This window comes from Lagenorhynchus albirostris, chromosome 18, assembly GCF_949774975.1.
Source record: "Lagenorhynchus albirostris chromosome 18, mLagAlb1.1, whole genome shotgun sequence".
In the NCBI taxonomy this organism is placed as follows: Eukaryota; Metazoa; Chordata; class Mammalia; order Artiodactyla; family Delphinidae; genus Lagenorhynchus; species Lagenorhynchus albirostris.
This window is the reverse complement of record NC_083112.1, coordinates 64,909,056-66,062,488: the sequence shown is the minus strand read 5'-3', so window position 1 is coordinate 66,062,488 and position 1,153,433 is coordinate 64,909,056. Positions and strand designations below refer to the sequence as shown.

Genomic DNA, 1,153,433 nt, shown 5'->3' with positions numbered 1-1,153,433 from the left:
GAATAGATTCCAAGTGATGGCCTTGAAAAAGTTAAATCATCAGGAAAATTCGTCAGAGATCATTTTAGAGTGGAGAGAAGGGAGAAATTAGGAATTTAGGGGGATATCTTCCAACATACACTAAACACTGATGGCTCTAAATTGCTTTTTGTGGCCCCGACATCTCTCTTTGACTCCAGACTTATCTCTGCAACCCTTCTGGTTGTCTCAATTTCCAACTCAACATGCCTCAAAACCACAGTCATCCTTGTGCCCAGTGTCACCTTCATTCTGGGTCCACAACTGTGGTTCAATGATTTACAATTTACCCACATGGCTTTCTTCCCCAGCAGCTCCCTTTGTTCACTCCTTACTTCTGGGTGGTCCCCTAGACCTATGGATTTCACCTCCTAAGGGTCTTGAATCGTTGTTCCCCTCATCGCCCTAACTCAAATTTCCATCACTTCTCTGCTGGGCTATTTCAATAGCCTCCTAACTTAGCTCCCTGTGCTCCTGGGCACCCCTCTACCCTTCCCCTGCATAGGTCCATCTTCCACATTACTTTCAAGGTGAACTTTCAAAAATGCAAGTCACTGCCATATTTAAAGTCTCTCCAGCACTAATTGGATGCATTTCGACTCCTTGCTATGGCGCCCAAGACACTTATTTCTGGCTTCTGCCTCCGTCTTCCACCTCATCTCCTACCATTCCTCCTTTGTGCAATGACCCCTAGTCTTACCATATCTATAGTTTACCCCCTGTCTGGGTCAATCCCTGCAATGTCCTTCTATGTTTTGTCTACCTACTCAACATTTGAAGGCTCAACTCAAGTGTCTCATCCTCTATGCAGCCTTTCTGTGGCTTCTCCCAGAGCAGCCATGTGGCACAACTCCGCGTATTACCTACAGGGTACCCAAGGGCTGCCATTCACAGAGAAAATCTTGTACGTGATCCTCCTGGAAATGCGCAGTAGAGCAGCCACATGCTGCCCTAAGGGAACTCGATCACCCTCCCAGTACGAATAGGTCTGATACCCTATTTGTCTCCTCCTCCAGACATTAAGGTAAGCTCTTAAAATGTAAGGGCCATGTCTTACTCATCTTTGAACTCCTAATGCCCAATACAATGTCCCACACATTGCAAGCTTTCAATACATCTTTGCTGGATGACTGGACAGTTGGATAAAGTCTTTCAATGTCAGCATGTAAAAGGACAAGAACTTAAACTAGACATTCAAATTCAGAATTCAAAAGAAGGAACAGGTTTCTTGGGCCAGCTTAGGTTGAGCCCTCCTGGCTCTACCCACCAAAAAGAACAATGCCAGCCAATTGACTGGAATGCCATCAGTCTGACTATATTGGTGCAGAAAAATATAGCCAGTTCTTTCCAACTGTTTTTGATATGCACACAAGCTAATTTTGCTCTTGATGAAAAGTTTCAGTGGGCCTGATTCCAGCCACATGGAATGGATTTTTTTTTTTTTTTTGTCAACTTAGGAGAAAATTGGCCATTTTGGCACAGTTTAAAATGTGTCTGTGGAAGGTAAATTGGTGTCTCAGTAGCTTTCTGGGGAAATGTAGGTAAATATTTAGTAGTAGCTAAAATATCCAAATCTAGGACTGCAGGAAAACTTCATTTTATTTACACATTAAGAAATGAGGGTTCCCATCCCACTCTGTTTCTTCTAGCTGAACAGCCGGGTGCATGGTTTTAGACTGCAGTGGAGTCTGAGCCTCTCCAGGGATTTTAACTCAGCCATGTAACCAGCAGCACAGACAGCAACATATTGGGAAATTGATGATAGTGTTTAGCCTTTCCCAGTTATTTATGGGCCACTTTGGGGTGTGTGTGTGTGTTCATTCCAACACCTCAGAGCTGTTCTGGTCTAGAAATTCTACTACCACGTGCTCTGGTTCAAAGTAGACCTACTGTCTGGGTAGAATTTCATAACCGAACAGGATATACAGCTTCTCCTTCATTTCAAAACCCAAGACAAAGCTTCTCCAAGGTCTCAGTTGTCAGACTCAGAAAAAAGAAACAGAATTCACAGTATAGCTCCAGTCTGGATCGTTAGGAATTGAAAGACAATTAAGACATGGCCTTTATTCTCCAGGAGCTTACCACAACTATTGGCAAACTGTTTTCCCCACTTTATTCTGACGTATTCTGACAAATCTCCAGGATGCGGATTTGGAATCTTCAAGGATAGCCTGGGTTCCAGCCTCCCAGGTCAGTGTGTGCCTGAGAAGCATACAGTAGGCTGAGAATTTCTGGAGTTGAGGATTTTCAGGTCAGGAGAATCTCCATTAAAGGAAATCTCTTTTACGGAAAATATTACATTACACACTGGGTATGCCCCTTGCCCAGGGATTCACAGGTCAGGATTAACTCTCAGAAATCCCCAAGCCCCTTTATATCTCTTTGTAAAGGCTGACAGTGCCAATACAACCACAGCTGACAGATCGTACTGGCGTGGCCATTTAAGCTGAAGTAGCTGGGTCTTTGGGGGTGAGGTCAAAATAATTATGCTATTAAATACAAGCTAAAGTAATTGACAGATATGGTCAGTGACTTCGGGTACGTGGTAGAGAATACTGTATGCTGAAATAAAACACTGTTCAAACTTCTGACCGCGTCAAGCATCAGACTGCTGGTTGGACAAATGAAACCTGGTTGATGTTATTACCTGAGATAAAGTTGACAGTTTGGGAGCCTGTGAGCTGTGGTGTTATTGAATGCAGGGAGAACCAAGGTGGATGTAAAGGTAATCCTCCAAAGAGACACCATAATTTCCCAGTGAAGCACGGATGCCTGTATGTTCTCCAGGCATAGTGGCAAACACTGACTGGGCCATCTGCAGACAGCACCACACTGGGAAATTCTACTAACCATTGGCCCCAGTTGCCTAAACACATATTTGAAAAGGGCTGAGCTCACAAACTATTGTATGTTGCATAGTCATCAGAAAGATCCTGATATATTGGAAAGTATTTAGGACTGGAAGATGGAAAGAGTAGGATTTTAACTTGGTTCTGGCGTTAATTACCTGGGAGAATTTGGGGTGAGTTATTTCAGTTCTCTGGGTCCCATGTTTTCTCATCCCGGAGCAGAAGTCTTGTACAATGACTTCCAAGATGCCTCTCATCTTTCAATTTCATTATTAGCTGATTTTCTTTACCCTGCATTCTGTATTCATTATCCCTTATGTCAATATAGACAAGCCGAAAGGCTGAATCTTACTGCTCCAGGCCAGCAAAAAGCAGTATAGGAAGGATAAGAGGTTACCGATATATAAGGTAAGACCTTGAGGGTAAAGACCATGCCTTAATCATCTTTTTGCTGAATGCCCAGCACAGTGCCCCATACATTCTAGAAGTCTGAAAAAGTTAGCTTGTGGAAGGACGATTCCCAGTTAGAACTGTGGCTGGGAATTGGTTGCCTAGGCCAGGATGCCATTTCCCAGCCTCTCTCGAATTTAAGTGGAGTCATATGACTAGTTTTCCCCAACTGAAAATGAACTCTGGTGATAAGTGTCCCTCCCAAGACAAGTGGCTGCCCCTTTTCCACTCTCTTTAAGAGACGTCCGTGCTGAAGATGACAGAGTTCCTGGGTTCCCGAATGTCCCCCTACTCCATCAAACTGTTCTGAAAGGGAGAAACACACTTCTATGACATTAAGCCACTGAAGTTTAGGAGTTGATTTGCTATGACAGGTGTTTTTACTTTAATGAGTACACAGAGAGTAACAATTGCTTGAATGCCAAAGCACATTAGACTTGCAAGAGATAAGCTGAGGGACTGAGGAAGAGAGAAAGAGAGGGGGATGGGAAGGAGAGGGAAAGGAAAAAGGAAGAGTTGGTTTTGTGTTAAAGAGAGTTTTGTTTGGAAGGTTGAAAGGTCAGGCTTGTAGGACTCAGACCATAGAATTTTTACAATAAGTGTAGAACAGGGAAGTACCGAGGATGATCTATAAACACGATATAAGCAGTCCCTTCTGCACAGAAAGGGCTGGGCTTTGAACCAAGAGGAGTGTTGCATGGAAGAGCATTGGAATTGGATCAATGTCCCTGAGTAGCTTCGGTCCAGCCCCATTAGTCAAAACCGTGTTCAGGGGAAGGGGCAGATGAGAGGTTAGAAATACCCAATAGATTAAGGGGGACTCCATAACCCTCAGGGCCTATGCCCACCATCTATCGGAACCCTGGAAGATTTGGAACACTTTGCATTATGCTCTGAGCAAACATGGTGTCCTTGCACGCTTAGGTAAAGAGGGCCTAGGATATTCTCATTGATTCTTCTCCATTAAGTGTAGAGAAAGGCAGCCAAGATGCCAAGAGGGTCAGTGGTCCACAGAGGTCTGGGGTCAGGCTAAGAAGGGATACATGGGCCCCATGATTGGGGTTGCAGCAGAACTATGGACTCAGCAGCAGATGCAAGTGCAGGGCACCAGGGACCAGCCACCCCAGTAGGTACAGTGGCCTTCACACAAAGCCCTAGCTGTGCAGGACCCCCCAGGATGAGCTAGAACAGAGGACTCCTACCAGACCTCCCTTCCCGAGGCTGGTGGCGCACATCCACCCTGATCTCCCGGAGGAGAAGAAAACACAGAGGACTTCGACAGACTGAATTTAAACTAAGGGTTTCATCTGGAAACGTCTAGTCTTAAGCTGAACTGTCCTCAAGGGGCAAGCGTTTCCCCTCCAGCAGTGGAAATGAAGGCTCATGAGGGAATTTAATGCAGTTACAGAAAAATAAATTTACATTGCTCCGCGTCCTACTTACGCTGCGTCCCTTTTATACCCATTAAATGTACCCACTATCCTTCCAGAGATAACACAGATCTGGTTAAAAAGCCAAGGTTACTGCCTTATTCTGAAGTCTAGGAGAAGTTATTTGGAATTTGATGGCCTTTTCGTAGGGAAGATACCAACCAGAGGTTTGAGGGGTAAGAGTCAGGATCTCTCTTTCAATGACAAGGAGACTGAGGCTGAGAGAGGCTTGATAACTTGCCCCAAAACAGGATGAATAAGTGGCGTGACTACTATTTGAACCCCGTTGCGCTCCAGAGCCACCTCCCATATGCCCCCCTCCAAGCCCCACACCCCTCCGTCTACACACAGTGGTTCCTGGCTTCAGTCTTGCGGCAGGGTACTAGACTTAGAAGTCTTTCACCTGTGGGGCCATCACCTCCCTGGCTGGGCACAGGGGACTCCTTAACACCTATCCATGGCTCCCCGGGGAGGGGGCCCGCTGTCCTCCTCTCCATGACCAGAGCAGACTTGGTTGTGCCCCCAGCCCTGTCTCCTGACTCCTGATTGCAGGGCATGGAATTTTCTTGCTTTCCTGCTAGAACAGGAAAGGTGGGGTAGAACCCAGAGCCATCGGGACCCAGTGCTAATGTCCACAAGCTCATCACCCGAGGCCAGAAACGGGCAAGAGCCAGACCTGTTGGGGTGACAGTCTGTCCCAGTTTGCCTGGGACTAAGGGGGGACTGGGGAGTTCCTGGAACACAGGACTTCGGGTTAAAACCAGGAAGCTCCCGGGCAAACCTGGATGAGTTGGGTACTGTACTCTTGGCAGAAAGGCAAGGCCAGGTGGAGGGAAGAGCAGAGACCCTCCTGCTGGCTGGAGCATGGATGGCGGGGTCTTGGAGCCCTTCTGGAAGTGCCGAGTTACATAATAAAGTGAAGATGGGTATGATTCATCACTGCCTCCAGTGGAAGAACACACACACACCTAAATATACTTCACAAGTGGCTCCTCTTGATGGCATCGCACAACCAAATTAGCTCCTTGAAAAAAAAAACACCCACTTTAAAGCACAACAGATGATTTGTACTTATGCTCCCAAACAGAAGAATTGGCTCTGGTGGCAGAAACGGTGGAGACAAACAGGATGGGATTTGGTTTCAGTTCTAAGAGAACTGTGCTTATTACTGTACGTCACCCCACGTTCCCGGGCAGCACCTGAGATGCGAGTCCTGATCCAGCTTTCCTGTGTCAAATGCTGGCCCTCACGCGTGCAGGGGATTCGCGAGCAAGCCAAGTGCACCTTAATCCCTGCACCGCCAGGAAAAGATCGATCATGACTAAGGGAGGGAGAGGGGGCGTAGGCAGGGCTCCTGAAAGCTTGCATCTGGAATGGCAGAAATCTTGACTGTGTTTAGGGATAACGGATTCCTCCCAGGAGAAGCAGCTCAGAGAGGAGGACTGTAACAGTCAACGGGACTGAGGTTTCAAACATCGAGAACTGGGAACGGGGCCTGGCTCAGGGAGTCCCGAAGTGCTGCCCCGCTGAGTTTATTTTGGACGTTTGTTTTGAATTTACAGCACTGCCACTTTAGGAGGGTATTTTCAGATGCTCTGTCAATCCACGAGGGCTCCAAGTAGCTTTTGTTTCTGTGCTCACACAGATGAGGAAACTAATTGAGAGAGTGACCCAAATTTGTGAGCAACACAGACCTCACACTTGGCCTGAATTCGGCACCCTTTGCTCGGATCTACAGTCATGTCCGTTTGCAAGTCGCTCTTGGAACTGTTGCAAGCAATCCGTCACCCCCATATAAATTGTCAGTGAATAAATTGTTAGCTCGCGCTCCTAAGTGGTGATGTCGCAAGGTCCCAAGAAGAATTTCAAGGGCTCAACTTGGCCAGAGGCTTTTGTTAATATAAACACAGCGTAGCAAAACAATGACTGTTTTCTTTCTTTGTTCAGTCGTGGCACGGTGCAGCTTGTGCTCAGATACCTTCCTTCAACGGAAATAATTTGGACGTCCTAGCGTTGATCTACCCAAGGTTGTAAGGGTAGGAGATTTGCCTTATAATCTTGGAATGTTTTCATTTTTATTCCTCCAAGTCTAGTTTTCTAGCCAAGAGCACTTCAAGTTGTCATCAGAATTTACTGAAGAAAATAAAAGGGAAAAAGTCCTCCTGCCCCTCGGGCTCCCCGCCACGCCTCCTCCCACCCTCTGTACACACAGAGAAAGGGGAGGAGCTATTCAAGGTAATGGACAGAAGTGCAGGTGCTGCCTGGGGGCCTGTCAGAGAAGCTTCATTTCAAATGGGCATTTTCCGTTTAGTTTATACATTTCTTTCTCTCGTTCCTTATTCCCGGCTTTCAATCTCCTTCATGATTAATAGATACGCCAGAAAGCTTCTGATTCTCTCTTTGGGAATTATGCTTATAACAAAGGCTAATGTGCAAAAAAAGCGAGTTGCTGAGGGAGGCTGAGCAAGGGAAGCTCAGGAGCAGGGAAGCAGGAACTGGGAGGTGGCACGGCACAGGCAGGCCGGTGTCCGGCCAAGCTTGGCAGCTGGTGGGAACAGAAGGCTTCAGATGGACACGTCCAGGTCCGGGCTGTAGACACGCACTTACCTGCACTGCGTCAGCCTCCACGCTGCCAAGCAGGAGTTTGCCTGGAGTCCAAACTCCAGGTCGACTCAGCTGCTTTCCAAACCCAAACCCAAAGTTCCTCACCCTGGCCCGCTATGGTTTTTTTTCTTAGGCGCGATTCAAATAGGGGTTTGGGAATGGTATGTTATTAAGTTGCACTGAGGGTAGGAAAAGAGAGAGTGAATCAACCACTGAATGGAGGTGAAAAGGAAAGAGAAAGGAAGAAAGAATGAATATTGAATATTTCTAGAGGCTTACTGTTCAAAGTGTGGTCCACTGGCCAGCGGCATGGACATCTGCCAGGATCTTATTAGAAACGCATAATCTCAAGTTTCAACCCTGATCTAGTAAAAAGGAATCTGCAGCTGAACATTCCTGCTGATTCACATGACAAGAGAATGTGAGAAGTGTTGACCTGAGATATCACTTGAGCTTTAAAAAATCTCCAACAGCAATTCGGCATCCCCGAGAGCCTGGGTCAGCTCGCCTGCCGTAGGGCACAGGCCTCGGCGGTTTTTAAAAGCTCCTCAGATGATGTGAATGGGCATCCAGAGTTGAGAACCAACAGTTCCGCAGTAGAACAGAGGTTCTCAAAGTGAGGTCTCCAGACCAGCAACAGCAGCATCATCTGGGAACCTGTTAGAAATGCATATTCTTGGGCCCCACCCAGACCTACTGAATCAGAAACTTTGGGGGTGGGAGCCAGCGATCAGTGTTTTAACAAACTCTCCAAATATTTATCCAGAACCACTGCCGTAGAAGGATCCAAAACGGAAATAAGAGCTGCAAATATATTCAACTCTACTACTCAAAAACCCCCCAGAAATATCCATTATCTGTGGTAGGGAGTACAGACTTTTCAAATGATACACCAGATTCTCCATGAATTAATCCAACATGACTTTCTAAACGTCTCTCCCATAATTCCCTTTAACACCTGCTGCTAAAATGAATGCTGTGGATTCTAGGGTCCCTTCCAGCTGTAAAACTTCGTGATTCTATGCTTCCAAAGCTATAACTTTAGCCAAGTTCATTGTCTCCCTGAATGTGACACCCTAGATGCTCAACCTTCTTTGTCTACATAAGTCTCTCTTTCTTCCCATCTTCCCAGGTCAGATGCTGCTTCCTCTTTAAGGCCATGTACAAATGCTGCCTCATCCACGAATTGGTTCCCCAGCCAGAAGGAACCTCTCTCCCCACATTTCTTATATCATGGCTCATTGCATTCACTTCATTGTTTTCTATTAGTCATTTGCCCAGTGCTTTGGCTCTCAGCCATATTTACTGTTCCTTGAAACAGAACAGTGGTTTATTCTCCCTTAACTACTCGCAGCTTCTAGCACTGCCCTCTGCACACAGAAAGTAGCACATAAATACTGATTGCATTGAAATGAATGGGGTTGAGGGCTCTCAGGAGAATTTGGACATAAGATGAATCATGACGGGTTTTCAAATACAGTAAACAAGCAGAGAATTCCAAACCAGAAAGAGCAACGAGAACACAGATATCATGAGTCTAATAAAGGTGACACTGTTCCAGAGATGTGGTTTCAAAATAAGTCTAAGTCACATCCTCAGCTACAATCCGTAAAAAGAAATTATGTCGAATATTACACTGGCTGGCATGGATTAGTCATTCAAAGATTATTTTGTTGGATAAATTTTTGGATGAATATTGATAGAAAATTTTCTAGCAAAAAGCCCTAGAAAACTAAAAATGCTTTCATTTTGAAGACATATATATATATATATATAAAACATGTATATATACATACATATATGATACCCTTTATTGAAATTTAATTTGGTTTAACCTTCTGCTAGACACATTACAAATTTTATCTCCTAATCTTCATAATCCTAAGAGGGAGATATTTTTATTCGCCCTTCCCTGGGTAAACTCAGGCTCCGAGAGGTTAAATGACTTCCTCAAGGGCATCTGGTTAGAGAAGAGACAGGAAAGGACCCACACTCAGACTCTGTAAGTCCAGAACTTTTAGTCTCTCCAGTATATAAAGATGCTTGGTATTTCAAAGATCCCCGAAGACTTATTCATCCTATTGCGACTATGTAGACTGTGTGTCTGTGCCTCCTTTTATATCCGTCATTGACTGTATCCATTTGGATGGGAAGGCAACCAACATAACTTCATAGAAGTGATTCCTAATGAGCTGCCCTTAGTAAAGCAGAGATTAAAGGAGAGAGGAATAAGGAGGATGAGGCAGGAGCAGAGCCCATGTTCTAGGTAGAGTGTGATGGGTCTGCCTCTGTGTGTCTGCTATTCCTCTAAGAACACTACAGAGAGAGGATCTGAATTGCACCTGGTGAAATAACACACACACAGGCATCAGTCGCCCACAGCCACACGCCAAGGGGCTTCACAGTGGTCTGTTGCAGGGGCTGCCACCGATGCACTGAGGAAATCTGCAAAACACGTGATGATTTTGCCCCCCTAACCTCCCTTCATAAACAGAGCCACCAGCTCATGCAAAGTGCCGTCTCATTGGCTCAGGCCCTGGGACCCATCTCCCTACAGAATCATCTTCCTTCTTGCCTCTCGGTATTCCACATTTAAAAATGACCCCGCTTCTCCTCAATCTCCCACCTCTATCCAGGACTGCCAATTTGTCATTGAGTGATAAAGTCACTTTATACTATGGAGCGGATGACTGATAGACATTCCATACTGGGGAATGCATCTGAAAAAAATAAATAAATAAAGACACGTGATCGTAAATGAGTTTTCAACTGGTTCAACATGTGGAATTATTTTGAAAGGTAACCTTGAACGTATATATCTTTTGTGGGTGCTGTTCCCTGGATTCTTTCTTATCTAATCCTTGTTTTCCAGGGCAGAAAATTAATGGCCTTCTACAAGGCAGGAGACTCTTGATCTCACTCAGTTCTCTGGGATGGGAGTTTTGTTCTTAGATAAACCGAATCAAGCCCATCAATATGTAAACTGAGCTCGGAGAGGCTAGGGTCAAAGTCAAGCACAATGTAAGAACAGAGAGGAACCAGGGATGTTTAGGAAAGAAGAGCTCAGTGCCACAAAGGAGAGATGAAACGAAGCGCTGGAGTCAACGCCACCACAAACAGAGGTTGTCATGGAAACCCCGTTGGAAAGCAGGCAGTTGGATTTTGGAAACTGGATAAAGCAAGACTTGATGGCAAGAGAGAGGGGGAAAGTCTGAAGCCCCAGAATGAAGTCAGACACTGAAGAGGAATGGGGTCCTCATGCTGCCAGTGTGCCCGTGAAAGTGCACATCCCTGGAGCATGACGGATCTGAGAGGCCAATCTGTCCAGCCAGGAGGTCTATGAGGAAACGTGTTAGAATCTCCCGTTTGTGGCATTACAGTGCTCATGACTCATCCTGCAGAACAATGTGATAGGTGGGTGGAATCTCTTTTACATGATTTCCAAGAAGAATAGGTGGTGTGTCCATATCTAATGTTTAGCAAACACGATTTCTCCACTCAGATATCGAGGAGAGGCAGGTAAAACAATTGCTGCTATGGTTTCCTGGACTAAGTATCCTCTTTAGAATATGGACATGAGGGCTGTACAGGCATACCAAAGATTGATTTCTTTGTTTTCTGGCTGAAACGAAATCTGAAATTATATGATTACATGGACTTATAACATTGGCACTCGTAATGCACATGGATTGGTTTTCCATAAATTACCTCTTAAAGAAGAGTCTGTAGCACTAAACGCACACATGTGGTTACAAAAATTTTCCAGAGAGGAAAAGCAGAGAGGGTGCCAGCGAAAAGAAAGAACTCTTTCAGCAACACACAGCAACTACAGAAGGCTGATTCAAAAGCAGGGTATGTGTGTATGTTTTCGTACCTGAAAATGGAATAAGAGATTATTCAGGACAGCAAATTGTATGTGTGAGGAAAAAGTAAAACAAGTTGTCATAATATCATATTTAGGGAAAAAAGGGCAGGTGACTTCAGTGTAGTGAAGATCTGTCATGAGTAGTTCTGACCAGGCTAACTGGTCTATGCTTCTACGTTAAATAATAGCACGCCCTTTCTTTTTGACCTTAGTGACTTCCTTTTGCATTTGTGAGTTATATCCTAACTTGAAGTTGGGTAAAACAAGGACTTGAAGTGCAACTAAAGGGATAGAAAAATGGTATACTTTTAAGCAACTGATACGTTATTATAATACTATACCCATGACAGGTTTGATCGAAGGACAAGCTGGGACTTCAAGAATAGACTAGCAGTAGAAAGAAAGAAACTAGGACAAAACAGGGATAATGTAGGACCCAGGCCATGGAAGCAAACTTGACTGCATGATTTGTCACCTGGAGAGATGGGGCAAACATTCAACCGTTCACCAACATTGACTGGAGCCAAAAAGTGAGTAAAGAATGAGAGCAAAAGTTTCCAGGCAGTAATGAATATCAAAGTCAGGTGATGTCAGTCCTTTAGTTCCAGACGGGTTGTCTAATTTGGAGCACAAGTTCAAGAGGTAGAGTAGATAAGGGCCCAGAGTTAAGTTCCCTGATACGAACTTAATTTATTTCCAGCAGCATTTAGAAAATACAAGCCAAGTGGGCTTAATTCTTTAATTAATTATTTTTTGGCTGAGTTGGGTCTTCGTTGCTGCACACGGGCTTTCTCTAGTTGCGGCGAGCGGGGGCTACTCTTCGTTGCGGTGCACGGGCTTCTCACTGCAGTGGCTTCTCTTGTTGCGGAGCATGGGCTCTAGGCGTGCAGGCTTCAGTAGTTGTGGCACTCAGGCTCAGTAGTTGTGGCGCATGGGTTTAGTTGCTCCACAGCATGTGGGATCTTCCCAGACCAGGGCTCGAACCTGTGTCCCCTGCATTGGCAGGCGGATTCTTAACCACAGCACCACCAGGGAAGCCCGAGTGGGCTTAACTCTTGCAGAGGATTCAGAATAAAACTCAGGAACTGCAGCAGAAGATTTATGCAACCACAGGTGGGACAGAAGCTTGTATCTCAGTGAGCTCGAAGCTGAGGCTTGGTTTAAACTCATTTCCAAATCATTGGACACCTGATTTGTGTTAGTCAAGGTTTCATCAGGAGAATAGAACCTACTCCAGATATTTCCAGAAGAAATGATTAAATGCAGGGTGTTAAAGGCTTGCAAAACTTTTGGGAGGCTAATGGAACACAAGATAATGAAAACTGCTTTTAGAATTTAGGGAATGAGGAAGTGCAGGAATTTCAGGAAATGTTGATTAATGATCTCAGGTGCCTGCACTCAGGTGCTCAGCGCTACAGGTGACCTGCAGAAGCAGTCCTGGAAGCCTCACCTAGGTCTTCCGGGGAAGCCTCTAAACCTGCCTGTAGCTGCTCCAGGAACTGTTGAGGTCAAATTCTCTTGCTTGAGATTTTCTTTTTGGAACAATCTATGTGGGAAACCTCTGGAAAGGCTTCTGGGAAATATAGTTTGCAGATTTTTACGGCCCACGCTATTTGCGAGAACAGAGAAGGGGGAAAGAGATGATCTGGAACAAGGCCTAAGTGAGAACACTAACAACATCCCGCTTGCTAATGGGGGTGTGATCCTGAAAGGAGTCCCTCAAACGGGGTCAGACTGACCAATGAACTTGGTAGGGCTGAGTCTGGGTGGAATTGATGCGGGGCAGCAAGGTCCAGCAGACTCTGTAGAGGTAGCCGAGTGCTGCGGAAGAGCTTGGAAAGATTGCCTGAAGAGGGTGTGGAACCATAAGGGGAACACGGCAGGTGCAATGTCAGGACCTCCAGGAGTGGCACCATCCACTGTCCACTTGAGAACTTTCACTGGAGGATGGAGCAGAGATGGGAAACAGACAGCACACTTGACTGAGAGCAGCCAGGTTAGGAGGAAGATTCTAGAGTAACCCAGCCATGCAAGTGATAGTTACTGAAAATGTTTTATAAATAAAACATGATTCCAAATGAAGCAAAAGTTGCAATGGCCCAAATTAGGGCAATGGTGTTGCAACTGCAAAGTAAAAGGCAGCAATGTGAGACCTTGAAAAGGAAGTTGATAGGATCTGACAACTCAGTGGGGAGCAGGGAGAGGAAAGAAGCCAAAGAAGACTCCCTGGTTTGTGGTCTGGGTAACCTTGTGAATGGCACTACTAACGGAGGTACAGAGCACGGATTAAAAATTGGATTTGAGTAGTTTTGTTTTGGGTCTGCTTAGTGTGAAGCATGTTAGAATGTTAATGGAGAGGTCCAGTAATTGACTGAAGATGGGAATGTGGTCCTAGTAGACCACAAGACAGGTCTTACGTGCAGATGCGAGTAGCAATAACCTACATGTGTAATTTTGGACATTCACTTGTCCTATTCCCTAACCCAGTTTGATGTCTGAAATCTGACTATTAGCACTCCACACCATTAGCTTAAAGTTAAAACCCTTTAAACTTCTGCGCCTGTGTGCCCCCTGCAGCATGGGAGACTGGGATTGCCACCTTCATCACGACTTAGCCTGAAGATGGTCCTGAGCATTTATATGTCCCAGTTGCTACTGCTTTCAGATCTAAGGGTGTGGCCAGAAAGAACGAGAAATAGGGAGACTTTCCAATCCTACACAATGCAGTGATAGTCAGAGAGACATGGAGTTTTCGTAGATAGAACATCCCTGCACTTTCTCTTCTGTCTTCACAGGTTCCTTTCCTGCTTTAGAATTTTTATTTCTTTATTAATAACTTGAATGCTGAAATCTCAGGAAATTCCATGCCTATTTCTCCCATCAAAACGAGAGGAACTCATCAGATAGGATCATGAGTCCATAAAGCTTGAATGGTGCATCTCCAATTAAACCATGATTTACATTGTAAAACAGATGAATAAAAACGAAAGCACTCTGTTGGAAGGAAACTATATAAAAGACTCTTTCAGGGCTATCGCAATCGCATGAAATAATATCGTGAGAAAACCCAGAGAGAAAGAAAATAAGAGACAGAGAAAGGTATTGACTGAGAAGAGCAGAACTGAAAACCCGCAGGCCTGTTAAGTGGTGTGACTCATAGCTCCCAGTTCTCGGTAGAGAGCTGAAGCTAGAGGACATTCGGAGCTGCAGACAAACACTTGAATTAAGTGTCCTGGGAGAGCAAGGGCTCCCGCTGCAAAGGCCTGTCCTGCAGCTCCTATGAGGTCATTATTCGTATGTTAATTGTTAGAGCTCCCAAGAGCTCCTCCCAGCCCGAAGCCACGGGTTTTACAAATGGTTTCAGGTAGACCCCAAACTTGTTCATTTTAATTTATTCCAAAGAGTTCAAGAAAACAATCACATGTCAAGAGCTATGTCATATGTTCTATAGGATTCTGATTGTTTCAAATCATTAAAAGGTGGGAAGAAACGGAAAGTAGTGATTCCTAGTGATCTCCATAGCTATAGGATGGTAGGGGGCCTAGAACTTTCCGCAGTGCCTCAATCAGGTTGGCATTGCTTTGACAGGAAGACCTTTGGCCAAAAGACAGTTTGGAAACCACTGGCTTAAAGGATTGGTATGTCTGACAGAATTAGATGTTAGATGGAAACAAGATACAGAAAGGCGCGTGAGCAAGGATCAGTGGTCATATTCCCCTGAAGAGGGCTTACGTCAAGGATGTGCTGGGCCAGCTCGTGTGTACCAGCTCACGAGAAACGATCATGCCCATATATGTCTCCCCAACTCTGCATTCAGTGACTTCACCTTGGCAGCTTGAAATTGGCCACGGGGCAATTATTTACACCATTGAAATTGGCAAATGACACAAATCAGTCTTTTCTTTCTCTTTCTCTTTCTCTTTTCTTTTTCTCCCCAGAGAGCCAGCCATAAAATACTTATCAGCGTAGCACTGGAACTTAATCCGAAGGTAATTTGGCTAGCAAAGCAGCCACAACCCTGTGAGCCTCTGACCCATGGCCTTCTGCGTATGGTCAAGTTAGGGACTATGTGGAAGTTTGTAGAATCTGGGAAGAGGGGAAGGAGTTCTTCTGGGAAAATACAGCTTTGTCGTGCAATCGTAGACATGGCCGTAGACCAGGGATCTGACAGTCGATGTGGAAAAGGCCGTGTGGAAGGCACTGCTCGGGAGTGGACTGGGGAACCTTTCTCACTTGACCAAGGACTCCAGATAGAGAAACCGGCTGGGAAGGCCCAGGAAGCTGGGGCTCAGGAGAACTGGTGGACATGGCATTCTGACAGCTAACGTCTGCTTCCGCTGGAGTCCAAACGGAAGAAAAATGGGCTCTGACAACACAAGGCTCAGACACCACAGAGAATGTTCCTAGAGAAGGGTCAGCAAGCCGTTGGCTGAGTCCTGAGTGACGTGGCAGAAGCTGTGTCTGAGAGGTGCTGGGTAGATCCCACCTGTCTGTGAGTCTGCCGTTCCCGCTGGCTGAAACAAAGGTAGGGACATCTCTTCTGCTCTCTTCGTGGGCCCTAAGTCTCATCTGGCAGGATGTGTTACTAGCCCTGAAGTGGCTTCCGACAGGCTGGAGGAAGAGTAGAAGTTGTCTAAGGCAGAAGAAGAAAGGTCCTGGAAGACCAGGGCAGGGAAGCTTCCTTCCACTTGGAGGGAGAAGTCGTTTTGTTTGAACGAGTCTGGGACAAGCTGGCCTTTGCCTGAAAAGACAGCCCTCTGTTGAGTCCTTTTGCGCCGTATGTGTTGAAGATGCAGGGATCAGCTCGGGCCATCAACACATGCAGCACCGTAGGGCCGTGGAGTAAGCTTCCTCTTCAAACCGGCTGCCTGGCAGTGGTGTGTCATTGTCACTGGGCAGCCTGAGAGTGCAAGCAACAGCGCTTGTTCATCTCAATCCTGTGACCCAAGTTCAAAGGCAATGTCTCCCCAAGAAGGCTGAGAGCAGGCACGTTTTTCTTAGAGGGTGCCACGCTTCCCTGATGGCTTAATCTGGAAGAGTAAACTTTGCTTCCTCAAGAAAACACTGACTTGGGGCTTCCCTGGTGGCGCAGTGGTTAAGAATCAGCCTGCCAATGCAGGGGACACGGGTTCGAGCCCTGGTCCAGAAAGACCCCACATCCCGCGGAACAACTAAGCCCGTGCTCCACAACTACTGAGCCTGAGCTCTAGGGTCTGTGAGCCACAACTACTGAACCCGCGTGCCACAACTACTGAAGCCTGTGTGCCTAGAGCCCGTGCTCTGCAACAAGAGAAGCCACCATGATGAGAAGCCAGCACACAGCAACGAAGAGTAGACCCCGCTCGCCACAACTAGAGAAAGCCTGCGTGCAGCAACGAAGACCCAACGCAGCCAAAAATAAATTAAAAATAAAAATAAATAAATGTATGAAATAAAAAAGAAAACACTGACTTAATTATAAAAAGGATCAGAGTACATGAGGACAGCTTTAAGAGCCGATATTCAAAATAGTTAACAAGTATGATATGGACACGGACCAATCAGCACGGATGCTAACCTCAGTGCTGGGCTCCTGGAGACCTGCGGGCCAGCCTTAACCCCTTAGGTGCTGGATTGTGAGGAGGTCTGGAGGGCCCTGGAGCTAGAGCACAGGTCACTGGGCAGCAGGCGGACACCCTGGGAGAAAGGGGAAACACCAAGCACTAGAGAAATACTGCAATGTCTTGACAACCTGTCGAGCTGCTCCTGTATATCTGGCTATGAAAAATCTAACCACCCAGGGTCAAACGGGACAAGTCGGTTCCAGTTGTGTTTCAGTTTATATCGTTGGGAAGCTAGTACCTGACCTTGTGAGCTTTGAGTTGGAAAGCAGGAGTCCGGGATTTATATTTCTCACATACGTGTTAAATTTCAAGTAGGTTCTTCATTCTCGTCTCCCTCTTAAACTTTTCTGTTTTTTAAGAGCCCCCTTTGAATGTCACTTGGATGACATTTATCTATTATTTTCTCTAAACCTGCTGCGACACTGGTACCTTCAGTCACAATACTGATCCTTGCTTAACGTTCTATATTTAGCAACTAGCTCAGAAGAGCTAAGTCTGCATTTAGCCCTAAATAGCTACAAATAAGGGAGTAGCAGCCCTTCAAAAACCTTTGTAGGAAGTGTCATGCCAGGGGTGGTAGGACATCCAGGGAGCTACAGGTGTGCAGAACAGCTACAGGGAAATCCAGGCAGGAGCTGATTACAGGAACCGAGCCGTGTACTATGAAGCAAATTCCCCCCTTTCTTGGAGATGGGTTGTAAGAAAATATTGCAGCGTGTTTGTCTGTCTGCCCAGCCCTATTTAGTGAAAAATGATTGCTCTTTACTTCTTGTTACCATGCTCAGAGGGTACCATGGCAACCAGGCTGCATAAAAGGGAGGGGGGAGGTAGGTGCTGCTTAGCAACTTGAAGATTTTTAAAAGGCAAGTACTCATTTTAACAGCAACAGTTTTTAAAATGCCAGTTTTGAGGCGAGAACAGAGAAGAACATTAGAGAAAGCAAATGGTAATGAAACAGGAGAGGAGTTAAACAAAAAAAAAAAAGAGAGAGAGAGAGAGAGAGAGAGAGACATCATCTGCACGACACCCTCTCAGAGCTCTTTCACATGCATCCTCGCAGAAATCCTGGGAGCCTGGCAGGGTCTCTGTCCACTGATAGGGAAACTGAGGCTCACAGGGGTGAACGGCATCTTAGGGGTCAGCTACTTAGTTAGGGGCAAGGCTGGTACTAACGTGCAGACAAGGCTGATTCTCCAAATTGCACACACTTTATCACACCAGGTTTTAAAAAAAAGATTCAGATGATCTGAGAAGAGGAAAAAAAAGAAAACCCCATGAAACTGTCAACAATGTGAAAAGAGACAGGCAACTGTTTTTCAGGTAGAAGCTCAACAAAAAGGACAAAATACATTTAAATATATTCAGAGGATTCAGTTCAAACTACGAGGCGGCATATATTTATTTACTTGCTTATTTGGGGCACAAAGTGGCGACCAGTAGACAGTGTTGAATTGCGGCGTCCCTTGAATGAACTGGAGTTTTCTTGCTTCTGGAAACTAGAGCATCTGGAGGGATTCCTGGACCTTGCAAGGATTCAAGGCAGAGAAGGTGGAGAGGGAGGGAGGGGAGAGGGAGGAGAGGGGGCAAGACTTGCTCTGACTTAGGAAGAGACTGTCCAAGTGGCAAAACAGGCCTGAAAATAGATGATCACGTTGTTTCGGCCAGGACCATGTAACCAGAGAGGGTTCAAGCACCTACCCCGTCCTCACTGACCAACACTACAGGTCACAGCTCCTCCGCCACGCCAGCCCTCCACTCTGGGAAACGAAATACTAGATGGTTTAAGAAGCAGACAGACCTCCACCGTGGAGTGACTATGGTGTTCAGCTTGACCGCAGTGTCCAGTGACAAGGACAGCAGTGAGAAAACAATCGGTCGGGCTCACGAGCGTTCTCTGAGGCAGAACATGGCAGAACGAGTTTCTGTATATTACGCCCTTTCCTTGGTATCCCAGGGGTTAGAGATGCCTCTCAAGGCTGAAGGGCTGAATCAGGACCTCGCTGGCGGAAGGTTTGCCCTCGTTTGGGGCGCTCTGTGGGCCGTGTAGATGGGGGCGTGAGGGGCTGAAACAAGCTGTTGGCTGAGTTTCCTGCTTGTCACTGGTTCCTCCACGAGCATTTCTGGAGGCCTGCCGTGTGCTGGGCTCCCGCGCGGCCCCCCCGCCTGTTCTCCTCACTCTCGTGACCTCGGCTGCCCTGGGAGGGGAGGACCCACAGCTCTGAGGGCCTCAGGCCCCCCAGAAGTGGCCACCGTTTCCTTCCTGCTTAATAACACGGTGCTGACAAGACAAGGACTGTTTTGGGTTCTAGCGGTCACAACCAAGCTACATGCTGGCTCTTCTAGGCATTGTTTCCACTTGCTCTTAATTGAATGGCTGCAGAGGCAACAAGAAATAGTAAACGGGCTGCTTTCCCCTGTCCTCGTGGTAACCCAAAGGGTCTAGGTGATTCTAGCCAACCATATGTCACCAAGGATCAGTCCTAAAGGGCCAAGTGTTTGAAGGGTGTGGGCTTAGAGGGGCGGGACTGGTCTTCCTCGTGACACAATAAATATGGAATGAGTCAACTTCTGGGTTCTAGTCTAATTTTGCCATTGGCTTCCCCATCCAGCTTTTCATCATCCCCGTCCCCCTACTGAAGTTCCTTAACAGCCCCGAACATACTTCCCTGAATCCGTTCACACTGTCCATCGACCCATGCTAAGCCCTCCCACACAGGGCGACCCACGTGCCATCTTGGACACTGCAAATGGTGACAAGTTACAACTGACATTTGTATGGTATTTTCAAATATACAAATCATTTTCAAATTCATTGTCTCATTTATAGTAAAACAGCTTTAGTTGTTTAGATAGCAACATCCCCATTTTATAGATAATGAGAATCAGAGAGAAGGGGTTTAGCTGGACTCCTCCAGTGTCAACTCAGCCGGGTGACTAGTAGAAGGCTAGTAAGGTTTGGGATAAGGTCCAACTCCAAATCCTCTGCTCCTTAAGGATTTGGAAAACTTCTCTTGTGGCTTATGTTAATTAAACCTAAACCTGCCTTTTAGAGCAAAGCAAAACAAATACGTTCTCTTTTTCAAATACTGGCCCTCCAAATATTTGAAGTCAGCTGCTGGCTGCCCGTCAGGGCCTTGCTTCTCACATTTGAAAGTGCACAGAATCCACCTGGGGAGCTTGTGAAGCATCAGGTTCTGATGCAGCAGATCTAGGTTGGGGTCTGAGACCCCCATTCCCAACAGGCAGCATTGCCTCCCAAATCAGTTGCTCAAAGCAGAAAAAAATCTTATAAAATTAAGAAGAAGGGGCTTCCCTGGTGGCGCAGTGGTTGAGGATCCGCCTGCCGATGCAGGGGACGCGGGTTCGTGCCCCGGTCCGGGAAGATCCCACATGCCGCGGAGCGGCTGGGCCCGTGAGCCATGGCCGCTGAGCCTGCGGGTCCGGAGCCTGTGCTCCGCAACGGGAGAGACCACAGCGGTGAGAGGCCCGCGTACCGCAAAAAAAAAAAAAAAAAAAAAATTAAGAAGACTTTCCATATTCTTGTTTCCTGTTACCCTGCATTTATAAAAGCTCCTAACTTGCATCGAGCACTTAATAAATGTCCAATATGTTTAGACAGAAGGGAGGCAGACACCGTTAAATCAAATACCTCCCCGCCCCTTCGTCATCCCAGCCCCATCCTTGGTTTAGAAAGAGCCTTTGCCTCTTATGCGTTACTCAACTCCTCCGAATGACAGTCATCGTCTCTAAATCGGGAATAACTGTGATAATGGCTATCAGGTGCCTTGCACGGTGCCTGGTGCACGGGGGAGGGAAGATGCCTAATAAATGCAGTGATTACCCCTCAAACGAAACCGAACCAACGGAAGCAGAAACTTTAAAAAAAAATTGCCAAAACATCGTGTCCTCACTGAAATGAGACAGGAAAAATGCTCCACTGAAAAGAACACGCTGCAAGGATTGATAGCTCGTTAGGCCTCTCCGGAAGGGAAACAGCACGGCTGGCAGTGCGCAAACAAGGCTGCGAGGAGCCCGGGCCGTGCTCTGCTGCCCTCTGCTGGGCGGAAAGCCCGCCCGCGCCGGCGTGTCTGGTCGCATCACCACGGCTCCCAGGGGACCTGTATCCTCAGCCAGCAGGTTATGCAACACCAGACTGCAACCAGAGCACGTTGACAAAAGGAAATCACTGACCTCCTGGCGCTTCGATTAAATCGAAATGATAAGAGAAGGAGAGGGCAAGAAAATAGCCAGTGCCTTCCCAGCACCACCGAGCAACGTACTTGAACGTAGTCTGTTCAGGAACCCTTAGAAGCAGGGGGACCGCTCCTGTTTTGTAGATGAGGAACCTGAGGCTCAGGGGAGACTGGGGACATTACTGAAGGGAGCATAACTAGGGAGAGCCCCGGCCAGGTTTGCAATGAGGGCCTTTCTGACTTCAGTATACACCTGTCTCTTTCATTCCTTAGCTGTGGGGTTGGACCACATACTCAGTCGTGCTGGGCCTTGGTGCTCTACATTTTCCAAATGCGGGGTGACTGAGGTGAACTTTGAGTTCCGTCTCAGCTCTCACATTCTGAGTACAAGCTTTTGTTACTATTTGCTCATGTTAAGTAAGAGTAGACTATGGGACCATCTCCCCCCCCAAGGGCACCATGCATTTCTCCTCAAGCAAAGCTACTAGAGACTAGCTCCCAACTCCTACCCTGTAGCCCTCAGCATGCCAGGTCCCCGGACCTATTCTCCAGAAGCTACCTGGCTTCTATCCTCCTCCAAGTTATGTCAAAGGCTTTAGAGCTGTGTTCTCAAAACAGGCCTTCAAGTTTTAAAAATCTGACCATGGGTGAAATTTACCAAAGAGTCAGCCTTGCCCTCCCAAGATGCACGGTTTATGTTGCTGAGGAAGGAACACTACAAACTGAGCTGGTTCATCCCATGCCTGGCAGGGTCCAGGAGACGTGAACATTTTTATATTCTCCGGTCTGAGTTCCTGAGGTCCCACTTAATAAGCTGGTGGTACCTTTAAAATTTTTTTTATCTTCTTTATTGAGGTAAGATTGACATCCAAAAAGCTGTAGATATTTAATGTATACAACTTGATGTGTCTGGAGGTAAGTATATGCGAAAGAATCATTATAATCAATGCCATAAACTTATCCATCACCTCCAAAAATTTCCTCCCCCTCTGTTTTTGTGTTTTGTTTTGTTTTTTTATCATTCGCCATTTTCTTCAAGCAAACTTTCTTTCAGTCTGAATCAGTCCTCAAGGAGTTTTAGTTTGGTTCTTTACTGGTAAGAAGTGGGTGGACATTTCAGTCCTGACTAGTTTGGATATTGACTTATGACATTCTTCTATTTCACTGTGATCTTCAGCTCATAAAATATTTCAAGGATTGCTTTATCGACATGGGGCTGTGAAGCACCTCTGCGTCTCAGACAATCTAATGGAAAATTTCAAACTTCCAAAACAAACCAACTGGAAGGCACCTTAGAGATTATATGATCCCATTCTCTTATTTTATGGATGACAGTCTGAGCTATTTGTCCAAATGAGGATAGTTCTCTAGAAACAATCAAAGGAGATGGACCAAGCATCTTTTCCAGGATTTCAGATGGTACCTTATATACAGTGGGAGGAAGAAACCAGGAAAGCTGAGTCAATACAGAATGAGGGCAGCCGTCAGAAAGTTAGGATTCAGCCTGGTTATTATATTCACCAGCTAAGAAAGTCAGATCTACCGCCAAAAATAAATTAACATCTTTCCCAGATCTCTCCCTCTGAACGTGGCACCTGGAGGGCTACTCTAGTTTCATGAAAACACTGTACCTCACATTATCTGAGAAGGCCCAAATGATATCCACTCTTGAACTGATGATAAAATACCAATCAAACGCTAATCAAACCCACTTAGTCAGAGGCGGCCAAGTTGCAGTCAGAGATGGTATCTGGCAGAGTTTCCAGACTGAGAGCACATGCCAAGCATAATTGAACGTGAGTATGATAAACAATGATGGGCCTCTGACAGACTGCTATGCTGTCAGGACAATGTTCCCAGCCGTTCTGGAGTTACGGTGAGATGCGGGGAGGTCCAGCTGCAACGCCCCAAATGCTGTCATCCCAGCTTAGAGAAAACTCCCGCTCCTATTTCCTTAAAAATAAATACATAAGTAACCACTCCATTCTGGTTTTCTGTTTGTTTATTGCGTGTTTTTTTGTCCCATGCACTATTTTCCCTATTAACACTGAATTTCTGTGGCTTGCCTTTTATTTCATACCAGGTGGAGAAATAAAACTATACAGGAATGCACAGCCCCTGCAGGGTGCTTGGAAGTGAGGGGGCGGGGCAGGGGCATTCTTGAAGCCGCAGGATGAACTTGGCCTATGTTCCAGGAACATATTTATAACTCACAGCTTTTATTTTTTGTGGGGGAAGGAGAAAGAGATGACACTGATGAATTACGGAGTAGCGAGTACATTTTACATGGAGTTTTCAAACAAAGCACAAGATTTTAAGGAAATTCCATGTTTGTAGCTGATGGCTTCTAGCTCTTGACCCCCTGAGCTCTTGGGGGACCACGTATGAAAAATATAAGATTAGACATTTCGTTCCATCTACAGTTTTTGCCTTGGAAGTATGCTTATTACTACTGCTACCAGGACTACTTCTACCACTTACTAGTCTTACTACTAGTACAACTACTACTTCTACTACTACAACTACTTCTACAACTACTACCACTGCTCATAATAACATGCACGCCCATTTTCTTCTATTTTAGAATTTGGAGAAATCCCAGGTCTCCAAGAGGATAGGACTGCTGCTAAGTTCTGTAGAGCCTGAAAATATGATGCTTCCTTAGATTTCCCTCCTAAAGACACGTCTACATAAGAACTAATAATGGCTAAAAATAATAATTAGTCATACAGGCCAATCTGCCAACATAGTGGCCATGAGTGCTTGCAAGCTTGTTCAAACCCACCATAGACGTCCCATGCTAACGTTTGCATGACACACTGGGGTAAGTAGATGAGGCTGTGCACGGCCGGCAGCCTTGGGCAGGGGTCCAGCTGCCCCAGGCCTTCTCACGCTGAACTGAAGGGGCCGACGTCACACCTGTAACCCATCTGTGGCACACCAGAGCGTGATCTAATTTACCCTCCTCGTGACAGCAAACAATTTTAACAGTTTTTCAGTTAAGAAAACAGAAGACTTCGCTTTGGACTGATTAATCACAGATGTGAAGGCACTTTCATTGGGAGAAGTCTGCACGTGACAGCGATCACACAGAAGTCCGGGAGAAGTCTGCATGTGATGGCGATCACACAGAAGTCCGGGAGAAGTCTGCACGTGACAGCGATCACACAGAAGTCCGTTGTTTTCTCTTCTGGGTCATGAGATGCCACTTGCTGGTGTTTCCCAAAGGGCTCAGGCTGGGTCTGCTCTTTACTGGAAAGGAACGTCATTTGTTCATTCATTCAGCAAACACTTACTGAATTCCCCCCACGTGAGTGAACAACCAGGACATGTTTCCTACCTCCGTGGAGCTTTTCACTTAGAGAAGGACACGGATACACAAGCGATTTGAAGTAGAAGAAATAAAGAGGGATACGTGGCACGTGAATACAGAGTGGAGACCTGACTTTGGGACTCAGGAAAGACTTCTGGAAGGAAGTACCGAGCCCAATCCAAGAGCTGGCAGCATTAGGCAAGTTAGATGAGCTTGGTGGTGAGAAGGGTGCAGGCAAAGATGGCAGGGGTTGGAAACCACTGGGGATGCTAAGGGTGGGAGGTCAGGAAGACAGCGGAAGGAGGTAAAGACTGGGGTTCTGGCAAGGGTGGGAACCAGAACCTGCATCATCAGTGTCACCCCAGCCCAGAGCAGCAGGGTCCGTCCTCACTGTTCTCGGCTGGGTAGGTCAGGCCCACCTCGCTGCTGTCACTTAGTTTAACTCGGGGCTGTTCTACAGATACACTCCCAGTTGTTGGGATCGGGAGACTTCATGGGAATAAATATGTCTACTGGTAGCTGGATTAATGTTGGCCACTTTCCCCCCGAGCCAGCCATCCAGGCGAAGCCCAGGTCCAGGTTGTCACCCAGGCCAGACCAAGGGGAGGGGAAGGTGTGCTATCCAAGCAGAAACACGCTTCCAGAGCAGCAATGCACGTGGATAGGGCTACGGTGCTCCCTTTTTTGCTTTCTGAAACGTATTTCTAGACCTTCATGATCTCAAAAACTTTATCACAAAGTGGATATATGCGTGCGTGTGTGCGTGCACGTGTGCGTGTGTACATTTATGTGACGTGGCCTTCCAGTGTTGGGAAGTATTGGGACCAGAGTCTCAAGAAGTCTGAACGTCCCTGCTCCTGTAGATTCAGATTTGACTCCATGAAACCAAAACAGAAACCTGAAGGCTAAATAGAGACAATCCAGCTTGAACTGGAGGGGCTGCGTGCCCAAAGCCATCCAGACATGGGTAGACTCTGGGTGCCGCAGCCTGGCCCCTGCCTGATGCTGGAAGAGCCACAGTCACACTCTTCTCTAAATTCAACTTTTTCACAGCCAACACGAACTTATATGTGAATGCCCGTTTCCCTTTTCTTCTGGTCTTCCGTACATATGTTTTGAGAACATCCTATGCACCAGATACTACGTGGCAGCTGGAGAACACCTCATACATTGCTGGTGGGGATGTTCCCAGTGGTGCAGCTGCTGTGGAAAGGGTCTCGCAGGCGGTAAGTTTGACTACATGAGAATGAAGAACTATTGTTCACCAAAAAACTCTACAGAGACCGAGACAGACCACTAGCTGACACACATACACACACACTCACACACAAACCTACCTATAACTGGAGAAAGACCTTGTATCCAGAATATACAAAAAACACACACGAATCAATACGAAAATGACAAATAATGAAGCAAAATGGACACAGGATTTTGACCAAAGGGGAAACATGCATATCCAATTAAAATCTGAAAAAAATGACAAGCTTTTTAGTAATAATGGAAATGTAAATTAAAACCACAATGAACTACATTTTCCTGCTATCAGATTGGTAAATATTCAAATGCCTGATCAATGCCAAGTGTTGGTGAGGACGGTGGGCTGGCAAGAGTTCATGGTACGAACAATCTGGGAAACAATTTGACATTATCTAGGCATCTGGAGACATATATCCCCTAAAATCCAGCCTTTTCACCCTCATATGTGAGAGGTAAGAAAAATTCCTGAATACTTGCATCAAGGACACATAAAAATAGTCATAGAAGCCTTTTCTGTAATAGGTAACACTAGAAACACCAAAACCAACGGTGGAATGAGTAAATAAGCGTGATGTATTCTTACAGTAGAATATTAGACAGCAGTGAAAAATTATAGCTACACGCATCGACATAAATGGATCTTAAAACTTAATGTTGATTTCCAACACCTAATAATAAAGAAATATATGCAGTTGATTCAATTTATATAAAGGTCAAAAATAGGCAAACCTAAAGAATTTATGCAACATAGATGGTGATGCAGAAAGGCAGCATAAATGGATCCTCTTTTTATTCTTTTCTGCACTTGGAGGTCCTAAAATGGGCATTCATTACCTACACAATAAGAAAAAAGATGTTTGATGGATATTCCTCCAGAGGTGTCACTAGTAGGAGGACTTGGTCCTTCTGCTGTTCCACTTCTCAGGGCCCCTCTTCTGCCCCTGACCCTGGACGCCATACTAAGACCTCTTACCCTCCGTGAAGTTTCTTTCTTTTGGCCTCTACGCGAGGCTTAAGGATCTTGGGGAAATCTCAGTTTACACAGGACTTAACTGAGAGGAAGTGAGAAAAGACATGTGAAGTCACTCGTTCCTCTGATTTGGGGAATGTTGTAGGAATGAGCAAGGAGATCTCTTCCTGGCACAGAAACATGGATACACTCAGCGGTTAAGTTCAAGAGGACCCCAGTGGTTTCTGAAACCCATGCATCTGAAACACAGAGAACACTTTGAAAATGGGGACACTGCTTGTTCTTCCAACTACACTTTCCATTTTTTCTGGTTCTATTAGGGTCTGGTTTGCATATCAAAAGCTTGTCCTGTTGCTTAAGAGGCAGGAACTCTAGGAAGCTTAAACTAATCTTGCCTTGAAACCTAACAGTTTGATTCTTTACTTAGCACTGATATAAATCCACATCAGCTCATAATGAAAGTTGTTTCATTATATAAGAAATGGGAACCCTTCACCCTTCTGTATCTTTGATCTTGATATAGTTTTGGAGTGTTTTTCAGATATTTAAATACATTTATTTTTAGTTATTTTAAGCACATCTTAAGGAATGTCTTTAATTTTTTAAAAAACATTTTTTATTATTGCAGAAGTTAAAGTATTAAGGAAATGTGTGTGTGTAGATTAGGGGTTCGCAATTGAGAGTGAACATGCTCCCCAGGGAACACTGGTAATGTCTGGAGACAATTTTGGTGGTCCCCACCGGGGAAGGAGTGCTACTGGCATCTAGTGGGTAAAAACTAGAGATGCTGCTAAACATCGGACAATGCACATAACGGGTCCTTGCAACAAAGAATATTCTAGCCGCAAATATCAATAGGACAGATGTTGAGAATCGCTGGTCTATTTTGTTTTTTGACCACACCGCACACCTTGCAAGATCTTTAGTTCCCTGACCAGGGATTGCACCTGAGCCCTCGACAGTGAAAGTGTGGAGCCCTAACCACTGGCCAACCAAGGAATTCCCTGAGAATCTCTGGTCTTGATAGAGCTGATTGGTGTGCATGAGGTTTTTTGGGTTTTTTTTTTTCTTCTGGTTTTTATTGTTTGTAAGAGACCCATTTTTTTAAACACCTTTATTGGAGTATAATTGCTTTACAATGTTGTGTTAGTTTCTGCTGTATAACAAAGTGAATCAGCTATATGTATACATATATCCCCATATCTCCTCCCTTTAGCGTCTCCCTCCCACCCTCCCTATCCCACCCCTTTAGGTGGTCACAAAGCACCAAGATGATCTCCCTGTGCTATGCGACTGCTTCCCACTAGCTATCTGTTTTACATTTGGTGGTATATATATGTCCATGCCACTCTCTCACTTTGTCCCAGCTTACCCTTCCCCTGCCCGGGTCCTCAAGTCCATTCTCTAGTGGGTCTGTGTCTTTGCTCCCGTCCTGCCCCTAGGTTCTTCATAACCCTTTTCTTTTCTTTTTTTTTTTTTACATTCCATATATATGTGTAAGCATATGGTATTTGTTTTTCTCTTTCTGACTTACTTCACTCTGTATGACAGACTCTAGGTCCATCCACCTCACTACAAATAACTCAATTTTGTTTCTTCTTATGGTTGAGTAATATTCCATTGTATATATGTGCCACATCTTCTTTATCCATTCATCTGTCAATGGACACTTAAGTTGCTTCCATGTCCTGGCTATTGTAAATAGTGCTGCAATGAACATTGTGGTACATGACTCTTTTTGAATTATGGTTTGCTCAGGGTATATGCGCAGTAGTGGGATTGCTGGGTCATATGGTAGTTCTATTTTTACTTTCTTAAGGAACCTCCATACTGTTCTCCATAGTGGCTGTATCCATTTACATTCCCAGCAACAGTGCAAGAGGGTTCCCTTTTCTCCACACCTTCTCCAGCATTTATTGTTTGTAGATATTTTGATGATGGCCAGTCTGACTGGTGTGAGATGATACCTCACTGTAGTTTTGATTTACATTTCTCTGATGACTAGTGATGTTGAGCATCCTTTCATGTGTTTGTTGGCAGCCTGTATATCTTCTTTGGAGAAATGTCTATTTAGGTCTTCTGCCCATTTTTGGATTGGGTTGTTTGTTTTTTGATATTGAGCTGCATGAACTGCTTGTAATATTTGGAGATTAATCCTTTGTCAGTTGCTTCATTTGCAAAAATTTTCTCCCATTTTGAGGGTTGTCTTTTCATCTTGTTTATGGTTTCCTTTGCTGTGCAAAAGCTTTTAAGTTTCATTAGGTCCCATTTGTTTATTTTTGTTTTTATTTCCACTTCTCTAGGAGGTGGGTCAAAAAGGATCTTGCTGTGATTTATGTCATAGAGTGTTCTGCCTATGTTTTCCACTAAGAGTTTTATAGTGTCTGACCTTACATTTAGGTCTTTAATCCATTTTGAGTTTATTTTTGTGTACAGTGTTAGGAAGTGTTCTAATTTCATTCTTTGACATGTAGCTGTCCAGTTTTCCCAGCACCACTTATTGAAGAGACTGTCTTTTCTCCATTGTATATTCTTGCCTCCTTTATCAAAGATAAGGTGACCATATGTGCATGAGTTTATATCTGGGCTTTCTATACTGTTCCATTGATCTATACTTCTGTTTTTGTGCCAGTACCATACTGTCTTGATTACTGTAGCTTTGTAGTATAGTCTGAAGTCAGGGAGCCTGATTCCTCCAGCTCCATTTTTCTTTCTCAAGATTGCTTTTGCTATTCAGGGTGTTTTGTGGTTCCTTACAAATTGTGACTTTTTTTGTTCTACTTCTGTGAAAATTGCCATTGGTAGTTTGATAGGGATTTCATTGAATCTGTAGATTGCTTGGGGTAGTATAGTCATTTTCACAATGTTGATTCTTCCATTCCAAGAACATAGTATATCTCTCCATCTGTTTGTATCATCTTTAATTTCTTTCATCAGTGCCTCATAATTTTCTGCATACAGGTCTTTTGTCTCCTTAGGTGGGTTTATTCTTAGATATTTTATTCTTTTTGTTGCAATGGCAAATGAGAGTGTTTTCTTAATTTCACTTTCAGATTTTTCATCATTAGTGTATAGGAATGCAAGAGATTTCTGTGCATTAATTTTGTACCCTGCTACTTTACCAAATTCATTGATTAGCTCTAGTAGTTTTCTGGTAGCATCTTTAGGTTTCTTTATGTATAGTATCATGTCATCTGCTAACAGTGACAGTTTTACTTCTTCTTTTCCATTTTGGATTCCTTTTATTTCTTTTTCTTCTCTGATTGTTGTAGCTAAAACTTCCAAAACTATGTTGACAATAGTGGTGAGAGTGGGCAACCTTGTCTTGTTCCTGATCTTAGTGGAAATGGTTTCATGTTTTCAACACTGAGAATGATGTTTGCTGTGGGTTTGTCATATATGGGCTTTATTATATTGAGGTAAGTTCCCTCTATGCCTATGTTCTGGAGAGTTTTTATCATAAATGGGTGTTGAATGTTGTCAAAAGCTTTTTCTGCATCTATTGAGATGATCATCTGGTTTTTATCCTTCAGTTTGTTAATATGGTTTATCACATTGATTGATTTGCATATAATGAGGAATCCTTGCATTCCTGGGATAAACCCCACTTGATCATGGTGTATGATCCATTTAATGTGCTGTTGGATTCTGTTTGCTAGTATTTTATTGAGGGATTTTGCATCTATGTTGATCCGTGATATTGGTCTGTAGTTTCCTTTTTTTGTGATATCTTTGCCTGGTTTTGGTATCAGGGTGATGGTGGCCTCATTTAATGAGTTTGGGAGTGTTCCTGCCTCTGCTATATTTTGGAAGAGTTTGCAAAGGATAGGTGTTAGCTCTTCTCTAAATGTTTGATAGAATTTGCCTGTGAAGCCATCTGGTCCTGGGTTTTTGTTTCTTGGAGGATTTTTAATCACAGTTTCAATTTCAGTGCTTGTCATTGGTCTGTTTATATTTTCTATTTCTTCCTGGTTCAGTCTCAGAATGTTGTGCTTTTCTAAGAATTTGTCCATTTCTTCCAGGTTGTCCATTTTATTGGCATAGAGCTGCTTGTAGTAATCTCTCATGATCCTTTGTATTTCTGCAGTGTCAGTTGTTACTTCTCGTTTTTCATTTCTAATTCTGTTGATTTGAGTCTTTTCCCTTTTTTTCTTGATGAGTCTTGTTAATGATTTATCAATTTTGTTTATCTTCTCAAAGAACCAGCTTCTAGTTTTATTGATTTTTGCCACTGTACCCTTCATTTCTTTTTCATTTATTTCTGATCTGATTTTTACGATTTCTTTCTTTCTACTAACTTTGGGTTATTTTGTTCTTCTTTCTCTAATTGCTTTAGGTGTAAGGTTAGATGGTTTATTTGAGATTTTTCTTGTTTCTTGAGGTAGAATTGTATTGCTAATAACTTTCCTCTTAGAATTGATTTGCTGCATCCCATAGGTTTTGGGTCATCACGCTTTCATTGCCATTTGTTTCTAGGTATTTTTTGATTTCCTCTTTGATTTCTTCAGTGATCTCTTGGTTATTTAGTAGTGTATTGTTTAGCCTCTATGTGTTTGTATTTTTTACAGTTTTTTTTTTCCTGTAATTGATACCTGTTGTCATAGCATTGTGTTCGGAAATGATACTTGATACGATTTCAATTTTCTTAAATTTACCAAGGCTTGATTTGTGATCCAAGATGTGAGCTATCCTGGAGAATGTTACATAAGCACTTGAGAAGAAAGTGTATTCTGTTGTTTTTGGATGGAATGTCCTATAAATATCAATTAAGTCCACGTTGTTTAATGTGTCATTTAAAGCTTGTTTTTCCTTATTTATTTTCATTGTGGATGATCTGTCCATTGGTGAAAGTGGGGTGTTAAAGTCCCCTACTATTATTTTGTTACTGTTGATTTCCCCTTTTATGGCTGTTAGCATTTGCCTTATGTATTGAGGTGCTCCTATGTTGGGTGCATAAATATTTACAACTGTTATATCTTCTTCTTGGATTGATCCCTTGATCATTATGTAGTGTCCTTCTTTGTCTTGAAATAGTCTTTATTTTAAAGTCTATTTTGCCTTTTGCCTTATGTGAGAATTGCTAGTCCAGCTTTCATTTGATTTCCATTTGCATGGAATATCTTTTTCCATTCCCTCACTTTCAGTCTGTGTGTGTCCCTAAGTCTGAAGTGGGTTTCTTAGAGACAGCATACATACAGGTCTTGTTTTTGTATCCATTCAGCCAGTCTGTGTCTTTTGGTGGGAGCATTTAATCCATTTACATTTAAGGTAATTATCAATATGTATGTTCCTATTACCATTTTCTTAATTGTTTGGGGTTTGTTTTTGTAGGTCTTTTCCTTCTCTTGTGTTTCCTGCCTAGAGAAGTTCCTTTAGCATTTGTTGTAAAGCTGGTTTAGTGGTGCTGAATGCTCTCAGCTTTTGCTTGTCTGTAAAGGTTTTAATTTCTCTATCAAATCTGAATGAGATCCTGCCGGGTAGAGTAATCTTGTAGTTTTTCCCCTTTTATCACTTTAAATATGTCCTGCCACTCCCTTCTGGCTTGCAGAGTTTCTGCTGAAAGATCAGCTTTTAACCTTAAAGGGATTCCCTTGTATGTTATTTGTTGCTTTTCCCTTGCTGCTTTTAATTTTTTTTCTTTGTATTTAATTTTTGATAGTTTGACTAATATGTGTCTTAACATGTTTCTCCTTGGATTTATCCTGTATGGGACTCTCTGCAGTTCCTGGACTTGGTTGACTATTTCCTTTTCCATGTTGGGGAAGTTTTCAACTATAATCTCTTCAAATATTTTCTCAGTCCCTTTCTTTTTCTCTTCTTCTGTGACCCCTATAATTCAAATGTTGGTGCATTTAATGTTGTCCCAGAGGTCTCTGAGCCTGTCCTCAATTCTTTTCATTCTTTTTTCTTTATTCTGCTCTGCAGTAGTTATTTCCACTATTTTATCTTCCAGGTCACTTATCCATTCTTCTGCCTCAGTTATTCTGCTATTGATTCCTTCTAGAGAATTTTTAATTCCACTTATTATGTTGTTCATCATTGTTTGTTTGGTCTTTAGTTCTTCAAGGTCCTTGTTAAATGTTTCTTGTATTTTCTCCATTCTATTTTCAAGATTTTGGATCATCTTTACTGTCATTACTCTGAATTATTTTTCAGGTAGACTGCTTGTTTCCTCTTCATTATCTTGGTCTAGTGGGGTTTTACCTTGCTTCCATCTGCTTCATATTTGTGTGTCTTCTCATTTTGCTTAACTTACTGTGTTTGTGGTCTCCTTTTCACAGGCTGCAGGTTCGTAGTTCCTGTTGTTTTTGGTGTCACCCTCAGTGGCTAAGCTTGGTTCAGTGGGCTGTGTAGGGTTTCTGGTGGAGGGGACTGGTGCTTGTGTTCTGGTGGATGAGGCTGGATCTTGTCTTTCTGGTAGGCAGGACCGTGTCCAGTGGTGTGTTTTTAGGTGTCTGTGAACTTATTATGATTTTAGGCAGCATCTCTGCTAACAGGTGGGGTTGTGTTCCTGTCTTGCTAGTTGTTTGTCATGGGGTGTCCAGCACTGGAGCTTCTGGTTGTTGAGTGGAGCTTGCTGGTTGTTGAGTGGAGCTGGGTCTTAGCATTGAGACTGAGATCTCTGGGACAGCTCTCACTTACTGATATTACATGGGGCCGGGAGGTCTCCAGTGGTCCAATGTCCTGAACTCAGCTCTCCCACCTCAGAGGCTTAGGCCTGACACCCAGACAGAGCACCAAGACCCTGTCAGCCACATGGCTGCTAGTATTGGAGGGTCTACTGCAGAGACGGAGGTGGGTGTGGCTCACCACAGTGACAAAGACACTGGCAGCAGAATTTCTGGGAATTACTCCTTGGCGTGAGCCCTTCCAGAGTCCCTTTTGGTTTGTTTTGAATATTAGAGTCTGTTTTATGCTTTTAGGTTCCCTTCTACATAACAGACCTTTTGTTGTGGTGGTGGTTAGCCAAGTGGTTCAAGACTATGTTTCTGAACAATCAAGATATCTCTTTACCTAGTAGAACACCCTATTTGAGAATTTTTCCTTTTGTCCTACACTATTTCACCTGTTGTCTTAGCTGCGTAACCAAATTTAGCTGCATTAACTCTCTAGGAGTCATAGAGCTAAATGTGTTTCATTTTATATCACTGATGAAATTTAATTCAAAGACCTAGTGTGTATCAATGTCCCAGTGATTAAGGATTTCTCCTTTTTCCTTCAAAATCTAAGCATTTCCATTTCCCAAAGCAATCTAGTTGTGTTAATTTTGGATAATGCATGGAAAATATTCCAATTAAAAATAACCCAAAATCCATGTGAGTGTTAGTACTCAGGCTATAAGTAAACTAATCAGAGACCACAGCCGCTTCAGAAAGACAGTTATACTCTATGTAGCCTAAAATCAATTCTTTTATTTTGATTAACTCTTTTAGGGGGTCTGGTAGAATAGTCACCTGGGTCTCAGTGAGTTGAATAATGCAGATCATGGAAAATAGCACCAGAAAGACTTTAAGACGTTGTTTTGGACCACAGCCTCCATGTTAATCCTGATAAAAATAGTCTATGAAAGATTCACGGGACAGCTTTTTAAAACAGTGCAGATTTCCAGGCTTCACCTTGAGAGCCTCAGATTAGTAGGTCTGGGATGGGAGCCCAGAATACATAACAAGCCCCCCAAGGTGCTCCGAAGCAGGGTGAGAAGCCATGGTTTAGAACAGCGTGCTTAGGCTTCCTTTCTTTCCTGTCGGTAAGTTATTAAAGGCATTTCTCTTTCATGTCTGTCCTTTACTGCAGAGATATGTAATAATGATTTAAAAGAAGTAACCTTGATTAACCACTGCTGTGGAAATGTTTGGCCTCAGCACCACCTTTTTTGCCAAGGTAAAATAAAATTAGATGCTGCGTGTGAAAATGCTTTATAAATGGTAAAGGGGAAAATAAGCCTATTTTCATGCACTCAGCAAATAGCTTATATGTTACCTCTCACAAGACAAGGTGTTTAGAGGCATGACTAAGCAGAGCAAGCTACAGGGTATCGGGATGTGACTCTGCATTGTCCTCTCTCATTTAAACCTTTGGAAACAAGGAGTGGTCACAAGAGACTGACTGTTGATATTCAACAGCATGAAAGGAGCCCCCAGTTGAAAGAAGTTTTGAATCCTTGCAGTCTGTCAAAGTGGAAGGTCATCATTCTGCAGAAGACTCAGCAGAAATACGCAACCTTGCTAAGAGTACAACAGCAGATTTTTCCAGGAAGACTCACACATTTGGATTTAGAATGTTCTAGAAGGCTTGGGGGCCTGGCCTGGCCACTTACTCTCTTCAGTTCCACTCAGAAAATTACTACATGTCTGACCTTGACAAGATCCTTAAATCCTCTAATATTACTTCCCCCTTTTGTGGCAATGAGGACGATTGTTTTTACCTGAGACAGTTGCTATGAGGATTAAAAGAAATAATGTGTGATAAGAAACATCTACACAATACAGCACCTGTTTCCCTCTGCTTGAGACTATGTACCAGCGCATAGAATCGAACAAGGCTCAAAAAGGACTGGGAAGCCATGTAGTACCTCAAATCCAATTTATTATTACACATCATAGCCAACTGTCATGGGAGCTTGACAGAGGGGTACTGAGTATATGTAGTGCTAAAGGTCTAAGTGTCGTACTTGAAGTCATATTCAATCTACCTAGTCCATCTCGGTGAGGTCTTCTGCTCTACCCTTCAACACCCACAAACACACACACACACACATGCACACAAACACGCGTGGGGAGAAAGGAGAGAGAAGGAGAGGGCTTTGGTCTCATTCTCCCCAGCAAAGTCATTCCACCTTTGCAGTAGTGTTCATTCTACCTCTGAAGTCTTGATTACCATCTTTTATCATCTTTTAGCTTCACCGAGAGATCACAGCATCCTAAAACTTGTCAATAAAAACCTGAACAGGGCTATCCCAGAGGTCAGCTTCACTCATTCAGTCAATTAGCATAGCTGCCCTGGAATTAGCAAGGCTTCATGTGTGTTGTAAATCACACATTTTTCTTGCCTTTATTGGCAAAGGACAGTGGAGTAAAGTGAAGAGTGGCACAAAGCAGCACACGAGCTGGAGGAAGATTGCCATAGAAATCTCGCGATTAATCTTGCCAATTAATATGTGTCCATGAGCTCCGCCTGTGGAGGAGGGGGCTCTTCCCACCAGGAATCAGAACTGTAGCATTTATTTAAAACTACCTTCAGAAATAGCTTAAAATCAATAGGAAAATTGAATCTCCTGATTCTACTGGCACCTCTTTTTTTTTTTTTTTTTGCGGTACACGGACCTCCCACCGCCGTGGCCTCTCCCGCTGCGGAGCACAGGCTCCGGACGCGCAGGCTCAGCGGCCATGGCTCACGGGCCCAGACGCTCCGCGGCACGTGGGATCTTCCCGGACTGGGGCACGAACCCGCGTCCCCTGCATCGGCAGGCGGACTCTCAACCACTGCGCCACCAGGGAAGCCCTATTTATACATTTTAATGCACTGACATTCCCCTAAAATGGTTTACCCACAGTTGGTAAAGAAGAAAATCAAAAATCATTTATGTTGACTAAATCAGAAGAATTTTTAAAAATCTTAATGAGAAATAAGTTAGGGGAGATGGTCAAAGGTTATCTCCCAATTTTCTAACCTAGGAGATTAAAATAACAATGATATACTTAGAAAATGGTTTGTTGTAGGGAAAGTTGATGAGTTATGTTTTAGCTGTGTTGATAAGCGTAGAAATATGATATGTAGAAAGATCACGTCAGCTTTTGGAAACAAAGAATATAAGTGAGAAATCATCTATACTTTTACTTATCACTGTCTCTTCTTATGACATCGTCCTATTATGACATTATTGATTACCTAGTCTGTTTCAAACAAATGTTTTATCTCTGTAAATATGGTGAATGCAGGATCCATGTCTAGTTTACCTTTGTAAATAAAGTACTACTTTATCTTCCTCAAAATACTTAGCATAGTGAATTGTACATGATAGATTATCAATAAACATTAGTTCTATGAATGAGCAGATTGACAAATGTGTATCAGGGTTTCTCGACCTCAGCTGTACTAACATTTGGGGCTGGTTAGTTCTTTGTTGTGGTGCTGACCTGTGTATTGTAGGTCGTTTAGCACCATCTCTAGCTCCTGTCCACTAGATGCCAATCCTATCCTCACTCCCCAGGTTCTGACAATTAAAAATGTATCCAGACGTTGATAAATGTTGTCCCCTGGGGGGTGACATTGGCCCTGGTTGGAGAACCCCTGGTTGAGATAGATGCTGGATTACATATATCAATTTAGGAGTCATTTGATTAAAGATTATGCTTTGAGTCTTGGTTCCAATAAAAAATGGAACGTTGAGAAGAAATGGCTGGTGGCTAAGAACAAAGCTTTGTAATGAGTATGAAATTAGGTTTGGGGGCTCGTAAGGGGGTTTCCAAACAAATTGCTAATTCCATGATACATCTACCTATCCTTGTACTCAGTGTCAGCCAGCACTGTCCAATAGAAATATGTGAGCCACAAATGTAATTTTAAATTTCGTAGTAGTTCTATTTTAAAAAGTAAAAATAAACCGATGAAATTAATTTTAATAATTAGTCATTTCACTTATTTATGTATGTCCAGAATATTACTACGTCAACATGTAATCAATATGTAAAAACTATTAATGAGCTACTTTGCATTTTTTTGTATGAAGTCTTTGAGATGTGATGTGTACTTTACACTTACAGCACACAATCTGATTGTCTATTCAAGTGCTCTATGGCCACATAGACTACGAGACTATGGGCTACCACATTGGATGGATCAGGACAATTCAGTCAATTTAAATAAATGTTTATTTGTCCCTTTAATTTACATTATTATCCTTTTTCATAGAGGAAGCTACAAGGGCTAGTGATGTATCTGAAAATTTTTATAAATTTACTTTGTAAACAGCAGGTGTTACCTTTTCGGCATAAAGTTCTGTGAATTTTGATAAACACATGGAAGCATGTGACCACCCCACAGTCATATACCGAACAATTTTCTTACCCCAATAATTCCCTTGTGCTGTTCTTTTGTAGTCAATTTCCCCCCCACCTTTACTTCCAATTTTTTTCTTTTCTTTTCTTTTCTTTTTTTAGGAGTAAGATTTCCCCCTATTACCAACAACAACTATATGTATGTATATATGGAAGAAAAAATAGAGGGGAAACAGAAACACAGTAGAGAAGATAGAACCCCACTCCCCCGGGCATTGGGAACATACTGTTTCCAAAGCTCATTGCTCAAAGTGCAATAAGCCCTGCTTTACTTGTAGTTACAGGAGCCTACTCAGACTGGGGGCCATGTGTGCTCCCTTCCCCCACCTTCATCTGTCATTCCTCTGCAGGTTACTGGAATAGGAAGTTCTCTCCCAGAATACTGCATGACACATGACAGGTTACTCCAGGAGAGACCCAGAAGAGGCACACAGGCAAGCCCTCCACAGGTCGGGGGAGACCCCCATTGCCAGCTAGATATTCCTGACACTCCAGTTTATGGATTCTCAGCTATCTCCATCTTTCCATGGCCTCTTTGCTTTACTAAGGAGAGAAACGCATGAAAAACAGCCCTTTAGTGCAGGTGCAGCTCCTGCAGTGGACAGGCCTGGGCTGCTGCTCTCATCAAAGCGTAGATGACCTGGGTTGTTCCAGACACCATGAGAGAAGGTAACCTTGGGCCAACTGACAGCAGTGGCCCTGGCTTTGCCATGCCTCTCAGCAGTCCATTCTGTTCACAAAGCCCAGGGAGCAGATGGGAAGAGGCATGTGGAAGCACCTCCCTCGCATGTATGTCACCATTGGCGCCCAGGTTGGGAAGGAGAACGTTGCCTGCTTGCTTGATGTCATTCCAGGAGCACATGCCTACTCTGCCGTCCTTAGAATCATGCTACAGAAATTGAGTTCTGCAAGCCACTCACACACCCACAAACACACACAGACACACAATACACACATGCAGGCACATTGCTGGAGTTCATGTGGTTGAACACTTTGCATTTGCGATTGTAACAACGCAATTATGGTTCTTAGGGTACCTATTCTTGGACAGCTCTTTAGTATTATCCATATTTTATATACTTCTCCTATTGCTTCTTTTTATCTCCCACCCTCCCTCACATAAAATTTTGAAGAAAAAATCAAGAGATTGCACTCACCCTTCCTCATATAAACATAAAGTTTTGAAAAAAAATCAAGAGATTGCAATGACATAAAGGAAGGCACTGACCTAAATGTATATTCATTAATTGGCCAAGTTCTTTGAGTAATTATCTTGTAAAATTTAAGTAGGAAAGCATTTCTATCAGAACCAAAAACTCCTTTTAACCTCATATCTCATCCCTTCCACAATCTTCCAGTAACATGCTTACACTGGAAAACCTGGGGACCGTCTGAAAGCCTGCTGTGTTCAGTGGATGGCTAACCACTAGTTTATCCAAGTCATTTCAGGTTTACCATGCAGTTCAGCAAAGTCAAGCATCCTCTTTGGCATGTACTTAAAAGGGGGGAGTGTCGTGTGGTCACTGGGACTTTGTAGACCAAGAAGAAAAAGAGGGAAGTAGTGGCAGAGGGAAGAAAGACTATGTGTTCACAGATTCTCATTTCATTTTCCTCCTGGGCATGTGGGAAGGCCACCTTTTCCCAGTCTGCCCTGACAATTGAATTCTGGCTAGGACATGTGGACTGGAAGCGACCCATGTCCCATCCAGATCTAGCCCAGAGAACCACCTACCAAAATCTCCGTGCACTCTCCTTGTGGGCCGGCCAGACACAAGACATCCCATGAAGTCTCAGAGGCCCCTGGAGATGGTGGAGCCATCCAATGGAAGGAGCCTGGATTTCTGCTTGAGCAGAGCCTCTACCTCCAGTCCTCAAACCACACTGGACTGTGAAATGGGCAAGAAATAAAACTCTGTGAGTCACTGAGCTTCTGGAGTTGTCTGTAACAGCGTTTTTTGTTTCCTACAGTTACCAAACACCTGACTCCCAGCTGTCCTCACCTCTGGTCTCGAGATAGGTTCATCGTGCCAGGTGCTCCTTCACTGGGATGTAGCTATGAAGGATATGATGTTTATGACTCTTCGGGGACTAGGGCTTGTCTACTGCCCCATCCAATTTTACTACTGTTCAATTTACTACTGTCTACTGTTCAACTTTTATTTGCTTAGTCCGGTCTCCAGGGGAAATCACTAGTGACAAGCTGGGTCTCCTAACATCACCGGGGTAAACAGCAGTTACACACTTGTTGGAGCCTGATTGGTGGTGAGCTGTCAATGTTTAACAATTGGTTCTCTGGAAAAAATCACAGGCATATATATATATATATATATATATATATACACACACTATATATATATATATACACAAACTATATATATATATACACACCATATATATATGTGTATATATATATATATACTAGTCTATTATTAATTTTACCGATAATAATTTGTAGCACACAATTTACAAAAAATAAAATGTATAATACTTTTTAGTGTACGTTTTGTGTAGCCAATTGATTCTCATGGAATGCTTCATCGCTTTTTGCCAAACTCTTGCATCCATGGCAACCTATTATTGTAATTCAATCATGATTTGACAAAGTTATGTACCAATCTGCTAATTCTTTTCCTGATACATAGTCTACTATTTCTCAGACTCAAACAAATTACATTCACTAAAATGAAACTTCTTTCAACTTCAGCACTGCCTATATGGGAACTTCACTCATTTGTCAATTACTGAGCAACTTTTTTTGCTGAATTGGTTAATAGTTTTTGACTCCAAGAATATTTTTACAAGTTTTTATGCTAGTCACAATGTAATGGCTGTATGTTTGACCTATATTATTGTCTCCATTAGTTTCTTTTCTTTTTTTTTTTTAAATTATTTATTTATTTATGGCTGTGTTGGGTCTTCGTTTCTGTGCGAGGGCTTTCTCTAGTTGCGGCAAGCGGGGGCCACTCTTCATCGCGGTGCGCGGGCCTCTCACTATCGCGGCCTCTCTTGTTGTGGAGCACAGGCTCCAGACGCGCAGGCTCAGTAGTTGTGGCTCACAGGCCTAGTTGCTCCGCGGCATGTGGGATCTTCCCAGACCAGGGCTCGAACCCGTGTCCCCTGCATTGGCAGGCAGATTCTCAACCACTGTGCCACCAGGGAAGCCCTCCATTAGTTTCTTAAATCTAGATTAGGGGTTGGCAAAAATTTTCTGTAAAGGGCCAGATAGTTAAAATTTTAGGATTTGTGGGCCAGATGGTCACTCTCACCACTACTCAATTCTGTCACTGTACAAAAGTAGTTGTAGACAACACGTAAACACCTGGGCATGGCTGTTTTCCAATAAAACTTTATAAAAACAGACCATAGGCTGAATTTGCCCCACTGGCTGTAGTTTGCCAAACCCTAAATCAGCGCTTGATAGGTAGCGTTTGCCAGTTTGTTTGGAGTAAGTACTCCCACCATGGTCAATTTCAGACTACTGCTATGACGTTACTGAATGCAGAGCTGTGAAGAGAGGCGCAGTAGCAGAACACTGTGGGATATTTCCACCAAACAGATACAGTAGAGATAACAAGACCATCAATAATACTAAAGTGTAATAAAATAATTAGGAAGTGACACTGGGTATTTATCACCTTTGTTTTTAATGCAATTAAACTGTAAGACTATATAATTTGATTTTTAATAATGGCTGCATTTAACAACTTGCTTACAAAATTCCTGAATATTTATTAATCAGATCTCACAAGACAGTATGAAATGTTTCCAACACAGCAGTTGATCCTGAACAGTTTCTCTTCTCCATGGCTGCTGGATCAGAGTAGGGGCATATCTCCCACTGATTTATTTTCTTCTGAGGCACAGTTAGAGTTGTTGGCAAGTAACTATTATTGAAACAGTTAACCTGCTCAAAAGATAACCTTGTCAACACTTAAAACTCAAAGCACCCATCAGTTCTTACATCTTCAAAATTATTACAGATTCGTTGCACATTTTAAACCAAAACATGCTCAATGTTTTCCTTAAACACAGTGTGACTTCAACCTATCTGTACTTAAAAGGGTAGATACGATAGATTATGACATTGCATGAAAAATCCTTATGCACAGCCTTTTACCCTTTCTATACATCCATCTCAAGGTGAGGAAATCAAAAACTCAAATGTAAATTCACTACAGCAAAAGAGATCCTTACACTGAAGGTCTATGCATGAGGCAACATGGCTAACTTGAAAAGGATACCATTAGAATCAGAAAAACATAGGTTCAAATCCCTGCTTTGATATGTGCTCACAATGTGATCTAAAGTAAAATTTCTAACCATTTTAAAGTCTCATTCTCCTATTCTGTAGAGTTGATCACGAGATTGTTACGTGGCTTAAATGAGGGAAAAAATGATGTGAAGTACCCCAGTGTTCATGTCTTACAAAGCACTCAGTAAATGGTAGCTATTACTGTTATTCACTGAAATGTTCATCCCACCCCATTCTGTTTTCGAATCATGAAGTTGATGATCACAATAGCTACTTAAATGCCAATGATTAGTCACACTTTTAATCGTTCAAAATTTGGATGGGGGGCCCTGTATTTCAGACACATATGCATCCATCATGCATTGGGTACCAGCAGTTGTGCTGAATGTTCACAGTTTTTCAGATCTGCAAGGCTGAATTGGCAGTTACCAATTGCCCATGCGGTAAACTGAGCTTCTTCTGCTTTTCAGCTATATATAAGAAGCCCAAAGTGGCATGCTACCATTGAAAAGAACGTAGTGGCTTACCATCGCAATGATTTGTCCCTACTTGGTAAGGCTCTCTAAGGTGGCTGGCCATAGCTGAGTGGAGGCATTCAGCTTCGAACTAGCTTTACCTTTCCCATTCTGTCTCATGAATGGGTCACACTAGATATTAAGATTGAAGCCTCTGTTGCCTTTTGCACTTCTAAACTATCTCCACAAATGTTCACCTAATTCTTTAGGAAGATTTCTCTTATTAACTTCAATATGGGGAAAACATGATGCCATCATATGCACTTGAGGGTTCTAACCCAGTACTTAAGGAGCAGATAGGCATCTGTTGGTATTGCCCAGTATTGTCTTTCCCCAATAATCTCTTTATCTCCTACAGCTCTTAATGGTGATGACACAGCCACATTAAAATTTTGATTCACTATTGCACTTCGAATCTTCCCAAGTTCCCACTGAAATGTCCAAAAGTATAGAGGTGATCCCGGACTTCCAATACAATCATCTGATCTTATTAATTTAGACAACCCTGCAGTGAGCAGAACTCATATTCTTGGCCATTTAAGAGTGGCTGGTGACATCAAGCTTATGTCATCATAGCGATAAACTTGATACATTGGTGACAGTATTTTCTTCACCATACTTAGCACCCATAGTTGAGAAATAACTATGTGCTCATTTGCTTTGATTTCCTTTAACAGGCTAAATAAAACAGTCACCGGGCCCAATATTGGTCTAAGAGCTTTCTGAAAGGAAGGCGTAAGTGACTTTCTTTCTTTATGATTCTTTTCTTATTTCCTTTTTCCTTTCAAGCAATATGTACTTAAACATGACCTCTATTAGCTATATTTTGATAATCACATACCTTAAAGCAAAATATCTTTATTAAGCTGAATTGTATTTTGCTCTCTGTATATTTTAATTCTCCAACTTCAAGCACATAGCAAAGCCCTGCCCTCAGCTCTTCCTGCACTGCGTGAAAACCTAAACACACAGAAGAGGTTATACTGGGCTTCCCAGAGGGAACTGGAGGAAATGCAGTACTTAAGAGAGAACATGGGCGAGCTGAACAGGGGAAATATTCTTTAGCAATGGGCTTTGTGAGACATTATCAGAAATGTTTAGTGTGGGCAAAACTGGGTTGGCAGTTTGGGGAAGACTGGTTTTCTTTCTTTCTTTTTTTTTTAACATCTTTATAGAAGTATAATTGCTTTACAGTGGTGTGTTAGTTTCTGCTTTATAACAAAGTGAATCAGCTACACATATACATATATCCCCATATATCCTCCCTCTTGCGTCTCCCTCCCACCCTCCCTATCCTACCCCTCTAGGTGGTCACAAAGCACCAAGCTGATCTCCCTGTGAGAAGACTGGTATTCATAGCCCCAGAGATGATTAGGCTGGAGCAAGGGCTCCACTAAGTCGCAGGGGTCCCTAATGAGAGCAGGGCAGTGGCAAACACAGACAAGAAACTCCTCAACAAGCAGTGGAATTCTCTTCTGAACAGCTCTCTTCACAGGCAGATGAAACTCTACCTAGGCAAAAAGATAGATGATAGATGATAGATAGATAAGATAGATAGATAGATAGGCAGATTTTCCCCCTTCTTTAAGGATAAAAAGATTTGAATATATAAATACATATTCAATATATTCAATACATATTCATTTTCAAGACAACTTATTTAAGCTCCACATACTTGATGTATATAAGCATCTGAAAGGATAGGAAAACAAAGAAAACATTATACAGAAAAAAAAATCCTGTGGTTCAAAAGAAGGCACGCATCTGAGTTATCAGAGGAAACAGTCTATGATGAAACAGATTATGCACCAGGCAAAATCCAGGAGAAAACTGTTTTTAAAATCTAATTTATATTCTCAATATGATTCCCTAAGATATTATATAAATGAAAAAAAAATTGAAAGCAGGGAAGATTACTTTTGGAGGGAAATTGTTATACTAAAAGTGAAAAATATAGCAGATGCCCTAAAGAACAGAATGAATAGTAAATCGAGAAATTAGATAAATAGCTCAAAAAATCCTCCTAGGGCTTCCCTGGTGGCGCCGTGGTTGAGAGTCCGCCTGCCGATGCAGGGGACGCGGGTTCGTGCCCCGGTCCGGGAAGATCCCACATGCCGCAGAGCAACTAAGCCCGTGTGCCACAACTACTGAGCCTGTGCTCTAGAGCCCGCGAGCCACAACTACTGAACCCACATGCCGCAACTACCAAAGCCTGCGTGCTCTAGGGCCCACGTGCCGCAGCTACTGAGCCCGCGTGCTGCAACTACTGAAGCCTGCACCCCTAGAGCCCGTGCTCCGCAACAAGAGAAGCCCGCGCACCGCAAGGAAAAGTAGCCCCCGCTCACCGCAACTAGAGAAAGCCCATGTGCAGCAACAAAGACCCAACGCAGCCAAAAATAAATAAATATTAAAAAAAGGACTGTTGGTGATATTTTAATAAACCTGCTGATTCTGCACAAAGCAGTCCCCTGTGTTACCTGGAGACTCTCAAGATAAGCCTTGCTAGCCATTGACTAAATAAATCCCCTTTGCTTCTGCGCTGTTACATGAGTTGCTAACAAGAAGCTGCTCAGTTCCAGCTGTTGTCACCTCCACCAGCGACCTTGATTTGGGGCCTGTGTCTGAAGACGCTGTTGTTTACCTGATCCATGGCCTCTCTAATTACCCTGGCCTGACTTGGCCAGTTGGTAGTCACATCACTTGCTTTTTGCCTCACATCAATTGCAAATTTCTCTGATATGCTCCACCCCACCCCCAAACTCTAATAATGTGAATTTTGAGTATATTCAAGACCTATATTTTAAGTTAAATCAGCCCACTGCTATCTCCCAATTTTTATAAAATTTAGTATCAGATAGAAAATTGTATTTATAGAGAATTTTCCCATTAAACATGTTTCTCCATTAAACATTTTGAAAAGAGTAAAAAGAAATACCCCCAATATGATAAAATGGGTAATATCTGAGTGATAAAATTACAGATGGTTACTCCAGATTATATTAAATGTTAGATTACTTTAGTAATGGTAAGTTTGAATAAGTAAGAAAGTAACCTGGTTCTTTCACAGAAAGTTTTATGATTGTTAATAAATGAATTCTTAAGATTATATTTTATATATGCTTATACACACAAAAATGTGTTATATGTATATGAGTATGTGTATGTCTGCAAGTGTATACATTGATATATATGTGCTTATATATGCATACATATATACATATCAAGTCTTAGAGCTAGAAGGACCTTAAAAAATAATCTTGCTTCCTTCACAAAATCTAAAATTATCTGCTGTGGCCTGTGGTCATTTTAAACCTATTTATATTTTAATTTTTATATTAATCAGCTGGTTTGCTGGGAATTGCAGAGAAGCAGGGAGTCATTGGATATTAGAGCCAGAGGAAACTTAATAGCCTCAATTCAGGCCCCTGCCAGGAAAATGATGAATTTATAATCATTAACAAGAGGTGACTAAGGAAATCAAGCCCAATTTCATTAACAGGTGTATCTTGGGAATAATTATGTCTGGGCCAGAAGCCCATTTCAAGATCACTCTCTTCTTCTAAGTAGAGTTTCACGTTCAGTCCCTCGCTATGTTTTTGCAATGCCAAACTGACAACTGAACCATTTCAGTCAAAATGTCAAAATATCATTCATTTCGTTGGTCAACGTGATACCAAACCATCACATTAAGAGATTTGTTTGCCCTAAATTGAACATGTTTTGGTGTCTACTGGCATAGTCTTTCTACATGAAGATTTAGGACTTTCTCCTTCAGATGGGCTACGCTCCAAAGTATTATCCAGGTCAGTTTTAACTCATATAGATACGCCACGCAAAATCAATTAGTCAATCAATTAGTCAGTTTTAACTCATATAGATACGCCACTCAAAAGTCAATTAGTCAATTTCAGATAGATTGAAGACTGACTTAACTGTCAGAGATAAAATAGTAAAGCTTCCGAAAGATAATGTGGGGGAATATTTTCATGACCCAGAGATAGGCAAAGATTTCTCAACAGTACACAAAAAAGCACTGATCGGAAGGTAGAGATGAATAAATTGAAAATTTCTCATCTAAGGACATCATTTGGAGTGAAAAGGCAAAGCCACAACAAGGATAAGACAATTATTTTCAGTGACAGAGAGCTCATATCCAAAATATTTGTCACTTCTATGTATTAATGAGAAATGAATAGATGAACAAAATACGGACAAAAGATTTGAACAGATACCTCACAAAGAAGGATATCCAAAAGGCCAATAAACATGGAAAGTTATTCAGCATCATTAATCATCAGAAAAATGCAAGTTAAAAACTAAAACACGGTAGCATCGCACACGTAGCAGACTGGCTATAATAATTGGATGACCTGACATTACCAGGTGTTGGTAAGAATGTGGAACAACAGGAATTCAGGCACACTGTGCACGGTGAGGGGGGTAAATTGATACAGTGCCTTTTAGCAGCACCTAGTAAAGCTGCATATCGGTACACCCTATAACCCAGCAATCCCACTCCTATATAGGCTGACACATATACCAAAAAACGACACTTACAAAAATCACCATAGCAACAATATTCATGATAACCATCAACTGGAAATAATACAAATGTCCAGGAGTAGTAAAACGGATAGATGAATTGTGGCATATTCATATAATGTAATACTACAAGGCAATGAAAGAATAAATGACAGCTATACACAGTGTCTGGATAAATCTCACAAAGATGTTGAGAAAATAAACCAAACACACACAAAAATACAGTACGGTTGCATTTATATAAAGTTCAATTCTACATTCATCAATAAGCAATATTTACAAACAAACTAACACAAGCAATATGCCCAGGTGTGTTATAGGCTTGGTCTCAACACAAACCACTTAAAAAGCATGGGTCGTATAAATACAGAACAAACGTATTACTTAGATCTATAACTCATTAATGAGGGAACCAGCTAAAAGGTAAAGCTGGCTCAAATAAGAATTAAAAGAACAGGATTATAAAATCCACCAGGAAAGACATACTGAGATAACTTTCTGAGTTGCAGACAAATCTTTCAATGTCCAACAGGGTAATAAAACTAACCTTTATGATGATCAGCTCCATCAGACTGAAATATGCTCCAGTATGACACTGAAGCACCCCGAGCTATCCTTTGTGGGTATCGGTGCTATTAAGCATTTGATTGATCATGTTGAAGGACTGTATGAAAGGAAGTCAAGACTGAAGAAATAGATATTTTAAATATTTGGAACTACTATAGGTAGTCAAAAATAAAGTTGAAATTTGGTAAACATGGATTCACATTCCAAATTTTCTATAATTCCTCCTGGGCCATCTGCTTGCATATCTGAATGAGTGATATACCAGTAGAAAATGGTACTTGATAAGACGGTAGGGAAAAATATGAACTTCTTGCTTTGCTGAGAAAGAAACATGAACTAAGTGGGCTATGCGATTTTTGTGGAGACAAGTGGCTGATGAGTGTAAAAACCATGCAGATCCCTCACCTCTCTGCATCCACATATAACTTCCGTGAAATGTCTGAGGATGTCCTGTCACTTAAATTGTTTTTAATTTATAAAATTAGGTTACCCTTTCTGTGTGGTCTCAAGTCATTCAGTACTCAACAGACAGAGAATTCTTTCAACGTGGCAGGCACTGTTCAAACGCTGGGTGGCAGGAGTCAATGCGTAAGAAGTGAGTGGATACAGTGTGGATATATTTTGATGGTAGAGGATGATTTTCTAATGGATTGAAAATAGGTGGATAGGAGGAGAGACATGGATCAAGTGATCCTGGGGTTTTTTCCTAAGAAGTTAGAAGAATGGTGTTGCAGTTTACCAAGATGGCAGAAAAATGCGGGAAGATCAGACATAAGTTGAGAAATTTGAAGCCCCCATTTGAACTCATTAGGTTGAAAATGCTTCTTAGACATCCACTGTGGTGATACTGATCAAGCAGGTACATATAGGAGCCTCAAACTTAGGAAGAGGTCCAGCCTGAAGATACAGATGTAGGTAGTTTTAAAGGACTGGATGAGATCATCATGCAGGTGTATATGGGCAGAGACAAGGACTTTGGAGTGAACCTTGGGGGTCCAAAGTTTAGGAATCTGGGTGATGATGAGGAACGAAGCAAAGGAAACAAAGAAGGGACCAGAGAGGTAGCAGGAGAACCAAGAGAGAGCGGGTCCTGGAATAGGAATAGCAGGACAGGCAGAGTTTTAAGACAGCTGCAAGCAGGTTGATTGAGGACAGGTCAAAGTTCTCTCCCTCTTGCTTCTAACTTTCAGTAAAATAGGAAGAAGGGTTATCTGCTAAGAGTTAGGATGGGGCAAAGATACATCGGATTTGGAGAGAGAAAAAGTATAAAATAGTCTATGAGAGCAGGAGAGCGAACCAAGGATGGCTGTGGTCCTAAAGGCACCCCCAAGGTTACGGTCTTGAATAGAAAGGGACATAACAACGTGGTTTTGTATTTTTCTCCAGCCACTGCCAGATGCTTCGGTGAAGGTGGGGAGAAGGCAGGGAGCTGGATTTACCCAGGGACTGGCCCTTCCCAAATGACTACAGCAAAGGGAGAGAGAAGGGAGCTGAGGGTATGTGCAAAGCGTATATGATGGACCATGGAAGCTAAGCTGGGTAAGGACAGTGACTCTATGAGGGGTGGAGGGGGGTGGAAAGGTCAGAGGGTCAGTGGATTATAAATCCCAGGGGGTGGTTAAGTTTTTGCATTGGGGTGTATGAAGCAGTGAGCTGGAACAGGATAAGGGGGTGATCTCAAAGTAGGGTGGTGAAACTGAGGTCAGGAAGGGACACAGCACTTAGCAAAGGGCTAGAGTACACTCTGGGAGTAGAGGGCAAGGAGAGGGCAGAGGACCCAGGCACCGGAGAAGAGGAAACCAAAGAGCTGCGACCACAGGGGGCTGGGAGGGTCATTATGTTGACCTATCAGGAACTACTGCAGGACCAGTAGTGGGTCACAAACTACAATTTCCTATCAGAGAGGAGGGCCCAGGTCAACGTATAAGGAAACTTCATCCAGGTGGAGGACTTGGTGGTGGGGTCTGATACATGGGCATTCAAGATGAAAGGGGGGGGATGGTCTGAAAGCAACAGTGAAGAGGCCAGGCCCAGGGCTGAGAGGACAGAGGAAGAGGAAACCACCAGAGGGGCTGTGGGCAATGCACCATCCTCAGGGGAGACTGTCGCATCTCCTTAGAATGACAGCTTGAGAACACAGTGGCTTTTGCTACTGAGTCGCCTGTTCAGAGGGCATAGTGGAGCGCAGGGGTCTGTGATGGGGTCAGGTTAGGGGGCCCCGTAGGAATGGGGGTCCAGGTGTTGAAGAAGGACATGTGACCTTGGGGCTCAGGACACAATGGGCTTGGTGCTGGGCTCTGCCCCTCTTTGGTGAGGCTGAGGGCTTGAGAGGGGTATCGAGTTAGAAGGCTCTGGGCCCCTCTTCACTCTGCCCGGGGCAGGGCTGCAGGCTAACAGAGCAGTGGCGTTAGAGGAATTCATTATTGATTATCCCTTCCTCTACAGAGAAGTAAAAAAGGGCTACTAAGTTTTCGAAAGAAGCATTAAGAGCTGAGAAAGAGGAAGAGCAGGTATCCGCCCCAAACTCTACCACTGTCGCTAACATTTCTAGATCAGGTGGAAGTTTAAGCAGCTCGCAGCACAATAAGCCCATGTCGTCAGTGACTAGAATGGCCATCAGGCAATAGAAGAGACGAGACTCCTTCCTGCTGGGGGCTGAGAATAGGGATGGGAATTTTAAACCTTTCCTGTTTGTATGAAAAATCAGGGCACTGGCGAAGAGGACTTTGGACACTGACCATTGGTCAAGGGGCGGCCATTGGCAAATGGACCCACCTGTTGTGTTTTCAACACATCACAAGACACGTGGAGAATAAATATCCTGCTTATGCAGAAGCAAGGGAGTTCTTACGGATGGCGAGGAAGAAAGGACACCAAATTCAGGTGTGCCCGTGGCAGCTGTTACGGAAAGTAAAACAGTTTGAAGCGTAATGGGAAGTGGTGAAGAATGGAAACCCAGCCAAGAACAGAAAACTGCTCTTTAAGTGGATAATGGATAATGGAGACCACTACTGTCCTAAGATGCTCTCCTACGAACAGAGGCACCTTTTAAGTGATTTGATTTCACCACTAAATTGTTTGCCCGTAAGATAAGTGGTCAATTAAGGCAGAGAGGGAGTTGCATTTGAAGAGATTAATGTTTCAGGCTTTTAGATGCCATGCAGAAAAGAAAAAAATTAGGAACCAACTGTTTCTTTTACCTGCCAGAATGATGCTTCCTTTCCTCCAAGTAATTGCTGCTGAGAGAGTCCAGCCTTCCTGCATTAGCGTTCAACCTGGACCACTTTCCTTAAAGATAATTACTGGTAGGGCAGCTTTGGAGAAGGCCTGAAATGGATTCACAGTGTTGCCTTACACGGAAGGCACACTTTGCCCCAGATAAATCAGAGGGTAATTTGTCTATAATACTTCTTGGCTGGCTGGAAATGTCTACTTGGTTTTTAAACCATAGGTCAGGTTCCCCAGGTCCTGGCATCTCATCTCTAGAAAGCAAGGTCAGTTTTAATGGTGGAAATTAGAATGAGGGAGAGAGGATGTGCTTCAAGGTGACAGGAAGTAGCTGTTTAAATATCTACAATGTTTACCTTCCCCTGATGGTTTCCCAGGCATTCCTGTTTATTCTGGGGAGTGGACTGGAAACAGTCCCCCTGGCAGGGGTAATTGGAAGACACCGCTGCACACAAGAGTGCAGATATTAAATTCCACTTAAACACTGCATGCATTAGTCTCCAGGTTGTTCTGGGCACAGCTACCCCTGCTCCCTTGTCTGGGGAGCTCATTTTGTGGAAGGTCCCAAAGAACCACTGATTGTAGTGGCTTTCCTTGTGCTCACCCCTTGTCAAGGTGAAAGGTCAAAAGCAAACTGAACATTAGTGGTGCTATGCCCCACCCATCAGGTTTCTATAGTGCTGGAGGAGGGCGAGTGGGCACGATGAACACATGTTCTGAGAACTGTCCAGATGCTGAGTGAGCAGGTGATTTACTCCTGCAGAAAGCCAAGAAGAGATGACTAAAGCGAGCAGGACCCAGGAGATCGGTGACTAAATGATTTCCTAATGACCTGAGACAGTGCCTTCCTCCGTACCTAACGTAATAGCAGGGGTGTCCTTTGGACCGGGGAGAGAATCTGGATCGTTAACCCTAGCTGGATGGCATTTTTTTCCCTAGTTAGATGACTTTTAAGAGGAAAGAGGATGGAAGCTAGGGGGAACTGCAGATAGCTGGGAAATTCATTTGTACCGATACGGATGCATCACTAATCTATATTTGTGGTTTCTTGAATCATGGAACACCTCCTTGCAAAACATAGAGTTTTGGACTCTCTCACACTCCAAGGGATGTGCATGTGTGTACATATACACATATCAGATTTGACATACAATTTCAGAGAATTTTTGTGCTCCTAAACTTACCCATTAAGCCCAGTTTAGGAAATTCTGCCTTAATAGAGTATGAGGGAAATGCTCTAAGAACAAAATTCCCCTTTTCAGAAAGTTTAAATATATTTAATTAAGGGGGGATGGAGTGAGTATTCCTCATGAAAACAAATAGGTAAATATGAGTTTTTAATCTCTGAAGTTAAATTCCTTAATATTTGCTTTTAGTTTCTCTTCCAGGCTTCCCTTGTCAATTTGTCACTTTCATAATTAAATATGGGTAAACCTTAGACATCTATTAACAAAGTATGTATTTAGCATTTATAATATTCGAACAAATATGCTAAGAGTCCTGCCAGGTGTGTAGAGATGAACACGGCACATTCTAGATGCTCAAAGAGAATCTGAAAATGCTGTAGAAATGAGATATTTTCAAAAGCAGCTCTGATACTACATAGAATGTGGCTACAAGACAGGAATCCAAGAAGATCAAAGGGGGAGGTTCATTTCTGGATGACAGAAGCTGGGAAAGTTTCATAAATGACATGCAATTTAAACTGATGTTAAAAGTTGTTTTCAAACTCTTTTATCCTGAACCTTCAATGAGAAATACATTTCATATCACAATGTAGCACACACAGTCATATATCTATCTGAAATTAAAATTTCACAAAGAGATATTTTCTCTTATTGTGGGTCAGTATACTCTGTTATGTCCTGTTCTCTATTCTACTGTTCTCCACTTATTTTCGTTTAGCCAAAAATCATGATTGGAACCCATGAAGTTTATTTCACAACCCAACTGTTGTCAACAATTTGATAAACACTGCCTTAATGGATAGAAGGGGTGGGGATACTTTGCATGATTAATATCAATTGATATTTTCAGAAATCCTATGCTAGGTACCATTATCATCCCTAATGAGGAAACTGGGATTTGGAGAGATTAAGTAACGTGTTGGAGATCATGCAGCTCTTTGGTAGTGCAATAGGAACTGAACCCAGCTCAGTCTGACTGTGTCAAAGCCCGAGATCATGAAAAGGCCCAGAGGGAGGAAACAGTGTTTGGGGCAATGTTCATTTTGGCTGTAGTGCAGGGGATAAGTAGGAAAGTTGGGAGAGATGATTATAAAAAGGAATCAGAGTATTATTTTTTAAAAATAATTTAAGTAAAATTCTTCTTTGTCTTTAATTCCTTGTCTCATTCTCAAAATCCTCCTGGAAAATCTCCCTGCAGCCTTAGTTTAATTTTCCCATGCTTGATTTGTCGTTACATCCGTTAAGAAAGACAATTTGACTCATAGGAGATAGTGGAAAACTTATGTGCTTTAATGCTTAGGAAAACAGAAGAAGAAAATATGACAAGAAGCCTGTTCTCAAAAAGTCTTACTGGGCAAACAGAACTTACAAAGGTGAAACAAATATAGGTATATTAAACATACGCACGTAAAGTGAAACATTATTTTTAAAAATAAAATGTATACGCTCTATTACAGGTACAGTCTGGTGTCAAGAAAGGGAGAAAACATTTTTAGCTGGCTGCTGGAAGGCTTTCAGAAGTAGATGGGATTTAGAAGGGCAATATAGGAGGAAGGCATTCCAGGTAAGGTGATGACAAGGTGAAGCCCAGAGAGTGCTTGGGTAACGGGCAGGGGTAGGGGTGGCAGGCAGAGCGGGAAAGGGGGTGAGAGGTGGAAGGAACTGCAAGCGATTAGAAGGGTGGTGAAGAGAGTCAAGGCTGGGCCCAGGCTGCTGAGGACCGTCAATGCCGTCTTCATTAAATTATCATCTTCTGTAACTAATAGTCAACGTAGACCCTACACCTGATATATCTAAAGTGAGAATTTCATTTTTATAACAGTAGAGACAAAATGTCGAGGATTAAAATCAAAACCCAAAACCTAACTTGTGTTCATCGTTTGAAAAGTTATATATTGCATCTTTTAAGTTATCATTAGTATTATTTAGATGAGAGCACCCACATCTTGAACTGATCTGGGGACACTTCAGAGTTAATATACAGTGATTGCTGTATTTACAATCTGAAGAAATAATGAAACCCTCTCATTCCCCCCCCCCAATATTTCACTAAATACCTTCTAAAGTAACGGAAGGCATATATAATACTTTCAAAAGAAAGCACAGGACTTTGGATAGCTGGGTTTGGGTTCTTAATTATGACTATTACTGCAACATTCATGATACCACAGATAACAACCCCCTTTCTACTCCAAAAGTAAGCATTTTGTTCTGTGTTAAAATGTGCTGGATTATTTGCCTTTTTAAAGATCTCAAATAGATCTCAAAATACCCTTTTTGATTATTTGTGCTTTACATTCAACATCAATATCATAGAAAGAATAATTCATGAAATAGATTCCACTTTGGCTGGCTATTTGCATAAAGCAAAGGAATTCAAAAAGGTATCTTTAATATCATCCAAATTCTAAGACAACATCCTCAGTTTCAATTGGAAATATGTTTCCAATAGCCCAGTACTCTCCTTCCAGAACTGGTCCAGTAGAAAAGAGGCAAAGAGGGTTCTTAGCTAATATTAAAGCACTAATTTGGTTACCAGTTGGGGAGAGGGGTGTGTGTGTGTGTGTGTGCGTGTGTGTGATTTTGAAGAAAGTAACTACCCAGACCTTATTTTATCTATTTTATATGAATACAGCTAAAAATGGTTGACCATCAAGTATTATACTTGTTCTCAAAATCTGCACCTGTCTGAAACACAATCAGTTCTTGTTTTATGGTAGTTATGATTTACAAAGTCCCTGTGAATACTGAATTAGTGAATACTGAATCATTGTTCCAAGGAGAAATACAGGGTTATGTTCCTTTGAGCCTTTGGTAACATTTTTTTTAATAGTTTCCAATTTATTTTTCTCTTCATATATAAGTTAAGCTTTATGGGCTAAGGTGTACGTCTCCTTTGTGTCTATAGCAGATATCCCAAAGTCATATAGACAGGGTAGCTTAATAAGTATTGCTGAAGACTGACCAGATTTTATTAAAGAAAGCTATATTAAGCCTCTGGTAACATTTTTGTCAACTGATTAATATATAACTGTGTTTTATGTGTGTTTCTGTTTAAAGACATCTTTTTTTTTTCTTTTTTTTTTTCTTGCAGTACACAGGCCTCTCACTGTTGTGGCCTCTCCCATTGCGGAGCACAGGCTCCGGATGTGCAGGCTCAGTGTCCATGGCTCATGGGCCCAGCCACTCTGCGGCATGTGGGATCTTCCAGGACTGGGGCATGAACCCGTGTCCCCTGCATCGGCAGGCGGACTCTCAACCACTGCGCCACCAGGGAAGCCCAAGACATCTTGTTTTAATATATATTACTGATTCATTAACATTGAACTTAGCCAATAGCACTATCACGCATGCCTGAACAAAGATTACTAACTTGAAGGGGTGTCCAATATACCTAAATACTGAAAACTGCAAGTTAAAGAATAATGTGTTTAGTGTATCCTTTTCTTGTAAAAACAAAAATATGTGTATATATGTGTGTGTTTGTGTTTGCACAAGCATGCAGAACAGAATTGAAATATAATAGCACCAGGCTGTTAGCATTATCTTAGGGCAGTAAAGGGGGAAATGGGGAGAAGAGTATTAACTTTTTCTTTATGCATTTTATATTTTTTACATGACACATAAAATAAACATGTTTTACTAATGTGTTTAAAATAAATTAAAATGTGTTTTATAAAATTTAATTCCAATTTATTTATTTGTAAAGAATAAGAGTGTTAATAAAATTAATAAACCGCTGGCTCTCTTTAGTTAGGCAGAATAAACCATAAATTAATCTGAGGAGGCATTATATCTGTGACTACTAACGAGGGGTTTTAATGGTCAAATTAGAATTAGACTAAAATAATGCTAACAGATTTGCAAATCTTGGTAAAAGTTTGGTTTTATAGAAAATATAAATGATCAAAATGACTTGAGAAAAAATAGAAAACCTGGAAAAATAGTAACTTAAAAAATGAAAAAATTATCAAAGAATTACTTCTCCAGGGCTTCCCTGGTGGCGCAGTGGTTGAGAGTCCGCCTGCCGATGCAGGGGACACGGGTTCGTGCCCCGGTCCGGGAAGATCCCACATGCCGCGGAGCAGCTGCGCCCGTGAGCCATGGCCGCTGAGCCTGCGCGTCCGGAGCCTGTGCTCCGCAACGGGAGAGGCCACAACAGTGAGAGGCCCGCGTACCTCAAAAAAAAAAAAAAAAAAAAAAAAAGAATTACTTCTCCAAAGGGACTAGGCTCTGATGATTTTAGCAGCCAATGCTTTTAAACACATGATTTCAATACCATAAAAACAGTAGAGGGAAGGAAAAATCTATAAAACTACTTTATTCATTCCATTGAAATAGAAATACATATGTGTGTGTGTGTCAAACACACACACACACACACATTATAAAAAAGAATGCATCTATCACCTTGCTGGGAAAGAAGTGTGAAACTAGAGAGCTGGAAACATTGAACATTTGGAAGAAAAAGCAGACTGGATCGGAAGGGCATGGAAACCAGAGAAAGAAATATATCACACACGGAAAAGAAATGTATAGACTAAAACCATACTTTCCCTCCTTGAAGCCCTCAAGCCACTTAAACTTGGAAGGGCTCATGCAATTCATAGAGCAAAATTTGACTTTGAGTTCCAACCTGAAAAATGCAACAATTTTAATCCTGTATGCATTGAATAATATAGATTAATAAAATTTACAGAACTAATAATAAATAATAAAATAAATAAATAAATAAATACTAATAAAAGTGACAGAAGTATAAGGAGAGATTGACGAACCTGCCAAAACAATGGAAAACTTTTCACCTCAAATAATGGATAGACCGCAGACCAAAAAACAAAGCAAAACAAAAAATCCGAAAAGACACACAGGATTTAAACAACACAACGAAGAAATGCAATCTAACGGATATTTTGATATTACTAAAATACTCACCCACATATCTGTCAGTCAGGAGCCAATCAAGAAAAGAGACGCCACATTAAGTCTTTAAAACAGGGGTGAGGGGATTTAGTGCAAGAAATGGGTAACATATGTGATGGAAGAGTCGCAGTGACAGATGTGTGTAGTTGAGCCAAGAGATGAGCAACACCAGGAAGCCACCACCACGCCAAAGCCGGGATCAGTAATAACACACAGCTTTGTCAAGCAGCTTTACCGTAATTATTTGGAGAAGGATTTGGGGTCAGGGTTTGGTTTGCTTTTGCTTTTTTAAGGGATCTCTTCCCTTGCCCCTGGAGGAAGAGGTTTTAGGGCTTCTCTTCACGGCTGCTGGAGGCTGAGGTCCAAGGAGAGAGCAACTTAATAAAGAGCACGTGGTGGTCCAAGTCTGCTTCTTCACTTTCTCAAAAAACAAAAATGCCTAAATATATTATATAAGGATCATTCTCCGAAACAAATCTGCAGACTGAAGCAGCAACATACTGTGTTCCAAAAACACTGTCATGCAGAAAGCTTAACACAGAGGCACATCCTGGTGAAGTGGCTGAACTTCAAAGATGAAGGATTTCTTCAGGCATCCAGACAAGAGTATCATACCACCAAAATAGAGAAGGCTGTCAGGCTGGCCTCCAGCTCTCCATGATGATGCTGAATGCCAGAAGACGTCGGCGCTGTGTTCTCAAGGAAGGAGTAACTAAGAACAAGCATGGCAACATGGATGGACCTAGAGATTGTCACACTGAGTGAAGTAAGTCGGACAGAGAAAGACAAATATCGTATGATATCTCTTATACGTGGAATCTTTAAAAATGGTACAAATGAACCTATTTACAAAACAGAGATAGAGTCACAGATGTGGAAAACAAACTTATGGTTACCAAGAGGGAAAGTGCGGGGTGGGGGGATAAATTGGGAGATTGGGATTGACATATACACACTACTGTCTATACATAGAATAGATAACTAATAAGAACCTAGTGTAGAGCACAGGGAACTCTACTCAGTACTCTGTAATGACCTATATGGGAATAGAATCTAAAAAAGAGTGGATCTATGTGTATGTATAACTGATTCACTTTGCTGTACTGCAGAAACTAACACAACACTGTAAAGCAACTATACTCCAATCAAAAATTAATAATAATCAAAAAATAACTAGCATCACCAAATACCTTGTCTTTCAAGCCAACAGCTACATAATTTGAGGGGTCCCAAAGCAAAATGAAAATGTGGGGTCCCTTATTTAAAAGAATATTAAGAACTTCAAGACTGTGACAGCACAGCGTTAAACCAAGCACGGGGTCCTTCTCAGGGCAGGACCCTTACAGGCCCCGCTTTCCAGTATAGAGGAAACACTCAGGCCTACATACAAAGTACAGTGCGAACCCTCTTCAGCAAATTCCAGAGTGAAGTAAAACAAAGAAGTTAGAGATGAAGAGACTGCACTGGTGGGGAGCACTGAATTTATCTCTATGTAAAGCAAATACTAAACAACTTTGGGAATTATGGTTGCAGGATATAAATATTTGACGATTAGAGGAAGGAGAAAATGGCTCAGGCACTTATCTAGCCCTGCAGGTAATCAGCCGGTACTGCCTAAAATTGTATTATGTATTTCATGAGACATAATGACTCCACACTCTCAAGATTTTCTTTAGTACCTTTGCTTAATTTTAGAGGGATCTTTTGTTGGGAAATATCTCATGGAATGAAGAAACGTTTAGGTAAAGCTTAAGGGATCTCCCTTGTTTTATTCAGTTTCTTTTTCTTCTCTTAAATTCAGATAAATTACATTTAATATTGTTTATTGAAAAATATATGACTGTTTTATGAAAGTCCAAGTGTTAATGATTATTCATAGATGATGGGATCTGAGTATTTAACTTTCAGCTTTGCCTTTTCTGCAATAATTGAATTCTTTGTAAATGGCATGTGTAAACAAAAGCTAAATGTATTTTGATTTTATTTAAAAGATTTAGTCAGGGCTTCCCTGGTGGCACAGTGGTTGAGAGTCTGCCTGCCGATGCAGGGGACACGAGTTCGTGCTCCGGTCTGGGAAGATCCCACGTGCCACGGAGCAGCTAGGCCCGTGAGCCATGGCCGCTGAGCCTGCGCGTCCGGAGCCTGTGCTCTGCAACGGGAGAGGCCACAACACTGAGAGGCCCGCGTACCACAAAAAATAAATAAATAAAATAAATAAATAATAAATAAATAAAAAATGTAGTCAAATATTCTTCCAACAAAAATCTCCAGGCCAGAGGATTTTATTGGTAAGGTCTAAAACTTCAAGACACACAGCTGCTATATTTAGGTTGTTTCAAAGCACAGAGAGCTAGAAAGTTTCCAACTCGTTCTACAATATATCACTGACACCAAAACAAGACAATCTATTACAAAAAACTATACAGCAATCATTTTGAATATAAATATAAATTGCTTGGAATATACATGAATATAATAATGCTAAATAAAATACTTCCAGCAGGCTGGACCCCTTCTGACCTGTGTGTGCATGTGTGGTTGTGTGTAACTGAGAGCTATGCCACTAAGTTGGATGTTGAGACCGAAGCCTCCTTTGGCCTGGAAGTGATGTGGTGGAGGTGTTCTCTGCACCCACCTGACCCACTGAAGGACCTCTGTTGGACTGAGGGACATGAGCGCCATGAGCAACAAAGAAGTCTCAGAGATGGGCAGAGCCTAGATTGGGTTCAAACTGTGGAGTCTTAATATCACAGTGCTTCTTCAGAGAGGGGATACTGTCCTGCGTTCCTGAAGATGGTGAATCAAGGAGAGGGGGTGGGAGCAATCCACCCAGAGTGCAGGCAAATAAGAGAGTGCGTTCTGCAGACTGTTTGAAAAACTATAAGAAAAACAGCTTCAGCTGCAGGTTAGTCTGCTTTGTATTATCACCATGTGTTTCCAGTTCTATACAATGTCAGCGATCAAATGCTCGTTTGTGAAAAAATCAGCTCCTTTCGGAACTAATTTTATACATATGTACATTTTAATTATCCTTCATTTAATAAACATGGCATTTTACACGGAATTTAAGTCAGAGATCTCCAAGTCAGCCATAAACATGCAGAATTAGCTACCTAGGACTTTTTCAGAGTAAGTTTCTAATGGTCTGGAAACTTTGAGCTTGTTTCAGGAACAAGCTGTATTAACAACCCCGGCAGTGATATAGATCCCTATGTTTAAACAGCAAATTATAAATAAATAATGATACACAATGATTATGAAGACAAAGAAACAAAATGCTATTTCAATTCTATCAATCATGTGATCTCTTGGATTTTTTTTTGGTTTTAAAACTGTGTGAAACAGAACTCATTGAAAGGTGTAATATCTTTGGTAAGTGCACATTTTAATTCACATCTGAAATAAACGCATTTTTCTTCGTGATTATTACTAAAGATAATTTTCTAGTACAGAGATGGGGTGATAAAAAGGAATCTCTCTCAGTGTGAAACACTTGCCTGATACTGAAACCCCTGTTGCAATGGTGACATGATGGAGAAATTACAGCAACAGCAGGGGAAGAGAGGGGAGGAGGAAAGTCTCCAAGGCATGGAGCACATTTCCTGTTCTTCATATCTCAGGTGACAAAAGTCAGTACTGAGCCCTCTGGACTGAATAAGAGCCCCAGATTATTATAAGAAGGGGATCCCAGGGAAAAAAGAATGAATTTCTCTTGATTAGTTGGGTAGAGGCTGGTGTTCTTGTTAATTGGATTTTCTGTGAAGGCTTCTGCTTCAGCCATAATACCGTAACTGGAAATGAACTTGCTTTCCCACTATAACCAAGTAGAAAACCAGACAAAATGAGTAAGGCAGCTATGTTCGGAGACTGGACAGCAGGCAGTGCAGAGCTGTGATTCCTGCAACTAGGGAAACAAATGACGTGAGCCTCAGCTTTCTTCTCGGAAAGACTTTCTGAATAAAAATGCAGAGAGCGAGGATTGGGAGGCTGGTTCTAAACGAGAGCACAGGGGTCCCTCTGAGGTGAGGCAACAGAGATGGGAGTTTGGGAAAGAAGAAGCATCTGGAATTTGTGGGGAAAGTACAGAGAGGAAAGGGCTACATAGAATAAAAGCCCATGCGGAGGTTTTTCCCAGTGTCTGAGGATGAATATGAAGTTTTGGATGCATCGAAAATGCTATGAATTGACCAAAGAACTACCAGGGCGCTTTAATCTGAAGAAGTTTCGGAGCTCACAGAGTGAGAGAACTTCCGGTGTCAACCAGCTAGGGTGGAATGCACACCCTTCATTATTCAATAAAGACACCAGAAGAGTCAAGCCTTAGTGGTGGGGCTTAGTTGGACCAAGAGGAAAGACTGCTTTAAATGTATGGAAAAAATTGCAAATTCTATATCTGTTAAGGGATTTGTATCTAGTTTATATAAATAACTAACGACTCAGTAATAAAAAGACAACTCAACCTTTGCTAAAGGATGAGCAAAGGATCTGAATAGTCATTTCTCCAAAGAAAAAAAATGCAAATAAGCACATGAAAAATGTTCAGCATTATTAGTCACTAGGAAAAAGAAAATTAAAACCATATTGAGATACCACTTCACACCCTCTAGGATGGATATAATTAAAAAGTTAAATAATAACAAGTGTTGGTGAGGACGTGGAGAAATCAGAACAAAACTATTACACTTGGGCTTCCCTGGTGGCGCAGCGGTTGGGAGTCCACCGGCCAATGCAGGGGATGCGGGTTCGTGTCCCGGTCCGGGAAGATCCCACATGCCGCGGAGCGGCTGGGCCCGTGAGCCATGGCCGCTGAGCCTGCGCGTCCGGAGCCTGTGCTCCGCAACGGGAGAGGCAACAGCAGTGAGAGGCCCGCCTACCGCAAAAAACAAAAAAAAACAACAAAAAAGCTATTACACTTATACTTTATACCCTGCTGTGGGAATGTAAAATGCTGCAGACACTTTGAAAAACAGTCTGGCAGTTCCCCAAAAGGTTAAAGATAGCCTATCATTTGACCCAGCAGTTCCATTTCTAGGTATATGCCCAAGAGAAATGAATGTATATGTTTACAAAAAATCTTGTATACAAATGTTTATAGGAGCATTATTCATAATATCCAAGAAGGTAGAAACACCCAAATGTCCATCAACTAATGAATAAGATCAACCAAATATGGTAAACTTATACAGTTGAATTTTGGAGGGTACACTCATCTTCATAGCAGCATTTATTCATAACAGTCAAAAAGTGGAAACAATGCAAACATCCATCAATGAATGAATGAATAAACAAAATGTAGTATCTTCATACGATGGATTTGGCCAAGAAAAGGGACTAAGTAGTTACATGCCACCACCTGGATGAACCCTGAAAACGTGACGCCAGTCACAAAAGGCAACACATTGTATGATTCTGTTCAGATGAAAGTCCAGAGCAGGGAAATCTTTAGAGAAGGTGGATTAGTCGTTGCTTAGGGCTGGGGGAGGGAATGAGGGGATGGTGGGTTAGTGGGGTGATAGCTAAAGGGTATGGGGTTTCTTTTTGAGGTGATGAAAATGTTCTAAAACTGACTGTGGCGATGGTTGCATATCTGTGAAAATAGTAAAAACCACTGAATTGTACACTTTAAAGAGGTGAACTGTATGGTATATGAAATTATATCTCAGTAAAGCTGTTTTTTAAAAAGTCTGTTTTCTGAAGTCTGTTATTGGAACCGGGGCATGTGTTGTCAGAGAAATAACACTCTACCTGCAAGTGTCAGGTTCCTACACCACCTGCAAAGGACTCTGGCCAAGAAACAGCTGTGCCCCTGAGAAGCCAACATTGTACCCTGAACTGCAGCCTAAATCCTTGTTTTTATGAGAAATCATGTGAGGTCAGAAGTCAAGAAGCTGGGGACACCCTGACCTAGACTCCTTCCCAGGACAACAGCTGCCTGTATAGATGGGCACTGGGGGCTCAGAGGTGCCCCAGGAGGTGGCCTGGGTGAGATTCTGGGCCTGCAGTGCCCCCCTCCCTCACTGGGCAGCCTCCCAGAAGCCGGAACCAGGAGCCTCAAGGGCACCTCCGACGGTGTGGCCGGGCCACAACGGACCTCTGGAAGGCCACACTGCGAGTGTCCAGTTGGGCGGAAACAATGGACGGTGAAGATACTGGCCACGTGCTCCTCTCTGGGCCTCAGGGCAGCGAGCAGTGCTTGTAGCACCTGCGAGGGAGGGGGGAGCCCAAGCATATCCGTGGGTCACTTCCTGGGTCATATCCAACCCCCAGGCTCCTGCCTCCTGGCCCTTGAAGGAGAAGCTTCTCAGCCTGAGCTGCCAGGTCTCGTGCTCAGAGCCCAGGAGACTGGGGGATGGATATGACCCAGTGGTCACATCCACACATGGTCCACGTCACCGGGCACACCCTGGACAGGAGGGGTACCCAGCTGGTGAACCTGCATTTCATCTCCTCCTAGCAATCTGGGGTCTGGTGGAGTCTGTTGAGCAATTCTAGAATTCCAGCCGGCCTCTGCGCCATCCTCTAAGTCTCATTACTAGAGCACCAGATGCAGCATCTCAGGGTCCCCAGGGCTGACTGCCTCCTGCAGGAACGCCCGGACACATTGCCACGTGTCCAAGTGAAACTGAGGGTAATTCTCAGTTAAATCCATCATGTCACCGCCAAAGCCCACTAAGGATGCAGAGGGAGGGTGGTAAACAAATACGATAGGTCTAACCTCTTCTTTTGAGCTTAGCCTAGTTTCACTTGCTTGCAGGGGGCTGGGTGCAGAGGCCTTGCACCTAACATGTCAGATTAGAGTTCCCAAAACAGAACCGCTGCACCCATCGCCTCGGCCCAGGGGGCGTGTACAAGAGCGCTGAGCATGACACCTCAATTCAAGATGGTGGCAGCGGCAGGCCATGTGCAGAGATGCTGCGCACGACACTGCGATCGGAAGCTTGAGCAGCGCAGCTCCGCCCAGCCCGCAAGATCTCCGCCCCCTCCCCTGCTGACGAGGCCCCTATAACGCAGCCCTGCGCTGGCCTGAGGCGGAGAGCCTGTGCTCTAGAGCGGGAGCTCCTACCTCCATTCTTTGATCACAGACTAAAGCTTTCCTTTGCTTCGGAACCGAACTGGGTCTCATTCTATTGGCGCCAGCGACACCGGCAGAAGTACACTTGTTGGGGCCTGACTCTGCGGGGTAGGTAACAGTTAGACTTTAACCTGCCTTCCCTGATCAAGCTCGCTTTAATTGTGGCTACAAATGACTTGCAAGTTCTCCAAGCCTCGTGCAGCCTCTAGGCAATGTTTGCCTGAGTTGTTTTCTAGGAACTTGGAGTTTTCTGTGTCCAGTTCGAGCTGGAGCCCCTTAAGCCTGGTTAGGACCACCCACCCTCCAACTGGGCACGTGTGAGTGTCCGGTGACCTTTTGACATCAGAGGGCCCCAAACTCCACCCTCAGCCAACGGGGCCATTTTCATCAACCCCTCCTGCCCAAGAGACTCATACCCTTTCGCTATCCGGTGTCCTTGCTTGGCTGCCTCGTGAACAAACGTTTTCTCTACCTCAGGAGTCTCAGCGTTGGGCTTGCCGTGGGTCAAGCAGACCAACCCGGCTCCGTAATGGAAGGAGGACTCTCAGGGACTCCAGGCTCGCCAGGACACGGCCAGCCCAGGAAGGTAGGCCCCCGGGGCCCTCTAGTTAAATGTCACACTGGCAGGCAGCTGTGCAGCACTGCCTCCAGCCCACAGTGCTGGTTAACCCATACCAGGAGGTGCAGCGGGAAGGCGGCCCCAGGGCTGGGCAAGCAGGGGAAGCTCGGCTCCCAGTGGAATATTATTTGACTGTAAAAGGAGTGAAGTAATGACACATACTACGACATGGATGACTCTTGTAGATGTTACACTAAGTGAAAGAAATCAGTCACGAAAGACGACATACCCTATGAGTCTATGTATATGAAATGTCCAGAACAGGCAGATCTGTAAAGACAGAAAGTAAATTAGTGGTTGATTAGGGATTGGGGGAATGAGATGGTTGGGGTAGGCGTGATAGCTAAAAGGTATGGGTTTTGGGGGGGATGGTGACGAAAATATTCTAAAATGGATTGCGGTGATAGTTGCATAACTGTGAATATAGTAAAAACCACTGACTTGTACAGTTTAAATGGGTGAATTGTGTGGTATGTGAATTATATCTCAGTAAAGATGTAATAAACAAACATCAAAAAAAGAGTGGGTAAGAGTGTGAAAAAAAACGAGACGTTTCAGATGCTCTGTGTGTAAATTGGGACAGTCACTAGGAAAGCAGATTCGTAGCACATAGTAAAATGAAAAATCACCTACTCTATGACCCAGAAATTCCACTTGTATGTGTGTCGTCTGCAGCACTACTCAATCTGTGTTTAGATAAAGGGCTTTGCACCAGAATATAAATCAACGCATCACTTCCGTTCTCTCAAGAGTCTTGTTGTGAAATGTCAAATGAACTAAAAAGTGTGCTTTGTGACATAGATGACCTTTTCTGTCACAGACTCCCTATCTTGCCAAGGACTCTAATGATTTGTGGGTGAATGGCCAGGGTGTGGACACACTTTAAGCAGCACCAGTCTGGAGAAAATTGCTCATGTGCACGAAGAAATATTACAAACAATTACCGCAGTTATGGTAGTGAAAAACTAGAAACCATCTAATAATCAGTAGTGAATGAATAAATAAATTGTGGAATATTGATTCAATTAAATACCATATAGTTACTGAAGGAATTTAATACATACTTATATATGAATAGGTCTCAAAGTGTGGAATTTTGAATATATAAAGAATATAATGTCATTTATATTAATAAAAAAATCTCACACAAATCAATGCTCTTTTATGTTCCTGGAAGCTTAAAATCATTTTTTTGATGGATGAGAAGATATATAGTAAATTCATGACAACAGCTACCTCTGGAGAGGAAAGGAGAGAATTCAGGCTGTGGATAGAGAGCAAAGTGACTTCAATTTTATCTATAATACTTTTTTATATTTACTTTTTTAAAAAAAGTGTGTGTGTCACACTTTTTTTTGTGTGGGAAAAAAACATTTTGACACATTTTGTGTCAAATGTGTCAAAAATATTAACAACTTTCAATATTGGGTGGTAGGTTCATGGATACTTGATATGTGTTATTTGTACCTTTCTGTACTTTTAAATTTCTCAAGAAAAGCAACACAATAAGGTGGCTATACTTTTAGTAAATTACGGCTGCATGTTACCCAGATATCTGCTCCAGTTATATTGAGAAACTGGAAGTGTGAAACTCCACCATCTGTTAAAGAAAGCTTGACATCCACGAAAAGCATGGAAACGTCAAAGGCTGACGTTTAAGCCAGATAACAGAGCAGATATAGTTGAGGACATTTGGACAACTGTAACCATTTGGGCAACAAATCCGGGAAACAAAAATCAGATTCCATCACAGAACCGGAAAGGAGCATTTAGATCTTCAAGATGAAATTATCAATGATATCGATTAAGGTTTCATTTATGACTTTTCATTAATTTTCTGGCTGGGCGGGACTGCAGAGCTTTCTTTAGTGGAATTAAACTTGTTCAAAGTGCAAGCTCTTCCAAGGAATCCTTATGTCTTTTCCAGTCTATTATTACAGGATTAAAGTGTTAAGTGTGGGGGAGAGCCCAGCGCCATTTGAAGAATCACAGCTTAAGCCCACCAGCCCCCCTCCACTAGAAATGAATTGTTTCTCTGACTCATCTTTGTGCAGACAAATGCGTTAAAAGGCACTTGCATGACTGTGAGGTTATTTCCTTGCTGAACTTTTGACCTGGAGACCTGCTAAGTACTGACCATGGTGCTTGCTAAGTACTTCCTTTGGTAAATAATGCCCCAGTTAAGAAGTATTGGTTCAATCGTGACGTCTTCTTTTTCCATTAAAAATATCCGATGCACTTATGTTCCAATTCCATCCATTGGTTTAAGGCAGACACATCTACAAATTATAAGTCACAATATTGTTCTCCATGAGCTCATAGATCTTAGAAATTTTAGATAAAATAAAGCTTTGGACTTTATTTACTAATTCAGTTCAACCAACTTTTATGTAGTGTTTACTGAGTCTCAGGTACTGTGTAAGGCACTGAAAATAAATAAATGAAAATTACATTCCCTACCTTATACTGGTTGTCAAATAGTAAGGAAAACAGGTATGTAAACATATAGTTATAGTTCAATGAGATGCTAAAAGATAACTGTGAAGACTTTTAAGCCCCATAAGGACCACCTTTTCCTTTTTCACGGCTATATTCTCAGAACTTATCTTAACACCTAAAGCATTGAATATACTGAATGAATGTCTTATTTATTAATGAGAAAAAGTACTGCAGAAGAGAAAGTGATTATGATAAAAGCTCTCTTTTTTTAATCAGATGTTATCAAAGACAGTTGGCTAATCAAAAAGTTTGGACAAAGTGAGTACTTAAAGAAAAGAACACCTAACGAAACTTAAGCATTTTATTTGAAACAAAACATCCCTTTGGGGGTTGTTGTTTTTTCTTTGTCAATCCTCTGAGAAAAGGTCAAGGCTTTTTCGTGTCTAAGCCCACAGTTTGGAAAACTGAGGCCTCCTTCTTGTGTGAAACCATGTTTCTAATGAATCTTCGATGATTCCAAGTTTCAGTGTTTTTACAGACCAGTGAACCCGAAATGACTCGTATGAAACATCCAAGTTCCCTATCCCTCTAGATTTTTTATTGTTTTCCAAAGATGCACTTTTTCACACTTCTTTTGCCTATTAGTTTTTGCATACTTTTTGTATTTTTGAAGACTTACCCTCAACGAGTCTTCTCAACAGGGCATCCAAATTGTTTTTCAGAGAGATATATCTTTCCCTATGCACATTTTCTTGGTTTGTGTAAGCTTTAATTAAATTACATGATTACAATAATGTGCACAACTGGTACAAGTGGTTTGAAGTGACTCTCGGTGAGCACATGCTGAGATGAAGGGAGAAACCAGCTGGAGCATCGAAGAGCATCCGGAAAGAAGGCTGCCCTGAGTGTGCTGTGGGCATTTTACAGAGCAAGGGACATGCTAGTTAATATGAAAAGCTAGGGATTGGAGAATGTTTAGAGAGACTATCTAATGTCAGGTGAGTTGATGCCACAGCCAAATTTAAAAGATGATTAAGATTTGCTAGACTAGGAAGAAAACCGTCCCAGACAAGGAGACAAGTCATGAAAAGATACAAAGTTCGTAAATAGGACTATGCTTAGGGGGAATCTGGTTGATTGGGATGTATCCTAATAAGAGCTTTTCTGAACCAGGAATTGCTTCTCCAAGAGAGATACAACCAGGATTATCAAACACTCTTTATTAAGGTGATGAACTGAGATAATTAATATATCTGCTATCTGTATGATCCTATTATCAGACATACCCTGTCTGCAGAGTTAACATTTGACTTTGCATGGGGATAAAAGGGAGGAAAAAAGAGAAGAAGCAGGGGGAGGTAGGGAGGGAGTATATATAAATTGATTCAAAACAAAAACTTTCTACAAGAAAAGTTCTGACTTTTCATTATGTCAGAACCTTACCCTGGTATCTTTATCTAGGGGGTCTTTCATTTCACTAAAATTGAAAGAGCAGCTTTAGAAATTATTTTTCTTGTTCACATGTTTATTCATCCTTACCTACCACCGCCCCAACATACACACACATTCATACATACATACTCAATCCTTTTTTAAAATATTATCTTATTTTAAAATATGACCATAAGATCTATCATAACCTCATAATTTCAATATTATAGTATTGTAACAAATGATCATTATTATATTCCAATACCATATGTAAATTTCCATGAAGAGCCTTTCCCTCAGAAGAATGGTATTTCATTATGAGGGCTCATGAGATTTGTAGAATTATTATTGTCCAACGTTAAAGAGCTATACAAGAGTGGAGATCATCCCTTAGTTGAAAGTTTTTCTTTCACTGAGAAGTTATAATTTTGTATTCCAAAATAGGAAGGTACATGAGATGACTGAAAGCTTACTGTACAGGTTGCTAGATTTTTAAAGGTTTTTCCAGCAAATTCTTCTCTTACGGTGCTTAAATTCTCCTGTCACAAACCTCTCTCATGTTTCAAAACACCTAGTTTTTGTAGTGGGTTTTAACAGGCTCATTTCAAACTGTACAGGAATATTTTCTCAAAAACCATGGAAACAAGCAAATAGAAAATAGAAAAAAATATTCACTAAATAGTCATTTTTGCTTTTAGAATTCCTTTATTGCAGCTAGAGAGGGTCTATCTTAATGCTTTCCTCAATTTTTTATGGATAAATATGTATTTTAGTTTCATTGTTACCAAAATAAGACACACACATGCTTTTAAAAGTTAAACTTTCCATTGAGAGAAAACAGCTCTTCTGTCCATTTTTCCCCTTCATTTAGAAATCGTATAGGCATTTTTTTCAGGGATTTACCTCATGTTGTTTGTTTTTTTTCTTTGAAGTATAGTTGATTTACAATGTTGTGTTCATTTCAGGTGCACAGCAAAGTGATTCAGTTATACATATATATGTATCTATTCATTTTCAGATCCTTTTCCTTTATAGGTTATTACAAAATATTCTGTACAGTTCCCTGTGCTATACAGTAAGTCTGTGTTGTTTATCTATTTTAAACGTTGTAGTGTGTGTATGTTCATCCTAAACTCCTAATTCACGCCTCCTTACCCCTTTGGTAACCATAAGTTTGTTTTCTATGTCTGTGGGTCTATTTCTGTTTTGTATATAAGTTCATTTGTATCATTTTTTAAGATTCCACATCTAAGCAATATCATATTTGTGTTTTTCTGTGTGGCTCAGTTCACTTCGTATGATATTCTCTAGGTCCATCCATGTTGCTGCAAATGTCATTATTTCATTCTTTTTTATGGCTGCATAGTATTCCAGTGGTGTGTGTGTGTGTGTGTGTGTGTGTGTGTGTGTGTGTGTGTGTGTGTGTGTATCACATCTTCTTTTATTTGTTGATGGACATTTAGGTTGTTTCTGTGTCTTGGTTATTGTAAATAGTGATTTTCAAAAATATATGCTTTCTTTGACAAACATATTTTCTGACTGGATATGTAGTCAAAGTTACCGTTAAATTCTAAGGGAAAACAGGGAGGAAACCTCTTACGAGCCTGGAAATAATCACGTCACGTTAAAACCGGCTCTTTTTCAAGTTTTCTACTTGTAAGCAGCATGAGAAAGGAAGATTATGTTGTATCCCCACCTTGTGGCTATAATATGTACCATGAGGCATAAAGAGCTAAAATCCATGCTGGAGATATATATTTTTTCCATTGACTCAGTCTAAAATGTGTCACCCAAATCATCCCCCTTCACCAGACCCCTCATCTGGCATACACTACACCACACTCACACACACACACAAACACACACACACACACAAACAGCCTTAATTCTTGTTAATGACCTCACCGATTTATAGCTTTTCCAATTTTCAGTGGGCTAATATTTATACTTCACGCAGATTGCAATTTGGAATATAAAATTCAAAAGGTTACCTTAAGACACTCCTCTTTTCCACAAGCTTTTTTCCACCCCTCTCCCCACCCCCAATCTCCTATTTTTGAAAGCTTAGGATTTAACCAGTTGAGTTTTGGAGTGTTTGAAACTTTCACCTTCTCAAAAATTGAATCTCCGACTTAATAGGTAGCTATCACAGGATAACGTAAATTTCAATCCTCCTCTATTCAGCGTTGATCAACTACTGTGCAAATCGGGAAACCCTCACTTTGTCATCCCTGAGCCTCCCACCATCAACAGGATGGGAATGGAAAAAACAGAGGGCCAGGCACCATCTGGCAGACAAATCTTAAAGGCTGTAGTCATGTACCTACCAAGCCCATTGATCAATATACTGAATAAAAATAAACATAGCATAGACTGTGTTTCTTTGAGAGAGATGTCGGAGATCTGGAGGTGCCTATCGTGCATGATACCCAAGAATGTGCAGATTATTTGGCTTAGATGTTCATAGCACCTCCTGAGGTCAGCAAGCACAGAGAGATCTGTAGCTAATGAAACCATAATTTTAAATCAATCTGAGTGATATGCTTTGGGTTGTGTGGAAGTGGGGAGGGTCAGGGGTAGGTAAGACAAGAATCAGTACAGTTTTGTATTTAAAAAAGAGAAAGGAGATTATTGTTTTGTCAAAGTAGAGCTTGAAAGGAAACTCTTTCTGGATGGCGGCTGTGAATCTCTAGGAAGGACTATAGATTTTGAGACGTTCATGTTTATCAAATTGAGCCAAGGATTAAAACCGTAATGAAACACTTGTCTAAGCGTGGGGAACCCGCTCCTTACTTTAGGTTCCCTATTCAAAACATTCATTAGATTGGATAGATATTAGAAAGTGGGTTGCTGCCAGGTTCAAAAAGAGTTATTGGACAATAAACATGATCTCTTATTCATATTTACCAACTGCACAAGAAATAATTTAATGTTTACATGGCTTCCTCTGTGTTATGACATGTCTTATTTTAAGTCTTAAAACACCTCTATGGCAAAGGTTTTGTGGGACAGACCTCCTTAAGACCAAAGCTGTTATAAAAAGTTATTTAAAAAAATATTTTCCATTTCACTTTTTCACAATGAAGGTAATAAGTACTTAGTATAAGCAAATAAATTCAAACATTGATAAAGAGGAAAGTGAAAGTCCTCTTTATGTAGGGTGAAGATGAGACATGCAATGAGGCTCAGGGCCTGGAGGTTAGAACACTCCCTACCACCATACACAAAAATAAACTCAAAATGGATCAAAGACCTAAATGTAAGGCCAGAAACTATCAAACTCTTAGAGGAAAACGTAGGCAGAAACTCTATGACATAAATCACAGCAAGGTCCTTTTTGACCCACCTCCTAGAGAAATGGAAATAAAAACAAAAATAAACAAATGGGACCTAATGAAACTTCAAAGCTTCTGCACAGCAAAGGAAATTATGAACAAGACCAAAAGACAACCCTCGGAATGGGAGAAAATATTTGCAAATGAAGCAACCGACAAAGGATTAATCTCCAAAATTTACAGGCAGCTCAATAACAAAAAAACAAACAACCCAATCCAAAAAAGGTCAGAAGACCTAAATAGACATTTCTCCAAAGAAGATATACAGATTGCCAAAAAACACATGAAAGAATGCTCAACAACATTAATCATTAGAGAAATGCAAATCAAAACTACCATGAGGTATCACCTCACACCAGTCAGAATGGCCATCATCAAATAATCTAGAAACAATAAATGCTGGAGAGGCTGTGGAGAAAAGGGAACCCTCTTGCACTGTTGGTGGGAATGTGAATTGGTACAGCCACTATGGAGAACAGTATGGAGGTTCCTTAAAAAACTACAAATAGAACTACCATATGACCCAGCAATCCCACTACTGGGCATATACCCTGAGCAAACCATAATTCAAAAAGAGTCATGTACCAATATGTTCATTGCAGCTCTATTTGCAGTAGCCAGGACATGGAAGCAACCTAAGATGAATGGATAAAGAAGATGTGGCACATATATACAATGGAATATTACTCAGACATAAAAAGAAACAAAATTGAATTATTTGTAGTGAGGCAGATGGACCTAGAGTCTGTCATACAGAGTGAAGCAAGTCAGAAAGAGAAAAACAAATACCGTATGCTAACACATATATATGGAATCTAAGAAAAAAAAAAACAGGTCATGAAGAACCTAGGGGTAAGACAGGAATAAAGACACAGACCTACTAGAGAATGGACTTGAGGATATGGGGAGGGGGAAGGGTAAGCTGTGACAAAGTGAGAGAGTGGCGTGGACATATATACACTACCAAACATAAAATAGCTAGCTAGTGGGAAGCAGCCGCATAGCACAGGGAGGTCAGCTCAGTGGTTTGTGACCACCTAGAGGGGTGGGATAGGGAGGGTGGGAGGGAGGGAGACGCAAGAGGGAAGAGATATGGAAACATATGTATATGTATAACTGATTCACTTTGTTATAAAGCAGAAACTAACACACCATTGTAAAGCAATTATACTCCAATAAAGATGTTAAAACAAACAAACAAACAAACACCCAGGAGTTTCACACTCCAACAGGACAGTTTTGTGGCAACTCCATCAGAAAGCAAGTGTACAAATATTCATAAGGCCTGCCACTAGGGGGCAGAGAAGACTACCTTTGTAATTCAGTCTTCCAGAAATGGGATTGAGGCTTCAAACAATTTTTTGCAGATCTGATGAGGCAGTAAAAAAAAAAAAAAAAAGTGAAAAACAAACCAAAAGACCTTGTCAATTAATTTTATTTATTTATTTTTTTGCGGTATACGGGCCTCTCACTGTTGTGGCCTCTCCCATTGCGGAGAACAGGCTCCGGACGCGCAGGCTCAGCGACCATGGCTCATGGGCCCAGCTGCTCCACGGCATGTGGGATCTTCCTGGACTGGGGCACGAACCCGTGTCCCCTGCATCGGCAGGCAGACTCTCAACCACTGCGCCACAAGGGAAGCCCTATTTTATTTATTTTTATTTTTTTAAATATTTCTTAAGTATGAAAAGTTTACTACAAGGAAAATAGCACATATATTTTATAATAGTTGTTAAATATGTCAGTTTAGTCAGTCCTCCCTATCCCCTTTTTTTTTAACATCTTTAACATTTTTTGGTCTTGTTTTGGTCTTGTTTATGGTTTCCTTTGCTGTGCAAAAGCCTTTAAGTTTCATTAAGTCCCATTTGTTTATTTTTCTTTTTATTTCCATTTCTCTAGGAGGTGGGTCAGAAAGGATCTTGCTGTGATTTATGTCATAGAGTGTTCTGCCTATGTTTTCCTCTAAGAGTTTTATAGTGTCTGGCCTTACATTTAGGTCTTTAATCCAGTTTTTTTTTTTTTTTCTTCACGGTACGCGGGCCTCTCACTGCTGTGGCCTCTCCCGTTGTGGAGCATAGGCTCCGGACACACATGCCCAGCGGCCATGGCTCACGGGCCCAGCTGCTGTGCGGCGCATGGGATCCTCCCGGACCAGGGCACGAACCCGTGTCCCCCACATCGGCCAGCGGACTCTCAGCCACTACGCCACCAGGGAAGCCCTGGTCTTTAATCCATTTTGAGTATATTTTTATGTATGGTGTTAAGGAGTGTTCTAATTTCATTCTTTTACATGTAGCTGTCCAGTTTTCCCAGCACCACTTATTAAAGAGGCTGTCTTTTCTCCATTGTATATTCTTGCCTCCTTTATCAAAGATAGGTGACTGTATGTGCATGGGTTTATCTCTGGGCTTTCTGTCCTGTTCCATTGATCTATATTTCTGTTTTTGTGCCAGTACCATACTGTGTTGATGACTGTAGCTTTGTAGTATAGTCTGCAGTCAGGGAGCCTGATTCCTCCAGCTCCATTTTTCTTTCTCAAGATTGCTTTGGCTATTCTGGGTCCTTTGTGTTTCCACACAAACTGTGAAATTTTTTACCTAGTTCTGTGAAAACTGCCATTAGTAGTTTGATAGGGATTGCATTGAATTTGTAGATTGCCTTGGGTAGTGTAGTCATTTTCACAATGCTGATCCTTCCACTCCAAGAACATAGTATATCTCTTGGTATCATTTTAATTTCTTTCATCAGTGTCTTATAGTTTTCTGCATACAGTTCTTTTGTCTCCTTAGGTAGGTTTATTCCTAGGTATTTTACTCTTTTTGTGCAGTGGTAAGTGGGAGTGTTTCCTTAATTTCTCTTTCAGATTTTTCATCATTAGCGTATAGGAATGCAAGAGATTTCTGTGCATTAATTTTGTGTCCTGCTACTTTACCAAATTCATGGATTAGCTCTAGTAGTTTTCTGGCAGCATCTTTAGGATTCTCCATGTATAGTGTCATGTCATCTGCAAACAGTGACAGTTTTACTTCTTCTTTTCCGATTTGGATTCTTTTTATTTCTTTTTCTTCTCTGATTGCTGTGACTAAAACTTCCAAAACGATGTTGAATAATAGTGGTGAGAGTGGACAACCTTGTCTTGCTCCTGATCTTAGTGGAAATGGTTTCAGTTTTTCACCACTGAGAACAATGTTAGCTGTGGGTTTGTCATATATGGCATCTATTATGTTGAGGTAAGTTCCCTGTGCCTACTTTCAGGAGAGTTTTTATCATAAATGGGTGTTGAAATTTGTTGAAACATTTTTCTGTATCTATTGAGATGATCATATGGTTTTTATCCCTCATATTGTTAATGTGGTGTATCACGTTGATTGATTTGTGTATATTGAAGCATCCTTGCATTCCTGGGATAAACCCCACTTGATCATGGTGTATGATCCTTTTAATGTGCTGTTGGATTCTGTCTGCTAGTATTTTGCTGAGGATTTTTGCATCTATGTTCATCAGTGATATTGGCCTGTAGTTTGCTTTTTTTGTGACATCTTTGTCTGCTTTTGGAATGAGGGTGATGGTGGCCTCATTGAATGAGTTTGGGAGTGTTCCTCCCTCTGCTATATTTTGGAAGAGTTTGAGAAGGATAGGTGTTAGCTCTTCTCTAAATGTTTGATAGAATTTTCCTGTGAAGCCATCTGGTCCTGGGCTTTTGTTTGTTGGAAGATTTTTAATCACAGTTTCAATTTCAGTGCTTGTGATTGGTCTGTTGATATTTTCTATTTCTTCCTGGTTCAGTCTCGGAAGGTTGCGTTTTTCTAAGAATTTGTCCAATTCTTCCAGGTTGTCCATTCTATTGGCATATGGTTGCTTGTAGTAATCTCTCATGATCCTTTGTATTTCTGCAGTGTCAGTTACTTTTCCTTTTTCATTTCTAATTCTGTTGATTTGAGTCTTCTCCCTTTTTTTCTTGATGAGTCTGGCTAATGGTTGCTGGGTAGAGTAATCTTGGTTGTAGGTTTTTCCCTTTCATCACTTTAAGTGTGTCCTGCCAGTCCCTTCTGGCTTGCAGAGTTTCAGCTGAAAGATCAGCTGTTAACCTTATGGGGATTCCCTTGTATGTTATTTGTTGCTTTTCCCTTGCTGCTTTTAATATTTTTTCTTTGTATTTAATTTTGATAGTTTGATTAATATGTGTCTCAGCATGTTTCTCCTTGGATGTATCCTGTATGGGATTCTCTGCGCTTCCTAGACTTGGCTGACTATTTCCTTTCCCATATTAGGGAATTTTTCAACTATAATCTCTTCAAATATTTCTCAGTCCCTTTCTTTCTTTCTTCTTCCTCTGGGACCCCTATAATTTGAATGTTGGTGCATTTAATGTTGTCCCAGAGGTCTCTGAGCCTGTCCTCAATTCTTTTCATTCATTTTCTTTATTCTGCTTGTGGTAGTTATTTCTACTATTTTATCTTCCAGGTCACTTATCCTCAGTTATTCTGCTATTGATTCCTTCTAGAGAATTTTTACTTTCATTTATTGTGTTGTTCATCATTGTTTGTTTGCTCTTTAGTTCTTCTAGGTCCTTGTTAAACGTTTCTTGTATTTTCTCCATTCTGTTTCAAAGATTTTGGACCATCTTTACTATCATTACTCTGAATTCTTTTTCAGGTAGACTGCCTATTTCTCCTCATTTGTTTGGTCTGGTGGGTTTTTACTTTGCTCCTTCATCTGCTGCATATTTCTCTGTCTTCTCATTTCACTTAACTTACTGTCTTTGGGGTTATTTTTTCGCAGGCTGCAGGTTCATAGTTTCCATTGTTTTTGGTGTCTGCCCCCAGTGGGTAAAGTTGGTTCAGTGGGTTGTGTAGGCTTCCTGGTGGAGGGGACTGGTGCCTGTGTTCTGGTGGATGAGGCTGGATTTTGTCTTTCTGTTGGGCAGGACCGCATCCGGTGGTGTGTTTTGAGGTGTCTGTGAACTTATTATGATTTTAGGCAGCCTCTCTGCTAATGCATGTGTTTGTGTTACTGTCTTGCTAGTCATTTGGCGTGGAGCATCCAGCACTGTAGCTTGCTGGTCATTGAGTGGAGCTGGGTCTTAGCGTTGAGATGGAGATCTCTGGGAGAGCTCTCATTGATTGATATTACATGGGGCCAGGAGGTCTCTGGTGGTCCAATGTCCTGAACGCGGCTCTCTCACCTCAGAGGTTCAGGCCTGACACCCGGCTGGAGCACCAAGACCCTGTCAGCCACACAGCCAGGTATGTGGTGATTTTCTTGCCTTTTGAGAAGTCTGAGGTCTTCTGCCAGCATTCAGTAGGTATTCTGTCAGAGTTGTTCCATCTGTAGATGTATTTTTGATGTATTTGTGGTGAGGAAGGTGATCTGTACATCTTACTCCTCCACCATCTTGAAGGTCCTCTGGTAATTTATTAAAATAAAAGATAAATAAACAAAGGAAAGCTGTGCTGTATATTTTCACTCATTTCATTAAAAACACTGACAGCTGTGCATTTTTACATGTATGCAGAAGAGCAAAACACACTAGTGAAATAGTGTCTAAGAGTGGAGATCCCAGGACAGCCCAGGGGGTTGTTTCTAGGACCCCTGTGCATACCAAAATTCAAGGATGTGCAAGTCCCTTATATAGAATGTGGTAGTATTTGCATATAACCTATGCACACCCTCCTGCATACTTTTAATCATCTCTAGATGACTTATACTATCTAATGCAATGTAAATGCTATGTAGATCATTGTAAATATCATGTAAATACTTGCCAGTATGCAGCAGCAAATTCAAGTTTTGCTCTTTGGAACTTTCTGGATATTTTTTTTCTTAACATTTTTGATCCATGGTTGGTTGAATCCAAGGATGTGGAACCTGCAGATACAAAGGGCCAACTGTATAGGATGAGCGAGGTGAAAGAGTCAGGCAGCAGGGCACTGAGGACACTGTTGGAAGACAGTGTGTTGGTGTGAGCGGCCACATGAGGTTGGAGAGGTAGTTGCCTTGCAAGATCTTGTAATACTATGTGACTAACAGTCCCTGCAATTTCCAAGTATTCCCCTTTCCCGCTGTATTGTTACCTTTGTAAATGGCAGTAGGCTCCTTTGGGAAAGGACAGGGTGATATTGATACTGACAGGAAACATTATCACAGCCCCTGCTGGATTGAGAACACATAGGAGGACTTAAATGGAGTCCTGGTACAGGGCCAGCTCTCAGTGGCCCATGGACCACAAAGTGACAGTTTCCTCAGTCCCAAATGTGTAATGGGAGTGGACACAGGTAGGTTGAAAGAAAAGATATGGGGAAAGTTATACCATGAAAATGCTAAGGGACTTCCCTGGCAGTCCAGTGGTTAAGACTCTATGCTTCCACTGCAAGGGACATGGGTTTGATCCCTGGTCGGGGAGCTAAGATCTTGCATGCTGTGCAGTGTGGCCAAAAAAAAAAGAAAAATGCTAAGAATAGGAACGCTGGTGTGACTACGTTAATGCCAGACAAAGTAGACTTGGAGACAAGGAGTAATGTCAGAGGTATGCAAGGAAATGTCATGAAGATGAAAGAGTCATTTCATCAGAACATAAAAATCATACACGTATATGCCTCAATAACAGAGCTTCAAAGTACATGAAACAAAAAGTGACAGAATTAAAGGGAGAATAGAGACCATACAATCAAATTTCGGGACTTAACACACTCTCTCAGAAGTTGATGAAACCAGACAAAAAAAATTGGTAAGGATGTTGAAGATTTTAACAACATTACTAACCTTGCCTTATACTCACAATGGCAGAATATTCAATCTTTTCAAGACAACATAAAATATTCCCCAAAATAGACCATATGCTGGTTATTAAATACATTTTAATACATTTCAAAAGACTGCAGAGTGTGTTCTCTGACCACAACACAACTAAATTAAAAATCAGTGACAGGGCTTCCCTGGTGGTGCAGTGGTTGAGAGTGCGTGTCTGGAGCCTGTGCTCCGCAACAAGAGAGGCCGTGATAGTGAGAGGCCCGCGCAGCTCGATGAAGAGTGGCCCCCGCTTGCCACAACTACAGAAAGCCCTCGCACACAAACGAAGACCCAACACAGCAAAATAAATTAATTAATTAATAAACTCCTACCCCCAACATCTTCTTTAAAAAAAAAAAAAATCAGTGACAATAATATATGTTAAAAAGCCCCAAATATTTGGACCCTATTGGTCAAAGAAGAAATCTCAAGGGAAATCAGAATATTTCAAACTGAATAATGATAGAAGTACAGTATATAAAAAATTGAGGGATGCAACTAAAGTAGTGTTAAGTGGGAAATGCTTATATTAGATAATGAGGTAAATTTAAAACCAGTGATGTAAATGCCTTACGAGACTAGAAACAGAATAGCATCTTAAACCTAAATCATAAGAAATGAAATAGTAAAGATAAGAGCAGAAATCACAGAAAAAAGAAAAGGGCAACAATAGAGAAAATTAAAGCCAGAAAATAGTTCTCTGAACAGATTAACAAAGTTGAGAAATAGTAATACTCAGGACAAAAAAGAGAAAACAAAAATTGTAAACATCGAGAATGAAAGAGCATGTTACTACAGATCCTACCATAATGAAAAGGATAGAAAGGGAACAATATGAATACCTTTATGCCAATAAGTTTTAAAAACTCAGATGAAAAATAAAATCTCCCAAACCTGGTACAAAAGAAATAGAAAATTTTATTAAGGATATTGGATTTGCTATCAAAAACTTTCTCACAAAGAAAACCTTAGGTCCAGATCATTTCACTGGTGAATTCTATTAAACATTTGAAGATGAAATCGTGCCAATCTTACATGCTCTTTTAGAAAGTAGAAGGAATACTTCCTAACTCATTTTATGAGGCCACCATCACCTAGATATCAAAACCTTAAAAAAAAAAGAGCTTGCAAGAAAAAGAAATTACAGGACAAAATCCCCGAAGAACATACAAGTGAAAATCCTTAACATAATGTTAGCAAATTGAATCCAACAGTATAAAAAAAGAACACTTATGAAGTATATATGCTTATACTCAAAAGTTTTCTTTGTTATCTGAAATCCAGTTTTAACTGGGCATTACTGTGTTCTAAAGACCAAGGCAGGGCAGTCACAGTGAATTTTTAAATTTTGCTAGAAAATCATTCCACAAAGGAGGCATCACCCTCTCGTTTCAAACTATTTGTGACCTAGGAATTAGTGTTCCTTAGGAGATATAATTGTGAATCTCAGCTTGAGTTGAAGGGGTCCTTTTGCTTCCCTCACAGCACTGAGGGTCAGCCTTTAGCTGTCTTCTCATTACCAACCAGACTGACCAAAGCATAGCCCACATCCAGAAGCAAAGGCTGACGTCATATCCTTTTCGTCAATGAGCTTCCAAAATCATCGGACCAAGTTAGAAGAATGTTCAGATTGATCGTAGAAAAGTTTTCCATAATGACCTCCAAAACAAAATCTTAAAATTTAGCTAGAATATATTTCCCGACTACCACAGGCAAGAGAATTTACTAGAGTACGGTTGACCCTTGAACAATAAGGGTTTGAATTGCACAGGTCTACTTACACATGGGTACTTTTCAATAAATATGATACCTGTATTTTCATTTTACAATCTATATATTAACTAGGTGTAGGGGAAAGTTTGTGTTTGATTAGAGATTGCAATATGTGGAATCAAAAGAACTAGTATTTGAGTCCTGATTGTATCCAAACTGTTTTAGCTTCCTGCCCTTGGATTTTTGACACAGAGAATGCAGTACCTGGATTTTGGACTGCATGGGAGGTCGGTATCTCTAACCCCCAAGTTTGTTCAAGGGTCACCTGTATAAGTAGACCTTTTTGAGGAGCAGATATTTTTAGCACTCCAAATAATTGATACAGCTGTAGACAATTATAATTTAAAAGGTATCATATTACTTGATTATGGAATCATTCAAATGGTTAATGATTTTATCCTAATGTTACTGAAAGCAATGATCATGGCAATTTTTCAGAGTAGCAGGATATTTTTTGGGCACGGGGGAATGTGCAAAAGTCACAGCCATACTTTCTGGTTTGCCAGGATTGTTCGTGCTTTCCTGCTACCTTCAGGGTGAAGGCAGGGTGCAGAACAGTGTTTGGTTACTTCTGCATCCCCAGACCCAGCAGAGGTGCTCAGAATGTCTTTATGCGAGCCTCTTGTGAGACTCATTTCCATTTGTTTGCACACACACACACACACCTCGCCCCCCGCCAATACAGTACCTCCAGCCTCTTCAAATTCTCTCCCAATTATTTCTAGGCATTGCTAGAGAGTGCCTTAGCATGTGTTCACCAACAAGTTCTGTTTACTACCGCCCTGTGACTCTGGCTTTCTGTTTCCTAGAACTCGTGCTTCACTTGAGTCCTACTGGCCACGTGGAATGAGAATGGCTCTGTGCTGACTGCACAGGAATTCCTTCCACGTATGCCCAGCCTCCCTCCAGGTGCTGCTGCCTGAGGTAGCAGAGGGGGACCAGGTTGTCTGAAATCCACTGGGCTCTCTGTAAAAGTGTGGAAACACACTCCCTCCATCTTTTGTATAGTTCTTTGTCTTCATGCCAAAGCAATATTGGCTTGTATCCAAAGACTTACAGAGATTTTGGTAAAATAGCTCTCATCCTCTCCATCAAGTTTATTGCCAGTGGATGGTAAACGTTCCGTGCTAAGAGGCAACAGAGACATTTGCTGGTGAAGGGAAACATTTTCAGCCACATCTAATTTTTTTTTTCCCCCCTTTTTCAGCGTTTATGAAACTTTGTACTCTGGTCAAGACAACACTAACAAATACGAACAGGTCTAATCTCTGATTGGCCAGAAATATTTTATTTTTAAAGTGTTGTTCTGTATATTTCTTCTTTTTTTAAGATTTGTTTTTGATGTGGACCTTTTCAAAGTCTTTATTGAATTTGTTACAATATTGCTTCTGTTTTATGTTTTGGTTTTTTGACCGTGAGTCTGTGGGATCTTCGTTCCCCAATCAGAGATCGAACCCACACCCCCTGCACTGGAAAGTGAAGTCTTAACCACTAGACCGCCAGGGAAGTCCCATGATCTGTGTATTTTCAGTGCTGAGTATATGATATTTACTATTTAAGTAACTTTAGGAGATTGTAACCTAAATGGGTGAGCAGGTCAGGGAATGGTCTAGAAGACCTCTCCTTTCTAGGATTTTTTAACATGGTGAAATATTAATTTGCCAGCTGTTCTCGTACTCTGGAGAGCAAATTTCCACCTCCAGTTCTACAAAGGCACAAAATAAACAAATGGACAACAAATCTGTATCACACTGAACCACGGTGATATAGAATCATGATTCGACATGGGACCTTTAGAGCTATGGAGCGTGGGTTCGAATCGCAACTCTGCCACTAGCAGCCATAACCTTGGGCAAGTAACTGAATTTCTCTGTGGCTCACTTTTCTTATCTATAAAGTGGGAATAAAGATAATAAAACCTATCGCATAAGAGGCAGTCTTGAGCTAGTATGTGTCAATATGAGCAAATATGGTCTCTGGAATTTAGTAAATACTGAGTTTTGTGGGGTTTTTTGCGGTACGCAGTCCTCTCACTGTTGTGGCCTCTCCCATTGCGGAGCACAGGCTCCGGACGCGCAGGCTCAGCGGCCATGGCTCACGTGCCCAGCCGCTCCGCGGCATGTGGGATCCTCCCAGACCGGGGCACGAACCCGCGTCCCCTGCATCGGCAGGTGGACTCGCAACCACTGCGCCACCAGGGAAGCCCAACACTCTGAGTTTTAAGGATTATTATGCTATTTAAGTAGTGTTATGAAATACTTCATATTAATCCTGAATGATTATCTGGAGAAGACTCGGGAGTGAAAGAAATAAAACAAAGAACTTCAAACATGTCAGATATTTCATCATAATCAATATGAAAGCAAAATGAATCTGTCAGGTAATCCTAAAATTTACAAACCTTCCTGCAAATTTAAAGCAAGAAATTTTTTGCTGTTTTAAAAGTTTTACCAATTGTTTTATTTTCACTAGCCATTGAATATACTGAAAAAAAAATCAAGAGAAAAAATAGAAAGTCATCTTTGCATTAAGATAGAGTTCTCTTTCTTTTAGAATTCCAAATGAATGGTTTTATTTTAGAGTTTAAAAATAGCTTTATGTTTTAAGTATTCATGGATATTAAATCCTAAATGAAATATAAGCAGATCCTGCGCGAGGACTCACTTGTGACTTACATGGTTGCAGATCCTGAATTACAATTGTCTACTTCTCCAGAAAAATAAATAAATAAATAAATATAAGCAGATCCCCAAGACTAGCATATTACATGGCATTACTTAAGTAGCATTAATTGAAACTTTACCTAATACTAACAACCACTACAAGAGTGTTTCTTGATTAAGAATATTTTGTTCCCTATATTAAGAGGCAAACAATAAAAAAAATAACAATGACAACATAATACAAAGAGTTGTCCTGTGGTCAGTACAGATTCAGCCTATACCTCTTTACTGTTTTAAAATAGAGGTTTGGGGCTTCCCTGGTGGCACAGTGGTTAAGAATCTGCCTGCCAATACAGGAGACACGGGTTCGATCCCTGGTCCTGGAAGATCCCACATGCCGCAAAGCAACTAATCCTATGCGCCATACTGAAGCCCACGCGCCCTAGAGAGAACAAGAGAAGTGCACTCTGCAACAAGAGAAGCCACAGCAATGAGAAGCCTGCGCACCACAATGAAGAGTAGCCCCGCTCGCTGCAACTAGAGAAAGCCCGCGTGCAGCAACGAAAACCCAACACAGCCAAAAATAAATAAATAAAATTAATTTTTAAAATTAAAAAAATATATAAAACAGAGGTTTGCACATCTTCTAGGGCCAGAACTACGTTGGAGGGACACAGACTCACAGGAAAACAAAGCGACATTAACAATTTGGGGAAAATTTTTTTCGTATTTTTTTTTAATCATTAAATTATTATATAATTTAGACAGTAAATATGGTCTATTTTTGCTTCTTTCCAATAGAATACATTTGATCACTTATTTTTTTATATACAGCAGGTTCTTATTAGTCATCAATTTTGTACACATCAGTGTATAAGTTTTTGTTTTGTTTTGTTTTGTTTTGCGGTACGCGGGCCTCTCACTGTTGTGGCCTCTCCCGTTGTGGAGCACAGGCTCCGGACGCGCAGGCTCAGCGGCCATGGCTCACGGGCCCAGCCGCTCCGCGGCATGTGGGATCTTCCCGGACCGGGGCATGAACCCGTGTCCCCTGCATCAGCAGGCGGACTCTCAACCACTGCTCCACCAGGGAAGCCCAGTGTATAAGTTTTTATCAAAAATATGCACAAGTAAAATTAGCAGAATTCCACATCTACACATTGTCTAATGGAGTAATTCAGGTCAGTTTCAGAATTACTTTGAAAGACAAACTAACATAAGAGAGCAAGAATTGACGAAAGTTTGTACTAAAGTGCCTTCAAATCTGTTTCAGGTCAAAAAGAGGCGGCCTATCAAAAAAAAAAAAACTTGTCCTATAAAAAACCTTAAATTTTAATGCGCTGCAAGGACATACTTGAACATCTGACTGATAAACTGAGGTTAATTCAATTTTTACAATACTTGGATGAAAGCAGGGGAATGAAGTACTAAGTGCTTTGCTGATTTTTGTTTTACATATGAAACAGTTTTGATCCATTTGCAGGGAATTTCATGGTAAAATACCCAAATATGTGAGTTGGTTGCCTGTTTCTAATTAAACTCATTTTCAAATGAGAAAAACGTAAGAGAGATTTGCAGATGGGGCCTACCTTGCATCAACACAGTCTACCTATCATTGCTTTCTCCATCAGAAAATGTCTCTCTTGATTTTTTTGGTAAATTCAATGGCTAGTAAAAACAGAAAAATTCATAAAACGTTTTGAAAGCAACTAAAAATATCTCTGGATGAGATGCTCAACTAAGGCTGTAAGTTCTCCTGCACATTCAGCCCAGCCCTGAAGATGTCAGAAGAGAGATGGGAGGTTGATAGGAGATACAGCCACACAAAATGCAGAATCAAAGAGTGAAATAAAGTAAAATATAACAGAAACTCTCTCTAGATATATACTTATCTATAAGAGAGATGAAATCACTATAACCTTGAAAATCAAGATGAAAAAGATAAATTTCTAGCAAAAAAAATTTTTTTAATTGGCATAAGAAGAAATAGAAAATAAAAATGGACTAAAAACCATGTTATATATTGATGCTGTAGTAACTAAAAAAAGCTCCAGGCCAAAAAGGTTGTACAGGTACATCCCACCAAGCTTTTAAGAGGCAGAGAGTCACCGTCTTCTACGGTGTTCTTATCACTGTGCCATGCAGCCATCTTTGAATCTCAAATAGACATAACAAACAAAATAAATTATAACTTATATTGAAGGATTATCCCAATTTTCTCGACAACTGGTCTCTTAATGTCTGACTGATGTACCATATCTGAGTGCCTACCACCAGCCTGGGCTTATGTCTCCTTTACTCAATCCTGGTCCACTTGAAGCACTGAGTCCTTGGCCACTCCCTGAACTGAGCTGCTGACCCAACTGAAGCCGATTAGATGAGACCACAACCTTCTGCATCTATCAACTTTTATTCAGGCACAGTTATTGATCTGCAGACAGACATGCTGAGAAGTTTCTTAGCAGGACGATTTTATGGAATCCTAATTATTTCAGAAAACTGCACTTATGTACTATACCAGCTCAGCCTAACTTTCACAATACACTTGTGAAACCTTGGAACTGTGGGCTGAGTTCTTACTAATTCATAGGTGGATCAATACAGACAATTTTCAAGTGGTCTTTGATATAAAACACATTATCTAAACCACTTACAGCTGTGGCCCGCGAAAGACGTGTGCTAAAATATTGCCTGAACCAAGCAATTTTCTTTGTGCAGAACTGCCCTTGGCCCTAATTCATCTAGATATGTAAGATAGTACTGTGCTATTACTAGCCATTAAAATGCCTTTGAAGTTATAAACATTTACTCACTCATTCCACAATCCTTTATTTGACCAGCTATAGACTAGATGGAGTTCAAGGTGCCAGGGAGAAACTGATGAACAAGACAGACAAGGTCCTTGCCTTTATGGAATTTGTATTCTAATGGAAGGAGACAAACAAGTAGCAAATAACACAGTTTCATATAACAAAAAAAATGTAGAGAAGAAGCAGGGTGATGAGATTTCTTGGGCTTGGGGGGAAGTTTAGTAGAGTGATATGGGAAGACTTCTTGGACAAGGCACTTGGACCAAACAGAATATGTAGATGAATTGGGATTGACATTATACACTAATATGTATAAAATGGATAACTAATAAGAACCTGCTGTATAAAAAAATAAATAAAATAAAATTCAAAAAAAAAAGAATGTGTAGTACTTGAGTCATGGGAAGATCAGGGAACATTTCAGGCAGAACAAGACCGACTATATAGACAGGGAACTCTACTCAATATTCTGTAGTAACCTATACCGGAAAAGAATTTGAAAAAGAATGGATGCATGTGTATTTGTGTAACTGGATCACTTTGCTGTACACCTGAAACTAACACAACATTGTAAATCAACTATACTCCAATATAAAATAAAAAGTTTAAAAAGAAGTTTAGGAAACATTAACCAAAGAATAAGGTCGAAATTATCAACATATTCAATAAATCTGAAAAGGCCAAATATTTATGAGGGATGCTTGTAAGTTTGTGGTCATTAGTTAAAAAATTTAAGCCTGTTGTTAAAAGATGCTAAAATATCCCAGAAAAAAAAATCAAAAAACAAAAAACCACCAAGCCTAACGGGCCTAAGATTGGAATGAGCTTGCAGTGTTCTAGAAACAACAAGGCCAAAGTACCTGGAGATAGTGGATGAGGAAACAGGAAAAAAGGACAGAGAGGTAGATGGTGGTCCAGTCACATAGGGCCTTGGAAGCCAAGGTAAGGAATACTGTGAAAGAGACACTAAGTAATGCTTTTTAATGAACACTTATTTTAAAACAATCTATTATTACTTACAAATTATTACAAGGAAGAAATGCTTCTTAAATTTCTTCCTAGGTTGAAAAGAATCTGCAATAGTCCTTTTATATGAGTTGGTTTTATTAGAGATGGATGAAGGAGGTCAGAGTGAAATGATTATCCCAAGGTTGTAGGTAAAAATCAATCGCCCATGACAAAACTAATTAACAACCTTAGGTGAACAAACATTCTTTTTTTTTACAACAAAACAATCTTATAAGTGTGACATCTTATAGTAGACATTTTTAATCTTTTAAGAACACACGCCAACAGTCTTGGAACTTTTAAGAATCCTTTTAAGATTACAGGAAAGTTCTTTGACCTCCTCAGTAAAAAGACAAATGCAAATTCACCCATGAGTTTGTAGGTAGCTAGTATGTATATATACTAGCTACATTTACCTCTTACTTACCTGACAACAAGTAATGAGAGTTGAACAATTTGTCTTCTCAAGCGCCCAAATCAACAGTCTCCCATTCTTGTAAGATTTCTTACGACACTCTGAAAGGAGGCCTGTGGCTTCTAACTTCAGTTACATTTTCTAAATGAACAGCTATGGGGTTTATAATTTACCTTTTCTACAGGAGTTTGATTGTATTCTAAGTGTAGCAGAAAGCCTTTGGAGGTTACCAAAGTAGAGGAGCAATAGGATATAATTCATATTTTAAAAAGAATACTATAGCTGCTGTGTGGAAAATGGATGTGAGTAGTCTAAGCGTGAAAGCAGAAAGATCAGTTAAGAGGTTGCAGTTTACTAGTTCTCAGACTGGTGACTCTGACAATGGGGCAGAAGCGGTGATAAGCAGTCAGATTTGGTAAAAGTTTTGGGACCGGAGCCAGTAGGACCTAGTGATGGATTGCGTGGGAACCTGCTAGAGAGAACAGAATCAGAAATGACTTCCAGGTTTGAAGTTTGAGCGATTGGATGAAGGCTGGTATGATTATTTGAGATGGAGAAGATTTCCTGTGGGTGTGGAGCAGAAGAAGACTAGTCCTGTTGCGGGTAGAACTGTATCCCCCCAAAAGATGTATTAAAGTCATAACCCCTGGTTCCTGTGAATGTGATCTTATTTGGAAATAGGGTTTCTGCAGATTCATTAAGGTGTGAGATTAGATGAGGTCCTACTGGCGTAGGGTGGCCCCTTATTCCAATAGGACTGGTGTCCCTAGAGAAGAGAAGGGACACAAAGTCAGACGCACACAAAGCGAATGCCACGTGAAGATGGCCATGCAGTGATGGAGACAGAGACTGGGTGACGCATGTACAAACCAAGACATGCCAAGGACTGCCGGCAATACCAGAAGCCAAGAGAAAGGCATGGGACAGACTGTCTTCTAGACCCTTCGTTGAGAGTGGGCCCTGCCGACACCTTGAGTTCAGATTTCTATGCGAGAGACTACTTTTCTGTTGTGTTAAGCTACCCAGTGTGTGGGACTTGATTAAGACAGTCTTTCGTAACTAATACAAGTCCCTGCTGCCTCTTGCAGCCTTGCTGCTCCCCTCCAGGGCTACCTGTTGGAAGGCAAAGGGGAAATGAGGCTTGTGGAGACCTCAGCTCACAAAGCAGGATAAAAAAAGTGTGAGCTAAGAAACACGAAAATAATAACTGGTACAGCCTCTGAGACCTTGGATAATTTGAAAAATTTCTGTGATGCTCAGTTTCCCCACATATAAGCTAGGGAGAATAATACTCTGGGACCTCGTGAGGATGTCCTGAAAATAAATGCAAAAATGCATATAGCTGACTTAGTTTAGTACCTGCAAAAAGAAAACACTTAATAAGATACTTCTTAATATACTGAACATTTTCAACATGAGTTGAAACGGAAAGAAAATGTGCTTTATTTCCTGAGGAGATTTATGTTATGCCCACCCTTCTTTTGGAGAAATAACAGCATGATAAAATTTCAAGTCTCATGACAATTTAAAACCCTTGCATTTGGAGATGCCGGAGAACACATTTGTAACCCCTAAATATCTATCCAACCAAAAGATGCTACCTTTCAAATAACTTCCCAAATATCCAAATTACCATAAATCCTTAACCCTTTCAGCATCCCTACTAACAACCTGAAACTGAGGAGGAAAACAGAGCAGTCAATTAAAAAAAGAGAGAATTGGGACTTCCCTGGTGGTGCAGTGGTTAAGAATCCGCCTGCCATGCAGGGGACACGGGTTCGAGCCCTGGTCCAGGAAGATCCCACATGCCGCGGAGCAACGAAGCCCAGCCACCACAACTACTGAGCCTGTGCTCTAGAGCCCGCGAGCCACAACTACTGAGCCCACGTGCCACAACTACTGAGCCTACGTGCCACAACTACTGAGCCCACATGCCACAACTACTGAGCCCACGTGCCTAGAACCCATGCTCTGCAACAAGAGAAGCCACCACAATGAGAAACTCGCGCACCGCAATGAAGAGTAGCCCCTGCTTGCAACTAGAGAAAGCCCGCGTGCAGCAACCAAGACCCAACACAACCAAAAATAAAATAAATAAAATAAGTAAATTTAAAAAATAATAATGTTATATAACAAACATCAACAATGCCAATACCAAAAACACTGGGCTGCTTTAGTTCTTCAAGAAAGTGCCTTCTGCTGCCTCTAACTTGTCTGGGTTGGAATTTTTTATTGCTCCCTGGTCACACAGCACATTTCTTACAAAGCTAAGGGTCATTGCTGAATCCATTTCATTCTCTTCTATTTATGTTAACAAGCTAAGTTTTAAAATGAAAAATAAAAAGTTGAAAACAAATTTGGACTTATTCTAGGAGACAGCTGGAGCAAGTTTGCTCAAGGGAACAACTTTAAAGAGGCTACAGAAATACAGATTCATCTGTGTTTTTCTTAAGCATGTCCATGTTCAGAATTCACAAGGGTTGACTCCAAGGAGAGGGGCAGCATGAAAATTTGGGGTCTACTAATGTACTATGTATATTACAGGGCAATTGCTGGGTCCTGATGATGCCTCACTTGGTCAGGTCCCATAGCTTGATCCCTAAAGACCCCACCTCCCGGCCCCCAAAATAATAACTCTGACTTGTTCAGTGACTGCAGTGCACCAGACCCTGTACCAGGCATAGGGAAAACAATGGTTAACACAGACTTATAGCCTAGTGGGGAAGACATGTGATGACTCTTTAGGACTTCCAGAAAGCACTTGTGTTCAGGTCATCCTGGGACTGGCCTCTGGTTACTTGTTAGAGCCTTTAAGGGTTTTCCTTAGTCCAAACTTATTCTTGTGGAGCACAGACATCCAAGACTTGGCGTGCACAGCATGGCTATATGCTGCAGAGTGTCTGGCTTCTGCTGGCCTCTAGGAGCTCTGTGACCAAATCCCTGGCTGGATGTCACATGTTGAGTTGCTCCAAATCTATTAGAAATTTACCCAAGAAAATGTTCTGCAAACATCTGATTCTGAGTCATCCGGCTGTGATGCCTGGGGTTCTGAAGGAGAACTCTGCCAAAAGCAAAAATCTCTTAGGGATCTCTTAGAAGTCTAATGGTGAATGTCCACCAACACGTGGCCACCCAAACACACCAAGTTCAGCTGCACAGGACTGGTGTCCAGTGAGGAGTGCTGGGAGCCTGGTTGAACTGTCCACTCACTCTTCAACACTTAAGCATCAAATGAAAACTCATAAGCAAACTCATGAAAAAAGCCATTCAGAGAAAAATACCCCATTTTCTGATATCAAGCAGAGATCTGTAGGGTTTCAGCCTTGCTATCTCAAACTCTTAGACTATGGCCTCTTTGTTGCACGTGGCCATGTTGGGGGGGGCGGTCAGCTGAAATGAATACAAGATAGTCATTAGCAGAGGCAGAAATAGGGGCAGGCACGTTAAGATTCTATTATTTTTGGATAGAAGTGTCAAAAGACATAAGCGAAGATTCACGAACCAGTGAGTTCTATCAGATTCGAAGAAGGAATAAGTTTGTCATTTTCTTCTCCAGAGCAGCCTTCTCACTAAGACCTCATCTTTTATTTTTCAATTGTGCTGCCCCTTGGTGTGTTTAAATTGCTCTTTATCATCTGACATATACTTTTGACCCTGCAAGAGCCAGAAATGCTATTAGATTCTATTTCATTTATGGGACCGGCATTGTTTCAAAGGAATGATGCAAAGTTCGGTTGTTTAGAGCAAGGGGCCATGAGGAAAGAGAGACATAAACTATACTAGCAAATATGGTGTCCTTGGCAGAATCAGTCCCATGTGTGGGCAGAGCTATTGGCATCTGTAGGACATGCTTTGAGATTTCCTGAAAGACACCTTCTCCACTAGGCATCCAAGTCTCCTGTCCTGCGTGTTCCATAAAGACTTTCCTAAGGAGCTCTTCAATTTAAATAGACTGACAGGTTTTGAGAACTTCAGAGGTGGGAGCGCATTAAGAAGGCTTAGTTTTTATATTTAGACTATTACTATGGCTTTTCATAAAGTTAAAAATAGAGCTCTGAGGGAAAGATACTCACAGAGGATCTTTGAAAGGATTACTATATTGATCTCTTCCATAACTAATTCTACATAATTATTGTCTGTACTAGATATTTGGTACCAGTAAAAGGAGATGGCATGGTGTCAAAGTGAAGTTTGGGCTCTGAAGTTAGACTTCAAGGGTTTCATATTTTGGGGTTTCTTTGTATTTTTTTTAATTGAAGTATAGTTGATTGACAATGTTGTGTTAATTTCTACTGTACAGCAAAGGGATTCAGTTATACATATGTATACATTCTTTTTTATATTCTGTTCCATTCTGGTTTATCACAGGGTGTTGAATATAGTTCCCTGTGCTATACAGTAGGACCTTGTTGTTTATCCATTCTATATGTAATAGTTCGCATCTACTAACTCCAAACTCCCACTCCATCCCCCCCGCCCTCTGGCAACCACAAGTCTGTTCTCTATATCTGTGAGTCTGTTTCTGTTTCATAGATAGGTTCAGTTTTTAAATAGATCTTTATTGGAGTATAATTGCTTCACAATACTGTGTTAGTTTCTGTTGTACAACAAAGTGAATTAGCTACATGTATACATCTATCCCCATATCCCCTCCCTCTTGAGCCTCCCTCCCACCATCCCTATTCCACCCCTCTAGGTCATTGCAAAGCACCGAGCTGATCTCCCTGTGCTATGCTGCTGCTTCCAACTAGCTATCTATTTTACATTTGGTAGTGTACATATGTCGATGCTACTCTCACTTCACCCCAGCTTCCCCGCCCCCTGCCGTATCCTCAAGTCCATTCTCTATGTCTATGTCTTTATTCCTGCCCTGCCACCAGGTTCATCGGTACCTTTTTTTTTTTTTTTTAGATTCCATATATATGTGCTAGCATATGGTATTTGTTTTTCTCTTTCTGACTTACTTCACTCTGTATGACAGACTCTAGGTCCATCCACTCACTACAAATAACTCAATTTCGTTTCTTTCTATGGCTGAGTAATATTCCATTGTATATACATGCCACAGCTTCCTTATCCATTCATCTGTTGATGGACATTTAGGTTGCTTCCATGTCCTGGCTATTGTAAATAGTGCTGCAATGAACATTGTGGTACATGACTCTTATTGAATTATGATTTTCTCAGGGTAAATGCCCAGTAGTGGGATTGCTGGGTCATAAGGTAATTCTATTTTTAGATTTTAAGGGACCTCCATACTGTTCTCCATAGTTGCTGTATCAATTTACATTCCCACCAACAGTGCAGGAGGGTTTCCTTTTCTCCACACCCTCTCCAGCATTTATTGTTTCTGGGTTTTTTGATAATGGCCATTCTGACATATGAGGTGATATCTCACTGTAGTTTTGATTTGCATTGTTCTAATAATTAGTGATGTTGAACATCTTTTCATGTGCCTCTTGGCTGTCTGTATGTCTTCTTCAATAAGTGGTGCTGGGAAAACTGGACAGCTACATGTAAAAGAATGAAATTAGAACACTCCCTAACACCATACACAAAAATAAACTCCAAATGGGTTAAAGACCTGAATGTAAGAGCAGACACTATAAAACTCTTAGAAGAAAACATAGGAAAAACACTCTATGACATAAACCACAACAAGCTCCTTTATGACCTGCCTCCTAGAGTGTTGGAAATAAAAACAAAAATAAACAAATGGGACCTAATGAAACTTCAAAGCTTTTGCACAGTGAAGGAAACCATAAAGAGGATGAAAAGACAGCCCTCAGAATGGGAGAAACTATCTGCAAATGAAATAATGGAAAAAGGATTAATCTCCAAAATATACAAATAGCTTATGGAGCTCAATATCGAAAAAACAAACAATCCAATTAAAAAAATCGGTGGAAGACCTAAATAGATAGGTTCATTTGTGTCATCTTTTATATTTCACATATAAGTGATATATGGTATTTGTCTTTCTCTTTCTGACTTACTTCACCTAGTATGATAGTCTCTAGGCCCATCCATGTTGCTGCAAGTGACATTATTTCATTCTTTTTTATGGGTGAGTAGTATTCCATTGTATATATGTACCACATCTTTATCTGTTCATCCGTCAATGGACATTTAGGTTGTTTCCATGTCTTGGCTATTGTGAATAGTGCTGCTATGCACACAGGGGTACATGTATGTTTTTGAATTACAGTTTTGTCCAGATGGGTTTCATAGTTTGGACCTGCCATTTCCCCACTTTCCTACAGCTATATGACCTACAGAATTATTCAAGATCCCTGCATTTCATTACCTCATACGTAAAATGGGAAGATGAACAGAACCAACTTTATAGCGTGAAGTGTTGTTTGTCATTAGCAATGTATAATGTGGGGAACTAAGAGAGCATATTTGTACCATGTACAGCGTCTTTCCTCCCCACTAGGCTGTGAGCTTATTTCTGATAGGCATGACATCTTAGATACTGCGATTCCACATTGCCTGGCATGGTATTAGGCACTTGCTGGTAATGCCTGACTTTTCAATAGCCCTAAATAGTTTCTTTTAGGGCATATTATTATATGTGCAGTTTTAAAACTTGTTCAGTTTCCCCACGAACCATGAGGTAGGCAAGGAGGTATTTTCGTCTCTAATTTATTATTGAGAAAACAGTAGCCTCCGGAATTAAGTAACTTGTCTCAGCTCATCCAGTTAAAATATCCATAGTCAAATGCTGAACTATGGTGGTTGTTATTTCAAACTCAGTGGCTGCCCTGTCCGTGTCACCGGGATGTTTTTAGGAGGCTCCCCGTGAATATCTGTGGCCCGGTTTGGTTGATGGATGGGGTCACAGGTCATAGTGAAAGCTGGGCGCCTGGGGAGGTCCCGTAAGATTTGCGAGACACTGAGGGTGTCGTGCCTTTCTACTATGTTCTAGACGCAACCGTGCCCACTGGACTCACTCAGCTTCAGGCACGATGCCTCTGGCACCTGCTCCAGCCGAAGGAGGAGAGACAGCAGAGGGAGACTGACGGCGAGAGCAGAGGCACAGCCAAACCGGTCTTTGTTTACCCTAGCACACGTGTGGTGCCGAGGTCAGCGCCCAAGGACAAGGAGAGGAGGAGGGTCCTTACTGATCGCACTTAAGAACCGGCATACTGCGCCCCTGCGGGCAGCAGACTCGCTCTCATTCCTTGCTGCTAGAAAGCGGCAGGGCGGTGAGGGTTCATTTCCTCAGCCCTCCACAGTACACAAAGAGAAAAATGTGACTGGAATGCTGTTTGCTAGAGAAACAGGTGCATTTGGCCCCAGGGTTATTTCTGTTGATATGCAGGTTCGCTCTCTGAAATAAGTTAGAGAAATAAGGAGTGGTTGGCAACTTTCCTATTAAGTCTGAGGAGTCCAGATTATTGGCAAAGTCCTTGTCTCCAGTAACTTAATAAGATAAAAGTCTGAAGTGTGCACAGAGTCAGCTTAAAAAATGTCATTTACAAACAGACAACTTGCCATCTTCGTCCTTGAGGTGGGAAACCATGTTACTGCTTCCTCTCCCTCCTCGTGTGTGTGTGTGTGTGTGTGTGTGTGTGTGTGTGTGTGTGTGTGTGTGTGTGTGTGTGTGTGTGTGTGTGTGTGTGTGTGTGTGTTGTACTCAATGCTGCATGGCTCCTTTTAGGCAAATTTGTAAAGGTCTTTCTCCAGTTCCCCTTTTGCCTCTCACAGCATTATTATCTGTGTATTATCCCCGTTGCGGATGGAAGGCCATCACTGAAAACCTCTGATACATCACATATGTACAAATGCCATGTGCAAAAGACATCATCACTCAAGGCTCTGAGCTAGAATGACCCAGCATAAATCGGAGGTGGAGGTTCTGTAGCCTGAGACTCATTGAGTTGAGACGCTTAGGTGCGTGCAGTCGTTCAGACAGAAAGCTCTACTAGAAGCTAGAGATAATCCAGCGCGTTCATAGTTTATGAAATTATTTTGTGACATAGAACAGGGAGCAGTTCATCCTGATTAGCTCAATCAAGAAACCAAATTTTGAAGTCTCCCATGGTTTATAAACACGGGGAATAATAACTATGTTTCTTCCCAATTGACACTTCTGAAAACTTCACATAACTTTTCCAAGGTTGAGTCTGTGTCAGTCAAACTAGTGATTTCCTAGTTCAACAGCAGGGCTGACTTCATGGGCATGTGACTCGTGTGGTAGCCCAGGGCACATGCTCCAAAGACCCCCTCTTTGGGCTTCATGTTCGCTCTTCCTGTCTTGAAAATCTCCGCAATGTTACCTTTGAATTCATGCTTTGTGAGTGAAATACGATGGACAATGGAGTACTTGTCTGGGCAGGGGAGTTAGATGCGACGCATGTCCATTGTCACTCCTTGAAGCCCATGAAACAGCATTCACGATGCTCGATAATCAAGGAACACTGGGGGACCTATGGGGCATAGGAGTTCAGTGATTCAAAGCAAGTGCAAGGTCAGTGTTACGTCTATGGCTAAGTAAGAGGGGGCATTGACAGCCCCTAGAGGCTATGCTTTCTGTTTGAGCCAGAACTTGCTTTGCACCCAGAAAGAAGGCACTGGTGCTCTAATAAACACTAATGAGCAAGGAACCATAACATGTTATTTTTTTAACTTGTGTTATTTCCCTGAGTGAGCCAGTGAATTATACTGAAAACGATGGCATAGGAAGAAAGGAAAAAATAGGACGGCCCATGATTACTTTCCTTTCAGTCTTCCCTTACTCATCAATATCTGCAGATAGAGTACATAGAAGGTGTGTGTGGAAAAGAATAAAGTAAAACAGCTGGGTTGGTTTTGTGTCATGCTTCCACGGTTACGGTAAAACCAAAATACACATCCATGTAGGTATGAGCTTTGGAATATGGCTTGTGTAATTTTTTTTTTTTTGTGGTACGCGGGCCTCTCACTGTTGTGGCCTCTCCCATTGCGGAGCACAGGCTCCGGACGCACAGGCTCAGCGGCCATGGCTCACGGGCCCAGCCGCTCCGCGGCATGTGGGATCTTCCCGGACTGGGGCATGAACCCGCGTCCCCTGCATCGGCTGGTGGACTCTCAACCACTGCGCCACCAGGGAAGCCCGGCTTGTGTAATTTTGAGGGTGCTTCATGTAAGTTGGATGCTCTTATATTTGCATTTAAAACTAACACTGCATCATATAAAGACGAATGGTACATTTCATGCTAATAATTTAACATGTTAATTTTTTCTTTACTTAGAATGACATTAAATAGCAACAACAACAAAAAACACCATGACATCAAGAGAGACTGTGGAAGAAAGGAAAAAGATTTATATTTTAAAACCTTTAAAGACACTTTTCTCCCGTTTTTTAAGCACGGAGCCCACATTTTCCTTTTGCAATGGCCCTGCGAATTATAGAGCTGGCCATGCTCAAGGGCTAATAAGTGCGTCATCCATGGTAAAAAAAAGAGGCTGCATTAAGTGTCCACTCCAGGGAATAAAATCAGGCAAGAACACTGTTCAAGAGCTCAGCCTTTAAAGGGCAAGTGACTACAATCGCTGGGTACATGTGTGATAAAGCCTAGGCATCCCTGGAGCTGTTCCTTTATCATGACTGGTCTGCAAGGTTGCCTTTAGGAGGAAAGTCTACCAGCACTCACATCCCTCTCACAGCCCCTCACACCCCCTGCTTTCCCCCCACCTGGGCATCACTCTGCTATGACCACAGAGACCAAAGGTAATCAGGTTGGAAAGCAGTTATGAGGCAGCAAAGTGGCAATATTTCTTTTTCAAATAAATGCATAATAACATAACCAAATGCAGATGTATTTCTTCAAAGAATATCACTGAGATTTGGGCAACCTATTTGCCCCTGGTTAAAAATAAAATAAAACAGAAAGCTCAGATATAAGGGCTCAAAGGACATCTAAAACCACAGAACCAGCGATCAGTATATTTTGACATGGGGAGGGTTAAGGGAAGCTTGCAAAGGTCAGGAATAAACCACCTTTGAAGATGGGGTAGAGGTGAGTGAGTCACTTTTTCTCCAAGTATAGGTTACCCAAATGGAGCTTACACTGTCTCTTCAGTTATCAATGGACAATTGTAAGAATTTCACAAAAGTCTGGGTACAGTTAAACTCACAGTTGGGATTAAAGCAGGATTTACAATTAAAGAGGTTTAAAATTTTTCCAATTTAATGAAATATCAGTTTGGTATAATTAGGAAGGGAGGAACAATAGACAGCTTAACGATTTTAACTAACAAGCATACATCAGACACAAAGCAGGAAGGGCAGACTCTGGAGGACTGTCTATGAAAAATGGAAGAAGGAAGACACAGCTGTTATCATTAAATTACTTATGTTTTCATTTTCTCCCTGAAAGTGAGCATGAAGACCAGCCACTCTAAGATTAGACACAATGCTAACTTTCCATTTTAGTTGCATTGCACTGCATTTCAATCTCCTTTTCTTCGTACCAACTCCTCCACACACAGAGCCTGTCCATCACGGAGATGAGCTTGTCTGCCTTATTGTTCATAAAGCCCAGGCTAGCTGAAAAATATTTTGGTTCCCTTACTCAAGTCAGATTTCAACTTTGATTTTTCAAAGGTTAATAGGTTAGTACAGTGGTCTGTTGTGTCAACAGGGCCCTGGAAAAAAATTAATCGTGAAAGCAATACCAAAAGGTCAAAAGGAAGAGATTGAAAATGCTATAATAAAGAAATTACAGAGCCTGTTATGGTTTTTTTTTGAGGCATTTTAATTCAAATGCAGAAGCATGACAGATATAATAAGATAGTATTGTGCAATGTGGTCGCTGAAGGGGAAAAGTGACATAAGACTTTAGCAGGGTAGAGAAACAAATTTCAAAAAATGTGAACAATCATTACTTCAGCACCAAAGAATTTGAATCCCTGGACTTCCATCAGCGTGTAAGAGGGATTAATCTTCTGTTCACATGGTGAATAGAACAAGGTGAGGTACAGAAGTCGAGGGCAATCCTGGAACAATTTTCTCCTATCTGCTTCAGACTTAACCATTCTGTCCTTAGTCATGTCATTGGGGCTCACAAAAGTCACAAGTAGCCTTATGGGGACCTCAGCAAAGGAGAGGGTATGGCGGTATTTTTACATGGTGAATGGCAGTGTGTGTACGTGATGGCGATGGAGGGGTGCATTCCTTCATGGTCTTAAGAGGTAAAGACAAAGATAATGTTTGTGTGACATGCTGGTATAATAAAGTTTCCCTTATGCTGGCAAGAGACTTGGCATTGACCCCTGAATCTACTTGTCTTTCATAAAACAAAAAGATAGCTTAAGGAACCATGTGATTCTGGTCCAACATTCTTTTTATAATTTCAAAGGTTCCAAAGAAAAAAATGAGGTAATAAAACCTTAACCACAAGAGTAAACAGCAGAAGATGAAAACCTAAAAACATAAAATATAATATATAATAAATATAACTTGATACATAAATAATATAAGAAATATGAATGACTAACTCTTTAAAGTAAAAAAAAGGACAAAAAACACAAAGTTGGTTCTTTTTTTCACACAGTTTCCTGGGATTTCCTTTTTTCTTGGTGGAAACTTGCTGATCAACAATTGAACTGAACACCTGCCCAAGAGAAAAAATAGTAGATGATAAGGTGCTGAGCACGTTTACTCCACTTCCCAGCTCAAACACTTCTCATGGCTCCCCACTGCCTGTGTAATTAGATAAAGACAGCTTACCAAAATCTACATCCTTTCCCTGTTGCTGTATAACAAATGACCACATCTTAGTGGCTTAGAACAACACATGTTTATTATCTTATAGTTTCTGTGAGTCCGGGGTTAGGAGTCCAAGCACAGCTTAGCTGGTTCTCTGCTCAGGGTCTCACCAGGCTGCAATGAAGCTGTTGTCCAGGGCTGAGTTCTTACCAGAGGCTCAGCATGGAAGGACCTACTTCCATTCTCCCTGGGCTGTTAGCAGAAATGGTTTCCTTGGAGGCTGCAGGACTCATGATTCATGGCAGCTTGCTTCTTCAGAGCCAGGGCTGGAGAAAGCGAATTTAGTCTCACCAAAATGTGCTCCCATTCTACTTTTTAGGACTTACCTGTCCCTGCCACTACTCTTCTAGATGTAGTTTTTATTTAATATTTCAGGAGAACTGGACCTCAGGTTATTACCTGAACACTTCCTTCAATCCTCAGCCTCCATATTTTTATATAGACTGACCTCTCTTCCTGAAAATCCTCCTTAAAAACATCTACCTTCTTATTTGGCTGCACTGCAGGGCTTGTATCATCTCAGTTCCCCTACTAGGGATTGAACCCGGGCCACGGCAGTGAAAGCATCGAATCCTACCACTAGACCACCAGGAAGCTTCTCTGACATCTACCTTGGTCTAAATCCTACCCAAAGTCCTTCTCAAATGTGCGCTGTATTTCTTTTTGAAATGTTAACACTTTGCTGATACTTCCCATGAAAATTGTCAATCCTGACATATATTTTTGGTTCATTTCAGAGGAATCAGCTTTAAGAAGCTCTGGCTGCTGTCCAAAAGGTACATCCCAAGAGGATCATTGGTCCAAGGGCTGAGCCTCAGACTCCAGAGCAGATCCATACTTTACTACTCCTTTTGTTTCTCTTGGTTTTCCAGGCTTGTTTTGTTTTTGCGTTACAGTTGCACATCACCTCCTCAACTTTATGTGGGTACCTGGCAGTCCAGATTGTCATGTGATTGGTTTTCCAAATACTTTCTCTGCTGCGAGTTAAGGCTGCCCTCCCCTGCTAGGAATTGCTCTCCATCCAATCCTCCTCTCCAGTGAAATGCTGGTCCCTTTATTCAGGAATTGCCGTAACTTTAGAGTATAAAAATCACCTGGAGAAAACTTGTTAATATGCAAAACCCTGGAACTTACTCCCAAAGTATGTATCAGTACCTCTGTCGTGGGCCCCAGGAATGAACATTTTTTCAAGCACCGTAGGGGTCTCTGATGCAGATAGTCCACGGGCATACCCTGAGAACAAAGGTTGTACCCATTCAACCCACTTTCTAATTTCAAACTTTTCTCAAGGTCGCTTCTTCACAATCTCAATCATCTCAGCAGATGATTTAGCCCAGTGGTTCTCAAACTTTTCTTTATATTATAATCACCAGGGCAGCTTATAAAAATCCCAATTTCCAATCCACTTCCCATACCAATTAAATCAAATCTTCCTTTGGGGTTAATTATTTTTTAATCAAAGTATAAATACATAGAGTATTTTTACACAGATTTTAAGTATCCAGTTCAGTGAGTTTTAACAAATGTATTCATCTCAGTAACCAACATCCTAATCACGATATAGGACATTTACATCAACCTGGAAAGTTTTCTCTTTGCCCATTTGGGTCAACCCTCCTCTCCTTCCAGAAGCAACTACTACTGTAATTTTTATCCTCATAGATGTTGATGATGATGATGATGATTTTTGCCAAATCTTGATGGAATCATACAAAGTGTGTTCATTGTTTCTGGCATTTTTTTTTTCTCAATGTAATGCTTTTGAAATTCAGCCATGGTTGGCATGAGTATTTTTTAAACTTTTTAAAGTATTTACAATGTATAGTCAACTTTGAGAATCAAAATTTATCCTAATCATTTTCAACTTTGTATGGTGTGTTAACAAGTTTGACAAATGAACAAAATGAGGTTTAAAGAAAGAAATTATACAGCTTATAAAGGTAGGAGCCAGAATTCAAACGCGTTTATTATTTGCTGAGTCACACCTCACAGCCAGTATTATCGTGTCATGTTCTTGTCCATTAATTATACCACCTCAATCTTTTCTTCACCATTGGCTTTTTTATTTCCCTCACTCTACAATAATGCTTAGGGTTTCTCTAACCTAAGAATAAATAAATAAATAAAATCTTTCCTTTAAACATGTCAGCCTTCAGGCTACATCCTTGTTTCTTTCTTCCCATCCCTCCTAATTCACTTGTGACTTCCCGCTTTACTGCTCTACCCACTGCACAAACGAGCTTCAGCCCCTACCACGTGATGGAACTGTTCTCGGGCCAGCAGTGATTTCCTAATTGCCCCATTCAGTCTTTCAGCTTGGTGTTCATTCTGTTAAATTCTTGGCCACTCTTTCCCCACGTCCTTTTTCATATGTCCAACTGACTGGACAGAGGCCAGTGGGAGACAGCTTAGTCTCAACTAGTAACTAAAACCTATTTTAGTATTAATCAAGGTCAAATGAGGAATCAGATTCATGGTTATAGTAATAATTGCCTAACAACAGTAGGCAGTTGTAATAGTCTACTATACACAGATTGATGGTGCGGCAATATCCAAAGAGGAGAATATAAACTCCTCTCTCGAGATAGAGACAATTTTGTTGATTAGACAAGACTCAAGTTTTAAAACCATTGTAGTTTATCATACTATTAAACAGTTTCAAATGAATACATGCTAGACTGTATGGTACATACTATAAGTACAGTAAGTATTCAGAGAAGAAAATATATTTCTGGGCAAAGATAGTCACAGACTAGTTGTGTATTTTGTTAAGATTCAAGCCAGGAAGATGAGATGGGAAGGATGGTCCAAGCAGAGGACCCTGCACCAGCAAAGGCAAAGCGCTCATTTTCTTGTTGATGGTTTTCTCCATTCCCTGGCTTTTCTATATGACGTTTTCCTTAGTCTCGAATTTCCATTTCTCCCTGCTTCCATTGGTTACCATACTTCACATTAAAGCTCCTCCTGGACAGACTGGGACCCCGTGCTTAGCTGTGCCCATCCACTAGCTCTACTGACCGCCTGGCTCTTTACCCACCTAGAAGACCCATGCCATCTTCCAGATTATACTGGGATTGGGTCTAAGGTTGGACGACCTAGTCCACCCCTTTCCTAATAGTTCTCTAAATTCCCCAGAAGAGCCTCTTTTCAAAGAACATATCATTGTGAAAACATTTAAAAATCATCAAAAGATGTTCACATAGAAGCATAGCGGGGACTCACATTAGCACAGCAATATCATACATCGTCGTCTAAGCAACTAAGCTTGGAGTTTCTCTTAAGTTTTCAAAACTGAGATCCCTTTAATCTGGAACTGACCTGCCCAACGTCTGCTTTTCCTAGATGGAGAACTAGAAAGGGAATTTCCTCTCCCACCTAATTGAGTTGCTTTCCGAGCACTACAATTCAGGTCTCAAACTTCGGGGACTCTCTCTGCTGTACCATAAAGTCTTCCTCCGCACTGAAGAAATATTGTAGGAATCCGGAAGGCATTGCAATAGCTGAATTTGTTGTCTAGTATAGATCAAAACCTTGCTTTAGGGCTTCCCTGGTGGCGCAGTAGTTGGGAGTCCGCCTGCCGATGCAGGGGACGCGGGTTCGTGCCCCGGTCTGGGAGGATCCCACATGCCGCGGAGCGGCTGGGCCCGTGAGCTATGGCCGCTGAGCCTGTGCGTCCGGAGCCTGTGCTCCGCAACGGGAGAGGCCACAACAGTGAGAGGCCCGCGTACCGCAAAAAAAAAAAAAAAAAACCCTTGCTTTATCTAAATGACGCATCTTCACTGAGCAATCCATTTTAAAGGCATTAGAAAAAAGTTAACCTTTTTTCTTTTTTAAATCAAGACAATTCATCTCATGAGAGTACTGCTATCCTACCAAGATGTATCATATTGTGGCCAAAGTTACAAAAAAGCCTGACAAGGCCATGAACACTGTTTCAAAATATACGTTTTGTTATCATTCAGGTGTGGTGAGACCAACATACCAGGGGATGACTGCCATTGAAAAGGTAGTTTGTTATACTCGCAGATCCCAAGAGGAGGGGGTACACCACACCTCAGGAGGTCACACAGGGAAGCACCAGTGTGGGACAGGAGGCAGAAGGAGAGGGGGAAATATGGCAAGAACCTTTACTGTGGTTTCCGTGGGAAGGACCAGGCAAGGCAGGGAATCAGGCTTAGGACTGGCTAGTTTGGATAATTTCAGTAGGCTCTGGGGAATAGGGGCTGACCCTAGTTGTCTGGTACCTGGTCCTGGGATGATTAGGGCAGGTGAATGGTGGGCAGAGTGTGACAGCCCAATAAAGAAGGTGGTTGGGTTATGGGCTCTGGATTGGTTGGTTTGCATTTGAGAGTACACTCTCTGATGAGTTTACTAACTCTAGGAATTGGCTAACTCTGGGAGAGGCAGTCTCTCCCCATCAGCAAAGCCCCACATATCAAAGCATCAGAATAAAAGAACAGAAATGGTTAATACAAATGGTCGGGAATGATGGGGAATGATAACGAGGGGAGAGAGAAACTGTAGGGCCCACATTATCACCAATGACTTTTTCCTTTCTCACTCAACCCTGAAGAAGAGGATAGTTGTAATATGTTACTCCTTCTTCTTCCTCCTGCCTTTGGAGGATGCTCCTTGAATCCGCCTTCTCTGCAGAGTCTCACAGGGCTTTGGGAGGTGCTTCCTAATTAGAGAAATTCTGAGTAGCCAGATTATCGTGGAGCTAAACCCCGTCCCCTGCTTCAGAGGAGCAATTGCAGCACACTGCAGGTGGCCCCTGTACTGCTCAAATAGCTATGAATCTAAGTGCTGGAATTCTGTTCTATTGGGTGCTCATTTTAAAGAAGGAAAAGCATTTCTGAATCTGGGCGAGAGACCAATTTTAAAGGGAAGTTGAATTCTACCCTTATATGAGTCTTTGACTTAGGGTTGGTAAAAGACTACTTCCAGATCCAAAATTTGAAGTTTAAAACATAGTCTAAATTAGTGACGTCATTTTTCTAAGGCAAGTTGTTTTAAAGACGTATAAACTATATCATTCTCTTTAATCAGAGATGTTTAAGATCTATCAGTTAGTATTTTATTTTATTTTCTATTTTCCTGGAAATGACTACTTTATTGGTGAGGACTTCAAATTGTAGTAAGAAACAATATTTATAGATAAATATTAAAAGATAAAAAAGACAGTTGCTCATAATCACCTTGTTGATGGAGCCATTTTAGAGTGTTGGGTTAAAGCACATTGTTTTCTGACAGAGCAATGGCTTCCATCAAGTGGTCCAGCTACCAACAGCACGGTGCAGTGAGAACAGAGGGCTGGTGCCTTGCTCTTCCACAGGCCTCCCTGGCTGTGTGCTCAGGCTTGTCACCTGGACGTCTCTAATTCTCAGTGACCTCCTTTGTAAAGTGAGACCGTAACTATGGGCTTTTTAACAGAATTTTAAAAATTGTGGTAAAATACACATGACATAAAAGCTACTGTCTTAACCATTTTTAGATGTACAGTTGAGTGGCATTAAGTACATTCACATGTCATGCTCCCATCATTATCGTCATCCTCTGGGCGTGAAGACCTATGCCATCTTCAGAGAGTTTCACACAGAACTGTTTTCATCTTTCAAAACTGAACTCTATACCCATTAAACAAACACTTCCCATTCCTTCTACTTCCAGCCTCTGGCCAACACCAGTCTATTTTCTGTCTCTATAAATTTGACTACTCTCAACACCCCATGTAAACAGAATCATACAGTATTTGTCCTTTTAAGACTGGCCTATTTTACTGAATGTAATGTCCTCAAGGTTCATCCATGTTGTAGCATGTGTCAGAATCTCCTTCTTCTCTAAAGCCTGAATAAGGGTCCCTTGTAGGTACATACTACATCTTATTTATCCATTCATCCACCTGTGGACATATGAGTTGCTTCCCCATTTTGGCTCTTGTGAATGATGCTGCTATGAACATGAGTGTACAAATATCTCTTTGAATCTCTGACTTTGATTCATTGGGGAATATACCCAGAGTGGAATTGCTGGATCATACGGTAATTTTATTTTTAATTTTTTGAGGAGCAATCGTACTGTTTTCCATAGTAGCTGCACCATTTTACATTCCCAGGACTGGATATTTTTAAACGTCCTTTCCACATCTAAAATTCTAGGACCCAATACCTGTTTTTAAATAATCCCTCTAAGCCATTTCCTCTTTATATGGACATCTTGATCACCAAGGGAAAATGCTCAAACATCTTTTACTCTGAAAGCTTCTTGTGATCTCTCTCTCTCTCTCTCTCTTACAACTGACTTATATTCCCTCATAGCACCCTTATGTTCCAGGGTCAAACCCTAATCACTTTTTAAATTAACTGTTTATTTTTTTCAGGAATACGAGCTCCTGGAAGGCAGAGATCAAGTTTTATTCTTCTTCAGCTCCCCAGTGCCTGATACAGAATAATCGAGCAGCAAATGTCTGTTGAATGAATGTGTGGATGGATTGGAAATAAATAGGATCAAATAATTCCAAATGAGGAATTGAGGAAGTGATTAAAGATAGTAAAATTGGAGAATAATTTTTCTCTGATGCAAAATATTTCCTGGGAGAGTCTGGGACTCAAATAATGATAAGCATACTCATAAAAATACCTAATATAGTACTGTCCCAACCATCAGCAAGGGAGGATCTTCTCACTTGGGCTCTGGGATGCCTAGTTTAACATTTTTGCTCCTGCAGGCTGGCCCGCCCAGAGGATGAACTGGTTGCTTTAATGCCCATCAACATGATAGTGCAAAAGGGGCATTCAGTGCCCATTCACGGTGGAGCGGAGAGGGGGCTTTCTCCACGCGTCCCCATCAGGCAATACAGAAAACTTGTCTCTGATGCTGTCAGGGACCCCAGGATCCAATGATTCAGAGCCCGGTTCTCTTGGATGGCGTAGCCGGGTTTCAGAGAAGGGAGAATGCTGTTCTCAGGTTATGGCAACAGGGCTGCGTCCTAGATCTGGAGATTCCGACAGGTGCTGTCCCCACACAGTTACAAACTATTTTTACATCACTTTGCTGAGCTGTGGAGGGCAGGCCTGTAATTGCATACAGTGAAAAGACCCTCTGGCGGAGGTCTTCCAATTTAGAGAGCCGGAATTTAAGTTGCTTCCACCCTATACTAAATGAAAGGCCGTGAACTGTGGACAAGCAGGTGATAGCTCTGGACCCAGACGACAGGACCCAGGACTGCAACTGCCCTGGTGCAAGAGCCCTCCTGCCAGGCTGTGTTTGCTCCTGGGAATACTGCCCAAAGGGAATACTCCCTTTGGGCAGTTTCGCGCAAAACAGACATGGAGGATGTCCAGCGACCCCCGGGAGAGGAAGCTGCTATTCCTGTGTTGGCCATGAAAGTGAGTGAGGGAGGATGCTGTCCTCTGACTGCTGGGCGGGACCGGGGCTCAGCACCTGCTGAGTGGGCTCCGAGCGGTGGGAGGGGCAGGGGCGGCGCGCTGGCCTCTGCTCCTGACTGTCCGGCCGCCAGGGCGCAGCCGCGCTCCGACGGCCACTCGGGGCGCACGGCGGCCGCGCCTGGGGTGCCAGGTGAGCCGCGATCTGGGGGGAGCGGGCCCCGCGGGCGGGAGGGAGCCGGGTATGGGGGACCTGCGCTGATCCGGGAGTGGGGACCCAGGTTGCGGGACGCCCTGAGCCAGCGGGAACAGAGCCTCCCGTCCCCAGCTTCTTATCTCGGGGCAGCAGTAGCAACCCCGCATCCTGGCAGGGGGCAGGGGCGCATCTGGGCAAAATAAAAGCCTAGAATGGCCAGAGATTTGTCTCAGGGAGGCCTGGAGAAGTGCCAGACTATGGATTTCTCCTACCTTTTTCACGACCAAGCGTGGGGACTTTGGGGGCAGAGAGTTCATCTCTGACATCGATTGATTCCGCCCTCCGGATGCGTGCTTAGATCACACCGTATGCTTCTGGGCTTCATGGTGTTAGCAAAGCCCAGAGACGCTGCCCCACAAACCCCTCAGCAAGCACACCAAAAAACCATTTCCCTTTATTATGCCTTTATTATATCTTGTTTTGTGTCTTTGCTATAGATTAAGCGAAAAAGTTTAGGATTGTCTCTAAACCTCCAAATTGGATGTAAAACTTTTGTGTGTCTGTGTGTGCATTTCCATAGATTTTATTTGATTGGAGAATGTCAAAGATCAAATAGCTAAAATCATACCTTTGGGCCCCATCAATGTGGCAGGTCCTAAGGCTCGTCAGGGTACCTGAGTTGCAGAGTCTTATTTGAAATTTGGGTCTGAGGGAAGAGTTGGGGAGAGGGGTCCTTCAGGGTCCAGGGAGGACAACGTTCACAAGTATGTCTGGGCTGAGAACTGGTCCGCTTTCCACAAGTACGAAATTAAATTAGTTTACAAATAGGTAGATGAGGAAACCAAGATGAATCTTTGTGAATGAAAGGTCTATCCAAGGTTCTTCTTGGTAACCACATGCAACCCTAGCTGTGGGGTTTCCAAGGCCTCTGAGGGAGGTGAGAGGAGCAGTGTTCCTCTCACTGGAGGAGAGAACGGGTGTTAACTTAGCCTTGGGTTTTCAGCACCAGAAGAGCCCAGGGTGTGGCAGGGAGAGCTGCAGAGCAGTTGGGGGCTGTTGGATAAGGAGTTTATTACAAAATTATCAGATACCCTAGAAAAATCACATTGCTTCATTAATCCCACCTGACTTGTTCCCACCAAGTGGGCAAGAATCCTCTATGGACACAAAGTAGCATCTGCTGCACCTGAATAGATACCACGTCCCGCGTCCTGCCATCTTTATTCTCAGAAGCTTGCAATCCCAGTCTGTGAGGTTCATATGCGGGCTGGCCTTAGGATGACGGTCCTGAGCTGTGCATCCCCAAAACACTGACATCCTGCAGCTAGCCTCAAACACTCCCAATGTCTTCCCAATTTCAGAGAAAAAAGTAGAGGCTAAAATGATGGAGGTTTTTTTCCATCATAAAAAATTCCCAAATCTTTGGTCCTTGTTTTTATTTGTGTGGCATCTACTTTAGTTCAAATATATCCATCTGGTTATGTTGAAGCTTAATAGATCATTCTTTCGAGTTCATACAGTAGTCCTCGGGGGTCTGTAACCGCCCTATGACTGAGATCCACAGTAGGGAATACAGCACATCATTCCACAATGTCCGCTGAATGCAAATGGTGCCTTTGTGGTCGGCCGGTGCTCTGGTGGCAGGAGTGAATTGCACAGGACTCTGGAACTGTCGAGGAAAGAAACTGCCTCGTTCTACTTCGCTCACAGCCCTGACCAGTTTTTGTCTCCTGTGCTTAACTTCACACGTATTTTGTAAACTCAAACCATTCTTTCAGTGAGGTTTAGGGGGAGGGGTGACTCTTCTTGGTCAACCCCAGCTCCCTTACAAGTGGTCAGTCATTGTTCAATAAATTCCAAGCTGCGCTGTTGTTTTTCAAAACAATAAGGTGGTTGTTTCTACCTACAGCTTGCCTTTTCCTGATATGATTACGGTTTAAAATGGCCCCATAACATGGCAGGGGTTTATTTGCAATAACAGAAATTAATTTTGCACCTTATTTTAAAATTCATGAAAGAATCAAACTTTTTTTTTTTGAATAACCATTGCTGCTTTACTAGTTTTGCGGCACAAGATATATTTTGCTGGTGTTACTCATGGTTCTTGTATTCAACAATATTTATTGAGGCCCACACAATAAATATGTGTGTCGGCCCCTGGGGTACGAGGTGACTTCCTGCTTCTGCTTTCAAGGAGCTGACGGATAAGCAGTCTTGAATCTTGACTTGCTAAGAACAGACTTCAGAAAGTGCTACTTCAGTGACTCCCTAACCCTGACCATTTTCTTTTGGGTTTAAATGACTGCCTTCTCTCCATGCATAAGCCCATTATGGCTTTTGGTCAAGGGAAAAGCTCTCCACTGTGGTTTTCTGGCTTCACAGCACCCTTGCTGGTCAGCAGTGCCTAACTCCTGTCACCCTTAGTTCTGTGTCTGTGGTAGTTCTACAAATAGCGATACCAGTGAGAGTAAATTAACTGAACCAGGAGAGAAACATTCGCTTTTGATTGGTAATACATGGTCCCAGGGAGTGCTGGCCTCTCACGTGTGGGTCCTGACAGCTGCCCTCTTGGACTCCGTCACACCTCAGTGCCTGGCAGGCTTCCTATCCCTGAACTATTCTTTCCCCAATTCATTCAGAATAAAAGTAATAAATGTTTAAATGCATTCTGAGATTTCTCTTGAAACCTCTTGAACTCTGTCACACCTCAGTGCCTTTGCACATGCTATTCCCTTTGCCTGGAAGGCCTTTCCTCTCTTCTTGCTAGTTTCAGATGAAATGTTCCCTCCTAAATGATGTTCCTTTAGTGCCCACTCCTATTCTCTAAGTAGCTGTTCCCTCCCTTCTTTGTAATATCAGTAGCCTTGTACTATTCATCTATCAAAGGACTTAGTGATTAACACCTAACATTTATTGAGCACTTATTATGTGCCCAGTAGTGTTCCAAGTGTTTTTCGTGTCTTTTTTGGAGGGGATATATTGACAGTTCCATGAGTTAGCGTTGTATTTTGTTAAAATAATTTCTCTGTCCATCTCCCCGAGTAGACTGAGATAGTGGCTTGTACATCTGTGCATGTTATTCATTTGGTATCTGTAGGACCTGGCAGAATGCCTAACTAATACACAGTGGGTGCTTCATAAATATGTAAGTGGATGCATTTTACCAACAGCGTTTGCATCCGAATAATAACCTAATTGTAAGTCATTCTTCTTTTAAATGATCTTCATGCAGAAATTCACAGTCAAAATTTTAGAAAACACTGAGAAGCAAGAAGAAGAAAAGTTAAAATCCCACTCCTCACAGCCCTGGAGAGCGTTAGCAACTTGCTTAGGGACACACAACTACTCTTTGGCTAAACAGAGTCAAGGTCAGGGCCTCTGGCAATAGCACCCTAGCTCTTAACACTGCATGAAGCTATTGTTCCTCTTCCCCCTGCAAACACCCCCCCCCCACAACATGAGCAAACTATGTTGCCTGTTAAAATGGGTTGGAAGAGCTGAAATTTGAAAATGAAATCTACCAGACATATGATGTTGGAATGCATGAAATCTACATTTTAGAAATGTCTGGTATTCAGTCCCGTCATGCCTTTGCACTTCCCATTGCATCCCTCATTTAGGGTCATCCAGATTGAGAGGCAGCACAGTGAGGCAGTTTGGAAAGAGAATGGGTTCTAAGTCAGACAAACATAGGTTCAAATCCCAGCTGTGCCACTAGTTTGTTACCAGGAACAGGTCGCGGTTTTAGTCTCTTCTGTAAAATAGAGATAATAAGAAATGTTCTCAGCGTTTTGTCAAGTTTAGAGGTAACACATTGGTGAGGTGCCTCACACGTGATTAGTGGTGGAGCTTGCTGTGGTCAAGTCTCTAATGGTGACACTCTAGGGCATACCTCAACAGCAACCTGGCCAAGTCGTCTTCTGCAGCTACAACGTGGGGTTTTCCACCCCAGTCCTTCATTTTACTTCTCATAGTATTTAACTTTTATATTATTGTTAGATGTCTTTAGTAACTTGCCTTACGGTCATTGTCTTTGAAATTCAATTTCTTCCTCAGGGTCTCTTTGGAGATTCAAGAGAAAGAGTGGCAAATTTAGGCTGTTAGAGCAATTTTCGTTGAAAAGTGGATCATTGTTTTCATTACCCTACCGTTAATGTTTTCTATTTTCCTTTATCAGCGAGTTACTTTCTCTCGATTCGTATCGCCAAACTGCACTCTCTTGTTTTCTTGCAAAATGAAAGGAGACAACCATGAATGAGCCACTAGATGATTTTGCAAATGCTTCTGATTTCCCCAATTATGCAGCTGCTCTTGGAAACTGCACTGATGAAAAGATCCCACTCAAGACGCACTACCTCCCAGTTATTTATAGCATCATCTTCCTGGTGGGCTTTCCCGGGAACGCAGTAGCAATTTCCACGTACATCTTCAAGATGCGGCCCTGGAGAAGCAGTACGATCATCATGCTGAACCTGGCCTGCACGGACCTGCTGTACCTCACCAGCCTGCCCTTCCTGATTCACTACTACGCCAGTGGAGAAAACTGGATCTTTGGGGATTTCATGTGCAAGTTTATCCGCTTCGGCTTCCACTTTAACCTGTATAGCAGCATCCTCTTTCTCACCTGTTTCAGCATCTTCCGCTACTTTGTCATTATTCACCCGATGAGCTGCTTTTCCATCCATAAAACTCGATGGGCCGTGGTGGCCTGTGGGGTGGTGTGGACCATTTCACTGGTGGCCGTCATGCCCATAACCTTTCTGATCACATCAACCACCAGGACCAACAGATCCGCCTGCCTCGACCTCACCAGTTCAGATGACCTCACGACCATCAAATGGTACAATCTAATTTTGACCGCGACCAACTTCTGCCTCCCCTTGGTGATCGTGACACTTTGCTATACGATGATTATCTACACCCTAACACAAGGACCTCAGACGCACAGCTGCCTTAAGCAGAAAGCTCGAAGACTAACCATTCTGCTGCTCCTCGTGTTTTATATATGCTTCTTGCCTTTCCATATCTTGAGGGTCATTCGGATTGAATCTCGCCTGCTTTCAATCAGCTGCTCCATTGAGAATCAGATCCACGAGGCGTACATCGTTTCTAGACCGCTGGCTGCCCTGAACACCTTTGGCAACCTGTTACTGTATGTGGTGGTCAGCAACAACTTCCAGCAGGCCGTCTGCTCGATGGTGAGATGCAAAGCAGGTGGGGACCTAGAGCAAGGGAAGAAAGTCAGTCACTCAAACAACCCTTGAAACGTTTCACATGCTCAGCCAAAAAGAAATGCTGGTATTTCACCTATAACTTCTACGAAGTCCAGACTATCTCCCTCGGTGGAACTCTTAGGACATACTGTGCACTCAGGTAATAACGTGCTGGAGCCAGGGCAGGGCTGCTGCGAGTTCTTTGCAACCTGTCTATTGAGATCCTCAATACTGGTACATGCGTATCAGTAAAGAATTCAGATGCAGAATTGGAACTGTGGGAGGAAATCTAGTCTCACCAACTTCATATATATAAATTTATAAAATTATATATAGTGTATATATATATATATATATATATATAAATTGATGTTCATCTCCTTGCCCTAAATCTCTCAGTATTTAATGCCACAACAAGAGAAAGCCAATCTTTTCATTCACAGTTTCTTGCTTCTTTATATGCAGGTCTATTTGTATTGAGGCCCTACACTACTCAAGGCATTATTTGTATATTTTTCAATGTTCGCTTTTAAAAAATTTTCATATCTTTAATTTTTTTTCAAACTTTGCTTTGAGATTATTAAACTGTGTTTTTCACTAGGCTTTAGTCAGTTGTGTAGACGAAAGCAATCCAGTTACAATACCCTTGAGACAATTCAAAGATGTCCATACAAATAGCTGTCCCTACATAATTATGTATGGACATAATCGATGTCCATACATAATTCCCAAATAGGGGAATTATGTCTTTATTGTTGTAGATCATTTTTAAAATTGTTATTGAATTTATAAAAATGATCAAGTTGTACTAGTAATTATCAACATGTCCTCGGGAAGGAAGGAGCACTTTTAGGGGAACAGAAGTACTTTTCATGTATTTATTGGGTATTAAATAAAATCTAACATTGTTTTGATTTCTGTGGGAAAATATTCCAGGAAACACTAATTCTCTTTAGCTACCTTCTCTTTTGTGCCTCTCTTGAAAATATGTTCTCTATTATAACAGCCAGAGCTATTTTTGAACTGTGTGTATTTAATTATCATTAAATGTAAATATTTGAGAAAATGCCTAGTGCGGATATTCAAAACCCTGGTAAATATGTTGATACAATTAATAAACTAATTTAAAATCACCGAATAGGCTGGTAATAGTTTTCTCTGAAAATGTAGCTTTACCGCTATTATACTTACTGGAAGCTTATGTTCTCCATGTTTACAGAATAAAAATAATTTTAAGAATCAGTTATGGAATAAGGCCGGAAGAGATGATTTAAACAAAGAAAAGGGTATCATAGGAACTCTTCATGATTTTCAGGCTTTTCTAGGACTTAACATCTGACTTAGACCTAAGTGAGGACGCTTGGAGTCAGGAGACCCCAGGCGTGTGGAGGAGAAAGAGGAAAGCCAGCAGCTCTGTGCATGAACTTCTCTGGATGATGGCATTCTCTCTACCCACTACCTTCTGAGCCGTCTTTTCCTGGGCTTTCTCTTCTTTTTTATTTTTGGCCGCAATGCGAGGCCTGTGGGATCTTAGTTCCCTGACCAGGGATTGAACCCAGGCCCTGGACAGTAGAAGCGTGGAGTCCTATCCCGGGCTTTTTTATAGCATGTAGAATGAGCTCTTTCACTAGAGGGCCCAACTTGCCCCTCTGTGCAGGTGCACAGTGTGGAACTGCGTTCAAAATTCCACTTGGAACCGAGAAGCTGGGTAGCTCTCCTCCCCATACCCACACCCCTGATGCACAGCTCAGCTCTTGGGCCATCACCAAAGCGTGGCCAGAATAGCCTTTATAGTAATACCACGGTTTTTATTCTAGCCCTTTCCTTTCTCTCTCTCTCTCTCTTTCTTATTCCAAAGATTTCACCCACCAGAGAAAAGCTGCCTCAATCTCCTTCATCCCAATCTCAACTTGTCACTATAGATTCTTTTATCCTTTTCCTTCTTCCCTCCTGTTTACAGACCAACAAATCATCTCTTTCTTTCTTTTTTTAAGAATTTATTTATTTATTTATGTCTGCGTTGGGTCTTCGTTGCTGCACGCGGGCTTTCTCTAGTTGCGGCGAGAGGGGGCTACTCTTCATTGCGGTGTGCGGGCTTCTCACTGCGGTGGCTTCTCTTGTTGCAGAGCGCGGGCTCTAGGCGCGCGGACTTCAGGAGTTGTGATTCTTCCCACCGTGTCTTAGGTCCTTATTCTGCTCTCTTAGGGACTTGCTTCAACACTCAATCCTACTTTCTCAAATTTTTAACGTTTCTCTTACCCTGGATAGTTGACCTTAGTTTGGGAGCATGCATCATTTTCCTTTATCCTCAGAATACCCTCCCTTGACTCAGCAGTTCTGTCATTCTCTTATCTGACTGGTTCCCTGCACTCATGGGTCAGGTGCAGATGACTGCCCTCCTGCGTTCTGCTGATAGAATATAATAACAAAGATCCAAGCTAAATTAGATTCCAAGGGTCAGTTTTCTTTTCCAAAGTAAAGACTTTTGGGCTAATTGTGCTGGAGGATGCAGTTTGGAACTGAGGCCAAAAAAGAGATTGATGATACTTCTGAGAATAGAGTGGGACCTGAACGCCCTTTGCCCAGTTCTCCCAGGTGTAGGCAGAGAAAGTACGAGAACAAAAGAGCAGAGCTCTGACTGTCTGCCAGAGAGGGACCTGCCTGTTCTGCTCGCAGCCTAGGAACGAGAAGCAAGTCAGATTCCCTGAACCTGCAGGCGGGGAACCCAGACACACCTGCTCTGAACTTGGGAGACAGTAATCCCCCCACTTCATTTTTAACTTTATATCATGGAAGTTTTCAAATAATCACAAAATTAGAGAAATTAGCAAATGACCTCACATACCCATGGCCTAATTTCATCTATAATCAACATCTTACCATTCTTGTTTCCTCTATCCCTTCCCACAGTTTTTTCTAGAATATTCAAAAGCAAATCCTAGAAAACATAGTAGTTGCACCAATAAATGCTTCAACATTGATCTCTTTCAAAACATACGTAACCAAAACAAAATAAAACATGGTTCCCTCACATTCTTTAATATCTAATCCATATTTTCTTTCCACTGGTTGCCTCAGAAGTGCCTTCTACAGTTGCTTTTTTTTTTTCCTGAAATCAAGATCCAAACAAGGTCTATGTGTTACATTTGGTTGATATGTCGGTTAAATTTCTTTTAATCTATTAGAACTACCCCTCCCTTTATGTATCACTGTTTATTTATTGAAGAAATCAAGCTGTTTGTCCTGTGCGATTTCCCACATTGTAGGTGTGGCTGTTTGCATTCCATTTTGTTGTTTATCATGATCCTCCACACCTTGTATTTGCTGTAACTTGGAAGGCAGAGCTAGAGGTTAGATTAGATACAGATTAGATACTTCCTCCCTCCCTCCCTCTCTCCCTCCCTCCCTCCATCATCAGATTCTCCAGCCATTTTTGCTTTCATAGTTTTCCAGTCGTTGCTTCTTGTTGTCATGACCCACTAGACTTTTCCCAATGGTGACTTTGAAAATTCTAACGTTCCTCTGCTTTTGTTAGTCATGGCTTTTCTGTAAAGATCTTTGACTCGTCAACGACCTTTACCCCTTCCACTCTGAACATAGCTCCCACTCCTCCACCTTTGGGAAGACACAAGGAAGGGATAGAAAGAGATATGGAAGCTGCCTCTCCATTATTTCCTCCATGAGACAGAAATTTCGACAGAATTTCCTTTTAATATGAGACAAAGTTTTGTCCTTTAACTCTTTGGGGTTGACAGCCATGCCTGTGATCTACAGGGTTGGAGCTGCCCCCTTGGGGAAGGAGGTTATCAGGGGAGCTTTCTTGCTGCTGCCAGGTTTCTCCTCCGTACCACCTGAGTGCCTCTGTGTGTCCTCTTGGGCCAGTGCAGGCCGTTTTGGTCTTCCCCCAGAGGTTCTGAGAAGGAGTAGAACAAGACATTAATAACTACAAGGCCATGTAACATTTGGGGTCAAGCTTCCTTTCCTGTTCTAATTTTATTCTTAAATTTTACCCAGCAACATCACTCAATATAATCCACCTGATATTAGATATTAGATGAGCCCAAGTGATATCAAGTGATAGAAGAATAACAACATAAAAATGCCTGAAGGGTGAGAGCCCCTTGTGTTACTGAGTTCCCAGGAAGAACTTAAATCATAATACGCACTGATCTTTTTATCTTTTTTTCAATTCTATTTTCTTTTCTGTGCTTCTAGCTGAACATTTTCTATTGATCCTGCCTTGTACTGTATGCAGTTTGCTACTAAGCCTATCCATTGAATTCCTAGTGTCAGATATTGCATTGTTTTCATTTCTAGGATGTACATTAGGTTCCCTTTATTAATTCTACCATGTCAGTGAATTGCTTTGTCTTTTAATCTATGTTGTCCACCTATTCCAATATTTTCTAGAACTGAATAATCGTAGTTATTTTAATGTCCTCATCTTTCCATAGCTGGATGACCTTCAGGTCTGCTTCCACTGACTGCCATCTTCCTCGTATTTATTGGTCACGTGATCCCGTCTCCTGGCATATCTATTAATTTTGACTAAATGACAGAAATTGCATGTGAAAGAATCAAAGAGGCTTCCCTGAGAGGTTTTTCTTTCAGTTGTTTTACTTTTCAATTGTCAAATTTCTATTTCTCTCCACTGCTCTCTGAAGTTTGGCTACTCTTTTATTCACTAAATAAATCATTTTTTCCTTTAATTCTTTGAACATATTTAAATAGCTGCTTTAACATCTTTGTCTATTAAGTCCAGCATCTGGCTTGTATTACTTTCCTCTGGATGCTATAACACTTACCACAAATTTAGTGGCTTCAGGCCACACAAGCCTACTCCCTTTCAGAGGTCAGAAGTCTGAAACCAGTTTCACTGGGCTAACGTCTAGGAGCTGGCAGTCCTGCCTTACTTCTGGAAACTCCACAGGGGAAACCATTTCCTTGTGCTTTCCGTCTTCTATAAGCTACCTGCATTCCTTGGTTCATGGCCCCTCTTTCCTCTTCAAAGCCAACAGCGTATCATCTTCAAATCTCTCTGACCTGGGCTTTTACCTGAATATCTCCTCTCTCTGACTCTGATTCTCTCGCCTTCTTTTTCATTGTAACTTTTGCAGTTATGCAGGTAATTCAGAATAATCTCCTCATCTCAAAGTCTGTAATTGAATCACGTCTGCAAAGTCCATTTTACTATGGCATGTAACATGTTCACAGGTTCTGGGGATTAAGATGAGGACGTTTTGGAAAGGTTATCGTGCAGCCTATCACAGTGGTTTCTTAAAGGACAACAAGTTAAAACAACAATAATAACAATATAAAGTGACCTAGAGGTCAGTTTCTAATTGCTTTTTCTTCCTTTGGCTGTGGGACACGATTTTGTTTTGTGTGTCTGTCACACAAATACTGGATATTGTGAATAAATCATTGTAGAGACTCTATATTCTATTATTGTCCTTTGAAGACTGTTGACTTTTCCTCTAACAGACACATCAGTTACTTGCTAAGCACCTTGAAATTGTGTTGACTTGTTTTTACAATTTAAGGACAGATTTGTGAAAAGCCCAAGATGTTTTCCAAGCCCTTTTTTTTTTTTTTTTTCGGTACGCGGGCCTCTCACGGTTGTGGTCTCTCCCGTTGTGGATGCACAGGCTCAGCGGCCATGGCTCACGGGCCCAGCCGCTCCGCTGCATGTGGGATCTTCCCGGACCGGGGCACGAACCCGTGTCCCCTGCATCGGCAGGCGGACTCTCAACCATTGTGCCATCAGGGAAGCCCTTCCAAGCTCTTTTAAGAAGCAGGACCCAATTGCCAAATTCTGTTTTTCCTATGGTTTTGTCCAGACCTGGTTTTAGAGTTTTTTTCAAAGCATGTCTAGAGTAGACCTTACTCTAGGGTGTGGTCTTTATTCCTAAGGTACAGTTTTCTGTTGTCTCTGCAAAATGAGTTCACAGGGCGTTAGGAGGTTTTTCCTCTCTAGTTGGGCATGAACACCAATGTTGACCACTAGTATCTCTGATGCCATAACAGCCTCTTTGTGGTTAATCTCAAGAAGGTTCTCCATGCAAGCATGGCCCTTGGTCCAGGAGTCACAGGGAATCTCCGTATATCTCTGCCCCTTCTCTATCACTGGTGCTCTGCTTCAAACATTTTATACACGCTGGCAATGTCAGACTGTGCCCTCTGCCTCCTCGGCTCAGTGGGACCACTGTGCTCTGGTTAGACTCCAGATCTCTACACCATGGTCAGGAAATTAAGCCTAAACGGCACGCTGGGGTGATTGTGGGGCTCACAGTCTTGCTTTGTCTGTTGTCCCACGCCTGAAAATGCTGAGTGCATATACTTTGCCCAGTTGTATTTTGTCAACAGCAAGAGAACCTCTCCCTTATGTCCTACTATAGTCTACAGCAGCTGAGGGAGCAGGACCCACATGGAACGCTTCCTGCCTTTTCCACACCAAGAGAATGCTAAGCATTTGAGGTTGAACCAGAAAGATTCTTGACACGAGGACAATGTCAAAAAACCTATAATTAATACTCTCAGAAACATCCTTGAAACAAGCCAGGAGGTTCTAAAGGAATGATCATTCAAAGAACAAAAAAGAGCTCTTGTATACTAAGCTGAAGGAGGTTAGCGAGGTTATTCCAAATGCCCTCCACTAACAGCCTCCAACTTGATACGTCCTTTGCACATTTGCACCGGGGAGTTGGGGGTATTCTTGGCATCTTCTTTCAATCTATCCTAACTGTTGGATATCTAGAAGAAAGTCTTAGAGGCTGGTAGTATGATGCCAGAGTTGTTTCCTGATTTCAGTGCAGGTAAAGCATTCTCTGATTTTTATTATTTTGTGTGCATTTGAGTTTAGGAAAGTGGGATTTTTCAAGGTGCACTTAAACCACTGAGTTTCTTGGAGTTGCTCTGTTTCCTTATTCTTATTTTGTCTCTATGTTTGCATATTATATGACACGTATAGGAGTATATGTTATATGATAACATAATAGCATATAATTTGTTCTCCATGATTTGGGAATGTGCCCATAGCCTGATCATATTGTTTTTCTTTTTGGAAATGCTTGCTAACACTACATTAATACTCCTAAATGAGGCTTTTTGGATTAATCACAGTACCTTCCACAAACATTTGAAAAGTAAATATAGATGCATAAAATATTCTCTATTCAGTTTATATCTTTGCTCGTTGAATGCAGGGATTTAAAGAACAGAGGAATGCACAGTCTACTTGTTTAGGATTATTTTAAATTTCTATTCAGGTTAACTAACACCAGCATCTTCTAAAGCCCTACTATGTGCAAAGTACTGTGCTATGCCCTGGATATATAAACCTTAGTAATAAACAATTCTGCTTTCAAAGATACTACAATCTTGCAAACTAACTGTGTTATTCATATGTGCCTTTTAGGTTGAGTATTTGTCATGCTGCAAGCAAACCTCAATGAAAAGTTTATCAAGTTCTTTTCACCATTATAATTTATCATTATTCTAGTTATATCTAAAGAGCTCAACCCAAAGGGAGCATTTCAGGAACATACATAATTATCTAAATCCCTCTCACCAATAACCCTAAAGTGTGTTCTAAGTGGCAAATCCACAGAAATTTCCTAGGGTGCTAATTGTACATGGTTAAATGTCCCATTTATCTGTTTAAATCCACCTAGGAGATGAACAACACCACAGTATTTGGTATTAAATACTTAATGTTATCCCATTATCGGAGGCAACATTTTTTTTTGGGGGGGGGAAGGCAACATTTTAAATATCTTAATCTTACATCACAAAGCCAAGAAAAAATCTACATATGCACCACAAATGTTGCCCTTGGTATCTAATAAGCTACCTCCACTTTGCAAAACATTTCTGATTCACATAACCCACCTAACAGTTTGAATAATAGTGCTGGTTTTTTCTCTATACTCCGGGGCAAATCTGAATATTATTCATATTAAAGAATTAAAACAAGGCCAATCTTAAAGCTTCTATTCAAATTTTAACCATTCACTGTATATATATACCACATCTTCTTTATCTGTTCATCTGTCAATGGACATTTAGGTTGCTTCCATGTCCTAGCTATTGTAAATACTGCTGCAACGAACATTGGTATATATATACAATAGAATATTACTCAGCCATAAAAAGGAATGAAATTGGGTCATTTGTAGAGATGTGGATGGACCTAGAGTCTGTCATACGGAGTGAAGTAAGTCAGAAAGAGAAAAACAAATATTGTATATTAAATATTTGTGGAATCTAGAAAAATGGTACAGATGAACCAATCTGCAGGGAAGGAATAGAGATGCAGACACAGAAAATGGACGTGTGGACACAGGAGGGGAAGGGGGGATGGGATGAATTGGGAGATTACGTTTGACATATATACACTACCAGGTGTAAAACAGATAGCTAGTGGGACAGTGCTGTATAGCACAGGGAGCTCAGCTCGGTGCTTTGTGATGACCTTGATGGGTGGGATGGGGGGGTGGGAGGGAGGTCCAAGAGGGAGGGGATATCTGTATACATAGAGTTGATTTGCTTCGTTGTATAGCAGGAACTGACACAGCATCGTAAAGCAACTATACTCCAATTAAAAAATATTTCTTCTAACCATTCATGAAAGGACTGCTAAAGTTCAGCTTTCGTGAATTTTTCTCTAACCACTCATTCTAAGATAGTCAGTCCTGCAAATTCTTTTTCTTATTCATGAAGCCCTTTGGGCACTTTGTCTTATAGGACTTGGATTATCACTCTTCCGTGTCCATGTGTTCTTTTTCTCCCCAGTGAGATTATTAACTCCTCCAGCGCAAGGTCACATCGTGTTTCCAGCTCTTAGCAATATGCTAGAAGGCATGAATATAGAACAACAACAAGCGCAAGCCTCTTTTAGAATGCGAAATACCTGCTTTTTAATCCCTATTCTTACTCAACCAATTTCTGGATATAGGAAATTCATGCTTAAATTGAGCCTTTGGGTTGCCTTTGAAGGCAAAGGGAAAAGACTTCTGTTTCTGGTAACATAGTAGATTAAATCTACTGCACAACCTTCCAATTGGAACTGGTGAAAATGGCTAAATAAAATATTTTCATAAACACCTATAAAATGCTCACTGAGCTGGTACGAAACTAAAGAAAAATTAAATATAAAAATGGAAAACTAGAAGTTGGCAGGCAGCAAAAGCAGCAATTTTCCAAATAGTATCTGCAAAATAGTATCTGCTTTTGAGGCTAAGTTTTTGAGCCTAAGAAATCCGTGTCGGGAAGAGTAGGGTGATCAGACCTCCTGATTTACCCAGGACAGTACTAGTTAACTTCTGTTGCTCAGGTGTAATCATTCACTGAACCCACTTTCATTCTTAAAAGTGTATGGAATGATACATGCTCATCCTAAGTATAAAAGACAGGACATAATGTATGGAGCTCAAAAAGGTAGGGGTTCTAATAGGAGAGCTTTGCAAAATTCTGCACATCAGTGTTAGGGGGAATATTAAATAAGACTACAGGGCTTCCCTGGTGGCGCAGTGGTTGAGACTCCGCCTGCCGATTCAGGGGACGCGGGTTCGTGCCCCGGTCCGGGAAGATCCCACATGCCGCGGAGCGGCTGCGCCCGTGGGCCATGGCCGCTGAGCATGCGCGTTCGGAGCCTGTGCTCCGCAACGGGAGAGGCCACAGCAGTGAGAGTCCCGCGTACCGCGAAAATAAATAAATAAATAAAATGAATAAATAAATAAATAAGACTACAAAGCAGAAAGGAACAGCATGTAAAATAGTCTGCATTTACTTTGACACTGGATGGAAGGAAAATGAATTTGCCCCTGAGAAATCATCGTCAGCATCAAGCGCTCATGTAAATTTGTTACCTGCATGTTAAAACTGAAGTTCAAGTGGAGAATTAAATTTAAAGTAATTTCCAGATGGGTAGGACTACCAGGCAACTGGCAGAAGCATATGCAACAACTCTCTGAGGGAACACGACTTTAACCTAGGTCTCCAAGAATTCCTATTGGTAAAATTTCCAAGGAAAATGAGAAGCACATGTAAAAATAAATCACAGGAAGTGTCAACAAAAAGGCACAATGGGCGAAATACATCAGAATTAGAGGACAGAAGAAGCAGACTGTCAAAGATTTCATATGTGGGAAATATCAGACATTAATTGCAAGATGGAATGTTTATTTTCTGTAAAAAATTGAGTCTTGAGAAGAAGAGAGATGGAAGTGAGACTATAATATTATTAAGCAAACCCCCCCCAGACCTCTAGAACTAACAAACATAATCAATTAAAATAAAAATTTTAGGGCTTCCCTGGTGGTGCAGTGGTTGAGAGTCCGCCTGCCGATGCAGGGGATACGGGTTCATGCCCCAGTCCGGGAAGATCCCACATACCACGGAGCGGCTGGGCCCGTGAGACGTGGCCGCTGAGCCTGCGCGTCCGGAGCTTGTGCTCCGCAACAGGAGAGGCCACAGCAGTGAGAGGCCCGCGTACCGCAAAAAATAAATAAATAAACATAAAAATTTTGATGGATAGGTGAAACAGGAGACCTGACACAGAAAAAGAAAATTAATAAATTGGACATGAAATAAGAAAAAAACTATCTGGAATGCAACCCAAAGCAGCAAGGAAATGAAAAATTTGAAAGAGTTTGGCCTCGAGGAGAAGGTGAGAAGGCCCAATACGTATCTGAGCAGATTTTCAGAAGGTGATGCCAAAGAGGCGGGGGAAAATAACAAAAGCAGTTGGGTAATGAGGTCACATGTTTATTGTATTAATTGACAAGCAAACCAATAGATTACAGAAAGGAAGGCTTTGTATAGAACAGCGATGACAACCTAAATCATATCCTTCTAAAGCAAGGATATGATTAATTCAATTCTGTTCACCTGGGAGTTATAAAAGATGATAGATAGATATCAATTAATCCAAATGAAATCAAGAAAGAGGAAGGAAGAAGAAACAGAAAAGGGGGACAAATAAGGCCATAAAATACAATGGAAAAACAAATATGTCAATAATCAGAATAAATGTGAAAAAACGACATATTCCAATCTAATGTGTAGATTTTCAGACCACACTTTAGTATAATCTATTCTCTTTTATTTATTTATTTTATTTTAATTAATAAGTTAATTTATTTGGCCATGCCGTGCAGCATGTGGGATCTTAGTTCCCTGACCAAGGATCAAACCCATGCCCCCTGCATTGGAATCACAGAGTCTTAACCACTGGACTGCCAGGGATGTCCCTCTCTGCTCTTTTAAAGAGACACATCTACAATATAAAACAACTTACTAACTTACAAAGGAATAAAAAAATGAAACATACTTGTGACAATGAAAGCAATAGAAATTGTCCCAATACGATAGAAGTTCATTACTCATGTAAAAAATCATTATAGGTGTTCCTGGTCAGCTAACGTCCACACAGTGATTCAGGGACCCAAATGCCTTTCAACTCATTACTTCTGCACTGCCTAGGGCTTTGGGGTCTTCTTCTTAACTCCCCTTTTCTAACCACCTTTCTCACATTCCATTGGCAGTAACTGATCACAGCTCTTTTCCAAAAGGTCTGGTGGTAGATCCTCATTATCTATTTAGGAATTAAAAGGCTAGTTATCTGGCAACTGTCCCAACCTTAATACATAAAGACAGAGCAAATGAAAGATAACTTCAATATAAAAGCTCCTTCAGAAAAAGGAAAGGATAGAGACAATAGTCATAAGAATTCTGAAATCCTGCCGTGGATACGTTGTAAAGGCCCTGTGCCTTACTGCGGTGGACACTGCTTGATGAAAACTCAATTCTTCTCTTTAGAAGCAACTTCCTTTCCACTCTTCCCCACTGTCCTGGAAATTCTATTTGATTCTCCTCTAAGGCAGTGGTTTCCAGGTTTAGCAAGCATCAGAGTCCCCTGGAGGGCTTGTTACAACACAGATTGGTGGGCACCATCCCTAGAATTTCCGGATAATTTGTATTTCTAACAAGTTCCTGGGTGATGGCGAGGCTGCTTGTTTGGGGACCACACTTTGGGAGAAACCACTGCCCTAAGTCTCCATCTGAAACGGGCTGAGGAATATGTCCTCTTTGAGGGCACACCATTTTCACTACCAGCTTCCCACTGGGACAAGTTTGGACACATGAGGGCTATTTTATAGTCACAGGCTTTTTAAAGCCAGACTGCATTTTATTTAGCAAGACAGTTCTCACAGATGCTTAGCAGGCTTCCAGTAAATCCCATGTGTGGATAACCACGTTAGTGCTTTCCCAGACACAATTCTCACCCTGATTCGTATGTTTGCTTTCTGCTCCCCACCTCCCATGATTGTGTCTTTCACTGCAGTGGGAGGTACCTTGGGGCCATCTCATAAAAGAACCAACCTTGAGTCGGAAAAAAGTAACCTTAATCAGTTCTTTGGCACGAGATCAAATCCCTTCATGTAACTGAGAATTCCTAGTGGACTTTTGTTGCTCAAAGTTCTTTTCATTCTAATTTTTAAATCCTGGTTTAAAGTGCAGAAACAGTCAGCTTTGCCAATTCTTGTAACTCTATAGTTCTGGACTCTTTCCATTCCTTTCCATCTCTGCTCCCAAGCCAACCACTTCTTGCTGGGACTCATCTTTTCCTTTTTACACCTTGCTATAAGCAGTGAGTAGAAACCAACACATGCACTAACATTTCTAGCTCTTTCCAGATAGTTCTTGCAGAGCTATACATCCGCTAGGCACTCAATCTGCTTTAAAAATTACAGCAGGCAAATTTTTATGCTGCCATAAAAAAAAGCTCTGTACTTCTGTCTTGCTTTATTTTTCCTTGCTGCCTGCCACCCATCCACAGTGCCAATGCTGCACATTTTAGAATTTGTTAAGGCAGCTTCCCACTTCAAGATACTAATTTCCGTATCAGTTAGGGTAATAGTAGCCGATGAAACAAAATGGCCCCTCAGCGTAGCGGCTCACGGAATAGAATTCTGTTCTTGCTCAAGCGACTGCCTAACATAGGGGTTCCTGGTTGGCAGGCTATTTACCTACGTGCAGTGATTCAAACATCTATGTTCTTTCCACCTGTGGCTTCACCAACCTTGCATCTCTGTGGATGAGGAAAGAGAGAAGGCACACACTTTTTTTTTTTTTGCGTTACGAGGGCCTCTCACTGCTGTGGCCTCTCCCGTTGCAGAGCACAGACTCCAGACGCGCAGGCTCAGCGGCCATGGCTCACGGGCCCAGCCGCTCCGCGGCACGTGGGATCCTCCCGGACCGGGGCACGAACCCGCGTCCCCTGCATCGGCAGGCGGACTCTCAACCACTGCGCCACCAGGGAAGCCCGGCACACACTTCTTATGTAAGTACCACAGCACTTCTACACACAATCCATTGGCAAGAACTAGTCATGTGGGTCCATCTATCACTGGTTCTTTTTTTTTTTCCTTTGGCCATACTGCTCAGCTCATGGGATCTTAGTTCCCCAGCCAGGGATCGAACCCAGACCCTCTGCAGTGGAAACGTGGAGTCTTAACCACTGGACTGTCAGGGAAGTCCCATATGGCTACATCTAGATGCAGAAATGAATTAACCAATTGCTGACTGAGCAGCTGTTTCCCAACAACAATTCTATCCTCTGGAGAGGGGCAGGGGCATGGAATCTTGGCCGGTAGTTAACTTTCTTTGCCACAAATATGAAAGACAATACAGAAACACCTTAGCAGATTTAGGAGCCTATCTTTAAAATTTGAGGAAGAGCAGGATTTTTAAATAAGCCACAAAAAATACAAACCATAAATAAAATGATAAATTCAACTACATACAAAATTAAGAGCTTCTGTTCATCAAAATACACCATAAAGAGAGCAAAAAGACAAGTCTCAAACTGTCTTTGAAGGCTGTCTGCCAAAGACTTTGGCTATGTTAACAGCTGACCCTACATATCCAAAATATATTAAAAACTCTTACAAGTGAACAAAAGATAATTCAGTAGAAACAATAAGTAAAAATGCATAGATAGCTATTTCCAGAAGACATAGCATGAACGGCCAACAGATATATGGAAAGCTCTTTAACTCGCTAGAACTCAGAGGAATGCAAAATTGAACTGCAGTGAGTTGCCATCTTACTCCTATCAGATGGGTAAGTGTTTAAAAGTTGGATAATAAGAAGTATCAGTAAGGAGATGTAGTGAAGTGAATTCTCTGACAGTATTGTTAGGAAAGGACATTTACACACTAATTTGTAAAACAGTTTGGCATTACATCTTAAAGGTAGTGCGTACAAGGGTGTTTGCTTTTTCATTATTCAATAGTAAACTCTGTGTGTGTGTGTGTGTGTGTGTGAGAGAGAGAGAGAGAGAGATCTATTTCACAATTAAACATTTTAAACAATAATCTTTTGAAATTACACTGTAAGAATTACGGAAAAGATGGTCTTGGTGGTCCCACCTTAATCGCATTGGACACATTCTGTAACATATTATCTTGCTTCTTCCTCCTGACCACATATTTAGAAATGGTCTTCTGTTTCATCACTGTACAAGCAGTGGATAGCATTACTTCTTAGATTAACGTGAAATGCCAATCTGAACAAATCCACCTCATTATTTTAATCTATTGAGGATTGGTAGATAAAGGGGTGTGAGGGTAGAACAGTGAAATCTTTTCCATCCCTACATGCTATCCTCTGGAGGAAACTCACAGAGGAAGCATACCTTCTGTTTATGTCAGAGGGGTTAATTAAGAAGAGTTGGTGTCATTTCTAATAATTACTAGGGATCAAAATTTACAGAAGGCATGATGAGGGCCTGGCAGCTGTACCAAAAATAAATCTTCCTTGAACCACACAGCCGTAGCTGTTACCTCTCAGAATATATTTTCCAAATCACCTTGGCTTTCTGAAAGCCCAACCATGAGAATAACCTCATTTCTACAGGGTTCACTGGACAGGAAGAAGGGCCCCAGCAAATGCCATACGGCTCTACCCAGTGGCTTTAAAAACTGACACGACTCTTCCCATTTCTCCAGGAGTGAATTTTGAAGCTTCTTCTCTAGGATCCAGAATTTAAGGACAGAAATAGGCTCTTCTTTGTTAACTTTCAAAAGAAATAACCAATTCTCATAATAAACTATCAAGCATACCGTAAATGAGCTCCATGTTGGGAAGCACAGGAAAAGAGGTTGGAAAAATAAAGCAAAGTCTGAAACTGTCTTTGTGGAATGGGAGGTAACGTCGTCCGAGAATCCCCCTCTCTCAGAGAAGACATCCCCAGAAACCACTTCCAGTACTACAGTGAGTGCACAGCAATCCCCCTCAGGTGAAATTTTGCTACCTAATTGCACATGACCTTGCTTCCAATGCCAGAAACAAAACACTAACCACTAGAGGGCATAGAAAACCTTATTAGAAATAACAGTGCCTCAGAGAAAACAATCAGTACCTGAAAACATGAAACGCTTGAAACGTTCTCTTAGCCAGGTACAGCTGGGAAAGGCAAAGTGAGGATGCATTTTTAAAAAGCAATCCCTTCCGGACTTCCCTGGTGGCGCAGTGGCTAAGAATCCGCCTGCCAATGCAAGGGACACGGGTTCGAGCCCTGGTCTGGGAAAATCCCACATGCTGCAGAGCAACTAATCCCGTGCACCACAACTACTGAGCCCGTGTGCCACAACTACTGAAGCCGGCGTGCCTAGAGCCCGTGCTCCGCAACAAGAGAAGCCACCGCAGTGAGAAGCCTGTGCACCGCAAGGAAGAGTAGCCCCAGCTCGCCACAACTAGAGAAAGCCCGCGCGCAGCAACGAAGACCCAGTGCAGCCAAAAATAATAAATAAATAAATAATTTTTTAAAAGATCCAATCTCTTCCTATAAAATCTGATTCTCCTTTTGGAATATGAATTAAATAAGCAAAATCAGTACATGTACCTATTTTCCCATTGATGTGAAGCAATTTCTAACCTACCTTACAATTTAGATTAACCCACAGACATCAGTGTCTTTTTCAAAAGAATTTCATCCAGAAAGGTCCTTTGTAAAAAGTAACGTAGTGGCTATTAAAGATTACAGCATCTTTGGCTTACAAAACCAACACTTGCCTAACTTACTCTGCTTAGAAAAGATTCCAAAGGAGTCCTGCTCCAGAAGAGATGGGGTCTAGTGTGTGGAGATTTTGTTTGGGAAATAGTATGATCCTCTCTTTTAGGAATTTGATCGTGCCCTGGGCTCACTGGGCTATAAGGTCATGATCATGTGGCTGGCTAATCCTTCCACTGGTTGGTTTTTGGCCCTGGTTTGCATTGTGATGCATAGGTGATGGTGGCTGTTGGTGATGTTTGTCTTGTCTGTGGGTCTCTCTCCAGAATGTAAGAAATGCATATCAGCTTTGGAGTCCTGCTTTGCGATAAAAATGAATTATTAGGTCACACTACAACTTCCTTTGCCAGCCACATTCCTCCTGTGTCTGCTGAAGTACGAATTATCTCCATATTACCAAAACCACTGGGGACTACCAGCTAACTCTTAGTAAACATTGATGCACAAGGAAGACGTGAGCCTTCCCGGGGACCACACCTGCCTGGGAAAGGATGGAGAAGAGTACGTGGGCTGGAAGGAGACGCGGAAGGAAATTTTGTTTATTCCAACAGAACGTCATTAGTTTTAAACCTGCAGGAAGAAGTCAAGGGAGAAATTGTCAAGAAAGAGTAAAAAATTATCTTGTGAGTCTTGGAGCTTGTGGCAGATTCGAAGGAAAAGGAAGAGTGAAGAATGAACCAAATGAGATAACTCATTGTAATAGAGCTTATGTTGATAACGTTTCAACATGGACACTGCTGTTCTCTTTTATCTTTGTGAAAAGAGATGTAGATGAAGGGCCAGTGGGAGCTTTTGGGTGACACTCTCATCTCTAGCAACAGGTACAGTTTCTAGACCAAAGAATTCAGTGGAATCTCATCCAAATTCCCTTAGGTGTCATAGGGATCCCGAGTGAGCAGAAACTGTGAGAATTAAGCTCTCTCCTTGCGAGGCAGTCCTCGCACTTATCTACTGTATACTAGGCTTGGCTGTGCTATGGTGGAGACATTTCAAATCAGAATTAAGAGAAACCATTAAACCATATGATAATGATGATGGCAATGATGATGATGATGGTGATGGTGACAGCAAACTCTTTATAATGCTTGACTGTAGGCACCTTACATATATTAACTCATTTATTCCTTACAATAACCCTGTGAATTAGTCATTATTATCAATGTCCCCATTTTATAGATAGAATTGAAGCACAGAGAGTTTAGGAGACTCATCCAAGGTCATAGAAGTAGTAAATGGTGGAAATGGAGTGGAACTCAAATAATTTATCTCAGAATCTACAAATGTTAACCACTGGTCGAACTGGATAAATGGATAAATATGTTTTGCTAGCATTGTTATCGCCCATTATTTTATTTTATTCTACAATTATATTACTTTATTGCCCATTAGCACTTACTATTGTACGAATGAAATGTAGAAATGAAGTGGTCTGTACACCCTTGTCATTCAGGTGTCCCATGCTAGCTACTTGGATCCCTGGTTAAGAAGATTTCCTCATATCACAGTGTGCTACAATCATGTTAGCTCTTGTTATCTGTACACTTTTTCATCCAGATTGGATATCTTAAAACATACTGTAGTACTTCAAATAGTTCATTTCAAGGAAACAAATCTCAACAGTGTTCTTCATGTGAAAAGGAAATCTTCCATGATTTTTCAGGTTCCTGGTCACCTGGGTGGAGTTGTTTGGAACGATAGGAAGAAGGCAAGTTCAGCCACTGGTGTCTCCAGCTTAACAGCTCACCTCCTCCTTTCTCTCATTCCCCCTTTTTCCTCTTCCTTTTCTAGGCCTTTCCTCATACATAGGATTGTATAAAATTTGCTCTCACCAGGAAGTTCAGAAACCGTAATAGGACTGATACCGTGCAGTGTTGACTCTTTCTCTAAAGGTAAATTTCCTCCCATTAAGAATTTTTATTAGCACTTTTATTTAATAGTTTTTATTAATTTAATTAATTTTAATGAAGAATTCTATGACTTTGATCAAACCTAAAGAAACTCCTCAACTGGAAAATACTGAGGGAGTGCTCACGTGGCACTGCTTGAATTGGCATAATTTGCCTATTTATGTACATCCTGCCACGAGTGAAATAGTTTAAAATGTAGGTTTTATATTTAGTCAAATCATGAATTCAGGCCATTTGCTTACCAAGTGTATCTGAGCAACAGCCTGAAATTTTTTAATCATTTCTTTCAGGTAATACTTTAGACATTAAGGAGGTCAGAAAAAAAACTGTAAAACAATGCCACTCTTCTCACAAATATTTTCTGCTTTGGTAAACATAGTTATTTTTCAGAAATATACATTATCTGTGTCAATATGTGATGGGTTTATTGTTGTCATTTTAAATTAATAAATAAATTTTTTTTCAGCTTTAATTTCTAATCTTCTACATATTGAAAGATATTATCTACATAACCAAAGCTCTTGAAGTACTCAGTACTTTTTTTATGAGTATAAAATGGTCCTGAGACCAAAGAGTTTAAAGGCCTCTGCTTTGAACAGCTGGCCTTAGTGGCCACAACCTTCATGTCTGCTTTTAGGCAGGTGCCCTGCTGTAGTGCAAAGACCACAGGGTGGTCCCATCATGACTCACCCATTTCTGAGCCCTGTGCTCTCCGCTAAGTAACTTAACATCCCTGAGCCCCCCATCACTTCACCTGTAAGTTGCAGATAATAATAACTATTTCTCCGATTGTTAGAAGGCTTATATGAGTTGCCACAGGTAAGGTGCCTAGCCTGGTGTCTGGAATATAGTAGGCAAGAAATATGTAGTAGCTTCTCTGTTTACCCAGGTGCCTTGTGTCCATCCTACCATTGCATCATATTGTCTCTAATTGTGTAACAAAGAACACTTGCTTATCTCTTTCCTAATCAATGCTCTTTCTAAATTTCTCCTCATGACAAAATCTTCTAACAAAAATTATAGCTTACATTTATGTAGTGCTTGCTATGTGTTAGGCATTGATCTACATACTTCATCTGTATTAATTCACGTAATCCCCACAACAAACCCAAGAGTTAGGAGTTATATATTATATATATATATAGTTATAATAATATTATAATATATAGCTATATATATTATATTATATATATAATTTTTCATATTAATAAACTGAAGTGCAGATAGCAACTGAGATCACACAACCAATAAATGTTGGAGTCCAGGCTTGAACTCAGTGTCTGTGGGCTTAACTTCTACACATGGTGCCAAAGATTCTATGATGGTTCCTAAGGAACTCTGTCCAGGACTCCACTGGTTCTATGTGCATCCAGTTAATATATGACTAATGGCAAATTGACTTAAAGGCATCAATATTTGCTCATTTTAGAAGTAACAACCATGCCTTCTCTCACCTTGCCTCAGTCTCCCCACTTCAAAACAGGCAGAGCTACCATCGTTTAAATAGGTTCGAAACAACCAACCCACTCCAGTTCTTCAAAAAGATAGCTCTTCGTGACTGGAGTTTCTTAAACACAATCAGATAATCACCTCTAGCAGATAAACAGAAACAATTTAATATTTTCCTTCCAAATAATCGCATTTTAATCAATTGATTGGACTGAGCCTTCATTGTCATTTGCTACTCGATAGCTCGTGTTGACCACCTTTAAACTGCCAGATATGGAGAGAATGGGATGTTGATATTTTTTGCTTATATTGGCATGTTTGTGTCCACAGACACTGGAAAGTTTTTTAATCACATAATTACATAAATGTCTGCACACATTGTATATACCCCCAAGTAGTAATTTCAAAACACATCATAATTTTTAGAACAGATGCAACACAACTGCCAGATGAATCAGAACAAGCCATTGTTTGGTGCCATGAGCATATGTCTCTTAATTTGCTTTTTTTTTCTCACCTAGGCATTAAACGACTGTCATTATTTGTGTCATCTCCAGAGCCTAATCAAGCTCATTCGTAGCACGCAATATCCTTCCACAATAGGACATAACTTTTATTAATTTCTGTAAGCTTGGTGAAAAGCTTAGATTCATAGAATATTAAAGCTGGAGAGGCCCGGAGGGACCACCTAGTTTATCCCCCTAATTTTACAGGTGGGGAAATTACTGGTATATGGTTCACAGTGGGGAAGGGAGGCAAGGATCTGGAATGGGGGAAAGACGGTATTTCTATTTCTTTTTCTAAATTTCCTTGCCAATTCTGGTAACTCACTTTCTCTGGAATTCTTTTTTCTTCTGTCTTCTTTGATCTCCATCCCTTTGTCTCAGTCTTGGCATCAACTGAAATACGGGTCACAGATCTGTCTCCTTCATAGTCCAAAAGTTCCAATCATATGATGCTACCACCAGAGGGAAGAGATTTTCACTGGGGAGAAGTGGAGAATGCCATGGTGGGGTTACGTCTCCTGACCACATGGTAGATGAATTTAAATTGAACCTAAGATTCCTCTTTCATAAGAGTCTCTCTGCCAATTCTGGCGATGTCCATCTCCACTTCCCACCATACTCCCTTTATCTCTTCAGCCCACCTTTGACCTCTCTCCCCTCTGTTCTATCCCAGCTCTATATGTCTTTTTAGGATCACTGTCTCTGTGTTGCTTTTGCTAACCCGTCCCCTCCGGGGCCTTACTTTCTGTTAGCTTCAGCTTTTCAGTGCATTTTCCTAAATAAAAACACTTCTTTCCCAAACAGAAACTCTGGTGCCAACAGCAAAGCAATAATAATTTTTTTTTACCCTATTGTATCATAACTGAAATATATTTAACAGGCCTTTTGAATAACTAGGTGAAAGTGCTTAATTCTACTAAGGAAAGCTGGGTAAGGCAACATTTACCCTGGAAAATGAAGGAGGCAAGACTGGGGAGGAAATCATACCAGGCAAATAGAGCCATCTGGAGGTGAATACGTACAGAACAAGTGGAAAACTGTAGGGCATTGAGGGTGCCTGGATTTCACATTTCCTGTGACAGTGTGAGAAAATGATGTAGGAGCAGATAGCACAGGGTCTTTTATATCATTGTAAAGTATTTAGATGGGTACCAGGATCTGTTCTTCTGGTTCTTTAACCCCTTTCTTAAGCATAATTACTCTCCATCCACTCTTGTACCACCATAGTCCAGGCTTCCATATGTTTTGCTTGGACTATTACACTGTTTTGAGGTACAGATACAAGTGAGAACATGATACATTAAGAAAATGAATTGTAAACTCAGGACAGAGTAAAAATGTGTGGAGGAGTGAGAGTAGATAAGCTGAAGAGATAAACAGGCACCAAGACTATTTCCAAGGTCAACTTTGCATCTACTCAACTCTCTTTTAGATCCCAGCTAACTAATGATCTACCCAAATCTATCTATTCAACCTCTAGGAGGGAGCATTCCACCACAAAATCTTTTTCCCATGCCCCTCTGAAAAATACACGAGTGAATAAAGATTCTAGTAAATTTCCAGTGTAGCATAAAGTTTATTACAAAAACAAATATCAAAATTACAATATTGCATTGATAGAGATCAAAGAAACTAGTAGAGATGCTCCATGTTTACGAGAACGGGTCGTAATGACATTTAGTTATTCCAGGCCATCTGTGCAAACATGGAAATAGCCTCATTACATGTAAACACACAATAATAGTAGTTATTAAAATTTGATTCTCTTTGTAGTGTACTCAAACAAAATGAGAAACAGAGATGTTAAGGTACATTTTCTATGAATGCAGAATCAGGGAAATAATTAAATGCAAAAAAACCAAACCAAAACAAAAAACCTAGAGTTTGAAAATTCTTTCTAGGATATCTGAAATTTTTATTAGAAAATCCAAGATGCCCCATGGTTTAACCTAACTATTGGCCTAAACTTAATCACCCAGAGTTGACCATGTCTTACACAAGAAGGTCCACAGTCACTGAAATCAGCAGGCTGTCTTTGGAAGGGTTCTCTCCATACCTTGCTGTGCTGTTGTACTGATTGAGTGAGTCTGTCAAAGACCCTGACACTAAGCCCCTAATAAGTGGTAGCTTCCTGCCCTCGATTGGGTGGGGAAAGGGCTCTACTACCTCCACTGGATTTTTACTATTGCATGTTATGTTTTGATTCTCTTGTGGTTGTGTTAAAATATAGCAACACTTTTTTGGGTCCCTAGTCTCTGCCAGATACTCTGCACAGTATTTTTCATATTCAATTTCAATAACCCCAGCTATTGAATGAGTGCTCAGGACTATAGAATTAATAAGATAAAGAGCCAACATTTAGTTCAGCTTTCTGGTTCTCCAAAGCTAGCATCCTTCTCCCACCTTCCTGTTCTCATGCTGTCAGGTTTTCCCATGGGACTCATAAGGTAGTTGGAGCCTGAAAGACTTTTCTTTGACATACATTGAAAAAAGATGCCCAATAGTTTGAATCATCTAAGTTTCAGTTTCGTGGTTGAAGCACCCTTCCTACTCACGCATTCACACTTGAAATTCCTATGAATACAGGTAGTCCTCATTTTGCAGATGCAAACTGAAACCATGAAAAGTGATTTTAATAATCAGAGAGGTGAACAGAAAGTCTCCTGTTCCCAGGAGACACACAAGGTCCTGCTCGGTTTCAGTACTCGTTTTTTACAGAGGTCCAACTGGTGATAGGATTTGGAGAAAAGGAGAATATACAGACCAGAGGACCTAGCAAGCTGTGAGGATGCAGGGTCTTGGTGCTCCGGCCAGGTGTCAGGCCTGAGCCTCTGAGATGGGAGAGCCAAGTGCAGGACATTGGACCACCAGAAACCTTCCAGCCCCATGTAATATCAATTGGCGAGAGCTCTCACAGAGATCACTGTCTCAATACTAAGACCCAGCTCCACTAACGACCAGCAAGCTCCAGTGCTGGACACTCCATGCCAAACAACTAGCAAGACAGGAATACAACCCCACCCATTAGCAGAGAGGCTGCCTAAAATCATAATAAGTTCACAGACACACCAAAACACAGCACCGGAGGCGGTGCTGACCACCAGAAAGACAAGATCCAGCCTCATCCACCAGAACACAGACACTAGTCCCCTCCAGCAGGAAGCCTACACAACCCACCAAACGAACCTTACCCACTGGGGCAGACACCAAAAACAACAAAAACTACAAACCTGCAGCCTGCAAAGAAGAGACCCCAAAGACAGTAAGTTAAGTGAAATGAGAAGACAGAGAAATATGCAACAGATGAAGGAGCAAGGTAAAAACCCACCAGACCAAACAAATGAAGAGGAAATAGGCAGTCTACCTGAAAAAGAATTCAGAGTAATGATAGTAAAGATGATCCAAAATCTTGGAAATAAAATGGAGAAAATACAAGAAACATTTAACAAGGACCTAGAAGAACTAAAGAGCAAACAACCAATGATGAACAACACAATAAATGAAAGTAAAAATTCTCTAGAAGGAATCAATAGCAGAATAACTGGGGCAGAAGAATGGATAAGTGACCTGAAAGATAAAATAGTAGAAATAACTATCACAGAGCAGAATAAAGAAAAAAGAATGTAAAGACTGGAAGACAGGCTCAGAGACCTCTGGGACAACACAAAATGCACCAAGATTCGAATTATAGGGGTCCCAGATGAAGAAAAAAAAAATAAAGGGACTGAGAAATATTTGAAGAGATTATAGTGGAAAACTTCCCTAATATGGGAAAGGAAATAGTCAACCAAGTCAAGGAAGCACAGAGAATCCAATACAGGATAAATCCAAGGAGAAACATGCTAAGACACATATTAATCAAACTGTCAAAAATTAAATACAAAGAAAAAATATTAAAAGCAGCAAGGGAAGAGCAACAAATAACATGTAAGGGAATCCCCATAAGGTTAACAACTGATCTTTAAGTCAAAACTCTGCAAGTCAGAAGAGTGGCAGGACATATTTAAAGTGATGAAAGGGAAAAACCTACAGCCAAGATTACTCTACCCAGCAAGGATCTCATTCAGATTCGAAAGAGAGATTAAAACCTTTACTGACAAGCAAAACCTAAGAAAATTCAGCACCACCAAACCAGCTTTACAACAAATGCTAAAGGAACTTCACTAGGCATGAAACACAAGAGAAGGAAAAGACCTACAAAAACAAACCCCAAACAATTAAGAAAATGGTAATAGGAACATACATATTGATAATTACCTAAAATGTAAATGCATTACGTGCTCCATCCAAAAGGCATAGACTGGCTGAATGGACACAAAAGCAAGGCCCATATATATGCTGTCTACAAGAGACCCACTTCAGACCTAGGGACACATACAGACTGCAAGTAAGGGGATGGAAAAAGATATTCCATGCAAATGGAAATCAAAAGAAAGCAGGAGCAGCAGTTCTCATTACAGGCAAAATAGACTTTAAAATAAGACTCTTACAAGAGACAAAGAAGGATACTACATAATGATCAAGGGATAAATCCAAGATGATATGATCATCTCAATAGATGCAGAAAAATGTTTCAACAAATTTCAACACTGATTTATGATTAAAAACCCTCCAGAAAGTAGGCATAGAGGGAACTTACTTCAGCATAATAAATGCCATATATGACAAACCCACAGCCAACATCATTCTCAATGGTGAAAAACTGAAACCATTTCTACTAAGATCAGGAGCAAGACAAGGTTGCCCACTCTCACCACTATTATTCAGCAGAGTTTGGATATTTTAGCCACAGCAATCAGAGAAGAAAAAGAAATAAAAGAAATCCAATTCAGAACAGAAGAAGTAAAACTGTTACTGTTTGCAGATGACATGATACTATACATAGAGAATCCTAAAGAGGCTACCAGAAAACTACTAAAGCTAATCCATGAATTTGGTAAAGTAGCAGGATACAAAATTAATGCACAGAAATCTCTTGCATTCCTATACACTAATGATGAAAATTCTGAAAGAGAAATTAAGGAAACACTCCCATTTACCATTGCAACAAAAAGAATAGAATACCTAGGAATAAACCTACCTAAGGAGACAAAAGACCTCTAGGCAGAAAACTATATGACACTTATGAAAGAAATTAAAGATGACACAAACATATGGAGAGATATACCATGTTCTTGGATTGGAAGAATCAGCATTGTGAAAATGACTGTACTACCCAAAGACATGTACAGATTCAATGCAATCCCTATCAAACTACCAATGGCATTTTTCACAGAACTAGAACAAAAAATTGCACAATTTGTATGGAAACACAAAAGACCCTGAATAGCCAATGCAATCTTGAGAAAGAAAAATGGAGCTGGAGGAAACAGGCTGCCTGACTGCAGACTATACTACAAAGCTACAGTAATCAAGACACTATGATACTGGTACAAAAACAGAAATATAGATCAATGGAACAGGATAGGAAGCCCAGAGATAAACCCACCCACATATGGTCACCTCATCTTTGATAAAGGAGGCAAGAATATACAATGGAGAAAAGACAGCCTCTTCAATAAATGGTGCTGGGAAAACTGGACAGCTACATGTAAAAGAATGAAATTAGAACACTTCCTAACACCATACACAAAAATAAACTCAAAATGGATTAAAGACATAAATGGAAGGCCAGACACTATTAAACTCTTAGAAGAAAACATAGGCAGAACACTCTATGACATAAATCACAGCAAGATCCTTTTTGACCCACCTCCTAGAGAAATGGAAATAAAAATAAACAAATGGGACCTCATGAAACTTCAAAGCTTTTGCACAGTAAAGGAAACCATAAACAAGAAGAAAAGGCAACCCTCGGAATGGGAGAAAATATTTGCAAATGAAGCAACTGACAAAGGATTAATCCCCAAAATATACAAGCAGCTCATGCAGCTCAATATCTAAAAAACAAACAACCTGATCCAATAATGGGCAGGAGACCTAAATCGACATTTCTCCAAAGAAGATATACAAACTGCCAAAAAACACATGAAAGGATGCCAACAACATTAATCATTAGAGAAATGCAAATCAAACCTGCCATGAGGTATCACCTCACACTGGTCAGAATGGCCAGCATCAAAAAATCTAGAAACAATAAATGTTGGAGAGGGTGTGGAGAAAAGGGAACCCTCTTGCACTGTTGGTAGAAATGTAAATTGGTACAGTCGCTATGGAGAACAGTATGGAGGGTCCTTAAAAAACTAAAAATAGAACTACCATCTGACCCAGCAATCCCACTACTGGGCATATACCCTGAGAAAACATAATTCAAAAAGAGTCATGTACCACAATGTTCGTTGCAGCACTATTTACAGTAGCCAGGACATGGAAGCAACCTAAGTGTCCATCGACCGATGAATGGATAAAGAAGATGTGGCACATATATACAATGGAATGTTACTCAGCCATAAAAGGAAATGAACCTGAATTATTTGTAGTGAGGTGGATGGACCTAGAGACTGTCATATGGAGTGAAGTAAGCCAGAAAGAGAAAAACAAATACAGTATGGTAACACATATATATTGAATCTAAAAAAAAAAAAACCAAAATGGTTTTGAACAACCTAGGGACAGGACAGGAATAAAGACACAGACATAGAGAATGGACTTGAGGACAGAGAGAGGGGGAAGGGTAAGCTGGGAAGACGTGAGAGAGTGGCATGCACATATATACACTGCCAAACATAAGGTAGATAGCTAGTGGGAAGCAGCCGCATAGCACAGGGAGATCAGCTCGGTGCTTTGTGACCACCTAGAGGGGTGGGATAGGGAAGGCGGGAGGGAGACGCAGGAGGGAGGGGATATGGAGATATATGTGTACATATAGCTGATTCACTTTGTTATACAGTAGAAACTAACACAATATTGTAAAGCAATTATACTCCAATAAAGATGTTAAAAAATAATCAATGGGGAAAATTATGATTGCTTCTTGATCTTTAATACTTTTTGTTGAAACATTAAAACCTCTCCATGTCACTTGTAAACATAAAGGGAAGTAGTGAAAATATGAATAGTAAAATAGTATGAATTTAGTATACTATAAATGAAAACACTAGACACATTGACAATGAAAATTTTTCATGTTTTTGTAAAAACGTATCAAGAGCAACTTGAACAGAGCTTACTTTCTTCTCATTGTAGAAGTTACAACATGCATGGAGAAAACGTCTTTTCCATACCTTGTTGAATTGTCATACTCCTTTCTAAGACTGGTTCACTTTTCAACATTGTGTTCTTTGTGCCTTCAGTGTCATGAAATATCACTGGGTTTTCCTTTAACGTGAAGGTTTTTTTTTTTTTTTTTGCCAGCTTCACTTCCTCTGGGACATCTTTATCTTCAAAGAGTTAAAAATAGAACTACCATACGATCCAGCATCCCCATTTGGGGTATATACCAAAAAGAATTGAAATCAGGATCTCTAAGCCATACCTGCATTCTTGTGTCACTGCAGTACTGTTCACAATAGCCAAGTTATGGAAATAGCCAACATTCCCGTCAACATATGAATGGGTACAAAAAAATGTGGTATATATACACACAACGGAATATTTCTCAGCCTTAAAAATAAGGAAACCCTGCCAGTTGTGACAACATGGATGAACCTGGAATAAGATAAGGCAGTCACAAAAGGATACATACTGTATGATTCCACTTCTATAAAGTAGCTACGTAAGTCAAATTCAAAGAAGCAGAGAATAGAATGGCGGTTACCAGGGGCCAGGAAGAAAGGGAAATGGGGAATAGTTGTTCAGTTGGTATAAAGTTTCAATTATGCAAGATGAATTGTTCTAAAGATCTGCTGTACAGCACAGTGCCCATAGTCAACAACACGGTACAATACATGTAACAATTTGTTAAGTTGAGAGATTTTATGGTGAGTGTTCTTACCAAAAAAATCCCCAAAGGTACATGAGGAATCTTCGGAGGAGTGGGTTGTATCTATTACCTTGACTGTGGTGATGGTTTTATGGGTATATACAGATATCCAGACTCATCAAGTTGTACATGTTAAATATGTAGTTTACTGTATATCAATTATACAGTTAATATTGTACACCAATTATACAGTTAAAAATTGTTTCTTTTTTTTTATATAAAATCTTCTAAGTTCAGAAAAGGAAAAATGAATTTTCTGGGGAATCTCAAAGCTTTGCTCCTGCTTTCAGTACCATGTGGAAGACTCACTTTTAGTCTTTCTCAACACAAATCTTTAAATCTATTCTTCAGAGAATTATTTCCATGATCATGTATTTGCCCGTTCTTGAAGTCAATGAGAAAACTGCTTTCCCTAATATTTACTTACTACTGTTAACAGATCTAACTGTTGAATGGCAGCTGGCCACCTCAGTATCCACTGGGAGTTTATCTTCTTTTAGAAATGAATTTGTTTGACTATGTCATGCCAGACTTTCTTTATGATAAGTCAAGATATTTGCTCACATAAATATTTTAGAAAGCAATACAAGGAGCTTCGGAAAGATTTCTTGAAGAGGAGATAGGTTTCAGTCCAGATTCTCCCTGTAAGGCAATTAAACTCTTTCTTCCTGTTCTTTAAACACTGTTCCAAAAAATACTTCAGCAGTGCACTATCTCCAGATTTGAAGTATCTTCTAGAAAGGGTGTAAAATGTGCCCTACCCAGGGAAGACAGAATAGCTGTCCTTTCTGTACAATGTGGCATGACTTTCATTGTCGTGCAAGACTATGTTGTGATGGAACATGGGAGGAAGAATTCAAAATGATTATCTTGGGGTTTTGAAGAGCCTTAATTATGATAAAAGTGGTATTTTGAGGGCTTCCCTGGTGGCGCAGTGGTTGAGGGTTTGCCTGCCGATGCAGGGGACACGGGTTCATGCCCCGGTCCGGGAAGATCCCACATGCCGCAGAGCGGCTGGGCCCGTGAGCCATGGCCGCTGAGCCTGCGCATCCGGAGCCTGTGCTCCGCAACGGGAGAGGCCACAACAGTGAGAGGCCCGTGTACGCAAAAAAAAAAAAAAAAAAAAAGTGGTATTTTGACAATACTTTCAACAATGTGGGAAAAAAAGGAGGCTTTGTACTTAAATGACTTATTGCCTTAATTATTCTAAAGCTTCGCTGTACGTGAAGAGGGTCAACCCAACTCCCAGACAGTTTTGAGTTCCACGAGGCAGATTAGACACAAGGACGTGCTTTAATAAAAGAAACAGTGGAGCTCAAGCTGCACAGTTGTGATTGTAAACTTTCTGCTTCCAAATTTCCCCACACTTTAGAATAGATGAAGTTCAGGGCCTGCTATCTGTACAACAAACAGTAATGGTTCCAGCTGTGTCCTCTCCTATACTACCCACTTATTTCTTCAAAGAGCTGAGAACAGGAGTCATAAAAAGCACATGTCCTCTTTCGATAGATTGGGGCATCTTGGTGTGGTGGAGTAAGCCGTGTGCCTTCCCAAATGAAGTTATACAGCAAGCCTGAATTTGTTGTTTGGAAAATGGCAGTATAACCATCTTCAGGGAATTTCATTGTTAAAGGATGCTCTAAAACACTAAAAAGAAAATGTAAAGAGAAAAAGAGGATTAGCAGTAAAACTATCAGTAAGTAAATGTCAAAACCAGGGATAATTAATATTAATTCAACAGCTGTTTAATGAGCAAATACTTTATGCCAGGCAGGGCTGCTATTCGTGCAGTGTGTAGACTGCACAAAAGTACCTGGATACACACAAAGAAACCATGTGGGCTAGAGTCCAGAAAGGTTTTCGACTCTGGGGATAACATGGTGAGCCAAAAAGACAAAGTCTGTCTCCTAACAGAGCTTACATTTCAGCGGAGAATGCAGACACATTAGGAGGCAATTACATACATACCAGTGTGTTGGTTGTTACGTGTATGGAGTGCCATGGGCACACACAAGAGGACCCTGATTCAGGTAGAGGATTCCTGGAGATGGTGGCGAATAGGCTGATACCAGAGGGTGAGTAGGATTTAGGCAGACCCACACACAGACTCTGGGCAATGGGAGTGTTTCAGACACAGGGAATGAGATTGGCAAAGGCCCAGAAGTGCTACTGAGGTTGGTACTTTCAAGACTCTGAATAAATTCCATTTTAGTTGGAGCATGAGGCTGGAGAGGTGGGCAAAGCCTCGCTCATGCAGAGGCCAGCTGATCTTTGCGAAGTGGCTGGAGCAGTGAGCAAATGTTCTCAAGCAGGAGGGGAGGGGGGCAGGGTGACAGCATTTGTATTTTGAAGAGACCATTCTGAGTACAAGGGCCAGACTGATTTAAGGGGAATGAGAGGAGAGGGAGCATATAAGTGAGACTGCTTTGAACATATCTCATGTTGTAGTTTTTACTTTGGAGCCATGTAAATAGTGTGTTTCAACAACATTTAAATAAATTAAAAGGTAATCACTTAGAATTGAAAGTAAAATGAAATGGACCACCTTAACTGTGTATCTATTTGGTGACAAAACCACACCGAGAAGAGTTATTCCAAGTGACTTTAAAAAACAATAGAATGATTGGCCCTAGTGGGATAGATGCAGAGGCAAAAGCACTGTGGAAAAAAAACTTACACTGTTTTCAGCAATTGTTTTGTTAGAGGAAATGTTAATATGATTATTCCGAGATTTTTCTGTATGTTTTGTGAACAATATCAAATGAGTAATTACGTGAGATTTTCAGCAGAGTTGAAAGGATATACAAATATAAAATTGACGAGGTTAAATGAAAACTTTATAGGCTTAGATTTGAACTATAACTGTATTACGCTGTATTTTTTTGTCCTGAACATAGTATTTATTTATTTATTTATATTTTATTTAAGGAAAATATATTATTTCCTACTGTGTCCACTGAAAAGGTTAGAAACAATGCCCAGCCCATTTGCCACGATACAATTATACCCAGAATGTTGTCTGTAAATACTGAAAGGGATCAGGGGATCTTTTTCGCACTGAAAGAGCCTGTCTGAACTGGCTCCTACCAGCCAAAGGTGAGAAAATTTGTCCATTAATAAGTACAAAGGATTAAAACACAGTACCTTAGTACGTCTCGGCTGCTGTAACAGAAATACCATAGACTGGACAGCTTATAAACAACAGAAATTTCTCACCGCTCTGGAGGCTGGAAATCCAAAATTGGGGGGTCAGCATGGGCAGGTCTGGAGAGCCTCTTCAGGGTTGCAGACAGCTAACTTTTCCTTGTGTCTTAACATGGTGGAGGACAGAGAGAGGAAGCAAGCTCTCTTGTGAGTCGTAAAAGGACACAAATCCCACTCATTAGAGTTCTACCCTCATGACCTTATCTAGTCCTAATTACCCTCCAAAGGCTCCACCTCTTAATACTATCACATTAGGGGGTAGGATTTCAACCTATGAATGTTGGGGAAACACATTCAGTCCATAACACGCTGTAAATATGTTTAAATCCATGAATTCACAATGATACCAGAAATAAACCAATATGGAAACAAAGGAAACAAAGGAAACAAAACCATCATTGGTCAGTATTAGAGGATGAGAATGACCGGCCTAGTGACCAAGTTTCCTTGAAGGTTTTAGCCATATCTAAACTCTTAGAGCCATACAGTGAGTCCCTGGATACAGGGTCAGACCTCAGATTTAAGCAGTATAACAGGTCTATGTGGTTTCTGTTTTGCAATGCTTAAAAATCCCTTTTACACTATGGGCCCGAGAGAAAACTCATTATTACTTAAAGCAATAGGCCTCACTCACCAACGTGATACCACCTTTCCCATTATAAATGGAGCTCTCTTTGGGCTGCTACCAAAAATTTTGTCAGGCACATCCAACACATAAAAGAAATTTCCTAATCGTTTACACACATTCTAAAGAAACTGATTCCTTTAAGTTTAAATAAGTAAATGTGTCTTTTAAAAAATATATAAACAGTGACAGCTACAGAAGTAAATATCAAACACAAAAAGGCATTTCTTCCATTAAGTAACTTCCAAAGATTGCCATTTTCTTAAAGGCAAAACAAACAAACAAAAAGGACTTATACAAATTTTAGCTAACTGGGAAAATCTCAAATTTTGCTAATTTATGACACCATTGTGTCTCTTTTTTTCCTCTAAAAAATGACAGCAAAAATAAATAAAATTGTGGAGTTCTGCAAGATAAAATAAAAGTTACCATGGAGAAACATATACAGAGTTGCAAATTCTATGCATTTAGTTTGGTTAATTGATTGCTTTTATTATATTTTTAAATGCAGGAAGAGTGACACTAACTTGGGGATACCATAAGACATCAGGTGGTAAACCTTAAAAGTGACCCAGTTTGTATCCAAAACCTCACATCTCCTATCAACCTTTGCTCTCTCTGGTTTAAGAGAATTAGCTACTTGCAACCTAAGCAGAAAAAGGACCTCAACTTGCATTCTTAGTGCAAGAGAATATCGTCAATAATATTGTGATAACTTTGTATGGGACGGACGGTAACTAGACTCATCATGGGGATCATTTTGCAATGTTTAGAAATATTGAATCACTGCTGTGTACCTGGAACTAAAGTGGTGTTGCAGGTCAGCTTTACTTCAATAAAAAAAGACAATAGAATCATTTTTAAAATGCTGGAAGAAAAGCAAGATGAAAAGTAATTTGTGCACTTGGTAAAAAAAAAAAATTAAACTGTGAATAGTAATGAAAAGTCAGTCTCCACCTGATTGCATGATTATGTTATATAGATTGGAGCACTCATCTTGCTTGACTTTCTTGCGCTCTTGCTGGCTTTGAGGAAGCAAACAGCCATACTAGGGAACCCCATGTGGCAAAAAAACCTGCAGGCAGCCTCTGGGAGCTGAGAGTGGCCCCCAACCCCCAATAGTCATTGAGAAATAAAGCCCTCACTCCTACAACCACAAGGACGTGAATTCTGCCAACAATCATGTGAATTTGAAAACAGACCCTTCTCCAGTCACAGCTTCAGATGAGAACACAGTCCTGCCTGCCACCTGGGTTGTAGCTTTAGAGAGAGCCTAGCAAAGCCAAGCCCTGATGCCTGACCCACAAAAACCGTGAGATGATAAATGTGCATTGTTCTAGTCACTAAGTGTGTGATAACATTGTTACACAGTGACATAAAATTAATACAGTACCCTCCCACAAATAGGGTACATATGCAAATGACTTATACTTATTTTTCTCCAGTCTTGGAAATTATTCAACATAGTCGTATATATACATCTGTTATCTTAGTTTTTAAGTCTGTCCTATATTCTAGAGATAGAGTTTCCAAAGTTTATTTAACTAGCCCCCATTTAATGGACTTCTAGGTTATTTTCTTGGACCTTCAAAAGATCCTATCCTGTCACCAGGAAAAATATAAAAGTGGCTTCAAATGCCTAAGGACAGTAAACCAATTTTTAACAAACCTCTGCTTGAGTTCCTGGTTACCAGCCCTTTTTGTCTTTCTATCACTGCTTCCAGCTGAGGTTTTAACTAGGGTTACTTACCTTTTGGTTTGCTCAGGACTGATGTTTTTTTCTGGAATGCAGGACTTTTCAGTGTTAAAACTGGGAGAGTCCCAAGGGGGAAAAAATGGGATAGTTGATCACCCTGTAACCCCTAAAAACCAACCAGTGCCAACAATTGCAGGTGACTTCCACAAACTCAGCCAACAGCGAAGGAAGGACTTGGAAGATGGGCCTGCTCATCTCAGCTTGGAATTCCCTCTGAGGCTTCCACTAAAAATGATAATGCAGTGTCTTTATCTAATGCAAGAATGAAAAGAAGCCTTTGAATTTTCCGAATAATAGTCTACCTCTTATTATCAGAGCAATAAACCACTCAACCTGAAAGCACAGTATCTACACAAGGGCTTGGATTCACCCCTCACAGAACAGCAGGGTTACAGCTGCCGTCAAGCTGGAACAAACAGGCCAGGCAGAAAGAGCCTCTGAAAAAGGATAGGCTGCGAATTTCAAAGGCTTCAGAAATGCGCTGCAGAGGGTTTGGAGTCAGGCTGGCTAGAGGCCTTGAGCAAATTACGTCCTGGCTCTGAATCTCAGTTTTCTCATCCGTAGGGCCTTGTATGTGGCAGGAGTTAACGGGTATAGGTCCCAGCCCTCTCCCTCTCCCTCTCCTTGGAGGGGACACCTAGGTCGTGCTGGGTGGACAGAGGTGGGTGTGAATTCCAGGAGGAACAGACAAGCACATTGTGACTTGCTGCCCCGCATATCAAGTGCCCTGGGAAGGAGGTGCTGGGGCTGAGGTGCTGACGTGGCCGTGCTCCCTGCACACAGAACGGTGAAGAGCGAGGTTCACTGATCACCTATATACGATAGACCCAGGGACAGAGACATGGCTGATCTGTTCAGGAGCACATCTGGGTGTTTCCACAAGGAAAATTAGTTAGGAGATGCTTTCTCATGCCCACGGGAAAGATTCCCTGCTCTAAGTTTACTACTTCGTGTTTTGTTGTAGGCATTCAAAGCCATCCTTCTGCTTAGGAGGGAAAAAAAAAAACCACTTTCAGATGCTAGAAGACTGTAAATTCAAGCACCTTTTAGTCTTCTCTTTCTTGGACTCAAAAAACGCGATTCACATACCATTTTCTCAGGAACAGCAGACGTATTTGTGCAGCAGCTTCGGGCCCTCCAACCAGAGCTGTCATCAGGCAGTCACTGTGCTCGAAGGCTCTGAGAGGAAGCTGTTGCCTGCGCTTTTGCCAGTTTAGCAGTCAGGCTAAGGGGAAGGAAAAGGGGCCCCAGGCAACCGGCACCCCCTTTCACTCACGATACTTCTAAACAGAGACACTGATGCCTATGTGTTTGCTATTATTTATTTGCGAGGGTCCTATCTGCAGAAGGGCATTTACAAACAAACAAACAGGGACTTCCCTGGTGACGCAGTGGTTAAGAATCCGCCTGCCAATGCAGGGGACACGGGTTCGAGCCCTGGTCCGGGAAGATCCCACATGCAGCGGAGCAACTAAACCCGTGTGCCACAACTACTGAGCCTGCGCTCTAGTGCTGGCGAGCCACAACTACTGAGCCCGTGAGCCACAGCTACTGAAGCCCACGTTCCTAGAGCCTGTGCTCTGCAACAGGAGAAGCCACAGCAATGAGAAGCCTGCACACCACAACGAAGACCCAATGCAGCCAAAAATAAATAAATAAGTTTATAAAAAATAAAATAAAATAAAATATATCCCTATCTCAGGAGCCCTTGGGGCCCCTCTAATGAAGGCAAAAATAAAAAACAAACAAACAAACATCTGTTGGGGAAGGAAAACAAAACTAGTAGTTGAGAGTAATGAAAGTTCCTGATGGTTTTTAGAATTGACAGGAATCTGGCGTCTCACTCATTTCACGTAAGAAGGTGTTATCAAAAAGGGAGATTGTTGGGGACTTCCCTGGTGGTCCAGTGGTTAAGACTTCACCTTCCAATGCAGGGGGTGTGGGTTCGATCCCTGGTCAGGGAGCTAAGATCCCACACGCCTCACGGCCAAAAAACCAAAAACAAAAAACAGAAGCAATATTGTAACAAATTCAATAAAGACTTTAAAAATGGTCCACATGCAAAAAAAAAAAAAAACTTAAAAAAAAAGATAGAAGAGAGCTGTCATTAAACCACTGTGCCTGGGCTTCCCTGGTGGCACAGTGGTTGACAGTCCGCCTGCCGATGCAGGGGACACGGGTTCGTGCCCTGGTCCGGGAAGATCCCACATGCCGCGGAGCGGCTGGGCCCATGAGCCATGGCCGCTGAGCCTGCGCGTCCGGAGCCTGTGCTCTGCAACGGGAGAGGCCACAACAGTGAGAGGCCCGCGTACCGCAAAAAAACAAACAAACAAAAAAAAACAAACCACTGTGCCTGGGCCATGGGGCCAAGGAAAGGAGACAGAAAACTTGGGAAGAGCAGCAGATGAACTTCCATATGGCGGTTAAGTCAGCAAAGAAGAAACAAAGTCGGGGAGGTGGTCCATTCTGATCCTTCTCTACATTTTGTCCTCTTAGGTCACTCGTTCCCCACTCTCACACTCTGCCTCTGAGACCTTTTCGTGATGGGCTTCCTGACCCTGCAAACCTATAATTTATAAAGCCGTTTAAGAAGAAGCTAAGATTGCATCCCTGAAAATGTCATTCAAGGGTTTTGCAAGAATCATTCCCGTCTCCTTGGTTACTTCAACCCATCCAGATGACGTGTGCTTCTTTCACAAGTACGTGCAGAGAAGGGGCACTTGAGAACTCCAAGCTTCAGGCAACATTCAATAGCAATCACAGTAAAAAAGGCAAACATGTAGAGTTGATAAGTAACCCACTAAAGATGCATGTTTCCACTTTTGAAGTTTTTTCTGTCCTAAGTCATTCATTCATTTACAGACATTTCTTCAGCCCTAGCCGTCTTCCCCCTCATGTGCCTGATTTTTGCACAGACACCTTAATTCTCTTGCTCCTCTGTACCATCCTAGTCAATACGATCCTGGAGAAACGAAACATCCACTTATTTCTTTCCTGCAGCTGAGTAGCCAAATATTGGCTTAGCAAAGCACACAGTTTCATGTGTTTGTCTCACTCTAACGCATACATTTCCAATGGGCATACAATGCTGCTTGCTAATCTCATTATAGATCCTTAGCATTCCCTTTCCCACTCCCTAAAGTGACTTTTCGACACATTGCCCTCTCTGCTGAAACACCTTGCTTCCTCTATGCCCCCTTCACTGTCAACAGATGACCTTGCCCTAAAGCGCTAAGAGAAATTAGGTACAACGAGATAGGTACTCCTTCCCCTTTCCTCCACTAAATTCACCAACCTACAGGATATCAACCTAAATTCTTTACCTTCCCTTCAGCTGGCTGAATAATCTATCCCTGCTTCTATCAATCACATATCAACCATCCTCTTTTTCTTTCTCAAGAAGAACCTTACTCTCTGGGTAAGTCACTATCAGAAAACAAGGGTAATTCAATGATTGGGAATTTTTTTTTTTTTTTGCGTTCCCTTCTCTCTCCTGCATCATTAATTTCTGCTTTGTACCAGATCATACCAACGTGAAACAAGGGGCTCCAGCCTTTCATACGATACAAAACAGAACCATGAAGACCCCTCTTGACAATTTCCCTATAGCTACCAATTCCTTACTCTTTCTTACCCTCCCCAAGCAAACATCCTTGAAGAGTTGTCCTGAGTTCCTATCTTCACTGTACCTTGACATCCAGCTAACACTGCTCATCAAAGTTCCCAGCGACCCTCACTTTGTCACATTCCTTTTCTCTTGTTGCCTCACTTGATTTCTAGGTAGTATTTGGGGCAGATGGATGTTCCTTCCTTCTTCAAACACTTTTTCTCCTTGGCTTCTGTGATATCACTTTCTCTTGACTTTGCCTCTCCTTCACTGGGGCCACTCACTCATGCCCATCACTCCCAGTCTCTTGTTAACTCTTGCTTTTCTTTTTGGCTCTTAAATGTTGGAATGTTCCCAGGGATATGTCCCGGGACCCTTTCTCCTCCCAAACTATACTCTCCCTCGGTAGTTCCTTGCATCCCGTTTAAATGTCACTTATAGGATGAAAAGTCTTGCAACATACCTTCTAGTCTTTCCCATATCAGTAAGTGACACTTGGAACTGAAGGTCAAAAAGGGGATGGAGCCCTTTTTGTTTTCTCTCTTTCCCTTATGTCTCATATCCAATCCATTAGAAGGTTCTGAGGACTCTTCCTCCAGAAGACGTCCTGAATCAATCTGCTTCTCTGAATGCAATCCGCCATCACTACTTCTCTGGATTATTCCATAGCCCCTTAATGTTCTCCCTGCTTCCATGTAGGTATTATCTTCATTTTATGCATGAGGAAACTAAAGCTCAAAGGGCTGAAATGACTTTCTATGTTCATTCAAAAATATTTCAGAGCACCTGCTTTGTCCTGCTGGATGCTTGCCTAAGTTGCATGATGAATAAATGGCAGCTCTAGTTCTATCTGACACTAAAGCCCTATTCTCGGTCTCATATACTGTACTGCTATCAGGAATGTTCCAGAACATTCTTTCCACTGCAAGAAAGAAATACATAGAAAACAATCCCAGTACGTCGTATAGAAATACACTGGTATGTAAATATATCATGTGTTTCCTAAAAGTGAGAACAGACCAACTCAGCCTGAGGGCTTTGGGAAGTTTTCTCAAGGGAGTCAAATTGATCTATGTAAATTTCTCCCAAGGAGCTTGACCATTTCTCCTTTACCAATGTGGCTTCCTCTACAGGGAATACCTTGCAGGTCACATGCCTGTCTAATAACTACTCAACTCTGCAGAAGCATCGCCTTATCTGGGAAGTCTTCCTTAACCTCAACAAAGGGAACAAAGGGAGGGAACAAAGATTCCCTCCCTTTGTGCTCCTTAGTTGTCTGAGTTCACTGCTCTCATGATACTTATTGCATTGCATTGCATTTTGGGTTTATACCTGCAAATGACTTGGTCAAATGCTTTTTAAAATATTAGGTACAAATGATAAATCTAGATATAGATACTTGAAAAATCCATAGGGAAATCAGTCACTACACCAGGGTGGAAAACAAATACAATCGCTTTCCTTTGGTTTTTCCAACGAATCACTTAAGACTCCTTTGCCTCTCTTAGCAAAATGGCTGTAGGGTGGTGGTGGTGACATTCCTAAGGGCAAAAGATAAATCTGAAACACTTCTTCCGTCCCTTCTGGGAAGTGGAGTCTCTGTAATTGTATTGCTAAACACAGAGCCATCTCAACCCTCAACGGAGGCGGGAACTAGGTGTTTTGTTCTCACATATGGATATACAGACGTATTTTTTTTTATTCAGAATGACTTGAGGTTTAGTTTTAATGGCTGTTGAAACTCTTAATTCAAGGCTCTTCATCTGGAACGCATCTGCATCCTAAGTTGTTTACGGATGCTTGGAGTAGCAAGGGCGACTACACACCATAGGGAACCATGGGCTATCTCAGTAAGAGAGCGTTAGGAAGACTCCATTATAGGATTTGGGCTTCTGTGAAGTGATTTGGGGAGATTCAAGGAAATAAGGTTACTCTCTGGGTAAATCACTGTCAGAAAACAGGGGTAATTCAATGATTGGGAATCTTAATAACTTTTATCTAGAAGCAAAAGAATGGAGTGAGGTTAAAGTTTTAACTGATAAAGAAGAGGTAGTCACTCAAGTTTGCCAGGAGAAACAGATTGCAATATTGCAATTTATAAGAAATATATATATTTGGTCATTCAGATAACCAAAATATTTCTCATATACACTTGGTGTTCATCCATAGTTCCTTGGATCCCTGAAGGATGGCAAGGAGGGACCCATCCCACACCTGAACTTAGTGGTTAGGTCTGGAGAACCACTGACTGAAACCACACGCCCTGGCCAGACGGGATAGTAACCGTTTGCATAAGGTGTCTTGTAACAGGAGATCCTGGTAAGGAATGCGGAACTAACGAGCTATCACTGACCAGCCGGGAAGAATTCAGGAAAGATCAAAAGGAGAAAGGAGACACCAGTCCATAAGTCCTACCAACCTCCCAGAATCCTCCTCACTGGAATCCGTCTCGGCTGAGCGATGCGCACACCACCAGGAAGGGCCCTGAGTCAGAATGTTTGGCCAGAGACAACCCGGAAACTAACCCCATGACCATAAAACCCGAGACTGCGAGCCCCGTGGCAGAGCAGTTCTCCTGGGTTCCCTCACGCTGCTGCTCTCTGCTCCCAGGCTCCCCTTCCCCATAAAGTCTCCTGCTTTGTCAGCACGTGTGCCTCCTCAGGCAGCTCATTTCCGAGTGTTAGACAAGAGCCCACTCCTGGGCCCTGGAAGGGGTCTGCCTTCCTGCAACAGTTAGACAAACCCAGTTAGAGCTCCTGGGGTTGGTCTATTATGTAGTAGCTGTGGACCATGCAGGGAGCAGAGTCTGAATTGGTCCTTCCAGTCGCCCGGGCCCTGCAAGGGGCTGCCTCTAAGGCAGAGGTCTTGGGCCAAATGCAGATAAACACACTCTTGGACGTAGTGTACTGGAAGTACCATTTTCCCATGCCTCTTTCTCTCAAATGTGTACTTTCACACACAATAGATCCCAATAAAGCCTGCAAAACTACCACGATTTTCCTGTTTTAAGGAGGACCAGCTTCCAATTGCAGGGAAGGGCTGTGCACAGCAAGCACTAATGCTGTAACTCACGAGGATGGGCTGCACGTACAGGGACTCCTTGCTTACGAGCTTTTAATGTCTTCTTCCGTCACTGAGGAATATGTTCTTTATACTCTCTGCCAGAGCTTTGCCTTCTGCCCTTCCACTGACCATAAAAGTAATAGTCACTGTTTGCACACGATGACAAATCAGACAAGGCAAATATTATACCTATGGAGTACAAACCCACATGAACTCTTTTTGATCCCTTCTCACGAGGTTATTTGGATGTGTCAGAGTAAGAGGATTTGGTTTTGTTTCCTTATCAGTGCAAATCCTACAAGCGGGTAGAGCAAATAGGCAAATAGAGTTTGATTTGAGAGGCATAGAGAATGGCCTTTGTCCAACTCCCCATCCTCCATAAAGTCTATCTCCCCCATTGCTCTCTTCCCTAATTTTAAATGCTTCCCTTCGTGGGTATTTGCATTCAAGTCTCGACAAGAGTTTAAGTTGAAGGAATACATTCTTGGTTGTGTAATTCTACATCAGTTAGCCTGTGGTGGAGGTACTCGCTTCCGCATGGCTGGTTGAAGTCCAAGCGTATTGAGCTACAATTTACTCTGCATGTGATAGTAGGTTAGGGTCCACTTGGATCTAATAATATAGAAAATTCCTTTTAGACCATATGTTCCACTGTGGCCATTGCATTCTACTTTGGCTCCGTTGCCTGCTTATGATTCTATATTATGAGCAAAGAGCTACCAACATGGATCATGATGAAAATAACTTAATTAGCAGCTTGATAAAAAGTCAGAAATTCTAACATCCCACCTCTGAAGAACCTGTGGTAGTTCCTAGGAGCACATCCCCAAGTGGGTAGAATATCTAGGAGGCTGGAGATAGTTTCTCTAGGGCTATGTTCTAAAGGGAAGCCCATGCTCTTGGGAAAAGAACCCATGGATCAAGGTCAACTAGTAACCATAGCTGTAACTCCAGGTGCAAGTGATTGCTTTACCATAGAATACACAGTCTGCAGGCGGTCAGCTGGCTTTATGTGGAAAACGACACATTTCGGAAGCAGCTACTACATGTATTTCTAACAGCCAAACCTCAAGCGAGCTACCCTGTGTTCATTTGCATACTGAATGTCAGAGAAGGGTGTTTATCGGTGAAAAGTATTGATTTGTTGGCTAGTGTGAGGACTGTTAGGAATGGCATCTCATTGGTAAAATCGAAGTTTCTAAGATATATTAGAAATATTTTAGAGACCCCCCCCCCACCTACCTCTCACAAGGCCATGGTATAAAACCTAGCAACGTCTGTAGCCTGCTTGTGTAGGCAAAGTGCCTGAGGTCCCTAAATGTCCCTTGGCCTAGCCATTAGTTAGGAGGGTTTCTGAATGTCTGACTACAGAGCCCAGAATACTATCTCTGCAATGCTGTTGTGTTTGGCTCAAGAGAAACGTTCCTGCAAAGTAAGGCCAGAAAGCTTGAAAAGACCGAAAGTCAGCACTTCACTGAGCTACTGAATATTTTGTGCAAATCATTGTTGCCTCCTTGCTGATGTTGATTTAATGGATGTCTTGCATGTGCATTAGCATTTATGACACGCTTCTTTAGAATCTGGTAGTGAGGTGAGTAACTATTCCTTATGTATCTGAGTCATTTTTGGTAGCCACTATTCTCTAACAAGCAAACAAAAACACAAAGAGTTGTATATGACCTTTTTTTTTTATAACTATTCAAGATGTAGTTTGAAATCATTTTCTAGAAGTCTAATTACATAATATGTAAATATCTTTCTAAATATAGGATCTGTGGGAAATTTCTCTAGAGATATGGGGAACAGGCAAGTGATTACAAAATGGAGTAAGAAGGAGCTTTGAGTCCTTGAAGTGGAGATGGCATTCAAAGCAAAAAGACTGCTGGAAGGAGTCAGAGAAACAGATTTTTCCTTTGGTTCAGCCACCAGTTACCTGTGGTTGGATTCTCCTCTCGGACTTCATTATTCTCAGCGGCAAAATAAGGAAGATGAATAGCGAAACTTCAAGGGTTCTCAAGTTCTATGACTCTCATTTCCAGGAGTCCCACAGGGCAGAAGCAAGCAGGCTTCCCTACTTCTCTGGCAAGTCAGCAGGAAGGTGATTCTATCCCAAGCAGATTCACCCTTCTGCTTGAAGTTCAGCTAACTGGACCCACATGGAGACAAACAACCCTCCTCTTCAATATGGTATTATTGGAGGAGAGTGGGAAATTTCAAATATTCGCAGCTTAGTGGGAATGAATTTAACTGAATTGCTTTCTTTCTGATGATTGATAGTTCATGAACAAGAACGTGGGTTGCTTTTCCCTGAGGGGGAGGAGAGGTGAGAAGGAAAAGAAGTGAGAGGTCATTTTGATCTATGGTACAGAACTCGTGATGGGAATGAGGGAGGGGGTGTGTGCTGAGAGGTGTGTAGGGCATGTGTGAGCAGGAGTGGTGATTAGTCAAAGCTTGGACATCCAAAATTCACAGGTGTTCGGCAAGTGAGAAGGAAAAATCAGGAAAGGAGGGATAACAAAGGCACGTGAAATTGATTAGGGGTCCCGTCTCCTTTCACGGGTCCAGGTCCGATGAACCTTGGACCTTGAGTTCTTAGGTTTTAGAGCAGAGAACACTGTCCAGGAGGGAAGTCTTCCCCAACCTTCCAGAAGCTGCTGCTTCTGCCCTCTCTACACTTTACTTTATGAGCTGACTCACAGGGGAGTCCCACCCAGGTTGGTCCTCACCCACTATGCATGCAGAGCCATTTTTTGTTGAGATCCTTTTCCCTTGTCTGCAGTTCAGGGGGAGCCTTGCTGTCTCACCTGGGCACCTCCAACAGAAGCTGACATGGTGTCTTTCTTGACCTGCCAGTGCTTGTGCAACACTCCAAACACAATTCACAAATCTCACTCAGAGAGCATGGGCTGACACTGCCTTGGAAACCCAAGTCACTGGAAAATCTTACAGTCCAGGGAGGACAACAGCTGTCTTGTTTTCTTACTGATCATCCAGCCGGTTGCCTATCACTTCTGCTGAGAACATCTTCCAGCATTTCTCCAAAAAAGGGAGTATGGGAGGGAAAGGAGAAACTTTGCCTGTCTGCGTTTTCTATTATGTTCCCTACTCACTCTTTATTGATCACCTAGTGGGTATAGAATTCTGGATTGAAAATCGTTTCCTGTTAGAAATTTCAAGGGGGCGTGCCACTAGCTGCTGGCTTGTAATGGCAGTGTTGAGAGTCTAGCCCTTCTGACTCCTCACCCTTTGCTGTTTGTCCCTGGAGCATTTCGGGGTGTTGAATGACACTGTGGTGTTTTGAAATTTGGCAAAGATACACACTGGTGTTCTTGTTTTAATTATGCTGGATACTCATTTCTTCATTGCTTGGATATTTATCATATTTCATTGATAACTTCTCCATTTTCTCTATCCTCCCTTTCTAAAAGGCATTTTTAGTTGGTTGTGGTTATGTGCTAGCTTGATTATCTAATTGCTTTTTTCTTCCATTTTTCCAACTTTGTTTTGTGGTTCTGTTTGGCGTTTTGTCAAGAGTATGTTTTCAAAATTCTTTATTAAGTTATGTTTTTATTCTCCTCAAAATACCTCATTTTAGAGTTTACTCCTCACTTTTCTACCTTAGTCTCTGCATTTTTCTTTTCAGTAGCAACATTTCAATCAAGAGTCTTCAGGAGGATAAACAAACTAACCAAGCAGACAAAACCCACAAGACTACAAAAGTGTCTTAAAACTGTTGAAATAAAGATGACACTCTTCTTCTTCAGTCCCCCCTCTGTGGCCATGTGGGTTGAGGTATTCTTGTGGCTCTAGCGGCCCATGTTTAAGGTTTTTATCTTACCTCTAAGATTCTGATTCAACCAGAAGTTTCGGGAAAGAACTGAGTTGTCACTGAATCCTTAAATAGAAGTACACAATCCTTGTAGCCAAATCAATGATCAAAGCCTTATAGTAACACCTTCAAAATCTAGATTCAGACTGTAGAAAATCAGCATTCCAGAGTGGGAAAGTAAACCACCATGATTCTTCTGCTCAGTTCCAGAACTCTAAGCCAGGCTGCCTCACTTTCACCAACTCCAGAGGACCAGAAAGGCCATTTAGAATTATCCTTGCTATCAAGAACTTTCTGGCAACTCAAGGTCAAAGTCTAATTGTACCCACATCTCTGTACCTATACGCTGTTGAGATTAATTTTCACAAGGAAAATTTTTTTTCTGGTTTTTCTTTTCCTTTTGGGTATTAAGATCTGAAATTCCATAGTAACAGAGTAGACAATGCTAAAGCTTTTTTTTTTTTTAGCACAGGCTGTTCCCTAATAGAAAAGATATATTCCTAATTTGCATTTATCTCCAGTTCCAGAGCTGGGGAGTGGGTAGCAGCATGTAAGTGCCCCCCTGCCGAAAGCAAAGGGTTCCTCGGGTCCAGGAGACCAGGAGAGATCAAGGACAGAGACTGGCAGTTTGGCTGAGATTTATGGAGTTTTAAATATGCACTTTTCTGTCCTCTTAGATGCAATGGTAAAAGAAGAAGTGTTGGAAAGGCCTCATTCTCTCCGAGTGGGAGGACTCGTCATGGATCATGACTTTGTCCACTGGGAAATCTGATTTTAGCAGATAAATCGAGTAGGAGGTGTCTTGACAACACTTTCTCATTCGTTCTTTAACTTTACCCCAGAGATACAAACTTATTAATTCCATCAAGATTAAATATTTCCATCAGGATAATAATCTCCAGATCCCATAACTGTGTTATCCCAGTTCTGGAATTTAGGGAAATAATTCTAGGCAAGAAAATATAATGTTACCTGTTCTTTATAGAAAATTATTTATAATTGCAGGACCATTGAGCTCAACCTTAGTATCATACAAGAGAAATGATATGGAAACTGTGCTACTTCCCTGATGGATCACTGATAGTAATAATTATTAAACCCATGTAACAGTAAGAAAAAGGATTTACAGTTAAATTTTAGTAAGAAAACAAGAATATAAAATATTATATATTATATTATAATTTATATTTATATTATAATTTATATATTATATATTATCATATATAATATATAAATATATTATAATATTATATTATAATTTATATATTATAATTTATATTATATTATATATTTATAATACATTTATATAGATATTTATAATATAAATATAATATATATTTATAATTTATATAATATAATTTATATTATATTATATATTTATAATACATCTGTAGCCATGCAGATGTATAAATTATATTTATATTATATTAATAATATATATTTATATTATATTATAATTTATATTATATAATTTATATATAATTTATATTTATAAATATAATGTATATTTATATTATATATTTATAATACATCTGTAGCCGTACAGATGTATAAATTATATTTATATTATATTAATAATATATATTTATATTATATAATTTATATTTATAAATATAATTTATATTATAATATAATATTTATATATTATATTATAATATAATATATAAATATTATATTATAATATAATTTATATTTATATTATAATTTATATTACAGCTTTATAATATAAAGCTATATTATAACTGCAAATTTTAAAATGTATTAATATGGACCAAGATGAGGAAAAAAAAAAAGCCCAAACAAAACTATTTATCAGCAGCTGTTGTTGAATGTTTGGTTGACCTTTCTTTGCTTTTTATTTGTGCTGTGTGCTTACCGTGTAGTCTAATTCTGGAGCAGCTGCTCTATAGAGTAGCAACTGAGAATCTCTGACCTCTAACAGTGCTCCCTAGGTGTGTTTCATGGTACACTAGTTAGGTCTGGGATGTTAAGGCATTCCATGAAAACAACACAAAGCAAAATAAAAAAGGTTTTTGACCAAATGCATGTTAAATCTATTTGCTCTCGAAACTGTCACCATAGGGCTCCTTAGAGCCTTTGATATGCAGAATATTTCGCAGGAGTGGCCGTTCCTTAAGGTTGAGAGCAACAGTGAGGTATGGGATTGAAGCAAAACAGAAAACTAACCTTGGTAGGCACCAGAGGTCTTGTCATTCTTCCTTGTGCTCCACAAGCTGACCTTTTGTGTTCCTTTTCCCCTCATCTCGTGGATGCTCTGGTATCACATAGAATGAATCTCGCAGAAGGGAAATAAATATGCAGCTTTTTCAAGACACCTCAGGCCACAGATGACATCCCCCTGCCCCTCCACAGTGTACACGCAGAGGTGTCCTGTATGACCCGGGTCCTGTCGAGAAAGCTGTGGGTAATTTCTGGTTCTGACTTGAGTTGTCTCTGCTTTGACAGAACGAAGCAAACAGTGCCGCAGTGTTCATAGTGTACTGTGGTAGCCTAGCAATTTCTTTTCCTCTTTTGAGGTCTCTCTTAAGTGTCGCATCTTCTGTGAAAACCTTCCCAACCCCTCCAGGCCAACTAATCCTACTTCTACTTTGTTCCCTTTCCACGTTGCCTTTTGCGAGAGCGCACTGTCCTCTTGGACAATTCTTTGTGTCTTCTCTTCAGCTAGAAGAGCGATTTTCCGTCCTCATTTGTGCCTCAGAATCAACCGGGAACCTTAACACAATACAGATGCCCACAGTACTGTTCCCAGAGTTTCAGTTTCGCTGGGTCTGGGGTGACACCTCGGCAAGGTCTGTTTGGTGACCAGAGAGAGCACGTCAACTCCTCAAGGCCACGTGCAAGTTTTACTTACTGCCGTATTACTAGTGTTTGTCATTAGTGGGCGGGCACAGACTTTTGCTAAATGCCATCGAGAGAAAAAAGAAACGCTTGTTATGCTTTTGCTTAAGCACTGATTGTCTAATTCCTCCTCGTGAGCTAGATTCCTTCATCTGCCATTTTGGTGATGGAAGGATGGCTACCAGAGCGTCCACGAGATGAGGGGAAAAGGAACACAAAAGGTCAGCTTGTGGAACACAGGGAAGAATGGCAAGACCTCTGGTGCCTACCAAGATTATTTTTCTGTTTTGCTTCAATCCCATACCTCACTGTTGCTCTCAACCTTAAGGAACGGCCACTCCTGTGAAATATTCTGCAGTTCAACAGGCCAGGGCCTGGGCTGAGCTGGCCCTCCAATTACTACCCAAAAGGAAGATAGATCAGAGCTTGAATTAGGGCAAGGTGAATGTGGTACTCACCTCAGGGGCCAAAAAAAAAAAAAAAAAAAAAAAACAGTAATCAAGATAAATACTATTTTAATGCAATATTTAAAAAAAACTGAAATGAAAACCAAAAAATCTATGATAAAAAAAATCAACACTTTAACCATATCAGAACTTGAGACAAAAGAAAAAATCGGTAATACTGATTCTTCCTTTATTTAAAACTTGGAAAAGAATGTCTATATGTATATAACGGAGTCACTTTGCTGTACAGCAGAGATTGGCAAAACATTGTAAATCAACCAGACTTCCATTAAATAAAATAAAATTTAAATAAAATCAAAACTTGAGTATTAAGTTCATCATTTTTGCATTAATTTTGATTAATAGGTTGTGTGCGTGCAAACTTTGACTATATGACCAAAAGTAAGGAGAAAAAATCCACTGTTGTGTTTTCATATCAGAGAGATCATTGAAAAGGGAACTACAACAGGACTGTCAGATATAGAAGTGGAACTAAAGATTGCTGAAACTATTTTATGTGAAACATTTTGGAATAAAATGAACTAGGGTGGCACAAGAGATTTACAGGCATTCCTGAAGTATTCCTACCAGTGAAGTTAAACTAGGATGAGGGCGTTTGGGAGGCGGTATTGGCCGTTTTTAGGAAAAATCCAAAACAGCTGAGTCAGCACTAAAGGCCCAAAGCGCCATAGGAGGTAGACGTCATGGTGGGTAAGATCCAGCGACAGGAGATTGTGTTCCAGACACGGAGGGAAGAGGGGCTATGGCGATCTCGACCTCCAGTCAGGGCACTGTCCACTCTCCGCCAGACCTACGAGGCCAATGGACAGGATAGTTGTGACTCACTGGGGCCTCCCTCCTCTCCTACTTAGGAACCCAAGTGTGCACGCAGTAGAAAAATAGATGGGAGCATGAGGACAGGGCTACCCAAAGCCTGGGGACTCAGCGTGGCGCCAGAGCTGGTGGGTTAGGGCTCCAGGTATGGAGAGAGCATGCAGAGCTCTGATGAAGAGTGCTGGCCTGGCAGAGCACCAGAGTACCAAGAGAACTGTCCTGCTCTCAGGGGAGTCAAGGAGAGCTTCCTGTAGAGAGGGAGTTGGCCTCTCTCTGCGTGAGGAATGCTCTTGGCTCCGAGCCCCACCTCCAAGTGGGGGCTGAACACCCAGCCTTCCCTCCCAGAGAACCTGCTGGAAACTCCCATTCAGTCTGAAACTAGGACTCCTGAGAAAGAAAGAGAATAAGAGCTGCGATAGAGGAGATCTTGCTAGGGGAGCGTGAGAAATTCACTTCCTTAAATGCACTGCTTGTTATGCGTAAATGCACTGCTCATGGTCTACAAAATATGGGTGATGCGTAGACATTGCTTGATGTGTGTAGACCATTTTCTCTTGGGGATCAATGTGAAGCATCATTCAAGTTCCCCAAATAAGTGATATGGTCCTGTCTTTCCTCCATTCCCACATATCACATCAGGATGAAAATGTGAGCAGTATTAGATGCCCTTGCAGGGGCTGCAGAGATTCTGCTGAGAGAAGTATGTAGCAGAAAAGGAAAAAACCAAACAGCTATTGGTGGTACATCGTCTGGTGGCAAACTTCCTTCCTAGTGGGATGAGGAAATTTTTTTTCTTGTATCCAGATACCTTGACAAGCTGTTCACGGCCTCGATAGTCAGGGTAAACCAGAGGGACCCACTTTGCTCTGCCTTCTGAAGTGGGAGATGCTGTGAGTTTCAGAAGTCGCTGTGATGGATGAGATGCCCTCGCTGGAGAATGGAGATGAAAGGAGATGTGATAGGGGAGGTTGAAGCAGGGTGAGTGGTTGTGGGGCTTGGGGAGAGAAACCTACCGGGCAGAAACTCGCTCTAGAATCGGGCTGTCCGATGCTCTATTCACAGTTGCCTGCTGCAGGGGCTTTGCTGTCACCTACAGCCCCACCCTCACTCGTCCCACCACCAACTTTTTCAGCAAAAGTCTCTCTAACCGAAAGTGGCTTTCACAAATGGTGCTGTGAAGGAAAAGCACAGCAAACCAGAAGGATTAGTGTTCTGTATTTTGGGTTGAAATACAGTGGGGTGAAAGGGAAATGAAATGAATAGTCACAGAACGGGAGCTACAGGGGAAATTGAGAATGAAACTGAAATAAAACAAGGAAGCAAAAAAGAGAGGAGAAGAAACAAAAGCCCTTGAAATCCCTTGGCCCATGGGAGGTGGGAGATGGAGGGGTCAGGAATGAAGTTCCTTCCTCCTGTGTGGGTGGAGCTCCAGCCACCTCATTTCACTATTACAGTAAAAGGTGCCCCCGTAAGGCTGGCTGAGGTGAGGACTTCCAGGTGACTGACGTTGAAATGAGAGCTTAAACGCCATCGCGTGTCACATAATGGCATAATAGTTTCTTCTCCCAGAATAATAAGAATGCATTTGACAAAAAGCTTTTACATGAGTAAAGAGAACATAATTTCTGAATATTTCATGCAAAATTGCCATAGAATAAAATGATCATTAAATATGTAAATGCTATTAACACATGCTTATTACACTCATAACTCGTCTCTTATATAATCCGATCTCTGTGCCCTCATTTGTCACTTGGTCATGGGCTCCACGAATCAAAATGTGGTGCAGCGTCTCACAAAGAAGCAAGTTGATGAAATGCACAAAAAATATCTCTTTGTCCACTAACAGGAGGTTTCTACGTTTGGCTTTGTTGGTCTTGAGCAGAGGAGGAAAGGTGGCGATCAGCCCCCTACAGAGGATTGATGTGATGCCAGGTGGTAAAGAGCCGTCTAGATGAAAGATAAGCCCAAGTGTCCAATCTCAAGTAGAGACCAGTGGTCTCCACAGGCTCCTTTAATGTAGTACTAAGAAAAGATTAAGAAAAAAATTTTAAATTACCCTTTGTTCATCATAAGTGAGCCAGTTTTCTAGTTTCTCGTGAGGGCTTCCAACGTGGTATTTATTACTTTAAAAATAAAATAAAATGAACCTGGCAAGAGCAGTCTCCCTTATTCTAACCCTCATTACTGTGCATTTTTTTCCACTTTCATTAGAGGAACCAAGGCCTGCTGCTCAAAGCGCAGTCTGTGGACCCACAGCCGTGGCACCACACACAGTATATTCAAGATGCAGAATCTCAGGCCCCACCCAGAGCTACTGCATCAGAGTCTACATCTAAAATTTTTTTAAATTTTATATTGGAGTATAGTTGATTTACAATGTTGCGTTAGTTTCAGGTGTACAGCAAAGTGATTTAGATATACATATACATGTATCTATTCTTTTTCAGATTCTTTTCCCATAGAGGTTATTACAGGGTATTGAATAGAGTTCCCTGTGCTATACAGTTGGTCCTTGTTGATTATCTATTTTTTGTATAGTAGTGTGTATATGTTCATTTTAACAGTGTCCACAGGTGTGTTGTATGCACATCGGTGGTGGTTTTAACGACAGTGTCAATTTGGATAAGCTCGAAAGACATTGCTCCTGGAGGGCCCCCAGTTAGAGTGGCCAGAGAGGAATTTGCAGGAACTGGACAAGATGGAAGTGGAGCCGTTTCCCTCGCTCTCTGAGAATCCTCGTAGCCGCCGCGAGACACACAAGTGCATGTTGCTGGGCCCAGGTTTTCCTCACTCTCCCCCATTCCACACACAGCTCTCCTTTCTGACTGTCAGCTCTGCTAACCAAAGGAACTCCAAGCCCACATCCCGACACAGAGGCAACAGCCTCCCATAGATTCACCAGCATCCCTTCTCCTTCCCGCTGGCATCTGAGATATTCCTGAAAGCTCTGACTTGTCCACACAGACCAAATCTTCGGGAAGTTTCCTCAGTGACTTTCCTTTGATTCTTCAATTCCACTTACTGGACTTACTTACTTCCCAGATCATCTCATGATTATAATAGGTTCAATTCCTAGACTAGACCCCTTGCTCCATATTATTCAGGGTGGTCCTGCTTCCCTGGTGGCACTCTCATTAATGACACATTAAAGTTTGGGAAGCCCTGGTCTACGTTGCGATATGATTAACAAGGAACACTGCAAGTTATCCATTTTAAGCAAGCCCACTGGCCCTATTCCTTAGAGCGTTTATCTGAATGAATTATGTGCTTTTCAAGCAGTGATGTAGGGAGCTTTTGGAGTCTCTGGTAACTGTGTGTGAGTGCCCTTTAGTTGCATTATTACAATTAGTTAAGTGGGGACAGTGCAGCTTGGGGAACCTACTGAAGTCCCTTCAGCTTGGTTGAATGTTTTAGCTCAAAAGATGTGGAAGGTAGGAGTGAGAAGTTCCCACTTTGAACACCTCCTTATCTGATTCTTATGAGTTTTCCTGGTGCATTTCTGAGTGATCAGCTGTGAGTTCTTTGAGTTCTGTATTGACTCCTTCTCTTTCATTTGCAAACAATAGAAACTGACTCAAAACCAGCCTAAGATGGTTAAAAATACTGTTTTTTCTCACTTGACTGATTCTTTTTTTTTTTTTTAGTTAGGGGGAGGAATCAATCTAGTTTCAGGTGTGAATTGATCCAGGGACTTAGTGATGTCATGAGGACTGAGTTTCTTTCCATCCTTCTGCTCTGTATCCTGTGTTGGCCTCATTTCTGGCAGGATTTCTTTCAGTGGCTGCTAGAGAGACTTCACAGCTCTAAGTCCATAGCTCTAAGTCCAATGGAACAAACAAAGAGAATGCCTTCTTTCTGGTCACCTGGGCAAAGATTCTGAGATTAGCCTGATGGGACAAGATGGACTGGCTTGTGTCCCCTGCTTACGCATGACTCATCCACTTGGCCATGAGAAGGGATGCTCTGATGGTCCAGGCCTAGGTCATAGGCATCGGGCCACCCTAGCAGCTGCAGTTGGAATATCGCCACCTGAAGTACCTTACAGTCTTGGGGATTGAGTACCAGTATGGCACAAGGCAGTTCTTTGCAGGGAGAATAGGGAATAGCTATAGGCAGGCACAAATAACCACCACTACTGTACGGAAACTAATAGATAGCTACTTCAGGTCTGTGCTGTAAAACACTTCGGACTTTTTTGTATTAGGTTTTCAGAAAGCAAGTATAATAGGATATCATGGTTTCTAAATTTTTAATTCACTAAGTGTTCATTGTTGAAATTTTAGAAAGTGCAGGAAAGCATAAAATAGGGAGAAAAAAATCACAATAATCTCACCACCAAGAGAAAATCATTGTAATCAGGTAGGTGTGTAAACTTTTTTCCAAGTAACTTACTAAAGAGTATTTTCCATATCATTAAATGTACTTCTACACTGTGTTTTTCAATAGTTGCATAGTTTTCCATTGTATTTTTATATTATTCCACAAGTCTCCTATTGTTAGACCTTTTTTATTGTTTCTAAATTATGAACACTGTGTTTAAAATACTTACTATAAATCTTTGTGACCATCTATAATGATTTCCACAGGATAAATGCCATGCAAAGAACTTGCTGGGTTAAAAGACATGAACGTTTTCCAAATTTCCACCATTTTGCCATCCACAAATGTGTATCAATTTATGTTTCTATCAGATATGCATTTTTCTGCTTCCTCCATGATGATTATTAAAAATATATTTTAAGCTTGCCAATTTGATAAGCAAAAACATGGTCATTGTTTCCTTGGTACCGTTCCATGAAGTTAACACACATTTTTATGTGAATATTGGTGCTTTTATATTTTTTGCTAAACTACTTCTTTAGGTCGCTTGCCCATCCTAAAAATTAGAGTATTTATGTTCCTGATTGTTCTGTTGGACACCTTCTATCCTAGGGATATTACTTCTTTATAATATATGTTAGAAATATATTTCACAGTTTAACACGTACTTTTAAATTATTTTTAATTGAAATTCAGATTTTTCTTTTTTAGACCAAACAATCTTTCTATTTATATAACTTGCCTTTAATACCATTCTTTAAAATGTCTCCTTCACTCCAATAAACAGAAAAAAACAGAAGGAAAAAAAAAAAGGAAATTCCAAAGTCTCTTCCAGGTACTCTGTGCTTTTAAAGAGATATTTAGTTACCGACTGGTATGAATTATACCAGTTCTGCTGCTGTCTCTCCCAATCTCCTTACCCGTGAAGGGATAAGTTGTTGACAACCATTTCTGATGTAAATAATGTTATTTTGCACTGCATTTCCCATATGAATTTGGGTTTCTTTTCATTTGGATCATTTGTTTCCAATGATATGTGTGTCTGTTCTAGTCCCAGAAACACAATGTTTAATAACCACTACTTGGTAGTGCATTGTATTTTCTGCAAGTGCAAGTCACCTCTTATTATTTTGATTATGTAAAATTTGACTATTTTATCATTTTTGGGGATACTTTGTGGGATAATTTCATCCCACAAGTTCTTCTGAGATTTTTATTGAAATTGCTTTAAATTTATGAATTAACTTGGGGAAAAATATTTCTTCCCATCCAATAGACTTGCATGTCCCTTTTTTTTTTTCTCCAAGAGCATCATCCCCCATTTTAAGCCCCACAAAACCAGGACACCCCTTGCTCTGACATTTGGAAATCTCATGCCTGGGGCTGTCAGTAGTGCAAAGGCTCATCTTTCTTCTTCCTGGATGACCCAATGATCCTTCTGGCATTGCCAAGGCCTTCCAGTGGAGACTGGGGGCTCCCTGGAAAAGTCTTCGCAGCCAAATGAGATCTGAACTTGGAACTCCAGCCCTGCCGTGAGAAAGAGAGAGAATTAATAGGCCCCTCCTATGGTCTTCGCCTTACAGGAAAGAAGACTATTTGCAGACACTCAGCCGGCAGCATTTTCCTCAAGGAAAACTGGCTAGAACTCACAGTGGCAGAACCGGTCATTTTCTTCCACCTCAGAGCAAATTCTTTTAGAGCAGCAGGAAGTGAAATGGTACTCACACTATCAATTACCCCAGCTGTTTACCTAACGGACTCAGCTGCAGAGACAGCCATTTTCAAGACCAAAGGGATATAATAAGCCCATAGTAACCCTGCAGTAACAAGCACCTCGGCAAACTCATGGTCTGAATTCAGGCGATTACGGTCTAGCTGCCAGGAAGATGCCATCCCATTATTGACTTATAATGCCATATTATTTATTGGGATAATTATGCTTTTCTACCCCCCAGGGGCCCAGAATCAGAGAGAGTAAGCAATTTATTCTTATTCATTCAGCATGTGAACCAATTTCAATCTAGAATAGATCTCTCCAAGATCTAGTACACTATGAGGGGGCATCCTGCAGACTTTCGTCCCTACCCCCAAAGATTACAGGGCCTTAGAAGGCATTGTGTGAATCAGTGGGAACTTGGTTCTCCTAAGTTCAGTGAAACAAATTTCTGTTTTGTCAGAGCAACTGTGCCGGAACGCTCACTCCCCACACCTGAATGTTAGCATCGTGTTCCTGCTCTCTGAGCTCCTTTATAATATTGTACATATATAAATGAAAGTTAAAAGAGCACTGCAGGGCTTCCCTGGTGGCGCAGTGGTTAAGAGTCCGCCTGCCCATGCAGGGGACACGGGTTCGTGCCCCAGTCCGGGAAGATCCCACATGCCGCGGAGCGGCTGCCCCCGTGAGCCATGGCCACTGAGCCTGCGCGTCCGCAGCCTGTGCTCCCCAACGCAAGAGGCCACAACAGTAAGAGGCCCGCGTACCGCAAAAAGAAGAGCATTGCATATATTCCACAGGACCCTGCCCAGGCATTATTATTGCAGCTGAGGAAAGAGAGGTTCAGAGTAGTTAAATGACTTCTCTGGTCTACACAAGTGAATAATTTTCTTTTCACTGAACATAATTCAATTATTTATTTATTTAATTTCCTACCAGGCTCCCATGTCCTTGAAATCAGACATCTTCTAGTTAGATCTCAAATGCCCCAGGCTCTGGTATAGTCCTGATATACAGTGGGAGTTTAATAATTGTCTGCTGAATAGGGAGAAAATATTGGGCTCGAAGTCAGTAAAATGCTGGGATCCAATCTCAGTTCTAATAAATATTAGCCTTGTGAACTTGGGTCTATCACTTTTCTCTGACCTTCTCTTTCCTCATCTCTAAAGTGGAGGTAATGATACCAAATACTACTAAACTTTTCTTCCTCTCCTACAGATTTGTTGTAAGAATTAAACGAAATTTAGTGTAGGAAAGGGTTTGAAATAAATTACGAAGTATAGATAAAATAAAATCCATCTTATTAAATACTTGTTAATGGGAACTGATTAGCTAAGAAGAGACCTTGATGACTCATTGCTTTCATCCCTCTTAGCAGGCAGATCAGAGCTGTTTTCAGGACGTCAGTGTTTACTGAGTCTATCCCAGTGGATCTTTCTTTCTGACCATCTGAGCTCTATGCTCTGGACGACTTTGAGTGTTGCAGAAGGAAGATCTGTGAATACAAAGGCAGAATATTCAGGTTTGATCGTTGTTTTTCCAGCAATAAGCCATGTGATCAAGTTACTTAAACCCTGGGCTTCAGTTTTTATTTTCTTTCCTATAAAGTAGTGACGGTGATAGGGTTGCCGATGGTATATTTGGAGGGAGAGAGTGGGATGGGAGGAAGTTGACGCGATTAGCTCTAAATTATGCTGTAGCTTTATTATTCTGTGATTCTCTGATATGTGTGCTTTGAGGTTTCCTTGTTACGATCAAACTAGAGTTTAGAGAAAGTGGTGCGAATAAGATGGGATGCGAGGGTTGGAGTCGTATGTATAAGCACACAGGGTCACTGATAAAGAATGAATCCAGAATATCAGCTCACCTTCTGCCCTTACAAGAAGGCGTTTTACATATGGCAGTAGGATGTGAATCCTGACCCAGCTTTGGATCTACTTTCCCTGGGGTTAGACTCTGAATCTATCATTAAGTACCGTCTAATTGGATGGCTTCCTCCCTAAGGATCCACTGGTGCTTGGGCGGCCAGGCCAGACTATCAGGACTTGAGATGTTGACTTCTTCAATGGGGGGGCGTGATACCCACGGGGATGTTGTCACAGGCATCTGATGGGACGTTCTGTGACCAGCACAAACTGTTAGCCCACTGCTGTTTTTGTCCTGCTCTGTCCATTACTGCAGCTCTTTCTCCTCCTGAGGTGTCCCCAGCTCCGACCTTCTCCTCCATGTCTCTAATGAGCATTGTCCAGAAGTTGCAATTCTCCTGCCATATCTCTGAGAAATTCATCACCTTTTTCTGGCAGGCTTTGAACTTTGCTGCTTATTCAGAGGGTGGGATCTAAAATAAAACTGGCTTACTTAGCAGTGAGAATAATACAAATTTCATAAAAATCAAAGTCCCATTTTCTCTGTTGTATTTCACGTGAGTTTCATGTGATTCACACGAGTTGCCATATTTTACGCAAAGAAATCGATGCTTCGTGTGGGGAATTAAAAAAACCATGCGTTCACAAAGTTTTCAGTGTCAGCTTTTCCTGTATCAACCATGTTACTGCACCTCCTCAGGACTAGCGAGTTACAGATCCTGCTGAGGCCTGATTCATATTCATGGAAAGAGAAAGCAAGCCTCTTAAGACATCCTTGAACTTTAGAGTGAAGAAAAATACCTTGGGGAGACATTTCAGCACCAGAGTACAGCTCAGAGGCGCCAAATCTATGAGAAAGCTGATGATGAAAGACAAAAACATTTTCTAGTCATGGATTTTATAAGTTAAACCCTGGGGATTAGTCCTTGGTGCTGGAAGGCTGTGAGAAGCACATGGGCAAACAGAGCGATGAGCAACGTTAATGACCTTTCCTATGAATAAAAGAGTTTTATTACTTTGTACCTTTGCTAAGGACAGGGGCCTAAGAAAAGGCAGGTAGGGCAGAGAAAGAGAGTTAGCTGTGACTTCCCTGGTGGAAAATATATTCCCAAAATAATTGCGCTGGGTGCTGGCATGCCACTGGAAGGGACTATGTTTTAAAACTTGTAAAATACTGAGATCCAGACTCAACTGGGGTCTCAGTACTGCCCAGCAGTACTTCTATGTTTTTTTAGACTGCTGTCTTCCATTGTTCAGAGTGGTTATTTCAAGGTTTCTCTACTTATCTCCAAGCACCCCATGCCACCTCCTCCACAGATGCCCCAAAGATGACATTGGGTCCAAGTTCATAGTAAAAGGTAACAACCATCGTGTCAGAACTCCCTTGACTTCTTGCCTGTCACGTTCAGATTTACTGCCACTGGTACCCTGTTAGCCAGCTAGGGCTGCTGTAACAAAATGCCACAGACTGAGTGGCTTCAGTGGCACAAACGTATTGCCTCGCAGTGCTGGAGGCCAGAAGTCCAAGATCAAGGCTTGCTTCCTTCTGAAGTTGCTAGTGAGGGACCTGCTCCAGGCTTCTCTCCTGACTCCTGGTGGTTTGCTGGGCATCTTTTTTTTGTGGTACGCGGGCCTCTCACTGTTGTGGCCTCTCCCGTTGCGGAGCACAGGCTCCGGACGCGCAGGCTCAGCGGCCATGGCTCACGGGCCCAGCCGCTCCACGGCACGTGGGATCCTCCCGGACCGGGGCACGAACCCGTGTCCCCTGCATCGGCAGGCGGACTCTCAACCACTGCGCCACCAGGGAAGCCCTGCTGGGAATCTTTGATGGCTTCTGCTGCATCGCCTTGATCTCTGCCTTCATATTCACATGGTGTACTCCTTGTACGTGCATGTCTGTGTCCAAATGCCCCTTTTTTATAAGGACGCCAGACATATTGGATGGGGGCCCACCATACTCCAGTATGACCTCATCTTAACTAATTGCATCTGCAATGACCTATTTCTAAATTATGTCACATTCCGAGGTACTGGGGGGTGGGGCGTTAGGACTTCAATATATGAATTTTAGGGAGATGCAATTTAACTCATAACAGGTACCCTGCCTCATCGTTTCAGAAGTTCTGTTCCTATTCTGTGTGGCTACTCCTTCCACAGCTATTATGACGTCCAACCATTCCTGTCTTTATAGAAACATGGCCCAAGGAGGTATCATTTTTATTTCTAATAACTACAATTGCTCCGTCTATACCAGCTCTTCCCAATCAACATACAAACAAGTTCACTGCTCTCCCAGTTCAAGAAACAAGTGCAACAACACAAGCTCCCATGGTCTTGCATCCCACGTCAGCTCTGATCCTGCATTCTTTTCCCTGCAGCCTACTTCAGCTCTCTCCATTGCTAGCTCCCATTTATTCAGCTCACTCCAACCTGGCCACCATTCTCACCTCTTCACTGAAACTGTTCTTGCTAGGAACTGTGAATGACTTCCTTTTTCCTCCATACAATGGCCTCAACAGGCTTCATCTCACCTGACTCTTCATCATGACTTAATATCAGTGACCTACACTGACCCTGGAAGTGGTCACCTATTTCAGCCTCCACAGCTCCCCGTTCTCCTGACACCGTGTTGTCTTGGTTTTCTTCCTACCTCATGGGCTGCTACATCACAGTCTTGCTTGCTGCCTCATCTTTCTTTGTCAATCCCTTAAAATGTCAGCATTTCTCAGAGTCCCATCCTCAATACTCTAGACTCAAACTCCTCCAAACTCCAGTGACCATGTGTATGCTGTGACTCTCAAATATAGTTCAAGCTTGGATGGCTCTCCTGAGCTCCAGACCTACATATCTAATATCTATGGTCATCTTCAGGTGGATATCCGCAGCCAGCTCAAACTCGGGTTGTTCCAAATTGAATTCATCACTGATTATTCAGATCTATTTTTCTATCTAAGCCCAATATCTCAATCCATGGTCCTGCAATTTTTCCCAGTGTCTAATCCAGAGGCCTTGGATTCTTCTTTACTTTCTTCTTTCCCACACACCACCTCCAACCACACCTATTCTTTAGATTCTCTTTTGTTACCTTTTGGATTCTCCAGTTCTGCTTCTGGCAGTAACTTATTTCAGGCTGAAAGCTAATGATTGAGATAACTGGAATACCACCCTGTGACTTCCTCAACCAATCAGAGGAGGGTTACACACCCAGAAGCCCTCCTCCCAAATTTTGCCTATACTAACTTCTTCCCTGAAACCCATTGGAGTGTTCGAGTCTTCTGAGCGTGAGCCACCCATTCTCCTTGCTTAGCCCTTGCAATAAACCATTCTCTGCTGTAAACTCTGACATTTCAGCTTGGCCTCACCATGCATCAGGCACACAAGCTTGGGCTTGATGAAAAAACTACATTTAAAAGCTGTGTATTTTGTTGTGTACCTTTTGTATACCTCTATAATTTTAAAATATTTTTAAAGAAATGCCCCCTCCCCCCATCAATGAGGATGTGAAGTCATAAGATCATAACTTGAAGCCACGGCATAAGAGGAACATGACGAGTGTGAATCAGGTTCATAGAAATCAGATAGATGATTATCCTGTCTAGATATGTGAACATCTTCCCTCTTGTACATATAAGAAAATGCACACAAGTTGTGAAGATTACTAATTATTGCCCAATGGGAAACGCTGACATTTTTCAAGTTTCTAGGGGTTCTTACGTATAGGTTCTACACTTTGTATCCAAGAAAGAAGGGCTTGGGGCTGGGCAGACACTTGCCCAGCTGAGGACTTGATGAAAAATTAAGTGTCAAGCACTTCTTAGATGAGATATATGTTCTGCAGCTATTTACTCTACAAGTATTGGCTAAATGACTACCGTCCTCTCGTAGGAGAAAGGGTAAGGTGTCCCTGAAGTAAAAGGAGACAGGTAGGATTTTTGAAACATGATGGTTACATGAGTCTAATATTAGCCTTACATGTGTCCATGTGCCTTAAGTGCAAACAAGAGCACCGGCCGCCAATTTTCAATACTTCTCTGGAGGTTAATGCACTGGCTTTCAGCAAGATCGGACACAGAACAGAACAAGGTGTTGTGTTATTAAATACTTGATAATCACAAATAGGTTTATGGTAGAGAAGATCTGATTTGGAAACTACATAGAATGGAATGATCTGTAACTCGCATTAAAAACAGATATTAAGAAAACACTGCATTTGCCTATAGGCTTTGTCCCGAAGGTCAAATATATCGAATCCTTACTATCCCAGCTCTACCTCTGAGGCCCTGGGCCTTCTGTAGTCAGTGAGTCTCCTATGTTCTATAGTTAATGGGGGTCAAACACAGGCAGAGGTAAGATGGAGAAATGAGCTGAGGTACAGAGCAGAGGGAATTCTCTGGGCTTCCCTGCTGAGAGGAGATAGTCAGGCTTTTGGGGGTGGGGTGGGGGAGACATGGCAACCAGCCTGCAGAGTTCTGTGGTTCCAATGCAAAAGCATTCTCTGCAGTTCCTCCCCTGTTTACAGCTATACTCTTGCAGATGCCCAACAGTATTCTCAAAATCCAATGTTCTCCAGCACTCACAGAAGACAAGCCCCAAACAGCTGCCGCCTTTCCCAGTATTAGAATGATCACCAATACGCCAGAGATAAGGAACACAGTATAATACAAACACTATTTACATAAACTCTTGTGAATCAACTATATAACACAAGTAGTTCAGAGAAGCTGGACAAAGAATGCAGACAGATAATTGGCAAAAGAAGAAATGCTAGTCTCTAATTTACATGAACTAGATCCAAGGGTCACTAGTGAGCAATTTAAAGCAAAATGAGCTAGGGCTTTTCAGGTCTCAGTCTGGTGATGATTTGGAAAACAGTCGTGGGAGTACCGCAAGACAAGCCTCGCAGGACATTTCGTCCTGTCCAAAACATCCATAAGACCTTTGGTCCATGCCAAAATATCCTTGATATTTGTTCCTATCCAAAATATCCCTGAGCATATGTAGTCCATGCCAAGTTGTAGAAACAGACAGTGATGATGATTGTACATTTTGAATATAATTAATGGCACACTCAAAATGGTTAAAATGGCAAATTTTGTGTTATGTATATTTTAAGACAATACAAATTTTTTTTTAAGTCTGTAGACAAAATATGTAGAAAAGGGTGTTACGAAGTTGTGTCACAGAGTTAATATCAATATTGTGTTATTGTTTTCCTGGTTTTTGTGATGTTTGAGGTAAATTTTGGCTTTTATATTTTGTAGTTTGTTGTGATTTCTCAATTTGAATAAATTTTAATATTGTTAAAAAAAAAACCTAGATAGAGCCAACGAGTAGCTGATATAGTTGTGGCCCATATGATATACTTGAGGAATAGCTAACTGTTCGACCTCGCTCTGTCTTGTTTAATCCTGCAGCATCCTTGGGCCGTGGGAACCAGTATCCTTTTTCAGTGATTAGGAACGTGAGCTCAGGAGATGAAGGGACTTGCATCCAGTTCCCTCTGATTCAGAAGCTTGTGCCAATAATCTCTGCATGACACTGCCTCTCATTTGAAAACTAGTTTAGGGTATAATATGGTTGAAGAAAATAAGCTCTGTGCACATTCTATAGTTTTATTTTAAGCAAATATATGCAAATAACTGAACATTTTAGACTGAAAACAATGAGCTTTCCCTCTGAAAGAAAAAGCTGCTGTCCTGTCCTGGCTTAGTCACTGACAAGTCGGGGAGTACAGGCAAAGCCATTTAGCCACTTTGGGCCTCAGTGACGGCATCTGTAAAAGCCAAGTCGATAATATTTATTGAGTGGCCACAAGGCTCAAGACCCCGAGTGAAGGTCTGAAGGATGCAGAGGCAGCGTCAACAGCTCTGCTCCCGGCGAACTCAGGATCTAGTTGAAAAGACAGGATCTAGTTGAGCAGAACAGAAACACCCATGAAAGCTGCCGGGAGCCGGAGGACAGACCATCAATTCTGTCCGGCGAGGCAACGCTTGATGAAGTGTGAGAAGGCAATTGATAGAATGTAACTGAGTCACCAGCCTTTGTTTCTTGGGGGCTCAGGGTGAGGGTTCCCAGAAGCAGTCGGTGAAATGGGTTTTTCTGGTTAGCTGTTTGGTGAACCCCTACTTTGCCCTCTTTAGTTCTCATTATCTGCGTTGAACGATCTCAAGTACCTGGAGGTGATTTACAAGGGATGGGCGAGGGGAAGGTCTATTCTCCATTCTTATGCACAGTCCAGGGTGGCATACACTCGTGCGCGTGCACACACACATACACACACACTCCAGAAAAGGTGAAGTGCTTTGCTTTCATTTCTCAGTAGAGGAATGGCACTGTACAGAGCATGAGAAAAGTAGGAGGCTAGCAGGGAGACCCTCATGCACACTCAGGTCTGTGCGTGTCCTAACCCAGAGCCTCCCTGCCCCCCACTACCCCGCTGCTTGCACCGACAGACCAGTATGTGGGCTTTCTCTCACTTACAGGCTCCAGGGAGTAACTATCAGACTCTCTCTCTCTCCTCCCCTCTCTCCCTTTCTCCCTCCCTCTTTCCCCTTCATGGCCCCGCCCCTAAAACTTGCTTGCTTCTTCCTTTCAATCCCCTCATCCCTTGCAGTCTTGACCTCCAGCATTCTCGGGCTGGCCCTCCCTCACTGTTTCTCCTTGGTCTCAGAAAGCTTAGAGTGAGCTGTGAGTCACTCTCTTCCTTTTGCCCTTCGTTTCTGCTGTTGGTTTGGTGGAGGTAGTTGTGAGGGAACTTTGGGTCCTAAGAATGCACGAAGTTACAAGGTCATTTTTAAAGAAAGGGATTCTGAATGGTACCCTTTTTGTCTTTCCCTAACCTTTAATTACACCCCACGTTACGTTATCTTTATTTGTCTGTTATTAATTCTTGACTTTTTTCCAAACTTGACAGCTCAAAGGACCACAGATAAAAGACCTTCCCAGCTCAAATACAAAGGAGAGAAAGGTTTTTTGGCAGAGAGAATAGACATGGCAAAGACAAAGAGATGGGAATGTACACAGTACATTAAAGGTATGGAAATAGTCTAGTCTCTGCAGTGAGTGGGGTCCTGGCAGATGGTGGTAGGAAACGAGTTCTCAGAAATACAGTAGGGACACCCCGCGAGAGATCTTGAGTATTTCAAGTCGACATGGTGGCTTTCACTCTGTAGCAAATGGGAGGTGACCATGAAAAGTTTCTGGACAACTGATGATATGACTGTGTCTTTGTTTTGCTTAATTCTGATGGTTTTGTAGCATGAATTAAAGGGGAGAGAATCTAGGAAAATAGTGTTTTCAGTAATTCAGCAAATATTTATAAATTGCCTACAGTCTGCCAGGCACTGTGCTAAGTGCTGAAATAGATGGTGAACAAAATGGGCAAAAATTCCTGCCCTCACAGAGTTGAAGGGTTATGGGTTAGAATACTGTGGGGCTGTTGTGGCCTAAATGTGCCCGGAGTTTGGGAGACAGGAGAGAACTACAGAGCTGAGAGACATCAGAATACAGGTGATAATGAAAACCATTAGTAGAGTCATCCAGAAAGAATGTGTAGGGTGAGAAGAAGAGAAAATGAAGCTCAGAACTTTGGAGGAAATATACCTTTAGCATCAAAAAGCAAGAAATGAATGAAGGACCAAGAAAGAGTCATCAAAGAAGTAACAGGAGAAGCAGTAGAGGTGGATGCTTTGGAACTCAGAGGAGGCAAGTGTTTCAGGAAGGGATGAGTAGACGTAAGTATAGGAGGGAGCTCAAGGCGGCTCAAGAGGAGGTCGAGCCAGGATAGAAGCCCTGAGCACACAGCTTCATTAGGGGAGAAAGGGGCAGTGGGGATGCCTGATTGCATGAAAGGAGCAAAATAAATGGGAGGCGAAGAAGTACTATAGGGCATTCACGAACTCTGTACTTCTTAACTTGAGTTTAGGTGTATTAGAAAGAGTAGTTTTTAGGTGTTCTGTAACTGACTCTGTGACACTTATTTGACAAAGTTCCTTTTCTATAATTTGCCCCATGAACCCCAAGAGACTAAATGTAGGGGATGCAGAAGAATCGAACCTCTTCCCAAGGCCAGCAGGGAATGTTCGAGAGACGTCTTGCTCTCACTCCTCACCGAGTTGAGCCTGAATCGCTTCCCCACTGTCCATAGAAAGGATTTGAGAACTGCGGTCCCAGCATCTTAGGACATGGCATGGATGTGTTTCCTCTTTCATAGTGCTACAAGGACGTGGCTTCAGATGAAAGACAACATTCCAATAAAGGCTCCTTTGTGGTCAAGACGTCTAGAGGCTTTTTGACTTCAGAGCTCTTGAACATTCTACAGAAAACAGGGGCCCTTGGACATTTCAGCATCAGTATTTCTGAGGCATCAGAAATCAGTAAATAATCTTCTTTGGATCGTGATAAACTGAGTGAACCTCAGCGGAGAGTTCTTACTTGGACCAGATTTAAGGGATCAATAACTCAGCCTTCCTCCCGTCCACAGGCTGACACAGCTTGATGCTGTCATAGGAACACCCCTTTTTGTTTATTGGCTTCAAATTGCCTCTTCTTTCCTCCCATGGCAGTTTTCAGTGAGGTTTGTGGCCAGCTCACACCAATTTATTTGTTCAAGTCTGTCCCCTTCAGTTTTCCACAGAGGCTGCAAAATTAAATGGTTCTGAAGAACCTAGGGGCAGGACAGGAATAAAGATGCAGACGTAGAGAATGGACTTGAGGACACGGGGAGGGGGCAGGGTAAGCTGGGACGACGTGAGAGAGTGGCATGGACATAAACACACTATCAAATGTAAAACAGATAGCTAGTGGGAAGCAGCAGCATAGCACAGGGAGATCAGCTCAGTGCTTTGTGACCACCTAGAGGAGTGGGATAGGGAGGGTGGGAGGGAGACACAAGAGGGAGGGGATATGGGGATATATGTATACGTATAGCTGATTCACTTTGTTATACAGCAGAAATGAACACAACAATGTAAAGCAATTAGACTCCAATAAAGATGTTAAAAAAATAAATGTCAGTACCCATAACCGCCTGACCTTTTCAAGTGGAAAAGTTCAGAGACTGGCTGATTGGGACTCAGAGGTAATTCTGCCAGGAGCAACTCTGGCCTCAAACAGTCAAGGTAAATATTTCAATAGCTAAATCATCAGTCAGAGAGCTTGGACCAAAAAACTACAAATGAGGAGCAAGACATAGGATGTCACAGGTAGAGTAAATTTAACAGGAAAGTTACAGAAATGACATTTCTTAAGAATACAACTTTGGGGGCTTCCCTGGTGGCGCAGTGGTTGAGAGTCCGCCTGCCGATGCAGGGGATACGGGTTCGTGCCCCGGTCCGGGAAGATCCCACATGCCGTGGAGCGGCTGGGCCCGTGAGCCGTGGCCGCTGAGCCTGCGCGTCCAGAGCCTGTGCTCCGCAACGGGAGAGGCCACAACAGTGAGAGGCCCACGTACCGCAAAAAAAAAAAAAAGAATACAACTTTGTCAGAAGAGGAGCTTTGAAGTAGAATAATCTAAGACCCAATAAATGACTGTTTTCAAGGGAACTCAGGAGGATGAATGCAAGAATGTGTGAGGCCTCCATTCATCCTGGACTTTGCACTGTAAGTGCTACATCATCACAAGGGTCAAATTTATTATTTAAAAATTACTCAAAAATTTTTTTCCATCTTATTGGATTGTTTGGTAGCACCAGTAGAAAACAGGCCAAGAAATGCTTTAGTGGATGAGAAAGGAAAAATAAAGTCATAATCACGTGTCTTGCAAAGTCCTCAAAATTCTAGTATCCAAGAGAAATAAACAAACTGGAACCGACTGTAGCTGAAATCTCCATCGTGAAAGTTCTATAAATATAGAAGGGTATGAGAATAGAGAGTGAAAAATATTCCCATACATCCATGGCCAACTGATCTCAACAAGGGTGCCAAGACCACTCAATAAAGAAAAAAAGGGTCTCTTCAAGAAATGGTGCTGGGACAGCTGAACACCCACATGGAAAAAGATGAAGTTGAACACTCACCTCACATCATATACAAAAGTTAACTTCAAATGGATCGATGACCTAAATAGAAGAGCTAAAACACTTTAAAAAAAAAATAGGGGTAAATCTTCATAACCTTGGATTTGGCGATGGAGTCTTATATATGATACTAAAAGCACAGGAAAAAAGAAAAAGAAAAAATAGGTAGATTGGACTTCACCAAAATTGAAAATGTTCACAACAAAGGACATTATCAAGAAAGTGAAAAGACAACTTACACATGGGAGAAAATATCTGCAAATCATATATTTGATAAGGGTCTAGTTATGCAGAATATATAAAGAAACTTTACAGCTCAAGAGTAAGAAGATAAACAACACAATTTTGTAAACGGCCAAAGGACTTGAATAGATATTTCTCAAAAGAAGCGATCCAAACGGCCAGTAAGCATGTGAAAAACTGCTCAACAACATTAGTCATTAGGTAAATTCAAGTCAAAACCACAGCGAGAGACCACTTTTCATTCACTAGGATGGCTATAATCAGAAACAAGAAAATAACGACTGTTGTTGAAGATGTGGAGACAGAGAAACCCTTGTACATTTGCTGCTGGAAATGTAAAGTGGTACAGCTGCCGTGGAAAGCAATTTGGGCCTCCTCAAAAAATTAAGCATAGGGGCTTCCCTGGTGGCGCAGTGGTTAAGAATCTGCCTGCCAATGCAGGGGACACGGGTTCGAGCCCTGGTCTGGGAAGATCTCACATGCCGCGGAGCAACTAAGCCCGTGCGCCACAACTACTGAGCATGCGCTCTAGAGCCCACGAGCCACAACTACTGAGCCTGCGTGCCACAACTACTGAAGCCCGTGTGCCTAGAGCCCGTGTTCTGCAACAAGAGAAGCCACAGCAATGAGAAGCCCGCGCGCAGCAACGAAGACACAATACAGCCAAAAATTAATTAATTCATTAATTAAATTTAAAAAGTTAAGCATAGAATTATCATATGACCCAGCAATTTTACTCCTAGGTATTGATATATACCCCAAAGAATTAAAAACAGATACTCACAAATACATGTACATGCACATTCACAGCAGCACTATTGACAGTAGCCAAAAGTAGCCCAAAATTTGGGAAACAACCTAAACGTCCATCAACAGATGAGTGGATAAACAAACTGTGGTGTATACATATAATGGAGTATTATTCAGCCATAAAAAGGAATGAAGTATGAACACAGGCTACAACATGGATGAACCTTGAAAACATTATGCTAAGTGAAAGAAGTCGGGCACAAAAAGTTACATATTGTATGATTCCGATTATATAAAATATTCAGAATAGGTGAATCTATAGATGCAGAAACTACTTCAGTAGTTGCCTGGGGCTTGGAGGAGGGGAGATTGGGGAGTAACTGTTGACTGAGTACGAGGTTTCCTTCTGAGTGATGACAATATTTTGGAACTAGATAGAGGTCGTGGTTGCACCGTATTGTGAATGTACTAAATGCCACTGAGTTGTTCACTTTCAATTGTTCATTTTATTTTGTGTGAAGTTCACCTCGAAAAAAATTTTTTAATAGAGAGGTATGGTTCATAAAATTGAAGTCATGAATTCTATACAGAACGACTTGGACTTTCTCTTTCAGGAAGCATTCAAGCCTTGTAATGTAAAGAAACATGTTCTCATAAAGCTTGGCCCAGGGAAATATGTGAAGTAGCTTTTGAGACTTTTTCCTCTCCATTCCGTCCCACAGAGGCTCTGGGTGGTTTCCAGGACAGTCTTCCCCTCAGTTTCGTCCCCTCAGGAAATCTCACGCATCTTCCGTGCTTTTAACTTGGGATTCCACGGAGGGACAGCGGATAGTAAAGGGCTCATGAAGTACACCAGTAAATGCATTCCCACTATAGCCATGTGCTTCTTCAAGGAGTTTATTCAGACCCATTCTTCAAGGCTCTGTTACCCTTCTGGGAAGCCTGTCCAGTGTCCTTGGGCAGAATTCCTTCTTCTCTGCACTAGCTCGGCTTGTTCATGCCATTAGCCTCACTGCTCTAGGCCACCTGTCAAAGCTCAGTGTCTAGCTGAGTGCCTGATATACAAGTCATATCAATGCAATGCACTTAGATGGAACTATCCCTGTCGGATAATAACATGTCTTAAACTCAGTACAAATGCACTTGTTCCGTAGTAATATATGCATCAGTGCGAGTGTGTGCATATGTGTGTGTGCATGTGTGTTTGTGTAGGTGGTGTGCTGGGCAGAATATATTGGGTTGGCCAAAAAGTTCATTCGGGTTCTCTGTAGCATCCTGTGGGAAAACCTGAACAAACTTTTTGGCCACCCCAATATTTGCTGTGGAAGCCTCTTCTAGAACATGGGTCATCTCACCAGAGGACCTCCTGTCAATGCCTGTGGGCATATCAGTCTTGCTGCCACAGAAGTTCTGTCCTTCAACGAGTAAATGTATCATTCAGAAACCAATGAATTTAACCTAATTCTGCCTTCGAAATCAATGGGGAGCTGCTTCACCTGAGGCTGGCTCTCTGAGATGGAGATGGGGAGGGACTGGAGAAAGGTGCTTGACGCATATCCAGTCACTGGTTTCTGGGGGACTGTGGTGACCAGGAGGCAAAGAAAACCACCTACCGCTACCGGAGAGGCTTGGGAGCCATCAGTCTCTGGCAGCATCCTTCTGAGAGGGGGAACAGAGAGAGGGAGTGGGGAAATGCAAGAGAGGAAATGCAATCACTAAAGCAGAAATATCTTTTCCTGCCCAGATCCAGAGTCAACCCAGTTACTTCAATTTTTTCATCGTATCAACTCTCTCTGAAAAATGTCTGTTCTGAAGGTGAATTCAGAACCTTGTGTGGAAGGTAGCTTGGTGGTGATGGGACTGGAAGAGTCTGGGGAGTGAGCTGGGCCATTAGAGCGTGCGTTCCCAGCACCCAGATGCCATGCTCCACAGGGCAGAGCAAGGACTAATTTATTTAACCTAAAATTCCAGATGTGTTACATTCCTATTTCACCGAACACTACTGCTGCTGCTACTGCCCACAGCACACTTTGCTTCTAACAGCTTCCAAGGACCTTGTAGTTTATCTCTTCCACTAAACCCTCAGGGGAGGAGTCATCTATCTTGTGTGTGTGCTTTGCTAATATGTTTGCAATTGTTTTCACTCAATTCATTTGCAATTGTTTTCACTCAATGTGATGGGTCTTACCAGCTCAGACCACTGGAAATCATTTCTTTTTTTTTTTTCTAACATCTTTATTGGAGTATAATTGCTTTTCAATGGTGTGTTAGTTTCTGCTGTATAACAAAGTGAATCAGCTATATATATACGTATGTTCCCATATCTCCTCCCTCTTGAGTCTCCCTCCCACCCTCCCTATCCCACCCCCCTGTAGCTTCCTCTTACCTCATCTAGGTGACTCTTCTGAGGAAAGCTGCGATGAAAAAACTTGACTCAAGTTTGTGATTTTCATAAGAAAAGATGAGAAGAAGTTGGCATCTGGGGCATGGGCCACACAGGGTGGTGGGAGCTGCCGGAAAGTGGGTACCTTGTTGCTACACAATTTTAAAACTATAGTAAAATCAACACAAAGTCAATTTATTACCACCACGTACCTGCGATTCTCAATCATGTCAGTGTTATAATACTCCTTCCTGCCAGGGCAAACCAAACAATTGGCTTGGGTGTATGACCACGTTTAGCGTGTTCCTGAACTCCTCACTGTAAAATATTTTTGAATGTAGAAACATAGAGTATTAAGTCCAAAAGGCAGCTTAGGTATTCTTTCATTCTTCTTTCATTACCTTCTTTCATTATTATGTCCACAGGTAGAGATCCTGTTTACTAAGACCTGCCCCTGCCCTTGAGAAGCTTGTACGTCAAAGAAAGAGCAGCTAATGACTTTCTCAAGGTCACCTGAATGCTGAAAGGCTGAGCCAAAGCAGGATCATGATATTTTCAAATGACCTTCCTTCCTTGAGGCGTTTAGAGAAAATAGAACCACAGAAATGGCAGGGCCTTGAAACACCTTCCAACTTTGACCCAACAAAAAAAGTTTAAAACTCTTGATATTCTTAATGAAAAATGTGTTCTGCGTTTTGCTTTTCCCCTTAGTATACAGATATTTCCCGGAACCTGGCAACGGCTCCTCTGAACACTTAGTATAGGGAGACTTCTCCAGCAGCACAATTGCATTTTGACGTTTCTGCCTCAAAGTTAGTACGAACAGTTGTCTCCCCAGGTGCCTGAGCTGAGGCAAGTCCCATCACAACACCGCCTCCAATGACTTTTAATTCAACCAAACTCAGTCGGTGGTGACTTATGCTTTTTGTGCTTCTGTTTTCTACAACCGAGGTTCTATTTGTAAACCAGCTAGTCATATGGGCCACTGGATGTGGAACCTGATTAGAGCTGTGCATTACGGCAGGTTAATTCATTGCCTGTGAAGTGCTGGCTGCACTTGCCTCTCCGGGTTTGTCTGTTGATTCCATCTTGGGATGCATTTCCTCCAAAAGCCCCAAACCACACACCACTCTGAGGCCATTTCTCTTCGCTTAATGGTCAAAGTGTGTGTTGCGATCCAGGTAGGTGACGACAGCTCCCACACGCCAGCCAGCAGCCATCAGTGACTCGAGATGGGCTTTGGGAAGGTCCCCGGTCAGCACGCCGGGCTCTGATAACCATACAGCCTGCTGGTGCTAACAGTCTTCAATGTTAAGGCCCATTCCTCCTCCCATTTTGGATGGAAGCCAGGATTTAAATGAAAGAAAGAAAGAATAGGAAAAAGAAATCAAATAGAAATTCAACCGCGGGAGTCAAGGGCAAGTGAAACTGATTTTAAAGAGCTGGCTTCCAGCCACAGAAACAGAGTTGAGGCGGAAACTCTTGGTCAAATCGCGGCCACTGCTGAGGAGAAGTCTGTAATGAGAACGTGGACAAAAATGCTTCATTTTTAGCTTGCCAGTGTCCTGAAGACTAAGGCAGTGACGCATCCTTTGAAATTAAACATTGCTCCCAGAGTAGTTCTGTCTGCCTGAAATGTAAGAAAGAGGCACTAAAATCAGGGCAAAGTGGGAGGGTGGTGGGAAGAAAAGCACAGCTTGAATTTTATAACTCCACATTACTCTTCAGTATTTGATTTCTCTAAAGTCATATACTTTGCACTGTGTAAATAGGATATCCAAATTTAGACATTATAACCCCACTTATGTAACTGACTGCAAACAATGTAAGATTTATTGAGAGGTGACATTGCCTTGTGATTGGGGGAGTTGGTGCTAAAGCCAGAATGCCTGAGTTTGAGTGTTGGCTTTACCACTTCCTAGCTATGTGATTTCAGGCAAATTGCTTGACCTCTCTGAGCCCCAATTTGTTCATCTGTAAAATGGGAATCATACTAATAGTACCTATGTCATAGTGCATAAAATGACTGACATATGTAAGTGGCCTAAGGCAATATTTGAACATAAGTCCTATATAAAGTGTTTTCTTTTTGGTATTAAGTGTTAATAACATTTTCTGCCACCTCTTTTAGTTACCTATTTAATTTTCCTCAAAAATCATCAACACAAAATATCCATGTGGGAAAAAAATGAATTTTGAGCCATATTAATATTATATACAAAAATTAATTCCAGGGCTTCCCTGGTGGCGCAGTGGTTGAGGGTCCGCCTGCCGATGCAGGGGACACGGGTTCGTGCCCTGGTCTGGGAGGATCCCGCATGCCGCGGAGCGGCTGGGCCCGTGAGCCGTGGCCGCTGGGCCTGTGTGTCCGGAGCCTGTGCTCCGCAACGGGAGAGGCCACAACAGTGAGAGGCCCATGTACCGCAAAAAAAAAAAAAAATTAATTCCAGGTAAATTGTAAATATAAATGCTAAAGTTTCCACATAAATCTCTTCTAAAGGAAGTTGAAAAATAAGATCTTCAGGACTGTGGTAAGGCAAAAACAATTTTAAGCAGGACATAAAAACACTAACTGTAAGAAAAAAAAAAACACCAGAAAATTAGACTACTTTAAAATGAAGAACTTCTGTTGGTCAAAAAATATATTGAAAGAGGAAAATACAAGCTGCAGAGTGAGAAAAGAAAGATGCAAAGACAGTTACACAGAGTCATATCCAGAATATACAAAGAACTACGATTCAACAAGAAAATATCAGACAATACAATAGAAAATTGGACAAAAGACTTGCAGAGACACCTTACAGAACATAATATCCAAATGCCCCAGATAAAAAGATGTTCAATGTCACCAGACAAATTTAAATGTTAACCACATTAAAATCCTTTGTATACCTAACCAGAATGGCTAAAAAAAAATGCAAAACGCTGAGTGCTGGTGAGGGTGTAGAGCAATTGGGACTCTTACACACTACTGGTAGGAGTGTACATGGGAACAACCATTGTGGGAAACTGTTCAGCAGTATCTACTAAAACTGACCCTGTGTATATCCTACGACACAGAAATTTCACTTTTAGATTTTTAGTCACAGGTATATGCCCCAAAATGTATGTATAAAAATGTTTATATCATTATTATTATTAATAGCCTCAAACTAGAAATAACTCAAATTCCAACAGTAGAAAGAATGAATAAATGAATAAATTATGACATAGTCCTAAAATGAAATACTACAAAATAGCAACAAAAATGAACAAACTATTGTATGCAAAAATGGGGAGAAATCTCAAAAAACCAAACTTGAATGAAATAAGCCAGACATACAAAATAGCACTTGTTGTATGGTTCCATTTATATAAAGTGTAAAAAACCCCTAAGTTATGATGCTGAAAGTTAGGATGGTGGATATCTTTAGGGAGAGGGGTTCGTTATCAGAGGAGACAAAGAGTGGGGCAGTACTGAGAGGCTAGTAGTGTTTTATATTTATTCAGTGATGGTTTCAATGACGTGTTCTTGAGAAAATTCATTGAAGTATACACTTACATTTTGTGTATTTCTTTTACATATGTTATACTTCATTAAAGAAATTTTACTTGAAATTATTAAGGCTATGGAATTCTAACAAGTAAATATGCTAAACAACAAATTTAACCCTTCAGGTCTTAACATTTGGTTATAATCTATTTACCTCTAAATTGAGCTGAGCATGTGTAAGTATGTGTGTGTGCATTGCTAGAATGTAAATTCCATGAAGACAGAGGTTTTTGACTGATGATTTGCTTCTCCTGTCTCTGGCTGCTTCTATAGTGTCCGATACGTAGTAGGCACTCAATAAATATTTGGTGAATGCATGAATGAAAAAAATACCTTGCATTTGATAAATTAAAAGAAAGTTCATTTAATACTGTATTTGTGGGCCTGGAAAATAGAATGGGTTACTTCCCAGGAGGTATAAGTATTATGATTGATCTACTTTTATGTTTCCTCCAGCCATTTTTTCTCAAGCAGCATTCATAATTGGAGAGAGTGATATATGAGGAACAGTCAAGAGTGGGAACCAGTGTGCAAGGCCATGAAACATGAAGGAAATTAATTTCTGAGCCCACCAAGATATCTCAGTATCTATCATTTAACAGAATACATACATTCCAGTAAAGACAACTCTAAAGCAATTTCTTTGGTAAAAGGAAATCTATTTTCCTATCGGAACTCTAAGAAGAAGTTGAACAGGTGTTTTTACAGGGAAAAATCCTACAAGAAATGAGAGTTAAGAAAAGTCTTCTAGTGGGAAAAGGTACAAGATAGCGGGCAGTCAGCTTCAAGACATACTAGAGTAGACATTGTGGCTGCCGTCAGTCTCACCTTGTTTATTATTTGTTTGCGTAGGTTTCCCAGACTCAGCATTCTCTATACCCAATCAGGGAACACATTTCTGCGAAATTCTGGCTTCTCGATCTTCTCTTTGGGTTTGGGTATTTTCCATATATAATGAAGCTGGGCTGTAATAGCATGCTTCCCCTGTATCAATAATGATGTCACACTTTAGCTTTAAAATCCCTCGAGTTTGAAGTTAAGGGTTGTGTGAAAGAAATGTCTAATTTGGTAAATTCAAAATCAGGTAAATCAACCTCAATTTTCCTAATGGCGCAACTTGTACAATTTGTACACATAGATTCTAAAGCAATTGAGTCCGAGCGCCTGAGGGAGCCACGTGGTCCACAATGGTCTTAGCCTCTTAGGAGAGCGGGGGAGTCGAGCCAGAGTCTGAACCCATGTCTGCGGCTCTTGTTTAGGGAGTGACCATGAGCCTCAGTTTCCTCATTTGTAAAAAAGAGATTAAATTTCCTAGCTTGATGCTTTAATGAGTTAGTGTATGTGCCCCACAGATTAGAAGCTCAGTGAGCGGTACCAGCTTCTTCTTCATCATCATCATCACCATTTGCATCCAAACAGCCAGAAAGTAGCCAAGTCCTGTGAACCCACTGAACCAGCAGTTACTGCTGGTTGCAGTCTGGATGGCAGAGAACTTGAATTTAGCTTCGTTCTAGCTGAGTTAGTTTAGCAGCCTGGCCTGAGACATGACTCAACAGGAGAGACCAGCTATTAGAAAGCCTGTTCCTGGTTCTGTTTTTGAAGAACAACTCATCACCATGCTTCATCTGCAAAATGGGGATGAGAACCCACCTCCACGCACCCCAGGAAGCATTTCAACACTGCCCACCTTGGAAACTGGCTGTGGACTAAGCAGAATTAGCAAAGCAGGCAGCAGGGAAGTAGGAAGGCCCTTGGGTTGCTTGTTGGAAGCTGAGAGCTGGAAATAATTTTCTCTGATCTATTGCCTAGAGAGCACCATGAGCCAGCTGGCCCGAGAAGATAAGGGAACTGTTCTTCTCCAGCCTGGGTGGTACCATTACCTAACAAGGAGCTGGGAAAGATGCTTAGGGAGCGGTACTTTCACTGTGTGCCAAAGTCTGCCCGCGTTTCATCTGGATTCCGATTTTTATCCTTTGCCATGTTTTAAGAATTATTTTAGATCTTCCCTGGAGGAAGGAACCACAATTTCTCCAGCTCTTCTCAGACAATTTGTTCTAAGTGTAAAGGATTGGAGGTGGGGGTGGGAACAAATATGGAATTAGCCAAATTTGAGAATTTCTAAAAATGCCTATGTTTTAAAAAATGACTTGGAATCACTTTGGAAATCACAGTAGCTTTGCATAAATGCTATAATGCCCTGCATCCCCTCCTTGTTCTGTTTGCATGCTTGCTCTTGCAGCCATATTCTGCCTTAATACAAGCAGTGTCTGGAAAACTAAGAGGAAAAAGAGGAAGCAATTGGTTTTCACCTCTGTAGGATGGTGGCATAAGAATGGAATTGAACATTGTGATGGGCAATTTTGGGTCAACTTGCCTAGGGCGTGGTGTCCATTTGTTTGTTTTAAGACCGATCTAGATGTTGCTGTGAAGATATTTTTTTAGACGTGATTAACATTTAAATCAGTAGATACAATTCTGACACCAGTTCCAATGTGTGGGTTTTCCAGCACCACCAAGCAATTCTCCAACACCAGCTGGGTGTCCTACAACTGAACTCAATTCTGATATTATCTACCAGGAGAAAGCAGCAGATCCCACAGGTTAAGGGCTTAGTCCCACAGGATGGCTCCCCGCACCTCCCCAGATGCTAATTGCAAGTTCAGGTTGTTACCTGTGCTTCTGACGACCCACTTATAGATTGGACGTTCCCACGACACCCTTCTTTAATACATTTCCTAGAATGGCTCACAGAACTCAGAGAAACATTTTACTTACTAGATTACTGGTTTATTATAAAAGAATACAATTCAGGGTCTTCCCTGGTGGCGCAGTGGTTGGGAGTCCGCCTGCCGATTCAGGGGACGCGGGTTCATGCCCCGGCCCGGGAGGATCCCGCGTGCCGCTGGGCCCGTGGGCCATGGCCGCTGAGCCTGTGCGTCCGGAGCCTGTGCTCCGCAATGGGAGAGTCCACAGCAGTGAGAGGCCCGCGTACCGTAAAAAAAAAAAAAAAAAAAAGAATATAATTCAGGAACAGCCAGATGGGGAAGAGATGTTTAGGAAAAGGTAAGGGGAAAGGAGCGTCCATGCCCTCTCCTGGTGCACCACTCTACCCAGATCTCCACGAGTTCACCAACCCGGAAGCTCTCAGAACCACGCCCTTTTGGGTGTTTATGGAGGCTTCATTACACAGGCAAAATTGATTAAACCGTTGGCCATTGATGGTTGAACTCAATCTCTAGCCCTTCTCCCTTCACCAGAGGTCAGGGGGTGGGACTGAAAGTTCCAACCCTTTAATCACACGATTGCTTCCTCCGGGGTCACGAGCCCCCATGACAAGCCCCCACCACCATTAGGTGGCATTCAAAAAGCTACCTCATCAACATAACAAAAGATACCTTTATTGTTCTCCTCACTTACAGAAATCCCAAGGGTTATAGCAGCTCTGTGCCAGGAAGGGGTTGAAAATCAAATATGTATTTCTTATTATAAATCACACCTCCTAGGGACCAGCATGTCCCCCTTTTGCTGTAAGAGTGAGATGCTAGTATTAGTCAGTATTCTCCAGAGAAACAGAACTGATAGGAGATGATATATAAATAAGAGTTGATGTTACAGTTTCAAGTCCAAAATCTGCAGGGTAACAGGGAGAACTCTTTGCTTACTAATACCAGCATCTCACTCTTATAGCAGAAGGGGGACATGCTGGTCCCCAGGAGTTGTGATTGAAGAGCTGCCATAAGATGGCTCATCCCCAAACATCCCCCCTCCTCTCTTTACCCCCAAGTCTACCAGTCAGACTGCAAATTCATTTTGGAAAGTCGTCGAGAGGGACAACATTACCTATAGAAGGCCATAGAATTTTCCTTACTATTAGCTTGGCAAATTGCTCAGATTAGCTAGCTGGGCATTGGACCCTGGAAAGAGAGACATAATAATAATATTGACTCCTGAAAATGGAGTCCTATTCTGATACTCACAAACCCTGAGGGTCTGGGGCAGATAAGGGCAGTCTAAAGAGTGGGAACTGGAGCTGGAAGGGATGCTGAGAAGGAAGGTGAAGAGATTCGAGGGACACCATTTGTTATGTTTAGTAATATTATGAATCATCAGCATTATAATACTGAGAAACCCCAGCCTGGACATCTTGTCACTGGAGACAAATCTCGACGTTCACACCTCCGCAGGCAGCAGTGGCCAGCGGGGCACGAAAATGGCGAAGTGAAGGCCCTCGTCCCTGACCCTTCCGGCCCCCACTGCTCAGCTAAGCAAGGAGCCAGATAACCCCACCCCGTCAGCCACGCCCAAGGACTTTGCTTTCTTGATGTGGGAAAAGGCAGCTCAGAATCTTTCAACTCAACAATTTCTCCTCCCCCAGATCTCATCCCTGTGAACCAAGACCCTATACTGCAGTCGGTCCTTTGCTTGGCAGTAAAACTTTTCCTCTCCCTACTCAATCTTTGGTCTCTTAATATTCTTCTTCTCTTTAAAAATAATCACCATTGATTCAGTTCCTATTCTCTTATCCTCATTTATAGCCCTTTGGTGTAAATATTGCTCCATCTTGCAAAGGAGGCAACTGAGGCTGAAAGAGCTTTCCCAAGTGTCAGAGGGCGGATTCGAGTCCAGCTTGGTTGAGGGCTGGTACTTAAGCTGACCCACAAGAGATTCCAGAAATGATGGTGACATGCAACAGCTGAGGCACCTTGGAACTGAAAGGGACTCCATGGTCAGGCTCTATGCACAACGGGAAGCAACAGGAGAAAGGAGTTATTTAAAATGAAAATTAAGGGCTCTTTATTCTCTGAATTTAAATGCAGACATGACATTTACAGCATGATAACCCAGGAATACTAACACGCTGCTCGTAATTAGACCTGGCGCGTCTTTACTCTTTGACAGATGCAAAGGATTTCAAAATGTAATTAAACCTTCCAGTACCCTTGTGAGGAGGCGGCATCATATTCATTTTACAGATGGGTGAACTGAGGCCAACAGAAGACAAGTCTCTGAAAGTTAACTCAGGAATTTGTAAGAAAACATTGAGGAAACCCCATGGTTCTCTGCTCCACTGTGCTTCAGCTCCAACCAGCCCAGAGCAGTGCTCTAGAATTTTTAAGGAAGGAATCAAGATTACATGTTGTTAGGAAAGCTTTTCACCCATACTTATCCATCAAAATATCTAAAGCAACTAAGTGAGGCAACGGAATGAAAATCAGTTCATAAGTGCTTTAAGCCATTATGTTAGTTGCAGTGGATTTATCCAGGATTTCTGCAAACATGCATGGTCATAGGATTCTCTCATGGTGTTTGTTAATGATCTAGGTTTTCTGGATTCTTTCTTAGAGATTCTGATTTGGTTGGTCTGGGGTGGATGCTAGGAATCTATATTTTTTAGAAGTTTCCAGGTAACTTTTTATAAGCAGGCAAGTGTGGGAAATGCTGGATTAACCATTCTGTAAGTACTTTGCAAGCCTATAACATGCATGCCTGGAACTGTGTTAGGTTCTGTCAGAGAGACTCAGAGTATAAGAAACAACTTAAAATCTCTTTTCTTCCCCTTACTCAATGTAATGGAGAATGCAACAAATGTTTATTGCACATCTATTCTACATAGTTCCCATGTACGTTGTTATATAATATTGAGCAGAGTTCCCTGTGCTATACAGTAGGTCCTTGTTGGTTGTCCATCTTAAATATAGCAGTGTGTACCTGTCAATCCCAAACTCCCTAACTATCCCTTCGCCACACCTTTCCCCCCGCAACCATAAGTTCATTCTCTAAGTCTGTGAGTCTGTTGCTGTTTTGTAAATAAGTTCATTTGTATTATTTCTTTATCTTTGCATTTTTAAAGCATGAAATGGGGATCCTCAGAGAAATCCCCAAATGGGTCTTGAAGTCCTATGAGCCATATGGCATTATTTTTTTCCCATTGTGCTTATAAGATCAGAGGCTATTAATATTATAAATGTTTTTTTGGTCAAGGTAGGCCAAAATTCAGTGCCCCTTTTCCTATAAAATATCTGTGCGTTTACACTGGAGATAAATGAATAATAGATACAAATTCTTCCTTTGAAGTTACTTTGTTTGGGAAGCTTTTCCCCTTAATTTGCCTACAGACTCATCCCTTGTTTCCCAAATGAACCAGAAGAAACACCTAATGGAAAGTTGCTGTGAGCCTCATAGGATTAGGCCATGGGGGAGGTTATTAATAGAGTTCATTGTGGGCAGCAACCTTTGCCCCAGGAAAGTTTATTAGAAAAGATCGAGACATGCCCCCAGTTTATGGGAAGAATTCCCCATCGTTCCAGTGATGTGATGGTTGGAGATAAAACTTAGCTACACCCACTCTGGAGTCCAGATCAGTTCAAAGTCACCAAGAATTTGACCTTTGTTAGAGAGCTGAAAACTGTACATCATATCTAAAGAGTGAAATTTTCGTCATAGTATAATTAAAAGAATCTAAGCCACTCTAGCCCGGAAAGGGGAGACATCCTTAATTTCAGCAGCCCTAAAACAGTCATCTTCACTCATTTGGAAGCTTTCGCATCACTGACCCATGTGATTCCCCTCCCTGGACCCTGAAGCAGGACAGTGGGCAGGACTACAATGTGTTCTGGTGACCTGAGGATCCTGAGGAAGGAAAGGGAACACGGGCTTCAGTCCTGGCTCTGTCACCAGGGCCCTCAAGGAAAATAATCTCAGTGGGGTCTGTAAGCAATAGGGCTACTCTCTCTCACTCACAGGATTAGAGGAAGGGCAAAGTAAGAAAGTATATCCAAAATCATTTGAAAAGGAATAGGGTCCTTTGATGTTTTCTCAAAGGGGAAAAGAAGAAGATTTTGCTGATAATATTTGGGAGGTAAGGGAGGGTGGAACTAGCTGCAGAATAGGGGAAGTTTTCTGCCCAGAAGGAAATACAGATAGATTCAAAGCCAGCAGACCTGGCTAAATGTGACATGTGACCATCTACAATGCTTTCCGATGGCCCCTCCCTTGATTGGTGACTTGCTTCTAATGACAAAAGATGGCCAATGTGATGGGACGTCACTTCTGCGATGAGGCTCTATAACACTGTGACTTCCATCTTGCCGGCACCTTCTCACCCTACCTGCTCACGCTGATGAAGCCAGCTGCCCTTCAGAGCGGCTCATGTAGCAAGACCCGGGGTGGCCTCTGGCCAACAGCTCAGGAGGAGCTGAGACCTGGAGTCCAACAGCTCATCAGAAACTGAAGCCTGCCTACCACTGTTGAGTGAGCTTGGAAGCAGATCCTGCCCAGTTGAGCCTGGAGATAACTCCAGCCCCCAGGAGAGACACTGATGGCAGAGGCAAGAGTCTCTTGTGAGAGACTGGGGGCAGAGGCACCCAGATCGGCCATGCCCAGATTCCTGACCCGCAGAAATGGTAAGGTAATAAGTGGGTACTGTATTATGCTGCTAAAACGTGGGATAATTTTCTACTTTTTTTTTTTTGCGGTACACGGGCCTCTCACTGTTGTGGCCTCTCCCGTTGCGGAGCACAGGCTCCGGACACACAGGCCCAGCGGCCACGGCTCACGGGCCCAGCCGCTCCGCGGCACGTGGGATCTTCCTGGACCAGGGCACGAACCCGCGTCCCCTGCATTGGCAGGCGGACTCTCAACTGCTGCGCCACCAGGGAAGCCCAATGTGGGATAATTTTTTACACTATAGGTAAGTAATTTACCAGTTAACCTAGGATTACCTGGAATGGTTCTGGAGGAAAAGAAACGAAACGTCTGACATAATGAACCTGCGAAGTTGTTAAACTCTAACATGGAAGAAAAGGGGAAAAAAATGCTCCAGGAAGAACCGGGGCAGAGAGGAGAGAGAGAGGGAAACGTAGAAATAAACAAAGAGCAACCAAATGAGAGAAGCAGAGACTATTGATTCAGCGCCTGCTGTAGCAGGGAGTCAGCCACCATCATTTGTGTTTGGCAGAGACTCAAGGGCAGGCAGGGCAGGGGGAGAGCTTCATACAGGGGAGAAGGGAAGGCTCCACCTGGGCCCTGATTGGAGGCTATTGGCCTGCGGAAGCTGGGGGGCGGGACAACTAGGAAGAGGGCCTCTATGTGATTGGTTGGGGGGCATGTTTGGCTTTCTCTGATTGGCCCCAAGTTGGAAGTGAGGATGGAAATTAGGGAAGCTGGCAGTTATTAAGCAAGTCCCGGCCATTTTTGCCCAAATGCTAGAAGAGTTATTGTTTAGCTTCCAGAACTGTTGCTGGAGATAGTAGTCTGACTTTCCACAAGTCTGACTTAGAGCTGGCTGGCCTCTGGGGCTGCTTAGCCTGGATAATGGGCTGTTCAATGCAGATTGTGGTTCAGGGCTCTATTTTTATATATGGTCTAGCCATTGTCCATTTGTATATTCAATCTCTCAGAAGGAAGAGTAGTTATGAAGAAATGGGGTGCTTGAACTAAATTGAGGGGATTCCAGAAATGGACTTCAGATATCCCTAGTCACAGAAGGGAAAAGTATCAGAGGCATCCTGCTGCTTTTTCACAGACTTGTAGATAAATCCATGATGAACACCACAGAGAAAGGTTCGTCCATAACATGCTTCAGAAATGTGGACACGTGACAAGTCACTGGTCCAGTTCAGGTTCCTTGTGACCATGTTTAAGCCACACCTGTTTTTCCTTTCATTACCTGGATCTGAAAGCAGGTTTGCAAAGCCACTTCTACGGTACGATTTAGAGTCTTTTATATAGTTTGCTTTGCTCTCTGTCACGCTTCCCTCCATAGAGCCAGCATTAAAGTGGACTCTTACATTCCAGGTTTTTTTTAGAATCAGCCCCCCCCCCCCCCGGAGAGTCTTTACCTCCATGATCCTGAGTCACAGCCTAGCTTTCTCTGCTGAACTCCTTTTAATACAATCTTTTTCACAGTCAGACTTAGGAGACGGGTTTTTTTTTTTCTTTTTTTTTCTTCTTTTCGCTTTGCCTTTTTACCTGCTGTTTAACCAGAAAATTACCCTCCACATAGGAAGGTAAATGCTTTCTTCTCCTGTTGTTAGAATAAAAAATTCTCTTGTAACTTTGCACTGTCGGGCAAAACTACATTCAATCAACACTCCCTCTTAGCAAGCAGTGACTTTCAGAAGGGGGACCGGGGCCTGGATAATAACAGCAGAGCTTGTAATCTTCCGTGTGCTAATGAGGGTCACCTCCTACCTGACTTGCAGGCCTTCTGCAGAAGTTAAAGCTTCTCCTTGCTCTAATTAGCGATGGCCGATGGAGGGGGGAGCCTGCACCTTTAAAGGTACCCATCCTGGCAATTTGAACAATGCAGAGAACAATTATCTGCAGGACCAATGGCAAAGATGGTTAATTAAAATAGTGATGATGCTGGTAAGAAGAATGACAAACAGGGGTCCCTCCTTAATGAGCGTGTTCGCATTCTCCGCTCCCTTCTCCCCTTGCTCATCAGGAAATAGCAGAGTGGAGCCCCCAGGAGACTCGTGCTCAATTAGGCCCTGCAGGCAGGGGAAGCTGCCACAGGCCCTGTGAAGAGAAAATTGAACCACCTAATTTGGGAGGGAAGGAGGGAGGGCATGGGCTTTAATGGAATACGCCACGGGCACTTCCAGGCTCACAGCGGATGGGACTGCCACTTGAAATCGTTCCCGAAAAGGCAGACGTGTGGCAGGAGGGAGAGACAGGGGTTTTGAAGTCACACAGCCCTGAGTTGGAATCCTGGTTCTAGAGATGTTACTCTACCACTCAAAGCCTGTTTTCCCCGTCGAGTGTTGTGTGAGATTATGTGTGTATGTGTGGGAGGATGGCGGCGGGGGGTGCAGAGCACCCGGATCACACAGGTGAAAACTGGAAGCCTCCCTTCCCACCTTCCCCTGGCCCAGCACACCTGCCCCGATGGACCTCATCCATCTGCCATCTCTGTTGCCCTTCACAGCTGATAGGACCTGTGTATTGTGGGCTACACTTGGCCCCATTCAGTGTTAGCTGGAAGGTTGTCCTAAAGACCTTTCCTGGGCATTATGTGTTATTCCGTCTAGGAGTCAGCCTTCTAAGAACAGGCCCTGTTCCTTCTCTGTCTTTGTCATCTTCCCACCATCAGTGCTCAGCAGACCACAGCGGTGGCACATGAGTTGAAACATCTCCCCCTCCCTACACTGCCCCTAACAAGGGAGGGTCCTTGGAGGGACTCAGGGAGCTAAAGAATCCGAAATCTGGCGCTTTCAGGTTGAGGGAAACCCTCCCTGGTGCTAACACCTACATTTGTAGAGCAGAATCGTCTTGCTATATCGATTTTGTTCTTTCCAATGACCCTGTGAAATTGATGGGCTGGGCAGAGATTCCCAGAGTTTAATTGACTTGGCAAAGATCTAACTTTTAGGGAGACGCAGACGTAAAAGCCAGATATTCTGAGGAAAAGCTGGAATATACTGTCCATTCTTCAGGAAATAACCAACATTGATTGGACTCTGTATCACTCAGGATAGGTTAGGAAACTCTCAGGGGCCTTGGACAACCCAGCTTGATTTCTCTCCCAGGGTGCATGTCCATCCCAGGTCACTTGGGGTCCTCCTTGCTCAGTCAGCCCCTGTGATCGTCTGTACTCTGAGGGCCAGGCCGATGGAGCCGGCACTCCTCGGAGCGTCGCTAACGGCGGGCGCAGAGGGCAAGTCGGGAAGGCTTAAGCACCTGCTTGCTCCTAAAGCATCAGCCTGGGAGGTGACACCCTTCACTGCACTCAGTCTCAGTGACCAGGCCTGAGTTCGGCAGGGCAGGGTGGTGTGACCCTCGCAGAGTGAGGGCTGGACACTTCTGAGGAGCAACACAGTCTCCCATCCACCCCATTGAGCTTTGTCTCCACTCCTGAGTGCTGTTGGAATGAGAGCCGGCTGGGGGAGCTACTCAGCCTGGATAGTCACGGGATACTAGACGGAGGATTGTGGACCCCTCTTCCTGCCCTTTCTTGGAAGCAGAGACCCGGGAAAGATATCTACAATAGTGTTTACTTTGGAGGAGATAATTTAGAAGGTAATGTTTAAGCTTGACCATCAATAACATGCTTAAATCCTGGACCAAAAGTTAATATCTTAGCAATTGCACAGGGAGAGGCTGTATGCCCTCTGTACCCACCTTGGCCTCTCATCACAGGGAGTCAAGCACTGTTCCAGGTGTGAGGTTGCTTCAAAGCCTCAGGCAAAGGTTTACGCTTTTCTCTAAAATGTCCCACATTTTTGTTTGTTTGCTGAAAAGAAAGAGAACAAAGTAACCTGAAAAGAAAGAGAACAAAGTAACTTGCTGGTGACAAAGGCAACACTTCCGCCCTAAGAACAGTAGGAATAGCCTTTCCAGGGTGTTTAGTATTGCCACACAGAACATGGCCAGGGACCTCAAGCAAAGGACCCAGTGACTGGGCTCTCCAGGGCTGGAGCTCTCCCGGGACAGACCACACAGCCTCTCCACTTGTATTTGCAGTGCACAGTTCGTCTTCATCCTATAAAAATGGCTTGTTTGCAAAGAAACAAAAAATAAGAACCCACAGATTCTCCTTCTGGTTCATGCAGCCGGTTCCGTGTGGATAAACATCAAATACATTAACTTACTGACTGAGACTTCCTTTTTTACCTACTTCCGGGAGGGTTTGTGGCAGGGTCAGCTTTAAACGTTGTGTGAACTAGGACAGCCAGAACTGAAACCAGAGCAGACACTGCGGGGTGGGAGCAGAGCAAGTAGAAGTTTCCACATCCCAGAATAGCTAGCAAGCACTGACTTGCCTCCGTTAAGTTCTGGGCGCTGAGGCACCAAAGGACCACATCAGCCTCCTTGGAAGGGTCGTGCCTCTGACAGCGCAGGTGATTATGCAAGTGAAGGGTCACTTTGAGCGCTTGCCTCTCCTGCATAGCTGCACGCAACTACCGGTCCCCTGTCTGGAGGCCCAGGTAAGGCTGGTTTATGACTAGGATAGATGTGCCGTGAAATCTTAGCGCCAGCCTACCCACCAGCAGTGTCCACAGCCCTCTCTCCACTCCGGCCCTGCCTTCCCTCCCAGCTACCTTTCTCGGGAAGAAAAAGAGTCTGATCTATCTCTGTGTTCAGATGTTAGCTGAGAAGACCTTAAGATATGACCTGACCCAAGGATTTTTGTTCAATTACCTGTATCTAAAATCAATTTATTGACTAGCTATCAGAGCCAGGAAGTACAGAGATGAAGAGGACAGAGGGTCTGAGCATGAAAACCCTCGGGCCCAGGCCACCAGGGCTCCCAGGCTTAGAGGACCCACTCTGCTCCTCCTCCAATCCTGCCCCTCCCAGGCCCAGGAGGGATGTGCCAACTGAAGCTCATGAATTCCCTCCTTCTGCTCCATGTTCTGGGGACCCAGCACCCCAGATTCCTTGCCCAAACAACCCGCAACAGCAGGCGGGGCCTGTGCAAGCCCCTCCCCAAAGTCCCACCAGGTCTGGTAGGAGTCCATCCAAGGGGTGAACGTTGGGGGAGAGATGACCACGGCTTGGACTTTCGGCCTGAGCTGTCCACAGACTTGAGACCATCTCCCTCTCGGTGTGGGATGGAACAAGGGGTGGGAGGGGGAGTGGGCCGGTCAGCAGGGCAGGGCCTCTACCAGAATGCTTGTCTTGGTCCTGAAAACGCGGGGATGGCCTCGTGATTGGGCAATCTGGGAGGCGATGGTAGAGCAAAGGTTAGATGCCAGCAGATCCCAAATCTAGAATGGGTTTCTTTCTGCCAGCAAGGGGTTAATCCACGACCGTTACCTATTTCTGATTGTTTACGGGAAGACTTGATCATGAACGGCCAGTGAAAATGTTCAAGAGTCTGATTCTTCTTGTCTATCTAAATTACTATCTCAGGAGGTAAAGCAAACCAATTTACCTCGAGGCTTTCATCAAAGAAATCCATAGACAGTCCCGGAACCACGTGCTAACAAGATAGTGAGTCCTAAAGCAGGAAAACGAACCAAAAAGCCAAACTCAAACTAAAAGATATTGCTTCATGATAAACTCCCACTTGTTCAGGCTAAAGAATCCAAGGATAGCAGTATCAGGGAACATGCAAATATTCTGGTTAACTGAATGTTAAGTTAGAATTATCTGTCCTCACAGAATTAACTAGGACAACATTAAAATTATATATAATACGTCCCTCTTTCTGTCACTGAGTCAGTAATTTTGACAGATTGCCTTCCCCACCTCCCACCCTACCTCCAACTTTCTTTTCCTTTTTTTTTTTTAATTGCCAATATGTATTTAGGGTCTCTCCTTCAAAGATTGGCTAGGAAGTAGAAGTAGAACAAGAGGGTCCCAGTTGTCCCATCCTTGTTATGACCAAAGACAGACCCACAAGAACTTTTCCTTAGGGGCCATCAGCAATGTCCCTACAGTCATGGCCTCCTGTATATAGTTTATGGCTTGACTGCTGTGGTGATGCCTCAATATTAGATAGGACTCTTCTCAACTGTTGTCATCAGAGAGAGTGGCACTCACCAGAGAATTCCCTTTAATTAGAGAATTCAGTCTTCTCCACTCTCCCTTCTGCACTGGGGGAAGAACAATAGTTGCCTACTTAGCCAAAATGGCCGTCTTGCTATATGAGGTCCTCCGCCTACAGAATGTGCAAATCCCTGTTGTCATTTAATTTCTTCCTTTACCTTCTTGGTTAACTCCATCCTTATCCACTTGATGATCCCCTCAGGCATTTTCCCCCCAGACCATTTGAGAGATTTCTCCAGGAATCTACATGACTGTAGAATATAGGACAGATTTGATAGAGAGCAAGATGACAGCAAAGAGTGTATGTGGTGGGGATGATGGACTCTAAATGCCCCGCTACAGAGAATGTACTTTGACCTTAAAGTCAACAGATCACTATTCACAAGATTGAACGAGTAAGGGACATGACCTTGTGTTTGAAAAGGCAGAGTCAGGCCAACAGGGAAGGTTTTAGAGGTGGGGGGAGAATTCTTGCATGTAGAACTTGGGCTTTGTGTTGAAGTAAAGCTGACTTCAAATCCTACTTCCAGGGACTTCCCTGGTGGTGCAGTGGTTAAGAATCCGCCTGCCAAAGCAGGGGACACGGGTTCGAGTCCTGGTCCGGGAAGATCCCACATGTCGCGGAGCGGCTAAGCGCATGTGCCACAACCACTGAGCCTGCGCACCACAACTACTGAACTCACGCGCCTAGAGCCCGTGCTCCGCAACAAGAGAAGACACCACAATGAGAAGCCCACGCACCGCACCCCCACTCTCTGCAACTAGAGAAAGCCCACGCACAGCAACGGAGACCCAATGCAGCCAAGATAAATAAATAAGTAAATTTATTTTTAAAAATCCTATTTCCAATATTTATCAACTATGTATCCATTAGGTGCTTGTTATTCACTTTCTCTCTATTTCCTAATTGGAAAAAGTCACAATGCCTCGCAGTATTGCTGTGAAGATTAAATAGGTATAAGGAGCTCCTACCGGCAAACAGGATGAGACAAGAGGCAGGTCTAAACCAGGGCAGTGGTGGTGGGCATGGAGAGGAGGAGATGGGCTTTGGAGACAGCATCACCGGGATGGGTAAGAGGAATCGAGGGTGGCTAGGTGTTGCATCTTGAGTGACCCGACAAATTGTACACCTCATGGCTGAGTGGGGGTTAAGGAAGGACAGAAGAAGGACAGATCTTTTTCAGATGGAAAAAGGGCAGACAATGAGTTTCATCTTGGACAGTTAAATTGAGAGAGTGAGTGGAAGACATCTAGGTGCTGGTGGTGATTAGTTCACTAAAAACAGGGCTATCCAGAGAGCACTGCCTATTCGGGACTCATCAGAATGTAGGCCCTTATGGTCACTATGGAATTTGCTTGGCTGGCCCAAGAGGACAAGTTGGATCCATTCTCTCATTGATTCTTTCACCTACTAATCCATCAAACATACGCTGGGTGTCTCTTATAAGCCATGCTCAGTGATGTTAAACAATGGTGAACAGGCAGAAGTTGTCCCTGACCCTCAGAAACTTATCTTATCCTAGGGTAGAGGATCTGAGATGGCCACAGATACCCCAGCCCTTCAATCCTGTGTGGCCAGGACCCCAAGCCTGTGTGTGGACTGGATGCCAGGTTGCTGAGTGGGGCACAGGGTGGAGTATCACTTGTCTGTTGTTGTGAGTCATGGCACAAGGAGGAGGGAAGACAGTCTTGGCAAGAGTGTCTGAGAACAGAGCAAAATGCAGATCTGGAATAAACAAGGTACAACACAGGACCAGAAAGGTGGAATGTGCAGGTTGAGAGGGTTGAGGGTGAAGAGATTCCCTGATGTATTTCCGGTGAGGGGAGGCAACAGTCTTTTCTGGGGAACCTGTCACTTAGCTATAGGTGCTAAAGTGATTGCTGAAAACAATAGGAAATTAGTATTTTGGATCAGAAGGACCTTACTCTTTTAAGTACCTAGCATTGTGCCTGGTAGAACATGCTTAGCGAATGTTTTATAGAATGGAAAGAAAAAGGAATAATACAAAGAAAGAAAGGAAGGAAACATTGGAAAGAGTTAAATTACGAGTTTTAGAGTTAGAAGGTAATAAAGATATTGTAGAATGTCTACTGACACTATACTGAGTCATAGAAATTTTTATGGGGATAAAAACTTGATAATCTGAGTTTGGGGACTGCTGAAAATTAATGAAACCATACTCTGATGACTTTGAGTAAAACTGGTCACTAGTAACTCTGTGATGGGCAGCATCAGAATACTATGAGTTAATTGTGTACTTTTCTAAATTTCAGAATCTCACCTAGGGGTGGCTTTGTCTCCTAGAGAGCAAAGAAAATGACATTAGCAGAAGATCATGACTCTTCAGCAGTGACTGAGCTAATACATCGTCCTCAGTGGCTTCCACCTTCATGTGGGGAGTAGTGAGAAGGTGGCTGGGGGGTTACTGGCTGTGACCTGCAGCTGCGCGTGTGAATGTGAACCTTCAGCAGTGGCTTCTTAGAAGAACAGTGATACATATGCTTCTGCTTAAGACTTAACTGGCAGGCTTCCTGGCAGAGCTTCTGGCAGTGATGCCCTGATTTGCAAGGACTTGATGACTTGTCATTTAATACCTGCAGGTACAGAGACAAGAGGGGAGGGTATTTGTACATGCCTGTGTCCCCAGAGAGAGTGAGCACCATGGATTTGTGAAGGCACTGTCTTGCCTTTCCAGAAAAGAATTCTTTATGCTATGTTTATTCAATAACTGTTACTTTGATATCAACATTCAGTGTTCTTACTCAGAAATATTTAAAAATGCTATTCTTCAATTTCAAAACTCCTGCTATGTACTACAGAAGATCATTTTCTTTCCTCTCCCCTCTTTTGTGTATATTATGATGGGTTTAGTTAGTCATAAGTTAAACTTGAAAACAATTGTACTTCTAGAGTTCTGATAAAATTTTCACTCCTTTAATTTTCTTTTTTTTCCTCATTGAACGAACATATTATTCACAGGAACAGATGACATCCTGAAAGCTAGATGTCCCCATGGCTTTCAAACACCAAGATGGGAGGTCCCGATTTCCTCTTCATCGTCATATCTTCTTTTCCCACATGCAACAACTGTTTGAATAATTTAAATGATCAGATATGCAAGCATCACCCAAAAGTGTGAGGACTTTGAGTTTGAAATAGCTCAGTATTTCCAGACTAGGATAAGAATAACAGTGTGCCTAATTTACATTTTCTTATCTCTTTTTGATATAGTTATAATGGTAACTGTAGTAATGGTTTAACAGCAGCAATGACAATGTAAATCTCAAGCCCCAGAGACAATGTAAATCTAAGCCCCAGATTACCTCTAATCCAGGGTTCTCACTTCAGGTAATTAAAGCCAACAACTGGAAGTAGGAAGAGGGAAGCATTTAAATGTAAACGACTTCAAATCACACAAAGGAAAGTCAAATAAATATGGTTGGATTCTTAATATTGGTTCCAAGGAAATCATAGCTTATCAGGACAATAGAACGTAAAACAGAAAAGAAGCATAAGTAGTAGAAGTCATAAAACGAGAACATCAGAGGATAGCAATCTAAAAGTCATAACAATTCTCAAACTAAAAGACAAAGACTCAGACCATGTGAAGAAAAATGAAGCTACACGTTAACTGCAAATTACAAAAATTTGAAAATAATGTTAAAATGAAAGGAAAATTTAAAACAAAAAGTATTACATGACACAAAGGGGTCATTTTATATTGGAAATGGTAGCCCCCTCAGTAAAAATATGGAAGTCGTAAACACTAAATAACAAGTCACAAAAATATATAAACTAAAACTTATGAAAGGATACAAGCACAGTTATAGTGGGAGATTTTAGCAGGCACTCTGTCTTTGATAAATTAAATATTTATATATGTGTATATACACATATGTCATAATTTAAATGATTACATACAAGGATAGATATGCAATATATAGTTACAGTATACCTTACATATATTTTTCTATTATATAGAGAGATATTTCTATAGCTATATAATTTAATAATGCAGTACATATTCTTTTCAGGTATCCATGAAATTTTTACAAAAATTGTGTACATACAAAGCCCCCAGAGAACCTCAGTACAGTTCAGAAAGTAGAAATTGTGCAGGCAGAACTACCTGACCACATGTTGATTAAGAAAAACAGGAATAGAACCAGTACCCACCTCTTTGCCCTGGAAGTGCACTTGCAACCTGTTTCTCCAGGACATCCATCCTTTCCTTCCTCCAGAACTGTTCTCAGACCTTCAGATTTGGGTCTTGGACTGGAACTACACCACCAGCTTTCCTGGGACTCCAGCTTGCAGAGGGACGTCTCAGCCTCAAAAATTGACCACGTGGTTGACAGGGTCTTAGTGCTCCAGCTGAGTGTCAGGCATGAGCCTCTGAGGTGGGAGAGCCAAGTTCAGGACATTGGACCACCAGAGACTTCCCGGGCCCACGTAATATCAATTGGTGAGAGCTCTCCCAGAGATCTCTGTCTCAATGCTAAGACCCACCTCTGCTCAACCACCAACAAGCTCCAGTGCTTGACACCCCATGCCAAACAACCAACAAGACAGGAACACAACCCCATCCATTAGTAGAGAGGCTGCCTAAAATCATACTAAGTTCACAGAAACACCAAAATACACCACCGGACGTGGTCCTGCCCATCAGAAAGACAGCCTCATCCACCAGAACACAGGCACCAGTTCCCTCCACCAGGAAGCCTACAAAACCCACTGAACCAACCTTATCCACTGGGGGCAGACACCAAAAACAATGGGAACTATGAACATGCAGCCTGTGGAAAGGAGACCCCAAACACAGTAAGTTAAACAAAATAAGAAGACAGAGAAATATGCAGCAGATGAAGGAGCAAGGTAAAAACCCACCAGACCAAACAAATGAAGAGGAAATAGGCAGTCTACCTGAAAAAGAATTCAGAGTAATGATAGTAAAGATGATCCAAAATCTTGGAAATAAAATGGAGAAAATACAAGAAACATTTAACAAGGACCTAGAAGAACTAAAGAGCAAACAAACAATGATGAACAACACAATAAATGAAAGTAAAAATTCTCTAAAAGGAATCAATAGCAGAATAACTGAGGCAGAAGAACAGGTAAGTGACATGGAACATAAAAGTATTAGAAATAACTACCACAGAACAGAATAAAGAAAAAAGAATGAAAAGAATTGAGGACAGGCTCAGAGACCTCTGGGACAACATTAAATGTTCCAACATTTGAATTATAGGGGTCCCAAAAGAAGAAGAGAAAAAGAAAGGGACTGAGAAAATATTTGAAGAGATTATAGTTGAAAACATCCCTAATATGGGAAAGGAAATAGTCAGTCAAATCCAAGAAGCGCAGAGAGTCGCATACAGGATAAATCCAAAGAGAAATATGCCAAGACACATATTAATCAAACTGTCAAAAATTAAATACAAAGAAAAAAAAAAGCAGCAAGGGAAAAGCAACAAATAACATACAAGGAAATCCCCATAAAGTTAACAGCTGATCTTTCAGCAGAAACTCTGCAAGCCAGAAGGGAGTGGCAGGACATACTTAAAATGATGAAAGGGAAAAACGTACAAATAAGTTTACTCTACCCAGCAAGGATCTCTTTCAGATTCAATGGAGAAATTTAAAACTTTACAGACAAGCAAAACCTAAGAGAATTCAGCACCACCAAACCAGCTATACAACAAATGCTAAAGGAACTTCTCTAGGCAGGAAACACAAGAGAAGGAAAAGACCTACAATAACAAACCCAAAACAATTAAGAAAACGGTAATAGGGACATACATATAGATAATTACCTAAAATGTAAATGGATTAAATGCTCCAACCAAAAGACATAGACTGGCTGAATGGATGCTGTCTACAAGAGACCCACTTCAGACCTAGGGACACATACAGACTGAAAGTGAGGGGATGGAAAAAGATATTCCATACAAATGGAAATCAAAAGGAAGCTGGAGTAGCAATTCTCATATCAGACAAAATAGACTTTAAAATAAAGACTCTTACAAGAGACAAAGAAGGATACTACATAATACTCAATGGATCAATCCAAGAAGAAGATATGACAATTGTAAATATTTATGCACCCAATATAAGAGCACCTCAATTCATAGGGCAAATGCTAACAACCATAAAAGGGGAAATCGACAGTAACACATTCATAGTAGGGAACTTTAACACCCCACTTTCATAAACGGACAGATCATCCACAATGAAAATAAATAAGGAAACACAAGCTTTAAAGGACACATTAAACAAGATGGACTTAATTGATATTTATACGATGTTCCATCCAAAAACAACAGAATACACATTCTTCTCAAGTGCTCATGGAACATTCTCCAGGATAGATCATATCTTGGGTCACAAATCAAGCCTTGGGAAATTTAAGAAAATTGAAATTGTCTCAAGTATCTTTTCCGACCACAACGCTATGAGGCTAGATATCAATTACAGGAAAAAACTTGTAAAAAATACAAACACATGGAGGCTAAACAATATGCTACTAAATAACCAAGAGATCACTGAAGAAATCAAAGAGGAAATCAAAAAATACCTAGAAACAAATGACAGTGAAAACACGACAACCCAAAACCTATGGGATGCAACAAAAGCAGTTCTAAGAGGGAAGTTTATAACAATACAGCCCTACCTCAAGAAACAAGAAAAATCTCAACTAAACAATCTAACCTTACACCTAAAACAATTAGAGAAAGAAGAATTTAAAAAAACCCAAAGTTAGCAGAAGGAAAGAAATCATAAATATCAGATCAGAAATAAATGAAAAAGAAATGAAGGAAACGATAGCAAAGATCAATAAAACTAAAAGCTGGTTCTTTGAGGAGATAAACAAAATTGATAAGCCATTAGCAAGACTCATCAAGAAAAAAAGGGAGAAGACTCAAATCGACAGAAATAGAAATGAAAAAGAAGTGGCAACTGACACTGCAGAAATACAAAGGATTATGAGAGATTACTATAAGCAACTATATGCCAATAAAATGGACAAAGTGGAAGAAATGGACAAATTCTTAGAAAAGCACAACCTTCCAAGACTGAACCAGGAAGAAACAGAAAATATCAACAGACAAATCACAAGCACTGAAATTAAAACTGTGATTAAAAATCTTCCAACAAATGAAAGCCCAGGACCAGATGGCTTCACAGGCGAATCCTATCAAATGTTTAGAGCAGAGCTAACACCTATCCTTCTCAAACTCTTCCAAAATATAGCTGAGGGAGGAACACTCCCAAACTCATTCTACAAGGCCACTGTCACCCTCATTCCAAAACTAGGCAAAGATGTCACAAAAAGCAAACTACAGGCCAATATCACTGATGAACATGGATGCAAAAATCCTCAGCAAAATACTAGCAAACAGAACCCAACAGCACATTAAAAGGATCATACACCCTGATCAAGTGAGGTTTATCCCAGGAATGCAAGGATTCTTCAATATACACAAATCACTCAATGTGATACACCATATTAACAAACTGAAGGATAAAAACCAGATGATCATCTCAATAGATGCAGAAAAATCTTTTGACAAAATTCAACACCCATTTATGATAAAAATCCTCCAGAAAGTAGTCATAGAGGGAACTTGCCTCAACACAATAAAGGCCATATTTGACAAACCAACAGCAAACATCATTCTCAATGGTGACAACCTGAAACCATTTCCACCAAGATCAGGAACAAGAACAAGTTCCCCACTCTCACCACTACTATTCAACATAGTTTAGGAGTTTTAGCTACAGCAATCAGAGAAGGAAAAGAAATAAAAGGAATCCAGATTGGAAAAGAAGAAGTAAAACTCTCACTGTTTGCAGATGACTTGATACTATACACAGAGAATCCTAATGCTACCAGAAAACTAATAGAGCTAATCAATGAATTTGGTAACATAGCAGGGTACAAAATTAATGTACAGAAATCTCTTGCATTCCTATACACTAATGATGAAAAATCTGAAAGAGAAATTAAGGAAACACTCCCATTTACCATTACAACAAAAAGAATAAAATACCTAGGAATAAACCTACTTAAGGAGACAAAAGAACTGTATGCAGAAAACTATAATACCCTGATGAAAGAAATTAAAGATGATACAAATAGATGGAGAGATATATCATGTTCTTGGATTGGAAGAATCAGCATTGTGAAAATGACTATACTACCCAAAGCAATCTACAGATTCAATGCAATCCCTATGAAACTACAAATGGCATTTTTCACAGAACTAGAACAAAAAATTTCACAATTTGTATGGACACATGAGACCCTGAATAGCCAAAGCAATCTTGAGAAAGAAAAACAGAGCTGGAGGAATTAGGCTCCCTGACTTCAGACTATACTACAAAGCTGCAGTAATGAAGACAGTATGATACTGGTACAAAAACAGAAGTATAGATCAATGGAACAGTATAGAAAGCCCAGATATAAACTCATGCACATATGGTCACCTTATCTTTGATAAAGGAGGCAAGAATATACAATGGAGAAAAGACAGTCTCTTCAATAAGTGGTGCTGGGAAAACTGGACAGCTACATGTCAAAGAATGAAATTAGAACACTTCCTAACACCGTACACAAAAATAAACTCAAAATGGATTAAAGACCTAAATGTAGGGCCAGACACTATAAATCTCTTAGAGGAAAACATAGGCAGAACACTCTATGACATAAATCACAGCAAGATGTTTTTGACCCACCTCCTATAGAAATGGAAATAAAAACAAAAATAAACAAATGGGACCTCATGAAACGTAAAAGCTTTTGCACAGCAAAGGAAACCATAAACAAGAAGAAAACACAGTCCTCAGAATGGGAGAAAATATTTGCAAATGAAGCAACTGACAAAGGATTAATCTCCAAAATTTATAAGCAGCTCATGCAGCTCAATATCTAAAAAACAAACAACCCAATCCAAAAATGGGCAGGAGACCTAAATCGACATTTCTCCAAAGAAGATATACAGATTGCCAACAAACACATGAAAGGATGCTGAACATCACTAATCATTAGAGAAATGCAAATCAAAACTATAGTGAGGTATCACCTGACACCAGTCAGAATGGCCATCATCAAAAAATGCACAAACAATAAATGCTGGAGAGGGTGTGGAGAAAAGGGAACCCTGTTGCACTGTTGGTGGGAATGAAAATTGATACAGCCACTACGGAGAACAGTATGGAGGTTCCTTAAAAAACTACAAATAGAACTACCATATGACCCAGCAATCCCACTACTGGGCATATACCCTGAGAAAACCATAATTCAAAAAGAGTCATGTACCACAGTGTTCATTGCAGCACTATTTACATAGCCAGGACATGGAAGCAACCTAAGTGTCCATCAACAGATGAATGGATAAAGAAGATGTGGCACATATATACAATGGAATATTACTCAGCCATAATAAGAAATGAAATTGAGTTATTTGTAGTGAGGTGGATGGACCTAGAGTCTATCATACGGAGTGAAGTAAGTCAGAAAGAGAAAAACAAATACCATATACTAACACATATATGTGGAATCTAAAAAAAAAAAGTCATGAAGAACCTAGGGGCAAGACGGGAATAAAGACACAGATCTACTAGAGAATGGACTTGAGGATACGGGGAGGGGGAAGGGTAAGCTTGGACGAAGTGAGAGAGTGGCATGGACATATATACACTACCAACTGTAAAATAGATAGCTAGTCGGAAGCAGCCGCATAGCACAGGGAGATCAGCTCAGTGCTTTGTGACCAACTAGAGGGGTGGGATAGGGAGGGTGGGAGGGAGGGAGACGCAAGAGGGAAGAGATATGGGGATATATGTATATGTATAACTGATTCACTTTGTTATACAGCAGAAACTAACACGCCATTGTAAAGCAGTTATACTCCAATACAGATGCTTAGAAAAAAAAAAAGAAAATTAAGATTAAAAATTCAAGCATAAATGTAAGATTAATAACTGACAACAAACATTAAAAGTGGAAAGGTAAAGTAAAATATATAAAATACATGTGTAAGTGGGAAAATAAATATATTATTGAAGGGAATGAATACAAACAGGTTTTGGAGGAGATAAGCAAACAGAGGGCAAATTCCCTCTGAATAGAAAAGGAGTGAAAGTTAATTGTGAAAATCTGGAGGCTCAAAATAGAAAATGTGATGAAGGGCCGAATAATGGAGAAGCAGTAGAAGCACAGACTCAAAGGAGATTTCAACACTTAAAAGCAGACTCGTTTCTAGAAGCTTGACAGACTGAGCCAGCACAGATTCCTCTTACATCTACAAACAAGTAGAAACGTTGGATCAAATATGCCAAAATAACCTTCCAAAACATAGCTGAGCTCAAAAGATAGGACGTCTGCAGGTGGTAGAACAAAGAAGAAACACAGCAGAAGGCTGCGGAGGCTAAAACTCGGGGGTCCGTGGCAAGTCTAGGTCCCCGGAGAGCAGAGTCCATGGTAAGATGTGTGTCAAAGCCTGACTGAGGTCACACCTGTGGGGAGAAAGGGCCACAGGATGGGTTGGAAGCAGCCCGTGAACTGAGATGCTTTGCAGTGCTGTCCTCAGCTGAGCCTACAGGGCGTTCTGGAGCTGAGATGTCGCCAGTCAAAAGATCTGACCTTTAGCTCCACAGAAGAGTCATTCTATATGACCTGTTCCCAAAAGGTGGCATGACCCTGGGGGAGGGCAGGTCCTTGAGAGACTCAGCTGGGAGCTGTCAGCCTGCCGCCAGCACCCCCAGCATCTTGGGGAATGAGAGCTTCACTCCAGGGCCAGGAGGGTGGTTTTGGAGACATGCATATAATTTCCTTTGATGCTATGGATAATTTTTATTTCTTTCTTTTATTAACCATTCATTTAGCTCCATCTATATAATTTTGACAATCTTGAATAATTTTTCTTTCCGAGTTCTTGGGAAGATACAATCAAGTGGCCCACTGTCCTCTCGCCAATGGGTGTACAATGACACTTAAATCGATGCCACTTATGTACAAATATATTCACTTCAGTGTTATTTACATTAGTGGAAAAATTGAAAATGAGCAGAATGCCCGCAAATATGGGAATGATAAAATTATATGCAGCTATTAAAATTATGTTTTCAAAGAATGGGTACTAAGATGTTAACCTATGTATTTACATTGCACAGATTGTATGATTCTCATTTTCTAAAACATTTATTATTTTAAATGTTACTCTAATTGCTGATGCATAAAAAATAGGAAAGAAAATAGATCAAAATAATGTCAGAGTTCGGCTCTATAATTTATGGACATTTCAATGCCTTGTATTTCCCAAATTATCTAAGATCATATATTACTTTATAATCATAAAAAACAAGTTGTTTATAAAATAAAGAAATAATTATGCTGAATTAGACTCCATTAATTTGCAAATATATATTTGATAGGAAAAGTGATCTCTGAGAGTGAAACAGTACTATATTGCGAGCAGATTTTCAATAATATTTTTGACATTTTTTTCAGTCTTATTCTCAATGCTATTTTCAAGGTGAATGAGAGAAAGAAGTAAATCTTGAGTATTCCTCAGTCCTACTCTAACTTGTGTGAGGATTTTCTTGGAAAAGTCCCCCATATGTCTCCGTGTGTGTGTGTGTGTGTGTGTGTGTGTGTGTGTGTGTGTGTGTATTTAACTTCTGCTGTCTTTTGGAGCCTTTCGTAAGACGACTCCAATTGCATTAAAGTCAAGTTCCCTTTGCGTATGATTCTCACTAGATAGAGGAACGTGGTCGAATGACATTTTTCTAAGGCTCCTAATCTCACTAACTCACAAGCGAGGAAGGAATCCGCAGTTCCCACTTTCACAGAACAAAAAGAAAATGATAAATTGTTTCAATCAAGGGATTTTTGAATGAAGGAACTTCTCTCCTAGAAGTTAATTTTGTTTCTTTGCTTGTATTATAGGAGCTAGTCATTAGAAACAATCTGCAAACCATGCACACCGAAACTGTGGAGAGACCCATATTAGATTTCATTATTGCTTGTGTTTTCTTCCTCTCTGTCTCTCTCTCTCTCTGCCTTTCCTCACTTCCTCTTTCCTCCTTTCTGTTACCTTGAATTCCAAACTCCTTTCCTCTAATCCCTGTTGTTTTCGTCCATCACTCTTAAATCTTTTCCCCCTCATCATCTCCAGGTTGTTTTCTGCATTTCACAGTGAATTTCCTTGTGCCGGGTGGGCAGTGACCAAGGAGACTCACTGAGAACCATGGTTTTAGAAGCTCATGTGTTTGAGAGCCTGTGAAATCCTGCCTGGCCTCAGAGATTTGAAATTGCTTCAATCTATATTTTCTCTGTCTTTTATGCTTTTAAAGTGTCACATCCAATATGCTTTTAAAGTTTCACATTTTTATCCAAAGCATGGATTCTGAGAATTTGACAAAGCTGATCCCCCGTCTGCAATTTCCATAAATCCCTTAAAGTATTTAACCCGCTCTCCTCCTTTTGTAAAAACTGTCTAACAAAATCACAGGGGAAAACAGTTGTTCTCGACATCACAACAGTTTAATACATTAACTTATTCATTAAATTGTGCTTCACATCAATGGGAATCCTCAGTTCTACAAACTATCATCTTTAAACAGCAATAAAGGTTGATAATGTCACAATACAATCTCTGAGTACCCAAGTTCATACATATTATGGCACAGAAACAAAAAGAAATATCTCTTAGGAGAAATCATTTACTATCTATTGGATAACTATCTTTACGTCTAAAATGGGGCACCAGATAAAAGTCCAGATGCTTCTTTCCAGATGCTTTTTCATTTTGGATACGTTAAATGAAAAATAATGCAAGCAAAACCCAGAAAGTACTTCTGGGGAGGGAGGTGGGGAGAAGAAAGGAAAAAAAAATGACAAGTTGGTGGAAGACAAATGTGACAATGACTAAATCATACACATTCTGCTCCCTCAGACAGTTTTCCCCAGCAAGAACTGAAGCTTTTCAGCACTGACATCTGGCCCTTTGATGAATTCCCACAGTGCAACAGAACGTGCAACCACAGAGGTTCCACTTAATGTGCCAAAGGATGACAGTTGCAGTCTCGTCCATAAACGACTCAGAACACAGGCTCAAGAAACATGTGTGCTTCTGTGTTCTCAGATCCATAGTTTTGTTAGATGACCTCGAGTCCTGGCTTGGAAGTTCAGGGGCTTTTGTCCTGCAGATGTTGCTGGTGTTCATAGCGAGGCCAGTCCTCAGGAAATCTCAGCACCTCTCCAGGGTAGGTTGGTTCTGTAGATGTGTTGTGAAGATGGGTCCATGTGCATTCTGGTTACAAAACACACAGGTCTCAGAACCCGCCCACTTGCCCAGAAGGGCTAATTCAAAGTTTTATGGAGTTCGTTCAGATGCGTCCAGCTGAATGTGGTGAGGGAAAGCAGGCTTACGTCCAGTAGCGATGGAGGGAGGGGGTTAGAAGAAAAGCCGAAAGTGCTTTGGAGAAAGAACCGTTGCATGCTTCCCAGAGGTGGCACTATTGGGTAGAGTCGTCAGACTCAGCCAGCCCCAATACCCACCTGCAGGCTTTCAGCTGGAGCTCTGCTGACCGGCGGACGTATAGTAACTATGGAAAAGAAAAACCTTAGAGACACAGCTGTGATCAGATCACAGTGCTCTGCCTAAGTCTGCCCCAGCTTTCTCTTTGCTCCAACTCCAATTCAGTCCCTAAAACCATCGCAATGCTCTGGTCCTGTCTCACGAGCCTCATGCCTTTTCCTGCTGTTTTCAGTGGCCCAAAGAATCAGTCCACATGGCTCCAGACTGCCCTTGACCCTGAGGATAGAAACTACATTAAGTTACTTTTCTGTGTTTCCATATTCCCTGGCACTTACTTAATTCCTTATCTTTCCACCTTTGAAAGACCTGCCCCCTTTTAGAAGGCCTACTTTCCTCCACAGTTACCCCTACTCTCCCAAACCCCACCTCTGCATGATCCCATCCTACGGGCGATGCATCTCAGCTAGAGGTCAGGGATGGAGAGGAATCAGATGAAACCTCTCTGCGAAGATGTTAGCTCATGACGACTTGAAGCATTTCCTTTCCCGGGCAAATGTGCAAAGGGACTCATTTAACACCAAATAAAATCAAGAACCCAAACAGTATGTTGCTGATAAAATTCCACGGACCTGGGGAAGAAGTAGAGAAGAAGGGAGATTTTTTGAGCAGGAGTTCTAGTGATCTCCCATGAAGCTTCTCTATTCAGGCTGCAGGTGCTTGAGTGGTCGTGCTTCGAGATCTCCCTGCAACACTGTCCATCTCTTGGACATTTCACTCCTAATAAGAGGGTCTCTCCCTGGAGGCAGGGGGTTGAGAGCCAACTCTACCCCCCTCCTTAGCACTCTCTAAGTCGCTGCAGCTCCATGAGAAGGTAAGAGAAGATATAAATCAATAAAGATTTAGATTTCATATTCTTGCTATTCTCGAGCCCAATACTGATGATGAGCATAAAGTAGTAGAAAATATGAAGTCAGAAGACTGGGGCTCTGAGCACCTGTCTTGTTAGTAAGTTAGACGCTTTAGGAAATCGTTCATCATCCCTGAATCTCCACGTCAAACGGCTGAATGGGATTAATGAATAGAGGTCCTATTTTACATGCAAGAATGTAGTAAAGATCAAATGAGATACTAGATGTAGAAATGTTTTGAAAAGCATTAAATACTATACAAAGTTACAAATTTCAATCTTAGCCTTTGCAAAATAGATGACGAAATAGATGACATTGAAAAGCACTTGAAATATTTTTCAATTTCCTTTTGTGTCAGGGACTGATAGTTTTGATCAGTATTAATTTTCACATTGTTTCTTTAATAACAGAACCCTTCTATGTATCAAGGCACATCGCAACCAATAATGATGACATTTCCTGGCCTTCTTTGCAGCTAGATGTATCTAATGGCTAGGTTCTAGCCAACGAGAGGTGACTGGAACTGATACGTACAACTTCTCTCCACTTCCTCTCGGCTGTCTTAAATAAAATTGAGATGGCAGGAACTGCAGTGCCATGTCGGACCTTGAGCTGGAAGATGCATGTTAGTATGAAAGAGCAATGAGAGGGCCTGGGATTCTGGTAAGATCACACACGAGACCAGTTTGTCTTTAAGGCAAGCAATTGCTTCAATCTTTTGAAGTCACTGTTATTTTGAGTTTCTCTGTTAAAGCAGCCAAGTAGGAATCCTACTTAATGGACTTGTATTTATTTTTTAATGATCTTTGCTCACCTCCTTGCTAGGTCTATCTGGTAGATCTTCTCCCCCATATTCATATGACCTCCAGTCAGACTTATGAACAAATCCTTATATTTCAAACCCTTGATCAAACCATTTCTGACACAGTTACCTCCTTTAGAGGATAAGGAACAGATTTTTATAATTTTTAATAACATACGTGATAACCTTAACTGTTGCCTAACACTGATTGCTCATGTTAGCAATTATTAGAAAGAGCATTCAAATAATTCTCAGGGCAGGTTTTCTCTATTTGTCAGAAGTAGGTTGCCAAAAAGTTAAAAGGAGACAGAATATATAGTATGTACCTCAGACCTTAATAATAATTTAAACACACACACACACAGACATCTTATCCCAGTGTGGTTACTGGAGTTGCCATCGCCAGAGGAGGAAAGGAAGGTCTATCTGGGAATTGTAGGAGCTGGTAGGAAACGGAACTTAGGGATGATTGATTGACTGATTGATTGATTGCCTCTTCTTGGCTTTTAACACTAATGTATCTGGAATTGCTTTGGTTTGGGGTCTTAAGGCTGCTGGCTTTCCATGAATCCTTAGGCCCAGAGGCCTCCTGCTGACTGACATCCCTTCCCTGAGCTGAGCATCACTTGGCATGTAGGTGTGCAGCTGACTTTCAGAGAACAAACTGCGTCCCCACCTCTTCATTTCTATCAACATAGGACCCCAGGGAGAGGATGAGTGTGCTGCTTTAGAATGAAATGATATGAGGGAGGAAGCTCATGTCTGTCTTTTTAATTTGCTCAGCACTGGCCTCGGGCCAATACAAAGAGATGGTTTCTCCTCTGAACATCCTGATATCGGGTCTCCAGTGGAGCCCCATACATCACACCTTCAGCAGCAAGGCCGAGGAAAGGCTTTTGATATAAATCCCGAGGTGCCTGAGGAACGGCGTGAAGTTAGCAGAGGCGGCCGCCAAGTCTCAGCTATGCATGAATTCCCTGCCAAAAATGGAAAGTGAGTTTAAAGGAAACAATCTAAACGCTTTCTAACTTGTTTTGATTTTCCACATGACAAAACACTGGATTGTTACTGTGCACGTGTGTATGCATGTGTGTGTATTCGTGTGTCTGTTTCACAGGGACAGTCAGAACGGTAATGTGCAGCCCTGCCATTCTAAGCAGCATTAGATCCTAGCATGGAAATGGGAGGACAGAGAAAAAGCTGCTCAGGAACCCCAGCTGCAGTCCTCCTTCCCCCACTACCTTAGGAACAAGTCATCAGGAAGGGAAACGCTAATACTCTGTGCGCCTCCTCTCTACCAACTAACAAGCGATAGTTACTCGGCCCCTTTAACTCACCCCGTCTATGGCTCAAAAAGTACAATTGCCTATGACATCATCAGTGTCTCAGCTCCTTGACGGGTCAGTGATTTGGAAGGGGCTGGACTCACCCAAGGCGACACGGCTCCGGGTCCCTGCTGGCTTGGTGCTGTCACACCCACGTGGGTTAGAGACAGACCCTTCTGGGCAAGAACAGGTGGCTTCTAGCATGATTGGCAGGAAGCTTTTATCCCATATGGAAAACATGATGGAGAAAAAAAAGAGCTTGCCCTTTGCAGTCTGCCAGACGTAGCTCACAACCCTTGAGGAAGCTATTTATTGTCTGTGGGCTCACTTTCCTCACCTTATTGGGACTAATACGATCTACCTTCTTGGGACTAGATCTGACGTATAAAAAGGGTCTCCCAAAGTTTCTGGCACAAGGGGGGCCCCAGGGATGCCTTTTCCCCCAAGACAGATGAAGCCAAGGGTCGTGTAAGAAGCATCTAAGCCTCTTCTCCGGATCTCTCTTTGATGGAGGTACTGGGCTCCCCTCTGTGCAGGCGAGCACTCCGCGAACGCTCGTGAGTTGATTAACTCTCAACCCCAGAGAGAGTATCCTGGAGGCTGAGACGAGGCTTATGTAAAGCTGGCTTAAACATCAAACATGTTAGATATCAATGAAATAGGCTTTTCAATCTCATTTAGGGGTTTCACTCATTTTGCCTTCGGCTCCTTGAAGGGATTGATCAGATCAATCTGTTCTGAAACTTTCTGCTCACTCTGATCTCCTACTAAATGCTGGGCAAGGATTTTCTATTCCCTCTGCCATAGGTCTCCCCTTATTACTCGAAAATTTTGTGTTATTGTAGTTGCGATTGGGAAAAGGTGAGCGTAAGAAGCGCTAAAGCAATGCAGCACATTTTCCGGTCCTGTTGTAGCCACACTCTCACAACAGATAGAGATCATGTGAGGAGAAAGTGTTATCAGGCCAGAGATATTCGAGCTATCGGGAGGTAGAGTCTTTCTAAACTCCTGGGATAACCACTCCACTGTGTTCCATGTCTCATGGCCTAAATCAGTTATTTTTTAATTTAGTGATCTTGACTATATTTTGTATACATGCTAGCTGAGTTCCTATTCTTCAGGCCACATTCTTTTTAAACGTCTTTTCCTCTGTGACAGCAGTGTTTCAAACGTGGTGGTCCTGTACCAAAGAAGATGACTGCGCAACAGGGGTAAAACTCTGAAAGAGTCCTTAGAAAACTAAGGCTCTGTAGCCAGATTGGAAATGCTAGACATGTACTTATCCTCCTGCTTTCCCTGCCCCCGTTAATTTATCATTCATTCCTTACGCTGAAAATAAAAATTGGTAAATGGTGATCTCCGTAGGCATTCGTTAATAAGCACGTTTTCTCCCGAATGCCCCTACCAATGTTCGTTTCTCTGAGGCATGCCTGTCCTGAATCTGCTAGCCTTTCCTTAAAAGATGGGGAAGGAAGCATGGCTCAGGGCTAAGATGCAGGGGATGTGAGTCTTCAGTGATGGTCAGTAGCAGGGTAATCTTGTTGAAAAACAACCGTAACAACAAAACATGTTTACACTACTTATGATTTAACCCACATTCAAATAGAGTCCAAAGATGACAGCCAAGTGCCAAGAGAGAGTTGGCGTTAAACCTCATCTGAAGGCTGAAAAAGCCTTCTCTTCCTCTCTCTTTAAACAGCAGTATTTCCATTAAAGAGGCAGTATGAACAGATCAGTTTCAGCAGAACATCCAAGCCATAATTTGGCTTTTCACGTGTGCCTTTGGTGGGTTCCAGTTGCCCAAACTATAACCTATGCCGCCGCCGCCGCAAAAATAAAAGATCCCAAGGGCTCTTTCCTTTTTGGTGCTTCTCCCCTTGGCCTTCTAAAGCGGTCTATTATTGGATGCATTCCTACCCTACTTAATATCACAGACTGAAAAATGTCAGGAGAAAAAGAAGAAGACGGATCATCTCCAGCTGGATAAAGGTGAAGACAAAGAGGAAGCAGGGGACCCAATCAAGCCACCTACAGCCAGCCAGACGTCCTCAGCATGGTCCCACATTCTCCAAGGTAGGGCAGTGCCCCGGTTAATGCTCCCCCTCCCGTGGAGAGGAGGGGAGGGCAGGGGGTCACCATCTCACCACCTGGCTGTTGTAGTCCTCCGTGACTGCCCCCTCTGGGTTCCCGTCCTGTCTGGGCCACCGGCGGCCCCTGTGCCCCCGCTGCAGCCTCCGCTCCCCGCGCCTCTTTTGCCGGTCCCTCTGGCGCTCCAGCTGCTTGGTACGGTGGTAGCGCTGCTGGAAGAGATCCTTCGCGTACGCGTACAGCTGCACGTCCAAGAAGTTGAGCTCCTCGATGCGCTGGCGGGCGCCCTCGTTGATCTCCACGTTGGAAGCCCGCGTGACGTTGAACTGCGTGAAGGGGGAGATGAACTTGAGGTTGAATGTCCTCTCAAAGAGAAATTGCGTCTTCCGCTGGAACTCCGTGAGCCCGAAGAAAGCCATGTTCTTCAGGTTGCTCTTGGCGCTCTGCAGCAGGATGGCGTTCCTCTCGCTCTCGTTCATGAAAGTCAAGTTGTAGCAGCCCACCAGGCTGAGGTCGGCCAGCATGCGCACCTGGCGGTTGTTAGCCAGGTTGTAGGTGCAATCCATGAATTCCCGTAGGCTGACCCCAGACCAGTCGTCCCCGGGGTAGCAGGTAGGCAGCTCATCGGGGGTGGGGCTCCTCCCATCGCACACGTGGAGGGAGGTTTTCCACGTGGCCCCTCTCTGGACGTGTTTCCACTCGCTCAGGTACCGGGACACCGGATCCCGCAACATGGTGATGTAATAGAAATTCCTGGAAGAGATTAGACGAAGAGCGTCAGTCCGCCGTAACTATAACCCTGGGACCCCGCGCCTCTGTAGCGTCTGTATCAGCGTTGACTCAGTGGGCTTTTCTGCCAGATGGTCACGTGAGAATATCTGCCTGGATTTGCACCTGTCGGGCCATGTTCCCCTATGTGCGTGTTTCTACGATACAAACACGCATGAATCGGTTTCCAGTACTATTTGCTGGGTTTTTTCTTTCTGCTCCAGGGTGGGGAGGGGCGGGGTTGGGAGAATCGATCAGCAATCATTCATTCAGCAATCATTCACTGTTCAATCGCTACCAGCAATAACAACACCTTACAGTAAGAGAACACGCCACGTTTACTGAATGGTATCACCCATCTGATATTTTATTTGATCCTTAAAAGGAACTTTTGTAGTAGACACGGGGGACTATTTGATAGGGAAACAGTGCAAGGGGTTAGGATGATTTCCCCAAAGTCATGTGACTAGAAAGAGCAAAGCTGGAAGCCAAGTCTCCTTAATCTTTCCTGTTCACAGGGGTGTTCTGGGTTAAGAGGTGGGTGGGGTAGGGGAAGGATGTGTTGCGTGCGGACACTAATGTTTACTGAGCAGCTACTATGTGCTAGAAACTGGGCTGGGTTCTCCACGGATACTGGCACAGACCACCTTCAACAGAACTTTGTAAAATGGGTTTTCTCATGACTTTTTTAAAAAAAGCTGAGAACACAGAGACTGAGAAAGGTGAAAAATACAGCCCAAGATCCTAGAGCAAATTAATACTTGACGCAATAACATTTAGGCCTATTTGATTTCAAAGCTTCTGTGCTTTCCTGGGCACCATATTGATATTTTAAAAACAAAAAGGTAACTAATATTTATTGAATGCCTACGAGTTGTCAGGTGGGGTGGTTATTACAATCACAGGTCTCGTCTCATCTAATGGCATCTATTGGAACATTGAGAAGAGATACATTTTATAAATGGCTAGCTTCAGAATGATCAGGTAAAGATTAGGGCACCACTGGCTCAAAAGGGCGAGAGAGGTGTGAAGAGGCCAGAGGAGATGTGGAAAAGTCGACAGATAAAGACACAGCAGTATACATGTGTTAGCATACGGTATTTGTTTTTCTCTTTCTGACTTACTTCACTCTGTATGACAGACTCTAGGTCCATCCACCTCACTACTAATGACTCAATTTCGTTTCTTTTTATGGCTGAGTACTATTCCGTTGTACATACGTGCCACATTTTCTTTATCCATTTGTCTGTCAACGGACACTTAGGTTGCTTCCACGTCCTGGCTATTGTAAATAGAGCTACAATGAACATTGTGGTACATGACTCTTTTTGAATTATAGTTTTCTCAGGGTATATGCCCAATAGTGGGATTGCTGGGTCCTATGGTAGTTCTATTTTTAGTTTTTTAAGGAACCTCCATACTGTTCTCCGTAGTGGCTGTATCAATTTACATTCCCACCAACAGTGCAGGAATGTTCCCTTTTCTCCACATCGTCTCCAGCATTTATTGTTTGTAGATTTTTTGATGATGGCCATTCTGACTGGTGTGAGGTGATACCTCATTATGCTAACACATATATATATAGAATCTAAAAAAAAAAAAAAAGGTTCTGAAGAACCTAGGGGCAGGACAGGAATAAAGATGCAGACGTAAAGAATGGACTTGAGGACACGGGGAGGGGGAAGGGTAAGCTGGGACGAAGTGAGAGAGTGGCATGGACATATATACACTACCAAACGTAAAATAGATAGCTAGTGGGAAGCAGCCGCATAGCACAGGGAGATCAGGTCAGTGCTTTGTGACCACCTAGAGGGGTGGGATAGGGAGGGTGGGAGGGAGGGAGACGCAAGAGGGAAGGGATATGGGGATATATGTGTACATATAGCTGATTCACTTTGTTATACAGCAGAAACTAACACAACAATGTAAAGCAATTATACTCCAATAAAGATGTTTTTTTTTTTAAAAAAAAAGACACAGCAGTAGGCGTTAGAGGAAAGCAAACACTGATTCCAAGTAAGGAAAATCTTTCTCGTCATTTGAGCAGCCGCCAATGGAATGGGCTGCCCACCCCGCCTTTATCACCAGGGTGACACTCAGGGTGCCCCTGGGCAGACTAAAACTGTGCCACCAGGGAAGCCCCAGACAGATTTTTGAATGCTCAAATAAGATCACAGATGGGGGGGCTTCCCTGGTGGTGCAGTGGTTGAGAGTCCGCCTGCCGATGCAGGGGACGCGGGTTTGTGCCCCAGTCCGGAAAGATCCCACATGCCGCGGAGCGGCTGCGCCCGTGAGCCATGGCCGCTGAGCCTGCGCATCCGGAGCGTGTGCTCCGCAACGGGAGAGGCCACGACAGTGAGGGGCCCGCGTACCGCAGGGAAAACAAAAAAGATCACAGATGGGAAATCTGTAAGTTCCCTTGTTAATTGGACAAAACGGAAAACACAAAAGAGGATTTAAACAAGAAAGATGATGACTATCGATCGATAAGACTCAACCCCATTTATGTGTCTCAAGTTTAGACACAATCCAGATTTTTAAAATAATCATAAGAGCGGGAGGATTTTAGGGCTGGGAATTACAACAGTTTGTGACATAAAGGGTTAACTGGAACTTGCTGCTGGAACCTGAGAGGCTTTGGTTTCACTTGGGAAAATTAACTGGCCATACAGTTCCCTGTGCTTTCTTTGCATTGGACTCCACATGGTCTCAAAGCTAACTGAAACTAGCTTACACTTTAAAATGATCTTGGTTTCAAATTTAACTTTATTCAAGGTAACACTGCATTTAACAAAGACTAGCTACGTTGTAGAGTGCTGTTTACATGAGTAAAATAAGCCCCAAATGTCTGCAAGTTCTACTAGCCAAATAGGACAGAGGTCCATTTGTAACGAAAACAAACTCTGACATCAAGACACAAAAATGGACTAGGGCAACATTCATATTGATGAAGTACAAAGTTGTCCCATCTCATGGTTCTGGAACCAAGTGCCTAATGGCATTTGGGTATTGCTTTAGCCAGACATATTCTCATGTATGTTTTATTTGTTTGTCTCAATCTTGCAAAGCAGTCAAAATAGAAAGCTAGAATAATAGTAAAAAGAAACTAGGGTAGAAGAACACCTAGTTATTGAAGAAGAAAACACAATTTGATTCATTAAAAGCATTTTTTCTCATCTCTATTTTTTTCTCTACTTTCATTTGCTCCTCTACTATCAGACAGAAAACTGCAAAAGTCATTGATGAAATGATGTCTACCTCCAGGCCACACGCCCAACCTTCATTGTGTACAAGTTTCATGACTCTCCAGTTTCATGACTCTCTTCCCTGCTCCCTAACAATGGAAACTCATTTTCTTCTGCTCCCATAACTCCCAATTTAGTTTCTAAGAAAATTCTTTTTTTTTTTTAGAAAATACAAAATATTTTATTAAAAAAATTTTTATTTTACATTGGGTTATAGTTGATTAACAGTGTTGTGTTAGTTTCAGGTATACGGCAAAGTGATCCAGTTATACACATACATGTGTCTATTCTTTTTCAAATTCTTTTCCCATTTAGGTAATTACAGAATATTGAACAGAGTTCCCTGTGCTATACAGTCCTTGTTGATTATCTGTTTTGAATACAGCAGTGTGTACATGTCAATCCCAAACTTCCAATCTATCCCAAACTAAGGAAAATTCTTAAAATACTCTGAAATCTGCAGCTTTCCTTTTCAAACGTTAATTGTTCAACAGCACAATGGAGGGTAAAACAGAGAAGACCAGAGAAGAAGGAGAAGCAGCTCCCAAGCAAAGGCCATGTGGCCACATACAGAGGCTCTCATCAACACCCGTCCCTTTTTTCTTTTTTTTTTTTTTTTTGCGGTACGCGGGCCTCTCACTGTTGTGGCCTCTCCCGTTGCGGAGCGCAGGCTCCGGACGCGCAGGCCCAGCGGCCATGGCTCACGGGCCCAGCCGCTCTGCGGCATGTGGGATCCTCCCAGACCGGGGCACGAACCCGTGTCCCCTGCATCAGCAGGCGGACTCTCAACCACTGCGCCACCAGGGAAGCCCAACACCCGTCCCTTTTAACTCAACCTCCTAAGCTGAGGCAGAGTCTCATCTGTTCCAACACTTGTCCTGGCAGTTAAACTTTCCCCAGATTTTGGAAACATTAATAAGCAAACTATTATTTCCTCCTTTCATCCATCCATTCACTCACCTGGTAATTCTCCAAACACTGATTGAGCCCCTGGTATTTGCCACACACTGGGGCTAGGCAGTGGGGACCCTGAGATCACTAAGACATTGTCCTCGAGGAGATCTCAGGCACCCAGTGATTCTGGTAAAGTGGGAGAAATGCTAACCAACAAGTTAAGGGACTATTCTGCATGGACCTGAACGATACCAAAGACGATAACTTTTTCTGTCTCAGGGACAGCGTGCTGACAGCACATCTTCCATTTGCCACCTGCTTCATTGAGAGTTTGGGCGAATTCATTTACGAATGTCTGAAACACAATTACAACTCTTTAGAATTGTCATTCTTGTGGCCTCAGGGTAATGATGGCAAAGCCCTGTGTACTCAGGGGCATTAGGAGACGGGAAACCTTGGTTAGTTCAATGATTATTTTGTTTTGTTTTGTTTTGTTTTGTTTTCGGTACGCGGGCCTCCCGCCGCTGCGGCCTCTCCCGCCGCGGAGCACAGGCTCCAGACTCACAGGCTCAGCGGCCATGGCTCACGGGCCCAGCCGCTCCGCGGCACGTAGGATCCTCCCGGACCGGGGCACGAACCCGTGTGCCCTGCATCGGCAGGCGGACTCTCAACCACTGTGCCACCAGGGAAGCCCAGTTCAATAATTATTTTAACTGATGATTATCACAGGGACCATCACGGCTTACAAAAGCACAAATACACGGAACACACACTTTTCAGTCTCTTGCTCTGCGGTAAGGTAATCCTATTAAAAAATTCTAAACACAGCACAAGGACATGACTGCCTTCCCTCAGTCTTTGCCTTTTCCTTCACTCATCTGCATCCTGCTCGTCTTTCCTGGCCCAGCTCAAGCCTCATTTCCATCTCCTCTGACCTTTCTGGCCTCGAGGATTTACTGCATCACTTACTGTGCTTTTAACGTGCGTATGAAAGTCTTGGTCACATCTACCCTTTAAGTTCCTCTTTGACCACTGGACCTTAGGCCTGGTGTCCCATGACACCTCCACAAATCCTGCTCTCTATAGGCATTCAATAAACGATGCTGCGGAAAAGAAGTGACCTTCATATGAGATAAGTGTATTTTAATGACTAAGGCTAATATTGCCTTTGATAAATAGACCCTTCTTTTCTCCCCTAAAAACTAATCTGACATTATTTTTGAATGTCCAAAATGTGTGAAAAGAATAAAAATGCATATAATCTTCTAATACATCCATCATTCGATTGTGATGGTTGATAGGCAGAGAGAGAGAGAGAGAGAGAGATAGAGAGGGAGAGAGAGAGACAGTCAATACAGACTTTGGGTAAAAAGCAGAATATTTCATACACCAGATAATTAATAGAAATGAGTTTTTTTAATGTTAAACTTAGTAGTTTTCTTCCACTCTGCTTCAAGAACCTGTATTTCAATAAGCAGTTTATTGTATAATTGCTCATTTCTTTAATTAGCAAGTCATTTAATTAACACATGCTTATTGAGGGTTTGTTGTATGTAAGGAGCTGCTCTAGGAAATGTGGAGAATAAAAAAAAAATAGAACGTACTCAAGTATTGTAGGTGTAAAAGTGGTAGATTAGAAAAAGAGGCATGTATTAGCAAGTCATGGAGGTAAGCAGTAGACAAAGAATATTTAAGAGAATATTTCAGAAGGTACAGAGAGCAGAGTGGCCTAATGAGACCAGGAAGTTCATGTTGTGCATTTCACTGAAGGTTTGGTCAATAAATGAATGAATGAAAAGAGGGACATAAGCTAGAACAGGAGGCTGAGGCCCAATTGTCATGGGCTCTACGTGCACCTGTGAATTGCTAAAATAAGAAAAGTGTTGATTCAGGAAGACACACGGAGCAACAGAGTTTGGGATGGATAAAAGTAGGCAGAGACCAGGACAGACATTGGACAGCCATGGTGAGAGGCCAGCAGGGAAGAACCCAGAACTGTGGGTACTGATGAGAAAGAATCAGAACTGAAGAACTATCACACACCCAACCTTCATCATTTGTTCCTCTTCCTCAGCTTCCTCTAAACTACCTTTTCCTCCTCCGTATTCCCTTCTTCCTTCTATCTAATCCTTCCCTTTCAATTCTGTGATGTAAAACAGGCCGTGCTGGTATGCGCGTCATAGAAGTCCCTGGAATCACTGTGCCTGTGGTGATTAAAAGATATTCACTTCCATGAGGCTATGACATGCCTGTCCAGTGAGAACATATTTGAAGGAAGCTACAAGATGCCAGGTTCACAAGGAGGGTTAATAAGTATATTCCTTCCACCACCAGCTTACCTCTTGTAAAATCAAGTAACACAGTTACCATCTCCACAATCCACAGTTCGAAGCATTCCTAAAAACCAGTTCAACTAGTAACTCCTCCCATCAGCCTCCTTTGATGTCCTCAGCAGAAGGGATCCTCTCCCTCATCCCCACCTGCTGAAACATGTGCCGCTCATGCTTTTATCTTCATTCCGGGACCAGTGAATATCTCATCCCTTGAACTGGCTTTATGTCTTACTCATCCTTCAGCCTCCAGAGCATATGATACATCACCTTGTACATCATGGACGTTCAGTTGTCCAATGTTCATGGAATTAAAAAATAGATACATTTTATCAGCCACTGTTTTAGGAATTCTCATGGTCATTGTCCCCAGGAAACTTCTGTTGGTGCCTTAGCCAACAGAATTAGCTCAGGCTAATGATTTCCCTTAGCCTAGACCTTGTGAAATGTACAGGAAATAATCTTTCCTCCTTCCTCTTGCCCTGCAGACTTTGAGATGAGTTTTCTCTACATATAATCAAGTTTTGCCAAAGTTTAGCGTCTCACAAAAGAACACCACGAGTGACTGTAAGGTGGCCTTGGGGGCATCTGAAGGAGCTCTTTGGTCCTCACCAGGGAGTAGGCACAGACAACCAGTCCATCTTAAACACAAGCTGATGTGCGCATTTTTGAAAAGTGAAACTTAGCTCTCCCTCCACCCTGCTGTATTGTGTGCAGGAGTCATTTTCCAAATTCTCAGAATGGAATTAATTTCTTGACTCTCTTTAGAGCTGCACACTCATTATGGGCTGCCCATTCTTCATTATCTCAGTAGAGTATTATCTGCACTATTCTGTATCTGATAGGGGGAATCACGGCACTTAGAGCTTGGCAATCAGACTGCCCTTTGACAGAGCGATGAAAGGGCCTTTTATTCGAGCCTTGAAAACAAATTAAGGAATTTAAGAATGATGTTCTAAGCAAATGGGAAATTGGGGACGATGATTGTTAAGTGTTGTAATAAGGAACTTTCGGGGGCTGACAATGGTGTGTGTCAGAGCAATTGGTCCCAAGGATGTCGGGCATTGTGATGAGAAAATGGAAACATTCACATGTTCTTATCTTACTTCATCCAGAAACCCTGCATCCCCTACCAAGCTGCCGTCGTCACCTCCTCCCTGACAGTGACTGACTTACAAAGCAGCCAGACCCTTTTGACTAAGGCATGTTTTATCTTACTTATTACCCAGACATCTTGACACTTTTCAGTCGGTAAGATATTGGGGAGAGGAAAGCCCACTGTGCTTCCCTCAGGAGGGGAGGGGCTCTGCATCCCTTTTCTTCCCTGTGTACCTGGTAACATTAAAGGGAGAATACTTTGGTTGTAGCTGGTCTTTTTTATTAAATCATTAATCCCCACCCCCAAACCCCAGTGACAATTAATGCAACACACTGTCATTATGGAAAGTATGAGCAATGCAGAACCGTAAAAAAAGAAGATGAAAATTACTTATAATTACTTCACTTGGATATAACCACAGTTAAATATCTATTTCTTTCTTTTACAGATTTGAGATCATACTGTACATTATATTTTTAACATGTATTTTAAACTTAAAAATACAAGGGGGATGTATTTTCCATTTTATTTAATGTTCTTCCTTAAGAGCATATTATTCCAATTATGGATGTCCTGGAATTTATGTGACCCATCTCCCAGTTTTGGACAATTTAGCTGATTCTGTTTGCAGTGGGGGCTACTATAAACAATAATCTGATGAATCATCCTAAACCATAAGTATTTGTGCAGTGACTAAATTGCTAGGAACAGAATTTCTGAGCCGAGAGAATTGCCCTCATTTCGTCATTACAATGCCGAAATATAGCCGACCACGGTCAGCATAGGTGAAGACAGGGCCCTTCCATGAGGTCCGACATCTTCGGGTGCCAGGAAACAAGTCTACTTGAAAGTCAAGGGAAGGTCATGAAACAGACTCCTGGCTCTCCCTCCTCCCAGCTGGACCAGGAAGATGCCCTGTTCAGATCATGAGCCTAAGATGGACATTCTAGGACAGCCAGGCGGGGTTTGTGACGTGGTGGTGAGGAAACATACTTCCTAAAAGATTTATTTTACACTTAATGAGTAGCTGGAATATCAAATTAGAGGCTAAACATTTGTGGAATCAAATCCCACTCATCAACACTGCAGCTATATTAAAGCCGACATCTAGATCAGAAAGAGGGAAGTGCATCACCTGATTATGTTCAGGGCTGGTCCTCACAGAAACAGCCTCTTGAGATGGAGCTTTTCTGCAAGTCTAGGTATCAGCTAACTTTAATAATAGGAAGCTGCACATGTTACTAAACCAACCACACAAAAGCAAGAAATATAGGTTTCCGGACGATACTGGTCATTTCTCCACGAGGATCAGTCCACCCCCCAAATTCCCCAGAGGAAGAAGTAGTATTTATCAATAAGATAACATTTTAAATCTTGTCACATTGCTTCTTAATATTGACACAAATCCTAGGGGCCTCAGACTCACAGAAATGCCATGATTTTCGTTGTCATGTTTGCTTTCAGTTTCCCCCAAGTGGCTGCTACAAGAATAAATTTCAGGAAATGCATGTTCCAGGGACGTGTTTCTGCTAGCTTGCTGAGTACAGTTCTCCCAGTACAGTTTCAAATGTGCCAGGGAGGGTCCTGCTCTCATGCATTATTCAGGGACTTCTGTGATTATTTGGTTCAGAGGCGCCCTGCTTTGCGTTGCCGCGCTGGGACTTGGGCACGAGGACGTTTCCAGGCGCTCTGCTCTGCAAAGCTGTGGTTTATGCATGCGGGCATCCACCTGAAGCCTGGAGCCGCCCCAGAGTGAGATAAGGCCTAATTCAATCTCACTCACAGCTCTACTCCCAGCCAGGCAAAGCAGAACACCAGATAGTACACTCAGATTGTGTTATTAGGCCGCGCGTGTTCAGTCGTGCTCGCTCTTTAGCTAATTTCTCAGGCGCTGCTTTTCGGGAATGTGAGAATTACAGGGTAGGAGCGAGGAGGTGTCTTCATTACCATTGTTTTGTAGCAGCCAAGTTGGAAAGGAAAAGTAGTCAATCAGGACATTCAAGGACAAGGCACATGTTTTGACATTTAGGTTTATATCTGGCAGCTTTGATACAGGTGTTCCTAAAACATCACAAAACTGAAAAATAAAACTTCTGTGTCCAGATTTTGCCATATTCTGCCATGAGAGATTCTTTTGGGTTAGGATTTTCCTAGATTCTGCTCTCAGGACTGGGCAATCATTTTAGCATATTCAACAAAATACTTGAGAGATTCCCCACCTGATTCCATCCCTTGCCAGTTCTCAAAGAAAGAGTGCCTTGAAGGTCATCCCCCAAGCAATGATTAAAAGCAAGCTAACTTAAAATACGGAAAGTTCCGTGTGAAAGAAAAATGGATATTAATAGCAATAATAATAATGGCTAACATTTATTGAGTACCTACTGTGTCCAAGTACAGTTCTAAATGCTTTAGGTATTAAAACAAAAATGGAAATTTTTATTGAATTTTTAAATTCAGTGTATCTATTGAAAGAAAAATTGGTACTAATAGCAATAATAATAATGGCTAACATTTACTGAGTGCATACTATGTCCAAGTACAGTTCTAAGGACTTCCACTAATCAATTTGGTCATCAAAATAACCCTTTGAGTTACACAGGCTTTTAGATGATATCTGAAATTTCACAAAGTGACGAGAGTTCCCACAGTCTCTTCCATCATCTTGTAAGTGGCAGGCTGTCTTAGAGATACTTTGCGACTTACTGCTGCAGGGGTCCAGGCTTTGGTTGAAGTCAAGGCTCCGGAAGCAAAAGAAGCAACTCAGAGTGAGGGATTTGTGTCTGCCTGTGGGTCGATGGGAGTGAGTCGGCACATGGCAGGGGCTGGGAAGGCAGGCGTACCTGTCCCCTCTCAGGGTCAGAGGCTCTCTTAGATGCTTAGAACTTGGCAAAAGTCCTAAACACAGTTTTCCTGAGCTCCCTCACAACTACATAACAAATTCACACTTGAGGGAAGGGTGTTAGAGACAAGTGGGAATTACTGCAGTTCCATGCGTTTTTAACACTCTCAGGTAACCTGGAAGCCCAAAGCTGCAGTCGTATCAGGACAGTAAAGGGTATCAGGACAGTAAAGGGTGGTTAGAAATAGCGATGCAAGGGAATCCAGATACAGCCAAACCTCACGCAACGCCATCATTCTGTTCCTGGTTTTAAAATAGGTCTTTTTAAACACAATGCTACAAAGACTCAGAACTGTGTCCCAGAAAGGTTACTGGATCCTGAAGTTGGCTGTTCTGATGCCTTTATTCAGGAAGAGAAGATTCGAGGAAAATGCAAGTCAAGCTCTACCATTCGAATGGAGCATGAACACAAAATTTCAGACATGTTGGGAGCATCACCTAAGGCGCTGTGGAAGGAAAATAGGTTTAAAGTTAGAAAGATCTGGTTTCTATGTCAGGTCCATCTCACGTTTGGGGTGAGTTGGTTAGCTTATCTGACCTCTGGGGGCCTTAGTTTCCTCATCTAAATAGCCAGGGTATAAATGCTTACTTCATAGGGTTGTGGGACTTAATGACTAAACTAATGACCATAAAGGGTCCAGCAGTAGCTGAGAAGCAGACAGCATAGTGCACACCCTCCACTTCAAAAATTTCCCTTTCTCGGGCTTCCCTGGTGGTGCAGTGGTTGAGAGTCCGCCTGCCGGTGCAGGGGACGAGGGTTCGTGCCCCGGTCCGGGAAGATCCCACACGCAGCAGAGCGGCTGGGCCCGTGAGCCATGGCCGCTGAGCCTGCACGTCCGGAGCCTGTGCTACGCAACGGGAGAGGCCACGACAGGGAGAGGCCCGCGTACCGCCAAAAAAAAAAAAAAAAAATTTCCCTTTCTCCATGAATGTCAGAGCCTCAGAAACTACCCAATACAGTGAAATTTTAAATATTAAACAAGCTGTGTTAAAAATTAAAAAAACCAGCTGATAGCGCTTTTCTATTTGTATAACATACTTATGGTTTTCAAAACACTTTCCTCATCCATTATTTCACTTGGTTCTCAGTACAAAATCATATCAGAGGCAGAATTTACAGATGAAGGAACTGATGCTCACAGATATGCAAGGAGGTTCCTGAGATCAAACAACTAGTGAAGCTGAGACTTTTCTTTTTCTTCTTCAGCTACTAGACTAGCTTATTTGTTTATCTAAAAATATCTGTTGATTATGTATTTGATGCCAAACACTATGTTAGATGCTCGGGGTATAACGGTACACAAGACACAGCCTGATCGCAAGAGCTGACTGTGGAGTCGTCTTATTTTGCCCAAATGTAGTTAAGAGTTAGAAAGAAAACATGTCATGAGCTCATTATTCTACATTTGGGGTTTCGCTGGTTTGTACATTAGCTCATTTTCTCCTTGAAACCCACTGAAAAGGGGGACCCAGAAGAAATAGCCAGAAATGCCAAGACATGGATACACCCTCAGGTAGCATTTAAAGTTGTGGAAGATAATCATTCTGAAATAATAAGCTCGTGCTTCTACTGAGGCAGTGCTGTGCACTTCAATCTGGAGGCACTAATACCTGGTGGTCTGCCCTTTTGTGGTACCACAGCCATTGGTGATCATCCGTTAGAGGACAGCAAATGGTGACAGTCAGAACATCCTTTCTTCTTCAGTTATCAACTGCCACGCTTCTATGAAGACAAACTTCCCCCATCAACTATCTGATACCCCAAGGCAGATGAATGTTTGACTCATTCTATGTACTGGTTTTCAAAATAACAGTTTGCTTTCCTAGAATCCTCCAAAGGGGTTTTTGTCGAGGTTTGTTTGTTTGTTTTAATATCATTACGAGCTCATGCATCTAAACATATAGAATGAGTTTCAATACATTGCAGTCATTATTCAATACATTCAATACATTATCCCTACTGATGTTCAAATTATCTAATTTTGGGCCAGTAGGAGCTTATTTAGATGGAACCTTGGTCCTTTTGATGCAATCCTTGTAGATTTATGCATATTCTTCTTCTTCTTCTTATTTTTTTTTTTGGCGGTACGCGGGCCTCTCGCTGTTGTGGCCTCTCCCGTTGTGGAGCACAGGCTCCGGACGCGCAGGCTCAGCGGCCATGGCTCACGGGCCCAGCCGCTCCGTGGCACGTGGGATCTTCCCGGACCAGGGCACGAACCCGTGTCCCCTGCATCAGCAGGCAGACTCTCAACCGCTGCACCACCAGGGAAGCCCGATTTATGCATATTCTTAAAGGATCTTGCCCAAAAGATCAAGAAAGATGGTGTTAGAGCTTGAAATTTTCTTCAGTTCCTGAAGAATAAAGTGATTCCTTGGCCAGTGTTACCTGCACACCACAGTCTTCTTTTTCACTCCTACAAAGCCACGTAACTGCAGTTTGTGCTAATTACACCTGTGCATCGAAGGGGAAATAGACTAGACACCATCTTTAACTTTCATAGGTTCTCTCGAGGCCCAAACACCAGAGGTTTTCCCTTTCATTTTTCCTTTTCTTTTTCTTCTTAAGCTCACATGCATGACATTTTCCTTGGTGGTAGGAATAAAAGGCAGGGCTAGTGATTCATCTGTGACCAGATGCCAATGCCACTCCACAAACTAATCTAGGAGAAACCAAATTATGCTGGAAGTAACTCGGAGCCCTAATCAGGTTCTCTCCAAAATCCACTTATTCACAATAAGAGCCCGAGTTCCTTCCAGAAGCCCAGCTTACCACATGGACACTCAATGACATCTTTCAGCTGCAGTGGGTTCCGAAGTACAGCTGTAATTCTGCCTAATTAATAATGCAATGACAGAAATTTAGAAAAATATATGCACCATAGTTTAAATCTCCCAGAAAAGAAAATCAATCGGTTCTGTCTAAACTTTGCCTTGGGTGTTCCCTTCGCCAATTCAAGTGTGGAGCACAGTGACCTGAAGTTGCAAATATTTTTCTTGAGGCGTGATTGAAGCATCAGAGAAATAATAGCTTTCAGTATTCACAGAGATTTTAAAACACTCAAACAAGGATACTTATTTTCCCACTTTCCTCTGCTATATGTAAATCAGAGATAATAAGCTTTAAGATGTTCAAAAAAATGCAGCTTGGGGCTGTGCTAGAGATGGCATCTCCCTTTGGGCGATCAATACCTGGATTAAAAATAAAGAGGAGGGGCTTCCCTGGTGGCGCAGCGGTTGAGAGTCCGCCTGCCTATGCAGGGGCCCGGGTTCGTGCCCCGATACGGGAAGATCCCACATGCCGCGGAGCAGCTGGGCCCGTGAGCCATGGCCGCTGAGCCTGCGCGTCCGGAGCCTGTGCTCCGCAACGGGAGAGGCCACAACAGTGAGAGGCCCGCGTACTGCCAAAAAAATAAAATAAAATAAAGAGGAGGCATCCCTTAAGAAATGGAATAATGCAACTGCAATTCCCTTGTTTTGTGAACTTTCCCAAACATGTCCCCTCTGCATTTATTATTTCTCTTGATGATAAGAATCTAAGTTTAATAATCATAAAAGAGAAGTAGCCTGTCCTTTTAAAATTGACACCAGCTACCATCTCTGAGTCCTCCATTGAAATGATGTGGAATATGCTGATGTTAATCTAAAATTTAAAAAATTCAAAACCCTAAATCAAGCAAACAAATGTAACCGAGAAGAAAGGGGAAAAAATGAACAAAAACGGCAACAAAAAACCAGCTCAAAGCTTCTTTTCATCTGTTTTCAGGTTAGGTTTATGCTAGCCACAAGGGGGACCTCAAATCTTTCCAAACACAAGGTAAGGGCAAGAGCTGTTTTCCTAGTAATTAATTTCCACCAATCAATATTACCTATTAATGTACATTACAGAGACAAGCTATCGACTTCTGACACTTTACACTCAAGTTAAAGAGACTTTCTTATCAAAATTCTAGGTGCCCCGCAGTGATCGTAAGTCAAAACCAAAATGAGTTGCACCTGTGATTTCCTGCGTCTGCTCTAGCAAAAAAATTTCCAACACTGCAAATTTCATCAAAGGTTAAAACTGAATCTGAAGCACTATGTATAGAATGGAATACATTGACCTCCAATGGATTTTAAGGGCTATTCTGCCTCCTTCTGCCACATCACACCCCCCCAAAACAGCCATGGAGGCTGACACACAGAAGTTAAAATGCAGACCCTCTCTTGGGGCAGAAGTTAAAATGCAGAGCCTCTCTTGGGGCAGTGGGAAGTTGCTGGAGCCATTAGCTCTGGAGGTTTTCAACTCACGCCGAGAGCTTGACGGTGTTGACGGTGTTTACAGCCTGTACCACAAAAGACACTTGGAAGAAAGAAGGGATTTTAATTTTCTGTTCAAGCTAGAAGATAGGGCAGAATAGTATAGTATATATAATAGATAGTGCTGCACACAGGCAGAATGGAAGGTTTCAGCAATTAAGGACAGACTGGAAACGTAGCTTTCTCCAAAGCTCCAGCAGAAGAGAGAATACCACCTGTCACCCCCCTACCACAGGGAAACTACGGGAACAGAACAGAAGCACTCCCAGAACATTCCATCAGGTTAGCTAGCTATCAAAATCACCTTGTACAAACCCAGAAAGCCCCTCTGAGCTTTGACATGAAATGACTCTTTGCTGACTGCCTTTTCTCTAATGGTAAAATAATCCTAAAGAAAGGTAAGGATTGCTAACCCTTCTATTGTCATAGGGCAGGAGTGCTCGCGTGGAATTGCGGGGATGTGGTCTTTCTTTTAGACAGCTCGCTGTCCTGGACCTCAGCACCAGGAGGAGGGCTGAGGAAGACGAGGGACACCGGCTCGGGCAGTGCAATTGTCACTCCTGATCAGAGTCCCCATACATCATGCTCTCACATTCACTCGTTTCTGAAATTAAGAATTAGCATAGAGTAAACTCCTGGTTCAGAAAGGTCAGTGTTCTGCCTCTGAGTCAGGCACTCGGGAGAGGTGTTCTGGAAAATGAAGTTCTCTCTTATGACACCCTACCCTGCTTGACACGTGCCCCCAGTACAAATGGAACCCAACCTTGGTGCAAACTGCGTGGATGTTTAACTTACAGTTTTAGAGCTGGTGCTTCCCCAAGTTTAATTTTCCATTTGAAAAGCAGTAGTCCCTCTTAATGTGCCTTAATCATTCTTTTCTGAGAATTTCAAAGGGCGCCTTCTAGGAAGCATCGTGTTGTTTTCAGATCTAATCCAGACTTCCGCTTAGATTCTTCCTCTTCGATACTCTGCAAGTTACTTTTGTGCTTTCCCACGCTCATCCCATCTGCCCCATATACTTTTGCTCATTCGTGTACCCCTGGAATAGTGCCCTTCTAGTGGGACAACCCTTGTGAAAGCATTCCGGCCATGACCTGGGATTTACGTTTAATCTAGGGATTCTGTGCACAGACAAGAGCCCTCAGCTGGGTCCTGACTCAGAGTCCTGCCCTGCCAGAAGGGCAGGTAGGACTGAGGTAGACCCTATGGAGGAGGGGGCATCAAGCATCGAGCAGGTAGAAACATCCAGATCCTTAACAAATCACGGGGCATTTTGGTTTTGGACAAAGCACATCTAGTCAAGTTTATATACGTATCTTTGAAATACATTTTGATTTGTGTGCTTAAAATAACTCAAATAAAGAGAAGGAATTTCCCACCTCTAAAAGGAAGCCAAAAAATGTTATAGGCTGCATGTTTGTGTCCCCCCCCCCAAATTCATATGTTGAAACCCTAACTCGTAATGGATGGTATTAGGACATGGGTCCCTTGGGAGGTGATTAGGTTTAGATGAGGTCTTAAGGGTGGAGCCCCACGTTGGGATTAGTGTTTTCACAAGAAGAAAAAGAGACCAGATCTTACTCTCTCTGCCATGTGAGGAAACCAGAAGACAGCTGTCTGCAAACCAGGAAGAAGGTCCTCACCACACACGGAATCTGCTGGTACCCTGACCTTGAGCTTCCCAGACTCCAGAACTATGAGAAATACATTCCTGTCGTTTAGCTACCCAGTATGTGGTATCTTGTTATAACACCTGAATTGATTATGATAGCAAAGGTGGGTGTTTTAGAGAAAATACGGGAACCCCTTCTCCACCATCCTTCCTCTCTCATCTGGTTACAATAGTATGTGACCACCAGCTCTCTAAAGAAATTAAATGACTAAATAATCCGCTGAGATGAGGGAGGTTGGGAGTGAGGCTTTGGAGGACTAGTTCTTCTCAACTAGTCTTTCTCAATTCACCAGACCAACTGCCAATCTTTACTAATCAACACAAAACCCGTTATTGATCTCCCACCGAGAGATGTTATGGGTTGAATTGTTTCCCCAAAAGATGCTGGAGTCTTAGCTCCCAGTACTTGTGAATATGTCTCATTTGGAAATTGGATCTTTGTAGAGAATCAGGTTAAGGTGAGGTCATTAGGGTGGGCCCTAATCGAATATGACTGGTGTCCTTATACAGAGGGTAAATTTGGACACAGGGACAGATGGTGTGAAGACACAAGAAGATGGCCATCTACAAGCCAGTGAGGTCATTAGGGTGGGCCCTAATCGAATATGACTGGTGTCCTTATACAGAGGGTAAATTTGGACACAGGGACAGATGGTGTGAAGACACAAGAAGATGGCCATCTACAAGCCAGTGAGGTCATTAGGGTGGGCCCTAATCGAATATGACTGGTGTCCTTATACAGAGGGTAAATTTGGACACAGGGACAGATGGTGTGAAGACACAAGAAGATGGCCATCTACAAGCCAGTGAGGTCATTAGGGTGGGCCCTAATCGAATATGACTGGTGTCCTTATACAGAGGGTAAATTTGGACACAGAGACAGACGGTGTGAAGACACAAGAAGATGGCCATCTACAAGCCAAGGCATGTCTGAGACTACCAAAAGCTAGGAGAGAGGCGTGGAATAGATTCTCCCTCGAAGCCCTCAGAAGAACCAACCTTGCCTGCACCTTGCTGTGGATGTCTAGCCTCCAGAGGTGTGAGAGAATCAATTTCTGTTATTTAAGTTTTGTGGTACTTTAACCACAGCAGCCCTGGGAAACTAATGCAAAGGGAGATACTTATTGGAGAAACAGATGAACATAATGGCAGAGGAATTCTCCCTAGCTGCCTGCATTAATAAGACTAGTTTTTGTCTATAAATATGAATGGAACATTAAGGATTATTAAACATTTGAGAAAAAAATGAATAAACAGAATAACTGCCTAGAAGAAATCCACAATTTAAGAAACAAAAATATTATTACGACTATCCTGAGAAGTTACCATATCCATTAAATAAGAATAGGATTGGGCTTCCCTGGTGGCGCAGTGGTTGAGAGTCTGCCTGCTAATGCAGGAGACACGGGTTCGAGCCCTGGTCTGGGAGGATCCCACATGCCGCTGAGCAGCTAGGCCCATGAGCCACAACTACTGAGCCTGCGCATCTGGAGCCTGTGCTCTGCAACAAGAGAGGCCGCGATAGTGAGAGGCCCATGCACCGCGATGAAGAGTGGCCCCTGCTTGCCACTAGAGAAAGCCCTCGCACAGAAACGAAGAGCCAATACAGCAAAAATAAAATAAATTAATTAATAAACTCCTCCCCCCAACATCTAAAAAAAAAAAGAATAGGATAGTAGGAAACAAAACATGGAATTCTTAGAAATTAATTTATATTCATATATATGTTGGGCCTGAAAAAAATCAGTAGTCGGAATAAACCTGCCAGATATGATGGGGAGGGGAAGATGTGGAAAATATGAGAAATTCAGTTAAGACAGAAGGAGATGGATTCTATAAGTCTAATGCCCATTTAGAAAAGATTCCCAACAGAGAGTAGAGAAAAACAAGAAATCACTGGGGAAAAATAATAAAAGTAAAAATAGAATATTTCCTAAGCCTGAAAATACATGACTTTTCAAATTGAAAAAGCCTGTGAAATTCAAAGAGTGTGGATAAAATTTTAGAACTTTAAAGATAAAGACCAAAAAGCTTCCAGAGAGGAGGGACCTGAAAAGAGTTAAGATGGAATAAAAAGCAAATTGCAAACAATTTTTTGTTGTTGTTGTTCTTTCGCGGTACGCGGGCCTCTCACTGTTGCGGCCTCTCCCGTTGCGGAGCACAGGCTCCGGACGCGCAGGCTCAGCGGCCATGGCTCACGGGCCCAGCCGCTCCGCGGCATGTGGGATCTTCCCGGACCGGGGCACGAACCCATGTCCCTTGCATCGGCAGGCAGACTCTCAACCACTGCGCCACCAGGGAAGCCTGCCAACAATCTTTAAACTCAGAACTCTGAAAGCTAGAAACATTGGATCAGTGACTTCAAACTCCTGTGGGAAAATGATTTTAAACGCTGAATTTTCTAGCTAGTCAAATTATCAATTAAGGGTAGAATCAAAAATATTGATATGCTCAGAAAATCTACCTCCTCTACATTTTCTGGAAAAAGAGAATTGTAGTCGAGAAAACATGCCAACATAAGTAAAAAGGAATCCATGAAAAAAGGGTGGGCTCTAAGACACTGGTGTTAATGTCTGCAAGGGAAAGATTTACGAGGATGACAACTCAGATATCTCCAAGAGGAACTTATGTGAGAGAAAAGGGGTTCACTCTCAACAAATACCAGGATTCTTAAATTGAATATTTTGGATAACAATGATGAAAGAGGCATAGAATTCTTCTCTCCACAAGATAAAAGAAAGGCAATTAGCAATTCCAAGAGAAAAGAGCTGAAAGAGAAAGTTACAAACAGAGGTGAAGCAAACAAAATGTGCATGAGTTCCATTTTCCATAGTGGAGAGTCAAGACATCTCTGGGTGATGGAGAAATAGATAAGGCATTTATTCCTTGCATACAAGTACTTGTTGAGCCCTAGAGAGCAGAGGCAAGGGTAGAAGCAGCACACTAGTAAACAGGCTGTGGTTCAGGGGTCTCATTCCTCACCGGACAGTGACAATATCCATGACAGTCTAGATGGAGTAGATCCTTCTCAGGATGGAAGGTTGCAGGTTGATGCCTTTTACTACCCTTGCATTCAGCCCAAATTACACGACATGGGACAGACTCTCCTAATGCTGAATGTAGAGTTCCTACCATCCCCCTCTTCTGTATTTTTAACACTTCTGTATTTTTAACACTTATTTTTGCTTTTATTCCTGTTTATCAGATCCTAGAATGGCTGTGGGGCAGGTAAACCTGCACTTATGCTTCAATCTTCCTGGAAGTAAATTGCAAAATTTATCTTGAGACCCAACCAGCCTCAGAAGCAAGGAATTTATATATAGCTGCGCTGCCGGACCAGAAATAAGATAAAAGAGCTGGCAGAGCTGATCTCACAGGCACTGAGATCAGAGAAGAGGGACAGAAGGAATCAGGCCCCGCTATCACCTGAATCTTAAGAAGCTGAGAACCCTGTATCAGATTCCTTCAGGCTCCAATCTGCAGGAGTCACTGACAACGTGGAACCTTCCAGCAAACCCTAAGTCAGATATCAAAGATATATCTCCAGTGTCCAACACCGATATCTCCCGGGTGTGTGTGTGTGTGTGTGTGTGTGTGTGTGTGTGTTCATTTTTAAATACAAAGGTAAGTTCTCATATTCAGAAGGAGAAAAGACACCATGATTGGTTGACAACTTTATAATGATCAGAGCTTCAGCTAATAGTTGGAGGAAGCAGTATCTCAAAGCTTCAAGAATGAAATGGGAAGGTTAGCAAGCTAATTAGCAGGAAAACCGCCCCTCGGTGTAGATCTTCATTGTTTTCATGTGCTCTCGAGGAGGGAAAACAATGTCGAAAGGTTGTCTTAAGGGTCAACTTCAGAATTCTTTTCAGGAGAACTGAATTTGCCGAGCAACTTACCTGCATTGGCATGTATTTTTATATAGCAGAAGCTCTGTGCTCAGCGTGGAGGGGCTGGGGCCAGATCAAGTGAGGACTCGGACACTTTCTAGAAGAAGCTAACTTGAATTTGGAGTAAGGCGAAGTAGGAAGGAAAAAGAAGTTTCAAGAAAGAGAAAGGCAGTGATGGGTCACGCATCAAGGTGGAGGCATGTGGGGAAACGTCAGCCAGCAGGAAGCTTCTGGTGGCACAGTGCTTGAAAGATTTGCAGAAGAGGTGACTAATGTTAACTTCTAAATTTATTTGTGTGTGATTCTGTCTTGGAAGTCCTCTTTGCTACCCCAAACCATCAGCAAATTCTGCTATAGTAACATCTTGCGTGGGTGGTAGATTGGGGCAATCAAAGAAAAGAATGTTTGATCCGGGCCAGAGCTGGGATGCCACTGAATTCCGACTGTCTGCCAAAGGTGACCTTGAAAAGGAATGAAGTCCGCCCTCACAGGGCATAGAAAATCTGGAGAAGGATAGGTGTGCCCTTGCCTGTCCCCCAGGTCCTGATTCCAACTCTAAGACCCCAGCCCATCTGGTCGACCCCAGCCTCACCCCAGCAGGTACATGCACTCTCTGGCCAAGACTCCTCCATTACCTAAGTCTGTTCTAAACATGTTCTTTCTGATCTAATAAAAATATCTTGAGACCCAGATATTCCTGGTTCTTTCATACCTCCATCTTGAGTTTCATGCCTCAATATTCTTTGTATTTTAAACAAGGCTTTCTTTTGGTGGTAAAAGAGTAAATCACAAAGGTAGGTACAAATGTTATTCATTATATGTGTTCAACTTTCTAATTTGTTTTTAATGAGGTCTCCTAGTCATAGTTTTTATTCATTAATTCATTCAACAGATACTTAGAAACCTACTATGTTGCAGCCAGTGTATGTTCTATTCCATGAAGTAATTCCACCTTTTTGTACACTGTAATAAATGTATTTGCTTCCTAATACAGAAAAAGTTGAATAACATTAAGCTTTTCTTTGATATCCTTTTTACAAACAACTTCATTTTTCCTGTTTACATAGAGCTCAAGACATTTACTGAACATTTTCCAAAGATTTAACACTCCAGCCAAGTGGGGAAAAAAAGAATTGCTATTCTGACTCAAAGATGATTTAGGAAAAGGGCCCAAATTGTATCAGAAGTAGAAAAGCCGTTTAAAAATAGGACCATTTCTTCTGGGTCTCTGTGCCAAGGCAGCACAGGGCACGTCTCCTGATGAGGCCTTATCACTTCCTAGCTCACACACTGAATGGATATTTCCTTTGCAGCACGGAGGTCAGTAACAAAAATGGCTTTTCATTTCTGCTGTTGGTCTTACACGAGTAAAAATGTTCACTTTACTTCATTAACCAGAAAAAAGATTCACACTGTCTAGGAACCTGCTGCTCCTTCATATAGAGCATTGTTTTCTTATCACTTGTCCTAAACAGACCCCAGCGAGTTGGGAGGTCTCTAGAGAATGGGGTTCTGGACGGTCCCTATTATTAGTACTTAGTGTACTATGCACAGCACAGAGGCTATAATTAAGCCGCAGGAGAACCTGAATTATAATTTCTTCTTTGTGAGTAACACAAGTCATAGAAAAATTAACTAAGCTCTTCAGCTCTATTTTTTGTTGCTGTTTTGTTGTGCGTCTCATGGACCGTTTTTCGTTAGACAAAGGCAAAGCAGATTCTCTCACCCCATGACATACACCCAAGCTTTAAGTTGGGAGCAAATTCCCCAAATTCAGGGAAACTCAAGTTTTCCTTCTATTTCAATTTAATTACTAATGCATGTTTAACATTGTCCTACATTTGCTCATTAGACAGAATCCAAGTTTTGACACCATTTACTTGAACAAATTATTTAACCTCTCCAAGCGTTACTTTCCCTGTGTCCAAATGGTGATAAAAATAGTACCAACCGGGCTTCCCTGGTGGCTCAGCGGTTGAGAGTCTGCCTGCCGATGCAGGGGACACGGGTTCGCGCCCCGGTCCGGGAAGATCCCACATGCCACGGAGCGGCTGGGCCCGTGAGCCATGGGCGCTGAGCCTGCGCGTCTGGAGCCTGTGCTCCGCAACGGGAGAGGCCACAACAGTGAGAGGCCCGTGTACCGCAAAAAATAAATAAATAAATAAATAAATAAAAAATAGTACCAACCTCTCAGGGCTTCCTGTGAGGATTTGGTGAGACACAATAGGAAGAAATCTCAGCGCGGTCGACCACACAGTAAGCACTAAATAAAGATCAGCTACTCTCATCATTCACAAAGTTTTATGACAATAATAATAATAAATGATAACAACCCAAATAAATACCTTTGATGGGGAGGGGTCCTTCCATTGTGCCTGGTGAGGGGAGGAGATTGGTCTGCTTCCTCCTTCTCTCTTTACCTCTTTGTCTCCCTTCCTCATGGAAGGAAGAAGAAGGGATTTCTAATAATACTGGATAGAGTCCAGAACGTGACGGAGCTACATTTTTTTGATAGGAAAGGCTACCAAACTGTCAAAGTAAGCCTCCATGGTAAGACCACCTTGTACTTGCTTTTCTCGAGTCAGGAGTCAGGAGTCAGGATGCCTCACTGGGTCATCCAGGTCTATACCACTTTCTCCGAATTAGTCCTTGCCTGATTTCAGCCCTGTGGTGTACTGGATGCAGTCTCAGCCCTGGATGAAGAGGAACTTTGATTCTATTTGGCAGTTCTTCCTTGGTCAGGAACCCCAATGGTAGCAGTTTTGTATGCTGGTCATAATAGCATCATTACAGTACCAAGATCTCACTCCAAATCCCTTGCCCCAGGCACTGTGCCAAGCTCTGTGGAAACATAGCCTCACTGAAGCTCCGTAATCCTTAGGGAGGCAGGTGTCATTGTATTCAACATTCAGAGGACCAAGCCAGGTCTAGAGAGGTTACAGCCCCTATCCCAGAGCTAATAAGTCTTGCAGCCAGCATGTAAATCCAGGTCCATCCGACTGCAAAGCCGGTGTCTGTAAGTCTTATATAGCTCTGTCCTGAATGTGCTAGGAATTATAATAAGTTCAGGGATACCAAGATAATGAAAACACAGCCCTCCCTTCATAGAACTCAAGGATCAATATTGTGTCCCTCCAAGTGAGGTCTGCAGATGCCCTGAACATAAGGCCTGAGCTATTTCTTAATATGTAGGCTCCTAACTCCCTTGTCTTAGACTATTAGGGCTGCTGTAACAACAATAACAACAAAAACAACATAGACTTGGTGGCTTAAACAGCAAGCATTTATTTCTCACAGTTCTGGAGGCTGGCAAGTCCAAGATGAAGGTGCTGGCAGCTTTGGTGTCTGGTGAGGACCCACTTCCTGGTTCATAGAGGGCCATCTTCTTGATGAGTCATCACATAGTAGAAGGGGTGAGAGAACTCTCTGGGGTCTCTCTTATGAAGGCACTAATCCCATTCATGAGTGTTCCACCCTCATGACCTACTCACCTCCCAAAGGCTCTACCCATACCATTCCCATTCAAGATTAGGATTTCAACAAATGAACTTGGCGGGACTCAGGCATTTAGTCTGTAACACCCTTCTTCCCCTATTTATGCTAAATCAGAATCCTTCTGAGGTGGGCCTGAGAATTCTGCATTTTTTAATGTGTCTTCAGGTGATTCTTAAAGTAATTAAAAGTTGACAACTACTAGTTTCAAGTTTAAAAGTAAAAGACAAGACAGAATAAGGTATATTCTCAGGAGATCCTCCTAAAACATTAATCTATAACAGTGCTCTTTTCACCAAACATATCTTTCTAAAATCTTAGCCTGAATATTTTTCTGAGGCTGCTTAAATCCACCAAACATAATTCTTAGAAAGAATCATGTTAGCATTGGATTACAATAAAAATTTTATTACTACACTTAACTTTAGAAAAAAAGAGGACATTATTATAGGGCTAAAAAGAAGCATTACTCAACTGTGACGAACGCAAAATCAGAGGTCCAAGAGCTCTTTCCTTGAGTCTAAAATATTAAGTCAATAGCTCAAATGGTTAGAGGTGAATCTATAAATTCTCCCCATATTAGCATGTATTTTGCTTTTTTTAAGTATTTAAAAAAATTTTAATTTATTTTATTTTTGGCTGCTTTGGGTCTTCGTTGCTGTACACTGGCTTTCTCTGGTTGCGGCAAGCGGGGGCTACCCTTATTTGTGGTGCGCGGGCTTCTCATTGCGGTAGCTTCTCTTGTTGCAGAGCTTGGGCTCTAGGCGCACGGGCTTCAGTAGCTGTGGCACACAGGCTCAGTAGTTGTGGCACATGGGCTCAGCAGTTGTGGCTCGTGGGCTCTGGAGCGCAGGCTCAATAGTTGTGGTGCACGGGCTTAGGTGCTCTGTGGCATGTGGGATCTTCACAGACCAGGGATCGAACTCTTGTCCCCTGCACTGGCAGGTGGATTCTTAACCACTGCACCACCAGGGAAGCCCTAGCATGTATTTGGTTTTGTTCTTTTTTGTGACTTGAAGGAGAGTAATGCCACCAATTTAGGAAAACTTTTATCTACTCACATCTCATCTGCACCCTGCAGTAGTCAGACTGGGCTCCCTTCTTTAATTCCCATGGACCACTGCCTTGCTATGAATCATCAAATTAACTTCTCACATCTAGCCTCTATTCAAAACGAGTAATAGACTCCTGGAAGAAGTCCCCGCTTCTTACTCTGACATGCAAAATTCTCTGCAATCTGGGCTCTCTTTTCTTTATTTTAGAATCCACTTCTTTTCAAAATTAAGTTTTTTCAAAGAGTTAACCTACTTAAGATTCTACATTCCCATATCTACGCTTTCTCTTTTGCCTTTTCTCCTACAAGTGCTGAATCAGTAAGAATAGGCTGGGTTATCTGTAGTAACAAAACAACCCCTAACTCTCAATGGCTCAAAACGACAAAGGCTTATTTTTTGCTTAGGTCGCACGTCTGTTGTAAGTTAGCACGGGCTGGTCTCATCTGTCACACTACAGACTCAGGGGATGAAGCAGCCATTTTGGACATCGCTGGTTGCCATAGCAGAGAATGAAGACAGCTCAGCAAGATTCAGACTGGCAATAAATGCTTTGACCTGGAAGAGGCACATGTCACTTTCACTGTCCACTCACTCATCAGAAATAGCCACGGGGCCCCACCCAACTACAATAGGGTCAGGATGTACAATGCCACCAGTGGCTGAAATGGGAAAAAACAGTGGTATATAGCATTTATGAGAGTACTGGTTCAAATTCTATCAGTATTAAAGGCTAAGGTAAAAACTCTCTCCTCTGTTGCTTTTCCCACAGAGCCCAGGTGGATGGCAGTGGTGTTTTTTTGCCCTTCACTTTTAGAAACTTTATTTTTTGTTCCATTTATTTAGTGCTATCATATTTAAACATATTTTAAGTTATTATTTCATGCACACGTCTTATCTCCTCTGAGACCAGAAACTCTGTCATTTTGGAGATCATTCACCTGATCTACCACAGTTAAGAGCACATAATAGATGTTTCGTAGCATACTGAGGCATTGATTACCTTTCCAAATTCCACTGAAAATACAGCACCTATCACACTGCGCTTTGATTTTGTACCACTATACATTAGAGCTTTGAACTCCTTGTTTAGCCAGTTTAATTTTTACGATAATCATTTCAAATACTATTTCCTTAGTTGTTTTATCAAGCACTTATATTTTATCAAACACTTATTAAGTATTTTTGATGTTTTACATTGTATCCCAAACACATAGGATAGTGCCTGACAAATAATAATCACCCAATAAATATCTCATTGAATAATTCATCCTGTGTTCAAAATGACCCTATGAGAGGGCTTCCCTGGTGGCGCAGTGGTTGAGAGTCCGCCTGCCGATGCAGGGGACACGGCTTCGTGTCCCCGGTCCGGGAAGATCCCACATGCCGCGGAGTGGCTGGGCCCGTGAGCCATGGCCACTGAGCCTGCGCGTCCGGAGCCTGTGCTCCGCAGCGGGAGAGGCCACAACAGCGAGAGGCCCGTGTACCGCAAAAAAAAAAAAAAAAAAAAATGACCCTATGAGAAACTGTCCTCATTTTACAGATGAAGAAACTGATTGAGGTTTAGGGAGGTCTGGCAGATAAGGCAGGATAGTTTCTGATACAAAATAAAATTTGCGAGCTTTGTTCTTGATGGCAATCGGGAGAAGCCATCTTAGCTAACTTAGGCAGAAAAGGCATTTTGGGGGTAGGTGGTAAAGGAGAGCTTGTAGACTTGATGAACTGGTTAAATAATGGGTTGGGAAAGGAAAAGCAGGATTTAAGAGCAGCAAGGCCCAGTGGTACTTCCACAGCAGGAAGTCTGTTGAGGAAGCCCGCCCTGGTGCCCTTCCCACTGGCCCCTGGCTCCACTACTGCGGGACTTGACACTCTGCTGTAACCCTCTGTCCGCTTCCACTCACCTTGAACCTGTGAGCCACTTCCTCAAGAAATGAGGGGCTGGTACAAGCCTGGTGGAGCCTTTGTACGTGTTTGTACCATAGATGCTCAATTATGCAAGACGGGGCCCTACATCTCTGCCATCTTGGGAGAGATAAGGACAGCAGCAAACGAACCAAGATGGCAAATTTCCAATGAGTTATGTGGGGTTAATTAGACCCCATGAGCCGGATTGGCATTTCTGATCTCAAATCAAAAACTACAATCATCACACTACAGATAAACAACAAGGACCTACTGTATAGCATAGGAAACTATATTCAATATCCTATAATAACCTATAATGAAAAAGAATCTGTAGAAGAATATATATATTCTGTGTGTTTGTGTGTATATATATATATATACACACAACATATATATATGTATAACTTCCCATATAGATAGATCTATATATATATATCTGATTCACTTTGCTGTATACCTGAAACTAACACAACATTGTAAATCAGCAAGAAAAAACAAAAAACTATGACAAACCCTTGTATCAGACATGAGAGTGCGGAAAGTGTTTCCACATAAATGATCCCTTAGGGGTAGGGAGAACCGCTGTTCTCCTTTCACAGTGGGAAAACCGAGACATCTTAGGTTGCCTGACTAAAACAACAGCACAGTAAGTTAGTGGAGGCTGAGCCTAAGCTTATGTCTTCCTCTACCCAGACACTGTGTTCCTTTTACCACATAAGACTATACTTCAATCTATACTGGAATTCAGGGAAGATAAAATGTTTATTTATAAGAGATAGAACCAAATTTTCTTTAGTGAGAACACTGCTCCCCAATTCCTTCATGTAACGGCACATGTAGAAAATAAGCATTATGATACAGCCCTCTGGGATAAATGGACGAGGCTGCTCGGGGCTGACTCCAGTGAAATCCAGACCCTATCAGGCTCCACAGAAAGCTGAGGGCATCAATATTTTAGATTATACAATGTGGGAAGCTCTGATGTATAAAAGAGCTACATGAAAACAACTGTAGAAAGCATTTTCTAACCAAGGTACCTGGGAGTATAACATTAAATGATACAGCCCATGACCAGGGATAATCCCCCAAACACTGATTTCATATCTAACTATGGGCGAAACTGAGTGGTCAGGCCAGAGAAGACAGGTTCACACACAGGAAGAGCTCAGATTTTCAAAGGAAGCAGAAAATTTCTGTGCAGTGTGGAGGGGCCACAAGCCAAGGAATGCTGGCAGCCACCAGAAACTGGAAGAGGCAAGGAACAGATTCTCCCCTGGAGCCTCTAGAAGGAGCATGGCCCTGCCAACACCTTGATTTTGGCCCAGGGATACTGATTTCAGACTTCTGCCCTCTAGATCTGCCAGTGAATTAGGCAAGCTAACTAGGAACAGAGGTAGACTTTGAACCGAGATATTCAGATCCAGAACCCTTGCTCTTAAACTTTATGACATTCCTTCTGCAGGGAAGTCCATGTAAGAGGGGATCTAATAGGCAATTGTATCAGGTGAAGATACAGATCTGGCAAATATCAGCTTAGAAGAAGTGTGGACATCCTAGAATCTGTCCAAATCTAAGAATATATGAAACTCACCTGCAATTAAATAGTCAACGTTACCCTGATTCATGGTTATCTTATCCTATGTGTACATCAACCCACTCAATTAAGACTACACTTCACAGCCTGATAACCAGGAAGACTGAAGGTGCAGTGGGTGCTTTGCTGGCACTGATTATTTTTTTGGTAAAGAATTTCATAATATTTACTTTAATATGTTTCCTCCTAAACTGAGATGGTGTGCCCGTAAGCTGACTAAATCCTAATATTCTCTTCAATTTCAGCTGAAATGCCATTTCCTCAGGAAAGTCTTCTCTCACCTGCTCCCACAATAAAGCAAACACCTGTTAAGGATGCTCCCAGTTTGTGCACCACAAATCTATCTGATCACGGTTCTACTGGGCTTTATTTTAATCATTAATTTAGTTATCAGTATCTGTTAGTAGACTGTACGCTCAGTGATGAGAAAGGCTGGATCATTTTGTTTGCCTGATGCTTCTAATACCTGCACATCTCAATAAAATTTCTATGACTGCATGAATACACGAATTGATTGAACTTTGATTACTCATTATTCTGGGACTTGGAAAAATTTCAAAGTTGTTTAATGAGGTACGTTCTGGTTCCACCCACGGAGATTCTCTGGGGGAATTTACAGTGACCTATTTGCTTATGTGTCTGTGTTGGTCTCTACCACATTTATAAGATGGAATCAATCCCACCTCTAGCGATGGGTGGGATTTAGCAAGTGTTATAGATATCTACTATTCCAGGTGCTTGTCAGGGAGCATATTTTAAAAAGCTTGAAATAGAATTTGTGGAACATTGCTTTGATGCTAGAACTATTCATACTTCTAGGTACCCTAAAATATATCCTTGGGTTAGACAAAAGCGTTAGAGCCCTGTGTACCTGGAACAAAGGTGTATAGTTTTCTTACAGAACTTCTTTAACAAACTTGCACTTGGATAACTGTAGCACTGTAGCAACTTTATAGCCTTTCTAATGCTATCGAACTCGTTTAGATTCACCAGCAGAATATATTCGAGGAAACTGGTCACTACAGTTCGTTGTGACTGCTTGTTGGTGACTCAAGTTCCATACTCTACTTCCGTTGGAAAATCTGTTTATTTTTATCATATCATCAAGTCTTGGTTTCCTTACCTGAAAGATGAGAACAATAGTAGTATCTACCTCAGAGAGTTTGGGACAAGATAAAATGGGGTAACACCAACAAAATGCCTACTTAGCCCAGTACTGGGTGCGTGGTAAGCGATTAATAAGTATTGTCATCATCATCATTGCCGTCATCCTGCTCGCCATCACCATCACACTACTTTCTTGGCATCTATGATTGGAAAGCACCAACTCAACCAAGTGAAATTTACTTCACGGACAAAATAACCCTTAACTTCATTCTTCCAGTCCTACTTTTCCCTTGAACTACCTTTTCATTTACATATTTCTAAGTGCAGTTTTGTTCATACTCTTAGATGCTGGCTTACAATCTTTGCGGAACAAAGTGAGTTTTTAGTACATACAGACGTACACATAGTGGTTTTCAAAGGGCAATGATGTACCACAGAGAGGTGAAATGACTTGATTCAAAGTAGCAAAACAGGAAGAAGTCCTGTGTTCCAAATCTTAGCTTTAGGTCTTTTTTGGCTAGAAGGACACAAGTTTCCCTATGGCTGAATTTCCACGCAATCCCGTCAAAGAGTTTGATGTGGTTTTTGCCACATTCCAGGCTACTTATTGTTGAAATGAGAGCTTTCCCTCTTATTTGGTGCAGAAACTGCATAGAGAAGGACCCTGAGAGAACGGATCACAATAGCTGGAAAGGAAGAAAGGATTCCTGGAGTGTTGTGTACTGCCTAGGTAACCTAAATATCAACTAGTGAACTGATATAAGCAGGGATTTTAATATTATTAACATGAATCCAGCCAGACACAGAGCCCTTGAGGATTTATGGCTATGTGCATGTGATGAACATAAGTTTATAAATACATTTATAATCCCCAAGCTCTACCTTTCAATACTGAAAGCATCGCCCACTTCCCTCTTGATACCACGTGGCCTTGTAAGCCGCATAAAGGACATTGGGGGCTGCCACCTGCCCTAAGTTTCTTTACAGAGATTGACTTTGTTCTGACCACTTCAGCTGCGTATCTGTCCTCCCTCCACCACTATCACTCCCATCTCTGGCCTTTATGCTTGTATCTTCTCCATGTGGATTTGGTAACTTGACTCCAAAGTATTTGCCTTGGCACAGAGAACCAGAAACCCCACGTGGAACGCTGACACAAGCAACTGCTCCAGTGCCCAGCCTTCAAGTTTATAATCCCAGGTTCCCAGGATTTGCCAGTAAGCATGTCCAGTCTCCTGCAGAGTCAGAGGGAGAGATGGTCCTAGATGTGTTTCCTTCAGATAAACGGCAGCTTTTTGAAGGCGGGGCCCACTTCACTCCCACAGTCTGTAGGTTCTGCAGAGCAGGAATCTTGTTAAAATACCTTTTTCTTTTGGTACGTTCTGCCCCCCACAAAGCCATTTAGGGTTATATTCCACATGACCTGGAAGTGTTTATTTAAGCAGATCATAGGCTAGAAACAAAATCACAATTTCCCACTCCTGTTGTCAAAGGCTCCAGACACTAGAATTACACTCCACCTACCAACACACACAAAACTTCTTGTCTATCCACTCTCAACTGTAAACAAATAAACAAATTCTGGCAAGAGTTCAAATTTGAATATAGGCTGTATGCCAGAAAATACTGAGTTCCAATCTTGGTTTTAACTCAGTCTCTTTTTGGTCTTAAAAGAGAAAAACAAAACAAAACACATTTTCTCATCAATTTGTGCAAAGTCATTCTCACCTGCCCCTCCCGGCACAGTGAGGATTAATGACTTCTATTTCCTAACAATACCCCAGACCCTCCCTGGTAGTAAGTTAGGGATATGGACCCATTAACTGCAAATGTCGCTCTAGTGGCCTTAAAGGATTAATGTACCTCCCAAAGCCCTTAACTCACTGGGACAAATCTGGCTCAATGAGTTAATGGGCTAATTCGTTAATTGTCAACTCTGCAAAGATGAGAAGTATTGTTATTTTGCACTTTATTAAATTCTCAAGGATTAACAAGTATGGGGGGAGAGGTTAAGAGGATTTTAGAGAGGCTGGATGATCGTGACACACCACAAACTCTTGTCCAGCCTCTATTGGGGGAGGGAGGGGACAACGCCTTTAATTATATCCCAGAGTGGCTGCAAAGAGATTGGAATCCACCAAATAAAAATCCTGTTGATGTGAGAATGCCTCTCCTAAAGTAAAACGAAGCATCAGGGTGGTAGAATAATTGTAAGCTTCTATGCTGTTGACTGAGAGAGACATTATGTAGTGATGTGTCAAGAGAGGCAAGGTCTGGCCTGCAGCATAACTGGATACGCAGAATGGTGAGGTAATTTATAGGGAGGCTTTTTCATGCCCCTTGAAAATATGGTTTACTTTAGAGCCAAAGAAAAGAGCATGGGGAAAGTATTTGAAAATGTGAATATTCTCTAAATAAGAATGAGGTGAGACCAGCACAGGGCATCTGAGTCACAGATACTATTAACAAGGGAAAGTCACTGGAAGACGTTCAAATGGTTAGTTATGACCAGAGATTATATATAGCTCAGGTGACTTGTTTATAAGGAGAAAACCTTAAAATTGCATGACCCTCTGGAAGATTTGGGAATGTGTTCAATCCTTTTGCATACCAGTACATTTTGAAAAATTGCAAGTCCTACACATAACAGTCACAGACCAAATGATGGATAATTAAGCATTCCTGGTACCATGGGAAGCATGTTTTATTTAAGGCTCTTGCCAAAAAAGTAGCTCATTAGATGTTTGGAACAAAAGTATGTACAAAGAACAGCTGAAAATGTCTTCTTATCAAAGTGCAGTTTTGTTCAAAGGGAAAAAGGCTTCAAAATGGAACAAACACAAATGTGCAGTCACAGACACTGTGCCTGAAACGCTCCTTGAGGGATGGAGTAGGTTGTCGGTGCAATAGCCATCTTCCCTCTTTCATGATGCCCAAGTCCTGATCTTCTGGTTTGCAATCCAATCCCCTTACCCATGAATCAGGTAGATTTAGATAAGTCTAAGGCATTAGTGATGGTTCCACTGCTACAAAGGTGGGCAGTTTATAGGTAGACATGTAGCCAGTTTTGTCAACAAGATGTGAGAAGATGTATACTGGAGAGCTTCTGAAAGTTTTCCTTCATAACAAATTTCGTAGGTAAAAATTATCTCCTTTTCTACTGCTGGATGGTGTTGTATGTTGGTGTGATTCTGTAACTACTTCAGCCATCTTGCAGTTATAAGAAAAAACAGCCTTTAGACGCAACCAACAGAGAGAACAGCAAAACAGAGAGCTGGAAAGAGCTTGGAGGTTCCTTTTGAGCTCTGATCTCACTGTGACATAAGTAATAAGTGCATTGAGATGATAAGTTCCATTATTTATTCTAGTTAACCTTTCTCTGTAGCTTACAGCCAAAGGCACTCTACAAATCCAAAAGAAAGTACCACCTCCTGTCCCCAAATTCCCGTTTGCTCTAGAAATGCTAAATGTAACATTGTGTTGAGAGTGCCAGCAATAGAGTCAGACGCAGGGATGGATCCTGACTCTGCCAGTGACTGTATGAACTTGGATAAGTCACTTAAACTCTCTACACCTCAAGTTTCTGTCAATGAAACTATGTTGAAGAGCACTTGGAAAGATTATGTAAGAAAAGGCCTGCAAAGTGTACTCAAGAAATAATAACCAACCTCCCAACACACATGCATTCTAAAGGTAACTCTGACGGCTGTTGTCAAATAGGAAACATATCAAGTGAGAAAATAAACACCATTCAAGCAGCAGGATTAAATAAAACTAGAAAGGCATATGGGATTATCAGACAGCATATGAGTATAGGACTTAAAGCCTATATATATATATATTTTTATCAGACAGCATATGAGTATAGGACTTAAAGCCTATATATATATATATTTTTTGTGTGTGTGTGGTACGCGGGCCTCTCACTGCTGTGGCCTCTCCCGTTGCGGAGCACAGGCTCCGGACGCGCAGGCTCAGCAGCCATGGCTCACGGGCCCAGCCGCTCCGCGGCATGTGGGATCCTCCCGGATCGGGACACGAACCCGTGTCCCCTGCATCGGCAGGCGGACTCTCAACCACTGTGCCACCAGGGAAGCCCAAAGCCTATTTTTCTGACACCTCGTGCAAGATGAAGTACAAAAATATTTGTATTCTTTTCTGATCTCTTAGGAACCTAGAATCTGATGGGAGGATCCCTTAGGAACATGAGGTCTGAGAGGTACTCAGTGTTTTAGGGCTTTGAGATTGTCAGAGAAGGATCACACAACGAGGCTGAGACGGAGTAGCCAGTGATATAAGTAGGGCAAAAAAAATTGAACATCCTGATGCAGAAGCCAAGAAAAGACAGTGTTCCTAAAAGATGGAGTGGACAGCGGTGTGGAATGCAGCTAAGACACCAAGTACAGTAAGAATACAGAAGGGAACATAGGGATTTCCAAGGAGGAAGATGATGAAGAGATGAGTGGAGTGGATTGAGGAATCCACGAGGGTTGAGAGTTTGGAGACAATGACCATACATACCTTTTGTATCGTATTAGGGCAGGATAAAAAGAAATAGGGCAGTAACTGCAGGCCACCAAAGGTGTTTTTCCTTTCTTTCTTTTAGGGTGAGAGATGCTAGGACCTGCCTGTATGCTGACGCAAATGGTGCACTAAAGGGGGAGAAACTGTCAGAGCCAAGAGAAGAGGGGTGATCACAAGGATAAAGTTCTTGAGGAAAGATAACGATGAAAAATCTGGCCTTAAGTAGGAGCTGGGAAACTGTATACGTTACAATGAGGTAGGAGGTATGACGTGTGCAGAGGGATGCAGGTTCTTTGGTGGATTGGGGAAGATGTCCATCTGTTGGCTTCTATCTTAGACAATGGACAACATGATATAAAAGTCAAAAGATAAAGAACTTTCCAGAAACAGAAAAGTGTTACACATTTACCTTGTTCTGCATTTCAAAGTTTTGACCTTGGGTTAAAATTCAGAATTCTGAGACAGAGGAGAATCTGCCTCTAACTGGAGACCACTCTAATGATTCAGACGCTGAGCTGCCTGGATGAAGAGCTTCTTTGGAGTAGGTACAGTACAAATGCTTTGGGACAGGGTAGTCATGCATTTAACAGGAAACCTAGTTCTCTGACTGTTGTCCAGCTACTTGGTGGCAGCACAAAGTAGTAGAAAGAAAACAATTTGGGGTCAGAAGAAATGAGGGGCACTCCCAGCGTTAAATCTAACACACATCGAATAATACTCGGCCAGTGTTTTACCTTCTCTGCGCTTCAGTTTCTCTAACTACATAGAAAATTATTATGATGATAATTTGCCTCTGACGGATTTGATATGAAAATAAAATTATATGAAAATACTACAAACAATGTCCCTAACAGTAATAGGGACTATTACTTATTGAGCACCTACTGTGATGCAGTAATTCTAAACTCTGCTCTCTCTATATATACTGTTATGGACTGAATCCTGTCCCCCGCAAATTCATTTGTTAACAACCTAATGCCCAGTGTCTCAGAATGTGACTGTATTTGGACATAAGGTCTTTAGGGAGGTGATTAAGTTAAGATAAGGCTGTTAGGGTGGACCCTAATCCAATCTGTCCATTCTGACTGATATTCTCATAAGAAGAGAAAATTGGACATGCAGAGATATGCCAGGCGTGCACACGCACAGAGAAAAAGCCATGTGAAGATACAGTGAGAAGGTGGTCATCTGCAAGCCAAGGAGAGAGGTCTCAGAGGAAACCCATTCTGTGGACACCTTGACCTTGAACTTCCAGCCTCCACAACTGTGAGAAAATAAATTTCTGTTGTTTAAGCCACCTAGTCTGTGGTATTTTGTTATATCAGCCCTAGCAAACTAATACATAGTATAGATAGATAGATAGATAGATAGATAGATAGATAGATAGATAGATATAGATATATGTATATATAGGTATAATCTCTTAGCCTCACCTTAACTCTACTAGGTAGGCATTATTATCCTCATGTTATAAATGAAGACACTGAATATACTATGATAAACCATAATGGAAAAGAATATGAAAAAGAATGTGTCTATATGTATAACTGAATCACTTTGCTGTACAGCAGGAATTAACACAAACTTGTAAATCAACTATACATCAATAAAATAAGTTAAAAAAATAAATGAAGACACGGAGATTTAGAGAGATTAAGTGACTTCCTCAAGGTCACATATGACAGGTAATTTCTTACAAAGTGCATATTGACTATAGGATCCCTCTTAAAGGTAACTATAAAAACTGAAGTCATAGAAACAGAAATTAAAAAAAAAAACTTTTTATATGTTTCCCATAACCACTCTCTTAGATTCCTGGCTTATATGCTACGATTTCATAGCTTTTTTCCCGTCGTTATTTTCAGAGGTCCAACTCCACTATCTCTTCAAGGTTATTAGAATTTTTAAGCATCCTTCTTATTGCACCTTTCATTGGCCCCTTGCTGCAATTCTATCACTCAAACTCGATCAACCAGATTGTTTATTCCCTCGGCCTTTGTTCCCACCTCAGCTGGATCGCTCCAGGGGACTGCAGCATGCCAGTTCTGAAATGAGGTGCTTAGATCAGAACTCTGAGCTGGACCCCATTTTCTGGGACAGCGTTGCAATCAGATGGCGCCTATGTCAGTTCAGCCTGGGACCTCGTAGCTTGGCCAAACATCTGCGCTCTCTGCTCTCCCCGGCAGCATTTTACTCCCATTGAAAGTGGAGCTTCAAATCTCCCTTGTGCATCCAGGCCTGGGCACTGGGTGACTTCCAGTTAAAGGGTCAATAAATATAATTAAAAGGCTCATCCAACTGGATCTCATGCTCTGAATATCTTCCCTTGGAGGGCCAACTCTCTCCCTCTCATAAATAGATTTTTCAAAAACTGGAGGGCTGTGAAATGTTGCAGATGTCCTCAGCCTACGGAGTTGCATGGCTTTGTGTCTGGCAAGTTGTCTTCGGGGTCCTCAGACTCGTGAGAACACATCCGTATGTGCAGAGAGTTAACAGACAGTGTTTACTGCATTATTGCCTGTCCAATGGTCCCCTGATGAAGAAATGGTCATCCACTCAGATCTCCTCATAGACAGACAAGTAATAATGCCATGACCCACCAGGAACTATCAGTGAGACAATAATGGTCACAGCCAGTTTCTTGAGCAACTAATGTATGACAGAGCATTTCTTTGTATTCTGATATACCTTAGTCCTATTCCTTGCCATAACCAGGCAAGCTGTCAATCATTACTTCTCTCTCATTAATAAGGAGACCAGGGGGAATTCCCCCCTGGTGGTCCAGTGGTAAAGAATCCACCTTCCAATGCAAGGGAGGAGGGTTCAATCCCTGGTCACGGAACTAAGGTACCACATGCCACAACTAAGAATCCCACATGCCACAACTAAGGTACCACATGCCACAACTAAGCCCACATGCCACAACTACAGAGCCCACGCGCCCTGGAGAGAGAAAACCCGCATGCCACAACTAGAGAGAAGCCCGCACACCACAACGAAGAGCCCGCATGCCTCAACGAAGATCCTGCGTGCTGCAACTAAGACCCGACGCGGCCAAAAATAAATAAAATAAATAAATAATAAGTAAATCTTAAAAAAAAAATAAGGAGACCAAAGCTTGGCGAATATAAGTAATGTATCCAAGGCCTCATAATTATGTGTCTGAGATGGTCTCTCCATCTCCAAAGCTCACGTCTTTTCACTCTATTAAACTTTCTCTCAGCCAATCATCACTGGCACTCCCCAAATATGAGTTTTCTTTAAAAAGTTACCCTTTGAAAATTCATTAAGTTGAATGGTGCTTTCTTATACCAACTGTCTGAGCTGCTCTCCCGTTTTAGAAGTCTAGATGTTCAGTGATCCTTTGAATTATTGGTTTATTGCCATATCATTCAAAAGAAATGACAGTATGGTTCATTTAAAAAATTTCTTTTGCGTCTGAGGTTTTGCCAAGATCTGTTTATTGCTGTCATGTGGAAGAGGAAAATACGATGAGGCTTGAGATGTTCAGATGTGAAGTTTTCATTTTCCCATTCAAATAAGGGCAAGCAACAAATCAAAAGGCGAGGTTTCATTTTCAGTGACTGACTCAGACAAACTAAAGGCGGAATACATGGCAGATGAATTAGACGTGATGACTGCTGCTTAAAATACGTGAATCTTGATACTTTTGAAAGGTAACAGACAGATTGGAAATAGATCTTCTATCAATACTAATGGTGACATCAAGGATCATAATGACGGTAATTTGGGTTTGTGTTACTTTTTCCTTTGCACCATCTCAAAGCTGTCAACAGATGTATCAGGAAGCCAAGACCACAACTGGCCATGTAGAGTGAGCACCCCTGGGCTGGATTACTATGCCTCGTCTCCAACAAACGACAGCCCCTCTAGGATGTGCGGCTCCTTGCCATTTGACGGAGATTGCAAAGGAGAATTCAATCAGATATTTGTTGCTATGGGGATAAGAGTTAGGAAATGAGCTTTTCAATGAAAACTCGTCTCCCAACATAAAACCCTTCCCTTTAGATATGATTCTCTTTGGGTTGTCTGGGGGCCAAGCTGAAAATAATTTGCAAAAAAGTCAGAAACTTGAAGGAGTAACAGCATAATCTTTAAAAATATTTTTTATACTTACATTTCTATTGCATTTTTAAAAACTTTTAATTTTATATTGGAGTCTAGTTGATTACTAATGTTGTAATAGTTTCAGGTGTACAGCAAAGTGATTCAGTTATACATATACATGTACCTATTCTTTTTCAAATTCTTTTCCCATTTAGGTTGTTATATAATATTGGGCAGAGTTCCCTGTGCTATAGAGTAGGTCCTTGTTGGCTATCCATTTTAAATATAGCAGTGCGTACCTGTCAATCCCAAACTCCCTAACTATCCCTTCCCCGCACTCTTCCCCCAGGTAACCATAAGTTCGTTGCATTTTTGTTTGAAGAATGTAAGGCAGATATTAATGAATGAGGAACAGAATTATCGTTTATACAATTTTGATAGCTTAGCAGTCAAGATAATGAGATTGGGATTCAAAGAGACTAGCTTCAAATCCTGCTTCTGCCACGTGTTAGTTATGTGGCCTTGGAGAATTTCCTTAACGCCTCTTGTCTTTAGTCTTCTCAACTATGTGAGGGAAACAATGTTTTATTTATAGAGCTGGTGGAAGACTTAAGAGGCAGAATGAATATCCAGCATATTTCAAGTACCTGGCACAAAGATATTAAAAATAGCAGATTTTAATATTAAAATTGATTATTAATATCATTATAGTACTGTGATGACAAGACTGGGTAATAATGTCATCAGTTAGTTAAAAAGGTAGGTTTATAATATGCATTTCCAAAGCTAACAAAGAGGATGAAAAAGAGTGAAGGGTTTGAGAGATAATAAAAGGACTTGGGCTTGAATGACTTTGCTATAAATAGATTTCTTTGGAGGGTAGGCTATTTTAAAAGAAACTAAGCTGCACGTTATTAAAAACCACACAGTAGGGTACTAAGGTGGAAATCACAGGAGAAAATCAATATTCTTTGCCAAAATATAAATAAGAAAATTCATCAGCTGGAAGAAGCATTGCTACAATGTGCATGTTGCTTCCATCTGAAAGAGAAATGCTGGGAAGAAACTTAATATTCATGACTGACACATTTTCTTTGTACTGTCAGTCAGCTGGAACCAAAATACACAGCTGGTTAGAAAGCCCATCTCTACTTCATGTTTCATCTGATGACCTTATACATCAAATCAAGAATTGTGGGCTGAAACAATGCTCTTCATTCTCATTTATTTTTTTCAGAGGATGGTACAGTGACCAAAATCTGCCACAATGTAGCCTGTTTCCTTTCTTCACCTTTCAAGTTCTTATCAGAAATCAACACCAGAATTCAAAAATAGATGTCCACTTAATAAACCCCTAAAATAAGTGAGAAAAAAATACACACTTGGTCAAATATCTTCTTCACAGGCAAAGTAATTTGTCAAATAGAAGATTCATTTTTGTTTTCAGAGCACTGAAGTTATGTAGTGATATCTTAAATACATTTTTTTGGGAAACTTGGCCATAAATATTCAGGAAATCTACATGTTGGAAAGATCCGATTGTTAAAATACGTCTATGTTTTTTTGTTGTTGTTGTGTTGTTTTTGCGGTACGCGGGCCTCTCACTGTTGTGGCCTCTCCCGTTGCGGAGCACAGGCTCCGGACGCGCAGGCTCAGCGGCCATGGCTCACGAGCCCAGCCACTCCGCGGCACGTGGGATCTTCCCGGACCGGGACAGGAACCTGTGTCCCCTGCATCGGCAGGCGGACTCTCAACCACTGTGCCACAAGGGAAGCCCCGTCTATATTTTATAGACTGTAAATTTCTGGCATCAAATTAAACCTTTTATTACACAATTTCCTGGATCTGTAATCTGCATGGAGTATTTATCAGAGAACTTTGCACGAAGTACAAATAACTCATTTACCAAATTATATAAGTTCAGGGCTATACATTTTCGCATTGAAAGGGAGTGTCAAAAGTGTTACTGTTTAATCTGTCATCAGGGATGGAAAGAAGCAAATTGACACATAAAGGATGACACTGAAGCATCTGGTCTCCTCAGAAGAAAATCACTGCCATTTGTCTGAGTGGAAGATGTCATAATTGCAAAATCAGTAGAAACAAAAGTAGTCCGCTAAATGTGCACCTAAGTCTTCCTCCAGAATTCCATTCTTTCTTAGCACGTCATTGTAACCGATCAATAAGAAGATATTTGGGTGATGATGAAAAACTAAAATACGTTATTATCTTTAAACAATATTTTAGGTGGGAGGTAATTCTTAGAACCATAATAATATCCTTATTCCCTTTCCAGGGTTAGCATAGAAGTCCCAGAGCACTGTCGTGGAAATAAATTCCTAGCACTCTGGCCTTCTGAGAATTTACTGCAGATTTATATATATTTTTGCTTGCAGATTTATATATATTTTGCTGCAGATTTATATATATTTTTGCTTGGAGCAGACTGTAAGATCCCAAGATGACAGAGTGTGGTTGTGATTCTGCGGTCTGAGAGATTTAGTCATCAAATGTGCATTGTCTAATGATGGTTGTTTAAATTATCAAGGCACACACTGTAATTCTCATGCCCACATGCCGGAAGATGCATGAGGTAAAAATCCAGTGAATTCCCCTTTGACATAATGGGATGCAGGGAAATACCATGTTACCACCGGCAGGCTCACAGCTCACCAACTTTCCTTCGCTAACGTCTGGGCTGTTTTGTATTTCACAGGTGATTGCTGCTTATTGTCTGTCTCCCAACTACCATGTTTGCTCACCATCACATGGAGCAATTTCGTACCTTGGCTAATTTCACCCTAGAATAATGGTTCTGTTTATGGAAGCCTAGCTTCTGTGGGAAGCAACAACTACTCAGGAGTTTCCAGGGAAGCAATGATAACAGATGCTGGAATGATGAGGAGAGCCTCCCCAATCAGAAACCAGCCCCCACTTGTACGCCCTGTCAGTCCTCACCATCCATCGGGAAGTGGTGATTAGAACCCTGCTGTGCGCAGCTGTACTTCTCAGTACAGCCTGTCGGAGAGTGGGTACAGAGAGGGCACCTCATTACCACGACTTTCAGACTGTAAGGTAAAGAATAATGTAAAATGAATCATTTCAGCTACAGGTCAGGCGAGGCACAAACTCACTTACTTCTCAGGACTAAGCAATGTGCTTTATTTCCCTCCATCCCTCTCATGTAGAAGGCATGGACCACACGTGACGGAAGAGAAGCGACACTTGGCCATCGCAATAAACTGGTGTCGTGCCAGGAGGGAAGGAATACTTGATGATTAGAGAAGGATTGATGACTGCAAGTGTTTTCCAGCCATAAACCATCTAGCCAGGTGTCTTTTTTTTTTTTTTTTTTTGTGATACGCGGGCCTCTCAGAGTTGTGGCCTCTCCCGTTGCGGAGCACAGGCTCCGGACAAGCAGGCTCAGCGGCCATGGCTCACGGGCCCAGCCGCTCCGTGGCATGTGGGATCTTCCCGGACCGGGGCACGAAGCCGTGTCCCCTGCATCAGCAGGCGGACTGTCAACCACTGCGTCACCAGGGAAGCCCTAGGCAGGTGTCTTTTAACTAAGATTAATAAACATATGTCACCAGCAAATGTCTCATTACAAGACGCATGATAATGGAGAATCAAAATTTTCAAGTTGCCAAGCTGCCACAGAGTAAAATCTCTCCAGATAAACAAAGCCATGCCAGCTCGAATAGGAAGAGCTGCCTTTCTGCACCTGGAATATTTTATGCCCAAGGTAAATAGTCCCCTTTCTTTCTGGAAATTGAACTTGGACCAGAGGTCTCTCTGTTCAGGCCACAACACAGGTTATAAAATTTCCTCTCAACTGGCAGTCTCTGCTCATATGGACCAAGGCAACATCCTGGCCTCTAAGTTAATGCCTGAAGCCAAGTAAGGGACTATGTTAGAGACTGTCATCGAAATTGGTAGCCAGGGGGCTGGAGAGAGCAACAATTTCACAGGACAGCTACACAAAATATGAAGATGATGGTGACAGGTGTAGGAAACGTTCCATGGAACACCAAAGGGGAACACAAGTGGTCAACTCAAAATTTAGTTTCTCTTGGAATGTCAAAATGGGCCAGGGCTGTGAGTTCTCAGGGAGCCATCTGAGCCATGGTTTGTGTTACAAATTCAGGATCAAAGTGTATTTCCATTCCATAGCTCATGTGTGTAAATCTATCAGTGAACATTAGTTTGAATCTTGCTGTGAAACTCTGGGCAAACTCTTTTCAGAGAGGTAGTTAAGTGCTTTGAAAACAGAGTATCTAAGCTTCTTATCCACAAAAGATAATTTTGCATTCTTCCACTTCCTTGAACTTGTAGTGGGATGGCAATCCATTTTTCACTTGAGACTCAGGGTAAGGTGTATATAATATATAGTATAATATATTATGTAATATATAATAATACTAATATATATTCACATGTATATATGTATATAAAATATCTGTATACATATACATGTACATATATAAATGCAATATATATGTTACCATATACATGGTGAAGTATATATGTATATACTATTTATGTATAAAAATATATACATAGAGAAATAATAACCATATTATTTTGTCTATAAAACTATTTTGTTGATGAGAAGTAGACAGGCAAGCCCTTAACAAAAACTTATGGGAATTCATCCTTAATTTAAAAGTTATCTGTTATCTTCCCAGATTACACACATTATTGCTTTTTATAGCCTGGCATAGTTATGGCAACTAAATTTCACTGCATGCATCAAGTCTGATGGCTTGCTATGGCTGCCTGGACCCCCTGTGTTGAGAAGGATTCGGAAGCTGCATCTGGGCTCAAGAAGACAAGGGATAATCAATAAATAATATCTGCTCTGGCAGATGGTGAGTACATAACATATACTTGTCATGATTCACTCCGTACCTACCAGGTGCTTGTTAAATGTTTATTATTGATAACAAAGAATGGAATGTTAGCATGCAAGATGCCAAAACACCAAAGGTCAGAAGTTAGAGGATGGTGAAAATCAGCACAGCAAGGAGAAGCTTCCTCATGAAATAGAGGTTCAACAAGGTTCAATAACTTGAAGAAATGGACTGCTGCCTGAGGAAGTCATCTTCCAATGTAAAAAGAATCAATTTCACATTGCAAAACTTGAGGACCTGGTACTAGAAACAGTTACCAGGAGCTAAATGAAGAAGCTTCTTCAGAACTGCATCTAATATTAGTGGGAACGGCAGGGAGGAAAAGACCTTTAAAAACACTCTTTCATAATAACAATTATGATATTGTTACCTGAATAACAATTCAGGTAATCAAAATGTATATGTACTTTTGTAATATTACAGAAATGTGTTTAAGGGGAGGAAATGGTACATTCAAGGGAAAGTTAGATAATCATTTATCAGAATTTTGTGAGGGAATTAATTCATGAGATAGCCAAAGTCACTCTGAATCAAGGTGGGGCACCAGGACCACCTGTGGAGACAGCTATCGAGCCATATTATACAAACCTCAATGCCTGGGACCCAGGAATATGTGTTTTATGATGTCCTCAAGAGATTCTGACACATCCTAAATTTGGTAGAAAATAAACTTACAGATTTAAGAAGCTCATAAATCCCAAACAACATAAACTCAAAGAAGTCCATACCCAGACACATCATAATCAAACTGCTGGAAACTAAAGGCAAAGCAACCAGGGGAAAGTGCTGTACTATATACAGAGGAAGAATGATTCAAATGGCTATGAGTTTCTCATCAGAAACCAAGGAGGCCGGGGGCAGTGCATTGTTTATTTAATATTGAAAGAAAAGAACCATCAACTTAGAATTCTATATCCAGCAAAATTATGCTTGAGGAATAAAGGGGAAATGAAGACATTCTCAGAAGGAAAACTAAGAGACTCCATCAGCAGCAGCAGACCTGCTCTAAAAGACAAAAGTTCTTCAAAAGAAAGAGAAATGATATCGGTGGGAAACGTGGAACTTCAGGAATGAAGAAAAACAGAAATGGTAGATATTTGGTTGATATGGTAGACTATTTTTTCTCATATTAGTCTTTAAATATGAATGATGGTTGAAGGCAAAAATTATAATATTGTCTGACTGGGGCTTCAAGGTATAGAGATTATGACTACAATGCAATGAATGATGATGATAACATAAAGGGAGAAGGACTAAAGGACTCCTTTAGGTAAAGTTTCCACATTCCACTAGAAGTGATAAAACATTAATTATAACTAGACTACAAAAAGGGAAGTATGTACATTATAATCTCTAGCCAAGCACTAAGCATTAATGCAAATAGAAATATTAAAAAACTCAATAGATAAACTAAAATGGAATAATAAAAAATTCAAACAATCTAGAAGAAGGCAAGACTATGGGGAAAGAGAAGAATGTAAAACCAAGGGAACAAATGAACCAAAGCAAATAATAAAAACGGCAGACCTTAATCTGAGCATATCAATAATTACATCAAATGTAAACAGTTCATGCAGCAATGAAAAGTGAAAGATTATCAGAATGGCCAAAAACAAAAGACTGAATTATATGCTGTCTAAAACAACCTACTTTAAATATTACCAGGGATAAAGAAGGAATTACAGAATGATATGTGGGTCAATTCATCAAAAATATATAACAATCTTCAGGGTGTATGCACCCAACAGTAGAACTTCAAAAATCATGAAGCAAAAAAACTGATAGAGCTGAAAGGAAAAATGGACAATCCACAATTAAACTCTTTTTTTTTTTTTTTTTTTTTTTTGCGGTACGCGGGCCCCTTACTGTTGTGGCCTCTCCCGTTGCGGAGCACAGGCTCCGGACGCACAGCCTCAGCGGCCATGGCTCACGGGCGCAGCCGCTCCGCGGCATGTGGGATTTTCCCGGACCGGAGAACGAACCCCTGTCCCGTGCTTCGGCAGGCGGACTCTCAACCACTGCGCCACCAGGGAAGCCCTAACTCTTTTGAATAGAACTGAACAACATCATCAACCAATGGATCTAAGTGACATTTAAAGAACACTCCAAAAAGAGCAGCAAAACTATATGCGAAAACTACAAAAGGCTGATGAAAGAAATCAAAGAACTAATAATTGACCTGACATACCATGTTCACAGATTAGATGACTCAATATAGTTAAGATACAAATTCTCCTCAAATTGATCTATGCATTTAATGCAATTCCAATCAAAATCCCAGGAGGATGTCTTACAGATATAAGCAGGCTGATTCTAAAATTTAAATGGAAAGGCAAAATAGTATAACCAAAACAATTTGGAAAAAGAAGATTAATGTTGGAGGGATCACACTATTTGATTTTAAGACATTATAAAGCTATATTAATCAAAACTGTGTAATTTTGGCAAAGGGATAGACATATAGATCAACGGAACAGAAAAGAGCCCAGAAATAGACCCATACAAGTATACTAAACTGAATTTTGACAAAGCTACAAAAGCGTTTCCAAGGAGGAAGAAAAGTGTTTTCAACAAATGGTGCTGGAGCAATTGGATACCTATAGGCAAAAAAAGAAACTTGACTTCAACCTGACTCCTTATACAAAAATTACAAATGGATCATCAACCTAAACATAAATGTAAAGCTAGAAGTTTATAGGAGAAAACATAGGTGAAAACCTTTCTGATGTTGGGTTAGGTAAAGAGTTCTCAGATAAAATACCGAAAGCATGATCCATAAGAGAAAATTGGAAAACATCAAAACTGAAAAATTTTGACAGCGCAAACAGCACTGCCAAGAGAAAGAATGGACAAGCTACAATCTGGGAGAAAATATTTGCAAATTACATGCCATAAAAAGAACTTGATTACAAAATATATAAAGAACTCTTACAATGCAATAATAAGACACAGAACTCCATTTTTAAAATGGGCAAAAATATTTGAACAGACATTTCTGTGAAGAAGATATACAGACGAAAATAAGCATATGAAAAGATTCCCAACATTATTACCCATTGAGGAAATGCAAATTAAAACCAAATGAGATACCACTACACACCTGGTAGAATGGCTAAAATAAATTAGTATAAATAAATATGTATGTACATACATTGATACATAAATGATAAAGCCAAGAGCTTTAAGAATGAGGAACCACTGTAATTCTCATGCACTGATGGTGAGAATGAAAACTGGTACAGCCACTCTGGGAAACACTTTAGCAGTTTCTTAAGCTAAACATGCATTTTCCACTCTTGTGGTAAGAATGACCTGACCCAGCCATCCTACTGCTGGGTATATATGCCAGAGAAATAAAAAAACTTATCTCCACAAAGAAGACTGCGCACCATGTTTATAGCTGCTCAATCTATAATTGTCAAAAAATTGGAAACAACCCAAATGTCATCAACAGGTGAAGAGATAAACTGTGTTACTGTCATACAATGGAATATTGCTCATTAACAACACAGAACAAACAATCAATACATACAACAAATTGGGTGGCTCTCCATGGAGTTATGCTAGGTGAATAAACGCCCATCTTAAAAGGTTACACGTTGTATGATTCCATTTATGACATTCTGAAAAGACAAAACTCTAGTGATGGAGAACAGATGAGTAGTTATCAGCGGTTGAAGTTGGGGAGGATTTAACTGAGAAAGAGCGCCATGAGGATATTTTCATTCTGTGCCCTAGCTGTAGAGACTGTTTCAAGAATCTACACGTGTGCTAAAACTCACAGAATTGCACATCTAAAAAAAGTTCATTTTACTACATGTAAATTTAAAAAATAAAAAAATTAGAAGTCTCTTTTGATCATATGTCAAATGTTCCTGTAACGTTTTCATGCAAGTGTGTGTGTGTTTTATTGTGTGTTTTGCCTCTGTGTGTAACTCTCTATTTATCTACATATCTACCAACTGGAGATCCTTTCAGTCTAATGGAAGAAACACATGCTTTAGGGGCAAATCTGACCTTAAATTCTTGCCCCCAAACTTTATCCATATATATACTGAGCACCTACTGTATGCCAGGTATGTGTTAGGTTCTTGGAATTGAAGGATAAATAAAACAGAGGTTTAGATATTAAGGAACTTACAGTCTTGTGGGGGAAACAAACAGTAAGCAGAAAAACACTAGAATAGGTAATTCAAGATGATTATAGACTGTGGTGAGTGCTACCCAGAAAATAAACAGGGTGATGAGCTGCAGCAGAATGAAGGAGGGGCCGAGGGGACATTTGAGATCTGAAGGATGACAATGAACTGCCCACGGAAAGGGCTAGGAGAAGAGGCACTGCTGCTGCAGGGAACAGCAAGGCTAAGGGAGCAGAGGTAGGAAAGAGCTGGTGCATTCTGGGAACAACAAAGATGCTGATGGGGCTGGAGTGTTGTGAGGGGAAAAGAAAGAGATGAAGTAGCCACATCACAGAGGCTCGTAAGCCATGGCATGAAGTCTGGTTGATGTGAAGAGCATTGGGAAGCCACTGGGTTTTGTTGTGTTTTTGTTTTTTTTTAAGCAAGGGAGTGGCCATGGTCTTCTTTATATTATCAGTGTGACCTTTGGAAAGTTCTTTTAACTTTGCATCTCAGTCTCCACATATACTAACTGGCGATCATCACACAACAAGCAAAATTTTTGCGAGAATTACATATATTGGTGTCTAGAATTGTGCGGGTTATACCGGGTGCTCAATAAAATTTGAGTTTCTCTTCTTCCATTGTGTGTGTGTGTGTGTGTGTGTGTGTGTGTGTGTGTGTGTGTGTGTCCTTTTATTGCTTTTGTTTGTGTGAACCTCTCAGTTCTGTCTCTTCTTTCTGCCGCTCCATCTTTTGCTTTTCTGTCTGACCTCCAGCACAAGCACAGCCAAAGCCTCTGGTTTCTGCTGTCACTGCCCACTTGCGAGAGTGGGCGGGGCGACAGGCAGCTTTGATTCTGTGTGGTTGAACCATACGAAATGGCTATTTGGTAGATCACAACTGATTAAATTAGGGTGAGCCAATTTCACATGATTCAGCTTCGTAGCACACCTTAAATGTGACCATCACCGTTCCGAGGTGTTTCTTCATCTGCTACAAATTAGATGATTTTTGAGACCCATTATTGTCCTAAATTCTGTGATTCTAATCAAGCCCATGTTCATCAAAGACATACCCTATCAGGAGCCTCAGAGGCCAGATGGCATGGGTCGATCTACTTGAAGTGTTGAAGGAAAGAAGCTGTTAACCAAGAATCCTGTATTTAGCAAAACTGTCCTTCAAAAATGAGGGAGAAATTAAGACATTCCCAGTTAATAGAGAGTGGAGAGAGTTCTTAACCACCAGAACTGCCTGCAGCGGGGAGTCCTTCAGGCTGGGGTGAGGGACCCTGCACAGTAACTCAAAGCCTTATGAAGAAATAAAGATCTCTGGTAAAAGTAGACAGACGGGCAATTAGAAAAGCTAGTACGATTGTAACTTTGGTTTGTAGCTCCACTTTCTGGTTTCTGTTTGATTTAAGAGACTAATATATAATTAAAAACAACAAAAAGACATACCCTTTCTCACTAGTATAAGTGAGCATCCTTCTCTCTGGCTCACTGTCTTGGTGACCAACAGATTGCTGGGTTCTCTTTACAGTCAAAACATTAATATACAAAAGAGTTTTCCCAAGCACTGCCTTCTGTGTCAGAAGTGTTCAATCCTTGTCATCTTTTCATTAGGCAAACTTCACGGTTTCATTGCACGCAACATTATGCCATCACTTCCTTGAGGATGACGCTGATAGAAGGTACAATAAAATTAGAAAATCAAGACTAATACAGTCAGTTGATAAGTCCTAGTTTGCATGTTCTATGTGATGCACCCAATTTATAATTCCTTGAGGATGATATGTAACATCTGTAAAATGCATTTTGTACAATGCTTCTTACGCTAATCTTCGTTTGAAATAGGAATCCATTCTCTACTGCTTGTTAAACAAAGCCAAGTCACTGTATCTGTCCACAAGCAGGAACAGCATTATGACCCTTACCCGAACACTGTCCTACAAGACGATGTGTGTGCCACATGTTAGATTTCAGCATAGGACATTTTATCCAGCTCTCTGCCTCTCCCTTGACAAAAATAAATAGATAAACATTTAAAAGTTACAAATCCTACAAGCTCATTTCCTGAAAAGCAGATTGCAACTCCTTCCCTTTTCTGCCCTTCTTTGCTGCATCTGCTGACTCCACTTTTGAAGCACTGCCTTTCACCAGACTGGTCAGTTACGCAGGTCATATTAATTTCCGTAAGGGTTTTCATTCCCACCTTTAATCTTTTCCCAGATCCTCAGGAGGAGATAAAGCAGATATTGATACAAATAAACATGCAACTTATTTATTCGTATCAGATCTCCTCTCTTCTCATCAGGAAGTGAATTTCAGCCTCAGTCTCCAATCTCCCAATAGTGATGAATCAAAAGGCTACAGCCAGAAGAACTTGAAAATATCAAGATGAAGAGAGGCCTTCAGGGTCTGGCTCTCCTCCGCTCGCTCTTTCTACTGAGTCTTTCTTCGGGGTGTTGTCATTAAGATCCTTGGTAAGTGCTGAGAAGCAGCGTGGTGGGAGTTTCTGAAGATCAATGATGTACCACATATGATGGTTTTAAGGCACCCTCTTCTCGACCCAATCAATAACAGCTTTGATGCGATCCCGTGATGCAAAGTTCTTACACACATTGCTGCCAGGTTCCTCCTAATCACATCTCATGTTCCTATTCAAGAGCTCCTACTGCTGAGAACTGCATTGCTCATCTCCCAGTAAAAGGAATTGGTTTAGACTGGCTCAAATTGCCCGACAAAACTTCATTGGTTTCACCCTGTCCATAAATCAAGGTACTGATGCCTAAGCCTCTGGAAGACTTTTTTTTTTCCTTTCACAAGAGAGAAGAAATACCTTTATTTTTCTAATACCCCATAGTTGTGGGTGGCGGTGGTGGAATTTACAATTTCTTAATAGAAAAAGAAAACTATTTTGAATTTCAAACTCAGAGACAGAAAGGGAGACAGGTGGAAAATATCAGAGATTGCTACAGCCTGCGGAACGCTAAAATTGGATAAAAAATGAAAAATTCAGGCAGTCTTCTTGATGTTTAGCTGGTAGGCTATCAACGCCCTAATGGGACAAGAAGTAAAGAAAACAGAGTCATGACCCAGTATGGGGGCAAATAGCCAAGTTCGGGAGTACAAAGACCAGCTAAGGCTGTTGATGCCCAAGGAATGGTCCCGACACAAAGCCTTCCTGTGCTAAGCGTACGGGCTCATTCAGCGCCATACATTCTGTTTTTATATTCTGGGGGTCATATCCACGTATCCACCTAAGACTCTTCATTCCTGAGACTCTTCGTTCCTTCAATAAATAATATGCTCCGTTTCATTTGATCACATGGTCTGAAATAACTTACTCAACTTATGAATCATTTCAGGTCTGGGGCCTCTGCCTATTCTTACAGACCAGAATTCCTGGCCTCTCAGAGTTCATCTTTCCTGCCATACACAGTAACTGCCCATTTATTCTCTCCCTTCCTAACAGGGAACAGAAATTCCAGCTGGAGTTATTTGGAGGGCTTCTCCTCTCTCTACTTAAAAATGACTGATTTTAAATGAACATCAGATAAGCCTGTTTAAAGAAGCCTCTCAAATTCTAAAATTCCCTTTGTATGTTCACCATTTTAGAGCTGGCTTATGGCCACTTAGCGATTCACTGCCACGCATCCATGTGCAAGGAAAGACACGAAAGCTGAATAGGAACAAAGAAAATTCATTCTATCTGGCAATGATGTGACATGTTCATGGCAACCATTCTGGAGACTCTGGAGAAAACTGGCAATCCTTAACTCTGGGATAATTTTACTGTCTTCAGTTTCCTAAATAAATCAATGGCCTTCTTTGCTTGACCATTAACATATATAACCCGTGGAAACTGGGGGCAGCATCAGAGCTAGACGGGTAAATTGATTATATTCTCTGAAGAGAAGCATCAGACTCTGGGAAAAAAAGAAAGAGTAGCTGAGACAAGCTTGAAATTTCGTAATCAATACGGATGCTAATATATCACAAAATATTTCTATGCATTTTCTTAATAGATTTCTAAGTTACCCACAACCATTCCTGTTTCACAGGAAAAATCTATATGAAGGCTAAGTGGCTATTGGACATGAGATAATTATTTGGGAATGTATTTATGAAAATAAGATTACTTTTTCAGGGTTTCAGTCTGTGATTTTTCCTTCAAGGTTTGACAACTAACGAACAATAAGGCCAATGAACACCAGCAGTAACATATTTGTCATTCCACTATAATAGCTAAGTGGAAGCAATTTTAGCTAAACACGATCATCTCTTGCAAACAAGATTTGCATTCACAAGAAGTGAAAAAAGGGTTCATGTTTTCCATAATAATGGAAAAGAGATGATTTTTGAGGCCCAAAGACAACAGAAGTTGTTCTGAATTGGGCTTCATCTCATTATTGATATATTTTCATTTGTTGAACTGCAGCAGAGTTATGATCTGCCCTGGTTTCCTGTTGAGAGTTTTATCTTTCAATTTTTACAGTACATGCTTTTTCAAAAGAGTAAACTTCCAGAGCAATTTATTTAAGAAGATACAGCTACTGAATTTCAAGATCACTGAGCAACTGTCATGAATACACTACAGCTTTTCCTGAGAACAAAGCTTTGTCCTTGGCTCTTCACCTCTGATAGTATTTTAAAAAGACTTGGCTCCAGGCTGCTGTGTAGAGTTGGGCAGGTTGTTCACTGCACAAGAGCATCTAGCCAAGGGGCGAGCGGACTGAAATTCAGCCCATGCTCTGCGTGTTCAGTCGTGTGCCCTGGCATTGGGCTGCCTCCACTTGAAAGAAGGAGGGCCTTTTACTAATCTTCACAGAGGCATTTACATGCTAGTGGAGGCCCTTAGTTAGCCTGGCAGCTGACATCAAATAGGAAAACTCCAACATGTTAAGATTAATTTTTGCTCTGCAAAGGGCAGAAGGGAGGGTCTCCACAAGCAAGATGGAGGAATCGGAGATATGGAAGGAAGAATTCCTCAGAGTCAGAAAGATATAGTTATCTGCCTCTGGATAAGTCAAAGTTAACTCCTTCTAGCCTCAGTTTCCTCATCAGTCAATCAGGTGTAATAATGTATACGTGGCAAGGTAAAGTGGACCATATAGTGGCTGCTAGTTAATAGGCCTGCCTTGCTTGGTGGTAGCTATTGCCACTGCTACTGTTTTATTGTGCTATGATTAATATCTCTTCCTTCCCCCTACTCCTAGGAAGACTATCTCTCCACCAGGATCAGCTCATTCATACTTAAAGTGTGCAACAAGGAATAACCAAGAGGTAAGGACATAGCTCAGCTCTACTCTGTCTTCTGCCTGCCCCCCACATATAAGGGGTAGGCAGAGCCTTTAACTTTGCTCCAGAAGCCGGGATGCGCTGCAGGGGAGCTGACTTATTCTCATCCTGGACTAGCATTCTTAGCAGAGGGCGAGAGCAGTCTATGAATCCTGTAATTATAGGAAACATCTGAGGGTCCATGAGTCCTAGCGAGTCTCGCTGAGTGAGTCTGTAGCATTCACTCAATTCTGAAAGTGCCTTCAACACAAAGTTTAAGGAGCTCTAGACTGAGGAAAGAGAGAGGGAAGGAATTAAGGAAGATTATCTCTCCCTTTCTCCAGGAAATAGAGTTCTTCTCTGGAATGAATGTGTCAAGAACTGCCTTGTCCAGCTCTTTGCATCCTGTTTATCTCTTTCTATAAGACTTGGCTGTTCACTGAAGGCTGCTGGTTCTTACTAACGCAGGACAAATACTCCTAACTTGAGCTGAAGCAAATACTTGGCATAGTATCAAGGGTCTATCCTCTTGCTGTCTATAGATGCTGTCAGTCTCTCTGCAGGGATCCTTAATCCCAGCTATCCACCTGCTCTTGCCAGCTTCTTAGTTCTCGATGCCTACTTCTGTTTTCTTGCGGTATTCCATTCTCCCCAGTTCTAACTTTCACAGTTCCAGATCTGAGTCCCGCCTTAGGGATTGAGTTCCATGCCTGCCGCTGAGACCAATCTCCCCCATGCTTGCCTTCTACCTGCTCTGCTTTTCGATCTCCTGGTCCTAGTTCCCTGCCCTAGTGTTCTGTTCTACTCACACTGATCGAATCAAGCACAGACTTTTAAAATTAATCATGTTATTCAGCAATACATTCCAATAACTGCATTTCCACTCTGGGATTGAACAAAAGGTCGCTGAGGTCTGCAATTTATGATTCATCTTGGCTTCTTTCCAGACCCTCAACTTGCATCACATTCTTGGTGAGCCAGACAAGAAGGATTCAAATTCCCCTGCAAGAAGCAGTGTAAATAAGATCAGAAGTTTTAATAAAGCAAATATACCTGCTTGATCTTGGGGCAAGTCCACAAGTCAAAGAGTCATGAGTTATCTCACCTGTGTTCATTGATCTGACCCCACGTTTATTCTTGCACGGTGTGTGGCCCACTCCACAACTTTGTATTTTCATCTACTCTCCTTTTGCATCCTGTATTTTCAACAACTATCACATCCACCCACACATGGATGTTCTGTTAGCTCCTCATACTCAAAATGTCCAAACCCTCAATCCACTGTTTTCCCCCCAAATGACCTCCAAACTCAGATGCATTTTTAACACTATAGTCATAATGATCTTTCCAACATGCAGCTCTGAGGTAGTTGTTGGCTACCTCAGAAAGTTCCATGAACATCCCATTCCCATAGAACAAATTCCAATAGGGGGAATCTATGAGGAATTCTCATAGAACAGATTCCAAACTTCTTCCATTCCTATAGGACAAATTCCAAAGACGACACTCAAGACTATAGTCTATGTGAGGCGGAAGGACCATGCTTTAACCCACATTACAGTAACTTGGAAGGGATGCTCTTCTTATTGAATGTTCATTCTGCACCCACTTGTAAACATTGATATACCTACATAACTTGACCTGTATAACTTGGTGCCCCTGATGCTATGCCTGACTCAGTGACGATGCTTAATAAATATTGTTTTGTTTCCTCATACCTGTTCTCTTAGGACAAGAAATATTTAACTCTAATATTTCTCCCTATATAATGTTTATTATAAACATATTTATATTACAATATTCTGAGTATTTGATGAGTATTTGATGACCACGGCCCAACAACCAGATGGCTTTTTTGTTCTGGCGTCCATTTTCTTACTCTGTCCAACATAATATTGCTCTTTTTGTTTTTCTTTAACTGGATGTGCTTAAGAGTATAGAATAGTGCTGCAGTCTACCATCCATGTTCCTGGTATGCACTGAAATTAGGCATATCACAAACTCTATTAAAATAAGGTAAACCTTTACCTCTGGAAGGTAAATTGGGGATTGGCAGGGAACCAGCAACTGGTAGTCTCAGTAGCACCAATTCTGACGGCCTTGTTGAGTTTCACGTCCCCCTTGGGTCTCGCCCACCTTGGTCAGTATAGGCTGCGCCAACATCTTGGCCGCAAATGTGTGCTATTGTCCATATAAACGCTGTCCTATGCATGAACCCAAATACCTTCCCTCATTATCCCTTAGCAAAGCTGGAACACCGTGGAATAAAAAAAGAAAAAACAGACTTCGCCAAATACGAAAGCAGAACACAAAAACAACAAAGAAAGAATAAGAAGTGTAAACTCGGTCATGAGTATACCATATAGATTTGTAATATTTCATAGCTAGTATTTCACTGTCACTATCCATTGCTCATGCTTGTCAGAACTAGAAGCTCGGGGAAGACGGTCTCCTTGCAAAACACTATATATATTTAGTATCTCCTGGTAGTCTTGCTTCAAGTTGATGCCTGATCAGTTGAGGATTTTTTCTGTCAGAATGTGATTATAAGTATCAAAAGCAGGCATGCCAAGATCTTCTCTAACTGCCTGGGAGAGAATGGAACGCCTGCTGTGTAACAGGACACAGCTGCCAAAATCTTGGAAGGCTTGGCACCTTGATAGAGGAAACAATGAACATTTGTTTACTGCAACCTTCCTGAAATGTACATATGCTCTTCAACTGGGGGCTGGAATGATTAGGCTTCTCCTCTTGTAACCCCTCAGCCATTTGTGATCTGCTTATGTTATAGCTCTATGAATAGTTGAGCCATTACATCATTAGAATGCTTATTGAGATTTCCTGAATTATTTCAAAAGATGATTTGCTTTCGATATATCATCAAATTTGCTGATCCAGCAAAAGTCGTCCTGCCAATGGATTAATTACCTGCTACAGCACTACCCTCCTTCCTTTCAGAGACAATAACTGTTGAAACATGTGTAACCTCATCAAGACTAATTTTGATACAGTGCCCTAAACACCCCAAAAGTCCCCTAAAGGATGACCACAGACCTCAGATCCCAATTCAAGCTTGATAAAAGTTAGCACTGTTTCAAACTCTTCTATCGACTTCTCACAATTACTACCCAATAATTAATCAATCCATAATTTAATACCAATCTATTGAGTACTCACAGTGCCATAAAATTTACCATTTTTTTCCTCAACATCTCCTTCTATTTCATCCCCACCAAGAAATTCAAGTATGCTCTGTTCTGCCTCACGGTTTTCTATATATTGCGGCAAACAAATTTTTGCCTTACAAAACCACTATTCATATGATATATAATATTCAATTAAGAATCACTTGGTTCTTTAAGGCAGGCATGTACACAAAACATGAAAGGGTTAGGTCTCACTTATATTTGCCTAAGTTTCTGGTCATTTAAAAAATGAGAACATGTCTGCATTAAAGTTACACTCAAGAGAAATTATTGGAGAAGTGCTAAATGGTCAAAATCACAACCAGCATCCACTTTCAATTCAGCTCATCCACGGGAGCTCCAGTCTGGTGTCTATAAATAACTGAACCGCATTGGGCAAGGAAGCCGATATTTAGAGCCAATAGCTGTGCACACACATAGTTCTGGATAATTTATTATTCTGTACAGTAAATGGCTGGCCCGTAATTCACAAGCTGAGAGTTAATGAGAATATCTGTCCCTAATACCCATAAGAAAGATAAGGACTGGTATAATGCGGTTTATCCAGGACTTCTGAGCCTTTCAAGGGCAGAAATGAAAGCCTCTGACAGCAAAATGCAACAAGAAATATTGCACTAACCTACATCCTTCCTGTTCTTCCATCAAACCAATCCATGTGTACATGCATTAAGGAGTAATTCATTCTGAATAACTCTTCCCAAATAACTTGATCCCTTTTAATCACTGGTATAATTAACTTAATGATATAATTGTGTAGCTCCAAATAAGAAAGGGGTAGAATAGGGATAGTAATTTATTTCTTCCTCATAACTCAGCTAGCAAAACTAGAATATATATATATATATATATATATACACACACACATATATATACACACACATATATATAATACATATTATATACATTTAAAACTATATATAAAATACATATATTCTCTCTCTATATATATATTCATTCAAAACTATCTATCTAATCTACATGGAGGTATATAGGGGTGAGAAACAAATTAAACAGGGAAAAAGTCCCCCAAATGACTAATTGTTTATCAGTATAAGTGCTTTTATTACAAACTTTTAGAAAGTAAATATATGCTGGGGGTTTCATCAGAGTGGTAATAAATATTAATAATTACCAATTGGCTAGAGGTTTTAAATGGCCCTGCTAAAGCAATGTGTCAGTAATGCTGTGTTCCTAGGAAACACAGAATGGATATCTGCATTCATGGCTTCTCCTCTGTTTGGGGTTTTAAAGTCAGGGATGTGCTCAGCGGTTTATCCTAATGGCCTTCTAACTCTTTCTGCTATTTCCTTGAAGGTAGTTGAAATGTAAAGAAGATGTGTTACCACTCTATCCTGAAATGAACCTACCAAATCCCCTGCCTTAAATAAAAGCAGATTGTGTGCGTGTTTGCGTGTGTTGTCTCAGCTGCTAACAGTAAGGGGTTCTCAGTGTGGGCCCTTTGGCCAGGATCAGTGCTCCCCCAAGTGGCTCATGGGCCAGCAGTATCAGCATCACCTCAGAAACTGTTTGAGCTGAAAATTCTCAGGCCCCTCCCACGGCCCACCTATTACATTTCTGGAGCAGAGCCCAGGAATCTGTGTTTACAAGCTCTGCAGGTGATGGGTTCGCTCACTAGAGTTTCTGAAGTATTGGTCTAGAATTTTCCTGTGCTGTGAATAAAGTGGGTATAAGCAAGCAGATATTAGAGACTAAATAACGGGATCGCTGGCATTTTAGATTTTATATAAATGGCTCATAGGCTCAATGGCGTTGCTTGTACGTTCACGGAAGAATGTGGAGGTTGCTTTTTTATGAAGGGCATGTTTCTGGGATCCAAAAATGTCGTATTAAAAATCTTTTTTCCCCCACCTGTATTGTGGCTTACGTAGCAGGAAAGAATCCATTTTATTCTGAGTTTAAACATGCTTCAGTCAGAATAGAAGAAATGGCGTTTGAGTATTTATGTTAAAATTCTAGCCCCTTGAACAACTGTGTCTGAGGAGAAATGAAGGAAAAGCTAGAGAAGAATGCAAAACTGACATAGTTGGAATTCGGGATCATTTGCTAAGAAAGTCTTGCGTATGTACTCAAATGTTCTGCTTGCAGAAGGCAGGTCCCGAATCGCTGTTGGCAATTACTTTGCTACGTGGTCAACTAGCTGAGGGAGTGACGCTAAGCATCTCTCTCTTTCATAGACAGTGTTCATTCCCCTTTCCCCTTAATCTATTGCCTCTAAGGCAGTTAAGAGTGGTGTCTGTATGCTGAGCCAGTGTGACCTACCTTCCAAGCATAAGCGAGGTAAACAAAGAGAGGAGGAAGCCGCCGCTAGTGATTGGAAAAATAATGAAAGCATTCTTCTTCCCAGGCCCTCAGAAAGACTGTGAGTCTCTAAGGCTCTACTGTGCCTGCCTGAATGAGAAGCGAAAAAAGAAAACAAGATATAGGATGACCTCCAGGCTGTTTTCCTTTCCAGGCCCTGGCCTCTTTCTTCTTAGCTAAAACAAGAAAGCAAAAATACTATGGCTTCCAATGGGGGCAGAAGAACAAGGAATTTACCTGATTTTCATATTAGCTCCTTCCAAGGACTCAAGGCATTCCTGGCCCTTAACCAGGCCAGGGTGATGGGTATCTCATTCGATAAAGTTGTGTCGATGCTTTTTTTTTTTTTCACTTTTAATTCAGGGCATGTCCAATTTTTTGACCACTTAATAATTAATTTCCAGGCTGATTGAGATTTGGGCAATATATGAAACTGGCTGGCTTCATGCCTCAGCCTGCATTCCTCAATTCCCAGACTAATTTCTTCATCCTGATCCGTTTCACATGGCTTTAGGCACTATTTATCACCAAATACCACCCAGACCTCCCACAAGCAGAAATTCTGTCAAAATCCTATCTGCCACCACGTGCATACACCCAGCTTTATTTCAGGGTTGCAATTCAAGAGGTTCTCAGACAAACACGGAAGCAGTGTACAAGATGTGTAACAGGTTACACAAACAGGCAACATTTTTAATGTTTTTGTATTCCCTCCCGCATTTCCCCCCCAAAGTCATAATTTCTCAATATCACACACAGATTGAGACACATGTGACCTTCATTTTCTTAAACCTTACCGTGGGGTGCATGTGTGTTAGTGTGTGCATATACGCATGTGTGTTAATCACAGTGTGTCACATGTCCTGCAGTAGATGTGAAACAAAAAGGCCATGGAGAGGATTTTGATGTGGGTCTGAGGATTCCAGGCCTGATGGCCTCACTGCAAGTTTCATAACTAATGGTTATTTATTAACTACAACACAGGAAACTAGCTCAAAGAGTTTGATGGATAGATTGCTGAAAAAATGTAGGGTAATAATTATACTCTGCACAAAAATACACTAAAGTTACAAATACTTGAGACACTCCACTCAGAGACTGGCTCAATTCAAAAGCAAGAGACCCGCTGTGCGACATTATGCCTAGGTTAACAATGTTGTTTTGTACATTTAATTTGCTAAGAGGGTAGATCTCATGTTAAGTGTTCTTACGACACTAAATAAAAATAAATACATGAATAAATGTATGTTATTCATAACAATCATTTTTTTTAAAGCAAGCTATCCCCGGAGTGAATTTGTTAAGAATGTTAATCCTTTTAGATTAGTAGGGTTCTGACAGGACAAAGTTAGTGCTATGTAATTTCTTGTATGAACCAGAAGAAGTCTCAGACAATCTTGTTGAAGGGCAAACATCCTAGCTGGGGATGGTCTTATAGCTATAAACTATATTTTGGTGACAAAGGGGGGATTGTTTTCATCAGAAAATAAACAGACTGAAGCTAATGCAAGGTTCCTCAGAAATATTTCTCTGTGACACCCCAAAGGAAGTTTATCCTTAGAGAAAACTGCAGTTCTTTTGCTGGGTTGCAAGTGAAAGGATTCCTTTTAAAGATGCTAGAGAGTCTCCAAGTCCCTCAAACAGTGAGCTGCAATCACGTCATCAGTCATCTCCAAGTGTTATCCCACCTAGGCTCCTAAAACTTCTACTTAATGATTTTCTCAGGCACCTCCTGAGAGGTGGGGTTGAAATAACAAGCAAAAGACAATTAGCACAGATAATCAGCACATAGGAAATTGGCTGCATTCAAGGTTTTAAAATTCCCCCTTTCATGATGATTAACGCCATATTGTCACAGTTACTTTTCCAAGGGATGTAAACAGAAACTCTGTCTTACATGATTTTTTTAATCATTTGCTTTAGTTTATAAACCGAGGTTCATAAATGTTTCTCACTGGATAATTAAATGTTGCCCTTTCATTGGAAGTCCTGAGGAAAAAAAGGGAAATTCTAGTCTCTACTATTTTAACCCTCTATTTTTCTTTACTACCTCAGGATGACAAAGAAGAATGGAACAGGGACCAACCTGTGGTTCTGATGGATTGACAACAGGCTCTACTGCCAGTTTATGCTCAGAAGGTATACATGGAAATTTGGAAGAATTTGCCTTGTACAATCAAATAAAAATCAGCTGCTACCCTGATTTCATTAACTGTAATAGCGTTTATTACAGTGTCATTGCTACATCTCAGATGAAGCTTTTATCTCAAAATAGAATGTGTCCTCATCTCTTCCTGAGACCTGTTTCATAGTAAAACAGCTGCCTACACTCAAAAGAAAAAAAAAGAAGCTCTTTAAAACTCTGAGGCTATATTTAGTACACAAAGCTTTTGTTGAATACATTACCATATTCTTTGCCAAGCACTTGGTTCCAACATACAAGGTGAATATAAGAGAGGTGCATTTTGCAAAATGGAGAGAGAGAGAGAGAGAGAGAGAGAGAGAGAGAGAGAGAGAGAGAGAGAGATTGGGAGGGAGAGGCTCTGCTCACAGAATCCAAGGCAGTACTGCCAAACCCAAGAAAAGTCCCTGGAAAAATCACAGAACGCTAGTGCCAGAGGGATCTTAGCGTCATCTAATCCAATCTCTCCACTCTAGAGATGCCTAGGCTGAGGCTGAAGCTGCGGGAGATAATATGTAGTGCCTGAAGCAAGGCTAGTGCAACTCAGGGACTGAATTTTTAATTTTGTTTAGTTTGAGTTCCGGCTTCAATTTCAATAGGCTCTATGGCTAGCGGCCACCCTAGTGGACGACCCTATCCTGGCTATTCCTATGTCCTTCTCTACAACTAGGTTTAAAGACATGGACGACGGGTTAAAACTCGAAAGAATTAAAAAGACAAAAGTCACTCACAATTCATGAAATCCCCAAAGCTTTCTGAAATCGACCACAAACATGACAGGCATTCCAAGCGGAAGTGATCCGTAAAACAAAGACCCACGAAAACCAAAACACTTGTGAGGACTTACAACCTTCCTCCGGAGCTGAAAGGATGAGAAAGCGTGAAAGTGGCACAAGGGAACAGGCAGGGCACACACTTGTCCCTCTCACTTCTTAACTAGCAAGAATCCTGCCTGAACAGAAGTGGTGTGAAGGAAAGCTTGCAGAGATGCAATCAATGATGAATAAGAGGGGAGCCACTAAGCAAGATGGCAGGGCTGGAAAGACGGAGAAGATCATCTTGCCCATCTCCTCTCCCCGTCATGCGCAAACTCGATGCCAAGAGGATGAGCAGGCAGCGGACACGAATCAAGTATATTGGATTTTTATCGCTACGTTAGCAAGTTGGAGTGTGACCTTGGGAATCACACTTAACTGGCTATCTCACTTGCTTCACCTATTTAAAGAAATGATAATGAGACTTGGTTTCAGGTACCTTGGGAAGCCTAAGATGAAAGTGTAAGATATAATCATCACTTGTTCCTTTTCCATCAGGCCATACTTCTCTCTCCAGTTAATAAGACCAATCACTTTCAAACCACAGTCCTAGTTTCTTGTTATAAAAGCCTTCTTTGAAAACAGTCAGGCTTCACACTTTTTTAAGCTTTTTTTAAAATATAACAATCGGGGCTAAAATTAGTGTTGTTCATGTACTCAATAGAAAAGACTTTAAAATATTTAAGGATGGAGCAAAACCATGTGAGGAAATCCCTAGACTCTAAAGAAGTGGATGTGAGTAAACATTGTTCTTATACTATGAACTATTTTTAATTAAAGGACAAATGGTTGTGATTCTGTAGGTATAACTGCCTGTCGTAATTTCTTTCATTTCTACTGTTTTCCTGCACACCACATTTTCCTTTGGAAATCAGCTTATTTTCTAACTTCAAGGTTATCCAAGAACAACTGTCTTCAAAAAAGCATATCGATGCAATAATGCTTGTAACCCTCTTGTCCAATTTTTTCCCATTTATTTTTTATTTTATCTACTGAGGAAACTATATAGTGCTTGCTATATGTCCAACATTATTCTAAGCACTTTACAAATATTACCTCATTTAATCAAGTTACCACTATTACCTCCAATTTATAGAGGAGAAAAATGATGCAAAAGGAGGTTAAAACTCTTGTCCAAGCCATGCAGCTCCTAAAGGTGGAGCCAGAGTTTGAACCCTGCCAGTCTGGGTCTCTTAACCTTTAGGTCGTGTTACTTCATTTTAGATATATACTTACGTCAAATTTTAAAATAACCTTGGTAAAATTAACTGACTTGGAAAACTTTTTAGTAAGCCACTTCCCGCCGCCTTCCCGGCACAATGCTGTTTACCCACACCCTGTTTCCTCACTTACACTTTACTTCCAAAGAATCTAAATGGGCAATGTGCTACATCATCTCACATTTGCAAATCATTTCTCTCGAAAGGAACTAAATCACCACTTGGACAAGGGCGGTATTAGGACAGAACATCTATTCTTGTATCTCGTTTTTTTGTGTGTGTTGTTGTTGTTTTTTAAGTTTATTGTATTTTTTCTAAAACTTAAAGTACTGAAATGGAGAGAAGGCAGTCTAATGGAAAAGAAAGAGGTGGAGGGATAAGTAAAAGAGAAGAAAGAACAGTGGAAGGAATGAGGGGACATAGGAAAGATGCAAAACCTCTCAGCTTTGCCAAGCCTTGTAAAATGTTCAGTTCACACAAGATAAATATAGTAAGTGCTAATTCTTTACAATCAGTGACGTGAGTGGTTAAAGAACAGGTTGGACTTCAAATAAAAATATCTTATTCTCCCAAAAAGAAGCAGTCTTGAAGAAGGCCGTTGAGCCAATGAATAATTCTTTGTTAATTTTATTCACAGGGCGACAAGAACAACCTGAAGAGAGAGAATAAGGTTCCAGTTGGAGTCTATACAGAACCAGCTTGCAAGAGAGATCAACACGACTGTAAACATCACCTTCTATTGCTAAGTAAACGCAAGGTAAAAGGTTTAGAATTTGTGCCCTAACAACTCTCAATATTTAGAACATTTATAAGTAACTCTTCTCTGATTTGATGGTATATATTTAAATATCTACATATTTCAATTCAAGCAATGTTACTTTAACCTCATATATACACACACCTTATTTTTTCCAGTTTAATTGAGATATAACTGATATACATTACTGTATAAGTTTAAGGTGTATAGCATAACAGTTTAACTTACATATATTGTGAAATGATTACCACGATAAGTTTATTTAGCAACCAGCAACTCATATAGATGCAATAAAAAAGAAAAAAACAAGAAAAAGGAACAAAATTTTTCTTCCTTGTGATGAGAAATCTTAGCGTTTACTATCTTAACAGCTTTCCTATATATCATACAGCAGTGTTAACTATAATCATTGTGTCATACATTAACATCCCTAGTACTTATTTATCTTATAACTGGAAGTCTGTGCCTTTTGACCACCTTCCTCCAATTCCCCAACTCCCCTGCCCCCATCCTTTGCCTCTCTCTGGTAACCACAAATCTGATCTCTCTTTCTATGAGCTTGGTTTTTTGCTGCTGTCATTGTTTTTTGCTTTGTTTTCCTTTTAGACTCCAAATATAAGTGATAGTGACTCTGATATATATAAAAAAAGATAATACATCATGGGCACATATGGTTTGTCAGGGAATGGAAGATTTGTTTAGCATATGAAAATGAATCAATATAATCACAATATTCACTAAAGAAAGAGAAAAATTATATTATCTCAGGTGAAGAAAAGAATTGACAGTATTTAGTACCATTCATCATTTAAAAATTCCCAAAATTACAAAGGAGTTTGACAGTAGAAGTCTCTGCAGACAATTCACCACATTAATAGATAAAAGGAGAAAAAAAAGTCATATATCCTCTCAGTACATGAAGAAAAATTCATGATAAAATTGCTTTACTCCTAATAAATATCATGAGTAAGCTGGAAATAAAAAAGAACTTCTTGGACCCAATAAAGAGTAGTTCCAACAACCTAGATCCAAAACATCCTTTAGAGTAAAATGTTAGAAGCAATCACTTTAAAATCAAGAGCAAGAGAAGTATGTCCACTATCTGCTTCTATGCAGGTTGTATTATGGGTCCTTGCTTGCATATTCACACAGGAAAACTAAATTTTAAAATATAATAACTAGAATGGAAAAAACAAAAATGTCATTTCTCACAGTTGATATAATTATATACACAGAAAATCCAAATTAATTATTAAATTAATAAGAGAGTTTAGCAATCTGGCTAGAAATAAGATGAATACACAATCGCTATACCATCAATAACAATTTTAAAAATGTAGTTTTTTTTAAGATATCATTTAAAATAGCAACAGAAATATAAAGTACCTAAAAAATCTAACAAAAGATTTGTAAGACCACTATGGACATATTTTTACAGCTTTACTGAAAGACATTAAAGAAGTCATAACTAAATAAAGAGGTTTAGCATCTTCAGGGGAAGGAAGGCTTCCCATCATAAAAGGTACATTCCTCTCCAAATTTATCTAAAGATCCAAATCCCATCAGGGTTGTTTTTTGTTTGTTTGTTTGTTTTTAAGAAATTTGCCCAGGTGATTGTAATATGTATATTACAAAGCAAAATGGCAAAGGCTATTGAAAAAGATAAATAGGTGGTGAAGACTTGCCCTACAAGATCAATTTAAGGCTCCAGCAATTAAAACACTGTAGGATAATTACAGGGATAGACTAGGGGAAAAAACAACAACAATAAAACTGAATAGACACAACAGACTTATGACAGAGATGGCAACACAAATCTCTCGGAAAACAAGTGCTTCTTCAAGAATGTGCCCTGGGACAACTGGTGAGTGACATGAGAAAGAGATTAAATTTGAACGCTACCTCTCACACCATTCACAAAAATCAATGTGAAATGTTTTAACTATAAAAGGCAAAATTTTGCAGCTTTTTGAAGAAAATATAAGAAAACATCTTTATATTCCTGGAGGTTAGAAACGGTTTTAAAAGGACATGAACAAAAAATTTAAAAATTAATAGGTGCATTGAATTCCATTACATTAAGCTTTCATCATCAAGAGATATTATAAAGATGGTGAAAGACAAGGCACAAACTGAGAGAAGATATTTACAACATATGTAACTGACAATATATCTAGAATACGTATAGAAATCTTAAATATCAATATGAAAAGACATGATTCAGTAGAAAAATGAGCAAAAGACATGAATAAATATCTCACACAGTGGGAAACACAAATGGTCTAAAAACTTATTTAACATGCTCAACCAATTATCAATCAAAAAAATGCAAAATAAGATCATAAGATCCCATTCTGCATTTACTAGATTGGCAAAATAAAAGAGTTACACTACCAAGTTTTGGAAAGTACGTGGAGCAACAGAAAACATTCCTACACCACTGGCAGGAGTGTTAATTGGTGTCAACACATTGGAAAACCAATTTGGCATCATTTTCTACACCTAAACTTGTGCACATCCTGAGAATGTGCAAGTCCAGTACGCAGTGGTACATGCACAGGCATGTTACTTAATAGCAAATACTAGCAAATGCTGCACACAGCTCCGGTATCCATCAGTAGAAAAACAGATGCACAAACAATGAATGTAGCACATGGATCAATTGTAGAAATGTTCATTGAGTGATGAAAGCATCTCTGAAATGACTACATTGACTGTTATACCATTACATAAACTCAAAAGAAAAGCAATATAGTATTTAGGGAAACCTGGCTTTAAAACTTTAAAACACAAGAAGTGATTATTATTATTTTATTTTTTTTTTTTGCGGTACGCGGGCCTCTCACTGTTGCGGAGCACAGGCTCCGGACGCGCAGGCTCAGCGGCCATGGCTCACGGGCCCAGCTGCTCCGCGGCACGTGGGATCCTCCCGGACCGGGGCATGAACCCGCGTCCCCTGCATCGGCAGGCGGACTCTCAACCACTGCGCCACCAGGAAGGCCCAAGAAGTGATTTTTTTAAAGTCAGAGTAGTTACATCTGTAGGCTATTCAGGGGCACGAGGGAGCCAGAAGACCACATAAGGAGCTTCATCTGTATTAGTAATAATCCTGTTCTTAAATTTGATGGTCAGTTAATGAGTCTTTGCTTTTAAATTATTTGCTTTAAAATTTTTCTGTTTGCATGAATTCCCTGGCTGTCCAGTGGTTAGGACTCAGCGCTTCCACTGTCAGGGCCTGGTTTCACTCCCTGGTCGGGGAACTAAGATCCCGCAAGCCGCTCGGCGCAGTCAAAAATAAATTCTATTTGCAAGTTATGCAAATGATTATAATCTAAATAATTATATATAATTCAATATGTATCTTAGATTATGTGTGTATATATGCAGTATATGTATGTATTATATGTACTATGTATATACATCACTTTTTTTTAAGAGGGGACTTACAGTATACTCTCTCTCTCTCTCTCTATATATATATATACACACACACAATATACAATTATACAATATATATCTCTGTCCTGGAAATCAGCTTTCCTTTTTTTTAAACACCATATTCAAGAGAAATCATTGCATTAGCTATGATTAGTTATATACTTAATCTTTTTGAACTATTGGAAATCCAGGCTCCACTTAAACATGTATCCAAATGTATCAATTTCCATGTGTACACAGGTATATTCATTTTCTAGGGCTGATAGAACAAATTACCACAAATTTGTTGGCTTAAAACAACAGAAATTTATTCTCTCACAGCTGTGGTGGTCAGAGCCCCAAATCAAGATGGTGCTGGGTCTATGCTCGTTCTAGGGACTCTGGGGCAGGTTCTGTCCCTTTCCTCTTCAGCTTCCAGGGGTTCCTTGTCAGCTTTCCTGGGCTACATCACTCCAATCTCCACCTCTATCTCATCCAGCCCTCTCTCTGTGTCTTTTTCATTTCCCTCTGCCTTCCTGGTATAATGACAAAATTGGATTTATGGCCTACCCAGATAGGCTAGGATGACCTCATCTCAACATCTTTAACTTAATTACATCTGCAGAGACCTTATTTCCAAATAAAGTCATAGTCATAGGTTCCAATGGGTATATCTTGTGGGGAGGGGCATCATTCAACCCACGACAGTAGGTATATCCACATACATTTTATTTTAAATATTATTTATAAATCTGAGATAATATTCACAACATATTATGAGGGGGAAAAATGTTATATGATTCCCTGAATACAAATATACATAGATAGATATCTGAAAAAGTTATGGGTCAGATTATGATTCTCTCCAGGTGGTAGATAATAGGCAATTTTAATTTTACATTTTTCTATATTGTTTGAAAAGGTGTTTCAATGAACCTGTAATTTTTTGTAAACAAAAAAGTAAGCTCTTTTCACTTTGGAACGAAAATGCTATTGACATGTTTCTTTTTTATATTTTAAAACCTTCACCTACATTTCAACTTAGGTTGACAGAATTTTAAAGGAAGCTAATGATATTTCACAGTAGGCTATGTCATGGCTGATCTCCTGCCTGTTGGGCAAAGTTTCCAGTCTCTCTTGAATGTCTTCATGGTTAATCGCTTTCTCTCAACAGAAGGCACACGGGTCAGACTCAGATCTGAGTTCAAGGCCAGCAGAGCAATTCTTCTTTTAAAAATAGCTTCTTCTTCTTCTTCTTCTTTTTTCTTTTTTTTTTGTCAAAGGCATACAAAGCATTTTGAAAGCATTATCTCATTAACAATAACACTCCTGTTGATATAATGAAAGAGTTATAGGAAGGAGGTATGTGGCATGTACCTTTATCTTCACGTCACTGTCAAAGACAGACGGGCTTGTTGAAGATGGGCTGTGGCTTCCCAGTGAGGAAGGGGAGGTCTAGGACTGCACCCGGGGTCATGGTACCATCCCTGTATCGGCTGTAGCTGTAGAATATTGCATCTCTTATAATCCCTGATTTTCCCCAGGGCTGGTACAGAGCTAGGCAGCATGTATAGAAGCAATTTCAAAAGGTGGTAGTTTTATTTGGGCCATGTAACTATCACTGTGTTATTTATTTTTTTACCGACTGCCTGCCTTGCAATGCCTGGTAACTGGTACAAGTCTCTTCAATGGTACCAGGGTAATCTAAATATGTAATTGAGGGAATTTGGAACATCTGATTACTGTCTTCTAGTTATTATGGGCAGAACACTTGTGGGAGATTTCTGCAGCTATTAAGAACCCTTTACACAAAATAATATCTTCTTCCATTTAATTCTAGAAGAGTAGACTGAGAGCCAAGAATTTTAAGTTTGATGTGTTCTTATGCCCATGGAGTAGGGTAATTGATAAATCCATTTAGTTATTAACTCTGGATTATGATACCTAGGGATATTTTGAATTAAATGATAAGTAAAATAAAGCTGAAGAGAGCATAGAGGTAAACTTATAAAAGATAAAAGTAGAAATTAGTTAACTAAAAAACTAAGAGACAGGGCTTCCCTTGGTGGCGCAGTGGTTGAGAGTCCGCCTGCCGATGCAGGGGACGCGGGTTCATGCCCCGGTCCGGGAGGATCCCACGTGCAGCAGAGTGGCTGGGCCCGTGAGCCAGGGCCGCTGTGCTCCGCAACGGGAGAGGACACAACAGTGAGAGGCCCGCGTACAGCAAAAAAAAAAAAAACAACTAAGAGACAGTAGAGCTTAGTAAATATAAGTGTGAAATACACAAAGTTTTGACCAATCTGATAAAGCGGGAAATAAAAATAACATTAGAAAAGGGGCATTTCTGCAGACACAAAGATGATCTTAAAAGTTACGTGAGAGTACTAAGTACAAACATACGCAACGACTTTTGAAAATATACATGAGAGGAGCAATATTTAATGAAAATATAAATTACCAAAATTGACTCAAAAAGATTTAAAATTCTTCATTGGACAAATGACCAGAGATGAAATAAAAATTTAGTTAAATTTCTATCCCTAATTTAAAGTACCAACCCAGATTATTTTACACATGAATACCAAAAAGGAAAATAATGGCAATGAAGAATACCGGTCTTATTTAAACTATTCCAAAGCTGAGAAAAGGCTGGGAAGTTTCATGCTCATTCTACAATGATCATATAATATTGACCCAAAACTATAAACTAAACGTGAGAATATTAACAAATTAAATCTAGTGGTGTATTGGAAACTTAATATACACATGCATTTATACATATATTTGCCTATATGTATAATTATATATAATTACATATTTATATATAAAACAAGACAGATTATATATATTGTGCTTTTTTCACTTAAAATGTAAAAGAAAAATCTTGACTTCTTATCACCTTCAACAATGGTACTTCATCAGTTGCACAGAATTCCATTAAAATCACCATTTTAAGGCAAAATAAAGAAATAATGTACTCGTGTTAATCACAGAGCATTTTTGCAGTGATACTAGGGAAAAAACAAACACCTGACAGTTACTCATTTTATGCTAGTCTCAGGAACTCCCAAAGTAACTGTGGCATCAACTGTTAATTTTCTATTTTAGTGAGAGATTAACACGGCAGAAAGAGAAGGTGGGCAGTGAGAGGTAATTCTAAAGATCCGGTGAACTAAAAGTAGTTCAATGTCTGGGCTATTTATTTCCTAAACTAAAAGGTAATAAGGGAGCCAGGGGGTAGGAGAGAGAAGGATTTTGAGGGAGGCTACCAAGTGCCAACTCAAATAAAGGCAATTTGAAAACGGTAAGAACTTACACTGTTACACAGCACCTAGTGCCAGACTCTACCAGTCTCTCTACAAAGGGAAGAAAAAAGCATGATAATTCATTTCGCAGACATTTCTGAGGTTCTACTATGAGCCAGGCAGAGCAATATGCAAGACACAATCATTTAATGAAGCCTGAAAATGTACATTGTAATGGATGAGACCAGGCAAAAGATTTATGAAAAGAAGGCAGGCATACAAGGAGAGTGTGTAAGGATTGCACATGAGACCTTTGCAAGCTAGCTCAGCTCTGAGTAGCTAAATATAACAGCATGAGCTATATTGCTCAATTCTGCATAGGATTAGTCATGGTTAATTAATTCACCAGGACCAAGAGCTTTTCCTCTGTATTAATTGAGGACTTTCGCTTTTGGCTTGCGGTCTTCTTTTCCAGCCGTATTAGAAGCTTTTGCCCCAATTACTTCCCTTTTCATAAGACCTCACACCTCCAGGTCACAGGGGTGCACAACCCTGACCCAGGCAAGCACTGCATCTTTATTTCTCCATCCACAGTTATTGGACCAAGAGAGGATACAAGATCCAAGCAGGGCTACAGAAAATCTTGTCCTGGGAGTTGTATATGGGCTTTGTAAGACACAAGTTCTCTTTATTCTTCTTTGCTGAACAAGGAAGTTAGAAATCTGGGGATACCCATGGCCATCTTTCATGCCATATGGAGAACACATGTTTGCAACAGCAGAGGATGAAGTAAACATAAGGGTGAGAGAGACAAGCTAAGATGAGAGATAGGTCAAGAAAAATGACCTACATGTATGAAGTGAGATTCACCTCCAGCCTTCCCACTTGTATGAGCTAACGAATTTGTTTTTTACATTAGTTAAAATTTCTGACACGTAAAATTAAATGCTTCCTGAATGTATCTTCCTAATATCTGCCTTGCTTCTAAGAGATTTCCATATGTGAGTGATTCTGGTGATACCCCCAGCATCACCATGTTTTGATTATACTGTCTCCATGGCCCTGAATCTTAATCTACTTCAAACACCATTGGGCCCTTGTCATCACTCAGAACTGCCACACTATGAAGGGCTATCCTCTAATAATTAGAGAGATACACATATTCATTAGTATCTGGATTACGAAAAATCAGTAGTGACAGATTGCTTAATATAATTAGGTGCTATAAAGTTTTTAAAAGATTCTTTCCTATTTGGGATAGTAATATTAAAAAAAAAAGCTCAAGTGTTCTATCTAATTTCTAGCTAAGCATATGGCACATAAAAGAATAGACCTTGTTAATGATTTTCATGGCCCCTATTTTAAAACACATGGTATTCTTATATATTGATTGGTCTTTAACCAAAATAGACAAAAAGAGAAAACTGTATCATTCCAATCCTGCTGAAAGCTAAATATAATTGATCTTTTTTTTCTTCACATTTCTTTTAGCCTTATGCTGCATTTTTAGAAAGCATATAGAATTAATTGAATGTGATGAGCGACTGAAGTGTTCTGAGATAGCATTAGGATAATAGAGAGGTAAGGAGCTGGGCCACGGTTAATCATAACAACATCCCACTTAAAAACTGGAATGCATCAGCAATCTGCGGTTGCCATATTGATTTCACTTAGCCCTTCTGGATGGAATATCAGGGAGATTTTTCCAATGCAGAATCAAGACAGATGGTAGGGAGGTTGGGGAAAAAAATAGTCTCGCAGTGTAATGGGAGTCAAAGTAAAGCTTTCTGAAAAATATTATTATAATTCCTTGACAAACAACTACATCAAACTAAAAACATCTATTAGTACCATGGCAAGAATCAATGGTGTAAGAACCTTCCAGTCTTCAGCGATGTTCACTAGCTTTTTACTTTTTATCAGTGAAGTTAGACTTTGCAGGGCTATCAGGATGACACTCTTATAGATGAGCTCCTCAGATCATTTTAAAAACCAAATGACATAATGCCATTAATTAGACTGGAGTTTCAGGGGAAATCTTGACCTGAAAATGGAATTTTCAAAATGACATTTAATTACAGAGCAAGTGTTTAAATGTTATATCTTTAATAAAAAGATCATATTCATGAATGAAACATTAATGTTGATGGCTCATGATTTCCTATGAGATCAATATAGAAGCCCAAATCATGTTACTCTTGTGATGCAAAAAAGATGGAAGTCCACTCTTATGTAGGAAGTGCCCAGTTTTCTTCATGTTATCCAAAGCTTTGGAAGTGACTACTTTAAACTAGTTACCTCTATATAGTTACTATACTCTACCTTCCTCAGGTATATCTTTCACCTACTATCATTTTTTTGATCTTTAGAATTTGAGAGGAACCAAGGTAATTATTATTCTATGTACTTGCAAAAAGAGATAGCCTGGTGAAAAAAAATAGAATTTTGAGGTCAAGGGTTTTAATCCAATCCTACCACATATTAAGTTTTTGACCTTGGACAGTTTACTTAACCTTTTAAACCTTCAATTCCTCAATGCAAAATTGGAATGATATCAAATAATGTTAAACGTTATTAAGAAGATTAAATACATAATTATATAAAAGTGCCTGGATTAGTCCCCTTACTTTCCCTCATTCTTGGCAAGAAAATCCACTCTCTCTTTAAAGTGGGAGTGGGGCTGGATAATTTTCAAGTGGAATTTCTTGCCTCTTCAATGAGTCTAACGCATTGCTTGGGTCTAGTCGTGATATTGGGGACTGACTCCCTACTTTTTTCTAGAGCTGACAATTTATGCTATAAGGAAAGCCAGTTCAACCAGAAATTGCTGCTCCAACTCATTGCTTGGGCTTCGTCTTTCTGTAGCAGTGGAAAGACCTGAAGATAAAAGTGAGGCACCAGGACCAAGGCCAAAGGAGTAGAAGCCAAGTTTCAAGGGAAGCTTGCTTCTGCATCAGGCCAACTGCCAGGGGGCTGCAAGAACAATCCTGGAGTCAAAGCAGAAAGTTCCAGGGGTGCGTATCCAATGACCTCAAGTGGTGGTCAAGCCAGAGACCTAACTAACTGAACGCACTGGAATCAGTTCTGAGAGATTAAATATACGCTAACTGTAGCAGACCCGCGTTGGAAACTCTTTGCTCTCCACAGGGAGGTGGCCTTGCCCTCGGCCTCCAAGCCAAAGCCAGTTCACTGAAGGAACTAAGGTGACTTGCACCACTTTTGGTGCATTGCCAAAACATAGCTGTCTCCAGCTCTGCTCTAATACCCGGCTCCTAGAGAGATTTGACTCATCTTTTTGAAAGGCCCTGGAGTCATGCATGTCTCCTGAGACGAGGTCATCGCTTTTATGACTCGGCTGGGCACTGCCTTAAATCCTAGCACATGCTGTCACGACCACTGTTTTGCAGTTTATTTGTTCTCTTTTTGCCTTTTGATCTCCTCCTACTTCCCCTAGAGGTAGGAAAGGCAAGTTCAAATAAGTTAATCGAGGACATAATGCTTGAGCTTGAAGGTGCATTAGAAAATATTTATTTAAATGTCCTCATTTTTACAAAGGCCAGGAGGTCAGGTGACTTGCAGTGGTCATATGATGAGTGGTAGAGACGAGAGTAGAACTCAGATGTTTGGAGTGATGTTTTGTTCTTATGAAACAACATATCTTCTCTTGGATACAAATCATGGAATTTGTCAGATGCTTAGTAGGCCTTCAACTATAAATGTTGAATAAGTAGTTGCTTAACAGGTAATTGCCATGTAAGACATGTGATCAGTAACTAGATTCCTCTGCGAAGTTGACGTAAAGTAGAAAATCCGATTTATGTGTCTCCATTTTCTCCCTGTTTCTTTAGATTTGAGAATTGTAAAACACAGCACGAGTGAGTGGAAAGAGCTTAAGTAAACCGTGCTGGCAAATGCACGGGCAACAGATTTGGTTTCGATGGGCAAATGTGGTCATGTTTTCCCCTGTCATCCTGGCTACCTCACTGCCTCCGAAAGTTCTGCCCTCTGGACTACAGTGCATTTGCTTATGCGAAGTTGATGTTAAAAATCTGGTTCATCAAAAGAGGAAAAAAAGATGATTGTCACAAGGGGAAGGCTTTTTAGAACTGAAGACAAGCTGCTCCTTTCCAACTGAAAATGTCAAACACTTATTCATATGGTTCTTACTAGACTTGATTTATATGAGCAACTGCCAATCCTCAACTTCCCCCTCATGCAAGTGCAAGTAGGAAGGCTGTTCATTCAGCCATTAATATCACGTTAGTTTTGTTTGATATCCTGAATAGAAAATCACTTTTCTCCTCCATGTAGGAGTTATTGATTTACCCTGTCATTCGCTTTAAAACTCTCGTAGTTTCTAAATATGTTTGTTGTTTACCTGCAGTGTTGTAAAAAAATAGGATTATTTTTCTTATAGTTTTCTAGAAGTTTGGCTTTAAAAAAATAAATGTTGCTTACAACATGACTTGTAAGTGAAATTCATATTCTCCAAGCCCAGTGAAAATTATACTCTTTATAGGAAGAGAAAAAAATCAAAAGAAGATAAAATTTAATTTATACCAAGTTTCCCAGCAATAATATGGCTTATATACTGAAATCTATGCATTTTCTTAAGGACTCAAATATTTAAAATTTTTTACTTCTTGCATTTCTTAGATGAGATATGACTTTTATAGAAATATTCTTTAAATGAACATTCCCAGATAGTGAGAGAATTAACAGGAAAAATGACATGTACACGATTGGGATAGACGAAAACAAGGTTTTCAGTGAAAATAATAAAGAAATAAAAAGAAAAAGGAGCAAGCTTGGCCCTATAGAATGAGGCACTTATTTCAGAAGGAGAAGAGGGAATCAGAAAGCATGATTTATAGTACCATGGTCCAATAAATCACAGCCAGGAAAAAGAGTTGTAAGGTACAAAACATTTCCTGTGATATGCCTCTTCGAGCACCAGACTGACAAATCTTCAAAAATTAGTCCCTACCCCCAAATGTATATTACAACAGAGAACTCTCTTGAAATCTCCCGATTCACAACACCCTCATTGTCAAACTAACAAAGACAGGACCACAAGCTGTGTTTTGGTTTTATTTCATACAGCACAAGGACTACGAGCTCCAGAAAAACTAAAGAAACATGCCCCCATTTCCCCACTTCAAAAAGAATAGAAAGATCAGTTATTCACTGAGCAGGATTTCCACTATTATGGGATTTTACTCACAGTATGTAGCGCTCCTACAAGAGAAGAACAGAGGGTGTTTAATGGCCATGTTCTCCAGGGAAAGCTGGGTCATCACAGAAGCTTTCTCTCCCAGCACAAATGCTCAGTCCAAAGGCTGCCAAAGAGGCGTCAATATCAGAATCACCCGAGTGACTGTTCGATCTCCTTGATATTTTTTTGTTTTTTTGTTTTTTTTTTTTTTGTGGTACGCGGGCCTCTCACTGTTGTGGCCTCTCCCGTTGCGGAGCACAGGCTCCGGACGCGCAGGCTCAGCGGCCATGGCTCACGGGCCCAGCCGCTCCGCGGCATGTGGGATCTTCCCGGACCGGGGCACGAACCCGTGTCCCCTGCATGGGCAGGCGGACTCTCAACCACTGCACCACCAGGGAAGCCCTCCTTGATATTTTTAAAGCACGAATTTTGAGCCTCTCCACTTTTTTCAAACTCACTTTTTCCACATTAAATGACTTTCTTTTGAGACATGCCTGATGCATAACTCAGAACAAAGAATGACTTGAGACAGCATAACTTAACCACTGGTTGGACCATAAGGAAATAAACCACCTCCTACAGGATTAATGAAATCAGACCCGATCATCCAAGGTGGCAACGAAGCATGGGAAGGATTGGAGGTCTCTTTGGACATCTCGTACTCATTACTGCAGCCCTATGAGGAAATGTATTACCACGTAAAAAACCAACCATGCTTCTCTGTAAGTCCTGGAGGATAAGAAAAAGGTTAAGGGGGACACTACGTATTTCCCGAAGAGATTCTCCCTCCACCCCAACATTGGCAATCTGAACTGGGTTTTATCAAGGATATTGAAAGTCATTCCCTCAATTAGCAAGACAGGATGCAATTTCCTACTGAAATCTCTTTCATATTGAGTGTGGCTTCTTCTTTATCTATAGCATTATAATAAGAAAATGAAATGAATATCGCCAACCATAGGAATGTAACTCTATTTTATGAACATAAACTTAGAAATTGGCATTTTCTAGGAAAAAATAACCCAGAATTTAAAACAAGCCTGAATACTCAGCTGAAATATCATGCACCTGAAACTGTGGTATTTAACTATGCGTTAAATTCCTTCAAGATGTGTAGGAGCTGGAAATCTTACAGCTACAGGTAACAGAATTATATGACTGCAGTGGCCTCAAATACATTTATTGTTAACATCCACCTGGTATATCTTTTTTCCTCCTTTCACTTGCAATCTTTCTCTGTCCTTATATTTTCTCTGTGTCATTTTATGTGTGTCACTTATAAACAGAATATAGTGAATTTCGGTTTTCTTTTATTCAAACTAATATCTCTGCATTTTAAACTAGAGAGTTTGTTCCTCTTATATCAACTGAGACTACTGATATATTTGGAATGAGTTCTAATGATCTTATTTTATTGTTCCCATTTGTCCTGATTTTATCTAGGTTTATTTTGTTCTCTTTTCTGCCATATTTTGGAATCAAATTTTAAAATTTCACTCACCTGCTTTCTGCCACTGGCTAGGACGTGACACACTATTTCCATTCTCTAGTAGCCATTTATATTAACTAGGATTCGTTCAGAGTAAGTGAAGCCCTTTGTACTTTTTTTTTTTTTTTGCGGTACGCGTGCCTCTCACTGTTGTGGCCTTTCCCGTTGTGGAGCATAGGCTCCGGACGCGCAGGCTCAGCGGCCATGGCTCACGGGCCCAGCAGCTCCGCGGCATGTGGGATCCTCCCGGACCGGGGCACGAACCCGTATCCCCTGCATCGGCAGGCAGACTCTCAACCACTGCGCCACCAGGGAAGCCCGCCCTTTGTACTTTTTAACATTATCATAACTACTGGCTTCATACACCCTCTTTTAGTGGGATGTTGGTATAACTTCAAAGCTGACAAGACCTAATCTTGCTTACAGAGACATGGGATATTTTGTTAAACTTGTGAACAACAGAATCACATGAAGGCAGAGCAGCACAGGAGAAAAGCAAGTATATCCACCGCGCTCCCACACTTGGTCTGTGCTGAATTCATTCATCCACTTAGCCACGTACGTAGTCAAAGAGCAGATCTTTGTTGCATGCCCTCATACTGTTGGTATATTACTTGATAATAAAACCAAATCACTTTATATGCAAGGAGTTTGTCTTCACTGGCTATATTGTGCATTTCAAAGAAACAAAGACACGGTCTTCTATTCATTTTCCATCTTTTCATTCAGTAGTTCTCAAACCTCAGTGAGCATCAGACCCACAGGGGAAGTTTGACAGTCATGGGGGAGATCTGGGGGTCTGCATTTTTAACAAGCACTTTCTCAGATGGAGATGAAGCACAGTCACATGGTCTGTCCAGTCAATTCTGCACTTAGTGGTGATCCATAAATGTTTGCCACTGGGAGGTAGATTGTTGCACTAGAATTGGGGGAGGTAGGAGTCTACATTTCTATAAAACAGTAGTTCAGGTATTAGTTGACAAGGTCTTGATAGTGTGGTGTGCAGACTAAAAGGTAATCAAGAGTAATAATAACCATGGTTACATTTTATCTTTATATTAGTCTGACCCATTTAATCCTCTAAAGTTGTACCAAGAACCTGATTCTTTTAAAACCATCCTTGGCGGAGAAGCTCGCAGAATAGATGGGGCCGTGTGAGATGGCAAGGGAATCTTTGGGATTGCAAACATGTTGCTCTGTGGCCAGAAAAAAAAATGCACATTAAGAGAATTCCAAGACTTTAATAATGCCACATAATGTCAAATGGCAGCCAATTATATGCTTTTCTAAAAGAAGACATATTTCTGGTGGCAGTGAATTGTTTTCCAGACCAAAAGTTACTTTGAAAAATAATAAAGGATGGATTTTTCCCCTTGTAAGTGTATATTTCAGTTGAAGGGGAAAATGCTTAATGTTAACAAGGTGACTTTGCTTAGCAGCATCATAATCATAACCCCTACTTCTAACTCTTTACAATTACGTGCTAGCTGGTATCTGGCAACGGTTTGATCAAGCATCGTTTCCGTCCCAGTCTTGTTGCCAGAGACACTGGGTGAGTCCATTTTGTGAGCAGCTATCCATCTGCCACCCTAAGGTTGGTCTTTGTCTTCCTCTTAGAAGAGAAGAAGATATAATTTTGCTGTGGCTCGAGCTAATTTGATTTTGATCTCAAGAGCCCTGGCAAGTTCTCTTAAAAAGTGGGGCAATGAAACGAGAAAGAAGGAACTAGTGATGGAGAATATCACCAACACTCCTCCTTACTGACTTTTATTAAAGTACCATGTAACTAGCCCAGAGCAAAAAGAGCGATGCGTGACCCCAAATGGGGAGGGACTATTTCACTCTCCTGGCTCAAAATCTGTTACTCCACCCCAACTTGCAGTTGAGATTAGAGCCTTTATCTAGTATTTTACAATTGTTTGTAAATGATCTAGTTTGATTGTTTTAAATATGTAACGTGGCATACAATTCAAAGTTTGAAAATAAATAGATTGTCCATTTGTCCCCCAGAAATCCAATTCCCTTCCACAGAGAAGCCTTTGTCATCATTTGCTTGTGTATGCTTCCAGAACTATGCAATGCCCATATAAGGAATTAATAACCCTTTCAGTAAATATTTACTGAGCACTGAATATATGTCAGGCATTGAATATGTGCATATATAAATGAACAAAAGAGTCAATATTCCTTGCCTTCAAGGAGTCTACATTCTAGTGTGGGGAGACAGGCAATCAAATAAGATAAATGTGCTAATTTTGTAGCCTATAAGAACATGATAATTGCTATGGAGAAAATTCAAACAGGGAATGGGGGAAGAAAGTCTTGGGAAGATGTAGAAATGGGTGGGCAGAATAAAGCTTTATAGAGTGACACTTGAGCAGACTTAAAGGAGGACAGATAGTGAGTTCTGTGGTTATCAGGGAAGAGCATCCAGGAAGAGTGAGTTTGGAAGCAAAGAATGAGAAATGAGATCAAGGTACCCAGTGGACTACATCAGGCTGAGATGTGTCACTATAATAAACTTGGCTTTGATTCTGAAGGAAATAGGGAGCGAATGGTGGGGGAGGGGAGTTTGAGCAAGGAGTGACATGATCTGACTTACATTTTAGCAGGATATCCTGGATGCTCTGTTGAGAAGAGCCTGAAGAGAAGCAAGACTTATGAGGGCGCTAAGAAGGACTTGGCAAGAATACAGTCAAAAGATGATGACTGGTGGCTTGGACTAGAAGGCAGCAATGGAGGTGGTGAGAAAAGGTCAGATTCTGGATAGACTTTGAAGGCAGAGTCAACAAGAATAGACTATGGCTTGGAAGTGGGCTGAGAAAGGAAGTCGAGAATCAAGAGCAAGTCTAGGGATTTTAGCCGGAACAACTGAGAAAACGGTGGTGTCATTACTGAGATAGGAAGCCTGAAGGGGGAGTAGGCTTTGAGGGGAAAATGAGAAGTTCAGTCTTAGCTACCCTAAGCCCGAGATGCTTATTAGACATCAAACTGGAGATGCTAAGCAAACAGTTGGATATATGAGTATGAAATCGCAGAACAGACCTGAGCTGGAGATACAAATTTGAAAGTCAAGGGCAAATTGATGGTGTTCAAAGCTGTGAGTTTGGAGGAGACCCCGACAGAAGTGAATGCAGGGAAGAAGGGAACAGGGTGGAGCCTTGGGATTCTCCCACAGTTCGTAGTGAAAACGATAAGGAGGAAAAAGCAAGCTGACTGAGAAGAAGCAGCAACGGAGAGGAGGAAAGCAGTGTAAGATGTCCTGGAAGCCAAGGGAAGGAACATATTTCAAGGAGGAGGCATGACAATTGTACCTAATGCTGCTAAACAATTTATCAAGACCAAGGTCAATGGCAATATTGATGAGAAGAGTTTTAGTGGGATCAAAACAAATTAGAATGGATTTAGGAGTTAGGAGCAGAAGAGAAACTTGAGAAAATGTGTATAGATTAAGTCTCTTGAGGAGATTTGCTGTAAAAGGAAGCCAAGAAGAGAGATAATAACTAGAGGGAGAAAATGTGATCAAAAGGAGATTTTTTTTTTTAATGGGAGAAATAAAAACTTTGTTTGAATGCTGATGGGAATGATCTAATAACAAGGGGAAGTGTGTGCGTGTCTACACATATTCATTTTGTTACACATGATATTGGGTTGGCCAAAAAGTTCCTTTAAACCCGAACAAACTTTTTGGCCAATCCAATACATAGTTACACACAAATCTGAACTATTTTTTCCCCACTTAATGACAGTATTCCATCAAGTTCAAGTTCCCACTGACCAGAACACACACCATTATTATTTTACCGCTCTGAAAGAAACAAATATTCTGCCATTTAAATATGACAGGCCATTATTTGAAAGACACATCCTGATTCCAGAGATGTTAAAATGGGAAAAAAGAAAAAGCACCTCTCATAAACAATGACATATGATCTGCATTTTGGTGATTTTTTCCATCTCAATTCAAAGAGAAAAGCATCTTTCATGAAAGCCTGAAGAATATTCCTTTTACTCAGTCTACCCTAGCTTATTTAACCAGTTCTTTTTGATGATGACTTACTTATTTTCAATTCTTTGATGTCATAAAAATGCTGTAGTGAGTACCCTAATATATACAGTCTTCTTTACCCTGTCTAGGTGAATCTGTTAAAGAAATTTCTGGAAGTGCAATTGTCATCTTACGGAGAATCCAAATGGCTGTGCATAAAGGTTTTGCCAGCCTTCAGCAATGTCTGAGCGTGCTTTCTGACCCACCACCAGCCAACATATGGTGCTGTCAAATATATTAATCTTTGGCACTATTGTGTGGGAGACAGAATAGTGGCTTCCCAAAGATGCCTACATACGAATCTACAGAACCTATGACTATATTCCCTTACATGGCAAAGGCGACTTGGTAATTAATTTAAGGATCTTAAAATGGGGAGATTATCCTGGATTATTTTTTGTGGGTCCCACATAATCACAGGGGTTCTTATAAGTGAAGGAGGGAAGCAGGAGAGCCAGAGAAAGGATGTGAAGACACGTCAGAAAAGCAGAGGCAAGCAATATGATTGGTGGCTTTTTGAAGACGGAAGGGGCCACAGGACAAAGATGAATTCCTCTGGAAACTGGAAAGACAAGGAAACAGGCTCTCCCTTGGAAATGAGAGCTTCATTAAAATAACCTAGAAACTTTCCTCCACTGTCCTATACTCTGAAACAGAACAGCATTGGAGTTATCTATTATTTAACATTTCAGTAGAATGGTGCTTTGAAATAATTTGTTATAGAAGTTGGTCTGTATAAAATTTCTATATATTCTATTCTATTTACAAAGTCATCCTCTTCATCCATATTCTTTATTATGTTTGTATAGAGCTGAGCAAAATAGACTGTTATGATTCTTTCAGTTTCTACTGCACTTGTACTCGTCAAATTTTTTTTTTTGTATTTTGCTTTCTCCCTTTTCTCTAAGTCAGCTAATAATTTATCTTTTTTTCTGTTACCTAGCTTTTAGATTTATTTATTAGTCGTGTAATTTTTCAATTGTCCCATTCATTAAAATCTGTTTTTATCGGTCTTCACTATTCCTTTGCTTTTCTAAGCTGGAAGTTTAAATTATTTTTCTTGTTCATTATTAAATTATTTAGTGCTATGACTTTCTCTGAGCATGACTTTAGATGTATGCTATAAGTTCTGGCATGTCATGCTTTCATCAATCCTTCTAGATGTATTACAATTTGAGTTTTGATTTCTTTATGTCTCAAGGATTAAGAGAAAAATTTGAAATTTCCATATGACTGTTTTTGGTTGTTTTTAACTAGTTATATTTTCAAATTTCTCCTTTTATTGCAATTGATCAAAAAATGGTTCTGATTCTATTCCAGCTTTGGTGAATTTGCTGAAGTTACATTAATGGCCAATATATAAATTTTTGCAAAATTAATTAACTTAATTACATTTCCTGAGCAGCTAAGAAAGAAGTATTCTCTATTTTCAGGGTAGTGTGTCTGATATATATGTGTGTATATATATATATACACACACACACATATATATATGTATATATATTCCATCTTATAAACTGTTATTTAGGCTTTCTATACCCTTAATCCCTTAATTATTTTTTGTCCATTTGGTCTATTGATGACTGTAATAAGTAACTTAAAGTCTCCAATTTTGCCTTATATTTCTGGTGATTCTTATAATGATCTTGATGTTATATTATTTGGTGACTGGATAGTCACATTGTTTGAGTTTCATTGTGAGCTATACTCTATATCCTTATTAAGGGCCATTCTTTGTCTAGATTTTCTCCGGATTCAGATTCATTTGATAACAACACTGCAGTCAATGCTTTCTTTTTGTTCCTATCTGCCTGGGATGTCCTTGTCTATCCTGTGAGTTCCTCCCCTCGTTGGTCACTTGGTTTTAGGAGTCTGTCTTTTAAACAGAATATAGGTGGGTTCTGTGTTGCATGTCTGAGAGTCTTTCTCTTAGATGAGTTTGACCAGTTTAAATTTAATTATATGATAGATATAATTATTTCATCGTTTACAGGTTTTACTTTTTAAAAAATTACTCGGAATATGGTAGGAGAGAATACAGGTTCCATTTATTTAGTGCAGAGAATTTAGGAAGTCTGGAGAAAGGGAGACTCTTAAATGCCAGAAATGAAGGTCTTGGTTTTGTCTACCATTTGTTCCTCAGATACAAGGCAGTGATCTGACTCAACATCCTTTCTATGTTCTGAATACAGTTTTCACATTTTGTATTTAATATCCTTCTTCATATATGTCAACACTTCTTTTATAGTGAATGCTTACAATGTATAAGAATTATTTAATTGGCAATAAGTATAGGTAACACCTATGATCAGTTATCGATGTGTTTCTTGATAACTTTCTATTGATTCTCAGCATTTCTAAACCTGCATGGTTTCCTTCCCATAGCTGTGTCCCACCTCTAACACACAAGACACGTCAACCATTCTCTGACGTTTTAAAATAAAAATAAATTTGCCTTTAGAGATCCTGTGTGTTCCTCTGTTTTCTTCTGTAGGTGATTTTCATCATGCATTATCCTGGCCTCTTAAAAAGAATTGTGCAGGTAAATAACACATTAGAACTTATCGGCTAATGAAATGCACCCAGCTAAGCAGTCCACTGAGTTGTTCAACTGAAAGCCCGATGACTTTACTTTCTTTGTCAACTTAATATATTATCTTCCTAACTTGACTGAGTAATAAATGGCAAAATCCTACATCCAAAATAGCCCTGCAGCATCTCAACCTTCAGCTTTTGGGGAGAATGCCAGAGTTTGTTCTAAGATGATTCTTAACTGCTAATGATTAACACCTCAAAGCCTGGAGGCACTCATGACTCCTCACTGGAAAAAAATACCCAATAGCAGAAGCTGCACGGGTGTGTGTGAACGAAGAAAAACGAATTTCTCCAGACACAGTGTCCTGAAGAGAGAATCAAATGGTGGGTGAACTGTCACTTGATCATCCTCTGTGTTAATGCTGCTGCAGGCATTGCACATTTTAGTTTTCCGTTAGCAAATAATCTTATTAAAAAGATGGTCATGATAACGCTGACTGATGGACAGGAAGCATGCCTGGTTTAAAATACTCACAATTTATAATCAACTGCGCTTTAACAATGTAAAAATGTCATTTTAAATGCTGTGTATATTTAATCTACTTCTGAGGGAGCAATTACATCTGTACGAAATTCTAATGATTTGAATGTAATGTTCATCAAAGGATTCTCCATTTTCATTCCAGTCCCCTTCTCTGTAAAAAATAGTTACTTTCATCTATAAGAACTGCATTCTTGAATACTCAATGATTATGAAATGTCAGTGTCTGGGTAATGAAGGTGGGACCAATGTAGGAGCAATCATAGTTTCACCATTTCTCACTGCTAGATGTCTGAGCAGTCTATTTTAGAACACTGACTTAGAAGTGAAGGATATGATCAAGTTGGGAGAAAAGTCTTTTTCCCTTGCAGCAACGGCACAGAGTATTCCTTCATCCAGAAAATATTTGTGAGTGCCCCCTGTATATTAGGTAATGTGCCAGACAGTACCAGGTATGTATTGAAATGACTGCTTGGTCCCTGTCCTCTTAGAGCTTGTGGTCTGAGGGAAGCAGTCAGATCATAAGTAAATAAGGGGGTTGCCTCCTTAGGTAGGTTTATTCCTAGGTATTTTATTCTTTTTGTTGCAATGGTAAATGGGAGTGGTTCCTTAATTTCTCTTTCTGATTTTTCATCATTAGTGTATAGGAATGCAAGAGATTTCTGTGCCTTAATTTTGTATCCTGCTACTTTACCAAATTCATTGATTAGCTCTAGTAGTTTTCTGGTGGCATCTTTAGGATTTTCGATGTATAGTATCATGTCATCTTCAAACAGTGACAGTTTTACTTCTTCTTTTCCAATTTGGATTCCTTTTATTTTTTTTTCTTCTCTGATTGCCACGGCTAAAACTTCCAAAACTATGTTGAATAATAGTGGTGAGAGTGGGCGCCCTTCCTAATCTTAGAGGAAATGGTTTCAGTTTTTCACCGTTGAGAATGATGTTGGCTGTGGGTGTGTCATATATAGCTTTTACTATGTTGAGGTAGGTTCCCTCTATGCCCACTTTCTGGAGAGTTTTTGTGTAAATGGGTGTTGAATTTTGTCAAAAGCTTTTTCTGCATCTATTGAGATTATCATATGTTTTTTATCCTACAGTTTGTTAATATGGTGTATCACACTGATTGATTTGCATATAGTGAAGATTCCTTGCATTCCTGGGATGAAAGAAATCAAAGACAATACAAACAGATGGAAAGATATACAATGTTCTTGGATTGGAAGAATCAACATTGTGAAAATGACTATACTACCCAAATCAATCTACAGATTCAACACAATCCCTATCAAGTCACCAATGGCATTTTTCACAGAACTAGAACAAAAAATTTACACTTTGTATGGAAACACAAAAGACCCTGAATAGCCAAAGCAAACATGAGAAAGAAAAATGGAGCGGGAGGAATCAGGCTCCCTGACTGCAGACTATACTACAAAGCTACAGTAACCAAGACAGTATGGTACTGGAACAAAAACAGAAATATAGATCAATGGAACAGGATAGAAAGCCCAGAGATAAACCCATGCACATATGGTTACCCTATCTTTGATAAAGGAGGCAAGAGTATACAATGTAGAAAAGACAGCCTCTTCAATAAGTGGTGCTGGGAAAACTGGACAGCTACATGTGAAAGAATGAAATTAGAACACTCCCTAACACTGTACACAAAAATAAACTCAAAATGGATAAAAGACCTAAAGGTAAGGCCAGACACTATCAAACTCTTAGAGGAAAACATACACAGAACACTCTATGACATAAATCACAGCAAGATTCTTTTTGACCCACCTCCTAGAGAAATGGAAATAAAAGCAAAAATAAACAACTGGGACCTAATGAAACTTAAAAGTTTTTGTACAGCAAAGGAAACCATAAACAAGAAGAAAACACAGTCCTCAGAATGGGAGAAAATATTTGCAAATGAAGCAACTGACAAAGGATTAATCTCCAAAATTTATAAGCAGCTCATGCAGCTCAATATCAAAAAAACAAACGACCCAATCCAAAAATGGGCAGGAGACCTAAATCGACATTTCTCCAAAGAAGATATACAGATTGCCAACAAACACATGAAAGGATGCTGAACATCACTAATCATTAGAGAAATGCAAATCAAAACTATAGTGAGGTATCACCTGACACCAGTCAGAATGGCCATCATCAAAAAATGCACAAACAATAAATGCTGGAGAGGGTGTGGAGAAAAGGGAACCCTCTTGCACTGTTGGTGGGAATGTAAATTGATACAGCCACTATGGAGAATAGTATGGAGGTTCCTTAAAAGACTAAAAATAGAACTACCATATGACCCAGCAATCCCACTACTGGGCATATACCCTGAGAAAACCATAATTCAAAAAGAGTCATGTACCAAAATGTTCATTGCAGCTCTATTTACAATAGCCAGGACATGGAAGCAACCTAAATGTCCATCGACAGATGAACAGATAAAGAAGATGTGGCACATATATACAATGGAATATTACTCATCCATGAAAAGGAATGAAATTGAGTTATTTGTAATGAGGTGGATGGACCTAGAGTCTGTCATACAGAGTGAAGTAAGTCAGAAAGAGAAAAACAAATAACGTATGCTAATGCACATATAGGGAATCTAAAAAAACCGTATGATGAACCTAGTGGCAGGGCAGAAATAAAGACGCAGACATAAAGAATGGACTCGAGGACACAAGGGGGTGAAGGAGAAGCTGGGATGAAGTGAGAGAGTAGCATTGACATATATACACTACCAAATGTAAAATGGATGGCTGGTGGGAAGCTGTCGCATAGCACAGGGAGATCAGCTCGATTCTTTGTGATGACCTAGAGGGGTGGGATACGGAGGGTGGAAAGGAGGCTCAAGAGGGAGGGGATATGGGGATATAAGTATACATATAGCTGATTCACTTTGTTGTACAGCAACAAATAGAAACCAATACAACATTGTAAAGCAATTATATGCCAATAAAGATATAAAAAAATAAAATTTTTTAAAAAATTGGACTAAAAATAAATAAACAGGAAGTTGGATTTTATTTCAAGTCAGGGAGAAGTCCCTGCAAGGTTTAAGCAATGGAGTGTCAGGATCTGACTTGCACTTTTAAAAGGTTAAATCCAGCTTCAGCGTTAACTAAAGGAAGGCTGAGTTGAACCAAGGAGACTTCAAGTCCTTTGCAGTGACCAGGGGCCCGATAGTGAGGTGGCAGTGGGTAAATCTGAGAAAGTGGTAGTGGGACTAGCTATTGTTTGGATGCAGAGGTGAAAGAGGAGGCCTATCACAGGTCTCTTCTAAATTTCATGCTTGTGCTATGCGGCAGAGGGACCATATACTGCAATCAGGGAAAGGGGGTGGGGATAGGTCCAGAGCCCAACATATGCCAAGAGTTTTCCTAGTGCCTTATTATATTCACAAAACCTCATATGGTTAAACATGATCATCCCCATATCCTTGATGAAGACACCGAGGCTGAAAGGGGTCACATTACTTGCTTGAAGCCACTTATCTCATGAGTAATGGAGTCAGAATTCAACCTTATTCTAGCTTCTCCTCTCTTCTCTCTCCTGCCACTCTTGACATAGTTTAGAAGAACTTTAAAGGTATGTTTTCTTCCTTTCTTTCTCTTTTAATTGTGTCCTCTTTTGTCCTATGATAATTTGTTTTCATCTTACAGTAAATCCAGATTTATTATAAGCTATCTCAAATCTCATTAGAGGAATTCAGTCCAGTTACAAGGACTTCTTTAAAACTGATTAATGGTAAAGTTACTATAGAATATATATATAGGTATATATACATGTGTATAAATATATACATATATACACATATGTATATATATGTGTATAAATATATACATATATACACATATGTATATGGTATTTGGATATCTCCCTTGTTAATTATCTATATCAGTACCTGGATTAAGATAGCATCTAAACTATAAAAAGAAATGGAGCATTCTTAATTATTTAAAAGGACTAGAAAAGTGCTAAAAGCTGTCTTAAAAAAATCTGTTAAAAAAAGATTTATGTTCTTTTTTCTTTTTTTTTCCTTGGTAGGGGTGGGGAGACCCAAACACACAGAATAAATAAAAGAGCTGGCCTAGTGACCCAATTTACTTCTACTAATGTTTATCTAGTGCTTATTTTCTGCAAGGTACTCTACTAGATTCTGAAACAGTCACAAAATTAATTTAAAATGACTGGCTATAAGCAATATCTGGAGGATTGGAAAGTGGCTGGTGAATCCTCAAAAAAAAAAAAACCACAAAAAACACTGATAAAAGGCAACATAATGAACTGCAAAAAGATGACCAGAGGGAGCCAGGGAAGTGAATGTCTGCTGCAGTTTGAGCTACAACTTTATTAATCCTCTGGAAGGCGACGAACATTAATGAAATTTCCAGATGATGCTAAATAGGGAATTGTCAAACACACCAGTGAAAACAGAGAAAGACTATTATGTGCAAAGGCTAATAACAGCAAGAAATAAAGGTCAGGCATACAGAAAAGATGTCACTGCATGTCATTCTACATTAAGAACCACTGTATTCTACATAAAGAGCAAAGATTCAAATAAATAAATAAATAAATGCTAATTGGATTGAGAATGTACCAGAGGTGACAGAGACAAGTAAAACAATAAAATCCAAGGAGAGCAAGGTGTTATATACACAGAAGATGACGAGGAAGCTGGAAAAGCAATTGCTAACCAAATAGACTAAAAATATTTTGGATGTTTTGAATACAGAAAGTATAAACGATTTTTATTTTATTTATTTATTTTGCGGTACGCGGGCCTCTCACTGTTGTGGCCTCTCCCGCTGCGGAGCACAGGCTCCGGATGTGCAGGCCCAGCGGCCATGGCTCACGGGCCCAGCCGCTCTGCGGCATGTGGGATCCTCCCGGACCGGGGCACAAACACGTGTCCCCTGCATCAGCAGGCGGACTCCCAACCACTGCGCCACCAGGGAAGCCCTAAACGATTTTTAAAAGCCTCAAACAAGCAGTGAAACAAAAGGCAACCCTGAAAAAGTTTACTGTCTGGAGCATCTTAGGCCATGCAGGTTCTGCCTCCAGCCTCTTGCTTTTCCTAGTTCAGGGTGCAGGATGGCCCACACCTTCTCTCTACTCCTTTGAAGGCAGAGCCTCTTTTTGCATCCTATCAGCTGAAATGATGGAAGAATAGCACTACTTTTTTAAGTCAGTGAAGGCTCTGTGTTCAAAGCACCTCTGGAGGGCTTCCCTGGTGGCGCAGTGGTTAAGAATCCACCTGCCAATGCAAGGGACACGGGTTCAAGCCCTGGTCCGGGAAGATCTCACATGCCGTGGAGCAACTAAGCCCGTGCGCCACAACTACTGAGCCTGCGCTCTAGAGCCCGCAAGGCACAGCTACTGAAGCCCATACGCCTAGAGCCTGTGCTCTGCAGCAAGAGAAGCCACTGCAATGAGAAGCCCGCACACCGCAATGAAGAGTAGCCCCCGCTCACCACAACTAGAGAAAGCCCGCACATAGCAACAAAGACCCAATGCAGCCAAAAATAAATAAATAAAATAAATAAATTAAAAAAAAAAAGAAGCACCTCTGGAGGTTGGTATTCTAGCCCAGAGTGTGCATTCTATTCATTACCCTAGAGGAGAGATGCCCTGCCACACCTCACCCCACCATGGACACTGTCATTAACTACTAAAACTAGAAACCTCTTCTTGTTATCTCCTTCTCGTTCTCAGATATACCAATTTTATCTAAGGTTGTCTTTGGATTAGACAGTGAAAGGAGACCTCAAGCCTTGTTTCTCAAGCACCCAATGTGCATTCTCACAAATGAGTCACAGTGCTTAATAAGACATGTATTGCTCACCTAAAGATGAAAACTCGCAAGTTGATATTAAGCAAATTATCTAGCTCTTTTGCTCTCTCTCTTTCCCATTTATACCAAATGAAGGTGGTAACTTCCACTACCACTACTACTCCGTTTTATAGTTTGGTTGTAGGTTGAATGGCACAAAATACTTTTTCTGAAAGCAGAACTAGCTTTCATTTGGCAATAACTATATGCCAGGCTGATGGCACACATTAGCTCTTTTATGCTCCATAACAATCCTATGACCTAAAGATCACCAGCTCCATTTTTAGAAAGCACTTCTTTTAGCAAGATCCAGAAAAAAATGTGGCTCTTCTTTGAGCATGATTATTTTTCATGTATCTGACCAGGAATGGTTGATTAAAATCATGATTGTAGAAAGGTGCAAGTTTCATTAGGTTCCCAGATAAAACTTTTCAACATTTGAGCCTGTCATACTGTGAATATGGTGACAAAAAAGGTGAAATCATCAACTCTATAACACTGAAAAGGACTCACTATTATATTCATATTTAGCATAATTCAATAGCTAGAAAAATACTCAAGCAATGGGTGGCCTCCTCCTTCCAGGAGAAGACAATGTTAAATATTAGAAAAAAGACCATTGTCTTTATAAATATTTAAGGCATTCCCTGAGTTACATTTAATCTCAATTCTAGGGTATCTATTTTATCTACATTTTAGGAATACAGAATGATGCCATGGAAACATGAACAGTGAATTTTAGACATAAGCCTAACACAAATTTGGTAAATAGATATAACATTGGGCTTCCTTATTTTTTCAGTAAATATTTATTGAGCACCAACTGGAAGTAATCTCTCTCACGTCGGAATTTATATACTGAAAGTATATCTCAGTTATTTATCTTGTATTTTCGGTATTTATGTCCTTGTCCTTTCTACTTTATTTATTTATTCAACAAGTATTTATTGAGTGGGTAAATTTTGTTAGGCTAAGTGCTATGTGGGACTGTTTTTGCCTTCAAGAAGTTTACAAGCAGTGGAGGAGACAGAGAAGAAAATAGACAATTACACAACTGGAGTTATGGAGAGGACAATATATGTAAGGAAACTGTCCAAGACCAAGGAGACAGCCACTCTACAAGATTAGAGAAGACATCATTTGGCTTCTCACTCAGGGCTGGGGATTGTACCTGTTCCAGTAGTCAAACTAGATAAACTCAAAATTCACAGGCTATTGAATAAAGTACTATTTTTCTGGCCCCACCTCAAAAAATTAGATGAAAGAGTTAATGAATCTATTTCCAAGTAATGTAACTGAATCCAGGTAGAAAGTTTAGGAGTATTTATAGGAATACAAAAATATCCAGTCCAACAAAGTAAAAATGACAATCCCTGGAAGACACTCAAAAATTATCAGACATGCAAAGAAGTAACAAAATACCACCCATAATGAGGAGGAAAATCAATCTAACAGAACCAATACTGAGCCAGATATTAGGATTAGCAGACAAGTATACTAAAACTATATTCAGGATACTATCACTGTATTAACATGTTCAAAAACTTAAGTAGAGACATTGAAATTATAAAAATAACCCCAAATGAAAACGATTTACTGGATGAGATTAATCACAACTGATAAAATATATACTGGATGGGATTAACCACAGATTAGAGACTGCAAAAAAAAAAAAAAAAGAAAGAAAGAAAGGTTAGCAAACTGGAAGATATAGTAATGGAAACTATCTAAATAAAACAATCCTTCCTTTTTGTTTTTTTCTTTATTTCAGTGAGAAGAGTACCATTGAGCTGTGAGACAACCTCAGGAGGCTTAACATGAATGTAATTACAGAGCCTCAAGGAGAAGGCAGAGAAGGGGGAACAAAACATATATTTGAAGAAATATGGGCTGAAACTTTAAACACACAGATCCAAGAAGCTTGAGGAGTACCAACCAAAACAAAACAAAACAAAAACAAAAACAGAAACAAAATGAAGAAAATGACACCAAAGCATATCACAATCAAATTGCTCAAAGCAAATGATAAAGAAGAAATCTTAAAAGAAAAAAAAATCACATAAAACATACAGAGGTAAAGAAAACAATGACCGTAGATTTCTCTTTGGAAACTATGCAAATGAGAATATAATGGAACTGCAACCTTAAGGTACTGAAAGGAAAATAAATAAATAAATAAAAGTGAAATTTTTTTCAGTCATTCTAAAGGTACAATAATTCATCACCAGCAGACCCTCACTCCAAGAAATGTTAAAGGATGTCTTCCAGACATAACGAAAATGATACTAGAGGGCAATACGGGTTAAGAATTAAGACTTAGGAAGTAAATCTGTCTTTATTCTCAGATGACATTATTGTCTACACAGAAAATCTAATAGATTTGCTAATGGATCCAATGGAATCTGAAAGAAAAGCTACAAGAATAATTAAGCTTAGCAAGGTTACCTGATAAAAGTTCAATATTCAAAAATGCATTACTATCCATATATTAGCAACAAACACTGAGGATTCAAAATTTTAAAACATCACCATTTACAATAATATCAAAATATGAAATACTTGGGCACAAATCTGACCAAAGATGTGCAAGACTAGTACCCTGAAAACTGCCAAGTATTTATCAGAGAAATTAAATGAGAGTTATACCATGTTCATGAATAAGAATAATCACTATTATTAAGATTTCAATTCTCCCCCAACTGAGCTATAGATTTAAAACAATTCAAATTAAAATTCCAGCAGGAATTTCTGTAGACATTTTAAAGTTTTCTAAAATTCATATGGAAATGCAGTGGACCTAGAATAGCCAAAACAGTTTTAGATTAAAAAAAAGTTTGAAAGAGTAGCATCACTTGAACTAACAATGTATGAATCTCAAAATAATTATGCTCAGAAATAGAAACCAGACCAAAAAAAAAAGAAACATCTATAGTTACAGATAGCAGATCAGTATTTTGTCTGGATGAGAGTGGCAGGGAGGGGTGGAGCTAGGGCCAATGGAAGAATTTACAAAAGGGCACAAGGGGACTCTTGGAGTGAGGAATATGCTCACTATCTTGATTGTGGTGATGGGTTCATGATGCATACGTATGTCAACATTTATCAAATTGTATACTTTAAATATCTATAGTTTATTGTATGTCAATTACATCTCAATTAAACTGCCTAAAAAGTTACAGATGGAACCAAAGTCTCCTATCTTATGCCATTTCCCTCCCTGCTCCCATATATGTAATCACTACTAAAGTCAATTTCTTATGTACTCAGTGCAGTTTTTCTTACTTTTTCCACATTGCTGTGTACCCATACAATGTATACTACTGTTCTGTGTGTTTTAAGCATACATAAATGTTAATATAATGTGCACATTATATTTTATTGGCTTTAATCTCTCCAGAGTGTTGTGAAGGATATATGAGCTTCACTTCTGAAGCTGTACTGCCTTCTGGGAAGAAACCAATATAATCCCGAGAGGAATAAAGCAATGAAGAGGAAACTTTTTCTGAAATGGAAAAATGAGACTGAAAAAAAAACAAAACAAAGAAAAGATGTGATGAAAAGTTTTGGAAGAGAAGAGGCAAATAGAAAGCCGAAAAAAAGTATTTCACGATGAAACACCAAAAGAGTTCTAGAATCGTAAAATAGGAATTAAAGGAATTTAAGATGAAACCATTAAAAAGATCTTTAAGAGGCTGCAGGAAACGAAAGTAGGATAAAGCAGAAATGGCATGGAAAATGCCTTATGTAACAAACTGCTGGTTAAATCAAGATCCCATTGAAGTGTTGGGGAAAGAAGGCACCTGACAGCCCAGGATATGGGGAGGAGGGACCCACAGCTGGGCTGTGAATGCACTGTAGGAATTAACCAGTAAGCCCAAACTGGTAGGTTCCAAAGACCTGTAAGGAGAGTTTATGAGTGCCAGTAAAAAGCGGACTGAGGGTACAGCTCAAAAGAACCAACATCTATTGAAAGCTTTATCAGTTAGAGTTAGCTTCAGCTGTAAGTGTCAGAAATTCCACAATAATTCCATATTAAGCAGAAGAGAACAGGGGGACTGGGCACACAGTTAGCAGTCTTTATCACAAACTCCTTTAGGCTAAGTGCTTTTATACACATAGATTTTTAACTTTCATATAAACGCTACAAGATAAATATTATTACTCCCACTTTACAGGTGAATAAAATGAGGAATCAAGAGTTCAAGTAGCGCGTCCGGAGCCTGTGCTCCGCAACGGGAGAGGCCACAGCAGTGAGAGGCCCGCATACGGCAAAAAAAAAAAAAAAAAAAAAAAAAAATTTTTTTAAATTTTAAAAATTTAAAAAATAAAAAAATAAGAAAGAGTTCAAGTAAATTATAGAAAAGTCACAATAGGATTAAAACCTAGATCTATCTGGCTCCACAGCATCTTTTCACGGTTAAAAATGGGAAATTTAAGAGTCAATCCTGAGGATATGGGGAGGGGGAAGGGTGAGCTGTGACAGGGCGAGAGAGAGGCATGGACATATATACACTAACAAACGTAAGGTAGATAGCTAGTGGGAAGCAGCTGCATGGCACAGGGATATCGTCTCGGTGCTTTGTGACCACCTAGAGGCGTGGGATAGGGAGGGTGGGAGGGAGGGAGACACAAGCGGGAAGAGATATGGAACATATGTATATGTATAACTGATTCACTTTGCTATTAAGCAGAAACTAACACACCATTGTAAAGCAATTATACCCCAATAAAGATGTTAAAAAAAAAAAAGAGTCAATCCTGAGGGAAAGATTCTTGGGAAAAGCACAAATGTAAATGCAAAAATGAGGCAGAAGACCCAAGCAGCATGATTAAAATTTTATAAGAAACAGGACAATGTATTGATAATTTGGGGAAATTGTTCTATGTGATGTCTACGGAACATTTTTTGTTTTTGTTAGCGAAAACTTGGGCCTTTAACGTATATTTTGTATAGGTTCACAATCTCTTATTTATATGCCAAATCCTCAATTTCTGAAAACCAAATTTTTTCCCCCAAATCATTTATTGACAAAATCTGACTTAAACTGATGTGAGTTATTTTGTGTGACTATTCATAAGTTTCACTGCAGCAGTATCAATGAGCTTGACTATAGGGACTGCTATACATCCCTGGGTAATAATGGTATATGTACAATATTACCTTTCAAAGTCTGAAACTTTGTGTAAGAAATATACCTGGCCCCTAGGGTTCAGCTAAGGGAATGCAGACTCTATAAAAACCTTTCTAACTATTGAAAATCAGATAAGGTAATATCTGTGAAAGTGCATGAGGATGACTTGAGAAATTCATAAACGTGTAATATATTATTATTAGCTCATGGCCAGACTGGCTCATTTACCTTTGGCTCGGCAGGTCAATACCTGAGGTATATTTTCCTCCATAGAAAAGAATGTGTCTGTAAATTTACTTTGAATATAAATTTCTTAGACATTATTATTATTAGATAAATATTGTGATTTATGCTAATATTCTAATTAGCCTGGTTCAGTTTGGTTGTGGAAATATCTTCCTCAGAGACAACACTTTATGTGAGGTTAATCCCTGAAGGCTCCTGACTAGAACACAAATCAGCTGCAGAGGCAAATATGGGGTCATTAAGTCAAAAAAGATATAAAAATGCCGTGTCATGTTCTAAAATAACATGTCTGAGCACCTTGCACTCAGGTGACATGCACCAGAAAAACACATAAACAGCTCGTTTTTCAGCAAGAGGAATTATCATGAGCCTCAGAACACAGGCAATCAGCATGAGAGGGTTTTGAAGAATTTAAAACTTTGCTGCAGTCTGCTTGTTAATTCGCAGCTTCTAGATCCCTACTCTCTGCTCACCATGTGTCTTCCTACAAATAGTATGACTTTTCTTCAGTTTCCTCAGTGGTTATCATTACGTTGTCTTTCACTGAGTGCTTCTGAAGAGATGCAATGAAGACAACAGGAAGATGTGCTAATGTGGATTGTTCTTTTAATGACAACCTTAAACATGCGAGACGAATGACATAAATACTATTTCCTAAGTGAGCAGCGAACTTCCAGATACCACAGGCATATCCACGTCATCAACTTAGGAGCCAGAGGCATATCAAGATACAGGGATTATGAACAAAGGGAGAAAATCTTTATTTCCATAGGCTTTTCATCAGTAGAAGAGATTTCCTTTTGCAGCAGATATTGCCTTTTTTTTTTTTTTTTGCCATTTCAGGATGAGGATAAAAGCAAAGGATAGTGAAATAGCAACAAAACAGGAATAGCAGTGGTTCAGTCAGGTTCGAGAACCATAGCTAACCAGCTATGTTAGCTCACCTAAAAGTCAATTAGCGAGTACACAGAAGACCATGTCACTGAAAATCTTTCTTAGTTCATTCTTTTCCTGACCCCCCTAAACTCCAAGAGGTAAAAGAAAGCTAGTGGCAAACCCTCGGAAGGTAGAAGAATGGACAGTTGCTTCTCCAGGCCAAGCAGAAGCATCCTGCAGGGTTACTCTCTCCTTTCTGTATTTCATTACCACCTACTATTATGAGTAATACAAAAGGAAGGAAGATCACCGTAGACCTTGTGGCGCTCATAACCTATTTTTCTGAGATAAAAGTACAAGAACAAAACAAATTCTGTGGAAGGCAGTGCCCGTAAGTGATGGCTGGGTCTTAGAACCACTATACACTCTAGGCATTGAGAGGAGAGAGAGATTATTTAGGACTTCCCCAGAAGCCAAGTGACTTCTTTTATCATTGTCTCCAGTGTCCCGGTGACCTAAAGAGGCAGGCAGGAAGGAGGAGGGGTGGGGAGAAACAGGTGATCCAGAACGAATGCTTTGGCATCTGGGGCCCCAAGGACACACACCTCCAGTTTGTCAGCACCTTGTCAGCGAGGATGAGAGAGTGTCTCCTTGAATGCAAGGAGAAATGTGGCTGCCCGTGGAGGTATGAGGTCAGCAGCAGAGAGGGGAGAAGAAATAGAGAGAGAGGATGTTAGGAAGACTGGGATCTCGAGGTAGCGAGGGTTGTGTGGGTACTCTTGTTCTGGGCTTAACCAAAGACTCTCGAGAACAACTTTGTGGATGTAGGTTCACAGTAATAGGTAACAGCGTAGGTGCTAAATTATTTAACCACATTTTCTTTAGTCCTGCAAGCAAGAGCACCAGTAAACCTGTAGAAAAACTGATCCACCAAAAAAGCCGAGTGCAGATCGCATAATGTAAAACAGTAATTATGCTGGCAATTACTCATTTTAAAGTCTAAGCAAGCTGGCTTTAATAAACCACAAACCACGTATCACCAATATTCTCCTTTTTATTACAATAAAATAGCACTTTCAAGCTTGTAATTGCTTTATAGACCTAGGAATAGAATGTTGATGAGATTATTTCTACAGGGTTCAACTAGTTATGAAAATCCTAATAATTTTAAAAGTCAAAACACAAACATTACCAAAAAAAAGAAAAAACCTCATAAAATAAAACAGCCTCTCTGTTGCATTTTCTGTTGTCTTTAAACCAAGAATTAACATTGGTCTCACACTTTCTGGCTTCTCCAAGTAGGAGCTTCTTAGTTACCATTTCAAAGAAAAGGTTTCATAGAGAAATTTGGATGGTATATGTCTGGGTTATTTCTAAAGGAACAAGCTTCTTTATAAAGGTGCACCTTTACTAAAGCTTTTTACTGAAAAGCTTTATTACTTAAAGAAAGGTTTATAGGTAAGAGAAAAGAGGGGATAAAAAGCGAAAGACAGAGGAGGTCCAGAGATGGCCGATGAGTGAAGTGGAAATTAATGGCCATAATTGCTAATGTGGGCATTTACCAAATGGGCTGTTATAAGAAACTGCCAGAGACTGGGTGGCTTATAAATAGCAGACAACTATTTTTCATAGATCTGGAGGCTGGAAGTTCAAGACCAGGGTCAGGTGCAGCTACTAAACTCTGCTTATGTCCTCAAATGGTAGAGAGCAGAGAGGAAGCAAGCTCTCATGACTTTTATAAGGGCACTAATCCCATTCATTAGGGCTCCACCCTCATGACCTCATCCAACCCTAAATACCTCCCAAAGGCCCCACCTCCCAATACCATCACACTGGGCCCTGAGTTTCAACATTTGAATTTTAGAGGATGCACAGATATTTGGTCCATAATACCAAATATAGCATTCATTCATTCATTTGTTCACTCACTTAATTCACCTAATTAAAACAGGTTTTAATTAGGGCCTCTTCTGTTACCAGCACTATTTTTTGGAAGTTATATCAGTAGTTATTCAATATTTTTTCAAATTAAATCTCACATTACGTCTTATTATACAAAATAGATTGAAGAGGTATTTTATGAAGTTGGATTGTCATGTCATGAACTCAAGTTTATAATCTTTATTTTCTATGGTTAATCACCAAATACTATGGCTATTTTGATAAGCTCCCCAATTTGACATTGGCAGTTATAGCAGTCAGCATCCAATTTATTTTTCGTCCTTCCCTTTTTGTTGTTGTTGGTTCCATTAAAAATCTTGATTCATGCCAGAAAGGAGTCACAGTTGGTAAGAGTTCCTTAACAGCATGACAGCATGTGTCCTGTAATCTCAGGGTACTCTTCAATTAAATAGAGATGAAAGAAAGGCTTTGATCTGAGGTCTGCACAAAAATGACTTAACCTGGTATTTATTTATAGACTCAATAAGTCACTGCTAGGGACATAGTGGTGAGAAACTATCTTTGTCAGTCTTGTGAAATTTAAATCCGGCAGGGGAGGTAGACATTAAACAAAATTAATTACACAAGTCATTATTTAATAATCATTGTAATAACTGCTACAGAGTGCTACCTGAGTATGTGGCTGGGATGCTCACTCTGACTGGGGATCCAGGAAATCTCAGGACTGGATGATTGGTTGGGTGTGGAAGGCTGGAATGAGGGAGGTACCAAGGACTGTTGAGTGGAATCTGAGTCAGGGAACTCCAAGGTGCAGCAGGTTTGTTACTCTCATTTTATTTTGCAGGGCAGGGGGAGTCATACGTGGTGATCTCCAATGTGTTAAAATTTGGATATCTTACCTCTGAGTGTATTTTATTATATTTTTAATATACAACTGCCCCACACATATGTGGAACATAGAAAGCACCTCTCTAGGATCCTCATGCCGCCCTCCCATCAGAGTAGTTTTGAGGACATAACGCCAGGATTAAGTCCAAGTTCACCACCTCTAGCTTGACACCTGGAAAGTTCTGTCCCATTTCTGAGTGTTGATTTCCTCAGCTGTGAAATGAAAGCAATAGGCCTACCTTATGGAGTTGTGAGGAATAAATAAATGTAAATATGAAGGGCCCCTTGAACAGTCCTTAGTAACTAATAGCCATGTAACATATGTCAATATCAATTTCTTTACCTCTCTCTTCTTTATACCCCTGCAAAACAGGAATGAGGATACACACTTACCAGGGTTAATGTGAGGATTAAATGCCATGCTCTATGTGGAAGCATGTGGTACATGGTATATGCTCAAAAAGTATCAGGAAGGAAAAAAAAAACTGGAAAAAGCATGAGAAATACAGTACTTCACACTTGGGACTAGACACTGTTACTCTTCCCAGAACCTACTCCCTCTCAGCACATAACCTATCAGCTATAGAAGAGCCAATATGTTCCCCGTCACCTCCCTAAACACTAGTCCCTGCGATGCATCCTTGGAGATCTGCTTCATGCAAGTGGATGGCAAAAATCATATGATCTGCCACACGAGTATCCCTACTCTACGAAACTACACTTATTTTTCCCTTTCTGGACTACATCTCATTCAGATTTATGGGTTAAAAAACTGAGCCATGTACACTGTTCACAAATTACTCCTGGAAGTTTACTGACATCCCAGACACAGAGACTAGAGGTCCTCAGGCTGCCCGGCTTCCGCGCAATTTCCCATCCGAGCTCCACACTTCGGACTTCGTGATTTGAGGCTGGACCCCAACGTCCGGCTCGCCCGTATGGAGGTAAGTGACACCAGGTATTCTTCCATCACGGTCTGTGTTAGTTCGCTAGTTTAGAGGCTAATGGCTGCTCCTCTGTGTGGCCCACTTACCTGCATTAATGAGGGAGTCAGAGCATATTCTATCTTTACGCATGCTCTTCTCCTTTTGCTTGACTTTTACTGTATGCTGTTTTTTAAAAGTCTGAAAACCCCAGGAACAGAAATAAATGGCATAGATATAGGCATATATTTAGATAGATGGATGGCTAGATAGGTGCTAGATGGAGAGATGAAAAATAGATTAGGTAGGTAGGTAGATAGCTAGAGAGATAGATAGGAAGGAAGGTGAGAGAGCTGTGGAGAATTCTAAAGGTGCCCCCACCTCCAAGAGTCCCCAAACCTCGTTTATTCAATCAAGCACTAATCTAGGTGCTGCTTTGAAGGAATTTTTACAGACGTAATGAAAGCCCCAGGTGGGTCTGATCTCATCAATGAAGCTCTTCAAAGCAGAGAGCTTTCTTTAGCTGGTAGCAGAAGTCAGAGTTTTGAAGTTGGAAGATGGGCAGACATGCAGGCAGCCACTAGGAGCAGAGAGCAACCCTGGCTGACAAGCAGCAGGGAAATGGGACCTCATTCCTAAAACCGCTGGAAAGAATTCTGTTGACCATCTGAATGACTTGGAAGCAGATTCTTTCTCAGAGCCTCTAGACAACAGCCCAGCCCAGCTCACATCCTAATTTAGGTCTTGTGAGACCCCAAGTTGATAACCCATCTAAGTCCACCCATGCTTCTGACCTACAAATCTATGAGCTAAATTTGTGGTAATTTGTTATGCAGTAACATAGAAATAATGCAGATAGGCAGACAAATAGATATCACTGCCAGCATATTGCATTAATTAAAATATTGGAGAGTTGAAATTACTCAGTGACATATCATAGGAGGATTATTTGGTGGTGAGTCTAGATCAAGTATACCCTGTTGGTTATTACTAGATCACAGAATTTACACTGTGCCCTTGGTTGCTATTTCTTCCAGAAAGATTTTAACCCCAGTTTAATATAAAACCAAAGATTCAAAAATTCATTTAACATGTCATTTAACAATTATGGGTTATGCTTTCAAGTAGTAAGCTTTAGATTTCTAGTAGGCTACTTCAGTCATCTGTCCAGATTCACTTTTACTTAAAAAAAACTTTCCTAATGGTATCAGCCCCTCACATGGAATGCTTGATATTATGGGACATTTGAACAATTTTCAGAAACAATAATGGTAGCTAATTCAAGAAATAAAGGCAATTAAAATTCCAAGGAAAAGCAAAAAGCAATATGAGAAAAGAAATAAAACCATGATTCACTGTTTGGATCTATTTTAAACTGCATAAAATAATCACAATGATATAAATATTCCTTTTTGATTTTGATCTTTTAGAATTAGCTCAAAGCATGGAGATTTAATTATGATTGTGAAACAGAATGCAGATGTTATTAATCTGAATAGTGTTAAAGCACAAAAGAAAAAGTCTCAAAGGTGGAAGGGGAGGAAAACAGTAAGAAGAACCCATGTTAGGAAGGAAAGGAGCAAGAAACACCATCTGTAATTGATGGAACACGAAATGTAAGATTTAAGTATACACATTTCTTAAAACTCAATATGAACCAATAAAGGAACTAAACATCTTGATATAAATATGTTTAAAAATTGTGGAGGGAAGGTAGGAAGTGGTATAAGTTAGTACAATCATTAACTTTCATCATGGAAAATAGGTAATGTTTCAACTGGTAGGATTTTCATCTTAACTAGAGATAGAGCAGTAACTGCTAGAAGAAATAGCTAAAGGTAGTTAATAACAGTTGCCTCTGGGAAGTGGCACAAGGAATGGAAGGGAGTCTGGATGAGAACCATTGTGTGTGTGTGTTTTGTTGTTGTTGTTTGTTATTTTGTTTTGTTTTTGGCCACACTGTGCGGCATGCGGGACCTTAGTTCCCCAACCAGGGATTGAACCCACGCCCCCTGCATTGGAAGCGCAGAGTCTTAACCACTGGACTGTCAGGGAAGTCCTGTGTATGTGTTTTAATTAGAAATAGTTCAAGAATACAAAAAAAGGAATAGATAATAACAGAATAAACATCAAAGTAAACACAGTTTTATCAAATTCAGTATCTTCCCACATTTGCTCCAGATTTTTTCTAATTTAAAAAGTGTTTGATTTTTTAAAAAAGTAAAATATAATCAAAGAACCTGATGTACCTCTCTAATCTGTCATCTACCTTCCCTCCCCAGAGTTAAAAACTAATTGGAGGTGAGTGTTTTATTCCCTTGAATGTTTTGTTTTTCCCTTCATATGAATAAATCCGTAGCATACACAGTACTATTTCGCGTGTTTTGAAACTTGAAATTTCCAGTTTGCCATTTTTTTCTCCAACGTTACTTCTTGAAGATGCACCCATGTTTTCCATGCTCTACTGCATTCAAGATGTTTGTTTTTGTTATTTAGTATATTTAGCATAATGCTATTTGCATTTTATGACTGCTCTACAATTTTTAAATTAATCCTTCCATCAACGGACAGTTGGGCTGTTTCCAAATCCTCACCATTATAAGCAATCATGAATATCCTTACACATCCACTTGTGTGTTGATTCACCCATGCAAGGGCTCTTCTAGGCTGTGTAGCTAGCAGTGAGTCCTTAGAGAGCAGGGAAGGCACTCTTTCAACATTATCACATCTAGCCAAATTAATACATCAAAAGTCGTGATGCCATTTAAAATTTCTACCATCAATGCATGAGTGTTCCTGTTGCTTCACAATCTTTCCGACTCCTGGTATTCCCAAACATTTCAATTTTGCATACTTGATAAAGTAAAATGGCATTGCTTTGCTTCATTCTGCCTTTACCTGGTCATTAGTGAGGGAGAGCATCATTTTTTTTTTAATTGGGATATAGTTGCTTTACAATGTTGTGTTAGCTTCTCTTATACAACGAAGTGAGTCAGCTATATGTATACATGTATCCCCTCCGCTTGGACCTCCCTCCCCCGCCATCCCACCCATCTAGGTCACCCCAGAGCACTGAGCTGAGGTCCCTGTACTATACAGCAGGTTCCCACTAGCTATCTGTTTTACACATGGTAGTGTATATATGTCAATCCCAATCTCCCAATTCATCCCATCCCCCCCTTAAAAGGAGAGCATCTTTTGACATATTTGTTGGACACTTGGGTTTCCTCCTTTGTGATTATCCTACTCTACCCTTTTCCCAATTTTCCATTCCATTGTTTGTTTTTTCTTGGTAATATGTAGAAGTGACCTATAGACTCAGGATGCTAACCCTCTGTTATACCTTACAGATATATTTTTATAGATAGTCTTTCCACTTCGTATATGGTGCATTTTATATAGATGTTACACATTTTAATATAGCTTAATTTATCCATCTTTTCCTTTAAAGTTCGTGGGGTTTTGTACCTTAAGAAATCTCTCCCTGAGGCAAGTTCAGGACATTGGACCACCAGAGACTTCTTGGCCCCACCTAATATCAATTAGCGAGAGCTCTCCCAGAGATCTCCGTCTCAATGTTAAGATCCAGCTCCACTCAACGACCAGCAAGCTCCAGTACTGGACACCCCATGCCAAACAACTAGCAAGGCAGGAACACAACCCCACCCATTAGCAGAGAGCTGCCTAAAATCATAATAAGTTCACAGACACCCCAAAACACACCACAGAATGTGGTCCTGCCCACCAGAAAGACAAGATCCAGCCTCATCCATCAGAACACAGGCACCAGTTCCCTCTACCAGGAAGCCTACACAACCCAATGAACCAACCTTACCCACGTGGGGCAGACACCAAAAACAACAGGAACTATGAACCTACAGCCTGCGAAAAGGAGACCCCAAACACAGTAAGATAAGCAAAATGAGAAGACAGAGAAATACACAGCAGATGAAGGAGCAAGGTGAAAACCCACCAGACCAAACAAATGAAGAGGAAATAGGCAGTTTACCTGAAAAAGGATTCAGAGTAATGATAGTAAAGATGGTCCAAAATCTTGGAAACAGAATGGAGAAAATACAAGAAACGTTTAACAAGGACCTAGAAGAACTAAAGAGCAAACAAACAATGATGAACAACACAATAAATGAAAGTAAAAATTCTCTAGAAGGAATCAATAGCAAAATAACTGAGGCAGAAGAACGGATAAGTGACCTGGAAGATAAAATAGTGGAAATAACTACTGCAGAGCAGAATAAAGAAAAAAGAATGAAAAGAATTGAGGACAGTCTCAGAGACCTCTGGGACAACATTAAACACACCAACATTCGAATTATAGGGGTCTCAGAAGAAGAAGAGAAAAAGAAAGGGATGGAGAAAATATTTGAAGAGATTATCATAGAAAACTTCCCTAATTTGGGAAAGGAAATAGTCAATCAAGTCCAGGAAGCACAGAGAGTCCCATACAGGATAAATCCAAAGAGAAACACACCAAGAAACATATTAATCAAACTATCAAAAATTAGATACAAAGAAAAAATATTAAACACAGCAAGAGAAAAGCAACAAATAACATACAAGGGAATTCCCATAAGGTAAACAGCTGATCTTTCAGCAGAAACTCTGCAAGCCAGAAGGGTGTGGCAGGACATATTTAAAGTGATGAAAGGGAAAAACCTACAGCCAAGATTACTCTACCCGGCAAGGATGTCATTCAGATTCGATGGAGAAATTAAAACCTTCAGAGACAAGCAAATGCTAAGAGAATCCAGCACCACCAAACAAGCTTTACAACAAGTGCTAAAGGAACTTCCCTAGGCAGGAAACACAAGAGAAGGAAAAGAGCTACAATAACAAACCCAAAACAATTAAATGGATTAAATGCTCCAACCAAAAGACATAGACTGGCTGAATGGATACAAAAACAAGACCTGTATATATGCTGTCTACAAGAGACCCACTTCAGACCTAGGGACACATACAGACTAAAAGTGAGGGGATGGAAAGTGATATTCCATACAAATGGAAATCAAAAGAAAGCTGGAGTAGCAATTCTCATATCAGACAAAATAGACTTTAAAATAAAGACTATTACAAGAGACAAAGAAGGACACTACATAATGATCAAGGGATCAATCCAAGAAGAAGAAATAACAATTGTAAATATTTATGCACCCAACCTAAGAGCACCTCAATACATAAGGCAAATGCTAACAGCCATAAAAGGGGAAATCGACAGTAACACAATAACAGTAGGGAACTTAAATACCCCACTTTCACCAATGGACAGATAAAGCAAAATGAAAATAAATAGAGAAACAAAAGCTTTAAAAGACACATTAAACAAGATGGACTTAACTGATATTTATAGGACATTCCATACAAAAACAGCAGAATAAGCTTTCTTCTCAAGTACTCATGGAACATTCTCCAGGATAGATCATATCTTGGGTCACAAATCAAGCCTTGGGAAATTTAGGAAAATTGAAATCGTATCAGGTATCTTTTCTGACCACAATGCTATGAGACTAGATATCAATTACAGGAAAAAAAACTGTAAAAAATACAAAAACATGGAGGCTAAGCAATACGCTACTAAATAACCAAGAGATCACTGAAGAAATCAAAGAGGAAATTAAAAAAAAAAACCCTAGAAACAAATGACAATGAAAACACAACAACCCAAAACCTATGGGATGCAGCAAAAGTAGTTCTAAGAGGGAGGTGTATAGAAGTACAGTCCTACCTCAAGAGACAAGAAAACTCAAATGAACAACCTAACCTTCCACCTAAAGCAATTAAAGAAAGAAGAATTAAAAAAAACCCAAAGTTAGCAAAGAAGAATTTAAAAAACCCCAAAGTTAGCAGAAGGAAAGAAATCATAAAATCAGGTCAGAAATAAATGAAAAAGAAATGAAGGAAATGATGGCAAATATCAATAAAACTAAAAGTTGGTTCTTTGAGAAGCTAACAAAATTGATAAACCATTAGCCAGACTCATCAAGAAAAAAAGGGAGATGACTCAAGTCAACAGAATTAGAAATGAAAAAGGAGAAGTAACAACTGACACTGCAGAAATACAAAGGATCATGAGAGATTACTACAAGCAACTATATGCCAATAAAATGGACAACCTGGAAGAAATGGACAAATTCGTAGAAAAGCACAACCTTCCGAGACTGAACCAGGATGAAATAGAAAACATAAAGAAACCAATCACAAACAATGAAATTGAAACTGTGATCAAAAATCTTCCAACAAAAAAAAGCCCAGGACGAGATGGCTTCACAGACAAATTCTATCAAATATTTAGAGAAGAGCTAACACCTATCCTTCTCAAACTCTTCCAAAATATAGTACAGGGAGGAACACACCCAAACTCATTCTATGAGGCCACCATCACCCTGATACCAAAACCAGACAAAGATGTCACAAAGAAAGAAAATTACAGGCCCATATCACTGATGAACATAGATGCAAAAATCCTCAGCAAAATACTAGCAAACAGAATCCAAGAACACTTTAAAAGGATCATACACCATGATAACCCCAAGTGGGGTTATCCCAGGAATGCAAGGATTCTTCAATATACGCAAATCAATCAATGTGATACACCATATTAACAAATTGAAGGATAAAAACCATATGATCATTTCAATAGATGCAGAAAAAGCTTTTGACAAAATTCAACACCAATTATAATAAAAACTCTCCATAAAGTAGGTATAGATGGAACTTACCTCAACATAATAAAGGCCATATATGACAAACCCACAGCAAACATCATTCTCAATGGTGAAAAACTGAAACCATTTCCACTAAGATCAGGAACAAGACAAGGTTACCCACTCTCACCACTATTATTCAACAAAGTTTTGGAAGTTTTAGCCACAGCAATCAGAGAAGAAAAGGAAATAAAAGGAATCCAAATTGGAAAGGAAGAAGTAAAATAGTCACTGTTTGCAGATGACATGACACTATACATAGAGAATCCTAAAGAGGTAACCAGAAAACTACTAGAGCTAATCAATGAATTTGGTAAAGTAGTAGGATACACAATTAATGCACAGAAATCTCTTGCATTCCTATACACCTATGATGTAAATTCTGAAAGAGAAATTAAGGAAACACTCTCATTTACCATTGCAACAAAAAGAATAAAATACCTAGGAATAAACCTACCTAAGGAGACAAAAACCTGTACTCAGAAAACTATAAGACACTGATGAAAGAAATTAAAGATGATACAAATAGATGGAGAGATATACCATGTTCTTGGATTGGAAGAATCAGCATTGTGAAAATGACTATACTACCCAAAGCAATCTACAGATTCAATGCAATCCTTATGAAACTACCAATGGCATTTTTCACAGAACTAGAAGAAAAAAATGTCACAATTTGTATGGAAACACAAAAGACCCCGAATAGCCAAAGCAATCTTGAGAAAGAAAAACGTAGCTGGAGGAATCAGGCTCCCTGACTTCTGACTATACTACAAAGCTACAGTAATCTAGACAGTATGGTACTGGCACAAAAACAGAAATATAGGTTGATGGAAAAGGATAGAAAGCCCAGAGATAAACCCACGCACATATGGTCACCTTATCTTTGATAAAGGAGGCAAGAGTATACAATGGAGAAAAGACAGCCTCTTCAATAAGTGGTGCTGGGAAAACTGGACAGCTACATGTGAAAGAATGAAATTAGAACACTTCCTAACACCATACACAAAAATAAACTCAAAATGGATTGAAGACCTAAATGTAAGGCTAGACACTCTAAAACTCTTAGCGGAAAACATACACAGAACACTCTATGACATAAATCATAGCAAGATCCTTTCTGACCCACCTCCCAGAGAAATGGAAATAAAAACAAAAATAAACAAATGGGACCTAATGAAACTTAAAAGCTTTTGCACAGCAAAGGAAACCATAAACAAGACAAAAAGACGACCCTCAGAATGGGAGAAAATATTTGCAAAGGAGTTGATGGACAAAGGATTAGTCTCCAAAATATACAAGCAGCTCATGCAGCTCAATATGAAAAAAGCAAACAACCCAATCCAAAAATGTGCAGAAGACCTAAATCAACATTTCTCCAAAGAAGATATACAGATAGCCAACAAACACATGAAAGGATGCTCAACATCACTAATCATTAGAGAAATGCAAATCAAAACTACAATGAGGTATCACTTCACACTGGTCAGAATGGCCATCATCAAAAAATCTACAAAGAATAAATGCTGGAGAGGGTGTGGAGAAAAGTGAACCCTCTTGCACTGTTGGTGGGGATGTAAATTGATACAGTCACTATGGAGAACAGTATGGAGGGTCCTTAAAAAACTAAAAATAGAACTACCATATGACCCAGCAATCCCACTCCTGGGCATATACCCTGAGAAAACCATAATTCAAAGAGTCATGTACCACAATGTTCATTGCAGCACTATTTACAGTAGCCAGGACATGGAAGCAACCTAAGTGTCCATCAACAGATGAATGGATAAAGAAGATGTGGCACATATATACAATGGAATATTACTCAGCTATAAAAAGAAATGAAATTGAGTTATTTGTAGTGAAGGGGATGGACGTAGAGTCTGTCATACAGAGTGAAGTAAGTCAGAAAGAGAAAAACAAATTCTATATGCTAACACATATATATGGAGTCTAAAAAACCAATATATATATATGGTTCTGATGAATCTAAGGGCAGTACAGCAATAAAGACGCAAATGTAGAGAATGGACTTGAGGACACAGGGAGGGGGAAGGGTAAGCTGGGATGAAGTGAGAGAGTGGCATGGACATATATACACTACCAAATGTAAAATAGCTAGTGGGAAGAAGCTGCCTCACATGGGGTGATCAGCTAGGTGCTTTGTTACCACCTAGAGGGGTGGGATAGGGAGGGTGGGAGGGAGGGGATACAGGGATATATGTATACGTATAGCTGATTCACTTTGTTATACGGCAGAAACTGACACAACAATGTAAAGCAATTATACTCCAATACAGATGTTAAAAAAATTTTTTTAATTAAAAATAAATTTAAAAAGAAATCTCTTCCTACCAAGAGGTCATAATATATTCTCTGAGATTTTCTTCTAAAATTTTAAAAGTTTTTTTCATTTTCACATTTAATTCTTTAGCCCGCACGGAAGCTATTTGGAGCCTAGCGTAAGGTAAGGGTACAATTATCTCCTTGTGGATAACCAGTTATCCCAGCATCATTTGCTGACGTGTCCATTCTTTCTCCACTGGTTTATATGCTACCCCATCTTACCACATTTCCATACATGTGTAGGAGCTTTCTAAGGAGCTTTGTTCTGTTCCAGGGATCATCTGTGTTTCATCATCAGGTCTTCTGAAATATTTATTTTAACCATATATGTATATTAACTTCAAAATAATAAATATTAATAAAATAGAAAATCTAAGGGTTTTTTTTTACTGTAAAGGTAGAGAATTTTCCCTTTTCTTTTGAGCCTCTGTTTTTTTTTAAAGTGCTTTCAGTAAAACCATGGATGGCTGCTTCTATCAAAGCACCACTCAAAGCAAATTACTTTTACAAATAGTCACAAAATTGTTGAACGCACGTGCTTTGGAAAATATATTTTATTTAAAACATTGGCTAAATTACTCAGCAGTGTAATCTCCTCTCTTGGTATAAAATAAAATTCATGTATGGGAGGTGTTCAGGACCTACTCTTGGAGAGGAGTTATAAACCGTCTCTAACGCATCTTCTGGAGCCATTAAGCCTCGCCAGGTAAATACTGTGTGTTTTAAACATCCCCGAATCTATATTTACAGTCATATGATAAATGGTAATGGCTCCAAAGAGAAACCTTAAGATCTAACGGGCATTTAAAACAGCCCTTCGATATGTATTTATGCAAGGGATTCAAAGAGACTCAACAGTGGTTTAGTTCTATTTGATCAATGGCGATCAATGGTTTTGAAAGATGTAGAATGTTTAGAGTCCATATTTAAAACTTCTATAACAAGCAGGCCTACAAGCTTATGGTTATAAATCCTTCTTTGTAGCTTGGGCAGATGTGGAATTTTGAAAATATCCCAGTAACATCACACCAAAAAAAGGCCAAGAAAATTTAGCACAGAAAAAGATGACATTTCACAATAGTGAAGTTGTAGTACCAAACAAGAAAAGCTGGCTCATCCTTTTTATATCCTCAATTGGATTTTCATTTGAGGTTACTCAGTAGGAGTCATTTTGAAGACAATTTCTCCTGAAAATAAGCTTTGAAGCTTTACTGTTTTTAAAAATCTCATTTGATTCAGTTTGCACAGGCCTTGGTTTCTATTTCCATTCTCTTCTCCCTTTAGAATCACTTACTTTTCCATTGTATTGTTTGAATCACACTTACTGAATCCTTTCAATGCACTGGGTGTGTGGGGGAGGAAGAGGACGTCCCAGAAAGAGAATTTGCATCATATTCTTAGAAAGCCTTTATCGGCTAAATAAAGAGTGTCAGGAAAATGTGAGGGACATTCGGAAGCTACCCAACAGTTGCTTATCAACATATCACCTTGATTGACTTGGATGGTAAGCCAACACTTCTCACTCTAGAAAAATGGCTATTTGACATCTGTAAAGCATTAAGGTGCCGTCCTGGCGGCTAGCTCATTCTTTCATTGTCTCACCACACACCACCCCTCAACCCTCACCCTGGAGTAACAGAAACTGTATGCTTTTGCTTGCATGAGTTTGATATCTCATTGAGTTCAACATACGGAATTCCAATCCAACCCAGCCTATCACCATGGAACTCGAATCCCACAGCTCCAATCATCAGGTGATGCCCATGGAACTCGAATCCCACAGCTCCAAATCATCAAGTGATGCCCAACCCACCTGTTCCCTGCTTTATTGGTATTCCAGGTTCTTACAAGGCCGTCACATCAGGAAGTATCTACAGAAATCCTGGTGCCAAGAAAGATATATTTGTACTTCTTAGTGTTCATGCCCTAAAACTCTGTTTAATTCTCTTTACCATTCACCTTAGTTCAATTGGGTTCAATTTAGCCATTTTTCACACATCTCGGCAGCCCTTACACAGTCCCTAAGCTATAGGTCATGGAAGGAAAATCCGAACTGGTTCACACAATAGACAAGAAATGAACTCAGACCACTCCTGGCCTGTAACTTTTGACAAATATTCCATATTAGAGTAAAGCATCTGTTATCCCAGAAAACTAGAGTTCCACCTAAGTTATATATTTTATATTCTACTGGGGCAGAGAATCACAATAAAAAAATCTTAGCTTCACATATAGAATACTAACTGGTCTGCTCAATCTATTACAATTATATTAGATACCATTCTTGATAATAGATATAACTGAGATGATAAAAAATTCAGATTGATCACAATCTGGATTATAAAATCACAAGGTAGGGATATAAATAAGTATGAAGTCATAAAGAAAACCCACAGAGAGAGCGTGGCACAAAATATATTGGGAAACACATGGAAAGTCTGGAATGAGACACGCAACGACACATAAATAGAAAATATGTGGGAAGGCAGCCCCTGAAAAAAGTCCTATGGATATGCAGGTGCTTAACTGATGCGTTAGATGGTGGCTTCATAAGGAGACATCCTTAGAAGTTAGGAGAAAAAAGATACGGATGCAAAGTAGAAACTAAGAGGTTCATGCAAAGTAGAAGCTAAGAGGTTCATAGAAGGACATGAAGTAACAAAAGCCAGAGAGAACGAAGACAGGCAAAGGCGTATCTTGTCTAATTGCTCATATTCTATTTTCATACAGAGAATTACTGAATGAACTTATGTATGTCTCACATAAAAATGATTCATCTCAATGTTAAAGAGTTTATTTCTTCTTATTTTATTACTACTTATTATTTTATTAATAAATGATACACATATTTGGGAATCATCAGAGTGCCCAGTTACTTTATTTTCACCATGTAATTATATGACTGACAGGTGCTCTGGCTGGTCAGGCTCTGAGAACTTGAGAGAGTGGGTCATTCAGCCTGGGTTATGAGGGGATATAGGCTGAGGTGTGGCCAACCAGGGGGAAGACAGGTCAGCCTGAGTTTACTAGCCTGTGCAGGTAACGGTCAAAGAAAGATGCCCAAGCTGAGAACGGAAAAGCTCAGTTTCTACAGTTTGCTCACCTCCCTTTGGACTGGGCAGTTTACACACAAGGCAGGTTAAGATGTAAGACAGACTCAGGACAAAAGGTAGATTTTTGTTGATGAGACCAGCGAACGACCAAAGTGTGGAATTATTGAGAAGTCTGAGAGAAACGTGCTATTCTGATACCAGCATAGTTCATTCAGGTCCCGCTGGCTACAAACTCCCATTTCATCTTCAAGGGTTGGGACAGGTCTCTAGGTCTGGTTTCCCCAGGGCACAGATAGATTCAGCTTCCATCCAGAATTCTCCAGCAGGTCCTCCTCGCCCCTGGGAGAGACATTTCTCTGCACACAGAGAGCATCTTATGCCTCATCAGGGGTCTCTCAGTCTGAATTTGGGAGGGGCAGTTGCCTGGGAGGCAGTGCCTGCCAGGAGATGGAAAGATGATGCGGGACCCGCTGCAGCGGGGTCAGCCTGGCAAGACGAGGCTGGGGGCTGGGACTGTGCCTGGCTTGGTAGGTATTTGATGGACATGTGTTGTGTAACCAAGGAAAGAATGAGTTATCTGCCTAATCTGTGCATTTCCTTACAGAGAGAATTCCCTCTGTTATTTGCATTCACCTACTAAATGCCAAGACCTCCCAGAGCCCAGTTTTATCACTTTAGTCTCTGGGACCTGAAGCAGCCAGCTCTGGGTGAGCTGTGCCCCCAAAGCCTTGCTGGTGGGTGTGGGGTTCTGGGGAACCCAGAGTCAGCTGCCTTCAGGCAGAACTCTGCTGAGTCAGCCCCCAAATGAACGTGGCCAGTTCAGGCTGGGACCTGCACTATGGTTTAATTTCTCAATTTATTGTTAAATGATACTGCTTAATATTTCATCCTATATCTTTTGGCTGTCTTCTTAGCCTTTTTCAAAATCTTAAGCTGTACATTTAGGAGGCTAATTATATATAGCAGGAGCATTAGAATAATAGTCATTACAATAGACATTAATAGCACAAAGTGATTATTTACTCTGTACCAGAACTGTTTCAGCTACTGTGTCTCCCTTATATCTTGCAGTGATTGAGAAAGGGCACAGAGTTGCATTTAAGGACAGGGACTGCAGACACAGGTTCAAATATAGCTCTGCCACTTAGAGCCCTTTGTCTGAATTCTAAATTATTTTCTTTACATCTTCTCCAAGTTACAAAATGGTAATCATAATAAGGAAGATGGAGCTATTTCAATTTACCACTTCACATAGATATTAAAATTAAACAGTATCTTAAAATGCTTCACCTTGAGTCATCTATTTGACATTTATTTATTGCTTACTATCTTAGCTCAGGCTGCTATAACAAAATACCATAGGGTGGGTGGCTTAAACAACAAACATTTATTTCTCACAGTTCTGGAGGCTGGAAGTCTGAGACCAGGGTGTCAGCGTGGTCAGGGTCTTGGTGAGGACCCTCGTCTTAGTTTACAAACAGCCACCTTCTTGCTGTATGCTTACATAAAATCCATCTCTCTCCTTTCTCTTCTTATAAGGGCACAAATTCCATTCCTGAGGGTTCCACCCTCATGACCTATTTAACTCCCAGAAATCCCATCTCCAAATACCATCACACTGGGGGTTAAGCCCTCAACAAACAAAATTTAGGGGAATCACAAACATCTAGTCTATAGCACTTACCATTGGGAAAGTTTCCAGGGATACAAAGATGAATAAGATAAAATGCTTTCACCGAAAGAAACTGTACACACGTGCATGTGTGCTCGTATGTGTGAGTCTGAGAAAGAGAGAAAGTAAGAGGGAGACACACAGAAAGAGGGTGGTGATGAAAAGACAGTTTTTAGGAAAAGGGTGGGGGGATGGGTAGTCAAACATTATTTTTTCTCCTATCCTTTCTTTCATCCTATCAACAACTGAACAGCATCTACTTTGTAAAATTTCCTTTCCATTCCCTTGTGCCTCATTGATAGGCATATCATTTTGCATCTTTGTGGCAATGCTGGAGAACTGCTCCACAAATGAGTTGAAGGAGTGATCACATTCCCCCAGCTCAGTTGGCGTGGTCTGACCAGGACCCTTGGGTCCCACACCACTGGGCTATTCTCCCTTGGAGACCCACATCTCTCTGAAGAGAATCAGTCTCTGGGCTGTGTATGAGAGCTGCTTAGTTAAATAAAAGCCTGACCTATGTGTACAGAGAGGACAGGGGCCGTCTGAAGAAGGAAAAGAGAGAGGATAGTGTTATTGGCGATAAGAAAATAAGTGAAGGATATATTAGCAAATTGAACATTACTGCATCATTATTTTTCTGACCTTCCTCAGTGAGACAATTAGCCTAAGAGAGGCCAGAGAAAGACATTGGTGCATTCTCAAATTAGACTGACCAGGCCTTGGGAAGTCAGAATACTATTATTGAAAATTTCATGTTATGTGCTGCGAATATGAGGTCCAGACTTTTACATGGCCTCATGGTTTTCAGAAACTTAATCCAGTCATGAGCTGGTCTCAGATAATTATGGGCAAAAAATGTAAAGTGACTTTTAAGTGCAATGTTTATTCATTTGCCACAAACATACTGTGAAGTAGGGAACGGGTCAATGATTTCTGACTGCTGTTTTCTTGAACTCATGACACCAGCGCTTAGTGTTTTTCTGCAGGCTGGCTGAAAGGTTCACAAATCCAATATCCCCAGGAGTTATTTCATTAGATTTCCGAACTTTAAAGCCCATCTGGAATGCCCTTGTTCCTTTGCAGCTCTTATCGACTGACGTTGATTATGCCATCAGCAAACCTCACTAACTCAGCTTCTTCATTTAGATCATTAATGGTCAATAGAGGGCCTGAGCTGGTTTACTATCAACTGTTTTGCATTCAGAGGACCTTTCATTCAGAGGACTTTCCTTTGTTTTTCACTGCCTGCTTAGGTTGGCTCTCTATAGGGAGAGGAGAAGAGAGTGAAATAAACAAATCCTGGATTCTTCCTACATCCTTCCTATGTGGACATGAGCCCTGGGATTGTCAGGGCTCCTGATATGAGCTGAACATGCAGAGTGCAAAGGAGGAAGCATCCAGGGTGTCTGGCTCCCAGTGCATGTATGTAGAAGCCAGAGGAGGCATGGCCATCATGCAGCACTGCCACAGTCGGCTGCAGTAGTTCTCCAGTGTCAGCTTTTTGGCTCAGGCCTGGCTGGATGCATCCCAATGTCATGGAAAGGCTTGAAAACTGCAGATTCCTGGGTCCCACCTCTAGAGATACTGATACAGTAGAACTGAAGTGGAGCTCAGGAATCTTTTTTTTTTTTTTTACCTTAAAGCTACTCTGGTGGTTCTAATGCAAAGTGAAGTTTGGGAACTGCTGTTCAGGGAAGCTTTCAGCATCTCTCCACTGCCCAAAAGCGGCAAGGGTGGGAGAGAGAAGGAAGATTATCTGTTGGTGCTGCCAGAACTACACAGCCATGTGGGTACTCTGAGCAGGTTAACCATTTGCTACTCCTCTAAACTAACTTAAAGCCCGTCTGGAATGCCCTTCATTGGGCATTGCCCCCAAAACTGCCCCAAGAAAACAAATTAAAAAATATTTTGGGGCTTCCCTGGTGGTGCAATGGTTGGGAGTCCGCCTGCCGATGCAGGGGACACGGGTTCGTGCCCCGGTCCGGGAGGATCCCACATGCTGCGGAGTGGCTGGGCCCGTGAGCCATGGCTGCTGGGCCTGCGCGTCCAGAGCCTGTGCTCCGCAACGGGAGAGGCCACAGCAGTGAGAGGCCCACATACCACACACACAAAAAATAAATAATAATAAAACACATCCAATAGTTGATTTAAAAAAAAAATATTTTGTGTGTGTGGGAGAGACAGACTGTTGCGTAAGGAGTGGCAGGATTCTTGGAAACCGTCTTTGTCGTCCTGAGGCTTCAGCTCTGGTCCTAGACTCATAGCATCCCCCCCCCAGCCCTGGAAAACAAAAACCCTCCAGTCACATGGACCCCCTGTCCTGAGAAGAAATGTACTTGACCACTAGTTGTTATCAAAGCCTGCCTTTTGAGAGCCTCAGTATCACCCCATTTAACTCAGCACCTATATTTCTTAACCTACACAGCATTTTGCCTGCTAAATATAAGATATTTCCTTGCTATTATATTTGCACTGATGTTTTAGCTCCCAGAGATTTTTTTTTTTCACACCTTTTTGTTTGAAGATCCAGGCCGCTAACAGTTCTGCCTGTCCCTCAGTCCAGCTCTGGGTGTAACACACGACCCGAACACAGCTTCCAGGGGCTGCCTGCTCAGTTTCTGGGGGGATGATCCTGGGTGAAGAGAAACGTGCTCATTTCCTTTTTGCTCTTTGGGGACGGATGTACAACAAAGAAGTCAATTTCCTTATTTGTAAAGAGTTAAAAAGACGACTCATTATATTTTGTGGAAAAGTGCCACAAGGAAAGGAACCCATGGATTATTCCAAAAAGAAAAAAGATACCTAGACGAGCCTGGATTTGGCAAACGCCTGTACTAAAAGTAGAGAACTAACCAGATATCTATGAATAAAAGAGGAAAAAGAGGCAGGAGCCAGTGAGAAGTTACCGTCATCTTCCTTTGCGTGAAGTAAGCAAGAGTTTAATGGCCCCTCCAGCTGGAGATTTGATGAGATCGTGGTCACCTGGGCAGGTGTGCAGGTGACCCTTTTCTGCCCACCTGTTAGGTTCCTCATGTGCTGCAGGCAAAGGCTTGCTTTGGGGAAAGAATGCACAAAGCTGATCCCTGGGGACGTGAGTCATGGAGAGGATTCTGAGGCTTCAGGCAGAAGCCACCCACCTTTGGGTTTCAGACGTGGGCCCGTGGAAGGGTCATCAAGATCTGGGTGCAAGAGAGGAGCTGTGAGAGGCGGGGATGGCCAAGCGGGCTCTAGTGTCTTTTTGTGGCACCCTTATGGAACTTCTGATTCCAGACATGGAAAATTTGCTAAATTGCACAGGAGTCCATGAATGATATCACCTGGAGGAATTTGAGTAAAAAAAATCACACTGACAGAAGAGTTAACCTGAGTCATTATTTTGGCTACTTTTGTCTTTCTAAAAGTTATACTTACATTGGTTCATAGGCAATTTTAAAAATCCTAAGAAGTTAGGGGGAGAGACGGGATAAATAGGCAAAGCACAGAGGATTTTAGGGCAGTGAGACTATCCTGTATGATACTGTAATAGTGGGTACATGACGTTATACATTTGTCCAAACTCATAGAATGTACGACACCAAGAGTGAATGCTAATGTAAACCACGGACTTCAGGGGATAATGACATGATGACGTAGGTTCATCTGTCGTAATAAACGTCCCACCCTGGTGGGTGATGCTGATAGTGGAGGGAGCTATGCATGTGTGTGGGCAGGGGTTACATAGGAAATCTCTGTTCTTTTCACTTAATTTTTTTATGAACCTAAAATTGTTTTTAAAACATAACGTCTATTTTATAATGCCGTAACAGAGTCTTTTAACAAATTTATTTGCGTTAACAGTTTCTGAAAAAAGGTCAGACAGCACCCCTATGGGATCCCAGGCAACCTGGACCCTTAACAGCTCCCTTCCCATCTCTGATAGAGACCTCAGGGTGCCTATCAGGTTCAGATATTTAGGAACTCGGGAGAATTTCTCACTCATCCAGTCCTGTGACTCAAGTCTCCCTGAGGCCTGGTGTCCCAGTTCTCAGTGTCCATCCTGCTTCCTCATACCTGGCTGCTTCTCTGCAAAGCGCCACGAGGTTGACTCTTCAGATGGCCTGGGTCTGCTTTCCTTCTCAGCCTGCTTGTAAGCCCAGGCCCCAGAGCATTCAACTCATGAGCACCATCTTAATTCTAATACAGGCATTTAAGTTTACCGCTTCTAGAGAGATCCAATAATTTTATTTTCTGGTCTTTGCTCTTGATCAAACGATAGCATTAATCTATAATTATCTTTCCACTTGAGACGTCCACATCCATTTGCCCCATCTAACTGCTGACGTTTGTCCTTGGCAAGGTGACTAGGGCAGGCCAGCTTGGGAATGAGTCCTGTAAACCATCCAGACAAGATCCAGATCATTCCTAGAGAACCAAAAGCCTTCCAGGTTGGGATTTCGTCTCGAAAATACCTGGTGCGGAATCCCATCTGATCTGTGTGATATTGACCAGAGACAGAGCTTGCTGTCTGCTGCACTGACCTCTCTTTGCTTCAGGGCAGGTTGTGGAGTTGCCTGAGATACTCAGGGCTAATTAGAAGTACCACCTTAGAGCTACTCAGTCCTGGAGGACAAGAACTGACACCAACACGTTTAAGCCAAGTTGTTTGTTTGTTTGTTTGTTTTAATAACAGAAGACGTCTAGCATCCTTTGTTAAGTGCCCCAGGAGTGAAGTAAGTAATCCCAACAAATGCAGCAAACAGAACGTAAGAGAGAGATGATCAGTAAGTAGTGCTAACACTGATGTCTATGAATTTGCTGCATTTTCTCTGTTACCCCCATTCAGACACATGAAAATATTTGCAGCAATTTTATGCGGAACAAAAAGCAAGCGCTCGAGCAGGCTAAGTGCCTCTGATGAGAGCACACCATTATTTTCATTCTCCATTTTTAATTAGGATGCACCAGAAAATTACAGGTTGGTTACTCTTCTCACAACCTTAACAAATGCCAAGGAGCAGAGCTGCTTCCCGGGTTAATGCTAAAAGTTCTCAATGCCATTTGTTAAATACAGTTCTTAAGCCCAGGGAAAGCCTCAATGATAGGCAATGCCGATGTCAACAGATCATTTAGGAAAGTTAGTGTTTAGTGGAAGCTATCTCATAGGTATACATCGTTTGCTATTTGGAAGCAGAAACTCTTCCTGGTAACAGAATTATGCCCAGTATTAGAATTTGATTTTAACATTAATGGAAGCAATTCAGAGAGCAAATATGTCCAATATGCATGAATGTTTTAAATCAGGACTTGGAGATCCTCAGTTCAACCATTTTATTGGACAAAGAAAGAAGTCTCAGGATAGTTGAATGGGGTAGCTCAAAGAGCAGAAAACCCACAAAATAGCACCTAATGCTTTATTAAATTTTATAGTTTAAAAACACTTTCCAGTATACCATTCCTACTGTGCAAACTGAGGCTCACAGAATTTGATCGACTTGCCCCAGTCACTTACCCCCTTCATCTCTCAGTCCCTTTGTTCCATGTCCAGCTAGCACGTCTTGTGAACTCAAATATTCATGGTAATTCTTGGGAGGTATTTCAAAGCCCCTTAAAGAGACGTAAATCCAATGATCTTAGTATTTTTTCTCTTGGGACACTTTTCTGAAATTAAAACGCTGAACCCTCCAAAGTTTCTTTGTTCTGTATATATAAGCAAGTGATTCGTTTTGTAGGTTTTCAGTAGAGAATTGGGCAGTAGGTTTGATACTGCCATGCTGATGCCCAAGCTGGTATCAGCAAGAAAGGTGTGGGCGATTCTCATTGCACCCTGATGGTTCCAACATTCGACTTTAAAAGTAAGGTAGGAATATGTCTAATTGGTTAATATTATCGATTTGGCTCATTTGTACATACATTGACAGTATGTCCTTTAAAAAGTGCCAACTGAACTACATGGGAATATTGTCCCCAAAGGGCCATTCTGGATATGAAAACACCAGAACAGTCTGTCTAAAAGGCCCTAAAGACTCTGAATAAAGGCAGAAAAATCCCTATCAGATGCCTTTTGCATCATCTTACTGGGATGACTGCAGACAGCTTTTGACCAAAGAGGAAGGGACCACATGTTCTTTAATGGTCTCATCTGCAACTACGATTCCTCCCCACAACTAACGTGGAGCAAACAACAAATATTGCCTCTAATTGACTTCACCTAGGTATTGAATTCCACAGATTCTGCACAGCCATGCTTACTGTTCCTCTCATCTCCCTCATCACATCCTCTTTCCATCCCCTGTGAATCCCATTGATCACCTTGATCCAGCCTCTTCCCTTCCATCCATTGTCTATGCTATGTATTGTTTTCTTAATACCCTTTTGCTTATATGTAATTCTTACATTTTTTTGTCTTCCTCATTAAATTATAAACAATTGGATCATGGAGACTCCATTTTAAGTCCACCAAGTACCCAGAATACAGTAACGTGCTTTGAGTATTAAATTTTGACTGACTTTTCTTCCCAGCTCTGGGAGTTCTGTACTGTTGGATTTTATTTTTGTGCCCAGAAAAAAAAAAAAAATTAAGGCAAGTTAAATATGTTTATTTAACCACTTCCAATAGTTATTTAAAATCCAGCCTCTTCTAATTTTATTCTTAACTATCATAATTGGGATTTGTCTAGACATAATGTAGAATCTCAGTGAGCTACGATGGTATTTGATGAGTCATTCTCTACATCTTCAGACCAGTAATTAACATTTCACCTGTCTCTAATTGCGCAAGTGTCGTAGATGAAATGAAAACAAAGTGAAAGGCTGGCTTTAATAATATGCCACGCCAGTTGTCATAATAGAAATGTTGTGACTTTGGTAACTAAGGCTCCAGAATTTAATTGACAAAAGAAGAATAGTACTTCTTTGTTAGATGGTAATTTTGATTGATAGATCAACCAGCTATTTAAAACAGCGGATGATTATCCAACATGTTTCTTCTCCCCAAATCAGCTAAAATAAAATTGTTCTGCTTATTATGATGATCAAAACAACTCTGTGAGTAAACAATTCCCCCCTTAGATCGTGACCATGTTATTCCAGGAGGTGAATTTCCATTGGTTGGATTGTTTCTTTGGATGAACTAAATGAGACCTGGATGTCCCAGGGCCCCTGCCATATACAAACAAGGAGTTTACACTCATTAAGTCATTATCTAGCCTAACGATCAAACCCAATGAAATAATAGTGAACCATTCGCTCTACGGGAAGTATGTCACCTATTTTAGGCCAAAAAGAAACGATTTTGCAAATGACCTTTTCCAGTGTGACAAGCAGTGCCTATGGAGCCAGGAAGAAGCCAAAAGAAGGCTTCTTGTTCTTTACAGTGGATAATTTTTCCTCCTCTCCTACACAGACCCAGATATAGTAGGACGACAAGCAAAATATTCAAGTTCTTTCTTTAGCTTTAGGAATAACAGATTTATTAGTTTAGGTTTCATAGGTTAAGATAAAAATCAGCATCTGCAAACATGTTGACAACATACATGATGGGCTTGTTCGAATAAAAAGAATTGAAAAGGGATAATGCAAAGCTTTGGACACAACTACAAACAAACAAATAAGAAATAAATGCTGAGGTCCTGAGCGAGGGAGATATGTTTTAAGGATACAGAAGGGAAAAATAGTTTAGGGGCTTAAACTGCCAATAAGTTCGATAGGATTCCACAAAAGCTATTGTCACCAAAAGGGCTAATGCAATCTTAATCCACTGCTCAGGAGAAGCAAAGTATTTAAAAGGAGTTATGTAATAAACCTGCACTATTAATCAATGATTAGTCTGTATCTGGTATTTTGTGTTTGCTTCTGTGAATCACATTTTTTAATGTATAAAAATATATTATGCCGGTCTCTGGAGAATATTAGAGTAGAATATAAAAATACTCCAAGAAAGAATGAGATAACCCATCACTCCACCATCCAAAAATAACCCCTGGCTGGTAGAATTCTGTGATCCAAACTATTTCCCCTTACAGTTTTAGTTTAAAGGCACTGTACCATTGTCTTCAAGCATGCATTGCTGCTGAGGAGACCCCTTTCAGAGGTTAGATTTATTTTGTTTAAATTTTCTCTTTTTCTGGAAACTTGAAGGATATTTTCTTTACTGTTGGTGTACTAAAATTTCACATGGATGTGTCTAACTCTGGTGTTATCTCATTTGTCCTAGTCAACACTCAGTGGAAACTTTTAAATGGAAGAATCTTGTCTTCCATTAGCTCTAAAAATGTTCTTGCACTGGCTCTTTCCCAGTTTCTCTGGCTGTATTTTCTCTTCTCTTTGGGTGGACCTTTTACTTGTCATATGTTGGAATGCATGGGTCGATTTTAATGTCTCTAATATTTTAGCTCATACTTTCCTGTTACTATTACTTTTATTATTGTTGCCATATATTTCCCTCTTTTTTACACACATACACACATATTAATTTCTGAGGGACTTTTTTTGGTCCCTTTATCTTCTTCTTGTTTTATGAATGCATCATCTTCTCAAATCTCTCTGAATATAATAGCTGTACATTATCATCTGTTTCTTGAATATTATGTTTTTTTCTGGGGCAGTTTTTCCATTGTGTTTTCTTCCCTTTTCTCTTTTTTTAAATGCTGCATTCTCCTTCAAGTGCCTAAAGATTTTGACTGGCCATTTATATTTAAGGACGAGGAAACAGAGGGGCTGCCTGAGAGGTGTGTCTGCGTCCGTGGACTGCACTTGTTCATTGTGTTTTGGTTTGATGTGAGCAGATCTTGAGCTCACTGTCAGGCTAGGGGCCTCTTCTCAATGCCAAATGATGCAGGCTTTACCCTCGTCTGCCAACACCTATGTCCTAATTCTTCCCAGATGTTAGTTCTGCTTCCTTAGAGAAAAACTCTGCAATTTTCCACTCGGCTTTAAAGGTTAGTTGTATGACATAGCACAAGAGTACAAGGAAGAAAGATGTGGGGAAATCAATAGGTGTTCAGTAAATATCTACTTTTCTGCCTCACTTCCCAGTCCTGCCTAAAAACTGTCCCTGGGGTTCTGCCAGGCTCCCTCCTCTGCTGTCGCCCTGTCAGTGTATTATACATGCTGCGACTTCCTCCTCTCTGATTTATCAGAAGACATTCTGCCGTGCATTGCCTATCTTCTGGTGTGACAGTCAGCTTTATGTGTCAATTTGGCTTGACTACGCTTCCCAGTTATTCAATCGAACACTAATAGAGCAGTTGCTTCTGAAGGTGTTTGTAGATGAGAGTTAAAGTCCCCAATCAGTTGACTTTAAATAAGGCAGATTATCCCAGATAATCTGGGTGGTCCCAATTCAATTAGTTGAAAGGCCTATGGCAAAGCTGGGGCTTCTTTGAGAAAGAAGGTATTCCACCTGTTGACAGCGGCTCAGCCCCTACCTGAGAGTTCCATCCGCCCTTCCTGGCAGCCTGGCCTGTGGATTTTGCAGCTGCCTAGTGAGCCCGGACAGTCATGTAAGCCAATTCCTTGCACTAAAGCTCTTAATATATACTTCCTACTATTTCTCTGTTTGGACCCTGATGGATACATTTAGCAATTTGTTAAGCTCTTCCAACCATTCAGAGACTCCTCCCTACTGTATAGTTCTGCTGTTACGGATTTATATTTTAATAAATTATTAAGAAGAAGGTATGAACATATATTCTCAGTCTACCCCTTGGTGCCATTAACCCCTGAAGATTTAATTCACTCGTTAGTTTTGGATAATTCCGTTTTTCCAAGTTTTCATTATTATTATTATTGGTGTTATTATTAATGTTGTGTTCCATATCATGTATATGAACCTTGTACCTCTCAATATTTTTCTACACTAAGTTCCTATGTGAGAAATTGCTGAATCAAAGAGTAAGCACATTTTAAAATCTTTTTGTTATATATTGCCGAATTGTCCTGCAGGAATTTTATGCCTATTTCCCTATCCCACCTGCAGCGTGTGAGAGTGACTATCAAACTTCCTGAGGGGCCATGGAACTGGAAAACCTTCAAATGAGATTGTCCATTACAAAGGAGAGAATCAGAAGTTGTCTTATATTCAAAAGAACTAGGGATGATTGACCTAGAGAAGACTCGGACGGTACAGGAGAACCGTCAATATCTTGTCTCAAAGGAGTAAACTAGGATCAATGAGTAGAATCTAAAACGAGAGAGATTTTTTTTTTTCTGGGCAACATTAGAAAGAACATTAAATTAAAAAATTTAAGAATGATAATAATTAAAAAATAATTTTAAAAAGGACTACAATAGTACCCTTAGATGAAATGGGTTTTCTCATCACCCATCCTGTTCAAGCACCTAGATGGATGCTATCAATCATCACATAGCTGGGACTTTGAACCAAAAGATTTTTAAGGATACTTTTAAGCTGGAGTTTCTAGGTGTCTGTGTTTCTGGGCAGATGCATGTGTGTGTGTGTGCGTGTGTGTGTGTGTGTGTGCACGCGCGTGTGTGTGTGTGTATGTGTGTCCCTTATTTTGACACATCAAGTTGGTTTTATTTTCATAAGATTTAATACTATGGACAGGGAAAGAAGAATAGCGGCCTGCAGAGGAGAGAAGGATATTACTGCTTAAGCTCGGTTGCTTTTAGAATGTTAGGTCTGTAGGTTACAAACTGTTGCTGAGAACAGCATGAATTTAAGGGTCAAATCGGGGCCTGTGTTACCTTAATTTAAAGAGGAGTCTCTGTGACAGGGCTAGAGCCAATTTCCAAATGAAAGATGTTTAGAGATTGAGGATGTGAATATGAAAGCAGTCACTCTGGCTTCAACCTTCCTGAGGGATGGTCTCACACTAGCTCTGCTTAATTCCCCCCAAATTGTGCTTAGAGCCAATCATCATTTTACCATGAGACTAAATAGCTGAAACAATTTGGATTATGCAGTAACTCCAATACAACTCTAAAGAATCTAGCTAAACTTTTTTAAATGGCAAAAGAAAGTCACATATATCTGACATTAGAGAAGGTTGTTCTATATTCAATAATGAGGATGGGATCTGTTTTCATAATTTTATTTATTTGTTTTTATTTTTTGTGTGGCTGTGTGGCTTGTGGGATCTTAGTTCCTCAACCAGGGATCGAACCTGGGCCCCCTGCAGTGAAAGTGTGGAGTCCTAACCACTGGACCACCAAGGAATTCCCCATATTTTTATTAAAAACAAGTGAAACAGGACAATAAGCTTTCTGTCTGTAACCTGTAGAGAAAGCAGCCTTACCTGCATAAAAGCAGATAATAGATGAAGGGTGAATTCCATCTTAGAGAACTAAAATGAAATTGTAAATTGGGACTGTAGATGGACATCCACCTTTGGGAGTCACTGCAACTGAGTATGAAGCTTAATTTTTCCAATGGGGATTATCATTTGGCCACAAATGCCCTTTTCAAGCAAAAATTCCAAGATGAGCTTGGTAAAATATAGACCAGACCATATTCTTCAAATAGCACATTAAAAAATGCACCAGGGCTTCCCTGGTGGCGCAGTGGTTAAGAGTCCGCCTGCCGATGCAGGGGACACGGGTTCGTGCCGCGGTCCGGGAAGATCCCACAGGCCGCGGAGCGGCTGGGCCCGTGAGCCATGGCCGCTGAGCCAGCGCGTCCGGAGCCTGTGCTCCGCAATGGGAGAGGCCACAACAGTGAGAGGCCCAAGTAACGCAAAAAAAAAAAAAAAAAAAAAAAAAAAAAAATGCACCAAACAACAACGTATTTTCTCTTACACAGTGATTTTTGAGAATAGTAATTGGATTTGTATAATTCTGAATACAAGATATAGATAAATAAAACACAAAAGAATTAACAGGAGACCAAAATTTGTAAATAAGCAAATGGAAAACTATACATTTTTGTTTACTAATTTGACCAATAATAACTATGCCAGAAAAAGAAAAGATGTGAAAAAGGAACATCTGTTATTCCATGAAACATTATTAATATTCATATAGAAATAGATGCTGCTGAGTCATTCAGTATGGAATCTTAATGCAGTTTAATTATTTTCATCTTCAGGATTTGTACAATCTCCCTGAAAGCAATCTGTGATTAAAGTTCCCAACAGATTCGGGAATCTGTAGCTGCCTTATAGTATCAAGTGTCCTTGAATATACTGTGAAATCAGTGAGGCGCCCAAGGCTACATAATTCTGAAGAAATATGATTTCCCAGAAATATTTGTTGTTTGAATGAGTCTGAAAATTTCAATCTGAGCTGATTACTGAATGATCAATTTTCATTGTTCTAATTATTAGTCTTTCTCTGACTCACAGTAAACATGATTTAGTTCAGTTAGGGCAGTTGTAGTAAAAGGACACTGTATTTGCTCAAGTTTGAATGCCATTTCTCTCAAGTGCAAATTGACCTTGAACATACATTGTTTAACTTCTGCCACTGCTTTTTCTTCTGTAGGGTTGGAATATTAATATGTACCTAATGGTGATTAATTGGGGTAAGAGTTAAGAGACGAAATAGTGCCTTGATTAAGAATTAGTTAAGAGTTCATTTCTTTAGGGCACACATCCACCAAATTTGCTATTTTTCTTTAAACTCTTCTCTCTGCTGAGTTAGTGTTCAGGTTGTTTTAATGATCTAGGATGAGGAAAAAGAAAAAGAAAAGAAAAGAGAAGAGAACTTTTTAAAAAGCATAAAAAAAAAGAAAGATAAAAGGAAAGAGAAAGAAAAACTCAGCAGAGTTACCTGAGCTGGCTGTCAAACTCTCAGAAGACCAAATCTGCCATCCTACAAAGTCAAAAACTTAAACTATAATATGTTTATTTAAATTCCAACTAATTGTTCCTTTCTTCAGTTCTTTCTATATGACTACCAGTAGTGAGAAAAGATACAACGGGCTTCTTTCATTGGCCAACAAGTTGAGAGATTATGAAGATCAAATGAGCCAGGAGAGGGGCATAGGGAAGCTGGCTACCGGTCTTAGATTTAACAGCCCACTTTAAATCCCTTATCTTCAGTAGCCTGTCACCGGCGCAATCATTTACACATGGCCCTCTGACAACGTATCAATCATGAGACAGCTGCAAATTAAATATTTTGGCTGAAAACACCCCCTCCTTATGTCAGGACACATTAATTTGAAATAAACATTTTGCTGAGATGTGAAATGAAGCAGATCCAGTAAAGGCGACTAGTCACGTGTTTTGATTTATTACTTTCTGATGTAGGATTTGCTGTTGTGCAGACACAGTAACCGTTGACCAATGTGATGGACTTTCCATGGGACAGGAAGGGAACTGCAAATTACAGGAGGCGTGCTGCATGCCAAGGACAGTGTTAGACACTTTATTTTCCTATTTCCCGATAATAATCTATTAGGTAGGCACTTATTCCCAATTTAGGAGTTGAAACATTTGAAACCTATCACAGCTGAAGTGACAATAAGAAGAATAAAAGCCTTATTCAGATTTTTTTTCTTATATCTCTTGTGGGCATTCATTTCACAAGGTATAAGACCTTCCCATGTGCTCTGAATGGATTTTCTTGTTTCCCTATCCCTGAGAGTTTCCATGCAGAGTAATGGTCTCTGCACAGAGGCACTTTGAAAGTGATCCAGACATGCATTTCCACAATTTCGGAAGTCCTTGACAGTGCTTGAAGGGTAATCTCTATCCAGGTAAACGGAGGTAAAGGTTACCAGATGCCAAAGGCAAGAGTACTTCTTCGTCACTCCCTCCTGGCCTGGGAGATGACTTTCATTTCAGATGATGCATGAAGGTCCCCAGGCACACACTAGAGAGGTCTGTGTTGTATTTATAAGATATCCCACTTTCTGGTTTCAAATACCAAGTCGGAAGGGAGCCATGCATTAGCGTCTAGAAAAGCTTTTGTTATGAAAACTCAAAATACCAATCTATCAAACAAAGATGACTGGATCGCGTTTTGAATAGTAAACCATACACAGTGTACTGGCTGCATATAAATGATAACCTAAGTAATGAAATGCTCTAGTATTCTTGTACTTTAGCCCAATGCTTGGAGTTCGTCTATTCTTTGTTTCCAGTTTTTTTTAAGGCTAATTCTCTCCTTTGAATTTCTATTTCATTTAATTCAAAGGTTCATTCATGATTTTAAATCTAATATTTGAAAATGGGATGGTATGAACTTCCTTTGTAAAGACTGAGTCAAATATCTGAAATCTAGGATGCAACGAAGAGGTGATTTCTGTCCCTAGATCCGTCACAGGTTTTCTTCACTGTAATTCAAAACATGAGCAATGAAAGGGCACCCAGGGCCTTTCTCAAAATGGGCCAATTTTCCCTGCTTATACCTTCTCCTCTGTGAATCTTTAACCTATCAGTTTATGATATGGCTAAATTATTAACATTGAAACAAAACCCAAACTGGAAGCTGCATATTATAATAAAGAAGAAGGTGTCTGTGGCCAGCATGATCTGAAGGTAATAATATATTTCTCGATAAACATCTATTGACAAATACGCTCGTGGATGCTAAATAAAGAAGAATAACCGAGGAAGCAGCCTTCTTCTTTCTAAGAGGAAGGTGAACCAAAATCTGTACTGCATTTCTTTCATACTTATAAAGTAGGTGTATTTATATATTTATTTCTATGTCAGTCAACCACACAATTACCAAAAAACCCCAAAAAAACAAACAAAAAACCCTACAAACACAAATCCTGCTGACTAAGCAACAAATGAATTCATTTTGTTGGAGACCCTTTTACTAGGTATAAACTACAAAATTGTGCCTATTCTTACATCACTGGGGATACGGGGCAACATGTAAATTACACCAGAATATAGTTTAGAATAAAGCTAAATTTGCTACAGATCAGTATTTTAGGAACTTAGATGAGGGAAAGATATGGGAAATAAAGAAGAACCTGGATTTTATTGCCCAACAAATTTCAATCTAATTTCCAGTTCCTCCACTTACTAGCTGCCAAAGACAGTAGTGATTCCTACCTTCCAGGGACCCCTCCAGGGACTGGGAGTGATAAACATTTGCCTGGTGCTGACTGTGTACACTCAGCAAACCCTTACAGACGCCATTTTATTTAACCCTCAGAACAGTTCTAAAGGGTTGTAGAAGGTTGTATTTTGATTATCTCCATTGTACATAAGATAAAACTAGGACTCAGGGCAAGTAAATAACTTGCCCAGTCAGACTCATGAATCGATATTCACTGCTCTATACTGTCTCATCACCATCTTACTTGCAGGGAGTACAAGGACCTCACACAGGTGGAGATTACTGGCATTCTCAAATACAGGGTGAGAGGAAAGGCTTCAAGGACAGAATTTCAGCTGGACTTTGAAGCATAAGTAGGGTTCAAATAAACAGGCAGCAATAGGAGGATGCTTAAAATGGGGGGGTCTTGCTAATAAGGACCTACTGTATAGCACAGGGAACTCTACTCAATACTCTGTAATGTCTTATATGGGAAACAAATCTTAAAAAGAGTGGATATATGTACATACATAACTGATTCACTTTACTGTACAGCATAAACTAATACAACATTGTAAATCAACTATACTCCAATAAAAATTAATTTAAAAAATGGGGGGTCTTGGGTAAATAAGAATTGGCAAATCATCCTTGGTAGGTCCTACGCTGACCACCGTGGCTAGGCAAAAGATATATGCCAGGGACTAGTGGGACCCTTTACATGGTGACGGACAACTCATTTAATGAAGATTATACATATATTTTATCACACTAAATAGGTCACTGCAGAAGAGAGAGAGTTCACAGACAACTGACAGATTCACAGGTTCAAGAAAAACTCATGAACAAAAGCACACTTAAATTCCGAGGTTGTGAATTTGACAGCTGAGAGGGTTAGAATAAACCTCTTTGTCAAGCGAGCATCTCTTCTCTATTACTCCTTCAGCCATATCCTTCAAGATCTGAAAAGGTGGGGCAGTAATTAAAAACAGAAGGAAGAAAATACCTTCGATCTACCATCCTTTGGATCCTCACCAAACTAATCCTACCTCTTCATGCTACCAGCTGAAGGAAGTTACATCAATCACAAAGAACAAAATCCATTAAAAAATAAAAGCAAATTTTATTGGCACATAAAAGCATAGCGTCCAGTTGAGCTCCGCAGCCTAGCTTAGTACCACCAGGGGGAGAACCGAAAGGTTCTGGTTGACAAAATTGGAGCCAGAGAGAGTCAATTCATTTCAGAGGTCTATTATCCAAATGACGCAAATGAGGACTAAGCCGGTGTTTGACTGTCTCGTTCATTGTTTTAGCCAATTTTTAATGAGAAATTGCACTGTGTCAGTCACTGTGCCTCACCGGCTTTTTCTTCTTCATCCATTGCCCATCCCCCTAAAAAGACCCTGGGCCTCAATCCTTCCCAGCTTTCCTAACCTTTTACTACTCTGTTTCCAGGGCCACCAATCAACAAGCCTGCCCTCGTCCAGGATAATATTTAGACCCATCCAGCCCATTGTGGGAACTCCCTCTTGGATTGACATACACACTACAAGATCATTTTAGAGATAGAAAGTGTTTCACATTTTTCAGAGATTGGCTGATATGTGAGTTGGAAATATATAATCCTTTCTGCCCTTCATTTCCTGCAAATCTAAAATACCAAAGTGAGCTCAACTGTGAGCATGTTTAGAGACATTCTGCATATTGTAGTCATTCTTAAAATTCACCCTGTCTAGATGTGTTACAAACATAAGTTGCCTAAATTCAAAGTAATTGACTTTCAGCCAACTGTGACCAAATCAAAAAAGAAGAACACGCTGTGTGTTACACCACGAAAACCCACCCCAGACTCAGAACTTTCCACCCCAAAGGAAACTTTTAATAGTCTGCCTTGAAATCACACACATATTCTACAGTGAATAAAAATAATGTGTTCGCTGGGGGTGGAGCGTGTAAATTTGTCTCACTGCACAGATTATTTTTTAACAGAATTATTTTGTCTATTTGTTATACTGAAAATATTCACAAAAAGAACATTTTACCGTCATGTTTGTAAAAAAAGAAAAAAGATAAATAAAGCCTCTTCTGGCTGTTTCAGAATAAATTTGGTATTTACTCCATGTTTCTTTAACGAAAAGGAGAAAAGAGCCTGGAGGACAGAAAGCAGTAAGCATGCATAAATTAAGTTGCACTTTTATCTCTGGTGAATATTAAATACCAAACCCACATTTTAATATATCTGATTATCACATGCATTGGACTCCACAATGGGGAACAGTGTAAAAAGTACCTATAGACAATAGATACCAAATCAAATGTATCTAAACATATGGCTATGAATCCCATTCCTCAACACCAATGTTATACACAGTCATCTTCTAAGTTGGTTTCCACGACGGAAAAATTAAGCGCTGGAGCTATAATTTTACATAGGGACAATGGTTAGAGGACTGGAACAAACATATGGCATTTTAACTTTCCTTGACTGTAAGCATGCTTGCTTTATCAAGGAGCCTTTTCTATTTTACTATTTAGTTGCACAGATCATGAGCTTCTTGATGGAAGGGGCTGTCTTGTACATTCAGTGTCTAAGGAATGGAAGTTATTAGATGTACTAAATTAAAACAACAACAAAGCAATAAAAATGACTATCAATCCTTCTCAGATGTGCCTAGACAACAGAAGATAGAACATTAAACCTGAATAGGTTCAGTTCCTTGTATTTGTTTGAAAACTACAATAACTCAAGACATTTTTTTAGATGGCTTTGGTCTCTGAGCTGGATGTACTGAGCACCATTTCAGCACTATTTACACAGGTAATAAACTATAATTATTAAAAGGGAAGAAATGCAGTGCTGCGGGCTAAACCACAATCTGGTCTTCATATCAATAAAAATGCCTTTTCACTGTGACAGTTATTTTCTTGGCTCGAAAGGTCATCATTTGCTGGAATAAACAGGCGAAGAGGAAGGTTTTCAAGCTGTGTTTGTAAGGAAAATGAGACCCCACATTGGAGGAGACGTGTATGGTAATGAGAAAGTGTGATGATGAGTTGTGTGTAACTGCAGGCAAACACTTTCCTCCTTGTATGAAAATTTAATGATGGGTTACTTTTCCAATGGGAAAGTAATAACTTAGGTGAGTAACGTTGTACACTCCAAAAATGAAATTATTTTCAGTTTTAAAATATAACCCCAGTGCCATATACCTGCAACTTTGTCTGCTACTGTCATTAACCGAGAATCTAAAATGAACGTCTCATTCTCTGAATTCCCTCTGGATCTGGCGGGGAGTTAGGTAACATGACATGGATCATGTCTCTCAGATCCTTGGAAGTTCTGGGAAATTATTCTGGGCAAATGAGTGAAAACAGGAATGAAATGCAGTAGTTGCCATCTTTCCCATGGTGTGTCTGTGTTTAAGAGGCGATATTTTATGTACTTGGGGTATAATTCTACTTCTTTTCCCTTCGAACCCCATCATGGAGCAAGCACACTGTAGGATGGGAAGGGGACAAAATTCACCCATGGCACACACCTACAAAGTGGAAGATTTCAACTGCATAATAATACCTCAAATACTGCTGACATTCAGCATACGTTGATTGGATTAGTGAATGACCGCCACGTTTATTCTCTACGCAGTATCTAACGCAAATACTATGTGCCGGTTGTATGGACCTCACCACATAAAACGATTAGGAACGTACATTTGTGACGATGTAAACTTGTGTAAGGATACAAAATACAATATGGCCTTTGCTCTTCCACAGTCTTATGCCAGATATTTAAGAATTGACATTCTTTCCACAACCACAAGCATCTGTCCTATTTCCATCTCTTTTATGACCAAAAAAAAAACCCCCAAAAGAATGAGGTAATGAGAAGTAAACTAGCCACATATAAACCCTATTGACCGAAGTAAAATAATCAATTTCTGGTCTACTTAGTGCCAAAGTGATTGGTTTGACCTGCATTATCTTTTCATTGGATTGTTTTGGAATCACGGCAGAGAGAATAATGGTTAAATGATATTTCTCTATTAAAAATAGAAGACTGTCAGATTAAGAGAACCAGTCCCCTGCCAAATAGATCGATTCCGTGTGCTGTGTGCTGAATGCTCATTTTACGTATTGATCAGTCTTTTTCACCCATATGTTTTTGTTGAAAGCTAAAGAACCAAATAAAAAATGCCGTATAAGTATGTTTTTGTTGCATATGTGCGTAATACACACACATATGTGTACATATATATGTATATACACACATATATACATACACACACAGAGCATTTTTCTATGGTAACTGTCCTGATAAGCAGCTCCTAAAGGCACCTAGTAACTTCTTGCTTGGCTGGGTCTTCTGCTAGCATCCTTGCTGTCATGTGCCACTGTGGAGTGCATTGTAATTAGCTGTACATTTCATGTCATGGAGCTGCACTATCAAGTGATAACAGGTTAGGGCTGTCAGTTCAAGCATCAGGAGTATGAAAGGATATTAAGTGCAGAGATGACAACACAATACGAAGATTTCAAATCCAGGAGTCACTCAAAATTTAGGCCTCTATCGATCAACAGGCTACCTTTGCAAGAGCATTTATTTGTAGCATCAACTGGTCCTTTTCACGCCCCTCACCAATATGTGCATACGGAGAACTTTAATCTCTGGCTTGAGTTTTGAAGAAGCCTCTAAAATTATACACACAAGTCTCCCAGTCCTATTTCCACTTATATTTCTGACTGCAAGTAAAAACTTCATTGCAAAAGTATTGGCTGCTATCAAATATTAACAGCAACAGTTAACTCAACTCCTTAAGATAGCTCAAAAATTAGAAATCCATTGGTCCTGCACATGGTGTCTCTGGATATACAGAAATGCAGTTTAAAACAGACCACCTTTTGGAGCATCCATGTAGAAACAAACAAAAAGGTACATTAAGGGAAAAAAAAATACACAAGAGAGATGAAGAGAAAAGATAATTATTTTACCCAGGTTCCTAGAAATTTTATATCATAGAAAATACAGAACTTTTTACTCTGAGCAAAATAGTTTATAGTTATTGGGACAACAAATGTATGTGTGAGTTCAGTGTTTAACCTGTGCTACCGAGACCTATTGTCTCCAAAACCACACCTGCTTAACTATTTCTAGGTAAGTAAATATTAACGGGCTTGTAGAAAGTGACTTAGCTCTCTGCTTAACCTTTCAGATTCCCCAGTATACAAAGATTGTTTCAATTAGAGAGGTATGCAGAGTAATGTGGCAGAGAAATGCCTATTTCTGTTAAAAACAAACACTAGGGGCTTCCCTGGTGGCGCAGTGGTAGGGACACAGGTTCGTGCCCTGGTCCGGGAGGATCCCACATGCCGCGGAGCGGCTGGAGGGGCCGCAGCAGTGGGAGGCCCGCGTACCGCAAAACAAACAAACAAACAAAACACTAGGTTTCAAATCCATCCACCCACATTTCAGTTGTTTTTAGAGTCTGTGTGGTCAATAATTCTTACACTACAAAGTTTTTATAAACTGAAGATAGCACTAAGTGTGTTCTGTTATGCTAAACGACTTGGAAATTGTTTACATCTTGTTATTATTATTACTGAAGGTTTTTCCCCTACAGAAAAATGTTGACTCTTTCTTATGCAAGCAAATAATAGTCCAGTAACACCAACAGAAATGACACATATGATACGAGGGTATTTCCCCCAAACTGAAGACTGTTTAACAACAGTGCAATGACTTCGCCAAATAAACCAAAACCTATAGGTACGAATGGCTACCAATCTTTTTTCCGCAGTGCTTTGGCTAGCACTTGCTTCGAACAAAGTGATGACAATAAAGGAATTATGAACATATTAAGCCAATGATGAAATATCTGCTAGGATTCATGCTCCTACAATGTCTTAATGAACATGCAATAAAAAGGAGAGTGCTTTAGGCAACTGTCTCCATCAGTAAAAATTCTGCTAAGGCACACCAAGGTTTAATTAAAACATCAAGATGCGCGGGAGAAACAATTTGACAGATAAATGTGAATATCATGGCATTGTCACTGAGCTTTTCTAATGAGATTAGATTCTTCTTTAATTGACATTTCCGACTGAGGCACAGATAAAACAGATTTAATGGGAGCAGTTATATATATAGCTGGACTCTAGCTGGATGAACAAGTGTTTGACATTTAAATACTGTAAACGATACATTATACGCTCCCCTCACTAACACACTGTCAATATTAAGAAGGATAAAGAGATATGTTAAATACATAAGGCACAGAGAATAGCACAAGTGATGCAAATAAACCTATGATGACACCGTTGCATCAAACAAACTTGCGTGAAATCAATTTCATTCCGTGCATGTAGGGTCTTCTGTAAGAAATGAAAAAGCCTCGCAAAGAATCACTAAAAGTAATTTAATTTTGTGTTTATAAAAAGGAATGGGAGGATATAAAGTTTCTTCTGAAAGCGTATCAAGGATTTTTTTTTTAAAAGAACGCGAATCAGGTGCTTTTCTGGAATTGTTTTCATTTCGTACGAACAAAAGACATGGGCAAAATCCATCAACTAATGCGAGGTTGCATCATGATCAAGACAAAAAGAAAGAAACCCGTCGTTTATTTTAAAATATCAATACGAGAGCTTCTTCCTTTATTGGCCTTTAAGCAGCGTTCCACCGTGAATGCACCGGAAGTACTTTAGCTTAATGAAGGAAATGTGCGCTTATGAGGTCTCTTTTGTACCAGGCCTAGCGTCCAAGTACTGCAGCTCCAGAATCTATGTGTGATCCGCTACGCTCAGTTCTCCAAGCGTCACTGGTGGCCCCTGGAGTCAAAGTCATTCTCCTCCATTTGCCCAATTTCTAGCGGGAGTTCCTCTGATAACTCAGCACGCATCAAAGCATCACTGTGTTTCTACAAATCCTTAACCATAACTACACGAGACCAAATGATAGACTGAACATAGAAGACGAATAAAACATTCAGCCACAGGAGGCAAGGGTTTCCTAAGCATAGTGAATAGAAAGAGAATATAAGTGATATGAAGGTTGTAAAAAAGTTATTATGCCACCTAATATTTATGCACAAGCACGATTTCAGTGAGCTTAATGCGTATCTGCGAATATGAAGAGGTCATATATTCTTGTATAAAGACATACATGTTTGCCTATGGACAGGTATCCTGAACATCCAGGCTAAGCCTTGTGTATTAATGAATGTTCTTGGAGAGGAATAATAATAATTACGTTTATACCTTTTAGTTTTTTAGTTCCCCAAATATTTATGAAGCGCACACTATGGTCTAGACACACAGATGAACAATACGTGTCATTGGTCTCCAGAAGCTCAGTCTATGGAATAGATAAGGATATACCCAAACAAATATAAGAAACGGACCCTTGGTTTTGCTCGGGTAGTCAGCGCAGGCTCTGCGGAGGTGGGGGAGGATGCCAGACGGAACCCTGTCCTAATGGATGAGGAGGTATTTTTCACACAAAAGGAGATTTCTTGATGAGGCGTGAGAACAAGGATTATTCAACAGAAGGCCACAAGTTAGCAAGCCTAGACGGAGACGGTGTTTAAAAAGCGGGCTACACAGAATCTCGTGGTGCAGGAGGAAAGGAAGAGGGGAGCACATGGAAGAATGAGCGTTGGGGGCTCTTGACCTCGACCCACAGATCAAATAAAGCAGTCTCGTTTCATTCATTTTTCATATCATGCTTGAAATTGGATTTCCTTTGAAGAAGTAGTCTGCTGCTAAGAAAATATATTTGAAAATTAATTCATTAAAAGTACATGTCCGCAGTGGGATGTACAGGGGGAATACTGAAAAGAATCTAGGTTAATGAAGTGCCTTGCATGAACATCCAAGGGGTTTGGACTTTAATCTTGACAATGAAGAAAATGAATGCTGTAATAGGGTTACTGATAGGATCACTTTTGCTTTTTTTGGAAGGTAAGTGTAGCGGCAACAGGATGGAGAATAGTTCCTAGTGGGGGTAGAATTACAGAAGCTAAGAGACCGACCCATGAGAGTCTACAGCAAAGGAAACTGGGGTGGAGAAAAGGTATTGTCAAGCATTGTGTAGATGAAAGAACAGTCTACACCAATATCCCAGATTTGACAAAGGTGACTGGTTGAAAACAGGTGTCATAATTCCTTATTTCACAAAATATTCTTGCCTTGGACAACATAAAACATACTTTTTGTGCCTAGTTTTATTTCAAATAGTCATACATCTAATCGATTCAAACAAAATGTATACAGTCAAGTGTTATTATTCTTGCTGGGGCCAAAATTGTGGAGAACGCTATGAAGTGGAGCCCAGTATCCCAACTAGGTGAAGGACGCAACTACTTTCATGGCACATTTTGACGATTTTAGGGAAAAAAAACTAATGATGGCAAGTAGTTTCCCCCCATTTTACAGATTTTAAACTGAGGCCCAGAAAACTTAAATGCCTTACCCAAAGTCATATAGCTAGTTAGTGGTGAAGCCAGCATTCCAAATCACAGTTACGTAGCTCCAAATTCATCACACACTCTCTCTACCTTCTCCCACCCTACACGTTCCCAACTCTTTGCTATTATTTTTTTATGATGCCTGGGATTCCAGTGATGACTTTTATGAAGTACGGAATCTTCTAGAAATTTACATGTCCCTGGAGGGGGAAGAAAAATATTCCCAGGCCTGGAGGAGGGGACAGTTGAACCAAGATGATGGGTCATCTCCTGGTGCAAGAGTCTTCTTGACAAGTTGGCCACGACAGCCCATGCAGATATGACCAAGAGCTGTGGTCTAACCTCTTAGGAGGATGGTGGTGCTGGAACCTTCCTCAGCAGTGCTAGCATACTCTCTATACCTCTGTGGAAAGACATTTTACTGCATCTACATAAAGGGAAGTGTCCTCTTCCCTGTGTCTCCAAACTGGTGTGCACTAAAGGGGTCTTATTTCATCACAGGGTAGGGGTCCTTAAGCGTTCCACTGCCTGGCTTCTAATAGCATTTAGTCCAAACCCACTCTCCCTACCCTCTCACAAACCTTAAAAATGTGCAGGAGATTTGCCAGGTTACACTCATCCATATTGTAGGGCTCTAACGTGGTGCAATATCTCTTGGGTTCAAGGAGGGGTTGCTGACCCAATGTGGTGAAGAGATGACAAGATTCAGGGATGCCATCAAAAAGTGCAGAAACCGCTCAGAGGTCAAGGGCTGTGTGGCAGCCTGCTTGGGTCAGTTGTCCTTCAGAAGGAGATGCTAAGATGGGCCTAGGGCCTTTCATAGAAATTTTTCCCATCCATAAACACTGGCATCTCACAGGCAGCAAATCCATCCTGGAGGTCTGTGCTGGGATGGGCTCAGGGTGTCCTTCTTCACAACCCAGGGCTGTATTCTATTTCCCTTTCTTGTACTCCTTCCCCATGTTTTTACCACCTCTGCTTTCAAGCTAAGAATAGGGTCTTTGGGGTCTCAGGAACCCCATTTCTTATTATGCCCAAACTATCCCCATGAATTCTAATGCTCTCTAGGCCAGGACCTAGTCTCTTGGAACTTTTGATCCCGTTATTGGATCCCAGTAAATACCAGATCCTTAAATGTTTGATGAATGAATGTCTGATATCTACCTCAAAGAAAGAAATGGCAAAAAACAATCTGCTGCGTACAGCACGGTTGCCACAGTAACCAGTGGTTGACCTCCATGAAAGAAGGGGTCTGTGGAGGCAGAAAACTAGGGGAGAGCAACATTTCAAGTGTGCTACTCACAGGAGAACAAAAAGAAATCACGCTACAGAGACTAGTGAGCTGCATAAGCTAAAGGATTAACTGCCTTTGGCTGTGTCTTGCAGCAACTGCTGGGACAGGCTGGGGTCTGAAGGTTGCAGTGGGCGTGGGTGGTAGGCGGGATGAAGAATGGGGGAGTAAATAAAGGTGCCCAAATATACACATGTGAATGTGTCTGCGCAATTGTTTTACGTTAAGCATTTGTGTGGTTGCTGGGGGGCAGGGTGATAAGGAGTCCCAGGTCCTATCTCCTGGGGTGAGGTAGGCAGAGATGCTGCTGTGGGCCTTGAACAAACCTGCTCAGCGCTTTTTAAGGAGATGCTCATGTTTCTCATCATTCATTGATTAATTAGTTACCTAGTTCAGCCATCAGTCAACTTTTGACTCTTATGTTAAGATGCTGGAATGTGAGCATCTTGTAGATAATATTAAGATGCTCAGAACCCAGAGATAAGTGCTGGTCCTACCCAATAGTCTAATATGGGAACAGGTTGATATCTGAAGATGACGTTGCCTCGTGGAAGTGAAATAAGCACGGAGGAACCTGCCAGATGGATGAGGGTCCTGCATTAACTCCCTTTGTCCTAACAGGAGTGACTTCTTTGTCCTATGACCAGTTGAGAAAATACTTCTCCGATCTTCTCTGCACTCAGGGTGAATTTTGGGTTGACATTTTAATAAATTGTTTTATAAATAATAAAAGCACCCATTTGAAATTCTGCTTTCTTTGTTCCTTCTTCCTAATGCTGTGCAGGCTGCATGAATAGCTGAATTGATAAGAAAAGTAAATAAATGATGAAGTGCATAGTGTGGTAATTAGTAGGTGCACAGTTAATGAGGTAAATCAGAATCTGAATCCAAATGACTTGATTCAGAATTATTGTCGATTCTTCACATTGCTTTTGAGGTCAGAAGACCAATCTTGCTTTTATCTGGTTTTCAATATTAGCCAGAAAGCTATAATAATGTATTATAAATAGGAGTATTACCAAATATTGTAGGCCCACGTCCTGAAAAATATTTCTCTACATTAAAGAACTCAGTATGAAACAATAAATAAATAAACGTTTTGACCAAGTACAATATTCACTTAAATTTGAAATGAGATTTATGTGAGTCTAGTATGACTCAAGTTCCCGAGGAGAGGAAAGAGATGTAATCAAATATTTACAACACAATGTCATAAGACGTATAAGAGAATTGAGTGCAAAGTGATATGGGCCCAGATTTGCTAATAACATCCCGAAAATAAATCTCTTTTAAAAAGAAATATAGCGTGGGGAATGAAAATGATATGTAACCTTCTCTTTCACTTTAATTTTTCTTGAACAACAACAAAATATGTTTGATACATATGCGCGTACACACACACACACACGCACACACACGTATATGCCTAAGTGAAATTTAAAATGCTGAGAAACACTCATGACCATCGTAGGAAGACCAGCCCACTCACGTCCTATCTAATAGAGAGGCTTTCAATCCATCTAGATGCCACAGCTGCTGGCAAAAGTAGGGGGAGACACAAAGCCAGCCAAATGTAATCAACAGAAATCAGACTCATTCACCTCCCCTTTAAATGGTATTTCTCATTTTACATTTTATTTCATCTTTATTTATAGAGAACAGGTATACTATCACAATGCAAACCAACCCAAACCTGCTTTAGTACAGAAAACTCTGACCCTCAAGACAAGAACATAGATAGATGTTCTTGTACTTTACCTCCATATAATGTAATTTAAGACTCAATTAATGTGATGAGCAATTTTTTCCTTTAATTTGAAAATTTATCCGACCATCCATAAAGATGACCCATGCTCTACCTCAGAGATCTCCTGCACATATCACGATGCAGTATTTGACAAAAGGCAAATAGAAAGCCACCCGGTCTCTACTGACAATGACCATGACCCCTCTTCCATTTCTAGTTCACTTGGAGAGATTTTCTAACTAAAAATACCTGCTGATCACCACCCCCAAGGAGAGGGTGCTGGAAGAACCAAAATAACTTTCTGAGGAACAAATCACAGCCATCTAAATTACTCCTCTGACAGAGTAATGGATCTTACAGATGAAAGGGGAACAGAAGGTGTCATTTATCTTGACTTCACAAGACTTGTCAAATTTTCTTGGTCTTTCCTGAAGAACACAATCATAAATAATTTAGAAAATTATGACTTAGACCTCAAAAACTTTGAGCTAGACAACCACAACCTGGGAATGGGGACTTTCAAAAACATAGTTGTCTGCATCTCTTAGGGGAGGAATGGGAAACATGAAGCAATTTATCAGGGAAATGTATTTAGCCTGGCACTACCTACAATTGATAGGAGGGACTCCTGTCTTGGATAATTCAACTTCATTTAGTTCAGTAAGCATACATTTGTTTAATGGAGCTGTGATGAAGTTGACCATCACACTGGGCATGTCAGTTATAGCATCTGCACCTTAAGAGTTGGTTTCTGGTTCAAGCAGCTCTGCCCCCATAGACCCTGTTAAGAGTTGAATTCTGTCCCCCGAAAAGTTCAGAATTTGAATGCTAACCCCCAGTAGCTAAGAATGTGACTATACTTTGGAAATAAGAGTCTTTAAAGAAGTAATTAAAGTATAATGAGTTGCACTCTAATCCAATATTATTGTTGTCCTTCTAGGAAATTAGAACACAGACACAAACAGAGGGAAGATGATGTGAAAACAAAAGGAGCAGATGGCCATCTACAAGCCAAGGAGAGAGGCCTGGAATAGATCCATTTCCTTATAGTTCTCTGAAGGAACTAACCTTACCAACACCTTGGTCTTAGATTTCTAGCCTCTACAATTGTGAGGAAATAAATTTCTGCCATTTAAGCCACCCAGTCTGTGGTACTTTATTACAGCAGCCCTAGCAAATTAATACAAAGGAAGACCTATACTCAGTGAGGAAGACCTATACTCTGTGAAATAACCCAAATGCCCTTTTTTTAGAATGAAATAAAAATGTATCTTTTAGTATTGGAAATTGAGTATAGAGAATATATATAATATTTATTTATAATAGCATATATATATATATATATATATATATATAATATAATGATGAATTATTCCCCCTCAAAATTAGAAAATACTGTTCTTGATGTTCTCAAATCTGGATTTAGCTTTAGATTTAGGAAGATCTGAATTTATAGAATTACATTTATACTTAAATTTTCAATTTATCCCAGTGTGTGTGTATGTGTGTTGATCTTTTGTTTGCATTCTTGTCCAAGCACTGGCTTCCCAAAGATCAGGAGTGGAAACTGAACTCCTGCAGGAAAGGCATGCAAGCCTGAACTTCTCTCCATCTTACCTTGGAAGAAAGGCTGGGCAGGTGCAGCCAAAGCTGGAATAGATTAGGCGGATGCTACGTTTACTGTTATTTTGCACTAAGGTTAAACATGGTAAGCTGAATCCATGCATTTATATTTGCCTTCTCCTGAATCATGACTTTTTAAATTAAAAAAGAAAAAAAGGGCATAAATTCACAAGGATATTTCTCTTGAGAATGGAAGAGGAGACAGAATCAAGTAAGAGACGTCAAGAAAAATGTGTAAAGCAGAGCTGAAATAGAAGTCTACAGTGCGTGGGGCTCGGGGAGGGATGGAGATGGGGGCTGGACCGAGAAGAAATGAGCCAGTGAGCACTTCTGAACCCAAGCTCAGAAAACTGGAGGCCATGTGCTTCCAAGGCTCTCCCCCATCTTGAAGAAGGACTGTTTACTTCTGCTGAGGCGAAATCAGAGTGTGAACTCAGGAACAGTGAGTCCACTTGAGGACCGTGGAAGACAGGCCGAATGGAGGGACTCAGTGAAAGTCTGCTCATGAGTGGTGAGAAGCCTGGGTCCTTTCCCCACTCAGCTCCCACAATGCTAGCAGCCTGGCTCAACCCCCTCAGGAGGACGTTAGAGGGTTTCTCTCTAAGAAAAAGGACCACCTATATGAAAAAAAAAGAAAGAGAAATTGACACTTGGAAGTCACCCAGCAAAAAAAGCTGACACACTTGGGGATCATCTTATAAAATTTTATTCCCTCACTATTAAGTATGAGCAAATATCCAGACATTTGGAAAAAATCTTCCCATGTGAAAGAGGGAGATAAAAGCAGACCATTATTTTTAAAGCACTTGGAAGGAAAAGAGATGATACAAGACGTTTAAAAAAAACAAATGAAAAAATTCTAAGGGATGAGAAAATATCGTGATCATGAAACAAGAACTGGATGCTATAAAGAGGAGGAACATGATACTAGATATTAAAATTTTAATATCAGACATGTAAAATATTAATAGGAGAATCAGAAGACACAAGTTGAAGAAATCTCTCAGGAACCGGAAGAAAAAGTTCAAGAAACAGAAAACACAAGAGAAAATATAAGTAAATCGGAGGATTCACCTAGAAGGACTTAGGAGTGTCAACAATTGAGAAGTAGGGATTCTTGAAAAAAATAGGTAGGATATAGGAGAAATACATTCAAAGAATCAATAAAGAAAATATTCCTGTAATAAAGGACATGAGTTTCTAGATGAAATTGCCCACAAAGTGCCTACAAAGCAAGATAATTGACAAAAACTAACACCAAAACTCATCAGAGGTGAATTCCTGTTGTTTAAATCACCCAGTCTGTGGTTCTTTGTTATGGCAACTCTAACAGACTAATACGCTTGGGAACTGCGTCATGTCACTTGTTCTATCAAGGGCATGAATCCAGGACACATCCTTGCAGCTAGGCAGAGATTCAGTTGAAGGGAATTGCCACTGTCAGTCATCTTGGGAAGAAGGTAAATCCTGGTGCAGGCAATGAGCAGCCCTTGAAACACATAAGGGAGAAGAGACTTCTTCTGATTTGAGTTCTAAAGGATTTGGGAGACGGGGGAAATGATGGCATTCGGGCCTGGACTCTTACGTTCTGAAAACACTTGCAGTATTCCTAGTAACAAAGTGAGCTACCTGCCGTCAATCCATGTGGAAGCAGAAAGGGAGTTGACCCAGTAGAAATTCTCAGATTTGGAGAGAGGGGGTCCCTTCTTTTCAAAGTTACAAGCTACTCTCTGGTGGTGTACTTTCATTTTCCCTAAGCATTCAGTAAACTGCTCCTGAAGTTCATAGCTGTTCTTGTTGCAAACAGATCTGCTCCCAGGTATAGTAGGCCCAGCCAAGGGACAGTCAAAGAGTGGTCGACCCCCAAGGAAGACAGCTGTGCTCAGCAGAAAGCACTTATAAGATCTTTGGCTGCATAAACGACACAACATTTTCCATTTCTGTTAGCTGCGCTTTACCCGCTCGGTACAACAGACTTTCAAGCATCAGTGGATTATTCAAAGGCTTGAGAAAATATTTGATTACCTGAAACAAAAATCTGATTCAAATGTAGAAACAGAGCAGTTCAATATTTTACTTAATGAGCCAAATCTCTAAACCTCCTCCATCTGTACCCATATATGCGACTTCTACCCAGCAACCACAGACAGCTCTCCCTAGATGGATCTAGGATCAATGCTCCACTTGTGTACTGGATACCATTCCCTGTCTGGAAGTTCCTTTCTCTCTAGGATCACCATTTCTCTCACTTCTCTCTTCTACAGAATTATTTCCACTAGTATAGTCTTGTTGTAAGACCTCATTGCTTAAAAACATGTACTCTTGATATCACAGTCCCCTCTGCTATCACCCAGTTCTCTGTTCCCCTTTATATTAAACTCCCGGAAAAAGATGTCTATATTCACTCATTTGGCTTTTCATCCACCATTCTCTCTTGAATTTACCTCAAATAGACCTTGTCCCTATCACACCACTAAAAATGACTTTGCCAGGGTCAACAAGGACGTCTTTTTGCTCAACCTCTAAGCAGCATTAAACACAGCTGGTGGCTCCCATGTTTTTAAAGCGTTTTCTTTATTTGGTTTCCAGGACACCACATTCTCCCAATATTTTCCATTTCATCTCTGACCTCACTTCTTCTGAGTCTTCTTTGCTGGCTCATTCCCCTCTTTTCAGACCTCAAAATGCCAGAGTGCCCCAAGGGCTCAGTTCTTTCTATATTAACTTCACTTGCTACATTTACTCCTTAGTTGATCTCATACAATCCCATAGCTTTGAAAATAATCCCTAAAGCAATGGCTCTCAGATTTAAATCTCTAGCCTCAATTTGTCTTCCCAACCCCACAATGGTGTACTCTATGATATTTAAGGCTCAAATTTCTATCCCTCCTCCCAGCCCCACTCCACTCCCCTATCTTAAGTTACTGCAGCACCATTGGCTGAGTCAATAGAACGGCTATGATAATTTCCTACTACTTTTGTCTTAAAACGAAAGGTCTTTATTATGTACCTCTCTTATTAGAGAATTTTTAATATTTTTAAAATAATATCACTTTCAGGGCAGGATCCAGAATAAAATAGTGATACGAATATCATTTTTTTAAGTGTTTTTAAAGTGACACTTAAAAAAGTTTTTAAACTTTTTTTAAACTTTTTAAAAAGTTTTTAAAGTGACAAATTAAGTGTTTTTAAAGTGACACATTTTTTTAAGTGACAAAAGGTTACTTCTATCCAAGTAGAGCAAAGTTGGAGAGCCATCAAATCATGCATATCCTCTGGTTACCAACTCTTCAGAGACGGAATAAGAAGATACAGGCTTAAACTACCGCTGGAGAGACGAAGAGAGGCATGAGAGAGGGCTTTCTGGATGTGATCCCAGATGGGTCCTGGCTAGAAATGGGCCACTAGAAAAGGGAGACACGTTATCCCTCCAGGTCCCCATCTGGAGCTTTCTTGGCCTAGGCAAACTCAGTAGCCATACAGGGTTTACACCCAAGGAGGTTTTCACATGTGTATGCCTCCAGCATAGCTTATTTTATTTTATTTATTTTAATACATAATACCCTTCAAGTTTCCTTTGAAGTCTACTGCAAATAACAGGTTTTAGCACATCAGGTGATATGTTGCTTCCTGAAGCATTTAAATTAATTTTCTATTACCAATGCAAATGTGTACCTTCCAATTTACCCACTGCACAATAAAACCTAATTTAAAGCAATTAATGTTCATTAATGGCCCCATCTGCATGTTTATCGCTTTATCCTTAAATACTTGAGACACGGTATCCATATTTTAGAGCTCACTTCTTATCAGCAAGAATTCTTATCCTCGAGGGTAAATGTAAGACTAATATGCCAGTATCTCATATCTTTATAAGAAAACTTTTTTTTTTCCCCTGGAAAAAGCTAGATGATCAAGGTAAATATGCATTATACCAAATGTAGCTAATAAAAAAAAAAAAAAAAAAGAGGGTTTGTAATGGTGTGCTTAGCTCCCTCCACTATGTTTTCTTTTTTTTCCCTAGAACTGGTGTGGCACAGCAGTACAGGAAGTGCGCTCCGGCCAGTCCTGACAGGATTGTGCCAGGAATGGGTGGAATGCAGCAGCAGCGCCATGAGGTTTTCCTGCCTCGCCCCCTTCAGTAGATCAATGCCTTGTAGGGAAAGGGCAGGTAGGGGGATCTTCTGACATCACAGGGCATTCTGAGCATGCGCGTTAGCAGCAGCCAGGCTTTGCTTTACCGCTTGTCAGTTGCTTTAGTTGTGTAACTGGAGGACACTAGCTAAACTTTCTGAACATCTGTTTTCTCAGCCTGACTGATCAGGTTTTTCTCAGGACTGAATAAGAGAGTATGCTAAGAGATAAAATCATATCGTGATTAAGAGGGTAGTCTCCACCGGTCCAGACTTCCTGAGTTCAGCTACCGGCTTTACCTCTCTCCTGCCTCGGTTTTCTCATCTACAAAATGGGCATCATAACAGTATCTATCTTAAAGGGTTCCTGTAAAAATTAAGATGAGTTAATACCTATAAATAGCTTAAAATAGAGCTTGGCAACTAGTAAAGTCTTGGTGAACATTGGGAAAAAACAAAAACTGTAGATACTTTGGAAACCACAGCTATTTTTATTAAAGGCTTTTCCCTAAAGTCACAGTCTGTGGTGCTAAAATGTGACTTCTGGGCTTAGAGACAAGAATCCTGGCACAAGGAAACATGCAGGTGGCTGGTCTCACACCCCACCCCGTCTTAGAGGAAGGCAGAGTAAGTACCTCTTCTGTGACGCTATTATGTCTTAAAGTCCTGACAGCCAATTGCATATGTAATTCTTGAAAGAGAGAGAGAAGGCAAAAACAGAAAAAAAGTTAAAAGTAAATAATATGTTTACACCATTGTAAGAAAAAAAGCAGATGAGTTTGGATGGGATTATTTTTTAATCCTGTTGCTTAACCAAGATAACCCATCTGATTTCTCTACTCCTAAAAAAAAAAAAAAAAAAAAAAAGAAAGAAAAGTTAATAAACGTTTCCACACATGTGATTTCAATGCAGTTTACATTTACGAGTCATTATCATTTTGGTGGAAGGCAAAAAAATGATGTTCAGCTTCTACTGGAGGGGCAGATGGAGATGGAGTTTAGGAAGTTGACACACTAGCTGACAGAGATGAGTAAAATTTACGTTCCAACCCATCTAATGGCAAGCAATTATCTCTGAACTAGGATAACAAATGTGCTTTTTTATCCTCAAAAAGTTGACATGCATTATAGAAATTTCCAGAAGGCATATTTTCTGTAAAGAAGCAACTGCTTCTGTATTCAGCATTTAGTACAAGAGTTTAATTGGATGCTGACCCTTTCAGAAGATTTTATGACAAGTTAAAGTTAGATATTAAGAGAATAGAAAAATCTACCTGAAGTTGTCTGCTACTTTCTATTATCTATTCCTCTGTTTAAATATTGCCTTACAAATGTACTTTTACTTCATATTCAATAAGATTGACAGATTTTGCCTTTAGCAAAATACAAATTGCTTTATGCACAACTATTTTATGAGTATCATAAATAAAAGTGGGAATTTGGTGTTTATCGTGGTTTAAAAGACCATCTTAGCATGAGAAAGACATTTTTGATTCCATGATTAGTTGACATCCTACATAACAAAAAACTTGGCAGATACAGTGGTGTAAGTTATCATAGGTGACATTATAGAATTAAAATGTATTGATATAAATGTTAAGACAATTTAAATGTCTTATAGTGTGAATTTTGACTCCTAAGTTTATTCTACATAAAAAAGCAACCAAAGTAGATGCAGTGTCCTATCTACAAATTACGTACCTTGAAACAGGATGAAATGACTTTCATTTACTTATTTTCATGAAGGCATAAAATATAGCTACTACATGATAAAAAGTAAGATTTTGAAAATTAAGTTACACAGAAAGACCAGAAATATGCATCCACAGACTGTGAGAAATGGAAATGACCATAGTTATTATCTAGTTCAAATCCCTTATATTAGAAATAAGGAAGCTGAAGCTAAAAATATTGCCGTAACATTATAACTGTGGTGATGGTAAAGAAAAAATGCAAATATCTTCAGCCCTTTGAAAATTAACCATAGCTCTATTTTAACAGTATTAAAATCTTAATTTAGCAAATGTACTGGAAAGAAAGGCATACCAGAAAAAAAAATCAGCATGAATGTGATCTAGTCCAATGAATTGATGATAGTCCTGTCAGATCAAAGGAAAGTGTGAAAGAAAGGAATAGGAAGAAAAGAAATAACACTGAGTACCTGCTATATAACAATATCACATTAACATAACTTATTCAAAAGACTGAGTTTAAAATGTCTTAACACTTACTAGTCAGTGTCCTTGAGTGATTCAAGCCCTATCAATCTCTGATCCCACATTTCAAAGCGAAGGAAATAATGCCTAGAACGATGTGAGGACTACATAAGAGATGTCTGTTAAGCATTAAATTATCCATGCAGAATAGAAAGACCGTCCTGTACTCTTGGATTCTCAGAATGGTTCTATCACTTAATGCTCATAACCATACCGTGGCATAAAGTTAGGGGCAGAACTGGGATTCAAATCAGGCCTGTCTAGTCCCAAAGCCAAGCAGTACTCATGTATTTGGCCTCAAGATATCTGTACATTTCTCTGCTGGGAATTCTTTCTCCACTCCCCTCTCCTAAATCTTCAACTGCCTGTTAAATCCTATTCATCCTTTACAATTCATTTTAAATATAACTTTTTCAGTAAACTTTGCCTGGAGCTTCTATTACATGTTCTCTTAGTATTCTCTCATTTTTCCTTGGTTGTATTAATTAATAATTAAAGTTGTTAATTCATCTTCCAATTATTTTTAACTACTGTTTCTCTACTAGACTGTCAGCTCAAGCAGGGGCCATTTCTTTCTCTCCGATCATCCCTAGGAGGGTACCTGACACAATGCAGGCATTCAATAAAAATTTGTTGGATACATCAATTAATGATAAGTGAAGACTGAAAAAGAGTTTGGGGTTGGCAAATAGTTTTGTTTGGTTTTATTTATGGCCATGCTTCACGGCTTGCAGAATCTCAGTTCCCTGATCAGGGACTGAACCCGGGCCACAGAGATGAAAGCCCGGAATCCTAACCACTAGGCCGCCAGAGATCTCCCTGGTTTTATTTGTTAATGACAGAATGTTAATAAGATCCCTGAGGATTTCAAAGAACTTGATCCAGGGCACGGAAGCAAGAGCTGCCCGAGAAAAGGAGGAGGAACAGTTCTGACACTGTGATAGGAAAGACAACTGTAAGATCATTGTAGATGCAGAAATATTTTCAAAGGAGATCCCTTCGTAGGCATTCTACTCGGTAGAGGGTGGTATTTACATGTGAGAATGAGTGACTGAAAGGAGATGGGGTTCTGAAGAGCTTAGTGAAGAGAATGGAAGAAGGTAATAAATGAGAGTCCAGAGCTGCCAGAAAGCATCAAGCATCAGCCAAAGTTAGATTATGAAGGCTTAGCCTTGCCAAGCTACACTGACTCGGGTGGCATTTCCTGCTGCATGGCTCAGCAACCAGGGTCTTGAAGACAGATGGTTAGACTCAGTGTAAAGATGATGATGATGGTGATGACAACATTGATTCACTGTTAACTCCGTCAAGCACTGTGTAAAGCAGTTTCTATGAATTGCTTCATTTCTTACACACACAAAGAATGCTGTGTACATCCATTTGTTTACAAATGAGAATGCTGAGACTTCTTTTTTACACAGTTTTATTAAGGTATTTTTACATGCTATAAAATTCACCCATTGCATATGTAGAATTAAATGATTTTTTATACATTTATACAGTTGGCAATTATCACCACAAGGCAGTTTTAGACCATTTCCATAACTCCAAAAAATTCCCTTGAGCCTGTTTGCACTCAATCCTGCTTCAACCCCCAAACACAGGCAACCACTGATGCACTATCTGTCTCAATAAATTTGCCTTTTCTGGACATCTTATATAAACGGAATCAAAGAATATAGAGATTTGGTTTTTTGTGTGGCTTCTTTCACTTAGGATAATGATTTTGTGGTTCATTCATGCTGTAGTATGTACTGGTATTTTGTTCCTTTTTTATTGCTGAATAGCCATTATATGGCTACACCACATTTTGAAATTCACAGGCATTTTAATTGTTTCCAGTTTTGGACCATTATGAGTAATACTGCTGTGAACATTCACTTACAATTCTTTGTGTGAACATATATTTTTACTTCTCTTGTGTAGATTCCCAGGAGTGGAATTTGGAATTACAACGCTGTGTGATAAGGTTACGTAAGTTTTTAGGAAACTGTCAAAACGTTGTTCAAAGTAGATGTACCGTTGTGTATCCCCACCAGAAAGGCATGTGTCAAATGTGCTTTCTGTGTCTATTGAGATGGTCACGTGGTTTCTGCTGTTGATTCTATTTATGTGGTTATTACATTGGTTGATATTCAGATGTAAAACCAACTTTGCATTCCTACGATAAATCCCACATGCTCATGGTACATAATCCTTTTTATATGCTGCTGAATTTGTTTTGTTAATATTTGTTAAGGAGTTTGCATGTATCTTTTTTTTTTTTGTGGTACGCGGGCCTCTCGCTGTTGTGGCCTCTCCCGCTGTGGAGCACAGGCTCTGGACGCGCAGGCTCAGCGGCCATGGCTCACGGGCCCAGCCGCTCTGCGGCATGTGGGATCCTCCTGAACTGGGGCACGAACCCGTGTCCCCTGCATCGGCAGGCGGACTCTCAACCACTGCGCCACCAGGGAAGCCCAGTGTGCATCTAACTTTACAAGGGATGTTGGTCTGTCGTTTTCTTGTTATGTTTTTATATGGCTTTGGTATCAGGGTAATTCTGGCCCGAAAAAAAAATGAGAAGTGTTCCCTCTTCATCCATTTTCTCAGTTTATAAAAACTGATATTTCTTCTTTAAATATTTGATAGAATGCACTAATTAAGACATGAGAGAACATGGGCTTTTGTTTGTGGGAAGATTTTAAATTACTAATTAGATTTCTTGTTCTGGTCTCAAGATTTTCTATTTCTTCTTGAGTCCATTTTGGTAATTTGTAAACACAATTTTCTGCTCTAATCGTTATTATTTCCTTCCTTCTGATTACTTTGGATTTGGTTTGCTCTTTTCTAGTTTTTTAAAGGTGAAAGCTTAGGTTATTGGGATTGGAAACTCTTTTTTGGTGTCATAAGCATTTAGAGTTATAAATTTCCCTCTATGCATTGCTTTAGTTGCATTCCATAATTTTCATCTGTTTTTTTTTTTAGTTTTCATTCAACTCAGAACAACTTTTGATCCCCTTTTGGTTTCTTCTTTGACCCATGGGTTATTTAGAAGTGTATTTGTACCCAAATATTCGGCACAGATTCTCTTCTATTGTGGATCTCCAATTTAACTTTTTTGTGGTCAGAAAACAACAATTGCATGATTTTAGTTTTTAAAAAATGTACTGAGAATTATTGCAGAGCTCATCCTATAGTCTATTCTGAAGAATATTTCATTCTAAAAATGTGTATTCTGCAGTCCTTGAGTGAAATGTGCAATAATGTCAATTAAGTAACATTGGTTGATAATGTTGTTCAGTCTTTTATACCCTTGCTGATTTTCTGTTGAGTTACCTGTTATATCAATTATTGAAGTGGAGTGTTGAAATCCCCAACTATTACTTCTTTAATTGTCTATTTCTCCTTTCAATTCTGTTAGTTTCTGCTTCAAGCATTTGGGTTTCTGTTATAAGGTGCATATACATTTATAATTGTTATATCTTTCTAATGTATTGATCCTTTTAACATTATGAAATATCTCCCTTTGTTTCTAATAATATTAATATATGAAGGTTTATTTTGCTTTATATTAATATAACTACTCCAGATCCATTATTGTTACTGTTTCATGGTATATCTTTTTCCAGCCTTTACTTTAAAGCTATTTGTGTTTTTGCATCTAAGTTGCATCTCTTCTAGACAGCATATAGACATCACAAAATGCCAAAGAAAACTTGATTTATTTCTCCTTAATTAGCACCTTAAGTGTTTAAATTACGAAGCTAATAAAGACACCATCTACCCTAACCAAGCAATTGTAAGACTAGGTAATGAGATACAGAAATTTCAACACTGTATTCTTAGGAAAGTTTGCACACATTTTCTTTTAGGTAACTCTGAAATTTGCAATTAAATGTTTAACTCTTCTGGGAGACCAGAGATGGATGATTTTGAGTTTCTAGTCACTTTTTGTCTTCTTTCACTGTGGTTTTGATGACTTCAGATACCCTATTAGTTCTAAGGATACAAGGAAAACTTAAAAACATTTCACTATTTATACTAATATTCCTTCACTGAAATTGAAGGAGAATGCAACTTTTTCTTATTGCTTACAATATTATCAACCAGGTAAGTGACTGATGGCAATAGAGCAGGTCTTTCACTTTTATCCTTAACGATTTCATGACTCTTCATAACCTGCCAGTTATGACTCTTTGCTTCTTTACAGCCAACATCACATGTAGATACTTTGTCTTCTTGCTCCCAGTAACACATACTCTTCTCCCAAAGTCTGTGCTTTCAAAATACACGTAATAATATATTGTATTCTCTGTGAATCCAATTGCATCCAATTTCTATCATTCAAGTTTTAGAAAATAACGCTGTTTCCATGTCACTTGGGTTATTATTTCCATGGGCTGACATACAACAGCAGGACACTGAGTTGACTATCATGTCCCAGGGCTGGGACTAGCACACTGAATAAATCCATTTTTCTCTGAACCTCAGGAGGGTGGGACTGAGAGCTGTCCAATGAGCTGAGTGTGAGGAGAAATATCTTGGAATGAGCAGAGGCAGACACATCTCTGTTGAGCTCCACCTTGTGCAAGCTGAAGATGTCAAGGTCATCACGTCTCCTACAGACCATTCTAGAATGTCTAAGAGGACCATCCTTCTGCAGTGTCATTGCTGAAATTGCTAGTGTCCAAGCAATGCATAATTATTATTATTATTATTATTTTTTTTTGTGGTACGCGGGCCTCTCACTGCTGTGGCCTCTCCCGTTGCGGAGCACAGGCTCCGGATGCGCAGGCTCAGCGGCCATGGCTCACGGGCCCAGCCGCTCCGTGGCACGTGGGATCTTCCCAGACCGGGGCACGAACCTGCGTCCCCAGCATCAGCAGGTGGACTCTCAACCACTGCGCCACCTGGGAAACCCAACACATAATTATTTGACTCCGACCATCCTAAATGTATGGACTGTTTTATTCTCATCATTTCCCTAGGTCTTTGAATTTATGTCTGAGACACCTTCATTTGTTTTTGCAATCTAGGCTGCCAAGTCTACCTACCACGCCTCATCAGGTGGATGAAAAGGAGCACAAAGCTCCTCTTGAAACTTCAAAATCATTTATTTGATTAACCCAACAATTACAGATTTATGAGGGCTCCAATTTTGGAGATAGGGCAAGTACTTAATACTTAAAAGGTTACTACAATTTAAAGTTCCTGAAGACTGGAGATCTCTCCTGAATTAGAGGCTTGTCCCAGATAAGGTCTGTTTTCTTATGAACAGGCTAAAATGATTTTATGTCTGTCAACTAAGCTAACATGATTTTGTTTGTCGAACATTTATTATTTATCAATAACAAAAACGTTTTTATAACAATTTACATTTTTGAAAGCACTTGTCCATTAATAGGCTTTATTCTTATAATATTTCTGGAGGTAAGTGTTATTATACCCAAATTACAGCTGAGACCTATTCTGCACAGTTAATAAGGGGCAGAATCTTGATTGGAATTCAGTTCTTCTGATGCTGTATTAATATACTTCACACTATACAACAGAGGTTCTCTTCATTAAAAATTTAATTCCCTTGCTAGCCTTACTGCACTTGTGTGGAACAAGGGTACATAATGGTTCAGTACATGTAAGAAAAAAAATTTAATAATTGAGTTCAAAAGCCATAAGGGATTAAGTAAATTTCAGTGCATGTATAAATTAAATCCTGTCCATTGAAAGGTACTGTGTTGAATATCATTATCATGAGACTATAACCATAATATACAAGCAGAAAAAATTTACAAAAGACTGTGTGTAAACAGAATGGATAGTCCAGAAAGAGACGCACACATATAGAGTAAACTGCCTTATGACAAAGATGCCAAATATTCAGGAGGAAAAGAATTTATTTTCCATAAATGGTTATGGAGCCACTGGGTATCTCTATGAGAAAAAAAAGAACTTTGTGTCAGTATTTCACATCATACTTAAAAATTAACATGAAATGGACCTTGAACCTAAGTATGAAAGAAAAAACTCACAAAATTTCTAGAAGAAAACAAAGAATATTTTCATACTTTAGGGTAGAAAATTATTTCTTAATTAGTACAAAAATTAATATACATCAAAGAAAAAATGAGAAATTGTATTGCATTAAATTTAAGGATTAATTTCTCAAAAGACACCAGGAAGAGAATGAAGAAAATAATCCAAGAATGAGAGGAGATAGTTATACAGTTGGTCCTGGGTATCCACAGGGGATCTGTATCAGGACCCTCCGCAGATATCAGAGTCGGCAGATGCTCAAGTCCGTTAAACAGCCAAAGAACAGTCAGCGCTCCGTATCTCACGGATATAGAGGGCCAACTCTAATACATCTATCCAACAAAAAAGCTTATACATAGTATATCTCAGAAATTCCTTCACACTAATAAGGAAAAGACAAAGAAACCAATTTTTAAAATTGAACAAAAGATTTAAACAGGCACTATATAAAAGGGAATACCTAAGTGACACATTAGCAAAAATCAATAGAATCGTCAGTGTAATGCAAATTAAAATAACTATGCAATACCACTACATCCTCTTTAGAATAGCTAAACCCAAAAGACTGATGATACCACTTGTTGTCAAGAATGTGGAATAACTGGAACATTCATAGCTTGCTGAAGGAAAACTAAACTGGTGCAACAACTTTAGAAAACTGTTGCCATTATCTACTAAAGCAACATATACCTTTACCCTATGATCCAACGATCACACCCCTAGGCATACACCCAAGAGAAACAAGTGCATGTGTCTATTAAAAGACATATGCAAGCATATCCACAGAAGCCTTATTCATAATGGCCAGAAACTGGAAACAACCCAAATAATATCAACAGAAGAAGAGATAAGTAAATCGTGGTATAGAATAGAACAGTAGACAGGATTAAAATTTAACAAGTTAATGATGGATGAAATAATAAGCATAAATCTCACAGACATTTTGTTGAGGAGCCAGATGCCAAAAGATGTTCATACGGTCTGATTCCATTTATACGAACACCAGGAACAGGCGTACTGTTGATAATGTTGATATGGATGTGGGTGACAGTTATATGTAACTACACACTTCAGCTTCAATGTACCTCCTTATGGCCAGTGCCTCTTAATTTTTATTCTGTAAAAGTCTGACTTCGGCTACTAGTTAAGGTGTGCTGTTTTTCCTTCCCAACTGCTTTGATGGTAATTTTGAACAGAACTTTCCCATCTTCCTCCCTTCACTTCTTTTTTCACATCTACAGACAGGTAAGAGTCTAAAAGATTATACTGAATACTTTTGGTGTTGGCGTGACCATTGCCAGGCGGCTTCTTCATGAAAGCTCTTTCTGCAAAAGTCGCCAATAGCATCTTTAAACCTCCAGCACTCACAGCAAAGCACTTTTCAAACTTCTAAGACATTTCTTTTGAAATAATGATAACAGGATACATCTGGGCACACTGTTCCTGTATTAACATCTTAAAAGTGAGAGTTCTAGATAATGTCTTTTTCTTTTTAACATAATCCTTATTATGTTTGTAACTTTGCTTTGCAATAACTAAAAATAAGGGAAGAACATGTATTTTTGTTTGTGCTGAATAAACATTAGAGCTGGTTGGAGTCTACTTTTCTTCTTTTCTTGGCCACACTAATGCAATTAGTGTGGCCACTTGAGGTATGTCTCAAAAAAACACAGAGACACATGCATTTTTCTCTCCCGCTCTGTCTCTCTCTCACTCACTCACACACACACACACACACACACACACTTGAAGGAAGTCAGAATAATCCATTTTGCCATGAAACACCTAGGTTTGGACAACTGGCACCCAGCGGAAAGGCATCCCAAATGTGGCTTTAAAGCAACCATGAGACTGTTTTAGGCATAATATACACAGAACCAATCTGTTTGCTCTGAAATTTAAGGTTTAGAACTCACATAAAGCTTGAAGCACGGACATCAGTCCTAGTTTCTGAGTACCTCCAGTTTGTGGGAGAATCTAACCAGGATTTGTGATTGAAATAAAATGACATTTCCCTTAATAAAGGAAAGGGTATGTGACATAATTGGGATACTGTAAAACATCCTGAGAAATCATGGATGGAAAGCACTATTGGGGAATAAATCACTAATTGCATTAGTGTTCTGCTCTGCTCGACTTAGCATATAACTTTAAACTATACCTGGCATCTAGGTCCATGACCGTAATTGACTTTCCTTGCATTTAAAAAATATTCACATGAATTATTTTTAACAATGCTTTTTTCAGATGTTCAAAGATAATCTTCATAATTCCCTTAGTTTATGAATAAAGACACAGAAATATTAATAAACTATGCTCAGCCCACTCCTTTGTTCTTGAGATGCAGGATCTCCTCTCAGAAGATGTAGAGAGAACTGAGCAGCCCAACAGAAGGTTGCCAAGTACACAAGGTTAGGAGACGCATCTCTACTCTTTATCACACTGTGGTCTGACTGTCTCGCCATTTTTCCCCAGCCATCCCCACCCAACTTCCAGGGACAAAATGCACATCTGGTCAGTATGGAAGGAGCATGAGCTGTGGGTTTTGGGTAGAGTTTCATTTTACCCTTTATCACCAATGTCCGGCTTTCCACAGCACTAGCTGTAGTAATATTCTTCAGCAAACAATCAGAATTTTCTTCCTGGAGAAGGCTCATCACAGATATACCAGAGGGTCTTTGAACAATCTTGTAAATGAAAGGAGTAGTTCTTTTATACAGGCTTCCAATAAGACTGACTATTTGGGCATAGATACAAATGAAAAAACCTAAGCAAAAATCAGCTGTCCTCCCATTAACAGCTCCTTCACAAGTTTTGAGTAAGAATTCAAAATGATGATGTCTTCTATGGCATTCATCCTCCTGGAGATGAGCCATAATCGTGTGCAGTCCAAGTACTTTGGTATTCCCCGTTGAACTTGGCTTTGAAGCACTTTTTCCAACACATGTGAAATGTCCCCTGATTTAGCCTCCTTAAGAAAAGTTGACCACCCACCTACTATCGGGGGGGGGGGTCACAGTTTCTCGAGTCCCTGCCATTTTAAGTGAGTTAGATTGAGGAATTCAGTTGCACTGAAAAGCATGAAGGAAAGAACTAAGATGGTCATTTTGCTCTCCCCTGACAGATATTGGCAGAGAGAAAATATAAACATAACAATGTCCTAAGGGCTCAGGTGATCTTTTCCCTCCACTGATACACACCTCAAAAAATAACAAAAATTGCTAGTAAGCCGGCCAAGACAGCCAAGAAGTTCCCTGAACTCCTGACGGGGAAAAATTGGTACTGACCTTGTCAAATTGAATAACCACTTCAAACAGGTTAACTCTAGTTTTTTTTCTAATAACGATAGCTTTCAGAATAGGCACATCTAGGATGTGTAAAAGATAAAGATGAAATGTCTGTTCTTACACTAATGATTAAAAATAAACCATAGAGAGTCTGGTTCACTACAGACGTCATTAGTTTCCATTAGGATATTTATTTTTTGCAAGTGGTACTTCTAAAAACAAAAATTTCAAAAGATTTTATACATTGCCTACTACCCAACCTCTGTTTCTTTGGGAGGGAGTGGAAGACAAGAATCAAATCCACAGTGAACAGACAATTGTGTTTTCTAATCCTCTTGGTTCAAGACCGGTATGAATAAAAATGTGAAGCTCCCCTGCCTTTGCATTCACCTCAGAAAAGATTTTAGCAAACACAAGACACCAAACAGTACTGGCATTAAAAAAATTGTTTAAAGCATTTCTATTTTCTTGCAGAGCAAACAGTCAGCCATCAGAGTTTGGTCGTCAATTCATTGACAACTACTATGATGTGATTGGAATTTTGGAGCACCATAAGAAAATCCTCCCCATTTCCTTTATCAGTGCTGCATTTTTTAATGGCATTTCTAAAAAACAGGCAAACAGGAGGATGAAGATAGCCCAGCAACGCCTTTTTACATTTACAGTTTTAGAGTAATTACGAGCGCTATTGCTGACGGCAGCAATATTTTCAGAACCCGTATCCCCACAAAGTTCCTCAAAGACTGGATGCATAATTCGCATCCAAAGTTACTAAGTATCTGTTTGACTGCATTTAGTCTTCCCTTCAAAGAAACACAGAAAACAATTTGCTCTAAGGCGCTGTACCGTCGAGAACAAACAGGTGAGATGCTTTCAAACCTTAAGGCTGTACACCAACAATTCAATACCAAGTGACGATGGTTACTTTAATCATCAGCTCCTTTTACTGTGTGTACCAAGTACATCGAAGCAGAGTCATACCTTAAAAATAAAGAGTGAGAAAGCAACAAACAGACAAACAGAAGGGGGAAGGAAAGGAGGGAAGGGAGGGAGAGAAAAGGGTAGACAAGAGATGGAATAGAACGGGAAAGGCAAGGAGGCAAAAAGTGTGTTTGAGCATCTCTTCCATAGACACTCAGACCATAGATGGAGACTTGATGACGTGAAGACTGATTGGCAGGGAGTGGATTATCTGTGTTTGAAAGAGGGGGATTTGACTCATACTCAGAGAAGTGGGTTTCTCACACAGAAGAGGATCCAGTATGCCCCAGCCCTACCTTTCCCAACACTCCAGAAGGTCTAATCTCTTCCTGGAGAGACAGCTGCTCCCAAGATGAAAAGACAGTTAGTAACGAATAAGGGGGCTGACCCAAGAGGCACAGTGACCTCCCCATTGGGCAGGTCAATGGGACACTCTCACAGCTCACAGCATGTTTCCTGCGCCAAGAGGAGTCCAAGGGGCCTGTGCCGACATGTGTCACTGCTTTCACACACGTGGCCCATGTCTTGCACTCGATGGCCATGACACCGTCTTGCCTGTACTTCCTGCTAGTTAACGAGAGAGCTTCCTCGATACGTTTAGCCCAAGGGAAGGTGATGGTATGAAGCTTCTGTTATTGGATTGCATACCAAATTTTATATATATATATTGGACTGCATACCAAATATATAATTTTATCCATTTTATATAATTATATACATACAATATATACACACACATGCAAATATGCATGTATATATCTATTATATATATACATCAGTTATATACATACAAATGTGTTTACATATATATAAATATAGATATATATATAGAGAGACTATAATATATGACTGCATTGTATATACTAGTAGAATTTAATTATATATATGAAATTAAATATATATATGTATTCCTGAGACTATACACCAGGTATTCAGCTTCTACATATCTGATGTGTGTCATGACAGTAATATACGGAGACAAATATGTATGCATTCTGGGCTTCCCTGGTGGCGCAGTGGTTGAGAGTCCGCCTGCCGATGCAGGGGACACGGGTTCGTGCCCCGGTCCGGGAAGATCCCACATGCCGTGGAGCGGCTGGGCCCGTGAGCCATGGCCGCTGAGCCTGCACGTCCGGAGCCTGTGCTCCGCAGTGGGAGAGGCCACAACAGTGAGAGGCCCGCGTACCGCAAAAAAAAAAAAAAAAATGTATGCATTCATTCATTCCACAAAAATTTACTAAAGACTTTGTTATGAACAAAGAATCGGACCACATGCTGCTGGGGAAAGAGAGCCAAGGAGAATCTGGTTTCCATAGTCCAAATGAGTTCCAAGCTGCATAAAGGAAAAGACACATAGACAACTCATTGCATACCGAAGAGTATGAAGCAAGTGCCCTAACAGAGAGAAAACCAGATGCTGAGAAGACCTGAAGGAAGGAGGGCTTATTATTATATGGTCTGAGGGTAGAAGGAGACGGGAACTGTTGCTTGAAGGAGATGCCTTTTAGCTAATTTTAATAGCTGGAGAAGGTGTAAGAATTCTGCAAGCCATTAGAGGAATGTGAGCCAGGCCCGCCAGAAGGGAGGAATAACGTGCCGAGGAATCACAGGGAGGTTCACCCACCTGAGAGGAGGGTGCAGCAAGGAAGCCATGCCAGGGACAGCAAGAGGGACAAGGTGGTCTATGATGTGGACACTGTGCGGAGTCTAGGTCAGAAGACAGGCAATTACTAATTCAGTCTGAGATGATAATGGGGAAGACAGGGCATTTTAACTAAGTATTGAAAGATAAATATGACTTCTACAGTCAGAAGTGGGATGAAGGGGCTTCCCTGGTGGCGCAGTGCTTAAGAATCCAGCTGCCAATGCAGGGGACATGGGTTAGATCCCTGGTCCAGGAAGATCCCACATGCTGCAGAGCAACTAAGCCCGTGTGCCACAACTACTGAGTCCACGTGCCACAACTACTGAAGCCTGCGTGCCTAGAGCCCGTGCTCTGCAACAAGAGAAACCACCACAATGAGAAGCCCACACACCGCAACGAAGAGTAGCGCCCGCTCGCTGCAACTAGAGAAAGCCCGCGCAGCAACAAAGATCCAACGCAGCCAAAAACAAACAAACAATAAAAGAAGTGGGATGGAAAAGAACATTCCAGAAAAACAAGATGGCATTAGGAAAGAACTGGGGATAAGAACATATAATGTGGACTTAGGGAATGGTGAACATACACTTAGGATAAAACACTTTTGTTCATTCCTGACACATGCTAGGAGTTCAATAAATACGTGTTGAATGAATAAATAAATGATTGATCATAGGGAACTGAGGGAGAAAGAGGTTTCAAAATATGGGCTGGAGTTGAACCTTGAATTCCAGACTAAAATGTTGGGACTTAATCCAGTCGCCAATGGGAGGCGCTCAAGGAATTTCAAAGGAGAGAGTGACAGGGTCAGTACTGTGAGTTCAGAACCGAGATAAAGGATGGACTAGAGGGCGGGTAGCAGAAAGAACAGCCTGTCCCTGTATCGCAGACTCAAGATAACAGGGATTTAGGTAATGGTAGGAATTGAACGGATAGAGAGAGAATGAATTTAAGACACATCGGAAAGGTGGAGCTATCTACCGCTATTACATAGCTTTCTCAGACGTACCCACTCACAACAGCACGGCTTTGCAGGCCAATATATACACACCACAAGCCCTTCAGGCTTATTCTGGCCATGGTTTGGGCCTTTACATTTTGCTTCCCCTCCAGCATCATTCTTGTATTTCGGTCTTCTGCCCCATCAGTTCAATTGCCTGTTTCCACACAAGCATCCACATCGCTCTTGGACTTACAGGAAGTTCTACTTCCCTGATTTGCAATTCAGCGTTCATTCTTGTACCTTTTTTGTTCCTGGTTGTTTCAGGTATCCCTCACCCCAGCCTCAGCCTTTGGAGCAAACCCCTAACGGTGACCCACTTGTTCAGAACGTTGAAATAAAAGGTTCCTTAAAATAAAATGTCATCAGGATATCTAAATACTCCAACACATATACCATTGGACTTTCCAAATGGTCAATGTGGTTTCCAAGATGTGCTCAAAAACATTTTTTTTAAGGTCATTTGACATTTGGTACAAGGCATTGCACCAACAGCCAATAGGCCTATTACACTGGTTAATACTAAGAAAAGGCACTAGAAAAAAGGTGATACCGAGATACTTTATTTTTTGTGTGTGTGCAATCAACTTCATTAAAGAAGAACAGAATCAAAAGATGATGGCTAATTCTTAATTATTTAGAAACAAATCATGCTATAGATAACTAGACATATGTTATAACAATCAGACATATGATACGACTTTTTAAAAGCTTTATTTAGCTTTGAGGTACAGCATATGTATGCTAATCCCATTTCTAAAAATTTTCAGGACAATCTCACTATCCTCATAAATGTGTTTGTAATTGTCAAGCCATGTATTCTAATTTTTTTCATTTGAAAAACATGAACACTGTTAGCAGATTTGCTTTGGGCGAAACTAAATTTAGATCCCACCCCCAAGTGTCTGCCGGAGGGTGGAGAGCAGCTTACCCAAATCTAAGAATTCCACTATCTACGGGAAAACGCACCAGAAGCCTAACCCACATGCTCTTTGGGTCTACACTCTTAGGAACGTTCAGCTAGTCCCTGCTTGCTATAATGCTAAATGTTTTCTCAAATTGCTGTTGAATGTTTGCCCTAGTTCTTAGCAGCTGCTCTGATTCAAAAGGGCTCTATGTTCTCAGGACATTGAAATTACGACTTGAAAAGAAAAAAAAAAAAGCCCGTTATTGCATTTTTCCTGGTTTGAAAAATCAAGTTGAAGACAGTGACCCTCTTCCAAAGAGCAAGAGCATTGCCTCACGGTTTGGGGTCCTTGAGCAACGTCCCTCAAGGCCTATACATGAAATGAGGACGATACGGAGACCCGAGCGTTCACATAATTGATCCACTTTCATCCGCGTAAAGGGATGAGAAAGTCTCAAATTATTAACAGCCCAGTGCTTTTACAGCTCCCACCTACCACACACTTACTGCCTTCAGATTTCTCCTAATTGAATTACTGAGAGCAGACCAAATGACCTTAGTTGTCCAAGCAGTATTTATCACATTTTAAATGAATTTCATTATTAAAAGAAAACAGTCTCTTAATTCATTTTCCATCTTAGAGTAATTATATCCGTGGTGTCCTAAGTTTTCTGTGACTTTCCTTTTCAAGAAACAACTATTAACTTTCCACAGAGTCAGTGACCTTGTTTGGATGACTCTGTCCCCTCAGGTGACCTTGAGGCAAAAATTATAGAAGCATCAGTTGGCAAGTTCGTGAGCATTCAGCAAATCATGAAAAGGGTAAGAGCTCTTCATTTCCCAGCACTGGTATTCATCATGGAAAGACACATAAAAAGAAAGGGCAAATTCCAATGACACGTATCCAGTAAATTGGAGACTCTTGTCACAGTAAATGCCAATTCAGCAGTTTATAATCACAATGCATAACATGCTACATTACTTATTTTTTAACCCTCTAAATTGGGCGTTTTATTACTGTTCCTCTGTGTCACCCTTTGTATCATTGAAAATCCTAAGGTTCTTCTGCTATGAGATCATCTTTCTGAGTCTGTTGAATTTCATCTTGGTTATCAGTAACAAGTCCTCTTCGCAATGGCATTCAATCAAGAATCACAGATTTTGAAGAAATCTGAAAGGTCACTTGGTTCCACGTAGACCATTGTACAAAATAAACCAGAAGGGAAGTAAACTGTAAAATTGTTTCTGAACTATTTGCAAATACAACAAACCACAGAACTTTTCTTAACAATTTGCCTGGCATTTCATCCCTTTTAAGCAGGTAAATGGAGTCCAAATTCTCTTGCCTGCATTGGAGTTAATTTCAAAACCAGCAATCAAGGTGAATCATCATTCCCAAATATATTTATTTATGAGCTAAAGGAGAGTAGTTCAATACAGATTGCACTGGTGTCAACAGTGTCCACAGTAAGTGATGTTCTCTATTCGATGTGCTTGAATTTTTTCACATGGTAAGAATACTATAACCAAAGTGCAGTTAATAAGGTCAAACACATTTCTGGAGATTTCCACACATGTTCAGGTATTCTTACCTCAATATTACATTTCACCTAAGTGGAATATGTGAGGTGGAGCAGTAACATGGAACAAACACTGGACAAGAGGTATCACGGGTATGGAGTTAAGGTCCAGATCTCTGACTCATGAATTCCATTAGACAGTCACCCAAACTCCCTGGGCCTTAGTTTCCTCATTCATGAAACTATTTCTGAAGTCATATGATTCTACAGGTCTATGTCAAATACCAGATTAACAGCAGGCTTTTGATGTTTTCTCCTAAACCAAAACAAAGCAACGCAAAAACAAAACAAGAAACAGAAAAGGCAACAAGAACACACCTGGCATTAGTTTATACCTAGGTGGTGTTGAATTTCCATCTTTGCAGTATTACTCCCCCAAGCACAGTGAAGAGTATTTAGTATTTAGCAGCGGAGTTATTAACCTATGTTCAGATGTGTCACGATGATGCTTGAATCCTCTTAAACAATATATTTCTTTAAAAAAAAGTCTCAGGTTTCTGAATCTCTTCACAGTTTATCTCCAGTGACTGAAGCACATATATTAGAATTGAACAGTTAGTATTTCTGGTATAGGACTGATCCAGGTTATAAGGCAGAATCTTTCCTCTACCTAAAACAGAATCTTCTTTGAGATCATCCTTCAAATGATTGCCATTTATGGAAGTATGTCATCTCTGCAGAAAGAGCCATAGAGGAAAACCAATTCCAGAGATTTCTTTTCTGAAGCATGTTTTGTCTATCTGCTATATCAACAAGCAAACAAGCTGTCTGAAAATTTTGTTTTCTTGAGTAAGATGCTCCTATGACATTACTGATCCTAAGGTACAGCCATGGGTTTCTGCTATTGATTTTAGCATCTTATTTAGAGTATGCTATACACCTGTTACAAAGCCAGTCCTCACAACATCCCACCAAGAATGTCAATCAGCTTTCCATGCTGCTTCTGCCCTTTGCACACCGCCCCCCTGAGGCAGTGCCCTAAATCATCCCACATAAGCCCTGGCAGATCTCCAGGCCCACGGGCAATGGTGGACTCCAAACTAGAGCCACTAAAATGATTAACGTCTCCTGCCCATATGATGCTATTTCAGGCATCTCAAGGCCTTCCCTGCCTTAAAATCAAAATTCCACTTTTCTCACTGATGCTTCAAATTCCTTTAAAAGAGATGCTTTGACTCAGTACATCAAAGGAAGAGGAAACATATGACCTGAAATCCATATAATTGATTAATCTGACAAAATTGATTAATATAAAATCCTTTTCTGAGGACAGACATTGATGAGGAGCCTTACTGTAAGGCAGGTGGAATGGGAAAAGTGCAGCAAAAAGAGACGGAAGACACCAAATATTTTGCTTACTTTTTGCTTCATAATCATTTGTAACATAATAATAATGATATTCATCCCATGAGGTTGTTGAGCTAATAATTGATAACAATAAACACCATGTATCGAGTCTTTCAATAGTGAGAGGTAGCATCAGTGAAAATGCTGGTAAGGACATCCGAAAAGCCTCTCCTCTTTATGAAATCAATGAGAACACTGCCAAAAATTGTCAAAGTTGACATTTTTATAACTCTGAAAACTTGCCAAACTCTTGCAGCAATTCATAGAGCATTTTTTTAAAAAAAGGATAAATTTCATTAAGAAGAGCAAGCTTCACGGTGTTTTAACTTGCCCTATTCCCACCCCCCACCCCCCAGATTTGCAGTACCCTTGAAAGCCAAGAGCCACAATCACAGCTAAAGCCAGCAGTCTGGCAGCCGTTGGAAGGGGCAGAATGGGGTTGGAGCATCTTCACAGCCCCATTCCTAGAGAATCGGCCATTGTTTGACCCGGAAAGATCCCACTTGCAAGACTGTCTTTAAATGAGCTGACTTGAAGCTCACCCTACGCAAAAAAGCCTTTTCCCAGGGGTGTTGGAAATAAATCGGGGGCAATTGTTTAGCACTGCAACTCCCTGAAGCAGTGGGTAACAGTTAATACAATAGGCTAAACAAAAGCTTAAAAGGAAAAGATGGGGAATGAGATGGCCATAGGAGGCTTTGAAAATCCCTAGTATATTCCCGGTAATCTAGAAGCCCATGCGTGTGTGTCCGGCTGTGCATCCGGCCAGGACTGTGTGCGTGCTCAGATGGGCCTAAAACACAGTAACCTCTTGCTAAACCTGAGGTTCTATGCAAGCAGAAAACGAAGGCTAAGAAGCAACAGCCCAGCTGAGTGCTGAAGGTATTCTCCAGTTACACACACAGAGCCCTTGGCAAAGACTGGGGGACTTATTAATTACAGGCTTTTAAGGAAGTCTTTGTGGAATAATTAGCTGACCATTAAGATAATTGAGCAGACGTCAGTGGCCACACACAAAAAAGAATACAGAATTTACAGAATTTGTTCAGAAAAGTCACTAAACAAACATCAAATAGCAACAGCAACAAACCCTGTGGAGGATGGAGAATCTGATTTCCAGAGTTGCCGTATTATATTAACTAAAATGTTTAGTTTTCAACAAAAAGTAGGAGACATACAAAGAAACAAGGAAAGATGGACCGGACACACAATCAATAGAAAAACTGTTCCCGAGGCAGGCCAAACGCTGGCACTTACAATAATGAATTTAAATGAGCTATTCTAAATATGGTCAAGGACGCCGGAGCCAACATCGGCACCCGGGCGGCCCCAGCGTCCCGCCCCCGCCCCTGGCCGCGACACAGTTTCCACAAACAGACACACGGAGACCGCGCGGGGGCGAGGCGCCACGGCTTCCCCGCCGGGTCCCCCGGAGGCCGGTCCCTCTCAAGCCGAGCGCGCGAATGGGCGCCCGCTGCGCTTTCCCTCCCGAAAGCGGGCTGCAGGGACCCAAGCGTGGACCCTGAGACACGAACACGCGCACCACGCCGCCACGGGGGACAAGAGGCCGGGCGCCGTGCATTTCTGGAATCACCGGGACGCCTGTGTAAATTTCCGTTTGACCTGACATTTTCCAAAGGTCACTCAAGATCAGGGGACAAAATGCCTAGTCTCCAAGGGTCCAGCCAGCCTACCCACTGAAATTAGGGGACAGGATGCCTCCGTTCCAAGGGTCCTGCCAGCCCACCCACTGAAAAAAAAGAATTAAAACCAACTAACTAAATAAGGTCAAGGAACTAAAGAAGTTATAAAAAGGAACCAAATAGAAATTCTGGAGATTAAAAGTACAATAAGTGGGTCTTCCCTGGTGGCGCAGTGGTTGAGAGTCCGCCTGCCGATGCGGGGGACGGGGGTTCGTGCCCGGTTCCGGGAAGATCCCACATGCCACGGAGCGGCTGGGCCCGTGAGCCATGGCCGCTGAGCCTGCGCGTCCGGAGCCTGTGCTCCGCAACAGGAGAGGCCACAACAGTGAGAGACCCGCGTACCGCAAAAAAAAAAAAAAAAAAAAAGTACAATAAGTGAAATGAAAAATTCACTACAAGAGTTCAACAGCAGATTTGAGCAGGCAGAATTAAAAATGAGTGAACTTGAAGATAGACCAATTGAGATTACCTAGTCTAGGGAACAGAAAGGAAAAAGACTAAAGGAAAATAAACGTAGCCTAAGAACATCAAGCAGACTAATATGTTTATAATGGGAGTCCCAGAGGGAGAGAAGAGGACAGGAGAAAAGGGCAGAAGGAGAATTTGAAGAATTCACGGCTGAAACTTCCCAAATTTAAGGAAAACTATCAACCTACATATCTACTAAGCCAAATAAAGGCCAAGTAAGATAAACTCAAAAAGATCCACAGCTGGACACTTCATAATCAAACAGCTGAAGCCCAAGGCCAAGAGAGGCTCTTGAAAATAGCAAGAGAGAAGTGGCTCATCACATACAAGAAATCCTCCAGAAGACTAACCAATAAGCTGATTTCTCATCAGAAGCCACGGAGGCCAGAATGCAGTGATATGACATAATCAAAATGTTGGAAGAAAAAGAATGTCAACTACGAATTCTAAATCCAGCAAAACTATCCTTCAAAACTAAAATAGAGGGGCTTCCCTGGTGGCACAGCGGTTAAGAATCCGCCTGCCAATGCAAGGGACACGGGTTCGAGCCCTGGTCCGGGAAGATCCCACATGCCGCGGAGCAACTAAGCCCATGCGCCACAACTACTGAGCCTGAGCTCTGGAGCCTTCAAGCCACAGCTACTGAAGCCCGCGTGCCTAGAGCCCATGCTCTGCAACACAAGAAGCCACCGCAATAAGCCCACACACAGCAACGAAGACCCAACGTAGCCATAAATAAATTATATATATAAAAAAAACTAAAGTAGAAATTAAGATATTCACAGATGAAAACTGTGAAGAATTTTTTGCTTGCTGAGAGCATTTATTTGCTTGCTTTTCTGCCCTACAAGAAATACTACAGGAAGCCCTTCAGGCTGAAATAAAAAGATGCTAGATAGTAACTCAAATCCACATAAAGACATAAAAAAGCACTAGTAAAGGTACCTATATAGGTAAATACAAAAGATGGTATAAACTTTTGGGTTTTTGGCTTGTAACTCATTTTTCCTCCTATTTTATTTAAAAGACAACTGTGTAAAGTAATACTTGTAAATACGTGTTGATGGGCACACAATGGATAAGGATATCATTTCTATAAAAATAATAGCACAAGTCAGGGTGAAGAAATGGACTATAGGAAAAAAGATTTGTATACTATGGATATTATATTGGTATAAATCCAAAGTAGATTATTATATATTAAAGTGTTAATTATAATCCCCAGGGCAATCACTAAGACTATCACTCAAATAAAATATAATAAGAGAAATAACAAAGGAATTAAAATAATACACTAGAAAATATCTGTGTAATACAAAAGAAGGTTGTAATGAGAAAAACATTAAAGACATTACACATATAGAAAACAAATAGCAAAATGACAGATGTAAATCATACCTTATCAGTAATTTTATTTAACATAAGTGAATTGAACATTCCAATTAAGAGAAAGAGATTGGCAGAATAGATAAGAAAAAAAAAGATCCCATTATATGCTGTCTGCAAAAGACACTTTTAAAGACACAAATAGATTGGAAGTATAAAAGATATATCATGCAAACAGTAAAAGAGAACTTCAGTGGTTATACTAACATTAGACAAAATAGACCTTAAAACAAAAATTGTTACTAGAAACAAATAAGAACATTTTATAATGATAAAAGGGTAAATCCATCAAAAAGATATGGTCATTATAAACATATATGTTAGGCATAAACATATACCTAACAACAGAGTCCCAAAATACATGTACCAAAAACTGGCAGAATTGAAGAGAGAAATAGACAATTTAATAATAGGTGGAAATTTCAATAACTCATTTTCAATAATGGATAAAACAACTGGTAGACGATCTCAAGAAAATGCAAATCTTGAACAACACTATAAACCTATAGACCTAACAGACATTTTTTAAACACTCTACTCAACACCAGAAGAATACAAATTCTTCTCAAGCGCACATGGAACATTCTCCAGGATATGCCATATGTTAGGCCGAAAAACAAGCCTCAATAATTTGACATGTATATTACTAAAATGTAATGAATTAAAAATCAATGGCCAGGGAATCTTTTAAGTGATTTACAAGCATTATTTTATTTAATTCTCAAAAGTATCCTATGACATATGATATGATTAGGTATAAGAAGTATGGTTAGGTATGGTGAATATCCACTTACTGCAGATGAAGAAACTATAGTAAAGAGGGTCATATACCTTGCCTAAGATTGCACAGTTAATAGGAAACAAAGGTAGGAGCTATAATTAATGTTCTTCTCATGTTTGAGGTCTCAGGGTAAACGTTTCCACCCAATCTGTACAAGGTCCCTACTATAATTCACTCTGACAGCATCCTATTCTCTTTCTTCATAAAACTTTTCACAATGTGAAATTATAATTCTGGGTCTGAAGACAGACAAGTGGATAATATAAGTAGTGTGAGCAACTTGTTCTTGTTTGCCTGAGACTTTCCTGGGGTTGACACTGATAGTCCCAAGTTGACACTGATAGTCCTGAGAAAATCCGGGTGGTTGGTCACACTAAGAAATAAATAAGCTACAAGTGTTAGCTCACTGATGCCACACAACTAGGTGTTCCCTTCGTAAGTCATAAGAGCTATCACCCAGGAGATAAGTGTGCTGCAGCCAACCTTCTTTCCCCCAACAGCCCTAAGTGTCTTATAAACCACAGGAGGGTCTCTGTTTACCCACTACAAGGCACCCTTCTCAGTCACCACGGAAACACCATACAGAAACTAAACAAAGATGAGATTTTTAACCCAGCCTTTGAAAAAAAAAAAAGAGGCTCTCCAAGAAAGCACTACCATTTTGGAAGGAAGGGAAATTGCATTATTGTTTCTTTACTTGTTTATTCTGCTTCTTTCCAGAAGCTATTTACTCCATAAGAGCAGGGGACTCACATTTTCACTCACCATCAAACATTCAGCATCTAGCAAATGCCTGACATCTGGTGCATATTCAATAAATATTTGAGCCACTGATCATGTAACTTCTAAGTCTTGCTCTTAATCACCATCTATTACCTGCCTTGATTTAATACTTTAATTTTCCTGCCTTAATAGAAATAAAAACTAACAGTATGAACTATTCACAACATCGCAGGCATGATGTTATCCTAGTAAATTGACAGAATAAGCTTTTGAGGTAATTATCCCCATTTTCCAGATGAAGGAACTGAGGATAAGAGAGATGAAAGAACTTGTCCAAGACCTCAAAGTTAACCTGTATTTGTTCCACAAATGTGTGCTATAACTTCTCAATTCTATCATCCTTCTGGCAAGAAATATTTCTGTACCCACACAATGGAAAACACAGAATATCAGGTGTTTGATATATGCTTTTTTTTTTTTTTTGCGGTACGCGGGCCTCTCACTGTTGTGGCCTCTCCCGTTGCGGAGCACAGGCTCCGGACACGCAGGCTCAGCGGCCATGGCTCATGGGCCCAGCCGCTCCGTGGCATGTGGGATCTTTCCGGACCGGGGTACGAACCCATGTCCCCTGCATCAGCAGGCGGACTCTCAACCACTGCACCACCAGGGAAGCTCTATGCTTCTTATAGAGACCACTTCTCCATGCCTCCGATATTGTTTATCATACCAATCTGGTAAGCTAAATATTTTTCATATCTGACATAAAGGCAGTCCCAGCCGGGCCCCTCTTCTATTAATAAAGTGCAAATTGACACAAAGTTATGTAAGGCTACAGTAGTTGTAGTAATAACCTCTGAATTCATTAAGCACTGGCAAATTTTGAGTCCACCATCATAACTTGCCAAAATTTTTTTCTTCTTCTAGTTTTTAGGAGGCAACCAAAAAATGCAATTTCATTCATTATTTTATTTTATTTTACTGTTCATAACCAATATGGCTCTAAAACCTCTCCTTTTTTCTTCTTAAAGAGAATCCTCCAGTGTACATGCATGCTATTTAAACTAAGCTCCCTAAAGCAGAATACAATTTATCTTCAAACAGCAGAGAAGAAGGAGGGCAGAAATCTTCAAATATATATAAATTCATAGCCAGCTTCTATCGAACTCCTGCCCTTGTCAACTTGTTTAGAACACAATTTTCCAAATGCCACTGCTTTCTGGGATTCAGGAGAGGGTAAGAGAGCTCTTTCATTTCACTAGATTTGTGTCAACTCCATCCTGAGTTTCTAGCAATAGGGCCTCTCAGAAAAATATGCTGAGCTTCCCTTCAGGTCTGGGATGCTGTGATTCTGGCATCGCAAAGCACCGAAAGTAAATAAAATGGCTCACGTTGTGTTCCAGGCACAAGGGGGCCCAAGAGATAGGATGAGAAATCCAGCTGATGTGCCCAAGACCCTACCTCCAATTGCATGCTGCTGTTTTCTCAATATTCAGAGCTGCAGCCGTGGCCAAATTGCACACTTGGAGCCAAATTCTCCCCTCAGTTCTGCGTACGCAACTTCATCCAAAGTCGCTAGGTGTAGAGCGCGTATCTGAAAGTGACATTTGGCGATAGCGCCATGGAGTTCTCTTATCTGCCACGTACTAACTACGCAATAAGTGCGTTTCTACCAATTTCTGCACAAACGTGAGCCTGTTTGCTACTCTCAGATGGCAGTGCTTGCTGTACCATTTCCTCACTTTTTAAAGATTTTTGTGTTTTGCCAGTCAGGAACACATTTTGCAAGTCCCTGGCAAACACAAGTGTACTTTCTTCTTGGCTTCAACACTTGTGGAAGCCAGATGAAAGGAACAGCTCGCAGGGAAAGCTTTGGATTTCATCAGTCCATCGATGAAGTAGTCCTCTGCCTCTCAGTCAGGTTTTTAAGGGATTGTGTTTCCTTAACTGAAGAAGTAAAAGTGCAGAAGAGGATAAGTGAAGAAAAGAGTTAAAGGTTTGCCTCATTTGAGGAGTATTTTTAGATCCTTCCCTCTATGCTCCCCCGCCCAGGCTAAATTGGCGGGCTCCACATCCCATGTGCATCTCATATTTTATTGTGTGTGTGTGTGTGGATTTGCTAGGTATTGTCTGATGCTCTCTGAGTGAGAGCCGATATCATGTTTATCTCCATATTTCTAGCCTAGAGCAAGGAGTCTGGCAGTCAGATCAAGACACATTTATTGTCCACCTACTCTGTGCTAGGCACCGAGCCTCCTCCAGAGATAGAATGTCCTCCCCTTGAGGAACTTAGAGTCTAGTCGGGACATGCATGCATCAGCATAACATTTATGCACAAGGCAACTAGAGGTTACATCGAGTATGACCAAGATGCCAAAGGGAACACAGCAGATGGGTTCGTAATCCTGGTAGTATAGTCAAGAGGACCGCTGGGAGAAGACTATTCCAGAGCTGAGCCCTGAAAAGAAACAGGAATTAAGTCAAGAACTAGCAGGGAGGGGAGGGAGTTCCAGGCACGGGCAGCAGCATGAACAGAGGCAAGAGGGCATAGAACGCTATGCAGTTGGCCCTGCAAACTTCAAGGCCCAGGCTGGGAATAGCAGGCCATTAAGACCAGAGAGGTGGGCAGTATCCAGGTAACCAAGGATTGTTTTTAACCTTATCATTTTTGAGAAAGTAGATATTGAAAGAGTTCAACCCTAAGGGAAACAGGCTCATATCTATGATTTAAACTGTTCAAACTGGGAAATTAATAAAGGGGCTGGCTTTTCTTTGTGAAAGATTGAAAACAAAGAGCCCAGCTGGGAGGCAATTTTAATCATCTTGGTGAAAGACCATGGGAGCCTGTATTAGGGCTGAGAGTAAGGCTACGCAAGAACTATTGAAAAGGCAGAATGGGAAGGACATTGTGCTGGGTTAGAGGCAGGAAGTGAGTGGCTTGAGGTACTCATTAGACCTTGAGATATATGAGCTTGAAGCTCAGAGAAGTGTCAGGGATTAAGATTAAACTATGTGACTCCTAATTTTATAGGAGCTGAAATTATCCTTGAAAGTAGATGAGATTTCCCATGAAGAACTCTTGTTAAAAGAGAGACCCAGTAGCTGGGAATCTTTGGGGAAAAACTATCATTTAAGGGGTGAGCTGGGGAGTGGGTGCCCCTGAAGGTGATGAGGGGACATTTCAGAGACCTGCATGTGAGGCAAAGAGAGTGTGAGGCCCTGAAGGCTCAGGGACTTGCAAAATGTGTAGAGATTTTCATAGAAAGGCAGAAAACAGTGTCAATGCCTCATTGTGGTGAAGTCAATATAGAGTCATGTCCAATAGCTTTGGCAATAAGGAAGTCTTTGAAGACCTTTTCTGTGTCAGAGACACACATGCATATTGTTTAATAAATACATGAATGAATATATGAATGAATGGATAAAACCAAGTTTTCAGAGACTCTCTTCCCTTAGGATATAAAAAGTGAGGCTTAATTTTTAGGTGAAGGTTGATTTTCAAAGGAGCCCAAATCTCTAGCCTTAAAAACTCTTAATTAGTATTGGTGACACAAAAGAAGTCATTCTGTTTCAAGCCTTTTCTTACTGACTTTTCTTCTCCATACCCTTTGCCGTGCATTTTAATAATGATAGATGGTAAAAGTATGAGATTAGATCACTCCCTAACACCATACACAAAAATAAGCTCAAAATGGATTAAAGACCTAAATATAAGGCCAGAAACTATCAAACTCTTAGAGGAAAACATAGGCAGAACACTCTATGACATAAATCACAGCAAGATCCTTTTTGACCCACCTCCTAGAGAAATGGAAATAAAAACAAAAATAAACAAATGGGACCTAATGAAACTTCAAAGCTTTTGCACAGCAAAGGAAATCATAAACAAGACAAAAAGACAACCCTCAGAATGGGAGAAAATATTTGCAAATGAAGCAACTGACAAAGGATTAATCTCCAAAATTTATTAGCAGCTCATGCAGCTCAGTAACAAAAAAAAAAAACAACCCAATCCAAAAATGGGCAGAAGACCTAAATAGACATTTCTCCAAAGAAGATATACAGATTGCCAACAAACACATGAAAGAATGCTCAACGTCATTAATCATTAGAGAAATGCAAATCAAAACTACAATGAGATACCATCTCACACCAGTCAGAATGGCCATCATCAAAAAATCTGGAAACAATAAATGCTGGAGAGGGTGTGGAGAAAAGGGAACACTCTTGCACTGCTGGTGGGAATGTGAATTGGTACAGCCACTATGGAGAACAGTATGGAGGTTCCTTAAAAAACTACAAATAGAACTACCATATGACCCAGCAATCCCACTACTGGGCATATACCCTGAGCAAACCATAATTCAAAAAGAGTCATGTACCAAAATGTTCATTGCAGCTCTATTTACAATAGCCCGGAGATGGAAACAACCTAAGTGTCCATCAACAGATGAATGGATAAAGAAGATGTGGCACATATATACAATGGAATATTACTCAGCCATAAAATGAAACGAAATTGAGCTATTTGTAATGAGGTGGATAGACCTAGAGTCTGTCATATAGAGTGAAGTAAGTCAGAAAGAGAAAGACAATACCGTATGCTAACACATATATATATGGAATTTAAGAAAAAAAATGTCATGAAGAACCTAGGGGTAAGACAGGAAAAGAGACACAGACCTACTAGAGAATGGGCTTGAGGATATGGGGAGGGGGAAGGGTAAGCTGTGACAAAGCGAGAGAGAGGCATGGACATATATACACTACCAAACGTAAGGTAGATAGCTAGTGGGATGCAGCCGCATAGCACAGGGAGATCAGCTCGGTGCTTTGTGACCGCCTGGAGGGGTGGGATAGGGAGCGTGGGAGGGAGGGAGACGCAAGAGGGAAGAGATATGGGAACATATGTATATGTATAACTGATTCACTTTGTTATAAAGCAGAAACTAACACACCATTGTAAAGCAATTATACTCCAATAAAGATGTAAAAAAAGAAAAACTTTTCATATGGATGCATAAATGTGATGATATCATATACGCAACTGTTAAAAGTTTTATACAATTAAACTGTTCTAATACAAAAAAAAAATAATGATAGATGAAGCAAGTCTTAAGGTGGAAATGCAGAATCCAAGGATACTCTCCCTTCGTCACTTGCCACGAATAGGACCCACCTCCACATTTACACGTACACTTGGGGTCACAGGTCATCAGAGGTGTTTGGAAGCATGGAAAACTAGATGCCACAGGGTCAGAATTTTAACACCAGCCCTTTCTTGGAGCAGCCCATGTCTTGATTTGAAGTAATAGACTAATGGGCTTCAAAACTTTCTTCCACTTTAAAGTTTTTTTCTAGAGTCTTCACCCTCAAATGTTTTGGAGCCTCCTAGATTCACTCAGTAAGTGCTCAACAAAGATTTTGGTTGTTAATTCAGTACTTTGAGATGAAAAGTTTTATCTTTTAGCAAACAGAACTGTTTGCTGTTTGTTCCAGAACCAAGCTGCGATTTACTTTGCTTTCCGCAGTTGCTCTTCATTTCTGCTTTCCCTGTTTGTACATATGCCTTCACTTTATATGCCTGCCTCTCTCTCTGGACGTCTGAGAAACCCTGGTCCCTGCCAATGCGCACACCCATGCTGACGGATCCATGGAATGGTACCAAAATCCACTCCTCCATATTTTGACTCACTGCAGAGAGGAGGCATACTGCCAACTTTGTATCTTCCTGTGTTCGAAGAGTGACAGGAAAGCAAGATGAAGGAGTAAGAAAAGAAATAGAAGTGTGGTTACAGCTGATTAAAGTGTGGTTCCCAGCACAGTGAGAGGAGAAACACAAACAAATGACCTGGCTGATTTCACCGTAAACACGCACATCTCCTTCACGTATTCCCAGATTTTTACATCTACTGATGTCTTGCCTGGTGTATTCAGACGATGCACCATATGGACAGAGGCAATGTTTTCCTTAATCCTTAGTGTAGCGTACAGCCTGAACTATCAAAGTTCCACCACCAACACTAACAATAAAAAGAAATGGTATTGCCACTGCAAAACAGTGATTCGCTTTCAGTATGGAAGCTGCTAAGGGCAAAACTCCTGTGTACGTTATGTACCGTTCTCAGAGCTCAGCGGGCAGTGACTAAATGGCAAAACGAGGGAGCCCATCTTCTTTCACTGATATCATACATCTCAGCCCTTAATGATCACCTAAGTTCCCTGTGCTTCCGAGGGCTGGTGCTTCGGAACGGCTTTGCAAAGGTATTTTAAAAGATTTAATTGCAGGAAACAAGCAGGGTTTTGACGTTCAGAAATCACGTTTTATTAGCTAATATTCTGGGGCCCCGAAGAAACAACTGTCCACCAGTTGATATGCTAGAAAGAAAAGAACTCTCTGTTAGGTTCAGTCAATGGGACAGTCCCTCACTCCTGTCTCCATAAACCTGAGCTCTAACTTGCATGGATTTTCAGATACATCTCCACTGAATTTGTCAAATGGCAGCCCTTTCCACTCTGGTTTGGCATGCAGAGTCCCTTGGTTTTCTTTCAAGGAGATTTTCAGGAGTCCCAGAGTAGTGATTCTGACATCCTACCATTGCAAGAAATGCTTAAGAAATATATGAAATCTCTACCAATGCGAATTAAAATTAATTGCCTTTTTGAGAAATTTGCAATATTATCTGGATATATCTAGAAAAAAACCTTGAGTTGATGTTTAAGAAATAAGACGAACAACCCAAGAATACTGATGTTAGTTGCATTTTAGGAATTTTGCAACATGTCTGGGATATCAGTAGATAACTTAAGATGTTACAGACTGGAGCTGAGAACCAGTCCTTAATGATGACAAAATCTCCCAATAGAATTACTGGTAGTAGGGGTTGATGCAGAGAAAAAGAAAAATGGAGTAAGTAGCTATTTCTTTTTCCAAATAAACAACATTGTTTACTCTTAGAACTTTCTTGTTTACCTCATTAAATTGTAAGACTGTTGGATAAAGTCAGTGTCTTATGTTATCAGTCTTTGAGAATGAAATTTACAGCATTCATAGCTGTTATTTCATGATAAAAACATTTATTATTGCTATGCCCTTTGATCTAAATAGGGCCATGGGCTGCTAAACCATTATTTTTAGAAATAGAGAGGAATTAAAAGATGACACCCAGGCACAAAGGAAAGGAAAGGTCCATTATCTATGTGAGAATAAAAGCACTCTGAAGAAACGTTCGAGAAAAGATGAGCTGTTTTGTATATGCCTGACCCTGCCCTTGAAACTAAAGGAGGCTGCCTGACATATTGCCTCCACCTCACAGCTCCTTTGATTACAGCCCAATTCTGTAGACCTTTATTTCCTCAGAGGAAATTAGCAACAAGCTCTATCTCATATGCATTTGCACTCTCACATTTACAATGTTTCTGCCTTGAATTTACATTTAAGAGTACTAAAAACCATTGATTTCTAATTATAATGGTGAGCTGCATTTCTAAAAAAATGTAAAACTCAATAACATGAATGTCATTCATATCCCTTATTCCAATGGGCACTATTAAAAAAAAAAAAGCCCATTTAGAGAGGACTTCCCATTTCTAAAAGTATGGCAGGCTGAATTTTCTGTTTACCTTTGAAAGCTCCCAAAATGAATGAAAAAATCATTTTTAAAGCATAGCTTTTTTTCCTTAACATCTTTATTGGAGTATAATTGCTTTACAATGGTGTGTTAGTTTCTGCTTTATAACGAAGTGAATCATTTATACATATACATATATCCCCATATCTCCTCCCTCTTGCGTCTCCCTCAGCCATCTTGGAAGTCTTGAGGAAAAAAGGAACCCCAGATGAACTGAATCCCCAAAATGAAGCAAAAGCCAGACCCCAGAGAGGTAAGGTAGCATCAAAGCCTCGATTGTCTTGAGGGTATTGGCCAAATCTTGTGACCTTGACTCTCTTTTTGGATGGATTGTCAGGGCATAGCAGGTAAGAGATAAGAGTCAAGGTCTGCAAAGAAAATATTTAATAGCGTTCTAAACAAAGCTGAGATTCCAAAGTGGAAGAGTAAATAATAAACAATCCTCATCCCAGGAAAGGAGAGTAAAGGAAGTTAAAAGACAGTGCCTGCCATAACTTGCCACTCGGTATGAGAAAAAATAAATCTCCCTGAGAATTCATCATCACAAGTCAATCCTTATGGACACTATGGAGTTTGTGACCCACATTTATGCTTTCTGTATGTATTAAAAAACCACAAGCATAGAAAATAATTAAATATGCATCCAGGTTGGTAGTAAGCTTGGACAGCTTCTCTAGAGGAATTCAACATCAAGTTGGAGCTCTAATAGTTCTCACAGATAATTCTAAGGAAAACAAGCCAATCACAATAAAAAAAGATCACCACACACAAGAAAAAGCACACCAAGAATGAGAGATGGCAGAATCACCTACAAATTTCTCAGATACTGAACACATAATATTCTTACTATAAAAGAATTATGTTTAATATGATCTAAGAAATAAAAGATTCAGAAGCATGGAAAACAAGATATTTTAAAAAACAAATCAATGTTTAAAAGAATCCATTGGATTAAATTTTTTAAATGAAATTTAAAACTCAGTAAGATAAATTATCAAATTCAACACAGCTGAAGAGAGAGAATGAATAAACTTAAAGATAAATCTGAAGTAATCAAACCAGAGAGAAAATTATTAAAAGTAGAAAAATGTTGAAAAGATATAGAGAAGATAGGCTGAGAAGGTTTGGAGTACATCTAAATGGAGTTTCAGAGGGACATAATGAATAAAATTGGGATAAGGAACTATTCAAAAAAATAATAACTAATACTCTCAACAATTTTTGGAAGATACTGAGCTCATATCCAAAAAGCTCAATGATTTCCAAGCAGACTAAATAAAAAGAGATTCACACCTTGTCATACTGAAAGTAAAATTATATAACAATAAAAATAAAGACCAGGGCTTCCCTGGTGGCGCAGTGGTTGAGAGTCCGCTTGCCGATGCAGGGGACACGGGTTCGTGCCCCGGTCCGGGAGGATCCCACATGCCGCGGAGCAGCTGGGCCCGTGAGCCATGGCCGCTGAGCCTGCGCATCCGGAGCCTGTGCTCCGCAACGGGAGAGGCCACAACAGCGAGAGGCCCGCGTGCCACAAAAAAAATAAAATAATAAAAAATAAAGACCAGATATTTAAAGGAAGCAGAGGAAAAAAAGAATATCATTTATAAAGGAACAATTATACTGATGACTGACTTCTCAGCACAGCAATAGATACCAGAAGATATAATGCAATACATTGAGACAAAACAACTATCACTCTAGAATTTCACACGCAGTACAATTAACCTTCAAGAAGAAAGACAAGAGCATTTTAGAAAAGTAAAACCTATAAGTATTCATCATATACATGCTATCCCTAACTGAAACTCTAACGGATATGTTTCAGGAAGGAAGAAAATTAGTCCAGATGGAAGGTCTAAAATACAAGATAGGATTCTGAGCAAAGATATTAGTAAATATATGATAAAGACAAACATCGATATACAGAACAGTTTATTGGTGAAGATTAAAAAATACAGAAATAATAAGTGGAAAAGAACAGTATGTAAGTTGAGAGGGTGGTGATAAAACCTAAGACATTCAAAGGTTTTTGTACCATTTGAGATGAGAGTAAGGTTATTATTAATTTTAAACTGTGCTAATTAAGCATGTTAAAATATCTACAGTAGCCACTAAAAAAAAAGCACAGAGAGTAAACATCAAAAATAAGTACAGAGATAAAGTTCAAAAGGAAGCAAGATATTAGGGAAAAATGTTAAATAAATCAAGACATAAATTGAACAAGAAAAGGTAAAATAAAATTCCAAAGAAATAACCTAGCCAGTACTTTTTTAAGATGATTAGAGTAGGCATACACACGATCATTATATAAATACACACACACACACACACACACACACACACACACACACACTCTAACAGCTGAGGATGCAAAAGGATTAGTTATGTCAAATACTAACTGAAAATATCACAAAGAGAATAGATTTTAAGGTGGAAAAAGTCTGAGCAGAGATAAATAAGGTCTCTTCCTAATGATGAAAAGTTTAACTTACCAGTCAGTTATAACAATTTTAGACTTATGTGAAACATACTAATGTATCTTGAATTACATACATTGAAAATTTACAGGTACATAAGGAGAAATTGAAAAATTCACAGGATATTGGAATCCTTTAATACCATCTCTCATAAATTGTTAGCTCCAGTAAACAAAAAATACCGGTAAGGAGATGAAGGTTTGGACAGCATAAACTTGATTTAAATGGACATATATAATATAGAACACTGCGCCAAACAACTTCAGAATATACCATCCTTTTAAGAACACAAGAGCTATTTTTGAAAATCGTCCACATAAGAGCCCATAAAATGGGACATCCCTAGTGGCGCAGTGGCTAAGAATCGGCCTGCCAATGCAGGGGACATGGGTTCAAGCCCTGCTCCGGGAAGATCCCACATGCCGCAGAGCAACTAAGCCCGTGCACCACAACTGCTGAGCCTGTGCTCTAGAGCCTTCAAGCCACAACTACTGAAGCCCGCGTGCCTAGAGCCCATGCTCCGCAACAAGAGAAGCCACCGCAATGAGAAGCCTGCGCACCGCAACGAAGAGTAGCCCCAGCTCACTGCAACTAGAGAAAAGCCTGCGTGCAACAAGACCCAACGCAGACAAGAATAAATTTTTAAATAATTAATTAATTTTAAAAAAATGCTTTAAAGAAAGAGGCCATAAAATACATCTCAATATATTTCAAAAGTTGATATCATATAGATCATATTCTATAACATAAATTAAGTTAAAAATCAAAAACAGATGTCTAGAACAAGAACTGTATTTGGAAATAAAACACATGCTTCTGAAAAACACATGGATCAAAGAAGAAATCATGATGGAACATTTTAAATACATTGCTGAATAATAATTAAAGTATACACACACACACACACACACACACACACACACACACACACACACAATGGAATACTCCTCAGCCATAGAAAAGAATGAAATTTCGCCATTTGCAACAACATGGATGGACTTGGAGGGCATCATGCTTAGTGGAATGTCAGACAGAGAAAGACAAATACTGTATGATATCACTTATATGTGAAATCTAAAAAATAAAACAAACTAGTGAATACAACAAAAGAGAAGCAGACTCACAGATATAGAGAACAAGCTAGTGGTTACCAGTGGGGAGGGGAAGGGGGGAGGTGCAATACAGGGGTAGGGGATAAAGAGGTACAAATTTTTATGTATAAAATAAGCTACAAAGATATTGTACAAAACAGGGTATACGCCAAGATTTTGTAATAACTATAAATGGAGTCTAACTTTTAAAAATTGTGAATCACTATATTGTATGAAACTTTCATACAGTACTGCTGGGAAGGTAAACTGGTATAGTCATTTCAGTAAATGACTTGTTATACCTTGTGAAGCTGGACATGTGCATGCCTTAAAGCCAGCAATTCTATTCCTTAATATAGACCCAAAGAACCTTCTGTACACATGCACCAAAATACTGGTTCAAAAATGTCTACAGACCCATTGTTTGATAGACCAAACTGGAAACAACCCAACATAAATTAACAACAGAAAACCAGAAATTGTGTTATAGTCATTCGATAGTATATGTTTGCATAAATAAATAATACAGCAGCTGCCTGCACCAGCATGGGTGAATACTAAAAGCAATACTGACGAAACAAAAGCAAATTAGAAAAATATTGTATAATTCCATTTATATAAAATCCAAAACCAAGCAAAACTAAAAGAAATGTATTGCCTATGGTTACATATATGTGTGGAGGTGTAAAGAAACCCAATGGTATTAATAAATACAAAAATCAGCAGTGTTACCTCTGAAAGAACTATGAGTTCTGAGATGTGATAAGTAGAGAGCGCTTCTAAGGAACTGATACTATATTATTATTATTATTATTTTTGCCTATTGTAGTTTTTTTTAACATCTTTATTGGAGTATAATTGCTTTACAATGTTGTATTAGTTTCTGGAGTATAATTGCTTTACAATGTTGTGTTAGTTTCTGCTGTATAACAAAGTGAATCAGCTATACGTATACATGTATCCCCATATCCCCTCCTTCTTGCATCTCCCTCCCACCCTCCCTATCCCACCCGTCTAGGTGGTCACAAAGCACTGAGCTGATCTCCCTGTGCAATGCGGCTGCTTCCCACTAGCTATCTATTTTACATTTGGTAGTGTATGTATGTCAATGCTACTCTCTCACTTGGTCCCAGCTTACCCTTCCCCCTCCCCGGGTCCTCAAGCCCATTCTCTATGTCTGTGTCTTTATTCCAAGCTAGGTAATGGCACACAGTTTTTTATTTCCTTATTATTCTTTAAGCTGTATATATATGTATGTGTGTGTGGGGGGGTGTATACATATATTCATATACATTATGCATGTATGTCTATATATTACATTCTTTTTATATCTGAGCTATTTCAACAGTCAAAAAAAATATTTCATCAATAATAACACATCACAAAAAAAGCCAACTCTTCTGTTTTTCAGGTACTAACAAAATTTGACCTAAGATAAATACTTAGTGGAGGTGTGGTCTTTCTGATTTAAAAAAATGATAATTATGTGATCTCCACAAGCCCCAGGCTGTTTCCTGTCATGGAACAAATAGCACTAAATAGATGTTTGTTGAATTGAACTAAATTAAAATGTGTATAATACAAGGGGCAAATGTGTGACATCAGCTATTTTGAATTGTCCACCTCAGCCTTTCTTTGTAACAGAGCTCCAATTTTCACTGTATACTTATCCCTCAACCACACAGTCTATATGCTACTGGGGAAAGTGACCCCACTCTTAGCAACCAAGGTGGACTCTGATTGGCTTAAGTTATTTAGTATCTTCCAATTCTTGACAACAGTGTTTGGTTCAAAACAGTTAACAAAATATGAGCCAATGAGAGACAAGAAATGAGATACAAGAAAATATTTATGAGAGGTTCGGGGTGTGTGTGTGTGTGTGTGTGTGTGTGTGTGTGTGTGATTTGGGGGTGGGGTGAGGAATCCTCCTAGGTCTTCTGAAAGATACTCAGAGAGGCACTCGCTGTGTTTATTGAACATATGAACAAGACTGGCAACCCATCCCTGCCCCGAGAAGCTGCTAGAGCCATCTATGTGGCATCTGAGGAGCTAGCCTTAAATAAAGCCCCAGGTAGGTCAGGGCCAGCCCTTCTGGTAATATGGTTGACTAGGTAACCTAGACCACTTGCTACAGAACACTTAGAAATGCCAAATAAAATACAACAAACGTCCTTTTAAGTGCATGCCTGAGCCCAAAAGAAAGTAAGGGAAATCTCTCAGCCAGGCCAGTTGATGAGAGTAGAGTCACTTTCCCCAGCATACGTAGGCTGCATAGGTGAGAAATGAAAATCCAAATGAAAAATAAAGTGGGAACTGAAGACCAGAGCAGGAAGGGTAGACTGGACAAGGGGCAGAGATTGGTTGTCACTTTCTATAACCAAGAAGCTTGCATTTTATAGCCCATGTAGGGACAGGAGATGGTGGCTTAGGTCTGCAAAAAGTCAGAGAGCTGCAACTGGGACCATATGTAAAGTTTAAGGCCTAACTCTCAGAAAAATGGTGGATTAAATATATATATGTCCTCACCCCCTGTAAAAAAAAATACACACACACACACTCACACACACATACCAGCAGCACAGGGTGATATACTGGTGAATGAAAGTTTATACAGGGTTTGTAAAAGTTTCCTCCGAGAATATATACTCACAAATGTGCTCTCACATAGATTTGGAGTCTGCATCTTTCCTACACCATGATACAGGAACCTACAACCCGAAAATTTAACATACAATATTCCTGCCAGTAATTCTCCTGAGATTCATGCCTCCCACCTCCACCCTAATGCTTAACCCAGGAGGCACGAGATTCCAACAAATAAACTCCCAAGAAAAATAAGTTCACCACCCAAAATTACCAAATAACCCCCCCAAAATTCATCATGTAAAAGTCAACAGATATATAGAAACAGATGTCTGAAAATAGATTTCAGATAATAGGACTACAAGATATAGAATAAAAATTTAGTATATTTTAAATTATTGAGGACATAAAAAGAGAAATTAAAAATATCTTAAAATTATGAGCACTATCACAAAGCCAGGGAGATTTGAAAAATTACCACCTGGAATTTCCAGGAGTAAAATAATTGAAATATAAAACCCAAAAGACAGATTAACAGCTAAATAAGACCTAGATGAAGACAAAATCAGTGAACTAAAATATAGAGATAATAAAATTATTAATAAAGCAGGACTAAAAAAAAGTATAAAATATGAAAGCCATGAAAGATAGAATATGAAGGACAACATTTATTCAAGTTCCAAAACAGCTATATATTTAAGATGTGGGCAGACAATATAGAGACCAATGGGAAGAGAGAGAAATAAGATATTTGGTGATTTTTAAAAGATGCTTGATCAAACCTTGCCTGAAGCCCTTTCCATTCCTCAGCTTTTATATTGTTAGCCTATACATTTTTTAAATTATTTAATCCCATTTATGTTGAGCATTTTGTTCTTTGCAAGCTAAGTTTTCCTAGCTGATATTGGAAGTAAGAAAATAAAGATTAGACTAAGAAAGTTTTTTTAAAAAGTACCTGACCATTAAGCATCTGGAAAAATAGACTCAGACAAATCCAGCTAAAAGTTAACAGGGGACAACACTTCCCCCATATTGCAGCTGTAAAGTATCATAACGATCACCTCTTCGGGTGACTACTGCTTTTTTACTAAGATGCTTTGGTTTCTAAAATCATTAACTATCAAAAACTTTGTTTGTTAGAAATTATATCAGTAAAAATGAAACATCCCACTCTTGCCTAGAGGATTTAAGCCACTCTGACACAGAGGCAGCCTCAATTTCCAACCCAAGTGCAGAGCTTCTAATAAGGGGTTTCTGGATACAATATTCCACACTTATCTTAACTTTGTAGTTCCCAAGGAAACAGGACCTTAGATCCACTTCACAGTCCAGAGTTGATGTTAAACCCTTCGCACACAGCCCAGCTTTTCTCTGAGCCTATCCAAACACTGCTTTATTTAAATTTAACCTAAACTCCATTATCCTTCAAAATCCTGGGCTTCCCTGGTGGCGCAGTGGTTAAGAATCTGCCTGCCAATGCAGGGGACACGGGTTCGAGTCCTGGTCCGGAAAGATCCCACATGCCGCAGAGCAGCTGGGCCCCTGCACCACAACTACTGAGCCTGTGCTCTAGAGCCCGCGAGCCACAACTACTGAAGCCCACGCGCCTGGAGCCCATGCGCTGCAGCAGAGAGGCCACCGCAGTGAGAAGCCCACGTACCGCAACAAAGAGTAGCCCCTGCTCACTGCAACTAGAGAAAGCCCGTGCACAGCAACAAAGACCCAAGGCAGCCAAAAATAAATAAATAAATTTATTTTAAAAAATCCTATAATAACTTCTGTCTTTTCCTTTATTTGGTGAGATGCCCCACAGTTCCCCTGGCATGCAGTCTCCCTCATTGCAATGGTGCAATAGAACTGACTTTGCTGAATAAAAGGTCATTTCTGGTGACGTTAGGCTGATTAAGCTAGGACAGGAGACAGGGTGAAGCAAACCAAATAAACCAAAATATAAAATTATATTTTTAGCATTTGCCTAAAGATAGTCATATAGAGAGGAACGGAAAAGAGAGGAACAGAAAAGGTAAATGCTGGTTAGAATCATTTGGTTGGACTGAAACTGAAACTAGAGGGTTTTCACTGATGATAGCTTCTTGGAGAAGGCCAGCCTTGAAGAGAGAGAGAGAAAGAAGTTGCTTCATGTTCCATTAAGAACATGGAACTAGTGGCAGAGTGCTTAAAGAAAAAAAGCCCCTTTGCTTCTCTTTGCAGCTGCACATACCCTTCCAGACCGGGACACTTCCTTGTTCCATGCGGGCGGCCCACGGGGCTCCCAGAAAATTGAGTGCAGCCTAAAACAAGTGCCAAAGCACACTCTGGGATCCAGCTGCCTCCCAGGTCTAGGGCTGAGCTCCTGGGCTGTATTTTCATCAGTGAACTGGCAGTCATAAATGTCAAGCCCTGATCAGCATAATCCCCTTAGCTCTTCCAGCTTAGTTCACAGCAAGGAAAGGTGGCATCAAGATTTCCTATTTTGGAAAAAAAAAAATTGCTGAACTTGGGCTGGCCTAATATTAGCAGTGCTAACGTTCTACATGGCTTTTATCTCCAGTAAGTTCGAGATTACTTAAGCATTTGTGGGACTCAGATTTCTTTGTAATCAAGACAAAGCACAACATTTTGGTACCTTCTCTGATTGCTAAGGATGGCTGTATTTCAGGTGGAGGAACTAAGGAGAACATATCTGGTGTAACGCTGCAGTAAAAATAAATTAAAAAGTGGGGGGCTTCCCTGGTGGCGCAGTGGTTGAGAGTCCGCCTGCCGATGCAGGGGATACGGGTTCGTGCCCCGGTCCGGGAGGATCCCACATGCCGCGGAGCGGCTGGGCCCGTGAGCCATGGCCGCTGGGCCTGCGTGTCTGGAGCCTGTGCTCCGCAGCGGGAGAGGCCACAACAGTGAGAGGCCCGCATACTGCAAATAATAATAATAAAAGTGAAGCATCATGAAGATGTAGCTCTCTGCTAGCCTCTGTTTCAAGAAACCCCTGCTACCCCTCTTGCCTTCTTCAGGTCCTATGGCTTCAACCTTGAAAAATAAAGGTCACCCCCAACCCCACAATGCCTAGGTAGGCAGCTCAGAGTGCCTGGAACTCAGAGTATTTGTACAAGTAAACACAGAGGAAAACTACACAAAGACCAAACACAACTGCATTTTTAACAGCTTGAAAACCGTTCTACCCCTAACTAGATCAAATTTAGATTACTATAGCCTCCTGGGCTCTCCCAGTTCATGTGTATACTTTTCTTGTTTTCTTTTTTATACTAAGTATTTTATTGCTGCCAGTGTATATAAAACAATTACCCTTGTGAAACAGAAATTCATGAATATTCAGAGACGTAGATGTTAAGGACTGACAAAAGTACAAGTTTGTATAGTATGGCACGTGTTATAGAGACAGGCTTTTGTACTGGCTTCAAATTCAGCTTCCCGTTGAATATTCACCGGTTTATGAAAAGTGGTTTAGAAAATCTTGCAAAGATTCATTTTATTACAAAAAGGAATAGACTTTCTGGGGTCTGAAGGGATTTGAAGATACTCCAGTCAGCAGCGGGTTATGTTGAGCATTCTGCAGACAGAATTGTTTCAAATCTGCAGCTGCCTGGGAAACCTTCACAGGGTTGAGCCCAGCCTCCAGCCGGGCCTGTTGGACCACCTTCTTCACAGCAGCGATGCTGGAAGGACCAGACATGGCGCACGCGACAGCTGGGCAGATCGGCACGCCCACATGTATGCTTTCCTAAGCAATTTTTAATGCCAAATATGTTGATTTTCTTGACTAAAATCATACTGAAGAAAAAGCATTGTAAAGTGTGTGTGCGCGTGTGTGTGTGCATGTGTGTGCGTGTGTGTTGGGGGAGAAGCGTGTTGATTCTAAACTTAACACTGAGAGATTGTTTGAGGACACAACTTTATTTTATAGCAATAGTTTTTGGCATTTTAAATAACTCGATAGGTCATGCATGGATACCCTCTATCCCCAATGGAAAGCATCATCACCAAATTCCATCAGCTTTGCAGAAGCTGCAAAGCTCACCTCACCTGCCAATCTCTACAGGCGTCAGCCTTGCATGAAAACATGACAGCCAGCATCTCAGAAAGGAAAGAGACCTGCCAATTCACCTACCTTGTATATTTCACAGACAGGAAATCTGAAAAGGTTTCAAGTCCCAAAAGTTTGGTTATTTATACTGATCCTGCCACTGATATGTTGCCGGGGCCTGCCACCTGTCAATTTTGTCCAACCTACCCAAAGAAGGAAGCTGGAAGGGTGCGTGTGCCATTCCTGTAGAATATGGGATATTAAAATAAAAAATATTCCAGCTCTTTGATTTCCTTTGATTTTGTGGGTAATACAATAACCAGAATGAGATAGCTGAAACCAATAAAATCTGATTTATAGCATTAAAGGCAATCTTTATAGCACTTAGTTATGGTACATTACATCTAAAATCCAATTTCACAGGCTGCTGTTTGAAACTTTCTGTTCAATCATACATACACTACATACACTGTACCTCAGTGCCATAGAGTTAGATTATATAAATGTCTGTACCCCCAGAGGTATTAAAATTCGGTTACCACGGTGGTGAGTGAGCTTGACAGTAATTTTCCTAACCAACTCTTCAACCAAAAAGATCCAGTCAGCACTTGATAAATACTGAAACTGCTAGCACTCCTATCATTAAACCAAAAAAAAAAAAAAAAGAAAAAAGAAAAGAAAAAAAATCACTGCTCAGATAACTCTATATTCTGGAATGAAATTAATTGAAAAGAAGTCGCATAGAAATGCGATAATTGGTGATGCTGTAGGATACTTGCGTTAACGTTGTGGGGTATATTTTCAAGCCAATGAGCAAAAAGTACTTTCTTGCATGACATCATCGGTATTAAGAAAAGACACATGGCTAGGTCTATACATGCTACTTTGGAAATACAATCTGAAGTGTCTACATTCATACACTTGAATGTAGAAGGCTATATCCTGTTCAATTACTATAATCATTGTCAAAGAGAGGGCAAAGTATACATGCTGACTTTCAGAGAACTGTCATTTGAATCTTAAGCAACTTCCCATTAATTTAAAAAGGGTTTTATCTTAAAAAAAATTCAACTCTCCAAACACTTTGCTTGCCACGCATTAGATAAACGTAAAGGGAGGCTGGGATCCTCGCCTGATCTGATGAGCAGGGGAACTCCTGCTCTGTGAGCGATCACATCCCTCAGCACTGAAGTTTTGTTTCCTAAATACATTTCAGCCTCATTGTCATCCAGAAATGTGTACCATGCACCCATCACCTGGCTTATGTGCTATGCTGATAAGTCATTCGCGAATAAAATTCAGGACTCAAATATATCAATAAATGACAAAAAGTGGCAGAAACAGTGAATAGAATCAATACCCAAATAACTGCCCAGCATTGTCCTATTCCAGGAGTGCATTGGGATACTGTGGGGCTTGAAGCTAATATAATTTGAAGTCCTCCTTAAAAAAAAAGAATACCAACTTCAAAACTTAATATTATTTATAAGGGACTTGTACAAGTGAAAGTCAGACACTTAAGCCTCATTGGCGACAAAGTAAAAGTATTTCTGGATCTTGTTTTTCCCATATCATTTCTGATCCTCACACAAGCCCAGCAAGGACAGCATTATTCTTCAGATGAGGACCTGAGGCTCAGATGCGTTGCCCCAGAGGACTCTGGTAGGGATCCGTTCATTGGGATGCAAGCTCAAGTTTGTCTCTCTTGAAACCCATGCATACTGCTGCGTTTCAGTTTAAGTTAATTGAGGTTTGGGTTGTTATCACCTGTAGTTCCCCGAGATGGGGTGGTGTTCTTGTTTTAGTCCCCAGAGAATTCTCTACAGCAAGGGAAGGCTTAAGCGTGAATCAGCGTCACCTGGAAGACTTGTGCCGTCACGGATTGTGAGCCCCACCTCCAGGGTTTCTCAATCAGTACGTCGGGGTGGGGTCTGAGAATTTCCCAGGTGATGTTGATGCTGTTCAGCCAGCACCACGCATTTAGCTGCTGACCTTGAGAAACTGAGCTAATTCCAGCATTCTGCCCATCTATCTTCTTCCTCCAGTGAAACCACAGTTACTGTAGTTCAGGGGTGCTTAACCAGCTCAGCTAAAATGGAGCTAAACCCCACCCCTTCATGAAAGATTTCAGCTGGACTAACAGTAGCTGGAATACAAAATAGGCTGAGAAGGAAAAATGTTAGTGAAGAATTATGTTGGAAGAAAAGATAGTATTAAAATGCAATTCAACAATGAGAAACTCAGTATATTTAAATTAGCCTCACTATAGCACAATTCAAAACTGTTACGTAATGGTAGTTAATGAAAACTCATATAAATACCCTAATTTTTCTGTAAACTAATAGAAAAATAGAATCAATGAAAATGGTGAGAAGCCAAGGAAAGAGAATCACCAGGTGGGGGGGGCGGAGCTAAGGGACTAAGGGCATGAAATGTCATTTGAAATTGAGTTAGTAGGGTTTAATCAAGGTATTTAAATGCATTCTACAATAGAGTACAACTTACATTCTGTATTTAAGTGATATTCAATATAATGATGATGGACTTTTATTACAGGAAAGCTATTCAGTGATGCTTATGAAACGACTGTAGACAAATTATCTCTATGACATACTACAAAAGTCACATCCAGAAATTAGTTTAAGATGTGAGCACTAAGTATATTGAGGTTTGAAAGACTTTAGTTCACTCTGAACTCTTAATGACTCGAATATGTTTACAGAGAGAAAAGATGATCCTTTTGCCATTAGTATCTCGTGGATTATTCTGCAGTAAACAACCTGTGTATTTGCTCTTTGGTTGGAAGCCTAGGGGGCTCTTTGTTTATTCAACAAAGAATTATTGACACTTACTAGGTACCAAAGATACACAAATTAATAAGATACTTATTCAAAGAATTAGCCAACTACATTATCCTCTTTCTATTCTACTTGAAGAAAGGAAATAGAATTAATACAACTATCTAGTAATTCATCTCAGAGAAAGAAAAATAATTTGAGCTTTGGGTTCATGGACTTCTTCTTCTGATAGGTGTGCAATCTATAAGAATGGATGGTCAGAGATTCCATAGTTTTCTCACATAGTGATCTTTGTATTGGATAAAAGACTAGTTTTTAAGAAATAATGCGAATATCGGCCCCTTGTTATAATATTTTCTGCTTCCAGGAGCAGAGGTTCTTGGGCAGGGTTTGTGTGCAGTGGAGTTTACACAGGAATTGTTCGAAGAGTGGGAATTGATGGCGATTCTGATAAGGAGAAGAAATTAAGAGTTTTTCCAAATAGGATCACAGATTTTCAGAAAAGGAACCAGTGATTTTCTGAGGAGCTGGTAATAAAATTTGCCTTTGATCTAAAATGATATAAAAGAAAGTTCTGCATTTTCCTAGAAAATGTACCATAAGTGGCAATAAATCTTAGCTCTAACCTCCTGTCAATTATCTACCTTATGGATCAGTGCACAAGAAAACAATGAATTCCCAACAATGATCATGGGATACAGATACCTTCATATAAGAGAGATTTCATAAGAAAATAAATATATGCTCTATAATATCAACATTTAATACCACTCTTGCTTTCTAAAAATGACTTCTATAAATTTATTTTTCACTCCACATTTCATAGGCAGATGGTTGAAAAAAATACTCTAGCAAAAAAAAAAAAAACCCAAAACAAGAAAGCCAGTTTTTCTTCCCAGTGTCAACTGTATTTCTATTAATTTACAATATCTGAAAATAATTATTTTAATTCTCTTTAACGTTGTTAGCAGAAAAACAACAATTTTCGTGTAGTATAATTAGGGAAATAAAAAATTCCTATTAGAAGCAGATCACTTAAATGTTGCAATTGCCTTACCAAGTAAATTTCAGGTCACATATATCAAATGGTGCTACGGCCAACATGGAACCAGCTTTTGGTACATTCCATCTGAGGAGATGCTGCCCATTTGCAGAATGCCTAGGATAACACGTCCAAATGCACTTCACAGGTGTCACAAGGTCTTAAAACTTCCACGCTTCACCGAAATCTTCTAACCGATTCCTCTAATGGTTGTGTTTATTCTGCTTCATTTACTTTCAAGTTCACATCAAGTCTCAGAACTCTGAACTAGGAGAGACCATGGGGATGATTTAGTCTCTTCCCTTCCAAATCATCTTCACGTGTGATTAACTGAGACCTCAAAAAATCTAGTGAGATGTCCAGTGTCTACGTCTGGGTGATGAAAGGGCCAAGATTGATCGAAACTCTGGTCACATGACTCACTGTCCATCGACGTTGCTCTCACGGTGCCATTTGATCAATGATCTTCAGGGAGCCCTGACACCTTCTTTGGAATTACATGTTCTCAACAGCAATCTGAGTGCAGTGCATTTGAAGAGCCAGTAAAAAGAGAAGCAGGAATTTGTACGTGGAATTCTTGAAGTAGCTACCCTTTGTCTAACCCACAGAACTATTACTAGGATCAATTAATATAATGTAGGTAAAGTGATAAAGTGACAGGCTTTGTACATCAGAAAGCATGATACCGATAAAAGGAATTTTCAAGATCATAAAACCTAAGACGTTATTCTGTGAAAGTTTTGTAAAGAAAAACCTAGATGTCTTGCCCAAGATGTATGGAATACCACAAAATATCTATGCCACATTGTACCCACAAATAAAATAACTGGATACATTTTAAAGATATATTATAAACAAATGTTAAGAATAATCTTATTACAAAAATGTATCTGAGATGGAAACAAATCTGAAATTCAGCAAAAATTTAACCAGTGTTTGTAGAACTTTGGTTGCTTTCTAAAACTGTAACAAAATGTCAATTCTCAGAGGAAGAAGTTAAAAATAAAACCATAATCTCACATTTTCATAATTAAAAGGAAATGCATTTTCAACTGCCTATAACATGATAACATCATTTCCTGTCAGCAATTTTTATACATATGCAGTTCTGAGCCTTCAAAATTCTTAAAGCTATTTATAGCGCTAATAAGAAATTGGATTCTCACAAATTAACAGACCTTTTTCCCCGTGAAAGACCAAATTGAACAAGGATTTACAACATGGGAAGTTTCTATTATTCATGCTTTTTTTCTGTCTGGGAAGCCTGTAACCCACTATCATCACCAATACCCACCCCAGACGTCACTCCCAGACCTGAGACAGCTTTGCAAATACTCGCTAGCCTCGTAAGACACCTAACTTCCTCTCCTCCATCGAGCCTTCCTTGTCACCTCTGTGTCTTTGCCTAGTTCTCCAAACACATAACTCTATGTTCCCGCTGTCCCCTGCTAATAATCTTTGTACTTACTTACTAGTCTATCACAGTTCCCCGGACTTTGAACTCCATAGATGTAGGAGTACCTTACGGATCTGTGTACTCACAGCACAGCACAGTGCCCGGCACTTGTGATGATCAAGATAAGCTTGATTACTTTGATAAAGCTAACCTTCCTCATCAAACATCTTTTTATTGACTATTTCCCACAGTGAAATTAAAAAGAGGAACTTTTAGAGACAAGCTTTCTTTTGATTATTTTGCTCAACTCGGTACATGACCATAGAAAAGCAGTCAAGTATTGAATATTTAGTATTTACTGCTGAGTTTACAATAACAGTGTTCTAATAGAAAATGGCATCATGCAGGCAGATTAAAAAAAATCCAGAAAGCCCACACACAAAAAGTTAAGTGTATTCTCAAAATAAATAGTATACGGTGATTGAACAGAAACAAACTTTCTGATTTTTATCTTTCTGTACTTCCACTGGTTTCTGAACACAGGAGAGATTCTGTACTACCACCTCAACGTAATGTGGTCAAAGTTTATTTATTCATTGAATACTGAGCCAGGCCACGTCCTAGGTACCAGCTCAACAGCAGACAAAACAAAGTCCCTGCTTCCAAAAGACAGCACAACTTAGTAGTGGTGAGGGATGCAGACCACCTGGGTTTGAGTTCAAGCTCCATCACATATGAGCTGTGACATCTTCTGTAAGTTACTTAACCTCTCTGGGCTGCAATTTCCTAGTCTATAAAAATGGGAACAATATTACCTACGTCATGGGTTGTTATGAGTATTCAATGAGTTAATATTTGTAAAGTTCTTTAAAGAGCGCCTGGAATGTATGATATACGTAAATGCTTGATAACATTTCAAGGTGCTTCAATTCTACCCAAAAGAGACAGACACAAAACACAAACATATGTAATTGGTCACGTGGTGATTACTGCTGTGAAGACAGTAAGAGGGGCCAGGGAACAGAGGATGGAGGTCCTTGCTCGCTCATACAAGGTGGTCTTCCCCAGAAGGCCTCTCTGATAATGTGACTTTTGAGCAGAAACCTTAAGAAGTGAGGAAGGAGCTCTGGAAATCTTGGAGGAGTGTCACAGGCAGAGGAACCAACTGAACTAGCTCTGAGGAGGAAGACAGCTTGGAGCATTGACAGAACCACAGGAGCCTAAGGAGAGGTGCTGAAGCAAAGCCAGTGAGGAGGAGAATGGCCAGGGGCCAGGTCAGAGCAGGAACAGAGAGAGGAACCCCGTAGGGCCTTGAAGGAGCTCACATTTTAACGAAAAACGACTGGAGGATTTAGAATGGAAGGGTAATGCTACTGGATTTTTTTTTTTTTTTTGGTACGCGGGCCTCTCACTGTTGTGGCCTCTCCCGTTGCGGAGCACAGGCTCCGGACGTGCAGGCTCAGTGGCCATTGGCCTGCCAATCAGAGGAACCAAAAACAGCAGCCCGGGCAACAGTGAAGGTCCAGAAACCCACAAAGATGGGGGGAGTCAGAGAACCAAGTGGGCACTTTATTAACTTGGCAAAGGGGCAGCTGGGCAGGCCGAGCAGCCCCCTGCCAGACCCTTCGCTGTGCTCAGGGGCCACTGATAGAGGCAGAGCCGCAGGGCCCAAGCCCTGGACACTATGAGTCCAAGCTGGGCAAGGGCAAGGCTACGGGTGGGGCTAGAGTTGCCGAAAGCAGGCATCAAGTACCAGCCTGCTGCCCCTTCTGAGGCTGGGGGTGGGTCTGAAATGAGTCCCCTCTCCCGTTCCCCACTCCTTGTACAGCTCACGCTCTTCCTGGAGTCAGGAAGCCATGAGTCCCACATCAGCTGTGGTCTGGAAGGTGATGCCGTCCCCCTGGCAACGGGGAGGCCAGGAAGGGCCAGAGCCAGACAATGACCCAGCGGGGCCCCAGGGCCGCCTGCAGGTTGCGGGAGGGGCCCAGGTCGGAGGAGTGCCGCCCCGAGCCCACTCCCACGTGGTCTGGCCCCTCAGCAGCAACATCCCACGGAAGAGCAGTCCAGCCGCGCACAGCGGTGCACACGCCACACACGTGTCGGTCACGAAGGCCAGCGCGAACAGCGCCGCAGACACTGCCTGCGAGGCAGCGGGAGGAGGGCGGTGGTGTGCAGGGGTGTGTGGGCTCGCAGCAGGGCTGGGTCAGGGCCCGGCAGCGCACAGACGTGCAGCAGGATGCCTGCGGCGTGAAGCAGCGGACACACACAGCGCCGGTAGTTGCGGAAGCGCACGCGGCGGCCCAGCGGGCGGCCGTGGTGGTCCCGGCGCAGGATGCAGCGGCGCCAGGCGGAGCAATGCCCGCTGCGCGGTGGCCTCCGGCTTTGGCACTGGTAGCAGTAAGCCCAGCCCTGGCCCTGACCACGGCCGGCCAGCATCACAGCCTGGATGCTGGGGTCCGAGCACAGGAAGAGCCCCCCACGTTGCCCAGTAGGTTGAGCAGCTGGAAGGCTGCCGGCGCAAGCTGCAAGGTCCGGGCCAAGAGTCCCAGCGGGGGTGGCCCGGGACCCAGCACCAGCACGTAGGCCAGTTCCTGGCCCAAGAGGCAGCCGCGCGGACGCCGCCTCCGCGCTCCCCACCGCCCAGGGCTGCCCCATGGCCTGGACCCACTAGCGGTGGATCCCGGGTACCCCGCCGCTTCCCGCTGCTGGATTTTTGTGGTAAACGGATCACCATAGCTGCTGTGTAGAGAAGAAACTCTAAGACGAGGAGTTAAGAGTAAACACAGGAGGATCAGTGAGGAAACAGCAGGCTAGGTGAGTGATGACGTATCTTGATGAAGATGGAGCGGAACATAAGATGTGGCCAGGTTCGGGTTATTTTCTAGGTTAGTCCCCAGCATTTCCTGACTGAGGGATGTTGGGTGAGAGAGAGAGGAGTCCAGGATGACTCCAAGATTTGGGGTCCAAGCTTCTGCAGGGATGAAGCTGCCACCGACTGAGATGCGCAAACTAAGGGGAAGCGTGATCCATCATAGGTCAGATCATTTTCCTCCTCAGAAATCCTCAGTGGCCGCCGCTTACTTTGTAAAGTAAGTCCCCTGGGCCTTCCATTCAAGGTCCTGTTGACACCACATGCATTTCGTCCATGCTCTTTCTGCTCCAGCCAAGCTCGACCCATTGTCTGGTCCCCAAACCTTCACAATTGGATGACTTTTTCATGATACTCCCTTTCCCGGAAGTACTTCCTCTTCTTGTATGCCTAAGAAAAGGTCACTTAATCCTTCCCTGATTAACTTGGATTTCCAGTTCTCTGATGAAGGCTTCTCTGGTATCTCTTGGCAGGTGGCTTTGGGCTTTGTCCTTTTGTCACACATATTCCATTTCACCTTAAGCTATTTTATATAGTTGTTTGTTTCATCAAATAGACCGAAACCTCTTGGAAGGTAGAGATCATATCTTATCTATGTCAGTGGGTCTACAGTTCCTAACACACTGCTTGCATTAAATAAAAATATTTCTGTCCAAACGAAATTAACATGTGTATCACTTCAAATCTTTTGATCTGAAAACAATCAAGTGCTCTCTTTACAATATGTTAATCTTATAATTTTATTTTTCATTTCATCAAATGAAGTGAAATGTCTATGTAAAAATTTCCCTTCATTTATAAAACATTGATAGGTAAATCAGAAAAAGAAAAGAAAGTTATAAGAAAGGGAGAATTGATGTGTCTCCGTCTTTTTGCTTTTGTTTTGAAGCCTGATACGTTTCTTTGGCTGATTATGAAGGTAATACCCTTGAGCTTTACCTGATAAGGTTAAAAATGTCTCTATGATATCCCAGTATATAGTTCAGGCAATATGCCTTAAGATTTTCTTTTTCCCTTTTTTTTTTTTTTTTTTTTAGCACAGCTACAAGCTTCTCTGGGGAACCGGCTATAACACAAAGATTTGGTACTATCTGTCTCTTCCATTTCAGAAAACTAGAAATTATGTGCTTTGAGATACAAGGCAGTAAAATATTGATCGTATAGGACATTTCGGTAGAGTAGAAGGTATTCTAATTAACATGATAATCAACACAGGCTTTTTCATGGAACAGATTGTATAACCGAAAATTTTTATGGATTTTGATAAACATACGTCACTCTCAGAGGGATTTCAAGCTTCTGGTGTTATTTCTCCTTCCTGGACACCATGGTACACAATTAAGGCAAAGGAACAAAGGAAGTTAACTTATAAATCAGCTATCAGTGACTGACTGCGTAAGGGAATAACGCCAGTCCCTGGCATTTCTGAGAGCTATATCATATTGGGGGTGCTGGAAATCACTAATGCCCTGAGAGATTCTCTAGTATTTTTGATATTCATGTGTAAGCCTCATTCTCCATCCAAAATTTTTGCTTAAAAATAAATAATTCTACCTGGGACAGGAAGAGCTCAAGCTTTAATATATGACATAGTTACTTTTTTTTTTTTTTGGAGCACAAATTCTGCCACTTATGGAACTGAATATTTTATATATAAAATCTTAATTTTCACAATAACCTAGAGGTCATTAACTTTATCCCCAAAGGCACAAACTGAAGCTTGGAGAGATTAAGTCATTTCCCCCAAGGCTACAGAAGCCATTAACTGTAGAAACTGGGGTTTGAACCCAGGCTATCTGATGCCGGAATCCATGCCCAGAGTCATTCCTTCATGTTACTGTCTGTGTCCTGAGATCCGCCTCTGAGCCTGTGTGCCCTGTACTGTGTTCTCACTAGGGATACGTTGGTGAAGAACAGCAGAAAATCTGCTATCATGCAGCTTACCTACGAGCTCTGTAGCAGAGCAAGGAAAAGAACTTCTGTCGTGTATGCTTTCTTGAAGATTTAAGGAGAAGGCTGTATTGCCCTTCCTAGAACACTTTCTATCAACATATTTTATTAGAAACATTAAAGTGTTGTATATTTCAAATTAAAGTATGTTTGAATGGAATTATTTCCACTAACCTCATGGGAAAATTTTCATAGAACATAATGATTTTTCCTCTGTTATATTCCCTCTTTGTCATTGAAGAAAATGTCCCTGTGATCTTGAAAATACATAAGTGTGTCAGACACTTACTGGGCACATACTGGGAGGCAGTGTCAGCTGAGTTCTGCTCCTGGCATCGCCATGATGGACTCAGTTCTCTACCATAGATGCACATCATATGCATTTGCATTGTATTGGATTGTTGTCAATAAACACCCATCTATTATTTATGCTTTGTGGGTCATAGAAACATTTTGCACTGTCATCTCTCTGACCACAGGTTCTCAGAAACATTCATAGTCTATTTTGAAACTAAATTTTACAAGGACATAAAAAATGAAAAATAAAAATCCTCCAAGGCATACCACAGAGAAGTCCTCTCTTTACAGTTTGGTGCTATCTGTCCAAACATTTCTATATTCATATTCCTCCATACAGAAATCCTTGACGTCTTATATTGAATCATGTAAAACACTGACTCATTTAATTTTTGTTTCTCTTTTGCCTGGTCTTTACATTTTAATGGAACCTTCTCTTGAAAAACTTCATAATATATCATTTACTTTATGCATTGGGATACAATAGTGCCAATTTTACTAGATACTCTGGTTAGTAATATGGGGAAAAAGTGGCTGTGGGAGATCATATGAACAATATGTGAGGCCCAAGAGACTTACGAAAATATAAGTATGTAATATTTCATAGACAGGTCTAAGGAGTAAATAAAAAGCTACGGCTTTAATCCATTCTGCTCAGGAGAAAGAAGCTATAAGTGAAATACGGTGGGACTAAAATGTGTGCTTCTAAGACGGTTCATCTACTTTAGACCTGGTGATTGGTACGTTGTCATAATTGTCAGAATTTAGTCATTACTTCAAAATAATATTAATGTAGAAGAGGCCCCTATAATCCACAGGAACATTGTTACTAATTATTTTCCATTCCCTCTGTACAAAATACCCCTTATCTTTAAAGGGAATAATATATCTCTACTGATAGGTAAGAATACCCTCAGGTCCCCAAACCTGTAAGAACTGGAGTAGAGGCTTTTAAAAATCTGTTGATAAATTATTTAAAACTGATTGAGCTAGAAAACCACCAGAAGAGAAAATATTTGGTAAATGATGTAGAAATGTTAAAAATCGTCAATACTGGATTATTTTAAAGCTCTTTCCCTGTTCTTCTCCACCTCTCACCTCATCCATCAATTCTCCAAATGTCAGCTTGAACCCTCTGGCCAAATCCTGTTTCAGGGAATTTACTTGTGGACGTGGCACAGCAGGCATTAAAGATGCCATTAAGCTGACATCTGCTCCTGGACACGTGAACCTTAAGTGGCCTGAAAGCATATAATCTGTGCCATGCCAACTAAAGAGAAATCAAAAGAAAAAGCAAAAACAAACAAAACAAAACCCAGAAACAAATTTAAAATATACTTAAATGAAATTGTAATTTAAGTGTGTGCCTTTGCGTGCACTCACACATACATATATACACAGTCATATGCTCCACTTGCTTTAGATTCGTAGCACTGAGTACAGAATTGGAAAGCCATAAGCTCCATTCCGATAGTGACATATGTTTTACATTATTTTTAAAGAACTAATCCTTACACTCTTTCTGCCAAAGTGTTATATTATCATTGATGCTATTTCCATCTCAGCAACCTTTGGCTATACAGAGAAAGGTTCTCTCTATGTTCTATTTAAATAAGCTCAAACACACATATCTTATAAAACAATGACATGCATCACCCAATATGAACTGTGATCTCAAAGAACTGAAATTCTTTCCCCAGCACCCTGACCCAAAAGATGCTCTCAGTTAGCTCCATCTCTAAAACGCACTTGAAATTAATGGAAAGTTGAATTACACACACTGCCTCTATTTTTAAAAAATATTTTTACAAAGTAGCAAATTGTTTCCACTCAGTTAAAATGATGGATTATTGTATAGTTTGAAAAAATTAACAAACAGATGGAATATCAACCCGTTATTCATTAAAATATTTCACTGGGTTAATTCAGCAAATAAAAATGGAGAAGAGAGCAGATGGCCATTTATAGTTCTCTTGATTTCTTAAACTACTTCTTTACAGCCAGAACTGCTCCTATATTTAACTTGAAATGCACAGCTCTCACCATATGCACAGTAAGCAAGCATTCATGTGACCTCATAAACTTTTCATATAACACAGCAATGATTTTTATGATTTAGTTAAAGGAACACTATACACTTACAAAGTAAGTTATTCCCATAGCCCCAGTATTCTGGGGATAATGTGAATTTCCTAGACTCAGTAGATACTTACCATCATTATCTGGTCTGAAGTAGGTTCAAGTAGACACAGGGGTAAAATTTCACAAAAGGAAGTGATCAGCTTCGTTACAGACGCTGAAGTATGCCAAGCGTGCATAAAATTATTACAGAGTAGGCAGTGTTTCTCTTAAGGCAATACTTTTTTTTTCCATCGTATCCTACTCCTGTAAGTTACTACCTTTTAAAAAAAATTCTATCCTCATGTAGAGCAAATGGGACTCTCACATATGTAAGTGGAATCAACCACTCTGGAAAACTGCTTGACTGTATCTATTACAGCTGAACATATACATACTCTATGGCCCAACAATTCCACTCCTAGGTATACGCCCCACAGAAATGCATAAATATACTCACAAAAGACACTGATATGAATATTCATAGATGCACTATTTGTAAAAGCTCAAACCAGGAAGCAATCCAGACAGAATCAATAAATAAGTTGTGACATATTTATACAATGGTATAATAAAGACAATGGAAATCAACAAACTTCTGCTATAAAAACAACAGGAGTGGATATCACAAACATAAAGTTGAGCAAAAGAAGGCAAACACAACAGCATATACTCTGCAATTCCATTTATGTAAACGTCAAAGGTTGACAAAAGCACTGTGGTGACAGAAATCAGCATAGTGGTCGCTTTGGGGGAAAAGTGGGGAACAGTGACTGAGTCAGGCAGGGGCCGGTTTGGGGTCCTGGCCGCGTTCTTTTTCCTGAACTGGGTGGTTGTTACATGGGTAGTTTCCTATTGTGAAAAGGTACTGCATTGCACACTTATGATTTGTGAACTTCTTAATATGTATAATAGACTTCAATTTTTTTTAAGTTTACTTGAGAAGATAAACACTATGAATAAATAAAAAAGTCCTCTGTAGCAGTGCCAAGTGTAGTACAGAAATGATACCATAATTAATAGCGAGAATTATATTTCATCAGAGTTAACCCAAGTGACATAATGCAAAAATATTCTCTAAATATTATTTTCATAAAGTTCTCCAACCTCCACATTCGAAGTCCTTGGTAGCCTCCCACTGATACCTTTCCCCTGTTACAGAAGACGTGTGTTTCTCCCAAGCACTGGACCTTCCTCCTTCCTGTGAAACTCCTTTCCCCAATTCCCCTCCACGTGGTCTGTGCCCCATGACAATCTTCCCAGCTCTGCAGGTGAGGCACAGATGGCTCAAGCCTGAGTTTCTCTCAGACACAAAGTTCTCATTCTGGCAGGACAATTCTTTGTTTTATGGGATTGACCCAGGCACTGTCACAAGGTTAGCTTCCCTGAATCTGAACCCAAGATGCCTGTAGCCTGTAGGGCCTGTAATTCTTATTACATATAGCATGGAGTTCACGATTGGGCTTCTCTCTAAGACATCAGAGACAAGAGACCTGGCATAATGTCCTGTTCATTGTTATTCCACCTAAGCCCAACAGTGCCTGGGTGTGTTACCTTTTCAATAAAGGTCATTTGAAGGTATTTGGCATGTATTCAATAAATGTTTATTGAGCACCTTAATGTGCAAGGCACACCAAGGTCTCTCTGAGAAGCAGCTAGGTTGCCCCTCCCCCCAGGACCCACCTGCCCCCTTGCAGCCAAGCAGCTACCCCGCTGGGGTGAGGGTGAGGGACTGGACCAAAAATGGGGTTAAGTGAAAATCTACACGTGCTGCTGGGGGAGGGCGGTAGTGGGTAGAGTTGCCAAATAAAATACAGGATATCAAGCTAAACTTGGCTTTCAAATCAACAAAGAATGATTTAATTTTTTTTATATAACAAGTCCCCTGCAATATTTGGCACATACTAATATAAAAAATTATTTGTTGTTTCTCTGAAATCCAAATTTAACTGGGCATCCTTTATTTTTATTTGTAAAACCTGGCAACTCTATGCATGCATGAATGGACAGATATCTGCATAGGTAAACACGGAATCATATGTACTTGGGAAATGAGCCAACCTGCTATATTTCTCAAATGCAAAAATACAAGGTTGTGCATGAATGGTTTCTATATGTGAAAGAGGCATGTGTTCAAATATATATTGGTTATACAGGAGATCAATTAAGTACCTAATCAATTTTGACATTTATATCTCTCTCTCATTAGTTTAAAATCTCCAACCAGCTTCAGGTTATCCCTCTAGTATCTTACTAAAAGAAGGAACGTATATTATAAATTGGTTCTCATTGCTCCCTAAGCTGTTTTCTGTCCCCATCAACCAGGAACCCCAAGTTCAAAATCTTGGGATAGGCTTCTTGCATGACTTTTATCTTCAAATGTGAACTAATAAAATATACACGTTCTTTCACTTCTTTTACATTTATCTTAAACTAGATTCTCCTTAGGAGTATCAAAGAAAAGGGGGATTGGAACCAGGCAGAACCCTGCAGCACCCCCCAACCACGAAGTCCTCTCCATGTCCCCTGCCTCTTGTTTACAGAAAAGCTGAAGTTTCCCAGGGTCCCCTGAGTCACAAAGTGCAGAGTCAAGCGGCTAATGATTAGCACAATAGAGTCACAGACTCAGTGTCTGATGCACATTCCGGAGTTGTTTTACAGATACTGTAACTGCCACCAGAGGGAAAATGCTAACTGCATGATGACCAGGCTGCAGCCATGACATAAGGTGCTCCATCTTGATCAGTACTGAGTCTACGGCTAGCACAATTCCAAGAACAGCCTTAAGAGAATGGCATTAGCACTATTGCTCATAATAATCTATATCTTTGTGGGCATCAAAATAATTGTAGCTTGTTCTGCTCGTATATGTAAACAGGCAACTAAACTGTCAGCAAAGATATGTTACAGACCCACGTAGACATCTTCCACTCTAAGAATACAGCTCCCTATACAGCATGAAGAAGTTACAGAAGACGGACCTTCGCCCATAATCCCATAGAAACAGAAAGATGTTCTGACAAGTGGGGATTTGTAAGCAGCTTTTGTCAGGAAAGAGCTCTCCACAGGGGGGCCCCTTTTGTCTTGTTAGTAACCTTAAACGAGTCACACCCATGCTCCACTGATCTCCAGCCCTAGCACACCTTTCAAGTCTTTTGATCACACAATACCTTGCCTAACCTGTTGGTTCTTCCCATAGATCAAAGAAGTAGAAATGAAGAATAAGTAATCAACAGATGACCAGATCTCCTCCCTAGCTTCCCTTGCAGTAATCTCACGAACAAACCGTGTGAACAAGATAGCATCTAAGGAAAGGCCAGGAGGAGTCGGGAGTCGACAAGTCTGCGCACAGTGGGGCATGTCAAGGACTCTGACCCCCGATCTCAATGGTTAACTGCGATTACTTCCCTTTTTCCCTTTAAAAACTTTCATGGCCGAGCAGAATCTTCAGAGGTGGTTTTTGAGGGACACTGAGTCCACCATCTCCCCCGATTGTTGGCATTCTGATTAAAAGCAACTTTCCTTTCTACCGAAAACTGCCTGTCGGTTATTGATTTTCGAGTGGCGAGCACCGGACCTGAGTTCAGTAACACTCTCAGGTTTAAACCTTCCAGTCTTCCTTATCATTGTAAAGAATTGTAAATTGGTCGTTCTTAGGCTGTGTCAGGCTAGCAGATATTTTTAACTTGGCTCACATAGCAGTAACAAAGAATCAATATTTAAGGTTAAGATTTCTTTAAAATCTGGGTGTCTGGCTGCATCTGAAAGATCTGAAGATCTGGCCACACTGGATCTGTGTTTACCCTTGGCTATAACAGCTGGAGTTGAATAGAAACTTTCTTCTTTACACAGAACATGTAAGTCCTCACCTGCTTAGGTGACTTGGTTGGCATCTAACAGTGTGACCAAAATTGCATTACATGCAAACGCCTCTGCAGCAAACATCAGAGACCTTTCAAAGCTCTTTCCCTGTTCCCCACTTCAGTCCTAGGTCCCAGTTAGGCCAACAGCCCCAAAAGTCTCATTTTTGTTTCCCGCTCCTTCACCACATTTTCTCTTCGTCAATGTAGATTGTTTTTTCTTTAATTTGACTTCCTATTTAAATTGTTTCTGTACATCTCACCAACGTTGTTCATTACCTTGGTTTTCTTTCTGAAAGTTAACATGCATATATTCTGTAGGTGTTTTGGGGCACTTGTCTTATCTCACCAAGACTCCTGTGTCAGCTCCCTAAGGACAAGAGCCTTCCTTGATACCTCTTTTAGTAATTCTGGGCATCCCCAAAGCACTCAAGAATTAGTGGTTGCATGAAATGACTACACTGCAATCTAATCAGCATATAAAGAGAAAAGTGGACCTGAACTTATTCCTTTTTTGAACAGTATACTAGTACGGTTTGAAACTGTTTATTTTTCCTGAAATGTACTAGTTTTAAAAAATAGCATGTAAGAAATAGACACTAAGCAAGCTCTTTTAAAGTTGTTTAAGGTAATTTAATAAAGCCCCCCAATTAAACCACACTATCTCATTTTATTCCATAAATATATTTGATTCTATGACCAATAAAGACTAAAAATTTCATTCATTTTGTTCTTACTTCTCATGAGATTATTAAAACTCAAAGACCCAATTTTCCATCACTTTAAGGAGGCTGATTATTTAAATGTTAAAGACCTAAAGTATTCTCTGTGTATGTATCTATTAAAACATAAGGGAATAGATGAGAAGCCTGAATTCTAAGAAAAATTTTCTAACTATACGAGCAGATACCAAAATCTATTTAAACAGCTTTGTAAAAAACAGTGAGTTTTAAATAATTTACTTTAGTTACATACCTTAAAAAAATAAGATTTAAAGAGAGAGGTCCAAAAAGCTAACATTTCCTCAATCAAAAAAAATTCTTTCCACACAATAATTACCTTTAAAGAAAATGTTAGGAAGGTTCAAAGGAAAAAAATAATTAGTAAGAAATCCACTCACAGTAGGAATTAGCAAACAATCTGTGTTTTCCTAAATCACCTCCTCTTGACGTGTTGTCAGGACCACGAGGCATGACAAATTTTAAGTGGGCTTTTGCTGCCGAGAACTAATCCATAAGGTACAACCATTTCATACACACACACACACACACACACACACACACACACACACACACACTGCAAAGTGGTGAATAAAGTAGCAAACATGGATTAACTGCTTCCATTACAGCTAGTTAGTGAAGACGAAAATAATATTATAGACAAATCTTTTAGAAAAGGCTCATATGCCAATATGCTTTGCAAAATATGGATTGCATCGTTCATAAGCGTATATATATATATATATATATATATATATACACAGACACACACACACATATATATTTCTTGGAAGATGCTTATGCACTAATAAATAAGAAAAAAAATCATTTCCCAGTCAAATTGAATCTTTGGAGGCAGTAAAAAAGAATTTGGAAGGAAAAAATATATAAGGACATTAGTTTCTAATTCAATTATATCATATAGTGAATCAAAATTGAAAAAAATGTGAAAAATCACTCGACAGAGAAAATTCATTATCAACTCAAATATAAGATAGCAGTCCTCAATTATCCAAGGGAGATTATATTGTTCCTAACCCAGCACCTGACTTACTGATAACAGAGCATTTGCATAGAATCATATCATATTACATTAGCACTTGGCATCTTAATGAGTGCCTAAGACCTGTCACTCAAGAAATACCACCAGGGAAACCCCCTACAGTGCCTCCTGCAAGGTTGCTTAATTTGTCAGTGACAGAGGAAGGGCTAAAACGTGGGCTTCTTGCTTTAGAAAAAATACTGATGTTTTTTGAATTAGCTGAGGTTAATGATTTGCCCCGCTGAGATCTTGCTTGTTGTTTGTTGATTTTCTTGTTTGTTTGTTTAAACGAGAAGCTAAATATTCTATCTGTTATATGAAAGTTTGAGAGAGGTGTAAAAGGCTCTTTGGTGAGGGATATGAAAGCACTATTCCCATCAAGAGTAAACCGGGAGGGCTTCCCTGGTGGCGCCGTGGTTGGGAGTCCGCCTGCCGATGCAGGGGACACCGGTTCGTGCCCCGGTCTGGGAGGATCCCACGTGCCGCGGGAGCGGCTGGGCCCGTGAGCCATGGCCGCTGAGCCTGCGCGTCCGGAGCCTGTGCTCCGTGGCCACAACAGTGAGAGGCCCGCGTACCACAAAAAAAAAAAAAAGTAAACCAGGAGATAGGACTGGAAAGTGACTCTGAGAGATTCTCACGTCCAACCTTATATCTATGAGCAAAGTGAGGTCCAGAGAGGTGATTCAGCTTTCTCTGTGTTACACAGCTAGCTGGTGGCAGGAATCGGACTGAACTCAGTATACCCATGTAGTCTAGGGTTCTTTCCTCTGCACCTTGACCTTGAGTTGTGTCTTCAGGGTAAGGCGTCACTATAACATTGAAAAGGAATTCATCGAGCAAGATAATCACATTAAATGTAAATGCAAACACCACAGTTGAAAATCTGAAATAGATGACGTTTTTTATTACATGTTGATTTGTTCAACATATCTATTATTGCTCCTTGTAATTATAATGGATAAACAGTCATTGCCTTGGGGTGTTGCTCATGTGTCTGTAATGTTCATCACAGGCCAACAGGGACCCAGGCACCACAGGCCAACAGCTCACAGACTGTAGAATTAAAAGCTGTGTCAAGCACCGGCTGAACCGGTGCACTAAAGCTTCATCGATTCGGACCATTTTGGGGAGAATGGGGTACAAGGTGGGGACAAGCGAATTGGTAAAAAATAAAGTCAGAAATTAACTATTTTTGAAGAAATACATAACGATTATTTTTAAGTTAGTGAAAGCAACCACTTAAATACTGTCCAATATAAGTCCTGTAGGGCTTATTTTAATAACTGAATAACTCATCTGTAATTAGCAGATCAATTGTTTACATGCAAATGGCATCAGAAAGCATTTGAAAATACTTCTGCACATCAAAAATGTGCCAGCTATTTATTCCAAAGTTTGCACGGAAAACATTTGACTCCAGAGAGTAGAGAGGTACATTTTAGTCTAGTTCTAGTTAAACGATCAAGAATTCTCATAGTGATAATGCTCTTACTGAAGTGATAATGATAGTATAATGATTCATCTCCAACTCCTCATAGGGAGTCCATATGTATTTTCTAATTTGTGCCCAACAGACTTCTGTGATGTGAGGGTAAACAGAGGTGAAGGAACTTGCCCAAGATATAGTAGCAACTAAGTTCCACATCCTGGACCAGAACCCAGAGGTCCTCTGACCCCTGCTAAGTACTCTTTCACTCTTCCACATGCTCTCCAGGAAGAGTACAGCATTCTGGGTTAGGCTAGATGAGCTCTAATGTCATTTTTCTTTCATTCTCAGGGTCTATATTTCTTTACGTGCAGTGACCTCAAAGAGGAAAGTATACGTTACACATATGTGCGACTGGGGCTTAAATATACTGGATTCCAGGGACTCTGCATTTCCCTTCAGTGGGTTGTGTCAGTATTTAATGGATCAGTATGTGTGTTCAATACCTTAAATCCTTGCTGATATGAGATGGGCGTAAATACTCAAACTATCTTTGGTTTCTCCAACTCTTTTTCCTAAACACTAGGTTTAATTTATAAATGAAACTGAGTCAAATATCCCTTAGTCATTCTAATGGCAAGAAAAATGACAGCTCCTTTTCTACCATTAACATTACCAAGACCTAAACTCATGGATAATCTTCTCTTCTCAGGCAACAATTACTGTGAGCCTCACTTTGGTGGGGAGAGCAGAGACACCAAAAGAAAGAATCTTGGAGATTAATTTGTTAAATGGAGAAATACATGCATAATAAACGACTCTATGCTATAAACTTATTAGTAAAGAGGAAGCTGAAATAAACATGCACTTATGTTCAACTGTAGAGTCTCTTTCACCTTACCCTACCTGTATGGCAATATCATGTTTATTATTGGCCTTACATTGCTATAAACACGAGCTTCAACACGGCTCAGTTGGGAGCTTCTTAGTGGTGAAATGCCACCTCTTAGTCTTTGTATATAATAGAAGGGAGATCTTTTGTGACTGATGTGTGTGCACATGTATAACTGCCCAGTGACAGCAGATTAGGTTGACCAGATGACTTATGACTGATCAACATGTAGAGCTGAGCAATGTACATGGAGAGGAGGAAAGAAGCCTTGAGCTTTAAATAATGCTGGGAACGGATTAAGTGAGCATTCCTGCCATCACTCTATCAGTCCTTTATCATTTAGAATATTCAGTTAGATTTCTCACCATGCATATCCTCCACCCCCAGACCTCCTGAACTACTTACTCATGGTTACTTCAACAACAATTTTCTGGCTAGTATTCCTTTGCAAATTATGTTTTCTTGGTTGAAATAGTCCCTTTCTCCCTTCGCTTCTCCACCTACAGAATTCTACTCATCTTTTAAATACCCAGCTTATATGTCACTTTCTCAGAGAAGACCTAAGTAAATGTACAGTGGTCCCTCGCTATCTGCAGGGACCCCCGGGGATACCAAAATCTACAGGTGCTCAAATCCTTTGTATAAAATGGCATAGTATTTTCATATAACCTATGAACATCCTCCTATATACTTTAAATCATCTCTAGAGTACTTATAATACCTAATACAATGTAAACGCTTTGTAAATACAATGTAAATGCTGAGTAAACAGTTTCATCTTGTGGCAAATTTAAATTCTCCTTTCTGGAACTTTTTGAAAATTTTTTTCAAATACTTACAATTGAAGTTGGTTGAATCCACAGATACGGAACCCACAGATACGCAAGGCCAACTGTACACTCGTCTACATTCAAAAGTACTTTGGTCAAGCCATTCCTATATCACCGACCATAATATGCTGTCATTACTTGATGAGCTACCTCACCCATTAGATTGCACACTCTTCATGGCCAGGGCTGTTGTGTTATTCCTTGTTATATTTCTGCCACTCCTTGGTCCCCTGCCCCTTACACCTGCCAATATGCTCCCCAGTTTCTTGCATACTGTGGGCATAGATTAAGTTCTATAAATGTTTATTGACTGAACTAGTGTGGGAGTGGCCAGTGGATAGTCAGGATCTAATGGGTCGTTAGATTTGTGGGTGATGAAAACCCTCCTAAACATAATGTGTTGACCCAAAAGCTCAACTCCCTGACCTTTCATTTAGGCTGCGAACCAGAGTGCATGAATCTTTGTTCATCCTTTCCATGTGCTATCCACTTAGATTTCAGCCCTACATTAATCTGGGATATTAATTCCACCAGCACTTCTGATGGAAGCTATAATTTATAGCACTGAAAAACCTTTCTGTAGCTTAATATCCAGAGGTGTAAGAATACAAGTGACATTAAACATTAACTAGGCAAAGAGCTATGAGTGCAGAAACCGTGCTGTGTGAAAACTCAGAGCCAAAATGCAGGCTAAAACATTTCACAATTAAAATAGGATGAAATGAGCAAGTGTCACAGGTCCTCCTGCATTAATCAGAAAGCATGTAAAACAAACCAGAGGCATATTTATTGCTTAAAAAAATCCTCAAATCCCTGAAGTACCTATAATTATTAATTATGTATAAACAACACTGGAAGTGTTGACATTGTATATTCCTATAAAATGAAACATAAAATAATAATGCCTCAATCTTATACAATCCTTTCAAGTTAATGATAAGTTGGGAAGGATTCTATGAAGTTTTAGGTGGGCAAGCACTCATGACCACCCAGAAATGGAATCTGTTGTGTTAATACCTAGGTCTCCACTCTTAATAACACACGCTCTCTCTCTGACACTAACACCATATAGAGAGAGTACGAGGTAGCCGATCCAGCCCTGAGATCTAATTTCAATATGCCACAAACTTGCTGAGTGACCCTGAGCAACGTTCGTATTTCCTTGGGCCTAAAGTTCCCCATTTAAAGAAAAGGGCTAGAAGCGTGTACCATTATGTCATTTCAATTTGAATATTCAATCATTCCTATTTCCAAGGTTTATTTGATGTGTTATCCCTGCTCTTACTCTTCTGTTAGAGGAAAATGTCGGTGGCTTGATAAAACATGTGCAATTTCTAGCATATTTGATAACTGCAAAGTTAGCTTATTCTAAAATGCTATCCATTGTGATGCTTCCAGCCTCAAGTACTATAATAGAAAGTCCAACATCGTGCAAAAGTCTTATTTCATAAATAGGATATCTAGAGTGTGGATGGGCTCAGGGCTGGGTGAAAGGTATCATCAAGGACCCAGGTTTTTCCCATCTTTCTGCTCTGACTTCCTGGGTGCCAGTCTCCTCTTCAGATTTGTAGCAAGGTGCTTGTCCTAGGGTACAGTAGAGAATATGAAGACCAGACCTATAACGCCAAATCTCTCAGCAAAGCATCTTCTCCTCTCTGTCATATTATTAAAGTAGTTTGGGAAGTAGCTGTTGAACACCAGTACGATGCTAGGAATTGTTCGTGATACAATAAAAAGAAGTATAAAGGAAAAGCCATTCAGTCTTTCATTGTGGGATCATGACATTCAGAAAATGAAGTACAGTTGCACCACTATTTGGATACCAAAATCTGAGATGCTCAAGTAACTTACATAAAATGGCATAGCATTCACGTATAATCTATGCACATCCTCCCTATGCTTTAAATCATCTCTAGGTTACTTATAATACCTAATACAATTGCTATGTATATAGCTGCCATTGCATGGCAAATTCAAGTTTTGCTTTTTGAAACTTTCTGGAATTTTTTGTGTGTGTGTGTGCATATTTGCCATCTGAGGTTGGTTGAATTCATGGACGCAGAACCCGCAGATACGGTGAATCAACTGTAAATCTGTTTTAGAACCTTAAACCAGGACAGAAATACTCTTTCCATGAGGTTAACCCAGCCCTAGCAGAATCTCCAGGTGTGGTTAGACAGTGTGACCTTATTCTTACTTCTGAAGAAAACAAATTCCTTACTTGTAAATTCCATACTTAAGGATGATTTTTCAAAGGAATTTATCATAGACTACACTGACCTTACTTTTTTTTTTTTTTTTTTAAAGAAGATGTTGGGGGTAGGAGTTTATTAGTTAATTTATTAGTTTATTTTTGCTGTGTTGGGTCTTCGTCTCTGTGCGAGGGCTTTCTCTAGTTGTGGCAGGTGGGGGCCACTCTTCATCGCGGTGCGCGGGCCTCTCACTATCGCGGCCTCTCTTGCTGCGGAGCACAGGCTCCAGACGCACAGGCTCAGTAGTTGTGGCTCACGGGCCCAGCCGCTCCGCGGCATGTGGGATGTTCCCAGACCAGGGCTCGAACCCGTGTCCCCTGCATTAGCAGGCAGATTCTCAACCACTGCACCACCGAGGAAGCCCTGACCTTACTTTTTTTTGGCAGTACGCGGGCCTCTCACTGTTGCGGCCTCTCCTGCTGCGGAGCACAGGCTCCGGATGTGCAGGCTCAGCGGTCATGGCTCACGGGCCCAGCCGCTCCGCGGCATGTGGGATCTTCCCGGACCGGGGCACGAACCCGTGTCCCTTGCATCGGCAGGCGGACTCTCAACCACTGCGCCACCAGGGAAGCCCCTGACCTTACTTTTGAAGTGACTAAAGCTTGGCAAAGCAGAATGCATTTCAGATTGCAGTGGACTGCAGCCAAGGGTTATTTGAGATATTTAGACTAAGGTTTTCAGCAAGATAAGTATAGTGTAACAGTAAAACATAATCATAGCTGCTATAAATTAAAATATATGGCATATGGTATGTACAATGCATTCCTAAATCCACTGTTCTCAGATATACCCTGTTTTTGTACTGGTAATATTATACTATGGTCTAAAATTGGACTATGTGATGAAATAGTAATCATAGTATCCAGGTACTTGAATTTAGAGATTCACAGAGTCAAATGGTAGAAGCTGTTAAAAGCACTGTAGTATGAATATATTACAGAATACCTAATTGCGTCCCTATTTTATATTTCCAACAATATTGTGGTAATGCCTTCTGCAGCCTATGAGTGACAGTTTCTCTGTGCTGGAGACCTGGTAGTGGAACTCCTTCTGGGTCACAGAGTATATGCACATTCTTCATTTTCATGAATGCTGCCAAATTGCTTCCAAAATGGTTGCACATATTCCCACCAGCTGCATATGAGAGTTTCTGTTTCACTACGTTCTCATAAACACATGATATAAGACATTTTAATTTTTACCAATCTGGTGGGTGAGAAATGGCATCTCATTTTTCTCCTCATTTGCACTTCTCAGATTCCCAATGAGATTAAACTTAAACACTTTCTTCCATGTTCATTAGCCACGATAAGCCTTTCTTCTTCTGAAAAATGCCTATTTGTTCTGTTTGCTCATTTTTCTATTGGGATGTTTTCTATTTCATACTGACATACGTTTTTTCTATATATGTTGGTTCTTGTGGGTTAATGCTTCTTTTACTCCTTTATTCTCATTTTCTTTTTCTCTCTCTTTCTTTCTTTCTCTCTCTTTCTTTCTCTCTCTCTCTCTCTTTCCTTCCTTCCTTTTCTCTCTCCCTCCCTCCCTTCCTTCCTTTTTGGCTGCATTGCGTCTTCGTTGCTGCACGTGGGCTTTCTCTAGTTGGAACGAGCGGGGGCTACTCCATTGCGGTGCGCAGGCTTCTCATTGCGGTGGCTTCTCTTGCTGTGGAGCACGAGCTCTAGGAGCATGGGCTTCAGTAGTTGTGGTGCATGGGCTCAGTAGTTGTGGCTCACAGGCTCTAGAGCGCAGGCTCAGTAGTTGTGGCGCACTGGCTTAGTTGCTCCGCGGCATGTGGGATCTTCCTGGACCAGGGCTCCTTCTCATGTCCCCTGCATTGGCAGGAGGATTCTTACCCACTGAACCACCAGGGAAGTCCATCTCATTTTATTTTTCCCAACTTTATTGAAATATGAGTCACAAATAAAACTTGCATATATATTAAGGTTGTACAACGTGATTTTTAAAGGGGTACGACATGATGATTTTATATATATATATATATATATATATATATATATATATATATATAGTGAAACGACTACCACAATCAAATTAATTCACACATCCATCGTCTCACAAAGGAGTACTTTGTGATATTCCTTTGCCATACTGATTTCATTTCCTTTGGATATATACCCAGAAGTGCGATTGCTGAAATATGGTAATAGTTCGATTTTTTTTAAATTGTGAGGGGAAACTTCATACTGTGTTTCATGATGGCTGTACCAATTTACATTTTTACCAATGATATACAAGGGTGCCCTTTCCTCTACACCCTGACCAATACTCGTTATCTCTTGTCTTTTTGATGATAAGCATTCTAACAGGTGAGAGATGATTATCTCATTCTGGTTTTGATTTGCATTTCACTGATGGTTGGTGATGCTGAGCACCTTTTCATATACCCACTGACCATATGTATGGCTCTTTTGGAAAAACATCTGTTCAGGTCCTTGCCCATTTTTTAGTCAGGTTACTTGTTTTACTGAGATTGATTTATAGGAGAGCCTTATATATTATGGATGTTAACCTTTTATCAGACGTATGGATTGTATATATTCCCCCCCCCCGCTTCTGTAGGTTGTACTTTTACTCTGTTGACTGTTTCCTTTGCTGTGCAGAAACTTTTTAGTTTGCAGTAGTCTCACTTATTTATTGTTGCTTTTGTTGCCTGCGCTTTTATAGTCATAGCCAAAAAAATCATTGCCAATGTCAAGATTTTCCCCTATGTTTTCTTCCAGGAGTTTTACATTTTCAGGTCTTAATTTAAATGCCTTTGCATGTGATTGATGAGTTGTCTCAATATCATTTTGAAGAGACTATTCTTTCCACATTGTGTATCTTGGCACCACTGACCAAGATTAGTTGCACATGTATGTGTGGGTTTATTTCCGGGCCCTCTATTCTGTTCCATTGGTTTATGTGCCTATTCCCATACCAGTACCCTGCTGTTCTGATTTCTGTAGTTTTGTAATAAAGAAATAAAAGATATCCAAATAAGAAAGGAGGAAGTTAAATAGACATGATAAATCTCACATACAGAAAACCCTAAATACCCCAACAAAAAACTGTTAGAACTAATAAACGAATTCAGTAAGGTTGCAAGATACAAAATCAATATGCGAAAATCAGTTGTTTCTATACACTAACAAGGAACTATCTGAAAAATAAATTAAGAAAGCAATCCCATTTACAACAGCAACAAAAATCACTTAGGAATAAATTTAACCAAGGAGGTGAAAAATCTATACACTGAAAACTATAAGACATTGATAAAAACAAGTGAAGAAGACACAAATAAATGGAACGATATCTCATGTTCATGGATTGGAAGAATTAAAATTGTTAAAATGTCCATCTACTGAGGGCAATCTACAGATTCAATACAATCTCTGTCAAAATTCCAATGGCCTTTTTCACAGAAATAGAAAAATAATCCTAATATTCCTATGGAACCACAATAGACACCAACTAGCCAAAGCAATCCTGAGAAAGAACAAAGCTGGAGGCGTCATACTTCATGATTCCCTTTATTCTCATTTTGTAAGTGTTTTGGAAGAGGAAAGAGATAAATGTATGTGGCCAACCCACGATGTCAACCAGTAGTCCTGAGCTCTCCGCACTTCAGACTCTTCACTCTGTCATACGTGCTGGTTTAGGCACTGTAGCTGCAGCTTGCAATGTCACCATGGCCTCTGACCTTGTCCTTCTAATATAACACCCACCACAGCACTTCTAATTTCTCCTCTCATCAAAGAGACAGGTGGAGAGAATGCTTTTATTCTGCAAGTACACATGAAAAATGGGTATTTTCCCATGGATTTTAGTAGAAAGTTTAATTACTATGAGTTCTTTAAATAATTTGGGTTTTGTGTTTGTTCTATTCTTGATATGTTTGAGCATGATCCCAGAAGTTAACTGAGTAATTATTTAGGGTCATGAGGAATAGCTTGCTTATTTTAAAACTCGGGATGGGGATGAGGGAAGATTCGGTGTAATGAGATAGTCTGTTATTTCTGTGAATTTAATTAAGAGCTCTTTATTTTAGATTTGCCCAGATCTTTTCATGGAGAAAGCATCCCCACACAAATTCTCATGACCTTGTGCTTTCTTTTCCTTTTATTTTCATGTGTATTTGCTATGGTTTTAAAGAGTCACTCCTAGTCAAATAGGGAATTTCTTCTGGTTTCATGACTAAATGGTGCTTAAGCAGTATGCCAACAAGACATTCATTATGCAAGGTACTAAGGCAAAGCACCCAATGATCTGTGAAGGAAACAGAACTTCATCTTTGGTTTTTTAAAAGTACTTTCCAAGACAGATTAGAGCAGTTCACCATAAAGGGAAAAAAAATAATCTCAAGTAATTTTATAAGACAAAAGAATAGTAAGTATGTACTTTGTTCACTTAAAAACACATAAACTGCATCCAGTCTGAGGTTTTTCCCAAAGAGTTCCTGAATAGGTAGAAGAAAAGTTCTACAAAATGCATCAGCCAGAAGTACTGTGCTAAATTCTCCAATCACTCATGCTCTAAAGAAACTTTCAAAATGCAGTTCACACCTCTTGCTGAACTTTTTAGTTCATTTTCAATTGCAAGGAACAACAAAGTAGTTTCTTTTTCCTATTTCTGGGCGGTGAAAAATGAGTAAGGTCATAAACTGGATGTGTACCATTATCATTTATATCTGAAGAAGCTACAGCCAATTATATTATTTTTTGTGTTATCTGCAGGGCAATAAATAGAGGCAGGAGAAAAGTCAAGATGTTGTTTGCACACAGGCTGGCCGTACAGATATGGCACAGACCTCACACTTGGAACCAAAGCAATGGGAAGGGAGCGAGTGGGGGGCATGCGTTAACGTCTCCTTGGGCTTACTTCTCTTACAGAAGCCCATCATCTCAGGAAGAGACTCTATCATAAAGGGAGGTGATGAGTTTTGGCATCAGGCATGGCTGCCCAAAACACGGCATTAGCAAGTCACTTAACATTACAAGAAAAAAAGGTATGAAAATACATACCTCGGAGGGACTCCATGAAGACACGGCCACACGATGTATTGCACCTAACAGATGCACAATTAAGTTCTTTCAAATCCCTCCTTGCATATTCCGTCCCAATCATTAAACTGGTGTCATTACCATGCTGGGATGCTACACTAAAGAGCAGGGCACACTTTCGAAACCGTTGAGCAGCTACATAAAGTGACATGATTCTGTGGGACTATTACAGGTCCCCTATACCTGTACACCCCCTAGAGCATCTGCCAGTCAGGTCTGTGGATTATTACCTGTCCTCCTTTCCCTTTCTTATATACTTCAGTTTCTTCCTCCCAAATGTAACTTGAAGTGTTTTTTTTTTTCCCCACTGCTTTAAGACTTCTTCAAGCATAAAAGTAAATATTTGAAAATGAAGCAGCTTTAAAGAAATTTTTTTTAAGACTAATGGGTGTTCATTCTAAAGGAGCAGGGATCAAAAATAATAATACTTTCAAAGCCAAACAAATGCTGTTGCTCTGTCACTATCTGAGACACCTGGGGTTTGATTTCTTTTTAAGTTTTTTTTTCAGTCCTTTATAATACACGTAAGTGTGATAGGTTCACCCTTTAATCAGGAACGGATCTGAAACAATGTGATAGAAAGAAATCCCTTGCCTAAGTCATGGCCAGACCTGTGTCACGGAATCCTTTTTATTAAAAGCTCTATGTAAGATCATCACAAGTTTGATTTATTAAAAAAATTAAGTTGAGATCAAAAGAAAACATTTTATTGGTTGAATTGCCGACTAGCTTTCCAACCTGAGGCTCCTTTTTCGTTTCGTCTAGTTGAATCATGGCTCAGTACAGCTCCTGCTTTCTCTTTCCTAACCAGGAAACCTGAGAGTTTCTGTCTGGATCCCAGAGCTCCACTTTTGTGGCTTTCTCTCTCTGCTCCCCTCCTGACCATCTGTGAACCAAAAACAAGGTACCTCTTGCAGTTTCCAGAACTATAAGATCTCTGGAACTATAAGACTTCCTTGCTGGTGCAGTAGTTAAGACTCTGTGCTCCCAATGCACGGGGCCCAGGTTTGATCCCTGGTCAGAGAACTGGATCCCACATGAGTGCCGCAACTAAGAGTTCGCATGCCACAACTAAGGAGCCTGCCTGCCGCAACTAAGGAGCCCGCCTGCTGCAACTAAGGAGCCCGCCTGCCACAACAAAGACCCAGTGCAACCAAATAAATAAATAAATAAATATTTTTTAAAAAAGACTCCTGGGTACAAGATCAATATGCAAAACAATTAGCAACAAAATCACGAAAAAAGGTATTTAAAAAAAAAAACAAAAAAACCCCTGTAAGATCTCTTCTGCCTGAATACCACCTACTGCATGGAGAGCGCCTAGCTCCTTCCCTCTGGGTGAAAGATGCTGAGCCCAGTCACACTGTCCTCCTACCTGTTGTGTGTATACAATGCTACACAAGCCACAGAGGCCCTTGTCTGTAAAACATGTATCTGGAATAATATTGGGAGGAAAGTAAATAATTTTTTCCAAACGAAATAAAAGTTACTTTACTGAAATTCACCGGCTACAAAAGTTTTCTTTTTTTTCCTGTTATAATTCTGAAAGAAAGAGATTCAACTCACCTGGTCAGACCTTTGACTCTATAATTTTAAAAAATCTGAATGTCAAGAACAGTGTAATAAAGATTGTTTAGAAATTGTGTGGGAAATAAATCTAAATTTCCTGGTTAAATATTATCTGTAATGTTCAGCATCGTACTTATAAAAAGCTACCATTTATTAGGTACTTGCTAAGGGCTCAATGCTAAGGGTTTACTTAATACAAATAATCTCATTTAATTCTCACAAGGTCACATTGTTCTCAGAGGCGATTAAGTAACATGCCCAAACAGGTATAGCCTAGTACTAAGTGCACTGCACATCTTTGAATCCAAACAAGCACACTCAGGAGTCCACACTCAAACTCTCATACCAACATCTACAACTTCTACAATGAACAATGTATCTGTCCTTCATTTACTAGATTAGATAAACTTCAGGGTTGTTTCCAGCTATAAGCCTATGGAGGGCCTGTGCTGAAACTCTCCTAGATCTCAACCCTGGAATATGCACGAAGGAATCTTGAATACATGCTTTTTGATTAGGATGATAATAATTAAAAATAAAATTATGTGAATGATCATAGGCAATACTGACTAGACCAATTTAATAAAATCCACATCACCATTCCACTAAAGATACATTTTAGAGTCTTGATGATTTAATAGAAGATTGTTACACTTCAATTCCCAGCTGTACAAAACCTATTCTCAAGCATGATCATTATAATCTCGTGCTTTATTAAACATCTGAAAGGAATGGCATAATGGTCCTTCAAGGACAGCTCCATTAGGGGAAAAAAAAAATAGAATAATCTACAGTATAATGTGTTTAAAATGCTTTTTAAAATAGTGTTGTCATTAAGGTGATCAGCACCTGGGTTATTCTCATTGAAACAGCCTGAGGTCTGCTGATTAAAGAGAGAGCTACACCCCCTTTTCCTGGCTCATTAAATGAACCAAAGATATAATCCACACACCTCTTCCTATAGTCTAGCTTCATTAGGACGAAAATCCGCAAAAAACAGATATCAGTGCAATAAACTAGGTTGAGAAAAGAGGAATGGAAGGATACATAGTTTTATTGACCAATAAAATTTAATTGACTGTCTATATTCTCACTTAGAAATTGGTCAAAATGGCCCCCAAATTCAGTTTGATACTAATAGAGCTTCCTTTTAAAGTCAGGACATGCTTTTCCAAAAGCACAAGCCTACCATTCTTCATCTTTCCTTGGTCAAAATTATATCAGGTCTTCAGAATGCATCTTGTCCAAGAGTTAATTAATATTCCCCAGTCTACATCTTAAATTGCATGTGGAACCTACTGGTATGAAAAATGATAATAAGATTAATAAAACTTACATATCTATTATAACATAAAGTCTACAATTTTCATGTCTGTTTCCATTTTTAAATTCTCACATCGACAATATTGATTCCCATTTTCCAGATGAGGAAAATGAGGCTCAAAAAGATTACATGACTTGGGCTTCCCTGATGGCGCAGTGGTTGAGAGCCCGCCTGCCGATGCGGGGGACACAGGTTCGTGCCCCAGTCCGGGAAGATCCCACATGCCGCGAAGCGGCTGGGCCGGTGAGCCATGGCCGCTGAGCCTGTGCGTCCAGAGCCTGTTCTCCGGAGCCTGTGCTCCACAGAGGGAGAGGCCACAACAGTGAGAGGCCCGCGTACCGAAGAAGAAAAAAAAAAAGATTACATGACTTGCCTGAGCTGACATCGATCTTAAACGGCTAAAAGAGGATTCCAAGCCAGAACTTCCAACTGGCCCTGGGCTCTTTACAGGACTTGGTCTTTTTAAGTTAAAAATTTCCCCTTTCCTGGCCCTTGCCATACAGCACAAATTCTCCAGAACATTATTATACTCTTTGTAAATGAATCTGTAAATGGTTTGTGAAAAATGAACCTCTTACGCTCAGCAGGCAGCAGACAGTGATAACTGTTACCTGCCTGCTGGGGAGCTGAAGGCAAGTTAGTAAATCTCTCTGAAACTTAACTTTCTCTTCTTAATATCAAAATAATAATATACTTGCCTTTGAGAGAAATCAACAAAAGAGCATGTCAGAGGAACTCGGAACTCGGCACGTAGTGAGTTCGCAAGTCCTATTTAATATGCATCTCAGGTTGAGCAATATCAGAACCTACGTGATAATTAAAGCTGTGAATGTAGTTTCTTTCTTTTCAAAGATGGAACTGTTGGAGGTTAAGTAAGTGGAGAGTAGACTTGATGGTTTGGTCATTTGTAAAATAGGAAATAAAAGAGCATTGGGAGGAGATTGAGATAGGAAAAGAGCAAAAAGGTAAAGGCCGAGGGAAGTAAAAAAGAAGAATTTAAAGAAAAATGATACTTACACATATATGCACATATCAGCCTCTGGATAATAATTGAATGACCCAAAGCAGGTATAGCATTCATATCCTTATTAAATCTTCTCACTAAACCTATGAGATTATTATTATTATTATTGTCCCCATTTTACAGAAGAGTCAATTGAGGGACAGAGAGGTTAGGTATCTTACCCAAGGTCACACAGCTGAGATTCAAACCCTGGCTCTCTGACTCCAAAGTCTGCACTCTTATTCCATACTGTTCTGCTCCTGGTCTGAGCTGGGAGTCAAAAGCAGCAGAGGGGTAGAGTAGATGCTGAAAATACTCAATTACTCAACTACAGGACATCTGTGTTGAAGGCAGAAACCACCTGAGTGTGCTCTGGTTTGGATAGACCTGGCCCAGTGCAGCAGGTCACTAGGGGCTTGGGATGATGAGACACAAAGCAGACACTGTTGTTTGTGCACTTGCCCAGACTGTTGAGGGATCACTTAAATTGAGAGGTTGTGGCTGAAAGACAGTAAACTTTCCCAGCAATCCATTCTAAACGCTGAGCTTGTGAGGACTGTCCTTTCGCTGAAAGCTCAGGGAGGGCTGGGCTTCCCCCTCGGTGTGGCATCCTCAGGGCTCTTCTTAGGCTCCTCCCTTCCCTCCTTACTCATAAACACAGCCACTTGAGCTCATCCGTCAGTGGCTCCTTTGCCACACAGACCCTATCCGCTGACGCCCTTCAGTACCAGCTCTGCAGTCAGAGGCAGCCCAGGCCAGGCTGTACCATTGCTAGTTGTGTGACCTTTAACCTCCTTGATATTTAACCTCCTTGAGTACATCTCCATCTACAAAAAAAATGGTACAACAGGATCTAACTCCCAGGGTAGGTGCAAAGGTACAACAAAATTATGCCTGTAAAAGTAATCTGGTGTTCTATAAATAGGTACTGAATATGGTTGTCAGTAGCAAATATTACTTATGAACGGCGGGACTGACTGTTTCTAGACCCTCAATGTGGGTGAATCCATCTCAAATTTAAGGATGATCTACAAATCACCTGGATTAAGTAGTTTAAGGAATTGGATGTGACATCAGATATAGGGCCACCTCTTTCCAGCACACCCAACAATGGTGCTTTGCTGTAGCTGCCGCTGCCGACATAACCGCCTATAGCCAAAGTACCCTGAGCCATTATTATATATCATTAATGTCACTTTTAGCACTGGAAAACTGCTTTTCTGCCATTTTTATGAGTAATGACTCACCCGTGCCTGGGACACAGTTACTATTGTTAGCTCTTCTCTCATAGAAGTGGATGGTTTGGAATACACGAAAGAGTTGGTATCAGAATCAGGATAAAAGCTGCCTCACTTGCATCGCAGAGTCCAATCTTCATTGCCCAGGATTAAAATACACTCATATTTTCAAAGCAAATAATTTTCTCAATTAGCCCAAAAGTACACCCAAGTAGAATTTTTTTTTTTTTTTAAACTGGAGTAATTCCAGTTGACAAATTTAGGGATAATGAATTCTGGCCAAATCTGAGAATGATTATGGAAATTTAAAGGATGCTAGTTTAGATATCAATTTCTAGGAATGGATACCTAAGAATAATGCTAAAACTTAAATAAAATATTGCTTATGATGGAAAGGAACTTTATTTTAAAGCTAAGGAAATGGAGGCCATAACTCAAACGACCTAGTTACACACCTAGTTAGTATAAGAACTAGCATTAAAACCAAAGTCTCGGGCTTCCCTGGTGGTGCAGTGGTTGAGAGTCCGCCTGCCGATGCAGGGGACACGGGTTCGTGCCCCGGTCCGGGAAGATCCCACATGCCGCGGAGCGGCTGGGCCCGTGAGCCATGGCCGCTGAGCCTGAGAGTCCGGAGCCTGTGCTCCGCAACGGGAGAGGCCACAAAGTGAGAGGTCTGCGTACCGCAAAAAAAAAAAAAAAAAAAAAAAAAAAAAAAAAAAAAAGTCTCTTTCCTCCAAGTCCAGTGTTATTTTTTTTAAAGCATTATAAATATACGGGCATGAAAACCTAAGGCATTCCTATTACTTTATGAGCAACCAGGGCCCTCCTAGTCTAATACTGGGAAAGCCCAGATGTATTTCTCTCTAAATTTAAGAATAGCCTAGAGAGGGCATATGGTCCAGTAGTGGTTGATCGTATGGTCACGATCCATTTCCAATGTAGGAAGAATGGTCTAGCTGCAAGGGGTAAAGGCATAGAGCCACCTTGACCTTCAGACCCTTCCTGAAATTTTCCATTTCTCCTTAATTATATACATTAGGAGATCAAGATATAATAATCTATGGTACTAACTTAAGGTGGCTGAGATACTGGGCAAATAAATTGTTTGAAGCAATTTTACTGCTAAAAAATTGAGAATTTATTGTCTCTGTCTGGCATTTATTGTCATTGACATCTGTGAAGATTTTCAGACAAGAATGTATTGTCTTCCACATCCCACTTCAGTTCAGCGCACTGTATTCCATTCAGGACTTTTGTTTTTAAGAACCATCTGTTTAAAATGATTTTATTAATTCCTTTTGGTGTATTTTTTGACACGTCTACAAATTACAGATCATAAATTTTCTAATAACAAATCGTTCATAGAGCTCTAGGCAGAACCTAACATGAGAATCTAAATATAGAATTGGTATTCACCTATGCACCCAAGTAACTCTTACATAATGGAAGCCATGTTTGCTATCACTGAGATCATCAGTAGACAAACTCCAGTAACACGGAATATAGTGCAGTGGGACAGTTTCTCTTAGGTCTAGTGAACTCTGCAGGAAGGCTATAATTTTACTCTCATTATAGTCTCTATCTTATCTCATTGTTTTCTTAAAAAATATCGTAGTTAGGAATTCCCTGGTGGTCCAGTGGTTAAGACTTTGCCTTCCAATGCAGTGGGCGCAGGTACGATCCCCAGTTAGGGAGCGAAGATCCCACATGCCTCGCAGCCAAAAAGCCAAAACATAAAACGGAAGTAATATTGTAACAAATTTAATAAAGACTTTAAAAATGGTTCACGTCAAAAACCTCTAAGAAAGATATCATATTTGACTTGAAGCTTAAGGTATATGTTTCCTGGGAAGTTTGCACTCAGACCATTATTCCTTCATTGTGAATTATTGGATCACTGGCCCACTTTCCACTGCTTTTCAGAAGAGCAGAAGGAGAATTAGGTGTAATACTGTTTGTTTACAAATATCTACGCAGCATCTCACTTTATTCTGCAGAACTTTTCGACCATCACCCGCCATTAAATCCCACAGCGCCTCTCCCAGCTCACGACTGGAAATAACCAAGGGAGGCTGGGACTCCAGTGCTGGGCTATAAGCCTGCAAAAGGGCATGGCTGCTGCTGAAAGAGCGAGGGCTTGCGTGCCTAGCAGCTGACGAGCAAGGGCTTCGCTGCCACCCTACAGGGTTCCTTCCTCGACCCGAGGCCCACATATAAGGAGACTGTGCCCAGACTCTTCCCCAGAGAACCCAAATAAAAAGTAATTTGTGCAGTGAATGCTGGTTTTATTGTCGCAGAAACAGGGAACTTTGGTCAGCTATTTTTTAACTATTTACATTCTGAAAATGGATATGAATGGATGTATGTACTTGTTTGGCTATGATACTCTTATTCATCTTAATTGTTGACTTTTACTGTTCTGTCTATACCCCATTGCAGTTAATTACCCAAACATGTTTGTCATTTTAAAAACGTTTTTTTTTAATCAAGAGCGAGCTATGATACCTTCTCCATGAAACTCTTACCTCTTGGCTTGGTGACACTTGTACTTTCCTGTTCTCATCTATTCTGAATTGTCCTTTCTCTGTTTCTTTCTCTTCTCCCTCATTTTTCTTCTGTCCCTTAAATGAGTATGAATGCAAGGTTCCGACCTCTCTTCTGTCTTAATCCCTAACACATCCCCTGAGCTGTGGCACTACATTCTAATTACTGAACATGTTCACATCTATTTCCAGCTAACTGCCTAATCAGGCTATTTGTATTTCAGCTCTCGGCATTCATTCCATAGCCTAGTCAAGTGCACACACACTCTCTCACACACACACACACACACACACACACACACACAGGACCAACTCCTCCTTCTAATTTCCCTAATGCTATTTATTGTACCAATATTCTCTGAGTCTATCAGATTCAAACCTGTAGCCATTCTTGATTCTTTTCTCTCCATCATGAAATTATTCCCATCACGGGTGCTTCGTGTTGGAATCAGGGTCGCACAAGCTTTCTGACATGGCTTTCTTCTTTGAGTCAACATTTAATTTACTTTGGATGAAACCATGCACTTCTTTGGTTGTATTAATCTCATGCATAAAATACTCTGGAACTACCCCATGAAGCTTCAATGTAATTTAGTGCAATTACAGGCAGACCTCATTTTATTGCACTTCACTTTACTGTGCTTCGCAGAAACTGAGTGTCTTACAAATTGACGTTTTTGTGGCAACCCTGCGTCAAGCAAGTTTACTGGCATCAGTTTTCCAACAGCATTTGCTCACTTCCTCTCTCTTCTGTCACATTTTGGTAATTCTTGCAAGATTTCAAGCTTTTTCATTATTATTTGTCCCAGTGATCTGTGATCAGTGATCTCTGATGTTACTATGGTAATTGTTTGGGGGTGCGTGTAAGACGGCAAACTTAATCGAGAAATGTGTGCTCCACGGACTGGCCGTTCCCCCATCTCCCTCCCTCTCCTGGAGCCTCCCTATTCCCTGAGACAGAACAATATTGAAATCAGGCCAGTTAATAACCCTACAATGGCCTCCATGTGTCCTAGTGAAAGGAAGAATCAATCAATTCAGCAAACTTCCCTGTTGTCTTATTTTAATAAATTGCCCCCCGCTGTCAGCAACCACTGCCCTCATCAGTCAGCATCTGTCAAGATGGAGGTGAGACCCTCTGACAACCAGAAGATTACATCTTGCTGAAGGCTCAGATGTTGGTTAGCATTCTTTAGCAATATTTTTAATTAAGGTATGTATATATTTTTAGACATGATGCTATTGCACACTTAACAGACTGAAGGATAGTGTAAACATAACTTTTCTATGCACTGGAAAACCCCAAGATTCGTGTGGCTCGCTTTATTGCCATATTCTGTAATATTCACGCCACATGGTGGTCTGGAACCGAACCCACAATATCTCTGAGGTCTGCCTGTAATCTGACACTTAAGACTCTATCAAATGTAGGCATGAGGCATGTCTGTGCAAGCTTACCTTCCCATTCTAACCTTTCGTGTCCTGTTCTCCTAAATGCCCAAGCCTTCCTATCTGAACACCTGCTCTTTCCTTAGGCTTATCTCTTTCCTCTACAGCTACTGAAATGTTACCCTCTTCCAAGGCTCAGCTCAAACGAGATTTCCTCTGAGAAGCCTTCTGTACCTACTCCTGGGAACCCCTTTTTCTGTCCCTGAACTGCTGCAGCACTGCAGACCACTCCTACTACATCTATTCCCTGACTTGTCCCATTTGCATCTGTGTCATAACTCACGACCTTTGCGTCAGCATCTTGACACTGCACCTATCTGACCACTGTAGCTCCCAGGGCATCCAGCACATGGCCTTGTACACGTAAGGAAAGCATATGTTGAACCTTGAACGATGGGTATTCGAGCTCCCAGGAGGAGGGAGGAGGTGCTATAAACCAAGGAATAGAGGGATCACAACGTAGAACTGACCAGGAATAAGGAAACTGAACTGTGGGCATGGGAGCTGCATGGGTCTCTTCAAATGCACTTTGAGTTTCATGAAGTCCGGCACCTTCAGTGACCCACATGTCCACACCCCACGGAGGACTCTCAGATCCCTAATGCCAGGCAATCCTTTCCCAGCCCCTTCCTCACTCCTGTCCCTGTGCCTGGACACCTCAAACCCCTCCCAGATTCCAAGGGCCTTTGCTGCAAGTTTTGCTCTGAACCTTTATCCCAGCCATTAAAACCGGGCTTACCTCTCCTTCCACCTAATATTCCAGGTTGGAGCTGGATTCTTTGCATTATGCTGTGGCTACACCTTGTTAATCTTTCCTGTCCCCTGAGTTTTGGATTTTAGTTTGGGTTTCTCAGTACTGTCCTCATGCCTCCTCCGACATAAACTCCTACGTTGGAACCTCAGCCAGGAGCCGCCTACCTGCTGAAGGAGCTTTTGATACCAAGTGCCCACCTCCTGCAAAGCCCCTGCCAAGCTCCAGCCACTGGTCCACGTGCCCCTACTGGTCTTTACTGTGAACTCTCCCTTGCACTGGCTCTTGCTGCCCTGGATATTTACTTTGGCAGCCCCACTAGATCTGCTCCAAGAGTACGCAACTGGATATCCATCCACAGAGCCCAGAGCAGCCAGGTGAGAAGGTCTGAATTAGGCCCCTGGACCCTTGCTCTCTGGCCCTTTCTGCTCTAGCTGACCTGGATCTGACCACAGATGTGACAAGCGGACAGGAGGCCAGCTGCAGAGAACCTAGAAACACAGAGCACAAACACCATACCACCGTCAGAGCAGTCGGGATCGGCTGTTGCCTCTCTAGCTGCTTCTGCCCTTGGGTGACCCTGTAAGGTTGTGGTCACAAATACATGAAGGAACCTGCTTCAGAGAAGCGGAACACTTTTAAGAGGCAAGACATTGAAAATATCATCCTAAGCTGCTATACTTCTGTAATAGGTACATAGCACGCGTCTGAGCAATAAATACTAGCACTTTGAATTGCTCCCAAACCATTGAAATAAACCAAATTTCATTTTTAATGCATGCAATAAACTTTTTCCCTAGGATATCAGTGAAGAGCGCTCCAACAAAAAGAAAAAAATAACAACTGACTTGTTCTGTATATTCCTACGGCTCAGAATAAATAGATCAACTAACTTTAATGCTGGCAGGTTTACAGTTCTCACAGAGAAGGGAAATTAAAGCCAAACTGAAGATAAAAAGTAAGTATTTTTTATATTTATGAAGTCTTAAAATTATAGAGCTGAACATATAAGGTCAATACAGAGCTGGCAGAGAGCTGCAGTTAGACAGCTCCTACGTTAGCTTTCTTTCCTAAAGTGAGAAAGTGTGATCTAGGGGGTGGAGATGTGGGCTGAGCGGAGACAAACGACGAGCTTTGGTTCCAGGGCTGCAGGCAAACTCTTCATCTTGAATAAACGTTTAGAGGTAAATCCCCAACTCTCGGCTCTGGCTAAATCCCTTCCCAAAGATATGTCAAAATATGAATTGTGAAATGTAACACTCTCTACAGTATTTGCAAATTATCATCACGTCTTTATTTTGCAATTATTTTGTGTTTATATTCCTAGGTATTTGCATTTCCTCACCCACGCGCGGTAAGCTCCACAGGACAAGATTTCTGAGTGCCGAGAATAAAGCCTGACACGTGGCCGTGTCTCAATAAAAATCTGTTGAATGAATACATTTTTATTCTTACTATGACCCCCTCAAAAGACCTTACTAACCTTAGCACCTATTCAATGTCCCCCAAAAGAAAAAATTTGCTTGTTCACTAAATATATAAGGGCCATAGAAACACTGTAATTTAAGGTGTCACTTTCCAAGGTAACATTTTATTTTATCACTTTGAAAGCCTGTCTCTAAAGCATGAGAAAGAATATTAATCTTCCTTTTGTTTATCTCTCTGATCACTAGACGTTTATTAACATTTAATTGTCTTGAATTTGAATTTGTTTTCCAGGAAGCTTCAAAGAAATAGCACACTCTGAGTAAATCCTTGTAAGATATTAGTTTTTGATCTTAAAGGACAGTTAATTTAGCTTGTTTACATGACAGATTTGGACAGAGTTAAAGGTTAAATTCTACCTTGGAAGTCTAAATATAACTGACAGTTGATATTAATAATTTTATAATTAATGAAACTATGATTAGAATTGTCTAAATATCTTGTGCTAGTAAAAAGTGTCATGATTCTGACTCATCCTCCTGGGATATGACCTGACTTTTGAATTTTCATTACCCCTAGAATTATCAGCTTCAAAACAGCATTTATGAAAAGAAATTAACATAGACCTTTAAATGAGGTTTTTCTGAAAAGCTACTTGCACGTATAAAATTGAAAGTCAACAATGAAATTACTTAAATTAATCATTCCTGCATTTACTCAGCACATAATTATTGAGTGCCTGGAGTGTGTTGTTTACTCTGCTAAGTTCTAAGGAATGCAAAACTAAAACCAAAGCCAAAACCAAAACCAATCCATAAGATACTATCCTTATTCTTGAGGAGTCTAGCGGAGGAGTCACTTTTTGTTGATTTCATAAGCATTGGTATTTACAAATACAACATGGCTTGGGTTCACATTAGGCTGGAAGCTCCATGAGGGCAGGAGCTAGTCTGTGCTGCTCACCATTGAATCTCTAATGTCAGGAGCATCAATAAGTATGTATTTCTTTGTGGCGCTTTCCAAGGTGCTGATGCATTAGAAAGACAGATGTGAAAACAGAGAACAACATACACTGTGACAAGTGAGATAATAAAAGAATGCACAGGGAGCTTTATTGCTTAATGGAATACCTTAGTTGGTCTCCAGAGGGCAAAGAAATACACACTGTTGGGCTGAAGCCCCATTGGGATGAAGCATTATCATGCCAGGCATGAGAGGGTGCTCCTGGCAGACAGACCCGCAAGTACCAAGGCATGGGAGCGGGAAAGAACTCGGCATACTCTAAATCCACAAATGTTTTGTTACAGCTAACAAGGAAATTTGAAGAGTACTGTGGACATAATCAGAATTTTTCTCAGGTTTCCTTATAAACTGTTACCTAAGCAAAAACAATGCTTTTGCAAGTAATCAAAATGAAAAATTATTATTGATTTATTATAATTATTAAATCAAAGGATAAAGAATCTTTCACTATATCATTTACAAAGTTGAAGAGTTTTCTTTTCCAATATTAGTATTTTTGATGACTTTCACAAAAAGAGTTCAACAACTTTTATATAAGTCTGGAATTAAATCAGAGTTGCAGCTGTTCCTGATGCAATGAGGATTTAATATTCTAATCTTCTATACTCTGAATAAGCCAGCAGTGAAACCTCAAACCCCACACCACCATTTCCCGCAGTCTGATGAACTATCTCAACTGTATATTGAAAAACACAAATAAATTATTACATGCATCCAACCAACAAATAAATGATGATTCTTGGAGGCTGGAGAGTTTCTTTATTTTGTGTGCACACCCAGGAATAACTTCTCCTGAATGCCTTAGGAGAATAAAGCCAAAAACGCAAGTGAGGCTGGTCACCCTTGGAGAAATGGAGAAGGAAAAACAGCTCCTGTCCTTTGGGATAGGACTTCGGGGATGAGGGAGGGTAGGGACAAGACATAGTGCCATTCACAGGAGGGCAACCAGGGTGCTAGTGTATCTGAAACTCAGCTGTATGAGGAATGACTGAAGGTCTAGGGTATTTAGGTTGAAGAACTGCATATTGAAGGGAATAATGAACTGTCTTCAAACGTGGTAGGGAAAGTGTGATGGTTAATTTTACGTGTCAGCTTCACTGGGCCATAGGGTGCTCAGATATTTACCTGCTCAAACATTATTTTGGGTGTTTCTGTAAAGGTATTTTGGATGAGATGAGCATTTAAATCAGTAGACTGAGTAAAGCAGATTGCCCTCTCTTGTGTGGGTGGGCCTCATCCAATCAGTTGAAGGCCTGAATAGAACACAATACTGACCATCCCCCAATTAAGAGAGAATTCTCCAGCCTGACAGCCTTCAGACTGAAAAAATATGCTCTTCCTGAATCTACAGCAGCTTCCAGCCTTTGGACTTGAGCTAGGATACCAGCTCTGCAGATCTTGGACATGCCAGCATCCACAATCATGTGAACCAATTCCTTATAATAAGTCTAGATATATATAGAGAGAGATGGGGGGGGAGAGATAAATGTATCTCCTCCTGGTTCTGTTTCTCTGGAGAACTCTGACTAATATAGAAAGTAATAATGAAGGAGGAACAGCATGAGAAAACATGAAAAGTTAAGTTAGTATAAGACATTTTGGGGTGACAGTGGAGAGGACAGTTTATATAAGCAGAGTTCTTATAGCGGTACTGTGGAGAAGAAGATGGAACAGTTAAATTGGAACCATAAGCTTGATTCCTGCAGGTGTCCACATCACTGGATGTCTTTGAGGGGGTGGGGATATAATTAGCACAATGTTTCAGGAAGATGTGTCTGGATACAAGGCAGAACCTCCTGGAAGAGGAAGCGTCTGGAGGTCCTGGGTCTAGTCACATGCTGAGGAAGAGTAAGCTTCTCTACAGAAACCTAGTTTTCAATCAAAAGAACTGGAAAATATTTTCAGTTAAAAACTGGGTTGGCCAGGGAGGGAAGGGGGAGCCACAGTGCAATGAAAACAAAATCATTGAACAAAATGTAAGAAGACTGGGTTTTGTCCTTCTCTAAACACTACAATTCTGTGATTTTTGTACCTTTTTTTGCCATTTCTCCTAAATAAAGCTTCACAGTGGAAGAGAATTGTCATGACTTCCTTGGGTGCTTCAACTTTCAAACAAATTTCTAGGATAAAAAAAGGATTCACAGGCCTTAAAACACCCCATGGTCTTTTAAACCAAAAGCAAACTACAGAGCAAGCAACACTAAGACCTAAAACTGGAACCTTCCCCATTGCAGCAGATCAGCACAACTGCTCATAGGAAACACTGGCCAAATCCCGAAAAACCCAGACTACAAATGAAGACAAGGCAGAAACAATCATGGCGGCAGATAACGCAGTGAGACTGTATAAAGGGTAGAGTTGATTAAAATGCCTAAGTTGAGGGCTTCCCTGGTGGCGCAGTGGTTGAAAGTCCACCTGCCGATGCAGGGCACGTGGGTTCGTATCCCGGTCTGGGAGGATCCCACATGCCGCGAAGCGGCTGTGCACGTGAGCGCCAAAAAAAAAAAAAAAAAAAAAAAAGAATGCCTAACTCTCTCTCTCTCTATGGGCCTTTCACTTTTTTGACGACAAGGGAACCACTAAGGTTAATCTTAAGGAAAACTATTCTATTATATTTAAGTTTCAAAAGCAATACTAAGAAAGTAATAAATATCTCATTCATATAGTACCTTTAGTTTGTCTCTAATGAAAGATATCTACTGATGGTAGGCTCTGTTTCCAGTGACTTTTAAGGAATAAAAAATACTAGATAGAGGGGCTGGGCAAACCCCAAAAGGAGGAAAGAGACCCTAGAATTGCTGGTGGATTTACTATGAGCTGATTTTGGCACCAAGTTGATATCCTGATGTTAATAGCTGCCTGAGCCGTACGGGACCTTGCCTGAACCTTCACCCATGCCCTGAACCCCCAGCTGTTCCCTCCAGGTTGAATTTCTTCTAGAGGATGTTTACTGTACCCCTACTGATAGGAGCTCTCCCCAGTATCTCCCCATCTCTACTCTGCTCCCACAGAGCTTGTTAGTAACAACAAGCTTTCATCTGTTTATTCCCATGAAATAGCCCAACTGTTGCCAGGGACAACAATGCCACAGACATTAAGAACCCAGACCACTGGAACTTTTCACTTCTGTAACTTACCATTTTCTCTCTGGCATCAGCCTCGGGCTACCCAGATCGTATTCTCCTCCTACTATTACCTGTAAAGGAATTTGCTGGCCCTCTAGGAATTTTCCTTACTTGGTCTCAGGCCAATGCTGAAATATGTATTCTAGGGTAAATGCCCATTGTGACTTGAGAGTTTATTTTAAATTGAATCCTTAATATGCAAATGTGAGATTCACCTGGGGCACCATAAGAATGAAACCTATCATCCGTCCTGTCTTGCGCTCTTACATTAAAGGGAAGAAGAGTAATTTTTAACACACCCCTACGATGGTTTTATGCAAATTCTTCAAGCTAGGGAAATTATTTTTGTGTTAGAATTTTTCAACGCCATAAAAACAGGAGTTAATTTACGTGGCATTTTAAAGCGATGTTAGGCACATTGTAAAGCTATTTCATCTCATTTATAAAGAAGAGTGAACATAAAAACAGGCCATGGCATAATTAATCGTGAAATGATTTATGGCATCAACTCTTTCTCCATTCATAGTTATGCATTTTCTGTAGCTGGTACAAGCTCCTCCCCTCTAGACCCCAATCCCTGCCCTTACCCCAGGAGAGAAACGGTATCAGGCAAAATTCACAATATGGGGCTTAAACTCTCTAACACACCTGCACACATGTACACACACACACCTGCATGCACACCATATCCTATAATAAGTTTTCAAACTTTGCTGCACACTAGAATTTCCTGGAGAGCTCTAAAAATAGTGATACCTGGGTTCCACTCCCAGAGGGTCTGCTTTAATTGGCTTGGTGAGCAGCCTGGGGCATTGAGATTTTTAAAAGTTCCCAGGTGAGGCTAATGTAAAGTCCAGATTGAGATTTATTACATTAAAGAATTTTAAGAGTATTAGGCAAATCTACAATATGGAATTTAAATCCCCCCAAGTGAAATAACTTGAAGAGTAAACTCAAAGGTTGTTCCACTTCTAATTCACCCTGAAATTTATTATAGCAAGTTCAACAAATATTTCATGAGCACCTACTATGTGCCAGGCGCTGCAGAAGGCCCTGGAGATACAAGAACAAATCAGACAGACATTCCCTGTCTTCACAGAGTATAGGGTTCAGCAGATGTTTGTGGGCAGCGTTTTCTACTTCCTGTATTCCAGCCAATACCTGTTCTTGATATTTAAACTGTATCAGGTGATCCAAGTAGGTATTGGATTTTTCTACTTGGAACTTCTGTTTTTAAATTTCTTATGAATACAGATGAAAACTCGTGAACTCACATATCTTTATAACAGCAATAAGAACACAGGTCATAACATGATTTTGAAACTAATGAGCACTTCAAAGAATCACCCGAAAGATAAACAGGAAACATCTCTTTATGAAGATTTGATCCTCTATTGTGACGTTTGTAAGAGAAGCACAACTGTACTTCCCACTCTTGATAATAATGGTCTGATCTCCATCAGAAGTACAGTACTGAGTTGCATCACTCTTCTCCTTCCTGTGATTATTGACGTGGGTTTGAACATAATTTTAAATAAGCTCTAAAATATTTCTTAAACTTTTCAAAAGAGTAGTTTGGGCTATAAAGGGAGCACAGGACAGTAGATATGCCAGCATCATTTGTAGAATGTCGTTTTATTTCTCTTGACTATGTTCAGCTGAGAAGTCAGCTCACAGTGGCTGGATGAGGTAACTTGAAATAACTGCTTCATTCTTACATGGGAGAACATGAGCACAATGGGCTGAGTTATCAAATTCATAATCCAAACACAGAGCAGAAATTTGAGCAGGAATTGATTCAAAAGTAAAACAAATTTTAGTCCTGCATAGAACCCACCACAACTTTCTACACAGGCTGCATAAATAATGCCAGCGAGACTTCGAAAGCAGTATCCAGAGATGTTCTCAAACATTTCCATTACGTATTCACCAGACAAGGAGTGCATTTTCCATTTTGTAATTATCAAAGATTCGTATGATTCTCTCTAGAATACCAATTTTGAAAGAAGTTTCTTCACTGTTATAATTTCCAGATATTCCTCTTAGTACAAGCTTCATTGCAAAGCAATACATGTGTGAATTTCTAACAAGGTTCATTTTTCAATAGTATAATGAGCCGAAGTCACTCCCTGGTAGACTGCTGTGCCTTCCAGGCCATTAGGGGCCCACTTATCGCATTGCATCAGACATCCACTAGCGAAGACGGCATCGCAGCATTTGATGCAAACGTCATGCATGCGCAAGAAAGCAGAAAGATGAGGGACTCAAAGCTGGAAAATATTCATATTTTCATTTTGTGGGTCAAGAATGAAGACTAACAGAAGATAGTCTTGAAGATCATAACTAAAACAAAATAAAGATACCTAACAGTGATTTACACCTGCTCAAGCCCCTGCTTGATCATTTTCAGGGACAAAGCACTCACCACTTCATTTGGAAGCTTATTCCACGGTTAGACTGTTGCAGTGAAGAATTCCATCTACCCACCATCAGTGCTCTGGTATAATACAGTTTCTATCTACCCGCTCTGCCACATGCTAGCCATATAAATATTTAAAGAAACTTAGCATGCTTATTATAAGCCTTTTCTTTCTGAATTCAGTTCCAGAAACAGTTCCCTGTACTATACAGCTTCAGATGTCCTTCCATTGGATTCAACCTACTTTGAATGCTCTGTGGTTTGTAGTTATCCCTGTCAGTGAGTTAGTCTCCAAATTAGATACAATATTCCAGATTTGAGTTTACCAGGGCAGATGTCTATGAGAATATATCCCCCCCTGTTCTGCCCTTTTGTTGCTATGCCATGCTGTGGACATGGGGTAAGTTTACGGTCTGCTGAAGCTCTCAGGGTCTCTTTTAACATTAACTGTTGTCAAGTCATGTTGGGTCTCCCCAACCCTGAACTAATACAGATAAGGTTTTGAATTCAGTACTTTATATTTATTCCTGTCATATATCATAACCGTGGTTGAAATACATCATTCCATTCTGTTAAGGAAACGTTTTGATTCTGTCATCTATTCTTGGCCTTGGCCTGTTCAACGTTTTTTTTTCTAAATAACTTCTATGAAGACATGTTCTAAAATGTATTTGCCATCCTTCATACTTTGTGTCTTACACAAAACTCAGAAGTGTGTTTTCCATGTGTAACTGAAGCACAATTTACCCACACTTTCCTAAAATGTTACTTAGACAGAAAAAGAATAGATCCTGAAATTGGTTCCTCGTATACAATGGTTATAGGAGAACGTCCTGGTCAAGAAATTGGCTTGGCTCTAAATTTAAGGGAAACTATATTAATTGCAAAGTTTTTGCTCGATATAGCTAAGAGCAAAGAGTTGGCCCACAGGGAATAGGTGGGCCATTTTTTTATATCATTATAGATTTCAGTACAAAGAACAAACATCTGCAAATCAGTAATGGTCTTTCATGGGCAGAGGCAACTGTAAAGGTTATGCTTCTTTTTCTCAACATGTGTTTTGTCTTGTCGCTGAGACAAGGTTCTTGAGTTTGGGTGTCACTACCCAATGGATGAATACCAAAATGAGGAGACCTATTATACCACAGGCTGGCAAGCAGACTTTGAACCAACCAGACCTGGGAGAGGAGGGTAGCTAAGGTCTCCCAGGGAGTTATTCTAGACTGAATAAATCAGGTACTGAGTAATGCACTGCTACATCCCAGATTGTCTGGAGGGAAGATGGGAAGAGAGACAGAATCCTGTCTGTGAGTAGGGGTTGCATTCCCCATAGGGAGTCAAACTATGGATGTGTGAAGATATGAATATGGGCATGTAAAGAATTAAAAACCACTGTGTCTTTTCCTTCATAGCACTAGTTTCTAACTGAAAGCATCATGTTTATTTGATATTTTTTGAGTAGGGTTACCCATCACATTTTTTTCACTTGTGTCCTGGCACCTAGAACAGTGCCTGGAGAGCCTCTCAATGACTATGTGAGGTTACAGGGACATATTGAAAGACAGACCCAGACAGGGCGGGACTTGAAATTAGCAAAGCAAGAACCTAGACCGTGTCCCCAAGAGAAAATCCCTATTAAAGATTAACCTTATTAGTCCTTTTCCCTTTAGTGCACACCTGAAGAGGTCACATGAGCAGTAAAGGGATAGAGAGGTAGAGGTCAATGTAGTCACCTCCATGTTTACCACTCTGCTAAGTTCATAGGAAGGAAGATAGAGCAAACATAGGGGACCGTGGTCAGGAAGTGAGAAAGGGACCAGGAATGAAGTGAATGCCCCTGATTGCATTAGCAATATGACACCAAGCTCCCCTTTCCCAAATATGGCCGAAAAAGTTGACTCTTGAAAGAGTGGGAAGCAGTTACTTTGTTTAATTATGTATTTGCATAATCATGAATAAAAACACCAAATGGGACTCCAGATTACCTTGCAGATGACATGAATCTAATATTTTGCATATAGGTGTTCAATAAGAGTCCATCTGACTCTGTTATCATGACATCCAATTTCTCCCTACTCACCACGAGCACATCCATACCAGTAGAAAAGCAGCTGGATATTGTAATAAAATAAAGATATACTGTATCTATGCTTTATGATTTTTTTCTCCTTCTGCCAGTCCAGTAATCCTAACCACAAATGGGAGAAAGTAACTTTGTCACGTCTTGTTCTTAATGAGCCAGGAACCATCTTTTTCTTATGTAATTGTTCAACGTAATTTGTTAAGTATTTGTTCCAAAGGTTTTGTGCCCCTGGGGATCCTTGAATCAAAAAGGTTTTAGATCTATAAATATGCATAGCGAATCCACAGGAGGTAAAAAATATTTTGATCCAATAAGACTGAGAAAAAAAGTAAAAACAAACCAAAAAAACTATCAGGAAATGCACACCATGTCAAATTTTATTCCTATAGTGTTATACTGGATTTCAACTGACATAAGAAGAACACTTTGTAAATTGTGGAAATGCCTCTCAATCAAATAATACAATGAGTTACAGTCTACCAAGAAAATCACTTCATGAATAATTTAGCACTGATGATGATACCTTACGTGCCGGGCCCCTGGGTGACTATTTTGGGCATCACAGTCGCAAGCCATGACTAATGGACAAACATTCCTAGAGGTTCCATGAGGTCACACAGCATCAGTTGATTGGAAGAGGCACCTCCCATCTGGCCCTGGGCAGACATCATATCATCCCATTTTCAGAGTTTTTTCAGTAAAGTTATTATTCCCATTACATTTTGCATTTTCACAGCCCCTGTAATCATAGCTCCCAGGCACTATCCATTGCTAATTTATTATAGTCATTTCAATTTTGCTAGTTAACTCTCAGGTCTCCTTACGTGTGAAGCCCTAAAATCGGTAGGAAGAACTGAAACTCTTAGGCACTCAAACCAGGGTACTTTCTCAGGAACCAGGAGTCCTGGGTTCTAATGCTGGATTTTCCACACATTGTCTCTGTGGCTAAGAGAAGTCACTTCTGATTTCTAGACCTCAGTCTTCTCATGGGTAAACTATCAGGCTTGGACTAAACAGCCTCTGATACCCTCTTCAGCTCTAAGATTTTCTGGTTTTGTACATCAGCACTCTCAGGAAGATGTATCTGACACATATCTATGCATAGACATGGATTAATCTGTTCCTGGGGTCACTCTTACTCTATACTCCTTAAGTGCATTATCCATCCTGGTGCTTGCCAGCCTACAGCTCCCCGTGGAGGGCTCCATGTCAAATCTAATTCCTTAAGGTCCTCAGAACCAGAAATAAATAGGAATGCCTAGGGCTAATTTAGATGTCCCAAGCTAAGCAAAGAGAAGTGATTCCTTCATGAGATCTATTTTAGAACAAAAATGGTTTGCAGAGGGAAGTGAGGGAACGACATTACGTCACAAGAGCATCTCAGTAACTGATGGCATAACTTAAAATGTCAATTTAAGAGGCTATCCTCAGAGAGGGATCCAATGACCAAATTTAAATACTGTTGACGAGGTCCCTTTGCCTGAGGAGGAATTGGGGATGCTGGGTTAGATAGTAGGGATCAGATAATGTCCCTAAATACTTCTTGACCTTTACGTGCTTATAATTTAGCAGCTAAAATGAATCAAACATTTAAGTGAAGGGACAAGTTAAAAAAGAAAAAGAGAGAAATGTATGAACTGACAGCACATGATAAATAGTTGGGAAAACTTGAGGAACTTTTATACCCAAGTACTGTGACGACCTCGGGATGGGCATTCAGAGAAAGTTAGAATTCGTTTTGGAAAGTGGCTTAGAAGAATAACTACAAATCATACATTGGAAAGTACCTGGGAAGAAATGCAATAAAGTTGAATTCACCAGAGTCCATTGTGTATTAAGGTTTAGAGCACTGCTCACCACACAGCAAGACTCAGCTTGCCAGAAGATTTCTGAACTCTGCCTGGCCAGCCTAAAGTTAGTTTTCAATGTTATATCCCCATAAAGGAATTCTCCACAACCACTGGGTTTTAGCCAACAGCAACTACTGTTGTATGGCCCATCAGTGACCTATACTCAACACTCTGCTCTTGTTATCCATCAGAGAGACCCAGGGAGTGAAGGAATAAAGCAGATTCTCATACGGAGAAGGTCCAGTCCCTGGGCTACAGGAAGATAGCAAGCACATTTATGGTGTGGGGAGAGGGTAGGAGTAGGAGGTGTGTAATGCAAACTCACAGCACTAGTTAAGGATATTCAACCAGGGAACCAGTAGAACAAGCAGACATATCAAGATGCGACAGGGAGCCACTGTGGCTTTCTGAACCCAGGAGCAGTTACATGAGGGAACTCAACATCTCTTATTAATCAGTTGATTATTCATCGTAGGGTTTCCCTTTTCAATTCCAGGAATACATTAAAATGGCAGTAAAACAATGAAGAGCCGCCTGGAGATAAACAGACTTTAAAATGAGCACCCAAACCAAGTTGGGCAAATGCCTTCGCTGGTTTGGATTTTATAGTCTTTGTAGTCATATGATAGATACAAATTTGGGCTCAGATTAAAGTTTATAGAGAAAACTAGTAAAACAATACAATGAATGCTAGAACAGGACATAAACTGATAGGGACATTTTTAAGTGTATAATTTCCCTATTTCCCAACGAGTCTGCCCAAAGTATAAAGAACCTATGTTGTGTCAACCACTCTTTTTTCCAGATGGTCTGGGCATCATTCTCTGTTGAGAAAGACCTTCTGAGAAACCTCAGAGGAATAAGCCACTCTCATGCCTTGATGATATCACAACCTACAGAGACATTGGGGAAGGCAAGATGTTAAGAATATGCAAAAAACACAGAACAAGAGACCTGCCCAAATAGGACTCGCAGACCAGCTGGAGATGCAGGATCTCCTCTGCCCCAAGTCCTCTGTAACCTACCTTCACCAAGAAACAGTGAACTGGTTTAAAAAAAATCTTCTGAAAATGTGGAGCTGGTAAAAATTTAGAGGTAAGATTTTTGGTAATATAAGTCTTTAGCTTTTGTATGGTCTAAATATTGCTAAAAAATCCATTTCCACGTACTCAAATATTTCACTAAGACATCTCATAATATTTTAAAACAAAACTATTTTCCTCTTCAATTGTTACTAAGTTTATAATGCAAATGATCTCTATAATTAATATATAAGGCATGGAGAGAGGCATGACCACTGTCTTTTCTTTTTTTCTTCAAAGTGTGATTAGAATTACCTCATAAATTATTCACATATTCTGCTAGAATAATAAAACGGCATCTCTTTCTACATAAATCACATCACTTATTTGGAGTGTGTAGTAAAATTAGCTCAAAATGTTGTTTTGATAACACAACAGCATCCTACCAGTCATTAGATAAAGACAAGACACCTCAAGCTATGATCAGCGTTTGGTTCTTCCTATTTTGAAGTCCACAGTGTGAGCATCACACTTGCATTCGCAACTGTTTCATCTGCATCTGTTATACTTGGAGCATAACCTTTAAGGTATGCCAAGCCTTCAGCAGAATTGTGAGGTTGAGGGGAAGAGTCTCTTTATCTCACTCCCTCCACTTTTTCTGGTACCCTCTTTCCCATTTGAAAGCATCACTACCCACACACACTTCCCACCATGCCATACCTGGATCTTAAAATAAACCTCTACAACTGGAAGCAAACCTCTCTCTCTCTCTTGCTCATTTATCAAATATACCTGACATCCAACCTACTATCAAAACTGTATCAGTTCTACCTAGAGATCATCATACTAAGTAAGTCAGAAAGAGAAAGACAAATACTGTATGATATCACTTATGTGTGGAATCTAAAATATGACATAAATGAACTTATCCACGAAGCAGAAACAGACTCACAGACACAGAGAACAGACCCGTGGTTGCCAGGGTGGAGGCGGGGTGGGGAAGGGATGGATTGGGAGTTTAGGGTTAGCAGATGCAAACTAGTATATATAGGATGGATAAACAACAAGGTCCTACTGCAGAGCACAGGGAACTACATTCAATATCCTGTGATAAACCATAATGGAAAAGAATATAAAAAAGAATATGTATGTACATGTGTGTATATGTGTGTCTGTATATATATGTATATATATATATGTAGAGCTGAATCATTTTGCTGTATAGCACAAACTAACACAACATTATAAATCAACTATACTTCAATGAAATAAATTTTTTAAAATGTATCAGTCCTAGCATTGGTTTATTTATTAGTGCCCTGCCTTGAGACACATTAATGAAATTAACTGATCCAGGCTAAGATGATTTTTCTCTGTTGTATTATAATGAACACTTAACGATGTGAATAGCATCCTACCGGTCATTAGATACGTCAGTGATACAAGGTGTATAAAACATGCTCCCTGTCCTAAGAAAAGCTTATGATTTTATGATCTATAGGGAAGGAAACACACATGTATAAGTAATGGAATGAATGGTTTGAATGAGGGACCAGCACAGAGAAATAAATGCTCAATACAGGATGAACATGGAACAGGGAATGGGAAGCTCTTTTCATCACGGTTAGTAATAGAGAGCGTTACTCAGGTCTCAGAGGCAAGACAGAAGTGCTTTAGTCTCACTTCCAGGGTATAAGCTTCTCAACAGCTCCTCACATCATACACAGAGCAAAGGGCCTACAGATGTTTCAAGAATAATTTTTCAAGTGAGAAGAGGCTAAAAGGGATGGCCATCAAGTATAGGTAAATGGAAGAGTCTCTCCCCAGAAGTAGGCCATTAGCATCCTTCTAAAACCACACGACTTAGGTAGCACCCACATGGGATGGACATTTTTTACATAATCATTCATGGAGAAAGTATTGCTCATCACAGACTCTTTGAGAGGCCCTAGGACCACATTTTACCTGGCTGCTTCAGATTTTCCTAAAAGGAGGATGGCAAGTACCAACATGTCCCTTGGAGACCATAGTTTTCTACTTTGCTCCGCCAACCAAAGACAGCATGGCAGGCACCTTTTTGCCTCTCCTCCCCCAGGCACAGATGGAGGAGAGCCACAAGTTTCAGCTGTCTAGAAAGAAACTAATGCCCTCAGAGAAGAAAGCCCTTTATATTTGATCATTCAGGATCTGTACAGTTTTTCTCTAAGTATCCCTGTGTGTGTCACGCATGTGGATAGGGAGCATCTTGTTTTTATGTTGTGTCTCTAATAAATTATAAGTGTAACAGCGGGAGCTTTTTCAATACTCTTTGTAAATGCAGCCAGAGGCTATTAAGTGATTGGTGTATCAAATAAATATAATTAGTAAATAGCAAAATAACATGTTTGTAAACTGCCTTTGGAAATATGTGATTAGACCAAAGACAACAATTTCTGCCAAAGCTTCTAAGTGTTTCCAAGAGATACCAGAAAAAAATGCCTTAACAATTTCATAACAACTTTGAACATTTTCTATGTAAATCTGCTAAGAAGGTAGACAGTACATTTACTTAGTCCAAATGATTTTTGAATGCTTCATGTTGAAAATTTAAGTGCAGGGGTATACTTAAGTGCACCATAATTTTTTCAGGGGAGTTAAGATGTGCTTGATTATTGACTCTAAGTTTTTAAATTGGCATTTGATGAGGTTAAAAAGAGTTATAAATATACCTCCACATGCAGAGTGCTCTCAGGCTGTAGAGTTATTCTCAATTACTAACACTTCAAATTATTCCAGCAAGTCAATCAATTTGGAGTGAGGGGAACTCATCTGCCTTTCTCTCTTATCAGCTTTTTGAAAGGGAGTTTGCTCCCTGCCAGCAATGGGTTCTCACTGTTGGGCAAATGGAGACTGAAGAGTCATCCAGACCCATTTCTTCTTCCTCAGAGAAACGCAGAGAGATGCTCACGTTTGTCCCTCACTCATCTTCCCTTATCTCATCCCTGGTTTCTGCTGCAAACCCTGCCTCTTGCCCCCAATCCACATTCACTACTCTTTCAAGAACCTCATTTCTCTATGTGACTTCCTGGTAAAGGACCTAAAACAGATCTCTGTGCATACGTATCAGGCCACAAATGTAAACCCTTCCTCTCTTTCAAAGCTCTCCACAATTGAGCTCCACCCATATCTATACAATTTAATTTTCTACTAACCCCCAATCAAACCTTCTACTCAAGTCAGGCTGGTCTCCTTAATATCCCCCGGGGCCCACCCACTCCCAGGTACATCTCCGTTCCTCATGTCATTCAGGACTCTCTGCTGCAGTGACTTGCCCTCTAAGACCAAGATCCTTTCCTACTAATGCAGATTTCTCCATACACAGCTGAGCAGGCAATATGTTGAAATTCTGTGCGCTTACGGTCTGTTCCGCATTTCCCTGGTATGTTGTTCCTGTATATGTCTTTTCTTTTTTTGTCTTCCCAGGCACTTAGAAATCTCTTCTAGGAAAAGAGCAGATTTTACAAGTCTCTTACCTCCTCTACAACACTAAGACTGAGCTGAGCAAAGAGCATGTAAATAATAACTGTGATGAGGCTCACTTTGACCATGACGGAAACTAATGTATATTGAGTCTTTGCTTATGTGGCAGGCCCTGTGCTACCCAATGGTAGTAAATGATTGCATTTAAATCTCATAACAACCACGTGGGATAGATATGGTTAAAAACTTCATTTAGGGCTTCCCTGGTGGCGCAGTGGTTGGGGGTCCGCCTGCCGATGCAGGGGACATGGGTTCGTGCCCCGGTCCGGGAAGATCCCACATGCCGCAGAGCGGCTGGGCCCGTGAGCCATGGCCGCTGAACCTGCGCGTCCGGAGCCTGTGCTCCGCAACGGGAGAGGCCACAACAGTGAGAGGCCTGCGTACCATAAAAAAAAAAAAAAAAAAAAAAAAAAAAAAAAAGCAATCAAGGTCCAAGGTGTCATTTTAGGGCCTAGATGATCAGTGCCTGGTGGGGTAAAGAATAATGAGAAAGGAAAGAGGTAGATAAGGAAAAGACACATTGGGTAAGTGACTGGGAGAACTGTAAGAGAAACTTCTAGAAAAGCAAAGACCAAGTAAAGATTTCTAGAAAAATTATCTCTGGACCCCTGGGGCAGTGCACTAAAGCCCATATTTATCTGTCCATAGCAGGGTGTGAATGTGTGCAAAGACGTCAAGGCCATATCAAATGAGACTGCGCTTCTTTCCAGGCTGGGGGCCTCTGGGGATTACTTTAATACCGAGCACTTAGTCACCACGTTTGATGGCTTCGGCAGCCTCATTTATCAAGGATCTATAGTTAAATTTAATTTTCCTGTGAGTGGAGGACAGCCATGGCAGCTAGACTCCTTGTCGCTGATCTGTCCCGGGTGATGCCTTCTGAAGTGGAAATGATGGATTCCACAAGTTCTGGCTGTGATTAAATTTGCTTTGACAAAGCATCATGGAAATCTGATTTTCAATAGACTTCTGCATTTCACCTAGTGCTGAGTAAACAGATACAGAACATAATGCTTACACGGCTGTCAGGCCGATAGCTAATTCATTGTGCCCATCTAATCAGGCTGTTCATTAAATTATTATTTTTCAATAACATGCAGGATCATTTTTGAAGCTCTTGAGGAATGGGAAGCTTGTTTTTAAGTAAATAAACTTGGAGGTCTTGACACCGTCCGGGGATTTTCCGAGGAAGGGCCAAATAACTCATCAGTTTCCACGGCCCCTCTCCCCTGAAGAATCAAAGCACCATTTAAGAAGTTTTTAGTTTCACTTCACTTAGCTCCCATTTCAAATGCAAACAACATCATCCAATTACAACAGAAAAAGAAGCTACAAACATGGACACTTTAGCTCCCCAGTTTATCTTTAAAGGAGAATGAAGCAGAAAATCACATTAAGTATGCATCTTATGTTAGAGCTTTTAACCTCCCGCCTAGCAGCGCTGCGGTGCAGACCACCTCCTAGAAGAGCCTTCTACTTTGGGGGAAACACTGAGGAGAACTGTCTCATCAGGCCAGTAAAAGTGGAAGAAAGTGTGATTGTTAATCCTTGTTTTTTCCTCCAATCAGTGGGGTAAGTATAAAATCTGGGTTCCTTGGAGTATTCAGAAAGGTTCTCTTTTTATCCTAGCACAACTTTTTCCCCTCCAGCCCTGTTCCCACTCAGACCTCTGCACTTTTAGTACTTTTTGACCGACTAAAATTCAGGCCAAGCATTTTCTCCCTCTTCTGTGAGTCCTTCTTAGAACATTGGGGCCTCCATTAACACCCTCCTTTTAAAATGACTCCTTGGGGCTTCCCTGGTGACGCAGTGGTTAAGAATCCGCCTGCCAATGCAGGGGACACGGGTTCAAGCCCTGGACGGGAATATTCCACATGCCGTGGAGCAACTAAGCCCATGTGCCACAACTACTGAGCCTGCGCTCTAAAGCCTGCAAGCCACAACTAATGAGCTCACGCGTCACAACTTCTGAGCCCGCAAGCCACAACTACTGAAGCCCACGCGCCTAGAGACCGTGCTCTGCAACAAGAGAAGCCACTGCAATGAGAAGCCTGTGCACCGCAACGAAGAGTAGCCCCCTCTCGCCCGCAAGTAGAGAAAGCCAGCACACAGTGATGAAGACCCAATGCAGCCAAAGTAAATAAGTAAGATAAATAAATTTTAAATAAATAAACGAATGAATAAAATAAAATGACTCCTTGCCAACCACACCCATCTTCCTGAAATATATTTGCCGCTGGAACCCACAGACCTCATACCTTTCATATTACTAAAGGGCTGAAAGCGTGCAGCACACTTGCAAATCCACACTAGCTGAAAGGACTTGAGCAAGTTTCCTAAGTTCTCTAAGCGTTACATATCTCATTGGAAAAATAATGTGTATATTCAAGCGCAGTGGCAAGGGTTAAATGGAATAGTGTATATGTAGAAGAACTCATTATTTCCCTTAGTAGTTACTCCTTGTGACCCATCAAATAGGAATTCCCCTCTCTCAGAAGTCCTGGGGAACTAGCTAACAGCCTCACAGTCATTGTTGCCTTTCCACAGAGAAGGGGTGACTGCAGTGTGAGGTCTGGATGTTCTCTGGCTTCAGCTGGGGCAGGTCCTACCTCATAAGGCTGGGGTTTCTACAACAGATTGCAGTCACCTATCTGACTCATGGGCTTTGGGAGGCAGGAACTTTTAATTCAAGTGAGAAGGAGAAGAGATGAAACACTGGCCTTGCGTCCAAGTTGTGTTTCTCCACCCAGCTTTACCTGTAATAAAACTGACATCCATAAGTTGTGTTTATTTCTCAGAGGGGAAAGGACTCAGGAGAGAGGCAGCACGAACTATGAGGTACACACATTGTCCCGACGATGAAGACTGGTACACAGCAGCTACTCCCTTCCCAGTGGCTTTAGCAATAAACAGGTCGTTCCAGGCTATACAGAATTACGGTCTTGCTTCTTCTCTCATTGAGCCCTCATGACAGGCCAGGTAGGCAGGGGGGGCAAATAAAATCTTCATTTCCCATGTGAGGAGACTGAGTTTCCTAGATGTCTGGTGATTTGCCTACATTCACGAAAGTAGTAGAACAAGAACCACCAAGCTTCATAATGCATGGAGGGACGGAATCCAGGCAGCAGTCCTCTGGTTCTGAAGGTCCCTTGGATCTCTCAGTGTAAGCTTTCTTCACAGTTTCCACGACCGCGGGCCACTGTGTTACTTTCCTTTCTCAAAAGCATTTTGTTGCCAAAATACTTGCACCCTCTAGGAAGCTGGCATTTCCATACCGCTTACGGTAAAGATGGCCACGGATTAGCTGAGAATCCTCTCTTAGCCAGAAGGATGGTTCTAGCTACAACAGCACTAACAGATCACAGCCCAGCCTCTGCCCTGCTGACCTGCACTGGGAGAGCAATAAATATAAGAAACAGTTCAGGCTTTGATGTAATTATCATGAATTGAAATTTATGCTGATTAACACCCAGTCAACACTGAGATGTTCCCACAACACTCTTCTAAAGTTTGGGCTTGTAATGATCTCACAGCAACTACTTGGAAAACAATCAAATCCCACTTTGGGACTTCCCTGGCAGTCCAGTGGTTAAGACTTTGCCTTCCAGTGCAGGGGTTGCGGGTTCAATCCCTGGTTGGGGAGCTAAGATCCCACAGGCCTCGCGGTCAAAATACCAAAACATAAAACAGAAGCAATATTGTAACAAATTCAATAAAGACTTTAAAAAAATGATGCATATCCAAAAAAATCTTTAAAAAGAAAATCTACAGTTTCTCTGAAAGGCAATGAAGGGACATCTGTAAAACCATGTGGTTTTTTTCGTTTTCTTTTTTTTTTACTACGTGTATTTGTTTTTTATGAGTATTTTTTAAGTGAAGTAGAGTTGATTTACAATGTTGTGTTAGTTTCTGGTATACAGCAAAGTGATTCAGTTGTATACACACACACACACACACACATATATATATATATATAGATTATATATATATATTCTCTTTCATATTCTTTTCCATTATAGTTTATTACACGATATTGAGTATAGTTCCCTGTGCTATTCAGTAGATCCTTGTTGTTTATCTATTCTAGATATATAGTAGTTTGTATCTGCTAATCCCAAACTCCTAATTTATCCCTCTCCCCACCCTTTCCCCTTTGGTAACCATAAGACTGTTTTTTATGTCTGTGAGTCAGTTTCTGTTTCGTAAATAAGTTCTTTTGTATCATATCTTAGATTCCACATATAAGTGATATCATATGATACTTGTCTCTTTCTGACTTACTTCACTTAGTATGATAATCTCTAGGTCCATCCATGTTGCTGCAAATGGCATTATTGCATTCTTTCTTATGGCTGAGTAAGTATTCCATTGTATATATTAACATATACCACAGCTTCTTTATCAATTCATCTGTCGATGGACATTTACATTGATTCCATGTCTTGGCTATTGTAAATAGTACTGCTATGAACATTAGGGTGCATATATCTTTTCCCATTATAGTTCTGTCCAGATATATGCCCAGGAGTGGGATTGATGGACCATATGGCAACTCTGTTTTCAGTTTTTTAAGGAACCTCCAAACTGTTCTCCACAGTGGCTGCACCAATTTACATTCCCACCAACAGTGTAGGAGGACTCCATTTTCTCCACACCCTCTCCAGCATTAATTATTTGTAGACTTTTTGATGATGGTCATTCTCACTGGTATGAGGTGATACCTCATTGTGATTTTGATTAGTGATGTTGAGCATCTTTTCGTGTGCCTGTTGGCCATCTGTATGTCTTCTTTGGAGAAATGTCTATTTAGGTCTTCTGCTCATTTTTCAATGTGGGTTGTTTGTTTTGTTGTTGAGTTGTATGAGCTGTTTGTATATCTCAGAAATTAAACCCTCGTCAGCCACATCATTTGCAAATATTTTCTTCCAGTCCATAGATTACCTTTTCATTTTGTTTATGGTTTCCTTTGATGTGCAAAAGCTTGTAAGTTTGATTAGGTCCTATTTCTTTATTTTTGCTTTTATTTCTATTGCCTAGGGAGACTGACCTAAGAAAACATTGCTACTAGCAAACAAAATCCAACAGCATATTAAAAGGATCATACACTATGATCAAGTGAGGTTCATCCCAGGAATGCAAGGATTCTTCAATATACGTAAATCAATCAACGTGATACACCATATTAACAAACGGAAGGAGAAAAACCATATGATCATCTCAATAGATGTAGAGAAAGCTTTCGACAAAATTCAACACCCATTTATGATAAAAACCCTCCAGAAAGTAGGCATAGAGGGAACTTTCCTCAACATAATACAGGCCATATATGACAAACCCACAGCCAGCATCATCCTCAATGGTGAAAAACTGAAACCATTTCCACTAAGATCAGGAACAAGACAAGGTTGCCCACTCTCACCACTATAATTCAACATAGTTTTGGAAGTTTTAGCCATAGCACAGAAGAAAAAGAAATAAAAGGAATCCAAATCAGAAAAGAAGAAGTAAAGCTGTCACTGTTTGCAGATGACATGATAGTATACATAGATAATGCTAAACATGCTACCAGAAAACTACTAGAGCCAATCAATGAATCTGGTAAAGTAGCAGGATACAAAATTAATGCACAGAAATCTCTTGCGTTCCTATACACTAATGATGAAAAATCTGAAAGTGAAATTAAGAAAACACTCCCATTTACCATTGCAACAAAAAGAATAAAATATCTAGGAATAAACCTACCTAAGGAGACAAAAGACCTATATGCAGAAAATTTTAAGACACTGATGAAAGAAATTAAAGATGATACAAATAGATGGAGAGATATACCATGTTCTTGGATTGGAAGAATCAGCATTGTGACAATGACTCTACTACCCAAAGCAATCTACAGATTCAGTGCTATCCCTATCAAACTACCACTGGCATTTTTCATAGAACTAGAACAAAAAATTGCACAATTTGTATGGAACCACAAAAGACCCCGAATAGCCAAAGCAATCTTGGGAAAGAAAAACGGAACTGGAGGAATCAGGCTCCCTGACTTCAGACTATACTACAAAGCTACAGTAGTCAAGACAGTATGGTACTGGCACAAAAACAGAAAGATAGATCAACGGAACAGGATAGAAAGCCCAGAGATAAACCCACATATGGTCACCTTATCTTTGATAAAGGAGGCAAGAATATACAGTGGAGAAAAGACAGCCTCTTCAATAAGTGGTGCTGGGAAAACTGGACAGCTACATGTAAAAGAATGAAATTAGAACACTCCCTAACACCATACACAAAAATAAACTCAAACTGGATTAAAGACATAAATGTAAGGCCAGACACTATCAAACTCTTAGAGGAAAACATAGGCAGAACACTCTGTGACATAAATCACAGCAAGATCCCTTCTGACCCACCTCCTAGAGAACTGGAAATAAAAACAAAAATAAACAAATGGGACCTAATGAAACTTAAAAGCTTTTGCACAGCAAAGGAAACCAGAAACAAGACGAAAAGACAACCCTCAGAATGGGAGAAAATATTTGCATATGAAGCAAGTGACAAAGGATTAATCTTCAAAACATACAATCAACTCATGCAGCTCAATATCAAAAAAACAAACAACCCAATCCAAAAATGGGCAGAAGACTTAAATAGACATTTCTCCAACGAAGATATACAGATTGCCAACAAACATATGAAAGAATGCTCAACATCATTAATCATTAGAGAAATGCAAATCAAAACTACAATGAGATATCATCTCACACCAGTCAGAATGGCCATCATCAAAAAATCTACAAACAATAAATGCTGGAGAGGGTGTGAAGAAAAGGGAACCCTCTTACACTGTTGGTGGGAATGTAAATTGATACAGCCACTATGGAGAACAGTATGGAGATTCCTTAAAAAACGAAAAATAGACCTACCATATGACCCAGCAATCCCACTACTGGGCATACACCCTGAGAAAATCATAATTCAAAAAGAGTCATGGGCTTCCCTGGTGGCGCAGTGGTTGAGAGTCGGCCTGCCGATGCGGGGCACACGGGTTCGTGCCCTGTCCGGGGGAACCCACATGCCGCGGAGCGGGTGGGCCCGTGAACCACGGCCGCTGAGCCTGCATGTCCTGAGCCTCGGCTCCGCAGCGGGAGAGGCCACAACAGTGAGAGCCCCGCGTACTGCAAAAAAAAAAAAAAAAAAAAAAAAAGACGTGGAGGAACCTTAAATGCATATTTCTACCTGAAAGAAGTCAGTCTGAAAAGGCTACCTGCTGTATGATTCCAACCATATGACATTCTGGAAAAGGCAAAACTGCAGAGATGGTAAAAAGATCAGTGGTCTCTGTGGGATTGGGGCAAGGGAGAAAGGGTAAATAGGTGGAGTACAGGGAAGTTTTGGGGTGAAACTGTGTGATACCGTAATACTGAGTATGGGACACCGTATGTTTATCAAAATCCACAGAACGTTCAACAAGAAGAGTGAACTTCAATGTAAACCAAGGACTTCAGTTAATAATAATATATAAATATCCATTCATCGACTGTAACACTAACTAATACAAGATAAAACAGTTAAGTCCCCTACGTATGAACGAGTTCTGTTCCGAGAGCATGTTCATAAGTCTAATTTGTTTCGTAAGTCCAACAAAGTTAGCCTAGGTACCCAACTAACACAATCGGCTATATAGGACTAACAGTTTTATAATACTTTTCACACAAATAATACACAAAAAACAAACACAAGAAATAAAGAAGGTATTTTTAATCTTACAGTACTGTACCTTGAAAAGTACAGTAGTCCAGTGCAACAGCTGGCATGCAGGGGCTGGCATCGAGGGAACAGGCAAGAAGAGTTACTGATTGGAGGAGGGAGAGGAGAGGGGAGACGGTAGAGCTGAAGGATCGCCAGCAACAGGAGACGGAGGGCAAGCTGCAATGTCGCTCACGCCTGACGCTGATGGCACAGGTGCTGGTTCCTTGCTGGATTCAGTTCTATCTACCCTCTTGAAAAAACAATCCAGTGATGTCTGGGTAGTAGCTCTTTTTTTTCTCATCATAGATGATACGGTAGCACTGGATCGCATTCTGAATGGCTGCTGCAACCTTCGTGTACCGTCCTACGTTACGGTCCTGTGCCTCAAAATCTAATAGTGCCGCCTCAAATAAAGAAAATCCCTTTGCCATTTCCTGCATCGTGAATCCCTTCGGTTCTTCAGTTACTTCTTCTTTCTCTTGTCTCTCTTTGTCCTTTCTCTGGGCCTCCAATTCCATCAGGCCTTCATTAGTAAGCTCCTCATGTTGCATGGCAAGGAGTTCAGTGAAGTCGTCCTCTTGCAGATCTAGCTCCAGCTTCTCGCTGAGGGTCACTAAGTTGCTGAAGACCTCTTGGACTCCTCATCCACCTTCCCAAATCCATGAAAATCGTGAACAAACTGCAAGCAAAGGTTCTTCCAAACCCCATTCATGGTGATGGCCATGACCTCACGCTAAGCTAAGTCAATGTTTTTTATGGCCTTGTCGATGTTACAGTCCTTCCAAAATTATCACAAGGCTGCTCCTGATTCGTCACTCACCTTTACCGCCTGACGAAAAGTGTGATGTAAATAATATTTCTTGAAAGTCGCTGTAACTTCCTGGTCCATAGGTTGGATGAGCGACACAGTATTCAGTGGCAGATGCACTCCTTTGACGTTGGGACGAAAGCTGTCCATGACTGGGGCGGGTGGGGGGAGGCCCGGAGCACTGTCGAGCAGCAAAAGAATGTTGAATGGGACGTCCTTCTCCAAGCAATATTGCTCCACTTCCGGGATCAAGTGGTGGAAAAATCAGTCCTGGAACATGGCCTGTGTCACCCAGGCTTTGGGGTTCCTCTTCCACACAACAGGAAGAGAGCCCCTGGCTATGTTTTCAAGGGCTCTTGGGTTCTCAGCATGATAAACTAACAGAGGCTTCGGCTTCATGTCACCAGAAGCACTGCCACCAAACAACAGAGTTAGCCTATCCTCTGCTGCTTTATAGCCTGGCATCAACTTTTCCTCCTTCCTGATGTAACCTCGGTCTGGCAGCCTCTTCCAGTACAGTCCTATCTCACCCACGTTAAAAACCCGCTCGGGTCAATACGCGCCTTCATCAATAATTTCTCAAAGCATGTCAGGAAGTTCCCAGGCATCTACCGTATCTGCACTCGCTGCCTCGCCACTCACTTTGACGTTGTGAAGGTTGGCTCTAGCCTTGAACCGACGAAACCAGACATGGCTGGGATTAGAAGATGCGCCCTCTAATTCTTCGCCGTGTTTCTTCTTCAAGGCTTCATAAAGGCTTTTAGCTTTCTCTTGAATCAGCATTAAGCTGAGCGGGACTCGCCACTGATGCTGACCCTGCATCCACACACTGAGAAGTTTCTCCGTCTCCTCCATCACTTTTCCGCGCTTCTTCACTTTATTGTTGACATCATCGGCAGACTTCACATGTTCCATGTGCCGATGGTTACACGATGCATGGTATAAGAACGAGCGGCGTCTACCATCTTTTCGCCTCCCTCCACTCTCTCAATTATTTTCACTTTTGATTCCATCGTTGTCACTTAGCACTTCTTAGTACCAGCTATATATCACTGCTGCTTTTACATCTGCTTCTGGACATCCTGGGCTGGAAATAAAGATACTGTACTACTGTACTCTATACAGTGCTGCACAGTAAAGTACACAAAAGCTCAACCACTTGTAGAGGATGTGCACACGTGACGATGTATGCCAGACACGTGAGCTAACTTAAGTGACTGGACATGAGAACCCAGTTCGCATCTTTGAAAGTTCACAACTTGAAGGTTCGTAGGTAGGGGACTTACTGTAGTAGTAAGGGAAACTGTGGCGGGAGATGGTATATCTACTTGCTTGGTATCTCTCTAATTGCTGCTCAGTTTTTTTACAAACCTAAAACTGCTCTAAAGAGAAAGTCTGTTAATTAAAACAATAAATTGCAGCTCTGCTCCTCACAGGTCCCTCTAGCCTCCTTTACCCTGATCTACACTGTCTATTTTTTTCCCATAGCACTCACCACCTTCTAACATACCTATATAAGTTAGCTTTTTTCACTGTTTATTTTCTGTTTTCCTGGCTACAATGAAAGTTCCACAAAGACAGGGATTTTATATGTTTAATCCACCAGTATATCAAAAGTACTCGGAAGAGTGCCTGGCATGGAGGAAGTACTCAAAAAGTACTTGTTGAATAAATATAAAAACAAAGTAAAACAAACAAAAAAAATAATAAAGAAAACTAAGAACAGGGATTCCTGGAAACAAGAGACATTACCCGGCATATCAGTGAAAGCTACATCCTGCGTGACCTTGGGCTGCAGACCTGGAGAGAATCCCACCCACACAGGGGCGGAGGGTGGACAGGCCTTAAGAGAATGTCTTAAGGTTTAAAGTAGATTCAGGAAGAGGTTTAAAGTTTCACAGCTAATAACTTGCATAAGTGAGATATAAACTCACCTGGCCTGACTCCAAAGCTGTGCTTGCATCCATTATACCATACTGACTGCCTCCTAAGCTATAAATCGACAAATCAACGTTGTCTCCCCAAGTAAGTCTAGACTGCCCAAGGGGGGAACTATTTGTTACTCATACTTATACACCTTTCTGTGGCCAGCTCACCACTGATCACATCGTCAGACCCTGCCCAGAAGTATTCATTCATTTGCTCCTCTGTCCCCAGTGGTAGGTCAACACAGGTAACAGTTTAGTTTAGATGCAGTCATTCAAAGCACAGGCACAAGAGCTACCTAAAAATAGCCAATCTCTGTCCCACAATTTATGTGGAGTGTATACACGTCACTGACTGAAGCCACAGTTCTTATCTAGCAGACAGACTGTCAAGCACTGCCAATTTCCTACCAGCCAGCTAGGAACAGTCATTAACATCAACAGTTCAAGAAGAACTGGGACCACCAGTCATTAACAAAACAATTCAAATATGGCATTAACCATGTTTAAGCCCCAGAAGATTCTCTAGGTTTCCTCTGCCCAGCCCACTAAGAACACACCTTCTGAAAGCCAGGGAGAATGAACTCCATTACCTTGTGCTAAGTAAATAGCTTTTAAACAAGGGTTTTGTCATTTTAGACAACTTACCGATAAAAAATAAAACGGAATGCACATATGTGGATCAATAAACTATCTATTCTAAAGTCATTTTCAGTCAAAATATGAAAATAAATGTTTTCTAAAGGCTTGTACATAGGAAGGATAGGAATAATGTTACAGAACACAGAAACCTGTCCTTTTTAGAAATAAGTGAGATGATTTGAGCATGAACACCACTATGTAAAACCACTCGAAAACTCTAAGATGACTCTGAATGAAGGACAGGCATTATAAAATGTAGCCTAGTAAATAAGAAGTTCAAAAATGCTATTAGACATTTCCTTTTCACAAGACAGTTTCATTTAATAGGAACACAATATAGAGGAATAATTATATTATTGCTGCCTTAATGCAGACATTCTAATTTCTATGACTTAACTATCTAGTTAACTACTCATCTAAGATAAATAGTTACTTACACCAAGCAAGTAATACAAAAGAATATTTGCAGACTTTATTTTTACCATCTGAGGGGGAGGAGAGGTAGTGGTGATGTACACAGGATAATACTGTCTTGTGTACTTTTTATAAATAGTTTCAAAAGTTGCATATAACATACCTAATATACTACATAGATTAAATAAATAGTACTGCTTCTCTAAATATCATGCTCTAAGCAACTGAATTAACTAGTACTATTCTAACTTCTTCCCATAGAAAAAGGAAATAAGAATTAATTTGCAGTCATGCCCACTGCCTCATGTAAGACATATTTAATTAACATTTGAATGGTCTTAATCAGAAAGAAATTCGTAATGGTCTAGGTCTCATTGCTTTTCTTTCAATAAAAATCTGTTTAGGAGATGGTGTCTTCATCATGGAAAAGGAAGAATTTCAACGACACCCAAAATGACTAGAGAAAGGAGAGGCTTTAACAAAGGTCCACGGGTCAAAACCATTATCTAAATTTCTTCATCAAGGAAAATTTAAAAGTCCAATGTGGTAGATTTAATTATTGCCCCTCTGTTCTGGTCCCCAACCCCAGCTCTGACCTCTATGGGTGGCACACACTTCTCTGCCCCACTGATATTGGGTTGGCCATAAGATTTGCTTTGGCCAATGGAATGTAGGAGGAAGTGATGGTATGCCAGTTCAGAGCAAGGTCTCTTGCCCCCTGGTTGCTTCCAATCACTGTCATAAAACAAGCATACCACTGGTAACCACTGGTCACAGAAGAAGGACAAATATGTGGAGATGACCTGGACTTCACCATGGCTTTGAACCAAGACCAGCTAAACCCAGATCTGATTACTGAACTCCAGAAAACCCATAGATCCATTAGTGTGAAAACAAAATGCTACTGTTGCATGCCACTAGACTTGGGGGTAGTTCGTCACACCACCTTATTGTGGCAACAGTTAAGGTTAACACCTAATAATTTTGAAAACTATTTAGGTTGTCAATCCACCAAGACTAGAATAAATGTAATTCTTTTCAATGTGTCCACTGAGGTCCTAACGTAAATGATTATACTGAACAAAATAAGGGTTTTTCAATTTTTTCTTAGGCATAGGAAAAATACTGAAAATATAAATTAAATCTTTTTTCAAAAAATATGCAAAATCAAGAACATTTAAATTTCATCAAAATATATCAGAGATGGAAAATGTTTTGCTATTGAATAGATATTTATTGAGTATCTATTAAGTGCTCAATAGATGTGAATACAGAGATGAGAAGTACAGGTTATGTAAGTAGAGTAGTGTCAGTCACATAGTAAGTATGTCATAAATATTAATGCTGTTACTATCTTCATCATCACCACCTAGACAAAAAATAGCAAATATTATAACAAAAATGCAATACAATAATTGCTAAATGGAACTCCACATAGCATTGAAACAGGAGTATAGAGCACAAACAGCTTCTATCTGCTTTAAGGAACCTGACAGTCTCTTAGAGTAGGCAGCATTTAAGGTGAAAGGAGGAAGATGCCTAAGAGTTTGCAAATTCTAGAGCAAGGAAAAGGCATCTGAGCACATATAAAGGCACAAAGCATGCATGTACTCAGCATATGCAGAATGAATAAAGCAGAAGGGACTCTACTAAAAGGTAAACAAGGCCATCCCTTCAGGCCTACCATTAGCAAGGACCTCACAAGCTCAACTCCTCAAATGATAGTCTGATCCCTACAATTTGGACTACAGGAACATTCCTACTGGGCTGCATGCCTATTAATTCAATAAATAGAATTGCCTTTTTCAATTCTTATAAAGGCACAAGAAATTCTATGGATCTTATTTTTATTAGAGCTGCATGTTAGTGATTTATTCAAGTTTACCAATATTTGGTATTCAAAAACAAATGCTCTATTATTCCTCGAATTAATGGGAACCCAAGTGAAGAAGTAGAGCAAGGAGGCCAGCCGCCACACCAACTGCAAAGCTCCTTCCTCGGAGGCCAAGGAGCACATAAAGATAGATCGAATTCTTAACAGTTTTAGAAAGGATGCTTTGTTTTTAGTGCACAATCGCTATTGCCTTGAGGTAGCTCTGACTTTCAATTGCTATTCTAGGTTTTTTACCATAAATTACTGTTCATTTACCTTCATCATTATTAACGCTTTTCCCCTGAACTGCTTGCTACTAGACAACATCACTTGCATGTCTAATAGAATCTCAAATTTAACTTGTCAAAAATCAAACTCTTTGGTTAACAATACCATATCAAAGTACCTAAGTAAATTAATCAAAGGGGCTTCAGTCAGAGCTTTGTTTTTAGTCCGCTCGGGCTGCTGTAACAAAAACACCACAGATTGGGTAGCTTAAAAGCCAGAAATTTACTTCTTACAGTTCTGAAGGTTGGGAGTCCAAAATCAAGGCGCTGGAAGGGTTAGTTTCTTTCTGAGACCTCTTCTCCTGGCTTGTCAGTGGCCACCATGTGCTTCTTTGCTCACATGACCTCTTCTCTATACTCTAGTAGAGAGATCTCTTTCTCTTCCTCTTCTTATAAGGCCACCAATCCTGTTACACTAGGGCCCCACTCTTATGACCTCACTTAACTTTGATAGCTCCTGAAGGCCCCACCTCTAAATACAGTCCCATTGGGGGTTGGGTTTCAACATATGAATTTTGGGGAGACACAATTCTTTCCATAGCAGTTACTTATGGTAAATTGCATCACCATTCACTCCAATGATCAGGCCAAGAAAAACCTTGAAAGTGGACTCCTTTCAAACTTTTTATATCTCATACTGAAATTTATCACCAAGTCCTGCTGGCTCTACCTTCAATATAAAGCCCAAATCCAGTAAAGTCTACCCTATAAATCTACTGAACTGGGTGTCATCTAGTCTCAGAATTATTACAATGGCTTCCTATCTGTACCCCCCTTCCCAAATTCCACCCCTGCCCTCCCAAAAGCTATTCTCTACACAGCAGCCAGAGTGATCCTTTGAAAAACAACTTATGACCCATCACTACCCTGCTCAGATCCGCACTAGCTTTGCATCCCACTGAGAATGAAATCCAAATCCTGACCACATCCCACAGGCTCATGAGCAGATTCCGGATCAACCGCCTCCTCCCACTAGCTACTCACTGGCCTAAATACAACCACACCATCCTCACTCTCCCCTACACACTTCAAGAACATTCCTGTCTCACGGTTTCTGTACTTATTTGTCCCCCTGCTTGGGAATCTCTCCCCCAGAGCATGGCTCTGTTTCTCATTTTATCTTACTCAGTTTAGGTCTCTGCTCAAAGATGTCCTCCTAAGAGATCACTTCCCTCTTCACCCTGTTTAAAATGTCTGCATACCTTAGCTTTTTCCCAGAGTACTTTTCCCATAGTACTTTGATATTTATGTTTATGTGTGCATTTGTTTATTATGTATCTATTCCCATGAGAATGAAAGTTTTACATAAAAGTTCTCCTTTCTCTTTCCCTCCACCCTTCCTCTACTTCCTCCTTTTTCCCACTGTATTCCCTCCACCTAGAAGAGTACCTAGACTATACTATCTGTTTAAATAATATATATTGGATAAGCTAATGGATTTGGTTGTTATGGTTACTTAGTTCGCCTTACAATATGTGGTGATACATATTCTATCAATATTTTAACCTACAATTTTTCAAAAACTAGACTTTAAGATATCTATGAGTTATGATTCAAGTGTAAACCATCCCATTCCTCAAACCTACACTAAAGATGCCAACCTAACTCTCCAAATTTGCTCATACCTCATCACTGTATTTTTATTGTTGTTTTTCCACTGGAAAATAGAACCTGCGAGCATAGACCACAGATAAAATGTCTGAGAACCATTGTGCTAACCAGTAACAAACAAACTCTCAGCAAAAATGAATGAATAATCCTTGATAGTTGCATGTAAATGTGTCCTTATTTACACACGTCATTTGTATAGAGTATGTAAATATGCAATATACTTTATGAACACATCAATAATGCAAAATCCCTACCAAGATGCAGATGCATACTTCCTCAGATCTCACGCAGGACACAGATGTTCTCCAATTTACCTGTACAGTCTTGAAAGAAATATTCAGGGATCCTTGGATTAAAGTCATGAGAGCGGTCTAGAGTCATGGCCATACACATGAAAGGTGGGTGAAGATTCTATAAATCACAATTAGAGACTCTGGAAAATCAGGGAAAGATTGCTAAAGGAGAAACCATGACACATATCTGTTTCTATTGTTTACTATCTAGCTTTTCTTCAGGAAGACCATGGCATATAAAGCAGAGGGAATGAAGACGAGAGATATGCAAGAGCCGCATGACAACAGTAAGATATCATAACCACAAGAGTGTTGCTCTGAGCCATGGAGGCCTCTTGAAGGCCCAGTCTGAGACAGATACCCTAGTGAGGCTGAGTGACAAAGAGTTTTCAGATTGTTTCATCTCCCTAAAACACCCAGCTTTCATGGTCCACATGTGCTTTCCTTCAGTAAATAACCATCCCCGTCACTACAGAAGCAACCCCTTAAAAGGCTCCAGTAACACAATTACACATAAAACCTGGGAGAACAGAGGAATAAAGAAACATATACATACATTACAAGAGGCAATACCCGAAGAAACATGGGCAAAGTTCAGATAGCTGTCTGTTGCCTCAAAGAAATTATTAACAGTAGGATGGCTCTAAAGAAAAGAGCTCAGGAAAGAGATACAAGAGTTCAAAGAATAGCTAAGACAACGTAAGAAAATAAAATAAGCCGGTAGAGCTCAGACAAGAAGTGGAAAGGAAAGAAACATAAAAATTCTAACACAAAAATGAGGGTTCATACACATAAAAAAGTCAGAATCATGGTAAAAATCACACAAAATAGAAATTAGCAAAGATATTTAAATGTTGATGGCAATGAGCATAGACATGAAAACAAAGAAAACTGCAAATGAGTATTATTGGTATTTAGAAAGAAAAAAACAGGGCAAAAATAAATGAAAACAAAAAAGTGTTCAATGATACAAAAAAAAAAAAAAATTCCTAAAATAAAGACTTGAATCTTTAGATCTTATCCCGGGGTGAAAAAAAAATGCACAGAAAGATAAAGTCCAAAATATACTGTGAACAGTCATTGAACTTCAAGAATAAGAAGAGATATTATATAGATATCTATATAATATAGATATTATTATATCCAATAAAGAGTGGTGGGGGGAGAATACATTTAAAAGGGAAAAAATACAGTTTGATCTCAGCAACACACACCGCTGTGTAATAGCAGCCCACAGAATTTCAAGGGGAAAGAAGATGTTACAATAATGTTACAATAATGTTAGAATCATCCAATTGGAGGAGCAGAAAGATAGTCTAAAGTTTACAAGAACAAAGGGAAAACAACTTCCATGAAGCTTTTCTTAAAACCACTGAGTAGTATTATCACTGTTTCTAGTGGAAGTTCTGCCCATACTCTAAGAAACAAACAAACAAAAACCCCACAAAAAACAAACAAAAAAGAAATGAGAGCTTAAAGTTCAGGAAAACGAGAGAAAAAGAAAACGATACATTATTTATAGATGACGTAATTGCCCACACAGATAAAACCAATAGAATAATCCAACTGCTAGCATTAATAAGAGGGTTCTGTGAGGTTGACAGACACAAGATCAACTTTACAAAACCAGTATCATTTTTCTACCGCAACGATGAACTACTAGAAAATATAGTTAAGAATCAAGATACAATAACAATAAACTTATGAAATGTCTAGGAATTTTAAAAGAATTAATAAGTCCTTTATATAGACAAATGTTAAACTTACTGCAGGACTTAAAGAAGACATAACAGATGAACAGTTTATACTCTTAGGAACATAATATTAACAAGAAGTCAATCAATCTTCCCCTCATCAATCTAAAATTCAATACAATCAAAATAAAAATTTGAGCTGAAATTTTGGGGGATTTTGATAAACTCAATATAAAACTTTTTAAAAAATATCAATAAAAATTCCAAGAATAGCCAGTTCAACATTGCAAAAGAAAAGCAGAGATGGGGGACTTGCCCTAAGAGATATTTTTAAAACACAGTGAAGTCATAGTAATAAATACAATATGATACTGGGGCAAGAAAAAGAGACTAGATGTATAATCATATATCTTTGTATACCTTTGGTACCTTAAATATATTGATGGAAATTAGTCTGCATAGTCAGTAATGTTGAGAAGACTGATCCACCATATGGATGAAAAAAAATCTGTATTCCCATCTAACAGTGTGTACAAAAGTAGATTTCATACCAAAATGTGGAAATTAAAGCAATAAAGTTAACAGTCAATGAAGAAGTAGAAGAAACAGTAGAAGAAAACTTCATAACCTAGGGATACAGAAGGAATTCTTGAGAATAAGCCTCAAAGCACTGACATAAAACAATACTGATGGACTTGATTAGATAAAAAGTGAGAATTTCTCTTCAACTAAGGACACCATGTACAAAGTTAGCCACAACAAAACGACAGAGTGGGAGATGTGTGCAATCTAACTTCAATAAGGGAATCATGTTGAGAATGCCCAACACATCAAAATCAAACAAACAAAATCAAAAGACACAATAAAAAATGGGCTGTGCAGATGTGTAGGCAATCCAATGGAGGGAGAAACTCAGAGGCTAGGAAGCTCAAACTCATTCGTATTTAGAGAAATTCAAAATAAAAAAAACATTGAGCCATTACTTTAAAGCCACTGGATTCGTAAAAACTGGAGAGCTGCAGAGTGTCAGCTGTTGGAGGGATGTGAGGATCTGACAATCCTCCAGTGCTACTGATAGTTTACACAGCTGCAGTCATTCTGGAGCACACCCTGGAGAGTCAAGCAAATCGGTCATATGTCTATTTCTGACCCAGCAACCCCTAAGTGTAAATTCCTGAGAAATTCTCAAGTAGTTGCGTGAGGGACGCATGTAAGCATAGCCATCTCAGCATGGTCTGTGGTGGCAGAAAGCTGGATACAATCTAAGTTTCCATGAATACAGCTCTGAAAGTATAAAATGTGGAGAAGGTACACTAAGGATAAGGTGACTGTGCATCTCGGTGGCCTGTGTCAATCCCATTGTATGTCTATTGTGCTGGTATAATTTCTAATAGGGTCTTTTTTAGCCTCAAAAGTGTCCCATTTCGAACAATAAATTACACATAATACTATGCAGAGATAAAGCAACTAACTAGAATATAGACACAGAAACACGGATAAAAGCTAAAACTATCACGTTAAGTGAAGAAGCTAATTCAATGCCATGAGCACAATATCACTTACGTCAAATACAACAGTACGTGTTTGACAAGGAAGCAAACTCGTATGCATCAGACACGTGGGATATTCATCAAATACATCAGAATGATTATCTATGGGGTAGGGTGAGCAGAATGAAATTAGGGAATAAAAGAGAATAAATAACAATGACAACAATAATAAAATAAAGATAATAATTTTTTTAAAAAAGAGGGATTGCGTCCCATGAACAAAGGAACAGGATTAACTCATCCTCTAGAACCAAAGTCCAAAATGACAGCAGTGGAGGGATGGCTACCGCTTAATGGATTCAGCCAATTATGAAAGGAATCAAAGCAAAAGATTAAAAATCAGTAGTAGAAAGGCTTGAGGTGAGCATTCTATTAATTTAAATATCCCCTTACAATTATGAAACCATGGGCATTGCTATTACCCAGCAAAAGGTTAATGTTATAAACCTCAATAATGTAAAACCTAATCACGTAACTAATAAAAATAGGGGGTGGTAGGGATAAAAGGGAAAAAGTGTGCTAATTTCCTCATCTTTCATAGCAGGGAGTGTATAGATAAAGTCTAACTTTTGAACATGTCGGTCTAATAAGCATTGTAATTTGAACTTAGCAAGTTCTTCATTAACTCTTATTCTCAACTTTGGATTCCTTTAGGTTCCAATGTTCCTTTTGAAGGACTTGCCTGAATTTCAATTCCTTTAGGTTCATTCAGCTTCTTTTGTTACCTTCACATAACATTCAACTGCAGAGTTAATATTAAAATAGTTTACATAGTATAATACAGTCTAAAGTTATTTCAATTTTATTTTTATCAATCTGTCTGCTTAGGGCAATATCTGGAATGTGCTCACCAAATGTTAGTGATGATTATACCTGAATGTTTATGTTCATTTCCTTGTCTTTTTTAGTTGTTTAAAATTTTAAGATGCTGGTAACAGTTTTACCCAAACAATAAAGTTATTATTAGTAAAATAGAGGAAAATAGTGAAGTGGTGACACTGACTACAACCCTTCTTATTAGCTATTAGGTGATAAAACTATATGGATGGAAAGAGAATTAAGCTCTATGTACCAAGGTTTTCCGGCACCATATACCAATTGTAGAAAATTGAAAGCAACAACATGGTATTTTGAGTGAGATCTTAGTTGTAAAACTCTACTCCCCTTCCAGAGATCAGATCCATCTTCTTAGGATTTCAGAAAGGCAGAGCCCAATCAGAGTCTGGCCTTCCTCTACTTTTCATTACTGGAAAGGCACAACCCCAAAGGAGAGTAAAGAGCAATGTTGTCAGATTTGTCACTGACAACCGACCGCTCTCTGTTCTTCTCAGGATACACATCATTACAGTTTACATTAAAAAGTGAACCAAAATAGTGCCCAGAACTGATGCACCAGATTGCCACGCAGAATTCTCCAAGAGTGGCTGCAGCCACTTCATATCCATAGTTGAGTTAAATGAACTCTGACATATTCCATATGACATATTTCCATATTCGTGGAAATAGCAAGGAGAAACATTTTTCAGTCTAATCAATTTAATTCATTGTGTACATTTTCCTTCTTTATCAGCAGTTCAAATTAATTTTTCTCATGGTCAACAGGCTGACAGTCTCCCACACCTTTAAATCCAAGCACACAGTATTTACGAAGACTATCTATATCCACGGGCATGGAAAACATGTTCATTCCATGAGGTCTTAGCAAGGCTCTAACAATGACACAAAATAATTTATCCCTCGATGAGCAGGTACAGCTGTATCTAACTCCTCCTGTCAATTTCCATTTCAGCAGGAGAAATTGTGATGTTCTTGGGAGCGGCTGGTTTTCGGTTACACACAGCTACAGGTGGAAGTCATCTGAAAACCATAATGCCCGCATATGGATAACCTGTGTGGCAGCATAATGACATTTGTACATACCTTACAAGGGCTCATCCAGGACTATAACAATGTGATCAGTTGCACAGGGGGCAGAAATAACACGGATCTCTCTGTTCACTGATTGCATCGAGCACTGAAAAAATGAATACCATCTAAATGGAAGGGCAGCATTCAATAGGAAAATAAGGGATACGTGCAAAGAAAGATTTCTTATCCTACTGAAGAGATGAATTAATGACGGACACGACTTGTAGAGATAGCCTTCGTGAGAAGTTTGCCCAGTCCTCTAGGGTTTGTGGTGGAAATGCGTTTGCCATTATGCAATCAGAAATACTGTTTCTGAAAATTAGTACTCATTCCAACATCTCTCTGCTTCGTTTTCTTACCTGCAAAATGAGAAAGCTGATACTTTCTCATTCTCACCTCTAAAGGGTATTTAGAGGACAAATGGAAGAAGAATATAAAAGTGGTCAGAGCTTTTGGAAGAAAAGTTCTCTGTTAATCCAAGCTATTACTATTACTGTCACTGCCAACTACAGAGTGGTTTCAGATCCTAAGCCCGAAAGCTTTTTCAGACATCTATTATTCAAATCTTATAAAAAAAATCCCTGCATTATTTAGCTCCTTATTAGAGGTGGGTAAACTGAGACCTGAAAAGAATAAGAAACGTCCTCAAGGTCACACAGTGGCAGAGCAGGTAAAGAAAGCAAGATTGATTCTGTGCACAACACCCCATAGATGCAGTGGCGAAGTGAAGCTTAGAACCATTAATATCAGAAAGAGCCCGAAGCAGCAGCTTTTAAATTAAAAAAAAAAAAAATCCAATTAAAAGCACTAGTCCAGCAAGAATCTCAGAGAAACCTTTGCAAAAAGAATATGCAAAGCCACTTTTTTCCCTGCCATTTCCTTAGTTATATTTCTTTTTTTTTTTTTTTTTTTTTTGTGGTACGCGGGCCTCTCACCGTTGTGGCCTCTCCCGTTGCGGAGCACAGGCTCTGGACGCGCAGGCCCAGCGGCCATGGCTCACAGGCCCAGCCACTCGGCGGCATGTGGGATCTTCCCAGTCCGGGGCACGAACCCGTGTCCCCTGCATCGTCAGGCAGACTCTCAACCACTGTGCCACCAGGGAAGCCCCTTAGTTATATCTCTTGACGTGACACATACTTTATCGAGAGCAAACAAGAGAGGTGCACTTCTATGCATGTAGTTTTTCTGTGTGCTTAGGAAAGGGTTTTTTAAAAGAGCTCTCAAAATTTCTTCATTGAATAACTCGAGGTCTAACCAGGTGAAGTTGTGTTGATTTGCAAGGTATATCCAGAACAGATGAACGCAAGTAAATATCTTCCTGCAAATCTATTTCCCTCATTTCATTTAAATCCACGTGTTTCCAGAGTGCTCTGCACATGTCAGTATTCTCTGGGTGATGGAGAGGGCTGTTAGGCCAACAGGCATGTTTAAGCTGGACAGCTCCATGGCACAAACTAGACGACACTCAGCCCCACCCCATGGAGCACTCCAACTTGCAGCCTGAGTCGCACTGTGAGAATTCTTAGAAATGTCTTCCAAATGCAGCGTTCCGCCCAAAAGGGCTGATTACTGGGAAGAACAGTCCTAAAAGGGGGCTCCCTTTCACGATGCACTTGCTGTTCTTACTGTGCTTTTTCATTCTAGTGGAAGTCTGCCTGCTTGTATTTCTCTCGCATGTTTTTGATGGATATAAACTGCAGCCTGTCAACCTTTTGCGAATTCTCCCACGTGATTACACGGGATGCAAAGGGGCGATCACAGAGGAATAGATTTGTCCCACATTAAAGATATTTTCAGCTGTGTGGGGAGATCATTTAGAAAATTTTGAAAACATTTCCATCATGTTGGATAAACATTATTTACACCCTCATAGGGAGGATGTCACCAAAATTTAGTACTTGAGTAGATAATACAATACTTTGGGTCGGAGTTTTCTCATTTGGGGAAATAATTCCCCAAAGCGGCAGGCAGAAGAGCTGGACTTTTAGTCATTTATTATTTTGAATTTTATTTGTACATTTTGCAGTTTCACCTTGAAGTTCTGGCATTTTATTACTGTTGCATAAGAATTATAGACAGAAGTTTATATATTCCATACGTTTTTGTAAGCCATTCTATCACGACTGAACTCTTTTGAAGTTGTGGCCTGACATTGTAACATGCTCAAAAGAAACACACTGAAAGCAAAAAATAAAAAATGAGCCCATTTTCTTTTTTTTTCTATTGTATAAGTTACAGGTGTACAATATAGTGGTTCACAATTTTAAAGGTTATACTCCATTTACAGTTATTATAAAATATTGGCTATATTCCCCACGTTGTACAACATATCCTTATAGCTTATTTTACACCTAATAGTTTGTACCGCTTAATCTCCTACCCCTACATTGCCCCTCCCCGCTTCCCTCTCCCCATTGGTAACCACTAGCTTGTTCTCTATACCTGAGTCTGCTTCTTTTTTGTCATGTTCACTAGTTCGTTGCATTTTTTTAGATGCCACATATAAGTGATATCATACAGTATTTCTCTCTCTCTTTCTGACTTATTTCACTTAGCATAACACCCTCCAGGTCCATCCACGCTGTTGCAACTTGAGCCCCATTTTCTAAGGGGGAAAGGTCGTATTTAATTGTGTCAGGTACTTTGGGACTATGTTAAGGCAACAGAGAACAAGAATGCCACTGACTGTCACTGAGGTGAAGGTTTGTGCCTCCCTGTCATTCTGGGGCAAGGGCTCTAAGCACTCTTCTCCCCCTTTCCCTGTCTGCTAACTTACTTTCTCTGTGTGCTTTCTTATTTCTGACTCTGTCTCTCTCTGTCCCTGGATGTTTCCTTCTCCTGTCTACATCCCAAGCCTTACTGCTTAGGATGAACTCTGCTGGCAACACGCGCTGCTAAGCAATTCCTAACACATGTTCAGAATCCGCTTCAGATATCTGCGTTGTCCAAGACTCCCACAGCACCACCAGTTGCCACAGCCACTGGCCATCTGAGGGCAAAACCAGGCAGCAGTCACAGGAGTGAGTGTTCCGAGTCATGTTGCCCCGGTTCAAATCCCACCTCTGTAGCTCTGTGACCCTTGCGCGAGTTACTTACTTAGTTCATCTTCTGTGAAGTGGGAATAATAGTAGCGACTACTTCATAAGGTTTGGAATCAGTAAACGTATTCAGAGATATTCAGCACGTGGCATGACACATAATAAGTGCTCAATAAATGTGAGCTATTATTATGAGTCCGAACCCCCTCTAGTACCCCTTTCAGGTTGGTTTCTTTGCTGTTCCAGAACCTACAATATCCACACACACACCCTCCTCCACAGTGAACACTTATCCCACCAGGCTGGAATGCCTTCCCACGTCCTTCCAGTTATAACGCCTACATTTCCTGTTAGGCTTACTTTCACCATGAGCTGCTCTTGGCATATGTCATATCACAGTGCTTTCCCCCTACTTCTTCCGTATCATTTACACTCTCATGTCCTTTCATTGTGAAATACTCTCGTGTGTGATTTTCTTATTGTTTTCCATGTATTCTTGTTATCTTCGTAGCTTAAATGCCAGCACAGGCACTGCCCTGACCTACGTCTCATGCAGCAGATGCTGACCAATGGGTAGTTCCAAACAGGTGTAGATTTGGTCCTTTGTGAACATCCTAGAGGAGTTTAACCACAAAAAAAGAAGCTTTCCAAATTTTCTCTTTCTTTTCATTTCATTCAATGTTAGCATTTAGAAAACAAGCTATACATGCAGGAGGAATTCTAATCCTCACACAGAATGAAGCTCACTGAAAGCACATTTACTATAAAAAGCTCTTTTGTGTACAGCATAGATAGTAGGTGGATAGAACGGATGCGATTTAGTTAAGTTACACTCAGTTGCAGTCAACTGACCTAATCAGGAATTCTCACCCCTGGGATGGTAGCTCACACCAGTCCAACCACCCTATAGAGGAGATTCTGTGATCTGTACCTGAATCAACAGCAGAAGCTTTGCTAGTTAGTATAATGAATGTCAGAAATGGGTTTTCATTGGTGAAATTCATGGTTTGGTCACCCACATTAAGGATGTTAGAAGTGAGTTCTCTTTGGTGTTTAAGATATGGGTTTGGCTAAAATATTTTAGAAATACACTTGACCCTTGAACAACCTGGGGGTTAATCCTCATAGAACTTACAGTTAGCCTTTTGTATTCCTCCGCATCTGCAGATTCAACCAAATGTGGACCGTGTAGCACTGTAATATTTACTATTGAAAACTATCCACATAGAAGTGGACCCAGGCAGTCCAAATCTGCATTGTTCAAGGGTCAACTGTATTCTCATCTTTGACTGAATAAGGTGTAAAAAGTACTGAAGCTCAGAATCTGCTCTATGAGGAGCAGTGCCTGTTCCTGTTTGCAGACCTGGCATTGGAAGACTTCCAGTTGCATAAAGCCACCTACAGAAACTCCTATAGAATCCTGATTTTGGAATACTGTAATCCGACTCCAGTGACTATTTCCGGCAAGGTCATGGTTGCAGCCCTTAAAGGACTGAGAGCTGGGACTTCTTCAAAATCACAGAGTAGACTGTGTGTCTTCGTTGTCCCTGCTGGCTAATAAATAGGTTCTTTAATAATATTTCAGAAGCTCATTTGTGAGAAAGTGTCAGGAAGAAACGAGTACTTTAAACCATTTCCCTCTTCATGTTGAAACTTTGGATCCATTCCCACTTAGAGTGTCCGAAACAGCCAAATGAAAGAAAAGAAGGTGATATACATGTGCACACACACGGACAATGTAGGATACGCTGGCCCTTTCCTAACCAGAAAGCTGTGGAAATCAAACCAGTCAGTCACCCAATATTTACTGAGCGTCTGCTAGGTGGCCAGAACCGTGGAACTACAAGATATCAGAGACTGGCATTTCAGATACAACGTAAAATAAATCTCCAGTCTGGTCAGGTATAGTAAGCTAACCAAACACTGCAGTCTACACAGTAAGGTTAGGGTACCTGAGGGTTGCTAGGACATTTTTATTTATTAGTCCAGCTTTCCTTGAGGGGGAGAAGTTAGATATCTGTCATACAGAGGCTTAACAAATGGTCATGATTTATGGTCCATATATTTGGCTACTGGCCTAAGGAGAGAAGGAAAGAGTAGAACAAATGTAAGTAAGAATAAAAGGAGCAGCAAGAATTAAGTCTCATTTTCCTTGAAATTTTGTTTCATTCACCATTACAATTTTTTGCTAGATTACAAAAGTCCTGTGGTATATGTCAAAGGTCAAGTTCACAAATTGACTCCTCAACCAACAAATCCAATTAGACTTATTTGAGGCCTTACAGACTGTAGGTTCCTACATTCATCAGGCTTTCTTGGCATATCAGGAGTATAACAGATAAATTAGGAAAGCAGTACATCATGTGTAATGTGCTGTTCTTAGATGTGTTAGGAAGAGGAAGCATGCGAGGCAGATGGAAAGAACCTGGGAATGAACTTAGTTCATATGCCGGTTCATGAAGCCAGGTCCTGCTCTAAGTGCTTTGATCGTATTAATCCTCACAACTGCCCTATGTGGCAGCTTACTGATATTATCCCCATTCACAGGTAAGGAAACAGAGCACAACACAGTTACATAATGTGCCCAAAGTGGAATTTGAAGCCAGGGAGTTTGGCCCCAGAATCCTTTCTCTTAACCACGCTCAAAGGATGTAATGAAGGTTAACGTGAAAAAGTATACAAAGTAGTAGGCACTCGATACTTTTTTTTTTTTTTTTTCGGTACGCGGGCATCTCACTGTTGTGGCCTCTCCCATTGCAGAGCACAGGCTCCGGACACACAGGTTCAGCCGCCATGGCTCACGGGCCCAGCCGCTCCACGGCATGTGGGATCTTCCCGGACCGGGGCACGAACCCGCATCCCCCGCATCGGCAGGCGGACTCCCAATCACTGCGCCACCCGGCACTCAATACATTTTACTTGACTTTCCCTTATATAGAAGCCAACTGTATATGCTGTGGGTGCTCAAAGCATAGACACCCTTCTGTTAAGCTGATCATTAGGTTCTAAATAGTAGCACAGCCACAGCATACTAAAGATCCGTCAACCTCAGCCTCAGAACTCACCAGATGTGGTTGTGAAACCTCTCTCTCATCACCTCCAGAAGACAGTTTATCATCAGAAGATGTGTCAAAGAATAGGTGGCTCTATTTTTTTCCTGTCTTTCTCCATCTCCTCCCATAATTCCTTCCACTCAAACTTTCACGTTACCAAAGAAAAATAGAGATGGCCAAGATGTGTCATAAGTCGTAATGCATTTCATAGCTGAAGGAGGCTACAATTGGCAAACGCATGTAAAAAATGGCCACAAATTCATTCTTTGCAAGCCAACTACAGTTATGTTTTATGGCTCTATTATTGGACTATTGTGTTTTAATACATTTCATGTTGGCCCAGTACAATATCATTGGATCGATGAATAGAAAATCTCTCTAGAAAACTACAGAGTGCTAGTCCATTAAATATGGGGCTTTTCACACCATTTGCAGGATGGCAGGCAGACTTGCTGATGTGTTGGGATGGCATTCGTCCTGAGCAGTGGCTGTCACTAGGGGTCCACGGATCAGTCATCTCCTCGGACTTGTGGTTGGTCGACAACAGTTTATCCTGCAATAACCATCCTCGCTCACCTGATGACTGCCATAGCCTCTACCTTTGACTCTCTTCAGTCTATTTTCAACATAGTAGACAGAGTGATACTTTTATTTTTTATTTATTTATTTTTTAATTTTTAAAAATTTATTATTTATTTAAAAATTTATGTATTTTATTTATTTATTTTTGGCTGTACTGGGTCTTTGTTGCTGCACACGGGCTTTCTCTAGTTGCGGCAAGCGGGGGCTACTTTTCGTTGCGGTGCGCGGGCTTCTCATTGCGGTGGCTTCTCTTGTTGCGGAGCATGGGCTCTAGGTGCGCGGGCTTCAGTAGTTGTGGCACGTGGGCTCAGTAATTGTGGCTCATGGGCTCTAGAGCGCAGGCTCAGTAGTTGTGGCGCACGGGCTTAGTTGCTCCGCGGCATGTGGGATCTTCCCAGCCAGGGCTTGAACCCATGTCTCCTGCATTGGCAGGCGAATTCCTAACCACTGTGCCACCAGGGAAGCCCAGAGAGTGATACTTTTAAAACAGAAGTCATCAGTTCACAGGTATATTATCCAAGAAAACTGAAAGCATACATTCATACAAAAACTTGTACATGAATGTTCACAGTATTATTCGTAATAGCCAAAAGGTGGAAATAACCCAAATGTTCATCAACTGATGAACGGCTAAACAAACTACGGTATATCTTACAATGAAATATTACTTGACAATAAAAGAAATGAAGAACTGATATAAGCTGCAACATGGATGGACCCTGAAAACCTGCAACATGGAGGCTAAATGAAAGGATCCAGTCACATAGGACTATATATTGTATGATTCCATTTATATGGAACATCTAGAATAGGTAAATCTATTGAGACATTCAACACCAGAAGACACCATGTGGAGCCGAAAATGCACAACCCAGCGGAGCCCATCCTGGATTTTTATTCATGTGTTTGGCATCTCACCTGCGATGACTGGAAAAGTTGGAGAGGGGTGTCGGAGCAGGCATATCTTTTTATGCATGGCCTCTCCATGGGACTCATTTGGGCAACACAGTCCCGAGTAATCAGATGTCTTACTTGACAGCTAGCTTCCAAGAGGGAAGGAGACCCAGGATGCCACAGCTGCTACATTCTACTGGTCAAAGTCAGTCAGAAGGCTAGCCCATTCAAGAAGGCAGAAGACAGGCCTGCCCCCCACGGGGGGCAAAGAGGCAAGAGCGCACAAGGGGGAAAGAGCCGATAGTGGTATCTTTGGAAACAAGCTCTCAAAGCTTCAGAGTAATTTCTAGGAATTTCAAAGGTTCTCTCCCCACAGTCTACAACTCCATTCCCAGGAAGAATGGAACCTGCCCAAAGGCAAAGATGCATGTATTACCAGGGATAAAACGTGGCCAACGGAATCAGGGGTAGAACATTCAGGAAAGGGATGAAATGGATTTTAGGTGAAATTAGGTTGGAGCCCAGCCCTGTCTTTGGAAATTTCTTTGGAAAGCTTCCTTGGAACTCACTGCAGTGAGCACTCTTTGGCTCACTGCCCTTTCTTCTCGCCCTCTTCCTGCTGTGTCCACCTCCCACTTAGGAGTCCTTCTGCCTGTTCCCATGGCCCACTGACAAGCCAGTTAACCTGGGTGGTCCAGCCAAGGATGTCTTGGACTCGGACCATAGAGCTCACATGTACCCTGTGTCCGGGCCTAATGCTGAAGGGATAAGAGGAACCACTGCCTGTTCATGAGGGTAGCAGGTACGTGAGAAGTCCAAACCTTAATGCGTTTTCTAAAACGCATGCTTTGCTCCGTATGTATATTTTTCACAAATCGAGTGTTAGTAGTATACAAAGGGATGTATTCAAAATTACTAAGATTCAGGTCTTGAACACACAGGTACACAACGAACAAAGTGTGGCCCTATGAAGTCATACCAATTACACTCCCCCTGTCCCGGGCTGGAATGATATTAGAGTTTTCATTAAATGGTTCTTTAAGTAAAGAGACAATATGCTCTTTTCATTAAGCTGTTAATAATCTTAGCTTGAACAGGACTAAAGAAATCACTAAAAGAAGGCATCAACGAAACAAATACAATCTCTCCACTTACTCTGTGGCTATTTTCCTCATCAACTCTTTCCACCTAAGATGGAAAACCACAAGCTCTCAGTGTTGAAGGCACTGTTATAATTCTAAGGAGTAATGGTAAAGTAAACGCGTTTTCTCTTAATGAAGCCTATTAAAAAATATTGGCAATAGGGGAACTGCTAACTAGCAAAAAAAGAAGAAGGGTGGGATATTTCTTACAAGTCGCTACAGCTCTCAAAACAAAAATCCTCATGACATAGCATCCTCGATACTAGTATTGAAAGAGAAGGAATTTCTCATTCCATTAACAGACTCTGCACCAATAAATTCTTAAATCTATGTAACAAGAATTGGGTGTTATAAATGGGATGCGGAAAAACATAAAAATCTCCCCCAGGGTGATTGTGGAAAAGGAAACAGTATAACATCAGTCAGGAGGAGAGAAAGAGAGATCAACACAGAGTAAGAAGAAAAGCAGGAGGCCAGCTGGGAGAAGGAAGAAGCAGGGTGAAAACATGAGAAAAGGAAGGGCTGGAGTATAGTAACCTGGCCCACTACTGTATACTGTCAAACTCCATTTGTCCTTACTGCAAAAATATTCCTAACTATTCTTCATATTGCTATAGCATGCAGCAAAGAGAGGGCTCAAAGAAAGGTCTCCCGACAATACTAGCTACATTGCAGCACAGCTTATTAGCGGGACCAGTAACAATATAGCAGTCAGTTTTATGCCATTACTTCTTTGTGAATATCCCGCACTAATGGGTTCCTCCAGTACGTGCGCTCGCGCACGTGCTCAAAAACACACTTTCTCTTTTTCTTATCCCTTTCCCCGTGGGTGTGTATGTGTTTTGGTGATTCTGAAACTTGATATTGCAAAATTTCCAATGGAGTTTCATAAAAGTACTAATTTCCGGACCCTATCTTCAGAGATTGTGATTTAGTAAATATACAGCAATTCCCGGCATCTCTAATTGTAATAAGCTCCAGAGGCTATTCTGATACATCACAAAGACTAAAAATCATTAGCACAGTAGAAAGACGTGAACAGGAATTAAGGATATTATGTTTGAGTCCTGACTCTGAACTAATTGCTTTTAAGTAATGACCATGAGATCTTAGGTAATTAATTATTGTGCAAAATTACAATATTTAGTCCCTATGTTAGTTTAAAAATGTGAGATATTGACATTCATATTTTAATAAATCATACTATTTATCTCATAACTTTTGCATACCTCTCTCTTTTTATCATTCTACAACTCTGTCACTTCCAGCACATGGCATTTAAGTTTAAAAGACATGACCATAAGAAAAAATAAACAACAACAAAGAGAAAACTTACCCTTTTTTCAGAGCTTTTTGACAAAGAAAAACCAGAACACATTTCATACTTTGCTATTGAGGAAACATGTAGTTCAGTTCCTATGTTGGGATGTTAACTTTTTCCCCATGATATATAAAAGTCAAGAGGGTAACATTAATTTATTTAAACTATTGGCACAGAGAGAAAAACCACCTCACACTGTGCCACATAATATCACAAAGAAATATGATAACACTGATCTTGAGAATGGTTGTGAAGAATAAAATAATGAGTCCTCATTTAATAACATTAAACCCTGTAAAACATTCCAAAACCAAAATGATGGTCATTATTAGGCATATATGTAGCAAAGTACTCGGTTGTGATTTTTTATATACGCATTCTATTGAGAAAGGTGTCAGAGAATTACTCTGAATCCTTGAGGGAAACCTTCAGAAGGATGAATAGAGAGATACCCAGAGTCGTTTAGGTAACCTCCCTTAGAATGATGAACTGTCTGGGAAATGGGTATAGACAAACGTTTTGTGTTTTAAGAACAGAAAGAGAAAAGCTGCCCAACTTCAAGGTACAGGTCTCCAGAGGCAGTAAGAAAACAGTGGTTCTAGTTCTGAAAAGGGATGAAATTAACTGAATATCGAGAACCATGACCTTGGGAAGCCAAGCAAAGGGCAACCTTGTCTGAGCGTGGCTCTGAGAAATTAAAGTTGTCCTCGCTCAAAAGTCAACACTGGCAGAGTGCCCTTGGCCAGTGTAGAGATGTGAATTGGCAACATCTGTCAGAGCAGGGAGCATGGTGTTGTCGACAGCCACCCGACTTGGCACCTGCAAGCAATACCATTAACAAACTGAAGGGGATTCAGTCTCCTCTCTTATAACAGAAATTGAACTGAACTTTCAGCCCCCATCTGGATTGGCTAAGCCCTCAGGTTTCATGGAAATTTTAAGAGAGGGAGGCTCCCTGAAAGGGTAGCTACTGCACTCCTGTCACTATATAAGACTCAGATAAATTTTCATTTACACTGAAAAGTCATGGAGAAGTTCAAATTCAGTTATATACTCACATCGATGTATTTGGGTCTCAGTAAAGGCCATTCTTTAAAAAAAAAAATTCCCTGTTAGAAATGGTGAAGATGTCTTAGGACTGATCGTCATCTCTCTGTAGACACTAAGACTAAAACTCTACAAGGAAGAAGACAGGTAATAGAATGCCCAGAAAGGCAAAGTACTCACTAGGGAGGAGTGAGTAAGGGATAGATACCCTAGCATCAGAGCAGGTCAGGATCAGGGAGGAAGGTGGACCTCGGACAGAGTAGTCTCACACGATCACCCTAAGGCCAGCCTCTGGACAGCTGGTGCACTTTGCTTAACAGAACAAGCTTTGAAGTAAAATGAGAAGCTAACCTCTCTAAAGGTGGCTGAAAGCACTGTGATCCTGTCCAGTTACTGCAGAAAGAGTGTCACTGCCTGGGAATGTGTGGCTTTAGCAGCGAAAGCAGTGAGAATGTGCCAAGGCCCTGGAGAGTGTGGACTAACAACAAAATGGTACCATCTGCGAAGCAGGAGTTGAGATGCGGTGGCAGGACTGGGCAGAACACCGCCAGAAGCAACCTGACCGGGCTTCCCTGGTGGCGCAGTGGTTGAGAGTCCGCCTGCCGATGCAGGGGACACGGGTTCGGGCCTCGGTCCGGGAGGATCCCACCTGCCGCGGAGCGGCTGGGCCCGTGAGCCATGGCCGCTGAGCCTGCGCGTCCGGAGCCTGTGCTCCGCAACGGGAGAGGCCACAACAGTGAGAGGCCCACGTACCGCAAAAAAATAAATAAAATTAAAAAAAAAAAAAAGAGTGAGATTTCTAGTGCTGGACATGAAAATGTATGAGATTTTCAATTTAGTTGAACTCCTTTGGAAGTCAATTCATTGTTATGCGCCAGGCACATAAAACTAACTATGGACCAGGTACTTTCAAAGGAGGCATAGACAAGGAAGAAAGACAAGGGGAGATTATAACTCGGGTGAATGTTGAACCCGATAGCCAATTATTGGGCAGAAGTTAGAGTGAGGCGTGACTCTAAGGAAACGTAAGATGTGTAGTTGTTTATACTGATTACCTGGATAAGGAGAATATTGGGGAAGTAGCATGGAAGAATCTATTCATAAACATTAATTCATATTGTACAATAAATTAATTCTCTGGAAGGGAGGCAAATGAAAGATAACAAAGTTGTCCAGGAGATGACTGAGACACATCTATTAGCAAGAGTGACTGGAATTGAAAGGTCTAGAAGTGAGGTCAAACTGAGCACAGGTACTGTAACCAGGGTCTCACCGAAGGGTTAGCGTATGACTGAGTCCAGAAGAGGCCATGTATATATGGGTTGTCTGATAGGAAATAACACCAACAGCTAAAGTACAACTTATTGCCAGAACTGTCCCAGTGGGGCTCACAACATAGTAGTATACAAGCAGATGGTGGCAGATGATGCAAATACAAACGATGTCATATTCTGCGGCAGACACCAGGGAACCCCCGGTATATCACCACGTTCTTTTCTAAGTCTCACAACCACACAGCTGTACTGTGCTGGGTGTCTTATGCACATTAATACTACAATTATAACGTCAGTGATAACTCGGTACTAGGACAATTCCCTTCTTCCCTTTGAAAACATAGTTTTTCCTCTACTTTTCCTGCTCTTTTATTAATGGTATTCAGAAATATGTCCCTGAGTCCCTCCAGCCCGCCACAGAGTACTGAAACAATGACCATGGGAAGAAATACCAAATGGTATGCGTATGGCTTTGGGAACAACTTTCAGCAATGGTCACTCTGGGTTTTTGGGGGTTTTTGTTAGCTTTTCAAAATGTGTTTAGTTAGCAAAAAATAATAGGATAATTCCCTCAAAGAATTGAAATCTCCCTTGGACTTAATTAGCTAGAGTATGATACTCAGATTAAGGTGGGTCATCTTGGGAACTGGTCCAAGAAAGTACATTACGTTAAGAACTAACTTATACCCTATGGCCCCCCAGCATGATTATCGAGGAAGTCATTATGGCAAGTACTCAGAATGGCTCACAAGCAGCCACAAGTCACACGCTCATGTTCTAAATACACAGGAGCAGTAAGGGCCCTTGTGTGGTTCAGCAGAGATAGTTCAGCCAGGCTGTCCAGATGTGACCCAACATTGACTGCTAGGACAACAAACAGCACAATATGCTCCACGATGTGAAGCAGCATAGCCTGACTGTGTTAGTACAATAATAGAAACAGAGGGTGGGGTTATCAACGAGCTTGCCTACTACCCTGTCAATGCTGTGAGAAGACCTATATGTAATAATTTACCACTCTGTAGATATTCCGGGGAGCTCTATATATAGCCCAGATGATACAGGCGAGCCAATAAAATACGTCTCTCAAGTGACACCATGACCGTGAAATGCAATTGTCTGGTATTTGAAAAGACAGAGACCGTAACCACGTCATTTAAATATCCTCAGCGTTTTCAGCACTGCAATACATGTATTAATATTTTAAATGCGTTTGTAGTCTGGTCAATGCAAAATAGTCATTTCATAAACCTTTCAGCATTATAAGACTGTTTTCATTTTAATCATATTAATACCCTTAAAATTCTGCCCCGCACTTTTATTTTTATTTATGACCCTTAAAAACACATTGAAAATATTTATTTATGCTAAATGACTTGTGACAATTCAGACTTCAGTTCATTCTCTGAGGTTTAGATTCACATACAAATGTTCTACTTTCCTCCTTAGGATTCTACCATGAAAACAGATGCCCTTATTCTGTTGTACACCATAAACATGTAACAGTTCTAGAATTAAGATTCTGGGTCTAAACTAATTATGGATGTTTTCCTATTGAATTAAGCTCAGCTGCAGCGAAATCCAAATATGTTTTAAAGGATCTAACTCCATGAAATTATACGATTGATTATAATTATTGCCTATATAACTGAAAGACCTACTCCTCAGAAATTTAATATATTTGTCCCTATATGAAGCTATTGAATGCATCACTAGGTTCCTTTAATATGCAAAGGAAGGCTCAGAGCTGAGCGTGAGGGGAAGGATGGGATGAAACTAATTTGCTCCACACAAGAAAAGAGAATGGAACGTATTTCTGTACATGTGAAGGAAGGAGCAGAAGTGAGAAGAAGAGAGAAAAAAGATTGGCTGAGCTACATGGAGGAAGACATTTTAAGAACAGTATTATTTGATATGTTATGATATAAATGTACTCTTTCCCCCAAACGTTAACAAAATGTGCTCCAAACACGTAAGAAGTATAGGAGTACGTGCATGTGTGATTTAAACAAGTTAACACCAGGGCCTGGCACTTGGGAAACTCAAAGAATATTAGCTCTTATTATGATTCATATTAATGTCATTTACCACTTAAAATATTGCTTAAAGATAGCGACGCAAATATTACAACACACATAAGCAGTGCCGTTAAAGGATGGGTTTTTTAGAAAACATGAAAAAATACTGGGAAAAAAATTTCACCAGGAGCTACAATGAGCTAGTTACTATAATTAGGGACAAATTTTAATTCTGGTAGTCAAAAATAGAAACACATTTTTTTGGTTAATATCTTTTACTAATTTGGGAAAGAACATATATGTTTATATATTCAGAAAAAAATTCCTGGCACAAAATCTTGTGAGTTTATTGTGCGTCTTGATGAATTAAGAGCCACTGAGTAACATGAAGTGCTATTTACTCACTGTAGCTTGTTCTGTAAGTAGTCATTTTACAAAAAAAAAAAAAAAAAAGCCCGGATAAAAGCTGTTGGTATAACGTTAAATCATAACTTCAAAGGCAGTTCTCTGGGGACAAAAAGCTAATAGAAGCTAGAAACACTATTTCCTTTACTTTGATAATATAAAGATACATCTTAGAGAACATAAAGGAATGGTTTGGTTAACATGCCTACTGTGATATAATTTATAATTTACTATGTTCATGAATATTTCTGAGTATCACATACTTTGCTAATGTGCCTCCTCAGTAAATAAACGACATACCCCTCAAAGGACACACGTATTGTATTAGAAGTATAGTGCCATTATACATGTTTTTTTGGAATCTTTTTGTATATATTTTCCCCAAGAAGTAAAGGAAAAAATGCTTTTTAAGGATTCCAAAATTTGGGGGGGAAGTGGTGTGACACATATTCACATGTGCCCAAAGTAAGACTGATACGGAAGGCTTCAAAGTAACCAAGAATATTATTTTAATTACATGTGTGTTCTATTTGAAAAAGGAAAACCACCATACAGATGGTGAGATTATTCACGGTATAAAAGATGATCTGATGAACAAAACTTTTCACGGTCACATTCTTACTCACCAAATGCATTTTTCTGATCTTTATAAACAGGCATTACTTGATGGAGATAAAGCTACGGAACAAAGGAAGCTCAGCTTTGAAAACATCAGGAAGTATTGCCAATGGACATTCAATCAGATGTTACAACAGAAGTCAACAGGCAATGATGAATCAGCTCAGTGTCATTTTCAGGAACTCATCCTTCTTACTAAAAATGTCTTGATATACAAATACCAACACATGATCTAATAACACTGGATAGTGTATAGCATCGATAATTTAAAGATTTCATCTTAGAGGCATCCTAAGAGGTATCAGATTTCAAGTTTAAGAAGATATTCTCAGCATATTAAAATACAGCAATGGAATGGATAAGTAATCTTTTGCACTAAATACAACTGAAGCACAGAAGAAAATAAAAGCAGCAAAATTGTCTTTCTTACCTGTTACAGGAGAGAAGAAGCCAAGTTAACAGGGTCCATATACATCCAAGGAGAGGAAGCCGAAGGGGGAGAAAAAAAAAGATAAGAAGGATCATTTGGGGTAAAAATAAAGTGTGGGTAACCATAAAAATGAAACATTTTGCAAAGAAAACCATTCTCCTCCTATTCAAAAAGCACCTGATTGCCTGGATTTGTTCAGTTAAATCATTTCTTTTTCTGCCAAGTAAACTGAAATAATTTGTCTGTAATGTGGCTGATCTCTTACACCAGACACTCTCAGGTGGCATCCAGCTGTGTCTACTCACAGTGAGAGATGTACAGAACCAGTATCATATTTATAACATAATTCTACAATACAGAAAACCCTACCAAAAACACTGAACATGACTTATCAATGGGTACTCATTCAGTTGCAGAAATTCTGAAATCATGTTCAAAATCACAATGAAAAGGGATTCTGAGTCAAATGTGAATACGGTCATACATCAGTGACACTGCGCGTTAGGTTCCAGACCACAGCAATAAAACAAATATCGCAATAAAGTGAGTTACACATGTTTTAGTTTCCCAGTGCATATAAAAGCTATGTTTACACTGTGTTGTAGTCTATTAAGTGTGCAATAGCGTTATGTCTAAAAAACAATGTACCTACCTTAATTTAAAAATACTTTATTGATAAAAAACACTTAACTATCACCTGAGACTTCAGGGAACCATAACCATTTTGTGATAGTACCATCAAAGATCACTCATCACAAATCATCATAACAAATAAAATACTAATGAAAGAGTTGGAAATATTGCTAGAATTACCAAAACGTGACACAGAGACACAAAGGGTGCAAATGCTGTTTGAAAATTTGATGTGAAAAGACCTGCTTGATGCCGGGTTGCCACAAACCTTCAATTTGTAAAAAGCACTATTATCTGCAAAGCACAATAGAGCAAAGTGCAATAAAAGGAGGTGTGCCTGTAGCTTGAATGTAACCCAGAATATAATTATTTGCTCCACTTTTTTTTTTTTTTTTTTTTTTTTTGCGGTACGCGGGCCTTTCACTGTTGTGGCCTCTCCCGTTGCGGAGCACAGGCTCCGGACGCACAGGCCCAGCGGCCATGGCTCACGGGCCCAGCCGCTCCGCGGCATGTGGGATCTTCGCGGACCGGGACACGAACCCGCGTCCCCTGCATCGGCAGGCGGACTCTCAACCACTGCGCCACCAGGGAAGCCCTGCTCCACTTTTTAAAAATACTGATTGTACCTCTAAAATATTCTGGAAGCCAAGACTAGGAGTCATGACATCTAGACTCCAAACTCCCTTGCTCCTTAGCATCCAATATTCTACATGAACATGACGTTCATATAATGTAAATGGGAATAACTGGAGACCATCCATGAGTCCTAGATTTGACATCACCAAAAGCTCCCCCAATATCTTCCCTGCCAGAAAGCATTAGTCCCTGTTAAAATTCATTTTTCACTCTACAGGAATATCACATTTGGAAATGAAATTTAAGCACAGAGCATATTCTAAGATTATTTAATGGTCACCTATCAACCTCTTAGCAAGGTCCCACTCACAATCCCAAACCAACATCATCTCAACATTGCTCTAGGAAACCTCAAGCATCCCCGTGCAATCTTATCTTTCAACATAGTTCTATTAGAATTTTCTATTTTTTTCCATTTTCTTAATTACTTTATGACATTTTGGGGGAGAATAGGAAAGTCCACATGTAAAAAGTCAGATCTTCCTTTAAGAACACTGAATGCAACTCCGGTGTATTTGAGATACTTCACAACAAACTGATCTTAATTAACAGGTCCAACCTTATCCACCTTATCCCTGTTCACCTTCTATGGATCCTTTCCAAATAATGTCTCACTCTTTAAGTTCCTAGTCACCCTGTCCCTTTATCCAACTTTTGCCAGAATTTGCATTCCCTAAACTAGAAATTCTGTCTACTTGTGGAGTCTGATTCAGTGGCATCTTTGCAACTGAAAAATACTAGTCATCCCAGTTTACTGCCTTTGTACTTGAGAATGTCATATATCAGATGAAGGCTGCTCTAATTCCAGGTTCCCAGTCACTGGTATGAATCACTCTGTATATCTAATCTATCTATTTAAGGGCTCCTACCAAACAGAGAATTCACAAGGAAGTATCAATACATATACTTTGAAAAAGAATCTGAGAGCTATGAAGTATCTTAGACTATTTGAGCTAGGTCAAACAATTCCATACGTGTTCATAACACTAATGTTTATTCATTCATTCAAACCTCTCCCCCCATCCATTCATTTACTCAACAATTTAACGATCACCAGTGTGTTGCAGGCACTGGGTGTTAGGTGCTAATGTATAAAAAGATATGAGACTAAAAAATCCTTCTCTCAGGGTGCTCATTTGTTGAGTGAGACAAACACCCTCAAAGATACAAAATAGGGCTTCCCTGGTGGCGCAGTGGTTGAGAATCTGCCTGCTAATGCAGGGGACACGGGTTCGAGCCCTGGTCTGGGAGGATCCCACATGCTGCGGAGCAACTAGGCCCGTGAGCCACAACTACTGAGCCTGCGCGTCTGGAGCCTGTGCTACACAATGAGAGGCCGCGATAGTAAGAGGCCCGCGCACCGCGATGAAGAGTGGCCCCCACTTGCCACAACTAGAGAAAGCCAGAAACGAAGACCCAACACAGCAAAGATAAATAAATTAATTAATAAACTCCTACCAACATCTAAAAAAAAAAAAAGTCTTATTTAAAAAAAAAAAGATACAAAATATATAATGTGATAAATGATATGGTAGTGAGCCAAAGAACCACCTCTCCAAATTTCTCAAAATGAATATATTTCCTAATTATGAGAAAATACTCTATCCTTCTTTCACTATGAACAAGAACATCTTTTTTTAAAATTAAAAATCTGATTGTGTCATAGTCCTATTTAAAATGCTTTAGCCGGGGCTTCCCTGGTGGCGCAGTGGTTGAGAGTTCGCCTGCCGATGCAGGGGACACGGGTTCGTGCCCCGGTCCGGGAAGATCCCACATGCCGCGGAGCAGCTGCGCCCGTGAGCTATGGCCGCTGAGCCTGCGCGTCTGGAGCCTGTTGCCCCGCAACGGGAGAGGCCACAACAGTGAGAGGCCCGAGTACAGCAAAAAAAAAAAAAAAAAAAAAAAAAAAAATGCTTTAGCCGACTCACATGACCTCCCATAGTTGGTCTATCTGTCATCGGATGCACTGGCTTTATCCACCCCTCTCACCTCATCCCAAACCACTGCCCCCCTTGTTCTCTGAGCTCTAAACACGCTGTCCTGCTTTCAGTTCCTCAAAGATGACAGACTCTTTCCACCAATGGGCCTTTGCACCTGCTGTTCCCTCTTAGAGGAACACTCTCCTCACAAGCTCCAGCTTTCATCTGAGTAATTCCTATTCACCTTCACATCTCTAGGATCACTTCCCTGATGCCATCCCCTCAAAATCTGGTCATCGCCATGGTTAAATGCATTCATAAAACCATAGCCCTCTCCTTCAGAACTCAGATCTCAGTTTGCTTTCATATTTTCATTAGTGTAATTAACTCTTTAATGACTAAGTTCTGTGAAATGGAGATTATTTTTGCTTATTAATCTTACCTTCAGTGCCTAGTATCTGGCATGAAGTAACTGCTCAATAAACACTGCTGATTATCAAATCTGTTGATGGATTAAGACATTCTATGGCATACTTAACGTAATACTAGGGGAAACAAAAGAATATTTGTTGGGGACATTATAGAAGCCAGAAAAAAGTAAACAGTACTTAAGTAATGGCCATACCTATACATTTTGATCTATTTAACAATTTTGCTTAGGCTCTCCTTTGAATATAATGATATCAACAACCAAAAGGAACATACACATGTGGATTGATCTCTCTGTTTAGTTTTATACTTTCCTAGAGATTTCTAGTTCACCTACATCCTTATATGTAATGTTTGATTGAACTTGAAATGGGGCAAGACAACTGCTGTACGGGATTGAAGGGAAGTCATTTTGAAAGCTGCTCAGGATATAGACAGCCTAAGCTGCCTCACCCCAGGAAATAACCTTAATCAAGTCATCGGATTGTTACCAGCTTCTAACAGTGCTGGCAAGGAGACCAAATAAAGAGTTAGTCGCCATAGGATAGACAGCGCTATATCCAAGCTGAGCTTTATGGAAAATAAAAAAGCAGGAATGTGAATCCTACGATATTGAAAAATATTGTCATATGAGTAGAAAATACATTCTGTTTGGTTTCAAGGAGCCGGATTTGAAAGCTAATGATCTCAGTATCATAACCAGCCTCCCAGTCTCTACGGGGAGGTATGGGGAAGAAAGCAAATTGACAAGACCATCATAATGAGCCTACATTTGCCCCCGGAGAAAAGACCCTGAAGATCAGTGTTATAGGTAACTAGTAAATATTATCGCTGGTATAGAAACAGATCACTCTCTGGGTTATTATTAGTAGGAATATTTATAAAGCATCCACAGATTATGAGAAGCCCTGCGAATAACACACTTGAGGAGAAGAAGGGAAAAAGAGAAAAGAGCATTTTGCTGAAACTTTCAGCAGTAGTAAGAGATTTTTCCCCATTTGTATTCTTTTATTTGGGGAGCTGATGAAGCACAGAGGGTGAAGATCTAAGAGCGAGGAAGTAAGCTTGTTGGGAAGAGGACAGAGGTGAGTAGGACACAGAGAGAACAGAGAAAGGAACAAAGAAACAAAGGTGAGCAGGGTGAGAGCATGGCCAGAGAAAGAGAATTTTGAAAAATAATTAGTTTCCCTTCAGATCTTGTCACATAGTGTTTTCCAGTTTCCAAAGCACTTCACGCACACAACTTTACCCTGCCGCACGTCAAGCCTGTGAGACAGGCCAGGCAGGGATCACCACCCTGGTTCTTCTTTTTTTAGTTGATTACCCAAGGCTTAGAGTGGATGCAAGTTACCCAAAGTCTCAGGACCAGTGAGGAGAGGAGTGGGATGGATCTCCTTGGTGTTTCTGATAGCAGAACGCATCTGGGGAGGGAGAAGAGAAACTCCACGTTTTGAGGTTGGTAAAGCGTGAGCCCGGGTGACTGCTGGTATTACACCAGTCTGGGAGTTAAGCAGAGATGCTTCTGGAAAAGAAGAAGCCCTTTAAATCTTGTTTTTCTACTCTTAACTCATTCTACAAACGTTTGCTCCAAACCTACTCTGGAAAAAAGTGGGTCCTGAATCTTCCCTAAAAGGAATACACCACTTCCTTCTCTGCTTATGCAACAGGAAAAGCAAGAGGCACAGCTCTTGTTATGATTGCTTTCTGTAATCAACAGACACATTTACATTCTCCCTTTACATCCTAAGCTTTGCTCAACAGCCTTGACAAGAACTCTAGATCATGTGCTCTTAGATTTCAGAAAGTTCATCTGACTTTGACTTAATTGGTGTCTAAGCACAGGACAGAAATGTGCACGATATACTTGCTTGACTCAGATGCTGAAATGTATTATGTAAAGAAAATAAAGAAATTCTAAGTCCTGCTAAAACCCTGAATTCCATATTCTAAAACAGAAAATAAGGGTTTTTAGGTGGAGAAGATATTATTGTGATTAATCCGTCTCATTTATGGTTTGGAACGAATCTAAACAAAAGGCATCTAATTCAGTTGGTTTCTCTTCAGCATGATGCCCTTTTCAAGTGCATGTAAACACTTCACAAGCACTGGACACTGTGGCCTCCAGGGGACACTGTGGCCACACTCAGACGAATCCACAATCTGGGGCAGTTAACACGAAGACGGAGGATTGATGATGATCTGATACTGCACTAAATTTCCCCATAAAACATTTTTAAAGGGAGACGTACACCATGATGGCAGCGGGTGGGCAGGAGTGGAGTTAGGAGTAGCAAGGTGGAGAGGGCAAGCCCCAGAAGCCTCAAGGACCCAGTAATGGGCCCTCGAATAAACACTGATCGCCTTTAAAACAAAGCAGCCAGGGCTTCCCTGGTGGCGCAGTGGTTGAGAGTCCGCCTGCCGATGCAGGGGACAGGGGTTCGTGCCCCGGTCCGGGAGGATCCCACGTGCCGCGGAGCGGCTGGGCCCGTGAGCCATGGCCGCTGAGCCTGCGCGTCCGGAGCCTGTGCTCCGCAACGGGAGAGGCCACAGCAGTGAGAGGCCCGCGTACCATAAAAAAAAAAAAGAAAAAAACACAAAGCAGCCAAATTTGTGAAAGCCACTGAGATCCGTACCCTGGCTCACTGAGCATGTAAGACAATTTACCTGTGAAAGCTGCTTCGACCTACAAGGGGCTCTGTATGAAAGAGAGAGAAGCTTTTGTTATGTAAGGAGAGTTGGGTGCTGCTTTTTATAGCAGTGTAACTTAGTTTAACCTGACTAATTCAGTCCCCTTGCCCATATTATTAATCACCAAGTTCTCTTTATTCCATCTCATCAATATTTCTCAAATCCATCTAATTCGAACCATTGTCACTACCTTAAATCAGGTTATCATTCCCTCTTGGCTGTATTAATGGAACAGGTCTCCCTGCCTGTGGTCTTGATCCATTCTAATCCATTTCCTGCACAGCCAGAGTCATCATTCTAAAGTGCCAGAGCTTTTGTTTCTTTACCTAAAACCATTCAATGGTTGCCCATTGCTCCCAGGATAAAATAAGAATTCCTTCAAAGCCCTCCATAATCGGACCTCTGTTTACTTCTCCAGTCTCGTCTCTTGACATTTCTCTCTCTCTGCTTCAGTCCCATAACTATCTGATCTCCTTGGAACTACCAAGGTATAGACTCATTGTTTCTTCTTCCTTGCACACTGTTGTCCACCCTGCTCAACTTTCTCTAGTTAATCGCTTAGAAACCTGTTCAGATAATACCTCCTTTCTTGATGTCGTAAGGCTGGATTGAGTGTTCCAGAGTCAACCTCTGCTCACCCTGTTAGTGGTCACTTCTTCAGGGTATATAACTGCCTGTCTCCTTGACACTCCTCTGCAAGAGTGAGAGCTCCTTGACACAGGGACTGTTTTCTAGTCATCATTGCATCCTCAGGGCTTAGCACACAATAGACCTTTAACAAGTATTTTCAAATGAAAAATGAATGAATGAAGGCTTAAACCTAAGATGCCTCTCTCCCAGCTTCCCTTCCCAGTTATCTCAGGCATAGAACAAAAGCAAAGAGAAGGGACTTCAAGTCTGATCGATCTGGCTTCAGATTCTTCCTCTACCACTTGGAAACTATGTGAACCCAGGCAAATCACTTAATCTTTCTTGGTCCCCAAATCTCCATTTGGGAAATGGGAGTAAGCACATCTCCATTACACAGTTGTACAAATCAGAGTCATGAACATAAAACAGCCATGGAGTGAGAGGCACAAAGCAAATGCTAAATATAAAGGCTAGGTATAATATTATTCTTGTTATTATTATTATTGATCACATAAAAACTAGTCCGATGCCAGCGATGGAAACGCACTTACTTGGAAGTGAGATCGGCTTTCATTTCAAGCAGGAACAAAGAGTAAACAATTAGACTGGAAATGAGCCCAGAGAACTGCATGGGGGATAATGGACCTCTACTCAACTCCCCTGCCAGCATCCTCTGTCCTCAGCATCCTTCATATTTTTCTAAAAACATGAATTTTTAAGCTCCTCCCAATGTTCCTTCCTTTCTTGTCTCTTAGGACTCCTGTCATTACTCCCTGCATTCTCCATGTTCTCTTCCTCTGTCATCCTTAAAACTCCTCTCTGCAAATTTCCCTTTTTATATCCCTGGCCAAGAAGATGCAGGCTGTTAACGAGCACAACTGAGACTGAGCAATCCATCCTCACTTAAAATACTAAGTCTTAATCCCAAGTCTTCAAAAGTCCACATCAGTCATTCATTCAACAGATATTGCTCGAGCACCCACAGATTGAGGCCCGAGCCACTGAGCTGGGCACTGTTTTTTTTTCTCTGTACAAACATTAATTAGTTACAAACTACTGGCTATATTTAATTAGAATAAAATTTCTTGGAGAAAAGCCAGTCACCTTCCACGCTGAGGCCTCCTTGGTACTCAAGCAGAGAGAGGGTGTTTATTTTGCCGTTGTTGTTGTTTTTAATAAATCATGTAGCAAATTGGTTGTACATATGGTATTTCATTTTGGCATGTATGGAAATTGGTAATTATTCATGAAAATTAGGCACTCCTTTGATTGAACCGAAGACATAAGGACATGCATGACTGGATAATGGTGCTGCTACTGAACCTGAATCTGAACCTAACAATACCTAAACGCATTTATCTCTTTAACCTAAAGGTGTCAATAAAGCAAAGAGCACTGTCATATATTAAAGGGCATGGTAATGTTTTTAAGTTTTCTATTGATTATATTTTGAAAGAATATTTGAATATATTCAGTAAAATATATTATTAAAATTAATTTCATTTAGTTTTTCTCTTTTTTTTTTTTTTTGCGGTACGCGGGCCTCTCACTGTTGTGACCTCTCCCGCTGCGGAGCACAGGCTCCGGACGCGCAGGCTCAGCAGCCATGGCTCACGGGCCCAGCCGCTCCGCGGCATGTGGGATCTTCCCGGACTAGGGCACGAACCCATGTCCCCTGCATCGGCAGGCGGACTCTCAACCACTGCGCCACCAGGGAAGCCCCCTTAAATCTATTTTTTCTTTTTTTTGCGGTACACGGGTCTCTCACTGCTGTGGCCTCTCCCGTTGCGGAGCACAGGCTCCAGACGCGCAGGCTCAGCGGCCATGGCTCACGGGCCCAGCCGCTCCGCAGCATGTGGGATCTTCCCGGACCGGGGCACGAACCTGTGTCCCCTGCATCGGCAGGTGGACTCTCAACCACTGCGCCACCAGGGAAGCCCAGTTTTTCCCTTTTTTTAAATTGAAGTAGAGTTGATTTACAATGCTGTGTTAGTTTTAGATGTATAGCAAAGTGGTTCAGTTATTCATATATGTGTGTGTATATATATATTCTTTTTCATATTATTTTCCATTATAGGTTTTTATAAGATATTGACTATAGTTCCCTGTGCTATATAGTAGGTCCTTGTTGTTTATCTGTTTTCTATATAGTAGTGTGCATATGTTAATCCCAAGCTCCTAATTTATCCCTCCTCCCCTTTCCCCCTTGGTAACCGTAAGTTTGTTTTCTATGTCTGTGAGTCTATTTCTGTTTTGTAAATAAGTTCATTTGTACCATTTTTTTCGATTCCACATATAAGTGATATCATGTGATATTTATCTTTCTCTGTGTGACTTACTTCACTTACTATGATAAGCACTAGGTAAGGACATGGTAATTTTTTAACTTTTTCTTTTGTGTAACTTGAGGTTGTCATTGCTAACAAGGTCTGATGAACAAAATAAAAAGTCATGGTTATACTGCTCTCTTCTTCCCCTACCCCATCCTCCCACACTGCCTTCTGTACAAACTAAATGAGGCCATAGTATCATGGAGAGTATGCTGGTCAGGAATTCCAAAGGCTTACCTTTTTGTACTGCTAGTTAGAGTGTGACATATGGGGGGAAATTGGCCTCTGTTAGTCTCAGGGTCCTCATGAGGAAAATGAAAAGAAATGCTCCATGACCAACATTTTCCTAAAAGGGGTTTAAGACAACAACAGCACACACAGGAAGTTGATGAGTTACCAACCTTTCTCAGTAGCTCATGTCCAATATTAAACAGCCCTGAGTTTCAGGAAATTCCTCCTTACAACTTATTCCAAACCTCAGTATGTGTGAAATGCTCTGAATGATTTAGAGGTACTCAAGAACATCATCAAAGCAAGGTATTGTCATTGTGAGCGCCAATCCACCATCCTTTGAAATGAACTCTTCCTCAGAGATTGGTTTCCCATCATTGACTGCACAGATACATTTCTCTTCCTATGATTCCAGACACTACACCACAAACGTACCGTATCCTAGTGAACCACATTTGGCGACATTCACAAGATCTAACAATCTCAAGGAATGATTCATGTCTTAGTTCCCTCTCTCCTTGGGCAACCCATCCATCAGATCTGTCTAGGGACCCTGAGTACCTGTGGAAGGAAATTAACCTAATTATCTGTGTTCTTGGAGTGTTAAGGTTCCAGCAAAGATGCAGACAGACTCCTCCTTTCATGTCCATGTCAGATTTATTCCTTACATTTAAGAGTTTTCACTAGCTATGACAAAGCACCACTCGTCCCTTTCAACAAAAGGATAGTTACCTGTTGTGTTCAGATGGTGATTGTTTTCTTCAAGTAAAAATCTACCAGCTGCCGAGGCCACTGTGCATCTCAGCAGGTGAGGGTATGTTCTTCTAAAGCAGTTTGAATATGAGGGCTGAGAGACCAGAATGGGGTTTCTTTGTTTTATTTCATGGTTCTTCCTTCCATTTTTGGATGAGGATTTTTAGATGAGATTAAGCTAATTATCATTAAGTTCCATTTCAACTTCTGGATTCCTCATTTTGGAATATGACCCCAGATGTCTTTGTGCCTTACCAGGTTTACCAAGGGACAAAGTTAGAATGATTTCATTAGATCTTTTTTCCCGTGGCAATGGTTGGATGAGTGAAGTCCCTAATTAACTAGTGCATACCATTAGCAAAACAAATTCAGGAGGGGTTTTTTCTTTTTGTTTTTTATCCTGCATAATACTGGTTGATGGGTGATGCCACTATTTTCTTAGGGCTATATGCTAGCCAGATCGCTTCTGCTGACATGTGCCTTAACAGACTGCTAATGGTCAAGGAGCAGACAGAGGTTTCCAGGGAAATAAAAGAAAACTTGTGAAAACTCGCTTGAAGAACACATTACACATTTATTATCAGGGAACTAAACATCTGTATTAGGTTTATATTAGTGCCCAAGGCCTTAAGGAAAATGTGGAACCCATTTTAATAACTGCTATCAACCTCCTGTCATCCCTGGGGTGTGTGCACAGAGCTACATGAGCACTGACTGTCCTGTGAGGAGGCATTGCTTAGACCAGGGAGCAGGCTTTTAAGTCACTGCTCACCTTCTTGGTCCAAAAGCAAAAAATTATAAGACTGAAGAGTAATGATAGCTCAGAGAATTAAACACATTCTAAACCCAAGAATGTTCATGACACTTTGGTACTAGATATCAGAGCAAAAGTTTCCTAAGGCAAAATATAAATTAAAGGTCCTATGTAGACCTTAAAGGTCTATATAGGAACAAAATAAATAGCCTCACTGGTGAGAAGACAGGGTTGAATTTTAGCTTTGAACCTTGCCTTTCCCTACTTGGGAAAATTCCAATAAGTGTCGACTGCCTCCCTAGAAGGTAATGTGTTTCAATAGCCAATCGATAGACAAAACGTATAGGATTTTGACTTCTTATCCAACCCTTGCATTTAGCTCCTATTTGATATTATGCAATTTAAAAAAATATCCTGTGCCTCAGTTCTCATCCAAGAGTTAAAAATATGAAGAGCGATTCAGTGATTATTTGAAAGAAATCACTAAAACAAATTCTAGCCAGAGACAATAACTGTATGTACTAAACTTTTCTTTTCATCCTTTTTGTATTAATTTGAACAAGTCTCCCTTGGGCAAATACTCCAAAGAGATCATGATTTCTGGGTTTCTGATTTCTCTTCATTACGTGCAAATGATTCTTCTACACAGTGTGGTGACCAAAAACATGCCAAGAACTCCAAACGATTAACTTAATATATTAAACTGACATTACTGTAGACCAAATGCTTTTTTTTTTTAGCATTCTTACAAAAACATCAGTGCAGTAACTTTGTGTTAAACCAAAGATACCTTCTAAGTCCTATAACTCGCCCCACTACTCACTTCTCTGGGCCCTATATTTGTTCTTCATCAATAGGAGCTGTTACCAGTCCTTTTTTTTTTTCTTTCTTTTAAATGTTTCCTATCCATTTCAATGCAATCCCTCCGGTCTCTAAGCTAATCTACTCAGCCCTAATACCATGGCCCCTCATGCATCCATTGTATCAGACACTCTCTAATAAGAAAGGCAAGCATCATCTTCCCCAAGCCGCAGCTTCATCTCTGTGCTGTGCACCAAACTTAGCACATTGCCATCACTAACAAACCCCTGTGATCCAAGGACCTGTCAGTCTTAGTACCATGCTGGATGGAGGGAGGTAACATTAAGACATGTCCAACAGGGAAAAAAAATTGAAGGAGGCGGGTATATAAAATGAAGATGATTCATTGACTAGCAAAAATCAATGAAGCAAAAATGGACCATTTTCCTCTCACTGATTTTCACTGCTCATTGTATGCTGACAGGCATCTCTGCAACTTTCCACTCCTCTTGGAGCTCCTGAGGAGGCCATGCAAGGACACAGGAACACTCACAACACCTGGCCAGGCTCTTCCCATTCCACCGAGTTATAACAACACACTGGAAAGAAATTCACACTGAGACACTACAGTTTCTCACGTACGAGTAAACTGCAGCCAACACGTTTGTGAGCAACGCTGTCCTCACTAGATTCTGAGAAGGTCACAGCAGGGCCTTCGCTCAGTGGCCTCTTGACTTTGTCTGGCCATGTTCTCAGTTATGCTTTCCTGTGAGAATAAAGACCGACTCTCTTCCGGACTCAACCTCCTAATGTTCTAGAGAAATCGCATTTTACAAAAAGTACCATCCATCATCCGTGAAAGCCAAGAGCAGAGGCAGATACTCCGAGTAACGGATGCTGCCTCTGTAATCTAACTGCTGCCAGCAGCTGGAGACCAGAGGGGAGGTGAGGAGAAACCTTCCCCCCGGAAGAGGCTGCGAGCAAGGCCAGACACTTCAGATGCCACCGCCGAAGCATTCAGGTGTGTGTCAGACTTGCTACCTATTTTTAAACAGCACACGCATTCTAAAACAAGTCAGCATGTACTTTTCTAAGGAGTTATTTACCATGAGTTGTCACGCAGTCACTTTGGCTCTAGAGAAGCTCAGAGCTCAGATAAAGATAAACTCCTTTTTTTTTTTAAACATCTTTATTGGAGTATAATTGCTTTACAATGGTGTGTTACTTTCTGCTTTATAACAAAGTGAATCAGTTATACATATACACATGTTCCCAAACCTCTTCCCTCTTGCGTCTCCCTCCCTCCCACGCTCCCTATCCCACCCCTCTAGGTGGTCACAAACCATCGAGCTGATCTCCCTGTGCTAGGCGGCTGCATCCCACTAGCTATCGATTTTACATTTGGTAGTGTATATATGTCCATGCCTCTCTCTCACTTTGCCGCAGCTTACCCTTCCCCCTCCCCATGTACTCAAGTCCATGCTCTAGTAGGTCTGTGTCTTTATTCCCATCTTATCCCTAGGTTCTTCATGACCTTTTTAATTTTTTTTCCTTAGATTCCATATATATGTGTTAGCATACGGTATTTGTTTTTCTCTTTCTGACTTACTTCACTCTGTATGACAGACTCTAGGTCCATCCATCTCACTACAAATAACTCAATTTCGTTTCTTTTTACGGCTGAGTAATATTCCATTGTATATATGTGCCACATCTTCTTTATCCATTCATCTGTTGATGGACACTTAGGTTGCTTCCATGTCCTGGCTATTGTAAATAGAGCTGTAATGAACATTTTGATACATGACTCTTTTTGAATTATAGTTTTCTCAGGGTATATGCCCAGTAGTGGGATTGCTGGGTCATATGGTAGGTCTATGTGTAGTTTTTTAAGGAACCCCCATACTGTTCTCCATAGTGGCTGTATCAATTTACATTCCCACCAACAGTGCAAGAGGGTTCCCTTTTCTCCACACCCTCTCCAGCATTTACTGTTGCTAGAGTTTTTGATGATGGCCATTCTGACTGGTATGAGATGATATCTCATTGTAGTTTTGATTTGCATTTCTCTAATGATTAATGATGTTGAGCATTCTTTCACGTGTTTGTTGGCAATCTGTATATCTTCTTTGGAGAAATGTCTATTTAGGTCTTCTGTCCATTTTTGGATTGGGTTGTTTGTTTTTTTGATATTGAACTGAATGAGCTGCTTGTAAATTTTGGAGATTAATCCTTTGTCACTTGCTTCATTTGCAAATATTTTCTCCCATTCTGAGGGTTGTCTTTTGGTCTTGTTTATAGTTTCCTTTGCTGTGCAAAAGCTCTGAAGGTTTATTAGGTCCGATTTGTTTATTTTTGGTTTTATTTCCACTTCTCTAGGAGGTGGGTCAAAAAGAATCTTGCTGTGATTTATGTCATAGAGTGTTCTGCCTATGTTTTCCTCTAAGAGTTTGATAGTGTCTGGCCTTACATTTAGGTCTTTAATCCATTTTGAGTTTATTTTTGTGTATGGTGTTAGGGAGTGTTCTAATTTCATACTTTTACATGCACCTGTCCAGTTTTCCCAGCACCACTTATTGAAGAGGCTGTCTTTTCTCCACTGTATATTCCTGCCTCCTTTGTCAAAGATAAGGTGACCATATGTGCGTGGGTTTATCTCTGGGCTTTCTATCCTGTTCCATTGATCTATATTTCTGTTTTTGTGCCAGTACCATACTGTCTTGATTACTGTAGCTTTGTAGTATAGTCTGAAGTCAGGGAGCCTGATTCCTCCAGCTCCGTTTTTCCTTCTCAAGATTGCTTTGGCTATTCGGGGTCTTTTGTGTTTCCATACAATTGTGCAATTTTTTGTTCTAGTTCTGTGAAAAATGCCAGTGGTAGTTTGATAGGGATAGCATTGAATCTGTAGATTGCTTTGGGTAGTAGAGTCATTGTCACAATGCTGATTCTTCCAATCCAAGAACATGGTATATCTCTCCAGCTATTTGTATCATCTTTAATTTCTTTCATCAGTGTCTTATAATTTTCTGCATACAGGTCTTTTGTCTCCTTAGGTAGGTTATTCCTAGATATTTTATTCTTTTTGTTGCAATGGTAAATGGGAGTGTTTTCCTAATTTCACTTTCAGATTTTTCATCATTAGTGTATAAGAATGCCAGTGATTTCTGTGCATTAATTTTGTATCCTGCTACTTTACCAAATTCACTGATTAGCTCTAGTAGTTTTCTGGTAGCATCTTTAGGATTCTCTATGTATAGTATCATGTCATCTGCAAACAGTGACAGCTTTACTTCTTCTTTTTCCAATTTGGATTCCTTTTATTTCTTTTTCTTCTCTGATTGCTGTGGCTAGAACTTCCAAAACAATGTTGAATAAGAGTGGTGAGAGTGGGCAACCTTGTCTTGTTCCTGATCTTAGTGGAAATGGTTTCAGTTTTCCACCATTGAGGATGATGTTGGCTGTGGGTTTGTCATATATGACCTTTATTATGTTGAGGAAAGTTCCCTCTATGCCTACATTCTGCAGGGTTTTTATCATAAATGGGTGTTGAATTTTGTCAAAAGCTTTCTCTATATCTATTGAGATGATCATATGGTTTTTCTCCTTCAATTTGTTAATATGGTATATCATATTGATTGATTTGCATATATTGAAGAATAAAGATAAACTCCTTTTGATACGTGCCTAGAATATGGGGGAACTCAGCCTTGGCTACATTCCTCACCCTTTGTTTTTCTAATAAGAAAATGACCTAAGAACAACTAAGTCCCCATTTCCTTATTAGCATTCCACCAGGGGTACTCAAGACCGGGCACCTAACTACATATCAGTCAAACTGATATCAAGTAACCTCGCCCACACTCATGCAGACATCGCTAGGCAAGGTAGGACTCACAAAATACTCACAGGAAACTGAGAAGGGCACAGACTTGGCTTTGGGAAGAGACTTATGGTCTAAGCATGTGCTTACAGTACTAAATATCTAGATGCTGTCAATGGAAGAACAGTGCCTGCAAAACTGAGCTAACTATGCTATATTGTTAAGGTCCAGCATCTCTCAGTTATAAAAATAAGATATTCCTAACATAAGCTCACTGGATGAACCCAGTGAATGAGCAGAGCCACAAGTAACGAGCCACCACCTTCCCTTGTCTTTCCCCTCCGCCCTCTCCCTTCCACCTTCTGGCCTTTTCATTCTTCTCTTTTCCTTTCACAGCTTTGACTGAATGCCTTTAACTGTGAGGCACTGTGCTAGTCCCTAGGGACACAAGTTGATTAAGGTGTTACCATAGTCCCTGAGGAACTTTCAGTTCTGCCTAGAGGAACAGAGGGTTACAGCAAAGTTATGGCACGGAGTGGGGGGGTGGTAAGGACAGAGAGAGAGGGAAACACCGGATGATAAGCACAGAGAAGGGGCCTCACTGCCAGCTTAAGGCAATCATGGGTAGCTTCTAGGGGGAAGTCTTTCCTTGATCTTAGCTTTAAAGTTTAAATAGGAGTTAGCTGATAAAGAAGGGGAGGAAAGTCTGAAAGAATAGCCTATGAGAATGTGAAATACGTGAAATGTGAAAAAAATGTGAAATATGATGTGTAATGAAATAAAATGTGAAAAAAATGTGAAATATGCCAGGTTCAACAGCGATCCTAATTGGCTTGAGCCACACTGTACATATATGAGGACAAATGAGAGAGAAATGAGGCTCATGACATCAACCAGAGGCAGTTATAGGCCTAGCAATCTAGCATACTGAGCTAAGGAATTGGAACTTTCCCTTAAAAACTGAAAATCCATTGAAATCGTTTAGGCAATTTAAGACTACGGTAGCTGATGGCCTTGTCTCTGGCTTTAAACAATACGACAGTTGGCACATCTGAGCCCAGGCCTGCAGAAGCATCCCCTACTCTTACTCAGGATCCCTCCCAGGAGGAGCAAACCCCATGTAGCCTGCATCCCTTCAGCCCAGGTCCTGAACTGAACAGACCCAAATGCGTTCAGCTAAAATCAGCCAGACCTCAGCTCCTACAGAAGATCCCCAAGCAAAAAAAACCCTAACGCCTGTGGTGGTAAGCCCTAGAGAGTTGGGTCATTGTTCATCACACTCCATTACTGTAGCAATAACTAACTCATATAAGTACTGAATCCCATTTTTCCCACTTTTTTAACCAAAGTAAGAAGGTGATGGTCAACTCGGACTCCAGAAAGAAATCATTTTAGATAAAAATAGCCCTTTTGGATAAGGACAGTATATGCCACCGTGGGAATAAGAGGAGTGTAGAGGAAGGCTGTAGCTCTGCTGGGTAAAATCACTTTCTTGTCAGTGAGAAGTATTAGTGTTTTGAGAGTTTAGATTGCTTAAGGAAATGAGAGAAGACTGGGAGACAGATGTTCAATCATTCACCCGATTTTTAAGTGAGAGCTGAAATGGGCACATTGGAGTGCCTGCCCAGCTCGTGTGAGCAGCCCACACACCCTCAGGGGGTGTCTTCCACTCATTCCCACTTCCCTGGCACAGAGGACAGGAGCTGAGGACGTGTAAACTCAGAGGAGCGAAAGGGAAGCCGATAAGCAGAAAAAAAAATGGGACCAAAACAGAGAAAGAAGCAGAAGCTCATAGTTATTTGGCCCCAGAGGGCAGGGTACATCTGAGATAAATTGTCTTGGTTCCTACAGTTGTCTCTTCCTGTTCTCAGCCCCCACAAGGCCTGGTGGTACTTCCTGCTTTTTGACCCAAGATGTAGCCCCGAATCACAGTAACAAATCCTCCGTTTGCTTAAGCTCAAGAAAAGATGTGCTACTGAACCCAAAAGAAATTTGAGGAAAATAGGTATCTGTTATGTGTCATACATGTGCTAGGCGTGGGGGGTACAAAGGAGGCAGGACAGATAAATGAACAGACTTTTTTGAACAGTTCCTAAGTTATGATGGAAATGCAGATGCTACGGAAGTACCTTCCCAGACTCGGAAGAGTCCAGCAAATCATCTTGGAGGAACTGGTATTTAAGCTGAATATGAGTTGGATAGTTTACCAGAGAGGGTGTAATCAACAAGATCAAATTCCATCTAGGTGGCCAGGAGGAGTCTGAGAAATGGCCTCTCAGTTGAGCAATAAAGGTCATTGGCTAATATTGAGAGAAATTTTGCGAAGTGGTCAGGACAACAGCCAGACTGCAGTGAATTGAAGAGATGAGAAAGTAGAAACAAGGGAAGACAACTCCACACACCACTTTCAAGAACCATGGCAATGGAAGAGGCAGGGGGTTAGGTGGAGCGGTAAGCAGGATGGATTGAGAAGTTGTTTGTTGTTGTTGTTGTTGTCTAAGCCAGAAAGGCTTCATACCCCAGATGTGAGTAATAGATGTCACAGGCTGCAACTCTAGAAGAGGACATCTTTTGTGGGAAACAATGAGCACAAGGAACAATACAATGAAATTGGGAAATGATGTATCAAGAAGAAAAAGAGAGTCCACTCAGAATGTGTGAGTTTAGTCAAACTAAACTCTTCTTACTATAAACCAACTGCTTGGGAGGAAATTATTTGCGGGGAAAAATGCATTGCCATCCTCAAATGGAATGTCTGAAAACTAATTACTATTCCTAACTTATTCATCCCCAATGCCTCACCAACATGATCCTTCTGTAATAGACTCATATTTCAAAGTGTGGAATGAAAAAAATGTGCCAACTAGCAATGACACAGAGACAATACCCTCGGGTATAACAGCAATTGGAAAAGTGAATATGGGGAGATTTTTAACACTACTAAACTTACAGGGTTGGTTTCCTTTTTATAACTCTCATTCCTCAAGGGTACTAAATGGGTACCAAACAAATAATTGAAATTTCATTGTGCTGACTTTGAAGAATCTTCTATACGTATATAGCATATTTGATAAAGACTTCCCTTGTGACAATTAATTGTATTTTTAAATACAGAAAAATGTTAGCATAGAAAGAGGACCACCTGTTGTGAACTGAGCACAGCAATAGAAATAGTCTTGCAGCAACCGTATTTCTTAGAACCTTAACTGGGATGCTTTTAAGTCACTGCCATACCAGAATCACTACCATTACTATCAACACCACCATCACCATCCCCACCATCACTGACACCATCACCACCACCACCACTACAATCCCATCACCACCTTCATTGCTGCCACCAGCCATCTGAATGATCATTCCTACCCCGCTTCCATCACCCTCACCACCATCGCCTCTATCAATATCATCACCACCAGCTAGTTTCCCAGTATAACTTCTGAACCATGGGTTGCTATTTGAATCAGTAATTTTAGATATGGCTCATCCAGTGGCAACAAAGTTCTGTGCCACTTTTTTCTCCTGAAGCTCCTTTCCTTCTCTATCATTACACAAATGCAAGCCAGTGGCCGGGGCAGAAGTGGAGAATGAAGCCTCAGGATGAGAGGAGGAGTAAGATACCCAGTAACCAGGCTGCAACAATGACTCGGCTCTCAACACACGCTGATGGATTGGGGTTAGGAACTTACAAAAATAGCATGTGCAGCCAGGGCTTTATTTGAAATGTCCCAGCATTGATCAGGAAAAAAAGGGATTCAACTAAGCCAATGATGGAGAAAACTAATTTCATGGTAAAATAATTCTAGAATGTATTTAAGGTGCACTGGCAAGACCATTGTCAAAGAAATCTGCATTACAAAACATGCATGGGAATTGAAGACTCCATTCAGACAGCCTCCAGCTGCTAAAGAAAAACTGTTATTCTTTAGCTCTTTCCTACTGTTTCCTGTAAACAATTTTATGGGGAGAAAAAGCTTCCTTTCCACATCTGCCCTTGTCAAAAGAAAGGCACAGCATGTGTAAATATTTTGTTCTGTTTCTTCCATTAGCAAATATTTCTTTTCTCTAGTGAAACACATGAATAAACAAGAAGAGAACAGTGGTGCTGAAATTATTTACTAACTTCCTTGAAGGAGATCAATATGGAAAAGTGATCAAAAATGGACTTTTTTAGATCTTGCCAAAGAGAGGAACTCAGTGAAGCCACCTCTTCCTGCAAACTGTTGTATTTTACATTTAATGCCCAAAGATCCAAGATAAATATTTTACCTCTTAAAAACATCTAAAATTCTAAATTATCACTTCATAGCCTCTATAAACAGGGCTCTATAGTACATACACAGATTTTTCTTTTTAAGATGATAGCACCTTGACCCAGCATGTATATGTTGGGTAGACTTAAACTTTCAGTGGGAGCTATCACTTAAAGCAGCTTTGTGTTAGCATGTCTTTTACTTTCAGTTTTCCTATTTTCCTTGCAGAAAAAAGAGATGTGATTGACCGCATAATGATGGGTGTGTGTGTGTGTGTGTGTCTGTTAAAATTCAAATGATCACACAAAATCATTCAATTAAATGACCACAGAACCAAATAAGTGTTCCATCCGTTCAATTTCTGTGTTCTTATTCACACTTTTTTTCAGTTTAAAGACATCCAATTTCTTGCTTTCCGTACTTTCTCATAATTTGTGAGAATTGCCCATTCAAGATGCCTAGCATATCATTCCATATATTGTTTGTACATTTGTTTCTAAGTCTGATTGGTCATTTTTTTAAACTTAAGGCATGAAGTTTTCATTTAGAATTGTGTGCAGCAATTTCTGACATTTTGAAGTGCACATAGTTGCTGGGAAAAGTCAATATTAAGGTATGTTTAAAGAAAACAGAAGTTTTTTGTTTTTTTGTTTTGTTTTGCGGTAGGCGGGCCTCTCACTGCTGTGGCCTCTCCCGCTGCGGAGCACAGGCTCCAGATGCGCAGGCTCAGCAGCCATGGCTCACGGGCCCAGCCGCTCCACGGCATGTGGGATCTTCCTGGACCGGGGCACGAACCCGTGTCCCCAGCATCGGCAGGCGGGCTCTCAACCACTGCACCACCAGGGAAGCCCGAAAACAGAAGTTTTAATCATTAGGAAGACACAGACCTTGGATGTCAACATAAAGAAACACAGGACTGAATAACACTGACTACACCACTCCGGGAATGGGTGTTTAGTAAAGTCAGTTCCAAATTCCTAGGTTTCAGTTGGAATCTTCACACTGACTAGTACTGCTCTCAGTCCATACCTAGTCCTTGTACCAAGCTTGTTCTTTGCTTTACTTTGCAGTGAACTTGAACACCATGTGTGTAGTGGGTACAGACAGTGCGTCTACAGTCAGGCTACCTGGTTTTTAAATTTTGACTACCCTTCAGTAGTACTATAATTTAGGGCCTGTGATTTGACTTCCCTGTCTCAGTTTCCTCATCTACAAAAGGGTACCAAATTGCAACCAGGTGATATAGTTGTTTGAAGACTAGATGACTTAATATATAAAGACTGCTTATATAGGAAATGCTAAATTAGTTCTGTGGTTATTCTCATCATTTATGATAACGATTATTATTTTAAATAAATATTGTATATATTTGAGGTGAACAACAGGATGTTTTGATAAATACATACATAGTGAAATGATTAGTAGAGTCAAACTAACCTTGGCTATTACGAAGGATGCTACTATAATGGTACCAAAAGCTCAGGCACCAAAAGCAAAAATAAACAAAAAGAACTACATTAAACTAAAAAGCTCCCGCACAACCAAGGAAACAATCAACAAAAGGAAAAGGTAATGTATGAATCGGGAGAAAATATCTGATAAAACCTAATATCTGATAAAAAGTTTAATTCAAAATATATTTCCAAAATATATAAGGCACTCCTATAACTCAACAACACATACACACACAAAAAAAACTCAATTAAAGAATGGGCAAAGGTCCTGATCAAACATTTTTCCAAAGAAGACATACAAATGGCCAACAAGTACGTGCAAAGGTGCTCTACATCACTAATCATCAGGGAAATGCAAATCAAAACCACAGTGAGATATCACCTCACACCTCTTAAAATGGCTATTATCCAAAAGGTAACAGATGGTACGTGCTGGCCTTGGCAAAGATGTGAAGAAAAGGGAACCACAGTATGCTGTCTGTGGGAACGTAGATTGGTGCAGCCACTATGGAAACCAGTACGGAGGTTCCTCAAAAAATTAAAATTAGAACTACCAAATGACCCAGCAATCCCACTTCTGGGTATATACCTAAAGGAAATGAAATCAGTACCTCAAAGAGATATCTGTGCTCCCAAGTTCACTGCAGCGTTATTCACATTAATTACTATTATCAACATGGCTGCCCATCCCTTGAGATCATGGATTCCTTGAGGAAGAGGAGCAGGCCCTATATATTTGTATAGTTTGAACAATGCCTTGTATGAGGCAGGTGCTCCATTACCTGTCCAGTCTCTGGTTTTTGCTAGAAACTCTACTGAGGTAAAGATAAAACATGACCAGGGGCGCAATTATAAAAGAATAATGAGAATTCCAAAAATGTCCCATTTTGCAACATGATCTCACTTCTCTTTTCCCATGAGACTAATTAAAGGAAAATGGGACTAAGGAGAGATTTAAGCAGAGGATGGTGCCAAGTGCTAATATGGCATTCCTGCAAGTAGTCCTGCAGTCCTTTTCTCTCACATCATATCAAATGGCCATGTTTTGAGAAAGACCTTTCCATTTAAAGACGCAGACATAGAGAACGGACTTGAGGACACAGCAGCGGAAGGGGAAGCTGGGACGAAGTGACAGAGTAGCATTGACATTTATACGCTACCAAATGTAAAACAGATGGCTAGTGGGAAGCTGCTGCATAGCACAGGGAGATCAGCTCGGTGCTCTGTGATGACCTAGAGGGGTGGGATAGGGAGGGTGGGAGGGAGGTTCAAGAGGGAGGGGATATGGGGATATATGTATACTTATAGCTGATTCACTTTGTTGTACAACAGAAACTACCACAACATTGTGAAGCAAGTATACTCCAATAAAGATATATAAAAAAAAATAAAGGCAAATAGAACAACACAAGGAGAGTTGAAAGTACAATCACATTTTGAAACTTACCATAAACAGCAAGGATGAGATCCATATGTAAGATACATTGAATTCTAGCAAACAGTGGACTCAGAGTTAGAAGACAAGGTGGTAAGTACAACCACTAATGTGCAAACAACCCCGTAGACAGACCACTTGATGTCTACGTACCCAAAATGAAAAGCATGATGTCAAGTTGAGGGAGAAAAAGCAAAAGCCCAGAAAACAATCTCACCCCGAGTTCGATAAGCTTGTCTTCCATTTAACTTGCAAATGGGAGTAAGAAAGAAGAAACTGAAAATATACATGTAAAGATGAAATAACTGAAGCAAAGGAAACGAGCTTCAAGTGATACTGCATATTTTTCTAACCTTTTTCCCTAACATGTCTTGCTAAGAAGTATAGAAAAATCAATTTCTACTCAGGGGCACCACCCTTTTCTTCTATGACCAGGAAGTTTTCATACGTGATGCATGTGGCCCCTCTCATCAAATAATTTTTTTCCAGTTTAAAAAATGATAACATGATATGTGTCATTTCTTTTTTTTTTTTATTTTTTTTCATGTGGACCATTTTTAAAGTCTTTATTGAATTTGTTACAATATTGCTTCTATTTTATGTTTTGGTTTCTTGGCCAGGAGGCATGTGGGATCTCAGCTCCCCGACCAGGGATTGAACCCACACTCTCTGCACTGGAAGGCGAAGTCTTAACCACTGGACCACCAGGGAAGTCCCAGTGTCATTTCTTTTGATTATCATTTTCACTTGAAAATTTTAAGACACAGAAACACTCCAAGAAAAAAATCAAAATTATCTGTAATTCTATAGCTCAGAGCGGAGTATTGTCAATATTTTGGTTTATTGTTTCATTTAAACATTTTTATTATTGCAACATTGACCACGATATATAGATCACAATACAGAGAGAACATATGAAGATTTTTAAAAATTGTAACAAAGTAAGCACCTGTGGAAGCACCACCCAGATTCAAAAGTAGCAAATTGTACCACGCTTTAGAAATTCCTTGCTGCTCCAATCCCAGTCACCCTACCCCATGCTTCCTCATCACCTGCATCCTCTCTCCCTGAGCCTAGCGTTTGTTTTACCACCTGTGGGTTGCATCCCTAAATAAAGATTAAAAGTTTTGTTTGGTAAGGATAAATTGTACAGCACAGGGAATTATAGCCATTATCATGTAGTAACATTTAATGGAGTATAATCTGTAAAAATACTGAAGCACTATGCTCTGTACACCTGAAACTAATATAATATTGTAAATCAACTATACTTTAATAAAAAACTAAAAGTTTTGTTTGTTAACTTGACAGAAATGAAATTATACATATGCATTATCAGAGACTCGCTTCTTTTCATTCATCATTACGTCTGTGCAAAACTCGTCCATATTCAGTTATTTTTATTGCTGTGTAGTTTCCCACCGAATGAGTAAGTCCCCGTGTAGATTTCGATTCTAATACTGATGGCCATTTGGGTTGTTTCTATGTTTTGATGTTAAGAATATTTTTATGCATGTGCCCTGGTGAAAATATGCCAATATTCTCGAGGGTTTCCACCTAATAATGAGTCTGCTGGGTTCATAAGTTATGTGCAGGTTCAAATTTACTAAGTAATACCAAAGTGTTTTCCAGAGTAGTTATACCAATTTCTACTCCCTATGAAGTGGATGAGAGTCCCCATCTACAACCTAACACTTAGTGTTACCAGCTTCTTAACTTTTGCCAATCTGGTGGGTATGTATAGTTTAAATACTTAATACTACTGAGTTGGAGCATCTTTTTCTATCAGTTTTGCCATTTGAGTTCCTGCATGTATGTGTGTGTGTGTGTGTGTGTGTGTGTGTGTGTGTGTGTGTGTGTGCGCGCGCACAATAGTGTGAAGTGTCTTGCCAATATCACAGTATATTTATAATGGATACTGTGGATAACCACCTGCTGTTTTCAAATTAAGAGAGACAGGAAGCACTTCTCTGGCCATTTATGCCTTTAAAACTTAAAATAAACACAGAAATTGTTAGAAAAAATATCATGGTCAATGGCACCACTACTGACATAACTGCTCAAATTAGAACCAGAAATCACTCACCCCTTATTTTCCATTACTCCACCTTCCTTCCAGAAAGTATGTTCTCCACTACGTTCTGGTAAGTGATCAAATTCTACTGAGACTACTTCTAAACTACACAGTTAGTTCTAGAAAACCTATGATTCCTCTCCTTCCATGATATAAACATATATGTACTTATTCACAAGCTCTACTTTTGTCTCTAGAGTAGCTATTACACTCTATGATGCTATGAACACTTTTGTACAACCGTGTGTAAGCATTTCTCTAACATGTATATTAAAAAGGGGTATTTAGAATTATGGGAGTGTGTGAATGTTTAATTTACTAAGAAATGCGAAAAGTGAATGAGGGTTCTCCACCGCTATCACAACTTCACAACACTTTTTTTAGCTTGGTAGGTGTAGTGAGTGGGTAATGGTATTTCACCGTGTTTTTAATTTTCATTTCCCTGAGTAATAATGCTATTTCACACCCTGTCGTATGTTTGTGTGTCTTTCAATTTTCTCTTCCTTTTTTAAATCTTTTTTATTTTTTCTATTGGACTGTATTTTTCTTACCGATTTGCGGAAGTTCTTTTTGGTATCTGGGTATTAGTTATTTGCCAGTTGTACCAGTTTGTGGCTTGTCTTTTCACTCTGTTTACCAGTGTCTTTTGATAAAGTATAACAATTTTAATATGGTCAAATTAAATCCTCCCTTAACGGTTTGCATTTTTGTGTCTTGCTTTATTTGTGTCTGTTTTAGAAATCTCTTTCTGCCCCCATGGTCATAAAAACATACTCCTATATTTTTTTCTAAATGTTTTATAGTTTTCTCTTTCATTTCTAAAATTTTAATCACTTTTACTTTTTGTAAGGAGATGGGCACCCAATTTCAATCCTGTCGTACAATTAACTAATCATTTGCCCCATTGCTATTTACATTTACCCCCGTTCTGCAATGCTACCTCTATAAAGTTTTCATATATGCCTGAGTCTGCATTTTACTCCATATTTCTACATATCCAAACTTGTATATTGTCTAAATATGGACAATGGAATATAGACTTGAATAAACCTGATTATTTAAAAGAATATGCCTCGCCTTGTTCTTCTTCACGGGTGTCTTGGATATTCCTTGTACTTTCTTTTTTCAAATAATTTTATCTATTGATAGTTACACAAATACACACCACTCTGTTGAGGTGTTTCCTAAATTGACATTGAATCTATAAATCAACTAGGGAAAAATTAACGTCTTCTGACCTAGGACTCTAATATATGGCTCTCTATTTATTGAGACTTTCTTTAATTTTTTTGCAATAAAATTTATAATTGTATTTGTTCCTTGGTTCTATTTGTCTAACCTCACACATTGTTTAAATAGGAACACTGTATTACAAAACTGCTATCAGATTTATTTCTTGTTACTTTATATATATTGTTATACTAAGTTCTCCAGTGTTAGCATATAGAAATGCAACTCACTTTCATATATTGATTCTATATCCAGCAACTTGTTAAACTGTCTTATTAATTCTAGTAATTTATTAATATATCGTTTTGAGGCTCCTACATATATAAGCTTTGAACAATGACAGTTTTGCTTCTTGTTTCCAATTCTTATTTTTTATTTGTCATATTACACCAGCAAAAACCTCCAGTACAATATTGAATAGAAGTGGTGACAGTGGGCATTCTTAACTTGTTCTTGACCTTAAAAAGAGCACTTTCAGGGCTTCCCTGGTGGCGCAGTGGTTGAGAGTCCGCCTGCCGATGCAGGGGACACAGGTTCGTGCCGCGGTCCACGAGGATCCCACATGCCGCGGAGCGGCTGGGCCCGTGAGCCATGGCCGCTGAGCCTGCGCGTCCGCAGCCTGTGCTCCGCAACGGGAGAGGCCACGACAGTGAGAGGCCCGCGTACCGCAAAATAAAAAAAAAATTTAAAAATAATAAAAAAAAAAGAGCGCTTTTAGTATGTCACCATTAGGTGGATATTTGCTGTAGGTTTTGTATAGATTCCTTTTACTAGAATAATGAAGTTTCATTATTCTCTCAGTTTGCCAAGAATTATTCTTCTAAAGTCAAAAATAGATGCTGAAATTTATAAAATTCTGTTTTCCTGAATCCACCGGGAGTTTAAAAAGATTCTTTATTGTGTTTTGTGTGATATATTACATTAATTTGTTAATATTAATATAATTAATATTAATATAAACTTTGTATTCCTGAGATAACATTACATATACACTATCTCTTTCAGATGTATCTGGATTTTGCATGCTACAAGTTTAGATATTTGCATATATTTTCATGAGGAGAGTAGCCTAAAATTTTTCTTCTAATCTACTTGCCTCCTTGCCAGGTTTCTGTATCAAGGTTATGTTTGCTTCATACAAGAAGTTTGGGACTGCCCTCTCTTCCTTCTTCTCGGAAAGAGTTTATGCAACATTGGCATTACCCTTCCCTGACTATCTGGAGAGACACTTGGCCCTGGTGTGAAAGTTCAAGGTCTCACAGATTTGGCAGAAACCTCTGGGGTGTAAGCCAGCTTTGGAGCTCACCCAACTTGCAGAATTCCAGCTCTCGCTTGAGTTTTGGTCTCTTCAGTTTCCTTGTCTTGTGTTAACTCAGCAATACATTTAAAAAAGATTTTAAACTATTTTTTCACCAGCCTGTGGTTATCTTAATCTGGTGGTCTTTCATACCATCAGAAATAGATATGCCAGTGGCTACATTCTTCTAATAACATTTGACCTGTCCTTACTTCTGAGACCAGGTCTACTCAAGCCCACCTACTATACGCCATGTCCACCCTGGCATATAGTAGAGGCTCAAGTAATATTGATTAAATGAGCAAATGAATATTACAACTGTGTTCCACATATTTTGTTATTGTCCTTTTCCCAATACATTATTATTTTTACTTACATGTTTATCACCCAGGCAGAACTGCCAGCTTTTGAAGCATATGAAGCTGTTTCTATCTGTTTATATGTGTTCTTATCCCCAACGTTTTAGCACGTAAATTTACTGAATAAATGAGTGAATAAATATCCAGATAAATCAATCACTGTACTTAATTCAAATATATGTAGGTTAAATTTTACCCAGATGCTTTTTAATCTGCTAACAAATAGGTAATTAATGCAATGCAGGGAAACCGAGATGTAAATCATTGAATTCTGCAGCAAAGTAAATTTACTGTCATCTAATTGGGTGTATCTCCCATTTCATACAGTTGCTTATGTAAATCTCAGATAATTAAAAGCCTACAGTGAGCTGTTCAATAGCACTCATGATGCTTTTTTCGTTTTTGCCCCCAGGCAGCTTGTTTTTGGCAGGAGATGTCCAGCCCACATGCATTATTTGAACATAAGTTATACTTCTTGACAAGATGCTCTGAACCTCATCGCTGAAAGAGAAGGGATACAAGTAGATGGTGCAGAGCAGGCACGCTGCCAGACCTATTTCCTTAACTGAAAACTACCTGCAAATACCAGTTAGAGTCATATGAGCTGTCTAATCCTTAAAGCCTCTGTTATGTGAAGTGATGGCCTCCTACAGTTTACCACTAAGTATAAAGATATGAAAAATCAGTATCAATGCACATATAGTTCTCTGCAGAAAAGCAAATGCTCCTGCAATAACTGACAGCATCCAGTCTTGAACTGTGTGAAGACCAGGTCAATGGCTGATTGACCCTGCTGCATTCCGAGTTGGAAAACAGCAACCTGCTTCCTAAACCTGAAGTTCAGAGAATATAAAACGACTAAATATATATTTAGAAAACACTATGGAGTCTTACAGAAAAATCCATGAGCCCTGGAAGGAAACTGTTCCAGGATGAGGCTTAGTTACCAAACTAAAAGAAACTTCTTTTCTGTACACAAAACCATCAACAACTTAAATAACAAGTGGAAGAATTCCAAACAAATCAACTTACTTTCACAAACTCCTTTCATTTATTTAAGTTGTTGGTAAATGTCTGAGAGTCTGAAGCCAGCTGTGGAAAACAACATCGTTTCACAGAAATCATTTTTTTGGCTCGTGTCGTGTACAATATCTTGGCTCTATCTTGAGCTCCAATTAAAAGAATCTAATGAAAGTCTTGCCTTTAATAATTGCAATAGAGTGAATTTAGCTACTCGAAAGTATTTAAAAGAAACCAATTTGCTCATTAATCATCATTACAGTTACAAAGAGAATCAAGTAAATAACTTTTAAAAATGTTTCTCGGGTCGAACTTCAAATTACTCCTGCAATTTTCAAACACTGAATTACAAAGATGGTTAATAAATATATGCACATATGATAACCAGTTAATTAAAGCAGATCTTAATTATTCCACTATCAATTAATCATTTTTAAGTTGCAAAAGCAAACTGAACACCGATCGATCCCTTTACAGCTGGGAGGGCATCATTCTCAGAATGAACTTATAGTCGTTTGTGTGCCTAAAGCTAGGAAAAGAACATACTCTGCAATCTTACCAAGAATTGTTGGAAACAAGAGGAAAATTAAAATCACCCTTTTACCCCAGTTAATATGCATGAATGAACACACTGCAACGCTAGTGTGTTGTGTCAAGGGGCACATCAGAGTTCATCTTTATTCCAAAACTACATGACTAGTCCTGATATCAGGGATATAAACTGACCTACTTAGAACTGTACCTGTATTTTTAGATATACCCAGTGTTTCTCCTTATTGCTTTATACTCTACCCTGAAAGCAGTATGACTTCACAGTTTGTTGGACTTTTCCAACGCAATGACCAAGATGATCTTCATTACAGGCAACTCGGTGATGATCCTGACACCCCTTTCTCGAGATCATTCATGTCTGTCGGGTTCAGAACAAGATAAAATGTATATCTTTTCTTCCTTTGCTTGATGACTACTTGAGAAATTTGTTTGTTTTCTCTTCCTTATTTATCATAAAATTAATAAAACTCAAAAGAGTATGAATTATAATCTCACAAGAGCACTGACGACAAGGTTCCAGTGTCTCTCCTGTCAAGACCAGTTACAAAGCATGAATGTTCTCCCCCTTTCACAGCACCTCTTTCTTAAAAATCTCTTCATTTTTATCAGTGTCTACTGCAGTCCTGACTTCCCTGATGATATATATATTTTTTGGCTGCATCACACAGCATGCGGGATTTTAGTTCCCCGACCAGGGATCGAACCCACGTCCCCTGCATTGGAAGCGTGGAGCCCTAACCACTGGAACACCAGGGGAGTCCCAATTTCCTGATGATTTTAATAATGTCCCAGCTCCCTCAGAATACGTATAGCAGGAAACGGAAATACGATCTGGGAATTTTAAATCTCAAACTGCAATTCAAAGATCTTTTTTTTTTTTTTCCTATCTTGAGAACCTGAGAAATGTAACAGGTTGGGGAGGCCAGTCTCTTAGACTCTTTTCCAACTGCTAAAAAAGAAAGTTACATCAGAGCCAGAGCACCTTGAATCTGAAACGCAGGTGCTTGCCAAGGTTTTCTCCCTTCTTGATCACTTCCTACTCCTTTGAGTGAGTCTGAACTCTATCTCAGCACTCAGAGAAATGACTCCATCAGAAGAACTGAGCAGAAAACATCTAGAAAAACTTCTTTGGGTATTTTGTTATAAGATGGAAGTATCATAAATCAGAAGTCACATAGACAATCCATATACCTTATACAATTTTGTTACTGCAAGTGCGATTATATGAATAAATGCTTAAAATATAATTTGGCATTCCTAATATGCAATGTATTCTTGATTCCAAGTTATCAACCAGTTACCCCTGAGCATAGTAAGGCTCAGTAAATGGGTTTTGAATGAATAAAGGTAAGATGGAAGTATGAGAATACAGAAAAACAGAAGTGTGCTAACTGGAAAACAATAAAAGAGAAAAACACTATCACGCTATTAGCCAAATGGTTCTTTGCTTTAAAAATTCGATTTTCTCCCAGTTCCTAAAACTATATGTAATACTACAGAAAAAAGAAAAATGTTTCCATCCTAGCAGAATAGGGTGGAAAAGGAGTATTATACACTAGTTAAGGCCCTCTTAGCATTTTTATTCAGGAAACAAGAACCCCAAAAAACCTCAAAGAATCACCTGACATGTTAAAAAATAAAAGAAGAAGAAGATAAAAAAAATTTACTGGTAAAAATGCCTACATGCAATTTATATCTTAACTAAAACATTTTAAATCTTCTTACTCAAGAGCATCTAAGGATGAGATTTCCAGGCCTAAATTAACAGAGCTACTTCTCCTTGATACAGAAATAGGTTCCTATTGATCAAATGCAGCAGAGGGCAAACTAAGCAATCTTGTCTGCCCATCTGTATGTGTTTCGCCAGCTCAGACTATCCCTAAACAGAAGTGCTTGGAATCAATACTGTCCAATCCAATTTTTTTTCATGGCTATCAAAAAGAGTTCTGTAATTACGAAGCAATTCCATTAAAATGTCCAGCACCTATACTATAATCAACAGGGACTTAGATGATTCTCTGTTTCTGAAATACTGTTTATGTGTTCACTTTGTACATCACATTTATGGAATGTTGGCCGTATTGTCACCAAGCAAATAACTGTTTTCTGTTTCTACCACCTGGGCTGCCAGAAGTTGCAAGTTAAGGGAAATCATTTTCTATTGTTTGAGGTTTGAGAGTCTTTTAAAGAGGCCCACCCTGGGATTATAAAGTTTCTGATGTTAAGCATTTCTGCAACTTAAGCTAAGTGTTTCCACTACCTGTGTTAAAGATAAACCTCAACTGGGCCACCTTCAAATGACAAAAATTTCCCATTAAAAGAATAAATAAGTGTTTGACCCTTGAAATATAAGTCAGATCAAGGACAAAACAAGAGGAGAGATTCTAACCAGGGCCATTAATCTAATTGTATTCGGCCTCCATGAAATTGTTAGAATTTAAAGTTATACCCATCAACATTTTTTTGCCTATTATTTTGCTACTTTATTAAAATATTGCAATGATAAATGCTAAAGATTAAAAACTATTTGCATATACTAAGGACAGCTCTGGTAATAATTCAAAAAGATTAATTTATTTCATAAATATGCCGTCATTATAACTATATACATTGGCTGCAGTTTCCAAAGAAAAACTCTAGACAGCAACCAAATACTTAACCTGAGACTGAAAAAAAATATTAAAAATCAGGACTGCGCAGTCAAATCTATGATTTATGCCAAAAAAATGAGTTGTAAATATAAGTAAAGTTTTAGAATTTCATATGAACTAAGTTATAGGGAAAAGCAGATTAATCCAAGAAAACCTCAAATACCACCATCACTAGGGCAAAAAAAGCCTGCGCAAGTCTCTAATTGTCACGTTCTCAGATGACTTTAAAATAAATGAGACAGAACTGAAACTGTCTTCTGGGAACTTAAAATCTAAGACCACCAGAGCTGACAAAATTAAGGACATGTATAACAGATATACATAGTAAATATATACAGAATATATACTGATAAATACGATTAATATTGTATAACTCATCACTAAGAAAAATACACTTGCTTATCACTTACAAAAATATAATGTGTGTAATTGGAGTGGAGGGCTGCTGGACATTCAAATCTGGATATAGTGGGCCACTTTGCCTCATCTGTAAACTGATTACAAATGGATAATGCATGTTCTGATTAATCTACTCGTCTTTATTTTTACACAGCAGAAATGATTTATAACAAAGGGTCAAAACGCTGATTATATAGCTACATCAATCTAGTATCTTCGGTTTCACATAGCAGTAATCATAACAAAAGGATCAAAACACTGATTATACAATAACTATATACATGTTATCCTTACTGTATTCATCCCAACCATATCTAGATAATAAGAAAGAAAACGAATTTGTTCTTTCAAAAATTTACCTATATTTCAACCACTGTATACTTCAATAAAAAATAAATTAACAAAAAATTTACCTATTGATAGAAAAGCCAAGGTTGTGTGATTACATTGAAGTCTCAGAATCCAACTGAACATACACATAATAAAAAGTGTTCAGAGAAGTTGACTCTTCCACAAAAGATAACACAGTCTCATTACTCTGCCAGGAATAACTCAGAAATTATACTTAACTCAAGAGGCCAAGGTTTAGCCATCAGCTTTAAAAAGATATTTTTCTACAGTAATTCCACTGGCCTGGTTACTTCTGTTTCACAGAAGTACAGGATTTCTGTTTCCACTATAAAACCAGCATTAAAGAGCTTTAAACTGACCTAAAATCCAAGGGATAGCCTGATGGGTAAACAGTTCCCACTGGTTTATAATAAAGACAAAGTTCACAATGATCTAGCCACTAAAATTTTATTTCAAAACTATACTGAAAGTACTAAAAGGAGCCAGTTATTCGAGTTCAAACCCTACGAACACCCAATTTCTTTTAATCTTGTTTCATCTATCAAGTGCAGGGGACTCAAATGTGTCACCTGTACATTCGACACTCAGTAAGTATTTAAGAGACTGGTGGTCAGTCATCCCGTTTCAGTGATGAAGACATTATTCTTTGGAGCTAATACTTATTGGGGCTCCTCTTACCCTGTTAAGATGATTGCTTTGTTTTACTTCATTCTAACTCGATGCCACATTACTAAATTTTAAAGCAAAGTGGTCTTGGTTAATATACAGTGGGAATATTAGTAGTCAGACTGACAAAAATGTAAAGAAGAATACGAAGTCCTGACTCAGAAGGCAGGAAAGGGGGAATTTATATCACTCATCCTCCCACACACAGTTAATTCCTTGAACTTCAATTTATTTCATCATATCAAGGATATTGTATACTTCTCTGCTTGGCCAGCATGAAGGTAGATATCATATTTTTTAGGGTTCAATAATATCATTCCCCAGTAATAGCAGAAGTGGCAGAAATAAAACAAGAGGAGGACTAGATAATTAGCTACTAGACTGAAAGTCTTAAAACGCCAGCTCCCCTGCTATTCCTAACCTCTGTCCTCAAGTTATGAGGATTCTACTGTCCATAGTGACCCACAGTCAAACTGTCTACAGGCATCTTTTCCAATGCAAATGAGTCTCTCCATCCATTAAAAGACCCCAAAGGGGACTTCCCTGGTGGCGCAGTGGTTGGGAGTCCACCTGCCAATGCAGGGGACATGGGTTCGAGCCCTGGTCTGGGAAGATCCCACATGCCGTGGAGCAGCTAGGCCCGTGCACCACAACTGTTGAGCCTGAGCTCTAGAGCCCGCGAGCCACAACTACTGAGACCTGTGCCCCTGGAGTCCGTGCTCCGCAATGGGAGAGGCTGCCGCGATGAGAAGCCCGCGCACCGCAGTGAAGAGCGGCCCCTGCTCGCCTCAACTAGAGAAAGCCCACGCGCAGCAACGAAGACCCAGTGCAGCCAAAAATAAATAAATAAATTAAAAAGACCCCAAATGTTTTAGGTTGTAAGCAGAAAGCCCTGCTACTTACTTTAGTAGACGCCCATCCAAATGAAGATGGAGTATCATGCAGAGCAGATTTCAGTGTGATAATCAATGCAACTTAAAAACATTGATCTGACACATGTATAACATTATGAATAATCATTGTGCTGCCTGGTAATTAGGGACAAATGCTAAGTCAGTCACATAAATGACTAAAATTAATGTTAGGTTTGCACAGCAAAATCAAATGTTCATAGTACTACAATTTTCATTAAATTATCCCAAAAATCAACGTCTGCTATCACATACAGTAGCTCTCACACCCACATTGAAAGGGCAAGGGTCTCAAATCCTGGTTCCTCATCTACGGTGGACACCTCCACCCTGCATCACCATAGATCCCACTATGATTTCCTTAACGGCCCAGAGCTGAGGCACATTCATTCCCTAACACACGCCCTGACCTCCAGACCCTTGATCCACCTTGAAAGCACCTAGTGTAACACAGTCAACTCTTGACAGCACCTACTGACCAAAGATCTCAGCATAGTGGTGTCAATGGTGATGCAGGATGGAAATATCCACCAGCCACCAGGAACCATGGCAGAAAGCCTGAGCTCAGAAGGCCAAGAGCGAGCTGGCTGGGGGTCAGAGAGTAGGAGTGAGAGTAAAGAAGAGACTCCTCCCCTTTCCTATCACCATATTTTCAAAGATCTTATACAGTTCTTTCCAATAATACCCAACAGGGTAAGATAAAAAGAATAAAATTAAGGGGAGGAGACCCAGAAAGGGAAGTGTAGTTATCCTTAAGATACTCACTTCTATATTAATGTTTCCTGTTGCTGATTTCCAGGTGTGTGATGACTTTTGAGGCCTTTCAAATGAGCAAAGTAACCAACGGCCAATGAGATGACTTGTGACTGAAATAAAAATATTATACTAGAACCAGTTTTCTTCTATCTCCTTGTACCACTAAAAGAACGCCACTGATACACTCTCTGTGGAGCAGTGGACGCACGCAAGGCCCGGACATTTTCCCTTGGTAGTGTTGAGAGACAATTCTCCAAGGTGTTTCTGTATATGTTGTACCAGCTTTTGTCCAGCCTAACTTTTCAAGGGTGTTCGTATGGCAAATAGCCCTAGAAGATAAAAATAATGCTTCCCTCCAGGGCAAAGATTGGTGTGGTTTACACACAGTCCATCATAAAATATTGGATTCCCTATACTCAAGGGTCCTCAGCTGTGCCACAAATCCACTGTGTACACAGCACCTACCTGGTCAGCTCCCCATCACCCCCACGGGGAGACTTGGAGCCGAAGAGGTGGGTGGAGGAGGGGAACAGAAAGAGGGGAACCAGAGGAACCAGGAAGCTCATGCCGCTTGTTGTGCTGTAATCAAGTCCTGTGTCTCTGAGCCAAAGGTCTCACATCTTTGGCCAGCATCCATGAAACGGTGGCAGGCTCACTCGTTAGCATGCCAGTAAAGTAAAAATCTCATCCCTATAGGAGTAAAGTCTCACCCCTGGGAAGATGAGATCATCCTCCCAGGTATCACGGTAGGCAGGTAATTGCTACGGATTCTCAAACGCCCCAGGGAAAAAAATATAGGAGTATGTCTTATCCCAGCATAGGTAGTTCTGGTGCTAAAGGGAGAATAAAGAGCCAGGTAAAAAAAGAACTTCTCCAAGACCTGAGAGACAGTCACATTGCTTGCCCCAAATAATCGAACAATTTCCTTTATTGTGCATTAGAAAAATGGATATTATTTTAAGACACAGGACACCTGTTTTGATACCTGATAGAATTAGAATAGTAGGTAATTCAAATAAAATTAAGACACATCCAGAAAACAAAGATAATCATCTTAAAACTCATTTTAAGGGCTTCCCTGGTGGCGCAGTGGTTGAGAGTCCGCCTGCCGATGCAGGGGACACGGGTTTGTGCCCCGGTCCGGGAAGATCCCACATGCTGCGGAGTGGCTGGGCCCGTGAGCCATGGCCGCTGAGGCTGCGCATCCGGAGCCTGTGCTCTGCAACGGCAGAGGCCACAACGGTGAGAGGCCCGCGTACCGCAAACAAAACAAAACACAAAAACTCATTTTAAAAAGAAAACTACAATAGCACTAAAATCAGATATTTTTACTGCCCTATATTATTTGCAGCCTTCCCACAAAATATTAACCTTAAGGTCATTTTTCTGTCTCTGTTTTTTGATAACCTTTTGATGTAGAAAAGGGGAACCTTTATAATTCCCTGGAATATGAAAAAATGTCTCCTTCAACACTTGAGTTTCTGCTGTTCAGCTGTGTCATTTGGTTGCAGCACAAACTCAATGATATTATTTCAAAACACAGCTATTTTACCCTCAAGTTCTGAGCCTCTATGATTTCACAGGTTTACTATATAGATTCTGCTGATGATTATAGTTCTCCTTGGTTAATTAACGCTCTGCAACATTTAATTTTGCATTACATAAATACCAGTAAAGAGACTGAAAAATAAAACTAGATGCAAATTTTATGCTCATTGCTATGCACAAATTAGGCCATAGAAAAATCCCTGGCTGGATTCAGAGTTTTCTTGGGCCAGCTAGCCGCCTCGAAAAATAATCTTAAATTATTTTTCGCCAATTCAACAGAGGTAAAAACGATCGAATAAAAATCAGACTAAACAAAAACAAGGCAATGAGGCTGCTACACATAGAGCTTTATACAAATGAAGTACTGTCAAACATTTCAAAATGTCAGACATTCATTTAGAAATTTGTCCTTTAAAAGAAAAAACCCTCCTGGTATAAATTTGCTTTTCTGTAAATTTAGTCCCATCCTCTCATTAGCACAAAAATATCTGTCTTCTCAATTTCTAGAACCGCATCTATAATGTTAATTTGCAGAGTACAAGTGGTCTGCCAGTGTTATGTCCCAAAGGTGGCCTCCCTGGTCAGAGTGTTTAAAGAAGATGGCCTAGAAGGACAAAACCGTACACAAAAACAATCAACCCTGCACAAGATGGCTTTTCAGAATCGTTTTTAGACATGCATAAATCAGAGATGCATTTGTGTCACCTAATCACGACTAATGAAGCTTGAACAGAGAATCCAAACTTCAGTATTTAGCTAAAATTTCAAAGTGCGGCATCTGAATTAAACTAATACCATTGATTGGAAAGCTAAGATAAGGTATTCTTACATTTTCTAGACACACACTCAGAGCTGGATAATGGGACCATGTGTGTTACCTTTCAGACTAGAACAAAACTAAAACACAAAGAGATATAAAACCAGCTTTGCTTAATTTGGAAATTCAAAATAAAAGGATATTTTGGCTTTTTAAAATTAAGGATAAAATTATGTTATCTACATCAACAGCATTGAGGGTTTTGTTTTTTAATTGTAGAAAAATGGGTAATGTGACTACCAACTATCCCCTTTCCCCTCCGCCACTAAAACATCAGGTGATTTTTGATATGTTGGAGATAATCATGTTCTATGAAACATGAAAAAGAGCCAGAAATAAAACTGCATAAATATAGTTGCAGCCACAAGAGACTAAATCTGCTTTCATAATGCTGGTGGGTCTTTTGACGGGGCAAAAACTGGCTCTTGGTTCCAGTTGGGTCCTTCACACGGGGCTTGAAGGGTCCCCGTTATGACTTCACAAGCCACAACCGAGTGTTTGTCTAGTGCCAGCATACTTGATACCTGCCCAGACTGTTTTGCCAATAACATAATTTTACGTCTTTAGCAGAGATGCCAAATGCTCCATGACAGTCTACAACTGCACTTTTGGCCACATCTATTTCCTAATGTGCAAGAACCGTCACTGCCTTTCCCTCAGCAGAGAAAATATTGCTAGAGCATAATTTCTCATTAATCACAGGCACTGTTTCTAAGGACAAGTTAGCCAGAAACCTCTTGGGAAATTTGTATGCTCAAGACAATCATCTCAACTTCTTGTGGAATTGGTAAATATTTGTACTGAAGGATGAAAGATAGATGGCCAGCCTCCAGGGTATGGAAAAAAATACTCACTAGTTATTCCAATCCAGCTAGAAAAAAAAAACAAAAAAAAACTTAGAGGTAGGCAGGCAGGGTCTCTATTCAACACAAAATGTTTAAAGACATCTTTATCTAAAACTAAGCAGATCTCACAATAATTCTATAAATAGGCAACTATGGTGAGATATTTCACAAACACCAATGTTGTATTGAGATGAACAGACAAGTGTTTAAATGCCTCAAAACAAATCATAAAAGTTCCTACGGCAAATACCAGTGGGAAAACAAGAAAGTAACAGTCTATCAAAAAGCCTCATAAAACTGATAAAAAGTCAATCGTACACCCCCAAAAATATGCTTTTGCTATATGACAGATATAAACATTTTGTATGTACTATACACACACAGGAGTATGGTCTTCTGAAGATAAATAAATATATGCATGTGTGTATTTACATATTTCGGATTTAACATGGGCCCGTCCTATAAGGAGGTCTGTTTAGTGGTGGTATTTGGTAACAACAGAGCCTTGTCACGAAGTGGAGGTGAGTAAGGGAGCCAGAAGACTGAGTCACAAGAAGCATCCTCTCTCACAGAAACTCTACAAGAACAGGAATCATGCAGACTCATAGCAGAGGCATAACTTTTATTTCTCCTAGCTTCCATGGTAGATGCCATAAAGAGCATTAGCAGTGTCTTCCTGGGGTGAAAGGAGAAAGAGAATCTTTTTGTACAATAGTTCATACTCAGCATGACCTCTCTAAAGGCTTCCAGACTATACCCATTCATCCCAAAGTTGGGGAAAAAAGAAGTAAAATTATACATCATCCAAAAATTATGCTCATCCCCTACCTGCTAAATTGCTGGGCATGACATATCATATAAAGATGAACAAAACAAATATTCTCCTAGTCTAAGAGAGACAGGCAATTAAGCTGAATTGCAATACAACCTAAGTGCTACAGAAGAGCTGGAAATAACAAGGAAGCGCACTCTGTCGGGGAGGGCTTGGGCATTGGGTGGGAAGGTTCCCCAGGGGAGACCCCCTAGAGTTGAGTCTAGAAAGTCAAGAGGATGGGGAGGAAGAAAAGCTGCGGGAGCATTAGATGGAGGGAAAAAAGGCACAGGAGCAAAAAAGAACATGATTCATCAGAAGCACAAGTGATTTATTTAGGATGGATAAGAACACGTTTAGCATTTCTTAGGTACCATGCCTTGTAACAGACATGGAAGTATCCAGAACAAAGCTGTGCTCAAGAGACCAATGTGAAATAAGGACCGAAAGTTAAGCCAGGGCTTCCCTGGTGGCGCAGTGGTTGAGAGTCCGCCTGCCGATGCAGGGGACACGGCTTCGTGTCCCAGTCCGGGAAGATCCCACATGCCGCGGAGCAGCTGGGTCCGTGAGCCATGGCCGCTGAGCCTGAGCGTCCGGAGCCTGGGCCCCGCAACGGGAGAGGCCACAACAGTGAGAGGCCCGTGTACCGCAAAAAAAAAAAAAAAGTTAAGCCAGAGGTACAGTGGGATGAGCACTAGATGCCGTTCTAAGTATTTTGGTCTTTAGTGCAGGTGATTAAAAAACCACTGACAAATTTTAAGCAAGGGGGAAATATGATCATATTTGCATTGGAAAGAGACATTTTGGTGCCATATATGGGGATGTTGACAATGGCTGATTATCTAAGAAATACATACAAGTAAGTGGGTCTATCTAAGAAGCATAGAATTTAAGACTGTAAAATGCATGTTTAGTGAGCTGATTTGTAAAGGTAACCCAGAAGCTTTGTGCCAAGAGAGAAAACAAGTTCTATAATCCTCAAGTTTTGAGGCCAGAACTAAAGATAAGAGGATGTGGGAAGAGCAATAGCTCTGGTTCAACCAGCTGCATTTACTGTACCATGGACAGTTCCATAGTGGGAAACTGGATCTTCAGGAAGAAGAGCGCTCCCTCCTCATAGGATAATTAGATGGAAACGAAGATAACACTTTGGAGATAGGACTGCACAAGGGAAGGCCTTCTGAGCTGAGAATTGAGACACAAAAGGGAAGAATGGGGGAGAAAGAAGAGGTGGAAGGGCAGTCGGGGCGTTATAGGCAGTTATGAATGAGGAGAATGCGGGAAAGCTGATGACCCTGTCATGTCAGTGATACCTCCAGGTCTCCCTCAGCTGGTAAACTTGTTGAGTGGGAATAAAGTAGAAGTTGGGGTTTTCCTGAGCATCCTTATCTAGGGACCAGGAGAGGCCCATTATGGAGCACAGAGTATGGAGAATGGAAAGTATGATTATTGCAAGAAGACACGACGCGTGATTACTGCAATAGTCCAGATATTGAGGGCTGTAGTGAGGAAATGGACAAGTAGGAGATGAAAGAGGTAGAAGAAAAGAGGACTTGAGGAACACCTAGAAAAAGACATGTGGAAATGACAAAGGACTTCTAGGTTTCTGGCTAAATATGAGGTCAATACTAGTCTCACTAACTGAACTAAGGAATGCAGAAGAAGTCCACATCTAGAGGGCAAATTGCTTGCCTTTCTGGACCTTGGTGTCCTTCCCACATCTGTAGAATAACAGCATGGTCCTAGTGGACCCTAATGTCCACACCAGCATTGGTTGTCTCTGCAAATAAGAATTCAACAAGAACATTCCACTTTCAAATAATAGATCTCACCCGCACAACCTCTTATGGATCTATGAAAATGCTTACTCTTTTCCACTGCCAAAGCTGTGTATGACTTCAGTATAAAAGAAACCCCTGGAATAGAAATAATGAAGCCCAGTTCTAGGCAGTTGGGAGTGCAAAGTATTCATTTTTAAGAAGGAGGTCATACCACAGACCTTGTCAATCATGTTCCATTACCATTATGAAAGGAGAAAAATACTCACACTTGTAACCCTGCACCAGCCTTCTCCCACATAGAGAATTCTTTTATTATTAAATAGCAGCTATCATAGAAAAGCATACATATTTCAAGGTGTTACTATTGGATAGGTCAATATGCATAGTAAGATGTTGCTGATTTAATTTAGCTTCAGTTCACTGGTCTAAAAACAAATCCTAAACATAAAAAAAAAAAAAAACTTCCTCTGGAACTCATTTTTTATAAAAGGTATAGATGTTAAGATTGATAGCCATTTTGCATGAATTCCATAAACAAAATATTTTTTAATTAAGAAAATCTAACATCATAATTTTTAAACTATTATTTCTACCAAAGTGATATGAAGGAAAACTAAAACAGAGTACTCTCACAGGGTTAATTTTCAGTCTTTAATAAGTAATGTTTTGGTAATAATGGATTTTAGTTGCCCATTAAAAAAGGCATTTTAGATTTAACAAAATATAATATACAAGATTTAAAGCTATTTTTTTTAAAAACCATAAATGTTAAACATAAGCGAACAAAACTTACTTGGTTGTCATAAACTCTGGTTACCAACACTGATGTCAAGCATCCCTCTAACATACTTTTTGCCCAACTGATTGTTTAATTCATAAAAAACATAATTTTCTTCTTCAGTAAACACTGGGTGACAGTGGTTCAATGCTTTTCAGCACAAAATTACACCAAAGAAAGGCCAATGTAATAGGTTTGACCTATTATTTTTACCTATTTCTTTCCAGTTTCCACAACCTATTGTAGCAGTCAGCATCTCTAATGCAGGGTGATTCATTTCTCACTCCACAATTGATCCCTAACTGTGCTGAGGTCATTCACTACATTTGATACCCCATTCTTTTTACAATTTCTCCTTACATTTAGATTATGCCTCTATTTAGACAGAGGAGAGTATGCTCTAAATCTTCTGGTCTTCAAAGAACATGTTTACAAGCTTCAAGTGCAGTTTGAAACGAGGGAAAAAAATCTTTAAAATGCTGTTTCAGTGGACACCATCCATTCGGTCTATTTTTAAGAAATTACCAGATGAAACCCTTGGTCTCACATCACTATTCTGAGAGATGTCACCTATATAAATAGCAGAGTAACGATATCTGTTTTATATACCATATAACTGTATACTTGATCATGTTCAAATCCCTTTATTGCCCATAAAAAGGTGAAGTCTACTAAATATATTCCTACATAAGAAGCCGTATCATTCAGGTGTCATACTGAACCCAGAAAGTACAGTTTAAAATGTCACTTACATACAAACCTATGTATTCTATATGAAAATTAAAATTTCAAGATTTTAGCATTAAGAAATTAATACTGATTACTTAATCATTAGGGTGTTCTTGATACTTAAATTTTGTTCAGTTCACACACACAAGAGTGAGACCTCACTGTTGAAGTCAATTTTAATTAAACATGCAAATGTCCATTAGTGGGAAGGCCTCGTTACAATACAACTTCCTTTTAGGCCTATTCCCATCTCAGGGCCCATTCCAGAATAACTGGTTAGTGTTCTGAAATCTATGTGCCTTGCGATATAGGCTATCATTTTGGTGATTCCGAATCCATATGGTCTAACTGCATCAAACTCTTTAGCGCTTCCCCTCATACACCCCAACCCCATGTACCCACTGCATTAGGTAATTCACTTTTCAACTTTGGTCAAAGTGCACACGCCCACGTCTTAGAAAGCAAGCAGCTCAGAAGGATCTATAATATAAAGAAGAGACCCCTGCCCCCCACTCTATTCTTTTCTCCACCTCTCCTCATCTGTTTCTCCCAGCTGTTACGGAAATCTGTAACGTGGGAATAATTACAGTGCAACTAGTTCAGAGTGAGGGGTAAATGAGTTTATCTATGTAACTACCTAGAGCAGGGTCAGGATCATAGTACATACTGATTAAATATAATCTGTAATGATGATGACTTTTTTCAGTATCAGGACTGACAATGTCAAGATCTATGACAGTTATATTCTGTCCTATAACTAGAAATAAGTCTTTGGCTACAGGTCGACTCCAGAAGCTGAACGCTAGTAAAGAGCACTTACTTTATTATAACTGTGGGGAGATTGTTTTCTTTTCCATTCAAGCTGCACATATTTTCTGACTCCCTACTATGGGCCAGACATTCTTCTACCTACTGGTGAACTAGACCAGCACATGGTGCTTGCATTCTAGTTAGGAAGAACAATAAATAAGTAAAAAAATAAATAACACAATTTTAAACGGTTATTTATTTAAATAATGGTTCCGCATCATGCCTTGTGACTTTTGAAAGATGTTCAAAGAGTTTTTCTTTTTTTTTTAACAGTCCATGATTGCTCAAAATTAGCCAACATTCTAGTTTGCTTCACATTTGCACATGCTTTCCTCAATATTTTTCCATTCTTTGTGGGTTTTCTTAACAACTGATTACCAATTTATTAAAAAGCTTGATTTAAGCATCTGCAATGGTGACTTCAACCCTGACTCCTGGCTCAGTACTGATGGAAGTGATCTGCTTCACAGTCTCAGAAGGACTGGGCAGTGAATCCTCAGTGAATCACTGAGGATCCTCATCTGAAAACCATTCCAAGTCTTAGAACCTTTGTCTCACCCCTTCCTCTTAAAGTCTCTAAGGCTACAGTCTTGCTGGGGCTCTTTAGGTCAAACCACTGTCACCTCTGCTGTTCTAGAGGCCACATATAATCATAATACTTTACATCAGGAAAGGCAGCAGAATTCTGAACCACCGGACCGACCATACAGATGATTTCTCAAGATTCTTGAGAAGTTTCATTAAATCACCTACAGGCATTACTGGTCTGGAACAATCACGAGGTCTTTGAATGGAGTCAATATATTTTTTATTGAAGTGGTGCTCATGGTAAGCCAACTCCTCCGATTAAGAAACGGGAATAACATTGGAATGGCCAAGGAGCTACTCTATGATGAGCTAAAGGGGGTCAAACAAGAACCAAATAAGAAAATGAGAGAGAGAGAAAGAAAAAAGGAATCACAAGACTAGAAGTTACGAGATCTGGATGTGGATTCTAGTTCCATCCCTACGAGATGAGACCTTAAATAGGTCACTTCACCTTTCCGGACCTTATCTGTAAAATAAGAACTTCACATGAGAAAAAGCAGTATGATGAAATACCAAGTCACGCTCCAAGATTTTTGTCAGAACATGGTTAAAACTCATGCATATATTAACCCTTAAAATGTGCTTGTTCTATATACCTAAGGTGAAGGAGGAAGGGACTCAAATTATTATAGAATAAATAGAGTGTACTGATACACAAGAACCAGCTTGAAGTGAAAACAGACACCAGTCCCTTGACACTATGGAGTATGTATTGAATGAATGAACAAGTGGCAAGAAACAGACTTTTAGGGCGGTGAAACTCTTAAAAGATGGATGTTGCTGACATTTGCAAAGAGTAAAAAGTCAGACATCGTAACAGAGCGTCCCCCAGCGAGTTCACTGTTAAGTGTTACTCCTCCCTAAGATGGGTTGGAGATTTCCAATGACATTTGTCCGTGTCTCTGACTGTCAAAGGAATTTATTGTGTATTTACACAAGCAAGAAAGAAAAATTAGAAAAGAGACCCATTCTCATACTTTTTAACGTGAGAAGTATCCCCACTAGAGTTGCTGGGAAAACAAAAGTTCCCCTTAAATAATGTAAGCACCTTTTCATCAGATGCACTGAAGCATCAGTAGCAGTTTTCTTTCCCCTAGCATATCATGAACTGACTACAGCAAGAAAGATCCTGGGCGAGAAAAGGCAAAGGTTCCGTCTAGCATAATAAATCTATCTTTGCATTCAAACATTCCATCATTTCTCAGATGTGGATAATTCCTACCAGCCTTGTTTCTGATCACTTGTTTCCACCCTAAGCAGTCATGAGGAATCAGGGTTGTCAAATCCTCTGAACTTAATTCAAGAATTTAAAATAGATAACCAACAAGGACCTACTGTATAACGCAGGGAACTCTGCTCAATATTCCGTAATAACCTAAATGGAAAAAGAATTTGAAAAAGAATAGATACACGTACATGTAAAAACTGAATCACTTTGCTGTACACCTGAAACTGACAGAACATTGTTAATCAACTATATTCCAATATAAAATAAAAATTTAAAAAAAGAATTAAGCATCCGCCCTGTGTTCAGTGGTCCACTAGCTCCTTTGGGATGCAGACATGGCAGAGATGGTGGGAAAGAGTAGAAATGAGAAAGAAACGATAGCACTTTCCTTGCCTCCAAAATATAAAAAATCTTCACAGCAAAGTAGATAAAACATTGAAGAGGTAGAGTAAGGAAATGAAACTGACAATGATTTCAGCCACTGATGAGCAACCTCCATGAATAACAGGAACAACAAGGAACAGAGGGCGAGAAGGAAGAGATCAGTGACTACTCAGACTGGGTAGTCAGGGCGATCTCCAGAAAAGAGGGTAAATTAACATTATGCAGGAGAACTCGCCCGGGTTTCATGTGTGTGAAGAAGCAGGGAGGCAACCTGAGTTGGTAAACTCGGCACTCAAAGAGCAGAACCTTAGATTAGTAAAGGGACACACAGGGAATGGACCACAGGGTGGGTTAAGTCGCTTGAGAAACACTCACGGCATATTTGGTAACTACGTTGGCCTTCTAGAACACTGCCCCGAGGACTGTTCCCACAGAGGATCTGAGGATAACAGGAAGAGCTAAAAGAGATATATATATATGGAACTGTCCATGGTACAGTAAATGCAGCTGGTTGAACCAGAGCTATTGCTCTTCCCTCTTTAGTATCCTCCAACTTTATCAATAAGTATATTTGAGTGTTTACTCTTGCTACTGGGTTATTAGTTTGCTAGGGCTGCCATAACAAAATACAACAAACTGGGTGGATTAGGCAACAGAAACTTATTTTCTCACAGTTCTGGAGGCTGGACATCCAAGATCAAGGTGTCAGCAGGTTAGTTTCTCCTGAGGCCCTTTCTCCTTGGCTTGCAGACAGCCACCTTCTCACTGTGTTCTCACATGGCCTTTCCTCTCTGTGCTCCCATCCCTAGCAGCTCTTTGTGTGTCCAAATTTCCTCTTCTTATAAGGACCCCAGTCTGATTGAATTAGGGCCTTTCCCAAAGGACTCATTTTGACAACTAAGCTCTTTAAAGATCCTATCTCCCAATATAGTCACATTCTAAAATACTGGGGGTAGGGCTCCAACGTATGAATTTAGGGAAAAACAACTCAGCCAATAACATTTATAACTTACAAACATTTTTGTAAGATTTTTAATCCTAAGATAAATGACACTATAGCTATACACAGTACTATAAACACAGCATGATAAAATGGGCACAGTTATAAATGTGAAATGTAATTTAAAAATACAGATTTATATAAAAGTACAGATAAATACATTACAATTTAAACAATTAAACTCCAAAATCTTGCAAGATATGGGAGTTACAAATTTAGACCAGGAAATGATAACGCTGACCTTTGATTCCCCTTCCTTCGGGCTGACAAAATATCTCAATAGATACATTTGGTAGTAAGGCTTTTTGATAAAACAAATGACTGTGTCCTAGAAAAATGTAGGGCAGGAGTAAGTAATGCAGTTGAAAGAGCCATAGATTAGGATTTGGGGCATTCTGGATTCCAGTTCAAGAAAGAAAAGGCATCCAAAGAGAACGATAAAGAGAAAAAAGAGGAATTAGGAAAGAGCTACATTTTAGAAGCAAAGAAAATATAAATTGTAAGAAGTCAGCAAGAATCCGCTGCTGTGAACAGATCAGACAAATAAGGCCCAAGAAGACTCTAGTGACATTGCACTTTGGAGTTCACTCATGACCCTCAGAAGAGCAGTGCCAGTAAAGTTGAGACAGTCAAAGGCAGATTTCATGGATTGAGAAGTGAATGGGAAATAAGGTATAGAAAATTCGTGATTTCTCTTTTTATACCCGGCTGTTTTTGAAGCCTGAACACTGGAGAAATATGGTGGTGGTTCAGGGGAAAAACAGACAAAAGGAGTGTTTCCTTTTTTTCTTCCTTTTTTCTTTTTCTGCTTTTTTATTCTTTCTTTCTTTTTTTGGTTTTAAAGATGAAACTGGGTTTGTTTACAAGTTTAAGGAGAGGGCTCTGCTTAGAAGTACGGTTTAGGGGATCAAAGGAGAGAGGAATCCTCCATGTATTCCTTTAACCCACGTGTGAGAAATCCTAGTACTGTGTTTATCATTCTCTGCCTTCAGAAGCTTTTGGATTAGCTGGGATACAGATAATTACCCTGAGTTGTGTGTTTTAATGGCCATATGTCCAACTTTGAAGAGGACACAGAAAAAGGAGCATCTAAGTGTCAGCCAGGAGTCTGGGAAGAGTTCTCAAACAAGGAAAATTAGAGCTGACGTTTACCAGGTGGTCAGCGTGTCAGGTTATCACAAGAGAGGGGGCATTTCACACAAAAGTGTCTGTGCGAAATCAGAGTCATGGAAAACTCAAACAGACTCCAAGGACGGGTTCACCTTGAAAAGGAATGGAGACACTTCTCTCACAGAGGAAGGAAAAAAGGGAACATGGAAATCCATATGGTCAAGTTTTGCGAATGAGTGGAGGGAAAATGAGGGCCGCCATTTTCTCAGTTGTCTTCTCAAACAACATTAGCTGTTGGTCAAATTTAACCACCACATTTTGAACTTTCACTTTTAAAACTACCAAAGTGCTTCAAGGCATTGTTTAGCATCGAATATTGACACCCCCAGAAACAGAGAAAATAAGATGGATTGGGGTTGAGGGTAGGTTTGAGAATTTACCTAGAAAGAAAGGCAAAAAACTCAAGGCAGGCAGACAAAATGGTTCTGTCCATCAAGACAAACAGCTCAGTTACAGGTACAAAAAGGCATTATTTGATCAAGAAGGGAGGCTTCAAGTCTAGAATTCTTTCAATTAACCTTTTTTATAATTCATAAAGAGAATTAGTTAAGGGACTAATAATCTTACAGGGGAGATAAAACATAAGCAAAAAATGTTGGTGTAGAAATTGGAATATGATAAGTACATAAAAGATAAGGAATGTTCAGTCTTCATAAAAGCAATCAAAGTAAAGTTAATTCTATTTAGAGGCAAGGTCACCCACAAAAGCTCAAGAGGAAGTGTGGAAAGCTTGGGGAAGAAAAATCATAGATCTTGGTAGAGCTGGTGAGGTCAAGATCTGGCAATGTTAGAGGCAGGGCCACCAGCAACAGGGAGAACCGTGATATGGAGCCATCTGGAACATCTCCAGGCACCCTTCAGGACTAGTCTTCAAGTCTGGTGTTGGAAGGGGTTTCTTCTGAGACATCTCTTCATGGACTATAGATGGCCACCTACTCCCTGTACTTTCACATCATCTTCCCTCTGTGTATGTCTATGTGTTCAAATTTTCTCTTCTTGTAAGGATACCAGTCATATTGGATTAAGACCCACCCTAATGACCTTATTTTAATTTAATTACCTCTTTATAGACTATGTTCAGTCACATTCTGAGGTACTTGGGATTAGGACTTCAACAAATGAATATGGAAGAGGGACAACTCAGCCCACAACGGGTGTTAATTATAAAGTTCTTTTAAAAATGCACCTGGTTAGGGCTTCCCTGGTGGCGCAGTGGTTGGGAGTCCGCCTGCCGATGCAGGGGACACAGGTTCGTGCCCCGGTCCACGAAGATCCCACATGCCGCGGAGCGGCTGGGCCCGTGAGCCATGGCCGCTGAGCCTGCGCGTCCGGAGCCTGTGCTCCTCAACGGGAGAGGCCACGACAGTGAGAGGCCCGCATACCGGAAAAAAAAAATGCACCTGGTTATCAGTCTCCTGGGCAAAATTTAGTCATAGGTATACTTGCCTAGCTTTGGAAAACACAGCAATATTTGGATGACATTCTCGACTATATAAAGATGTCTACCTTACTTGGTTGAGGTACTAGAACACTAAGTACAACACTGTTAAAGTCTTTTTCTTATCAGAACTGAAAATTTTATTACCATCAAATTATTTTACCTCAAATCAAAACAGAATTAGTGGAAAACGCTTTTAAAAAATTTGAATAGTCTGTGGCTTTGGCTACTTCCCAAATTCATTTTTCTTATCATTTATTAGCCAAATAAGACTACTTAGGATTTAAAGTCAAAAAAAGGAAGGGAAATTGCCATGCACTCTTCACTTATGATTTTCAATGTTTTAAAAAGAGCTTAAAGACCTTTTATTTTATACAATTGCCAGTAATTGTCTTTATAGTTTTATTGGTATTAATTTCATACAGCTCATTTAGAATGTCAAGCCACATATGCAACATAGTAATAAAGTTATTATTACTGCATAGAGATATAATTATAAGTAATTTTGATTCTCTCACTTTTGTCCTCTCACATTCTTCTCATTCCTGCCCGTGTTTTATAAGAATGAAGATGAGTTTGCTGACCTTTTGCTAAAGAACATTTAGTATGAAGAAACTGATGATTTCATCCTGACTAAGGAGGTCAAAACTTTTATTTTCTAGCTCCATTAGCTTTTTCAGAGTAAGTCTGATTATAATATTGCTGCATTACAAATAAACTTCTAAATTCGGAGGAGAATGCAAATGCTACAAAACAGTGAATAATTCAAATAATATGGAGTCTTTTAGCCAATGAACCATAATTCAATACAATGGTTTTCTCCCTTATTAACAAGATACTAGAGAAGATATTATTTAAAAGAAAAGAACAAAGGGGTAAGAGGAAAAATAAAATTTCTCATTATTTGTTAAAGATGCGATAACATGCATCATGAAATATAATAAAGTCACTCAGTATCTGGTAAGTAATTTAAAATATGTAGTAAATGTAATCTACGCCCACTGAGGCAATTTGCATATTTCTACAGGCTTCATTAGCCATAAGTTTGAAGGACTTTGTGGATCTATTAATTCTTACATAAAAGAGCACACTAGCTGGCCAAAGGTAGGGATAAGGTATCATTTGGGCAAATACTTTAGTCCCAAATGTAAAGGGAAAAAGGCAAAAAGAAATGGAAAGTCCTATTTCCAGGCCATGTGCAGGGGAGGGGGCAGAGTAATGCTCCCTTCTGGGTAACCTGGAATCTTAAGAGGGGAAAAAACCCCGCTAATTTCAAAGCTTGTACCAAGGGGGAATGAAATGGGATGAGTAGAATGTACTTTAGTGCTGACCATGCCTTTGTTCTGAGAAAGACACAGGTGTAGACCATTAAGTTATGCAAATGTAAAACAAAGGACGTTGCACAGTGGAAAGTTTGAGAAGCTGGGGCTATGAGAAACAAAGTCAGCCAGCAAGAGATGGTTCTGTAATAGGCAAGAGTTGAATCTCTACACACAGTCTTCTAATTGGAGAAATAGTGCTTGCCAAACATTGTTTCTTCTTGTGGGCAAGTATATGTTTTATTCAAACTGTTTGCTCCCAAGTTAGTAGAGCCCGAGAACATTCAGATGCTGGAAGATCTTTGAAAAGGAGCTGAACTAGGCTTGACAAAACTCAGCCTAGAAGTCCAACACATGGCGTATGTAAAAATGAAATCCACAGACACTGAGACATTTCTAAATTAAAGGACCTGTCTTGGGCTTCCCTTCCCTTCGCAATGGTTGAGAGTCCGCCTGCCGATGCAGGGGACACGGGTTCGTGCCCCGGTCCGGGAAGATCCCACATGCCGCAGAGCGGCTGGGCCCGTGAGCCATGGCCGTAGAGCCTGCGCGTCCAGAGCCTGTGCTCCGCAACGGGAGAGGCCACGACAGTGAGAGGCCCGCGTACCCAAAAAAAAAAAAAAAAAAAAAAAAGGACCTGTCTTTGTGCTTGTAATTTAGAAGGAGAAGGTATAAGGAAGAAGTTTAGTATTACAGGATTATAGCCTTCTGGCGTGTTACTGTCTTTGGGGAGGGAAAGGTTAAAGCCATACCCCTGTGAATAGAAGGTGGGATGGGAAGGGATTGGGCACTTCTGCTGTCAATCACCCTGGAGAGACAGACAGTGAGACCTGGAGGGTGGGACCAAGCTGGTAAGAGGGGAATTCCATCCTCTCTCTTGGTATGATTTTCTTAGGCCTGGACCCCAAGTAAGATTCCTCAAGGGTAGACATAAATAGTGGAGGAACTATGCCTTTGAAAGATGGAGAAAGGCGGGGTGGGGGGGTTTGGGGGAGTGGGGTTTGGCAAAAGAGCACCCTGTGATCAAGCAGGGCAGTATTATGTGGCTGAGCTGGGAAGAAGCATCAGATGGAATGGTTGGATAGACCTGTAAGCTATGAGAGAAGCCATAGCGAGTGGCCAATGAGAAGTCTGTCTGGGTGGTATACTTCCCCTGGGCCATCTCTGAGCTGCTGCTGTGGGGAATGTCTGGACGTCCAAGGTGGTAAAGAGAAGAGAAGGGCCCTCTGAGACCACCATAGAGGGCAGCAGGAGCCCAGGTGCCAACACAAGCAGATATTTGGGATGGAGGCTCTAATCATGGCAATGGTGAAGACAAGGGCCGTAGCCCCAGGAGAGCCTGAAGTCATCTCTCTGCAGTGGAGCAAAGGGCCAGACAGTGACCAGTGTGGCATCACAGGCTTACAGAGGCACTGTCAGGGAAAAATACTAGACAAAGGAGGTAATCCTGAAGAATCCAGAAGGAAGAGGTTTCGCCTACTGCAATTTCCTAGGCAAAGGGAGCAGTGTGCATTTAACTTAGATGTGACATCAGCTGTATTCCTCAAGCTGGTGAGACCCGGGAGACATCTGAATACACTTAAAATCAATAACTCCTATGAAGCCAGAAATTAGGGCTATTCTAAATTCATACATGGGAAATGGAAAGACTGAGATTTTCTCAAACTCAAAAGTGTAACACCCCAAATTAGAGCCCAAAGCTAAGCTGAGACCCTAGCTGCGATGTTGTCTTGGAGAGTGGATACACGGCCGGCAAACTACAGCAAATTGCGAAGGCCCAGTGATCAACATCAATTTGGATTCTATGAATGAGTGCCTAGAGTTTACCATGCCTTTCTGTCAGGGTTTATTATCTGTTAAAGGGTTTAAATCTACAATAGAAAAATATTTCTGTGAAATCCAGTAATACACAGTGGTTAACCATAACTGAATTTTGTAAACTATGATTTGTCAAATGATTCATGCTTTTTCCCAAACAAGCCCCGCATGATTCCAACAGCAAACCTAGTCCCTATAATTTTGCATTGAACTGACGGCCTGTCTGCTTTACCTGGATTCTGAGAGGGTTAGGCATTTAAGCCCCAAAATCACTTTGTGATAGAAAATGTAAAGTCTTAGAACTAAAAGCACTGGAAATATCATTTCCTTGGACTTCAGATAATATCATACATGCCAGTTTAGGCTGAGCAGAGAACACTGGCTGCACTCTTCAGACATGTCTAAGAAATGAAATTATACATGGGAGTAACAATCAATCAAACTAACAATGACTGAGTGGCAAGCTCTCTTCTCCGTCTGCTAAATTTACATTAAATCTGCTAAAATTATTTATAGTAGCTCATTTCATCCTTAAAAATAAGGAGTCTGATAGTGTTATCATAGGGGTTAAGTTCTTCGTCCAAGATCATAAAGCTGAATGGGGGAGCTTGTAGTTAAAACAGAGGTATCGGGCTTCCCTGGTGGCACAGTGGTTGGGAGTCCGCCTGCTGATGCAGGGGACACGGGTTCGTGCCCCGGTCTGGGAGGATCCCACGTGCCGCGGAGCGGCTGGGCCCGTGGGCCGTGGCCGCTGGGCCTGCGCGTCCGGAGCCTGTGCTCCACAGCGGGAGAGGCCACAGCAGTGAGAGGCCCGCGTACCGCAAACAAAAAAAACAAACAAACAAACAAAAAAAACAAAAACAGACGTATCTAACTCCAAATCAATGTTCTTTTTATAATATCATACTTCTTCCATCTGTAAACTTTCTGGTATTTAACCATTGTTTCCTCATGAAAAATTTTATTCTATTCTAATCTCTCATTCATTGCCATTCAAGCCTGTTTACTTGAAATCTGTTCTTGTAAAGTTTTGAAACAGCTGGTCACTGTCCTTGGTTTAAGAACTCCCTCACACACAGTACTCGGAGATAATTAAATCCCCTATCAGCAATTTCTTCTTCTGGCTGAATAAGCCCTTTTCAATGTTTCCTTAAAAGGATTTCTGTCCCTTTAAATATCTTGCAGCATCCCCATATCATGTTGATTTTTACAGCTGGAATACTGGCCCATGGGTTTTTTTTAGACTCATTTATAACTCCAAGGACCAACTCTTCCTCCCATCCCCATAATGTTCTTTAACCAACTGTCTTCTATTTAATGCTTAAGCAGCTTGGTTCTCCCATTGAGCATTTTGTCCTCATTGAGTTTCATTATGTTTGCTGTGAGTTTCCTCCAATTTGCCAAGAAGCTGCTTCTATTTCGAAGGAGGACTGCAGATCATTTACCATTCTGGTGAAATCCTTCGCCTCTGCTATTTCAGTGTATGTCCCTGCTTGAGAGGTGCCTGTTATGGGCTAAAATGTGTCATTCCCCCCATCTCGGAAAATCCATATGTTGAAGTCCTAACCCCCAGTCCCTCAGAATATGACTGTGTTTGGAATTAGAGCATTTAAAGTTAATTAAGGTTAAATGAAGTCATTGGGATGGGCTCTAATCCAATATGACTGCTGTCCTTATAGGAAGAGATTAGGACACAGACATGCATAGAGTTAAGACCATGTGAAGACAATAAAAAAAGCCACCTAAAAGTCAAGCAGAAAGGCCTCAAAAGAACCCAACCCTGCCAACACCTCAATCTCAGACTTCTAGCATCCAGAATTGTGACACAAATTTTTGTTGTTTAAACCACCCGGTCTGTGGTAGTTACTATGACAGCCCTAGGAAACGAATACAACTCCCTATAATGTCTCATTTCACTAACTGTATTATTAATTATGTAAAGAGCCCTATATATACCAATATCATGTACCCCTAATACTGATAGGGGCCTATCACTTTGGCGGTATTCATGCCAAAAATGCATCAACTCTACCCATAAGTAGGCATAAGACAATCTTAAATTGTGAGGCATTCTCCAAAATAACTGACCAGTGCTCTTCAAAATGTCAAAGCCATGAAAGTAAGGAAAAATCAAGAACTGCCACAGAATGTCCCAGAATGGGAAAAACTAAGGAAACAGGACAATTAAATGCAACGTGGGATCCTGGATTGGATCCTGGCAGAGAAAAAGGATGTTAGTGGAAAACTGGTGAAATTGCAATAAAGCCTATTCTTTAGTTGATAGCATTTTACCTATGTTGATTTCTTACTTTTGATAAAAGTATTATTGTTGTGCAAATGTTTACATTAGGAAAAGCTGAGCAAAGCGTATATGAAAATGCTCAGTTCTATCTTTGTACTATTTTGGTAATCCTAAAATTGTTTCCAAATGTTTTAAAGTAAAATATAAATTCATAATAATAAATAATATATAATATAAATAATGCAAATCATAAATAATGTTTCATAATATTTTATAAAATTACATATTATAAATATATTATAAAATGAGACCTAGTACAAATAATAATATAAATAAATAAAATATATGAAGCACTAAATAACCACCAGGAAAGAAAAAACACATTTAATCATTGAAGTATCCTCTGAAATAAACTCTGTATTAAAGAAGGGAGGAGAGAAAGAAGAAGCTAATATTCATTGAGATCTGTTGGATGACAGGCCCAAGCACTTAATCCTCACAACAACACTGTCACCTGTGAAATGTGACAACTGATGAAACAGAAGCTCAGAAGTATTTGAATAACTCATCCAAGGTCACATACCAAGTGAGAGACCTGGATTTCAGACCCAAGACCATTTAAATCCAACATACCATGCTTGTTCTTACGGGTTGGGTAATAATTTATGTCCTCACCCACTAAACATTTATCTAGTTATCTGTTCTAACTCCGTGGTTCCCATTCTTGGCCGCACATTAGGAATCACCGGGGGAGTTTTTAAAACTCTTGAGGTCCAGATCCCACCCCAGGAGCTTCTGATGTAATTGTTTTGGGGTTCAACCTGATCTCAGGATCTTAAAAATCTCCCTAGATGATTCAACAAGTAGAGAATAGTAACTCTACTAGTTTTTCAATGTTACGGTCATACAGAACAGAACTGAAATCTTCCCAAAGATAGGGCTGTCATATCTATCATTTGTCTAGGAGTAAGCACGTGACATCAAAATCAATTAAATTCGACTTGTGCAACATATTCCTTATGGTAACAAGAGAAGAAGAAGTTCTTTAAAAAACACATGGAGAACAGGGACCAGCTGTAGAAGTGCTATCATCAGCAAACTCACATAGTGCCAAGAATTTAGAGGCAGCTGACTTAAGAGAGAAATCTCAAAACCCTTACAAATACAGAGAAGAAAGTAGCAATCTTTCGACTAGAAGTCAAATGACTTATGTCCCTGATTTTAATTTCCTCGGGTCCCTTTAAAATGGCAGAGGGGAAGTATCAAGCTACGTAAGACTCTAATTGAAAATAAACATTTTCCTACTTTTGAGCGGAATTAAAGCTGGAAAAAACTGAATAGCTTCAAGGTGAGGAATGAAATGGGAACGCACCGTCAAGAAGGCTGCAATGAAGGTATTTGGAAACCGTTCCATTTGCTGAATTGTCAGCCATGCAAGCACTTATAGACAATTACAACCTTAGAAAACAAATAAAAAGTGTGTAAGTAGGCACTCTGATACTTCTTCCTAATTATAGGGTTTAGGAGATTCTAAAAATACAAATAGAGGCAAGGCAAACGATAGTAACCCTGAAATGAGGTTATGAAGCTTATTAGCTGTACATAATTACACAGCTGTGACAGGTTGAAGAGACCCCAGCCTGAAGCACAGTTCCTTTCCTCTTCACTATGGGGTCTTAGAGCAAGGGTGCCACCTTTTCATTTTAGCAGAATTTTTGTACTTTAAAAAAATACAGTTTAGGTTCAATCATACGGGACTGCCGATATCTGACCTGTGAAAATGGCAATTCCTTATTCTGAGTGCCAGTATGAAGCTCTCCTTCATCTCCCTTGGTTTTCTCGGGGGCACAGACTTATTTTTCTAGAGCCTTCGAAACATCCACAGCACCAACCAACCACAGAGCTGTGAATCCTAGAGCGCGCTTGCTTAGGAAAGGCATATGCGGTAAAGGAAAGGAACTCAACTACCTGTAGAAAAAAGCTGTATTTTCTAAAATCTAACCGATTGAAAAGCCCTGGAAACCATTATTTGTGATATTTAGGCCAAATAAAGTTTCATTCTGGTAATTGGCCTGGATACCAAATTGCACGGGCAAATCAGCCGACCGTCTGGGGTTGAGAGAGAATGGTTATTTACTGTCTCTCCTGATTTTTTGGTACAAAGCTTTGGAAAGTCGTTGGGTTAGAGTTCTCTCCCTCTCTCTTCCCCCTGCTTCAATCTCTGTCACACACATGCACACACAAAAGAAGCCTTGTAATTAACAATTTTACATACCATGACTTACAAAGGCTAATGATTGACTTCTCCTTTTTTTTAGATACAAGAAAAAGGAACCTCAGAAAAAAAAAGAGCAATCCACAAGAAAGGCACAAACTAATTCTGAGTTGTCCATTTTTTTGTTCTTTAGTAATGAAAACCTGTGTATGAACTCTTATGTCACACAAACATTTTATTTCTGAAAAGTCAAATATGGGCTTGGCAGATTTTTGTCATATATGCCAAAGAGAGATTTACCTCGGAGGTTTCATTCGAAAGAAGAACTGCGAAGTTCTTCAAGACTTCGGGCAGCAAGCTGCAGGACAGAATAATAGAAGCTCACATTTGTTTCGTGCTTGCCACGTTTGCTGTTCTAGTGCTTTAAACATATTACCTATTTCATCCTCACTACGACCATGTTTATTCCATTTAGTGGAGACATGAGAGGCGTCAATAGGTTACTTGCCCAAAACTACATGCTTCTTAAAAAAACACAGCCTGGGCTCTGTCCCGGGTGGCCTCTCCCCAGGACAAGTGTTCAGACTCATGACTCTCCTGCCTCACTTGGGTAGTTTATGGCAGCCAACCTGCTGCCATACATCCACAACAATATGCCAGGATCACATAACCCAGTTGTGTACTATTTTGATGCCTATAGTAGGTTATTAGCATCTTTCTTAAGTATTGTTCAATGAAAAAAAAAAAGTGAGAGGCATTAATCTTCCAAAGAGGCACACATTAGAAGCTTCTTTTATTATGTTTATTGCAAGTTCATTGTGTAAAACACGAGGATGTGCCCAATGCATTTGTGTTTCTAAATGAAATGCTAGCAAACAACTTTAGACTTTATAATTATTGTAATTTATTAAACAATGTTACTGTTTTGTGTTTGGAAACCAATTAGTTGAGATCACTTATAAGTATAATCATTAAATAAGCATTGGTCGGACTCATGTTTTATCAAAATAAGAGTGAATATAAAGTGAGACGCCTTCATTTTAATTGGAAATATTCCATTGTTCTGGAATTCATTTGTTGGGTAATGTCAACAACGGGAAAAAAATTTATCTGTAATAAATGTGGTCAGTGTAATTGGATTTCATGATACTGACCTAGCCGGAGAATGATGATGCTTTATGGGCAACATACTCTTGTAATATGAACATGGGTAGTCCCCGTGGTGGCTTTGAATCTGGTCTTCACGAAGTGCAAAATTGGGATAACAGGCTTAGAGTATTTAATGCAAGTGAATAATCTGGATTATTGCAGCCAAGATACAACTGCACGTTTGGGAATGAAGTAAGTTTGGAAGCCCACAGGTTCTGTTACCATGCAGTCACCTGGAGGGCTGCAGCAGCCTTCTAATTAGTTTCCCTAATTCCATGTTGTTCGCCCTCTGTAGCCGACTCTCAACACAACAGCCAGCAAAATGCAAGTTACTCCCTTGAAGTGTACCATCACAGGAAGAACACGATATAAAATCCTGACCATGGCCAACGAGGTCCAGCCTCCTTTCTGCTCCACCCACACTGGCCGCTTGGGCATTGGTCCTCACACTCGCCTCGTGGGCTCCCACGAGGAACAGCAGCCTTTGCACCTGCTGTTCCTTCTGCCTGGCATGCTTTTTCAGAAGAATTTCAAATGGCTGGACTCTCACTTCATCCGGGCGCTCACATGTCACCTCCTCAGAGGCCCTGCCATTCACCCCATCTCAGAGTTTGCGTCACCCACCCTAGCATACTCTCCAGGAAGTTAACTCATTTTATTTCTCACTTACTTTTCACCACCCGAGGGCATGTACCATTTGTTTGTTTGTTTGTTTCCTATCTTTCCCCCTAGGAAGTGAATTCACTGAGAGCAAGGGCTTTTTTCTGGACCCAGGACCCTGCCAGGTATGTAACAGGCACTCTCTAAAAATTTTTGAATAAACACATGAATCTAAAAAATTGAGTGAAAGCCTATGAATGAACAGCCCATTTTGATTCAAAGTGAAATATGAGAATTCGAATAAAGATGGGGGCCTCATCCCTAAAAGAAAGTAGAGTTTGCAAATTCATTGATTCTATATGGATGTCCACTTTCCAAAAAGCTATAAAACCTTGGAAAAATATATGTGTTCCTAAAACATAAGCAAGGGAGATTTTTTGTATTTTCTCTATCAATCATTGATGATTTTTGTTTCAATTATACATTTATTTCATTTTAGTGCTACTACTTACTGTTAAGTATGTATGCTTCTCTCGATGTCCACATTAGCCATGTATTACCTATAACGTTATGACAGTACTGTATAAGCTAGGTGGCAGGACCAGATGCTTAAGAAAGCAAGTAAAAAGGAAAAAACATGCTTTAAAAATAAAAGATAAATGGGAGTGCTACCTTCTATTATTACCTCTTGCTCGTTTGTTATTTTGGGTCCCTCCTATCATACACTTGACTAGCTTGCACTTGATTCCAGGAGTATACACTCACTTCATTTGGAGGATATAAGTGGGGGGATGGTGTGTGCATTCCTAGATAGGGCTCAAAGAGAATCAGCAGTAATGCAAGTCACATGACAGGAAGTCCCCATGGAGATGCCTCACACAGTGGCAGTTGCTCCTTCACCCTCCTCCAAACTCTCCTGGAACCATGAAACACTTTCCTCTATAGATTCCTCCAGATGACATTCTCAACTGTTGAACATCCTGCCCAGTCTGCAGTGACGCACATGGACCCTTCCTAATGTCCAAGGACTTCTACCAATCCCTAACTTACTGACAAATATTATCTTTTTATTTTCTAGAACAACACTTGGAGGACTCTCATGCCACTTTTATAAAACCCACATTTCAACGTCCAAAAGAAGCTCCTGTTTTGCAGAAAAGTTCGCCAAAGTACAAAACATGTGACAAAGAGGGAGAACACTGCAGACCAAAGTTCATGCGTTGCAGAACCCACGACTCAGAACAGCACGGGGGGCTCACTGGCTGGGAGCGTCTGTAGTATGATGTGCTAATGCCGCCTGGCCGGGAGCGTACGGTACAGTCTGCCGTAGCTCTCAGGCTACATGGCAAAGAGCACATATTAAGAGTGTGCTGTAATTTTGTGTTAATTACAAAAATACTTCTAAGATAAATAGTGCTAAAAGAAATCAGTGTTAGGCAGGGAAGCATGAAACGTGCAATATATTTAGAAGAAGGTGATAATTATTTCACAAATGATGAAACAAATTATGTAAAGATATGAAAAACTGAATTGTGGAGAAAGTGAGCCAACGCACAAAAACATGCATTCATTCAATAAACATTTACTTATCTTCGTGTCAGCAGGGGGCACTCAGCCAATACCTGAATTTATAAACAAGACATATAAAAACATCTGTAAAACCTTGGGGAAAATATATGTGTTCCTGAAATATAAGTAAGGGAGATTTTTTGTCTTGTTTTCTGTTACTCATTGATTATTTTTGTTCTTGACCTTGAAGAGCCTGCAATCTAGCCTGTTCAGACGGATATGCAAACAAACAATGTGTTGATTGTTTTACTAGAGCTGTTTGCAAAGTATTATGGGAACATGGAGGTGGAAGACATCAAATTCCCTTTGGTGAGTCAAGGACACCTTTACTAAAGATTACTAAGCCAGAACCTAAGGAGATGAGTGCCAGCAATTGGGCAAATCAGGCACAGAACGCTTTCCAGGTAGGAGGAGCAGCACGTGCAAAGGTGAGAAAGAAAATGGCGCATACGTGCGACTGCGTGCCATTGAATGTAGCGGAGGTCGGTCATAAAAGGCCTTATGTACCATGCTAAGGAGGACCTTGGTCTTTATCTTGAGTAAAATGGAGAGGCATTGAAAAATTTTAAATAATGGAGTATTATGATCAGATTTTCAATCCAGCTGTAACAGACTATAAAGCAGTATGGTCCTTTTCCTTTCACTGAGAATTTGGGACGTTGACAATACCCTAAAGTTCTCCACCAAGGAGAGAGGAAGTCATGAATGAATGGATGACTTAGTATTTTACAAATCTCTGCTCTCTTCTGTGGTAACAAAGCAATCCTAATTTTATAGCTAACCTATACAAGGGTGTTTTGTGCAATAATTCAAAAAACTGAGGTTTTAATAATTCAGTGGTAATTAATATTAACGTTTGTTATTAGCTTTCTGATGTAACTCTAATTTCCACCCATAAATAACCTCCAGGGCAGTTGACATAACAGAGTCTAGCATCTGTCAGGAACCCTCAGTAAAGCATCACAAAGAGTAAATTATATGTGGCTAAATTTCCTCAAAAGTGGCAGAAAAACAAGGGTTAAATTGCGTGAAAGGTGTTAGTTTCTACTGTACAGCAAAGTGAATCAGCTATACGTATACATGCATCCCCTCTTTTTTGGATTTCCTTCCCGTTTAGGTCACCACAGAGCACTGAGTAGAGTTCCCTGAGCTATACAGCAGGTTCTCATTAGTTATCTGTTTTATACGTAGTATTGTAAAGCAACTACACTCCAATAAAAATTAATTTAAAAAAATAATAAAGTCCCAAAACATGCTGGACACTAGAAATGCACTTTGCATTGCATTGTGGAATCTGAAATAAAAATTGCACGAAAGGTGATAGTGGGGTAGAAGAGAAGACCAAACTGGAACTAAAATAACTGAGGTTCAGAACACAACCTCATTCACTAACTGTGAAAACGTCAGCAAAGGGTTCACACGGACTCGACTTCGCTCCATCCAGCCAAAGTGGGAATGACAACACTACTCTCTGACTGTCCAGAACTGTTTCCCAGACCAAATGAAAGGCATGCTGATAGGTCAAAAGCACCACACATCCATCTATATGGCCTTCCTAGTCTAGGTTATGAAGACCTGCTTATCACATCCGTGTACAGAACATAAGGTGGCATAAAAAGGGCAAATATGGGTTCTGCTGTGATGAAACTGTCAGAAATCCAATACTAGTGCATATTTGATCATCAAGTATGAGCTATTTTTAAATATTTAAGATGTGTATTTGTTGGTTTAAAGATAGCCCTTCCTCAAATAGTCACCTACTGGCAAAAGAAATAAAATAAAATTTTCAAATACAATTCCTTACCCAGCAGAGTCCTTCCCAGTGTTATATTACAGTGCATTCAGTAAATTTCTCATGAATCAGATAAAGAGACAGGATGGGAAATAATGAAGAGGAAGATATACAAAGATCCCCAGGAAAGCAGACATAACACAGGGACCCTTTCAAACTCAAAAATTGGACTTTTTTTTTTTTCACTTAAAGATGTGTCATGAATCCTTTTATGTAAATGCAAGTACTCATCAGGTAGTTTCCAGCACCCTTCCCCTGCCCAGACAGAATGAAGTTGATGAGAGTATAAAGTTCCAGGGCAGGCAGATGTCAGCTGTGTGTGGACTGCTGCTGGTGGCTGGAGGACTTGAGGAAAACCCCCAGCAAGAGAGGAATGGAGAAGCAGGTCACAGACAAGCTGATGGTGCCCCAAAGTTATATACAAGATTGTCATGAATGATACAGCAACCTCTCTGATATCGGTTGATTTGTGTCCCCCAGAAGATATATTGACATTCTAACCCCTGATACCTGTGAAGGTGACCTCATCTGGAAATAGGGTCTTTGCAAATGTCATCAAGTTAAGAGAAGATCATTAGAGGGGCCCTTAATCCAACATGACTGGTGTCATAAGAAGAGGGAAATGCCACGTGGGCACAGAGACACAGGAGGCAAAGACAGCCATGTGACAATGAGGCAGAGGTTGGAGGGATGACTCTACAAGCCAAGGAATGCCAAGGGTGGTTGGCAAACACCAGAAGCTAAAGGAGGCAAGGAAGGATTCTCCCCTACACATTTCAGGGGGAGCCTGGCCCTGCTGACACCTTGACTTTGGACATCTGCACTCGAGGCCTGTGAGCTAATAAAATTCCGTTGTTTTAAGTCACCCAGTCTGTGGTACTTTGTTAAGCAGCCTTAGGAAACGAACACACCCTCATATACAAATTCATCTATCTGGCGATCTATCTCTCTACGTATTTATCTATCTACCATCATCAAAATGCCATGCCAAGTACAGCTGGTGCTTTTGTAAATACTATACCACAGAACCCAGCTATTCCCGGTTCAGGCCCAATCCAGTGCAAACTGATCAAATTTACTTGTTTTTTACATTGGTCGTTCCATTTTCTCCCCCTACTTTTATGCAGTTTTAGTATTAAGGTCTCCTCCTGCTATAAACACTTGAAGGATGATTTCATATCAAAATGGAAAAAGAACTCATAATTAGTAATTTACATTTGTTGATTAATTACATTTTAACTGAAAAGCATTCACACTAAATTGTTACAACGGAATATTTTTATGATCTCTTCCTTGCCTCCATAATTACAGAATGAAAGGCTCTTCTCCTCAATAAAGGAATTTCAGCATCTGCCTATTCAACTGACACTTGAAAAAAAGTCTGATTTAAAATCTGTAAAAAACCTCACGCCAGTTAATCGATCAAGAAGGCATTTAGGGGGGCCCTCCGTGCCCTGGTGCTAAGCTTTAGGCTTCCAGAGATGCAGACCAGTGTCTTTCAAGGCACTCCTGCCTTGAAAGGATTGCCAGTCAGCTGGGAAGAGTATGGTCTCCAGGAGGCTAGGCCAGCAGGATTCTGAAGCGTGTGATGACTCAGGGAAGCCTGGAGTTGCAGCTGAGAAACAGGAATCTGACCCAAAAACAGACAGCAAGGCCCTGCTGCTGCCTGAGAGTTCAAACAGTACATTTTCTCGAGCTTCCACGCACTGTCACTGCTTGCATCCCCTCTTCAAGCCATTTCTTCTCCACTTCAGAATTCAGGGCTCCTGGGAAGTGGTTGGGAGTCACCAAACCATTCGCATCTCTTGTGGTGCTTACCGGGGATACAGGCAGAGAGGGGAGGTCTGGACTGCCGAGCCCTACGCTTGGAGAGAGAGGGGCTTATCTTTCGTCCCGGCTCTGAGCCCGAAACTGCATTCCCAGCTTTGGATTACAATTCATCCAGAGCTAAATCCACAGCTCAGAGCTCACCAAGAAAGACAGAAGATGCAATTTAATGTATATCTCTCTATATAATCAATCGTCACTATTTGCAGATTCCATAATTGCAAAATCACCCACTCGCTAAAATTTATTTGTAATGCCAAAATCAATACTCCTGGTGCTCTTGCGATCATTCATACTGAATGCTCAGAGCAGCAAACATTCTGAGTCACCCAATGGGCATGTTCCAAGCTGAGGTTGAACAGGCGACATTCTGCCTTTTTAGTCCAGCTCTCACACTGCAAATAAGCGTCTTTTTCAAGCTCTATTGAATGCCATGTTTTTTTGGTTTTTGTTTTTACAGTTTTGTGCTTTTTCTTGGTAATTTTACTGCTTAAAATGGTCCCCAAGTGTAGCGCTGAAGTGCTGTCTAGTATCCTAAGCACGAGAAGCACAAAAAGGCTGTGATGTGCCTTATGGAGAAAATATGCGTGTTAGATAAATTTCCTTTCGGGTATGAGTTATAGAGCTGTTGGCTGTGACTTCAATGTTAATGAATCCACAATAGATATTAAATAAAGTGTCTTTAAACAGAAACTTACATAAGACACGGTTGTGTATGGATCAGCTGATGAAAATGCTGTGACCAGAGATTTGCAGGCATCTAAACTTGCAATTAGTATTCACTAATTCTAGGAGCAATTAGCATTCACTAATTCAGTGTTCACAGCAACTTTATAGAACATAACTACCACAACTAATGAGAATAGACTGTCTGTATACATATGCATACACATATATGTGAAATCGACTCTATATACACATATAAACATACTTATATGTGTATATATTTATAGTTATATATTACACGTCATATACAGGTTATGTTATGTTCTATGATGCTCTATTTTTTCACTACACTGGGCCCTATATAGATGGTGGCTAACAAAACAGATATGGCTCCGCCTCTCATGGACCTTAAAGTCTGATAAAGGAGTAAAATATTAATTAGCAAGGCCCTTTGGGCTGCCAAATTGAAAGACATATTCACTAATCAGCTTCATCGGTAGTAAAAGTTGATGTGTTTATCTTCACTGTTTGATTCCTCTCCCTCTCTCCACTGGCTGTGAGGTAAGGGCAAGAAAGAAGAGTGTACATGAGGATGTAAGCTCAATGTGGCAGGGATCTTTGTTCATTTTGCTCTGAACGCCCAGCTCCTAACATAGGTATCTTGTACCTAGTGGTCACTCAATAAATGAATAATATTATTGGCCCACCAAACACACCAACAACTGTAAGAAGGAGAAGCAAACTGCAAAATAAAACTACAAAACGTATTCACGGATCTGATAATAATTCTATTAATTCCTGTCTCTTTCTAAGAATTTATGAATGTGAGCTGGCAGAAGAAAAGTAACCCCATGCCTCTGCTAATAAGCAAGAAGGTCTGCCCTCTAAGGACGGTGGAAATCAGTAAATGAGCTATCCAAAAACACACTTGGCGAGTTTACTCTTCTAAAAGAGGATGCTTCTTTGTGACGACCTAATACCTTTATGTTCTCCAATCAAATTATTGAGTTCAGTTGCTCAATAAATTTGGCCTGCATAACCAGCAATGAAAATACTTTAAGCACTTCAGAGATGATTAATAATGGTAAATGCCATTAATGAAAAAAACCCATCCATAAATTTTTGTTGTTTTTTTTTTAAATCATAACCCTCTGCTTACTGACTGCAAAATTTGTACCATTCCAGCTATTAATCTTAGTATTATGCTAAATAGGGTATCCCCCAATCCAACTCTGAAAATGATTAAAAAATTTAAGAAAGAAAACTATTTTTTTCAGTTGACTGCAAATGTATTTTAATGCATGCATCCCAAGATATTGGCAACACCAACTGGATGAAAAGAGGCAGTTTGGCCAGGTGTCATTTTGCCAGTAACTAAAAAAGCCAAGGACTGCTTTGCAAATCTCCTAAATAAAAAAGCAATCTAGTTTCTGGCAAGGAGATAAGCAACGGCCATTTCATATAAATGAATCTGTCGTGATTTCATCTGCGCACAAGCTCGATCATCCCAAACAGCAGAAACAACAGGCTGTGGTGTGGCTTTTCTTTATCTGTTTTTGATAGACGGCATCTCCCTCTCCTGCCCCAAGTGATGACTGCCATCAATGAAAAACTGTCCTGTGAAATTGCACGAAAATTATTCTCAATTTTAATAGTCAACTGACTGATTAGCAAAGAGAAACTGTCCCTTTTATTTTGTTAGTGCTTTACAGATTCCTAACACAAGATCAAGTACAAATGAGATCTCCTCTTTATACATCTTCATCAAAATAAGAAAAGTGGAGTGTGACAGACTATAAAGCACATTCTTTGCTTATTGGTATGCCCACCTGTTCCAGATCATTTGCAGGGCTGCCAGGAACAGAAGAAGTGGCGTAAATGAAACATGTCTTTTATCATCAAGATTCTCTTGCAAGAGCCGTAGAGAACATCAACCACTATTTTCTAAAGCCAATCAAAGGTCTTCTGTGCCCATATGCGCAGCTCGACAGCTATGCAAAAGCTGGTCTTATTTTCCCCAACTCAGGCTATTCCAGTCACGTGGTACCTAAGCTGCTTCATTAGGCAGAACCAGCAAAGACAGCGTTCAGGAAACGGTGTGCCCTTCATTCCCAATAAAAGCAGAGCACTTTATTTTTTCTTTCCTTTAAAAGGCAATGAAAATTGCTGTAGCTTAGCAAGAGGATAATGGAAGTGCGTCACTGGGCTATGGGAGGCTTAAGAGTTGTATTATACTGTGTCCTTTTTTTTTTTTTTTTTTTTGCGGTACACGGGCCTCTCATTGTCGTGGCCTCTCCCGTTGCGGAGCACAGGCTCCAGACGCGCAGGCTCAGCGGCCATGGCTCACGGGCCCAGCCGCTTTGCGGCACGCGGGATCCTCCCGGACCGGGGCACGAACCCGTGTCCCCTGCATCGGCAGGCGGACTCTCAACCACTGAGCCACCAGGGAAGCCCTGAGTAGTTAATTATTTATAACTATGAAGGCTCGGTTAAGAAAAAGAAAATTTGTTGAATCCTCAAGTAATGTTTGAGGTTGTGCGTGTGTTTTTTTTAAGGAGGGGGAGTTTACTTTCTTGCTTAAATATCACAGGGTTCTAAGAAAGGCTCCATCACTTCTTATAAAACACACTATTTTTTTTGGAACACCTAAGAGTCAGTTCTGTGCAAAATGAAAACAAGCCCATATTTACTCAGCAAGAAGTAGCACTGGGTTGAGAAAGAATACTGAAACATGAATCAAGGGATTTGAGTTGAAATTGAAATCATGAAAGTAGCTAAAATTTGGCTTTGTGTAAATATACCTTTTGGGACCCCATATTTTGCATACACAAATTAACGGGTCAGACTAAATGATGTTAAGATCCCTTCCAACTCTAAAATTCCACTATTCTAATCAACTAAGGAGAAAAGTGATTTAAAATCATGTCTTAATTTGCTATATTTAACACTTGGTAAGCCACAATGAAATAAATTTTCTCTCTGAAAAAAATGATCTATGTGAAAATTTTATTTTTTTAAACTTATCTCCTTCATACATATTATTAAAACACCTTATCTCTTAAAGGTAGGACTAGGAATAAATAAGGCCATTAATGGAGAATTAGACGAACTGTAACAAAGTAAGCAAAACTAAGTCTCTTTCTTATTTTTTGACGTTGCCATCCTCTGCAGGAAATTTGGCTATTGTCCAGTTTAATTTATGTAACACTTCGTTGCTGTGTTTAACATAACTGCAGACATGATCTGCATTCATAATTGAAACCTAAGCTCTAACAGTCTCTTTTTCATCCTATCAAAAGCTAGCTGTTAGAAGAAAGGAATCCCACCATGGATTTTGGTAAATCACATGCTAGTCGGCCACAGGATCCAACATATTCAAAGGACAACTACATGGGGCATCAATAGCTGATAAGGTGCTAGTCTGATGACGTTTACAAATCTTAAGAGATGGATTTAGACCCAAAACACAAATCATAACCATTATCCCATGACATATATTCAGGCTTTCAATATCCACCAAATACGATATCATCTGCGCAACTGTAACCTTCATAAGCCAATTCAAGAAGGATTTGAGAAGTAAAACAAAACCAAACATGCAGTGAATACCTGAATGCTGTTGAAATTAAATAGTAAAGATTCCTTCGGAAAATTAAGTTTTGCTGCAATATCCTCTACAAATTCTCAAAATTAAAATTCTGCAAGAATTCATGGATGGCTTGAAAATTCTTCAGTGATATTGTACAAGATAATGCGTTGGTTTTTCCATCTCTTTCACCCCCAATTTTCTCTGACCACATTTACTAAGATTATCCTTCATGCCCCGTGGGACCAGGTTTTTTGCTGCTCATTCTAAAGATAAAATTGTATGCCTTCACCTATTGAAGTTCATACTGTGCACACCCATTTGCTTTATTTCCAGAAGTGTTCAAGATACTGTCATCTGGAAGTGTTCAAGATACTGTCATTCATAAATTTAAGAAACACTTTGCCTAATCAGTGAATAATATTCATGAAGAGATGAAGCAATATTGAGTCCGAGGCTGGAATCTCAAATTCCAATTAAAAACAGTGTCAGCTGATGGTGAGAGTGAAACACAGAGAACATCCCTTCAAAAGGCCCTTCAAATAAAAGTGGGCTCACATAACATGCTCATATGTCCATGTCTCCACAGTGCATGGATGGACATGTTCTCTGGGCCTGAAACAAAGATAGTCCATTTTCACTCTCAGTAAGAGAGAGAGAGAGAGGGACTTGGAAAAAGGTGGGAAGAGGGGATACTGCATTTTTTGTACTTTCTTTCTTCAATTGTTTATTCAGTAAATATTGATTAAACACTATGTCTAAGGCTTATATTTACATATATACATATAATTTACATATGAAAAACATATTCTGAATTGGAAATTTGTAGGATTTAATGGGATTTATTTTCTATAAAAACTCCCTTTCAAATTGAGCTGGAGATGTTTCTACTGAGTGCCTACAAATTACTGCAAGAAAGAGATCCAGTCAAAACCGTACTTTTCTCACTCATCATCTCTGTGGCTTTTCACACTCTCTTCTTGTAGAAATTCTCTCTTTTATGACTTCCATAATAGAGTCTCTTAATGCTCCTCTTAGCCCTCTGGCCATTATGCCTCACCATTTCTATCTAAGTATCTTCTAAATCCATCTTATTCTCTAAATGTCAGTGTTTCTCACAATTATATCAGCCACCCCCTTTTCCACAAAAACTCTCCCTAGGATGTACTCTCATTGCCGCCCTTGACTTAGAATCTTTATCTCCGATCTAGATTTTCTTCCTGGGCTCTAAAGACATTTTTAGTCCACTGCTGAACCTCTCATCCTAGTAATTCCTCATGCTTGACCAAGTCCATCACCTTTCTGTTTCCTAATCCCTTTCTCCTTCTACATTTCCTGTCCGTAGAAAGAGCTCCACCACCACCGTGATCCAACCTTGAAACTTCAAGTCATCTTCTCCCTTCCTCTCACTCACCCCTCCCTTATTCATTTACCACCTAGCCTTGTTGTTTCTACCACTTTTTACATTTCAAATGCATCTTCTATCCATCCCCACTGCCACGTCCTTTGTTTTTGTCTTTATTATTTCTCGTTTGAACATCTGCAGTAGCTAATTGATCGTCCTGCCCCTAATCAGAGTTCCCACCAATCCCTCTTCCAGGTTGGTAGTGAAGCAGCCTTTCTGAAACATAAATCGGAGTGTGTCACTCCTGTTCCCTAAAACCTAAATTGGCTCTTGTACTTTGCAAGATGAAATCTTGGCTCAGCACAGGAATCAGATCTTGTTCACTTTTTGGACTCATCTCCTACCATTCTCTCCACCCCAACCTCTTGGTTCCAGCCCCACCAAAATTCTTGCAGTCCCCAAATTTGCCCTATTACCTCACCCATCTGAGCCTTTGCAAATATCTCGCCTTTGCTTAGAATGGTGTTCTCCCCATTTCAGCCTATTTAAGTCTTAAAATATTTTCCATGTTGGGAGGGGATTTTTATTCTCATCTTCCCCAAATGAAATCTTTTGCCTTTCATTAAATTTTGAAACTAGCTAAGATTGTCAACATGCAGATTATTATTTAAAAAAATAAGTTGTATTTAATTGCTCTGGAATAACTTATCATGCATCTCAGTTTTAGTCTTGAACTCTAGTTGGCTTCACTTGGTTGCTTCTTTTGCCTAAATCTCACCAACAGTGGTTTGTGTGTTCTCTGGCAGTGAGGTCAAAGAGCTTCAATCCAGAAATTCAATATCCTCATTCCTAGCTTTGAGCTCCAAGGTTCACATAAAATTTCAAATTGTGCAGCAAAGCACTTCTCACTACTAATTTTTTTAAGATTTACTGTTTTATTCTCCTGTCATATCTTAATTGTAGTGAATTTGGAAAATATGCCCTTTATAATGTAACTATGATTAGCATTTACATGTGTTTGCTTTCAGTCTTTTTATCTACATTCCTATTTTAACAAGGTGATATTATTCTCAATGTATGTGCTATTTGTTTAATAGTATGTTATATGGCACCTTCTGTACCATTAAATATTATATCTAAATGTGGCCAACTAATATTCCATTGGCTATAATTGGAATAATTTGATTAACAATGACTAACAAACCATAATTTAATACTTTCCTATTACAGACATTTAATTTGTTTTTCAATTTTTCACTCTTAGAGGTGACAATGCAACAAATATTCAAACACTTTATTAGAGTGCTTTTTTCACAATTTCTCCCCAGGACAAAGTTCTGGTTTCTTTTTTATAATCTTTATCTATTTGGTAGATAATATGAGGCATCTCCTTATGGCTTTAAAATTTTATTTCTTTGAGTATCAGTGAGGTTGTACATATTTTTACATATATATTGTCAACTTGCATTTCTTTGGAAAACTGCTTGTTCATTTCTTCTGCCTATATTTAATTGAGAAATTATAATTTTCTTATTGATTTATAAAACACTTATATTGTATAGTATCATGAATCTTGACCTACTAATGCATATATTGTGTTTTGCACAATTTGTCACTTGCTTTTCAACTTTTGACTCTTTTGATTTATAGAAGCTGTAAATATTTACATAGTCAAATCCATCATTATTTTCATTGCTCTTTTTACAGATATTATACACAGAATATCTTTCTACATATGAATGTGACAAAAAATATTAACCTTGGGGGCTTCCCTGGTGGTGCAGTGGTTGAGAGTCCGCCTGCCGATGCAGGGGACGCGGGTTCGTGCCCCGGTCCGGGAAGATCCCACATGCTGCGGGGCGGCTGGGCCCGTGAGCCATGGCCGCTGAGCATGCGCGTCCGGAGCCTGTGCTCCATAACAGGAGAGGCCACAGCGGTGAGAGGCCCGCGTACCGCAAAAAAAAAAAAAAAAAAAAAAAAAAATTAACCTTGTGGTGCTTTTATGATATCTTTTTTACTTTTTTCCTCTTTTTTTTTTTTTTACATTTAACTCTATAACATCAATACACCTGGCATTTACACTTAAATACTGTCTAAGGTAGGAATGGAGCTTTTTTCCCCCACTAAAATTAACCTCATTGCTACCTATTGAATAAACTTTTATCTTTTGCACTTGTTTTTAAGACTATATTATCATAGACTATTCTATTTTGTGTAATGAATTCTTTTAGGAGCTTTCTGTTTCTAGACTCATTTTCAGGTCTTACTAATTTTGTGTCCTTGAATAAGTCAGTTCACTTCTTGATGTCTAATTCCATTATCTGTAAAACAGAGCTAGACCTACTTGCAAATCATTTTAAAGATCAGAGATGATTCATATGAAATGCTTATCACAGCACAGAGAAATTTAGCAGCATTCAATAAAGAGAAGTTCCTGTTTATTATTATTTTTTAATTAATCTGTATCTCATCTTGTACCAGTGCACAAGGACAAACACATTTCGAAGTTTGCCACATGCTCTGACACATCAGCCATGGGAAAACTCTGACATGTTTACTTACCACATAGGCCTAATTATCAACACCCTGCATCCAGCAGTCGTACATTTAACAAATATTTGGGCACTTACAATGTGCAAAAACCACTGTATTAGGCACCGTAGGGGATACAAAGATAAATGAGAGCTAGGAGTTACTGTTCAGTAGTTTTCTAACCTCAATGTGCTTCTGTTATGCACAATATAAATGCAATATTTATTTATGCAACCAAATGTTTATTAGCCCCCGCTATAATAAGACAGTGCTAGGAGCTGAATACTAAAGCATAGAGTATTCTGTGCAGGATTCCCCATATAAATCTGCACATATCAGATGTGAACAAGCATCTCCAATTTGGGGAATTCACTGAGATAATCTCCCAACAATATTCAACTTGAATACCTTCTCCTTCATGAAGTCTTCCCTGATTTCCCCATTAGAGGTCATTACTGTTCACTCAGAATCCTCTTGTTTCTCTCTCATGTATCACATTCCTCTGGCCTCCCAGAGTTTTTTTTGTTTTGTACTGTTTTGGCTGCATTAGGTCTTCGTTGCTGTGCGCTGGCTTTCTCTAGCTGCTGCAAGCAGGGGCTACTCTTCCTTGAGGTGCGTGGGCTTCTCACTGCGGTGGCTTCTCTTGTTGCAGAGCACCGGCTCTAGGTGTGCAGGCTTCAGTAGTTACAGTGCACGGGCTTAAATGCTCCATGGCATGTGGGATCTTCCCAGACCAGGGATTGAACCCATGTCCCCTGCATTGGCAGGCGGATTCTTAACCATTGTGCCACCAGGGACTCTCTCCTCCTCGAGGTCAGATCTATATTTTTTTCACCTTTGCATCCTTAGCAAACACACTGCCCATTCAGTAACGAACACAAACAAATGATGTTCAGTTTCCTTCCTTACTTAGTATATGTTAGTTGAATGAACTTATACTGCATCTCATAGTTAAGTTACGTGCGTATTTGTACAATATGCTCCAGGTTAGGGAACATTTCTCATTCATTTTTGTGTATCCAATAGGCCATGTTGGTCCTCATACAGTGAAACATAAATATTGCACTTTATTTATACACTATATACTTTGAAATATGAATACTGGTGAGGGGAGGATAGAACATACTTACCATTATCAGTATTAAAAATGCATAAAATCCCAAATGTTATCAATATTGAAGTTCTGAGTTGTAACTAAATCTTCCCTGAATTCTGAGACTTGAAATTTCATTTAACTCCTAAGATTCTCATTATCTCCAGCACTTACTAGACATCTCTTTTTCAAATCATTTTCATTAATCATTCAACTATTATTTAATTCAATATTAATCTTAAACTTTTCAAATGTTCAGGTATTACCCTCCCCACTTAGAAAGTAACGTAAGTTCCTTACAGACAAGGACAGCTGCTTACTCTGCTGTACATGCCCCACGGTGTCTTGATCTTGCTAGGTCATCAAAAATCTTATTTACTGATTTAACTAATTAGCACTTTACTCACGAATACATTTAATAGATTACCAAAGCGAATATAACTTATCCAGCCAGGTGTTTCAGAATCAATTTTGTTCTCAGAACCCCAAAGGACTTATTTATTCAATAAATAATTTGAGCATCTGCAAGACACTGTGCTAGGTCTGAGATATAAAATATGAACGTTTATTGAGCTCCTAATACGTGCTTGATATGGGGCACTTCACACCCCGTCCTGTTCATTGAAGCAACACAACTCTCTCAGGTGGATATTATTATGATTCCCATTCCACCAGTTTAAAAAAAACAAACAAACAAGGTTTTATAAAGCTGCCTAAATATAAACAGGTAGTGAACAGCTGAGCAAAGATATGATCCCAATCTATCCAAGAGCCAAGACTAATGTCTTAACCACTGTGCTACACTCCCTGGAGAAGTATATAAGGATTTATTGCTGAGGAAAAAAATGATGGTTTATCTTTGTTTTTGTTTTTGTTTTTTGAGGTACGCGGACCTCTCACTGTTGTGGCCTCTCCTGTTGCGGAGCACAGGCTCCGGACGCGCGGGCTCAGCGGCCATGGCTCACGGGCCCAGCCGCTCCGCGGCATGTGGGATCTTCCCGGACCGGGGCACGAACCCGTGTCCCCTGCATCGGCAGGCGGACTCCCAACCACTGCGCCACCAGGGAAGCCCTATGGCTTATCTTTGATCATATGAAATTGATAGAAACTTTATAAACAGCTCTTCCCTTTTAAGCTCAAAATTTCACAAAGAATATTTTGTTTCAATATTAACAAATATATCCATTTTAAAGAGATTCCTAGATTTGAAGTCAAACACTTGAAAATAACGTCACTTTTTAAATTCACTACATTGTAGAATGTTAATACAAATATCTAGAGGCTGAAGTGAAGAATAATTATTAGGATGCAACTTCCGTTGAAAACAAGAAAACTCTACTTCAAGTACAGTTGTATATGTATCTTGTCTACAGAAAAGGCTTCATAAGTGTCGACCTAATGAGTCAATCTGAGAACACAGGAGACTTCCTGTCCATTTTCGTCTCTCCTCCACACATCCCAAGAAAACAGTATGGATGATCCAAATCAAAAGTCTATTTAGGGGCTTCCCTGGTGGCACGGTGGTTGAGAGTCCGCCTGCCGATGCAGGGGACATGGGTTCGTGCCCCGGTCCGGGAGGATCCCACATGCCGCGGAGCGGCTGGTCTCATGAGCCATGGCCGCTGAGCCCGCGCGTCCGGAGCCTGTGCTCCGCAACAGGAGAGGCCACAACAGTGAGAGGCCCGCAAACCGCAAAAAAAAAAAAAAAAAAAAGTCTATTTAGAGTAACCTCTGACAACAAAGATTCTAAATACCTGAGATGCACTTCTATCTGACTCAGAGATCTGCACTCTCCCCACCCCCGATTCAGGAAAACACACTAGGCTTAAATAAGTTGTAGTGTTGCTCTCTTATATTGTACGTTCTTTCACCTGAAAAGAACACATGCCTTTTTAAAACTGATAAAACATTCCAAAGAAAATTGAGAATACATATAGAGCCAATACCTACCTTCCTGTTAGATTTGTGTCGGTTGAACATCTCCCTGGCTGTGAAGTGCAAATGATAGCTACAACATTCTGACCCCAAGGTTGCAAAGCCAGATGGATCCACAATGCACTTCTGTGCTCCAGTTTATAGCTGATGAACAGCAGTGGTATTTTCACCAATATGAAAACAAAGTACTATAATTTCATGAACCTAAGCAAAATGTACACGAATAAGTAATGGCTGTATTCACTAGTATTTGAGAATAAAGAAATCAGTATCGCTGAGCCTGAGAATTATGGTACAAAGTCTTACAGTCTTCAAAGTATTAGTTGAATTTTTTTTCATATTAAGGAGTGTCATAATTATCTGGGTGTAATACCAGATTAATGGCTGAATAAAAATATAAAACGGATCAGAACAGGCTGAGATTATAATTAAACTGAACTAATCCAAAATAAACACAACAGTTTAATGCCATTAGTATTGCAGCTCTTTAAATAGTGGTGGAACCTAGCATAAAAGGATTATAAATTTCAAAAAATTAAATTAATCACATAGCTGAAAAGTGAATTGGGAAAATATTTCCCAGTCTTTCTTTTTTTAAATTAATTAATTTATTTTTGGCTATGTTGGGTCTTCGTTTCCGTGCGAGGGCTTTTCTCTAGTTGTGGCAAGCGGGGGCCACTCTTCATCGCGGTGTGTGGGCCTCTCACTATCGCGGCCTCTCTTGTTGTGGAGCACAGGCTCCAGACGTGCAGGCTCAGTAGTTGTGGCTCACGGGCCTAGTTGCTCCACGGCATGTGGGATCTTCCCAGACCAGGGCTTGAACCCATGTCCCCTGCACTGGCAGGCAGATTCTCAACCACTGCGCCACCAAGGGAAGCCCCCAATATTTCCCCGTCTTATTGAACAGACTTGAGAATTTTATTTTCTATTGTTTTTAAATATTTTTTATTGACATATAGTTAATTTACAATGTTGTGTTAGTTTCAAGGTACAGCAAAGTGACTGTTATACATTTATTTTCTATTGTTTTAAGTTTCTCAAGTTGGAAGGTTCCCTTTCTTGCTTGAAAAGTAAATTGGTTCAAAACTCACCTGAGAGTTTATGAAGGTGAATGACTCTTTTTTGAAAAGTAAAGATCACACCAAAGGCACTTGCAAGAAAATGTAAATAATATTCTGAAATTCTACTGTTCTTCCTAACTTGTCTTTTTCTGTACTGCCAGGCGATTTAATACCAGTAGGTGGAAACAAGCATTCCAAAGATTCTTGTCTTGCTATGCCATAGGTAATCTTTTTGCATTAGAAAAGCAATTTACAGCAAAAGGAGGTAGACAAATGTGGCAACACTGTGGATGCACTTAGAATTTCAGAAAAAGGGTTTACTGCATTCTATCAAGAAAAATCACTATTAATAATTATAATTATAATGTCATAATTATTATACTTGTAAGTATTATAAGTACAATTATAAATATAATAATTATAGTAAGATATAATACTTATCATTATAGTAAGTACTAGGGATGTAATGTACAACATGATTAAAATAATTAACACTGCTGTATTTTATATACAAAAATTGTTGAGCTCCCATCACAATGAAAAAAACATTTTTTTCTTTTATTTTGTATACTTATGAGACGATGGATGTTCACTAAACTTATTGTGGTCATCATTTTATGATGTATGTAGGTCAAATCATTATGCTGTGCACCTTAAACCTATACAGTAGTACATGTCAATTACATCTCAATAAAGCCAGAAGAAAAAAGAAAGGTCATTATTAAGAAGTAGCCAAGTCAAGTAGAAAGGTCCTGAACCTGAATTTATTTCATCAACAGATGTTCCTCGTGTATCTAGAAGCAAGGATGGCATCAGACCCAAAAAATACAAAAATAAAGAGATATGGCTCCTTCTTCCAGGAGCGCCCATCAACCATGACCAAACATGGTCACATCATTTTTCCACATAAAATAGATAAAATCCACTCAAAATAGAACATTAACATTTGTTAACAGTACAAACGCTAATCAATTAAAAATTTGCACAGGGCTTCCCTGGTGGCGCAGTGGTTGAGAGTCCGCCTGCCGATGCAGGGGACGCGGGTTCGTGCCCTGGTCCGGGAAGATCCCACATGCCGCGGAGCGGCTGGGCCCGTGAGCCGTGGCCGCTGAGCTTGCGCGTCTGGAGCCTGTGCTCCGCAACGGGAGAGGCCACAACAGTGAGAGGCCCGCGTATCGCAAAAAAAAAAAAAAATTTGCACAGTTGTCTGCATGAACTAAGTTTTCAAATGCTTATACAAATGATGGTATATATGGGCATAAAATATAGAAAGATCCTGTGGACAAAGAATGTCATCTGCCGTATCAGTAAACAAAGGATGTTTGGACCATCAAGTCATCAGCCTCTGCAGACACCCACAAAGGCGCACCCTGAGGGGATTCAGGATGGAGGAAAACAGGATACTGGCCCTAACTGGCCCAGTTAAGGTGCATATCAAAGGAATTATTTTAAACCCAGACTCTTGCATCTTCCCATATACAGAAAAGCACTAAATTCATTCACTTGAAATGTCCGGTTTTCCTTCAATTAGCAGCAATCTTTTGATGGTTCACTTCCTGTCTTTTTTTGTGTGTGAAAATTCCTATATATCCTGGCTTCTCCCTTACCTTTTCAGAACAGTCCCTCAAAGCTATCTGAGAGGCTTTTCCTGGGCTTAAGTCCTCAGTAAGTCCACCAAATAAGTCATAATTCTCAACTTTTAGGTTGTGCATTTTTTTCAGCCTCTTGGGGAAAAAAATATATATATACATAATTTGGCTACTCAGATGTTCCCCGCCCTGGGGTCTCTGTGGACATGGTACCACATTTTATGACCTGACCTCCTTGCCCCCAGTTGCCACTGTCCTTCTCTCATTCACTGTGGCTTTACTGTGAGATACTGGCTGCATTGTCAGTTTTTAAGGTGCTGACCTTTTGCGAGCTTCTTGGCTTCTTGGCCCCATTTGGTACTGAAGAACTCCCCAACGTTTTTTCCAAACTTTTCTTCCTAAATTGCTCTTAAAAATGTCTCCCATGTCTCTCCTGCCACAATTCTCACTTACTCTAATTTTTTTTCTCAATCCTTCATCACACTGACAGATGAGAGACAGCAACAAAAGGTTCAGAAATATATCAGCCCACTCTTTAAAATGTTAAGTAATTTCTCTCACTGTCATCAAGTAAAGAGAAATATTGAGCGGGGTCTTTCCAGGACAGGTGTTGCCTCTTGAGAGCATATTAGGCTCTTCTGGAAACTACCTTAAAATTTTTGGGTCATGGTAGAACACTAAATTGTATCCTGGGGGCATATAAGGCCAGAGCAGCCTCCAAAGGAATTCATCTTCTTCCTAGGGAATAGCTTTTTTTTTTCCTTAAAAAATTAATGTTATTTAAAATGAAATCATTGGAGGATGACTTCTCCAGTCCTTCATATGGGATTTGGAAACAGAGTTGAGTGTTAAAAGGTATGGACTTTTAAAAATGTTTTATGATTGCAAACTTTCTCATATGAACAACAGATGCTGAAAAGAAATCACTGTTCTGCACAAACAGTTTATTTTCAAATAAATCAATTAGAAGACGTTACTGAAGACAAATAAAAATATCGAGATATTTCTCATTTATATTCAAAGCTAAGGATTAGAAGAACAACCCAATTACTCATCCAATCTGCCCATTTAAACACCTGTCAACTAAAGGGATTAATATGCCTTATGTTTATGGAATTAGGGGCAGCTCTGTCGCATTCTTTGCCTGAGAACCACTAACAAACACATTTTCTAAGTATGTATTAACATTTCTTAGCTGTCACTGCTGTAATGACCCGATACAATGAAAAGCATTCAAATTTCAGTTACCTTATTGTACATAGAAGGTAATGTGCTCTCCCCACCCCGGCAAAAAAGAGACAGTTGCTCTCCCTACCTAAAAAAAGGGTATGTTTCAAATACCCAATTCATAGAAACTAATTATTCTTATATTCTCACAGGGATTTATTTTTTCTCCTTAAACAGACAAATTAAAACAAGTGTAGGAAGGGGATGATTAAGTCACAAAAGCGTAAAAACGGAGAGAACTACATACTGTAGAATCTGAGGTACTAGAGATACCATATGTAGCATCTGCAAATGATTATCACTCTCAGATGGTAACAACACCTGCTTTGGCTCTGGTTTTGGTGTGAAACTCCGCAACAAAGGTATTGCTACTTTACTGAGTCTATTTGAGGATAAGTAAACCACTCTGGCAGTGATTTCCTCCCATTGACAAATGGATTAAATACATAATTAATGTGCTGTACATATACAAATAAGTTGTTATATAAGTATTCAAATTACATTAAAATAATTAATAATGAAAGCAAACGAATTAAACATTGGCAAAAGAGTTGAATAGACACTTCACAAAGTTAGATGTATGAATGGCCGACAAGCACAGGAAAAGAAGCTCTTCTTCATTTGTCAACAGGGAAACAATGGAAATGAAAACTATAATGAGATCCTCTTCACACCCATGAGGACGGCTGAAATGACAGATGGAGATCAGTAAACGCATGGAACAACTGGGAATCTCGCACACTGCTGGAAAGAATATGAAAATGGTAAAAACCATCTTAGAAAATGTTAGTTTCTTTAAGAGCTGACATGTGCCTACCCTGTGATCCAGTGGTTCCACTCCTAGGTGTTACCCAAGAGAAATAGAAACATATATCCACAAAAAGATGTATATAAGAATACGCACTGCAGCTTCATTAAGAGCCCCCAACTGGGGCTTCCCTGGTGGCGCAGTGGTTGAGAGTCCGCCTGCCGATGCAGGGGACACGGGTTCGTGCCCCAGTCCGGGAAGATCCCACATGCCGCGGAGCGGCTGGGCCCGTGAGCCATGGCCGCTGAGCCCGCGCGTCCGGAGCCTGTGCTCCGCAACGGGAGAGGCCACAACAGTGAGAGGCCAGCATACCGCAAAAAAAAAAAAAAAAAAAAAGAGCCCCCAACTGGAAACAACCCAAATGTTCATCAGTAGAAAAGTGGATAAACAAATTATATATTCATATAATGAAATGCCACTCAGCACATGTAACAACACAGGTTAATGTCCAAAATATGACACAGAAAAGCAACAAGACACAAAAGAGTACATACGCTATGATTCCATTCATCTGAAGTTCTATGACAGACAAAACTCATCTTTGATGATAGAAATCAGAATGATTTTGTTTTCTGGGAGATGTGATTAACTGTAAAGAGGCACAAGGAATTTTCTGGGGTGATTCAAGTTCTATATCTTAATTGGAATGTGAATTGCATGAGTGTATACAGTTGCCAAAAGTCATCAAAATGCACATATAAAATTATCCATTTTATCGTATATAAATGATGCCTCAATAAACAAATACAGACCTAAAAATGATCAGACACATTTACATTGACCACTTCAAATCACCTAATGATAAAAAACTAAAACTTATATAGCATGCATATATGCCAGGCTGTTCTAAGCAGTGTATGTACACGATCTCACTTAATGCACCTAATAATCTTAAGAGCTAAATGCTACTTGGTATCCCCATTACATAGACGAGAACCTGAGGGACTAATAGGCAGTACATCCATCCATATCTTATATAGACAGTTAATAAGCCTAAACATATCTTGCATCAGCTCTAAAGAGTCCTAAGCAGTTCAGAGTTCGGGTTGATGAGCTCTTTAATTCACGAACTACTGAGTTATTTCACAAGGTTATATGGTAAATAAAAAAGGTTGTTATACAGCATTTCTGATTCATGAATATATATGCTTACGACAACTATAACACTTAAATAAAGATATAGGAAACTGAGAAAGGATAATATTTTACCAAGATTCACTGAGTACATTCAGGCACTATCAACTTACAGGGGCAGGACAGATGGGCACAGCTCTGGGAAAGTTATCAATTTACTCAGGGACATCCAATGAGGTTTTCTGGGGCCTGATACAGCTGGTATTTTGAAGGGTAACTTGGATGATGAGAAAACAAAGAATGCTTATTAAGGCTGTATTGACATCCAGCTTGAGGGCTTAGAGGGTCGGACACAGTTTCAAACAACCCCTACAAGTTGGAATTAAAAACAGAATGATTTTCAGTAGTAACAAAGGTAGGTCATTTCAATTAGGAAAAGAAAGAAAAAAAGTGCAAGAGAAAAGGAAAGTCTTCTGTTGAAGATTCCCAGTACTAGGAGGGTGCAGTGCTCTCCCAGTCACCACACCATTTTAATTACTTTGATGTCTTCCCTATACTTGCTTAAAATAAACATTTAATAGTCAATATATTTTAAATTAGGGATATTCAGTCTCACATTCAAATAATTTCATTCCAGAAAGGTAAGCTTAAAGTAATTTTTTCTAGATTTTAGTTCTTTACATGGTCCATTTCTCCCTTCATTATCTTCAAATTAACACTCTGGATCTAGAAACCACGGGGTAAGGTTACTCTTAGGAAGAGGAATATAAATGCTCTATAATCTTGATGGAGTATATCTCAAGGATATTATAGTGATAGATAGATAAAGGGAGAGAGAGACACACACACACAAATAGACACACAGATATATAGATACTTGCATAGATACATATAGATAGATGTGAGGGAAGAAACAAATCATATACAAACTACAACACATTTTTCTGCTGCCGAAGTTGTCAGAGAAACATCCTACTCTCCCAATTCCAAAACCGCAAAGCCCTACACCATTGGTGGGATATTTCTTCAGCCTCAATGCCTCTTCTCTTGTCAGTTCTTCCCTGTGGCCTCATCTTCCCATCAGCATCCCTTTCCTGATATGCTCCTGTTACTAGGTCTCTAATTACAGCTATTACCAACTTCCCACTTCCCATCAACTGTGATACGTTCCCGTTATCAGCCCTCTAATTATATCCAATACCCACTTCCTATCCATACTAACCAATTAATTAATTAATTTAACATCAAATTAATACCTATCAAGGCACATTACTAGATACAGGGAGGGATAAAAATTGGTATAGGACACTCTTCCCTGAACTCAAGGAATTTAAAGTCTGTTTAGGGAGCCAAGAGTAAAAGTGTGTGTGTGTGTGTGTGTGTGGTTGTTTGATTTCAGCACTAAATCAAATGGAGCATGCCAGTGTGTTGATATGAGTGGAGATGGAGCGATGGAGAACTCGAGCTTCCCTGTCTGACGGAAGAGCAGAGTTTAAACTTGTAGTGAGTTGTGTGAACAAAACCCAGAGGTGGAAATTTTAAGGCCAATCTCCCTTGGAAAGAAAGTTTGAGTCCTGCAGCAGAGGGTCACAGAGCTGAAGCAGTAGATTAGGCCTGACCACTGCGGAAAGACCTTACATAGCAAGGTGTAGAGTTTTTACTTATTCTACAGGCATAGTGAGTCATCGACTCAACTAAATACTGCATCCTCTACAGTACACAGCAAATAAACTTATTAAACTTGGGTCTCCCAGTCCTACATCAGAAGCCAATTTATTGATAGCCCATGAGAAGAGGGATGGCATGACCGATGGTACCAGACAGTGAATATGGGTGATCCTCTGATAAGTCTATGCCTGTATCCACTCCGGCAACTATCGGTAATCCTCTATGATGGGCAGGGCTCTGGCTAACAAAGTTTTTTTTGTATTTGTACAATGCCATTTCGGGCATTTCCTCATTTCTATAAATAAACAATAAAAAGAATATTATAAAAATCTCAGTGAAGGGCTTCCCTGGTGGCGCAGTGGTTGAGAGTCCGCCTGCCGATGCAGGGGATACGGGTTCGTGCCCCGGTCTGGGAAGATCCCACATGCCGCGGAGCGGCTGAGCCTGCGCGTCCGGAGCCTGCGCGTCCGGAGCCTGCGCTCCGCAACGGGAGACGCCACAACAGTGAGAGGCCCGCATAGTGCAAAAAAAACAAAAAACAAAACAAAAAAAAAAAACTCAGTGAAAATTTCACAATGCACAGAGGCAATGGAATGTAGGGTAAAGGTGATTCAGTTTTCTCATCCATAAAAGAAAAGGGTTAGACTAACATGTCTTTGATTCGAAAAGTTTCTGTTTTAGCTCTGTAATCTCACATTTAAATCAGCAATTAAAAATTATTACTACCCTTTAAAACGTGAAAAAACTAGCTTTTATTTTGCTCTAACTACAAATGGAATTTAAAATATACATTAATGTTGAATTCTAATGTGGCAAAAATGAATCAGACATGTATTCAGAAACTTGAACAGATGTGTGTATTTCATATCAACTGCTGCGTAACGAAGTACCACAAATGTGGCAATACATGGGGCTTAAAACAACACAGTCTGGGCACAGCCTATTGGGTCCTCTGCTCAAATTCTCACAAGGCTGTCATGGTATCAGCCAGTCTGCATTCATTCCTGGAGCTTGGGGTCCTCTCCCAAGTTCATGTGGTAGTGGGAACATCCAGTTCCTGAGGTCCCTATCCACTTGCTGAATATCATCTGGGGGTCACCATCAGGTCTTAGAGGTTTCTGCAGCTCCATGCCACGTGGTGGTGTTCTCTGTTGCCCAGCGTGACAACTCACTTCTTCAGGGCCAGCATGAGAATCTGGTATTCCTGTCCACTAAGAGAGTCTTACATAATCCACAGGAGGGATAAACCATCACCTCTACCAAGTCTTATTCACTAGAAGCAAGTCACACTTCCATTCACTGCTCAAGGGTGGCAGATGATACACGGGCACGACTCACTGGGGGTCATCTTAGGGTGTGTTTCCAAAATGTGGAATGCAAAACAATTGTGTTACTACAGCAACCTAACTTCCTTCCACCAATTAAAAGCTTTTTTTAATGGATAGTTAAGAACTAAAATGAGAAAAGAAAGACACTACTTATAATAGTTGCTATTCTTGTAATAGTTGCTATTCTTATAATAGCAACCATGACAATTACAAGAGTAGAAAGCTTATGTGCAGCACTTCTAAGTAATGGGCATTGTACACATGCTATTACATTTAACAGTCACATAAGCCTATGAGGTAGATTATTACCCTCATCACACAGTAAGAAAAGTGAGACAGATAGGTTAAGTGGCTTGCACAAGTCCACACATCTAGGAAGAAGCAGAACATGCTCAGAACCCGTAATTCAGTTCCATGTACAGCAGCAAAGGGATTGTCTGCTAGTTTTGTAAATCTATTAACTAGATTACTCGGCAAATCATAAAAGCCTTAGGCCTCAGTTTTCTCATCTGTCAAATGGGGAGGATGATACCTGCTGTAGAAATTTCCGAAGGTTGTTGTGAGAATAAAATGATAATAGAATATGTAAAGCACTTCACTCAAAAACTGACACTTGCTAAGTGTTTAATATGTGGTAACATTTCTGTTCTGTTGTAAGCCTTGTATAAACTCTAACGTTTTATATGTATGAAAGTACAGGCAAGGATGATGAACTTAATGGATTTTTTAATGTTTTATTTGTTTCTATTGGCAGGAAATTTTCAGGTTCTTCAGTAATCAGCCCATTACTTTTCTATGGTTAAAAGGCCCTCAAGGAATAAAGAGGAATTCCATCTATCTTTCTATAGGAAAAGCAATAAAACTCTCTTATCCATAAATAAATTGAAATGTAAAAGACCTTTTTTAACAATTCATTTTGGTGGGTCAAAGACATGGACTGACTACATGCTTGTTAAGAATGGTTGAGTTAGCCTCTGTTAAAATGTAAAGTATTAAGACAGACAAAAAGGGAATATTCAAAAGAATGAGTGGATCAAAGAGAAAAACAAGATATTCAGAAATATTTAATGATGATAATAGCATTATAGGACATTATATAAAGTAAGTCATTCTTAATAAATCTACAACGTGCTTAAAAATTAGATACCCATATTGTTAATTATCTAGTCTAAAAAGGTAATTATTTCTGAGACACGGGATGACTTATATTTCTCCTTGAATTCCCTGGCTTTGTCTTTGCCATATATTTGCCTTCATTTTTCATTGTTACTGTCAGATCACTGCTGTCAACATGTACAATGTTGAATTAACATAAGAGATATTCACAAATAGGACACCCAGTGCCCATGCCCAAGAGCCACCTACAGGACAGAGGCAGGAAAGACAAGAGTAGTGCTGTGCTGGTAAATGTCTAACATCCAATCTCTGGGAGGAAAACATGTTGGTCAATTTCTAAGCCAATTTCAATCTACCAATAGGATGTCACTGATCAGGAGATGGGAAAAGGTGGCTCCACCATACCACATGGCCCTCGTGGAAAGATGAGAAGGAAGCCATCAAGAGAACATTAAAATTCAGTCTAAAGTGGCATAACCTATATATTTACATGCCGAAGCCTTGGAATTTTCAAACTGGGCTGGGCAGGATACATTTGGGAAAACTTCTAGAGGACGTATAGGATTTTTCAAAGGGAAGGACTGGAAAGAAAATAATGAACCATACTGGATATTCTACAAAGGTTCTCTCAGGTACTCCCTGATTAACCACAAAAGGTAGGTGTCATTTCCCCCATTTGACAGATAGGAAAACAGAGGCTCAGGCAAACAACCCCATGGCTAGTAACTGGCAGACCCGTCCATCCTTTTGTCCCTTCCATACCTCTTCCCTACTTTTCTTCCTTTCTTTCTCCTTCCATTCTTCCCTCCCTCCCTCTCTCTCTCCTTCTCTCTCATGGCCCTCCTTTACTAAACACTCATCTAGTATTTACTGTGCCCAAGACAGTGTGCCTAGAACTAAGTATATAAAAATAAACAAGTAAATATTTTAAAAGTTCTATCCTCAAGGAGTCAGCACTATTGAGACCAGGAGACAGCAGGGGTCAGGACAGATAGAAAAATATAGTTTTAATGAGATAGGTGGCATGATAGCAATGTGAATAGGCACACTGGGGTAAAGCCCAGGAGGTGGGAGTCACTACCTAAGTCAGTATGCAAAGTCTGGTCCCTGAATGCTTTATGTTGATGTGGTGATGACGGTAGTTTGACACGCTGGGCGGAAAGAGCCACACGGGACCCAAAAGAGACAAAACATATTTGCGTTATAAGAGCAGACTTAGCACTAGATGACCTACTTAGAACTGAGAATAGATTTTAGTCTGCTATTAGAGATAAATTTTACTTAACTAGTTTGTTTTTTTACAAAATTGGGATGATTATAGTTGCTAGAAACTTCACAGGGATGCTAAGAAACACTCCTCTTTGTTGTTCTCCAGAAGTACTATAAAAATTCTACAATAGTATTATTTTTACAAAAACACCATTTATCTTTTTTTTTTTTTTTTTTTTTTTGCGGTACACGGGTCTCTCACTGTTGTGGCCTCTCCCGTTGCGGAGCACAGGCTCCAGACGTGCAGGCTCAGCGGCCATGGCTCACAGGCCCAGCCACTCCGCGGCATGTGGGATCCTTCCAGACCGGGGCACGAACCTGTGTCCGCCGCATCAGCAGGCAGACTCTCAACCACTGCGCCACCAGGGAAGCCCAACACCATTTATCTTTAAACTCAGATGCTGGAAAAAGGACTAGAGTCTCTCCAACATCCTCTGGAGCAAACAGAAATCTTCCAAACTATGTGACTGCATTAGCCAAAAGTTTTCCTTTTGAGAAGACCACAAAGCAGTAAATGAACAAAGGAAGACATAATAGAAAGCTCTTCTGAGTACAAATAGGAAGACACAGTGATAGTTTACTGCTTTTGTCACTTTCACCGCTTAATTTTTTTCCTACAGTTAGTAAAATAAAATAATAAAATATGTCCATTAGTTTTCACACAGAATATAAAACTGAATGATTCTGAGTATTTGATATTACAATTCTCTCACCTTTGTGTACGTTTTTTCTTTAAAAGATCTAAGCCTCACTTTGTCCAAAAATGAGTTTGAATTTGTAGTTTGCTTATGCTATTCTGTAGCATAGTACTAAACAAAGTATCATAAGGCAAGGAAAATTCAAATAATAGGCTCACACCCTAAGCTCCTTATTACAAAGATTATTGGCAAAAAGCTATATTTATCCCTTTCTTCACGTTCTGCATAATGAGGATTATACAATTTTATACAAACCATATTTCTACCAGACATGCACGGTGTCACCTCTAAAGTTAATTCATCAAACTTCAGGCATAGCTTTACAAAAATGATACCATGCTGATTTAAAACTGAGACCACAAAAGATAGAAGAACCCCTTCCCTGTCAAGAGAGATAAAATGAAAGCAGGACAGGTGTTAAGACTGGAAGATAAGCTTAATCTCTTGGTAGAGCCTGTAAGAGGGGCCATACCCCTTGCCCCAAGATGTGTTAGAGCCCTAAATACTACTGAACTCCTCATTACCAGCTATGGCCACTGCATTCTAGAACAAATCAGGAAGACTGGCTGAGCCTGTCACCAACTAAAGCACTCCTCTCAGCAGGCATTAAGGATCAAAAGAACAGCTGTGGAGAAGCCGAAGCAATAAAGGAGCCACAACTACAACCAGACATCTGGTATACCCTGCTTCCTCTGTGCTGACAGTAGGGACAGGAAGCTAAGAACACAGAGACTACAATCTACCAAGACAGGCTGAGAATAGCAGAAAAAAGCGTATTTCTCTACATTTGCCTAATCATTTAAAATTGATACCTTATTAAAAAAAACTTCATAGGACGTAGGACTGAGATCATTCCTTCCCCCACAACTACTTTATTGTTGAATAATTTGCTGGCATCACAAGCTCTAAATGGTTAGCAGCATCTGGGATGCTAACATGCTGTCCTCACCCACTAAGAAGAAATCTTGGCCTGTTTAAACTCTGTCCGGCTCATTTTCCTCACCCCAACCCTAAAAATGTATTTTTAACTTGGAAGTTCACTACTAATATTTTATAAGGGATGACAGGAGATTCTAGTCTTGCTGTCTCTCTAAACAAGCCCATCTCCCTTCCTTATCACAGGTTCTGCAGGCTGAGTTCTTTTTCCAAAAGAGTAACTTCAAATTCACTATCACAACCAAAAGGAGCCACAAATTTTAAATTCTTAAGTGCTTAGCTTTTCTATCTTTAAAAAGTGGAATTATCAAGAATTTTACTGGCAAGCAAGCAACCTTTTAATACACTTCAGGTATTACCAAACATACATACTTGTCTATGAGCATTATTTCAAAATTTATAGCATCAGTATGAAGGTAATAATTATTAACTCAGCTTTTGAAATTTAAGGTAAGAAAATGTAACTTTATTTGAACCACTCACTTCCTAAGTTATTATAAATTTTAGAGCAAATCCTGACACATTTAGTAGTTTCCTGGATGATTACAATAGCCTCCTATGTGAGGTCACCTGCAGGTTACTCCAACCCTCTAAGATCCAGTCTCCACCTGGAGGCTGAGTGATCCTTTCAGAACCCAAGTACATTTATGTAACTCCCATGTTTAAATCCCCTGAATGGCTTCCTACTGCTTGTAGGAGGATGACCAAAACCATCAACATTGTCTTCGAGACCCTGTGGATCTGCTTCCTCCTGTATCTCCAGCTTCTTCACCTATCAATCTCCCATGTACTTACTGCTCTTTGGCCATAGCAGTTATTTTCAGTTCCTTAAATGTGTCATGTTCCATCCTGCCACTGGGCCTTTGCACAGGCTGTACACCTATTTGAGACACTCAAAAGTCTCTCCTCTCTCCATTGCAACTTCATTCACCAAGTTAGCTCCCACTAATTCTCTTTGGATTTCAGATCACGTGTCACTTCTTCAGGACACCATCAACTCCTTCAAGCCCACTTCTAGGTAAGCTGTCTTTCCTTCACTTCCTATTTGTTTCATAATCATGGCTAATTATTGAGTCCACCCCTGCTGTGGATTAGGACAGGGGCTTCACTCTCTCCCTGCTCATCACTCCATCTCCATCACTGACTGTCATGCCTGGCACAGAGGAGATGTTCAATAAGTATTTATTGAATGGATCAGTGAGTCAATCTGTCTTTTCTTGTGTGGCTGGACCCAGCTCAAAGGATAACGTAATAGTAGAGGTCCAATGGAAATCTGTAAGGCAGTCGGCCTAAGGCAGTCAGTATGAATTGAAGTAAACTGCTTACGCCACACACAAAATGCTTAATGAAGTACTGTTTCTATGAGGGTAGTCCTTTTTTTTTAACATCTTTATTGGAGTATAATTGCTTTACACTGTTGTGTTAGTTCCTGCTGTGTAACAAAGTGAATCAGCTATAGGTATACACATATCCCCATATCCCCACCTTCTTGCATCTCCCTCCCAACCTCCCTATCCCACCCCTCTAGGTGGTCACAGAGTACCGAGCTGATCTCCCCGGGAGATGCAGCTGCTTCTCACTAGCTACCTGTTTTACATTTGGTAGTGTATATATGTCCATGCCATTCTCTCACTTCATCCCAGCTTACCCTTCCCCCTCCTTGTGTCCTCAAGTCCATTCTCTACGTCTGCGTCTTTATTCCTATCCTGCCCCTAAGTTCTTCAGAACCATTTTTTTTTTTTTAGATTCCATATATATGTGTTCGCATATGGCATTTGTTTTTCTCTTTCTGGCTTACTTCACTCTGTATGACAGACTCTAGGTCCATCCACCTCACTACAAATAACTCAATTTCGTTCCTTTTTATGGCTGAGTAATATTCCATTGTGTATATGTGCCACATCTTCTTTATCCATTCATCTGTCGATGGACACTTAGCAGTCCTTCTTCTTAAGTAGAGAGAGTGTGAATAAAGATGTCAGAAAAAGAACGATGAAGGGAGAGGAATGAGAAAAGTTGGAAAAGCAGTTGCTGTACCAAAGACTGAGCCTTATTCATTCCAGTCAAGCTGTGAATATGTGGTATAATGTGTCTTCACATGTATGCAACATAGTTCAAGTTACACATCAGTTATTTCACTTTTCACTCTTTCTTCTCAACCATATGGTAAGCGGGGCAGGGTAGGTATCATTCACGTCCATTTTATGAATGATTAAACAATCTTAAAGAATGATTTATCCAAGGGAAGAGATGCAGGGCTTGAACCAGATCTTCAGTGCCTGGTTCCCTTCTCTTCCCACGCACTGTGTTAATTCACAAGTGTGTCTTGTTACTTAATCCGAGAAAAATGTAAAACGACTATCAGTATTTGCAAAAAGGAGTTTTAACAGGTTTCCTCATTGAGATTGTTAGAATGAAACTTGTCCTCTCATGAACCACTAAACTTGGAGGGAGGAGAGCTATGGATGGGACGCATTTATTCATTTGGACTTCCACCAAATATCCAGAGAGTTCTCATTATTCACAGTTCTGTTATATAGTCATTACAAACACTGAAATAGCAAATATTGAATCATTGCTCCTAGGAAAAAGACAGGGTTAAGTTCCTATGAGCTCCAGGCACAACATTTTCAACTAAACTACACATAACTTTGCTTTATGTGTGTTTCTGTTTAAAGCCACCTCATTTTAATATATATTCTTGATTTGTTAACTTATGAATTCACAGCTAACAGCACTATAGATCCTGCCTGAACAAAGCTTATTTTAACACACATATTTTTCCATAAGGTACGTCATAGCCTTCTTGTGCTAGAAACATTAGGTGGTACTTCCGCATTATGTTTTGGGGGCCATTTTAAACAGCAAAATCGCCAAGAAAATGCACAAAAATGTGAAAAGGGTGACACTAAACAGACTGTTCAAAGGACATGCGTTTACAGTATGAGAGCTGCACCAAGAATTCAGTGTCCCCTTATTCATACCCAGCTGGGGATATGCACTTCAGGCCACTCAAATTTTTGCCACTTTGTGCATATCTGTGAATGACCGTGAAAGCACCGTGAGTATTTGTTTTGCAGTTTCAAATAAATTCCTGTGAGTAGGTGAATTCTCAAATACAGAATCCACAAATAATGAAGATCCACTGCCTTTGAGCTCCTCAAAATACAAGATGAGGATACGTAGGCAAAAAAATAAGTTCCTGAATTTATATATACTGAGAGAAAAATGTAACAAATAAGAATGCAATTATACCAAGTGAACAAAGAGGAAGATGTGCATCTTAAAGATGAAGGCATGTGCCGGCTTCCTTGGCGGGAGTGAGGATGAGGGGGAATTGGAAAGAAAGTCCAAAGGTCACAGGAACAGAGATGCAGGGTGGGGCTGGGGTGTTAGATATTGAGGATCAGGTTGGGGGAAAAGGTACAACAGGGAGTTAAAGAAGCAAAGAATGTTGTGAGTGGATGCAATGGTGCTAGGACTTTAGCCTCTCGATGGTGGGAGCAAAGGACAGATTTTAAGCCATGCAGTGACTGGAAATTTTAAAAAATAACTCGGTGATGTTAAGAAAGCTGGATTGCATGGGATTAAAAGAAGAGGACAGAGACTGGTGGTCAGTTAAAAAGCTGTTGCCAAAGTCAGCCCAGAGGTGATACAGCCTGAATTATAGCAGTTTGCAGAAAAGCGTAAGGAGGGGGGTATATGTTGCCACATACTTAAGAGGTAAAAACCAACAGTTTGGTGACAGATTGAGTGTGGTCGATGAGAGAAAAGGAAGAATGATCTAAACATATTGCATGGTACCTTTCACGATCTACAAATATTTTTAACACCTATGAGCCCTTGTAAGTAGATTGTGAGCTTCTCATAGTGGAAGATCGTTCAATTCAAATTTATTGGACTGAATTAAATATCCTATGCAGTATTTTGACTAATACTAAAGTTACAGATAACTTTAGATCAATCTTTAAATAAAGTTTGTATCAATACTAAATACATTCTCACATTTCACTGAATTTAAAATGACAAAGAAAAATACATTGCTTCAGCGCTGAAGAAATACTGTTATCCACACTACAACAAAGGGTAGGAAGCGAGGAAAGATATTATATCATAAGCCAAGTTCGAAATGACAGTTTGGCTTTGGTGATCTCTACCTGTCTCCTTGCTGAGTTGGTCCTCGGTAAGCATAAAATTATTTAAAATGTTCTGTTATCTCCTGGAATGTGCAAAGAATAATGGTCTAAGAGACAGGAAAACAGAGCTCAAATCTCAACTCTGTCACTGTTAAAATCTTGGGCAAGTCCCTTCAGCTATCTAGTCCTGAGTTTCCTCACCTATAAAATTAAGGGTTTCAGGCAGATGGTTTTTAAGATCCCTTCCATTGCTAACAGTCTTTGTGGTACTTTAGAGCTTAAATATTATATACTCATATTCTCATACATAGTGGCTTTTTGTAGAGAAAAGGTGAGTTTAGGGGACTAAAATTCACTAACTACCTACTAAATAAATGTCTGAATATATGTATTTTCAATGCTAGGTATCTATATCAATGTGTTCCATACAGGGGAGAAAAAAATCCTATATATATCCCTGGGGCAGGTTTTTAAAATAATTAACCATTATTTATATAAATTTAGTATACATGTTTATTTCTAACCTCCAAGCTTATTGAATATTCAACAAATACTTAAGATTTCCGCAAATCTCTCTCAGCTATATTAGGTTAAGGATGTAGCCAATTATAAAAAGAAATCAGATTTGTGGTTATCAGAGGTGGGGAGTGGAGGGAGGGGGATTGGAGGAAGGTGGTCAAGAGGTACAAACTTCCAATTATAAGTACTAGAGATGCAATGTACAACATGATAATTATAGTTACCACTGCTGTATATGAAAGTTGTTAACAGTAAATCCTGAGCGTTCTCATCACAAAGAGAAATTTCTTTTCCTTCTTTCTTCTATTTCTTTGTATTGTATCTTTAGAGATCATGTTAACCAAATTTACTGGGGTAATAATTTTTATATATATATGAAAGTCAAACCTTATGCTGTACACTTGAAACTTACACGGTGATGTATGTCAGCCATAACTCAATAAAACTGAGGAAAAAAAGGACTGTAGCCAATGGTAAGAAGTTTTAGAAACTTTTAAAAGGTATAAGATGAGGGGCATCCTTTGTGGCACAGTGGTTGGGAGTCTGCCTGCCAATGCAGGGAACACGGGTTCGAGCCCTGGTTCAAAAAGATCTCACATGCCGCAGAGCAGCTAAGTCCGTGCGCCATGGCTGCTGAGCCTGCACTCTAGACCCTGTAAGCCACAACTACTGAAGCCTGTGTGCCACAACTACTGAGGCCCGCACGCCTAGAGCCCATGCTCCGCAGCAAGAGAAGCCACCGCAATGAGAAGCCCACGCACCACAAGGAAGAGTAGCCCCCACTCGCCACAACTAGAGAAAGCGCGCGCGCAGCAATGACGACCCAACGCAGCCAAATACAAAATTTAAAAATTAATTAATTACAATACAATAAAATAAAGGGTACAAGATGAATGACATTTTTTCTTTTTCTATTGTCAGAAATTTTAGATATGATCATATTTTTCATCATCTCTAGGCCTATGGGCCCATTCTAATTCAAAGGTTTGTTTATACAATGTGCTTTCTTTGCAGAGGCCTTTGAAATCATCGTAGTTAATTGTTCCTGACAACCACCATCTCATTTAGTAAATTAATATTGCCTTAGCCTATTCACGAAGAATATATTTATTAGGCATCCACATGATGGCAATCCTTCAGAAACTATATGCCACACCATCCTTGTGAATATTAACCTCTTCTAGTTACAATCCATGGACTCACTGCTCTTAAAACCACGTCTAACTTATTACTCAAATAACATGGCTATTTTGACTAATTCTGAATATCCGCATAGAATATTTTCACACCTGCTCCATGATTACGCTCCATAAATGCAACTGCAACACTTACTGTTTGGATGTAACCAAAAGTATATGATTAAATACCTTGAAGTTTATTTTCCAGCAAACAACCACAGATGAATTTGTGGCAGTCAAGGCAGACCAGAGGGTAGTTGACAGTTTAAAGACCACCAGAGTTGGCCAAATGGTTGTTTTATACCAGAATGGGTGTTAAATTCACTGCTGGGGGCTCTGTGGCTCTAAGACTCAGAAGCCAAGGCTGTACCAGATGGCCAGCAATAGAGAGACTTGGCACAGTCACCTGCCAATGGCCCCTAATGCACAAAGTGGGAGAAAATACAGGCTTTATGGAACTCCCTGTTCAGAGCACCATGCAAAGCTTCTGTGCATTGATGGATCCATAATAAATAAATAGATGAATAAACAAACAAGCAAACAAACAGTAAAGCATGAATGTTTCACTTTTAGTAATTGATTAGTTCTGCATGGAGCAGACCATATTGGGGCCTTGGGGTAACTGGAGTGATCCAGTTGGCCCATGACTGTAAACATGTTTTTCCCCCCAACGTAGAATAATAAAGTACAATACAAAATTTAAGAACGCTTTATAAAAATACCAGCCTCCCCACTGGATTCTGTTCAATGTGGATTGTGGCAATATTATAATTCTCTACATTCTGAGCTGTCTTTTTGATTTCCAAAAGAAAATGTGTTAACCAACATGCCCAGACAGATGATAAATAGCTCCATGAGAAGACTGATCCCTGTACAGAATAGCATAACGATTCAACCATCTAATCTTACATGTAGACAAAGGGTTTAAGTGATTAATTTTGCAGGTGCGGATTATTTGCTTTGATGATCACCCACGGTTAATTTAAAAATCTGAATCACTCAACACACTCCTGATTATTATGTTTCCACAGTGTTCAAATGTATACTCGAGGAACACAAACTGATCATGGTCCTAGGCAAACATAATAAGGATGATATAAAAGGATGATTTTTCAAGAGTCCTGTCATGCATTCCAAAGCTATATATTAATGCATTATCTATGCTACAGCTTCTTTTCAATGCAGAAGACTGCTAAGAATTACCTTCATTTGAAAAGGAGGCAAAAGGCTTTCAAATGAAGAAGGCATTAGAAAAACAGAATCAACTCACGAATGATTCTTAAGCACTTGCCTTTGGTCTATCACAGTGCTGAGTTCTGTAACTGACAAGGAAAAACGGCAAAAGGCATACATCTGCCTTAAGGGAACGTAGAATCTTATTGGACAAGAAGACTTGTTCAGTACATTCATATACACTAACACGTTACACCGTATTACAAGGCTGAACATTAGTAATCCAAGTAAGCTTACAGTTTAGAGACCATAGTGCTATAGAAATTCAGGAAGATAAGATCATTGTAAACAGGATTAATCAAAGATTCCTGGGAGGGTGTGGATCGTAAGGCTTCCCTGGAAGGACACTCTTCTGCTTCCTTCATACCCAGATCACCTAGCACAGTACGAGGATCACATAACAATTTTCTGAATTTAACTGAAGAGAGTAGTAGGGTTTGCAATAACAAAATGGAAGTAGCAGAACTTTCAAGCCAAGAGAGCAACATGAGGAAAGAAGAAGTGAAAAAAGTAACAAGTCACTATCACATATATAGTATTTTTGCTAAAATGTTTAACTGGAACATAATCATAAGGAAACCATCAGACAAATCAAAAGGGGGACATTCTACAAAACACTTCATGTATACTCTTCAAAAATACCAATGTCACAAAACATCATCCAGGAGTGTCCTATCTTAAAGGACACTAAAGAGACATAACAACCTAACACAATGCAATTTTTTATTAGATTCTGGAGAGGGGGACAAACGGACTTTCCCCCCCCCAAATTGGAGAAATGTGAATATATACTGTATTTTAGATAATATTATAGATCAGTGCTAAATTCTTAGATGTGATAATGGTTATGTAAGAGAATATCCTTATTTTTAAGAGATGCAACTGAAGTATTTAAAGGTGATGTATCATGTCTGCAATTTAGTCTCAAATGGTTCAGTAAAAAAAAATGAGACAAATCTATAAATAAACACATGCCCAAGAAGAGAGAGAAAAAGCAAATGTGGCTTCGGTGAATCTCAGTGAAATAAATAGTTGTGGGGAGAGAAATAATGAGTCAGATGGGAGCAGATTAGGTGGATGGATGGTACTGTGAAGTGATGGAACTGGGGTTGAGATCTGTGAATAGGGAAAGAGTAAACAACTGATAGAGATCTTTGAATTATGAATTGAGGAACTTGGCCTTGACTTGGAAAAACAATAGGGACACAATACTCAATAGTCTTTGGCTGAAAAGTGAAACAATGACTTTTACATGTCAGGAAAATAAATACAGCAGCATTTGGCAGAAAGCACTAAAAAAAGAAGTGATTTGAAGGCCATTTAGAAGGGTCTCTCATAATAACCAAAGAAAACATAACGAAAGCTTGGACTCCATGGAAGCAGATGAATGAAAAGGCAAGGATGGATATAAGAGCCAGTAGGAAATATTGGTTGTGGATGGACGGCTTACATAGATGATGAATTCCTCTAGGATTGTTTTCACTACCAGCCTCCCCTCAATTCTCAAGGCAGACCTCATCACCTCTCCTGATTCCACTAGAATTTGACAATAGCAAGACCCCACTCTGGCTAAGATTGTTCTCACAGCATTCACAGACTCATCCAAAAGTAACCCCCAATAAACAGCAAGCTTCAGGAGACAAGGTCTGTGTCCATCTGGTTCAACTTTGATGCCCAGCATCTACACAAGAATTAAAAAGGAAAGTGACAAACAGGAATCAAAGGAGAGAACGGGGTCAAAAATGTCTGTGAGATGCCCAACACTAGCTGGGAGAAATGGAGACATTTGGAAGGAGAACTTCTTGGGGAGAAGGTGTCATTCTCTATGTTATTTCAGAGGCGAGAGTATCTCAGTGGACTGGAGAAGTCCCAAGTTACATCAGGAACTACCTGCAGTAGCAGTTTTCTTCCCAGCTTGTTTTTGGCGCTGCTTTGCTTAAAATACAGTAGATATACTTACTCACATAATTAGTTTGTCTGACTTCCTGTCAAATCAATATTTATTCATACAAATCAATTTTGTTGCTTTGTCCCTGAAGGCATTTGGTCAATCTGTGTCACTAGAAAGCAACTTGCCAGGAATTTTTCAATAGATCTTTTTTTCTTTTTCTACACAATTTATTCCTGTTCTTCTCTACATATTACCTAATTCATTTTTGTTTAGATTTCAGTTTCTTTACAGCCAAATCATGCTAGAACTTTGGTTTGTGTATTTTTCTACATGCATTGTATGCACATGAAAAGAGCTAGATAAATGACTTAACTTACTTAGTCTCCTGTTAAAGACAAGTTACTTAACTTCCACAAAATGGATATACCAACACACACTTCATAAACACCTTAATTAAATAAGATAATTCATGTAAATTACAGTAACATTGAAAAAATAATTATTGTTGTTATTATAGTTGTCATTAGTATTAATTATACCTCACTATATAAGATAATAATCTTGTGACCAACAATAGCATTACATTTACAAATTAAGAGATGGACAAAGAATTTCAAAGAATAAATTTTGAGGACCATTGTCCAAACCCTCTAATTCCATAACTGTCCATAGAGATTAAGTAACTTCTCTGTAGTCACACAGCTTATAAGTGGTAAGATTCAGTCAACCCAGCATCTTCTGTCTTCCAAGCCAATTGAGTAATCTATCCACTTTCTCACAATGCTATCTGGCTGGTTAAAAGCTGGAATTACTACCAATGTCCATTATGATTTTAACATATTTGTACAACTAACGCTGTGCTGCAGTGTGAACAAGGCAGCAAAGAGGAATGTTAATTGAGGTCTTATAGACATGAAACAGTTGCTGGAGCAGAAGACGACTTTATTTTTTTAAGGGTAGTGAAATGTCTTTTGACAAATATCGACACATTCTTTTTTGGAGCTAGAGCTTCTCCTTAGGGACAACATTTTAATTTTGAAAGAACCACTTTAAGAGACCTTTTTAATTATACGAATCCAGAGCAAGTTCCCAATGCTTTATCTCTGGGGTCTACAACAGGACTTAAACTTACCGAGAATCTGAGCTTGAGTACTAAGTTCATGGAAGTGCTCACCCATCCATATAGCCTTCGGTATATGAAGACTAGAGGCTGCTGGAAAGGGGTTGTACATATTTGCATCTTAGGGGTCTTCTGGGATGGAAGGTATTGAGCCTTCTCCCTGATGCTCTGTCGAGTTAGCCCTGACTAAAGCCAAGTTGGAGAAGTCCCTGAGGTCAAATTCGCCATCAGAAAGACGAGCACCTCTGGCAAGGCTTAACACCAGGGTAGGGAAGGCCCGTTCCCACCCATAGCCACAGCAATGGACAGGGTTGCTTAGCAACAGCCAAAACGCTCATTGGCAAACGAAACAACACTCCCAACTTCCTGGACTCAGGAGAAGACAAGACTAACGAAGACTGGCCTTTGGTTTTCAGTTACCACCCTTGACAGTGTTGGATATAACATCAGAGGAGTTCCTGAGGAGAAGCAACGTTAGACTTAACTGAAAGTAACGTAGGAGCTCAGAGTTATCATTTGAATATTAAAATAAATGTAACTTTCCTTGTAGTCATAGGCTGAAAGACTCAGCACACCTCACTTTAACACCATGCAAGGTTATATTAATAAACCCAACGATGGCTCAGGCAGAGAACTCTTTCCACAAATATGACTTCAGGGTCTCAAATAGCCTCCACGTTTCATGGTTCACTTCTGCCTCTGGTAGCTTTAGCAGTTCTCAAGAGGTGTCCACCATGTGGTCCGAGCTCCCTCAGGAGCTGTCTCAATACCACCATCTGCCCTTGACTATCTTCCTTCCCCCAGTGTTTCTTCCTGGGTTGCCCTGGGGCGTGGGAATCTTTCTCCAGATTGTTGATGCCCTCTCAGACTGCACTGACCTGCCTGATAAGGTTCCTGGGCTCCATCCTGACCCCTGACCTCCCTCAGGTACTATCTGTCCACTGACATTCATCCTGAAGCCAGGACTTCATCTTGACCTGTGGTCTCCCTCAGACACTCTCTGTCTACTAACATTCACCCCGAGTCCACTACTTTGTGTCCCCCTCTCTTGGCCAGCTGGGCAATGCCCCTCTTCCTCTGTGTTCTCCTCTCTTTGAGAGGTTGCACTGCAGAGCTGTTCCGCTCCCAGGATTTGGCCCTTTTAGGGTTCCCACCAATAGGTGTTCACCCCTCAGACTGTTCACACACTATCAAGGGCCTGACAAAGAGCAGCATCGGTCAATAACCGCACACCTGACCCAGAAACGCAGCTCCCCTCCGAGCTTCAAACTCAGTTGCCAAGTATGACTCATTGTTCCAGAAAATTCTTCTTCCAGGATGGATTCCTGTAGTCTCCTTTGTAGTTGGGCTCTCCTGAGTCCCTCTCTCCCATCCTCATTCCATCCATCACCTCTCAGACTTGCGTCTATGTGGGGCCCTTAGCCCACAAATCAGCTGGTACTAATTTACATCACAGTGTAGGGGTGGACTGTTAGCCTTTCATACCTAGTCTGTATTCATCAAGGATATGCTATTACATAGGCAAACTCAAACACACACAGCAAAAATTTTTTAAATATATGTATGTGTTATTTCACTTTTGTCTGACTATTCATTCCCACTAATACAATGTATCAAAAAAGAAAAAAACTCAGGGCTTCCCTGGTGGCGCAGTGGTTGAGAGTCCGCCTGCCGATGCAGGGGACACGGGTTCGTGCCCCGGTCCGGGAAGATCCCACATGCCGCGGAGCGGCTGGGCCCGTGAGCCATGGCCGCTGAGTCTGCGCGTCTGGAGCCTGTGCTCCGCAACGGGAGAGGCCACAACGGTGAGAAGCCCGCGTACCACAAAACAAAAACAAAAAAAGAAAAAAAATCAAGTTATAAATTCATCCTAGTTTGAGGGAGGTAGATAAGTAGAGAGGAGAAATGCCCTTAATTACATAGCTCTTCATAACTGTGACATTATTTGTCAGATACAAATATTGATCTGAGAAGTAAACCAGCATGATCAGCTGGAAACATTAATGGATGTCTGCTATCTACAAGGTAAATGTTATTAAACTCACCCTTTTCTAGAAGTGCATGGTCCTTGGGCTGCAATTACTAAAGTGATATGACTAAGTTTGACAGTTATGTTAGTTACATTATCACGAATCTTACTAAAACTCATTAATTTTCTATCTTGAAACATAGTCCTTGACTCTAAAAGAAAGAAAGGAAGTTTCAGTAAGAATGTGAGAAAAACCTTGACTTACGAGTGGAGTTTACCAAGATATGTTTTTCAAAGCATTATAATCAGAATATAGGCAATACTTTCTAAACCATATTCAGTAATAGCTTATTTAATAACACTGCATATTTGTGGAGTATGTAGTTAATAAGACACGTTTATTTTAAGTCATATATCTTTTACAGAGAGAGAAACCTAGTTACAATGCGATGAAAGTGAATTTCTCAGAGTCAGAGTGTGGCGTAAGACCTAAAATTAAGGTTCAATATCACATGCTGCCTTGTCATCTGGTAAAATCAAGAGGGGCTTGAACGGCTTCACTGCAAGTTCCCCTCTCCTCTCTGCATCCATAGAAAACTTCCTCTAGCCAAACAGCCCTCCTTATCAAAGGGACCAAGCACAGCTCTTGCTTCTCTCTCAGTAGCAAGTTTCAGTTTCCTGCCAGCCCACAAAATTATTCAAAAAGGCCAATCACATCCTCCATGGGAGAGAGGAGACACCCCACCCTGTTGATACTACAAAGCCTGTCTCCCAGCGTTCCTGACTGTTCATTCTGTTCCTGAGTGCAACCCCGTGTGACTCTGCATAGGGTACTATCCTCCTCCTTGGGCTGTGAGTATATGTAACTAGAGAACTGCTCTCTGTCTCATCTGTCCAGTGTCAGGTGTCCTGTGTTCAGCCATCCCAACAGCCCTGGTTGAGGGGTCCTTCACTCACCAACAGGGTGAAGCAGAAGGTGATCAAAACACAAAGCAAGCGCATGGCAGAGAGGATGCCCCAAGTCAGCCTTTCTGACTCCACAATCACTGCTCTTCCACTCCCGCAGAGCTTTCCCTGCCATACAATGACCATTAGCACTGAGGGAGAAATTTCCATGTGCCACTCTCTTTCTGGGCTTTTTACATGTATTGTCTCATCTAAGCCTCACAACTCTCCTGCACGGTAGGTACCATTATTCTTCCCACTTTACAGACGATGAGACTGAAGCACAGAGAAGCTAAGTAACCAGCTAGTGAGTGATGGAGCTGAGATCCCACTGTCACTGCCAAACCAATGACCAAAGAACTCTTGGCCTCAGAATGAATGAATCCTCTGATGAAAGGATTTTATAGAAATAGTCTGTTATCAGATGAAAACAGCTGAAAAATATAAGCTTATGAACACAAAATTGAGTTCACAAAAGTCCCTCCGATTTCAGTTCTGTTAACCATCACTAAGTAAACAGTGGTGTCTATTGAGTGTACAAACTGGAGGATAGGTTTGCTTCAAGCATGGTTTAGAAAGTGCAGCACACCAGATATTATTATCCTCTACAGTAAAAATTTTTATTAAGAATTTGAAAATAGCTTAGTATATTTTAGGTCCTCTCTTTTTCCTACACTATACTCATTTTCAAAAATAGATAACTATACACAATGACATCTCTAGCACAAGCTACCTCTGCTTAGATTTCCTGCTACCTCTGCTTAGATTTCCTGATCCAGCTTCTGTCCTTCCATCTACCTGCTGAACATCTCAGGACAACGTAGTACATTTCATTATGCCCTATCTTTCTCCCCAAACTAGAATATGATCTGCTTATTAGTAGTAACCAAGTCATGCATTCCTTTTTTACATGGCCAAAATCTAGCTCAGTCTCTCCATGTTTTTTGAAAATAAACAAATAAATGAATATAAAAGTAAATATAGTCAAACAAGGAACCATTTATTTTAAAAATGTCAAAATGTTAGTAGCTACTTTATTTTATCCAAAACTAGTTCTTCACTTAAAGGTTAGATATTTTTCTGGACATTTTGACAAATGTTTTGAATAGAATTTACAGTTTTCATACAAAGTGATAAAGTAGTTCTCTAAAAATAAATTTTTGAAAACTTGTCATCTTTTAAAAAAGTGTGATAATTTGGAACTAATATTTATTATACAATTCATATGTCATTTATGAACACAAACACATGCACATATGCACATGCATGGTCGAACTGTTGATGACCAACACTGAAACAGAATCGTCTAGGGGGGCTTCCCTGGTGGTGCAGTGGTTAGGAGTCCGCCTGCCAACGCAGGGGACACGGGTTCGATCCCTGGTCCAGGAGGATCCCACATGCCGCGGAGCAACTAAGCCCGTGCGCCACTACTACCGAGCCTGCGCTCTAGAGCCCATGCGCCACAACTACGGAGCCCGAGTGCCACAGGTACTGAAGCCCGTGTGCCTAGAGCCCGTGCTCCACAACAGAGAGAAGCCACCGCAATGGGAAGCCTGCGCACAGCAACGAAGAGTAGCCCCTGCTCGCCACAACTAGAGAAAGCCTGCGCGCAGCAACGATGACCTAACGCAGCCAAAAAATTAAAATAAACAAAATTAAAAAAAAAAAAAAAAAAGAATCGTCTAGGATGTACCGAGCTCCTCACTGAAAATAAAGTGTTCGATGACCACTCATCAAGGATGTGGAAAAGAACATTTCTGCCTGAGTAAAGGTTGAACCAAATCTCTCTCAAAGCAGTTTTAATCACAAGACCATGGTTTTAAAAAGAAACCACAAACATCTCATTATTCTAATATAAACTGGTTTTAGAATATTTTCCTTCTTTCCCCTCGATTACCTGCTCAAAAAAAAATTTTTATTCTTTTATGTACTGTGTTGTGTCCGAAAATTCTAGAAACTTTCCTTGCAAACTTTTTAATAAATTATAAACTCATTTTAGGCAATAATTACCCTAAGTTTGTAAGAATCCCCTAGGGAAGTTATTAAAATGCAGATCCTAAATCTCACTACAGCCCCCCCACATACCTCATACCAGAGATTGTAATTCAGTAGATCTGAATGTGGTGAAGAAATCTGCATTTTTATTGGGTACTGCCTGATTGGGTGGGAAGGGGGTTGTATCAACTACATTTGGAAAAACACTGCTTTAGGAAATGTGAAGTCAGTTTGAACAGCAAACTTAAATTTAAGATTTTATGGTGATGTGGAGAATGATTTCAGGGGAAAGAAGCTACAGTCAAGAAGACCTGATGAAAATTTACGTGGGGTTGTAGAAGAGCGTAGGATGGAAGCAGGATGGTAAGAATAATATTTAAGAGGGTCAATATTCGTAAACTAAATCAACAAGACTTGGGGATTCAACAGTTAGGCACAGTGGGGTGGAGAGAGTTGGGGTGAGAGACCAGGAACAGTGAAGGACAAATTAACTTCTAAAATTCAAGCTCTGGAGATGGAAGATCTGGAGGTGCCACTGAGACAGTTTCTTATCATCAGAGTATCAGTCAAGTTTGGAACTTGTGCAAGCCAGCAGGCGTACTGCCGGTTCATAGAGTATCTTCGAAAAAATTAGAAAAATTCATCACTTTCTATGTAGACGTACACCTCTGGGTGCAGCTTGGGAAGTGGAAAACTCCTTTGGGCAAATTAGAAGGTGCTCTTGTCTGTGAGCAGACCTAGCCCTGTGCCAGGACCCACAGCTGGAGAATCATAACAAAGACTGGATTTAAGCTCCCACTCATCTCTCAGCTAAGGACCCTCATGCAAATCATAATGTGCCCAGGGAGACACTAACAAGGTTCAGGATGTGGCCTTGGGAATGGATGGTAAAGTCACTGGATGGAACAGTTCCCAGGAATCATGAGGTTCATTGATGGATGGGTTGCCTACATGCATGATGAGTTCTTCTAGGATTGTTTCCCTAAAAGGCCCCCTAATGCCTCATGGGAACCCTCACAACCTCAGCTGATACTAGGTCAGATATTACTGAAGTAAGGATCCATTTGGGGGAAAAGAGGGGTCTTCGTTGTGGGATTCACAGGTAACTCCCACTAGACTGCAAGATGGAACAGGGCAGAGATGGGGTCTCACTCACTGCTGTATCCCCAGCACCTTGGACAGCACCTAGTACGTTGTTACCATGATGCCTAAAATCCATCCTTCAATAATATTCTTCATCTCATTTGTGGAAACATGACTTGAGGTTCTCTGTTCTTATTCTAACCTTCCCCAAGACTGTAAAATGGCATGAACAAGACTAACTTTATAAGTGACAATTCAGTCTATCAAGCCCATCAAAACTCAACAAATAAAGTAAAAGGGGTTTCCTTTGGAGATTTCCCAACTGTAAGGGAAGACAAATTCTACCAAGCATTTTATCGTACGTCTCTTTCTGTTAACCCAGGTTGCATGTTATTCTATAATAAAATGTTTGTCCAATGTTGACTACCTTTGGTCCTGTAACATGTTGCTTTGTATACCTGTTCTGGATTTTCTCTTGCTCTTTAATAGTGTCACTTGTTTCGTCATATTCAACTTCCTTGTTCTTTTTAAAACAATGCTTAAATTGTTTTGTCTGAAGATGTGCGTCAGATGGAAACAGCACAGATGTCAGCACGTGTATGCTAAGTCTGTGCCTTAATGTGTCATTTGGTTCATTATTTTATAGATTGTACATCCATAGTAGGAATTGTTGCTTCTTTATTGAGAGAAAATATCTGAGGAAATACTGCTTTCATTCCTTTCATAGGACTCCTACTATTTGTTAGTTCTCATACTCTACACCTAGATCTCATTAAATATAGCAAAAATACGAGATCTACCACCCATAATTATTTATGTACGTGTGTGCTTTTTTTTCTTTTAAAGTTAAGCTCCCTTTTCTTAGGAAGAACAAATCCTTAATTTTCAAAAGTCAAAGTTTCTAGGGAAAGGGAAAAGAGGGGAAAAAATAAGCATTTATGTACCATATTCCAGTAATTTACAATACTTCTCAAAATATTCTCACAATAATTCCTCTATAAAATGTTCTCCCCATTTTATAGATAAGGAACTTCATAAGGGCTAAGGAACTTGCTGAAGATCACAGATAATGTCATAAACTATAAATGTCAAAGATGTCGGTAAAAGGCAGATCGAGAATTTAATCCCTGATACGTCAGGCTCTTGCCAGGTTACCAGTCTTGGACATTTTTGAAGCAATGCAATTTTCCCTAACAAAACATTACAGTCCATTTTGAAAACATGACATATCAGTGTCATGTGAATTTAACACTAAAGAACAAATTTATCTCTGGGTTAAATTACTTTGCTATCTGACCCTTGACATGAAGGATAACACAATGGTTCCCAAGCATTTGTCTGTTTACCAAGAGTCTCTTACAGGAGATAACAGTAACATATTAGCATCTGTAGTTAATAACCCCAAAACAATTTTAGATATCAATCCATAAAAAAGCACAAATGGTACTTGTAGCATATGTGCACATTATGTTCTATAAAAGATAAAATACACTTGTATCTTAGGCCATGAAGGTAAATTTATTTTTCTTTACTTAGCCTAGTCTCTAGATATTATTATCCACCCTTTTTAACTCCATCTGCTCTTGACTCGAGTCACACCACCTACTTGGTGGAAGCCTAGATTATGTTGATCATTCGGGGTTCCAGATGCTTCTGAGGGCATGGTTACCATATTGCCTGACTTGCAAAGCTCAGGAAACAGAGAATTAAGGAAATTAAATGCCAGGAACTCAAAATACTGAAAACAAAATATGTAAATAAATCCAGAGAGAAATGTTGGCTGAAATTATCATTGAAATATAGCCTTAAAAATATATACATAGCGGGCTTCCCTGGTGGTGCAGTGGTTGGGAGTCCGCCTGCCGATGCAGGGGACGCGGGTTCGTGCCCCGGTCCAGGGGGAATCCCACATGCCACGGAGCGGCTAGGCCGCTGAGCCATGGCCGCTGAGCCTGCGCGTCCGAGGCCTGTGCTCCGCAACGGGAGAGACGGCAGCAGTGAGAGGACCGCGTACCACAAAAAACAAACAAAAACAAAAACAAAACAAAACAAAAAATATATATATATATATACACACACACATTGAAGCTTTTATCTTCCCAGGGCTTCTGGGAAGCCCTAATTAGATGCTAGTGCAACAAACAGTAATATTCATTAAAAAAATCTTTACCAGTAACATCTAAGTTGTTTAAATCCATAGGATATATTTTCCACATCAAGTAAATACCACCATTCAGTTTTCACTCAAGGTCAAGCATGGTTAGTATATTACAATTTTCTAGAGTTTAGGTGGCACATGTTAATTGGCTTTTATCTCGTGTTGACAGATAGCAATAAGCAATAAGGACAAATAATTGAGAACCAAAATAAACACCCTGCTATACACACTGACCCAGGTCACAGGCTTGAAGATAGAGATTCTTAGAGAGATCATGATAATTTATTAAATGTGCTTTATTCAAGAGCAATTTAATCTACTCAGGAAAATTAAGTCATTCAATGAATTTTTTTTTTTTTGGATACCTATCCATATACTCTTCTAGGCATTGGGATACAGCAGAAATAACCCAGAGAAGATTTCTACCCTTTAAGTACTTATATGCTTGGGTGTAGAGTAGAGGTAGACAATAAAAAGGAAACAAGGAAGCAAGATCATTGCAGATCATGATAAAGGCTATAAAGAAAATTAGCAAAGTGATGGGAAGCAACTAGGAGTCGGAGGTAAGTGGATGAAGGGGCAGGTCTTTACAGAGAGGTCAGGCAATGACTACGAGAAGGCGGAGTATTTGCCAGGTCTTGTAGAAAGAGAAGAAAAAACGCAAGATAACAGCCAAAGAACAGTGTGTCGAGCAGAGGAAAGCACAAGTGCAAAGACTCTGAAGCAAGAAAGGGTCTTCTGGGCTTCCCTGGTGGCACAGTGGTTAAGAATCCGCCTGCCAATGCAGGGGACACGGGTTCGAGCCCTGGTCTGGGAAGATCCCACATGCCGCGGAGCAGCTAAGCCTGTGCGCCACAACTACTGAGCCTGCGCTCTAGAGCCCATGAGCCACAACTACTGAACCCGCGTGCCACAACTACTGAAGCCCGCGCGCCTAGAGCCCATGCTCCGCAACAGGAGAGGCCACCGCAATGAGAAGCCCGCTCACCGCAACGAAGAGTAGGCCCCCTTTCTCTAGGCCCCTAGAGAAAGCCCGCACCCAGCAATGAAGACCCAATGCAGCCAAAATTAAAAACAAATAAAATAAATAAATTAAAATAAAAAAGAAGGGGTCTTCTATGTTAAAAGAAAACAGCGGGTGTCAGGGGGGCTAGAGTGTGATGAGCAAGGAGGAGTTTGGCCCGTGATGAAGTGGAAGAGGTGGGCAGGGGCAGAGCTTCCTGGTGTGACAGGAAAGACTTGGACATGGTAAAGAGAAGTAAAAGGTCCTTGTGACTTAGCTCACCATATAAAATTAATTCAGTCTACCTGGGATAGCTAGTGAGTTAGAAGAAAATAATAATAATAAAATTTTAGAATTGGAGGGGAATTTATAGATTATCTGTGCCACTCCTTGTTTCATAGATGTTGACCGTGAGGCCCCGTGGGGTCAGTGAAAAGGGGAGCCAGAACTCCACATTCTTTGACATCTAGTGACCTTTTCATGTCATCTGCAGGCTCCCACAGCAAGCATCTGGTGAAGAACACAGCTACTCAAGTTCTTCTCTGAAGATGGAAGTTAAAAAGAACAAGAGAGCAGTTCTACTTGCTTACAGGAGGAATGTCTTGAAGGCCCTTGTGATTTGCTCTTTCTTAGACAAACTACATCTTTGAGTAGGGTCTATAGAAAGAGACAGGGACAAAGATTCAGCAAGTACCACAAGAAGGAGAAAACTGATGAAATTACAGAGAATGGGGAATTCCACAAGGTGAAATAGGCTAAAGTAGCAGATACCAATACGTAAAGCTGGAAAGGACACGAAGTTTGCCAGAGAAGTAAAACAGACATAAAAAACCCATTAAATAATAACCTTAAAAATTCAATATTAAAAAAATCTCCAGGGCTTCCCTGGTGGTGCAGTGGTTGAGAGTCCGCCTGCCGATGCAGGGGACGCGGGTTTGTGCCCCGGTCCGGGAAGATACCACATGCCGCGGAGCGGCTGGGCCCGTGAGCCATGGCCGCTGGGCCTGCGCGTCCGGAGCCTGTGCTCCGCAACGGGAGAGGCCATAACAGTGAGAGGTCTGCGTACCACAAAAAAAAAAAAAAAAATCAAATCTCCAATTATTGAGTGTCACTTAGGTCAGATTCTCTTCCCAATATATTTAAAATTTCTCTTCAGTTCTTGTCTTTTTTTTGACTAACCAAAATAAACAAATAAAAATACTATACAGAGTAAAATGATAACATAATAATATAAGGACATATGATAGGATACATACTTGAGGAACAGCCTAATAACGATTAAGACTGGCCCTCTCTTTCTGGAGAGACAGAGCTTGGACGGGCCTGGTCAAGGTGTTTGCCTGCTTGGGGACAGAAAGCTACACTAAATAACTTTGTAATTAACGCTCTCCTAACAAAACTGAATCATTTTGTTCTCCCTAAACACACAGCATGATTAACAGGGTCAAAATTCTATAAGGTGTGGAGAAAAGGGAACCCTCATACACTGTTGGTAGGAATGTAAACTGATATAGATACTATGGAAAACAGTATGAAGATTCCTCAAAAAATTAAAAATAGAACTGCCATGTGATTCAGCTATTCCACTTCAGAAGAATACAAACACACACACACATACAATGCAATACTACTCAGTCAAAAAATAGACGAAATCTTGCCATTTGCGACCACATGGATGGACCTTGAGGCTATTATACTAAGTGAAATAAGTCATATGGAGAAAGACAAATACTGTATGATTTCACTCATATGTGGAATATAAAAAACAAACTCAAAGACAAAATAAATGAACAAACCAAACAAAAGCACATTTATAGAGAACAGAGTAATGGTTACCAGAGGGGAAGGGGGAGGGAAGAGAGAAACGGGTAAAGGGGGTCAGCTGTATGGTGGCAGATAGAAACTAAGCTTTTCCTGGCGAACACACTGTAGTATATACAGGGGGAGAAATACAGTGCTGCACATGTGAAATTTAAATAATGTTACAAACCAACATTACCAAAATAAATTTTTTTAATGTTTTTAATTCTGTAAGAGAGAAGGAAAACAGATTTAAATTAACATCATGACAAAATAAGATAACTGCAACTTAGAAGCTGTGATAGACATAGCAGTGTTTTTAATGTCGATAACAGCGTGTCAGGCAAACTGTGATTTGTACACCTCCAGGATTACATTGGGAAAAACCCCGCCACTTATTCCAATCAAATTGATGAGAACAGACATGATTGAAATAAGCAGAGGATGCTTGAGGAAGATCCTGCTTAACAGTCACAGTTTCACATAAGAGAGTCCTCTCACATCTCCTTAAATCATATATTTGTTAACAACATGAACAAAAATCTCAATGGCCCTGCTTTCAAACTGGTAAGGAATGCAAGTAAACAGACAACGGAAAATAGAAAGCTTATCCTTCATATCAATGTTGGACTTATAAATTAAGGCACAATTTCTATTTATAATCATTCTTGTCCTTTTCATAAAAATAATACACTGCCAAAATTCTTTTTGAAATATGTTGTCTTAAATGTATATACAGTGCTATCCAATTTATGTGTACGCTGTGCCTGATCTCCAAATACTGAAATATGTCAAGATATTGTACTTTAGCTTCAGGAAAGTACGTGTCTTTAGTGGGTGGAATGGTGACCCTCAAAATGATATGTCCACGACCTAACCTCCAGGAACCAGTGAATATGATCTTATCTGGAAAGAAGACCTTTGCAGACATAATTAAGGTAAGGATCTCAGGACGAGATCATCTTGGATTATTCACATGGGACCTAAATCCAATGACAAGTGTCTTTAGAAAAGATACATGGAGGTAGAACATGGGGAGAAGAGGATGCCACGTGAAGATGGAAACGGAGACTGGAGGGAAGCAGCCCGAACGAACGTCTGGAGCCACCAGAAGCTGGAAGAAACAAGGAAGGATCCTCCCCCGCTTCGGAGCCTTCAGAGGAAACACAGCCCTACCGACACCTTGATTTTGGACTTGTGGACTCCAGAACCAACTGTGAGAGAACAAATTCCTTTTTTTTAAGCCACCAAGTTTGTGGTAATTTATTACAGGAGCTCTAGAAAACTCATACAGCATCTTTCTTCTCTTTTCCTTAATGACTATAAAAGTACGGCAGCATTAAAGGAAGGTTTGACCAGGAGATGAAGACAAATCATCTATATGCTCAATAATCTAATTAATAGATATTTTCATCTTGGCATACTCCTATTGACTTTTTGTCCATATTGTACCCAAACTGAATACATGATATTTTATGGTCCTTTATTCCCTAATAGCCTTCAAATATATTTTAATTCTGTATAAATTCCACTGAATTAATACACCACATATTACTTAAACATTCTGTATGTTGTAAAGATCTGGGCTGACGCTTATATTACCAATAAATGACTTTCTACTAGAGTCAGACATGGTCCTAGATATTTTTGATGCCATATATATTGCTTGAATCATGCTTAGGGAACCATCAGTCAATCCCCCAGAGTATTTCTTGAGCAGCTACTAAATACCGGGCACTGTTCCAGGTCTTAGGAATGCTGCAGTAAACATGAAGAAAGTATATGGGCTTTTGTTTATATCACAGCCGAAAGGTAAACTGATAAAACATGGCCAACGTGTTTTATAAACATGGTAAAATGATAAATCAGATCAACAAAGAAAGAAAGAACTCTTAGAAAACTAGAAAGGGAAAGGAATTTCCCTAATTTAATAGAAAGCATCTCTCAAAACTCTATAGCAAACATCATGCTTCACTGATGAAATGTCAGGAGTCTTTCCTTTAAAATTGGTGACAAGAAAAGGATGCCACATGTCACCACTTCTATTTAACATCGTACCAGCAGTCCAAAAAGCCCTAAAAGACAAGGAGAAGAAAATACAGGAAAATGTAGGGAAAATGGAATAAGATTATCATAATTTGCAAATGATATGACTATCTATACAGGAAAAACTCCAAAATACCTACAGACAAATCATTAGAATTAATGAATTTAGCAAGATGACTGGATATAGGGTACAGGACAATTTCTTTCTTTTTTTTCCTGCTCTTTATTTTTATTATTTTTAAATTAATTTTTATTGGAGTATAGTTGATTTACGATGTTGTATTAGTTTCTGCTGTACAGCAAGGTGAATCAGTTATACATATATATATCTCCACTCTTTTTTACATTCTTTTCCCTTATAGGTCATGACAAGGTACTGAGTAGAGTTCCTGTGCTACACAGTAGATTCTTATTAGTTATCTGTTTTATATATAGTTGTGTGTATATGTCAATCCCAATCTCCTAATTCATCCCCCCCTTCCCCCCTTGGTAATGATCTGAACAATTTCTTAAAGTACAGAAAGCATAGAAAAGATTGATGATTTTGACTGTTAAAATGAATCACTGCTCATCAAGACACCATAGAATGATATTTGCAACATACAAAATTGATATTTCCACATATATTGGTTGCTAGGAATTAATATTAGAAAATGGGTAAAGAAGTAATAGCCATTGATATGGAAATAAAAACAACCGTTAGAAAAATGGGCAAAAAACTTGAACTGAACTTTCATGGAAATAAAAACTCAAATAGTAAATAAACACGTTAAAAGATGTTTAGTAATCAGGGAAATGCCAATTAAGACCATCCTGAAATACCAGTTTATACACAGCAGATGGGCAAAAATTCTAAAGGCTTACAATACCATGTGTCCATGATATTCAGTGGAGTAGGGTAACATGTTACCCAATATTCATGGCCAGAAGGATGACTTACCAAACTGTGCTATGTTCACACAAATGGAATATTACACAGCAATGAAAATGAATGAAATACAGCTACGCACAGCAGGAATGACTCAAAAACAACTTCAAGAGAAAAAATTGCATAAGATAACAGAGTATATCATTTTTATAATGCTCAAAAGCCAGCAAAAGTCAACGATACAGATATTATTAGATATTTTTTAGAAATACATGCATAGAGTAATAATAATAAACATTTTTTAAATAGAAATGATGAAGACAAAATTCACAACACTAATTACCCTTGGGTGAATCAGGAGATATAAGGATTTAGAGGAACATATAAGCAAGTTCAAAACTAATGGTGGGACTCTAGTTTTGTTTTTGTTTTTGGGGGTTCTTTTGGCTGCCATGGCTTGTGGGATCTTAGTTCCCCAACCAGGGATTGAACCTGCACCCTCGGCAGTGAAAGCACAGAGTCCTAACCACTGACTGGACCACCAGGGAATTCCTGGGACTCTACTTCTTAAGTTGGATAATTTGTTCATGGGTTTTCATATTACTGTTATGCTTTGTAACTTACACATGTTACAAAAATTTTTCATATATTACAAATATTATACAGAAAACTTTCTAAAGATAATGTAGGAATAAACAAAAGAACTGACAAAATTGTATTATTCTAAGGAGAGAAAGAAAGGTTGCAAATAAACAATTGCAAAACACTGCAGTTGAAAATATCTTTAACTATAGGTCTCTGGTTTTCAACCCTAGCCATCCATTAGCATCACTTGGGGTGGTGGACATTTTTAAAAAGAGCAATGCCTGAACCTTATCTGAGATCAAGTAAATCAAAATGTACAGGGCTGGAAATCAGTCATCAATTTTTTTGTTGGTTTTCTTCTATGTTTGCCTTCACCATTTGCCAGATGATTCTAAGATGCAGCCAGGATGGTAGATCACTGATCTAGACCAAGCCTCCTATTTCCTGTTGAGAAACTGAGGCCAGAGAGAAGTGACTTGCTATATCAGTATTAGTGGAAACCCCAAGTTTCAAACCATCCATTAACTCATCAACATAATTATACTGTCTGGAAATTTTTACCAAACTTCTAAAAAAAAATCTTAAAGAGGTGGAAAGAGGACAACATTTAAAAAAATCTCGTTCTGAAAATAGTCACCAGGGCCCTGGCATCCTAGCTCTCCCCACATTTTCTCCAGGCAAAAATTATATAAAACCTCATCTTTTTTCCTTCCCTTTCAATGAGTGGGAGGGGGGAACCCACCTTGCTTCATATCCTTTGCTCCACTTTGTACTTATTGAAGTGCAGCAAAGCCCTAGAAATCACCCTGAAGAGGTGTCTAACAGCCTCATCCCTGCACTCATCAGTCTTCTTGTGCATCCACTGCCCAGATGACAGAGGCCAGTGAGGTGCTGACAAATGTGCAGGGCTGGCTGGAAGGAGAATAGATTTTAAAAATTAACTTTCAGCATCTTCCTTCCCCAGGCTTTGCCAGAAAGGCTTCTGTGTCAGCTCAAACGATGGTCATATTGCAGGATCCCAGATTATACTCACGCGGAGTCATCAGACATCTGTTAACAAGACCTAAGGCAACTGGGTATGCTAAGGCGTCTGCTTTCTGCTTCACTGTGCAGAAAACTGGGCAAGGAGGGGGTGATCTTTTGATTCAATCACCAAATATCCTTCTGTGCACTCCCCTGCAGTTGGTTCTGACCAGGAATCAGTCAGTCTCTGCTTGGTGATTTTGCACAAAGAACTTTTGGATCCTTTCTCTAATATGCTGCAAGAGGGTTAGCTCCTGCTAACGGAGGATTTGGGTTTTGTTCTAGAGGAAGGGATAGCCGTGCTGAAATGCCCTGGGTCCTTACCCTTCATGATTATGAGTGACACACACCCCCACTCCCACATGCCCCGCTTCAAAAGCACAACTTCAGGAGGCACCATTTTTCTTTCACGGATTTAATCCTCCCACAGTACGCTGTGATGGAATTGTACACCTCTCCTAGATCCCAGTGATATCAAGATCAATGTTTCCTTGGGGTGAAACGTGTCCTTTACACATGTACACCAAGAAATGGAGTTAGGGAGTTCATAAAGACTTAGATTGTTAGTAATGATAAACACTGGTGTGTGTCAACAGTTTTGACACATCCTGCCCTTGAACCTTTATGCAACCCTTACAATATCATAACTTACTCATTATTTCGTCTCCTTTCATTTCCCTGGCAAATTCAGAATGCTTTGTCTAAACTCAAAAATAAAAGAGAAAGAGGAAAATGGATGGAACAATCCCTAACACAGACAAATTCTAACTAATTGATAGTTGACTAAGACAAGAAAATGCATAAATATGACTGGCAAAAATCGAATTTTTACTCAGTTTTATTATGTTTCTGTTAAAATGAAGAATTATACTGTAGATCCTGAATGATACCATGTAATTTAAAACAAAAGAGTAAATTACGGTTTTTTAAAAGCTCTGAACATCAGGCTTTCTGGCTCGAGTCTGGATTAATTCTCATGGTGTAAGAAGTCCTTTTTTCATTGGAACATGTCTACCAGCTGGATGGAAAACACATCTTCTTCAAATAAAGCTTAATCTAATAGGCATTCATAGAAAACATTCTTTGAAACGAAGCAGCCACTCTCTCATGACGGAGTCCTGAAAATTTTGTTATTTATAAGCACCGCATCTTCAGTCCAAACAGGGGAGCCCTCTCACTGGAGAGCCCTGGATTTTGGAGTGGGTTATAGGTTTCAGCCTGCAAGCGCAGAAGAAGAACCTCAATTTAATGAACTATTGATACTATGCATAATAAAGTAGAGAAAGTTGTGTCCGAGGAAACTGAAAAAGACGTAGCAAGCGATGTGGGGTGGGATGAGCACGCAGGGGTTGTTGAACAAAATCATGTGGGAAATGTAGGAGTCTGGAGTGAAATATCGTGCTCTGGACACTCTCCCTTTGACCTCATACATTTACGGGGGAAAGAACTAAAATTCATGACACGAGTTTTCAATGAGTTATCAATAGAAATTTGCTCAGTATGGAATGGAGGTAGTCAGAGCAGTTATCAGGGGAAAATAAAAGAGGGGAGTGGGCCACTGGTAAAGGGATTAGATTACAAAGCAAGATCTCAAAACAAGCCCTGTTAATCAATCCAGATATTAGCAGCTCCTCCTCTGTACTTTAATGTGACTGAGTCCTAGGACACTCCGAGATGTTTGCATCAACAATAATAATGAGTGATGTGGTTTTGTTCTTACATTTTGCAAAGAGCTTTAACGTTATCTCATTTACATCCCTTTCATTTTCATCATTGTTAACATCTACGAAGTAGACAGGTCTTAAAAAACAGGAAAGAGGGCCAGTAAGAACTGAGAAGCAGGAAATTAAGAGTTTATCTCAGAAAGTAAGCATAGCAAGATTGTACCAGCATCACAGTCAACAGCTATGATTTTAGTAAAGTGGGGATCAATATTTAATTAAACACATTAAGCACAGGGAACAAAACATAGAGACATCAGATTTGCAAAAATATATTTGAACCCTATCATCCTATAACCAAAAGGTTTTAAAATGGAAATCTTTTTATTATTCATTTCTCAATACATATTGCTTTTATAATATCACCATTGTCTAAGAATATAATCTTAGAGTTATATGAAGTTTTGCCATACAGGATTAGGATATTTATTTTACTTCAGCTTTTCTTTTAAAAGTACTTTTAAATATTGCTATTAAGTCTATGTTATAACAAGTATGTTCTTTTACACAGCAGGAAAATACAAATTGTAATTATTTGAAGGTCAATTTAGCAACTTACTCTTTAAAGCTATGTTTCTTAAATGATGGTTCTTAGACCACCCACACCGGAATCACCTGGGGTACTGATGCCTGGGTCTCAGCCCCAGAATTCTGACATAATAGGTCTGGGGTACAGCCTGGGTGTGGGGAGTTTTTTAAACTCCTTACATGATCTTGATGTGCATTCAAGATTGAGAACTACTACCCTAGACTCACCAAAGAAGAACGCCTGGGCCTGGGCCCTGGAATTCGAGGACCCAGGTGATTCTTAAACACAATAAATTATAAGAATATGAAAAAATGTTTTTGATTCACGTGTACCTGAAAAGTGTTCCAAGATATTCAAGTGTATAACAAAATTCAATCTCCTAGGGAAGGAGCAAAACTAATTCAGTAATAAATAAGATCATGTTAAAATAAGCATAGTAAAGCTAATGCCTCTTTAAAGTACGTTAGTGATTTCAAAGTCTCTCCTTGTAATTTATCTCATTTAGGATGATAACGACCTTGTCAGGTAGTCATATTAAGATCCTCACTTTGAAATATTAGCAAATTTAGGTTCAAGTCTTTTGACTCACCCAGACTGAATAGCTAGCCAGTTGTCAAACTGAAACACAAACATCCCAATTTTTCCTGAAATATCTGCTCTTTCCTCTATAGGCATGATGACCATATTTTTTAAAAGGAAATTATACTTTCTGGCCTGATAAAGATACGAAACTTGAGGGAATTCCCTGGCAGTGCAGTGGTTAACACTCCGAGCTTCCAATGCACGGGGTGGGGGTTCGATCACTGGTCAGGGAACTAAGAGCCCACATACCATGTGTGATACGTGACCAATAAATAAATAAATAAAAGATATGAAACTTGAAAATACACTTCACACTCACGGCCTCTCCTTAATCTTCTTATTTAGGTAATTACAAATATTAGTTTCAGAAACAATAGCATTAGATAATGTATGCTACATGTCACAGTTGACAAGAGAGTTTTCATAAAGAAGAGTTTTACAGGAGAAATAGAATAGTGCAACAAGTATGATTTTGAACTCCTTATTACATACCTTTCGTTTTTACCTATAACTCTCCAATGCCTAACATAGAGTAGAAAAAGAGAGACAACCCAATCAATACTTGTTAAATGAGGTCAGGCCTAATACTGGTACCCCTACCTCACACCCTTCCCATGCCAATGTGACAGGCTGGCATGGAATACTTGAATAGAACACTATGAGAACATTCATGCCCACAAACCACATCTTTTTAGATTAAACCACACCCAGAATCTCCATGTTCACTGTCTCATGTGGGACAGGGGTGGAATATCTGAGGATAGCGTAAGAGGGAATTCCACCTCCTCGCCCCAGCAAACTACATATAAAATATCTCTGCCCAGACTTCTGTCATTCCACAATGGACATTCTGACCCAAAACTTGACCTAAACTTGACCAAGCAAAAGAGAGTGCCTAGCCCAACCCTGCTGGATCACTTTGGGTGGAAAGGAAGAATCTATTTCAAAGAATTTGAAGCATGTCCCTTTAAATAGGTACTTATAAAATTTAAAATCATAGCTATTCAGTCCTTGGCAATTCTGCAGTATGCAATGTTTACTTCAGAATGGAGATTGTGAATGACTTTTAAAATAAATGGAGATAATCTATTCTTTCCTCTTGGTCTGACAAAATCCTGTGTTACATATAGGATGAGCACAAACAGTCGTTGACTTAAAGTCTTAAAATACTTTCCTTCCAATGTTTTTCATCATATTTTTTTATTGTGGTAAAATATACATAACGTAAAATTTACCATTTTAACCACTTTTAAGTGTACAATTCAGTGGCATTAAGTATATTCATGATGTTGTACAACCATCGCCCTATCCATTTACAGAAATTGTCTATCATCTCAAACAGAAACTCTGTATCCATTAAGCAATAACTCAGCCCCCTCTCTCTCAACCCCTTGTAACCTATACTTTCTGTCTTTATGAATTTGCCTATTCTAGGTACCTCATAGAAGGGGAATCATACAATATTTGTCCTTCTGTGTCTGGCTTCTTTCATGTAGCATAATGTTTTCAAGGTTCACCCACGTTGCAGTATTTTTCAGAATTTTTTCCTTTTTAAGGCTGAATAATATTCCATTGTATGTACATACCACATTTTGTTCATCCATTCATTTGCAGATGAACATTTAGCTTTTTCCAGCTTTTGGTTATTATGAATAATGCTACTAGGAACATGGCATACAAGTATCTCTTTGAGTTCCTAAATTCAATTCTTTTGGGTATATGATTAGAAGTGGAACTACTGGATCATATGGTAGTTCTATGTTTACTCTATGCAGCCAAATTGTTTTTCACGGCAGCTACTCTATATTGCATTCCCACCAGCAACGCACTAGCATTACAGTTTCTCCACATCCTTGCCAACATTTGCTATTTTCTGTTTTTTAATAATAGCCATCCTATATTTTTATAAATTATTTTCTTATTTCCAGCATGATGAGCAAAATAAATTCTTGACTCATTTAACTTATCCACTAGTCACCAAAATAAAAACTGTAAAGGTTATTTTATGAAGGTGGATTTTCTTTTCATATATATATGGGTTGTATTACCAATCCCTACACGAAAGGATCCCCAAACAGAATGGCTCATTTGATTTCTGTGTTTCACATCTGTCTTCTTCTAATACGCATTACTCTTCCACTAGATTTAATGTGCAGCTTCTACTCTCCTATTACCTAGCAGAGTGGTTCTCAAACTTAAGCTGTATCAGGATCACCTTGAGGGCTTGTTGCAACCAGCCTTCTGGTCCCCACCCCCAGAGTCTCCGATTCTCATTTGCATTTTCAACAAGTTTCCCTGGTGATAGCAATGCTGTTGGCCTGGGAACCAACCAGTGACCTAGAAAATCAGGAAAATAAGCTTCCGATGTTTTTCCAGAAAGAGCAGCAAGACCAGATGAGTGTGTCTCTAAGGAGCGAGGAAGTTGCATTAAGCAGCCAGACTTTGCAGCATCTTCTTTGGCTTCAGAGGAACTGGGTTTTGTTGTTCCTGTTTGTTTTGTTTTTCACTTGCTTCCAACTCCTCATGGAATCCTGGCGGTCAGACCTTAAAGGTATCTAGCTTAACCACTTCCCAAAGCAAGAAACTCTTTTACATCCAAAACAAGTGAGCAGCCCCACTCTGTTTTTAGCCCTTCCGGGGATGGGTAACTCACCCTTGCATTGTTTTCAAGTACAGGTGGCCCTCGAACAATGTGCCGACCCTCTGTGCACTGGAAAACCCTTATAACTTCTAGGTGGCCCTCCACACATACGAGGTTCCTCATCTGGGGATTTAACCAACTTCGGATGGTATAATACTGTACTATTTACTACTGGGAAAAAGTCCCTGTATAAATGGACCCTGGAATTTCAAACACCTGTTGTTCAAGGGGCAACTCTAATTGAGACTGTCAGATAAGAAAAGGCTAGTGAGGTGTTACTTTAAAATGATATGACTTGGGATCCAAACTCAGACATGGGAGGATGAAACCATCTTAGCTTTCCCTAACAGCTTTTATAAAGGAATCTTTAAAAATTTCTAACATTTTTTTTCTATTCCACATCATTCAGAATAAGAGGAAGTAAAGAAAATCATTTAAAAGAGAGCCAAAACCATTTTTTAATAGTAGGATCAGCAGAGCCTTGTGATAAACTAAGGCATCACAAGATTAGACTAGAATCATAGTCTTTTCCTGATAAGTCATGACATTTAATTACTGTTAGCCCAAACCTCTGCACTTGCAATATGGAGATAAAAGTGTACCCCCTTACTACTCACAGGTGCACCACATCTAATAATGTACAGGAAAGCACTCTCTAAACTGGGATAATCAACTTGTTAGCTATTAATAGCCTAATTATTCATATTATCTACTTTTATTTAACTAATATACCATTCTTACATAGTATTTCCAATAATATTTTAGTCCCTTGGGTAAGCACTCATAAATATCTGGTATATAAATGCCCTTTTGCTTCCTCTTGCATTTTTTAATTATACAAAAACATCATAAATCAAGGTTGCTCTGTCTCCTGGGAATTTCAAAATAATCATGACATTCCCTACCTCTTTTGACCTCCTCACAGCTGTTCATAATGATGGCTGTCCCCATCTTAAGCAACCTTGGTATCAATAGAAGCCGAACCTGACAGGATATTGGCAGCTCCCTTTCTGATAGCAGGTGATTGACATTTTCTCAGCGCCCTCCCCTGGCTCCTCCTACTTGTGTTAGTAACAGAGTTGAGTTTTGCCTTGCTTCTCTGCTGGTTTCCCACAACGAGCTTGAAGGTCTGATCATTCCCAAAGCCCTAGAGGGCATTCAACATTAATCCCACTTGTCCTGCACCCAAGAAAGGAGCACTGAATAAGACATTTCCCCCCTCCCCTATTTTTGTCAATATGTCCTACAAAATACCCAAAGGGTACCCACACTTTTGGCCCAGAAGCTAAGATACCCTGCGTCTTTTTGTTCTCTCCCTACAAAGTGGAGTCTCTTTTAACCTGAAACATCAAACTTCTTTTAACTTCAAAATGGAGTCTATTTTAACCTCCCCAGGAAAGTCCCCAGCTGCTTCTCTTCTTGGACTGTGTCAGCACCCAGTCCTTCAACAATGGGCCCAGCTCCTGCTCTCCCAAACTCTTGTTTGTTTAGGAGCAACTCTGAGCTGGCCAAGCACACTGTACACTTCATCTCTGCCCTGTCCTCCTGAAGCGTGTCCTCACTTTCTCTCTGGAGGACCCAGCCTAGGTCCCTTTCCAGACGGGCCCCTGGCCCCTGATCAATGGTGGGATGGGATGGCTCTAGCGTGTCCCTGTCCTTCCACCCCCATGCCCCCTCCTCCTTTACTGCTGGCTACTCCTCTAGCAAATCTTCCCTTGGCCCAGGTTGGAGGGGCTCTACCAACCCCTGCTGGGACAGAAAATGCGCAGAATTGTTTGGCAACCTATTCTCTTCGGAGGTATTAATCCACTTTCTGCTGTTCTACCTTATTAGGCCAAACCTCCCAGAATTTTTCAGTGCTTTCGGCATGTTCAGACCAATGGTATGAAGGATCCCAAAATCTGTGTGATGTCCCCCCTCCCTCTCCACAGCAGCAGGACCACTGGTGGCCATTCCCGACAACCTATGTGTCAATCAGGGGACCTGTCAACTTCATTCATTGAAGGCTTATAAAGCCAGATTGCAGGACCCCACTTCCAATGTCTGACTCATCTGCATGTCTAACAAGTTTCCCAGGTGATACTGAAGCTGCTTATCTGAGAACCACATTTTTAGAACCAGTTACCAGTGGTTAAAAAAATTAAAACTTTAATGAGGAAGTAAGGTTTCCTAAAAGTGTACTGATTCATCAGTTTGCCCATATAACTAGACAGTTTTCCATATTCCTACACGGAAATCCAATCCAAAAAAATTTAAGGCAAATATGTTTATGATAAGCTGTGCGACACTCTGACTGCCAGTCAGTTACGGAGCACAGATAACCCATCCAATGTAGAAGCGGTTTTAGGAAGAAAAAGGTGACCCTGGGTAAAGCTGCCACGGAACTACATTTATTCCCATTAACAATCGTCATTTGTTTCTAGTGAAAATAAGAGTCCCGCTCACCTTGCCTCATTAGGTCCTTCCCAAGCACCCTCTCCAAACACTGTAATTTCACCCCGAAGGCAAAGATGAAGTTCGCATCAAGGACCTACTATGGCATCCATCAGAAATAGCGCAAGCCACCAAGCTATTTTTGCAAAGTTTCAAACCTAGAGAATATTATATAAATAACAGTGTACCCTTCCCCGAGATTCATCGATTATTATTTTACCACATTCGCTTCCTCTCTCTATATATATACAGTTGACCCTTGACCAACTCGACTTTGACTTGCGCGGGTCCGTGTACACGTGGGTATTTTTTAATAGTAAAAACTACAGTATTACATGGGCTGTGGTTGGTTGAATCTGCGGATTGGGAGGAAGCACAGATACAGAGGGCTGAGGACTATAAATTATATTTGGATTAACACCTTCATTGTTTAAGGGTCAACTGTATAGTTTTTTTCCTTCCTACTGCATATTCTAAGAATAAAAATTTTTTTCCTAAGTAACTACAGTACCATTATTATACCTAAGAAACCAACATTAATTCAATTTATGATCCATTATACAGCCTATATTCAAATTGTTCCAATTGCTCTCAAAGCCCCAAAATAGTTTTTGTTGTTTTCTCTCCTTTTTATTTTTAATCCAGCATCCAAATTCCATGCACTGCATCTGGTTGTTAGGTCTCTCTAAATCTTTTTAACTTAAATATTCCCTATGCTTTTTTTAATGAATCATAATATTACCTATTTAAAGAATCCAGGCTAGGGCTTCCCTGGTGGCGCAGTGGTTGAGAGTCCGCCTGCCGATGCAGGGGACGCAGGTTCGTGCCCCGGTCCAGGAAGATCCCACATGCCGCGGAGCGGCTGGGCCCGTGAGCCATGGCCGCTGAACCTGCGCATCCGGAGCCTGTGCTCCGCAACGGGAGAGGCCACAACAGTGAGAGGCCCGTGTACCACACACACACACACACACACACACAAAAAGAATCCAGGCTAGCTGTCTGTCACAATGTCCCACTTTCTGGATTTGTCTAATTGTTTCTTCATGATCAGATCTAGTTTAACATATTTGGCATGGATATTACCTAGGTGACATTAACATCAAATCAGGAGACATAATGTCAGATTGTTCTGCTACTGGCAATACTAGGTTTGATGACATGGATAGGGTAGCTTCTACTGTACAGGTACATTTTTCACTTTGCAAGAGGTAAGTAATCTGGGAGATGACACCTTGAGACCACGTGAATATTCTGTTCCCAACCACCTTTATCCAAAACGTTTACGTTTGGTATCGGGGCTTCCCTGGTGGCGCAGTGGTTGAGTGTCCGCCTGCCGATGCAGGGGACGCGGGTTCTTGCCCCGGTCCAGGAAGATCCCACATGCCACGAAGCGGCTGGGCCCGTGAGCCATGGCCGCTGAGCCTGCACGTCTGGAGCCTGTGCTCCACAACAGGAGAGGCCACAACAGTGAGAGGCCCGCGTAGCGCAAAAAAAAAAAAAAAAAAAAGAAAGGTTTAGTATCCATTGATGATCCTCAACAGATCAATTATTGAATTAAGGATTGCAACACTGATTCTATCTTTTCTTCTATAATTATTAGTTAGTATTCTTCTGTTAAAAATGGATCTCTCTTTGTACACTATATATGTAAACACACATATATATATACATATATATCACAATGGACTTATGCTTTTACTTTTTATTTAATGTGTAATTATTCTTTTTTGACGTTCATATTGTACAAAATTGGCCTGTTATATCTACTTCATACCAATTCCCAAAGGCAGACACTTTCTCATTTTGGTTAGTTTTTTGTGGAGTTGCTTAAATTTTTCAATGGGCGCTCATTTTAAATGGATTTTAACATTTTCTCCGAGAAAATAGTTACATATTTTAGATGGGTGGGTAAATTATTGGTCATCTTAAGGTAGCTTGAATCATTATACAGTCATCCCTCGGTATCCAAGGGGTATTGGTTCCAGGACACCACACAGATACCGAAGTCCAAGTATGTTCAAGTCCCTTATATAAAATGGTACAGTATTTACATATAACCTATGCAAAATCCTCCCGTATACTTTAAATCATCTCCAGACTACTTAGAATACCTAATATCATGTAAATACTATGGAATGGAAGTAGTTGCCAGTGCACGGCAAACTCAAGCTTTGATTTTTGAAGCTTTCTGGAATTTTTTTCCCCCAAATATTTTCGATCCTCAGTTGGTTGAATCTGCAGATGTGGAACCCTCAGATACAGAGGAGTGACTGTAGTCTGGGTTAGTACATTTGGAAATATTGACATATAATATGGTTGTATATTTGATAGCAAGTAGTTCTCTCATTCGATTTTAACAGGGTTTTTTTCAGAGAACTTCACTTAAATAAAACTACAAATGCTAATAGTAAAGTGGTATTAAAAATTAAAAATCAGAATCTCACAATCACTACATTACCTTTTCTCTTCCATTTTAAGTCACCTGTATGCATTTTACATTGTGGTAATAATAAAACCTGTATTATTATTTGTTGTTTTCCCCTAAAAAACAGTAACATTATTTAATTTTTCAAAGGAACCAGACATAAACTTGAAGATATATGGAGGTTCACATCATGTATCATAAAACTAAACCCTATCATAGACCAACTTTTTAAATTATTAATTTTTATTAAAAAAAATATAGACAAAACCAAAAAGGAAAGTCAAAAAGTACAAGATGCAACATAATGAAATAATGTTTTCCTTCTACTCAAAACCCTGTCTCTGACCCCTCAAAATCATCCACTTTCACAGCTTCTTGAGGAAGGAATTCCAGAAATTTTAAATTCATAAAAGTAAATGTAGGGCTTCTCTGGTGGCGCAGTGGGTGAGAATCCACCTGCTGATGCAGGGGACATGGGTTCGTGCCCCAATCCGGGAAGATCCCACATGCCGCGGAGCGGCTGGGCCCGTGAGCCATGGCCACTGAGCCTGCGCGTCCGGAGCCTGTGCTCCGCAACGGGAGAGGCCATAACAGTGAGAGGCCCGTGTATCACAAAAAGAAAAAAAAAAAAAAAAAAAAAGTAAATGTAGGTGACTCCTTTGTGGTCAGTGCTGCTAATCAAAGGGAATTTGTAACAATCAGCCTTCTGCATTTGACTGGTTCCCTAAACTGAATCTGAGAAAGTTTTTACATCAGCACACCACTGTCACCTAACTCTCTTTAATGGAAATCTGCCTAGTTTTTCACTGTGTACTTATACCATCATTTATTTTTAACCAGTTCCATATTTGTAAACAGTTTTCATTTTTCTATCTGCATATTTTTTACTGTTTCAAGGAATGGTGCAACAGACATAACTCTGCATATATCTTTTGGCACATGTAAGAGTACGCATTTAGAGTAAATACTAGTAGTAAAATTACTGGGTCAAAAGATCAGAGTATACAGTTGACCTTTGAACAACATGGGGGTTAGTGTATGAGAGTTACTTCTCTCTCTACACCCTTAGTAATACTGTAAAGTAGTAAAATTTTAATCTCTGACATATGCCAATATGTAAAAATTATTTAGGTAATTATTAGGTAAAGGTAAAAATTATTTCATTTATTTAAATAGGAGGATGAGCATTTTTCTTGTTTATAAACCCTCAATATTTCTTGCCCATCACCATTTCTGTGATTCTTCATTGAATTATGTTTTTCCTTTTTTATTTTGTAAGAACACTTTATAAATGAGGAAATTAGAGCTGTATCAGTTGCATAAGTGAAGGAATATCTTTTTTCCCTAGTTTTTTATTTATCTTTTGATCGCTTATGATAAATTTTGCATATGTAGTCAAATTGATCACTATATGACTTGTTGGTTATGAGAGCTTTTCCCTACTTGTTATTAAAAACAGTTTGATAATATTTTCTTCTAGTAATTTTATGTTTTCATTTTTTATATTATAGTACTCTATTCATGGAAGTTTGGTATAGAGAATGATTAAAGCTAGCTTTATTTTTTTTCCCAAATGGCTAGCCAGTTTATCACAATATCATTTACTGAATTTTCCCTACTAATGTGAACTGTCACCCACATTCCATACTAAATTCACACATGTATTTGAACCTATGTCTGGACTCTATTCAGTTCCATTCATTTCTCTTTCTGTTGCTATAACGGAACTATTTTTATTACAGTAGATTTAAATATGTACTGAGTCTAGTAGGTACCCACAATCTTTCTCGTTAGAGTTAAGAACTTGGAACTTTAGAGCCACACTTGCTTGGGTTCAAATCCTGCTTCTTCCACTTATCATGAAACCTTTGACAAGTTATTTAAATCTCTCTATGCTTCCATCTCCTCATCTGTAACGAGGATAATAATAAAAGTACCCCTCTTCTGAGGACCTTCAAGATGGCAGAGGAGTAAGATGTGGAGATCACCTTCCTCCCCACAAATACATCAAAAATACATCTACAAAAAAAAAATACATCTACATGTGGAACAACTCCTACTAGAACACCTACTGAACTCTGGCAGAAGACCTCCAACTTCTCAAAAGGCAAGAAACTCCCCACATACCTGGGTAGGGCAAAAGAAAAAAGAAAAAAACAGAGACAAAAGAATATGGAGAGGACCTGCACCTCTGGGAGGGAGCTGTGAAGGAGGAAAAGTTTCCACACACTAGGAAGCCCCTTCACTGGAGGAGACGGGGGTTGGCGGGGGGGGAAGCTTCGGAGCCACAGAGGAGAGCACAGCAACAGGGGTGCAGAGGGCAAAGTGGAGAGGTTCCCACACAAGGGATCGGTGCCGACCAGCACTCACCAGACCGAGAGGCTTGTCTGCTCACCTGCCAGGGCGGGTGGGGCCTGCAAGCTCAGGCTCTGGCTTTGGAGGTCAGACACCAGGGAGAGGACTGGGTTGGCTGCGTGAACACAGCCTGTAGGGGGCTAGTGCGCCACAGCTAACCGGGAGGGAGTCCGGGAAAAAGTCTGGACCTGCCTAAGAGGCAAGAGACCACTGTTCTGGGGTGCGTGAGGAGAGGGGATTCAGAGCACCACCTAAATGAGCTCCAGAGAGGGGCGCGAGCTGCGGCTATCAGCGTGGACCCCAGAGACAGGCATGAGATGCTAAGATTGCTGCTGCCGCCACCAAGAATCCTGTGTGCAAGCACAGGTCACTATCCACACCTCCCCTCCCAGAGGACTGTGCAGCCCACCACTGCCAGGGTCCCATGATCGAAGGACAACTTCCCTGGAGAACACACAGCACACCTCACGATGTTGCAATGTCACACTGCCCTCTGTCACCACAGGCTCTCCCCACATTCCATACCCCTCCTCATCCCGGCCTGAGTGAGCAGAGGCCCCTAATCAGCTGCTACTAAAACCCCCTCCTCTCTGGAAGAAGAACAGACACCAAAGGGCGACGTACACACAGAGGCAGGGTCAACTCCAAAGCTGAAACCCAGGAGCTGTGCGAACAAAGAAGAGAAAGGGCAATTTCTCCATGCAGCCTCCGAAGCAGTAGATTAAGTCTCCACAATCAACTTGACGTACCCTGCATCTGTGGAAACGTGAATAGACAGCGATTCAAGCCAAATTTGAAGCAGTGGATTTGGGGAACAACTGTAGACTTGGGGCTCCCTGTATGAGACTGACTAGTTTCTGATTTTTATGTTTATCTTAGTATAGTTTTTACCACTTGCTAACATTGGTGGATTTGTTTAATGGTTTGGTTGCTCTCTTCTTTTTTTTAATTACTATTTAAATTTTTTTATTTAACAATTTTAAAATTTTTTATTTTAATAACTTTATTTTATCTTTTTCTTTCTTTCTTCTTTTTCTCCCTTTTCTTCTGAGGCGTGTGGCTGACAGGGTCTTGGTGCTCCGACTAGGTGTCAGGCTTGAGCCTCTGAAGTGGGAGAGCCGAGATCAGGACATTGGACCACCAGAGACCTCCTGGCTGACGAAACATCAATCACTGAGAGGTCTCCCAGAGATCATCTCAACACTAAGACCCAGTTGCAGTGAACAACCAGCAAGCTCCACTGCTGGACACCCCATGCCAAACAAGTAGCAAGACAGAAACACAACACCACCCATTGGCAGAGAGGCTGCCTAAAATCATAATAAGGTCAGAGACACCCCAAAACACAACACTGGACGCGGTCCTGCCCACCAGAAAGACAAGATCCAGCCTCATCCACCAGAACACAGGCACCATTCCCCTCCACCAGGCTGCCTACACAACCCACAAAACCAACCTTACCCACTGGGGGCAGACACCAAAAACAATGGGAACTACAACCTGCAGCCTGAGAAAAGGAGATCCCAAATGGAGTAAGTTAAGCAAAATGAGAAGACAGGGAAATACGAAGCAGATGAAAGAACAAGGTAAAAACCCATCAGACCAAACAAATGAAGAGGAAAGAGGCAGTCTACCTGAAAAAGAATTCAGAGTAATGACAGTAAAGATGATCCAAAATCTTGGAAATAGAATGGGGAAAATACAAGAAACGTTTAACAAGGACCTAGAAGAATAAAGAGCAAACAAACAATGATGAACAACACAATAAATGAAATTAAAAATTCTCTAGAAGGAATCAATAGCAGAATAACTGACAGAGAGGAACAAATAAGTGACATGGAAGATAAAATAGTGGAAATAACTACCGCAGAGCAGAATAAAGAAAAATGAATGAAAAGAACTGAGGACAGTCTCAGAGACTTCTGGGACAACAGCAACTGCACCAATATTCGAATTATAGGGGTTCCAGAAGAAGAAGAGAAAAAGAAAGGGACTGAGAAAATATTTGAAGAGATTATAGTTGAAAACTTCCCTAATATGGGGAAAGAAAGAGGCAGTCAAGTCCAGGAAGCACAGAGAGTCCCATACAGGATAAACCCAAAGAGAAACACGCCAAGACACAAATCAAACTATCAAACTATAGTTAATCAAACTATCAAACATTAAATACAAAGAAAAAATATTAAAAGGAGCAAGGGAAAAACAACAAATAACATACAAGGGAATTCCCATAAGGTTAACAACTGATCTTTCAGCAGAAACTCTGAAAGCCATAAGGGAGTGGCAGGACATATTTAAAGTAATGAAAGGGAAAAACGTACAACCAAGATTACTCTACCCAGCAAGGATCTCATTCAGATTCAACAGGAAAATTAAAAGCTTTACAGACAAACAAAAGCTAAGAGAATGCAGCACCACCAAACGGCTTTACAACAAATGCTAAAGGAACTTCTCTAGGCAGGAAACACAAGAGAATGAAAACACCTACAATAACAAACCTAAAACAATTAAGAAAATGGTAATAGGAATATACATATCAATAATTACCTTAAATGTAAATGGATTAAATGCTCCAAACAAAAGACAAAGACTGACTGAATGGATAAAGAAACAAGGCCCATATATATGCTGTCTACAGGAGACCCACTTCAGACCTAGGGACACAGACAGACTGAAAGTGAAGGGATGGAAAAAGATATTCCATGCAAATGGAAATCAAAAGAAAGCTGGAGTAGCAATTCTCATATCAGACAAAACTGACGAAAAAATAAAGACTATTACAAGAGACAAAGAAGGACACTACATAATGATCAAGGGATCAATCCAAAAAGAACATATAACAACTATAAATGTTTATGCACCCCACATAGAAGCACCTCAGTACATAAGGCAAATGCTAACAGCCATAAAAGAGGAAACTGACAGTAACACAATCATACTAGGGGACTTTAACACCCCGATTTCACCAATGGACAGATCATCCTAAATGAACATAAATAAAGAAACACAAGCCTTAAAGGACACATTAAACAAGATGGATTTAATTGATCTTTATATGATCTTCCATCCAAAAACAGCAGAACACTTTCTTCTCAAATGCTTAAGGAACATTCTCCAGGATAGATCATATCTTGGGTGACAAATCAAGTCTTGGTAAATTTAAGAAAATTGAAATTGTATCAAGTATCTTTTCCGACCACAATGCTATGAAACTAGATATCAATTACAGGGGAAAAAAACTGTAAAAAATACAAACACATGGAGGCTAAACAATACACTACTAAATAACCAATAGATCACTGAAAAATCAAAAAGGAAATCAAAAAATACCTAGAAACAAATGACAATGAAAACACGATGACCCCAAACCTATGGGATGCAGCAAAAGCAGTTGTAACAGGGACATTTAAGGCAATACAATCTGACCTCAAGAAACAAGAAAAATCAAATAAACAACCTAACCTTACACCTAAGGCAATTAGAGAAAGAAGAATTTTAAAAACCTGAAGTTAGCATAAGGAAAGGAATCATTCATAAATATCAGATAAGAAATAAATGAAAAAGAAATGAAGAAAACAATAGCAAAGATCAATAAAACTAAAAGCTGGTTCTTCAAGAAGATAAACAAAACTGATAAACCATTAGCCAGATTCATCAAGAAAAAAAGGGAGAAGACTCAAATCAACAGAATTAGAAATGAAAAAGGAGAAGTAACAACTGACACTGCAGAAACACAAAGGATCATGAGAGATTACTACAAGCAACTATATGCCAATAAAATGGACAACCTGGAAGAAATGGACAAATTCTTAGAAAAGCACAACCTTCCAAGATGGAACCAGGAAGAAATAGAAAATATAAATTGACCAATCACAAGCAATGAAATTGAAATTGTGATTAAAAATCTTCCAACAAACAAAAGTCCAGGACCAGATGGCTTCACAGGCAAATTCTATGAAACATTTAGAGAAGAGCTAACACCTATCCTTCTCAAACTCTTCCAAAATATAGCAGAGGGAGGAACACTCTCAAACTCATTCTACGAAGCCACCATCCCCCAATACCAAAAGCAGACACAGATGTCACAAAAAAAGCAAACTACAGGCCAATATCACTGATGAACATAGATGCAAAAATCCTCAGCAAAATACTAGCAAACAGAATCCAATAGCACATTAAAAGGATCATACACCATGATCAAGTGGGGTTATCCCTGGAATGCAAGGATTCTTCAATATATGCAAATCAATCAATGTGATAAACCACATTAACAAATTAAAGGATAAAAAGCATATGATCATCTCAAGAAGAAAAAGGTTTCAACAAAGTTCAACACCCATTTATAATAAAAGCCCTCCAGAAAGTAGGCACAGTGCGAACTTACGTCAACATAATAAAGGCCCTATGTGACAAACCCACAGCTAACATCATTCTCAACAGTAAAAAACTGAAACCATTTCCACTAAGATCAAGAACAAGACAATGTTGTCCACTCTCACCATTATTATTCAACACAGTTTTGGAAGTTTTAGCGACAGCAATCAGAGAAGAAAAAGAAATAAAAGGAATCCAAATCAGAAAAGAAGAAGTAAAACTGTCACAGTTTGCAGATGACATGATACTATACATAGAGAATTATAAAGATGCTACCAGAAAACTACTAGAGCTAATCAATGGATTTGGTAAAGTAGCAGGATACAAAATTATTGCACAGAAATCTCTTGCATTCCTATATACTAACGACAAAAATCTGAAAGAGAAATTAAGGAAACACTTCCATTTACCACTGCAACAAAAAGAATAAAATACCTGGGAATAAACCTACCTAAGGAGACAAAAGACCTGTAGGCAGAAAACTGTAAGACACTGATTAAAGAAATTAAAGATGATACAAACAGATGGAGAGGTACACCATGTTCTTGGATTGGAAGAATCAACACTGTGACAGTGACTCTACTACCCAAAGCAATCTACAGATTGCATGCAATCCCTATCAAACTACCAATGGCATTTTTCACAGAACTAGAACAAAAAATTTCACAATTTGTGTGGAAACACAAAAGACCCCAAATATCCAAAGCAGTCTTGAGAAAGAAAAATGTAGCTGGAGGAATTAGGCTCCCTGACTGCAGACTACACTACAAAGCTACAATAAGCAAGACAGTATGGTACTGGCACAAAAACAGAAATATAGAGCAATGGAACAGGAAAGAAAACTCAGAGGTAAACCCATGCACATATGGTCATCTTATCTTTGATAAAGGAGGCAAGAATACACAATGGAGAAAAGACAGCCTCTTCAATGAGTGGTGCTTGGAAAACTGGACAGCTACATGAAAAAGAATGAAATTAGAACACTCCCTAACACCATACACAAAAATAAACTCAAATGGATTAAAGACATAAATGTAAGGCCAGACACTATAAAACTCTTAGAGGAAAACATAGGCAGAACACTCTATGACATAAATCACAGCAAGATCCTTTTTGACCCACCTCCTAGAGAAACACAAATAAAAGCAAAAATAAACAAATTGGACCTAATGAAACTTAAAAGCTTTTGCACAGCAAAGGAAACCATAAACAGGACGAGAAGACAGTTCTCAGAATGTGAGAAAATATTTGTAAATGAAGCAACTGACAAAGGTTAATCTCCAAAATATACAAGCAGCTCATTGAGCTCAATATCAAAAAAACAAACAATCCAATCCAAAAAAAAATGGGCAGAAGACCTAAATAGACATTTCTCCAAAGAAGATATACAGATTGCCAACAAACACATGAAAGGATGCTCAACATCACTAATCATTAAAGAAATGCAAATCAAAACTACAATGAGTATATACACTACCAAACGTAAAACAGATAGCTAGTGGGAAGCAGCTGCATAGCACAGGGAGATCAGCTCGGTGGTTTGTGACCACCTAGAGGGGTGGGATAGGGAGGGTGGGAGGGAGGGAGACACAAGAGGGAAGAGATATGGGAACATATGTATAACTGATTCACTTTGTTATAAAGCAGAAACTAACACACCATTGTAAAGTAATTATACTCCAATAAAGATGCTAAAAAAAAAAAATCTACAATGAGGTATCACCTCACACTAGTCAGAATGGTCATCATCAAAATATCTACAAACAATAAATACTGGACAGGGTGTGGAGAAAAGGGAACCCTCTTGCACTGTTGGTGGGAATGTAAATTGATACAGCCACTGTGGAGAAGAGTATGGAGGTTCCTTAGAAAACTAAATATAGAACTACCATATGACCCAGCAATTCCACTACTGGGCATATACCCTGAGAAAACCATAATTCAAAAAGAGTCAGGTACCACAATGTTCATTGCAGCAGTATTTACAGTAGCCAGGACATGGAAGCAACCTAAGTGTCCATCAACAGATGAATGGATAAAGAAGATGTGGCACATATATACAATGGAATATTACTCAGCCATAAAAAGAAACGAAATTGAGTTATTTGTAGTCAGGTGGATGGACCTAGAGTCTGTCATACAGAGTGAAGTAAGTCAGAAAGAGAAAAACAAATACCGTATGCTAACACATATATATGGAATCTAAAAAAAAAAAAAAAGGTTCTAAAGAACCTAGGGGCATGACAGGAATAAAGACACAGAACTAGAGAATGGACCTGAGGACACGGGGAGGGGGAAGGGTAAGCTGGGATGAAGTGAGAGAGTGGCATGGACATAAACACACTACCAAATGTGAAATAGATAGCTAGTGGGAAGTAGCCTCATAGCATAGGGAGATCAGCTCGGTGCTTTGTGACCACCTAGAGGGGTGGGATAGGGAGGGTGGTAGGGAGACACAAGAGGGAGGGGATATGGGGATATATGTATACATATAGCTGATTCACTTTGTTTTACAGCAGAAACTAACACAACATTGTAAAGCAATTATACTCCAATAAAGATGTTAAAAAAAAATACCCCTCTTCTCACATTAAATAGGACTGACCTGTGTAACTAAGAGGATATTGCAGAAATGACACTGTGTGACATGTGAAACTAGGTCTTAAAAAAACATTGAGGCTTCCATGCTATCCTGTCTCTTGGAGGACTCACTCTGGTAGAAGCCAACTACCACGTTGTGAAGACATTTAAGTAGCCTCTGGAGAGACTCACATGAAAGGAACTGAGGCTTCCTGATGACAACCATGGCCATGAGGATGAACCATCCTGGAAGCAAATCTTCCAGCCCAAGGCTCCCCTTCAAATGACTGGAGCCTCATGAAGGACTCCAGCCCCAAACCATCCAACTAAGCTGCTCCCAAATTCCTGACACGCTGAAACTGTGTGAATTAATAAACATTTATTGTTGTTTTAAGTCACTAAGTTTGGGTTAATTGGTTATGCAGCAATATATAACTAATACATCTTCCAACTAACAATTTTATTGGGAAGGCATTGACTTTATAGACTCATTTATAAAGAACTGACCTCTTCACAATGTTGGACATTTCTATCCATGTAGAACTTCTTTCTATCCATCAAGTCAAGATTTTTTTTTTTAAAAAAAGTAGATATTTAAAGTCTTGATCATCAATGTCTGGCACATTTCTCTTATTCATTTTGTTGCTATACTTCTATTTTATTCTCTAAATTGTACTGATACTATCAATTTTAATGCTATTACTCTTCTATTAATTTTGTAACCAGGCAACTCACTGAATAGCATTTTTCTAGTAGCCAGACAACTGATTATTTTGGATTTTTCATATGTGTAATTATATCATCTAAAAATAATGATAATTTTGCCTCATATTTTCCTTTTTATAGCTATTATTTCTCTACAGCTATTATTATTTGATAGCTATTATTTTGTACTTGCATTGGCTGAAGTAATAAATATTAGCTCTAAAAACATATGATGGCTGAAGATATTATATACCTGCAATATTTATCAGTTTGATTTCTTCCATTATTCTGAATATTCTTGTAGTTGTAGACTGCCATATCCCCCAATTTGGCTGAAATGGTTAATATTTTTAGTCTATAAAAATCTCATTTTTAATAGAAATATTAACAATTAATTTTTAAATTATACCAAATCAAACCTTGTTTTCAAGTTTTTATCAATATGATAAAAAATACTTTAAAATGACTAAAAGATGACAGTCACTGTTGTCATGGTTCACTATCTTTCATTTCCTATCTTTAAACCTCCTTGACCTTTAACCAAAAGACTTAATTATCTTCCTAACCCAAGGAAGGTGGAAATGAAAACTACATAAATAAATAAAAACATGCTTCTAAATGACAAAGGTTAAAATTGAGAAGGAACAAATCTTGATATTGCTTAGGAAAATAAAACCTCTCCAAATAAATTTTCCTTTTAATAACTTTCAAAAGAAAGGCAATTTTTGAAATGTTTAAGTTTTAAAAAAATTTTCAAGGTGAAACAGGTAGGAAGGAAGCAGTGGGGAGTATTTTTGAGGCCCAGGAAAATGAGAACACTACAAGGTAACTGACAAATTGATTTTTAATAACGTTAGACACTTGAAAACCCTCTCTCTTCATTGTGCTGCAGGAAGAGAATACACTAGCAGGTGTTATAACACCCTCCAAGGATTTTCAATTTCATTATTATATCCACGTGAAGGAAAGGAAAGCCAAAATAACACCTAGGTAAGTAAAAATTCATTATTACCTTGAGCTGTTTAGTGTCCATTTTTTTCCTTATCTATGTCCAGCAGAAGAACATCTAGCAATTGATTCAGAGGCAAAATGAACACACAAGTCTAGAGTTGGACTGCTCACATTCTACAGATTCTAATTCTAGAAACACTATCTTGCCTATAAATCATAATTCTGCTCCAGAAGACCCTTTTCTGTGCTTTTCAGATGAATCTTATGCCAAGACTTTCCAACGTGACGTATCACAATGCCAGATTGATAAGCAAGTTTGATCAACACTAGCGGAATCATCTCACACCAAACATTGCAGGATTTACCAGAGTACAGACCGTGACGGTAACACGGAAGCTGGCTTTTTCTGTGCTTAACTTGGAACGGCAGACGTGTTCAGTTCCAACCTTTTCAAGTCTTAACATCTGTTGTGAGTGTGATGAAAAACAATAGACTTGGGAAATTGCATTTATTTCAATACTAATTTCAGTGGCCTGACTCAATGTAGCTACAGGATTGACATGAATAATGGCAAAAACAAGAAAGACTATTTCATCAGGACAAGGAAATCTGGGATTGTTGGGACTCTGCAGATTTGGATACACACTTAGGATGCTGCAAAATACTGTTTTCAAATACTCCCTTCAGAAGCACAGTGTAAGATGTGTTACAACAGCCTAGACAACAACCAGGGAGAAAGGGTTTCATCTTTACTTCCTGTACCATCTGAACTGCAGTTATATGATTTCCCTTGAAATAAATACTTTGTTGATTTTCTGTATCCCTTATTACAACTCCAGTCATCAACAACATTATTTGGTTTTTATGTGTAATAGATTCTCCTTAGTCTTTGCTGAACAAACGCATCAAGATCTTGGCATTAAAAATTCAACCACATTTTCTTTGTAAAATTTTCTCTTCCTCTTTTACTTCTACTGAACTGAAATGAACAAGGTGGTTTAAACAGTTGTCTTATGTTGCAATAAAGTCCAACAACACATATTCAAAAACTAAACTTGCTTTAAAGAAAGGCGACTGGCAAGCTAAAGCTTGCACTAAGCTACACTATCAACATACTCTCAGAGGTGGAGTGAATCTCAGTCTTCATGGGGTTGAAATATAAAACCGCTGGATATTTCCGTTGGCAGGAGGTGTGACATTCCATTTATATTTTTGAAAATGGTATATAGCACTTTTGGAGAGAGTTGTTTGGAAAGGGAGACAAATAAACTTAATCAAAGAAAAATATGATTCAAAAACAAACATCACCACAATAAGTTCCTTAAAAATCTAATATAGGGCTTCCCTGGTGGTGCAGTGGTTGAGAGTCCACCTGCCGATGCAGGGGACACGGGTTCGTGCCCCGGTCTGGGAAGATCCCACATGCCACGGAGCAGCTGGGCTCGTGAGCCATGGCTGCTGAGCCTGCGCGTCCAGAGCCTGTGGTCCGCAACGAGAGAGGCCACAACAGTGAGAGGCCTGCGTACCGCAAAAAAAAAAAAAAAAAAAAAAAAAAAAATCTAATATAGAATACACAACACACCTGACTCTTGACTTACTTGTTTCAAATATAGAGAAAAGCTAAAATCCTGAGGACAGATTGTTTTACTTTTTTAACTTAGCAGAGCAATGCCCATCAACAGCAGCAAACAGCTGAATATTGTAGTAATACTTGAAGATTATTGCAAATTCAGAAGAAAATTAAAATCAAACACTGGATCGCATGTGAAATCAAATCTTTCATTTAAGTTTACAAATTTCTATTTATAGGGAGCATAACACTTAGGGTATCGGTAATCAGTCAAGGAGAGATTGTTGCAGGATATAAATTGTCATGAAATTTTAATTTTGTAAACCCTAAATTTGTTAAACCTCTTTCCCTGTGTTGCCTGTATTCGAAACATCCCTGACTTTTATCTATAACATAATCAGTAAAAACCAACTGCCACGTGTGACAAAGGACACTTTGATTAGTTATCAGGCTTTTCTTCATTTTTATTCCTCTCTGAGCAAAAACTCTAATCTTCAAGAGCATGTGTGACCAAAAGAGATCTAGACATGAAGAGACTGGCTGTTCCTATAAGTGCCCATCACTTTGAAGAGCGCCTTAGGAAATCAGTTAAGACCTTTCTGAAGCTGGGCTATTCTAACTGACGACGATGCAGGTTCTCTGGATGACAAAACAGATGCCTGCAGTCCTTGTGAAGACAAGTGGAGGTCCCTCTGTGAGAGAACTTTTCACAGCCCAACATTTAGCCATTGTTCATTGAATCCACAAGTTGGTTTCAGTAATCTTGACAAATAGTTCTTTAGGAAAAAATGCAATACCTCCCGATGCTGGGTAACTGGAACTACAGTAATAGGTCCTCAACCTGACTCTAATGGATTTTGAATGTTACACCTCCTTAGATGGCTTTCTCTTTGCAGAATCTATATCCAATGTTCTTGAATTTTCCAGTAAAGTGCTGCTATAATACTGCAGAAAAGCAAAGTGTTAGTGGTTCTCCATGACCTGTAGATTTTCTGGGACAAGTACCTCCTCCCACATTTTTGATGATTCCATTGGTAAAAATTCTCTGATTGCATATTATAGATATGTATTTCTTCAATAAATACTTACTGAGTGCTTACTCTATACCAGAGAGGATGCCAGGTGCTGGAGATATGGGATGGATAAGAGCTGTATGCTCCTTGCCTTATGGGGCCTGAAGCCTATTCAGAGATACCAACAATTAAACAATAGCTCTTCAGCACAAGCACTTTAGAATAGAAGGCACATAGTGGGGGCCCCTAGCCTAGTCATGAGGAAGGGGAAGTGAATAAGGGAGCCAGGGAAGGTTTTTGGAAAAGGTGTCATTTAATTGGGATCTAAAAGATGATTGGAAAAAAGATAGCAAAAAGAGGCAGAGGATAGGAGTGGAATTTTTCCTAATCATGGAACACGTATAATATGTTCTGTTCCTCTGAATTCTAAGACCAAAAACAATGTGGTATCACTGTCCAGCATCTATTCTGATTGTATTATTAGTTTCTATTAATGTTAACTGTGGTCTAGTCAGAAGGAAAAATTTGTTATAGGTTCCAAATATTAGGCAATCCTGCAGTATAAAATTCTTAAATTCCCCCAAATTGCAAAGTTGAAATATGGACACAGGGACGCTTTGATCAGGCTATCGGTTTCACTTATGAGATTTAATTTTCTGAACAATGACTGATGAAACAAAGATAATTTCCTCAAGCCTGAGTCTTAGGAAGAGAGATAGCAAAAGAATGTAATGAGGCATGAATATGGTTGGGATGTATGGTCAACCGTTACATGCTTGTGTTGGCAATGCCATCTTATGTTTCATGACAGAATGGAAGTGTGAGCAAATAAACCCAGGGAAGCAGGCTATATCAGTTATCTATTTCTGCACAAAAAGTACCACAAAACTTAACAGCTTAAAACAGCAATGCACACTTATTATCTCATAGCTTCTGCGGATCATGAATCTAGGCACAGCTTATCTGGGTCCTAGGCTTCAGGATCACTTGCAAGCTGTAATGAAGGCATCGATGTTGAGTCTCATCTATAGACTTGACTTAAGAAGAACTCACTTCGAGCTTATGTAGTTGTTTACAGGATTGAGTTCTTTGCTGGTTGTTGTCTGGAAGCCACCCTCAGCTCCTTACCATGGGGACCTCTCCACCATGAGAGCTTGTTTCATCAAAGCATACAAGCAAAGAAATCAATAGAGTTCATTATCAACATGAGCTCTTGAAAATGGCATTCCTTCGACGCTACCATATTCTATATGTTAGAAGAAAGTTACTCAAAGGTAGGGGATTATACAAGGCCACTAATACCAGGAGGCTGGGATCACCAGCAGCCATCCAAAAGGCTGTCTGCCTTACAGGCTGGCTGATGGTCCATGTTTGGTATGTCTCTGGTCAGTGTAAAATGTGCTCAAGTTTTAGCATAGTTCCAATTTTCTAGCAATAAAGTATCTTTTTTTCTTGAATCTATTTTTTTTAATTAATTTATATTTATTGTATAAGTCAAGGTCAGAGACAGAAATTACATATTTAACTTTGCTGTGTAGAAGAAACTAACACAACATTGTAAATCAACTATATGTCGATAAAATAAACTTTATTTTTATTTATTTTTCTTACTTTTTAATTAATTTTTATTGGAGTACAGTTGCTTTACAATGTTTAAAATAAATTTAAAAAAGAAATTACACGATTTACTTGACCAGAGAGAATTTACTTGACCAGAGAGAATTTACTTGACATAAATAATTGTTAAGTATAAAGTTGTTAACCTGGTAACTAAGAGGTTAAAAAGAGAGAGAGAGAACTTTAAGGTATCATGGAGGTAGCAACTGCAGAATGTAGCTACCAGCCCAAGGGCTGGGGCAAAAAAGGGAAGAGCTTGGAATTATAAAAACGTAGAAATTGAGAGAAGGAACCCCATTCAGGTGAAGCTCAGACCTCTGCAGAGGGGACATTGTTCAGCTGGTGCCAGTGTCTTGGGGGCTGGGGGACAGAGTTGCCCAATGAAGCTGGTCCTGCCAGTGCTGGAAAAACCACAAAATGGAGAGGAAAGCATTGCCACGGCTGGGGTGAGGTAGAGTTCCCAGAGTGAGGCTCATGAGAACAGCTAGGAGGCAGGAAGGGGCAAGTCCTTTCTTCCTCCTCCAGCCTCAAAGCATCTCTCTTGGGTCCCCGTTAACAGACACTAAGAGGGTACCAGCTGAAAAAGCAGAAATGTGGTTGGGGAGTCCCAGGCTCAAACTGGCAACAAAGCAGAGGACAGAAGGACCGATTTGGAGCTGAGAGACAACAGCTTAATAACCAGCACAGGCAGGTTATCGATATGGGAGGAAAATAAGGAAATGTGTGTGGCAGGGTGGCTTGGGAAGGGTCTGGGTTGTCCAATCGAAAGAGGAATTTCGTATTAATGTCAATAAATTGTTTGGCTCTATTTTTTTAAGTAATATTTAGTATGGTCACAAGCACAGCTGGTTCCAACAGAAAATTTTATTATAGATAAGGAATCAAAAACACCTTACTCTTTCCATATAGGATTCAAATGAATGACATGGCAAACAATGTCCTCTAGTAGACATGAAGGAAACAGGAGGAAATGCAAATGGTAAATATGGGTATGGCCAAAATGGATTCTACTAGCCAAATAAACTTCTTGCACACCTAGTGGTGTTTGAAATCCACTGGCAACATAGCATCCTCAGACTGTCCCAGTAAATAATACTGGGCACTAGATCTATGCACACTCACTTAAAACTTAATCTAGTCACCGAGACAAACCTTTAGAGAAAAAGCTATCTAGCCTGATAACAACAAATCTCTGAAACAACAGGAATAGGAATATTTCAGGTAAAATTGCTGGAGGCTATGTTTTATTTTCTAAGTAATTGCATTTCTCAAGGATTGATGATAGCCTTATGAAAAACAAGGCACTGGGAGCTCACTTTAGGGAAAATTTCTCCTGAAGGCTGCCTAATTCAATGCAAATATATCTCTAACAAAACAAATAGCAAAATGCCTCTTATCCCTCATTCTACTGTGTTTCTCAAATTCTGCCTTAATCCGAGCGGTGGGGTGAGATTATTACTAACCCAAATGTTTCTTCAACATGAAACCTAAAGATAATTTTACTAGAAAATGTGACTGTGTCCTGTTACTTTTGTTCAAATCTGATCTTCACATAATTGAAAAAGGATTTTCCTGCCCTTATTACTTACATGTGGACAAGCAAATAATAAGAAAGAAAGCCAAAAGATAATGTCATAAGATTCCTCATCTATCTAAGGGCAAAACAGGTTTTTGTATAAGACCTCAATCAGCAGGCTCAGCACACTGATGCTTAGGGCAGTGTTCTAGAAGATCAATGACATTGTTCACAAGCAATGACCTTCACTAAACAGAAACATTTAGTGTGAAAGTAATGTCAGAAGGAGGATGTGAAATACAAAGCAAACACTTCTTTATAGTAGAGGATAGTTCAAGGTCAGTGTCTGTTACTAACCACCACAGGAGAGAGTACAAATTTGATAAACATACCCAAATACAATATGCCTATCACCATGTTTTAAAAGTAGTCATCAATAACAAAGAGAAAGAGCAGTGGCAATGCATAACCAAACCTATAAATATTCATTAGGCAGGATAGTGTCATACGATACAAAGATCATAAGCTTGGCACCCCAAGTACCCGTAAACTACCAACTGTCTGCCCTTGGGCAAGTCTTAATTCTGAGACTCTCTCTACGAAATGACAATTATACCTACCCTCAGTAGCATCCATTTCTTCCTGATTATTCCTATGGATTTTTCTTTTTTTTTCATCATAAGTAAAATGTATAAATAAGAAAGGGTTATATTGATTATTGAAGAATTTGTTAGACAGACTGCTATTTCTTTAAGTCCCAATTTCCTCATCCATAAAATAGGGATGAAAATAGTGCCCGTCATAGGACAGCTTTGTAGAGTCCTTATGAAAATTAAAATGTTAATATTTTTAAAAAGGCTTCATCTACCTACATACACACACCTATATAATATATACTATATAGGTGTATGTTAAATAAAGTAAAAATGAATAAAACATAATAGATGGATGAATAAAAGCTACTATGAATAAGGAGTGACAAGGAAGAAATAAGGGGAGTGGAAGGATAATGAAAAGTCTAAGAGTTAGAAGGAAAAGAGAATGGGAGGTGTGGTCATGAAGATAATAAGCCTGCCCCCTTCCCCAGCAAAGATGTCAATGTCCTATCTCCGGAACCTATATGAATACGTTATGTGATATGGCAAAGGAAAATTAACATTGCTACTCAGCTGACCTTAAAAGAGAGATTATTCGGGATTATCCAGGTGGGTCCAATGTAATCACAAGTGTCCTTAAACTGGAAGAAAGAGGCATTAGAGGAAGTCAAAGTCATGCAGTGTGAAAAGGACTGGACCGTCCACTGCTGGCTTTGAAGACGGAAGGCAGCCACAAGCCAAGGAATGCAGGCAATTTCTAGAAGCTGGAAAAGACAACAAAGATGGATTCTCTCCTTGAGCCCCAAGAAAAGAATGTAGACTTGCTGACACCTCGATTTAGCCCAGTGAGACAAGTATTGGACTTTGACCTGTTTTGTTTTAGGCCATTAAATCTGTAGTAATTTTGTACAGCAGAAACAGGAAACTAATACAGGAAGGGTAAGGAATAGCAAGATAGCTTATCTCTCAGGCAGAAAAGAAACAGACTAAGGAGTCTGGTTGTCATTGATGCTGAAAAGTAAGAAACTCCTTCTGTTAGGACATAACTCCTTTCAGATGAAGGGAAAGTTTCCATGACTCTTTGATTAGTTTGGCTATTATGACTAGTCTCTTTAAGAGAAGTGAGAAGCAGTATAATATTGAATACAGAATACAGATGTGGAATCAGAAGACATGGCATTTAGCCCTGAATACTTAGAAACCCTTTCTGAAATATATCAGCGATCTCTAAATTAGAGTCACAGATGGAAGCATTTCTTCTTGAATAACACAAAACCCAACAATAGTGAGAACAGAAATGTACCCAGATAAATGATCTGCACTTGACACAGCATGGCTTCTCTCCAGATAGGGTAAAAAATTTAGCTGATAATTAAGCACCAAATGAACCATCTGAAAATTTCAGTGCCATGAGCAGAAGAAAATTAAATTAAATCAAAATTAACATATTAGGTCTGGGTTGAGTAAAGAGATTATTGCTGTGTCTGGATTCTGTCTTGTTAAGGAGAAGCTATTCTTTAAAACATCCAAGTCTAAAATACAATGATAGGATGGCATTAGCAAGTAAATACAACAACTGAATCATTTAAGTTCAAACTAATGTGCAACACAATGTTCTACTGGTTACAAGGGCAGTGCTTCAGGGGAACTATATGAATGTGTTTGTTATTCAATTCAACTCAACACTTACTGTTGAGCCAGGCATAGTATTAAATGCTTAGACTTTAAAGCTAATAAGACACAGTCCTTACCCTTCATGGAATTCATAGTCTAGAGGACTGAGATGTGCGTGGTAAACAAGTAACTAAACTATAACAATATGCAGAGAAATATAAACTGCCATTGGATCTCAATGAGTCAAAATATGAAAAGTAACCATTTGCTTATAGAGGTCCCATTCTTTGAACGACGAAGTTAAAAAAATTTTTAATCAATAAGTTCTTAATATTATTTTTACCATCAATCCTTTCATAAATCTGATGAAAATCATGGACCTTTTTTGGTTGGAAGACTAAGGAGTCTGATTGGCACTGATGCTGAAGAGTAAGAAATTCCTTCTATTAGTACATAATTCCCTTTAGATAAAAGAAAAATTCAGCGGTGGAGAGAGGGTAACAAATACAAACGTACTTACACATGGATGTGTTTAATTTCAGGACGTTCATCTGAATTCCTGATTTAGAGCAAAATATATCAACCAAGACACGTAAATTACAAATCCCTTGCAGGACATGTGGTCCTGTCCAGAATGTCCATAAGACATTTGGTCCACGCTAAAAGGTCCTTGATATCTGCAGGACCATTTGGTCCTGTCCAAAATGTTTATAAAACGTTTGGTCCACTCCAAAAGGTCCTTGATATTTGATCGTATTTGGTCCTGTCCAAAATGTCCATGGAGACATTTGGTCCACACCAAAAGGTCTTTGATATTTAGTCCTGTCCAAAACCATTTGGCATGGACCAAATATGCTCATGGCTGTTTTGGACAGGATCAAATTTCAAGGGCCTTTTGGCGTGGACCAAATGTCTTATGGACATTTTGGACAGGACCAAATATCTGCTAACCCACAAATCACTTTTACATATGGTAACTAAAATAGACATATTCAATAATTATTTTTAGCAAAGTTGACTAAAAAATTTATAGTAATCGTAGAGGAGAATGAAAAATGCATCTCATAGAGTTTGGGGACCCTATTCTTAGCGAGCAAGACATATTCCCTAAGTCTCCATTTTTAGTTTTAAAAGTCCACAGAATTTTTATCCAATTCCACAATGTATCTACTTTTTTATTATAAAAATATTTTAATTACTTACCATTGAAGAAACACTTAATATAGCCCTTCAACCTCCATTTCTTAGCCTCTATATCTCTCAAAAAAAAGAATTCCAATAAAGATGACACCCCAGGTAGATATGCCAAGTGTCATATTCATTCTAGGGCTTCACAATAGCCCAGGGCACATTACAGTATATCCCCAGGGTAAGAGTACCTCAGTTTGAAGAGCACCACAAAGAACTTGCTAGTTATCTCTCCATTGAAAGGAATTTGTACATAATATAATTTATAAAATATAACAGATTTATATATGGGCTGCTTCTGATATATCGAAAACTATCTACATATATATATATGCACATATATTTATAAATTTCTTCAAGATTCACATAGTGCAAGGTTGCCCACACTGAAGAAAAACTAGCCCTATAGAATGAAATAAGAACCCTTCCCAAACAGCAGACAAGTATCCCCAAGGAAAGTATGCCTCAAGTTTAAAATAAAGTGATTTTCTAATTGGTCTACATTTAAACATTTATTTTATTGTTTCAACCTGTACATTGAAAATGCCATTTAAAAATTAATACCACTAATATTTTAAACCACTTTTTAAACATAGTAAATGCTTTTCAAAACAATGTTTCAGCTTTTCTCTTCCCCATTTGAAAATAGGCCAAATTCTGTGCACAGATCTAAATAAAAAGAACGTTTTATAGATTATTTTTATTCCATAGAAAATGAAGGCCATTTCCCCCCCGAGCTGTAGAAGCTTACTTGGGAATAAATGGCTGATTCTCCCACATATACCCCAAAAAAGCTTAATTTCAAAGACCTTTTTAATTTTTGTTACTTTAGCCATTATATCTGAGAATAATAAAACATCCAATACTTCTGTAAAACATAAGCTGGAAGCTAAGAAAATCCAAAACAATTTTTTTTGGCAAATATTGATTTAAGAATGGAATTAGTGATAAGTTGATATTTATTCAAAAACCATTTACTGAACATCTGTTATACAGCACTGTATTCGGCCCTGAGACTAGAGCTCAGAAAGGCTTGGTGACGCACAAAGCAGAGTACAGGGTTTGATAGAAACAGACACGGACAGGAAAGGACACCATGGCAGAGGAGCTGACATGCTTAGGAAACCTTAGACTGATTCCTACGACTCCCGAGCATGCCCACCTAGTTCTTCATATCTCAGTACCCAGCACGCACAGCAGCATGCCTGCCTCTGCGGCGAGACTGTGGTCAGCATCCGATCGGATTGAGGCAGCTGACACGGACTGCATGCTCCCTCTACGCCAGACACGCTGCGAAGCCTTCAGGTACGCTACTTCATGGAATCTTTACATCAGCACTGTGAGGCAGGGATTACCATCATCCCCTCTTTATCTGAACAAAATGCAATTTAGAGAGGTTAACGCGCCTAAGGGCACACAGTGTAAATGCCTGAGATTAGATTTGCATATCCTGGTCCTTCTGACTCCGAATCCTTGGCCCTGAGTCGGCCACCAACTGCCCCTGGTATGGAAGGTGACCTTCGGGTTGTGTTGCTTTTGGTTTTCCCACATTGAATTCATTTCTGAAACCCGCTCCAAGTCCAGGACCTCTGGGTGACGTGTTACCCACTTCTTAGACCGTGAGAACGTTCTCTACGATTTGAGAACACACCAACATAGCTCATATACAATCGTCAGTAAGGACCCAAAAGCAGCAGCTAAAAAAAAAACCTAATTCAGGAAAGGGGAGACTGGGAAACACTGCACCGGGCTCGCTGGTTCACATTATAAAACATACCCAGCTGGACAGAAAGAGCCAGGACTCTGTCCTGGATGTGAGAGTTAGTTCTTCATCGGCAAACTTGTCAACCCCTGTTCTGCTCTCTGGAAAGACTTTCTTGGGTCCCTGTCTCCCAGAGTCTGTGGTTATACCCACAAGGAACGTCATCCTTTTCCACTGTCCTCCAAATCCGTACACAGATGATGATTAAGAAGCCCCTTCTCCAACCCCTCCTACACTGTTGGTGGGAATCTAAATTGGCGCAGCCTCTATGGAAAACAGTATAGAGGTACCTCAAAAAATTAAAAATAGAGTCGCCATATGATTCAGCAACCCCACTCCTCGGCATGTATCTGGAGAAAACCATAATTTGAAAAGATACGTGCACCCCAATGTTCATAGCAACACTATTCACAATAGCCAAGACATGGAAACAACCTAAATGTCCATCGACAGATGAAGGGATAAAGAAGATATGGTATATATACACAATGGAATACTACTCAGCCATAAAAAGAATGAAATAATGCCATTTGCAGCAACATGGATGGACCTAGAGATTATCACGCTAAGCGAGGTGCATCAGAAAGACAAAGACAAATACCATATGATATCACTTACATGTGGAATCTAAAATAAGACACACATGAACTTAGCTACAAAACAGACTCACAGATATAGAGAACAGACTTGTGGTTGCCAAGGGGTAGGGGTGTTTATATAGAATGGATAAACAACAAAGTCCTACTGTAGAGCACAGGGAACTATATTCAATATCCTGTAATAAACCATAATGGAAAAGAATATGAAAAAGAATGTATGCATATGTATAACTGACTCACTGTGCCGTGCCGTACAGCAGAAATTAACACAACACTGTAAATCAACTATACTTCAATAAAATAAATGTAAAACATAACATAAAATTAAATAAACAAATAAAAATAACATAAAATAAAAAACAAACAACAACAACAAAAGAAACCCCTTATCAGGATTTAAATAACAACAGTAACACACTGTTCAGTTTGAGGAGGGGTTGTGAAGGGAGGGCCGAGGGTTGTCATAGGAGATGGATACTCATAGGCTATGTGTAATCTACTCATTTGAGTTTCTTTGGCAATCAATTCACTTCTTCAGTTTCTTAATAAACTCCTGGTCTCTTTGATTCCTGGACAGACCTTGCTTCTGGAAACTGCAGTCTCCCTGCCCCAGGGCTCTGGGCCCTGCCCACCCTTGGCTTTCAGTTTAAAGGCCTCTGCTTCTAGGTAGTTACAAACCAGAGCCTTGGGCAAGGAAGCACCACCCATAATGCATTCTCTCCCTCTGGTCTGATCACTTTGCAGGTCCAAAAGCTTAAGAGGAATTTGGGAGGTCCTGACAGCTCAGGCTCATTTTTTGGCCCCATTTCATCTCCTGTTAGGCATCCACTGCCCTACCTCTGCTTGCTTTAGGGAGGGAATTTGGCTTTTTAATCAGCTGACACAGATTTCAGGCCCTAGCCAAAGTCCGTATCTTTTAGGAAAACTAATTATTCTTGTGCCTCTCTTTTTTTTTTTTTTTTTAAATAGACTATTTTCAGCTCAGTCTTTTGTCCTTCTTGTAAATTATCACCAAAGGCTTCACGGAGGAGCCAGCATGCTCCACAATCTAAATTTTCCTTACTACTCCCCTAAATGCTAACTTTGATAGACATGACATCAATATATCCCCAGGTGGAACAGGCAGCAGTTTGAATGACTTCTGCAAACACATAACAAGACCACCAATTTCTGACTTACCCTTGACTATCCAAGACCCCAAAAGCGAGGAGCCTGGTTTTGAAAAAAGAATTTCAGTGTAACATGGTCCCTCCAGAAATACAGATGGAACTGCAGTGGTATCACCACTCTCTCCTGAGTCCCACCAAATGACGAGAAAGGGGTACCAGTGGTATAGCCCTGCCACTACAAATAGTGGGGAAGAAACACGCCAGCTTAACTGACAGCTGAGGAAGCCGACACCTAAGCTGGCAGGACGCAGCCCCGAAGTTGGAGATGTCATACCCTCAAACCCTAGGAATTAGAGGCACCAGAGACTCTGAAAGCTGGGACCATCTAGACAGCTGACAGCCATTGGTAAGATCGGTTGAAGGAAACACTCAGGTCTCCAGATCATCGCTCCAACTTTTCCCAGCCTCTCTCACGCTCCAGCAGAAAACTGGAAGGTTATACTGGGGGCGGTGAAAGAGAAGGATTCTGAGCTCAGGTAAGTACCATCCCCTGAAGGCCAGAGATACGTGAAACTCTACAGAGAACTGTGGGCAGCCCCCAGAGCCCTCTCCCCTCACTAGCTCCCGAACACTGCCGTCAGGCAAACACCTACCCCGTGAACTGACGACCTGGGAGAAAAAGACCTATACATCCTGAAAGTTGAAGTCCCACAATTCCATGGCTCATCAATCATTTTTAAAGTTTCTGATTAGCTTTTCATGCCTTGCCCTTAGACTGCAATTTCAGCCAAAGACCATCAGACATTTGAGGAATGCCTCTAGAAAAACTGAGGTCCAAAGCAATCAAAATAAAATAGGAACCCAGAGGTGGCAAAGACAGTGGAGAATAAATCTTTAAAATTCTATTATAAATATCCTCAGAGAGATTTAAAAAAGGTATCACATCTATAAAATTGAAAAAGGTAATAAAGTGTTCCCAGTGTCCTGATGTCCACAACAGAAAAGAATTCTCAAAAATTAAAATGTGATAGCACAAATGAAAAAATTACTTTAAGGGTTGAAGGATAAAGTTAAGAAAATCCTCCAGAAATGGAAGTCAAGCCAAAAACTTGGAAAATAGGGGAGAAATCATAAGGCAATTAGGTAATCAATGCAGGAATTCTACTTCCAAATGACAGCTGCTCCGGAAAAAAAAAAGAAGAGAGAAAGTGGAAGAGGAAGAAATTAACAAACAAAAACAAAAACAATATTTTTAAAGATTGTTCCAGATTTCGGAAGATGAATTTTCAAAGTAGGAGAACTCAATGCACATCATTGTGAAATATCAGAACACCAAGAACTACAATGTTCCAAGTGAGAAGATATAGGCAAATTCACAACATAGGCTCAGAAATGAAAATTTCCTCACATGTCTCAATAGCAACAATGGAAACATGTTTTCCAAGCCAGAATCAATTGTAGCAGTAGAAGAAAATTTTATATACCATGAACCCGTTCTAAGGATGATACTAGAGGATTTGTTCCACCAAAACGAGGAAGTAAGCCTAGAAAAAGGAATCCAGAAAACGGGATTCAAGGTAAGTGATAGGTCATGGGCATTGCTGGCATCATGGAAAACAAAGACTGCAGTATGAAGCTGACAGCAAAATCAGAAGAAATTTTTTCAAGAGAAAAACAAAACTGATCAATTATTTCATATATATGGATGTATTGAAGAAAGATGCATATTTCTGTCAGAGGTGAGAGTGAAGTAGTGACCGGTCATAGCAAACTGTTCAAATAAGAAATGAGACATTTATTAATTTCAGGAAGAACAAAATATTATATAATTATACTTCTTGGTTGACCTGTGAATAGTAGCTCTTATAATCCCAAACACTGACTCCATCAAATTATAACAATATCATAATTTGATTTGTATACATAAATTTAGGATGGGGGTATAATGCTAAAATCTTATCTTTCTTTTACACAAGTATACATATTGATTTGCTAGGGCTGTGTGAAATAATAGGGAAAAAAAGTATATAGACAGATCGATCGATTGATCTATATCTATATATCTGCCCCTGGTCCTGGCAGAGCTCCTAAAACGCTTGTAATTTCCTACTGGGAGCATCTTTTGTTCTAATGTTTGGTCTTTGACCCTGGTTCCTGACATAGAGCTTCTAAACCCCTTGGAATTCCCTGGGTGATGGGAGGGTCTTTTATTCTTATGAGCTCAGGATGGAGGCTGGTCACCAGAAAGACCAAGCCATGATTAGAAACTTGGAACTTTCCATCCTACCCTTCATCCTCCAGGAAGGAGAGAGGGACTGGAGATTGAGTTAATGATCAATCATGCCTGCACGATCGTCTCCATAAAAATCCCGGAAGTATGGGGTTCGGAGGGCTTCCAGGTTGGTGAACACACCCATGTACAGGGAGGGTGATGCACCGCAACTCCACTGCAACAGAAGCTCCTGCTCTTGGTACCCTTCCAGACTTCACCCTATGTAGCTCTTCATCTGGCAGTTCATCTGTATCCTCAATCGTATCCTGTATTACATAATAAACTGGTAAATGTAAGTAAGTGTTTCCCTGATTTCTGGAAGCTGTTCAAGCAAATAATTGAATCCAAGGAGGGGGTTCATGGGAACCTCTGATTTGTAGCACAGGAGGAGTATGTTTTTCCTACTCAGGCTGCCTTAACAAATACCGCAGACTGGGGGACTTAAACAATGGAAATTTATTCCCTCCCGGTTCTGGAGGCTAGAAGTCTAAGATCAAGGCGTTGGCAGGGTTGGTTTTGTTCTGAAGCTTCTCTCCTCACCTTGAAGCTTCCTCCTCACCTTGTGGCCATCTTCTTCCAGGGTCTTCACATGATCTTCCCCCTGCGAAAGTTCATGCCCTAATCTCTTCTTATAAGGACACCAGCCAGATTGAATTACGGCCCATCCTAATGGTATCATTTTAACTTAATTACCTCTTTAAAGACCCTATCTCTAAATACAGTCACACTTTGAGGTACTGGGGTTAGGGTTTCAGTACATGAATTTTGGAAGGGCATAATTCATCCCAAAACAACCCACAGGTCAGTAGATAATAACTTAAAACTGGAAAATTATGTTATTAGAAACATGAAAGAGTAAAAGTTCAAATAATTTAAAGTAGTTGTCTCTGCAGAGTGAGGCAAACAGAGGATGGAAGCGAACTTTTTTGTTTTAAGTCTTATAGACCTAATTGTGTTTTTTAAAAGCACTATCTAAATACAATAAAAATAAACAAATCAGAGCTTTTCAATATAAAATAATTTTGAAAATATGAATAATAATTTTAAAATGTTATTACCAATTAGTCAAAACTTTCCGTTTATTACCAGGTGCTTGAGGGTGCCACAATTTATGACATTTAAAGCCTAAATAACTAAGGGAAATGGTGATAAACTAACCAGAATTCACAGTGTTTTAAAATGTCAAACACTTAGGTTTATTACTTCCCAGGCACCAATAATCTAAAGAAAGGCCACATTCATAAGACATCGTGAGCCTGATGACAGAAGAGATTATTCGACCACTGACACGTACAAGGAGTACTTTTCTTTGTTTTCTATACATCTTTTGAAAAAAACAAGAGTGAATTATGCAAGCCGTTAATACCCTATCAAAGGGGACTCTATCCAAGGGGCTGGAGGAAATAAATCTAGAGAAGAGCGTTACACCAATCCCCCTGTGATTTATAAAACTATGCTCCACAGGCAGCAGTTCAGTCAACTGGGACTATGGGGACCAGCCCAAACTGCCCCCACCTCAACGCCTTATTCCAGAAGTTAGAATCACCATGGAAATCTTTACCCCAGCTACTGCTAAAGGAGAGCTGGTGTGGGCAGTAAGTAGAGTCCTATTTACCGTGGTACCACAGAACCAAAGACACAAGGCATAAAAAGAGAGGCCAGCGCTATTAGGACAAGCTGTTGTGCTGCTCAGTTGGCCGGTCAAGCACGTCACTGGGGCCACAACACCACCCAAGCTGATCACTGAGGTCTGTGCAAACCATTGAATGACTGGTATAGCATTTACGCTCAATACACCATCACTTGGGACATGCCTTTGGTCAAGAACAGGCTTGGGTGAATCCAGAGACTTCTCAACCCCTTTCAACCTGCAAGTACTCCAGCAACGGTTTACCCCGAATATGGTTTCTACTCTATCCATTGGCATGGTCCCAAGGCTCTCCTGCTTATGTAGATGGCCCTCAATCAGCACGTGACACCTCCTGCCCACCCAGCCACCCCCAACTAGCAACAACCAGACTCCTTCCATGCCGCCAAGATCCTCAGCCTCCATGGGATGGCAAGATGCCCAAGGGCCAATTCACACACAAGTTTTGAGTGCTGTTGGTTGGTGTTCTCTAAGGTCTTTCAGTTCCCTGAATACCTATCCTCCCCTGACACCCGCTAACCCATGGCAGAGCTGAGAAGCATCAACTAGGTACTCAAACAATTAAAAAGGCCCTACACCTATTGTAATATAGTTTCTTTCTTTCTTTCTCTCTCTCTTTTTTTTTTTTTAGTGCCATCTTGATCTTTTTGAGGTCCTGGCTAGAGGCCAGGCAGCTCTCATCCTTGCCCAGCTAATTAAGTCCACATCCCCCACCATTTCCCTTATCAGACTCTCATGCCATGGGCTCCAATACACCTGCCCTAACTGCTCAAAAGCCAGGTACCAGACCACTAAGGACAGACCCCATGCCCTGGAGCCCGCAGAATTGTTTGAATTATCAAATCCCCAAAGAAGCCCTGACATCTAGCTAACCCCATCCCAGATGTCATCCTGCAGCTCCAGCCACTGCTGTTCTGTCCCTGGGAACAGCCTCTTTTGTGGCCCCGCCTGGCAGCCTGATTTTGTTGGGAGCTGTAAGCAACAAAGAGTTCTGCCTTCATCTATCCGAGGGTCAGTGTGCTGGGTCCCACCGTCAAAAGAAACTTTAAATCTTACGAAACACCTACCCCAAAATCCACATCTTGCAGAATTTGCTTATAATGGCACGCTGTATCTTTCTACCCTGGATACAACTAGGGCTTCCACACTTGTCAATTTCTCCTGCAAATCCCGGAACCACTGTTACTCCAAAAGCTTATCAGCAGCTGGAGGATGCTACAAGCTTCCCCAAAGCCCTCAGTACCATCCAGCACTGCAGGACTCCAAAAAGAGAGGAGGCGCTTGACATCCAGATGGCCACCTCCCTCCCCCGCGCCCCCTGCAGCCCCGTCACCTTTCCTTTGCTAGTACCTGATGTTTACCACAAGTCCTAACAGCACACAACTCTAAAGAGTTATCACCTTAGGTTGACGATCTGCCAAGAGAGGACCTAAGTGTGGAAGCCGCCCTGCACTCTGGACCCAGAATTATCAACATGGACTCTCTGCAGAGAACCTCCTCTGCTGTTTCTGAGCTCAGCTGTCATACATGCAGTTATTCTCCTAAATATCAGCCTGTGACCCAAAATGTGCTATGGGCCTGCATTTCCATTTCCTTTCCTCAAGCAGATGTTGTCAAATGCATGTTTACCCCTGTGTTACTGCCGGAACATTTAAACAGGCACTTTGCAAGTCAATGCATATTTTAGACACCAAGCAACCCCCTGTGCAAAATGTGAGGGGCCAGCAGGTGTGTTTCTTTGCAATCCCTTAAGTCACAACAGTAGTCTTCAAATTCTCACAGATTGAGCAGTACATTCTCAAATGAGATGTCCTAAGAGGGCCTCTGCTAATGAAGGGACACTAAAGCCAGTAGCAGAGCAAGACACAACACCCACCTAAACCAGGAGAACATTTCAAAACAGTGCCATGCAATCTCTAAATTCTTGGGAGAAAGAGCCACACACCTAAACTTTGTCAGGCTCCACAAAGACGTCAAGAGGCAAATTAAACAGATTGTTAGAGTTTTTTAGATGCCAGAAACGAAATCAAAAAGGTGAAGAGACTTTCCCAAGGTCACCAGTTAGCTGGTAGTAAAGCTAAAGCTAGAACTGGGATCCAAACTTTACAAGGCCTACAAGAGTCATACATACTCAGACCTTCGGTGCTTTTATGTATTACACAAAACTGTCAAGTACCTTTAAGTGGAACAAAATTTAAAACTGTGATATAAAAACTGGAGGGAATAAACCTGAAACATGAAAGAAAGTCATCGAATGTATCAGATATGCTTCAAATTATGGATCTTCACAAATGGAGCCAATTGGATAATATTCAAAATTATTACTTGAGTACATTTTCCCCATTGTCTCTAGCCTACAATTCACTTAGTATACAAGGTTCCCTCCAAGTTCATTATCACTACGGAATTTTAAGCCACTGTTCTCTTCTTAGATCTTTTCTCTCTTACAATAATTTCAAACTAAATTAAGTATTTAAAAAACATAGTTCTATGTATATATTACCATATCTTAAGATGCATAATGAATACAGGAGGGAAAAGATTTTAACATAGAAAACCACTTCCTACTAACATTAAAGTCTGTCAATTTAAATGAATTTCACATGTCTTAAAAATTTTCTCAACCAATTTAAATGACAAAATTTAGCCTCTCAAAGCGTAAATAACCCTTTCTTCCAGACTCTACTCATAGTCCCGGTAGTTAATGTTAAATGTTTAAAATTCTGTGAAAACATTACCTTACCTCAGAAAACTCTGAAGGGGTATCATTTTTTATGAATTGCATTTGTAAAGCATTATTTATTAAAAAGACTTCTTACTGTCTAGCATTAAATAGTTAAACATAATGTGTCCTTTTATTTATAAAGTCAGCCCTCTAAATGTTGCATTTAAAAAGCAGTAAAATTATACTTCTTTTCATTAAATGTCTGAGAATGTTACCAATACACACTATGATTTTACTAGTGAGTAAGTGATAGATGGAAATTTTCTCTAGATAATTAAAATCTAAAGCTCTGGGATTTAAATAAATTATCAGTCCTAAAATAGTATGTCCAAGCTACATACAGTAATAAAACAAAAATAATGTATTATTGATAGTTTCCTAGGGTTGCCATAACAAAGTACCACCAACTAGGTGGCTTAAACAACAGAAATTCATTGTCTTACAGTTCTAGAGTCTAGAAATCTGAATAAAGGTGTTGGCAGCGTTAGTTCCTTCTGAGGGCTGAGTGGGAATCTATTCCAGCCCCTTTTCCTAGTTTCTTGTGGCCTCAGTATTCCTTGGCTTGCGGATGATGCTCTCTCCCTGTGTCTTCACATCATTATCCCTCTGTATATGTCTGTGTTCAAATTTCCCCTTTCTATAAAGACACAGTCCTAATGTTTCATCTTAACCTGATCATCTGCAAAAAAAACCTGTATTTCCAAATAAGGTTCCATTCAGAGGAACTGCAGATCAAGGCTCCAATACATTCTTTGGAAGGGGACATCATTCAACCCATAGCAGGACTAACTACCCTGCTATGGCTAGATACTATCACTCAGCATTGCCAAACAATTCCCTTAGAATTTCTTACTTTACTAAAATTAAAATTAGTAAAGAGGAAGGGTACTTTATGCCCCTATCCTGAAGCTATTTATAAAGCCCTCAACCCTATTGGTGAAGCAGACAGCCACACGATAAAGTTTCTGAAGATGTCTAGAGAAGGAGTTTCGGCAACTTCTGCCAGCCCATTTGCACTTAGCAGCTGCCTCTGTCCGTTTCCTCCCAGAGTCTAGTCTTCTACCTTCTAGTGCTGCAAACCTCCATGGCTAGCATAGAGGCACAGGCGACTGATAAAGTATCCTTCAGTTTCTCAGTGTGGTTCATTTAAATGAGTTGTCACCTTGTATCGTTTGTGAAAAGAAGTTATGATAAGAAAGAAGGCCCCATTTAAATCCACATGGTATTCACATAGCAAATATTTATTGAGTTCTTTTTATACCAGGCACTGTTCTTGGCATTGAATGAAATGGACAAAAATCCCTGCCCTTATGAAGCTTATTTTCTACTAAGGGAGTGGGGAGAAAATAAACTAGCTGCAAAATATACAGCATGTTAGATGGTTATAAATGTTATACAAAATAAAGAAGAAAGGAAAATAGAAAGTACCAGGAGGCAGCAGATTGTAACTTTAAATAGGTTCTTTAGAGAAGATGATGCCATGTAAAGAAGGGAAGGAGGTATGGGAACACAAGGTAGCAAAAACAAGTAACAGGGGCGAGCTGGTTCCTTACGTGGGCTGAAGGCAGAGGCGGATCCGTGGGTCAGGCCAGAACGGTGGCTTCGGTGGTCTGCTCACTCCCCTGGTGGTGAGCAAGGGTCACGCACAGTACCCTGCTTTTGTTCCCGACACCTCCCTCAGAAGTGGCCGCTAGTTTTTGGCCTTTTTGCATCGTATCCATCATAATTTGCCCCAACTGCACACGCATTCAGTTATTTTTAGTCCCTTATAGTTTCTTTGTATTTTGTTGCTTGAGGAGACGTTTGTCCAGGTTCAAGTGCAAGCAGGCTGGTAAAGGGTTCCAGGTCCCAGCCTATCTCATAAGGAGTGATGGAAGGATGTGCAGGCTGGAGATGCTGATTTGGACATGTAAAACACAGATGGTATTTAAAGTCATGAGCCTAGATGAGACCACCAATGGGAGAAATAGAGGAGAGGTCCAAGGACTGAGCCTTGCAATGTGCCAATAAAAGGAGGTTGAAGAGGTGAAGGGGAACTAGCAGGGGAGACCAAAAAGAATCAACTGGGAGGCACAAGGAAAGCCATAAGAGTATGGTGTCCCGGAAGCCAAGTGAAGACGGTGGTTCAAAACCGAGCAAGTGATTGACTACGTCAACTGCACTGATATGGGCCAGAGGTCATCAATGGCCTTAACAAAGCAATGTCAACGGAGTGGTAGAAAGAAAGACTGACTGTAGTGGCTTCATGAAAGAATGGAAGGAGTGGAATGGACACAGTAAATTCAGGCAACACTTTTTAGGAGTTTTGCTATAATGTAGAAAAGAGAAGAAGAGCAGATGCTTGAAAGACATGCTGAGTCAAGGGAGGGCTTCTTTTTTTCAATAGGTAAAATAAACAGTATTTTTATCTGTTGATGGAGATGACCAAACAGAGAGGGAAAATTGCTTATGCACGTCAGAAATTCCTGGAGTTCTTGAAAAGACAAAGCATTAGAAACTACTAAATAGGTTGAGAGATTGGCTCGGTTTAGGTGCTAAAGAGTTTGCCTATGGTCGTTGTTATAAAAGCAGAGTATGTGAGTAGGTAGATGAGATGATGGGAATCTGGAAGTTCTTTTCTGATTGCTTCCTTTTTTTTCTTTTTTTTCAGTTAAGTAGAAATAAAGTCATCAGCTAAGAATGAGGACGGGAGGAAAGGTATTAGGGGTTTGGGGAGGAAAGGTATGAAAGTTGAGAAGGAAAGTAGACATTGAATGGACTAGGGAAGCATGGTACATGCACATCTGAGGTTCATGGTCATGACTTAAAGTGAAACTTACCAGTATGATTGTTTTTCCCTGGTCACATTCACCTGCATGGGCACAGATGCAGAGAAGTGAATATACCCAGGATTGTGGTTTTACCAAGCAAGTACAATGAAGTGATACAGGAGCCAGATACTGAGGCAAATGCAAGGGAAAAAATACAATAACTGATCCTGGAATTTACTTGAGTATTAGAGGGAAGGAGAGGCATGAGGTGGGTGAGAGACAGTGAACAGATGGTGGTCGATGGACTGTTGTTCCTGAGAGGTTGAAGAATTACTGGAGTCATGTTACAGAGAAAATAAGTTGGAAACGTAGGACATGGTGATCAGAAAATGGGACTCTTAAGATTAAGATGCGGAGGAGTTGAAATTAACAGTAATAATGACATCCAGGCTGGACCAGATGAAGAAGACTAGAGGAAAAAATCATCATCAGAGGAGGAGGAGTGGCAATGGAAGTGAGAGGCAAGAATATAGAAAGAATCATCCTCGTGGATACAGAGATCACCAGAAAACATGAAAGCAGTAGTGCTGTAAAGACAGACAGTGAGGTGGAGGCTCAGTCTTCAAGGATTGAAGAGAAATAATCTGGGGATAGGGAGACAACTTCAACACGGGCTGCTGACAGTGTTGAAGTCAGCTAAATGCTGTCCCGAACAGAAATAAGTAAGACACACTCTCATGTCAGAGAAAACTTAAAATGGGAAATAGCTCTGTGATAAATCTCACCCCAATCTCAAAGACGGCAAAGTTCATCTTCAAACCTTCTGTGTTTCTTTGTCAGTTTCCTGTACATATTTATGCCTCAACACAGTCTATTTCCATAACAACACTGCTATGCACAATTGTGAGGAGTGTGGAAAAGTTATTTGAAATGAATGTTGTCACATCTCAATGCAAACTTCAGGGTTGGAGACAATATAACACCAGAGGCATTGTGAAGCTTTGCGATCTCTTCCTCCAACGTTCAATTTTGTGTCAAGAAACGTGCTCCAATGTACTTGGAGCTTTGAATGAGAAATAAACAATTTCAGAATCCAAATGGGGAAGAGCATAAGACAAGCATCTAGCTAAGAAAACACTGAGTAAAAGATCACAGTGTTCACTTAGGCATAAGAATGACTTTTCAGGACAAAATAAGGAGGATTTCATATGAAGCTGAATATTCATTCTCCAATATACACAGGCCCAAGGCGCTATGTCAGGGAGTGCCCTGACAGATTCTTTTTTTTTTTTTTTGAAAGGAGTCATTTGAGGAGTAACCGAAAACCCCACTGCCATTAAAGCCCTCAACAACAAACCTCATCAGAAGCCCTAACCACAGACTCATATCTGATATCCTCAGAGAACAAGGAAAAGCAATTTCTGGGGTAGCACTCATTTTTCCAGTGTTCAGAGAACTCTAGTACTGGTAACTTTTCTGACTCCTAGCAAAGAGCTCTAGGAAGACCATTCTCAAGTTATGTACAGCCAAATCTCAAAATGTACCTGCAGAAGTCCTAACAAGTTTGATAAATATTGGCTCTGGTGTTGACATTGTACTGTTGAGGCTAAGCATAGACTTTTCTTCTAATGTGCCTCAACAACAAAAAAACAATTAAAAGTTCAGGACAAGGAGCCCCTGGAACCCTCATACACTGCTGGGGGGAATGGGAAATGTTGCAACAGCCTTGGGAGACAGTTCGGCAGCTCCTCAAAAGGTTACACATAGAATTACCATGTGACTCAGCAATTCTATTCCCAGGTATAGACCCAAGAGGAATGAAAACACAACACCCCCACAAAAACTTGTACATAAGTGCTCATGGCAGCATTATTCATAATGGCCAAAAACGTGGAAACAACCTAAATGTCTACCAATTGATGAATGGATAAATAAACTGTGGTATATCCATACCGAGGAATATTATTTAGCAACAAAATAAAGTATCAATATACACGACAACATAGGTGAGCCTTGAAAACACTGATAAAGAAGCTAGTAACAAAAAAGTTCATATTTTCATTCCATTTATATGAAATGTCTAGAATTGGCAAATCTATAGAGACACAAAGTAGATTGGTGGTTGCCAGGTGCTGGGGGAGGTTGGAGGGAAATTGGGAGTGACTGCTAATGGGCACAGGGTTTCTTTTGGGGCGGATGAAAATGCTCTATTTGTCGTTATCGCTGTAAAACTGTGAATATACTAAAAATCATTGAGTCGTAAACTTGAAATGGATGAAATGTATGATGAGTGAATTATATCTCAGTAAAACTATTATTTTAAAAAGCTAAGGACAAATATTAAGCCAGAATTAACATCTTCCTTTATGAATATCTCTATGCCAAATATTTTTCTTTGTCATCGTTAGAATTTGGAATTCACAGGTGACCAACATCTAAAGAGTGATTCTTTGTGATTTAAGAATGCCTGTCCATTTATTCCATGTTGCTTTATATAGAATATAGAAAGTTGTGAAAAAAGAGAAGAGGGGTAGGTGTGTTTGTTCCTATGAGGAGAAGAAATGTCCAGGAGCCAGAAAAGTAGCATCTGCTCCTGCTGCCTGTGACTAAAATTAAGCTCTAATTTAGCTTTCAACTAAAATTATCATAATTGAAATAAAACTAACAAACTAGATGTGACTTGCAATTTTCTCATCATTTAGGAGAGAAGAGGCCAAATGGTAACCTGAGGATAGTGGGCTTCTCCCCTGCAGGGTGACCTTATGGTTTTGGATAGACGAAGACCATTGATAGAACTGTACTTCTTCCCAGGTCCTCCCAATCCATGATAAATAAGTTGTATATGGAGAAAACCAAAGGAGGCAATGGAGATGAGCACCTTGAAATTGCTTGGAACTTAGGGAATTTATGGGGGCTCTTTTCTTTATTTGATTGTTCTTCGGTTCTTTCTTAAAGAGAGACTTTCACACACAATCACACACACACACACACACACACACACACACACACACTACACACACCTGGGGGTGGGGGGGGGTATGTGAGTGTATATAATCTTACACCTCTAGTGGTCCACAGTACTGATTTAAGAAAACAAAACAGCATTTACCGCAAAAATGTGCTCCAAATATGTGTTTAATACAAACTGTAAATATTAACACAATGGAGATAATTTAAAAAATACAACCAGAAGCGAGCACCCCAGGGTTCTGGGAAGAAGCCAAGTGCTGAAGTATGTCTGGTTTGCTCCATAATAACGTCAACTCCTGTCTTTCTCACAAAAGGAAAAAAGGGAACATGGTCTTGTTATAAAGAAAACCCACTGACTTCATGCACAACTTAGGAGAAGTCACGTCTCCGTTGGGTATCGATTTTACCTATTCAAAGCACTAGCGAGCTTCTATTGAAAATACAGAGGGATAGAAATACCCTCACCTGAAAGGTACCAAGTCTGAGAAAACACATATGATTGTATGACTAACACAAACAGTCCTTTATAAACAAAATGGCATTTTCATGTGTCCTATTGGTCGACAAGGAGAATCAAGTCAAAAGAAAAGCTATTAATGTATACAAATGGGGAAATTACACTCCATGTTATATAAAGCAGTCGTTTCACCATGAGCTTTGACACATTCTGCACAGAAAGATTTATCAGATTTTTCTCATTTTAGATCTCTGACAGGGGATCCTATCAAAAACCTAAATGTACATGGTGGCAGTTATCGTTCTGAATGTAAAGATAGTGTTTAAAAGCATATTCGTGCACTTCAAGTAATAGATTCCTAGCTATCAGGTTAGACAATGTGTTATGTTTATCCTTATTTATTCTGCAACTATTAATAATAATTGGCTATATTTTAACTTTTCTATTTCCACAGAAATGATGATGGTCTTTTTCTTTCTGTTTCTCTGGAATGGCTTGGGTCATAACCAGCCAATATCTGTTGTCAAGATCTTAGAGAAATATGTCTGAGCCTCCCAAGAATAATTAATCTAAATTCTTTGTGCAGACACTGGGTGTAGTATGATATGAGTCACTGATTTTCTCCTCTACAGTTGATATATTCAGCAAGGAAAAAGCCTTTTTGTTTAGTAGCAACTGTATTTTTTCCCAAGGTCAAATACATTTAGGTAAGACTTGTTCATCCATAGATGGACCTAATGCCAGACTTTGGAAATTTAAGAATTTCTGATACCATCTGCTTTGTTGATATAGGTGTGTTGGTGCACTTTATTTGTTTTATGGTTCTGTTGTCTAATTTATGTCTTTTGTATACTTTGAAGTACAGCATACATACAAAAGAGTATGAAATGTATAAATGTAATTGTATAGTTTAAGGAACAGTAATAAAATAAAATACTTGCATCTGACTCTCAGACCAATAAGCAGAATATTCCCATACATTCCCAAATTATATTTACTACTTTTGTATGTAACATTAAACAATTCATAGTTTGGTTTTACCTATTTTTATACTTTACTTAAATTGAATAATACTAAATATATTCTCTTCTGAGATTTGTTTCTGTCACAGTATTTTTTTGAAATTCATCTGTGTTGATAAATATAGCTATTGTTCATGATGTTGCTTTATTTTTCACAGAAATATCTACCCCTTCCAAAGACATATAGACTGATTTGCCTCTTTGGAATAGAATAAGCATTAGATGAATGGGCCTAGTCCGTTGAGTTACATAATTTCAAAGACAGGAAGTATATAATTCTCCATTTCTTTCTTTCTTCCTCTGCACCCCACCCTCAGATTCCCCCTCCAAAAAAAAAAAAAAGCCACTTTTGCAGCGCTATTCCAGTTTTTACCTTGGAAAGTTTAGAACAAAAGGTACAGCACCAGGATTCAGAAAACAGGTAGAGTCAACTGAGAAAATGCTGAAAACATTTTTGCTGCATAGTTCTTTCCTTCTGCTTAATCATGCCGCCAGAAATAGCTAGCAACAGCTGCATCTTGCCACCTGGGTTCTTACCTCCTAGTGACCACATAGCTAAAGGAGGGCTTGCAAGAAAGCACAAAGCTAGCCTCGAGCCGCTAGAAGAAGACAGGTTTGAGCTGCTAGGGCAGAAATGAATGAAAATGCTATCATCTTAACAGCTGCTCCAGAGATTTAGGTTTAGAAAAATACATTGGTAGTTTACTTGATGAATTAGTTAGAACCTTAGAGTGTGGATCTACAGAAGTAAAGGGGAATTTTTTTCTACTACTTAGCATTAGAAACAACCAGAAATTTGGAGCATTGGAAGAGTTGGGGAAAAGAAAGAGAGAAGCCAGAACGTTGACGGAAGGCTGCAGCAACATTTGGGGTGCAGGTAATCAGGAGACTTACTCCTGATGATGGGATATATGAGCGATTTTTAAGAAAAGATATGGAAAATAATAAAGTTTAACTGATTTAACTTTATTTTTAAAATAACGTTAAAATAGTAAATTGCCTTGCATTGCTGGATACAAATCTCCCAATCTCTAGTAAAGTGTACTGTAGACAATAACTGCCTTTACGTGAGTGGGTTTCCTTGTAGAAATTAAGAGAATGAATTTCATATCTGGATTGATGTGGGGAGAACAAAAGCAGCAAGTATGGCATGTTAATGTGACCCAGAAACAGATAAACCCGTGAGAACAGGAAACTGAAGACAGAGGTGAACTGAAGAACCACACTTCTACTCCAGCCTGAAAGGCAAACAGCTTGGGGAGGGTTTTGGACATATGCTCAGTGTGCGGTGGTGATTCAAGTCCATCTTACGTACGATTCAAGAGGCAAGGAGGCTCCAACCATCTGACAGGGTAGGACAAGAATATATTAACCTCCTTCTGGTTTCTATCTGGGAACACCATAAAATTAGAGAATAAAGCAAGCTATGAACCATAATGTGCTCTTTCTGTGACATAAGGTAAGAAGGTAATAGGAGTTCACAAATGAAATACATCAGCAAGGAGTAGAGTATTTGAAACCATCATGTGGGATATGAAATTTGTACCAGACTTGGGAAGAATCTATGGCATTTAGGAAGATGGGGGGCAGACAGAGGGAAGACCTTGTTGGAGGGAAGTGGGGAAGAATTGCATGAGCTAAGATATATAAATCATAATTGACTACAACTGAATGAAAACAGTACTAACTGAAGGTATAAATAATATGGGGAAATTCAGAGAAAGGATGGTGAATTTTGTCTGATGTTGAAAAACTCTCTAAAGAGGAAGCTTTAGAGACTTTAAGAATAAGGATTTTTTTTAATAGATCTTTATTGGAGTATAATTGCTTCACAATACCATGTTAGTTTCTGTTGCAAAACAAAGCAAATCAGCCATATGCATACATGTCCCCATATCCCCTCCCTCTTGAGCATCCCTCCCATCCTCCCTATCCCACCCCTCTAGGTCATCGCAAAGCACCAAGCCGATCTCCCTGTGCTATGCTGCTGCTTCCCACCAGCCAATTATTTTACATTCGGTAGTGTATATATGTCGATGCTACTCTCACTTGGCCCCAGCTTCCCCCTCCCACCCCATGTCATCAAGTCCATTCTCTTTATTCCTGCCCTGCAACTAGGTTCATCAATACTTTTTTTTTTTTTTGGATTCCATATATATGCTTTAGCATACAATATTTGTTTTACTCTTTCTGACTTACTTCACTCTGTATGACAGACTCTAGGTCCATCCACCTCACTACAAATAACTCGATTTCATTTCTTTTTATGGCTGAGTAATATTCCATTGTATATATGTGCCACATCTTCTTTATCCATTCATCTGTCAATGGACATTTAGGTTGGTTCCATGTCCTGGCTATGTAAATGGTGCTACAATGAACATTGTGGTGCATGTCTCTTTTTGAATTATGGTTTTCTCAGGGTATACGCCCAGTAGTTGGGATTGCTGGGTCATATGGTAGTTCTATTTTTAGTTTTTTAAGGAACTGCCATACTGTTTTCCATAGTGGTTGTATCAATTTACATTCCCTTTTCACCACAACCTTTCCAGCATTTATTGTTTCTAGCTTTTTTGATAATGGCCATTCTGACTGGTGTGAGGTGATACCTCATTGTAGTTTAGATTTGCATTTCTCTAATAATTAGGGATGTTGAGCATCCTTTCATGTGCCTCTTGGCCATCTGTATGTCTTCCTTGGTGAAATGTCTATTTAGGTCTTGTGCCTATTTTTTAAATGGATTGTTTGCTTTTTTGATATTGAGCTCCATGTGCTGTTTGTATATTTTGGAGATTAATCCTTTGTTTGTTGTTTCATTTGCAAATATTTTCTCCCATTCTGAGGGTTGTCTTTTTGTCTTGTTTTTGGTTTCCTTTGCTGTTCAAAAGCTTTTAACTTTAATTAAGTCCAATTTGTTTATTTTTGTTTTTATTTCTGTTACTCTAGGTGGTGGGTCAAAAAAGATCTTGCTGTGCTTTACATAAAAGAGTGTTTTTCCTATGTTTTCCTCTAAAAGTTTTATAGTGTCTGATCTTACATTTATCTTTAATCCATTTTGAGTTTATTTTTGTGTATGGTGTTAGGGAGTTTTCTACTTTCATTCTTTTACATGTAGCTGTACAGTTTTCCCAGCACCACTTACTGAAGAGGCTCTCTTTTCTCCACTGTATGTTCTTGCTTCCTTTGTCATCAATTAGGTGTCCATATGTGCATGGGTCTATCTCTGGGCTTTCTATCCTGTACCATTGATCTATATTTCTCTTTTTGTGCCAGTACCATACTGTCTTCATTACTGTAGCTTTGTGGTATAGTTTGAAGTTGGGGAGCCTGATTCCTCCAATTCCGTTTTTCTTTCTCAAGATTGTTTGGCTATTTGGGATCTTTTGTGTTTCCATATGAATTGTAAGATTTTTCAGTCTAATTCTGTGAAGAATGCCATTGGTAGTTTGATAGGGATTGCATTGAATCTGTAGATTGCGTTAGGTAGCATAGTCATTTTCACAATATTGATTCTTCCAATCCAAGAACATGGTATATTCCTCCATCTGTTTATGTCATCTTTGATTTCTTTCATCAGTGTTTTATAGTTTTCTGAGTACAAGTCTTTTGCCTCCTTAGGCAGGTTTATTCCTAGGTATTTTATCCTTTTTGTTGCAGTGGTAAATGCAAGTGTTTCCTTAATTTCTCCTTCTGATTTTTCGTTGTTGGTATATGGGAATTCCAGAGATTTCCGTGCATTAATTTTGTATCCTGCAACCTTACCAAATTCATTGATTAGTTCTAGTAGTTTTCTGGTGGAGTCTTTAGGATTTTCTATGTATAGTATCATGTCATCAGCAAATAGTGACAGTTTTACTTCTTCTTTTCCAATTTGTATTGCTTTTATTTCTTTTTCTTCTCTGCTTGCTGTGGCTAGGAATTCCAAAACTATGTTGAATAACAGTAGTGAGAGTGGATATATTTGTCTTGTTCCTTATCCTAGTGGAAATGCTTTCAGCTTTTCACCATTGAGTATGATGCTTGCTGTGGGTTTGTCATACATGGTCTTTATTATGTTGAGGTAGGTTCCCTCTATGTCCATTTTCTGGAGAGTTTTTATCATAAATGAGTGTTGAATTTTGTCAAAAGCTTTTTCTGCATCTATTGAGATGATCATATGGTTTTTATTCCTTAATTTGTTAATGTGGTGTATCACATTGATTGATTTGTGTATATTGAAGAATCCTTGCATCCCTGGGATAAATCCCATGTGATCATGGTGTATTATCCTTTTAATGTGCTGTTGGATTCTGTTTGCTAGTATTTTGTTCAGGATTTTTGCATCTATGTTCATCAGTGATATTGGTCTATAATTTTCTTTTTTGTGATATCTTTTTCTGGTTTTGGTATCAGAGTGATGGTGGCTTCGTAGAATGAATTTGGGAGTGTTTCTCCCTCTGCAATTTTTTGGAAGAGTTTGAGAAGGATCAGTGTTAGCTCTTCTCTAAATGTTTGATAGAATTCATCTGTGAAGCCATCTGGTCCTGGACTTTTGTTTGTTGGAAGATTTTTAATTACGGTTTCAATTTCATTACTTGTGATAGGTCTGTTTATATTTTCTAATTCTTCCTGGTTCAGCCTTGGAAAATTGTACCTTTTCAAGAATTTGTCCATTTCTTCATGATGGTCCATTTTATTGGCATATAGTTGTTTGTAGCAGTCTCTTATAATCCTTTCTACTTCTGCAGTGTCAGTTGTGATTTGTCATTTTTCATTTCTAATTTTACTGATTTGCTTCCTCTCCCTTTTTTTCCTGATGAGTCTGGCTAAGGGTTTATCAATTTTATCTTCTCAAAGAACCAGCTTTTAGTTTTATTGATCTATGCTACTATTTTCTTCATTTCCATTTCATTTATTTCTGCTCTGATCTTTATGATTTCTTTCCTTCTACTGACTTTGGGTTTTCTTTGCTCTTCTTTCTCTAGTTGTTTTAAGTGTAGGGTTAGATTGTTTATTTGAGATGTTTCTTGTTTCATGAGGTAGGATTGTGTTGCTATAAACTTCCCTCTTAGAACTGCTTTTGCTGCGTCCCATAGGTTTTGGGTCATCATGTTTTTGTTGTCATTTGTTTCTATGCATTTTTTAATTTCTTCTTTGATTTCTTCAGTGATCTCTTGGTTATTTATTAGCACACTGTTTAGCCTCCATGTATTTGTGTTTTTTACAGTTTTTTTCCTGTAATTGATATCTAGTCTCATAGTGTTGTGGTCAGAAAAGATACTTGATATGATTTCAATTTTCTTAATTTTTCCAAGGCTTGATTTGTGACCCAAGATGTGATCTATCCTGGTGAATGTTCCATGTGCACTTGAAAAGAAAGTGTATTCTGCCACTTTTGCATGGAATGTTCTATAAGTATCAATTAGATCTATCTGGTCTATTGTGTCATTTAAAGCTTGTGTTTCCTTATTTATTTTCTCTTTGGATGATCTGTCCATTGGTGTAAGTAGGATGTTAAAGTTCCCTACTATTATTGTGCTACTGTCGATTTCTCCTTTCATTATTGTTAGCATTTGCCTTATGTATTGAGGTGCTCCTACATTGGATGCATAAACATTTATAAATGTTATGTCTTCTTCCTGGGTTGATCCTTTGATCATTATGTAGTGTCCCTCCTTATCTCCCGTAACAGTCTTTATTTTAAAGTCTATTTTATCTGATACAAGTATTGCTACTCCAGCTTTCTTTTGATTTCCATTTGCATGGACTATCTTTTTCCATCCCTTCACTTTCAGTCTGTATGTGTCCGTAGGTCTGAAGTGGGTCTCTTGCAGACAGCATATATATGGGTCTTGTTTTTGTGTCCATTCAGCCAGTCTGTGTCTTTTGGTTGGGGCATTTACTTCATTTACATTCAAGGTTATTATCGATATATATGTTCCTATTACTATTTTCTTAATTGTTTTGTGTTTGTTTTTGGGTGTGTTTTTCTTCTCTTTGTTTCCCGTTTAGAGAAGTTTCTTTAGCATTTGTTGTAAAGCTCATTTGGTGGTGCTGAATTCTCTTAGCTTTTGTTTGTCTGAAAAGCTTTTGACTTCTCCATAGAGTCTGAATGAGATCTTTGCTGGGTAGAGTAATCTTGGTTGTAGGTTTTTCTCTTTCATCACTTTAAGTATATCCTGCCACTCCCTTCTGGCCTGCAGAGTTTCCACTGAAAAATCAGCTGCTAACTTTATGGGGATTCCTTTGTATGTTATTTGTTGTTTTTCCCTTACTGCTTTTAATATTTTTTCTTTGAATTTAATTTTTGTTAGTTTGATTAATATGTGTCTTGGTGTGTTTTTCCTAGGGTTTATCCTGTATGGGACCCTCTGTGCTTCCTGGACTTGGGTGACTATTTCCTTTCCCATGTTAGGGAAGTTTTCCACTATAATCTCTTCAAATATTTTCTCAGACCCTTTCTTTTTCTCTTCTTCTTCTGGGACCCCTATAATTCGAATATTGGTGCATTTAGTGTTGTCCCAGAGGTCTCTGAGATTGTCTTCAATTCTTTTCATTCTTTTTTCTCTATTCTGCTTCTCGGCAGTTATTTCCACCATTCTGTTTTCCAGCTCACTTATTCGTTCTTCTGCCTCAGTTATTCTGTTACTGATTCCTTCTAGTGTATTTTTCATTTCAGTTATTGTGTTGTTCATCTCTGTTTGTTTGTTCGTTAGTTCTTCTAGATCTTTGTTAAACATTTCTTGTATTTTCTCAATCTGTGCTACCATTCTATTTCCGAGATTCTGGATCATCTTTACTATCATTACTCTGAATTCTTTTTCAGGTAGACTGCCTATTTCCTCTTCATTTATTGGGTCTTGTGGGTTTTTACCTTGCTCCTTCATCTGTGACATATTTTGCTGTCTCTTTTTTTTTTTTAATGAGTGGGATTGTGTTCCTGTTTTACTGGTTGTTTGGCCTGAAGCTTCCAACACTGGAGTTTGTAGGCTGTTGGGTAGAGCTGGGTCCTGGTGCTGAGATGAGGAACTCTGTGAGACCTCACGCCAATGAATATTGCCTGGGGCCTGAGGTTCTCTGTTAGTCCAGTGGTTTGGACTCGGAACTCCCACAGAAGGAGCTTCTGCTTGACCCCAGACTCCCAAATCAAGATCCTACAAGCCGCATGGGGTGGCAAAACAAAAACAAAAAAAGAACAATAACAAAGTAAAACATAAAATTAGACTAGGAAACTAACAGATACGTTAGAAAGAATGTAAAAATAAAAATACAGATGAATCAACAACCAGAAGGTAAATCAGTACCACAATAGTAAAAAAGAGGAGGAGGGAAAAGAAAAAAAAAAAAGGGAGAGGGGGGGAAAGGCCTTGGCTGTGGAGGGTGGGGCCTAAGCAAAGGCGAGGTTTGGGCAGTGGGCGGGGCCAATGCTCAGGACCCGCAGGGCTGGAAAAGGCCCTGGGGGCGGTGGGGGGTGGGGCTTAGGCTCAAGGAACAGAAGAGGCCCAGGCGTGCCCCCCACCCCTGGTCTCTGAGGGCAGGGGACCTCACCTGGGAGCCCAGCAGGCTTCCTGGGCTCGAGTGGGGTGGCAAACGCCCTCCTCTCCTCTCCTGCTCCTCCAGTCTGGGGTCTGGGAGGCCCCCTCCCACCTTCCTCTCCTGATCTCTCTTGCCTCCCTCCTATGCCCCCAAGGACCCGTGCAGCCTGGAGGGGGCTTGGAGGGCAGGGGATCAGCCTGGAAGCTCAGCAGGCTCCCCGGCCCAAGTGGGCCAGGCGATCGCCCTCCACTCTTCTCCCTCTCTTCTTGGAGAGTCCCTCCCACCTGCCTCTTCTGATCTCTCCAGCCTCAGGGGTGCCGATCTTGTCTGGTCTCCACTTCTCCTCCCCTCCTCGGTCCCCCTATGTCCTAGCAGTTCACTCTGGGGTTCCTCCCATCTCCTTGGGGGTCAGAGTCCCCCACCAGCGGCCAGCAGGCACCCTAGCTGTGGGGAGATGCTAACTCTGTGTCTTCCCACACCCAGAATGATAAGGATTTAAATGGGCAGATAATGGAGGAGAATTTCTGTTTCTCACAAGATAGCAGGTAAAATAAACTTCCTAAAAATGTTAAATACAATTATTTTTTTAAAATCTATTCTAGTGCATGGCTGAGCTTGCAAGACCATAAGAAAATAAAGGAAATCCTAAAAAGATGACAGAAAGAAAGTACAAGAATCCAAGGTGGCAAGCAGTCTCTCAATCCAGCAACTCCCTAAGGCACTTGCCAATTCCCAGTAATCCAGATAGAAAGCAATCTATAGGCAAACACTACCCAAAAGGAAAGTGATATTGCTGTTTATATTAACTTAAAATGCACTTACATTCAAAGGCAATAAGAATTTTTACTGAAAAGTAATATAAATACCTAATGCTAAAAGATTCAGTCCTCCAGGAAGATGTAATAATTCTAAACTTGTATACAGATAATAACAAAAATTCCAAATAAATAAACCAAATTTGACAGAACTAATAAGCAAACTCGAAAGACTCACTATAATATTTGGAGATTTTTTAACAGAGAGCTTTCAGTAACTGTCTGATGACACAGGACAACAACAGCAACAAATAAACTAAAAGAGATATAAAACAACTTTAATGGAATTAACAAACAATATAAACTATAGTTATAATTTATACACACACTTTCATCTGTGGCACGTTTATGAATATTGACCATACAGCAGACCATAAAACACATCCGTACATATTTCAAAGGATAGATGTCATACGTATCACATTCTCTGACCATAATGATTCAGTCAAGTGAGAAACAAAGAGAATTAGATTAAAATATTATGATTGGTGATTTTTTAAATCTATATATAAATAACTCATGGGTCAAAAAATGAACCATAATGGAAATTGGAAAATGTTACATATCAAATTCTGGGAAGCCCACGGAATTCCCTGGTGGTCCAATGGTTAAGACTCTGCACTTTCACTGCCAAGGGCCCAGGTTCAGTCCCTGGTCAGGGAACTAAGATCCCGCAAGCAGCACGGAGCAGCAAACAAAAGAAAAAAAAAAAAAAAACCCTGGGAAATCCAACTAAATCATTACTTAGAAAGAAATGTGTAAACTTAAACGTTTGTATTTGAAAAGAAAGGCTGAACATTATTGGGCTAAGCATCAATTTAAGAATTTAGAAGCTTAACAAGAAAAATTCCAAAGAAGCTGAAAGGCAGCATTGGGTCAGATTCTGCAGTGCTGCTATGGAACATGAGTGTACTGTCCAGCTAATATAGAGTCTGTGCACTTTTTAGGAAAGAACAGGTATTGTATTCATCAGGAAAATTTGTGTTGTATATGACAAAAAAAAAATTCAAAGTGGATTAAACAAAAAAGGAACTTAGTGGCTGATGAAAATGAAAAAGCTAACAGAGATTTACTTAGGAGTTCAAACAATGTCCCCAGAACCCAGTCTCTCTCCATCTTGAAACCCACCCTTCCCCACATTGGATTTATTCTCAAGCTTCTGTTGGCGGCTAGACTGTTCCCAGGAGCTACAGACCCACATCTTCTGTGGATTTACCCAGCCCCAGAAAAACTGCATTGCATCTCATGTGCCACCTCTGAATCAATTTCTCTGCACAGGACATTACAAAATGTTCTATTTGTGTAGGCCTGAATCATATCCACCTCAAATATGTGATATATGTGAAGAGTCTGGTTTCTCAAAGGAAATCTAGTTTACTTCTACACGACGAGGGGTGAACACCTTCCAGCCAAAACATGAACAACCATTTCAATCTGCTCTCAACCCGTGTTTCCTGGGACAAGTCTGGTGGTAGAGGCAGAGAGGGGTTGAGCCCATGGCCTCCCTGCTCTGGCTAACACCATCTCCTACCTGCCGCCTTCAGTTAAGACTTCCAGAAAGTGTCTCCCCCCGATCCCCACCCAGCCAAGTGCTGAAGTTTAAATTTCGTGCTTTGATGACTTGATATATATACACTGCCGCTCCACTGCTCCAGAGGCTGTGGGCAGTGAAATGAGAGGGCAGAAATGAAAGAGCACATAGGATATCAACATTACCAAGGTGCTTCACTAAGCCTTATAAATCTGTCTTCCCTGATGACACTCTGACAATGGGGCGGAGTTCCACCAAGCGCTCACCTGGCCATGCAGATACTTAGATTCCTTTTACAAATATGGTACATAATACGGTGGCATTTTACAGTTTAAGGTCAAATTCATTCATTAGGATACTTTTTGTTCATTAGTCCTCTCGGTTTCATTAGAGTTATCTGGATCCGAGGTAATAATAGTTTTGAATTTCCACTTATAAATCTGGTTCCATGATTTTGAGGGGGCTTTTCTGGGTTTTTTTGTTTTTTTTGTTTTGGGTGGGCACGGCTCAGAGGGACCCATTTGACTTATGCTGGGAAGGTAGGAAGGGCAAGTATAGCACAAAGCAACATAATATTTGCTGGGAACTCTCCAGCTTCCAAAAAAAATATATTTTTTAAATTAAACTATAGTTAAATGAATATCCAGGGTAACCCTGTAAGGGAAAAAAGACAGGAAGAACTCTAAAAAGTGTTCATGCAATGTTGAAGGATGTGGAGCATGTCCTTGCTGATGGTATGAATAATATGGGAACCTCTCATTTCATCACTGGCTGGTAAAGTTAACTTACTTTGTCCAGCCCATCTACTTTCTGAATTATTGCAACTTCCAAACTGTGCCCCAAAAGTTGAGACATCCCTTCAGCCTGATGCAAACCTAGGACTTTTAGGCAAAGGATAGATTCATTGACAATGGAAGCATAGGGTTCTCAAAACACAGCGATAAATAAAATTTTGTTTCAATGATGTTTAAATTATTCTAATGTCATTGAAGAAGATTACTCCTCTGTTTGGTTACATGTATATGTATATATATGTATTTGCATACATGTTTGTGTAGAAGTACATGTTTATATTTATTTTCAAATACTTAAAGAAAAATAATTAGCCTGACAAAATGCAAAGAACAACTTCTAAGAGAAAGACCTTCTAAGAGAAAGACCTAGTCACTATATACATATTTTTAGTGGTGAGGTACTTATAAACAACAAAAATTTATTTCTCACAGTTCTGGAGGCCAGAAGTTCAAGATCAGAGGGCCAGCATAGCCAGTTCTGGTAAAGGCCCTGTTTCGGGTTACAGACTGACAACTTCTCTCTGTGTCCTTACATGGTAGAAGGGGTATATTTTTTAATAAAATCTGAAGAGCAGATTTTAAAATACAGATTTTAATAGCCAAAAGAAAAAAATTAAATCCTACAAGATTCAGCACCTAGGGGGACTTCCATAGTGGTTCAGTGGGTAAGACTTCGCCTTCCAATGCAGGGGGTGTGGGTTCGATCCCTAGTGTGGGAGCAAAGATCCCACATGTCTCTGTGGCTAAAAACATAAAACAGAAGCAATATTGTAACACATTCAATAAAGATTTTAAGAAAAAAGATTCACCACCCAGGAATAATCCCCACAGATCTTCTGAGGATATCTTCCTTGTCTTTACACATTTAGACACATATTTCATTTATGTGAAGTATATTTAATTATATACTATATACCTACTGTACATAAGTTTTGTAACATACTTTCCCACTTTATATATTTAGCTGTTGATTTTCTCTACCAATATTCCTCTGGTTTAAAGTCTCTTCTTATGGTTAAAAGTAAGGGCATTAATGTGTTTTTAAACCTTAAAACATTGAATGCAGTGTTGAACAGGAACATATGTTTTAAATTTTTTATCGAAATTTAATTCAATGATAAAGCACAGAGAGAACATGTGATAGCTGACAAAATCTGGACTGTTCACCAAAACAACTACTCTTTTAACTCAGTCTTTTTTTTTTTTCTTTTCTTTTTTCAGTACGTGGGCCTCTCACTGTTACGGCCTCTCCCGTTGCGGAGCACAGGCTCCGGACGCGCAGGCTCAGCGGCCATGGCTCATGGGCCCAGCCACTCCGCGGCATGTGGGATCTTCCCGGACCGGGGCACGAACCCGTGTCCCCTGCATTGGCAGGCGGACTCTCAACCACTGCACCACCAGGGAAGCCCCAACTCAGTCATTTTTAATCTTGTTTAAGTCACAGACTTCTTTAAGAATCTAATAAAAGCTTTGATCCTCTCTGCATAAAAATGGACATGAATGCAACATTTGCAAATTATTTCAAAGGGTTTCTATTAATATTAAACCCATCCGTAGAGCCCCAGTGGACTACAGAACTTGGCTTAAGTACCCTGATATTTGTGAAATTTTTGCTGCTAAAGAAACTAACCTTACTCAGAACAGGAATTCAAATAAATGTTTCTAATAAACAAATTAGCACCAACCTCTTAAAATGTTATATTTACATTCTTATCACAATAAAAATGAAGACTCCTATCATTTTGATCATCACTGATGTTTACTATCATCTTTCAATTAAACAGTATTTATCGAGCATGATCTATGTACCATGCTCAGCATGGAACCAAACAGATGCTAAAATAAATGCCCTCTCCCTCCAAAATGTATGACTAAGTGAGAAAAATAATGAAAACCAGAAGGTGATAAATGCTAAGTTAAGAGTAGATCAAAGTACTAGAGCATCCCAGTGCCTAACCTAAAACAATATAAGAATAAAGTTTGAGGAAAATAAGTATATGCAAACCATGCCAAGTATATATTTGATCAGAAAATTCACTTAGAAAATATTTTAAATCAGTTTTTCACAGTGGAAGGCAGTGTAAATATTTTGTACAAATAGAAGAGAAACATGCCAAATATAATTTTTCTTTCTTTCCCTCTAGACAAAGGTTAATTTTCCTAATCTTCCCTGGAAATTCTTAAATTCCTATCAGTAAAACTCTATTCAGTCAACATGTGTATGCAATTTCCCCATTGTAACAGGCTATATCATGCATGCCACAAGACAGCAAATTGTCATGGACAGAATCTTTGCTTCCCAGAATAGCATGCATATTTATGAAGCTGTGAACTTGAAAAGAACAAGCTAATCTTAACCAAACACGGCTGTTGAGAGCGGTTCTTGCTGGATCCCAGAATTAAGAGTGTACAGGAAGAAAGGAATAGAATGGAATGGAAATGGCAACAAGAATGAAAATGGCACCCCAGAAATTACTTTCACCCCTAACTTCCCAGAGTTAATAACACAGACTTAAATAAATCTTGCTATCTTTTATGTAAGTCTGATGCAATACCTACTAATTAATTATAGAGAAGAGGAAATAATGTTGATTATTTTAATGACCTTTATTTCTAATTTTTAGACTGTCTACAACTCAGGGGCTTATTTTGGATATTGCGCTGCATGTACTTTCTGTTTTCCTAATGCTTCACATCTACAGCATTGTCTTGGTACCAGCAATAAATATTTTCTGTCTCATTATAATTATTTGACTAAGAAGAACTGAAACGAATCTCAATTACTTTTCTAAGTAGGATAATGAATACCAAATTCAAAGATCATCACAAATGCTTTCAAGGAAGCAGTACATAAGGAATCAATTGTGTCCCTTTTAATGTAACGTCTAATGTTGTCAGTTAAATAAAATGAAGATCATCTAAGAAACCGGTCCTCTAAATATAAGAATAACTATTTTCTTAAAGATTGAAAAGTATCTACAAAGTGACATACTAACATTTTAATAAATGCTTTCTCTCCTCTTACTGATCACCACATTAGAGTAGTAGTTAAATGTCATTACTTCTCCATATTGATGCCCTCAGCTCTTCATCTTATCTCTCTCTTTAAAATAAATTACTTCTTCATTTCTCAACAACTGATGGAAGTAATGTAAATCCAAAAAAGCAGCAGTTATGCAAAAGCTAAACTCAAAACCGTTTTCTTTCCCCCGCCCCGCCCCCCCGTCCTGCAACAGCTTGTAAGCATAATTAATCAAATCAAGCTTCCCTCTCATCCTGGAGAGCTGTAATTTCAAAAAGCAAATTGCAGCATTCTTGCAGCAGTACATATAAAGTATATTAAGAAAATATGTATATGAAGTAGGAGTGTGTTCTTGGTGATAAATTTAATTTTATTAAATTTCACTCTGTATCAGGAATTCATATTCATATTATATATACTGCCCATTGAAGGAGCTATCTTACTATTAGGAATTTTGAATAATTCAATATACAGTAAATTAAAATATTTCCTATGCCACAATAAATCAGTCAAAAGAATATAATTAATGGACATGCCATCCTCAGGAATAATGTCAAACATATGTAGCCAATTATATTGATTAAGTACACCTTGGCAGTTCAATTTTTAACAGACTCATCACACACATCTAGAAAATTTAAAAGTAGCATTTTTTAAACTGTCTATAGTGTTCCAAAATGTCCACAATTAGGATATTACCCACTTCTAGTGAGATAAGTATTTTTTTCAATTTCTCCAGGAAACTGCCTTTAGAAAGAATAGAAACTCCTATTCTTTGCAGAAAGAATGGTTATTACTCCCTCGTTTTGAAGATTCACTATGCCTGTGTATCTAAATAACTGCCCACGATTATGAATGCAAACAAAACACTGAAATAGTAATTTCCTACCCAAGATATGATATTAGAAGGAGCACATTCTTTCACTGAAACGTATCTTAAAATCCTTCCTCTTTCTTAAAGCTTCCCTAGACTGAATGTGGAAGACTAACAGAAATTTCATGGCTTACTTTCATCCTTTCATATATAATTATTCCCCTGGGAGTTATAATGCTATTAAATCACCTATTTGATGTACCTGTTTTTAATTTGAACACTGATTGAGCTGTCTGCCTCTTCCTTGTATTTATTTGAATCAACGTTGCCCATCAACTTTGCACCCAACCCAGGACCCGCTCCAGATAAGGCACTTTCAAAGACTGCTTGGTATAAATGGTGACAAAAATTATTTGTTAGAATCAAGATTTCTTATCAACTGGAATCCAGTTGTATAAGGAAGTAAATGCATTTTCTCTTAAAAGTTAAAAGGTTATTTATTTGGTTAAACACTTCCTGTCGGAAGTCCTGGAACACAAAAAGAAGCTATCGACTTGCACACTGAAACAAGAAGGGCATATGTGCAGAGCAAGCACCCAGGCTTCCTGACCTGAGAAACTGACTCAGTCAACGGGACTCCTCTGGTCCTCCTGGAAAGGAAAAACTACTAACTAGCACTTTCACTCTAAGAGGGACAGTATTTAACTCACCTTCATACAGATCATTTGAAGCAACAATAATGTGGGCTCACTTTAACTAAGGGGGATCAGTAAACCATGAACCTGACAACAGTTCATATGAAGGCAAATAACAAACTGATCTTGAGCCAGGCATGTATATCCAAGGTATATTATGTATATTCTTGTGAGATACATGTAGATTGCAGTATAAATCACTGATAATTATTTTTATGTATAACAATTGCTAAGGATATTAAACTATTAATGATTTATATGGGACTTGGTGTTAGATACTAAAATTAGTTATATATCATTTTATATAAATATGATAATGTGAAAGAACTTATTTTAAAATTTTTCATGTATATTAGAAATTCTATATGCAATATATATATTTACAAGTAGAATCTGTACAGATTCTAAAGCATAAACTGTATAATTTGTGTAAATACTGAGCTGTCTAAAATTTGACAAGAAGAATAAAGAATAATGCAAGTTAGAAAACTCCATAAATGATGCATTTTATATGTTGTTTGTAGTTCGAGAAAAATTTGCTATCAAAGTATATCATCTATCAAAGAACATAAAAATTAAAACATTCATGAAGTACTTTAAAACTAAATGTTTACTTAGGAGATAAATGTGGATTTTTCAGAAATATTTATAAATATATCAAGCAAATATGAATGAGAATACTTGACAACCACATTTATCACTGTCAACGGTTTTCCCATAAATTTATTTTTTCCAAATAAAAATGCCATTAGATTTTCCAGTCATAATAATGCCCACAATCTAGAGATGGTAATGAATTTCAGAGGAATCATTAGAAACCTCCGTTCTCTTGATAAATAAGTAAACGTGGAAGGATAAAAATATGGAATAGTCAGAGCAGGAAAATCATTATAGAAACACCCAGTAGTGACTCTCACGTGGCTGAGCTTTGAAGCCTTCCAACATATACACTGTCTACATGTTATTCTCTCTCCTCTTCCCTAGGCAATCAATGAATTCACAGTGCCTTCCAAAGACATCTCTTGCTCCAAAATGATCAACCCTCCACTCTCCCACCATCATCATTCCCGTTAACTAAGGCAGATCTTCATTAGATGGTCACTTGCTCAGACGTTGTCACTAATGTGTAACAAATAATTTAACGTTCCTTAGGTCTAATCACATCTAAACTTCTCTGACTCTTCAATATGAGTCAAGTTGGATCCTGATCTTTCCTGGCCTTGTGAGTTTAACATTCACAAAATTATTTAAATAATGTACAGATCCTTATAGAATTTTAGGCATCAATATTTACCTGAAATAATAATATTTATTAAACTATGTTTTAACTGAGTTAGTTTTTTTAAATGATGGTAATGTCTGATGCAACATTGTAGAAAACGGGTCAGAAAACTTTCTTAAAGGGCCAGAAAATAAATATTTTAGGCTTTGTGCGTCATACAGTCTCTATCAAAACTACTCAACTCTACCACTGTAGCAGGAAAATAGCCACAAGTAATATGTAAACGAACGGGCAGGGTCATGTTACAATTAAACTTTATTCACAAAATCAAGTAGCAAGTCTGAGGGCATAGTTTTCCAACATCTGTTCTAAAACAAAATTATAGGATTCTAGAACCTTAGAACAAGAGCTAGCACTATAAATTATCTAGTTTAGCAACTTCTTTATAATCAAAATTATTATACAACAATTATTGTCCTTTGTAAAATACATAAACAACAATTCATTTTAGAAAATTTCTAACTGCAAGGAATAAAGAAGAAAGCGAAAGTCACCTCTACTCTCATGACACTGAGATACCTACTGTTAACATTTTGGTGTTTATTCTTCTGGTCATTATGTATAAATCTCATATGTATAAATTTCATATTTTTCATATTATATGTACTTTCTTGCAAAGTAATTACCATACTATACATGCAATTTTGTGAACCATTTATCTATTTAACAACTTTACATAAGCATTTAGTCATGTCCTTAAATATTCTTCAAGAGTATAATTTGAAAGGGCTACATAATTTTATCATTAGCTGCATGTGCCGTAAACTATTTAATCAGTCCCTGAATACTAGACATTTCTTTCCAGTTGCTATGCTATTATAAATAACTAGACAATGGATCTTGTTGTGCATAAATCTGTTTGACAATCTGATTACTTCCCTATGGCAAATTCCTCGAAAGGGAATTCCGAATCAAAAAGCATAAAAACATTTTTTTAAGTTTTGTGACTTTTGATACATATTGCCAGATTGCCTTCCTGAGTGGATTTATCAATTTACACCTCCATCATCAGTAAATTGCAATACTCCCTGCCATGCAATCTTGTGATGTTCTCTCTTCTTCTTCTATTTGCCACCTTGATGACCTTAAAATGCTATCAATAGTTCAACATGCATTTCTCACATGAGTGAAAAGACTGGGCATTTTTCCTAACTTTGGAAAATTATTTTCTTATTTTGTGAACTTCGGCACTCATTTGAAAGACAAGAAGGATACTGAGGTTCAGAGAGGTTATGTATTGTCTCATGGTCACAAAGCTAGAGAGAGTCCTTTCCACTGACTGTGGTATTCCCACATTACCCACCTATAACCTTCACATTTGGATCACTCTAAGAGGGCTCAAAAATTATTTCTGGTGCATTTTATTACCTAGAGAGTTTAAGGGCAAGGTAACCAATAAACTTTCTTTTTCCTTTGTTCTTTCCGCTTGCCAAAGCGTTTCAGACCAAGTTCTTGCTGTAAAGGCAAAGTTTATAGTGTGCTGTTTAATATTTTGTTTTGTTTAATTTGTACATTGGAGAAGGATTAAAAGCTACCATTGTGAACACCAAATATATCAAATAAAGTGTATATTTCCAATGCTATATGGGTTGTTCTCAGAGGTGAGAATACGTCTTGGTTTGGCCAGGAACTACCTCAGTTAACACCTCTTATCCTGCATAATAATTAACAGGATCCTCTGTCACTCTCAAAAATGTTCTCATTTGGAAGAGAATGCTAATCATAGGGGTACTTGGGAAGCACTGCACAGAAATAGCAAGTGTCTCTTTCTTCTAGAACACCAGACTTTAACGAGTTCTTTCTAATGGTGCTCCTGGTATTTTTCAACATCTATGCAAAGTATAGTCCAGTCAACTTTCTAAAAAATATTTCTCATGAAGTCACTATCGTTTTACAATTATTAAAAATCTTTCAAAGTAAATTAAATGACACATTGTTATCATTAAATAATTTTTAGTTTTACAACCTAATAGAGCAAATACAACTATTGTGTGAACATATTGAGGTGCGTATGTATGAATATATTTATATACATTTTTTAATATAACACAATAAGTGACTTTTAAAACTACCCCAGATAGTCAATAAATATGTGTCTTGTCTAAGTTTTTCTTTCATGAAAGAAAGACTAATCTGTTCTCCTGAATTAGGAGTTCTGGAAATTTTATCTCTGTAGGTGAGACTTCTTCATGTCACAATTTAGAATATTTTAGTTGTCTGGTCTGCATTATCCCATTATCACCTTCCTTCAAAATATCAATGTCACAGTGATTTTTTTTCCTCAGTGCAAACCTGAGTATGTCACGCTGCTAAAAATACTTCATGGACTCCTGGTAGCCTTCATACCAAAGTGCAATTTCTAGCTTATCTTCTAAGTCCTTCTATAATTTGGACTTGCTGCCGCTACAGCCTTATCCTGGGACAATCCATCTGACACAAGCATTGCAGCTTTCTCATGCTATTGTGTTTTCCCATGCTGTTCGGTCATCCTGGTATGCCCTTCAAAATCAGTCCCATCTGGTGGCCATTTTTTCTACACATGGTGACATTTACATATCCTTCTAGACTCCACTCAAGTAGCATCATCTGTGGGAAGCCCTCTATGAACTGGATCAAGTACCACTTCTCCAAGTACTTCCTCTGCAAAATCCCCAAAAGTATCTAACATATTTATTCAGCTTCTGCCACGTACGAGTCATTGTGCTAGATGCCAAGGAAAGCAGCAGTGAATGCAACAGACACTACTCTGCCTCTATGGAGTTTTACATCCAAAGCTTACATTATTCTCATCATTGCTTTATTTGGTTACCTTCGCCAAAAGATTGCAAATTCCATGTAAGTAGAGACTGTCTTATTTGTCTTTGGATTTTCCAAGGTCTCTATTAAGGCCTGGAATTTAGTAGGAGTTCAACCTACCATGAGAAATACCCCAAAGAAACATGACATCTGGATTTCTAGTTTTTCTAGGGTAACGGATTCAGAAACGATCATTAAAACGTGAGAGTTCGATGAATTAAGTATACTGAAATTTCTAGCTTACTTTAAAAATGAAACATTTTCAAAATATATTTTTCTCTACCACTATTAAACTTATGATTCAATAGATTGAAAATGTATATTATTTTCCCCTGTCTCCAACAGGTATTGCTAATCTTCATTTTTTTCCTACAATAGGAAATTTCTTTCACTTAATTGCAGGTGTTTGATAGAAGTGAAAGTTGCCCCGGCAAAGAATAGGTACGGAGCCTCCCTTCTGCTGAGCTGTTAGTTCCTGCCCTTAAAATAGGCAGAGGACACAAAGGTCAAGCACCGTAACCTCATTCCTTGTGACAGGTCAACTGCTATCTATAAAGTTGAAATGGAGTTCAGGAATAAAAACATTTTTGCAATTGCTGTAGAACAATCTGGGTGCTGCTTCATCTTGATTTAGGTAGCAGACTATTAGAGATGTCTCTGGATTCAAAGAATGTGTACAAGAAGGGGGCAAAGTGCCCAGCCTTAGAGGACCCCCTGGGAAATGAAAACATACAAACCCACGTGTTTGATCTCAGAGCCAGTGTGCTTTGCCATTGAGCCTAAGGAGAAAACTTACGTTGTAATACTCATCTTAGCACCAAGCCTTCTAATAACCTGTAACTATATTTTTTAATGTCTTTCCCATTTCTCCGTTTCCTTCCTTCCACCACGCACTATGTGTTTTGTCCGGGTACATGCCAAACCATGGTCGTATAAGTGCAAACGTACCTCTGTTCACCTCATCGTAAATCCTGACACCTTAGCATTTAAGCACACCAAAGAATTCATGAAATAACCACTGTTAAAACAAGATATCTCCCTATGTTTAAATCTAACAAACTTGACCCCTATCAATAATTATCTAAACCCACCATATCCAACCAGCTAAAACAAGAAACTAATCACTTCCCCATCCTAATCCGGAGTTCATTAATGCAGCAGCCAATACAGCAGGTTTCTCTAAGAAATTTTCATTTAAAATAGATATAGCTTTGTAAATAACACAATAAAATGTTTAGGCTTGGCAATAAGTGATTCAATTCATTTATTCATTCAAAGTACATTTTGGAGCATGCACTGAATACCAGGTTATGTGGTGGGCATTATGGGGAACTGGGAAAGTGAAGTCAGTAATAAATTGTTACCAAGGAGCTTCCCCTCCAGTAGGCGAGATTATGAACGTCAGTGGAAGTGATGATAAAGTGTTCTAGGAGGGCAGATAGGTGTGAGCATCGCACACTGGGGGGAATCAGAAATGCCTTCGTCTGGGACACAGCTTTTGTCTGGATGCTTAAAAATCATTATGGATGAGGGAGAAAAACACGACATTTAGAAGAAAAAGCATCAGACGAGGCCAGGGAGTAAGCAAAGCAAGGCACAGAGAATTAATTCCATCTACAAAAACCACTGCGAGGACTAACCCTGGCAAAGGAGGTTTGAGCCAAATCATGTTGTACCTTGAACGCCAAGCAAAGAGCTTTATTTACTTTAATCTACACTCCATGGGGCAACCACTGAGGTAAGGATTCAGAGTTTGGCTTCAGTTCAGTTATTTGGATAAAAGAAGAGATATTTCTTCCTCTGAGAAGAGAGAAAGGAAAAGAAAACAGACAAAATATAGAGAAATTTAAAGGTAGAAAAGAAGGAAGTCGAGAAAACCACCTCAATTTTTACAGTAAAATAATATTCACTGCAGAGAGCAAGTAGACGCAGATGAGGTTGGGAACCTATGCAGAAAAAGGGAAAAGAGAAACGCTGATTATAAAGACCTTTGCATTGATTTTAAAAAATGTTAGAATAAGAGGGAAGGAAAAAGAGTTTGTTGGAAACGTAGTTAGGAGGTACATGAGAGCCAGGCTGTGACAGGCCACTGGACAAGTGCTAAGGACTCTGACTCTCATTCAGCCAGCCATGGGAGTACAGCAGAACACGATCGAATGTGCATTTCAGAAAGACAATCCTTATAGCAGCCTTGAGGATCCACCGGAGAGGGGATAAACCGGAGACAACAAACCACTCTGTAGGCTAATGCGATAAACTAGGTGAGAGATGAGGCTATGCAATTAACTGTGTTAATAAAGCAAAGACTAATCAATTCATAATATGGAGAAGAGTAGATCCAGCCCAAGGAGTGAAAGCGTAACTTGTAAAACATTTCAATGGAACCATATCACTTGAAAAGGTATTTCGTATTATAAAAGCAATGCAAGTTGGAAAATTAGAAAATACTTGAACGCATTTACTCAAAGTAGGTTAAAAAAAGTGAATTTCAGGGTAAAGTGATCATGATCGCATCCATTTAAGTCATTTTAATAGCTATGTAAATAGAATAGTATTAATTAAATAACGTATGAAAAAAGCCTAGAAAATTGTGGTATTTTCTGAACACTGGCAATTTGGGGCCAGTTTTTCTCCCCACAGTTCTGCACGGCACAAAGACATGCAGACCACCATCACCTCAGGAGTCCCTTGTTGAGGGCTGTCCAAGTTTCTAAAAAAAAAAATAGCTATTCCAAGAATTCATTCTTAAATCTCTTAGTATAAACTCTCATCCAAGGATTGAAATATTAAGCTAAAAAAAGTGGGAGCTGATCATTCCTCTAGGGAAAAGCTGATACTTTTGGTTTTAATAGTATAAATTTAAAGGAAACACAAACCCATTGAAGAAGTCTTTTTAAGGATACAGAGTATAAGAGGAAATTCTGCAGCATATGGGTCAGTCAGGTATTTAAAGGTCAGAGCAATGCTGCCCAGTAGAATTTTTTGCAATAATGGAAGTGTTCTATGTTTGCATTACCAATACAGTAGCCATTTGCCATAGGTAGTTACTGAGTACTTGAAATGTGACCAGTGTGACTAAGAAACTGAATTTTGAATTTTATTTAATTTTTATTTAAATTTAAAGAACTACTTTTGGCCAGTGGGTCCTGTGTGGAGGGCTCAGAGCTAGACTAGAGTATGGACACACACTTGGAAACCCAATCCCAACCATTGGATAATAGCAGAAAATTCTACTAACACGTCTCCAAAGGAAGCATGAGCAACTTGTTTATGGAAGTCATAGCCCCTCTTATTTGTGTAACTACTGTTATTCTTTCATGACAATCAGCTAATCAAACCATGACGGTTCCCATTTCAAACTCAAGTCAGCAGCGAACATCACACATCCTTGTTAGTATAAGCTAATGCTTTCCATTTTCTACTTACTAGGCACCAAAACTGTCCACAGAACACAAAGTATAAACACAAGGTTCAATAAAGCCTGGCAGGCTTTTAATAAGACACATGGGAACATACGAATCCAGATATCTGTAGGCAGATACTTCATCAAAAGTTAATCAAAGTGCTGGGCAATGTGGGAACATCTGTATCAGGCTCAGCACTATTTTTTTTTTTTTTAAAGAGAACTCAACATCTGCAATCGGCCAGGATCACTCCTTGGGGAAAACCCTGAGCCTTAAAAGGGCAAGATTTGCCACTGCATCAACTGTTGTTATGTTAACATGGCTTCTCTTCAGCCATTACTTCTAAATCACAGTGACACCTGGGGGGGGGGGGAGAAAAATGAAAACACCTCGACATTCTTATATTGAATGTTTTTCTTTGTAAAACTAATAAATAACTTCAGTGAGCATAACCTATTAAATACTAAAGATACATTATCACTGTTAAAAAACTAAAAAAGGAAAACATTTGAGATATTATCATCAACTTAATAAGGTCTAAATGGCAGTATTTTCGTTCTATTATATGTATCCTGCTTAAAAGGTACAAAATACCTGGCTGTGGCCACCTGGTGAGACAGCTGAGGAGTACAACCTGCCCAGCGATCACCCTCTGGCGACTGTTACCACAACCCTAGTTTTCACCACAGACTAGTTATTTTTTTAAATTGATTATAAAAATCCAATTGTTTTGTTTCTTGCTAGGACTCCTTTGAAATAACTTTCATTTTATTCATACAACTGACAAAGGGAGTTTTAAATTACAGAGGATTCACAGCAATGCTCTTAAGAACCAGGTACAGCTTCTATCACATGCTTTCATTCTATGTGGTATTTACATAAACGCACACTCCTCATTCAGAAAAAAAGCCCATTTTCATTACCAACATTCACATTTTTACAACCTAAAACACACAGTACGTATTTAAAGAACCTGAAGAGTAAATTAACCCTTCCGGTCACAGAATGAAACAACCTCATTTAGGCTATTTTATATAAGAATCTAAGCTTACAGTTGCAGTATTCTTTCACAAACTCTAATATGAATACTATTTCTACCCATCTATATTCTTCTATTGAGGTTAACTCTACTGGGACAAGAAAATGGTTTTATTCTTTTTCTTTTAACTTAAGGTATTTCTCGTGAACTAAGAAATAATGGTGTAGTAACTTCCGCCACCTTGAATTATTACTTTATACCATAAATTACGAAAATAAATGCACAGACGTATTGCCTGAACTATCAACAGAAGGGGCTCAAGATACATAGGAGCTGTTCTGAAACTAACCTAAATGCTGTATTAGTAACAAATAACTATCATAATATCAGTTCCCTAAACAACCATTCACGTTAGAACAATGTAAGTATATAAGTAATTCCCTGTATAGAATTCTCACTGTATAGAATCTTGCCTACAGAGAAGCAGGACAAAATGCCAAAACAGCATTACCAAATCCATCTAAGTTTGAAACCCCAAGAAAGGTAATGTCACTCCTCCAGACATTACTCGTCCTTAAGCCACAATAGGATTTCTGTCTTGAACAATAAAATTATTATTATTAAAGATACTGCCCCACCATGGAACCTCAGGAGTCCTGCAAATGCCAAGAAAAGCGTATGGACAAGCAATATCCTCTATCGCCATCTCTCCTCAACCTGGGGAATTTCTAGTGGAGATGATGTGGGTATCACTTTCCTGTGAACACCTTACAGTTCGGCTTCCCCCTTTCTGCATCACAGAGACAGTGGTTTCTGGACAACTTCCAGTTGATTTATCAATACTCTCCAGCAGTGATACCAAAATTAACCTTTAACTACTTAAGAGCCGGTTGTGACATAAATATCTGAGAATCATGTCCCCGTAATATTGTTAAAGGAAAAACATTTAATATTTTTAATATTTATTGAATATTATATGAATGACAAAATAGTGACCCTGGATAAATACCTCTATATAGGCAAACATGTGAGTGGGGAGTATATATGAGCATGTGTGCATTAGTGGCTGATTTGAGCTTATATGCCTTATATGTATATATGTACCTGTGCACACATATGGAAAGTTCTTATAAGAGTCATCTAGAGAGCAGTTCACCTGAGATCACTATATGAAAATATGATCCTCTCTCTCTCTCTCTCTCTCTCTCTCTCTCTCTCTCTCTCTCTCTACCTGAAGGAGTCCCTGAAAAGGTAAATTGGATATAACCAACTGTTAAGTGCTAAAATCTATAATGACCCTTGCTCTGAGCTTCAAAAATAAGGCATAAAATTATAGATAAGCTCTAAAGCACCAGCACTGGAGTAGAAGACCATCAGTAGCCCTGACCTTTAGAAACTGTTATAAGAGTTGCTATTTTTTTCTGAAAACATACCAAATAATTGTTAGATAAAATCCCCAAAATATAGTGAATGGTTAAGCTCCTAATTGAACTTAATTGTTTTATAATTTTACAAGTTGTTCTTTTTCCATTTCAAGGCACTATTGTTTCATAAAATACCTGCACTACCTTTTATTAATCATATAAATCTTGACTGGAGGGAACGGCTTCATACCACCTTAACAGCTCTACATTCTCCCAGTTTTAGAGAGAAACTGCAGGATTCGTTATTACTGAAGGTCATCATACATTAGTTGTAAAATAAATCTGTGGCTTGAAAATTAGAACATGATAACACAGCATATAAAAGCAGTAATCCGCGTTTAGCATAAATTACTTTGTCTAAGAAACATTTTAAGTAATTTAGAATTTTCTGTTTAAAATTTGGAATCATTTGAAATGGAACAAAACAGAAAACTTGTTTTTCTATTATAGCTAATAATTATGAAGAATATTAAAGTTATTCTAATAATCTTGCTATTTATTCACCAAGATGAATTCTGCAGTAGAATGAATTCACCTTGGGGACAGAGATTTTCTCTTTCTTCTTCCCCAGTGCCTATATGGTACCTGGCACAGTGGCAAGCTAAGTAAATATTTGCCACTCTATTGACTATTAGCTGAAGTACTGTATATACAGTTTCGTACCTTTAACATAAGTTTAACTGAAATTATGAATTTGAAATACATCCATTTCTTCCTATAGATTAAAAAATGTCCTGAATAATGAAAAGTGGTTTGGTTTTAATAAAGCATTTTTAATTTAAATGGGCTTTTTAAATAACAAACATATGAACAGACACAGCACTCCGTCCCGAAATCCATGATGAATCATCCTATTGTTTGGACGAGGATGAAAATTAAAATTACTTTACCAAAACTTAGTTTGCTAAAATAAAATAATCAGACTACCACTGTCTTTTAGAATGGTCCTAAACTGACTTGCATAGAATACCATTCTCAAATAAGTTAAATGTTATATAATAAAAGTGTACCATGATATGGGAATTATAACATATTCTAGAAGTCCTCTTAGATATTTCAATCTCAGAAGTAAAGGTTTTCTAAACATGCATAATCACAAAAAAAAATTTTTTTGAAGCACAGCTCTTAGCTTCTTGCAATACAGCTTTCCACGGAACATCAGTTTGACAAGTGAGACAAAGGTTATGTACTCAGTACTCCACGGTAGGAAGTGGAATGTGTTTTTTGCAAAAAAAAAAAAAAAATCATTAGCATCTTTCCTGGATACTGAATCAGATCATTATTTTATATGGGTTTCATGTGAATGGAATCCTGCCTAGATGAGCTTTCCAAAATCAATCACGTTTTTGTTTTGGTTTTGCTAGCAGCACTTATCTTTTTAAGTCATTAACAGAAAGCTCCGTTAAAGCACAAAACGGTATTTCAGTAACTCTTCATGACATCAGATCAAGAAAGTTTTTTCTCTTCGGAGAATATAATCTTTTAAATAAATACATTTATCTTATTTGCTTGTCAGGACCATCGATATTTTTATTAAAAACGAAAGTTTATTATCAAACTAAATCCCAATCAGACACTTTATCTTCCCAACAAGATTTTCCCCACCTTCGCCCAACACATAGATTTTCCTTGTTGCCTAGTACATACCTAAGAAGATAATAGGTCCTATCATATTGCAAAACATGGGCCATGCTGAGAAGTCAGGGGTGCCTCTTCACACAACCACCAATCCTTGCCACCATAACTTTGTCAGACTTCTTCGATTATTATTACGATTATTGTTTACATGCCATATACATTGGAAATAACTTCTCAAGCTATGGTCTATTTCCTTTGTAGCATCTGCAATACTCAAATTGTTCATCTTTATGTAGCCAAAAGCTACAGAGTAGCTTCTAGATATCTTGTCTCCGTTTTTAAGGTCTTCACAACCTGTATGTTACTCTATGAGCTATTAATTTTCTTCTAGAAGTTTATCTTTAAACTTAAGGCTTTTACTCAGCTGAAATTAATTTATATATGTATGAAGAAGTGATAGCCATTTATTGTGATTTCCAGTTGTGTGAGCACAATTTATGAAATAAACCATTCTTTTCATAGTTAAATAAAATGTCAGCTTTATCACATATTAAATTTCCCCATCCATTCCCACCCCATATTGTTCTTATTGAGGTTGTTTTTTAGCATGTTTTGGTATCCGATAAGAAAAACAGCTCTGCATTATTCTTTTTCATATTCTAATTTTTCTCAGATATTCATTTTTCCTAACCTTGAATTTTAAAATTAAATTCCAAAAATAGCTTGAGATTTTAAAGGAAATTACATCAAATTCATATATTATGATCAGGATATTAGTCCTTCTATTTGTTTATGTCTTACTTTATATCCTTCAATACTGCTTTGTAATTTCATTTATACGAATTATGTGATTTTCTTGTTAAAAATTATACTTAAGTATCTTATATTTTTTGTCATTCCTGTGATTGAGATACTTTTACTATTTCCATTTCTAAGTGGCTATTAGTAGTATAAAATTTTTAAATTATTTTTCTTATAACTAGACTCCTTATAAAGTTCCCTTATCAATTCTAGGCATTTTTGCTAGTATATCTTGGGGTTTCTAGGTACAGAAAAAATATCTTCAGCTAAAAAAGACATTGCTTTTTCTTTATATTTATAGCTATTATTTATAGCTATTATTTTGTTTTCCCAACTTTTTGCACTTACTTCAACCTACAAAGCAATGTTAAATAATAAAAGCAATAGAAGACATCTTTTTCTCTGTTCTGATTTCAGTGGATATGGATTTAGTGTTTTATAACACCATGTAGGATGACGTTTGCTATTGGGCTTAGTAAATAGTCTTTATCATACTGTAGTTCCTTTATTCCCATGTTGCTTAATTTTTTATGAGGGCTGGCTGCGAAATTTGTCAAAAACTTTTTCACTGCATGTAGGATTTTTTTCTCCTTTAGATCGCCAACGCAGTAAATTATATTAAGAGTTTTCTAGATACTGATCCATCCTTATATTCCTCAAATTAACCATAACTGGTCATAGTGTATATTTTTTAAAATACATTACTAGCTGGATTCTAGCTGGTAACATTTTGAGTAATCTAGTCCAAAAATACAATATAATTTCTTAAATAATCACAGGAATAAACTATAAGGAATCTATTTAAACCCAAGAGTTTTCAATAATTTTTTAAGAGGTAAAATAAAATGTAAAACAAACTGCAGGAACAAATTCAAACACGTATACTTATAACAAAGGGTAAGCATGGATGAAAATCACTGAAAGGAGTTGTTAGAACACAAATTGGCAGGTCCCACCCCCCAGAGTTTCTCATTCTGTAAATCTAGGGTGATGCCTAAGAATCTGTGTTTCTAATAAGTTCCTAAGTGATGCCCATGCTACTGGTGCAGGGACTACATTTGGAGAACCGCTGCCGCACAGCACTCTAGCCTTTAAACTTCGAAGCTTCAGCCTCAACATCTGATAACCAGCATTCCTCATAGATTACTGTGAGAATTAAATAATCTAGTGTAGGCAAAGGATTTAAATGGAGCCTAGAACTTGGTAAACATTAAGTAAACTTTAGCTGTTATTTTTCATTAAGAAAGGAATAAAGAATAAAAAGAGAGAGGGAACAAATAAGAGCTAAAAAGGCAAACCCAATACCTGCCATTTTATGTCTATATCTACCACATGAAATTCATGGCAAAATAATTAAATTAAGAAGAGTTGGAACACTCATCCCTGTATGCAGTGAGGATAAAAAATATTGTTCTGACTTTCAGCCACTGACTCTTAAATGCCCTGAAGAGAAAAATAAAATAAAACATCAATGTTACTTTAAGTTTGATGTTAGGTATTATTCCATTTTGAAATTTTCACTAAATGACTTTTCACACATAGCTCGATATTAAGTAATGACATATGGAGCTGTATGTGGATAATGCTCTTTAATGATCTTAAAATATCTCTAAAGAGATAATGCTCCTTAAGGATCTTAAAATAGCCAAATATTCAAATATTTCAAAGTACTAGATAAAAATTTCCTGTATATTTTTATGCTTGAAACTACTTAAAATGAAGTAACTCAGATTTACTTCCTAGATATTAAACATTTGGAAGTATACCTTAATAAAAAAGATTCATTTCGATTTTTAATTAGGAATTGGACAGGAATTTGTAGGATGTTATATAGACGCTCATCTGATTTACCTTACTGAGACACATCGGGGATTAGGGAATATGACCACTGGAGTCAATTTCTACTACATTGTACCCTGGCAACAAAGATCTCTGTGTTCTGAGGCCCTCCAGAGGAGAGGCTTGGCCCTGGGGAGCTGCCAGAGGGGCTGGGGAATTCGATTCCTCTCCCGGATCTCTGTCCCCGCTTTGCACAGTTCAACCAGGCACTTCCCCCCACATACATGCACGCACGCACACACGCACACACGTGCACACACACGCACATACCCCATCTCTCTTCAGGCAGAGTTAAGGGCAGGTGCTTGTACCATCCTGAAATCAGAAGCATTAAGTGAAAGTTTACATACCCAGTATTAAACCCCCCCAGTCTTCCTGGGGTAATGGAACCAAATATACAAGCATATCTTCCACTAAGAGAGTGAAGGGACCTTTTCTGGGAAGTGTGAACTGTTCCAGAGAAAAGACTTATGGCTACTAAGCTAAATTTTTGGAATTTACCTGGCTATAATCAATGTTAACTCTTTAGAGTATATCCTACTGGATATCTTTGCCGTTATTTATATATCATTATGCCTATACATCTAGATATTCTACTTGTGTTTTAAAAGATATCATAGTCTATAGCTATTTGGGAATCAGCTTTTTTACTTATAAATTGTTAACATTTTTACATGATATTATATACTATTATATAATAGTATGTTAAATGGCTACATCAACACACACTATCTCTCCCTAGCCACACACACATCCAGAGCTTTCAACCATCTTAGGTACACAGAGAAAGAGAGGGAGTAATTAAGGAAAGAAACAGAAAGACATTGTAAATTAGAGCGATTTAAGGGTCAAAGGATTAAGAGTTAAATAGTTAAAGGAGAAGAAGAGAAGAGGTTACCACAAAGGACAAGACGGAAAGCACTAACTGGTTAAGCTACTCGGAAAGCAGCTCACTCCGCTCTCCGAGGTTGGCACTTTGCAGACAATGCCAGGCTCAAGCTGTGGACTGCCAGCTTGGCCACTCCCCGGGAAGAATGAAGCCAACACCAAGGAAAACAGAACTGAGCTTCTGAGAGAGAGAGCTGATAACTTGCTTAAGCCCTGGATCTATCTGCCCCTAAAGCCGGAGAACCGTAAGAATTTACCAGTCATATGAGCACAGACATTCCCCTTTTGGCTTTTGATTTGAGATGGGTTTCTGTCACTTGCAATAAAAAGACACCTTGTCCTTTAATTAAACTTCAACTCTTGTATCTCTAAACAAGCTACAAAGACCCTCAAAACCAGAATACACTTATCAAATTCATCATTATTTAGAATAATGGTAAATACTGTGTGAAGTAATTCATGACTTTTCCGTCAAAACGCTAATTTCTCTCACCAAGGCAGACACCCATTAGAGCCAAAGAGCCCAATTCCCTATTCTCTACCACTTAAGTAACAGGAAATATATGCCCATACCTTCCATTTCTCAAAGGCTGAATGGCTCTTCTGAAAGTGGAAGGTGATTGTAGATTTACAGTCTAACGTTGTGAATTCAGAAGCAGAATAAACAGCACTAAGTAACAAGAATCTTTTCGTCTCTCTGAAAGTAAAATTATTGCTAAATAGTATATCTTTAAGAGGATCAGAAGTGGCAGCTTCTCCTTGAAATTTGTGCCCTGGGGAATACAAGGATGATCAATCATCTGCCTATCAGCACTGTGGATCTCTCAGCTGAATCACATTGAAGAGGGGCTCAAAGTTGTGTCACATGGTTTTCTGTTCTTCCCTTCCAGGTTGATTGTCTTATACTATTAGGACCTCACCAAAGGCAAAGATTCATGAGGTGAGTGCATGACTAACAAGTAAAAACATACCTTCGGTCCTAAAGCCCTTATATATCAAGCCATACATAGCCAGCACACATTATAACTGCCTGAAAATCCCAGCTTTCAAAAAAGTGACCAGTATTCTCCCTACACAACCTGTGATAGAAAAGCATCCAAGCAAGCAACCACAGGGGGAAACTTGGTTTAATGTTACCCAAGTGGTTTTTAGACAAGGCCACTGCTCATCATTGTGCTTAGGTCAAAAGGAGTCAGCCCCATAATTCTTTAAACAATATCCATCTTTCCACTAAGGTTTGGGGGAGAAATAAACGTAATGAAAGTGTATGTTTTCAGACAGGTATGCCTAACCTTATTTAGAGTAAGGCACCATCTATTAATTGGGAATATTCCGTGCCCTCTATAACTTTGTTGATCGAAGTGTAACACAAACCAGCAGCATGAACAAGACCTGGTAGCCTGTTAGAAATGCAGAGCCTCAGGTCCCTCTATGAAGGTACTGAATCAGGACCCCGACGCTAACATGCTCCCAAGGTGAGCTGTGTGCTTGTCAAAAAGCCCTGCTCTATAAGGAGCAAATCATGGAGGTTTCTTAGAAACATAATTTTGTTTAAGAAATAAGCAAACCATAGAAATTACACGCATCAGTATCTATTTTGAGATTAAATGAAACTAAATGGTATATTGTTTAGAGATTCAGACTTATGCGATAAAAATAAATAAATTACAAAGCAATTTAGGACATTAGCTACCTCTGGAGGTAGAGGAGGTACAGAGGTACAGTAGGAAAGGAGGACAAGATAAGACAAAACAGTGTCGTTCCAGTTCATAATTGAAAGGGTGGATTTACAGGTGTTTTTTTATTATTATGCTACATATATTTTGTATATTCAAATATTACATAATAAACACTTACTAAAGTGAGAAAACATAACCTCAACTAGAATGAAAATCATGTTTTGCAGTCATAAAATAACAGCTTTTGCACAGGCCAGGTCTATAGAGAATTGAAAAGGACTTACTTAACAGCGTTGTAGGGCATTATGAAGCAAGAACAATGATTTAATCCAGGTGAGTAATAAAGAATGCTTTATTACTGAAGAATGGAAAGGTAACAATGTAAACTGATAGATCAAACATTTGTTTGTATTCTTCTTAAATTAAAAAAAAAACAAACCCATCCTCCATCACTAACATCTCTCTGAAACATGAGAAGCAAATGGCACATCTGGAACAGCAGATGTTTGGAGCACAGTGAGAAAGAGATACTCAAGAGATGCTGAGCCAGGTTATCCATCAGGGGCTTTTGGAACTAGGGACAGCTGTGGAGCAAATGGATTTTTCCAGCCAACGATGATGCCCTCAGGTAACCAGGCATGTGTTCCTTATTTGCGATTTTGCGTTAAACAATAACACATTTTAAAAATTCAGGCTCATAACAGCCCTTCATGCAAATCCTAAATTCTAACACTCTGCTTGCGAGGAAAGCAACCTGAGTAAGCAACCATGCAGCCTCAGGTTTTCATGATACACATCCTACCTTGCACATTGCTTCACAACACTTGCTTTCAGCTCTGGTATCTCATGAGAAAGTGAATCTTCAAACCATGGATCCCAAGTTCCTCATAAAAACTTTACATGAGAATTTACATATTCTTTAACATCCATAGAGTACCTTAATCCTGACAGTGAGAGGTAGAGGAGAAATTAAATAGATACTGTACTCAAAAGATGTAGGTTTAATTCTTGGCATCCCATTTCATGGGGAAGAACACCCTTGGGTAAGCTGGTTGACCCCACTAACCCTCACGTGTTCCTGATTGGTTAACTGAGTAAAGCAAGCTTTTTTTGAACATGTGGACTCCACATTCCTTAGACATAGCTATATCTACTGAAACGTCTTCTCTGATCTTCATCTGCTTCACTATTTCTTGATCTCTAGGCTATTGACCTTCACCTGTTGTTAGTTTTTGCTTCTGCCAAAGCACACACAGCTGGACTCCTACTGGCTGTCTCACCTTGGCTGGACTTCTTGACCACTGACCTTCTTTCTCTCCGTGGGAGACTGACTCCAGAAGAGTGACCTCATCCTTCCACCCCTATTCAGATCTCCCATGACTAGGTACAACTGGCTCCAGGTGAGGACTCATGGCATCCTTTATTCCCAGACTCATTTGTGCAGACTGAAGTCGACGCTAGGTGTGAAGGCATTTTGAAAAATTTAGAATAGGTACTGAGAAGAATTAGGAGATTAAAATACAGCAAAGATTAACCTGTCCATAGCATTCATAAAATTGATTTAAATAAATGACTTTCCTAACTGTGACAGAATTTTAGAACTTCACATAAGTATTATCATGACCAGAGACCCTAAGTCCAGTTATGTCATCGAGTGGAAGATTCTTATTGCAAATTTTCTAATTTTTTCCTGGAGCATTGATTAGATATAATATTAACTGTTGAGAGAACAACAGGCAGTTATGCAAAATACAATGACCAGAGTTATCTGATGCTTCATAAGGGAAATCCAAAAGAACTCACAGGTCTAATTAACCTTGGAGAGAATCCAATTTAACTCCCCTGTTTTCCATTTTGGAAATAAACCTATGATTATATACCAGAACCAGAAGTAGAATCTAGGTCTCAGTCTAAAATTAATTCAGTAATTTTATGATGTCTAGCAAATACATCCGAATACAGGCAATTTAACCACTTCAGACTGGTGACACTTATGCTACTTTTAATGCCATCAGAACAAAACTTCCACAATGTCCCTCTGAATTCTGTTGTAGTGCTAGAGTGCTATTACTACTGGTCTTTCTCCTCACAGTTCTCTAAATCACTCTTATTGCAATTTTACCTATTTATTTCTGTTAGTACTGAAAAAAGTATGCACCTTTGTTTTTATTCCTCACCCATGCAATACTCAGATTTATGAGAAATTGGCTGGTTTTCCTCTCAGAGCTCAAGGTAATAACCACCCTTAAAGATATAAACTTCTGGGCTTCCCTGGTGGCGCAGTGGTTGAGAGTCGCCTGCCAATGCAGGGGACCGGGTTCGTGCCCCGGTCCGGGAAGATCCCACATGCCATGGAGCGGCTGGGCCCGTGAGCCATGGCCGCTGAGGCTGTGAGTCCGGAGGCTGTGCTGCACAACGGGAGAGGCCACAACAGTGAGAGGCCCGCGTACAGCAAAAAAAAAAAAAAAAAAATACATTCACCAGGTTTCGTGTTATGTGATACAAGACAGACAAAAACATAATTCACTTTATATTGATTACAAAATATATACTCCCCCACAGCTCTCTGATTGTTCAAACAATTTAGTAGAAATCTACTTTCTATTTCATTTGTTGTTGAATGGAACACATCCTGAATTTGTCATCTCTTTTTTCTCTACTCTAAGTCCCTCATGTTGAAGGTAATCAATCAGTTGGTTTACAATATAATGCCTGATAAATTACAGCTACACATCACTTCATGGATAGAAATAATAAACATAGAATGGAGAAATGGTAGATATTTTTTAAATGAACAGAAAATAAAGAACATTTCATTGGCAATTTTTGGCAAATATAACATCAAAGACTAGAATATACAGCCAAGAAGAAGTGCTTCATTTCTTGAAGGAAAAATATTTCATCACAGCCATTAACCACCAGGTAAGAGACATGTCAAAAAAGAAAATTTCAGTGACACATCACTTTTGCATAACCATCCAAGAGCTAACACTGAGCACAAAACAAGCTTGTGTTGACAGATGAAAAGAACCTGCCAGTATAAAATGCTGCCAAGCTATTGAGGACACCAAGGCAAAGAACTGACAAACCCAGAAGCTATGTCCTCATACATTTGAAGCCACAAGAGCAAAAATTCCCATTTTAGGGAGTTGTCATTCCCTGTCATTTTTTATACAATTTAACCGCTTCCAAACTGTATTAGATCTCTTAGAAGAGTGAAATATGAATAACGTTAAAAAATTAAAATTAAAGTAGCACAAATATATGAATGAGGTGACACTGAGAAGAAACCCCTAAGCACCAAACAACTGCAGACACAATTGAGAATCTCCAGCCACTGCCAAATTATGCCCAACACAGGATGAAAGACACATCCTGATTGAATGCCAATTACTACCTTTTTTTAAATTGGAGTATAGTTGATGTACAGTATTATGCCAGTTTCAGGTGTGCAACCTAGTGATTCAACATTTAAATACATTACAAAACGATCCCCGCAAATCTAGTAACCATCTGGCAGCATATAAAGTTATTACAGTATTATTGATTATATTCCTTATGCTATATATTACATTCCTGTGATATTTCTTTTATTTCTTTTCTGGAAGTTTGTACCTCTTAATCCCATTCACTTGTATCGCCCAACCCTCCACCCCTCTGCCTTCTGACAGCTACCAGTTTGTTCTCTGGGTCTGTGAGTCAGTTTCTGTTTTGTTTTGCTTGTTGAAGCACTATTTACAATAGCCAAGATATGGAAGTAACCTAAGTGTCCATCAATAGATGAGTGGATAAAGAAGATGTCGTGTATATATATATATATATATATATATATATATATATATATATACACACAAAACTATTACTCAGCCATAAAAAAGAATGAGTTGTTGCCATTTGTGAGAACATGGATGAATCTAGAAGGTATTATGCTAAGTGAAATAAGTCAGACAGAGAAAGACAAATGACTACCCTTTTATGTGATAGTCAAAAGACAAAAGGGAAGTTATGAGATAAAGAGGACAAGAAAGAAGAATAGAGCAGGGAAGAAAATACACTGGCAGCTAACAGAAGCAGCAGAATTCATTGGAAAGAACTGCCATACCTGGGGTCTAGACAAATCCGACTTGGTTTTAGTTCTCAATTTGGCAATGTACTTTCTGAAACAAACCTTTTCTGGCCCCTCTACACGAGATTAAGTTTTCCACATAACACTTTCAGGATGCTCTCATACAACCTGAAACTTACCCTTTGTATCACTTGTAATTTGTATAATTATTTGTTTAATGTTTATAATCTTCTATCAATTATAAGCTCCACAATGGTAGAGACCATACCTATCTCCAAATCCACAGTACCTAGCATATAGTTCAATAAATATTAGAATACATGAATTAAATATAATCATTAATGTAACTACTTGGAGAGGCAGCATAGCATAATAATTAAAAGCAAAAACTCTAGAGCCTGACTGCCTGGATTTGAATTCTGTTTTGTTTTTTTTAAACAAGGTTTGTTTGTTTTTTTAAATATAAATTTATTTTATTTTTGGCTGCGTTGGGTCTTTGCTTTCTCTAGTTGCAGCGAGTGGGGGCTACTCTTCGTTGTGCAAGCTTCTCATTGTGGTGGCTTCTCTTGTTGCGGAGCATGGGCTCCAGGGGCGTGGGCTTCAGCAGTTGGGGCTCGCAGGCTCTAGAGCGCAGGCTCCCTAGTTGCGGCGCACGGGCTTATTTGCTCTGCGGCATGTGGGATCTTCCCGGACCAGGGCTCGAACCCATGTGCCCTGTATTGGAAGGCAGATTCTTAACGACTGCGCCACCAGGGAAGCCCCTTATATTCTGTTTTTGTCATTCACTATCTATATGAACTTTGGAACGTTTTTTAATCTACCTGTGACTTTGTTTCCTTCGTGCAAATGAGGTTAATAATGGTATTTTCCTTACAAAGTTATGAGAATTAAACACATCAATATTTGTAAAGTGATTAGAACAGTAAACAGCCATATTAATCACTAAATGAGTATTAGTTAAGTGATTATATTTGAACGTTATTAAGACATATTTGTAAACAATATGAATTGAATTTTTTAATATATTAACTCTAAACCCAAATTTGGTATTCCCAAGTACAATGGACCACTACTACCAACAACACATGTTCTACCCAATATAATTGTAAAGAATAAAAGTAAAATGCCTCCAATGAGATTTCAAATAACTTGTGAAAAATTACCTCAATATGCCCAAACAATAATAAGTAATACCTAGAAAAAGCCATAAAAGTAGGTGAGAGGGTGACTGTAGCAAAAATGGTAAAGACTTCCAAAAATTCTCTCTTCCATAAAAGTAATGAGAAAACTGGCAAAAAATGTCAAAAATAACTTTCTCAGAACTCTGCAAATTACCCAAATGCTCACAAGAACATGGAAAACATTTCTTCAAGAACAGCTGAATATCAATAATAACTTTGTGGCATTTTACTTGCCATCCCCTGCCCTCCATTTGTGACAACATGGATGAACTGCCATGTTGCAATTCCCCAACATGGGGAGGTCACATTTGGGTTGAAAATCAGCAGCCTGGCAGCCACCAGAGGAAAGCTGGAGCTCATTCAACACCACATTTCCAAAGAATTGTCCTTATGTGACCAGGGTGGTGCTTCCCTGGAAAACCCACTTGAAAATCTGTCTTCTGTATTTGATCTGACTCAAAACTCACTCAGAGGAAAAAACTTCTCCCCCAACTTCTTTTCTTTTGAGGATGTTTTTCAGCAGCAGTTACAGAAAATTGTTCAACTTTGTGGCTGTCTGAAGTGGTGGACAACAATTGGAGCAAATAAGAGACTAACTAAAAAGCCTAAAAGGATAATCTGGGGAATGAGGTGCCCATAGGGGATTTGAAAAGCTCCAACATATTCCTAGGAAACTAGAAGGCCATGTACATAGGTAGAGCTGTGCATATGTCCAGGGCTGAATGTGTGCTCAGGAAACACACATGAAGATCTCACTTCTGGCCGATCTGGAGGCTCTAAGCAAGCAGGAAGTGAAGACTAAGGCAGAGGTATAAACTGCTAGCTGAGTGGTAAAGGCATACCCAACACGCACGCAGACCACCCAGGCAAAACCTGGGAGACTCATTGATTCCAGGGATTTAAGAAAATCTCTGACCAATCGTTTGCTGATGGCTAAGCTAACGAGGCAGAAACTCCAGAGAATGTACATCACAAAAAATACAGTTTACAGAATTCCTTCAGAAAAATCACTAAACAAACAAATACCACAACAAACAATAACAACAATAATTCCTGGGGAAGGTGGAAGGAATCCAATTTCCTGATTGGCCATATTATAATATATAAATTATTCAATTTTCAACAAAATGTGAAACATGCAAAGAAGTAAGAATGCATGGTGCATACACAGGACAGAAGTCAATCAACAGAAGATGTCTCTGAGATAGGCCAGATGTTGGACTTACTACAAAGATTTTAAGTCAACTATTATAAACATGTTTAAAGAATCAGAGGAAACCATGTTTAAAAATTTTTTTTTAATATGAGAATGATGCCTCACCAGGTAGAGTGAGATCAAAATTATAAAAAGGACCACACAGGCATTCTGGAGGTTGAAAACTACAATAACTGAAATGAAAAACTCATTAGAGGAGCTCAACACTAGATTTCAGCAGAAAGAAGAACAAATCAGTGAACTTGAAGATAGGTCAAGTGAAATTATCCAGTCTGAGTAACAGATAGAAAAATAACAAAGAACAATGAAACAGAGCCTCAGAGACCTCTGGGACACCATCAAGCATACGAACATGTGCATATGGCGTGACCCAAAAGGAGAGGAAAGGGGGAGAGAGGCAGAAAGCATATTTGAATAAATAATTGTTTAAAATTTCCCCAATTTAATAAAAAATATTAATCTCCACATGCAAGAAACTCAACAAATTTCAAATAGGATACATGCAAAAAGATTCACACCTAGGGCTTCCCTGGTGGTGCAGCGGTTGAGAGTCCGCCTGTCGATGCAGGGGACGCGGGTTCGTGCCCCGGTCCGGGAGGATCCCGCGTGCCGCAGAGCGGCTGGGCTCGTGAGCCATGGCCGCTGGGCCTGCACGTCCGGAGCCTGTGCTCTGCAACGGGAGAGGCCACAGCAGTGAGAGGCCCGCGTACCGCAAGAAAAAAAAACAAAAACAAAAAAAAACAAAAAGATTCACACCTAGACACATCATAATCAAACATCTGATAGACAAAGACACAAGCTTGATAGTACTGAGAGAAGTAATTCCTCACATATTTACAAAGGAGACTCAATAAGACTAACAGCTAATTCCTCATCAGACACCATGAAGGCTAAAAACAGTGGGGTGACATATTCAGTCAGTGTGTAAAAGACAAAAAAAAAAAAACTCTATCAAACAAGAATTCTATGTCCAACAAAACTATCTTCAAAAATAAAGTTGAAATTAAGACATTTGCAGATAAACAAAAACTGGAAGGATTCATCACTAGCAGATTTGCCTTCCAAGAAACACTAAACACTTCAGGCTGAAATAAAAGAAAGAGTAACTCACATCTACATAACTAAATAAAGAATACTGGCAAAGGAAACTACATAAGTAAATATAAAAGCAGAAATGTATTTTTGTTGGCGACACATTTTTTCTTATCTGATTTAAAAGCCAAATACATAAAGCAACGGTTATAAACCTGTGTTAATGGGTACAGTATGTGTGTGTGTGTGCACGTACACGCACACGCGTGCATGTGTATATATATGGAGAACTGCAGAAAAAAGGGAGTGGGAAATGGAGCTATATAGGAATAATAGGAGTAAAGTTGTTTTACAATATTGAAATTAAGTTGGTATTAATCCAAATTAGATTGTTATAAATTATGATTTTATAAGCGTAATCCCCAGGCCAACCACTACGAAAGTAATTCAAAAATATACAGTAAAATAAATGACAAGGGAATTAAAATGGTACACTAGAAAAATACTTAACACAAAAGAAGGAAGTAATGGAGGAACAGAGAAACAAAAATGACAAGGCATATAGAAAACTAAAAACTAGAAACAATATTTGCCTTTATTTGGAGGATTCAATCTACTTACATTTAATGTAATTACTCATATGGTAGGGTTTAAATCAAAAGAAAGCTGGAATGACTATACTAATATGAAATAAAATAGATTTAAAACAAAAACTGTTAGTAGAAACAATGCATGATATTTTATAATGGTAAAAGGGTCAATCCATCAAGAAAATATATGAAATTATATGAAATTACACTATATAAATATATGAGAAATTAGAAGCATATATGAACTTAACAGAGCTTCAAACACATGAAGCAAAACCTGACAGAAGTGAAGGGAGAAATAGACAATTCAGCAATAACAGCTGGAGAACTCAATATCCCACTTTCAATAATGGATAGAACAACTAGACAAAAGATAAAGAAACAGAAAATTTTGAGCAATACTGTAAACAAACTAGACCAAGCAGACTCTACAGAACACTCCAGAAAACAACAGCAGAATACACACTGTTCCCCAGTACAGAAGGATAGACCATATGTTAGAACATAAAGCAAGTCTCAATAAATTTTAAAGGATTCAAATTATACAAAGTGTATTCTCTGACCACAATGAAGATAAATAAGCAATAACTATAACTTTCTTCACTCTTTAACATATGTAAAGACACTCTGAGGTAGGAAATAATCCCCATCCAGGGTCTCTGTTCCTGCTGTTTCCTTACATGAAATGTGCCCTCTATTGTTCTGATGATCTACATTCTATCCATCTATACTGGGATATAGGGTTGGCTACTCTAATAGGGAGACCCAAAATAATAATGGCTTACACAAGATATTCATTTATTTCTCTTACATATAAAATTCTCAGCTTACTTGACAATTCTGTTTGATGAGGGTGATGGGGGCTCAGGCTCCATCTTGTTCTCTGCCGTATTCACATGACTCTAATATCATGGCCCGAGATGGCTGCTCCAGCTCTAGCTATTTTATCTGTGTCCCTCCCAGTAAGATGGACAAAAAGCAGTAACAGGTGGACATACTTCTCGCCTTAATGGCATGATCTAAAATTTACATGCTGTTCTGCTTACAACTCACTGCACAGAACTTGGACCCATGGCCACACATATATGCAAGAAGCCTAAGTGTAGCCTTCCTGGCCAGCTAGGTTCTCTTCCTATCTAGGAGGGAAGAACAGATATTGGGGAAAACTAGCAGTCCCAGCCACACTATCCCTCAAGTATCCACTCAAGTTCCATGTCCTCCAAGGAACTCAAAGACTACTCCAGCTTCCTTACTTTTCTGAAATTATTTTATCTACTATCAGTTAACATGACAGTTTGAAAGTCAGTTATTCTCTGATTATTTTGTATATGTCCAGTCTGTCTGTTCCTCCACTTATATTGTACGGTCTTTGAGAATAGGTTCCACACCCTATGATGCTTTTGACTCACTTCTCTGCCTCCATGGTATCTGGAAATACACTGGATACTACTATTTTATTCCTTGGCAGTTAAAATAAAACAGGTAAAATACCTGAAGAACACAAAATTACATTAACATTTCAATAAATATGTTCTGCAAAGGTATTGAAAATGTGATTGCTGAAACTCATGAGTAAACTGATAAGTTGTAGTTTCTCCAAAATACAGCTAAAATCATTGACAAGGCTTTGAATAAGGTTAGATAACCAATGCCTTCTATCATTGTAGCTATGTTTTTAAAAACTAAGGTTAAAATTACAGCTGATTCATTTTATTCACAGATGATTAATTATGAGTTGATCAAAATTAATCAGTCGATGTGAAACTTCAAAAGAAATTATTGATTCTTCTCATGAGTAACCACCAATTAAAACAGTAAGGTGTAAGACTGCTCTAGTTTTTAGTAGTCTAATTCTGGATTTTTTCTCTTCATATTTTTTAAACAAAGAACATTATATAAAGACTTCAAATTAGCTCTTGGCTTTTCCTATTCAATATCAACCACTTACCAAGTGCCAATCATTTCGCTGAACCTTCTTTAAAAAAGAGTTTTGCCAGTGGCACCGCACATGAAAAGAGATGATGAGATAATCATAGCAAAATCTTACTCCAGTGTGCTGCCTTTTCTTCCCTGTTGAAAACCCCATAGGACATTGTTATGTGGGGAGAGAACATGATGATTCAAACACTGGAAACTCTTTCTTGCCACACAAACAAAATACAAGAGTCCTAAAAATATGGGGATCTTGAACAAAAGAAGTTGAAGTAATTAAGATTGTCATAGGTCTTGAATTTCAGATATCTTACTGGCAGTTCTACTTTTGGGGGGAAATTGAAATTGGAGTTATTATATAAATGGCAGGATTACCAAATGGATCTCCTAAGACATGGTAACCATGTCTTTAAAATATCTCCTATATTGAGTGTTCATTATTGGTTAAGATTAAAAACTAAAGCACAAGGCTATCAGACTTAGCTCATGCATTGAAGGCTCTTGAAGTCTCTATATAACTCATTTTATTTTCCATTTCCAGAAACTGAGTATTTTTTCTCCATAGCTGTCCACAATCCAAACTATCACTGTATGTTTTTTAGTTATTATGAAAATAGCACCCCAGTATTAAAAGAAAGTAATTTATCCATTAATCTATCACCTAAATATAACTGTCTTCATATTTGCATTCTCTCCCAGCCTTTATTCACGTTTTTCCATAGCTGTAATTGTAGTATAAATATAATTTTATGTACTATATTCTTCACTTAAAATTAAAATAGAATCTGTGAAATTTTCATGTTAATATATAACCATCATACTTATAACTTTAATGAATGCATATATTCCATTTTATTAGTACAATATACTTTATCATCAGTCTTTTCCCAGGACACTTGGAAAATCTGTCACCTTCCTGAAGACTTCAGTTCTTTGAAAGATGGTGTTTGCTGAGCACCTAATATAGGCTCCACATTATAACAGAAGTGGTGAGAAGTACCCAAAAGGCTAACACATGATCCCTGATTGCAACCAATTTATAATACAGCAGATGAGGTAAGACAAAAGCAGAGGATAAAACACAACCAAGACTTCAGGGGGAAGCTAGATCCCTTGAGCTAGTAAAGAAAGGCTTCGCTGGGTAGGTTGAAGTTGCGTGGAGCCTGGAAATATGAAGAGAGTGTGTTTGCATGGGTAGAGAGATATAGGAAGGGCATTCCAGAAGGGGAAAAGGTTATTTGAATATGTCAAGACAGGGGCCTTGGCAAGAGTGGTGAAATCTATCCCAAGCTGAAGCAGAATTGGACCGGTAAGTGGGCATTTCATCCTTTCCAGTTGTGAGGGTTAATGGGACTCAGGGACAGAAAACTGGGTTGGTGAGTAAACCCACTCTCTTGGCAATGTTTGTCCAACAAAAGTGGGCAGGGAGGTAAAGACTGACGAGCAATTCCTCCCTTACCAATTCCTCAGGTCTTTCCCTTCACTGTGTAGTTTCATTACAATCACTGCAATACATAGGCATAACTCACAACACAATTAGGGTACAACCACCTGATGGTCTATTTTTTAGGCATTAACATATGAAGAATACCACAACATGGAAAATATTCATCATATATTGTTAAATAGAACACAAAATATAAAATGGTGTATAAACTGCTACCACATGAAAGTAAAAGTAGACATAAAAATCAAAATGATTATGTTTGGGTCTTGGGTTATGACCTAACCTAAGGAAGGGGGTGAAATAAGGAGAGAGCCCTTTCTCTTGGAGAGCTGCCCCCATCTCGTTTGATTCTTCCCCAGTTCTCCTGTCCTCTTCCCATTCTGTAGGACCTACATCTCTTCTGAGGCAAGAAAAACTTGGTTTCATATCATAGCACATTTTTTCAAATCTACTGTTTCTTTCATATATTTACAGACAAGTCTTTCTAATTATTATATCTTCCATGATTTTCCAATGCCTATGTGTCATCTCTCCTCAACTGTAACAGCCCTCTTCTGAGGCACCCAGCTAAAAGGCTCTAGTTACTTGGCCTAGGTAGGGCCATAGCATGTGAGGTGGTACATAAGGAGAAACACTTAGGGTATGTTTTAGGTTGAATTATGTCCCCTCAAAATTCATATAATGAAGTCCAAATTTCATATGTTGAAGTCTGCCAGTACCTCCGAAGGTGACATTATCTGGAAATAGAGTCTATGCAGATGAAGTTAAGAAAGGTCATTTCTAATTTAAAAAAACAACTCTGGCATCTATGTGGCATACAGATTATCAGATAAAAAGAGTCATAGAGGGGGAACAATTTGAAGGTTAATAATATGGTCTGAGATATTGGTGGCCTAGACAAGTTGAGCTGATGAAGATCACAGTTGATAGGAAAGATAGGGTTCATGGATCAGACCAAGGATTTCTGTTCTGAGCAGCTTGGTGAATAGTGGTGGCATTTTCTACTATGTGGACATTGAAGAAAGCCTGTTTGAGTTTGGGGGTTGACAATGAAATATCATAACCATCCTGTTATGTGTCATGGTACTCCTTTTTTTTTTACATACAGACGAAAGGTGGCATAGAGATGTTATGAAGATTGACAAACAAATACCACATGATCTCATTTATGTGTGGAATCTAAAAAACAAAACAAACAAAAGAAAAACAGACTCACAAATACAGAGAACAAATGGGTGGTTACCAAAGGGGAGGGGAGTGGGGGTAGGCAAAATAGATATAGAGGATTAAAAGGTACAAACCTCCAGTTATATAATAAATAAGTCACAGGGATGTACTATACAGCATAAGGAATATGGTCAATGATAATGTAATAACTTTGTATGCAGACAGATGGTTACTAGACTTATTGTGGTGATCATTTCATAATGTATATAAATGTCAAGTTATTATGTAGTACACCTGAAACTAACATAATATTCTATGTCAAGTGTATTTCAAGAAAAAAAAGAAAGATCATTAGGAGGGGCCCTAATCCAATATGACTGTGTCCTCATAAAAAGAGGAAATTTGGAGACACGTGCACGTCAGGAGAATGCCACGTGAACAGGAAGACGGAGATTGGGGTGATACACCTACAGGCCAAGGAACACCAAAGATTGCCAGCAGAGCACCAGAAGCCAGAGCAGAGGCCTGGAACAGATTCTCCCTCACAGCCCTGAGAAGGAACCAACCCTACCAACACCTTGGTCTGGGAACTTCTTGACTTCAGACTGTGAGACAATAAATTTCTGTTGTTCAAACCACCCAGTTCATGCTACCTTGTTGTGGTAAACACAACAGGAAACAAATCTCCATGGTGCTTGTTAAAAATTCATGTTTCTGCGCCCCAAGGCAAACCTAACACTAGAATTTCTGGGCATGGGACACTGGGATTTACCTCTATAAAGCACCCCAGATGATTCTGATATGCATAAAAGCATAAGAACCTTCTACATAACGTATGCCAAATGTTAAACTATAACACCAGCATACAGTTTTCTAGGAGAAATGACTTGATCAAGATTAGAGATATTATTTTTCAACAGAAATCTAGATGTATACCTCCGATGAAACAAAATAACTAACCTCTATACAGCAGCTTATACAAGATATTTTCACATGGTTTACTGTTTGAGTCCTTACAACATTTGTTGTGAGGTAGATAAGGTGAATGTTTATATTAGTCCCATTTTCTAAATATGAAAACTATGGTTTAATTTGCTGAGCATCACACAGCCAGTAAGGTGCTGAGCTAGAGCTCCTAGCCAGGTTTGGGTACATGCTTAATAAATGTTTGTTGGGTGTTGAAGGTCAAAGCTAGTCAGTGGGAAAAATTAGGTGATGGGATCAGAGCGTGGCATTATGGTTCCTGATAACTGACCTCATGGGAGTAAGGTACCAGTCAGGGTAGTTTTCTGGGTCCTGTCAGCAACTGAGGGCATCAAGGCATGATGGAACCAGTGGGCTGATCCTATCAGAACCAGTCCAAGTCACTCCTACCCCACACCCACAAGGCTATATCTAGGCTGTGTTTAACAGGCATAAAGAGACTTTGCAGATCTAATTTTATGTGTGTTTGAGAATTAATTCAGAACCACCACCACCAAAAAAAAAAAAAAGAAGAAAAAGAAAAATGTTACTGGCATTTTAGGTTAAACTTCACAGCTACTGACATTTCAGAAAAGCCATGATTGTCACCTTGAGCCTCACATAAAACCTAGGGAAAACAAAGGAACACGACTTCAGGAAACAAAGACGAATGCTTTTAACCAAAATGATAGCTTCTGGAGGTGTGTTTCAGTCCTTTTACATATTGAATTTTTACTCTAGATACATAATCCATTCTTATCATGTAGATAACTAGAGAAAGTACGATGCAATACTTTTACTTGAGAAACATTATTCTATTGATTAGAAATTTTAATGGAAATGGAGGGAAATGAATACACAAAATACTCTGAAAATTAGAATGAAAATGCACTGCCTCTTGCTGTATGGCTCAAATTCCCCAAATAATTATTGGTAGGGTCCATTGCCATCTAGTTGTATAAACATAAATGAGCCCAAGATAACACCCAAAGCTCAAAGAGTAATGACAAAGGTGGAAGAGATGGTCTAGTCAGGCATGAAATTAATTTTATAATAACAAATATCCGTTGCCTTCCATGTGCTTAAGTAAATAATTCTGAAACAGGGGGTTAAGATAATAAAAACAAAATCATTAACTGCTTCCACTAAATCAAACACAGAAAGAAACCCATTGTCATGTTGACCCCGGAGACTGTTTAATGGCTAATTAAAGCAATTATTTTCATCATGACACAGACCTTAATCATAGGTACCTTCAGAGCCATAGGAGACTTTGGCTGGTAACTTTGTTGGGAGTAGGCTTTCTACTGTACGCCTCAAATTTACATTGAAAATACGAATGTCACTGCTCAGGTGAAGCAGAAGAGGAGGACAGTAGGTCATGAACCTAGTGCTGGAGCTTTCAACTGAATCATAAACCCCATAATCTAACCTTTGAAGCAGACTTAAGATGATGTAATCTAACTCTTTAGTTTTTTTTCCTTTTTTTAAGGACTAAGTTAGCTAATTGTAGATAATAGAAGTTTATGATCAGTGACCACCAAGAGGGGTGGGATAGGGAGGGTGGGAGAGAGGGAGACGCAAGAGGGAAGAGATATGGGGACATATGTATATGTATAACTGACTCACTTTGTTATACAGCAGAAACTAACACACCACTGTAAAGCAATTATACTCCAATAAAGATGTTTAAAAAAAAATAAAGGTGATCTCAAAAGTTTAGAGAAAAAAAGAAAGTCACTTTGAATGTCACTATGTCATTTATGTTCCCACAGCTCAGCTTGGTTGATTAGAATATAATTCTACGAAGAGCAGAACTTCTGGTTCAGTGCCCAGGTGGGTCAGTTAGCTTGACTCAGTCCCTTGGCCCTACAACTCATCATTTTTCCACCCAGCTATTTTCAAATGTGAGGCTTTTATCTGAGGAATCACAGAAGAGAGTAGGGGAGTAGGGGAAGAATGCCAAAAATTTTTTACAAGTTTCGGCAATAACCCTAGAAAAGCTCTAAGCGTGTGCCTTACTAATGGTGTCTACCCACATCCATGAGTACAATGAAGTAAACATCTAGTGTGTTTGTCTTCCTAGCACCCCGTTCTTCTCAAAGCTGTTCTCTCCTTATCCCATTGTAGTTCTCAGGGATACTGCCCTGGTCCTACCTGACTCAACTTTCTGGTCTCAGCTGATTGGTTAAAAGGCTGACACCTTTCTAAAGCTGAGCCAAACAGAAATCCTTGCTTGGGATTTTTGAAACTGGCTTCAGAGAACATTTGTAAGTCTTTCCCTCTTGATGATGGAAGCAGTCAGATTTAGAATTTAGCAGCCGCTGGTGGCCATGGTTTGCCCTGCAATGGAAGAAATTTGGCTTCAGTGAAAAGCAGGTAGGCTCCACACACAGAGAAGTAGAAACAAAGGTGGAGGTGAAGGGCCTGACAGCATCCCATCCCATCCCCCACTCTGGGTGCGGCTGAAGCTCAGCTCCATTTGTACCCTGGTATTGTTTTATTTTTTAGTCTTTCTTGGATTTCGAGTGCTACAAAATTCCTTTGCTTTGCCTCAATGAGTTTCAGTTTCTGTCACTTGCAATCCAACTAACACACATATACTCATTCAAATGCAACAAATCAAAAAGGAGATTGTCATTTTCAGTTCTGGCATTGACTCCACGTATCATTACGCTGCAGTAACAAACAACCCCAATCTCAGGAGCTTAAGATAACAGAGAATTCGTTCTAAGTGATTATGTGTCTCTGTTTGCTTAGGACAGTTCTAGTTTATGTGTCTTGTCTCAGCTAAATTATTAACAGAGCCTCCTCTAAGTCTCGAAAGTGATCTGGTTTGAATGAAAAACTCTGTGGTCACATTATTTATTTCTCATTTATTTTACTTATCCATCACACAAGACCCAGGCTGATAGAATGGTCACTATCTGGAACATTGTCAGTCAACACAGTAGAAGGAAAAGAAATTTCTAGTATCTTAAACTAGACTAGAAGCATCAACTAGAAATGTCATGTCTCCTAACAACTCATTGGCCAGAGCTAGGCACAGCCCCATCTCATGGCCTGGGGCCAAGAATTCAACTCTTGTGGTGAAGAGCATTAATCACACCCAAACTCTAACTCCATACTTATTGTAAATCAGTTTTCCTATTTGTAAATCTACAATTCTTACTCATTTTTTCTGATGGTCTATTACATGGGTCCTGAGATTAGATTAGATTATTTTAATTTACGCTTCCTTTTCTAAGTTTATCTCCCTGACAACCTGCACTATTTCATTTGACAATCACTGTATGCCTGTTTGTTAAACATAGTGCTAACTCTTGAAGGATAACACAGTGATTAAGGCATGATCCCTGCTGCCAGAAACTTAAAGCACTTTTTTGTATTCTTTAGAGTATATTTTAGTTCATCATACTAGTAATTTACTAAGTGATTTCTTTAAGAACTACCAGAGTTAATAACCCCAAGGTATGGTTCACTCACCTGTTAGGACCTACTATAGAAAATCTCTATGCAAATTTCATATAGCTTATTCTTCCAATTTAATTTTAATAGAGCTTATATTCTTTTGCAATGAAAACTCTGATTTTAATTAAATAAGCATAATACAGAAAATCCTAATATAAAGCACTTGCTTTGCTCTATGTAATATCATAGTTCTACGTAAAGTCCCTTACATAGAATTTACTTTTCCATTATAGCCGCTAGAACTCTCTCCTCCACACAGAATTTCTATCTCCTATGACTAGGAACTCAGAACTTAACTTTCCTTGTCATGACTAAAGCTGAATGTACATCAAGATCTTCCTATTCCTGTTGCTTAAAGTCTAAAAAGGAATTGGAGACGAGTAATTCCTGTACTTGTTGCCAGAAATGCAAAATCAGAAAATGTGGGTCTGGGCACCATAACTGGAACTTGAAGTACATTTTCTCACAGAATACTCTATAAGGTGGTGAGCTATTATGTTATTAGTGTTACATTTCAGCAACATTATATAAGTTGTGTTATATACTTTCAACACCTGGGAGTTAATCATTTAGCCAACACATACTGAGTACCTCCTAGGCATAAGAGAATATTCTACGTGCTGGTGATATGCAGTGAGCAAGAGAGAAAGATAGAGCAACTTGGTGTCCTCTCTGCTCCCTTCTGCAGATGCTCTGCATTGCAGAGGAGAACCCTGAGGCCAGATTCTTCAGCCCTTCCCAGCAAGGAACCAGGTTAGAGTCATCCAATGAGAGAAGCCCACGTGGGATTTGGTCATCTCTGCTGGAAGCTGCAGGTAGACTCATGGGCAAAAGGCTAGTTCTTGAGAATCCCTAGGATCAGCAGTAGCAGTTCCCACTGAGACTGGGAGAAGTTGAGACAGCTTCTGTGTAGGTTCCTGAGAGTCAACTACACCCAACCATCTGCTTCCATGACCTTCCAAGGTGGTGTAAGCGTCTAGTTCCTTGCATAAAGCCCTTCCTATTTGGATTCCTAGGTGGCTTTTGTTGTCCCTTCTCCAAATTACTGACAGAGCAAGGCAAACACAGTCCCTGCCTTTACATGCTTCCATTCTCATGGAGAAGACAGACATTTAAGCAACCGATTACACACAGAACTATGTAATGGTCAGTGGTGTGCAGAAGCCAGCTTCTGCCAGTTGTCAGAGTTGTTTGCTAAATTTTTAGAATTGTGCAAGCCAGTCATTAAACACAGTCAATATTAGAAATTAAACTACATAAACTTTCAATTAATTATATGAAAAACAAAAGTAATAAATACTTTAAGCTCACCATTTTCTAATTTACTGTTTTCTACACTCTTGAAATTACTTAAATATATATTTGCACCTTTCTCGTGGAAATTCTACATCACGGTTTGCTACTGCACATCTTCTCAACTCCACTTTCAATGACATCGCAGTGGTAGCTTGATATCGCTGAACTGAGAGCATTTACATCACTGAAATCAGCAAACACTACAAACCAAAGCATCCCCTATCCCACAGAGCTGGTTGTTAAACATTTACCAAACCACCACTAGTAACTGTGATAAGTACCAGAAATATAAGTACGTATTAGCCCACAAGGAAGTGATACCTGAGTTGAGCTCTAACAGTTGGTTAGGTGAAGGAGAGGGGAAGAGCACTGCAGGGAAAGGAAAAGCATGTCTGAACTCTGTGACAAGGGAAAGATCTTGGTCCTGGCAAACGTCTGAAAAGCTGATGGAGAGACAATGCAAAGAGAGAGGGTCTGTCACTTAGCTCCATTCTGTCCAGACTTCCTTCCTTGCCAGTCACCATGGTCTGCCACATGCTGCTGTTACTTGTGCATTTCTTTTCCCTGTCACCCAGCAGACAATTTTGTTGAAGACAGAGACCATGTCTTCTTCATTTTCCCATTGCCAGGTGCCTACCTCAGCTTCTTACCTCCCCTGAGCATATTTCTAAGTGAGTGACTGGATGAATCCTCATAACACTAAATTCAGTAAGCATGAATAAATTCCCAGAAGACAAAATTCATATTTCAACTTTTTAAATTAAACAAAAAGAATAGGTTTCAAGTGAAAAGAGACAATCAAATATATATAAGCACTAATTATTTATAAGTTAGAAAAATTAAAACTGAACTAATAACTTAAACATATTCAATGTTAAAGGACGATATGTACTTTAGTCTGCTTGGGCTGCCATAACAAAATACCATAGCCCAGAGGGGCTTAAACAACAGAAATCTACTTCTCACAATTCTGAAGGCTGGGAAGTCCAAGATCAAGGTGCTGAAAGGTAGGTTTCATTTTGAGCCCTCTTCTCGTGGCTTGTAGCAGCCACCTTCTCACCATGTGCTCACAAGACCTCTTCTTAGTGTTTATGCACAAGTGGAAAGAGAGAGGGATCTCTGGTATCTCATTCTCTTTTATAAAGACACCAGCCCTGTCCACTGGATCATGGCTTCGCCCTCATGATCGCAGTTAATTTTAATCACCTTCTTAAAGGCCCTATTTCCAATACAGTCACGGAGGGTGAGGACTTCAACATGTGGATACTGGTGGGTGGGGGGGACATAATATAAGAACATACATCAGATTATTGGTTCAACAATAGAAAGAGATTGCTTCTAAAATTACATAAATAATCATGATAGCTATTACTGGATATAGATATAAGACATTCTTTATTACACAAAACTGAAATATGCCAGCTTGAAATGTTATAATTTAGTTTTTATATTATATATACTACATCTTTTATATTATATATAACATGAAAAATTTGAAGTAATACAACCCTACACACACACACAAACACACACACACACACACACACACACACACACACACACACACACACACTTTAAAAACATCACTGAATCACGTCCCTTCAGAGCTGGCAGTAGGCTGACCACAAACAGCATCTCTTTCATTCCCACAAGGCAGCAGCACTTTGGCTGGTAAGCAGAAATATCAGAAGTAAAAGTACCCCATGTACAACACTGGGATTTATAGCCTGGGGACATTCCTGGATTTATTTTGTGACTACTGTACTATTCTTTTAATGTTCAGTGCTATTATAATTTATAATTGTTTTTATATCCCAGAACAGCATCCCAGAATGCATTGAATGGTGATGCTGTTAAATGCAGCCCTCAAATCAAAAGCCATGGAGTGGGAACCTCCCTGGTGGTGCAGTGGTTAAGAATCCGCCTGCCGGTGCAGACAGCACAGGTTCAATCCCTGGTCCGGGAAGATCCCACATGCCACAGTGCAACTAAGCCCATGCACCACAACTACTGAGTCTGCGCTCTAGAGCCCGCGCACCACAACTACTGAAGCGCGCGTGCCAAACTACTGAAGCTCGTGTGCCTAGAGCCCGTGCACTGCAACAAAGAGTAGCCCTCGCTTGACACAACTAGAGAATGCCCGCACGCAGCAACGAAGACCCAACACAGCCATTAATAAATAAATAAATAAAATTAAAAAACAAAAGCTATGCAGTGAAATTAGATGTGATAAAAAGTAAAATTACACTAGAAATGTCATTGATTTATGAAGTCTGGGAACATATCCCCCCACGTTACACATTTATTACAATAGGAAAATTAGCGTTGACTTACGTGTGTTTTGAAAAATGCAAGGTCTTTATGAACCTATTCCTCACGTAAGATATGACTGTCTCGTGCATGCATACAGCTGAGAAGCATGGACCTCTTGTTAACCCAGAGACAGGGCGGGGGGAGTCATTGTGCCTCTTTTCATGAAACATTTGTACCTGCCTGTTCAGAAGTGTACACCTCTGTGATTATTTAAATAATCTATAATAGAAAAATTATGTCCATTTCCTTGAAGCAGCACCAGGATGGAATCGACAAAATGATATAGGAAATATAGACCCACAGGAAAGTTGTCTTTAGCTCTAGCTGAGCTTTTGTTCTAAAGTCATTTGATATGTGAGACACACCTCCTTCCAGAATCATTAATGTGCAATTTTTTGCCAAGAAGCAAGAGGATAAGCGAGATAATCTGATGTACTTTGCAGTCTGATAAATGAAGGTAATTCTTGGCAGTTCAACACAGAGCTATGTTAGATTTTATCTTTTGTTGAGGCTACCCCCTCTGCTCTCATCAACTACCTCAGCCACTCAGAGAATCCCTTGATAAGCCTTCTTGGTCTCTGGCTCCCTGTACACAATCCCCTCCTCCCAGCAAGAGTTATCAAAATGCAGCCAAGGGCAACCAGACTGTGTTCCTAGGTCAATGGCGGGAACCCAGCTATACCTGGTTATCTGTCTTAAAGCCTGATTCTCTCTCTACTCTCACCCTGTCTCTTGATAAGCCCATTCCCTTTGACTCCTGGACCCGGAATCTGCTTCATCTCCATTCCTTCCTATCAGTAAGGTCCTCACATGATCTTTGCAAAAGTAACCAATCTCCTAGCAGGGACACACATACACACACACACACACACACACACACACACGCACACACAATTCTTGATGTTTCCACCTACACAATTTCTCACACTAACTTTCCTAGCATCTTTCAAATGTTACAATATAGCACTCACAAAATCAGTCTCATACTCTAAATTTTATAAAACTGTTTATATTAGCATGAAGAAAATTAAAAGATGCAGCCTAAAGTTGAGTTCATTATGGTACTTAAGGTAATCACATGGTATTACACAGTGCAGTGCCTTGACAAAGCCTGACAGATTTTTACTAACATAAAAGATATTCATGTAGTCAGAAGAGCAGATTTTCTCCTTTCCCGCTGAGAAAAAGCAGAAAGAAAAATACTTAAGGAGAAACCAGAGGAGTTTTAGTTAGATTTAAAGATTTAGAAACTGTTATATAAGATTAGATGAAGAACTCTAAAATATCCTGTTGATGTATGAGAAGAGCCATGCCTGTCTATCAGAAATGCTTAGGAAATATAACTCAGGACAGCCAGGCTGACAATTCCTTTGAGGCAGGCATCATATTTACTTTGTTCACTTTTGATCTATCAGTAACTGGAGTGTATGTGGCAGACAGACATTTACTGAACAGACATACAATAAACATTTGTTGAATGAATAAAGGCCTATTCAAAATCTGAAGTCAAATATGTTGGTTACAGTGTATCCATTTTAGCCAATCCTCATAATTATTGAAAGTGAGAATGATCTCAGAAATCTCAAGTGATGTGCCCATAGTCAAACAGGGAGATACAGGCAGACTTGAAACTTGAGTCTCCCAGTCCTAAGTTCTGTAAATCAAACAACCATGGAGCTCTGTCCAAGGAAGAAGAATTAACAACTTATATTTTCTCTAGAATATCAGATGAATCAACATATGAGTGTGCTGAGTCCCAATAATTGGCAGTAGATTCAGACCAACCAAACTAAAACACTTTGTGCCCACTACTAGCCAAGCATTACTGTGGTGTTCTTGCGTACATGCTTATTATGTAAATATCTGGACTATTCTATGAGGTAGGGATTGTTATCTCCATTTTAGAGATAAAGAAAAAGCCACAGAGAATTTAAGCAAACTGCCTCGTGTCCCTCAGTAGAGATTAGAAGCCAGAGAGTTTGATTCTACTTCAGTTCTCCTTGTGAAACCATGGAATTCATTGAACAATTAAGTGGGACGACCATCTTTTGGGTCGGCCAAAAAGTTTGTTCGGATTTTTCTGTAACATCTTATGGAAAGACCCAGACGAACTTTTTAGCCAACCCAGTATTTCATCACCCAAATGAGGACACTTTTTGAGAATGAAAGAACTGTGACAACAAGCTTAAGCTGGCTCTGTCCTGGGCAAAACTGGAAGATCACCCTGGTCCTGCCCCTGGACCCCTCCCTCCAATACAGCATGTCTGCCAGTTCCCCATAATCTTAAATCACTCGATCATAAAGCTTTACTGCTTCTGGTTCAGGCTATATGTCTGTAATTCTTAAGATTCCTAGGTACAAACTTTCCCATTGCATACTATAAAAGTAGCTGGAGTGTTTCAAGGGATTCTAAGTGAATTAGAGTCAATACTGTTGTGGTGTATTAATTAAATTAGAATTGCTGAAAGAAAGTCAATTTCTATTTAAAATTTCCAAGAAACGGTAAACCCTTTTTCTACTTAGGGTGATATCAACAGTGCTCTGCAGGTGGACTGAGAGAGGGGTGGGAATAGGTCAGATGCTAAGACCCCTATTTCCTACCCGGCACCATAATGCCATTCTATATTTATATAGTGGCTTTAGGTTGGGAATTTGAAAAGAGGGGGTTATTAGCTGGGTAACTTCTCAGTGAATGGTAGAAAATGTCAATTCCCACTCATTATTGCTTAATTAGAACTTTTTAAAAGTTACTTTCAAATTTCAGCATTTTGAAATGTCAACTTGTAACACTTGCAAATAATTTCTTTGAAACTGTGCAAACTTCAAAGCCTTATATCGTCACCTTTTAGAAATAACCCACGGTGACACTGGTTGGCTCTGGAGAACTGGAAAGCCGCTCATCTCCCCAGAGCTCACTTCCCTGTACTGTAAAAGAAAACTGAGAAAAGGGCCCGAACTGGAGTTCCACTGGTTTGAGCTCAGAGTGCATCAGTTTACTTTCTGCTTCCAGCCATCCATGAGGGTCAAGCTCTCCTTTACAGATAGGGTGTCTTTAAAGAGAGACCAGGTTGTTCATTATTTGGTGGGACCAGAAATAGAAGTAATCTAATTGGCTGTGATCTATGTGCTTTGTGGATTGCCCCTCAGGTGTGGACAAGCCAGGACCAGTAGAAACACTTCCCTAGAAATCTGAGGGTTTTCTGTAGCTAGGGAGAAGCTGGCACTTGGATGTACAGCCTTGGGAGCACCTTTGAGTGCAAGTGAGTTTTAAAAAATGTCTGCCCATGAACAGAAGGTACATTTCCTTCCATGATCTTTATTCTGGAGATCTCACACATCTCCTCACCTCCACGCCTCTTCGAGTATTTGTACAGCCAGTTCATGGAGCGATAATGATATTGGTATGAATGTGGAAGGTGGATTCTTAACATTCTTTACTAGGAGAAACTGCATTATTTGAGATTTTAAAAAATTATCATAGGCATGGGTTTGTGTTCCAGGTATGATGTCCACCCCACTACACCTCATCCAACCACCCAGATGAAGCCACTAACTCCCCAACGTTCTCAAACGGCTAGAGGTGAGCAGGATGGAGATGCGTCTTCCACCCTGGCTGGCTCACAAAGTGGTTCTCTTCCACAGGACGCCAGGCTCCATCCTGAGCCCTGACATGTGGCTGTCACCACAGGGAATTCCCCAGTCTTTCAGCCACTAGGAGCTCTTTGTCAAGGAATACATTCCCCTTGGGAACATATTAATCAAGACAACACTGTAAATCAGAATGAAGTATCCAGACCTGGACCTGGGTCAGTGGCTGCTCTGTTCTTGTCCAGATCTGTTGTTTGTAAGCCAACAGTCTATCCCATGTAATTAATGTCTGAATCTTGGCTCCTGACATCTATAGTCTATATCAAGTCTTCTGTGATTCATTAAATATTAAAGAACACTCCATCAAATGTAAGAAAGAAATCCTCATTTACTGAAAGTTTGTTCACAGTGTTTTTAATAGCCCAAGATATACTGATGGTCTTGTATCTTAATGAGAATGTTAGGAATAGAGAGGTATACCTAACCACATCAACATTTTCTGTCAGGATCTAGTATTCTGATTATAATAAATAGTAATGGATTGGGCTTCCCTTGTGGCGCAGTGGTTGAGAATGCGCCTGCCAATGCAGGGGAAGCAGGTTCGAGCCCTGGTCCGGGAAGATCCCACATGCTGTGGAGCAACAGAGCCCGTGTGCCACAACTACCAAGCCTGTGCTCCAGTGCCCACGAGCCACAACTACTGAAGCCCGCACACCACAACTACTGAAGCCCACGTGCCTAGAGCCCATGCTCTGCAACAAGAGAAGCCACTGCAATGAGAAGCTCTCGCATCACAATGAAGAGTAACCCCTGCTTGCTACAGCTAGAGAAAGCCCACACACAGCAACGAAGACCCAATGCAGCCATAAATAAATATATTTTTTAAAAATAGTCAAGGATTGATTTACTTTCCATTTATTTTATTAATGTGGGCATTTATACCCACTTTCCCCTCTTCTGTGAAAGTTAAGTCAACTGTAGAGTACAGACTGGGAAATCTTCTAGGCGAATGGTTCTTAACTTGGGGTCCTTGAATTCTTACAGGGTACAGGGATAGAAACCAGGAAATCCATTGATTTGGATAGGAAAAAAAAAATTACATCTTTATTTTCTCTACCTCTGGTGGAAATTTAACATTTCTTTCCATTATAAATGTAGGCAACACATCAGCACAGTGTTAGTCAATCCTATAACTGTGTCACCAGTAGAATTCATGTATATTTTCATAACATATTAGGTTGTAACAGCTGTCTCACAATACCAATTATATTATCATTACTTCAAAATCATGGTACTTAAAAGACATCTACCCCATATCACATTTTTATTTTGTACAATATTTTTTATTTATAAATTTTTATTACTTTATAAAAATAATTTTTAAAATTTGCATTTTTATTAAGATGTAATTAGCATATAACATTATATTAGTTTCCAGTATAAAATATAATAATTTGATATTTGTTTATATAGATAAATGATCACCACATAAGTCTAGTTAACGTCCATTACTACACCTAGTTACAAATTTTTTTCTTGTAATGAAAACTTTTAAGATCTACTCTCTTAGCAATTTTCAAATATTCACTATAGTCTTATTAAATTTAGTTACTTGTTTTGTACATTTTGAAAACAATATTTTAATATGTAATGATTTCTTTTGTTATCCTGTGTTTTTATTTGATACCCTTGAAAACATTATTCTGAGACATCTATAGACCAACACAGAGATCCAAGGTACAGAACGGGTTAAGAATACTGTTAATCACTCATATTTAATAACATAAATAAATGCAGGGAGATAATGCCCAAAAACCTTTCTATACTCAAATGCTTAAATGAACAATATTTGATAATACCTTGGGACCCATTATGAGTTAATTGCAGATTTCAATTCTCTTTCGTTCTAGTTCTTTTCAGAGGTATTCCCTCTTGAAAGTTGAAGAGAGACGGACCTTCCCAGCTCTCTGGTGGATGCATGGTACAAGTTAGGTGGGTTGGATAAGGATAAATTTCTGCTGTGATAAACTCAGGATGGGTAAATGAATACATAACTGACCACCCTGCTCATAAAGACTATTTGCAGAGAATCTTCCTCTTGTATTCTTTGCTGCCTGATTTTTCATTTCATTAAAGCTGGTTGAGGACCAAATCACTTATTGTGTAAAGGATCAATTACAATCAAGGTTTGGTCATAATTTCCTTGATGTTTCCCCCAATGAAGCACCTGCTATCCTCAGACTCAGAAGTCACAGAGGGCAAAAATGTACACCTTGACTCTCCATGGGTATCAGAATTACCCAGACACTTAAAATCCTGTGTCTGATTGTTCAACCCAAAATTCCAGACTAGGACAAAAGGTCCTCCTGCCCTAAGAGTTAAAAAAAAAAAAAAAGAAAGAAAAAAAGAAAATGTTTGCCTTCTGTTAATCCTATTTTTCTATTTTTCACCTACTAAAATTTGTTTTTTCTTCCTCACCTTCATTTCAGTAGAGCCAAATAGTTAACTGGCCCTAACGTTCTGGGAATGAAGGTACCTAGTTGTGATGTTGACATCTTACTTCTGAAACATGCCTGAATGACAGTTGTGCTTCACCATTCTGATGACCTCCATTCACCCCAAATAAACATATCAAGGGATAAATCTCACTGTCATGGTAATGTACACTTACTTTCTAAGATGATTCCAGGACTTCCAATAAAGCTTTATAAATGCAGTTGATCCTTCTCTCAGTTTCTTCTATGAGATACTTGGTTCAAGCGACCTCTGTACTTGCTGTAAATTCCTAGCACATTTACCAGCCCTAGCTGAAGTGGGTTAGTCTAGTACCATAAAATACCTCTTTTTTTCATATTTCAATGTCAAAAAAACCCACCAGGAAACATTTTCCATATAGATCCATAGCCTCTACATATTTCTATCTTCACGCCACTTACCAAGCTTTGAAGAAAAACATTTTTAAAGACCTTAAAGTTCAATTGTTTCATTCTCCTGATTTCATGGACAAGAAAGGTCGCCCTAAACAGCTTGAGTGACTCATGCAAACTCATTCAGCCGCCACAGCTGAGGAAAACACACTTCTGAGCTTTTTGCACTTCACCATGCCATCTCCTCGCCCTCAACTTAGAACCACTGTGTTTCCTTATATTCGTGCACATTTAATACAGAAAGAAACTATGTATCAAGGATATTTACTAACATTTTAAAAACCGCAGTACATAGCCAATTTTCTTTTCTCATTCACAGGTCCTACCCTCTTTTTTCAAATGGTACTTTCCTATATTGTATTTTAGCCCCAGTTTGAAGCCTACCATTACTTACAAATATATACCTAAAAAGTACGACTTTAAAGTGTTTATATTAGCTGTTTACATTAGCTTTCCAACAACAGAGAATCAATTCCTGTTATATTTTATTAAAACATTCGCATTTACTAACAAATTTCTGTGAAACTGAATATAAAATTTTTATGATACAACGCAAAGACATTTTGAAAGTAATGGATCTGTTAAATCAAACCATCTTCAAGACATAATAATATGTCCAAATATATGAATTTCTGTTCTTACAATTAAATTCCATTTGGCTTTTACTGTAAAGCCCAGGAAGTAACCCACTGTAGATGGGACTAAAATAAGAGGCAAACAGATAGAAATCTAAGAGAATTCACTCAATGAAAAGAAAATGTTTAAAAAGTCACTCAAGCTAAGATCCTAGCAAAGTGGCAACCAGGTGATTTAAGCAAGGACATTAAAGAATATTCAGATATAGTAGTATTAGTAAAAGATCTGTTTTGGTTTTGGTGATACAATGAATAAAAGGCTCAGATTCTTGACTCTTTTTGTGTATGTAGAGAACTCAGATGGAAACAATATAGTCATCACCCAAGTGAGGGCACCGCCAACAGGACAATATTTTATGGAAAATATTGCTACATATCCAAATAATGGTTTAATATAGCCAACAGTAAATGTTACTGGAACTAATACACAAGAAACAAAAATTTATCTTTCCTCTTTGTCTATGACTACTCTCTGACAGAGATGCTAATCACTGATTATTATTCCCAATCAAACAACTACAGGTAGAAAAAGGAAAAGTAAGATGGATAGGAAAATCCAAAATTAAATGATCAAAGTTAAACATCTATAAAGACATGAGCTAGAAAGAACCAAAGAAAAATTAAAAGGAAAGGTAGCACAAAACAGCTTGAGTGACTCATGCAAAATCATTCAGCTCCCAGAGCTAAGGAGAACACATTTCTGTGCTTTTCCCACTTCACCATGCCATCTCCTCACCCTCAACTTAGAACCACTGTGTTTTCTTGTGTTCGTGCACATTTAATACAGAAATGATAAGAGTGGTGGCTTCTGGACGTTAAAACACTATCTTGATAGTTAAATTAGAAAATCTTAGATATAAAATATTTTCTATGGCTCTTAAAGTATAGAAGGATCTCTACTTGGCACAATTCAAACCACAACTGGACTTCTCTAGATGTTACACGCAATCAGTCCCCAAATCCTATCATTCTTGCACCCTAAGATCTTTTGACTCCTACCCCAATTCTCCTCCCAGAGCCACTGCAGCTCCCATATCCTCCTTCCTCTCACGTGGAAAACCACAATCGTCACCTAGCTGACCCTCTGTGTGGCAGCCAGAGGGCCCTTTCTAAATCTGGTCCTGTCTGTCCTGGCTTGAAATCCTCTGAAGGCTCTCTCCATCACCTTTAGGATAAGGTGTTCAGGTGCCTGAACATGTCTTACAAGAGCTGTCATGACTTGCCCCCCTGCCTAGCTTTCACCCCAGATTCCACCACGTTCCCACCTTCCCCAGCCCCCAAACACACACACACTCTCTCTCTCCTTTCCAGATAAGTGAAAACACCTGCAGTTCACAGAACACAGCATGCTCTTTCCTCCCCCCTGAGTTCTTGCACGTGCAGTTCCCTCTGTGTAGAGCACCCTCTCTGTATCCTGCTTGGTGGACTTAGGTCAAATATCTCATCTTCTGTGAAACTTTCCCAGACTCCCCGTGTTAGAGTAGGGTGCTTCCTCATTCGTACACCCATAGCACCTTATACAAACTCTGCAATGCACTCACGACAATGTATATTCTCTCTTTCCAGCCAATAAGCCCCTGTGGGGAGGGGACCACACCATGTCCATCTCTGTTTCCCAAGTCCTTAGCATAGTCACTAACATAGAGTGGTTACTCAATTAATGGTTGATAAATTAATGGATTTAGTTAGACCATTATTCATTCAGTATTGAATATATATACGTTTAATATCTACTATACGCAGACATTGTGTGGGATGTTGGAGATTACTAATAAAAAGACATGATCTCTATGATAAAGAAAGTCTAGTGAATGGTAGGGAAAAGGAAAATGCCTAAACCAAGTGCCACTAAGAACAGCTGCTTTGACATATATGATCTCATTTAATCCTTACTCTGACTATATGAGGAAGTGTCAATCCCATTTCAGAGATAGGCTCTAAAAGCTTAACAAGTTATCTAGGCCCATACAATCGATCCCAAAGCCAGCATCGGAATACAATTCTACCTCATGCCAAAGCTCACAGACCTTTCTTCTGTGTCTTTGTATCTTTCTAACGTTTAAGCTTCTTGGGTTCTTTGTTGTTGATTTTGTAAAATCTGACATGAGAACTGGGAACTTGATAATAAAATGACCTTGTTCAGCTCACTCTGAAGCAATGATTCTCGGATCATTCTATCCAGGATTTAGAAGCAGTCCATTGCCAGATTTTGTGCTGTGCTGTCAAATCTATGAATGTTTCCATTTTCTTGTTTCATTCAGAGAACTCAACAATAGACATACTAAATCCACTATGGGCTCATCCAGACTTCAGTAAAGAACTATCATTTCAAAACCTCTGAGTGCTGAGGCCGGAGCACTGTATTTAAATGATATACTGGATTGCCAAAATCCAATAAAGTTTAATATTTTATAACTGATTAAAATATTGATGATGACAATACTAACAATAACAAAAATGATTTCAGTGGCATCCCTGAAAAACTCAATGGCACCCAAAGAATAAAGCAAAGGAAAAATTACATTTGATTCTCAGGTTCATTATGCCCAATAATATACTGGGTCTTCTCTCAATTACCCCAGTGCTATCTACAGCCCTCACTTTCTTTCGTTCTTTCCTTTACTCCTATATGTATGCCTGTGAGCATCTCAAGCTTAGTATCACCAGCACTGGATTACATGTAGAAGTTTTACTTATATTTTTTGCTTACAAACATTTATATAGTTCTTGCTCGGTATCACACTGTTATAAGCATTTTGCAAGTATTAATTCATTTAATCCCTGCAACATTGCTATGAGGTGAGTACTATTGTTATCCCCATATTATTAATGAAGAAACTGAAATTGAAGGGGAGAAATTAAGTCACTTGCCAAGGGTCACAAAATTGATGTGGGCAGAGCAAGGGTTCAAACCCAGGCCATCTGGCAGCTAGAGTCTTGGCTCTAACCACCAGGCTAGTCTATCGCTCGGATAAATATGCTAATCCTGGAAAGGAATATTAATATGGATCGTTGGAAAACTGCAAATAATATCTGAATAATCTTTGGCTTTGAATCATAGAGCTTTATATTCCAGGTGCTACTGCAAGACTAATAAACATCTCTAGTGGATACACAGGAGGTTGATGAGGAAGGCTCTTCAGGGACCAGGGGTATTAGGATTAGGAGAGGGGAATCCTCTGATCTCCTGATAAACTCATTAATCTCAAGGTCCTGGTACCATTGCTCAATTAAGAACAGTCAAGCAGTGCTAAACATTTACCTCCAGAAAGATCACAAACACTTCTGAGAAACACCATCCTCAGGAAGATGTCCACTCATGCTTAGAATGTAGTTATGACATTAATTCAACGGAAGCAGGAGGTGCTCTGGAGAACTGCTCCACCTTAAATTAAACAAGATTCCAAATGAAGAAGATCAGCCGCAAATAGAGTGACCATCTATCGATCTCTGTTTGCCTGCGACAATTCCTGATTTCAACAGCAGTTGAACAGCAGGAGTAAATATCTGTAGCACACTCTTTCACTCTGAAAAGCATACCGGTTTGGGTGATAAAACACATTGCAACCCTCACCAAGAATAACCGAGGGTTGGTTGTAACTCAACACATCCACACAAAAATTAGCTCTGCAGATGAAGATGTACAGCATACTTAAAAATCCCTAAACTTACGATATCTGTTTCACAACTCTTCATCTAAAGTTCAATTCAACTGCTAAGTCACCTTACATATCCTGACCATGGAAAATAATAATAAAAAATACTTCTTAACTATGTAACAACCTGTACAAAGCCTGGTAAAGAGATGAAAGATGTGGCACCTGCTCTACAGGTGTGCAACATCCTCTGGTTGAGAAGAGGGTGAGGTTGCATTGCCGCTCGCCCCACACAGCCAGTACTGTCTAAACCCTGTCGCACACTACTCGGTCCTCACAGCAACGCTGAGAGGTAGCACTCAGTACTCTCTTTAGAAAAAGAGAAAAACTGAGGTTCAGAGGTCACTGTTGAACTGATAAAGTAAGTTAATAATTTGGACCACAGTTGAAATAACATGGAATTTTTAGCTCCCATCCCTACTGCACTGTTGAGATGATAGAATACTTTAATATACACATGACAAGAGTCTTCAAGATTCATACCAACCTCTACTTTCATTTATTATACAATGAAATTCCATTCCCTCTCTAGCACCAATTCCATATATAGATCACCTGATGAAACACCAGGCAAAGACATGGCCTGATGGCACTACCACTGTCCGTACAGGAGCATTCGTGTATTTGAATATTTAGTTGCTTTCTTCTTCTCTGTTTTTATCCAGTAGACTGGAAGACAGAAAAATGAAAATTCTGATCCTGATACTAATACAATTTATAAAATCTGTGTTATCAGTAAGCAAGCCAAAAGCAAGACATCAAAAGCTCACAAGACATGAACTGGTCAATTATGAGTTTATTTGTGAAGGAAACAGCAGTTATTCAATGACATACATAAAACGATGGAAGTTAGGTCAAACACTATGCCTACAATTTGAGGTGCGGGGGTAAAGAAAATGGAGATATTTGTAAATTTGTGGATTATGAATCAATACCAGGAAAGCATTTAAGCGATTCAGAAATTGCTAGAGCTGTTGATACAGATAAAGTTTTCTACAGATTTCTTATCAAGGGAAGAAAAAGGCTAGTTTTAACCTTTCTTTGAGCAAATTTTGTACAAAAGTTGGTAAATCCTCAGTAAAGGCAGTATCATAATTGCCTGCTGAATCCCCCGACAAATTACAACCAAAAAGCCTGCCCCACTGTTAAAATACATTTCCTCTATCTTCTAAAGCCATGCTAAGTAAGTTGAAAGACCCAAAGCCTTAGGTAGAAAATTATTTTTTAAATACATTCACATACATGTACTCAATATAACACAATTTTTAGTATATTTGACATATACATTGTAAAATTTTAAAATTTTTAATTTAAATTTAAAGAGAAAAACATATACCATACTTGATGCCATAGTTAGGGATTTTATAACATTTTCACTTCTATGGGACTGTTCTCCACAACTCCTTACTCTTAACCTGCCAGTCTATGTTACTCAGCTTTTTTACATGATTTCCATCCATGTTTTCAGAAGACATTCTGTAATAAAATAGGATAAAATGAAAACTGTTTTGCTTTCAAAGCAATACTGTGGTAGGGGAGGTCCCATTGCCCTAATTTTGACCATAACTCCCTGTGGATGGAGATTCGCTTATCTCTCAGCCTTCAGCATCTTGCCTGTTCCAGCTAGGTGGCAGATATTAATTGCTTCTTGAATAAATTTTAAAAATAGTCTAAAAAGTTAAGAATCTTTACAAAAGTAAAAAAAATAAAACATCTCTTTCTAACCTAGCTTTCACCATTTACTTTGACTCACTCTTCCCGCAACTGGTTTTTAAACAGCTGAAATCCACTTATAATTCTTGCTGAAAGTTGGCTTTCTATTCACTCTGTAGAGAAAGCTACAAGGTCAGGAATGAACGTAGTCAGCTTTTTTCTTTAGGTCTTCAGAACATACAACCTTCGCTTTTCTAGAACAACTTGAAGTTCCTTCTTGCAATTTTTCTTTTCCTTTGAGGCAAAAAAGTCTCCTTTCTTTGGTTCCTCTGAGCTAGACAGTTTCTGAGCTTCTCTCTGGAGTCTGTCCATCCCTTTGAGCTTTTCCACATCTTTATACCTTAGAGGCCCCAAATGACATCACCTTCTTAGGCAGATCCCAGCTGAGCTCTTCCGGCAGGAACTGTGAAGATTAACTACAAATCGTAAAGGACCAGGATTTTTGGAAATCATAAGGTAGACCGTAGGGCTAATCAGGAGGGCTGTGCATGGTGTATTTAAAAGGAAAAAGTATATTGCAGAGTAATGGGCCCTTCTGTGGAAAAAATATGTTTATAATAATCTATATACATCCAAAAAATGGAAGGATATATTCCAAATGACGGAATTAAGGGCAAAACTTGCCCTTTTCACTTTCTATACTCATACAATGTTTGAAATTTTAATAATAAACACAATTTGTGTAATTCAAACAATAAAGAAGAATGGTTAGGTTTTTCCAGTATGCGATGTCTTCTTTACAAAGGCCCTGCCCTAGAGATCAGAGATACAGGGATAAATTAAATGTGGGCCCCCCAGGAAGAGCTCAAGGTCTCAAGGAAACAGACACACACACAATTAGCAACACAATCATCATTTTGGTCTGGAACCCAAAGAGTAAATAAATATTAGCTATTTAAGACCTAGAAAGAAAACAATTCATTCACTGGTGCCACTGAACCCTATAAAGGAATCCAGAGTGAAAAGAGAGATGAAAAGTCAGCTGGTTTTTGGTGCAAAGCATATGCTTTCTAGACAAGTTTTCAAATCCTCGCTGTATCTGTTACCCACCATTAGACATCAACCAAATCACCTAATCACTTAGCGCAGTGGTTCTCAAAATCTAATATATATGAGTATTATTTTAAAAAATTCAGCTTCCTGGAGAATATCCCCGGAGTTTCTGATTCATCAGGTTTTGGACCTAATGAAACAACAAACAAACACCACAGGTGATTCTGGAGCAGATGGTCCACGGGTCACACTCTGATGGGGTACCCTCTCCATTTCCCCATCTGAAAACACACATGTTGATGCCTGCCTTCTCTGGGTTTTGGTGACACATGAATCAGACCTAATAAAACTGGCTCGTTCTTCTTTTTTTCTTTAACCTAGAAGTCAGTAAAGATGCCTTCAAGATGCTCATGGTTTCAGCTGGAAGCCAGCCTTCTCTGCCATGGGAGCTCTTGCAACTGCCCAATGACTAGTCAGATCTTCCACAGCACGGAAGGGCTGGAGGGTATTAGTTTCCTAGAGCTGCCATAACAAATTACGACAAACTTGGCGGCTTAAAACAATAGAAATTTATTCTCTCACAGTTCTGGAGGCTGGAAGTTCGAAATCAAGGTGTTGGCAGGGCCACGCTCCTCTGAAGGCTCTGCAGGAGATTTCTTACCTCCTGCAGCTTCTGGTGGCTCCAGGCGTCGCTTGGCATCACTCCAATGTCAGCCTACATCTTTACTTGGCCTTCTCCTCGGGTTCTTCTCTTCTGTCTCTTAAAAGGACACTTGTCACTGGATTTAGGGCCCAATCAGGTAACCTGGTGATCTCATCTCGAGATCCTTAATTTAACAGTACCTGCAGGACTTCCCTGGTGGTGCAGTGGTTAAGAATCCACCTGCCAATCAGGGGACACAGGTTTGAGCCCTGGTCTGGGAACATCCCACATGCCGCGGAGCAACTAAGCCCGTGCGCCACAACTACAGAGCCTGCGCTCTAGAGCACACGAGCCACAACTACTGAGCCCGTGCGCTACAACAACTACTGAAACCCACGCGCCTAGAGCCTGTGCTCCGTAACAAGAGAAGCCACCGCAATGAGAAGCCCGTGCACCGCAAGGAAGAGTAGCCCCCGCTCGCCACAACTAGAGAAAGCCCGCACGCAGCAACAAAGACCCAACGCAGCCATAAATAAATAAATAAATAAATAAATAAATAAATTTACAATAAATAAATAAATCAAAATAAAAATAATTGTATCTGCAAGGACTCTTTATCCAAATATGATCACATCCATAGGTTCCAGAGGTTAGGCCATGGACATATCTTTTGGGGGCATCATTCAACCCACTACAGGGGTTTTGGGGTTTTTTCTCTCTCTCTGGTTCTGTAACCTGACCTCTGCTGAGGTCACTTAGCTTCTAGATCATCTTTCATCCTGCACAAACTGTAGGGCCCCTGACATAGCATACAGCCTCTATCTCCACATTAAAAAAAAAATGTTTTTCCTGTAAAAATATATTTTACAGTAAAATATTCACAATATAAAATTCACATTAGCCGCTTTTAAGTGTACAACTCAGTGGCATTAAGTACATTCACACTGTTGTGCAAACATCACCACCATCCATCTCCAGAATTTTTCCATCATCCCAAACTTAACTCCTTAAACATCTGTACTTCTTAAACATTAACCCCACACTTCACCCTCCTCCCACCTTCTGGTAACCTATAATCTATTTTCTGTCTCTATGAATTTGACTACTTTAGGTACCTCATATAAATGGAATCATACAATATTTGTCCTTTTCCGTCTGGCCTCTTTCACTCAGCATAACGTCTTCAAGATTCATCATGTATAAGAATTGTATAAGGATGTATAAGAATTGTATTGTTGTAATATGTATAAGAATTTCATTCCTTTATAAGCTGAATAATATTCCATTGTATGGTTATACCACACTTTGTTTATCCATTCATCTCCTGATGGACAGTTTGGGTTGCTTCCCCCTTTGGGCTATTGTGAATAATGCTGCTCTAATTTGTCTCTAGATTCTGACATGGAAAACTTCGCCCATAGAAGGCTGTTGCGTGTGTAGCAGATTGTACTGGAGAGATGAAGACATTTATACTGCAAAGAATATAAATAAACTAAATTTGACTATCAAACCAACCTGTCCTTTCAAAGTCCTTTTCTACTTCTCTGTAAGTTTTCCAGCCTTTCCCTCTCTTTAATCTCTCCTACTATTCCTTTTCTCTCCCTCCCTTCTAACCTCAAATTCCTGTTCATTATGTATCCAGGGTGATTCAGCTACCTTTTCTCACCTTGTCAGCTACCAACCTTTTCTCTCAGGGTCTCAATTTGCAGCATCAATTGGCTTACAGGGCATTTTTCTAGACAAAGTCCATGGCCTCCCAAATGGAATTTCTGGGGCCTACTGTTACGTTCATATATTTCCTCCCTGCTATGTTACATTTGAAATGGCATTGGGACACAAATGCAGAAAAGCCACTAGTTGAAAATGCGAGACAGGAGGATGAGAAAGAGAACAGGGTTCAAGATGTAGAGTTCAGCAGAGGAATGAGATCAAAAGTTGTCTTCAGGGGAGAGAGGAAAGAGAAGACCCAAGGGCACTGACCCTTTAGAACACAGGTGGAGGGAACACAGCCAGAGATCCAGAAAATTTTCAAGAAATACACAAAAGGTTACAAATGTACTGTCTGATAGAATCGGAAGCCACATGAATTAAACTAGATGACAAACATGAGGATTTGTCATGCAAAAGGTTTCAAGATAGAGAAAGTACATGCGTGTCTGCTTGGAACAGAAATACAGGCATCCCTCATCTGAATCAATTCTTTTCTGAAGACATGTTACACAGCAGTTTTCAGGTGGTGTAAGCCTATCACTCTATTATTTTTTTTCACTCTATTATTTTAATCGGGAAAATTAATATGTTCCCAACCCACCCAAACACCCATCCAGTTTCCCCAAATATCAATAAAACACTTGTAAACATCTATATAGCAATCCAAATCCACCCAGGATTTCTGAATGATATAAATTAGATCATTTGAAACACAAATTACCCCATTCTTTAACACATAATGAAGCGTTTGGAGGGTATGTTTGTATGCAGTACATAAGGAATCCCTTCTTACAATATCAAACAGGAATTATATTTTCCTTTGACATGTGCAAAGATATATACCGTAATCTAAGTAGACAATGACATAACATGTTAGAGATACTAAAGAGCCTATCTAAATTAGACCCTGGTTAGAAGTGCTCCCAGATCCTGGCAGAAAGGAACTGAGACTCAGGAAGGGGCAAATACTCAGGCAACAGGATGAGAAAGATGGTTAGAGACAACGCGAACGCTTTTAAACAACCCGAGCAAAGGACTTAAGACTGCAGCCCACTCACGCTCCATCCTCCTGCCCGATCTCAACAACAACAAATGGTTTTTTATTATACACACAGGTATACTGATTGTGGTGAGATGTTGATTTTGATGGTAAGTCTAGGGTAAAAGTGTCTACAAATTCTCACGGCAAATATTTGAATAATGAGAGTTTACATACACTTGTATACCTTAAAAGGAAAACAAAACTCTAGGGAATTAGGTGATACTCGTAACTGTTCTCATCTTATATCAATTCTGAATTAAATCAAAATTTCAGGTTCTGTCTCTAAAGGATTAATGTTACAGAGTTGACAGAGTGAGAACGCAGCTGGAAGTTATATTAGAAACACAACTATCCCTATTACTATAATCTTAAGAGATTACATAAAATTAAAAGTTCCCTCAAATTAGCTAAATATACTGAAATATGAAGCTGTAGTATGCAGTATGTACTTTAGATCCCCAAATTCAATAAAATTATGTACTGTAGATTCCCAGATTCAACCATATTAAAAATAACCTCTGTTACAAATGAATGGATAAAGAAAATGTGAGGATATGGGGAGGGGGAGGGGTAAGCTGTGACAAACTGAGAGAGTGGCATGGACATATATACACTACCAAACGTAAAATAGATAGCTAGTGGGAAGCAGCCGCATAGCACAGGGAGATCAGCTCGGTGCTTTGTGACCACCTAGAGGGGTGGCATAGGGAGGGTGGGAGGGAGGGAGACGCAAGAGGGAAGAGATATGGGAACATATGTATATGTATAACTGATTCACTTTGTTATAAAGCAGAAAACTAACACACCATTGTAAAGCAGTTATACTCCAATAAAGATGTTAAAAAAAAAAAAAAAGAAAATGTGATACACACACACACACACACACACACACACACATATAGAAAACTGGAATATTATTCAACCATAAAAAAGAAGGAAATCTTGGCATTTGCGACAACGTGAATGGGACGTGAGGGCATTATGCTATGTGAAATAAGTTAGACAGAGAAAGGCAAATACTGTATGATCTCACCTCTTATATGTAAAATCTATTAAGCTGAACTCATAGAAACAGAGAGTAGAATGGTGGCTGCCGAGGGCTAGGGGGGTGGGGGAAATGGGGGAGATGTTGATCAAAGGGTACACACTTCCAAGCATATGTTGAATAAGTTCTGGGATGTAATATACAGCATGGTAACTATAGTTAGCAATACTGTATTGTATACGTGAAAGTTGCTAAGAGAGCAGATCTTAAATGTTCTCACTACCAAAAAAAAAAGGTAATTACGTGAGTTGATGTGTGATGTATATGTTAACTAACCTTATTGGCAATAATCATTTTGCAGTATATATGTGCATCAAATCATCACACTGTACAGCTTAAATTTATACAATGTTATATGTCATTTATATCTCAACAAAACTGGGGAGGGGAATAGGCTGTATTATGATATCACGTTATTTGATGTTGGCAGTTCAAAGTCATTCACTTCAAAACAGGAAGGAAAGGATGGAGAGAGGGAGGGATGGAGGAAAGGAGGGAGAGAGGGAGGGAGGAAGGGGTTGGCTGCATTCAAACAGGTGCTTCCCCTACCAAAAAGAAATCCTGTTAATATAGAAATATACTGCCACCAAAAGGAAAGGAGCCAAGAAGTGGGGAGGTGTCCTGGGGTGCAGAATGAGAAAGAAAAGTTCTTCTGGAAGATTTTTCTTGAAAGCTATAAGATTTTAAATATTACCATAGGAAAAAGGAAGTGTCTGATTGGCTTTCCAAAATGTATCTCTCTCCACCAGGGAGTAATGAAAGACAAAATAATCTCTCTAAAATCTGTCTAAATCTCTACACGTCCTCACAAAATTGTGAATACTTTGCTCTAGATTTTTCTTTTTTATGCAACTCAGTCTTCCAGGTTTGTTTTTAGCAGACACTAAGCAAAATCAATTACCATTGCCAAGAAATAGTCTCACTGAAAAATTATTTTTGAAGCCTGTCACATCTTTTACACTACTTGGCCCATAAAGTTATAAATCCTCTCCCAAAGCAGCCCAATCTTCTCCAGGGATCTGAAGACAATTTCACTAGTCTGTTTTTAAACATCTTGAAAAATCCTTACATTTGCTTGAAAAGGCAGATTGATGTTCCCTGCGCGCGCGCGCGCGCACACACACACACACACACACACACACACACACACGAAGGAAATAAACACAGTGAGTTTGGAGAAACTGCAGGGGCAGCTTCTGTGGTAAATATTTCAATCAAGTCTACATTTATAAACCTTTTCTGAAGTATATGCCTTAAAGTCATGTAATCTAAAAACCAGGGTAAAGAAATTGACATCAGTAAGTCACATCATCTCTGATTCCACAGGACTGTCCCCAGGCCAGAGCAAAAATGTAGCTGCCTAACGATTTTTTAAAATAACCACTGCAAATGTCCTTGATAATGTATTTCTGTGTTTCAACCTATTAGTATCAAAAAGTTCATCCTGATAGCTAACCCAATTTTCTTCAATTGCAAAGTAATATCATTCTCAGGCAAGGAGGAAAGAAATGAGCAAAGATTCTGAGTCAGAGGAAATGGCTTCACATCCTATATTTGCTGTGTGGCTTCATGCTAGTTGTGGGTCTCTGTTTCCTAACTGTGAAAAGAAATTACTGCACTGGATCATATTTACAGACACGGTGCTACTCTAAGAGACAGTAACTAACTGGTTAGCAAAAGCCAAACAAAACAGTCATTCATATATGTATTATGACATATATAATTCATATTTTAGATAGCTTTCTTTTACTCTGATTGACTAATCCTAATCTTTTTTTTAACATTTCCTAAACTCTATTCATTGTGTTTGTTCTTGTAGAGAACAATATTTTTGACATATTAACTGATGCAGTATTTCCCTCTATACAGTCGATCCTTCAACCAACAGGGGTTTGAACTGTATAGGTCCACTTATATGCAGACTTTTTTTCAGTAGTAAATACTACGGTACGACACAATCCCCTGCTGGTTGAATCCAAGGATGCAGAATCCAAGGAATACACAGGAACCACGGATAAGGAGACTGACTGTAAGTCATACGTGGATTTTCAACTACATAGAGGGTCAGCACCTCTATACTCTCCCCAGCCCACTGTTTTCAAGGTTCCACTGTATTTCCTATTAGCCCAGGACACTCCCCCACTCCCATGTTATTGCAATCTAGGAGACAGGTAGGCATTCGGGAGTTTCTATTTTAGAGAAGAGCCAAAGAGGCAAATTCTTGACTTTTGCATATAAAATGCCAAGAACCTAGCATGGACAAGAGACTTACTTGAAAAAAAAAAAATATGCTGTTTTCCAAACCAACCAGGAGACTCCTACAGTTTGCACGGGGTGTTTAGGAACCCTAGAGAAGCCCAGGAAGCACTGGACGGGTGAGGAAATGGGAGACCTAGACCCTATATTCCTTACAATCAAAACAAAGGTTTGCAGCAAACTCTAGGGACCAACACATACGGTCCACAAAGAGGACCAGAATGGATCCTCCTGTCTTGGCATCTGTAAGGTTGCTAGCAATTAGTTGGAACATATGAGAAAGCAGAAACCATAGACTGACTGGGGAAACTCTGAATTGACAGCTATTACCCTGAATTGTCAAAAGACTTGGAATGGAAAAAAATTAAGTTACATCTATTGGAGACCCTAAGGTGGGGGTCTTAATGCCATACCGCTTACACTCTTCTCTGATAGATTCAATTCTCTGAATCTTGCATAAGCAGTAAGGTGCAAACTAGACATGATGACCAAGGGGCTGGCTCTAAGACGAACCCAAAAATCACTTCATTGTTTGCAATGTTATGTGTTGATTCCAAATCAGCACTGAAAGCCTGATTTCAATCATCTGAGATGATTTGGCAATAGCACACAAAATTAGCGCCACAGTAGCTGATCTCATTCATCTAAGTGGCTTCTGAAGTACAATTTTACTGCTGCTGGAAGAGATTACAATTAATGCTCAGTACATGCGGTGACTTCCTAGCATAGACAAGCGAATAACATTTAAAGTTAATAAGTATTAGCAGCAACAACAATTTTATTTTCAAACACAGTTATACCTACCTTAGAGAGAAAATGCAATATATCCAGATTTCCCTTGAGGGAAACTGACAACAGTTCATTATCCCTGTATGGAATATATCATATATGGCAGACTTCTGTTATGGGCCACTCACAGACTTCAATCCCTGGCAGAATGCACCTCAATAATGAGCGCCAAAGGCTTCAAATTTCAATTCAATTTCTTCTGGTAAAAGTTTAAAACTAGCTTGTATAATCCTCTTCCTATCTGTCTATTACCTTGAACTAGATGAAGAACACAGTAGGTTTTTTTCCCCTTTGATTAATACCACAATAGATGGAATGCATAACAACTCAATTTGCTTTGTATTGTGATAGGATTAAGCATTTCTGATTAATCACAATGATATCTCCTATCGCACCCACCCTCACCCCCCACCCCCCGGAAAACTTTTAGGAAATCAATTGCATCAGTTAGAAGTAAATCAGCACACCTTCTTGATCGCTTTAACACAGTGGTCATAATTACAAAAAAAAAAAATCCTTTCTCATGCAGAAGATCTACACTCTGCAATTGCTACAAGGATTTCTATTACAAAACTGATTTTGAGATCGTAAGTTTATTTTAGCGTAAAGTTATTGGAACAAAGTGATCACTCTTGTCAACCCTCCTCCCTACGCAGTACCCCTCAAAGGTTTTCTAATGTCATAGAGCTGCAGTTCAAAAATTTGCAAGACTGAATTCATACCCCTGCAATCACAATGGTGGAGGCTGAAGATAAAATTCCTGCCACTGGGAATAATTACTGTTTTTTCACTGACCCTGCATGTAAGGGTGATGTAACTTCCCCGAAGGAATAGTTAAAGTACTATGCTAAAGTTCAGACTAGCATTTTAAAACAGCTTTATTATCTTCCTACATTCATTTTAGTTTGAACAAATTAAGATTCTCAAGGGGCCCTTTTTCACTTTGTTTATCCTGAAGGCCATAGCTCTCACTGTAAAGGCTTATCGGAAGGAGATAATGACATTTCCAGAATCTAGGCAAACCCCTCTACTCCACCTCCCCTAAGAAAAATGAAAACTTTCTAAGGGACTAGTTGGTACAGCTAAGCCAATTTATTTTTCACCTAGGTTCTCAGAGAAGTCAAATACAAGCATGATAATATTAACCAACTTGGCAAGTACCCCTGGGAAAATTTACACTCATAATTTTTTTAAAGAGCATCTAATACCTTCCAAAGAACTATTAATTTGCATGTAAAGATGTTCGTGCTTAAAATAAAAGCTATCGTGACTGGATGTAGCTTAAAAGACACCACAGTCCTGCCACCAGGATGCTCACAAATTTGAATGATTATCTAGTTACACACACAAGCAACATCTATTAGCAACCTTGTCAATTATTTAAAACTCTGACGGCTTTGTTGTTCCAAAAAGTGCTATCCTATTCCCAAAGGGCCAGCCAACAGACTGGTATCGTCAAAGTGGTTTAACTTTGGTCAAAGTGGTTTCATTGGCCAAAATAATTCAACAAATGCGGTAGATGCAGATACCGTACCATGGCTGAGCGTAACAGCTGAGCACCTTAAGGATATCAAAGAAATGTGAAATAGGATCTCTGCCCTTAAGGATCTTACAGTCTAAGGAAACCAAAAGCATCCAAGAAAGAATCAGCAAGGAAAAATGGAATTTTTAGCACTAATATTTGTCATATAGATTTTCACTATCCAATACAGTAGCCACTAGCTTCAAATGGCTATTGGCACTTGAAATGTGCCTAATTCAAATTGAGATGTGCTGTAAATGTAAGATACACACTGGGGTTTGAAGACAGTACCCAAAAAAACCCAGGATATCAAATATCTCTTTTATAATTTTTGCATTGATCACATGTTAAAATGACACTATCTTAGATATAATGGGTTAAATAAAGCATATTAAGATTAATTCCAACTGGTTTTTTTTTCTACTTTTGTAAATGTGGCTACTAGAAAAATAAAAATTATATAAGTGACTTGCATTTGTCATTTGTATTCTTTTTCTCCTGGGCAGGGCTAGGATAGGGGATAAGCGTCACACTTGTACTTGTTCGAAAAATTCACAGAGGGGCTGGCCTTTAAAGGATCCAGACGACCTTGAAGGTGGAGTTAGGAGGGAGACATGTGCCAGGCGGAAGCTGGAATATTAAATTCTAGGGGGTAGAAGAGAGATTGGCCTGGAAGTGCATTTGGGGGGTTTAGACCTCTGGGTTGAGATCGAGTTCTGAAGTCAGACAGGGACACACACACACTTTTCCTAACTTCTCATCTCACTTCTGCCGTGCTTTATAAGCAAACTCGGTGAAAGAGATACCACAGGGAAGTTCAAGGTAAGTTTATAAAATCTTCAGTGTGAAAGCAAGAAGCTGAGATTCCATTTGCCATTCCTGAAAGTAACCTTGGGTAGACGATTTATCGTCTCTGCCTTGGATTACCCTTATTGTCTCTTATTACGTAATTTCTAGTTTTTTTTTAATGTCTATGTTATCTATTGACTTTAAGAATTTCTTACCAATAAGTGCTTGAATAATACCACATACCAAAGAGATTGATATTACTCTAGGATCGTGATCAGCCAACCTCCAGACTAACTTCTCAACCACTGATGGAAGCTCCCATTCTCCACAACAGCTAATTCAAACAATAAACTCTCTTTGGACATCTTCCCGCACCCAGCCTGTGCTCTCATAGATGGCTTAATCCCAATCCTATAGAGACAACCTACAAATTTACACTTAGCAAGCCTTTTCTTGCTTCCTTTCCTTGTTACACTGGTGAAGGTAGAAGGAGCTCTGAATAATGATGCTTCTGGGGACCTAATCTCCTTTCTCTTTTCACCCTAGACCAAGTGGTCCTCCAAACTTTATTCTCAGATACCCGCTAAAATGATTTTGAAAAGCCTCTCTCATATTTTTAGGTTGACATCCAAAAGTTACCATCTAATTTGGTGTAGGATATCACTGGCAAAGGATATAACTGCCTCTATTTTGTAAATTTTGTAACAACGTTTAAAAATATAACTGTTACTTCATTCTTTAAATATGTCCAACATTTAAAACGTGTAAAATCACTACTGATTTTATTCCTACCTTCATCCAGTTAAAAAATACATGAATAAGCTCTTCCTTAACATCAGAAAATGTTATATCGTTCCTTCTACTCTTGGAACTCATTATTCTGTTCTATTTCGCCAACAAAATTTCAACCCAATGTAATATATTTTATGCTTGAAAGTCTTTTATTGTTCGCCTTATCATACCTCTCTGCAAAAAAATGTCAGTAAATTTAATTTTTTTAATCTCCTGGGTCCATAAGTTTCTAAGTGATAACATTTTTCTTCTGGATTGAGTTCTCATTAAATTACCATTACATCCAACTGATAAACACAATGTAACATATTTTATATTTTGACAGATATTTATTAATTATAATAAACAGTAGTTAGATGGAACTATTAACTAGTTAAAATGAGTTTTTTAAATTATTCCATGGGTCCATGGATAATATAACTTATTGCCAAAATTAGACAATGTTCTGCATCAAGTTTATTTCTGTATTTCATTTTTTAATGTAAGTATGTAGAACATTCTTTACATAAATAGGTAGATAGAAATGGAAGGATTTATTATAACAATGTCACTCAATTCTTTAAACTTCTGAGTTACATGCCGAAAGTCAAACAGTTATCTAGCAACCAAAAATTATTTTTAATGATCTATCAGCTGACAGTTCTATTAGGCATTTCTTTCATTTCGTGAAAAGCAAACAAAAAAAAATTACTTGAGTTGCAAAAGGATTTATAACCTTTATTACCCATTTGGGTCGTTCGCTTTCTCCATATAAATGCTACTGCTTTTGTGTGCGGCTCACGGAGGCACCATGGCCAGTAAGAATAAATTGCAGGTCTGCCCTTCTTTTGTCAATGGGAGAAGAACTCTGTGAAAGGAGATGGATGGAATTGACCACAGAAGGATTCTCAGGAATATTGATTTTAGGAAGACAACATATGGAACTTGAGGACCTAACAACTGAATTCCCTTAAAATTCCATTATTTGTGTGCCCACAGAAACCTTGGGGTCTTTATGTACCTACACAAGTACAGGTACCTTGGCTTGAAGACCACAGTTGTAGGCCTTTCATTGATTCCCATGACTTCAACTACAACGTGTCTAAATGCTGATAACTGTCAAACATACGTCAGGTCAGCCCACACTCCGGAGATTCAGAACCACCTACCTACCAACCTACTTGCCATTCTAACTCATCAGCATTTCCTGAATCTATCCACTTGCCTTTATCTCCCCCTGCCCTTGCCCAAGAAAGCCACCGTGCTTTCTTGACTGGATGCCATATTAACATCCTCCCTCACTCATCTCCCTGCATCCGGTCTTATTTCCTTCCCAGCCATTCTCCACACTATAGCTAGAATAGTTTAAAGGATAAAAATAAAAGTGATCACATTCTGACCCTCCTTAAAAGCTTTAGCGGCCTCCCAGCATTTAGATTAAAGTAAGAACTCCTTTTTTATGACTCACAGGGCAATCCAAGTCCATTCTCAATCCATCTCCTGGGCATATCTCTGCCACTTTTCCTCACACTCTAAGCTCCAGCCAGTCTGGACTTCCTTCCATTTTTCAAAGGCTCCAGGACCTAAACCTACATACATGTTGTTTCCTCTGTGCCCTTTGCCTAACTCCTACTTAAATGAAAGGCTTAGTTTAACTGTTACTTCCTCCAGGAAGCCTTTCCTGATCTCTGTGAGGCTGGACCCTCACAGATGAATGCTCCCCCGGTACTCCTAATTCCTCTCAACAGCATATATCGCATGTCACTGGAGAAACTTGCTTTATCCTTTGTTTCACCTTGCGATTATCAACTTTATACTGCAAGGACCGTATCTATCTTATGTACCTAGTACTGACCCTGAAATATTTTCTATATCTAGTACTGAGCCTGAAATATTGTAAGTGCTACATAACTGGTTGGTGAATAAAAAAATGTCTACTTATTAATTCATAACCATAATTTTATTATAGGTATAGTCATCATTCCCTGACCCAAAATTTCTTTGAAATATGTCATTCTCCATTATCACTTGAAGGCAAGTTCATAGTTCCTTTCTGATGACTCATAAAAGCATAAAATATTCCAAAGTGACTAAATATAGAGATCTAAGTACCAAGAGTTTGTTCGTCTATTGCATTAAAGATGCTGTTAAGAAAAAAGTCAGCTTTCTTGAGAGGACCCTGATTGTAGCTTTCATCACTATTCCATTTAGATAGAATCATGTCAGCCATCGACATGGACCCAGGTAGGAATTTCATTAATTTAAAGGTTTTCCTTCCCTGAATGCCTAAAGAGACTTAAAATAGAAATTATTAATTTCTGACAAATTTCCATATGCTATATTCATGTCTGCCTTGCCTCTTATATATAAACTTGGTGTGATAACATTCATTATTTTTATCTGCATGCTCACAGTTAATTGACTATTAAGTATTTTAAATTTCTTTTGTACAGTAAAAATGAACAAAAACAAATGTATAATTGGCCTTAATAAAACAAATGAGTGCATTGAAAGAAGTATTGTATTTGCTAAGAATACAGCTACATTGTATTCTTTAGCAGCGTTTGCCTTATGAAACCACCCATTACAATTGCCTTTATGGATAGCAGCTCTCGTATAAAGTAGTGCAATATGATAAGCCAACTGCTGCTAAATGACTGATTTCATTTATGTAGCCAGATGAAGGGATGTCTTTCATACCAACACTCTTTAAGGCAGAAGACAATCACCAAGGGAATTCTCTGATAATCAATAAGCATCAGTCATGAAAATAACCTTCCTCTTAACCACTTCCTTAGTGTGTTTTCACGTACTCACTGGTATGTGTGTAGATACCGAGGACCTAATATCCACACGACCTTTCTCAAGTTTAATGTCTTCGTGGTTTCTGTTCTGTATTCTATCCTGGAGAGTTCTGTGAATTCTATTTTTGAGTCAGGTTGCCTGAAGAGATTTTTTAAGTATAAGATCTCCCACAAAAGGTAGAGAATACCAAGCTCCCAGCGTTTTTTCCTCAGACCTTTCCACTGCCCTATTTCCTTGTCCCCAAAAAGATATAATCATTTTGTCATTTTTCAAGTTCTAAACCTGGCTGTTACATTTTTCATTTCCCCATATTGTGCTGTCAATCCTTACCACTTATCCTGTGTCACCTGGGCATCACAGTAATCATCTTACAATCTGGATCACTTTTATCCTTTCTCTTCCCATCAGCACCAACTAGAATCAACCCCTGGCAAACATTCCATCTATTAATTCTGTTCACAAATACCTATTGAAAGCACACTATCTACTAGGCACAAGCACTGTGCCAGGTTCTGGAGTAAAAGAGGGACCAGAGGAGACTTCAGTTTTGACCTCAGGGGGCTTCCAGCCTAGCAGACGAGACACACAACAAACATGTAAATATACATAATTAGAGATCATGAGTGTTATTAAGAAAACCAAAATAGTTCTGTGCTGGAGAATAATAATGGAAACAAGATCTACTTTTATCAGGAGGTAGAGGAAAGCCTCTTGGAATTAACTACATTTAATCTGAGGTCTCAGTAGCAAAGGGGATAGAGGCACAAAATGAGGTAGGAATGATAGACCAAAGAGCCTTATTGCCCACAGTACGGAGCTCACAGTTCATCCAAGAGGCAAAATCAGATTTAACTTAAAAAAAAGAGAAGAATCAGTCAATAAAAGATGGAAATTTACTCAGCCATAAAAAGGAATGAAGTACTGAGTTATGCTATAACATGGATGAACTATAAAAACATTATGCTAAGTGAATGAAGCCAGTCACAAAAGACTGTATGATTCCAACTATTCGAAATGTCCAGAATAGGGAAATACACATAAACAGAGAGTAGATTAGTGCTTGCCAGGGACTGAGAGGATGTGGGATGCAGAGTGACTACTAATGGGGATGGGGTTTCTCTTCAGGGTGATAAAAATGTTATGATATTAGATAATGGGGATGATGTACAACTTTGTGAATATACTAAAAACCACTGAATTATATGCTTTAAAAGGTGGATTTTATGGTACATGAATTATATATTAATAAAGCTATTACAAAAAAACTTAAAAAAGAAAGCACTTTCAGCTGAAGAATGAGTAAAAGGTGCTAATACTGGAAGCGGGGAGAGTTAGGGGGCTGTGGCAGTGGTCCAAGTCAGGGACTGTGTGATGTGGCTTAGAAAATTGGACAATAGAAATGGACAGTAGCAGACGGTTTTGAGATACATAGAAGGTGAAAGCTATAGATTTTGGTGATAAATTGGATGTGAAAGTGAAAGGAACAAATTAAGGACGACTCTCAGTGTTTATCTCACACAACTGGGTAGATGGCGGTAGTCCTTATGGAGATAAGGAATACTGAAAGACGGACAGATTTGGAGGAGGACGAAATCCAGGATTCCATTTCAGACACGATAAGCTTGAAAAGCCTGTAAGACAATCAACTAGGGACTTCAAAACGGCAGTTGGAGACAATATCAAACTCATGGGTAGAGACTGAGATCTGTAAAAGAGAGAAAGCAGAGAGAGAAAGGAGGGGAGAGAGGCCCATGTTTAGTTGAGAGGAACATCAAAATTTTGTAGCAGAGGAGTGATGAAACATCAAGGGGGATAAGAATAAACCAGAAAAAAGTCCAAGGTTAGAGAAATCAAAATGAGATCGTATTTCAAAAAAGCAAGTGGTCAATGGAATCCAGCGCTGAGTGAAGCCTGAGATCAAAAAGAGCGAGGCTGCAGCCACTGAATTAGGCCAAGTGAAGGTCATTCGTGACCTTGACAAGAGCAGTTTCAGCTGAGTGTTGGGTTGAAAACAAGACTGGAGGTAAAACGTTAGAGACAGTAGGTGTAGACAATTTTTTAAAGAGGGTGATTACCAAGAAAACAGGAATGGAGCAAATGATCAAGAGAAATTTGGGGCCAAGATTTTCAGTTTGATTTTATACACTGATTGGGGACTGGGGAAAAGATCAATGAGGCACAGTGAAGGAATAACTTAGAGAAGCAAGTCCTGCAGAAGGCAGAAAACTAGGACTAGGATCCAGTGGAAAGGAAAAGAACTGGAGTTGATAGGAGAAGGAGGGTATTTCCTCCATCATACTAAGAGGGATATATGCACGTGTGTTCATATATTTGGTAATGAAGACAAGTAAGTGTCTTCCTGATGGCTTCTAACTTTTCAGTGATGTAAGAAGAAGGTCACCAACTACAAGAGACGCAGGAAGTGTTCTGAGAGATTTGAGGAAGGCAGGTAATAGGAAATAGCCATTTCAGGAAGTGAGAAACTGAGTCTGCTAGAGAAATACAGTAGGATAGCAGCTGAGCACTGACTGGCTATTTGAGATTTGTGATCGTGCGTTTAAAATTAAACCAGGCTGGGACTTCTCTGGTGGCGCAGTGGTTAGGAATCCGCCAGCCAACGCAGGGACACAGGTTCGAGCCCTGGTCTGGGAAGATCCCACATGCCACGGAGCAACTAAGCCCGTGCGCCACAACTACTGAGCCTGCGCTCTAGAGCCCGTGAGCCACAACTACTGAGCCTGCGAGTCACCACTACTGAGCCCGCGAGCCACCACTACTGAGCCCGTGTGCTGCAACGACTGAAGCCCATGGGCCTAGAGTCCATGCTCTGCAACAAGAAAAGCCACCACAATAAGAAGCCCGCGCACCGCAACAAAGAGTGGCCCCCGCTCATTGCAACTAGAGAAAGCCCGCACGCAGCAGTGAAGACCCAACACAGCCATAAATAAATAAATAAATAAATAAATTTACTTAAAAAAATTAAACCAGGCTGCCCTCCCGTGTGCTTTTTAATCTAGGAATATTCAGCTGCTTGGGCCCTGGCAAGGAGACAGTGAATGGCATATTCATAGCCTCAGAGTTTTTCTAGAGATAAATAACAGAGGGAGAAACGTAAAAGAAGTTGAGTGATTTTTTCAAGAGAGTTATTCGGGTACACAACCATGGAGTCTAAGCTGAGTGAGGAGGCAAATGAAGAGAGTATGGTGGAGGTGATGAGTGGATAGTGAGAATGTATTCAAACAAGAGATGACTGTTTGAGAAGGTAGACGAACCAAGTTGGATGAGCAGATGGGTGTTCCAGTCATTGAGGAGAAGATATTGACAGGGTTCAGGGAGGGGAATAAGGCTATGAATTAGGAGCTGAAACCTTCAATGAATGGAGAAGGGTGACCAGGGGATCGACAGATGACAGCATGGGCTTGGGGTGAAGGTGAGATATCTATTTTGTGTAACACAAAGGATCAGGGGTTTTGACGTAGGGAAAGGGAAGGATCCGTCTAAAAACAGTAAGACAGAACAAGGAAAAAGAACAACGCATGCCTCCCCATAGTTTTTGGTTTTTTTTTTTTACATTTTATTGAAAAATATTTTTTGGTCTTTGGATAGAAACAGGAATTTATTTGCCACAAAGGATGATCCCACCATACCTCTGCTGGAACCAGGACATGGCCTCCTCTTTCCTGATTCTGTGTTTAGTGAAAAAGCAGTTTCTGCTTGATGGGCTGTAGCCCACCTTCAAACATCAACTGAATGTCTACCCTACAAAGGATGAATGCTTGTTATCTTACAGCTCAACCACAGGACTTTTTAAAAGCCAGATTTCCAGACAGTCCTCTAATATACATTTTTCTATTGGTAACCATACAGACAAAATATTCAGTATCCATCCATACATTCAGATATATATTTTTTTGCCATATTGTACAAGCAGTATGGGTTTGGGAAACTACTTCTTTTCTACTTGATAGCCTATCATAAAGATTTTCTAACAACATTAAATATTTTTCTACAACATGATATTAATAAATGCATTGTATTACATTGGATAAATCAGCTGAGATTTATTTAAGCAACATGCTATTCTTATATGTCTAGGTTGCTTCCAAATTTAGGATACTATAAATAATGCTGTAATGAACATCCATAGGCATAAATCTTTGAAGACATCTCTATCATTGCCTATAATCAACCCCTTGAAGTAGTATAATTTGGTCATAGAAAATGGATGTTTTTAGGGTTTTTGAGACATATCATTCAATCATCTTCAAAGAAAGTTTGTATTACAAGCAGCATCTAAGACTTCCCTTGTACCTTGTCAAGCCTGTCTATACTCTGTTTCCTTTCTTTCTTTTTTCTTTTTTATTTTTTACTGTAATATATATTTTTTAATTATTATTGAAATATAGTTGATTTGCAATGTTGTGTTAGTTTCAGGTGTACAGTAAAGTGATTCAGTTATACATATATATGTATATATCTGTTTTTTACATTCTCTTCCATTGTAGGTTATAACAAGATACTGAGTATAGTTCCCTGTGCTATACAGTAGGTCCTTATTGGTTATCTATTTTATACATAGTAGTATGTATGTTTTAATCGCTCTCCCTCCCTCCCCCTTTTGGTAACCATAAGTTTGTTTTCTACGTCTGTGAGTCTAATTCTGTTTTGTAAAAAAGTTCATTTGTATCCTTTTTTTAGATTCCACATATAAGCGATATCGTAAGTTTTTGCACAGCAAAGGAAACCATAAACAAAACAAAAAGACAACTTACACAATAGGAAAAAATTTTTGCAAACGATGTGACTGACAAACAATTAATCTCCAAAATATACAAACAGCTCATGTAGCTCAATATCTAAAAGACAAAAAACCCAATCCAAAAACAGGCAGAAGATATAAAGACATTTCTCCAAAGAAGACACACAGATGGCCAAAAGGCACATGAAAAGATGTTCGACATCGCTAATTATTAGAGAAATGCAAATCAAAACTACAATGAGGTATCCCCTCACACCAGTCAGAATGGCCATCATCAAAAAGTCTACAAATAATAATTGCTAGAGAGCGTCTAGAGAAAAAGGAACCCTCCTGCATGGTTGGTGGGAATGTAAATTGGTATAGCCACTATGGAGAACAGTATGGAGGACCTTTAGAAACTAAAAATAGAGTTACCATATGATCCAGCAATCCCATTCCTGGGCATATATCCAGAGAAAAACATAATTCAAAAAGACACATGCATTCCAATGTTCACAGCAGCACAATTCACAATAGCCAGGACATGGAAGAAACCTAAATGTCCGTCAGCAGAGGAATGAATAAAAAAGATGTAGTACATATATACAATGGAATATTACTCAGCCATAAAAAAATGAAATAATGCCATTTGCAGCAACATGGATGGACCTAGAAATTATCATACTAAGTGAAGTAAGCCAGACAGAGAAGGACAAATATCATATGATATCTTTCTTTTTAATACATGAATAAATAAGGACCCAAAAGGAAGGGTCTTGTTCATGAGTCAGAACCTGGAGTGCTGACGTGCCAAGGCCTTTCGGTTCCAACATGCAGCAGGTAACATCTCCTGTACTCACCTCCCCTAAGATGCCTTTCTCCAGCCTTTTCCTGCTCCTGTAGCCTGAATGCTAATTATCTTCCCTGCTGTTATTTTGACCAGACCAGTCCTTTAGCACAAAATCCCCCCAAAGCTCCCTGGATTAAATTTAAATTGCTTCCCAATTTTTATTTCCTATTTACAGACTTGCTTAGACCCCATACCTAACCTCCTAGATCCAAGTCATTATTAGCTTGTTCCCAGCCTCTCCAAATCCCCCACTCCTATCAAATTTAATTTCTGGATGAAAACTTCCAGGTAAACACAAATTGCTATCATTTCATCTTTTTCTATTGGGTTTCATTATCTCTTTTATTCTTTTCCCAATTTCCTTCTGTGTTTTCCCTCTTCCTCATAACTGGTTTTATTTTGATTCGTTAGGTATGTTTTCCAGGCCTCATCACTGAATCTCTATCTCAGATTTATTGTGCTGGAGTTCTTCAAGCTATAGCTTCTTTCTTAGGTGTTTCAAACGCTGGATAATAAAATGAATGCTCTATATTTGTCAAGTGCAAAATTACATTTCTCCCTGGCTATTGCTTTCAATAGGACAACAATAGTTACCACACAAAACTAAAGGAATAAAAAGAACAGAGAACTAATATTGCAAATTGCAATATTCTACCCATTCTGTAGACATGGCAAGCCTTTTGCATGTGGTATGTTTTATAGTTTCAAAAGAAAACGGCCTTTTTCTGGATGGAAATTCGACTCTTGATAGCCTGACGGTGGTCCCACTTAGGGCAGGAAGTTAGAACTTCATTCTACTGTAATTTTCTCTTTTCCAGTTTGTAGGAAAAAAGAAATATTTCCACACCACAAATCAAGGAGAACACATTATCTAAAAACAAGACAAAACAAAAAAACCAAAAAAACAATGCTTTAATTTAATAAGGGAAAACAGACGTATCAATCAAGCAATAGACTGTTTTGCATCATCATTCAAAAAATGCATAATATGCTTGTCAAAATTATGGAATTTATCCTTTACAGTTTTCTTGCTTGTTGTGCATAAAATAAACAGACCTCTTCTTTATCCAACCAAGACCTCACACAGTATGGAAGATACTGGACCTACACACCCCAACACATCTGCCTTGGGATCAGGTTCGCAGATGCCCTTCCAAACAACTTTACCCCAAGTCTCAGTCAGAACCCCAAGACCAGTCAACAGCATCTCTGTCCCTTTTCCTTGCTGTCATCTTTCAGCACTGTCCCCAGGTAATTGTCTTTAGGTACCGATCATTTCTCCCCTTCTCATCTTCTTAAGCCTCCTTCCATCCTTCTAATTCCTGCTGATTCTTCCCACAGCCAATGCCCCTACAATCGTCTTCTCTGGGCTCTCTGGAAACACCCCAGTACCTCCTACACACTCCCATTCCTGTATTCTCAAGCTCATGTCAGAATGCTCAGATTCTTCCTTACCCTAAATAGATCCCGGTTTCTGAGGATTTGTTTTCCCTTTTTAGCCCTCTCTAGGGGAGCCTGCTCATTTTCTCACACCCATCCACAAGCATCCTTGAGTAGCTTTTTCTCTGCCATTTCTAAACCATGACTCCTCCGCCCTTGTACCACACTTCTCCTCTTCAGAGGCTCCTGGCATCTGCCCATCCCATCCCCAGCCCCTTTACCTCGTTACTGTGATGCTGTGATCGCTCTCACAATCGATGAGGGTGTTGGCAAGTGTCTTTCTCTGGTCCTCAGTTCTGCCATCCCTCTGAACGATTCTTTAACAACCACCCTGAGCGCCACTCTTGGATGTTGTCATCTTTCAGGCTACCCCACCTCTGTCACCCCACACTGCGAATTCATACAGAACACAATCCCCTGACATTCCATCTTCTCACTCTTATACCTTTACCTCCATCCCCAGGCTCTGCGCTCTACACTTTTCCAAATCAAGGATACATCAACGTGGCACATTTCTTCAAATGTCCTACCTCACCTGCCCCCTTGGGTCCCACTATCTATACTCACCCTACTTACACCCAAGAACACAAACTGCTGGATACAGCAGGCATTCCCGTGGGTGTCATCAATGTTTTAACTTCCAGCTTTAGGGAGAAAAACAGCTTTTATGTGCCCTTTATGACTGGGTCAAGGCTGGTTTTAGAGGGCCCTAATCCTCCTATATTCTCTAACAGCATTCCTCACCAAAGCCCATACCCCACGTAAACACATGATCTAAGTAAAAACAAGTGCAGCTTCTAGAAAATGCTCAACTTTCCTTCTACTCAAAGTTTGGTGTATGGACATGTTGCATCAGCATCATACGGGACTTGGTAGCTTGAGAGAAATTCCTTGACTGCCATGTAGCTCCTCTGCTCATCCCTCGATACCCACCTTCACCAGGGTTTTATCCTTGGACCTCATCTTCTCACATGACTCACCCTCCCACATGACTCACCCTCCCTGCATAGTTTCTTCAGCTCTAAATGCTTCATCTATAATTTCATGCTCCCCAAATCTACAACTCCAGACCCATATTTCACCCAGGTGGCAGGATACTCGGAACCTCGAATTCAACATCTCCAAAAACTGAATTTACGTTTTCCCCACCAAATCAATCCACTGATCCCCATCTGGTTGATAAGCACATCATCTACACCGTTACCCAAACCAGAACTTCGAGAGCTTTCTAAGAATCCTCAGTCCCCTCCTGCTACCCTCTTCATTCCTATTCTCACCCCCTATTTAACTTCACATCACTTTTCACATGGATCAAAACAATGGACTCTTAACTTGTTTCCCTTACCCACAGGATAAAGTTCAAACTCCTTATTATGACAGGAAAGACCTTTCAGAATCCTAAGCTCAGATACCTTCTTAGACTCTTTTCCTGCCAATCCAACACATTCTTCCCATGCTCTAGCCACGTTGAGTTTCTTGCATTTCCTGAATGTGAACATACCGTATGCTTGCCCAACTCTGCCCCTGATGCTGAGAATATTCTCTCCCACCTGGGTCACTTGTACTCATCATTTGAGACACGTTCCAAATGCTGTCTCTTCTATGAATTGTTTCCTTGTCCTAGCCTCCCAAGCACTTTTCCCTATGTGCTTCCCTTGCAAATTATATGTCCCTTTATTTTAGCCCTTATCACTCTATGGTACTAAGAGCCTAAATGGGGTCTCCCCTTGAGACAGGAGCTAAAATTATGTTATATTCTACTCTTTATGTTCCTAGTAGCCAGTTATTATGGACTGAATTGTACCCCTTAAAATTCATGTTAAAGCCCTATCTCCTCCCCAGTATGATGGTATTTGGAGATGAGGCCTTTGGGGGTAATTAGACTTAGATGAGGTCATAAGGATGGTGCCCTCGTGATGAGATTAGTAACATTACAAAAAGAGGTATCAGCGCTTGCTCTCTCACTCTCTCTCCCTCTCTCTCTCTCTCTCTCTCTCTCCCTCTCTCTCCCCCTCTCCCCCTCTCCCTCTCTCTCTCCCTCTCCCTCTCTCCCTCTCTCTCTCTCTCTCCCTCTCCCCCTCCCCCTCCCTCTCTCTCCCTCTCTCTCCCTCCCTCTATCTCTCCCTCTCCCCCCTCTCTCTCTCCCCCCTCCCCCTCCCCCCTCTCTCTCTCCCTCTCTCTCTCTCCCTCTCTCTCTCTCCCTCTCTCTCCCTCCCTCCCTCCCTCCCTCTCTCTCTCTCCCTCCCTCCCTCCCTCCCTCCCTCCCTCCCTCCCTCTCTCTCTCTCTCTCTCTCTCTCTTTCTGCCATGTGAGAACAGGGTACTCACCAGGAACCAATCTAGTGGCGCCTTGATCCTGGACTTCCCAGCCTCCAGAACTATGAGAAATAAATATCTGTTGCTCAATCCACTCAGGCTATGAGCCGCTGTGGGATTCTGTTGCAGCAGCCTGAGCTGACTAGCGCACCAACAGCTCTTAGCTCACAGAAGGTAGTGTAATGAGTGATTACTGAACGGCCAAATTACACACAGGACTGGAAAACAGCATGTGCTGCCCAACAAAAAAAACGAAAAGCCTTACAAAACCAGAGGGGAAATCAGGATCTCTCCTGGATTTTACAGCGTAGATCACAGCACACAAAGTGAACTTATAATTAATCTTGCCTTTTCGTATATTTGCTGCTATAGAAAGGAGCAAAACTAAACTTTGAAGTAGCTTAAATTCTGGTTCTCTCACTATAACCTCCTGAAACTCTTCCTAAGTTCAAAAAGCATCTTCTACCAGTTCTTGTCTGAGCTGCATGTGTCTTAGGACCTCTGCCTTCTCCAGGTTCCGTCTCCACCCACACTGCTCCCCTCACACCCACTGCCATACTCCCCTGTGACAACGGTTTCTCCTTAACTCATCATCTCCCTTCCCTGGTCCCTCTTCCTCCTTCCTGGGCTGGCTAAAGAACTACTATGGTTTGGAGTTCAGCCTTTAATTACTTTCTGTTTTATAACATTGATATGTTTTTAAGCAGTTGATGTTTTCTCCATCTGAATGAAAAGTTCCTTGAAGGCAAGGACAACACAGTATTTTCTGTGTGACCACTCCAGCACTAAACACAGCACTAGTTACGTAGCACAGTTTCACGAAATGCGTTACAACAGGGTTGACAAGCGGGCCCATGGGCCAAAATTGGCCCACTGTCTATTTTCATAGGACTCACAAGCTAAGAATATCTTTTACATTTCTAATTGGTTGCAAAAAGTAAAAAGAAAAGAAAAGAAGAAGAATACTCATGGTCTGTGAAAAGTATATGAAATTCAAACTTCAGCATTTATAAATAAAGTCATATGGGAACACAGCCATGCTTATTCATGTATGTATTGTCTGTGGCTGCTTTCACATCACAACAGCAGTTAAGTACGTAGTTGAGACAGGGACCATATGGCCCACAAAGCCTGATATATCTACTATTTGATCCTTTACGGAAAAAGTTTGCTGTTCTCTGCATTAGAAAGTTGAAGCAATTGAATTAAGTTCACTGGATTATTGAAATATTCCCCCAAAATACCTCCCCGTCAAAAAAAAAAAAAAAAACCCAAAATGAATAAGTAAGAAAAAAATAAAATCACAAGTCTTCTCTTGGAGTCCCCAATTGCAAAACTGTCCATGGCATAATCTGATATTGTGAGATCACAAAGCAACATGAATTCAGGAGATAAGGCCATGTCCCTGTATCATTTTGCACCAAAAGTCTTTCTAAATGAGAAGCAGTGAGCAGTGAGGGCATCCTGGGCATTCTTTACCTGGACAATCTATATCGAAATTAATGTAAGAAGACATAAAAGAGCTTTGTTTCCAGCTTTTCAAACCCATGTTGTGCAGAAGGAATATGAATCATGGATTGGAAACAATGAGGCTTCTTGTCTAATTAATCATGTTTATGCACCTGTCTCTCACTGCAGGCTAGGGATCAGGAAAAAAATGACCTGAAAGAGTGGAAACTTCCGTAGCTGCCTTTTTCTCGCACAATACTGCAAATAAGTGAAAGTTAAAGCCAGTGGTGTCACAGCACAGAGATGCTTCGATCAAACGATGGGCAACGCAGAACTTGGAGGCTTGACTACGTTAATCAAGTGATGTCTTTACCCTGTTGTAACATCTGTACTTGTCAGGTCACGGCCACATAGGTGCCCACGCATTAACTCAATCGGCTTCCCACCTGAAGTCTCCGCTTAATTAGGACCATTTATCAAAATGACACCTGTTTCAGAGGCCAGATCAAATTGATTACTGGTGTTCGGCTAGAGCCCCGCAAATGCTGTTAAGTACCTACTTTTACAGCAAAGATGGGTAAATATTTATCCCAAAGACTGTAGTAAATACAGTATGTTGACAAGAAGAAATACATCTGATACGTGAAGAACAGCCACACTTAAAGAGTAAAACCATATTTTTACTCTTGCATGGAGCCTGCAAAACACGGGGTCCTGCAAAATCGATGTTTTAAGGCTTTTCTTTCAAAGAGATCAGCTAAACACATTTCTGGTTTGTATCAAGGTAAAGGGACGAATCCCAACAACCAGGGATTTCACTAGACACAATGTTCAATATAATAAAAATATGTATGCAGAACACTAGCCAGATAAAGTCACCATGGAGCACCAGGAAGCTACTGACCCGCTAAAGATTAATCAGTTAATGTGAATGACGTCAAGATGAGCTGGCTCCTACCGTAATATCCATTGTTAAAAGGCTTTGCCTATGATGTGCCTAGCACATATATCCTTTCATATCTTGGTTTAATATTTCATTTTACTTTATGTATGTGTCACTTTGGTGGGGGATAAGTGTGCATTCACACCAAGATGTGCAACACAGATTCAGGCCTCCAAGCCCATAACTGTGCCACTATATTTCTTTAAACAGAAAAATATTGCAGTATATATGACAAATATTGAAACTAGAAAGTGTGTTGTTCCCTTTAAATAGTATGCGTTTAGAAGAGAGTTCACTTTTTGACAAAAATATAAATAACAACCAAACAAAAGATAATGTCTTAATTTCTTCATCTAAATTCTGAAACTGTTCAAGGTATTTCCCCCATGAAATAGATATAAGTCCAGTTGTTCGTTGTTTTTAAATGCTCTACATTCTTTGGGTTAGTCCATCAAATCCATTTTTAAGAGTGTCATTCCCTCTGCAAAACGAGTCATCCTCTACCAAAGCGACACTTCTGGTTGTGTCTTCACTTAAACCTCATTCCCAGTACCAATGACGGGGCAACAGAAGCCCAGAGACTCAACAAAAAGCACTTACCAAGATCAGCCAGGTAGTGGCAAGACAATAAACCAAATTTTCTAAGATGTTATCTCAGGATTTGCCACAATTAATGATGACATGCTTATTAGGTACCTTTTACAAAGTCTCCTTGCTCTTTTAATTTTTTTCCCCAGCTGAAGTACATTTTCTCCTCTTTCTTAAATCGTAAGATACTTAATAATCATTTAATAATAACAGTATTATAATATTATATAAGAAAATATAAGTAAATACATAAGTAAAATAACTTAAAATGTAAAAACATAGGTAAAAATGACACAATAATAATTTTAGTTGTTCACAATGACAAGATAGAGACAAGAAAACCAAAACATCTGGGTAAATAGAATTGCCAGGCAAAGAGCTAAAATGAAAGAAAAGTACCAATCAATTCGTAAACTGATCAGTTATTAAAACAGGGAAGTAAAGTTCTTCAAATGAAATGTTCTATCAGTGATATCCTGTTGCAAGTAGAGATGGATGTATAAGAACTTTAAGATATATTGGGACTTCCCTGGTGGCACAGTGGTTAAGAGTATGCCTGCCAATGCAAGAGACATGGGTTCGAGCCCTGGTCTGGGAAGATCCCACATGCCATGGGGCAGCTAAGCCCGTGCACCACAACTACTGAGCCTGCGCTCTAGAGCCTGTGAGCCACAACTACTGAGCCCACGTGCCACAAATGCTGAAGCCCAGATGCCTACAGTCCATGCTCCGCAACAAGAGAAGCCACCTCAATGAGAAGCCCACACACCAATCAACAAAGAGTAGCCCCCACTCAGCGCAACTAGAGAAAGCCCATGTGCAGCAGCGAAGACCCAATGCAGCCAAAAATTTTAAAGTAAATAAATATATTCTTTTTTTAAAAAGATATATTACTTTGCCTTTTCCCAATATTGCTCCTTCTCTTAAAAAATTAAAGGCGAACACAACTAACATGATTACTTAAAATACTCGTATCTATGCAGTGAGGAAAATATTAAAAAGTATTGATGTTCATCTCCAGTAAAAATGTTCCACTTGTGGAAGAAGAATGTTGAAGTCTGCTGTTTCTTAATTTGTGAACTTTGGAAATTATCTGATAATTCATGAAGAGGTTTCCAAGTCCCAGAATAACTCATTGTTTGCACCTCCTAGTATAAATAATTTGTGATGACAGCATCAGTATTTCCACATATGTATGTCCCCTGAATAATTTAGTTACGCCTAACTCCATTTGGTACACATTCACTTCTTTTTTTTTTTTTTTTTTTTTTGCGGTATGCGGGCCTTTCACTGTTGTGGCCTCTCCCGTTGCAGAGCACAGGCTCCGGACGCGCAGGCTCAGCGGCCACGGCTCACGGGCCCAGCCGCTCCGTGGCATGTGGGATCTTCCCGGACCGGGACACGAACCCGCATCCCCTGCATCGGCAGGCAGACTTTCAACCACTGTGCCACCACAGAAGCCCCACATTCACTTCTTAAATAGCCTTGTATATGGGTATATTTGTCAGGTACGAGCAATTAAATCTCCTGTCTACATAGGATGTCTGTGACGAAAAATCACATTTTAAGCTCCCAAAATACTTACGATGCGTGGAGGAAATGTTTTATTCTCAGTGGCTCCCTCAACTGCCAACTTACAAGCTAATATATTGCTGTGCGTAAACCATGCATTCAACTTGAGAATAATTCAGTTACCCTTTGGAAAAATTAAACTCACTTCCACTAATAAGGCAAACATGCTCCACTTAAACCAACATAAATGTCTGCCCAAATTATTTAAGAATAGCCTAAAAGAAATCTAAGTAATGGATGACCGAGAAGATATTTATCTTTAGAGAGTGTTAAGATTCTCACCAGAAGAACCCTGTAGGAAGATCACCGGTCTAGGAAATCAGGAAACAATTAGGGGATCCTGCAAGCTTGGGTCAAGCTAACCCTATCTGGCTATCTCTAACCCTATATTCTTTTATCCTAAAGCAAACATGATTTATATTCTGCCTAGAACATAAGACTGTGAACATATATAAAAAGACAAGGGTGTTTTTCTAATTTCTAATAAATACAAAGAGCTAATCTCAAGTTTTTCATGTTAAAATTTGGTGCAAGCTTCAAAGTTTTACTCTTCCTTGTCCAAACCAGCAGTGCTCACATTCATGGAGCTTGGGAGTCTCATTTGCGATCATTAGCCTGAAGAAACACAGCATAACTGAAAGCACCACAGAAGCTAATATCCTGACATAGAAATGAGAACATCTTGAAAACCCACAGGTAAAATGTAGGAGGAGGTATGTGTGTGTCACTAGGATACACAGCTTGCCGCTACTGGGCTAAGTCACGCTCTTACACATTCAGTTAATTTATATTTTGCCAAGAAGGAGAATAAAAGAGAAGACAGGAGAAGGGAGAGGAGGAGAGAGAAGAATGAAAGTGATTGGGATATTCTGCTTGAGATTATATAGGAAACTAGCTTCCAACTGAAAAAAATTGCCATGGCTTAGAGAGAGTGGAGACCTGGACCAGTTATCCAAGGATAGCATTTTTTAAAGTATTTTAAGGAAACTCCATACTGTTCCCTATAGTGGCTGTATCAATTTACATTCCCACCAACAGTGTAGGAGGGTTCCCTTTTCTCCACACCCTCTCCAGCATTTATTGTTTGTAGATATTTTGATGATGGCCATTCTGACCGGTGTGAGGTGATACCTCATTGTACTTTTTGATTTGCATTTCTCTAATGATTAGTGATGTTGAGCATCCTTTCATGTGTTTGTTGGCAATCTACATATCTTCTTTGGAGAAATGTCTGTTTAGGTCTTCTGCCCATTTTTGGGTTGGGTTGCTTTTTTTTTGTTATTGAGATGCCTGAGCTACTTGTAAATTTTGGAGATTAATCCTTTGTCACTTGCTTCATTTGCAAATATTTTCTCCCATTCTGAAGGTTGTCTTCTAGTCTTATTTATGGTTTCCTTTGCTATGCAAAAGCTCTGAAGTTTCATTAGGTCCCATTTGTTTATTTTTGTTTTTATTTCCATTACTCTAGGAGGTGAGTTAAAAGGATCTTGCTGTGATTTATGTCATAGAGTGTTCTGCCTATGTTTTCCTCTAAGAGTTTGATAGTGTCCGGCCTTACATTTATGTCTTTAATCCAATTTGAGTTTATTTTTGTGTATGGTGTCAAGGACTGTTCTAATTTCATTCTTTTACATGTAGCTGTCCAGTTTTCCCAGCACCACTTACTGAAGAGGCTGTCTTTTCTCCATTGTGAATTCTTGCCTCCTTTATCAAACATAAGGTGACCATATGTGTGTGGGTGTATCTCTGGACTTTCTATCCTGTTCCATTGATCTATATTTCTGTTTTGTGCCAGTACCATACTGTCTTGATAACTGTAGCTTTGTAGTATAGTCTGAAGTCAGGGAGACAGATTCCTCCAGCTCCATTTTTGGTTCTCAAGATTGCTTTGGCTATTCAGGGTCTTTTGTGTTTCCATACAAATTGTGCAATTTTTTTGGTCCTAGTTCTGTGAAAAATGCCATTGGTAGTTTGATAGGGATTGCACTGAATCTGTAGATTGCTTTGGGTAGTATAGTCATTTTCACAGTGTTGATTCTTCCAATCCAAGAACATGGTATATCTCTCCATCTGTTTGTATCATCTTTAATTTCTTTCATAAGTGCCTTATAGTTTTCTGAGTACAGGTTTTTGTGTCCTTAGGTAGGCTTATTCCTAGGTATTTTATTCTTTTTGTTGAGATGGTAAATGAGAGTGTTTCCTTAATTTCTCTTTCAGACTTTTCATCATTAGGGTATAAGAATGCAAGAGATTTCTGTGCATTAATTTTGTACCCTGCTACTTTACCAAATTCATTGATTAGCTCTAGTAGCATCTTTAGGATTCCCTATGTATATATCATGTCATCTGCAAACAGTGATAGCTTTACATCTTCTTTTCCAATTTGGATTCCTTTTATTTCTTTTCCTTCTCTGATTGCTGTCGCTAAAACCTCCAAAACTATGTTGAATAATACTGGTGAGACTGGGCAACCTTGTCTTGTTCCTGATCTTACTGGAAATAGTTTCACGTTTTCATCATTGAAAACAATGTTGGCTGTGGGTTTGTCATATATGGCCTTTATTATGTTGAGGTAAGTTCCCTCTATGCCTACTTTCTGGAGGGTTTTTATCATAAATGAGTGCTGAATTTTGTCAAAATCTTTTTCTACATCTATTGAGATGATCATATGGTTTTTATACTTCAGCTTGTTAATATGGTGTATCACATTGATTTGCATATACTGAAGAATCCTTGCATTCCTGGGATAAACCCCACTTGATCATGGTGTATGATCCTTTTAATGTGCTGTTGGATTCTGTTTGCTAATATTTTGTTGAGGATTTTTGCATCTATGTTATTCAGTGATATTGGCCTGTAGTTTTCTTTCTTTATGACATCGTTGTCTGGTTTTGGTATCAGGGTGATGGTGGCCTCGTAGAATGAGTTTGGGAGTGTTCCTCCCTCTGCCATATTTTGAAAGAGTTTGAGAAAGAGAGGTGTTAGCTCTTCTCTAAATGTTTGATAGAATTCGCCTGTGAAGCCATCTGGTCTTAGCCTTTTGTTTGCTGGAAGATTTTTAATCACAGTTTCAATTTCAGTGCTTGTTATTGGTCTGCTTGTATTTTCTATTTCCTCCTGGTTCAGTCTCGGAAGGTTGTGCTTTTCTACGAATTTGTCCATTTCTTCCAGGTTGTCCATTTTATTGGCCTATAGCTGCTTGTAGTAATCTCTCACGATCCTTTGTATTTCTGCAGTGTCAGTTGTTACTTCTCCTTTTTCATTTCTAATTCTGTTGCTTTGAGTCTTCTCCCTTTTTTTATGATGAGTCTGGCTAGTGGTTTATCAATTTTGTTTATCTTCTCAGACAACCAGCTTTTAGTTTTATTGATCTTTGCTATCCTTTCCTTCATTTCTTTTTCATTAATTTCTGATCTGATCTTTATGATTGCTTTCCTTCTGCTAACTTTGGGGCTTCTTTTGTTCTTCTTTCTCTAATTGCTTTAGGTGTAAGTTTAGGTTGTTTATTTGAGATTTTTCTTATTTCTTGAGGTAGGATTGTATTGCTATAAACTTCCTTCTTAGAACTGCTTTTGCTGCATCCCATAGGTTTTGGGTTGTCGTGTTTTCATTGTCATTTGTTTCTAGGTATTTTTTGATTTCTGCAGTGATCTCTTGGTTATTAAGTAGTGCATTCTTTAGCCTCCATGTGTTTGTATTTTTTACAGATTTTTCCCTGTAATGATATCTAGTCTCATAGTGTTGTGGTCAGAAAAGACACTTGATACGATTTCAATTTTCTTAAATTTACCAAGGCTTGATTTCTGACCCAAGATAGGATCTATCCTGGAGAATGTTCCATAAGCACTTGAGAACAAAGTGTATTCTGCTGTTTTTGGATGGAAAGTCATATAAATATCAATTAAATCCATGTGGGTTAATGTGTCATGTAAAGCTTGTGTTTCCTTATTCATAATCATTTTGGTTGATCTGTCCATTGGTGAAAGTGGGACATTAAAGTCCCCTACTATGATTGTGTTACTGTCGATTTCCCCTTTTATGGCTGTTAGCATTTGCCTTATGTATTGAGGTGCTCCTATGTTGGGTGCATAAATATTTACAATTGTTGTATCTTCTTCTTGGATTGATCCCTTGATCATTATATAGTGTCCTTCTTTGCCTCTTGTAACAGTCTTTATTTTAACGTCTATTTTGTCTGTTATGAGAACTGCTACTCCAGCTTTCTTTTGATTTCCATTTGCATGGAATATCTTTTTTCAGTCCCTCACTTTCAGTCTGCATGTGTTCCTAGGTCTGAAGTGGGTCTCTTGTAGACAGTATATGTACAGGTCTTGTTTTTGTATCCATTCAGCCAGTCTATGTCTTTTGGTGGGAGCATTTAATCCATTTACATTTAAGGTAATTATCCATATGTATGTTCCTATTACCATTTTCTTAATTATTTTGGGTTTGTTATTGTAGGTCTTTTCCTTCTCTTGTGTTTCCTGCCTAGAGAAGGTCCTTCAGCATTTCTTGTAAAGCTGGTTTTGTAGTGCTGAATTCTCCTAGCTTTTGCTTGTCTGTAAAGGTTTTAATTTCTCTGTCAATACTAAATGAGATCCTTGATGGGAAAAGGAATCTTGGTTGTAGGTTTTTCCCTTTCATCACTTTAAGTATGTCCTGCCACTCCCTTCTGGCTTGCAGAGTTTCTGCTGAAAGATCAGCTGTTAACCTTATGGGGATTCCCTTGTATGTTATTTGCTGCTTTTCCCTTGCTGCGTTCAATATTTATTCTTTGTATTTAATATTTGATAGTTTGATTAATATGTGTCTTGGTATGTTTCTCTTTGGATTTATCCTGTATGGGACTCTCTGCGCTTCCTGGACTTGATTGACTATTGCCTTTCTCATATTAGGGAAGTTTCCAACTATAATCTCTTCAAATATTTTCTCAGTCCCTTTCTTTTTCTCTTCTTCTTCTGGGACCCCTATAATTCGAATGTTGATGCAGTTAATGTTGTCCCAGAGATCTCTGAGGCTGCCCTCAATGCTTTTCATTCTTTTTTCTTTGCTCTGCTCTGTGGTAGTTATTTCCACTATTCTATCTTCCTGGTCACTTATCCGTTCTTCTGCCCCAGTTATTCTGTTATTGATTCCTTGTAGAGAATTTTTAATTTCATTTATTTTGTTGTTCATCATTGTTTGTTTGCTCTTTAGTTCTTCTAGGTCCTTGTTAAACGTTTCTTGTATTTTCTCCATTCTGTTTCCAAGATTTTGGATCATCTTTACTATCATTACTCTGAATTCTTTTTCAGGTAAACTGCCTATTTCCTCCTCATTTGTTTGGTCTGGTGGGTTTTCATCTTGCTCCTTCATCTGCTGCGTATTCCTCTGTCTTCTCAGTTTGCTTAACTTACTGTGTTTGGGGTCTCCTTTTCGCAGGCTGCAGGTTCGTAGTTCCCGTTGTTTTTGGTGTCTGCACCCAGTGGCTAAGGTTGGTTCATTGGGTTGTGTAGGCTTCCTGGTAGAGGGGACTGGTGCCTGTGTTCTGGTGGATGAGGCTGGATTTTGTCTTTCTGGTGGGCAGGACTGTGTCTGGTGGTGTGTTTTGGGGTGCCTGTGAACTTATAATGATTTTAGGCACCCTCTCTACTAATGGATGGGACTGTGTTCCTGTCTTGCTAGCTATTTGGCATTGGTGTCCAGCACTGGAGCTCTGTGGTCTTTGAGTGGAGCTGGGTCTTAGCGTTGAGACAGAGATCTCTGGGAGAGCTCTCGTCAACTGATATTACGTGGGGCTGGGAGGTCTCTGGTGGTCCAATGTCCTGAACTTGGCTCTTCTACATCAGAGGCTCAGGCCTGACAGCTGGCCGGAGCACCAAGACCCTGTCAGCAATATGGCCAGGTACGCATGGCTACTTACCACACAAAAGCATCCTACAGATCATAAACAAATAAAGGGCATATTACATGGTTATACTCCATTTCTACATCAAAACACTGCATACCTTTAATTTTGCCTTTTCAAGACATAACAGTGTCACAGAAGTTCCTGGTTTGACACCTTTTACCAAGCTCATATCCATAAACCCACTGAAATAGATACACAGGAAGAACTAAAGGAAGAGATGTCCCCTCCACAAAAGAGTCCTACCATTAAACTCTGTGAGCTAAAGCATGCTTCAGATAAATGAGAAATTTCTGAAAAGAAGGGATGGAAATCCAAGAAATTCATGACATGGAGGTCCCAAGTTTTAAGCTGCCTAATTATTCATCTAAAATTCACTAACACAGGGACTTCCCTGGTGGCACAGTGGTTAAGAATCCGCCTGCCAATGCAGGGTACATGGGTTTAAGCCCTGGTGCGGGAAGATCCCACATGTCGCAGAGCAGCTAAGCCTGTGTGCCACATCTACTGAGCCTGTGCTCTAGAACCCACGAGCCACAACTACTGAGCCCGTGTGCTGCAACTACTGAAGCCCGTGCTCCACAACAAGAGAAGCCAACGCAATGAGAAGCCCACGCTTCACAACGAAGAGTAGCCCCCACTCGCCACAGCTAGAGAATGCCCGTGCGCAGCAACGAACCCCAATGCAGCCAGTAAATAAATAAATATATAAATAAATTTTAAAAAATAAAATAAAATTCACTAACACACACAGTAATTCTCTGTAAATACATTCATTTTGATTATTCCATTACCGATTCAGCCATTGGGACCATTACTAATTGTTAGGCCTGAATAGCATACTCCCGTTTAAATATTAGTGCTCTAAGAGTGAACTCCTCCAAGAATGAGGGAAAAACTACCAAGCCCATTTACCTGGTAGGAGTTCAGTGGGCGATTTTCATTAATAATACCTAGGCACTGGTGTTAGCTATCACTGATCTTGTTAACTCCTTGCTTAAATATTAACCTTCCTTCAGCTATTTTGCCTCCGGTTTTCTCTGAGCTTTACTACACTCTTTAATTTCCTGTTATTAATCTTCAGCCCAGGGAAAATTAAGCTGATGTACCACAAGAAATGTTGCTCATCACCTTTCCACGCAGACATCTGTACCATCTTCTAAGGCCTGGAAATTATTAAAGTCCATTTCAAGGCCGTTACTCCTTTGTCTTATGTGATTTGTGCCTTCTTAGAAAGGAAATCAATTTATTCCCTGTTACATCATAAAGTGCTAAGAGGAAAATCGTATTTACTTCAGCATCTCCAGATTGTCTTAGGAAGTTCTAAGTAAAGAATTGAGATGGGTGTTTTACGGTTGCCCATGGAAAAATAACCTTGATTTTATCCCATCATACTGTAAATTTCACCATCTGTATTTCAGAATGTGAGCAATGTTAAAGTTGATGTGCTGCAGTTTATAGTGCAACCATCTAGAATCAATGATAAAATTAAGGATAACCATTTATTATCCTAAAAGGAAATTTAATAGTATCACTAAAGTTGATTTTTTTTTCCATTTTGAGGGACAGACACAGGTTTGAGCTGCACAGGTACACTTAGACGTGAATTTTTTCAATAATAAATACTACAGTACTGCACGATCCACGGCTGGTTGAATCCTTGGATGAGGAAATACAGATACGGAGGAATCACAGACAGGAAGACACAACGATCAGTTTTGCTCAGAATTTCGACTGTGTGGAGAGGCAACATCCCTAACCCCCTCTTGTTCAAGGATCAACTGTAATAGTTTTTTTCAGTCATCCATGCTAAAGAGACGATTAGCCGAATACAAGGGGCTATGCCATACCACCTTTATATCGCATCACCCCAGCACCTGTCATCTGCCAGGTTGCTTACATCTTACAACCTGCTGATAGACGTTCCAGCTGTCTAGAGGTCCAGGCGGGCAAAAGTCTACGGCCTCTTTCCCTCTGGCCCATGAGATTTTCGGAAACACCTCTTACTTTGCTAGACTCTGAGCCACAGTTTACCCAGGCCACTCCTTGCTATCTGCACCACATCTCCCCTCTACTGTTTGCTGCCTGTTAGATGAACTTTATTTAGTGCATTCACCTGAGTCCGTTCCCCCATATCCTGACTCCCACTATAATACTGCGGTTCAGCAGAAGGTGGATAACAAATTCACTTGACAGATTGAATTTATTGGAAGCTATCATAAGCATTCTTCTCTGTGTCTGGAACACTGTACTATTTAAGACCATCACAATCCCTAGCTTGAACTCTAAGATGGGAATAAGGCACAAGCAATGAAACTAATAAATAAGTGACAATTTCAGCGAGTAGTGATCACCTAGCAATGTTCCGGGATTGGCACTGCTTTGCCCTGACCAGTGATTTGAGTAAGAGTCATATCTGCCTTGCACAGAGAGATGGTAATTTAATTATTATTTCCCCAAAAGACTTCCGCTGACCCTAACTGTTTTCCAATCAATCAAAAGGGAAGAGTGTCACAAACTGGTTTCCCATCCACAAAGCGGCACCTACTTTCCCACATTAAAAAAAAAAAAGTTTTTGTTTTTCTTTTTGTTTTTTTTATGGTGGTGGGAGGAGGGCAGGAGGAGGATTTGAGACACAGGAAAGGTAAATTTTCTGATTAGCTATTTCTGTCTGTTCATGTCAATCTAATACATAATAATATTTCAGAAGTTAAAAGGTTTTAAATTAAGTGTGTCGCTCAGGATTGTAGCAGGCAATAGAGGAAATAATGTGAGGGAAGTTGAGTAAAGGGATTTCTTACAAAAATGAATCAGGGCGTGGGACAAACAGGGAAAGCACAGGGATTGCGGTATCCTGAGACCAGTAACTGCAGGACTGTCACCACCACTAGGCCTGAAGGGAAGGAGATGCAGTGGTTACAACAACTGGAGTGAAAGGAAGCGTGGAGAGGGCTGACTGACAGGCAATGTGACCTTGGGTCAAAGGGCACAGCAAGCCCATGACAACCCTTGACTTCATTTCTCTCCCTCTCTCTATCTCCTCCTGATACTCCCCATTGGCCAAACTCAACAGTAAGCCAGAGGCAAGGAATGCCTTGACGTGGGCTGCACAGCTTCCCACCCCAATTCACATGTGAAGCCCTAACTCCCAATGTGATGGTATTTGAAGACGGGGTCTCGGGGAGGTAATTAGCGTTGCATGAGGTTATGCGGGCAGTGTCCTCACTATGGGATTAGTGCCCTTATGAGAGGACACACTAGACAGTCTGCTCTCTCTCTCCATACACACGCACCAAGAAAAGGCCATGTGAACACACATTGAGAAGGCTGCCATCTGCAAGCCAGGAAAAGAGCTCTCACCATACACCAAACCCTGCTGGACGCCGATCTTGGACTTCCCAGACTCCAGACTGTGAGAAAATAAATCTCTGTTGTTTACACCACCCAGTCTACTTTATTTCGTTATGCAGCCCAAGATGAGTAATACACCAGGAGATAAAGCAGCTGGAGGAGGGGAGAAAGGAGACCTCGAGAGGCAAGTAGACAATACTCAGCATGCTCAGATAAGTTCTATAAGTTAAAAGTTATCCATAGCATTTCTCAAAGAACGGGTTGGTTGCTACTTAAATTATGAATTCAGTCAGATAACATCTTATTGCTAATATGGTCTGTACTGAGTTTCTTTTAGCCACCTAAAAATTGAAGGCCTCAAAGTTTTTTGGCCAGCTTTCAAACACCAGTAATGGTCAAGTAAAAATTTTTAGAGGAGTTGACAAAACAAACGTTCATTTGTGCTCTAGAATTATTCTGGTTTTAAGAATATTTTTTGATGTTTAATTTCTTAATGAGATTAGTGTCTGGTAGTGGACTGGCATGGTTTCAGTAACAATACTTTTACCCTGAACAGAAGGCTTCAACCCTGGGGCATGAAAAGTAGGAAAATCATGACATTGTCAGACCACATTAATATCAACAATTACAGAATTAAATTCATGAAGCCAGTGGAACAGTCTTAAATTTTTACATCGTATGGCTTAGCTATCTAATACATGAATTTATAGAATCCTTGGGCCAGATGAATGTCACAGATTTATTAGGGGATATAAAATTATGAGACGGGAAAGAAGTTAAAATAGAGTTTCCTTAAAGTTTGTTGTTTTTTTTTTTTAAGATAAAGTGTCTGCATAAAACAGATCATCACAAACAACCTAGCTAGCTCGAATAAGCCGATGGTTGAGAGGAAGGAAAAATCACCACGATTTCTAATTAAAGCTCTTTAAGTGGCAGAAAAAAGAAAGGTGACTTTAGATGTCTGTGAGATAACTCCTCTACCTTACACCCTTAAAAAAATGTGTCTTACTTTACAACTTAAAAGCTAAAGAAACAAATCAGAAAATTTAAAGCCTTAGTGATGCTTTAAAATCTTCTATTCTTAAAAGTCTTTCAAAAATATTTTCCCTCCAGATGATCTTTTGCAAGAATCTTAAAACTGTATCTAATATCAAGTTTATTATCCGCAGGGAAAGGATCACAAATGAGATTTATGAAGCAACTACTGTGTGCAAACTTCCATGCTGGTTCCTTTACATATATCATCTCATCCTACCAACCACCCTCTAGGATAGACATTATTTTCATTATCTCATAAAGGCATCTGCAGTCTGCTTTGTCTATCTCCAATTCGCCAAAGCCTAAAGAAAAGTGCACGGCACTTAAGAGGCATTCAATAAATGTTGCTGGAATGAATGAATGGTGCTACTATGCTAATGTGAGCTCAGGTCTATCTACCTCCGCTATCCATGCTTTTATTAACATGCTATGTTGAAAGAATAGCGTTCAAAATACACTTACAGGAAATAATCACCACAAAGTAGTATTCTCGGGAAATGCAACCTCTATCACACACAGCAATTCGTTCATGTTATTTAGATGATGTTCCACCTTTAAAATATGGTCACAAGGATGATAAAACTATATTGGAAGTTAAAATGGACAAGAGAGAAGGAAAGAAAAACGCCAAGAATCTCACAGGGTGATTATCCAAGGTGGGAACTTTAAGTGAAGGTGAAAGAGAGTAAGACCACTTATGAGTCAGGCAAGCCATCCAAGATCTGAACACATATACTTGTATGTGAGGGTCTTAATTTAGGTAGACTATTCAAGGGGAAGATGTACAGGAACCTTCCAGAGGTCACAGCTGGTCCCCAGGGCACCTTTGTGTGAAAAGATACAGCCCTGTAAAGGGAAAGCTTAGGGAGTCATTGGTGCCTTTGTGGGAAAAAGAAAATGGCGCACCAGACCCAACCATGAGCAACAGCTCTAAGCTCTTCACTAAAAATGTCTCCTGAGAAGTAGCGTGGGCTGGGGACTGGAGGGAAGAACAAAAGTGGTGATAAAGACCACTCCTGCCAAGAGCAGTCAGAGCTGTGATGAAGACAGAATGGTGCATATTCAGGTTTGGTTGAGCACCAGGAAAGCCCATCTGTCAAGTGATGGACAGCAGTAAGTAATATGAGACGGCACAAGACAAAACTACTCAGAGGCTCTTGAATCCACAGCCCTTTCTTTAACAGATGCCTTCCTAATGAAGTGGGACCATGCTGCATTTCTTCCTTGAAGTCTCCATCACTGGCCAGTTCCTGACTTATGCTCTTAAACAGATCCCAAATGCCTGTCTTCTCCCCACAAGGCAACAGGTGGCTTGGGTATCTGATATTCAGTACCTGGCATGTTCCTGGAGGAAACACGAGGTCCTAGAAATAGCCAGATTAGTAGAGAGAAAGACACGGTACACAGCCACTCTCGGCCAGATCTCATTCCTTGGCCCATCCAGGTCTCTCCCCGCTTCTCCACCTTGCTCTCTGTCCTGGAGGCTCACCTGTGTGGACTACAGCAAGGAGCCCCCTCCCCTGGCTCCCACTCGGCCTTGGCAGGTGAGGCGCCCCGGCAAAACACTAGAGAAAAGGGAGCAGAGTGAGGCCTGGGGATTTATCCTCCTGACCCCTTCCCTGCAGGGTCCCCTCTAGCTGCTGTGTTCCTCACCTGACAGTCATTGGCTCTCTCAAGTTGGTCTGCTCCGTGCAGCTCTCTCTCCTCTGTTTCAGTAAACCCTTCCCTCCCATCCCTCCACCCTCCCTACCTGGCTTCTTATCACAGTGGACACAGAGACGGTGAAGAGCATGGCTACTGCCAGTCCTGAATCCACAGATAATCCATGGCTCTTCTATCCTGTATCTTTACAATGAGTCCCTTCTTTCTTTTCTTTCTTTCTTTTCTTTCTTTCTTTCTTTCTTTCTTTCTTTCTTTCTTTCTTTCTTTCTTTCTTTCTTTCTTTCTTTCTTTCTTCCTTCCTTTCTTTCTTTCTTTCTTTCTTTCTTTCTTTCTTTCTTTCTTTCTCTTTCTTTCTCTCTCTCTCTCTCCCTCCCTCCCTCCCTTTCTTTCTTTCTTTCTTTTCTTTCTTTCTCTCTTTCTCTCTCTCTCTCTCTCTCTCTCTCTCTCTCTCTCTCTCTCTCTCTTTCTTTTTGGCTGCATTGGGTCTTTGTTGCTGCACGCAAGCTTTCTCTAGTCTCAGCGAGCAGGGTCTACTCTTTGCTGCGATGCCTGGGCTTCTCATTGCAGTGGCTTCTCTTGTTGCGGAGCACGGACTTTAGGCATGCAGGCTTCAGTAGCTCACAAAAATGCTGAGTGTGAGTAGATTTCTTATAGAAATGGTCCATGGGTGGAATTCTGGATCCTGGCCTGACCAGTGCAGACTTATATACTGGTGACACACGATTCATATTATAAAAGTAGAACACCATCACCAAAAAAAAAAAAAAAAAAAACCTGCAGAAACGAAAGTGCAGAGAGTAAAGTTCTAGGAAAGTTTCTTAATGTCCATGTGTTAGGGAGTTATTTCTTAAACAAGAAACTAAAAGGAAATGATTGATAAAATAGATGAATAAAATGTAAAAATTACACTTCATTCTTTAAAAGTGAAGAGAGAAGCTACAGGTGAGGGAAAAGATCTTTGCTATGCATGTAACAAAGGATTAGAACCCAGAATATATAACAAAGTCTTACAAATCGATAAGAGAAAGATCACCTTAATGGAGTGAACACTTGTGCCCCCCCACCAAAAAAATTCATATGTTGAAATCCTAACCCCCAATGTGATAGTCGTGGGTGGTAGAGCCCTTGGGAGGTAATTATGTCAAGAAGGTAGAGGCTTCATGAACGGAGTAGTGCCCTTTCAAATTAACCCCAGAGAGCTCTCTAGTTCTCTCCACCAGAGCAGGAAAAATGAGAAGTCAGCAGTCTTCAACCCAGAAGAGAGTCCTCACCAGAACCCGACCATGCTAGCACCCTGACCTCAGACTTCCAGCCTCCAGAAATATGACAGATAAATTTCTACTGTTTATAAACCACCCAGTCTATGGTATACTTTTTATAGCAGCTTGACCTAAGACAACCACCAAAAAAAGAAAAGGCTATTAAAAAATAATTCACTGAAGAAAAAACTTAAATGGCCTTTATGGAAAGATGCTTAACTTTATTAGTTGTCAGGGAAGAGTGAATAAAAAACACAATGAAATATTATTTTATATGCACCAGATGGACAACTAAAATTTTAAAGTCTGACAATACCATTGCTGGTGAGGATACGGAGAAACTAGAGTTCTTATACACTGCTGATACAAGCATAAATTGGAGAGCAATTTGGCAATACCTAGTAAAGTTAAAGTTATGTATGCCTTACGACACAACAATTCTACTCCTACGTAGATGCCCTAGAGAAAAATCTCAGACTTGTGCACCTGGAAATATACAACGCATCAACTACCTGCATTGGGAAAATCTAAATGCCCATCAACAAGGGAAAGGATAAATAAAACCTGGTAAATTCATACAATGCAAGTGCATAGTGCGATAAAAATAAACTATATCTATATGTATTAATGTGACGAATCTCTAAAACACAATGTTAAGCTAAAACCAAATTGTGACAGTATAGCAGGCATCATGATACCTCTTCTATAAAGTTTTTTAAATATGTAAATCATCTCACTTTCGTTTATATATGCATGCAAGCGTAATACAAGTGTAAAAATATGCAAAAATGATCACACCACACTTAAGCCAGTGACTGCAAACAGGAAAAAGATCATGAGACCTGGGAGAATCCACAGGGATCTTCAACTGTATTTGTTAGGTATTATTTCTTAAACCCAGGATTTAAGGAGAATGCTATGTTATTCTCTGTACTTTTTTATAAGTATAAAATATTTCACAATAAAAATCAGACAGCAAAAGAATCCCACCAATCAAGGTAGATATAATGAGTGAAACAAGGACATAAAAGTCTATGACACACATACTCTGTAATAATATTTCAGTATCGGAATACCCAAACTTAGCATTTGGGACCCATCTGCAAAAGTGAATACATTTTGCTTCTCTAGGAAAACAACTAAATGTACATAACTTGAACACGTATGCACTAGATCTACATACAAAAGTGATTCCAGGAATTTTCCTCAGTTCCTATTCTTTTTAAACAGGTATTGTTTTTGAGAGAGACAGATACACACTAGGATCCACTATTCACTCATATCAAAAGGCCCTGCACTGAGGCAGGAGTCAGTGGGGACATTAATTCATCCACCCTGGTCTTCACCTCACCAGTCACAGGTAGGAAAAAGGAGACCCCATAGAAGCACAGTGCACAGAATCTTTAGGTCTGGATGGAAGAAATGGGTAAGAATATATCCCCAGCAAATGCAAAGAAAACAGCAAAGGAACACAGGGGCCACAGAACGAGTGATATGCGTGGACACAGCAGTGGTGGATTCCAGTACTGAACTGGGCCCTGTTTATGGCTACATGATGGGAAATAAATGACAAGTGCAGGTACAGCGTGGCCAAAATTTTAAGGAAAATCTGTGACTGTGTTATGAAAACCACAATGGGTTAAATTAGATTTTTTTTTCCTTTTGAAAAGTCAATATTTGGATTTGTAAAGTCCAAGGTAAAGCCAGTACAAAATAGTATAAAAATCCCTTGACCTATCTCACAGTTTATACATTAAGTCAAACTGAAAATAAGTTATCAGCTGCTCTGTCAGTATAGAAAAATCAATATTTCCTATCATACCATCTGCTTTAGCGGTGCAAGTTAATAAATTTAGCTGGTGAAATTTTCTTCTCTCTTTGGACTCTGGAGAGAGAAAATATATTTTCAATAGTTAATCTAGTCACTTACTGTATAGAGCAATGAAAAATGAAATACTATTATTCGAACCTGTGAGTTTGCCATGTTCAGTAATAGAATTCTTCACTGAAATTCATCACCTGTATTACATCTATGATTCAGTGGTTCCTACCCTGGTCGTCCTGCCTCCCAGCTTCTTGACCTCTTTGGCCTCAAAAAGGGAATCAACCAGTCGAGAGAATAAAATAATCCAAACTCCGGAAAGTAACTTAGCATTTGGGACCTGTTTTCAAACCTGAATATATTTTGGGTTTTCTCTGAAAATACAAAATTGACTACCTTTATATAACTTGCACACACATGGACTAGATCTACAAACAGATTCAGAGATTTTCCCAAATTTTCTCAAATTTTGTAGGGAGACATTGTTATTGAAAGAGACAGACATACGCTGAGATTCATTATGCCCTAATAATACATATCTTTTAAAGAAAATAAGCTAAGTATGACTTCAACTTTTAAACAACAGTGAAATACTGCAAAACAGAAATAGGCTTTCAAAGGAATTTTCAAAACAATGAAATATGTATTTAGTACCTACTATATGTCTAGGAGGTATAATGACTTCAGGTTTTCTTGTATGTATTGCTATAATACCCACGCATTAAAACCAATGCCAGCATTTCAATTCAATTCTTCTTTTATAATATTCCAAAAATTCTACAAAAAGCCTTCTTTTAATTTTTACCCTAGAGATATTTTCCTATTAATGTGCCTGGCAGCAACTGACCAGTCAGATAAAAGCTCCTTTTGATGTAAGTTTTTAAGTTAGTAGGATACTTCCAAATTGGTAGAAATGCAAATTAGGAAATACTCTGGTTTGAGAAATTGTGAAATTAATAAAACTTTCTTGCTTCTGATAAACTCTATGATGTCAGGAAAACTGTCTATCTCTTCTGTAACTTTCTTCCCAGTTGCTATTTGTCTCATCCTCTGGGGTTGTAGAGAATTAATTTCTATAAAAGGTTTTGTGTTTTCTTGACCAAAAGAGGGTAAGTGAAAGAAAGGCAGCAGTATATCACTGCAATGTGTAGACATTTAGGTGAGTTCCAGGCGACCAGGATGAAAAAAAAAATTTTTTTTTGAATCACCTTAATAAACTTTTTTCTAAACATCTTTATTGGAGTATGATTGCTTTACAATGGTGTGTTAGTTTCTGCTTTATAACAAAGTGAATCAGTTATACATATACATATGTTCCCATATCTCTTCCTTCTTGTGTCTCCCTCCCTCCCACCCTCCCTATCCCACCCCTCTAGGTGGTCACAAAGCACCTAGCTGATCTCCCTGTGCTATGCGGCTGTTTCCCACTAGCTATCAAGTTTACCTTTGGTAGTGTATATATGTCCATGCCACTCTCTCACTTTCTCCCAGCTTACCCTTCCCCCTCCCTGTATCCTCAAGTCCATTCACTAGTAGGCCTGTGTCTTTGCTCCCGTCTTGCCCCTAGGTTCTTCATGACCATTTTATTCTTCTTTTTTTTTTAGATTCCATATATATGTGTTAGCACACGGTATTTGTTTTTCTCTTTCTGACTTACTTCACTCTGTATGACAGACTCTAGGTCCATCCACCTCACTACAAATAACTCAATTTCGTTTCTTTTTGTGGCTGAGTAATAATACTCCATTGTATATATGTGCCACATCTTCTTTATCCATTCATCTGTTGATGGACACGTAGGTTGCTTCCATGTCCTGGCTATTGTAAATAGAGCTGCAATGAACATTTTGGTACATGACTCTTTTTGAATTATGGTTTTCTCAGGGTATGTGCCCAGTAGTGGGATTGCTGGGTCGTATGGTAGTTCTACTTTTAGTTTTTTAAGGATCCTCCATACTGTTCTCCACAGGAATCAGGCTCCCTGACTTCAGACTATACTACAAAGCTACAGTAATCAAGACAGTATGGTACTGGCACAAAAACAGAAAGATAGATCAATGGAACAGGATAGAAAGCCCAGAGATAAACCCACGCACATATGGTCACCTTATCTTTGATAAAGGAGGCAAGAATTCACAATGGAGAAAAGACAGCCTCTTCAATAAGTGGTGCTGGGAAAACTGGACAGTTACATGTAAAAGAATGAAATTAGAACACTCCCTAACACCATACACAAAAATAAACTCAAAATGAATTAAAGACCTAAATGTAAGGCCAGACACTATCAAACTCTTAGAGGAAAACATAGGCAGAACACTCTGAAATAAATCACAGCAAGATCCTTTTTGACCCACCTCTTAGAAAAATGGAAATAAAAACAAAAATAAACAAATGGGACCTAATGAAACTTAAAAGCTTTTGCACAGCAAAGGAAACCATCAACAAGACCAAAAGACAACCCTCAGAATGGGAGAAAATATTTGCAAATGAAGCAACGGACAAAGGATTAATCTCCAAAATTTACAAGCAGCTCATGCAACTCAATATCAAAAACACAGACAACCCGATCTAAAAATGGGTAGAAGACCTAAACAGACATTTCTCCAAAGAAGATATACATATTGCCAACAAACACATGAAAGAATGTTCAACATCATTAATCATTAGAGAAATGCAAATAAAAACTACAATAAGATATCATCTCACACTTGTCAGAATGGCCATCATCAAAAAATCTAGAAACAATAAATGCTGGAGAGGGTGTGGAGAAAAGGGAACCCTCTTGCACTGTTGGTGGGAATGTAAGTTGATACGGGATGAAAAATTTTAAGTTTCCCAGAAACACAGTATAAAGAAAGCCACCTCCAGTGCCAAACTTCCACAAGAAAACAGCATCCTCTTTATTATCTTTTTTTTCTCCTCTAGGAGAAGAAATAAAGATTTTTGGAGTAAGAAAGTATCTAATAAAATAACAGAAAACAATAAATTTAAAGGGTTTCAACATTCTCGCAATACAAAAGACATTTAGACGATACATAACTCTGTTCTCTGAAAATTGGCGTAGCTAATTCAGTCCTGCAAAGTACTGAACTGGGATTCAACAAGTCTGTTATACAGCTATTTATACAAACATAAAAAAGTAAGCTGAGAATTGTAACCATGGTGTAGTCACTAGGAGTGGACACTGGTGACCTAACTCCAAATGGACCGTGGACCATGGTTTGAAGTGGGGTAGGTGGGGAAGACAGGACTGGTTGAGGATTGCTAGTGGTAAGGTTTCCAGAAGCCTAAGCGTCAGAAGTCTGTCTCACCAACCAAATAATAACCATAATAATAAAAATAGAAATAAAAACAGCAATAAGGATAACGATGATATCAACAGGCAATTAAGTTGGTGTCACAGAAGAAAAAAAAATACAGGAAGACAACATTTGTCCACCTTGACTTCTGCTAAGGCTAAGGGTATGTGAGCAGGGAAACTGGTGAATCATCCTGGGACCAAAAGCACACCTCGGGACATGCCAAAGATGGCAAAGTTGACTGTGACTCCACAGTGGTTAGCCGTGAGGTGCACTCCCAGGAAATTTCTAAGGAAAAGTCACTTCTCTTCCTGGTAACCACAAGCTGGGTGAAGGACATTCAACATCTGAAAGTTTAACAACATAAAAATAGTTTGAAATAGAAGGAATCTGGCTTACATTTCTCACTTCCTTCATTCCTGATATAAACTACTTTCTGCTTTGGAAACTTTTTCTGAAAACTTGTCCCGAGTATTAGCAAGGGTTTAGCATATCATTTGTGACCTGCATAGCCAAACAGGACGTGTAGAGGCAGAGTGCTATCCCAACCAAAGCAGTATTCCATTAAGACCATTCGTTCAACCAAAATTTGTTGAGCACCTACTGTTTTCTACAGCAGTAAACAATACCAACAAGGGCCGCTCTCACAGAGGTACAACCTACTAAGAAAAGGCAGACAATTAACAAACAAATAAATAGACCTGATATTTTTAGTCAGTAATAATTCAACAAAAGAATTTAAGAAGAATAATGTGATCGAGTCTGGTAGGAGGAAATGTCACTGTTACAGTATATAGGGTGGTCACAAATGCCCCTTTAAATTGGAACCAAGACCTGAATATTGAGGAGGTGGCAGCCATGCTGCCTCTGGGGCAGAGTATGGCTGGAAGTAGTAACAGCAGGTACCATATCCCTAAGCTGGGTCAAGGTCGGGGTACTTGAGGACATAAAAGCCTGGGTGGGTGAGCGGCATGAGAAGAGGTCAGGGAGGTGGCATGAACCACATGGAAAACTGTAGAAGAGCCTACTGACACCCCTACAACCAATGTCACTTATTTGCTACAAATTCTCCCCCAAAGAAATCAACTACTTCCAGTACTATCAGACCCGCTATTCCTAAATCCATCTATTCTCCTGGATTTTTGTCCATAACAGACGATGGGCTTGGGGATAGTCTAGGGATAAACAATAACCAAGTAATTTTTTTCTCAAAGGCAACCAGAAAATAGTTGGAAAGCATCAACCACGTGTTACACAATGGTGCCCTAATGTAGCATTAATTCAATGACCTCAGGCCTTCCCTTCAAAATCCAACATGGTTGGGTGGCAAAAACACTGGCTTAGGAGTCAGAGACCTGGTTCTCGTATGAGCTCCACCATTGTCTTTCCATCTTTATTACTATATTGACTTCGCCATTACATCTCTACTGCTACAGTCAACTCCATACCCAAAACTTACTTACTTAGAGTTGAAAGTCTATGGTAGTATGGTATCCCCAGCCAAACTAAAAAAATCAAACATGATCTGTTATATAATTCTGGAGAGTGTGTAAACTCATGAATTTAATAAGGCACTCAGTGAAGCAGTAGCTTAAAAAATGGTAGTTTCACTTCCCAAAAAGGTTTCTTGCTAACTTCCCTACATGTACTATATTTCCAAGAAGATGCCTGTACATGGAAAAACGCTGCCTTATTGTCTGTGGTATAAACAACTTATCTCAAAATAATGGGAATAAACAAAGGACAATGATAATTCTCATTGTGCCCTAGTGCCCTTTTAGCTGAGGATATCAAAGTACGTTATTTATAATAATAGCAAATAGAAGGATTGCCACCACTTAACACTGGCTAATCTTGTGTTTTGAGTAAAACATCAAATGAAAATCGCATGCTATCCTTATACAGTAGTTCCTCCCAAACTCAACCACATTAAATAAAAAATACAATTACCCATTCTTAGGCCTCAACAATAATCAGCCTAATCATCAAAAGGAAAGAAAATATTTCCTAAAATACTTGAAACTACTTAGTCTCTGAAGAATCAGTTGAACCCTAGGAAATTAGGAAGGATATTAAAACGTGAAGTGTACATTTCTAGCAATCCCATTTCTGATACTTCATCTTACAGAAATAACTGTTTAGATATGTGGAAATCTAGAGACAATGATGCTTTGTGCAGCACTGCAACTGCCAGCAGAAATTTAAAAACGGCCTGAAAGTCCATCAATCGCAAAATGATTCAATAAAGTGTGACACACACATATAAGAGATGCTTTGTAGCCAGGAAAAGAATGGTTTTTAAGGGGAAGATGTCTATGACATATTAAATGAAAAATGCAAGTTGAGAACCAATATATTTAGCATGGCTGAGTGTTGGAGGAAAATAAAAAAGAATATGTGGAAGAGGGTGCTTTAATATTTTATTATTTTAGAATTATAAAAGTAATATATACTTCTGAAATATTCAAAAAAAAGCAACAGATAAAACTATAGCAGTTGTTTGGTGTGTCTCATCTATCCTTTTTTACTAATGATTTGCATTATATGCACATTTTTAACCAAAATTAAATCTTATGACACATATTAATCTGAAACTTGCTTTTAAGCCTTAATACTACCCTCTTTTTTTCCATTTAATTTTTTTTTATTGAGGTATAGTTGACTTACAATATTCTGTTAGTTTCAGGTGTACAGCAAAGTGATTCAGTTATATATATTTTTCAGACTATTTTCCATTATAGGTTATTATAAGAAATTGAATATTGTTCCCTGTTTTATATAGGAAATCCTGGTTGCCTATCTAGTTTATGTATAGTAGTTTGTATAATACCACCCTCTTTTAATAATCACATAACATTTCATAGTAAGAATGTACTCAAACTTACTTAACTGGTCTCCTTTTGATAGATATGAATATCTAGCTTGCTTCCTTTTTTATGCCTTACAATCATATGTAACATCTTAAGATATGAGTATAAATACTATATATAGTATTTATAAAATATAAATACTATATATTAAATATAAATACTATATTACTATGTATTCATAAATACTATACACAGTAACCTCCTGAGATGTGAGATTAGAGGGATGTATAGAGACTCTGGCTTATTTCATTTCTTCATCTAATACCAAAAAAGAGGTGAAATTCTGTGTAGTATTTCCTACTTTTATGTATTTTGCAGATACTTTAAATTTGAACCCTACTTTGAACTCAGCTTCACTAGGAAAGTAAGAAAGACTAAATCCACTGCCCGTGTTTTCCTCTAAGCGTCATCCAAGGTATTTGACGTACATGGCTCCCAGCACCCTTCTCACATCAGCAAGCTAGCTCCCAAGAAAGGAGTCCCAGTAAGAAGGGGTATGAGGCTCTAATTTGGAAATATAGAAAGCAGATGGTAGAAATGAATTAATTTTAAAATAGACTAAATCTACTCTAAGATAGTGTAATAGGATTGGGGTTTACATTAAAAGAAAGGATCAAGCCCAAAATGCCTGTATAAGGGGAAATGTGGCTGGCACCATAAGTAAGAGACAAATGGTAAATGAATGAATAAAGGAGTGAATGAATGAATGGCATGAATGAATTGGGTGAATGAATGGGATGAATGAATTGGATGAATGGTAAGAGAGCTTTATCATTGATCCGTCTCTTGAGTCTTCTCCGTAACCCACAGTGAATTTGCCTCCTAATTTCATCTTGGAGCTTACTACATGCCAGAAAAGATCTCTGAAAAGTCAGAGGCACGACAATAAAGGGCAGAACTGAGTATCCTCCAGAAACTGTTCCAGGCTTTCTATGCTGGTGACCTGAGTAATTCCCACAACAGGCAAGTCAGTTCTAAATCCCCAGCAAATCAAGCAGGATTAGACCACCTAACCTTTGAAATTGGTTCTTAAAATTCTGAAAGGTGAAAACTTCCTGAGAACTCTTGGGATGGAAAAGGTGATGGAAAGAAAGTAACACATTTCAGAGTCATCTGCCTCTTAGGGGAGTCCTGGAAGGAGCAGTTGTAGATGAATGGGAATGGTTGCTCCCAATTCAATATCATAGGGTTGTGTCAGGGATGCTGAAGCACAGCTTAGCATAAGGCAGTGAGCAAGGTGCCACAGCACCACGGGATGGAGGAGATGACGTGTAGCATCATTTAGAGACGGGACACGGGTGTTGATGGTTGCAGATGATGAGGCTAGGGAATAAGGACTGAGGCATTTGAAGAAATCAGTGCAGTTACATAAAGAAGTGGATTGCAGAGAGGATAGTAGTAGAAAGCATTAAAACCTTTGATGAGGAATTTCAAATGGATGTGAGAAGTACCTGAATAAGGAAAATGCATTTCCCCTTCACCCCCTCTAATCGTTTCATGGGGCATCCAGGCATTAAAATGCAGCTCTCTGATGTGATTCATTATAACAGGTTTCATTAGTGTCAGATCAATTCATTTTTTAAATGACATTAAAAAGAGGATCTAGGGGATGAAACAGTCTTTTATAGCCACTGAAATGTGTCACGGTAACCCAGCAATATGCAGGTGTTAATCTTCGAGGGCTTATTTTAAAATGGATCTATACTGAGATGGTTTGGATGTTTAAACTCATCACAATTTTAACTAAATGCTTCGCTTTATTTCACAACATACAAATTCTTAATTTGGAGGTCACAATTCCTTTGATACAAGCATGCAGTATTTGGCACAAATAATCTATTTGATAGATAGATAGATAGATGTGTATATACACATACATATTCAAACAAGTATTTCAGTGCATTTACAGTTCAATGAATATACAGATAGAAATCTATTTTATACTGAAACCTGAAATGAGACTGTGCTACTCTTATTACCTAATAAATATTAAATATCCACCCTCATCAATTCCATGAAAAAGCATTCGTATAGTTTCCACATGGTGCTTGCCAAGTGCTATAAAAGCAAGTGATACAGAGTCCTCAGCTCAGTATTTAGTCGCTTTCCATTCATGTCTGAAGCTCACACTCTAAGAACAGTGCTAACACCAACGTACTCTACAGTTCATAGAGCCATGTACCTTGAGCACTGGAGGGATCCTGTGCAACAGGAATTACAAATGAATGCAGCATTATTCATGCAACAGCCCCAAAACACATCTCTCCATAAAAATGATGGATTTTCACGTTCCGTATCAATTTCTAAATGTTTCTCTTTTGCTAAATTTCTTGTGGATTTCACAAGTAAAGACCAATATTAGTCACAGAAACCTGGGGTGGAAGATATCATTATTCCAACCAGCCTAATCTGGGATGGCTTCCTCCATGCGAGGGATTTAGAAATTTGAAATGGAAACTAATTGGAAAGCAGATCAGCTCTCATCTGAAATTCTGATGATGCCATTTTATAGGCCAAGCTTCCGTTTAGACAAGGAATTTTGCCCCTTACATCAGGTCCCAAATCGCTCCATCTATTTAGTTACCATCATCAGAAATTCTGAGACACGCCAGAGCTCAGAGTGAAACAGGTGCATCTGCACAGAGCCGTCTGACGGATGCACACCCAGCCCCATGCACAGCTGGGATGTAGTAATAGATGCTTGGCAGGCTGTCATTTATCAACTGTGTCTCTAGCCTCAGAGATACCCAGGCAGAATACCATGGCCACCTGCCATGAACTCACAGCCATAAGTTTTCTGGCCTAGGCTTTGTCCTCCCAGACCCATGGGTAGGCCCAGAACACACACAATAAAGGGGATCGTGGGGTTAAGCTGGGAATGAATGAAGGTTAGAGTCCAAAGCAAAGTCAGATCACACATCAAACAAAAGGTAACTTGTGAGGAATTCAAAAGTGAGGCATCATGGATGGGAATATGAAGTATACTCTATAGTCTTCCATTCAGTAAATACAGCCAGGTGATCTTCTAGGTACCTGAGATGTATTAGTGAGCAAACCAAAGATCTTTGCCCTCAGGTAGCTTGGGGAAGACATATAAAAGCAGGAGATATAATAAATAGGAAAATAATATAGTTATAATACGGCAAAATGAAATAGTAAAGCAGAATAAGGAAGATTGGGTTTGGCAGGGCTTGGGGAGAGGGGAGGAAGATGGCAAGATGTAACTATAGGTAGGAGAGTCAGGGTCAGGGTAGGCCTTACTGTGAGAATGTGACATTTGAGCACAGACTTAAGGAGGACTTAAGAGAATTAGCCATGTGACTATGAAGGGGAAAAGCTTTCCAGGTAGAGGGAGCTGCCACTGCAAAGTCCTAAGGCAGGAGCATGCCAGGACTGTTGAAAGAAACAAGGAGGCCTGGGTGGCTACAGTCAAGAAAGTAGGCGGTAGAGTGGTGGAAGATGAGGTCCCATAGGTAACAGGAGTCAGATCAGGTGGGCCTTGGGAACCATAGTAGGGGTGTTGGATTTTACTGTGAGGGAAATGCGGGGCCACTACAAAGTTGACTCTACACTGTGTCCCAGCGGTTAAGTCTTCTTGTTGGCTCCAACCCCCAAAATATGGGAGACATTTGGGGGCACAGATATGAAACATCTGTGCAAACTCCAGTTCTCATACTTTACCTTAAGGGAAATGGATTTTAAGTCAGAGTATAGAACTCAGCATGGTCTGTAGTTCTCAAAGATGTTTTATTGGGAGACTTGAAACATGTGGATGTAATTCATTATCGGTGTCAGAAATACGTTTGCACTCCTAGAAGGGGAATAGAAGTCTGCTACTCGGAGAAAGCTTAATTTTAATCCTATTCTCATTCAACCTACTAGCAAGCTATTCCAATAATCAGAGGAAACCAGAAGCTGCGTGTCTTTTGACCCCAACACTGACCAATGGGTATTCCTAGGCTTTTCTCTACCAGAAATGAATAAGACTGTCAACGGGTTGTTTCCTGGTAAGCGTAGCTTCTACACATCAAGTAACGTGTATTACAATTTACGAAAGCCTCAGCCTTGTCTTAGAACAAGTTATAGGCCAGCTTTTAAAGTTAAAAATAAAATGATACACACAGAAGCAGTGCAGAACAGAAGCCAAATAATCCATAGATGTTAATGATTCTCATTTCTTTATAGCTATATAGCTTCAGTTATGAAAATGAATTAATGTTATGAAAATGAATTAATGCTGACTAGGCACTTGGCTACATAATAGCTCACTAATTCCCATCCAGTGAGCTTATAATTAATTTTTAAAATAATATAATTGAGATCCCAGGGAAAATACATAACTATCAAGAGATCCTCTGTGGTTGTTCCTTTTTCAAGTAAAGCAATCTCTACCCTACATACAAAGTCTCACCTTCACTGTAACTGTTCGGCAATATACATGAATACATTTTCCTGTTGCCAAAGCCCTATTTTAACTCAATAAAGTAAATTAATTTATAGACTGTTTGTATTTAGATGTACTTTAGCCCTAAAAGCCAAAGGTAGTTTATATCCTCTACTTATCAAATATATTAGATTACCTGTCATATTGTTGTCAATGAACCAGTCCTGCATGAATCATACAGATCCACCTGGAGGTCACACAGAGAAAGAGTTAACAGAGCCAGTGACATGAGCCTCAGGACAGTGCAGAAACACTGGTCAGAGAGTTGCATTTTGGAGCAAAGAAGGCCCTTCCTAACCCTGAGAAATAAAGGCTGTGAGAGGACTGTCAGCTGACCATAGAGAGGGCTGCAGAGAAGCCATGACCTTGGGGACCAGCCAGGTTTCAGTTCAAGTCAAGGAGATGAGGAAAACATCTGGAGAAGGAAAAGGAATAAGAAGAGAGAAGAGTGGAGGGTTGGTTCATGAAGATGATAGCTTGGTCATGGCAAATGATCAGAAGCCTCGGGTTTGTACCTCTGATCAAAGGAAAATGGACTGTGCAGCATGAAAAAACTTAGCCCCATAGTGTTTGGAAGTGCTGGACAGTCAGACTTGAGGGGACTCCACTGTGGCCCACACTGGGTGCCCACCCAGTGGCCACAGTGCAAAGCTGGGCTTTGGTTTTCCTAGTGTCCATAGCAATGATGGTCAGTAGCAATGAGCAGATATAAGCCACAGGGCCCTTTGCCCAAAACGTAGGTCGTTTGCACATCTGGTTGGTACTTCCCAAAGCTGGGCCAGCTACTGTCACTCTCCGTGGTCTCAGGAATCAGACATTGAATGGGTGAGCCTCTAGCCCAGAGCTGATTCCTATGTCCTGAACACAGTGGTGGCGGGTACAGGAAGCCTGCTCACCTATCCCCTTTATGTCTAGGACTCCTGAGTGGCCAGAGCTCCTCTGTCCTTTCCTCAGGACCCTCGGTCCTTGGGCAGATTTTCTGGTGTTTCTTTGGCCCTTCATGCCTGTTTGCATTGTCCCTTGTGCCTTTTCTCTCCTAGCTTATATTTTTATAGTTTTTTTCTAGATGCTGTTTTCCATAACTGTAGTCTTAACACAGACTTAACTGTGTTTTGCTATGTATATTTAGTGACAAAAAAGACGGAAGTGTCCTTTCTTACATAAAAGTAGTCCAGAGAAGCAGTTCAGGGCTGGTAGGACAGCTTCATGGTGTCACCAGGAACCCAGTTTCCTAGGGCAAGGCTTTCACCCCTCAAGATCATCACAGGGGCTTCCCTGGTGGAGCAGTGGTTGAGAATCCACCTGCCAATGCAGGGGACACGTGTTCAAGCCCTGGTCCGGGAAGATCCCAAATGCAGCAGAGCAACTAAGCCTGTGCACCACAACTACTGAGCCTGCGCTCTAGAGCCCGCGAGCCACAACTACTGAGCCCACATGCCGCAGCTACTGAAGCACACGTGCCTAGAGCCCGTGCTCCGCAAGAAGAGAAGCCACCGCAATGAGAAGCCCGCTCACGCAACGAAGAGTAGCCCCCGCTCATCACAACTAGAGAAAGCCCACACGCAGCAACGAAGACCCAATGCAGCCAAAAATAAATAAATAAAATAAATAACATATCAAATGTAAAATAGATAGTTAGTGGGAAGCAGCCGCATAGCACAGGGAGATCACCTCAGGGCTTTGTGACCACCTAGAGGGGTGGGATAGGGAGGGTGGGAGGGAGACGCAAGAGCGAGGAGATATGGGGATAGATGTATACATACAGCTGATTGTTATACAGCAGAAACTAACACAACATTGCAAAGCAATTAAACTCCAATAAAGATGTTAATTAATAAATAAATAAATTTTTTAATCCACACTACATCATAAAAATAATTAATTTTTTAAAAAAGATCATCAATGTGAGTTGCAGGCCAGCAGGAGGGACATCAGAAAGGAGAAAGGCATCCTGTTCAGTCAGGTACCCTTAGACAACGTTCTCAACAGGCTCACACAACCCTTCACTCACAACTCACCAACCAAGTTGTGACATGGCCACATCTAGCTGCAAGGAAGGCTGAGAAAAGCCGTCTGTCTCAGATGGAAAAATGAGTAACTAAAAATTGGGATCCTATAACAAAGAAAGGAGGAGAAGTGATTACTGGGTGGGAACCAGCTGTGTTGCCTCATCTGTGGCGCTCCGCTTCACTTGTGTTCCTCTTGAAAAGGTCCCTCCGAGATCTCTGGGGCTCACCCAGGACAGCTCTCCCCTGATTGGCACCACCATGCTATGAGGGAACATTCACATCATTGTCTGCCTAAGTCCCTGCTCTGAGCTGTACAGTTACCAATCACCAACCATCATCAATATGGCCCTCAAGACCCAGCAAAATCATTCATCAGGCCTATCGCCGTGGGAAGTTATTTATTCTCTCTATGCTGTTTAGCATCAGCTGTACAAGAGGATAATAAATGCCTACAGCATAGGACTGTTGTAGGGATTCTGGTCAACGCAGTGCCTTTCCGCTTCCTGTCTGATCTACCTTCCTGACACTAGAGAGCCGAAGGGACATTCTGAGGAGGGTTTTAGGGAGATGCCAACCAAAACCCCAACAGACAATATACATATACATGGGCCATAATCCAAATAGGTGAGGCAAAGAGGGACAGAACAGCTAAGAAACCAAATGGATGAGGACAGCAAGAGACCAGATAAGGGACAGATTTAAATACAAGAGTGGGTGGGTGGCCCTAGCAATTTTGTGAGCCCCCAGCGGTGGCTTTCTCAGCCTTTCACAGGGATCGCAGAGAGGAAGCGGTTAATGTGCTGACCCAGCGTGACACTCCGCACTAAATGACTCTTCGCTTTCACATCTATGCTCTCAGAAACTTACTGGAAGACACTAAAATTACGCCTTCTACTTCAGGAAAAAGCACACAAGTCAAAGCAGATCTCAAATAGAAAGAAATCATTTGGCTCCTGAGATTGATGAACTTAAGCCTATTCTTAAGAGCAAAGAAAAAAATCGCTTGAAACTAACACCCGGGAGCGTATTTTATTATGTGCCATGCACCGCTCAGGATGTCCTGGGTGCTTTATTTCATTTAATCTCATAATAACTTTATGTGAGAGGTACAATAATATCCCTGTTTGGCAAAGGAGGAAACCGAGGCACAGAGGTTAAATTATGCTGTCTATGAACCCTTGGAGTTATTGGGGAGTGGAGGAGAATTTATGGAAATGGACCAAGGGATGCTTTTCAGGCACCAGCTCTACAATGAACGTTCAGTGATGTTTGCCAGCTTGGCGAGGAGTCCACATAGAACCTTATAACCCTAAAAAACTAAGTACAGAGCGATCACCCAGGGCCATGTTTTACATCAATCCCCACAAACAGTGCTGCTTGCAGTTATTCACAACGAGGTTGTAGTTTCTTCCTGACAGAATTTATGCACACACTTGAAGATATGAAGGGCTGTGAAGATGGATTAAGCATGCCACTGGGAGTGCACTTACGCACAGAGACGAGAAGATGCTCTGGAAAGGATGAACTATTTCTGCAAAGAGTTGGGTTTTTTTTTAAACCTTCGAAGCTATACAGTAGCTCCTTTTTATCAAGCAGAAGCTCAAAGATGGCATTGAAGATTTTCTCTGGTATTCATTGCTATTTTCAGGAGGCAGGGAAGTCTGCAAAAAACATGTACCATCTTCCAATCTGACACCCTCAAATAATATAATTTCCTACGTGGGTCTGTTAATGTTATTTTTGTTTCCCTTTTTAGTTTTGACATTTCAAAAAGGAAATCCTTGAAACCGGCAGACAAATCTTGAACTAGTAACAGTGAAGGCATCATTTTTCACCCAGCACATTGCTCTCTTGAAGGAAGTAATGGTTTTATATCTGAAATCAATAAAATTGAATTTTAAAATAACCATCACACACAATATTCACATTAATTCCATGAGTAGCACATGACCTCTAAGTTTGATCAATAACACACTGTTAATTAAAGTTTGGAAATGGGATCAATTTACCTAATAAGAATGATTGATAACTGTTATAAGGAAGGCTAAGGGGAATTAAAAGAAATAAGAGGAACATAATAAGATTAATTTTCTGGGCGAAAAGATAAGTATAGAAAATAAAGATCTCCATACTTCTCTGGGTTTATAATTGACAAAATATATCAAAGGAATTGTATGAAAAATTCAGAGACCAGGACTAAATATCTTCAAATGTATTCTGTCTTTTCTACTTCTCTCTTTCTGGTTTGGTTTCATGGCCATTGGGTTTAGGCAGACACAATACACAATTTCCTGCAAGCAGATTTTTGGGTGCTCTTCGTTTTACAATTTCATATACATAATGAGATAAGGACGCCAGGGAAACAGATGCAATATGTCTGTAGCAAAGTGGCAGCAAATAAGGGGAACAAGGCTTTGGCAATGGGCTGGGGAAATCTTCCAAGTAAGATTGTTGTGCGGATTAATGGGGAATTGTATAAAGCTCTGAGCACAGTACCTAGCACGTTGGAAATGTCAATAGCTCACCTCTACTGTTATTATTACTGAAAAGCAACAAACTTATTCCTAGAATACACATTTTGAAGCTTCGGGGGCTCCTCAAGGATTTCCACTTAATGAAGTAGCAGATTACCAAGTGTATTAATTAGCTCTGGTGTCCTGAAAGAGCTTATTCAATTTCCAAAATAATAAGATGGCTAGGAAGGGGCTTAATGAAATCGCATAAGAAACTCCACTACCCTTCTTTCTAAATGCCCTGTGCACTCAATACAGTAAAGCACAATCAGGAAGTACCAAAGCAACTACCAACTCAAAGACATGGTCTCGGTCATTATCGTTTTCGGCTTTCGCTCACTCGCTCTATTTCTCTCTCTCTCTCTCCCCCTTTTAAAAATCTGTAACATCTTCTCCAGTTTTGAAGAGTATGCCCATACTTAGTACCAGCTTACCTTTTTTTTTTTTTTTTTTTTGCGATACGCGGGCCTCTCACTGTTGTGGCCCCTCCCACTGCGGAGCACAGGTTCCGGACGCGCGGGCCCAGCCGCTCCGCGGCATGTGGGATCTTCCCGGACCGGGGCACGAACCCGCGTCCCCTGCATCGGCAGGCGGACTCCCAACCACTGCGCCACAGGGAAGCCCCAGCTTACCTTCTGACACACCCACAACACAGTCTCTGACCTCTTTCAATCAATCGCCATTCAGAGAGTTCAGCACCTTTTTTTACGCTTAGCTTCACCATCACTTGTTTCACAGCTCTCTTAGAAAACTTACACCAAAGCTCCCTTCACTTTTTGTACCCTCTGCTTTTACTAAACCACTTTTTCCCTCCCGTGCTTTAGTTATTTACACGAGCTTACTGACATCTGGAAGAAATACTGAATCAAGTTCCCACTGGGAACTTAAAAATGCTGGAATGGAATTGAACTGTCAAGCAATGTTCCTTCTGATTTCTGTAAACCCTGAGTAGATGATTCTACTCCAGCATTAAAAACCTGAGCATCTTGACAGAATAGAGATGGGAAAATCCATTGGGTTCACCTACAACCTAAACAGAGAGATCTCTGGGCCACGGCAACCTCTATTTCTCTTGTTTGGCTCTAAACAGAAACCTGGAGCCAAAGGCATCAGAAGGACCAGGGGGTTACTAGACACAGGGCTGGAGTGGAGGAAGTAATGGACTTAGCATTTCTGCAATCTGCTGGAGAGAGAAGCAGCACTGAAGGAGGCAGGAGGAAGTTCAAGGCTTCCCAGAAGACTCTTGAGTGCCGTAATACTTCTAGGAGAGCTCGGAAACACTTTCCTTCAACCTTGCCATGTATTGTCCCATTCTTTACTTCTTCCCAACCTTATACTCATTCTAACTGAATGTATTTCTATACTAATTTACTATCACTGCTGCCTTTTTAAAAACTCATCATATTTGGTGGACATTCTAACCCTTGATGAAAATATTCAAATCTCTATTTTTACTAATGATAATAGTAGTAATCATTATCAGGCACTTTTCTAAGCACTTTCATTATCTCATTTAATCCTCACAGCAACGCTAAAGTGAAATAAGCCAAACAACAGAAAGACAAATACTACATGGCATCGTTTATATGCAGAATCTAAGAAAGAAAAAAAAAGTCAAATTTGTAGAAACAGAGAGTAGAAAAGTGGTTGCCAGGGGCTGGGGGTGGGGGAAATTGAGAGGCGGGTAAAAGGGTATGAACTTTCAGCTATGAGATGAATATGGTCTGAGGATCTAATGTAAAGCATGGGGACTATAGTTGACAACACTGTATTGTATAAGTGAAATCTGCTCAGAGAGTACAATATAAATGTTCCCACCAAAAATAAATAGACAGATACATAGATAGATAGATAGATAAATATGTGAATGAAGTTAAAATGGAAAGGAATAACACAAAAGGCCATAAGCACGCATAAGAGAGATAATTAACCCTGACTGAGCTGTCAGGCAAACTAGGACTTGGAGGGTGAATTGAAGTCATTCAGGTATGGGAACGTGGAAAAAACAGAATGCACAGGTTCTAACTGTACCTAGTCACGGAGGTTAAGAGAGACTGTGATACCTTTAGTGAAGGAGTATGCAGTAGGGTGAAAGATACAGCTCCTGAGCGTATCCGTGGCGTGCAGGTGGCGGTAAAGCATAAGGCAGTGGAAGCACCGAAGGCCTTTATGCTGGGATTGACTTGACTAACGTTGCATTTTAGAAAGATAGCGCTAGCAGTGAGGGGGATGCAGGGCTAGCTCTCGAGAGCTGTCTGGTATGGAATTTGTCTAGGAAGTCCTTGTCTTTGAGGTCCGTGCTCCTTTACTCTCATTCCAGAAGCATATATATTCCCTTTCATCAACTATATCTAAATAAGAAGCATGTATATTATTTCTGTTTTAATTATAAGGAAAATGACTCAAAAAAGATTAAGAAACTTGACTAAGAAACTTGACTTAATTTTCTAGAAATTTTACGTTGATTTTGAAACAAACACCATGTTATATATAAATTATAACAAAGACTGATATCAACTTTATCTGAAAATTCCTCTGAACATCATACTTACTAAACTATAGCCCTATATAACACACTATGTCACGTTCTTTAGTTTGTTAGATGAAATAGAATACGTGGTAAGCAGCACTTAGGATAGGTGATCACCCCAGGGACGTGGACCAAATGCAACTCCCATGACCCAGTGCTACAGAGGGAAAGGGGCACACCAGAGAATAGGTATATACTTGTTTTCTACCATATATACGGTAAGTAATGCACTGTATAACCAGCAGCACCCTACAAATGAAGTGATTAGAACTTGAATTGCTAAAAGCTGGGTTGTCCGAAGAAAATCAACATAGATACCAACCTCTGCTTAGGAGAATGTAAACTCATTTACAGGTGTTCATTACCAATGGAAAGAAAGAAATGGTTACTGAATTCTGCTACCTAGGGAACAAGCTCTTTGACAAGATAAAGAAGTAGCCAGCCAAATCAGAAATGTCAACATGTCCTTCAGCAGGCTGGCAGACAGACCAGGGCACCAACATGGCAATGATCTACCAATCAAAGGGCACTTCCTGGTGTCAAATCCATGATGCATCAGGGAGGTGGAGATCTGCCATAAATAACACGTTTAGTCTTGCAAACTGGTCATGCTTAACTACAGAGAGTCATATAGCCAAGACTCAAGGGCCAGAACCCATCACGTAACCCATAAGCCATAGGGCACTGTCACCATGGAAAATCTGGGCCCTGGCACCTGACAGATCTGGGTCCTGAACTGGCTTTGTAAGTATAAGTGTACTAACTGGAAAATGTTGAGCAAACTGACACTAAAAGTCTCCATTTCCTCATCTGTAAAATGGGGATAATGCCTTGCCTTCCTGGCAAAGAATAAATGAGATAGCATAGGTAAGATGCCTGGCATTTAGAAAGTACTCAGTAGATGACAGTTATTTATGTTCTTAATCATTTGACCAGCTTGGAAGTGGTGTTCTCAGCAGTATACTTACTCTTCACCAGATGTGGGATAGAAATGTGATATCACAAAAGTTGCTGCAAGGTGAACAGAATTCAGGCATGTACAAAAGACAGCAGAAAAGTGTTTTAAAAGCACACTGAAGTACAGCCTCAAATAATATGCTTTTCCCTGCAAACCGCGGATAAGCAGCCACTGCCACCGCCCAAGCCAGAGGACGTGTTAGGATGCCTCCCCTGCAGTGACGGTACTGGACAGATCGCGAGAATGAAAGCCAGGGCCCCCAGGAAATCAGATCTGCTCATAGCTAAGAGAGCCCTGCGCCACAAACCGAGAAACGGTTTTCATAGCAAATTACATGGCAGAAACTGTTCATCAATCACATCCACCCCCACCACGAGCATCATCACGGACAGCAGCATCCTTGAACCTGAAGGACAATAAACTAAAAAATGCTCCATTGGTCCAGTGTGAATAAAGGTGAAGAACACATGCTGAGAGTTATGAGTATTCACACTTAGACCTAAAAAGCAGTAAAAGGGACTGATCTATCAGAGAGGCTGATTAGAAATAGATATTTGAAGAAACATTCAGGGGGGGAAAAAAGTAGCTTTTCTCAGAAAAGTATTTTACACATTGGCCCTCCTCAGAGTCAAAAATTAGTAGAAAATAGTGAGTCTAATGTGCACAATTTACTTGGATTTTCAAATATCTTTAGATAAGGCTCTAAGTCTGAGGGTGTTTTATACCCACACACACAGGTCTCCAGAGTGGATGGCATCCAGGCCATTACTTTGAATCACATCAAACTTTCAAGACCTAGGCACATACAACCACTGGGTGCGTGATAATGTAAAGCCAACGTTGGAACTGGTGGACTTGTGCCATGGGGCTCCGCAGGAGAAAGGTCACCAGAGCCAGGTTAGAGAAACATTCAATCATTGTCTACAATCACACGAGCTGTCTCACTCAGGATTCCTGCTGGTCCAGGAGACCCAATAGGGCAAATTCTAATGAAATCCCCGGAGCTTCACCTTTCTTAGACTGAGAACCTGAGATTATGGAGCTCATATTCTTTGTGCTCTAAGCCCTCTTACTTTTCTTCTTTCACTTTTCACAAAGGAAACACACTTTGGAGGACCTCGTCTGTTTTCACTGCACATATGAAAGGTGATGCCTCAAGAAAAATAGCAAGCCTAGGGGCTTCCCTGGTGGCGCAGTGGTTGAGAGTCCGCCTGCCGATGCAGGGGACACGGGTTCGTGCCCCGGTCCGGGAAGATCCCACATGCCACGGAGCGGCTGGGCCTGTGAGCCATGGCCGCTGAGCCTGCGCGTCCGGAGCCTGTGCTCCGCAACGGGAGAGGCCACAATGGTGAGAGGCCTGCGTACCGCAAAAAAAAAAAAAATAGCAAGCCTAGTTTGTTCATTGTCAGGAGGAAAACTATATATATGTGTGTGTGTGTGTGTGTGTGTGTGTGTGTGTGTGTGTGTGTGTGTGTGTGTGTGTGTGTGTGTGTGTGTGTTGTATATGTATATGGGTGTACACACATACATATATGTACATATATCCATATATATGCACATGCATGTGTGTTTGTATATATACATACACACATTATATACATATATACAATATATATGTAAAATATATGCACACGTGTGTATATGTATATTTGTGTATATCATATACACACAGTATATGCATATATACAGTATATACACATAAATATGTACACGTATATGCATATACACACACATATACATAGACACACATATACATACATACACATAGTATATGACTTCATTGAGACTTACTCCACTTTTTTAGCATCTCTGCCCATTTGGGGAGGAACAGATGGACTATATATGTGAATAAATGTTTCCAATCGCTAGCATCACATGGTAAATACCCTCACATGGCCAAAAGCATGTGCAGTAAAAGCAAACAGAAAGAGACATAGAGTCAAATTCAGAAAGTTAAATGATTTCAAGTGGCTTTTTCTCTTTATTTTTCTCTAAATTCAAGCAAAATATACAATTCGGCAGTTGAACAACTCCTGTTGAAGAAATTAGATGGAGCATATGTTTGTGTGTTTTTGTATACTGCTCAGGTGCGTAACCATTTAGCACACGGTAAGAAAACACAGCAAACTTACGCAGGCAAAACTCACCAAGATTAAAAACCCTAATGATACGACTCCATGTGTTTATAGCACTTCCGAATGGTCTCCATCCCTCAGCTGGGGTACAGAGAGCAGGCAGCTGTCGTGCCAAAGACAGAATAACAGACACGCAGCCGGCCAATGGGCCTCGGCTTGAGCCCACCCTTGCCACTCGCTAGCTCTGGAATTTCAGCAATGAAGTTCCTCTTCTTTAAAAGGCAGATAATGATACCTACTTCACCTAGTTGCTATGAGGCATAAATAAGAAAACACTTTATAAATGTTAAAGCACTTTACTAACAAGAAATAGAAAAACATGATCTTTATAACTACCCTAAAGTGGATGGGATACGTATCATTATCCAAATTTCACAGTAAAGAGACTCAGTGTGGTCGCTCATGTGCCAGACGAACTTAACGACCTGCAACATCCAAACTGGTGACTGGCGGAGCGCACTTTGCTTCTCTGAAAACACCATTTCTCGTTTCTATAGTTATTAGTTACTAAGGTCACATATTTTAAATACCTTTGAAACAAACTAAAAACATGATTTCTTCAAATCCATGATATCACGATGAACTATGTAATATATCTCAAACATTTAAGGAAACTATTTTTAATCTGTGAAAGTGAGAAACGTACAAATATACATTGTTGTTCATTCATTCAATAAATTCATAGACTATCTGCCATGTTCTGTACCCTGTACTGGGGCTCTGGGTGTTTAGTAGAGAAGATGAGATCCCTGCCCTCACAGAGCTTCTAGTCTTCTGGAAAAGATAGTAATCAACCAAAGAAACAAGAAAAGGACATCATGTGATAAGTGTGCTGAATAAAATAAACAGGGGTTAAGAGAGCAGCTAGGGAAGAAGGGGAGAGAGGAAGGACATGTAGAAGGGATGGTGAGAGAGGCCCTCTGTGAGATGTGACCTTTGCAGGAAGACCTGAAAGGCCAACCTAATGAAATGATGGAGGGAGAACATTTCATGCAGAAGGAGCACCCAAAAGGGGCTGGAAAAGACTTAGCTGGAGACCAGTTAGGAGGTTGTAGCAGGAGCCCAGGGGAGAGAGGACCGTATCTAGTAATAGGATCATTGTGACACAGACCAAAAGCAGTTGACAGAACAGAGATAGATATATTTCAGGAGTAAAAAAAAATCACCTGGACTTGGGGATGGACTGGATGTGTGGGATGACAGAAAGGGAGGATACAGGGGCTTCCCTGGTGGCGCAGTGGTTGAGAGTCCCGCCTGCCGATGCAGGGGACGCGGGTTCGTGCCCCGGTCCGGGAAGATCCCACGTGCCGCGGAGCGGCTGGGCCCGTGAGCCATGGCCGCTGAGCCTGCGCATCCGGAGCCTGTGCTCCGCAACGGGAGTAGCCACAACAGCGAGAGGCCCGCGTACCGCAAAAAAAAAAAAAAAAAAGAAAGGGAGGATACAAACTCTGCATTTGAGTACCTGGGTGCATGTTTTGTAGGTAACAATTAGAAAAGGTGAGTTTATCTAGTTGAGAAGAGAAATTCTAGATACAATAGATGGCATGATAGAAGATTTTTTTCATTATTTTTAACTGTGGTAAAATACACGTAACATACAACTTACGATCCTAACCATTTTTAAGTATACAGTTCACTGGCATTAAGTACATTCACATGGCTGTGCAAACATCACCACTTTCCATCTCCAAAACTCTTTTCATCTTGCAAAACTGAAACCCTGTACCAATTAAACACCTCCCATCTCCTTCCCCCCTGCCCTGACAACCACCATTCTCCTTTCTGTCTCTATGCATTTGCCTACTCTATGCACCTCATAGAAGTGGAATCAGACAGTTTTTGTCCTTTTGTGACTGGGTTCTTTCACTGCAAATAATGCCCTCAAATTTCATCCATGTTGTGGCATGTGGCACAATTTTCTTTCGAAGGTATTTTTATGATGTGGGCATAGAAAGAGTAATGGAGCCTGGAGCACAGTCTACCTGGGTCTCAAACTGGGAATTTAATGGAAGGAGGATGGGGGCTAATACATAACCCTTAGGACAGGGCAGAAGAATTGAAAAACATCTCCAGGTATCCACAGTAATTTCTCCTAAGACACACTGAGTAAGGTGAAGATTATTCAAAGATTTTTTTCCACCCGAAGCATCTAAGTTTCTCTTGGTCACTGACACTGGGGTGGGACCCTGTGGAAATCAACACGCTTCACTTTAGTTTCTCCCACCAAACATGAAACTGGACCCACACAATGGCAAAGGTGAAGAAAAATCAACCTCTGTACAAGTTCCCCCCCTCCAAAGGCTTTAACATAGCCCTCCGTAATTTCCAAGCTTATATTTTCAATTCAATCATTTTCCAAGAAAATGGACGGTATCAAAATGATTGTTATTATCCACAACATTCCGTAACAGAAAAACAGCAGGGCCACGTCCCATGCGAGTCTCTATTGCCATCTAGAATCAGCTCGCAAACAATTTCTATCACTTCTTTAATTCACCCAGGAGGAGCCCCCTGACAACAGCTCTCCTCCACGAAATGGAAATCCTTAATCTCCAAATACTGGATAAAGAAAGAAATTGCAGAAGACTTTGAAAGGAAGCTAATAATTTAGGTTTGAATGACTGGGCTGGCTATTTTTCTGCTACTCTATTTTATTTGATTCCTAATCTCACAGAGTTCTGTAGTTCAGATGGGAGCCTTCAGAGATAAGAAGGTAAGACTATGACACTATTTTGCAACTACTAGTAAGAGGAGTTTTGTTAAGGATTTTATTTGCTTACTCACAACAGGTATATTACATTTGCTGTTACATCAGCTGCAGAGTGCAAAGAATTCTATGCCTTTATTCACAACAGCTACCGAACAAGAAGCAAAGGCAAAGTAAAAATATCAAGTGCTTTACAATCTGCAGCAGATATAACAGCAAATGTAGTATAATTAAAGTAAAATAAAATCAATACCCCTCCTCATTAACATTCTACTTCACAAAATTACGAATATTACCTATGAATATCTAGTTGCAGTTTTCCCTCATGAAGTTCTATTTTGAAACCTCTGTCAAACTGAAATTGAGCTCCCTGATCACATTAGTGAGCAGAATTATTTTAGGAATAAAGGATTCTTGTCTTAGATCATTAAGACATTGTCTTTGTGGCCAAGCATACTTTTAGAAACTGCTGGAAGCACCGTGCCCTAGAAGTCATAATGAATTGCAGGGTTCGACATCATTATAGCAAAAGTCAAGGGGTTGACAATACAGCAAAGCCTCAGAAACTCAAGTTAATTGAAGGGATCAATTTACAAAAACTGTTATTCTGAAAGTGTTTTATATCAACAGCGTGGTCTAGTCTCAAGACCACTAGTTACAAATTCTAACTTCCTTCGCCAACTAGTGTGTCATTACAATGAGTCCCTGAAGTTCTTCCAGGTTGTAGTTTCTCATCTAGTAGAATTTCTTCTACTAACTCACAGGCTTATGGAGCAGATAAAATAGGGTAGGTGTAAATGCTTTTAAATCCAGAAATTACTAAATCTATAATGTATTATTAAGTAAAAATAACTACTGGGTAAAAATCATCAAGTAAAAAAATATGATAGCCTGTGTAAGATTCAACAGATGAACTGAAACAAAGCAGGAGAGAGGTGTGGGTATAAATCCAGAGGTTGTTTTTACTCTAGAGAAACAGCTTTCAAGGTGTAGGAATTCTAGCCAACCCCCAGCCATTCTCAGTCTGAAAGAACCTAAGGTCGGTTCAGAGGTGTGGATTCTGTTCAAGGAGAGGGTTGGGTGGTCTCCAGAGCTCTGAAATGGAAGTGAACATCTCCATCTAGGACCAGCCTTCCAGAGCGTATCTCGCCTCCTGGGACGGGGATTGCCAGCAAGAGCCTCCGAAAAGCAGACCGTCTGCTAAAGAAGGTCTGTGAGGAGGCTGAAGGGCAGCTATATAACCCGGAAGCTTCTGGCTACTGAGCTCAAGCCAGGCAGAAAAAAAAGTCTCTTCTTTCCTAAGGAAAATATTTGGAGGGAAGTTCTTCCAGTCATTGCTAACTATGATAATTGCATTTGACATTTTAGGAGCACAACTCAATAGCTAAAACATGGAAATGTAAATGACTTGCAGTAAGAAATATAAATGGGCATACATTCAAAACCCAACTGCCCCTCCTCTGAGGAAATGTGCTTCCAAAGTTTCTCATGGTTGCAAGTTAAAAAAATTATGTAATATATCATGAATGTTGAGTAGGAAAATTTTTTTGAATTTTATTAAGTGTATTATGAAAAATAAAATCTCTAAATTCAATTGTGTTGAGTAACTTATGTAATACAATAATGGATGTATTTCTTTACTACACGCAGAGTAAAATTTAGCAGCTGAAATCCAGTCAGCTACTACTGTTCACTGAATAATAAATGCATGGGATAATATTGATAGAATATTAATATTATTACCTTAATCTGAATGTTATTTTTTTTAATTAAGTATGTTATGGTAAATGTACTCTCCATAACACCAGAAGGAGGGAAGGGAGGGAGGAAGTGAGTTAGGGAAGGAAGGAAGGAAGGAAGGAAGGAAGGAAGGAAGGAAGGAAGGAAGGAAGGAGGGGGGAGGGAGGGAGGGAGGGTTATATGTGATACAATTGTTATGGTTAGTTCAAATGTCAGACCCACCACTTGATAGCTATGACCATATTATTTAATGTCTTTAAGCTTCCGAGTCTTAATCTGCAGTCAAATGGAGATAGGAAAGGTACCTGCCTCACAGAATTGTTGTGACGACTAAATAAGGTACACCGTATACAGGACTTGGCTCCGTGCCAGGGACATACAAGTACTCAATCATTCTTATTGTTTACATGTCAGATGCTACAAAGCAATCTCACGGTTTTCAAGATTCTACTGATATCATTTAGAACAGTTGAAACTTTTTTATAAATATTTATTAACCCTTTCTGGTTTCTGTCTTTCCAAAAGGAACCCCTAAAGTTTTATGAATAAAAGCATTCAAAAGCAAAAACAAAATTGTAATTTAGGTGGAAGTGTTCTAACAATAACACTCAGTATAAGAGAAGGGAGACAGACATCATTTTCACTCCCCTCCAGGTAGAAGGCTGACAAATATGGAAGAAGGCCTCAAGCTGCCAGCTGAGGGACTCACAATGTAGCGTAGGCATCTGGCCACCTGCTTTGGAGCCCCTCACTACTGCACATGACGGGGTTCTGTTGGTTGGCTGGTGTGTGTGTGTGTGTGTGTGTGTGTGTGTGTGTGTGTGTGTGTGTGTGTGTGTGTGTGTGTGTGTGTGTGTGTGTGTGTAGCTAAGAAGTCACATAATCGCATCCTAATACCAGGAAACATAAAACATATAAACAAGCATTTGGAAGGTGGCAAAGAATAGTACGTAATCAATTAATTCTACTCCTAACCTAATGCAAGAGATAGACACCTAACTATAATCTAAGACAGACTTTGATAAGTACTATCCTAGACGAGCCAAGTAAAAAGCGAAAAAATTGAGAGAGACTGACTTAGTAGAAGTCACCTGTACAATGACGCAAGAGAGGAGAAGGGCCATGGTGGTCTCTGCAAGCTCTTTATTCCATGAGTGCAAAGACCTTGTTTAGCTCATTTACCACAGCGACTCAGCGCCTAGCATAGAGACTGGTAGATGTAGGCAGTGATAAATATATGTTGAACAAATGAGTGAATACATAAATTATTTCAAGATGATGAGCCCAAGGTGTGAAAAGACAGCATTACCAGGAACTTCAATGGAAAATACAAACATGATGCTAGTTTGCAGCAGGGAGAATGCAAAAGATAGATTTCAGTTATTGACGCAGCAAGCTTCCTAATGTTTTTGCAGAATACAGAGTTAATGAGACCTGCAACAGTACCATCTTCAACAGCGCGACGACAGAATCCAGATTAAATGGGATTCAGAATTTAAAATATAGTCTGGATTTCTTTTTTTTAACTCAACTCACACTTTTCTAACCACTCCCATCAAGACTTTCTCCACCTTATCATTTTACTACTTAGTGGAGATGGTCATTTCCCAACCTGAAATTCCACTGTTCAAAACTGTTTCTTGATTGCCTTTGTGAAAATCTAAGAAACTCTGCATTCATATTTTATTAATCTGTTAACCTCATCCACCGAAAGACTCATTTATTTCCTTAGTGTTACCCACTATCACCATTTCTTAATATTCGGCCCGAAGCCAATATAATTCAGCTTTTCAAATATTCCTCTATATTAAAACCTGGTCAATACCTTTCAGAAATCCAAATAAAAGATCCAGCTGTAGTTTTAACTTCATCAGACATGTACTTCATGAGACAACAGTGTCTTTTCCCAGAGAATTCCAACCTTCCCTATTCTCTGCTCCTGCCCGTAAAGAAATATTCCTGGTCTGTAAAAGAGCAAGGGCAAAGCCATTTACCAGCTGTCTTATGGAATGACGCTTGGAAACAGAAAGATTCACTCCAAACTAAGAGATCTCAGGTAGAATGCATCCCCAGTGGGCTATATAATGGTAAGCAAGCTAACTCACTGAAAGACTTATTTTCGGAACACTCCCACCCTCGCCTAGAGACCTATAGCCAGACATTTGCTCAAAAATGAAACCTAAGGTCTTCTCTGCAAGGAATTTACCAAGGCAGACTATAGTTCCAGGGCAAGAGTGGGAGCCCCCCCAAAGTGAAACCCTCCTTCTTTTGGCCTTTGCATATGCCAAACACCCTCAAGTGCAGTTTGCCAATTAAAACTCCCCACCCACCTACATGGAGCTCAAAGTCAGCCCACCTCACAGGGAAGACGTCTGATGGCTAATACGTACCAATCAATCACCAAAGAAATCCATGCAGCTACCTATTTTTAACCCAAACAAGTTCTCCATTCTCTATTCTTTTATACTTGTAGTTATGAAAAATTCCAAACATACAAAGGTAGAGGATAGTATAACGCACCCCTCCATGCACACGACACCCAGCTTCAAAAGTATTAATTCAAGAATTCATAGCTAATCTTGTTTTCTTTATAACCCAACCTACCTCCCCAGTCCACACAATTGTTTAAAAATTCCCAGACATTATGCTACTCCATCATTAAACATTTAGGTATGTATTTCTAAAAGACAAAGGTTCCCTTTTCAAATCATAACCACAGTATCTAAATCACAGCCTCCAGAAAACAACAGTTCCTTGATGTCATGACTCAGTGTTCATATACTTGGTTGTTCTAAAAATGATGTTTTTAGGGGCTTCCCGGGTGGCACAGTGGTTGGGAATCCGCCTGCCAGTGCAGGGGACACGGGTTCCAGCCCTGTTCCCGGAAGATCCCACATGCCGCGGAGCAACCGGGCCCGTGCACCACAGCTACTGGGCCTGCGCTCTAGAGCTCGCGAGCCACAACTACTGAGCCCGTGTGCCACAACTACTGAGCCCGCACGCCTAGAGCCCATGCTCCGCAACAAGAAAAGCCACCACAATGAGAGGCCCACGCACTGCAACGACGAGTGGCCCCCACTCACCACAACTAGAGAAAGCCCATGCCTAGCAACAAGGACCCGATGCAGCCAAAAATAATAAAATAAAATACATTTTTTAAAAAATGATATTTTGAAAAATGCAATTTGTTTATTTGAATCAGTACCAAAACAAGAAGTATACACTATGATTGGTTGACAAGTCTCTTCATTTCTTATAGGCTATAGATTTCCTGTCTATTTTTGTTTCTTCCCTGCCATTTAAATTTGTCGACAAATCACACTGTTTGTCCTGTAGAGTTTCTCAAAGTCTAGATTTTACTGACTGCCTCCCACCATGGAGTCACTTAATATGGTCCTTTATTGTCGGTATTTCTTGTACATTGATAGATTTGTTGAAAGCTTGGTCTGTTACTGGTTCTTTTTTTCTGTGGGGTTTTTTTTTCTGTTTTTTTTTTTTCTTGGCAAGACCACTTCAGACATGGTGTGTGTGCTTTCATCAGGAGGTATAAAATGTCTGCTTGTCTCCTTTTACAAAGTTAGCAACCACTGATAATCACTGCCTAAACCAACTCATTCATTAGAGTTGCATAAAGATGATATTCTCATCCTAGCATTCCTTCTTCACTTATTATCTGGAATACATCTATAAAGGTAAGCTTCCTCTCATCAAATATTTGATTATCGTGGTGTACTTTCTACATAAGAAAGTCAAGATAAATGCTAAATTCTTTCCTTTATGCATCAGTTTCCCAAAAAAAGAGTTTTGTATCTTACAAAGGTGATCGATGAATTTGGGGGATTTTTGGTGGGGACAGTTGTTTGTTTTATTATGAATCCATGGATTTAAACATATGTGATGTATTTTAATTCATTGCAGCTTCTCTTTTTGATGCGTAAACCACCCCAGCTTTGTCCACCAGGAGCCTATACAAGTTGGCTCCTAAACCCTTTTGACGGTCTTTGATAGTTTCCTTGCTTTCTAGAATGACAAGATATTGTAGGTTATCTTGTACATTTCTTACCCTTGACCAGGAATCAAGCTTTTCTTCAAGGAATTCTTTCATTGTAGTGAAAGACGGTATTTAGAAACAACAAGCTAGGCGCTGAGGTTGTTCATTGCTCTTGGGTTGGTCCTTGTTTCCGCAGTTTTGCACAGAAGAGGGCTAGTAATACATATATATATATACACACGTGCATAAATACACTTAATACATGTATACACATACACACAAAACACCTCAGAGTTCATAATGATACTTCCACTTCAAAATCAGGGCCACAGAGCTTTAATTTAATCGCATTGAACTTATATGTCTCAACACCCATCCTCCATGTCAAAAATCCCAGTCCTTAAAAACACCAACATAATCACTACTTTTCCTAATTGTATATTACATAAACAGCAATCTCAGAATACACATTTGGAGACTACCATCAACAATATAATCAGTATAATTGCTGAAACAGTTTAGGATTTTTTACAATTATTTTTTTCCTTGGAGCACATCTCTCTGAGGATATACAAATCACGGTGTTTTAAAGCACTTGGAATAGTTCATCCCTGTTTGGTTATATTGCTAACTGAATATACAATCAGATTCATTTATTTGTTTTTACTACTGATGTGGGGGGATTATCTTTTAAAATTTAATTTTTTATTATAATCATGTAAAACATGTACATGGTGCAAAGTCAAATTTACAATTAGTATAACCTTATTTCCTCTCTGCCCAAAAGCTAACATTCTTTTTTTTTAGATTTCATGGCTTACCCTTCCATTTCTTAAAATATAAGCACATGTGTATATATTTATATTTTTATCTCCCCTTTCGCAGTATATAGTATCATACCGTACATACTTTTATCCACCTTGCTTTTTTTTACCTAACAATATATCCTATAGATCACTACATAAATATATATAGATCTTCCTAACACCTTTCTAGCATCATATAGTATCCATTCTGAAGATACTTCATTGTTATTCAACCAATCCCTTATTGAGAGACATCTGGGTTATTTCCAATGTTTTTCTACTACAAATAGCGCTGTAAACAATAGCCTTGATAATACATACTTCCAGAACTTTGTCATTTCCTACAAGTGGGTAGCCCTCTGGTTTTAAAAGGTAAACAGAGAAATAAATGTCATCCAAAAAATTGAAAATAAAAAAACGAAACACAAGAACACTGAGGGACAGGGAGAAAAACTGGCTCCAGTGGAAGTGAAAGTAATATGAAAACCTAATTAGTATCCTCAGAGAAATCGAGTGAACACTGCAGTCAGAAAATAAGAATAAACTGCTTTTAAAATGTGAGAAATGAGAGAAAAGAGTAAAATACAACCAGAAGGATGTATGAGAAAGATTCTTCTTTCATGATTGGGATTCAATAGATACTGCCTAAAGTTGATAAACGAGAGGACAAATAAGTAACCCATTACATACCTACAATATTAATGTATAAACAGAAAAATCTGGAAGCAATTGCCTCTGGGAAGTCGTGCTGGAATTAGGAAATTATGTACTTTTCATTTACTCTCATTCTGCATGCTTAGAATTTTTTCATAATAATGTTTTAATTAAACATAAAATATGAGAATAAGTAAATAAATGTGAACCAGTATTTATATGCTTTAATTTGCAACGTTTCCCAGAGCACTGAGGAACTGAAGACTATTCTTATCTGCTGAAAATCTTCCAGGGGTAGTGTTAACAGGTGATAATTTATTCTGATGCCCGAAACACAGTGTGACAAGTGTGATTTACCTATAGCTAACACATTTCCCTTGGAGCTTTCTCAGTCTCCTTCTGTCCATCACTCTCTTGCTCTATTTTCCACTTTACTGGTCAGAAAAACAATAAGTAAAAAATACATTACTATCCCTTATAAGTCGTCTTTCTTATATGGTCCCTTTTCTATACTGAACAATTCAGGTGAATGGAATATTTTACTTTTCTTTCACAGAAAATAAAATTAAGTTGTTTAATTTCAAATGTGATTCCCAATTAATGTTTCTCTTATTACTAGCCACCAATCAAAATGAAAATGCCCTCTCTCTCGAACTAAATAAATATTATTTTCCTCCAGACCCCATTTTTTTTTCCACCCTGAGAATTTACCTCTTCAAAGAAGCCAAGTCTTGTTTGTCCTCAGAGAAGTCATTTTGCAGTATCACACCAGGCAATGTTTGCTTGTATCCAATGATTCCACCCTCACGATAATAGGTTTTATCTCCCTGATCAGTATGTAAATGAGACTAATCTTTCTGTAGTTCTCAGTTCTTTACAGGTGGGAGTTAATGTTAGGCTATCTCAGGCACTTATTCATACAATGATACATCAACTCACACATTTTGACAAGAATGTTAATAATTTTATCTTTGAATTCATCCAAGACCCTTGGCTTCATTGTCTCAATTCCTTGATTAGACATATTTGATTCCCAGCTAAAGTCTTTATAGCTGTGCTACCATAGACAAGTCACTTAACCTCTCTGAGATTCGGTTTCATTCTCCCTAAAATGAGGATAATACCACCTATTTCACGGTTATATCCCAGAGCACTCTATCTAAAATAGCATCTCCATCATTCTCTTTCCCCTTTATCTGATTTATTTTTCTTAACCATTGACCTTATCTCCACATGCTATTTATCTATCTATTCTTTCCTTTGTTTATTACCTGTCTCCCATACTAGACTGTAAGTTTCTTAAGGATAGAGTTCCACCTGCTTCGTTCACACCTATAACTTCGTTCACACCTAAAACAAGGCTTAGCACACAGCAGCTGCTCAATGAATGTTGTTGAATGAATACTTGAATAAAGTGTATTGCTGAATGATTAAAATGAAATAACGTATGTAAAATGCTTGGCACTTTGGCAAAAAGTAACTACCTAATGAAAGGTAGCATTAATTTTTTAAATAGCCACAATTGCTAGGACATAAATACTCACTAAGTTGTCTGAACCTAACTACTTAAACAGAATCATTAAGTTTGTTTATTTGGTTGTTTTTGCCTAAGGGCTCCAGGAACCAATGAAGTTTGGGAACCTCTGTTATATGAGTTACAAGCAAACCACATTATCGCATGTAGAAAACAAAAGGTGTAATATGTCAAGAAGTTCGAATATACTGCGAGGTTGGCTGGAGGCCCACGAAGAGAAGAACACTGTCAAAGAAAAGATATCCAAGTAACCAGAGAGGCCTGAGCAAGCTTCCTGGATGCTGAATCACTGTGTGCAAATGAAACTCTCGGAGGGTATTTATGTTCCGTAAGAACAACCCCTGCAGCTCAGGCTGGGCTTCCCTAAGACCAAAGAAAGAAAGAAAAAACATTGGAACACACCGTGCCGGCTCTGAACTGTGAAACTCATGCAGGACAGATGCAAGGGGTGGGAGATGAGAAGAGATAAATGGAGGAAGGGGGAGGGAGGAGGCTGATAATAAATTTGTGGAAATTCAGGATTTTGTGTTCATTGCTACTTTGCCCTCAACTACCTTCTGTAAGGTTTCCTATTAATGAAATAATACTGGCTCTTTAATTTGACATCTGGGCATTTCCTGTCATACTCAATCCTAAAACTGTGAGTTAGTGGTCTTAACCAAAAATCTAAGTTCTACATTTCTTCATTAAAAGGTATGCATCTAATCTATACTTAAAGTCCCTTTATTACAGCCTAGGCTGAGATTAAAGCTCTCACAATCTTTTTTTTTTTTTTTAATAATTTCAATACAATCTCATTGGCCTCTGTGCGGGGTGTGTGTGTGTGTGTGTCTGTGTGTGTGTGTGTGTGTGTGTGTTTTAAATAATATAAACCCCTTAGTTTATCATTCCTATTTTCAGAAATCAAGAGTTCCCTCTACCTAGTTTCTGCGCTACATCCAGGCCTCACTTTCTGTCAATTGTCTGATTAATCATTTCGGGGTTTTTAGGCTTCCGGGAGACCAAATCCTTTCTGCCACTTGCCACACTTACCAGATAGGCAGTTCAGTGGTTGCACTACTTCCTCATCCCAATTTTCCATCCCCATCTTCCTCCTCCAGAGCACTGAGTTCCCCCTGACAGTGCCAGTGAGGCCTTTATCAATCTGCATCTTAAGTTTCTCCCCACTCATCAGTTTTTCTAAAAACTTGTTAGCTTTTTTATAAAATCCACTCTCCCACCACTTTTAAACTTTAAGAGATCTGAAAACTTAAGAAAATTCCTTAGCTGCATCTTTGCTCTGGCAGGAACAGCTAACTAAGAGGATCACGTGAAACGACCGACTTTTAGGCAAGAGGAAGAAAAGGTAAGTAGGCTGAACTGCACTGATATCAAGTTGCTCTTCTGTTTGACGTCTTCTCCACAGACCCGGAGGCAGCAGGCCGGGTTCAAATCCTGCCGTCACCATTTATTAATCCTGCCACCTTAAGAAGGACACAAAACTTCCTGATTCTCAGTGTCCTCATCTGTAAAATGGTGACAATAATACCTTTTTCACCTGATGGTAAAGATTGAATATAAGTGACCCACAGATAGAACACAGCACACAGTGAGCGTCATTCTTCCCTTTTCCCGTCTTGTGTTGTTTACTCTTGATATTGTTATTAACTGCTAATCAATTCAACACTTAAGTTATCAGGATGGGTTTTGTGATGGATTATGTGCAACAATAAAAGTGGAAAGACTAAAATACAAGCCAGATGCTTTTACTTTTATCACAAGCAAGTGCTAATTCTTCCTCATAGCCATGCTCCCATCCTTCAAAAATACTATGGGCAAGCTTCCCTGGTGGCGCAGTGGTTGAGAGTCCGCCTGCCAATGCAGGGGACACGGGTTCGTGCCCCGGTCCGGGAAGATCCCACGTGCCGCGGAGCGGCTGGGCCCGTGAGCCGTGCCCGCTGAGCCTGCGCGTCCGGAGCCTGTGCTCCGCGACGGGAGAGGCCACAACGGTGAGAGGTCCGCGTACCGCAAAAAAATAATAATAATAATACTATGAGCAATAATCCTAAATAAATGGGTTAACAAAAATGGGCTAAATAAGCAAAACAGCTTTGTTTTTACACAGATTCCCTTGCTTCTGAGACCTGTTGTCCTCACATTGTGCCCCACATATTTTGAGAGCTCATTGTCCGGAAGGGGATGAGCAGAGTGCATGCATGGTATTAAGAGCACTCCTGTTGGAGCCTGGGGCCGGCGTGATGGATTTAATACTTGTTCAAGGTTCCTTTCCACTCTGTGATTCCATAACTCTACCAAGACAACTTCTAACATTCCAACGCTACAGAACAATTTTCCTACAGTGGTGGTATTTTAATAAGGGACTTTGATTTACAGGGAAAAGGCAGGACTGTCTTCAGTCGCCACCAGAATGAGAGAAAAACACTACACTGGAAATCAGAAACTCAGAACTGAAATGCCCCTTCTCTCATCATCGGTCATGTGATCTGAAAAACGTGGGCTGAGCTCAGCAAACACTTATGTTCCATTTCAGCTTTGAAATTCTGATTCTGGGATAAGGCTGCCGCCACCAATCGCCGGGGTAGGTACAGCAGCAGGCCTTAAATAAACATGTGGGAACTGCTAGCTTTTCAGAAGTGATCTGTGACCATTGCCCCTTTCAGCAGGTTATCTCTGAGAAAGGGGTGAGGGTGGAGAATGATAATTAAAGAACAAATCCACAGGCGTGGATGAGGATCACTGGGTGCTCCCTGCTCTATTCTAAAATAGTAACTTTAAATACCGGGTCAAAGATGTGCCTTTGTGCCCCAGAAACGTTCAGAAAAGGACTCATGTATGTCAAAGATAAAAATCCTCCATAGCAATGATGTTATTGTCTTTTGGGCTCAGAAATTAACCAAACTGCTGGCTGCCACCGCCATCCTTCCTTCTAGACAGCACGTACATTTCCCCCTCACCTGCCCTAGAGAGCGGTTAATTAGTACCACCACAGCCGGAAATAAGTAGGAGACTAGCCCTCACTACCTAAAGGCCCAGATTATTTTAATATTCCAAGAGTAACCAAGGCAACCAGAGTTTAAGAAACAATATTACTTCCAATAAAACTTTCCAATTTGTTCAATTTTGTAAGTTTTCTTTAAAACTGAAAAAAAAAAAACGGTGCTACGTTTCAATGACACTTGGAAAAATTTTTGGTATTCACTTCCAGCTTTATAATCTAACTAAACCCACACCGATAAAATCTTAATCCTCATCAAGCACTTCACACACACACACACACACACACACACACACACACACACAGTATATTTATATATCAGAGATACCATATCTTTAGGCGTATATTTATAAATAGAGCCAAAGAGAAATTTTCATAGAAATGTTAATAATTTCCATAAAAACCTTCACATACTGCATGGCACCTGCATATAACAGTTTAATTAATTACCTATTCATGAACCACTTGGGTACCTGCACAATTCAGATGATTAATGAGCACAAGTGTGAGGACACAGTAAAGATTGTCTAATAAACCCTCCTTCCTCAAGATGCTTCCTATTTGCAAAGCACTGCGGCTCAGGAAATGACCCAGTGGCCTGGCAGAAATGCTGCAAAATGTTCTGCCCAAGATCAGGCCTCTTCTGGTCCTATTTGACTGAGGCCAGGCGAGTGGCCAGGGAGATCCTTGGGCTATAAGGAAAGATTGAACAAGAGCACATGGCATTCTGCAGCCCCCAGAAGCCAATTCAAAAATAGACCTGTGTTCCTTCCTCCTGAACCAATACTGGAAATGTGACTGCTATGGGGAAATAACTCTGGCAGAGGGAAAAGAAGAAGAGTTAGAGATGCCCCTTTCCTAATAATCATTACCATTTATTTGTTCCTACTAGGAGCTGTGTGCTCTATAGACATTATCCGACATGTTCTCTAAAACTCCTTGCAAAATATGCATGAAAACCCCATTTATCTGATGGGAACCTTGAGCGCAGGTAGAAAAGGGAAGGAGATCTAAGCCCTAGTTTTTGCAACTTCAAAGACCACCCTCCGCCCTCTCCTTTAAAGGAACTGTTATAAAAATCTCTCTTAAGAGTACAGACTTCCTAATTGTACTTGATAAACATGAGAGGTTTTGCAAACCTCAGTCATACATTCATTCCATCTTAGTACAAGGAGCTTAGAGGAGAGAGAGCTCTCTCCACAGGGTATGAGAAGAGCATTCAGAGACCTGCGAGGCTGCCCTGGTGAGCCAGGGGGTTCGAGCAGGAATTGGATGGTCAGAGCAGTCTAGTGGTTTGTTGGCCATCAGAGGTCCCACAGAAGAGATAGGAAAGAAGTGGGGAGACAGTTGCCCCAACTTTCTTCACAACCACATCATCCTTCAGGTGGTGGACATTAGTGGTTACATGTTTCTTCTGGGTTTTGTTTTGCTTTGCTTTGTTTTCTTTTGTTTTGTCCATCCAACCTTCCCTTTGGGTGGGTGGGAAGGAGGTTATCTCCAGTTATGTTTGGTCTTGGTGGAACTCATTACCCTATTTCCCATTACCAAAGCCCACGTTGGGGCTCACTCCCTCCCCATCACTCAGGGGCCAAGGCCAGGGTGTGTGAGAGAGATAACCCCCCCCCTCGTTACCCAGGGTGTGTGGCCTTGGCTCTGCCAATCAGATATTCCAAGCCAGACTTGGCTCTGGACCAAAACTGAAGGAGTGCCCAGCCTTTATTTCCAGCAGCTACAGCAGTGAATGGTGGTGGTCACATCTCTGCCCAGTGGTGGCAAAGTTCTGGCTGTATTGTCCCTGCCAAAAGATGGGGGGCTACCATCTCATGATCTGCCATGCATGTTTTTCAGATCTGGTTCTTCAACTCCCATCAATTCTGTGAGCCCCCAATAGTTTATAAAAAAGGCATTTTTCTGCTTATGGCAGTTAGTATTGATTCCTATTGTTTATCATCAAGCAAATCACACACACACACACACACACACACACACACACACACACACACATACACACACATGCTCTACACTAAGAGACTGTGTTATTGTTCACCAAGATGGCCTTAACATTCTCCTCAGCTTCAATAAACTTTACACAGGCTTCTTACTGACTCTAGGCCCCTGACCTTCTGTTACTTACACACATTTAGTTTAGAAAACTTGTAACTGTAAGTTCTTTCTCTGCCACTTTGAGATGTAAACCTTTCTAAAAGCCTCCTGCCAGTTTTGAAACCCAGGAATGTTTTCTCCAGGGCCTGGGAGCCATCTCTTTGAAATGTAATCATGAGGGAAGACAGGGCCCCTTCTCCCAGCCTCTGGGGGAGGGTAGAGGCTAAAGTCAGTGAGTGCATTGCTCCTCGTTGTAAAAGGACCTCCTGTCATGAAGATATGGGAAAATTTACTTCTCCTTTTGTAAGACCAGTTAACAAACACAGCTGGCCAATGATCCCCTACCCACAACTCCTGCCCTTTGTTTCAGCGGAAATGCCTGCAGACTATGTTCGGGTCTCTTTCTCCTATCTCAATAGCCTTGAATAAAGTTTTCCCTGCCTGTTTAACTCTGCCCAGTGTAAATTTTGCTTTGATAATATTGGCTGGCCCTCCCTAAGAAAGGACCATATTCTTCATCCCCACTGACACCAGGTTTGGCCCATGAACTTGCTCTGATCAATGAAAAGTGAGTTGAAGGCCATGACACCCCAGGCAAAAGCTCTGGGACCTAACCTGTGGTTGGCCCCCTCCCCTCTTTCCCAAACAGAGGCTGATCCATCTACCTGAATTCTCAAGTGAAGATAACAGAAACACAATCACAGCCGACCCATATGTGCACATGCAGAATGAGCAAGGAATGCATCTTGGCTGTTGTAAGCCACTGAGATGTTGGTATCATTTGTTACCAGAGCACAACCAGCAGTCTTGACTAGTCACATACCCTTTCTGGAACTTGGTACCACAAAAGAGAAGCTCTGGAAAGAACCAACTGTCTCTGGGAAGGCTGCCCTCTGACACTGCCTTCCATCAACTAGCAGTGAGCTTCAGAAGTCCTCCTGGATGAGATATCCCAGAGGAAACACAGGGTGAACAGTGGGGCTTTAAAAGCAGCAAGAATAATCCACCAGAAGAGGTAAGATTGTATGAACAACGGGCCAACTGAGGCCTCCGGAGAATCCCAGGTGATGTTCAAGGAGGCCTTTTTTCAGTGTTATTCAAAATACTCTGCTTGCATTCCCCTTATACAAATTTTGAAAAAAATATGCACCTCCTTTACACATTTTTTAACTGTCACCCCAAAATTCTCATCATAAGTTTAAAAATTAATTTTTTGTTAGGAGGAGATATGAAATGTTAAATGTTTTATAAGACAAAATAAGATGAGGATCGACTTTGAAATCTAATTTCATGACATGCTTTGATAAAATAGGTTTTAACTATCATATTGAAAGCTGCACTGAATCCAAAAGAACCACATGAAATATATATTTGTGGTTTTATCCAATGTATCTTTAAAACTTTGGTAGTCCTGGAAAACACAGATTTTTAAAAGAACCGGCCCCACTCACCTATGCACAAGGCCCAGCTTACCCTTATCAGAATTATATGTAAGACGCAGAAAGGCAAGAAATCCACCAGGTTTAAGTTTCCTTGATTAATCATTAAAGGAGTCCTCCTTCAAAATGAATATTTCTAATTATCCCTTTTTTTTTTCTTTTGAGGCATGGGAGGTTTCTAATGCTGGAGCAAATGTACTATATTTACACATCAGAGGGCCCTTCTCTGTAAAGTGAGGGAAGAAATGTGCAACGCAGACACTTTCTCAGGCAGTTTTAGAAAAGAATACATGTGGAAGTTGATCATCTTGAAAGTGGCATGTTACTGCAAATCCTGTGAACTATCCACGCATTAGCACCCTTGGAAGGCGTGCATCCCTCTGTTGCAAGAGTACGTTTCACGCGCATATAAAACACAGTTGGGGCGAGTGTGACAAAGAAGTAGATGGACAGGCTACCTCTCCTGGGTGCTTTCTGGATTCACAAAGCAAGTCTGAGCAGAAAGCCTAATCCCGGGCGAAGCTACTTTTCCCCAAGACCAGGGGACGATGCCTCAATGTGCTGATATTAGCAGCAGTTATAGGAAAACACTGGGAATCATCCCTAGGGCACCGCGGAAGACTAAGAATTGTGTTCCCCGGTACCCAAACCACGTATCTTAGAAGGCCAACCAGACCATAAAATGTTTTCCCAGTTTTATACATATTTAAGAACTTGTGGGTAATAGATCTAAACTCTTCTCCTAAAAGGACCCCTGCCAGCAGCTACACTTTGGAATAAAGAACTGTCAACACTGGCAGATTCAGAACTTCTGCTGAGAAGAATTTACCACAGCAGAATGATCTAAGTACATCATGTCATGCAGTGGTAGTTTAATAATGATATATTCCAAGGCTAGAGGGGAAAAAAAGGGTTTTTTATTAAGCTTTGGATACATTAAATGTCATTATAAATTAATCCTCTACTATTATTTCGATGGCATTTTTGGAACATACCACCTGAGGAGGCACCAAAAAAATATATATATATATATATACTGTGTACTGGTCTGGTTTTTTAAAAAACTATCTCAGAAAGACTTACATACCAAATGCATTGAAATGGCACAGAAATGGCCCACTGTCCCATGAAAGCAGCATTTTACTCCAAACCCAAAAGCGCAACTTCATAAAATCAATCTCTCTCCTGTTTTCTTTAGAATTGATGAAGAAAGTTCTATTCAGTGTGGGGTGAAATCCTAAAATTAGGTTGTATATATGTTATATACATCAGATTTGGGGGTAAGAATGCTTTTTTGAGCAATTTAGTAGCTATGATGATTTAAACACATTTCTTTTGGAAAGAGAGTGCTGGTAGAACAAGAAAAGCCATATTACTGTGTATATGGGAAAGCATTAATAAAAATCAAACATAATGGTTAATTAACATATCAAACATAAACCAAACAACATAATCCAAACACAAAATATGAAAAAGAACTGCCAGATAACAAAACACATTGCTTTTCATCTTCCCTGTGATACATTTTTAATGAGACAGACCTCTTTGTACCACCATCAACTTTGATTTAATAAAGTAAAACCATACAGTACAACAATTGTATATCAAATAGCACATTTTAGCACATTTTCCATTATATTATGCACTTGAATTCCTTCAAGTACTGCCTCTGTGATCTCTTCCCTGCCTCTCCTCTGAGGTTCCAGACTTGGTTTCTAGTACTGGATGAGCATGTCCACAGAGTTATTTCTCCTGAATTTCCAAACCTAATTGAAATATAATTTACCCACAACTTTCTTTTTCTTCCTAAACTCAGTAACATCACCACCTGTTTACTCCCCTTAGGAGCCTCTTCAACTCTTCCAGCTTCACACTCTATATCCAAACATTTGACAAGTGCTCCAAGTTTCTCATATATTCAACCATTCAAGACAATGATTCAGTTCATTCTTTTGTATTCCCATACTCCACTTCTCCTCCATTTTTTGTCTTTTTACCTTCCGTATCTTCATACCATTATATGGATGTTGGAGTTCATGAATTCATCCTCCATGTCTCTTAAATTTTAAATTTTCTATCATTTTTCCATAGCTTTATCCCTGCTGTATGCTGGGGAAATTTTTTAGGTTTATCTTCTAAATCACTGGTTTACTATTAAGCTGCGTCCAAGCTATTATGTAGTCTATCAGCTATGATTTCATTTTAATAATTTTATTGTTTATTTCCAAGATATCTGAATGTCTATTCTTATTTTACAAATACTTGTTTTGGTTTTATAAGCGTGAAGACATTTATCGCCCTGAAGATGTTCAATATTTTCATTTTACCGTCTTTTTCAGACTATTCAATTATCTCTATTTCCTCAGGAGCAAATCCTGTGTATGTTAAGTAATTGTGAATTCTTTCAGGATGGAATTCTTTCCCAGGTCTTTATAATTCCCTACTGACTTCATCTTTTATGTGAAATAATCTTCCCTTGTGCTCTTACACTTAACCTCATCTACTTTCTTCTTTTAGCAGAGATATATAATTATTGGCTTTATAATATCTTCTCTTTTACATATTTCTCTGAGTATTGTGTGGGAAGGGAAGATTTCAATACCTGCTTTCTTCATCAATCTTGAATTAAAGGTCTCTTATCACCCATTCAGGGTATTTGGGCAGTAGCCTCCTATCTCATCTCTCCTCCCCAAGCTTTCAAATCACACTGCAACCAGTGCTATTCTTAAAGGTTCTGCTAAGGACCTGATCATTGAGTCTGGTGTTATTCCTCTATCTAAAGTATAGTAAAACAGCTTTTTAGATCCTTCACTCTCAAGAGAAAAAAGAACTCTATAGTAGAGATCTTAGCAGAGGCTACAAAGGGTAAAACCCCTAAATTTTAGCCCCATCTCCTTTTCCAATCTACTCCCCCACTTCATCTTTTCAAAATCACTACCCTCTAGTCATCCCTACTATTCAGAGAATCTATGCAATTTCATGCTTCCCTGCCTTTGCTGAAGCTCAATTCACTTCTATGTCCCATTCACTTGCAAAGATCCAGATAAAATCCTACTATCTATTCTATGAAACCTCACATATGCTATGGACATTTCATTATCTCAGCCTCATATAGATATTACCCATATCCCTATAGGAGTACTTATCTCATTCTGCCGTAATGCATTAGAATCCCTAACTAGGCCATAACTTCTTAAGGGCAAACATTATTAACCACTTCTTTCCATATTTCAAGCAGCACCCAACATAATGTTCAGCATATAATAGACACTCAACGACATTTTTGAAATGAAAGATGACGTGACCCTTGTTCCAGTGACTAGAAGTGTTATTTGGCAAATATATATTCATAAAATTAAATTCAAGGAATTAGGAATTAAACTTAAAGGAAATGAAGACATTCAAACTAGGATTCGGTATCATAGCTTTAGATTGTAGGAAAAAGAAATTTCTGCTTCTTGAAATTCTGAACCTATACCAGCCTCAAGTACCACATCCCTTTCTAAAAAGCCCCCAGTGATAGCCCAGTCCTCTGGGTTCTACTGCATGCCTGCATGCCCCTTTCATTGTTTTTACCACCCCAAGTTCAACTGTCTGTGTATCCGTCTACCCTACTAGATTATATTCCCTCTGAGAACAGAAATCAGATACAGTGTTTATCAGAGAATAAATTTAAAAGTGTTGACTAAATAAATGCTTAAATACCACAGTTTTCCCTTAGTTGTCCTCAGAATAGTCCCAAGCTAGAAGGAAAGCTGTCATTCTCATTTTCCAATAAATAACCAAAGTAAATGAATGTTAAATGAACTCATGGTCACAGGAGAAAGGAACCTGGTAGAAGAATTTAGGTCTTCTTGAAATTAATCACCACATTTCTAAATATTCCTATATAATATGAAGCGTCCATGGTCAGGAATATAAGAAAATGGACAATTTGGAGCTCTTTAAATAAAGGAAATAGCCCTCAATAACACAGTAAGTAAAACCAACCTTTAAATAACCCCAGAGCTCTGTTCAGAGAGCGTCTGGCACATAACGAATATTATAAACGAAGTCGTCATCCACACACTGATCAGCACAGCAGCATTATCTCTAGGTGCCCAGGGCAACCGTATTAATTTAACCTGTTCAGAAGGACTTTAAAAAGCTATAAATATCACCAGATTTAGTGTATGTTAATTTCTACCAATTCAGCATTTTCATTACACACAATATCCTCTACTACCAACAAGCTGCTTCTACTAAAATTTCATATAGCTACATAGATTCATTTTATTAGCTGTTTATTGAGTGTTTACTACGTGTCAGGCATGTTGCTAAGAGCCGCATAAATTAGCTCATTTACTCCTCATAAAAACATTACGCGTTAGGTACTATCATTATCACATTTTAAAAATGGAAACGAGGGCTTCCCTGGTGGTGCCATGGTTAAGAATCTGCCTACCAATGCAGGGGACAAGGGTTCGATCCCTGGCCCAGGAAGATCCCACATGCTGCGGAGCAACTAAGCTCGTGCACCACAACTACTGAGCCCGCGCTCTAGAGCCCGCGAGCCACAACTACTGAAGCCTGTGCACCTAGAGCCCGTGCTCTGCCACAAGAGAAGCCACCGCAATGAGAAGCCTGCACATCACAACAAAGAGTAGCCCCCGCTCACCGCAACTAGAGAAAGCTCGTGCGCAACAACGAAGACCCAACGCAGCCAAAAATAAATAAATAAATTTATTTGTTTTTAAATGGAAATGAGAGCTCAAAGATATGAAATAACGTGCCCCAGGTCATGCAGCTAGTAAGAGATGGAGGTGGGAACAGTTCCTGGTCCTTTCTGGGGCCATAGTCCTGGCTCCTCCCACTATGGAGACTGACTCACATTAGTGTCCATTGGAAGGATATATTTGTTCAGATATTCTCATAAGTTTGACATTATCATCACACTGAATTGTATGAAACTGCTACTTCTGTAGACCAAAAATGGTCAAATGGTTCAACCTAGTAGACTGTTAATATTCTATTCTAATAATATCTGCAGCTTTGGGTTCCTTGCTAATGTACTATTTTCTCTTTATTTTGTATAGTACATGTATTTAATGACTCCTAAAATTATTATTATTACAAATTATGGTATAACCAATAAGATACAAACACCAGTCAATCCCTTAAGTAATTCCTCAATTCTGATCGAAGGTTGATTGTATGAGAAACATATTGAAAAGATGTGGCCAGGAACTCTCCCCCTAAGTAAACCATTTCCAGATCAGCACATTCTAGAGCTTGGACGATGTATGATTTCTGCAAACCTGCAAGATTTATCGGTATGATACCTCCATTTCCTTTAAAATGCAAACAAACCAAAAACCCGAAACAATTCCAATAAAACAGAATAAAATAAAATAAATGTTAGCAAACACTAGCATCTGGGAGCAAATGCTCCCTTTGGTAAGAGAGTTTAGAAAGCAAGGCATTTACAGAATCCACTCTCCTCTTTTTCACCTTCATTGGTCTCTGTGTCTTTCCTTCTTGTCTTAGAGGAAAATGTGTCCCGCTTCTTCAAGAACTAATCCTCCCATGTGTGCTCTTGACCCCAGACTCTGTCACCTCCTCTGGAAACCTCCTCTGTAAATTTCTCCCTCTCTGTATCCTCCTCACCTGCTCCCTTCCTGGCTGCAGCTCTCAGATCAAACACAAACATGTGCAAATCTTCTGTATCTACTGCACTCCACACCGTCCCCGCAGAACTCTCTCGCCCTCCTTTCTTCTCTTCTCTGCCAAAGGACCAGCAAAGGGATGTGTTCTTCCTCCACTTCTTCACCTCCCACCCCCCACTCATCATTCCAAAGTAGCCCGGCTTTTGAGAAGTCATTCTCGGCAATGTCACCAGTGACCCTGACCTACTGGACTCTCACTTCTCATCCCACTTAATCTCCCCCTAGTTTGTGCTAATGCCACCAGCTCCCTCCTCAAATGCTCTCTCTGGGATTCATTCATGCTACACTTTCCCGGTTCTCTTCCTACCTCTAGGATGGTTCCTCTCCAGTCCTTCCTACTTTCTCTGTCTTATTCACGGGTTTCTTCCTTGGCCTTTCCTTCCAAGAGTTCAAGCTTCTCATTTTTCTTCTTGCTCTGCTCTCCCCAATACATACTTCAAACTACACAAAGCCATGGTAGCTTTTCTCTCCTCAAACCCACTCCTTCTTCTTTTTGCCCAAACCTAGATCCACTCCATCTCCCAAACAGAAACCACCCATTTTGAAATCCTTTCCACACCTTCTCCTGCAGCCTCATCTCTTATTACTCCTCACAGCAGCCAAGCAACCACAGAGGCATACCAGGTCCTCATGCTGGACGGCCAATAGCTTTTCTTTTTTTTGAAAGGAGGTCATTTTTCTTTTCACAGATTGTCATATTCCACAAAATCAGGGAAATTAAAAACGGTTCGGAGAAAAGGGCCAAAACCGTTGTCCAATCTGCCACAGCTCCAGGAACATCCAGACTTGTGTAACGCAGACGAGATGGAAAAAGGAGTAAGAATTACATGATGATTCTTTCCAAAGGCTGGTAAGACTAACAAGTGTCCATGTTTGTCAAGAACCAACCTAGAGATAAATGAATTTAAGCTTTAGCCAACCCTTCATCTTCTACCCCTTGACAATTAGGGCAGTGGCAGTTGGGGGAACGAAAAGATTGGTTCTGGAGTTCTTTCCAAAGAGGATAGTAGATAGAGCAGATATTGTTCTGAGTTTCTGATACCATCACCTGCCTGAGAAAGAAAGACATGCACCAAAATTCTGCTGCTCTTGCTATGCAATTCTCAGTTTTTTATTCTCTCTGATAGCTTTTATACCTTTATACAAATTGTTTCCTTCACTTGATATAGCCTTTAGCCTCCAGATTTCTGCTCACGTGTCACATACTTCGTGAAGCTTTCTCTATTCTTCCTAAGAATATCCAGTTCTTCCTCGATGTTCCCAGAGCACTCTGTATAAACCAGTAATTTATAGTATTTACTGCTTTGGTACCAGGGTAACTTTGTAAGATCCTGTCCCCCTTCACTCCTGTTCCTGTCTTCATTGTTCCTAGAAAGAAAGGACGGTGCTGTTTTCCCCTCTGTACCTCATGTACTGCTGATCAAGTGCCTGGCTCACAGTAGGTCTTCGAAGATGTCTATTTCGTTAAGTTGATCCATCCGTCAGGTCCGGTTTATATATAATCCTATTCAAGGGTACGGGCTTTTATGAAGTGATTTTTTGAGTCTCTTCGCACTCAAATAATTCATCACGTAAGACACCAAGAAAAATTCAAGAGGTAATGAACATCGTTTTCCTCCTGAAATAAAAAACGTTGTCACAAAATATGACCCTTTAAGGTTCTTGTTAAGGTTACCTCCACTGAATGAAGAAAACAGATTCTCTGAGAACACCAATCAGTTTCCCAAGTCAGCCAACTGCTCACTTGTGCTTTTCTAAGTCCTACTTGAAAAGTCCAAAATGACAAATTATCTCACAGGTCTCTGGGCAAATACTTCATTGCTTTCTGAAATGTCAGTGCTGATACTTATTTCTACTCAGTTTTGACTCATTTTAAAACAATGGAAATATCTCTTCCTGCCAGCTTACATTCTGTTTTATAATCCTTTTTCTCCTTATTTTTCAGGATATCATTTCTTTGATAAACTTCCCCTAATTTCTAAACTTTGGGGAGTTAAAATCTCTATAATTTCATGACCCCATTGAATGGCAGAAAGAAGAAACAGAGTTCCAGGTAAGGTGGCCATAAAATGAAAACTGGAAAAATTCACAGCCAAAGACCTTTCCATAACATTTACTAACATTTACTAAATTGCTTCAAATACTAAAGAAATAAGAAAGTAGGTTAGCGATTAAAGACATTGTTATCTAACTTTAATCTTCATCAAAGTAAATGTCATTATCCTTGTTTAACAGATCAATGAACTGAGGTTCAGAGAGGTTCAATTACTGTCAAAGGTTACCCAGATAATAAGTGGAAGCCTTTTTTTTTTTTTGCCATATGTGGGAGTGACATGAAGGAATTTTCTCAGGAAAAACTGACCTGCTTAAAGCTCCCTGCCTCTGGGTTCCTGGTCAGTCACCATTATTTCCATGAGAGAACATCAATCCTATACTTTGCCTGCATTTATGCTGTGTACTGTGCTAAAAGCCTTTATACGTTTTCCATTTAAGTACCGAATGAGTTATGAATGGGACAGTACGATGTATCACCTTGTAAGCAACTGAAGGTCAGGACCTGAAGTTCAGAAACAAACCCAATGTCTCCTAGTTAGTGAAGCTGGCTATCCATGCTCTCAAAACCAACCCTGCTGTCTCCTTTGACCGTCACATGGCCAGTGCTGCCTTAAATCAGCAGGACCTTGTTTGGAAACAGCACCAGGAATTCGGCTCTCCCATTCTGAAATTTAGTTGTAAAAAGTCATACTCGATCCCATGGGTCTTCCAGGGGTTCTAAAAACGTATCTTCCTATCACGTCACCCAATCAGAAAGCCATGTACCTTTCACTCTCTGGGTTTCTCATAGCAATGCCTGCCCTCGCTGAGCCACCTCTGGGTTTTCAGCCACTGAGGGGCACTGTTAAGAAACGGGGTGCGGTGGTAAAGCACCAGGCTCTGAAACCAGGGGACCGGGTTCTAGTCCCAGGTCTCCCTCTTACTGTGTAACTTGGGTTAGTCACTTAGCCTCTCTGTGTCTCAGTTTACTCACCTGTGAAACAGGGACAATAACCCTACCTACCTCAAAGGCTTCTGTGATTATTCAGAATAGTACTTTCTACATAAAAAAGTTCACTAGATCTGTGTTAGGTATTTTACAGATTGTTAGATGACTCCATATTGTGAGAAGACAGAAACAGAAGGAAAATCGTGAGAATGTAGCTTCGTGGAAGCGGAAAGGAAGGCATATTTAAAGGAAGGAGAAATTATGTGCCTGATCCTTTCAAAGGTCACTGTATTAGTCTGCTTGAGCTGCTGTAACAAAATACCACACACTGAAATTTATTTTCTCGCAGCTCTGGAGGCTGGAAAGTCCAAGATCAAGGTGCCAGCAGGGCTGGTATCTGGTGAGAGCTCTCCCCTTGGGCTGAAGTCAGCCACCTCCTCTCTACGTGCTCCCATGGCCTTCCTTTTGGTGTGTCAGTGCAAGGAGAGAGAGTTCCAGTTCTCTGTGTCTCCCCTTATAACACTAATCCTATCAGACCAGGACCCCACCCCTATGACTTCATATAACCTTAATTACTTCCTCAGAGCCCCCATCTCCAAATATAGCCACACTGGGAATTAGAGCTTCAATTTATGAATTTGGGGAAGACATAAACATTCCGTCCATAACAGTAACTGAAAACCTTTGCATTTGGATTAGAGGAGGTCTTCGGTGAACATAAAAAAAAGTTCTCATGACTCAATGACTTATTCACCAAACAATGTAGTATGTTTACAACTCTATTTATTCAGGGGAACACGGCTGGAAGATTAAACGCAATCCTAAGTCTCATATGTTTTGACAAAAAAGTAGTATGATAAATTACAGACCAAGATAAACTAACTGTACTTATGTTGTTGGCCACGGAAAATGGAAGTACTTGGTATATATAGAAACCTTTTTTCTGTTGTCAGTTTTTCATTATTAAAAATTACTACTATTCTTAGCTTTAAAAAAACATCCTCAAACTTTTTTAAAGGAAAAATTGCCAGAATAGCATGGACATGAATTTTCATTGTATACATCATCCCAGTCAAAATGTGTATTAACCTTTGACATCTTCATCCTCGCCTACTGCTGAATCTAGGGCTCATTAATACCTATTTAAGCATTCAGCTTTTGCCCTGGAGGCCAAGATAAACGTGTCCACAAGGCAAGAATATATCTGCTCAACAGTCAATCTCTTAGGTAATCACAACTGCAATTTGGGCTTTTCCTTCAAGTTTTTTTTATGCATATTTTTATAAAACTTTAATTATGGTGTACATGTAACTTTATATTGTTTTTCTCAACACTACTATTGGAATATATATGTGTATATAAGTAATATACATGTTGACTACACAATATATAACTAAAATATTAATTTAACCATGGTAGCTGACATTAACATTGTTCCAGTCTCCACAATTTTCAATAACATTTTGATGAACATTTCCTGCATATACCTTTTCCCAACTTTAAGGCCCCTGATACATATTCTCAAACTGAGAGGAAATGGTTGCACCAATTTTACTGCCATCAATACTCTAGGTGACTAATTAATTTCACTAGATCCCAATTCTCTGTAGCAAAAAGTTTTCCTATCACAATAGGCAAGAAATAAAATAGACGCTTTGCTGTATTAATTTCTACTTCCCTTATTACAGAGAACATTTTTCTTCTCATGGTTATTTTCCAGTTTTCCTTTGTGAGTCATCTATTCATTATCTTTATCTGTTCATCTATTAGAACTCTCATTTTTTTTCATTGATTTGTATGAGGCCATCTCCTTTACTCAGAAAATTATTTAATACTACAAGTAAGAACATTAGAAGGATCCTTGACATTTTGCTGATGTTACACCAAGTCAAGTAGTGAAATCACGGTCACTAATAAATGAAAATTAAAGTATAGTAGGAACACTTTACCATCAAGTTGACATTACTTGAGGACAATTTGAAGGCTTTAAAAGTCTCTACCTTCTCTGACACTTACCTGTTATACTTATCTTTTGAAATTAATATAAAGGGCTTTTTCCCAAACATGGCACACCAGCCAATTAAAGACAAATTGTCTCATTCCCTATCCTTGCCTTGGCCTTTTAATGCATTGTTGAATCAATGAATGCAAATAAAACAGATGGTTCTGCCACTCTAAAACTGATGCTTACGCTAAATCTCAAATTATCTGACATTATTTAATACTAACATTATTATTCATCACCTCCCTTCACTGAAAAGTTACTAAGCACCAGATAGTGTGCCAAGTGGTTTAGATAAATTATCTCATTTTATTCTCAAAATAAACCTTTCAGATGGGTATTGGCCTCTCAACTTTACAGTTGAGAAACACGGGTTCAGAATGGCTACCCACCTGGCCAAGACCAGTAAGCTAGCAGGTGATGGAGTGGAATGCAAACCCAGGACCTGTTCCCCTCACCACTAAGCATGTGGCCTTATACTCATGCAGCCCTTACCATGGCAATATTGCGTACTCACTAATACCGATGAAAACAAACTTAGAAACAGACATTTTATCAAGTGCATTTAGTCTATGTATTCTGGTTGGAAATTCCTCAAGCGATAAATCCATTAATAAGGGTCAACACCACTGATTATATTTTTTTTTATTTTTATTTATTTTTCTTTTTTGCGGTACGTGGGCCTCTCACTGCTGTGGCCTCTCCCGTTGCGGAGCACAGGCTCCGGACGCACAGCCTCAGCGGCCATGGCTCACGGGCCCAGCCGCTCCGCGGCATGTGGGATCTTCCCGGACCGGGGCACGAACCCGTGTCCCCTGCATCGGCAGGCGGACTCTCAACCACTGCGCCACCAGGGAAGCCCATTATATTTTTAAAGTTTAGTATACATAACCTACTAAAATTTAAAACAGGATTTTTTTTTTTTGGCAGGGGGCTGCATCAGGTCTTAGTTGCGGCATGCAGGATCTTCGTTGTGGTGCACGGGCTTCTCTCTAGTTGTGGCCCACAGGATCCGGAGCACGCAGGCTTAGTTGCCCTGTGGCATGTAGGATCTTAGTTCCCCGACCAGGGATGGAACCCATGTCCCCTGCATTGGAAGGTGGATTCTTAACCACTGGACCACCAGGGAAGACCCAAAACAGAATTTTTGAATACTAGTGGTTATCATAGTAGAACTAAAATTTATGTAAATATTATAAAATTCTCAAAATTAAATACTTTGCTTGTTTTTGACACAGGATGGCTAGCAAATGCCAGAACCCAGAAGAGGCAAAGGAGTATTCTCCCCTACAGGTTTCAGAGAGAGATCACAGCCCTTGGACACCCTGATTTCAGACTTCTGACCTCAGAACTGTGAGACAATAAGGTTCTAATGTTGCAAGCCGCTCACTTTGTAGTAATTTGTTACAGTGCCCTAGAAAACTAATAGGTGATTTTTTTTTTTAATATTTACTGGGGTTTTTTCCCTAAGTGCAAAAATAGTCACCTATAATCCCTCCATCAAAGGACAGCCACTGTTGACACTGGGTACAAATTCACCCAGACCCTGTGTGTGTGCATGTGTGTGTGTGTAATTTTTAAAATGGAATGTGCATTGCTCACATTATTTTGTGTCCAGATATTCTTTATTTAGCAGACTGGCTATCACAAGGATGTCCCATAACTTAATCACTTTCCTACTGAGGGACATCTTCAATGTCTGAGGCATCTACTTAGAAATGTGTTCAAACCATTAACCTACGTGCCAAAGGAAAATGGTAATAGATCTGCTATCCACATTTCCTCATTCAACTTCCCCTTAAGAATATGGAGATAGATAATACACACACACACACAAAGGTCTGGTACATTTAGATCTTTTATGTACATCCTTTACCACAAATTTTCAAAGAGAGAATTCAAAAGCGAATCAGAGTGCCTGAGAGAGTCCTTCATGGGCACGTAGCCTAGGGCAACATGAGGACAGAAAGTTGGAGTGTCCTGGCCAAAGTCACGGGAGAACCAACCAGACAGGAATGCACACTTCTCAATGTGCTGCTTTTATGGCATAGGAACTACTTTAAAAACCGGTGTGAACCTTCCTCTAGAGCTTCTAGATGAAGTGTAGACCTTTACCAGAAGCTAAATATATTCAACCAAACTTCCACCACTAGCAGTTTCACCGCTAGCAAACCTAGTTGCCTTCAGGTAACATGTGTTATCCTCCACGAGACTGATTCATTCTCAGACATCTTAAGGGCAAATACATATCAATATTAAATTACATGTATAGGCATTATTCAGCTACTGATGAGTAATCTTTGCAGCTTTTCACGGAAGCTTGCCAGGTTCTTCAAATCCCTGTAATTGTAGAATATAAAGTTGTACATTGTATTCTGTTATGGACATAATAAAAAGCTGTCTTTAGAAGGGAGGATTATATAATTTTTTAAAATAGCATATATTATATATTTTCTTTAATTGATCCAAATAAGACGTTTGCTTTTTAAAAATAAGACTGGAGTGTGAGCCATTATCTTGTAATAATTTATAATGGAGTATAATCTGTAAAAATACTGCATCACTATACTAAAACACCTAAAACTAATATAATATTGTAAATCAACTATAATTTAAAAAAATGTTTTTAAAGACGGGTGCTGTCCCGGGTTCATCGTTTGGCCCACTCCTCTCTGATGCCCTGGCAGCTTTGGGACACACAGATTGGCTTTTCTCACTTGAGACCGATCTATAATGCTTACTGTGAACACAAGTCACTTTAAATGAGGTGAGCTTTTGTCCCATCGTATGCTGATACAGGAAAATGGGGAGTCACACTAGATTACAAAGGAAAAAGCTATAAAAATAAGGCACTTAAAAAAAAGACCAGGAACTACGTTCATAATAAAAAAAAAATTTCATTTGTGTCCTTTGACATAAAGCATAATGAAGCAGGCACTAAGAGTTCACAGTGATCTAAAAATCACTAAGAATAGTTTTCTACTGTAACAAAAAGGTGTTATTTTTAGCACCTCAGGGCCAGAATCATCAATAATTGGCATTCTAATTTGAATGTCATCAGGATCTGTTTAACTGATGTTTGACCACTCCCTGGCAAGTCTAGTTTGTTTCCCTGCCCTTCAACCACAGTTTCCGATTCCATTTTCCAAATTATACACTATATTCTATCACGAAGGTTAAATTTTCTTAAATAACAACTGAATTCTGCTTTCTGTTTTGGTACCATATCTCTTTTTCTTTGCATCTAATAGAGGATATGTTTTGCTCAGTCTTCCCTGCACCTCATACATACCTAAAGAATTTTTTTTTTGTCAATTTTGGTTTTTTCAGTTCTATTCACCACAGGTTTCCTGGTTTTATTCTTACATGCCATCACTGATATGCCCTGTTTCTGGTCTAATACTCCTTTCTAATCCTTACTCTTTGGGGCCTTTTAAATCTGCAGCTCTGCGTAGCTACCCAGGTTTCATCCTGCTTTCCTGTCCTCTTGCTACTTTTACCAGTGTTGCTTTCAGAAATAATCTCGTTTACATGGATTCTTATAGATCCTCTTCTTATAATTTATTTAAGTTTACTTAAGTTGACTTTCCTGAAATTCATTTTCTTTATGTTGCCGTTTTCACTTCTTTGAAGTTTACACAAAGATTACCAAACTTTAAATGACGTTTCTTAATTAACCGAAATGTTCATTAAAGAAATAGCTTTAGTATTCAGGCCAAAAATCAAGAATAGCTAAATACAGCACAATCTCACCTCTCTTTCTGCTCTCTCTCCCCAGAGCCTACTCAGAGGTGTTTCTACCTGACTATGCTCCAGATATACTCTCCTGCCATTAATCCACTGAATGTGCTATAATTCTCTTGTTAAATAAACAGTTATGTCCAATATGCACTTAGGATGATGGTGAGTCTTCAATCTCATTATGACTTATCCATCCAGCTGAAACTTGGCAACATTTGTAAGAGATAGTTAATAAACTGGTCAAAGGGTCAGTAAGTGATTTTTCTTTTAGTAACCTGAAAAATACAGGGTAAAATGGGGGAAGCACACAGCTTTAGTGAAAGTGGATTATTTATGAATGACACTCCCTACAGTGATCAATAATTAAGCTAATCCTTCATTATGTGCTCAGTTGATCACTATCAAGAATGATAAAACACATTTGCCCTTTTTTCCAGTTAAAATAGGGGGTGTATGTACAGTAATTTGAGAAAACAGAAGTTTTACTTTAAAAAGGTCCCTCGGGCTTCCCTGGTGGTGCAGTGGTTTAGAATCTGCCTGCCAATGCAGGGGACACGAGTTTGAGCCCTGGTCTGGGAAGATCCCACATGCCGCGCAGCAACTGGGCCCGTGAGCCACAACTACTGAGCCTGCGCGTCAGGAGCCTGTGCTCCGCAACAAGAGAGGCCGCGATAGTGAGAGGCCCGCACACCGCGATGAAGAGTGGCCCCCGCTCGCCGCAACTAGAGAAAGCCCTCACACAGAAACGAAGACCCAACACAGCCAAAAATAAATAAATAAATTTATTACAAAAAAAAAAAAAAAGGCCCCTCAACCACACTGAGTCACTCCATTGGCTTTTCTGTGTCTCTCAGCATTTCAATTCCTTATCTGGAAAATACAATGAACTCTTCTTGTGTCGTTGATGATAGATGGTAGAGCAACCTTCTCCTGCAGCATGATTCTCCCAGTCAACACCACCTCCTGCCTGATTCACGGTTCAACTCCATTTAACAATTCAACACTAGCTAATGCAGTTGTGTCCTTTACATTAAAGGAACTAAGCCCTGTGTTCTCTGAATTTTTTAAAATAACTTTAAATAAACTATAACACACTTAAGCCCGTGCGCCACAACTACGGAGCCTGTGCTCTAGAGCCCACGAGCCACATCTACTGAGCCCACATGTCACAACTACTAAGCCCACGCACTACAACTACTGAAGTCTGCATGCCTACAACCCACATGCTCTGCAGCAAGAGAAGTCGCCGCAGTGAGAAGCCCGCGCACAGCAACAAAGAGTAGCCCCCGCTCGCTGCAACTAGAGAAATCCTGCGCACGGCAGTGAAGACCCAATGCAGCCAAAAATAAATAAAATTTTTTAAAAAAACTATAACACACTTGAAAAACAATTTTCCGACAGATTTCTTCACAAAGTGATTACACCTGGATATGAATTAGTTTATGAAATTGCTTCGATCCCAGGCAAGCATGAGAGGCCTGGGAAGCAGAGCCTGGCAGGAATGGGAAGAATGAGATGTAAACTCTGTGACATGATTTATATCTGCATCTTGAAGAAACCCAAAAATATACTCGGAAGCATCTATCAGAAGTTTCTGATTTCTCTGAACATCAGTGTTTTCTAATATATTTAAATTTCTTCTTTTTAAAAGGAATTTTATATATAACCAATTCCAGGATCACATCTAGTCCATAAGGTACATAAAGTGAGATCTTTTTATACATGTCTATTTGACAGTGAACACAACCTGAGGAATAACTGAGGTCTCTAGCGTTATCAATTTGAATGTCCTCTTCTGTGTTTGTCTAATTCGTGAAGATCTTCTATACATTAAATAAAACTGGTGCGTGCTTTTCTATGACTTAGAACTGCCATCTTCATAGGATTATGTGAATAATGGGTCATTACGTTTATGTGTTGAAACTTTGGTCAATGATATTTCTGATAACCACTTTTCACAATATAGTTGGCAATCTTAATATAATCAAGTAACGTGCCTCTGGTATTGAATCTGCTCTAATAAACTGAGAAACACAACAGGTAAAATTGTGAATATGCTATGTACCAGTTTTTAACATAAATGATTAATAATTCTCAAAATAGGTCTCTATGACAGCTATCGCATCCTCCATGAACTGATGAAGAAATAGAGGCTAATAAATTAAATTATTTTACCATGGTTATTAATGGCCAAACTGGGATTTGAATCCCACTGTGTCTGATTTCAAAGCTTTTCACTATATCGTGCTGCTGTTATTTTTCCATTAAGTTTAGGATTCCCTAAGTTAATGAAAGACACATATACCATAAACAAAATCAACAGTACATGGAAAACCTGATTTTAACTAACAGCTTTTGGAAAAAACATTTTGCTAAAGTTAAGAAGAAAAACACCATGCACATATGGTCACCTTATTTTTTATAACAGAAGCAAGAATATACAATGGAGAAAAGACAGCCTCTTCAATAAATGGTGCTGGGAAAACTGGACAGCTACATGTGAAAGAAGGAAATTAGAACACTCCCTAACACCACACACAAAAATAAACTCAGAATGGATTAAAGACCTAAATATAAGGCCAGACACTATCAAACTCTTAGAGGAAAACATAGGCAGAACACTCTATGACATAAATCACAAAGATCCTTTTTGACCTACCTCCTAGAGAAATAGAAATAAAAACAAAAATAAACAAATGGGACCTAAAGAAACTTAAAAGCTTTTGCACAGCAAAGGAAACCAGAAACAAGACAAAAAGACAACCCTCAGAATGGGAGAAAATATTTGCAAACAAAGCAACTGATAAAGGATTAATCTCCAAAATATACAGGCAGCTCATGCAGCTCAATATCAAAAAAACAAACAACCCAATCCAAAAATGGGCAGAAGACCTAAATACACATTTCTGCAAAGAAGATAAACAGATTGCCAACAAACACATGAAAGGATGCTCAACGTCACTAATCATTAGAGAAATGCAAATCAAAACCACAATGAGGTATATCACCTCACACCAGTCAGAATGGCCATCATCAAAAAATCTACAAACAATAAATGCTGGAGAGGGTGTGGAGAAAAGGGAACCCTCTTGCACTGTTGGTGGGAATGTAAATCGATACAGCCACTAATGAGAACAGTATGGACGTTCCTTAAAAAACTAAAAATAGAACTACCATACAACCCAGCAATCCCACTACTGGGCATACGCCCCGAGAAAACCAAAAAGAGTCATGTACCACAATGTTCATTGCAGCTCTATTTACAATAGCCAGGACATGGAAGCAACCTAAGTGTCCATCGACAGATGAATGGATAAAGAAAATGTGGCACATATATACAATGGAATATTACTCAGCCATAAAAAGAAACAAAATGGAATTATTTGTAGTGAGGTGGATGGACCTAGAGTCTGTCATACAGAGTGAAGTAAGTCAGAAAGAGAAAAACAAAATACCGTATGTTAATACGTATATATGGAATCTAAAAAAAAAAATGGTTCTGAAGAACCTAGGGGCAGGACAGGAATAAAGATGCAGACGTACAGAATGGACTTGAGGACACAAGGATGGGGAAGGGTAAGCTGGGACGAAGTGAGAGAGTGGCATGGACATATATATATACTAACTAATGTAAAATAGATAGCTAGTGGGAAGCAGCCGCAGAGCACAGGGAGACCAGCTCGGTGCTTTGTGACCACCTAGAGGGGTGGGATAGGGAAGGTGGGAGGGAGACGCAAGAGGGAGGAGATATGGGGATATATGTATATGTATAGCTGATTCACTTTGTTATAAAGCAGAAACTAACACACCACTGTAAAGCAATTATACTCCAATAAAGATGTTTTAAAAAAAAAGAAGAAAAACACTGACTCACATAACTTCTGTTTCTTTAGGCATTTCCTCTCAATCACCCAACCCAATTAGGATGGTGAAAACACTAATATGAACAGAAGGTAGAAAGCAGACAGAAAAAGAAGAGAAACAGAGGATCTGAATAACCTACAAACTGGGTAAGCACCTTGCAAACCATCAGGAGTAAACTGCATTAAATGGTTTGTGCAGAATGTGTCTAGAAAGGGAAAACAACTCATTTTCAATGCAAAGCAGTCTTCATTATTTTTTCAGTAAACTGTACTCATTTTGAAAGTGAAAAATGACCTCCAGTAGTTCTTAAATCCTACTAAGTATTTTTTTATACATCTCTTCAACTTAAATAATTTAGGGATTCAATTCTAGTCACTTGGCAGTAAACCACATCCAAGTATTTAAGGTTATTCTTGAAACTATCCTGTCTGTTAACGTATACATATAGGATCATCTGCGTAAAGATAAGCAGTTAAGGAATATTGATGTATCACTATTTTTACTCCAAGTTTTTGTTTTGACCTGTGAAAAGTCTGTGGGAGCTCTGTACATTCTGAAAGCTCATTATCTTATTTCATAGTGATATTAGCTCCATTATGCAATGGGAGTGAAGCATTCAGTCGTTGCTATCAAGAGGATCTGTGTTCATCCACACAGACATTTCAGATAAAGTGAAAAACATTTGCAGACTACATTATGTTATGATAGTGAATGATTTTAAAAGATGTCAAGTTCTGCTTAAGGAGTTTTATATGAAATAGCATTTACATTAGAAAAAGGTTTGGGGGAGGTGAAAGATATAAGTCATCAGATTTTCATTTATGTTTAAATACAATTAAGCTCTCAGAGAGCATCAGCAGTTTAACTCTGAAATATCTTTTTTTAAAGACATTACTGAGATATCGTATTCCTGTTTCTTGATTTTCTAATGCATCCTTCAAAATGAGTTCAGTTTAATAAGTGGGAGGATTTGTGAAGAAAACCAGACCAGAAGCACAAAGGAAGGATAAAATGTTTAATTGCATTAACTGTACTTTCATGATATGCCTTTGTTTCTGACATATATCTTTACCACATTTATAAACTTCCAGAACAATTCTATGATAAGACATGATCATTTGCATCAGAATTGCCCATAGTCATGACTCACACACCTTATTGCCACAGGTAAGCGGAAGTACAATACATACCCTTCCGACTGTGCAAAGTATCAGCCATTTCCTTGTGTGTATTACATCATGTGTAATACTGGTTTACACTTTGGTTGAGGACTGAAATAACTGCCTTAGGAATTCCTGACCTGATCCCAGATTCAGTCTGGTTTTACCTATACTAATCTGGAATTTGGATGCAAAATAATAAATTATTACTCCTCTGGAAAAAGTGTTTTCCAGGAGAATGACTTACCCAAAGTAGTAAATAATAACACTACTAAAAATAAGTGAGTAAAAAAATGTGTTGTGATTTTCATTTATTTTTTTATAGAATACATTCTTTTTTAATGACCTAAACACTAAATTTTAATAGAAATTGATAACTGTATTGATCTATGCTGTCACTTTTCACTTCCTTCTGGTATACTAATGGATGAAAATAAGACTTGTAAATACTCGTTTTCTTCAAGCTCAAAATACATACTTGGCTTAAAGCCTAAGTACGACACCCAAAAGAATACACTAAATTTTATGTGTCTTGTGACCAGGGATACTAGTTGCTCATTTTTGTAATTTTCATAGCACTGAGCAGAAGCCTACTAACACTTGATAGGTAATTACTAGTTTGTTAAACTGAGAAGTAAAAATAAATATACAAACTTTATAATTTTTATTTATGTTACACATGCTATAAGCCCTATGGAAAATTAAAGAGGAAAAATTACGCTTTACTACAAACATTATTTATAAAACAATGATAATTTGCTTATGTCTAACAACTTATTTTAATTTATGTGTGCTTTTTTTGGCTGAATCTTTCAGGATTTCAGGGAAAAGTTTTTATTCCCAACTGACAATCAGAAACAGCAGCTCATAATTAATTCATTAAGTGCCACTGTTTACCTGCTTACTTTTGTCAAATTACAGGATTCATTACAACAGGGACGTAGAGTTATGGCTTTAGCTCTTTTTGTTCTAATCCTTTTCTTATATATTCCTTCTTTTGATTTGTGACCTTCATTACCAAAAGAACTCACTTAATGCTTTCAGTTCACTTCCAGGAGGACAAGCGGTCAGATACTGTAGGAATTATTTTACGTACCATAGTTATTAACATGATTACTCAGAGAAATTATATTAATATGCAAGGCACTCCAATACTTCCTGGAAAAAGAAAATGCTCTTTACCAGAATTTTTCCTTTAGCATAGAGAACACAATTTCAACTATTTACAGTTTAAATCCCTAAGTAAAAGTTTACTCAGCGAAGCAGAAATGCATTATAGAGTTCACTGGAGACTCAGATCACCTTGTTCATAGATTTCTTTATTTTGACTTTACTCTCACTGTAAAATAATGTATTCTGATTATACTAAATTTAGAAAGTAGACAAGTAGTATAAATTAAATAAAATCACCTGTAATCCCACACACCCAGAAATAACCATCTCATTTTAATGTTTCTTTCATCCTTTTTCTATTCATGTTAAAGGTATTTTGGGTGCGTAAATTTAAGATGATTCTATATTTATAATTTTATATCATTTTATCACCTAGTTTATGAGTACTTCTCCTATAATTAAATATTCTTCAAAAGCATTATTTTAACAGAATATAAATGTACCACAACTCATTTTAACAACCTCTTACTAAAACTCTATCAAAGGCAAATTAATATGTAGTGACAGAAAGCTAATCAGCGGTTACTGAGGGTAGGAGAAAGATAGGGCAAAAGAGGAAAATTGTAAAGGGGCACAGGGAAACTTCTGTAGACAATAGATATGTTCATTACCTTGGTTGTGGTGACGGTTTCATGTTGCAAACGTATGTAAAAATGTATCAAATTTCACAGTTATTCACAGAACTAAATATTCACAGTCATTGTATGTCAACCATGCTCAATAAAGCTGATAAAAATAATTTTTATAAATTCTCTTATTGCACAGTAGGTTGGTTCCACTGTTTAGCAATTATAAATAAAGTGGTAACAAATGTAACTCACCACTTTATTTCAAAGAGAACATAACTTTGTATATTTAAAGCCTATTCATGGATTTGATGAAGAGATTTCAATTCCTGTGCAATTCGCAACAGAGTTTATTAAACTTTTCTGAGACTTATTTAACTAACATATTTACTACACCATTAAAGTTTAGGACTGAAAAGTATTTGGGGCAAAATTAGGTAAACTGCTAATTGCTGTCACTAGAGCTCACATTCATTGAAGACTTTCCATAAGCTAGAGACTGTTTTAGCATTTTATATTACACAACAATTATCTTGTTTCTTTCAATAAAAATAGCCAAAATGAAGTAAAAATATGACAATATTAAGTAATGAGGTCAGGAGGAAGCTTACTACAGAATGCAAAGTCTTTTGGAAATGTTCAACATTGTTCCTCCAGGTTTCAAAAAACAGAATCTCCGGAGGAGCAAATGGTCAATGAAATACAATAAAAAGGAACAAACTATTGATCCTGTATTAACACGAATGATGGACCTCCAAAACATTATAGTGAGTCAAGAAAGCCAGACACAAATGGTAAAGGTTCTATGATCCATTTATATGAAGCCCTAGAAGAGGCAAAACTACAGCTATGAAAGTCAGAAAATGGTTGATCTATGGGAGTGAGGATGGGGAAGAAATCAATTAAAAAGGGACGTGAAGGAATTTCCAGGAAGTGGCTACACAGGTGTAGACAATTGTCAAAATTCATCACACTAAACATTTAAAATCATGTGTTTTATCATATGTTACTTACCCTCCTTAAAGAAAATTGAGACAAAATAAATCTCCAGATAGCTAAAGATTAGCTCTAAAATTATTCCAATCCAATGCTAGTATCTTTTGCCTCGTATGACCTGAACTTAAATTCAATGCATCCTACTGGATATCAGGACAACGACCACAACCTTGGCAGCATAGAGCCAGTGATGATGCTGAGAAGAAAGATTTCCTCCTCACTAACAAAAGAAATAAAATTAGATGAGGAGGGACTTCCCTGGTGGCACAGTGGTTAAGAATCCACCTGCCAATGCAGGGGACACAGGTTCGAGCCCTGGTCCAGGAAGATCCCACATGCCGTGGAGCAACAAAGCCCATGTGCCACAACTACTGAGTCTGTGTTCTACAGCCCACAAGCCACAACTACTGAGCCCACATGCTGCAACTACTGAAGCCCACACGCTCTAGGGCCCGTGCTCCACAACAAGAGAAGCCACCACAAGGAGAAGCCTGCGCACCACAATGAAGAGTAGCCCCCGCTCACCGCAACTAGAGAAAACCTGCGGGCAGCAACGAAGACCCAACGCAGCCAAAAAAAAAAACAAATCAGACGAAAAAACCTATTTCAAATTCGAATACTGTGTTTGAAATAAGCTAATCAGATCATTTAAAATCTAATTTAAGGCCAGGGGTAAAAAATGAACATAAGGCCAAAGAGTCACAGAACCTTCTAACTTCCCTCTCGAATTAACCTGTCATGATCCATTTTGAAGCAGTATGGTGTGTGGTTGAACAGTTTCCATATTTAAATTGTTTTCCTTCCACAAACACAGTCAAAGCTGGCTCCCTGTAAATTTCACCCACGGCATCTACTTCTGCCCTAGTTAGCAACCCCCTCTTCCATGGCAGCCCAGGGCTATCTGCCAATAGTAGGCAAATCTCCTTTAAGTTCCTGTTATAATTAAACTAAACAACTCCGTCAACTATTCCTCATGCAGCATGCTTTTTAAGTCGCCTCACCATTCTATTTAAAGTATATGTCCCAGACCAGATTTATGATTCCATATATGGTCTAATCAGAACATAGAGCAATAGAGTTCTATGAGACTATCCAGCTCCTTCATGAACAATTGGCCAATATGAGATTCAAGGAAAGAAAAACTTACTAATTTTAATGTAAAATGAGCCTCTTCCATAAGGAGGATCATTACTGCCTTTGGATAATAAATTTATCATATGCAATTCTGCAGGTATCAACGATAATACTATTTTTCCTGGAGTAACAACACTGAAGGGAAATGGGGAGATATTCTACGAAGGCAAAGGAGCCACTATTAGGGACAGTCAGAAGAACAACATCCGAACTCTGATTACTAAGAAAAATTTCTTAGAATTTTTGTCTCCAACAAAATGCTTCTGTGTCTGTAATTTTTAAAAAATAATAATAAAAGAAATTAAAGTACTATAATGGGAAAATAAGAAATAGACAAATAATGTGAAAGGATTTGGAAGATTACAATGCAAAGAATTGCTAAAATTAAAATCTATAAAATAGATAAAATCAAAACCTCAAAATAAAAAGAGAAAGAAATATTACACCGCTGAAAATATAAATGGATGAAAAAGTAATAATCAGGAGAAAAGAGCCAAAGGAAAAAGTATCAAAGATACAAAATTAAAGGAAGATGAATGACAAAAAAAACCAGAGCACCAAGAAAAGAGGGGGTAAAAAATAGGACAAGTGAAAAATAATAATTATATAGAGAATATTGAAAGAATTTAAAAAAGAAATTCAAACATTAAAAATACATAAAACCATAAGCTGAGGCATTTAAGAGTATAAACGTGCTAAGCTAAATATAAAAGAGATTTTGACTTTTTAAAAATTAATATGATAAAACTCTCAACAAACTAAGTATAGAAGGAATGTACTTCAACTTCAATAATAAAGGGCATATATGAGAAGCCCACAGCTGACATTATACTCAATGGTGAAAAATTGAAAAGTTTTTCCCTTAGATCAGGAAAAAGGCAAGGATGCTCACTCTCACTACTTCATCATTGTACTGGAAGTCCTAGCCAGAACAATTAAGTAGGAAAAAGGAATAAAAGGCATTTAAATTAAAAAGAAGAGGTAAAATTGTAAAAAAGTAAAATATACATATGTATCATATGATATGTTATACATATGACATATGATATATATGATATGTACAATGGAATACTATTCAGCCTTAAAAAAAATGAAAAGTCTCCAATATGTGATAATATGTATGAACCTTGAGGACATTATGCTAAGTGAAAATAAGCCCATCAGAGAAAGACAAATACTGCATGACTCCACTTACATAAGGTATCCAAAATTGTCAAATTCATAGAATCACAGAGCAGAATGGTGGTTTCCAGAGGCTGAGGGGAGGAGAAATGGGGAGTTACTAAATCAATAGGCATAGTTTCAGTCAAACAAGAGGAATAAGCTCTAGTGACCTGCTGTGCAACATTGTACCTACACTCACCAGTAATACATTGTACACTTAAAATTTGTTAAGAGGGTGGATCTCATGTTAAGTGTTCTTTCTACAATAAAATAAAATAACAAAAAATTAATATGATAAAGAAATAAAAAATAAAATTAAATGGCAAGAAGATTTTTTAAGTTAAACTAGGAAGTTTTTGTTTTAATTTTTAAAAAGAAAACATCATAAGCATTAAGTGGAATAATTAAGACAAACAATGCTAAGGAGAATAAACAGAAACAGTTTAGACAAATAGAAGAGGCTCTTTACTAAAGTAAGATATACACTTCTCTTGGATGCAGTTTAGAACATGTTTTGAGTTCAATGCAAAGGCAGCAGGTCTCCTACAGATTTGACTTTCCAAGACTTACAGTCCCTGGCAGAGGATTTCAAGGTGGTTTCAAGGGAAAGCTGAGGTCAGTGAGCTGATGAAGCACAGATCAGAAACAACACACTTCTCACTGCAGAGGCTGATCCAGGCCCCGACGTCGTCTGCCCCTGAAATACCCTGCTTGGGGGTAAGAAGAGGGAAATGAAGGAATGACTTTTAAAATTCAGGGAGCTGAGATGGGCTGCAGGGAAGGTGTTCTGGGGTTTGGTAAACTTGGTAAAGCTTGAACATTTTGAGTAACTACAGGGAATAAGGCACCAGAGAGGAGAAGGTTGAAAATCTGAGAGCAGTGATAATTGAAGGAGGAAGTTCCAGACTAGATTGGATAGAATAATGAGCTCAGTGAAAGCTGCAGAGAAATTCATTAAATGTAAATCCTTTTATAAGCAGTTTTTAACGCAATACTACAGAGCTCACTGAAAAGCACAAGGCTTAACCAATAGGGCCAATAATGAATGAAGATTTGGGGATATACTTGCTCCTGGCATAACTTCAAGAAAAAGGAATCAAAGAAAGACAAGTTCACAATGATCGGTTAGCTATTTCTCTCCATGATATTCACCCCATGTTTCAAAGACCCTAAAAGCTTCCCCAACTAGGATCTGGTAACCCCTCCCCCATTATAGCATATATAATGAATCGCTTTCCCAGAAATAATATTTTGCCTATAGGACAATGTAACTTGTTTTAATGGCAGCAAATCCTAACCCATGCAAAGAGTCTAATTAACCCCTCAGGCAGGGTTCCTTCTGGGTCAATTCAAAGTAGTAGCCAAGCATAGTCCCACTGTTTCTTTTCTTTTTTTTTTTTTTTTACATCTTTATTGGAGTATAATTGCTTTACAATGGTGTGTTAGTTTCTGCTTTACAACAAAGTGAATCAGTTATACATATACATATGTTCCCATATCTCTTCCCTCTTGCATCTCCCTCCCTCCCACCCTCCCTATCCCACCCCTCCAGGCGGTCACAAAGCACCGAGCCAATCTCCCTGCGCTATGCGGCTGCTTCCCACTAGCTATCTACCTTACGTTTGGTAGTGTATATATGTCCATGCCTCTCTCTCGCTTCGTCACAGCTTACCCTTCCCCCTCCCCATATCCTCAAGTCCATCCTCTAGTAGGTCTGTGTCTTTATTCCTGTCTTACCCCTAGGTTCTTCATGACATTTTTTTTTCTTAAATTCCATATATATGTGTTAGCATACAGTATTTGTCTTTCTCTTTCTGACTTACTTCACTCTGTATGACAGACTCTAGGTCTATCCACCTCATTACAAATAGCTCAATTTCGTTTCTTTTTATGGCTGAGTAATATTCCATTGTATATATGTGCCACATCTTCTTTATCCATTCATCCGATGATGGACACAGCCACTATGGAGAACAGTATGGAGGTTCCTTAAAAAACTACAAATAGAACTACCATATGACCCAGCAATCCCACTACTGGGCATATACCCTGAGAAAACCATAATTCAAAGAGTCATGTACCAAAATGTTCACTGCAGCTCTATTTACAATAGCCCGGAGATGGAAACAACCTAAGTGCCCACTGTTTCTTAAAAGGCCCAGGGTTCCAGATTGCTTAATGGGGAGAGTGGAGTCGGGGGGGCGGGGGGGGGAGGCAGGGGGAAATCACAACCAACCAGCTCCCCCCCGATACACACACATGCCCTTTCAACGAAAGCTAAGCAGTTCTGCTATTATATCTCCTTTAAAGCTCTTAAAAAAAAACAGAGATTCTCTACCAAATAAACTTTAGAAAATCCTAGGATAAGTTACTGAATTTACCGAAATTTCTCCATCCTTCTCTCCCAAATTACATACCCTTCATTTTTGGTGGAAATAGTTTTAAAACTGGTTTTTCCCCCCTCTCAAACTACAGGGCTAGATTAGGCCATCGAACATTCTGCGTAAGGAACCGTAATTTCAGCCATCCTCCGTTAGTCTGTTAGGGCTGTCATAACAAAGTACCAAAAACTAGGTGGCTTCAACAACAGAAATCTATTGCCTCACAGTTCTGGAGGCTTGAAGTCTGAGATCAAGGTGTAGGGAGGGCTGGTTCTTTCTGAGGGCTGTGAGGGAAGGATCTGTTCCAGGCCTCTCTCCTTGGCTGGCAGATGGCCGTCTTCATGATCACTTGGTGTTCTTCCTGTATGCAAGTCTATCTCCAAATTTCCCCTAATTATAAGGCCATCAATCCTACTGGATTAGGGCCCACCATAAAATAACCTCATTTTAACTTAGAAAAGACCCTATCTCCAAATGAGCCCACATTCTGAGTCTTAACTGGGGGTAAGAATTGCAGTATCTGAATTTTGGGGGAGACACAGTTCAACCCGTAACTATTGTACATATGACTATTACTACTACTCGTGATATTAATTCAGGTGAAGTTTTTAAAGATAGAACTAAATGCTCCAAATTAATTTTGATGCTTGGTTCCCAGTCATTCTTGGTTTCATACGAACTAATGAAGATACAGATGATTTTACTGTAACATAACCACAAGAATCAGAATAGACTGTGTTTCAACAAGTCAAACTCCAACTTATGTAAAGCAAAACTTTATGCTGCAGCTTCCATCCTCTGTAATTTAGTCATCAGATTATCTGGATGCATGCTTGCCTGCCGTAGCATCCTCCTTGAGAAGTAAAAAATGAACTTCCTGCAGAAATGGAACAATCATGGCCAGAATAAACCACTCACAACATTGGCTATAACACCACTACAGTTGTCATGTTTAAGAAACAGCTCTGAAGGAGATGTCTTAGAAAGTGAGAGAGAGAAAATGTTATTTCCAGAATTCCTCTTAGAAAGAGAACAGGAAAAAAAAAACTCTGAAAAGCCTTTTAGGATGAAGGGAAAAGTCCCAAGCACACTCAGATTTTTAAATGACCATTATTCAGCTGCATTGAACAAGGAGGGGAATGTGTAAAGCTCTTAGCAGATAGATGGAACAGGATTCGGGGAAGACAAAGAAGGGAGAAAAGCAGGGAAAGGGGAGAACTGGGAGATTAGAAAGGCTGCAGGGCACAAGATGGAATTCCCACCTGAACCCCCAAATCACCAGTGAACTCGCAAAAGCAAGCAGGGGCTCTGGAGCTTGAAAGGAGCTGAGCTTTGCACCCACGTGGGGCAAAACCATTCAGCACTTTCCCGGAGGAGCCAGGGAGGTCAGAGCTCTTCAGCTGACTTCTGGGTTATGGGAAATAACCATCCAGTTATCTCTGGATGCACTTTAAGGCTAACCTACCCTGGGTGCATCACGATCCAGCACTGCTCCAGGTCAGCGATTGCCCGTGAGAGGACATCCACGGGACAATCAGAAAATCCCTCTGTCCTCGAAATATTCTGGGACACCATACTGCTAGTGCCTCATGAGATAGAATCTAAGACGTAATCAGTTCTACTAGTTATAAACACATTCGAAACTGGAAATGGGAAGAAAGGGGGATAACCTTGATGGACCTGATCTTCTTGATGCAGCAGTAAAATAATGTCATTTACTGAGAGTGAGAGGTAAGAGCAAGAGGGAGAGGTTGAAAGGGGAGCCTGAAGGGAGAGGTAAGACTTTGGGCTCATTATAAATGACAGAACAAGTATGGATGATTTGAAAACACAGAGGCTCAGCTGAGACAGAATCCCATGATAATATCATGGCAACAGCCTACACAGTTGTGTGGTTTTCTCTAACAGGGCTCAGCATCAACTGTAGCATCAATCCTGATTCCAGATTTTGCAGCGCTGGGTAAGTCTAAGTCTACTTCTACATTTTGCAGAAGGATAAGGATAGCACAGCTAAAGTCGCTGGTGAAAGAATAGCTTGGATGACAGAACACATGGCCCGTACTAAGCTGGAAAGGAAGAGAGGTCAAGAGGGAACTGATTGGTAGGTGCAGAGAAAGGAGAGAAGCTAAGAGATTAATGGTCTACTTGAAGTCAAGGAGCAGGCATAGTGGGAGTGGAATTATGAGAGATCAGGAAGGAAGGAAGTACATGCCCTTTCAGAACTAAAAATAAATAGCCATGGTCATTGGCCAAAACGGCCTAACAGAACGTTGACCACATGCTGTTACTTGTGTAATTTTATAGTCAATTATAAATGACCACATTAAATGATTCTGCATATATTAGAAAAACTGCAATTGAAGACCCTTCCATCATGTTGCTTATCTTTATTTCGTTTACACTGTACCTTAGGCTATGAGGGATTTGGACGGTTTACAAAGTTATAAAAAGCATAATAGAATAACTTTAAGATAAGTAACAGAGATAATTAGCTACTGGACCTTTACTTAAAACTGCCACCTCCATAATTAATTTCATACACTAAAAATCATTTCTCAATTTATCCTATTCTAAAATCTTTTTTCTTACCTTTCTACATACAGCAGAATGTGACATGGTGAAATACGCTGCATGAGTCTAGTTTGGGGTATCCCTACATTTATCAGTTTATTTTCAGAAGTGGAGGATCATTGATAACATACTATACATTAGACCTACAATAAGTTGTGCTGCTTCTCAGCACTCTATACTACCTGCCACTATTTATCTGTGTCCTGTCATCAAAAGCAAGAATCTTTAATAGCTGGTAGTAAGGCGAGTTAGGAAAGGAAAGTGCTTATTTATACCATCTCTTAATATGGATGACTCATTAGATCAGCAAAACATGTTCTTTACGTGGTTATGCCCCCAGCGTGTAACCCACGGGCCTCTGGCTCAACAGCAGAAATCCAAGGTAACCCCCAATACTATACCAAAGGATTATCCATCATCACTGCCGTTAGACGCTTACAGGCCTTGTAAGTCAAAGTTCCTTACACATTCCATTATTTAAAGGGAGTAAAACAATAGCTACTTTATTTTTTCTATCTAATTTTAGTTATTTATTTTATTTTAGTAATTTTAATGAGCCAATAACAAAGGACCACATTAAGTGATTCTGCATTTGCTATGAAAACTGCAGTTGAAAACCCTACCATCACGTTGCTTCCTTTTATGTTGTTTACACTGCATCTTATGCTGTGGAGGATTTGGATGGCTTTCACATATATTCAATTAAACAAGAAATGAGAAGTGTCAAAGTTAGGAAGCAGACTGGTGGGGCCCATCTGCCAAAGAAGCCTGGCTAAATGATATTGTCCACTGGGACCTTTAATGCCTGAAAGCAGTTCTCCAATTCAAGTCCCCAGTGGTCTCCTTGGGCTAAAGGATAGCCCTCTTGAGATGGTTAATAACGTCCCACCTAAAATCGCTGTTCCTGGCAATTCAGTGGAACGGGCTAGAAATGGCCATCAAGAGGGCAATAAGCTCCGCTTCTAAACACTGTTAAGGAAAAGCTCCTGAACGTTTCACTCTCTTTTCTTTTTAATATCTGGGATGATTCAGTCCCTATATGACAAATGCGAGAGCTTAAATCCATGATCTTCAACAGGCTTAACCTTATGGTATCAGCCAAACCTCCTAATCGGCCCAGGTATGCAACAACTAATATTTTGATAAGCTCTGCGTTTTTAATTTTCTAAAACAACCAAGTGGTCCTTTTCTATAATGTTTCCAAGAGGGAGGCACAATAAAGGATCCTTATCCACACTATTTTGAATTCTCAGTAAACCAGCTTTTCTGGAATAAGCTTCAAAAGGATTTTTCCATATAAATCTTTTATCTGCATCCTTCACTCGTGAAAATTAAGAGGTAGCTAGGTACAAAGGCAATCAAAGCCCTGACTTTGCCCTTTTCATAAAAGCTGTCATGCCAAAACTCCTTTGGTAATAAAACCCAGTTGATAATTCCAGACCCCTTCAAGGGGAGAGAATTTATATGTACTCTAGTTATACTCAATGCCAGATTTCCAGAAATGTTTTTCCTCAACAATCAAAACTAGTTGAGAAATTTCTTTAACAGTTGTATAGCTTTCAATAAGGGGGACAGAAGGTTTTCATGAGTTGACAAGAAGCAGTTTAAAACAAACTAACCAGTCTGAAGAGCCTAAGCACCGGCTCCAATTCCCCTTTTGCAAAACCTTTTCTGATATTTCCACCAAAAATACCATTCATCCACAAGACCATTTGTCTAATGGTCACTCTGTTCAAAGTACTTTTTACTCACCAGCTGTTGGTAGGAGAGAAAATCTATTGCACTTGAAGAATATGTGCTTGCCCTATTATTTAAGAATACTCAATTCTTCTAAAGAAGACAAGCAAAACAAGCAGAATGTATGGAACTCAAGAAATGTTATGCATAGAAAATAAGTAAGCTAAGAGCATAAGTGAAGAGGCAAAATTCAGAGGATGCACTAAATATAGATCATGAGGCGCTTATGAGACACAGGCAGATGATGATATAAACAGGAAGTTAGTAACCTGTAAGACATGTTAAAGATAGAATAAATGGAACGTATGATGGAACAAACAAGAGTGTTATTTTTGGATTGGAAGGTTCAGAAAGCCCAAGTCTTAAGGTAAACATCACACCATTCTGGTCTAACAATTATGTTATCCTTAAATCAGCTGTCTAATATGGTTCTATTCTAGCTCCACAAGTGTTCTCTCCAAAAGAACACAGATAAAACCCAACACTGTTCAGCAGGCTAACTGGCGAGCAAAGTTGTTTGCAGGTGTACTTGCCCTTGTGTCTCTTTGACAGAGCAAGTGTGTGCCCCCAGACACCTTCCATCTGCCTGTCCGGGCCCCTTTCTCAAAACACACTCATCCTCATTAACACGCCACCAGTTTGGAGGCTGATTCAGCAAAGAAAGAGATAAGATATATGAACATGGTGTAGCCCCGAATTCAGGTTGTGGATTTCCTTTCACCCCAATTGAATACTATCCTAAGTGCATTAACTTACCCCACCTTTTTCCTCTTGATTCTCATTATTTATTTTATTTTATTAAAATTTTTATTTATTTTATTTATTTATTTTTGGCTGCACTGGGTCTTCGTTGCTGCACGTGGGCTTTCTCTAGTTGCGGCGAACGGGGACTACTCTTCGTTGCGGTGCGCGGGCTTCTCATTGCGGTGACTTCTCTTGTTGCGGAGCATGGGCTCTAGGCACGTGGGCTTCAGTAGTTGCGGCATGCGGGCTCAGTAATGGTGGCTTGCGGGCTCTAGAGCACAGGCTCAGTAGTTGTGGCGCACGGGCTTAGCTACTCCGCGGCATGTGGGACCTTCCTGGACCAGGGCTCGAACCCGTGTCCCCTGCATTGGCAGGCGGATTCTTAACCACTGCACCACCAGGAAAGCCCTGATTATTTATTTTAAATTGATTTAATAAACCATGTGATTGCATCATCTTAATTTTTATCCATGAACCTTTCTGTTCAGTGGTCTCTGTAGTGTATTGAAAGGCTACAGTGTAATTTCCCATACAACAATGTGAGGGGGGGAAACAATGAGGTTAAGCAGAAAATATAGATAATATATTTGGCTACAGGGTTTGTAAAAGTATAATCATGAGATTATGTTAATAGAAATATAATATACTATAATAATAGATTTAGAAGAATATGTCTATATCTTGTAACATCAGAAGATGATGGTCAAAGACATAAGTGGATAGAAACAAATACATATAGCTAAGTTTCTGGGCTATTAAGATGAAACACAAATGCATATAGGTAAATGTACAGGCTCCTGAGATCAAATCCTGGCTTCACCACTTCCTATCTTTTATGGCCTTGGGAAAATTTCCTCTCTGTGCCTCAATTTCCACACCTGAAAAATAGGGACAATGATAGTAATGAAATAAATAATAGTAACCCTACCTGAAGGGATTATACTGATGATTAAAGGAATTACCAGCATGTAAGTCTCTTACAATAGCCAGATCATGGGAAATGCTTTGAATTTTTTAGCTATTGAAAACGAAAGGGTGAAAGTTAGAGTGTGACCAAAAGGAACAAAATCTTGGGTGACAATGGGTTGCACAAACATTACTTCCCATTGACAAGACCCTCTTCCATGCTGATGTCATTGTAATGAGTACAAATCACAGCATATACAGCAATAGTAAGAAATTAATACAGAGTAACATGTAGTCCTGTGAGTTCCTCTTCAGGGTTGGGTTGAATTTTGGGAGAGCATGAGTACCAGACAAACAGCAAGTTCATTTGGGGAAGAGCTTGGGTGGCAAATGAAAGGTGATTCAGGGAGTCTAGCATCTGCAAAATTTGGGGGCCCAGGGCCAGCTGCTTCTCCAAATAGAGTGACTGCAGCCAATAAAAATAAGCCAAGTTTTCATGAATATGTAATGTCCTACTCTTAACCATTGCTACCAGGAAGGGACCTTGGACTGGAGGAGAACTGAGCTCACTCTTTAGGTGGCTGTTATGAACTGGCCTGCGCCATCAGCGGTTGTGGCCACCGGCTGCCTCATTTGCTTTCTCCATTTCTTGGTGGCATCAAAGAGGTTCTAGCTGCCCAAAGGGAAGTAGAGTGGCCACAGAGGTCACCGTACATTGCCTTTTCTACAGACATCTCCATTCTGTACCCCTCAGGGCGACACTCACCTCACATATCCCAGCCTCTCTTTGCATGTGCTTGACTCCTTAATGAACCTCTCATAAACTGTACCAGGAAGTCCATAAAACCTACCTACTTGGAGATATCTCAATTCAGCTAAATTAAATTGGTCCAAATTCAAAATGTGAGTAAATCAGTAACTCTGAAATGGTATACATTTAAAACCCCAAAGGGAAATGAAGGCATTTTTAAAACCTTAGGGTGGTTGGGAACACACTTAACAAATAACTAAAAATATTCTTCAGATAGGTGTGCAAACGAATTTAAATCCTCTGTGACCAGTTTTAACAGTATCTATTTTTAAAAGGTCTGGGATTTGGAAAACGAAATTCTCAGTGCCCAAGTTTTATTAGGCACTTTTCCTATCCAGCCCAGGCCGGCTCATTTCATTACAGGCCAATCAATCTCCATTAGTTTCAGAACCTCCTATATTCATCCCAAACTTACCCAGTTTCCAGACAAGACTGACCTGCTACGTCTTAATGTATAACTTTCTAACTTTTTTTGTAATACATATTCTTTAGATATGTCAGCTTCCTATATTTTATACATTCTAAATGATTTGTTAGTTTAGGCTTCCTGCGTGCCTGAGCTGGTAATAGCTCTGCTGAGCTCCATGCATAGAAATTTAAATTTTAAAAATTGCTTATAGTTCTGTATTTTTCATGAGAGAGCACACTTGCCTAAGTCACAGAAAGATAATACCAAGTAAAAAACATTTTTCTTCAAAAAATTAACACGTACAGATTCTTCTCGCCTTATAAAATTTGAAAACTTCAGAAAAGTATAATGAAAAAAAAATTGTCCTAAATGCCCCTTATCAGAGAAAACAAGTTTTAACAATATGATGTATAGAATACAAACTGGAGGAATATACATAATCCATTTATGTATTTTTTAGATAATAGGAGTTAGAGCACACAGAATATTTTATAAACTGCCTTTGCAGTGATTACTATATTGATTACTTTTCAGTGATTACTATATTACTATAGTGATTACTATAGTTGATTTCTATATATACAATGATATCTATATTTAGCAACATGAGTCATTCATCTGGTCCTTCATATTTTTTCCACTCATAGTCCTGTGGCAAGCATCTCTAAATACTGTTAATTAGGAGTATTGATAGAAGGCAGTTCAACACTTTTCCTAGTTCTCCTTTCATAATTTCTCCTTTTCCAGGTTAGAAGAAGTCTCTACTTCCTTCCTACGGTTTTCATCATCACTTTTCTTTTGGTGTCTGTATTGGTTTGCTAGGGCTGCCGGAACAAAGTACCACAGACTAGGTGAATTAAACAACAGAAATTTATTTCTTCACAGATCTGGAGGCTAGAAGTCCAAGATCAAGATGTTGGCAGGGTTGATTTCATCCTATGGTCTTTCTCTTTAGCTTGTAGATGGCCATCTTCTCCCTTTGTCTTCACATTGTCTTCTCTCTGTGTGTATCTGTGTCCTAATCTCTTTTATAAGGACACCAGTCATATTAAGTTAGGGCTCCCCAATGACCTCATTTAGCCTTAATTACATCTTTAAAGGCCCCATCTCAAAATACAATCACACTTTGAAGTACCAGGATTAGGACCTCAACATATGAATTTGGCGGGGGGGCGGGGGGACACAATGCAGTCCATAACAGTGTCCCTATTCTTTACAGATTTATCTCCATCTATTTTCTAGATTCATGCAGTCTGTTACATATTTTTAATTCAATCACATAGTGTTACCGTTTATAACTAATGTAATCTTTACTCCAGTGCTCTAAGCCTATCCTTTGCATCCTGTCTTGTTTTTTTGGTATTTCTGCAGCATTTCCATGTGCTGCAGTCTTTCATCATCACTACATGTTTTTATAGATATTATACCTTCTTTTCTGTCTTCTCAAGCGGATATCATCATTCAATCTTGTCTCCTTGTAATTTTTAATATTTGTTTTCCACCTCTACCAGTGCAAATACCTGGTCCTGCAAATATGTTCTTCCTCTATGGTGTTAAAATATTTTCACAGTGAGATATGGTTGTTTTTAAATTTTTATTTTAAATTTTCATTTATTGTTTTCAAAGGTTATTTTCCCTCCATGATACTTGTTATGATTTTTGTAATTCTTTTGCTATTATTTTGATATGCTTAGACCACAGGGGCATCTTACCATGTTAATCCTTTTAGCATTTTCCTGCAAGTCCTTGTCTTATGAAATATTCAGGCCAAAACAGTCTCTTTCATGCTACAGAAATCAAGACTCTTAAGACTCCTTTGAGAACTCTCAAAGCACTTAAGAAGGTAAGAAGCAAGGAGAGAAAAAGGGAAGGGAATTAAATTACTAACACCTACTACATCGTAGAAAATTCATTTCACAATCTCATTTAACATTCAATCCTAAAAATTGGATTAAATTATCTATTTCATTTTACAGATGAGTAAATTGAGGCTCAGAGAACTTAGTGACCTTCTCAAGTACATATATGTAGTAAATGATAAAGCCCAGGTCAAAATTAATTTGTATACTCCAAAACCCATGCTTTTCCCATGACTTCATACAAACTCCCTTTGATCCCTAAATACATTTTGACCTACCTCCAAGTTCCCCTAAGCCTTTCTGCATAAGGGGAATGATTAGAACACAAGTCAGGTGCACCAAAATCACAACAGGACAGGGGTTCTGCCACCTGCACCTCTCTAGATTTCCTTTTTTTTTTTTTTTTTTTTTTTTTTTTGCGGTACGCAGGCCTCACACTGTTGTGGCCTCTCCCGCTGCGGAGCACAGGCTCCGGAAGTGCAAGCTCAGCGGCCACGGCTCACGGGCCCAGCCGCTCGGCGGCATGTGGGATCTTCCCGGACCGGGGCACGAACCCGTGTCCCCTGCATCAGCAGGCATACTCTCAACCACTGTGCCACAGGGAAGCCCAGATTTTTTTATTTTTAAACTTATTAATTAACTTGATAAAAAACTTACAATATTTACGATATTCATTCTTCCATTGAGAAAACATTTCTCCATTCATGTTCAAGTATATCTCCAATGAAGTGCTGTAGTTTGCTTCACATGGTTCACAGGGATCCCTAATAAAGCTAATTCCTAAGTATTTTATGTCTTTGTCAATATAGTGAATAAGATTTTTTCATTATATTCTTCAGCCACTTACTGCTGATATACCAAAATCTTTGATTTATAGAGTTGATGTAAGTAACGGCCTTTTGAAGACTGTTCTGTATCTTCTGCAAAACTCTTGTGAAAACACTGTTCTTGGTGTCATCACATGTCCCTTTAAGCAATAAGTTCCTTCCAGAGGTCAGAAAGAAAGGTTTTTATCCCTGAGACAAACTTAACCCAATGACAAAAGCTCTCTAAGTATTTTGGTTTTTGTCTTAGCAGGCAAGATATTAAAAGCTTAAGTTCATGTTTAACTGCACAAGTGAACTAAACTTACATACCTGGCACACACATTTTTCTGCTCCTTTTAAATTGTTTTGGTTTTACTCATATTTTTCATTGTCCTATTTTAATTCTGTAATCCACCTTAAATTGTCTTTGGAGGTAGGCAGTTGGCCTAGGAAGGTTATGCACTTTAATATTCACATTCAAAAGTAATTAAGCTATATGCCAATTGAATAGTATTGTTCATCTGTTCCTAATTATATATGCTAAAAACGGAGTAATCAACCTTTTTCCTTCAGGACGCACTATAAATCTACCCCTTTATATCCTGCTCAAGAAAGTATTACAGAATACGAGAGTAATCCCACGGGTCACCTTAGGTCCTCTGTAATTTAAAAGAAAAATATAATCATTTTTCATAAACTTTGGTACTTCTAACATTTTGGGTAATAAATCACTTACGTAACTGGTCAACGTGCAGCAAACAGCATGTCATCAAGACACATCTGGACACAAATGGGTGAAGAATGGTGAGAAAATGATTTTGGAGAAGCTCCTTGACAAGGTAAAGTAAGCCGTGTGCAGTTCCTGAATCATAACTTGTGAAGTCTTTACCGTCCCCTTTAGGCAAAATCATCCACTCTTTATTCTGAGTTCTGATGACTCTTTATAGTTACTCCATTCCCTCCAGGGAAGCCTTTCCTGCCGTGCAGGCTGTGCCTTAGCCCTTTACTGTGCTTGCACTGCACCTACCTTACAGCCCATCCCTCGTTATATTACAATTGCCCACCTTTTAGTCTGTCCACGGTAAGGTCCTTGAGAAAAGGGACCATGTCTCAGTCATCCTGTATCTCCAGTGCCCAGCACAGGGCCTAAGCACTTCCCACCCACTCACATTGTATCCTAGTTGTTCATACTGTTGTCTTCCATAGGAAAGAAAGATAGAGACCTTTTTTTTTTTTTTATCAGCAGGGCCTTAGCCACTTCTACATGCCCAAACCTGTCATATTACTGAACATCAAGGGGAAGGGCTTAATAAATACTGAGTGCTGTACCCTCCGCCATTTCTACCTTCCTATTTAAGCTTTCTTGGGCCGTTTTTGGATCTTATTCCTAGGCCCGTCCTTGGTCCCTCTAAACCTTTCTGATGCCTCAAAGTCACTAACACCAGTGTAACTATTGTACCACCTCCATCCCTTCTCCAAAAGAGACCAAGAGGACAACAGATTCTGAACAAATGTCGGTAGTTCTCCAAATGGGGAAAGAAATCAAGCTTTGGAAAAAACACAAGCCAATCTATCTATGAACGTATAAGCAATGCGTGACCTTTTGGAAACCATAATAATCATCCCTTAATGCACCCTTCTCCCAGTGCATCTCATCAAAACCTCTAGTGGGGGCTTCCCTGGTGGCGCAGTGGTTGAGAGTCTGCCGCCAATGCAGGGGACACGGGTTCGTGCCCTGGTCCGGGAAGATTCCACATGCCACGGAGCGGCTGGGCCCATGAGCCATGGCCGCTGAGCCTGCGCGTCCGGAGCCTGTGCTCCGCAACGGGAGAGGCCACAACAGTGAGAGGCCCGCGTACCTCAAAAAAAAAAAAAAAAAAAAAAAAAAAAAAAAAGCTGTCAGACAGCTTACTTCCCTAGGAAATTTGTTTCCCCAACTTCCGAGATAATTATTCATACGTTCTCTGTTCTCCTCAAATTTCCAACATTCCTTCCTCTCCTCCCCACTCTCAGCTAATGACCTTGCTTCATGACTCACAGAGAAAAGAGATGCAATCAGATTAGAACGACCTCATCCTTCAACTATCAATTCACCAACCTTCCTGTATCTGGTACTCAAATGCTCTGCCTTCATTTCTGTTAAAAAGGGAAGAAGATAGATGAGATCCTGTGTCCTGTAATCAGATAATCTCTCATCTTCTTAAAAACACCTCTCCTACCATCACCCCTCTTTGCTTTATCGTTCCTGTGAGCATTCAAACAGGGCTCAGGGTCCCTCGCAAAGTTGCAGCCGAGCAGCTGGCCAAGGCTGCAGTCTCTGAAGACTAGAGGGGGGCTGCCAAGCTCACTCACAGGAGGTTTCGGTTCTTTGCCATGTGGGCCTCCCCCTAAGGCTGCACAAAACACAGCTTCACCCAGGACAAGGGATCCGAAAGAGAGAAAGAGGAACACCTCAACAGAAGCCACAGTCCTTCTACAACCAAACCTCAGAAGCGGCATCTCACCCTTTCAGTTGTATTCGATTCCTTAGGATCAAGTTACTGAAGTCAACACTGGGGCTGAAGACAGGCATTAGGCTTCACCTCTCGAAGAGAAGAGTCCCAGAATTTACAGACATATTGGTAAAACCATCCCTGTTTATGAATTTAAAGTCGTTCTAAATTTGGTACTCAATCAAAATCATTTCCTCAGCCTAGCATATATTCAGGGCTCTCCATACACTACCATTCAACCATTCCAGTATCCCTCAGCTCTTCAGCCAATTCAAACTCTTTATTCTGTGCCTTATTCACTCCTGCAGACAGTCACACTCTTTCTTTTAGCACACCTTCTTCAGAATTTCTAGGTCTACTTCTAATTATAGTACCATGAATTGACTTAAAGGTTGTGATGTAAATATTTCCAGTTCATTTTATCTATGACTTACATACACTGTGATTTCACTCCTTGAGAGCCAGGACCAAGTCTTCTCCTCAATCTGCATCCTCTGCAGTGCCTGGTATTAGGCTATGTATAACCATGAATCAACCAATCAATCAAGCTACCTAGCTATAGAAAGAAAATGACCTCAAAATAAAGTTAGATACGTTATATATCTCTTGTCAACCAGGCAATGTTTTTACAACATTGTTTAAATTATAAGGGATTGGCTGTCTCAGGTTTTGCTTGGTGTTGCAACCCTTCCCTTCTCTCCCTGCCTCTGCCTACATCCATGTCCACCTATAGCTCAGAACCATTTAGCTTGAAGACTTGCTCCCATCTCTATAACCAATCCGTGAACCTGACCATGGATGTGTGGGCACTGATTAGTTTAATCCTGGACCTCGTCTCAACTTGACCTTGCACCTGTACTCCGAACAACTGGTTTCTACACTGATTCAGAATCCACTTTTTATCACTTGTGTGCTTCTGATTAAGTAGATTCATGGTCCTATGTTTGAGTTCCATTCTTGGTGACTGTTTTAAGGATACCTGGGATTTGTTTAATCAGGTATGGTAGGACAAGCCGACACAGAAATGACTGTCACGAAGAAGTTGTTTATACTCACAGACACCTAGAAATAGGAGGCACAGCCTGCCACACAGGGCCACACAGGGAAGCAGCAGGGTCATTCAGTAGGCAGAGGAAGCAAGGGGGAAATGTGGGCAAGAGGCCTTATTGTGGATTCCAAAGGAAAGAACAAGTGTAGCAGGGTAAATGGGTTCGGGACTGGCTAGTTTGAATAATTTCTGTGGGCTTTGGGGAATAGGGGTTGTCCCAAGTTGTCTGATACCCGGCCTGGGGTGATTAGGGCAAGGGGGATAGTGGTCTGGAGTATAAGAGCTTGAGAAAGGAAATAGTTGGACGTATGGGCTCTGGATTGGTTGGTTTGCATATGAAGTCATGCTCATTTACTATCGCAAAAAATTAGCTAACCCTGGGAGGAGCAATCCCTCAAGCATCAGCAAGGCCCCAGATGTCAAAGCACAAAATACAAAAACTAGAAAACGAGGCTATTATAATAGTAGCCCCCCTAGGTCGACCTTGGTCCTGCGTTCCTCCTGCTGATACTCCTACTACCTACCCAGACAGCTGTCAAATACACACAGTATCAGCACAACCTAGGGATAAGAGAGATGGTCCTAAAATCAGATACACCTGGGTTAAAATACCTGCCTGCTCCACCAGTGATGAGTTCTGCAACCATGGACAAGTCACTTAATATCCCTGAACTTCATCTTCTCATCTGTACAATGGAGATGACAGTAGTACCTACTTAATTCAGGTACTTACATCCATAAAGCACTTTGCCTGGAGCAGAGCAAGCAATCAAAACGTGTCAGCAATAATTACTATTTCTTCTCCCTCTGACTTCCCTAAAACTGTAGTGTGATTGATACATAGTAGATACTCAATAAATGTATGTTGAAGTTGACTGAACCAACAAAAGAAGGGAAAAAAAAAACAATAAATAATCCTAGCTCTTGAACCAATCATAGAAATGCAACACTTTTAGCAGACATAGGTTAGAATACTCGACAGGCTAGAACTTGGAAGTGAGACCTGGGTTGGAAGTCTAGCTTTAATATTTAATCCCATGTGACTTTCTAGGACAGGATGGAGATGCTACTGGTAGCCTCTCCAACATCCATCCCTCCTTTCCCTCGCTTGGAGAGCCCCCATTTTGTTCTGCGGTCCACATGGGACTTGGGAGGGCAATCCTATCGCCATATTCAGGGACAAACCCTGGAGGGTCCATTCCTATTGCCAGTGACTGGTTTCCAGATGGGAATGTGACCCTTTCCACTGTAGTCATTGTTCATTTGGCCAGGAAATTCTGCCTGGGTAGCTGTAGACTTCTCGCAACCATGAGGGAGGCATCCTACGGCCCAAGTCAGCAAGCGCAGGGTGGCAGAGTAAAGATGCAAAACCACCTGGGTCCTGAGTACAATAACAATAGCTAACATTTAATAGGTGCTTACCATGCTTCAGCTATTCTCCTAAATGTCTGTGTGCATTAACTCACACAATCCTCCTCACTGATACCCGGCAGGAATGTTTTCATTACTGTTTTACACAATGAAAAACCTGAAGAATTTAGCAATTTGTGCAAAGTCTCGTAGCACTACATGGTAAAGTTGGGATCTAACCTATAGCTGGGCTTCAGGATTTATGTTTTTGCTTACCTGGATCTGGAAAATGTGACTAAGACAGAATCAACCAATTCTCTCTGGGCTTGTTATGAGATTTTAAATGTCTTATTCAGGCAATTTGAAGCGTTTTTGCTAAATGCAGCTGATGGCATCCTAATAGATATATTCAGATTCTTCACCTTTAAAATGGAGATATGTCTCTATGTCTCCTAGGGTTGCTGTTAAGATTAAGAAGAGTTCAATAAATGCAAATACCATCCTCAGTTCTTCTGAGGACTCCGACCACAGTCATCACCCCTTTCGCGGTTGTCCATAGGTTTACTGAATGGAAGGTCTTATTCCGAGACTCCACCCTAGCCCGGGAGCTAGGTGTGCTCCTAGGTCTCTGCCCATGCTAATGCATATATCCTCCTGGAAGTGGCCAGGCATTGCCTCATGTATAAAAACTAACTCATTACCAAGGAAAAATATTCTCCTAACAGATATGTATTATAATGCAAACTCTAGACGCAGGAAGATTTTATTTTCTATTCTTTTTTCATAATTAGCTGCAAAATCAAGTTATGTAGTGAAGAGCTCAGTGGATTATCACGTCCTAAATCAGCTCAAATGAAGAAGAGTTACCTTCTGAGCTCACTGTCATGACATAGTATTAACTGATAGCTATAATTTATAGCCATATGAAAATAATGAAAAAGTATGAATACAAAATGTAAAATATTAACTCCTGGATAACTTTCCCAAAAGGGTAAAGCCATGGAAAAGAAAGAAAACTTTCGTACCTTGATCTGTGCCAAATCCCTGGAGAAAAAGGTCTCCTGATGGTCTAAGGAAAAGACTTATACATTTTGACGAGTCTTTGAAGATCTATTATGTCCTGTTCTAAAAGAAACTGCTCATTCCTTTAACAAGTTGTTCAGCTGCATGTATTCTGCATATTTTTCAACTGCATCTTTGTCACTCCCAATTTTTGAAGATATCTATAAAAGGTGAATTATCTATGCATTGCACTTTCAAAATCCAACTTCCCTTCCTTTTCCATTCTATGTCAAAAGAATTCTCACTGTCAATGTAAATTTAAATTTGTACAGTACTTTATACTTTACGAAGTACCTTCATAGTCATTTTCTTAATCCACAACAACTCTAAAAAAAGAGATAGGACATACATTCTTATCCAAATTGTCCAATAAATTTGTGGATTTATTTATGCTTGTTTTCATTTATTCATTTATTTGACAGCCATTATGTACCAGGTACTATTCTAGGCACTGAGGATGCAGAAGGGAACAAAACAGTCACCATCTTCAGGAAACTTAAATTTTGGCAGGAAAGCCACACAATAAACAAGTAAACAAATCAATGAGGAAGCCTAGATTCAAACCCTGGTTGCTTGACCAAAACTTTAGAGCTCTTTACAGGATACCAATCTGCCTCCCTGGTCCAAATTCACTGATGCAAATGTTCTCTTTGCCATGAATTTTGGCAGTTTGGACTTGAATCTCTTTGGGTTTCCAAAAGGTCTCAGATGTTTTCCACTCCCCTAAAGTAATCCAATGGACAACAGTCAAAATGGCATTTAATAACCAACACATTCAGAGCACTGTTATATTCCCCCAAACAAGAGAATCGTGGAGGGAGTTAAAATTGAATTAAAAAAGAAACATATGGGGGCTTCCCTGGTGGCGCAGTGGTTGAGAGTCCGCCTGCCGTTGCAGGGGACACGGGTTCGTGCCCCGGTCCGGGAAGATCCCACATGCCGCCGAGCGGCTGGGCCCGTGAGCCATGGCCGCTGAGCCTGCGCGTCCGGAGGCTGTGCTCCGCAACGGGAGAGGCCACAGCAGTGAGAGGCCCGCGTACCGCAAAAAAGAAAAAAAAAGAAAAAAGAAACATATGCACACGTAATTGTTTCCGTGCATTAACTCCTATGATCTTCATCGCTAATTCTTGGAGGAGGTCAGCTAAAGGATGCAACAGCTGGCTGACCCAAAAGCGGGCTCGGGCAGTCGGAGGCTCCTGCCCCACTCCCCTGTCCTTGGAATGATGCTCCATCTACTATTCCCACACTAGAAGCTGTTTCCAGAACGTAGCCTTGAGAGAATAGGGTGCTGTTGAGACCACCTGGAGAGCCTACATGCCTGAACCTCGTTAAAACCTCTATATAAACTCCTAAGATTCTAGCAGGTGGGTGCAGAGGTCTACCTTCATGTGTAAGTTCCCTTGTTTATTACACCTGCCACCTACCCACTTGGACTGATCTGCGTCTTTCTTCCGTCCGTCCCTGTCCTCTGTGTACGGAGCTACCTTCACATTTCACCAGGGGAGTCCCCAAGGTTGCAAACCCACACTAACACCAGGTAGGAATGTTTTATCACCATTTTACAGATCGAGAACTGAGACCTTGGAGAATGCACGCAATGTGTGCGAGGTCACATAGTAATACATGGTAGAGTCAGGACTTAAACCCAAAGCTGGGTTTCAGAACTTAGGTTCTTTGCCTCTATGCTTTACTGGATCTAGAAAATGCTGCTGAGACAGAATCAGCCAGTGCTAAGACCATTTTTTACCTGGAAAAATAGGTTCACATTAAGTTTTGAAGTACAAATTAATATCCTGCAAGAGTCTGCTCATTTCGTTATCAGCAGTTGTCTGGCTACACAAGGTTTCTATAGGACAGCATCTCAAATGACTGCCCTTGCCTGTTTTCCATCTCACACCACTCACGAGCAGGTTAACTTGTCCCAAGTATCATTAGTAATTCATGACTTATTTGTGAAAGTGCAGGGACAGCACTACTACAGGCCTAATACAATGAATCTCTTACTAGGAAGAAATTAACAAATGAATTGTTGCTGCTCAATAAGTGTTGAAGAGAAAATTACAATGATAGTAAAGCCTAAATAATTTATACACGATATTGATTTTTTCATTACATTAATTATTCTTTACAGCACACATAAGGAACTAGGAGAATAAAACTTTCAAAGCAAAGAAATTTATCTACCGTGTTGTATCGTAGGCTTAAGTCTGAATTTAAAAGACAAAGAATGGACCAGGATAGTTGACAAATATTTTTAGACTAAAAATGCATCAGGTAATCAACTTGACACTTCCAATGTAGCTAAGTTCCTTTGTGTTGCCCAACGTTTTTATACACAATACTTTTAATAGTTATTTATCAAGAGAAGTACTGATAGAAATGTTTATAAATAGAAATATTAGAAATAGAACAATCCATTAATCCACCTCTTTCGTGGCTCATATGAAAGGCACAACGACAAATTCGCTGAAGCCACATGGGAAAGAAAACGTTCTCTGAAACCTCTCCCAGAAGCTTTAAGTTAACTGGACTTAAATCCAATTGAACAGAGTGCAGGTTCCTTATTGCTAATACCTTTCATAGCCAGCAGAAAACAATTCCCTAAGGCCATTTTCTCACAGCAAGTAACTTTCATACGGAAGTAAGGGCCTGAAGATGACCCTCCTGTTTACACACTATTGCTGACTTTAACCTTGTCACAAAATGCTGTCCCAGAGAACAACAAAAAAGTATTGTGCATAAGAAGGGCTGTGAAAGAGGACGGAGGTCGCTGTGTTCTTCATGGATGACGGTGTTCCCAGCAACTCAAAATCCCCTCCTACAGATGGGAGAAACGAATTGAACACATGTGCACCAATCCCAATGGATGTTCTAGGTACAGACATGGCACTCAAAATTGCTTTTGTCATTCATATGTTGAATAGCATCTTGTTCATGGCGTTTTGACTTTAGAAATTAAAGCAGTGAATCGATGGTTCTTTTCTTATCTTTTCTATCGGAGTTTTCTCAGATACCAACTTCACGTAACTATTTTTCAGTATCTAATATTAGGAGATTCCAGGTTCATAATGTTTTATACAGAGTTGCATGAATATATACTTTCAAGCACATCCTATCTCCCCCCAAATAAAGATGGAAATAGTGTTTCAAAAGTCCTTTAAAATTAAAACTAAAAACATGAGAATAGCTTCAAGTGTGATATAATTTTTTTCTTCCCTCACCTGTTACCTTCAGTGACTTAAAGCCACATTAATATTATTTTTAATGTGCTTAATGTTCTTGGAAGAAAATCTAAGCAACAGAAAGCATCTCATCTCGGGAATATGCTTTTGCAAACTAGAGCCAGTTTTGCAAATTATTTTGTCATGTCTTAACTAATATTGTTATATAACTTCAAATTTATAAAGTACCTCACACAGATAAAATATATTGATAAAATGTGTATTATCCACTCTGTATCAAAATACAGATCCAACTGTCCAAATGTGTCACTATCACCAGTCAATTCTGGAGCACTACGGGGACAAAACACCCAAATCTAAGATCATTTTTATTACTCAGTGAAAAGTCCCTTGTTATGGTGACGGCTCCACTGCTGAGTGTCCTTTGCTGCAACCACCATTCTTTGGGTGGAGACTAATGGTCCATACAGAAAATATGTGGTACAGGTACTAAAAGAAAGGGTACTTGTTCTTAGTCTCATATGTAGAATTGAATTGGGCATTCATAAAATGAATTAGAGGAAATTTCAAACTATTTTAAGTCACTGTGCAAGTTCTTCTCCATTTTCCTCCCTTCTACCCCTGCAACCCCAAATCCAGTCTCCACCTTTCTCTGCCTTGGTGAACCATGTGGAATGAGGAGCTCGCTCGTCCTTTAGCTTCCAGGTAAATCCAGCCACTGGAAGACAATGGGAGGAGACGGACAGGTGGGAGGAGAAAGGAGTCAAGATATTTATTTCCTTCCCCCCACCTCCCTCAGCTCCTTACTGCTAGCAGTGGCTGCCTTCTACAAACAGCTCCTATGGGGAAGCCCTTCCTACCTCCAAGACTGTAGCTCCTGTCAGGTGCCTGCAGACATGGGAGGCTGACACTGCCTGCCTGGCTCCACCACTTCATGCCCAGGGTGGTTAACTGCTTCCCTTGTTACTAGTTGTAAGGAACCTCATGTTCAATGTCGGTGCCCTTACTCGGTCCGTACCTCTGTAACTAGTCCACTGGCAACACCCGAGGTGGTTGGTACCTCTGTTTGCTGCCAGGACCTACAACACAGCTGCTAATGTTTGAAACAGCAACCTGGTACAGAAGAATAATGTATAAGTAAATAAAAGAACATCGGCCACATTCAAATACACCAGCACTGCGAATCAGACAGCCTCTTAGATAGGTGATGACTTCCCATAAACGTACTAATGAGACAAACCATTGCATACGAGATGCATTTCTGACCTCAACTCTCAATATCACCATGTTTCTGATTCAGTTCTTTAAGGACTTCATTCTTCACCTTGACTACTTTTGTCCTTCTCTCCCTCCTCCGTAGCATCCTTCTAATTTACTCTCTGCATCATCACTGTCTGTTCTCTCTTCCTTGACATGTCACCTTGTTCTTTACTGTGTTATATAGATCCTACCTGCAGATTTCCACACACAGGCCAAGTTACCACATACCTATGTTTAAAGTCATGTTTACTTTTCCTTCTGGATCTATGTTTTCATTTTTTTAAGAAAATCTATACAATTCTACAAGTTCCTAATTAGAGTCCACAAAATACAGAAGCTATCATCCAGGTTTACAGTCATACATCCATAACCTTGAATTCTTTGAAAGAAATACTCTGTAAAATGTAATAAATAAATATGGAGGACATCGAGGTGTTTAGCTTTTCTACCCTCTTATGTTTATAAAAAAGCTAGAATGCAGGGGCAACTGTGAACATATGGTGTTAAATGCAAGCTTCTGACAATAAATGACCCAGTACTTACCAAAAAAGCATGGTACTATATTAATAATAGCAATGAATTACAAATATTTATGTGCCCACAGGCGACTAATTCAATTTCACTGCAGGACTGCTTCATTTATGAATTTAATTGTACGTGTTTAAACATTTTTGTTGCGGTTTCATTAATATCCCATAAAAAATAAAATGACATGCTGAAGAAAAGGAAGAACGCAAGTTTCTATTCACAGCATTAATTAAGTGCCCACTGAGTGCCCATGGTATCCCGAGTATTAACATTTACTTTTATCATTTATGGTTTTTCTTTTGCATCACACCTTGCGAGTTCATTTTTGCATTGTTCAGGATGAAAAGTTCCAGATTCAAAGAGGGAAATACAGCTTTACATATCATTTTATTTTCACACAAAACAATGCAGATGTGTAGGATGACTCCCATGAGAGAATTAAAATAGTGTCTTTGTCTGTGTCAGGCTCTGTTTGAAGAGTGCCACATGCATTCTTAGCACTCACCATGAGATAGTACTATTATTCCTCCCATTTTCCAGAGAAGGAAACTGAAGTACAGAGCAGGTAACTGACTTATTCAGGGTTACGTGACAGCAAGTGGTTGAACTGGATTAAAATCGAGCTACCTTGACTTCACAGCCCACGCTGTAAACATGACCCTAATCACATTCACAAACTGGGCATCAGCACGATTTTCAGGAATATTCAGGGGCTGATATATTTGTCATTTTCTCCAATTTCTGTTGAGGACTTTTTTCCTTACTCGGGGTCTCCTTCCACTACTCTCCAATATCACAATCCTTAACCACAACCACCTCGACCATCGGGCTTTGACCAGTAATAATCCAGAGTCTACGTTACTGGTACTTTTCTCATCCTCCCATCCTACATCAGAGTTCTCACGCTCTTGGTGTAGGCTGATTTTTCCCTGAAGTGAGAATGAATGATGAGATTAACCTTCCCAAGAGGCAAGAACATCTGTTTGTACCCAAATGAATGTCCGATCTGTGGCATACTAAGAGGAGAAAACTTCTAGAATGTTCTAATAAACCTTGGGCTTGATGCTTACTTTGACTCTTCTAGTGAACAAGGGGAGTTGACATCTTGTTAATTATGAAAGGCAATTATTAACAATTCGAAATTGCATGACAAAAGAAGAGAGGGATGACACCAAATGTTTGATAATCCCATCTCTCAAAGAATCAAAGTCTTGTCAAGTTATGACGATATTTTTTAAAGGTAATCTAGAACATAGAGCATATTTTTAGCCGACACTGACTGAACATCTATAGGTCAGTCTCTGTACTGGGAACTTTGCATATGTTTACTGACTAACTGTATTTGCTAGAGGAAGATATAAACAAATAACACTTGTCTAGGTTCAACAAGTATTTAGGATAATTCCCAACACATAGTCAAATGCTTAGCTATAATTAAAACAAAGTTATATTAGCCAATTAAAATCATCAGAGACTTATCTGTGATATCCATAATTTAACAAACTCAAAAACAAGATAATTGATTACTACAAGATATTAATTTGGGTTCCGCATTTACTTGTTTTCATACTAAACCTATTTCTTGGCCTAATAATTTAGTTCATGACTCTTAAAATCACATTAGGATTTGCCAGTCTCAATTAAACCTGTTTAATTCATTATCAAGCATAAATAACTTTCAAATGGCATAAGCTTCTGATTGTCCTTAGTCAAAATGAGACGATAATAATTAGCTTTGGGGAATAATAAGAGTCTAAGATGAAGCAAATCCATATCGCTAGTGGCTAAATTTACCTGCCTTCCAATTATTACATGAACATTTCTATTTCTCTGAAGTCAACCCTTTCAAAAATCCCAAGGTAACCAGCAAGAAAAATGCAGAAAAATAAATCATCTCTTACCATCTACCACTTCCAGTTTTATCTTCACAACTCAAAAAAAAAAAAAAACTGAATGGGTTTAGTTCAACCTCCTTCTAATTTATAGCAGATATCAGTGGTTTGAACCAGAAGCAATACTTTAAGAGACCCTGTACTGAACATATAAGTGGATTTGGCATATAGACAGAATAATCTCTTATCTCCTTGGTTTTATACTGCACACAAACCTGATGGTGAAAATTAACCTTCTTTGCAGTTCCACATTTCTAATTAGAAGAGACATCAAAAAGATTATCCCTTAGAAAGCAGTATGGGCCATAATATTCTAGATAGCCTTGAAACAGAGCTCTGCAGCCTCCTTATATATTTTAGCCTGCTGTCTAAAGGAAAAGTAATAACCAGATGGTGTTCCAAAGTGGTTATGGCTTTTTTGTGGCAAGTTGTGTTATATTTTCTCACCTTACCTTTTCATACTTCTTATGAAGAAGCAGACGTTTTAGTATACAGGACCTATTTATTGCTTTTGGCCTTGAATGTGTAAAATAGTCTATACCATCAGACTGTGCTATACTAAAAGTTTCCTTGGTAGAAATGCTGAGAAATCTCTGAGAATTAACTAGCTCATTTTTATAATCCTTTCGTGTGTGTGTGGTGGAGGTTGTTTTGTTTTCTCTGTACAGGGCAAGAAAGAGGACAAGAAAGATACTGTGAACTCAGCTTAGATTAGAACACAGAACCTTAAAATAAAAGACCACACAGGCTAAGTCCTTCCCCAGGAAGAAATTCCTTCTACAACATCAGTGGTTAATTAGCCACATCTAAAATGTTTACTGCTGGGGAGCACGCCGCTTCACAAAAGAGTTCATTCTCATTGTAGACAGTTATAAATTTTAAGAAATTCTTTCTTACTCTGAGTTGAAATCCTTATCCCATCACTTCTATCCTACTTATCCTAATTCTATCCTTTGGAGAAATACAGAACAACTCTCCTGCACCTTCCACATCTTCCTTCTCTGAGTATTTGAAAGCAATTTTTATGTCTCTCCTATTTTTCCCATCTCCATATTAAATATTACCAGCTCCTTCAATTATTCCTCATACGACATGATTTCCAGATGCTGCGAATAAACTGGAGTAGTAGCTTGACTCAAAATTTTTCTTATAAGTTTTTTAAAAGAGATCTGAAGGCTTATTTACAACTATAATCGACACAATTACAAGGACTATGCAGAACCCAGTGGTCTTCCAGAAGCTGTATGCTAGCTCTCCTTCTTGTGATACACACACACACACACACATACACACTACTGATGGGATGGTTCTGTGATACAAAGTGGGTCAGAGACCCTCATTTCCCTGGCCACACCGATTGGCTGAAAGAATAGTCACAAGTTCCAAGCTGGGCTAATCTGAGTCATTCCCCAAGGTTTTAAATTGGAACTCAGAGAAGGCCTGCTTTCCTCTTAGCTGGTGGAGCTATTAGATTTGATAGCCATTTACTCATTTCATGGAATAAGCCAATTTGATATAATGAGTTCAATATGAAAAGGGGTGTGGGGAGAAAGTTCCCAAATCTCCAGTTCCAACCATTCTTAAAACCAACGCTACCCCTATCTTTCCTGTGTTCTGGTTATTAAGTCAATAATTCCCCTCTGCCTGAATTGAGCCTGAGTCAGGTTTGTATCGTCTGCAACACAGAGGGTCCTATCTAACACCATGCTCATAAGGTTCCTCTAACAGGACCAATAGAATGCGGTCATAAAAGGGAACAACTGCCATCCTACCCTACAAAAGGTATGGATGGAATCTCTTTCCATCATTTTAAGAATGAGAGCGATACCCACTTATTGAAGAAGAGCAAGGTCCATCTTGCCTAATGGCCCAAGCTCATAGGGCTGACACTATTTGTTCAAAACTGTGTTCCTAGACCTATCACACAGTAGGTGCACACAGTAGGTGCTTAAAACACTCTCCACTATAGTTGTCATAGTGAACAGAAGAAACAGTGGGCAAAACATTGAATATAAATTATCAAAATGAAGACACGAGTTCCCTGGGGAAACTTTAGACATATTACACCTCCTTAGTATTAGATAACCCATTTGCCATATAAATTATGGAACTAGATTATCTCTTCAGTCTTTTTTTAGCCATGAAATGCTACGATTTTACCCACACTCAACAATGGTAAAGAAGAGTCTTCCAAAGACCTGGGTATGCAGACGAAAAGGGGAAACATACTGCAATAATGAAGGAAGGAGAAAGATAAGGAGAAAGAATATCCTGCCAAATAAATAACAGAGAAAAGAAAGAAAAGGAATGGGAAGAAATCATCACTAATATGATAAAAGAGGTCATTCAGATAAGCCGTCTTCCTCTTAGCTTCCTATCTTACTCTAACCAGTTTCTGTGGTCAGAAATGCCCTCTGTACTGGACCCAAACTGCCAGCCCCAGAGCCTTGCCCCTTCCCGGACCCTTATAACCCCTACGACAGTTCCTTCCGCTCTACCACAAACCTCCTTCCAGAGTTGGCTCCCTGCTTCTGCCTTTGGTCCTAGATGTTCCCAACTCCTCTCTCACCATTCCAACCAGTTTTTCTTGTCACCAACAGAATGTGTACTCAGTTATATTGTGTCCTCCTACCCCTGTTTCCCATCCTGTCCTCTGCAAGGACTGATGCCCAAATGGCCATCCATAATTTTCGATTCATTGCTTAATGTTTTGAACTTAGAATTCTGTCTCCATACAAATAATGATAAAATGGCATCTCTACGAATTAAGGTGACCCATTTACACTGAGCTGCTCTAAGGAACTGACCTCACATCCTTTCGTGGAAGAAGGCCTTGATTAGGGGAAATACTGCTATTACAATGAGCAACTAATATTTAAGTATTACTATACACCTGCATAGTAAGTATTGAGTGCTGTGTGTCAGCATATTGTACTATGCACAGATACTATACCAAGTATTTTACATGCATTTGCTCATTTAATTCTCATAACACCTCTAAGAGGAAAGTACCAATATTATCCATATTTAAAGATGAACAATCTGAGGCTCAGAAAGGGCAACTCACTAACTTACACAGCTAGTAAGCACGAGAGCCACGTCCATCTGACTCGATAATCCTTGCTCTTACCTATAACATGACCCACAAGGACACTGATCCCTGTGAGAAGTGGGGAAGGAGGGGACACTGGGGGAACCAAAAGCAAAGAGACTAGGGCACCAAAGTCAACATGATCTACTTCTTGATTTTGCTCAGAGTCAGCCCTATTTGAAGTAGAACCTTGTTCCCATTATGTAGCAATAGATTATCTGTCATTTTGCATTGTGGAAATGGACCCTCCATTATCCAAGCTAATCTAGTTGACTGTAGAATGCTGTACACAGACATTCTCATGACAGACAACTAATTCAATCTTCTCTGTGAGGAAGGTGCAGCTGAACACCTCTTCAACTTTTTCCCTATCGCTTTTGATGCAGGGCACTTCGCATAAACCACAGCTATTCCTTCCTAAAGTATCCAGAGAAGAAAAGTAACTGAGAATACCAGGAAAGAAAGAGAGGGTGAGGACGAAGAGGAGGAAGGATTATAAAAAATGGTCCCCCAAAAAATACTACCACAAAATTTTAAAAATTTTTTCAAAAGCAAACCAGTGCAGGTGATTATCTGATAACTTCTGATTCTGAGAGAAATGAGTCCATCACTAAACAAAGAAAAGCACTTGACTGTGCAATAGAAACCATATGTTCAAATAGCCAAGGTGGCATTTTCCCACATCACACAGCAGAGAGATACTGAGTATTTCCTATAGAAGTAAGACCTCACTGTTGTAATCTGCGCAGGGTCTGTAGCAGCAGCAGCATTTCATCACTAAGCAAAAATCCAATTATTTTTAGATTCCATAATCTCTAATTCCTCTAAAATCTTCATCTATTCACTAACAGTTTTATATACATTGATAGAAAATAATGCCAATCCCTACTGAAGAATCACTAGATGTTTCTATGTGATAATCAGTCTCTAGTTTAAGTGAAATGGAAGCTGGGAATCAGACTAGTAAACTCTTTGGGGTCACTCAGGAATTAATACATAAAGGTGTAAATACAAAAAGTACCATTTGGGGGGAAATGTAGCAGAGACTCTCTCTCATGAAATAATAATGTCTTTTGGTAGAAAGTTTGTAAGTAATTATCAATTGAAAAATTGTCTTAAACTAAAATAGAAGGGCAGGATCTAAAACACTACACAATTAGAAATCTTTAAAAGTAAAAAGTCCTTAAAACCTAAGGAAGGAGCCTAATGCTTTCATTCCAAGTCCAACCAGTTTCTTATTCTAAGCAATTTCCATTAAACAGGGAAAGGAGGAGAGAAAGTATTTGAAAAACTGCCAGAGTAAAAAAAATCCCATAATGAAATTTTGCTCATTCTTGGAGAAATGAAGTAGAATTAGATGCTTCAGTGGTGGTGAATTCCAGAATCTGAGTAGCTTCCAGTAAAGGAAGCTTTTCCATAATGTCAGGTGCAAAAGCTATCTGGTATCAACATGCTGAGCTTGAGTTTTTAAAGTCCTATTTCCTTGCACCAAATTGTTTGAAACCTTTGAGACAAAAACCTCAATAAACTAGTATTCCAAGCTTTTAATATTTTAGTCCTTTGAGCAAGCATGTCAGATTAATCTTCAAATTGCAATGGGCAGAAAGAACATTCAACCAAAATTCTTAAGCCCATGCGTCTCTCAGAGGATGTTAATAAGGTATGCAGTTTCATTGGCTATTAAGATTTCAAACTTTCCTAATTCTCAGCAGCATTACTATTTAAAAGCGGGTATGGATGGGGGTGGGAGAGGAAGCTAGTCTATCCTGAAAGGAAGGGATTTTACTTATTAAATCTTTGAATCCACCTAGCATTTACCACACTTCCAGGCACACAGTAGGCATTTAACACATACTTTCAGAACGAGTTGATGGATCGGCCTGGGGGAGAGTGGAAATCTTGCTGAGAACAGCATGAGTCCAAACCCTGGCGCTGCTCAGCAACAAAGCCCATCTCCAGAATTAGGGTTATAGAGGTAGAGCAGGAAATTGAACGTGTGTCTTCAAAGTGGCATCAAGAGGACTGTTTCCTGAGCTGGAGAGCAGCCACCCAAGAGCCACTAGACTCGTCTCTGGCTTCTCCATGCCTGGAAAACTCCTGCCCTGCCTCTCTACCTCCAGCTCCCCCTGCCTTTTACCGGGTTTGAGTTTCCACTCACAGCACTTAGGTACAGGATTCGACCTCGCTAGTCTAACCCAGGCCTCCTGGCCATTGCGCGGTTCTCCGAGCATCGGCTGGGAGGGAGGCCACACCGTGCTAGGCAAAAGGAAGGACACACACACGACGATGGTTCCCATCACCTTTGGGGGAGGGGGAGTGGGAATCGACGGGGGGGGAGGGGGGAGCGAGTTCAAGGCCAGGGCACCATCCAAAGGTTCCTTATCGCTCTCCTAAAGCCTCTGGCCGAACCGCTGGAAGATGTTGGGGAACCAGCAGCACGCCGCCCAGTGAGCGCGGGGCCGCCGGGGTCGGGACTTGGGGGAGCTGGGAGGGGGGTGGCAGTTGGCAGGAAGCGAGACGCGGAAGGGGACAGTACCTGGTATGGCTGTGGTTGCGGGGACAGTCTTTCTTCTCCATGATGGCCGGCACACAGTTGGTGAGCTCCGTCCAGTCGGCGTGCAGCCCGCAGCTCCAGCCGGTGGAGAAGCGGGAGAAGAGCCACGTCTCCTTCTTGCCGGGCCGGTGGCAGGTGCACTTCTTCTGGCCGGCTTTGCAGCTGCACGGCTGCTCCAGCCGGATGTTCTTCACCAGGTGCCGCCCGAACGTGGTGCCCCCGGTCTTCTGGATGTGCAGGAACACGATCACGTCGCGCCCCTTGATGTTGAAATCCACGAAGCGGGTCAGGTCCTTCAGGGTGAAGTTGAAGCGCGGCACGAACCGGGGCAGCGACCCGTTCTCCGGGGCCTCGGGGTCCGGCTCTTCTTCCTCCTCCTCTGCCTCGTCCTCCTCCGGGTCCTCCGGCTCCTCGTCCTCGTCCTCCGGCGCCGCGGCCCCCCGAGGTCCCTCGGGCGGCCCCCGGGGTGGCGGGGGCAGCTGGGGCCGTCGCTCCCAGTCCTCGAGCGGCGCCTGTGCCGGGCGGGCGGGACCGGGGGCGGCAGACTGGCCGGCCTCCCCGGCGCGGGGCTGCTCCCCGAAGTTGGCGCAGGAGCTGGTGCAGGAGGGGGACACGTACTGGTACATGATGACCACGAAGAGAAGAGTGAGCACCGGCGTCAGCAGCCACTTGTTGAACCTTTCATCCATGGTCCCGCTCTCAGGCCGGCAGGCTAAGCGGCGGCGGCAGCGACGTTGTCGGGCTCCCGCTCGGAAGTTTCGGGGGCTCCGGGGCGCGGCTCCGAGCCCGCCGCTCCTCCATGCCCCTGACGCTGAGGCGTGCGGCTGGCTGGCGGCCCCGCGGCACACCGGCGCTCCGGGGCTGACAGAGCCGGGCCTGCGAGTCTAGCGGGGAGGCGGGCGCCGGCGCGCACGGTGGCGGCTGCGGCGCGGGGCGCCCTGCGCTCCCGGGAGCGCCCGGCTCCGCCGGCTCCGCCGGCTCCCTGCTCCCGCCCGGGCGCGGCGCGCGCTCTCAGGCGGCGCGGGGCACCCCGCCGCCGGCGCTCAGTCGCTGGGGAGCGCGGCTCGGGTCCTGGACCTGCCCCGGGGCAGCCGGGCAGCCAGGCAGCTGCGGCCGCGAGCTCGGGGGCTGCATGAGGCTCTCCAGGGCTCCGGCCAAGGGCAAAGGCGCGGCCCGGCCGCCCGCGGGCCCTGCGCCCCGCACGCGCGCCCGGCGCCTCTGCCCTCAGGTCGCGAGGCGCCGGAGCCGCGAGGACGGACGGCGTCCGCCGCAAGTTAGCAGAGGAGCTCCCCGCCCCCGTCCCGCCCCGCCCCGCCCCGCCCTGCAGCGGCTGCGGACTGGGCGCCGGTGCGAAGCCGCCTCCCCGGGCGAGGCGCACTGCTGCTCCGGGTCGGTCCGCCCAGGCGCGGGCACGCAGACACACTCGCACACTCGGGCTGGCGCCGCCACAACCCGCCAGCCGGTGTGACAGGAGCCCTGCTACCCGGAGCGAAAACCTGCCCTAGGTAAGGAGCATGCGCCAAAGCCTTCCCCAGCCCCCGAAGAGTTTCCAGGGGAGGAGTCCGCGGCTCCGCGGGGCTCGGAGCAGGCAACTGGGGGTGGGAATCTCTTCAGCCTAGAGCCAGGAGAGATTCGGGAGAAAGGCAAAGGCGGAGCGAGGACAGGATCCGAGGAGATCGTCGCTGGCGCTGATCCGAGACCTCCAAATCCTCAGCTTTCTCAATCTGAGAGTGGACAGAAATCTGGCCAGTCTGTCTGCAAGGATAACACCTGCCCACTGCTGGGCAGACTCACCTAGGCAAGACTTGGCAGGAGTTGGCTGGTCCCTCGCCGGCAGGGGATGTTGGCTCTACACTGCTTTTAATCTCGACACAAGACGTTGTAACTGGTGCTCAAGTTTTATTCTGGTCCTTCCGCACGTACAGACTCGGTGTGTTCAACTCTACAACTTTATTCAACCAGCATCCATTCATCAATTACCCATGAGGCGCCTACTGTCTATCAGGCTCTGTATTCGATGCACACTTCGTTTCTTCCAGTACCAGATAAGTCCAGCCCACAACCATGCAGCACTTAGATCATAAGAGGAGTTTAGGGGTCACCTCGTAAAATTCATCCTGCTAACACACGCTGAGCTCCTAGATGTGCGAGATTCACCCCCTCTCCCCGCCCCATTGCGGACAATAAGACCTCTACTTACCTGTATTTCACAAGCTAAAAAGCTTTTGATTATGTGCAGATTTTAACTTTATTTTTCAAACACTAAATTTTGCATTTTTCTGAGAAACAAATCTTTAACAACAGTTTCTCTTCTTCAGATAATGAATGGAGTAAAAATTAGGAGTAACTACCCCTCCACAATTCCTGGACTTGCTTGACCCAGGTTGAGAGTGGCAGCATATTGAAGGTGGACACAATGCAGTTTGATTCCCTGACTCAGGTCAACATGTCCCTCCTGGGTACCCTGCCAGTCCTAGTTTCCCACACCCAACATCCCAGTCTTTGTAGCATCCAGCCTTCCCACCTGGCCTCTTTATGGATCTATGCGGTATTTGTCTCCGTAATAAGTAAATAAATAAATCACTGTGCTGATTTACTTCATTTGTCAGACTGTCCCCTTTACAGCCATTAGTTAAGATCCAGATTTCTTTCAAGGATGCTAACGCTTGCCCAAAGGAAGTTATTTTTATTGTTCTAGGCGGGTTGGATTCTTCTAAGAAAACGTCCCTCCTCTGCTTCCTTTCCTCTTTTCAACTCTATAAACAACCACCGTGTCCTTCCTGAAACTGTATGAGACTATATTAGTAAGAAAGGTGTTAGGTAAGATAAATCAGTTTCCTTAAAGCTTACTTGATTCTATTTCTCTTTTTCTCACTTAAAGTTTAAAATCCTATTAATGGCATCACATCACTCTCCAAAGCAGGAAACTGTGATAGAACAAAATCCAATAACATCCAACAATTATTTCCTGAATGCATCTAGTTAATGGTGTTACTTATTTTTTTAAATATGCCTTTGCTTTAGCAAGGTAAAAATCTATTACACCTTTTTGTATTACTTTATTTGAGAAGTTTCTTGTTTTCTATAAAATCACTTGATATCCAATGGATCAATACAACCTCATTAGCTACCCAAATGTATAACCTGAGTACTAAAGGCAATTTGTATAGTGGAAAGCACTTTCCCAGCCATTATCTCATTTGCTCCTCAGAACAACACTCTAAGGAGGTAAGAGAAGTACAGTCCTCCCTTTTTTATGGCTGGGGGGAAAGGGAATGGTTTTAAGATCCCTCTCCCAAATCCTGGGATGCTCAAGTCCTTTATATAAAATGGTGTAGTAGTTGCATATAACCTATGCACATCTTCCCATATACCTTTAAATCACTCTAGATTACTTATGAAACCTAATACAATGTAAATACTAGGTAAATAGTTGCTGGCACACAGAAAAGTCAAGTTTTGCTTTTTGGAACTTTCCAGAATGTTTTTGCAAATGTTTTCTGTCCTTGGTTGAATCTGTGGATGCAGAACCTGGGATACAGAAGGCCAGCTGAATAATATCCCATTTTAAAGATGAGGAAACTTAACCAAAGAAAACTAGGTGAAAGCAGAGACAATTAGAAACCGCTTGCATCCTTGAAATACATTCAAATCGCCATTTAAGAAATCCAATGAACATCAACACAGAGCCCATAATTTCCGCTCTCCTCTCTTGAGATCCTTTGAGTCAAGAGGCAGGAAGAGACACAGAATTGCAATAGAACAATTAAATTATTTTCCCTCTCCCTCTGGCTTTACAGGCAAAGCTGAGAAATCGCTACATCCTGCATCGTTTTGGAACCTAGTCTGTGACTTTCCAGATAAACAGGGGAAAGACAATGACAACCTTAACATGATTATAATATCATTGTTAAATTATTTAGGAGAATTTCAGGAGAAGATATTATAGCGAACAAATATAACAGCTACGTTGCTAACAAAATGTATGTTTCCATAAATAAGTGCACTTTTAACTTTTTTCAAAGAACATTATCCCAGAAGATCTGTTTCTGCTTTCAGTAAAATAACTAATGGAATGCCATAATTTCCTTGAGGTAAATACAAGGAAAGCAATTCATAGAATCAAGCAATTACGTAGATAATTCAGGGATATACCCAAATATTCTTTTTTTTTAATGATAGGTAACTTTCGTTGTGTTAACGGTCTGCCTCAGGTGTGCTCTTCCTATTATAGTTGTGGAACTTGGCGTGAACCTAATCATAGCTCTTAAATCACACGCAATAAACATGCTTCCTTATCTACAAGGGCAGACCTCACGTTCAGGTGAAAATGAATAGAAAGTTTCTAAAATTGAATGCTCTCCAGGTAAAAGGAAAAACATGTTTGCATTCAGCTCACTACAGTTACTCCACAATGACACCAGCAGGCAATTGTTTCTGGCTAATAGATTGCAGCTACTATGATTCCTATACAAATTATTAAAATAATAAAAATAATGTTTTCAAAGAGCTTTCTTCCACTTCCTTTGCCAGTCTTGCGATGAGGTTGACGCTATCTGCGAAGCAATTTCTTCACCTAATTTTATGCCTTAATAAGCTGTACCACAATTACGTTCTTGCCTGATTCCTTCTCTGCCTTAACTTCAGTACTCTTCCTCCCTGTTCTTCTCAAATATTCTCAAACGCATTAACAACATTGCACTCCCCTAGGATTCAAACTTTTGATTAGAACAGTCCCCATTTAATCAAGTTCAGTTGGGAGATGAAATTGCATCTCAACTTCTCCACTTTCCCTTTGGTACCAGAAACTGCCTTTGAGAATGCTGAGGAAACCCTGGAGAGATTCACAATCCAAACAATCACAGAGAATAGTTTCGGATCCCCTACATTTGCACACAGGAGTATATGGATATGAATGCCCTTCAGTACAGATGAAAAACAAACTAGATTGTGTAAGTCATTGGCGGCGTAAACCTCTCCTTCAAGGATACAAAGTGCTCTTATACACTGAAATGACTTTTTGGTTTCATTTTTGTAAACAAACAAAAAAAAGATCCCCAGGGTAAGCAGTTTTGCAAATAACCAGCAAAGCAGTAGCTTTCTTTTTCCAGGGGAAGTTAAGCAGAAGAGTCTGTATAGACAGGGCAAACTGCAGAAAGAATGGCGATATTTACTGAATGTATTCCAGTTCACTACATGATTGTAACTTTGGGGCAACCATAATCCTACATACTGCTTCCCATAAAGTTCCATTTATATGAACAGTTCATTCTTTGCTTTATTGTATGATACTCTTCATCCACCACTGATAGCCGCCTAAAAGTGATGGATGGAAGCTATGCTACCTGTATGCACGATGTATTCATTAAGTCAGTATTGTGTAAGCAGATACAATAGTCTTTTCATAGTAGATATTCACTTATTTCTTTAACAAGAACTTGTTAAGCACTTAATATATACCAGGTGCTCTTCTGAGTGCTTTGGATACTGCATTAAACAAGACCGATAAGTGTAGCTTACATTCCAAGGTGGAAAAATAAACGATGAAAAAGGAAACAAGATTCATCCATTTACTTCAAGGACCTCAAGGATATTTATTGAGCCCCTACTATGTTACCAGCTACTTCTAGGTACTTGGGATAATTTAGTGAACACTAGAGACTATAATTGTCGCCCTCAAGGGTTTAAATGTAAGCAGGGTTAAATAGTTGGGCCTTGTGGGCTACTGTACGACATTTACTGTGAAAGAAATGGGGAGGCACTGGGGGGTTTTAACAGTTTTTAAAGGGTCATTTTAACTGTTTTGTTGAGAATAGACTGTAGGAGGGTCAACATAGAAGCAGGAAAACCAGTTAAGTGGTGTTCCATAACCAAGAGAGACGATATGGCTCAGACCAAGACAGGAGACACTGGGAAGTGGTCAGATTCCGTCCATTTTCAGGACAGAGCCATCGGTGTTTCCTGCTGGATTGAACGAGGGGTGTTAGAGGAAGGCAGAGCCAGGGATGATGCCAAGGTTTGGGGCCCTTGTAGTCAGAGGATGCAGCAGCCATCAACCGGGATGCCAACTGGGACCATTGCAAGTGCTATCAGGGTAAATAAGGAGAGTGATGTTCAAAGCATAGATGACAGGGATGGAGAGAAGGAGGCAGTCATTTCCACTGGGCAGTCAGAACAGACTGTTGCTCTGCAGAGACCAAGGGGCTGAGCCCTGAAGGATTAGAAGGAACCAGCCATGCCAAGCGTCCTGGAGAAGAGCTTTCTATGCACAACAACATGTGCTAAGGTCTGGAGTGGGAAAGACGTTGGCAGGCTCAAGGGAGGAATGGGACGTTAGGGACAGCGGTTGGGGCAGATCATTCAGAGCCATGACAGCGGTGCAAAGGAGCCATCGGGGGAATTTTACAGTAAGGACATTATATGACTGATGGATGTTAAAAGCTCACTCAGTGTAGTTTTCCAAGCAAGAGATGATGGAGACTTGGAAGAGGATGGAAGCAGTGGAGGAAATAATTTACAGTCACACAAACTCAGTGTGAAAAGAAGTACCTTTTTTCATTTTTTAATAATAGAAAGAAATTTCGCCTTAAAGATTCCATTTCCTGAGATAGAGGAAAATGAAAGCAACCAACAACTCAGTCACTGCTCAGTTACCCTCTGTCTCTTTACGGTAAACAGTGAAGTTGGTCCTTCTCCCCTTCCCTTTCTCTTTGCCTCTCTCTAGGGTGGTCTGAGCTGCGGGAGTTTATGTAGTATCTTCACACTGGCTGCAGGAGATGTGGTCTGTGGGGCGTATCCTGTTTCCACAGCCTTTCCTGACAATGTAGAGTTAGTCTCTCCTGAACAAAGTGTAGGTCTTGATTTCTGCTGGGTCTCCTGCTGCCCTTTTATGACCTCAGCTGTCATGTCCACACGATCTGTATCTTACTCAACTGCTATGGGGCCCTTTCTGTCTGTCAGCCCCTTTGGCTCTTCTATGGCCTTTTCTCAGGGACACATTTGCATCTAAATCAGTGGTTTTCAACCCCACCAGACCCAGCACTCATTTTTATTGAACAGATATTTTTAAATAATCCCTTTAATAATCCAAACTTAAATATCATAGATAATAGAATATACCCACACACATAATTAACCAAACTAACCTAAAATGCCCTAACTGTAATGTTGAGATACAAAAAGAAAGTACTTAATAATAGAACACTGTATATTTTAACATGTAAATGCTCAGACCTGACTACAGTAGACAACATAAAGAAGTAGTCAGATGCTTGTGTCTCTTAAATATCTTGTTTGAATACACGAGAAGTAAAATCAGAAGCCATCCCTTTCAAGAAGAATTTGAAAGAGCAGAGATGTTAGTGGATACTAGAATTTAAAATAATGTTAGAATAAGTAAGAATACTCCTGATTTATAAATATACATACGATAAGAAAAAGAAGCAAAGGTAACACACCAAGACAAACTGCAGATTTTTGGAGGGAGGAAAATAGGGAAGTGTGGTTTTCATAAATGAGCTAGGTTTTCTTTTTCAATGTTGGGCCAAAATACTTCTCTATAATATCAAATATCTCAAAATAACACAGTTTCTATCTTGAAGTCATGCTACACATCAAGGCTAATCCGATTTCTGAATGTAGTGGAATATTTAAAAGTCATGTGGAAGCAAGACAGTTCTATCACTGCAACCACCAAATAAAAGCAGTAGTCTCCCCGTCATTGTGAGAAGCCCAAACACCCCCCCTAAGCCTTGTTACTGCTCCCACTGAGAATCTAGTAACTCCCTTTTCTTTCCCCTAACAATATGAATCAGTTTGGGGGAGATAAAGCGACCAAATCAGCACTCATTTTTTCCTCACTCAGTCAGACTTTGGTTCTTGATAGGTAAAGCCACACTTTTAGAATTTTTTTGAAATGATACCTATTTTTTTCTTCAGAAAGTATGGTTTTGCATTTGAAACCAAAACTTGCAGACATTAATTACCCAGGGTCTCATAGCTAGTAAGTGATGGTACTTGGATTTGAACCAGGTGGTTTGCTTCAGCTGGAGAAAGTGACTGCATTCAGATGGATGCTGAAAGCTAAATCAATAGGACTTGCTGATAGATTGCATAAGGGGGAGTGGACAGGGGGCGGCTCAGAGCCGATTCTGAGGTTTTTCATTGGAGCTACTAGAATGCTGACATTCTATTTACTGAAAGGCTAGAAATTAAGGAGAAACCAGTTGGGAGGCTGGGGCTTCAGGAAAAGTGAATTCTAATTTCAGCTTTGGATAAGTAAAGTGTAAAGTACTAATGAGACAGCCAAATGGAGATATTAAATAAACGGCTGTATATAGGATCTGGAGCTCAGCTATGACTGGACAGGAGATAAAATTGTGGTGGTTTTAATAACATAGGTAGCACATAGCCATGAGTGCTCTGTAAATATTTGTTGAAGGAATCTGTGAAAGACTAAGTAAGCAATTACTGTAGTCCAAGAGGGAATTGAGACACAAACAAAAAGAATGGTAGTGGAACAAAAGAGCAGAAATTTGAGAAACATTTCCCAGGTAGAATCAACAGGATCTAGCGACTAAGTCTGAAGGTGTGAGAGAGGAGGAAATTGAGGATGACTGAAAGTATCCTAGCTTGGAAAGCTACAAGGATGGTAATACCATTACTATGAGAGCAGAAATAGATAAAGGATTGGGAGTGAAATCAGTGTAGATAATTATTAATTCTTTCAGCAAACTTAAGTGTTTGCATTTTTGAAAAGGGTTTGAGCCTCAAAACATTTACATTCCATTTTAAGGAAGAAGGCTTTAAAAATTTACTTTCATTTTTCCGCAGTAAGCCAGATAAACTTAGTTTAATTACTAGCTTTGGAAACTAAAGTCTAGATAGAAGTGTATTTTGTAAAGACTATTTTCTCTTTCCTAATGTTTCATATGACGAATCAGGATGCAATGCTCCTTTTTTCCACATTGGCAATGAATTATTATCTTCAAAGCATTTTCTTAAAACTTTCAGTTCTTCTCATTATTGTTTTAGTTTTATATTTCGTCAAGAAAGCATATTCTAAGTGCAAAAACCAACTGTTTAATGTAGCTACAAACCTGCCTACCGAAACCCAAGTCAAGGTCTTACACACAACCTCAGAAGCACATATCTATTTTTATTCAGTTAAAAATATAAGTATTTGTTTTTAAAATCATGCTATGAAATGCATGGGGTTTTATCAATTAATTCTTTTTTTTTACATCTTTATTGGAGTATAATTGCTTTACAATGGTGTGTTAGTTTCTGCTGTATAACAACGTGAATCAGTTATACATATACATATGTTCCCATATCTCTTCCCTCTTGCATCTCCCTCCCTCTCACCCTCCCTGTCCCACCCCTCTAGGTGGTCACAAAGCACCGAGCTGATCTCCCTGTGCTATGCGGCTGCTTCCCACTAGCTATCTATTTTACGTTTGGTAGTGTATATATGTCCATGCCACTCTCTCACTTTGTCACAGCTTACCCTTCCCCCTCCCCATATCCTCAAGTCCATTCTCTAGTAGGTCTGTGTCTTTATTCCTGTCTTACCCCTAGGTTCTTCTTGACATTTTTTTTTCTTAAATTCCATATATATGTGTTAGCATACGGTATTTGTCTTTCTCTTTCTGACTTACTTCACTCTGTATGACAGACTCTAGGTCTATCCACCTCATTACAAATAGCTTAATTTCGTTTCTTTTTATGGCTGAGTAATATTCCATTGTATATATGTGCCACATCTTCCTTATCCATTCATCCAATGATGGACACTTAGGTTGTTTCCATGTCCTGGCTATTGTAAATAGAGCTGCAATGAACATTTTGGTACATGATTCTTTTTGAATTATGGTTTTCTCAGGGTATAATTGTGCTCCAGACACCCAAACTCAATATACTTTTTTTGCAGAAAAAGCCATTTCAAAACAGTTGCTCTTTCATTTTCCTCCCTCCATGGAGTGGAGCTGTCTACTGATGATTCTTTCCAGTGAATTGCTCTTAAGCATTTAATGCGAATTCTTCCCAATCATTGTTAGTTAAACGTTGTTCTTGTGATTTTATAAGGCAATAATGCGTCATTTAAGTGTCTAACACTAAAGTGCTGTCCTATGTCCTAATGTAGCAAATGCAGAAACATTTCATTCCCCTGAAAAAAAACAAAATTAAAACATCTGTCTTTCTGGGTCTTTGTTGTGAGAAGTTCTATTTGCTAAAAGCACAAAATGGCAGAGCAAGATAAAACAATCATGTGCTTCACACGATGGCTCCTTATCCAAACCGAGTGCCTCACCCACGCTTTGAGAGGAGTGGGCTGGGAGCTTTGTTGTGGAGAGTGAAAACAAACACTAGCTCTTTGACTAGGGCTCTTCCCTGGGTCTGCTTTACCAGCTCCTGTTCTAGCACTTACGGTGTTTACGTTATCTGTCTAGACTGGACCATCATCTCCCTTGTCTCACCTCCCCATCACACACACACGCACACACACGCACACACACACACACTTCCTGGCAAAGGTCAATCAGGAATACTCTTCCAACTCAGGATCCATCTCACCCTTCCACATTCAGCTGAAACATCTCTTCCATAAAGCGATTTGGACATGCCACAAGCCTTCTGTTGCAGGTGAAATTAATTGCCCCTTCCTCTTTTCTACCTCGCTACAATTTTGTAGCTCTAGTATTGTACCATTCTGTATTTAAATTATGTTTATATGACTGACTTTTAAGTGAGATCGTGAACTCCTTGTAGGCAGGCACTGTTGATTACTGATCGCTCTATCTATGTAGTTGAGGTAGGCAGAATTCCAAGGTGACCGCCAATGACCATTGCCCTTGTATAATCCAGTCCTGTTGAGTGTGGGCAGAAGCTGTGATTCTGTTATGTTATATGGCAAAAGGGAGATATTTCGAGTTAGACCTGAGTCCTCTAAAAGCAGAAAGTTTTCTCCAGCTGGTTGCAGAGGAAGGAGTCAGAAAACCTCATTCCCACTGACCTGGAGGAAACAGCAGTAATCATATTGTGAATTGTCCATGAGGAGCCGTGTGGAAAAGAATTGCAGGCGAACTCCAAGAGCCGAGAGGGTCCCTGACCAATAGCCAGGGAGAAATCAGGGACCTCAGTCACACAGCCTTAAGGAACCGGATTCTGTCAAAACCTGAATGAGCTTGAAAGCAGATTCTTCCTTGGTCAGGACATCGACCTAGCTGACACCTTGATTTTAGCATTGTGAGATGCTAAGTGCAAAATCCAGCCTGGACTTGTTACCTACAGAACTATGACCTACAAACTGTCTTGTTTTAGGCCAGTATGTTTGTGCTAATTTGTTACATTGCAACAGAAAAGTAATACACTAGCCCAGTGCCTGGTACATAATAACATATTGGCTGGTTAGTTATTAGGTGGATGGTTTCAATTAATGAATGAGGTTATGGAAGGAAGGAAGGGAGGGAGGAAGGGAGGGAGGGAGGAAGGGGAAGGAAGGGAAGAGAAAGAAATATACTAATTAGAAAAAGGGCTTGTAGGGGCTTCCCTGGTGGCACAGTGGTTAAGAATCCACCTGCCAATGCAGGGGACACGGGTTCGAGCCCTGGTCTGGGAAGATCCCACATGCCGCGGAGCAACTAAGCCCGTGTGCCACAACTACTGAGCCTGCACTCTAGGGCCCGCGAGCCACAACTACTGAGCCCACGTGCCACAACTACTGAAGCCCGCGCGCCTAGAGCCCGTGCTCTGCAACAAGAGAAGCCACCGCAATAAGAAGCCTGCACACCACAATGAAGAGTAGCCCCCGCTCGCCGCAACTAGAGAAAGCGCACGCACGGCAACAAAGACCCGATGCGGCCAAAAAAAAATAATAATTAATTTTTTTAAAAAGGGCTTGTATTGTGGCCCATTCAAGGACAAGTGAATTTTCAGAGAATGAATAAAGGAATTTCTTAGAATGATTGATGGGCCTTTCTGAGCCGAGCAAGTGTGGCAGACATATTATGTCTGTTTAGATTAGATTTTTTTTCTATTTGTGTTTCCTGACTTCCATCCCATTCTTCATCCTTAATCTATCCTTGACCATTTTGTCATCCCTACCCTGATCTGACCCCAACTTGTCTGGTGAGAAAGAAAAACAGCGCTGAAACCTGTCAGCCGGTAGCTGGCTTAATTGCTACAAGCTAGGCCATGGTGTTTTCCTGTTTTATATAAACAGCTTCCCATACTATCGTCAGATGAGGACTCTGTGATTACAAACAAGACAAAAACAAGACCACTCCATAAACAAGCCTGAACAGAGATCAAAACAAAGACACCATGCAACCACAAAATGACCAAACATCTCCTTCTCCCAGAAAATACAAATGACAGCTGCTTCTTTTCCAGTGACAGCTCTCCCCTCAACTGCACCTGCATGTAGCCACTGCCTTCTCAATATTTCTATTTGGTTGTTTTACTAATATCTCCAACTCAACATATCTATAACCAAATTCATGATCTTTCCCTTATGGGTGCCCCAAGTCAGTGGCACAATCACCTCAAGCCAGAAACCTGAGAGTCACCCCTGATGATTCTCACCCCTGATATTCAATCCATTTTCAAGCCCTATAGACTTTATCTTTCAAATATTTCTCAGAACACTTTTGTTTCCATTAGCATAAGGTAAGTACCATTATCCACTCCTTTGGTTCACAATTCATCCTAAATGGTTTTCCTGTTTCTGTATCTGTCTGACAATCTATTCTTTACCCTGAAGTCATAATATTCTCCTTATATATCTGATCATATCATTCCCCTGTGTACAGTGCTTCAACGGTTTCTCACTGCTTTTAGGATAATGACCTAAATCTTTTAAATAGCCCTCAAGACCCTTCTCATGCCCACCTCACTCACCCCCCTCATTATTTGCACTATAGTCACACTGGTCTTCTTTCATTTTCTAGAATGTACCATGGATATTGTATTTTGCCTCAGGACATTTGCATATACGGTGTCTCTTCTAGAACATGGCACCCCACCCCCAATTCAGCAAGTTAATTTCTGCTTATCCTTCAGATCTCACTTCAAGTGTCACTTCTTCAGAGAAATTCTTCTGGATTCATTCCACCACCATATCTTCTAGCACCTCCTCTTCTAGCACCATGTATCTTCATTCCACGGCATTTTAGCTGCTTTTAATTGTACATTTATTTGTACGTCACTCGATTAATTTCCCTTTTCTTTACTAGACATATGTCCCAAAGGGCGGTGATGATGCTTTTACTCATCACTGTAACTCTGTTGGCTAACACAGTGGACACTCAATAAATATTTGCAGAATGATTGAATCTAGACTTTCTGAATATCCTTACCCTGCTAGTCTAGAGAGACAACTTTTACTCTGTCTTGAGGTACATACATTAGGAAGACTGACATTCCCTTTTTTGGCAAGAGACAGCTCAATTCACATTTGGATGAAGGACTTTAACAAAGTCTTTCTGCATTTTAAGGATGACTGTTTCTTGTGTCCTAAAGTCTCCTTTTCCTTGCTGATGGCTCTTGTGTCTTAGGTGTGTTATCTGCCCCTATAAACTCTCCAGAACCCCTCACTCACTCTGCTAGAAGTGTCACTAGTATGTCACTTGAGAACTAGAGGCTGATTTATTACTGTATGCCCAGTAACCTCTAGGGGGCACCAAAAATAATAGCTATTTCAGCAAAGAACTCTAAAGCAATTTGCTCAGTGTTCTCTAAAATAGCAAAAAGGAAGCCAGCTTGTGTACCACCATATGCTACAGGGTTATATTTATAAATACCCCTTTGCTGTGTTCTGAGACAAGGCACGAGTCTACTCTCCCTGCTGGCTCAGGGGACACACCTCTCTTTGACTGCTTGGAACTTCCCAGATCGTTCCCCTGCACCATCCAATACCATGGAGGGCAATGAGTGAGCATCTCACGTAGTGTGCATGGCTCACTGCATACAATGACTTTCTTGGCAAGACTTGTATTTTCTCTTTGAAACCTCATGCAAATGCTTTGTTTTGTTCCATAAAATATTCCAGTATACTTTCATTTGAAAGTGTTGCCCGCAACACTTTGACTAAAAGTGATATTGCCAAATGCTATGTCGACTTTGTACTTCTGCATAGCCCCTTAACACAACTCTCTACTAAGCTGCTATATATACACCAATTTTGCAACAGGGCTGTGAAGTTACAATATATATTTATATTTAAACATTAATAATATCATATACACAAAAGTGTACATAACATATAAGTATAGTTTTACAAAGCCACCCCCCAGCTTAAGAAAGAAAATATTATCTGTATCTTTGAAGCCCCATGTTATTCCCTCCTAAATTTACCTTCCCTTCCACCCCTTCGAAAAGGTATAAGGTTCACTTCTTCAACTTGGCATTCACATTCCCTATTTTCTAAGTTTTAACACTATTAATATATTTCTCAACAACATATTGTTTTGTTTGATCTGCTTTTTAACTTTGTGTACGGGGACTCATCCCGCCCATTTTCTTCTGTGATTTGCTTTTTTACTAATCAATGTGTTTTTGGAATTCATCTGTGTTGATATATATGGCTGTCGTGCATTCATTTTCTCTGGGATCCTATTATTTCTTCCAAGCAGTGTCTCAAGTCAGAATTTCTCTTCTTACTTTTTGCCAGAGGGCACAGGGACGATATGAAAATGGAGAAATGTGCACAGCCACAAGCATCCATTCTTTCCACAAGGGAAATATGAAAACCACCTCTAATTATCACCTCAGGTTACTTACATTTTCTGACTCTGGAGTAATTTGCATTTTACAGTTCTTCTTTTAATTTAAGACAAAGATAGATAACAGCATAAACCCCCTTCCATTCTCATAAAAACCTTTAGAATGACAGTTTTGCTGTCTTTCACTTCCACACAATTTTACTTTGTAAATACATTTCCCAAATGGATGAACACCTATTATAATTTAGTTATTGAAATACAAATAGTATCGTCTAAAGGATTTCTGTTTTAGAACTATATTGACTATTGCCATTTGTTATTGCCAATGTTGTCTTTCAGGGTTGTACTCTGGGAAGGAAATTTTACCCACAAAAGAGCTTTTTAAAAATACCCATATATTATAAAAGAAGATGCAGGCAAAAAACTATAGTTGGTGAACCAGGCATGTATTCTTTTATAGATGTTCACTGAGTATCTGCTAAGTGTACTGATCCAGGATCTAGGTGGCACGTGGATGCATAGAACAGGATCCCTTCATAGGAGAGGTTCACATGCTCAGCAGAGAAATGACCCACCCGTGTGGCTGTAATACAAGGCAATGGATGATGAGGGAGTTAAAAGAGCTGCAAACAAAGGATAGGAATTAAAGAGGAAAATAATTTCCAGCCATGGAGTCAGAGAAGGCTTTAAGGGAAAGAAGCTGTTTAAACTTTGTTAAGGTTAGTAGGATTTTGACAGCCTACTGGAACGGAAGTGACAGGATATTAAGGCTGAGAGCACAAGCACCAAGAGTGCAGAGGTAAGAAGTGGCAAAAAGTTCAGGAAGCAGTGAGTAGTCTCATTTGACTGCAGTAGGTAATTTAGAGCAGGCGGTCCCCTACCTTTTTGGCACCAGGGACCAGTTTCGTGGAAGACACTTCTTCCACGGACGCGGGGGCGAGGGCGTTCGGCTGTAACGCAGGTGATGGAGAGCGATGGGCAGCGGCAGGTGAAGCTTCTCTCCCTTGCGCGCCGCTCACCTCCTGCTGTGCGGCTCCGTTCCTAACAGGCTGCGGACCGGTACCGCTCCGGGGCTCAGGGTGTGGGGACCCCTGAAATAGAGGACAGTAAAGGAAGGGATTCCTATATTTAAGTAACTTTTTCATACCCTGTCTTCCTTGGGTCTTAGTGGGTCAGCTCTCCTTTTACCTAATGCTTAATACCTAATGACATAACAGATACACACACACACACACACACACACACACACACACACACTCCTCTCTCTTTCTCTCTCACACGCACACTCACACACAAGCAAACTTCAGTAGTTTGGCTGGATATACAGATATGGAGATTACATCACACATCCCATAGCAACAAATCTTTACCATGCAGTCCCTTTCCCCCCAGAAGTCCCGTCTGCCATTTAGCTCCACACTTCTGTAGACCTCTGCACCTGAACCGACCTCTTCTTCCCTCTCCCTGCCTCCTGTTGGCCATCTCTCCTCTAGCCTTCAACCCCTGAACTAGATTTTCCCTTCTGAATTTCTCCTTCCCTTCTTATCACGAAGACCCATCCGGCTTTCATTTTCTCCAGGTTTTCTTCCCACCCAGCCGCAAAGAAGGCCTCGTGTCTTCAGAAAAAAGAAGAGGAAGATAAGTAGAAAAAAGAGGAGGAGATGGAAAAGGAAGAGAAAAGGAAGTAAGGAAAAAAGAAAGAAAAAGAGAGACAAGAAAGGTAAGTAAAAAGAAAGATGATAGAACAAGAATACAAAAACTTACACTTTCTTACACGAAACTTGGTTTCGTCTCCAGCGTCCAGACAATGTAGATGAATTGGATGTCATCAGGGTCCTCCAAGTATCCAAAAGCACTCATTGATATAACATTGACACTGGCATCAAGATTTCATTTTGTAAAGGCAAGACTTCATTTTGTCTCTACCATTATTCTAGTTTGTCTATGCTTAATTCCTACCACTCCATTTGCAATAGCCTTTGCTGCCCATTGCTTTCTACCACGTACGTCTCTTCTTGTTGATTTTTCCCATGGGTGGCATTGTTGGGCAGACCATGTTTTGAATATTCATGGCTCAACCTGTGCAATGAAAACATAGAACAAGGAAAACAGCTGTCAAGAACTCTACAAAATTCTGTTTCTGGGATTAAGACCGCAGGATGCACCTGCAGATAAATGTTATTACATCTGTTTTTTCCCTTTGTATACACCTATTAAGCAAAGAGATATCGTAGTCATTGATTCCACAAACTCTGTTAATAACCAACAGCATCAGGTTCATGTAAGTAGAAGGTAGTTAAGCACAACCTGCTCCTGCCAGCAACAGTCCCCTGGAGCCCCTCCTGCCTAATCGTTAACTCCAACAAACACACGAGACAAGAAAGTCAGTACAGAACTAATGTAAAACCCAGGGGGCGGAAAGTAATAGGAAACTCAACTACTTAAACTGCCTGGATCGCTGGAGAAAATCACTTCTAAACAATTACAGTATACTTTGTTAGCATCAACTCCTCCAAGCCAAGAAACAGAATCGTTTTTGAGTAATAAGCAAAAGGAAAAGCGGATACGGTAAAATTAAAATAGCGAAGTTTGCACTATATCTGTTGATTAAATAATGATCTAGTCCTTTTTCTATGATCAGCTTACTAAGATTTTCCAAATTCAAAGGGAGTGCTTCATATAATATCAACTTTTAGATAGCCTCAATGGAATCCTTATCATGATTGGTAATCATCGTTTCAAAATACGTATCATCCAGCTGCTCTGCGTAAAAAGGCATTCATTGGCATAAGCTGACTTGCTAAGAATATCAAAGGCACCTAGGAAAGTTGGAAATCACCAATTAGCAGATTGTTATCACTTTTATGACTTGTTGGGGGGGGTATGTGTGCGCTCATGCGTGCGCATGTGTAACTACCCTAAGAAAAGGGGTCTTAGCTGTTGCAAGATCTGAAGGGAGCAGGATATTTACGGAAATTGTTAAACAAAAATCATTTTGTCCCTGAATAAATATTCTCTTAATATGAGGGTCTGGGTGATGTACTAGAAAAAGCAACTGGCTTGGAGTCCGAGCAAGCTCTGTCACTGGCTGAGCGATCCTGACTCAGTAAACACCTTCGCTTCTGTAACATGGAGATAGTCCTACTCCCTATATATCACAGTAGGATTGAAAGAATTACAAGAATTGACCTTTGAATAATATCTGTTCCCCCTTTTCCCTCTCTTGCCTGTCCTTGACCAGTCATGCGCATTTCCTTGGTGAAGAATGAGAACCTTGTCTCTAGAGTGGGACTAATCTCTGCATAATGTGAGAAGATGCTCAGACGAGCACAGGAGCATTTAGTACAAGAATTTGTGTTTGTTGGCTTGTTAGTTGGTTTGTCTGATATGGGGGCAAAGGTTACAGGTTGGTGCGATTTTTATTCTACCAAAAGAAAACTAGAGGATCCTTTATCTTCCCTTCTCCTCATACAGGAATCAAGCTTATGTCTAATATTCAATTATATTTAAGCGAATGGGACATTCAGAGAATGCGACAAAGACAGTTCGTGACAACACTGAGGTTTCCACCTTTGTTTTGAATCCTCTATTTAAGGAACAGACTGGCACCAGGGATACGTAGGATGCACATAGGCTAGAAAAGTTAGATTCTTTCCTCATATTTCAAGTAAATGGATGCATATTTCAGGTAAACACTATGGAACTGAATTCTGTGAGTTGTTTTAGGCAAAGTATTAAAAAGGAAATAAGTACTTGATTGTTATCTCCTTACATCTTTTATAATTTCATTTCCCCCAATATTTCCAAAGTATTAGATATAGTAAGACACTCTCCATTTTTTGAGCTATTCTATAAAGATCATAAAGATTAGATTATCCTAAATTTTGTTCCATTCCCTACTAGGACATTTCAGCAAAACATGCATACTACAGTAATAAAACTTCCATAGAGACAAGTCCTTCATTGGTCCAACAGGTCACATTCAATGGAGAATATGAGGTCTTTGGCACAGATCTTGTTCCAAATTCAGCCTTAAATATTCACACATATAATCCTCAATACATCCTTTTGCATTTCAAATAATTGTTTTTCTTTACTTTTTTTTTTTGCCTGACTCATAATAAGCTGTGCTTTTATTTATTTTTTTAAATTGTGGTCAAATGCACATAACATAAAATTAATGCGACCTTGAGCAACTCATTTAATCTCTTCTATTTCTCAGATTTTCTCATTATGTGGATTCCAAACTCTGCCACTTACGCCCTAAATTCTTACATGGAGATATGGACTAATCAGGAATTCAGCTGACCCTGCAATTCTACAGGCCTTTGGGACCTAGTCTTTGGAGTTACAAAAGCCCTCAAAGACTTGCCTTTGGTGTACATATTATCTAAGTATCTAGAGATAGCAGGATATGGCTTAATGAATTCTTCCATCACCACAGAATTCAGGCTACCAGCACTTCATCCGTGATATAGAGGGAACTCTCACTGCCGTTGCCGTCCCTCTTCACCATAACCAGTTCCACGTGTCCTTCGTTTCCCATCAGCCTCTGTTGTGCACAGCCCTATTCCTGATTCCAACTTATACTCATATTTTAGTTGCAAGGAACTTAGAGCCATGTTTGATGGGATTCAGAAATCAGACAACCAGTCTTCGTGAGAGGACAGGAAAATTGGCCGAGGTGACTCCAAGACACTGATTGGTTTCCTAGGGCTGCCAGAACAAAGTATCACAAACTGAGTGGCTTAAAGCAGCCGAAATGTATCATCTCATAGCTCTGGAGACTAGAAGTCAGAATCTAGGTGTCTGAAAGCAGTAAGGGAGAATCCTTCCTTGCTTCTTCCCAGCATCTGTTTGTTTGCTGGCCATTCCTGGCCTTCCTGGGCTTGCAGCTACAGCATTTCAATCTCTGCCTACATCCTCACAAGGCAATCTTCCCTTCCTGTGAGGACACCAGTCGTATTAGATTAGGGCCCACCCTAATGACCTCATCTTAACCTGATTACATCTGCAAAAACCCTTTTGCCAAATAAGGTCACAATCGCAGGTACCGGGTGTTAGGACTTCAGCATATGTTTTGGGGGGGAAACACACTTCAACTCATCACAGAGTCTGACCTAGAAAGTTGGGTAGGACCAGTTTTAACAACTAACTAGCTTACCTTGCTGCCACCTCAGGGAACAAAATTTTATGGACCCCCCCTTGCAGTATTCCACTATTGACATGTTTCAGCTTCTTTATTCTCATGGTTTTAATAATTTTGATCCACCTACCAACTGCTCAGCTTTCTCTGAATCTCACATTCAAAATCAATGAGAGAATATGATTATTCTAATGAGTTATCTGCTCTTCTCTTGTGCAAAACCCTCAATTCTAATCACCACTCAGGCCTTTGACAAGTCGATTCATTGTGGAAAGCTGGGTAGGGTACCCACCCACCCTTTATCTCACCCGTGGCCAAGGGAACAGGGTCGAGAGATGTCGCTATAGCCATTTAAACTTATGCAGTCATCTAGAGCTACTTTGCTTGGCAGGGGACCCTGTGCAGGAAAGGATTGGCTGTCTAGGACACAAAGAAAGCCTGTAAATATAGAATAGAATTATTAAACATAGAAATCTATGCCTAATACTTTAAGAATGTAAGTTATGAAATTTAAAGAATTCACCAGCTACACCATAAATCCACCTTGCCACAGAAATGTATTGTGATATAAATTTAACAAACAATGCAGTGATTCATAACTATCTTTATGTTAATGCTGCTTAGGGAATCATAATTTTTAATTACCTGAACTTTACACATTTAAATTTGCATATATATTGTTACATTATTTCAGCTTTAAAGACTGTATATGTACAATATATATATGTGAAACATTATAATGTGTATGTGTGTAATTATAATTGAACTCAAGGGATCCCTATAATGATTCAATAACAGAGAGGAAAAAAAAATCAAAGCCAAAAGCCATAAATCCATTTTAATTATATGTTTAATAGCTTGTGGCTGCAGTTTTTTTATACTTATTCATGTGTAACTTTTATATTTTGCATTGATTTTAAAGCTGTTTCTTGGCCCCATGACCCCATGTAAATCAACTCAGTCAAAAATTTTACATATTCAAATTAATGGGGAAAGATATGACATGTTCAGTTACATTATGGAAAAGTAATTTTTACATGTTCACCATAGTTATGCTCAGTATAAGTGATTGCATGGACTCGATGATTAAATGACTGTAACTTAAATGCTATGTTTAGAATCATGAAAATAAGTTGTTATATAGACTCAATGTTTTTGAGAAGGAAGTATTTCACTCAAAACAGATTTTTCAGTCTACCAATTTGAAACGTTATAATCAGAGTGTGATTTACTCTATTTCCCAAAGCATGAATCATATATCCTGATTGCCTGATAATGTTTTGGTCTTAGTTATCAGCATATTTTTTGGTTTTATCTTACTACATTTGAAATATATGAGGATTTGATTTTAATATGGGTATAAGCCTCAATCCTCATTTAGTTAAAGCTGAATATAATACAAGAACTGGGGCAATATGTCTTTCTTATGCTCACTGGAAATTCAGCACCCAGAAATCGCAGTGGTGAATTGAATAGCAGCAAATGGAGAATGATGTTATTGCTTGTTTTTGCTTGAGTCTGGTTTAGTCTCCATTTATACATGGCATGAGAGAGCCATCTACAGAAAGTTAAGAAAAGAACTGTCTCCTACAATAAGACCAAAAAGTCTGAGGATGTCTGTTAGAGACATTACCTTGTGGTGACATGTTAAACATTCCATCACACAGCGGACATAGAATTGGAGCCTGGAGTGGGCTCAGAAGATATTAGGTGGCTCTTAGAAGGATTTAAAACCACCATGTCATAGTAATACAGGTCAACATTCACGCTGGTCTAAAGTCCAGAAAGATCTGATGTCAGGCCAGGGACAGCAGGCGGTCACAAGGAGTCTGGGATAGTAAAATCAGGAAGCAAGTCATAGATTTGACACAGGAAGCCCTGGGCAAGCATGAAAAGGACTGTTTAAGACTCCATCTTATCTTCGAAGCAGTATCCTTCTAAGATCAGGAAGCCCCACATTCTGAGGCAGTGCTACTTTGTTTTGGTGGAAATGTGAGTACAACTTCCTCGGAACGCTGGTAGCTTCTCTGTAACGTATCACCTGCTGTCAGCCGCTCTCTCCTGGTTCCCTGAGACATTCAGTTGGGTTTTGGAGAACTGACTCTGATCACATTTGCTTTATTAGTTATTTTTATCACTGGCTATTTATCTTTTACCCCAGCTGGACTGAACTCCCTGAAGGGAAGAGTTTTTGTATTTGTTTTTTGTTTGGTTTGGTTGTTAGCTTGTTTGTTTATCTATGTGGTTGGTTGGTTAGTTGGTTGATCATTGAATCCCCATGGGTTTGCTCAGGGTTTGTAGTAGGGACTCAGTAAATTTTGAATGAATGAATCCTTGCAGCACACGATGGAGGTGGCTCCCTAATGTGTCTAAAGCTCGAGTGATCCAGGACCTAGACAATTTGACAGGGTAGGCATGATAGCAGTGCCAGATAAACTAAAAGGTAAACACACACAAGGCCTTCTCTGTAAATTCATCTTCCTGTCCCCTAGTTCTGCTTCCAGCCAGATTGCTGTCCCTCTGCCCCTTCTATGTAGAAACTCTAGAGGGGCAGAAATAATCAAAACAATGCTATTTATTTTAAATGATAGTGAACACTTAATGAGGTTTATGTGCTTGAGGTAGCAACTATTATTTTGCCTATTCTACAGATTCATTCATTTGAAAAGTATTATTTGATGTAGATTATGCATTTTCAATGTTATTTACCTGGTTTGGATCATTGTGCTATGGTTTAATAAGAGGTTAACATTTAAGGATTCTTGGTGAAAGGGTAAATGGAACTCTATTATTTTTGCAACTTCTTTGTAAGTCTGAAAAATTTTCAAAATTAAAAGTATTTTAAGTATTATTTGAGCACTCTCTATGGGCCAGGTGTGTTCTAAGCCCAGGGGACACAGTAGTGAAGAGAACAAAGTCCTTGTTCATGGAATTTAGAAACTGAAACAGAAAAGTTACTCCAGAGGCCGCATGCATAGTCATTAAGCTACAGTGCACTCATAATACCGTATAAGAAACATTTAGTATGCCTGTGAAGGAAAATTAAGTTGTGCAAATAGAATTCAAGAAATAACTGGTATGGATAGATGTTATGGTTCATTTATAAACATAATGAGACAGAAATGGCACCAAAATGATTTTGTTAGGATCAAATATCATTTTAAGCTCTCTCCTAGTTTATAATACTTAAAAGTTTTATTTTGAAAAATTTAATCATACAGAAAACTTGAAAGAGTAGTGCAATAAACTCCTATAAACCCTCAATTTCGTTTCAACAGTTTTGCCAAATATACACCTTCTTTTGTTGAATCATTTGAAAGTGTGTCACAGACATTTTAAACGTCATGCATCTCCAAAGAATAAATCTATTATCCTATATAACCACAGTTTCCTTATCACAACTAAGAAAATTAACTATTTTACAATATAACTAAATATCCAGTTTATATTCAAATTTACTCCCAGTTTTCCCCAAAATGTGCTTAATAACTATTTGTTTTTTTAACAGGGATCCAATCAAGGCTCACACACTGTATTTTGCTGCTGCCTCTCTTGAGCATCTCTTTTAATCTAGGACAGTCCCATCATTTTTCCCCATAAGGCATTAACCTACAAAAGTTCAGGCCAGTTTTATTGCAGAATGCCCCCTCGTCCTGAACTTGTTTGATTGTTTCTCACAACATTGTTTAACTTGTTCCTCTCTTCCCTGTACTTTCTATAAAGTGGAAATTAGGTTGAGAGGTTTGAATAGGTTCAGGTTTAACATTTTAGCCAAAAATACTCCATAAGTGATGTTGTGTACATCTGATTGCACCTCATCAGAAGGCACATGACATCACATTGTCTAACTCTGTGAGATGCTAAGTGTGATCCCTCAGTTAAGGCAGTGTCCCCAGATCACTCTTATAAAGATACACTTTTCCCTTTGTAATTGATAAGTAAACTCTGGGGTGATACTTTGGCACTGTTCAAATACCACATTCTCCAAAATCATTTTATGCAGTGGCTTTAGCACCTCTTCATGAGTTGTGTCTGAATGGAATATTACACTGGGGGTTTAAAATGTTGGTTTTCTGATGTTACCATTCCTTTTACATTTTATAGCTTTCTTTCCCCCACCACTTCCACTCCTACCTCTTTTCCCCTTCTCTCTTACTTGAGAATCATTGTGAAGCTGAGGGTATTTTTTATTCAATCTACTACTATTAATTACTGTCATCTTTGACCTGAGGTTATCATAAATCTGTCTGGTAGGAGCCTCTCCAAGCTTTCCTGCCTATTTGAATTCCCACTCATCTCTCCACCCATATCTCATACCATTTTATCTGTCACGTGTTCTTTACTGGGAGTGTTACATGCCCTCTTCTTCTGTTCTCCTATTGTATGTTGCTTGTATCTCCGTTAACATAACTAATACTTTTGCATGGTAATTATTTATAGGTTTGTCTCTCCACTAATGTATATGGACCCTGAGAGAAGAGACATATTTATACTCAGCATAGTCTCTATGAGTATGAATTCTGACTGGTGGAATAAATCAGTGGTTTCTCTTGTTCAGTTTATCATTCCTCTCCAGGTTTGCTCTTTTTCTTCCTTTTCTTTTTTGCTATTTCTTTTACTTTAGTTTTATTGATGTATAACTGACACATAAAATTATAAGATATTTAAAGTATACATCGTGGTAATTTGATATATGTATACATTGCCAAAGGATTCACCCCATCTACTTAATTAACACATACATCACCTCACATATTTATCTCTTTTCTTTTGGTGAGAACATTTAGGTTCTACTCTCTTAGCAAATTTCAATTATACAATACAGTGTTAAGCTATAGTCACTATGTTATACATTAGATCCTCAGACCTTATTCATCTTATAGCTGAAAGTCTGTACTCTTTTACCAACCTCTCCCTATTTCTTGCGCCTTTTGGCAACAACTTTTCTCCTCTCTGTTTCTATGAGTTTGACTTTCTTTTTCTTTTCTTTTCTTTTTTTAGATTCCACATACAAGTGATACCATGCAGTATTTGTTCTTCTCTGTCTGGCTTATTTCACTTAGCATAATGCCCTCAATGTCCATTCCTGATGTTGCAAATGGCAGGATTTCCTTCTTTCTCATAACTGAATTTTATACATATATATATATATATATATATGTACACATATATCCTATATAGAAATATCCTATACATACATTTGAGGTCAGTCTAAAACAACTAGTGATGTTCTTACAGAGATTTTTCAGATTGTTCTATTTAGTCCAAGCACTTCAAACTCAAGCACTACACTGCTTTCTTATTGACGCTTCCCTGGTTTCCAGGTGAATCACCAGGATCAGAAAATAAAGGTGATAACAATGTCCTATTCTTAGTTTTTTGTGACATAGCAAAAACTTTTTTTTTAATAACAGAGTTTTTCACTCTGGACTATAGAAGAATCCTCAGTTCCAACAACTTACTGGCTCAACTACAGGCATTTTTTAGTGCCACAGTTAATAGTAACCAATTTTAGAGAATAAACTAGTATCCCTTTCTTACGGAATTGAATTGCCTCACAGTTAAAATTTAGGTGAATAATTTCTGACGAACACTGGCTAAAATGGCTTCTAAGACTGGCACGATGCCATTGTTATTGGTGACAAAATGCTGATGTCTTCTTTTACCTCCACAAAACCACAAATGATGTTTCTCTTCCAGCAATTAATCATGGACTGGACTAGTTGGATATCACATTCAGAGCCTTTTTAAACTGCGTCAACAAAAAATAATAGCCAATAGTAGTCTGTGGCGCATGCTATACTTTCCAGAGTGGTTTAAAATATCTTATTTTAATCTTCAAAAAATAATCCATGTTTCAAGCGCAGATCTATATACCCAACTACCCATATCCTGTCTCTATTTGGATTCCTCACAAATCCCTCAAACGCAGTATGTCCAAAACTCATCAGTTCTCCTGGCTCAGTGATTGTCAACTTGCCCAAGCCAGAGTCCTGAGGCTCAGCGCTCACATAGTTATTTCTTTAATGTGTTCTCCCCCACACATTCAACCAACAAAGATTTTGCATACTAACATCCTAATATCTTGAATCCTACACAGCTCCTTGCCACATTCCACTTCAAATTCAACATGTCCAATACTGAACTCGCCTCTTGTCCCCTAAAACCTGCTCCATCTTCTCAGGTGACTAGAAACCCCTCCATCTAGTTGTCAGAGCTAGAAAACTGTAGGTCAGTCTGGATCCCTCATGCTCCACACAAACCGGACACCCACCCTTTTCCAGCCCTACTCTACCACCTTATTGACCCTTCATCCTCTCTTACCTGCACTATTTCAATCATCTTTTTCCTGATCTTTGGGGCTCAAGTTTGTTCTTCATATTGCTGCAGAATAACCTTTCTATTACATATGTCTGATAATATACTCTTCACTTTAAACCACTCTCAAAAGTGGCATAGAATTATGTTCAAAAACAAATGAAACGAATGTACTGTGCAAAAATTCAGGTTAGTGGCTACCTTTGGAGAGAAAGCTGTGGGTAATGAGTGTTAGGAGGCAGAAGGGCTATTGTCAATATGTACTATTTTTTGATCCTGGTGGAGTTTCCATGAATGTGATAGATATATGAAAATTTATCGACCTGTACCAGCATGATGGGTGCACTTTTCTGTACATATGTTTTCCTTCAATTAAAAGTTAATAAAATTAAAAAATAATTAATTAGCCAGTTACCTTCCTATTACGGTTGAGCAATAGTTTCAGTTTTTTACAAACACCTTCATCATGGTGAGTTTCTTTTCTTTTTTTTTTTTGCGGTACGCTGGCCTCTCACTGTTGTGGCCTCTCCCGTTGCGGAGCACAGGCTCTGGATGCGCAGGCTCAGCGGCCATGGCTCACGGGCCCAGCCGCTCCGCGGCATGTGGGATCTTCCCGGACCGGGGCACGAACCCATGTCCCCTGCATCGGCAGGCGGACTCTCAACCACTGCGCCACCAGGGAAGCCCCATCATGGTGAGTTTCTGTTTTAATCACACTCAAAATCAAAAGTGTTCTGCTCTCAATAGTTAATCATCAATGATCAGCAGAAAGTCAAATGCTCATTTATTATAGATAGTTGGGATCTACTGATTTGTTTCATGTCATTGTCATAATGCACCACCTCACCGTGAAACATTGTCTCTTCCAACGGGCAACCGTGCATCCACTCTACGGGATGATTCTTATCCACTCCCTTTTGTCACCACACTGTTTAATGCCGATGTGCGGCAGTTCTGTGAGACAGAGAGACATTTTGGTGTCACTAGCATCAATACGCTGACGCAGGAACGTCAATATGCTGATACAGGCTCAACTCTATGCCAGCTGGTATTACTATTCTACTCTTCCAGCCTGGCTGAACTCGAGATAAAAATGAAAGCCAAATGCTTAAACATCAATCCAGACAGAACAGCAGAAAAACTGGTGGGCAAAGAAACACCTTCTGAGTCAACAACAGACATTATTCTGACATTTTGAATTATAGGAACTTAGAACATAAATTTTAGGTGAAGGTATGACTTAAAATTCTCAATAGGGTTTAATAAAAATCCACACTAATGTAACCACTGATTAGGGACATGTATGAATAGAAAACTCTGCTATGGGAACACGAAGTTATAACAATAAGAAACTGAAAGTCTCATAAAGCACCTATTAATGATGAAGTGATATAATGCATTATAACATGATATAATTGTAATATAATATGATAAATATATAATAGGATAATATGTTTACTTATATATTTGCATTTTAGTGTCTGCCATCTGCTAGGCATGCACAAGGCATTTTATAGAGATTATTTTATTTAATGAAGTTTTACACATACTTCTTGTGATGCATTACAATGAGGTAACAAACAGTGAGAAGTTCTCCCAAGTCAATGCCATTGTTCTTAGAGTTTTTAACCACTCTTTATTGTTTTTTGAGTACCCATATAGTGTTCACATTGGTAGTTTAATCTTCACTATAATCACATAAGTTAACATATTAACATAATGCACAAAAATACCTAAGTCCCCAGTAGCCAACTGTCGGGAAATTTTGCCACACATGACTGATGGTCTCCACCCAGCCAGGGTGTACCCGCTGATCAGTATTTACCTACTTACTGCCTAGCGCCCTCTTATATGTTTCTGAGAAGTACATTCATATGCATCTCACCTATCTTTAGAAGTCCCAGCCCCACATGTTCTGGATGCAAAATGATTCAAAATAAAAAAAAATTCTGGGGCAAAAGACAAAAGTGCTAGTCCACTGGGTGTTTATACAGTTTGCGAGGAGGAAGCGGGACCACTGAGCTAAAGGTGTTGATGTGAGGAGAGAACCCTGAACTACAGGGAAAAGTGTATAGAAGCCAAGGATGGATAAAGCGGGGACCCTGTAGAGCAGAATAACCTGTGCCCTCTCAGTTTGTGTCCAGGTCCCTTTTTCTTCCAGCATAACCACGAGCAGGGGCAGTGAATGACCTTCGAACACACCGAACAGCTCTTCCAAATAGCCCTCTGGCAACTCTAGCTTAGGTTTGGAAATGCATTCACACTCAATTAAAAATGAGTAATATCAGATTAACAGTAGAAGGGAAATGAAAAGAGGGAAGAGGAAAAAAAGACATGGGGCCCCAAAGTGGAATGGAGGTAAAAAAGAAAATAAATATAAAGGTTAACAAGCCGAAAAGACAACCCTCAGAATGGGAGAAAATATTTGCAAACGAAGCAACTGACAAAGGACTAATCTCCAAAATATACAAACAGCTCGTGCAGCTCAATATCAAAAAAACAAACACCCCAATCCAAAAAATGGGCAGAAGACCTAAATAGACATTTCTGCAAAGAAGATATACAGATTGCCAACAAACACATGAAAGGATGCTCAACATCACTAATCACTAGAGAAATGCAAATCAAAACTACAATGAGGTATCACCTCACACCAGTCAGAATGGTCATCATCAAAAAATCTACTAACAGTAAATGCTGGAGAGGGTGTGGAGAAAAGGGAACCCTCTTGCACTGTTGGTGGGAATGTAAATCGATACAGCCACTCTGGAGAACAGTATGGACGTTCCTTAAAAAACTAAAAATAGAAGTACCACGTGACCCAGCAATCCCACTAACTGGGCATATACCCTGAGAAACCCATAATTCAAAAAGAGTCATGTACCACAGTGTTCATTGCAGCTCTATTTACAATAGCCAGGACATGGAAGCAATTTAAGTGTCCATCAACAGATGAATGGATAAAGATGTGGCACATATATACAATGGAATATTACTCAGCCATAAAACGAAACGAAATTGAGTTATTTGTAGTGAGGTGGATGGACCTAGAGTCTGTCATACAGAGTGAAGTAAGTCAGAAAGAGAAAAACAAATACCATATGCTAACATATATATATGGAATCAAAAAAAAAAAAAAAGGTTCTGAAGAACCTAGAGGCAGGACAGGAATAAAGATGCAAATGTAGAGAATGGACTTGAGGACACGGAGAGGGGGAAGGGGAAGCTGGGACGAAGTGAGAGAGTGGCATGGACACATATACACTACGAAATGTAAAATAGATAGCTAGTGGGAAGCAGCCGCATAGCACAGGGAGATCAGCTCAGTGCTTTGTGACCACCTAGAGGGGTGGGATAGGGAGGGTGGGAGGGAGCGAGACGCAAGAGGGAGGAGATATGGGGATATATGTATATGTATAGATGATTCACTTTGTTATAAAGCAGAAACTAACACACCATTGTAAAGCAATTATACTCCAATAAAGATGTTAAATTAATTAATTAATTAATAATAAAAAGGTTTACCAAGTCGGCTAATATTGTAAAATCTCCTCTCACTTTCTTTCCATCCCTGTTTCCCTCTCAGTATCTCCACTGGACACAATATACACATCATATAAGTCCCCTGTTTGATGTGCTATTGGAAGTGCCTCCGCGCTTCTTTCTTTTCCTAATTCTAGAGCTGAATTATACACTCAGAATAAGATGAGGAAGTAAATGGGAAGAATGAATTTCTCTGGTCTTCCTTTAGCTAGGCAAAAATAATCCTTTTGGCTTTTGAAATAAAACAAATTGTTATTTAGTTATATCTAGATTAGTTGCTGGGTCAGGAGGATTTTAAACCAAAATAACACAAATGACGTAAGTTTTCTTGGCTCATGATACTTGATACAACTAATTTTAGACAAAGCGATTTTTTAGCACTTGCAGCTGCAAATATAACCGATTCAAGATAAAAGCACTAAATTTTGATATTTTGTTACTTTTCAATTGTAGTTATTTTTTAAATAAAGGCATGTCTTAACTTACTGCATTTGACTTTCAAGTGTTTCTTCAACAAATTAAACCCACATTATGGTACTTATATTAGACTAGAAGGTATTTACTTATGGCAGACCGTCCATTTCCTGATGTTGCCTTACAACTTGTCCTTTGGCTTCTAGAATCTAACTCCCCATAGTTTCCAGGTTAATCCATTGCCTCAAAATGAAAACAGAAGGGATACGTGGTGTAGCAAACACAGCCAGCTGTCGACAGGATGCATATGATGTTCTGGTTCCTTTGTAACAGAATCCCAATTTAGTTGGGAGAAACAGGGAAAATGTGCCCAGCATTTCCGACACCAAGATGTGACCAGGTGGCAGAGAGTTAGTTAATAGAGGTCAGAGAAAGTCATTTGCTAGGGCTTCCAGGAAAGTTTATTAAATATAGCCAATTCGGTTGGCATCCAGGTTTTACGTTTTGTCCTTTCTCTTTCTTCTTCCTCCTGCCAAGAAAATATAAGTGATGCCTGGAGACATAGGAGTCATCTATGAAGGGTTAAAATCCACACAGTAAACATGGCAGAACAAAAAGACCCAAAGATTGGGCACCTTTCAGCTGGCAAGTAGCTCTAGATTGCCTACTGCCAGTTTTATGAGAAAAAATATGATCTCTTACTGGCTTAAGCTACTCTTTTGGGGTTGTTGATATTGTCAGCCTAACTCAATCTCTTAGGTGATACATTGAGAGAGAATCTGAGTGAAGCATTGACAGAGGGACAAAAACAAAGGAGAGTGTCTTGTGCTCACACAATTATGGAAATTACTTACTTGGGTACTCCTAAATTAGCTCTCGAATTAGTGTCAAAACTTATATTTCAAATATACTTTGACCGGTTAGTGAAATGTAAATCAAAACCTCAGTGAGTTATCACCTCATCCTCGTTAGGATGGCTACTATAAAAAACAAAACAATCAAACAAGCAAAAAACCCAGAAACCTTTGTGCACTGTTGGTGGAAATGTAAAATAGTTTAGCCACTATGGAAAAGAGTATCAGTTCCTAAAAAATTTTAAAATAGAATTTCCATATGATCCAGTTATTCCACTTCTGGGTATACATTTGTGTGTTCAAAAAAATTAAAAGCAGGGCATCCAAGAGACACTCATGTTCGTAGCAGCACTACTCACAAAAGATGAAAGCCTCCCAAGTGTCCAACAGATGAAAGGGTAAACAAATGTTGCATGTAAATACAATGGAATATTATTCAGACTTTAAAAGGTAGGAAATTTTGACACATGCTGCAACATGGATGAACCTTGAGTACATTAATGTAAACCAAGTAAGCCAGCCATAGAATGACAAATACTGCATGATTCCACTTATATTAGGTATCTAGAATAGTCAAATTCACACAGACAGAAGTGGAATGGTAGCTGAGAGGGCCTGAGGTGGGGGAGAAATGGTGAGGTGTGTTTTAATGGATAAAGAGTTTTGGTTTTCCAAGATGAAAAAGTTCTGGAAATGGGCTATACAACAATGTGACTATACTTACTACTGAACTGCACACTTAAAAATGGTTGAGATGATTAATTTTATGTATGTGTATTTTACCACAATTAAAAAAAATACTTTTACCAGTTGTAGCATCTGATAATGTACATATCCACTGAAGTGGACTTTCTAGGAGGTTTGTTTAAATAGGAAAATTCTGGAATGTTTGTCTGAAAAATTAATTTAATTGCTCTATGGTCATTTTGTGTAGTTATTTCATTAAAAGCACTGAAAATAATTGACCAAAAGAAAACTGAAATATTCTAGAGAAGTTACAATTCTAATCCATTCCTCACTTAATATTCAGGATATATTAGTTGAGCACTTATTATCAGCTAAACCCCACGCAAGGAACTGGAGATACATGGTGACTAAGACGTTATCTCTACATCCTGGTATAATAGAAAAGGCCTGGGCTTTGCTGTTACACCAGATGCAAAAGAATGAAAGTGAATTCTAGCTAAGAGGTATAACAGTCACATTAAACAGAGTACACAAAAGGGCCTAGCAAGCTAAGGAAAGGGAAAATAATTTTAAGAATAAGGAACATGGTAATGAGATTGAGGACAAAGGTGTATGGGTACATGGGATCAGAGTGTTAAATATTTTTAAATGTTTGTTTGCTTTTTAAACACAAGGAAAGTAAAATAGCCATAGAAAGTTTCTCTAAAAACTTAGCCATTCCAACAGAGGGTATTTCTAAACAACACTGCAAGATTTAGAACATCAGCAGAGGATCTTCCAGGAAATGAGGAAACCATAGCCAGTATTCAATTAAACATTATAAAAATCTAAGTGTTTCAAGCAGTATATACATAAGGAATTTCATCTTAATTTTGTAGGTAGTAGAGAAGCGTCAGGGTTTTTTAAGGAAGACATGGACATAATTCATTTTGTGGCTTTTTATTTCACTTTGTAAAAATTATGAACCACATCGCAGGCAAGTAAGATCCATGTACCCACCACCTTTCCTAAGACTTAGACTACTACCAATATCTTTGAAGCTCTCTGTGGGTCCATCTTTGATCTCATCTTTTTTCCTTACCCAGAGATAATAAATATACTGAATTTTGTGTTAATCATTCCCTTACTTTCATTAGAGTTTATATGTCTCCCTAAAGTTTATATCATTTGGTACTATCTCTTTTTGAACCCCATGTAATAGATTCCTAGTACACGTATGCTTTCGTGACTTGCTTTTTCACTGACATGTTTTCGAGATTCATGTTTATCTATATAGCTGTGACTATTGTCACTGCTGTTAGTATTCTATTGAACGAATAAACCACAATTTATTTTGTTATTCTACTTCAATGGATATTTGAGTATTTTGTTATTCTACTTCAATGGATATTTGAGCTGCACCTAGTTTTGTTGTTGGTGTTATTATTATAAACAATAATTCTATGAGCTTTCTTGCATAGATTTCCTGCAAAACTTTCTTAAAAGCAAAGGTTGGCATACTATAGCTCATGGGCCAAATATGTATAGCCCGAGAGTTAAGAATTTTTTTTTAATTTTACACAAAGCAAAAGAAGATTTCATGATATGTGAAAATAGGGAGTTTGGTGTCCTTAAGTAATGTTCTTTGGAACATATTCACATCCATTTCTTTACATATTGTCTATGGCTGCATTCATGCTGCAATGACAGTGCTGACACCTAAGTCATTTATACTTTCCTCAAAGTGTAGTCACACTACCTATTCTTTGAGGCTTTTCTTAAGATAGTCTCCTCCTTTAATTCCTCTCACAGTTATTGTAATGGGGCAGACCTTCAGATCTTGTCACATAAAACTTATGTACTTTTTATGTACTGTACTACCTTCCTAACCAAATGACAGTGTCACTTAGGGTTTGAGACCGTGTTTCATGACATAAATGTAAAGTAGCTGCTTTACACATGACTATTTTTGTGGTCAATAATCATGACAGTATTTTTCAGATGCTTCCCTAGGGATTGAAAGAATTTGTACAGCTTCTCAAAGTGCTAGATTTAAACTCAGGAAATAATTTTAATGAGAAAATTTGCTTTTCATTGGTTTATTGGTTCAACAAGATTTCTTAAAAATGTGTCTTCTTCTGGACTTTTATAGAACTTTATTAACTTTTCTCTGTAATAATATATTGATATAAGTTCTTATGTTCTTACTACACTCTAAGGCCTTTGAAGACACTAACCATTTTATCTCAGTATTTTTCCCAGTTTTTGATACAGTCTTCTTCCCATAGATGATATACAATATATTTTGAAGAAAATAATGTTTGTGCACATAACTATACAAACTTCTACTAGAAGATGTAAACACAGAATATACTTTTCTTTGTCTTCTACCAACACATTTCGATCCTGGGTGTTTTGCTGAAGAAATAAAACAAATAATAAAAGCAGCAGAATAGTGACTTAGCAACCTTTGAATGCATAATTATAAAATACTGACCGCGTATATAAGAACAGAAGGTTGTTACATAGCAGATTTAAAGTTCTAATATCATCCCAAATAATTAATTTAAAAATTATGTATTTCACATAGTTAATTTGCTATTTGAAAATTTCATCAAACATACCTGGAATTAAAGATTTGTGAGGCGTTTGTCATCTATTTTAAATAAAATACGCAAACCTAAAAAATCAAGGTTACTGCTGATACGTAAAGGAAACTAAACCATTACTCTTTGGTTATGATTTTGGGGTAATCTGGCTAAGGGAGGAAAAGCATAACAAATTACTTAAGCCTATAAATTCTTCCCACGTGGAATGAAGAGCAGGATTTTCGTGTCCAGTAGCCCCCTCTTATCTGTGGTTTCACCTTCTGAGCTTTCAGTTACCTGCAATCAACTGTGGTCCAAAATATTAAATGGAAAATTCTAGAAATAAGCAATTCATAAGTTTTAAATCATACTCCATTCCCAACGGAGGGATGAAATCTTGAACCATCCCACTGGAGAAGTGAATCATCCCTTTGTTCAGTGCATCCACTGAACAAAGTCACTTAGTAACCATCTGTCTGGGTTATCAGATCAACTGTTGGGATATCGCAGTGCTTTGTATTCAAGTAACCCTTAGCTTACTTCACAATGGCCCCGAAGCACAAGAGTAGTGATGCTGGCAAATCAGGTATGCCAAAGAGAAGCCTTAAAGTTATTTTTTTTAAGTGGAAAGGTGAAAGTTCTTGCCCTAATAAGGAAAAAACAATCACATGCTGAGGTTGCTAAGATCTACGGTAAGAACGAATCTTCTATCTGTGAAATTGTGAAGGAGGAAAGAGAAATCTATGCTAGTTTTGCTGTCGCACCTCAAGCTGCAAACTTTATGGCCACAGTGCATGATAAACAGTTAAGATGCAAAAGGCTTTATATTTGTACAATAAGGTATTTTGAGAGGGAGAGAGACCACCTTCACATAACTTTTATCATAGTATGTTGTTATAATTGTTCTATTTTATTATTAGTTATAGCTGTCAATCTCTGTGTCTCATTTATCATAGGTGTGTGTGTACAGGAAAAAAATAGTATAGATAGGGTACTATCTATGGTTTCGGGCATTCACTGGGGGTCTTGGAACATATCCCCCGAGGATAAGGGGAAATTGTTGTGTTTAAGATACTCAAATTAAAAAATGAGAATAGAGTCTTTCTTAATAAGGGATATCTGGAAGACCTAGGGGTGATAATTTTTAAAAGCCATTGCAGCTGTGAAACTTTATTTAGGTGGAGAAAATTAAAGTTTTATTCTACTGCATGATAATTTGGCAGTAACAGTAACCACTATTCTCATTAAATAGTCTATGCTGTGCCTAAAAATAATTCAAGATGATTTATTCTATTAAACACAATATTCTTATTATAAAGCATTCATTAATCACTTCTTCCACATACAGTGAAAACTGCTATCCTCATCAATTTCCATTCATATTATCCCGATGTGAATAACTTTGAATAACATTTTGCTAAGAAATATTAAAGTGCAATTGTGTCCCTGAACTACATTCAGTTCACAGCCAATCTGTGCCAAAGGATTATGGATAATAGAGGTTGGAATACTTCGTTGCTCCACTAACTTGAGTGACTTTTACTGAGTCACTTAATTTTTGCATTTTAGTTTTTCTATCTGTCCTTAGAAATGACATATAGAAGAGAGCTTAATGTTAGTTCACAGCCTCAGGAGTTCCCCAGGTGAAATTAGAATCCGGCCCCCATATACAGATGGCAAAGAGAGACCAGAGAATTAGGAAGATTACTCCAGATTGGCAGGTGGCAGTTTTCATCAGCAAGGGAAACTTATACACGAGGCTTGTTATAGGGGGCTACAAGAATAATAGAGCTCTGCACCCACCCGCCAGAATCTTAAAAGTTCATATAGAGGTCTTAATGGGGCTCAGGCATGTATACAGTCCAGATGGTCTCAATAACATTATTCTCTCAGGCTGCTTCCTTGAAGTGGTTCCTAGTGCAGAAGCCGTGAGTGAAATGTACATTCCAAAGAGGGAGTAAGGAGTCTCTGATGGCCCAGGTTCTGCTCAAGGGTCAGCCTGTGGTCATGTCCTCTCAGTGACTTCTTCCAACACTTAAATATCATTCAATCCTACTCTTTCTTTTGTTCTGCAGTAGAGGATTATGCCCAGGGATGACCAGTCTGAGGAATATTTCAAACCCATTTAAATTTCTAGAAAAATACTATATAAGCTAAAATGTATAATAATTATGTAAACCAATAGCCCTGCATTAGATTAATTTCATTATATTTAAAAAAGAAATGTATTCCTCACTATTCTGAACTCAAATGTACTGGAATGTAAATAATATACGTTTTAGTAGTGTCCTTTAATAGTGTATTGCATGTGACTTTTTAAATGGCAAATCAACCCATCAGATATGCTGACATTTAAAACATTCACTGCTAATAGTTTATTTCCTTCATCCCACAAGCTCAGTCAAAAATTCAGTCCAAAAATAAGTGGAAATGAGGAGTTAATTAAAGTACATACCTGTGAAGGATTCATAATATGTTCTTTCTTATGCTCTATGCATAGAAATGAAGCTCCTTACTCATCTGCATTAGATCGCTGCCTACCAATCCATAAAACAAGGGCTCTTCAATATTTATTGAGCCTCAGTAACGTACTGTGCTAGGTACTGCAAGGGATGCTAAAAATGAATAAGGCATGAGCCCTCGGGGAATATATCATCTCTAGTAGAATAAATAAGCACTGTGTTCAAATTCTAAAGTGAGAATTAGAAGTGGTATATGACAGTTAAAATCAAGAGCTTATGGGAATTTAAAGGAGGGATAGATCATACCAAGTGGGAGCCATCAGGAAAGGAAAGCTAACCTCAGGAAGGGAGACCTGAGTAGAATTTGCAGAGCAAGGTCTTCCAAGAAAAGGTATATACTTACTAAGCAAATGAGGGGAAAAGAAAAAGTGTAGTGGTCATGTTTCAGCAACTTGGAGAGACCCAGATTCCCTACAGAGCAAGGGAGTAATGGGGGGAAAAAGGAATAGATCAGTGCATCCCCTAAACTAGTTTCCCCGGCTGCTGCGTCCCTTTACCATATATTTTAATATTTACAATAAATTTCCTCTCTTCTGAATAGAAAAAGAATCATTCCTGACTAGCAGCCAGAATCTTGAGGCTTCACCACTGCCCAGTTAAATAAAACTGAGTATTTTGAGTTGATGAGTCATATGTACTGGAAAACCAGTTAACTCTGTTCCAAGGTTTTGTTTTTGAACCTGATGAGTTTTCGGGTCAGACAGTCCTTGGATGAAATCGAGACCCAATCACAGCTGTGTCATTTTGGCTGATAACGACAAAAACAACTATCACTTTTCTACGCATTTTCACCTGTAACCTTCTAAAACAGCTCTTCTCAAAACTTTAACGAGCAAAGCTATCACGTGGGGTGCCTGTTAATCTAGGGGCTTGGAGTCAGTAGGGCTGGGGTGGGGCTTGAGATTCTGCATTTCTAATAAGCTCCCCGGTGATGCTGAAGCTTCTGGTCTGTGGACCACTTTTGAGAACAAAGGCTAAAAGCATAATTCCCAGCCAGCAGTATCAGCGTCACCTGGGAACTTGATGGATGTGAAATGCAAATTATCAGCCCCCACACCAAACCTACTTAATCAGAAACACCGGGATGAGGCCCAGCATCCTGGGTTTTAACAAGCCCTCCAGGTGATGTCACTGGTTTTCGCATACTCGAAGCACCTGGGGGGAAGGGCGGATTAAATACTATTGATGCCTGAATCTCACCCCCAGATATTGCCCTGTAATTGGTGCGTGGTGTGGTCTCGGCATAGGACTGTTTAAAAGATCTACCACGTGACTCGAATATGCAATAAAATTTGAGAATCCCACGAGGTAGGTATTTGAACTTGATAGGCCTTTTTCCGGCCGGGCAATGTGGATAATAACCACGCTGGTTCGTGCCTTCGCTTCCAGATTTTGCCATCTCCAGCCAGCCTTAGTCGGCCAAAATCCCACTTCAGTCTCCTGGCCGCGTGCCCCAGAGCCTCTGTCCGAGAACCGGAGGTCCCAGTTGTGGACCCGCCGGAGCATCAGCCACACTCCGCATTCCGGCGCCGCCCGCACCTACGTGGCTCAGGGCTCAGTCCTCTGCGGCTCAAGGGACTGCGCCAGAGCGCTCGGCGCATGCGCTCGGCCCAAGCCAGGCCCCGGTCCGAGTAACGGACTCGGGCTCCCTCCACCGGAAGTGGGCGGCCGCGCTGCGGGAGGAGCCGGGAGTAGCTTAGTAGCTGCGGGCTGTGGGCGCCGGGTCCGGGGGGTCGCGCTTCCTCCTCCGCGCCATGGCGAAGGCCGGCGACGTGGTGCGGCTGCTCCTGGGCTCCACGGCACTCTGGCTCTCGCTGCTCGGCGCGCGGACCGCCTCCGCGTCCAAGGCGGTGACTGCCAACTTGGCCGCGAAGTGGCCGGAGACCCCGCTGCTGCTGGAGGCCAGGTGAGTGCGGGCCGGACCGTCTGCCGAGCCGGCGCGGAGGGAGGGTCCGGGGGGTCCGGAACGCACCGGCGTCCGGGACCCCGACGGCGCCTGGGACGCCGTCTCTTAGCCCGCCGGCAGTCAGCTTCTTGCACCGCCGCTGGTGCTTTGACCCCCAGAGCATCACCTCCTCCCCTGCTACCCTGTGCGTCGCACTCACTTGCAGTTTCTTTCCCCCGCCTTCGTACTTTGCCTCATCCACGGGTTTTAAAACTTTGTTTAATTCGTTTGGATTTTCTTAGCGTTTACGAAAGAGGAAAGGAAGAATGGGAGGTAGACTGTGGCGTTTAATGCAAGCTCTTCAATTGATGTAGGCAGTTCTTTTTAGGAACCGGTATTTGAAGCACCTGGTTTCAAGATGATAACATTATTCGGTCAGCTCCTAGGCTTCCTGCGGAGAAGACAGCTTCGCAAAGCCATTACTTCTTTCTGAATCTCATTCACTGGGTTTAGTGCATAAGGTTTCATTTATTGTGGAGAAACAAAACTTGGAGCTATTGAATTTTGCTCTTAGTATTCCAGGAGTTAAACAAAATTTGAAAGTTTTTTCTTTTTTTAACCGGCAGGAAGTTTTAATGCCGGTTGCATTTGTAGTTCACCAAAGCAACAGCTTTTGGTTCTAAAAAGAGTCTTTGTCGCCCTACGTGACATTACATGTGTAAGATATTGATACTAAAACAGATTTTTAAATTGAGCTATAATTGATGTAGCGTATTAGTTTCAGGTGTACAACATAATGATCTGATGTATTTACATGTTGTGAAATTATCACCACGTAAGTCCAGTTAACGTCTGTCACCACACGTAGTTACAAAAGTTTCTTTTCTTGTGATGAGAACTTTTAAGATCTTTCTTGGCAGCTTTGCAATCTACACGACAGTATTAAAACTATAGTCATCATGCTGTACATTACATCCCCATGACCTATTTATTTTGTAGCAGAAAATTTGTGCTGTTTGACCACCTTCACCCATTTCACCTGCATTCCTGCTTCTGGCACCCAATCTGTTCTCTGTATATGAGCTCATTTGGTTATTGTTTTTGTGTGTGTTTTAAGATTTCATAGGATATTTGTTCTGTCTGTTATTTCACTGAGCAAAATGCCCTCAGGTCCGTCCGCGTTCTCACAAATAGCAGGATTTCCTTTCTTATGGCTGAATGATATTCGTGTGTGTGTACCACATTTTTTGTATTCATTCATCATTCAGTGGATTCTTAGGTTGTTTCCATATCTTGGCCATTGTAAATAATGCTGCACTGAACATAGGAGTGCTTACATTTTTTCCAGTCATAGTGTTTTCACTTCCTTTGCATAAATACCCAGAAGTGGAATTGCTGGATCATGTGATAGTTGCTTTTAAAAATTTTTGACGAACCTCCATACTATTTTCCATAGTGGCTGCACCAGTTTACATTCCCCACAACAGTAAACAAGGGTTCCTTTTTCTCCACATCCTCTCCAACACTTGTTATCTCTTGTCTTTTGGTTTTTTTTTTTTGCGGTACGCGGGCCTCTCACTGTTGTGGCCTCTCCCGTTGCGGAGCACAGCCTCCGGACGCACAGGCTCTGCGGCCATGGCTTACGGACCCAGCCGCTCCCCGGCATGTGGGATCTTCCCAGACCGGGGCACGAACTCATGTCCCCTGCATCGGCAGATGGACTCTCAACCACTGCACCACCAGGGAAGCCCTATCTCTTGTCTTTTTGATAATAGCCATATTCTGACAGGTGTGAGGTGATATCTCACTGTGGTTTTGATTTGCATATTTCTGATGATTAGTGATGTTGAGCACCTTTTCATGTACCTGTTAGCATTTGTATGTCTTCTTTAGAAAAATGTCTATTCAAATTCTGTCCAGTTTTTAATTGGACTGTTTGGTGTTTTTTTTTTTCCTATTGAGTTGTATGAGTTCTTTACGTATTTTGATTATTAACCCCTTATCAGATATATGATGTTCAGATATTTTCTCCCATTTAGTAGTTGCTTTTTCATCTTGTTAATGATTTCCTTTGCTGTGCAGAGGCTTTTTAGTTTGATATAGTCCCACTTGTTTATTTTTGCATTTGTTGTCTTTGGTTTTGGTGTGAAATACAAAAAAATCATCTCCAAGAGTGATGTCAAGGAGCTACTGCCTATGTTTTCTTCTAGGAGTTTTATGGTTTCAGGTCTTATGTTCAAGTCTTTCTATTTTGAGTTACTTTTTGTGTATGGTGTAAGATAGTGGTCTAGTTTCATTCTTTTGCACATGGCTGTCTGGTTTTCCCAAAAGCATTTATTGAAGAGACTGTCCTTTCCCCGTTGTATATTCTTGGCTCCTTCATCGTAAATTTCCCCGTTGTATATTCTTGGCTCCTTCATCATAAATTAATTGACCATATATGCATGGATTTGTTTCTGGGCTCTCTATTCTGTCCCATTGATCTATGTGTGCCAATACCATACTGTTTTCATTGTATAGCTTTGTAATATAGTTTGAAGTCAAGGAGCACTTAGCTCTAGCTTTTCTTAAGATTATTTTGAATTTGGGGGTCTTTGTGGTTCCATGCAAATTTTAGGATTGTTTGTTCTATATCTGTGAAAAATGGCATTGAAATTTTGATAGGGGTTGTGTTGACCCTGGATATTGCTTCGCATTGTATGGAGACTTTAACAATATTCTTCCAATCCATGGACATAGAATATCTTTCCATTTATTTGTCTTGTCTTCATTTATTTGTGTTCAATTTCTTTCATCATTGTCTTATAATTTTCAGTGTACAGGTCTTTCACTGCCTTGGTTAAATTTATTCCTAGGTATTTTTTTGATGCAATTGTAAACAGAATTGTTTTTTAAATTTGTCTTTCTGATAGTTCATTATTAGTGTATAGAAACCCAACAGGTTTTTGTATACTGATTTTTGTATCCAGTAACTTTACTGAATTCATATATTCTCACAGTTTTTTTTGGCAGAGTCTTTAGGGTTTTCTATATATAATGTCATGTCATCTGAAAATAGTGACAGTTTGGTTTCTTCCTTTCTGATTTGGATGCCTTTAATTTCTTTTTCTTGCCTAATTGCTCTGCCTAAGACTTTAAGTACTAAACTGAACAAAAGTGGTGAGAGTGGGCATCCTTGTCTTTTTCCTGATCTTGTGCCTGACTATGATTTTACCTGTGGGCTTGTTGTATATGACCTTTATTATGTTGAGGTACATTTCCCACTTCGAGTTTTTACTCTTAATGGATGTTGAAATTTTTCAAATGCTTTTTGTTTTTGCATCTATTGAGCTGATCATATGATTTTTATCCTTAATTTGTTAATGTGGTGTTTCACATTTATTGATTTGTGGGTGTTGAACCATCCTTGCATCCCTGGAATAACTTGATTATGGTGTATGATCCTTTTAATGTATTACTGTATTCAGTTTGTTAATATTTTGTTGAGGATTTTTGCATTTATGTTCATCAGGAATACTGACCTGTAATTTTCTTGTGGTGTCCTTTTCTGGTTTTGGTATAAGGATGATGTTGGTCTTGTAAAACGAGTTTGGGAGTGTTCCTTTCTCTTCTCTTTTTGGAAGAGTGTGAGGATTGGTATTAATTCTACTTTAAATGTTTGGTAGAATTCACCAATGAAGCTGTCTGGTTCTGGACTTTTATTTGCTGGGAAGCTTTTGATTACTGATTCAATCTCCTTATTAGTAATAAATCTGTTTGGATTTTTCTGTTTTATGGGTCAGTCTTGATACTTTGTATATTTCTAGGAGTTTATTAATTTCTTCTAGGCTGCCTAATTTGTTGATGTATAATTGTTCATAGTAGTCTCTTATGATTCATTGTACTTCTGTGGTATCAGATGTAATAAAACAGTTTTTATTAAATAAACTATTCTAGTTTAAAATATGTCCCCTTCCTCTACCTTTTCCCCAGTTTCTCCCATAGCTTGCATGGATCTGATCTCATACTCAGTTCCAAATCAGTCTAACTTCTCCCAGTATTAGGCTGATAGTTGCAATTTCTGCTTGCCTCAGGAATCTTAGAACTGGAACTCCTGTAGGATGCTCTTTAAGGCCCTTCACAATCTAGCCACACTCTGATGTACCAACCCCATTACTTTTAGTGGGTTGAATGGTGGCTCCCAAAAAGATATGTCCATATCCTAACCCCTGGAGCCTGTGAATGTTACCTTATTTGGAAAAAGTATCTTTGCTGATGTAATTAAGTTAAGGGTCTTGAGACAAGATTGTTATGGATCTGGATGGGTGCTAAATCCAATTTCCTTATAATACAAGGAGGAGGAGGACATATGAATAGAGACAGAGATTGGATTGGTGTAGCCACAAGCCAAGGAACACCTTAAGCCTCCAGAAGCTGGAAGAGGCAAGCAAAGGTTCTCCCCTAGAGCCCTTGGAGGGAGTGTAACCCTACCAATACCTTGATTTTGGACTTTTCCAGAACTGTGAGACAGTTTCTGTTGCTTTAAGTCACCAGATTTTTGGTAATTTATTACAGCAGCAATAGGAAACTAATTTGATTTTGTACCTTGAAGTGGGGATACTGCTGTAATACCTAAATACCTAAAAATGTAGAAATACCTGTTGAATCTGGAAGGAGCTGGAAGAGTTTTGAGAAATGTAGAAAAAGCCTAGATTGCCTTGAAGAGACTGTTGGCATAAATACGGACATTAAAGGCGATTCTGTTAAGGACTTAGAAGAAAGCGTGAAGCATGATAGGAAAAAGCTTCTGTCATCTTAGAGAATACTTACACGATTATGAATAAAATGGTGGTAGAAATATGAACATTAAAGGCACTTTTGGCAAGGGCTTAGAAGGAACTGAGGGATGTGTTATTGGAAATAAAGAAAGATGACCCTTGTTATATAGGCAGAAATCTAGCTGAATTAGATTCTACAGTTGTGTGGGAAGCAGAACATATAAGCGAGGAACTTGGATAGTTAAGAGGATTTCCAAGCAAAGTATCATCTGGTTTCTCCTTGTTGCTGTAAAATGCAAGAGGAAAGAGAGAAATTGAAAAAGGAACCGTTAAAGAAAAAGGAAGCAGCCTTTGGTAATTTGGGAGGCGCTCAGCCTATCCAGATTGCAAAGGTTGCTAAAGTTAGGAAACTCGGTGTTGGGAATGCATGCTCTGTAAAGAAGGCCAAATGTGTGGCTGGATATCTTTTGTTGTATAGATTAGGTGTGCGACTTGTGGATCCACTCAGCTATCTCGGCAGATGCCAGGAATAAAGAGGGGCTTATCCAGGAGAAGGATCTGGGGAGGATCCTTGTGTAATGGCATGACCCTGGTGAGATACGTAGAAGAACCCCAAGGATTTTGATTGTTGCATCAATAGAAACACTGCCTGCTCGGATCAAAAGGGACAGAGACAGGATGAAATGAGAGAAGGCTGCCAGACTTCCAAAATTCTATAGGCAGGAAGTTGGCTGATAGAACTACATGGCTGCAAATGTGTGCTACACTTCAAGAAAAAGGGAGAATGACACTGAGGGCAAAGCCATGGCAGGCAGCACAGAGGGTGGAGCAATAAGCCATGGAGAGTTATGCTCAAGTCTTAAAAACCTAACAGAATCTTGTGCTGCAATTCGAACTTGCTTGGGATTGATGACTCCTCTACTCTCTACTTTCTCCCTTTTGGAATTGGAATATCTGTCTTTGGGATTTGGAACACCTATCTCACCACTGCATTTTGGAAGCCTATAATTTTTTAGTTCTACAGGTCCACGTGTGGAGAAGAAGTTTGCCTCTGGATGGATCGTACAGGGCCTCACTCATACATAGTTTAGATAATTCACACGATGAGATTTGAGACATCTGATGATATTTACTCATATGTATAAATTCTGCCATATGGAAGAAGTCTTTTACCTGTGAATGCACAATAAATGAGCATGTCAGTAGTTGTTTGGTCAAGTCAGTTAGGGAATAAGTGTTGCGCTCTACTTTTCTCAAGGTTTTGTACCATCCCTGTCCTTTTCAGGTCACATCCTATTTAGTATTCCCCATAGTTTCCTCTGCTTTTAGCCTGTTTGTTTGTTTGTTTCAATGCCATTGAGTTGGACACCATTAAATAGCAAGAGTTGCTTTGAAGTTGCTTATTGCTTTAAATCCCTATGTCTGTCCTGTTTATGTTGATGAATTAATCAGTTTTTCTCCTTTTCCCCCTTTAGTGACCATCTCAGACTCACAAGAATTTATCACTCTGCGTGTGTCTGGAAGTCCTCAATACTTCCCATTTATATTAAGCATTAGTTTAGGTTTACTGAGACTTAAAAGAAAGATAAGGTGGGCAGTAACAAAGTCTGTACTGTCTGTCTGTGCTTACTGTCTGTACTTACTGTCTGTTTGGTGGTTGTGTCTCTTCTGGTTTAAATAGTTAAATCTACTTGTTTTAGTTGTCTTGCACTTTGTTTCATACAGGACTGAATAATCTTTCACTTATTTCATTATTTCCAAAAGGCTTTATATTGCTTTGGCTATTTTTTTTTTTATTACTTACACTCTGTGGATAAATGGAAGTTTCTTTGGGCTTCAAGACCAAAGACCTAATGCAATACACCAATTTTCTGTTTATTTTTTGATTAAGATATTTTCTGTTTTAAATAATAAAAATATTGTCGACACAAATACGTAGCTAAATGAAAATAATCGATCATATGACTTTTAAAAAATGTTTATAAAACCAGGTTTTGGTTGTGAAAAATAGGCAGTCTATTTTTTAACTTTTTACTTTTATATAACACTCTCTTTATTGCCGTTAAATTATACTTCTCAGTGGCATTTCACATGAAGACACAAAATAAATTATCCATTTTTTAGCTGTAGCTAATAAAGAGGAAAAGCCAAAAGTAATTCCTCATGTAGTCTTTTCCAGTCATGATTATATGCTTGTAGTTAAGAATGATACCTCAGGGAAGAATCATCAATTTGTTCTCTTTTTGCATTATAGTAAATGGAAATAAGTGACTTTTATTTGAGGAGGTTTTTGTTTTTACCAGAAGTTGTAATTTGGCTCTAAAATATAGTATTGAAACCATTTTTTATTTCCATCGATTAACTGATTACTTTTATTTTTTTTAATAGTGAATTTATGGCAGAAGAAAGTAATGAAAAATTTTGGCAGTTTTTGGAAACTGTACAAGAATTAGCAATTTATAAACAAACAGGTAGGTGATGTACATATTTCAACTTTCAAGATATGTATCAATATTTATGTGCCTATATTAGATATGTTTATTGTTTTTTTTGTTTATTGTTTTTAATGGTAAAGTTTAAGTGTAAATGCTTAATTGGGTTAGTAAGTCTGAATATTAAATTTGAAAAAATGTTTTAATGGAAACTATTCCAAGCATCCATTTCCAAAAATATAAGGCTCTAATACTTTGTTATACAAAAACTCATATGATTAGCAGTGTTTGGATATTTCATTATAATCAAGCAGGAATAGAAATTGTTGAATTATGGTTTTCTTTTTACCTAGATTTCTTTGAAATAGTATTAGTTTTGCATCTAGTAATACTAAAATTTTTTTGCCAGAATACGTTTACTCCTGAACTCTTAGAGAGATTTTTAATACTTGCTCTTATTGAGTTAGGTAACCTGTGTGCTTTCATTTCATTATTTAGAAAATGGACTTAGTTATTCCTACTTTTTTTAATATATATGAGAGTATATATCTATGCATATATACATATATTCTTAGAATGAACTAATGTTTATTAATGTGTTTCTTAAGGAAGATCAGATGCTGAAATTAGGTTTTCACGGCAGAGGCTAAAAGGTTAATTACTAATTATTATAAAGAAAGGTTAAAGAAAAAGGTTAGTTTCCTATCTCTACAGAGAATAGAATAAATGATATTAACATGGAATCTCTCAAGAGGCGATTCTTTAGCCTTTTAACTTAGAGAAAACTTACTACGGTGATTAAATAGTTTATGATTTTATTCCTCAGTGTAAATGTAAGATGAACAATGGTTTTGAATGTTTTAAGTGTTCATTTACTAGAGCCTGTTTGGCTTAAGTGGCTTTGAAGTTCAACAGTTTTATGATTTTATGAGATAGGTTTAAGATAAAGGGAGCAGACATGACTTTAATGATATTTTAAACTGAAATATTTCTAAAAACAAGTAATTTGCTCTTTGAAAAAACTTTTACTAAAAAGCTTCATTATTCATTAATCATGATTTGAGTCACGAGAGACAGTATGCACTGCTTTAGATACTGAGAATACAAAGATGAATAAATGTGATCTGTGTTCTCCAGACCTTATAATATGATAGAGACAACAGAACAGCTACATGTATTATTAGGTGATCAGAACTTTAATGGGGAGGGATAGGTATAACCCGGACATGCGTTAAGAGGCACCCGTCAGTATTTCAGAGAGAGCAGGACAGCCTTTTCAGTGGTGAATGCTGGAGTGGAGTTTTGGATGATAGGATTTAACGAGGTCGTAGGGAAAGGAGACGGGCAAAAGACACCACAGGAATAGATTACGTGGAGAAACTGTGACCACTTAGGAGTCTACTTGGAAAGCAATGGGTGATTGTTGTTCGTTGGTTTTGTATTTGTCCTGGTGATTTTACTTTTGGTATTTGAGGTAAAAATAAGCTAGATTAATATGTCAGGTTTTCATGAGAGTTAAAAAATCCAACACCAGATTTCCTGGCTCTCACCTAAAATCCTGACTGTACCTTTCCCAAACCTGTTGTTCTCAGTACATGCTTTATGGCCTTATTTGGTGCCATTTTCATTGGAGAAGCAATCTTGAAAGTTACTCTTATAAATTTTGAACCCTTTAAGTTGTTCAAATTTGTCAGCATATTTTATACCTAAATAAAACAGCATGTCTGGACAAACTGGTGGCAGATCATCAACAAGTTGGAATACAAGCTCAGGAGTACCTAAACTCTACTTTAAGCATAGGAGGTGTATGTGTTTCAGGGTTGAACCTAAAATGAAGTGTATTAAATAAGAATTACTAACACAAAACTATAATTCTGTTGAACCTGTTCATAATGGTGAGAGCCAAATGCATATTGCTGCCTCAATGCTGACCTTGTTAGGTGTAGGAAGAAACGGTATATATGAGGAATTAAATATGACACAAGCTATCAGATTTTACTGACTTTGTTTTCAAGGCATTATCCTAGAGGAAACATTTAGAATCCTCAGTTACTTGTAATTTTCTAGGTTGTTGAATCTCCATGAGACCCTCTAAATTCTCTCCACTGAAAAATAATTTCAGTGATGTACTTGCCTAAAAAAATTGTAAAAGTTGAACATTAACTCTTTGAATTCAGGTGCTAGTTTTCCTGCCATTTCGTGAGGACAGTTTACATTATGGGCCAGCATATTCAGACCTTTTAAACATTGAATTGCCTGTTTTTAAATCATTTTGTATGGGTCTGCCACAGAGTTATATATTTATTGATGTCTCAAGATTCAAGTGGCATGATATTAGCTAACCTTTGTAGTTTTGTGTGGTGAATCAGAAATATCAAGCAAGGTTTATCTGACTCCAGAGCCCCTATTTATTTCCCCTTCTCCATGTTCTCAGCATATAAAAAATCTCATTCTCAAAGTCCTTCAAGATTTTAATGGTTTCTACACAAGTAAAGTTGCTCGTATATTTTAATGGAAAGATTTTTAGAAAATGCTATGACATTTCTAACTCAGTTACTTATAATTGAGAACCAGGTTTGGGGTAGGAAGATTGCCATCTGGACGTGTCACATTTGAAATGTTTGTGGAATATCCAAGCGAGGATATCCAGTAAGCTGATGTAAGTGAGAGATTTAGGTGAAAAAAAAAAAAAATCCAAGCTAAAAGGTAGAATTTGGGGGTTATCAACATCAAGAAGGTAATTGCAGTTATAGGGAAAAGAGATAGAATGAGAAGAAAATAAAGAACACCAGTATTTAAGAGATAACCAGAGGAATAACCTGCAATAGAGACTAGGGAGCACCAGTGGAGGTGGGTGAAAACCTAGAAAGTGTGATGTCATGAAAGCCAGGGGAATATTAAGTGCTAAGTGATAGACATTATCAAATACTAAAGAAGAACCAAGTAATATAAATACTAAGATTTAACAAAAGAAAAATTAGTGGTGACTTTGAGAGCACTTTTACTGGTATAGTAATAAAAACTACAGTAGGTTGAGGAAGTAGAGATAACTATTGTTAAGTCTTTAAGATTGACTGTAAAGCAAATAAGGTGAATCGGAACGTGACTCATCATGTACTGCTGCCGCTTTTTTTTTTTTTTAAAGATGAGAGTGATTTATGTATATTAAATGCCAATAGGTAAAAAAACAAGTGAAAGGTGAAAGAAATCGAAAGGGCAAAATCATTATCAGCAGGTTAGTTGGTAAGCATGGATTTAGTTATTTTTAAACATTAGCTAAAATAGTCCAGTGCATCCATGATTATCTTGCAAGTTAAGCCTAAAAATACATAGGCTTACTTTCTGTAACCCCTGAATCCTATATCCATGACTACATTAGAGACAACCTTAACAGTGACCTTGACAGATCTTGGTGTCTGTGGTCAGGCACTACTCACATTTGTTTCTGTTGACCCTCTTCTCTGTTTTCATGTAAAACCAATGTCCTTTTGACTGAGGTAGTCTTTGTTTTTGTTATATTATTGCATTAATTTTGACTGTTTTGTTGACCCTATAGCTATTATGTCTTCTTTAAGATCCATTTTTAAGGTAACATCTCTTCTGTAATGGCTTTTGTGTTGCTTTTACTAGTGAAGGCAAGTCTTGCCTTACTTTTTGATTCTTGGGGGGAAACTCACCATAACTTCCTGAGAAAATCACCTACAGTTTGTTAAAGTAGAAGTGAATGAGCACACCTACTCTCATATGATGACTCTTTGAAATCACTGGATTAGGAAAGTATTATTGGCCTAGAATGAAGAGGTCTATTCACTTCTTAAATATTAATTCCAGAAATGCATTAGATGCCTGTTTTGTGTGCCAGGAGTGGAAAGGCATAACTGAAAGGCTAGAAAAGATTCTCGCCTTAAGTTTATAGCTTAATGGGAAGGACAGCATTAAACAAATAATTATACAAATAATTTTTAATTACTGTTTGAGAATTGATCTAGGGATGGTATAGAGTCCTTTGCTATTCTTAGTCTCCTCTTAAATTGTAAGTAGGGCCTATATCTTATCTATGTATTATAACTCTACAACCTTGGAGTGAATTGGTCTATGTTGGCATCTTCCAAATAGATTTTTTTTTTTTTTTTTTTTTGCGATACGCGGGCCTCTCACTGTTGTGGCCTCTCCCGTTGCGGAGCACAGGCTCCGGACGCACAGGCTCAGTGGCCATGGCTCACGGGCCCAGCCGCTCCATGGCATGTGGGATCTTCCCAGACCAGGGCACGAACCCATGTCCCCTGCATCGGCAGGCGGACTCTCAACCACTGCGCCACCAGGGAAGCCCCCAAATAGATTTTAATGGCAAGATTATTTTCATCTGGACTTGTATTGATTGCCTGGACTTCACTGGAAGATAAAAATGAATAATAAACTGGAGATCTTGATTTTCCCTTTTGCTCTAACATCTTCTATTCCAAACTTAAAATATGACATCAATTTAATTAGCTATACAGTGAGAGATGTGCCAATGTGTTGAATACAAAATACTAACATCCTTTTCTTTTGAATTCTTTTTGTAGAATCAGATTATTCTTACTACAACTTAATCCTGAGGAAAGCTGGACAGTTTTTAGACAATTTACATATCAATCTCTTAAAGTTTGCTTTCTCTATAAGGGCATACTCTCCAACTATTCAGATGTTTCAACAGGTATGTAAAAATACCCAAACTATATTTGACAAAGAAGCATGCTAGCAATGTACATACATGTATCTTAATGTGAATATCTTTAGCTAAAAATCTCCAAACTTGTAATACCTGGTTCCATAGCCTATCATCGATTATATTTTCATTGTTACCATCGTTTATAGTATAATTGAGTATTTTAGGTAATTTTGTAGTTATTTGGGATAAGGCAGTTACGAAGACTAATCACCAGTGAAGTGAACTGTAGTGACAATTTTAACTTAATGGGATGTTTTCAACAATTTCAAAGCATGTTTTCCTCCTGTACAGTTGATTTTGCTAAAATGTTTTATTCTATGTATTTTTACTTTAATTAGAGCAATAACTTAATAGTTGGTAAGCTATTTTAATCAAAATAATGTGTAAGTTTTAAAAATGATATTGTAATTATCAACTACTGTAGCTAAGTGTAATCTTTGAAATCTTAGATTGCAGCTGACGAGCCTCCACCAGATGGCTGTGATGCATTTGTGGTTATCCATGAGAAACACACGTGTAAAGTTAATGAGATTAAAAAGCTGTTGAAGAAGGCTACTTCAAGGTAAATTAATGATCGGCCATAGTGAAAGAAGTGGTTTATAAAAAGAGATGAGGGGTGAAATAGAAACTTCTTATAATAAAAGATTTTCATATTCCAAGACATTGTATATTAAAGAATGTGCTCTCAATATATCTAAATCCTTCTCTAAAGTATATAAGTACTTTCAATATTCTATCTTGATTAGCTTTTGATTTTAGAATACCAAAATACTGTAAAATATATGAGAGATGTATTTTATGTAACGTAAGTGGTTTTTTCAAATACAGGCAGACCTCAGAGATATTGTGGGTTCACTTCCAGACCACCTCAATAAAGTGAATACTGCAATAATTGACACACATGTTTTGGTATCCCAGTGCATATAAAAGTTACGTCTACACTACCCAGTAGTCTGTTGAGTGCCCAACAGCATTATGTCTAAAATAATGTATACCTTAATTTTAAAATACTTTATTGCTAAAAACTGCTAACCATCATCTGAGCCTTCAGTGAGTCAATCTTTTTGCTGGTGGAGAGTGTGAAATATTGCAAGAATTACAAAAATGTGACACAGAGACAGGAAGTGAGCAGATGCTGTTGGAAAAATGGTGACCATAGACTTGCTGGGCACCATTGCCAAAAATCTTCAATGTGTTAAAAATGAAATATCTGTGAAGCACAGTAAAGCAAAGCACAGTAAAGTGAGGTATGCCTGTAAACATACAAAGCTGTGGATTTATCTAAGCTATATCTCTTTAAATAGAAACTGAATGTATACCTTGGGAGTAAAAAATTAATAACAAGAACAGTAGTACAGAATTGCTTTTTTATAATGCATTATTCAAAACCCTTTTCTTCTTCCAAGTATTTAATACAAATGAATATGAGAAGTAGGAAGGAGATTATTAATTTAGTAGTGATTTTTACAGAGTAATGCCTGCCGGTATGTTTTACTGCCTGATTGTTTATACTTTAAGAAGTATTAAAGTTGTTTCTCTAATTTTGAAAGAGTTCTTTATATATTAAACAGTAACTTATTTGTCGGAAACTTTTTCTAATATTTATTTATATTAATTTTAATATAGAGAAGCTTTTATTTTTACGTAGCCAAATTGGTCCTTTATGTATGTATGTTTTTATACTTACACAGTTTTTCCCGAACCTGAGTGAGAGATTTTACTAATATTTCCCAGTAGCTTTCTTAAAGTTTTTGTTTTACCTTAAACTTTTAAACTATCTATAGTTTATTTTCTTAGGAAGGCAAGGATCCAGTCAGATCTTTTTCCCCTCAGGTGGCTAGTCAGTTATTATATTCATTATATTTATATTATGGTCTATTTTATAACTTTGTTCTGTACTATTATGTTTCTTGTAACAGTACCATGTTGTTAGTATTTATTGCTTTACGATTTATTCCGGTACCTCACAGGACAGTTTCCTCTTCATGGCTGCTTTTTTATCCTCCAGAATTTCTTAGCTCTTTGCGCTTGTTAATGGTTTCAAACTAACATTAGAGTCCTTTTTCTCCTACCAAATTGCCTCCCGAAAAAGCCTTGGTTGGGTTTTACTTAGAATTATATTAAACCTATTAGTTAATTTTAAAAGAATTTAAATGTTTATTATGTCGAATCTCTCAACAGATAACATAATACGTTTTCTGTTCATTCCTTCTTTTAAAACTTTAAAGTTTTATAATTTACTGTGTTTTTAAAATCAGAAATAACTTGTTTTATCAGTTGTTTTGCATCTATTAAGATTAATTCGAAGTTTTTCTCTTTGGACGTACTGTGTATTATGGTAATATATTTTAAACTATTACACCTTTTCATTTCTAGGGAGAACTGTTTGTTAATAGTGTGGGATTATCTTAATTTTTGTTGAAGTAAGATTATTAAGATTCATTTTTCTACTTTAATGAGATTAGCTATTATTTAAACTATTTATGCCATTTTTAAATGTTATTCTAGCTTCATATAGTGAATTAGGCAGCCATGTCATTCTGTAAGAATTGGTGTAGCATAGCAATTACCTATTTCTCTAAAGCATGAATAGACTATGAAATTGTCAGCCCTAATGTGTTTTTCTTTTCCTAGTGCATTTTTTAAAGTTAACTTTGGTAACTTTATTTTTTAATTTAATTAAATTAATTTATTTATTTTTGGCTGCATTGGGTGTTCGTTGCTGTGCACAGGCTTTCTGTAGTTGCGGTGAGTGGGGGCTACTCTTCGTTGCCGTGCGGTGGCTTCTCTTGTTGCGGAGCACGGGCTCTAGGCACGCAGCCTTCAGTAGTTGTGGCACGTGGGCTCAGTAGTTGTGGCTTGCAGGCTCTAGAGCACAGGCTCAGTAGTTGTGGCACACCGGCTTAGTTGCTTCGCGGCATTTGTGATCTTCCCGGACCAGGGATCGAACCCGCGTCCCCTGTGTTGGCAGGTGGATTCTTAACCACTGCGCCACCAGGGAAGTCTGGTAACTTTTAAAGTTTATTATTGTTACTGTTTTCTGGCATCTGATGTCTGATGTTATAATTTTCTTAGAGAAACTAATATTAAAGTTAAATATTTAATATTTAGATATTTAATCTAAAATTAAGATTAAAAAAAGGTTAACATCAAGCCGTTTGGGAGAGCAACCTGCCATGGATATGCTGTGAGTCCTTGCATGTTCTCGCCTGGTCTGACCAGTAAAAAATGCAAGACCTGACCTGCTCTATACGTGAACCATTTCTCAGGGTTGTGTTTGTAGTGAGCAACCTTGAGGAACTAGGTAACGTTTCCTTCTGGAAAGAAGAACGAACTTGTTTAAAATGAACTTGTTATAAAACTGTGGTTCCCCAAGTATGGTGATCCTCAGCTGCAACGTACACCCACTGTGTAGTGTCCATTTAGCTCCATATTTTGTCCCACAGCCCGCCTTGTGGAACTTGGGGAGCAAGTATAATGCTCATGCTGCCTGCTATGCTTTGAGCCATAAAAGTCCTTTCTCTTTGACCCAGGAGTCTCAGGTCTTTTGCCAGAATCCATAAAATGGCAAAAGCCTAACTTACTACTTTGTAAGTAGGCTAAAACCAAGCCTTAGACCTTTTATAGTTCTTGACGGTTTTAGAAACAAGAGTGGGATGTTGACAGAGGCATAGCTTTCTGAAAGAGGAAGGACAAAGGCCCCCTGGGTTGGGGAGACAAAAGCTCAACACTTGGATTTCTTTGCTACTGCTCCCCTCTCTTCCGCCATTCTGCACTCCCTGTGCTCCTGGCTGGATGACAGCAGTCTTCTTCTGATAACTGCTACTGTAGCTCCTCACACAGGATGTTTGATCTTTGTTCGTACCGGAAAAGGCACCTAAACTCAATTGGTGGGCTTTGGAAGGTGCTCATGATGGGAAAGGGAATTAAAATGATCTCTCGACCAATTCATTGCACTTCTAGTTTTATTGTTTTGGCTCCCACATCTAAATCTATAACTGGTGTTGATATTGTTTGTGTATATACTTTGAATGCTGATGAAGTCTGAAGCGAGATACTCTCGCTGGGAGACAACATATCTACTATCTACTCCCAGGTGGTCCAGCAGACTCAACATAGAATCCCAGGAGGAGAAGGGGGGAAATCACAACTTCAGTTACAGACCGAATGGCTGCTTGAATGCCCAGAGAGGTAGTTTCCAAGTACAATGTCGCCACCTGCCCGACTCAGCCATCAAGTACACCCGTTTTTAAAAAGAGAAAATTGCTGAGCTTTAGTTGAAACTGAACACCTGACTCAGGCAGTCTTGTTTACATTGTTTACAATGTTTACAATGATGTTTACATTTTGGCACAGGTCAACTAGGATTCAGTGACTAACAGGGTAGAAGGGAGTCAGTGAGCCTCTCTGGTCAAGTGGGAACAGTATGTTCAAGAGTTACTTAAACCTTGTGTGATCTTAGGGGTACATGATGAAGTGGCAGCAGCTCCCCTTTGGGACAAACCCAATGCCCCATTCCATCACCTGAAGTAAACTCTCTGACTCAGTGGGGCCCTCAATTCGCAATTGTTTCCTTTAATGCCTGGATCAAGTTACTGATACACTCAGCTAAGTTACAGTCTGGTGGTGACTTAGGGCTGCTGTTGCAGTGCATCCAGGCTGCAGCTATGAAAAACCGAAAGCAGATGTGGTCAGTCCATTCAGTGGGCAGAATTCGAGGTCTGACACTCGAAGACCACCAGATTAGAGGCACCAGTCTTTGGGGCTGTACACTGGGAGAATAAGCTGCACCTGCCCATCTGACAGTCTGGGTTACTTCTGTAGATACACACAGTCCACACCCATTATCCAGTGAGTCTGAGTGGAGTCGAGCTGCACGTCAAGACTGCAGCATCCAAATTGCTGCTGTTGCTACCTGGCTCCACCACTGCGTGGAAGATGCACCATTATAGACAGGAGCACAATAAAGGACTACATGCTTCTGATGTAAGACCTACCACAGCATACCGGGCTGTGACCTCTGCCCAGAGATGGTTTCTGTGTCTTGTGGTAAAGGCGCCCGCATTGCACTGGGCCACCACCTGCTTCTGGCAAACTGACTAGGTCAGATGTTTGACCCTGCTCTTGGTGCCACCTTTGGTGCCTCATCCCCGTTGAGGCTTCTTTACGTTATGGTTTCGCTACTTAAGTCCACTCAGCCAACTCTGGCCGCACCACTGTAGCCCTTCGATCTAAACTGTTATTTTTCTGGCTTTCCAGATCATCTGTAGTCTGACAGCTATGCACCTTATTTCACAGAGGCCAGCAACACTAGATCAGTAGTCAAAAGCATTCACTGAACATTCCACGTTCTCTACCACCCACAGGCATCTGGTTTCTGAGCATACTAGAATGGCCTCCTCAGAAATTCATTCGAAAAGTTTTGACTGTACCTCTCTCACCCTCTGATCCATAGGCTTTAGTAAGGCCGTTTGATCTCTGGATGTGACCATGCTCGGAAAGGTTCCATCTCTTGGCCACCTCCTGTGAAATGGTTAGGATGAAAGAGGTAGGAGGTTGTATGGATTTGTTCAGGATTCTACCGTGACCATTGCTGGGTGTCACGTATCTTTCCTTCGGTCAACAGCAGCCTCAGATCATCCTGGTTGGTATGGCCTCCGTGTGGTAGCCCAGCCGGAAGGGGCTTGAAGAATTCAAGCTTTAATTTTGGTCTATCCCCCTGGATGGTGTTGTTGGAAAGATGTGGTCCTACCTCATGAAGATAACCAGTTGGTTGAGTCTACTGCTTACCGAGTCTTTCTACGGTGACCACAGGGGCCTAGCTGGGGGCCTATAATGGGTCTTTGTAAGTTTCTTAAAAATGCTCTTGTCTCCCTTGAACCTGATTCTTCCAGATGACAGGTGTGGGTATAAATAGAGGATGATTGGAAAATAGGTAAAATTGTAGGTATTAGGATGGGACACATTGATTTCATGGCTACTGAGGTAGAACTGCAAGTCCAGCACCTGACCTTAGGCTCTGAAGGTGTGGGAAGGGGAAACATTGTTTTCTTTGATCCTGGATCCAGCACAGCAGCCTGTCAGAATAGTCGTACAGTCTGCCTGAGTCGCCAGCAGCTGCGGCTGACAATCTGACCTGCTGTGGGGTCTGTCATTCCTCTACATGCTGTGTGAACATGGCCAGTCCTGGGTCTGACTCGTGCCTGACTCCCATCAGTGGCAGCTCCGAAGCGTAGATTCCTCCCTCCCCCAAATTCATGTGTAAACATGTGGGCTGGACAGCCTTCTTTTAATCTTAATGATACAAATGTATATACACACTTCCATCTCCTGAGCAGCCTGGTTGATGCTGCAGCTACTAGGTGCAAGTTTAACAATGTTGGAACTGGAGTGACACGTGCCATTTTGGGATTAAATGTTTGTATTTCTAGAAAGCAGGCACAGAATGTTTTCATTGGGGTAGCGGTTGCTTTCTTATTATTGGGGGGGGCGGATTCTGCCATAGCCCCGAGTGTCTTTCTGGGTATGGTAAGACTGTGAGGACTTGAATGGTCTGTGCCCAGGCCATTTCTCAGGGTTGTGTGCGGCAGGTGACTTTGAGGGATGAGTTAATGTCTGCCTCTGGGACAAGCAGCAGGTTGTTTACTGCTTCTTATAGGATGAGGGGCTCCCCGCACTCAGTGCTTCTTAGCTGTGGTGCGTACAGCTAAGCATTCTTGTGTAGCATTCTTGTGGGTCCATTTCCACCCTAACGGAATGCGGGGGCCACAGGGAACTGATGCAAACATGCTAAATAATGCTCATGCTGCTTATGTGCCAGGAGTAGTAACGTTCTTTGTTTTTGACCTAAGAGTTTGTCTTCTGCCAGGATCCATGAAACAACAAAAGGCAAACTTATTAGCTTGTAAGCGGGGTAAAATCAGTTCCCTAACCTGACAGAAACTAAATGGGTATACATAGATATATATAGTGTCTTTTATATGTATACACACACACACACACACACACACACACACAGTTGTTATATATGTGGTATATGTGTGTATGTATATGTGTATATGTATGTAGTGTTAATCTTTTTTTTTCTTTTTTGTGAACCTTATGCACATAATTCTTGGTTTATGTCACACTATCAACATTGGTCCATGGTGGTGGTTTTTTCTCATTTAAGCAAATAATGTATTTACACACACACACACACACACACACACACACACACACAGTAATAGGAACATTTTAATTTTTTCCCTCTCTGTAGATGTTTCTCATTCCTAAGTTTTCTTCAGTTTTCATTTCCTTTCAGTTTTTCCAGATTAGATTTATATTTTTTAAAGAAATAACGGATACACTTATTATACTTTTTTTTTGTTCTAATGTATTACCATTTGCATTCATATTGTTTCTTATTTTGCCTTTGGTTGAGTTAGGAATGTGGTTTTTTTTCTTTTAATCATAACACATTTAGGGCATCAAAGTTATCTTTCTTTACTATATGGTATTCTTGTCCCAATTTCCTAAAAAACTCCTTTTATTTCCTTGTTGGGGGCAGGGGAGGAGAGAAAGTTATACTCATTTAGGACGGTGACGATTGCTGTCACTTTCTCCCAAATAAATAAATGACATTTTAGTGTAATATCTGTCAAGTTTGGGGCAGATTCAGACCATGGATCTTTGAACCATGGAACAGGAAGTAGAGAGAAAAAGAATTACACTATCTTTCTTTTTGTCTAGTACATTGTTGTATTTCAAGTGGTAAGGCGTATTATGTTTTAAGTAGGAAGACATCAGTTATGATTCTACGTTAAACGGCATAGATTTTATAATTACTGGGTTTTACTCCCAAATTATAGTATAACGTTATTATTAGTTTTCAGCTTCATTAAGAGTTTTCGTTTTTTTCTGTGTCTTTGAAAATATCATTGGAGATTCTGGGAAATGTAGCATTTAAGGTCTGCTCTCCAAATGCCACTTCAAATCTGTGTTACCCTCCTTTTTTTGTCCAAAGTGGAAAGCTGCATTTTTTTTTAATTTTTACTTTTTAAAAAAATTTTATTGGAGTATAGTTGATTTACAAAAGCTGCATTTTAAAAGTTAAAAATATTATATGTGGTCATTATTTTAAAAATTCAAATAATTCAGAAAAAATACAAAGTAGAAAGGGAAAATGACCCATAATTCTGTTAAGTTTGGTACATTTTTTTCTTTTTAAATACATATATTCACATGCAGATATATATTCTTTTTTTAAAAACCTACAATGGGATTGTACTATAAAGTATGTCTTAGAACCTTCCCCCACTGAATTATACATCCCTACATTTCTTGCATATAAATAAATATAAATATAGGTCTATTCTTTGTCATTGTGGAGCAGGACCCATTTATATAGTGTTGTATTTCCACCTGACACATAGTAGATGCTCAGATATTTATCAAATGAATAATACTGTGATTAAATGAACAAGTACATTTAATTATCCCACCCCCTGTGATAGATATAAGGTATTTTACATTTTTCCTCTATTATAAACAATATGTAGTTGAATGTCCATGTACATATATTTTTATGTACATGTATCGTTATACTGTTATCTTGATATTATCTTAGATAAATTTCTAGAACTAGAATCACAAGGTAAATAAGTGTATGCATTTAAAATTGGTACATATTTCAAAATTTTTCTACAGAAAGCTGGTTATGTTTCATACTCCATTTCTAACATTTTCACTAATGCTAATTTGTATGACTTCCCTTTATAATCTTAGTCAATTCAAGAAATGTAATTTCCTATTTTTAAATGTAATCTAGTCGATTTTTAAAAGCTGTTTTCCCTCTTACGGAGTAATTCTCCATACATGTAGTATAATTTTTTATTACCTATGATATATCCATGTGATTCCTGAATTAATTAAAAAAGCAGACTTTGAAAGGTATGTGTTTTAGGGTATAAGAAGGCACTAACCAGGGCTTCCCTTGTGGCGCAGTGGTTGAGAGTCCGCCTGCCGATGCAGGGGATACGGGTTCGTGCCCCGGTGCGGGAGGATCCCGCGTGTCGCGGAGCGGCTGGGCCTGTGAGCCATGGCTGCTGGGCCTGTGCTCCGCAAAAAAAAAAAAAAAAAAAAAGAAAAAAAAAAAGAAGGCACTCACCATTACAGACTCATGAACAAACGTTATATTAACCTTTACCTTTGTCTCTGGAAAATCTATTTCATTTCTTCTAATTTTTTTCTTTTATATTCAACCTCAAGATTTATCTAATAGCATTAGCAGCCTTTCCAATTACCAACATTTGAAAACATTTATCTTTAATACTAATATTAATTTCATTGTGAAGATAGAATTTACTAATATGTATAAAGAATCTTGCATAGTGCCTGGAAAATAAGATGTCAAAGTCTGCTTATGATGGTAGGGCCAGACCATAGGACTGCTCTGTTTGTTTGATTATCCTTCGGGATTTAACGAGTTGTTATTCATATTAAGAACTGATAATCTTTGCATGACATAGTACCTTTGTTTTTTAAAGATTTGGAGCCCATTTTCAGGGAATGTGAGCTATAATGAAAGGTTATATTCCTCTAATTGAAGAAAATATAAATTTTATTTCATCAAAAAATATGTTGCCATTTATATTTTATTTTATTTTATTTTATTTTTTATTTTTTATTTTTTTGCGGTACGCGGGCCTCTCACTGTTGTGGCCTCTCCCGTTGCGGAGCACAGGCTCCGGACATGCAGGCTTAGCAGCCATGGCTCACGGGCCTAGCCGCTCCGCGGCACGTGGGATCTTCCCGGACCGGGGCGCGAACCTGTTTCCCCTGCATCGGCAGGCAGACTCTCAACCACTGCGCCACCAGGGAAGCCCTATATTTTATTTTTAAAGATAGCAAACATTGATTGAAAATAAAATATTTTTAATATTCAGTGTTGGGCTAACCAAATTTATTTTTTGTCTTTTCTGTCATTAAGAAGTTCTGGTCAGAGTCACCACAGGAAATCTAAATTCTTTTTCTGTGATTTTATGTATGTGTCTGTGTGTGTATATATATATATACACACAGACACACACACAAATGCATATACATACATTCCTATAAGTTTGATAAGTAAAAATTATAAAGTTTCACGATATATTTCTCATATGCTCTGCTTTCAGTTCTTGTTTGTGTTTTGTTTTCATTTTAGGCCCAGACCTTATCTGTATAAAGGAGACCACAAATTTCCTGCAAACAAAGAGAACTTACCAGTGGTTATCCTCTATGCAGAAATGGGTACCAGAGCATTTCGTAAATTTCACATGGCGTTGTCTGAAAAAGCTCAAAATGGGGAAATTCTTTATGTTCTTCGGCATTATGTTCAGGTACGTGTTTGTTTTGTCCAAGATTATTTTGGCTATAAAAAATACATTTTATAATAATTTCTTTACTAGATTTTACATGATAATTTCCCCTAGAATAGTTATTTAAAGATTGTTTTTGATTAACACAACTGTCACATGTGAATTTTATGTGGAAAAATATATTGAGATTCTGTGTCTTTTCTGGAAGTATCATGTTTATATTTCTTTCCTTTATAATATATTTGGAACAGATTTAAAACTTGGATAAAAAACAAAACCGTACAACGATAGCATGGGTAATATCTGCTAGGATTCATAAATGTAGTTATTTTGAATGAAAATGTATTATGATGAGGAAGTCTAATTTACTTGGTATTTTGATAGGATATATTAGTTCAGAGTGCTAAGCTTGGTATGCGAATGCTCTCAAACCTATTTGTTTGAAAGGCTGATTACTTTCTTATGCAAGTTTCAGATCAAATGTGTTGTGTTATCCCCGTCTCCAGAGCTCTCATTGCAGTCACACTCTATCACATTATTCTGTTTTAATGACTTCGTAGCACTTATTACTGTGCTGTCTCTAATTTTATTTCTTTAACACCTCCACACACACACACACACACACACACACACACACACAACCAAACTCTCACCATCACACATTAAAATATAATGGCCATTAGAGGAATGACTTTGTTTTTTACTTCTATATTCTGAACATGGAAAGAGTGTTTTAATTTGCATTTCCCAAAATATTCATGATGAATTTAATGTTTAAAGTAATAAAAGCATTACAGATATACTTAATTGCCTATCCATATCTTTTGCCTGTTTTTATATTGGATTCTTTGGGGCTTTCCTCCACCATTTACAGATTTTTAAAAACATATTCTGAATACTGGTCTTCTACACTCTACAAACATCTTCTGTGTATTTCTGGTCTCCTGGTAATAAAAAATATATATGTCATATTTCATTTAGTGCAAGTATTAGTTACAGTTGTACTCAAATTTATCCAACTTTTCCTTAATGGTTTCCTTCATGATGCCATAAAGACATTTTCTTATATTTTCTTGTGAGAATTAAAGTGCTGTTCTTTGTGTTTTGCTTTTTAATTCATCTGGATATATTTGAATTTGCTGTAAGGTAGAGACATAATTTTAGTTCCATATGGAAATTCATTGGTCTCCACATAATTCATTGGACAGTTAACTCTTTATACTAATCCATCATATGCCAAGTTTTCATAGGCATATATGTTTTTAGACTCTATTCTGTTCCAATAATATATCTAATTCTATACAAATATAGCATTATTTTAATTGTAGTAGCTTTCAAATTTAAAGCAATATTGAAAAAGAGGAACGAAGCTGGAGGCATCACATGTTCTGATTTCAAACTATATTAGAAAGCTGTAGTGATTAAGACTGTATGGTATTGGCATAAAACAGATACATAGAGCAATGGAACAGAACAGAGAGCTGAGAAATAAACCTATGCATATATGATCAACTAATATTTAACAAGGGAGCCAAGAATACTCAATGGGGAATAGATAGTCTTTTCAGTAAATGGTGCTGGGAAAACTGACAGCCACATAAAAAAGTGAAACTGGACCCCTATCATATAACACTCAAAAAGATTAAGTCAAAATGGACTAATAACTTAATCATAAAATCTGAAGCCATAAAACACCTAGAGAAAACATAAGGGAAAAGCTTCTTGACATTGGTCTTGGCAGTGAGTTTTTGGATTTGACCCTAAAAGCAAAGGCAACAGAAGCAAAAATAAACAAGTGGGACTACATCCAACTATAAAAGCCTCTGCATAACTAAGGAAACCATCAACAAAATGAAAAGGCAACTTACCGAATTGGAGGAAATATTTGCAAATCATATATATGATAAGGGGTGAATATCCAAAATACAAGAGGAACTCATACAACTGAAGAGCAAATGAAAAGAAACAGTTCAACTAAAAAATGGCCGAAGGACCTGAATAAACATTTTTCTAAAGAAGACATGCAAATAACCACCAGGTATATGAAAAGGTGCTCAGCATCACTAATTGTCAGGGAAATGCAAATCAAAACCACAGTGAGATGCCACCTCACACCTGTTAGAATAGCTATATGTCAAAAAGACAAGAGTTAACAAGCATTGGTAAGGATGTGGAGAAAAGGAAACCCTAGTGCACTGTTGGTGGGAATGTAAAATGGTACAGCCTCTCTGGAAAACAGTATAGAGGTTCCTCAAAAAGTTAAAAATAGAACTAGCATATGATACAGCAATTTCACTGATGGGTATATATCTCGAGGAAATGGAATCGCCATCTTGAAAAGCTATCTGCACCCCCATACTTGTTGCAGCGTTACTTATATAGGAGTAACCTATGTGTCCAGTGATGGATGAACAGATAAATGTGGTGTGTGTGTGTATATATACACACATGCCCAATGAAATATTACTTGGCCTTAAAAAAGAAGGAAATCCTGCTATTTGTAATAACATGGAAGGACTTTGAGGGCCTTATGCTAAGTCAGACAGAAAAAGGCAAATATCATATGAGCTCATATATGGAATGTGAAAAAAACCAAATGCATAGAAACAGAGAACTGATCGGTGGTTGCTGAAATTGAGGGGTGGGGAGGGTTGATGGGTGAAGGTGGTCAAAAGGTACAAATTTCCAGATATAAGATAAACAAGTTCTGGGGATGTAATGTACAGCATGATGACTATACTTAACAGTACTCTATTGAATATTTGAAAGTTGCTAAGAGAGTGGATCTTAAAGTTCTCATTACAAGAAAAAGAAAACTGTAGCTATGCGAGGTATGGACATTAACTAAATTTACTGTGGTAATCATTTCATAATACAATTGACCCTGAATGACTTGGAAGTTAAGAGCTCCAACACTCTGCACATTCACAAATCTTTGTATAGCTTCTAGCTGGTCCAACGTATATACGCCATTCCTCTGTATCCACGGTTCAGCATATGCAGATTCAACCAGCCATGGGTTATGCAATAGTGTAGTATTTACTATTGAGAAAAATCCATGTGTAAGTGGACCAGTGCAGTTTACGCAGTTCAAACCCATGCTGTTCAAGGGTTTGACTTGAATTGATATCAAATCATTATGTTGTACACCTTAAACTAATACTATGTTATATGTCAATTATCAGAAAATGAATGGGAGATCAAAGTATATGTTTATCTTTTTAAAAAAATTCCCCCAAGTGGTTTTAATATGCACCCCGCCCCTGGATGGTATAGTTATCTATTGGGAATCAGTGTCCCAAGCTATTATTTGGAGAATGTGACCATTAAATATACTTCTGTGAAAGCATATTCACCAGTTATCTGGGTACTTTGTAGCATCAAATTATGGCCTTCTACTTAATTAATGACATATTGTACATCCAAAATAGTTATACTGTAAATCTAGTCAGCATGTAATCCTAATAAAAATAGACTTATTTGTGCTACTTTTTTAAAAATTAATTAATTTATTATTATTTTTTTAGTTGCGTTGGGTTTTCATTGCTGGTGCGTGGGCTTCTCATTGTGGTGGCTTCTCTTGTTGCGGAGCGCGGCCTCTAGGCGCGCAGGCTTCAGTGGCTGTGGCACGCGGGCTCTAGAGTGCAGGCTCAGTAGTTGTGGTGCATGGGCTTTGTTGCTCCTCAGCATGTGGGATCTTCCCAGACCAGGGCTTGAATCCGTGTACCCTGCATTGGCAGGCGGATTCTTAACCACTGCGCCACCAGGGAAGTCCCTGTGCTACCTTCTGAACAGATGCTTTTTTGTGGGGAAAGAAGAAATAGGATAATGAAGAAAGATTTTTTTCACCAGTTGATTTAACCTATGAGCATTTTTGGTTTGCAAATCCAAAATTGTTAAACTACAATTCAAATTTTATATCAATACCTTTCAAAAGGAGAAAGTAAATACGAAGTTAATAAACATTTATCTTTATTATTGAGGAGCTGGTAACATTCCAGAACTGATAATGGAAATTGGTTATGTGAAATTGCATTTCTTTTATGAACTATAACAAGATATGTGGACTTAGAGGTTCAGTTTGCCTAGCCACCAACTGATTGTCTTTTGAGTGGATAGTCAAAATGCATTTTTAAATTGAGCTGGATGAAATTGAAAACTCTTTAAAAGATTTTCAACTTTGTCAGATTACTATAATTATAAACAACCCAGTGTCCTCATGCTATCTTTCATTATAGCATGTGCCTGAGAAATTAGCAAATTAAATTTTAGTGTGGGCAGCAATGTTAAACACTTGTCTGCATATCTGAAACTAATTCTTACATCATCTTATTTAGAAATAGAACAGTCCAGGAATAGTCACTATGGTCGTATACTTATTTTGAAGGCTGAGGGAGAAGTTTAGGGAGGAAAGAAGAGACTAAAAACCGTAGTACACTGTTAAGGTTTTCTTTCTGTTTGTCCTCTGCCTCTTCCTCTGTCATGTTTAGAATTGCAAAACTGCCCTCATGCAAACGTTAGTTAAGCAAAGACACGTAACATCTTCACAGGAGTTTGCTGAGTGCTAGATTAGATGCGTTTTCTAACCCATGAAAGAATATGCCAAATGGTAATGATTGTAGCACAACTGATAAGAATTTCAGTCTAGAAGCTAGAAAGAACCTTAGACATCTTCTAAAATATTACATATATTCATCCAGGTTGCTTACTTTTTTGAAAAAGTGTGATGACTTCTCTTCCTTCACAGAGTAGTCTCTAGAAGTACATTTTATATTTGCACTTTTGGAAAGGTGAAAGAAAAGGTACCAAATGCTGATCATAAATACTTCAGACAACTCAGGTTTAGGCAAATTGTTACCTCTCACTGCAAGAATAGGTATTAATTTGTGGCATTTGGTATATTTTAATCATTGAGAAACATGAAGAAAGACTTAAATAGGTTGTTCAAGGCACTGAGCATTTTTGTTTCCTTTGCCTCTACTTTCTAGTATGTGCTTTTGGGGACACTCTGGATGTCCTACATGCAGACAACTAGCAAATGAATAGCATTTACTGGTTTAGCAAATCTTGTGTAGTTCCCCCAAAAGAGTACAGTTGTGTTGAAACTCAATTGTATGGGATCCTCTGTTAATTAATTCATGGGAAAGATGGCAAAGTTACCATGTTATAACAGAAAAAGATCAGATTTTTTTTTCATTGTAAAAAAGTAATTAAAACATCAGAGTCATGACAAAGATTTTAGAAAGTAAAAAAGTGGTAATCAACCAAATTCTAGTTCCTTGATAGACTGTCTAGAGAGAGTATAAATATCCCCCAAATAACAATATTTCACAGTGATTACTTCAATATTAGTAATTTACCCTAATGTCCTAATACACAGTCATTCTGAATTCAAAAGCAGATGTTTGACTAAATATTTTCTCTCTCTCTCTCTTTTTTTTTTTTTAAATAAATGTGTTTGAACAGAAACCAGCCTCACAGAAAATGTACTTATCTGGCTATGGTGTGGAGCTAGCGATTAAGAGTACAGAATACAAAGCGTTGGATGATACCCAAGTCAAAAGTAAGTTTATTCTCTGTATTCGAGTAGGATGAAAATTTGGAGGCTTACACACTTCAGTTGAAAAAGGAAAGTGACTGTAATCTTACACACATTAATTTGAGGCTGGAGACAGTGTAGACATGTTCCTCCTTAGTTGGAATTTAAACTGAAAGAAATACATTTCATATTATTGTGCTCTCAAAAACTTCAGAAAGTGGAAGTAGCATATTTGCTTTTACTCAATGGCTTCCCAACCTTTTTCCGCAACATATAAAAATCGATAATATATGTAGGGTATGTAGAAGCAATAGATGAGGCTGCTTACAGCTAGAGGGGACTGACCCAGGAGCTCAGACTGGCCCATGATGTGCCCAGTCACCCCCTGGGAGCAAGGGTGGGGGGGCTCTAAGGGGATCAGTATCTCAGTAAACCTAAAACTCATTGGTAGCACTGCTTTACAAGTCTTGGTCTGAAGTATTTATATATAATGAAGTGAGGATGATGGTCTTGTGTTTCTGCTTTTGTTTTTGTTTTGAAGTGGGATGGAGAGGGCTGTGAGTTGATGGTTAGATGAAGTAGATTGAGTAGATTTGTGATCTACCAGTCCAGTGTCTATGTTCTGTGTACTGAATGCATGCTCTAGATGAAGGATCCTGGAGACCTAAAAACACTAAAGAACTTTTCAGATTCTTATGGAAATCTTTTGTTACCTGGCTCATTGGAAATGTATTTGTACCTGATTCTTGGTTAAGAGTTTCTAATTCATTCTTTTATATGGTCTCAGATGTTGCTTCTGCTACAATTTTGTTTCTCTATTCAAGATCTGGTCCTGGCAGCCCTACCCTGATCACAGCTTAGCTCTAGCCCTCCTATTGAATGTGCTACAAATCAACATCTGTATTATTGTGATTGAAAATCCTGCTGGTTAAAGAGTTACTGAAAAAGTATATTAGAAACAATAATGCCCAGATTTTATATATTTCCATATAGCTTGTATACAGCTCTACAATGCTTTATAATGTAGTATCTTGTTTAACAGTCATGGTAGTAACATAAGGCATTTTCTAGCCATCCTTGGGCTTATAGAATTTTTTTTTAAAGTCATGTGATCACATGTATTTCTGTATTACGAATTGCACATTAAATTTTGTCGTACATTCGGAATATATTTTCTCTCCATTCTAGTTTCCGCTCCTTTAGTTCACTTCTTTTTTTCCCTCTGTATATGGGCGTCAGGCTTCTAACTGACCTCTTCAGTACCCCTAGTCCCCTCATCCCCCAAATGGAATAATCCATCTGTTCTCCACAGTGCTTTCTGACTGCACTTCTTATGATGAAAATCTGACTTTATGATTCCACCAGTTAAAATCCCGGACTGGTTCCCTGTAACCTCCTCATAAATTCAAGTACTATATAGCATAACAGAGAAAGCTTTTCACATTCTGGCCTCTTTCTGCCTAATCACTGTCCCTCAGCCCTCTCATTTGTACACTGTGGTCCTGTAACACTAAACTACTATACAGAATAATTTTCTGTTCCCTGGACGCCTCCATGTGTGGCTCCATGCCCAGCCCTCGGGACCTCTGTAGAGCACTCTCATCCCTTAGCATATGCTATTCCTGCTGCCTGAAGCCTTCCTCCTTTCTCCCACCTCTCTTATTCATCTAAGGCCTATTCATCTTTTAAGGATCATGTGTATCAGTCAGCACCTCTGAGATGGCTGCCCATCTTCCTGCTCTGTCAGAGGAAGGTTTTCCCTTTTTCTGTATTCCACATATTTTGTGCTTTCTTTTGGAAAAGTTTTAAACAGTCTGTTAAAATTGTCTATTTGTCTCCTCTTCCACCAACTGAGGTTTGCGTCTTTTGCGTCTCTCTTCCCGGTGTCTGTCTGGCAGGCATCGGGCGTCATAGAAGGCAGTCGATAAATATTTGCCTGATGAATGAATGAAAGGGAGGGAAAGGAAGACTGGATCAAAGCACCCGGTGTTTTTAGTTGCAGTCCTAGAGGTCCAGACTCTCAGACGAGTAAGAAGGGAGAAGTGTACTTGCTGAGCTCTGATGGAGTGTAGCCCACACTGCTTACCGTCACAGATTCTTAGAATCCCGGGGTACCCTCACACATGCCACTTGCCACACCGTATGCTATAATTATTGGTAAGTAAAGGAGAGGGGAAGAGAAATGAACATAACATATATCCTTATTCTTTGAGGCCATGAGTTTTGGTGTCTTTCTAAAGATTTCTTGATTATGTCTAAAGGTGTCAGAAAGAATGTGAGAACTCCTGTATCTGTTAGGGTTTGGATTCCTTGCTGGCTTAAGAGCTAATCCCGGGGTTCGTTGCACACTCCTTGGTTTATCATTCTGGTATAAAATAGAACTTGACTATGAAATGATCTATAGAGCATTTAGGATGGTTTTTAAATATTTCATCATCAAGCTTGTTTAAACAGAGAGAGCACACTCATGTCTCATTAAGCTGATCCATGAAAGAAAAACAAGGTAAAACAAATGGAATTTGATTTTATTTTGAGTTCTTCTAATTTTTTATTACATATTTTCCAGTCTGAAATATTTTCATTTTGCTTTTGTTTCCAAAATATAGCTGTGACTAATGCTACTGTAGAAGATATTACCGAAACAAATGAAGTTCAAGGGTTTCTCTTTGGGAAATTAAAGTAAGTCTGAATTGAAAGTATTACTATACTCTTAAGTTTGTTTTTAAAGGACTTGATTCCATATTCTGGGTTGGCATATGTTTCACATTTTAAAAATATACATACTATTGTTTTTATTACAGAAGTAACACATGGTTAATGCAGAAAAGCACAAAATTGAAAAATAATCGCTAATTCCACAGGATAATGAGTATGGTTAGAGATATTGGAATGGAAAGTGATCAGAGTTATCTCTGGCTAAAAACTAAAACAAAAATTTATGGACTCTTTTACAGATCTAATGGGTTACAAAAATCATAGTTAATATTGGATTTTTAGCATGAAAAAAATTTCATGTCTCGAAGAGAAAATATTTATTTCCCTAAATTTCTGTGCCATGTATTGCCATATTAAATACCTTTAAACTTCTGGTCTTAATTTCATATACACATATAAGTAACCTTTCAAAAAATTGAAGTTCTGTCCCCCTTCTTTTTTCCTGCATCACTGATTGAGGACAAGGAATAGGACGGTGAGTGCTCGCTGAATGTTCATGGGTGGGGATTGTTGTCTTTTTATGTGTCATTTCTCTTATTTACAGGAAGGGAAAGTTTATCATTCTATTATAAAGACAACATTAATTAAAAATAAAGAACCATTTTTATTAATATCTTTAGTTCTTATTTAGTATTACAAATATTTATAAAGGACACTTAGGTCCGTTCTCCTGGGGAGTAGATAACTGTACAGAGTGAGGGGAACATTTTTGGACACTATGCTCCTTCATACAGATGACTGAGTTATAGTTCTACGGTTTACTGGACAAGTTGTATACTAGTGGCCTTAAAAAGTTAATGCATCTTGTAAAATGGATTTAAGTAAGATTTTTATTTAGTAGGTAACATTTTTATTCCATTTCCAGCTGTGTCTTGCATCTTAGAATCCATAGTTCTGTTTTTTTTTTTTTTTGCGGGGGGGCAGGTACGCGGGCCTCTCACTGTTGTGGCCTCTCCCGTTGTGGAGCACAGGCTCTGGACATGCAGGCTCAGCGGCCATGGCTCACGGGCCCAGCTGCTCCGCGGCATGTGGGATCTTCCCGGACCGGGGCACGAACCCGTGTCCCCTGCATCAGCAGGCAGACTCTCAACCACTGCACCACCAGGGAAGCCCTGTTTTTTTTTAAACGTAACTATTTATGGGAATAAATTGCATGTCTTTCAGAAAGCCTTTGGAACCCTGGGATATTAGTTTTTTTAGAGAGGAAATACTCAGAATTAGTTTTTACACAGTTAATTGATTTAGGCAAGAACCTTCTGCTTTGAGGTATTGTATGAATAATGTGTTTTTGCCTGAATTACCTAAATAATTTTAGCCGTGAAAATTATTGTTAAGCTTATGATTAAACATGAAAAACAATATAACAGCTCTTATAAACTTAGTATTACTCTGTAACTTAAAATATTGAGAAAGGAGTGGTTAATTTAATTCATAGTGAACTTCTTTTCAAAGAAGTTCTTTTGCTTTCTCACTGTAAGAGCAGACTTGATTCATTTTCAAAATGTGGTCCCACATTGTAATAAAATTGCAAGATATGAAATTGTAGTACATTTATTATTGTTAACTATAAGATTAATCTATTTCTGTGTATTTATTTTTCATCTCACATTTTAAAATATTTATTTCTCTTTACTGTTGAAAATATGTATTTGTTTATAAATTGTGCTGATAGCTACATAAAGTTTTTTTTATAACAATTCTAATAATATGAAATGGTACTGTGTTTTGATTTCATGAGAGATGGAAGAATAAAGATTATAGTTTTTATTATATGTATAGTAAAATATGCTGCATTATTTGGCACTCTCTAAAAAATACTAGATATGTTTAATTAGGCAGAATTATCTTATTTAAGTTTTTTATAAGTTTCAAAGATGGAACTTTTCAGAAATAGAGTAAACTCTAAAATTGTATAGGAAGCATTAATGTCTTTCCTTATAAAATAGTTTTCATTTCTAATTATAAAAGCAAGACTTGTAATTTATAAAATGTTAAATAAAAAGTGTATAACATAAAAACTAATAATTCTGCCCTCACACTTGGATCCCTTACAGGTAATGTTGACAAATGAGAGTACATCCTTCCAGATTTTGTTTTCTTTTGTTTTATACATTGAAAAAAGTAGACATGCATATCTCCCTCATTTTTTTTTAAGTTCTGTGGATATAGCTGCCTCACTATTTATTATTATCTTGATGAACAGTTAGTTTGTGTCTAAATATTTTGAAAAGTTAATTTCAAAAATATACTGCTTGTATAGTAGTAATTTGTAGTAGATGATGATAATTAACATTACTTAATATTCTAATACAGAGAAAGATATTCAGACCTTAGAGATAATCTGACAACATTCCAAAAATACCTGATTGAGAGTAATAACGAAATGATGCCTTTGAAAGTCTGGGAACTACAAGGTATAGTATTTCAGTCCACATTAACATAGCATATTGGTAACTTATCTCTGTTTTGTTAAATAGGCTTTTATATAACATGATATAAATTATTTCATAGGCACTAATAATTACTAATGATGTGACTAATATACATTATTTTTGTGGAAATACAAATTTAATTAAAAGGTTATTCATCAAGCAAACCATATTTTTATGTTTGTGAGATTTAAAATTATATAAAGTACAGTTATTTGATATCATCTAATCATTTTTAAAGTGTACACGAGTTATAGATTCATCTCAGGTATTAAATCACATTTCAGAGAATCTTTAGCATTGATTAGAAATCCTGATTAGTAAGTCAGGAGAAATCAGAACTAAATCTTAGTTTTCTTCTCTTTAAAATTTTGATCTTAACAGACCATTGCATGTTTCATTGCGAACTTAGAATAGCTCCCACACCGACATCCTATAAGCAGATATTTTGAGACTGACCCAAATTTGGAGAATGAACCAAAATTCCTTTTCAGTTTGTAATTTTCTTTCTTATTATTTGTAATGTTTAGTGGGTCATGGGAATATGTCACTTTTCTGTGGAATCTATAATTTTATCACATCTCTCATCAACTTTTTTTTAATATAATAACTTACTGAAATATACTTGATATGCAGTTCACCCATTTAAAGAGTACAATTCAGTGGGGTTTAGTATATTTTTAGAGCTTTTTAGCTGTCAGCACAGTCAATTTCAGAGACCCATAATTTAGAAAATTGTAAGTGATAGGGTGCTTCTGAAGGCTGGTAAACAGAGAACATGCAAAGTTAGCTTACTTGTAATTAACCTCACTGATGTCTGTGGAAGGTATATTTGAATGGACTAGAAACAGGAAATCTAGTTAAGACATCATTGAATTAGTGTAGCGAGAGATAGAACTATGACTGTGGTAAAAGGCATAGAGAGGAAGGCCAGGTTTAGCAAATATTTAGGAGATGAAAAGAGTCAAAGATGAATTTAAAATTTCCAGCTTGGAGCCTGAGTAGAGAGAACATAAAACATGTAAGTGGGTTTGGGGGTTGAATACGGGGCCCAGAAATAATGAGACTGGCGTTAAAAAAAGATAGACTTAACGTGATGGTGACATATCCAGATGAGACCAGGTCCAGTGGTGGGGTGAATATAAAGTCCTTATACTAAAAGGAGAAGATTTAAAAGTTGAAAATATTAGCATAGAGGTTTTTTAAAGGTGGGGGGCGCTAACCGAAAGTGTAGGGTGCCCAAATCAGTGCCCAAGGGAGTGTCCGCGTGCTCGTCCGCGTGGGGAAAGTAGACACGGTGGAATGATGAGAGATGGAAGAAAGAGCACATTACAGAAGCCAAGGAAGTAGATTCAGGAGAGGGTAAGTGATCAGGACCTTTTCCTTTGTTGATTGATTTAACAAGTGTTTCTTGAATTTCTACTATGAGTCAGTCATGTCCCTACAGCCATGGTTTTATAATTTTTGGCTGAGACCTGGAGTAGGAAGTATATTTTACACCAAGACCCATACACAAGTGTATAATGTGTGAATACACAGATATGCTTAAAACTAAAAAGAAAGCTTCAGCATAGATGTGTATGTTTACCACATTTTATTAATTCTGTAAGACTTTAAAAAATGTATGTATTTATTTTTGGCTGTGCTCGGTCTTCGTGGCTGCACGCGGGCTTTCTCTAGTTGCAGTGAGCAGGGACTACTCTTGGCTGCGGTGCGCGGGCTTCTCATTGCGGTGGCTTCTCTTGGCAGAGCACGGGCTTCTAGGGTGCACGGGCTTAGTTGCTCCGCGGCACGTGGGATCTTCTCGGACCAGGGCTCGAACCCTTGTCTCCCGAATTGGCAGGTGGATTCTTAACCACTGCATCACTAGGGAAGCCCAAGACTTTCTTTTACTCTACCCTATTTCATTTGAGAAAAAAAACCTTCACATTATCCACTAATGTGATTTCACTACTAACTAATGGGTTCCAACTGACACTTTGAAAAAGTGCTGTATTCTGAAGATAAAATAAGAGTCAAAGCAGACACCGCATTTATTCAAAGGATCTTGGACAAACATAAACAACTTTAAAAACCAATGTAAAAATTAGCATTGTAATTGCTGCAAAGTAAAAGGACGTAAGACGAAGAAGGGCATATACCAGGAAGATCTGACTGGTGGGATGGGGGCAGGGAAGGGGTAACAGAAATGGGAGGTCTCCTCAAGAAGTGGTGATTGAATTGAGATCTGAGGAAGGGCTAGAATAAATTTGAGGGGGGGTTATTTAGACAGAATATCAAAGACCCTTTCAAGGGGCTGCAAATGGAGTGTTAGGGAGAGAAGACATCAGGAACAACTGCTGGATTCATGGTTTACCCAGCTGGATGGACAGTGGTGGATTTTCTGGAAAGAGAAGACTAAAGAGGACCAAATTTGGGCAAAGATGGGTGGGAATATCACAAATGTGTTATTGAGCGTGCTGCTTTTGAAGTATCCAAGTGGTGAAACCAGGAAAACAGTTAAATATGGGAATCTGGATTTCAGAGGCAAAGTGAAGGACTTAAATAATTTATGAGTCATCTAGGTAGGGAATAGTTTAGAAAAAAGCAAAAGATGTTAATAGACTATGCTACTATTATATTCATTTCCTTGTCATTTACAGTTTCTCTGATTTCATGAGTGAATTTTCAGGGGCTTTTGAACAGCATATGTGAAGCAAAATTCCATTCATGTTGTAAAAAGTTTTAAAAGACCAGTTATGCTATCAGACCTGAGTAAAATATAGTTGTCCATGGTCGTGATGATGATGGTGATTGGCGGTGATAAAAATATTAGCTAATACTATTTGTCTGGCACAGTATTAGGCTCTTTATATGCATCATTGTAATTAATTTTTAAAAAAAAAACTCATGGGGTATTGATAGATATCCTGCTTTTACAGATGAGGAAACTGAGAAACATACACACAAAATAATTAGTCCGAGGTCACCAGTCTCATAAGGTACAAATCAGCGATACCTAAAATCAGCAGGTCTCTCTCATTTTAGAGCCTAAATTCTTTCTTTCCCTCTATGTTGTACTGTTTTTAAGTATAACATCATGCAGCCAAATGCTCTCAGGCAAGGTCTTTCATCATATGCTATCCTCAAAAGAAATACTCTTTTGAAATGCAAATCAAAACTACAGTGAGGTACCACCTCACACTGGTCAGAATGGCCATCATTAAAAAGTCTAAAAGTAACAAATGCTGGAGAGGGTGTGGAGAAAAGGGGAACCCTCCTACACGGTTAGTGGGAGTGTAAGTTGGTGCAGACACTATGGAAAACAGTATGGAGGTTCCAGAAACCTAAAAATAGAATTGCCCTATGATCCAGCAATCCCACTCCTGGGCATATACCTGGACAAGACTGTAATTCGAAAAGGTGTATGCACCCCTGTTTTCATAGCAGCACTATTCACAATAGCCAAAACGTGGAAACAACCTAAATGTCCATTGACAGGTGAATGGATAAAGAAGATGCAGTACAGGTATACAATGGGATACTACTCAGCCATAAAAAAGAATGAAATAATGCCATTTGCAGCAACATGGATGCAACTGGAGATTATCATACTAAGTTAAGTCAGAAAGAGAAAGACAAATGCCAAATGATATCCCTTGTATGTGGAATCTACAGTATGGCACAAATGAACTTAACTACAAAATAGAAGCAGACTCACAGACAGAGATCAGACTTGTGGTTGCCAAGGGTGGGGGAAGAGAGATGGAATGGGAGTTTGGGGTTGGTGGGTGCAAACTATTACATTTAGAATGGATAAGCAACAGGGTCCTACTGTATAGCACAGGGAACTATATTCACTATCTTGTGATAAACCGTAATGTAAAAGAATACCAAAAAAAGGATGTACCTATGTGGATACCTGAGTCACTTTGCTGTACAGCCGAGATGGGCACAACATTGTAAATCAACTCTACTTCAATTTAAAAAGATACATAAGCAAAACAAAACAAGAAATCCTCTTTTATAAGTTGTCATATCAATCATATAAGTAATGACTAAGTTTTCTCATCTAAAAAAGCATAAATATATACACACCAGTTAAAAATTATGGTACTTAAAATTGCCTTTAATAGCAATAGAATAAGAAGACACATAAAGGATCTTATTTGTAAGTTTACTGTTCATTCACCCATTCATTCATCAATATTGAGCACCTACTTATGTATCGGGTACTTTTTTTGAGGTTAGAACATTTAAGTTCTACTCTTTTAATACATTTCAATTATATAATACAATGTTATCAACTATAGTCACCATGTTACACATTAAATCCTCCGATTTTATTCAGTCTTAGAGCTGAAAGTTTGTACCTTTTTCCTAGCCTTTCCCCGTCTCTCCCACCCTCAGCCTCTGGCAGCTACTTTTCTACTCTCTGTTTCTATGAGTTTGACGTTTTTTAGATTCCATGTATAAGTGATGCTGTGCAGTGTTTTTTTGGGTTTTTTTCTGGTCTGGCTTATTTTACTCAGCATAATGCCCGCACAGTCCATCCACATTGTTGCAAATGGCAGAATTTCCTTCTTTTTTAAGGCTGAGTAATATTCCATTGTGTTTATATACACCACATTTTCTTTATCCACTCATTTGTCCACAGAGATTTAGGTGGTTTACATACCTTGGCTATTGTGACTAATGCTTCAATGAACATGAGAGTGCAGGTATCTCTCAAGATATTGATTTCATTTCCTTTGGATATATACCCAGAAGTGGGATTGCTGGATCATATGGTAGTTCTATTTAATTTCTTGAGGAATCTCTGTAATGTTTTCAATAGTGGCTGTAGCAGTTTACACGAGTTACTTGTATATTTTGAATAGTAACCCCTTATCAGATATAATGATGTACAAATATTTTCCCCCGTTACATAGGTTGCCTTTTCATTTTGCTGATGATTTCCTTGCTGTGCAGAAACTTTTTAGTATGATATAGTTCCACTTGTTTATTTTTCCTTTTGTTGTCTTTGTTTTTGATGTCAAATCCAAAAATTCACTGCCAAGACCAGTGCTAAGGAACTTACCCCCCTGTGTTTTCTTCTAGGAGTTTTATGGTTTCAGGTCATAAGTTCAAGTCTTTAAAGTATTTTGAGTTGATTTTTGTATAGAGTGTAAAATAGGGGTCCAGTTTTATTCTTTCGCATGTGGACATCCAGTTTTTCCAGCACCACTTATTGAATAGAAAGTTTTACTTTTTCTTGTCAGGAAGTGATCCTATGGCAGAAGGATCCTGGCAAGATAAGGACTGAAAAGAGTCCATTGTGTTTGCAATTAGGAGATTTTAGTGAGCACTGATAGCTCCACTAGTGCTGGGGAGTGGAAACATTCTTAGGTAGGTTAAGGAAATTCTATTTAGAGTTATTCAGCTAGTAAGTGATGTAGAGCTGGAGTTTGAACCTTGGTCTACTAGACTTTACCAGTCCATGGGAGGCTGCCCTGGGAACATCTTTTCTAGGCTTTGACTCCAACTGGATTCGCCACTGTACACTGAAAAGGTAGAAACAAAACTAGTCTCGCTATGATAAACTGGTCGTTTTACTAGTATTTGACAACCTAGGATTCCAATTCTGGTGAGATGTTAAAGAGAAACACAGTGCTTCACTATTAGGTAGTGAAAGAATTCAGTTTTAAAATCATTTCTGACTCTTGACAAAGTAATGAGACGCAGATTACTGCTTCTATCATACTCGAGACATTACAGTAAGGCACACACACTTTTCTTTCCAGAGAACTATCATTTCAGGTAAAATCATACCAAGTTTAGGATTTTATTTTTATTGTTGTATAAAGGTAAAAAAATGTTGAAAAAGAAAGTGAATGTTTCATATTTACTGAGTTAATGAACACATTAGGTCTTAAAGTTCTTTTCAGAATTGGCTCTTCAGAGCTCTTTGTTCCTTCCTCTTATTTTTTTTTGTCAAAGCGTTTTGTTGCCAGTTTCATTTAACCTAAGAAAAGATAGCTTTGCGTCAGCATTTCTTTTCATATCTCTTTTTTCATATCTCTTTCCACTGTAATTTGTGGAAAACAAAAAATAGGTATTAAATGATAATTACTCATTCATAAAAGTGTAAAACTTACCTTATTGGATGTAAGTGATAGCTTTCCATTTCATTTAAAACTTTTGAGTAATGCTAAATTTGAATGTTTGTTAATGTGTCTCTAATGAATATATGGCAAGAAAGGTTATTTAAATTACATGGAAATGTCTGTTAAGGTCTAACATTATGCTAGATTCCTTAATGATATTCTTTTCCTTCCAGATCTTAGTTTTCAAGCAGCTTCTCAAATAATGTCCACTCCAGTTTATGATGCCATAAAATTAATGAAGGACATTTCGCAGAACTTCCCCATAAAAGCCAGGTATATTAAAGTTTATTGATTTGATTATAGTCAGAACTCTTTCCGTTAAATAAGTTTTATGAAAATAGTTGATTTCATTTAACATAATGATATCAGTTAATTCTGTTATATATAGTGTTTATGAGATCAGGGTCTCTTTTCATTATGTATATTGGGTTTTTTTTTTAACTAGAGCAAAATATTGGCTTGTGCATGCATATGTATACATACTACAAAATAGAACTCTTGAATTAGAGGCAAATGGAAAGGAAAAAATAATGTATTTAAAAAATTATTTAAACGTAAACAGTGAGAGATGGTAATCCAAGAAAAAACTGATTTAAGCAGTATATAATAAGGGGACATTTTTCTCTTTACCCTACAGAGGATGATGAAAAGTATTGCTCTAAGTAGACCTATGCCCAATGTATGGCCAAATCATGTTCTTACCCTTTCAGATTCCAAACAATTAGTAATGTCTTAATTGTATAGAATATTTTGTGGAATACTTTTTTGCCAATAAGATATCTAATTGAACTGCTTTCAGAAATATTAATATTACATTAAACGCATCTTCCAGTTCAATAGATAATACATTTCCATATCTAGAAGTAACCAGTAGATACAATTCTGGTTACCATGTTTTATAAGGTTTTACAAAATAACAAGACTTTGATGCATTTGTAGGAATAATAGTATAAAATTATAAGCAGCCAGTAAAACATAAGCTAAGTTAGCTTATATTGAAGATATACAACATGTGACAGGTGCAGCAATATTGTTTCACTGAGAGGAATTGGAGAGCATCCTTGTGCCCTCAGCATCCCTTCTTAAGCAGTGGATAATCACTATGCCTCTATTTGTTTCAGACACTTTGGTACATTTATCCACGGCACAAATTACTGAATCCTGAATCTAGATGGTCAATACCTTTGTAAGATAAATAAGTAGTACATGTTTGGCCACAGGATACCAAGAAGCTTTTCATGATACCCTGAAAATAGAGAGGTTTGTCACCTTATTTACAGATTAAAAATGAATATATTGGCATGACTCTCAGTTTTAGTTTAAGCAAAATCAAGAATTTGAGAAGTCAGTATATGTATATGAAATATGTATGTGTGTATAAACATAGATGTTTAGCCACACTGCTGTTAACTAACAATAGCTTTTGAAATTACTCGATCAAATAAAGTGAAATAATTTTAGTTTTAGGAAGATAGTCGATTAGCTGTTTTGACGGTAAGTCATTATAATTATTCAGGGATTTTGTGGCTAAACTCTGCTCTTAATTTGTGGTTGGTCGTTAAAAAAAAAATTTACCAACTCTGCTAACACTGCTTAATGGCTGAACTGTAGGCTTAAGCATATCTCTACAGTTACTCTGATAAGTCATTACTCCATGACCTTGTGGATGCTTCCTGAATCTTGGGATGAAGCGAGTTGAATTGGTTTCCTCCAGACTCCATCTATGGTGCAACCATCATTGATACCCAAGGCTAAAAATCTCGCCTCCATATATGTTCAGACTTAATAAATGGTTTTTATTTTTCATCAAAAAAAAATAAAGTCACTCTGTAGACAGCCAGTAAATGTTCATTGAAATGAAATACTTGATAAATGAATGAAAAATTTGCATTATCAGATTTTCAGTTGCAATTAATCTCAAATGCTGCCAGATTTTATGAGGTAATACACACTTATCATGGGTCGTTTTAAGATACACCCTTCTGCTTGTGTTTTACTTAATGCCAGACTTTGCATTAACAATCTTTTAATTTTTAAATCATTTTCTTCTATGTATAAAATTGACAGATAAATAGCTAATTAAGCATTCTTAGTAGTTACTAGGTCAAATAAATATAATTAATAGACTTATTTAAAAGACAGTTTGCTCTGTTTTTAAATTATAAGGGAGTTCTAAGCTTCCTTATAGAGTGAATATATGAAGTCAACATTATCAGTATTTTAGAACTGACATACTGTGGTAAAGATTTCAGGTTAACCAAAATTCTTTATACACATACTCCAAACATTGCCTATTTGCAGCGATACATATAATGACATTGGTAATTTCATATAGAATTTCTCCCTATGGGCAAAACAACACAAAACAGCATTTTCAGTCAAGTATCCTTGAAAAATGCGACAGCATGTAATGTGTACAGTTCGTGCACATGAACTTTTGACAGTCTCTATTCCACCTGAGTCAAATACCCTTGTCAAATGAAAGCCGTAGTGCCACCTGTCAAATAGGCTATGTGGAAATGTACACTTCTCAGTCATGATGCCTTTAGAGTTTTTAGTTTCTCGTACAAAGTATTATATTGCATTGAATCATAGATTAGTCCAAACATTTAAGGAAGAATGAATTGTATCTGTATTTATGTTCCCAGATCTCTGACCAGAATTGCTGTAAGTCAACGTATGAGGGAGGAAATACAGGAAAATCAAAAGGTTTGTTTGAATTCCTTTTTTAAAAAATTACTACACTAATAACACTATATTTTAGACTTTGGATCTTCAATTTTCATACAAAAAAGGAAATGTTAACTTGTACTTTCTGATTATTAAAACAGTTCAGGTTTTTCCATTTTTATATTGTCTACTTTATATAGCATACAGTTTGTGATCCTAGCCAATCTTTCCTGACATAGATCCTACTTACTTTCTCATTAACCTTATATACTCCAAATTTTCTGCCCATGCTGTATGGTTTTCCTCACAAAATAGAGAATAAAGGCTATGAGATAATTCTTCTGTTTCTCATTAGTTTTGCTTAAAAGCTTGTGAGGACCAAGCCAAGTTTAGACCACTGAAACATTACCAGAGTCCTATAACATATAGTACACAGTTGATTACTAGTTTGATAAGATTCTGCTAAATGGTCTCCTAAATTACCTTAAGACCCCAAATGATTCTAACTGTGTTAATACTTAGGAAGTGCTTGAGAACACTTCCTGGCTTTATTACATAGGACTGGTTTGGCTTTAAGTAATATTAATCCCAGGCACACAGGGCCTTAAACAGTAGGAGTTCATTTTTCTCACATAAAAAGAAGTCCCTTCTTTGGTGGCACAGTGGTTAAGTATCCAGGAGGGAAAAGAAAGGAATGCCAAAGTATCAGTGGCATCACATAATCCAGTTTATTTTTTGCTCCGTTAATAGTCCAAAGGGGGTGTTCCTGGTCATCAAAGCTTTGCTCTATGTGATGATTTTGATTCCAGAGGCTGAAGAATTTTATGAGGTTTAAGAGATATTGTGGGAATAAAAGAGATAATTGGAAGGACCAAATGGGATAGCTCCAAAGGTGAACCACTGTGATGACATAATCACAGGATGACAGTCAAAGCTAGCTGCTGAAGTAGAGTGGGAATGAAAGTTAGTGGAAATGAGTAAATCAGGAAACTCTGAACCTAGGGCTTTGAATGAGCACAGTACCTGGCACAGAGCATTCTATCAGAAATATTTGTTGAATTGAAAACTTTTAATATTTAAATGTTACCTATAATACATTCTATATTTAGCAATGTGTAGTTTTTAAGATGTTCTGTATATTGTAGCAGTTGTTATGTATAAACATAACAACTAATGTATAAACTGAGATCCAGTGATTTCTTCTGGGTCACAGAATTGGTACTGATGGAACCAGAATTTGTGCCCTGGTTTACAGCTCATTTCAGAACAATTTAATAAGAATTGTGAATTTTTCTATTGCCAGTCACCTTGCTAGGTGATTGGAAAGATATTTGATGAAATTAAGAAATTTGATCTAGTCTTCTAAAAAAAATTCTTCAGTGACTCCTATTTCTAAGAGAACAGCATACAAAGGGCTAGACAGATGTGTTTAAATAAAACCAGGTGAGAGGGGGGAGTCTGGTGTAGACTGTCAGCTCGCCAACAAAAAGCCACCAGGGAAACTTGTTACTCAGGCAAAGCTGAGTTTAATAAACTTGCTGCAATGAGGGAGAGCAACACCTTGATAGACTCTTGTTAAGTGTCTCAAAAGGAGGACATTAGGGTAGAGTAATTAGAGGATTGGAGAGGGTCTCTGTTTAGGTGGTTTAAGTTGGGTCTTTCAAGGTGCGGAATTGTTTGGGATTGGGTAGACTTTGTAACACAATAGTTTACATTGTGTTGGTGAACATTAAAGTGATGGATTTGGTGAGCAACAACAAGGGAATGTGAAACTAGAACTGGAAGAACTTTGCAAAGGTGTAGAAAGTAAAGATAAAACCATTTCTGAAATAAAAGCTAAAGTTATAAAGTGGCACAAAGGAGAACTGACCTTATAGAAAACACAGCAGAAGACATAGTAGATAGAAATAATAAATGCAGAGATAATTTTTAAAAAAAGAAATAGAAAGGACTCGGGAGAAGATGATAAAGTAAAGCCAGGTAAAGGAAATCCAATATACCTAGACTAGAGTCCGTGAAATAGAAGAATAAAACAAATGGACAGAACGAATGCCTAAAACTACAATCAGAAAATTTTCTGAAATAAAAGAAGTTCCAAATCCACAAATAAAAAGGGTGCACTGTGCAACTTGGGAAAATTGACCAAGAGTGGTCAAATATAAGCTATTGAACTTTATAGGGAACAAAGGAAATTACTTATGCATTTAATAAGAAAGATGATAAGGAAAGAAAATCACATTGGCATCAGACTTCTCAAAAACAAATTCACCACCAAGAAACAGTGAAGCTCCATCTACAAGACATTCAAGGAAAGAAAAACTGTCCTTCAAGAAGATATGTATATACAGGCTACAAAAATGCTGAACATGCAAAAATTCAGGGAATATTGCTCCCAAGAACACTTTCTGCGGAATTTCTCCGACCGAGAACTGATTGAAGATTCTTGGGCAGAGCAACTGCCTGTTGGGCATTGAATATGTTTATGTGTAGAACTAAAAGTAAAAAGTGAGGGACAGGGTGATAGTATAGTATGTAAATAGTACCTACTCGGACAAAGATAAAATATTGCAACTAATAAATATGGCGGGGGATAGAAAATAAAATGAACTTGTTGATTGCCTTAACTATAATACTCAGGAATCAAAGATATAATTAAAGCTGAAAAGTCAAGCAGTGGAAGCCTGAACTTATTTGAAAGTATATAGTTAACCAGTAATGAATATAAAACTATTGAATAAAATTGGGCTGTGCAAGAGGAAAGGCAGCAGAAGGAGGTTAAAGGCTAATTTTATTATTTTTTGTAACAGAAATCATTAGTTGTTGGTTAAAGAAAGAGATGACTGAGGGTATTAAATGAACATACTTTTTTTTTTTTTTTTGCGGTACGCGGGCCTCTCACTGTTGTGGCCTCTCCCATCACAGAGCGCAGGCTCAGTGGCCATGGCTCACAGGCCCAGCCGCTCCACGGCATGTGGGATCTTCCTGGACCAGGGCGCGAACCCGTGTCCCCTGCATCGGCAGGCGGACTCTCAACCACTGCGCCACCGGGGAAACCCAACATATATGTTTAATAGTAACTAGAGTAACAAAAGTCTAAATCTTCCAAACTGTGAAAAGAACTGAATGCACAAGAAAAGAAAGAGACATTTTAAAAATACATCTAGAAAGAGTAAATACAGCATGAAAGAATGACATTTGAGGCTAACCAGGTCTATGATATCAATAAATGTAAATAAGCTTAACTAACATATTAGCAAAAATGTTCAGTTTGTTTCATTAGGCATGTACAATGTATGTAAAATAAAAACTCTTAAAGTAATTTAGAAATGTCAGAAATTAAAGGACATGCCAAGGTATACCAAGCGAATACTGTGTGTTAAGGGTAGTGACCTTAAAATGCCATGAAGCCAAATTCAGTTCTGAAAATATTAATGAGCAAAAAATGGCCGTTTATAATACTTAGGGCTATAATTCACAAGGCTACAATAGCAGTTTAAAATATTTTGACATCAAAACACTGAAGCAACATTCCTGAAACAGACTACAGGAGATGGAAGGAGAAATATAATTTACCTCTCTCAGACTAGTGAAATGGTAAGTAAAGATATAGAAGACCAAATGGCATTATGATTGTATAGATAATAGGTCGTCTGGTTATACAACAAATTTTATATCCTGATAATAGAAAAAATATGCCTTTCTTCAAGTTTTTATGAAGTAGTAATGGCAAAAAATCCAGAAAGTGGGTAAAATAGAAAAAAAATTCTCAATATCAATGCAAACTAGAAATCAATAACAACATCAGAAAAAAAGGGTTTATTCACTTGGAAGTTAAAAACTACTTACTCTTAAGTAGAAGGGAAAATAAAATATACATCAAGGGACTCCCTTGGTGGTGCAGTGGTAAAAAATCCACCTGCCAATGCATGGGACCAGGTTCGATCCCTGGTCGGGGAACTAAGATCCTATATGCAGTGAGGCAACTAAGCCCGTGTGCCACAACCACTGAGCTCATGCATCTCAACGAGAGACCCCGCGTTCCACAACTACAGAGCCCACGCACTCTGAAGCCTGTGTGCCACAACTAGAGAGAGAAAACCCGCACACTGCAACTAGAGAGAAACCCGAGACCTCGCGCCATAAGGAAAAAGATCCCAGATGCCTCAACAAAGATCCCATATGCCACAACTAAGACCCGATTCAGCCAAAAAAATAAATAAATAAGGAAAATAAATAAAATAAACATTTAAAAAATACACATCAAAATTGCAACAGTTCTTGATAACAACATTTGAAAACATAAGATATTAGAATCTTTGGGACCCAAATAAAACAAAGTTCAGAGAAAAGCCTTGAAGTCTTACATCAATAAAATGAAAAAAAAGTAAATGAATTAAATATCAGACTTAAAATGTTAAGAGTAAAGAAAAGCAAAAGCAGAAGAAATTAATACAGGTAAAAATTAATGTTAAAAGATAAAAATAGTAAAACTAATGAAATGATAATATATCATAATTGAATGGAGCTTGAGGGATGCAACAATGGTCAATAGATTAGGAAATGTATTCATAAACTATCGTTAGATCTAAGTGGCAAAATTGTATGATTATCTCTGTACATGCCGAAAAAGCATTTTATAAAATTCAAGACCTATTCCTGAATATAAAAAAAACGCTTCATAAGGAAATTGATTATACTTCCTTAACATGATTAAAACTGTGCATGTGCATATGTATTTGTGTTTATCTCAGCTTAAAAGTCAGCATCTTACTAATAGAAAATTACTAGAGGTGTATTTACCAAAATCAGGAACAAGACAATGAAGCACATTATCATCACTGTAATTATTATTGTATTAGTTATTAGCCCACATCATTAGTCAAGAGAAGGATATTGGAAGTATAAAAATTGGGGGAAGGTGAGGAATATATAAGAGAATCAACTAAAAACAAAGATTAGATGTAGAAAGGTGTGTTGGTCTGCTTGAGCCGCCATAACAAAATACCACAGACTGGGTGGCTGACACCACAAAAATTTATTTTCTCTCAGTTCTGGAGGCTGGAAGTCCCAGGTCAGAGTTTCAGCAAATTCTGTATTTGATATGGACTCTTCCTGGCTTGTCAACAGCTGCCTTTTTGCTGTGTCTTCACACGGCCTTTCCTCTGTGTGCACACCCGTGTGCTACCCTTATGACCTCATTTAACCTTAATTACCTCCTTAAGCCCCATCTCCAAATACAGTCTCATGGGGGTTTAGGGCTTCAACATATGGATTTGGGGTGGGGCAACACAATTCAGTCCATAGCAAAAGATAATAGAAGGCACAATTAAAATATACAAATCAATAGGCCCCTAATGAAACTTCAAAGCTTTTGCACAGCAAAGGAGACCATAAACAAGAGGAAAAGACAGCCCTCAGAATGCGAGAAAATATTTGCAAATGAAGCAACTGACAAAGGATTACTCTCCAAAATTTACAAGCAGCTCATGCAACTCAATATCAAAAAAACAAACAACCCAGTCCAAAAATGGGCAGGAGACCTAAATCAACATTTCTCCAAAGAAGATATACAGATTGCCAACAAACACACGAAAGAATGCTCAACATCATTAATCATTAGAGAAATGCAAATCAAAACTACAGGGGGATATCATCTCACACCAGTCAGAATGGCCATCATCAAAAAATCTACAAACAATAAATGCTGGAGAGGATGTGGAGAAAAGGAGACCCTCTTGCACTGTTGGTGGGAATGTAAATGGATACAGCCACTGTGGAGAACAGTATGGAGGTTCCTTAAAAAACTAAAAATAGAACTACCATACGACCCAGCAGTCCTACTACTGGGCATATACCCTGAGAAAACCATAATGTTTTCCAATGTTCATTGCAGCTCTATTTACAATAGCTAGGACATGGAAGCAACCTAAGTGTCCATCAACAGATGAATGGATAAAGAAGATGTGGCACATATATACAATGGAATATTACTCAGCCATAAAAAGAAACAAAATTGAGTTATTTGTAGTGAAGTGGATGGACCTAGGGTCTGTCATACAGAGTGAAGTCAGAAAGAGAAAAATAACATATGGTAACACATGTATGTGGAATCTAAAAAAAAAAAATGGTTCTGATGAACCTAGGGGCAGGACAGGAATAAAGACACAGACGTAGAGAATGGACTTGAGGACACAGGGAGGGGGAAGGGTAAGCTGGGACAAAGTGAGAGAGTGGCATGGACATATATACACTACCAAATGTAAAACCGATAGCTAGTGGGAAGCAGCTGCATAGCACAGGGAGATCAGCTCGGTGCTTTGTGACCACCTAGAGGGGTGGGATAGGGAGGGTGGGAGGGAGACGCAAGAGGGAGGAGATATGGGGATAAATGTATATGTATAGCTGATTCACTTTGTTATAAAGGAGAAACTAACACACCATTGTAAAGCAATTATACTCCAAGAAAGATGTTAAAAAAAAAAGACAGAAAGATAATTTTTGTAAAGAAAAAACTCTTTGTAACATGAATAAAAGCTAATCAGTTCTATGCATCCAAAAAAAAGAAAAAAAGAATAGTGCCTATTTCACTGGATTATTAGGAGGATTAAATGAGAATATAAAGTGACTTAGCACAATTTCCGCCTCAGTAACTGTGGCCCTCTGCTAAGTGTTCACATATTTATATGTAGATATACATAAACCCACATTTTTATATATACACACACACACATAGGGAAAAATACATCATACATAAATATCTATGTATATTTACATATGTAAGGCAGTTGGAGTATGTCAGAAAGAGGGAGAGGATATCATAATCTACTAGACTGATATTAATGACTTTAAAGGAAAATAATTCTCAATATTTTAAACTATGTCTATTATCTTGTTAAATTATTACTTTACTTGGAGTTATCATCAATTTATGGTAATAATAAGGTTTTACACTTACATTTTGAAAGACTGTTATATAAACAAAATAGTATTAAGTTCTTTTATAATGTTATTTCTGTAGTTCCAATTTTCACAGCAGTGAAATTGCCAGACTTTTCTATAATTCTAACAATCTAGAATGTACTGTGTAGTATCAGAGGAGTGGCATAAAGTTTAACAATAGAAAAAATGAAAAAAAATCTCCAAAATAGACTTTTGGACAAGATGGTGAAATGTGAACTAGAGATATGCCCTCAAACTTTTATACCTGGTACTCATTTCTCCATGAAAGAACCTTGGTAAAAAAAAAAAAAAAATCAGTAGTCTCCATGTGTTGCAAGCAACTAGTTAAAAGTTATAATGTAAGAAAAGACTCCATTTACAATAGCAACACAAAAAGTATATAGCAATAAACGTAACAAGTAGGTAAAGCCTATATAAAGAAAAATTTGACAGTCTACTTAAGGGCATGTAGAAGGACGTATCTTGTATTGGAAAATTACAATGAAGTCAATTCTAAGTTAATTTGTAAATATAATCAGAACCTGGAGTGTTTTTTTCCCTCTGAAACTTGACAAGATGAGTCTAAAAATTCATGTGGAAAAAGTAGACAAGGAATAATAGCCAGGATTACTCTGAAAAATTAAAGGAGCAGTAGGAACCTCTGCCCTGTGTGCACAGCAGCACAGACCGTACCTCCTGTAGCTGTGCTGGCCACCAGGTGCTCCAGCCTGCTCAGGGATGCCGGGGCCACCCACTGCTGTCACCTTGGCCACTTCTCATCCGCTTGGAATTAGCAGTGAAACAGTTTTGAAAGAAGCTTTGATTACTGAGCAAGGAAGCTTGCATTTATTCAGTAAGTTACTCTTGACACTGTATATGGCCGTCTTGTTTACTGCCTCTTTCGGAACACACTGAGAGAAAGACAAGGGAATAATGGCTTTCACGTCACTAATCCCAGGCAAAGGTGTGGGGCTAGTAGTCCATGTTACCCACTAACACGTGGAGTGTGTGGGAGGTAACTAAACTGGGAGTTCCAACCTTGGAGAAGAAAGGGATGATTGTGATCGGAAAGTGAAAAAATCGTGGAATGTCCCTTGCAGTGTTAATGTAGGCAAAATGGATGGGCTGCATGAACACCCTGGAAATATGTCACCGCTCCAACATCTTATCCATACGCACCAAATAGTACAGTTCCTGTAAAACGTGTCACTGTTGCAAAACATGTAAACAAAGGGTTTACACACAGAAAAGAAATAATAGTGGTCTTTAAATATACAGAAAGATGATTCATCTTTCTATAATAAGAGAAACGCAGATCAGAGTTAGACTGAGAAAGCAGATTTCAAAAATTCATACGTATGATAGTGCACTCTATTGGTGAGTCTTATTTTGCATAAGAAAACAGGGAAAACAAGATATGTGTTTGTATTATATTTGTATAAAGAAACACCAGAAGGATAAACCAGAAACTTTGGGGGAAAAATTTGTCACCTCTGTGGGCCAAGGGTAGGGGCTGGTGAACAGGGCGGAAGGTGCTGGAATGAGAACAAAAATTCTTTGTGAATAGTTTTTATATAGTTTTTGACTTTGGACTCATGCAAAGATTATCCCCAAAATATCATGACTATGCTGAAGTTGTATAAGTGAATTTGAGTTTGGTTTTATTCAGGAAGCAATTGATTCAACGCCAAAGTACAGCGAGTTTCCCTTTGAAGTTCATAATTGTTGTTTTGCTCAGAGACTGGGCAGAATCTACTTTAGATGATTTAAAATTCAATGTCAATGCAATATGTATCTCTTATTGTTTACCATAAGAGCTGTTAAATATATTAATTAAATTGCATGACATTTATTTGTTTTGGTTCGGGGAAATGGGGAAGGGGGTCAGGTGGTCAGGTAACTTCTTTTGCCTCAGTATTGTGAAACAGATTGTTTCAATTATGTAATTACATAATAAACCAGATGCAGATATTTAAGTACAAAATCCAATTAAAAGATTACACCTAATTCAGATAAAAGCTCACACTTTTCTAATTATGTCAACTAATTACTTAGAATGTGTGAAAATTTTACGGAGTTCTAGAGAAAATTCCTAGGTTAGCATATCTTCTCCAACAGTTCTTCTGTAAAATATATTTTTTCAGAATCTTTGTTTCTCTCATCACTCATCCAGAAAAAAGCAAAACCCTTCCTATATTAGATTTACATCTGATTGGACTTCAAATTTTAAGTTCAGAATGCATGTAGTTCCAGCATAGGGACCTCCAGACAAGTTTATAAACCAATTTACCCTTATAATGCTCAACCAGTCTCCTGAAATCCAATCAATTGGAATTTTTTTAGTTTCAACTAATGGCGCAGCTCCATTGGTTGTTAAAGGGATACATTTCTGTACATTGTTCCCTCTTTTCTTTAATGAGGTCATATTTGTCCATGGAGGTTTGAATTTGTTTCTGCTCAAAGCTTATGAGCACTCCCAACTCAATTCCACTTTTTTTTTTTTAATTTTTTATTTTTTTTGCTGCGCCGCAGGGCATGTGGGATCTTCGTTCCCTGACCATGGATTGAACATATGCCCCCTGCAGTGGAAGCACGGAGTCCTAACCACTGGACCACCAGGGAATTCCCCTAATTCCACTTTAAATTAAAAGTCTGTTTATATTTTTTGGACCTTCAAAATAGTGTGAAATTGGGCCTCAAACTCATGTGAAGATAAGCCAGAAGCCGTGAATTCTTATGGAAGACTGTTCTTCCTCCATTAAGAACCATGGTGAACTCAGCAAGTTTCTATGCTGTTTCTGCAGGGCATTTTGTTTTCTAGGTCAACTTTTCACTTCACTGTGAGTGTAGCACTTCCTTATGTGCACAAGGATATCTCTGACCCTGCTGCCTGCCCTTGGTGGGCCCAAGGCGCTGCCTCCTGTCCTTCTGAGACTGACCTTTAAAAACTCACACTTTAGGCCACCTAGGATGAGGATGCTTGAGATTTCCTCAGGGCAGGGCCTTCAGTGTTTGTTATATCCTTGGACTCTTATTCACACTTCTTCTCTACTCTTAAGTGAAATCTTTAATTTAAAAAGTTAAACCATTCTTTTAGAGGGCAATATTAATATTTTAATCTAGCATTTCTGATATTTTCTTTTAGTAGAAGGATTTCAGGATCTCTGGTTCATCATATTGTTAGAAACTAAATTCTTACTCCTTGATTTGAGAACGGCTGCCTTTAATCATACACTTGGGATAGTTTGCCAGGATTGAAGGCTACCCCCTTTGAGGGGAAAAGAAAGAATTTGTCACCACCAGTTCCAATACACATACCTCTCTTTGACATTGTTTCAGCATCAAGTTTACTGAGTTTAACTTATTACCCTTGTTTTGAGCATCTTTTTTGTTCAAGACTCTGTGCTTGGCCTAAAAATTCTTGAGGGAATTAGCAGAGAGGGAATTAGTTTAGTATAGATCAGTGTTTGACATGCTTTCTACTTTCAGTTGTGATGCCTAAAACAAAGGAGGTGCTGGAGAGAGCTTGAGACAATGTGTATGATGGTTCCATGCAAATTTTGGGAAAACAGGCAGTGGATTCACTAGACCTCTATAGACGTTGAAGTTTGAATGCAAGTTTCCTAGCAAAAAGTAACTATTTGATAGAAAGGCACAGAAGTAGCTAAAGACAAATCAGAATTTCACCTTTGAATCTCTCATGTTAATCTCTTGCCAGTATTCTGCATAAAGCAAATGGAGATATTTTCTGTACTGTTACAAATTTAGTTCCTCCTCTCCCCTCTCTATATGTAGCTCACCTGTCATGGTGAGTGATAACCATACAGAAAAATTCACCTCTGTAAAGCCTCCTCTGAACTTCTTCAAGTTAGTTGCTTCATCTGTCTTTCCAGAATAATTTATACAAATCTCTCTTAGGTCATTTATTGTGTGATGTCATTGAAATGCACTGTTTTAAAATTGTTTTTCTTCCTAAATCAACTTGCCTACTCTGGTAATAGTCATAATGAAAGCTTCATTTGTGAGTACTTTATATGTGACTAGACACAGATACATATTACATTAAACCTTTATAACAGACTTGTGAGTATTCTATTTTACAGATGAGGAAACTGAGACTTATGGAAGATACTAAGTAAATTTGCCTAAATCTTACCACGAGTAAGTAGCAAGACTAGGGTTTAAACCAGATCTGACTCCCTCACCGTGATCTTGCTAACTATGCTGTATGGCTAGGACATTCCCTTTTTTTCTAGTGCCTGGAGTTGTTTCTAGCACTGAATAGGCACTTGGGAAATATTTACTTAATAAAAAGTTAGTGAACATTGAAACACTGCTTTAATGAAAACTTATGAATTCATAAATGATTGCTAAATATTTACACATACACCAAGGTTTTGAGTTCTGGGATATCAAACAATAGGATTGTGCCAGCTATTAAATTCTAAGTGTGCACACGCACACACACACGCACACACACGCACACACACACACGCACGCACACGCACACACACGCACACACGCGCACACACACACGCGCACACGCACGCACACGCACGCACACGCGCACGCACACGCGCACACACACACGCACGCACACGCGCACGCACACGCACGCACGCAGTATAAAATGTAATAGGCAAGTGATTGTTGCAGCATTAGAAATTTAATATCACATACTGCAAAATCAAAATCCTCAGGTATTGTGTCTTTAATCTGTTTTAAGATTCCCGTCACTTAGATCAGATGTGGGCAGTACTACCCACATATAGGCCAGATGTGGCCTGCTGCCTGTCTTTATACATATAAAAGTTTTATTGGAACATAATCATGCTCATTTGTTAATTATCTGTGACTGCTTTTGTGCTACAAGGGCAGAGTTGAGTGGTTCAACAGAGATGATATAGCTGGCAAAGCCTAAAATATTTACTGTCTGACTCGATAGAAATAGTTGGCCAACTCCTGACATAGATCAACTATTGTTCTATCACTTGGTTAACTCTTTTCTGTATTTCCAGCATCTTCAAGATAGATTTGAAATTCAGCCAGGCGATGCTGGTCTCTATATAAATGGACTTCATGTTGATATGGATTCTTATGATCCTTTTAAGTAAGTATTGAATTATTGATACAAACTATGGTTTATATATGAAGGTACACTTTTGTCCTGAATTTAGGATTTGTTAAAATGCAAATAATCACTTTAAAGGTAAAGCAAGTATATCTTTTTTTTTTTTTTTTTTTGCGGTACGCGGGCCTCTCACTGTTGTGGCCTCTTCCGTTGCGGAGCATAGGCTCCGGATGCGCAGGCTCAGCGGCCATGGCTCACGGGCCCAGCCGCTCCGCGGCACGTGGGATCTTCCCGGACCGGGGCACGAACCCATGTCCCCTGCATCGGCAGGCGGACTCCCAACCACGGCGCCAGCAGGGAAGCCCTATTTTACTTTTAAAGAGAGTCATAAAACTACTTTAAAATTCATATTTAGAATATAAAATGAATTTAGTAAATGCAATACTTTAGTTCAGATATTCAGTTTTAATTGAATTCAATTTGCTTTTATTGAACTTAAATTAATTGTTCATTTGTTTCATTTTCTTAGCACCTTGGAAATATATTTGAAAACACAGGGAAGATTGAGAAGTAGGGTTCAAGTGGGGCTTTTATCTTTATTTAGTTGAATTTTTGGACCTAATCTTGGGAAAATACTAATCTGAGATATAAAGGCCAAATACTACACATAGAGAAGAGCAGTTGTCAGCTCCTGGCAGTAAACTTGAGAGGACAGAAATTACATTTGTGCTCAAGAACAGTGAAAATAGATTTAAAAGAGGGCAGAAATGGTAGGTAGATTTTGGAAAGTTCTCTGTGGCAGTGTATGGGGAAATTTTCATAACAGGAACATTGTGACGTGTAACTTGGAAAGGCTACAGGTTATTCAAGAGATAGAGCCCCCTGGGCTTCTCCACCTGGTAATCAGTGATCTGCAGGGCGTGTGATACATTTTTGTTCCTCGTTGATCGGATCACTAGTTAAAACTACTATAATTCCCTTAAAGAAGAAAAAAGAAAATATGTGAGGATATTTATATCTTCTGACATTTTTAGCACAAAATAAAAAATCAAAGAAAGAAGTTCTCAGGAAGGATCAGAGCATGTAGAATCAAAAGTGTGAAAAGGTTGATGAATGAAAGAAAATGATTCAGGAAAGAGGAGAGGAAGGAAATGTCCTATTAAGTTATATCCTGGATCTGGAGAGAGGTGCTTTGCAACCAGTACTTTAACATTGTCGATTTGGGGAAAGAAAGTGAAGGGGGAATTATTCTTCTCTTTCTTCCTATCTCCTACCCTTGTCGCGGTTTGGGTTGTAGAGCTGGTACCACGCCCACGCCCTAACCCTTCTTCCTCTGATCCCGGAGGAGCCAAAGCCTCCATGCCTCAGTGTCAGGTCAGCCCAGGTCCACACAGGCTGTGTCCAAGCCCAGCTCTCACCCCCAGGGAGACTAGGACAGTAGGAAGGAGTGGCAATGGCCAGGGAAAAAGGCAGGTAGGACTGAGGAAATTTGAGGAGTTCCATAAATGTGTTTTATATATCTACCTTAGATGCATTTGCCTTAGAGCTAATTAATAGCCACCCCAGCCACAGAATGGACCAGACTCTGGTCAGGTCCAAGTGCTCAAGAAGCTGACTCTGGTACATACTGGATGTTACTCATTTTGACAGCCAGCCTGTTCCTGCTTGAGTAATATCACTACAGTGTAACTACCAGAAAGATAGAGGTAACAAAGGTGTCTTGATATTCGCACTTGTGGAGTTTTTCTATATCTTAATAAAGTTGTCTGGCTCACAGTTCTTTTGCGCTGTGGATTAAATATGTATTTGTAATGCAAGCAACATTAAAATTCAATATTATAAAATCGATTCAATATTAAAATTCGATTTGGTTAATATCTGAACGCCTACTATGCTGTAGAGACTGCTAGATATCAGGGGTGTAGTGGTGAACAAGACAGAAACATCTTGCTTAAGCAAAATTTACAGTCTAGGAGGGTAACTGATATTAAATAATTGTATTATGATAAGGTTTGTAAAAGATGAAGTGCAGTGCTTTGAGAGCTTTTAACTCTTGATGGAACTCTTTAAGGGATTTAAACTTGTTCTTGATGGAACGTGGGGACAGTGCCTGTCAGATTTCTTCAAGGAAGTGATATTTAAGGATGAATCAGGCGAAGTGGGGAGTTGAGGTTCTGCAAGCATGACATATTTGAGAAGAATGCATTGTCTAGTATGGCCAGACTCTGCAGTGAGGACGAATTAGAAGAAGCTTAGGTCGCACAGGTGGGCAAAGATCAGATTGTGAAACCAGGTTCTGGGTTTTGGCCTTTAGTCTCAAGGGCAGGAGAAGCCAGTGAAGGCTTCTAAGCAAATTTAAAGATAGTGACTATTTAAAAGGAGAAAGCATGAGAGGTTATTTAACAATCCAGAGATATAAGTTTTCCTGATAAATAAACCTAGCATGTTTCAAGAACCAGATATTTTCTATTGGTATCCAAAATTCAAGATTTGAGAAGAGCAAGGAGGAAACTAATGCTTGCTGAGGGCAACTGTGTGCTCAGCAGTAAATTCATTTAATCGTAATACCCTATCAAGTGATTATTGCTATTCTCTTTTTTATTGATGGGGAAACAAAGACTCAGATCTCACATAAAGATAGGGACATAGCTAGCAAGTAGTTGCAGGATTTGAAATTTCATGTCTTTTCAACGTACCACAGTATGTAACTCTATCTAGTTTTTCTATTGGTGGTTTTCCTTGGAAACTAGGTTGTGATAACAAAGATGATCGTTACAGAAGCTATGAGGAATATTATAATTCTGTCACACGAAAGTCAATGAGATCAATAAGCATCATAAAATTTTTTAAATGGAGAGAACATTGGCAATACCATCCAAAATTCTTATTTTACAAATGAGAAAATTTAGACTCAAGGAATTAAGAACTTCAAGAAGCCCCACATGAAGAAGTAGTGTTATAGCTCTGACTAAATCTTACTGTGATATTCAACCTAGTACTCTTTTTAACACGCTCATCTTCTAATAGATTTGGGGGGAGGGGGTAGAAACTCTCCTTTGTAAAGCAGTGGTCAGAGCTGTCTAGGATACAGACATGCTGAGCTGATGTCATACAGAGCAGCTTGAAATACTTCTAAAACAGCCTTCTTCAGAGTTTAGCTATTAGATCTCTGCTTTTTAAATGTAGATCTCTATTGTCCTCCCCGAGAACTGTACTCTAAAGTCCGTATATTGCTTTATTCTAATTCTTTTCATTTCTGAAAGGTGAAGTGATTTCCAGGAATGGATTTTTGAATGAAGCACTTAGGTTAAATAAAATAAATATAAATTTTAACACTTGGTTTCAAAAAGTAATAATCAAAATTCCTCCTTGCCTAGTAGATTTTTACCTTCTCAAACATGAACATGAACATGCTTTACCCTACTCTGTACAGCCTTATCCATCTTTGCAGATACAGGGAAGCACCGCGTGCCTATAGCCTTCACGTCCCGGCTCTTCCACTCTACTGGCTGAGTGACTGGGCAGGAGGCTTCACCTCTCTGAGCCTCATTGGTGTCACTTGAGACTTCCTGAGGTTGTTTTGAGACACAGAATGAACTTGATAAACAGTAGTCTAAAGAATCAAACTGCCCTAACTTTTTGTCAGTAGGGTTATTTATTGATGTTGTTACTTTTAGCAGTAATACTTTCAAACATGTTTAAGAGCTATCAAATTATTATTATATATGTAATTAGAAATTTTAGTATGTATTCTCAACAGATGTGAACTTTCATGCTTTAATGGGGTTTCCCCTGCATTAAAATTTTATATTTTAGGTCATGTTTGATTTTACCTTGTTTTTGTAGTAGCTTTATCAAAAGAGCGACCTACTGTATTTTTTCCTTTCATTTTTGACCTGCTCAGTGGTGAGTATATCCTCACTTCTTTAGTGAAGAGTATAATAAATATACCTTGTTGTCTTATCCTTTAAATAAGAAGATTTTGTTACCACTTTAAAAAAAACCTCAGCATAAGTTTACCCTGGATAACTAGACTCCTTGTCTTATTTGTTAATGAGTTTAATAGTGTATTTTCCTGCTATGAATAAAAATACCAGTGAAACTTGTTTCTAATGCTTTGAGAAATCTATAAACTTTACAGGATTTAATAAAAAATTTTGGCAAAACAAAACATTTCTTTTCTTTAAACATAAAGTCTTTTGGATATGCTGAAACTAGAAGGAAAAGTGATGAATGGCCTTCGCAATCTTGGGATCAAAGAAGAACATATGAGCAAATTTTTAAAGTTAAGCTCGCCTGATTGGGACGATACCTATGCATTAGATATTAGACATCCTTCCATAATGGTAAGTATGCATGTAATTCCTCGCTTTAAAACCTTTAGTAGACTTCAGAGTTAACATAATACCAAATATTGGCAGACTTTAGAGTAAATGTAAGCATTTTGAAAGATGTTGTAGGAGAACTCAGTGAGAAGAAAAAGTTAAAACTACAGACTCATCCCCTCTCACCCTTACATCTTCTTTCCCCTTCCTGGTATTCTCTGTACTTCCTCACGAGAATATCTACTCAGCTCCTTCACTATCCTTTCCAGCTTTAAAGATAAAAACAAGTGAGAACAACAGAATAACCACATGAGCAACAACAAAATACCAAATGGTTAAAATCTGAGGAATATACGAATACCACCTTAATATAATGGAAATCTTGCCTAACCATTTGCAGTGGCCTCCTAACGTTCGGTCCACGTATTATAGCCTAAGTGAATTTTTTTGGAAATCTGATCACATCACTTTCCCTTGCTTAAAGCACAAAAAAAGTCCATCATATGGCCTAATAGGTGTAAATGGCCTACTTCCTCCTCTCATATCTTAAACTATGATATATTCTTTTTTACCACTCTCCCTTATCCCGTGCTTGGAAAGCAGTTCTTCCTCTCTTTATCCAGTTGACCCCTACTCTCTTTTCAGACTTCAGCTCCAAAAAATACTTCCTGAGAGAAGCTTTCCTTAACTATCCAAAGTAGACGATTATTTCATATACGCATTGTGTCAAGGAATCCTCAGGTTCACCCTTAGGTTCAGTGGGTTTGCTAAAAGGACTGACAAGGCCTGGAAGTTGTTATACTCATGGTTACGATTTATTAGAGCAAAAGAATACCAAGCAGTATCAGAAGCAGAAAGGGCATGGGGTGAAGTCCAGAGGAAACCAAGTACAAGCTTCCAGGAGTTCCTCCTGGTGGAGCTGTGCAGGACATGCTGAATTGGATGTGTGACAGTCTGCGCAAAGTGCTGCCTACTAGGGGAGCTGACTTGAGCCTGAGGGTTCAGGGGTTTAAGAGGGGTTTAAGAGGGGTCTGGCACTTGAGCATATAGTGGCCATGTGGCTGATGTTAGTCACTGAAACGCCAGACCCTGAGAGAAAAAGCAGGTATTCATCATAAATCATATCGTTTGTAAAAACTCTGTACAAACTGCTAGAGCACGCAGCAGGCCCCCAGCGTGCAAAACACTCTTTATCAGTCAGAACATTCCGAGAGCTCAATTCCCAGGAGCCAACCTAGAGACCCTTTATCAGGAACACAGGCCCTTCTTGGGAATGTGCAAGGTGTGGGCAGCCCAGGCTTGCTGACTTAGTCCCCTCTCTCTCTCTCTCTCTCTCTCTCTCTCTCTCTCTCTCTCTCTCTCTCTCACTCCCTCTCTCTCCCTCTCTCACTCTCTCACTCACTCACACACACACACACACACACGTGTGTGTATGTATGTATCTATATTTATTATGTTATAGAACTACCAATCACTCTGTGTACTTAGCACAGTTATAATTTTACATTTATCCTGTGGTTCTTTGTGATGTCTTTGTTTCTTACTTGACTATATAAACTTCATGAAGGTAGGAATTTTTTCATTTTTTCTCTCACCATTATATCCCTGGCTGTAGTAGGTACTCAATAAATATAAATATTCCTTGAATGAATAAGTAAATACTTATCTCAAACCAACATAAAGCATAATTTTAACAGTGAAACTCCGGAAGCATTCCAGTCAGAACATAATATAAGTATGTTCATTCACTGATATGATTTAACATTATTATAAAAAGTATTAACTATTAGAAATGAGAAAATAAAAATGTTGCATAAGATTATGTAACTAAAACTCCTTAAGGGAAGCATTTATAATTAATAAGAGATTTTAGTAATATGGGTTTGAAGTAACTGTAAACAGATCAAAAGCTTTTTTTCCAAAAACCACTTGGAAGACATAATGATTTATTCATAATAACATAAAAATTGAAATACCCTGATAATATCTTAATAACTACTATGTGATAAAATAGTCTTAATAACTAATGATAAAAACTACAACTTAACTGATGAGTTAGAAAAGAAGGGTAAAAGGACACATGGAGAGTGTTAATTGGCATAGCCTTTTAAAAAATTATGGCTGCGGTGCTGTTAAACTGTTCATATATACTTGAGCTAGTAATTTCACTGGAAACTTCCATAAAGAAGTAGGAAATGGAGAAAAATCATTATATCCAAAGATATCATTACTGCATATTTTTGAAACAACTAGAAATGAGTTAGCTATAAACAGAAATGTTGTAAGTTGTATAACCACACAATTATTATTCAGAGATCAAAATTATGTTTATAGATATGTTTTAATAACCAGGGATAATGACTATGTCCTCATGTAAATAAAAAATGTAGATTTATATGATATCATCATGTGAAAAGATAGAGGATCAGAAGGAAATCTATCAAAATATTAAGTTACTAATGGGTGACGTGGTTTGGTCGGTATTTTTTTTCATGCTTTTCTGTAAATTTCAGATTTTAACAATGGGCATTATTATATGATCAGGAAAAAAAAGGTTTTAAGGGAAAAAAACATAACTTCACTGGATGTCATACTGTTTGTTTTCCTGTAGAAATTTAAGGGATTCGCTCTGAAGTGTTGCAGTTGTTACAGTTATTTTGTCCTGTGGGAACAGCCGTCCCACTTATAGACCTAGTCCACCATCCAAGAATCATGGAACAATAACAGCACCAAAGAACTACCATATTCCCTGAACATCAGAGACCTCAGACTGAGGACAAACCACATATGTTATTAATTAGTTACCATCGTATTTTCCAGAACAATTTTCTAAATGATTTGTTTGTTGATACTGTTTTTTTTACTACTCTTTAGACCATATTCTCTCATTAGCTAGATTTTACTCTTTCTTGGATATTTTTAAACTCTATAGCAGATATCTTTTCTAATAATGTTTTATCAGGAAAAGGAATGACCATGTTAGTAATCTTAATACTTTGTGCCTTTTATTTTAAGCATCTATGCTTTTGATCATTTCTAGAAGAATGCTGAGAGTAAGTCACACTGTTAAAATGAGGGAAGTAATTTTCAAGGCTATTCTGGACATAAGAAATAGACCTGTAAAGAAACTGTCCAGCTGCATTTATAAAGTAACATCCTGATCCTCTAAGGTTGGCCGTGGAAGACAGTCACTCACATGGGGGGAGCAGCCCTGATGCTGTTCCCATTGCCTCCACCGCCCACAGAGTCGCAAAGGCTCCTCCTATACTGCTATAAAGTCTCCTTTCTTGCCCAACTCTTCGACACCTTCGGGCGGCTTTCTTTTACAAGGAACTTCTATCTGAGAGTGTCATGAAGTAATTTTTATTGAGATAAAATATAAATAAGATAATGCTTTTTTAACCATTGTAAGTGTGTAATCCATTGGCATTAAGTAGATTCACAGTCTTGTCCAACCATCACCATTATCCATTTCTAGAACTTTTTCATTATTTCAAATAGAAACCCATTCCCTTCTCCTCTAAGTCCCCGGTAACCTCTGTTCTACTTTTTGTCTCTATGAATTTCCTATTCTAAGTACTTCATGTAAGGTTAATCATACAGTATTTGTCCATTTATGCCTGGCTTATTTCACTAGGCATAATGTTTTCAGTGTTCATCCGTATTGTAGCATGTATCAGAATTTCATTCCTTTTTAAAACTAATAATTTTTAAAGTATCTTTTTTACATACTATTAAGGGAAGCTTCGTGTCTCAATTAAATGCTTCTGTTTTTCCACTTGGAAAGTGCCTGCCTGAGTAGAAAATTGTTTCTGAGGCTTTATTCTCTAGATACCTTAAAAAAATCAACTGGTACAAATGCAGAGCTCTGAGGTCTCAGTACTCTTCAGCTTGGTCTGTTAGAGCAGCAAAATTAGCTCACACATTAGCTTTATTTTTGTTTCATAGCATTTTCTACCACCCAATATGATATGTATTTGTTTATAATAATCTTCCAGTGGAATTTAAGTGCCACAAAACCCAGGACTTTGTTAAATATCTTCAACACACATCACGTCCTATTGAATAGGAAGCACTCCAAAAAAAATCATTGACTATCTTAATGTCAAAACAGAGTTATTCATGAATGAAAGCAATACTTTGCTTTTAATTCTTTTTCCCCTGGATCTGTCTCCCCACTTTTTATCTTTACAGAGAAAGCTGAGGCCCTGAGTTAAATCACTTCTGACCTCTGTGTTTATACCCTCCCCCTCAAAAAATCTTGGTGGTTTATTTCTTAAAAGTCTAATTGACAGTTAAGTAAGAATCTGAGGTTCATTGGTATTCTTCTATCCCTGATTTACCATTCCAGCTTTCTCTGTCTCAGACATCAGGAATCACCTCAGGTGTCACTGGAATTTTGTTAAGAGTCGGTAAAAACAATCATAGGATTATATGTTTGGCTCCTTTGGATTGTAATTTCTTTTCAGTTCACTGTGCCAGACGACGAACAGTGACAGAGGCTTTGGTCATATTCTAGCAAAACTACCCCTGCAACTGTTTTCTGTACTGTGATGTTGATGATGTAGCCGTATTCCTGGGGCGTTTATTATAACTTTCTTTAATTTTCTTTAATGTTCCCAAGTCACTCTAGCCACTTGTCATTATATAAAAACAATTCTAATTTTTTGTTACTGTCACCAAGATGATAGTGGTATGATTGTTTTTTAAAAAGGCACCAGTAGGCACAGGCAGAGCTTATAAGTTCTTTAGCTAAGAGTGTAACTTGCCAACCACAGTGGATCCCACAGTCATAAAGGCAAGTTTCCCTGTCCACGTCCAGTCATGATGTTGTAAATCAGTTGACTATAGACATGTGGGTTTATTTCTGGACTTTCAGTTCAATTCTGTTGATCTGTATCTTATCCTTATGCCAGCACCACACTGTTTTTTTTGGTTTTTTTTACTGTAGCTTTGTAGTAACTTTAAATATCGGGAATTTTGAGTCCTCCAACTTTATTCTTCTTTTTTAAGATTGTCTTGGCATCCTTGCACCTTTCCCTTTCATTATGAATTATGGAATCAGCTTGTCCATTTCTGTTAAAAAGAAAAAAAGACAGCTGGAATTTTTATTGAGATTTTGTTGAATCTATAGATCAATTTAAGGAATATTGCTATTGAAATATATTACATCTTCCAATCCATGAACATGGGATGCCTTTCCATTTATTTAGGTCTTCTTTAATTTCTTGCAACAATGTTTTGTAGCTTTCAGTGTAAGTCTCAGACTTGTTAAATTATTTCTAAGTATTTTACCCTTTTTTATGTCCCTATAAATGGAATTGTTTTCTTATGTTTAATTTAGGATTTTTCATTGCCTTTTTTGTTGTTGTTGAAAACTGGACATCTTGAATATTGTACTGTGGCACTTCTGGAAGTCAGATTCTCACCCCTCCCCAGGGTTTGTTATTGCTGTTTGCTGTTGTTTTTGTTATTTGTTTAGTGACTAATTGTATAAAGTCTGTATTCTTTTTCACGTGTGGCCACAGAAGTGTCTGTTATGTTAGCCTAGTCATCTGCTAAGTATTGGACAGAGATTTACTTACACGCCTCGAACCAGAAAATCTCCCAGTCTTTGCACGGGGGCTCTGTGTGTGTGGCACATGGAGGGAGGGGGAGCAGCACACGCTAAACATTCAATCAGGTGGTCTGCATCTCTGCATTAGCCTTCAGTTCTTGTTTGCACAGAGCTTGGAAGTCAGCCGGGGTGAGAAGAACGTAGGGCCTTCTCAGGTCTTTCCTGAGCATGCACGTGTTCCTGGGCATGCACGTGGCCTTGTAGATTCCCAGGAATACGTCAGAACCTCTCAAAGCCCTGTTTCCCAAAACATCTCATTCCCCAGCCTTTCCTCACTAAGTTTGTGGTTACTCTATTGTGCGTCCCAGCTATTTTCTGTTGTCTCAGGAGTGACTAAAACATTTGCCTGTAAATGTTTTCCATAAATCAGAGTAGCAGCTTTAACACTAGGCGAATCACAAGTTAGGCAGGATAAAGGCAAGACTTTTCAGAAGGTTTTCTAGGGAGTCACCAGACAGTTCAAACAAAAAGTTACAATTCATTCAGAATGAAGTCCATTCTACTGCTTCTGGTAATATTGGTACTGGAATGTGAGCTGTCATTTTCAAGGCTACTGATTAGCTTGGGAGCAGGAGATGGGACTTAGGTAAGTTATAATGCCACACATCTCAGTGTTCTTACTGAGATGCAGCCATTTTTCTTGAATAAACACTCTCAGGGTTGCTGCAAGCTTTTGGTTAGTTTTCATGGTTCTGAAAATATTCATTCCCACAGATTTTCTAGTTTTTCCATTTTCTGTATAAGGACGGAGTTTTGGAGCTCCTTACTGAGCCATTTTAGCTAATGTCACTCCCCAAAGAGAGCCCAGAAGATGTGAACTGTAAGTCTTTTAAGTTCTTTGCTTCTCTCGGAGAGAGAGTCAGCCTCTAACAGCATGACCCATTATGTGAGTATTTGTTGACCTGTATAGCTCCTTGGATGTTCAGGAAATTGTCTTCCAGGTTCTAATCTATAAATGACAGTATCTTTTTTTCAGTATCTTGGAAGCCTAGTAGATAGAAAGGCCCGAGTTATGACCAACAGAATGGATGGAGGTAGATCACTGGAGTGTCAGTGCCAGTTCTGCATGCGAATTTGTGAGGCGCTCTTCCAGGTACTGTTGCTGCTTTTGTGTATTCACCTGAGACTGGGGAAAGGGGCAGTTCAGTGTCTGTGGGCCTAGTCAATGTGATTTCCAGTGTTGTCTCAGTAGTTCTCCAAAATGGACCCACGTTATTACCTCAATTACTTCCCCCAAAACCCATGGCTGTAAATTAGGCCATTTCTCTAGCTTTCTAACTTTAGTATTTGTGATAAGAATCACGTAGGGCCCTTGTTTTCAATGGGGATGATTTAGCAGACCTGAAGTGGCACCAAGGAGTCTGCATATTAAATAAACACGTGCAGCTGTTTTGATCCACATTAGAAATGACTCTGTCTCCAGTCATTAATTCAAGTTCAGTGGGACTGATACACAGAGCATAATGCCAGGTTATCACCTGAAGTAAAAAATACAACTCACCACCAAGGGGATCGGATATTCACATCCTCTACATGGTGCCGCCTTCTCCTCTGACCCAGGATTCCCGCAGGAGAACAGTTAACTAATCTAGACATTGCTGACTGAGTCTACTGCAAGTTCCAGTTCTCACAGGATCCCCGGCCTATTGTGAGGCTCTTTGGAACCGTTCCCATTACCTTCACATCTTGGCAAGCATTACCTCAGAAACATAAATAAGAGACAGTACTACTGATTTTTCCAGGGAGACTAAAGTTCTCCCCTCTATCTCAGTACCACCAAGACAAATTTTAGTGGAAAAAAGCTAATCCCAGAACCCATCTTGTTAGCCACTAAAATAGAAATTGTTACAACTGTCAACTGTCATTTATAGACGAGGATGTCTGAAACCGAGTTAATTCCTTCTCTGCTTTCCTGTCCTCTCCCCTGGAAAAACCTACTTCTTAGAGCTTAATGTCTCTCTGCTGATACAGTGTTCCTCTCTGAAAGCCATGAATTACCCTAGATTTCTCCCTCCTCTTCATCCCTCTTTGTGTGTGTCTCTTAATTCTGCCTTCTCTCTAAAACCACTGCCTCTGGCTTAGGTAAGCCCTCCAGAAATTCATGTCTAGATTAGTGCAAAAGCCTCCTCGTTTCTTCAGGTACTGCGTTGTCCCATTTGTCCTCTCCTCTCTGACTTTGAGCTACAGGTACGTTAGACCTTTTGCCCGTGTCACTCATCTCTCTTACACTTTGTTTTGATTTTGCATTATTTTTGTTTGCTTTAGTTAAAATACATTCTGTTGATCTGTCATCCTGTTTCCTAATCCCTGTCTCTTCTTTTGTGTCCGGTCTGCAATTAAAACCACCTGATAAGTTCATCCATTTCTTAATTACGGACACTGTTTTAAATTCTGCAATATCCCTTTGGTTCTTTTTTTTTTAATAGGTTTTAGTTCTCTGTTAAAAGTTTCCGTCTTTCCACCTATTTTTGTTCTTTTTAAAATGTATATGAATTGTTATTTTAAAGTCCTTGCCTAAGTCCCTTTCTATTGTCTGTTTTTTTTCTCCTGCATTTTGATATTTGGTCCTTTTCTTTTTGTATGACAGTTTTTGGTTAGAACCAGAAGTTGCTGATGAAAAGTTATAGAAGCAAAGAACTGTAAGGTCTGTTCTGGCAGTCCAGGTACCAGACGCTTACTTCATTCTGTTGAGGCTTGATTTTAGGCTGTGTGAGAGTTCTTCTCTTTTGTGTCTTACTCCTAGCGTCTGGCCCTACTGGGTCTCTAATGAAAGTGCAGTGTTTAGCAAAGTCCTTCCACCTTGAACTCCAACCTCTGTCTCTTCAGTAACGTGTTATGCCTGCAGCTTCAACCTCCGCGTTTCTGTTTTCTCCTGGCCTTTTTGCGGGGGGAGGCGTGTTGCCATGTGTATGTGTAGATGAGTAGTCAGCAAATGAGAGGAGTTTCTGCAGAGATTTCTTTGGTTTCTTCTCTGCGGTTTCCTCCTCCTGGACTTGCCCCCATCTCACATCTCATCAGTTTGGCAGCCCTAACTTTCTCTTCTGTCTTTCCCGATATGTAGGAAATATATCTTCCCCACACTGGGACTGCGCAATATGACTGTCACTCTCTGTTGGAATTCTCTTCCTCCAGGCTGCAATTTGGAAAATGCACCCAGCAACAAAGTTGAGGAGCTTTCCTCCTCTGCCTCCTGAAGGATTGTAACTCCTCAGTTGTTAATTGTTGGTTGACCCCTACCTCCATGACTCTAGACAGTGCTTTTCTCTACCTTTTGTCATTGTTTCGGGGTGGGGGGGGGGAAAGGCTAGTCTAATATAAGCTGTTCCATCTTTATTAGAACTGGACATCCAAAATGTCGGTTTTAAACATTTAACTTTTGTTAAGTCGTTTTATTTTCCTTATGTCCAAGCTTTTAAATTTTAGAGGAAAGGTAAATGACCTCATTGCCTCCTGTACCTTAAATGGTTTATCGGAGTAATTTTTATACAATTTTATTTTTTAGTATGAAAAACAAACATATGAGTAAATGGAGTCAATTGTTTCGGAAGGGGAAGGCTTAATGTAGAAGGCTATGGGAATATAAAATTTTTGCACATATATGTTCCTTAAAGAATGTTCAACTAGCTTCTTATACTTAATCAGAAATGTAGAAAATCTTGTGTATATTTCACTTGCTGTTTGACAAAGTGAAATCCGGCTTTGAAAATGATCTAAGTATTAATATAGCTTTCACAGATTTCTGGATTCTTTTCTAGTGGATTAATGACTTAGAAACTGATGATTTGTATGTTATGTGGCCTTCAAGTTGCCAGGAACTCTTGAAGCCAGTGTCCCCTGGAAGTATACCTTTCATAAGGCGTAATTTTCATAATTTGGTAAGTTTTATACTTTGAAATTTTGTATACATCTTTTATAAAGATATCACCATTCTTTTTGGACTACCCTGCTCTTGGTAAGTAGGCATGTGAGTAATAAGGAAAGGAGTATTTGCCTGATGCAACAAGCTTGAGGTGGCATGGCTGACTAGGTATCAAAAGCTAGCAGTGTCACATAACCTGCCTTTTATTATTTAACCCTCATGTGCTTTTATAATACCATCATTAAATTGATGGGTTACTGTTATATTTTCTAAAAGCAATTTATGATCAAACTTTTCTTCCTTCTTTATTATAAAGAACTAATTTAAGTACATTTCAGGGAAAAATACATAAATACTACTATGTCATCTGTGATATAAATATTCATTATTACAATGTTAAATAACCTTATAGAACTTTGTAATGTGGAGAAAACACCTAGGGCTTTATATTTTTTTCACATAGGAATTGAATATCTTAGTTCCTACAGCAGATGTTAATGCTGTTATTTTTTGGATCAAAATTCAATTTCTATTTCCTTTTTTAAAAAACTCATCACAGAAAATCCAACGAACACTTAGAATAAGGTATTTCACTTCTTGTAAAAAATATTTACTTAGTGCTGTGCTTCAAAAAGAGGATGAATAACCTGATTAAATTTCGGGTATTATATTTTGGTGTGTAGCTTTTAGAAATTTGTAAACTGTGAAATTCTTTCTTATGTACGTTCCTCAAAATTCTTTAAAATTGCTAGAAAATTTTAAAAATTGTGCCTTGAATTTCATGCTTTTAGCTACAGAAATTAGATTAAGTTTCAATTTCATGAAAATTATGAAGTGTTAAAACAAAATGGTGATTATAGTCTATCTACTTTTTTTTAGGTTCTGTTTATTGATCCGGCTCAAGAATATACCGTGGACTTTATAAAACTTGCTGAACTTTTCTTTTATCATAAAATTCCTCTTAGGTAATTATCAATTTATAACAGACTGTCAACTGAAGGAAATCCAGTGATGTTCATGTTGTGTCACACGGAGTGTCAATGTTGAATTCAAAGTGATGGTCATCTCTAGTGCCTGACACGACATAGCTGTGTGCTGTGAAAAATCATACACCTTTATGGTCGACTCCATTAATCAGAGCTGCTTGGTAGTCTTGTTTACCCTGTTACCTTCCTGAGAGAATGATTGTCACTTGGGTACTTAAGGATGGGTCCATTTTCCGTGGTCGTGTTAGGAGTACACTTCCCTCCACTTTTTCTTTCTGGAAAAAAATAGCTATTTGATAATGTCACCACCAGAGAGAGTTTTACATTTTGGAGGAATCGAACAGAGATGAGGATTTTGGTGAAAAGGCATTACAAATCAAAGCTTTTCAAATAATAATACTCCCCTTTACCCCAGATACTAACACATTCCCTCCATCTAGATGTTCTAGTCTAATAATATTTAAAAATCGTGGTTTATTGTGGTTCAAGAGGTAGTTGTAACATCTCTCATTCATCTTCTTTCCTAGAATTGGTTTTGTGTTCATTGTTAATACAGATGATGAAGTTGATGGAAAAAATGATGCTGGAGTTGCCCTTTGGCGAGCTTTCAACTATATTGCAGAAGAGCATGGTGTATCACAAGCATTTATTTCCATAGTACACGTGAGTTGATGTACTACATATAATTTCTTTAGGATGTTTAGTGGCTTTTGCATTACTATAATTATTATTATTTATTATTTTAACATTTCAAAGTTTATAAAAACTATCATGGGGATTAGTACACATGATGAATTTGATTCTTGCAGCTCCCAACTGGAGTACATAATATTGTCCCCATTTTATAAATGAGGCTCTGCCCAAATCTATGGATTTATTTAGGTTTACCCAACCAATAAAGGAACTTAAATTGTATATATAAATTTAGAGGAAGCATATTAATAGAAAATAGTTAGTAAGGGAAGAATTCTTGAGCTGGGTTTGGAATAAAATCATGAATAGAAAAGATTATTTCAAACTTAAATGTTCTAAATGACAAAGTATATAGAGACTTCCTAGAGAATTTCAAAGGAGGAAGAAAACTTCACAACAGCAAATTGGTGTCAAAATGGTAAGATTGATGCTGAGTCTGACAAAGAGACTATAAGAAATGTCAGAAATTGGTAAGAACCTTATTTAGGAAAAACAAGAGGTAAGAAGATTATTTTATAATGGAGGGTTTGAAACTCTCTTATGGCTCATAATGGAACTATAAATGTATTAAAGAGCTATACTGTTGTTATCAAGAAAGTCAGGTTATAGCTTTAAACAACTATTCATTTTTATATTTATTATTCTTTGGCTTGTCAACCATTATTCTAACAGGGAATGGTTCTTCTTCAAACTGAAAATGAAATTACCGAAGCAGTGTAAATTTCCTGCCCTGTTTCTGGAGCTCCCACGAAAACCACTAAATACTTCACTGAGTCATTGTCCTGAGGTATAGAAGTTACCTACACTTCAGTGACTTGGCGATACACTGTATTCTGTAAAATAGTACCATGGAATAAGTGTCAATATTATATCTCAGTCTATTAGTTTTACTGATTGGTGTAAGAGTTTATAAGAGATTCAGTCAAATTGACTTAAATCTTTTATTAAAGTCCACCTACCTCACCGTGAAAGGATCAGCATGATATTCAACACTAAGAAACTTCAAGACCTTCCAAAATTATCTTTACCTTAATTATTTATAATTGAGACCTAAATTACCTTAATTATCTCTACTTAATCTCTCTTCTTTGAGCATTTTGTATCAGACGTTAATTTGCACATGATGGCATATTTGTCAGTACCTTACCTTTTGAATTATCTACTGTGATGTTCAGCACAGTACTATAATCTCTTGGAAAACTGAATTGCACTCGAAACCATATGATTCAGTACAAAGCAGCGTAAAAGTAGGTATTGAATATGTGCAATAGCCTGTAAGTTGTGCTAAACGAAGAAGAAGAAGGAAAAATCAGTGAGGAAGAGATATTTAGAGAAAGCAGTTAGAATCCACTGGGGTCTGAAGGGTCAGATTGTTCATAGTTTTTCAAACTGTATATGCTTGTGACCACAAAATTTTTATATCCCATAGAAAGGTAAAACGGTGTTGAGTTAACATTCTGTTGGGAGAGTATTATGTCCATTAGATCACTTAGCTTCACTAATTTAGAATAATTTGAGCAAAATCTTGTCTTTTAGTAAAATACGTGAATTATAAATTCTCTTTAATACTGTTTCGTTACTTTCAATGAGCAAATTATTATATTTAAATTAATTTGAAAATACAGTATCAGGAGAGAGGAAGAATATAACAGAAGGCCAAAGTCATAATAACAGTGTATGAAAGTTATTGAAATATATTGGAGAATTATGGTAGAGTAAGTACATTATTTGTAGTAAAATGATCTTACTTTGTATCTCAGCTCTACTGCATAGTGACTATACAGACATACAAGTAGTTTAATTTTCTCTCCCTACCTTACAACATTCAGATTCAAAAGTATATGTTACATACTTAATGAATATTTGATGAATTCAGTTAGAGAATGTAAAAGCACTTTAAGACTTTAACTTTTGGCCACAATGGAGTAACAAACAATAGGTTAGCCATCCTACAGTAAGCACTTATAAAACTGAACAAAATACATGATATAAGTCTGTTTTCAGATGTTCAACAAGAAGCAACAAGGACTGTGATCCTTGGAAAAAGGTAAAATAATGATATTCACAGAAAAAGAATTTCTGGCCACCTAAAAAGAAACACTAAAAGGAAATGGCACCAGATGGTAACTCACGTCTACGGGAAGAAATGAAATGGCAACTGTAAATAAAATGTAAATATATAGATAAATACAGAAGGCTGTATGAATATATTTTTCTCTTTAAATTACACAAGATTTAATGAAACATAAATTCTAACTTACTTAGAGGTAATACATGTGACAATAATTGTACAAAGTAGAATGAAATGGATCTATTTTAAATTCTATATTTTGTAATTAGGATTAATAGGAAGTAGATTGTGGTAAGTTCCAATGTATATTGTAATTACTGGAGTAACCACAAAGAAAATACATTTAAAAATCATTTAAAAATCAAAAGAAGAATCGAAATGGCACTCTAAGAATTATCTCTTAAGCACAAAAGAAGACAGTAAAGGAAGAATCAATAAACAAAAGACACATATATAGAAAACAAATAGCAAAATGGCACAAGTTAATCCACCCATACCAATACTTATGTTAAGTATGAGTAAATTAAACTTAGCATACTAGAAGAATGGATAAAGAAAGGTGGGAAATTATTCACAAGCCAAGTATTCAACAATCAAGAAGAAATGGATAAATTGCTAGAAATATACAACCTACCAAGACTGAATCATAAGGAAATAGAAAATCTGAACAGACCAATTCCTAGTAAGGAGATTGAATCAGGGATCAAAAACCTCCCAACAAAGAAAACCCAGGACTAGATGGCTTCATTGGCAAATTCTACAAAAGATTTAAAGACAGGTTGATACCAATCCTTATCAAACTTTTCCAGAAAATGGAAGAGGAGGGAATACTTCCAAACTCATTTTACAATCCCAGCATTATCTTGATACCAAAGCCAGTTAAGGACACTACAAGAAAAGAAAATTACAGGCCAGTATCCCTAATGAACATAGACGCAGAAATCCTCAGCAAAGTATTAAAGAAGTGAATTCAACAGTACCGTAAAAGGATCATATACCACAAGCAAGTGGGATTTATTTCTGGGATGCAAGGATGATTCAACATACACAAATCAATCAGTGTGATACACCATATTAACAAAAGGAAGGATAAAACTCATATGATCATCTCAATAGATGCAGAAGAAGCATTTGACAAAATTCACAGCCTTTTATGATTAAAAAAAAAAACTCTCAACAAATTAGGTATAGAAGGAATGTACCTCAACATATAATGAAAGCTATATGTGACAAGCCCACAGCTAACATCATCCTCAACAGTGAAAAGATGAAAGCTTTTTCTCTAAGATCAGGAACAAGGTGAGGTGTCCACTCTCACCACTCTTAATCAGCATAGTATTTGAAATCCTAGCCAGAGAATTAGGCAAAAACAATAAATAAAAGGCATCCAAATTAGAAAGAAGCAAAATTATCTGTTTGCACATGACATGATCTTGTATGTAGAAAACCCTTAAAGACCCCACCAAAAATCTGTTAGAACTAATAAATTCAATAAAGTTGCAACAGAAAAAATCAGTTACATTTCTATACACTAACAAAGAACTCTTGGAAAGAGAAACTAAGTAAACAGTCCCATCTACCATAGCATAAAAAAAGTAAAATGCTTAGGAACAAATTTAACCAAGGAGGTTAAACCAAGATCTTTACACTGAAAATTATAAAACATGGATAAAAGAAATTGAAGAGGACATAGATAAATGGAAAGATATTCCATGTTCATGGATTAGAGAATTAATACCATTAAATATTCTGTACTACCCAAAGCAATCTACAGATTTAGCGCGTTTAAAATTCCAGTAGCATTTTTCACAGAAATAGAAAAAAAATCATAAAATTCATATGGAACCATGAAAGACCCCTAATAGGCAAAGCAGTCTTGAGAAAGAATAAAGTCAGAGGCATCACACTTACTGATGTCAAATATATTACAAAATTATAATAATCAAAACAGTATTATACTGGTATAAAAAGAGATAAATAGGGCTTCCCTGGTGGCACAGTGGTTGAGAGTCCGCCTGCCGATGCAGGGGACATGGGTTCGTGCCCCGGTCCGGGAAGATCCCTCATGCCACGGCGCGGCTAGGCCTGTGAGCCATGGCTGCTGAGCCTGCGTGTCCGGAGCCTGTGCTCCGCAACGGGAGAGGCCACAACAGTGAGAAGCCCGCGTACCGCAAAAAAACAAAACAAAAAAACAGATAAATAGAATTGAGAACCGAGAAATAAACCCATTCATATGTGATCAATTAATTTGCAACAAAGGAACCAAGAATGTACAATGGGAAAAAGATAGTTTCTTCAATAAATGGTATTGGGACAGCTGGATATCCACATGCAGAATGGTGAAACTGGACCCCTATCTTATTCCATACCCCAAAATCAAGTCATAAGGGATTAAAGAGTTGAACATAAGCTCTGATGCTGTAAAAGAAAAAAAAAAAAGAAACATTTCATAGAAGAAAACTTAGGAGTTAAGCTCCTTGACATTTATCTTGGCAATAATTTTTTGGATTTGACAAAATCAAAGGCAAAAAAACCCAGAATAAACAGGGAGTCTGTGTCAAACTAAAATGCTTCTGCACAGCAAAGGAAACCATCAACAAAAGCAAATGGCAGCCTATAGAATGGGAGAAAGTATTTACAAACCGCGTATCTGATAAGGGGTTAATACCGAAATATGTAAGAAATTCGGGGGCAGGGATCAAGATGGTGGAATAGAAGGACGTGGAGCTCACCTCCTTCCTCAAATACATTAAATACATCTATTTGTGGAACAATTCTCACAGAAAACCTACTGAACTCTGGAAGAAGACCTCATACAATCAAAACTGCAAGAAAGATCACCATGTAACTGGTAGGATGAAGAAAAAAAAAAAAAAAAGAATTGGGATGGGACCTGCAACCCTGGGAGGGAGCTATGAAAGAGGAAATGTTCCCTTACCCTGGGAACCCTCTTCAGTGGCTGGGGGATCAGCCAGCTTCAGAGGGTCAGAGGAGAATACAGAAGCTAGACTGCAACAGGAAAAACAGAGGAGACCACCACAGACGGTTCTTGCCACCTCGTTGCATTCCCCAACATGAGACTTCTGTCTGCTGGTGCATGCGGGAGTGGGGTGCTGAAACTCAGGCTTCAGCAGACAGACCCGGGGAGAGGACTGGGGTTGGCTGTGTGGAGACAGCCTGAAGGGGCGAGAATGCAGTACAGGCCAAAACTGGGAGTGTGTTTGAGGAGCCCAGGTCCACCATAAAAAGCCCCATTCATTGTTAATGTGCAAAGGGAGGGTGGGACCTCACCATAGCAGCAGCTTTTTTACCGTGAACAGAGCTGGCTCAGCTCTGCCTCAAGAGCTCTGGGAGCCTGCAAGTGCAGGGGGTTGCCCCCAAGTGGAGGTGGGCCTGAAATCTGAGCTGATCCCCAGGGGCCATGTGACTTTGGAAGGGGGTGGCTGAAATCTGAGCCCTGTCCTGGGCGGCTTTCGTGGATTTATGCCACAGGACCTTTGTAAGCTCAGAGCCTACAGGACATGTGAACAGCTTCCTGCAGGAGCTGGGGTCTGGGCTGACTCCCTAGCTCCCACAGTGGGTCCTGGTTCCTGACTTCAGTGGAACTGCACTGATGGCTTTGTGAGCACAGTACCTGAGAGACATCCAGGCTGATTGCCTGCATTCCCATGACTGAGGCAGGGTCAAGGGCAGCGCCAGCAACAGTTTACTTTGTGAGCCCGCACAACAGGTGACAGACACCACCACAGATTGCACTTCCCGGTGGACAGCTCCTGCAGAGGCATACTCAACATCTCCTCTACCAGTGGAAGCACTCCAGTCCTGCATACCTCACACCACAGCTTAGAAACGAATCTGGGGGCTTCTATTCCAACAACTACGGAGCAGACCCAGCCCCCAACAGGGCTGTGACAACCACAGAGCAAAGAGGAGGCCCCACTCAACATCCAGTGCACTGGTCACCACACCAGTCACACCCTCTATTAAGGAGATAACAGCCAGCACACATGGAGGAAGGACGTGGCAGACATCCATACTACAAACAGCCCTCACACCAAAGATATTAGACTCATGCAGGATACACAGGGATGCTCCCGCATAAAAACAGCCCTTGGAGACCACAGTAGATAATTGTTACTCCCAAATTCATAGCGTCAGAGAAATATAAGTAAAGTGAAGAAGCAGAGGAACCACTCTCAACCAAAAGAACAAGAAAAATCCTCTGAAAGAACAATGAAACAGATCTTTCCAATCTGCCAGGTCCCGAGTTCAAAAAGGGGGTAATAAAAATACTGAAGGAATTAAGAAAGACTATCGATAGAAGTGCAGATCGCTGTAACAAGGAACTAGAAACTGTAAAGAGGAGCCAATTAAAATTAGAAAACTCAATTGCTGAGATGAAAGCTCAGCTAAAGGCAATAAATAGCAAACTAAATAATGCAGAAGAATGAATAAGTGATCTGGAAGATAAAATAATGGAATCACCCAATAAGAACCAGCAGACAGAAGGACAAATGAAAACAAAAAAATAAAAGCAATATAAGAGACCTATGGGATAATATAAAGCATGCCAGTCTATGCATAATAGGGATCCCAGGAGAAGAAGAAAAATGGGATTGAAAATGTATTTAAAGAAGCTATTGCCGCAAACTTCCCAAACCTAAAGAAGGAAACAGGTAAACAGGTACAGGAAGCACAGAGGGTCCCAAACAAGAAAAACCAAATAAACCTACACCAAGACATGCTATAATTAAAATGGCAAAAGTTAAAGAGAGGATTGTAAAGGTAGCAAGAGAAAAACAAAGAGTTAGCCTATGGGCATTCCTTTGTAACTATCAGCTGATTTCTCTACAGAAGTGTTGGAGGCCAGAAGGGAGTGGCAAGATATATTCAAAGTCCTAAAAAGGAAAATCCTGCAACCTAGGATACTCTCTACTCAGCAAGATTATTATTTAGAATGGAAGGTGAGATAAAGAATGTCTCAGACAAGCAAAAACTAAAAGAATACAGCAATGCTAAACCTATCCTAAAAGAAATATTAGGATAGGTCTTCTCTAAATAGAAAAGAAGGAAGAATCTATAGAAAAGAGAAGATCACAGTTGGAAATGCGATGATGACTACAATGAACAGCAAAAGAATAAACATGAAGATGTAAAAGAGGACCTCAAAATCATTAAATGTGGGGGAAGGGAATAAGAAAATTTAGATTTTTTTTTTTTAGAATTTATTTAAACCTGTATGACTACCAGTCTAAATCAAGTAGATATAGTAATGGGATAACATAATTGAAAAACAGAGAAACCACACATCAAACACATAAAATAGATTCACAGAAACAAAAAAGAGGAGAACTTAAGCATAGCACAAAAGAAAATCATCAAACTGCAAAAGGGAAAATAAAAAGAAAAGAACAAAGGAGAAATACAAAATCAAGGTTTAAAATCACAATAAATACATATCTATCAATAATTACCTTAAATGGAAATATTTAAGGGAAACAAGGTTTAAAATGGCAATAAATACATGTCTATCAATAATTACCTTAGGGCTTCCCTGGTGGCGCAGTGGTTGAGAGTCTGCCTGCTGATGCAGGGGACATGGGTTCGTACCCCGGTCCGGGAAGATCTCACATGCCGTGGAGCGGCTGGGCCCGTGAGCCCTGGCCACCGAGCCTGTGCGTCCGGAGCCTGTGCTCCGCAATGGGAGAGGCCACAACAGTGAGAGGCCCACGTACCGCAAAAAAGAAAAATAATAATAATAATAATAATTACCTGAAATGTCAATGGACTAAATGCTTCACTCAAAAGACATAGAGTGGCAGATTGGATAATAAAACAAGAGCCTACAATATGCTGCCTATAAGAGACACACTTTAGGGCAAAAGACACACATAGATTGAAAGTGAGGGTATGGAAAAAGATATTTCATGGAAATGGAAATGACAAGAAATCAGGGATAGCAATACTCATATTAGATGAAATAGACTTTAAAACAAAGACCATAAAGGATAAAAAAAGAACACTGCCTAATGATAAGAGGATTAATATAAGAAGAGGATATTGCATTTGTTAACATATATGCACCCAATAAAGGAGCACCTAAATACATAAAAGAAATACTAACAGACATAAAGGGAGGAATTGACAGGAACACGATAATAGTAGAAGACTATAACACCCCATTGATCAGTGGACAGATATTCCAGACAGAAAATCAGTAAGGCAACAGAGATCCTAAATGACACAATAGAACAGTTAGATTTAATTGATATTTTCTGTACATTACACCCCAAAAAACTAGAATATACATTCTTTTCAAGTGCACATGGAACATTCTCTAGGATAGAGCACACACTAGGCACAAAACAGGTCTCAAAAAATTTTAAGAGTATAGAAATTATTTCAAAGATCTTTTCTGACCACAACAGCATGAAACTAGAAATCACAGATAGAGAAATGAGAAGAAAAGCTTGCATGGCAACTAAACAACATGCTACTAAAAAAACAAATGGGCTGAGTTGTCTCCAAGGGGCGGCAAGGAAAAAGGATTAGCCATGTCGTCTTTGATCAGAAAGGTGATCAGCACCGCGAAAGCCCCAGCGGCCATTGGTCCCTACAGTCAGGCTGTGTTAGTCGACAGGACCATTTACATTTCAGGACAGCTAGGCATGGATCCTGCAAGTGGACAACTTGTGCCAGGAGGGGTGGCAGAAGAGGCTAAACAAGCTCTTACAAACATGGGAGAAATCCTGAAAGCAGCAGGCTGTGACTTCACGAATGTGATAAGAACAGCTGTTTTGCTGGCTGACATAAACGACTTCAATACTGTCAATGACATCTACAAGCAGTATTTCTAGAGTAGTTTTCCTGCAAGAGCTGCTTACCAGGTTGCTGCTTTGCCCAAAGGAGGCCGTGTTGAGATTGAAGCAGTAGCTGTCCAAGGACCTCTCGTGACAGCATCGCTCTAAGTGGGCCCCGTGTTATTTAGTCTGGAATTTTAATAATGTTTTTAAATTAACATCTTAATTTTTACAGTATTTGTTGCAAAGTGTAAGGTTGACTGAAATATCTGACGTTATTATGGAAATACCATATAATAAGGGGAATTGAACATGAGTGGAAGATTAATGATGAATCTAGTTACTGATGTTATAAATTACACTTCTATAACACTCATTACTGGATGTGGGAAAAGAGACACACATTACATAGTTACTCAGAAAAATAAAAGTAAAGGGAAATAGCATGTAGGAAAGGTGAGTTAGTATTCCTGAGAAATAATAAAGAGCACACCTAATTCAATTAAACTCTGTTAATTTAATGGTATGGACTATTCAGTTCTCATGTCAGATACATGATTCTGCTTTTACTTGAGTAAAATTAAAGCATTTAAGTTTGAATGGTAGAGGTAAAGGAGAAGAAACTGGACCAAATTTTATATAGATAATGTTTTTCTAATGGAAATAAAATAGCATGCAGATTTTCAAAAAATAAAAAAATAATAAAAAAATAAAGTTAACCATTATTTTATTAAGAATCATAGCATCTGGTTTGATCAAAATAGAATATAATATACAAATATGATATGGTATTTTGAAAGCCAAAGAATATTCACAAAACCATTTTTACTATAGGATAATAGATTGTATTCTTAAAATGGTTTATTTGTGTATGTGTGGGAATCATGTGTATATATATATATGTATGTATATAGTATGCTTAGAACTTACAAAATATAAAATATGTTCTTTATTTTATAAATATGCATGCTAAGGGAAAGAAATAAAACTAATTACTGTAAGGTGAAAGTTAATTATAATATCTTTATTTTCACAGATGTACCAAAAAGTAGAGAATCACAATATACTCACCGTGGACAATGTGAAGGGTGTTCTCCAAAATGAATTTCCTCATGCTAACATTTGGGATATTTTGGGAATTTATTCTAAATATGATGGTGAAAGAAAGGTAAGCTGGAATGCAAATTTTTAAAAATGTGATCAAGAAACTTTTATTATAATCTCATGAATAAATGATCTCAGTATAATTAACTCATGATTTAGATTTTAGACCCTCGGAAAAAAGGGAAATTTATACCTTTGAATGACACAAGTTGTATACAGTATTTAAGTTGCCACTATTGGCTTTTTTAAAAGTACCAAAACAGATACTTCTCAGAATTTACAGTGCATAAAATTACAAAAAACAACCTTAAAACAATTAAAAAGTGGCAATAAGTACATACCTATCAATAATTAAATGTAAATGGACTAAGTGCTCCAATCAAAAGAGTGGCTGAATGGCTCTACAAACAAGACTCTAACTTTTATGTAGAGATAAATGAATTCATTTATTCATATGTATTCTAGGTAAAGGCAACAGCAACATATGATGTGATACAAATGAATTTTTAAGTTGAGATAATTTTATATAGCCAAAACATACTATTTATATCAGTTGCCATGAAAATATCTAACACCATGTTATCCTCAGATATTGGTGTTCACAACCCAATATTACTGTTTCCTATTAACTACCTTTTTATACATAATATATACCTTTTTATACATAATATATTTGGATGTAAATTTCATTTCCAACTGTATTATAAGTACTTTAAGGAAAGGAATCTTGTCTTCTTATTCTTTTGTATTCCTCAAGTTTGCACGTCTTAATTTTTAGATATTATTTTTTGAGTCTTACAGTAATTGAAGGTTGAGCTCTCTTCCACCTCCTGACCGTCCCTTGGTCTCCTCCAGTCCCAGTGGTAGTACTTGAAATATTTTAAACCTGTTGTGGCTTCAAGAGCAAACAATCAGATGAATCAATCAAAGCACATCCTCGAACTGGAATGGAGTCTTCGAAGGCTTCATTCTGAGGCTGATACTGACTTGCTTATAGCTGTATCATGCTGACATGGATAGTCTGGGAAAGTGGTCAAGGTAGTTCTCATGTGGGGAATCGCAGTCCCAAGACAGCAGTTACTTACCAACTGGTGCAAAAGTATTTCAGTACAATAAGAATTGGAAAGTCCTGTTGCAAACCAGCTGATTATCCGATCTGTTTTTAACACATTTTGGTTAAATGAATATTTAGTGTGAGTGTGACTTTTAAAGTGTTCCTTGTTAGTAAGTCAAGTACTATGGTTGTTTTTTAACAACTTTTTTTTTGTAGCTTTAAGGGTTACTCCATTTTTACTCATTCACGTAGTTTTCTACCTATTGCAAATATATCAAGATAGTCAAGAGATTGGTCAGATAACCTATCTAGAATTTTCCTTACACAAACAAAGCCATTAACAAGCCAGCACTTTGCCCCCCCCACACCAGCCCCAAGAATGCCCTTCTGCAGCCACTCTGCATTTTGTCTAAACTGAACTGGTTGTCCTCTGTACCTGAAGCACAGCTGTCATTTCTGGATCTGCCTCTGCTGCTTTCCTTCATTGGATCTCTGCTTTTTCTCCGGCTTCATGAACACTGTGCGTTTCCTCTTTTTGATTTATTTTGCTTTTACTTCTTTCTCAAGCAAGTATGCATGAAAAAAATTCTTTGATCTCTTTTATATAAAAGTTTTTTATTTTATATTTGCATTTTATTGATTGTTGGACTGGGTAATCATTTTTCGTGTGGATTTTGAAGGCTTTCTTTTACTCTCTCCTAGCTCCTAATAAGCTACTGAAATGAATGATACCAATCTGATTTTGACTCCTTTGTCTTTCTTTGATCTATTATTTATATTTCCTGTTTGAAGGTTTTTAGGATCTTTTTATCCCTGTTGCTTGGAAATTTCATGATATGTCTTTGTCTTGATCCTGTTTCATTTAACACATTGGGTGTTTGGTGGGTCCCTTCTAATGGAGATACGTGTCCATCAATTCTGGGAATTTCTTTGTGTTGTTTTTCAATGCTTTCCTGTATTTTCTCTGTTCTTTCTGAATCTTCTGGATTGAGCAATTATTTACTTTTTCTTCTTCTTTTATTCCTTTTTGGAGTGTCCAGTTTTTCTTTCATGAGCACAGTTTTTTAATCTAAGAATGTTAGCTTTCTGATGTGTTGTTCTGTGCCCTGTGCTATCTCTGCCTTCTATACCTTCCCTTTTTCATCCAGTTTGATTTCCTTTTTTGTGTTTGAAGCATTTGTCAAATGTATTATGATGTCTGGTTGTCTTTGACATGTAAGTATGAAACCGTAAAAAGCTGCTTACAAATAAACGGGTCTTTTCGGTTGGTGGGCCTCACTTGGGGAGTGAGTCAGTTTTTTCAGTTAGATGACCAACAAATGAATGTCTTTTCGAATGCTGGCATTCTGTTGCAGGGTTTGATTTCTTCAAATGAGAATTCTTTATTTTCCTCTTAGAAGGAGTATATGTGGCAAATGAAAGGGTGCAGATGTGGGAAACGAGGCGATAGGATATGTCCAGAAATAGGATGTGGTAATAGGCTGCGTTGAAAGAATGTGAACTTTCCTTCAATCTTCTGTCTTGTTTCCATCCCCTTTCTCAGCCTTCCACTATACCTGGAATCCCCAAATCTAGAGCCTTTGTGATTCAATTTCAGCAGAGAGTAAAGGGAAGCAGAATAGTTTAGCCTTTCAGGATTGAGAGAGGGGCCTTGGTATACAACTTCTCTGCATACAGACTCTCAACAGGTTTCCACATTTCGTGCTCTGCTCCTTATCTTCTCCTTCTAAGGTAGTCTAGGTTATTAGCCCTCAGGGGTTCTGAAAACATTGACGTTCCTTTCTGTCTGCACGGGAGCGACTTCCCTTTCTACTTTGGTCACCTACTCTTTATCTTTTCTCCCGTTTTTCTCTGTGGGCTCATATCTTGTTATTGTTGTTATCATCATCGTTGTCATCATGATTTTTATTATTATACTCTCATTTTAGTTGCTGACTTAAAAAAATGCACATGAGAGTCACGAGTTAAGTTCTATTGAGGGCAAAATGAGGACTATAGCCCGGGAGACGGCATTTCAGATAGCTCTGAGAAACTGCTCCGAAGAAGTAGGGGGGAAGGTCAGTATACATGTGATTTTGGTGACAGGGGAGTACATGCAATTAAGCACATTTTCTTTGCAAAAGGTTTCTGCTAGTCTAGTGAAGGTTACTGCTAGTCACGAGGAGCAGACGTCACCATGAAGGATTTTAGTGCTTTTCTAGATAAGAGGAGATATAAGAATTGGGCTCATAAAATTGGCTTCTGAAAATATCTATCTGAAGGCCTGTTCTGCCAGTTTTTCTCAGAGCACAGAGTGCCTCGTCTCTGCTCTCCACCTGAACTCCTTTCAGGGGGTGTTGAAGGTCAGCGGCCGCAGCAGCTCATGATTTAAGCCTGGTAGAGGTGGGTGGCAAGCGCCAATCTGTAGTTGACATAGTGAAACTTGCAGAATCGAGATGAGCACGTGTGATAAATCTACCATATTTATCAGAAATCCACTTTTACTCTTTATCAAGTTAAGCTGCAAAATGAATATTTTTATGGTGTTGCCAGTTTTAAGATACCTGTAGTCATATTCTCCTGAAATTATGAAACACATTAAGGATTTTTGTGAAGATTACGGATTCAGTACACTCCTCAGAAACATTGAATCCCATCTTTTGTGTGTGAGTTCAGTCTTCTGTTTTCTCCTTTTTTACACCTCTCTCCCTGTAAGACTGTCTTGTAATGACGATATCTTCATTTCTTAATTTCTGCATTTTTCTCAAGTCTACTTAATCTCCAGCTTAAATTGGACTCTGTGTTACTTACCGTCCTTTAGTTGTGCCTGGTTTTATTCCTTACCTATTCCTCCCAAGAGTTATTCTAAACATTCATCAGTCCTATAAGCCCTTTTCACCTTTCTCTTCATGCCTCAAAAATCATTCTGATTACTACGTCACAAAGAAAATAAATGTTTTAGACCTTTATTCCCTAAACTCATGTTCCTGTAGTTTTCTCTCTGTATCCAAACTTTATTTTTTCTTTCAACAAACATTTATTACTTACAATATTCTGTCCACAAGAGGTAAAAGAATAGAGTACATGAAGATCTTTTGAAAATTAAAAATAAAATCAAAATTTAATAGGACAGAGACAAAAAGACACATGAAAAGTAAGAAGGTAAACAGTCTTCAATTCACAAGATTCAGAAAGAACAGAGAAAACAAAGGAAAGCATTAGAGGAATACCACAAAGAAATTCCCCAAATTGATGGACATGAGTCTTTATTAGAAGGGGCCCACCCAATACGCAATACATAGACATTAAGGTGACATTAAAGCCGCGTCCAGAAGTAGGAGGACAGTTGGACAAAAGAAGACAAAGAAGTGGTAGGTAGTCGGCATTCCAGAGAAAAATGTTAGGATGTCCTGAATGTGAAGGAACGAAGAGAGTTGGTGTTACTACTGAGTAGATATAGCAAGTATGTGTTTGTGTTGTAGAGGGAAGTCCCTAAGATGAGGCTAGAGGTGTAAGCGAGGGGCCTGATTACACAGAGTGTGGTGAGCCGTAGTTAATTAACAAGCTTGTTAACTCAAAACAGTAGAATACCTTTGCAACAGTGAAAAACCTGAGAAGATATTAAGCAAGTGAAGTGACAGTGACATGCATTTTCTCCAAAGAGCATTCTCCGTTGTTGAGAATAGGTTGTCAGAGGGTAAAAGTGTACATAGTAAGACGGATTAGGAAGCATTTAGGTGAGAGAGATGGGCTAGTAGGTTTTTGGAAGAGTAGAGGCAGAGAAAAATGGACGCAATTGAGGTATTTGGGAAATACAATCCAGGACCTGCTGCTGGATTGGAAAGGGGAGAGAGGAGAAGAGAAATTGTCAAGGACGGCTCCCGGGCTTCAGCTAACTCACTGGGATGGTGGTAGTGCCATTGCCAAGATGGAAAGGGTGGAAGAGAAACCAAGTGGGAAATAAGAACAGAAGTTCGGTTTTTCACATGTTGAATTCGAGGTGCCTGTGAGAATTCCATAGGAGATGTGAAGTGTGATTGGGTATTTGTGTCTACAGCTCAGAATAGAGACGTAGGCTGAAAGTACAAAATTCAGTGTTATGGCTTATTTGTGGTAATTAAGGCTTTTGTAATAGACCGGTTGCCTAACTGAAAAGTCACAGGGGAAAATTGCTGTATTTCTAGCAGCAATATCCTTCTTAAGCTCCAAAGCCATGTACTCAGCTGCCTGGGGGATTGCCCATAAGCGTCTTAAATGAATTTAAAGCTACGCCCATCGTCTTTCTTGTTACCCCAAACCTTTTTTTCTTTTTCTGTGCCTTATCCTAGAGGGTAGCGCCATCATCCTCCCAGGGCACTCAGGCTACCAGAAGCCTGATAGTTGTGCAACTTCTTCTCCCTCACACCCTCCCGAACAGTAGATCATCAAGTTCTGTCAGTTTTGTCAACTAAATATTTCAGAAACTGCCTCATTCTCTCCTTGCTTCTCACCACTGATTTTTGTCTGGCTCTTGCTTTTTCTTTCCTGTATTTTTGCAGTAGCCCCTAACCCACCGCCCCCAGTGCATGCTCTCCGACCCTCTTCCTTCTCTTTGTCGCCACTATATTCTTTTTTTTAAAGAGCAAATCTGATCGTATTTCTTGTCATGAGCCCTCTTCCTAGGTAGAATTGACCGTGCCCTCCCTAGTACCCCTGGATATATATTCACACTTATTTTTAATGTATCCATCTCTCCCCCTGTTAAACTATGTCTTCTTAGCACAGAGTTTGCATATCATTCTTATGCATTCATTGCCTAATACACAGTAAATGTCCAATAAATGCAGAGATGATAAGAGTTCAGACTCCTGGTCAAACAGATGTTAACTACAAAGTCTGTTTCCAAAATGTAGTCATTATGTGGCATTGGGAGTGACTCTGTTTTATCATCTGTAAAGTGGATATAATAGTAGTCCTTAGCTTCATAGGGTAATTGTGAATATGTTGGCTATCATGAAAGTTTTAATAATTTGTAGTGTTGAGTAGCGAATGAATTAATTGTTTAGTGATGCTTTATCCCTCACAAGATAAAATCCAGATGTTGAGGACCTTCATGATCTGTCCTCTCTCCCCATCCCCTCTGACTCCACATCTTCTCCCTATGTAACTCCTCCCACTGTAAACACAGAAAAGTACTTGCCATTACCTAAATATACCACCTCTCTCTTCCCTTCTGTTCCTTGCAGTGCTGTCTCTTTTCACTGGGAATGTCTTTCTCCACTTTATCTCCCTAGCATATTTTTGCTCATCCTTTAAGACTTTTAGTGTCACTCCCTAACAGAGGCCTTCTGTGATCCCTCCCCTCCACAAGCCAGCTTAGTCATTCCTTTTCTGGGCTCCCATACAATCTGGTATATGCCTCAGTTTTGCTTGTATATATGTGAGCCCGTTGAAGGCAGATATTTCAGCTGTGTATGCACAAAGTCTAGCCAAATGCTTGAATTCAATAAATGTTAACTAAACAAATGAATATAGCGAGAAATGAATCTCTTATGCAGGTAAATGCATTTTTTAAAGTAATGTCATACTCTCTATGAGGGGTCAGCAAACTACAGCCCATGAGCCAAATCCAGCCTTTCTACCACGTGTTTTTATAAATACAGGTTTTTGGAGACACAGCCACGTTCACTCATTCATGTGTTGTGTGCCACTGCTTTTGCACTATAACATCACGATTGAGTAGTTGTGTCAGAGACCAGACGGCTCACAAAGCCTAAAATATGTATCTGGCCCTTTACAGAAAAAGTTTTCTGACTTGTTCTATGTAGGTAAATTACCTTCCTTTAAATAATGTTTGGAAAGGACAGATAAAATTAGCAAAATTAACGTTTTTTCTATGACATACAAAATGTGGCCGTGTCCCTTTCTTTATTTATGTGTTTCTTTTTCAGGCAAACGTATTCTGTTTAACTCTCTGGTATTTTTTAATTGCATAGGCAGGAGCAAGCTATTACAGGATGACTGGCCTGGGTCCTTTGCCTCAAGCTCTTTATAATGGTGAATCCTTTCACCATGAAGAGCTGAATATTCGGGAACTAGAAACGGCTGTTCTTCACAGAATGATGGATGAAACTGCATATTTACAAAAGGAAGTTTTTATGGTAGGTAAGCATGTATGAGAAAATATCTGATGAATGATATTTATAGATGATTTTTATATTAAAAATATCTTTTAATAGCAAAAGTTAATTGTGTAAAAGTTTCCATTCTGATCGTTTAGTAATGATTTTTAAAGTAGTAATTAAATTTATCTGTGCATAATTGCATCTAAAAAATTGCTTAATTGGAAAGAAACTTCACAGTTTTGTAGGAAAATTTATTATAAGAATCCTAAATTGCATATTACTTATTGACTTATTTTAGATTCAGTAGTCTTTAAATGTATTCTCTGCATAATTTTAAAACATCTGCATATAAATCACATATGTTACCTAAATAATATTTTATTATTTTAGGGTATATTAAATGATCGAACAAATGCAATTGACTTCCTTATGGATAGAAATAATGTTGTGCCCCGTATAAATCCTTTGATTTTGTACAATAAATGGCAGTACCTTAATTTAATATCTACATCAGGTAATACAATCCTTCCATATACTTTCCTATAAATGTTTATTGGGTTGTGAATGTTTTATTCATTATTTAACATTTAATATTAAAATTTTTAGTAACTGCTGATGTTGAAGATTTCTCTACTTTCTTCTTCTTGGATTCACAAGATAAGAGTGCTGTAATTGCAGAGAACATGTATTATGTAACCCAGGAAGGTAATAAGCATATTTTATTTTCCTGAATTTATTCCTAAATAGCAAAAACTTGTAATTTTATTAAATGCTTGCATAATACGTTTCTAGATGTTGATATCTGACTGGAGACCTGGCTTTCAATTTGAGGATTTGAAAATTATTAGGATGTAAGGACTGTGATGAGAAAATGTGATGCCTCCTATCTTAGCTAATCGTATATGCAGAGGGGTTAATCTTGAGGGGTTTTTGCCTTTTTTTTTTTTTTTTAAAGCAAGCTATTCCATTTTTCTCCTTTTTAGGAAGGTAGTAAAAACCCTTTCAAGATTAAATAAACTGATAATCTTATCAGGCATGAATAAAAGTGTAATCCCCAGATGAGAAGAGAATAGTTCTGTATTCTGATTAAACAACGTCTAAATGTTTTGCTTAAGTTAAGGGTCATAACCAAAGGAGAGGGAGCCAAGACAGGAACATCTTTGGAAATAAGGACTTAGCCTGGATAGGAAAGTCTTCAGTGTGACCACAGTTCTGTTAGAGACCGTGAACTATTCAGATACATGAAGATAATTGGAGTTTGGTTGGTTTTGGTTTCACTTTGTTTTGTTTGACCTGCTTTGCTCTAGAGAGAACAAAAAGAGCCAATGCATGAAACATAAAAGAAAGCTGATTGTTATTTCAGTATATAAAGCAGTAACTTTCTAACAATGAGTGATCTCAAGATGGAATTACTATGTAATAAGGGGTAAATTTTTATATATGAGAGAGATTCAAGCAGACAGCTAGTTTTTGAGAATGCTGTGGAGTGAATCCAAATTAGGACCATATGGCCCTTGAATTACTTTGGAACAGATCTATGATTTCATGTTCATAAAGTGGTCTGTCTACAAGAGAACCAACAAATAATAAAATGTAATTCAATTCCATATTATGGCAGGCTAAGGTCCTGAATGTGTCAAGTGAAGGGAAAAGGAGGCAGAGAAACAGGGAATAAAAAATAGGGCAAACATATTTATCAGGTTCTGGGTTATATTTCAAAAATTGCTTCTGGGCATCAGAATAAGTTAGACCATAATTAATGCCCTTTGGTTAAATCTCTTGCAATCTAAAAGAAGACTTTATTAACTGAGAAACACCTGATTTCTTTATTTGCATTTATGTAAGTATGTAAAGAAATAAAAGAGTTGGGAGAGATTTGCTTAGCACTTTTGAAATAGTTCTGTTTACTAGTTGTAATGGTAAAAGTGATGACATTAAAAAGGCACGAGAATTCTTTACCTTTCTTCTTTGAGAAGAATGTGCCACTGCCTTACTCTCAAATTGCTTCTGAAGGATTGCAAGTAGAATTGATGTTATCCTTCTTTTTGTTATATTTTTTTCATTAACCAAAGCCAGTTTTTGCACAGTTATATATTACTGAGTATGGTAATAACTGTAGCTTCACATCTATTCAGGTGTAGGTTTTTGGTGTAGCACACATTTTACAGTTGTTTTAAGTGGGTCATAAGATCTAAGGGACTGATTTTTCTATAGGTTTTAATGATGGCCAGACAAGTATTATTTCAGGTGTTATATGCTGAGGCTGGATGAAATTAAACCCATTTAACTGTGATTGCAGAATTAAAAATTATTTCTTCTTGTGGCTTCCAAATTTTCAGATGTTTCTGAAACAAGAATTGCATTGATGTTGGCATAGGATGATGTGAATTAGGCCAAGTTAATAATAGTCAGAATTTTTGAAATACATGAATCATAAGCTAATAAATATTGCTGTTTTCAATATCTGCTAATAATTTATTGTATCCAGTTTTACATATATGTGAGGTACAAATATCATTATTTTTTACAAGTGTAGCTGGAAGGCATTTTTGCTTGGCAACAGTAGAACTTTGATAAGCATGATACAGTTTTCCCTACTGGCAAAAGTATCTCACATATGTGTTTCTTGGGGACTATTCTTTCTTTTTGGTATCTGAGTTTATATAAAGGTTATTCCTCTTTCAACATTGTTATGTGTATTTCACTCTGTGTGTATGTAATTTTTGCCAATATTTGCTTATTTTCAGAAAGATTCATTTTAAAAATTGTTACTGTTTTTATGTATTTTGTTAACTGGAAATGTCCCTGTCTTTAGTTTGATTTTAAGAAGAATTAGTTTGACTAAACTGTTTGAAACTTTCAGATGATGTCATTTCTTCAGTTACTTTCTGGATTATTGCTGATTTTGACAAACCATCTGGGAGAAAACTGCTTTTTAATGCATTAAATCACCTGGTGAGTATTTAGACACTCTTACTACAAAAATTCTAATTTGTTGTAATTTCGAGAAAGCAATATGAAGAACATGCATTAAATCATTATTTCCCTTCATGTTAACATTTTCAGTACCTTGACTTGGTTAGAACATGGTGCTAAGGAGATTAAGACAGGCATTCAAATTCTTTCTCCATGTAGAATGGGTAACCTTGCCCAGGAAAAGAAAAACCTACATGTCTTCTGTGATTCATGACCTATATATTCTTTGCTAGTCCTTGCAGTTGGACATACATTTACATACATAGTGTGTATGTACTGAATGTTTGTGTCCCCCCAAAATTTATGTGTTCAACTCTAATCCTCAATGTGATGATATTTGGAGGTGGGGCCTTGAGGAGGTAATTAGGTCAAAAGGGTGGCGTCCTCATAAATGGGATTATTGCCCTTACAAGAAGAGGTCAGAGAGGTAGCCCACTCTCTTTCTGCCATGTGAGGATACAAGGAGACGTCGGCAGAATGTAGTGCGGAAGAGGGTCCTCACCAGCGCCTGACCACGCTGGCACACGGATCTTGGACTGCCGGCCCCCAGTCTGTACTATTGTTTCTACATACCTCGCTCAATAACAAGTAGACCAAGCACACAGAAAATCAGCAGGGATGTATAGAATGTTGGAACAATAAAATAATCAAACCTGACCTAATGGATATTGACAGAAAAGTACACATAGTATATGTTCTTGCAAAGCCCAAATGTAACGTTTAAAAAACATTTGTAGATGCTAGGCTATAAAGCAAGTCTCCTGAAATTTTCTTTTGCTTTTTTGCATCAGTAGTAAGTATTTTTTTTTTAATTTTTTATTGGAGTATAGTTGCTTTACAATGTTGTGTGAGTTTCTACTGTACAGCAAAGTGAATCAGCTATACGTGTACATATATCCCCTCTTTTATGGATTTCCTTCCCATTTAGCTCACCACAGAGCATTGAGTAGAGTCCCCCGTGCTATACAGTAGGTTCTCATTAGTTATCTATTTTATATATAGTATCAGTAGTGTATATATGTCAATCCCCATCTCCCAATTCATCCCACCTCCCCCTTCCCCCTTAATATCCATACATTTGTTCTCTACATCTGTCTCTATTTCTGCTTTGTAAATAAGATTGTCTATACCAGTTCTTTCAGATTCCGCATATATGCGTTAATATACGATATTTGTTTTTCTCCTTCTGACTTACCTCACTCTGTATGACAGGCTCTAGATCCATCCACATCTCTACAAATGACCCAGTTTCATTCCTTTTTATGGCTGAGTAGTATTCCATTGTATGTATGTACCACATCTTCTTTATCCATTCTTCTGTCGATGGACATTTAGGTTGTTTCCATGTCTTGGCTATTGTAAACAGTGCTGCAGTGAACACTGGGGTGCATGTATCTTTTTGAATTATGGTTTTCTTAGGGTATATGCCCAGTAGTGGGATTGCTGGGTCATATGGTAGTTCTATTTTTAGTTTTTTAGGGAACCTCCATACTGTTCTTCACAGTGGCTGTATCAATTTACATTCCTACCAACAGTGCAGAGGGTTCCCTTTTCTCCACACCCTCTCCAGCATTTATTGTTTGTAGATTTTTTGATGATGGCCATTCTGACCTGTGTGAGGTGATAGTTCATTGTAGTTTTGATTTGCATTTGTCTAATGATTAGTGATGTTGAGCGTCTTTTCATGTGTTTGTTGGCCATCTGTATGTCTTCTTTGGAGAAATGTCTATTTAGGTCTTCCACCCGTTTTTTGATTGGGTTGCTTTGTGGGTTTTTTTGATATTGAGCTGCATGTGCTGCTGTTTGTATATTTTGGAGATTAATCCTTTCTCAGTTGCTTCATTTGCAAATATTTTCTCCCATCTAAGGGTTGTCTTTTCTTCTTGTTTATGGTTTCCTTTGCTGTGGCTTTAAGTTTCATTAGGTCCCATTTGTTTATTTTACTTTTTATTCTCATTACTCTAGGAGGTGGGTCAAAAAAGATCTTTCTGTGATTTATGTCAAAGAGTGTTCTTCCTATGTTTTCCTCTAAGAGTTTTACAGCGTCTAGCCTTACATTTAGGTCCTTAAACCATTTTGAGTTTATTTTTGTGTATGGTGTTAGGGAGTGTTCTAACTTCATTCTTTTACGAGTAGCTGTCCAGTTTTCCCAGCACCACTTTTTGAAGAGGCTGTCTTTGCTCCATTGTATATCCTTGCCTCCTTTGTCATAGATCAGGTGACCATAGGTGCGTGGGTTTAGCTCTGGGCTTTCTGGCCTATTGCATTGATCTATATTTCTGTTTTTGTGCCAGTACCATACTGTCTTGATGACTGTAGCTTTGTAGTATAGTCTGAAGTCAGGGAGCCTGATTCCTCCAGCTCTGTTTTTTTCCCTCAACATTGCTTTTGCTATTCAAGGTCTTTTGTGTTTCCATACAAATTGTAAAATTTTTTGTTCCATTTCTGTGAAAATTGCCACTGGTAATTTGTTAGGGATAGCCCTGAATCTGTAGATTGCTTTGGTAGTATAGTCATTTTCACAATATTGATTCTTCCAGTCCAAGAACATGGTATATCTCTCCATCTGTTTGTGTCATCTTTGATTTCTTTCATCAGTATCTTACAGTTTTCTGCATACAGGTCTTTTAGCTCCTTAGGTAGGATTATTCCTAGCTATTTTATTCTTTTTGTTGCAATGGTAAATGGGATTGTTTCCTTAATTTCTCTTTCTGATCTTTCATTGTCAGCGTATAGGAATGCAAGAGATTCCTGTGTATTAATTTTGTATCCTGTGACTTTACTAAATTCATTTATTAGCTCTAGTAGTTTTCTGGTGTATCTAGGATTTTCTATGGATGGTATCATGTCATCTGCAAACAGTGACAGTTTTACTTCTTCTTTTCTGATTTGGATTCCTTTTATTTCTTTTCCTTCTCTGATTGCTGTGGCTAAAACTTCCTAAACTGTGTTGAATAGTGGTGAGAGTGGGCAACTTTGTCTGGTTCCTGATCTTAGTGGAAACGGTTTCAAGTTTTCACCATTGAGAATGATGTTGGCTGTGGGTTTGTCAAATGTGGCCTTTATTATGTTGAGGTAAGTTCCCTCTGTGCCTACTTCCTGGAGGGTTTTTATCATAAATGGGTGTTGAATTTTGTCGAAAGCTTTTTCTGCATCCATTGAGATGATCGTATGGTTTTTCTCCTTCAGTTTGTTAATATGGTGTATCACATTGATTGATTTGCGTATATTGAAGAATCCTTGCATTCCTGGGATAAACCCCACTTGGTCATGGTGTATGACCCTTTTAATGTGCTATTGGATTCTGTTTGCTAGTATTTTGTTGAGGATTTTTGCACCTATGTTCATCAGTGATATTGGCCTGTAATTTTCCTTTTTTGGGATATCTTTGTCTGGTTTTGGTATCGGGTGGCTTTGTAGAATGAGTTTGGGAGTGTTCCTCCCTCTGCAGTTTTTTGGAAGAGTTTGAGAAGGATGGGTGTTAGCTCATCTCTAAATGTTTGATAGAATTCACCTGTGAAGCCATCTGGTCCTGGACTTTTGTTTGTTGGAAGATTTTTAATCACAGTTTCAATTTCATTACTTGTGATTGGTCTGTTTATATTTTCTGTTTCTTCCTGGTTCAGTCCTAGAAGGTTGTACCTTTCTAAGAATTTGTCCATTTCTTCCACATTGTCCATTTTATTGCCATATAGTTGCTTGTAGTAGTCTCACGATCCTTTGTATTTCTGCAGTGTCCATTGTGACCTCTCCTTTTTCATTTCTAATTTTATTCATTTGAGTCCTCTCCCTTTTTTCCTTGATGAGTCTGGCTGAAGGTTTATCAGTTTTGTTTATCTTCTCAAAGAACCAGCTTTTAGTTTTATTGATCTTTGCTATTGTTTTCTTTGTTTCTATTTCATTTATTTCTACTCTGATCTTTATGATTTCTTTCCTTCTACTAACTTTGGGTTTTGTTTGTTCTTTCTAGTTGCTTTAGGTGTCAGTTTAGGTTGTTTGAGATTTTTCTTGTTCCTTGAGGTAGGATTGTATTGCTATAAACTTCCCTCTTAGAACTTCTTTTGCTGCATCCCATAGGTTTTGGATCGTCATGTTTTCTTGTCACTTGTTTCTAGGTATTTTTTTATTTCTCTTTGATTTCTTCAGTAATCTCTTGGTTATTTAGTAGCATATTGTTTAGCCTCCATGTGTTTGTGTTTTTCACAGTTTTTTTTTCTGTAATTGATTTCTAATCTCATAGTGTTGTGTTCCAAAAAGATGCTTGATACGATTTCAATTTTCTTAAATTTACTGAGGATTGATTTGTGACCCAAAATGTGATATATCCTGGAGAATGTTCCCTGTGCACTTGAGAAGAAAGTGTATTCTGCTGCTTCGTGTGGAATGTCCTATAAATGTGAATTAAGTCTGTCTGGTCTAATGTGTCATGTAAGGCTTGTGTTTCCTTATTAATTTTCAGTTTGGATGATCTATCCATTGGTATAAGTGTAGTGTTAAAATCCCCCACGATTATTGTGTTACTCTCAATTTCCCCTCTTATGGCTGTTAGCATTTGCTTTATGTATTGAGGTGCTCCTATGTTGGGTGCATAAATATTCACAATTGTTATATCTTCTTCAATTATGCAAAGTACAGTTGACCCTTGAACAATGCAGGGGTTAGGGCCACTGACCCTCTGAGCAGTCAGAAATCCACTTACAACTTATAGTCAGCCCTCCGTATTCAAGGTTCCACATCTGCAGATTCAACCAACCACAGATCATGTAATATTGTAGTATTTACTACTGAAAAAAAATTGTTTTTAAGTGGACCCATGCTGTTCAAACCTGTGTTGTTGAAAGATCAACTGTATATTCTTTGACCACAGTGTAATTAAGTTAGAAATCAATCACGGAAAGAAAACTAGAACATCTCTGTATATTTGGAAATTAAGAAATGCTTCTGTGTAACCTGTTGATACAAAAATGCACATTTGAAAATATTTTTTGAAAGAATTAAGATTTGAATGACATTAAAACTTGACAGATACAACTAAAACTATGTTATATCTGAAAAAGAGAAAGGTTGAAAGATCAGTCATCTAAGCACAAATCTTAAAATTTAAAAACAGCAACTTAAACTTCTATCGAAGAAAGTAAAGGAAAAGGAAGATAAAGATAAGAACAAAGAGTAATGAAATAGAAGACATACAGTAGTTAAGGTCCACAAAGCCAAAATTTGGTTCTTTGAAAAGACTAATAGAATTGATAGAAACACATGGTAAAACTGGTCAAGAAATATGGAGAAGCAGACCCAATCAATCAGTGCTCTGATAGAAAGAGGGGATGTTACTCAAGATTCTGTGGACATGACAGAGGTAGGAAGAAGGCATTTTTAGTTATCAAAGGAATTAAATCTGTAACTTAAGGTATTCAGAAGAGAAAACCCCAGACTTATATGACCATACTAGTAAACTGTACCAAGCATCAATCTAACACAAATTTTTTTCCAGAGAATAGAAAAATAAGCAATACATTTCAACTCATTGTACAAGGTCAGCATTACTTCAAAACCAAATGCATAAAAGGGCATTATATAAGAATGGAAAACTGTAGGCCACTCTGACTCATGGACATAGGTGCAAAAATCCTACACAAGTGAATAAAGGAATAAGCATTATAAAAATCAAAAAGGAAAAATTAAAATTGTCTTTTTTCCAAATTGTTTATACAGAAAATACATATAAATCCACAAAAAGTTATTAGAATTCATTTTTTAGTTTAACTAGGTTGCTGCCCAACAGGTCAGTATACCAGAATTAAGTCTAAGCATTGCAACAAATAAGAAATGCATTTTAAATAAAAAATCACTTATAATAGTATCAAAAATATCAAATGCTAGGAATAAATGTAACATAATATGTTTAAGACTTTTACACAATAAAATATTGAGAGAAAATTCAGAAGTCTCACATGAATGGAGGGATATACCATAATCATGAATTGAAAGAGTCAGTATTTTAAAGATGTTCTCCCCAAATTGATGTATCAGTTAGGTGCAATTCCAATATGAATCTGAGCATGTTTTATGGAAATTGTCAAGCTGATTCTCAAATTTATATGGAGATTCGAAGGACCAAGAATAACTAAGTTACTCTTCAAGAAGAGGAAGGTAGGATAATTGCTCTGCTGGGTATCAAGATCTTTCATAAAGCTATACAACTGAAAACAATTTGGATAGAAAAATAGAGCAGTGAAAGAAGAATAGAGAATCCAGAAACAGACCCATGTATATACTACACGTGCTTTATGATAGAGTTGACCTTAAAGAGCAGTAAGGGTGGTCTCTTAAACTCTCTCTTTTTCACATCACACTCAGAAATCAATTCCAAATGGATAGAGATCTAAACATAGAAAGCAAAATAATAAAGGTTCTCAAAGGTAACAAAGGTTATCTTTAGGACTTGAGAGAAGAGAAAGATTTGTAAAACAGAACACAAAACCCAGTAGCAATGAAGCAGAATACCAGTAAATTCAACTACATTGAAATTAGGGACTGTTTTTTGTCAGAACACACCAGCAAGAGAATAAAAGGTCAAGCCACAGACTAGCAGAAGTTATCTGCATACGGGTAACCAAAAAAGCACTCAAGTCTTAGAAATGAAACCCTTATAACTCAGTACATAAAAGGTAATTATCTCCAATGAAATACTGGCAAAAGATTCAACAGACAAATCAGAAAAGAGGCCAATGAGCATGTTAAAGAATGTTTAATATCATTAGTGATGAGAAAAAGCAAAATAAACCTAATGAGATATCTTTACACATCCACCAGAATGATTTAAATTTAAAAATCTGACAATACAAAATGTTTATGAGGCTCTGGGGTAGTGGGACTTTCATATGTTGCTGGTGGGAGTAAAAATTAGTCTAACTATCCTGAAAAACTCTTTTTAACATCTTCTAAAGTTGAAGATATGTATATTGTGTTTGTAGAGTGCCAAAGTGAAAAAAATTCAAAGGTCTAGCGTCAGTAGAATGGATAAAGGAGAGTATATTCATATGGAATTCTGTATGGCACCAAAAAAAAGTAACTATAGCTACTCCAAACAGTGTTGGTGAATCTCACTATCATGTGGAATGGAAAAAGAGTACAAAAGAATATATAGTGTATGATTACATTCATATGACGTTCAAAGTAGATTAAATGTTTTTAACGATGAAAACATTGGTGGTAAAATATAAAGAAAAGCAAGAATGTTATTACTATGAATGACAAGATAGTGGTTGTCTTTAGGAAAGTGGGAAGGTGAAGTAATTGGCAGGGGATATGAAAGATGTCTGGGTTGCTGGCAGTGCTCTATTTCTTGACCTGGGCGATATTTTGTAGGTTAATTCACTGAGCTCTACAGTTTCATTTTGTGCATTTTTATGTGTGTTAGTTTACACACACACATCCAAAAAGAGGCCAAAAGAATCATGATGCAAAGAGGAGAGAATTAGTTAATAAAATGATTGTTTTTAGACTATTTCAGTGGTATACCGCATGCAATACATTCAACAGGAAGACAGTGAAAGATGTTGTATGGTAAAGCGAGCAAACTTAATTGGAAAGAAGAAAGTTCAGTTGTAAAAGGATAGGTAAGATACTGATATTTTTCACCTATAAATGTGTTTTGCAGGAAGTAAGTGTTCATGGTCGGTTGGGAGTTATTTATAATCCTACATCAAAAATAGATGAAGATAACACAGCTATTTCCAGAGGAATTCTGGCAGCTTTTCTTACACTGAAAAACAGCTTTTTGAGAAACTTTCTCAGGAAACTGGCAGAGGAAGAAACTGCTACAGCTATTTACTCTGGAGATAAAATTAAAACATTCCTTACTGAGGTCAGTAGCTATTTGTTTGAAATAATAAATAAGTATCTTGCATATTTCAAAAGTATAAGTCAGTGTGCTTGGAGATATGTTAAAAAAATCATTAAGTATAATCAAACGGGGATAATAAACTCTCCTTTACAGTGGGAAAAGATGCATGTTACATGATACAGCTTCGCATAGAGGCACTTAACAAATCAAATTTCATATATTTCAGCTACTACTTCATGATCCTTAAAGTTAAAGGCATTCTAGTCAGGATATGTACTTATGTGAAGCATTAGGAGTTAAAGGATTATGTGAATAATCCTCAGTTATTTCACTCAAGGGGTCCAGTACAGGGAAAATTCTAAAGACAGAAGCTGATCCTCTGGAAGAAAGATTCATTAATCCATTCAAAAAATATTTATTGATTGTCTACCAGACAATGGAGATAATACTTATGAACAAGGCAGATAGAGTCCCAGTTCTTATGGAGCTTACATTGTAATGGGAAAGACCAGGTAAGTGGTATTGGAAAGATATAAAGAAATATAAGAAAATAAACAGTTTGAGGGATGCTCTTTTAGCTGGAGTGGTCAAGGGAAGTCATCTCTAAAGAGCTGATGTCTGAGCAGAGCTCTGAATGAAATGAGAAGGCAAGCCATGGAAAGTCTACAGACTTTCTTGCAGAGAAGAATATACCAGGTTCAGAGCACAGCAGGTCTAAAGGCTTGACACGGAGACAGTCTTGCCAGGTTTGAGGTATAGGCAGAAGGTCATCATGACCAAAGTAGAGTGATGGGGAGACTAGTAGGAAATGAGTTCACAAACATAATCCCAGATATCCAAGCACTCATAGGCCATGGTAAGGAATTGAAATTTTTTCTGAGTATAATGGAAAGTCATTGAGGAATCTTGTGAGATAAATAATCTTGAAAAAGATGACTCTGGGTGCCATGTGAAGATTTGATAGTCGGTAAACAAGAGTGGAAATAGGATGAACAATTAGAATGCTATTGCAACAATCCAGGTAGGAAATAATGGTGTCTTGGAGTAGATATTGGTGGTGGACATGGTGAGATGGTATATACATAATATCTGTTACAACTGTAGTCAGCTTGAAGAGCTGCCAATTGTATGTGACATGTGAAAGTAATACTCAAGGATTTTGTCTTGAACAGCTAGAATTGTGGTGTCTTTTTTTTTGAGATGGGGAAGTCTTGATGAAGAGAAGATTGGGATACATAGGGGATCAAGAGTTAAGTTTTGTATGTGTTAAGTTGGAGATGCCTGTTGGACATTCAAGTGGAGATGTTGAGTTGACAATTTAGTAAATAAGTGTAGGAATCAATGGAGGGTAAAATGTTTTGTTTTGTTTCGAGAGTCATCAGCATTATATATAATTTAAAGCTAAGAAACTGGATGAAATACCTTGGAAGTGAGTGGGGCAGGGGTTGGAGAACAGAGGGACTGAAAAAGAGCCCTGGAACATTCCAACATGTAGAGGAACGCAAGAAAAGGATGATCCAGTAGAGGGGATAGATGGAACAGCCACTGGGTTAGGAAGATAACCAGGAGAGTGTGATATCCTAGAAGCCACCTGGAGGAAGTATTTCAAGGAGGACATGATAAACTATGCCATATTTCTTGAAATTAGGCTTCATAATGGACCATTTTATTTGTTTAGGTGGTCATTGGTGGCTTTGATAAGAACAGTTTCAGTGAAGTGATAGGTATAAATGTGAACTGGATTCAAGAGAGAATAGGAAATCAGGAAACAGAGACAGCAAGTATAGGTAGCTTTTTAAAGGAATTTTCCTATGTGGGGAACCGAGAAATATTCTGTAGCTAGAATAGGGCTTGCGGTCATGGAAGGATTTCACTTATTTGTGGTATGCTGATGAAAACAGTCCATCCAGAAAATGAGAAAAGATGAAACGGAGCAGAGCAAAGTGGGAGGATAGCTCTTGCGTAGCTAAGAGGTGCTGGGACCCAGTGCACAAGCTGTAAGTATTGGCTGAAGAATGGGGTAGATTTTTTTGGTGGTAGCAAGATGAGTACTTTACTTCTGATTGATTTTGTCCTCAAAAGAAGGTCAAGTCATTAGCTAAGTATTAGAATAGGAGTAGGTGCTCTTAGAGGTTCGTGGGTAGAGGAGAAAATGTCAAATATTTTTCTAGTATTCTGCGAGTGAGAAAGTGAATTAAAAACATTATAGTAAGATTTCTGGGGCCCACTTGAGGTTGATGACCATAAATTGAAAGTGAGATCAATGTTGGCTGCATGCTTTTCTCCAGCTGTCCTAAAGCTGTTTGGATCCAGTTGCAGAGTAAGCAGAGATGTGTTTAACCAGAGTTGAGGTTTTGCCAGGTGAATAACTGAGGGGAAGCATCCAGGGGAGGTGAGCATGGAATGTTTCTGTTACAGTAAAGGGCTCTGGGGTATAACTTGGTTAGGAGGAAAATGATAATATGGAAAGTGTGATGGACAGTAAATAAGTGGTAGGGTCAGTGGACTAAAGGGTTGAGTAATGGTTGGTCTGGTGACACTGGGATGAATGAGCTGGAAGGTCAGCAGCTTGTGGTCAGAGAGGGGTTGACTGAGACAGAGGTTTTGGAAGTAAAGATCTAGAGCTACATTGTCTGATACTGTAGCCACTAACTTCATATGGCTATTTTAAACTTAAATTAAATTAAATTTAAACTCAGTTTCTCAGTCATACTAACCACATTTCAAGCGCTCAGTACCCATCTGTGGCTGTGTGTTGGACAGCGCAGGGGAACATTTCTGACCTTGCAGGACTACCAGGAACGTGATAGAAAGTCAGAATGTAAGGCCCTCCCTGGATCTACACCCAGGTGATTTGTATGCATATTAAGGTTTGATACACACTGAGATGGCAAAGATTACTTTTGTATTTCAGAGTTTAAATGCACTATTACTAAATTGGTTTCATGGGATTGGTATAATGGAATGAGCAGGGTATTTCTATTTTAAACAATAATTTTTTTAATTGAACACACGAAAATGGAGGTACTGAATTCAGAATTTAATAAACATTGTATTTCATTGTTTAATGTTAAATTTTATTTAAATTGATGTTTCCTAGCATTTTACTAATCAGTAATCCACCCAAAATTCTCAAAGAATGAGTAGCAAACTGTATCTACTTGTAACAGGATTTACAGATATTGTAATTGCCTTGCCAAAGAAGGATTCTTTTTTTAAATGTGGTTTCAGAACAAAATAGTACTTTTTAAAATCACAAGTTAATATAATTTAAAATTTTATACTAATATATTAAGGTAGGCTATGTTTAAAAAATTATTTAATGTATTTACTGTTCTCTTACTGGTTTTATCATTCTTAACTTATACCTTAGGGAATGGATAAAAATGCCTTTGAGAAAAAATATAATACCATTGGAGTGAATATTTTTCGAACTCACCAGTTATTCTGTCAAGATGTACTTAAATTGCGTCCTGGAGAAGTAGGTGTTGTCAGCAATGGGAAAGTAAGTAAAAAAAGCAATTGCTCACTTTTCTCAGAGACACTGTGATACGGGGGTGTCAAGCGTTTTCTGTCACAACACACCTGATGCAACACACACAGAGGACAGTGCTCATGTGCTAGACACGCCAGACAGGTCTCAGCGTAAACAAAATGGCCACTGAGATGTCCAGTTCGTGGCACAGTACCTGTTTCTTCACCCCCCCCCATTGGTGATAACATCGGATGCAGCTAAGGATGTTTTTGGGGGATAGCTTTTATAATATAAATATTAGAACAATTTTGTATACATTACAACATTGTGATTGAGCACTGTTGTAAGTAGGTGTGAAAAGTACATTCTGACATCTTTTTCTTCTTGTAGCTTTTTTCTACAATTGATTATGTTAAATAACAATACTGCAAGTTTTGAACTATAAAGTAGTATTTATTAATATCATCTTTTAAAATCTATAGTAAAAATCACTCTTACTCCCACCATCCTAATAAAATTTATTATTAATAGTTTATTGTTTTACCATCTAACCCTTCTCTACTCTACATAGCCATGTCTGTCTTTTTAAATACATAATTGTAACGCTATTATATATATATAATTTTATATCATACTTTTTTCTCTTAGTATATCATAAATGTGTATATGATTAATTAGGGAGTTTTAATAGATACATACAAAATTAGTGGATGATAGCTGCTTATTAATATTTTTTAGTGTGATAGTCTGGTTTTCTTTCTCAGGAATGGTTTAAGTTTTTAAAAATTGAATCTGGTGCTTAGGTATATTTAGAAATCAGCTAATGCAGTGTGTTTGACATTATCTCTGCTTGAAGCATCAAATTACGTATCCCTAAATCCTCTTCAAAGCTGTAGTGTCTTCTCTGTTTTCTACATTTTTATGAGCTCTATTCACCTGCGTGCTTCATTCCTGTGTCATCATTCCCTTAAAGTTATGCTTATTTATTCCTTCTTATCTGAATCTATAAATAATAGAAATTGGAGAATAGTGAGGGACTCATATCCACAAGCATCCACAAATCACATATTTCCGCTTCAGTGTAACTGTTCTTGAGCTAATTGTGTTAGCTCCTAAAAATAGTTAGACGCGGGTTCGTCTGTGTACAGTGCTGTTTTACAGTTGGTGACAACAGTTGCCATTTATTATTACAGTAATATAAAATATTAGTGAATTTTGATAATGAGCTCTGTGAAAGCCCAAAAATGGCATTGCTTTTTTTTTCAACAGTTGCTTTGGGAAGAAATCTAACTTTTTAGAACAGTTTTAAAGTATATGGCTACCTTCGGCTCTGTCAGGCATTTTAAGAGATAAAATGGTAGGTACAGCATTTTAAGAGATAAAATGGTAGGTACAGCAGATATGAAGAGAACAGGAGAGAGGTACCTGGAGGCCAGGTCAGGTAGGGTTTTACTCTGAATGAGCTGAGAAGCCAATGGTTCTGGGCGGGGGATTGACACGAACTGACGTTTCATTTGGATCGCTAGTGGCTGTTACATTAAGGATAGACTGTAGGTGTTAGGAAACCAGTTAGGAGCTATTACAGTAGTCCAAGTGAGATGTGATGGTGGCCTGGACCAGAATGGCTCTAGTGGAAGTAGGGAGAAGTAGACGTGAGATGTATTTTGGAGGATGACCAGGAATTGCTGACAGATTTACAGTGGGATGTAGGAGAACTACGTGACTGGCAGAATTGAGCTGCCGCTGTTTTAAGGAAAGGAAGACTGCAGGAGGAGTGGGCTCATTTAGAAGGAGTGGAAAGGGCAGATAGAGAATTCAGTTCTGGACGTATTAAGAGTTCAGTGTTCAGTTCTGGACCTCTGAGTAGACTGGTTGAGTTGACAGCTGAACGTATGAGTTAAATTCGGGGAGAGGTTGGGGCTAGAGATAGATATTAAGTCAGATGACATTGACTTTTTGTGTCGACCAATGGAAAATTGTAATTTTGATTATCCTTTTATTTGTAGGACTGTGGTTTGAATACAAAAGTATGATATATTTGAAAATAAGTACTATGGTTTATGAACTATAATGTAATATTATACTGTGTCTCAGAGCAATGCTATGAAACACAATAATCATAACAATTGTAATAGATAGTTATAATTCTGAACCAGATAGTTTAATGATTAAAATAATTCTGACATTTTAGAATCAATCTTCATTTTTGAACCTGTCCAAATATTTACGTTAGAATTGAAACATATTCAAAGTTAAAATTGTTCATAAATGATCAAACTGGGGTGTAATGATGATCTCATACTTTCTTACTGCCATGCTAAAGAATTAAAAATCTATATATTTTAAGATTAAACAAAACCCTAAATAATGCTATTGCTATAATTATATTTATTTTTATCATGTTACATATTTACAAATTGATGAAAGACGTGGTGTGGCAGAGAGAAGGGAAACAAACAAGGCCTTTTTGTTTTAGCTAGGCGAATCTGGCTTCAAATTCTGGTTGCACCATTAATTGTATAACCTTTGCAAGACTTGGTTTCCTCATTTGCACAATGGAAAAGGTAATAGTCTGTTTTAAAGTTGCCAGAGAGATTAAATATACTTTTACACATAAAACACATAGAACAGCCCCAGACACAGAGTAAATTTTCAGTAAATATTAACTTCTGTTTTCTCTTTAAATATTTGAAGGCTATCATGGGAAATATGGGTACATTTATAGATTTGATTTGCATTGTATTCATTGAGAGTCAGTATAGAATCAAGCCCAGTTGATCCAACTTCCACGAGGGGGGAGAGATTTTTAGCTCAGTATGTGGAAGAACATTCTAACAGAGTTTTCTAAAATTGTAATGACCTGTCAAATGAGGTAATGCATTTCTGTTATAGCAGTTATTCTGTATAACTGAAAAATCACATTTCCAAAACGTTGTAAAGATTTAAGCTCCAGATAGGTTTTATTGTACTATTAACGTGATTTTCAAATTTAATGTTCCATTTCCCAATTTGGCCATTATGTGATTTTATACTATTTAAGTTGCTTTATTCCACAAACATTATATTCATCTTTAAGTAGAAGAACTAAGACACAGAAGAACCAAGTTTCTGCTAGCTGTTTGACACTGAACTTACATAGGTGCAATAGAGCCGGTTTTCTGGTGAATTTAATCAGTAAAGATACCCAATCTTGTTCATCCCTTAGGAAAATTATTTGAGATTTTAGTTCCTTATTCTAAGTTATTAACAAAACTACTCAAGTCACTAGAAGTGGTATAGATAAAATTCAGCTCTTTTCCAGGCCTCTCCTATTCACAGTCCAAAAAATACAGCATTAAAAGTGCTTTGGGGCTTCCCTGGTGGCGCAGTGGTTGAGAGTCCGCCTATCGATGCAGGGGACACGGGTTCGTGCCCTGGTCCGGGAAGATCCCACATGCCGCGGGGTGGCTGTGCCCGTGAGCCATGGCCGCTGAGCCTGTGCGTCCGGAGCCTGTGCTCCGCAACGGGAGAGGCCACAACAGTGAGAGGCCCGCGTACCGCAAAAAAAAAAAAAAAGTGCTTTGAAAGTTACCTTAAAAATGATAGCAGATCTTAAGGAAATGAAATGTTTATATGTGTACTTTTAGTATTACAGTGCCCATTTTTTGTACTTTTAAGAGCCCAGGTTTTATGTTTAAAGTGAACATGGTATTTATTTAGCTGGATGCCAACATTCCAACTAATATCACCTTTGATGTGAGCAAATGAGAAAAGATTCAAGAACTATACTTCATTAATTTTTAGAAAATATTAATTGCAGAAGCGTATGAAGGGGAAGTAAGGAAATGCACTGCAGGGCTTCCCTGGTGGCCCAGTGGTTAAGAATCCGCCTGCCAATGCAGGGACATGGGTTCAAGCCCTGGTCCGGGGAGATCCCACATGCTGCAGAGCAACTAAGCCCGTGCGCCACAGCTACTGAGCCTGCACTCTAGAGCCTGCAAGCCACAACTACTGAGCCCGCATGCTACAGCTACTGAAGCCCGCGCGCCTAAAGACCGCAATGAAGAATAGCCAGCCCCCGCTCGCTGCAGCTAGAGAAAGCCTGCGTGCAGCTACGAAGACCCAACACAGCCAAAAATAAATAAATTAATTAATTTTAAAAAATCCACTGCAACCATTTCATTCTGGTTGACATGTTTTCTAGTTGTTTGTCGTTAAGTCTAATTGTTTAGTGCATAAGACTATGTCAGGGCTCACCTTCTACATCAGGCTTATGTTAATAATTTTATGATGATGCACGTATTAGCTTTTCCAGAAAATGATAACGGTAGCAGAGTTGGGGTGGTTGTGGTGGGATAGCCATCCTGAGAAGTTCAGGTATCTGGGAATTTTACAGCTTCCCCGCTCTGTGGTTACTGGTTTAAAGCTAACCTACAAGACCTTGCTGTGCTCCAGACAGTTTATACAGCATCAGTTAGATGAAGATTGGTTGGTATTATTAAGTAATTATGGGATTTGTTTCTTGGTTTTTGCTCTTTTATGCCTTGTTTATATATTAATTCATATCTGCATAGTGTAGACTACAATTTACAGATTAAATAGGAAAATACTGAAATTAAAAGACTTATGGAATATAGACAGTTGCTTTGATAACTTACTTTAGAATGAAAAGCTTTAGGTTTTTGGAAGCATTATGTCTCAAAGTAAAACTTTCAAATGGAAATAATTTGCTGATTTTTTTGCCACATTGATTTTGGTATTGATGCAAATGTTATTTATAATATCAAAGTGAGGAAATAGTTTTCTCTTGTTTCCCAGGGGACTTAGTAAATGGTGGGATTAATAGCCACCATCTGTTTAATCTCTAATCAATATTTGCTTCAAGAAATATCTATTTGATAAGAAAATACTTGTCCCAAATTGGTATCTTATAGAAGATATACAATAATATAACTGCTTTTAAGTTCTTAGGACCTTTAGATGAAGATTTCTGTGCAGAAGATTTTTACTTGTTGGAAAAGATAACATTGACTAATTTAGTAGAGAAAATTGAAGACATTGTTGAAAATACGGAAGTCAACTCAAAGAAGTAAGTATTTAAAATTGTAAGAGCAATTCATTTTAGAGTTTGGTATTTTGTATCCGATTTTTTCTTTTTAAGATTAGAAAATGTTTCAAATACACACAGAAGATATAATAAAAGACATGTAGAGAATATAAAAAAACAGCGGATGATAACCATTTGCTTACCACTACCGAACTGTAGATGTTAATATTTCGTTTTATTTGTCTTGATTGTCCCATTCTCCTCCCTCCCTAAGAGGTAACCATTTTCTCAAATGTTGTGTGCATGATTCCCATATATGTGCTTATACTTTTGCTTCATATGTAAATATCTATTATTAGTGTTTGTGTTAAAGTCTTGACTTTTTTAGAGATATGCTATTACACATAGGCTCCTTTTGCAGTCTGCCTCCATAAGAGCTTTATCCATGTTCATGGCTATAGAGCGAGCTTATTCATTTCAGTTTCTTTTTAGTATTTCATTTTGTGAACATACTGCAGTTCATTTATATACTCCATTACTGAAGTACAGTTAACTTGGCTTTAGTTTTTTACTATCATGTGAATGCTATCATGAACCTGGTTTACATGTGTCCTTGTACAATGTGTGAGTTTCTCTAGAGTAGACGAGTGTTGTTATTGGGCTGTAGGATAGATGTACCTTCAGCTTTACCAGATGTTGCTAAATTCTATCCTTCAAAGGAGTTGCAACAATTAACACTGCCACCAGAAATGTATAAGTGTTCGTTTCCCCAAGTCGTCACCAATACTTGGTGTTACGCAACCTGTTAATTTTTCCTATCTGATGGATGTGAAATTGCATCTTGTTTTAATTTGCACTTCCTTGACTTCTAGTAAAGTTGAGTATCTTTTCATATGATTGTTTTAATTTATGTTTGCTCTTCCTCCAACGTACCTACAATTTTATGTATTAGAGAGTGTGTGGCCAATAAATAAATACCTTAAGAAAGTTTACGAGTAGATTATGGTTTGGATTAACCCATTTATTTTATGTTTATTAAGTGGCCATTAAATGTAATGCTCTGTGAAAGATATGGTAGGTATTACGAATAAAAATAATATACAGTGTACAGGACCTGTAGTCCAGCAAAACATGTTATAGTAGAGAGATGCTGACAGTACTGACAAGGTTCTCAACCACTCTGACTCTAAATTTCTTTGTTTATAAAATGGAGATGCCTATCTTTTCTCTCTTTGTTTCTTTCTTTCTTTCTTTTTTTTTTTTTTTTTTGGTGCAGGGGGACATTTCTTAAAGTTCAGCTAACATTTTCTGTTCCAGCATGTCATTGAACATATACATTTTCTCTATTATGGATTTTTTAATTTGGTTATATTTAATCCAGGTATTTATTTTGTACAATTTTAGTTTTCAAATGAGTGTGAAACCAAAGAAATCTGGGCTTCTTAACTATATTAAAAGTTCTTTGAAAGTAGTTATTCTATCATTTAATTTTTGTTCTTCCTGCTCTTCTTTCTTTCCTACATGGGTCCCAGTGCTTGGATATATAACCAGCACTCAGCAAATATTGACTTGAATTAAATGATTCTCCATATTCTTATAGACACTATTAGGAACACTTATGTGTTTAAATATCATATCAATGATAAGAAAAAATAGGATGACTTTAAAAGCAGCAGTCATTTTACTTTGACAAATTATACAAGTTTGGAAGAAAGGTCATTTATATACAGTTTGTCTATTGGAGATATTTTACATTAAATTCCCCTTTCTTGAGACATTAATTGTGACATAAAATATGGACCTTTCTTTCCCCCCCAAAACTCATTTATCTTGTTTCTCCAGCCTGAGTGACCTTGTTATGAAAATCGATGCCCTTCTTTCCTCTTTACCTAAACATGCATCTCGGCATGATGTCACATTTCTTGAGGAGAATCACAGGTAAGATGTATTAGTGCTGTTTTTCTCCTGACACTGCATCTTATACTGAATTATGGTTACCATATGTATTCACAATATAGCAAAAGTTAAAGTAGAATTAAAAGTTGTTAGAGAATAAATGTATTCGACAAGATAGGGAAAAGAAATTTTAGTTAATTATATTCTAGTAAATAAATGACATATATATATATATATACACACACAGATATATATATAGGATATGAAGTTTCAAGTAAGTTAAATCTAGTATGATTTGTCTTATTCTCATCTTTCTTCCACATTCAAGATCATTTGGAATTTTTGCAGTATAATCTTTATAAATAATAATATCTTTATATTCTCAGTGTATAAAAGGCTCAGTTACTGAAGAATTCTGTTTAATAAAGTGTAGACATGTACAACAGAATATCCCAAACTGTGTTTTATGGAACATTACTCTGAAATGTTGACAGATATCTTCTGAGGGAGAAACTGTAGTCAAGTAAATTTAGAGAATACTGAACCTTTTGGGGTGGAGGAGTGAGATTTTCAGTGTGCCTCAACATATTGACGATTATGAGGTGTGGTGTGGCTAAAAGAAAACAAAAGAAAAGTTCATTTTTGGTAAACTCAACAGTTGGGTAACTTATTCATGGAACACTTTTTTTGTTAAAAATTTATTATTTCATAAAAATTAGGTTTCCAAAAAGAGCCATCAGAGAAATAGTGTTTTAGAATAATAAACTAGTTTATAATTTTACTGTATAATACTTCCCCTCTAAGATATTTGAAATAAAATTCATCAAGTTCTATCTACATACATAAAATAATCTGAGTCCCCAGCAGGAACTTTTTTTTTTTTAATTTAAAAATTAAGGACCACTTAGAATGGGAAAAAATAATCAGTTAGACATTATGTAACTAAACTATAGACATGTTTTATTTTCTTTTTCTAATCACTGCTCTTATAAAGCTAAAATGAGACAAATTACTTTATCGTAAACCTAAAATGGCTGACACTTCCTTCTAAGTTTTCTGATTTTATGGTAGATGCGCTCTTACATTGCTTCTGTTTACTGTATTACAAGATAACACGTTCTTTGGCTGTAGAAGGTCTATCTTTTGAGGTGTCTTCACACATGTATAGTAGTATCATTCTTAGGAAAAATTACTTTCTAAAGAGAAATTATCTAGCGCTATTGGGAATGAAATTTTTATTTTTTTCAGATAACTGAGATTCAATACTTTTAAAGTATTTTAAACACATTTAGTGGAATTCTTTTTGCAGACGTCTTTGATTTCTTAAATACCATATGCTGAAATAACTTAACACAAATTATTCACAACTATCATTGCAAACATTAATCACTATACTGTTACACGGTTATGTTATATTTAGGAATTTTGATATGTTTGGAAATGTTTATTCCCACATTAAATGTCTGAAACATTTGATCTTTCATAGGTTATTGTTGTTGTAGTCGCTGCTTTCTTTCTTTAGCTCTCACATTAATCAATGTGTCCTGCTGCTTTTAAGCCTTCTTTTATGTGGAAGGATATGATGTGACTTTGTGACAGTGGTTTACAATTCTCCAGTTCTTTTCTATTTATTTCTGGGGCATTGTTACAAATATTTATAAGTGGATATGTAGTATATGTGTATTGGTATGCATCTATGTTTATACAATAATACTCATCTAATGCCTGACATTTTTTAAGGCAAAGTCAGTAATCTTCCATTTTTCTGAGTTCATGTGTATAATTTAGGTATTTAACTTTTCCTTCTGTGTGTTTACACATGTTGGTACGATCTATTCATCCACATCAACGTTGGTTGTATGGCATAGCGTGAGCTTTCTTGTCAAAAAAAAAAAAAAAAAGAACAGCTTTTTGATCCCAGTCTACGACTTACCTAGCTATGTGACCTCTCTTAGCCTCAGTTTCTTAGTCTATAAAATATAGATGATGATCCCTACCCTTCAGGGGTTTTATGAGATTCAGGCCTACTGTCTTAAGTATAGTAGATATTTATTTAATGCGTTGTAGCTATGTGTATTTGTTACACAAATAACGAGGTGCTTCTCCCAACTTGGAAATAAGAGAACTAAGATTGAACCTGAAAGTTAAGCCATAAAATCAACTCGTATTAATCAGGGGAGAAATGTGAATACTTACCTTAAATGTAGGATCCATGTCAGCAAGACTTAATGATAATCTGATTGAAGGTCTTAATTTATTGAAGAAACAATGACTTTGTTGGATTTCGTTTGTGTTGGAAGCCTAGAAAAAGAGAGAAGCACATTAGCAATGCTGGGCTGTGTAGTCTGGGTCAGTCAGAGCAGTAGAATCACTGTTGCACACACACATGCGTGTGTGGTATATATGTATGCATATGTATATTGGGAAGTGTATAGATAAGAATTTATGTCTGTATGTATGCGTGAATGAATGAATTGTTATAGGATTTGACATTACACAATTGTGGGAGCTGGTTAAGTAGTCTCTGTAAGGCTGTTGACTTTTGATACTGGAACTTTAAGTTCACAGGGCAGGCAATTAGGAAGAGAGGTAACTGTCAAGAGGGGAGAGAGCAAGGGAGAGTTGTCAAGAGCAAGCTGGAATCCCACAGGTGTGGACTGAAACCTGTGTCAGTTCTTGTTGCCTCTGACCTTCGTGCATAGCAGGTGTCCTGCAGAAGATGGGAGCCCTGTCACAGTGCTAAACACACATACGTGCCCTAGGAGTCAGAGAGTAGAAGGAGGATCTTGGGGAAGGTCGAACCAGTGGGGACCTCATGCCAACGACGTTGAGTCAGCAGATCAGTAACAAAGTGTGTGAGCTAGAGAATGGCTGCCGCCCCCTCCTGCCCTCCAGATATCCTGAGAATCTCTCTTCTGGCCCACCCACCAGAAACGTGAAGGAAAGGGAATTCTGGAAAATGTCGTTCAGCCTAACCAACACACATACTACACAGGTGATGGGAACTATGGGATTCTGATTCACAGAACCTCACAGAATTGGTAGTAGTCTGGGGGAAAAAACTTAAAGTAGCTGTCAACAGATGCCTACTTTAGCCATTGTAATGTCTCATGAAGCGTATAGAAAACAACCACTTTTGACTAGTGCTACAAGTATGACGGTAATTTGTAAAATTTTCACCAAGAAAACTAAAGGAATTAACCATTGTAGGTAGTCTCTTTAATTTAAAACATCCGATTTGTAGCCCTGGTTTCTAGCAGCAATTATCTACCAGGATTTGTTGTCTGATTCTGACACTCCTGTTTAAACATTATTAACTCTTATCAACTGCATATAAAATAAAGTGTCTTTCATCTCTCTAGGTCAGAAGACCCATATTTGAAGGGAATTTTAATTAGCTTTTATTTGATTGCTGAGAAGTTATTTCACTGCAGAAGTCTAGATATTTATAGTCTTCTTGTACCAAAGAAGACCAAGATCCCTGTAGTCTTACAGGGGTACAGTTTGATTTGGTAAAATCTTTTTACCTTTGTAATATGTAAGATATTTAATTTATACATCTCCAGAAAAACTGATTTCCTATGTTATTGTAGTGTTAAAACAGTAATCAATTGGACTGTTCTGTACTTTTAATTAAATACATCCTTTAAACTTTTCATTAAATTAAATATAGAATGGATTATCTCCTACTGGCCTTTTCTGTACTTTTAATGATCTTCCCAGCATTTTCCTTTAAAGATTAGTCCGTCTTCTAACTTAGATCAGTGAAATTCAAAAACGGAAAGGTCAGAGGGGAGGAGGTGTGGAGAGGATGACTTAGGTCAAAATAATATGAAAAATTTGGGTGTTTTTCCCCTGAGCTTTCCTGTTATAATATGTTGGGTTTTTAAAACTAGTAAGTTTAACAGAAGTACTGAAGAGTTAATTCTGTCATTCTCAAATCTGAGAAAATATATTTAACACAGAAGCATCTTTGTTTTATTTATTTATTTATTTTATTTATTTATTTATTTTTGGCTGTGTTGGGTCTTCGTTTCTGTGTGAGGGCTTTCTCTAATTGCAGCGAGAGGGGGCCACTCTTCATCGCAGTGCGCGGGCCTCTCACTATCGCAGCCTCTCTTGTTGCGGAGCACAGGCTCCAGACGCGCAGGCTCAGTAGTTGTGGCTCACGGGCCCAGTTGCTGTGCGGCATGTGGGATCTTCCCAGACCAGGACTCAAAGCTGTGTCCCCTGCATTGGCAGGCAGATTCTCAACTGCTCTGCCACCAGGGAAGCCCCTGTTTTATTTTTTTACATTGTATGATCCATGAGAATTTGGGGGGCTTAAAATTATAAAGTTTTTTCACTATAATAGCATTGTTCTTTGAAGAGTTTTTTAAAAATCATTCGTCCATAATTTCTTACTTTCATTTTCTCTAATCTTTGCAGCTTTCTAATTTATTGAACGCAAACATTAAACTTTTAAATTTGCATTTTCTTCTGTGAAATAACCAGGATTTTTTAATCCAGTGAAAAAGAAAGAAATTTATAAGAATGTACGTAGCTAAGATTAATTAGGCAATTGAATAAACTTAACTGATCAGTGTTCATCTTTTATTTTTCTAGCATTATAAAGATAAATTCTCAGCAGAATGAGATGTCCTTTGATGTCATTGCTATTGTTGATCCATTGACAAGAGAGGCACAGAAGATGGCACAGTTATTGATTGTAAGATATCATATTTTATTAAATATTATATATATTTATTATATGATATATACTACTTTTATTTTGAAATTTATAATCTTTTCAGGTCTGTTTTCAAGTATAATCAAATGTCTGCTCTTGATTCTTTCATACAGCATTCTAAATAGATTGTCATATTTCAGTGTAGAAAATGAAATGATAGAGGTATGCCTATGGTGTTATGGCAGTACCAGGTTAGGTGTTAATGTGGACGTAATTGCTGTCCCCATCGCCCCCAAAATTCATATGTTAAAGCCCTATCCCCAATGCGACTGTATTTGGAAATAGGGCCTTGGGGAAGTAGTTAAGGTTAAATGAAATCCTATGGGTTGGGCTGTAATGCAGTAGGATCGATAGCCTTGTAAGAAGAGGAGAAGAGAGATCTTTCTCTCCTCACAAACATAAAAAAGAGTTCATGTGAGTACACCACCACCTGGCAGCCGTCTACAAGCCAGGAAAAGAATCCTCTCCAGAAACTGAATATGCCAGCACCCTGACATGAAATAAAGTTCTGTTGTTCAAGCCACCCAGTGTTTTGTTATGGCAGCCTGAGCTAACTAATACAAGCGTCTTCCCATCATCATCTTTCTTACCCCAGGTGTGGAGAATGGCTTCTGGAGAAGCTGATGTCTAAGCGTAATTAGTATAATAAGCTTAAAGTATAATAAGTAACATTAGCCAAACAGGTGAAGCTAGTGGAAGAAAGAACATGAAGGCTATGTTCGAGAGGTTTGGCCACTGTAACAAGAGCAAAGTAACGGTACCTTCAAGTCTGAAGTTGATTTCTGTCATCTCCCCATCCCACTGTAAGCCACCTGGAGTTGCCAAGGCAGCTCCACACGTGAGGGACTCAGACATCATCTGTACTGTTCAGCCATCCTCATGAAGCAGCTTGTTTCCAGCAGTCTAAGATCACAACATCATCTCTGTATTTGTGCAGCGGGAAGGGGAGAACAAGGGCCCAACCCCAGACATATTCCATCCAGTTGCATCCCTCTGACCAGAATGTAGCCAGCCAGCCAGCTGCACCTAGTCACAAGTAGGTAGGCAAGTAGAGGAGAATGAATCTTAGGAGACAGAGAGCAGACTCTGAAAGGACATTATGTGGCTTATCCTTGTACTGAAAATGTTAAAAATTCAAATTGTGATGCCGCTTTCAGTAGCTTAAATTTGAATAAGCTAGTTATGTTGGAAGGCTCTATTTTTTTTTCTGATGATGTTTAAAATTTTGGGATACTTCTATTTGAAATTACTCAATACGGTTTTTTTTAAAGACACATCAAAAAATATTCTCAGAAGAGGAAACTATTTGTTCTTTGACAGTTTACTTTTGGAAACAGGCAAAAGTAATTAGATATTAAGCCTGGTGAAAATGTAGATGATCAAGCTGGGTCATACTGGTGTATGTTCTATCAAATTTCAAAATGTTTCTCTCAGAAATTAGTTTGCCTTTTCAAATCAAATAGGAAAAATGGGTGATAGGTATCTGTTATAAATGCATTTATTAATGTGTACAAATAATTTTGGAAACCCGTTGCCATTCTACCTATTCAGTGTATAATCAGGGCAAACTTCATTCCACAGCTGATTTACTTGCCTCATTCTTTCTTTCTGCATTTGTATACCTTCAAACTTTAACTTCTTTAGACACACTATTCCTATTAGTCTCTAGAAAACAGAGATCAGTAATCATACCTATGAGGAATGGAGGTAGTATGATTCCCTGTTCCTATGGGGATTCATTATCCAAAAAAAAATTGCTTACCTCTGAAGCTTTTATGTAAACATAGAATTTAGGAATAAGAAGTATGGGTTATACAGAAACATAAAATATGGAATTGCATTCCAGTTTACATCATTGGTAACAGTAGCATACTTTGTTTCTGAGCAACTCAGAACCTCACATAGCATATTATTTCTTACTATAGAGAAAATGTATGCTGTAAATTTGTGCTATAAAGCACAAATTAATTTACTGGAAAAAATGGTCAGTGTCTCATTTAACACTTGGAAGAAACAGTGGCTCAGCAGCCTCCGTTGTAGCTAATAGGAGTGATAGAATGGGAATTAAAACTCAAAGCTCTTAAATCCTTGGTCTGTACATTCTGATTTCTCCTCGAACCTGTATCCTTTCCCTTTCATGTATCTGTTCTATTCTTCTCCTTTTACCTATGTCCTTTGTTGTCTAATATCTTTCACATCTTCACTGACTTGTTGCCTGTATGGAGGTGGGGACTATCAACATTAATAATTCTCCTACTTCAGTGCTCTCGGGCAGGGATCCCCAACCCCGGGCCACGGACCAGTAGCGGTCCGTGGCCTGTTAGGAACCAGGCCGCACAGCAGGGGGTGAGCGGCGGGTGAGCGAGAAAAGCTTCCTCTGTATTTACAGCCGCTCCCCATCGCTCACAATCCCACCTGAGCGCCGCCTCCTGTCAGGTCAGCGGTGGTATTAGGTTCTCAGGAGCGCGAACCCTACTGTGAACTGCGCGTGAGAGGGGTCTAGGTTGCGCACGCCTTATGAGAATCTAATGCCTGATGATTTGAGGTGGAGCTGAAGCGGTGATGCTAGCGCTGGGGAGTGGCTGCAAATACAGATTATCACTAGCAGAGAGGTTTGACTGCACGGAGACCATAATAATCAGTTGCTTGCAGACTCATATCAGAACCCTACCAGCGAGTGGCAAGTGACAACAAGCTCAGGGCTCCCACTGATTCTGCATTACGGTGAGTTGTATAATTATTTCACTATATATTACAATGTAATAATAATAAGAAGAAATAAAGTGACAGTGAATGCAATGCACTTGGATCATTCCAAAACTACCCCCCACCCCGGTCTGTGGAAAAATTGTCTTCCACGAAACCAGTCCCTGTTGCCAAAAAGGTTGGCGACCGCTGCTCTAGGGAAATAAAAAGAAAAGAGAGTATTTTATCTGTATGTAGCCAAGACCTTCCTACATCTCTTACAGTGTAGATGAAATTCCAAAAGGATCAGGGCACCCTTGCCATCGTTGTTGTGAGGTCACCCCTTTGTCTTTCAAGTCAAGGTTCTAATAATTATTTTACTTGTTCTTCAGTAGTAAGGAAATTTGGATACCAGTAAAGAAAGTCACACTAGGCAAAAGGTAGGCAGCATAACCTTTGGGCAGTGAAATCAACTGTGTGGATTCAGATCTTACTTCTGCCATGACTTGCTGTGTGATCGTGATCTCGGGCAAATTACTGTATCTGTCTGTGCCTCAGCTGTGTAAAAGTAGCTACCTCAAAAGGATGTTGTGTGAATCAGATGAGATAACGGATGTCAAGTATTAATGTAGTAGCTGGTAGATCATAAATACTCCGTAAGTGTTAGCTATTAATTTCAAATATGGAAATTTTTTCTAACAGGTACTTGGCAAGATTATCAACATGAAGATAAAATTGTTCATGAACTGTAGGGGTAAGCTTTCAGAAGCCCCTTTAAAGAGGTGGGTCTACGTGAATGTAATTTCATTTTGAAAAATTTGCAAATGCTAAAAGGAAAAAAAGGAACATAATTACTGCATCTGTTGTTTTTGTCTTCACAAAATGTTTAACTGAAATAGATCAGAAGATCAGAGATAACTTATTAACCTTAATTGATATAAAACTGAAGTAACCTAACCAGTAAAATTGACCCAATCTAATTACAGAATTTACATGGATTTGTGTTCATCCATGGGTGTTTCTAAAAATGTGATCTAGGAATACCTATTTAGACGTATACAGTGTGGGGGCTTCCCTGGTGGCGCAGTGGTTGAGAATCCGCCTGCCGATGCAGGGGACGCGGGTTCGTGCCCCGGTCCGGGAAGATCCCCCGTGCCGCGGAGCGGCTGGGCCCGTGAGCCATGGCCGCTGAGCCTGCGTGTCCGGAGCCTGTGCTCCACAGCGGGAGAGGTCACAGCAGGGAGAGGCCCGCATACCGCAAAAACAAGCAAACAAACAAACAAACAAAAGAAATATACAGTGGGCTCAGCAACATGGATGGGCTTAGAGATTATCATACTAAGTGAAGTAAGTCAGAAAGAGAAAGACAAGTACCATATGATATCATAATATGTGGAATCTAACATATGATACAAATGAACCTATCTACAAAACGTAGACAGACTCACAGATATAGAGAACAGACTTGTGGTTTTCAAGGAGGAGGAGTTGGGGGAGGGATGGATTGGGAGTTCAGGGTTAGCAGATACGAATTATTATATATGGAATGGATAAACAACAAGGTCCTACTGTGTAGCACAGGGAGCTATATTTAATATCCTGTGATAAACCAGAATGGAAAAGAATATAAAAAAGAATATATATACAGTATATGCATAACATCCATTTGTTCTGGATCCTTGCTTTATCACATAGTTCCTGGTTCTGTATCTCTAACCTCTCTACTAGCCCTCTTCTTTCAGTCTTAAGAATTATTCAATTTTTAAAAAGAAATAAACTTAACTTCCTCTCCTCTGGAGCCCTGGCTTTTCCTCCTCTTCTCCAGTCTTTATCGTCTCAGCTTTGCAGACGTGTGGCCAAGCCCCCTCTTCATCTCTCATTCACCGGTACCTCCACTGAAGCTGGGCTTTAACTGAATCACAAAGAAATTGCTGTTTGCAACATCCATGGGCTACTTCTTACCTAATGAGGTTTCTGCTGCATTTGACAGTACCAGCTACTTGGGTTGGACTGTGTGCTCTCCAGGGTCTCCTCTTACCCACGCTTCTCTTTTGACTCTGCCGGCCTGCCTGCCATAGGCAGCTTCACGGCTGCCAGTGATGAGCGCCCCTGGGGTCACACTCAGCGTACGTTCTCCTTGAGTGCGGGCTGCACCTGGTGATTTGCTTTCAGTGAACAGAATATGGCAAAAGCGATGGAATGTCTCCTCTGCAATTAGGTTGTAAGAGGCTTGTCTTGCTGGCATTCTCTCTCTCTTGCTCTTGTGTGCTTCTCTACGCTTGCTGGAGATGCCCTTGTGGCAAGGACTGAAGGAGGTCTCCAGCCAACAACTAGTGAGGAGCTACTGCCCTCATGCTAGTGGACCTTGAGGAACTGCAGGAGCCTAGGAGTGGATCCTTCCCCCATGGAGCCTTGAGATAACCACAGCACAGCGGACACCTTGATTGTAGTCCCAGAATAGTGAAAGTCAACGTTCTTAGTATTATAACTATTTCTTATTATGTAAGATACTAGGGCGTGAGGCTAAATACATTAAGATTGCTGGTACTTCTAAAAGCTCTATTAATAAGCAGCTGCTTTAAACTCACTCCTGTTTGTTTTTAATTGCACTTTTTGAATTAGTACCAGAATTTTAGCTTAAATTTTACTTGCTTTCTGGTTATCATTTCTCTTCATGTTCTTAATGGTGCTAAGGGCTAATAAAAATCACTAAAAATAGACCATGCACAAACTTTGAAGAAGGATCAGTTGAGTGAATACAGATCATAAACTGCTGGAACCTGCATAAGTCAGTGTATCTTAAAGGGATTCTAATCGTGTTCATTAAGAAATAATTAACAAGGGTATATAATATACACAGTCTTAAAATAGATAACAGTGTAAACAAAATAATGATTGCCTACCATTTACATAAGCATTAACTTCAGTATAGCGTGTTTTGAGTCTTTAAGACTTTAGTGTGTTTTAAATCTTTAGTGTGTTTTTAACTTAAGACTTTCTGGTCATGTTTTTAAGCCATTTTCAGTTTTAAAATATTTTAGAAGAAATCTCAGTTTTGGTCACACTGTGTATTTTATTTATGTTCTGCCAACAGCTTCTACCGTTTTGTTCTGGAACCGGAACTGACATTACCACCTAATGATGTTACTGGACCAGTGGCAAAATTCTTGGATATCCCTGAATCACCCCTTCTAACCCTCAACATGATTACTCCTGAAAGCTGGTTGGTTGAAACAGTACACAGCAACTGTGACCTTGATAATATTCATTTAAAGGATGTAAGTTACAAAGAAAGAGGAATAGGATAAATTCTTATGAGCTATTATTCCTGTACCAAGTGCATACTCACTGCTCACCAGAATTTTCTCCTTTATGATTCTAGGTCCTGATCCAGTCTTTCCTTTGATTTTCGAGTTTCCCTAACTTCCAAATTCAGCTTCTCTGGTTTTATGGGTTCTTAAATGCCCTCACTGTTTTTGTTGCTTCAGAAGTGCTACCCTAAGATGAACAATGTAGAAACTATGGAGACAGATGAATGGCAGCTTAGGACAAAACCATTAAGTACCTTTGCCCTTCAGGTTTTGTTTTTAACTCAGAGAGGAACAGTTTCATCTGAAATTCTTTTTTGCCCCACAGCTCATAGCCAGAGAAAGCAGTTCTAATGAGATTAGAGTAGAAAGCAGGAAGAAGTTTGCTTATATACTTCGGGCTGAGTGCATTCTTTCCCACCACCTCCAGTGTGACCCTTGTCCAGTAAATGACCGGAGTTCTCTTCCCCACCTGTAGTCATTCAATCCACAGCACACACACACACACAAAACAAAACCACCGACAGGAGACTATTTTATAATATTCGGAGTCTTTCCAAACATGCTATTCAAAATTGGAAAGGCATTCAGAAAGCACACACAAAAAAAAAAACAGAAGCATTTTAGGAGAGTTTACCTAGAAGACAGGTATCTAGAAACTGGGGTGGCTGGGGGCAGTACTTCCTTCTCACTGTCCTCCCCGTTGCCCGGTCCTGCACAGCCCCTGACCTATTTCCAGTTCTGCATTTGACAGCTCCTTCAGAAGGTAGCCATTACCTTGACCCAGGCATAAACATTTTACCTCTAATAATTTGGTTCAGGTTGTTCATTATTTGTTTCTCATGCTTTTCATGTGTCACCTTTTGTCCAAAGATTTTCCTTCTAGGCAGCGTTCTTCTGATTCACTCGTATAGATTCTGTGGGATCCTGAGTCACTTCCCTGGAACATACTCACTTATACGACCAACTTTACCCACCCGGAGAAGAGCCTAAAACTCAGTCATAGCAATCATCTGAAATCGGTCCTTCAAATTGAGGGAAAAAATAGAAAGAGAGCAAAACAATGAAATCCATGAGGGAAAGTTCAGAAGTGAATTTGGCATGAAGTAAAAAAAATCCTGTTTCCTCCATGATTAGTTGGATCTCTGTCGGTCTATTGGTTCTTCATTAAGAGAGTTCAGCAATATATATCAGTAAATAACTTTAAAGATTCTAACCAGAAGGGTAAAAAGTTTGCGGTGGGAGAATTAATGCAGCTTAAAGTTTTTAAATTGAGTCTGCTGGTAAAAAAATTTTAGTTTCTATTGTACAGTTAATAGAGATTAAACATTTTGTTGTGAGTGGCAAATATAGCAATGCCTTTTTAGAACCTATTTAAATGAACAGTATTTTAGAAGACGGAAATAAATAATTTCCCCTATTGTCGTAGATAATACGAGTAAACAAAAGGAAATTACAAATTCTAGCAGCTGTAAAAGTTAACTACCTCTAAGGCTCTTCTCTTCCACTCTGTGCTGTACATACTTACAGTATTACCTGCAACTATCCTAGAAATATATGACATAACAAAGACATGTGCTCAAGTAGAAAGAAGGAGTTGTAGGTAAAGGAAAAAAGTGAGACTAATAATGAGAGATGTGTCACTACACACTAGCTTGTATAGTCAGTACTCCTTGCTACATCTAATTCCCGAACATTATATAACCACCTGAAAAAAGCTTGATCTAGAAAGATTCTTCCTTCCCAGGTCTTTGTTCACATGGTTTATTGCACAGCCGGCATTAATGCCATTATTAAAGGTGACAAAAGTGGTTCTAGGAAAGCTTAAAATGTGACAGTTACTTTTACCTGGAGTTCAGAGGTGGTTCTCAGAGCTTGTAACTAGAACTGCATCCAAAGACTCTCTGGTTATATTTCATCATAGCCTTTATCTGACAGATGTCAAAATACCTGAAACAATAGTGATTGTTTACCCAGTAAAGAGGAAGTGAGTAAATAAAAGATTGCTGAAGGAAAATGGTATGTGGCTATGTTAAAAGGAATTCACAGAAAAACGCATTAGCCCCTTTTGAAATGTAAATAATTTAGACATCAGTTTTATTGACAAGGCGTTCATTACCAATGTAAATGTCAAAGAATTCCTATTTGAATGCCATAGATAATATTAATAAACCCAAATGTTAATCTTTATAATCAAACTTATACTCTTATTAAAGGAGGAAGCTAAATTCTTAACTATTCAGTCACAGAACAATACGATAAACACTTCTATTTAGAAATACTAATATGCACCAAAGTTATATTGGAAAGATATTAAATTCATGTCTCATGTCAATAGTTAATATTTAGAACAGATAAATAAAAATATAAAGGAGATGTAAACATCAAAAAAGATCACTAGCTTTCCTATTCTTGCTAAAAATAAACCTTGATAATAGGAACTAATTTAACTCAAATCACCTTTATGAAATTATTATAAAACTTTAAATATTCACAAAATTTTAAATACGCACTAGAAAGTACTCTTTGAAAAATGAATTTGCTATTTTTAGTGTTGTGGTTTGAATAAGTCAACACAATTGATGTCTGTTATACAAATATATAAGGAAGAGAAATTTTCACATTAATGTATTATAAATGAAGATATTATTTAGTCACAAACTGATTGAGTGTATTTGAACTCTGCCCTGATATCTAATTCATAATTTAAAATAGTTAAGCTTTACTTCATAATCCCTCTGGGGTAGTTTCCTTGTCTGTAAAGTGAAGGAGTTAAGCTGGATGATCTCTAGGATTTCTCATGTTCTGAGACTATCCCATAGAAATCTTTCTATCCAAAACGCTGTAAGGATTGTGGATACAAGTTAATGCAGTATATGAAGTTCATCATTAGAGTAGTAATAACTCAACAACTAATTCAGAGCTCAAGTAAAGTCATTGAAACAAATGCTATTTTCAAACAAGTTACTTATTTCATGTTCTTAAAAACAGTAAAATTATAAGAACAGGGCTCAAGAAAGAAATACTGTATACAAGTGCTATAATTATTTCTGTAGTAATTATAGTCAAAGAAAAACAACTATACAGTACAGAATATTTTCAAATACTCTGTATGCTAAACATCATTAAAAGTAGTATCAAAAACCTCGTAGTGTGAAATAAAATTAGAGATAGATAGCATCATTGTCTTATCTGCTCAACAAAGTTTGCCAGACTATATAAAAATCACTTACCATCTGATTTATTTTTATGTTTGGTTATGTTTTTCATGTGATGTAGAGAAAAAACTTTCTCCCTAAAATATTTATTATAACATTTGCAATAGAGTAAAATCTGGAAACATTTGGAATGTCCAGCCATTTAAAAAGATGTTTTAAAAAGAGGACATGGGGCTTCCCTGTTGGCACAGTGGTTGAGAGTCTTCCTGCCGATGCAGGGGACGCGGGTTCGTGCCCCGGTCCGGGAAGATCCCACATGCCGCGGAGCGGCTAGGCCCGTGAGCCATGGCCGCTGAGCCTGCGCGTCCGGAGCCTGTGCTCCGCAACGGGAGAGGCCACAACAGTGAGAGGCCAGCGTACCGCAAAAATACAAAAAAATTAAAAAATAAATAAGTAAAGGACTTGTTCTTAGAAAACTATGTTTAATGAAAAAGGTTATACTTTCTTAGAAAAAAATTATGGAGCAAAAGTAGAAATCAGTGCATTGATGTGTATATGAATGTTTAGTCTGTAGGTAGTTTCTATTTTTTCCCTTTTACACTTTCTTATATTTGCTAAATTTTCTTTAACGAGCATATGTTTTTTTGAGTGCGAAACAATTCACCGTTAATTGTTTTTAATTGCAAGAAAGGTGATAATGATGACAAGTTGGCCTTCTTGCCAGGTCTGAAGCAGGAGATCTGGGGCACAGCCAACGAAGCAGATCCTTTGAGCGCTACGACTTACCGAGCCACTCATCCATTCTCACATCTCTCCTGCTTGTGGTTTTGGTGCATGTATCATGATGTTGGAGTAGAGCTGATGATGTCATGGGAAAGGAAGAAAATTCATCATGAGCTTTAGTGTTCAAGAAATTGATTCAGCTCTTAGGTTCACTTGTCTAAAAGAAAGACTTGAGGTTGCCCCCCAAAATATATTGGCTAATATTAAAATAATCACATATATTTATTACAAAATTTACATCATGAGAATTACTAACACCAAAAACAATGACATATTTCCTCCGTAGATTGAGAAAACTGTCACAGCAGAATATGAACTAGAATATCTACTGCTCGAAGGACATTGCTTTGACATAATCACAGAAGAACCTCCTTGGGGTCTGGAGTTTACACTGGGCACAAAAAATAAACCTGTTGTCGTTGATACAATAGTGATGGCCAATCTTGTAAGTATTATACATACTCAATGGATGATACTTAATTAAATGTTTTGGTGAAATCCTCCAAGTTTTCCTAATAATAGGAAATAATTTGTATCCTACTGTTACTGAACAGCTCCCAGAAAAAAATCCTTGAATAAGGTAATTAAATAAAGCGAACATGAAGAGAGTCATACTTTCAGAATGTGCTTTTAAGGTTATTACAGAGTCTTCTTCCTTGGAATTCATTTATAGAAATCATTCGTTCCACAGTTAGTAAACACTTATCTTGGAGTATTCATGAATAATCTTTCTTGAACAATTGGACCTCATTTTCATTCATATAACTATGATCATGTTTTTCTCATCTTAAAAGGGATATTTTCAATTAAAAGCAAACCCAGGTGCTTGGATACTGAAATTACGCCAAGGAAAATCTGAAGACATCTATCAAATAGTTGGGTGAGTTATATAAACCACTTTCAAATTTTTATATATAAATAAGTTTTTAGTGTGATATGACCAAGATCATCAAAACAACTGAAATACTCACAAATACCATTAGTATAAAACAAAAACTTCTTATAAAACTGTGACATTTGTTCCTATCATTGTTTTATTTCAAAATATAAAAGGTATGACTGAAGTATACATCTTGTTCTTTACTCCATCTCCTAATTTTCTATAGACTTTTCCATGTGTTAACATAATGAACATATTTATCTTTTAAATGACTATATAGTATGTATAGCATCTTATATAGCAAAGCCATTATCTGTGAGTTATGTTCAGTTTTTCATTTTTATAAATAAGAATTGGTTTCTTTCATAGTAAATTTCCTACTCATTAATGAGTCTAGTATACAGCAGGGATCATCAAACTTTTTCTATTAGGAGCCAATAGTAAATATTTCATGTTTGAGGGCACATATGATTTTTGTCAATATTTTCTTTTTCAACAACCATGTTAGAATGTAAAAATCATTTTTAGCACAGGGGCCATACAAAAATAAGCCACCAGCTTGTTATTGCTCATCAGCCATCGTTTGCCAGCACCTGGTAAACTCTTTTTTGTTCCCCTTAATATCTGTAGTGTTCATTTATTTCAATAAGTATTTATTGGGCACCTATGATTATAACAAGCAGTGTGCTTAACAAAGGTAATATATGGGCAGGGGTTACTGTACCTTTTTTCAATGCTTTTTTCCCCTTTTCCTTATAGTGCCTAGAACATAGTGTCATTTAACAAACATGCTTAATAATTTAAGCATACAAAGCTGGGAATGCTGAATTCTTCTTTTTAAATCTTTTTTTTTTATTGAATGAAAGATTCTTTAAATTCTGTAGTGCTTTACAATTTTCAAAAGTTTCACACACACTATTTCATGTAATCCCATAATAACTCTTTTCTTCCCTATCCCTATAGTGCCCCCCTTTCCCTCTCCCCACTGGTAACCACTAGTTTGTTCTCTCTCTATATTTGTCAGTCTGCTTTTTTTAAATATTATTCACTAGGTTATTGTATTTTTTAGATGCCATATATAAGTGATATCATACAATATTTGTCTTTCTCTGACTACTTAGCATAATGCTCTCCAAGTCCGTCCATGTGCCTGCAAATGGCAAAATTTTATTTGTTTTTAAAGGCTGAATAGTATATGTGTGTGTGTGTGTGTGTGTGTGTATATATATATACACACACACACACAACACAGCTTCTTTATCCATTCATCTGTTGATGGACACTCAGGTTGCTTCCATGTCTTGGCAATTATAAACAATGCCGCTGTGAACACTGGGGTGCCAGGACTGGAATTGCCGGATCATATGGTAATTCTATTTTTAGTTTTCTGAGAAACCTCCATACTGTTTTCCACAGTTGGCTGCACCAATTTACTTTCCCCCCAACAGTGTAGGAGGGTTCCTTTTTCTCCACATCCTTGCCAACATTTGTTATTTGTGTTCTTTTTGATGATTGCCATTCTGACAGGTGTGAGGTGATATCTTGTTGTGGTTTTGATTTGCATTTCCCTGGTGACAAGCGATGTTGAGCATCTTTTCATGTGCCTGTTGGCCATCTGCATTTCCTCTTTAGGAAGTGTCTATTTACTTCCTCTGCCCATTTTTTAATCGGGTTGTTTGTTTATTTGATGCTGAGTTGTATGAGCTGTTTATATATGTAGATTATTAACCCCTTATTGGTCATATCATTTGCAAGTGTTTTCTCCCATTCAGTAGGTTGTCTTGGTTTTGTTTTTTTTGTTTTTGTTTTTTTAACATCTTTATTGGGGTATAATTGCTTTACAATGGTGTGTTAGTTTCTGCTTTATAACAAAGTGAATCAGTTATACATATACATATGTTCCCATATCTCTTCCCTCTTGCGTCTCCCCCCTCCCACCTTCCCTATCCCACCCCTCCAGGCTGTCACAAAGCACCGAGCCAATATCCCTGTGCCATGCGGCTGCTTCCCACTAGCTATCTACTTTACTACGTTTGTTAGTGTGTGTATGTCCATGACTCTCTCTCGCCCTGTCCCAGCTCACCCTTCCCCCTCCCCATAACCTCAAGTCCGTTCTCTAGGAGGTCTGCGTCTTTATTCCTGCCTTACCCCTAGGTTCTTCATGACATTTTTTTTCCTTAAATTCCATATATATGTGTTAGCGTACGGTATTTGTCTTTTTCTTTCTGACTTACTTCACTCTGTATGACAGACTCTAGGTCTATCCACCTCATTACAAATAGCTCAATTTCGTTTCTTTTTATGGCTGAGTAATATTCCATTGTATATATGTGCCACATCTTCTTTATCCATTCATCCGATGATGGGCACTTAGGTTGTTTCCATCTCCGGGCTATTGTAAATAGAGCTGCAATGAACATTGTGGTACATGACTCTTTTTGAATTTCGGTCTTCTCAGGGTATATGCCCAGTAGTGGGATTGCTGGGTCATATGGTAGTTCTATTTGTAGTTTTTTAAGGAACCTCCATACTGTTCTCCATAGTGGCTGAACCAATTCACATTCCCACCAGCAGTGCAAGAGTGTTCCCTTTTCTCCACACCCTCTCCAGCATTTATTGTTTCTAGATTTTTTGATGATGGCCATTCTGACTGGTGTGAGATGATATCTCATTGTAGTTTTGATTTGCATTTCTCTAATGATTAATGATGTTGAGCATTCTTTCAAGTGTTTGTTGGCAGTCTGTATATCTTCTTTGGAGAAATGTCTATTTAGGTCTTCTGCCCATTTTTGGATTGGGTTGTTTGTTTTTTTGTTATTGAGCTGCATGAGCTGCTTGTAAATTTTGGAGATTAATCCTTTGTCGGTTGCTTCATTTGCAAATATTTTCTCCCATTCTGAGGGTTGTCTTTTGGTCTTGTTTATGGTTTCCTTTGCTGTGCAAAAGCTTTGAAGTTTCATTAGGTCCCATTTGTTTATTTTTGTTTTTATTTCCATTACTCTAGGAGGTGGGTCAGAAAGGATCTTGCTGTGATTTATGTCATAGAGTGTTCTGCCTATGTTTTCCTCTAAGAGTTTGATAGTTTCTGGCCTTATATTTAGGTCTTTAATCCATTTTGAGGTTATTTTTATATATGGTATTAGAGAATGTTCTAACTTCATTCCTTTACAAGTAGCTGTGCAGTTTTCCCAGCACCACTTATTGAAGAGACTGTCTTTTCTTCATTGTATACTTTTGCCACCCTTGTTATAGATTAAGTGACCATAAGTGTGTGGATTTATTTCTGGAGTCTCTGTTCTCTTCCGTTGATCTGTGTGTCTGTTTTTGTGCTAGTACCATACTGTTTTGATTACTGTAACTTCGTGGTATAGTCTGAAGTCAGGGAGCATGGGGAATGCTTAATTCTGTGATAGGGTGAAGGGTAGGGGGAAGTCAGTATTGACACTAGAAATGAGATAATACCTCAAGAGAGTTTTGAAGAATTATAGGAACTTACTGCTAGTCATACGACAGCCAGAACATTCCAGGAAGAGGGTGGAGGTACAGATCTCTCATCTAAAACTCTTAGGGCCATATGTGTTTTAGAATATAGCATTTTCCAAATTTTAGAAAGTTAGTATAGTACGCATATCATATATTATGATGTATTGAGCAGGATCTAAGAAAGCGCTTCATTAAATATCATTTCTGTCACAAACGTGTGAAATTCACACTAAAGGAATATATACTGACTGTAAAAGAAAACAAAAAGACAAGACACAGGTGGAGAAAATATTTGCAAAGCATTATTCAACAAAGAATTATATAAAGAACTATCAAAATTCAACCATAAGAAAACTTGATAAAAAATGTGCAAAAAACTTGAGCAGACCCTTCACCAAAGAAGATACATGGATGTCAAATAAGCACGTAAAAAAAGATGTTCAACATTGTTAGTTATAAGGAAAATGCACATTAAAACCAAAGTGAGATACTGCCACACATCTATTAGAATGTGTAACATTAAAAAGACTGACACTAGCAAGTGCTGATGAAAATATGGAGCAACAGGAACTATCATACACTATCATTAGGAATGTAGAATAGTACAGCCACTTTGGTACAGTTTAGCAGGTCCATAAAAATTTAAATACACACTTACCATATGATCCAGGCATTTCACTCATAGGTATTTACCCAACATAAAAGGACATATATGTTCATACAAAGACTTGTACATTAATGTTTATAGCAGCTTTATTTGTAATTGCGAGACACTGGAAAGAACCCAAATGCTAACAAGTGAAGGAATTATCGAAATGTGGTATATCCATCCAATGGAATACCACCCAGCAATATAGAGGAATCAACTATTGATACATGCAGTGACATAGATGAATCTCAAAATAATTAATGCTGAGTAAAAGAAGTGAGGCAAAAGAAAAAAAGAGAGTCTGTACTGTATGATTCCTTTTATAAGTTGTAAAACGGTAGGTAATTAAGACAAACTATGGTGACGGAAGTCAGATCACTTGCTGCTTGGAGATGGAGGGCAGCTGGGGTGGGGAAGGGGCAGGTAAGCAGGCAAAGTGTTGGAGATAAACAGGTGAATAAAACACAGTTCCTACCCTTCCACAATTCATCCCAGTAGGAAAGACAGTTAAGGAAATGAATGACGGTATAACGTTTTAAGTGCTACAAAAGAGTGCTGTGGTGGTACAGAAAATAAGCAAAATACACTGTTGACTTTCATATTGACTCTTCTTATAAAAATCATGGTTTCAAAGGATAAATTTGCTTCGTCTTCTTTGGTCTTTGCAAACTGTACTGCCAAGAACTCTGTGTTTCTAAATCTGCCACTATTGTTTCACTGTTGTTTTTTGCAAACAATTAGGTAAGCTGTGATTCAAATTCCTTCTCTGCCACCAACTCTCTGTATGAGTTTGCAAAAGTTTCTGAAGTCTTTATTTCCTCATAACAAGAGGGGATAATCCTACCTATCTTGTGGAGTCTTGGTAAGGACTACATGAGATTAGTGTCTCATGTCCTGAGTAAATGTCCATTTCCTCCTCACTTACTCTTTCTTTCTTCTTTACAGTTACATATATTATTGTATATGTATATTGTATAATACATATGCAATATGCATTATATATAATATGCATAGTATATATTATGTAAAACAGTTACTATATTAGGTTCTATTTTATCTTCTTTACCATTATTTGTTATTATACACAGCCTATAAATGGATGGTTTAGGGAGAAAATAGCCCCTGATTTTGTGTTTAAGTACCACTAACAAATTAGTGCAAAACTGATTTTTCTCATTCACAGTTACCCAACTCTTGGTGATGGAAGGAATTTCAAATTTGTTTATGTTCCTTATAAATGATAATATCATAAATTTCTCTCAGTCATAATTCACTTAACTCCAAATACGATTAGTATGTCACTAGATAGCCAGAGTGGAAAAAACATAAATGATGCTACTCTTTGATTTTTTTGAAATTAAAGTTTCAGTAATGAAAAACAGGTCAATATGAAATATGACAAAAATGCAAATTCTATTTATCCCAATTTATGATTTAGTTCTAATTGATATTACATTTATATTTAAGCAAAGTATTCTTGAAATATGCTGAAAAGCTAAGCTAAAGTAATATTGACATGAGTTTCTAAGTTCAGATTTTAAAACCATGACTATATAATTTGATGTTTTAAAATTTGCCTTTTTGTTTATTAGGCATAATCCTCACATATGTACTTTTTATGTCTATCCATGTTTTTATCATCTTTAACTGCAAATCATCTACCCATACTCTGTGTTGACTATTATTTACCTTGAATTCAAAAATACTCAATAAAATTATTCTCTCCTAGAAAATTTTTGTAGCTCTACTAAAATCAGACAAATGCTTCTCAGATTTTCCTAATTACAGAGAATAGCAGATGCTTTACATATACATATATATTTTTATATATGCCTTCAACATGCTAAATTATTTTGCTAGTCTTTTTCACTTGAAATCTTCAGGAAAACAGATTACCTAATTCGTAGTTATTTTACACCTTTGAAACTGATCTGCTTCTCCTGTGCTTTATAGAGAAGGCAAGAGAGGTTTCAGAGCTCTGCCCACTGGCCCTGGCGGTGGTTATAGCTCACTCTTTGTGAAGCCCTTCTGTGAGCTCTTAGAAGGTCTCTAATTGCTGCACCTCACTCTCGTTTGATTCCCTGGTCCCAGTTGGTGCATCTCTATTCCAGGTGGCTTCTCTAGCATCTTCCTCGGTCTCTGGGCGTCCTGGGCTATACCCACAGCGTATTTCTGCCGAGGTCTCCTCATATCTCCAGGTTGCTGTTCTGGCAGGACGCATGACTACCCCATGATAACAAAACCAAATCTCTCCTACTTGGCTACTTCTGATCCATGAGAAGTACTTACACATCACTTGCCTAGCAAACTCTAGGAGTGCAGGCTGGTCTCAAAGGCAGTAAGAGTGGTAATAGGTCAGTCCTCAAATATCAGTCCATGGTCCATTTTAACTTTCCCAGACAAGAGCCAAATGCAGTCCTCTGTGTCTCACAACTTCAGGAAAGTACATTGCAAGGTGCTTTCCCCTTAAAGCATCTGCCTTACTGAGTTTAGGATTAGAAGGTAATGCTCCCCACACTCCCCCAGGGGGCGTGTAGAGGTGCACACTCACAGCCTGGCAACAGCTTTCTCCAGAGACGCTCTTCAGCCTTCATCTCACTCCTTTCCTCCTATCAAGTGCCTCAGTTGAAGCATTTTAGTATCTTTTTAGCACCCCACCCCCCAAACTTTTAGTTCTTTACCATCACATTGCCGTTAGTTAAATATAAGCTTGACCAAATTCACTATTGATCATAGGTTTTATATGTTTCTTTCATCTTTCACATTCATTTTTGGTTTGGGTGGCTGACTTTCCATATCAGAGACGGAGTTAACACAGGGAAATGGATTCTTGATTGGACCAGGAAGGATTGGAGGAGCTAGCTCTCCAGGAGAGCTGGCTCCCAGGACCAGCCCAGGAACTCACCAGCCAGAAAGAACTGCTACCTCTCCCATGATCAGAAGAGTGAGAAAGCATGAAGCTGCCCCACCAACACGTCAACTCCCTGTCAGTCCCCAGAGAGCTGAGTTTGCACACTGGAACCCTGGCATAGACAACCTCTAGGTCTCCATGACGTCGCTTGCCCAAAGAAAACAGGCATCACTGCATTGACCCTCCCTTACTTGTAAATTCCAAATCACATGCACATGTATCTGTTTAGTAGAATCTAATTATCAACCAGAACCATAGCTGTAAAAGAATCTACAAACAAAAAAGAGTCTTTAGCTTTCTAACCTCTGCAGTATATGCTAAACGGTGGAATAGATATTGCCTGCCATATCACAATATGCACCAGATTTCTACAAAAAGTTTCTATAGAAACTTTAGGGGTATACTCTCGATTTTAAAGGCCTGAAAATGTTTTTGCCTTTCTTTGGCTTATTTTCTAAGTCCTGATAATAGTACTGACTATAATTCTCCTCAGAATGCTTGAAACAAGACTTCATCTTCATATTCTGCCATCCAGTGTTTTGGATCCGAAATGAGAGGCGGTGTGATTAACTTTTCCTTTACAAAAAATTAAATGATATTTATAGTTAGAATTCCAGGACAAATATGTAAGCATCCTTTTTTGTAAAGTAATACTTCCTGATGTGTAATGAATCCTTTCATTTTGAAGTAAATGACTTTTACTGAGAAATGCTCTCTCACGTTTCTTATTGAGAATATAAATGATTTGAGTGCTCCTTTTTTTCCCCTGTATTAACTCCTTATCAATGAAGCCCGTGTCCTCTGACTTCTTGGCTTGTTCCCTTCATTTCAGTGGCTGACTGTCTTCATGTATCCAGTGGTTTTAGTTGCTTAGTGTTACTTACACAGGTGTAACAGTGCAGTCGTGAAGAGCCAGACTACTAGGGCTTAGTCTGGATCTAGGATAATTATTGTACCTTCCTCAGAGGATGGGTGTGTGGATTGCATGAGTTAATATCTATAAAGTGCTTAAAATAGTGCCCGAAGTAGAACAAGAATCGTCATCACTGCCCCCTCTACCACGTGGGATGGAGGCAGTTGCTTTAGGTCTTGTACGGGCCTAACTGCAGTGCTGTGCTGCCTCTGTTCTGGTCTCAGTGGATGGTGGATCCTACGGCTGAAGTTGCTGATGTCCTTGAGCAACATTTGGGACTGGAAGCTCTTGCACGTTTTTAAGAGATTTGACGCTTCTACTACATAAGTTGGAATACTTTCTTTTCTCCAGTGGTAAATGTTGGCAGGGGCTGTGCCTCGTGCTGCGGGTCAGGCACCTCATCTGAGGAACTGCGAGTGAGAGTCAGAGACGTGTTAGTCGGCATAGCCCTAGAATCCCCAGGTTTTTATTTTAGAGAAATTTTCAAGCGTATGTTATGTCTGACTGAATGCAAAGTATCTACTAATTTGACATCTGATTGCTTTCCCTCTTTGAAAAAATTCAGTTTTATGGTAAATGCTTTTTACAGTAGCATTTTTCAGTTCATAGTGAAAATAGTATCAAAAAATTTTTGAGCAAAGCTGTCATGTTTGATTTATTTATGCAGTGTTGAAAATTAGACTATGAACTACATAATGTGTAATATAAAATAGATCCAAGTGATGCAGATGGACATGACAGACACATTTGCAGTCTTTTAAGTTTAATGATATACTTCAAATTTTGGCATTTGAAAATGGCTAGTAAATAATGAAAAGTAGTTGTATGGTGTAGATTTCCTTTGATTATGCTGTATAAACAACTTATTTTAAAGTCTAGAAAATGTTTCATATTTTAATTATCATTACAATATATGAAAGATCTGACTTTCGTGATAATTTTAGTATACAGTAATAAAGATAAGCTATAATCTGCGCTTTCTGACTGACTAGGTGATATCAAATTTAGTGAGTTATTTTTGTACGATCTTAATTTGTATTAATATTAATACTTATTAATTAAGTATTAATTAAGTTAAAATTGGATAATTTTGAAAATTGTAGTGTATTGCAGCATATCTTTTTTTTTTTTTTTTTTTCGGTACGCGGGCCTCTCACTGTTGTGGCCTCTCCCGTTGCGGAGCACAGGCTCCGGACACACAGGCTCAGCGGCCATGGTTCACGGGCCTAGCCGCCCCGCGGCATGTGGGATCCTCCCGGACCGGGGCACGAACCCGTGTCCCCTGCATCGGCAGACGGACTCTCAACCACTGCGCCACCAGGGAAGCCCTGCAGCATATTTTAATTGACTATAGAAACAGCAGATATGACATATACACAAATGATATTATACTTATGTCTGTTGCAAAATGAATTTATTCTGTTATTTGTACCATCATAATTGTATGTCTTTTCTTAAATTGATTATAGATATTTACATGTTTTTTCTGCTTCTAGGCATGAAGAAACTGACTCTCAACCAGACCTAGGAGATGTCATTGTTGTGCTAAACAGCTTCAAAAGCAAAATACTGGAAGTACAAGTGTGTGAGGCCAAAGCTCTTTACAGGCTTTGTTCTTAGTATTAAGAATTCTTTTTTTGTCCTTAATTAATTAGTTTTTATTTTACTACTGATTTCACAGTTTTAGTACCTAAAATCTCATATTGGAGCTCTGGCAGTGAAAGGAAGAAGAGGATTAAATCATGAAGGGAAAGCAGAGAGCTTGAAGATAGAAGAGAAGAAACGATTTTTTTTTTAAGTTATGATGTGTCTACTGTATCTACTATATTTGTAACCAAATTATGTTATAAATTAGGCTTCAGAGATGAGATCAGGAATGCAGGTTGAAAAGTTACCCCTTTCAACAGGAAAAAAAAAAAAGTGATGTTTCAAAAACCAGAAAAGTTTTTAATGATGGCAGGTTTAGTTCTTTTGGACAAACCCACCTACTTAAAATCAGTAAAAATGCTGGGCGAAATGTTTTTTAAAAATTTTAAAAGCACTGAGGAGCTGACAAGAATGATAATAAGGAAATACAAAACCAAAATTAAATGGAAAATGAGAGCCTAGCGAAGTAAGCAGGCACCGAAGCTTCTCTTATCCCAGGAAAGCTGTTGTTGCCCTGAAACATTTGTTCGTCCTGGTACACCTGAACTATCGTTTTGATTTAATCTGCAAGGCGATGGGGACAGAACTTAAAACCCTAGACCCACATAAAGTGGGTAATCTATTAGAAGACCCTTTCTGCAATAAGCTGGCTATAGCTTCAGGGTAAGGATGAACCATAGTAAAGTATACCACGCAGTCTTTTAGCCCAAATGGGTATCACCTAAGGAATCAAAGGAGCCCTGAACCTTGAATTTGCACTAAAATGGCTCCAGATTAATAAGGTTTTACAGGCATCTGACAGAAACATCCAGATATCTCTGGAATAAGACTACTATATCCAAATAAACAAGGAAAACCAACAGAAATGGCAAATAACAGAGAGCAGATGCACAAACACTCCATATGTTAGAATTATTGACACAGACACTGAAACAACTATGCCTAAAGTGTTTAAAGAAATAAAAGACAGGCTTGAAAACAATTGCAGGGAATAAAAAACTATAAAAAGTGCATATCTGATTTTTTTTTTAAAGTAAAACTTCTAAAACTGAACAATACAATGACCAAAGAATTCAGCCTTTAACAAGGCCTCAGGAGAGAACTAGTGAGTTGGAAGATAGACCAAAAGACGTATCCCAAATGCAACTGACCTTATAAAAGAGGAAACTACAGCAGAGAGTATATAAAAGGCATAGAGAATAGAGTGAGAAATCTAAGATACCAGGATTGCATTTAAACGTGGCTCTGCCACTCATTAGCTGTGTGACCTTGGACAGATTACTTAACCTCTTTCTATCTCATTTTCCTTATCCATAATAGGAGTTAATGATGAAACCCTCCTTATAGGTCTACTATAAGGATAAGATAATTTAGCTTTATGAAGTACTTTGTGAGTGTTTAAAAATAAAATTCATTTAAATGGAGTTCCAGAAGGTGACGAAAGACAGAATGAGGTACAGGTATTATTTGAAGCAATAATAGCTGAGAATTTTCATGAGTGATGAAAGGTACTAATTTGCATATTCAGGAAGTCGAGTGATTCCCAAGCAAGACAATGAAAAGGAAATCTACACCTAGACTCTTGTTAATAAAACTGCAGAAAACAAAAGACAAAGAGAAATCTTGAGAGTAACCAGAAGAAAAAAGAAAAATTACCTTCAAAGAACTATAGTTAGCCTGACAGTTGGTTTCTCAGCAGTAATAATGGAAGCCAGAAGATAATGAATGATATCTAAAAGCACTGACAGAAAAAAGGAATGTCAACCTCGTATAATTCACCCTGAAAAGTATTTTTCAAGAAAAAACATAAGGTATTTTCAGACAAATAAAAAACTGGATTTGCCACCAGCATGCTCACACTAAAGGAAATTCTAAATGGTATACTTCAGGCAGAAAAAGAATTATCTCAGATGGATAGATCTGAGTTTGAAAAAAGAATGAAGAGAAAAGAAAATGGCAACTCTGTGGATGAATCTGTGAACAGTGAATACATAAAACAACAGTTATGTCTTAGGATCTTAAAAATCAATTAAAAAATAACAATAGTATTTAAGGCATTATATAAATAAGGGTGTGTATAATAACATATAAGGTTCTTATATTGACCAGGACAAGGATTATGATTACTTTTAGACTTAAGGGCAAATCTGAATGCTTTACATTTCTAAGATAACCACTAAAAGAATAGAAACAAGGCATAATGTCATAGTGAAGAGGAAAATGGAATGAAGCAAATTAATATAAATGGACTAAGAAACAAGAAATAAAGCAGAATACATGCACCATTGAAGAAGCACAAAATAGTAAGTTAGAATTTAACCCAATTACATTAAATGTAAATGGACTACATGTTCCAATCCAAAGACTAAGATTGTCAGACAGGATTTTTTTTTTAAATCCCACTCTATGTTTGCAAGAAGAAACACCTAATATATAACAATACAGTTTCAGGGTAAAGATTAAAATAAAAGTGTGGCAAAAGTATACTAGGCCAATACTAACCTAAACAAAGCTTGTATGGCTATACTAATATCAGAGATATTAAAACAACATTATTAAAGGTAAAGAAGGTTACCTTATATGTGTATATAAGGCAGATATAGAATTACCAAGAGAAACTGGCAATTCTCTAAAATACTGGGATATTTTTGACATACGTCTCTCAGTACTTGATATAACAGGCAGACCAACAACTCATTAGAGATGGAGATTTGAGCAGTGTGATTATAAATCTTGACCTACTAGATGTATATAGAACACAATAGCCAATAACACCAAATGAACAATCTTTCAGACACAGACATTAATAAAAATTAGCTTTACGTTTAGTTGAAAAGCAAGTTTCAACAGATTTCAGAAGAATGAACTCATACAGAGTATGTTCTCCGTCTACAGTGCAGTAGAAATTAATATGCAAAGATAACTAGAAAACACCCATTTTGCCAGAACCTCTGTGATCTAATAGTGGTAGCCTACCAGAACTCAAGCCTGACATACTGCAGAGATTCTCAACCACCAAATCATCAAAATTGACCTTGCGTCCCACATCATAACCTGTTTCTTATCACCTCTGCTCTTTTTCCTGTGATCAGTTATACATGTTTATACTCATCTTTGATACTGTTTTTCCTCTACTGGCTTTGGCTTCCTTTCTCAGGAAGAGAAACTTATACTGTGTCCTTCCAGATGAAAAACCCCACAAACTCAGACCAGCTGCTTAAGTTACTAACTCATCCCAAGCCTTTTAGGACCAGCATTCCAGCTAGTTTTATCCTAGCCCTACAAACAGGAGAGAAAAATATTTCTGCTGGGAGACTTGGGATGTCTTATCTTTGAGGAATTTTGATCATTGAAAAATTATTTTCTTTTTCTTGAGCTGGTTTTTTTTTTCACTGTCTGTATTGGCTCTAATTTTACCTGTTGGTCCCTGGTATAGAGGAGGTCTGACTCTTTCACCAAAGCCACCAAATCTTTGAGGGTGATAATCATGCCTTACCTGAAGCAAACGTTCTACAGCCTAACCTTACCTAGGTGCTTCGGTTGTTTCTTAGTAACAGATTTATCTGCTCACCTTCCATCTCTCAAAATTATACAAAAGGACAGGAAAAAGGGAGGAGAAAAGATAAGCAAGATAAAGTTTCAGCCCATGAACTCCAGTAGCCACTAATAGGTATTCCAGGAAGCAAGAACAGAAAATGGAGGAAGGAAAGTATCCCACAGATAGAGAAATATAAACACATCCATGTCAAGGGGTCCACAAATGAGTGAAAAATGGCCCACACGAGATCCTAAAAACTACCAAGGAGAAGAGGCAGGTCACTGCAATAGAACGACACACTAGCATCAGATGTTTCATTTTCAAGACAACAAAACAAAGATTTCAGTGTTTTGAGGAAAATTACTTTGAATCTAGGATTCTTCAGGCAAATATTCTCTGAAGGGTGAAGATTTAGAAAAATTATCTTTCACACCCCTTCTTGAAGGTGTTTGCCAGCACGATGAAGATGAAGCAGAAGAAAGAGGAAAATAGGTATTGTAAGAAATGGTGAAATCAGTGTGAAAACCAATGCAAAGAAAGCTCGAAAGAGGCAGTTGATTGTTAAGCCCCAAGAAAAATGTCTTCAAGAAGACAGGAATTCCAGACAGTTAAGTAACAAGAATAATAAACTGGAAAATATTAGGTATATGGTAAAGAAGAAGTATATCTCACCACAAGAAAAAATAAATACAATAAAATTCCAAGAAAAATACACTTCTGTATTGGTGAAATGTGAGAAAACAGAATCCATGGGAAGCAGGAGTGTCCTAGGAGGGCGTGGTGGTCACATCATCATAACTGTGGAGGAAATGTAACTGTAGTAGCCTTTCAGCTCTTCAGTGCGTTGTGTTTACAGTGTCACAATAAGCACTTCTTACTGATTTTCAAGTTGTAGAATAAACATGGCATAGTGCAAAAGATACAGTTATGTTTACCAAGCTAAATGTAAATATTATCCATACTTACAATGCTAAAGTAAAGTTTTAGCTAATATAAGTTGGGAGGCAGAGGGAAAAGGTAGAGATATTAGTGTCCTTATAACAGGCCATGCAAGAGAAACTTGAATTTGTTGGAATAAAAAATACAGATTTAAGCATTATTTAAAGTTACAAAATACTCAGTAGAAGAACTAATGACATAGTATTATCAAAACCTCCAGACAGAGGGAAAGGGAAGGGTGATATAAGTAAGCTGTTCATCTTTTGTTACAAAGAATGAATAATGCCTAAACTCTATGAATCAGATATACAGTAGATAACATCCACGGTTGACAATTCAGTAAATACGAGTATAAGCACATTATTTAGCAGTATGGAGGTAGCCACTAAAAACAAGAGGCTGAACTGATAGTTGAAATCAGATTGTGTCTATAATATACTAAGATCTTTCTTGGCTTCATTTACTACAACTATCTTAGATTTACAAGGGTCATCTTGTCTATATATTTCTAACCATGCAGCATAATATTTAAATCTACAAAATTCTAAAGTTTTTCTTTACCATGCTATCTAGGTACAAAAAAAGCCAGACAGAATTCAGGAAGATATCCTTTCTGATAAAGATGAAAAAAAAGGAGTGTGGGATTCCATTAAAAGGTGATTACTAATTAATATTTTAACTATAGACCCATCAGGAGTCTAGTTTGTGGAAGCCCTGCAGATGGTAAATATTTAAGTCAAGCACAGATCTTCTCTAGAAAGGATAAGACAAATACATAAATGTTACTGATGTAAGAGAGGAAACTGGAGCTATAAGACAACTGAACATAAAGGGCTGTTCAAACCAGGGAAGGGAAAGTCTATATCCAGTTAGGAGGAACCTCAGAAAAGACTCTGGAGGAGTGTGTGGCTAAGATACGTTCTAAAGGATGGACAGGAGACAGAGTGAAGGTACCTGGTTACGTGAAGTCAAAAAGATTGGGTGTGTTTCTCAAGGAACAGGAAGTAGCCCAGGTTAGCTGGGATGTTGAATATAAGGGGGAATCTTTAAGTTAGGTTGGGACCTATATTAGTTAATCAAAAAAGGAATATTTTGGCTCACATATCTAAAGAGTCCAGGAGTAGAACTGACTTTGGGCATTCAGGTGATGTAGTCCAGAAACTCTTTCTCCAACGCCTAGTTCTATTATCTGTGCTTCCTTCATTTTCAGACAAACTTTTACAAGAAAGAGCTTGCCATCTATCTCCCATGGGAAGAAATTGCCTCTTTCCAGATAGTTACCAGCACACGTTCCAAGTCTGACTCATTGGCCCAGCTGTTGCCTTGTATACCAGACTGAACTGATCCCTGTGACTTACTGACTAATCTTGGGTCGTGTGGCTACCTCTAGAGCCAGCAAGAAGGCCCATCCTGCCTAAACCTCGTAGAATGAAATTAGAGGAGGAATAGCTACTCACCCACCCACCTGCCCACAATACCAAGTTACTGTGACTAGAAGTGTAAAGAGCGTTAGGTGGGCAAACACAGAAGTGGGCTGCTGTGATCCACATTGTAGACAACTCGGAAAGTCCATTTTAGAGATTTGAATTTAATTTGAATTATGATAGAGGACTATTGATCATTTTTATCAAAGATAAGAAATAGAAACTTCAGGCCAAATAGCTTCAGCAACCTAAGCAGAAGCACTCCCGTCATTTTGGATGTTGCCCAGTTTCGGCCTCTTTTTCTATAGTTGACTCCTTGTTTGATAGGAAGAATCGTGTTACTGTCCCAGTATGTGCATTGAACTGGTTACTGACCAAGAAAGGCTCGAACTCACTACTTTGAGAGGACTTCAGAGCAGGTTCGTTTGACAGGGGATAATGTAACAGGATCCGGGCATTTTAAAGAGTATCTGTTCATGAGCTTCCATGAAAACCAAAGGTAGAGACGAGAAGGAGTAAAGATAACTGTTAGCCTATGGCTTAGCCACTTATCACACAGCGAGGATGCCAAAACAAATGCTGCTTTGTTAGAAAGAGAGAGGGTAAGTTTGGGGGATGGTAACTCCTCCAGATGCATAAGTATGTTACAGTGTTTTCACTTTTTTATCTTAGTTTTAATCCTAACTTCAAGTGATTTTTTTTTTTTTCCTCCCTGAATCAACTGTGTATTTTTCTTATTTGGGGGATTACAATGAGAAAACATTGCAAGAATACATCTGCCATAACAATTCTTATTTGGCAAAATATATTCCATGTCAATTGTGAATTGTTTAGTTTTCTAAAATCAGTCATTTTAAATATCTGTGCATATAAAAATGAGATTTCTAATTAAATAAACATTTTCAATAGGAAAAAGAAGAAACGATACACTATGAATACCCCAAATAAGATTCAATCACTTTTATATATGAGGTGGGGCCTATCAAAGGCTGGTCTGGGTCCAGAAAGGGGTGACAGTGACAGCTGGGCCCAGATGAGGCTGTGGCGATTTAAACCACATCGTGAACGGACGTGGCTCCCCAGTGCTGTCTTATCCCTCCTGGAGACACGCCCAAGGCACAGAGGTCCCCGCAGCCTGTGGGGAGGCTGTCCCTGGCCGGAGGAGCTCTAAGCTGTGGGTGCCTCTTATAGCATCTTGTCCTGGGAAGGCACATCCACAGCACTCAGGGGCCTCCCCGTTAGCACAGACGGAAGCTCTGGTGTGCCACTGTTAACACTTGCACATTCTGTTTCTTCGCTCACGATTGGCCTTCCTAAAGCCTCAGTATGTTGCATATAGCCATAGAATGCCACAGTTCATCCTCTGCTCTTAAAACAACTTTTGTAACTCACAAAGATTCAAAGGTATTATCTCATTAACCTAGAGAAAACAGAATTGCATTCTATGTTGTCCAATTTTAAAAAATCATAAAACTTCAAGTTACATTGTCACATGTTTAAATAATTCATAATTTTTAGGATAAGTACTTGTTTACGGTGTAATAACCATTCAGTTTGAAAAGCCTTCCTATTTTTATTTCTTATCAAATTTAATATTTAGGTATGTAAAGTTTGCAGATGTGTATTAAGAAAATGACAGTCACTTCTTTTTCATTCAAAGTTTCACAAGGAGCCTGCATAAAAAAGAAGACAATAAGGAAACAGACGTTCTAAACATTTTTTCAGTTGCTTCTGGCCATTTATATGAACGCTTTTTAAGGTAGGTATATTTTTTTATTTAATGTTTTGAAAAGTAATACATTTACATGGTCCAAAAAGAATTTTTAAAGTTTAAAAAAATAAAAGAAATTACAGTGGAAAAAGAAAAATCTCCCACCTCTGTTTCCTTGATACCCAGTTCCCCTTCCCACAGGAAACCAATGTTATTATTTTCATAGCCTGCCAAATATATGTATAGACAAGCCCAAATATGTATTTTTGCTTTTTTTAACTCCCTTTTCCCAAATAGTAACAAAGTACATAGTGCTTTTGCACCTTGCCTTTTTTATTTTTTTCTTACCTAAAATTATGAGGGAAGTATATTTTCTAAATACAGTGAAATTCCATGTGTTTGATTTGAAATATTGTTATTCTTTAAGGTTAGAAAATGGACATATTTTGTAGTAAGATGTGTGAGGAAAAAAAAGAATATATAGTAAATTTTCCTTTCCTGGTGAAGAAATACCATGTTTTATAAAAAGGGGGAGGAGTCTGAGAGAAGGAAAGCAATATTTATAAACTACCAAGGGCTATTTTTTAACTGCTTCTATAGAAGGATCACAGAGAACGCCTCAAAAATGTTTGAATATGTGTTGATATTTTAAGATGTACTTTAGATACATCTGTATCTTCTCCAATCAGAGGTCTAGGATAGCAAAACAAGTGGCCTGTCCAGTAACTTTATCAAAATACGACATGTTGTTCAGCCCTTCAAGGTTTACACACCTGCTATTAGTGACACGGTAACAGAGCCAAGATTAGACGCTAGTTTAACTAAACAAGACTGTTTCAGACTAGCTTCTTTCTCTTGTCAGCTGGACCAAACAAAAGCAATCAATTTAGTCTATACCAGGTATATATATATATATATATACACACACATATATATACACACACATACTTACGTATATACAATATATGTGTATATATACATATATTCTTATACGTTACACACTTGCTGAGCAGCCATAATATTTGAAGATACATCACTATTTCTCCATAATTCATAGTGAAACCTACCAACTAATATCTTTAAATATTTAAAAGCCTTAAGAGAAGTAGGATGAACCCCTATTAATGTTAATTTATTGAGTTTATTGTTGTTTTATGCAGAATTATGATGCTTTCTGTTTTACGGAACACCAAAACACCAGTGAAGTTCTGGTTTCTTAAAAATTATCTCTCACCAACATTTAAAGTAAGTACATTAATTTTTTTAATAGAGTAGTTAATATTTCAGAAGTAAATTCTTTATATCATTGTAAGTTCACATAACATTTCTCTTTTCAGAATGGGTCTTTTGAAATGTATATTTACTCAAATTACTATATGTAATCAATTTAAAACCTTGATAATCAGTATTTTTTAATCTATTTTAAGAAAAATTCTATGCAGCTTTTATTTAAAGAAGTGATTAAAAACACAGCAGAAGATGGTTTATGTTTAAGTAAACTCAAAATCAGGATTAGTGGGTTTTCATAACAATAAGTAAATAAAAGTTGGCAATGAAAAATATGTACAGATTGTTAATTAAAAGAATTAGATTCTGTCATATTTTGACAAAGAAAGGCAGGAACAGTAGAAAATATGAAAACTGCACCACAGAGAATAGTTTGATAGGACCAAGAGGAGTGGGGCTCTGGTATCACATGCGGTACATCGGTTGGTGTGGTAATGTGGGCACTATAGGTAGTGTCTCCAGCAATTTGTATTTAGAAGTTTTTCGACGGCCAACATCTGTTACCCTTTACTCAGCCCTACACTCTTGCCACAGAGTGTACCCCGTTTCTTCCTATTAATCAGATTCCAGGCAAGTTAGGGTCTCATTCAACAGCAGTTCAGAGAAATTTTCTTTCTAGACCAAAACCAGCTGTGAAAGCAGAAATAAAAACAGGCAACCATGCTTTTATTCCTTGGCGTTGCCAGGCACATTGCTAAGTACTTTACCTGCATTATTCAGTTGCTCTTCATAAAGTCCTATTCCCAGAAAACCACGACTCAGAAGTTACATAACTGGCCCGCACAGTTGGGAGGTATCCAGGACCACTCTTAAGTTTAGAAACCCACTAGAAGGACACACAGAACTCAGAAAAGCAATTATACTCACAATTACAGTTGATTACAGCAAAAGGATACAGATTAAAATCAGCAAAGCAAAGAGATGCATAAGGCGGAATCCAGGGGACACCAGACCGAGCTTCCAGTTGTCCTTTCCCAGTGGAGTCATGTGGACAGAGCTTATACCTCCCAGCAAAACTGTGACGGTACACATGGAGTGTTGCCAATTAGGGAAGCCCACTCAGACCTGCTGTCCAGAGTTTTTACTGGGAATTGGGTACATAGACCCACCTGACGGCCACCATGACTGACCTTAGCATCTAGCCCCTCCAGAGCTTGAGCTGATATCTTGTGGCCCAAGGTCTCCATCATAAATCACATTGTTGGCACAGACTGTCAGGTGTGGCCCTAGGTCCCCAGGTAAATACAGACGTTCTCATCAGGCAGGATATTCCAAAGTTAGCACTTACTTCCCAGGAGCGAAGGGCAAAGGTCCCAACCATTCTTTGAGCAGGATTTGTCCTTTATGGCACAGGCCTTAGATCAAATAGCTAATTAGTAGCTGAGATTTGAGCCCAAGTGTTCCGACCTCAAAGCCCAGGTGCTTAACACTTATGAAACAGCTCCTCTACCCTCCCCACCACCACCAAGAGTGCCGCCTCCTGTACTTACTTGTAAACTGAAAAAGAACCCATAAATATAGACAAGAAGTCTTACTAGTTTGTTACTAAACTTTTAACATGTGATGCAACACTGCATCGGGGGATTTAACTCTGCATATACTGAGATGATACAATGTGAAGATTCTCTTAACAGGAAATTATATCATTCACTAGAAACGCAGTGCTATGTGTGGAAAAAAGCCTTGTTCTGCTGCATGGCCAAGGGTGATACCATATCTGAAATAATATTTTCCTTCTTTTTGTAATTTGTTCTTTTTGCTCGAAATTTTTACCTTTTATATTTTTTTCAGGGAAATATAACGTGTACAAACGGTAAATGTGCAACTTTGATGAATTTTTACAAATTTAAAACACCTGTGTAACCAGCAGCCAGCTATGGAAACAGAAATTGCTAGTACCCTAGATCTTTTCCCTTCAATTTTAAAAGCATACTTCCTTTCTTCCTTCAGATCTTCGCTGAATTATACCTACTTTGGGAATAACCCTTTCCTGACTACACTATGTAAAATGACAGTCCCTTCTGATCTTTCATTGTATTTCCCTTCCCCTTTTATTTTTCTCCATAGCACTATCTTCTATAGATACCTTACTAATTTCACTTATTTTATCTAAAATGTAAGCCTCACGAGAGCCATGATTTGTGTCTGTTTTGTTTCATTACTGGATCCCTAGGGCCTAGCATAGTGCCTGGCACATAGTGCATTCTCAGTGAACATATTTTAATACATATTCGTTGAATTAAAAAAAAGTTTTTCTAATTTATCCTAGTTTTTTTTTTTAAGTTTGAAATGAAAGCAGTGACTCCCGGTAACTGTTCTAGCCATAATTTCAACATTTTGCAACTCACAGATAAAACCAATGCTTACAGTAAGGAACATACTTTAAATCTACATCGTTCTTACAAGAGCAGGGAGAAAATTAAACTAAGCATATAACCAGCAACTAGCTACAAGTGAGAATTGAGGAGATGAATGCAAATTCTACATTTGCTGACCCGTCTTTACCCACTCCTTTACCGTCATCCCTCTCAATATCTGGACTCTTTAGCCAAACTTAGATAACAGTGTACATATTTAATTAACTGCTCTGTTTTAAACAGAATAAGATACTCTAAGCCTATAAGACACTGAATCAAATATCAAATATTCATGCCACAATAACTACCTTGTATTTTTAATCCTTGAATTAAATAGTCATAAATCTCAAACATGAAACTCATATGGAGAATATAATTTATCAATTTACTACTAATTTTGTGGGCTTTGTACACCCTTTTCATCTTCCTATCTCTCTGACCAACCAGCATGTTGACATGTGCATAAAGTGTTTGATGCACAGGTGTTCCATGATCCAGAGGCTTTCCTTTCTATCATCAGGTTTTCTCAGGTCAAACATTAGTAGTAAAAGTAGAGGAACAATTATCTTATTTAATAAGCCTGCTAGTGTACCTATTTTTAATGCCTTTAAACTACAAAGTTTTATGTATACTTCCATCTTTAAGTTTGTCAGCATTGTCTTATTTCTGATTAATAGGTGTAAGTTGTAGAAGTACTGTTCAGACATTTTACCGATTCATTTGTAACAACTTGTAAACTCTAACCTTTAAAATGTTAATTTTTTCTCCAAAACAAAAACTGCTTTCTGTTCCTTGAACACAGTCTTTGATTTGTGTGTGTGTTTTAGGAGGTGATCCCTCACATGGCTGAGGAGTATGGATTCCAATATGAACTAGTCCAGTACAGGTGGCCCCAGTGGCTTCATCAACAGACAGAAAAACAAAGGATTATTTGGGGTTATAAGATTCTTTTCCTTGATGTCCTTTTTCCTCTTGCGGTGGACAAAATCATTTTTGTTGATGCTGACCAGGTAATAAGATTAACTATTGTTTTTAAGAGTACTTAAGACTTTTTTACACTTCTGAGTATAGGGATGCAATTTATGTTGCCGCTTCTTATTACTGTCTTTGTTGCCACGCTATGCAAACATAAGACATAATTTTGACATATAAGCAAAGTATCTTTTTTTTTAAAAAAAGTCAGTATTCCAGGGGAAAATCAAAGGTGTTGCCAGAAGTACCATTTATTCCTTAGGACGAGGCAGTTTTTTCCTCTGAAGTAGTAGTTTTTTGTTTTTTTTGGGGGGGGGGGTTGGTAATTAAAAATAAAAGAAATACTTATATTAGTCATAATAAAAGTAGCTATGTGAGTTCCTATGGATATGAGCTGAAATTTGTTTAAAGTGAACTATTTCTTCTTGCTGGAAAAGTTAGCAATTACACACACACTCCTCTCATTTTTCCACCTTCGGCCACATTCTTTGGCAATTAGCCAATAACCAAATCCCATCATTCTGCCACTTAAAGAAAGAGTCCTAAATTTGGCCAGAAAAAATTATGGTCCTCAGCTTTCAAAATTTATATATCCAGAAGGTTTTATGACTTTTCCCCTTTTCTCCTTGCATGCCTTTTTAATCACTAATGGTAAAAAATATTTTTAAAATACACAGAATTTCTCTTAAAAATTTAAAAAAATACACAGAATTTCTAAGAACGATAATATGTAAATATAAATATTACATAAATCAAATGCACAAGTTAGTATTTTTATTTAGGACCAAAAGTATATTTTCAAATCCTACTTTATAATTTACTTGTATTCTAAATTCTATTACTTTTGTATTATTTTTCAGATTGATAGATATGAATCATTATAATTAAAAACTAATAGGGAAAAGTGTAATGAAGTAAGCATTTCCAAGCATACTGTCTGACATAAAATTTATTTTTCCTATTTTCCCCCAATATATACAATAATATTTTTCCAGCAGGCTAGAGTCTATTAAAAAATGAAGCATACTAACATTATGTCTTTGAAGCCACTGAGAATAATTAAGAGATTTTTCTTTATGATTCAAACTAATATTTGCCAATATTTAATAATGGAGTTACATCATAGAAATCATTTTGAAGTATTAATCTATACCTTGAGAAATTAAGAGCTATGTGCTTGTATATTTAATTCCTTACCAAAATATATTTTGTTCAAAATACCTTGATTACAAATCAAAACCACAGTGAGATATCACCTCATACCTGTCAGAACGGCCATCATCAAAAAGAACACAAATAACAAACGTTGCCAGGGATGTGGAGGAAAGGGAGCCCTCCAGCACTGTTGGTGGGAGTGTAAACTGGTGCAGCCGCTGTGGTAAACAGTAGGGGGGCTCCTCAAAAAACTAAAAATAGAACTAGCATATGACCCAGCAATTCCAGTCCTGGGTGTATATCCAAAAGAAACAAAAACACGAATTCAAAAACATACACGCACCCCCAGTGTTCATAGCAGCATTATTTACAGTTACCAAGATATGGAAGCAACCCAAGTGTCCATCCACAGATGAATGGATACAGAAGATGTGAGGGGTGTGTGTCTGTATATAATGGAATACTACTCAGCCTAAAAAAGAAAAGAAGAAAAAGAATAAAATGTTGCCATTTGGAGCAACATGGATGGACTTGGAGGGCATTATGCTAAGTGAAACAAGTCAGACAGAGAAAGACAAATACTGTACGATATCACTTATATGTGGCAGCTAAAAAATACAACAAACTAGTGAATAAAACAAAAAAGAGGCAGACTCGTAGACAACAAACTAGTGGTTACCACTGGGAAGAGGGAAGGAGGGAGGGGCAATATAAGGGTAGGAGATTAAGAGATACAAACTATGAGGAATAAAATAAGCTACAAGGATATACTGTACAACACGAGGAATATAGCCAATATTTTATAATAGCTATAAATGGAGCATAACCTTTAAAATTGTGAGTCACTATATTGTACATCTGTAATATATACTACAGGTGTATATCAACTGTACTTTAATTTAAAAAAGAATATTAAAAAATACCTTGATTAAAAATGATGTAACAAGCTATTCTTATTAATGAGTAAGACCACTGTCATACAGACTGGGTATGTAAATTTTAGGCTTCTTTTAATCTGTAAGGGCAAAAGGAAAAAATAGAAATTTGGTAAACTCATGCTACATGACAGAACTGTGGGGAAAACTCAGTTCTCTGTCTTTCTACAACAAGGTGATGATGATTTGAGATTCATATTACAGGGGCTTCTATTATTTTATAGTCTTCATCAGAGAAAGTATTCTAATTATTTAGGTTGTGAGACATGACCTAAAAGAACTCCGAGACTTTGATCTGGATGGAGCTCCTTATGGGTATACTCCCTTCTGTGATAGCCGCACGGAAATGGATGGGTATCGTTTCTGGAAGACGGGATACTGGGCATCACATCTTTTAAGAAGGAAATACCATATCAGGTAAGAAAAGTCATACTCTTACCTTTGAGTGAATAAATAACTTGTTGAATTACAATACTCAGTTTTCTTGGAAAATATACAATAATGGCAGCCCATTATCTAGTGCTTATTACATGCCAATTATTCTTACAAGACTTTACATATATTAGCTCATAAAATCTCTATGACAAGCTTTTGAGATATTGCTACCATCTCTATTTTATAGATGAGGAAACCGAGGCATACAGCATTTGTGTACCTTGCCCAGGCTTATGCTGCTAGTTCATAGCTGAGCCCGGAGTTAAACCCAAGTACTGTGGCTCAGCTGTATGTTCCTAACTACTGTAGAAGATTTCAACTTGGTTTGTCGCATAGCAAAATGAAGATTGTCTTCAAAGCTGTTACTGTTTTGTAGGCCCATGAGTTTCAGGAGATCTTGGAAAAACGTAAGGTGACCTTAAGAGGATGTGGATCCTAACAGCGTCATATCAAACTTCAAACTCCTTGGAAACAGTATTAGACATCAGGAGCAAATTATGAAAGGATTCATTATTATTAGACCCAGGGATATCTAACGTTAGTACCAACACTGTAGACAATCACTGGAGGAAAGTAAATCTATGTAAACACCGTAGGCTCTCAAGGAGTCTTCATTTCTTGCAGTGCCTTATACGTGGTAGATCTCAAGAAGTTCAGGAGAATCGCAGCAGGTGACAGGCTCCGGGGCCAGTACCAAACTCTCAGTCAAGATCCAAACAGTCTTTCAAACCTAGATCAGGTAAGTAAAATATTCATGGAATAATTTTCAATACATAGACATAGACTGTTCTATCTCCCTGTTTATAGATGTCAAAGTCTTGTATTTTTAGCCTCTTTCTTCCCTTTATGCAATTTTGTATTAGCTATCTTGACTTACCTATTTTTTCACTTCAAGCCTAACATTTTCAGAATAGCGTTTGATCCTCACCTTTCCATGCTTAAACGTCTTCTTTCCACTATGTGCCCTACCTCACTTTGTTACCCTAAATTTTTCTTACTTGCTTCCATCATCATTTAAACATGTCTGTCTCCCTCCCCCCCCTTTCTCCCATTTCTCTTTCTCTGTGATTTTTAAGATAAACTCCCTTCATCCTGTGCCCTCCCTGACTACTGCCTTACATTTTGTTTTTCTTCACAAATACTTTTTTTCTCAAATCCCATTATTTCCTCATTATTGTATCCTGCTCATTTCCTCATTTTAGCAATTTAAACAGAAGAAAAAGACCCTGTAGCCTCTTTATTATTATTCCTCTTTCCAGTGACTAAAGAATATAGGTTCTGGATTTCCCTGGTGGCGCAGTGGTTAAGAATCCGCCTGCCAATGCAGGAGACACAGGTTCGGATCCCTGGTCCAGAAGGATCCCACATGCCACGGAGCAACTAAGCCCGTGCACCACAACTACTGAGCCTGCGCTCTAGAGCCCGCGAGCCACAACTAGTGAAGCCTGCGTGCATAGAGCCTGTGCTCCGCAACAAGAGAAGTCACCGCAATGAGAAGCCCGTGTACCACAACGAAGAGTAGCCCACGCTCTCTGCAACTAAAGAAAGTCCGCACGCAGCAACGAAGACCCAACGCAGCCAAAAATAAATAAGTAAATTAAGAATACAGGCTCTTACTAGAACCTTCCATGTTTGTTAGTTCAGGAAGTATCTGTTGAATACTTGCTATGTGTCAGATACTCTCCTAAGCCCTGGGACATCAGAAAGCAAAACAGAGATCCTTAGCTCATGGTGCTTTCATTCTAGTGGGAAAATAACTAAATAAATTAATGAACAATATTTAAAGGTAATAAGTGCTTTAGAGAAAAAATAAAACACAAAAACATGATAGAGTTCAGAATGGTGAATAGGGGTTAGAGTTTGTTGTTGTAAGCTGAGCGGCCATATGTCTATACGCAGGTGACGTGCAGATGGAGGCTTAAGAGCTGAGCACGCAGGTACCTGTGAGAATCCCAAGCAGAGAGGATGTCGAATGCAAAGGTCGCAAGGTGGGAGTGGGCCTTACATGTTTGAGGAATAGTACAGAGGGGAAAAACAGTCTGGCATAGGGAAGAGAGGTGACGGAGGGTCTAGATAATATAGAAATTTGAGGCTGTTTGTTTAAAAATTGAGCAAATGGAATATTATAGGTCAAAATACTAATGATTGATTCAGGAGCACACTGATGAAGGACTGATTTAAAAAAATCATTCTTGAAAGTTGAGAGAACTCCAAATATGTATGTGTGCAAATGCAAGGTAGCGTCTTTGCAATGTTGCCAATTAGTAAAAAACAGACGTAGAGTCCTCAGTAGACCCCAGTAACATTCCAGATTTAAATTGTGAATATCACATTTTTATAATTCTTAGTCATTTCCCCAGTGGATTATTCATAAGGAACCCTACTGGTTATCTGTGTGTGGGTAACTAAGGAAAGGACCCATTTTTCAAGCAGACCAGCAAACATCTGAGGGACTCTCCCAGCGCTACATCACCACATTTGGGGGATGGTGGTCCTTCTTCGGACACTTTTGACTACCATTCCCGCCAGTCCACTAAACACTTCTCACTAAAGTCAAAGTGATATCTTCTTATCCAGTGAACACTTCTTGTTTCTTCTTATTTGCCTTTTTTCTGATGTGGGTGTTTTTGACCTCTCCTTTCTTGAAACTCCCTTGGCTTTCATAATATCAAATCTTCCTGGTTCTTCTCTGATGTCCGTGACTTTCCCAGCACAGTTTATTTGAGGACTACTCTTTTTCTACCTCGTATTTAAATGTTGCTGTCCTCTAAGTTTCTGCCCGTGGCCCACTTCTCATTCTGTACCCGCTCTATTGGCTTCTTACATACACTGGCTTTAATTTCCAGCTTTTCTACCAAGAATTCCCAAACCTTTATCTCACTCTTCTCTCTCCTCTGAATGCCTAACTCATATGTTAAATCTACTGAAATAGACCCAGTAATACCCAGAACATTTCTCAAATTAAAAGTCAAAAACCTGAGCCATATTCCTCCTCCACTGTTCTTTACATCAGCAGCTACTGCTCAGCTGCCTATTACAGGTTGGGTTATCCAGGAAACAAACTGACTCTAAAGTGGAAATTAGCCTGCAGGAAGTTTATTAGGAAGTGCTCTCAGGACTAACCGCTGTTGGAGAAGGAAAGGAAGCAGAATTAGGCGAATTCTACAAATTCAGCCAAGGCCTCAGACAACCCCCACAGGGAGTTCTGAAGCTGAGATGGCCTTTCCTTGTTGTCACAGTTTGTCGAGGGGCCCAGGTCTTTATTCCTTCACCTAGATTCCCCTAACCTAGTGATACAACCCAGAACCTCCTAGAGTTATGGGGATAATAAGCACAAGTTCCCCAGGAAGGTCACTGGGAGGGATAAGCAGGGTCAGTTCTACTTTGCCCCCTTGGACCCACGCCCTTGTCCTTAATCTTCTTTCTGGGCCCCTGACCAGTCAACCAGGCCATTCACCATTTCATATGAATTTATATATATTTTAGCCTTAGGCTGCTTCTCTTCTGTATACAAAGTGAATGATAAGGTACAGCAGTTAAAACAGTTCTTAGAAAATTCATAGCACTAAGTACATATTAGAAAAGAAAAAGGCTCTCAACCTCAGCTTCTACCTAGAAACTAGAAAAAAAGAGCAAATTTGAAACCAAAGTAAGTAGAAAAGAGAGAATAATTAAGAATAGAGTGGAAATCAATGAAATGAAAAAAACGGAAAAATGGTATGTTTCCATAGATTTTCTTATGAACCAAAGCTGGTTCTTTGATAAAATTAAGAAAACATAAACCTCTAGCCAGACTGATCAGAAAAAAAAATAAAAGACATAAATTACTAATATGGAAATGAGAGACATGACAGCACAGTATCTACAGATATTGAAAGAACAATGAGAAACTATTACAGAAAACTTTACGGTAATAAATTCAACAACTTCGATGAAATGGACAAATTACTTAAAAGACATGAACTACCAAAATGCACTCAGAATGAAATAGATAACATGAATAGCCCTATAGCAATTGAAGAAATTAGTTTAAATCTCCAGGCCCAGATAGCTTCTAAATTCTACCAAACTTATGTGAATTCCACCCAACATTAAAGAAAGAAATAGTATCAATTCTACACAAGCTCTTCCAGAAAACTGACATCACATTACTTTTGCCATATTCTGTTGTCAGAAGGAAGTCACTAGGTCCAGCCACACTCCAGGAGGAATAATTGCACGAAAGAATGAATACCAGAGGCACGGATCACCGGGAGCCGTACCAGAAACTGCCGACCATGAACCCAGATAGCTATCAACACGAGATCGGACAGAAAGATTGTGGTGTATTTACTCAGCAGTAAAAAGGAATGAATTATTCATACATATAGCAACATCGATGAATCTAAAAACCATTACGCTGATCTAAAGAAGCCAAGCCGAAAATATACATATTGTAGGATCCTATTTATACAGAATTCTAGAAAATGCAACCAATCTACATGGACAAAAAGCAGTTCGTGTTTGCCCAGGAGCTAACTGGCTTAGGTGAATGTAGAAAGGACAGGCAGGAAGGATTGCAAGAAGGCACAAGAAAACTTGAGAGTGATCTTGATGGTGATCGTTGTGTCGCAGGAATATTTGTACGTAAAACTTATCAGACTGTACCCTTTAAATATGAACAGTGGATGGACTGGCATAAGGTTAGACATATATAGATCAATGGTCTAGAACTGAGAGTCCAGAAATAAACCCATGCATCTATGGCCACTGGATTTTTGACAAGCATGCCGGGATAATTTAATGGAGAAAGAATAGCTTTTTCAGCAAAGGTGCCGGAACAACAGCATATCCACGTGTAAAGAGTGGATTGGACCCCTTCCTAACACCATATATAAAAACTAACTCACAATGGATCAAAGGCCTAAATGTAACAGGGTCACGTATAAAACTCCTAGAAAATACTGGTGTACATCTTTGTAACTTTGGATTAGGCAGTGGTTTCTTAGACATGAAACAAAAAGTACCAGCAACTAAAGAAAGAATAGGACTGCATCAAAATTAAATACTTTGTGCATTAAAGGGCACAAGAAAGTGAAAAGACAACCCACAGAATGGGAGAAAATATTTGCAAATCATATATCTGATAAGAGACTAGTATCCAGAACACATAAAGAACTCTTATAATTTAATAACAAAAAGAGAACCAATTTTTTTTTTTTTTTTTTGCGGTACGCGGACCTTTCACTGTTGTGGCCTCTCCCATCACGGAGCACAGGCTCCGGACACGCAGGCTCAGCGGTCATGGCTCACGGGCCCAGCCGCTCCGCGGCATGTGGGATCTTCCCGGACCGGGGCACGAACCCGTGTCCCCTGCATCGGCAGGCGGACTCTCAACCACTGCGCCACCAGGGAAGCCCAAGAGAACCAATTTTTAAATGCTCAAAGGATTTTATTTTTGTTTTTGGATGTGCTGGGTCTTCGTTGCTGCATGCAGGCTTTCTCTAGTTGAAGCGAGCGGTGGCTTCTCTCGCTGCAGAGCACGGGCTCTAGGTGTGCAGTCTTCAGTAGTTGCAGCATGTGGGCTCAGTAGTTGTGGCACGCAGGCTCAGTAGTTGTGGCACACGGGCTTAGTTGCTCTACAGCATGTGGGATCTTCCTGGACCAGGGGTCGAACCCGTGTCCCCTGCATTGGCAGGCGGATTCTTATCCACTGCACCACCAAGGAAGTCCTGCTCAAAGGATTTAAATAGATATTTTTCCAAAGAAGATATACAAATGGCCAATAAATATGTGAAAAGATGCTCAGCATCACTGGTCATTAGGAACTTCAAGTCAAAACTACAGTGAGATACCACATCATACTCACTGGGATGGCTGTAATACAAAAGACAGTAAAAGCTTTGGCAAGGGTATGGAGAATTTGGAACCATCCTACACTGCTGATGGGAACGTAAAATAGTATAGTGTAGTGTATGTGTCTGTGTGTTTTGCCAGCCATGTTTAGTTGCATGGAGGCAGGTGCAGAGTTTGGATTTAACCAGGACTATAATTTTGCCAAGCGAGTACAACTAAATGCGAGAATGGTAAGACAACTGAGAATATATTCAAGGGATTAAATATAATGATTAACCATGGAAATTAAGGAAGGGGGGAGTGAAGACATCAGGGGGTAAAGGACAGTGAAATAGTGGTAGGATCAGTTGATTGGAGGTCCCAGTGGGGGTCAAAAGATATTGATATCTGAGTACTTGATGGAGTAAGCTGAAAATCAAGAGGTTGTCAGAGAATGGGAGCATGAAATTGAAATTATAGAGGACTTGGCTAGGATATGACCATGGGAGAAAGTGGCTGAGATAAGATGACAGACCAGGTTGTTTAAGGATTTAAGGAATGGATTCCCAGGAAAAGGGTGTTGGAAGAGGGAACAGTTAACTAGCTTTTATTTATCTTTTTTTAATTAATAGACTATTTTTTTAGAGCAGTATTAGATTTACAGGAAAAAATTGAGCAGAAAATACAAAGAAGTCTCATATTTCTGGGCTCTCAATTCTGTACCATTGCTGTATTTGTCTGTTCTTTTGCCATTACCAATCTCTTAATTACTATAGAATTTATATGAAGACTTCAAATTCAGTAGTATCGGTCCTCTGACTTTGTTATTCTTCTTCAACACTGTGTTGGCTATTCTGGGTCTTCTGGCTTTCATATAAACTTGAGAATGAGTTGGTTGATACCCACAAAATAATTTTCTGGGACTTTTATTGGGATTGTGTTGAATCTATAAATTGAGTTGGGAAGAATGGACATCTTAACACTATTAAGTCTATCTGTGAACATGAAATATCTCTCCATTTATATAGATGTTCCTAGATTTCTTTCATCAGAATTTTATAGTTTTCCTCATGTAGAGCAACATATTTTGTTAGATTTTTTAACCTAGGTTTATTTGGGGTTTTTTGTTTTTGGGGGGGCGGTGTTTGGTACTAATGTAAGTGATGGTGTGCTTTTAATTTCAAATTCCAGTTGTTCGTTGCTGGTATATAGCAATTGACCTTTGTATGTTAACCTTGTATCCTGAAACCTTGCTATCATTGCTTATTAGTTCCAGGAGTTTTTTTTTTGTGTGTGGTATGCGGGCCTCTCACTGTTGTGGCCTCTCCCATTGCGGAGCACAGGCTCCGGACGCGCAGGCTCAGCAGCCATGGCTCACGGGCCCAGCCGCTCCGCGGCATGTGGGATCTTCCCGGACCGGGGCACGAACCTGCGTCCCCTGCACTGGCAGGTGGACTCTCAACCACTGCGCCACCAGGGAAGCCCCAGGAGTTTTTTATTTTTACTGATTCTTAGGATTTTCTGCATAAACAATCCTGTCATCCTCAAAGAAAGACAGTTTTATTGCTTCCTTTCCAATCTTTATACCATTTATTTCTTTTTCCTGTCTTGCTGCATTGGCTAGAACTTCCAGTATGATGACTAATAGGAGTGTTGAGAGAAGAACCCTAAAATTATGAACCTTGGAACTTAGATGGGACAGCTAACACAAGTACTGCTGGTGCCCTCTGGGAGAGAGAGGAAACATGCCCTTTGCCCTGGAATGCAAACAAATATTCTCTGGGAAGGGCTCTGCAATCCCTGGCATATATAAGCAGGTATCTCTGGGAAAGGTGTCTTTAAATCTCTGCAGAGCTCTCTGTCTTTAACTTACTAGGCTCATTTGCCATTTACACATCCTTTTACCCCGGTGCCAGCGATCTTTGCTTAGAAAGCTCTGAGTATGCAGAAATGTGAAAATATTTGTGGAGCATAGTTTGCTGATAGGGAAATGATAAGTCACCTCAGAATCTGGAGAGTGCAGTGTTGACTACATCAACAGTAATAGCAGACACGGTATAAGTGATTAATCCTGGTGTTTCGAGGCAGATAAGAGGTAGAGAGGGCATGTGGAATGGTGGGTTTCTGGGCCTCTCTCTCCACCTCGGATGCTGGGGGTGAAGCCCAGGGCAGGTGCGGTCTTTGTTCCAGTGCACAGGGTCATTCACGACACAAGACTGTTGGGTCAAATTAAGTATTTAAAGCTTCAAAATACAGACACACCTGAGATGTGCATGTTTTTGTAGGATCTGTTCATAATCTAAATGACATCTTCAACTTCTTTCACTCTGACCCTAATTTCTCTACCTCTATGTTTAAATCATTCTTTTTTTCTGTAGGATCTTCCCAACAATATGATTTACCAAGTTGCCATTAAGTCTCTTCCCCAAGACTGGTTGTGGTGTGAAACCTGGTGTGATGATGAATCCAAACAGAGAGCCAAAACAATTGACCTGGTGAGTGTTTGCATCTTCCTCTGTATAAGCAGGTGTGGAAATGTTCCAGTGGAAATCTTTTCTGTATTACAAACGGAATGGCACACGTAGGGCACCCTGCTGCTCAGTCTGTTATTGACTGTTAGGTTTACCTAGGTTGGCAAGTAGAGGGCTGTGCTGGGGGCCCCCAAGACCACCCTCAGGTTTGATGATTCAATAAGAGGACTCACAGGACTCAGAATCATGGCTGTGAAGATATTACAGGGAGAGAATGCAAAGCAAAATCAGGAAAAGGCGCATGGGGTGAAGTCCAGAGCAAACCAGGTTCAAGCTTCCCAGAGTCCTCTCCCTGTGAAGTGACCCAGGACAACCTTAATTCCTTAAGCTACAAGAAGTACAACAACCCATGTGAAAGGTGGTCTATCAGGGCCGCTTACCAGAAACCCAATGCCCAGGATTCTTATTGGGGGCCTGGTCACGGCAAGCCCCCCCTCTGCCTGGCACGTGCCAAGATTCCCAGCATCCAGAAGGAAGGCAGGTGGTCACCGTAAACCACATGTGTTTGCCCAGTTTAGGCACAGTGAGCCATTCTTAGCCGGGAACGGTGGGGACTCTCCTGAAACCCAAGTTCCCAGGTGCCAGCCGAGGGCCAGCCTTGCAAGCACGGGCCTAAGAGTGGTGGTCCCGGGCCTGCCGTGCTCACTCTTTCCTGCACAAGGCCTTTCGAAAGAAGGGCCAAGAGCTGGCTGAAATGTTTATGGATTAGCTGCCATCTTAACATGCCATCAGTTTAGTTGCCCTGCCAATAATTTTCCCAAATAAAGACAACCAAAATAACTCTGTCTACTGAAATTATCCTATACATGTCTATTTTTCTTCATTATTTTTGAGAAGTTTTTTTCTTAGATTTTCATTTTAAGCAGTTTATGCTACACAGTTTAAATCTAGACATGAAATATTTTAAACTAACTTAATTATCCAGCTGTCTAGACATTATATTCCAATACTATATATTATCTTTAATAGTATAAGATATTATTCTTTTTCTGACCATATTGTTTTTATGTGCTAAAAGTATAGAATAATTGTTTACAAGATCTTCACTGAAGAACAGACTGCCAAAATGTTAGAACTCATAATTTTGAATAAAATAAGACAGGGCAATAAAATATAGGGATGTTTCTCCAGATATGTATAGAAAGGTATAGAAAGAAAGTAGCATGCCGCAATGTTAGACTGCAATCATAGGGGATAGAATGTAGCAGAAACAAGATGGCATTGGTAAGAAGAAAGCGACGGAAATTTCTAAAGAGAGGTCAAGAACATTACTGAACATAACATAAGATGTTAAGGTTATGTTGTATAAGGTGGTGACTCATATGTTAGTGACATAAGGTCTCCTTGGGCTCTTCAGTACTTAGATTAACATGAGCTGCTCTAACAAATGCCCATGTTTCCATGGTTTCACATACACCCAGGTTCAGACCTAAGTGGGTGTCCTATCAGTGAGCAGCTTCCCTGTACATCACGACTCAGGGACCAGTCTCCATCCATCTTGTGGCTTCTTCATCCTCTAGGGTCCTGTCATCATCTGTGTCCATCTGGAGCTGATCCATCCAGTATGGCAGCCACATGCCACATGCAGCCATAGAGCACTTAAAATGTGGCCAGTGTAAATTGAGACGTGCCGTAAGGTATGAAACACATCAGATTTTGAAGACTCAGTACAATAACAAGAATGTAAAAATATCTCATTACTAATTTTTATATTGATTACATTTTGACTGATAACATTTTAGAAATATTGGGTTAAACAAAATATAGTATTAAAACTTATTTCACCCGTTCCTTTTACATTTTTATATGCGGCTGCTAGAAAATGTAGAGCTGCGTGTGTGGCTTTCATCCTATTTCTATTGGATAGTGTTGATCTGGAGGGAAAGGAGAAAGGAGTGTGGAGAATGCATCCTGATCCTGAAGGCCTTGGCCCCGTGGTAGGAATTGGTCGTGTGGCCACATCCAGTTGTAACAGGAGCTAAGGATCGTCATTCCTCGATGGGCAGCCACTTCCTAGCAATAGGTCCACATAGAAGAAGAAGGATCGGTGACATAAATTTTGGTGGACAACATCGTCTCTCCCACAGAAACATTTAAAATAAAAATGGAAGAACATGCTCTTTTTGGTCATCTTCTTGGGGAAAAAGTTAACAAGAAAAATCCCAAGGAAATGGCCTAATGGAGAGGAAAAAGCATGATTCCTGGTATTGAAGGTGAGGACGAGAGTGTTTGTGAAGGTCATGATACTGTCTCAACTCCCTTTCAGTCAAGGTTTCTCAGCTGGGGCATTATTACATCTGGGACCAAGTAATTCCCTGTTGTGGAGGCGGACCTGTGCGCTGTACAGGAGGGTGTTTAGCAGCATCCCTGGCCTCTACCCACTAGGTGGCCATAGCCCCCACCCCCCCAACCATTATGACAATTAGAAATACCTCCAGGCCTGGCCACAGCTCCCCTGTGCGGCGTGGTCACCCCACTTAGGCACCGCTGATACAGATTGTAGCGGGGGGCGGAATTGTAGCATAAACTAAGGACAAACATAGTATTTTTGTTTTAATAGTTTCTGACATAGTTAGAAAATAGTTCCATTGTCTTCTTTATATAACACATTGCCTGTGAAATTAATTTCTACAAATAAAATACTGTTTTCAAGTTACTTTAGAAAATATTCCACAATGCAATGAACTGAAAATGTTGGATGAGGAAGGGATTAAGACAGCAGGCCCGGGCCTCCCTGGTGGTTAAGAATCCGCCTGCCAATGCAGGGGACACGGGTTCGAGCCCTGGTCCGGGAAGATCCCACATTGCCGCGGAGCAACTAAGCCTGTGTGCCACAACTACTGAGCCCGCAAGCCACAACTACTGAGCCTGCACTCTAGAGCCCACGAGCCACAACTGCTGAGCCCGCAAGCCACAACTACTAAAGCCCGCGTGCCTAGAGCCCGTGCTCCGCAACAAGAGAAACCACTGCAATGAGAAGCCCACGCACCACAACAAAAACCCAACGCAGCCATAAATAAATAAATAAGACAACAGGCTCATGGTTCATAACTTAGCTCTCCCATAAGGCATGAAGGATGAAGGGGAAAGCAAGTTGGGGCAACTATAAGAAAATGCCGCGTAGAAGTGAGCTTCAGGACACATTCTTTGTTAATGCTTCGTGAAGAGCAGACAGGATGCTTGTGTAACTCTGAAGTTTATGCTCCTCCCGTAGTCTTTCCTGTCTCAGTCAGTGGCATCTCCATTCTTTACGTTGCTCAAGCCAAAGACACTAGGGTCATATTTGATGCCCCTCTTTTCTCACAGTTCACATCCAGCCCATGAGCAAGCCTTGTCAGCGGTACCTTCAAATACATCCAGAGTCAGAACCGTCTTAAACTCCTCCTCTACTTTTTGCCTTTTAACCTTGATTTAATTTCCCAAGAAACTCTATAACAGGACCAACTGCTAATTAAAATTGATCAAATATTAGAGGAACTTTGTAGATGATCTTGTTTTAATTTCGTCCTTTGCAGATGAGAAAAACTAAGATTCTGCCACTGCCCACACCCCCGCCACCACACACACACAGTTTAGTGACTAGGTCTTACTACCAGTACGTGTGGACCGTCCAAGTCTTACTACCAGTAAAAACTGGAACCCTGAGGACTGAGGATCCAAGTCCATTGCTTCTCCGCTGTGCCTGTTAAGCAGGCTAGTTAAATACTTTTAAGGTGTGGAGATTTCTGAGCTACTCTGAATTTCACAACTGTCAGTATTTTGACAAATGAGTTCCAGTTAACTGATTTTTAATATCATAACTGCTAATGAGAACAGAGGCATGTGAAAGAGGATGAATGCTTTTGCCAAAGAAACTCAAGACGTTTCTAAAGGCTGATAAATAGTTTTGTGTATGGAAAACATAAAGTATATACACCCAGGTTTTAGTCTGAAGAAAAGGCAATCAAATACTTATTAATATAGTCTTCTGTGTTCTTTTACAGGATGGTCATATAATTGGGTGTTTTGTGCAAATATTTTACAGAATTGTTTGACAGACTTCTTATGAGCCATCAAAAAGTCTTTAAACAATTTTTGTTTAAAGTTCTGATTGAGGTGTTTGCATTAAATACTTACTGCTTATATAAACTATGATTTGTCATTTCACTTGATCCTTTCTCTATTAAACTAATTCCGGTATTTCAAGTACTTAGTACCTAGGGCCCTGCTTTTTATAAAATGCATTTTGTTTGCTCTAGTGACATAGCAGTGTCCTCAAGTATTTCCTTTATGTTTCCTCGAACATGGTTTTTTTAATTAACAAAGCTTTATTTAAACTTTCAGTGCAATAACCCCAAAACAAAAGAACCTAAACTAAAAGCTGCTGCCAGGATTGTCCCAGAATGGGTGGAGTATGATACTGAGATACGACAACTATTAGATCACCTTGAAAACAAGAAGAAAAATGCAAGTAAGTTATTCTGCAGTGGTGTACGAACCATATGTTGCATTAAGTGAAATTAGAATAGATTACAGACTCAGTCCTTGGTGAAGTTATCAAATGATTAGGTCAGAATTTCTTTACCAAAGTCCGTGACTTGATTACAAATTTCATTTTTATGTGGAATTAAGCTCGCAAATTTAAAACATGGATAGAGAATCTATTCCCCCATGGATATAGCTTCAGATCATCACATAGTCAGTATAGTATTAACCTCCTGACATAATGTAGAGGTGAAAAAAGTAAAAGAAACACTTGTCTTTAAGACACACTGAATTTCCTAAATATGAAAATCCAAGCCCTGAAGTTTAATAAAAGCCTTACATAGCTAACTACAATATTACCTCCTGTCTCCTAAATTAATCTGGTACATGGTATAGGTTTCCCCATGAAAAGTTGGTTCCTGGATCTAGTAGCCTTGGTCATGACTAGAGGGTGATTTGGATTAATTTGTTTCCATTTCTTAGACTTAAAAAACTGAAAAAAAAAAAAAAGTAACATAAAAAACTGAGGTTACCTTAGCATTTCATCACCACCCTACATAAATCCTCAACACCAATAAATATGTGGGATATTCTTCTAAAGCTGATATTAACTTCTTGATTACTTCATAATCCCCTTTCCTGGTCAGTGCCTGTCTCTATTGTCCTTTGCTCTTTTTTAAAAGTAGTACTGAGCTTCTATTGTGTTCCAGTCAGTAGGTTAGAGACTTTCACAGGTTAGACTAGTTAATCCTCACAGTAATTCTTTCTAGTAGTTCAGAATATAATTCTTATTTTCCTCAGCTTTACTTTTTAGGGAGGCTGAAATGATTATATATAAAATTTCTCATATAAGCATGAAATTCTGTTTCATCTTGACTCTGTTTTCCTTCACAAAATCAGTGTGTGTTTTCTGAGCAGTTCAGTATTTAAAACACACCCAAGCATTTTTAATACTGTAGTATAAAGGTGCCATTTCAATTCAGAAGAAGAAAGATTATTCTCTAAGTGGTGTAACTGTTTTCAAAGGGAGAGAAGGAAAGAAGGCAAAAAAGGAAGGAAGAAAGGAAAATTCACATAATTACCTCACAAGCAATTTTAAAGGTATAAAAAATGTTTCTCTTCTCAAATTGGAAAGAGTTAAAGGATTAATAATACCCAGCATTAGCAAGGGTATTGACAAGTAAGCACTCTCGTACCTACAGTAGCTGTATAAATTAAGGAAATTTTATAATATGCATAAAAAATTAAAATATATGCCCTTTGACCCAGCAATTCACAAGAAACTTACATTTAAACGAGAGAAATTATGCATGTATATACATGTTTGTTACAGCATTGTTTTTAATAATGAAATAGAATCTGTCCATCAATAAAGGATCGATTGCATAAACACTGATACATACAATGAAATATAATGTAGCCTTTCAAGAGAATTGAGACAGATTTGTGCTGACAGCAAATTTTTAAGTTAAAAAATAGGTTATAGAATATTTATAATGTTATTGACCCACATCTTAATTAAAGAAAAATTGCATGTCTGTGTATGTATGGTTTTGTATGGTTATATGTATAAATAAGAGAGGTTTTACAGAAGAGATTTTTGGGTTTATTGCTTTTTTTTTTTTTTTTTTTTACCGGTACGCGGGCCTCTCACTGTTGTGGCCTCTCCCGTTGCGGAGCACAGGCTCCGGACGCGCAGGCTCAGTGGCCATGGCTCACGGGCCCAGCCGCACCGCGGCATGTGGGATCTTCCCGGACCAGGGCGCGAACCCGTGTCACCTGCATCAGCAGGCGGACTCTCAACCACTGCGCCACCAGGGAAGCCCAAACTGTTCTATTTTTAGCCTTCCACTTTTTGTCTTGGAATAAACACCAGGCTGTTTCTTTCTGCAATGCAGAAGAAGGAATGAGAGTGGAGAGCTGAGGTGCACAGATTTTCCATACAGTCCTTCAGTTAATTGCTTCACTGGGTGATGTACTCCCCACCAGTGTTTTCTGTTAGGAGGCTTTCCCAGGCTTCTCTTTCAAGAAAATCAACTCATCATCTCGGCTGTGTATTCTGTTTTCCGCGTTTAGAAATTCGTTGATAACTCTGCTCCAGTGTTGTCTCATAACCACTTCTCCCATTGTCTTTATTGCTATTCCCTTTTATATTTCTTATCTTTCCAGTGGAGTTTAGTGGAGAGATATAGTCTGCCATCTTGAATTATGGAACAGGATCCATTTTAAGTGTATATTAATTAATTTCTGCCTGAAAATATCATTTTGAATTTTCAGTGTTCTTAAATCAGTATGCGACAGCTCAATGATGCAGAAGGTGAGGAAACCATTTTGATCTCTAAGGGTCTTCGCTAGTACTGATTCTCACATTTGTACAGTATTTGTGTCTGTGTTTGAATGCTCTGTCCTCCCATCTTAGATGAGGACCATATATGTCTTCTGCTTTTTGTTGTTCCGTTACATTAATAACAGGATACTTTGTACGTGGTGAGTAATCTGTTGGTACTGTTCAAGGCCTCTATTGCCAGGCAGGGTGCTAGGTCCCGAAGATAACAAAGATAAATAAGGTGTGGTCCTTGTTCTCATAGACTCATGGGACCTGGCTTCTAGGTGGGTAAGGAGGCAAGGAGTTACGATACAATGTAACAGATACCGTAACATAGAAAGAGCTATTCTTATGGCACATAATGAAGCAAGTAGGTACTAAACTAACAAACAAGAGGATCCTCAGGGAGCACCTATGCTTTTTATTATATTAATTCATACCTCAGTCAGGTTTTAGCTAATGTGATGTTTGAGATTTCAGGAGCTAAATAAACTTTCCTCCCCTACAGTTTTGACACATGATGAACTCTAGCACGGGCCTGTGTAAGAAGATGAGAAAGTATGACGAGAAATCTGCCACCTGCTGGGGAAATGTGGAACTACTGCTAAGACTTCTGAAAGTTTCATTAAGGATCAGTGACATATTCTTCAATTTAAATTATTTAAAAATACATGTGTTTAATGTATTGAATAAGTTTAAGTTATATAAGCAATGGCCATTGAGTATTTAAAACTAGATTGTTCCTCTTTCCTGATTGCTTCAAACAGTGTTTTCACCAGTTAAAGTGATAATTTTGCCAGATAACCACGTAGAAGAACGTATCTGACTAGCTGGTCCTCATGGGGAATTAGCAAACCACCTACATGTTTGGATATTCCAGCTCTATGTGCATCCATATTTCTTCATTCAAAAGATGCTTTTAAATTAGAGAAATCTATTTTGTGTTTTTTCTTCTGAGAAAGAAGGACTCATGGTTATCTCCGAATAATTTTTTTTTTAAAGTAAGCCCATTTACACCTTAACTGTTGTTTTAAAATGGAAGTAGTGTCACACTGTAATTATTTTGTTTATCCTAAACTATATGATGTTTTAATCCTATGCAGTATTTGTATTTTTTTAATGTTTCTAATTTTTATTTCATAAAACGATATTCATGGGCTTATGGGGGTATATATGTATTCTTTTTAAAAAAGAACTGGCTAGTTTTATAGAAACTTAGTTAAGAGTGTAAACAGTTTGTTTTCCTGTTTTATATTAATAATAGATGAATAGGAATAGTAAATGTTCGAAAACTATCCAACTATTCTAGAATCATAGGATCTTGGGACTGGAGAAGACCTCAATGTCATTTGGACCCTGTCCCCTGAAGAAGCTGATTGAATAGGGCTGAGGTGAGCGTGGGAAATCATGACTGTCCAAGAAGCTCTCCAGATGACTCCGGTGATAAGTGAGGTTTGAGGAACAGCCCCCCCTTACAAGGCCCTGCCAGGTGGACTCTCAAGCCATCTTGGAACCTTCCAGGGCCACGTGGAACTGTCTGCCTCTGGAGACTGGCTGGTCCATCTTTGGACAGCTCCGTACGGAGTTCCACAGTGAGCCGAAGCTGTCTACCAGCGGTCTCTACTCTCGCTCCTTTGAGCTCTTCTGAACGAACCTAATCCTTCTCTATTGGATAGCACAGCCCAGAGTATTTGAAAATAACTACTTTGCCCCCAGCAGCTTCATTCTTCCTATTGAGAGATCACAAGGCCTCTCCCTCTCCCTGTAACCTTCCCTTTGTTACTTGTTTGGGTTTGTCTGTGATAAAATGGAGTGTTCCAGGTGTGGCCTGGAATGGAAGTAGATTGTTCCTGTGGGTTCCAAGGGTCCTAAGGGATGCTGTCAGAGGCTTGAGTGGTAACTTGGCCTGGGGGGAAGACCCCAGTTCCATGGGGTCTCCGGTTCACTCCTCTTTGGAGTCGGGGCTTGGTGAGAGGTAAGAGTCTCTGTAAGCTTCTAGCTTAGACCAGATGCTCCAGCCCAGGTCTGCTGTGGTGCTTTAGGCAGAAGCCCCAGCTGACTGTGAGATGGTACTTCACTAGGTAATGGCACCCGATTTCCACACTTATTACTAACTACCATCTCCAATATGCTAGATTCTGTATTTCATGGAATATAAGCTAAAATTGCAGAATAATGTAGTTTGTAGCTTGTGATTTGAATGGCTAAATTTTCCATGTCTCATTTCCAGATGAATGATACCTTATATCTAAAAATCCAGACTTATAAATATTTCTTTACAGGGAGATTCTTTTATAAAATGGCTAACTTTTACGTCCAGTGCATGTAGAGCGCAGCGGCATACAGAGCTCTGCCCTCCTCGGGGACGCGCTAGGGGAACTGAACCGCAGCCCACCTTGGAGCGCAGGGCAGCCCTCGCAGAGAACGCCACCAGCTCCGCTGCCCTGAGGGCGCTGGAAGGTAGCCCGAGGCCTCCCACATACATTCCTGACCCTGAATTCTGGTGTTCAGGTGCAGGCCCTATAGCAAATTTTAACAAAAATCAAATCCTAGGAGAGAGCAGAGACAAACGGTATTTCCCATTCTGAGAAGTTGCAGTCCACTTTTCCTTCCTCCTTCTCAGAGGAAAGTCGGAACAGAGCATATCTGAGAATTAGGAGGTTTTGAGTTTTAACCATGAAAAGACATTTAAGTTTGGGGTATAAGTTTTGGTATAAGGTAAACCCAGAATATAAGACTGAAGACAGTCCAAAGTCTTCATGCCTCCCAGATGCTTTGGTACCAGTGGTTAGATGTTGGAAGTGCCCATCCTTCGGCTCCAGTTATCCTCAAGTTCAGGGAACAATGAAGCTCCTAGAGGGAGAGCATAGCATACTTCCAGGAAGCACCACAGGCCGTCAGCCTGGGCTTACAGACAAAATCAGGCTTTTCTTTTTTTTTTTTTTAAGGGAGGTAATTTTTTTAAAATTAATTAATTTATTTATTTTTGGCTGTGTTGGGTCTTCGTTTCTGTGCGAGGGCTTTCTCTAGTTGCGGCGAGCGGGGGCCACTCTTCATCGCGGTGCGCGGGCCTCTCGCTGTCGCGGCCTCTCCCGTTGCGGAGCACAGGCTCCAGACGCGCAGGCTCAGTAGCTGTGGCGCACGGGCTTAGTTGCTCCGCGGCACGTGGGATCTTCCCAGACCAGGGCTCGAACCCGTGTCCCCTGCATCGGCAGGCGGACTCTCAACCACTGCGCCACCAGGGAAGCCCCAGGCTTTTCTTTAATAGTAAAAATGTAGTTTGACACAAATGGGAGCCTGCCCAAAGAAACGGCTGCTCCCATGGGTCAGGTCCAGCGCCTGGGAGGCAACCAGACAGCTGCTACCACCCAGAAGACCCAGATGAATAGTGTTCAAGGCAATAGGTATATGTCAAGTCAGACTATCCTTCAGTAACTAAAGCATAGCTAAGAGAATTTTCTTCTCTGAGATACAGCAGCAAAGAAGTTGGTGGCATTTAACTTCCCGTTGGAACACATTAGACTGTTCATCGAAGGGCTCTGACGTTATGTCTCAGATCCCTGGTTCAGAGATCAAACGAAAAGTGCTAACGGATCCAGGCTCAGTACCACGACGTCTCAGTCACTTCCCAGCCCCTGTCTTGCCCACTTCTGTTCAGCAGACTTAAGGGGGTCCTCCTTCTTCCAAAGAACCAATTGATTTTAAGACCTTACTTTTGGTGGCAAAGTGAGGGAGGTGAGGCACAAAGGTTCAGGACTTTGGTGGTGAGCGTGCAAACAGGCAACTCTCTGATGGCAGCACGTGGTCAGGGGTGCCAGCCCACCCTGTAACCACTCAGAAAATGAGTCGAAGTGTTAGGTAATGGGACAGCTGTTCCCCATTTTGCCGTGTATTAGCCCAGCTTATCAAATATCAAATTCTATTTTCTGAGAAATTCTAGAGTGAAGTCTCTTTACTTAGAACCTACTGTTAACAGCTTCGTTTACAGACTCCAGATTTGGAGAATCATCTTGTCGCCTACAGTTCATAATTACTTGAATTTAAGTGTATTTCAATCGTGATCCTGCCCAACGGTGTAAGGTTTGCATCCTACGTGATTTCACTTTAAAATCAAAGGTTTTGATTACAGTGGAAGGACGAAAGGTATTCAAATTCTAAAAGACTGGTTCAAGACCAAAAGATTTGAATGACAAAGGCTCTGGGTAGCCCAGTGTTTAAAATTTGAGGCAAAGTCAGAGAAGGAGTAATTTTGGTACTAGCCTTGCTGAGTAAGATGAATTGCGAAGTCAACATAACTAACCATACGGTGGAGTATCTAATCTAGTCCAGAGCGCCAGGCTCAAACTCCCTTATAAACAAAAGTCAGCAAACCCACCACTGGTGTGTAGGCTTTCCTTTGTTTTCCCACAGTCTGCTTCCACCAGAAAAATGTTTCCAGTTTCGGCCGAAGGCCAATAATCTAGGTCTTCCTAACCTGAACAAATCCAACAAATATCTAAGTACCTACAGTGCGCGAGGCTGTCCTTTGGGAGTTACTAGGCCAGTTTAAGTGGCATTCACTAAATATCCAAATGAAAACGCTGGGCAGGGAAAGTGTCAGGAAGGCGCGAGAAAGTGACATTTAGGTGCAAAGGGAAGTAGGAGGAAGTGCACACCGGGCGCAGACTAGCAAGGGGGTAGTTTTGTTCCTTTTAGGACGAGGAGAGGAGGGGGTGGGGAGGCTGGAGCCAGGTGCACAAGGTGACCTAGGGGAGTTTATCAAGTACGTGGAGCGCTTTGGTGATCTGACCCCAAAGTGCAGTGAAGTGCTCTCACATTCATCAGTGTTAATCCAGAACCTCTCCGGGAGTATTTCTATGCCTGCATTGTTTCCTAACAGTTAGATTTATTCATAACATCATTCCTGACTATATCGGGTAGAAGCTCTTGGATAAGGACAAATAGCCTTATTTGGGATCTGAGGATGTGATTTTTCTTCATTGCACAGCGTCCGAGACAAAATTCCCCTGGCCTAAGGCCATGTTGTACAGAGCATTCGCTGCATGTTGACCTACCAAGAGGAAGAGAAGCTAGTTTGCCTGCACTAAAATCTTGCCACTGTAGAATGAGGTCTTTCCACTTTTATGAGGCTTTAGTAACCTGCGGCAACAAAAGCGTAAGCACTGCCGGAAATACAACATTGCAACAGGTGGTGTGTGTGAAGGAGTATTAATAAAATCCTAAGAAAACTGCAATACAGTGAAGGATTGTTAGAAGTTATCCTTTGCTATCTTTAAAGAATCTTCCACAGAGAGAAAAATCACATCCATGTAGGGCAACCGGTCTTAAAAAATCCATTACATAGATAAATACATACATACAAATGAGAGACTATTCTTATAGAAATCTCCTGTAAGAGCAGGGAAACATGCAAATAACACAGACTTAAATCCACCAAGAAATGCTGCAAGCAGTGGTTTCTCCTTCGTGCTTTTTAACAATGTTCAATTCCAATTTCCTCAGGAAGACCTTGGAACTCCTCCTGCCAGTGGCCCTTCCAAATCCGGCTGCTCGGTCCCTCGCGATATTAGAACTGGAGGAGATGCTTCTCCCAGTAGACTGACCTTAGTGAAGGCTGGAAATGTATTCAAAACAAGACTGCAACCTCGGAGTTGTCACCTGGAGGCCTCCTTGTTAGAAACTGAATCCTAGCGTGAGGCAGTGACAGATGACTGCGCATCTCATGCTTCTGTTGATCATCTGTTGATCTCCAAGGAAGGACTGACTCGGTGGATAGAGGTTTGCGGAGTTCAGGGTCTCTGGGGTGTGACCCATGTGCCTTAAGACTGGAGGGACTGGATTTCTTGGGCGTGAGGGTAGGAAGGGGAGGGGATCAGGGCTTGCAACCCCTGAGGGGCTGGCAGGCTGGGCTCTGCCCTCCTGTGCTCTCCCCTCCTGTGCGCGGGCAGGCAGCCCTCAGGCCTGTTGCAGGCGCTTGCAGTGTCTTCAGACGAAGGCTCATTGATGATGTGTTGCTAAGGTAGGTATCATGATGATTAAGAATGTGGAAACTGCTTTCGGAGAAAGTTCTCTAAGTATTCTAGCTGTCCTGCAGTTTTAGGACACGCAGAATACACGAAGAAATCTCCTTTTATTTGTAGTTAGAGACCTGACTGAGGTAAGCCGCAGTGTCCCCACCACCCCTTTCAGAACTTTTAACAGAAATGTGCATGTTATGATATAAAAGGGAAAGTCCTCAGAGCCAACCTAAGTGTTAGATTTTGATGGTACTGAAAGTGAAGAACCGCCACCTGTTAAGGCCTCACTGTCCTAGGACCTCGGGGGGCTGGGTTACGAGACTGTAATCATTTCTGCTTTTTGCGCTCTTCCTGCAGCTCGTGTCAAGCAGGAGCCCTCTGTCACCTCAGTAGCTGATTACGTGTAAAGCAAAGTTGGAAAACAGACTTCACCAGAAGACTGAAAGCAAGAAAGTACTCATTTGACCATAAATATTTTTATTAAATGTGAAAATACACGGGCATAAAAATAGTACCCATATTTGTAGACATGTCTGAGACCCATTTCAGTTAATGTTCGGTGGCGTTTTTACTAAGACACTAAATTGAGATGGATTAAGTTACTTCGTCTTGTCTCATTCAAACCAACCACAGTAGGAGTAACGGCCTAACTGATCAGACATCTCCAGTGCTTCCCCTCCCCTGTGCTCTGCTTTCCACTGCACGGAGGAGGTTCAACCCACAGAGGCAGAAACAAAGTCTGTTTACTATACACAAAGCCACGCAGTGGCTAATTTTACTCTTAAATCATTCAGCAAATGAGATCATTAAACAAAACGAATTATCCCCACCTATTAACATCATTTGCAATTACAGAATAAACTCTGCTACTAACAAAAAAGGAATGATCTGATTTAGAATAAGGATAATTGTTGGTAAATCAGCATTTGCCTTCTTCCTTTATAAACATGGAAAAGTCAACTACATTCAACGTAGCTGCATGAATTTCTCTAGGTTAACCACTGGTGTGTACTCGGTGAAAACTGCACGGGGCCAGTCACCGGTGCCCTGTCCCTCTAAGGAGGCGCAAGCCTGACTGAGGAGACATTTTTAACGAAGCATCTTGTGCCCTTTTTTCATGGTAAATGTCACATACAACTTCTGACCGATTTCATGCTTTACAGGTGAAATCTTTCATTTTCCACCATGAATAGAAAATGGTGCCAACTTAAAACTGCAATTCTTTTAGCTTTTTTCCTTCATACTTGGTTATCAGTAGTATCTTTCTCTTAAGCTGTGGGTAGTTTTTACATTCCATTATCAGAGTCCCAAAAAGTTCTGTTTTCATACTGATACTTAAACTTTTAATACTGCCTGAAGAGAAAAATGTTTTAAAATTAGTATTGTTATATCCAATTCACATTAGTAAACTATTGAAGTCGTTCTCCAGTTTTTATTTTATCCATGTTAAGAAAGCACAAACTTTCAGAAGTGGGCATTAATTTACCCTCTCTTTTTAGAACTTCTTCAGGTTTATAGGCTGATGTGTTGAATACTTGTTGCTGTGGGAGAATATCCATTTACAGGCCAGCGATACTTCACTTCCGGCGCTCACTGAAAAGGGACGGAGGAGTTCAACAGGGAACGTAATACAGCCACGGCTGGGCGCCCCGCTCCTTTGGCTTTTCCAGAGAGCACCACACCGGTTACCCGGCACCCGCGGGACCGGTGGCGACCTCCTCTGTCAGGCCGCCAGGACGGACGAGTGTCCCTTCGCACTCCCAGCGCTCTCCTCGGTCACTCTGAAAGAAGCGTGGAGTGACCACCTTCCCAATCACGCGGATGCCAGAAGACCGCTGATGACCCTCACGGCTGGAACTTCAAGGTCGTTATTTTCTTCATTAATTAGCAAAACAACAGAGCCCAGAGAATTTCTGTTTGTGGCGTTGGCGCTGGGCACCATACTTGCTTCTCCCTCTTTACTGAAAACGAGTAACTCTCTGCACATTTCCACTACGATGACTAAAGTCCGTCCACGGTAAGGCTTTAGGAACAGGATTTATAGTTATTACAGGTGGAGAAAAAAGTGAAGCAAACAGCCCTCTCGGCGGCGGGGTGGCAGTCGGCGGGGTGATGGGTGCCCAGGACGTGTGGCCCGCCTCCAGCCCTTCCAGCTCCTCTTCGCTGCAGCCTTGCACCCTCTCCTCCGGATAGAACGGCAAGTGGTTTGATATTTCCCTCCTTCTGATTCTGTGTGAAAACTCTTACTTGTGAAAGTCAGTAGAGGCCATCGCTAGATTTCAGAGAGTTCACAGTGACATCATATATGAAAGAACCAGATTGAAAAATAAATTGCTGATGTAACTAATGAAGTAACAAGATTAAAGAAACAAAAATGAATTTCCCTTGTAAATTACTTTCACACTGACTTGAATTTTGAGACATTAAAACAAAATGAGAGCTGCAAGCTGTTTGCTAGTTTTCAAAATGCAATCTTAAGTTTATTGGTAAGAAGTAAACTTCTAAATAGATGCAGAAAGCACTCACGTGTTTTGCTCATCTCAACTATATGTTTTGTCTCAGTTTAAACAACTTTTTTCCACGCATGTTTCAGGATGACTGTAGAAGAAAACGATTTGTGCTTGGCTGGCTGTTGTGGATATTAGCAGTCAGGACGGTCCCTGCAACTCAAAGAAAATGCTTGATTTCCTGAAAACAATATATTAAGCCTATCCTGCTTAAATTGCTTCAGAATGCTCTGAGGCAAAAACAAAAACCTTTCCAGAATGTAATAATTTTTATCTAAAGTAATTCTCTTAGATTTTAAATGCAGCATCATAATTCCATAAAAATTTCGTGTTCTTGATTAAAGTAACTCTTTTTTTTTTTTTAGGGAAAAAGTTATCCAGTATATAAAGAAAGACTGAATAGTTCATTTCTCTTAAGAAGAAGGTATCCCAAGAAGAGATGCCATGTTGATAGTAGACATACAGCTGGAGCTGACTAGATCTGTAAACCTGTTTTCTGTTGTTTTCTGGCAGAGAACATCCAGAGGCATCAAGGTCTGAAAAAGGGGCAGGCCTGCTATTTAATGCCCACCTCAAAACAGTCCCACACGAGCACCCACGGGCCAGGTAGGCCAGGACCTAAGAGATACTGTCTGCTGTATTTACTAAAAGTGGGAAACATGGCGTTCTGTTTGTTTATATTGACTGAGCGACTTTACATTTCTAAGCCAATCCTGTTACAGGAAATGCTGTTTAACTCACAACTTCGGTTGTTGTTAAAGTATTTCATTCTGCACTACAGCAATATTATTTTAAATACCACTGCTATATTATCTGAACCTATTTTACATATTACTTTTTCGTTTGTTGTGTTTCATATCAAAAGGGCCAGTAGGATTTACAATTAATTCTATTTCAGTGATTTTCAGTATTCCTCTGCAGGTACTGAACAAAAAAACATACATGCTTAACATCGGTCCAAATCTAACCCTGGCTCCAGCGACTATCATTCGGTAGCAGGTTTTCTAAAAGACAGGCTCTGCCCACCTTCCCTGACAGCCACATTCATGCTCGTAGAGAGATGGGAATGCATGTGGAAATTTAACACATTCACAAATGACTGGACTGACCAGAATCTAAGCAAAGTTGTCCCTAAGAACATACAGCTCAGAATGTTCATTCCTCTGGGAGAATCCTGACACCACAGCTCCTCACAAATGCAGGCACTGACAGACACGTAAGCAAGGATGTGAAGAAAAGAATTGCCGCGTGCTCCAGTGTAGAAAAATACAAATTCTGCGCGCCTGTCTCAGACTCCTTCGTCCCGACGTTCACAGCCCAGACACAGAACCGAACCGTTCCCCTGCCTCCCGCCCTCACAAACCCATCAGCCTCAGGTCTAAACGGGTAAGAACAGGTATTTCCTATGAAAACAACTCTTTGGTCATGGACAAACCGAAAGACTGAAATTTTTTTTCATTAAGATCCTGGAACAAGGTTTTTTGTGTTTAATCTTTAAAAAATGAAGAGCAGAAAAACAGCTGGTTTAATTGAAGTGGAATTTAAATCTAAAAGGTCCGCCTGAGCTGAAGGGATTGAACCCTTGCCATGAGTTCCAGCTTCTGTGGAAAGGGTTGCCGCCCCCTCCTTGTTGGCTTTCTGCATCCAGGGGATCTTCTCCGTCGTCAAACTTCTTCCTCATCTCTGTAAAAGAAAGCAGCGAGCTAAGAGCCAGGCGCTGCCAGAGGTGTGGGCTGAGGCGGGGTCTGAGGACCACACCCCTCGGTTACCGAGACAACCGTGACCGACTGATGCTCAAGAATCCAGCCTCCCTCTCCCACCCAGATCACAGGTTTCAGGAGAAACCAGTCATGGAGAAGGCGGTGAGGTTCAGGGTTGAAAATGGATATTCATGCAAGTTCGGACCCCCTAAATCTTCTCTCACAAGAAGCTACCCAAGGAAATTCTTCTCTGGGAAAGCCGAGGAGTTGCAGGGAATGAGACCTCAAAGTCACGCACGCTCTTCTGATGACACGGCCGTGTTCACCGTCCTAACTCCAAGCATCAAGTCAGCCAGGCGAACCTCATCAACCCATGAAGCGTCTGGGGCCTCACTATTAAATCTGAACAGAAGGAAGGCTCCCCAGACCTGAGGGAGGGAGGCGCCCTATCGTACAGGCCAGGAGGCCACCTCCACTGCTGTGCCTGTCAGTCCGGAGCGAAGCCCGTGATGAGACAGAGGCCAGTGCAGACACGTGGGAGACAGGAACCCTGGAGGCAGCAGACGAGCAAGCTAGTATCCTCATAGGAACAGCTGCCATCTTTACAGTAAGGACGGGGGCTGAGAAGAAGGCACAGAGGACAGAGAAGAACTCCTAGTAACCAAGGGTGCAGCTCTCTTCTCGATGCACGCGGCTCTGCCCGCAGGCCCCCTGCTCCCCTCAGGGCTCAGCTCCAGAGCGCCTCACCTGCCCGCTGCACACGCTAAGGACAGAGCCATTCACGGGCATCGACGTGTGCAGAATAAAAGAACAAACAGTATGTATCCTCCTGTACTCGTTAAGTAACTCCTCCCTCTCTCACTGGATTATAAATTACTTGAGAACAAACATCATTTACTTTCAATTCCATAGCATAAGTAGTTCAGAAACTTGTCAAATGGGCATAAAATGTGATTTCCTTCTATTTTGTTAAATTTGTCTAGCTCAAGTCATAGTTTCTGCTCCCACTGACATGGAAAGCCACAAAAAAGCAGTAGGTAGTAGCTTAACATGAAATTCCCTCTGGAAATGTCAAAGCACTGCTCGGTAATACCTAAATTCTTAAACCGTCTCCTTCATTTTCCAGGTCATTTTAGCTTATGATGAAATAACATATCAACCAGTAAATCGAATGACCATTAGAGCTCGAGCACAATTCCTGGGGAGACACTCTCAGAGGGGGATCTGCCCCTGTCCCACCACTGCACATTCCTGCCTGGCGGTCCACATCCTCATCAAGCTCCTGTAAGTTTGGTATAAAAATTCACATTGATCTGTGAAGCTGGAAGGAACGAACCTAAGAGGATCCCTCTTGTTGTACTTGCATTATCATTGGTGAAAAAACCTGAGGCCCAAAAAAGTTCTAGGACCTTATTCAAAGAGAGATAAGAGTCACCCTCAGGCCTTCTGATTCCACACTTGGTGGCGTCTCCACTGCACTGTGCACATGAGGGGCCCTAGAGTCTGACAAGGGTAGACATGAAAATGGGCTTCAGGGACCATCACCAGCTCCCGAGCTCAGCCCCAGGGGGCCCACCCACCACGCGCCCCACTGTCCACTCCTGACACGGCCTCTAAGACGGGCAAAGGAATAGAGCTAAGAAGTCGCTAGTCACTGACGCGGCCATTTCAGGAGAACAGAAACATTAAAGCAAGCAGTACCTGGATCGGAGAGGACTTCTTTAGCAGCTGCTATGTCAATGAACTTTTTCTCAGCTTTTTTCTTTTCTTCTTCATTCTGGAAGTTATCTGGGTGCCACTGCAGTGCTAATTTTCGGTATGCTTTAATGATTTCTTGTTTTTTGGCATTTCTGAAGGGTGGTAAAGTTAATTCATAATCATTAGTTAAGAAGTGTCCAACATACAGCCAGGAGGAGCTAAGAGGGGCAGTTAGGGAGACCCCACTGGCAGATCAGCAGCCCGGTTTTCTGAATACCGCATCATAACCGGCTGAGCGTCTCCCCCAGACCCTTACAGGCGCCAGGCCTCCTGATGTCAGAATCTCACCAGGAACAAATTTAAGTGCTCCTGAGCTTTACAATTCTCCCTTAAGAAAACTGCACTGATGCATTTTTAAACTTTCTGAATTTCCAAACTACCATGATTCGATTCTTGGCATTAAAAGAGACACTGACTCTTTGAAGCCCACTTTGTATTTTGCTCCTGGCTTATTAGCTTACTCAAAAGAACAAAGTTTCAGACTGTTGATTGAAAGATTGATGGTTCCCCTGTTCAGGGAAGGTGGGTCTAATATAAAAGCAGGTATTGAGTAAATTACATTCTCCCTGTGCCTTCAAGTTCATTCTGAAAGTGCCACTTTATTTTTAGGCCTAGAGAAGTTATCTTTTCCCCAACCCCTCCCTCCCTCCTGTCCCCACCAAAAGAAAGCTCACTCCCACCTCTTTACCCTTCTTAAGAAATCTAGGCCCAGGACCTATTCATGCCACAGTGTCCTTTCTTTGTCACCAACTACTAATTCTCCATCATTGCATGACTAGTCTCTATCAAAGAAATTTATCTGTAATATATTCAAAACAGCTTTATGATGTTCAAGAGTGTTAGGGTTTAATCTATGACTGAAATTACCTAAGAAAAGGAAATGAATCAGAGGGAAAAAAGAGCAACAATTAGCTTTAAAACAGTTGATTAAAAATAACAATGTGAATTTTAAATTTATAATTCACCTTTTTACTCCCAAGATTTTATAATAATCTCGTTTCTGTGACTGTTTCAGTAGCCTCTGTGCTTTCTCTAGACCTTCTCGAATCTGCTGGTCATTCTCATTGTGTTCCTGAGCAGTTTCATAGTCCTGAATAGCTGTCAAAATACGTTGAAGACAGTGCTGTTAAAATGAATTAAATGTGTGACCTTTACATACCCTGCAAATGTGATAAGTCACCATCCTCAACCCCTTCCTTTGCCATTACTAAGAGCCTAAGAAGTGATATCACCTTAATAATTTTGTTCAAAACCACAAAAGGCATAATTAAGGCTGAATTAGGTAGCCTACTGCTCCCGTTCAGTAAAAGCCACACTGCTTGCTTACCTGCCCACCCTCCCACATTACCTTCCCCACAACCGTAAGGTGTCTTAATATCAGCACTTTAGGCAAAGCAATGAAGTGCCTGTTGCACAGGAAAATACGACAGCAGCCAAGAAAAGCTTCGTGGGTAGCTATGGGGCCACGGTTCAGAAGGGTGCGAGGCTCAGAGACCTGGAGAAACCATCAGCAGTCAGAATGAGCAGTTCACCCACAGGTTTCAACACAAACTATTACAAACCTGATTTTTTTTTTTTTTTTTTTTTTAAGTATCAATCAAAACAGAAAGACAGGGCTTCCCTGGTGGCGCAGTGGTTGAGAGTCCGCCTGCCGATGCAGGCAGGGGACACGGGTTCATGCCCCGGTCTGGGAGGATCCCACATGCCGCGGAGCGGCTGGGCCCATGAGCCATGGTCGCTGAGCCTGCGCGTCCAGAGCCTGTGCTCCGCAACGGGAGAGGCCACAACAGTGAGAGGCCCGTGTACCGCAAAAAAAAAAAAAAAAAAACCAGAAAGACACATACAGTCCTGGTATGGGAAGTCTGATGACAATTCACATGGCATCTTTCTTTTCATATTATTTTAAATATTTAGAAAATACCAGGCCTCTGGATATCTAACGTCATGCAGAGCAGAGGCCGCTCCTTAGAAGGACCTGCTGGCAAGCCTGGCCCTTGGCTGACGACTGGCAAGTTGGGTTTCAGCAGTGCTCCCACCCTTCCCTGGTAAGAATGGCTGGCCTACCTAAACTGTTTGTATAAACCATGTGGTTTATGCTAAACATCTCGCCTTGTGGGCATTTTGGTGCGGGCTAGGCAGAAGGTGCCTACCTGGCCAGCCCCCAGTAAAGACCCCCGGGCCCTGGTTCTCCGAGGAATTAAGCTTGTCTTGCTTGATTTCACAGACTCTTGGAACCTTCCACCCGGTTGCCTCTGGATATCACCCATGTGCCTTTTCCCTCTGCTGATCCTGTTTGTATCCTTTCATTAGGATAAGTCTTAGCCCTGAGAACAACTGTATGCCGAGTCCCAGTGTCCTCCTTCTGAACCACCTAATCTGGGGGTAGTAATTTTTCTCACTGTCCTCCTTGGACAGAGAACTTAAATAATGGATTGTTGAGTTCAAATTCTCATTTTTTATGGAAGTGCATTTCACTGTGGGAAAGCCATCTCTCTGGATAACAGGCCTGAGCATTCATCTTGGCAACAGCTAATCCTGGAAGGGGTTTAAGAAGGCACCTTGGGCAGGTTTAAAATGAGACAGATATTAGAATAAGGTGGACAAATTTAGTTAGCCTGCACTACGAAGAAAAACGAACCAATACGACCTTCGGCTCATGGCGGAAGGGGGGACGCTTCAAGCTATTATCCTAATTGCTGCCTCAGTGCATTAATATTAAATATTAACATGAAACATTAATATTACTGTCACCCAACCAACAGTGACATCATAAAATACCTTTCCAAGTTAGCACACAGACACAAAGCCATTATAAATGGTAGTGAGGTTTAACTTGCAATACGCATAGCACTTGATATCACAACCTAGTAAGGAAATACAGTTGAAATTTAGTACAAGGGGAAAATGTTTCAGTATACTCAATTTTTCTACTTATGCAAACCCTACATTTAAAACATGTTTTCATTCTTAAATGTTCAGAGTATCTTCCCCAAAGCAGTCTTCTGTCTCCTATCTTTCATTAACACTTAAGGTAGATACATTTTTCCCAATACAGGAAAGATATAAAATTATAAGTTGTTTCCTAAAATTCACATGATTACAGGTAGTTAACTAATCAGAAACTTAATATGGATGATGTAAGACTTCCCATGGACATAAACTAGACAGCTCATTCATACTTATATTTTCTCATAGTGCACTCTCTAAGGGGGTATCTTCAAAAAAAAAGTAAATGACACCCAATTATGTTCCATATTATATGTCCCATATAACTGAACAGCTGTACAGATTACAATAAGCCAGAAATACTAAGGTCCTTAATGAACAGTATGTTACATGTTAGCCAAATCATTTTCTAACCTCTGAACCTAAAAACTCTGATCCTTCCCAAATTCTTTTTCTCCTATGTGCCCCTCACCCAGTTCTTAAGGAGCAGTGCAAACAACCAGAGCAAGACGGCAGACAGTAAGTACAGGAATTTCCTGTCTTCCATCCCACTATCTCACAAAAATGACAAAAAATAATATAACCATGGCAGCCCTGAAAACTACAGCGGACCAGAAATTTTGACAAGTTTCTGGAAGAGAAGGCAAATAGGACCACATTAATCACGAATAAACCTAATAGAACCACAGTCCAAATATGCGCTGAAAAGAGGCCCTAGCAGATTTGGAAGCTGTTCTTTTTGGCCCAGGGTTCTGAGTTTAGCAAGCAGGAGGGCCTTTAAGGCAATCATCAGGTTACTTCGCGAGATGACTAAGCAGTGGCTGGGCAGCCTCGCCCCTGTATGTGGAGCAGCTGGCTGCAGCATTAACCCCAAGAGCTCGTCTCTAAGCAGAATAGAAAATGCGCATGTGGAAGGCCCCTGACATGTGCTGCTGGGCCCAGGAAGAGAAGCAGAGCCGAGCCCACGGGTACCCAAAGCCTCCACAACAGGTCTGGAATACGCACAGGAAAAGCAGTCCCACCCAGAATCTAAACACCAAAGGACTCCACCTAGTAAGTTAACTGTGTGAAGTCCTGCTCATTTTGGCAACTGGGCAAGATAACAAGCACGGTAGGAAACGTCTTCCTGTGAACAGGTCCTACCCGCTTAAAGCCGGCGTGAGCTCCCCAATACAGAGAAGCATTCGAAAAGACAGATACACACAATATGCACAGGTGCAAACGGCTCCCCTCTCTCACACTCCATTATTCCACTAGCAAAAGCCCCGAATCAGCTTCCCTTCAACACCTATCCAGAGTTGAACCATTCCTCACCACGTCCACACTTAGCACTGTGATGCAGTCCATCATTAATACACCTGAACAGCTATAATAGCTTCAAAAGGTGTTCATAAGGTGTTCCAAGCTTCCACCTTACTCCCCTAAAAGTCTATTCTCAAAACAGGGACCTTAGAGGTCCTTTTAAAGAGTTCATCAGACCTCCAATATAATATGCCCCAGGGAGCTTTCTTCTCCCGCGTATCACACAAAACAAGGTAAATGGCGGGGGTGACCTGTGGGGGGACACAGCATTCTCAGCACAGCAATACAAGGAGACTGTTCAAAGGCTGCTACAATTAGCGAATAGCAGCCATGAATCCAAGATGAGAGGAAGAAGCAAACAGTGAGAGAGCCCTAAGAGAAAAGATCACAGAAAATGCCAGCAAATACACTATGAGTATGGACTCACCCTGAAGTGAGTGACAACCTACATCGTGTACCTAGTACAAGAAGCATGAAATCGGGAGCAGACACGGTGGAGATAAGGCAGAGGCCTTGCTGGGGAGAAGACAAGAAAGGGAGAATACGATGAGTGACAAGAGCACAGAGCCCTGGGCAACACATCCCAGGCAACTTGGAGACTGTGTGGTCTCTGCAAGTGACGGGCTCACCCAGAAGTGCAAAAGATACACCCCTTCGGTGTAGCAAAGGAAGTGGGCAGAGGGGCAACAGGGCTGGCAGCAGACGACCTCCTGGACACAGTTTGGTTCACAGAAACAGAGAGGGCAGGGCTATAGAGAAAGGCCATTGTAGCAGGAAGCAGAATGTCTGTGGAAACAGTGAAGCAGGAAGTACTGCAACTGTTAAGTATAGAAGCTGCCTGTCCCCAGCACCCCTTACACACACACACACACACACACACACACACACACACACACACACACACACGGAGGACTGTCCCACAAATAGCCAGGGCAAGGTAATTCAAGTCACTTTATGATGAGCAATAATGTTTTTTATATGGCACAGTCTCAATTAAAAGCCGTTTACATTTTAAATTAAAAACAGGAGAAGAACACCAAAACTTGCCTGATGAACATGCATCAAAACAACATAGCCAAAGAATATATGAAAATTCTAAGCAAACGTTATGGCATAAATTTTTAAAACTTAATCCAATCACCTCTATTAAGGGTAATCACAAAGCACAATAAGAACTCAGCAAAGAGTGAGACAAGGAAGAGATAAAAACGTGAGTAATCAGAACTCAGGAAAAATAAGAACAAATTAAAACTATCATGGAAGTGAAGATGAAATGAGAAGCAGCACAAGGGAGAAGAAGCATATGGGGAAAAAATAAGGACCTAATAAAATGAAATGGAAATAGAGTTTAAAAAACTAGAGAAAAAAATTATGGCTATAGATGATGAGCAAAGAGAATACAACCAGTACTTAACTGAATCTTTGAAGCAGAAAACCAAACCAATATAACAAAACAATTCAGATTAAATTTAAGAAAACTTTTCTGAAATAAAAGATGAATCTATGTATTGAAAGTGCACAGCAGGTGCACCAGGGCAAAGTGGCTGAGACGGTCAACTCTAAGATATATCCTAGTAAAATCAACACACCCAGCCAGACCAAAACCAAAAAATCTGGCCCCAGATTTTCCATAGCAATATTCAGTGCAGAAGAAAATGGGAAAATAACTATAAGATATACAGAAAAAGTGTGAACAAAGGATTTTATCATCTAGCCAAGCCATCCTTCAAGTATAAAAGGTACAAACAGCTTTGAGCATAGAAGAAATCAGAATTTTCCCAGGAGCCCCTCAAGGAAACTACTACTGGATGAATTCACCAAGAAAAGGCTAGAGAAAGCATGGTCAAAGGAATGATGGTACACATTAAATATATTCAATGTAGAACTGAGACTAAAACAAACCAGGAAATTACAGTGACAGGGTAGAGTGTATGCCCTGCCAATGCAGAAGGGATACAGCTAACAAAAAGTGAGAAAATAAAGGGGAGAAAAGATGAGAAAGTAAGTTCATTAATTCCCACCAATCACAGCTAAAGCAATCAGGAAACATCACCCACTAGTGAGCAACAGGCAAACAATTAGAATTTCATTAGCAAGTCTTAAGTGGTAGGGGAAAGGGAAAGAAGAGGAAGAAACATGCTAATATTGTTCCTTGCTGTAGGAAACTAATATATATTGCCCAAAGAAAGAGGGCTAAGTTAATAAACCTATAAAAATAACCAAGAAGAGAAATACAAACCTTCTAAAATATTAGAATAGTATATACAAAATAATACAGGCCAAATAACAAAAATTCTCTGAAAAATAGAGTAACAGTACTCAGACCAAATATATTTGTCACACCAGTAAGTATAAATGTGCTTATTAACTCACCTATTTAAAAGAATTTCATACTGGACCACAAAGCAAAACCCAACTCTACGCAAGAAACACACCTGAAATGAAGTGATTCCAAAAAGTTGAAACTAAAAGTATGGTCAAAGTTTCACCAGGCAAACACAAATAAAGTTTGGTTCACTATCTTAACATCAGATAATTAGAATTTAGGTTAAAAACATTAAACAGAGGGAATTCCCTGGTGGTCCAGTGGTTAGGACTCAGCACTTTCACTGCCGTAGTCCTGGATGCAATCCCCGTTCGGTGAACTAAGATCACATAAGCCACTCAGCATGGCCAAAAAAAAAAAGCATTAAACAGAGCAGAAAAAGGGGAGTGTAGAAATCATAGTGAAGACATATTATGAATATCTGTGCATCAAATAAAAAAGCAGCAACCATTTATAAAGCAGAAATTATAAGAGGCACTACAGAGATGTAAGGGCACTAGTAGTGGAAGACTTCAACCTCTCTGTTCATATGAGATCAAGTGGCCCAAAAAAAAGGCAAGAAAAGGAAGACCACAATATAAGGTAGATCTGATTGATGTGCCAAACTCTGTCCCAGAAACAAAAGAGTAGATCTATTTTCAAGTCCCTGACTCATGAGCTCAGCCATTTTAGGCCAAAACTAAGACAGTAATAAATTCCAAAAAATGGTAGTAGTAAAAACATTCTTTGATCAAAATGTTTTAACACTGGAAATTAATAGTAAATGAGAAAATAGGACTTTTCCACCTAGGCTCTGTGCACCATTTTAAAACTCTCCAACAACTCTTATGACAAAGAAATATAAAAATAAGAATTGCAAAATATCTAGAAAATAATAATACTGAAAACACTACCATTCAGAACCTACAGGACATAGCTCAAGCAGTGCTAAGAGGACAATTCATAGCCTTAGTGGTTCAATAAAAATTAAAGATGAAAAATGAATTAATTATGAGATTCAAAGTTAGAAAAAAAATTGTAGGACAAAAATAGAAATTAATGAAACCAAAAAAGATCAAAACTGTTAAGCTTACTTCTTAGCAGAAATCAATAAAAACCTCTAACCTAGTCAAAAAAGCTCAAATACAAAAAGCAATAAGTGAAAAATAATCAAAGAGATAGAAGAAATTAAATTGAGACTACTTTGCTAAACTCTCTACAAATAAATCTGAAAACTCAAGAGAGTAACTCAAACCCAGTCCAAAAGAGACAGAAAATCTAAACAGAACAAGTTTCATAGTGAAAGTTGTTAAAACCCCACCTCCCAATAAAGCAGTGGGCTCTCCATGGAGATTCTATAACACTGAAACAGGAAACTTTCCAAATAATCACAAAAAACTACCCTAACAGTTTTCTATATATGAAAGTCCAGGTTAAAAATCATTTTTCCTCAGAATTTTTTGAGAATATTGCAATACTCCTTCCTAGAATTGATAGAAGAACAGGAAGAGGGCGTCATCAGGAGAATTTAACAGTCATAAATGTGCAGGCTGCTAACAGCAGAGCTTCAAAATACATAAAGGAAAAAAAGGACAATATTAAAGGGGAAGGTAGGAAAGTCTGCAATTTCCACACCAGGTAAAGTTCCCTCTCAGTAACTGATGAGAAAACTAACAGAAACATTACACCCAGCAACTGCAGAATACACATTATTTTCAAGTGCACATAGAACATTCAGCAACATAGAGCCTATGCTGGGTTACAAAACAAGTCTACATAAATTCAAAAGGAAACAAATCTAATTAAAAGGACAGAACTCAGAGTATGCTCCCTATGCACAACAGAATTAAAGTAGAAATCAATAAGGTACTAAGGAAACCGTGAAATATTTTAAAATTAAAACATCTAAATCATCCATGCATCAAAGAAGTAGCCAGAAGGAAAGTTAGAATACATTTCAAATCAAATGACAATGAAAATAAAACCAATGTGAGAGGGCAGCTTTAAATACTTATATTAAAAAAGAAAAGAGGCCTAAAATCATTGATAGTTTAAAATTAAGAAGCTGGAAAAGCAAAAAATAAACCCAAAGGAAGTCTAAAGAGAAGAAATCAATGAAATAATAAAGAAAAATCATGTAAAACATTAACAAATCAATAAGTTGGTTCCTTCAAAAGACCAACAAATTTGACCAAACTCTAACTATACTGATCAAGAGGAAAAACAACAACAACAGCAAAAAAAAGTTGTCACTATTAGAAATGAAGAAGGAATCATCACTTCAGACCTTACAGACATTAAAAGAATAATAATATTATAAACTTCATAGAACCAAAATCAGCAACGTAGGTAAAACGGACGAATTCATTGACGGACACAACTTACAAAAACTAAAACAAGATGAAACAAACAAAATATATGAATAGCCCTAATTTTTTTTTCTTTTTTTTTTTTGGCCACACTGCATGGCATGCAGAGCTTCCACAACCAGGGATCAAACCCACAACCCCTGCACTGGAGTGGAAGCACAGGCTCTTAACCACTGGACCACCAAGGAAGTCCTGAATAACCCTGTATTGATTAAAGACGCTGAATTAATCATCAAAAACCTTCCTACTAAGAAAACTCTGGGACCCAAGATGGTTTCACTGGTGAATTCTCCCAAACTTTAAAGAAGAAATCACACCAATTTTATACAATTCTTGCAGACAATGCAGGAGACCGGAACAATTTCTAACTAATTGAGTTCAGTACAACCTTAACACTAAAATCTGACAATGATATTACAAAAAAGAAGTTACAGAGCAATGAACACAGATGCACACTTCTTAAAATACTAGCAAATCAAATCCAGCAATATCTAAAAAAGGATAATACATCATGTCCAAGAAAAGTTTATCCCAATAATTCCAGGTTAACTTCAGAATATCAATGTAATTTTTCACATTAACAGAATAAAGGAGAAAAATATATATATAACACTTCTATAACTCTAACAAAAAGAAACAACAAATTTTAAGTGGGTAAATATTTGAACACTTCACAAAGAAAGGTATTTGAATAAACAAGCAGCACATGAAAAAGTATTAAACAACCTTAGTCATCAAAGAAACACATATTAAAGCCACAATGAGATACTACTAACACATACCAAAACGAATAAAATTAAAAAGATTCACAACACCAAATGTTTGCAAGGATGTAGCAACTGGAACTCTCATACTTTATTGATGAAAGTGTAAATTTTAAATTACTTTTTAGAAAAGGGTCTAGCAGTTTCTTTAAAACTAAGCATACACCTTACCCTGTGACCCAACAATTCCACTCCTAGATATTTAGACAAGGTAACTGAAAACATGTCTAAAAAAACCTTGCAGAATAATGTTCACAGCAGCTTTTTTCATGCTAACTAAAATCAGCCCAGGTGTCCATTAATATGAGAATGGATAAAGTATGGTATACCCATAAATTGGAATATTCTTCAGGGATAGGATTAATGATGAAATATTGAATGCTTTTCCCTCTTTTACAGTAGAAAAAGAAAGTAACAGCCTTCCAGCCCACTACCTGTCTTTAAAATAAATCTTCACTGGAGTACAGTCTCGTCTACGTGTCTATGGCTGCTCTTGCGCTGCAGTGGCAGAGCTGAGTAGGAGCAACAGAGACTGCACGGCTCACAGAGCCTGGAATTTTTACTCTCTGGACCTTTACAGAAAAAGTTTGCCAGCTTCTGCTCTTCAGCAATAAAAAGGAATGAACTGCCAATGACTATAACAACATGAATAAATCTCAAAAACATGCCAAATGAGAGAAGCCTTATACAAAAGAGGACATACTATATGGTTCTGTTGATATGAAGATCTAGCGTTGGTAAAACTAACCTGTGACGGATAAAATCAGAATAACGGCTGCCTGTAGGGGTAGGATGGGGACCGCCTGGTAAGGGACAAGAGGATAATGTCCAGTTCTGCATCTTGACAGGAGTCTGGCTTTGACAAAGACTCTCTTATACCAAAACTTTAGACTGGCTCCTCGGAGTAAATCTTCTTTCTGACTAAGGCCCAACCTTGGGCTTCCGTCTCTGTCCTTGCAGAATCCAGGTTGAGCAAGAATCCTGCTAAGATTTCCCACCCTTCGTATCTAACCAAACTTGAGTTTGATAACTGATCAAATTCCCCCTCCCCTACTCTGGCCCGCCTTCACCAAGAACTCAGCTGGGTCCATCTAGCAAGAACCTCCCCTCTCCCTAATGCTTCCTCTTTGTAATTTCGCATCCAGTGACCACGCACCAACTCTGCTCCTTGATTAGAAATCCCACTTGTCCTCTCTAGAGTCAGACTTGAGCCCAAACTTTCTCTCTCTCACTGCCAGAGCCCAGGGCAGTGTCCCCTACACCTACCATGATAGCCCCCCCACCCCGAATAAAGTCCTCCTTAAGGTGTTTAACAAGGGTCATGAATAATTTTTCTCTTTAACAGGCTGCATGGATATCAGAACTCAGGACTGGTATCCCTAAGATCTGTACCTTTCATTTTATCTATTGGGCTGGCCAAAAAGCTCGTTTGGGTTTCTCCGTAAGATGTTACAGAAAAACCGAAACGGACTTTTTGGCCAACCCAATACAATTACCTCCTAGTTAATAATAAGCAAGGTGAAGTATCTAGGAAAAAGTAAACCAAAATCTACAACTTTTTTTTGAAATGCATCTTAAAAAGATAAACTGATGGATACATGGAAGGACAGAGACAGATAAATGTGATAAAACATAGTAAAATGTTAATTTTAGAATCTAGATGGTGAGGACATGATTGTTCACTGTAAAATTCTTTCAACTTCTATCTTTGAAATTTCTCATAATAAAATGCTGGGGGTAATGCTTACCTGCTGTGAGACTGTCATAATACAGACGATGAAAATAACTCTTCTACCACTGTGTTTTACACATATTCATCCTTACACTACAAAGGGGAAGTTTTATCCAAGTACCCTTACAATATAGATTCACTATTAGCACAGAAGTATGAGAGAACCGTGAGATATTTCTGACACTACAAAGGGCTGAAAAATTTTAAGTCAAACTTCCATCAATGGAACTACCTCCTACAATAGACCACATTCTAGCACTGGACTCTGAGGGCAAGCCTAACCATTATACTTAGACAGTGAAGAGACGAACTATTTTTAATTCTGTACACAGGGGCGTAAGGTGGCCTGCACCCTAACTGAACTTGATACATTACTGTGCTTTATACATGTGTTTTGTTGAAATTTTTATAGTGGAAAAGAGATAATAGTGCTAACAGTAACACACCAAAAGAAAATTCCAGTTTCTGTCGGATTATAAAATTTTAACTCTCGTGCAATAATTTCTCTATCAACAGTTAAGAAATATCACCAACTGTATTCAAAGCACTGGAGTACACAGACACAAATACAGACCATGTACGTAGTCTGTTTCAATTTAAGACGGTAAGAGATTCTTGGTTTTTTTGTTTGTTGTTTTTTTCGCTTTTAAAGAAGCCACTTCACTGTTTGAGGTCACATCTGTTTGTCACAGTAATCACTTTCCTGTTAACCGGCAAATAAAAAGCCAAAACAGAAACATACCCACGGCCTACTTCCTCCTCTCTAAAGCTACCCGCTGTCCTAGTCAAATGCTGTCACCTTTGGGAAGGCAAAACACCCTTTCAATTCCCCTGCCTTCTGGGCTTCCGTTCTGACTACATCTTCTCCCACACCGGCAGTGTCCTTCCCTAATACTTCCTGAATATTTTTTTTTTATTTCCAATACTTTAAGCTCTTGACCATTCAGAAATTAGCCTTGTAACATTATCTTTTTCTGCTGAATAATACTGCTTCACTCCCGTGAATGTTTTCTATTTCCCTATCTACATATTAAATTCATGGATTCCTTGGTATTTCCTACAGGAAGTCATAGGGTTGGCACTATAGGGGGTGCAATGTTTTCTGACTGGCATGATAGGCAAGTGTGTTAAATCTAAGCTAACTGGTAGATGTGCTAATCCCCACAGAGCAGGTACCTCTGCAATCTTCCCTGTAACCATGCACTTTTCAAAAGAAAAGAGGAGGCTGCAGCTGTGGCTAAGCAGCCTGGCTGTGAATAAAAACAGAGGCAGGACGTACAGTCATGAAATTTACAGCCAAGGGAATTAAGCAACCCACATACAGTATATTACCCTAGTTGTCTTTGCAAAGGAGTAGCCATTTTTCTGTTCTAACTACCTGCTTCCAACTCCTTAGGTGAAGCTAAACTAGGATGCACCTAAGGCAAGATTTGAGTTTCAGAAATAACTGCTTTCAAGATTCTGATTACACTTGTCCATGGTTATGACTGATGTGTAAAAATATCAATATATAAGCAGCCTCCCAACTTTAGGTATGATCCTAAATAGAGCCAGCATTTTCCAATAAAGACCAACCTCTTCCACTTCTCCTCCCTAAATCAGGAGCCAAGGACCCCTGGCCGACAAACTTGAAAAAAGAAGCAGCCATGAGAAATCTGATCCACTCAGAAAAACATGGTCTCCTTCCTGCCTAAGGATGAGCCCCATAGCCCCATACCTGACCGCCATGCTGCCCAATGTGTGTGCTATCGTAGACACTTGCCTGAAATTCCATTAATCTGATATTCTTTAGGGTTAAAAATGCTTATATCACAAGGCATAGAAATCTACCAGTGTTTTATACAAATATCTTAAATTTGGCCACTTTTCCTAAAATACAGCTGTTTTGGGGGCATAAGAATGCTGAAGCGAGGAGGTGGTATGAACTTTGAACACAGAATACTTTTGTGGACTAGGGAGGACTTAGCATCACTAGGCAGAGTCCTAGAATAAGCAAGAAGGCACAAGAATCTGGTTACAGAACATCATAGGACGTCAAAGATAAAATACGTCTATTTCACAATTTGGCCCAGGCTGGCCCTTCATCCAGAAAAAAATGCTAGTTGGTTCCTATTCTCAGAATTCTGGATACTATTAGTAATACTAAAATAAAAGCCGTGTCAAATGGAGTTAATACAGCAGTCATAGGTCAGACCTAGAAGCTAGCTACCCCACTAAGTACCATTTGTATACAAAAGTCAATGCAAGTTCCAAACAACTATCTAAAAATGAGTACAATGGAAACCATTTACTAGGAGCACTGGACTAATAAGCATCACTTTCTGAGCATCATCTTCTTTAACTGTCACAACAGTCCTATGTAATAGGTACTATTCTCATTCCTATCTTACAGATAAGGAAAGTAAAACATAACAGGCTAAGTTACTTGATTGAAATCACACGGCAAAAATAAATGGCACACTCCAAAGATATACAAATGGCCAACAAGCATATGAAAAGATGTTCAACATCACTAATCATAAGGGAAATGCAAATCAAAAGCACTAGATATCACTTCACATCCATTAGAATGCCTACTATTAAAGAAAAAACAAACAAAAAAACAGAAAATGTGTTAAAGAGGACAGAGAGAAACTGGAACCCTTGCAACACTGCTGGTGGGAATGCAAAATAGTACGACCACTATGGATAAAGCAATGTGGTGGTTCTTCAAAAAATTAAAATTACTTTATGATCCAGCAATTTCACTTCTGGGTATATATCCAGAAGAACTGAAAGGTGGGTTGAAGAGGTATTTGTACAGTCATGTTCTATAAGCAGAATCCCCTAATATCTTTCCGGATCATTCTATCATAAGCTCCAAATTAATAAACCTCCATGTTCCATTATTCACTAATCTAAACCTATTTTTCTTCATCCATTATATACCTACCATCATTTTAAACTGCTGATTGAAAAAAAAGTAAAACCAGCAAACATAATACAGAAAGGCTTCATATATTAACTCAGGATTTCAACATATTATTTCACCTTTAAGTAAGATTACTACTCGGTTACATCATTTACTAAACCTCTGATTCAAATCCAAACAACTCAAGTAACGCCTTTCAGTTTCAACTATACAAACTTACACCCTACCCAGCCCCCAACCCAAAATAAAAGACCCAGCAACCCATTGTCTCTCTCTCCATGAGGTTGCTTGATTTTCATAGTTGTAACTAAACAACCATTTTATTCTTCTAAAACCATAATTCAGAAAGATCCTGCAATGCACAATCTAAACTCCCCAGAAAGACAAAGAATAAACTCCTATGTTTTTAAAAATTTTAAATGCTAAAATAGACTTCAAAGACAGACCTATTCTATTAAATGAGTATTAAGCATCTTTTTTTTCAAGAATTAAGCTGTCAAATTTCTCTAAAAACTAAAGTTGGTTTAATATTCAAGATACAAAGGCATCTTGGGCTTCCCTGGTGGCGCAGTGGTTGAGAGTCCACCTGCCGATGCAGGGGACACAGGTTCGTGCCCCGGTCCAGGAAGATCCCACATGCTGCGGAGCGGCTAGGCCTGTGAGCCATGGCCGCTGAGCCTGCGCGTCTGGAGCCTGTGCTCCGCTACGGGAGAGGCCACAACAGTGAGAGGCCCACGTACCGCAAAAAATAATAATAATAATAAAAGTAAAAAGATACAAAGGCATCTTTCAACTTATATTTAGCAGCCTACAAGTTTTATTTTTTAATTTATTTATTTTTGGCTGCATTGGGTCTTCGTTGCTGAGCGTGGGCTTTCTCTAGTTGCGGCAAGCAGGGGCTACTCTTTGTTGCAGTGTGCAGGCTTCTCATTGCGGTGGCTTCTCTTGTTGTGGAACACGGGCTCTAGGCACACGGGCTTCAGTAGTTGTGGCACGCAGCTCAGTAGTTGTGGCTCGTGGGCTCTAGAGCGCAGGCTCAGTAGTTGTGGCACACGGGCTTAGTTGCTCTGCGGCATGTGGGATCTTCCCAGACCAGGACTCAAACCCCTGTCTCCTGCATTGGCAAGCGGATTCTTAACCACTGTGCCAACAGGGAAGTCCCTTAACCCTTTTTTCTTAACAGCTAAGCTTAAATTCTTCTGCAGCATCGATGATTTCACAGTTAGAGCTGAGAGTTCACATACAGATAAGAAAAGTACACTTTGATGAAGCATTCCAATAACTAACTGGAATGCAAAATCCTAGAATATAGCCATCTAGGAGCTCAAAAGTGAAAAGAGCAAGTATGCGAAAGGAATCTATGTAGACCACATGCCTTACTGATGCATTCTTGTGGCTCTGAAAGCTCATCATTTTGATCGCATACATTTCAAGCCTCAATCAGACCTCAAAGACTATAGTATACAAATGTCCCACAGTGTAACCAGAGTTGTCAACACTCCCAGGAAACCATTTAGAAGCAAGATTCTTTTTAAATTAAAGAAAGCAGGAAAAAAGTAAATGATCAGTTTGCCTTAAGAATGAGTACCACAAACTTTCTCAATTATAAGTGTAGTTATCTGTATCTTAGTATAGGTTTTATCATTGCTGCAATGCATTCTTACTACATTTAAAATAGCTGCACAGAAGTTGAGACACAGATGTAGAGAACAAACGTATGGACACCAAGGGGTGAAAACCATGGTGGGGTGGGGATGGGGGTGTGCTGAACTGGGCGACTGGGATTGACATATATACACTGATGTGTATAAAATTGATGACTAATAAGAACCTGCAGTATAAAAAAACAAACAGAAACAACTAATACTAACCTTTCTTTAGGTTATTTGTATGGAAATATGTTAATATAAATGTTTCAGACATTACATGAAATTTCTAAAAATCTTATATGTTCTGGTATAATGCTATAAGTCATAATTCCAGTTATTACTTTAAAATGTATATCTCAGAAATAACTAAATTTCCTTTTCAATTGCATTATTACGAACTTTCATCAAATCTTTAACTGTGGTCATTTTTAAGTCTCTTGTCATTTACAGAGTTCTGGGTGTACTCTGATGCTTTTGCAAAAATGTTCCTATAAAAGGGTTTCATCTTCAAGGAATTCATGGAAAAGACTGACAAGAACAGGTTTCTGGTAACTGACTATACTGCTGAACTGAATGAATAAGCATTTTCAGAACTCTAATGGAAAACTGATGAATTCATAAAAGTGCTAACAAAAGATCAAGATGAAAAAAAATTAATTACATGGGACTGAGTGAACTGATGAGGATGATTATAATTTTTGTGACTTTGTTTGAATAAAAAAAAAAAATTCCCCAAGGACTCAGGCAAAAAATACACAAATCAATTTTCACTGCAAAGTAAAGGAGCTGTTACAAAGGACGATTACTGGACTGAATGTCAATATTATGACATTATGAGTGTGTTTCGTGTTTGGTAACTGCAATCACTGTTGCTTTTGTTGTGGTCATCCATTTACAATGCTTGGTGTCAGTTTATTTATCTCTTGTAAAAATAAAATACAGTGTGTGTATGTGGAAAAAATATATATAAACATTGCCAATGTTGTACCTCTTCTCATGGAAATTAATAAAAATATTAAATGTGGGTTTCCCTGGTGGCACAGTGGTTGAGTCCGCCTGCTGATGCAGGGGACACGGGTTCATGCCCCAGTGCAGGAAGACCCCACATGCCGCGGAGCCACTGGGCCCGTGAGCCATGGCCGCTGAGCCTGCGTGTCCGGAGCCTGTGCTCTGCAACGGGAGAGGCCACAACAGTGAGAGGCCCGTGTACCGCAAAAAAAAAAAAAAAAAAAGAAAGAAAGAAAAAAAAAGCAGCAAGGGAAAAACATCAAATAACATACCTGGGAATCCCCATATGGTTAACAACTGATCTTTCAGCAGAAACTCTGCAAGCCAGAAGGGAGTGGCAAGACATATTAAAAGTGATGAAATGGAAAAACCTACAACCAACATTACTCTACCCAGCAGGATCTCATTCAGATTCGACAGAAAACTTAAAACCTTTATTGACAAGCAAAGCTAAGAGAATTCAACACCACCACACCAGCTTTACAACAAATGCTAAAGGAACTGCTCTAGGTAGGAAACACAAAGAGAAGGAAAAGACCTACAATAACAAACCCAAAACAATTAAGAAAATGGTAATAGGAACACACGTATCAATAACTACCTTAAATGTAAATGGATTAAATGCTCCAACCAAAAGACACTGACTGGCTGAATGGATACAAAAAAAGACCCATATATATGATGTCTACAAGAGACCAACTTCAGACCTAGGGACACATACAGACTGAAAGTGAGGGGATGGAAAACGATGTTCCACAAAAATGGAAATCAAAAGAAAGCTGGAGTAGCAAATCTCGTATCAGACAAAGTAGACTTTAAAATAAAGACTATTATGAGAGACAAAGAAGGACACTTTGGGATTAATTCAAGAAAGGATCAATTCAAGAAGAAGATATAACAATTGTAAACACTTATGAACCCAATATAAGAGCATCTCAATACATAAGGCAAATGCTAACAGCCATAAAAGGGGATATTGACAGTAACACAATTAATAGTAGGGGAATTAAACACCCCACTTTCACCAATGGACAGATCATCCAAAATAAAAATAAATAAGGAAACACAAACTTTAAATGATACATTAAAAAAAGATGGACCTAATTGATATTTATAGGACATTCCATCCAAAAACAACAGAATACACTTTCTTCTCAAGTGCTCATGGTACATTCTCCAGGGTAGATCATATCTTGGGTCACAAATCAAGCCTTGGTAAATTTAAGAAAATTGAAATCGTATCAAGTATCTTTTCCGACCACAATGCTATAAGACTAGGTATCAATTACAGGAAAAAATCTGTAAACAATACAAATACATGGAGGCTAAACAATACAATACTAAATAACCAACAGATCACTGAAATATCAAAGGGGAAATCAAAAGGTACCTAGAAACAAATGATAATGAAAGCACAATGACCCAAAACCCATAGGATGCAGCAAAAGCAGTTCTAAGAGTAAAGTTTATAGCAATACAATCCTACCTCAAGAAAACAAGAAACATCTCAAATAAACAACCTAACCTTACACCTAAAGCAATTAGAGAAAGAAGAACAAAAAAACACCAAAGTTAGGCGAAGGAAAGAAATCATAAAGATCAGATCAGAAATAAATGAAAAAGAAATGAAGGAAACAATAGCAAAGATCAATAAAACTAAAAGCTGGTTCTTTGAGAAGATAAAACAAAATTGATAAACCATTAGCCAGACTCACCAAGAAAAAAAGGGAGAAGACTCAAATCACTAGAATTAGAAATAAAAAAGGAGAAGTAACAACTGACCCCACAGAAATACAAAGGATCATGAGAGTTTAATACAAGCAACTATATGCCAATAAAATGTACAACCTGGAAGGAATGGACAAATTCTTAGAAAAGCACAACCTTCCAAGACTGAACCAGGAAAAACAGAAAATATAAACAGACAAATCACAAGCACTGAAACTGAAACTGATTAAAAATCTTCCAACAAAGAAAAGCCCAGGACCAGATGGCTTCACAGGCGAATTCTATCAAACATTTAGAGAAGAGCTAACACCTATCCTTCTCAAACTCTTCCAAAATATAGCAGAGGGAGGAACACTCCCAAACTCATTCTATGAGGCCACCATCACCCTGATACCAAAACCAGACAAAGATGTCACAAAGAAAGAAAACTACAGGCCAATATCACTGATGAACACAGATGCAGAAATCCTCAACAAAATACTAGCAAACGGAATCCAGCAGCACACGAAAAGGCTCACACACCATGATCAAGTGGGGTTTATCCCAGGAGTGCAAGGATTCTTCAATATATGCAAATCAATCAATGCGATACACCATATTAACAAATTGAAGGAGAAAAACCATATGATCATCTCAAAAGATGCATAAAAAGCTTTTGGCAAAATTCAACACCAATTTATGATAAAAACCCTCCAGAAAGTAGGCATAGAGGGAATTTACCTCAACATAATAAAGGCCATATATGACAAACCCACAGCCAACATTGTTCTCAATGGTGAAAAACTGAAACCATTTCCTGTAAGATCAGGAACCAGACAAGGTTGTCCAGTCTCACCACTATTATTCAACATAGTTTTGGAAGTTTTAGCCACAGCAATCTGAGAAGAAAAAGAAATAAAAGGAATCCAAATCAGAAAAGAAGATGTAAAGCTGTCACTGTTTGCAGATGACATGATACTATACATAGAGAATCCTAAAGCTGCTACCAGAAAACTACTAGAGCCAATCAATGAATTTGGTAAAGGAGCAGGATACAAAATTAATGCCCAGAAATCTCTTGCATTCCTATACACTAATGATAAAAAATCTGAAAGAGAAATTAAGGAAACACTCCCATTTACCACTGCAACGAAAAGAATAAAATACCTAGGAATACAGCTACCTAAGGAGACAAAAGACCTGTATGCAGAAAATTATAAGACACTGATGAAAGAAATTAAAGAGGATACAAACAGATGGAGAGATATACCATGTTCTTGGACTGGAAGGATCAACATTCTGAAAATGACTATACTACACAAAGTAATCTATAGATTCAATGCAATCCCTATCAAACTACCAATGGCATTTTTCACAGAACTAGAACAAAAAATTGCACAATTTGTATGGAAACACAAAAGACCACGAATAGCCAAAGCAATCTTGAGGAAAAAACGGAGCTGGAGGAATCAGGCTCCCTGACTGCAGACTATACTACAAAGCTACAGTAATCAAGACAGTATGGTACTGGCACAAAAACAGAAATATGGATCAATGGAATAGGACAGAAAGCCCAGAGATAAACCCACGAACATACGGTCACCTTATCTTTGATAAAGGAGGCAAGGATATACAATGGAGAAAAGATAGCCTCTTCAATAAGTGGTGCTGGGCAAACTGGACAGCTACACGTAAAAGAATGAAATTAGAACATTCCCTCACACCATACACAAAAATAAACTCAAAATGGATTAAAGACCTAAATGTAAGGCCAAACACTATAAAACTCTTAGAGGAAAACATAGGCAGAACACTCTATGACATAAATCACAGCAAGATCCTTTTTGACCCACCTCCTAGAAAAATGGAAAAAAAACAAAAATAGACAAATGGAACCTAATGAAACTTAAAAGTTTTTGCACAGCAAAGGAAACCATAAACGGGATGCAAGGCAACCCTCAGAATGGCAGGAAATATTTGCAAATGAAGGAACTGACAGAGGATTAATCTCCAAAATTTATAAGCAGCTCGTGCAGCTCAATATCAAAAACAACAAACCACCCAATCCAAAAATGGGCAGAAGACCTAAATAGACATTTCTCCAAAGAAGATATACAGATATCCAACAAACACATGAAAGGATGCTCAACATCACTAATCATTAGAGAAATGAAAATCAAAACTACAGTGAGGTATCACCTCATACCAATCAGAATGCCCATCAAAAAATCGACAAACAATACATGCTGGAGAGGGTGTGGAGAAAAGGGAATCCTCTTACACTGCTGGTGGGAATGTAAATTGATACAGCCACTATGAAGAACAGTATGGAGGTTCCTTAAAAAAACTAATAATAGAACTACCATGCGACCCAGCAATCCTACTACTGGGCATATACCCTGAGTAAACCATAATTCAAAAAGAGTCATTTACCACAATGTTCATTACAGCACTGTTTACAATAGCCAGGACTTGGAAGCAACATAAGTGTCCATCGACAGATGAATGGATAAAGAAGATGTAGCACATATATACAATGGAATATTACTCAGCCATAGAAAGAAATGGAGTTATTTGTAGTGAGGTGGATGGACCTAGAGACTGTCATACAGAGTGAAGTAAGTCAGAAAGAGAAAAAAAAAATACCGTATGCTAACACATATAAATGGAAATCTAAAAAAAAAACCAAAATGGTTCTGAAGAACCTAGGGGCATGACAGAAATAAAGACACAGACATAGAGTATGGACTTGAGGACACGGGGAGGGGGAAGGGTAAGCTGGGATGAAGTGAGAGAGTGGCATGGACATATATACACTACCACATGTAAAATAGATAGCTAGTGGGAAGCAGCCGCATAGCACACTGAGATCAGCTCGGTGCTTTGTGACCACCTCGAGGGGTGGGATAGGGAGGGTGGGAGGGAGACGCAAGAGGAAGGAGATATGGGGATATAAGTATATGTATAGCTGATTCACTTTGTTATAAAGCAGAAACTAACACACCATTGTAAAGCAATTATACTCCAATAAAGATGTTAAAAATAAATAAAGAAAAGAAAACGCTTTACTTGATTTGAAACAAAAATTTTTCATTAAGGGCTCTAAGACTCACTTCTTTTCAAAAATCATCTCATTTAAATGTTTATAGCATAATGTCACATGAAAAAGATCACAAAACAAAATATATGAAAGAAAAAAAATATATATATATATATGAAAGGATTCTATACAATTACTGTATTTGCCTTAGTTATCTTCCAAAAATAGGGCACTGCCTTTATTCAAGGTCCTTACAACATCTAGCAGGAATCTCTCTCTCTGCTACTTCAACTTGAACAAAGTTCGGTAAGCAGGTATCCTAACATTTACTAAACAGCTTAGGGGTCACAGAGGATCATTTTATATTTACACATATATGTCACATGTATGTCTGCTGTAGGTAGAATATATATACTGCATACATGCATAGAATATGTATGCATAAAATACACACTCATACATATGCATAAAGTCTGAAAGGTGTAAATCCAAAACAAGCAGTGATTACCTCTGGATGATATGAGATCTATAATTTAAATTTTCTACCTTGTTATATATCTTTTCTAACTTGTCTCCAACAAAGAAAGTTAAAATTTTTATTTTTATATTCCACTGTACTGGTGTCAACAGCAGAACTCTTTCCTTATATGGTATAGTTTTCATGTTCCACCAAGAAAGAATAATTTTCAGGTTCTCTGCCATTTTCCTAAAATTGCCAACATTTCCAGGTACTCTGGTAAACTTGTTCTAAACAAAAGGATGTTAAACAGGTGCTAATTGCACATATAACAACTTTTAGGTATTGCAAATCAAATTCCTCAAAGATTTACCTTCATCGTACATCTCTTCTATTAAATAGGCCTCTGCTCGGTCTTTCAGAGCGTTCACATTGTCAGGTTCCATCTGTAAAACTTCCGAACACACTCGAATGGCTTCAACAGGCTTCTCATCCTAAAAGTAAGTGTGAGAAAAGAATTTATAGTTGTTTTCCACAATGTCAAGTTTTTACAGTTCTGGGAGTGAGTCAACAGTTACCTTCGAAAAGCAGTGGCAAATCCTTTCTTTTGAACGAATTGTATACTCAGAAACACTTGGCTCTGTTTTCATGACAGATTCATATTTGCTGGTCGCATCTGTGTATCTGTTAAATGAGCAAATCATGATGAGTAAAAAATGAAATTGTATTTCCAGAGCTAAAGAAACGACCCTCTACTCTTCACTATATGTTACTTAATCAATTGACCTGAATGAGCACATCCCTTCAAAGACTGCTTCTACCTTATTAATCTACAGTAGCAAGCAAGGTTCTCTCTGCAATTAAGAGTTGAGAGATAACACACATGACCACAGAAAATGTATCTGGATAAATCAAAGCATACCTATGAGTACCCATCAAACAAAATGATGAATTCTCTACAGAAAAGTGCTCATGATTTTGAAACTGAGGAAAACACTTTGTTAAAGTCCGACTAGACAAGGCTTATACTTTCAGCAAAACAGAGATCAGGTTTTCTTTCTTAGTTACTACACACTTTGATGAAATAACAGCGCCCATTACATGTTATTTTATATAACAAATATCAATATTCAAATCTAAGTACATTGTAATTCCTTGCAGAAGAAACCTGCTTTTTATTTTTTTTTGGAGTTTCAACAGTTTTCTATTCACTTAGTTGTGCGTGTATATGTATGTGTGTGTGTGTGAGTATACGTAGTTTTATATAGTTTTATCACATGTGTAGATTCGTGTAACCATCACCACAATGAAGATACAGCTCTACTCCACCTCTGTAAGGTTCCTTCATGCCATCCCTTTATAGTTACACATCATCCTGCTCCCTAACCCTCAGCAATTTCTCATCTGTTTACCATCTCTATAATTTTATTTCATGAATGCTATATAAATGTAATCATACAGTAGGTAACCTTTTTTTTTTTAATTTTATTTATTTTTGGCTGCATTGGGTCTTCGTTGCCACACGCGGACTTCTCTAGCTGTGGCGAGCGGGGGCTATTCTTCATTGCGGTGCGCGGGCTTCTCATTGCAGTGGCTTCTCTTGTTGAGGAGCATGGGCTGTAGGCGCACGGGCTTCAGTAGTTGTGGCATGCAGGCTCAGTAGTTGTGGCGCACAGGCTTAGTTACTCCGCGGACAAGAAACCTGCTTAAATTCCCAACATTACTAGCTTTCTAAGAACAATAAAAGCTATTTCAGCATTTTTTTAAACCGGTGGAAAGTACTAGTCATGTTATGCATTGTTACTCTCCTCATTAATGACAAACTGTTGGGTTGGCCAAAAGGTTCGTTCAGTTTTCTCCATAAGATGGCTCTAGTAGCACTTAGTTGTCTTTAACTTCATTTGAAACAATTATGTTAGACTGTATGTGACAGCTGTCATATCAGCGTGCATTTAAAAAAAGATCAAAATTGGTGGGCTTCCCTGGCGGCGCAGTGGTTGAGAGTCCGCCTGCCGATGCAGGGGATACGGGTTCATGCCCTGGTCCGGCAAGATCCCACATGCCACGGAGCAGCTGGGCCCCGTGAGCCATGGCCACTGAGCCTGCGCGTCCGGAGCTTGTGCTCCGCAACGGGAGAGGCCACAACAGTGAGAGGCCCGCGTACCGCAAAAAAAAAATTGGTGAATTTTTGTGTAGCTATTTTAATGTTGAAGATGGAAGAAAAAAAGCAACATTTTCAGCATATTATGCTTTATTATTTCAAGAAAGGTAAAAATGCAACTGAAATGCACAAAAAGTTTTGTGCAGTGTATGGAGAAGGTGCTGTGACCGACTGAACATGTCAAAAGCGGTTTGCGAAGTTTCATGCTGGAGATTTCTCACTGGATGATGCTCCACGGTCGGGTAGACCAGTTGAAGTTGACAGCGATCAAATAGAAACAAAAACTGAGAGCAGTCAACATTATACCATGCGGGAGATAGCCAACATACTCAAAATATCCAAATCAAATGTTGAAAATCGTTTGCGCCAGCTTGGTTATGTGAATCACTTTGATGTTTCGGTTCCACGTAAGTTAAGCGAAAAAAACCTTCTTGACCATATTTCCACATGCAATTCTCAACTGAAACGTAATGAAAACGTTCCATTTTTAAAACAAATTGTGACGGGCGATGAAAAGTGGATACTGTACAGTAATGTGGAACGGAAGAGATCGTGGGGCAAGCGAAATGCATCACCACCAACTACACCAAAGGCCGGTCTTCATCCAAAGAAGATGATGATGTGTATACGGTGGGATTGGAAGGGAGTCCTCTATTATGAGCTCCTTCTGGAAAACCAAACGATTAATTCCAACAAGTACTGCTCCCAATTAGACCAACTGAAAGCAGCACTCCACGAAAAGCATCCAGAATTAATCAACAGAAAACACATAATCTTCCATCAGGATAACCCAAGACCGCATATGTTTCTTTGATGACCAGGCAAAAACTGTTACAGCTTGGCTGGGAAGTCCTGATTCATCCACCATATTCACCAGACATTGCACCTTCAGATTTTCATTTATTCCAGTCTTTACAAAATTCTGTTAACAGAAAAAATTTCAATTCCCTGGAAGACTGTAAAAGGCACCTGGAACAGTTCTTTGCTCAAAAAGATAAAAAGGTTTTGGTAGATGGAATTATAACATTGCCTGAAAAATGGCAGAAGGTAGTGGAAAAAAAGGGTGAATACGTTGTTCAATAACGTTCTTGGTGAAAATGAAAAATGTGTCTTTTATTTTTAGTTAAAAAACCGAAGGCACTTTTTGGCCCACCCAACGCAAGCTACATTTACATGCCATTGTGGCACATTATTCCCAAAGTGCTGCAATCTTCAAATTTAAATGCCACTGTATTAAAATATAGGTTTAAATACAAAACTTAAAGCAAAAGCTAGACATCAATGTCAAAATCCTAGTTGGGATACTGTTCTATAGATTTCCAAGATGGTACAATTGTAGGAAATTATACAGAGTATGCGAGACCTCGCTCTATTTCTTAAAACTATGTGTGAAACTACAATTAGAAATTAAAAGTTCAATTAGAAAATAATGCACTTCACTTTAAAAAAAACAAAAAAAGGTAGCTTCTGGAAAGGTGGAGTAGATGTACCTTCCCCAATTCCTCTAGCTAGATACCTGTGTAAATATCCTGGACATTATATGTCCTTTTTTTTAATATGAAAAGACTCAGAAAGGGGGAGACAAGAAAATTATGATCCCACCCCCACCAATATCAGCAGGTCAACTGGAGAGCCTAGACTTCTTCCCTGGTGAGCCTGTAATGAGGTGTGTCCACACCCAAGCAAGGTGGTGTCGGAGAATGCCACATTGGGAGCCAGAACTTTCATCCATGGCCAGAACTGAGTCCCCAAAACTCTTACCCACACCAAGCAGTAGTGACAATCCCACACCTCGAATAGCAATGAAGGCCAAGTGGGAAACTTCTACCTCAATCTGGCAGTTAACGAGGTTGTGCCTACCCCCCAGGCCCTCATGCTCACTTTGCTGGAACAATGTCAGGAAAAGCCACCCAAAACAGAAGATTTAAATAAAATACAGTATCTTATAAAATGAACATATCCAGGTTTCAATTAAAAACTAATCATCAGGGCTTCCCTGGTGGTGCAGTGGTTGGGGGTCCGCCTGCCAATGCAGGGGACACGGGTTCGTACCCCAGTCCGGGAAGACCCCACATGCCACGGAGTGGCTGGGCCCGTGAGCCATGGCCACTAAGCCTGCGCGTCTGGAGCCTGTGCTCCGCAATGGGAGAGGCCACAACAATGAGAGGCCTGTGTACTGCAAAAAAACAAACTAATCATCATACCAAGAAACAGGAAGATCTCAAACCAACACCAAGAGGACAGAGATATTAAAGCAGCCATGAAAAAAGCAGCAATTAACAAACATGCTTAAAGCAAACGAAAAAATAGAATGCCTCAGCAAAGAAATGGAAAGTCTCAGCAAAGAAATAGAAGATATGAACATTCCAAATAGAATTTTTAGAACTGAAAAGTATAAAAACTGAAATAAATTGCTCACCACATGTGCTCAAGAGCAGAATGTAGGGGACAGAGAAAAGAACCAGTGAATTGGAACAATAGAAATTACCAAATCTGAACAACAGAGAAAATAAACTGAAAAGGAAAAATAAACAGAGCCTCAGGGACTGTAGGGCTAAAACAAAAACTCTAACATTTATGTTAATTAGAGTCTAAGAAGGAAAATACAGAGAGGGCAGGGCTGAAAAAGTATTCCCAGAAATAATGGCTGGAAACTTCCCAAAATTTGACAAGAGACATAAACCTACATATTCTAGAAGCTAAGGATACGCCAAACAGGATAAACACAAAGAAATCCATGCTGAGATATATCATAATTAAACTTCTGAAAACTAAAGACAAGGAAATAATCTGAAAAGCAGTCAGAGGAAAATAACTCCTTATCTTTAGGGAAAAAACAATTAGAATGACAATGGATTTCTCATCAGGAACCATGGAAGCCAGAAAGAAATGGCACAATATTTTTCAGCTGCTGTAACAAAAGAACTGTTAACCCAGAATCCTGTACTGAGAGGAAATGTCTGCATACTCTGTATACATCGCTATCGCTCTAGATGTATATTACCTTTTAATAATCAATTTATGTGCCTGTCTCCCACACTAAACTACCAGCGTCTTAAGACCAAACACTACTATTCATATTCATTTCTGCACCCCCCAGTGCATAGTCAGTTCCTGATACAGGAAAAATTCAGTAAATAGTTGGTGAAATATAAAATTAATCTGCTGGTAAGAATATTATGCAGGGACTTCCCTGGTGGCACAGTGGTAAGAATCCGTCTGCCAGGACACGGGTTTGAGCCCTGGTTCTGGAAGATCCCACATGCCGCGGAGCAACTAAGCCTGCGTGCCACAACTACTGAGGCCGCGCACCTAGAGCCTGTGCTCTCAACAAAAGAAGCCACCGCAATGAGAAGCCCGCGCACCACAACCCCGCTGGCTGCAACTAGAGAAAGCCCACACGCATCAACGAAGACCCAACACAGCTGAAAATAAACAAATAAACAAATTGTAAATAAACAAATTTTAAAAAGAATACTATGTAGTTACCATTATTTATATTCTGCTTTATTCAAAAAGTGTACAATTGTAGTTTTGCTAAGGCTCAATGCCATCTAAGATACTCCACCCTCAACGGCAAGAAGTAAGAGCAAGCAGTTCAGTTGTTCTTTTGTGGCCGCAACCAGACATATGAGGGAAGGTGAGATCCTCTACACAAGCATAGTCTTACCTGCCTTCTTTGATGAGCTCTTCAGCTGACTTAATCAGCTTATTAAGTTTCTTGACTTGTTTATAGTGTGCAAAACACCTTTTATGATCCTGGTCAAGTTTAAGACATTCACGAACTTCACTGTTCATGGATTAAAAAAAGGAAAATACTCCAAGTAAAAATAATCAATAAATGGTTTTTCATACTAAATATAGAAATCACAACAAAAGGTATTTTTTGTCTGTAACAATTAAAATATACTGACAATAATTTATCATACACTGTTATATACGACACTGTATTATGCACACAGATTTATTAATTCTAGTTCAAATGACTTAAGTAGAGATATATAACAAACACTATTTTCCTTCTGCAAATGTAATACCCTCCTATTTATTATTTCATGAAGTATGAAAAGAACTAATGTGGAAGCAGAATAACTTAAGAGATAACACAAAATTATAGATACATAAAAAAGCCTTAACCATAATTTTATTAAAGTTAAAAAGAAAATGGGAGTATTCTCTTACTGCAAACAATAAAAAGATAAGGAGATGTGTATGTTACTAGAACTGACCTGAGAGATAGTTCATGGTCTCCTAGCTCATAGTACAGTGTGCTGATTTTATAAAATGCCTCAGTATTATCATTCTTCAATTTTGATGCAGCTTTTAAGTCACTTATCGCTTTCCTAGGTTCCCCTTCTTTTATAAAACATTCAGCTCGAAGTTCCCGTAATTCTGCATCCCAAACACAAACCTTGAGAAACAAAAGAACTAGACTTAAAGAAACAGTAAATTATGCACATTCATACTTGCACCTATTTTATCTACATATTTATCAACATAAAACATCCTCAATTAATGTGATGACTCCTATACTGGAAGTAATATTAAAAAGTCTAATACAATTTAGATGTGACAAAAATAATGAGATGTGACAAAATAATTTCTCCAAAGATGTCTTAAATAAATTCCAATGGGGTAAGGGATATATGTACTAACAAGGCCCTTTTCCTACCCCTTTCAGTTATATAATTCTAAAACACTGAAAGTAAGAAAACATGGTATTTACTATTAGAAGGTGGTTCCCAGTGAAGTATATTTGATTTTTTTATATAAATTTATTTTATTTAATTTTTTATTTTTGGCCGTGTTGGGTCTTCATTGCTGCACATGGGCTTTTCTCCAGTTGCGGCGAGTGGGACCACTCTTTGCTGCGTTGTGTGGGCTTCTCATTGCGGTGGCCTCTCCTCTCCTATTGCAAAGCAAGGGCTCTAGGCACGTGGGCTTCAGTAGTTGTGATATGCGGGCTCTAGAGTGCAGGCTCAGCAGTTGTGCACGGGCTCAGCTGCTCTGCAGCACGTGGGATCTTCCCAGACCAGGGCTCGAACCCGTGTCCCCTGCATTGGCAGGTGGATTCTTAACCACTGTGCCACCAGGGAAGCCCTACTGTATTTGATTTTGAAGAGAATATTTTCTAACTGGATTTTTGTAGTTAACAATTCTAATTTCTAGTCTCAAAAAATAAAATCTAGGCTCTAAATTCACAAAATATTTTTATTCTAGCAGTAACTATATTAAATGATCTTTTACAAAATGTTACCTCTTTGAAATTAAATCCGCATATCACAAAAAGAAAAAGAAAAAGAAAAACAATGTGAGAAGGCTGAAGCTTCACTGCTTCCATTTTATCAAAAAGTTGACAATGTTTAGTACACCACTAGTATTCTTCAAAATGTAAACCCAAATGTTCACCAATAAGACCTGTGTAAGTGTCTTTATATATTTCTTACAGCTGTATTAAAGTCATGTCAACTTTTCACAGAGTAAGATATCAAAATCAACATTGTATATAAACTAAATACCACAAAGCTAGGTCAAGATGGATAGTCTCATTACTGGAAGGTGAAAATCATAAATTTATATTTCCTTGATAAAGCATTAACAAAATAATTTAGTAAACTGTGAATTCCACTGGACATCACACAATTTCCTCTATAAAACTATCAAAAAGTGGCCATTCTACATACATCGAGTTTATTGCCAAGATTAGACTACACAAAGTGCTATGAAAATGATAAATAAATATGAATTATGACTGCTTCCATTTGAATATTATTTTAGACTTCCTTCTGAAACCATTACATTCTTTGTCATTAAGTCCTTGCTGAGGCAGACTTAGACTTCCCTATCTAGAACCCTCTGGATCCTATCAACTCTTCATCTGCCTTCTTCCCTAGAAACTTCTCACTCTAAACACTCATCTTTCCTCCCAAACATCATTTTTCCTTTTTCTTCAACCAGCTCTTTCATCTTTTACCCCATTAACTAACCCCTAGAGTTTTCTTGCCCTGCCCCCGCAAAATGCAAAATCAAACAGAAAACAGCAAAGCAGGCAATGTACAAAAATATGCAACTCCCACTCCATAGCACCTTCAGTATATTTACTGAAAATTTCAGTCCCAAATTTTGTTCTGTATAAACACCATCTTTCAATTAGGAGCTGAAAACCCCAGGGTCAATCTGATTTTATGCTATCTAGGTTTTTTGTGGTATATAACATGTCAAAGTATATACACATACCTTATAGTAAAAAGCAGTAAGTGTTAGGCATGTCAGCTGCAAGAGCAAATAAAAACTTACCTCTAAAACCTTATCAAGGAAGGTTATAGCAGCAATATAATCTGAGCTTTCAAAAGCATCAAGTGCTTGTGAACGCAAATGCTGCATTTCATCAGATTTGATAAGTTGGGACTGGGCTTCTTTTTCTTCATTTTCACTTGGATTTGATTTGAGCTATAACAATAATAAGAAATTAAACAGGGTTTTCAATCTCTTGAGTGTAACAACCATAATATACAATGATCTGACCCTTCCAAACACTCAAGTTCACTGGGGGAAAGGGGTAAGAGACACTGGCACAACTGGCTTCTCCAATGACTCGTCCCCTGGTGCTGATCACTGTGGGAAGCAGCAGCAAAGGCATCCTTATTCCCACCAATACGGTGCACGAGAGCAAGCAGTGGAGCTGGAGTCAAAACAGCTGGGTCGCCAAAACTTCCCAGGAAGCAAATATATTTAGGAATGTGAAAAGGTAGAGAAGAATGAAGAAAAGCACCTTTCTCACTTTCTTATATATAGCTGCAGAAAAACTTGAGTTTTATGTGTTTTGCCTTCTAATTATATTTCTTAAGTTTTTTTTTTTTTTTTTTTTTTTTTTTTTTGCGGTACACGGGCCTCTCACTGTTGTGGCCTCTCCCGTTGCGGAGCACAGGCTCCTCGGCCATGGCTCACGCGCCCAGCCACTCCGCGGCATGTGGGATCTTCCTGGACCGGGGCACGAACCCGTGTCCCCTGCATCGGCAGGCAGACTCTCAACCACTGCACCACCAGGGAAGCCCCTTAAGTATTTATTTTTAAGTATAAAATAATTTTATCACAATAATGAAGAGCATAGGGAAACTGAAGGAGAGGGCAGTTTTTTAGAGGTTATAAGATAAAAAGGATTTGATACCAGAGGGTTTGAGGTATAGTAAGAAAGGAAGACTTTACAGGGAAAAATAAGAGAGTAATATCTTATTTAAAAGGCTTATGACATGATTTTAGGAGGTTCACACATTGACTCTTTCATTAAACATCTTTATCAAGGTATACTTTATATACCATAAAATTCACTCATTTTGACTGTGCAATTTCATGATTTTTAATAAACTTACAAAGTATGCAACCATTATCACAGTTTTAGACCATTTCTGCCACCTCAATAAAATCCCTTGTGTCTGCTTACAGTTCATTCCTGCCCCCAGGTTGGCCTCATATGCACAGTCAACTCTTAACAATTTCTTCCTCCAGATGGAAAAATCTTAAGCCTAACGGCACAGAAAAATTGGATGCCTACATTAAAAAGCTACTGATTTTGGGCTTCCCTGGTGGCGCAGTGGTTGAGAGCCCGCCTGCCAATGCAGGGGAAACGGGTTCGTGCCCCGGTCCGGGAAGATCTCACATGCCGCAGAGCGGCTAGGCCCGTGAGCCATGGCCGATGGGCCTGCGCGTCCAGAGCCTGTGCTCTGCAACGGGAGAGGCCACAACAGTGAGAGGCCCGCGTACCGCAAAAAAAAAATAAATAAAATAAATAAATAAAAAGCTATTGATTTTTTGGAAAGATTTTTCTTTAAGATTAGTTTCTATGTGATAATTCCTGAAATCTAATATTCCTACTAAGATGGGAATTGTAATTAATGGGCTCCCGTTTTGGGTGAAGTACAGACACCAGTAGGTTATTTCTAGAAATACCTCCCCTTCGGTTGACCGATCACACTGCTTCCCCTTCAGTGGACTCATGTTTTAAAAACACCCCCAGTAGCTACCTGGTAGAAGAGAATACTCCGAATGAGAAAACTTAGGAATATTAGTTCTTGGTGAAGGGACTGTATTTCTCCATTTGTTTTTTGGATATTTTAGGTATTCTTTTCTGTCTGTTTAATCTTTGGCTTTTGAAGGAATGGCTAGGACTCCAAGCATTCATAGGTAACTGGGAAATGGCAACCATAGCTCACTATGGAGGAGGATTTTCCGTGCATGACTGAATTTACAAGTTGAAGGAAGCTACTTCGGGCTATGGAATACCTGTCTTTGTTTTAGCATCCTCCGGGTAGTCTTGAATATTTTTAATAAACCACGCTGGAAGGAGTATAAGTGTATATGTGCTGTCACTTTGCTCTGGGTAAAAGTAGATGTTTAGTGATAACTTGTTTCCATGATGATGATAATGATGATGATGATGATGATGATGATGATGATGATGTGTCAGGTATCCAGCATTATAATTCAACATGTGTATACACTACCAAGTGATTACTCCCACAAGTCTAGTTACCATTCATCATTATACAGCTGACCCCCTTCACCCATTATACCCAACTCCCAACCCCCGTCCCCTCCAGTAACCACTAATCTATTCTCTGCAACTATGAATAAATTTCATTTTGTTTGTTCATTTGTCTTTTTAGATTCCACATGAGTGAAATCATACAGTATTTGTCTTTCTCCATCTGAGTTATTTTACTTAGCCTAATACACTCAAGATCCATCCATATTGTCACAAATGGAAGGATTTCTTTTTTATAGCTGAATAGTATTCCACTGCATATACATACTACATTTTATTTTTTTATTATTTTTTTTTTGCAGTACACAGGCCTCTCACTGTTGTGGCCCCTCCCGTTGTGGAGCACAGGCTCCAGACGCACAGGCTCAGTGGCCATGGCTCATGGGCCTAGCCGCTCCGTGGCATGTGGGATCTTCCCAGACCAGGGCACAAACCCGTGTCCCCTGCATCGGCAGGCGAACTCTCAACCACTGCGCCACCAGGGAAGCCCCTACATCTTATTTGTTCATCCATCAATGGACACTTAGGTTGTTTCCATATCTTGGCTATTGTAAATAATGCTGCAGTGGACATAGAGGGGGGCATATATATTGGTAAGTTGTTTCCTATATGTACACTACTGCCCCCTTTTGGACAGAATGTATTAGAGACTGCCTCTTCTGGATGGAATTTGCATCTTTTCTCTCCCAAATTTTTACAGTCTATTCTCTTCAACACAATCTTTCTTGTAGGAAGGTGAGGGAGGGGAAGGCCCTAAACCTCGAGGGTGAGAATGGAGGGCTCAGCCTCACTCCATGGTCAAATAATGGGAATGGGAAAGAAGGAGTGAGCTCTGGTCATCTGGGCTTCTTTGGGGTTGGGAGGGAAAAGGAGAAGAGGGGGAGATTCTTCCAGGGAGGTAAGAAAGGAGTCTGAGGAACAAACTAAGGGCATATAACTCAGGAGAGTTTCAAAGAGGGTTAAGTGAGATGAAGCTTTTCACTCTTATCCCAAGGTTGCTGACTCCTCCCAACTGCCCTCTCATGTTCTGCGATACTTACCCGTGGAGAGTGAACCCTACTGATATTTCCCTCCCTCCTTTTGTCATGTTTCTTGATATCCCTTCTTTTCTTTGGTGCTTTACATTTCTGACTCTTTCAGCCAAACCTCTATCTGTAACAGTACTTTATTTCTTATTAACCACAGTCACTATCTTTTGGAGAAAAAATCGTAATAATGAACATAGATGCAAAAATCGTCCACAAAATGCTAGCAAACTGATTCCACACATTGAAAGGCTCATACACCATGATCAAGTGGGGTTTATTCCAGGGATGCAAGGAGTTTTCAACATCTGCAAATCAACACAATATACCACATTGACAAGTTAAAGAATAAAAACTATATGATCATCTCAATAGATACAGAAAAGACTTGATAAAATTCAACATCCACTTGTGATTAAAAAAACTCTTCAGAAAGTGGGCATAGAGGGAACATACCTCAACATAATAAAGGTCACACATGACAAACCCACAGCCAACATCACATGCAATGGTGAAAAGCTGAAAGTGTTTCCTCTCAGATTGGGAACAAGACAAGGATGTCCACTCTCACCACTTTTATTCAAGTCCTAACCACAGCAATCAGAGAAAAAAAACAAATAGAAGGAATCCAAAATGGAAAAGAAGAAGTAAAACTGTTGCAGACAACTTGAGGCTATACATAGAAAATCCTACAGATGCTACAAGAAAACTACTAGAGCTCATCAATGAATTTGGCAAAGTTACTGGATACAAGATTAATATAAATAAATCTGTTGAATTTCTATATACTAGCAATGAAATATCAGAAACAGAAATTAAGGAAACAATCCCATTAACTATCACATCAAAAAGAATAAAATATCTAGGAATAACCCTACCTAAAGAGGCAACAGACCTGTACTCTGAGAACTCTAAGATGTTAATGAAAGAAACTGAAGACGACATAGATGGAAATATACACCATGTTCTTGGACTGGAAGAATTAACATGGTTAAAACAACCATAGAACCCAAGGCAATCTACAGATTCAATGCAACCCCTATCAAATTACCAATGGTATTTTTCACAGAACTAGAACAAAAATTTTTTAAATTTGTATAGAAACACAAAAAACCTCAAATAACCAAAACAATCTTGAGAAAGAACGGAGCTGGAGGAATCACACTCCCTACCTTCAGACTATATTAAAAAACTACAGTAATTAAAACAGTGTGGTACTGGCACAAAAAACAGAAATAGAGATCAATGGAACAAGATAGAAAGCCCAGAAATAAACCCATGCACTTATGGTCAATTAATCTACAACAAAGGAGGCAAGAATATACAATGGAGAAAAGACAGCCTCTTCAATAAGTGGTGCTGGGAAAACTGGACAGCTACATGTAAAAGACTGAAATTAGAACATTCCCTAACACTAAATACAAAAATAAACTCAAAATGGATTAAAGACCTAAATGTGAGACCAGACACTATAAAACTCCTGGAGGAAAATGGAGGCAAAACACTCCTTGACATAAATTCCAGCAATACTTCTTGGATCCATCTCCCAGAGTAATGGTAATAAAAACAAAAATAAACAAAAGGAACTCAATTAAACTTAAAAGCTTTTGCACAGCAAAGGAAACCACAAACAAAATGAAAAGACAACCAGCAGATTGGAGGAAAATATTTGCAAATGATGCTACAGACAGGGTATTAATTTCTAAAATATACAAACAGTTCATACAGCTTAATATGAAAAAAACCAAACACCCCAATGAAAAATGGGCAGAAGACCTAAACAGACATTTCTCCAAAGAAGACATACAGATGCTCAACAGGCACATGAAAGGGTGCTCAACATCACTAATTATTAAAGAAATGCAAACCAAAACTACCATAAGGTATCACTTCACACCAGTCAGAATGGTCAACATTAAGAAGCCTACAAACAATAAATGCTGGAGAGGGTGTGGAGAAAAAGGAATCCTCCTACAAAGTTGGTGGGGATGCAAATTGGCGCAGCCCACTATGAAGAACAGTATGAAGGTTCCTTAAAAAACTAAAAAGAGTTATCACATGATCCTGCAATCCCACTCCTGGGCATATACCCAGAGAAAACTCTACTCGAAAAGATGCATCCAAATATCCACAGCAGCACTATTTATAATAGCCAAGAAATGGAAGCAACCTAAATGTCCCTCAGCAGATGAATGGATAAAACAGATGTGGTGTGGAGATATACACACACACACACACACACACACACACAAAGAATATTACTCAGCCATTAAAAGGACTGAAATCAGGTCATTTGTAGAGACGTGGAAGGACCTAGAGACTGTCTTACAGAGTGAAGGAAGTCAGAAAGAGAAAAATGAATATCATATATTAATGCATATATGTGGAATCTGAAATAATTGGTATAGACGATCTTATTTACAAAGCAGAAATAGAGACAAAGATACAGAGAACAAATGTATGGATACCAAGGGGGAAGGGGGGGTGAATTGGCAAATTGGGATTGACATATATACACTATTGATAATGTGTATAAAATAGGTAACTAGGGGACAACTTCAATATGGCGGAGGAGTAAGACGTAGAAATCACCTTCTTCCCCACAAATACATCAAAACTATACCTACATGTGGAACAACTCCTACAGAACACCTACGGAACACTGGCAGAAGACCTCAGACTTCCCAAAAGGCAAGAAACTCCCCACATACCTGGGTAGGGCAAAAGAAAAAAGAAAAAACAGAGACAGAAGAATAGGAACGAGACCTGCACCTCTGGGAGGGAGCTGTGGAGGAAAAGTTTCCACACACTAGGAAGACCCTTCAGTGGCGGAGACGGGAGGAGGGCGGGGGGAAGCTTCGGAGCTACGGAGGAGAGCACAGCAACAGGGGTGCAGAGGGCAAAGCGGAGAGATTCCCGCACAGAGGATTGGTGCCAACCAGCACTCACCAGCCTGAGAGGCTTGTCTGCTCACCTGCTGGGGCGGGCGGGGGCTGGGAGCTGAGGCTCGGGCTTCAGAGGTCAGATCCCAGAGAGAGGACTGGGGGTGGCTGCGTGAACACAGCCTGAAGGGGGCTAGTGTGCCACAGCTAGCAGGGAGGGAGTCCAGGAAAAAGTCTGGACCTGCCTAACAGGCAAGAGACCACTGTTTCAGGGTGCACAAGGTGAGTGGATTCAGAGCACCACCTAAACGAGCTCCAGAGACGGGCATGAGCTGCAGCTACCAGCACGGACCCCAGAGACAGGCATGAAATGCTAAGGCTGCTACTGCCGCCACCAAGAAGCCTGTGTGAAGCACAGGTCACTATCCACACCTCCCGTCTCGGTAGCCTGTGCGGCCCGCCACTGCCAGGGTCCCGTGATCCAGGGACAACCTCCCCGGGAGAACACATGGTGCGCCTCAGGCTGGTGCAACGTCACTCTGGCCTCTGTTGTTGCAGGCTTGCCCCGCATTCCATATCCCTCCCTGCCCCCCTTGGCCTGAGTGAGCCAGAGCCCCCTAATCAACCACTATTTTAACCCCATCCTGTCTGGGTGGGGAACAAACACCCTCAGGCGACCTACACGCAGAGGCAGGGCCAAATAGAGAGCTGAACCCTAGGAGCTGTGTCAACAAAGAAGTGAAAGGGAAATTTCTCCATGGAGCCTCAGGAGCAGTGGATTAAATCTCCACAATCAACTTGACGTACCCTGTATCTGTGGAATACCTGAATGAACAACAAATCATCCCAAAATTGAGGCGGTGGACTTTGGGAGCAACTTTAGACTAGGGGTTTGCTTTCTGCATCTATTTGGTTTCTGGTTTTATGTTTATCTTATTTAGTATTTAGAGCTTATTATCATTGGTAGATATGTTTATCGATTTGGTTGCTCTCTTCCTTTTTTTTAATATACATTTTTTTCCCCTTTTTCTCTTTTTGTGAGTGTGTATGGGTATGCTTCTTTGCGTGATTTTCTCTGTATAGCTTTGCTTTTGCCATTTGTCATAGGGTTCTGACTGTCCGTTTTTAGTTGTTGTTTGGGGTTTTTTTAGTATAGTTTTTAGCACTTGTTATCTTTGGTAGATTTGTTTGTTGGTTTCGTTGGTCACTTTTCTCTTTATTTTTTTTATTACATTTTATGTTTTCATTTTTATTAATTTTTTTCTATTTTAATACCTTTATTTTATTTATTTTTTCTTTCTTCCTTTCTTCTTTTTTCTCCCTTTTCTTCTGAGCCGTGTGGCTGACAGGGTCTTGGTGCTCTGGCCAGGTGTCAGGCGTGAGCCTCTGAGATGGGAGAGCTGAGTTCAAGACATTGGTCCCCAAGAGACGTCCCAACCCCACGTAACACCAAACAGCGAAAGCTCTACCAGAGATCTCCGTCTCAACGCTATAACCCAGCTCCACTCAACGACCAGCAAGCTCCAGTGCTGGACACCCTATGCCGAACAACTAGCAAGACAGGAACACAAGCCAACCATTAACAGAGAGGCTGCCTAAAATCATAAGTTCACAGACACCCCAAAACACACCACTGGACATGGTCCTGGCTCACCAGAAAGACAAGATCCAGCCTCATCCACCAGAACACAGGGACCACTCTCTTCCACCAGAAAGCCTACACAACCCACTGAACCAACCTTACCCACTGGGAGCAAAAACCAAATACAACAGGAACTACAAACCTGCAGCCTGCAAAAAGGAAACCCCAAACACATTGTTAAACAAAATGAGCAGACAGAGACATACACAGCAGATGAAGGAACACGGTAAAAACCCACCAGACCAAACAAATGAAGAGGAAATAGGCAGTCTACCTGAAAAAGAATTCAGAGTAATGACAGTAAAGATAACTCAAAATCTTGGAAATAGAAAGGAGAAAATACAAGAAATGTTTAACAAGGACCTAGAAGAACTAAAGATCAAACAAACAATGAAGAACAACACAATAAATGAAACTAAAAATTCTCTAGAAGGAATCAACAGAATAACTGAGGCTGAAGAATGGATGAGTGACCTGGAAGATAAAATAGTGGAAATAACTACCACAGAGCAGAATAAAGAAAAAAGAATGAAAAGAATTGAGGACAGACTCAGAGACCTCTGGGACAATAGAAACACACCAACATTCCAATTATAGGGGTCCCAGAAGAAGAAGGGGAAAAAAAAGGGACTCAGAAAATATGTGAAGAGGTTATAGTTGAAAACTTCCGTAATATGGGTAAGGAAATAGTCAATCAAGTCCAGGAAGTGCAGAGAGTCCCATACAGGATAAATCAAAGGAGAAACATGCCAAGACACATATTAATCAAACTATCAAAAATTAAACACAAAAAAAAATATTAAAAGCAGCAACGGAAAAGCAACAATTATCATACACGGGAATCCCCGTAAGGTTAACAGGTGATCTTTCAGCAGAAACTCTGGAAGCCAGAAGGGATTGGCAGGACATATTTAAACTGATGAAAGGGGAAAACCTACAACCAAGATTACTCTACCCAGCAAGGATCTCATTCAGATTCGACAGAGAAATTAAAACCTTTACAGACAAGCAAAAGCTAAGAGAATTCAGCACCACCAAACCAGCTCTACAGTAAATGCTAAAGGAACTTCTCTAGGCAGGAAACACAAGAAAAGGAAAAGACTTACAATAACAAACCCAAAACAATTAAGAAAATGGTACAAGGAACATACATATCGATAAGCACCTTAAACGTAAATGGATTAAATCCTCAAACCAAAAGACACAGACTGGCTGAATGGACACAAAAATAAGACCCATACATACGCTGTCTACAAGAGACCCGCTTCAGACCTAGGGACACGTACAGACTGAAAGTGAGGGGACGGAAAATGATACTCCATGGAAATCAAAAGAAAGCTGGAGTAGCAATTCTCATATCAGACAAAATAGACTTTAAAATAAAGACTATTACAAGAGACAAAAAAGGACACTACATAATGACCAAGGGGTCAATCCAAGAAGAAGATATAACAACTGTAAATATTTATGCGCCCAACATAGGAGCACCTCAATACATTAAAGCACATGCTAACAGCCATAAAAGAGGAAATCAACAATAACACAATCATAGTAGGGAACTTTCTAACACCCCACTTTCATCAGTGGACAGATCATCCAAAATGAAAATATATAAGGACACACAAGCTTAAATGATAAATTAAACAAGATGGACTTAATTGATATTTATAGGACATTCCATCCAAAAACTGCAGATTATACTTTCTTCTCAAGTGCTCATGGAATATTCTCCAGGATAGATCATATCTTGGGTCACAAATCAAGCCTTGGTAAATTTAAGAAAATTGAATCGTATCAAGTATCTTATCTGACTACAACGCTATGAGACTAGGTATCAATTACAGGAAAAAATCTGTAAAAAATACAAACACATGGAGGCTAAACAATACACTACTAAATAACCAACAGATCAATGAAGAAATCAAAGAGGAAATCAAAAAATACCTAGAAACAAATGACAATGAAAACATGATGACCCAAAACCTATGGGATGCAGCAAAAGCACTTCTAAGAGGGAAGTTTATAGCAATACAACCCTGTCTCAAAAAACAAGAAACATCTGAAATAAAAAAGCCTAACCTTACATCTAAAGCAGTTAGAGAAAGAAGAACAAAAAGCCCCCCAAGTTAACAGAAGGAAAGAAATCATAAACATCAGGTCAGAATTAAGTGAAAAAGAAATGAAGGAAACGATAGCAAAGATCAATACTACTAAAAGCTGGTTCTGATAAGATAAACAAAATTGGTAAACCATTAGCCAGACTCATCAAGAAAAAAAAGGGAAAAGACTTAAATCAATAGAATTAGAAATGAAAAAGGAGAAGTAACAACTACACTGCAGAAATACAAAGTATCATGAGAGATTACTACAAGCAACCATGTGCCAATAAAATGAACAACATGGAAGGAATGGACAAATTCTTAGAAATGCACAACCTTATGAGACTGAACCAGGAAAAAATAGAAAATATGAACAGACCAATCACAAGCACTGAAATTGAAACTGTGATTAAAAATCTTCAAACAAGCAAAAGCCCAGGACCAGATGGCTTCACAGGCGAATTCTATCAAACATTTAGAGAAGAGATAACACCTATCCTTCTCAAACTCTTCCAAATATAGGCAAGAAACTCATTCTACGGGGCCAAACTCATTCTATGAGGCCATCATCACCCTGATACCAAAACCAGACAAAGATGTCACAAAGAAAGAAAACTACAGGCCAATATCACTGATGAACATAGATGCAAAAATCCTCAACAAACTACAGGCAAGCAGAATCCAACAGCACATTAAGAGCATCATACACCATGATCAAGTGGCGTTTATCCCAGTAATGCAAGGATTCTTCAATATATGCAAATCAAGCAATGTGATACACCATATTAACAAACTGAAGGAGAAAAACCATATGATCATCTCAATAGATGCAGAGAAAGCTATCAACAAAATTCAACACCCATTTATGATAAAAACCTTCCAGAAAGTAGGCATAGAGGGAACTTACCTCAACATAATAAAGGCCATATATGATAAACACACAGCCAACATCGTCCTCAATGGTGAAAAACTGAAACCATTTCCACTAAGATCAGGAACAAGACAAGGTTTCCCACTCTCACTACTATTATTCAACATAGTTTTGGAAGTTTTAGCCACAGCAATCAGAGAAGAAAAAGAAATAAAAGGAATCCAAGGAAAAGAAGATGTAAAGCTGTCACTGTTTGCAGATGACACAATACTATACATAGAGAATCCTAAAGATGCTACCAGAAAACTACTGGAGCTAATCAATGAATTTGGTAAAAGTAGCAGGATACAAAATTAATGCTCAGAAATCTCTGGCATTCCTATACACTAATGATGAAAACTCTGAAAGTGAAATTAAGAAAACACTCCCACTGACCACTGCAACAAAAAAAATAAAATATCTAGGAATAAAGTTACAAAAGGAGACAAAAGACCTGTATGCAGAAAATTATAAGACACTGATAAAGTAAATTAAAGATGATACAAATAGATGGAGAGATATACCATGTCCTTGGATTGGAAGAATCAACATTCTGAAAATGACTAAACTACCCAAAGCAATCTACAGACTCAATGCAATCCCTATCAAACTACCAATGGCATTTTTCACAGAACTAGAACAGAAAATCTCACAATCTGTATGTAAACACAAAAGACCACAAATAGCGAAAGCAATCTTGAGAAAGAAATATGGAGCTGGAGGAATCACGCTCCCAGACTGCAGACTATACTACAAAGCTACAGTAATCTAGACAGTATGGTACTGGCACAAAAACAGAAATAGAAATCAATGGAACAGGATAGAAAGTCCAGAGATAAACCCATGCACCTATGGTCACCTTATCTTTGATAAAGGAGGCAAGAATATACAGTGGAGAAAAGACAGCCTCTTCAATAAGTGGTGCTGGGAAAACTAGACAGCTACACGTAAAACAATGAAATTAGAACACTCCCTAACACCAAACACAAAAATAAACTCAAAATGGATTAAAGACCTAAATGTAAGGCCAGACACTATAAAACTCTTAGAGGAAAACATAGGCAGAACACTCTATGACATAAATCACAGCAAGACCCTTTTTGACCCACCACCTAGAGAAATGGAAATAAAAACAAAAATAAACAAATGGGACCTAATGAAACTTAAAAGCTTTTGCACAGCAAAGTAAACAATAAACAAGATGAGAAGACAACCCTCAGAATGGGAGAAAATATTTCCAAATGAGGCAACTGACAAAGGATTAATTTCCAAAATTTACAAGCAGCACATGCAGCTCAATATCAAAAAAACAAACAACCCAATCCAAAAATGGGCAGAAGACCTAAATAGACATTTCTCCAAAGAAGATACACAGACTGCCAACAAACACATGAAAGGATGCTCAGCATCATTAATCATTAGAGAAATGCAAATCAAAACTACAACGAGATATCATCTCACACTGGTCAGAATGGCCATCATCAAAAAATCTACAAACAATAAATGCTGGAGAGGGTGTGGAGAAAAGGGAACCTGCTTGCACTGTTGGTGGGAATGTAAATTGATACAGCCACTATGGAGAACAGTATGGAGGTTCCTTAAAAGACTAAAAATAGAACCACCATACGACCCAGCAATCCCACCACTGGGCATATACCCTGAGTAAACCATTATTCAAAAAGAGTCATGTACCACAATGTTCATTGCAGCACTATTTACAACAGCCAGGTCATGGAAGCAACGTAAGTGTCCATCAACAGATGAATGGATAAAGAAGATGTGGCACATATACACAACGGAATATTACTGAGCCATAAAAAGAAAGGAAATTGAGTTATTTGTAGTGAGGTGGATGGACCTAGTGTCTGTCATAGAGAGTGAAGTAAGTCAGAAAGAGAAAAACAAATACCGTATGCTAACACATATATACGGAATCTAAGGGAAAAAAAAAAAAGGTCATGAAGAACCTAGGGGCAAGACGGGAATAAAGACGCAGACCTACTACAGAATGGACTTCAGGATATGCGGGGGGAAAGGGTAAGCTGGGACGAAGTGAGAGAGTGGCATGAACATATATACACTACCATATGTAAAATAGATAGCTAGTGGAAAGCAGCCGCATAGCACAGGGAGATCAGCTCGGTGCTTTGTGACCACCTAGAGGGGTGGGATAGGGAGGGTGGGAGGGAGGGAGACGCAAGAGCGAAGAGATATGGGGATATATGTATATGTATAGCTGATTCACTTTGTTATCCAGCAGAAACTAACAAACCATTGTAAAGCAATTATACTTCAATAAAGATATTAAAAATAAATAAATAAAATAAAATAGATAACTAATGAGAACCTACTGTATAGCACAGGGAACTGTACTAAGTGCTCTGTGGTGACCTAAATAGGATGGAAATCCAAAAAAGAGGGGATATATGTATAGCTGATTCACTTTGCTGTACAGTATAAACACAACACTGGGGGCTTCCCTGGTGGCGCAGTGGTTGAGAGTCCACCTGCCGATGCAGGGGACGCGGGTTCATGCCCCGGTCCGGGAAGATCCCACATGCCGCGGAGCGGCTGGGCCCGTGAGCCATGGCCACTGGGCCTGCGCGTCTGGAGCCTGTGCTCCGCAACGGGAGAGGCCACAACAGTGAGAGGCCCGCATACAGCAAAAAAAAAAAAAACAAACAAACAAACAAAAAAAAAACACAACACTGTAAAGCAACTATACTGCAATAAAAATGTAAAATAAAACAAAAAAACAAAATGTGGTGCGCAGATATACACACACACACACACAATGGAATATTACTCAGCCATAAAAAGAATGAAATAATGCCATCAGCAGCCACATGGATGGACCTAGGTTATCATACCAAGTGAAGTCAGAGAGAGAAAGACAAATATCATATGATACCACTTACATGTGGAATCTAAAAAAATGATACAAATGAACTTATTTAGAAGACAGAAATAGACTCACAGACATAGAAAACAAACTTATGGCTATCAAAGGGGATAGCGGTGGGAGGGCGGTATAAATTAGGAGTTTGGTATTCACATATACACACTACTATACATAAAACAGATAGACAACAAGGACCTACTGTATAGCACAGGGAACTATATTCAATATCTTGTAATAATTTATAATGGAAAAGAATCTGAAAAAGAATAGATTTTACACATGTATAACTTAATCACTTTGCTGTACAACTGAAACTAACATAATTTTGTAAATTAACTGTACTTCAATTATAAAGATGGTTATAAAAAAACAAAAACCCTGTAATAACTATGGGATGGGGACTTGAAAGAGGTAAGTTGCCCTCTAATCTACTCTACTCTAATCTAAATACACTCCTAATTTGGTACCTCAAGTGAAAACAGCAGGTTGTTTGACTTCTGAGATGCACCCCCCTGGAATTTATTCCTTTGTGTCATCCCCTCCCCTAGAGTATGGGATAGAGCTGGTAACTCCTTTTAACAAACAGAACATGACAAAGGTGACAGGATGTCACTTCCCTGATTATGTACAAAACACTGTGACTTCCATCTTGCTGGCATTCTGTCTCTTGCTGGTAATCTCTTGCCTTCTCACTTGCTCACTTTGATGATGCAAGCCTGCCAGGTAGTGAGATGCTTTATGGAGAGGCCCAGGTAAGAAAGAATCGAGGGAAGCCTCTGGTCAATAGCTTGGAAGAAACCAAAGTCAGTCTAACAGCTCAAGAGGAACCAGCAGTGACCAGGCAGAGACCCAGCCCCCTCCTCAGGGGACTCTCACTCACACACATTTCCAAAGCACAAATGACCAATAAAGCTGATACTCTTAAAAAAAAAAAACAAACTCATCCTGCCAACAACCAAGTGAGTTTGGTAGCAATTCTTTCACCAACTAAGCCTTCAGATAACACTACAGCCCTATCTGGCACTTTGTAGCCTGTGAGAGATGCTAGAGCAGAGGACCCAACTAACCCTGTCCAAATTCCTGACCCCATGAACTGTGAGATCATAAATGCATGCTCTTCCTCCTTTAGGAAAGCCCTTTTTGACCCCAGACCCCCAACTCCCAGCTCAGCTAGGTAACTCTACTGGTATGTTCCCACAGGCTCAATCACAGTACTTATCATACACTATCCTAAGAGACTAGTTTTCTTTGTCAGCAACCCTCTAACCCTACCGCTCTGACTTGCAAATATGCACTAAAACACTCACTGAACTAAGAAATGACCGTAGGCACTGGTTACAGGAGTCACTGATAGCTTGAAGACAAACTAAACCACCTAAGATCCTTTTCAGGACTACGACAACCAGTATGGACCTGAGGCAACCCTGTTTACAGGAGACCCTCTGGCAGCAGAGTAACCTGTACACTTAACAAATATGAAATTCTCATTGTAGCCCAGAAAGAGATTAAGCATATTCAAACTTCTATTCCAAGGTGTAAAATCTGTAACTGAATGTAGCTACCTGACTGTATATTGTAATTAGTAAGATGAAATCTTTATGGACTTTATAGACTGGTAAACTCTCTTAAATACCACAAAAAGCTCACTTAAGAACATAGAAAGAAAATAAATTATATATCATCTATATTCACAGATCATCAAAAAATAAAATGTAAGAATTCTTTAATTGGCAAAGATAAAATATAGTCATATTGTAAAATTTATCTTTTCAAACCATTTTATGGTACCAAACAATAAAGATTGGACCATGTCATCTCTTCAATTTCTATGCTTCACAATGAGGAAAATGAGGTCCTTAGAAGGTAAGAACTTCCAAGGTCACTTTACAGTTCTCCTCCAAGAGGTAATGGATATTATCAGTTTCTTGCATATCTTTCCAAAGACTTTTATCAATATACAAGCAAATACACATGTTTTCTCACTCTTTCTAATGCAAATATCAACAAATGTTCTACACCATGCAGAACATATACACACATTTCAGACCTGTGCCTACATTCCACAGGAATAGCCTGCAAACGATGCATACTGTGAAAAATTAATAAACAGATCCTCAAAGCCAAGGAAGAAGAGCCTAAGGCTTCAGGAGCCAGTTTACTTTTCTTTAATCATTTGTGTGCCTCAGTTAATCTTAAAATCTTATTTTGCAGAGAAACAATTTTAGGCATCTGATAACATTAGGAAGCCTCAAAATACCAACTGAAATAGGCATTCCTTTCATTTCTGGATTTCAAAAGTTCTCCATAATGGCCACTGGTATTCTAAACAGTCTTTGGTCAGGTTGGTCCATTTTGTTAGAAATGCACATGAGGAAGGACCATAGTTTTTAAACATGGGGGGGGCCCTCAAAATATTTGTGTATTGGGATCCCATTTCTCAGAGATTTTTTTCCTAGAGTAAAGGAACAATTTTCAAACAGCTTAAACAGTTTACAGCTCAAACAGCTCAATTCAGACAGCTTGCAAGCTAATACCAGCCAATTCTAAGGAGATAGCCTGGTGTAGCTTGGTGTTGGAAGAGCCAGACCAAAGGCTTTTTCCATCCAGTTTCCAGAGAACAGCCCCTATTCCAAAGCAATGGGCCGATCGCTAAACTGGTTCAGGAGAAACAGCCCCTGTCTCCGAAGGAATGCGCGGAAGGCTAGCCAGCTTCAATAAAACAGTCTGATCTGAAAATCAGACCAAAATGCCAAATGAGTACTCTCATACAGAGCAAGGCCTTAACCGGTAAGACGAAACCTTAAAATAGATCCCAAATAAAGCCTGGAGAGCTTCAAATGCAAAGAGGGCATGAGCTGGGATCAATGAGAAAGATGTACCTTCAAATTCCAGGGTCAGTGAGAAAAGCAGTGAGCAGCAATGAGCTCATTTATGGATAATGCCCCTGTTTGCTTGCCAGCTCTGGAGCCACTGCGAGTCTTCTCTGATCCCAAAATGTTGACCTAAAACAAATAGATTGCCAAATATTTCTCCAGCAAAGTTGTATTTATTCGGGATCAGCAAAGAACTGCAGTTTGGGGTCTGCGACCATGGCAAGCTATGTGCAACTCCCCAGACAGCAAGGGAAGGAGAGCACTTTTATAGAGGGGAAAAGAAAGTTGGGAGGGCTGTAGTAAACAGAGTCCGTGGCTTTTCATTCACTGAGTCCTTGCCAGGAAAGGAGAGGAAATAACCCAAATGTCTATCAACTGATGAACAGATGAATAAAATGCATCACACACATACCATGCAATACTCAGCAATTAAAAGAAGTAGCTAAGTGATATATAATGCAACAGTCTGCGTGAATCTCCAGGGAATTATGCTGAATAAGAAAATTCCAAAAGGTTACATAACATTTGAGACCACATATGTAACATTTTTCAAACATCAAAATTTAAGAAACAAGTAACAAATTAGTGGTTGCCAGGAGTTATGAATGAGGGGCTGAAGCAGTATGGGAGGGGAGTGGGTGTGGTTATAAAAGGGCAACAGAAGGGATCCTTGTGGCAAGAGGACTGTTCAGTATCTTGACTGTGGTGATGGATACAGGAAAAAGTGTATAGAATTAAATACATATAGAGAAATGAATATTAGTAAGACTGAGGAATCTGAATAGACTGGTAGATTATATCAATGTCAATATCCTGGCTGTAATGCCATAATATAGTTTTAAAAGATGTTATCATTGGGAGAAACTGGGTAGTGAGTAAAGGGTACACAGGACCTCTATGTATTATTAATCACAATTACATGGGCATCTACAATTATCTCAATAAAGATTTCAATTAAAAGGAAAATATCATTCAATACAGATGCACATTCTCATGGAAGAATCCTATAACAATAATAGCAAGGGTGGTTTTAAGAACACACTAGCAGAAGCACGACTCTCAGAGGACAATCAAAAGTGTAAAGTTTCATGAAAGTCCCCTTCTTATTTCCGAGAGGTTTTAATATTGATGACAGAAAAGACATTAACTCAAGACATATCCACACTTTTCCAAAAGGATATATTCAATACCCAGTAAGGACTAATTTGTGATAAAGCTTTATTCTAAATTGTGGTATTTCTAAAAGGCTACTCTAGCCTTTGTAACTGGAAAAGAATTCTAAGTAATAGATTTAAGTATTTGTTTAAAAGAAGGAAATACATTCTTATGTTTTATCACTCATCCATTTAACAAATTTTTACACAACACTTGCTGGGTACAAAGGACCGGGGCTAGGGAAAGGTCACTCCAGCACTTTACCTCCCCATCACCTGTCCTTCAGCCTCCTCTCTAACACGTTCCCACGTAGCAAGGTAGATTAGATAAACAGAAAATGACATCGAACTTTATTAAGACCATGAGATAGTTTCTGATTCAATACAGTTAACTTCTAATGTATTCTGGATTTGTCTGCACCTGTCTGAATATTATGACAAAGGTTATGAAAACATTAAAAATTTTAGTTTTATTTTCATAGTGGTTATCATCACGGTAACTAAGCATTTTGATAAACTACAAAAATGCAAATAATGAACAATGGGAGATACATATATATATATATATATAGATATACCCTTTCTAGACCACTCCAGAATCAAATCCATGTGGAACAAAAAAGCAGGTCTTAAAACAAGTCCCATGAGGGCATAAAGACATTAGCTAGCTGTCTCTCTTCAAATCCTTTTTCAGGATATAACCCCTTCAATTACATGTAATCTGTAACACTTCCCCCAACAAACCCAAAACACTATACTTTTTAAAGTAGTCATGTGGGTGATTGCAAAATTTCCTTTTAAGATCTGTTTCATTATTCCTTTCAAATCAAATAAAGGGTTTCCCAAGTCACTCAGGCAACTTTTAGGATAGCTCAGCTGACATCTTTAGATTCTCATGGAGGACAAGGCAGAACATGAGCTATAAACTGAGTTAGGATTACTTATCTATTCCATACACTTTACCTTCCATCTGTTAAAATGATTCTTTGATGCCAGTCACTAAATATTAATTCAGGAACTATGGATCTTACACACATAAATCAAATGATTTTCCCTTTCAGGTATAAAATGATTATTAAATGTCTTAATATAAAAAAATAAGTTCAGTATGTTCACTCAAAATATCTTCACAGAGCCATAAACAAATTGAACTTAACTTACCACTTTTTTAAAATCATCTTCTGCTTCATCAAGTTTTCCTTGTTTGAGTAACAAGTGACCTCTCTGTAATCTTGCCTAGAAAAACAAAAAAAAGTATACTGAGTACTATGAATTTCTAAATTTTCTTTAAACACAAAGAATAAAACTAAATAAGCTAATGAAATATTAATGAAATATTAAATTTTCCTATGCCCATTTGACTTCACACTCTGAGAATAATTCCTGGAACCAATGAATGTGTATAAATTTTGTTAAAGTATGCTTCCTTTAAATATACATTTTACTATATCAAAAAAAAAAAAAGAAAACATGTGCCCTCACAAAATCTTGGACATAAATGTTCATAGCAATAGCCAAAAAGTAGAAACAAACCAAATTCCCATCAACTAATAAATCAATAAGCAAATGTGATATGTCCATACAATGGAATATCATTCAGCCATAAAAAGGAATGAACTACTGACACATACTACAATATGGATGAAACTTGAAAACATTATGCTAAGTGAAAGAAGTCAGACACAAAAGGCGACATATTGTATGGTTTCGTTTATATGAAATATCCAAGTCAGACAAATCCATAGAGACAGAAGGTGCCAGGGGCTAGGACAGAAATGGGAGGTGACTTCTAATGGGTACAGGGTTTCTTTGAGTGGGGGGTGATAAAAACGCTCTGGAACTAGATAATGACGATGTTTGCAGAACCTTGTGAATATAATAAAAACTGCTGAATTGCACACTTTAAAAAAGGGTGAGGGGACTTCCCCGGTGGCGCAGTGGACAAGACTCCGCGCTCCCAATGCAGGGGGCCCAGGTTCGAACCCTGGTCGGGGAACTAGATCCCATATGCATGCTGCAACTAAGAGTTAACATGCCGCAACTAAAGAGCATGCCTGCCGCAACCAAGGAGCCCACCTGCCGCAACTAAGGAACCCACATGCCCCAACTAAGGAGCCCACATGCCCCAACTAAGGAGCTGGTGAGCCGCAACTAAGACCTGATGCAACCAAATAAATAAATATTAAAAAATGGTCACATTCTTTTTTAAAAAAAGGGTGAATTTGATGATATGTGAGTTATATCTCACTTAAAAAGTACTTTAAGCCAGCATGATAACTTTTTACCACTATAATAAAAGTTGTTATAATTTGGGACTTTACCAATCAAAGCACTGGAAATAGTTTTTTTTTTATTAACTCTTAATGCACATATTTATTCCACTATAACCAGAACAACAATGCCTCTTCCTTTTAACATCCATCAATCATCTCTGATATTCCTCTTCTAATGCGCATAATCCCATCTCTTCCAAGAATACCAACTCTCTGATGATCAATGTCTACCGTAAGACAGAAACCACACCAATATTCTACTAAAACTTATATATTACTTTTACAGTACTTAAAAATTTCCCTAATCCTCTGTAAAATGCATCAACACACATAAAAAGCAAGATTAAAGCCACTTCAACTAGCTAGTAAGTACTATAATACTAGGAAAATGAGGTACTTAACCTCTGTGGAAGGTTATGCTTAGCTGGGTAAAGTAATAAAGAAAAATATGACACTTGTGAATTCCATCTTAAAATAATAGTAATATTTCAAACCAAATGTTCACCCATATCTAATCAATCATCTCGAATACTTTCTGGATTATGGCAGGACATAAACGATAAGTGAATTACCAAATTAATTTTGAAACAATATAATTGGGTCCTATTATTTTAAGCTATTACAGTGACCTGCCAATTGTCAAGATATCCTGTTAGACCGTAAATTCCTCCACTTCTGAAGTTTGAGTGTTGGTTCAGGGCAGGACTCTTGTGTCATTCAGCACTGTACTCTCATCACAAACCACTGCTTAATTAAGCTACACCCTCTTCTTTATTCTTCCCACTACACCCTTAATTGAAACTGTCATCAGCCACCTGACAGCCTCTTAGTTCAAGAGTCTCTTAATCAGCTCATTTCTCAGCCTCACATCTTGCCCTACACTCCATCCTCCACACAGATATCCTTCTAAACCACAAGGCTAACATCACTACCAACCTTCTAAAAATCACCTAATGTACCCACTCCACTGTGCCTCCTTCACACAGGCCTTTGATTCCAGGGACTGAGTTTCTCTTGTTGCCCGGTCCACTACATCAGAGTGGCTTTCTACATCCTCCAGCTATGCCTAGCATGCCAGTCTTCACCTTAAGAAACAAATCACTTCTTCCGAGTTTCCTTAAATTTTCCTTTAAAGAAAATTTAGATGAACTTACTGCAGTGAAATCCATCTTCAATTCAATCACTTTAGTTAAATCAGGAAGTGCTGCTTTTGATTTGCCCATAGCTAAGAAGACAGTAGCTCTCCGATAATAAGCAATATAGTTATCAGGGTCACCATCTGAAAATTAAAATAACAAATATTAACTCTCAGTACTTTATTCAAAAAACCAAGTCATCTGAACAGTATTAGAGTTTGCAATTCTACTAGCAAAGGCATTAAGAAAAGAATTTCTTCATCAATACTGGGTCATTTTGCCTAGCAAGATCACTGCAAATAAATCCAGAACAGGGGCTCAGCAAACTGGTAGCCTCTGAGCCCAAAACAACTCACAGACTTCAAGTTAATATTTTTTACATTTTTAAAGAGTTGTCAAAAAAATAGAAAAATATGCAAGATACTACGTGGCTGCAAAGCCTAAAACATTTATTATCTGGTCCCTTAGGGAAAAAGTTTGCCTACCTTTGGTCTAGAATATTAACTATATTCAACTCTTAGCTTTTATAAGTATCCAATTCTGTTTGCAATTCTGTTTGTCTTTGTTGAAATTTTCTTAAGTGAAATTCTGATTGAGAATATGGACTTTGCACTTACTCACAGGATTTTAGAAAATTACAGACTTCCATTTAAACTGGTATACTGAATGTGCAACTGCTCTCTCCCAAACTCCAACTAAAATGGCAGTGAAGAAATAAAGGTACAGACCATGGGACAAAGGAGAATGAAAGAGAGTAAGACCAGAGAGTAAGGCTAGAGTCGTTAACAATATCTGAAGGAAGGAAAGCAGACAGATGAGTTAGGTGCTTGAACTAACTCTGCTCAGCACCTACAAAAGGGGGGAAGGAGTAAATTCAATGAGAAGTAAACCTCATGCTGCCAAACAATCCTTCTAAAAAGCAATATATATATATATACATTTTGTTTTCTTAAAAATTATCTTGACCAAATCCAGTCATGTACCTTAAAAAAATAAATATTTATGCACACAGATATTCATTACCATAAGATTTACAACTAAAATTCCCTAAAAGTTCTATCCCTGAAGGTCTTATCATTTGTAAAACATTATAGTATGGGAACCTATATGGCAGGATAGTATATAATCACTCAAAATTATGATTTTAAGGAGTTGTTAACGGCATTGAAAACTACCTGAAGTACTGCTGGGTGGAGATAAGGCAGGAAGAGAAAACAGGCTATAAAACCATATATGAAAGAAGATACACAAATGGCCAGTAAGCACATGAAAAGATGCTCAACATCACTAATCATTAGGAAAATGCAAATCAAAACCACACTGAGATACCACTTCACACCCATTAGGATAAGAAAGGGGAGAAAAAGAAGACAGAAAGGGAGAAGGAAAGGAAAGAAAGAGAAAAAGAAAAGGAAAAGAAAGGGAAAGAAGAAGGATAAAGGGAGAATGGGAGAAAGGAAGGAAGGAAGGAAGGAAGGAAGCGAGGGAGGGAGGGAGGGAGGGAGGGAGGATTAGTAAGAGTGTGGAGAACTTGGAGCCCGTGTGCACGGCTGGAGGGAATGTGCACTGGTGTGGCTGCTGTGAAACACAATACGGAGGCTCCTTACACACTGAACACAGAATCACCCTATGAACCACCAATTCTACTTCTGAGTACACATACCCAAAAGAAATGAAAGCTGACTGCCAAGACATGGAAGCAACCTAAGTGTCCATCAGCAGATTAATGGATAAAGAAGATGTCGTGTATATATATACAATGGGATATTAGCCATAAAAATGAAGGAAATTTTGCATTTATAGCAACATAGATGGACTTGGAGGGCATTACGCTAAGTGAAATAAGTCAGACGGAAAACGACAAATACTGTATGATATCACTTATATGTGGGATCTAAAAAAATGCAACAAACTAGTGAATATAACAAAAAAAGAAGCAGACGCACAGATATAGAGAACAAGCTAGTGGTTACCAGTGGGGGGGAGGGAAAAGGGGAGGGGCAATATAGGGGTAGGGGATTAAGAGGCACAAAATATTAGGTACAAGTTACAAGGATATATTGTACAATATGAGGAATATAGCCAATATTTTATAACTATAAATGAAGTATAACCTTAAAAAAAAAAGAACTGAAAGCTGATATTTGTACACCCATATTCACAGTGACATTATTCACAATAGCCCAAAGGTGGAAACCTAAATGTCCACCGGTGGATGAGTAGATAAATAAAATGTGGTATATACATACAATGGAATATATTCAGCCTTAAAAAAGGGATGGAATTCTGATAAATGCTACATTACAGATGAACCCTGAAGACATCATCCTAAGTGAAAGAAGCCAGACACAAAAAGACAAATATTGTACAATTCTACTTCTATGAGGTTCCTAGAGTAGTCAAATTTATAGAGACAGAAATTAGAATGGTGGTTGCCAAGGAAGGACCGAGAAGAGACGGGGATCAGAAATGGGGAACAATTGTTTGATGGGTATAGAGCTTCAGTCTGGGATGATGAAAAAGTTCTGGAGATGGATGGTGGTAATAGTTGCACAACGATGTGAATGCACTTAATGCCACTGAACTACATGCTTAAAAATGGTTAAAATGGTAAATTTTGTTATGTATATTTTACTACAATAAAAAAAGCAAAAGAATGAGGCAGTCAGGGGAAAAACAGGACTGTTTTTGAAAAAATAAGAGAATTGGGCATTTTAACAATATAAGACTTCTTTTCCTTAAATCTAAAATAAAAAACAAAAAATCCATATATGTTCCCAGCTAAGCATCACTGAACTTTCTTCCCTGATCAATTTCCCTTGGAAGGTAAGGAAAAAAGAGCAAAGTCAGTAGCCTTTGCTAATGACTTTGTGGGAAATACAGGTTATTTCCCACAAAAATTGTAATTAGCTTGAAGAATGAGTAAGAAACAGAGGAACTATATTTAGAGCATACTAGCCAGATATATAATATTTCTGGTTCAGTTCATATTTGATTTAGAATGTGCAATAAATGTAAAATATATGGCACTTGGTCAGCACAACTGGCCATAAGAATGATCTGACATCTAAGAATTAGTGAAACTTACAGTGACTGTGTCTGAAAGCAGAAGGAAATTCACTTCAGGTCAACAGTAGTTACGTGGGCAGAGACTGGATTTTCTTCTTTATATAGTTCATATACATATTCCAAAATGTTTCACAATGAACATGGATTACTTTTATATTCATTAATTTTAAAAAAGTTACCCACTCCTAGGCATGTATCCGGAGAAAAACATGGTTCAAAAGGATACATGCACCCCAATGTTCACTGCAGTGCTGTTTACAATAGCCAAGACGTGGAAGCAACCTAAATGTCCATCGACAGATGAACGGATAAAGAAGATGTGGTACATATATACAATGGTATATTTCTCAGCCATTAAAAAGGATGAAATAATGCCATTTGCAGCAAGATGGATGGACCTAGAGATTATCATACTAAGTGGAGTTAAGTCAGAGAGAGAAAGACAAATACATGATATTGCTTATACGAAGAATCTAAAAAAAAAAAAAAAGAATACAAATGAACTTATTTATGACACAGAAAGAGACTCACAGTCTTAGAGAACAAACTTATGGTTACCAGGGGGGAGGAGGGGGAGGGACAGATTGGGATTGACATGTACACACTGCTATATTTAAAGCAGACAACCAACAAGGACCTACTGTATAGCACAGGGAATTCTAGTCAATATTCTGTAATAACCTAAACGGGAAAAGAATTTGAAAACGAATAGATACATGTATATTTATAACTGAATCACCATGCTATACACCTTAAACTAACACATTGTTAATCAATTACACTCCAATATAAAATAAAAATTTTTAAAAAGAAAAAAAAAAGTTAAGTTCTCCATGACTTATTTACACTAATCGAAGAATAAGAAATACTAGAAATGACATGATTTAAGGCCTAGAGTTTACACCACACATCTTCATATGTCCAAAACCTACTCCATCTCTGAGGCACAGCTCAAATGACTTTTTTGATTACACATGTGAAAATAAACCTTCGGTTTCCATAACACTCTATAATATATATCTCCCACAGCACCTAACACTTATCACTACCTCCTGATATCAATTATTTATATGCTTACCTCACTCTAGAAAAAAATACATTCCTTGAGTGAATTCATTTTTCGTGTCTCTATAGCACCTTGTAATCAAATGAAAGGAAATGGAAACAAATTCCTGATAACTCCAACAAGGGACAGTCCCACATCCACTCAACACTGAGACGTGCCAGGAATAAGCCAGGGACCCAGAGAAGTCAGCACAGACATGGCTCTCAAAGAGACATGCCTCACCAGGACACTCAGATCATCTCCCCCACGAAATGAGCAATGGCATTTTCAAAAACAGGTGTTGCTAATTTTGAATACAGTATGACCCTCTTTCAAGAAAAGAAGAACGTTTATTGCTGGCTTCGGGCATTTTATCAAGAAGGCATCTTCAGCAAAAACTGCAATGGACTTCTATTTGGAAAAAACCTGACCATTTCAGTCTATGTAGAAAACCCCCAAAGATTAAGTATGACAAAGCTTTTTATTAAGTATTTGATTATACATACATAACAAATGTCTATATAAAGTATTTCTGGGGCACTCACTTTCACTTATTTTGCTATTCAGTTTTTAGGTATTTTTAAGATAGGAAATGGGATTGGAACCCCAATTTATAACACTGAACCTATAAAAATAAGGAATCAGATGTCAATGGTTCAACCTATGAATCAAGAATCAATGTGCTTAGTGGTATAAGGTCACTTGAATGGCAAATATCAAAATAGCCTTCCCTGGCTCTTCATCTTAAAATACCATCAGTTCCCAGAACTAGTGTCCATTCCTAAATCATTATGCAGGAAGTAGCAACTGAACAAGAATTGGTTTAAGAAACTCATGCTTAGTTTCTCACAATACAAGATTTGATAACCCTGAAAATAATCACTTTTCCTATTATCCATCCAAATATGATACAGTTCATTATTTAAATTATATGCAAGCCTACATCTGCAAACACTAGACTTCATTTGAAAACATGTCAAATTGTTATACTAGTTTATTCAAAATTTGAATATGAGAAATGAATTTAAGGTGTAATCCTAAAACTATCAAACAATTCAAATGTGAGAAAATTTGCCCTAATAAAGAAAGTACAACTACTATCTGGAGAAAAACATCAGAAAGCCAATTACGAATGATTCTGTAAATGGTGGCAGCAGGGTGAACACCACCCTTGCAAAGGTACAGAAAACTTTTTATTCTTGCTCCCAGCGAACCCAACTCTTCCCCTTCATTCATTCAAACTTTTACTGAGCACCACCAGAGACTAAAATAATAATAGTAATAACAATAATAAGATAGTACTTATCCTTAAGAAGTTCACAATCTTCTGAACTGGAATGTGACCTTTGAAGGTCACTAGAATACACTGTGTCCTTTTGTATAAATGTGAATAGTAATGTCCATCTCCATTTCACAAGTAAAGTTCAAATGCAATGAGAAGGCACCACAATATGTTTAAGTACCAAATTAATGAAGCCATGGATTTTTTTTGACTTAGCCAGATAATGTTAAGTGTGATACCAGTTATCTTACCAAGCAATTGGAGAAACCTATCATTTCATTCATGCCCACCATTTAATCCACCACTTTAGACATTCATTCATGCCAGATACACCTAAGACACTCTGTAAGGTCTACCAAAGAAATGTTTCAGACCCTAGGACTCTTTATCCCCATAAGACCATGCTGTAGAAATGAGAGGCAGGGCATCCTCACACCTGCACTGTGGTTTTCTCTGATGATAAAATCTCTAAACAAAACCTGTGTCTGACTACATCATAATAGTGAAATAGATGCAACTGTTTCAGGAGACTATTTAGAAAGTGATACCAACACTCTTCATTAAATCACAGTTTCCAACAGATCAAGAGTATTTAAGTTGCAAATCTTAAAATTCTTGCCAAAAAATATTTATACACCAGATGCAAAGAAATTTCAAACCAAATAACCAATAGATCTGTACTACAATTATTTGTGTTGCTATTGAGTTTTAATACATAAACCTTTTATTGTGTAAAAATGTAATTATCAAACATACCATGCCTAAGTAATATTCAAAATGTAACCAAGTAATTTTTCAAAAATGAAAATGGGAAAGGGGTGTCACAGCCATAAATCATGTCAGCTATAACATTATAATAAAAAATGAGTCATTGATATGCCCAATGCCACTAGCCAAATTCTATTACAAACTCCAACATCAATTTCTAATCACAGGAAAAGTTAAAGAGATAAAGTACATTACAAAATTCAGAAGTTGGGAAGTATAAACATTTAATGAATTTTTATAGTCAGTTTAAAGCAATGTAATAAAATATGGGTGACATTTTACCACAAAAAATTATTGTACATTTTACAGTAGCGCAGCTCTTTGATCTACTGCAGTAACTAGAGTAACTGCATAACTTATTAGTCTAGAAGTCAGGAGACCTGGACTAATTCACTGTTAGCAAGAGGCTTTCACTAACTCACTGGGTTACCTGAAGCAGTAAACATGGCCATACTAAACTGGATGTTTGGTAAATAAGACAATTGAAATAGAAGATCTACAGTTCTTTTCTGATAAACAAACATCTCATAAGAGACTCAACAGGCCATGACACCACATCACCCTATCACTACCTACTGTATACTCCCATCAACTACAATTTAAACTCTATTTTCTATGGTTAGTTATTTTACATAAACTAAAATGATGACTATCTCAAACTACACAGGTCTTCCTCAAATTATGGTAAGTGTACCATTTGAGAATCACTGTTACTTGCCAAATTACGATTAACAAAATGACACTGCTATTTGAATTCTGAAGGCACTAGCAGTGTCTCACTTTTTCCCTTTACTGAATTTCACAAATAAATTACCACATTTTAGCTTTACTAATTTACATCTTTCAGTGTAGATAATAATATATTATTGGTTATTTTGGGGGAAGAGCCATCTCTAGAATTCTTGTATGGCAGTGAAGCTAACAAAAAACAGGCAGTCATTTTAAACGACGTTAACAATATGCCACAGCCCTTAACGTTCTTATTAATTTGTGAGATTAAAGAAAGCAAATAATAGGGCTTCCCTGGTGGCGCAGTGGTTGAGAGCCCGCCTGCCGATGCAGGGGACGCAGGTTCGTGCCCCGGTCTGGGAGGATCCCACATGCCGCGGAGCTGCTGGGCCCGTGAGCCATGGCCACTGAGCCTGCGCGTCCGGAGCCTGTGCTCCGCAACGGGAGAGGCAACAGCGGTGAGAGGCCCGCGTACCACAAAAGAAGAAAGCAAATAATAAAGTATAAACTAAGTAGAAGGTATATGTTTCTGCAAATATTCTCATGGTAGCAAGGAAGAATCAGTTTTTTTTTTTAAGACATGCTTTATCTAAGACAATAACTGAAAAAATGTTAATTACCGTGCTGCAGCACTGAGGACAACTCAAATCACCAGAGAAAGTGTGGACTTAGGAATGACCCGGTCACACAGTATGCGGTCTCTAGCGAAAAGTAACTACTGGCAAACTGTGCCAATTAACTACAACTTTCCAAGGTGAGCTGGTCACTGAAATGGAAAACCTTCCCCTTAGAAGCTCCACATAGTTAAGAAAACCCTATTAACATAGTAAATTTACTTTTAGAAAAGTCTTAATTTTCGAAGATACAGTATTTCTATATACCTTACACATGAAACTGTCCCCTATTTTCAAAGAAATCTTTATATACATTTCTCTCATCTAATCTTCACAGAAAGTCCTTTTTTCGGTGGCAGAGTGAAACTGCTGGGAATGTGCAGGTCACTTCTTTAAGCCTACACTTTCTTACGTAACTTGACCAATGTCACAGAATTATCAAGTGGCAAAGCCAAGATTAAAATCTAGGTTTCCTATTATTCCAGAGAGCTAGTAACGTCAGTAATAAAAATCTAAGTTCAAGAAAAAGCATGAAGAAAAATATCACCAAACCAAAACCTAATTACTTTTTGCTTATATAGTAAGTTACAACAATAGGATAATTCTTCTGGTGAGCAGAACTATATCTTATTAAAAATACACTACTCATTACTCTGCAGGTTGACTTGTCACTCTTAACCATCCCAAATAAAGGTAAGTATATATAAGTAAATAAAAAAGGAATGAGGAGGGCTTCCCTGGTGGCACAGTGGTTGAGAGTCCACCTGCTGATGCAGGGGACACGGGTTCATGCCCCAGTCCGGGAGGATCCCACATGCCGCGGAGCGGCTGGGCCCGTGAGCCATGGCCGCTGAGCCTGCGCGTCCGGAGCCTGTGCTCCACAAGGGGAGAGGCCACAGCAGTGAGAGGCCCGCGCACCGCAAAAAAAAAAAAAAAAAAAAAAAAAAGGAATGAGGAATATCGATATCAAAAAGCTTTAGCAAAAAACTTCATGTAGTAACTCATAAGAAAATCCTCTAAGACCTCATTCACAACCTGTTTACTCTGGTCACCTCGTTTCTCACAGTCCCAACAGATTACACACTGCAAAGACAGTTGATGCTACAGACAGACACAAGTGAGCAATAAGAAAAGCAACAGCCTAAGGGGTAGAGAGAGTCTGACCAACAATGAACAGGAGATGAACTGCAGGATCCCCCAAGGGCCTCAAAGTAACTATTATACTGATGATCTCAAATCATCAAGAAAATTAAAACTGTATTCAGTGAAATCTGCTTAAGGAGGCAGAAAAATATATACAGTCGGCCCTCTGTACCTACAGGTTCCACAACCACAGATAGAAAATATTCGGGAAAAAATTTGCTGCTCAACTATTCACATAGCATTTGCATTACATTTACAACTGTTTACACAGTATTTGCACTACATTATGTATTGTAAGTAATCTAGAGATGATTTAAAGTATACTGGAGGATGTGTGTAAGTTACATGCAAATACTACACTATTCTATATAAGGGACTCAAGTAGCCACAGGTTTAAGTATCCGAGGGGGTCCTGGAACCAATCCTGTGAGGATATCTAGGGATGACTATAATACATTGAGAAAAGTGTTCTGTCAAAATTATCTTGAGGGCTTTCCTGGTGGCGCAGTGGTTGAGAGTCCGCCTGCCAATGCAGGGGACACGGGTTCGTGCCCTGGTCCGGGAAGATCCCACATGCCACGGAGCAGCTAGGCCCGTGAGCCATGGCCGCTGAGCCTGCATGTCCGGAGTCTGCTCCGCAACAGGAGAGGTCACAGCAGTGAGAGGCCCGCATACCGCAAAAAAAAAAAAAAAAAAAAAACACAAATTATCTTGAATTTTTCTTAGTACTTAATAGTTGTTAAGTCTCAATTACGTGGAAAAATCTTCTTATGTTAGATACGTATGTATTCAAATATTGTGCTTTTATTAATCTATTTCACCCAGAACCCTGTATTTTAAAATATTTTATTTAAACAATAAATAATATTTATTTTAAATGTTATCCCAAAAAAGGGTTATAAATTAGAATTCACTAAGATGGCCACTGAGTGTTTTGGTTCTGAGATACAAACCTACTGCAGCATGAAACTGAGATAAGGCATCAGCTAGCTGTCCAGCTGCAAGAAGTTTCTTGCCCAATTCAAGATGTTTCTCAACATCTGCATTTACTCCACATTCAGCACCTAAAAACAAATAAAAATAATAATAAATTAACTTTCCACGAACCAAGACTTAATTCTAAAGAATAAAATGTTTAAAAAATAGCTGTCGGCCTCCTTCATTTACTTAGATGAGAAAAGTCACAGAAGCTGAAAAGCGACCTAGAGAAAGTAACAATAAAGTACAAACAGTGCTTCATTTTATAGAGTAGAAGCCACCCAAAAATATACCCATATCGACCTAGTTAGTCAAAACAATGTACCCAGTCTACAAAATGCAAGGAAAACTGCCTAACACGGTACTACCAAAAATATTTATAATTTGTGGTTCAACAACAAAATTAGAATTGCTTTGTTAAACTAGAATCTCACTTCAATGAGTATTAGAGTCCACTACAATAATCATGAACTTACTGAGCATCTACAGGGCACCAGGCACTGTTCTAGATACTTGGGATAAGTGAGCCAAACAAAAACCTCTATCACTCATGGCACCTGACATTATAGTAGCAGGAGACAGACATAAGAAAGGAGTGAATTACAAAGTAAGGTAGGTAGAAAGTAGAGCTGCATGAGGGGGGTCAGGAGTGGCGGGGCTTTCAGTATTAAATAAGGTGGTCAAGGGCCTCATTGAGAAGTTGACATCTGAGCAAAGACCTACTTGAAGAAAGTGAGGACTCACCAGGCAGATATCTACTAGGATAAGAGCTTGCCAAGAAGAAGGGCCAGCTAGTGCAAGGGCCCTGGGTCAGGAGCATGCCAGGTATGTCGTGGAAACAGCAGGGAGGTCAGGATGGCTATCACAGAGCCAACAAGGGAGATAACAAATAAGATGAGGTCAAAGTAGTAGAGCGTCTGAGTAGGTTCAGCTTTGGCTTCACTCTCAGCAAAATCGGGAGCTGGCGAGGAATCGTGAGTAGAATAATACGATCCGACTGACCAGGCCAATTTTCAACCAACGTGCCGCCTCTCGGCTCTGAATTCATCCTTCAGCTTTTGACTGTAATGATGGGCCGGAGCGTGTAAGCATTCTTCTGTACACTGAGCACAGTGTTAGGCTTTGTCAGGAAAGGGTGCTGAAGGGGCACTGCAGGAAGGACACCTCCTGGTCCCCACTGCTGCCTTTACTTTCTTCTGGCTCCTGCTGCGTGGCGTGCAGCGGGGAGGACATCCAGTGGTGCCCTGGCCTAGCCGTACACCCAGGGATCCAGTCCCTCAGCCACCTGGAGCCTTGGTCACACACCTCCTCCCAAGCAGGACGCCATGTACTCCAGGCTTCACACCCACAGCAGCACCCCAACTCCCCCCCACACCCAAGCCCACCAGCTAGGGTTCACCTACACCTGAGAAGGTGGTTTCTCGCTTCCCCAGCTACTGTGGACCAGCTCTATCCCCGACACCTCAGCGCACTTTCCTACCAGCAACCCTAGCCTGCAACTATACTGTCTCCGATGAAGTCTGAACCCCAGCCTTGAGGAGAGGGTCCCCCTCCAAGTTGGCCCTTCCCTGGGGAGTGTCTCTCAGTCCTAGACTATCTCTCTACATCATTATGGTCACCCTCCTATCATAATAATTCTTTATATTAAACTTCCCCCTTTAAAATCACCTGTGGTTCCTGTCTCCTGCAGGGACCCAGACTTTTATACACAAATGGCACTAGGAGTGGTTCTAAGAGACAGAGCCACAAACATGGGATTTAAGGATTGGTTTGGTCATGCCCTTGAGCTTGAGTGCAGGGCTGAGTTCCCTGTCAATGAGAAACAAGAGGTTAGTAATCTGTAGCAGGTAGTAGAATCAATTAATGAAGGTATCGTTTGTGGTTGACGGAAATGAGTACTAACTGAGGCACATGCCTTGGAAACCGAAGTGGCTGCTGCGCTTGACCAGCACGGCAGTAACGATGAATATAAGGACTGCGGCGTGGGGTGGGCTCCTCTGAGCACACTAGAGCACGCACAGAGAGAAAATGACAAGCTCGGGGCTAACTCCTAGCTCCACTCAGTCTGAGAGATTCCACGGGAGCCTTGAAACCATCTCTCTCTCTCTCTTTTTTTATTTTTTTTGTAGCCACAGAGCTGATTTAGCTGAAAATCAGGCACAAAATTTAATTTTGAGGGCTGTTGAATTAAAACAATAGTTGAATTCAGAGTCTCGCCAAGTTTCGCCTGTGAAATTCAGGACATGTATTAGTAAAGAATGGGATCCTCAAACTTCGAATGGAGACATCTGGTTGTACCTGGATGAAACTGACCAACTTAAACCTCCCAGCCCTTCTGAGCCTCCTTTACCAGTAGAAACAGCTTGCCTTCCACTATCAGAGAAACCTAGCCTTCCACTGCTTACAATTCCTAGGACAACTACTTAGGGAAGATGCCATGAAAGGGGATGCTCACTCAGACCCACCCTAACCATTCCAGATGTCACTAGCAGGTATACACACTATGACCTAAGGAAAATAGTTTACACACCAAAAGAACGGCAAGACTTTGCTGATAAACTAGCAGAAACCCATGGAATACGTGTGGGAATGGATTCTAAAGGTGTTAGAACAAGAAGAGTGGAATATAACACTGTATCTAGTATCATTAACTGATGTGTGCCCACTTACTAGAGCAGAGCTCAGCAAACTGTTTTTGTAAATAAAATTTTACTGGAACACAGTCACGCCCCTTCATTACACACTGCCTAAGGCTGCTTTCATGCTACAATGGCAAAGTTGAGTAGTTTTGACAAAAGCCATAGAGCCCACAAAACCTAGGGAGGACTATAATACACTGAGAAAAGTGTTCTGTCAAAATTATCCTGAATTTTTCCTGGTACTTACAGTTGTAACTTAAGTTACATGGAAAATTCTCTTATGTTGGATACACATGCATTTGACTGTTATGCATTTATTTTATTAACCTACTTCACCCAGAATCCTATATATATTTTTAAATATTTTACTTAAACAGTAAATAATATTTATTTTAAATGTTATCCAAAAAAAAGGAACTATAAATTAGAATTCACTAAGACGGCCACTGAGTGTTTTGGCTCCAAGATACAAACCTAATAATGCAGCACGAAACTGAGATAAAGCATCAGCTAGCCGTCCAGCTGCAAGTGGTTGCTTATCAAGGAAAAATGGCCTTTGCTGCTATACAGGAGTGGCAAAGAGGGCTACATCTGGAACCCAGCGGATTCTCTAGGGTGTTAGTACTTCCATGCCCAATACTAAAGGTTAATTAAAAACTACAGCAACCAAAAATAGAACAGTTAAGCACTCAGACCCTTCAGGAACAAAGGTCTGGGTTACGCCATCAGGTAAAGAAGCCAGAGTAGCTGAGGTTCCAGCCGAAGGCATGAGAAGTATGGAACAGGAAGTTGACAAAGGATGCCATATATATCAACTCTGACCTCACGACTAATTACAGACTCAGGACTGTAGTAGCTTTGCACATTTTCTCTTTGCTTATTTATACACGTTTATTTGTATATACAGTCAATCCTCACAATTCAGATTCTGTATCTCAGAATTTGCCCACTCCCGAAAATTCATTTGTGACCCCCTCCAATTCATCTGTAATCCCCAAATTAATATTCAGGGTGCCTTGGCAGTCATTTGAGGACATGTGAATGTGCAGAATGGTGGCACACTTGAGTCACTCAAAGTGCACGTTCCGAGCTGAAGTCAAACAAGGTGATACTTTTTCTTCCTGTGTGAGCTCTCATGTTATAAGCAAGTGTCCTTTCTACAGTGTATTTAGTGTCATTTTTTTATTTTTGTGGGGTTTTTTTTTTTTTGGTTATTTCACTGTTTAAAATGGCCCCCAAGCATAGTGTTGCCTAGTGTTACTAAGGGCAAGAGACTGTACTGTGCCTTTCAAAGAAAATATGTTTGGGGAATTCCCCGGTGGTCCAGTGGTTAGGACTCCGCGCTTCCATTGCAGGGGGCATGGGTTCGTCCCCTGGTCGGGGAACTAAGATCCTGCAAGCCACGCAGAGCGGGCAAAAAACTAAAAAAAAAAATTTTTAATTAAATAAAATAAGTTTGTTAGATAAGCTTCATTCAGACATGAATGATAATGCTGCTGGCCATGAGTTCAATGTTAGTCAATCAATAATATATATTAAATAAGATATTTTTAAACAGAAACACACACAAAACAAAGTTATGTTTTGATTTGCTAACAAACATGTAGTGACCTGAGGCCTTGCAGGATCCTAACCCTGAATTTCCTCCCAGGTACAATGGTTCAGTATTTGCTAATTCAACGTTCGTAAAGACATATGGAATATAACTGCCATGAATAAGGAGAATAAACTGTACTAACCACATTTTCTCTAATTCCCATTTTTATTTTACAATATGCTGTTGGAATTAACTTTACAATTTCGTTTTTATATAACTGAATACTGAACAGGACAGTGATGGACTCAGAGTAGTAATCAGTAATAGCCAGTAACAGACACAGTGACTGTTGGAAACGTATCTTCTCAACCAGGGTACAGGTGAGAACTTCTTCGCTTATAAGAAGAGCTGTACCTTGTTAGGTAGGAAAGAGAGTATTTTTGTTCTGAAGTTCAAACGTGTGTAGAAGGCGCATATGGACACGAAGCAGCCAAAGCACTTCTCTTTTACAGGGAACACGATGTTACATGTTTCAGTGTGTAAAGGGACATTGCAGGAAAAAAAAATCCGAAGTCACCCCTCAGGAAGGTGCGGGGACGCACGGGCAGGAGCTGGAGGGGTTCTCCGGGGCGCTGAGCGCTCGAGCCCTGGTGGAGGCCAGGGTTACACAGGCACACGCGGTTATCAAAGCCCAGCAGATTTATGCTTGGACAAAGTGGACATTTTATTGTATATAAATTTTAATCCCCCCCAAAACTACTGATGAATGCATGTTAAAGTATTTAGGGACCTGTGTATTGATGTTATTTTGAAAAACATTTTTTAAAAAAGGATTAATGAATGGATGGATAGAGACATGCCCAGATGGATATGTGTTAAAAACAAGCATACTGGACTTCCCTGGCGGTCCGGTGGTTAAGACTCTCTGCGCTCCCAATGCAGGGGGCACAGGTTCGATCCCTGGTCGGGGAACTAAGATCCCGCATGCTGCGCAACGCAGCCAAAAGAAAACAAAAACGAAGTATACTAATTACATTAATGATAGAGCTTAGGTGATGGGTATAGGACTGGACAGTATAAAACTGTTTCAACTTTGCAAAATGTTTAGTAACCAAATGTTGGGAAAACATACACTACAGTAAGTGTTTGGATGGGAGGAATACACACAGGGTGCTGTGAGGGCACAAGTGAAGGCGCCTAACACCTGTAGTTAAAATTAAATTTAAAATTCAACTACTCAGTCTCACTAGTCACAGTGTAAATGCTGGATAGTTAGCAGCTAGTGTGTGGGACAGCAAGGATGATACAGAACATTTGCCACCATCACAGAAAGTTCTACGGGACAGTGCTGGGGGTGAGGTGGGGGGTGCGGTCTCCCCGAGGTCCCCCCTGAAACCTGACGGACAAATGGGGAGGATGGACCTGTGGGAATAGGCTGAAGAGAGAAACCAGCACTCCAAACACAAAGAACATCATACTTAGAAGCTCAGAGCTCAAGATTAATGAGGCTTTCAGAGAACTCCAAGTCCAGGATTTCAGCCAGCTCTCCTCTCCATCATGACTTCATTGCTCTGAGTGGGTCACTTTCACTGCTAGAGGATTCCAGTAAACAGCCAGAAGGGACGAGGGAAACCAATAAACTCTCTGTTACAATAACCCAGGCGACATGACGCTGACCTGACCGTGGAGTAGTAGCAATGGAAACAGAGAAGAATACACTGCTTAGAAAAATAAGAGAAAGAAAAAGACGACTTCCTGTGACTTATGTCAACTGTCTGGATGCAGAGGTCAAGTGAAGAAAGAGCAGGAGTCCAGGAAGACACCCAGAGCGACTATTTGAGCAACTGCCTGCTATTTCAGTCATCAAAAGCTAGTGAATTCCTGATTTCATCGAATAGAGCAAAAAGCCACATGAAATGCACTTTACCTTACTATTTACCCTACTAAACAAAGCAGCTTGCTTTTCCTATTCCTGGGCTGCAGTTTCTGTATAGTGTTTTATTACCTTGGCTGCCCGTTGGAGTCCTCTGTACAACAGAGGAAGGGAAAAAGGGAGAGGGGGAAGGAGGAAACTTTAACTTGGTGGTCTCAAAAATTTGGAGCCCTAAAACTATAATTTAGAGATAAAATGCACCCCTTTGTTCACAGCAGCACTATTCACAAGAGCCAAGACATGGAAACAATCTACTGAATGTCCATCGAAAGATGAATGGATAAAGATGTGGTACAGATATACAATGGAATACTACTCTGCCATAAAAATGAATGAGATAATGCTATTTGCAGCAACATGGATGGACCTAGAGACTATCATACTATGTGAAGCCAGTCAGAAAAAGACAAATACCATATGATATCACTTATATGTGGAATCTAAAATATGACACAAATGAACTTATCTACAAAGAAGAAACAGTCACAGACACAGAAAACAGACTTGTGGTTGCCAATGGGGAAAAGGGGGTGGGGAAGGAATGGATTGGGAGTTTGGGATTAGCAGATGCAAACTATTATATATAGAATTATATTCAATATCCTGTGATAAACCCTAAAAGAATATGAAAAAGAATGTATGTGTGTGTGTGTATATATATATATATGTATAACTGAATCACTGTGCTGTACAGCAGAAATTAACACATTTTAAGTCAACTGTACTTCAATAAAATTAATTTAAAACAAAAAACTCAGGGTCCTGCACAGCCCTATTTGTTTAGGGCAACAATGTGAAAATATCTAACCTATTTAAGAGCGTGTGGGTAAAATTTGGAGAATCAGTTGGGGGATTTCAGTGGGCTGGGAAAGTACTGTTATTTTTCCCACTTAAAATGAAGATATAGGCTCCTGCCCTGTGAAAATTCACTATGCAATATAGATTTAGAAACTGATTATATTCAGAATGTGAGGGTCACCTGTTTCCACCTATTCCATACCATATCCAAAAATATAACCTACTTTTCATAACGAAGATTATGGAAATTAATGCTTCACTTAACAAATGTTACTGAAATCTATATGTAAGGCTGTGGCCATAACAGTAATGAATAAGGCAGCCTCTCCCAAAACAGCACCAAGGAGAACCCAGCAGCCTTTAGCTTTATGAGGACCCCCTAGATGGCAGGTAATCATGGACTCTGGAGAGACAGGCTACTTGCCAGCATTACATTGGAGTCTCTGCCACACACTGAAGTATTTACAGAATACATAATGTGAAGAACGGGACTGACGTCAAAATCATCTTGGAGAGGAGGATGAAAATATAGATGAAATAGGAGCGACCTGGTGTTGGTAATTTTTGAAGCTGGGTGACAGACGGTACACAGTGGTAAATGATACTATTTCCTCTACTTTGGTATATTTTTAAGATTTTTCCAAAAACAAATTTTTTTTAATTTAAATCCTTTCAGTGAGGAAACACTGGCTGATAAAAACTACCCCTTACATTAAAAAATATTTTTTTTGAAGAAAGCAGTCCATGGGGACTAGAGTAAGACAGTCACCTAAGCATATGAGCCTACCTCCCAACATGCTCAAATTCTAGAAATGACAGAATTCACTTAAAAATATAAATGCATAACCTTGCTGGAAAAAAAATGTTTTTAAAGAAGAAGAGGGCCACCTAAAATACAGAAATTTGGGGAAAATTCTCAAAACATAAAAAGGACAGGATTAGATTGGTGGGCAAAATCATATCCAAAGACCCTCTCAGGGGAAACGTACCATGGAGGTGGCTGCAGTTCTCTGAGGGATCCAAACTCTGATACAAGGAAAAGGAAGGGGCCCTGGGGATTTCTCAGCCTCCAGACAGGCAATCGGCCTTCTCCCACAATCAGAATTCAAAGATTAGCAATGAGCAATTCTGAAAAACAAAGCTAATCATAAAATCAATCCATAAGAAACTAACACCAAATAAGAAAATTAAGGAACCAAACTTAGTGGAGCAAAAAAAAAAAAAAAATCTAAAAATGAATACAATTGACATTCTTACAGATCCACAGGATGCCACACACATTAAAAAACAGACCAAAGGTCTATGCACTGACTAATCTAGCAGTAGGAATGCAGTAGAGAAAAAGCTGGATAAACAAGATCATTTCTGCCAGAGGCAAGGAAGAGGAGGACTTAATATAGTCAAATAAGTCCTCCCTGAGAAGATGTTTGAGTTAAAGCATAAAAGGCGGGAGAGCAGTCCTGAATGACAAGAAGCCTCCAGCATGCCAGAATATGACCAGGCAAGGAGCAGAAAATAAGCTCAAAGCCAAGCTCAACTCTAAGGAATCAAAAGGAGGCTCCCAGCATGTTCAGAAGGATAGAGGATTCAGGCAATATAGATCACACTGGGCCTTGCAGGCTATGGTAAGAAATCTGGGTTTTATTCTAAGAGCAAAGGGAAGTCATTAGATAGCTTTTTAGCAAGGAACTGACTATCTGATTTACATTTTAAAAAGATCACTTTGCCTGCGGTGTGGAAAACAGATTAGAGGCGGGAAAGAATGGAAAGGACTGTGGTGGTGTGAACCAAGGATAGCAAGTTTCATTACAGGCTCTAAAATTTTAAAGTCCTTATCTTTCATAAATACTAAAATATTTATGAATGAAATGATGTCATGTGAAATGTTCCAAAATAATCCACAGGTATAGATGAAATAAGATTGCTCATGGGCTGAAAATTGTTAAAGCTGGGAGATTAGTACTTGGGGATTCATGATACCATTCCCCACCTTTGTAAATGTAGAACGTTTCACAAAATAAGGTTTTACTTTAAATCTTTTTAAGAGATAGAGGTGGGGAAATTAAAACAATTAAAGATAGTTCATTTTGATCTTCTAAAGGTAAATTCTAATATAAACTCTACACCCATAAACATTTACAGTTCCTAGTGTAAAATATAAAGGATTGTGCATCACTTATGCAGAAACGTGTGCAGAAACCATGTTAAAATGATACTAGAGAATGAACTAGGGATGGAAATAAGAATGGTGAAAATGCTGTGTGTGGGCTATGGAAGGATCCAGCCTGTTACAGTAAGAACAATTAATCACTAGGGCAAGTTGATGGGTTTATCTATGTGTTCTCAACATGTTGGGGGAAAGGACGTAGTCTTCAAATTAGCAAGAAGATTTCAAACATCTCCCATTTATATTTTCTCAAAAGGGAAGATCAGATCAATGTACTGAATAGAAGATTCCAGATTGCTTGAGGAGGTAAGAAATCTGGATACGAGATAAACCATTAGTCACAGTACTTTCCTTATCCAGTCATGAAAATGTCTAACAGGAAAGATGTAACACAGAAAGAAATTAAGAACCTACTATATAGTGGATACTTTCAGTATATTTATTTCACTTAATTTTCACAACAAACGTAGAAAGTAAACATCTTTCATACTTTTATAACTGAGGAATCTGAGGCTCAAAGAAGTTACCCAAACTGCCTGAAGACTCACAGTAACTGTCACAATAAGATTCAATTCCAAAGCCTAGCTTTCTTTGCAGCACAGCTCAGGAAACTTTTCCCCATATAAACCAGGCTAAGCTTTCTTTCCACAGCTACTAAGCCTTGTATGCTTCACTCACCGAACCCATCATTTAATGTAACATTTTAGCCACAATCCTTTCCAACCTCACAAGCGGAGCCTGAAGTCTAGTGGGAACCAAGAACATATTTGTGAAGTTCCCTGAAGTACTTTGTCCAGATGCCCCCAGCCAGACATTCTTCACGGAGAGCCACAGCGGGGTCCTGCTTCAACAGGGCTTGACAGAGCTTGGGTCAAACCGTCGCTGCAACACCTCCCCACAGCACCCTGGAGGCCCCTCCTCAGCCACCTGCCACCATGACCGAGGCCCCCTCGCGGGTGTGCCGGAGCGACCACCAGGACTCGGAGGCCCCCATCAACCACCAGACCCACCTGGAGCTCTACGCCTCCTCCGTCTACCTGGCCGCGTCTTGCTGCTTTGACCCCGATGGTGGGGCTGTGAAGGACACTGCCTAATATTTTCTTCAGCAGTGTCATGAGGAGAGAGAATACGCTGAGAAACTGATGAAGCTGCAGAACCAATGAGGTGGCTGAATCCCAAACTCTTCAGGATACCAAGAAACTAAACCATGACGACTGAGCAAGCTGGCTGAATGCAACAGAACATGTGTTACACTTGGAAAACAGTGTGAATCAGTCCCTACTGGAACGGCACAAACTGTTCACTGACAAATGATACCCACCTGTGTGATTTCACTGAGACTCACTACCTGAATGAGCAGATGAAATCCGAAGAACTGGGTGACCATAACACCAGCTTGCACAAACGGGGGCCCACGAATCTGGCATGGCAAAGTATCTCTCTTACAAGCACACACTGGGAGACAGGGACACTGAGAGCTGAGCCTCAGGCTGGCTTCCCATGGCCACAGGGTCACTTTCCTGGTCACCAAGGCAGTGCATGCAAGTTGGGGTCACCTTTACCTCTTCTATAAGTTGCACCAAAACATCCATCTACATTCTTTCATTTGTACTATTCCTTCAAATAAAGTAATGTGGTATCCCTCCAAAAAGTTACGTATACTGTCACCCCAAAGGTTGAGCTCCTCTCCAAACTAACTTTCTCTTGCCTTCTATGATTAAAAGAGGTATCCAGCATTTCTCTGTGCCTTTTAAATAAAACTCAGATCTTTATTATGTTACAATTTTACCCAATATAATTTCTATTTAATAATGTGATAAGTAAATACCACTTCCTCTACAAAAATTTCAATCATCCAGGGAGAATTACTATTCCTCCAGTGCATCTTGGTCACTTTTCCATAACAGAACTTGCCATAGTGTACGTGGCGGTTGTGTAGGCCGCCTTCTCCCCGAAAGAGATGGTGTGCCTCCTAACCGGGATCTTCTCTCACCTTCCTCCAAATCCAGCCCCCATGCTACTGCAAGAGCAATCCTCCCAAGATGCACTCCTAGTAACAATTCTGCAGTATTTTCAGGTCGCTGGCTAGATTCAACCTCAGTCCCTTCAGATCTAAAGGCAAACAAGACCCTTCTTGATCAGGTCCCTTGATGTGGGTCCAGCCTTATCACCCCTCACTCCTTCAACTCTTAATTTATACTCCAATAACATAATGAACTGGCCGAACTTTCCTGAACATACTAGTTCTTATGCTGCATCCCTTTAAGCTTGCTATGCCATGAAAAGGCCTCTCCCACTTGCCCACCTGGAAAACTCCCACTCCTCTATCAGGATTCTGCCCTCAAATGCTGGTTCCTTTGTGAAACTTTCCCTAACTACCTCAGTGAGAAGGTGGGAAAAGTTCCTCCTATGCTCCTGCTATACTGTGCATCCCTCCACTCACAAGTACATGACTTCACTTTGCAATACCCCAGTTTCAATAAGCTGATCTTCACAGTTTGCCTGCCTCTCACAACCCCCACAGTCCCAAACCTGATCGAAAGCAAGTCGGAGAGAATGAACGGTCTTTTCTTCTTTTTATCACCTAGTTCAGTACCTTTCACAAAGCGGACACTCAATATTTATTGAATGAATGTAACTAAATTCCTTCTTAAATGTATAATTCATCAGAATAATAGAAGCTAAGATATGTAATAACAATTAAAAAATCAAACTGATACTACTACCAAAGACTCATAAAGACACTAATATGTTTCTTTAAAAATTGCAAATGTGGCTGTTTTTGCAATATCTCAACTGTGTTATTTTGAGCCATGGATAATTTTTTATTCCATTGCCACATCCCGGGAGACAGTGACAATGAAAGCAGTCTCCTAATTCTGAGAGATGAGGCAACCAAACATCCTGCCATCTCCTGAACAGAATTAAACAATAAGTTTCTCCATAGACAAGTATCAACCAAAGGTCAGCAAAATATACAGGAAGGACAGGAAAAAAGGTGGAGTAACTAACTCTTTCACTGAAGTTAGTATTAGAATCTGTCATATTTTAGAGAGCAAAATATAAAGAATTTTAAGAAACATAAAGTTGAGGGGTTAAAAGTATGATGTGCTGGGCTTCCCGTGGCGCAGTGGTTGAGAGTCCACCTGCCGATGCAGGGGACGCGGGTTCGTGCCCCGGTCCGGGAGGATCCCACGTGCCGTGGGGCGGCTGGGCCCGTGAGCCATGGCCGCTGGGCCTGCGCGTCCAGAGCCAGCTCCGCAACGGGAGAGGCCACAACAGTGAGAGGCCCGCGTACTGAAAAAAAAAAAAAAAAGTATGATGTGCTGAGAGTCACAATCAAGACTGGAGCAACCAGACTGAAAAAGGCAAGAACAAAAGGTCAGAGATGCTCAGGCTCAAGCCAAGGCCAGGTGGCAGAACAGAAGCAAGTTTAGGGTGGTTGTTCAGGTTGGAGCACTTAGAATGTCAGGGAGGAAGAGAACCTTAAGATCATTCTAAAAAGGTACACAAGGGGAAAAAAAAGTACTGTCTGTAAAAGGTCCTATCTAAATCCAAGATCAAAGCAAGATGGGGCAGAGTCTGAAAAAAGTCTCATGACAGAAACACAGGAAACTGGAATCTGGCCACAGAAAGAGCAAGAAGTTCATTATCTTCGCAATTCCACAGTCAGTGAGGACCAATGATGAAACAGTTTTAATAAAAATACACTGAGCTGGAAACCCTAGACCTTGTAAGCATCTCTTTCCAATTACTCTAACCTAAAAAGTGTTTTAGTATACAAAGCCAAACTGAAAGGAAGAAAAGGCTGAGTGGTTATGTAGCAAGTACATATGAACAATGCCTGCATGAAATCTTCCTGGGTAAACTAGGAAAATAACATCTATTGTAACCAAGTTTGCTCGATTTCAACGGACATTAGTCTTTGTTTCAATTAACTACGGAGGCATAAATGTTGTGATGGGACTCCTTGTTCAAGGAATTTCAACTTGGAAAATAAGTGTGCAATGGTCCTTACCCAAAAAAAAAGTTAAAACAGTCAACCTCACTCATCCATTCTAAAAGTATTTATTGCACATCTACTTCACGTCAACATGTTTTAGGTATAGAGACAAGAGTGTTTTCCATAAAGCTTATATTCTAGAGGAACAGACAGACAAGAAATACAAATGAGGTAGTTCAAGACAATATTAAGTTTTATGAAGAAAATACAAAAAGGTAAAGGGAGAGTATTAACTGACCTAGAGCGTGCTTCTTACATAATATGTCAGGACTGAAACATGAATGCTCATTTGGCTGTTCTCTGAAATCTTCAGAGTATAGGAACAACAGGAATAAAGACACTTAATCAAAAAATGAGCTTGGCATTTGGAAGTAAAGTTGATGTGGTAGGAGCCTAGCGATGGAGAAGATTAAGATGAAAAGAGATATAAGTAAATAGGAGTCATATAAGTCAGGCTTTGCAGTATTAGTGGAGTATTAGGTTGAGAAGAGAACACAAGACGAGAATATAGCAGTAGAGACTACCAACCACTCTTTAAAGTTCTGCTATCAAAACTTTGGAAACACTATAGTGGAAATACTATAGCATGTTGAAGTGCTGATGTCAATGACCCAGAAGAGGAAGAAAATGATGATACAGGAGAAAAACAGTAACTGTAGAAGCAATATTTTCAGAAGGCAAGAGGAAATGGAATCCAGGGCATAAGTATAGGAATTGGGTTTTGCCAGGAATAGAGATGCTTTATCCATTAATATAAGAAAATTAGCAGAATGGGTAGAGATGCAAGTAGGCTAGTAAATTCAGAGGTAGAAAGAAGAGGAAATTGCCCTGTGATGGCCTTCATTTTCCCAATAAAGATAAGGTCTAAAAGAATCAGGTAACAGAAGAAAGAAAAGGAGGGTTTAAATTGGAGATTTAAGGAAAGAGGAAGAGGTTTGAGACACTGATTTTCAATAGACATACTAGGGAATTGTAGGAATGTTAGCAGTACTGAGTGTGCATGTGAAATAGAGATTATATTCTTAAAATGAGACCAGTCAGCAAGGTTATCTTCATTTTTCTCCATCCATGTTCAGCTGTGAGGTTTGACAAACAAGTTGGCCAAGTTGGATTTAATCAGTTCAAATTTTGCCAGGTGAGTAAAACAAAAGAGCACAGGGGCAAGAAAATTAAAGGATGTTTTCGGTGGAGTGACTACAAGAGGGACCGCTAAATCTACACTGAGAAAGTAGGGAAGAGGACATGGATGCTTCACAAAGCATGTTTTATGTCCCCAAGCAGTCTGTAAACTCAAAAGGCAAAAACCAAGAGTTCTATACTACATATACCTCACCAAAGAACACTACAGTGAAGCCTCTGCTAACTGATTAAATGAGTCCTCTCCATAGTCCAGAACTCCATATAACATAAACTCATCAGATTTTTTAAAAAGCAGCATTCCGAAGATCTTGAAAAATCAATTTATGGTTGACATGATGTTTTTGCTCTTAAGAGCAGGTGATTGGGTTCCCATGATTATTTCCATAGAAACAAAGATTAATAGCTGGACAATAACCAAAGGAACACTATGGCAATAGAAATTAAATTAATTAACTTCATATGGGAAAGTAAAGCCTAATTACTACAGGACACCCATCTCAGAACAACTCCCCCTGTCCCACAGAATCTAATCAACTGCATTTCTGGGCACTTTGCAATGCTAACTAGTCAAGTGAATTGGGACTTGGACAGTATTGCTAACTATAGCCTATATCATTAAATGAATTTAAAATAATTCTAGAAGCAATCTGATCATCTGCTAAAATACTTAGTTTATAAGAATCTCCCCTTATCCTCAGGGAATACATTCCAAGACTCCCAGTGGATACCAAAACCACGGACAGTACCGAACCCTATATATACACTATGTTTTTTCCTATACATACACACCTATGATAAAGTTTGATTTATAAATTAAACACAGTAAGAGATTGACAGCAATAATAAAATAGAACAATTATAACAATACACTGTAATAAAAGATGTGAATGTGGTCCCCTCTTCTCAAAATATCTTACTGGACAAATATAATGCCTTTTCCATCTTAACTAAGCACTTAACACACACTGTGGCCGCACCCTTTGCAGTCTGAGTTGCGACAGCCAAGCTAGCACAAATTTCTTTTTCCTTTTTCACAGTTTTACGGATAGAAGATTCGTTCTTACCGTGGATATCAGCAACCTCAGCATACAATTTTTTTTCTTTCCTTACTAAGTCAAGGGCTTCCACTTTTTCACTTAAAGGAAGCACTTTACGGCTTCTCTTTGGCATACCCAAATTTCCGAATTGTCAGCATCACTAGGCTTGCATTTTGGGGCCATTATTAAGTAAAATAAGGGTTACCTGAACACAAGCCCTGAGATACCGCTGATAATCCAGATAGCTACTAAGTGACTAACAGGCAGGATACATGGGACAAAGGGATGATTCATGACCTAAGTGAGACAGCGTGAGATTTCATCATGCTACTCAGAAAAGTTCGCAATTTAAAACTTATGAATTGTTTATTTCTGGAATTTCCCATTTAATATTTTCGGACCACGGTTGACCACAAGTAACTGAAACCAAGAAAAGCGAAACCACAGATAAGGGGGGACTGCTGTATATAAATTACTGAAAGTCCTTTGTTTTCGCTACTTTATTCTTTTCATATTTAAATAATGTCAAGAAAATCCTAGAGAACACAAAACATACTTTTAGTAAGTTAGATTCACATAAGAAGTATCACCATCTTTTGTACTCAGGAGATTTCTAACTATTCTTTTCCCAATGTCCAAAATATATGGTTTAGTCAGATCAGTTCAGTGAAATAAAGAAAAATTGAGTCCTGAAAGAATGTTAAGGAAGAAAAAGAGATAAAAGAAGGTTTGGTTCCCAGGTTGTGTTCCTACTTAAATCACCAAATAGAACACACCATTAGCAGAGAATTAAAATAGCTTCCTTATCTGTAATATGAGAATACTAAAGTAGATACTTATACTAAAGTTTTCTTTCTGCTCCAAAAATTCTATTCCCAAACTAGTGCTTTGGACTTCCCCCTTTCAAAGGCCTTTTTGAAAAGGGATGCTAAAAGATTTAACCTTTCAATTCATGAGCCTATCACATATTTTCTTCCTCTGAATTACATTAACAGAAAAGCCTAGAAAAAAAAAAGATGAATATTTTAAATCAGAAAAAAATAGGCCAGGTAAGCTAATTATTGGCGACAGTCTCCAACATATGCAAGGTCTTGTTTCTCACTCACTCTTCTCGCACGCATTCTCATTTATTTCTTCTCTCCCCAAGTCTTAAGCCTAACAGTGGGATCACACAGTCCTGAATGACTCCAGAGGACATTTAGGTTAGAGAACCCAGAGGCAGAACTTATTTGGGAAAACAGGAGCTAACCATTTGCTAATGCAAGTCAGAGGTTCTTTCTTATCTTTATATCCCCATCACCAAATAAAATAATAGATATATAATAACAGATACCTAAGTTAACTCCGCTATATAATTTATTACATCAGTGATTCTCACCAGTGATTTCTTTTTAGAAATGCAAAATTTCAGGTCCTACCTGGACTTACTGAATCAAAAATTTGGGGACTAAGTTTCAGCACTCTGTTTAAAAAGCTCTCCAGGTGATGCACACTCAAGCTTGAGAACCGCTGTATTAAACATGTCAGGAAATCACCTTCCTGTTCATTACTGCTGGTGGCAAGCAAAGAAACAAACAAAAATGCTGATTTTTCTCAGCTGCCACCACTTACAAATGCTTGGGCCCACATTATGCTGTCAACCACTTAACTTCTGTTTCCAGCCCACACACAAGATGAACTTTAGAGTCAAATAACTTGAGTTAAACTTATGGCTCTTAGAGTTAACAGCTATGTGACCTTATCCAAGTTAATTAAACTCTTGGAGCCTCAGTTCCCTCATCTGTAAAGCAGAAATAACATCACATACCTCCATGAATAAGATACAGCTTACAGAAAGGTGTCCAGGACAGTGCCTGGCACACAGCAGACCTTCAATAAATGTAAGATCTTCTTCCTTTCTTCCCTACCACCTGTACCAAGTCCCTGCTGCTTTACACAGACAACACCCTAAAGAAGACAGCACTTTAGCACCCCTCTGAGAAACGTTACCAATGCCTCCCATACCGAAAAGCTCTCTGGCGAGGTTTTTCTTCTGGAAAATACCACAGGAGAGACATGAAGTGTTATGAGTCCTACAGAATCATATACAGAACAGCGATTCTAAAAAGGTGGTCTACAAGCTAGTGGAAAAAGCAAATCATTCAAAAGTGTGTACCTGTGTAACTTAAAAAATAACTGACGTTAAGCACAATATAGGCAACTTTCTCTTAAGTGGCCATAATTAATTAATGACAACTGGGGATTAACGCTAAACTTCACCGAGCAGGAGGTGTTAACATCAGAAAACGCAAAAGAACTGGAATACATGACCTATATTAAAGTGGTCCAGGCATTCCAATTTCACTGTCAAATTCTTTGTCCCAATGTTATCACACTATATATCTTGTTTTGGGGTTCCAAAAAATATATGGTCTCCAGGGGAACCCCTCCTCCAAAAAAAAAAACCACTGCCATAAATGACACCTAAAAATTGGAGAGTATTACTCCTTTTTGTAAGTTTATAATTTTGAGGGGATTTTACCATAAACAATTCCCAACTTAAGCTCCGCACTCCCTCTAATATTAAGTCCAATATTAAAATGTTTAATTTGACTACTAGCCTATTCATGGAGACGAAAATAGGTCAGTGCACGTGGTATGTCATTATACTAGAATATTTCGCAGGGTAACCAAGTTAGCAGCGTCAGTTCAATGAGCGCTTGCAGGTTTCACTCGTACTCCTCAAGTTGACAACTAAGACGGGACAGCCCTCTATGTTTGCTGTTCTGTTAGAGTAGCCAACATTCCCAACTGTAGGACCGTAGGGAAGCTGAGGCATTCGTATCTTCTTACGGGGACATTTTTCCAGAGAACTCGTAATAGGAAAGCTAAACCAACAACAGGCTGGGAACTGCAAAGCCACAAACTTAGTGCCCTGCCCGCCGGGAGCTTGAATGCCTGCACCGGCTACTTAACGACTGCAACCTAACAACTTCTAGACACAAGACAGCAGAGCGGGGTGACGATTACTCACTTTTAACATTCAACACTGTCCCCCTCACCTTACTCAGCAGGACATCCTCCCCACCGCCAACCCCCGGAACCCCTTGGGCCACCTTTACCGCCTCCTCCCAGCACCACTACCCTGGAGTCCCCAGGCGCCAAGCGGGGGTCCCGAGCGAGGCTGGGAGCCGACGGCTGCCCGGGTCTCCGCGTCCCAGGACGCCCCAGAAGCCGCTGGCCGGTGCCCCGCTTCCCCCCGACCCCATTAGCCCCACTCCTCACTCCAAACCCGCTGTCCCGGCCCCGCGGCCCGCCGGTCCCGCACCTCTTCCCCAGACAAACCCGGAACCGGGAGCCGGCCCCCGCCCAGGGGCGGGTTTAGGCCCAAGCCAGGCCACGGAGTCCCCGGCTCCCGCCCCACCGCCCGGGCCGCCCCGAAACTCGTGCCGGGACGGAGGCGGGGAAGCGCTGCGAGGCCTGGCCCGGGAGCCCACTCCTCCGGCCGGGGCAGGACACGACTCACCTTCGTACTGTAGGTCCACCAGAACCAGCAGGAAGGGGAACACCGAGCCCAGCCGGCTGGTCACAGAGCCGGGTGCCACCATGTCCGAGGGCGCGGGCGCTGAGGAGGAGCGAAGGTGCGGGGCCCACCAGCCCCCGCCGGCGCTCACGCTGCAGCTGCGCCCACCCGCCGTCCGCTCTTGCTCGGGCCTAAGGCGGCTGGCGCCCCGCGGAAGAAGGCAGCGGTAGGCGGGGCCCGGGCGGGGCTACGCCCCGAGCGCCGCCGCCGCCCAATCACCTTCTTCCTGGCCACTTTCCTACTGGGCTCGCCGGGGTCGTGGTTCGCGCTGATAGGCTGTAGGGGCCGCTGCCCCCGCCCCTTCTCTGATAGGATAACGTGGAAGCACGAGACAAGACTGCGTCCGCCTGCGGTGGAGCTGTCAGGAGCTCCAAATCGCTGCGGCGGGCCGGAGGGAGGCGGCCGGGCAGCTGTGTGGCAGCCGCCGAGTCCGCATGCGCAGGCCGCGGAAGCCTTTTTGGGCCGGTCCCCGCGCGCTGGGTCGGCGAGGAGGAGGATGTCAGCAATCCGAGGTTTTCCAGCGTGCTGTTTGGGAAAAGGTGAATCCGCCGCTTCCGCAGTGAGAAGCCAAACCTGGCCCCAGGAAGTCTGCGGGGGTGGATCGGGGAACAGGACAAGTGGCAGAGCCTACTACCTCCCTCAGAGAGTCTCGGAACCTACACGGACCGCCCTGAGGAGCGGTGGCGAAACGATCAGGAGAAGCTCGGGCTCAGTAAAGTAGGGTGAGCCGATGGAGCCGGGAGCATGTCAGGACAACCAGGTACATTAGGGACCTAAGGGAGGTAAGTGAGAATGGCATGGAAGATTGGGACCCATTCCCTGACTGTCCAGTGGACCAGCGTGTCCAGAAAAAGAGCAATTCTGGAAGATTCTGTGCAGAAGAAACCAGGGAAGCACAGCAGCTAAGAGAGCAAAGGGCTCTTGAGAGTGCAGCCAACGTCAACTATAAGGAAAAAAAGAGAGACGTGTTAGGACGGATCTTGTATCTTGTGCTCAA

The 1,153,433-nt window shown here is 39.6% G+C and overlaps 6 protein-coding genes and 4 pseudogenes across 6 annotated transcripts; 4 read left to right on the top strand and 6 right to left on the bottom strand.

Annotated features, from left to right (window-relative positions):
- Positions 1-62,877: 62,877 nt before the first annotated feature.
- On the bottom strand, positions 62,878-63,478 carry LOC132508734 (ankyrin repeat domain-containing protein 13D-like; annotated as a pseudogene).
- A 47,291-nt stretch (positions 63,479-110,769) lies between these two features.
- OXGR1 (oxoglutarate receptor 1) lies at positions 110,770-111,783 on the top strand. The gene has a single exon (XM_060129408.1). The coding sequence runs from the start codon at positions 110,770-110,772 to the stop codon at positions 111,781-111,783; it is 1,014 nt and encodes a 337-aa protein (XP_059985391.1).
- A 105,071-nt stretch (positions 111,784-216,854) lies between these two features.
- Positions 216,855-859,678, bottom strand: HS6ST3 (heparan sulfate 6-O-sulfotransferase 3). Its single transcript, XM_060129117.1, has 2 exons — positions 858,972-859,678; positions 216,855-217,563 (listed from the first exon to the last, which is right to left on the bottom strand). The coding sequence occupies exons 1-2, from the start codon at positions 859,676-859,678 to the stop codon at positions 216,855-216,857; spliced, it is 1,416 nt and encodes a 471-aa protein (XP_059985100.1).
- On the bottom strand, positions 368,885-369,593 carry LOC132508977 (ubiquitin-conjugating enzyme E2 variant 3-like; annotated as a pseudogene).
- On the bottom strand, positions 404,045-404,245 carry LOC132508923 (guanine nucleotide-binding protein G(I)/G(S)/G(O) subunit gamma-5-like). Its single transcript, XM_060129386.1, has one exon. It carries the CDS (start codon positions 404,243-404,245, stop codon positions 404,045-404,047), a length of 201 nt encoding a protein of 66 aa, XP_059985369.1.
- LOC132508920 (probable palmitoyltransferase ZDHHC24) lies at positions 411,679-412,487 on the bottom strand (annotated as a pseudogene).
- Positions 859,679-897,496: 37,818 nt separating the features above from the next.
- Positions 897,497-1,062,060, top strand: UGGT2 (UDP-glucose glycoprotein glucosyltransferase 2). Its single transcript, XM_060128687.1, has 39 exons — positions 897,497-897,669; positions 904,794-904,876; positions 909,403-909,533; positions 909,998-910,110; positions 919,735-919,909; positions 925,355-925,451; positions 928,034-928,106; positions 930,456-930,556; positions 936,870-936,969; positions 939,345-939,405; positions 951,324-951,415; positions 955,572-955,722; positions 965,074-965,193; positions 966,057-966,142; positions 966,691-966,826; positions 976,764-976,895; positions 983,840-984,004; positions 984,359-984,482; positions 984,575-984,673; positions 986,832-986,923; positions 994,605-994,811; positions 998,164-998,295; positions 1,003,209-1,003,333; positions 1,005,134-1,005,229; positions 1,009,793-1,009,895; positions 1,013,304-1,013,383; positions 1,015,696-1,015,879; positions 1,020,137-1,020,295; positions 1,020,645-1,020,730; positions 1,030,183-1,030,267; positions 1,035,384-1,035,466; positions 1,037,895-1,037,993; positions 1,039,106-1,039,190; positions 1,042,417-1,042,599; positions 1,044,908-1,045,068; positions 1,045,711-1,045,825; positions 1,053,279-1,053,395; positions 1,057,755-1,057,881; positions 1,060,730-1,062,060. The coding sequence occupies exons 1-39, from the start codon at positions 897,518-897,520 to the stop codon at positions 1,060,750-1,060,752; spliced, it is 4,533 nt and encodes a 1,510-aa protein (XP_059984670.1). The 5' UTR covers positions 897,497-897,517; the 3' UTR covers positions 1,060,753-1,062,060.
- Positions 975,450-975,993, top strand: LOC132508528 (2-iminobutanoate/2-iminopropanoate deaminase-like). The gene is given in 1 exon segment (XM_060128688.1): positions 975,450-975,993. A coding segment is annotated over 1 exon segment (414 nt). The 5' UTR covers positions 975,450-975,481; the 3' UTR covers positions 975,896-975,993.
- An 8,158-nt stretch (positions 1,062,061-1,070,218) lies between the features above and the next one.
- Positions 1,070,219-1,152,599, bottom strand: DNAJC3 (DnaJ heat shock protein family (Hsp40) member C3). Its single transcript, XM_060128835.1, has 12 exons — positions 1,152,380-1,152,599; positions 1,133,596-1,133,706; positions 1,124,011-1,124,135; positions 1,121,745-1,121,819; positions 1,102,852-1,103,004; positions 1,100,784-1,100,965; positions 1,100,225-1,100,344; positions 1,094,972-1,095,077; positions 1,094,767-1,094,887; positions 1,073,169-1,073,301; positions 1,072,147-1,072,295; positions 1,070,219-1,070,428 (listed from the first exon to the last, which is right to left on the bottom strand). Exons 1-12 carry the CDS (start codon positions 1,152,459-1,152,461, stop codon positions 1,070,271-1,070,273), a joined length of 1,515 nt encoding a protein of 504 aa, XP_059984818.1. The 5' UTR covers positions 1,152,462-1,152,599; the 3' UTR covers positions 1,070,219-1,070,270.
- On the top strand, positions 1,142,021-1,144,176 carry LOC132508976 (ferritin heavy chain-like; annotated as a pseudogene).
- Positions 1,152,600-1,153,433: the final 834 nt, after the last annotated feature.

Bases quoted from the DNA above. Each gene is read 5' to 3' on its own strand.
- OXGR1 (XM_060129408.1), top strand. From the start codon at position 110,770: ATGAATGAGCCACTAGATGATTTTGCAAATGCTTCTGATTTCCCCAAT.
- LOC132508923 (XM_060129386.1), bottom strand. From the start codon at position 404,245: ATGTCTGGTCCTTCCAGCATCGCTGCTGTGAAGAAGGTGGTCCAACAG.
- HS6ST3 (XM_060129117.1), bottom strand. From the start codon at position 859,678: ATGGATGAAAGGTTCAACAAGTGGCTGCTGACGCCGGTGCTCACTCTT. The intron at 217,564-858,971 runs GTACTGTCCCCT...AATCTCTTCCAG, and splicing joins CGCAACCACAGCCATACCAG to GAATTTCTATTACATCACCA.
- UGGT2 (XM_060128687.1), top strand. From the start codon at position 897,518: ATGGCGAAGGCCGGCGACGTGGTGCGGCTGCTCCTGGGCTCCACGGCA. The intron at 955,723-965,073 runs GTAAGTATGCAT...ATTCTTTTCTAG, and splicing joins TTAGACATCCTTCCATAATG to TGGATTAATGACTTAGAAAC. The intron at 965,194-966,056 runs GTAAGTTTTATA...ACTTTTTTTTAG, and splicing joins GGCGTAATTTTCATAATTTG to GTTCTGTTTATTGATCCGGC.
- DNAJC3 (XM_060128835.1), bottom strand. From the start codon at position 1,152,461: ATGGTGGCACCCGGCTCTGTGACCAGCCGGCTGGGCTCGGTGTTCCCC. The intron at 1,073,302-1,094,766 runs GTAAATCTTTGA...GTATTTTGACAG, and splicing joins AGAAGAGATGTACGATGAAG to CTATTCAGGACTATGAAACT. The intron at 1,070,429-1,072,146 runs GTACTGCTTGCT...TTTCTTTTACAG, and splicing joins AGAAGTCCTCTCCGATCCAG to AGATGAGGAAGAAGTTTGAC.